This window comes from Mustela putorius, unplaced genomic scaffold (genome assembly GCF_011764305.1).
Source record: "Mustela putorius furo isolate JIRA1106 unplaced genomic scaffold, ASM1176430v1.1 tig00003846_pilon_pilon_pilon, whole genome shotgun sequence".
Classification (NCBI taxonomy): domain Eukaryota; kingdom Metazoa; phylum Chordata; class Mammalia; order Carnivora; family Mustelidae; genus Mustela; species Mustela putorius.
In genome coordinates, this window is record NW_025421999.1 from 18,598,514 (window position 1) to 19,751,946 (window position 1,153,433).

General features: G+C 39.8%; 5 protein-coding genes, 3 long non-coding RNA genes and 1 other non-coding gene across 15 annotated transcripts; 7 read left to right on the forward strand and 2 right to left on the reverse strand.

Annotated features, from left to right (window-relative positions):
* Nucleotides 1–5,964: 5,964 nt before the first annotated feature.
* SBSPON (somatomedin B and thrombospondin type 1 domain containing) lies at nt 5,965–31,044 on the forward strand. Of its 2 annotated transcripts, XM_004762362.3 has the most exons (5): nt 5,965–6,335; nt 15,962–16,156; nt 25,262–25,352; nt 26,971–27,147; nt 29,357–31,044. In XM_004762362.3, exons 1-5 carry the CDS (start codon nt 6,122–6,124, stop codon nt 29,472–29,474), a joined length of 795 nt encoding a protein of 264 aa, XP_004762419.1. In that variant the 5' UTR covers nt 5,965–6,121; the 3' UTR covers nt 29,475–31,044. The 2 variants fall into 2 exon arrangements, with proteins under 2 accessions (XP_004762419.1, XP_044919133.1); XM_045063198.1 differs by lacking the exons at nt 5,965–6,335; nt 15,962–16,156 and adding an exon at nt 24,850–25,111.
* A 9,940-nt stretch (nt 31,045–40,984) lies between these two features.
* TERF1 (telomeric repeat binding factor 1) lies at nt 40,985–81,376 on the reverse strand. Of its 5 annotated transcripts, none has more exons than XM_045063199.1 (10): nt 81,025–81,375; nt 74,720–74,815; nt 70,974–71,095; nt 69,390–69,476; nt 65,615–65,764; nt 64,616–64,722; nt 60,901–60,957; nt 59,268–59,359; nt 46,299–46,405; nt 40,985–42,109 (listed from the first exon to the last, which is right to left on the reverse strand). In XM_045063199.1, the coding sequence occupies exons 1-10, from the start codon at nt 81,329–81,331 to the stop codon at nt 41,933–41,935; spliced, it is 1,302 nt and encodes a 433-aa protein (XP_044919134.1). In that variant the 5' UTR covers nt 81,332–81,375; the 3' UTR covers nt 40,985–41,932. The 5 variants fall into 5 exon arrangements, 4 of the variants coding, with proteins under 4 accessions (XP_044919134.1, XP_044919136.1, XP_044919135.1 ...); XR_006601519.1 differs by lacking the exon at nt 40,985–42,109 and adding an exon at nt 51,286–51,462 and having other exon boundaries at nt 81,025–81,376; XM_045063201.1 differs by lacking the exon at nt 65,615–65,764.
* LOC101692848 lies at nt 81,345–93,162 on the forward strand. 2 transcript variants are annotated; one of them, XR_006601520.1, is made up of 4 exons: nt 81,345–81,692; nt 84,484–84,629; nt 84,737–84,859; nt 89,516–93,162. It is a non-coding gene; the product is annotated as an uncharacterized LOC101692848 (long non-coding RNA). The 2 variants fall into 2 exon arrangements; XR_001181067.2 differs by lacking the exon at nt 84,484–84,629 and having other exon boundaries at nt 81,400–81,692.
* A 36,037-nt stretch (nt 93,163–129,199) lies between these two features.
* On the reverse strand, nt 129,200–540,253 carry KCNB2 (potassium voltage-gated channel subfamily B member 2). Its single transcript, XM_004762363.3, has 3 exons — nt 539,631–540,253; nt 503,983–504,665; nt 129,200–143,132 (listed from the first exon to the last, which is right to left on the reverse strand). The coding sequence occupies exons 2-3, from the start codon at nt 504,559–504,561 to the stop codon at nt 140,973–140,975; spliced, it is 2,739 nt and encodes a 912-aa protein (XP_004762420.1). The 5' UTR covers nt 504,562–504,665; nt 539,631–540,253; the 3' UTR covers nt 129,200–140,972.
* Nucleotides 540,254–540,380: 127 nt separating this feature from the next.
* LOC106006800 lies at nt 540,381–623,020 on the forward strand. Its single transcript, XR_001181069.2, has 3 exons — nt 540,381–540,966; nt 545,233–545,342; nt 622,043–623,020. It is a non-coding gene; the product is annotated as an uncharacterized LOC106006800 (long non-coding RNA).
* Nucleotides 569,134–569,272, forward strand: LOC123387198. The gene has a single exon (XR_006601526.1). It is a non-coding gene; the product is annotated as a U4 spliceosomal RNA (small nuclear RNA).
* Nucleotides 623,021–766,954: 143,934 nt separating the features above from the next.
* TRPA1 (transient receptor potential cation channel subfamily A member 1) lies at nt 766,955–831,817 on the forward strand. The gene is made up of 27 exons (XM_013061409.2): nt 766,955–767,339; nt 775,720–775,879; nt 778,301–778,476; nt 785,179–785,286; nt 788,357–788,465; nt 788,650–788,795; nt 789,210–789,346; nt 791,577–791,625; nt 793,423–793,522; nt 794,166–794,266; nt 795,243–795,412; nt 795,498–795,662; nt 797,310–797,424; nt 798,681–798,847; nt 800,509–800,602; nt 804,012–804,071; nt 804,709–804,807; nt 807,722–807,792; nt 815,057–815,219; nt 815,992–816,081; nt 818,956–819,125; nt 820,688–820,817; nt 821,443–821,625; nt 824,479–824,547; nt 828,189–828,299; nt 830,845–830,942; nt 831,589–831,817. The coding sequence occupies exons 1-27, from the start codon at nt 767,229–767,231 to the stop codon at nt 831,797–831,799; spliced, it is 3,363 nt and encodes a 1,120-aa protein (XP_012916863.1). The 5' UTR covers nt 766,955–767,228; the 3' UTR covers nt 831,800–831,817.
* Nucleotides 831,818–918,428: 86,611 nt separating this feature from the next.
* On the forward strand, nt 918,429–932,659 carry LOC101694064. The gene is made up of 5 exons (XR_200184.2): nt 918,429–918,507; nt 918,838–918,918; nt 924,293–924,400; nt 927,242–927,306; nt 931,641–932,659. It is a non-coding gene; the product is annotated as an uncharacterized LOC101694064 (long non-coding RNA).
* Nucleotides 932,660–989,290: 56,631 nt separating this feature from the next.
* MSC (musculin) lies at nt 989,291–992,927 on the forward strand. The gene is made up of 2 exons (XM_004762365.3): nt 989,291–990,087; nt 990,967–992,927. The coding sequence occupies exons 1-2, from the start codon at nt 989,578–989,580 to the stop codon at nt 991,051–991,053; spliced, it is 597 nt and encodes a 198-aa protein (XP_004762422.1). The 5' UTR covers nt 989,291–989,577; the 3' UTR covers nt 991,054–992,927.
* The last annotated feature ends 160,506 nt before the right edge of the window (nt 992,928–1,153,433 follow it).

The window sequence follows — 1,153,433 nt, forward strand, 5'->3', positions numbered from 1 at the left end:
AATGACTCAACCGTTGCTTGCAGCCTGCTATTAGGGTCAAAGACAACAAGTGAGACCTCTCTCTCATGACTTAACTTTCCCCTTAAGTTAAATATTAGAGGGGTACCTGGGCAGCTCAGTTGTTAAGCGTCTGCCTTTGGCTCAGGTCATGATCCCAGGGCTCTGGGATTGAGCCCCGCATTGGGCCACTGCTCAGCAGGAAACCTTCTTCCTCTCCCACTCCCCCTGCTTGTGTTCCCTCTCTCACTGTGTCTTTCTCTGTCAAATAAATGAATAAAATCTTCTTTTAAAAAAAAAAAAAGTTACATATTAGTGGGGCACCTGGGTGGCTCAGTGGGTTAAGTCGCTGCCTTTGGCTCAGGTCATGATCTCAGGGTCCTGGGATTAAGTCCTGCATCGGGTTCTCTGCTCAGCAGGGAGCCAGCTTCCCTTCCTCTCTCTCTGCCTGCCTCTCTGCCTACTTGTGATCTCTGTCTGTCAAATGAGTAAATAAAGTCTAAAAAAAAAAAAAAAAAGCTAAATATTAGAATTTCTGAGCTAAAAAGTTCCCATGAAGATTTTCTTGGCTCACACCATAACATTGTATGGGGGAATTTAAGATCCAGAGAGCCTAAATGCACTACCCAAGACGAGTTACTTCTGGTTCCAGAAGCCAGGTCTTTGGACTCCTAGGACAGAGCTGTTTCACCTGCACCAGATTGCCTGACATAGATTACAATTTATGTAGAGCCATTACTCAGAATGAAAGCATGCTTTTTGTGTCGAAGTCCAGAGAACAAATACAATGATTACCATTGATTGCCAACCTGCTGTTATATATTAAGAACTATACCACTCATACCTGCATTTCAGGCTTTGCTTACTAATCTCCACTCGATAGTTCAGAAAGCTGAGGCTTGAAGAGTTTACAGTAATTTATTCACGTTACATGTTACATAGCTAGTATGTGACAGAACCTCAGCTCAAAGCTACTTTTCCCTTTAAAATCTGAGCTTTTCACCCTCCATGGCACCTCTGTTGGATGCTTTTGTTTTCAGCCACAGAAATCCCAACCAAAAAAGGCATAAATAAGAAGGACTTGGCGCAGGGAACTGCGAAGGGGAAGTGTGACTTCAGGCGCCATCCAGCCCAAGCCCTGGGCCTCCTGGCTCAGCCTACCTTGGCTTGTTGGCTGAGATCTGGGGCTGGCCTCATTTAGGCCACTCTGCATCCTCATTCGCATCCAGTAAGGGTCAAGATGAAACCTGATGACGTATGGAACAAACATCTAGATGCTAGAGCTCTGACTGGGCGAGTCCCTGGACAAGGCCATAGGCTAAGGATAGAATTAGCCTTCAGAGCCCATCCCTAGAGCTAGGAGTGTGGTTCATCCACCCAGAAAGATCTGTCACGCAGTGCAAGGAAGGGTTACTCTCTCCACAAGTGAAAATCTGGGGGCTTTAGAAAAAGAAGGGAAGAATAAATATTTGGGGAGCAACCGGTGAATTTCCTTACCACTTCCATATCCACTCCATGTTTGCTTGTTTGTTTAAGTCTTATTTATTTATTTGACACAGAGAGAAAGAGCACACAAGCAGGAGGAGTGCAGAGGGAAAGGGAGAAGCAGGCTCTCTGCTGAGCAGGGAGCCTGATGAGGGGCTCGATCCCAGAACCCTGGGATCATGACCTGAGTCGAAGGCAGACGCTTAATGACGGAGCCACCTAGGCATCCCACCCACTCCATGTTTATTTAACTGATACCATCAAAGATGCAAAGCTGGCAGCATAAAGCTTGGCAGTGGTGTTCTTGACCACTTATTGGAAGGCGGTAAGGGGAAAATTGCTCCAAGTACATCGTGTACACCAATCTTAAACAAGTTTCTTTGGATACTTGCCTGCTTTATGGCATTATTAAATGAATATGCATCAGCCCATGAAGGCAGGACCTTCCCCAAAGGTATTCAGTCTTTTCCTAGTGGCTAAATCTGCACTTTGCAGGAAGAAAAGGAAAGAACGAATAGGGACCCAATCCTCGTCTTGTATGACTAGGATTTTTATAACTCCTCCTAGTCTTTATAACTAAGAATTCATTATAATTCGGTGTCCCACTTGTCGGGCCAGCTCCAGTCACTCCAAAATCCCCCGGCATTCCCATTCAGGACGACTCTCACCACAACACACTGTGATAACTTTATACGCCTAGCATGTCCAATGGACCTCAGTCTCCTAAGGAAAGAACTATTACCCATTTTTTGGTCCTTGGCCTGGAGGAGCATCTGACCCAGTGAGTGACTATAACCAAATGAGCCGCGCTGGTACTGATGAGAGAGCTGGGCTTGTGCCCACAGACTACTGGGGAGCTCATTTAGCCTCTCAGAAGCTCCCCTTCCCCAAAATGAGAACATTAACCACAGCTGTCTTATAGGAGGAACTGAAAAACATGCTATAAAATGTAAATGATGGAAATGTCATCTCTTTCAGTTTCTCATGAATTCTAAGATGCACATTTTCTCATATTTTAACGTCTCTGAAACTGAGATCCATTCTTGCAATGGATCGAACAATTATGTCCTCCTCGAATCCATATGCTGGAACATAATGCCCAAGGTGGTGGTATGAAGATGTGGTGCCTTTGGAAGGGGCTTAGGTCATGAGGGTGAAGCCTTCATTAATGCGATCCGTGCTCTTATAAAAGACACCCCACAAAGTTCCCACTCCCTTCTGGATCCTCATATCCTGGATATGAGGTTACAGCTAGAAGTTACTGACTATGAACCAGAAAGCAGGTCTTCACCATACACCTTTGATCTTCAACCTCCCAGCCCCCAAAACTGAGAGAAATAAATTCGTGCTGTTGCTAAGCTGCCCAGTTTATGTTTTGGGTTTTTTTTTGTTTTTTATTTTTTTTGTTACACAGCAGCCCAAGCAGACTAAGAAAATCCTGCAATCCAGGCATATTTATATGCATCAAACTTATTATTCGATGGTTGTTTTTTTCCTTATGTCTTATGTACCAGATTTTAGTGTTGCATAAGAGAATGGTGACTCTTACCATCAAAGGTGTCTGGCATTCAACAAAATATGAAGCTCTTGAGATCCATGCAGTACTCTGCCTCTGACACATGTCCCCAAACCGGTCAGAATCAACTGCTCTGTTCGTCAGCCTCAAGAGGGTCCCTCCACCTCGCTCACAGCATTCTGGATGCCTTTCATAACCCCTGATCCATTTTACATTCTAAATGTATCCAAACACTTTGTGAAGTGATTTGTATTTTCATTTCCCCATATACTAGTTACAGTATTTAGTATAAGCACTTAATCTGACCTGTCTCTACTTTGCATTACCATCTCCCCACCAGCAGCACTTGAAGTAATGGGAAGAACTCTGAAATGCTTTGGAAAGAATTATTTTAGTTCTAGTCCACTTTTGTCACTAATTAGCTACATGTCTAATCTCTGTCATCTGCTAAATGGGAGTGCCAGTATTTTCCTCACAATTATGCAAGGTTGAATGAGATCATATATGTGAATGTCCTTTAAAATGACTGCATTCTGGAATCTGATGAACAGAAAGGCCTCTGTTCCCCCTCTGTAATTTTACCCATTTTGGATAGCTTCCAAAGACAACACTTCAGAAGAAAGGATGACTTTTTTTTAAGGTGCTTTTGATTACTTCCTATATTCATCCACATGATCACGGGGATGACTCCCATTCTCCGAACACCTACAAGACCGGAAAACAAAGTGACAGACTGTTACGTTGGACTGCACCCAGTTTCCAGCAAGTATGTGGACTCCTTTGCTTTAAATGTCAGCGTCCCCCGACCTTGCCCCATCCTGCAGGAACTGTTCCCTTTGCTTGGGCCTGCTAGGGGAGCCTTATCTTGATGTTTGCAAGACAGTGCAAGCTTTAACTGGAGACCATTATTTTTTTTCAATGTTACGTATCAGAGACAAGCTCCCTTTTACGTCCGGTGTTAAAGTAGTAATCTTTTATTTGTGGTTTTCTTCTTTGACTTTTTTTTTTCCACATTGTGCCTGCCTCTGTTTTGCACACGATTAAAACCAAGTTTATCTTTTGCTTGGTTTTAGGGTTAAATTATGGAGCGGGAGTGGGTGTGGGCATTAGGACACTAGTAGATATCAGTGCCCATTTTGTGCTCAAATTACACATATTTCCTTGTTTCGGTAGCCATCTCCCAGCGATCTCAAAAGTTATAGCGTTCTGTGTTGGAAGTGAGGACACTGAGGTGATTTGTCAGAAATCATAGAATCAGAAACAGACCCAAACCTCCTGAGCACAGACCCCCCAACTTTCTTTTTTGGTTTTTGGCTTTGGTTTTGTCTAGGCATAAAGAAAAGGGCAGTGGTGGGGGGAAAGGTATTTGACATTATATGTTTAATCCTTTTAAACTGGACATCATCTTTTTCCATTCCCATATCACTTCATTTCATGTTTTATTCCTGAAAATGAACTTAGTGGATCATTTCCTTTACATTTTTCTGGAACAACTCCAGATTCTTACGGCATTACAGAATCTGTCTCCAGCTACAGGCATTCCATAAAGGAGACAGCCTTAGGGAAGAAGCAGGGGATAACTTACATGAACGAGTACTACAAAGCTGCTAATAAAACCTACAACACAGGTAAAAACAGAGGGTGTAATTTGCTGACAAAATTATTTAGTACCAACTACCAAGAACTTAAAATACAAAACATTTTAAAACTATGTATTATTTATTTAAATTGCTAAACTAAGAGAGACTTAAGAACGAGTAAAGCAAAAATGAAATTCCAACCCTGAGATTTATTTGTATGAATAATCACCAAGAATGAATTTCTTTTGACTTTAGAGTGTGCTTTCCTTAAAGTTGATAAGATACTGTTCTTATGATGTATGAAATCTTTTTCACTTCACAACTTCTTGTTTTTTATTGTCTTACTACTTCTATAGTGAAGAAATGTTTTAAAGTTTTTGTTACTTGTCTCTCTAACGAGTAAAGGAAAATCCTTTATAAGAAGTCTTTGCATGAGAAAGGGAAAAAGTTCATCTCTGAAATTCATTAGAAATCTTAGATTCACAGATACAGGAAACGTCATGTTCCTGGCTTCTCACCCAAACCATAATAGTTTAAATGATTTAAGAACATAAAATAAAATGAAACTTCCAGGATAATTTTTGGTTAACAGAAAGAGTGAGGTGCAGAAAGTGTAATAAATCTGGAGAGAAAAGGGGAGCGAAATGTATGAGGAGTTAGATGCGCGCTTTTTCAAAGCGGGAATTATTGCTACAGTATCATTAAGCAGGGTTTCTTTGGGGAAATCTGCTGTAACAGAAAGCAGAACACAGTTTATTTTGTTATCCTTTCCTTAACATCCATCAACTGCCCCTTCAGGGAAGCAAAGTGGCATTTCCTTGGGCCAGGAAAAAAAATCTCATCATAAAATACGGCAAAGAAAGGATGCTGCTTTGGTCTTATTTCCTTGCTTCTAAGGAGCCTCTGTGAGCCGCGGGGACTGGGGTCCCGCAAGAAAATACAGCGTGAGTTGTCCCCGGCAAAGACGGGGGTGACCCGCTCACACTGTGCGGCGGAGACCGGTTTGTTGCGCATCAAGCGACAGTTTTTCGTCTCCAGGATTCAGAGTAAAATGCCCACTCATGATCCTGAGCCCCGGCGTTAGGAAACAGAGGCTGGAGGCAGGAAATGTGGCCCTACTGGCTGAGCCGCTGGCGGATCCGACGCTCCTGGGTCGCGGGGATCCCGGAGCACCTGCTGCTCGGCTCTCTCCTAGGGCGGTCCCCGCGGGCGAGGGGCGCAGGGCGGCGAGCCTGCTGGCAGCGGGCAAGGGGCTGGCACCCCGAGTGCTGATCCGGGCGCCCCGGAGAGAGGCGCCCTGCCCACCTAGGAGCCGGCAGCAGCAGCACCCGCCCGCGCCCCGACGGGCCCGCCGCCAGGGCTGGGGAGGGGCGGCGCGGAGGGCGGGGGCCGGGCGCGGGGCAGGGCCGGGCCGGGCGCTGAGCAGGGCCGGGTCGGGCTGAGCATTGCCGGCCGCTCGGGCTGCTCGGGCCCGCAGCTTTCCCAGGAGCTCGCCACTCTCCCGAAGGTCTGCGCCGTGGCAGGCGCCGCCGGAGCGCTGGCCATGAGGACCCTGTGGCTGGCGCTGTGCGCGCTGGCGCGGCTGTGGCCGGGGACCCTGGCCGGTTGCGCCGAGGCGGGGCGCTGCTGCCCGGGCCGGGACGCCGCCTGCTTCGTGCGCGGCTGGAGGTTGGACAGGGTTTACGGGACGTGCTTCTGCGACCAAGCCTGCCGCCTCACGGGGGACTGCTGCTTCGACTACGCCAGGGCATGCCCAGGTGGGTGGCGGGGCCGAGGGTGGGGCGCCGGCCCTTTGCCAGAAGCCAAGGGACACAGGATCTCACACCAGGGACCGCAGCTCAGGCGCCAGGATCCCCCAGCCCCTTGCATCCCGGCGTGTCCAGACGTCTATCCTGGCCTACCTCTCACCCCTCCAGCCAGGTACACCTCACTCCATTCTAGGGTCCGCCAGCCTCCTTCATCCAGGTGCATTCAGCTCCCCGCATCCTGGAGCCAGCCCCCTCCATCCAGGGATTCCCTCAGTCCTCTCTGTCTTGATATAGCACCCCAAAGCACCTCTCCCCACGAAAGCCTGGATGGAAAGGGCCGGAGTCATCCGTTCTCCTCGAAGTGTGTGCGGTTCAGGAATCTCCTACCTGGAAACATGGCATGTCCGCTTGTGGGGCATGCCCCTGGCCCAGGCTCCACCACGTTCCTTCTGTGAACCCTCAGGGATCTTCCGGGCCTTATGAGGGGTGAAAAGAGAAGGGATGTGTAATTAACCCACTTGGTGCCCAGGCCTTGCCCTCGTAGGGTACTTACTTCTGCAGAACAAGTTTTTGGAGGATCACAGCGGCCCTCATTTCTAGACTCCAGCATGTGGCACAGCCCCCTTGCTCCTAGGAGGTGTTTGATAAGCTCTTTGCACTCAGTTTTATCTCTATAGCATGATAAAGGTTTTTATCTGGGGATTCCCATTATGTTTTAATCCTGTTGGCTTTCCTGTAGGGTCAGTCATTTTCTTTCTTTCTTTCTTTCTTTCTTCCTTTCTTTCTTTCTTTCTTTCTTTCTAAAAGATTTTATTTATTTGACACTGAGAGAGAGTGAAAGAGGGAACACAAGCAGGGGGAGTGGGAAAGGGAGAAGCAGGCTTCCTGCTGAGCTGGGGGCCTGATGTGGGGCTTGATCCCAGGACCCTGGGATCATGACCCAAGCTGAAGGCAGTCACTTAAAGTCTGGGTGCCACCCAGGAGCCCCACGTCAGTCATTATCATCTCTCAATTTCCCACAGTGCCACAGCCCCTGGCAAGGGCTCAATAGATGTTGATTTAACTAAATGAAAAGTCCTAAAGAACAAGGTTTACCTGAGAGAAGCCAGCTCTGGAAATAAGAGTAACCTTGCTCATCTCTTCACCCCAAATGCCTCACATATGTCAGGGTTTGGCCTCAAGGATCCCCGGGTTGTGTTATTCTCCACATCTTCTTGGGAAAATAACCTGCAGATCTGTGTCATTAGTTGGTGAATCAGATTCCTGTGGAAAGGAGCAGGCCTTCTGCCTCTGTGAAGCCAGAAGAGGCTACCTCCCCAGGCAAGGTAGCACCCAGACCTGCTCCCGAAAGGACACAATTGAAAAACATGAAGAATTTTTTTTATCCTGTTTGAAAGCTAATGATTAACCTACAAATATCCATCCTCTTTTTGATAAGCCTGTCTCCCTTTCCTGCTTCAAGGCCAGGGTATTTTACTACTCAAGTAAGGTGAAGAGTCACTTATTTAGGAAACAAACGGCCCTCAGGCCCAGTCTCTGGGCCCATCAGAGGTAGACTCCTGTATTCCTGTACACCAGATAATGTGCCCGGGCCTGTGGGAAGCACAGGGCTTACACAGAGGAGGAAGACACAGGATCTGCTCCCTACAGGTTCACAGTCAAGCAGGGGAGTACACCAGCGAACCACCTACAATATGCTTAGTGCCCAAATGAGGGCTCCCAGAGGCAAGGAAACGAAAACTCGGAAGACCCAAGGGATTCAAGGAAGACTTCCTGGAGGAAGTAATGTGCAAGCCTGGTTTTGGAGAATGAGCAGAAAGTCTCCAGAAGGAGAAGAGAATTCTCGCGGGAAAGCACCATGTGGTTTCTCCACAGACCTGTCGGTGTCTGCCTTTGGTGCAAGGAACTGGACTCGGCCCCGAGGCGGGACAGGCGGCAAACCCAGTTGGATACGGAGAGATTCAGGCATGGAAGAGGCTCAGTAGGACAGCCTAGTGTCGTGAGAAGAACTGGCTTTCCAGGGACGCCTTGCAAGACTGTGAGGGGTGGCAGAATCCTCAAAGTCTTTATTTGGTCACAAAGAAATCCCGTCTTTTCAGTACAGGAGGTAGAACTATTCCAATGAAAAGCCTATCATTTGGAGCGGGGATGGGTTGGGTAAGGAGAAGCAGAGAAGCGATGACCTTCGCATCCTGAGAGGGGCTCCCCAAGAAATCACAGCATCTTGGCGCCTGAGGAAGGAAGAGCTGCGAGCAGTGGGCATGGAAACCGAAACCAGGAAAAGAAAGGAGCCCCCAAAGAATTTTAAAAAGAGCATATTCAGCCTTCATTGCCCTTCCCCAGGGAGTTAGCGAAGGCCCTCGCTGGCCTGAGCAGAAGCAGACACAGGACCAAAATGCTCCTCTGCGCCCGGAGTTTCTGGGGAGGGGAGGAGAAAATAGAGACAGCTGGAAGCTGGCCACTTGGAAGGCTGAACCCACTCGCTCTGCAGGGCTGAGGGTGAGAAGGGGCACGGCAGAGCCAAGATGCTCCATCTCCTTAGCCCTGGAGAGGCGTCCTGGCCTCGCAGGAGCCTCATACAGCCGCGGGAGCGGGCCGTCCCAGGGCCCGCCCATCAGTCAGTTAACGTGAATGGGCAGCACAGTGACGTCTGGGCCCACAGCGGCCCGGTTTTGGGCTGCCATCTGCCACATCTGTTGTGCATGGCTGTTACTGATGCCTAAAGATGTCAACATTCGGCACCTCAGGGACCACCAGCCACTCCAAAGACATAGAACCATTCGGTTCCTTAGGAGCTCTTCCCCTTACCCAATTCTATGTTACCTGTCAATGCCATCTGAAACCTTTTGGACTGAAATGACATTATATGGGAACCAAAAATGGAGCTGTGTCAGGAGAACTGAGAATGCCTTATTTCTCTTCCTTCTGATTTTTTCTTCTTTGTGAAGACTTTGTGTGTGTGTGTGTAGCTAAGAAATGAAATACTGGAATTTCTTTTTCTGAAGAAGACTTTTTATCTTTTACTTTGTAAAAATAAAAATAAGTTCTTGGACTTGTGGAATTACTGAATTGCCCAAAGTATCTGTTCTGAAACAAGTCTCAGAAAAATCTCATTATGATGTTGGTATCAGTTTCAACACCAATTATATACCTCTATTTCCAACCCCCGCCCGCCCCCCCAAAAAAGGAATAGGAAATTCCCCATTGACTGTGCCTGACCAGAGATGGGGAGTGGTACAGGAGGAGACAGATCCAAGTCACCTGTTCTGAAAGAACTTCTTAGAAGGCTTCCTTATCAGGCTTAAGATGCCCCAGTCTCTAGTTCATCACCTGGGTTCCTAAAGTCTGCATTCTAAGATCATAGAAACAGCAGGCGGCACTAGATTTGTTGATGAACAAATTCAGGAAAGAGTAATAATGAGCCCAAGGGGAGCAGGGCACACATTGAGTAGCCTGTGTGAGTAGCCCAGTCTTTTCTTCTGGATTTCCCAGGGAATCTAGGAAACAAACTTGCCCAAATCTGCTGACCGCATACCTGGCAAGAGAAAGGACGAATGTACTGGAAAATTCAGGCTCCGAAACTCCACCATGTACGTTGATTTAGAAAAGTTGAGGCTTTACTGGAACCACAGAGGTCGGGAGCAGCATGCGGCTTCCCCTGCCTTTGTCTCTGGAGGAGAAATGAGCAGGGCCTGGCGCCAGCATTCAGCATGACTTGACTTTGCAGGCTTGGGCTGCAGCCCTGGGCATTCAGCGGAGGAGGGTAAAGTTGTTAACCCTTCCACCACACTCATTCCGTGCCAGGCACTTCACAACTCTAGTCTTACTTAGGTCTCCCAACTCACTGCCATGGTCATCAGAGCACTGGGAGGTTGGGGAATCTGTCCCAAGTCATGGTTAGCCAACCTGTGATGAAGTGAGAGTTGAACCCAGGAACTCTAATTCCAGAGCCCACACACTGAAACATTATGTTTTGACCCTCAGAGGAATGAGGCTTTATGAGAAGCTGTGTACTTGGAAGGGCACATCCCTGATCAATTCTGGTAGAGTGAGTGAGCCTTCTCTCTCTTTTGGCTGATACTCCTCAAAGGCAAAAAAGTGTGTCCTGCCCCTCCTTACGATCCCCAACAGCCATGGTGGTGTCACTGAATTATGTTTGTTTCAACAACCCGAGCAGTCTTTCCACTGAGGGGATGTTATCTGTGGCTGCAGAGAGCTCCGCCAGCTGGGTTCTAACCATCTGTGCCTTCGAATATGACCCTTGCCGCCCTTGTCTGCAAAATATGTTTGTTGCAGAAAACTTGGAAAATACAGAAATGCAAGAAAGAAGAGAACAGCTCACCTGGACACTGACTACTGAGTAAAAGCCCAATTATCTTTTTGATACATGTGCCCTTTTTCCTCTGGGGTTGCCTGGTATATAAATTTCTGTTTTTTTCTAATGAAGGAGACCTTTTTATTTCTCTCTCAGATTTCATGAACTTATCTGGTTAATATCTCAAAGGGGGGGGGGGGACAACCACAGGGGCCTGTATTCTGCACGAGGAAAAAATACTTGGTCATTTTATTGGCGCTTTTGGAGGGGGCGGCAAATAGGCACTTGGGCAGTGTGGTCCCTCTTGACCTTCAGAGAAGATTTGACAAGATTTCTCAGAAAAGGGGATACATGAGGAAAGAGAAAAAGGCCCATGACATTTAAAATCATGTTGCCATGAGGGGTGTGTGTGTGTGTGTGTGTGTGTGTGTGTGTGTGTGTGAATTATTTTTCTTCCACAGAATCTCAAGAATCAAATCTACGTGTAAATGCTAAGACTGTGGGTAAAATGTAGGAATACTTTCATAGCAATGACTTAGGGCTATTTGAACTTAACGTGAGGGAGAAGGGTGCCTTGGTGGCTTAGTTGTTAAGTGTCTGCCTTGGGCTTGGGACATGATCCCAGAGTCCTGGGATCAAGTCCCACGTCAGGCTCCCTGCTCAGCTGGAAGCCTGCTTCTCCCTCTCCCACTCCCACTCCCCCTGCTTGTGCGCTCGCTCGCGCTCTTTCTCTCTCTATCTTACTGTGTCTCTCTCTGTCAAATAAATAAATAAAATCTTAAAAACAAAAACCATGAGAGGGAAAGCACTTGCTTGTGGGTGGCCTTAAACTTTTAGGTGGCAAAGAGCCAAGCAGGCAGGGCCAGATCTGTGATTAGCCAAGGAGACGGCACATGAACATGAGAGCAAGGTTTTATGTTAAGAAGAAAGAGCCCAAACTCTATGTATGAAAGGAAGCACTGACTGTCAGCTCAGTTTGTTTCTGTGTGTGTGTGTGTGTGTGTGTGTGTGTGTGTGTGTGATCATCAAGCAAAACAGTAGAAGATGGGTTTTTTAGTTACCTTTTGGCACCTAAGACTGAGAGTAGTGTGTCTAGCTCTGGTTGCCCCTGCTCACAGAGGCTGCAAATGGACCTGGACAGGGCCCGCTGGTAATTCTGAGGCGCGGGAGGAGGGGTCTAGAAAGATGGGTCCCTTCGCTGGAGTCGTCAGTCTTGAAGGTCCCTGCCAGAGAAGGAAGGGGACCTCCTGAGACATTAAGTCCCTGAGCTGCACGGCTAAGATAAACATAGTTTTTTTTTTTTTTTTTTTCCCCACCGTATTCTGAAATTCTTGAGTGAGGGAAATTTAGATCAAATAAGAGGAAATACTGCTCCATACCACTGATAATAAAATGAAAGGAGCTTGTTATTTTCGAGATGCGGTACTGCCAGGAGCTATAAATGGACTTAAAAGCATCTGAGGGATTTGTGGCTGCCAGGAGAAGCTGGGATCTATGTAACCTGAAGGCACTGAAAGCCATGGCCCTTCCCAGGACACTCCTTGGGGCCACCGTTGCCGGGAGAGCCCAGACAGCTCTCGCCCAGATTAAGAATTCCCATACTTTTGGCTCTGGGATTTTCTGATTTTGCTCCTGTCCTTCAGCGGGCTTCCCTTTCCCACTCTGGAGCCTTAGTGCTTTGGCTTCTAACTAATGATATGAGCAAACCAAAATCTGTTTCAATGTAGAAAATTTGTTTTGGAAGGAGGAGGAATTTGTCCAATGACATCTCATTCATTCACTCATTCGACAAATATTTATTGATTTATTGAGTTTGATTTTATTTCAAATTCAACAGCAATGCACTGAGAGAGTTTAAACGCCATTTATTATTATGATTATTATTATATTTTTAAAGCTTAGTTTTAAATCTTTTAAGGTAATTGTACTTGGATACGACTGGCTATTCCTGTGAGGACATGTGAAAATGGGCTCTATTCTTGCTTTGGGCAGATTCCCTACTGAAATATAAGACTTATTTCCCCTTGTTGGCCATTCTCCTTTTGGGTGTGGTAACCCCACAAACCCCATCTGATAACCAGAAAGTTGTTGAGGAAGGGGGACTAGCCAGAACTTCAGAAAGGACTTGATATTTCCTTGTCCTCTGCATCTATCCATTATCTCACGTCCTAGTGAGTGGAGAGCCAGACGTGCCCACTGGGCCTAAAGCAGGAACTTAGGGATCTATGTTTAAGTTCTCTTCTGTGTCTACATCTCTGTCTCTGCTCTTATTACACTTGTTGGGACCACCTCCCAAATAAATTACTTGCATTGAAATCCACATCTCAGGGGTGTCTGGGTGGCTCTGTCATAAAGCCTCTGCCTTTGGCTCAGGTCATGTTCCCAGGGTCTTGGGATGGAGTACCACATTGGGCTCCCTGCTCCGAGGGAAGCCTGCTTCTCCCTCTCCCACTCCCCCTGCTTGTGTTCCCTCTCTTGCTGTGTCTCTCTATGTCAATTAAATAAATAAAAATCTTTCAAAAAAAAAAAAAAGAAAGAAAGAAAGAAAGAAAGAAATCCACGTCCCAGAGTCTGCTTCTGGGAAACTCCACCTGAATATTACATTGACTTTAAACAGGAAAAAAGAAAACCGCTGTTCACGGAGCATCCTGGCATCCATTAAACCTAAGCTTCTTTTTTTTTCTAAAAGGGGTGGGATGATGTCATTAAATCCTACCATTAGGACGTTGGGAAACTGTGACAAGCTTGGAGTCAGGAATGACCGTGTCACTCACTAGGTCTACTGGCCTCCAGTGATAACTAGGGAAATGTGAAGATTGAGAAAGTCAGATTTTAAGAAAGAATATTTTGACACGCTGGCTATAGATGTGAATACTAATGGAATAATTCGAAGGAAATGTGTGTCATGCAGCTGTAATATATGACTTAAGCTGATAAATTTGTCAGAAGTTCCTGTACTTCCCCTGGCCTCTGCGGCCAAAGATCTCTTGTGATCTGTGATGAATTGCACTGCAAACAATTAGAAGTTCGCAAGTTAATCATGAATTTAATCTTTTGTGTGGAATAGGAATAAGCACCTCAGATTTGCCTTCTGACTCAAAATATTTTGTGGAATCCCCTTATATTTGTATAATTCTATGTGAACTTTTTTCATTTTGTTTTATAATGAAGCCGTCGAGATGACGCTCAGGACCCAGAACTTTATTGCTTTTCTTTATGAGGCTGTTAAAGTCATGGACTGAAAATATAAAACAGGGACGCCTGGGTGGCTCAGTCGGTTAAGCAGCTGCCTTTGGCTCAGGTCATGATCGTAGGGTCCAGGAATCGAGTCCCACATCGGGCTCCATGCTCAGCAGGGAGCCTGCTTCTCTCTCTGCCTCTGCCTGCACCTCTGCCTGCTTGTGCACTCTCTCTCACTCTCTGACAAATAAATAAATAAAATCTTAAAAAAAGGAAGAAAATATGAAACATAGCTTTTTCCAAAGTCAAACGTTAACTGATAGGAAAAACAACTGATTCAGTGATTCCGTGATTTGAGGATGTTAATTGGGGGGCAAACCAAATAAAATAAATAAACATTACACGTGAGAAACAAATGTTGAAGAAATACTGGGAAACTAAATTCTGTCAGAAAGCTGCCCCCAGTATGATCTTTTATTATATGGATAGCGTGTACTCAAACCGAGGCCATATTACTACATTCTGAGTTAATGCCATGGCAAAACTATATTTCAGAGTGGTGTCTAATGTTGATCTATGAAATAAGTGTCCCATTTTGTTTTTTTTTAAGCATATTAATAAGTGTTGTTCAAGGTCAACACATCAGGGCCAGACTAACTAGGCTCAGGGATGAAGAGATTCAGGTAACAGAAAGTTGTTGAAGACTTAAGGATAGAATACATACTTCTCAACCCGCTCCTAGCCCAGCAGGCAGTCTCCTTCAGTGCCTCTGGCTCTAGGGCCCAACTGAGATCATGAAAATGGGAGGGATCCACAAGAAATGACAAGAGCAGGAAGTGGCCTGTGACTGATTTTCCAATGGATGTGCGCGCGGCAGGTACAGGGGACAAGTCTCAGGATCCAAGTCTCTTGCTTCCTTCCCTGCCTGACGTGGGATGCCTGTGAGTTTTTAGATGATTAATAAAAGCATGTTTTAAGACAGTCTGAGGTTTTTGAATTACTGACAGATGTTTAGGTTGTGTGGGACCCTTTTCGTATCAGGGTGAGCTGCGCGCTGCCAGAGGATGGGTCTTCCAAAATCCATGAACCCCAGAGAGAGTGTGCTGAGAGGTCAAATGAGTTTTCAAGTACAAGCTGTCAGAAGTCCAAGTCGAGATTTCGGAGAGGTTAGAGTGCTTTCTTGGTGAAGACTACGTAAGCTGAAAAGTATGAGGATGGTAGAGAAAGTGGATCGCATTTTGTGGGAAGGGAATTATCTGGGCCTCTATTTCAGAGGCACATCTTTTGTTTCCTTACTCTTGTTCTTATAAACAATCTCAAGTCCTGAAATAATTCCACTGACAAACTCATTATAGTCCTTTTAAAAGGTTTGTTAGGACTTTGAATGGGAAAGTTAAAAATGCAACCACAGAGATTTTCCAGTCATGGCCAGAGAATTGCCAAATTCTTGCCCCGGACTCCGCCCCTTCATGCCTGACCGTTTGTGCTCTTTCCCTCTGTGGGCTCTGGTTGCCTTCCTGAGAACTTCAGCTCTCCTGGTCTAGGGGGCCTAAGAGCCGTGGAGGATGAGAATGGAGCACGGAAGGAAGTCCCAAGTCTAGAGGTCCCTCAGGGTGGCCCTAACCAGGTCTGATGGAGGGACAACTTTGAGGATAAAAAGTGACGGGCATTTTCTTTTACATTTTTTTTTTCCCCTTGACGTTTTTCCACAATGAATACCTATTATAAAAATGTTCCGAGCAGGGCAGGATAAACTTAAAATCAAGGAAATGAAAGAGCAAAGATCTTATCTAAGCCCACAGAGTATGAGGAAGTACCCAAAGGCGTCACTCTCTTAACTGGGCTGTGCCCCTGGCTGACACCCACCTTCATGACCCCAGAAGAGCAGCCTGTCTGGCTCGGAGGGACGGGTTATCAGCTACCCCATCCGGGCTGAGCGGGGTGGGGTGGGGGGGGGGGTGGGGGTGGGGGGGTCCCTGCCCACCGAGCCCCGCTGAGACTGTGCCCCGGCTCTCATGCAGGGCGCAGTCAAAGCGCAGCGTGCGTGGGCTAACCCCGACTGTTGATGTTGGCGGGAGCGGCCTGGCAGGCGTCGGGGTTTACCCAGGTGAGCGCCCCAACCCGCCGTGCTGTTTTTCAGCTCGCCCGTGCATCGTGGGGGAGTGGAGCCCCTGGAGCGGCTGCGCCGACCAGTGCAAGCCCGCGGCCCGCGTGCGGAGGCGCCCGGTGCAGCAGGAGCCCCGGAACGGCGGAGCGCCCTGCCCGCCCCTGGAGGAGAGAGCCGGCTGCCTGGACTACTCGACGCCCCAGGGCCTGGACTGCGGGCATTCCTTCGGTACGGAGGGTTTCACCGCGGCCGCCTTTGTTGTCTGTGTTGGTTTTCCATCTCTTCCTCCCCCTGAAAGGCCCTGTAGCGAGCCGGGAAAGTTCCGTGCGCGCGGCGGGGGAGTGGGATGGGCCGGTCTGCCCAGAGCAGACAGGAAGCTCAGGAAATGCTTGATAAAGGAGTGTCCGCGGCATCAGGGCCTCCCTGCTCCGGCCCTCCGGGTCTGGGCGTTCTTAACCCCGGGGTGGCCCCCCCTTCTGTGCTTGAGCTTGGTGGAAAGGGCGCGTGCTTCGGGGTGTTTAGCCAACTCAAGCTGGCGGCAAAGGACTGTAGGTACGATGATAGTATTTCACACCGGATAGTAAATGTCCATAAGGTAACTATTCATCTTGTTTCTTTAATGCCTGTGTAGTCAGGAAGGCTCATCACACACATGGGAAGGTAGTAGAAAAATGATTAATTCCCAAGCAGTGATACATGATTTCCATAAAACACCTGCTCCTCCTCTTACCGGACTGCAGTGGGGCTGATGAGATCAGATCTGTGATTTGAAAAGATCATTCTGGTTGTGGAGTGGCCGGTGGAGGGGCCAGAATTCCACCGATGGGTGAGTCAGGAGCTGTATAAAGCTCACAAAGAAATAAGCATCAAGGCCAACACCAAGGTGTTGATCTACGTTGAATCTGATAGAGCAAAAACATTGACTTCTCTGGATAATAAAGGCCATATGCCAGCATGACACCTGTCAAGCCATTTTGCCCCCCCCCCTTTTTTGTTCTATGCACAAATATTTATTGAGCATCTACTGGTTCCTAGGCATTGAGCTGGGTGCCAGAGTTGCCTTGGTGACATAAGCTGATGGGAGCCTGCTGTCATGCAGATGGGGGGTGGATGGGGGAGAATGGGGAGGTTGATAATCGATGATCTTAGGAAATCGGTCCCAGAAAATTACCACTGCAATTTGGTGCAACTGGTAGTAGAAAAATGATTAATTCCCAAGCAGTGATACATGATTTCCATAAAACACCTGCTCCTCCTCTTACCTGACTGCAGTGGGGCTGATGTGATCAGATCTGTGATTTGAAAAAATCATTCTGGTTGTGGAGTGGCTGGTGGAGGGGCCAGAATTCCACAGATGGGTGAGTCAGGAGCTGTATAACAACAAGTGAGTTGTTTGGAGCTATGAGTGTGTGTAATAAGTTGATATCCCCCGGTCTTGGGGGAGGAGGAGAGCCACACGGGTGGAGAAGGGAAGGGACTTCTCTAAGGAGGGACAGGTAAGGCTGAGAAGTGTAGAACTTTCCAGAGACTTGCATGGTGAACTAGGTAGTCATATAGAGAGGTTCGAGGAATTTGGGGTTGATGTGGAAAAAACAGGACCACAAGAGGCCGTAATGCCCAATAAGCCTTTTTGGGTGGTGCTTGGATGGAGTTGAGAAGGAGAAGTCCAGAGGCTATGGCCTCACCATTCAGAGACAGAGGAGAGGAATCTTCCAGGAGCCATGTGTCTAGGGGATGGCAACTAGGCAGCACAGTTGGGAGTCTCTGGGTCAGAGTTTCCAAGGCCAAGAGTGGTAGCAGCTTGGGGTCTTACAACTCCCAGACTTTTTAGCTCATCAATAGCCAGCAGGTGTCAGGTATAGTTTCACAGGGTAAGTAAAGCAGGCAGGGCCCAAATGGCTAAAAATATGCTTGTTTGGCAATTTTTAAGACAATTTGGGAGGTGTCTTGGTGGCTCAGTTGCTGGAGGGGCTGACTCTTGGTTTCCACTCAGGTCCTGATCTCAGGGTTGTGGGATCAAGTCCCCCATGGGGCTCTGTGCTCATGAGGGGGAAGGCGGGTGGTCTGCTTAGGAATCTCTCTCCTTCTGCCCCTCCCCCCATGCTCACTCAAGCACACACACTCTCTCTCTCTCTCAAAATAAACAAATGAATCTTTAAAAAAAGAAAACAATTTGGATGCATAAAAATTTGAGTTTGCTGCCAGTGGGCTTTGGAGCTAACAGTTGTCAGCCTGCTGTGGGGGAAGTCAATGACCTAGAGACTATCTTTGACTCATCTCTTTAATGGTGGGGAAGCAAAGGCCCCTTTGAGAGGTTGAAGGGCAGCTAGCATCTGGGGAGTGCAGAGAGTGGGGCTGGCATTGAGAGGGGAAGCAGCTCCCACTCTCTGTTTAGGATTTTGGTCTTTATCTTACAAACCCTGGAGAGCCACTGTAGCATTTTCTCGGGTGGTCTGATCTGGGATTTGAAACTGTGGCTGTCTTAGGGGCATGGCTAACGAAAGGGCTGAGGGATCAGGGAGGGGTCTTGTGGGCTCCCAGGGAAATAATTCGGTGCTCACAGAAACAGTTGTGGAACAAAACCATGGTCAACTCATGTCCTCAACAGAGCACAACAAAAAGGCTATTGGGGAGGAAGTCGCTGGAGGCCATTCCTGATTTTTTGGATGACCCTTAAAACCTGTAGTTGATCCATCAGGAAGCAGCTCCTTTGCTCACCTATGGGGTCTGGCTGCTGGAAGGTCCTTCTTAAGTACATTTGACTCTTCAGTGCTACTCCAGGCTGTCACAGACCCGCTTTGCAGTCCAGGTATCTCTTTATAATAGCCTAATGCAGGTCGCAGGAAAAGGGACAGGAAGGTCAATGAGAGAATGCTATGGAACGTGGGCCAAGGACACCAGAGAGCACTAGGCCCACCCCTACATCCCCCCTACCCACCCCCACACCCTCCCCCCCACACACACCCTCCCCCACCCCAGCTAGGGTTCTGGTCTCTGCCTGGAGCTGTCCTCCTCTCTCCTCTGGGCAAACCCCTGGGCCTGTCCTCCTCCACCTGTCCTCCCGTTCCTAAATGACCCCTCTCACCCACCCCTCCCACCAAACTCCACATAAGGCAGCAGTCTTCATAGGTGACTCCCCACAAGGTGTTAGTGACTTAGCAATAACACCAGCAGGAGAGATCTGTACTCAGCCTCCGCCTCTCCTAATAAGGTTGGGTAAAATCCAGTTTGGGAAGAGAGGAGAAATCTCTCCTTGGGGACTGGGCACCAGCATTTGCAGCCCTGATTTAGGTTCCTGAGATGCACTCTGCTGTGATAATGCCGTGGAAATGATGACTGCTGTCACAAGCTGGTCAGAGAAGATAGGACCCCTCGAATATTCCAGTCTGGTGGTTCCTAAACGGTGGTCCCCGGCCAGCAGCGTTGTCCTCAGCTGGGAAATTGTTAGAAAACAAGTTCCTCGGGCCCCACCGAGACCCACAAGATCGGATTCGCTGGTGCTTGTATCCAGGCGTCCGGGGGACTCTGCCGCTCACCAAAGCTCCAGAACTGCTCTAGCCTGGGTGTGGCTGCCCCATCCTTCTCAGCCTCGACTCATAGCTGGATCCCTCACAAGCCACTTTCCCGAGGGCAGAAGCTCCCAAATGCAAAACAGGGCTTTAGTCAGGAAAACATGGGGTAAATCAGACTATCTTCTCTAAGGAAGACCTTCTCAGAGGCTTTAATATGCTGATAAGCGTTTTCATTCTACAAGAGAGAGATAGGATATGGGATGCTTTCCCACCTTACTTGATTAAATAACCCCTTTTCCCAGGGGATCACACTGAGTCACTAGTGTTCTGTGGAAGACACCTAGGAAAACGATGGACAACAAAAGGGAAATGAGAGTAGGGACATGGTGGATTGCCCTGAGCCCTGTCTCACCCGTGTTACCACACATTCATTGACATGGGTCATTTATTTAAGGTTCACTGAGCATCTTCGATAGCCAGCGCTATGCTGGGTTCTGGAGATACAAACTCGAGTACCAAGCCTGTCAGCTAATTCCAGCTCAGGGTGAGGAGCGAGCGGATTGGTGTGGAAGCATGGAGCAGGGGCCCCCTCTTCCACTGGGGGCTCTCAGTCCGGCTGCATGGTCACCGGTGACCACATCCTGGCTCCACTAGACTTCTATTCCCCGAGCAGGAGACTTGGGTGCATGGCTGAGCAGTCCCTCGCAGCTGTGGAGTGGAGAGCTTTGACCAACATTATTGACTCAGTGCTCATAACCATCCTATAGGACAGCGTATTCGCTTCCTATGGCTACTGTCGCAAATGACCCCAAATGTTGTAGCTGAAGACAACTCAAATTTATTATCTTGGGGTTCCGTGGGATACAAGTGCAACCCAGGTATCCTTGGGCTAAAATCAGGGTGTTGGCAGGGCTGCATTGCTTTTGGGGAGGCTCGGGGAGGGGAGAATCCAGTTCCCTGCCCTTTCCATCATCCAGAGAGGGTCACAGTTTCTCTCCTCACGGCCCCTCCTCCCTTTTCACATCCAGCTACATTGCATCTCTGCCTTCTTCTGTAGTAACACCTTCCTCTTCCTCTTTGAAGGACGTGATTATACTCAGCCCACCGAGAAAAGCCAGGATCGTCTCCCCATTTTAAGGCCAACCGAGCAGCAACCTTCATTCCATCTGCAACTTTAATTCTTCCTTATGAAATAACATATTCACAGGTCCTGGGGATTAGGATGTGGAAATCTTTGAGGGGCCAGTATCCTGCTTACCTGGAAAAGGGGACTGCCTCATTATCCTTAAAACCAAGAGGACATTGGAGCTCAGGAAGGTGACAGCATTTGTTTTTGTTTTTAAGATTTTATTTATTTATTTGACAGACAGAACACAAGTAGGCAGAGAGGCAAGGAGAGGGAGAAACAAGCTCACCGCTGAGCAGAGAGCCTGACTTGGGGCTCGATCCCAGGACCGTGGGATCATGACCTGAGCTGAAGGCAGCCGCTTAACCAACTGAGCCACCCAGGCACCCCAGGTGACAGCATTTGTAAAGGACTTCCAGAATCCAAACCTGGATCTCAGCCTTTAAATCCTGTGGGATTTTCCGTCTTGATCTTGCTTTGTTGCTCTTGTTATCATTAGAGCTAAAATTGCAGTTCCAGGTTCCGGTAACTAAGTAGAAATAGAAAGGCTCTGTGAGACCCGTGAATGAAACAGGATCACTGACACTCTCTTATTAACGATAAAGTAGCTATTGAATTTTTTGCATTTCCTTTAATGCAGATCTTAACTCTATGCTTACTGCAAAAACAAGCCCCCAAAGCCCTGTTATTGTATTAGTTGTACATCCTGACTCCTCCTAAAAGGAGATCTATGTGTATCATAAGCTATATGCTTCTGGACTGCTGTTATTTGTCACATTTTCATTCTGTTCCCTTTTACACTGTATCTACAGAACAGTGGTTCTGAGCCTGCCTTGGTGACACCCCATTGTGCCAGAGAACTTTTTATGAAATTCCCTAAGCAAACTCAATTTACTTTCATGTTCAAAGTAAGTATGCACGGTGCCACGCTTTTAGAAGTGGACTTGTTGTAAAACCAAACAATGCCAGGCTGATAGGATGCCAGGAAAGTTGGCAAATGGCCTCTTAAAAAAGAATCTATTACATCTGGATATTGTTGCCAGGAAGAGGGAAGGGGGGGGGGAACTGGCTTTTATTGTGAGCCTTTGTCCCCAGGCACCCAACTATGTTCTTCCACACATAAGCAGCAGTGGGGCTGAAGGCAAAAATAATTCTAAATTACTTACCACTCTTAAGTAATGGAAATTAAATTTGGGGGAGATATTAAAAAGTCATGCTGGCTTAGAGACCCCCAGGCAATCTGGCTGCTAGTGTAGTTTCTGAAGACTAGTTCAAGGAGGAAGTGTCTCCTCTCAGTAGAAATGTGCCAACGAGCCAAGCCAGAGCAAAAGGGGGCAGGACACAGAAGACACAAGGCCCAGGGTTACTAGCTGGCTTTTAGGATTGGTCCTACCTGCAGAGGCTTGACGCTGAACGTGGAGAGTAGATCGAAAAACCAGAAGCAGTCTTTTGTGTTGGGGTCCTTGCTTCATCATTTACTGTGAATTTCCCCTTTCTTTAATCTTTTTTTTTTTTTTTAATTTCCCTTCCTTTAATGTCTTTGAGCCTCAGTTTTCCGAGAACATCTCATCAGGGCACTTCTTCACAAAGTCTTTGTGGAGACAGTCACAGACGATGAGAAGGTACTTTGTAAAGAAGCAGGCTGGAAACGTACAAGGCGCTGTCCTATCAGGCATTCCTCTGTGCCCACCGTGAGCAGCCGCCCTACCCTGGGGACCCCAGGCCCCATCCCAGCCCTCCCCCTCCCCCACCCACTCCTGGGTGGAGGCCTCATGATGTCCCTTTTATTATTTTTTAAAGATTTTTATTATTTATTTGACACAGAGAGAGAGATCACAAGTAAGCAGAGAGGCAAGCAGAGAGAGAGGAGGAAGCAGGCTCCCTGCCAAGCAGAGAGTCCAATGCAGGGCTCCATCTCAGGACCCTGAGATCATGACCTGAGCCGAAGGCAGAGGCTTTAACCCACTGAGCCACCCAGGCGCCCCTCCCTTTTATTCTTTTAAAGTTAAGTTATATTAGGGACACAGTAGGACCAGAAAATGAAAATAAAACAGCATTTAAGCAATCTATAGGAAATATGCTGCATAAAACAATGAAACATCATGGTTCACTTTGCAAGAGTCTCCAGGCAGTGAGGCGCATGGTTTTAGAGATAACGCCTAACACCGCTGTGTTTAGATGGAAGCCTTGAGCCTATTCCTTAACCTCTCTGTGCCACAATTTCCTCATCTGTGGAATGGGGAAATAATAGTTCCTATCCCAGAGGGTTGTTGTAAGAATTAAATGCATTCACCCGTGAAAGGTGCTCAGCATTATGCCTGGGAACTTAGAAGGGTATCATTGTTAGTTTTCATTATTAGTATTATATTATATGATATATTATAATATAATTATATTATTATACATAATATATATTTATATTATAATTGTATTATTATTACTATAGAGCTTATTATTACTATAGAACATTTTCCGAGGATTGTATATCAGATATTACAGTCATATACTGCCCTTTCCCCTCTCTCATTTCCCTTCCCTGCCCCAAGCTAAGTACTAAGTGCATTGCCTTTGAACTTCTGTGATAATATATGCGGTACAAATAAGGAGATCAGATACGTGTTTTGAGCTAAAGAAACACATCCTGAAAATTTCATAGTTTGGCTGGTCCGACGCCACGTGGACTGAGCGGCAACTGTATTCTTCAGGTACTGCATGAATTCCTAAATGTGTCAGAAGAACAGGAATGGAGACCTATACGTGGGAAAGCTAAAATCCTCTCGACGTTTGCGTTCCAGAGAATCAGAGCTAAGAGAAAACAACGAGTTCCTAACATATATGTGCTCCCTCATTCTTTCTGATTCTGTCTACGGGCTTTGGGAGGTCCCAAAGCTACCGGTCCCGTTTAGGAGGAATGGCATGTTCTCTGGAAAACGATTAAACGTGTGAGTGCAGCAGGGAAGAGTCACGCGGCCTCGACTCTTAGGCTGGATGTAATTCTGACACCGAAGAGACTAAGCACCAAACCACGTAGGACAAGAAAGATTACTGCAACTCGCAGGAGCAGGTGGCCACCTGTTTTTCAGCCACTCAGGTCTTCCATTCCCTGGGTCCTAGCAAAAGGCCTCCCTGAGAAAATCTAAAAAAGAATTCGGGCTGCCATCTTGTGGCCATAAGGAGCCAGTAAGCAGCGGGGTCAAATGAACGCGTAGGCTCGACCCATCTGCTTGGTGGTCCTCTGGCCACTTTGCTCACGTGGATGATGGCGTGAGCAGTGCACAAGCCAACATCCGCTGGTCCCTACCTTTCCTGGGATGGTCCAGTTTCTGGAACGAAAGGCAGGAAGGATGGCTGAGCCGTCTCAGCCACAGGGCTCAGTGTGGGAACAGAAGACCACAAAGAGGTAGGACCCGTGTGGCTTGGTGGCAATTCTGAGACTTCAGTGAACCGCCATATGTTGCCTACGAGCTTACTGCATGTGCCAATGTGTGAGGGCGACGGTGATGACCAGGGCAAAACCCTGCCTTCCTTGAGCTGACAGCAGACCGCACTGGGAGGTCATCTCCAGGCGCAGTACCGTACCTAGCATCAGATGCCTCCCCACACCCCCACACTTAGCGGCAAACAGGAAGGAGACACACAAACAAAGTCAGGGAAAGAAGAGAGCACAGATGGGGGATTCCTGGCTCCCTTTCTTCTGTCTGGTCCGGAGCTTTGGAGTTGGGACTGGGGCTGGGGACCAGGGAAGAGGACCAACCGGACTCCTTCCCTGTGGCTGAGGGTTGGCGTGGGGGGGGGGGGGTTTCTGTGCTGGCCGGCACCAGGCAGTCACCCTGAGGCCACATGGCAGTCAGGGAAGCTTCCTGGCTGGGGTGTTGAGGACCTGGGGGGGGGGGGGGACTCGCACCACCTTCCTTGGTACTTCAGCTTTCTCCTTTTTACATTTCCTCTCTCTCTGGTGTTTGGTTTTGTTTTTTCTCCTTACAGCCCCATATCCCTCTCTCTTGTCATCTTCCTCTGTCCTTCCTCCCTCCTATTCTTGTACTTTATTCTTCCTGTGTTTCCCTTTTTCCTTCTATTTCTCTTCCTTTCATCTTTAAAAACCTTCTCTCCCGAGGCATCTGGGTGGCTCAGTCATTAAGCTTCTGCCTGTGGCTGGGATCAAGGTCCCAGGGTCCTGGGATCGAGCCCTGCATTAGGTTCCCTGCTCAAAGGCAGGGCAGCTTCTCCCTCTCCCACTCCCCCTGCTTATGATCCCTCTCTCGCTGTCTCTCTCTCTGCCAAATAAATAAATACATTCTTTAAAAAAATGAAAAAGAAAAAAAGCCATCTCTCCCTTTCTCCATTCCCTTCCCCCCCTTCTCCTCCTGACTGCCCTGCATCTTTCACTACTTCCTCTTGGTTTTTATTCCAGGCCCCCCATTCTCCCCTTTCACACAGAGTCAACTTATTACCAAAGACAAGCCCACCTGTCAGAGGCCTGCAGTTAGTTCTCCGCGCCCATCGGCGTGCACACAAATCTTCTTCAAACTGGGTTCTGGGGACACGGTAACTTGGCCCCGTCCCATTCCTGGGGGTGTGCCGCGGCCCGTTGCACTCAGGGTTGGGGGGCTCGAGACAGGATCGACACCACGGTTGGGAAAGGTCACTGCGAGTACTTTAGGCTGCAGGTGTCCGACGCTCTTCTCTCTTTCCTAGTCCCTGCCTTTATAACTACCTCTGCGTTCAACAAGGAGAGAACAAGACAAGCCGCGTCTCCACGGTGGTCTACAGACACAGAGGACACTGGGTAATTTGGTGTTTTTGTTTTGTATGGTTTGGTTTTTCAATGTATGCTTTTCCAGGGGGTGTGACCAAGTCAGCCCGCAAAGCTCGTCTTGGTGTGGTGGCGTTTCTTCTGTTACTTGCTCGTTGACTTTGGGTAAAACGTGACTCTTTACCACAGAGCTGGGACCTACTTGTTTCTTCCCTGGTTTTGTGCGGCCACAAAGATTTGTCTCTGAGGGTCCCCTCAACAGGAAACCCACTATGTAAAGGGATGGTATCACTTTATCAGTCGTACTCAGGATGTTTCTCTTAGAATCATTAGGAGAACATGGACTCTAGCACCACCTGTGTTTGGCTAATTTGAAAGTGGCCCACACGCGAGCTCTGAGGATTTCTGTCAGGACAGAAGGCACAGACTTGGGGGGACCTCCATGCTTACCTGAAGTCGGCTCTTCAGCTGTCAGCAGAAGGATCCCAGGCAGCTGCAGGTTCAGACCCCCCCACTGCCACACACTAGCCGTAAGACCTTGGATATGTTGTCCCACCTCAGTTTTTCTTCTTGAAAAATGAGAATATGAATGCCTAGCACATGGCATTGTAAGGAGAATTTAATGAGAAAATGATGAAGAGATGTCTGGGTTAAGCTGTCTGGCTAAAGTTGATTGAAGCTTCGCCATAGAATTTCCTACCTCAAGACCTAAACTGGCCTACTGCTGTTAAAACTCATGGAAGCAGACCCTCCAATGGCTTTCCATCTAACCCGGGACAGCTCATAATTCTAGGGATAAGAAACTAGTCCGTTGGAGCTTAATTAGAACCAAAACACAACGTGCAGGAATTTTACTATGTTTTACTTCCCTGAAGAATTTTAAAATTATGTTGCTTTTTAGTACAAGACTCTAAAGTATTCACCCACGTCTGGATGCTCCCCCCGGGCCTTCAGAGTCTAGTCACTATGGTACTAGAGATTTCCACAGTTCAGTGTAAGGTGACACTAGCTTCTGTCACAGAAAAATGTCTCCAGCTTCCCATTTCCCTTTATCTCTGAGGCCCAGTAGAACTTTGATGCTTGGATTCAAGTTCCCAACTCATCATTAGTCCAGATTATGCGGGTGAGCGAGTTGGGGAGCTGGGGCAGGCCCCTGGGAACATCTGCAAGGCAGAACGTCTTGGGGGCTGGGCAGGGCACTGAGGACCAGCCCTCCAGGGGCTCACATGGTCTCAGACTCCAGACTCAAGCAAGTTCTTATTCTATTTCTATTTTTCTTTACCAGCAAAGTTATTAAGGGCTATTTTCCTACTGAAATGTGCTTTTTATACATAATTTGGTTGTCAGATGAGGTAGGAAACAGGCTATCCCGATTTCTGCCAACTCACGTCGACCAGGTAGTTCCATCATGGATGGGAGAAGAGCGCCAAGCCTCGCGGCAGTTGCCCGTCGGGCATCATCCATCATCGTGGTTCCACAAATGAGAAACTCAACAGGGTGTCCTGCGAGGGTGGCCAGGCTGCGAAGATGCGCACACCACCTCCTCCCGTCTGTCCAGTGTCCTCATGGGTTGCGGGCTTCCTGAGACCTTTTACGGCTTTAGGCTCTCTCTCATTACAGCCCGTGCAAGTGTCCTGTGTCTTTGCTCTAGATACTGTATGGAGTTCAAGACGGAGTCCTTGACTCCTCACTGCGCTCTGGAGAATCGCCCCCTGACTCGATGGATGCAGTATCTCCGAGAGGGGTACACGGTGTGCGTCGATTGTCAGCCCCCAGCCATGAACTCTGTGAGCCTTCGCTGTTCCGGAGATGGCCTGGACTCAGATGGGTGAGGGAGAGACATCGGCTAAAGGACTTTCCTTATTTTCCATTGACACACATCTGTCCTCTCTTGAACAGCAGACCATGATGTAGCATCCATGATGTAGCATATCAGGGCATGAGTCGGGAGTCAGAACACCATGTCAGGAGAATCCTCTGTCTAGTAAGTCCTGAATCCAGGATCCCGTTTACACGATGGGACCCAGAGGCTCTATAGTGGAGATGACTGGGTAAATTTGGATGTTGAGTTCATATCATGCTCCCGAATGACCATTGAAAACCTGATCACTCCAAAGCAGTGTTTTGAAAACCACTTGAATCAGAACCTCTTGGGATGATGACTTAAAATTTTCCGATTCATCGGGCCCCTGGGTGGCTCAGTTGGTTAAGTGACAGCCTTCAGCTCAGGTCAGGAGCTCAGGGTCCTGGGATCAAGCCCCACATCGGGGATCCCTGCTTAGTGGGGCAATCTGCTTCTCCTTCTTCCTTCCTTCTTCCTCTGCCCCTCCCCCCTGCTCGTACTCTCTCTCTCATAAATAAAAGATCATATATATACATATACATATACACACACACACAAACACACACAGATTCCTGAGCCCCACTTGAGATGAAGTGAATCAGAATCTTTGGGTTTTGTTTTTTGTTTTTTTTTTAAGATTTTATTTGAGAAACAGACAGAGATAGAGCATGGACAGGGAGGAGAGGGAGAAGCAGGCTCCCCATTCAGCAGGGAGCCTGATGTGGGACTCCATCCCAGGACCCTGGTATCACGACCACAGCCGAAGGCTGACGCTTAACCGACTGAGCCATGCAGGTACCCCTGGGGGTGGATTTTTAACCACCTTCTAGGTCAGGACTTGGCAGATAGTAGATTCTTCCGCTTTGTGGGCTATATAGTCTCACTACTCAACTCTGCCATCATAGCATGAAAGCAGCCACAGACACTGCGTGAAGAGGCAAACTTGGCTTTTTCCTAACAATACTGTATCTGTGGACAGTAATATTTGAATTTCATGTAATTTTCATGTGTCATGACATATTCTTCCTTCGATTTTCTTTAAGAAACAAAAAACCATTCTTAACTCACAGACCACACAAAAACAAAGGGTGGGCTGGATTTGGCCCATGGGTTGTGGTTTGCTGACCTCTGCCCAGATGGTTCACTCCCACAGCATTGTTTCAGAACCACTGCCCAATGGGGGGGGGCATCCTAGAACCATGACTGAGATGGTTGTGGGCTCAGCTTTGTAGGATCAGAAACCTACAGAAATCTATAGATTGTCCAAAAGAATTGACCCTCAAAACATTTTTTTTACCCTGAAAAATCTGTTCCAATCCTGTATTCATTTATCAGTTAAATCTGGTAATAGCACTCTTCCTAAGAGAGGGCTTCATGCTTGTCAGCTATTAGACAAACACCAATTTCAGTAACACATGGATTATGGTTTTAAGTATGTTAGGTAGAACTGGTAGAAATACAGATTAGGAAGTAAAATACTGACCTTTCTAGCTAGTTGTCATTCCCTTAGTGCATTTTAATATTTAATAACTTGAATTTGTTTATCAGTCACTAGTGCCTAATAAACTTTGTAAGAAGTACACCACATGAACAGTAAAGTATGTAAGACATTCCTATCAAATAGAAACCAATCTTTAGACTTAACATTTTTCTGAATTTCTCATCCATAGTTTGTCTTTAAACGACTTTATAATTGAATTTGTACTCAGAAAGCACCTTAAACCCTGGCTGAGGTTCCAATAACTTTAAAAATAATAAATTCAACAATCTGCCTTTGCTCTTCCTGCTTCTCCTGTTTTTTTCATTATGGAATCAAGGAGTTCAGGATTACAAGAGCTGATTTGGGCAGACCCCTCTAATTTGAATATACATGAAACAGGGAGCCACTTTCCTTTATGTAACACTTCGTATATTCGGATCAAGTGGGAGAAATGAATACAGTAACCTCAAACTGCTCTCTCCACAAGAAGGTATCCTCAAATAGAGACTAACTTGTAACTTGTTTTGATGGATCCCCTAAGAAGGGAAACTGTTTGTGATCATTTTTTTTTCAATTTCAATTTTTAATGCACTTCAGAACTCCAGGTGTGATCATTCTTTGAACAACAAAATACCTCAATTTATGATTCTATAAATTAGAATTCTTTTTGGTTTGCTTTCAGCATAACTAACATTTTCCAAAATACCGTTTCAGAAATCAGACTCTCCATTGGCAAGCCATCGGCAATCCTCGGTGTCAAGGAACCTGGAAAAAAGTTCGGCGAGTGGATCAGTGCTCTTGTCCAGCTGTTCACAGTTTTATTTTTATATAGATTGTGATGTAAATAGTTCAGAATGTGTTTGTAAACATGCTAAACCTTACCATGTCATGTTCAGTGCTTCATAAAACTTCAAAAACCATTTGGCCTAAGTTCCTGAACACATGTCATTGCCACACTCTGAAGCAGAGAAAGAAAATGCATGGCCAGTTCTCCAGATCCCCAGTACCTTTATTTTTACTACCTTGAGGACCCGCCCCAAAGGTTCCTGTGGTTTTGTGTCCTTGGCCTTCTACAGAATGAGACCCTCTCATTCGAAGGTCACCCATGTAACACAGAATGGACATCTGTTTGCAATGAAATTACAACAATATGATCCGTTTTCTGGTGAGTAGTTGTCATTCAAGGGCACCCGTGTTTTGAATCTTGCATTCCTTCTTTCTGTTCTGTAATCTCTTAAAAACTTCTCGCTTTAAAAAATGTATATGGATATCTGTATACTCTCACACACACATTTCCCATATATTATTCCATAAATTGTCAAATAATAATTTCAAAAGAAAGCAGTCACAAATAATTTTCCACAGGACAAGTTAAGTTTTAGTAAGCATTTTGTAATGAAAAACCAACAGCTATGTTAAAAATACTTTTTTGAAGAAGAAATTTTCTTTGGTTAATTGACAAGACCAATCCGATGTTCATTCTAGGTTAGTACAAATTCCTTCAATGCTATGATTTTCATGAAGAGAATTCTGGCAGCGATGAATGAAACAAAGCTTTCATTTTGCAAATTTTGCCATCATTAGCACCTAAGATTGTTTCCAAGGCTTCCAACTTGAAGCTAAAATGATCTTTCAGATTTAAGTTTAAGCTAAACTTTTTTCTTAGTTTTGTTTTTTTTTTTAACCTACTACTTTTTTTCTATAGCATATTTTCTTCTGTTTGGGTGGCAGGCAGTTATAAATTATGGAAGATGTGGATTTTATTACAAATGTGATGAACACACACACATAGAATACACAGAAGTATTCGTCCTTTATTTTATGATTGGAAAACCAGTGAGCCAGAGACAAAGTGGCTTAAGGATGGGTTACTCTGCAGGTCAGCCACAGAGCCCGCTCTCAGTTTCTCATCCGGGATTCAGCTTCGATGAAAGGCCTGGCTATGAAAAGCCAAGCCCTTTTCAATTCTGAAACAAATTTTAAATTTAGGACATTTTCTCTGGAGAACTGCTGTTTAAAATTTAAACTCCTTCGGGTTCATTTGTATAAGGTATTATTCACTAACAAATGATTTACTAAAATACATATTTCTTGGTACTTCCATGTAATGACAAGAATGACAATAGCAAACTTAATAGGCCTGAAAAAGTCCCTAATATTTAATGCTGAGAGCAGCAGTATTTCTCACTCATTTAACTGTCAGAGTTGTTTTCATGGTAAATTCTTCAGAGATGAGTAATAAAAAATTTGAGTCTCCTCGAGGTTAGGACCTTAAACTCTTAAGTTCAGTATTAACATTTTAAGACCATTTCTAACATTTGTAAAGCAAGATTTTTGAAGGTAATTTTAATGTTACATAAAACTTTTATACCAATTAATAAACTCTCTGTTCACATTTGTAAGAGGTCTTTACTTGTTTGACTAGAAAATACCTGTATTTTCTGGACTGGTCAAAATTTTACCAAAACCAAAATTTAAAAAGTCCCTCAGAATTGACAGGCATATAATATGGAGACTATCAGCCACAAAGCTATGCTGTAGTTATAGTTCCAGGCTGTGTTATATCATGATTAACATATTTGAGTTGTATAAAATCATTTTTCACCTTATGTATTTAGTTTTCAGTGCTGACCATTTATTACTTTCACAGTGAAGTACATTTTTGTTATTTCTATTCTTGAGAACAACTTCATAGGCTAGAAGGCTTAACTATTACTGTTTTTGAGAAGCTTGTTATTAGTTCTAGCAGAATCCAAGGAAACAGTTCAAAACTGAAAATTGTAGTCCAAGTGATTAAGGAAGAACCAAAAGTTTTATTTTCAAGGTTAAAGATCAAAGTATTTAAGACCCCTTCAGTATTCTTTCTCATTGAGTACCAAAGGGCTGGGGTCCCAGCCGCAGGCGCTCTACAGTGATATGTGGATCCTAGAATTACTTAATAGGTTGATTTTTCAAAAGTGTATGTGGTAAATAATTTGAGCAAAAATAAATATGCCCCCAAATTATAATATATATGTATTTAATAAAAATTATATACACACATATATATTTAATACACAATACATATATGTATACACATGTCTACATATACACACATATATGTGCGCACACACACACACACATGCACACACACACACACAAACCCAGGGAAAAATGAAGAAAGGAATTAGGGATGGTGATCACTTAGAAGGGGAGAATGATAAAGAGATGGGGGAAAAAAGGAAAAGGGTTAGGGTAAATAATAACCACACCATTCTCTTTTTAGGATCTTTCTTGGGATGTTTTTGAGAATGCTGTAATTAACCATAAATATCAACAGCAATTGGTAGGAATATAAATTGGTGTGGCCACTATAAAAAACAGTATGGCAGTTTCTCAGAAAAATAAAAAATAAAGCTATCATATGATTCAGAATCCCACTTCTGGATATGCCTCTGAAGGAAATGAAAATAGGATGTTGAAGAGATACCTGCACTCCCATGTACATTGCAGCATTATTCACAATAGCCAAGATAGCGTAAGAATCTCTGTGTCCATCAGTGGATGAATGGATAAAGAAGATGTTACACACACACACACACACACACACACAAGGATTACTGAACCATGAGAAAGAAAGAAATCCTGCCATTTGTGACAACAGAATGGACTTTGAGGGCATTAAGCTAAGTGAAGTGAGAGAGACAGAGAAAGACAAAAACTGCATGGTATCACTTAAATGTGGAGTTGGGGAAAAAAAAAAAAAAACTCAGACTTATACAAACGGAGTAGGAAAGTGGTTGCCGGAGCGGGGTGGGGAAACAGGGAGAGGTTGGTAAAGGGTACAGACTGCCAGCTACAGAGGATCTGAGGATCTGTGTAAAATGTGGTGACTATGGTTTATGACACTGTATTGTATAATTAAAATTTGCTAAGAGAGTGGAGCTTAAATCTTCTCACCAAATAAAGAAGGTGAGCAAGGGATAGATATGTTACATAGCTAGAAAGTGGGTGGGGATCCTTTCACAATGTGTATGTATGTCAAATCACTACCATAGATAATTGAAGTATCTTACAATTTTATGTCAATTATACCTCAATAAAGCTGAAATATTTTTTAAAAAAAATATCAACAGCAATAATGTAGCCATCTTTCCTGGTTATGCATAAACATGATACAAAATAAAACTGTTTCTATTCTCTAAGAATATTCTAGTGAATATTCATATAAATAAGTCAAGTTGACTTAGAAAATAAAAACCTGGACATTCTGAGGTATAAGTAATCGGGTGGTGAGAATATTGAAAGACAGGTGAGCCCTTCAAGTTAGTGACAAGTGGATAACATTTACTCTCTCTCCTCCTCTTAATCCCACTGAGATTGCAGGATTCACAGCAGAGAAGTCCGTAACACAGATGAGGAGGTCAGAATTGGTGGTGGCAGGAATCAGTCCCAAATCAGAGATGTTGAGGAATTTTTTTGATGATTGCAAGTAAATTGGCTACTCCTGATGGATAAACCAAAATGGAAAGAGTATACCCTTTAAAACATGCAGACAAGAAGGTAGAAACAGAGGTGAGAGCCATTCTTCCTGGGGTGGAGAGGTCCCACTGAGCAACAAACAAGATGAATTTTAAACATCCTACCACTAGGGACAAATTTGTGAAATTTTAAAATCAAGGATAAAGAAGACTATGAAACCTTCCGGAAAGAAAAAACACAGATTACCTACAAAGGAACAAGAATTTTCATGGGAAGACAGCAGTGTTCTCATCAGTGTCCTTTGATGCTTGAGGTCTAATGGAATAAGGCCTCCAAGCACTGAGGGAAAATAATTTTGAAGCTAGAATTTTCTGTCAGCCAAACTACTAATAAAGTGTGAATGCAAGATACAGACTTTCAGAGGCACAAGGACCCAGAAGCCTTATGAAGGTCCTAAATAGGGTTTTGGGTTTGTTGTTGTTGTTGTTGTTGTTTTTGTTTTCCTTTAGACATAGCAGGTTGAACATACTTTTGCCTCCCAATTCCTAATAAACTTAAAGAATATTTTTTTAAAGGCCAAAAAAAAAAAGTGACGATAAGAGAATTGAGAGAGACAAAGATAGCAGAAAGGGACGGTCACCAGACTTCGGGACCAGAAAAGCAGATGGCTAAGATGAGAGGAGAAGCCAAATGCCTACTGGAGTGAATCTAGATGAGCAAGGTAATTTACAGCACCTTGGAAAGGTTCCATAGAGTTCTTTTAATGGAAAGGTTGACAGTTGGTATAAGAAACGGTCTTAAATTCTCTGCAGCCAGGCAACAGCCTGACAGGTCTACTCTTGGGAGGGACTCCAGATTGGAAGTGCCAGAGACAGCAACTGAGAACGGAAACTGAGTAAGTCCCCATCCTGAATGGTGACCCCTGGGTCTGTTCTCCACGTGCTCTGAGAATACTGCAACCAGTGTACCCTCCCCCCTGCACTCCCACTCCCATCCGCTTACAGCAGTTACATTCCCCTCTGAGGAAATCCATCATCCAAGAGAAATGACTGCAGGTAGTGACAGCTCGAACAGCCAAGTTCCTGTCCCATCGCTAAACAGGACGCCTTAATTGTGACATGGGAGCACCCATCAGTGCTCACAGAGCTTCCTATCAACTTTTTCATTCTCCCTCATAAATGTAAATGAACAGCCCAGGACAAGAAGACGTTTGAGGAAAACCACTAACAAACACAGAAACCAAAATTAAATAGAAAAAAAAAAAGCAATATAATAAAATTTAGGGTCAGTAAACAATGCCAGGATCAAAAGAGATGAAATAATATCAATCATGAAGTAAGAACAGGATGCCCAGAGAAGGAAACATTAAAATTTTAAATAGGAGAATTAAAATCTCTTGGATATTATGAAGATTGATAATAGATATATAAATGCTGTAACATTTGGAAGTTAAGCAACATTTTCCCCAGAAAGTAAACAAATTAAACATAGCAATTAGGAGACAAAAGATAAAAAAATTAGATCAAAGAGATCCAGCATCTGGATAATGGGAGTTCTAGAGAGAGAGTACAAAGAAACTGGGAGGGAGATTACTCAAGAATAATAAAGTATTTTCTAGAACTTAGTATATCCATTGCCAAGACTACGGAGTGTCTGTCTCATTAGTTTAAATAAAAAGAAAAAGATTCTTATTAAAGCACATTGCCATGAAATTCTAGATCAATGGACTCATAAAGAATCTAAAAGCTTCCAGAGAGAAAAATTAGGTCACAAGCAAAGGATCAGTAACCACAATGGTTAGCAGACCATCTGAAGCAACATTCGACCCTAAAGACAAGAAAGCAATGCCTTTGAAATTCTGAGAGGAAATATCTCCCAAATTAAAATTCTATATCCAATAAAATTATTAGTCAAATACAAGGATAGAATAAGAATATTGTCAAACCTGCAAGATATAATAGTTTTTCATTCTTTGCTTTTCTTGAGAAGGTACAGGAAGAGAGGCTCTACTTAAATGAGAGCATAAACCAGGAGAGGGTACAGGAAGTATGAAATCCAATGCAGGAGAGATGACTGGGATCCCCAGGGCAAAGCTAAAGGGACATGTGAGCTCGACAGCTGTACAGCAGGCCTGGAGGGCAGCCAGACACACAAGAGTCACTAAGAAAACAAATCGACAGAGTATCTGACATATTTCAGTGTATTCAGAGATTTTTCACAGTTGGGTCAGAGAATGGTAAATGATAGTTACACATAGCTCGGGTGTAAATAACAGGGAAGTAGTATAATAATACAAACACTGATTACTGATTTAACCAAAAATGGATATAGGTACTCTGGAAGAACTGGGGAGGAGAAGCATATGCATGGTACAATGTGTGTGTTTGCTGGGGCTTGGGGGCAAAGCATGCAAGAGACCTAAAACCTCTCCCTGTATAGCAGGGGGGTGGGGGGGTGGGATCCAATAATCTAATACCTTGAACTAGAAAATAAACAGCAGTGCGGGCATATTTTTATTAAATATAAAAAATCAATACTTGAGAAAAGAGTTGAAAGAATTCAAAATGATCACCTTTAGGGAGAACTGAAAGGCAGTGGAAGGGAAGAAATGTTTTCCATTTTATTTTATTTTATTTTTAAAGATCCTATTTATTTATCTGACAGAGATCACAAGTAGGCAGAAAAGCAGACAGGGAGGAGGAAGTAGGCTCCCTGCTGAGCAGAGAGCCCCATGCGATGTGGGGCTCGATCCTGGGATCCTGGGATCATGACCTGAGCTGAAGGCAGAGGCTTTAACCCACTGAACCACCCAGGCGCCCCAGAAATGTTTTCCATTTTAGCCATGTAGAACAATTTTACTTTTAAAACTGTGAACATGGATTACTTTAGTAAAAATGGCAATAAAAATTCTAAGAAAAAACAAAACGAAAATATGGTTAAAATGTGGCATGGTTTGGAGCTACTAGGGTAGGGGGAATGGATAGGAGGACACAATGAGAGAAAGAGAAAGAGAACACAATTTAGCTTGACACTTCTTTAAGTTGCAAGAATTCAGGATACAAGATTAGTTAGTCACATTTTGAAGATCTAATGTGAATAATATAGGTATAGTCATAATACAGGCTTATTGGCTTCTGATTTTTTAGAATGACTCCATATCTAAAGCACAAAATATTTCACTATTAGATTGAGTGCTAAAAATGAACCAAACCAATCCAAACAAACAGAACCTCTTAGCAATGTAATGGTGATAGGAGGGCTGGGAAGAACTAAGTGCTGAGTTTAGGGAAGGGGCACCGGAGGGGAGTGAAATGTCTCCTGTGTCCTGTCCGGGGAGTAATGGTGATAGCAACAGCCACGCCGAAGGAATCAAGATACAGAAGCATAAGCAAAAGGGCTCATTGTAAGATTCATTTGAATAGCAACTCCTCAAAGTTGTTACTGTTGTTTTTAACCACTTAGTAGTGGTAGAAAGCCTTAGAATTAGACTTAGAAAAGCATCTCTGAAATCATTAAAAAAAAAAATACTTGACAGTGAAAAATACACTTCAATTACAGGTGCATTTTGAAGAATTCTTGTATATTTTACTTGCTGCTGCAGCTGCCAAGTTCCACTGGAATTGAGAATACTGAGCTGGGCTTTTTTATGAGAGACATCAACATTCCTGGACTAAAGAAGGAAGAGAATTCTGCCCTTTTTTCCTGATAAAGAAAAAATAAAAGTTGTGTCACCAATGCGATTCTGCCAATGCAAGTCAGAAAAAATGAAGCTTGATTCCTCATCTCTGACATGTAATTATTAACACTGTTCCGGCCCCTCATCAGGGTTTTGCAAGAGTTATAATTCATGCAAACCAAAGTGCTCACAGACTTATAAAGACAAAGACAGATGTGAGCTCTTCAAGGACTCAAGTGGAAAGGGAAAACATTCTTTTCTTTAAATAATTTTCTTATAAAAAACAAAGACACTGAAAAAGGATTCTTTTCCTTTGAGAAGTGTAGATTATATAAACCATCACATTCCTTATGTCAAATTGTCTTTTTATTTTTGCTCTCTCAACACAGGATAGGTTTAAATGAAGGCTTACTTTCATATTCAAGTATTTTGACATATGAAGGTGTTACGTGGTGGGGAACTATTAAGTAAAACAAAACAAAAAACAGAAGCAATTTTTTTGGCTCTTAGCAGCAAACCCCTTTCTGTGCCCTGAGGTTTGTGATCCTGGAGCTAGAACTGCACACACGTCTCTTGACCTAACAGCTAAGCTTTATCAAGAGAGGGCACTGGAGTGACTCCAGTGATGTTGACAGCAAGCCCACTCCCTTCCGTAGTTAAACAGTGTGGGAGCCGCGTGGATGAGCTCCAGCCGCACCCTCTGGCCCCCGCTCCATTGTCCCCACACCACCCAGGAATGTTGGGTGGGCTGCTTTTCCAGACCAGCACCACCCGTAGCCCCTGCCAGTCTCTTCACCTCCAGCAGGCTGTGCTCCACCACTCAGCAGAGGCAAGGGGTGCCCGTTCACAGTACTTCATCTTCTCTTCCTCAGCAACAGGGGCAGAATGCAAAGCCCAAAGCCAGACTAAAGTGGGGTATGATTAAACAAGGATGCCACAAGACTCTATTCTTACAGGAAGACTGAACTGGAAATAAATAAAAAATGGTCCCCTTTTCTCTAAGGAATTGTGGGAGCACATTACTTTGGCCTAATTAAGGCTGTCACTACAGTCTGCTGTCTTGTGATTCTGCACCCCATATTCTCATCACCAGGCTGGTCTTCAGAAACCCTACACTGTTGATTTACTTTAAAAGTGGTTCCAAACTTGGAAATTGTCAAATCTGGAAGAAAAAAATAGGAACTGAAAGACATTCCCAGTTTCAGAAGTAACTGCTTACCAGAACAAAGTCCTACGCACTTATTTATTTCTTTTTCAAAGATTTTATTTATTTATTTGACAGACAGAGATCACAAGTAGACAGAGAAGCAAGCAGAGAGGGAGGGGGAAGCAGGCTTCCCGCTGAGCAGAGAGCCCGATGCAGGGCTCAATCCCAGGACCCTGACATCACGATCAGAGCCCAAGGCAGAGGCTTAACCCACTGAGCCACCCAGGCGCCCCAAAGTCCTACATATTTTAAAGAAAACAAAATTTAAGAATTCAAAGGCCAGGGCCAGCAAACTATAGCCTGCAAGCTGAATCTTGCTGCTTGTTTTTGTAAATATAAGTTTATTGGAACACAGCCACAGCCACTCATTTATTACCTACGTGTATGGCTAATTCCAAGCAGACTTGACACACTGTTCTACCCACAAAGCCTAAAATTTTTCTGGCCCTTTATACGGAAAGCTTGCCAACTCCTGGCTCAGACCACTGACATTTAATGTAATTATTGATGTGGTTGGATTCCAGTGTACCAATTTTTATTTGTCCCTGTGGCTTGTTTTTGCTTCCTGTTTTCCCTTTCACTTTCTTTTGGATTATCCGAGTAATTTTTAATATTCTATTTTTAATTTATCTGTTGGTAGATATGTGTTCTTTAAAATGGTTGCTTTAGGGATTAAGTATCATACCTAGCCTTTCCATTTATTTAAGAGTCAATATTATTCCTAATATAAGACTTCATGTAATTTGGAAAAGCCTTGCAGCAATAAACTGAAACAACTCTGAGACGGAATATGAAAATGGACAATGGGGAGACCTTGTAGGACAACAAACTCTGTCCCACGACCTTTGTGGCAACAAGTTTAGGTCACCAAATGGGACCCTGCAGCAACCACTCAGAATGGTGGAGACTCGGTTGATGACTGCCAACATCCTGATTTTTTTGTCCAAACTCAGGACCAAGCAGAGAAAGCCAAATATTTTCCCCCCAACAATCACATAAGATGCCTGCTGCTCCAGCTTCCTCATGCCAATGACCTCCAACCAGAGCATGCCTGCGGCTTTGTCACCTGAAAGCCTTCCCCTTACAAACTTCTGTATCTCCGCACATCCCACGTAGTCATGGCTGACTCCCTTGCTACAGCAAGCTGAGTGAACAGCCTGTCTTGTTCTCACTTCTGAGTTTTTATTTCCACAACTCAAATGCTCAACAATGTAATAAACGTAGTACAAACAGATATTACTATATACACGAACAAACTATAGCTACACTCATTAATTCAAAGGAAAAAGGCCAAGTAGTTATTTCATTTGATTTCCTTAAGTGTCTCAAGTCAAAAAGAAAATCAAGATATTCTCCTGGCCTTAACAGATGAGCTGGGGCTCATTCAACAGGTATCTGGATCACTGACAATCCTGCCTTATCCTTCACCTCCTGTACATATGAAGCTCAAAGACCAGAGGTAGAGACCTAGGGTCCTCCCAAGTCTTTCCAGAGACTGGGCAGTCCTGGGCATCCGGCTGCCTTCCAGATTCCCTAATTTACTCCAGTGCTTCAAAGCCCCTTCACTGTCCCCTCCCTCACCACCCCATGTACCTTCTTCCGCAGACTTCAGGTTTGTGTGGCACCTCTGACACTAGGCAGCTGTAGGTCACAGGGGTTTTGTTTGTTGTTAAATTTTTTTCAAGATTTTATTTATTTATTTGACAGAGATCTCAAGTAGGCAGAGAGGCAGGCAGAGAGAAAGGGGAAAGCAGGCTCCCCGATGAGCAGAGAGCTCGAGTGGGGCTCGATCCCAGGAACCCGAGATCATGACTTGAGCCAAAGGTAGAGGCTTAACCCACTGAGCCACTCAGGTGCCCCTAGGTCATAGTTTTTAAAGCCTGAGAGCTCAGAGGGTGAAAAACAAGGGCCAATTTCTGAATTTGACCCTCAGGGAAATGTCAGACAGGTCAAAACAAGGCAAGAACAAAGTGTCCCCTTTGGCACCATCAAGCCATACCAAGAATTTCTTACAAAACTTAGTGTCTCTTTATTAGGCATTGCTCCAGTTGTTTTAGGTTTTGATTATAACCCAGAGTTTCAAAAATTAGATTTTAACAGTTTTTGTCAGTTTAATAGTTGTCTGAGTCAAGGGAAAAGCCTTGGGAGCTCCCCACCCCACCATTTTTGGTGATGTCACTGTCACTTTTAAAAATATGACATTTTAGAAATGGAGGACAGATGAGTGCCTGCCAGGGGTTGGAGGAACGATGCAAGAGGGAGAGGAGCAGCAACAGGAGGAATCCTTATGGTGCTGGGAGCTGCTCGGGTCTCGCCTATGCTGGTGAATACGTGAACCTACACAAGTGATAAATTATTTAGAACTAAATACACACCTACCATACAAGTAAAACTAGGAAAATGTGCATGGCGGTATGCTGTAGTTTTATGAACACTAAGGGGAAGAAAAACCAGAGAGAAAAAAGTATAAAGAATCTCTCTGCATCATTTCTTAGCAACTGCATATGAATCTATAATTATCTCAAAAATTTTGATTAAAAAATTCAGAAGATTTCAGACTTAATAGGAGGTAGTTTTAGAAACACATTATTGAACTTATTTTGCGTCTCCTTTTTATGCATCCATAAATTATGTGATAGAAATTTATTTTTAAATAAATTAAAATAGCTCTTCTAAGAACTAAAATAAAATTCTCAAGAAAGCACCACACTACAGTGTAATTACTCTAATCTTTTTTAGGAGCACATAAAATAATTGAGCATCTCACATTTTGTGGAAACTTAGGATTTGATGATTTATGGTATGTTTGGAATGAGGTTTACTTACGGGTCCATCTTGGCTCACGTCGCTAACTTTGGCACTACCATCAACATGTCTGTAATAAACACTGACAGTAACTAGTGGTAATGGGGTAGATGGAATCAGGAAGTATACAGTAATTATCCACATTTCTGTTTACTATATGCATAAAGACATAACTTCAGGAACAACAGGAAAGTAATGTATGCAACTTTAATAAGAAATGAAATTTAAATTATTAAATACTACCATTTAACTGTGTACACCAGTACTTCAGTATTTCCATTCATTAAATAAAACACATGTAACTCAAAATGCTAATTCTTCACTTGTGACTAAATTCTCTAAAGAGTAAAATGCTGTGAAAACTCAAAACTGTTCAGTATATTATGGATGACCTTGTTTATTTAGCAATTACCACAGACATTAAAATGATCATGGGTAATACTAATTTAAGCATTTATAGAATACCACTTAGGCCCAATACTGATGTATTAAATGAAAATACAGAAAAAAAAGTCAATGAAACTGGCATTTATGACACCAGGTTAAAAGCAGATTTAAAACCATGTTTATCAAAGTTTTAACACTGGAACAAAGTTAAATGTACCTAATGAGACATGAAGCTGTTCTTGATAATAGTACAAACCTTTTCCTCCTATGGGTATTACTATTTTTAAGTTACCTCCTCTATATGAAACAACTGAAAGGAAAATTTAAGTATGTTACAACTCATGGATTACTTTTGTACAGGCATCATTCTATATACAAATGTATTAGTAACTAGTATATTAAGGCCCTAAATCAAGTTGTAGAGAAACTTCACTTGAATGTGTGTTACAAAGATGAAGTGAGCCTACAAACACAGAATAGGTTAATGGGAATAAATATATTTTTTCAACTTTCTTTTAATAGGAATAGGATTTGAGGACAGGGTTACTGAAAGCACCAGGGTTCAACAAATTTATATTTCATTAAAGGAAAAAGATTCTTAAAGAATGCAATGATGGCATTTCACCTTACTCTTATAGCGTAAGTTAATGCTTTAGACAAAAATTTTAAGATACATCAATGACCACCAACTTTCAAACAAAAGGCAGTGACCAAAATATTTAACTGTCCTTTTACCAAGCTTTTACAAAAACATTTAGTCTTCACTGTCTGAGCAAATGAGTTTTAGCTTCTTCATAGTCCTCCATCTGTCTTTCAACATGACGCCTGTTCGGTTGTTGAACTTATAATGTAATAATATTTTAGACCAGTTTCCTTCTCCGTATTTCCTCACACCGGATCTCAGATTCTTGTCTTCTTCCCAAAGCCATGCCTTTTGATAAAATGCAGAACAGTTATTCACAGAAACAATTCTTTAAAAAACATACTTACTATAAATCCAACTTTTTTTTTTTTTTAACATTTTATTTATTTATTTGACTGAGAGAGTAAGCACAAGCAAGGCGAGTGGCAGGCAGAGGGAGAGGGAGAAGCAGATTCCTGCTGAGGAAGGAGCCCAATGCTCCTTAGCAGAGCTAATCCAACCCAATTCATCAGACTTTAAGCCTACATTGTCTCCTGCCATGCTTTCCTACAATTGTTATCAAACTGCTATTCTCCCTTCGCCCTTTTAAAAAAAGATTTATTAATTCTGGAAAGAAAGAGAAAGAGAGAGATGGATAGAGTACATGCTCACAAGAAGAGGCAGAGGGAGAGAAGCAGATTCTCCGCTGAGCAGGGAGCCCAACCCAGAGCTCATCTGGATCCCACAACCCTGAGTTCACGACCTGAGCCAAAACCAAGAGTCAGACGCTCAACTGATTGAGCCACCCAGGCATCCCCATACTAGTACTGCTTAGTACTAGTACTTCCCATGTAACTCTAAATAGAACTTATGAATATTTAATACTTAATATTTAATTTTAATTTTTAATATTTAAATATTTATTATTTTACTAATGAACCCAGTAAAAACCCAGGTCTATGTTAGGTAAAGTATACACAGCCATAAACCTCAAATTTTCCCGAAAACAAATTCTTAAAAATGCAACTAAAAAAGATTAATTCAAAACATACTGTTTTCTTTTGGAGAAAATGGCTAAAAATTTTTTAAAAATCAAATTAGTACCATACATGTAGCTTTTGCTACAAGTGACCAACTAACCTACCCCTTTTGCTGACATGCTTAAGGAGCAAATGACTATCTGAGTGATTATGTACTGTGTCAAGACTAGGATTAATTTCCCCAGCTGAATTTCCTATTTTCTTTAAAAATCCATTCATCAAGTCATGAAAATATAGTGTAAGGATTTCACTTACATGAGGTATCTAGAATAGTCAAACTCACAGAAACAAAGTAAAATAGTGGATTCCAGGGGATGGGAAGAAGGGAGAATGAGAATGTTTAATGGGTAGGGTTTTAGATTCACAATATGAAAAAGTCAGAAACTGGTTGCATAAACAATGTGAATGCATTTAATGCCACTGAACCATACACTTAAGAAGGATTAAGAAAAATTTTGTTATTATGTTACAAAGCTATAAAAAAGTTTAAAAAGGAGCAAAGAACTTTACAGACATTTCTCCAAAGATCCACAAATGGCCAATAAGTAAATGAAAAGATGCTTAACATCACTAACCATTAGGGAAATGCAAATCAAAACCGCAAAACACTACCTCACACCCATTTTCACATCTATCATCAAAAAACCCCCCCAAAAAACAACAAAAAAAATACCACAGAAAAATACTAAGTATTGGTAAGGCTGTGGGGAAATTGTAACTCTTACGCACTGTGGGAAGAAATGAAAAACTTGTGACCACTGTGGAAAGCAGAATGGTAGTTCCTCAAAAAAAATTAAATACAATTATTATGTGATCTGGTAATTCTACTTGTGGTATATTCTAGAAGAACTGAAAACAGGGACTTGAAGAGAAATCTGTACACACATGTTGGTAACAGCGTTAGGAGGCAAAAGTTGGAAGCAATCCAAGTTATCTGCTGATGGATGGATGGATAAACAAAATGTGGTATATAAATATAGTGATATCATTTATCCTTAAAAAGTAAGTTAATTGTGACACATACTGTAACATGGATGAAACCTGAGGACATTACGCTAAATGAAGGAAGTCAAATACTAAAGGACATTATTGCAGGATTCCACTTGCAGGAGAGGTACATAAAACAGTCAAACTTGGAGACAGAAAGTAGAATGGTGGTTGCCAGAGGCATGGGAGAGGGGCTAAGAGGGAGTCAGGGTTTAATGACTATAGCTTTGTTTTCTGTCTTTTGTTTTTAAAGATTTTATTTATTTATTTGACAGAGAGACACAGTGAGAGAAGGAACACAAGCAGTGGGAGCGGGAGAGGGACGCCAAGCAGGGAGCCCCATGGGAACTCAATCCCAGCACCCTGGGATCATGACCTGAGCCGAAGGCAGATGCTTAATGACTGAGCCACCCAGGTGCCCCTAATGGATATAGCTTTTGTTTTTCAAGTTGAAAAGTGTTCTGTGGATGGATGATGGTAATGGCAAAATAATATGAATGTGTTTAATGCCACTGAACTATATACACTTTAATACAGTTAAGTGTAAATTTTGTTACGTATATTTCACTACAATTAAAAAATTTGAACTCAGTTGTCTGATGCACTATTAAAAAGAACTCAAGGTAGCTTCAAGAAGACAAACCTGAGATGAAAACTCTCGTGTACAGCTCAATGCCATAAAACTGGCACTGACCATAATTAAACCCCTTGCAGAAGTTTGTCTGAGGTGCCATGTCTTGGCAACCGGGCTGTCTTGAGTGCATGGTGCGCATGGCTAACTGATCTCTAGACAAAGACCAAGAGGACATCCTCCAGTGGCAGTCTGCGGTGACCAGCCCAGCCACTTCTCTCACCAGTCACCACTCCTACAAATTTCAATTCACTGCTTGACACTGATGCAAAATCAAAGGAGATGTAAATTTTCCGTGTGTGGGTGAGGAGTTTAAAAAAGAGAGAGATGGATTTACCGATTAAAAGTACTTCAGCAGTGGATTATTAATCTTTGGGGTCACATAAATCTTTGAGAATAATAAAACCTATGGATCCATTTCACAGACCAGTGAAGACATACACAACCTCACATAACATTTCAGAGGCCACTTACACTAACCTTAAAATATCACTTTTATAGTCCCCAAGTTAAGAATTTCTGTTGTGTAAGAAGCTGCTACAGTTTTGTTCAATTTTAAAAAGTAGTCCTTGGTTCATGCAAATTTCATATATATGACAGTTTTTCTTGTTCAAATATGAATGAATTACCTTTAATAGAGTGCACAGATGATATCTGATACAATACAAAAGCTCATGAAGTAGGAATTGCTTGCTATGTTCACTTCAGACACAAAAGATAGTCCCAGTAACCTGGAATTTGACCCTAGCCTGTGTCTCAACATGAACTATTAACAAATAGCTTTTCAAAGGGGTAAAAGAAAATCTCATTTAAATAAAGGAGAATAAGAAAAAAGTACTAGATCACCTTCAACTTCTAGCTATGATAAAAAGGACTAGATTTATTCACTTGCTATAAAAAAAACTAGAAAATCAGATAAAATACAAGAAACAATGGTTTGAGGCACTGGACAGATGGCATAGGACTATAATCACTGAGTGCAGAAATGAAGTGAGTCCTAAAATGGACCCATCTTAACTTTCTGAATAGAAAAATTCCCTATCAAATGGGTTCTTCTTTTTTTAAAGCACAGAAGGACCATATTTAAATTGGATCCCCAGGGGCGCCCAGATAGCTCAGTGGGTTAAGCCCCTGCCTTCGGCTCGGGTCATGATCTCAAGGTTTTGGGATCAAGCCCTGCATGGGCTCTCTGCTTGGCAGGGAGCCTGCTTCCCCCTCTCTCTGCCTGCTTGTGATTTCTCTCTATGTCAAATAAATAAATAAAATCTTTTAAAAATAAATAAATAAATAAATAAATAGGATCCCGATTAGGAAGATATGACTATAAAAGCTTATAATGTGGATTTAAGTCCCACTTTACATTGATAAATAGACCTTATGATAGTATCACAATAATTCTAAATAAATGTATTATCCAAAATCCAACTTAGGGCTGTTTTAAAAATACAAGTGAAGTATTTTTTTTTTTTTTTTGGAACTTAGGATTGGCCAATTAATCCAACATGGCAAAATCAAAGATGGTGAAGTGGAAACATTTTACATTCAAGATCTTCCATGGTTGGGGCGCCTGGGTGGCTCAGTGGGTTAAGCCGCTGCCTTCGGCTCTGATCGTGATCTCAGGGTCCTGGGATCGAGTCCTGCATTGGGCTCTCTGCTCAGCAGGGAGCCTGCTTCCCTTCCTCTCTCTCTGCCTGCCTCTCTGCCTACTTGTGATCTCTCTCTGTCAAATAAATAAATAAAATCTTAAAAAAAAAAAAAAAAGATCTTCCATGGTTGAGCAGAAATAATTTGAAATAATTGAATTAATGTCCATTAAGTTTTATTTAAATATAATAAATACCTGTTTTTTCCTAGATTGTGGTTTTTTAGAAGTTCCTGGCTGACTATTCAAAACATGTCGTCTCTTATTTTCAGCAGCTTTTCTCCTAAGTCTTTTCATTCTTTCACCTAGAAGTAGAAAAAATCATCAAAAATTGCTTCACATTAAAATAAAAAGGGAGATATTTTTAAAGGTTACCATGAAATTCTATCTAGTACTTAGCTATTTTAAATAAAAAGAACTCTATCTGCTTAATTTTTTCCCCTTTGAATCTGGAAGCAGCAGAGTACAATGCAAAGATAAGTTTCTGAAAATAGTGGATATTGAATGCTGATTCTTTTATGTCTTTAAACAAGTTATCTCAACCTCCCAGAACTTGTCCTTTTTCATCATCTGTTAAAAAACGGAATAATATTTTATCTTAAAGAATTGTTGAAATTTTCTTAAGATAATATTTAAGGAATATTTAACCTAGTTTAAGAACTACAGCCCTTCCTTCATTTCTTCTTTCTTAGTTATAGTCAGTTTAGTAAGACAAGATGTATACGTAACTGAAAAGAGAACTGTTAACTGAAAAAAAACCTGTTTATATAAACAATCTTAAAGAATCTACAAACAGAATTAAAGAGTTTAGATGGCTGGATAGAAGATCAATAAACAAAGCTCAACGGTATTTGTTCATTAGCAATAGTTAAAATATTTGAAACAATCAAAAATAATATTTACAATACTAACAAAATATATAATATTCTTAGGGATAAATCTAACAGTGGTCAAGATCTCTATGTAGTAAAATAAAAACCTCCATCATATATGTGTGTGTGTATATATATATATACACTATACATTTTAAGAAAATATATGACAAACTAATGTGCTTCTGTTCGTGCATAGGAAGACAACATAATTAATATAAAGTCTATAATTAATACCAATATATAATAATTGTGTTTGTTCTTTCCAAAAGTATTTACTGTTAAAATGCACTTTCAAATGAAAATTTCAACAGGGCTTTTTGTAGAACTTAACATTATTCTAAAATTGTATGTGTTATGAGTAGTTCACCACCAGCCCTGAGCATCCCTGCAGTTTTTGCTGAATGTACAAGGTTTATTTGTTTCCTGATACTAAACAGTTTTGTAGTCAAATAGGCACCCAAGTAGGTCAAAGGAACCAAAGCCTGACCACCACGTAACTACCCTCTCGTGGGGAGGGGACTGGATGTTTGCTATCCCATTTTGCAATCCTGTTTTGCTGCTTACTCCAAAAGAGGCAGGCCCCTGGCACCAAGTTTCTCAGTTACAGTACAACCTATCTGCCTGCACAGCATCGATCTGGGGCCTACCGCACTGCCTGTGGGACTTCGAATAAAGAATCCAGCACAATTATGCTGATACCATGCTACTTGTGCTGTAATAAACTGTTTTGCTCTGACTCGTTAAGTCGTATTGGCTACTTCTGACACCTGTGGAGTGGTAGCAGGTTTTCCCTGACAATATGGATGATTAAAACACCAAGAACTGTCAAGATATTCCTGAAGAACAGTAAAATGAAGGGAATTTCCCAACCAAATACTGAGTTATTATGAAACTACAGTAATTTAGACAATCTGGCATTGTTGCAGGAACAGACCATATGTGCTGGTTAGGCTCTAGTCAGGAAAATGGAAACCACACTAGTTACAAACAGAGATTTTCATACTGCAAATTGTTTAAACAGGTGCTAGAAGACTAAAAAGGCAGAAAAGGAAATTAACAAATTAGCACAGATTAATAATTAATAACAAAATTCGTAATTACAGGTTTTAATATTGTCTCTCAGTAATTGGTGGAACGAACAGGCAAAAGTAGGCAAGCACACACAAAATCTGAACAGCACTATGAATCGACTTGACCTGATATTTTACAACAGAATTCACATTCAAGTGCACATCAACACTCACCAACACAGGCCCTACCATGTACTAGAAAACAAATCTTAAATTAAAAAAAGAATCCTACAAAGTATATTCTCAGTCCCAAACAGAATTAAATTGGAAAGCACTAAAAGAAAGATATCTGAAATACCCTTAATTATTTGGAAATTAAACAGACAGCTTCTAAATAGCCCAGAAGTCAGAGAGAAAGTCTTAAGGAAATGAAAAAAATATTTTGGACTAAATGAATAAACAACATCTCAAAATCTGTGGGATGAAACTAAAGCAGTAATTAAAGGGGAGTTTATAGCATTAAATGCACATATTAAAAAAGATCTGGGAATCTATGAATAATAGGCAACTCACATACAAAGAGGGAAGAAAAGCTGACATTAGACTTGTCCATAGCAGCACTTATAAAGTCAAAAAATGGATCGGTATCTGCAAAGTTTAAAGAAAAGTATCTCTGAAGAATATTACGTTTAGCTAAAATTTCCCTTTAAGCAAAAAACAGTACACATTCAAGGTACAGCATAGTCCCTATGTCAGTGTTTTTTTTTTTTATTGTAATAATGAAGTATGGAGACAGATGGTATCTACCGTTGGAGTAAGCACAGCATAATACATAGAGCTGTCCAATTATTACACTAAACACACACAACTAACGCAACATTGTGTGTTAACTATACTTCAATTTAAAAAAAAAAGAAAAGAGAAAGAAAAGAACATCTTCCACTTCAGTGATGACAGGAGAATCTGTCAGGGGTTGCCACTTGAAGAGAGTCTTCCCGGAAGGGAAGCCATCACAGAGAAAAGTGGAGCTGAGGGACACAGAGGAACCAGGTCTGACAAAAATGCTTGAGTAGCTGGATCCAGCCAGCCACACTTGTCGCTAGCTAACGTACCTCTGAAATTATGAGTACGAGGCAGTAAATTCCCTTTCTCACCCCAAAAAGAAAAAAGAAGAGCAGAGCTTCTCAGTGATGTAAATATTTAGAAATATAGTACTTATAATCCCATCTTTTTAAAAAAATGTAGCAGAACAAGAGGTATAGAATGAGGACATGATGGTCAAAGGATTGGTAATCAGCAATAAATCAGTTTAAATAGATTAAACTCCTTTGGAAATTATGGCTAGAGAAGAGAATTCTACAAACTTTTATCATACAAAATAATTTAAAAATTAATTCAATTATTAATTTCAAGTAATTGAAAAACTGGGAATTAGTGGGAGAAGTTTTTGTTGTTGCTGGCTAATACCACCCTTTTTATTTATTTATTTATTTATTTTGATTTTTTAAAAAGATTTTATTTATTTATTTGACAGAGATCACAAGTAGGCAGAGACACAGGCAGAGAGGAGACAGAGAGGAGGAAGCAGGCCCCCCCGCCGAGCAGGGAGCCCGATGCGGGGCCCGATCCCAGGACCCCGAGATCATGACCTGAGCCGAAGGCAGAGGATTAACCCACTGAGCCACCCAGGTGCCCCATAATACCACCCTTTTTAGATGAAGTCCTTCAACAGTCTAAAATTTAAATTTAAGATTACAGAGGCAACCTGATTCAACCTCTTGAAGCATTTCAAATTCTATATCCCTTCATTTTGGAGGAATCATACAGATTATTGAAATACTTCTTATGAAATAGCATTTACATGAAATTCAAAATGTTAATGTGTTTTAAAGTAACATGTAATCTAATCACATTTTTCTGAATTTTTGACTATTTTTCCACTGACATAGTCTAGTCCAGCAATTAAAAGCACAGGCACTGCAGTCAGTGTCCGATTTTGCCCGGCCAGTTCAGCTGGCAGAGCATGAACCTCTTGATCTTGGGGTTGTGACTTCAAGCCCCATGTTGGGCATAGAGCTTACTTAAAAAAGGTCAATTTTTTTTTCTTTTTTAGATTTATTTATTTGAGAGGGAAAGAGAGAGAGTGCACAGGTAGGGGGAGTAGCAGATGTGGAGAAGCAGGCTCCCACTCAGCAGGGAGCCCCAACATGGGGCTTGATTCCAGGATCTTGAAATCATGACTAAGCTGAAGGCAGTTGCTTAACTCACTGAGCCACCCAGGCACCCCAAGAAGGTTAACTGCAAATTCTAGTTTGGTTCACTATTTCTGTGACCAAGTATATTTTACTTAATTTCTTTTTGTAGTGGCTTCACCCGTAAAATGGGGATGAATTTTTTAAAAAAAGGTACTTGTAAGGTTGTGAAGATTAAATGAGTTTACACATCATTTCACTGAATGCTGGTAAGTTTTTTCTGCACAGAAAGAATTTAGTTGATTTTCTTTCTTTCAAGTTCTCTGAATCACCTGATTTTTTAAAAGTACATGGCAATTTTACAAATCTGAAAAAATTCAGCATAAACAAAACTAATATCCTCTATGAAGAGAGAGGATACTGCATACCTTTTAAGCAAACTAGAAGTAAAAAAAAAAAAGTGTACGCATATATTACTAACATCTAACAAAAAGTTGAAAAATGTACTAAAACTCAGGATCTTCTAGGCTCAATATCCACAGTCATTGTCAAACCAGTCTGTAATGAGGTTACAGTTCTTAGAGTTTAACTACTAATCAACTACTTAGAATCTAAAAAAATGTGCCTCTACTTCTTTGGATTTTGTATTATGAAATTAAAAGTTCAGAATCCCCAAATTATTTTAGCTTAGAATTATGATTCCTAGCCATTTTGCAGTAATAGATGCAGACACAATTTTGGAATAACAACATGAAGCAGTTATTTGAGTTTAACTTTACCATTTTTAAAATGAAGACAACAGTATTTATGGATGTAAATGTTTTAGAGCTTTAATTTACAAATACTAGTTAATACTGGCCCTGTCACCAGCCATCAATTATGAATGTATTCAATTAATACTTATTGCAGCCCTACTATGTCCCTGTCATCAAGCTGGTGCATCTATTATTTTCATATTGACCACAAGCTGCTAGGTGTGGATCAACGAAGTTTAAAAAAAATCCTTGCATGCATGTACTTGTTCATTCATTCATTCACACAGTATCTAGAATGTAGTGTAGGTTCTGTGAATATTTGCTGACTGAATACATACCAAGGAGAAACTTACAATCAAATCATAATTTAAAGGACGCCTGGGTGGCTCAGTCGATTAAGCCATTGCCTTCAGCTCAGTCACGATCCCAGGGTTCTGGGATCAAGTCCCACATCAGGCTCCTTGCTCAGCAGGGAGCCTGCTTCTCTCTCTGCCTCTGCCTGCCACTCTGCTTGTGCGCGTTCTCTCTCTCTGTGACAAATAAATAAATATTTTTTTAAAGATTTGTAATTTAAAACAATTATGGACTTTTTAAAAGATTTTTTAATCTATTCATTTGAGAGAGAGAGAGACAGAGCACAAGAAGGGGAGGCAGAGGCAGACGCAGACTCCCCACTAAGCTGGGAGCCCGACATGGGGCTAGATTCCAGGACCCTGGAATCATGATCTGAGCCGAATGCAGGTGCCCAACCGTCTGAGCCACCCAGGTGCCCCTATGGACTACTTTTAAGGATTTTTTGTTGGTTATTGTTGCGTGTTTTTTAAATCAAGCAATGTCTTTTATAAGAATAAATTCTAAATCCAATAAGGAGGGTAGCTAGATTCCACAGTCAATCGTCATTATTCATGGATTCTGTATTTGTGAATTTACTTCCCTGCTAATAATTTGTACTCTAAAATCAATACACTTTTGTATATTGTGCTTTTGTGGTCACTGATGGACATGAACAGAGCAAATAAAAAAGGGGACGCCTGGGTGGCTCAGTGGGTTAAAGCCTCTGCCTTCGGCTCAGGTCATGATCCCAGGGTCCTGGGATCGAGCCCCACATCCGGCTCTCTGCTCAGCAGGGAGCCTGCTTCCCCCTCTCTCTCTGCTTGCCTCTCTGCCTACTTGTGATCGCTGTAAAAAAAATTATCTCACCTGATATGTGTGCTCCCAGCTAAGCTTAAGCAAAGTGATGCTTTGCCTTCATGTTTTAGCAATGTTATAAATAACTGTCTTTTTTAGATTCTACTTAATGCAACAATTTGTGTTTTGGGGTACTATAGCTTTTTAAAATGGCCCCAAGATGTATTGTGGAGATGCTGTTCCTAAGTGAAAGAACACTAGAATGTTCCCAACAGGAAAAAAAAAAAAAAATGTGTGTTAGAAAGCTTCATCTAGGAGAGGAGTCAAGATGGCGGAGAAGTAGCAGGCCGAGACTACTTCAGCTAGCCGGAGATCAGCTAGATAGCTTATCTAAAGATTGCAAACACCTGAAAATCCATCAGCAGATCGAAGAGAAGAAGAACAGCAATTCTGGAAACAGAAAAACAACCACTTTCTGAAAGGTAGGACCAGCGGAGAAGTGAATCCAAAGCAACGGGAAGATAGACCCCGGGGGGAGGGGCCGGCTCCCGGCAAGCGGCGGAGCAACCACGCACAAAATCAGGACTTTTAAAAGTCTGTTCCGCTGAGGGACATTGCTCCAGAGGCTACCCGGGGCAAAGCCCACACGGGGTCAGCGTGGCCTCAGGTCCCGCAGGGTCAGAGAAGGATCGGGGGTGTCTGAGTGTCGCAGAGCTTGTGGGTATTGGAACGGGAAAGCCGGCTACAGAGACAGAGCCGACAGTAAGATCACAGCTCGGGGTGACCTTGAACCGGTCGCAGGCTCGGTGAGCTCGGAGCGCGGCCGGAGGTCAGGCAGACGGGAGTAACTGGGCGCGGTTCTCTGAGCGCGCACTGAGGAGTGCGGCCCTGGGGTCTCGGCTCCTCCGGGCTGGAGACCAGGAGGCCGCCATTTGTATTCCCGTCCTCTGGAACTCTACGGAAAGCGCTCAGGGAACAAAAGCTCCTGAAAGCAAACCCGAGCGGATTACTCACCCCGGCCCCAGGTAAGGGCGGTGCAATTCCGCCTGGGGCAAAGACACTTGAGAATCACTACAACAGGCCCCTCCCCCAGAAGATCAACAAGAAATCCAGCCAAGACCAAGTTCACCTACCAAAGAGTGCGGTTTCAATACCAAGGAGAGCAGCAGAATTCTAGAGGAGGAGAAAGCAAAGCACGGAACTCATGGTTTTTTCCCTGTGATTTTTTTTAGTCTTGCGGTTAATTTAATTTTTTTCTTTTTCATTTTTTGTTTTTTTTTCTCGCCTTCGGGTAAAATTCTTTTTTAATTGTTACCTTTTTCTTTTTTAACGATTTTTTACTAGTTTATCTAATACATATATTTTTTCTTTTTTATATTTTTCTTAGGTGTTTTCTTTTTTTTTTAAATTCTTTTCTGTTTTCTTTTTTTTTTTCTTCCTTTTTGAACCTCTTTTTATCCACTTTCTCCCCCCTCACGATTTGGGATCTCTACTAATTTGGATAAAGCATATTTTCCTGGGGTTGTTGCCACCCTTTTAGTATTTTACTTGCCCCTTCATATACTCTTCTCTGGACAAAATGACAAGACGGAAAAATTCAACACAAAAAAAAGAACAAGAGGCAGTACCGAAGGCTAGGGACCTAATCAATACAGACATCGGTAATATGTCAGATCTAGAGTTCAGAATGACAATTCTCAAGGTTCTAGCCGGGCTCGAAAAAGGCATGGAAGATATTAGAGAAACCCTCTCGAGAGATATAAAAGCACTTTCTGGAGAAATAAAAGAACTAAAATCTAACCAAGTTGAAATAAAAAAAGCTATTAATGAGGTGCAATCAAAAATGGAGGCTCTCACTGCTAGGATAAATGAGGCAGAAGAAAGAATTAGTGATATAGAAGACCAAATGACAGAGAATAAAGAAGCTGAGCAAAAGAGGGACAAACAGATACTGGACCACGAGGGGAGAATTCGAGAGATAAGTGACACCATAAGACGAAACAACATTAGAATAATTGGGATCCCAGAAGAAGAAGAAAGAGAGAGGGGAGCAGAAGGTATACTAGAGAGAATTATTGGGGAGAATTTCCCCAATATGGCAAAGGGAACGAGCATCAAAATTCAGGAGGTTCAGAGAACGCCCCTCAAAATCAATAAGAATAGGCCCACACCCCGTCACCTAATAGTAAAATTTACAAGTCTCAATGACAAAGAGAAAATCCTGAAAGCAGCCCGGGAAAAGAAGTCTGTAACATACAATGGTAAAAATATTAGATTGGCAGCTGACTTATCCACAGAGACCTGGCAGGCCAGAAAGAGCTGGCATGATATTTTCAGAGCACTAAATGAGAAAAACATGCAGCCCAGAATACTATATCCAGCTAGGCTATCATTGAAAATAGAAGGAGAGATTAAAAGCTTTCAGGACAAACAACAACTGAAAGAATTTGCAAACACCAAACCAGCTCTACAGGAAATCTTGAAAGGGGTCCTCTAAGCAAAGAGAGAGCCTACAAGTGGTAGATCAGAAAGGAACAGAGACCATATACAGTAACAGTCACCTTACAGGCAATACAATGGCACTAAATTCATATCTCTCAATAGTTACCCTGAATGTTAATGGGCTAAATGCCCCTGTCAAAAGACACAGGGTATCAGAATGGATAAAAAAAACAAAACCCATCTATATGTTGCCTCCAAGAAACTCATTTTAAGCCCGAAGACACCTCCAGATTTAAAGTGAGGGGGTGGAAAAGAATTTACCATGCTAATGGACATCAGAAGAAAGCAGGAGTGGCAATCCTTATATCAGATCAATTAGATTTTAAGCCAAAGACTATAATAAGAGATGAGGAAGGACACTATATCATACTCAAAGGGTCTGTCCAACAAGAAGATTTAACAATTTTAAATATCTATGCCCCCAACGTGGGAGCAGCCAACTATATAAACCAATTAATAACAAAATCAAAGAAACACATCAACAATAATACAATAATAGTAGGGGACTTTAACACTCCCCTCACTGAAATGGACAGGTCATCCAAGCAAAAGATCAGCAAGGAAATAAAGGCCTTAAACGACACACTGGACCAGATGGACATCACAGATATATTCAGAACATTTCATCCCAAAGCAACAGAATACACATTCTTCTCTAGTGCACATGGAACATTCTCCAGAATAGATCACATCCTCAGTCCTAAATCAGGACTCAACCGGTATCAAAAGATTGGGATCATTCCCTGCATATTTTCAGACCACAATGCTCTAAAGCTAGAACTCAACCACAAAAGGAAGTTTGAAAAGAACCAAAATACATGGAGACTAAACAGCATCCTTCTAAAGAATAAATGGGTCAACCGGGAAATTAAAGAATTGAAAAAAAATCATGGAAACAAATGATAATGAAAATACAGCAGTTCAAAATCTGTGGGACACAACAAAGGCAGTCCTGAGAGGAAAATATATAGCGGTACAAGCCTTTCTCAAGAAACAAGAAAGGTCTCAGGTACACAATCTAACCCTACACCTAAAGGAGCTGGAGAAAAAACAAGAAAGAAACCCTAAGCCTAGCAGGAGAAGAGAAATCATAAAGATCAGAGCAGAAATCAATGAAATAGAAACCAAAAAAACAATAGAACAAATCAACGAAAGTAGGAGCTGGTTCTTTGAAAGAATTAATAAAATTGATAAACCCCTGGCCAGACTTATCAAAAAGAAAAGAGAAAGAACCCAAATAAATAAAATCATGAATGAAAGAGGAGAGATCACAACTAACACCAAAGAAATACAAACTATTATAAGAACATACTATGAGCAACTCTACGGCAATAAATTTGACAATCTGGAAGAAATGGATGCATTCCTAGAAACAAATAAACTACCACAACTGAACCAGGAAGAAATAGAAAGCCTGAACAGACCCATAACCAGTAAGGAGACTGAAACAGTCATTAAAAATCTCCAAACAAACAAAAGCCCAGGGCCAGACGACTTCCCGGGGGAATTCTACCAAACATTTAAAGAAGAACTAATTCCTATTCTCCTAAAACTGTTCCAAAAAATAGAAATGGAAGGAAAACTTCCAAACTCATTTTATGAGGCCAGCATCACCTTGATCCCAAAACCAGACAAGGATCCCACCAAAAAAGAGAGCTATAGACCAATATCCTTGATGAACACAGATGCGAAAATACTCAACAAAATACTAGCCAATAGGATTCAACAGTACATTAAAAAGATTATTCACCACGACCAAGTGGGATTTATTCCAGGGATGCAAGGTTGGTTCAACATCCACAAATCAGTCAATGTGATACAACACATCAATAAAAGTAAGAACAAGAACCATATGATACTCTCAATAGATGCTGAAAAAGCATTTGACAAAGTACAGCATCCCTTCCTGATCAAAACTCTTCAAAGTGTAGGGATAGAGGGCACATACCTCAATATCATCAAAGCCATCTATGAAAAACCCACCGCAAATATCATTCTCAATGGAGAAAAACTGAAAGCTTTTCTGCTAAGGTCAGGAACACGGCAGGGATGTCCATTATCACCACTGCTATTCAACATAGTACTAGAGGTCCTGGCCTCAGCAATCAGACAACAAAAGGACATTAAAGGCATCCAAATCGGCAAAGAAGAAGTCAAATTATCACTCTTCGCAGATGATATGATACTATATGTGGAAAACCCAAAAGACTCCACTCCAAAACTGCTAGAACTTATACAGGAATTCAGTAAAGTGTCAGGATATAAAATCAATGCACAGAAATCAGTTGCATTTCTCTACACCAACAGCAAGACAGAAGAAAGGGAAATTAAGGAGTCAATCCCATTTACAATTGCACTCAAAACCATAAGATACCTAGGAATAAACCTAACCAAAGAGGCACAGAATCTATACTCAGAAAACTATAAAGTACTCATGAAAGAAACTGAGGAAGACACAAAGAAATGGAAAAATGTTCCATGCTCCTGGATTGGAAGAATAAATATTGTGAAAATGTCTATGCTACCTAAAGCAATCTACACATTTAATGCAATTCCTATCAAAGTACCATCCATCTTTTTCAAAGAAATGGAACAAATAATTCTAAAATTTATATGGAACCAGAAAAGACCTCGAATAGCTAAAGGGATATTGAAAATGAAAGCCAACGTTGGTGGCATCACAATTCCGGACTTCAAGCTCTATTACAAAGCTGTCATCATCAAGACAGCATGGTACTGGCACAAAAACAGACCCATAGATCAATGGAACAGAATAGAGAGCCCAGAAATAGACTCTCAACTCTATGGTCAACTAATCTTCGACAAAGCAGGAAAGAATGTCCAATGGAAAAAAGACAGCCTCTTCAATAAATTGTGCTGGGAAAATTGGACAGCCACATGCAGAAAAATGAAATTGGACCATTTCCTTACACCACACACAAAAATAGACTCAAAATGGATGAAGGACCTCAATGTGCGAAAGGAATCCAGTAATATCCTTGAGGAGAACACAAGCAGCAACCTCTTTGACCTCAGCCGCAGCAACATCTTCCTAGGAACAACGCAAAAGGCAAGGGAAGCAAGGGCAAAAATGAACTATTGGGATTTCATCAAGATCAAAAGCTTTTGCACAGCAAAGGAAACAGTTAACAAAATCAAAAGACAACTGACAGAATGGGAGAAGATACTTGCAAATGACCTATCAGATAAAGGACTAGTGTCCAGAATCTATAAAGAACTTAGCAAACTCAACACCCAAAGAACAAATAATCCAATCAAGAAATGGGCAGAGGACATGAACAGACATTTCTGCAAAGAAGACATCCAGATGGCCAACAGACACATGAAAAAGTGCTCCATATCACTCGGCATCAGGGAAATACAAATCAAAACCACAATGAGATATCACCTCACACCAGTCAGAATGGCTAAAATCAACAAGTCAGGAAATGACAGATGCTGGCGAGGACGCGGAGAAAGGGGAACCCTCCTACACTGTTGGTGGGAATGCAAGCTGGTGCAACCTCTCTGGAAAACAGCATGGAGATTCCTCAAAATGTTGAAAATAGAACTGCCCTATGACCCAGCAATTGCACTATTGGGTATTTACCCTAAAGATACAAACGTAGTGATCCAAAGGGGCACGTGTACTCGAATGTTTATAGCAGCAATGTCCACAATAGCCAAACTATGGAGAGAACCTAGATGTCCATCAACAGATGAATGGATCAAGAAGATGTGGTATATATACACAATGGAATACTATGCAGCCATCAAAAGAAATGAAATCTTGCCATCTGCGACAACATGGATGGAACTAGAGCGTATCATGCTTAGCGAAATAAGTCAAGCAGAGAAAGACAACTATCATATGATCTCCCTGATATGAGGAAGTGGTGATGTAACATGGGGGCTTAAGTGGGTACGAGAAGAATAAATGAAAGAAGATGGGATTGGGAGGGAGACAAACCATAAGTGACTCTTAATCTCACAAAACAAACTGAGGGTTGCTGGGGGGAGGGGGTTTGGGAGAAAGGGGTGGTATTATGGACATTGGGGAGGGTATGTGTTTTGGTGAGTGCTGTGAAGTGTGTAAACCTGGTGATTCACAGACCTGTACCCCTGGGGATAAAAATATATGTTTATAAAAAATAAAAAATTATATTAAAAAAAAAAAAAGAAAGCTTCATCTAGGCATGAGTTACACACTGCTACTTTACCACAAATTCAAGGTTAATGAATCAACATTATATATTAGTATCTTTAAACAGAAACACAGAAACACACTGAATAAGGGTATGTATTTATCAGCTGACAAAACTGGTGACAAGAGGCTGAAAGGAATCTAACCCTGTAATTCCCCAGTAATGCTTAGTATTCACCAACCACAGTAACTTTACAGAACATAACTATCATGATAACCATGGTATGTTTCAGATTAAGTAAATATTTCAAGTTGTTGAATAAAGTTAAGGTAGAGAAGCAGTGTACCATCATAGCATAAGTACTCTAAGTTAGGCAATCAGAATAGCTAACTTTCTAAACTAAGTAATAACTTTCTAACTCTATGAAGGTATGGCATTTAGTCCTTTGTGCTTTGGCTTTCGGAAGTGTCTCTGGCTATTGTAGTAGGGAGGGCAAGGGCTGGACCACTTTCAAGGACACATCAATTCTCTACTTCTAAAACTGTACTATGAGTACTCACTTTGAAGAATTTCCATTCTTTCTTCTTCCCTTCTAAAATCCTGTTGTTGGCTTCCGTGTTTTGACTTAGATAGAATGAGCTTCTTGTGACACCTAAATTGAACAAAAAAGCATGGGATTAGTTCCACAAAGAGTAGAAAAGCAATGAAAGAAGCTAGCTGACTTGTCTTAATCTCTATTTCAGGACCTTCTTCTACTTTGGCCTGTTTCCTCGGGTGCTCCGAGTGCTCCATCTTAACTTTTGGCCTCTTAAAACTTCTGTTGTCTGGCTTCCCTCTCCTCCCATCACTTATTTTCTCCATCTCAGCTACTTAGAAATCAAGATTCATTTGGCCTTCTAATTAGATAGGTGAAGAAAAAAAAAATCCTCAGACTATCAGCTATTAACTTTCATTCTCTCCTAAATTCTAAAATTTCTTTACACATAATGATAGGTATCACTTATCTTCACAGCTTCCAAAAGGAGTGTTTTTGAAATGAAGGTTGTTTGGAAACTGTGTGGCAAAATTTTGACAACCCTGCAAAGTTGGTATTATTCCAATTTTATAAAGGAGCCAGTTTAGATGAAAAAATTAGTTCACCTAAACGTAGGAAATGATTTTGTCACCACCTAAAATCTGTATCATTACCTAAGTACCCATGCATGAAACCTACTAATCCGTTCCCTTCCTCCCAAAACTTTCTACTGTGCTCTTTGGAATGCCATTATCAAACTCTTCACCAGTTCTACCTCTTCGCTTTGCCTAAAATTTCCTTTACAGAGAATATTTCTCTGTGGCTGGCTCAAGTAGACCGGCCTCTACCTTCTTTGAACACAGGGTCCCAGAGGTGGGTATCTATACTTTCCATTTCCTAACAAATGCCACTTTCAGGATCCTGCCTCCATAAGAAATCTTAGCCCTTGTGGATTCATTCTACTAATGTGTACCATCATCTACCATACTTCAGAGTTATTCAGACCCTTGCAAGCACTTTTCATCATTCATGGATCTTTTTCTACACTCAAGTGATGGTTTTATCATGTTATTTCCATGTTCTTGTGGATATCCCATATATAATCCTGACCTCTCAATTCCTCATATCGAATGACCCCCCCACACACACACACACTAAATCAAAACCTCCCACTATGGTTCCTATTCAGCATCCTAACTGCTCTATCTCTAAAATCATTGATGTAGACCTTTTGTTCTCTGAGCCATGTTATATTGTCTGTCACAAAATTTCTAGTAGATTAAACACAGTGTTTCAAGTAATTTCATAAAATTAGAATTTGAGATATACATCAGAAATGTAACTGCCCCCAAACCCCTGGCAACATAACCTTGTTTCTAGGACACAGTAGGAGTTTATTAAACATCTGCTTTAAGTTCAAGCACTCCCTATACATGTATGCCAATAATGGCCTTGTGGAAACAATGTGTAACAACTCAGGATCCCAGAGGCAGGTCTCCATAGTTTGGAATTTCAAGACACATGAAGGTCTTGAATATCTGTTGAGAAAAGCAGGCACCTACAGCATTCTCTAAATTACACCATCAACATGACAGTTATTATAAAACATCTAGGTCTGCAGGAAGTACTTCAATCAAAAATCTTAAAGACAAGAAAAGAAAAATGTCCATTTACTTCACCTCAACAAGGACACTGTACTCCCTGAGAAGTCAGTTGCAGACTGTTTGTCACTAACACTTTAAAAAAAGAAAAAATATGTAAGAATGTAAACAAAAGAAACTTTTCACAAGGTCAATACTTACTACATAATCCAGTCATATTTCAATTTATACAAAGTATCTTTGGAAAGAAACCCTGGTAACATCAGGACATACAGAGTCCATTACAACATGGATAATTTTGCCCAGATGTACTTACCAGATATTAAATCAAGCTTTCACAAACGTAAAGTTAAGCAGAGTTAATGTAACCAGGCATTCATGTCACTCTTTCAAAAACTCTCCCATGTCTCTTTATTTCCATGGATTTAAATTTAATTTCTTGCCCTCCCCACCAGCCTCCAACTGAACTTTTTAACAAGTCCCGCCCCAAGTTAAACTTAGCTTCCACAAACACAGCATAACCATTTACACCTTTGTGCCTTCACTGGAACTATTCTTCTATCCTAAAATGACATTTCCTCTTCGTCCAACTGTAAAAATCGTAACTATCCTTCAAGGGCCTGCACAATACTCACCCCTCCTTGAGGCTTTCATCTCAACTTCTTTAGCATTTAAGTCTATACATTTTAACAACAAATTATGTAATGTCTGCCTCAGTTCCTGTTTCCTGTCTATAATTCTTATTGCCTCAAAATAGTTTATAAGCTTTATCAAAGTTTTTATTTCATTTACCATTGATAATATGAAGGTTTCATCTTTCCTATTGTCTGATTTTACAATCACATTTCTGATTCTACCCTTGTTCGCCTGTGTCCTGCTGATTTTTGTCCTAATACTGGTGAATCTGATGCTTTACTTGTCCTGATTCTATTTGCTCCAGGGTGGTCTTGAGATTTGCTTGGTTCTTGATCTTCATTTTGTCTCTAATTTTATTCTCTGGGTCCAGTGCATTGCAAATTCTAATATACACTTGGTACTTGAACTAAGTACCAAGGATACACAGCTAATTAAGAAACTTTGAAAGATTCTCAGTCTAGTGAGAAATACATAAAGATAAATAGGTATGTTACCATCCAAGAGAAGTCCTTTTATAGAAACGTGACTCAATGCTGTAGGAGCACAGAAGTGACAACTGATCAGAGCTCAGTAAAACATAGGGGATCTTTGAGCAAGGCCCTGAAAGGCAAGTAAGGAGCTGCCTTGAGACAACAAAAAGAGGGGAATTCAAAATTGAAGCAAGAGACAGGCATGAAAAAGCTTTTAATATTTGAGGATCAGGATGAAATTCTGTGTTGCTAGAAAGTACCATGTATGTGGGCAGGAGAGGGTAAGCTTAGGGATAAGGTTGTATATGAAAAACAAAGAAACAAACAAACAAACAAAAACAAACAGAAAGGGGCCTTGTAAGGCTTGCCATGCCAATAAACTCTAACTCATCTAGCAGGAAAAAGAAAGCCAAAAGAGATTATTAAGTTGGAAAGTGACTTAAATAGGTTTATTTTTATGGGACACTAATTCTAGAAGTCATGTCAAAAATGGATTTATATGGTACAAAGCTAAGTAATAACCTAGGATACAAGTAATAAGAAGAACTATATTAAAGAAGCATGGAGATGGGATTTACAACACTTGGGGAGATAACTGGATGTGTGAGGAGAGTCAGGATACAGAGAGAGATGAGAACATCAACAGTTCTGTTTACACGTTAAATTGCGTCTTGTGTAAGAGGCATCTGAAATAAGCGAGCAGTACTACATGAGAGTACATAGGAAATGTGTTCATTATCTGCATGAATCATAGCAAGCTTTAATTTGATTTTAAAGCAGTATTACACTGCGCTGGAAGGCTAGGCTCCACAATGTACTTGGTCTTGGTATTACTACTTAACTTTGATTTCCTAAACAGAATGAAATAATTTAGCCAATAAAAATGACCTCTACTTCTTAAAAGGGATCTTAGAAAACAGTAAGACCTTAATAGAGTTTGGGTTTGGGGGAAGATCAGTGAGGGAGCAGATCACAGATAGGTAGGGACAAGGATAGACAATAATGACTAAGCTTAGTCCTGAGGTATAAGCAATGCATGTCCGTCCAACATGAAACCCAATCCCCACCTCTAAATAAGTAGTTGAGATGAGGAGCCTGCAGCACTCAAGTCACATGACCAAGAAAAATAAAAGAGTGATATTACATCCACTGCCAAATCCATCCATCCAGAGATGACATGGATTTGACATGTGGCCTTGGGTTAAGGGTAGAAGAATAGAGGGAATGGACCACAGGTTCAACAGAAAAGAACTTGATAGTGGTAGAGTTTATCTTCTTCAATAAGGTTAGCTTCTAAAGCCAAAACAAAAGGTAAAAATTTGAAAATCCCTAAAGAAATAATTTTAGAGACTGAATTTGTCTCTCAATACAGTAGTCCCCCTCATCTGTGGTTTTGCTTTCCAGTTTCTGTTACCCATGGCCAGCTGCACCTGGAAGATGATCCTCCTCTTGACGATCTCATCAGCCTAACACTATGTCATGATGACCAGGTTATGATGCCTGCATTGTTCTTCTTGCTTCATCTTATCACGTAGGCATTTTATCAGCTCACATCCTCACACTGTCTCAGAACTCAGATGTTCTGAGAGAGAAGAGACCATAATCACATAACTTTTACTACATTATACTGTTCTATTGTTGTTGTTAATCTCTTACTGTATCTAATTTATAAATAAACTTTATCACAGATATGTATATATAGCTAAAAATATAGTATATATAGAGTTTGGTACTTCCTGTGGTTTCAGGCCTCCACGGGGGGTCTTGGAATGCATCCCCCCACAGACAAGGGGAACTACTATGTATAGGACCGACATAGCCCATTTCCCTCCAGCAATGAAGCAAATCACAATTTCCCCGATTGAGCACCAGATGAAGTGGTTAGGCTACTACTGAAGATGTAGGAACAGTATCCTTTTTTCTTTTAAGATTTTATTTGTTCATTTGAGAGAAACAGAGAGACAGAGAGAGAGCACAAGCAGGGGAAGAGGCAGAGGGAGAAGCAGACTCCCCATTGAGCCAGGAGCCCTACATGGGGCTCTGTTCCCAGGACCTAGAGATCATGACCTGAGCTGAAGGCAGAGGCTTAACCACCTGAGCCACGCAGGTGCCCCACGAACAGTATCTTAAAATACTAAAGGGGCACCTGAGTGGCTCAGTGGGTTAAAGCCTCTGCCTTCGGCTCAGGTCATGATCCCAGAGTCCTGGGATCGAGTCCCGAGTCAGAATCTCTGCTTCAGCCTGTTTCCTTCTCTCTCTCTCTCTGCCTACTTGTTATCTCTCTCTGTGTCAAATAAATAAATAAAATCTTAAAAAAAAAAAAAAACAAACAAACACTAGAATAACCCTTAGTATAGTAAGGCACTGACAACGGCATGTGAGATCTGAGATCTAAGGGGCACAGAGGATTCAAGTTTCCAACCTCAACACTGTTCCAGAGCCTACGTTGCCTAGGAATGGTAAATGGTATTACTCACACTATTTAAACTGTACTATTTTGCTTAGTACATATAACAATTTGTATAAATTATGAAGTAACTGTACAGTACTCCAAATATCCAAATGTTACTAATCAGTAAAACATACCCTCTATAATAAAATTATTTTTGTTAAAAATGGCTCACTAGCAATACTTTCACATAAACATGAATCCATGAAAACAAAAATGTATTAATGAATTTACGAACCTTTTTCCTACATCCAAATTAGCTTCAGTTTCCACTTCAACACTGTTACCATTAGGTTTATCTTGAGTTGTTCTTGCCCTTCTACTTTCTACTACTTTTGCTGCTGCCTTAAAAAATGGAGTTGTTGAAGAGAAAGGAATCCATTACACCATTCTGAACAAATAACATTAAAATTAAGCCTTCTAATTCTTTGATAGTCATAACTAAAGTATCTGGTCACCGGTCAAGAAAGGGACTGTGTTGTGTTTTCTCCAGTAACTATCATCAACAGCAGCTGCTTTAGTCACCTGCTTGGTTTATAAATCGTACGGAGAAGATTTCTTTGTACATGTTTGATACATGGGGCACTCAGTAGGCAATTTTAAGATAAAAGGTTACTTAGGAAAAAAAAAATCAATAAAAAGTCCAGATAGGGGCAGCTGGGTGACTCAGTCTGTTAAGCATATACCTCCTGATTTAGGCTCAGGTCATCATCTCAGCATCGTGGGACTGAGCCCTCCATCAGGCTCCATGCTCTGCACAGAGTGCGCTTGGGATTCTCTCTCTCCCCTGCCTCTCTAAACAAACTCTTTTAAAAATTAAATAACAATTAAAAAATAAAAATTCCAGGTATTTATACTCAATCAGTGCTCCCCTATAACAGAAGTTAAAACTTTTTGAGGCCAAGACTGAGGATAAAATGTTACAAAAAAAACTTTCTAAAGGTCCTTCTTCAGTCTAAATCTTTTTTCTAAAAACATGCTAAAAATTCCTTTGATCTATTCTCCCCTCAACTTTTTATTTTGAAAAATTTCCCCAACTCTTATTTGAAAAAAGTTAAAAAATACTACAAAGTTCACCAATAAACCCTTTAGATTCACTAATTGTAACACTGTCATTCTACAAAAATCACTAAATAAAATTCTGATTAGTTTTTAAGGATTTCTATTTCAAGTATTCTCCTTTATTGTAATAATCTCTCCTTACTCTATTGTTAGAGTCTCTCTGAAATATGCATACCTTCATAAGAAAGGCTGATGATTTTTCATTTATCACAGAATTCACATAACTCTTAATTTTCTCCATCATGTTGTTGTAGCTGAAGTGCTGAAAAATTGAGTGGAATGTATCTCTCTGAGAGATTATCTTATGCAATTTCCTTTTTAAAGGCTAAAGACAATAGGAAAAATAAATTAACATGTAAATCACAAATAAGATGGTAGAAATCCTATCTTATTTAATTCAAAAAAATCACATTATAAACTCAAAGACACATGAGATTTTTAAAAATTCTGTTTTAAATGGCCCATCAATGCATTTTTTTCTTACTTAAACTACTTTGTATTTCACACATACAGAAGGATTAAAAAATAAATTATGAACTTGAAAGTCCATTGCCAAATTTGAGAAATAAAACATCATCTGTACTACTGAAGCCCTCTTTTTCTACCATAATGATTACACCTCTAGCTTCTCCTCTCAAGGCAGCCATTATCCTAAATTAGAATTTACCATATCCACACATTCCTTTACACTTGCACTAAGAATGAAGGTAACCATAAATATATGGTACTATTTAGCATATGCGTATTTTTCTGGAACTTGCTATATTTGCTCAACTCTGTGACATTTATCCATGTTGATTTGATTTTTATAGGACTAGCTTTCACTCTCATTACAACATTCCACTTATCAAAAATAGCATTTATTCATCCATTCTTCCAGCCTTTTGAAAGCATTTAAAAGCTATTTTCTATTACTGCTATACTGTTAAACATTTTTCTATAGGTCTTCTTGTGCACAGTACAAGCTTTTCTTGGACATTAGTTCTTTCAAGACTGGTTTTGCACAGTAAAAGCTACCGGACCTTCAAAAAATTCTACTTCTTAGTCTCTACTCCAGACCAACTGTCTTAGTGGGACCTGTTTGTTTGTTTTTATAAAACTTCATGGCTTTTAGGGGTGCCTGGGTGGCTCAGTTAGCTGAGTGACCAACTCTTGATTTCAGCTCAAGTCATGATCTCGGGGTCCTGGGAATAAGTCCCAAGTTGGGCTCCATGCTCAATGGGGAGTCTGCTTAAAAGTCTCCTTCTCCCTATGTCTTTCCCCCGCTATGTGCTTTCTCTCTAAAATAAATCTTTAAAAGAAAATTTTCATGGCTTTTAAAAATGTGCAGTAAAAAAAAAAATTACTCTAGGGACTTATCTAGAAGTAGAATTGCTGGAATGTATACTCAGATTTTGCTAAAATGCTCTCAAGTTTATGAGCTAATTTACAGAACTGAGAAGGTATGGCAGCCTTACCATTTCTCCACTCCTTGAGCCAACTGTTAGTATTCTAAGGTATTTTAATCATTGCCAGCCTGAGGTTTAGTTAATACTATTTCAACATATTACGTGGGATTGCCCTGATTACTCATGCTAGTGAGGTTAAGCATTTCCTTTTACGCTTATTGGCTGTAAGCTTTTTTTTTTTTTTTCTGTGCTGTACAGAGTGGGGTTTTTCAGTAACCTCACATGTTAAGGCAAAAAATGTAGGGGCATGGAACCCAATAAACACATCAAGCTTTCAGGTGGAATCTCTGTGGAGGTTTATACCTTAGAAACAAAAGCAAATTAGAAATAAATGGAGCCTTAATAAAACTTCAACCTACTCTTGACTCTGCTCAGTCCCTCAACAGATTAAGGTGATCACCCCCAACTCTATACAAGCACGCTCAAAGGTGCTCAACTTCACTGTTCAAAGGAAGAGAAACCAAAACCCAATGTGATGCTACTACATATTTGCCAGAATGACTACAAGGAAAACTACAGAGCAGGTCTGTAAAGCAAGTGGAACTCTTCCACACTACTGAGCGAACGGATATAACATAACCACTTTGGAAAACTGTTTGGCAGAATCTACTAAAACCGAGTATATGTATATCCCACAACCCATCAATTCTATAAGTATATATCCAACAGAAACACGTGTTATTTGTTCTACAAAAGATGTGTAAAAGAAGGTAACAGCCCCAAACAGGAAGTAAATCAAATGTTTCTCAACGTAGTATTCTTTTTTATTTTTTTTTAAAGATTTTATTTATTTATTTGACAGACAGAGATTACAAGTAGGCAGAGAGGCAGGCAGAGAGCGGGGGGAGGCAGGCTCCCTGCTAAGCAGACAGCCCGATGTGGGGCTCGATCCCAGGACCCTGGAATCATGACCTGAGCTGAAGGCTAAGGTTTTAACCCACTGAGCCACCCAGGCGTCCCTAAGTTGCATATTCTAATAATGGAACAATGAGACCAAGTCAACTATTGTTACAAGCAACACCATGGATCAATCTTACATAAACTTGCTATATGGAGGCACCTGGATGGCTCAGTAATTAAGTGTCTGCCTTCGGCTCAGGTCATGATCCCAGCGTCTTGGGATCGAGCCCTGCACTGGGCTCCCTGCTCAGAGGGAGTCTGCTTCTCCTTTTCCCCCTCCCCCTCCATGTGTTCCCTCTCTCACTGTCTCTGTCACATAAATAAATAAAATCTAAAACAACAACAACGAAAAAAAACCCTTGCTAAATGATTACATTACATAAAATATGGAAACAAGTAGAACTAATTTTGGATGTTGCAAGTCAGGATAATGGCTATCCTTGAAAAGATGGGAGGGACATTGACAGGAGGGTGTGGGCAATGTTCTTTTTCCTGATCTAGGGGGTCATTACAAAAGCATGTTTCTTTTGCAAAAACACATCTTTTTATACACTTATAGTACAGATATGCTATTAATAGTATGCTACTGTTCAATAAACTTCACTAAAAATGTATAAAACTATTTTTTATTTCTTTAAGTAAAAATAAGCTCAATTTATTCTAACATTTTATTTTTAATCTTTAAAGAACTAAGTTCAATTGATCTTAACATTACACATAAATACATAAACTACTAATGATCACGTAAGAACCCTCTAGAAAAACGAGCTATACTGTTGTTTTTTTCTTTTTTTTCTGTGGGTGCCTGGGTAGCCCAGTAGGTTAACTGGCTGCCTTTAGCCCAGGTCATGACCCCAGGGCCACTAGACTCCCAGACCAGCGGGGAGCCTGCTTCTGCCCCTCCCACCTGCCCATGTAGGTGCTCTCTTTCTGTCTCAAATAAATAAATAAAATCTTAAAAAAAAAAAAAAGCAGCTTTTTTTCTGTACCTGTGCTGCCCAATATGGTAGCCATTAGCCACAGGTAGTTACTGAGCCCCTGAAATGTGAGACCTGAATTTAGACATAGGTAAAAAATACACACCAGATTTCAAAGACCCACTACAAAAAAAGAGTATAAAATAACCCATCAATATTTTTTTATGTTGATTAAATGTTAAAAATGATGTTTCTGGATATATTGGGCTAAATGAAATATTAAAATCCGTTTCACTAGTTTAACTTTTTTTTTTTTTTTTAAAGATTTATTTATTTATTTGACAGAAAGAGATCACAAGTAGGCAGAGAGGCAGACAGAGAGAGAGAGGAGGAAGCAGGCTCCCCACTGAGCAGAGAGCCCGATGCGGGGCTCGATCCCAGGACCCTGAGACCATGACCTGAGCCGAAGGCAGAGGCTTAACCCACTGAGCCATCCAGGCACCCCTAGTTTAACTTTTTTAATGTGGCTACTAACACATGTGTGACTTGCAATTATATTTCTATTGGACAGCACTGTTCCATACTGTTTAAAAGATAAAGCATCACTTTCTTTCTCCATTGTTCTTTCATTTACCTCACTCCATATAAGCAATTCTAAAATTCTGATTCTATTATAAACAACTACCTCATAAGAATTCGGGTCATCAAATATTCTTTCAAAGACTTCTTCTGCTTCTTTAAAATTGCCATTTTCCATACAAACAGCTATAGCCTAAAAGACAAGATGACAAATACAAACCTTAGATTGCTTTATTTAAATGTATAACTATTGTTTAATATCGATATAAATCCTGTTAAGTCTAAACTACGTTACTTAAAGTAGTTACTTATCTACTACTTTACTTACTTTCTGATACATGACAGGAAATATCTTTACAAAGATGAAATAACTGTGGTTTGAAAAAGATGTAAAAAATGTTTCACTGGCCCCTTGCATATTTACTGATAAATGCACAGATTTCTAGCTCTTTCGAATTTAGGCCAATTAAAAGCAGACATTAATAAATAAATTAGGAGCTACATTATATACATTTAGGACCCACCTAAATATTAACTTGGGCAAAAGGGAAATGAAAGAGGAGGTAGCTGGCATTCATGATGATTAGGATACATAAAATTAGCTAGTTAGAATTCCTGGAAAATTTCTAACAGAAACAGAAGCCAGATGCTTCTGAATGAGCATTTGATAATCTGGCCTTTCTGATAATGTATATAATAAAACAGGGAATTTCCAATATCATCTAGGTAGCTCTGGCAAGCTATTTAACCTCGTGTGTCTCTGTTTCTTTGTATGTAAAATGGTGGAGATACTAGTACCTATTCTTAGGGTTGCCGTAAGGACTGGATTTCTACGTGAAAAGTGCCTAGAACAGTACCTGACAAATAGTATGCAATGTATTACATGTTTGCTATGGTAACCCACTCAATGTTAAACTAGTATAAAATGATGGCCTTCTTCTCTGGAACCCCCCAAAACTGAGATAATATAACACATTTCTTTGTCCCAGGCTGAAATTCTTAGAAGTAGTAGTCCTATTTCTGCCATTCTCTTCTGGTTTTAATTCTCATTGGCAGTCACCAAACTAACAATAATTAATTTGGGGGAAGGTGAGAGATCATTCAGATTTTTTTCTCCTACCCCACCATAAAATAATTTTCTAAAAATGAGGACAAATATATTTAATTAGAACAATCCTTAGTATTTGCTTTGCCTGCTAGCAAAACACATTTTCCCTGCTACTGTATCTTTGAATGACTGTTTTAGCTTCTTACTCTTTAATAGAGTAAGATGACTTACTCTATTAAAGAGTAAGTAGGTGACTTCTAAAATTCCCTCTACATACCTAAAGTTTTACATTTTCCTACTTACAAAAATCCATTGATTTCTTTTTAAATTTTTTTTTTTTTAATATTTGTAACCTTGAATAGAAACTGTGAGAGCACAAGCCATTTGTTTTTGAAAGTTGCTTTGTGATCTTTAAATCAATGTGATGTATTTTCTCATATGGGGGCAAATATATACTTAGGTAGCAAACATTAAGTCCCAGTTCTTAGAGCCTGCATGAAGATTATAAACCAAAGGTCAAATTTCTGAAGAGAATTATTATATTAAATTTTACTTTGGGTTTACTGCTCAACTTCTGTTGAGTGGCTCTTAATTTCTTTTGATGTTATATGCAAAATAGTAATAATAATATAACACACATACCTGAATTTTAACTAAATTCTCTATTTCTTCATGAAGTTTGTCATGTTCTTTTTCAATTGAAGCCCAAATCATCAGGGCTGATTCCAAGGGTGTAATTCGTTCATCAGTTTCAAACTGTGCATCTTTTAAAACCAGAACAAAAATAAATAATTTAGGAAGCTAAGCAGAACCTTATTTTGTCAATTTTTTATGATTTCAGTTCTTTAAATATTTACTGAGTATATACTATGTGCCAGGTACTATTCCTGTATACAATAGTTTAGGCAAGTGATATAACTTTTCAAGTTAATTTCCTTTTTTTTTCCTTTGAAAAACTGGAAGGAGCATGAAATTTAAATGTTAGCAGTTTCAACAACTCCTACTTTGTAGAAACAATTTCCTGTTATCTTCTAATTGTTTATCCAACATTTTAAACATAAACATATAATTCATATACAAAGAAAGTCTCTTTATATTCCAGGCCTTATACCAGATACTTAGGATCTGACCAGGAAGAAGAAACAGTTCCTGACCTTATGAAACTTACATGCTAGCTATGAAGAAAGACAAACCAATTTGACTGGTACTCTACTAGAATTATGTGTTATGCCAGTGCTTCTCAACCCTACCTATACCTCAAAATCACCTGAGGAGCTTTTATAAAAATGCAGATGCCTCGACCCACCCTTTAGAGACTGATTTTATTAGTGCAGGGTAGAGCCCATGCATCTATGTTTTCCAAGGAGACCAGCTCTATGAAAGGATACTAACAAAAGAATCCTTTGTGAAAGAGAAACCATCCAAACTGGGACACTGAGTATAAACAGGAGATAACTAAGTGAAGAGGAGAAGGGTGGGAAGAATATTTCAGAAAGGCAGTGGTAGAACATAAGGAAGAAGAGGACAAAAGATATTCACATTCTGGACACCTGGGTGGCTCAGTAGGTTAAAGCCTCTGCTTTTGGCTCAGGTCATGATCCCAGAGTCCTAGGATCAAGCCCCGCATCAGGCTCTCTGCTCAGCATGGAGCCTGCTTCCTCCTCTCTACCTGCCTCTCTGCCTACTTGTGATCTCTGTCTGTCAAATAAATAAAATCTTAAAAAAAAAAAAAAAAAGATATTCACACTCATAGTCAACACATACTAAGGTACTATTAACCTGTTAGGCTCTATGCTAAGTGCTTAACATGCAGTATCTCTTTTATTCAAACAATTTCTTTAGAAGGGTTTATAACATTACCAATCCTGTCTTATAAAGTAGAACCTGAGACTTCGGTCACTCAGCTAGTGAGTAGCAGAAAGCAGAAACCAGAACCCTTAAAAACCACTTACTCTATATCAGAAAAAAGGTATGTTTCAGGAATAACAAGATGCTTGGTAAGGTTAGACTATGTGCTGGAAAGCGTGAAATGGAAGGGCAGACTGACTAATCCATCTTCATTTCACATTTGTTTTCCTTTTAAAAACTCATTTCAGTATTTATATTTCCTATTAAGTCTTTCTTGACTGACATTATCTAACCCATCTCATTAATCTGCTGCCTTCTTATAAATGTGAGATACAGAAAAAAATGTACCTATGTTAGATCTTAACTTCAAAAATTTTAGAGTAGCCTTTCACCTTCTAGCAGAATATAGGATATTACAGTAGGCCAACACTCTTGTTACAACTAGAAAAAAGTGGAGTAAGTTGCAAAATCATATTGCTAAAAGACATGGGATAGTGATGGAAGCAAAGAGAACCAGATGAACTACATTTCCAGGAGTTAGTCAGTGATTTGCAGCTTTTCTTCCCTGGCCATATTTGCTTATAAGGATGAAGATTCAGTGTATTCCAGGCAGGGAGATTTCACTGGGTTAAGAAAATGAGGAAAAGCTTCTGGTGGTTTCCTTGGGGCTACTTCGGTGGACTGGAAACTAGAGGAACTGAAAACACATAGTTGGTTTTCCCCTCAAGACATCTGCTGAGTTCTGGGGTGCTGCAGAAAGCTGGAGTGGAAAGGAAGAAAAGTCTCCCAGAGTTGCATGTATCTTAAAAAATAAAGTTCCATGAGATGAGGGTGGCTGCCATAGACAAACATTTCACCTTCAAGACATTTACCATATTTTAAAGCTATCTGCAGCAGGAAACGAAAGTTAATATGGTAGCCACTGGCTGTATATAATTAATGAGCTGTCAAAATATAGCTAACTGCAAACTGAGATGCACTTTAAGTATCAAATATACCCCAGATTTCAAAGACTTACTGCAAAAAAAGGGGTAAAATATCCTATTAACATGTTTTATATGGATTACATGTTGATATATATTTTAGAAATATTGGGATAAGTAGGATACTGCTGAAATTAATTCCACCTATTTCTTTTCAATTACATATGTAGTTCACATTATTTTTCTATTAGGCAGTGCTGCTGTTGAGCAACCCCTTAAAAATAAGACAAAAGAGTTATGTATAGCTAAAAATCCAACATATAAATTAAAATTTTGTGGCTTCACTTGAGCTCATTATGGTGAAATACACTGACTCTTGATAGATGACGTGGGCCTATTCTAAGATATACTTAAAAGGGGGATCCTGGTGAATTTCAAGATTAGTGGGGTTACACATAAAATCTGCATTTCTTTTCAGAATGAAAAGACAGGTTGGGGGAAGGGTTGTCAGGGGAGAAAGTAAGAACTACTGAACAACTGCTAGTATGTGAAATGCAGCTGGGCACTTTAGAGTATATTGTCATATTTTAATTTACAAAACAACCGTTAACAACCATGCTAACTTACTGTCTACATGATCAGAAATTCTCTGTGTCCACATCAAGATGGTTTTCTTTTTTAGTTATAGGCCCAGACTACTTATAGATCTCCCCAACATTTACTCTGCTTCTAGTCCTGTTCACTTATGGTCATGGCACCAACTCCAGACCCAGCCTCACTCCCAGAGAGTATGCTATATGAGCCAGAGCTAGATAGTGAGGGCCATGAGAATGGAATAAGCACACTGGGATTTCATATAATACAACAGGACTGTAAGTAACTGGTTTCATTTTAAGTACCGCCTACCAACTGGCACTCTGGGAAAGCATTATGTAAATTATAAAAACCAACATAAATATGTAATTATTTGCATCAAGAGGTCCTTTAAATGACCATGTTGTAAATATCAGGCATTACTCAAAACTGAAGCAGTCTTACCCATTACAATCTAAAATAACCTGTAGAGATAAAGGAGAGAGCTATTATAGCTACAAATCATATTCGCCTATCTAAAGAAGTGCGGAAATCCAGTTCAAATAAGAGGTGTCAATTATCATAGTTGCTACGAAAAAAAGTGTGTATGATAGTAAGAGTTCACCACAAACTTACCATACAGTCCAGTATGAGGTGAACTCTCCATAAAGTATAGCTTAGCAATAGCAGTGTCAGAAGCATCTGGAAATTCTAATACAAACACAAACTCCACAGCCCCTCCCATCCATCCTACCTCATTAGGAATTCATGGTGGAGAATTCTGATTTTTGTTTTTGTTTTGTTTTGTTTTGTTTTTTTAAACAATTTCTCTAATACTTCTAAAGCAAGCTAAGTTTGACAACCAGTGCTCTAAGAAGACTGTAACTATTATTTCTTTTAGTTGCTTTAGATATGCTTGTATAGATGAACATCCCAAACACATTGTGCAAACTCTCAAAAATAACAGATCTCATCTGTTCTCATTGTTTTACCTTTAGGCATAGATTAAAACATTTCCAAAATAAGATAAAAACACATACTTACCAAGGGCTTTTCCTGAGGCAATTCTTGTCAAAAACTGACATATGTATATCGTTCTCAACTGATAAGCTGTTAGACTGGACAGTCCATGAATAATAGCTGAAAAAGAAAAACATTAAAACATTTTTTTAAAAAACCCAAACTTGACCCAGCAGCGCCTCTGTGTGGTTGGCTGAGTAATAATAGGTTACACACAAAAACTATCACAAACTGGGAACTGTATACTTTTGTTTACAGGCAATTTTTTAAAAATGAGAAAAATAGCAATGAACACTTACAAAATAAAATAGATTTTCACATGCAGAATAATAAATATTTAATAGTACTTCCACAGGTAGCACTCTATACTAACAAAAAGGGATAATTAGATTCAAAACTATAAAATGTGTCAAATCATTAGCTGGAAGCTTATTTTATACCTTAAAACTCCTATTATAGGAAATACTTCATATTATTTCAGTCAAGGTTTCAGTTAAGTGAGTCTCTTAAGTTCACAAAGACTTTAAAAAAAAAAACATTTACTGGGGCAAGCTGGCCGAAGACAGGGATGGCCCGGTGGCGACAGGGTACTAGACCCTAGGCCCCCAAGTCTTTTCCAGGGGCTGTGCGGGTCGAAGAAGTGAGCTCACAGCCGAATCCAACAAACAGTGTGTTGGTCTTTCTCACCGTGGGGATGGTGCAATAAAGCCTCTGCCCCAATAGGCAACTCCCGCATTCGGTAACCCTGATGCAGAAGCTCCAGGAGGGCTACAGCGTAGCACCAGTGGGAGGCAGGAGGCCAGTGAAGCTGGTCAAGCTGGTCCTGCAGTCCCCACAGGTGCGACACTGAGCCCCCCAGGCCTATGGGCCCAGAGATGCATGACCTCCCTCAGGGCAGCCACCTCTGGCGGTTGCTCTGCACTTTCACCTTAACACTCTACTATAATGCTCTGCTAAGCAGGGGCTCCTGGGCAAGCGGAGAGGCTGACAGTGAGCAGGTCAGACTTGCCATGCTGGCTGGTAGAAGAGTTTGTGGTGGCAGAATAAGATGCTCCATGTTCCAATTCCCAGGCTAAAACCACCTTGAGTGTGGTTCCTCAGGGCCAAAAAAAAAAAAATCATAACGCAGCTCATCTAAGAGGAATGTTTCAAAGCTGCCGCTTAGCTCTAACACTTACTCTGGAAATTTGAAGGGGCTGTCATGGGTGTGCCTTGGTTTTTGCTTTGTCCACTGGTGACTGCTAGATAGAAAAGCTCTGGAAAATGGAAGCAAACTGAGTCCATACAGCTACCTTTTACCCTTTGATAGGGGTCTTAGGGGTTGTACCTCAGATAGAGACAGTAGAAGAATGGACTTATGTCCCTCATTCTTGGGAACTTGTGGTCACCCCCTTCTCTGTCTCCAGTCTAGATCATCACCCAGCAAAATAAAGAGAATAGTTCCCTTCCCTATTGTAATTAGGTTTGAGACAGGTTTAAAACTTCCAGGATACAATCTCAGCAATTAAAAGTTTATTTTTCCTTCAAAACCTCTGTTTCTCCACAACCTTAACTCCAAAGAAATAAGATTGCAGATGTATAGAAACAAATTTATTAATATTAATCTCCCTGCGCCTGGATGGCTCAGTGAGTTAAAGCCTCTGCTTTTGGCTCGGGTCATGATCCCCGGGGTCCCTCTGCATCCTGCTCTCTGCTCAGCAGGAGGCCTGCTTCTCTTCCTCTGTCTCTCTGCCTGCCTCTCTGCCTACCTGTGATCTCTGTCTGTCAAATAAATAAATAAAATCTTTAAAAAATATATTAATCTCCTAACTACTTGAATGCCCACCCAGATATTGTGTTAGGCAGTGAGTATCATGGTGCATAAACCATAATCCTGGGCCTCAATGAGTTTATTACTATGTAGAAATGAAAGACAAATGATTGAGTAATTAAAGTAAAAACATGGGGAAAACTGAAAAAGACAAGTACATAATGCTGCGGGTGCAATATAACAAACCTAGTGTGTGTTTTAGTAGCTAGCTGGAGGGATAAGATAGGAAAGCTTCTCTGAGGAAATAATGTTTATAAAGTAAAACCTGAAGATGCCACTGTTATACTTCACTCAGGGCTTGGCTATTGTATATAAAGATTAAATCAGCTAGCAAAATCAAAAAGCAGTCCTGCAGTTACTAAGGAAGTAAGAGGCAAATACATTTATTTGTATTTATTTCAATTCTAAAATAGCATACTCTTGTGCTATCCTAGAGATTATCTGGACCAAATACAGCCACAATATAATTAAACAGGATTCAGAGAGAGCACAAAACTTATATAAAATTTAAACAATTCATTCAATATTTAGTAAACATCTATTGCTAGCCAATGTTAGGAACTGATAAGATAGCCCCTGCTCCTCAGGAAGGTTTTAGTTTGAGAAGACACAACCCCAAATTTATGCAAGTTATTAAAATTTTAATGTCACAAAGGTTAAAAGTATGGTATAAAAGCAAAACAAAAGAATATATTCTAGAGAAGAAAGACCTCTATCTTTACTTCCCTTCACTTCCCTTTAGTCCATTATGCAAAAACTACAAATTATCTTACGCACCACTGCCCTTCTGTTCTTTGTACCTGTTAGACAATAAATAAAGCAAAAACAATGAAAACCTGGTTGAACCTTGCTATCTGCTTTTTCCTCAGTTGTAACCAAACACTGCTGACAGAAAGACACATAGGGAGATCTAGTGACTAGCTACAACAGCAACCAGATTTAAGCACTTCTAATACCAGGTACTAGTCTAAGCACTTTACACCAGTGGTTTTTAACTAGGTCTTTTTGACCCCTAGAGGAGTTCTGGCAGTGTCTGAGACAATTCTGATTATTATGAATGTAAGGGGGATGCTCCTAGCATCTGGTAGTTGAGGTTAGGGAAATGCTAAACATCCTACTATGTACAGAAGCTCCACCTTCACCCCCCTCTACTCTCATACATACACAGAACAAAGGATTATGTGGTGCAACCTGTCAACAGTGCTGAGGCTGAGAAACCTTACTTTATACCGATCAACAGCTCTGTGAGGTAGATACTACTGTCACCATTCTAAAGATGAAGAAATTGAGGTACTGAAAGGTAAGTAACTTGATTCACGTTTTACAACTAGAAAGTAGAAGAGTCAGGAATCAAATTCAGACAATTTATTCTGGAGCCCATGCTCTTACCCACTATCTTACACTGCTTCCCATGGAAAGAGGTTAGGAATAACAGTCTGGGAAAGGTATTATCTGAATTAAGTGAGGTGTGAGAACAATTCTGAGTCAGAATGAAAGTGCTAAGAATTTTTGAGAAAGCATCAAGAGTTGTATATTTTTATAACACTGAAAATTGTAATACATGAAATCCTATAAAAGATAAAAGGGAGTCCTTTTGGTCTAAAATGGAGACAGATAACACTAGGTTCAAATTTATATGTCACTGATTAGCAGAACAACTTTGAAAATAGTTTACTTTCTCTGGGTTTCTGTGCCCTTAACTTCAAAATAATAGAGGTGGCCTAGATTATTCTTTGGGTGTTGTTCTAGAACCTCAAAAGGAGTCTATTTTTTAGAAAGGTTTTTAATTTAAAATATTGTGAAGATTAAGTCCTATACTCCCTCCACCCAGTTTCCCGTTAGTAACATCTTAATATTAACTAGAGTCCATGCTTTATTCAGCTTTTCTTAGTTTTTACTTCATGTCCTTCTTCTGCTGTAGATCCCACCCAGGACATTACATTCAGTTATCATGTCTCTTTAGGCATTGCTTGGCTATGAAAGTTTCTCAGACTCCTATGGTTTTGAGGACCGTGGCAGTTTTGAGGCATTTTGTATTGCAGTTTGATGTTTTCCTTACAATTTGAATGAGTGAAGGGGTTTTGGGAGAAAGATCAAAGAAGTTCTATCTTCAACACGTCAAATAAAGTGTACATACCACCAACTGGCACTGTTCCTGTTGACCTTGCTGCCTAGGAGTTAAGTATTGTTTGTTAGATTTCTCTACTGTGAAATTAACCTCCCTCCAATTCCATACTGTTGTCTTCAAAATAAAGTCCCTATGCACAGACCGCATTTAAGGAATGGGGTGTTATACTTCACTTCCTTGAGAACACAGTAGCTACTACATAAATTACCTGAATTCTTCTGTATGAGATTTGTTTCTTTTCCCACTTATTTATTTTTCCCACCATTTATTTCCATCATTATGGACTCATAGATAATTATTTGACCTTTGGGTTCGAATCCAGACTTTTCTTACTCGAGTTGCTCTGGCTATTGGCAGCTCTTGCAGTTGGTTCCTGTCCCTTTGTAATGTCACTGCTGTGGGGTTTTTTTGTTTGGACGATTTTTGCATTTCCTTATTTTCTGGTACAAGATGCTCCAGGTTCATCTTGCACACTTCCTGTCCCAGTCCCAGAATCAGGCCATTTCTCCAAAGAGCTCTGGTTGTCTTTCTTAAGGACTGATATTAGAAACCAAGACTTGAGTGATAGGTTGCTACTTAGGGTTACATTGCTTCAGTGCACTTTCACCTAACAGAACGAGGAAATACATGCATATATATTAACCTGTATCTAGAGATGTATAGAAATACCCATATATATATGGGTATTACATACATACTTCTGTATGTAATCATTGTTAAAAGAGAACCACTGGCCCAAACTGGGGCTTAACACCTAATCTAATTGCACTTTCAATGTCCCCCAGAAATACAGTCTTAACCTGTTGGGAAGGAATTTTGTGACTGGAGCCAGAGTCTGCCAAATGGGTCGTCTTCAGCCCCAAAGGAAGATGAGGTAATCTGCATACGACCCCCTGCTCTTCCTCCTAAGGGAAAGTACCTAGCCTAAACCAATCCTTTTCTTTTGCTAATAACATTCTTGCCCCACCTTCCATCTATAAAAATTTTCCATTTTGGGGGCGCCTGGGTGGCTCAGTGGGTTGAGCGGCTGCCTTTGGCTCAGGTCATGATCTCAGAGTCCTGGGATCGAGTTCCCCGCATCTGGCTCTCTGCTTGCCAGGCAGCCTGCTTCCCTCTCTCTCTCTCTCTGCCTGCCTCTCCATCTACTTGTGATTTCTCTCTGTCAAATAAATAAATAAAATCTTTTTAAAAAATAATAAATAAAAAAAATTTTTTTTAAAATCTTCCATTTTGTACAACACCAAGCTCTCTGCCTACTCGCAAGGTGGGATGTTGTCAGCCCAATTCATGAAATTGCTTATTAGCTCTGCAATTACATCCGCAAATTTACTTGGCTGAACTTTGTTTCTGAACACCATCTATACCTGTATTAAGGTATTAAGGTAATTAAGCCAAACCGGAAGTCATACTGACCTTTCCAACCCAAATTCATTGACAAGTAGGTAACTGTACCCTCTTCCCCAAAGTGGACTTTTTCAATAAATCACTGTAATACACTAATTTACGACTTAACTTTCTCATTCATGTTAACTAACCATGGGTTCAGGGTTACCCGACAGAGCTGGAGGAAGGGTTCTTGAACTGGAAGATAAGGCACAAGTGTGGAACATTCCCTTGAACCTACCAATACTGGAGGCTGCTTAATTAGTCCAATTTATAAACTAAAATTACTTGCCTAAGCAATGGGATTACCATGAAGATGAAATGTGTCCATATAGTTTTACAAAATATTTAATTTTATATTAAATAGCAGAGCACCTTTCTGTTACCACTAAAAAAGCCAGGCTAGTCTTCTCTAGGAGTCTGTGTCTTTGTCGGTCCAAGGCTGTGTTGTCTAAGGAGCACTTTTCACTGACAAGTTATTTTTTCCCTGCAGCCTATAATGTGCAAGCAGGCCAAATGGGATTGGAAAAGCTCACAAAATAACCGAAAACCCTGGTGCTTGGGTCACTTGGAGGCCATTGTGACCGCTTCATAAACGCCACCACAGGAATACCTGAGTCGAAAGAAACACCAAATACAAGCGCCAAATTAGAAAAAGAACTTGGGACACTGGGCAATTTTATGCATTTTCACTCACCGAATCCTCTATCAGTTCTACAAGCGGGGGGGGGGGGGGGTCTTATCCTTTTTACTGAAGAGAAAAAACAAGAATCTGAGAAGAACTGAGAAGCCGAAAACGGGCCAATGCGAGATTCGAACCGACGTTCTCCTCAGAGCCGCGGTCTCTCCGGTCCACCGCCGCAGCAGCCCCCGTCGCCGCCGAGCGGACTAGGTAGGTGTACGGCGCGCGGCAAACCAGGCCTCGACCGCCCGCCGCCGTTCCCGCCCCGCGGCGCATCGTCGCCCCGGCCCCAGCGCAGCCCCCCGCCGGACCAGCCCAGCACTCACCTTCGGCACTGTCGCGGGTCCGGCGGAAGTCCTCGGAGCGACCGTCGCGGAAGGCCCGGCAAAGAGAGAGGCAGAGGAAATCGAGCATCCAACCGGCAGCTATCGCCTCGGCCTCCGCCACCGGGCCAGAGGCCTCTTCTTCCCCGGGGGCCCCCACCTGCACTTGCCACTCGAGCAATTCCTGGCACTCAAATTGCTCCTGATCATCTCTCGGCGTTTCTGCCATCCCCTCTTCTGGGGGGTCTGCGTCCTCCCCATCCGCACAACCCCGCGGACTCGGCGCCTCTACGGTAGCACTTTCCGCCATGTTAAATCACTCGAACAGGTCCGCCCCTCCAGGCGCCGAGCGAGGATTGGCTGGTGCTGAAAGACCCTGGGCGTGCCCCCATGGGTCGCGTCCGCCGGTGGGAAACAACCAATCACACCGCCAGGATGGGCGAGCGCTGCTTTTGATTGGCCGATGCCTGCTCCCGCCTCTGGATGTTGAATTCGTCGCGGAGCTGGGGCCGGGCTTTGCGGGTCAACTGGGCTAGTACAGCCCGGGCTACCGGGGATATTAGGACGTGAGGAACCTGCTTTCTAGTCCTGATAAAATGCAGTATGGACGGGAACGGAAACGCGGTTAGTTAAAATAGAAAAGCATCTTACCCGCGGTGTGCTTCAAAAAGGTAGGTTATTAGAATTTATTTAAGGGTAACGCTTTATACGCTAGTATTCGCGTAAGACAGCATGCGATCCCCAATCAAAACCATCCCAGCGGACGTACATCCATGCCTCTCCAACCTTAGCGCGCGTCACAGTCCGCTCGGGGGTTGTTGAAACATCATTGCTGGGCTCCACTCCCAGAGTTTCTGTTCTGTAGGTCTGGCTTGAGTTCCTTGAATTTGCAAGTCTAACAAGTTCCCAGATGATGCTAGAGCGGCTGCTTGTCTGGGGACCACATTTTGAGGATCACTACTCTAGAAAGAGTATATTACTATGGAAATGAATTTAAATAGGGTTTTAAGTAGATTATGGAGTTCAGCTTTTAAACAATAAGGGGATACTTATTTTGGACTTTGAAACGTAAGAGCGTAGGAGGGAACAGCGGGCTCTGGTTATATTCTGTTTCTCTACGTGAGTGACAGTTACCTCTGAACATGATTTATGCACTTTTCAATATCCAATATTATTACAAAGTCTACTTTGAAAACACATCCAACATTATCAAGGCTTTATGTGTTTTAATTTTACACGTTTGTTATTGCTTTAAGGCCATAGTTTAAAATGTGGAGTCATTTAAATAAAGCACTATATTGTAGCCATTAAGAATGCCTAGTTTGTAATAACCTCTGCCAGTTATCCACTAGCTGGGTGACCTTGGACTAGTTGTATCTCAGTTTTCTCTTGTGTATGTTGGGCATTATAATAATAACCTCATCATAGATTTTTGGGGACGATTAAAAGACTTGACAAATGTAAAGGGTTTAAAGGGAAACCAGGTGCATAATAAGTGCTCAGTTAATATTAGCTGGACAAGCAGGACATTTGGACTATCTCGAAGAGAGTGTTAAGTTGGAAGGGACTGCACCTTAGGGCTCTAATGGTCCCATGGAAAGTAAGTCGCATTTGCAAACAATACAGGGGAATAGAGTCTAAGGAAATAAGGGTTAAGGCACATTATGAGCAAAGCAAACAAACCCCTGGTTTCCATACTGAAACTTTTTTTTGTCATTCAGGGCTCTCACACAAAGGGTCTGCTTTTTCTTTCTTTCCTCCAAGCCTCCGCTTCTTCCTAGCCTGGAGTTAAAGGTTATTCTTAGGTATAACACCAGTTTATTCAAAACCATAAAGTAAACATATTTTCCTGTGGCATCATTTTACTGAAAGATTCAGGAAAGTGAAACTTTTTTTAATATTTAAAGCAATGGTATGTAATGAAATGAGGTGAATAATTTTTTTTTAAGATTTTATTTTTTAAAGATTTTATTTATTTATTTGACAGACAGAGATCACAAGTAGGCAGAGAGGCAGGCAGAGAGAGAGGAGGAATCAGGCTCCCCACCAAGCAGAGAGCCCGATGTGGGGCTCAATCCCAGGACCCTGGGACCATGACCTGAGCCGAAGGCAGAGGCCTCATCCCACTGAGCCACCCAGGTGCCCCAGGTGAATAATTTCATTAAGATTTAATCATAATCATCAAACAAAATTTTAGTTTAGGGGCTACTTACAGCTACATATTGCACTCTCTGTCCTCTTCTCTTACTGGTATTTCACTGAAGAATATTTAAGAAGGACTGGCCTAAAACTGTGGATCAAAAATTATTTTAAAATTTTATCCCACCAGAAAATCGGGCACCTGGGTGGCTCAGTGGGTTAAAGCCTCTGCCTTCAGCTCAGGTCATGATCCCGGAGTCCTGGGATCGAGCCCTGCCTCAGGCTCTCTGCTCAACCGGGAGTCTGCTCCCTACTCGCCCCCCCCAACCTCCCTGCCTCTCTGCCTACTTGTGATCTCTGTCTGCCAAATAAATAAATAAAATCTTAAAAAAAAAAATTTATCCCACCAGAAAATCAATAATACAGAGTTTTATTGCGTGGGCCAGGAAAAGGGTCTAGATGAGGAGGTCTCAGAAAAAAGGATAATTTTTTAAATCTGCCCATCAACATGGATGCTAGGTTATTCTTCTGAAATAATAGTTGACTCTGCTATGATCAGAAAACTCAGCTGGATTAAGTGTAAAATTACAATAAAACTTGTAATATATAACATCCCAATAACACTTCAGCTGTACGTATTTTAATTTAATGCTATGATAGATATATCAAACACATGACATTTCAGGAAATCTTATGTAATTAGTAAACATTCTGAGATGGGGGAAATTTTTTTGATAGAAAAGTTTAGGGGCGCTTGGGTGGCTCAGTGGGTTAAGCCTCTCTCTTCGGCTCAGGTCATGATCTCAGGGTCCTGGGATCAAGCCCCACATCAGGCTCTCTGCTCAGCAGGGAGCCTGCTTCCCCCTCTTTCTCTGCCTACTTGTGATCTCTCTTTCTGTCAAATAAATAAATAAAATCTTTGAAAAAAAAGGAAAAAAGAAAAAGAAAAGTTTATAAGGTATCATTTCCTTCATGACTGCTTTTCAGGAGCGAGATCCTAGTAGTTTGAGGTAAAGGAATGTGTGAGTCAAGAGAAAATCTTGAATGTGATTTTGAAGTCCTCCCTTGGGTAAAATTAGGAGATTATATTTCTTGCAAACTTGAATTTGTGGATTGAGATCCGTAACTGCTGCACTTATTTTTAGTTAAAGCAGTTTTATGAGAGGAGAGATTTGAAGTGTTTTGGGATGTTCCTAAGAACACATCATGAACCAAAGACTGAAGTTTTGGGGATACAAATGTGACTTCATATGGCATGTGCTTTCTAACCATTAGAGCTTTTCCACAGTAACATATTGACAGGTACTGATTTCTCACCACTAGAATCATTGGTGTAATGGCTGGCTGATCACCAGACAAAGATACTGTGGAAAGATTCTGAATTGTGTGACCCACCCCATCCCTCAAATTCATCTATTGAAACCCTAATCCTCAATGTTACTATACTTGGATATTGGGCCTATAAGGAGGTAAGTAAGGTTAAATAAGGTCATAATGGTGAATATCTGATCCTGTAGGATTAGCATCCTTGTAAGAAGAGACACCAGAGAGCTCTCTACCCTCTTTGTCTCTCCAGCCATGGGAAGATGCAGTGAGAAGGTACCCATCTACAAGCCAGGAAGAGAGTTCTCAGCAGGAACCAAATCAGCCAGTACCTTGACCTTGACTTGCCAGCCTCCAGAACTGTGAGAAAATAAATGTATGTTGTTTAAGCCACCCAGTCTGTGATATTTCATAGGGAGCCCAAGCTAACCAATATAGATTCCCATAAAGGCTACATGACATTCCCTGTATTGTTGCAATTCCCAAGAGTGTTTTTGCCTTGAGTCCAAGGTAAAGGAACACTTTGAAACCTATAAATTTCTTAAATTATGTTTACCATGTTAAAAATGTTTCACTACTATAAGCTAATGATCTCATTATAAATAATATAAACTTTTATTTCTGTAGTTATGTCTTTTGATTATTCAAATTACATACAGATTTTCCTTGATTTACAATGGGGTTCTGTCCCAATAAACCCATCCTAAGTTGAAAATAATGTTAAATCAAAAATGCATTTAATACATGTAACCTACTGAACATAATAGCTTAGTCTGCTTTAAATGGGCTCAGAACTCTTACATTAGTCCACAGTTAGGCCAGATCATCTAATACAAAGCCTATTTTATAATAAGGTGTTGAATATATCATGTAATTTATCAAAAACTATACTCACAGTAAAAAATAGAATGGCTGTATAGGTAAAGAATAGTTTTAAGTATATTGGTTGTCTACTCTTGTGATCACATGGCTTACTGGGAACTTCAGCTTGCTGCTGCCTGGGGTCATGAGAGACTATCTTACCAAATACTGCTAGTGGGAAAAGATCAAAAGTCAAAGTATGGTTTCTACTGAATCACGCCATCATGCAGTTGAAAAATCATAAGTTGAACCATTGTCAATTGGGGATCATCTTGTGTACTTTTAGAACATCCTTTGTAAAAAATTACCTCTTGTGTGAAGTGTACTTGGCTGGAATGGTGCATGGTGAACATAAAGATGTTATCCCTCTCCTTCAAGAATCACAAACCGGGGGCACCTGGGTGGCTCAGTCATTAAGCATCTGCCTTCGGCTCAGGTCATGACCCCAGGGTCCTGGGATTGAGCTCCACCTAGGGCTCCCTGCCCCCCAGAAAGCCTTCTCCCTCTCCCACTTTCCCTGCTTGTGTTCCCTCTCTCACTGTGTCTCTATTAAACGAATAAATAAAATCTTTAAAAAAAAATAAAAAATTAAATTAAAAAAGAATTATAGACCAGTTGGGACACACTTATGCCCACATACACACACTGTATGTAGACATCAGACTAATGAATGATGCTTGCAGTAACCCTAATAGGAGTTTGGTGGAGGGAAAGGATCTAAGCCAATGAGATTTTGGTAAGAAGGTTTGAGGAGATGTCCTTGTATCCTTGCAGGTAGAGAGGACAGAAGAGAGAGCTGGGTGCACACTAATTCCTTTTTTAAAAGTAAGCTTTATGGAGCCTAAGGCACTACTTTGGCTGTCCTCACAAACAGTTCTCAACTTCAGTAATGTATCAAATTTCCTCAGTTGGCTGAGGTAAGACTTCAGAGTCACTAAATCAGAATTTCTAGGGACAAAGTTCGAGCATTTGTGTTTTTCAAAATTTCCCCAAAAGAGGATTGATAGCTACTGAACCACAGAAATAAAATGATAGTAGATAAATGCCAAATTGCCATGCTACTTTGAGGTAGTAGACACTAACAGGTAAACACACAGAGACACAACACTATAATAGGAGTAAAAAAGAACACTCTTATGAAGACTTCTTTCTTTTTCAGAATCAGTAAATTAATACCAAAGACTAAAGGAATGTTTAGAACTAAAACGAAGCAGGTTTCAGGAAGGAACATATTATTTTAGACAACTCTAATTCTTTAGAACTTTAAAAATATTTAGAAGATCTTTGAAGCCCCTTGAGATATTTTAGGAGGTATTGTGTGCATTTCAGGATCCTTGTGGGATGTGGCTGACACAATACAAGCATCAGAGAGATGCTGGCTCGCCGTGCAAGGAAATGCAGCAGGTTGAATGCTGGAGTCAGGATTGACTTCCCGTGATCATTGTATTTCACTGCTTTATTTTATTTTATTTTTTAAGATTTTATTTATTTATTTGACAGAGATCACAAGTAGGCAGAGAGACAGGTAGAGATAGAGGAGGAAGCAGGCTCCCTGCTGAGCTGAGAGCCCGATGTGGGGCTCAATCCCAGGACCTTGAGATCATGACCTGAGCTGAAGGCAGAGGCTTTAACCCACTGAGCCACCCAGGCGCCCCTCACTGCTTTATTTTTAAAAAGAAAAACCTTCTGGTATATGCCTTTAACAAATCATTGAGCAGCTAATATTTTGAATAAAATGCATCTGCTAAAAGTGAAAGCAGTAACATTGCGTGGGAGCACAAGAATATGACTGCAAATAGCTGGAGGCCAGAGGAAGAATGCCATTTCCATCTATTTGCTCTGGAAATAAACCAGTTCTGGATAAAACAACATATCCCGGTGATATGTTCTACCCCCGGATAGAAAAATAAAGGGAAAACTCTTGACCATAACACTAAGAAATAAATTCTATGGACAGCCTCTACTTATTAAAGCAGTGCATGAGCCGCATATGTAATTTTTAATTTTCTAGGAGACACTTTTATTTTTTTTAAAGATTTTATTTATTTGACAGAGAAACTTTTAGAGAGGGAATACAAACAGGGGGAGTGGAGGAGGGAGAAGGAGGCTTCTCGTTGAGCAGGGAGAGGGATGCAGGGCTCCATCCCAGGACCCTGGGATCATGAGCTAAGCTGAAGGCAGATGTTTAATGACGCCTGGGTGGCTCAGTTGGTTAATGACTGAGCTATCCAGGTGCCCCTAGGAGCCACATTTTAAAAAGTAAGAAAAAAGAGGGACGCCTGGGTGGCTCAGTTGGTTAAGCAGCTGCCTTCGGCTCGGGTCATGATCCCAGTGTCCTGGGATCGAGTCCCACCTCGGGCTTCTTGCTCAGTAGGGAGCCTGCTTCTCCCTCTGCCTCTGCCTGCCATTCTGTCTGCCTGTCTCCCCCCCCCTCTCTCTGATAAATAAATAAAATCTTAAAAAAAAAAAAAGTAAGAAAAAAGAGGTGAAATTCATTTTAATGTTATAGTTTATTTAATCCAATATATCCAAAATATTGTTTGGATATATAATCCTTATAATAAATTACTGGGATATTTTACATTTTTCAAAATGTCTTCAAAATCCTGCATATATTTTACATTTATGCACAGATCAATTTGGAGTAGCCACATTTCAAGTTCCCAGATAGCCAGATATGGCTGGTGGCTGCCATATTGGATAGCACAGTACCATGCAGCTTGAATTTCAGGCTCTGAACTCAGAAAGATGTAGATTTGAATTTTTTCTCCATTTTCTGTTTACTCTTGAGCAAACTGATTAACCCCTTAACACTTATTTAAAATCAGTTGGGATTGTGGCGGTAGTTACGTGATTGTATAAAAACCCATAAAGTTGTATACCTAAAATGGTTGGATTTTACTGCTTGTAAGTTACTCCCAATAAACTTGATTAAACACACACACACACACACACACACACAATTTGGGAAATCCTGGTTTTAAATAAGTGTCAGTTTTCCTTTCCATGGACTTCTCAGAGCCACATATTTACCCATACACTAATGTGGATTATGAATTTTTTTAAAAAGACTTTATTTATTTATTTGACTGAGAGAGACACAGCAAGAGAAGGAACATAAGCAGGGGGAGTGGGAGAGGGAGAAGCAGGCTCCCCGCAGAACAGGGAGCCTGATGTAGGACTTGATCTCAGGACACTGGGATCATGACCTGAGCCACCCAGGTGCCCCTTTATTAGCTAATTAATTGGGTCCCAAACACAGGTTTCATCCTTAATTCCTTTCCTTACCTCACACAACACGTCTAGTCCTTCAATAGCTTTGGTTGGCTCTACTTTGAGAATAGATCCAGAATCTAGTTACTAACCATCATCTTCATCTCCACCCTCACTCAGCCACGGATCTTCATCTGGTTTGGACCCCACGAGTCTCCCAATAGATCTCTTTGCTCTCTTTGCTTTTACCATGGTCTTTTTTTTTTTTTTTCCCACCTGCTCAAAACCTGTAATGATTTGTGATCACTCTTAGAATAAAATCCAGACTCCTTAGTAAGCCTAAAATGCATGACATAAACTTATTTCTATTTATGTTTCTAACAATAGCTGTTAGAAACCCTGCCCATTTCTTGCTCTGCTATAGCCATTCTAACCTTCTTGCTCTGCTATAGCCATTCTAACCTTCTTGCTACTTCTTAAATAAACCACATTCACTCTTGTCTCAGAGCCTTTGCACGTGCTGTTCCCTCTGACTTGATTGTTCTCTCAAATAATTGCTTGGATCTCTTGCCAACCCATTGCATTCAATGCTACCTTCTTCAGAGAGGCTTTTTTTTTTTTTTTAAGTTTTTCTTTAAATTCTAGTTAGTTAACATACAGTATAATATTACTTTCAGGTGTACAATTTAGTCATTCAGCACTTCCATACAACACCTGGTCCTCATTACAATAAGTGCACTCCTTCATCCCTATCCTCTATTTAACCAATCCCCCTACTTCTGCCCCCCCAGGTAAACCATCTGTTCTCTGTAGTTAAGAGTCTGTTTCTTGGTTTGCCTCTTGCTCTCTTTTCTCCCCTCTATGATCATTTTGTTTCTTAAATTGTACATGTGAGTGAGATCATATGGTATTTGTCTTTCTCTGACTGACTTATTGCGCTTTGTGTAATACCCTCTAGCTCCATCCACACCATAAGCAAGAAATAAATTCAAAATGGATGAAAGACCTAAATGTGAGACATGAAACCATTGAAGTCCTGGAGGAGACACAAGCAGTCACGTCTTTGACATTCGGCCGTTGCTACTTCTTACTAAATATGTCTCCTGAGGCAAGAGAAACAAAAGCAAAATTAAACTGTTGGGACTTCAGAGACGCTTTCTTGGATCACTCTGTCTAAATATCGCTCATCTGCAGTACTCTGCGCAGCATGTATCACCAACTGATCAAACTCACAGTTTAGTTTTTCCTTTAATTGTCAGTTTCTTTCATTAAAATGTATGATTTTTCTAGGGCAGGTGTTTTGTCTTGTCCACTGCTGTATTCCCAATGCTTAGAAAAATGCCTGCACATGATGGTAGGTGTTCAATTAATATTCATTGAATGAATGGATTCATTCAGTACAGTTTTCTTAGACATGACTAAAAGATAATTGATACTCAAAAGAAAGGAAAACATTCTTACCCATGAAATTCTTTTCAGAATTTGAAAACTTCAGCTAATAAGGACTAAGGGGTACGCTAAGTTTTGTTGCATCCATTCACCAAAAAATCCAGAGCCTTCTGTTTCTGTCTTTACCCCCTTTAACTTTAGGAGGTCAGACCAAGTTCCATCAGCTAGATACTACTGATGATGATGATGATGATGATGATGATGATAATGATTGTATCAACCACATCTAACATTTAGTGCATGTTTCATGGGCGCCAGGAATTTTCCTAGGTGCATTTTTAATGTATCATCTAATTTAATCTTCACATCAAGTTTTTTTTTTTAAGATTTTATTTATTTATTTGACAGACAGAGATCACAAGTAGGCAGAGAGGCAGGCAGAGAGAGGAGGAAGCAGGCTCCCTGCCAAGCAGAGAGCCCGATGTGGGGCTCGATTCTAGGACCCTGGGACCATGACCTGAGCTGAAGGCAGAGGCTTTAACCCACTGAGCCACCCAAGCACCCTTCACATCAAGTTTATTAGGTAGATGCATTATAATCCTACAGCTTTATAAAGGATGGATCTGCAACTCGGAGGAGTGCTAAATCATCCATGACCAGTAAGTGAGTTAGCTAGTTAGTAAGATAGAGACCCAGGACCTTGAAACCAGGTGGTGTAACTATGCTATTCCTGCTTTTCACTAGAAGTCTGCCCTGGGGGAGCAGACACTAACCAGTTGGTTTTCCTTGTTGCCCTACTTGGCCTAGAGGTCTACTTCCCCTTTCTCTCTGCTAAAGAATTAAAACCAAAAGCTCTCATGCACATTTGCTTCTGTCAGTAAGTGCCTACCACTTCTCCATCCACCTATTTAATGACTTATGATGTCACAACACATTAAATTATTCTTCGTCACAACAAGATCATTTCAAATGGAAAAGGATAATATTTGCCTTATGTAAAAGAATGGATCTGGAGAAATTATTATATTTGACTTAACTCAGGTCACAGTTGCTGGAGTCAAGAACAAACCTTAGTTTTTCTCGTGCCAGGGGACCAAGAGGTTTTGCATGGAGGAGGATGTTCAATTTCTGGTTGGTGAAATTTCAGAATAGAGAGAAGAGAGCCACTGTCAGCACCGTTTGGGGCCTGGCGGGGAGTCTCAGAAAGCCACAAGAGGGGAAACAGGTAGAATTCAAGAGCAGCCACGTTGGCCCTACATTACAACTCTACATATGAGCATGTTCAGAGCAGGGAGTCAGAGGGGGTTGGCCTCCTGGGCGGGCTGGCCGCTCAGCAGCGTGACCTACTTGTTACCTACAAACTAGGTAACCTCTTTTCACTTCGGTTTCCTTCTTTGTAAAGTGGAGGTCACTGTAGACGTTATCTTAAAGATTTGCTGTGTGTATTAAATTACTAAACCCAAAAAACCCTTAAAATGCTGTCTGGCATATTGTAAATGCTCTTAATACTAGCTCATACTGATTTTCTCCTTTGTCCTGATTCTCAAACATTTCTGTACAGAATCCCTTTGGAAACTATCGGAAGTACCTCTATTATGAAGAATCATGTTTTCCTTATCAGTGTAAGTCTCAGTGTTTTGTTTTGTTTTGTTTTCCCCTGAGGGAGGAGGGGACAGGATCACAATAACAGGACAATTCAATGAGCAGAAAAGTGTACACTTCAGAACAGTGTATCTGTTGTGCGTGTATTGTGTGTTGTGTGTATGTGTGTAATCCTATTTGTATAAAAATTTGAAACTTGGCCCACATCACTCTATATTAAATATGAATACATTCATGTGAAGGGGAAGTAGGAAAAAATTCATGAGAAAGATGAAGGCCACGTAGGGCCCTCTTTCGAGGGGAGGAAGGAACTGTTTTCTAGAAAGGGGATGTAAGAGACCTCACACAGAATTATTTTACTAAAAGAAGATCTGCGTTAAATATGGAAAAATGTAAACATTTCATAAAAGTGGGTGGCATGTATATATTTATTAATTATTCTCTATACAACATAAGTTTGAAATACTTCCCAGAATCTTTTTTAAAATAAAAATAATCAGAGTACAGTTGGGCCTTAACAATTCTTAATAGCAGACTTAACCAGCATTACCTTTCCAGATTAACCAATTCCTTGACTGAACTGACTAGTTCAGTTTGGCTGCTTACTTTGTCAGCCCTGGTGATCTATTTCTTCTTCCCAGTAGAGGTCACTATGGAATGAAATATTTGGTTACACAATAGAATACATAGTATATTCCTCCCTCATGCAAATATTTTAGATCTTAAAAACAACAAAAATGCTGTGAAATTCTTTCTTAGTAGTTTACTTGTAAGTCCAACAATCAAAAGAGTAAAATGTGAGGTAGGCTGCGGGCCAGAGATCAGCGAAGCTGGTTTGAAGACTTCTGCACAAATACAAGTAATATACATCAGTGTGGCCTTACGTTTCCTCTTTTGGCAACCAACATCTGGAAAAGCTGTGCCCTTACCCTATGCATGGGAGGTGACTGTTCTTGCCTAGAAATACTGTAATTCTCTCTTCTCACTGGAAGGATAGTTTGAATACAGAATGCACACTTGGAAATTGCTGGAAGATAGTTGCTCCATTGTCTTTTAGCATCCAGGAATACCCTAGAGAGATCTCTTGCAGTTTAAGTTTTTAATCTTTGGAAACTAACTTTTCTCCTGTTTGGAAGCTTTTATACAGTTTCTTCTTTATTTATAGTCATCTGCAATTTCATGATACTCTTCTTTGGTGTAGTTTTGTTTTTATTGTGCTAGACCCTTCATGATTAGTTTGAATTGAAAAGTCACGTACTATTTTGTATGTGTGATAAACTATCTTCTATAGTTGATAAACTTGAAATGATAAATTACAATGTATATTTTTAGACATTTAAAACACAGTACAGAGAGGTTTCCAGAAAAATTTCTTACAAATCACTTTTTGTCAGTTTAATGTTTCTACCATTGAGTGATTAACTGAGGATTTTTTTTGTCCTAATTGAGAATTATCTTTCCATTTCCTGTAATTTTTGTTTTAAATTTCTGTTTTCTTCTAGTTTTTCATCTTTGTTTGTAACTAACTGTCAATTAACTATGTAACATGTTAAAATGCCAAGTACATTGCCGCCAAGAAATAATAAACGTGAGATTTCAGAATGAGAAACCAAATCACCATAGGTATTCATTTTTAGAGGAAATAGTTTTAAACCTGTTCTAATTTCCTTGCCATTTTAAGGCAGTAGAAGGGTCTAGAAAATAGAAAGGGGGATTCATGAAAAGTTTTTGTGCAGAGTTGTCATTATATTTTGAGACTGCCCCCCTTCCCTGCGAAAGCTGTGAGAGTAGTTTCTCTCTCCTTTCATATAAAGCCTAATGAAGCTTCCACGGAGAGCTGGTGAAGTTTCTCACACAGGGATCTTCATTTGCAGCCCTGCAGTTGCGGGCATAGTAGACTGAGATCTATTCCCAAAGAAAACAGAGTTGACAGGAAGAGCCACCTCTTGCTTTGCTGGGAGTGCCAAAGAATATTGCTCCTTGGGGAGTTTGTTAGGGCAAGGGTGGTCTGAGTGTTTCTCCTGGGCCAGCAGTGGGCAGCTCCCAGCAGAGTCCGTGTGGGTGGTCTTCCTCCCACACCCTCGGCCACTAAAGCTGACTTGAATAGTAAAGGCACTCGAGCAGCAAGAAGCGGAAGGTGAATGCCTACAAGACAAAGCAATGCTAATGATCCATCTTTCATAGAGATAATCCTGCAATTTATCTAAGGAAGAAGGAAGTACTGCATCTATCCCAAGACACTAACCCACTAACCACCTTGAGTCAGCGTGAAACTACAGGTTTCCCTGTAGGGTATGGTCCGCAACAAGACTGCCTTTACGCTGCCTGTACTTCGGAGGTCCCCAGGTCATCCGCACTTCTGACCAACTTGCTATAAATTTGGGGGTTTCCACTATCCCCTCAATTATTTGCTCTAATGCTCACAGAACTCAGCAAAGTGCTGTACTTATGATTATGGTTTTATTATAAAGGATATAGTTAGGGCAAAGGAAACAATGCAGAGCTTCCATACCCTCTCCTTGAGCCAGGGTCTGTCACTCTTGCACATCGATATATACACCAAGCAGGAAACTCCGCTGAGTCTCTCTGTCCAGAGTTTCTACGGGGGGTCTTACTGCATACGTATGATTGATTAAGTCATTGGCCATGTGATTGAACTTATTCTCCAGCCTGCTTTCCCTTCCCAAAGGTCTGGCCGCCCAAAAAGTCCCAACCCTCTAATCTCTTGGTTGGTCTCTCTGGTAACCAGCCCACAACAAGATTAAAGGCATTGTAAACGTAATAAAGCTATTAAGGGCTTACTAATAGTCACCTCATTATCATAACAAAGATCCTTATCTTTCAGAAAATCCTAAAAGGGATTTTAGAAGTTCTGGGCCAGGAATTTGGGACAAAGACAAAATAAATTATGCAGTAAAAGGCTCTTGGTTGGAAACTAAGAACCCATGAAAACACCAGGAGACTTGAGGGTCATATTGAAATTTCTGCCTGACCCAGAATGTGAAAAACCAGCTAATGATGGGAATAGTTCAAGTAAGACCTTTCCTACTTCTCTTCTCTTCCAAGGTGCCATCTCTAGAGGGATAAGACTTAAGGGAACAGAGAAACAGACGCCAGCTAAGTTCCAATCCCCATTCCACACCAGGCTTCCCCCTGAACCAAACTCAACCTATAGGAAGAGAGAAGATTTGACATTAAATCACATTCAGAGCTTCGATTAGCCTTCCGAACTGAACATTCTAATTCCTGTATTTGGCCTGTGTTTGCCCATTACAGCAACCATAGGACCTAAGAGTGAAGAATAGAAAAATCAGGGATTTGGCAATGATTTTCATCAAGGGTTGGGATGAAATTATCCATGCTAAGTGAAACTGAAGAAAAAGATAAAATGAAAAAGTAGGTGAGTTTTGATTAAGTCATGCTTGGTGCTAGGTAACCTACCCATTTCAAACACTTAAATATGCCCAAAAAAGTGCATGTAAAGCAATGTTTGACAATCTCAGCACTATCGCCATTTGGCATGGTGCCATTCCTTATCGTGGGGTGCTGTCCTGTGCACTTGGGGTGTTTATAGCAGCCCTGACCTCCACCCATTAGATGCCAGTGGCTCTTCCCTGCCCTTCCCATCAGTTGTGACAACCAAAAATGTTGGGGGTGTGGGGTGTGTTGCAAATTGCCCTCAGTTGAGATGTGCTGAGTTAAAATAATGCTTTTCTATTTAAATGAAATAATTTTTGTGATTCAAGTAATCCTCTTCTCTCTTTTTTTTTTTTTTTAAGATTTTTATTTATTTATTTGAGAGAGAGAGAGAAAGCATGAGGGGGGAAGGGTCAGAGGGAGAAGCACACTCCCCACCAAGCAGGGAACCCCATGTGGGCCTCGATCCCAGGACTCTAGCATCATGACCTGAGCCGAAGGCAGTTGCTTAACCAACTGAGGCACCCAGGTGCCCTCAAATAATCATCTTCTAATTTACCTGTTTGGAAAACTTAGGTGGTTACACATTTTGTTTTTAAAAATTTAGCAGGAAGAGCTGCAGTCCTACTTTTGTAGTTGTTCTCATTCTGACAGAAGTTCATAAAAATTTGTCTCACATTGGTCAAAAACACTGAGTTCAGGGCCAGTCAAAATGAATAGTCTGTTGCTTTATAGCTGTATTATGTTTACAATGCCTTTAATCTTATATGAAATTTAAACAATATCGGTGCTGCCTTTTATTTTGTGAAATATCAAACGACGTTTACATTAACCCAATTTATTATTGTTATGGGACTCTCTTTTTTTTTTAAAGATTTATATATTTTGAAGAGAGAGAGAGTGAGTGGGAGGGGTAGATGGAGAGGGGGAGAGAGAATCTCAGACAGACTCGGTGCTGAGCGTGGAGCCCAATGCAGGGCTCAATCTCACAACCATGGGATCAGGACCTAAGTCAAAACCAAGAGTTCGACACATAACCAACTGTGCCACCCAGGTGCCCCTTATTGTGACTGGACTCATGACAAAATATTACCCAAGGAAAACCCTCTTGCTGGGAAGAAAACTTAGATGTATCTCTAAAGAACAACGCAACTTGTTTTTCAAGATAAAAAATAATGGGAACAACTATTTATTTCTCATTGCTACGTTGCAGACACTGTGCTAAATGCTTTACAAGAGCATCATGCTAATCCTCACACAATCCCTGTCATGTTATCCACACATTCTAAATGTGGAAAATGGAAGGTCACAAAGCTAAATGACCTGGCCGAAGCCATGCGTTTCATAAGTGATAGAGCTAGGCTTAGCGTCCATTTGCAGGGACATCAAATCCTTACTCTCTTCACTCTTAAAATGACTTCTTGGAATGTACGAATACACCAATAAAATGTTCTCCTGAAGAGACTAAATCTTCAGCCTTTAAAGTCTTCATTAAGCTATGCTCTCAGGAAGGAGGCAATCGTGCTAGGTACTACATCAGTGCTACTTAACTTAGAATGTGCTTTGCAGCTCATTCCAGCCTGTGCCCTGGCCCACAAAGCACAAAGCTAAAATTAAGTCTTTAGAAACTTCCATTGCAATTAAATATTACTGTGATATCCAAGTGCGTAACCAATGGACTTGTCTTATTGAACAAAGTGAAGAAACCTCAGAGGATTATGGGGATGGTAAACAACAATATTCAGAGAGACAACTCTAATGAGGCAATGGATTATGTTTATAAAATGTCCTATATAATCAGGAGCCAGTTGCCTGTCTTGGTTGATCTGGGGTTAGTGGGTGGAGATAAGTGAGGACATTTGACTGGATCAGGAAGTGTGAGGAAAGAGGAAAAGGCAGCTCTTTTCAGGCAGAGATTGGTGTCTTAAATTAGAATCAGATACTCCATGATAAATTTTACATAGAAAATTAGAATCATTTAAACTCTTGTTTGTATTAATTTTGTTTCCAGAGAGGGTTATCTATTAATCTGTTGGTCAATTGATCTATATCCCTCTGTCATCTACCTCCCTTCCTATCTCCTACCTGTCATCCATCCATCCATCCATCCATCCATTCATCCATCCTTTTACTCATCCAGTCTCATTCCACAAACACTTATAGCAAAAATAAGGCATGCTTTTATAAGAATGAGGTAAAGAAAAGATGGTGCTCTTTACCTGGATATGATGCTAAAATATTAACCATGTGAAACTCTATTAATGAAAAATGTAATAACCTCAGAAGATACATAACATTTCAAACATAGTACTCAAAGGGTGAGGATGTTGACTAGAAAGATCCTGATAAGTCCTAAGATACTAACTAATGTTAAAAATATTCCAGTTGCCTTCATTATTTTATTTAGCATGTCAATGGCCTGGCAAAATTTTCTTGTTATAAGTTTTGTTGTGTTGTAATATAGAAATTTCTGAGTAGAAATAAAAGCCATTATTTAAATTTCTTTTACTAATTTGCCCCAGGGCAAATTTCTCCTAAAAACCTTTTCCTATAAAGCATTATAGCTATGTAATATATACATATATTGATTCTTTAAAAGTAATATTCTTACCCTGTCAAATGCATTGAAAGCTTACATTTATTTCAGAAATGTTATGAAAGGATCAATAATTATGTTCTTTTATATTCTTGCTATAAAATCTTGGAATTCGAATTTATGTTTACCGGGATATTTTTACTGGCATAAGAACTGTGGAAATTCTTCATGTCAGATTTACTGGTAACTTTGTAGGTGGCCACAATGCACTGCCACTAAGGGAAGGGCCTCCTGGAAGGGCCTGTTGTCACCCAAAGATCCTCCACTCGGCTCCATAGACCAAGTAATGAGGCATTTGAGAATAAACTAACTACAGAAGTGTTTTATCAAGCCCATAATACTACTTATAAAGGTGCTAATCTCTGCATCTCATGATATTGGATACATGGATGATGGGTTAATTGAAGGCTGCCTAGATAGATACGGTAACAATTCTCTGTTGCTGTGTAGCAAGCCGTCTCCAAACTTAGTGAATTAAAAAATAAGTCATTTGTTTGTCTCGTGAATCTTCAACTTAAACAGGGCTCAGAGGGATGGCTTGTCTCTGCCCAGCACAGCATCAGCTGGGGTGGTTTGAAGCTAGAGGATCTGAATTCAAGGTGGCACGCTCACATGACTATCTGAGTTTGTTCTGGTTGTTGGCTGAGACTTCAGCAAGGACTAAGAGCTAGCTCTGATTCTTCCCCATGTGGGTTCCTTTTTGTGGCCTGGGCTTTTCATTGCATGGTGGCTGGATTCCAAAGGAGAGCAATCTCCCACAGAGAGAGTGCTAGGCAATAGTTGTATGGCTGTTCATGACCTAGCCTGAGAGTTATAAAGCATGACTTCCACCACACTCGATTACAGAGTTGCTCATTCTCCACACTTTTGACATTTTGGGCCTCATAATTCTTTGTTGGGGGGGCTGTTCTGTCCTCCTTAGGATATTCAGCGGTGGTTACACCCTTCCCACCAGTTTGTGATGACTAAAAATGTCCCCAGACACTGCCAAATGTTCCACCATTTGGAGAAAGCACCGCCAGGTAAAAACCACAGTTCTATTTTTTGAGGCAGTCACAAAGGCCTGCTCAGGTTCCATCTATTTATAGGGGAATAGCAAGGTTTTGGAAGAGCATGTAGGACAAAACAAAATATCTGTGGCCATTTTTGGAAAATATAATTTGCCACAGTAACCTTTTAACTAATGCTATGGTCCGAATGTATCCCCCATCACCCAATTTATATGTCAAAACCCTAATCCCCAATGTGGTGATATTTAGAGATGGGGCTTTTGGGAGGTAATTAGGTTATGAGGGTACAGCTCTTAGGTGGGATTAGTGCCCCTCATAAGAGGAAACTTACCAGGAGAGAGCTTGCTCCTTCCCACTCTCCATGCCAACAAAAACAGGAAGAGGACTCTCATCAGGAACTGAAGTGATGGCACCTTGATCTTGGACTTCCCAGCCTCCAAGATTGTGAGAAATAAATTTGTGCTGTTTAAGGGACCCCTTTGATGGCATCTTATTATAGCAGCCTGAACTTAGACAACTGGAGTATAAATTTTTTCCTACATATTTTCTGTGCTGATTATTAAAAATATCCCAGACATGAGGTGTCATCTCTCTATGCATAGAATCCTCATCTTGTTTCTTCTTATTACAGAAGATGCCTCTTTTTGAATGCACTGTCTTGATAATTTTGTTGACATCTCAATTATATGAAGCAATACTCAAGGCAAAAGCCCTTAATACCATTAAATGAAATTATTTGCATTACCATCCGAGAAATTGGGGCATTTACCTTTATCTCGCCTGGTATTCCCAGGCTACAATTCGTGATGCATAGATGTAATATCTTTTCATTAATTTTCAGTCTTCATCAGTTATTTTCTAATTTTTGGAACTACTTAATTCCCTTTCTGTGCTTCTATTGTCAGATCACCTCTGTGCAACCTCTCTCTCTAGTCAATGAAACTTACTAAAAGTCACATTTTTAAAAATGTTTTATAATTTTTTTTATTTTTTTATAAACATATAATGTATTATTAGCCCCAGGGGTACAGGTCTATGAATCGCCAGGTTTACACACTTCACAGCATTCACCACAGCACATACCCTCCCCAATGTCCATAACCCCACCACCCTCTCCCTACCCACTCCCCCACCCCCCTACCCCCCCACCCCCCCACCATCCCCGCAACCCTTGGTTTGTATTGTGAGATTAAGAGTCCTTTATGGTTTGTCTCCCTCCTGGTCCCATCTTGTTTCATTTATTCTTTTTCTACCCCCCCAAATCCCCCACGTTGCATCTCCACTTCCTCATACCAGGGAGATCATATGATAGTTGTCTTCGTCTGATTGAAAAGTCACCTTTTTTTAAAAGATTTTATTTATTTATTTAACAGAGAGAAAGAAGTCACATGCAGGCAGAGAGCTAGGCAGAGAGAAAGGGGGAAGCAGGTCCCCCGCCAAGCAGAGAGCCCGATGCGGGCCGATCCCACGATCCCGAGACCACAACCTGAGCCAAAGGCAGGCGTCCCAAGAGTCATATTTTCATGTCCTTTCTCTAGTTTATCAGTGATTATGTTGTGCAGCATCAGAAAAATTAAGTACTAATTTAAGTAATAATTAAGTAATTATAAATTAATCAGTCGGTTAAGCGCCTGCCTTTAGCGCAGGGCCTGATCCCGGGATCCTGGGATCCCGGGATCAAGCCCTGCATCAGGCTCCCTGCTCAGTGGGAAGCCTGCTTGTGTTCCCTCTCTTGCTGTGTGCGTCTCTCTCTCTGTCAAATAAATAAATAAATAAAATCTTAAAAAAAAAAAAAGAAGAAATGAAGTATATTAGATGCCTATTTTCATATTGACAGGAAGTCTGAAATTTTAAAATTCCTAGTTTAAGAAGTAATTAAGAAGTAGCTATTTTCTGTTTTAAAGCATAGCTTAGAGCTTTGCCCCAAAATATTTAAAATTATCATTTAGAAGGATCCCTCCTACAGATCTACCCCATGAAAGATGCCCTGTACCATTTCTTCTCCAATCCTTCCAGTACTACCATGACAACTCCCTGAAGGAGGTTTGGAGGGCTAGGGAATGTGGGCTTTTCATTCTCAGTTTCATTTTATAAAAAGATTTTGAAGGATATGACTTCATTTCAAAACTTGTAAAGACTTTCCATAAAAACATATCTCATCCTTTTGAAAAATGAGGCTAACATTTCTGAGTATCTTCTATGTAGATTATCTCATTAAATGTCCACAAGAACTCAGTGAGTGCTTACTATTATTATTCCTATAACAAACAGGATAACCTGCCTCGGGTTGCTCGTCTGATTAAGGGGCAGAGCCCTAATTCACTTGAGGGCTCTATACTTCCAGCAGTCAAAAATGGAGGCAGAAACTTCGCTATGTTATTGGGCTACACTGTGTGCTTAGGCGTAGCATTAGAGTGGGGAGGTTGGGGGAGCCAGGCTAGATGAACCAGCCAGGCGCCACGTGAGTGGCATTTTTCCTAATTATTATTATTTTCCTAATTATTTCCTAATTATTTCCTTTGCTATGTGAAATGCCATTCCAAAATTTAGTGGCTTAAAACAGTAGTTGTTTCTCATGATTCCATGGGTTGGCAACCTGGATAGTCTTGACTGGGATTACTCATATGTTCACAGTCATTTTGGATGGATTTTGGAGGCCTCCCTCACATTTCTGGCTGATGGTGCTGGCTGTTAGCTGGGGTACCTTGACTCCCCTCCACATGGCCTCTCCTCCACCACTAATTTAGACTAGGCTTTTTCCAGTGTGGCGATCTCCAGGTTCCAAAAGTGAGTGTTGAAGCTGCATCATCTCTTGTGGTCTCGGCTCTGGGACTTGCACATTCTTTTGGTCAAAGGAAGTCACAGGCCTCCACCTGTGGATGAGGGGTGAAACAGTATTGTGTTGCAAGGGGACACAGATGTCGGGTATCATAATTTGGGGAGGCATTATTATAACCCTCACCATAGTATTTCTGTATCAGGTATATATTGCTATATATAGCAAATCACTCCCAAATTTAGTGGCTTACGAGAATAATCCTTTTATTGCTCATAAATCCGTAGGTCAGGAACTCGGGCACATCTTGATGGGGTTTGCTTTTCTTGGGTCCACATGTTGCTGACTTGGGCAGCCAGCTGGGACTGGAGGGCCCAAGGTAGCCTCAGTCAATGTCTGGCACCTTATCAGGGATGTCTCAAAATATGGGCCTCTGTGTGAATTGACAGGGCCTCTCTCTTCTCGTGGTTTCAGCTGGGCTCATGCATATGTCTGGACTCTTGGTTTTCTCTATGTGGTCCTTCCTTTCACATGGTGTCTCCTTCAGATCTTTCATAGCCTCTCTTTTCAGTCGGATAGACTGGACTTCTTACCATAGCAGCTAGGCTCCAAGACTGAGAACAGATGTACTCAGGCCTCCGATGGCCCAGGCCCAGAGCTGCACAGTGTCACTTCTTCCATGCCCTTTTAGTCAAAGCAAGACATGAGGTCATCCCACGTTCAATGGTAGGTGAGTAGACTTCAGCTCTTGAAAGGAGGAGGAACATGATTTGTACAGGGATGAAAGGGATGGTTGAAACCCATCTTTGTGAACTATGTGCCAGAGTGTTTGTGAAAATATGGGAAGCTGGGGTCAAAGGGTTAGTCTGGGTGGATGGCTACCCAAACAGGTTGTAGCTACTAGCCAAAATGACTCAACAGTAAGAGAAGGCAACTATGCCTGAAGAAAATACCAAGATGTCTATCAAGTAGCCAATCAAGTAGAAGGAGCCAACATAGGACAATGATGGAGAAAGTAGGTGGGGTATGTTCTGGACGTGGTGTCACCCTGTTAGTTGTCTATGAGGTGGTCAAACAGGAAAGCCTTCCACCTCTGCAGCCAGAGGGAATGTTTAACTGTACCACAAGAAGCACCAAGGGGGTCCATGTGTCTTCCCCAAAGTATTTTGTCCAGACCAGGAAATGTGGAATTTATCCTCCCACCAAATGAATGAGATCATAAAATACCTCTTCTATCACCACAGCTTGGGCAAAACCCAGAAGCAGATGGCCAGACAATATGGAGGATCTAATTAGGGAGAGAAAGCTGCAGGGCCACCAAAATAGAAGGAGACATCTTCTGTTGGTAGTAACTAGGCAGTTGTAGGCATTTTGTAGAGTGTTTTGGAAGAAAATAAAGGCTTATTTTGTCTGAGTGTGGTATACAAGGTCCAGGTGAAATTTTATTGCTCCAAATGCCTTTTTTTCTTTAAACCATCCATTCCACATAAAAGTATTTGGGGTTTTGATTTTTAAAAATTTGAACAACGTCTGATATTCCTGACCTTGGCAGAAGTGAAGAGCATACTTGCTTTCAATTTTATGCATGTATTATTCTATGTCCGTACAGACTCTCTGTCCAATCCCAAGGGCAAGTATTTTCACGACAACAGCAACAACAAAACTGATAAGTCATATTTCAGAGAAAAGTTTACCTTTTTCAATGTACATTCCCATTTATTATTATTATTTTTTATCATATTTTGTCTTATTGTTCATCTGGGTTTCCCAATTCATGGAACTCTGGAGTACCAGAAGCTGTGAAACAAAATGGTGCCTCACACATCAATTTCCTTTTAATCATTTGAGCATTTTATTATTTCCTGCCCTAGTTTACAAGTTCCCTATTTTTAGTGAAAGGCAAAAAACATCATATTTGGAAGCCAAAATTTAATTAGAACCCGTAAATGCTAATTTCACTCTTCCTCTAATGAGAAACATTACTTGTTACTGTATGTGTCCCCATTAACACACAAGATGAAAATTAGTGGTATTATCTGTTTGATTAGATTATTAAGGTTTGTTCACAGCTAATGAGTCCAGTGCTCTTCAGTAGGTTGACTTAAAGCAGGAGAGAGCAAGGGCGGGATTCGTCCCTTGCTCTCTCTCTCTCCCTCTCCCTTAGCCTGGGAGCTGCCACAGAGTGTGGCTGCAAAGGCCCCCTTGCAGTGCCCAGATTCAGGAAAGTTCAAGTCACCGGAGATAGGCCGAGAGCAGATCCAGACTGGGTGTGGCCTGACACCGTTGCTCCTTCAGGGACTTGGAAGCGGCCCTTGTGGGTGAGTCACTCTGAAGCTTAGAGCTACAGCAGCTTCACGGAAAGTGGGGCGAGAAGAGCTGCCAGGGCTGGGTCCTGCGAAGCAGAGAGAAGTGAATAGGAGAGGGGCTCTGGAGAGGGAGAGGTAGAAAGACCTCTCACCGGAAGACTGCTATAACCCAAAGATTAACGAATACTTTGTTTTTAATGTTCTCCTGCTCAGTCACAGCACATGTGGGACATTTAGAAAACAGTTACAGCAGTAAGTGCATGCCACATTTCTGTTTTGGACACAAAACTTGGACAAAGTGAAAAATGGCCTTCTGAATCTTTCTTTTTCCTTTTTTAAAAATATTTTATTTATTTGACAGAGAAAGGGAGAGAGAGACAGACAGACAGACAGAGATCACAAGTGGGCAGAGAGGCAGGCAGAGAGAGAGCGGGAAGCAGCTCTCCGCTGATCAGGGAGCCCGATGTGGGGCTCAATCCAGGACCCTGAGATCATGAACTGAGCAGGAGGCAGAGGCTTGACTGAGCCGCCCAGGCACCCCCTTCTGAATCTTTCTGATGCCTGCACTTTGGGGGGGGGCCGGTAATTTTGTTCTTTTTGAAAAAGGAATGTAAATTGTAGTGAAACATTATAACCTGAAATTTAACTGTATCCTGGACATTTATTGTCTCAAACTGAAAGGGAAAGAATGGACAAACTCAAGAGGATACAAAGTAACAAACGACAAAGGGCATTCAGCCTGGTTGTCTTTTTCTCAACCAGAGAAATGGTTGAGAAACCAGAGAAATGGTTTCTCAACCAGAGAAATGTCCCAGCAGGGACATTTCAGAACTCTCTCCCCAGCGAAAGGCTTCTTGGGAGAGAGGGGGTTGGTTATTCAGGGAAGACACCTCAGGTTGCCATGCCGCAAGCATTAATATGATAAGAACGGGAGGCCACAATAAGACCAGGCAAAGGAAAACATTTGTAAGCTCCTGCTTATTCTCCAGACCTTCGCCCAAGTGTCACTTCCTTTAAAGACCTTCCTAACCTTGCCAGGGACTGCTAAGTGCTTATCCTTTGGCTTCCCTGGGTCCTTGTTCATATTTCTTTTAGGATACTTGACACACTGCACAAATTGTTCCTCCATACCCCATGCCGGCATCTTTTAGCCTTTAAGTCATGAAAGGTGAGAACTGCACTTTAACCATACCCCCCTCCTTGAAAAATTCCCAGGTCCTCACTTGATAATCGGCTTATGGTAAACCTTAATGGAGTTTATGGAGGCTTTCTGGTTTTCATAAAATGAAGTGCACTCACTTGAAGGTACGGTTCCATGGATTTTTGACAAATGTTTATTCTTGTGTAACCAATAACCCTAAATCACTTTTTCCGCACTCTAAGTATCTCGTTTCATTTTCTTCTTTCATGCGTGGTTGGTGATGAGAAGTCCACTGTAATTGCTATCCTTATTCTTCTCCAGGTAAAGTTTCCTTTTTCTCTGGCTTCCTTCCAGATTTTTCTCTTTGTGTTTGGACTTTGTAGGTTGAATATGATATGCCTACAGGTGCCTAGGTGGCACAGTTGGTTAAAAGCCTGATTTTGACTCAGGTCATGATCTCAGGGTTGTGGAATCAAGCTTTGCTTGGGATTCTCTCTCCTCTTTCCCTCTATTCCCCCCCCTCCACCAATTCTACTCATGCTTTATATCTTAAAAAAAAAAAAAAAAAAAAAAAGATATAGTATGCCTAGATGTAGATCTTTTGGTATTCATTGCTTGATGTTTGCTGTGATTTGGTATCTATCATTAATTTGGAAAATTCGTAGCCATCAGTGACTTCAATTATTTCATCTGCTTTGCTTCCTCCTCCCCTTCTGGTGTTCTAAGTACATGTATGCCACAATTTTTCACATTGTCCCACAATACTTGAATGCTCAGTTCATTTGTTTTGTTTTGTTTTCATTCTTTTATCTCTTTGCCTTTTAGATTGAAAAATTTCTATCGACATATCTTCAAGCTCACTTCTTTTTTCAATGTCCAGTCTACCAATGAGCCCATCAAAGATACTCTTCATTTCTGTTAGTGTTTTCTATTTCTCACATTTCTTAGACTTCTTGTCTTTCTGCTTACATTATCTATCTGTTCTCACATATTATTTACTCCTTCCAGTAGAGTCCTTAACAAATAAATTAGTTAATTTTATATTTCTTGCCAGATAGCTCCAAAATCTGTGTCCTATCTGGCTCTGGCTCTGATGATGCTTTGTCTCTTCAAACTATATTTTGGTTTGCCTTTTATCATATTTTATAAATTTCTTTTTTTATTTGGTTGAAAGTCAGGCATGTTGTATAGGATAGTAATAGGAACTGGGGTAAAGACATTTTGTCTGGGGCTTAATATTAATTTGGCTAAGAGTTGAGCTGTATATAATGTTAGCTATAGACGCAGACTTCAAATTAACCCATTGTCCTTGTTTTTGCCTCCCATGTTGTCGTCCAGCTTCCCTCAAGGCTTCTCCTTAAATAGAGTCTGAGCTCTGCAGCTCCTTTGCCTGTAATCACTGTAATTATACGGGAGTCTTGCTGAAGTGGCTCTGGGAGGAAAATATTCTAAAATCATGTGATTAAATCTCGGGGGAGTCTGCGTCCCTAGGTTGTCACCTTCACGAATGTTTCCAAGCTTTTTTTTTCCCCCCCATCCTTAGGTGATAAGGAAGGCTGGATGGAGTGGAGTTTCTAGATGCCCTTTCTGCTGGTGGAGTAGGTTCTGGTGAAATCTTTCTGCCTGGGGAGTGAATGAGCCTTTTTTAGATGGCAAGTTCTGGGGCTGTGAGTGTATTTCAAAAGAGCTACTGCCTTCCTGTCCCTCCCAGAGCCACAAAAGTGGCACATGGTAGAGTTCCTGAAGGTAAAGCCCATGAAAGTGTGAGGGTCCCCCATCACTGGTGTTGTGAGGAGCTTCTTGTTCTCACACTCATCTGCACTTGGCCCCCAGCTATTCATCGCTGTTACCATTAAAAGTGTCCTGACAAGTCCAGAACTCTAGTGGGGTTCTCCCCGACAACCCACCTGGAAGCAGACCTTGGCTGTGATTCTCTGTAGTCACCTCTGTCCCGTTTTCTGAATAGCAGTTTGCCCTGTGACTTTAGTTCTCTGAGGGGCCCAAGAAAAGTCCTTGATTTCCAGTTTGTTCAGCATTTTCTTGTTTTTTGAAGATGGAGCAACAATTTTCAGGCTCTTTACATGTTGGAAATATGTTGGAATTTCTAGTTGACTTTTGTATGTATTATTATCCTGAATTTACAGATGAGGAAACTGAAATTCTGATATCGAGTGACTTATCCCCCCAAAAAACTCAGCTTACAAATGGCAGTGATAACTTCAAACTTAGATCCTCCAACTTCAAAGTCAGAGCTCTTTGATGTATATCTTATTACCATATCAAGTACGCTTCTATTTTCTCTGGAGTTTATAGCACAGCTGGGAAATAGATGGGGCTGATTTAGAAAACAAGTCTAGGGGCGCCTGGGTGGCTCAGTGGGTTAAAGCCTCTGCCTTCGGCTCGGGTCATGATCTCAGGTCCTGGGATCGAGCCCCACATCGGGCTCTCTGCTCAGCAGGAAGCCTACTTCCTCCTCTCTCTCTGCCTGCCTCTCTGCCCGCTTATGATCTCTCTCTGTGTCAAATGGATAAATAAAAAATCTTAAAAAAAAAAAAGAAAAAGAAAACAAGTCTACATGTTTAATAGAAGGCTGCAATTCCTTCTGGCTGGAGGGAAACTAAGAAAGTCCTAATTAATAGACAATTTCAGATAACTAAAACTTAATTTTTTAGTTTAATTTTTAGTCATCCTGATACCTATCCTCTTATCAAGTACATTAACATACCACCTAAATTATCTAACCGACTATTATAAACTTCACAATTCTACTCATTAGCAGTTTCTAAAATAAACTTAGGGGGTCCCCAATTTTTTTAAGAAGACAAAATGGAATAAAACGATTTAAAAAAGCAGCCTCAGCTTGTAATTTTGAAATATTGTTTAATCAAACTTTTGCTTATGAATCTTGAGGTGTTTTTATGTATGTATGTGCTGGGTCCCAATGTACAATGTGTTTCTTGCTGTTAGTTATGGTAAAATAAATTTTATAGTACTTGATCTCAGGAAATAAAGGGAGTGAGGAATAAATCTCTATTTTTTTTTAAGATTTTATTTATTTATTTGACAGACAGAGATCACAAATAGGCAGAGAGAGAGAGAGAGGAGGGGGAAGCAGGCTCCCTGCTGAGCAGAGAACCTGATGCAGGGCTCGATCCCAGGACCTCGGGATCATGACATGAGCCGAAGGCAGAGGCTTTAACCCGCTGAGCCACCCAGGTACCCCTAACTCTCTATTTCTAAAAGAGTTACTTAGCCTTCCCCTTCTTACTGAATTCATATAAAAGTGAAGAAAATCAATTACATGCCAGATAAAACATGAAGATATTTGGAAATGCCCAGAGGGTTAACAAAATTTTCACTTTTCATGAGGTGTTTGATGATAAGATTTTGTTTGATGCCCCTTTGAGTATTTAATATTTGGGGGATAGAAGTCCCTGGGTTGAATCCAAATGTTTCAAGATGATACAAAGTTAGTTTGGAGAAACTGGAATATTTTGGCGAATTCTCATGATAAATCAGATTTTACTTAAAGCCAGAATGTTATATTAATGAATGCCATAGTGCTGTCATTGTGAATTTAGACCCAGATGAACTTAAAATGACAAAAAGTTTCATTGTTAGTAATTAGTCGATCTCTTTTCTTTACTAATGTTTAACTTATTAAGATATTGGTAAACCTCACAATGTAAGCATCTAATAGATTGTTCCTTTTTGAAATAGTCCTTAATGTACATTGACATATTGGAAATAGCATTTATATTTTCATTCAGATAATTCCTCTTTTTCAGATGCTCTAAAGACACCAGGATTTATAAGTTTAACTATTTGGCCTAACATGAGTCATATATACTTTTGTGATGTGGTAGGATTTTCACTGTGCACCTGGATCTAACAGGTCTGAAGCTATAGTGGTTTGGGGATGCCAGATCCATGCTTCAGTAGCTTGGAGAACTGCATGGATATAGCAGACTTTGATAGTTTTTATCTACTTTTAAATATAATTTGGACTAAGGAGCCTTTGCTTGAAACTTTTATTTAGCTAATTAAAATGCCAAATGCTTATTTGACCAACTCAAGCAAAGGAAAATAATGTCCTGAGTTTTTGGAAGGGTAGGGGAGGTCTTTGAAGGGTGAGATGGGATATTTAAATAAAAAATATCCAGCCTGTCTTCAGGATCTCACTCTCTTTCTTCATTCGTGTTGCTGTTGCTTGCTTAGTAACTGCCAGCTCCTTTACTAACATAATAGTGCCATAGGGGCGCCTGGGTGGTTCAGTCCTTAAGCAACTGCATTCAGTTCAGGTCATGACCCCAGGGTCCTGGGATGAGCCTGGCATCAGGCTCCCTGCTCCGCAGGAAGCCTGCTTCTCCTTCTTCCTCTCCCACTCCCCCTGCTTGTGTTCCCTCTCTTGCTGTCTCTCTGTCAAATAAATAAATAAAATCTTGAAAAAAAAATAGTGCCAGACACTTTTCATGTATTAAACTCTTTAAGGCTCACACAACCCCATAAGGCAGGTCTGTTATTACCTTCACTTATAGATAAGAAAACAGATTATGCAAGTTGCCTAAAGCCACATATCTATAATGGAACAGAGGTAGAACTTGGATGAGGCTCTGGTCCAGCTTCTTCCCTCTAAATGCATTCATAACACCATCTGTTACTTAGAGATGAGCTCTGAAGAGGTAGTCCAGATGAAAGAAAGACTTTTCTAGGGCACATAGAACTGATGGCAACAAGCAAATTTTCTGTTGAGTTGTTGCGATTGTTCTTAGAAACCACAGATGTTCAGTGAGGCTTTAGAGATCATCCAAGCCAACCTTTTCATTTTTATAGACAAAGTAGCCAAGACCAGAAAACCAAACACCAGGGAGTCAAAATGTGGTAAGAACAAGTTTTCTTTTTTGAAAATGACTCTAGAGTGTCAGAGACAATGAGTCTTTTTTGTTTGTTTTGCTTTTTAAAAGATTTTATTTAGTTATTTGACAGACAGAGATCACAAGTAGGCAGAGAGGTAGGCAGAGAGAGAGAGGAGAAGCAGGCTCCCTGCTGAGCAGAGAGCCTGATGCGGGACTCGATCCCAGAACCCTGAGATCATGACCTAAGCCGAAGGCAGAAGCTTAACCCACTGAGCTACCCAGGCGCCCTGAGACAATGAGTTTTAATATCTACTAGAGATTCCAATCTAGACAAAAGAAGAAATTTCTTCATATTCACACCCGTTAAGCACTGAATGGATAAAAGGGGAAATTATGGAATCTTTTCAGTTTCCCTAATAACTGAAGAAGTGTTTGTCTAAAACAAGGGCGATTGAACCTGGTATAAGTGGTTATCTGTTGTTTTCTCTGCTTCCACTGACTCTTTTCTTAGGAATGATATCCTGATTTTTCTCAGGGGAACATTCCCTCAGATACCCTCTGTCCAGGCCTGTGAGGATAATCCTCTCCATCCTGGCAGATTCGGGCTGGGCCAATCCGAGCTGTGCATTCCCTTGGCCACAGAGATTGGTTCGGGGTTGGGCACAGTGTGAGGCACCAAGACTCTAGTCTGGGACTAATAAGGAGGCATGAGTTTTCATTCAGGTTTCTGAGAGAACACACCCTGCTGGGAAGAGCCTGCTTGAGAATGGAGCCAAGACAGGGAAAGCAAGGGGGCATTATTTGAGCCCCTGGATCCAGCCTTCTCTAAAGCCAGAAATCCTTACATTTTTGGATACTTGAGTCCATATGATTCTAGTCATAGGGAACATATATTGTAATGCTGAAAGAACCATATGTGGGTTATTTCATTCATTTCTCAAGACAGCCTTATTAAGCAGTTATTATGGGCACCTGGGTGGCTCAGTAGGTTAAGCCTCTGCCTTTGGCTCAGGTCATGATCTCAGGTCCTGGGATCGAGCCCCGCATCAGGCTCTCTGCTCAACAGGGAGCCTGCTTTCCCCCCTCTCTATCTGCCTCTCTGCCTACTTGTGATCTCGCTCTGTCAAATAAATAAAATCTTAAAAAAAAAAAAAGACAAAAAAGCAGTTATTATTATTTCCATTTTATAGGTGAGAAAACTGTGGTTTGGAAGGGTCGAACTAGTAGCCTAAGGCCCAAAGGTGGACAGGAATTTGCACTCAGCTCATCTAACTCTTGGACTGGGATTTTTAACCATCTGCATTTTCATTCGATTCTAAAAGACAGTTTGAACTCAAAAAAGACTAGAAACCACTATCACCCCCCTTTTTAGAGACTAGATAATTGCTCCAGATCTTTTTTACAATTACTACTATTCTATATCATATTGCTTTTATGTTTTGCAAAAAGAGCAGCTGCTTTCATTTTAACTCTGTGTCTTGCTTCAGTCTAGATAAACAGAGTGCTTTAATCTTGTTGAAGTGATATTTTTCCCTCACAAATTCAAATCAGCCTGATTTTCTGTTGATGATTAAACTATTAATAATACTTTGGGCTTTGGAATTGCTTGGCCCATTTTTAAACACTGCAGCCTAAAAGGCAATGTAGACAATTTCTCAGAGCTGAAGGAATTGTTCCTTTATTACCAGACCCTTATTTCCTGGCTTGCTGCTTCCATCTTTGATGGTGGAGTGGTTCTTTTGATGGCGGCTCATTTATAAAACAGTTACATTTATGAAAACTCCTAAAATGGGCATCGGTGCTCACAAAGGGGAAATGGCTCTTTGGAGAATAATGGCTGATTACTTGTTCAGTGAGAGCAAAGATTTCCATTTCCGCGAAGAAGAATTTTGAGGCTGTTTATGAAATGTCTTTCCATGCCTCAATATCTAAGAAATTCCCAGGGCAATTTCAAACAAGTTTAAGGAAAAAATCCAAGTCCCCAAAAGAAGGTTTGCAGGAGGTGCTTTTGGGAAGCTTGTCTGGAAGCAGAGTGTTCTCAGCAGGCACTCAGTGGGGAGGAGGAAGCAGCTAGCATTGGGGGGCCAAGTCCGGGTCAGCACTGCGTAGCACAGATTACATCACCTTACCTCCTCCTGCTTGTCTCCCCTTTTTATTTGGCAAAGATTTTTCCAGCCCCGAAAGAACATAAGTCACAGAGTGGGCTATGATCAGGATTAACTAAAAGAAAGGGAGCCGGTGCACACCCACCCGCATTCCCTGCATTTCTCCATTTTGATTACCCAGTTGTTCCGGTGCTCTCCTGCTGCGGTCTCCCCCACTTTCCTGAAATGCTGCAACTTTTCAGTTACAACTTGTTTTGTTTTGTTTTGTTTTAATTTGGGGGAAAAAAAAGGTACAAGCCTATGAAAAAGTCCAAACAGTATAAAAAATGTATAACAACCAAAAAAAATGTATAGCAAAAGTATTACATATCCTCTCTAATCTACCCCTAACTGTCTCTCCAGGTGGCTCTGGTTACCATTCTCTTTTTTCAGTTAAGGACTTGTCTTGGAGATGGTTTTCATGGAATTCCATTCTGTATATTAGGGGTAGTAAAACTCCCTATTGATGGGCTAGCAGAGGAAAGACTTTCTCTGGTTAAAACATAAAACTCAACTGAGTAAGTTAAGAGATTGAACTAGCTTTTTTTTTTTTTTTAAAGATTTTATTTATTTATTTATTGGGCAGAGCGAAATCACAAGTAGGCAGAGAGGCAGGCAGAGAGAGAGGAAGAAGCAGGCTCCCTGCCAAGCAGAGAGCCTGACTCGGGACTCGATCCCAGGACCCGAGATCATGACCCGAGCCGAAGGCAGAGGCATAACCCACTGAGCCACCCAGGTGCCCGAGATTGAACTGTTTTTTGTTTTTTGTTTTTTAAATTCAGCATCTCATCTAGTGAAGCAGGAGAGCAAGGTCTTGTCTCACAGAATCAAAGAATGAATCTCACGGACAAAGGAGAGTGAGCAAAGCGGTAGAATTTTATTAAGCAAGGATACAGAAAAAGCTCTCAGGAGTGAGAGGGACCCAACAGGTTTTCCAACATGGGCCTCCACCAACAGTCTTTTATTTAAACTGACCAGGGAGCTTGGGGCCTTAACATTCTTGTGACATCTTGGTTTGGGTAAGGACTGGTGATAACGTCGTTAATGGCTTACTTCTTTGGGGTCTGGTCACAATGTGACTGCCATAAAAAGACCCTTCCTTTGACACCTGGGCAGGGCAGGGTGGTCTGGTTTGTTCCCTTATCTCTGATTTCCTTACACCTCAGCATTTCTGGGATTTTTGGTAAGCCTAGTCCCCTATCTATCTCTCCCTACCTAGCCCCGCCTGGCCTTCATCAATGAGACCCTTCAGATGTATATGGGTGGTAAGGAGGTGGACGAGGAACTCATAAACACAAGAAAGGATTGTTTCAGGTAGGGTCGCCTTCCTTTGTGGGAATGTGGGGGTCTATCATGCAGGTGCCTCATGAGTGCTGACTGGGTTATTACAGATTGGTGGTTAAAAGTTTCATTCCTGGGAGTGAGTGATGATGTAGGAAATGCTTGGAGTTCAGAGCTAATGGCCAAGAAAGAATTTTTCAGACATCTTTGGTGCGAAAAAGTAGTTTTATTAAAGCATAGGGACAGAACCCGTGGGCAGAAAGAGCTGTACTGGGGTTGTCACCAGTTACCTATTACATACTTCCAAGTTAGGAAGGGGTTAAGGATAGCATAAGTCTCTAAAGAATTTTGGAAATGAGGTTTCTAGGACCTTGAGGGGGCTAGGTAATTTTAGGAAAAAGGTTATTAATACTGTCTAATAAAACCCTAGTCATGAGACCCTTCAGATGTATATCAATGGGCCATATGCTTGGGGGATGAATGCCAACATATACCTGGGGGATAGAGATCAAGGAAGTTTCCAAAGGAATTTTTATATGTTAAATTAGACTTACAAGACCCTGGGTGGGGCAGTGGTCAGGCTAAGATTGCCTTTTCTCCTTAGCAAAGTGTTAGCATCAAGGCAGCTGAATTCCTAGAGGAATGTCACTGTGCCTGTTTCAAGGACTTGTCAGTGAGCTGTAAGTAGTAAGGAAATTTAATTTTTCTCTTTTACCTTTGTTTCCCACATCAGGGGACGCTACCATTAAGTTTTGACTTCCTGTGGTAGAGCAAGGAACTCCATTTTGGGCCTGTTCCTTTTAAACACTCTCTACTCTCTAGTTTGAAAATAGCCGAGTTTAGGGGGCCTGGGTGGCTCAGTGGGTTAAGCCTCTGCCTTCGGCTCAGGTCATGATCTCAGGGTGCTGGGATCGAATCCTGCATCGCGCTCTCTGCTCAGCAGGGAGCCTGCTTCCCCCTCTCTCTCTGCCTGCCTCTCTGCCTACTTGTGATCTCTGTCTGTCAAATAAATAAATAAAATTAAAAAAAAAAGAAAATAGCCGAGTTTATGAAATAAGCTGACACAAGGCAGATTGACAGGAGAAAAGCTATACAGATGTGCTTAGTATTACATGCATAGGGGCATCACAGGAAAAATGAGTGAATATGCTAAAAGAAAAATTCAGTGGGATTTGAGAGCTTATATACCATCTTATTAGAGGAAGGGGAGTGGGATGTAAACCTCCTATGGGAGAGTAAATGATTTTTAGGAAAGAAGAATGAGCCTTGTTGGGGAGGAAGAATTTACTCTGTCCTTTTAGTTTCTTCTAGCTAGACTAAGAATCAAATTTACAAGTAACAGGTTAACAGGAGAAATTAAAATTTAATACCACACATACAGGGAATTCACACACACATAGACATTCCAAAGACAACAATGCAACATGATGCTTATTTGAGCCAATGAGGGGTAGGAGTCTGAGAATACAAAGGGGAGAAAGAGCATTAAAGGAAAGGTGAGAAGAGATGTTTGGGAAACCAAGTTTGCCCTGTTGTGCAGATAAGGTAGTGACTCTCTTCCTATACACACTGGCAGTTGAGGGGGAGGTAAGGAACTTTTCCTGAATCTCTTGGGTTTTGATTGCTTTAATTCAAAATAATGTTTTGTTTTGTTTTTTTAAAGATTTTATTTATGGGGCGCCTGGGTGGCTCAGTGGGTTAAGCCGCTGCCTTCGGCTCAGGTCATGATCTCAGGGTCCTGGGATCGAGTCCCGCATCGGACTCTCTGCTCAGCAGGGAGCCTGCTTCCTTCTCTCTCTCTCTCTGCCTGCCTTTCAGTGTACTTGTAATTTCTCTCTGTCAAATAAATAAATAAAATCTTTTAAAAAAAATAAAGATTTTATTTATTTATTTGACAGAGAGAGATCACAAGTAGGCAGAGAGGCAGGCAGAGAGAGAGAGGGAGAAGCAGGCTCCCTGCTGAGCAGAGAGCCCGATGCGGGACTCGATCCCAGGACCCTGAGATCATGACCTGAGCCGAAGGCAGCGGCCCAACCCACTGAGCCACCCAGGCACCCCTCAAAATAATGTTTTGATTGCTTTAATTCAAAATAATGTTCAGGTCCAAGTGGCCCATCTTGGGACCTCTACAGTCCTTAGAAATATAGATGAGAGGTATGATCGTTTGTGACAAAATTTGTCTGCGTGTAGTGTCCACTTCTCGTCTTCCCTCCTGGGATAAGAGATTCTTGACAGCTGGAGGATGTGTCTTTAGAGCAAAGAAGTGGAGTTCAGGGAACCTTGTCGCTGCATTTGCTTTTCTTCCATGCCGGCAGCTCAAACAAATCTACACACTGAAGGCCCACGTTGCTGGCAGCACGTCTGAACTCCTACAGGGGATATTAGGCTTTTCAGTGTTGCTTTTTTAGAGTAAGCTGTGGTGAACATCTTTTTGCTCATGTGGGAACATTTCTTTAAGATAAATCCTTAAAAGATGAATTGCCACCTCAAATTAAATTTTCATCTTTTAATAGATACTAAGTTTTCCTCCAAAGAAGTTATAGTGACTAAAGACTCCCACAGTGTATGAGAATGCCAGTTTCCCACACATGGCCAAATTATATTATTATTTAGAACAAGTCTTTGTTATTCCAATTGGAGAAAAATGATATCTAACCATCTAATGGTGGTTTCATTTGCATTCCACTTGTATGAGGTTAAGTACTTTCTAGACATTTAAAAGTCCTTTGGAGGGGCATCTGGGTGGCTCAGTGGGTTAAGCCTCTGCCCTCGGCTCAGGTCATGATCTCAGGGTCCTGGGATCGAGCCCCAAGCATCGGGCTCTCTGCTCAGCAGGGAGCCTGCTTCCCCCTCTCTCTCTCTGCTTGCCTCCCTGCCTACTTGGGATTTCTTTCTCTGTCAAATAAATAAATAAAAATCTTTTTTAAAAAAATGAGACTACTCAGATGGGATTACAATGCTTATTATTTAGTTTATTGATTTATTTAAACCCCAGGAACGATTTTAGGCAAAGGGAAGATTACATACAAAGACTGGTTAGTAAAATTAATAAAATAATTAGAAATACAAAAGAATAATGGTATAGTTTGAAAGGTCCCCCAATAATGGGTCCGTGATTAAAGGAGCGAGACTGATACAAAGCAAAGTTCAAGCAAAGCTTTATTTCGAGCCAAGCATCAAGAATCAAACCGAACATTCAGGGCTGCACCTCTTACAGAGAGGGGGACCCACCCCTCCACCTTACTGACTAACTTTTAAAGGGCAAAGGCCATGTGGTTGGGCCTGGCCACACCCAGGGGGCCAATGAGATTGTAACACACAGAGAAAGCTGCACAGTCAAGCTAGGTCACACATAAGTGACCAATTGAATTACAATTTACCCTGGTAGACAATAGAACTAGCCTATCACCTTGGTCAGAATTGGCACCCAAAAGGCGCCCAAAGGGCAGGGCCTATACTCCTTGGTAACTGGGGAGACAGTATGCCCCCCACAACCCCCCACTGATCGGAAGTCTCCACCTGGCCTGACCCAGTCTTGTATTTGGGCTTTGTTACCTGGGGCTGGTTTCTGGGACTTGTTTTTAAGTAAGTCCCCTGGGGGGAGGGAGGCAGGGACAGTTTAAGGGTTAAACAACAAAGTCACTGTTTAACCGGATGGAAGCGCTCTGGCGAAATAGGTCCTTACCTAGTTAATTCTCGGCTAATCAGAAACATAATCCTTTTGACTAATGTAGTGTAGGAGAGGAAAGATAATTTTCCCTTTACCCATCTAGGTTCTAGATGGCCGTGATAAAAGGCAGACTAACAAGATACAAATAAACAAATTTAATAACGTGTACCTCCTGATCTCCATTTCTTTATAAAGAAGAACAATATTTAATCTTTTTCAAAGAAAGAGATTCAAGGTATAACTCAGTGTCATCATTCTGAATCTCACTTCCTTTTTTTTTTTTTTTTTTTGGACTCTCACTTCTTAATGGTCGTTAACAGATAAGTGGTTCTTAACCATGTGGCATTTTTATTGTTACCACTGGGAGTGCTACTGGCATCTAGTGGCTGAGGCCAGGGATGCTAGTAAACATTCTAATGATCCTGGGACCTCCCCAAAACAAAGAATAACTCCTCCAAAATGAGAAACCCTGGTTTGGATAAGAGACAAATGGGGCTGAATGGATCCTAAAGGTTGATATGAGGTGAGAGATGCTTGTTTCTGAGTTTAATACATTCTGATTTGATTATTTTTCCTCAAAATGATAGCAGAAATGCTCCATTCCTTTGAAAATTCTAATTAGTTGAAATTTTACTGTACTCATCTCCGTGACCATAGTGATTTAATCCAGGGCCCATGTGGGATTTGTGTCTGTTGTCATGCATACTCTTATCTCCCTTTTAAGGGATAGAAAAATATTTTTCCTTCCACCCTTCTAAGTTCTTAGATGAAACCCCTTTGTAATAAAATGATGAAGCAGGAAGAAAACCAAACAAAAGTTTAATGACATGTACTTCTCATATCTCCATATCATGTAAGATACTCATGAAAACTGAGTAATTCCCCCCAAATGGCCAACAACATCACCTTATGTACCATCTCCAGCTAAAGGAAAAAGAGGATGTTGGGGGGTTGAAGGTGCAGAGGGCAGCCAGTGGTGGAAAGTACAAAGCACAGTAAGGGAGGGTATGGTTATTTTACAGATTTAAGGCTGCTTTCACTATTAATAAGAATTTCTAAAGATTTAGTCATCCTTAAGGGTATAGGGAGACACTCTTACAGATGGAGATTTCCCTTATAAATGTAAATGTCTCTTACAAAAGGGGAACTTCTGCTCAGTTTTCTTATGTCTGCTGTTTATTATAAATATCAGCCTAAAATAATTCTTTAAGTCAAAGAGACATATTTCTCGGTGGCAAATTCTGTTCCCCTTCATGCTTTTTTTTAATAACTAACCAGATTATTATCTCTAAATCACTAAGTCTTGCTTTTCTGTTTTGATATCTAGAACATTTAGAAACTAAAGAATGTCTGCTTCTCCTCCATTTAATTTAGAGGGTAGAATAATTTTTCAGGGGGGAAGAAAGTGAAAGCAATAGCTAACTGCCGTTTTGACATCACATCACAAAACGTACTGCTTTTCCCCTCCTCCCAGTGTCTGTTAAAAATAAAACCTGGCCAGGGCGCCTGGGTGGCTCAGTGGGTTAAGCCTCTGCCTTTGGCTCAGTTCATGGTCTCAAGGTCCTGGGATGGAGCCCCACATTGGGCTCTCAGCTCAAAAGAGTTCATGAAACTAAAATCTCAGAGCCCTTCACAGGCCTGGGTCCCCTCCACGGCTCCTGTTCTCCAGGGGCTCTGGGAGAAAGCAGCAGCCCCAGCCATGTATAAAGGCATGGCATGCTGCTCTGGAGTATGGTTCATTCTCTGTGCTGGACTGGCTGTTCTCAACTTTGTATTGAAGGGGAACAGGACACCTGGCCCCAAAATACGCCACTGTGACATGTTAATTATTTTGAGTTAAAGGCACTGAAGACCTAGCAGATACAAGGGAGGAAAAAATAAAAAACACACAAACACCAAGAAAAACACTTTACCTTACCCTTAACTGCCCAAAAGAATTCAGACAGGAGCCTGACCCAGAAAGATAGCTCTCACCAGGGATAACTCCGCACCCCCCTCGTCTCAGGTCTCCTCTGCCAAGAACTACACTTCCCAGAATCTTCTTTCCTGCAGGATTCTGGGTTTGAATTTGCCAGTGAGAGGAATTTGCATGAAATTTGGAAGGTGGTGGTGAGGAGAGGCCATCATTCTTGGGAGGCCTTTGTGGATGGCCAATGCAGCTTCTCATACCTCTTCGGGGCATATTTCATTGCTGCAGACCAAGAGAGTTGGTAGAAGCTTCCTCAGAGAAACTCAAGAGTTGTAGCAGTTTGCTGGCGAGATTTCGGAGCTATTTGCTTTGGAGTCAGGTTACAGCCTTCCTGCCCTTTGCTTTCCTAGCTCTCCCAACACACTGGCCTAATTTCTATATTAAACAACTTATAGCAACTCAGTTTTCTTAGCCTTATGCAGAATAGGACAGTTGGTATCAGTAGTAGGGTGTTGCCTTAAGTGCATGTGGCATTAGCTTTGGGCCAGACAGTGAACAGCAAAGAAAAGGTTAGAAAAGTGGTCACCCATGTGATGGAGAAACATTCAATAAAATTGTTGTCTATGATGACATGGAAGGAAAATGTACCTAACGAACTTCTGGTATTGGACAAGGTTTCAAGGTGGAATGTTGAGGCCAAGAACTTGTCATAGTTCCATTTGATAAGGTGCTCCAAGAAAGAGATGTGCTCAGAACTGATGTTGTTAGTTTGCAAGCTGAATTGAGAGGTACTGTAGAGGAACCAGAAATTGTAAAATATGTATGTTCAAAAAATGGTACTTTTAAAAAATCCCCAAGCAGTAAAAGATAAAATTGAGAAATCCTATGAGTTAGAAAGGCTTACAAAACTCCATCTCTGGGCAATAACTAAACCAGAGATGTAGCCATCATGTCTTTTGTTAAGACTTCTGAAAGTTCCTTTCGTCAGGACAAATGGCCTTAGCAAGAAGACTAAGGGCACGGTCTTAGGAAAACCTGATATGACCGAAGTCTCTGAAATTAGGGAGAGATGCAGGTTTCCAAGAAAAAAAATTTTTTTTGTTTTTTAAGATTTTATTTATTTATTTGACAGACAGAGATCACAAGTAGGCAGAGAGGCAGGCAGCGAGAGAGAGAGAGAGAGAGAGAGAGAGAGAGAGAAGCAGGCCCCCTGCTGAGCAGAGAGCCCGAAAGCAGAGGCTTTAACCCACTGAGCTACCCAGGAGCCAAAATTCTTAAAGCCAATGGGAATCAACTACACTTTTTTCTTTCTTTTTTTTTTTTTTTTAAACAACAAAATTTTGAGAGAGCTCTGATGCCGTATGTATCATCAGGCTAAATGAGATTGTGATTGTTTGAGATGTGAAAGAACTCTTGGGAACCTGCCATTTCCAGGATGACAAGATAGCAGCTCCAAAGTCACTCAAGCAAAGCTGGTGGAAAATATTTTTAAATAACCATTTAAACTGTTACAGAACCCAGACTGGATCCTGTCTGAAAAACCAAGCAGCACTCAGAGAACATGGAGGATGAAGAAGGTTTATTTAACACCAGCGGGCTCAGAGGAAAGTGATCTCCAAAGGTCTGAGGCCTGAGCACAAGCAGGGAGGGTAATTTATACTCTTCTACTTCCGCACATTTGGTACTTTTGGTGCACGTACGAAATGGGATAGGGAAGAAGAACCCAGAAGGGCTTTGAGACAGGGACTGGAATTCCCTTGCTGGTTTGGTCAGCCATCTTAGAGTACAGTTTTTCCCTTATCAAAAGTTTCTGGAGATTGTCCATACAATCAGTGAAGAGACACTCATTCAAGAAAATTTACTGAAACTTGGTAAGAACAACAGTCTCTGGTACTTGAGCTGTTACCGGCCTTCCTTCCCTCCCTTCCCCTTCAGCTTGATAGAAGCACCACTCCAGCCAGGTGTAGCCAAGAACACAGGACTCCCCTTCCCCTCACCTCTCAGTCAAGGCTCACCATACCTCACTGGGAGGGGTAGACTGCCAGCACTTCTTATCCCCTTCAACTTCCGAGTTGATGAAGCTAAAAATTCTTGCTGAGTGTGGCTGCCATCTACCCTGAGAATAATAAGTCCTGCGTAGCCACTTGCCCCAGAATGAGGTAGATGTGGAACCACTCTAAATGTAGAACTGCTGCTTGAGTCAGAGCTGCCTGAGTTCTCCTGTGGACACATGAGTTAAAAGAAAAAAATTAGTATTTGTAATTTTAGTCACCTAGATTTTGAGGTGTATTTCATGACACTACTACAGTCCTGAAGCTGGTCCTGGGGCTAGCGGCAACCACATTCCCTCAGTTCCTGGACATCACTGCATGTCCAAACCCTATCTTTGACACCAAGGGGAAGTTGCCGAATAAGAAGCTGCTCCATTCCCTGCTCAGGTGTGTATGTGGGAACCAGAGGGGGCAGTGAACCAGGACTACCAGCTTCAGTGTTGGCCATTGGAGACCATGACTAGCAGAGTCAAAGAACTGCCCTTCCTGAGGATTGAGAAGTGGTACATGGGCAAAAAACCATGCAGGTTGTAGAAGTGGCATTTCCAAAAACAACTGTAGAGAAATCTTTTCCAAACTGGAAATAATAATAATAAAAAACTTTTATTATTATTATCCCTATGACCCAAGAAGAAAAACCGAGTTAATTTCTGTAGTCTCCACAGAAAATAATTACAGGGGCACCTGGGTGGCTCAGTTGGTTAAGTGTCTGCCTTCAGTTTAGGTCATGATCCTGGAGTCCCAAGATCAAACCCAGAACTGGACTCCCTGCTCAGTGGGCAGTCTCCTGCCCCTCACTCTGCTTGTACTCTCTCAGTTAGATAAATCTTAAAAAAAAGAGAGAGAGATAAAAGTTTAAAAAAAATTGCAAAATCATCATATGAAGAGGTGTTCAAAGAATATGTAGCCTAAAGTATAGAAAGGAGATATTCTGGAGATGTAGAAGGCAGTTAAGTAATAATACAGTGTGATGCGAATTTTAATGTTCTGATGTTTGTCAGCTTTTAACATTTGTACTTTGTTGTGATTTTTCTTTTGCATTCTAAGATATATTTTCCTTTGCATGTAATTTTGTTTTTCACATTTTCCTGAAGAGAGTCACAAAGTTGCACAGGGACATGAAGCTTGAAACTGAGACAGTCCAGTTATGAAAGGAGAGCTGAGAACTGCCACAGTCTCACGAAGTGGCTGTGGGTGAAGCTGACCCCAGCAGTGGCAGAGCAGGGAGATGGCGAGCATCCAGGTCCTTGCTCAACAGGCCACATCTGAAGTTATTACTGGCACTGGAGCTTTCACATTCTGAGTCAACAGGTTCCTTTTATCATTTAAGCTGATGTGAACTTACTTTCTTTCTTTGTCACTTTTAATACAAAGTCTCCAAATGAAAGTGTTAGTGGACAATGCATATAAAATGTGCTTCCCTGCTCCTACACTGTTGGTGAGAATCCAAGTTGGTGCAGCCACTCTGGAAAACAGCATGGAGTTTCCTCAAAAAGTTGAGGAAAACTTCAAAAAATTCAAAAATCTCAAAAAATTGAGGTTTCCTCAAAAAGTTCCTCAAAAGTTTCCTCAAAAATAAAGCTCCCTATGACCCAGCAATCTCACTACTGGGTATTTACCCTAAAGATACAAATGTAGTGATCCACTACATCCTGAAGGGGCACGTGTACCTGAATGTTTACAGCAGCAATATCCACAATAGCCAAACTATGGGAAAAGTCTAGATGTCCATCAACAGATGAATGGATAAAGAAGAGTGGTATACACACACACACACACACACACACACACACACACACACACAATGGAATAGTATGCAGCCATCAAAAGAAATGAAATCTTGCCATTTGCGACAACGTGGATGGAACGAGAGGTATTATGCTGAGTGAAATACGTCAATCAGAGAAAGACAATTACCATATGCTCTCTCTGATATGGGGAATTTGAGAGGCAGGGCGGGGGCTCGTGGGGGCTAAGGAGGGTAAAAATGAAACAAGATGGGATCGGGAGGGAGACAAACCATAAGAGACTCTTTTTTTTTTTTCTTAAAGATTTTATTTATTTATTTGACAGAAAGACAGTGAGAGAGAGCATGAGAGAGGAGAAGGTCAGAGGGAGAAGCAGACTCCCTGTGGAGCTGGGAACCCGTTGCAGGACTCAACCCCGGGACTCCGGGATTGTGACCTGAGCCGAAGGCAGTTGCTTAACCAACTAATCCACCCAGGCGCCCCATAAAAGACTCTTAATCCAATGAAACAAACTGCTAGGAGGTCAGAGGTTAGGGATAGGGTGTCTGGGTTATGGACATTGGGAAGGGTACGTGCTATGGTGAGTGCTGTGATTTGTGTAAGCCTGAAGATTCACAGGCCTGTACCCCTGGGGCGAATAATACATTCTGTTAATAAAATGCGCTTCCCTGAAATATCTTTGATTCTTTTTGTTTCTTTTGGGTCTTGTTGGGTCCTAGTTTAGACCCTCATTTCTCATCTAATTTTTTTTGGGGGGGGGGCTATAATATCTTTTATTTTTATTAAGGTAGAGTTGACATACAGTGTTACATTAGTTTTAGGTGTGCAGCATACTGATTCAACAGCTCTACACGTTTGTGGTTATGCTGTGCTCGCCACACGTGTAACCTCCACCTGTCACCCTACAGCACTATTACAACACCATTGACTATATCCCCTATGCTGTGCCTTTCGTCCTGGTGGCTAATTCATTCCGTAAATGGAAGCTTGTACCTCCCCCTCCCTTTCACCCACTTTGCCCAAACCCCTCTTTTCTCAATCATTATAAGAGTATTCCTTGGGGAGCCTGAGTGGCTCAGTGGGTTAAAGCCTCTGCCTTCAGCTCAGGTCATGATCCCAGGTCCTGGGATCGATCCGCATCAGGCTCTCCGCTTCCTCCTCTCTCTCTGCCTGCCTCTCTGCCTGCTTGTGATCTCTGTCTGTCAAATAAATAAATAAAATCTTTAAAAAAAAAAAAAGAAAGAGTATTCCTTCTGCCAAAACTCAGTTTCTCAGCCTCAATTCCCATCCTATAAAGTGGGGGTAGCAGGAGCCTTTTCCCCACTCATAGGGTTACTGTGATAACCTTATTCATGGTGTCCCTCAAACTGGGAACTTTCCTTTCCCTTCTTGTCTTTCAAAAAACCCGTTGGCACAGATGTCGCTGCAGAAGCTCTCGGAGAGCTCCATATGGAATTTCTATATTCCCAGTAGCACCACTGAACTCTGCTTGCACGTCGTCTGGGTATTTGTTTTATTTTGCCTTTTTTTTTTTTTTTATAGGTTATAATGTACAGGATGTCTCCCTACTAGGCTGTAGACTCCCTCCAGGCTTCTATTTCTTCTGTGTTTTTCCCACAAGACCTTGCATGGTGGGAGGAGCCCAGTTTGGTGTGACTCTTGGAAGATATCAGCCCTCTCAGGGCACCTGGGTGGCTCAACGGGTTGTGCGTCCATTCTTGGCTTTGGTTCAGGTCATGATCTCAGGGACATGGGATTCAGCACCCGCAGTCCTGCCGGACTTCCCAGGCTCCCTGCTGGGTGCGGAGCCTGCTTGATACTCTCCCCTGCTGGCCCTGCTCCCCCTCGCACACACGCTTGCGCAGAAGGGTCTGTGCCCTTGAAGCGTAAGCATTTTGATGTGGTTGGCGTGTGGCTGGAGGCTGTAAAGTGTCTAAAAGGCGGGGATACTCAGGAATCATGATATGCTAGACCTCTTCCTTTACGATTTTTACAAAACGCTGTGCAGAAGAGAAAAAGGTAGACGGAAAAATTCAATTCTATCAACGAAGGGGAAGATTTCATACGTTTTCTTGTCCTGTATTTCTTGATTTGAGAATGGTCTGGAAGTTGTAAATTGCTTTTCCAGCTTCTCCTTTCTCCTATGTCCCTTTTCTTCTCACCATGGAGCTGGCATGTGTTTTGTTCTTTCCCTAAATTATTCCGTGGAAATCGGAATTTTAGTTTATTTGGGAAGATCTATGCCAACCTTACTCTGACTGGGGATAGGGATGAGAACAAAGAGCCTAATACACAGGACTTCACACTGTAGACAAAGTTTTGAGAATTGATAAAGTCAGATGGCTGTATTTACGTAATAGCTCATAAATGTTGCAATGACATTATTTCAAGGTGAGAAATAGAATGGGATTTTCTTATTTAAAGGGCTTCTTAGGGAAATGACTTCTACCATAAAACATTATAAAATCAATTTCTTGCTAAAATCAGATGCAACAAATTATGGATTTCTGCATTACAGCTAGCAAAAAATTTGAATTCTTAATATCGAAAAATGTTGTCTAACGTTATTCTTTGATTTTCTTTTTTAAAATCACTCAGATTGCAGAATCGGTTTGTTTCTACAAAGAATACATAGTTATGAAATCGCATCCATCGTTAAGATATTTTAGTCCAGATCGGTTTATTCACACATTACCATGACTCGTTTCCTTGGGTTCCTAGGCCTTTACTTTTGCATCATGTCCAGTGTGTCCTTTGAGATATTTTTGAGAAGAGTAATTCTCTAAACAGGATTTGTGCTTCAGCATAAAATGAGATATGTGATTAATAGAAGTTTTAAAAATATGTTTTTGCAAATTGCTTGCCTTCCCTCTTTACGGATCTGTCCTTTGTGCTAAGTGGATGTGGAGACAATTTAATAATGAATACAATTTACCACAGACTTTAGTAAAAAATAAATTTGGTTCTGGAGCACCACAAATTGTAGAATCTCGGAAATAAAAAGAACACTGAAAGGTCATCTGGTTTGTCTTTCACTCAGACAGGTTTGCACTTCTCATTACAGCTGGGTAAGAATCTATCCTAATTCTCAAGACATCCTGGAGAGAAGACTTACCAGCTTTCTCGTTACCGCTAATGTGAAACATCCATCACTTGTGGAAAATTTGTCTGAAGGACATGTAATTTCCTCATGCTAGAGTTTATCCCATTTCCTTTAAATGAGTCTTCAGTGATGACCGCATACAATTTCTGTTAACCAACCATTTCAAAGACAAGATTGAAGAAGAGAAGTGCGTAGAACAGTGTCTGGAACATAATAGGCTCTATAAAAGTACCATCATAATAATTACCATGATTCTCGTTGTAGGGGGAGACATCAGGGTCTTTGCCTGGTGATAAAGGAACTTCAAGTCATTTGGAGCTAAGCAGCTCCAGCTGCCTGGTGATGGTTGATTTGGGTGTTGTATCCCGAGGCTGCATCCTGGCTTGGGGAAGGAATGGCGTGATTAATGGTTGGCACGGGGGAAGGAGGGGGCATGGAAGGAATGGCCACACTTGTGCCAGCTGTTTGCCGTCCTCATAATGATGACGGCAGGCTCTTTGGGGGCAGGGACTCCAACTTACAAGTTTTGGGTCTGTAGGGCTTAGCATAGTGCGCAGCATAGAAAGACACGATACGAATTGAATATGTAAGTGTTGACTGTTAGAAAAATCACTCAACAATCTGTTACCATATGAGTGGTATTCCTGTCTTTCAATATGGTTTTATAAGTTTTACAAATTTGTCCTCGAACATATTGCTGTTGCTCACGTCAGCCTTCCCTTTTCCATCTTCTCCGTTTTCTTTTATTTGGACAAGGAGCTCCTTGTGACTCTCGGAACGTGCTTCAAGTTCATCCAGGCTATTTGTGAGTTAGAAAGGCCAGAATTAAACCCTGGGTCTCATGACAACCTTGAGCATTGTGAGGAGTTCTGATATTTCACACTCTGTGCTGATGCCTCCTGACATCACACTGGCTTTGTACGCACGTAAGGACGGATCAAGTTCAAAGTCATGTGAGGTATCACAGTATTTCAGCTAATGGAATCAGAGGCTTCCATGCAACATTTTGCCCTGATCAGAGTTGCTGATCACTTTGCAAATCTAGCTGTGAAGTTTTTGCTGGGGGACTTGAACATCTTGAGCTTAGGTAGCTGCCACAGGCACCTGAGTCATTGTTAAACCTGTCTGCATACATGAGGCTGGAGATGAGAAAAGGAGGAAAGGGAGCAAGGGAATGCTTGTTAGTTCCTCCTACGGTAGATATCATGCACTCCCCTCCACCTCCATCGTTTTGTGGCCCCAACTGTGCACTATGAGTTTTGTGTTTCTAGGGCGGAGGGTGGAGGGTGAATAGGGTGGTCTGGAGCAGAAAGAAGGGACCGTATCAAAGACACAAGAATTTTTTAATCACCTAGGTCAACAGGGAGGAGCCGAGTGCTGCTTTTATTCCATTTCTCTCAGGTTGGATGGATTTGAGAGAAGGTGACTCTTCCCCTGACTGCTCCCTATTATCTTCTCTCTTAGTCTGTGCCTCATGAATTTCCAGAAAAGGAGGGTTCTCGAAGTGGACTGCGGTGGATAGACTGGAGAAGCTTTTGTATTTCCTTTTTGTGACTCCATTGCCTTTGTCCTGGGGTCTGCTGACCCTCTGGAATGACCAGAGAGTCCTATGGACATTTTGACTGAACCAGCTGCTCCTGGATGGTACCAGTTAAACCTGCTGGGTGTGGGAACACCAGGCTTTTGGGGATCCCTCTGTCTTCATCAATGGCCTTGGACCTTACGCATAGCCCAGAGCAGAAGGGCTCTTGCAGACTGATGAGCAGTGAGTACATTGCTCTTGTCTGATTCTTAGAATCCACACTGACTTTCTCTACATCCCAGCCCTAAACTCTTTTTTTTTTTTTTAAATGAGCAATTATCTATTTATTTGACAGAAAGAGATCACAAGTAGTCAGAGAGGCAGACGAGGCGGGGAGGGGGGACAGGCTCCCCACTGGGCAGAGAGCCTATGCAGGGCTCCATCCCAGGATCCTGAGATCATGACCTGAGCCCAACGAAGAGGTTTAACCCACTGAGCCACCCAGGTGCCCTGCCTAAACTCTTATATCCATAAAAATGCATCCTTCATGTGCGCTTCCTCTTCTTTTAAGTGAAATGACAGCCAGATGGGGGCCCTCTTGCTTTTAGGAAAATGTGTGGTGCTGAGCTAGGGAGGCAGAGGAAGTGAATAGAGGAAAGCATCAAGTCCAAGGTCAGCCTATTCCCCTTGTCACTTCTTTCCTCTCTGTCAGCAGTGCAGGAGTTGGGCATAGAGTCTGGGCACTATGTAGTTACTATGTATTTGTGTTGGGCCACAAATACAATGGTGATACTTAATTCAATATATTTTTTTAAGATTTTATTTATTTATTCGACAGACAGAGATTACAAATAGGCAGAGATGCAGGCAGAGAGAGGAAGGGAAGCAGGCTCCCTCCTGAGCAGAGAGCCTGACGTGGGGTCGATCCCAGGATGCTGGGATCATGACCTGAGCCGAAAGCAGAGGCTTTAACCCGCTGAGTCTCCCAGGCGCCCACTTAACTCAATATTTGCAGTCATCTCATTGATTTAACTCAGGCAAGTGTCCTCGGCGTTAAGAGCAGAAAAACATTGCTGTGGAGAATTGGAATTTCTCAGAAGGTATCATCCTTGAAACTTTTAGACTGTTCTGCAAAGGTCTTCAAGGTAAAGACCATAATGCATGTCCTCAGGACTCATATTAACAGACAAAATAAGGCAATTTTCTTTGGTGGCAAGACAGCATAGCAAAGCAAGAAGCCAGCATTGACCTATATGGTCAGCTGTCCAAACTCTAGCCAAATGCCTAAGTTCAATTTCTGGGTTTATTAGCTCTGTGACCTTGGGCGAGCTACTTAACCTCTTCTGTGCCTAAGTTTCCTTTTCTGTAAAGTGAGGGTGATATTATTATCAGGATTAAATGAGCAAACCTATGTTTAGGACTCAGCACAATGGTTAAGTGCTATAAAAGTCTGTTAGACACATAAGCCTCTCTCCTACCTGTTAATCTCTTGCCTTGGAGGGCATGACTCATTTGGTGGTCTTATCATTTGCCTCACTGGTCAGCCAAGACTGGGTATCTATTTTGTGGTGCCTAACACAACATGAAAAGACAGGGTCCTTTGTTCAAAAATTATTAAAAATAACAAAATGGCAGAAATGTGGCATTAAATGAAGTGTGGGCTCTTCAGGGTACCCCCACTTCTGAGCAACTGCCCAGGTCTCATGTCCAGGAACAGGCCGTGGGGTCAGGACTTAAGACTTTATGCACCTGACAACGACTGTCCGGAATTGATTTCGGGAATGGCAGTGGCACATGATCCCGAAATCCTCTGCAGATTTCACCCCAGAGTTCCAGCAAGGTGCTTTGCCTTGAGTAACAAATGTAAACCAAGCAACATCCGTCGGTAGGCTGTCGGAAAGGATTGGTTTGAAAGGGAGAGGACTTTTGATGGCAATGGATCCAGCTTTTATTTCTTTTCCCGACTCAGCAGTTTTATCCTACACTTCCTCCAAAAGCTGCGTGCCTCCACAGTCAGTAATGAGGGGTCAAGAAACCATGGATCATTGGGTGGGGGGAGGGGCATGTGTGCCATGCGCAATGTGAGTGACTTCATGCAGAGAACTGAAATGACACAGATGATTCATTTACACATTTATTTTCTATCTTGCTTATTCTACCAGACTGAAATGGAGAACAATGCCAGCAATTTTATAGACATTTTGACATAAAGGAAACAAGTATTTTGATGTTGAACAATTGTACAGACTACTACATGCATATAAGTATGCTGATTGGTGCAGAAATACTGAGTTGATCAGCAGAACTACCCACACAAAGATCACATTTTCTTGTTATGGAGTCAAAATGCAGCAGATATGGGGACATGGATACAAACACCATTAAATGGGAGAGGAGGGCATTGTAGTAATGGTGCAGGATGGACAGTGGAGCAGACACGAGTATGCTAAATTGTACCCTCTTCGCAAAACCGAAATCAGTACACCTCGTTTGAAATGAAAGAAAGCACGTGGAGGCAGATGAATGACGCTAGACGAGACTTACCACTTCCACGTAAGCTTTAGTTTTTATTGAGAGTTTGTAATGAAAAGTATTTCAACACAGTATGAGATGAAATGCTAACGCTGTCGCGTGTATGGACAGGACGGGATAACCCAACAGAGAAATCTTAAAACACAGAATACTGATTGTGCTTCTTTTCCTCGGCAGCATTCAGAGCATTCAGAGTAGTATGAAAACCCTCAGAAACATTGAAGTGAATGAAAGTGAAGTGAATGATGCTTCGTGCGACTGCCTATAAACCTAGTACCGTGTGTAACTTAGAAATACGCAATCATATTACTTAATGTGTACAGCGATTGTAGGAACTATTTATTTACCTTGTAATGTTTGATACTCTATATTCCTTAGGTTTTAAAAATAACTTTGAGTGTCTTAAATCTGGGAGATGTTAGGGATTTAATAGAAACTATTAAAATCGCTACAACTTGAGAAGAAAAAAAATAGGTTGCCCATCAACCTGTTTTATAGGGAAATCACCCATGATTATTCCCAGCAAGGCTGTTTATGTGCATTAATTACTGATAGCTTTGTAGTTTTGACATAAGGTTTCATACAATTACTTTGTACTCTTCACAGAGTTGTCCTGAGTTTAACAATAAGATTATAATTCTAACATTAAACATTGAGTTAATGAGTCTGGGAGTTAGACGTATTTGTTTTTAATAATATGTAACTCTATTTAACCAAAAAAAGCAGTAGATGATTCAGGCTCCCCCTCCTGATGCTAAGCACACTCACAATCACATGCTCACATAGACAGAACTCATACAGCCTTCCCAAAAGCAAATCAGCTTTTCAGAAAACACACACAATGAACTTTAGTACCCTCCCCCCCAACTCATTTGGAGATGTGCCTTTCTCTATTAGCTTTTCTTTTTTTCTTCCCTCTCCCTCCCCCCTCTCTTCTTCCTCCCTCCTCCTCATCCCCACCCCCCAAATACTGGTCTTTGAACATCTATACATGTTAATTTTGTAGATTCCCAACTTTAGTTTCAGGAGACCAAAAGAAAATAAGGTACCCTCTTGACTACTGGACATCACTAGACACGTCACTCCTGAGGAACATATATCCTTTGACTGGCTGAAAACAGCTAACGTCAGACAGGTAAGTTCACCACAACATCCTCTTTTTATTTCCACATATAATAGTGGTGAAAGAAACCATTTAAGGCAGGTCTACGTTGGCAATGGCAAATGATTTAAGCAACTCAATAGGAAAATCAGTAGCTACTTCTCTTTAGTTTGTTAGTAGGCAACACTTTTCAAACGGAATTATTCGACGTATTTTAGACTACGTAGATATGGTATAGAGATTTGTTTTACAAGCCTGAAAAGACAGTTAGAAAATCCTACCTCAGTATTTATGGTAAAGAACACACAGATGGAAATGACTCAGTGAGCCACTTTAACTAAAGGCTTGAGTGCACTGCCTCAGTCCTTTTTTGGGCTAGATGTTGAGGAAGCAGTTTATAGTCACTTTTGTACTGTGGCCTATGTACACGACACTGTCACATTAGTGTGTCGACAGAATAAGATGAGACAACCACTCAGCAGCTTTTAAATGCAGCAGACGTGGACAGTCAATACGGAGCTTTTATATAAGCTACGCAGACAGTTAATAACTACATTTAGTGAGCTGGTTGGGTGGTATAATGGTTTATCTGAATGTTATTTAATAAGCTTTATTTTTTCAGAAAGATAGGAACACAGTATTCGTTAGGCTATAACTAAATAGTAAGATCTAAACTGTCATGCAATTATGCTTGAGATCATGAATTACTTTTCTAAGCATCAGACAACTGATTGAAACCCCAAACTAAGTAATACATTGTACTAAAGCTTTCATAAAATCACTAGTCAAAACGGAATGAAAGAAAACCCCCCATTAACATCAAAATACTATTTTTAATATACCAGTGATGGATACTGGATACTCTGAAGATGAAATTTTAGTGTACCTTGGAAGCTCCTTTGCAGGTTCAATGGAAGATCTTCCTAAAGTCAGTCTCTAATACTGGAGTTAGCTGCCCATCCCCCCGCCCCGTTCCCCATAATTTGGTTGGAGTAGTTGCACTTCGTGTGAAGACTCTACGGTATGCTTTGTTATATGTACTCCTTGGGCATAACTCAGCTCTGAAGCTCTTTGTAGGAAATAAGGGTTCTTTCTAAAATTTTTGTGACATGGCATTTTAAATAAATTGAAATAGTAAATGGATTTCTTCCTGTTACTTTTCTTGGTCCACAAGATTTTCACATGGACAAAAAAGCAAAACAAAAAGTGTCTGGTGAAGCCTAATGGTAATCTACCGTTATATTATAAAAACGAAATTTAATAAAGAATTCTTTTTAAATCGAGAGCTTTTAATTCTCATTTTATAGTTTATTCTGGTAAATAGTCGATTGTAGCAAATCTGGAACCAAATTTGGTTAGGAATTACTTTGTATGTAAATATATATCTATCTCCTTAGGTTCACAAATATGGGAAGGATGAAGATGGAAGAGGAGGTGCAGTCACATACCTAAGTACGTTTAATTTTTTGGTAATAAGGAGAGTGTAAAAGAATCTTCAAATAGATAATAAAGCTAAAGTCATATAACTGTAGGAAACTGATTTTTCTTTAGAAGAAGTTGACATTTTTCTATTAAACATTAAAAATGTAAGGCTGTTAGGTTAAAAAAAAAAAAAACACATTACCTAAGTTGTCATAGCATGTTATTTGTCCACATGAGCTGGAGACACATATATATGTAAACAACTAGAATGCATACATATGTAATTTAGGAAATAAAATATTCTCTACTTTAAAGTAATAGTAAGTGAAAATCTACATTTATACTCACACACGTTTAAAATTTTGAGTGTTTAGGAAACCACAGAAAAGTTTTAGGAAACTAAGTAATTAGCACACAAATGTGAGTTGAATGATTTCTCTTGGAGTAAAAACAAAAAACAAAAAACACGAATACCTCCTGTCAAGTATTGTGCGTGATGCTTTCCTATATACCATCTGGTTTAACTTATCATAGTCTTTTTAAAAAAAACTCACAGCCAAATGAGAAATATTAATTACAAGATATTTTTATACAAAGAACTTAGAAAGAAATCCTAATCCATGATTTCTAATTGGATGTACATCAAAGTACATTATTTTGCGATGGCCTTTTCTTCAACCCTAATATCTTTTGCTGACGTTCTGTTTAAATTGCTCTAACGATTTTGGCCAAGAACCATATAAGAACTACAGAGTTATATCAATTTTCCCTGACTGAAATGTTTGCTACCATTGAAAGTGAAAAGATATTTTCCTTTTTGGATACTGCCCTGAAAACAGACACATGAATTGGTTGCCCATTTAGGATGGTGTCTGGTGACAAATCAGCGAGGTAGACACCACCTTTCTCCTCAACCTAGCTATTTCTCTTTGAAGTTCAAGAACTTAATAGAGGCTTTAAAAATTATTCTTTTGTTAACAGGGGGAGAAAAATAGAGTGTCATTGCTTTGATGGTTAAACCATGCTATGACAATGTGTTGGCAGTCCCTTTGTCCTTGGGCTTCCTGACCACATGGAGAGCTTCCTATTACTCTTAGCTTTGGGCTTCAAGTTGCCATTGCTAATGACTCAATTGGTTGTGCCCTTGACTTGAGACCAGAAGTACTATAGTCAGGCAGACCCTGGGGGAAGATTGCTGGTGGGCACTGCAGACAGGAGAGGAATCAGAAATCTGGATAAGCAGGATCTGAGTTTGATCAAAAGGATGTTTCCAAACCCGGATGGTGAAACTTGAGGAGAAGTTAGAAGGGAGTGAGGTCAAGTCCCTTCTACAAATGGTTCCCATTGTACCCCGGGCACAGTAAGTAATGTTCCCACGTTGTCCAATAACTTCCCCTTCAAACATGTTTTCCCACGTGCCCTCACTTCTTCAAACAAAATAAAGAAGCAAGCAAACACACAAGCAATAGTGTAAAATAGAAAAGCTTTCGGGTTGAAAAGAAGGTGCTAAGAGCAAGACACAGTCATTAGGCTGTCAACTGAAAGATTATTAAAAATGCTTCAGTGTGCTAATGGTACCTTATATTTGCTCAATAAACCTTTTTTATACATTCACTGTTGAATTTTTAATGGTTTAATATAATGCCTCTTTAAAATTGCATAAATTTGAAACTTGGCTATTGTATGACAAACCTAAGTGTTTTGTAAATTGCAGAGGTTTTTTCTTTTCTTTTTTTTTCTTTCTTTGGCTTTGAACTAAATAGGAAAATTTTGCCAATTCTTTAGTAAGAATTGCTGTATATATATATATATATATATTCACACTAATTTTGGTGATAGCATGCTTTTGGAGAAGTAATATTAGTAATGCTAGTACATATTACTTCCTATGTATCTGTTTCCTTTAGAAAAATTCTCCTAATTTCAATTAAACATTTTGATGTGAGTACTTGTAGGTTAAAATCAGCCTAATCCATATGTGGCAAATAAGAACATTAGAAGTGTCTTGGTTTAAATCTGACAGTAAAAGAATTTCTGGCCAGCAACCACAGATGTCTCCTGAGAGTTTAAAAACCATCTATTTTTTTCACTGAGGTCAATTCTGGGGCATTGTGGGTTCTATTTGTAAACTCTGGGAGGAACCGAGACTGTGGGTTTTGGGGTTAATCAACCGAATGACTTTATTTTCACAGGTTTATGATTCTTAAAAAAATAATTAATTAAATAATTAAATAATGAACCAAAAAACACTCTTTTGAGTTCTGTCTAGCTTCCCATTCATAGCGGGGAGGTCACAGTAGCATTTGCTGTGTAAATGCCCACAGTAGGGCACCGCTAAATATTTAGCAAAACCTGTGATTCTGTTTTGATTTGGAGGTGGCAGGTAGAAATACTGTGAAAGAGCTGTGCAGAAAGTAGCAACAGTTTTATCAGATACTTTGGAATAAGAAAACGAAAACTGAGAAATGATCGCTGAAAGCAACGTCTAGGACATCGTTGTGATTTTGGCTGCATGCACGCGTAATGGAAGGTGTAAAATGGCAGAAAACGTTCCAGTCCTCATTACGGCTTCCTTTCCAGGCAAGCAGAGAATTACATTTCCCCTCAGACCAACCACTAGAAGGTACTTAGCATGGAAAATAAACAGATGACAGCCCATGACATCCTTTTTGAACCTGCGTGTCGACCTCTGGTCTGTTTGCACAATTCCGTGCAAGATTCCCTGAATCTTGATGGTGAAAGTCTACTTTCATTGTTCAGTACGGTATGCCATTCCAAAGCCTTTTAAGGTTAAAATGAAACACCAATAACTGAAAGAAAAACCATTTGGCCATATTGTTTGCCATTACTGCCCATAGTGGATGGGAGAGAAGCTACTTGCTCAGTAGATTTTCATCAGACCACAGGTTGTGATGGTTTCTATCACAGCATGTAGGCTGAGATTTAGGGAAAAAAAAAAAAAAAAAGCAGCAGCAGCAAACAGAACAGTTATGGGAATATAAAAAATGATTTTCAACATCATTTTTGTTAGAATCGTATTTCCTTTGGTGGAAGAGAGTACTGTTTCCACTGAAATACACTGTCACTAGATCTCAGACAGCTACTGTGATTTTAAACATGTATGTGTAGAAAGCATATTTGATGGTCATTCAGATCCTATAGTAGGAAACGAAATAAATAATTTGTGTCTGAGGGAACATAAAAATGGATTATAGGAATTCTCAGACTATAAATTCAAACATATCGCCATACTATTTCCAGCTCACCCTGTGGAAGTGGATTTCACTTGGGAATATAATCTTTTTAAATATGAAATCTCTTCTAGATGATAAAATGGAGGGTATAAACTGTGCATAGATTAATTTCTGGCCCAGGGCAAACAATAAATGTTAGTTGAATGAAATATTGTATCACAGCAATCTGGTACTATCTGTTAAATCATAAGAAATAATTTTTTCAGGAGAGAGATTAAACTTGGAATGATGGTCTCACTTGTGAATTTCATGTCGATAGTAAGTCTAAATATTACAAAAGCTTATATATGTACCTAATATAATTTTCTCTGCTTAAAAAACATGTTTAATTTATTCACATATTTGTCTTTCTTCTTTTCTGTACTTGTAGTTTTTGCTGGACTTGGGTTGTCTTATTATGAAAGAGAATCTCCCCATCTCCCTTTATATGTATTTTTATAGATTAAAACCCTTTGAGATTTAAGAAGGAAGAGATTATGCATTAATGGTAATGAAGGAAGAGATTATGCATTAATGGTAATAGTAAATAAGGATTTATGCAATTAACTCAGCCTGTTTTAAAAAGGCAAGTAGAAGAAGTGGTTATTGAAACCAACAGCATTATATTGCAAGATAGCATTACATTACAGTAAGCATGAAGTTCAATAATACAGAACCAAGGTTTTGAAGTTGGGGTCTTTCTTCTTTCCTATTAGGGATGGGCCTTGGAGCGTTTCCAATTTTTTACTTACATTTTTGAAGAGTCCTTTTTTTCTTTCTTTTTTTTTTTTTTTGCCTCAGTTCTGTTTGGGAGAGGACAGTGGTGATGGAAAATAGCTAATATACTTTCAAAGTCACATAGATCTGGCTAATAAATCCCTTGAGTCAAGTTATATAATAGAATTTTAAATATCCTCCATTTAGAAATTCGGGGACTAAACCAAGAAGAGCGATACATGGCTAAAATGTTGCCTCTAGTCAGTGGGAAGTAAGACAAACACCATATAACCATCACCGAACTATTAAAATATAAAATGTGTTATAGACTTTTTACTGGTATTAATCTTGCTCTAGTCATTAGTGCTAGACCATAACTAGCTATTTAGACAAGCAATATATCTAATCAAAAATTATCCTACAATTTATCAGGTAAAGAGGAAAGACAACCAATCACCTCACTCAGGTGAATAATTTATCTCATGTAAATCTAAATTGCGACTCGAAAATAACTAGGTATCAGACTTCCTTTATGCCATCTGTCTATTTCTTAGGAAAACAGTTTGCTGGAAAAGCATTTCACTTGTTCTTGTCATCTGCTTCGCTGGTTTGATAACTGAGTGACTTTTTCCATACTGAGAAGAGACATTTTTCAGTCACCCAAAGGATCCTCAGCCTGGTTGTAAATGGGTCAGGCAGTAAGCAATATGAGGCCCAGAGTTGTATCCTAGCACCAAGCACAGTGCCTTCTCTGGAATATGAGGTGCCAACCTAGTATTTAAGGGTATAATACCTAGTATTTAGTAATAGAGGGGTGCTCACCTAGTGTTTGCTGAATGGATGAACAATGAAATGACAAGTTCAATTAGACAAAATTTGTGCAATTAGTCTAGAAGTAGCTCTACAATTCTGCTTGTTTTTTGTTTCAGAAAAACAGGTGTCTTCCTTCAGCCCTCTGCCTCATATGTATGTCATGTTACATCACGAGATATGAATTCTTTTCTTTCATCTGAGGGTGTGGATCTTATGACCAGAATTCTAAGTTGGCAAATGCATGTGCTAAAAAGACGGTCAATGTCAGTTATCTTCAATCATTACCATTTGGTATGGGTTACTGCTGCTATAAGCAAATTGCCTGACTATAAATGCATCTCCAGTGTTTTTGTTTGTTTGTTTTTACATAATTTTAGATACTAACAGGAAAAATACCTAACGAAACATACTCTGGTACATTGGAGTGATGGACTTGACGCCAGACATCATGGATGAAGCCAGGTCACTATTATTCGCCAGTGACCTGTGTCAACTTGAACAAAATGCATAACCTCTCTGGTCCTTTATTGATAAGTAATACCTAATACAGAAGGCTGCTGTGAAGAGTTAAGTTCAAGAAGAAACTATAAGTTACTCTACATACATAAGGCTTTTTTTTTTCCTCTTCAAATTTCAAGAGAAAGTAATTGAGTTGTTGGCTTTCCCCAGCCTGTGTCTACATGTGAGTGAGACTGTTTTGACAAGAAATTAGTGGGAACAGATACTTGGCATATACTCTTCTTGTTACCAGATCTAGTCACATCAGGATAATGCTTGATCTAAATGCTTGCTTCAAAGCAGTTGGTTTTGCCAGAGTGGAGAAATTTCTAGTGGAAATATTTAGAGACAAATTAGATCAACTCCAGGCACTCAATTATGTTACTCTTGTATTTGTGATCCAACCCACGTATCCATTTCCATACTTTTATGATTGATCTCAGTCTTTAAGCTAAGATGATCTTCTGGTCATTGCACTAGTTGTTAAGATAGCTAGAAGAATCAAATAAACCATTCTTGAGATCATGTTATTTTGAGTTCATTCAAATAGTCTCTACTCACTGAATTTTGTCTCTGGTCACTGGGCTAGCTCCCAATGAGTACCCTTTCCCAGTAGCAAAAACTGCCAGCGCGTCTGAAGGAACCAGTCTGCACGCCCGTCATTCATGCAGTGCTTCTTCAACTAGGGATATATTTTCCGAAGGGTACAAAAGAGGTATATGAAGTCATAAGAGTATCGATTTTACTAGTCAATAAGCAATATAAAACATCATTTCTTTTATATTGAAACATATGGAGTAAAATGCAGCATTTACATGAATTTTTAATGTAAAAATAAGACTTCAAAAGAATTCTGTGCTTGGTATAGTTGCAGACCATTTCAGGCGTACACACGTTCATTCCCTGCGCCAGCTGCAGTTCATTGAAAAGGTTTCAGAAGTGCTGCAGAAGTGCACTCTGGGAGCCCTCCGTTCCCAAACTGCCTCCCTGTGAAACAACAAAGTTTGTTTTGTTTTTGTTTTTTTTTTTAGAGGAGCATTTTATTGTTCTCCTACCTGAAGACTTTTGGCTCAGAGGGGCTAAGAAGAATGGAAGGTTAAGCTTCCATAAGATGGATTTCAAAGTTCTCTGGAACTTAAAAGATATTAAAGGGAAAAATGTTTTTAGGGAAAATGCCTCCAGGTTGGGATGTCTAAGATTCCTTATCTAGGTAAGGTTTCTAACATCAAGCATTCTGGAGAGGGGTTCTTAGTAGAAAGCCTAATGGACGCACGAAAGTAGGCATTAGTGAACTATCAGGGCAAAAAGACAAATCCACCTGTGCAGACAGATAAATGAAAAAAAAAAAACAACCAAATTGAAATATAACAATACAGAGACATTAGAAAATAATTGCTTTCTAAGACTACATAAAGAAAATGATTTTCATAACTTATTTGCTATTCATTTAACAGCAGACATATCCGTTTGACTTGCAAAACTACATGTAGAAAATTCCAACACTCTAGATTTACAAAAACAGATCAATATTTCATTTTAGACACTGAAGTGAGTATGAGTACTGTAAATAACCAATGGTTAATGACCATAAACCCATCAAGGTTATATCTTGAGACAAACATGAAAACCATTAAGAAATTCTAAGCGCAGTGAAAAATATTTAAAATTGCTTTTAGCAGTAGGGATGCTTGGATTTCAGCTAAGAACAAAACTGTTTTCTTATCTGAGATATAATGACCAGATTCTGTTAATAAATTCTGTTCCTAAAGCCTTAAATTCTAAACATTTAGGTTGTTTTTTGCCAGTGATTTTATGGTAATTTAAAAAACAGAATACAATTTAGAATTTGTTTTTTCTTTAAACAAAAGTTGTGCTTTAGATTTGGTCCGGAATTTTCCCAACACTTTCCATGAACTACACACACACACACACACACACACTCACACACGCATGTGCACACATACGTACAAAATGCATTCTGCTGAGGCAAAACTTGAACATTCCTGAGAGACCAAGGAATCGTCTTAACCATGAAGTCTTAAGGGAGCTGAGAAAGAATTCTGTCTTGGGTTTATTGGGGGTAAAACAGAGACTCAGAGGTTTTTTCAAGGCCTATCCAGAATCGCACATCTGGTAGTCACGTATCTGGAACCAGAACCTTCATTTCCTGTGAAGCAAAATGGATTCAAACAACCTAGGTTCTTAGCACAGACTTGACCAACAGGATAAGCACCAGAACGTGTCTCAACTCCTCTGGATTTCAGTGTTTTCAGTAGAAAATGCTGGATGTGGCTTTCCACAAGGGTAGTCCTGGTGATGCTTGGGACGTTGGAAACATGAAGGGGTGTTTCTAATTGCTGGTGCCAACTGGCTTCTGTAGGGCTCCTCGAGCAGCCATGTTCCCTCCCCACACTGGGAATTACTGGGCTACCGTTACCAGTCTACGACTCTTTTTATGGTAACTCATTTCTGAACCCAACTAACTGTGAGAGGGGTGGCAGTCTGACTTAAAGACAGCTTTCAGTTTGTCAGAAGTCACTTTTTGGAATTCCCATTTTGGCATATCTACATTCTATCTTTAGTTCTCAGACAGAAAAGTTTATGTTGGCTTCTAGTAGAAAATACTGTCATCTTTCAATGGTCAACATACAACTAAAAAACAAAAAAACAAAAACCACCTAAATTTCCAAATGTGGAGTGTGTTAAAAGAAAAAAAAAGTTTAGTTGTATGATATAATCTTTGACATATTTTCAGGGTTTTAGGCTGTGGCAAAATTAGATATATAATTGGCAAAATTTCAAGCTTAAATTCCAAATTTGTCTATATCTGGTCATTAAATCTTGCCTATTTTCATGATTTATAAATAAAACCACAAGTGCCACAACTAAGCAAAAGCACAAAAGAAAAATGCACCCTATGAATTATATCACAATAAAAATACTGTATTCCTTTAAACAAATGACTTTTAAGAGCTTTATAACCCAAAGCAAGATATGTGAGATGGTTTAAGAAGAGGTTGCAATTTTGCAACAGGAAGTCTGTACAGCTCCTCCAGGCAGTAGCTGTGAAGGAAGTATCTGTGTCTCAGAAACTTGTTTCCATATGTTCTTGACAATTTTGCATCCCGGGTCCCATTATTTACAAAGTTACGCATTTTGCAAGCTCAAAGCACCTTGGTCCTCCTAATTATGAATGCATGCGGTGACATTTCATCCTTTCATGTGCAAATTCTAAAATTCATTGTAACAGAAAAGTTAAAAGTTGAAATCCGTCTACAATTTGAAATGAAAGGATCAAAAATGTCAGACATTGCAGAATACTGGTTCCTATAATAGAGCTCTCTTTATTTGTTCACTGTTCCTCAGTCATTTCTGTTCATTACAAAATGCAGTCTTGACTCTTTATTTTAACAGTACTTAAACTAAACTGTTCATGCCATGCAAAAATAACATTTTATGCACTTTTTTTTTGTGGGAGGGGGCTTCCCATGTTTTTAGTTCACAGGCATTATTACCTCATTTTTAAGAAACAAGTTTTTATTATTATTATTATTATTATTATTGCTTTTGTAACTAGTCACATGCTGGTTTCACGTGTGGGACAATAACCTGTGTCTCCTGGGTTGGAATGAATTTCTGGGGCAAACAAGTGGTTTTCCATCTTGCACCCTTCTTGACTATTATTGTCCTTTTTTACTTCCGCCACAGCATGGTAAATGTCTTGCCTACAGTTGTGACTTGTGTCCTGGGGGGAGGAAGAGCCCACACAGGCCTCTTCTCTCAAAGGGTCTCTTCCATCACTAGGTTTATCTGCAAAGCAGTTGGGGCTGGAGTCTGCCTGCTCGTCCTGCCTGGGCCCCTGGAGCTCTAAGAAGTCATCGTCTTCGCCAGTGTCTATTTCGGTGAAGCTCCTCCTCTCTCTTGACGAGAAAGGAAAGAGTTTCTGCTTGGGAAACCGAGGGGTCAGCCCTTTGGAAGGTCCCTGACAGTGTGCGGACACCTCGGCGCCCAGCAAGGGTCTGTCTCCCTGGGAGGAGGTTTCTTCAAGGAGAATGGTGCTGATGACCTGCGGGGTGGTGAGGGGAAAGTCAGCCGTGGTGACCGGCAGTGGCCTGGCGGTGCTGGGCGGGGTCTGCGGGGCACCGCCTCTGTTTTCCTTAAAGTTCACTTTGAGCGATCTGGATTTTAGGGGGTTGCTGCCTTTCAGCGAACTCTTAGGGCTCTCGGAGGTACCGTCCGACGCCAAAGGGCCGTGGAGCCCACTTTGGGAAGCGCTGGCATCAAGGCTCACAGTGATGTCGACTGGAGCGTATTCCAGGATGGTATCCCTGGCCCCGGGCCCTTTCTCTCTGCTCAGTGTTAGAAATGGGGGCCCCCTGATTCTTTGGTGCTCTTCCGTCCCTGGAAGGTCGGGTGGGAACTTCATCTGCAAGTGGGAGGCGGACAGCGGCGGCAGCGGCGACCTCTCGGTCTCCGTGAAGTCGGTGGCGCAGCTGGTGAAGCTGTCAATGCTGGAGGTGCTCTTCATGTCCACGATGACCTCGGTCTGCGCCACGGCCAGCTGCTCCTGCGGGCACACCACTACTTCCATCTCGATCTCCTCCTCGTATGCAGAGGGCCTCTCGGGCTGCTCCTGGCAGTCCGGGTTCAGGTGGGCGTGAGGCTGCGTCTTGGTGATCTCGTTGTACAGCATCTCAAGTTTCTGGGCACTCAGATGCTGCGGGCTGGAGGAAGAAGTGTTGTTCAGCTGGTCGTGGGAGTCTTTCTGGCTAACCTCCTGGTACTTATTCTCGAAAGATTTGTTGGAGCTTGTTTCCGACAGAGCTTTCCTGGCCCACTTCCACCGGCTTGGGGACAGGTGATTATCATCAGCTGAGTCCTTAGTACTGGCCGACTCTCCTGTCTTCTCCACGGCCACATCTATCAGTTCCATGCTGCGAGCAAAGGCATCTTTTAGGTTCATGGAAACAATGCTTCCATTCCTCTTGGCCCGCTCAAGAGCTTCTCTCCTTTTAATTGCCTTCTCCTGGCGTTTCTGCTCCTTGTAAAATTCAGAAAAATTGTTCACAATGATTGGGATGGGAAGGGCAATAACCAGAACCCCGGCAATACAGCAGAGGCCTCCCACGATTTTCCCTAATAGTGTTTTCGGGTAAATGTCACCATAGCCCACGGTGGTCATGGTGATGGTGGCCCACCAAAACGATGCTGGTATACTGGTGAACTTGGTAGCGTCTTCGTCCTTCTCTGCAAAAAATACCAGGCTGGAAAATATCATTATCCCCATGGCCAAAAATAAGATCAGTAAGCCCAATTCGTTGTAGCTCCGTCTGAGGGTGAACCCCAGGGACTGCAGGCCTGTGGAATGCCTGGCGAGTTTCAGGATCCTGAGGATCCTCATGATCCGAAAGATCTGAACCACGCGCCTCACGTTCTGGAACTGCAGCACGCTCTTGTTGGACTCTGTGAGGAAGATGGTGACGTAATATGGCAAGATGGCCAGCAAGTCTATGACATTTAGGGGGCCTTTGAAGAACTTCCACTTGTTTGGTGAGGACAGGAAGCGTAAAAGGTACTCCATGGTAAACCAAGCAATACACACAGCCTCCACGTGGGCTAACTGGGGGTTGTCGTTGGGTTGGCCAAACTCGTCTGTTGCCTGCAGCTCTGGTAGAGTGTTGAGAGACAGAGCGATGGTGGAGAGTACGATGAACAGGATAGACACGATGGCCAAGATCTGGAAAAGAGAAGGAAGCCCAAGTTAGCAAATCCTCTTCGTTGCCTAGGCAGCTGGGAGACATATGGATTCACTGTTTTTTTTTTCAGTGATATGAACTACTCAAAGATATTCCAGGAAGGTAACTTTATAGCTGAAAATTCTCTAACTAATGCAAACACATTCACTTTTTCTGAGTTCATTTCACTTAGAAGCACAATGTAGTACCCATTTAAATTCCGGGGCCTAAACAATTTGGGGGAAAAAAAAAAAAAGAAAAAGAAAATCCATCCCCCGCCCCTGCCTTTGTTCTTGTGTTGAATAACCATCCTTTGGAATCGCTTTGGGAACCAGTCTCTCTTCTCTCAGTTTTGTTACTTTTTTTCTCTTAACCACCTGGTTTGTGTTTCTTTAAGTGAATCGCGTGACATGCCACATATGCTAGACAGAAGTCATGGTTTCTAGAAGTTTTATTCTACAACTGAAACCACGAATGCAGACCTGCACATGAGTGGTAATACAGCACTGGGTACACCAGTGTTTCTCGTACAACAAATACCATTTCTACGGTAAGCACTGATGGCAGAACCAAATCAGGAAAGCCTTCATCCTGGGATGTGGGGACTTCTGGCCAGCATCATGTGGGAAGGGAAGACTACAGCTAACTTCTTTTGGTCAAGAATGAAGTCTTCATAAATAAGAGCTTGTCGACCATCCACGATGATTTTGGTGCAGGGAAGACATTTTACATGGAGGAAAAAGCACAAGGTCAGATGTGGCAGGAAAGAAGAAGAGCTCAGAAAGAAGCGAGAAGATGAGATGGTAGGATTTTAGTCGGTCTGAGCTCTGAACCGGGTTTTATCCCTTCCTCTGTGATCTTGGGCAGGTTTTCAACCTCTCATTCTCTCAGTTTACAAATCTGTAGAACCAAGACAATGGTCAGAGCTGTTTCATTGTTGTTGTGAAGATTACATGACTCCCAAATATTGGCAAATGAGCACTTGTATTATGAGAGGTTGGAGTGAACCGAACTTCAGTCTGGAAAGACAAAGGCCAAGAACAGGTATGTGGGAAATCTGTGAAGCCAGGCACCACATAGACAGCCCAAGTAGCGACTTCCTTATAGGCCGAACACGAAGATGAAGGTTTGAGGGCACTGATCCACATTTTTCAAGGAAATTCTGAGGTCTACTCAAGTAAAAAGTACTTACCTTAGTTTTGTTCAAGAAAAATATATAAAGTACTAATAGTAAAATACTGTTCTTTAAGTTAAGGAACTTAACTTAAATAAATCTTTATTCAATATCTGTAACACGCTCTGACATATGTTATACTGAAATTTTACTTAATGGGGATTTGAGGGGAGAGATGGAAGCTGAAAGAACAGGAACAAAAAACAATGAAAGGTATAAAGGAGACAGGAGAGGAGAAAAGGAGAGTAACCCAGAAGAAGAGAAATTTACAAGACTAAAGAGAGGGAAACCGAGGGAGAAAGAACAGGAATCGACTTTTGTTTACAAGTCCTAATGTCAGTTAGAGGCAAACTAATTTTTTCATGATCTGGATTTATTGAGCTGTGGGGTTTCAAGCTGTTTAATCATTGTCCTTTGAAATGTTTACCAGACGCTAAATCTTTAAATTAAATAGTCACTGTCAGCATATTTTTCTCCGAGCTACCGATAATAACGGAGACCAATGACAGCTTCCAAGATCATACATAAAGGTCAAATGAAACCAAGCCAGACCTAATCTAGGCCAGAGAGGCTTCCTGCTTCACCAAGAAGAGTGTGTCCCAGATGCACAATCTTTACTAAGCAAAAAAGTGCTTCCTCCCATTGTTCTCAAACCTTAATCTTAAATATTTTTTTATTTGTTTGGTAGACAGAGATCACAAGTAGGCAGAGAGGCAGGCAGAGAGAGGGGGAAGCAGGCTCCCTGCTGAGCAGAGAGCTTGATATGGGACTTCATCCCAGGACCCTGGGATCGTGACCTGAGCCGAAGGCAGAGGCTTTAACCCACTAAGCCACCCAGGCACCTCAGGAGTTGATGGTTTTATTGTAGAGTTCTAAAACAAAATAAATATAACAAATGTGACATTTTGCTCTAAACTACAGGATATACTTCTAAACATTTTTTAGTACAGCAAACCCTATGGCATTTAGGCTCTGCTTCTTTTATCCTAACTATGCACAGGCTTATTTTTAATGACCATCACCTCCACCCACTGGCCTGCAGAGCTGGCTATCTCTCCGCTCTAGCAAGCAGACTTAGGTTTGCATATGGCAAGGGACGTGGACATGCAGAAATTGCAAACAATTATCTGTGTGAGACTGGCCAACTTCCCTGGAGACTTGGATTAGATCATCTCCACAGTCCCTCTCACCTCTCACGCGTAATGATTCTCTTTCTAAACCACCACTGTTCTGTTAATTCCTGCCATGTCTGCAAACCAAACCAAGGACAAGTCACAACTGATTCTGTCATTTGGCTGAATGGCCAAAATACACTTTTATTGCTGAAGAAATGAAACGTCAAAGGAGAAGACTTTGAAAGGTACTGCACTGCTATGTTCCAAGCATTTAGTTACTGAGAATAGACATTCTTTCAGGATAAAAATTTCCTTTTAAATCACCTGGATAATGATTTCAATTCTTCATATAAACACAGAAATTAACTGGGATCAATTGGAGTTAAGATTGGGACTCCTTGGGGCGCCTGGGTGGCTTAGTCGGTTAAGCATCTGCCTTCCGCTCAGGTCATGATCTCAAGGTCCTGGGATCGAGCCCCACATTCAGCTCCCTGCTCCGCGGGAAGCCTGTGTCTTCTCCCTTTCCTACTCGCCCTTCTTGTGTTCCCTCTCTCACTGTATCTCTCTCTGTCAAATAAATAAATAAAATCTTAAAAAAAAAATCAGGACTCCTAGCACTTGCATTAAGAGGTACCAAAAACTGGTAGCATTGATATCTGTTTGTGAGAGGAAGTAAGGCAGCTGGAGACTTGCCTCAATTGTACCAACTTGTCAATGTTATATTCTCTAAAGGGATCTAATGGTATTAATGGGTGGTTTGTGGTGGAAAGAATACAGGACAGGGCATGAAAACACATGCCTCTACCTTTGTTAGAGTTCAGTTCCCTTTGTTAGCTTCAGTTCCCTTATTTGCAAAATGGGGTGTCCCACATTTGCCTTGCCGGTCTCACAGGGTTGTTAAGGATCAAACTAGATCATGCACATGAAGCATCCCATAACATGTACCGTTGGATGGAAATGCTGGAGATGGACCTGGATAAAGCCTTTGACCAGCATCAAGAAGAAATAAAAAATACTTAGATGGTTAATCCCCCATTTAGATACAGTTTCATATCTGCTTTAAAGTCACTGACATTCAACACTCCACAAAAACACATGGAAACTTCTGTGCCTTGCACTGAAGGTCAGTGTAGGTACATTCTCTCTCTCCCTTCTCCCCTAATCTCTCCTTCCTTCCTTCACAAATACATGCTGAAAGTTAAAAGTGAGTTACAAGCTCTTAACTACATAGCATTCCTGCTTTCTCCTCCTAGTGGGATATAATACATGAAACAAAAAAACCTGATGAGCAATAGAAAATGACATACAGAACATGATTATTAAGAATGTTCAGGAGAGGGGCACCTGGGTGGCTCAGTGGCTTAAAGCCTCTGCCTTTGGCTCTGGTCATGATCCCAGGATCCTGGGATAGAGCCCCACAGTGGGCTCTCTGCTCAGCAGGGAGCCTGGTTTCCCCTCTCTCTGCCCGCCTCTCTGCCTACTTATGATATCTGTCTGCCAAATAAATAAATAAATATTTTTTTAAAAAAGAAGAATGTTCAGGAGAGAACCAGCTTATTTAAACTGAGAGGAAGGAAGAGCCCTGTGACAAACACTATTAGGAACATGGATAATTTTCTATTTCTATGAAAAGGACAAAGCATGAGCATATAAGCCAAATTTTAAACCATTTGTTGAGGGAAGAATCTAGAAGTTCATTAGAATATCATGATTTTCACCCACCAATCTTCTCTTTCTTGCTATTTCTCAGGACACTATTAACCACAGCAAACCAGAAAGGAAATCCTTTGTTCTCTGATCTAAGTTGGCAGTTCTAGTTTTCATATTCCTATAACACATGGTACTGTCCTGTACCCTGGTGGCTCTTAGTTGCCTACTAGCTCTTTTCCAGAATGTTCTGTTCTTAAGTACTGCAGCTGATTTGCACACACAAGTGTGAAGCCCTTACATGCTAACACCACATGACACATTGCAAAGAAGGAGCATCACTGAAAGGTTCAGTCGTTTGTCAATTATTTTGATCTCATAGATAACAGGAACCCAGGAATTCAACCCTCCCCTATCCGTATATGTATGCTGTTGAATGAGGAGTCATCCATTCCGAAGCTGAGGTCACTGTCCTCCTGAATAATGCCTTTCATTTGGGGTAAGGAGTTCTTTCGGTTTTCAATTCTCACATACAAAACTACTTTGAGAGAAGAGTTTCTGGTTATCTTACGATTAAAGTTACTGATTTGACAGTCTCTTGGTATCTCTTGGAAGAAGGTTTGTTTCACTACCCATGATATATTTCTGTATTTTAAAAGGTTAGGTTTTAGGAAGTAAGTTAGGTAGGAGGCTAGTGAAGGAAACTTTAATATTCTTCAGAGTAACTCTTCAAAAGAAAGGAGCAACAGTGAGATGGAGATCCCTTTCATGTAATACACTCCAATAACTGAGTAACCTCTTTTTAGGTTATTTTTCATAGAATTTATTACAAAGCCTAACGGCACCCAGATGAATCAGACAGGTTCCTAGCCATGTTCCCTCACTTCCATGTGGTCGAAAGTCAACCTAAAAGTTTTAACCAGCAAAAGAATTTTTTTAGCAAAAGAAATTCATCTTACACATAGATCATTTTATGATAACAGACCAGCTTTACAAGTTCAGCAACATAACTTTTTCCTAGGTTTAAGCTATCCGTTTTATTATTCATTACTACTTTCATTATGCTGAGTACATTGCTGTTTTCTTTTTAACCTTATTCTTTAAGAAGCCCACTTGATACTCTATACTAGCTTTGGACTTCACCTTCACAGAAGGATACATTTTCTTAAGGAAAAGTACTGTATATATTCTGTGTCACATTTTTTTTTCTCTGAGTCTGATGTGGAATCTGCAGTAATTCAGCCAGTTAATGAAGTGATAGGTCAATGTACAGATCAGGGTAGATTCTGGTATGTGCAATACAATGTTAACCCACTGAGAAGAATCGATCATGTAGGTTATCCATTAAAAACACATGCAAAAAAGACAAATATCATTTGACTTCACTTGTATGCAAAATCTCAAACAAAAGCAAAACCAAACAACCCTCATAGATACAGAGGACAGACTGGTGGTTGCAAGAGGAGAAGAAATGGGTGAAGGTGGTCGAAGGGTACAGGTTTCCAGTTAGAAAATCAGGCATGGCAATGTCGTGTGGAGCACGGGGACTGCAGTTAATGACTGTGTGCCACACTTGCTATATGGCATCGTTGAGAAGGAAGGAGATTTTTTTTTAAGAGTTTATTTATTTATTTGAGGGAGAGAGAGAGAAAGAGATAGACCGTGAGAAGGGGGAGGGTCAGAGGAAGAAGCAGACTCCCTGACAAGCAGGGAGCCTGATGTGGGACTCGATCCCAGGACTCTAGGATGATGACCTGAGCCGAAGGCAGGCACTTAACCAACGGAGCCACCCAGGCACCGTGGGAGGAGATCTTAAAAGTTCTCATTATAAGAACAATATTTTTTGGTAACCCCACATTATGTGCGGGGACAGATGTTAACTGTTACTGTGTTACTGTGTTGTACTGATGTTACTGTGGTGATCATTTCACAGTGTATACAAATATCCAATCGTTATGTTTTACATCTGAAACTAACAGAATGTTACACGTCAATTACACCTTAATTTAAAACAATCACACACATACACATACTCATGAACACGCATATCGACATATATACGTATAAATACCTGTGCACACCACATCACCATTTTATGTAAACAAAAGTCAAGCATCACAGAAAAGTAAAAAAGGTCACAGAAGTATAAACTTAAGAATGCTACCTATTCCACGGAAAATGTTTATTTACAAATAAACATGTTAAAATATCATATCCATATAAATACACATCTGAGAGACGTGCAGACTAGGATAAAATTGATGGAAATAAGTTTCCCTCTATTTTTTCCTTCTTCTCAACTTTCTATTTCTTTGAAAACCATAATTCATGAAAACCTGAGGTAGAAAAAACAGATTGAACACTTAGAGTGTTTTGGACACTAGAGTATTTACAGTTGTATCCAAATCTTAGAACATTCTTCCTTTTCCTGTTGGAAATTTTATTTATTTATTTTTTGCTCTAAGGACAACTCTTTTTAAAGATTCTATTTATTTATTTTAGAGAAAGAGCACACAAGTGGGCATGGGGAGGGTCAGGGGGGAGGGAGAAGGAAAGGGGAAAAAGAATCTGAAGTCGACTGCATGTTCAGGACAGAGCCAGACGTGGGGCTCATCTCACGACTTGGAGATGATGACCTGAGCCCAAACCAAGAGTCAGATGCTTAAACGACCGTGCCACCCAGGTGCTCCTCTTAGGACAATTCTAATCATAAATCTTCTCTTTGAGCGGGAGGCCTTAAAGGATGAGCAGAAGTTCCCGTGCAGAGAATAGGATAAAGGGCATTATAGGCCAAAAGGACTAGGTGAGCAAAGGCTTTAAACATATGGTTTCCTCAGAAAGTTTCAAGTAATTTTGTATGGCTGGGGACATCTATAAGAAGGCATGGTATGGAGGAGTCCGTGGTGATCTCAGGGCTGCTATGTGTAAGGGTGTAGGCTGTGCACTTCTCAACCTCAGAGGGTACCAATAAAGAGATTGTGAGAATGGCGCTTCCATCATTTGTGCAGTGTGCTACTTGTACAACCTTCCCACGATGCCGATTTCAGGGAACAGAGTAGTATAGTGGGACTGGATGCAGGTGGAGGCACAGAGATGAGTGGGGGTGGGTGTTTATGGGAAGTTAGGCAATGGACAAATTCTGTAGAGCACTCGATGCACTGATGAAGAGTTTGGTGGGATTCCCCCAAAGGTCAGTTTTTCTCCAAGCGTGGTCCCAGACTAGCAGCATCAGCATTTTGAGGTGACTTGTCAGAACAGCAAATTCTCAGGCCCCACTCCATACCTACTGAATCAGAAACTCTGGGGAAAGGCCCAGAGATCTATGCTTTAGCAAATCCTCTGGGTGATTCTGATGCTTGCTGAAGGTTGAGGATGCTACAGTTAAGGAGTCAAGACAAAACAAAAACAAACAAAAATTTAAGCAAGGAACAGCACGCTCAGATTTGCATTTTGGAGAGATCACTAATTACAGTGTGTGGGGCTGATTGGGGTAGGAGAGCAACTGAAGATAAGAGGAGAGGTTTCTATGGCGGTGGCACCGGGAAAGGGATTCACGAAGGAAGTACGTCACGAAATTATTTATAAGGTGGAATCTCAGCCTCACTATGACGATGGTGAATCTAGGAACCCCCCATGTTTAGGACTAAAGTTACCAGGAACACAGAAGCCCTGATGCATCTCTGTGAATATCTTGTGTGGGTAGAAAACTCCAAGCGATCCTTGCCTGAAATCATCCCTATCTTTGAAAACAATATTTCTTCATATCAAAAGAAATTCCAATAAGCTCTTCAGGGTTTGGAATAGAAAGAGAAAAATTTCTCTCAGAGGTAAACAATGGTTTATTTGTACGTGAAAACATTATGGGACACACACTATTATTTGCCACAGCTATTTTCTTTTATAAAATTTTACTTTAAGTGTGCATTCTGAAATCACACCGGGCAAAGACTAGTGGGAGCACCCATTTAGACTAGCTATTCCCTGAAAGGACCTTCATTTGTTAAACTATTTCTCACCCACTTCTGACGTCCCATTTCTGCAAGGAAGTTCTTCTACATTTCCAGATTTAAGATGCCATTGAGACCTGGCTTTGTTCCTTGGACACCTCATTGGCCTCATCAGCTCATCAATCACCAGAAACAGAGAAATGCAAGGATTTATTTCTACCATTATAACCATACCTAAAGACTGTGTCCCAGCAGTTTCAGAAAAACGAAAACCAAAAACACACCACGAAGAAAACAAAAGACAAAAAACCAAAACCAAAACCAAAACCAAAACCCCCAAAGCCGTAATACAATCATTATTTTTCCTTTTAATGCAGCTCTGCAGTAAGCCTTTTCTGAAAAATACTTTTGGGGTCAGCATCATTAAGACCACATTACAGAATGCCAGAAAACCAAAGAGATGTGAGGGCTACGCTGAAGCAGAACAGCTCTGCCAAAGGAACCGTTAGAGGAGAGCCCGGCCAGCCAGGCCTGCAGAGAACTTGCGTGGTTCGCTTTACACCTGCTTCTAGGGGGAGACTGTTGGGTGGTCCCAGGACCAGCGAGCAGCAGCAGCTCCCTGATGTTTTCCTCGCACAGTGACAGGCCTTCTTCATGGCATGCAGTGAGCCTCACCGCCAAGGGCCTTTGTTTGAATTCTGTTTGGCTGATTTTGACAGCAGCCATCGTGGAAGGCTGTACATGGGCTCAAGCAACACCTGAACTTATTAGGAACTGAAGAGCTGTTTACTTGGCAGAGGGTCCTGCTTTTTGTAGCTGTCCCATGTGGTTTATTTCTTACCGTCACATAGACATGTTCTGTTCTCTGTAGAGAGTTGTTCCAGGGTCCTATCAGGAGGGCCACATAAGGCCTCGTCACAATGGGATCCTTGGACCAGGAGGATCCCCTGGGAGCTAACTGGAAATGCAGCATCTCAGGCCCCATCCTGGGCCTGCTGAATCAGAAACTGTTTTGGCAAGGTTCCCAAGGGATTCACATGCACATTTAAATTTAAGGAGCTCTGACCAAAGGCACAAAAGCATGCCATTAAAAAAATTAGCTTTGGGGGCTCTTCTACAGATTTTTAAAATGCATCTCCGTTCTGGAAATGGGAGGGGGTTGTTAGGCCCCGTGGGGCTGTTCAACACTGTTGGGAGGTTCTGGGTTGGGTGGGCAGGTGTAGTTACTAGAAAAAAGCTTCACAGGTGATGCTAACATGGACCTCCAGTCCAGCCTGCAGGTGACAGCCGCTGCTTTAAACACTTGCCCATACTACACTTCAGCACGACCGCAGAAAGCATGCTGGGTTAGGAGTCAGAACCAGAGCCAGTGGTTCTCCTTGCGTAGCCTGGGGCTACTCACGACAATTTCATCTACACTGCTGGGTTGCAGTGACTGTGACATAATGTACTGCCCGTGAGAGTGTTCTGGAGGTTATACTATTCCACAGAAATGTCAATATTTTTACACTAACGAACACATTTTTTCCCCTCTGGACTTTGAGGTTTGAGGTAGAATTATTAACTGGTCTATATTGCCAGAGGTAGAAGAATTTTATTCTTTCAACCTCCTGTTTGAAGTTAGCACACTCTTCCCCCTGAAGTTGCCATGGAGCTCATTTTTGTGGATGTTGCCAACTGATTTCAGTAAGTCTGGCAGAGAGAAACGTCTGGTCCTTTTGGGAAGTCAGCATCCTGGACTGAACAGTGCCCTCCTAAATTCATGTCCACCCAGAACCTCAGAATGTGAACGTATTTGTCAATGTCATTGTCTAAGATGGAGTCATCTTCAGTTAGAGTGGGCCCTAACTCCAATGACTGCTGTCCTTCTAAAGAGGCCAGGAGAGATGGAGAAAGACACACAAAGGGAAGGTGGCTATGTGGCAGTGGAGGCAGGAATCAGAGTGGTCTGGCTATAAGCCAAGGAAGGAATCCCAGGGATTGAGAGCAACCACCGGAAGCTTAGGACAAGGCAGGGAAGGATTCCTGTTAAGTCGCAGCCGGGCTGGGCGGACACCTAGATCACAGCTTCTAGCCTCCAGAGCTGTGAGAGAATATTCTGGGGTTGTTTGGACCCACCCAGTTTGTGATACTTCATTGTAGAAGCTCTGGGAAAGCAATACAGGCAGGTCCTGTTCTTCAGTGGGAGGGTCCGTCTTTAGTGATAGAGCTGAGAACACGCAAAGCCATCCCATCTGTATCCTTCAAAAGTGTTGTTGTTGTTGTTTTTAAATATTTTATTTATTTATTTGACAGAGAGAGATCACAAGGAGGCAGAGGGGCAGGCAGAGAGAGAGAGAGGAGGAAGCAGGCTCGCTGCTGAGCAGAGAGCCCAATGTGGGGCTCGATTCCAGGACCCTGGGATCATGACCTGAGCTGAAGGCAGAGGCTTTAACCCGCTGAGCCACCCAGGTGCCCCCCAAAGTGGTTTTAATATTATTTGCAAAGGGGGAGGACAATCAAAGAGGCTTGGAACCTTCGTCAGCAAGAAAAACAGCTTAATTGGGAGAAACGAAGTTGTATTTACTGTTGGAAGTCAATAGCTAGGATTTGTTACGTAGGTAATTAACACCTGCACTGTAAACAGCAGCCTGGAACAAGTTAGAACATGCGGGTCCAGAGGCTGTAGAAGTCACTTTTACCAGCAGGATACAGGAAAAAGATAAGTAAGTATATACTACAAAATAAGAGATTCAAGTGGTAAAGTAGGCAAGATATTTCCCTGATCTTAGAAAATTTAAAAACCCAATTTCAAAACACTTTCTGTAGCGTTGGTCTAGAAGTTAAAAATGTTGGGAAATTCTCATGCTGTTGTCTGGCTAAACCAATATTTACATAAAAAGCACCTGTTAAGTGTAGTGTGTATCCCTGTCTCTCTGTAAGCAGGTCTTTCCAAAACAGCTACCTGAGTACAGCACCTTTTAAAAATTACTCTTATATGTATGTATGTGTTTATTTAAAGTAAACTTGGGTAATGTGGGGCTTGAACTCACAACCCCGAAATCAAGAGCTGCGTACTCTACTGACTGAACCGGTCATGCACCCATGAACAGGTTTTCTGAACAGATTTTTCAAACTGTGAGTAGCAGCCCCTTTGTGGATCATAAATGAGTTCTGAGGGTCATAATCGGCCTTTAAAAAAAAAATCTATTTATTTGAGAGAGAGAGCGAGAGAGCACTAGCAGGAAGAACAGAGGGAGAGGGACAGAGAGTTACAAGCAGACGCTGTGCTAGGTGATATGTGGGGCTCTATCCCAAGACCCTGAGATCATAACCTGAGCTGAAACCAAGAGTCTGCTGCTCAACCAGCTGTTGCCAGCCAGGCGCCTCATAACCAGCATTGGAGAATATCAGGGAGGGTGAGTAATGTTTGTTTGAGTGTTGGTTGAACCATAAGTCATAAACAGTAGTAACAATAACAGTTATTAAATTATACTTACTATTTTATTTTGATGATCTATATAGAGATAATGTGATCCTAATGCTTCCCAAGCTGAGTTTTAGATAAATTCTATCAATGGAAGAGAAGGAAGGCTACACCCCAAAACAACAAATTCTTAAGTCTTTCAATATTACTCTGACTTAAGACTTGGACAACATATCTATCTATCTATCTATCATCTATCTTCTGTGGCATATTCATATTGCCCCTTTCTTAGTTCTGACATTTAGAGTTCTGACCTTTTATTTACTACTTTTTGTGCTGCTTTTGTTATTTTGTTTTAAATGGATCTAAGGCGTTCACTTCATGATATTTTTTAGGATAAATCTGGAGTGATAAATTTTCGTTAGTAACTAGCAAATCTATTTTGCAAAACTTTGTTTAAAAATTCATAAGGTTATATGCCTTTGTTGTAAGGAAGCATCATATATTAACTCATGCCTGGTCATTACTGCCACTTTAGGACTTTTTTCTATTAACCTCTGAATTAAATAATTCAAAATTGAATAGATGTTGACATTATAGACCATTGATATTGACCATTGATTGATTGATATTGGTTTTTAAATATCATGTGGGTTTTTCAGTTATATGATTTCTCAAAATAAGACAAAAGACCCGATTTTTAATTAGGTAAATGTTTATCCTATAAGAGTTATATATGACTTAAACAGTTAACATTAAAGTAATTGATTTCATCATAAACTATAATCTTAGCTTTTGGTCACGTTTTGGATTCAAATTCCAGTTCTGTCACTCATAGAGTGATGAGGCATCTATTCTTCAGGTAAAAGAGCTGATAAGATCAAGATTAGAGCTTAAATATACACATAGTATCCAGTAGGCGCTTATTTAACAGTGGCTAATGTTATTGTACATATTCAACAAACAGTTTTCACAGACAAAGACTGATGTCCTCAATGATTCCTGGTTAGCAATGCAAAACTCAACCACCCAGCTATTTAGTCTACATGTAAAAATATACTGATTATATGATGACAGGTGTTCAGATCTGTTTCATATATAGCCTAAGCATCATCATGTCTGAATTTCTTAATTTTCAGGTAGAAGTTTGTCAGTTGTTGACTTATACAGTCACCCTGTCAAAGCCTCTGGCCATGCCTCCTTTCTTACAGCCTGTAAAATATTCACCAAATGTAAAGAGAGGTGGAGGGTCATCTGAAGGCTACCACACAGCCCTTTTCTTTTCCTAGCAGGAAGAAATGTCTGTTCAGAAGCCTATGTTCTGTGCCTCTACAACTATTTTGAATCAGGCTCCATTTAAATGCTAAGTTTTCTGGAAGAATCGTTCTTAATCTCCACATTGAGAATCACTTCCTTCTTTGGTTTTCCAAGTGTTTTTTTCTGGAGATCTGGGTTTCTATGACTATGGCTAGGAGGCCATTCTGGAAAGAAGAGTTAGTGGGCAGGGCAATGGGAACCCCATCCTGGCTGCAGATCTGGTGGTGCTGTCCTCCCGTGTGGTGCTGAAGACACATAAATATGGGAAGAGGTGGACATTCTTCATAGAAGAACTTTCATTTCGTGGTATAATATATGTGTACATACAAACACATGCCTGTATATACATCAACAGATGTTTTGGTCCTTTGGAGATGATAATACTGATACTCTTGAGTTTGAAAACATGCTGGAAAGACCTCTGTCTTTTCCACACTATTTACTCACAAATAAATGGCTACTTTATTTGTGGCCACAGCTGTTGGCAGAGTTGGCTATTGAGCACAGCTTTGTCTCTGAGACTTCTAGGTCTTCTAAGTGCCAGGCCAGTTTTATTTATGCCAAAAAGCTGAAATTTGACCTCCTCAAACAGGCAGAGGGCATGACTAAACACATTATATTAAGACAACACATAAAACTGCAATCCAATGAGGCCTGGCTGTCACTGGCCAGCTGTACCATGTTAAATGGCCTCTATGAGGCTGAGAGTTTTGGGCTCCAGGAGAGACAGAATCATTGGTTTTCTCATAGTATCAGAGTGCTGTTTTATGGTTTTTTGGATCATTTAGATAAACATAACAAAATATACAAAATTCATTTTTTCACATTATTTACAAATTGGGTTTAGAATTCCTTAAAAAGCATTTTCTAGGATTTTGTCCAGGCCTGAGTACTCAACCCAAAGAAAGCCCATTGAATATGTGTGTTGTCTCATCAAATTTTTATTTATGTGAACGCAATCCAACAAATACCATCTGTGGCCCTTAGAGTTTCTAGATCTTATTTCTTAAGACATTAAGTTGAGTAAAACAAATCCTAAGCTTTCTGTATAAATAAAAGAGTTAACATAATAATAATAATAATAATAATACCTCATCATGTCACTCCCACAGCCCTATCCTCTCCCTGCATAAGTAGTAGGTTTTTGCCTCTGAAAAATCTAAGCAGACAAGAGAACAAAGCACAGGCAAATGATGGCCTAGCACTGCTGTAAAAGACACAACTTTTATCTGCTTGATCTTTTTGCTTTAATGATTCTCATCCTAATCCTAATGATATGGTTGGGAGATTGTCAGGTACCACATATTTGGCAGAAAAACAAAGAACACCAACAGTCACAACAGAAATGGGCTGAAAAGAACTAATTTGCTCTCTGAAAAACCATGACTAGGTAGGTTGAAAATGAGAACATAATTGCCCCATTGCATATTGACATTCCAGGTTAGTCTGGGAGATGTTGTGGGGTGAGTTTTATTTATCCTGGGTTCCCTCCAGCCCCTCCCCCTTCTCCCCTCTGCGCCTTTCACACTCCTGCCTTCTCCCTTGCCTTGGAGGGCCAAGTCCTTAGCTTTTGGGAGGCTGCCCTGGGCTCTCCGTCACAGCACCTGCTGCTGCTGGCCCTTCCTTCTGCTGTCTTCATTCTGAACAGAAATCCTTGTCCAACAACCTTTATGTCTGGCTCATGTTCTACCAAACTGATGCCACTATGAGAGCTGGATTGTATCTTGACCCAAAGGCATATATCCTCTTCTGGAGAATTTCAGGCAATGGAGATATTTTTACTGTAAGACCTTTTAAATACCATGAAACATTTACCTGTTATGCCTAATTATAAGGCTGATATTACTGGAGAAATGTGTTTTGGCATCAGGAATCCTCATTCTTATAAAAAATTAACCACTTAAATATATGGCATGTAGTATTTTTTTCCTCTTCTAATCTTAACTCCATTGGCCGAATAAAATTCTGCTTGAACTGAACCTAAATACTTGGTTTTATTCATGTGGCATATGCTTGCCGATTAAGGACATTCTAGATAGAGTTGACCTATTGATCAGGTCTCAGGCTTTTAACTTTGGAATTGTATTCTTTGTTTTTAATAAAATGACCATATACTCACTTAAGGATAGTATAAATAATTTCCCTCTTATTTACATTGTCTGCTTTTTGGCATTTTTTATCTGAACATTATAATAAGGGTGATAGCTCACATATTAATGACTGATTTTAGCCAACTGATTATAGTGTTTACTCTCTTCCACTGAAAATATATTTGGTGCTAAATTCAACCTTTTGATTTTGGTTTCTCTTAGCCATAGATGGGTTTGTTTCATTTTATTCACTCTCCAAACAGTTAAATGATTTCTCGACTTAAGTAATCATCAGAAAATTCTCACAAGGAAATTTTTCCTTCTTAGTTTAATGATTTATTGTTTTTCATGTCTAGAAACTTCCTTTATAATAAACGATCTTTTATATTGAACTAACCTTCTACAAAAGCACATGGGAGTGAAAGTGATTTCAAATTAACCCCTAATATAAACAAATTAATAGATTTGCACAAGGATTCGGGGGAGGGGGTGGTTCACAAGATTTCATGGATACTCTTCACAGAGCTCTTGATTTAGAAATAGTTTTCTGAGACCAGTTCTGCATTTCCAACTTCGTAGGTGGTATTAAGACCTCCATATTCATTGGTCCCTCTAGTCTTACACACAGTTGAAAAAGGAAGCTCATGAGATCATCTTCCACCCCACCTTCCTGCAGCAAATCCCTTTTGATGCTTCTATCAGTATAGCCTTTATTTCATTTTTCTAACTTGGGAGTTAAAGTTTCTTTCCCCCAGCTATAATATTGTACGTCTGTATCTAGGTTTACATACAACTCTTCTTCCTCAAGCTTCACATCCAATTTCCTAAGGTCTATTCATTCATCCTCTAAGGCCCATTTCACAATCCATTTCTTCTTTCCCTTTCTCTGCCCCTTAACTTTTCATTCCTAAACAGCTCCATTAACCTTCCAGTTGTTTCAACTACCCCCTGTATTGCTCATTTTCTGCGTGGGGAGGAAGTGGATGAGAGGGAAGAGGGACTTCAAAGAGTAGAGGATGCTCTCCTTGCCCTCCCTTGTTTCACTCTGCCGGCGAATTTTTCCTATGGTCTTAGCAGTAGTCATTTGGCTCACCTTTTTCCCTGGATTAAAACCTGATTGAGATCTGCTTTCTTTAGAGCTCTAAACATAATGCTCATACTTAGGTGTTTAATAAATAAAATTTAATTGGTCATTTATTCTCGTCAATACTATTCATGAATTTATTTTTAATATTTAGTAGTACATCTCAATAATCAGTTATATTCTCCATGGCAGTGCACACATTTCTCATTAACTTGTTTTCAATTCTCTCATCTCCCCCTAGATGAAACTATCCTGTCTGGATCACTGGGTGCCTTAATCACTTTTGTATCATTCAATTGCACTTTCAGGTAGGCAAGTTCCTTTCCTTTAACTCCAAATCCCACATGGAAACTAAAACAAAACAAAGTAAACTGTTGCATCCCAACAACCCAACTGAGAACTATTTCTCCTAAAGAGACTTTTCAGTTATAGGTGGTTATTGCTAGGAAGTTTAGAAGGTTTAAACAGAATCCAGAACATTTTAACTAATGGAACCAAAGCAAAAGAGGAGCGATATTCCCATCTCCCTACGAAGTTTTCTCCTTTCCTAAACTTCATTTTCCTCTGTCCACTTATTCTTTCTGAACTCCTTCTCTTAGACAAAACTTAGAGAAGTTTACTTTTCAAAGTGCAACCCCAACTCCAACCAACTGACATGGTATAGGAGAGAATTCAAATGATGACTCGTTCATGAAATTTTTGAGGGAATTAAAAATTCTGGGGAAACAAAGTAACATCTGAGTGCCCCAGAAAGGACAAGAAGGTCTGATCTTATCAGATCAGGTTGGATTTATGGGAGCTCCAGACTGGATGAAAAGCTCCCATCTGGGGTCACTGTGGGATGTCAAGCATGATGAGCAGCTTGGTTCCTGGCTTCTGAGATGGGCATGCCTTGAGGGATGGGCTGCTCTCTTACCGACCCTTGGATTGCAAATGTTCAATCAGAGTCTGTTGAGTCGAAATGAGAGTAAAGAAAGGCCCCAGGAACACTGCACCCATCGTGATGTTTGCCTCCCCCAAATATAGCTGATTCAGTGTCCTAAAAAGTAGCTTGGTGGGGCATACGGGGGTCTCAATTGTTAGGTGTTGCCTTCTGCTTGGGTCATGGTCTCAGAGTCCTGGGATAGGCTTTTAACTTTGGAATTGTATTCTTTGTTTTTAATAAAATGACCATATACTCACTTAAGGATAGTATAAATAATTTCCCTCTTATTTACATTGTCTGCTTTTTGGCATTTTTTATCTGAACATTATAATAAGGGTGATAGCTCACATATTAATGACTGATTTTAGCCAACTGATTATAGTGTTTACTCTCTTCCACTGAAAATATATTTGGTGCTAAATTCAACCTTTTGATTTTGGTTTCTCTTAGCCATAGATGGGTTTGTTTCATTTTATTCACTCTCCAAACAGTTAAATGATTTCTCGACTTAAGTAATCATCAGAAAATTCTCACAAGGAAATTTTTCCTTCTTAGTTTAATGATTTATTGTTTTTCATGTCTAGAAACTTCCTTTATAATAAACGATCTTTTATATTGAACTAACCTTCTACAAAAGCACATGGGAGTGAAAGTGATTTCAAATTAACCCCTAATATAAACAAATTAATAGAGCCCCACTCCTCCTGCTTGTGTCCGCTCCCCTTGCTTGTGTTCCCTCTCTCACTGTGTCTCTCTCCATCAAATAAATAAATAAAATATAAAAAAAAGAAAGAAAGAAAAAAGTAGCTTGGTATTTCTATAAGGCACAGTAGAGATGCTGTGCTTGGAGTTGTTACATAAATAGTTGGATACATCTGATTTTTTTCCTTTTAGAATGTAATGTCCCAAAGGGAAGATTCTGTCCATATCCAAAACATTTCAAATAGTAACGAGAATTGCTGCCTTTCTTAAACTAAAGGATAGAACTCCATGGAGTGAGGCTCATTCTCACCAGTAGGTGTCTCTGTTCCATCATGCTCGCAGGCAAAGTCCCCTAGGTTTCCCTGGGAAATACAAATGTTACATAAAAGGTATTTTTTCCTTAGAAATGGTATACTTTAAAGAGAAGATAGAAAGTGACTTCTCTTTTTATTTATATTCACTGTAATTCTGAATTTGGCCTCGCTTTTCAGCACTGGTTTCTGATAATGCTGGAGAGCATTTTTGAGATTAAACCCCCCCCTTTTCACTCTTCCGTCCTTAGATCAGCTTTGTTGCTAGGATTCATCTCACTTCAATCAGTGGAGCATTTCTGAGCAAAATAGCAAGAACGAAGTTTCCAGGTATTCGAGGCTGCTCAAAAGGTCAGACTCTTTCTCTTAATCATTTATTCCCTTGCCCCTAAATCCGAGCCTTGGGTCGAGCGTCCCCTGGAGTTGCCTCAGGTGTTAATTATTAAGAGACAGGCCAGGCAGCACAACAGTTAAGGTTGGAGCCTCTGACTTCAGTGGACTACCTGGGTCCCAGTCCTGGCTCTGCTTCTTGTTACTGGATTGATTCTCTTCCAGCTCCTTATTCCTATTGTGCTCTCTGTATTCTGTATTCCCTATTGAAATAGGGGTAGTACTAATACAGCATGATAAAGAATAAAGACTAAATCCATCTAAAGTGGATAGAACACTGCATGGCATGTGATTAGTTATAGAAGTATCTTTTATGTACGGAATACATATCTTTTAGAATACATACCCTATATGTGAAAAATAAAGGCTAGTCCCCACTTTGGCATTACTGAACTGAATTGACAAGTCCCTGCAGGGCATACGTGCACCTTCTTTGTCACTGGACTCTCACGAACTGTGAATGTTAGATTAATGAAAGTAAATATTGTGGAGATGTTTCCTGAAGTTGGTTACTTTGACCGAGCCATGTGTTTCTTTTTTTTTTTTTTAAAGATTTTATTTATTTATTTGACAGAGAGAGATCACAAGTAGGCAGAGAGGCAGGCAGAGAGAGAGGAGGAAGCAGGCTCCGTGCTGAGCAGAGAGCCCAATGTGGGACTCGATCCCAGGACCCTGAGACCATGACCGGAGCCGAAGGCAGCGGCTTAACCCACTGAGCCACCCAGGCCCCCCCCCCACCCTTTTAAAAGATTTTATTTAAAGCCATGAATTTCATAAGGGAAGAGCCACTAGGAAGCCACTAGCCTTCCATCCGTCACAATCAGGAAGCTCCTTTCCACGGGGAATTGAGTTTCGTGCTTTTGTTGCAAACACAACTTGAAAAATGGAGACGTGAGTGATATACATAGGGACTAAATCAATGGGAAAATGACCCACCATGAAGGTGTGCAAAAGTCTTGAGGAAGCTATTCTGATTTTTTTTTAGACTTATTTATTTATTTAACAGAGATCACAAGGAGGCAGAGAGGCAGGCAGAGGGGGGGGGGAGCAGGCTCCCCACTGAGCAGAAAGCCTGATGCGGGGCTCTATCCCAGGACCCTGGGATCATGACCTGAGCAGAAGGCAAAGGCCTTAACCCACTGAGCCACCCAGGCACCCTAGAAGCTATCCTGATTTTCCAAGCTTTGACGAGGGTATCAACTACATGGAGGGAGATGGTGAATAGTGACAACTAAAGACCGACGCACATCAACTCATGCCAGTGTCTCAAACACACTTTAAGGAGGTGCTAGTCCCATCTTTAGTTTACAGAGGGGAAGAGGAAAAGGAACCATGGTTAAAGGCCAGGCACAGTGCTAAATATCTGATACACGTTAATTCATGTTGCCCTCACCACCCCACTGTCAGCTGATGCAATTATTGTCCTGATTAGAACAACTGTGAAACTGAGGCACAGAGAGATTCAGTAAGGTGCCCATAGCTGATAAGTGGCTGAGACAAGAGGTGAACCCAGCCACATGTGGCTCCAGAGATGGCTCTGCTAAGGAAGGACTTAGTGGGGTCGTTCTCACACCTGAGATGGTCCAATAAGAATCACCTGCAATAATTCATCTCACTGAGCTGACACGTGAAACTGAAGACTGCTGTGACTTTCCAGAACAACCTGGCTGAGTGGATGCTGATGGCTGAGGAGAAGGGGTCTGCTCTGGTGTGACCAGGGATGCCCAGTACACATGTCTAAAAACGAATCGCGTGGTGCTTCAGTGCCCTTGTCTGTTAAAGGCTATTTCCAGGTGAAAGGCTTTGTGCACTATGACCCTACGCATGTATGTGTGTGTTTGGAGGGACTTAACGCTGCTTTGGTTTGAAGGTAAAGGCCATAACACAGACCACGGACAATGTCCACACAAGGACAAGTAAATCCTGAGCGCAAATCCCCAATCTGTGTGTTCTTTTGATTAGTGTCACTGGGAAGGCAAGGCTGGTTTTGAGTCCACAAGAGTCACTGAGAAGACCCTGAAATGCAGCCTCGGGATGGAGGCTGTTGTCAGAGTTTCTGCTCAATAAAGACCTTATAATGCTCTACGTGGGAAAATGAATTCTCCAAGTGAATATGCACGCAATGCAGAAAACTGTTCCTGATTCTATGCAGAGTTTAATTCCTTTTCAAAGGAGCCTTGAGAACAGATCAAACACTTTATGCTTGGTTGGTGTAGGCAAGAAGTCTCCTCTATAGGAAATGACTTTAGGATGATTATTTTCTCTTTCCGACGCCAGCACCTGACAAAGCCAAGAAAAAGCTAGAATAGGGCATCCACGTCGGGTCCCTGAGGATCTTTTTGTTACACGCTGAACCAGAGTCTGAGGCAAAATCAAATCTCTATAGTCAGAAAACATTTTATTTTTAAGATTTTATTTATTTATTTGATAGATCATAAGTAGGTAGAGAGAGAAGGGGGGAAACAGGCTCCCTGTTGAGCAGAGAGCCTGATGCGGGGCTCGATCCCAGGACCCCGGGATCATGACCTGAGCCGAAGGCAGAGGCTTTAACCCACTGAGCCACCCAGGTGCCCCTCGTCAGAAAACATTTTTAACTTTCTCTTCTATCTCTGCCCTGAGCGTATTTTGTTTTGTTTTGTTTTTAAATAAAATGTTCCCATACTAAACTGTGATCCTTATTAGCAACGTCTCTCAGCTTGGTGTCCTCTTGCTTTTTGGTCCCCACCCTTCTACTGAAACTGCTGTCTCAGGGGTCACTGATCCTCCTTGTCCCAGAATCTGCTGCCACTTTACAGCCCTTTCCTTTCTTGCCCCATTGGTAGGATTTTACTCTACGGACCATTTCCTCTTCTTGAAACCTGGTCTTCCCCTGAATTCCCGGATGTTACGGCACTCTCTTCGTTTTCCTCTGACCTCCCTGGCTACTTCTCAGGTTCTGCTGTCTTTGTCCTTCAGGTAGCCTTCCAGGTGTTCTCTTTTCTCCTCTCCTACCCACGCCCCTCTTCTCAACATCTCTTCCAGTGGTTCCAAATACCGCCTGTAGGCTGCTTGTTCTCAAACCTACATTTGCGGGGGAGATGATGCTCCTCACTGCCACCACCACTGAAGGTTTATTGAGGCCAAGTGCTTTACGAGCATTCTTTCATTTGCTTCTCCCAATTTTCTATGAAGTAGGTTATGTTATTACCCCAGCTTCTGATGAAGAAATAGGTTTAAGAACATAATGTCGCGCAGCGAATAAGTGACTTGAACCTAGTTCTCCCCCGACCCGTGTTGCTATGGACTCTGCTGCCAACAGAGGTACGATGATGAATGAGATCTCTGTGCTTAGTTCCGGGTGTGTTGACCCAACTGACAACTATGTCCTCTGGGATTTCCAGTGGATCCTTTTTGCCCCAAACACACCTCCAGCTGAACTCATCTCTCCGCTGGCACCTAAAGCTATTCCTCTTCTGTAGGCCGTGATAGCGGAAGGCCCCCACCTTCTAGAAGTGATGTCAACATCCTTGATATTTCTTTCTCCCTTCTTGCCCATCAGTCCCAAAGCCTCACAATCAGCCTCTTACATGCCTTTCCTATCTATTCACCCCTTCTTCACCCTTCACCTACCTCTTCACCCCCTTTGCCACCCCCTGAGTGTGGGCCACGGTCATTTCTTGCCCAGATGAATGCCTCCACCTTGGAACGGTCTTTCCTCCTAGGCCCCCATCCTCCCAGGGGTGTTACCCACATTGTAGCCAACCAGCTCTCTGAAATGCAGTGCCCCTCCTCTCGGGGTGTTACCCACTCTGTAGCCAACCAGCTCTCTGAAATGCAGTGCCCTTCCTTCCATTCCCCTCACTGAAAAGCTCAGCTCCTGGATTACAAGGCACTATGTGATTCTGTCCCTGCCTCAGTCTCCAGGGTTTCCCTCATCTCCCACCCCTTTTGTCACCCACCCTGACCTTCCTTACCCCACACTCTACAATTCCTCTCCTTCTCTCTCTATGCCATGTTCTTTGTTGTCTGTGAGTCTGTGTGCAAGCTGGTCCCTTTGCCTAGAACGTTCTTCTACTTCCCCTCTGAGGTTCTTTGGGACTGCGTGCCCCCTGGGACCAGGCGAGGTGCTCACAGCACTCAGCGCCTCTCCTTTTGGAACACTTACCACCCTGAGCTGCACAAGCTCCTTTGCTGTTTTGCTCATTAGTTCCTAAGCTTTGCAAGCACAGTGGCCATAATCACATCCATCTTTCCATCCTTCTATCCCCACTTCATGGTATATGGTCAACAGCTTAATAAATATTGACTGACTCATTGTGTGTCTGGCTAAACCTGGAGTTTCAACCTTCCTGAAACTGTCCAAGAAATGGCCAGAAAGAAACCTAGCGAATTGTCATTCCGCTGACATTGCCACTTGTGTCAAGCCCAAGTCTGGCTCAGCCTCTGGTTCAAGGACATTGTTCTGCTGTGTCGATCCCCTGGGTCAGGAAGTTTTTTTACAAGCCAGGTCCTACTCCGTAGCAGGACCATCACGTTTGGAGGGTATCCTTTACAAAGCATACTCATCCTCTTTGGAAGTGTCAGGATGTCTGAGATACTGTGACTCACCCCCTCTGTTCCTGCTGTTCTGCAGCTGCTGCCTTTGTATAAACCTCAGCATCCATGACCTGAGCCACCCTGGCGCCTCCCTGCTTGTCCTGCCTACTAACTCCCCTTTTCCCTGGCTGCTCTCCTCCCTGCTACCTTGGGGAACTTCCTGAAATATTAACTTAATCACTGCTGTTTCAACATCTATGTTGGCTTCTCATTGCCTGTAAGATAATGGTGAAGCACCTTAGCAAGGCTGTTGGTAATTTTACCCCAAACCCATTTTTTCCATGCCCTGCTATACTGATTGCCCTGTAATATGTCATGAGCTCTTGGAGCCGGAAAACTACGTCTCATTTGTCAATCCATCCAGTCATCATCCCCCAATCAATTCACCAAGTAATGCAGCGCCGCTCTGTGCCAGGCACTAGAATAAACTGGTGAGAGAAATCAGAATGATTGCTGCTCTCGAGTCGTGAGACAGGCATTCGTAAAAATGATCAATAAATACGTTTATTTATAAACAATCATGTTCTATGAAGGAGAAAGGCTGAGGTTCTACACAACAAAGAAGACTGGGAGTCAGGGTTGCTTTTCTGAGGGAGCAATGATTCATAGGAAGGATAAAGGGAAATTAAGTAGATGTAGAAAGGGGAGAAAACTTAGATTCCTCCACCTTGCAAAGCTTTTCTCAGTGCATTGCACAGAAGGGGAGCTCAAGAAATACCCCCTGAATGATCAGGGGTGGTGGAGTCAGGAAAAGTCAAGTCAGACCTTGTCTTGGAGGAAGACTTGAAACCAAGCTACGCTGGGAGTTTCTAGGCTGTGCCAGAGGAGAGATGAACACAGTGTCTGTTCAAGTGGAGGATGGCGGTTTCCGTAGACGGGTGTCTAAGTGCCAGTGTCTTAGAAGGCCGAGAAAACATTGCTTCCCTACCTCATCTCGAGAAAAAAGGAAAAAAATGAACTGAAATTTGAATCTAAGAATTAATTCATTTGGGATGTAAACCTTATCACATGACATTCAAGGGACAGCAAAGTAAACTTGGAACTTTGTCCATTGGGTTCAGAGACAGTGGGGAGGCCACCCCGAGCTCCCTGAATGGAAATTACTAACGACAGTGAGTAGCAGGTAGACAGAGTTACCCACATGCTTTCAGGCGCCGCCTTTGGTCCAGGCTGACTTTGGAGTCTTCAAAACACAGCTTTCATTTTTCTATTTGCAAATGTTTTTGTGTTCTGAGAATCTAGATGGGTCCCTGCATTCCTCCAGGTCAAATTCTTCTAAGTTCTCATGAAGCAGGATCTGCTCTGCTTGGTGTAATTGTGTACCCTGGGGCCACTGTATCACTCTATCTCCTTCGCATAAAGGACAAGCTTTCTTTGGCAAAAATCAGAATTTTAAATACCTTATGAAGAAGGCAGCTTAGTTTTATTTGCTGAGGATACTTAATGGTTGGTTAATTCTTGGTAAATAGAAGTAGCAAGGAACACAGAGTATCAGCAAGTGCCTATTTTTACTTCTAAGCAAACAAACATTGATTTGCTTTTCTGCTATTAATGGAAGCATTCTGATGGTGGTACTGATTGTACCATGTCTGGGGTTAGGATACGAGGAGATGCATCTTGGTAATGATAGACACCACAGTCATAATTGCCTGGTGCATCCTTCAAGGACAGGTAATATGAGGTCATGACTGGTAGCTCTGGTGGCAAAAGTGTGATATTTATAATGGAAGACTTAACATTAATTAGAAAGCAATCAAATGACAAGGCAGTCTTTGCTGTCGGGAAGGATATATTTTAAAAAGTCAAAACATTGTGAGTCACTCTTTTACAATGCAATTCTCTATTTTGGCTCCACCTTGTTAATTTGCAAACCAGCTTCTACTCTAAGAGAGTAAAGGAAAAGATTTTCAAATAATATCACCGAAGCAGTTTTCTTTCTCTATATAGCTTGAAGTCTACTGAGTATCGTTTAAGCTTTTTTTAAATGACTATTTTAGTTGTAAAGAAACTGAAACAAATCATTTGATATAACTGAAGTCAGAAACCCATTGAAAGTAAGGTTGATAGTTGGCAGATATTTCTTGGCTCAAAGACAATCAGGAGTGGTTCTCCAGGTCTTATGGAAGAGTTCCATTACAGCTGCCTCCCATCCATCCATCCATCCGTCCGTTCGTCCATCCATCCGTTCGTCCGTCCATCCATCCATCCATCCATCCATCCATCCATCCGTCTGTCCATCCATCCATCCACACATCCACTCAGTGTTTACTTCTGCACAAGGTACGAGGAATATAGAAGTGAACAGGACAAGGTTCCTGTGCCCTCGATGCTATATTCTGGTGAGAGAGGAGGAAGGAGATAGGGGGAGAAGTAGGCAGGCATTTGAGCAAAGGATTACAATACAATGTGATAAATCTTCAAGTATAAGTTCACCTACAGTATTATGGGGATACCAGTGAAGAAGCCTTTATTGGTATTATATTTTAACACCGAAACTACTTAGAGACAACCAGCCAAGATAATTTAATTTGTATCTTTGGTTTTTCTTCTCTTGTCTACTTGTTCAAGAATTTTGAAGTGCCTTAGATCATTTCAAGGTACAGAAGGAAAATGGGGAGAAGTTAATATTATACAGAAAGTGAATAATCCATTTTGGATAACTAAATTGCAAGAGTATAAAACTATTTATACACACTTAAAAATAGCATTGTAGTGGTGCATCTTTGTAATGCTATACTTACCTGCAAGCACATCGATATTGAATAAAAATAATTGGCAATGTAGCCAACTTCTATATACAAAAGCAAATCATTTAGATAAAAATAGAAAGAGCTGAAAATAGAGTGAAGATGGTATACAAAATGAGAAATGGAAATACTTCAACTACTCTCTGCTTCTTAACACCTTTTAAAAATAACCTAGAAATCTATTTTTACTTATACTATTCTAATGGGATTTGGCCTGCTTTGGACTGGTTATTTGCTTATATTTCCATGTGGTTTTATCTTCCCTATTAGTGTGTGATCTCCTTAAGGGCAAAGAGCTGTGTCTTATCTATCCAAGTACTACATGAAATTACGTTTTGGCTGACTAGAGAAATACATTTTTTCATTCTTCAACCTAGATTAGATAGAAAGGTAAGTATGTTATTTACCTGATCAAGACAGAGGGATTTGGCTTCTTAGATGTCTAGCTTTCATGGGGAAGATCCTCTTTTCAGAGCTAACCTTTGATTTAGGGTCACAGAATATTTGAGAGGTATTTCCATCATCTTGAATCTCATTCTGTGGCAAGAAACTGGAATGATTTCCCTTACGTAGTTTGAAAAGGTCAACTCAGAAGTTTCAATATTTGCCTTCAAAATAATTTGAAACCAAAATAATTTCAGGCTAGATAGGTAAATATAACTAGAATTTTTACTTTCTGAGTTACCTCAAATTACATGGTCACAGAAATCTAAATTTTAGAGTTAGAAGTGAATCAAGAGATTATCCAGAACTATCCTTATTTCTGAAGATGAAGGCTCAAGGTAACAGGTAATGAGTGACAACTGTACCAAAACTTACCCAATTTATCCTTTATACTTCTTTCTAGTATATATTTCTTCACAGATAGAGGAAAATAAGATACAGGGAAATAAATATGCCAATTTCTCTTCCTAGTCAGCTCTCAGAGACAAAAATCATAGAACAAGTCAGTAATGCAATCCCAAATAGTACTGGCCAGTATCACTAGTATCCCTAAACGAGACTGTCTCCCAAAACTAGACTAGTGTCCCTAAACTAGACTGGCAAATCTTTCCTGCAGCAATTGGGTTTTTCATTCATTCGTTCATTTTACAATTATTTTATGAACTTTAGCTGTATGTTTGGGCAATAGGTTCTATCAGAGTGAAATGACAGTAGACGTTTCCTCCAGGGATCATATAATTTGGTCAATTCCAGCCATACTGCAGGGGACTTCAATGTTCCTTCCATTGCCTGAGCCCCTCAGCTTCTCAATTGTCTTAACTTCAATTCCCTTCCACTTCCTCTGTCCACTTCCATAGTCCCCCAGGACCTTGTTATCACCTCTCGCTATCCCCTGAAATCTTGAACTCTACAGCTGCACACTCTGATCATGGCTTTGTATCCTCTGGCTTTCCCATGACTCTACTCCCACAACACGTGTCTTTGACTCTTCATCACGATATGCTGTCGGGTAACGCCTTCCTGTTTGCACCCTCCTGCAGCTTCACTTCCTTCCCCATCCAGCGGGGACTCGATGCTCTTGACAATACTTCCAAGACAATACCTCCAATTCTATGGACCCCTTGACTATCCGCCATTCCAACCCTGCCACAGAGTAATCCAACCACTTATCTTTTTAAAGTCCTATACTGGATCTGTGCACCCCTGCTGAAGAAATTGGCCTGACTGATGGCAGGAGAAACTCAAGGCCAGAGTCCAGATTGAGCCCTGAGCCTTCGACACTGCTGAATAGCTCTCTCCTACCTTGTTGCTCAGCTCCTTTGTTAGTTATTCAAAAACTTCCCTTCTCCCCTCAACACACCAAGTTCTCACCCACCCTTCTCTATTCACTGATGACCTTGTTTTCTATTTCAACAGGAAATAGACGCCCCACGCTTGCCAGATCTGACTACTACCCAGCTTCGCCAACATCGCATCGCCTACACTTGAATTTCACTGGGGATGGGAATGCAAAATGGTGCAACCTGTATGGAAGGGAATTTGGCAGCATCTAGCAAAAGGGCATATACCTTGAATCAGCAAACCCACCTCTAGGAATCCATCTGAAAGATAAAATGACAAAAACACAAAGTGACCAATGCACAAGGCTATTAATTCTAGCCTTTGTAAGGAGAAAAGTAAGAAGAAAAGATTGTTTGTAAGAGGAAAAGATTGGACACAGCCCCAGTGTTCTTCAGTATTGTAAACTATGGCCTTTCCACAGTGGAGCACTGTGCAGCTGTCAACAAGAAATGGGGAAGCTTTCCGTAGACTGGAACGGAGTGATCTTCTGTATTTATTCAGTGAAAGAGGCAAGGCATAGGAGAAAGTTATAATATGTTACCTTTGGTGTAAAAATGGTGGTGAGGATAGGACTCTATATATACATTTGCTTGTGTTTAAAAAAAAAAAAAAAAGAGCAGTGTGTGGCTTTCTGACTCTTACATATTGCCTACTGCCTGGATGTCCCTGGGCAGGGTTCTGCCTCTTTTTTTTTTTTTTTTTTTTTTAAATTCTGCTACTGTTCCTTGTCTGTCACTTGCTAAAATGAGCCCAAGATTGTTTGCTTGGATATCCTGCCACATTCTGCTCACTGCATTGCCAGAGTCGTCTTTTAGCACAAGTTGTGCCTCAGCCATCAGATTCTAGTTCTGTGACCCTGTTGGCTGGCTCTCTGTATTGCCACACCCCTCTCTGACCCATTACTTCGAGACTAGAGCAATGTGGAGGGCCAAAACAATGAAATAAACCATGGTTTCAAAATCAGCCTATAAGGGGGCGCCTGGGTGGTGCAGTCAGTCGGCTAAGCCCCTGACTCTTGGTTTTGGCTCAGGTCCTAATCTTGGAGCAGTGGGATCGATCCCCATGTGGAGCCCTGCCTTGGGCTCAGAGGGAAGTCTGCTTGAAATCTTTTCTCCCTCTGCCCCTCCTATTCGTGCGCTTCTTCTCTCTCTCAAATAATTAAATAAGCAGCCTGCAGGCATTCAGGACTACTACACTTACTACTTAAAAATGGAACCTGTATTTTGTTGTTTCCTGTACTCAAGCACGAAAGTTCTCAGTTCGAGCCATTGCCCTTCAGCGGGGAGAATCACTTTCCTGGAGCAAAAAGGAAAAGTAGCTGATAGGCTTTCCCTTGGAGAGGTCTGTAAATTAAAGGAAGTCTAGACCAAATTCATCAGAAGCCAAGCTCACTGGTACCTGTGAAAGAAACCCTTGGAATTCTATTGGCTCGGCACAGTGCTGGGTCTATAGTTAATATTCAGGGAATGGTTACTGACTATTTGTTGAACTCAGACAGCTTTACAGAAGTAAAGGCATGTTCATGAGGCCATGAAGAAACCACTTCTTAAAATAAATTTCTAAGTAGCTCCGCAAAATCGGAAAGAAATGTGAAAGAACAAGGGAAGCTTCTGGCCAGGTTTGATAAGACCCCTGGCTTAGTTTTAATACACTCGGTGAGTAGCGTTGAGGATAATGTTGCTTTGGCCTCCATAATGCAGGCCAGGGAATAACTATGCCAGACAAAATAGGTGGTCAGCTTTTCAATGTCGCTGGTGTTTTTTGCCTTTAGTTGTAATCTGTCAGACACCTAGGTGGTTACAAAAGACTCTTCAGTTCCCTCCAAATACATTAGTCCTTGTTAGACACGCAAATCCTCTTGAATTCCATAGAGAAATAAATCCCCATTAAAAAAAAAAAACTTAAAGGATGAAATAAAAAGACAAGTAAGACAGTTTCCAGAGTCTACGGGCTACTTTCAGAAAGCCCAAAGAATCCTAAAAATTCTAGAGCTATCAGAGGGGACTGACCTTGAAGCACACAGGCTTTGTAACTACCCAGGGCATCCCTGCCTTTCTGCCAGGGTCTGTTATACTCTCCTTCAAGACACACGAAGTCGTTCCACAGCTGAGATTAGGGTGCATTCATCAAGTCAAAAATGAAGAATACAGTATCAGCATGAGGACTTCTTTTACTTGATGGGATTTTATATTGATTTCTCAAAGTTAGGATTTATTTAAAAGTCATCCTTCCTCCCCAAGCAATAATGCTTTCAAGGTTGAGATCAAGACAGTCCAAATGAGGGAGGGTGCTAAAAGCAGGAGTTCTGAATTAATGAATTTGGGAGAAGTAGACAATCAATCTGAATAATTAAGATCAAGCCCCAAGCTTTGGTTTTGCATGGCTGTGTAGTTCTGGTCAAGGAGCTAATTTTAAATGATTAGCTGCTACTGTCTTTTAAATAGGTTCTTAAATAAAACGCTTAATCTTGATCTATGAGTATGTATGCAAAACGAGAAGAGGGGATTGGACTATTCTGTGGATAATTCATAATGAAGATGACTTATGCTTTAAATATCTCAGTAGTGGCAAAAGTTGTTTTTCTACATGTGATGTTTAGATAATTTCTTAAGTTCTCTATTATCATGCTAAATGGCATAAGTTAGTGTCTGGAGGCTCTAACTATCCGGTTTTATTATCATCGCATCAAACAGTAAAATTAATCAGATAACTTTTTTATTTTCACTTAATTTTGTATTGTCTTATTAGTTTTCTGTTATCTACAGAGTGAAACCCAACAAAAATTTAGAGGGCCACTATATTCTAGGAATAAGAATTACATAAAATTAATGAGTATGGTATCTCACAATATAGGGGTATGTACATGAAAGACCAGGGTAATTCCCTATATTGTAACGATATAATGAAAAAGTTTGGTCTGGAATTATCTAGAATTTAGATGGTGCACTTACGTTATTTAAATCTACGCATTTGTAGGCACAACCATTCTCATATTTTCCCTGAGGTTATTTCAATTTCCTAGCAGTCCAGAACAACAAAAAATATATAATTTTAAAATGTCCATTAGAGGTAGATAGATATGGACAACAAAAGCAAAAAGGAATTTTCTGGTCTTGATGTCTGCAACAGGCTGGCAATATGAGTTTCTCTAAATGACTCATATCTTGACTTTTTCTTTCTAGCAACAGAGCCTGGATCCAGAAGAGCCCTCAATTAAGAAAACCAGTCATTTTGAAAAAGTCTGGCAAGAATGAGAATTTCTGACTGTTAAATACAAATGCTTCCTTTTGAAGCACTTTCTGGATCAGTGAAATTATTCGTGATACTATTACCTAATAATAATTTAGGTCTCAACACTCTGGCATTTTGCAGCAGACGAATTTAGATATAGTAGGATGAACTTAGTCTATTTACACGCACACATATCTGCACAAATGTATAAATATGGAAGTCTTCTACGTAAGTATGTGGATTTGTACATAATTAGGAATCTGAAAAGGCTACTTTATTCAACATTTAAGCTATCATTAAAGTATTTCCTTTATTTTATCTGTGAAATACCATGTTGACTCTAAGGAAGATACTGTGCTTGTAGGTGGGGTGGACACAAAGTTGAAAGATAAATGTTACATCTGTCCTAAGGGAGGAGAAAATTTAGACAGAGAAAGATACCAAACCCATGGCCATTCCTAGAGCAAGGCACGCAAGTGATGGTCACCTCCCCAAACTGGCTTAGGTAACAGACAGACATGGACAGGGTCAACTTTCTGGAAAAGGGACTGGCTGTCACTTGTCATCAGAGTCAGGCTTATTAAGTATCGGTAGGCATTTAAGAGAATTTTCTTTTTTTTTTTTAAAGATTTTATTTATTTACTTGACAGAGAGAAATCACAAGTAGGCAGATAGAAAGAGAGAGAGAGAGAGAGAGAGGAGGAAGCAGGCTCCCTGCCAAGCAGACCGCCCAATGTGGGACTCAATCCCAGGACTCTGGGACCATGACCCGAGCCGAAGGCAGAGGCTTACCCCACTGAGCCACCCATGCACCACTTAAGAAGATTTTCTGAGCTAACTTTCTCTTTGTCTGGAACATTCAGCAAAATAAAACTCTGCCAGAGTATAGAATATGTTCATCATACGTCCTCTCAAAGATCCAAGGAAGTTTACAGAAACTTATTTTAGAAACTTGGAAAAAAAAAATAAAAGCTCAAGGGTATTATGCCCTGCGAATTTTATGAGCACTAAATGACAACTCAAATAGTTATGAAATATAGATTTTTAAAATTAGGAACAGGATTTATCCCCTAATCAGCAGCCATATTAATTAGCCCCAACATTTTAAAATTTATACAGAAACCGTTCAGAAACACTCTGTGCCCTGCATTTATTAAGGCAGGCTGCTGGCCAAACTTTGTTTTGTCTTGTCCTCCAGAAGGTTTTTCTTTCCTTTTTTTCTTTTTTTAAAGATTTGATTTATTTATTTGACAGAGAGAGACAACACAGCAGAGGGAGTGGGAGAGGGAGAAGCAGGCTTCCCGCTGAGCAGGGAGCTGGAGGCGGGGCTCAATCCCAGGATCCAGGGATCAAGACCTGGGCCCAAGGCAGACGCCTAACGACTGAGCCACCCAGGCGCCTCCCGCCATAAGGTTTTCTATTGCTGGTGTTTTGGACCACGATTCGTGTCCCTCATGAGAAACTCTCAGCCTGAGATGCTGCTCTGTTCAGGACGCTCCGCTTCACGCCTTGCTCGTCTGAACTCACTCCATAGTATGGAGCTTTAGTCTCCTCACTGCTTTTCTGTTGCTGTGGTAACCATTTACCACCCACTTCAAAAATGCAGATTTATTATCTGTCAGTTCTGTAGTTCAGAAGTCTGAAACAGGTCTCGCTGGGGTAAAATTAGTGTCTTGACAGGGTTCTACCCCCTTGAGGGACGACTCACTTCCTTGCTCTTAGCAGCTTCTTGGGGCCATGTGTGTTCCTCAGGTCATGGCCCCCTCTTCTGTCTTCAAAGCTGATAACCCATGACTTTCTGCTTTTGTCACATTTTTCTATGACTCTGTTCTGATTCCTTCTTCAACTTTTAAAGACCCCTGTGATTACATGGGGCTCGCCTGGAGATTCTAGGATGATCTCCTTGTATTAAGATCAGCTGATTAGTAACCTTAATTCCATTTGCAGCCATAATTCCCTTTTGCCATACAACATAATGTATTGACACGTGCTGGGGACATAGACATTTCTGGAGTGCCATTATTCTGCTCATCACACTATTTGATTATTTTATCTTATTTTTTTTAAAGATTTTATTTATATATTTGACAGACAGAAACACAGTGAGAGGGAAGACAAGCAGAAGGAGGGAGAGGGAGAACTAGGCTTCCCGTGGAGCAGGGAGCCCGATGCAGGGCTCAATCCCAGGACCCCGGGATCATGACCTGAGCCGAAGGTAGATGCTTAATGACTGAGCCACCCAGGCACCCCTGCCCATCACATTGTTATAGAAGGGTAATAAGTATCATTCTGTTGTGTTCACTGATTTATTTCATGACTGCTGGCCCATTTTCCCGACCACTTTCTAAGGGTCTTAGGCGCAAGGCTGGTGGATCATAGCAGTGTTTGCTACTTCACGCCTTGCAGTTAAGAGATCTATGGGAACAAAGCATGAAAATGCTCGCCTGAATATTTACAGTACTTCTCAAAAGTCCCTCCCTTGACTCTAGCATCTCTCTGTGCCACCAGGACCAGATCCTCACGGGGTATCCAGATGCTCTAAACTATGCAGGGCAAACCTGCTGTAAAGTGAAATTAATACTCTTGGGACAAAGTTCTATACAGTGATGGAGACTTGCCTAAATCACGTGGAAGGCTACTGGCAAATGGGAGATCAGACCAGAGGACATGGAGATGAGCTGAGTTGGCAAGGAGACTGCTACCTCGCAGAGAAGTCCTTGGAAAGACTGATGAACCCGTCAAGTACGGCCCCTTGGTGTTCACACTGCAAGGAGAGCCGCGAAGCAAGGAGGTGATGCGATGTCACACAGTTGGACGTAATCATACAGGTAATTCCACTGGTCCTTTATTCTGAGAATTAGTGCACACTCACAGCTCGAACTTACATGCTGAGAACTTCAAAAAACGTAAATCAGATGGGGCCCTTCCTCTTAAAACCCTCCAATGGCCTCCTCTCACACCCGGAATGACATGCAAGCTCTTGGCCCAGGCCTGCACAGCCCCACATGACCTTGCACTTGCCCTCTCTGAGCTCCTCTCCTCCACTCCCCACCTTGGTCATGGGCTTCTCGCCAAGCTCCTTCCCACGTTCAGCATTTCTGCTCCTCTTGACTCCTGCAATGCTAGTCCTGCGCATGGCCACATTGCCGGCTACTTCTTTTGTCATTCAGACCTCAGGTTCAATGCCACGTCCATAGTGAGACTTTCACCATCTACTGACCCTAGCTCCTTATTTTACTTTCTGGCACAGCGCTATCACGCTCTGAGATTTTTCTTGTTAATTAGATAATTAGCTCCAAGAGAGCAAGGTAAGTGCCAATCTGGCTTACTGCTGTATCCTCTGTGCCCGGAACAGTGCCTGGCACACAGAAGTGCTCAATTACGGGTGGCATGAAGGAATGGCAATTGGGTCTATGCATGACTTTATCATTGTGTCATTTGTATGGGTACACCTCGGGGCTCGAAACGGATTTTACGATGTTGTGGAATTTACTCTGTTCTCTGTGAATGCTTCTGTTAAGTGTCCATTTAGCAAATCAATTCAATCAAACTATGTGGCTTTTAAGTTTGTATAATAAACCTCCAGATTAAAAAAGAAACTCCTTAGATATTTTGGTGTTGTGTAGGCATCACCCAAACCTCAATATTTTTTCCTGTGTTATCTGCTAGGTGACACCCCCCAAAACTGAGACAATCCTCTGACAAGCTGCAGTACTCTAAGTCGTTTCAATGAATTTTGATAAGTAATATACACAAAGACGAATAAGGTGATGCATATATAAAAACCACTTTGCACACCTTACTTAGTGCTACTGTGAAAGGTTTTATGATTAAACTTGAGGTCTCAATTGTGTTTGTTAATGCTGCGGGCTTTATATGTTAAAACAGATAGAAGTCCCAGAAGTGCAAGTGAAATATCTAAAAGTATAAAATGCATAAAATCACAGGGTAAAGCATTCAATAGAGTAGGAAAGAACAAATCAAAGATATATTTTCTGCCCAATGCTGGAATGGAAAATAAATTTAGCATCATAGGACTTGGGACTTTAAATGTATTTATCATGCCTGGATAGTGCACTGATGAGTGCGAATTTTTTTTTTTTTTTTAATAAGAAGAATAAATGTCAGGACAGAAAAGTCTACCCCAAAAGCAAACAGAAGCTCTTCATAAACAGCAAATCACACCGAGCCATGGCCAGCTTGTTTTTTGTCAACTTGCATAAACCTCCTTTGTTTTATTAGTCCTCAGATCTCAATCACACACATTCATCATCCTGAGGTCAAACCACATTTTCTGGCTGTGCAGTAGTCCAGGACAAAATCATTACATATCCCTGTGGGCTGATCAGCTGGTCCTGCAAAGCTCAGGGTCTCCGAAGTGAAACGCTACCGTGGCCATTTCCTTGAGCACATTTGCTGCTTTTAAAGATTTATTTTGCATACTTGTTTGAACAGTGATTTAATTTAATTTACAACCTAATGGCTTTGTGTCCAGAGCAATCAGACGGTAGGAAAATTTTCATAGGCAACCACTTTCTTCGGGGATTTAGTAAAAATTAAGCCAGAGCCGAGAGAGATGGAGAATTAGGATAGGAGGCAGGGTAGGAGCAGGAGAAGGGTCTCATCAGGGAGGTCTTGTACCCGGGTTTGATTTCTCGCTTGGTCACTTGACAGTGATGTAAGCCTCAGGCAAGCTGGGATCCCTTTTGGAGCCTGTTTCCTCATCTAGAAAATAGGGACAGTCTGCCAACTTTTCAGGCTGTTGAGTGTTCAGTGAGACGAAAGGTGCTGGGTCGCTAGTAAGAGAATCCGGATGAACTGGGAGGAGCCAGCTGTCCCAGGCAAAAATGAAAAAAAAGGGTGAGGTAGGCTTTGATGTTTGTGGCAGGGCCTCCTCATCCGCGGAAGAGGTCATTTTTGATTTTCAATGGGTCCTTTGCCAGCTGGAAGCATCCTGTTGTTGCTGCCACTCCCAGCGACAGGGGGCGCTGTCCCGTGGTCATGGCTCCTGGCGCCCCTTTCCACACCCACAGCCGGTGTCTGCTCTCCATTCCCTCGAGGGAACAAGCGCGAGCACCCTGCCCCTTGGGAATCACGTAATGAGAGCCCAAGAGTGGGAGAGTACTGACTGTGAATAATCCCCAGTGGGAAAGAAGTTTAAAATGCACAACTGAATCAAGCATAGGAAACGAGCTGCAGATTTCGTCCCCTACCACGGTTCCAGTGAGCACTGACAAGAGAAAGGAGGAAAACCGAGGGTGTAGACATAACCCACTTCCTGTTGCAAGTTTGCTCTGGCTTCTCAGTTCTGTGAGCACACCCCAGATCCACCGGCCAAGCTCCCCAATTCTCTCCTCTCCACTCAGCCTACCTAAAACTCCCATTTGATCAGTCATCCATGACAAAGATGACATCGGATTAAATTATTCACACAAGGAGTAAGGCCTGATAGTGAATGTGATGTGTTAAATCCCGAGAGCTTATTGTGTCTTAAAAGGAAAAAAATTGCTAGATACTTTGGCCACAGTATCCCTTCGAGTTAGGCCAAGGCCTCACCAGCTCTGTCTGGACTAGGGCCAGCTTTAGTTAAATCTCAGAAAATGTTCCATAATACAAAGATTTATGAACCACGAATGAATGGTTAATGAAATTATTCATTCATCAAAATTCTTGCCTGCATTTTAGAGGTTGTATGTAAGTGTTAGAGTGGATTACAAGACCCCAAGTTGCCCACCTTTTTAGCCTTGGCTTTCTTAATATGTACCTTGGAAAGGAGATGAGTCTTCTATTATCTATCTGAACAGCTACCATCTCAGAAAATTGCATCATACAAACTTTGTCCATCAAGAATTTTATTAGCTTATCCTTTTGCTATTAATCTTTCTCCTTTCTAGTTCTTGCTACATGAGCATGTATGATAATTTTTAACGTAGCAATGAAACTTTATGCTGGACCTCGACAACTCCCTCATATCCATCCTGCAAATGGAAACCGTAAACACGATCATCTTCAGCTCTACGTCTGTATTCCTTGAATCTGCTACTGTCACTGCTGCCTTACGAAGATACAGGGCCGTGGTCTTTACGGTTCCAAGAAAACAAAATTTATTTTATACTGAAAGTATGTAAGCAGCATGTGGTTTTGTAACTACTGGATTTTTGCAACAATGCAGAAAATTGGTGTTCCATTTGCATTTATTTTATATGATATTTAAGCCTGGTGTGATTAGAATTAAGAGAGGTGCCAATCCCGGGTCATGTTGAACTATGTGTTATATAGGTTTCACGTCCCCCTACATAACTGCATTGGCTCTGAGGACAACGTGGTTTGGGCCAGAGTCTCCTGGTGGGAGAGCTACGCTCAGTATTCTTGAGAGTTCTTCAATGTAATCCTGCAAGGCACATCATGAGCCAACATTGTCGAAAATCACATTTCTGCCACAGATTGCAATCTACACGAAAGAAAATAAACTTCAACAGACAGAAACAGAGCTACCGCCATCACTGTTTCCAATTATTTATGGGCCAAAGGAGGGAAAGCAGTGAAATGTAATGGAGGGAACATGGTCTGTGAGGTCAGAGGTGGCTCTTCTGACTCTTCCTCTTTGATACTAGTACCACATAACTTCTCTGGGCCTCAGTTTTCTCACCTGGGAAATGAAGTTACGGTGAGGATTAAATAAAACCATGCCCCCTGTCGACAGGAGGTGCTCAAAATTCAGGTGCATCCTCTTTTTCCTGCCCAAGTCTGGTGCTGTGATTACCGTAGTAACTGATGGAACCAAGTGTGGCAGGTGGTATTCAGGTGGTGGGACAGGGAGGGGATCTGAGCCTCACAGGTCTGAAGAACCCTGGACTGGTGGGCTGAGCCTTACTGGTGCTGCATCCTGTCACTGCCCTGCCACACTCTGTACCTTCTTCCATTAGGTACATTAGGTACATTAGGTACACTGTGATGGCCAGCGTGTATGCCCCCTGACTAGACTTGAAACACCTTCTGTACCTTGTCTTTTCATCTCGGCAGTCTCTGTGCCTGGCACTGTTGGCAGAATGAGTGAAATGACCTTTAGGTATTTGTATGTGGTAGACTGGCTGTCTGAGGTTACTTTGCTACAGAGAATGTTCTAGAACTACAGACTCTGAATCTGACCTTTGGAGAGATGATCCGAACACTTATTCTCCATCCCTCTCTTTCCTCCCACTTTCCAACCTATTGAAGAATGAAGATGAAAAAATAATGAAAAGTAAAGAGTTTGGCGTTTATCACTTCATATTTATTGTATTTTAATTTTTTTAGCTTTTTGATTAGGGAGATGTCTTTCTCATTGAGCTAGGCTACGTGAGAATGTACCTTTACATGCTTTTCTTATCCCTCGGTGTCCTGTGTTCCTAAGTTTTTAGCCTCGGGGAGCATGTCTTTTTAGGTGGATAATGAGGGGCTCTCTATTCAGTGATGCTGGGAGTAGTCACAGCAAATGTTGTGAAGGATTTTCCAACATGAAATGTGGTAGAGTACCCGGTACTATGCTGCTGTCGTCCTCCCTCTCCCCTGATGAGCACATGGTGCTGCCTGTCAGATGTTGGGGAAGCCCTACAGAGAGTCTGTTCCTTAGTGTGCTGCGGAGCTCTCAGAAGGAATCCAGAACATTTCCCTCAGGCTACAGATCCTGAGTAGGCTCTCCGAGTCCCAGAGTTAGTGTTATACAAACTGCAATTTGTGAATCCCAAATTTCATAAGAGCAGTAGCAGCAGCAGATGGTGAAAATACATTTCTAATTCATTTAAAACCCACTCCAAGAAATGAGTTCTCCCTGTACTCTTCACATTGTTATTTTTCTATATGTCTCTTCCATGCCTTTTAAATAAAATAATTATGAAGGAGAGAGGCTGGCTTATGTTTCCCTCTGCTGAGAGGCAGCAGCAGCTTACGTACCGTGGTCTTACTAGGGAATCATGATATCAGCCTCGATCCCTGAACAACAATGAGCTTAATTTTGTTGTTTTTCAAGTCTGAGGCTTCGGTGACGGCAAGGAGCTACGTGTAATTTACCTTTATGTCTGTGGGAGGGTTTCTTGTTTTAAAACATAGAGCTGTGTCAACGATGGTAGTCAGTTTGAGGCAAGGGCTTAAAGAATGACCTCATCCTTGGTTCCTCATGAATTTTATGTATCAAAAGCGGTGTTAGTAGCTTTAAAAAATAGCCTTTATAATCAAGACCACGATAGTAGATTAGAAAATTAACTGACAGGAAATGAATCCAGGAATCTTTATTAGCGGACTGCCATGTGCAAAACACTTGATTAAAGTGTAAAGGCTCTTCCCTGAAGGAGATTACAATCTGCTGGAGACAAGATACTCAGGTTGGCATGAGGTGGACTATATTTAGCGGGGCGTGTCTGACCAACAGACACCTCCAGGAACCAGGGAACAGGTTGAAGGATTGTGATGGGGTGTTCCTTCCCTGAAATCTGTTCACATCTAAACCCCCTGTCTGGGCAGAGAGGAAGTCCAGGGCCTGCCTGAGGAATAGGTTTCAAAGCTGGTCTAGATGGAGGAGGGGAGTTAGGGCAGGGCTGGGGTGGGTCTCGTCTGCGGGTGTAGGACAGAGGGGACCAAGATCCGAGAGGGATGACCAGTTAGGCCAGAGAGTCAAGCAGTTAGGAAAATACAGCTGGAAGGAGCTCTGTGAGCAACAGTTTGCCCTTGAAAGAAGTCTTTTACCAGGAGACTCTGCTCTGCCCTGGCAAAGGCACTGTCAGTTCAGACAGTGGCTCTTAACAGAAGTCCTCTTCCCATTCCCGCTGCGAGACTGGGCCAGGCTTCCGATACGCCCAACAAAGGTCACTGTTTGAAACTGGACCACCCAGGAAAATCAGGTACCACGTCAGCTCCCATCTGTGTAACCAACAGACTGAACTTATCATGTATTTTGCAAAGATCCCTCTCTTTATGCTGCTAAGTCATGTCTTCCATCTTGTTTTAGTTCTTGGAAGATTGTTCACTAAGTAGTCAAGATCCGTCGCCAGCATGGCCAAGTTTCAGACACAGAAAACTACCCAAGATGGGATACTGACTGTGTTTGTGTTTTACAAATAGGTCATTTTGGGAGGGCGGAGGGATGGCGCATTTGCTAAGGCTGTGGTTTTGTTTGAAGGGCCACAGTCAGGATCTGTCTCAGATCCCTCACCTGATGGGTCACAACACGGTTACGGAAAATTCTCATGAAGCTGGCTTAGAGTATCCCTAATCTCCTTTCGCTAATACAGATCAACCATAAACAGAACATGTCCTTTGTCCTGGAGAGCCGGCATGCGGACGCAAAGGGCTTTGGCAGTGGGCAGATTCCCCTGGCTCAAGCAGCTCTAGCTGGTGGAACACGTGCCATCCCTTGAAAATTAAGGCCCAGCGTCTGTTTAGTGTGACCTTGGTTAAGCCATCAGATTATGCTTTTGTCTCTCTTCAGTGCCACTGGATAGCTATTGATTAATATTTACTGAAGGTTCACAATGTACCAGCTGCCACTGTGATGAAAGTAACTGATTATGTGTTGAAATGGCTATTTTGTTTCCCTGAAAGAGCTGGGCTACTTGAAACTTGCTGGGAACCACACTGACAGGGGCTGTGCCAAGGGCAACGAGTTGGGGCCCCGCAAGGCTTCAGGGGGACAAACATAATGAGCTCAGAGGGGCAGGGCAGCTCCACTCCCTTCCTGAAGGAAACTGTTCTGGAAAAAAACAAAACAAAACAAAAAAACAAGCTTCTTTCTGCTCAAAGAAAAGTAACTGTGGGGACTGACACTTCCCAGACAGAAAGATGCTTTATGTCTAACTTGCTCGGGGTCGGCAGACAGTCTAGGAAAGAAAGAAGAGAGGTTTCTCAGTAAAACTTTTGGCCGGGAGCCAGAAGATTGTTACAGGAACGTTCTTCCAACATCACCACGCCAGCTTTCTGTTTGATGTGGTCTTCCTCATGATATTCGGGAAAAAGTAATACTTAGGCCAGAGCAGCCTTTAGGATACTAGAGAAATGTCAGGGACTGCATCAGACTGCAGGCTGATGATGCAAAGCTGAGGGGGAGGGAGGTGGGGAGAGGGCTGAGCCTGAAGATCACGGGGCAAGTGAAGAAGCTCACACTGGCCTTCTTTGTAATTAAGCACAGAACGTATTAGTGAATATCTAAAAAAGAATATATTTTTCTTTTCAAAAGTTTAATAGAAACCACTTTAAAATCGATAAAATTTGGCAATTAAACTTATTTCTGACCTAGGGAAAAACAATCTCTGGGATATGAAGGCAGGGAAGGATAAAAGCGTGTTTTGGTATTTTTCTTCCTTCTTTCAAAGCAGCTAGTTTGGAAGTCTCAGGGTTGGGGGATGGGCTTTGATTATCTATTCCAAGTCGCAACGTTGACATCTTTAGTCAGAATTAGAAAAATATCATGGATGACTGATTAAACTACCAGGAGACATTCTTTCTGGCGGTACATTCTACCTAAATTCATGAGTATTTATAAATAGACCTACTTACCATCACAGAAATCAATTATAATTTCAAAATTGTGGCAGAAGAAATTATTCTTCAGAGCTGAGCTTTGTCATATGTGTAAATGAAAAAGTGAAAAAGGCAGGAGAAAGGAAGGATGGAACAGAGCGAGGAGTAGAAATAACGATAGAGAAATTGTAAAGGGATTGTAACTTCTGATGCTATAGAAGTTTTTTCAAATCATGAAGTATTATGATGTATCTCTTTGTGCCAATCATGCTGAATACTAAGATGAAATGGGTAATTTCCTAGAAAACAATGAATTACCAAAATGATTCAAGAAGAAGTAGAGAGAAACCGAAATCAGTTCTCAAAAGACAGGAAGCCTGAATGGTTTTATACATGATGCTTAACAAATCTTCAAGGGACAAATAATCTCTTCATTGTATCGACAATTTTAGAGAGTAGGAAAAGAGAAAGCTACCCAACTCATTTGGCTAATAACTAAAAATGAACGGAAAGTACAAGAACATTATATACTAATCTCAATAATGAATGTGAATGAAAAGTCCCTAAATAAAATATAAGCAAATTAGGTCAGCGGTCTGTATGACCAAGGACAATATACTCGAGGAATGTAATCATAGCTTAGCATTGAAAAACTCTATTAATGAACTCTAATAAACAGATTAAGAGAGATGATGTCATAAACCATACCATCATATCAATAGACACAAAGTTTTTTTTTTTAATAGAATTCAACACTCATTTAGGATTAAGAATTCTTACCAAATTATAAAAAGAAGCTTCCTTAATCTGATAAAAGATAGTTCGAATTCCAAATTAATCTATAGGGCTGTGATTCCAAATGAAGTCTCACAAGAGACTCTCACGATACACAAGCTGATTTTAAGAGTCTTACAGAGGAGTCAAAGGTTAAAAAGAGTTAAGGTAAGTTTGAAATGAAAAAGCGAGTGGGACTTGCCATTACTCTGAGACCTTCCTACTTTGAAGCTTTCCCTGGTGATGAAGGCACGTGGTAAGGGTGCAGGATATATTAAAAAGGACCAAGGAAACAGAAACAGCTCCAAACCTCTGTGAAAATATATGTGTAACACAGGTGACACTGCAAATCAGCACGGGGGAAAAATCTTCATTGGAAGTGGGAAATCAATAAGGTTCCTATTTCCGAACATAGATAAATTGATCCAGAGGGATCAATGCTTTATGTGAAAAATAGTACTTTAAAACTTTTTTTTTTAAGATTTTATTTATTTGACACACACACACAGAGAGAGAGAGAGAGAGAAAGAGGAAACACAAGCAGGAGGAATAGAAGAGGGAGAAGCTGGCCTCCCACTGAGCAGAGAGCCCAATGTGGGGCTTGATCCCAGGACCCTGAGATCTGACCTGAGCTGAAGGCAGACACCTAATGACTGAGCCACCTAGGCACCCAGAACTTTAAAACTTTCAGAAAAAACTTTAAATCTTAAAAAATCTTTTAACACCGGAAAATGTATGATTGAAAGGTAGGGAAATGTTTTTTAAATAAGACATAAGAAACATAAGCCGTAAAGAAAAACATTAACAAACTGGACTACATGAAAGATCTTTGGGGTGCCTGGGTGGCTCAGTGGGTTGAGCCTCTGCCTTCCACTCAGGTCACGATCTCAGGGTCCTGGGATCGAGGCCCACATCTGGTTCTCTGCTCAGTGGGGAGCCTGCTTCCCCCTCTCTCTCTACCTGCCTCTCTGCCTACTTGTGACCTCTCTCTCTGTCAAATAAATAAATAAAATTTTTTTTAAAAAAGTCTCTCGTGATTTGTTAAAAAAAAAAAAATCTCTGTAAAACAAGACCCCCCACCCCGCCCACCATACACACATTGGAAAAAGAAATCTGTGATGCCCCTAACTTTCAGTTTCTTTCTTTCTTTTCTTTCTTTTTTTTTTTTTTTAAGATTTTATTTATTTATTTGACAGAGATCACAAGTAGGTAGAGGCAGGGAGAGAGAGAGGAGGAAGCAGGCTCCCTGCTGAGCAGAGAGCCCGATGTGGGGCTCCATCTCAGGACCCTGAGATCATGACCCGAGCTGAAGGCAGAGGCTTTAACCCACTGAGCCACCCAGGCGCCCCTAACTTTCAGTTTCTTACCAGAATTAGAAAACATGCCTACAAATCAATAAAATAAGACAACCCAATAGAAAAAAAAAATGCAAAATCAGTGAACAGACAATTCACAGTATGAGGAATCCCCATGGTCCCTAAACATTTGAAAAAATACTCAGCCTTTCCTGAAATCAGAGAAAAATCCAAATGTCCTTCCACCCTCAAACTGGCCCACATCAAGAGCCTTGGCATGCCGAGTAGAGGAGAAGATGGGGAGGAAAGGACGCGCTCATGGACAGCTGCTGAGAGAGCTGAGGCAAGGCACTGGTTCTGGAGAAGGATGCGGCAAGAAAATCAAGTAGTACTGCCTGGTGACTCACAATTCCATTTCCAGGCGTATGGAGAGACTTGTGCACGTGTGTGTAGGAAGACAGATAGGGGAGCCTTCACTGCAGCATTGTTGGTAACACAAAAAGTGGGAAACAATGTATATGTCTGTCAAGAAGAGACTAGAATCCATCACGGCGGGTCTTACGGCGGAACTCCACAGCACACTTAAAAAGGAACCTGTATCGAGTGGTCAAATCTAAAAAACATATATATATTTTTAAAGATTTTATTTATTCATTTGACAGACAGAGATCACAATAGGCAGAGAGGCAGGCAGAGAGAGAGGGAGAAGCAGGCTCCCTGGTGAGCAGAGAACCCGATGTAGGGCTCGATCCCAGGACCCTGAGGTCATGACCTGAGCCGAAGGCAGAGGCTTTAACCCACTGAGCCACCCAGGAGCCCCTAAAAAACATATTTTATATAATGTAAGAGAGGTCATTCGGGCTGCTGCTGACCTCTGGGAAGTTGAAGAGAAGGGGATTGGGGTGGGATACCTGTCTGTTTGATTCCTTAGGAACAAGACAGTCTGGAGCTGCGTGGCAATGTGTTGGGTTACAATAAAGCCAAAGGTGGATAAGTTATCCTGTCCTCAGTTCTTTTCTATAGGTAGGAAATAATAGATAACAAAAATTAAAACAAAGGAACAGTTAGAAATGAGTTGCTTTTATATGATTGAAGTGAAATGCAGCACCGAGGGGCATTGGGTAAACACAGACTGTCAGCATCCTTGCGGCCAGGTCAGTGAGGATGGGAAGGGGCTCTATTATCTGCACCCAGCTAATACATCGTATGGATGGCAGAACATTCCCGATGAGTGGCTGGAGCCAGGGAGGTGCCCAAAGGAGGGCAGACAGCACTAGGAACCTGCTAGCTATACTGCCAGGAGGAGGGTGCCTTCCTTAATCACTAAGGTTTTCACCGCACAGTTTTTTCACTTTCTTTTCAATGCATGCCTTAAAAAAAAAAAAAAAAAATCTGATGTTCTGAGACAAAGAAACATTTTAGTGCTACCAGGTGAAGTAGACCCTCCCAATATCCATGTTCTCAGCCGTCTGTCCTCTTAGACACTGGCCCTATCTGGGAACCCTGCGTCCCAGCAGGATGTAAAAGGGGTCAGAATCAGAAGCCCTAGGGGACCAGATGGGTCAGAATCCAGAGGGAGGTATGGGCAGGAGCGAAGGACATTGTGGGGTGAGGGAAAAGCACCTCTTAAGTAGGAAGGGGGGCACCTGGGTGGCTCAGGTCATGATCTCAGGGTCCTGGGATTAAGCCCAAATCGCATCTGGCTCTCTGCCCATCAGGGAGACTGCTCCCCACCTCTCAACCTGCCTCTCTGCCTACTTGTGATCTCTTTCTTTCTGTTAAATAAATAAATAAAATCTTAAAAAAAAAAAAAGTAGGAAGCAGCTACACATTGGGCTGACTATTGCCACACAGAGATCTGGGTGAGTGTCATCAGATTTTCCAAGTCAAAGGAAGCCAGAAATAGGAATTAAAAAGAAAGAAAGAAAGAAAGAAAGAAAGAAAGAAAACAAGATGTGAAATTTCCTGTTTTTAAATAATTCAGGGGTGCCTGGGTGGCTCAGTGGGTTAAAGCCTCTGCCTTCGGCTCAGGTCGTGATCCCAGGGTCCTGGGATCGAGCACCGCATCAGGCTCTCTGATCAGCAGGAAGCCTGCTTCCTCCTCTCTCTCTCTGCCTGCCTCTCTGCCTACTTGTCATCTCTGTCTGTCAAATAAAATAAATAAAATCTTAAAAAAAAAAATCAGAGCCAGCTTGCTCTCATTTAAAAAAATAAATAATTCAAACATTCTTTTTTTTTAAATTTTTATTTATTTATTTGACAGACAGAGATCACAAGTAGGCAGAGAGGCAGGCAGAGAGAGAGGGAGGAGGAAGCAGGCTCCCTGCTGAGCAGAGAGCCCGATGTGGGATTCGATCCCAGGACCCTGGGATCACGACCTGAGCCGAAGGCAGAGGCTTTAACCCACTGAGCCACCCAGGTGCCCCATAATTCAAACATTCTTAAAAAAAAAACAAACAAACTACACAAGACAAAACAACAACAATAACAGCCACAAAACATAAGCCAGCTGCTCCTTGGGGATCTCCACTAGCAGACTGTCTCCTTTGGAGTCTACAGAAAAAGCACCTGCTGCTGGAAGCCATGACTGGCCACATTACTGCTCCCTGATGCAGAGGGACTACAGGTGCAGGAAGTAATGACCTCTCTCACTCTGTCTCAGCCGTCGAGAGTTGGCACAGTCAAAAATAATGCAAAGATGTGCCTGGTCAGCTTGACCAAACTGGACCTCTGAATGAGTTGGAAGGAGACAAGGAAATACCCCAGCAGTGACGCACGACCTCTTGTTCCCCTCTCTTTGCGGGCATAGTCCTCTCCTCACCCCCCACTAGCTTTCATTCCAAGAGTGGCCCCAGAAGGCATCTGAGCTCTTTTTTTTTTTTTTAAAGATTTTATTTATTTATTTGACAGAGAAATCACAAGTAGATGGAGAGGCAGGCAGAGAGAGAGAGAGAGGGAAGCAGGCTCCCTGCTGAGCAGAGAGCCCAATGCGGGACTCGATCCCAGGACTCTGAGATCATGACCTGAGCCGAAGGCAGCGGCTTAACCCACTGAGCCACCCAGGCGCCCGGCATCTGAGCTCTTAAAACAGTTTCTTGGGAAAGGGGAACCGAGGACAAGAGGTGTGAGGGCAACACTGCAGTGTTACATCAAGAGAAACTGTCCCTGCTGTGGAGGGATTTGAGAGTGCTTTTGTGGGGCACAGGTGTGCCCTGAGAGTCAAAATGACACCTGAGTGCTCTACTATGGTATTTTCCTGCAAAGGAGAGAAGATTGTAGAATCAAAGGAAGAAATTTAGAATTGTTTCAGAACTGCTCTTATTTGCAGCTATAAAAAGGCACTGTACATTTCCCCAGCCTCTCGAAATGATAACTCTTGCGTTTTATTTTTAGAAAAAGTACTTTTCATCTTGTAAAAATTTAATGGCCTCTGAGTGACAGGGAAGTTCCAAGTGGCTTTCACTGGCTCTTCTCTAGCTGCCACAGAAGGGGGACATGAGGGCCTGGGTCTCCCCCTGCTCGGAGAGCAGACTGGCTGGCAGAGGAAATACTCCCTGCTCAGCGGGGACCTCTCTGAGCCAGTGTCGGAGCAAAGGTAGCCAGGCCTCCAATAACATCGCTAATACCAACCACCAACCTCTGGGTAGTGGTGCTTTCAATCTACAAATGGTTGAGTGTCTTTGTTATTTTTCTTCTTAGATTTGGAATAAGCAGAGATCTCCTTCTGCTTGCAATTAATATAAAGTAATCATACGCCTGATCATTAATGGAAGACTCCGAGTGGGGCTTCTGGAACCTGGTCATGCACAGGAGCATACCCGGGGGGGGGGTCTTGTTTTTTTCTTTTTTTTTAAAGATTTTATTTATTTATTTGATAGACAGAGATCACAAGTAGGCAGAGAGAGAGGAGGAAGCAGGCTCTCCGCGGAGCAGACAGCCCGATGCGGGGCTCGATCCTAGGACCCTGGGATCATGACCTGAGCTAAGGCAGAGGCTTTAACCCACTGAGCCACCCAGGCGCCCCCCCGGGGGTCTTGTTAAAATGTAAATGCTGATCCTGTGGATGTAGATGCTGATCCTGTGGGATTGAGTGAGTCTGAGATGCTGGAGAGCTTCCAAGCTCCCAGGTGCTGGTGATATTCCTGGCCCTGCTGGGGTGGGGGGCAGTGCTGGGAGGGAGAAAGTGAGCCTTCCCTTTTTTTTTTTTTTCTTTCTTTCTTTCTTTCTTTCACAGAGAGAGAGAGAGAGAGAGAGATTGAGATCACAAGCAGGCAGAGAGGCCGGCAGAGAGAAGGGGAAGCAGGCTCACTGCTGAGCAGAGAGCCCGATGCGGGGCTTGATCCCAGGACCCTGAGATCATGACCTGAGCCGAAGGCCTCAGAGGCTTAACCCACTGAGCCACCCAGGCGCCCTGAGGCTTCCCTTTCTTCACTCTGAGGATATGCCTTTTCTTCCTGCGCGGGGTGAGAATCTGTTATGTGCGCCTTGTTGGGGAAAGTCCCTACCTTTGGGGTGGCTGACAGAGCAAAGGCTAAGGGGGACCGGTGTGTTCCTTTGCGGAGGGAGGACACTCCGGCAGTCATGGCTCTCAGAACAGCAGCCCTGCAGGAGGGTGAGCTGATGATCGGAGGGTGCTTGCAGAACGACTTGGGCTCATGAAAGTGGCAAATGATCAGTTGTGTGTTGGCTGTAGCAGGTCAGGTAAGTGAGAGGAGGAGGGAAATGCTGTCGGTCTGTTCCAAGATTTTCCTTGTTGCAGACTGGAGGGAGTCAAATTAAGCCCAGAAGTGCCAGGCCTTTTTGGCCCAAGTCCCTGGCACACAGATGGTGTCACAGGCGGGCCCGCCCCCTCCCATCTCTGACATGGAGGTGATGAGGGCCTCTGGGCCCCACAGGACCGTGACAGATGTTGTTTGGTTCCAACAGCTAAGCGAGAGCCCCATTAGCAACGTAAATATCTCATGTGCTTAGCTGGTCCCGTCGCTGCTCTGAATAATTGTCTTCTAATCAGTCTTTGCATGCACCTTTCATGTGAAAGGTGCTAAGCTACTGATGGGCAGGTGTTGTGGTGTTCCCCTCTAGCTGGCCCTGCCTGCTTTTTATGCGCTGTGGGAGAAACCCTAGGTACAGGCTGGAAACACAACCCGTCTGCAGTCTGTCAGGACACCCCAGTGGGTGAATTTAGCTCCGTCCCACCTCAGACACACCATGAAAGCCTCTGGCACCTCCATGTCCATCTGTGACTGGAATAAAATGGAGCCTTCAGGCTTCATTTTAAGATACCTTTAATATTTGTGAAATGTCTCCAGCTGATTCCACTCACTTGCTAGGGCAAAGCCACATTACCTAAGATTCTTCCTAAATAATTTTGGGCAGTGGTAAGAATTTTTTTTTTAAACATATATATTTAAGAGATCTCTACTCCCAACATGGGGCTTGAACTCATGACCCCGAGATCAAGAGCTGTGTGCTCTACTGACTAAGCCAGCCAGGTATCCCTAAAAATATATATATTTTTAAAATGGGAATTATGTCCTCCACAAAATAAAGGAAAAAAAAATTAAAGGGAAACATGGTCTCCAACTGACAAAGGAGCAAATAACCTAATTCAATTTAAATGGAAGAAATGAATGAGCATGAGTCGGCAAGTCCACACTTGCCTATTGATGCCTCTTCTGGAAATAAGGAAAATACACCACACACATTTCATGGAATATCAAACTTGTCAAAACTGCAAGCAATGCTTTATCTGCTCTCAGAAAACAACAGTGTCAGGAGAAGCTGCGCTTGGAGAGACTCTGCGGGAGGAAAGGCTCTGGTTCACATCAAGGTAGGCTATGAGGTCTAAGCTGGATGGGTACGGCGGATGGGACACGCCTCCCAATCCCGGGCGGTACCGGCACCATCACTTACAGAGGAAGCTAGGAATCTCCCGTCGATCTAAATGGGAAGACTCCTATGGGGGGCATCCCCACTACTCTGTGTAAGGTCATGGATCTGCATCGCTGCCCCGGCCCCCTTCCCCCGCTGTCACACAAACACTGACCACCCGATGATGCCTTATTCTCTTCTTGCCATGCACTCATCACCTACAGTCAAAGTTTCTTGTTCCCTTGCTGGCCTTGTCTGGCAGAGGCTCTTGGGAAGAATAACCAGCATTTGCTGAGCAACTGTTTTGTAACTGCTGCTTTCAACTATCTCACCTAATCCCACTCCAATGGTGGGGGGGAATGGGGAGGGACACTGTTTTTATTATTTCAACGATGCAAACACAAGACTTGGGTTCTTTTGTGGGTTTTTTTTTTTTATTTGTTTGTTTGCTTTTAATCAAAGGCGTGCGGCATATGCCAGGGCAAGGTTTCGAAGTCCTATGGATTGGTGGGGTCCTTTCTACTGGTTCTGCAAAACAATGAAGGGGCAATGTTTCCTTGTATCCGGGGCTGCCTTGCAGTTCACAAATAAATGAAGTGGCCTTAACCTGCAGAATACGTGGTTCCCTCCATGTTGTAAGAGAAAATGACTACCCTGAGGTACTGGCCATGCTGGTTTCCTTTCAAGTTTAGATTTTAATCACGGGGGTTTTGAAGATGAAAGTCATCACTGAGATCCCCTACTCTGGCATGGTGGCATGCAGCAGTGCCCAAAGGATCTAGGAAGCGGGCAGCATTTGACCTTGTGCTAGGTCAAATGTGAGTGTTGCCGACTCAAGACACAAAGATGAGCCTACAAGATTCTCTCTGTTGAGGAACTTTGTTAAGCTGTGTGCATGGCTTCAAAAGGAATATGCAGACACAGCTCTAATTTGGAAGAGGTGCAACCCTTTAAACAGACTCAGGACAGAGCTGGCCCGTTGTGGTGGGCAGACAAGGTAACCCCCCAGAATATTTTAGATCATGTGCCAGAGCTTTCTTTCCTTCTTGATAGTCGAATTGCTTTTTGCTAAGGAGATATATCTGGGCACGGGTTGAAGACCACATTTCTAGCTTTATGCTCTTGTTTCAACAGAAAGGTAAAAGTTTCTGTTTTGAAAAGCTGTTCTCTGTTCCATGTAGAACATCTCGCTATCATTAACTATTATGTGCAGCTCTTCACAATTTCCTGGTGACAGTCATTTTCAGTACAGAGATAAGTCACAGGAAAACTCCACAAACCGTAAATGAAATCTGAAATCTTCCTTCCATTTTTTCTCCTCCAGAACTAATGATAATTATCATCCAACAACTCTCCAGGGATTCTCCCACTGCACACACAACAACCAGTACTTTACAACGAATGGGGAAAGGATAAAACCATGTCACAGATGCTCATCACAGAAGGCCAGCATGAGAGAGATCTTTAAAAGTCTGGCTGGGGGACATTTGGAAAGGGGCTTTTCTGACAAAGTTACCTGCCTGAGAAAGATGCTCTGTGTCCTTTCTTGGAGAACTTTAGTCAATTTTAATCAGAGCCACACCACTGAGATGCCAATTTATATGCAGATGCTACTAAAAGGAGCAATTTTCACCAAGGGCACCACACATTAATTCTCCAAAGACACTCTCTGCTGCAACAGGTAAGTGGTTACAGCTTCCAAGATTCAGCAGGCTATGTCATGCTGGGGCACGAGAGTTCTTTACCTTAGCCCACGTGTGGGAGCTTAGGGGATGGATGGGGGTGTGAGGGGGAGGGGGAGAGGGAGAGAGTGAATCTTAAGCAGGCTCCATGCCCAGTGCAAAGCCCAATGTGGGGCTCAATCTCACAACCCTGAGATGATGACCAGAGCCAAAACCAAGAGCCAGATGCTTCTCCAACGGAGCCACCCAGGCGCCCCAATGAGGGGCCACCTTCCAAAGCTGAGAAAAGCGTATGCAGGACTGATCTCATCAATGAGAAACTCCTAGACTTGGTCATGATTCTCTTCCAAGGTATAAGGAACTTGTATGATGATTTATACTAGCAAGAATCATGAATGGAATTTTGAGGTCTGATTTGATGAAAGCACAGTATGAATTTAAACTATTCTATTGTATCTCCTACAGGACAAAAGTGTATTTTCTCAAGCATCTGCTAGCTATACAGGTAGCAATACGAATTTAAAATAAATGTACAGTGGGAAACATTAATTTATTCATTCAAATAAAATTTATCAAAAGCCTTTTTTTGAGGGTCTCACTGAGACAAATAGCCAAAGAAGAGCCTGGGGTGAAGAATGGGATTAAGAATGTTTCAGTATGAGCGAGATTAAGCATGGCTACTCGAGCAAGTAAGTCCTATTGGATAAATTTTTTTTTCTTCTTCTTTTTTTTCTTCTTCTTTTTCCTATTGGATAAATTTAGTTCAATTCAATTTCTAAGCATTTGCCAAGTGCCTGTTGTGTTATCAACACTAGGATGGGAAATGTTGGGGACATAAAAATACAAGACATGTGTACCTTCTTGAAGCTGGCGATCTAAAACACTCACATGTTGGTAAAGGTTACAGTTATGAATTATTAGTTACAGTCTCCTTCTCAAATGAAATATTTTTCAATTTTGTCTTCAGCTGCCTTTGCAATGCTCTTCCCCATTAAGTATACCAGTGAAGATTTTAGTGTTCTAAACGTTGAAAGCTTAAGGAGGTGTTCATTCATTCAACACACATTCACCAAAAGGCTTTTGCATGCCAGGCACTGTACACTTCCCTCCTTAGACTTTTTAACTTTGCTGGTATTAATAATTCGTGTACGTGATGCTTTTAGCTAGTAAGAAACATGCTTCTACATCCATTATCTCATTTGTTTTTTAGCGATCTTGTAAGGTTGGCAGATATTATTATAGATGATGAAACCAAGACTCAGAAAGGTGAAGTGCATAGCTCAAGGTCACACAGCAAGAACAACGACAATGAAAACATAACAAAACAAAACAAAAACCAGAACTAGAAGCTACTTTTTTTGACTTCCACATTAAGTGTTTTTCTATATATCACACACTTGCTGCTACTATTAATGGCTACCATTAACTTAATGCTTTGAAACAAGTAGTAGGCAAATTATTTTGTAAATATCTCATTTAAGTGCTCACAATTACAACTGGCAAGGAAGCCAAGATTCAGATAAATTAGTTTGCTCGAGGTAATAGGTAGAAGAAGTGATGTGCGAGCCATTACTCTACACCGTTTTCTATTCTGGGGCACCCTGTTTCCTTTTGATGAGACTGTAGCAGGAAGAATGTTCAGGCCCTCCCTGATGTGGCTACTTCGCACTGGGAACCCGTTTGCACTGTGCCCAGGATGATGATACTTTTAGGGGCCCACTAAATGTTTTCATTTTAAGTTCATTTAAAATCAGAAAAGAAAAAATGAACATAACAACTAATACATAATAATGAATCCAGCCTTGATTATATTTATCTTTATTCCAATGCAGACATAAAATTCAAATTAAAAAATGTTTTTAAGGAAGGGAGGTGTCCACAAACCCCAAGTGCCTTGGGTCCATGAACCTCAAGATGCAGCCCCATTATTTAGCTCCCCACCTCCTGTACAAACCTCCAAAGACAGTCTGTGAGTTTTCCTTGTGTTTGTTTCTCCCCTCAACCCCCCTCGATGGCCTGGAGGCACACAGCCACTTCTCCCTGCTTCCTGAGGGTCACTGAGACCTGTAGCAAACCCCAGTTCTCACTCTGGCCTGCTTCCTGAGTGACCGGCTTTCCCTCCCTTTGGCAGTGAGAGAATCGGTGGGTCACCCTCCTGGGTGATCAACTTTTCTACCCTGTATTACAACCACCCCTGGCCCTGCCCTTAATTCTGGCCACCTGCCTACGTCTGATTTTCATAAATGAGGACTTTGGAGGAAGAAAGGGACACTGTCCCATTGAAAGGTGGTTTGTAGTGATGGATAGTGGCAATACTAGGACACAGGCAGGAGCCACATTTCAGTCTTCAAGTGCCCAGATGGAGCTTTCCATGGAGGCAAGTGTGCCCTGCTGGTCCAAACACACTCTTTCCCTGACACCCCACTAGCGTCCTCTAGATTGAGTGCTTTTACTTTTCTCGCCAAATCAATTCAGAATAATGCGTTTTACATCTTCCTGTCTAGGCTTAACTCCAGCAACTAAGGCAATACTTTTCAAAATGTTCACTTTATTTTTTTATTGTTCAAAGATTTTATTTATTTATTTGACAGAGAGAGACGCAGTGATAGAAGGAACACAAGTGGGGGGAGGAGTGGGAGAGGGAGAAGCAGGCTTCCCACTGAGCAGGGAGCCAGATGGGGGGCTTGATCCCAGGACCCTGGGACCATGACCTGAGCCCAAGGCAGATGCTTAACAACTGAGCCACTAAGGCACCCCCTAAAATGTTCACTTTATAAAACAGTAAGCTTCAGAGGCTCTTTTAATAAGAAGGTCCTTATTAGAATTGGGAGACATCAATGTGCAATAACTAAATTTTAAAAAATCTAGAATAATTAACCAAATATTTATTTATTTACTTATTTATTCATTATTCATTATTTTTATTTATTTATTATTTATTAAATAATTAAAATGTTAAAAACCTAGAATAAAATGGAAACCAACCTCCACTGGCTTGTAGACCATTATTTCATTGACCAATAATGTGGATATCTGCCATACTTATGTTATTCATTTCAAAGAACTAGGCAGAATTTTTCCTGTGAATCTTTATGCCATCCTTGTGAGGTAAAAGGGGCAGAAGAAGATAATAGTCAAGAAACATCAGAATGTACCTAGAGCAAGTGGCCATTGCGCTTCTGCTCTGATCTAGAAAACATTTGATGAAAAAGAAAAAGAGACTTTGCAATGGGAACGCTGTCACTGGATGAAATGTTTCAAGGCAGATCATGTCTCTTGCACACTAATAGCTCACTTTAAATGTGAGTGGATTTAATGGGTTTGACTTACTGAAATCCCAACAAGCGGGGACAAAAAATGTGTCCCAACTTACTCATGAGGCTCCCGAAATATGTAGCTTGTGCTATTGTGGACTACTTTTTATAAAGGTCTCTTTTCAGATTACAGACTCATCTGACTAATTGAAGTTTAAACAAGAGCCACTGTTTATTATCAAGAAGAAAATCTGGGGTGCCTGGGTGGCTCAATGGGTTAAGCATTTGCTTTTGGCTCAGGTCATGATCTCAGGGTTCTGGGATTGAGCCCCGCATCGGGCTCTCTGCTCAGCAGGGAGCCTGCTCCCCGCCCATTCTCTCTGCCTGCCTCTCTGCCTATTTGTGATCTCTGTCCGTCAAATAAATAAAATCTTAAAAAAAAAAAAAAAGAAGAAGAAGAAGAAAATCTGTGGCCTGAAGCTTTCAGACATGCTCAAGTACTTACTGCCCAGGACACATGTAAGAACAGTTTTCTAGAAGCTGAGTAAATATTCACATCTGGAGCTACATGACTTCTCACATAAGCCATACAATTCACCATAAGGTATTTAGTGATATGTTGACAAGGTGTTACTTGTATAGATAGAATGATGTCTGCATTCTATCTATACAACAGATACAATAGAGAACAATAAAGAGGCTTAAAATTAGAAGAGCAATTGACTAACATCTCTCCAAGCCATGACTAACTCATTCATTCATTCACTCATTTATTCATTATTTATTAAGCTCTTACTCTATGCCGGCAGAATGCTGGACACAGCTGGGAAGATAGAAATTCCATAGAATTCAGAGCTGAAAGACACAGTACCTGTCCTCAAGGAGCACGTCTCTGGGGATAGTGTACAATGCAGGGATATGGAGGAGACTGTGAGGGCAGAGAACTGGCGCCGAGGTTACAGCAGGGGCTCTGACAGGGTTTCTTGGCAAAGAGGACACGTGACCTGACTCCATGTCAAAGCCTGAAACTGATTGTACTACCCTTTCAAAAAAAAAAAAGTAATATTTTCCGACTGCTTCAAAGCATTAAAATAAATGAGACGAGAAGTTTGCCTTTTTTTTTTTTAAATTCATAAAGCAAAAGTGTCAGTAGAGCAGTCACAGTTGCTTGTAGGAAGCACACCCAGTTCTCTGAATATCCCTGCAAGTAAATTCTGACAGGTTCAAGAATGTTATCTTGACAAAAGTATATTCCAAAAAAGGATTGTTCTGTGTGAAATGTGTTCAAACAGAGTAACTGTAATGACAAGAATGTTCTGAGTCTTCCTTTTTAAGCTTTTTAACTCACCAAGTCAAGTACTTCTGGCACAGAAACCTGGATAATTTGGGGATCCTGTGTGTGTGGCTACATTGCACTTGCTATGCAGAAGTGTTCAGTAGACATTTAAATTAGGTAATTGAAACTGAGGTAAAAATAAATCTGAGACTATCTTAAAGGATAGTTTCCCATCTTCCAAGCTTTGTTCCATCTACTTTTCATACAGGAGACTGTGCTGAACGGGGAGCTCTTCAGTGTTTGCGTTGGATAATGTTTCTGTTTTTCAGTAGAATGCTGTGAGTATTAACTGGAACTGGCTGGGCAAGCCATTCATAGGAAGAGTGATGGAGTATGTTTCAGAAAGTACAAGTTTCACAGTGAGAATGTTGTTGTTATTGTTTTTTAAGTCACGCTCAGTAAACTCAGGCTTTTTTGTTGGCTTTTCTCATTCCTGATAGTTCTTTGTAGCCCTCATTTTCACCGTCCGAACGGAGATGTAAATTCTGCATATTTGGTTCGGACTGAAATTGATAATTGCTGAGCAAATTTATTTATTCATTTATTAAGTGCCCACAAAGGCACAGCTCCTGTGCCAGGAGCTGAAGATAAATGGTGGTGAATCAAATATCGTGTCCTCTACCTTCATGGACCTGGTAGTATAAGGGAGAGGCTGATGGTAACCCACAGACTCTGCAGAACAGATGGTTACAAGTAGCCTTGAGCACCATAAAGAAAAGAAACAAAGTGAAGTTAGGCTAGGAGGGAAGGGTTTCAGGGATCACATGACTGAGGAGGTAACATTTTGGAGAAAACCGAAAGGATAAGTCAGAGGCAGCAAGCTGAGGAGTGAGAAAACAAGTATTTCACACAAATGCATAGAAGAGTTTGGTGTGTCATTAACTCTCGAAGTTAAAAGCTTTAAAAAAAGATTTTGTTATTTATTTATATTTATTTATTTATTTTAAAGATTTATTTATTTATTTGAGAGAGAGACAATGAGTGAGCGAGAGAGAGAGAGAGAGAGAGAGGGCATGAGTGGGGGAAGGAGGGAGGGAAGCAGAGAAGCAGACTCTCCTGCTGAGCAGGGAGCCTGACTCAGGGCTCAGTCAATCCAGGCTCCCAGGATCATGACATGAGCGAAAGGTAGACACCCAACCGACTGAGCCACTCAGGTATCCCAAAGATTTTATTTTTAAGTAACTTCTATATACAACGTGGGACTTGAACTCACAACCCTGAGATCAGGAGTTGCATGTTCTACCAACTCTGAGCCAGCTAGGCGTCCTTAGAGGTTTTTAAGAAAGGAAAGTCTGCCATAATTTTGAGAGTCTGTGAATGCCTCTTACATGGACGCAATCTGAAGAGGGGGAAAGATTAACATTTATTAAGCAATTACTATGTGCCAAGAATTATTCTAAGTGATTTAATCATCATCATCATAATCATCAAAATTGTTATTCTTCACTGTTTAGTGCTTGCTAAACACTAGGCTACAGGCACCCAACATGTATTTTCCCACAAAATCTATACAATCAAATATGCCCTTGGAGTTGGGGAGAGCCCTCCAGTCTCCCTAAAACAAGCTCGAGAACAATAAGGCAGAGCAGAAAGGAAGGGACATGCCTAGGGATCGGAGGTCTTGGAGCAGAGCATTCTTAGAGTTAGTAGAGTGATCCCTGGTGCCTGGTTGAGGGAAGAGCATCCCAGCCTTAGGGTCCAAGCAATGGGTAAGTGTTGGCTGCAGAGGTGGGGGCTGAGGATGGGAATAATCAGGCTTTTCTGAGTGGAGGTGAGACAAGCTTAGAGAGTTTTATGGCTGTAACTGCCAGCAACGGGGTGAAGTGAAGGGAAAGAGAGGGCCAGGCTGATCCTTAGAAGCCAGCCCGAGGCCAGCGGCAATAATTCTAGGGAGAATGGCCATGGGTGGAGGGGAGGAGACAAGGGGGAGACACGTGGGATGTGAACTTGGCCGGGTGGGGTGTAGGGGGAGAAGATGAGTTCAGTATTGGAGGTTTTGATTTGAGGCGTCAGCAGGACAAACACATTTCATACAATGCTGATTCTGACTCCTTCTCACAACCATTTTGTTAAACCAAACAGAATCCTTTCTGAGAGACTTAATTAAGCAGGGCTCCAATAGAGGCCGGCCACCAGCAATTCCTATTCCTTTACAAGTGCTCTTCAAGAAACATCAGGTTAATCAAGCTGGGCAATGAAAGAAGAGTACTAGTGCTCAGAGCAGCTCCGCATAACATGCTATATATAGAACCCTGTTACATTTATCTTGTGTCTTCCCGTTGTTTTCCATATTTGTCTTGGTAAATTTTATGTCGGGACCCATCTGTACTCGCTGAAAGCAACAGAAACCCTCCCTTTCTTGATCCTCGATCATTAGCTCAGAGCTCACACTCCTCTGACACATCCACACTGGACACATTATACCCTCTGGTTGACCTTGAGAGAGACTCAATAAATTATTTATACCTCCTCTAGAGCAGGTAGAAGTGTCTACTAAAGGAACTCACGGAGGGGGTTTTGCTTTGGTTTTTGTGTCTATTCTTAGGAACCAGGAGAGATAAAGAGAAGATACATCTTTAGAATACATAAACCTACTTTAAGGATATAAAAGATGAACTTTCCAACAAAACAGTTTCATATTTCCATAGATCTACTTAGTATGTGGTTTTCTGTTTTTTGTTTGTTTGTTTATTTGTTTTGATAAGGAGCGTGAAGGCTGACATTGGTCCTAGGGGTGGACAGTGGGTATACCACTGAACTCTTCAACCTGATGAAAGTTATTACTCATTTAATAACTTCTGTATTATTTAAGCCTTGATTCCATAATCTTCTCCATCACCCAGCATTCTGCACAGAAGCTGCAACTGATGTGAACCAGGATTAGGGTCAACTGAGGCAATGAGGAGACAGGCTCCAGCTGGGTTTAGAAGTCAGTGATTTTCCCTCACTCCGCCACCTGGACTGAGTGTGCAGAAGGTTATCACGAGTATTGTCACACTTTCACAAATTGGCAGGCTGTCACGTGGGCTCCACATTGTGTCAAAGGCTGGAGGCCCATGTAGGGGACCATTTCTCCTCCAGTGAAAGGAATATTCTCTGCATACAGATGCCAACCCTTAGGATGGTGACCACGGATGCCAACACGGTGAGTGACCTCAGTGGCATGACAGCTAAAAAGAGGGGACACTGATAGGGAAGACGAAACAAAACCCTGGCTTTTTCTTTCTATTTTTTTTTAAAATGCATTAACTAATCTGAATTTTTGGATTTTAATATGGTATGACTTCTGAAATCCATTAAAATCTACAAACACCTAATAAAACTCCACTAATTCAGCATTTATTATCATTTTGACAGGACCAAGCCAGGTTGGCTTATTTTTGCTTGGTAAAACACATTCTTAATAGTGTAAAATTAATAGTGCAAACCAGATTGTAGAGGGAATGCTTGAAATACTTAAAGGACAAATTGTTTTCAGCACTGACAAGCCCTGTAGGAGTGCTGTTTACATTGAAACAAATGACATTCTGCTTACAAACCATTAGAATTTGTTAATTAAATCAGATCTTCCCTACTAGGCAACAATGAGTTGGCTTAATTTGAGTTATTGTATGGTTTTTTGGGAGACTCAAACTGTACTTCTTATACTCTTTTGTAATTAGAAAGAAAACTACTTGGAATCGTGCAAAAAGCATGGGATTTAGAATCAAACAAATCTGGATTTACAACACAGTCTTCTTCATTCAAGTATTTTTCTGGCTCTGGGTGGGAGCCCTAATCTCTCTGACACTTGCTTTTCTTTAAGGTAAAACAAGCTTCTGTACTTACCTTGGGTTAGTTACTGTGAAGACACCACAGTTGCGTATAAAACTATTTGAACCCAGGAGCACCTAATAAGGGCTCATTTGTGTTTCTCTCTAGATAGCTTTTGGGTTTGAAAGGTAAAAATGTGACTCTACAGAAATTTAATATAATCTCATCAACCAGAGAGAAAGTAAGTGGGGAAGGTGATTTAATTAATTATAAGAATAGTAAAAACAACAGCTCTCATTTGCTGGTAACAACTACTATTAAATCCTCTTTTCATAGATGAAAAAATCGTGGAAACTTTTGTGTTAAATCCAGTGACTGAGAATTAGAAAAGAAAGAATTTTCAATAAAAACACAGTCTTAAAAATTACAAAAATCTCCTTAGTGTAAATATTTGGGAAATTTTCATAGGTTTTAAATATTTATCAGCAATTACAATTTTTTATAGGTCTTAGTCTTCATATAAAAATATATATATTTTTAAAGATTTTATTTATTTATCAGAGGGGGGGAGAGAGCGAGCACAGGCAGACAGAGTGGCAGGCAGAAGCAGAGAGAGAAGCAGGCTCCCTGCTGAGCAAGGAGCCCGATGTGGGACTCTATCCCAGGACGCTGGGATCATGACCTGAGCCGAAGGCAGCTGCTTAACCAACTGAGCCACCCAGGCGTCCCTTCATATAAAAATATTAAGAAAGGGATTGACTATATAGGTTAAGGCCGATTTTAACTAATGTTCACAGCTGGCAAAAGCACCGGCAAGCTCATGATTTTTATTCCTCTTTACATCCGTATTTATGCCTGAAAGCTAATCATTTGTTTAGCCAGTTAAATTAAAAAGAAATTAACAGGGGCGCCTTGGGTGGCTCAGTCAGTTAAGCATCTGCCTTCAGCTCAGGTCATGATCTCCAAGTCCTGGGATCGAGTCCCGCATTGGGCTCCCTGCTCAGCGGGGAGCCTGCTTCTCCCTCTGCCTCTGCCCCCTTTCCTCGCCCCGCTTGGGCAGGCACATGTGCGTGCTCGCTCTCTCTCAAATAAATCAATACATATAATCTTCTAAAAAAATTAAATTTGGCTTGTCTCCAGACTTGAAGAAATTAAAAATGGTCATTTCACAAATTTCTTTGAGTTTCAAACTTGTCGTGTTTTTCAATGAAGTAAAAACCCAACCAAATGTTTTAACTTGCAATTCTGACTACTAAAGACAGTCTTGGCCACAAGAGACCTAAACCATCTTTATTTCACAGAGCACTCATGGAACATTAGGAAATGACCTTAATTAACAGTAAGATTTAAGGACAGCATTTATTTTAATAAGACTAAGGAACTTTGGTGAAATAGTCTTTGATTTGCTTTGTCTTCCAGGGCAGGCAAATTGAGATTTTCCTTTGGGCAGGGAGCACGTGGTCTGGTCCTCACGCAGGAAGGGTCAATACCCACCCACACAGCCCCCTCCCACATTCTGCTACACAAGGACACCTTCCGCTCTAATCTCATGCATTGGATTTTGAAATCTCAGTGTCCTCTCCTGAGCTTTTTTTTTTACTCTCTCAGGACCTGTTTCTGGGGAGAGGTGTTGTAAACTACCTCTGAAAAGGTTACAAGTAAGAAGAGTTAGTAAGCACTTCATGGCTTCAAATTGCATGGCTATGATCAAGTGCTCATTTTTACCCAAATTGCATGATGACAAGTGACATAATGGGTTTGAGGTTAGAAGTGTACAGAAAAATCACAATTTGTGAATTTGATCATTTTGATTTGTTTCCACTGGGGACATTAGCAAATGTGTAGGAGCTCAACATTTATAAATGGCGTCTACTCAGATAAGACAAGCACTTAAGCTGAAAAGGAAGAGAAGTCACCCTCCTCATTATGGACTGTACTATTTTGAGAACAACAACAAAAAAATGTACATTAAAAAGGAAACTCTTGTGTCCTTCTAGCTTTTTTAGGTGGGTTTAATGTGTAGATTTTTCTAAACTAGGCAATTTGCTTACTAACATACTTATATGTGAGTGGCTACTGTATGCTCAGCATTTTGTAAGGTACTCTGGTGTCATTAAAAAATAAGACACAGGGGTGCCTGGGTGGCTCAGTGGGTTAAGCCTCTGCCTTTGGCTCAGGTCATGGTCTCAGGGTCCTGGGGTCGAGTCCCACATCGGGCTCTCAGCTCAGAGGGGAGCCTGCTTTCCCCTCTCTCTGCCTGCCTGCCTCTCTGTCTACTTGTGATCTCTCTCTCTGTGTCAAATAAATAATAAAAATTTAAAAAGAAAGAAAGAAAGAGCGAGCTGTACTGGGGTCATGAGGAATGGTCCCTTATATACTCTAAGGTTGGGAGGGGCTTAGGGATAGCACAGGTCTCTAAGGAATTTTGGAAGCAAGGTTTCCAGGACTTTGAGGGGTTAGTTGTTGTTGGGAAAAGGTCATTTACTACTGTTTAGTAAAAACTCTGTGATGAGACCCTTCAGATGTATATCGGTGGGCCATATGCTTGGAGGGTGAGGGGTAGAGATACAGGAAGTTTCTAAAGGAATTTTTATATGTTAAAGTAGACTTACAGGATCCTGGAGACAGGGGTAAGATAGCCTTTTGTCCAAGTGAAGTATTAACACGGAGGCCTCAGTTTCTAGAGGAATGTCACTCCGCCTATTTCAAGGACTTGTCAGTGGATTACAGGTAGTAGAAATTTAATTTTTTCTTTTGCCTTTGTTTCCCATATCATAATCTCTTGGTTAGGTAGAGGCTAGTTTCATAAAAATTCTCTAGAATGTTCTTAAAGATTGCAAATTTAAAAAAAATTTTTTTTAAAAGATTTTATTTATTTACTTGACAGAGACAGAGAGATCACAAGTAGTCAGAGAGGCAGGCAGAGATAGAGGAGGAAGCAGGCTCCTTGCTGAGCAGAGAGCCCGATATGGGGCTCGATCCCAGGACCCCGAGATCATGACCTGAGCCGAAAGCAGAGGCTTTAACCCACTGAGCCACCCAGGTGCCCCAAGATTGCAAAATTTTAAGAACATTTGCAATGTTCTTAAAAATTGCAGAATTTCTAAGGCATTCAGTATGGTTTTCTGTTGAGTAAATGTGTCTTTATTCTTTTGGTAATTTTTTATTTTTTATTAACATATAATGTATTATTAGCTCCAGGGGTACAGGTCTGTAAATCACCAGGTTTACACACTTCACAGCATTCACCATATCACATACCCTCCCCAATGTCCATAACCCCACCACCCTCTCCCTACCTCCCAATAAATGTGTCTTTAAATAATGATAAAAATTTTATCCAAGTGCTGAACGAACTGAGAATATGATAATGCATGAAGGGCTTCATAATCACAGAAGACTTCTCAGAGAAGGAAGAAATTTCAAACCAAGTTTTAAAGGCAATAATAGACCCTGCTGGATTGAAGCAGTGAAGGCATTTCTGGAGAGAAGAATGGCATGAACCAGGGCTTAGAGATAACAGCTGGTATGAAGTCAGGAAAATAAAACCTGTCTGGAGTTCTCCTGAGCTTTTTGGCATGTTCCTTTCATGAGGAGGTAGCAGGGCAATGATATCCTGAGCAACCTCACCCTTCTCGCCCATCCAGCAAGGGAGTACTGGCACGGATGCCAGAGGACAGAGGAGCCTAGAAGGAATTCAATGTGCTTGACTGTATCTCTGAGTTCAACTCTGTACAATGTGAGCCTGTGGGTGTTGGCCCTGTGGCTCTGGGGACAACCCTCTCTGGCCCAGCAGAATTACACCTGTGCAAGAAAGCAGAATGTCCATTGGCTCGGTGTGCACAATATCCTCTCAGATATTTCGCACAGGCAGATTTTTGTTTTTGTCCTTAAATTTTCAGCATTGTAGTGGTTTCTTCTTAAAAGTCGAACACAGGTTCTAGGGGTGCCTGGCTGGCTGGGCTGGTAGAGCATGTGACTCTTGATCTTGGGTTTGTGAGTGCAAGCCCCACAGTGAGTGTAGAGATTACTTAAAAGAGGGCAAGTGAGCATGAGCAGGGGGCAAAGGTTGAGGGAGAGGGAGAAGCAGACTCTCCACTGACCAGGGAGCTGATGTGGAACTTGATCCCAGAACCCTGGGATCATGACCTGAGCCAAAGGCAGATGCTTAATTGACTGAGACATCATTCAGGTGCTCCAAAAAAAAAAAAAAAAAAAAAAGTCAAACATGGATCCTAGCCTCTGTCACCCTCTTTCCATGTGATAAATTATTTCCCACTCACCAGACTAGTCTACAGCAGGTTACAATTGTCTGGCTCTCCACTCCCATGGGATTTGCCTCTAGGTGTGGTTCTGAAGAGGACAACACTTCTTTCTGGCTCTCATTCTTCCTCTTGAGTCTCTTGCATGTGTGCAGGTTGCCCTGGGCCACCAGGGACCCTTCCCCGTCATGCCCTCCACTTCTGGCCCCTCACTCCTGAAACTGTTTGGCATGGTCACTCCCTATCCCAGACTCTGGATGCCAATAGTAGAGGGACCTTCATCTCCATCAGCCTACCCACAAAGCCACCCAAATAAACATAAAGCTAGGTTTAAAGCGGTTTTCTTTCTGTGCACATGTAGCTCTGGAATTCTCAAGGGTCCCATCCCTCAACCAAATTTCCACTCCCCAACCCAAATCCATAGAACTGCCAGTGTCCCATAAACTATGATCAGAAGGGAGACGCAGCATCCAAATCCTGGAATCAGGAATGGAGTCAGCTACCTCCCGTCAGCAGTCACACAGGGAGTGCTCCGCAGGCTATAGTCTGGGCAGCAGTGTGGTCCTGCAAGCCCAGTAGTTAAGAAGGCAGACTTTGGAACGAGTCTGCCTGGGGTCCAACCCCACCTCGGCCACTAACTAGTGATGGGGCTGTGAGCAACTCTGTAGATACCTTTGTAGCTGAATATAGGATTACGGGGTTAATATGTATGAAGCGCTCACACATACCAAATGCTTCATAAGTGTTTGTTGTTATTTCAATAATAGCTTAATCTAAATTGCAGACTGGGACGGGGCGGGGGAGGGATGAGATCAATTTCCCACAGTGGGGCAGAGAGATCTTGGTGGTACGTGGGCCTTCTGGCACCTTGAAAATAACCTCATATGTGTGTGACTACATCCTTCCCTGCCTCTGCTTAAGGAAACTTTCATGCCATATAACCCAGTACATCATACACACACACACACACACACACACACACACACTTTTTCCCCTCTCTCTCTCTCTGTGTCTCTGATTTTGTGACCTCCCCCACCCCAGCCGCCCCATCTGGGTTGAGGCCTGAAATCTGAAAACCACGGGTTTAGGGGCAGATCTGTATAAATGAATATATTCAGTCCACTCAATCTCCCCCATCAGAGTTACATAGGGAACGGCTTTTCCCTTTTAGGATACTCGATTCATACGTGGTTCATCTCCATGAAGCCAGAACCTTAATATTTTTTTCTTTCTTTCTTTCTTTCTTTGACAGACAGAGATCACAAGTAGGCAGAGAGGCAGGCAGAGAGAGGGGGGAAGCAGGCTCCCTGCTGAGCAGAGAGTCCGATGCGGGGCTTGATCCCAGGACCCTGGGACCATGACCTGAGCCGAAGGCAGAGGCTTTAAACCACTGAGCCACCCAGGTGCCCCAACATTTTTTTCTAACATAAATTTAAAGTCACTCCAGGCAGTGAATGAACTTAGAACCAGCAGAGACCTTAGTGAGGGTCTGCTGTTATGAAAAATATACTGAGCTGGGGAACCCAAAAGGTAGGTCCTGGTTCCACTCCTGCCACTATTGTGTAAGGATCTGAGATGAGTCCGTCAGTGTCTGTAGTTCCCCATATGGGAAATGAGAGTTTAGGTTTCTGATGCTTAAAAACTGTGTAGCCTTGCCAGTTCACTGATTATAGAGATCAACATTCAAATTTAATAAACCATGTAAGAGAAGTGTCCTGTTTTTGCAATAACCAAACTGTAATTTTAAATACTTTTCCATCAATTATTTAAGCTATTTGGCTTTGGATTTGGGCAAAAGTGAATTAATTATCTTGTTAGTGCGAACTTGACCATTTTCCAGGTACATGGGAAGCCTGTCCTTGAGGAGTCATATTGGTTCATCCTTCAAGAAGGTGCATGATGCATTAGAGAAATGTCTGGGAAGATTCTCTTTTGCTTTAGAAACTGTTTACAGATGAATTAAGAAAAGGGCAAAGAAATGGATTTTGCCTTTTAATTTCCTTACCATTTTAGGAGTAGGAATGATGTCTTCTTTTTAAAAATATGTTCTAAGGGGTGCTGGGTGGCTCAGTCAGTTAAGCATTCGACTCTCGATGTTGGCTCAGATCATGATCTCCCGGTCCTGAGCACAGAGTTTGCCTGTCCCTCTCCTTCTTCTCCTCCCCCTGTGCACACATGGTCTCTCTCTCATAAATAAATCAAAAAGAAAATCTAAAGAAAATAATATATGTCCTCAGATAGCAGTAAAGGGCCTGCTTGCTACAGGACACGTTTCTCCCGGAGAATGGAAATACAGTTTTATAGATGTGAGTAGAAAAAAGTACAGTCCAAAGAGCCAATCCTTTATTTGAAAGTCTCTGGCCATTACCTGGCATTCAAGTGGTGTTACTTTTTTTTTTTTTTTTAAAGATTTTATTTACTTATTTGACAGAGAGAGAGAGAGCGAGAGAGAGAACACAAGCAGGGGCAGTGGGAGAGGGAGAGGCAGGTTTCCACGAGGAGCAGGGATCCTGATGTGGGGCTTGATTCTAGGACCCTGGGATCATGACCAGAGGTGAAAGCAGAGGCTTGATGACTGAGCCACCCATGCACCCCTGGTTGCTATATTCTTTTTTTTTTTAACTAATATTTATTTATTTATTAAGATTTTATTTATTTATTTGACACAGAGAGAGACAGTGAGAGAGGAACACAAGCAGGGGCAGTGGGAGAGGGAGAAGCAGGAAGCAGGCTTCCTGCAGAGCAGGGAGCTGGATGCAGGACTCAGTCCCAGGACTCTGGGATCATAACCTGAGCTGAATGAAGGCAAACACTTAACAAATGAGCCACCCAGGTGTCCCTAAGAGGTGTTACTTTTAAAACACAAGAGGGAAATAGGTTTAAAAAGAGGCATCAATACAGATGGCTATTAAGCATCTAGGAAGCTGCTCAATGTCGCCAGCCATCGGGGGATGCAAATCAAAACCATAGGGAGATACTGCTTCATATCCCTGAGGACGGCTAGAACCATAAAGATAGATAGAGCAAAGACTGGTGAAGAGGAAGAGAAACTGGAGCCCTCATACATGGCCGACGGAAATGTAAAATGGTCTAGCCTCGAAAAACAATCTGACAGTTCCTCAAAAAGTTAAACACAGAGTTACTACATGACCCAGCAATTCCACTTCTAGGTATGTACCCAGGAGAAATGAAAACCTACGTCCACACAGAAACCTGTACATAAACCCTCATCACAGCATTCGTGTCAACAACCCTAAGGTGGAAACAACCCAAATATCCTTTAGCTAATGAATGCATAAATAAAGTGTAGTATATCCATGCCGTGGAATATTATTTGGCCATGAAAAGAATGCTACAACATTCTACATGCTACAGCGTGGATGAGTCTTAAAGTTACTATGCTGTTTGAAAGATGGGATTGGGAGGGAGACAAACCATAAATGACTCTTAATCTCCCAAAACAAACTGAGGGTTGCTGGAGGGAGGGGGGTTGGGAGAAGGAGGGTGGGGTTATGGACATTGGGGAGGGTATGTGCTATGGTGAGTGCTGTGAAGTGTGTAAACCTGGCGATTCACAGACCTGGGGATAAAAATATATTATATGTTTATTAAAAAATAAAAAATTTAAAAGTATCATTAAAAAAAAAGTTACTATGCTGTTTGAAAGAAGCCAGTCACAAAAGTCTACATGTTGTATGAATCCATTCATCTGAAATGCCCAGAATAGGCAAATGTATAGATATAGAATGTCAACTAGTGGTTCCTCGACCTGGCAGGAACTGTGTCTATCCTTGACAGCTGAAGGATAGACACAGTTTCTTTTAAGGGTAATGAAAATATTCTAGAATAGATTGTGATGATGGACACACAACTTTGTGAATATACTAAAAACCACCGAATTATGTATTTTACATGGGTGAATGGAATGGAATGTGAATTATATTTCAATAAAGCTGTTAACTAAAAAGTCATCAAAGCCTTTTGAAAACGTTGAAGAAAAGAGAAAACTGTCTGTTTCTATTCCACATTAGAATTCTCAGTTTTGCTTTGCGATGCCCGAGGAATCTCCGGATTGTGCCTTTTGGCACTTCCCCATCTATAAGATAGCAATCACCATGGCAAAGCACTCTGTCCTTTCTTCCACATAGGGACCTGGTGAGACTCAACACTTTTGTGTCCTGAATTCAGGCTGAGATTTTTTTTTTCCTTAAGGAGAGTCATGCTTTAAAAATTGGAGGCATTCCTGTGAAAACGAAAGGTTTTAGGGCCCACCTGTGAGGACATTTTGCGGGAGCAGTAATCTTAGCATTTGTATAATCTTGTATCTCTAATGGAGGAAAACAAGATGAAAAGCTGCATTCTTGAAGCCAAGGGTAATTTACGTGAGATAAAGGGCGCAGAAAACTGAGAACATGATTCCCACAGGAGAGCTGCATTTAGTTGGGGAAAGTTACCGGGGCGGAGGAGCAGCCCCTACCAGTGTAAGACAATATGTGCTCAGGAGAAGCAGCAGCCGCAGTGAAAGCCAGATTCCCAGGTGGTCCCATACCAGCCACTTGGCAAGGCCGCTGGTAATCACAGCAGGTTCCAGGAGGGGAACCGAGGAGATTTATAGACAATTATCTTGAAACTTCATACACTGTCCACCTTGTTTCCAAAGTTTTTCTGGATAAAACTGATTTTACTAGAGGCTGTGATCTCGGTACTAAGCTGTAGAGAGCAGCGAATTTGGGCTGCCACTTGAGCTCTGCATAATGGGAAAATTCCTGCATGGTTTCTGGGCCTCACCACCTCAAAAACGCAGTCAGAAAAAATCATTGAACAACTTCAGGAAAAAAAATGGCTAACTTGCACTTGATGGTAAAGAATTAAAGTAACTCCTTTATTTAAGCATATATATATATATATATATTTTTTTTTTTTTCCTTAAAAGCACTCTTCTTTGTATAAAAATTAGTGTGGTGCTGTTTTTAATGGATGTGGTTGTGGTCTCATTTTAAGACAGATCTGAAAATTATAATACACATCTCACAAAATGTCACTGGGACAGTGCAATTTAATTTGGCCAATCTTCCTTAACATATTTCAAAACACATTATAATTTTTAAAAACGGGAACTCTGATTTAGAAACGTAGTAGTACACATGCGGATTAATATGTGCCACCATTCTTTCTCGCTGGCTCATATATTATCTTATGGCTACGCATGTAGCAGGTAACAGAAGTAGCAAAATCCTCAGTTTTAACTTTCAGGCCAAACAGATGGAGTCAAACAACTTTTCTGATGTAACTTTTAATGTTAGAGAATGAAGATCATTTTAACATTAAATGTTATTCTTGAAACATCAGCTAAGATTGCCTATTTTGATGAGCCTCGTGGAAAGAGTAGAGGCACTGAGGTTTGATAGATCTGAGTTTTTATCCCATATACACCACTTACTAATCTATAACCTTGGGCAGGTTACAAAACCACTCTGGGGGCACCTGGGTGTCTCAGTCAGTTAAGTGTCTGACTCTTCATTTCAGCTTAGGTCATGATCTCAGTCAGAGTCGTGAGACTGAGCCCCGAGTTGGCTCCGCACCAGGTGTGGAGTCTGCTTAAGATTCTCTCTCTCCCTCACCCTCTGCCCTTCCCACACCAGCTTGGGCTCTCTCTTTCTCCCTAAAAAAAGCAAATATATATATATCCATCTAGATGTATACTTATAGATATATATACATATATACCTATTTCTGAAAACAAAAAACAAATTAAACAAAAACCCAAACCACTCTAAGCTTCAGTTTCTTCACTACAAAATATACTGCTGGAAGAATTAAAAAAAATAATTATACCAAATTTTTCAGTGAATGACTTTGCCTTCCCAGATTACTGCATCTTAGTAATTGATTCAAATCCAGTCTTGATATCTCACTGTGATTAATGATGTCTTCCAATTTTTTCCCGGGTCTTCGTTCTTTATTTACCCTTTGTCTATTTACTGTCCCCCATCTTGCCCTGTTGTTTCCATTTCATCTACCCACTTCCATCTCCAGGTACACGCTCTTCCACTCCTTCCCTGGTTCTAGTCATTTTTTTTTTAAAGATTTTATTTATTTGACAGACAGAGATCACAAGTAGGCAGAGAGGCAGGCAGAGAGCAAGGAGGAAGCAGGCTCCCCGTTGAGCAGGGAGCCCGATGTGGGGCTCGATCCCAGGACCCTGGGATCATGATCTGAGCTGAAGGCAGAGGCTTTAACCCACTAAGCCACCCAGGTGCCCCGGTTCTAGTCATTTTAACCAATTGAACCAACCACCTCACAGGCACCTGTAACTGTAACAATTTTAGCTCTTTGTGAGCTGACTCCTGGCCTACTTCTCTAGCATCATTCACGGCCATTTCAGACCTTAATTTCTATTCTTTGTTCCCAATGGATTCTTCCAGTCCCTTGAAAGTCAAGCTGCAGAGAGCCAAGACTGCCATTTTCTATTTGATCTTTCCTTTGCCTGGCTGATCTGCCTCTTTCTATTCAACCATCCAATTCCTAGTCCCCCTGCGGTTCCTAGCTTAATGGCCTTTCCATGGGAAGACCTTCCCGGAGCCCCTGGATCAGATTCCAAACATCCATTTAAAAGCTTTCCATCCATCCATCATTGATCTACAAGCTCTTGCACCTTCACCAGGCATATCACAGACTTGCTGATCTGACTAACCCAAGGGGCTGCATGTTCCTTGAACGTAATGACTGTATGGTTCCAGAGTCCAGCACAATGGATGCACATAGTAAGTGTTAAGTAAGTTATTCAGTGAACAAATGAATAAAAGAATGAATGAAATAAGATTACATTTCTCCAGCCCATGTCAGTCCTTGAACAGGGTCCCAAGGGTGAACAGGCACAGTAAAGAAAATTACGGTCTTTCTATCCATACAGTCTACTTCTGGGTTTCCATATGTTTCTGTGGTGAGGGAGGAGAGGCATGATACTTTGTGGGCTCTCACTCAGTGACAGGAATAAATTGATCAAGGGACAAAAGCACTAAAGCTGATTCTGGGGCAAAGAGAGAAATGTTACTTGGCAAAATATTGCACTTGTTGGCATTTCCCCCTGAAATATGAATTTTTAAAACCACTTTACAAAGCTCTTTGACTACATCCAACTATCTCATATGCATTTGTAGTTTTAGAACCAAGAAGAATGATCCATAAAGAATAGAGGAAATACTGGCAGTTTTTGCAAGTGATAGCTGAACACTTAAAACTATCTCAGATATGATGCAGAAACGTGTGGAAATGTTTTATTCTAAAAGCACAGAAAGCCAAACCAGATAATCCAAGCCTCTAAATTCAGTCAATTGGCTCCATCAAGGTCTTTTCAATGAGTCCCATATCAATTCTGTTCAACTTGTTCTCAGGCTGGTTGGTTTGTTTCCTTTTGGTTGTTGATGTTGCCAACTTTACAGGGATACTAACTATCCAGGTCTGCACCGCTAATGTGGCAGCCACTAGCCCCATGTGGCTGCTACTGAGACTTCAAAGGTAATGAGTCCAAACTGGGACTTGCTGTAAGTGTAAAATACACACCAGACTTCTGGCACTAAATATGAAAAAAGAGAATATAAAATGTTGATAATTTTTAGGTTGATTATACATTAAAATGATAATATTTTGGATATATTAGGCTGATTAGTATATATTACTAATTAGTAATGTGAATTTCACCTGTTGATTTTTACTTTTCTGATGTGGTTACTAGAAAATTTAAAATGTGGCTTGCATTCTCATATTTCCTTTTGACAATACTGGTCTAGGTTCCTGGATGGTTGAATTAATGGGTCTGGAAAGCAGGCTGACTCCACTGCCTGCTCAGATGTATCCTGTAATCATGATTATGTTTTGTCAGAACTTAGGCTGGTCTCTAGAGATACAGAGGCAAAACAGATGTGTTTGACTTTGTGAAACTGTCTAGTCTAGTGAGGAGTGGCTTTTGATATATAACTGAATCATTTTAACAGCATGGGAGATTCAAAAAGAATATGTAAAGATAATATTGGAACACAGGAGAGGGTCAGATAACTGGTTTGGGATAGGACAGTGAGAGGTTAGGGAAGCCTTCCTTGGGGAGGAGTCTGAGCTAAATGTTGAAGGAGAGGAGGGGCCAGAGGCTTGAGACATGGTAGGTGCCACTTTCCATGAAAATCTTAGTGAAACCAAGAGCAGTCAGCAGTTGAAGTGTCATGGTGCAGGGAGAAATGAGACACAGAGGTGGACAGAGTCCAGTCTTGAAGTGCTGTCTATGCAAAACCAAACTGTTCTGCAAGCAAGGTTTAAAGCATAGCAATGTCAGGCGTATTATCTAAGAAGATAAAGCGGAGAATAGATCTTGGTCTTCACAAATACAGCCATATGATTGTACCTGCTTTTAGTTGCCTTGGTTCAAGAATAATTCAAAACTGACCAAAGGTGACCTCTGAGAGGCGGGCAGAGAGCAGGCACTAGTGCAACGGAGCTGAGAGGTGTTGATCGGGTTCCCACTGGGAAGACCTTTTGGATCTAAAGGGAGGATAGCCCCATGCATGCAGTGTGCACAAAACAAATTTTCATTCAGTTGATATAACTCCTTAGTTGAATGACCTTCTTCTCTTTTTCAATTCTGCACTTAGCTTCTCGGGGTTATTGCTCTTAGACTTAATGCTTGTCCTGTCATCGTAGGCCCTCTAACCCTAGCTATGACATCTTGGTCATGTTTCCTCCTGCCACAGTGGCTTTGTACATGATGTTCCCACTACTTGGAATGCTCTTCCTTCTACTTCCTCTTACTTTTTCTCCAGCGTCAGTTTAATGATTATTTCTTTGGGAAGTCTTCTCCAGTACTTGCTCAACTTTCACCCCCCTTCCACTGACCTATCATGGTTACATTGATTCATTCTCTGATTAAAGTCAGCTTCCCTGTCTATGGTGCACTTGAAGAAAACAGGCATTCGTCATGTTTCTGCTCCCCTGGTTCTTAGCAAAGTGTTTTACGCCTAATAGAAAACTTGATAAACATCAAGTAGACAAATGAATTCAAACTTGTAAAGGCATTGTGAAAATCTGAAAAATCTAATCCTGGGGTTAGCCCTTAGAAGAATATCACAGTTTGTAGGATGAAAATTGACATCAAAAGCTAAATTTTAAATAGTTTTCTCCTAACATTTAAAAAAAAACAGAGAACTGACACTTGCATATTATCTGAGTTGTATTTGTCAGACATGTGTGGAAGAGCATGAGATTTTACTCCTTTTGATTTTATTTTTTCTGTTTAGGGAAAATGCATAATAACCAAAAGGTAGCTAGATTCAGTTTAGGGAATGCCATAATACTCCTAATTAAGACCGACCAGTCCAGGAAGCAATCAGATGCTCTAAATAAATAAGTAAATAAATATCCCATTAAACAACTAAGCAAATATCTCATCAAAATTAAGCAATATAGCATTAAATGTTTCTAATTTAATTGGGAAGAAACTTCTTAGACTTACAGATGAGTTGTCAATTCTTTTTTGTTTACACTAATAAGAGAATAATATCTCACAGATAGTGAGGTGGGTAAGAGAAGGAAGCTGAACACTGCAGAAGTATATATCCACTTTATGGAAAAACACCATTGAGAATTTAAAAATAAGTAGAACTTGGAAGCAACTGGGGAATTCTTCCTTTAAGTCAGGCTTATGTGAAGGTACAGAGAAAGATTTGTCACCCTTGATGCCCATAAAAAGGGCATTTATAGCACATTTCAGCAGAGGGGAATAGTAAGTCTCAGAGAATTTTTAAAAATCAGTTTATGATCATAGCTTTAGTAATGACACTGACGATGACAATAGCTAACATTTGTTTAATTATTGCCAGGTTACAAAGCACTCTCATATAATGACCTATCACCTAACTCTCACCATAAGCCCCTGGGCCAGCTATTACTCTCATTTTACAGTTAAAGAAACTGAGGCTCAGACATTAGGTGGTAAAACTTAGGTCAGGTTCCCTAAAGGCAGAGCTTGAGACAGGAATTCTTGTTCAGGGAGTGTCTTCAGGAGCAGGGAAGTGTCTTCAGGAGGGGAAAGCAGGATGAAGGAAGGGAAAAAGCTATGGGCGAACATGGTCTTAGTGGGGATCAGTTTCAGCCAGAGCCCACAGGAGCTCTGAAGCATGTTGTGGGGGATCCCACCTTCAGTCAATGGGGCTGCCTTTTCTACCGTGTGCCCACTCAGCCAATGGCTGCAGGTGGCACTGGGTGGAGGACATGGGGTAGGGAGTGTAAGTTCCTGGGCCTTCCATAAATAGGGAATGACTTTGGTCAGGTAGTTACCACCACTCAGAGCAGGCGATGATGGGCGCACTGATCCAGTAAAGGGGATCTGGTTGAATAACGTTTAAAATAAGCAGGTTTGGGGTGCCTAAGTGACTCAGTCCGTTGTCTGCCTTTAGCTCAGATCATAATCCTGGAGTTCCAGGATCAAGCCCCATGTCCGGCTCCCTGCCCAGTGGCGAGTCTGCTTCTCCCTCTGCTGCTCCCCCAACCTTGTGTTCTCTCTCCTTCCCTTACTCTTGCTCAAAAAAAAAAAAAAATCTTCTAAACATTTAAAATAAGTGGGTTTGCTCAACATTACTCAGAAACTTGGCTACTTTGGATCTAAACCTAATGATTCCAGATTTAGTGCTCTTTTTGACAGAATTAATAGAAACCAATGATTTCACTAAAAGGAAGGAAGAAAGAAAGAAAGAAAGAAAGAAAGAAAGAAAGAAAGAAAGAAAGAAAAAGGCATGTCTCGGTGGCTCAGTTGGTTAAGCATCTGACTCTTGATTGGCTCAGGGCCTGACCTCGGGGTCCTGGAATGGAGCCCTGTGTGGGGCTTCCCACTCAGTGGGGAGTCTGCTTGTCTCTCTCTCCCTTTGCCCCTCCCCTTGCTCACCTTTGTTTTCTCCTTTCTCTCTCTCTCTCAAATAAATGAATAAATCTCAAAAAAAAAAAAAAAAAGAGAAAAAGAAGAAAAAAGAAAAAGGGCCTATTGCTTTAGGGAGAGGTAGAATTCATTAGCATATGCCAGTGCAAAGGCTCTCCAGTAGTGAGTGTTTTGCTATTACTGATTACATTCTGAGCATTATGACCACAGACTTCTTTTCTGGATTCCATGTATGTGAACCAGAAGTGAATAATCCATAGTACCTGAAAAGCTACCTGATACAACAAAAGGCTTAACTTTATAAATTACAAATGACCAAACTTCTCAAACGATGGGTAATGAGATAACCTGTTAATATTTGCCATTTATTATTAGTATTAATATTACTAAATATTTGTTAATATTTACTGTTGCTGTGCCTTCATTCATAGAGCATTCTTATATAGAGAAATAAGGCTGAGAAATTGGAATATCTCCACCATCCCTTGCAGAGAATGATTACAGATGAACCTACTCAGTTGTAGATAACCCACTGTAGAATATGGCTATTGATTGCTTTCTCATCCCACATGAATATTTAATCCTACGTTCTGCTATAAAACTAAGATTAATGTAATACAATGATAGGGCCTGCAATATTTCAACTGTAGTTTGTATCACAGCAGCATGAGTGTAAACAAAGCAGTAAATATAATGGAACATGTAATATTGCTGATAAATAACATAAATCTTTTTTTGGATTAGTAGAAGAGCAGTAGGAATGGCTATGAAATGCATGGTGCCACGGTGAAACAAAGGTAATATTTGTTCTGAAAATATATATCTGGGAAGAAAAACTTCAAAAACATTTAAAAACTGTCTTCATTTAAGTTAAATCTGTAAGGGACTGGCAGCCTTTTTAATTAGCATAAATCAGTTAATACCGTTCTTGAGTGCCATACTAGGGAACCTCAAAAGAAACATAACATATGGTTCCTTTATTCAGTTTTTAAGGAGCAAAAGAAACTTATTTTGAGAATAAGATTTTAAGATATATGGTAAGCATTAAGCTTTGTTGACAGAATTAGCATCTTTTCTCATGGTTTTCCTCACTGGATTCCAACAATGAAGGGATTTATGAGAAAGAGAAAATCTTCTGGAATAAATTACAAATTAACCTATATTATCTAAAGCAGCATTGTCCGACTGAAATGTAATGTGAGCCTCTGGCATAATTTTAAAATTTCTAAAATAAATAAATAAAAATTCCTAGTAGTCACATTAAAGAGACTAATAAGACTAATTTCAATAATATATATTCAATGTACTGTTGAATCCTATTGGCTAGTATTTTGTTGAGTATTTTCGCATCTGTGTTCATCAAGGATATCGGTCTATAGCTCTCTTTTTTGGTGGGATCCTTGTCTGGTTTTGGGATCAAGGTGATGCTGGCCTCATAAAATGAGTTTGGAAGTTTTCCTTCCATTTCTATTTTTTGGAACAGTTTCAGGAGAATAGGAATTAGTTCTTCTTTAAATGTTTGGTAGAATTCCCCCGGGAAGCCGTCTGGCCCTGGGCTTTTGTTTGTTTGGAGATTTTTAATGACTGTTTCAATCTCCTTACTGGTTATGGGTCTGTTCAGGCTTTCTATTTCTTCCTGGTTCAGTTGTGGTAGTTTATATGTTTCTAGGAATGCATCCATTTCTTCCAGATTGTCAAATTTATTGCCGTAGAGTTGCTCATAGTATGTTCTTATAATAGTTTGTATTTCTTTGGTGTTAGTTGTGATCTCTCCTCTTTCATTCATGATTTTATTTATTTGGGTCCTTTCTCTTTTCTTTTTGATAAGTCGGGCCAGGGGTTTATCAATTTTATTAATTCTTTCAAAGAACCAGCTCCTAGTTTCGTTGATTTGTTCTATTGTTTTTTTGGTTTCTATTTCATTGATTTCTGCTCTGATCTTTATGATTTCTCTTCTCCTGCTGGGCTTAGGGTTTCTTTCTTGTTCTTTCTCCAGCTCCTTTAGGTGTAGGGTTAGGTTGTGTACCTGAGACCTTTCTTGTTTCTTGAGAAAGGCTTGTACCGCTATATATTTTCCTCTCAGGACTGCCTTTGTTGTGTCCCACAGATTTTGAACCGTTGTATTTTTCATTATCATTTGTTTCCATGATTTTTTTCAATTCTTCTTTAATTTCCCGGTTGACCCATTCATTCTTTAGAAGGATACTGTTTTAGTCTCCATGTATTTGGGTTCTTTCCAAACTTCCTTTTGTGGTTGAGTTCTAGCTTTAGAGCATTGTGGTCTGAAAATATGCAGGGAATGATCCCAATCTTTTGATAACGGTTGAGTCCTGATTTAGGACCGAGGATGTGATCTATTCTGGAGAATGTTCCATGTGCACTAGAGAAGAATGTGTATTCTGTTGCTTTGGGATGAAATATTCTGAATATATCTGTGATGTCCATCTGGTCCAGTGTGTCATTTAAGGCCTTTATATCCTTGCTGATCTTTTGCTTGGATGACCTGTCCATTTCAGTGAGGGGAGTGTTAAAGTCCCCTACTATCATTGTATTATTGTTGATGTGTTTCTTTGATTTTGTTATTAATTGGTTTATATAGTTGGCTGCTCCCACATTGGGGGCATAGATATTTAAAATTGTTAAATATTCTTGTTGGACAGACCCTTTGAGTATGATATAGTGTCCTTCCTCATCTCTTATTATAGTCTTTGGCTTAAAATCTAATTGATCTGATATAAGGATTGCCACTCCTGCTTTCTTCTGATGTCCATTAGCATGGTAAATTCTTTTCCACCCCCTCACTACATTAAAAAGATTATTCACCACGACCAAGTGGGATTTATTCCAGGGCTGCAAGGTTGGTTCAACATCCGCAAATCAGTCAATGTGATACAACACATCAATAAAAGTAAGAACAAGAACCATATGATACTCTCAATAGATGCTGAAAAAGCATTTGACAAAGTACAACATCCCTTCCTGATCAAAACTCTTCAAAGTGTAGGGATAGAGGGCACATACCTCAATATCATCAAAGCCATCTATGAAAAACCCACCGCAAATATCATTCTCAATGGAGAAAAACTGAAAGCTTTTCCGCTAAGGTCAGGAACACGGCAGGGATGTCCATTATCACCACTGCTATTCAACATCGTACTAGAGGTCCTAGCCTCAGCAATCAGACAACAAAAGGAAATTAAAGGCATCCAAATCGGCAAAGAAGAAGTCAAATTATCACTCTTCGCAGATGATATGATACTATATGTGGAAAACCCAAAAGAATGCACTCCAAAACTGCTAGAACTTATACAGGAATTCAGTAAAGTGTCAGGATATAAAATCAATGCACAGAAATCAGTTGCATTTCTCTACACCAACAGCAAGACAGAAGAAAGAGATATTAAGGAGTCAATCCCATTTACAATTGCATCCAAAACCATAAGATACCTAGGAATAAACCTAACCAAAGAGACACAGAATCTATACTCAGAAAACTATAAAGTACTCATGAAAGAAATTGAGGAAGACACAAAGAAATGGAAAAATGTTCCATGCTCCTGGATTGGAAGAATAAATATTGTGAAAATGTCTATGCTACCTAAAGCAATCTACACATTTAATGCAATTCCTATCAAAGTACCATCCATCTTTTTCAAAGAAATGGAACAAATAATTCTAAAATTTATATGGAACCAGAAAAGACCTCGAATAGCCAAAGGGATATTGAAAAAGAAAGCCAACGTTGGTGGCATCACAATTCCGGACTTCAAGCTCTATTACAAAGCTGTCATCATCAAGACAGCATGGTACTGGCACAAAAACAGACACATAGATCAATGGAACAGAATAGAGAGCCCAGAAATAGACCCTCAATAATATATATTCAGTGTGAGAATATTTATTTAACCCAATATACACAAAATATTATCATTTAAACATACTCATAAATACATTTTATATATTAAATAAATAATATGTAACATATAAATAAATATTATATATTAAATAAGTTTATTTAATAAATATAAAATTTATTAAAGAGGTATTTAAAATTGCCCCTTCTCTTTTCATAAAGTCTTCAAAATCTGTATTTTACACTTACTGCACATCTCAACATGAAGTAGCCATATTTTAAGTGTTCAATAGTCATGTAGGTAGGGGCCCCTACATGAGGTGGTAGACTAATGAAAACAATGACATGACCTGCGGGAATTAAACCAAAGAGAGCTCTCTTCTCTCAAATTTCAGAGTGCTAGTTATAGCTCCTTCAATTCTAGATAAAAGAAATGAGTTCTTTCCTTCCTATACCCCTTTTTGTTTTTTACACACATGCATCAGATTTTCTTAGATCTCATCAAGAGTCTGCCAAGACAGTGGGGAAAGTTCTGGAACTCCTCAGCATGCGACTTTCTATAAGCTCCTGTGTTTAAGGGGGGAAAAAAAGGAAAGGAAAGGAAAAGAAAAGAAAGAAGAACCCTTTGCTTGCTTCAGGTAGATATCAGCTCGCCCAGGAGAGCGGCCCAGCAGCACACCATTTTTGATGAACGAATCACACCAGCAGTAGTGTTGGAATCTTCTCTCACGTGTGGCCACTTGACATTTCAGAGCTGTGGAACCGTGCATGGATGTTCAGTGGGAGTCCTGGGGAGAAGTCACTTGCCTGCTCTGGAATGGTTCGTGCCACTTACTATGACGTGATGGAATTCAGTTGAGAGGTACATCAAATTCAGCTCTGGCTCTGGTATTGTGTCCAACTCTTTTTTTTTTTTTTTGAAGATTTTATTTATTTATTTGACAGAGAGATCACAAGTAGGCAGAGAGGCAGGCAGAGAGAGAGAGAGAGGAGGAAGAAGGCTCCCCACCGAGCAGAGAGCCCGATGCAGGGCTCAATCCCAGGACCCTGAGATCATGACCTGAGCTGAAGGCAGAGGCTTAACCCACTGAGCCACCCAGGTGCCCTTTGTGTCCAACTCTTTAGAGAGATTTCAGGTCATTTCAAATTCCCCACGTCAAAATCCATCTTGAACCTCAAATTATAAACATAATGCAAAATGAATGTACAAATGTAATAAAGGGCTAATTAATATGATGTGGCCCCTGTATCATTTATTGATGGTCATTAATTATTTAAGACGGCGTATTTCATTTCTCCCGACTGGACTTCATCGCAACCCCACTGGGCTCAGGTCTCAGGGCTAATGTCACAGGAGGAGTTCCCTAAAAACTCAAGGATATAAGGCAGTAATGCGGAGACTTTCCTATGCTTAGATGTCAGTAGAAATAAGGAGACGTGGAATTTTTCTGTAGTTCATTTTGAGAAATGTTCTGTTTCATTCCACAGAAAGGCTCAGTATGTTCATATCCCTTATAGGCTTTGCTGCATTAGCTTCCAGGAAGATAATCAAGTTTGGTGATCATCAACTCTCTTTTGGGGGTGGGGGATGTAGTTTAGTGTCTGTGTCAGAGTGTCATGGCTTAGCTATTGTCAATCACGGCAGAAAGTTCTTCATTGTACACATATACTGGAGGAAGACAATAGGAGCGATATGCGATGCAATATTAGACACAGACACAAATACTGGATTCCCTTCACATGACAATCAACATGACTGTGTCAAGATCATATGACTGTAAAAAAAGGAATTTTTCAAGATTAACACTTACGCAGAAGTCCTGTGTTATAATCACACATGCAAATGGAAAATGGTTTGAATCATTAGCCCCTCCTATTTTATGCCACTTGTTAACTTCCCTCATCTCATTCACCCAGGGTTATAAAACTATTCCATTAAAATTTCTCCTCTGGCATTCACACATTCACTGGACTTCGGGATTTATAAAATCATATAGCCACTACTGCCCCCCATAAAAGGGTCCACCAAATAATTTCTTTTTATAAAGTAGAATCTGAGTTTTGCACCATAATTCATCACCTGGCACTCATGGGCAGAGAGGATTTTTGCAATTTATTAAATGTAAGGGGTAAGGACACATGAAATATGCACAGCCTTCAGATTATGCAAAATGAAATATATGCACAACCATACCCAAAAACGTACTGTTCCTGCATTTAGCATTCACTCAGCAAACACTTGTTTGGTTTCTACTAGGTGTCCCAGCATGCTTAATACTGGGACACAAATGACAAACCAAGTATGATCCCTGTCCTCAAGATGTATATGATTTTGTTAGATAAACTTCTGGTTATTGTAGACAATGAGACCTTTCCTCGAACAGGGCACTGATTACAAGATCCACAGCCTTATTGGATGTTAGGTCACAGATTCTTTTTTTTTTAATTAACATATAATGTATTATTAGCCCCAGGGTACAGGTTTGTGAATTGTCAGTAGGTCACAGATTTGAAGTCTCTTTCTCTTTTCTTTCTTTGGAAGACCGCCCCTCCCCCCAAGCTTCATGGTTCATTGGCAGTGATTATAGAAAAAAACAGATCATGCACTATTGAAGAATGACTGAAAAATGAATACCAGCTGACCTTCTGCTTTTAAAGAGCATTCTTGGCCAGCTCTTCTCCAAAGCATTAAACAGATTTCACTTTCTCACTCTAAATGTCTATAAATTTTCAATGGAGAGAGGATTTTAAAAAGTAAGCAGAATGCTGGCTTATATGATCTATTTTAAATGATGACTGACAGACTCTGAGTAAGAGAACATGTATTTAGGAAAAATGGATTTTATAGTCATAGCACATGCCAGCTTAGAATTAGAAAGACTGCTAGAACTAATCCCAATGAAACGTAAAGAAATTTTAATTTACATATTGTAAGAAAGAATTGTAAGACTTGTGAGTGAAAACCCTCTTTTTGTGGTTAAGAAAATGAGAATAATGAATACCTACTCGGGCCTTAAAATAAATAATGTGTGTGTGGATGTGTGTGTGTGCGTGGGTGTGTATTAATCTCAAAGATAGTAAAAATACTGAAAAATTTAAAAATAATGTTAGAAATGAAAGTTTAAAATGTGTAATAATTTTATAATGTTAGATTTTTTAATCTCAAATATTTTGAATAATTCTAGTGAAAATATTTCCCGTAGTAAGTAAGTTTTTTGAGGCTAGAAACAGGGTTTTTTCTGTTAACATATCCCCAACATTTAGCACAGTGCCCAACTTTTAATACATGCTCAATAAATAATTGTTGAAGAATAGGGGGATGGACCAATTAACAAATTATTTGGATAATGAATTTTGGGAGAAAGGAAATGAAAGTAACATTATTTAGACCTATAACAGGTTGTGCCTTGCCTTGTTTTAGGTGCTTTACGTAGTGAGTCACAGATGGGTCCTCTAAGACAGTACTACTCCAAGCGTGGTCCGTGGATCTGTGCCCATCTGCAAGTTGTTTGTCACAGTCCATGACAAGATAAGTACAATAAATGATAGTAAGCATTGAGAATTTTTAATTTTTATAGCAATTGAGAATTTTTAATTTTTATAGCAATTTGACATTCTCCAATCAGCCAAGGGCATGTTTATCCCAATTTATGTTTTTTACTTCTTATGAAAGTATTAGTCCATAACAAATTGGAAACCACAAAAACAAAAGAAAGGAAGGAAGAAAGAAAGAAAGAGAAAGAAAGAAAGAACCAGAAACGTATCCTTTAGCAGAGAGTGTAAAAGCACTGCCCTAAAGTATGTACTATAATCCCTGCTTTACTGATAAGGAAAACAAGGTTTATAGGACAAGTAGTCAGTAAGCATTGGGATTTTCAGATCTCAAAGCTCCAAGCTTTCATATTTGGAAAAAGGATAAATCTTCTATCTAAGGTCCTGGTTTTATGACCTATTTTTACTGATAAAATGAAAATAGACCTGGTTATTCTTCTATATTCCAAATGCAAATTGAGCCTCATGGTATAAATAACAGCCTTCCTGGCAACACCAATATTTAGGATTCATGCCGAAATCAACGCAGTGCAAGAAGAAACACACATGGAAAGGGAAAGGTTTAAGTAACTGAGCAGGCCTGACTTGTGTAATATATATATGATGAGAAGAATGAATGCTAAGGGAGAGAGAATTTACTTCCCACGGAGTCCTGTGTTCTACCTTAACTGTCCCGCTGAAGCAAATACGGGGGTGGGTATGTCTACTTATAGTAAGATGGGGACCAGAGATGACTAGCGGAGCTACATGGGGAAAACATTCATCTGCTGATACCCTGAACTATTTACCAGGAATATCCAGGATATGGTGCCATGCCTTACTTGGACAATCTCTTTTAATTTTTTTTTTTTTTTTTTTTAGTTTGAGCATAAACAAATCCTGGTGACTTCACAGAAAAACCAGGACTCCTAGGTCAGTAGCAGCAGATGATTCTATCAAATTAAATTAAAATTTTGTATTTTACATATTCAAATTGATCTCCTATTCTTTACTGGTTGTACAGATGTAAAAGAAAATACATAATTTCCACGCAAGAATACTGAATTTATGCATATGTTTACAAATATCTTGGAAACTAAACAGTTAAAGTAGCAACCACAAGCTAGACGCTATAAAGCAACTTGTTTATAAAAGCAAGGCACAAATCCAGCAGTAAGACTAAAATCAGATACCTGTAAGACTGGCATCCTGGGAGGTCCCAAGTTCAAGCACAAGTTGAAAGGCCACTTGGGGGCGATGTTGTAAAGGACACTAGGGGAGTGCTTGACCATCACAAAACACTGAAAAGTTGCTTCTAAACCCAGTCTCTTCCCGAGAGAGCTGATGCTTAAGCTATTTCTAGAGTGGAATCCTAATCCAACTCATGGAATCATTTCAAATTTTAACATGGGAATCTCAAGACTCGGCCGAAGGATCACTTCTCTTTACTTTTCCTAGCCCTCTCCTTTCAAGCGAAACACATATTTTATTAAACAGCACCTGGAGGAATCAGTGAACATTTTTTTTATGTGTTTTTTCTTTTTCCTTATTAAATTATAATTTCCAGAAAGGCAAAGACAATCTCTTATTCATCTTTAGATTGTAACGACTAGCTAGATACATGATGAAACATACAATCGATGTTCAAAAGATGTTTGTTCAATGAAGGTGGACTGTGAGGTTTTCTAAGAGGAGACAGCTCTTATAAAATGTTTCTTGCCATTTAAATGACATTGATCATTAATATCATTTTCATGTTAAAATAACTATGAACAAATGTGGAAGATACAGAATTCAGAAAAAAACAAAACAAATATATTATGCAAATTATGATTTGCCTAGAAAATATACACATTTGGCAATGAGAAAACAAGGAGAAATCATGCAAAATCTAAAGTAATTGAAGTTGAATGAACATTATAAGTGCTAATTTTTTACTATAGACAATTTTTACATTTTAAATATACAGTATATATACCATCATATATACATAATATATTGCTACATACAAATTTATATATGTAAGTATATAAATTATATGTTGTTATGTATTGTTTTATATATTTATAATAAATAATATATAGATTGTTGTATATAAACAAATAAATATATATAAACAATATATTTCTTTAACTTTATTTTATATAGTATATTATATTAGATTACCTTTTTATTTTTTTAATTTTTTGTAAGATTTTATATATATATATATATATATATATATATATATTAGAGAGAAAGAGAGAGCATGAGTGGGAGAGCAGAGGGAGAGGGAGAGAGAATCTGAAGCAGACTCTGCTGAACAGAGAGCCAGATGTGGGACGGGATCCCGCCACCCAGAGATGAAAAACAAAGAGTAGGATGCTCAACCAACTGCATTACTCAGGCACCCTTAGGTTACCTTTTTTAATAAAAATAAAGAAAATGTTTAGGGCAATGCTGAGAATAAGTTCAAATACTTATAAAATCATTTTTTTTCTTTTACAAAAGGGGGGGGGATAAGAGAATTACCTTGCTTATGGATTTATCCTAAATTCATATTGGCTTCAAAAAATTTGGAAATTTCATATGAATCAAGATTGTTTTTCTTTAAAATTTCACAAAAATCACATGTGAAATTTTCTTCATTTTACATATGATTTTTACCTACTTTGCTGTATATGTAGACTTATAGTATATGTTACAATTTAGATCCAAAGATTTTAATGTGAAGTTACCATACCAGAAAATAGCTATAATATATACAACATTTACTCAAGTACTTAGTTAATGAATATTTTAAGAGAGTATGCTGGATGAGTACCTTTCCTGAAGATAATAATGCTAACCCCACAAAGCCTAATTAATAAAATTGAAAAGGGAATGCCAGTATGAATGTATATATAAAACCCCATAAATAATTCTAAAGAAATAAAGCTGCTGGGGTGCCTGGGTGGCTCAGTGGATTAAGCCTCTGCCTTCAGCTCAGGTCATGATCTCAGGGTCCTGGGATCGGGCCCCGCATCCCGCTCTCTACTCAGCAGGGAGCCTGCTTCCCCCCACTTTCTCTGCCTGCCTCTCTGCCTACTTGTGCTCTCTCTGTCAAATAAATGAATAAAATCTTAAAAAAAAGAAATAAAGCTGCTTTTTAAATATCAGTCTAGACCCCAACTTCGCTAATAAGGGATTTTGTAATCTTGATTGCTTTTTGGTAAATTACTTTTTAATAAATAAATTGAAAAAAAGTTTTGAAATTGGCATGGCAAATATTTTAAAGTGCCTGAGAAGATTTGTTTTTCAGTCTGTAACATTTCACCTTCCAATGGGAATAACTACTTACTATGGGATTAGTAGATCTTGCCACGCTACTAATTAGGATCAACATTTATTGACCAGGTAGTGTAAGATGACAAATGATCAACTTTAGAGCCTCTTATTACCTAAGAACTGTGGATTCCTTACTGATGGGATTAGAATGAAAGAGATTTCATTGTATATGTACTCAGTAACATCCCCTCAAATAGCCTAGATTCAGGGAAGATTGAGAAATCATCTGATCAATGGAAAAATCATGGTGCAACTTCTAAATGTAGTGCCCATCAATCTGATTTAAAAATTTTTCAGGGACCAGGGGATTCTAGTGAGAGACCACTGGTCATTGTCAAAATCCAGGCCTTGGGGTGACAGCTGGCTCAGTTGGTGAAACGTGCCACTCTTGACCTCAGGGCTGTGGGTTTGAGCCCCATATTGGATGGAGATTACTTGAAAATCTTAAAAAAAAAAAAAAAATCCACGTCCTTAAGAAGTATCTTTGGAAACCATAAAGGTCCACATTTCTCCAACATTGCAGGCATGCCAGTTTGTCAGTCAATGAGCAGAGACACAAGAGGCCCTACCTAGACGTGGTACCTCTGCAGTGCCAGGTGCCACAAAGCTCCAGGAATGCAAGAAAGACCCATCAACCTCAGGGGGCCCTTTTGCTTGTGAGTAAAGGGCAGTTACAGCGTGTTATTCTTGCGAGTTGCAGCCCACAGACCAGTTAGAAGCAAAGACTTCTCTCATTCAAAGAGTACTATGTATGTATGATTCTAAACACACTGACTTGATAAAATCGGGCTCAAACTCCTTTTCATAGAATTAGAAGATACCATCTGGAGATGTTCTAACCTTGTATGATAGTGCCCGCTCTGGAGAAGTGTTTTACAGACATCCACCATGACTTTGAAGTACTTAAACTAAAGGAGAGAGCCAACTGATAATGTTTTTGGTAGGGAAAGAAGAATCAGACGATAAACAGACAACAGAGTTCATATCTCTTGGCACAGGGTAGCCGTTTGTGAAAGGGATGCACAGACTTGTAAAATTTCTAGGAAAAATGAAAACCAAAAAGAAGGAGTGAACTTAAGTTGGCACTACCACTAGCAACTCGCATCTGTCTGCAGTGGGGCCGTGGTAACAGGAATGTCCCCCCTCTTGCAAGGTACTTCCATTTTTAGATTTTGTTCAAAGAAACAGATCTGGATTTTTCATTCTCACTGTTATTTGATTTACTATAAGTTGATGAGAAAATAGGATTGTTTTATTTATTTTATCTATTTTTACTTTTTAGAAAGAGAGCGAAAATGAGTGGGGGGGAGGGGCAAAGGGAGAGGGAAAGAGAATCTTAAGCAGGCTCCACGCCCAATGCAGAGCCCAGCTTGGGGCTCGATCGCACAATGCTGAGATCATGACCTGAGCTGAAATCAAGAGTTGGATGCTCAACGACTGAGCCACCCAGGTGCCCCCAAAATAGGTTTGTGTTAAGATAAATTTACTTTGCAAATTGTAGCCAGTTTTCTAAAAAAGCAAAATTATAGCTGCAATATGACAATTTCAAATCATATCTCATTGGTGAATTTTTTTTGAATAGTAGTTTCTGTTACTTCTTTCACAGGTACTTGGCAAATTCAAGAGAAGAGAAACAATGGCAGGTGAATAGAATTGGGATAGATCTGGTATTGACATTTTAACTTAAAATCTAGAGAATTCTTTGAGCAAAAGAGCCCAAATGAGCTCCTTTACTCTGTTACTTCCAAATAAGTAGAGGATAGAATATTAAATATCAGTTATTATGAAGGGACAAAGACAAAGGAGGCCAATACGAGGATGACATACACCCAAAATGCCAAATGTCGATCCTTGTATACTTGGAGTCCTGCTAATGTTCACAGTAAATGTAGCCCCTTCTGAATACAGTGACTATTCATAGGATTGCTGAAGGAGTGAGTGAGTACGTGAATGAACGGGTGTTTTTTGGAAGTGAATTTGCAGTGATTAGGGCAGGGGGTAGGTTTTTTATCTGATTTATCAGTTTGGTTGTCTACACTATTCCCATCAGTCAGATACTTAGGAACTTTCAACTTGTGCCATGAGTGATTCATACTTTTAAGTTGTGAGCTGCACGTCCTAGTTCACTTATGCCTCGAGCATCCTTGGAAGTCACACGTCTGGGAAATCTCTTCATGGGAAACCTCAGAATAAGTGCGGGTTTTTATTTATTTATTTGAGAGAAAGAGAGAGAGGGAGAGCGAGCACGAGCATGGGGTTGGGGGGGGTGGCACTGCGGAGGCAGAGGGAGAAGCAGACTCCCGCCATGGCACGTAGCCCAGGGCTGGGCTGGATCAGGACCCCGGGATCATGACCTGAGCCAAAGGCAGAGGCCCCACTAACTGAGCCACCCAGGTGCCCCAAAAGTGCAGGTTCTGATTCGGAGGTACTGTGAGTATTGTCAAGTCCAGTTTCATAACTCACAAGGCCAACTGTAAAAGACAGAGGCTATTCGTGTATAGGTTACTCTGCCAGAGATGTAATGAAGGAAACAGGCTTCTCAGAACTCTACCACGGGCACTACCCTTCTCCTATCTTTCTCTCAGCATCTTGGAGTTTTTGCTTAGCCTTTTACCACTGTTGTCAATGTTGTTGTTGTTTTCCCTGGTTGGTTGGTTTTCCACTGCTTCCTTCTTCCTGACAAGTGATTTTAAAGTTTAATTTTGAGGACGGTGGGATATACTAGGTCTTTCTATGATAAAATACCTTATTTGTAAATTAAGCTAAAATATTTGGCAACTCTATCATACTCAGCATTAATGTGAAGTCTTAGTAGTAAACTTATAATCTGAAGTATTATGAACAAAGAAAGTGGCTTTGGTTAGCATTTGCCTAGTTTGTCTTGCCTGCATGCTTCACTCACTTAATCCCGCCCCTCCCCCCACTCTAAGTCATATGTGAGTTGAGTTACTCTTCAAGTACAATTGTTCTGGGAACATGAGAAACGAGCCTCACTACTATATTCACTAGAGGACTAGCACGATCCCCTGTGTTCTGCCAGTTTTCCATTCATTAGCACTGGCATGGTTTGGAGGAAATCAGTTGTCCTATTTGCTGGGCTCAATGCAGAGTGACAGAAACAAGAAGGCAATGCTATATATATTTCTGGCATGACTCCTTAAATTATATTCAAAGACGGTGATTAATTTTTTTCTACAGTAGTCATAGTAATGATTTCCCTAAAATATCCCTGGGGGCACTCTGCCTTGTTTCTTACTTAGAAAGGCATGACTAGCTTGGGTGCATCTTTTTTACCCACCAGATTCTCGACGTGGAGCTCACTTCACTATTCCTGGGCCAAATGGCAGACTAAATATATCTTAGGAAGGTCACAGTTCCTTGAAAGACTGCTCCAGGACTAGCCTGAAATCCTGAGAACTTCCAGCAGGGAAAACTGGTTTGGTTCCACTGCATATCAAAGACTTTAAATTATTTTATGAGTTCCTATCAGGCTCAATAATGAGTCCCTTAGAATAGTGTCTGGAGGGGTTGTGTCAAGGCTGGTCCTCAGATCTCTTCAGGCCTAACCCAAATGCATGCCCTCAGATGTTGTTTTCTCCTGTGGGAATTCCTCTCTTCTTCTTATACCAATGTTTCTCCAAACACTTCTCTAATAAAAATTCTAGAGTCACCTCATAGTAATGTGACTGGGAAGTCAAGTATCTCTTCATGGCATCTTTCCTTATCGTTATCATGAAATATTTTTGCCACTTGGAGAGTCAACAGAGGGAGAAACTCAAGGATGCCAATGGATCCAAGCAATGTTTAAAATTTAGGATGCATGGTTCCTGGACAGGTTAAAAGATGTTTCACACAGGTGTATAAATAGATAATTAGAAATAACTGGTATATATGGTAAACTGAATGATTCACAATGTCACAAGTATGTCCTTGTCAGTTAAGTGTTACTCTCACAACTCTGTTTTTTAGGAAAAGACAAAAATTATGGTGTGCCTGGGTGGCTCATTGGGTCAAGCCTCTGCCTTCGGCTCAGGTCATGATCTCAGGGTCCTGGGATCGAGCCCTGCATTGGGCTCTCTGCTCAGCAGGGAGCCTGCTTCCCCCCCCACACCGCCCACCCCATCTGCCTTTCTGCCTACTTGTGATCTCTCTTCTGTCAAATAAATAAATAAAATCTTTAAACAAAAAAAGACAAAAATTAAGGGGGAAGGGATGGTGGATCTCTTTGTTGTCCACACAGTCTTCTGCCTTCGTTATGACTCAGCTGATAGGCCTTGTTCTCCCAACTGCACGGTTCCTCAACCTTTTCATTTCCAAATGGTTCTGTCTGAACTCCACTTCAACCAGCCACTCTTAAAGCCTGCCCCGCTTTTTTGGAATTGCTCTTCTGTCAAAGTTCCTACTCCTTCTCTGCAACCACAACATTCTTACCTTCCAGCTCCTGTCCTCCCATACTTTTGATAGATTGTCCAATTTTGATTTACTTATATAGACTTTTCTTCTTCTTGCCAGACTTTCTGCTACTCCCATCCTAAATAATTCCTACCATTAGCTTCTCCTGTTTCACTTTCATAGAGCAGAGATACAGATCAAAGACACCAACCATTCAGATCTGCCCTCCTAAGAAGTCACACAGTCTCTCTCTCCTCAGCTGGACCCTCACTAATTCCAACAGTCTTGCTATTCATTCCTTGTTGGCAGCATGTCATATGCCCCAGAGTAGCTCTCTGAAACTTATGAAACTTTTTTTTTTTTATCTTCTTCATCTCATTTTCCCATCTCAACTGCCCTGGTGGATCTTCACAGTTGGCCTCATCTCTTCCTTACCTCCCCCACACCCCCACCAAGATAAGGGCATTCTGATCAAAGTTCCTGTAATGTTCCACTTCTCTTCTTTGATATTTTAGCACAATATATGTGTCCTTTTCTGGATCTCTCCTATTCTATATAGAAACAACCTCTTTTCCTTTCCAAAACCATCAATTCCTTCAGTACTCTTAATTCTAGCTCTTCTAACTCCTTCTAGAAACTTGGTATTCATTATTATCTTTTATGTTGGTCAGTATTTCCCTTTCCACCAGCAACTTCCCTACTTACTGTTGAGAAACAATTCTTCAAGGGTCTTCTGAGTTTCTGCATGTCTACAAAGAGAGGCAAGACTGTCTTTGGATTTTGGACATTCTCCAAGGATGTTTAGATGGCAGCCTTGGAAGACAGACAGGATCTCCCTTCAAAGCAAGGGGTAAATTTGTTTGCTATCCATTATAAAAGATTTGGGATCCTTAAACCTAGGTTTCCTCTCCTGTAATGGAATCCAGGTGTCACCTGGTCTTCTCCTGGGTCACTCTGTGGGAATCGGGCCTAGGTGAACAAGGACAAGGAAATGCTGACATTGCGATTGTTGGGAGTGATCAAGTCCTTTGTCTGACTCCTGGTGAGCGCGAAGCTTATTCTGTGGGGATGTAAGTACAAGACCACACCAGAGTGGTTCTCAAATTGTCATTGTTTTGCTTTTGGCCCAGTGTCACAAAGCAGAGAGAAAATGTCTGGATGAGATTCAAATGGTGTCCAAAGTACGGAGAGACCAGGCACTAATTCTCAGCTATGGCATGACCCAGGGAACAGAAACATGCATGCCCACCTGGCAAGAAGTCAGATGTCTGCCCAAGGACAAAGACGGACTGCAAAACAGTCCACAAACCATGAAAAACAATCGGCAGAGATTAAAATGTAAAGTTACTACGCACCTAGATATAGGAGACTAAATGAACCATGGAAGAAGTTACTTCTGGAACAGGTGGGATGGGGGAGTAATGAGACCTGGACAAGCAGTTCTTCAAGGGATTGGTGGGCTTACTGATGTCCCAAGGGTCCTTTTTCGCATGTGAATTAGCTCTGGGTTTTGAATGGCTCTATAGAGTTCTCTTTGCATAGGGGCATCATGATGACCAGAATCTATGTGTGATGAGCGTATTTCCACATAGAAAAATAACCTATTTTCTGGTTACCTTCTGTACAGGAAAGCTGAGGTCTCCTTCCCTCCCTCCCTTTCTTTTTGGCAAATATCTATAAAGACATCTTTCAGCTCTAAGAATTTCTACGGTTATAGCAACACTTGTGGGAGTATGTCATTTGAAGGCAAAGAGACTATGATGAAGTGGGTTGTGTTACACTAAAAGCAGAAGAAATAGTGAAGAGCAGAAGAAATATGATTTTGAAAAACACTGGATATTCTCCGTTGACAAAGAGGGGCAATTTTTAGCAACCAATTATGGAATAACTAGGTTTTTTTGGTTTTGTTTCAGGCAACAGTTTTTTTTCTTCTTCCAACTCTCTTTCTCTTTCTATTACCCTTACCTTGTTATTACCGTAACAGAGAATGAGAATTCAGACACAATCTCTCGCTTGCTGTCTTACAATATTTATATAAAGATGTCCACCTGTATCCATGGTTAAAAGGCCAGTCAAATACAAAGACTTATTAAGACATTTTAAGTTCAAGCGGATAGGTTATCTTTGCTTTGTTTATTTAAAACATCAAGTGTTGGGGAAGGGTTTACAAAGCCAAATAGAACAGTATATTAAAAGCTAATATTTGGAAAGAATGTGTAATTTAGAAGTGCCAAACCTGGGTTGTCATTCTGACCCACATTTATTAGTAATGTGACCTGAGGCAAGTTATCTCACTTCTAGAATTCTCACTTTCCTCGTCCGGAAAGAGGGAAAAAGAAGATCCTCCTTATAGAGTTGTTGAGGGATTTATGAGAAAATACTTTTTAAAAAATGTCTTCAGACACTGGGAACAACTATGAAAATATTAATTCCTCCTCATTGTTATTCTACATACTCTTTACACAGAGTCTGTTCTGGCCCTGCATCAGAGGACACAATTCTGACAACACAAGCAGGCTTCCATTCATTCTGAAGATTTCAAAGTGGCCCATTTACTAGTGAGGTTGTTCCTGTAGTAGACCGCTTTTCCACAGTAAGGGCAGAGCTGGAGAATGACTGAATCTGATGACATCTAAGGTATTTTGTGACCATGTCCATATCCGTTAGGACCGCAAGACCGTCTTTAGTAAAAATAGTTCAGGCCTCCCACATCCTCAGATTTGGGGAATACTTTTGGGCAGTCTTATCTAAAATAAATGACTGACTTTTCTTTCAAAGATACAATTGGGTCTTTTAGAACGAATATTCAGAATCTTCTCTGGGTAGAACCATGAGGAGGCAAATGAAATTATAATGAATTACAGGAGGAAGCTTGCCTGTAGAGGCCTCCAAGTTAGAGTCGAACAGAGGAACACTAACATTATTACCCAGAGATCACAGATGCATGCAGCCAGGGCTCCCGTGCATTTATGTTTAATAATATTTTATTACGGTATTCTGAAAGAGACAGAAACAAGAGATAGAAGGGGCTCTTTAAAAAATAATTAATTTATTTTTAATATAATTTTTAATTTTTTAATTAATGTATTATGTATTATTAGCCCCAGGGGTTCAGGTCTGTGAATCGCCAGGTTTACACACTTCACAGCACTCACCATAGCACATACTTCCCCAATGTCCATAACCCCACCCCTTTCTCCATACCCCCCCTACTCCTGGCAACCCTCAGTTTGTTTTGTGAGATTAAGAGTCTCTTATAGTTTGTCTCCCTCCTGATCCCATCTTGTTTCATTTATTGCTTTCCTACCCTCCAACCCCCCCACATTGCCTCTCAACTTCCTCATATCAGGAAGATCATATGATAACTGTCTTTCTCTGATTGACTTATTTCGCTCAGCATAATACCATCTAGTTCCATCCATGTTGTTGCAAATGGCAAGATTTCATGTTTTTTGATGGCTGCATAGTATTCCACTGTATATATGTACCACATCTTCTTTATTGATTCATCTGTTGATGGACATCTAGGTTCTTTCCATAGTTCGGCTATTGTGGACATTGCTGCTATAAACATTCGGGCGCGTGTGCCCCTTTGTATCACCACATTTGTATCACCACATTTGTATCTTTAGCGTAAATACCCAGTAGTGTGATTGCTGGGTCGTAGGGTAGCTCTGTTTTCAACTTTTTGAGGAACCTCCATACTGTTTTCCAGAGTGGCTGCACCAGCTTGTGTTGAGATAGAAGGGGCTCTTTTCAAGCTATCTAAAATGTTAAGCTTTCTTTGAGTGCTAGAGGAGAAAAGGCACCAGCATTATTACTAGTTTACATTCTACTTTGAGACTTTTGCTTAAGTAATACAAAGGACTTTCTAGTCTTAAAGTATTAAGAATGGGTGAATATAGCATCCTCATTCTTAGAGGGTTTGGAAAATGAATGATCTTCTCTTGGCTTGAAAGCTATAGGATAGAATATATTTTTAGCATAATAAATCTTTTCAATCCTTCCAAAAACTAGATCCATAGAAAGAGTGAACAGATGGAAACCCATGTGCTGTTCTGTAACATGTCCAGGGTTTTAAAATTGGATAAATACTGAAACCCTGCAGGCGCAAATCTGTCCTTTCTCGAACCAAATCCTATGAGATCAGAAGAGCTGCTCTAATCAAATATGCACATTAAAAAAAAAAAAGGTCTAGGAACTCCTGCCAACTTCTCTGCTAGGGCCATATGATAAATGGTCTCAGAGCATGGGCATTAATCCATTTCTTATTGATGAAAATATGCATAAGTACTTCTAAGATGTTTATTACTGTAACAATCCAAGCACTCAGGATATTAGATCAAATAGAAAATCATATAGAAATACTGTAAAAACTAGGTTATTTTCCCATATGTTCATATCGCATTATTTAACAAGACACTATCATAATTTAAGGCCATGAATACAATTTGATTTTATATATATTTTTAATTGAACTATAGTTGACACAGAATATTATGTTAACTTCAGTATACTATGTACTGATTCAACAATGACATATATTATGAAACGCTCACCAGACTAAGCAGAGCTACCATCTGTCACCATGCAATGGGGAAGCAACCTAAGTGTCCATCAGTGGATGAATGAAAAAAAATGTAGCGGGTACACACAACAGAATATTACCCCATCATAAAGAAGAATGAGTTCTTGCCCTTTGCAACAACATGGATGGATCTAGAGGGTATTATCTTAAGTGAAATAAGCCAGACAGAGAAAGACAAATACCATATGATTTCATTTACATGTGGAATCAAAAAAACAAGAAAAGAGAATAAACAAACAAACAACAGCAAAAATAGAAATAGACCCCTAAATACAGAGAACAAACTGGTGATTGCTGGGAGAGGGGGATGGATGAAATTGGTGAAAGAGGATTCAGAGGTACAAACTTCTAGTTATAAAATATGTCAGTCACACGAATGAAAAATATAGCACAGAAAATATAATCAATATGGTGGTAATACCTTTGTTTATATTTTTTCAATAATCAATTCTTAAGCTGAATCCTCATGAGAGAATTGTTTAAAACTAAACTTCATTTTTTGACCTGGTTCTCCCATCACAGATTTCATATCAACTATTTCTTTTTCTATATGGTTGCAATTAAAAGGGTATCTCATTGAAGAAAGAACAATAATGGAATCTGAACACACAGAACAGAATGTGAGGAAGAAATATGGCCTTTCTTAGGCTTTATATCACCAGCATGTGGCATTATAACCAATTTGTAAAGATCAAATAGGAAGGTATTCAACAATGTTGGCAAGTGACTAAGTGAATAAAACAAAGAGTTGGAGGTTAGGATCTCTTCACAACTCTTAGGTGCTACTGTAGCAATTAAAGGTGTTTTTATCATTTGTCCTTAATTTACTCTTTTCTCCTAAGATCACGGCTAAGACACTGGTTGGAATTTTTTTTTTTTTTACCATGGCAAAGTATATAGGTTTAAAAGCTCTCTATGATGTATTTTACTTTTTTTTTTTTAAAGATTTTATTTATTTATTTGACAGAGAGAAATCACAAGTAGATGGAGAGGCAGGTAGAGAGAGAGGAAGGGAAGCAGGCTCCCTGCTGAGCAGAGAGCCCAAGGCGGGACTCGATCCCAGGACGCTGAGATCATGACCTGAGCCGAAGGCAGCGGCTTAACCCACTGAGCCACCCAGGCGCCCCTCTATGATGTATTTTAAAGGGCAGATTTTGTTTCCTGGCTTAAAGCAATCTAACAACTACAAATACCTGTTTAAATGTTTTAGAAATGCTAGCTACTGTTGGGATCCTAAGTCATTCATTTAATTACTACAACCATTTATATATGCCAGATGCAAGGATTTCAAGCTTGAACATGGCACATCCCTTCTGCCCAGAAGCTTAGCAAGAGTGGACAGAATGTTGAGTTCCATGATGGGGGATACCCTGGATATTCTGCCTAGGTTAAGTTCAAGAAGCAGGAAACTTTTAAAGAGCCTGAGGATGAAATCACAAGGTGAACCATGAGAGACTATGGACTCTGAAAAACAATCTGGGGGTTTTGAAGGGGCGGGAGGTGGGAGGTTGGGGGAACCAGGTGGTGGGTATTGGAGAGGGCACAGATTGCATGGAGCACTGGGTGTGGTGCAAAAATAATGAATACTGTTACGCTAAAAAAATTAAAAATTAAAAAAAATTACTGTGTGTTCAGGGCAAAGGAATGGCTACATAAGAGAGCGTGGATGTGTCTAGAGAAAAGATCTGTAGTGCAGTGTGGCTGGCATTGAGAACTTAGGGCTGGGGCTGAGACAGAGTGGGGAAGCAGTGGGTGATGTAGCTAGAAAGAAAAGGAGACATCAGAGCCAGGGATGAGCTACAGGGAAAAAGCCAACTATAACTTTGACCTCTGGCAGGTTCACTTTCTGGATTAGTAAGGAAGTAAGAATATCACAGGGATATGGTTGGTCCTGGACTGGGAAGGTAAACATCTCAAGTATAATCTAGGTTAAAGTAACTTGAATTTTTGAGGGGGAGTAAAAAAAAAGAGGCCCAGGATTGCTAACGTTATTAGGTTAGCTCACACATAATTATTTAATGGATTACCTGTGGAATCCCCCTCCCTCTCCTTTCTCCTGAGCCACTGCTATGTGTTCAGAGGATGGAAAATAAATTTATTATTGTTCAGCTTCCCTCCCTTCAGCTATTCTCTGCTGAATCAGGTGATTTAGTCTAAAAACCAATTGATTCTTTTTTTTTTTAAGATTTATTTGTTTATTTTAGAGAAAGAGAGAGAGAGAGATAGTGAGTGAGCTTGTGCATAGGCGCATGGGTGTGGTGGGGGGGGGGTTGGAGGGAAAGAGAATCTCAGGCACTCTCCCAAGGGGGACCTGTGCCAACATCAGGAGTCAGATGTTCAACCTACTGAACCACCCAGGCACTCCCTCCATACTGATTCTTGGATTATCTGATGTTACAGATATTTAAGCCAGGTTCCCTTCATTACGGTGATTAGTTAAAAGGTGACTGTAACAGCAGCATTCAAGTATGGAACAAGTTTGGCAGAGAATGAAAAAGCAAAAGTCGCACAAAGATGTTATTTTTGTTGCTAACATTTAGCTCTCATAAATGGCACGGGAATTGTATAAAGGGAATAGTCAGCAATATATGTGGAAGTTATATCTGAGAGCACTTTGGGTTTTAATTCTTAGTGTTCAAAATTAAGGACTAGTCAGATAAGGAAATTAACTCCTTTCAAATAATGTTTTTTTTTTTTTTCCTTGCAATATCATTTCCCAATGGGGAAGAGACTTTAAGGAGTCCTCCATTTCACCCCGCCCCCATTCACTATTTTCTTTAAAAAGAAAAATCTCTAAAGAAAGAAATTTGCCATCCTCGGTAACCTAGATACACATTCTCAGGAAATACCTAAATTAATCCTTCGTGCTGCAATTTAAACGTATTTCCTTTTATTCTTTCCTCGGTGAAGTAAGGGAACAGCTGTCTGCAGCCCTTGTCATATGCTTGCCAACTATTCTTACCACCTCTCAGGTCTTCTCCTCTTTAAGCTGAATACTTCTTTTGCCTTTCCTTATTGTTCAGATATCAAAAATGTTTTCACAGGATGGGAAACACCAAGGTGTGGACCTGCTTTCCTAGTAGGATTTGTGCTACATGGAATCCACTTGGGGAACACTTGTAATGTAGTTTCTAGTTCCCATATTCCTATCATAAAGATGTTAGAGTTACAGTCTTCTGACTCAGCTTTGATTGAAGTACCAATATGATATATACTGGATGAAGTGTAAGGAAAATTCACACATGAGCTTTCTAAACAAAATCCATGGTGCTGGGATCCACAGCAGATCAAAACTTAAGAAAGGGAGTCAGCTCCCTTATAGCATATACAAAATCCAACTCAAAATGGATCAAGACCTAAAATAAGAGCTAAAACTATAAAACTCAGAAGGAAACACAGATGAAAAGCTTGTGACATTGGATTTGGTAATAAATTCTTGGGTAAGACGCCAAAAACACTGACAACAAAAGAAAAAAATAGAAACATCGGGCTACATCAAAATTAAAAAAAAAACTTCTGGGCACCAAAGAACACCATCAACAGAGGGAAAAGACAACCTACGGAAGGGGAGAACATATGTGCAAATCATATATAAGCATACCTTTTTGTACTGAATGTCACAGATGCTGCATTTTTTTACAGATTGAAGGTCTGTGGCCACCCTGTGTGGAACAAGTCTCTTGGTGCCATTTTTCCAACAGCATTTGCTTGCTTCATGTCTCTGTCACATTTTGGTGATTCTCACAATATTTCAAACTTTTTCATTATTATTATTATTTTTTTAAAGATTTTATTTATTTGACAGAGAGATCACAAGCAGGCAGAGAGGTAGGCAGAGAGAGAGGAGGAAGCAGGCTCCCCGCTGAGCAGAGAGCACGATGCGGGGCTTGATTCCAGGACCCTGAGATCATGACCTGAGCCAAAGGCAGCGGCTTAACCCACTGAGCCACCCAGGGGCCCCTCATTATTATTCTATTTGTTATGTTGATCTGTGATCAGTGATTATGACTCCTTGAAAGCTCAGATGATAGCACTTTTAACAAAGTATTATTATTTTTTATTTTTTTAAAAAGATTTTTATTTATTTATTTGACAGACAGAGAGACAGGGAGAGAGGGAACACAAGCAGAGGAAGGGGGTGAGGGAGAAGCAGGCTTCCTGCTGAGCAGAGAGCCTGATGAAAGACTTGATCCCAGGACCGTGGGATCATGACCTGAGCTGAAGGCAGATACTTAATGACTGAGCCACCCGGGCACCCAACAATAAAGTACTTTTAAATTAAAGTATACATGTTGGTTTTTAGACATAATGCTGCTGCACACTTAGTAGACTATAGTATAGTATAAACATAACTTTTAATGTACTGGGAAGCCAAAAAACTTACTTGATTTGCTTTATTGCAATATTTACTTTATTGTGGTGGTCTGGAAATGAGCCTGCAATATTTCCAAGGTAAGCCTGTATCTGATAAGGGATTGTTATTCAGAATATATAAAGAACTCACACAACTCAACAACAACAAAAACAAAAATAACCTGATTCAAAAATGGGCAAAGGACTTGAACAGATATTTCTCCCAAGAAGATACACAATAAGCACCTGAAAACATCACTAGTCATTAGGGAAATGAAGTTAAAATTATGGTGAAATACCACTTTACACTTATTAGGATGGTTATTGTATTTTTAAAAAAGTGTTGGTTAGGATGTGGAGAAACTGGAATTCTGTGCACTGTTGGTGGCAATGTAAGATGGTGCAGCCACCGTGGGAAATGGTGAGTCCTCAAAAGTTAAAAATAAAATTACCAAATGATTTACCAGTTATACTTTTAGGTATACACTCTAAAGAAGAGAAAGCAGAAATTTAGATATTTGTACACCCATATTCACAGTAGCCTTATTCACAATAGCAAAGAGGTGAGAACAGCCGAAGTGTCATCAGTAGAAAAATGGATAAAGAAAATGTGGTCTGGGGCGCCTGGGTGGCACCGTGGGGTAAAGTCTCTGCCTTCGGCTCAAGTCATGATCCCAGGATACTGGGATGGAGCCCTGCATTGGGCTCTCTGCTCAGCAGGGAGCCTGCTTCCTCCTCTCTCTCTGCCTGCCTCTCTGCCTACTTTGTGATCTCTCTCTGTCAAATAAGTAAATAGAATCTTTTAAAAAATGTGATCTGTATGTACAATGGAATATTATCAGCCTTAAAAAAGATGAAATTTTGACATATGCTATGACATGGATGGACATTGAACGCAATATACTGAAATGAAATAAGCCAGTTGCAAAAGGATAACTATTGTAAGATTCTAGTTATAGGAAGTTCCCAGAGTAGTCAGTCAGAGACAGGAAGAAGAGACTTGGTTGCCAGGAGCTGTGGGGAGGCAGGAGTGGGGTACAGAGTTTCAGCTGGGGAAGACAAAAAGTTCTAAAGTTGGATGGTGATAATGGTTGCACAACAGTTTGAGTGTACTTCATGCCACAGGATCTGGACAAGTAAAAATTGTTAAAATGGTACATTTTTATGTTATGTATATCTTAACAGAATAGAAAAGAGAAGTCAGAGTGTAGAAGAGAGGGGAGATTGAGAAGGCTTTCTAGAAGAAGGCTTGCCTTGGGTTCCCATCTACTTTCCCTCAACCTGGGACTGCTGTTTCTTTCACTGTGGTCTATGGGGGATGGGCTGCTGGGGGACACTTGGAGAACTTGGACTCTGCAACTGGGACGCCATTAACCATCTATAAAAGGGCAGACTCCCTGCTTTGGTCTCACAGACCATAAGCTGCTGCGTTGAGATGGGCACTTGTAGAGTTTTGGAAGGACAGAGGATGTGAGTGTGCCTATGGACCAAGCAGAGAGAAAGTTGTTGGATTTTCTTAGATACCACCCACCAGGTCTCAGGGGCAAGAAGACCTCAGCAGCAATGGTCTGCAGCACATCACAGGAGGCCTGGCAGACAACCAAGCCCAGGAAGTGACTGGAGGGCCACCGTGGGAGCGACGGGGATGAGGTGGAACGATCCAGAAGGTGTCCTCCAAAGACTCATGGATGCGTGGTGCAAGAAATTCAGCTTTTACACATCTGACAGGCCAGGGAGCACAGAATCAGTATTTAGGGACCCTTGTTCAAGTACAAACTCTTATTTCCTTGCCTCCCTCCCCACCTGAAGGGGACAGACACAAGCCAAGGTGGCCCAAAGCCAGCCAAGCCCAGAGAATGGATTCAAGACACTTCTGAGTTTCGACTGATACCTTGGACTACAGACATTCAAATGTCTCAGTTATGACTGTCCCATGAAGTGGCTACCTCTGAGTGAGCAGAAAAGTTATGGGAGAAGAGGGATCGTACTTATATTTCATGGAGTTCAGAGGGACAAGAGGAGGCAAACCTACAGCCGCATTTTTAAAAAAATTAAATTAATTTCTTTATTTTCAGAAAAACAGTATTCATTATTTTTTCACCACACCCAGTGCTCCATGCAATCTGTGCCCTCTATAATACCCACCACCTGGTACCCCAACCTCCCACTACAGCCGCATTTTGATCATTAACCACCACCAGGTACAAGTTGGAGGCTCCCTTGGAGTCCTTTCAGAATTGGGGCAGGCTTCATGGAAAACTCCTCATGGTGAAAGTAAAGGCAACGGCCCCCATGACCAGAACATTTGTTCTGGTCTTACGTTTTGTCTTCTCTGTGTTCACTGTGGTAATTTACTTCCTTGAACCTCGATTTCTTCATTTGTAAAATGGATCTAATTATAGTATCTGCCACCTTGATGGTTTTTGGAATTAAATGAGACAATGAAGGTAAGCACTTAATAAATGTGAGCTATAATAATTATTATGGGTAGAAAAAAATTACAGGTGTTTGCCTTTTGAGAATTTAGTTTCCAGCAATGAATATCACATGACTGTTGTATCTGAAATCCTGGAAACCTGCATCTGGCAAGGAGCTGGGGAACAGGGTATCAGATAGCAAAGTCTCAATGCAACTGAACTCAGGTCAACATTAACAAGGGGCTTACCACAAGTGAGGTCCTTTGCTGCGCCCATTTGGGGGACAGCCTCTGTGCAGAGCCTTCAGGAACAGTGGAGAACCTGCTTCTCTTTGGCTGGATTTGCTTCATAAAGCCTTTACCATGGCAACAGGGAAGCACTTGCAAAACTGCAGCTGACACTGTGAAAAATATCACCTGCTCTCAAGGTACTCAAAATTGCACAGCATGACTCATGATGGCTTTCTCTTTCTTGCTATCTGCTGGATCATAAATGCTGAGCAAACACAGGATATTAAAGAGGCTCCTCAGTTACAGAGATGCCTCATGAGGGAGAAAGCATGTTCATGAAAGCAGAGAGGAAGGATTTGCAACACGGCTGGCTCAGGATACCAGGGAGTGCTCGGAAAGTGTCAGTAAATATTCGCCACCTGCTTTTCAAGAGCTAGGTACTGTCTAGGTCCCTGGGAATTGGTGAAGAACCACACGGACAAGTTGCCATTCTCTAGCGAATTTACAGGGCACTGGACACAGTGGGAGACAGGCCACACATGCAAAAATAAATAAACCGAAGTTATCCCACAGTGATAGATGCCACCCAAACACAGTCTTTGCGTGCTTGAGAAAATAAAGTAGTGGCATTGGAGCTGAGATGTGAGTGACAGGAGGGATCTAGGATGTGGGAAGATGCTGGCAGAGACCATTCCAGTCACACAGAAGAGCTAGGGGTCAGAGAACTAAGAAAGTGTCTGCATTTGGAGGACCCTGTACTGAGTTTGGACTTTATTCTAAGTTTGACAGAAAATCATGAAAGAGTTTTAAACAGGGCAGTGATGTCATCTGATTTATAGTTACTTAAAAAAGATCACTGTGGCTGCTATCGGAGATTGAACCCAGCAGAAGGCGGTGGGCAGAGTGGGAGGAGGGAAGCAGAGCGAGATTGAGTTACCTGAATGTCAAACCATGGTGGTTGGTCCAGAGCGGTAGAGGCGGAAGGAAGGTAAGCGAGAGAGGCTGAATGTGTTTGCTGCCCTTCCAGCAAGGTAAGAACAGCCCACACAACAAACACTTAGGTCAACTGCCTGTATGGACCACATAATCTGTAAATATTGCCTCGAAGTTGCTCTCCATTCTTTCATGTTCTGTCTGTGTCTTGTCTTTGCAGCTTGTCTTGGCACATTATTTCACACAAGGATACCAAGTGCTTGCCATGTGTGTGGCATTGGCCCTTCTCACCAAGGAACTCACTAGAACAGCGGCAACATAAGGCAAATGCACAATCAGCCAGCAAATAATACAAAATATGGCAAGTGCCACAGAAGGAAAGGTTGGTGCAGTAGCCTAGGATGAGACATTGTACAGGGGAGTGAGGATGAACATGGAGGAGGGGTATGAATGGGAGATCCATTTAGGAGGTGGAAACAAACCACTTTAGCCACTGGACCTGGTAAGTGACCAGATGGCGGGGGGTGGGGTGGGGTGTTGGTGAAGTGCTAAGGAAGAAGCAAGAGGGAAGGATGGGCTGCACGGCTGCTTTTCTCTTGCTTTTTCTTCCTCCCGTTTTTGTTGTAAAAGCAATAGATTTTACTTTTGATGTAAGGAAACATCAGTGGCTGCTTATAGAAGGTAAATTTCATGGGACTATATTTTATTCTATTTATTTATTTATTTATTTATTTATTATTTTTTTTTTTTAAAGATTTTATTTATTTATTTGGCAGAGAGAGATCACAAGTAGGCAGAGAGGCAGGCAGAGAGAGAGGAGGAAGCAGGCTCCTGGCCGAGCAGAGAGCCTGATGCGGGGCTCGATCCCAGGACTCTGGGATCATGACCCGAGCCGAAGGCAGAGGATTTAACCGACTGAGCCACCCAGGCGCCCCTATTTATTTATTTTTAAAAAGATTTTATTTATTTGTTTGACAGAGATCATAAGCAGGCAGAGAGGCAGGCAGAGAGAGAGGGGGAAGCAGGCTCCCTGCTGAGCAGAGCGCCAGATCCCAGGACCCTGAGATCATGACCTCAGCTGAAGGCAGAGGCTTTAACCCACTGAGCCACCCAGGTGCCCCGGGACTACATTTTATTAATCATCATCTAGTTTTTCCAATTCTATGCACAGAGGGGCTCAGGGTATATATATATATATATATATATGTGTGTGTGTGTGTGTGTTTTAGCTGAGTAATCAGTTTAGTAGAGTGTAGAAACTGACTTGGGACGAGTATACCAGAAAATACAGATCATTGGCTTTAAATTCTTTAACAAATTCTGATATTTCACATTAGTGTAAAATTTACTCTGCTCTATTATATACTTAACTATGGTTAACCTGTGAACAATATGGGTTTGAACTGCACGGGTTCACTTATACACAGGGTTGTTTTGATAAATACAACATAGTGCATAAGAGTATCTTCTTTATGATGTTCTTAATAACATTTTCTTTTCTTTAGCTTATGTTATTGTAAAAATACAATACATAATACATATAACATACAAAATATGTGTTAATTGACTAGTTATGTTATCAGTAAGGCTTCTGGTCAACCATAGGTGATTAGTATTAAGTTTTGGTGGAATCAAAAATTATACATGGACTTTTGACTGCATGGGGGTTGGCGCCCCTAACCCTGGGTTGTTCAAGGGTCAAATCCATTATCTCAACTTCAGGGTAGAACCTGAGGTTTAGAGCAGCAAAATGTCCTCTAAGGTCATCTGGCTGGAAGAGGACGAAGCCAACACTTTAACTTAAGGTTCTTTATATCTAAATTAGTTGTCCACCCAGCAAGTGTTTATAGGTCTTAAGTCAAGTGTTAGAATACTAACAGAATATACTACTAATGACGACTACATATTTATTCAGTATATCATATTTTACAAAAAACCCCAGCAAATCTTACCAGCACCCCTGTGAGTACACAGGAACCAGGATGATGGTTCTTGGTACTAGACGAGAATATGAAGAGGAGGGTTCAGTGAACGTTTGTGATTAAAAGCAAGTCATAAGACAAAGTGTTTAGCCTTGTCTTTGTTTTGTCCCTTAGCAAATACTGTCTTTAGAGAAATGAAAATTGAGGAAGAAAATATAATCTTAATTCAGTGGGTAGAAGCATTCAAATCTCTAAGAGAAGAATGCTAGAATATGCTGGAGAATATCATAAGGATACCTTAGTAGATTTTAGTTATTTTCAAAGAGATTAGAAAAGGATACATTTGGCTTATATAATATGAATGAATAAGAATGGAAACATGCCCTGGACTTGATAGCAGGAGAGTTTCAAAGGAAAGAGATAATGTTGCAAAGAAACTAACAAAACCAATAAACTTAAGGAAAAGAGGACATTTCTGTCTGAATAAATCAGAATGAGAGAAGTAAAAGGTTGTTATAAAATGATCTGAGCCCCTACCCCCCCAAAAAAATCCAACAGAGGGAATCAGAAGTGGGGTAATAAATTTAGAGAGAATAAGTTGAACAGTTTTGAAGCTTTAAGAAGAAAATAATATTAATCTAATTTGGGTGACAGAATTAGAGGTAGAAGAAGCACAGGATTCACTATGATACTATTTCGTGAAGGAAAAGAACTGAAAATTTAACAGAAAGCTAACACAGAGCAAAAAAAAGTCATAGATTAGATACAGGCAAGGATTTCTAGATAAATTTTGTAACAGAGAGGCAGATAAAGGTAACATAACTATGTTCAAAAAGATACATTTGTTTTGAAGTCTGGAATTGAAAAACCCTAAACATGTTTGAGGAGTTCACCTTGTGCAAATGAATTAGAAAGAAGTTCATGGAATAAATATACTATTCAGGGAAATGGAAAGGTTGATTTATGAAGCTATTCAAAAGATATCATTTATCTATGATAAAATTATTTGTAATACAAAGAGATTTATAATCCAGTTATTGCTAGGGGCTTACCATACGGATAAAAATATATTTGTGAGAAAAGTAACTGCAGAGGCCGACCGTAGGCCACAGGCTTGAGCAATGGAAACTCAAGCAAGGCCAAGGACCCCCAGTGATCACCAAGCTGACACAAACAGGCCCACTCTGTGACCTACCTCGAAACAGACATAGGCCCCAACTGACCAATGGGCCACTTACAACCAGGCACGGTTCCCAAGACTACCAATAAAGGGAAAATCCCATATGTTCCCATATTTCCTAACTCCACTGGACAATGAGACCCTCACCACCACCTCATAGCAGTCTCTCCTTTGCTGTCTTGCGTGCCTCCCCAGTGCAGTGTACTCAGTAAACTTCTGCCTCTTTGTTCTGCCTTAGGTGGGTAAATCCTTCACTGCCTGTGCTGCCAGCTCCCGTCCAACCAGCTCCATCCCATCACCGTAAGGATGCAAAGAAGAATTACACTAATTGTAGGGAATAAAGAGCAAGGCTTTATGTGGTTCAGAGGGAAGGGGAGCTCAAGGACGGTACGTGTTGGAGGAGGAGGGCTTTGCAGTGGGCAGAAGGGACTGTAGTATTTGGTGAGTTGGGAAGGAAATCAGGGGCTACAGCAAGATGGGAACTTGTCTTCAGTAGAAGTGTGCAAGCCACATGTAAGCCATTCTTTGGCAGCCAGGAAAAAACCAGCCAGCCGAATGGAGGTTCCTTGTAGGACAATATGCAGAAAAATGTCACCGACATCAATATAGCAGGCGTTGGAGATGAGACCAAGTTTAGATTTTATTTGACAGCAATGAAGAACTACTGAAAATTTCAAATAGGGGTACATATAGATGAGAACAATTGGAAGCCTCATACGGGGTAGCTTGGGAGGGAAGAGATTGGTGGCAGGCACCAATGAGGAGAGTGAGACAATAATTATGGTGATAACAAAAAAAAAAAAAAAAAGAAGAGGAGCTAACATTTATTTTGGGCTTACTCTGTGCCACCTAGCACTATAAGTGCTTTGCATACATTATCTCATTTATTTCTCTCAGCATCCTTAAGGGAATGATACTGTTCCTACTGATAAATTCCACAAGACGGAGACAGTTAGGAACACACAGGGGACAATCAGTCCCACAAAGGTAGGGTCACTCAACTTACCGGAACAAGGGAGAGTCTAGTCCATGGGAAGTCAAGGAGTGTCCTGGGAAGAGAGAGAGGCAGGGGTTTCCCCCAGAGTTTGGGCCTGGCTGAGTAGTTGTGAGGAGAAACTAAGATGAAGGGAAATCATCTCCACATGGGGATTCCCCGAAACAGAATCAGCTCTTGTCGCCCTGAAGAGAGGCTAGCTCATCAATTGGCTATCTCAGTAATCTTTTTTTTCAGGAACAAAGTGGGGCAGGAGAAGTCATTGATAAGACAGTGATCATTATTCAAAGAAAGGAGGTGTGATGTTTTGTGACTGTGGCTGATTTTGGAAGAATCATTGTTTTGTGTTGGCTTTATCTCTGACTTTGTAATTACAGTCTGTGGTTACTAGGGTGAGTCTTACTTTCTCCTCCTGGGTTTTACTCTCTTGTTATTGTACAGCTGGCGAACTTGAGGCCCAGAAGAATGGTTCCATGCTACTGGGAAGCAGTAGAGCCTGGATTTGAACCTGCAGGTGTGAGATTGGGAGAGTCTAAACTGAAAGATAAGATGGAAAGGAAATGAGCCCTGAATGAAAGGACTGGAAACTTTGGTGATTAAATATAAGGAATGAAAAAAAAATCACTAAGCACAGTGTCTCTTGGTATACAGTAGGTGTACCCCAGAGCACATCAGGACTAGTAGAAGAGGAAGAATTTTATTTTAGGCTAATGGAGGGAAATGTACAGCCTGAAGATTAGCATGAGTTAAGCAAGTAAAGCAGCTAGTTTCTAAAAAATCATCATAAAATATGTTCACTCAATATCAATTAATTTAAAAACTTACATCACTATTACCTAAAAGGTTTTCCCACCCACCTGGCATGGCATAATATTAGTTCATATTACTTTGTCCTTAAAATAGCAATGTGCGAAGGAGGTATGACTCTGAATTTTCCAGCTGAGCCCTGGGAAGTTAAGGTGACATTCTCAAGGTCACAGAACAAGTTGGGGGGAGAGGAGGAGAACTAGGGTTGCTGCCCCCTGTATAATTATTCCAAATCAAATTCTCTCCTAACATACAAAGAGTATTGGACCTGGTGTGAGTATTGATGCATCTTAGTAGGAGTAACAGATTTAAATTTAGCAAGTTGACTGTCAGAAAAAAAAAATCTTGGCATTATTAAATAAGTTATATTTTTGTTGCATGCCAAGGTGGTAAGCCATGGCATTTAATTGTTTTTTTCATTTTTGATAAAGAATAATAGATTTTCCTCGCCTATAAATGGAATAGTTGCAGGAATGTTTCCCACTTTGAGTTAGATTGGGCAGCATGTTTTGAGAATGAAATTCAAAGGCTACAAATCTGGCATTAAGTTATAGGCTATTAACTACTGGATAGAGCTGTACATATCCAAATTCTTCCTTCTACACACTTCTACATTTGTTATATAAATAATACTGTTAGTCAATCCTTCCTTCCAGACTCAAATTTCCCATTAGATGCTGGGAGAGACATCCATGATGTTTACGAAACATTTTATTGTACATAGTTTAATATAACTTATTTAAGTTTTTTAAAAACTAAATTGAAGTTAAAAACATAATAGAGAACATGCATAAAAAAACATGTCCACTAGTACTATTGTGAGAAAACGTAAATATTTCTATGAGGAAAGAATTACAAGACATTTGAATTGTCTTCACTTTTAAGAGTCATTGAAGAATCCCCAATAAAACTGGCTGCTTTTTTTTTTTTTTGCTAACAGTAAACCTAGCAGAAAGGCTGACCCGGGGAGAATGGGTTTGGTGGGTCACCAAATGAGGTAGGAGAGAAATAATTCTCTGGGTTTTGTTGAAAAATTTACTGAAAGAAATGTCAATGCTCTAGATCTAGACTGACTATTGCAGAATCCAATGAGGAAAGGTGAACACTGAAGGACTTAGAAATCTGATCCATTGTCCTAAAGGAATTTGAGAAATGATGCCACTTTGCTTTTCATAACACCAGAATCTGAGAAAGTACTGAGTCCAAGGTTTAATTACTCTACTTGTTCCAAAGACATTCTAGAAAATTCAGGGCCTCTTTGAGGTGTTCTAGACATCTTTTAAAGATGTCAGAGAGGAAGCATTGCCTGTTCTTCAGTTTCTACAGGATAGGCCTTGCACAAACCTGCCTGGTAAGGGGCAACACTGGGAGAGAAGAGGGCAAAGCTATTTTCAGCGCCACTTGCCACAGCCCTCACCAAGGTTTTGCTCTACGAATCACAGTTTGCTCCTTTAGAAATACAAAACCACTCAGAAGTTGTCATAAGCAGAAACTCTTTTAATCATTCAGAATAGTTTAAAGCCTTCTCCGGAGACCATGTTTTTCTCTCCTCTTGAACGATTATTTTTCTACAAGCTGTGTCTTCCTTCAGGATGTCACATACCAGGCATATAAGTGTTTAGGAGTTCTCTAACTTTGAGTTATTTGTGGAACTGACTGACCTCTTCATTAGAGCCATGGCTATGGGGTAGAAAAGCCCTCCACAGACATTCAAGGTCCTGGACCTTTTCCCTGTCACTGTACCAATAATGGAGGCCCATCACTGATCTGGTTTGTTTACCCTGGGGAACAGAGCAAGCAAGGTATTTCATTTCATTTCTTCCTTAGCACAAGTTTAAAAAATAAACATGCTCCTAGAATCCATAATGGAAGTACTCCATTATAAGGATCAAGAGTGGTGGTTTTAGGGTAAACTCGGTAGGGTATTCCTTAAGGAAAAGACATTATTCTTGAATTCAAATTGTGAAACTATCAGAATGTTCAGCACATCTATATAGTTTGATTAAACTGTTTCAGAGCACATTTCCATTTAATTCATCTGCTGCCAGGCTACTTGAGAAATTGCTGTATTTTGTGCATATTTTGGACTAACTGCTTCAAAACCTTGACAATATGTTTAGTTTGCATAAATCAGGCAAAACATATTTTGTTTTGTTCGGCATGCTCTGAACTTTCACAGTTATTTCATTATCTGTTCAGATGGTCCCTCTGAAGCCTTGCTTCAACTCAAAGGGAAATTGTAAATGTTGTTAAAATAAAACCCGGCTGATGCATTGGCAGCTGTGCAATTTGCAAAGGACCTGGGTTCAGGATCTAACTTCAGTCCAAGAAGCTTATCTTCACTAACTTCTCATGGTGATAAGCATCACTACTCGCATTTTGCCAAAATCTGTCCAATCTTCCCTCTTTAAGGAAATCTGTTTTCATTCTAAAAGGGATCCATCTTTCCTTCCTGGTCTCACTCATTGCTGACTGTAAGTTTTTTCCCCTTTGTAAAATATTCTAGACTTTGTCCTACTTATGGCGATATACTCTTGAGTCACTTAACTCTGACAATTTCATCTTCCTTATTTTCTCTCTTCGCCCATGTTTGTCTTTTCCAGTTAACTCAAAGTAACTGTATTCAAATACCTTTCTCCCTTATATTATGTCTGCTTCTCCGTACTCTTGTTTAGTTCCCATAAACTCTTCATATTAAGGTTTCCATTTGGAGATTTGTTCTTGGAGCTTTAGGAAATTCTCCACGCCCTCTCCTGACCATCCCAAAGGTCAGAGTTGAGCGTCTAAAGTGTCTCTCCCACACTTTGGAATCCTTCCCACGAATTTTCCTTATGGATAAGAAATTTACCCTAATGGGACTAAATCTCCACCTTCCCCTTTATTTTGAAACCCAAGATATGAAATATAAGATGTGAAGATTCGTCAGTTAAAGACAAAGTGTTAACTAAGATTCCATCCCCACTTGCTTTGTTCATTCATTCGTGTTTTTAAGAACTACTTATGGAGTGATTCAGGCGCTAAGGCAAGCACTGGAAATACACTGGAGAACAGGCAAAGTCCCTGCATTCTCTGAGAGTATAGCGAACGAGGGAAAAAGACAAACAGTTATAACACAAGCAAGTGCTCCTGAAGGAGAAAATACATGTTATTACATTATATTTAATACTTTATCTTTAAGAATTAATAGGAAGAGATAAAACAGGATTTTCCTATCTTTTCAGCCCTTACGTCTGAGTACATTCCGGGGAGAGTTTGCACTGAAAAATTAAAATATCCATCAGGAACCATTTCAGAACATTCCAGCTCCTCTGCCTTGATCTCATTCATTTCCATTTCTTTGTTCCTCAGGATTAAAGAAGGATGTATTCAGTATTTGTTTTAATGGGTAGGGTCGCCCATCACTTTTACCTGGGGAGATTTTATTAAAGAGCTTCTAAAACATGGGAGAGAAGACAGCCCACCAAAGGGCACATTTTTGCAACTCCTTCTTCGTGACTTTTAACTTACCAGTTTACAAGGAATTCTCCAATCTCAGTTAAAAAAAAAAAAAAGTGCCTTCTTTCTCTGCTCTGTTTAATTCTTCTTTACCTATTATTGACCTTCTGATAGATTTCTTTAATTTTTCCAGTAATTACTATAGTTCCACCCACTGTTTTCTCTGTAATTCATACACTATTCTTTGGCTCATCATCTTGCATTATTTATGCAGAACAATTATTATTATTCCACACACTTGGAGATGTCATATGGTGTGCAGAATAGAGAAGCAACAGGGCAACTGGAAAAAATAAAAATAAAAAAATCCAAAAGGGTGCATCCTCCTAATCTTAAGGCTTTGCCTGGTATTGATTTCAATGAAAATTGGCCTCAGTAGAGTGATTTTACCCTTTGAATGAATAAAAGCTTTGGCTACTGAAAAACTTTCAATTCCTTTTATTTTTATTTATTTATTTTAAAGACTTTATTTATTTATTTGGCAGAGAGAGACATAGTGAGAGAGGGAACACAAGCAGGGGGAGTGGGAGAGGGAGAAGGAGACTTCCCCTTGAGCAGGGAGCCTGATGCGGGGCTCGATCTCAGGACTCTGGGATCATGACTTGAGTCGAAGGCAGACGCTCTAAGAGTGAGCCACCCAGGTGCCCCTCCTTTTATTTTTATTTTTTTAAAATGAGTCCTTTAATCAAAATTAGCCAAAGGTTTAGTAAGTACTGAAACTAACTTCATGTATGACCTTTCACAGAATGGCTAAAATGATAATGATGAGAATTAACAAGGATCAGTGAAGATACAGAGCAACTAGAACTCCGTATGCCGCTGGGAGGACAAACACTTTGGAAAGCTGTTTGGAGGTACCTATAAAAGCTGAATATAGGGGGCGCCTGGGTGGCTCAGTGGGTTAAGCCTCTGCCTTCGGCTCAGGTCATGATCTCAGGGTCTTGGGATCGAGCCCTGCATCGGGCTCTCTGCTAGGCAGGGAGCCTGCTTCCTCCCCTCTCTCTCTGCTTGCCTTTCTGCCTACTTGTGATCTCTCTCCGTGAAATAAATAAATAAAATCTTAAAAAAATTTAAAAAAAGCTGAATATATGCCTGTCCTGTGACCTGGTAATTCTACTCTTCGGTATATATCCATTAGGAGGATCATGAAAAATCATGAAGAAGAATGCTTATAACTGTAAGAACATTCGTAACAGCTCCAAACCAGAAACTATCTAAATGCTCATCAGTCTTAAATGAATAAACAGCAGCATATTCATATGATGTAATACTATACCTATGTGAGAACTGAACTAACATGTATAAGATGGCTTAATTTCACAAACGAAAATATTGAACAAAAGAAACCAGATTACCCCCCCCCCAAAAAAAAAGATGCACTAGAAGATTTCATTTATATCAAGTTCAAAATCAGGAGAGTCCCCCTTGGGGCATGGTTGAAAGAGCTGATGATAACACAGGGGTGTTTAAGTTGTGAAAACCAATCAAGTTATCCAGTTTCTATTTGTGCACTTCTGTGTATGTATATAATTCTTCAATAAAAATTTACAAGAAGACAGAGCAGGAGAGACGGAAGTTGGTGAAGAGACAAGCTAATCTACTCACTGACTGCATCACATGCAGACCCAGACAAAGGAGCGAAGTTGACAACTTTTACCATTGCTGCTTCTTTCCTTCTCTTTCAGGACTTCCTCGGTAGTCCCACTATCATGGACCTGGGGCCTTACAATCTTTACCTTCTCTTTTTCTGTATTGAAATTACCATTAGGAACAGATGTCTATCAATCATTTCCTTCCAAGTGTAGACTTAATTGGGTATTTCACCTCTCAAGGGCAGCTGTGTTTTAAGCCTTATAATGTTTCTCATATGAAATACAAAGTCTCCTACTAAAGGCACTTCAGCAGCTGAAGTCAGGTTTGGGGGCGGGGGGGTGGGGCTTCTGAAATCACACTGATTTAAGCTTCTGCTTGCCTTTCTCATGAGTAATGTCAACACTGATTGCGCACAGTTCACCATCATCTTAACCATTCTTTATAGTCTCACAGCACCTCATCTACGTAATTTTATTATAGAAACATACAACTCCATTTCGTAATATATTATCGATATGCTTATCACCTCCATTAAACCATGAGTTCCTTGAAGGCTGGGACTATCTTTCATTCACCTTTTCGTCTCCAGTGACCAAGCACAGTGTTCAGCGCAGAGTAGGCAATCAATCAGCTCTGCTGGGAATTTTACCGTATCATTAAAGACCATCTAGTTCCCATGGAATTTATACTCTCCTAAGACATAGAGAAATAAAGAAACCTTCCAAATTCTTTATATGGTGTCTGTCCAACACTGATACCAAAATCTGACAAACACAGCACAAAAAAAGAAAACTTATGGCTCAGTGACACCTACGCCTATCCATGTAAAAATCCTCTATCAAACAGTAGCAACCAGAAGCTGGAAACACATTAAAATAATGAAACTTCATGACTAAATGGAGATTATTCTGGAAATACTAGGATGGATTGGTATTAGGAAGTCCAAGAATATAGTTTATTATATTTTTAGATTTAAAGAAAAACATATGATCATGTCCATAGGCCCAGAAAAGATAGTTGTCTAAGTTTAGCAACTATTTTTTTTAAAAAAACATTAATTAAAGAATTGCTGACACAATAAGTGTATCTTTATATTTTTTATCTGTTCATCCATCCATCATTCATGCCAGCCAAAAGCTGGCATTAAAATTAATGGAGAAACATAGGAAGCATTCCTACTCATGTTTAGATGGAACAAGGATATGCACAGTTACTACTGTGGTTATTTAACAAAATTAGACAAGAAGAAGGAATTAGAGGTATGAAAGTATAAAGTATTAAAAAAGCATAAAAAAGGAGCTAGATCTATTACTATATTTGGATAAGAGTTTTTACTTGAAAAACCCAAGAGAATCTACACTGAAATACACAATGAGATAATATTTCAGTAAGATCCAACACCAATTAATAGAAATCAATAGTCTTTGTACCTAAATACAAGTCAGAAGGTATAATGAAATAAAAGATCCCATTTAGAATGGTATTCCCAAAGATCAAACAATGAGAAATGTGGAAACTTAATAATATGAACTTAATAATATGAAAACTTTTAGACATTAAGACATTTCTGAAGGATACAATATCAGACTTTTGCAAATGAAAGGACATCTCAGACTTGGGATCAGAGTTATGCTTATCACCTCCATTAAACCATGAGTTCCTTGAAGGCTGGGACTATCTTTCATTCACCTTTTCGTCTCCAGTGACCAAGCACAGTGTTCAGCGCAGAAAAGGCTGCCATTCCCCCTGAAAGAATTTATGAAGTTAGCATAATCCTAATAAAAATATCAGTGAGTTTTAAAAGAAGCTAAACTAGCAGTTTTAAAAGAAGCTAAACTAGCAGATTCTAAAGTTCATATGGAAAAACAAGCCAAGAGCCAGGAAAACTCTGAGAAAGAAGAGAAAGAAAATAGCACCAGCCATACCATACGTTAAAACATATTATAAAGCTAAAAAAGCCTCAATAATTAAATTAGGGTAGTATAAGCACATGAAAAGATAAACCAATGGAAGAGGATTTAAAAATACAGACCCCGGGACGCCTGGGTGGCTCAGTTGGTTAAGTAGCCGCCTTCGGCTCGGGTCATGATCCCAGCGTCCTGGAATCGAGTCCCACATCGGGCTCCTTGCTCAGCAGAGAGCCTGCTTCTCCCTCTGCCTCTGCCTGCCATTCTGTCTGCCTGTGCTTGCTCTCCCCCCCCCTCTCTGATAAATAAATAAAATCTTTAAAAAAAAATACAGACTCCATCACTTACAGGTCTTCATACATGATAAATGGGCTCCTTGGGATGGGGGTTAACCAAATAGGAAAGGAGAGCTGGATCCATTATCACAGGATAAATTCCAAATGGACCAACAACATAAATGTTACAAATAAATGAAATCACAAAAGTTCTAGAAGAAAAGGACAAAATATCTTTATATATGACCTCAGAATAATGGAAGCCACTTTAAAATGACTCAAAATCAAGATTAAAAAACATAAACAACAATAAAAAGAAAAAAGACGGAAATCCCTTTCTTAACTGCCTTAACTGCACTTGTTCTAGATAATTCTTTAAGCAAGATGTCAGTTGAGAAAGAAATGGTTGAAAAGGTAGGATAATAGATAACATAAATATGGTTTAGACAGGTCTCTTTTCACGAGATGACGATGCTCATCATTTCTCTTTGCTTTTATGCTCTGGCTTGACAACTGTGACAGTTATACAACAAAGTGGCCCATAATCTCCATATCACAACTTACGTAGCTGATGCCATGCCCTCTGGCAGACCCTACCACATTTTAAATACATATGACTGTCCACCCAGAGACATGTAGGCTTTAGGTCGGGATATTCAGGGTAGAATCCCATGCTTTCCCTCTTTTAAGCCACCAAATTACTTGATGTCAAATTCCAAAACCAAGGAAAATAATACCCCCCCCCTTTTAAAAAAATTATTGTCCTTCTAATAAATGCAGAAAAATTTTGGAGTAACCGTATTGGAGAATATTCTTCAAAACTTAGGAATAAAGGACACAAATCTGTCCTCCTCTAATAGTTATATTATAAAACCAACACTTGCCTTAAAAACACTGGGGGGTACAAAGACAAGACAAGACCACACCTGACTGAAGGTACTTCTTGATCTAAGCAAGAGAAGGAAGCCACGTGCCCATCAGAGTGCAGCTGGCCAGTAAGGGATATCTGAACAAAGCTGGATAGAGAGACAGTCTCCATCAGCAGAACCTGCAAAGTTGCTTTGGATATTTTCCCTCTGGTGATGGTCACCATTTGGCTTGTATCAGGGACAATTGAGGTTTATGCCTCGCTCTGGTGTAATTATTTACAGTTACTTCTTTCATTCCCCCAAACAAAATGGATGATAAATCATATGGGCATTCTGTCCCTAAACCATTAGCCTTTGTGTCTCATTTGTTTTCTCATCCCTGTCCCCATTGTGCAGAGCCCTCTCTGCTAAGCTCCTTCAGATTGTTGGGATGACCTGTTCTGATTTTTTTTTTTTAATTATAAAGAATTTTTTTAAAGTAGGCTCCACACCCAGTGTGGGGTTTGAACTCCTGACCCTGAGATCAAGGGTCACATGCTCCATCGACTGAGTCAGCTAGGTACTCCTGGATGATCTGTTCTGATTTTTGACTGGCATTTTCTCAAGAGAGTCCTCCCCTCCCTGGCATTTCAAGTGCAAATGATGCATCTACCTCACACCCATGTAGATTCTAGGCTAGAGGGGAGGTTGACGCTACATCCAAGTAAGTCAAGGTAAGAGAGATTTAAGGCAATGGGGTTTTAGTGTTCTGGTCCTACTGGGACCAATTAAAAAAGTGTGTTAATTGTAGTCAGGGTAAAGGTACTAAAATAAGACTGACAATAAAAGATATAAAGAAAAATAATAAGAAATGAAGCCTAATCCCCTTGGAAAAGGTATTAGGTGATTATCTCCTTTTCGCTTGCTGTGTGTGTGTATAAACAAGAAAAAAATGCTTAGTGATGTAGGCCACTGATGTGTTGTGATTATTTGTTATGCAGCATTATTACTGCAACAGATACCTGAAAAACACATTCCTATATAGTAGTATTTTAAAAATTTCTTTCAAAAGAATTTAAAAAACAGGTTACAATTTAAGAACAGCATTTGTTTCTAAATTTCAAGATGGAAGGTCTGACTTCAGCCACAGTAAGCACCAAATATACGGGAGAATCTAGAGGATTTGGGATCTTAGGGACTTCCTGAGGAAGTATATTGATTGATTACTGCATACTGATTATTGTGTATCGATTACTCCTTGCCAGAGAAGTGATATAGGATATTTGGGGGCAGTAATAGCATTGTGAATTCATTTAAAAAATTTTTTTAATTTAATTTTTTAAAATTAAAATTCAATTAGCCAACATATAGTACATCTTCAGTTTTTGGTGTAGTGGTTAATGACGCATTAGTTGCGTGTAACACCCAGTGCTCATCACATCACATGCCCTCCTTTTTTTTTTTTTTTAAAGATTTTATTTATATATTTGACAGACAGAAATCACAAGTAGGCAGAGAAGCAGGCAGAGAGAGAGAGAGGGGGGGGGAGGCAGGCTCCCTGCTGAGCAGAGAGCTTGATGTGGGGCTCAATCCCAGGACCCTGGGACCACGACCTGAGCCAAGGGCAGAGGCTTTAACCCACTGAGCCACCCAGGCGCCCCCAAGTGCCCTCCTTAATACCCATCACCCAGTTACCCTACCCCCCCACCCACCTCCCCTCCAGCAACCCTCAGTTTATCTGAGTCAAGGGTCTCTCATGGTTTGTCTCCCTCTCTGATTTCTTCCCATTCAGTTCCCGCCACCATCCCCCTGCCATGATCCTTTGTGCTATTATGAATTCGTTTTTAAAAACTATTTCTCTAATAAATTTGAATGGAGAAGACTTACTTTATCTCAGAGGCCAATGTCCCAGAGCTAATCAACCCTCTTACTTCCTTTCAGTTCTCCAGGGTACTGGCCGTCACGCATGGAGTTGCCAGGGAGAAAAGCTGTAACTACTCCAAGTTCAGGTTTCTCTTTTTGTTTGCTTTAATTTAATTATAATCTGGAAATGCCATATAGACTTTGGGTACAAATAAGATTTATAAGGGAAAGGATAACTAATTCTCATATAATAGAGGGAAAAGTGATTAGGGATATTAGTGTAATGTTTGTCTTGGAAAAGATAAAGGATATTTGATGTCTGAACTTTATCACCACATGGAACAGAGTATTATCCCCAGACCATCACACAGAGCAGCACATTCAGAATAAAACCCTGGATGATAATTTACTAGATTTAAAGATGACTTTTCTGATTGCTTAAGATGACTAATGGGCCACACACGTCCTGGACACAAAACCACTTCATATATTTATCCAACAAATAATTACTGGACATTCAGTATGGCCAGACACTGTGCTAGAATAGCAAGTAACATCTGTCATGATCCTGTCCTCAAGGACTTTATAGTCTAATGTGCAAAACAGGCATTAATCAAGTAATGAACCGAAGAGATAAAAAATTATCATTACATGAACATTTAAAGAGGACTTGTCTTTGATGTTCTGAGTAGAAGCCTCAGCAAGAGGAGTATTTTAAGGTCATCATACTTGGAGTCATGAGTATGTAAGAGGTGATCCGGTACAAATTTAGGATAAAAAAGCTTGCCTTAGGCCATGTCTCTGGACCTGGAGGATAAGTAGGTATTACCTAGGTTACGAGCTGGCTTGGGTGATGTAGAGTGGGGTAATACGTTGAATACATGGGGTTCTTGTCAATTTTCCCATTAAATGATCTAATCGTCAGTGGTATTAGAAGATTTCTCCCAAAGACACAACAAGTGTGTTGTGACTCATATTTTCTTTTTTTAAATTAATTTTTTTTCAGTGTTCCAAAACTCATTGTTCATGCACCACACCCAGTGACTCATATTTTCTAACTGCAAATATCCTCTAAAACTTTTTTTTTCACTTCATAACTGAAGCATATGGGATTCTAGTTCACATTCAAGGTTAATACGGCGGCTAGAGTACAACAACATTTCTCAAAGACTCTGCTTAATAGTTTTCATTTAACAAAATTATTGAGTTACCCACTATAGGCCAGGCAGCTTCCTAGGTTTTTTTTTTTTTTTTTTAGACTATGATATGAAATGGATCATTTGATGGTTCAGTCATTTGTTATCATCAAAATATTTTTAAAAACATTTTATTTATTTATTTGACAGAGAGAGAAATCACAAGAAGTCAAAGAGGCAGGCAGAGGGAGAGGGGGAAGCAGGCTCCCGGCTGACCAGAGAGCCCGATGCGGGGCTTGATCCCAGGACTCTGAGACCATGACCTGAGCCAAAGGCAGAGGCTTAACCCACTGAGCCATCCAGGCACCCTAGTTATCATCAAAATATTCTTATTTAGGAATGTAATGAAACATCAAGAAATATTATGAAACTATTATATAGATTTAGATGTACTGATCAAGGCACATATCCTGAAACAGATGAGTAATGTGCAGGGAATCGCTGAGAGAACTCATCCAACTACACGGCACTGTAGCTCATAGGAGAACACTGTATTTCAGAGCAGAACAGATCCTTGGCCATGTGAAACTCAGTGAGGTTACGTGGAAGCCTGTAGTTGGCCAAATCTAACACTGTAACATGAAGATTCTTGGCTCTTGTCTAACTTGCACTGAAGTCACTGGGAAGGTGAGCCTCAGGAAAATTATCGAGGTAGGATATTTTAGCAATTTTTCAGTCCTTTTAATAGTGCCTCTGATTTACTAACTGGGTTTGCCCTTCTGTTTCCTTTTCTCTGGTTTTTTATTTCTCCCAAGGTCCCTTACAAACTCAATAAGGACTTAGAAAAACATTCACTGATTTTTGGTTCATTTTACCCAGGTTTCCTTCTTTCATTTATTGTTTCCTGGAGAAATGGGAGCTCAGACTGAGACATAATTTTATTTTTGTCTTACATGCATGTGATGCAGAAGTGGCCATCTCTCCCCTATCCAGGTGCCATCCAGACGGTGTTTTCTGATTTGTGCTGCTGAGCAGTTCCCTGGGATTCAAGTCAAACACAAATCTGTCTGTATGAGCCATTAAAAGTCAGACCTCACCTCTGTGACGCTAGGAGTAGGATCCCAAGCAAGATTAGTCTGATCTGCACAAAGGAAGACAGGGGCAAGAAAGAACAGGGCTGCACACAGAATCAAGCTGAGTGTCCAGAAGTGGACAGAACTTCAGAAGCCATCTGCAAGGTCTATATTAGCAGGAAGCACAATAATAACTCACAGTTGCGGGGGGCTCCAGTTTACAAGGGCTTATGCACTCAAGAGAACACCATACGATTCTCACAACACCCTTGGATCCCCGAGAACAGCTTGCTTGTGTTGGCTTGCACACAGTATATGGTTCGTATACTTCATATCAAGAGCTCTTTTGGGAGCAGGCATGTTTTGAGATATAGGACATAACTTGCACGGTCTGCAGGCTGTGAAACCAGATCTCTGCAGTTTCCAAGAACAGCTATAAATCTCCCACTGGCTGTTACTATGTGCATATTTAGGTCCGCTAGTTGTATTAAAAGACCCAAATATTTTCCCTCCTTGGGGGTTTTTGCAGTGGGCTGTACTCTCTCTTGGAAACCTCTTCTTCTCTTCCTTTGTGGCAGACTCTGCATTCTGGTCACAATTAAAATCTGCCTCAGAGAGAGAGAGAGAGAGAGAACGAGAAAGGGAGAGAGAGGAAGAGGGAGCAGAGAGGGAGCGGGAGAGGGAGCAGGAGCGGGAGGGGTGTGGTGGAGGAAGGCAGGGAGGGAGGAAGAGAGAGAAAGACACAGAGACAGAGAGAAGATTGAGGGTGGGGGGAGAGATCCAGGACCACTCTCTCTAGCTGTGTGAGTGGCTTTCTGCTATTCTTTCATTACTCAATTATCTCCCTCTGAGTACTTCTAACAACCTGAAATTATTTTGCTAATTTCATCATTGACTGCCTGTATCTCCCACTGCAAAACACATACCGTGTGGGTAGGGGCCTTTCCTTGCCTATCACCATGGCCTGAACACTGTACTTGGTCCAGACATTCAAGAAATCCTTGTTTCACAAATGAATGAAATGATCTAACATTTCTCTGTGAAAGCTTTCACTCAGTTATATCTTTGACTTAAACTTTGACCACTTTAAATTAGTTGGGAACTTAAAACCATAGAGTTCACATAACATACTTCCATTATTTTACAAATTACAAAATTAAAAGACCCAGAAATTGTGTTTTTTCCTCAGGTCAGACTCAGGATGAGAGCCAGGTCACTTTTGCTTATCTAGCCAAATGCCCTTCCTACCACAACTTAACCACTCCAAGAGAAGGACAATATATATAAACGTTTCCAATGGTTAGTACATTTAAAAAAAATAATTATTGACTTATTTTAGAGAAAGAGAGCATATGCTAGCAGGGGGGCAGGGAGAGAATGGGGGAGAGAATCCTCAAGCAGACTCACTGCAGAACCAGACAGGAGGCTTGATCCCAGGACTCAGAGATCATGATCTGAGCTGAAGAGTCAGTTTCACTGAATGAGCCACCCAGGTGCCCCTGGTTAGTCCTTTTTTTTGCACAAAGGTCACCCATGTAGGCTTCTTGCACACGGACTGAAGAGAAAAAGTGTTCTGTGAAGTAATTTGTAAACTCAGGACATAATAATGTTGGTATGGTTTCATACTTTGAAAGCAAAAACCAGCATTTGAGTTATTTAAAGAACCAGACTGAAAGTGGGTTTGAGGTTGAGAGGAGCATGAATCAATTTGGTAAATGAGGGGTAAGAAGGGGGTAATGGAAACCACTACTGGGTCAATAGATTGGGCTAACTCCATAGATCACCGTTGCCCCAAGATCTTTATTTGCGGCGGGAATAACTCTTGAAAGCATAGCTGTAAGGCAGATTTGTACTCTAAGATAATGTTCTTAAATTCCATTTTATAATTCCCTGAGACGCTCTACACCCTGCTCTGTCATCCTTGGAAAGCAAGAACAACCAGCAATAGCATCCTTCTTATGGCTGTCTGATTTCGGAGATGGTCACTCTCTGATTAGAATCATGGCCAAAAGAGAAAGTTTACCTCTGGAGAGCAAGGACAGGTATCTGGGGAAAACACCTCTCCCTTCATATAGTTGACTGTTAAACTTGATTTTACTTTGCTTTGTTTGGATTTTGATCCCAGTAATAACAATAATAGATAACAAGGACTGAGCAGCTACCATGTGTGAGGCGCTGCTCTGGGCCCTTCAATAACCCGTAGGATCCTCACGGTTATCCTTACAAGGTGAGGGTCCCCCTTAATCAATGAAGGAACTGAGATAGGAAGTGGGGAAGCTGGGATCTGAACCCAAGCAGCATGGCACTGGCGCCCACCAACATTAGTCACTCAACCTCTCCTTTTAACCTCCTGACCTGAAGTGGATATTCTCATGGTAATATTGACTCTGGACATCAAGAAGTGAAAAGATCCACTTCCCTGTGAAGCAGTCCTTTCTTATTAAGGCTGCTACTTGACCAGCTCTTTAGTTCTGTCCCGGGACCTCTGCTCCAGCTCTGAGAAGCAGGGACACCAGTCTTCACCTTGTTATTGCCAACTGGTAGCCTAGTCAGTAGCTGACAAATACAGATAACAGATATCCAGATAGTGTTGGTTCAATAAGCAAATGAACTTTTCAAATTGCCTGCCATTCCTTTCATTTTATTAATAGTACAGCAAAGCCTTACAAATCATTTTCTAATGTTATGGTTTAATAAGTGGTTAACTTGGCTTGACCTGTGGGGAGGGGTCGGTGTGGAGAACAAGGAAGTAGAAAAGAAAGGATGATATTGATTAAAGCCTTGAGAGGGATACAATTAAATATTATTACTAATCTTCATCAGAAGAAGCAATTTTATTTTATATCTGCTGTCCCAAGCCACTCAATCTTTCTCAGTGATACCATTTCTAAGTGACCATCAGCCGTTTCTAAAACCCAATGATACTTTATGACTCAAAACAGACAAGATTTTCTAGGTTCCAGAAGCCATCATGGTGGTGAGTGAAGAGAATCATACATAGTCATCTGCAGGCTTTACCAAAAAAACACAAGAAAGAGAGAAAGGCAGCTACACTCACTCTGGATAGTTTTTGCCCTGGATGACAGAGAAACTTCTTCAAACTTTTTATTGGCCTCCCTAAATCTCCCACTTCAGTATATACACTACCGCTCTGCTAACAGAAGTTTGATCTTCTCACCCCTCTTCTACTTCCCCATTGTCTCAGAGCAAGGGTGACTCCATATTTGGAGCGCTCGCAGCGAGGCTCAACTCCCTTCCTGGACATTCTCTTCTACTGTGTTCACTCATCTCCTATCTCTCTGGCCAAATGGAGCCTCTGTTATTTGTTTTATTTTGTTTTGTTTTTCTGGAACATGCCACTCTCATAGCCTCTGCACAGAGGGATAGCTCCATAAAATGCTTTGCTGCTTGCCTACACGTTCTTCTCCACCTAGGATGGAAAGGTAAAGCTCAAAGTCAGACCTGCTCAGCTTATCTTCCCGCTTTCCCTGCCCCTCCTACTCCATAATCACAGTGGCCCGGCAGAAGCATAGTTTGGATCTCCTCATTCGTGCCTCCTGCTTTTCTCTGCTTTTGCCAGACATCCCATTCAACCCCTGGTACCCTGGTTCTCATTCACATTTCGCTCACCTGTCTACCTGTCCATGCACAGAGACCATCTTTCTGAGACACTCAGTTCTGTTGTCACTGTCTCTAGGAACTCTATGTTTGCTCCTTCTCTTCCAGACTGTGAACTCTCAGCGTGACAAGAAGGAATCGGGAGCAGGAACTGATGTTTGTGAGATAGTCTTTGGTGCTAGGACTTTTCTGAAAGCTTGATATCCCTTTTAGTTTTCACAGGTGTTGGGGAAATCATATTATGCCTGATTTATAGAGCTGTGATGCCTGTGGTCCAGCTGGGTTAGTACCGTGGGTACGTAGCGCTTCATTACCTAGAGTGGTTGTCATGCTTTGGGGGTTTTTCAGCCACTAGGGAAGACAGGGCAAATGTTGGTGAGATGCTATCAGCACAAGTCAAAATCTGCACATCTGGTGTAGGTCAGGTGTGAGAGTGGCAGGTAATACCAGAACTGTAATGGGAGCAGACTGCCTATGAAAGACAGACTGAGACCACGGAGTTGGCTGGTCACTGCTCGCTCTGAACTCCTCGATGCAGATGCTGACTACTCCATGCTGCCTTTGCTTGACACATGTTCCCTAAAGCGAATGAAGAGGTTCCTGTCTTACTTATTTCTACAGGTTGAGGCCCCTAGCCCAGAGCACCAGCTGTCTGCACTGAGCATGTGCATGTCAGTGTTACGTAACCACATTTACTAGATCATGGGACGTTTCAAACATCTGGGGGATGAAGTTTAAGGACATTTGGGCAGAAATGAATCTCTTAGTGAACATCAGTTCTTAGAGGGAGCTATTTCAGAGGTTTAACTATATTCATCAAATGAGCAGAGAAAAACTTTTTCTGCTGTGAAAAGGGTGGAAAAGGAAGCTGTCTACATTTGTACTAATTAGGTCCTTATTACTTACCCGGGGCCTGAGCGCTAACTCAAAGTGAAAACTGTACTGGATGGCAGAGACTGCTCATTCCCATTGGGGGTGTCAAACATGATGCCTCACAATAGCGGCGGCAGGAACACGGTCCCTACGAGGAGCACTGAATTCATTAACACAGTAAAGTCAGGCTTCAGAGTAGCTGTTAGTTGCAGACATTTCAATCTTTGTCATCCCCATTCGGATATAAACAAACAAATGGTCGAAAGGAGAACGGTTACCCAGCACATTGCCAAACACAGAAATGACCTAACAAACTTCCTCTAAGTTGATTAAAAAACAAAAAGAACATCTGTTCTTCGTACACTGCAGTGTATTTAATTAAGCCAATATGATCTCAGCAAAGGAGAAGATCACCAACACTTTAAAGTATATGTCAGCCCAGAGACAGTATCTAAAGGAAGAAGGGTTTTTCTCTGCATATGCGATTTTACAGATCAAAGAGGATGACGCTCTGGGTTCTTCTAAGAGCTGAGACTCTACGTGGAGTAACCATTGCTGTCAATAATTAATGCCACACATCTATGCATTTAGGGATTATCTGTCATCTCACAGTCCTCGAAAATTGCCTTATTTGCCCCACAGGGGTGAAATCACTGCAACAATTGCTCCAGAATATTTAGTTCTGTGGAAGAACACAACAGCTGTGTGATACCAAACAGCAACTCCGCACAACAATTGAAGAGAAGTGCAGTCAAATTCTGAAACCAATTAAACCTACAGGGATAAATTGGGTAGGAGGAATGTAATTACCCAAATTGAGATCCGGGCAGGCTAATAGGACTAATAAGAAACTCATCTTTCACAGAGATTCAATAAGCAAATCAGTTATTTAATTTTTCTCTTAAATGGTAAGTTTTCCCCCTCAGAGGCTGGAGGAAGTGGCTTAAATGATTCTGCATTTGTTTTAGCAAATGTGTAAAATGGAAAATGAGGACAAGAGGTGGCTTTTTGGCTCTCTCTCACAGTCCTGACTCGGTTCATCTGGAAAGCTTCTCTCCAAGCCATGAATACAAGCTACCTCTTCTTAGATAACGTCTCTGATGTGCCCAGATAAAGAATGTCCTTCTCTGTGGTTTTAGAGCCTTGATCTTGCCTATATGATAGCTCTTATTATTTGATACTCTAGAGGAGGGTTTATGTAATCTGCCTTCCCCACTAGACTCGAAGGCAAGGGTCTGCATTACTCATTCTTATATATCCAGTGTCTCAATTCACACATAATATATTCTGAAATCAAGAACTTCTCCAGAAAAAAAAAATTTGGATCCTGGAAAATATTAAGCTAACAGAATGATCTAAGGTGTCTTATTATCTGACCTTCAAAGTTTAGGTTCTAAAGCCTAAACTATAGTTGGTACAATACCCATCTTCCCGAGGGGGCTCACAAAAATAGGGTTCAGGAGAGATCAATGAGAATGTTCTACTCTTTTTACTAACATAGAAACGACACTGCGGTCAATAAAGATATCTTAGGTTTTTCGGACAAGCATCTAAAAAAGGGGGTATATGATGACCCAATATGCTAAATAAAAATTCTATTTCAGTCAAGTAATAGCATCTTTTTGAATCAAAGGACTCTAGCAGGACTTAGTATCATTCCTACTCTTTCCAGTTCTAACAGGGATTTAGCTTGCATTGTCTTCCCTAGGAGGAAACATGAATCTCAAAATTCAAGTCAAGATTAGTCTCTTTCATGTTTTGAGCCACGGGTGAACCACCTTGCATAGGAAACAGAATGAATGTGACCGGGAGGGAAACTTTACAAAGAACTTCTTGCACCAGCAGCAGTTGGAATAAACGTTTCCACTCTTTTAGGAAGACTCTGAACCAATCTGCAAGGAGTTTTAACTTAGGTGGATTTTTTTTTTTTTTTTTTTAATGGAAAGAGAGCAAGAGCGTAAGCCAGGTGGGGGAGGGGCAGGAGAGGGAGAGAGAGAATCTTAAGCAGGCTCCAAACCCAGCACAGAGGGTTTGCAGAGCTCGAACTCATGACCCTGAGATCATGACCTGAGCCAAAATCAAGAGTCAGATGGTTAACAGACTGAGCCACCCAGGTACCCCTAAGATGGCATTTTTATTATTGGCAGTCAAACACTAGCACATGAGGAGCCACTTCGAACATCAATAACTGTAAAAGAGACATCACTCTACAGAATGTCACTTTTGAAAGAGAATCTGAAATTCTGTTAAAATAATAAACATAACTGCAGCCAACTGCAACCTTGCCCTTGGAGGGCGGGTGGCAGGACAAAAAGAAAAATCTATGAAATGGTAAGTGAGATTGTGTCACTGGCAAAACTTGTTTATTGACTCTCAACAGACAAATTAGGTATTGGACATTTCATGGAGTTCTAAGGTAATAACCGTATTTTCTCAAATATGGAGCCTTAGGGAACCAGGGGCACTGACTCAAGTGATCTATGAGCCTCATCGGGGATTCTTTACAAACATATATAGACTTTTGTTCAGAAATAAATAAGCTACCTCATGATCTTTTTATTATACAAAATTCAAACTTATTCCATAACCAAAAATTGTTGGCCAAGAGACACAGTGTCCCATACTTCGGGGCTGAACTCTGTAAACATTCATGAGTTAGAGTTGAATAAAATATAGAAATGCAGCAGGCTGTATTTTCCACTGAATAAGTAGCACTGCTTTCTTGAGGGAGGATGGTTATAGTCCAATGACAAGATGTTTCTGCCAAGCTAGGTTTCTCAATGTCTTTTCTACTGTTGCCTTCAACCTATGAAGACATTACAAAAAGCAAAACAAACTACATTCACACACAACTGTGAGCTTGTGCCCATGAACCCATACACATACATCCCTCAAGGTAGTCTAAGGGGACTTGAATAAAAACACCTAAATACAGATAGCTCTGATCATTTCCGTCCCATGTTCACAAATTTTCAAAGTTTGAGGCCAAAAGATGAGACTCAAATTCATTAACAGTTTCTATGTTGGGCTAGCCTCTACCAGCTAGCCTGATGCTCCTCATTCTCCCCTTGGCACTGACGCACCAGGCAAACGGACGACAGCATTCCCAGAAAGCACCCTGACATCCAAACTTTCCTGCTTTGAGCAGGTAGTATTTATAGCTCCACTTACTGAAATTCTATTATCCTTTGAGGCACACTTTGAATGCAGCTTCTTTCAAGAGTCCTTTCTGACTAAAATTAATCTTGTTACTTCCACCATATCAAATTTCTTCTCTAATTATATTTATGTATGTGCATGTCTTGAGACATGTCCCTCTTTCAGCACTCGGCACGGTGCCTGGCCCATGGAGGCAGAATACATATTTGCTGCTTTATGTCACTGTCTTCTTCCTGGGTTTTCCTGATGGCAAAATCAGGGTATAAGGTTACTATCTTTTTAGATACTTGATTGGCCTAATATTCTATGATATTATGATCATGAAGGCTATTCTCTCGTCTGATCCCTTACTCTTTTTCCTAAGTCACAATGAGGACTTTCATTTTCTAGAACAGATGAAATGCTAAGGAAATTTGTTTCATCAGTGCTCTGAAAGTAAATGACTTTTGTTTGAATATTACCCTGTTTTGTGAAGTTCTGAAAAACCAAACATGTATTGGACAAAATAACAAGAATGTGTTCTTGAGAGGCGTGTTTTAGTTGAAAAGAGTTGAGTCCTCTCCCTGTATTTATTTGTTGTTTATTGAGCTCTGTGACTGGGGGTCAGGAACAAAGTACTGCTATTTCAATTTTATAGTTTAGGAAGCTGAAGTTGATTTGCTCAGGGTAGCAGCACTAGACTGACAATTAGGAGAGATAGCTCTAGTACATTTCATCTGGCCTTCTGAATTGTGCAAAACAAGCATGATGATGCGACTAAAGTTCATCAGTAAGAGTTGAGAAGATGGTAATGAGCCCTTCTTTCGTGGTCTTCACACAGGGTAATGCAGCTTGAGCGTCTGCCTTTTGGAACTAAGGCCTAGAGCTCAGAGCTGTGCCTGAGGACTCCACCTGGAAATACCTCACAGTGATAGCGTCCCCCCAGAGATGGTGCTGTCTTGGCAGAGATGGGCCTGGAGAAGTGCCACTAGGCAAGAAGTTTCAAGAAGAGAGACAGTGAGAAACTCTCTTCACTTATTTGTCGCTTCCTTGAATGACCAGAGAGTTACCTGGGAAAATGCTCATTCTGTGCCTCTTCCTCTGAAAGACCATTCTTCACAGGAATCTGACCTGCAACTCAATCTTCCAGAAACCTGTCAACCTGAACCACATGGCAGACTGTCTCTACTATTAGGGTGAGTCATATTTTATGAAGGGGGCTGGATGAAGTACAGAAAGAGAAATGGAATACCAACAGGTTTGTTGGGGGGGGCGTGGTTTTGGGAGGTGAGAGTTAGTCACCTAGGAGGGAGAGCAGACCTTCTTGATCCCACCAAAGAGAAACACACTATTTATTACCATATATGACCACCAGGATTCCCAAGCTGGCAGAGCTAGCTTCCCCCTTTAGCTGTTTTGAGGTTTCCAGGAGTAGAAGGGCAGAAGAGATAAAGGCCAAGTCCACTTTGACAAGTACCTGTTAGAAGACTGTGAGGAAGGCATGGGATGCGGATGGCGGACACAATCCAGAGAACCTGCCTTCCAGCGGAGCCTGTGTGTCAGTGGGTGCATCACGGCGCTCATGTTTGGGCCACGGAAGAATCCCAGGCCTGTTTGGGATGACCCAATCACTGAGATGCACAGTTTGGGAGGAAAATTCTTTTAGGCTAGTCCTACGGCACAGCTAAGAAAGTTCCCCTGGGTATCACACATTCAGGCAGGGTGTTACAGTGCCAAGCCAGGGGTTGTTTTCTTCAAACTTACAAAAATGCCAAAGATATGGCTGTTCTTTCAGGATCAAGGATAGATGCAGGCTGCATCTATTTTCCAACCCTGACCCGTCATAAAATATCCTAATGAAAGTACTTTGGAGGACAGGATGCAGCATGTGCATATTAGGAAAGAAAGAGATTGCAGGGAGTGGTAGGGAAAGATAAGGAAACCATACTTCCGATGGCAAGTGGGGCAGAAAACGAGATCTAAGAAATGGTTAGGCACATAAAATTTTGAAAGTTTTGCATAAGAAACAGTTCCAAAAAACTGGAAGATAATGGGAGTTCTCTTTCTGCTGTTTGCCCGTATCTTCCCTTCCAACTCCCGCAAAGAAAGCATGGGATATGTCCCAGGAGCATTCCAAACAACCCCTCAGGAGGTGTCATGTCCTCTCCGCGGTCGGCATGAGCACAGTCTAGTTCAGGCCACATTACCGTAAGCGATGTGGATAATTGGTTTCGCAGAGCTCAGCTTTGTCAGCATGGGTTATCCCAGATGGACGAGAAAACGCTCTCAACCTGGCAGGTGCTGGATGCTGAATCCCGCAAACCTCATTTCACTTTATTAAGCGACTCCCATTTGTAGCACATTTTCTTGGCAATCAAGTTAAAAATAGATGTGGAAGAATAAACTGGTCAAATGGATAGAGGTCCACAGCTGATTTCTCATGGTCTCTAGTGAACGCAGGCTGGGCTGGAGGGGCCTCCTAGGAGACATGGCCTGGAGGAGTTCTGCTGCTGATTCCCCCATCACAACTGGGGTTACTACTTATTACACGTATAGTGCCGGGATAATTTATTGTCAGTCGTATATATGTAAGGCATGGAAGCCAGAACTTCAGGCTTCCGAGATGGTCAACTAGGAAGATTCATTCCACTCTGTAGCAACCTTTTCAGAACCTTCTGTGGGCACTGTGTTGAAAGAATCTTCAAAAATCTTTTAAGACACTTTTAACAGTAATCCTTGCAAATTCAGATAAACCAAGATTGCCCTTTAGAGATTACAAATGTCATCGCCTGGCATTACCCGAATCATGAAATGAGGAGCATGGAGGGCTCTGAAGTCCTCATTATTATCATATCACATATCATAGATCATATCATTATTATTAACCCAGGGAGGTCGTGATGCGTACTATAAATAGAATTATTTGTAGCTTACAAAAAGTACTTTCACACACTTGATGGCTACTGACCACCAGATTCACCTGAAAACATTTCCAAGAATATCTAGCAAACGCTATGCTCAGGAATTGCCAGAAAGTAACTTTCTGGACACAGCAAAGGGCAACTGGAATTCTCTGTGGGAGACACATGCATTCAGGACCATGCTTTTTGTTATATAGTTGATAAGAATTTGGTGACAAACCGAAGTTCTCATATGATTACCTTAGCCACAATAAGATCTAAAATATTTCTGTTTGGCTTATTTATTTTGCACAATAGATCAAAAGCTGTTTCCCTGGTATTCACTTCCAGGGGAGTTTAACGGAGGTATTTTGATTTTGTACTTTTTAGTTAGAGTAAATCCGATTAGACTGAATAGGTACATACATTCCAATGTTATTCTCTCAAAAAATGCCCTATACTTATAAATTCTCCCACAGCACTAGCGAGAAGCTGAAAACCATAACCGCTTTTAAATTTGACATGAAGAAAAAAAAAAAACAAATGTGATATGAATCAATTTTCTGAAAGTGTCCTAAAGTCACAGGAATAGTGATGAACTAACGAATTTATTCTCTCTCTCTTTGGAAAGTTATCAAATTGCTAATGCTACAATTAACATTAGCCAGCTGTTTACCTCCCTAAAAAAAAAAAAAAAAAGCAAATGTTTATCTCTCCAATCCTTTGATACATAAGATGTTTTATCTGGCTCTTCTGTATTTGTGAGGAAGACACAGGGACATACGAGAAATCTTAGCTCTCAGTTGTAAAGAGCGATCCTGAACCTGGAATAATTTGAGCACTGGTTATCCCAGTGGCTCCACGCAGGTGGTCACCCCAAGACAAACAAGCCTGAACAAATATTTCCTTCGGTAAATATTTCTGGTGATCTAAAAGACCATGGGTCATAAATGGGGCTGCTTAATGGAAGGCATGCCAGAGGGAGCCTTAAAGAGGTGGCTATTATGATCTACTTAGGACTGCAAGAAGAGAGATTTCCTTTTTCCTGGATGTTACACGCTATTATTACAAGGTGAATGACAGCTCTCTGGGCTGCATATTCGTATTTCCGTCATTTGGAACAAAAGACTTACCTTCTTTCATACACCTTAAAATTACAGAAGCTAATTTAGTTATTGCTGCATCATTACATATGCATCTCTGAGACAGACACTTGCCTGCTTGCTTGCTGTATGAAGAATAAATAAAATATGCTGTTCTTTAGCATGAGGATGGATAGCGGCTGCACACATGGTTTTGGCTTTATTTGGTATGTGTTTAGAGTTGTCTTCGGGGATTTTAGCATTATCTTCATTTTTCACAGTTCACCTTAATATGGGACATTTTAGGCTGTTTGAGGGGTGAAATTGTACTTTCAGTGTTTTTGTTTGTTTTTGGCAGTGAAGACCTCTGATAGAGAAATTACTAGGCTCACGGTAACTAATCTATTTGATTTCCTATAGCTGTCGGAACAGCAGACTCTTCCCCGTGGCATGTGGATTGCTTCCCGTGTGGCATTCTCCTTTAAACAAATCCAGGTAGCTTTAAAAAATATGGCCACAGTCGCCAAACTGTGGAAGGAACCAAGATGCCCTTCAACGGACGAATGGATAAGGAAGATGTGGTCTATATACACTATGGAGTATTATGCTTCCATCAGAAAGGATGAATACCCAACTTTTGTAGCAACATTGGCGGGACTGGAAGAGATTATGCTGAGTGAAATAAGTCAAGCAGAGAGAGTCAATTATCATATGGTTTCACTTATTTGTGGAGCATAACAAATAGCATGGAGGACATGGGGAGATGGAGAGGAGGAGGGAGTTGAGGGAAATTGGAAGGAGAGGTGAGCCATGAGAGACTATGGACTCTGAAAAACAATCTGAGGGTTTTGAAGGGGCAGGGGGTGGGAGGTCGGGGTACCAGGTGGTGGGTATTATAGAGGGCACGGATTGCATGGAGCACAGGGTGTGGTGGAAAAATAATGAATACTGTTATGCTGAAAATAAATAAAAAATAAATTAAAAAAAATCCTAGTCTTGGGTTCATGTCACACAATTTTCAAAGGAAATCTCGGGCTGGTAGAAGACATTCGGATTATTTATATGAGGGGTGTCTGTAAATTTGCTGCTCTAGTCCCATTTTGAGCCTTGCTCGTGACTGTTGTTTCTCACATACCAACTCTCCGAGGTCCTACTGAATTTGTAAGGAAAAAGGGAAGTAGCAAATATGTAAAATTTATTGAGTCACTGTTTGTCTACTTTGGAAGGCATCTGCTTACTCTGCTTCAGAAAAAAGTGTGATCCATTTGCTTTCTTCCCTGTGGTATGAAAATTCTAAATCTTATTTATCTCATAATGACCTTGCATTAATCTCACATTCATCTCTCATGAACAAGCACATCCATACCCCTACTCACCCACCTTTAACATCGTCACCTATATATTTTCAGTCTAGATCTGTTTTGTCAAATGTACCCATTAGCTTGTGGCAAGAATCTTAGTGTCCATACCACTGTTACCTGTGGTTGACTATATTTCCCACACCCCAAATTGGGGCAAAGATTTTTTCCAGTGGTTACTTTTCTATGTCTCAGGAGCATTGGAACCAGCTGGTCATTCCTTTCTTCTTCAAACCCTTTCTACTTTGGCTCTTTTTCTCCAGATTCTGAAGCAGTCCTTGTAACTTTGAGTAGTTTATAGGTAATGCACCTCTGGCCTTAATCTTGAGCTGAGTGAGCCCCAGAACAGTCTATTCAACTGCCTACTTGATATCATCACTCAGCTGACCAACAGACAAGTTGGACAGCACATTTTTTAGGGGCTCCATGTTCATACTTTCGTCACCCACCCTTAACCTGCTCCTCGCCCAGGCTTCTCTATCTTATTAAAGAATACCTCTATCCACACTGTTGTTCAACCTCAAAATTAGGAGTCATCCCACCTCCAGTCCAGTAAGTGGTTGACTCTATACCGTGTGCCCTTAACACTCCACGCAGGACCATCTCTTTCTACTTTCGAGACTAGGACAAAGCACCATCATCTCTTTTCTGGTATAATGCAATTGCCTCTTAAGTGATTTCCTTCTTTATCGTCTTGCTGTGTGTACCCCAATCCATTTCCAGTAAGTGGTGTCACTTTCTTGCTTAAAGCCACTCACCTAGTTACTTCTCATTATATGTAGTATAAAATGCCATATCTCTAAACCCCGGCTTTTAACAGGCTTGCTTAGTCGATTTCAATTCTTTGTGCACATTAGGAACTTATGTACTAAACCAATGTTGAAACCCTAGATGGATGCCTGGTAGGCCCAGGCTTTGGGTTTGTTTGGTTCCCCCCACTCCCCAATGCCCCAGAATGTATAGACAGGGTTGAAACATTGCCTACCTGGTCATCTACCTGTATGTCTGTGTCTTCTCTGGCTCTTGTTTTCCTTCTTGATGGTCTAGCTCTAGTGGCCTCCAGCCCACACTAAGCCCATTCCTGCCTTGAGGATGCTCTATTCCTTCATTTTCACAAGGCTGGCTCCTTCATGTCATTCAGTTATTTTAGAAAAAAATTTAATTGAAGAATAGTTGACATAGAATATTATAATAGTTTCAGGTGAACAAAATAGTGATTCAGCATTTATATATACTATAAAATGCTCATTGTAAGTATAGTTATCATCTGTCACCATACATAGTTATTACCATATTACTGACTATATTCCCTGTGCTATACTTTTCATCCATGATATATTTTATAAGTGGACATTTGTATCTCTTCATCTCCTTCATCTATGTCACCCACCCCCTTTCCTATCCTCCCCTCTGGCCATGACCAGTTTGTTCTCTGTATCTCTGAGAATGTTTCAGTTTGTTGGACTGTTTGTTTTGTTTTTTAGATTCCACGTATAAGTGAAATCATATGGTATTTATTTTTGTCGGATTTATTTCACTTAGCATTACACCCTCCAGATCCATCTGTGCTGTTGCAAACGGCAAGATTTCATTCTTCTTTATGGTTGAGTAATATTCCATTACATACCCACACCTACCCCACATCTTCTTTATCCATTCATTTAAAACATCAGGGATCATTAGGGAAATGCAAATCCGAACTCCAAGGAGATACCACCTTATGCCAGTCAGAATGGTGAGTATCAAAAAGACAAGAAATGACAAGTGTTGGTGAGGATGTGGAGAAAAGGAAACTCTTGTGGCTCTGTTGGTGGAAATGTAAATTGGTGCAGGTGGACAGAAAACAGTATGGAGGTTCCTCAAAAAATTAAAATAGAGCTACCATGCAAACCACTTAATTACCCTATTGGGGATTTACCCAAAGAAAACAGAAACACTAATTTGAAAAGGGAAATGTCTTCCGGTTCTTAGCTCAATTGTCTCCTTGACGGAAAAGTCTTCCATAATCAGTAACTCTCAGGTAGCCAGCCACCGGTCTTTGTCACACCACAAAATTGTTTCTTATGTCTTAGCCCTGGTTGTTTCTGGTCTGTTTATTTGCTCCTTTCTGCTCATATCTTTAGATTGTAGGTGTGATGTACGCAAGAACTAACCGCAGTGCTTAAAATATCATAAGTTCTCAACAACTACTTAATAAATGAACAAATGAATGCATTATCAGTATAATCATAAGAAAATATAAACAAATATTTGAAATTGGTACTTTCCTGGAGGATCTAGGGCTTTTTAGTTGCTTAACAACCAGAAGGTTTAAAATGGCATAGGCATTCTTAGGTTTAAAGCATAAATCTTTGGTTTCAGGAAGGGAGGAGGCGGTATTACCATTCTTTCTTCTCAAATGTTCTGTTTAAATTTTAAGATATCTAATCGGTAAGAATAAAAAAATATCCTATAGCCCATATATTTGCTGATGTTTTATTGATCCATCATTATTCTATCTTCCACCATCTGGCTGATGGCATACGGAAAGATTAAGGCAGGACACTGAAATGAGGATTCTTCGCTTTCCTGTAAACATACAATTTGGCTCTGAGGCTCTGGGTTGGGTTATCAGATGGTGGAACTCAGTGGTTTCCAACTGTGGCTGCATGTTAGAACCTTCTAGGGGTATTTAAAGTATAAATATGTCTGAGGATGCCTGGGTGGCTCTGTCGGTTGAGTGTCCGACTCTTGATTTCAGCTCAGATCGTGATCTCAGGGTTCTGGGATTGGGTCCCATGAGCTCTGCACTCAGCATGGAGTCTGCTTGTGATTCCCTCCTCTGGTCCCTCCCTCAATACAAGTGCATGCGTGGGTTCTCTCTCTCTCTCTTAATTATCCTGGATTCCACCATAGGATAATTAAAATAGAATTTCTAAGTATGGGGCCCTGCCATCAGTATTTTTTTTTTGTTTTAGATTTTTAGTTTATTTATTTGACAGAGATCACAAGTGGTCAGAGAGGCAAGCAGAGAGATGGGGGGAAGCAGGCTCCCTGCTGAGCAGAGAGCCCGATGTAGGGCTCGAACCCAGGACCCTGGGATCATGACATGAGCTGAAGGCAGAGGCTTTAAACCACTGAGCCACCCAGGCGCCCCATGCCATCAGTATTTTAAAAAATTTTTTTTTTTCTCCCCCTGTATAGCTTCCCAAGTGATTCTGCTGTGCAGTCATATTTAAGATCCACTGACAGTCACCAAAATGTGGCCTGGCAGAAAGGGAAAACCTATTAAATATGCTACTACAAGGAGAAAATATCCCCAATAAGAGAAATCCTTTGCCAACAATAGAAATATTTAGTTTTTATTTTGAAACACATTGATTTTTTACTCCATCATCTTGTTTTACAAAGTCACGAATGCTATTAGTGGTCATAAAAAGAAAATACGTAGATTTTTTTTTTTTTTGAGGAAAACATATTTTTAAAATGCTGAGGAAGCCAGAGAAATGTGGAATGTGCAGTTTCTTGAGAAAGGGACTAAGGGTTTTTGTTAGTTTAATGCTCTGGTGCAATGGAGACCAGGCCTCAGGCTGAGAACCTTTGGTTTGACACTTAGGTGGCTACTTAACCAGTTGTGACCCTGGACAAATTACTGCGCTTTTCTTCGCTTCATTTCTTTCTGCTGTGAAATGGGATGATAGTATCTTCCTTACTGGAAGGTTAGAGTAAACATGGGTAGCGTGTGTAAAGTGCTAGGCACTTTTGCTGATTTTTTTTCTTTCTCTTTCTTTTGTATCTGAATTATAAGTGTGTCCATCAATAGGATGATGCCTGGCACATAGTAAGTGGTAAAAGAGGTATCTAAAATGTCAGGGCACCTGAGTGACTCCGTCGGTTAAGCATCCAGCTCTTGATTCTGGCTCACGTCGTGACCTCAGGGTCCTGGGACTGAGCCCTGTGTTGGGCTCCAGGCTCAGCAGGGGAGTCTGCTTGAGATTCTCTCTCTGCCCCTCCTCCCACTCTCATGCTCTCTCTCTCTAAAATAAATAAATCAATCTTAAAAATCTTTTGATGTGGACAAATTTTGCTTCAAGCCCTAAAGGTATTATCTTTTCTTTTTTTATTAGTTTCCGAGGTAGAATTTAGTGATTCGTCAGTTGCAAATAACACCCAGTGCTCATTACATCAGATGCCCTCCTTAATGCCCATCCCCCAGTTTTCCCTTCCCTATCCACCTCTCCTCCAGCGACCCTGTTTGTTTCCTAGAGTTAGCGTCTCTTACGGTTTGCCGTCCCCACAATTTTCCTCTTATTTTATTTTCCCTTCCTTTCCCCTCTGTTCATCTGTTTTTTCTTAAATTCCCACATGAGTGAAATCATATGATATTTGTCTTTCTCTGACTGACTTATTTCACTTGGCATATTACCCTCTAGTTTGATCTGTATCATTGCAAATGGCAACATTTCATTCTTTTTGATGGCTGAGTAATATTCATGTGTGTGTGTGTGTGTGTGTGTGTGTGTGTGTGTGTACCACATTCTCTTTACCCATTCTTTCATCCATGAAAATCTGAGCTCTTTCCATATTTTGGCTTTTGTAGACATTGAAGCCCTAAAGGGATTATCTTTAATGTCTTATTCTAACTTTTCCCTTTCCCTCACTTTACAGGAAAGTATGGATCCCTTTTGTGTCTCTGAAGCAGGTAACCAAGCAGGAAAAACTGGAGGGTGAAAGATTGATGAATACGCCGGTTGCCCTCAAATGATTATCAGTCAACATTTTATGAAGAGAAGCAGCCTTTTCAGTTTTATCTGCTGAAGAGGACTCTGTTGTTGCTGAAAAGGGCTCTGTCATTCCACTGAGGATGGTTTTCACATCCCGACAATTTATACAGCCTGGACCCAAGAACTCTCTAGAGCTGGTCACCATCTCACTGCAGCCCACGTGCAGATGAACGTGCTACATAAAAAGGCTCATCCCTGTTTTCCATCTTAGAACTCTAGACCTCACTTGTCTGAAACTTAGTAAAAGGCCCTCTGTTGAGTCTCTAACATCTCGCCACACTTATTAGCCCCTTGGAATATGTCAGCCACGCTCTGGAGATCTCCCTCTCTTAGTGCCCCAAACATGCAAATCCTTGGGAGGAGTCATTTGGTTTCTCTTTCTTCCCCTACCTGGTCTTTGTTTAATCATGGAAATGTTCGTGTGGGATTATTTTCTTTACTCTAATCGTGTTTTAGGATAAATCAAATAACTAACAGATTTATAGGACATTTTTGTTGACACTGACAGAAAAAGAAAACATAAAAGCATCCTGAATTTGATAACTCCTCAGTGAAGATATTTTTGTTAAGCCTTTTTTAAAAAAATCAGCTAGACATGCAGTTAAGCTATAGGAAAATCTTATATACAAATTTCAAGCACAAACAAATTTTTATTTATCACTACCAAATGAAGTAAAACTTTAAAAAGGATGTCTATAAGGTGTTGTTCAAAGGCCTTAAAAGCTAGGATATTGTTTGATCTTTAAAGGTTAGGATATTATTGGAAACATTAGATGTAATGGGGAAAAACCCAACAGTGCTCCCTTGATCCTGCCTCCCTGCTGGCTCCTGTCACAGAACAATCCTTCCCCCAAGTGCCAAAGTTCTCGAAAACATATTCCTTCTTCGAAGCTTCCATTTCCTCACTTTCCCTTAACCACTACAATTTGGCTTTCATCCTTACATTTGCTGAAAATACTTCAGCAATGTCACCAGTGACCTCCTAATGATCAAATTCAATGGACTTTTAAGAAATACTCCTTACTTAATCTCTGTGGCATTGAATCCTGCCCTCTTGAATTCTCTTGGCTTCTGGACTTCTCCTGCCTTTATGACCTCTCCAGGATCTCCTCATCTACTCTGGGTTCCTCTGGGAGCTGACCTTGAAAGGGTTCTCTTTCCCTCTCCAGAGGGTGTCGTTTCCTGCCTTGACTTGAATTATCACCTACGACGTGATGGTAACTTCCCGATCATCACGTCTAGCCCTGACTTATTTTCTCAGAGCTTCAGAATTTCTGGTTGTGCAGAGGTGCCATTCATTTAGCTATCCAACAAAGAACTCAAGTAAGGCAACCTAAGTGAGCTCTATCATCCACTCTGAGCCCACTCCTCCTCCTGTTTTCCCTCTCTCACCTCAGAGCATGATATTTCACCCAATTCTTTGAGCCAGGAACCTGAAAGTCAGTCTTGCCTTCACACTCAATCTCATTTCTCACATCTGATTAACTACAAACCAATGGCAAGTCGATCTTTTAAATAGACCTTTTCAGCATTCTTCTCCATAGCTCTATTCCCACCTCATAAGTTCAGGTCCAAATCACTGTTTGCTTGGTTATCAGCTGGTTTTCCTCTCTACAATGTCACCTGCCCCATCCTAGCATACGTATCTTCGTCAGTGTGATTAACAAAATGGAAAGCGTATCTCATTTTGCATTACTTTCCTCCTCAAAAAAAAATCTCGGAGGTACCCTGCTATATTTAAGATAAAGCATGACTTACTAGGTCCTCAAGCATTTGCCCTCAAAGAAGTCTCATACAGGGCCATTCCCTGACCTTCCATTTCTTACTAAACTGTGTTCCTTCATATCTCTCAACCTGCCTACATTTTTGCTTCCTCTTCTACCACCTGGACAACTTCTACTCATGTTTCGAGATCCAGCCCAATAGTAACTTCTTCTATTAAGTCTTCCACGGCTCAGAGAGATTTAGATATTCTTTTGTAGTCCCACAGCAAAGAGGCAGGATAGACAATGGTTATGAAAATGTCCTCTGGAACACAACTGAGTTCTCATCTCTGCTCTCTAACTTCACAGCTATGAGCCATTGGACAAGACATCTAATATCTCTAAACCTGTCAGATGTTGACAATAACAGTAGTTAGCTGAATATTTTTGGAAATATTGGATGAGATAATGAATATAAAACACTTGGCATGGGTACTGGAATTTCAAAGTAAGCACCCAATAAATGTTATCTATTATTACATTTTCATGGCATTTAATCTTACTGTAAACAACTGCACTCTATATTCCTGACTTATTATAATAATTTTATTGTATGTCTGCCTTTCTCAAAGCCCTGTGAGCTACTTTAGGGTTATGTTCTAGAAACTGTTTCCTCTGATCCCTACTGTGTGGCATGTAGTAGGTAGTCAATGAATAGAACAACACATGAATGTAGCATCAAGGAATGTAGCATCAAGCCTGTTAATGTCCCTTGGTACGTACTTTATGTAGAAATCTCAGACTAGTTACTGAACAATGTCATGTTAGTCCTAATACATCCTCAGTGAAGCAAGGGGGGTAATGAGCTCATTTATAATTTGATTTTAGGTGAGAACATAGGGAAAAAGGAAATTAACAACTACAGTGTCATACAGTGGATCAGTAGCTGTAGGCATGGAACTAAGGTTCTCTAACTCTTGAATGTGTCACTATGGATCACTATGGACTGAAACATGTTCTATCATTGGGATTCATCCTACCTGTCAGGTCATTTCCATATCCCAAAACTCCTTCTAGGTTTCATTCATTATAAGGTAAAGTACAAATATTCCTGATGTTATGGACTGAACTGCGTGCACCCAAAATTCATATGTTGAAGCTCTAAACCCCCATGGGATGACCTTTGGAAAAAGGTCCCTTAAGCAAGTATCTAGGTGAAATGAGGTCATAAGGATGGGGGCCCTAATCCAATAACACTGGAATAGAGACCAGAGCTTTTCTCTCTGTCTCTCTCTCCACACAGAGGAAAGGCCATGTGAGGACACAGGGAGAAGAAGCCATTTGTAAGCTGAGGCGAGAGGTTCACCAACCCTTCTGTCACCCTGATTTTGGATGTCTAGCCTCCAAATAAAATTCTGTTGTTTAAGTCATTCAGTCTGGTATTTTGTTATGGTAGCTGAGCTGACTAACACACCTGTGTTATCATTTTTGTTATAATCATAAAAATATAAATTGATACTGTTGATTAAGGGTTGACTCTGTTGCCAGACACGAACTCAATGCAAATCATTAATAGGAGTTATTTCCATAAATCCTCTTGAAAAACTTACAAAGCAGATACTATTATTATCATCATTTTACAAAGGAGGAAACAGAAGATCAGAATAGTTAAGCAGCTTGCCCAAAGAAACAAATGCAAAAAGTGTCAGATCTGGAATTTGGGCAGTCTGTCTTCAGAGGCTATGTACTCAACCACTGTATAATGTAGTAAAACTGAATTATGGAACATGAGGGAGACTATCAGTGGTTAATTAAAAAATTAATTAAAGTGAGAAAAGCAATAAAAATATAATACATAATTTAAAATGCCATTTTAAAATGTAGAAATGGACATTTTTTTGCCAATATTTTACCTGGTGGAAGAAGGAGCAAGGCAATGCTCATTTCTCTGTTATGGGTTGTTGGAATCCTGCATTATCTTTCTTCCAAAAGCCATACTCTGAAATGCATCATTGACAATTGCCAGTTTTATTTCCTTCAGAGTGGAATGGATACTTAAAGACCCTTGATAAGCAAATTGTGTGAATTTGTGTCTCGTTCCGTCCTAGTCTGCTCAATCTTTTAAAGTTGCCATCTCTTTACCTAATTTGAAAGAGTTTTTTAAAAGCCACATGCCCTTACTGAATCTCTCTAAAACACTCAGTTTAGTTTTCTTTTTTAAAGTAACAGCCTATTTTTTTTTTATTGTGCTTGTATTTCATGAGTTTTATATACTATTAAGTTGCATAAGTACAATAACCTCAACTGGTTTAAACAGGTTGGGGAGCAAATCCAACAGATTCTTAGCAATTGATCACTGGGTTTGGAGGGAGGAGGAAGTGAGTGGGCATCCTCTTAGCCCTGAGTGGTCTACAGGTTCTGGAACCACTCAGTGTATGTTAGAAGCGAATGGAGAGCCTTGGCTAATCTGGCTACTTGATTAAATGAAGAAGATTAAGAGAGCTTCTGCTGTAGTGATAAGCACCCCACCCCATCCCCACGGGTACTTTCAGAAAATGGCATCACATTCATTTCAACTTTGTATTCTGGGTTTTGATCCTTGTGTTTTCTAGGGTGACTTGCTGTTCTTGGGCAAAGCACTTAGCATTTCATGATTTGCTCCATACATCAATAGAAAACTAGACTCATTTTCTAATTATGATTAGAAGCAAAAGTGACAGGTACTTCTCTGTCTCTCTCTCTTTTTTAAAGATTTTATTTATTTATTTGACAGAGAGAGGGAGGTCACAAGCAGGCAGGGAGGCAGGCAGAGAGGGGCGGGGGGAAGCAGGTTCCCTGCTGAGCAGAGAGCCCAATGCAGGGCTCAATCCCAGGACCCTTAGACCATGACCTGAGGCCGAAGGCAGAGGCTTAACCCACTGAGCCACCCAGGTGCCCCTATGATGGGTATTTCATAAATGGAATGGGATAGTTTAGAGTTAGCAAATGCTTGGTATGGAAAGTACTAGCTTGCAGCAATGAAATACAATCTTTAGGCATAGATTTATTATCACTTTCTCTTGTGAATTTATATAAAATACTATACCCCTGAGCCCTAGGAGAGGCACTTATGGTAAAAAGGAAAATGGGAAAAAAGATGTCTGCTTTTCTTTAAGAGTCTTTTTCAAATGATTGGGTATTATTCCCTGCTGTTTTTACTCCAGTTCCTTAAAGACTGTTTTTATTTTAGGAAGACATAACCAATTTAAGATATTCAGAGTTAAGCAAATCAAGGTGGTCAGAAGACATCCTCAAGTTATCCTGACCCTGAGGAAGCCCCACCGAACTGATTATGGAAAACAATCTGCCCAACGAACCCAATAGAGGACGACAAGTGGAGCTAGCAGGACGGGGTGATGCTCGACACCCTCACAGCTGAGCCACCCCTGAGTTTAGTTAGCTGCATGGCGGGTGGAGACACCACCGAGGGGGAAAATCCTCCTGTTCCAGAAGAACATCACAATGCACCCAGTCTCGCCTTAACAGAGAGCTACAGAACCGCTGAGCATGGGGAAAAGGATCTTCTCTATGTATATAAGGAACAAGGCGTTGGGTAGTTTTGTCAACGTGAGTACTCTTCCTGAGAGCGTCTCAAACTCACTGAGCAACCTCCTTTAAGCCATGTATTTATATATTACTCATTCTAAAATTGTGGCTAAAAATAGATTTGGTATAAAATGCCTTAAGGATTATAAGGATTTATGCGTAAAACGAAGATTTTTTTTTAAACTCCAAAGATCTAACTAAATAATTATTAGTAATGAAATGTGATGTGATATATATATATACAGATATATATATATATACATATATATATATTTCCTTATATTATATATATAACATTTCCATCTGTATAACACACAATGAATTCTGGTAAACGTCATGCTATGTGTACCGTCAAGGATGAATGTCTATATTTTAAATAACATGGCCATGCCATATATTTTAAATAATACAGTTATAATGTTATTTTTTTGCCTGTAATATTTGACCTGAAAATCAAAGATAATTTGTGATTTTATAAACATAAATAGAGAGCATGTGAAGATGCGAGGAAAGCTTTTTGCTCTTCTTTTTGGTTTTGTTTTCAGGTTTTTCTTCCCCCTTTGCATTTAATTACATACGACTTTATTTTTGCAGAAAACTAGTGACCTTTTTGAGTCTGTAAGCCACATTTCAATATGGGAATACTTATGAATTTAAAAATGGAATTGCCCTTTTCAATATGCTCATTATAAGGAAAGGTCTCATTAAATATAAACTCCATGATGCGTCTCATCTTGCACCTAAGCCACGACGGATACACAGTAGGCGCTCAATAGTTACTGAAAGAATGAATCACATCTTCTCCACTAAGTTCCAGGAACTGCTCAAATCACTGCCACAGGAAAACAGGTCAATGGAGACAGTGACTTTGCCCAAGAAGACAGGATACTAGAAATTCTGGAAATACACCAACAAAACAAATGACTTACTATTCATGGCAGTGAGCTATAATCCCATGAAACAGAATGTCAGAAAAATACCACATTAAATGGTATCATCTTCTCTTAGGGCAAAAAAGTCTTTTAATTAAGAACATGCTTAAACCTGAGTCACTTTCCTTTCTCATTTTATCTGACCTGTTGACTGGATTAACGTTATTTTCTTCCTTGAGAAAGAAGGAACAAGAGTACAATATATTTTATGATTTCCTCAGTGCTCTCCTCACCCTCTAAGACGGACTTTATAGTCCCACAGAAATGCAAGAAAGTACTAACACAAATTTAGCCAGCTCTCAGTTACTCCGGAGCTCATGATTCAGCACGTGGGCTGTTTATAATTCATTTTATGCCTCCCTTTTCCCCACAGATTTTTGTTAGCAAGATATATGTAAGGAAGTTTAACTCATATCAAATATGGCTCCTTATTGGTTAGCACCTTTAATCAAATGTTTGGTGGTAATTAATTTCTACAATGAGATTTGGGGATGATCTGTGGATTTCAGTTATCCCTAGCAACTACTCAGATTATTTTACAAATTATAGCAATAAACCACATTCCCCTTACGTTGAAAATAGTTTAAACTGAGTGACACTGGATTGTGAAGTGTTTTTGTTTTTGTTTTTATTTTTAACTGTGAAGGTCTAACTAATGTAAATAATGAAATGTGGGCTGAGATATTGATGGTTTCTGTCTGTAGAACACACAATGTATTTTAGCAATATAGTCAACTACAGTCAGAAGTTTAAGGTTCTGATCTCCTTTAGCAAACTTGAATTGTACCTGCGCTTAGTGGCATGTACTTGACTTGGAAAATTAAAATGAATTAAATAGTCCACTCCTTGCAGTGGATTCTGGTCTGGAAGAGCCCAGAAACCAAATCAGTAATGATAAAACAATGGTAGAGTAGAGTACAATGGTAGAGACTACAGAGAGCATGTTACATGCTTAGAATGGGATATTCACCCAGCCTAAGGAGGTGAGGGAAGGCTTCCTATGTGGTAGGAAGTTGGACTGGAATCAAAAGTTGGTCGAACTTACCCAAAAGACCTATGACTTTCCAGGGAATGGATAGCATATGAGCAAAGTCATGGAATCAGAAATATTATGGCATATTCATAGAAACAGAAATCTGTTCCTACTCTTAGTATGCCTGGAAGCAAGTTTTATAAAAAAATGTGGATGATAATTTCTCATTTGTCCAAACAGCTGTGTGTATGGTTTATAGCACTGAATGAGAGGCAGGCTCCTACTCTTAAGAGCTCACATCTAGTGGAAGCAAACAAGTAACTTCTCACAGTGATAGATCGTGTGAAGAAAATATAAAAAGGTTAATGGGATAGAGAGTCAGGGGTTGCAGGAAGGGCAGACAGCTTTCGACAGTGAGTCAGCAAGAGCTGCTCTGAGAAGGCAACACGGGACCATGAAGACCCAGGGATTTCACTGGATTATGTGGGAAGAGATTTCCCGAGCAGGGAGACTGCACTCACAAAGGCTCAGAGGTAGGGATAAACCTGGATATAGAAGGCTCAGAGAGATGAGTAGTTTGTCTACAGAACAGCGAGAGGAGGTGAGAATGGCAGGAGAGAAGCCTGCAAGAGGACAGCGCCTAGGTCAGTCCTGGAGGGCCCTGTGGCCCAGGGCAGGGGTTAGACTCCACAGGAAGACCCTGACAGAAGAAGAGAGACGTGAGCTGACGTGTGCTCTAAAAAGGTCACCACTGCTGCTCTGTGGGGAATAAATTACAGGGAAGAGGAGGAAAGTAGAAGCTCAGGGTCCCTGTAGGAGGCTAGAAATGATGGTGGCTTGAATATTTTGTAAAGTGGAAACAAACAGAGCCTCATAAGCTGTTTGTAAGTTTCTAGAACCTATTGTAGGAAAGAGTTTTGTAAGACACGATAGGCGAGTTCTATCTATATCATAGAGTAGATACAAGCAACTGATGATGTTGTGGAAGGTAAATCTTAAAGTTTCTTGCAACTTTATTTTTTTAAGAGATTTTATTTATTTATTTATCTATTTGACAGAGAGAGAGAGCAAGAGAGAGAGCGCACAATGTGGGGCTGGATCCTAGGATCCTGGGATCATGACCTGAGCTGAAGGCAGACGCTTAACCGACTGAGCCACCCAGGTGCCCCATTAAAGTTTCTTACAACTTTAACTAGCTCTGAATTCAATCAGCGTTCTTAAGCATAGCAAAAGCATTCCCTCTTATGTTATAATACCAGTACTTGAAGGATTCTTAAACTAAATCTTGCCATCATATGTACAGCAGAAAAATCAAAAAGACTCAGAGAGAGAAAAACTTAATAGCTAAGCACTCTCCTCAAACACTCTTCGAAGGTTTTCAATATGAAATTGAACTTCAACTTGAACTTCACTCCCAGCCAGCAGGACAAATATTGGGAAAATTACTTGTGTGAAGTGGGTCTTACTCAGGAGTCACCCAGAAAAAGGAGATGGAAAGAGCCACTTAGAATGGATCACTTGGACGGGTGGCCATCTCATAAAAACAATGCATTGTATCTAAGCACTCCAGGCTTGGGGGGGGGATCTTCTCAGAGATTTAGATAATCAAAATGAAACAAGGCACACTTATACACTGTCCCCATCTTTAATCAATCTTAAATATTTAAATGGGTTGACCTGGAATTCTTAATAATGTGAGGAGCAAACACTGGGAATACGTACAGTCAAAAACTTCTTGACATCTTATACCAAGATGCTATTTGGAAAGGGTGGACTTTTCTACTGTGATTTAAGTACCATCTACATCAATGTGGATGGGACCGGAGGATATTATGCTGAGCGAATTAAGTCACTCAGAGAAAGGCAATTATCATATGGTTTCACTCATATGTGGAATTTAGGAAACAGATGATCATAGGGGAAGGAAAGGAAAAATAAAATAAGACAAAATCAAAGGGGGAGACAAACCATAAGAGACTCTTAACTCTAGGAAACAAACAGGGTTGCTGGAGGGGACGTGTATGGGGGGGAGTGTGGTAACTGGGTGATTGGCATTAAGGAGGGGAGTTGATGTAATGAGCTCTGGGTGTTATTTGCAACTGATGAATTGCTGGACTTTACATCTGAAACTAATGATACACCATATGTTAACTAATGGAATTTAAATAAAATAAGAAAAAAACAAGCACAATACTAATCATTATGGAAATTTGGTCTGAATGAAAAAAAAAGACAATTTCTTAATGATTTGAGATTTACACAATTCAAGCACTGAAACAGGCTTAAAATTTGGTTCCATGTTTGGGAAGCTCTTAGTCTTGAACAGCTTAAATGTACAGATCTTCTCTTTGAGAATATTAACATTTTTGAGCAGCCAAATGACACTCACAGTCATTTTAGAGAAGAAACAGAAATGGAACAGGCAATTTGAAGTGGGATGCATATATGAACCCTGTAATTTAAAATGAAATTTATTTGTCAAGGTGGCCTCGGATTCTCAATCCCCCCTGAGCACAGATGGTCAGAAGTCATACAAGAGACTAAAAGTGTGCGGGCTGAGTGGGACAAAATAGTGTTTGGCTCCTAGCTCTGAGCCTGAACTACTACATTCCACATTTAGCTTTGAAAGTGATTAAATAACATTTCAAACATGGGGGCTTTGATTTACAGTGAAACGGAGGCTTTACAGTGCAGCTCTCTCCGTGGCAGCTGCTCAGAAGAAACGGGCAGGTCCATTGTCTGATCCAAGTGTTGTGCATAGTAATTGGAAGAAGGGTGCTAGATAAATGTCAGTAACAGGTTCAAACTCAACGCATGATCCTGAAAAGTAGTGCAGCATATATCGCAATATTGGGTCACTGGAGGGAGCAGCCCACTTTTCTACAGCTCTTCTGTATTCAATTTTGTGCTGAGCAGAAAAGAACATTCAGCCTGATTTTCCCTCTATATCATTCAGTCATTGCGGTTTTACGTGTTCTCATCTGGGACCTTTTCTTCATTTATCTGTATTTTCACATCCTGAAATTGTCAAGTTGTTTTTTAAAAAAAAGAAGAGCTCCACCGCCAGAGACGGTCAGATTTTCTAAGAGCCATAAAATTCACTAATTGAGGACTTTTGAATGAAAGCTATGGACTGAATTCTGGAAAAGGGTAAATGAAAATGAAGAGGTTGAAAGCTGGAGCACCATCCTAGAGGCATTCTGGAACTTTCCTGTTCGGGTCCTCCTTGGGGAACTCGGGCGCCGGGCAGCGTACAGCTGGATGGAGACGCTACGGGCAGGCAGGTGTCTGCCCGTAGACACCGTAGGCAGGTTTTCATTCAGCTTCAGGTAAGGATGTCAGCCAGCCTGTCCGTTCAGCCCAAAAAACAGGGACATTCTGTGTTGCCATTGTCCTGTGTGCAGTTACCTCCGCACGGCCGCATTTTATCCTTTGTTCCTAGGGTCAGCATTAGGGGGAGCTGAAAAGGGTCTCGTTCAAACAGAGACCACTGCCTTCATTTAATGAAGGCAAAATTTATACAACAAGGACTACAGCACAGAGAAGTGATGAAAATGCCGTTATCCTTTGCTTTGCAGGCTGAAGCCCACCTTTCTCCTCCTGAGCCTCTGATGATGCCCAAGTCTCGACTGGCTTCCATCCGGAAAGCAACAAGCTAGGCTGTGAGGGAGCCACAAGCCAGCCAGGGGCTGGATACCTTCCAGCAGTGTGTGTTCTTGCCGAGGGGGGCAGAGGGAATCACTGCAGAGCTCAGCGGTCCTGCTACTTAGAACTGGCTGCCAAGGTATTACCTGGCTTCTTCCCCTCGCCCGCCCGCTCGGCAGGTAGCACTGGAAGCCAGGCTTAAAAGGGAATGTGTTCGCCAAGCCCTCCACTTGGGGTCTTGGCTTTCCAAGTGACCCAGTAGGAAATGAGGCTACTAAATTGGGCTGAGATTTGAATAGATTACTCTGTGATTGTGAACTTCACTGAATCAGAATATTTCTAGAGAAAGGAGATGTTGAATCTAGCTACCGTTTAATAGCCCCCAGATAAAGGGATGTGCATTCTTAACCTCCTTCCCGGGAGGTGAGGTAACCCAGCCCAAACTAAAGGATTGGTAGGATGCCAGAGGCCAATGGAAATTAACTTCTTTTCATAAATCTTCATTCTCGGGGGCAGTAAAAACAATAATACCTCTGTGTGCAAACTCATTCTTTGTTTCCATAATTAGAAAACTAAGCTATATAACTATTGGCTACGAAGCAGAGAGTATTAATTATAAATATCACACAGCAAGTGATGGCAGAGTATAAGGCCCGCCCACGAGAGCTATTAACTCTCACACATGCTATTTTAGACAATTCCTTTTTAGTCTAACGTTAGTTTATAAGTACAAAGCATGGAGACAGTGGCATTTCTGATCTCCTGTGCTAAAGAAATGAGAGCGGGGACAAAAAGGCCAGTTTCATTTCAGATGTCTGGAATATTATTATTTTTAGGAGAGGAGAAGGCTTCAAATGGAAGTTCAATCCTGGAGTTTTCTTTGGTGGAAGTAACAGATTACATGTTCAGTAACAAATCAGTGGATATATAAAATCCCAAAGACTGTACCAGCCAGCCAACTGGTATAATTTTTTTGTCTTAAAAATTATATACGTATAACTTTTTTGTCTTAAAATCAGGCAGAATGTCATGTGTGACTCCTTCCTTTTTCTACTTTTCACCACTGAACCCAAGTACTAGAAGTAAATCAGATATTTTCAGCCTGCGTCCATGTCCTGTGCATATACACACACAAACTATTTTTGAGTATTTCTGATAATATGACCATAGCATATATTCATTTATCACTTTTTAAAAATTGGGGATTCTGGCAATTGTTGGGGGGGGGTGAAAATAATCATGGTGGCAACAATGAGCTGAGACAATGCTCTTTGTAAAACCAATTTTATAAACCAAGAACAGGAGATGCGGAATGAGGGTGACTTTTCTAAGAAGACACACTGAATGCGCGAGGCCCTGACTTCCTGCCCTGGGCTGAGTCACCACAGTGCAGTCCTCCATTATTTCCAATTCCAATGACAGTCAAGTAATTTTTACCCCCACCCCCGTACTTCCCAAATCTCAGAGTCTCATCCTCTGATTTGCCAAGTGCCACATTAAACTGGTTCATAAAGTGACTTAGTAACACTTTGTAACACGCGAGACTACAATAATAGAACATACAATGTTATTCAGCAGTCAGCGGAGCTTCGGAGCTTCGTGTTTATATAGCATTAACTATTTTGCCTCTAGGTCCTTGAGTCACGGGTTTCACACTGTAGTACCAACAAACAAGATGCTCCTTAAATTAACCAACCTGAGAATTCGTTAATGTCCTGGTGCCACGCAGATTTAGTTAAACAAGGGAATTCATCTTGTTTGCTTTACCATGATTTCTGTATTTCCCTGTGAATTTTCTGAGGACTGTTGTTCCTTTGAAATCATGCACAGCGTCAAATCAAAGAATCACAACAAATCACAGAGTCACAGAATGTTGAAACTGGACAGAATCTCATAAGTCATTCTAATCCCTTCTCATTTCCCAGCTGAGCAAGGAAGAGCTTGGGTCCGAGATCTCTCAGCTGGTTTGGTAGCCCCAGGGTGTCCTCTCTCCCTGGAACTCTGCCCTGCAGGTCTCTAACCCGATGCCAGGATACAGACCTCATGTCCGGAACTTGGATGAATGCTTGTTGATCTCTGAACTGTACATCGTGATCATCACCCTTGTACTCTTTCCACAGCCGCGTCAGATGTGTCTCCCTCACACCCGGGCCCCACGTTCCCATCCCACAGATGTTTGTAAGGGATACTGGTTAGCAGCAATCATAGAAACACAAATAAGATGCTGTGAACCATGCTTTTTCTACACTGAAAAAGCCAAACACCAGTGGCATTGATAATATCCTCCTGAGATCCTGTTGCCCACACAAAGCAAACATATGTAAATAAGGACAGGAGGATGAATAAAGATCAATGTGTTTTTGAAAACACAGGAAAGAACTGAATTGTTTTTAAAAAAAAGACACAGTCTGGGATTTTGTAGTGTAAAGTGAGGGCTACCTGGCTGTTCTCACCTGTAGATCATTTTTTAAAAACACTTTCATACAGCCACCTAATTTCTGTCCTCTCATTTATTAATACAAGGCTGAGGGGTGGGCTGGTAGGGAGAGAGGCAAAGTGTTTTCTTGCTTTTTGCTCCAAGGCCAAGGGGCGTTGCTGTTGGATTGTTTACTGTGAGTCACAAAGTCAAGTCACGCATCTGTGTTTTTTAAGTATCTATTTACTTAAGGGAGAATAAAGACCACGCTTTTAAAAATACATGCACACATCCTGTGACTGAAGGGAGAGCCACAGTTCCTCTTCGGGCAAACTGTTTCTACTCTGAAGGAATTCCTTAAGCTTTCTCATTACGGGAGGTTCTACCAGAGGTCAAAAATTAGCAGCATGAGGGCCTAATTTGGCCGCACCCGGTTTTGCTCTATAGGTGCAGTATTCTTAAGGACTGGAATTGGAGTGTTTTTCAACAGTCCCTATCCTCACTCCTTCTCTTTGTGGAACCCACCACGACCTCCAGATGTCAGTGGGGGCCATTCCCTTAGGACTGAGTTTTCAGATGTTGTCGGCTCCAGGAGGATAGAAGGGGTTATGGAAGGCTCTCATTGTGCAGGGGAAAGACAGCCTTCCCTGGCCCTCTTCTGCCTCCTTCTTGCTCTCCTCTGTCCAAGGGAACTTGTAATCTTGAGCTCAGGAAGTGAGGTTTGAACCGTGTCAAGAATTCTCTCCCTTGGTGTCAGCATTAGGGGTGCGCTGGGACTTCTCTGGTGCCTTCACACCTCTTTCCCGTGGAGACCTCAGCTGCTAACTGCTTCCACTCAGTCAATGCTTAATGTGCTACTCCCCCATCTTTTCACAATGCAAATCTGGTCTGAGTTGTTCTCTGCCTCTAGAACCTATAGGAAGTTGGATTCTCGGGGCCACAGTAGTAAACAACTTCAACAGGTCTCTGCATAGGAGGCTCTGGAGTGACTTAATACCAGATATTATTATTTATGCTTCATCATTTTAGTATAATTCTGGGACATCTATATGTATACATGAGAACTCTCTTATTTCTATGTTATGATTGATGTGATGTTTAAAATATACAATTAGAATGACAGAAAGTGAGGTAAAATGTGGAAAAAAAAGAGTAGAAAGTATAAATTCAAAAATGCCCTCCTTTGGTTCATATACAAGAGAAATGGACAGAATAGTATAGTCATGATAACTGCAAACTTTGGAGTCAAATTGCTTGGGTTAAAATGCTGGCTTCATGACAAGCCTGTGACTAACTGTAAGTGAGTTATTTACCATGCCTCAGTTTCTTTATCTATAAAATAGGGATAACAGTGGTATCAATAACATATGATTATAGAAGATTTTATGAGAAATGCATGTAAAAGTTCTCAGTACAGTGGCACACAATAAGCCCTTGATAATCTTTTAAAAAGATTTCATTTATTTATTTGTCAGAGATAGAGATAGAGCACAAGCAGAGGGGAACAGTAGGTGGAGGGAGAAGCAGGCTCCCCACTGAGCAAGGAGCCTGACATGGGGCTCGATCTCAGGACACTGGGATCATGACCTGAACTGAAGGCAAATGCTTAATCGACTGAGCCACCCAGGTGTACAAGCCCTTGATAATTTTTTATGATTATTGTTGTTGCTCTTTAGTACAACTTAATAACAATAGTTATATGGTATTCCGTTTAAGAATTTCAGAAGCTTTATGAGACTGCCACTCTAGATTCTCGAATTCCTCATTGACTATTATATCTCATATCAACCCCAACCAAGACCTTGGAATGAATGAGAGATTTGGCTAATACTTTAATCTAAATATTTTGGCATAAAAATATTTCAGCATAGAGTTCTACAGTTAAGTTCTTAAAATTCTTGGTACAGAATTCATTATGAAGGTGAACAGACGTCAGGAAAATAAAAGTGCAAACTGACCAACTTAAAATACTTGAAAAGCTGGAAGATCCTTACCTAACATCTGAGAAAATACCCTAACAATAAGATTTAATATTGGTAAGAATGGCTTGGGTAAATTTTAGGTCCTGCTTCCCAATTTTTATCAGCCATGTCACATCAAAAGTAAACAGTTATATAAAATCTCAACACCCTTTAACACCCTAAGGTATTATAGGCTAATAAGAAAATGGATGAATAATCAAATGGCAAATTTTGCATCATGTTCTCCCCAGCAGGCCCAAATAGCCTTGACAGGTCTTTCTGCAGGATTTCATGAAGATCTTTAACAACTTATTATTCACAGTTGGCAAGACTAGGGGAGATTGTATTTTCTTCCACCCTAACAAGAAGTCAGCCTATTTTTATCTCATAGTCACAGATAATCAGAGTGTTTGGCAGGTCTGGGCAATACAAAGCGGGCTGGGTAAATTTTCATGGTGCTCTCAGCTCAACATGGCAATAGCTGAGTGACTGGCTTCTATCTATCAAAGATTTCACTTGACAGATGCTAAGAAGTGTTACCTAGGACATGCTGGGCCAGAAAAGATGCTAAGATTGTTAGTATCTTTTGTTACGCTTCCAGATTAAAACTCAAGCATGGTCCTGCCATTCACTGATTATGGCCAACTGGGAGAACTGACTGGAGAGAAAGGTTAGGCAAAATTTCCCCAGTCGCACTTAACCCTTGGTCAAGCATCAGTGACCAGCTAATGAGACAGCAATTTTTGAACCTGCAGACCTTTCAGAATGCCTTAGCTGACATCTCAGAGGCAGGAACTGACTAGAAATCAGCATCACACACCCACCTAAGCAAGGGTAGAGTTCTTGATCAAACAGTGGACATTGAATGTGGACAGTGTAAGCAAGGATTCTCAACAGAACATCCCCCACCCAGGTATTTATGCTAAATGGATGGGCCGATGTATTTGTAATATAACCTCATAAATTATGCAAGTATGTACCTCTTTCTATGGCAAACAGTGAATACTGTATTTATTTCCTACTAGCATACTACAGAAGAATCCAGAACAATGTCCAACATGAGCAAAAAGGACTCGGTGCTTAGGAACAAAAAGGAGGTTCCTCTAGGAAGTCCAGATAGGGAGGGTGAAGAAAACAAACTTAATAAACAACAACAAAACAGAATCTGAATGGCTGAACATATACTTTACTTTTTATGTTGGTATACCTCAAACCTGGGTAGCCTTGCCCACTTAACCAAGTGGTTCTGAACCAGATGAGGTTCTTCTACTCAGGAGACATTTAGCAATGGCTGGAGACATCACTGGTTTCATAACTAGATGCTAATGGCTACAGGCCAGGGATACTGCTAAACATCTTACAATGCACAAGACAGCTCCCACAGCAAGGAATCACCTGGTCCAAAATGGCAACAGTGCTGAGTCTGAGAAGCTGTGATTTGACTCTTAACTACGGGCACCACCGACCCTAGATCTGGGCGAATCTGTTCTGGTCAGGTCTGCCAGCCAGTGCCTAAGTAGCTCATAAGCATCAGCCTTGCAACTTCATCTGGTCTGCCCTTGAACCTCGGTGCCTGGTTCTTGCTTCTCTCCCTATCCCACATCCCTGAGTTCCTCTTCTAATTTCCTGACTGATGTTCTGCCTGGTTTACTAGGCAGTGTGGTCTTAACTTTCATCTGAATCCTTTAGTCCTACACTTCAGTCCTCTGGGACTGCCATGGGATCTTCTTGATGCCAACTACTTATCTGCTCCATTTTCTGCTCCTGGACCTTTTTGAAGACTATAGGGATTGAATAAACATGTTTACCTCTTAGATTTGGGGACCTAGGCTTTTGGTTTACAATCCTATACCAAATGGTCTGCTCTGGCTGGTTCCTAGAATACCTGACTTATGACAATGGCTAGACTTCCCTCAGACCAAAATTTCTAACTACCCTCTCCTTGCACTTGTTCAGAATGCCAGTCCCCCTGCTCTCTGTCTCTGCTCTGTCCCTGCTTGGCCCATCTTCTCAACCATTCACTGAGATCTGATTATTTGAGAACCTCAAATCCCCATCTCAGGCTAATCCTTCAATAATACAGAAACTTTAGGCTGACCTCCTCATTATTAATACTTAGCAGATATTAGTTCATACTTAGAGAATCCAGAGAAAAATCATCTCCTTTAAAAATCATTTCATTTGATAAAACACAATTTTGAATGTTGAGGTGGTAAAAGTAGAGTTTTATAGCTCAAAGAAAAAAAGAGGAAGTGGAAATGACTTCATCTGCAGGCAGGTAAATTAATTATTTAAGAACATGCTACAGCAAAACTGCTTTTCACGAGAGCAGTTCTGTGAAAAGAGGCTTGGGTAACCACTGATGTTAGCTGTTGGAAAGGTTAATTACATATCATCTTCCCCCTTTTTATCATCATAACTTTTTGGTAATATATCCTTTCCTTAATTATACATTGTACGTCCATCTCCTGTGTGGTAACTGCTGCCTCAGACGACGTTTCTGGAGAAACCATGGATTCCAGCGAAATCTAGTTCTGGTCATATCTGTCAGCCAATGGTAGCTTTCTTCTTTGACAAGACACAAATCATTATAAATAAAGGTAGCTGAGTTCTATCACAATGAAAGGTTTTAAAAATATCACTTGGACTGACACAAGAACAGCATAATTTCCTCAGACGTTAATGCATGTTGTTTAACTCAATATGCATAGCTGTGTGGTTTGGCCAAGAACTCAGTTCAGAAACTTTTGTAGACCATGAATATACATGATTATTTTCAGTGTACTGAATCTATACAGATTCCTGAAGTGAAATAAGAAATCTCTCTGGCTCGAGTAATAAGAGCAGAGATCATTTATTGAGCCCTTAGTCTGTGCCAGCTAGCGAGGCTTTGTACACGATTATCCCCTTTAATCCCCACGATGGTTTTATGAAATAGATGTTATTATTATCCTTATTTTACAGAGTGAGGAGGGAAAGCTTCAAGAAGGAGCTGGCCCAGGATCACAGAGCTGGGAAGCGACAGACATAGGGTTTAAATTTAGTAGCATGACGGCTTCAATACTCCACTGCTCCACTACCTTCCTTCCCACGAATTTTGAAGATTGTAGTTCCCTCTTACAGTGCTGAGGGACATTTTCTTGCTCTGCTTTACAAATAACAACACTCAAGACTCCTTAGACTGTTCTCCTCAGAGTTCTCCTCTATTAGAGATTACTACTTTAAGAGGCCTTTTCAATTTACACACCCACACACCCACCCACCCACCCACACACACACACACACACACTCCCAGAGCTTATGTCTTAACAGGAATCATCAAATACCTTCAAGGTCTTTGGAGACCTAGATGGCACATGACACAGATGGTTACAGGTATGTGTCTGTGTCCTGGCTCTATGAGCCTAAGAAAGGTTTTTTTTTTTTTTTTTTTTTTTTTTTTTTTTTTTAGTTATTTTCTGGGCTATGCCAGGACTGTTAATAAAGGGATATTTTTGCATTATTGTAGCCATTAGGAGTAAGCTATAGAGTTTCTGGAGGTATGGTGTTCCCACAGCTTTAAGGGCTGTTCCCTTTCTCCTAACAGGAGGATTGACTCCCAAGTTGATGAAAGTTGGTCGGACTCCGATGAGATAATGCTAGTAGTATCTGGAGAATTTAGTATTTTCTCCTACTTAGGTTTTCATTTTTATTGGGGCCAGTGCTCTCACATAAATAAAGGACTTTGAGCTGTGATAGGAACCCTGATGGTGGACCTCTTACTAGCTAACAAGAAATGTAAGCACCTGAGGCATGGTTTGGGGAGAAGGAAAGGTCTGTGATTCTCAGCCAGTGATGCCAGAACTGGGATCAGCTTTCGCCAAAGCCAGGTTCCCACAGAAGGGCTGGAAACCTCCCAGGAGCTCACTAAACCACCTCTGCCTAAGGTCCTCCAGGGGCTCCCTCTTGCCCATAGAATGCAGCCTGAACTCCACAGGACATGCTGAGCTGTTCACAATCCAACCGACCGTCCCGCTCATCTCCAGCTACTCTCTACCCTCCAGACACACTCCCAGCCTGCAGGCCCGTGGAACTCCGCAGAGATCATTTCCTTCCACTCCATTGCCCTTTCTCTTCCAAGAGTGCCCTTCCCACTTTCATGGCTGAGTTCCAATTTCACACTGGATTGAGTAAGCAACGGGGCTACCATGTTGCCATTCTGTCTGTCTTGTACATATTCTTATCAGAGCATTTACTGTATTGCTGTGTTTGCTTGCTTACTTATCTTCTCAGGTAGACTGAGAGACTGGACAGAAATTATGGTGAATTCACCCTTCTATCACAGAACACAGCACACAGGAAGTTTAATCAATACCCAAGGAAGGCTGAATTAGGCTCTTAACTTGTTCCAGGATACTAACAGTATTCAGTGCCTATATCTATCTTATTTGGTTCTTAGTGAATCTTTCAATCTAGGAAAATATTACTATCTTATTTTTTAGGTCACTTAATTTTCAAAAGAATGATAAAGGGGCCAAGTCAATTTAATGGGGTAAAAGAACAGTCTTTTTAACAAATGGTGAGGGGACAACTGGATATCCACATGCAAATGAAAGAATGAAACTGTGTCCCTTCTTTATACCATCCACAAAAAATAACTAAAAATGGATCAGAGTCCTAAATATAAGAGCTAAACGTATAAAATTTTTAGACAAAAACAGGCATAAACTTCTGCGACCTTGGATAAGGCAATGGCTTTTTAGATCTGAGACTAAAAACCAGAAACAACAATAATAAAGTAGATACAACGAACTACATCAAAAGTAAAAGCTTTTGTGCTCCAAATAATAACAGCACAAAAAATAGGGAAAAAATATAAACAAGAAAGTAAGAAGGCAATACACAGTATGGGATAAAATATTTCCAAATCATGTATGGTAAGGGACTTACCACTGTATGTATCTTTATCTAGAACACTTTACAACTCTATAATAAAAAGTTAAATAGCCCAATTAAAAATTGGGCAAAGAGTTTGCATAGATATTTTCCCAAAGAAGATACAGAAATGTATCTTATTGACTAATAAGCATGAAATGATGCTCAATATCATTACCCGTCAGGGAAATGCAAATACAAACATAATGAGATACCATGTCACACCCACCAGAATGGCTGTAATAAAAAAGAAGGTAACAAGTATTAGTAAGGATGTAGAGGAATCAAAACTCTCATTCATTTGGTGAGAATGCAAACAGGTGCAGTTGCTTCGGAAAACAGTCTGGCAATTCCTCAAAATGTTAAACATAGAGTTACCAAAGGACCCAGAAATTCTACTCCTAGCATAATTAAAACACATGTCCATGTACAAATCTGTATATGGATGTCTATAGCAGCGCTATTCGTAACAGCTCAGAAGAGGAAGTAATTCAAATGTCATAGATGGATAAATGGATAAACAGAATGCGTTCTATCCATACAACAGTACATTACTTGAAAATAAAAAGGAATGAAGTACAGATAGATGCCACAACATGGATGAACCTGGAAAATAGAGTAAGTGAAAGAAATCAGTCACAGAAGGCTGTATATTGTAAGATTCCACTTATGTGGACTAGGTACAGAAAGTGAATGAATAAGGTTGCCTGGAGCTGGGGAGGGAGATGAGAAGGCATAACTCTCTGATGGGAGTGGTATGTCTTTTTGGGGTGATGAAAGGGGGCAAAATTAGATTGTGGCGATGAGTGTACAACTCTGTTGGATACACCAAAGTCCCTGAATCATATACTTTCAATGGGTGATTTTTATAGTATGTGAATTATATCATCATAAAGGTATTTTTAGAAATCCAAAAGGAGGGGACTAGCAAGTATCAGTGCAAAGACAGCCTGTGGATACCCCATGTCTCAGATCATGAAGGAATAATTCTCTGTTTCTTTCATTCGCTTCTCAGAGGTCTTCTTAGAACCCCAAAGGGGATCTGATATTCTAGGTGAGGGTTTTTTTTTTTTTAACCATCTATGGATTATGTTCAGAAATGGTTGAAAAGTTTGATGAATAGTATGGGTCTTCTCTCCAGAAAACACATAAGAGGATGTGTTAATACCTGAACACACACACACACACACACACAATTTTAAGGGGTTGTCTGAAACTCAAAACCCACTTAATAAAGTACTCTTCAAAGACATGTTCCTTGGTAAAACTTCACATGGAAGAGTTGTTTTGCAAGGACCCCCAGGCATCCTGGTGCAAAACAACCTAGTAACTTTGCTTCACTCAGTGTTTCCTGGTCATATTAGATTTTTTAAAAAAATGACAATACATAAATATCTGGTGGATCCCAAATTCTCTTGAGGAACACACTTTAAAAAGTGACCGACTGGGAAGAGTTTATCCATAGGTTATCTTTCCTGGGCAGTGGTTCTTGCTTTTGCACGTAAGATTCTCTGGGGGAGCTTTCAACATACCAATGTCCAGGCTGCATTCAGGTCAGTTAAATCGCGATCTCTGTAGTCGGAGCCCGGGAATCTGTTTGTTAAAGCTCCCGAGTGACTCTCGGATGGAGCCAAGGCTGGGAATCAAGGTTGCAGGGCAGTTTGTTTGTATCTCTAGGGAGCTTGTTCATCCCCCTAGCCCTTGATCCAGAAGTCGGGGTTGGGTCCCACTCACTGTTCACAACCATCCCTAGTGATTCCAAAGGACATAGTCCTTAGACCACACTTCGAGAAACAGCTTTAAGAATGAAAGAGGAGAACATCTGGTTCAATGAACTCACCACCATAAATAGAATCTTTAAAACTGTTCTTAAGTGTGGATTCCAGATTACCAGCCAGCAGCATCACCGTGGGACTTGCTAGAATTTAAAAACTGGGGGCTCAGCCTCGGACCTAGGGAATTAAGACCTCTGGGGGTGAGGCCCAGTGATCTGTGTTAACAGCTCTCCAAGGTGATTCTGATGTGTTCTGAAGTTTGAGAACCACCAGGATAAAGTGTAGCATTGATCACCCATGATTTTAAATAAACTAATCAGTATTATTGATTATATAATAATCAGCTTATCTGTGCTTATCTCAACTCTACATGTAAAGGTTCCCGATTGTTTTAAAAGGGACTCTGTTCCATAAAACTCATTCTGACCTTTAAAACTGTTAACTAGAGGCACAACTGGAACTGTAATTATTGTTATTGTTATTATTATTATTATTATTGCGACTGTAATTATTTTTGAGGGAGAAGAAGGTTAAAGCTGAAGAAGATGCCTCCCAGGGGCAGAGGTTCAGATATGACCATCCTGACATTGTTTCTGGGGAAAATATCCTCTTTAACTGTATATGAGCACAAAACTGATTGAAACCAGCAGAGAACTTGCCACTAGATCTGGCTTAATAAAATCTGCCAGGGAGGACAGGGGTGGTGAAGCTAATGGCGTATCTGACAGCACAACACACAAGTGGAAATCAGATAATACCATTTGAAGGCTTCACAAGTTAGGGTACTTTCCCCAGGAATTATTTTCCCTGTGGAACAAAACTGTTAACAAGCAACCCTGGGTGAGAGTCCATCCATGGCGTGGGGGTTGGGCTCTGCTGTCAGAGGCAATAATGAAGGTCTGGGATGTCATAAGTTTCTCACATTACGGCTTCAGCGACAGGAGGGCGGGGTCCAGAAACCATGCTTGCCAATGCCTGGCCAGACATTTTCCCTCTATTAGTCAGGGTTATGTGAGTCTCTTTCTAGTTTATAGATTTTTAGGATATTCCCTAAATGGGAGCCGTTACATTTATAAACTTAAAAATGCCAATTGAATTGCAGTAAGTTGTATTGTACTGTATTAAAAGGGTAAATGCCCCTCTTTAGGATTTCTGCATATAGTTAGTTAGTTCAGACTCTGCGCTGAAGGAAGTGCCCCTGTCATTTCTTTCCAATTTTAGCATATTTGCTGGTGAAGCGAGCACGCCCCTGTCATTTCTTGTCAGGGAATTTACTCTAGGGAGTTTTAGAAATATATCTCCTACAGAATAGATATTAGCCCTGGTCTACTCTTCTGTTGGGTAGTAAAGCACCAAAACCAAATTAGCCTGTTAATGCTCATTTTCTCCTTGATAAATCTGAGAATGTACCTTCTGAAGATGTAGTGCATAAGAAGTAAACTAAAGTTATATAGGCTTATTCTGTGATTATTATTGCATATTTTTCTAGACTAAGAGAGAACATAGGCAAATGGAATTTCTATACAATGGCCAAACCAAGTGGCCTCTCCTTTAATCGAGAGGTGAGCTACCTACCTCTCACCAACAATCTAACAGGCATTTCAGGGCCCAGGACAGAATCTCTAGAATCGGAAGTCAAGTGGACAGAAGCAGCTCTTTGCCATTGTTGTCCTGTGAGCCCTGGACATTTTTCCTCCCTCCTACAGCTCTTTCCACCCATCTGGTCCTCCCTCTTGGCCATTCCTATCCTGTCCTTCAGAATTCAATTTCCCACTAACTTCAGTCTGTTTCTGGAATGTTGCCTTCACTTTCCTCACCTTTAGTGAAAACTGACTTTTTCCCTTGCCGAATCTTGAGTAAAGGTGGTACACTCTCCCCCATCATTCCAGATCAGATGCTGGTTCTCCATCACCCAGCAGAGAAGTTCATTCTATCCATCCTTTCCACCAGTCTCCATCCCTGTGCTTTGACAGCTCTCAGGGCCCCATCTCTTTCATGGAGGACTAGCCATCTAGCCCCCAGTCTTCCTCTCCACTTCAACCCCTGAAATCATCTTGCAGGATCATGGTATCTTAGCCACTGGCCCTGCTCTCTGTGGCCCACCTCTGGGCCACTGTGACACGCTTACCACGCAGAACTACTTGGAATTCCTAAACAAGATGAGGTCTCTCTGAGGTCCATGCCTTTATACACTCTGAGATCTCACCACCTCCAGAAAGCCTTCTGTTTCTGTTTTCCAACAGTGTATATGTAAGCCTTTACAATAGTACTTACTTGTTTAAGCCGACACACATTTTTCTTGGCATTCAATCATTTAACATAAACTTATTGGTTATCTGAGCTGTGCTAGGCAATACGGAACTTTAGTGGCTCACCCAAACGCTTGGGTAAGTGTTTAAAGGATTCTGTTTCTATCATTGGCAACTATTAGCATTACCTGCAGACACCCAATTTCCCAAGTCCTAAGCTTTCTGAGAAATAGAGATTCGGTTTTGAAATAATTGCCACCGATGGTGCCTCTCCCCTTGGGTGGCATGTTAAGCACATGGCTCTCTTCATTTCATTTCTCCGCTCTGACCCTCCAAGGGCAGACCCTGCTGTATGAATCCAGTTACAGATTTAGTATATTCAGAATGCGTCCAATTCTCAGAGGCATTGGGTTTTTGAGAAGCATGTTTGCCAGCACGGCAAGCATATTGCCCGAGATGACAATAAATTCGGATTTCTTTTTTTTTTTTTTAAGATTGTATTCATTTATTTGATAGAGAGAGAAATCACAAGTAGGCAGAGAGGCAGGTGGGGGGGGGAGCAGACTCCCTGCTGAGCAGAGAGCCCGATGCAAGACTCGATCCCAGGACCCTGAGATCATGACCTGAGCCGAAGGCAGAGGCTTAACCCACTGAGCCATCCAGGCACCCAATAAATTTGTATTTCTGATACTTCAGTGTTGTATAAAAATCAGAACTGCCTTGGAGCAGGGGAGTGCATTCAAAATACACATCCACAGGGTGCCCTGGAAGTTCCACATTTCGTAGGTCTCCAGTGGGTCTAGGAATCTGAATGGTAATAAGTGGTGTTCTCAGATGCACTGCTCCAGATCCTACAGTTTCTCCTTCCACCCTAACACACAGCGCCAATGAGAAAATCTCTACAAAAAAATTTTTTCTGCATTACTACCTGATATCAGACTCTCAGCCTTAGGGTAGCATTTTGCCAAGAAAGCTTCTTTAAAAGCTTTTTTTTTTTGAGTTTGTGAAGTCCTGGTTGAAGACATCATTTACTGTTACCGAACAATCTTTGTCCAGGGGCCCCAGACACGACTTCCCACTGAACATAATTCAAAACAGGATTTTCTGCATATAAGTTCATAAACTTTCTTCTGCCATCAAAATGAAAAATGTACCCATTGTATGTTTGAACATAGATATTTAAACACAAAATACACATCTTTATTAACATTATTAGTTGCTTTCTGCTTTGTTTGTTTGTTTCCTCAGCTACCAGGAAACAAAGTCAACTTTTCAGTGCTCAAACTGAGAAGAATGAACATTAAACGGTTTATTCATTAGGCCTCCTGGAGCAAATAAGCATTATGAGAATAATAATAGTAATTAACATTTATTGGGCACTTTCCATAGGTCAACATATCTGCATTTCATTTAATCCTCTAAAGCTCTGTGAATAGGTACAAATATGAATAATGTGTATTATTTTACCTGTGAGGAAGCTGAGGAAAGCAGTCCTTTGGAGGTGGGGTAAGGCCCAGTGCAGGGTGAAGGCACTGGGTACCTGGGGGAGACTGGAAATGCTCAAGTGGAATTCCTCGAAAAACTACATTTAAGGGACGCCTGGGTGGCTCAGTGGGTTACGCCTCTACTTTCGGCTTGGGTCATGATCTCAGGGTCCCTAGATCGAGTCCCGCATCGGGCTCTCTGCTTAGCGGGGAGCCTGCTTCCCCTCTCTCTCTGCCTGCCTCTCTGCCTACTTGTGATCTCTTTCTCTCTCTCTGTCAAATAAATAAATAAAATCTTTAAAAAGAACTACATTTAAAAACAAGATTTTATTTATTTATTTGACAGAGAGAGAGCGAGCGAGAGAGAGAGCGAACGCACAAGTAGGCAGAGCAGCAAGCAGAGGGAGAGGGAGAAGCAGGGCTCTCCACTGGGCAGGGAGCCCCACTGAGGACTCCATCCCAGGACCCTGGGATCAGGACCTGAGCTAAAGGTGGACGCTTAACCGACTGAGCCACCCAGGTGCCCCCTAGAAACTATACTCTTATCAGTTCTGGCTTTGAGTGATACCACGCCGATTTGTCCCAACATGTCAGCAGATCTCTTTAAGATTGCTCATATGACTGGGATTCCTGGGTGGCTCAGTTGGTTAAGCAGCTGCCTTCGGCTCAGGTCATGATCCCAGCATCCTGGGATCGAGTCCCATATCGGGCTCCTTGCTCCGCAGGGAGCCTGCTTCTCCCTCTGACTCTGCCTTCCACTCTGTCTGCCTGTGCTCGCTCTCACTCTCTCTCTCTCACAAATAAATAAATAAAATCTTTTAAAAAAAAAAAGATTGCTCATATGACTGTATTGGAATGGGTAAAGACCTCGTATCATTTTTGCCTGGAAAACGTGAAAGCTACAGATACAGCATTTATGGCCTCAACACCAAAGGGCCTCTCTCCTGACCATTTTCTGTATCAGAAAGTCCCATCTGAGGGGTAGGCAGTAACTTGCAGCGAGTTTCTAACAGAACTTTGGTGACACGATTGCCTCTGTCTGCTTAGGACAGGGAATTGGAGGTAGCATTACTCACAACTCTTGAGTGGCAGCATGATGAATTCCATAAAGAGCCTATGGAGAGATATGGACGTCTATACAGGAAGTAATCCTGCTGTAAGTCAACTTTGGTTTCGATGTTTAACTGAAATCTAACTGTTGAGGATGTTACAGACTCCAGTCGTCTGCCGATTGAGATAGACCATGTCCCTTAACGAAAGGGATAGACTTTGGCTAGCCCCTCTCTCCTGAGGGTTGTGCAGGCTGTCAGAGGTGGAGATATTAGAATATGATTTCCTTCTTTCGCAACAACAGTTTATTCTAAAATCAATGCCACAACTTTCCTAGTTAATGGATTTTGTTGGTATGCATTTATCTGCTTCAGAGAAAATCATTGCTTAAATCAGGTTGCTCCGAATAGGATTGACTAAAGCAAGCGAGATGGCATTCTTGTCAAAGCCACGTCATATTCCAACTGACATATTATATTCTAGTGCTGACAGCTGAAGGCTAGAGTTTTGATTAATCCATTTTCCTCTCATTATAAACACAACCTCTCTTCCCTGAAGGTTCCAGCAATCACTCTCGTGTTAGACACAGACTGAACAACATTTATCCTTTGGTGGCTGCTGTATGTACAAGTGGATACTTGTATGTACAAGAGAGAAAGAGCTAGTTTTGTTCCCAAATCTCCTTGGGCATTGTTGAAAGGGGCTCATTTGCGAATGCATGTGTTTCAACAAGCTCAAGGCTGGGTTTTGTTTTTCTCTTCCATGATAAAGGGCATTGAGGGAAAAGAAGCAGGTGTACAGTTAATCCAAAGCATGACAGACACTGGGTGAAAAGTCATTTGAAAATGCACAAGAAGGCAGCACGCAGCCAGGGCCTGGTGGCTGGAAGTATGGCAGAGAGCAGGGCATGGCAGGGCAGCCTCCCCCCAGGTCTACCTCTACGCTAGATTGCTGGAGTCAGAAATTGCAGATTGACTCCCACTCGTCATAACCTCCATGCTGAACTACCGAGGCCACTTGAAAGCTTCTTCTCGGGACTTCTGTTTGTTGTCATGACTACTTTTGAGACTGTGAGGTTTTGTGATAGTTGAAAGCATACCAAGGTACTCAGTGGGCAGTTTTATACCCAGTCACCAAATACAGTTGGGAGGAGTGGAAGATGGGTTGATGGTGCCCACTAAGGATCAGCTTCCTGTGGTCCAGCACGATGATACTAGCTAACAATACTAGTTAACAATCATGTATCTGAAAGTTGCTAAAGGACAAGATTTTTTTTTTAGAAGATTTTATTTATTTATTTTAGAGAGAGACAGAGAGAGTGTGTGAGTGGGGGGAGGGGCTAACGGAGAGGGAAAGAATCTTCAGCAGACTCAGTGCTGAGAGTGGAGCCTGATGCAGGGCTCGATTTCCTGATCCTGAGGTCACGACCCTGCAATCACGACCTGAGCCAAAACTAAGAGTCAGACACTTACCCGACTAAGCCCCCCAGGTGCCCCTGTAAGAGAACAGATCTCAAAACTTCTTATCATAAGGACAAAATCTGTAACCACGGGATATGAACTAACTGTGCTAATCATTTCACAACATGACATGTATCAAATCATTATTTTGTACGCCTGAAATCAGGTAACATTATATATCAGATATAAGGTGGTTCTGGACAAAAAGAACCTTTTTTTAGGTTTAATAATCTTCCTGTTTATTAAAAAAAAAAAAAAAAAGAACTGGATTCGGGCAACAAGGAGGTAATGAGTTCTGTCCTTGTTTCTCAAACCTGATAAAGACACGTGATCGGGGCGCCTGGGTGGCTCAGTAGGTTAAGCATCCAACTCTTGGGTTTGGCTCAGGTCGGAATCCCCCTGCGAGGAGAAGGAGCCCATGTCAGGCTCCGTGCTCAGTAGGGAGCGTGTTTTCCCTCTCCCTCTGCCCCTTCTTCCCGCTTGTGCTCTTCCTCTCTCTGAAAGAAATGAATGAACGAATGAATGCATGAATGAATAAGGATATGTGATTGAACACATGGCCTGACAGGAGAAAGAAGTTTGGAAATTGCTGCTCTTGTCCTCAAGCCCAGGACTTAGGTGCCATCACTTAAGGTATCCGCTGGAGGCCAAGCCTGCAACACTCAAAGCAAAGTATTGCCAATGCCAGGCAAATCTGGAGACATAAGTATGAGGCTTTGTTCAGTGTAAGTTCTTTACCTGAGGCTTGTGAGCTCTATTTTCACAGCACACTGAGTTACTCACCTGATTAACCTAATATAATCATTTTCTAACATTAGCATGCATCACAATCAGCTGGGGAACTTGGTAAAACAGGTTGCTGGGCTTCTGGTTCGCAAGCACGGTTTTCTGATTCAGTAGGTCTGGTCTGGGATGTGGCCCGAGTTCCCAGATGATGCTGTTACCACTGGTCCAGGGACCAAACATGAGAACCACATCCTGAGATCTTGGGCAAGGGGAATGATTTTTTTATCATATTTGAAAAATGAGAATTTCAACACAGGCTTCCATCATTTAGGCCTATTTGAATGTTTACTCACAAAGGGAAAAAGAGAAATGTCTATTCAGAAACCCTTGCGTGTTAGATGCTTTCAAACCTTAGCTTATTTAATGTTCACAACCACCTGACAGGTGTTTTTTAAAATTTATTTTTTATTTTTAAAAAATTTTATTTATTTATTTGTCTAAGAGAGAGAGAGCGCACAAGCAGGCAGAGTGGCAGGCAGAGGCAGAGAGAAGCAGGCTCCCTGACGAGCAAGGAGCCCAATGAGGGACTCGATCCAGGGCCCTGGGATCATGACCTGAGCCGAAGGCAGTGGCTTAATCCACTGAGCCACCCAGGCACCCCCTGACAGTGTTTTTACCCTTACTTCTTAGTGAGGAGGATGGAGGCATAGGGAGGTCAGTTCACTTGCTGAAGTTCACGAAGATAGTAAGTGCTCAGGCTGACGTTCGACCTAGGTTGCTCTGACTGCAAACCTATAGACCTTGCATGACATCCAGGCCTCTCCTTAAACCACCTTCCCTCCATTTTTGTAAAGGGTGTCTGATAGCGCCTCCAGAGAAGGAAGAAGCAAGGCTAGGTTACGGCAAGCATCTGAGCTGGCCATGTGGACCACCACTGTCCAAATTCTAGATGTTGCACTCCAGCTATACTGAATCTCTTTGTTTCTACCCGAGATATTGGCAAACTTACCTGAATTCTTATGGCTTTGCCCCAGGTCTTGGTCCTCATCTGGCCTCACTCAGGTATCCAGCTACCACTACTGCCTTTGAACAACTGGCTTATCCCACAAAGGCTCCTGATGACTTCTCCCGGGAATACACTTGCCGGCCATGCCGCCCACCTATGGTGATGCCCCTCCAAACTGGGGCAAAACCCCATGCCCCATCACACCGTCCCTTGCTTGACCTCTTCTAAATATTAGGGATGGTAATTTTGTCACTTTGAATAAAGTGTGTGGATCCCAGCACCCCAGATCAGCTGTGTTATAGTTTTGTTCATTAATTTCACACAAAGACAGAAATGTACATTCTGTTGAAAACCTAGCATGCTGCAGTTGCATAATTTTAGGTAACCGTAGCAGCAGAAAGAAACCAGCAGAGTGGGAGCAGGGAACCAAATTTAAATTCTCACGACCACCTATTAATATGTGTTGCCTATGGGACGCATGCTCCTGTGAGGGATTCTTCCTAAGATTATCCAGATTTTTTTTCCCCATAAATTTTCATTAAGATATTTTATGTCTCAATTTTCAGTAAAAACATAGGGAGGTGGCATTCTTTATTCCTCAGGGTGAGTTTCATTTCCATACTTTATAAGGCAATATAATGTCACAGAACAGAAGAAAGGAGCCAAGAATGAAATTTTTTTTCTATTGAAACTGAAGAGATTTGTATGTTTCCATCTACACTACAAATTCTTTTACTTAGGAGAAACAAACAAACAAGGCTCTTTCTAAAACAAGAGGGAAAGTTACAGTCCCCTGTGCTCCCACTCTGTCCTCCCCGTCCTGGCCCCAACATAACAGCCATTGATTGGTTTGGACTAAGTTCATTAAACAAAAGTGCCAGAGCCTCTTGTAAAGTTTTATCCTCGTTCCCAGCTGCCCTTTAATTATCTGGCAGAGCTAGGGCATGCAATAAGTAATCTGGATAAACACTTGGCATATTTTAAGTAAATGTCAAACCAGGTTAGTTTGCAGAGTGTCTGCTTTTTCTCCATTAATGGGATGCCCATGGGAAATAACCAATGTTCTTTCTTCAAAAAATATGGAACCGTGGGTCCTGAGTTTTCAGTGACTGCCAATTCAACCACGATTTAAATATTAGGTACTCCCTGCAAAAATACCCTGGAAATTCAGCTGCCTGTCTGTCTGATAACCCGCAACAAAGAGGAGAGAGAGTAAAACATTCTCCTTTCAAGAGGGAAATGGAAACAGAATTCCAAGGAATGAACATGGAGCCAGATGATCTCCTTGAGTGAAAGAACCAGGAGATTTTACTCTTAGGAAGTAGAAAAATGCCATCTAGACACAGGCCTGGGCTAGTGAGGATAACCGTGAGCCATTCGTTAGCTCTAGAATCGTGTAGCTATATACATGTGTGCGTTTATACATCTTTGCACCCATCTGGCTCGTTCTTTGCCCTGCCCCCTCAACTGCCTGGCCCCGGACTTTTGCCACACCGGCCATGGGGTCCGTCTCACGAGGCTTTTTGTCTGCTGCTACACCTGAGGGGCCAAGGTGAAAACACGGGCCGATGCTGCTACCGATTTTTAGTCTCCATTTTTAACTGGACTATTCTTTTATTTTTATTATTTTATTTTTATTTCTTTTCGGTTCTCCTTAGGGGCCATCCCAAAGCTTAACTGTTCTCCTGCAGTCTCCCTCCCATACTCCTGCTCCTTTTTGTTTAACAGACACCACCCACCCTGCTTTGTCCAGAGCAGAGAGAAAGAACAGCTCTGCGGGGGTAGTCTCCCAACTTTATGACGGACCCAGGTGATGGCTAACAAAGCGCCAGCTCCCAGGATTCTCCTCTCTATCATTGACTCTTCCATACCATGTACATCCCACAGGACACCTGACGTTGGCTTAGCACAGTGGTCTGGGCCCCATTCCAAACCTTTGAACTTGAAGACCACTCTTGACTTCCTCGACTGAGACTCAGCACTTCTAGGGAGTCCGCTCCCACTCCCTCCTTGGCTCCCTCTGTTCCTGGAAATCTTGTTCTTTTGTTGTCAGTGCCCAAACTCCAGCACCAGCCTCCACTGCACCACCCGGGCCTTCTAAGGAAAGGCTCAAATGAAAATGTTTTTATACCAGACCATTCCTTATAGAATTCTTCCTTGTTTCTCTAGGCTCACTAAACAAACAAACAAACAGGTGTCCCTCCAGGTCAAAGGTCCACCATTTCTAGATCCTACCCACTGTCTCCCATTCAGGATTCTTGATGTGTCAATGATGCATCTCTCTCGGGAGTTTCAGTCTCTTCTTTGGTATCTATTCCTTCCTTGTAGCTTATGAACACACACACACACACACACACACACACACACACACTTCCTTCCCTGAATTCTGTATTTTCCTCCAGCCACCACTGAGTATCGCTCTTTCTACTCACAACAATTTTTTTTTCCGAAGAGTCATCTGTACTCCCTGTCTCTATCTCCTCATTGCTTTCTTCCATCTCATTGTGGTCAGGCTTCCGCTTCCGCTACCATCACTTTGCTAACCTGGCCTGGCTCAAGTCCCCATTGACCTCCATATTGCTAAATTCAATAAATGCAATAGATGGTCTAGCATCATCAATTGACCTGCTGACTGGTTCTTTTCCTGAAACTGTCCTCTCCTTTGTCTTTAGTGACACTCTCCTGGTTCTCCTTCTGTCTTAGCAATTCCTTAGTCAGCTTTGCTGGCCCTCTTTCCTTGCCCCGATCTCTAAGCACATGGGTACCCCCCACTCCACCTGCTTTCCCCAGACAATCTCATGGACTCCCCAAAATCCAGGTATCATTTTATGACAATGATTTCCAAATGATATTTTTGGCCCACCTCTATCCTGAGCATCTGACTCACCATACGACATTTAACATGTCTGAAACCAAAATAATTGTTCCCCTCCTTCTCCCTTATATTGATTTACTAGAACCTGAAACCTGTGCCTTATCTAGACCCCTCCCTCTCTAACTCCCTAGCTAATTTCTGAAGCTCTGTTAACTTCACCTTTCATGATTGCTTGAAAGCTGCCTCACTTCTCCATCTCTAACTGTCCTTGTTTTGTTCTCTCTTACGTGATCTATTGCAATAACTTTCTAACTTGGTTATAGGAAGGACCAGATAAGTAATGTAGCTCCTTTTTTCTCTCTGCTTCCTATTAATTCAGTCGTTTTTAACTTTGGCCAAATATTAGAATCACTTAGGAAACTTTAAAAATACTGATGCATAGATCCCAATCTCCAAACATTCTATTGTAAGTAGTCTGGGGAAGATCTAGGAACTGATATTTTAAAAACTCCCCAGGTGACTCAGATTCACAGCCAAGACTGAGAGCTGTGGCTCTGTGGGTGGGATTGTCTTCGCATCAGCTCTGTAATGTAAAAACCCGGTCTGTATGCATGCAGGATACTGGTAAAAGATATCCCTGGGTCAGATGCAGGGTGAGGATAAGGGGATGGGGCGGAGGAATGGAAGGGGAGCACAGATCTACAGGAAGGGGCAAACTAGCAATGGCAGCAAACAAGGGGGAGCCACTGACCCCAGCAATTCACAGGCCTGCACAGGGTCACAGGACACTTGCTTCCTAGAAGGTTGCTACCTGTTTCCCAGGTCCCTCAGGGCATGCCCCCGACTGCAGAGCCCACTTCGCGCCTCCAGCTCAGGATGGGTTGAGACTTGCCTGGCACATGAGCCTTAATATTGCCCACTTCTAGACTGAGTCCACTGTGAGAAGATCCAGAATTTTCTGGCAGTTCTAGACAGAAGGTGACGTCACAGGTACAGCTGCTGAAGGTTGCAGAAGGCAGCTCTCCCCAGCTGGCAGGGCTCCCGGACATGCTTTCTCAGCTGGCCTTTATAGGATGAAGAGGCTGCCCATTGCAGGCTCCTCCCCTGAGGCTTAGGCTGCAGGCGTGGAGTTACTGCGGTAAGTAAAGAGCTGGGCATCGTGGAGGAAGTTTTCCTCTCACTGAGCTCTGAAGAATGGAACTTTTCTCTGGGCTCAAGAAAGCCAGAACATTTGCTTTATAAAACAAGCAGCAATCTCTTACTTGTCAGTACATTGCGGATAAAGTGACAACTGAGACCTCTAACTCATGTTAACCAGGTATTACAAGTTGAATTATGTCCCCTAAAAAAAGGTATGTTGAAGTCCTAAGCCCCGCAACCTTCGAATGTTACCTAATTTGGAAATAAGGTCTTAACCAAACTGAAATAAGGTTTTTGAGGTGGGCCATAATCTATATGACTGGTGTCCTTAAAAAAATAGGGAATTTGAACATGGAGACAGACACACACCGAGAGAAAACACAAGGCAGAAAAGCCTAGGAAGACAGAATTGCAAGGAAAGCCGAAGACTGCTACCAAGCCATAAGAAGTTAGGAGAGGCAGGAAGGATTCTTCTACAGGTTTCAGAAGGAGCATGGCCCTTGCTTTTGGACTGCGAGCTTCCAGAACTGTGAAAAAATGAATTTCTATTGTTTTAGGTCACACAGTTTGTGGTACTTAATACAGCAGCCCTGGGAAGCCGATACACCAAGTATGCTATCCATGATCAGAGGTGTACGCTCTCTGAGGTGCATTCCTCCCCAGGAACCTTCCCGGGCTAGTAATGCAAACTTCTTCTGACTCCTTCCCTCTATGATCTGTTCTCTGCAGACATGGGTTACCCACTGCTTTGGCAGAAGTCTGCGAGAGTGGAGGTTCAAAGGTTACTCACTGCTTTCTGCAGTTAGGGAGGGCCATTGCCTTATGAGTTATCTAGCTACCATTTAGCCTTATGAATTCTCTAGTTACCATTTAATACATGCACTTGGTCTCACATACATTATCACATGGACCCGAGGCAATAGGCGATATGATCTTCATTTTAGGTTACAGACGCTGAGGTTCAGAAGCACTAACTTTGCCAAGGTGGAAGGCTACTAAGGGGCAGTCCTTGGAGTGTGAACCTAGCCAACCTGGTCCCTAAGACCTTGCCAAGTTCACTAGAGCACGCTGCCTCCTGGGGACAGAAACTTCTTCAGGCAGGCCCTTGATGGTGCAAATTTTGCTTCAGATATCAGCAAAAGGGGCTCCGTGGGCATCTTTCTGCTAACTGGTGACTACAGCTTTTTAAACCACAGGCTTTCTGGGTGCCTGGGTGGCTCAGTGAGTTAAAGCCTCTGTTCGGCCAGGTCGTGATCCCAGGGTCCTGGGATGGAGCCCTGAACTGGGCTTTCCGCTCAGCAGGGAGCCTGCTTCCCCCTTTCTCTCTCTGCCTGTCTCTCTGCCTGCTTGTGATCTAAGCCTGTCAAATAAATAAATAAACTCTTAAAAAAAATAATAAACCACAGGCTTTCTGTTCAAGCTAGGGCCTGTTTGTGGCTGTTCTCCTTGATGAATGAGCCGTGATCCCAACCTGAATTATAAAACAATTAAAAGAGGCTTTAACACATTGACCCAACCAACATTTCTTAGCTGAGTTATTACAGTAGGCCCAAGGGACCCCAAATCCCTCCAGTCCTTCTATTCTTTAATTAAGTTTGTTTACTCGCTATTGAGTTTTAAGAATTCTCTATGTACTCCAGATCCAAGCCCCTTGCTGGACTTGATGATCTGCAAATATTTCCTCCCAGGAGAAAGAGTCTCCTGTCCTCCATAGGCAGAGGAGGACACAGGAGACTGCAAGGCTAGCCTGACTCCAGTTTCATTCCTTGCATTCCTATGGCTGGGGCCAGGATAACCTTCACTAAGGAATACAGGCCTGGCCAACCTGGGGCTACCATTACTATTTTCACATTCTGGACAGCCTATGACTATTACGAATCTGAAGGCTACAAAAAAAAAATCCCAAGATAACCACAGTTTACTTAAAAAAAAAACCAAAACACAAAAAAAACCCAAATAGACATTTTAAATTTTAATGGCCATCCAGATCAGTGAGTCTGTAATTAATCTAGATATTGTGGCAGTTCAAGTAATGTAAATCCCAGGGATACTATAATGCCATTTTTCCAGCCAACAGCTGCAAGAGTCACATGTCCATTCCTCTCTTTATTTTTCTATTTTTTTCTAAAGATTTTATTTATTTATTTGATAGAGACACAGCAAGAAAGGGAACACAGCAGAGGGAGTAGGAGAGGGAGAAGCAGGTTCCCCACTGAGCAGGGAGTCTGATATGGGGCTCAATCCCAGGACCCTGGGATCATGACCTGAGCCGAAGGCAGAAGCTTAATGACTGAGCCACTCAGGCACCCCATCTTTACTTTATTTTGTAGAATACCTGAATCCACAGGCGGTCATACATTCAGCACCAATGCTGAACGGAGGTAAGCATTATATTCCCATATGCTGGTAAGGTTTCATTCAAAGTTCAGTGCAGACACGCCTAAAACATAGCAGAGTTTTTTGTTTTGTTTTGTTTTCCCACAGAAGCTCAATGGATATACAACTTGCATACAAGTTGTAAAAGGCCTGGATCAAATTCCTTTCCAAAATAAAATGCTACATTTTTACAGATTCTGATTTATTAGCTGAAAATGGCCTCATGATAACCATGTGAGCATATGTTGCACACTTTTTAATTGATATTTGAATGTTGAGAAAATTTCTTCTAGGAATTTCACTGATCCCAATATTCACAAAAGGAGATTCAGCCACGATGTGGCTTACAGTCACCGAGTCGTCTTAGTTTCTGTGGGAAGGACGGTATTCCTGCGTCTCCACGGTCTGCAGGAGGCAGACTTTCATGGAAGCTCAGATTTTCCAGCTTTTAGCCTGGCCATTCTCTAGAAAGGCCAATTTCTAATAGTGTTGGGCTGGTTTCCTAGGATCTCTCTCCCTTTATTTTAAATTGAGAACACCAAAATGAGTTTTGTTTTGTTGATCAGTTCTCTGAGTTTTAACAAATGTGTCTATGCATGGCCCACCAGCACAATCTGGATACAGAAGAGCTCTGTCATTCCCCAGGAACCACCACTCAGCAGTCACACCACGTGTCACCCTGGCCTCTGGCAAAACTGATCTGATCTCCCACACCACAGTTCGTCTTTCATGGGATGTCATATAAATAGAATCGTATAGTATGTAACCTTTTGATTCTGGCTTCTTTCACTCAGCGGCAGACCTTTGAGAGTCATCCAAGTTGTGTGTATCAATAGGTCATTATTTCATTTTATTCTATTTTTCTGGAAAGAACACTTAACCTAAGACCGAAAGCTTTTAAGTGTACAACACAGTATTGCTGACTAAAGGTACAATGTTGTAGAGCAGAGCTCTAGAGCTTGTTCTCCTGGCTCAGCTGAAATTTTATGCTTTTTGATTAGTAATTCCCCATTTTTCCCCTCCCCTGAGCCCGTGGCAACCACCATCCCACTCTTGGATTCTTTGAATTGGACTATTTTAAATACCTCATGGAAGTGGAATCATGAAGTTACTTGTCTTTCCATTAGCGGCTTTTTTTTTTTTTTACTATGTTATGTTAGTCACCATGCAGGACATCATTAGTTTTTGGTATAGTGTTCCATGGTTCAACATTCGCATATAACATTACAGTGCTCATTACAACACGTGCCCTTCTTCTTCTTTTTTTTGTTTTTTTAAAGATTATTTATTTATTTATTTGACAGACAGAGATCACAAGTAGGCAGAGAGGCAGGCAGAGAGAGAGAGAGAGAGAGAGAGAGAGAGAGGAGGAAGCAGGCTCCCCGCTGGGCAGAGAGCCCGATGAGGGACTTGATCCCAGGACCCTGAGATCATGGCCTGAGCTGAAGGCAGAGGCTTTAGCCCACTGAGCCACCCAGGCGCCCACGTGCCCTTCTTAATACCCGTGACTGGCTTATTTTATTTAGAATAATGTTCCCAAGGTTCATCCATGTTTTGTCCCATATTGTAGAATTTCCCCTTTCTTTTACTCTTAGGGCTGAACAGTATCCCAGTGTATGTGTAGACAACAGTTTCTTTATCCATTTATCCATGGATGGACACTCAGGTGTTTCCACCCCTTGGCTACTGTAAAATGGTGCTTCAGTGAACGTGGAGGTGCTAACATCTCAGGTGTTAATTTCAGTTCTTTGGGGCAAATACCTAGAAGTGGGATTGCTAAATCACATAATGATTCCATTTTTAATTTTTGGAGAACATCCACACTGCTTTCCTTAGTGACTGAAACATTTTGCATTTCCATTAACAGCATGCAAAGGTTCCAATTTCTCCATATCTTCACCAACAGTTGTTGTCTTTTAATAGTTCAATACTTTTATGGCTTTTTTTAAAAAAAAAAATACCATATGGATGTAACATAGTTTGCTTATTCATGCACCCATTGAAGGAAACTGCCAAATTGTTTTCTAGAGTGTACCATTTTGCTTTCCCACCAGCAATGTAGAAGTTCTAGTTGCTCTTTATCTACTGGTACTAAGACTGTCTGAATTTTTTATTTCAGCCATTCTAGTAGGTGTATAGTAGCATCTAATTGTGGTTTTAATGTGTATTTTCCTTAACGAACAACAGCATGGGTTATCTTTTTGTGTGATTTTTACCATTTGTATATCCTCTTTGGTGAAGTTGCCTGCTCAATTTTTTTCCTTGCCTTTTTTGTCCTTTTCATGTGATTTTTAAAAATAAACTTTTAAGAATAGTTTAGAGTAACAGAAAAATTGCCGTGATGGTAGAGATCCTATACATTCTAAACTCCATTTTATTATTACTATCTTATATTAGTATGGTAGGTTTGTTATAATAAATGAAGCAATATTGATATTATTAATTAAAGCCCCTAGTTTATTCAGATTTCCTAGTTTTTACCTAAAACTGTTCTGTAAAACTACCTTTTCTATGCCAGGATCCCAGCCAGGATTCCATATTACATTTAGATATCATGTCTCCTTGGTCTCTTCTTGGCTGTGACAATTTCTCAGACTTTTTATGCTTTTGATGATCTTGGTACTTTTGAAGAATTCTGGTTAGGTATTCTGTAGAACATCCCTCAGTTGAGGATTGTCTAAATGTTTTTCCCCTGGTTAGACAGGGTTATGGTTTTATGGGAGGAAGGCCACAGAGGAAAAATTGCTGTTTTCATCATATCATAGCATCCTAGCAACATGGCCTTTCTTCGCTGGTGTTAAGCTAGATCACCTAACTGACAGGTAGTGTTTGCTGGATTTCTCCACTCCCTCTCCCTTCTGTACTGTAGTCTGTGGGAGGAAGCCAGTATGTGCAGGCTGCACGTAGGCAGTGTAGAATTATACTCTTCCTCCTTGAGAGTGGATGGGCCACATGTATTATGTACAATTCTGCTTTTGCCCATTTTTAATTGAAATACAACAGAAATACAATATTGCATTGGTTTCAGGTGTACAATCTAGCGATGATTCATTTATAAACACTGCAAAAGGATCACTACAGTAAGTCTAGTTACCACCTATCACCATGCACAGTTAATACAACATTATTGACTATATTCTCCCTGTTGTGTAATACATCCCATGACTTATTTGTCTTGTAAGTGGGAGTTTGTACCTCTTAATTCCCTTTACCTAACCTTCCCTATCCTCAACCCCCTTCTTCTCTGGGAACCATCAGTTTGCTCTCTGCATCAATGAGTCTGCTTTTGTTTCGTTTGCTTTGTTTTTTATTTTTACTTTCTTCAACATGGGGTTGAACTCATGACCCTGAGATTAAGCCCTGAGCTGAGATCAAGAGTTGGTGGCTTAACTGACTGAGCCATCCAGGTGCCCTGTTTGTTTTGTTTTTTCGATTCCACATATAAGTGAAATGATATGGTCTTTGTTTTTCTCCGTCTGACTTCTTTCAGTTAGTGTTAACACCCTCAGGGTCCATCCTTGTTGTCACAAATGGCAAGATTTCAATCTTCTTTATTGCTTTGGCCCATTTCTAACTGAGTTACTCACTTACAGGGGAGTTTCAAGAGTTCTCCTGATGTCCTGCATACAAACTCTTTGTCATATATATGAATTCCAAATATTTACTCCCAGTTGATGGCTTCTCTTTTTATTCTCTCAATAGTAGCTTTTGTAGGCAGAAGTTTTAAATTTTACTGAGGTCCAAATTATCCATCTTTAGTCCTCAAGAAAGCCAGAAAGCTGGGGCTCTGCTCACTTCCTTTGCTGCCACTGCACATTCTAGGCTAAGGGCTGGAAGGCCAGAGAGAGGTGGGTTCTCTATACCTTTTGGGGGGCATAGCTCTTTAGATCAGAAAAAAATTGTTCTCTTTCAGGGTTTTAGGCATCAGGAGACCCTGAAAAGCTGCTTCTGTGGAAGAGTCTGAGGCTGGGTTGTGACAGAGCTGATATAGGAAAAACCTGTGAGCGGTCCCATTTGCTCACCTTGAGTCTGAACTAGAGGGCTTCTCTACACTTGAGGTCCATTCCTAGGTTTCGGGCTGCCTTGATTCCAGGCTGTGGAGCACTAAAGGGAAATGGGAAACTTGCTGAGGACTAGACATGGTGTTATTTCAGATTCTAACCTTCTTCCCCAGTTGGCCTACCACCATTTACTTTGCAGAGTCTTCTCATATTGGTTCCATGCATGTGGCCCGGGCTTTAGAGCTTTAGGTCTAGTTGGCTTGAATTAGTCTGCGGAGAATTCTGGCTCAGACTCTTTCCAGGTGCTGGTATGTCTGCACACATTCTCATCTGACGCCATTTTTAGGCTCCACGGGCTAAGCACTTGAACTGGGAATCCTCCTCACACCTAACAAGTGCAAGATAACAGGGCTCCCACTTCCAGTTTTCATAGATCCAAATAAAAGAAAAGCATCGAGAGTATCTTTCTTAATGGGTGTTCTATTGGGTGATTAGATAGCATAAATCCTAGGAAGACTTTTTAAGGTAGAATTTGGTAGGTTAAAGAACTAATTCTGCCTTTTACCTCAATCTAGGAGTAACTTGATCTAAACTTTTCTTGTTATTCTGCATTGATATAGTTGAGAGAGCTCAGGACTTGGCATAGAGGCTCAATTTTAGTCCTGGACTCTTATTAACTATGGGGCAAGTCAATTAAGCTACTAAGTCTCTTAGCCTTAGAATGAGATAAAGGGTGTCAAATAAAACTCTGCAACTGACAATCTCCTTAGTTGGTTATATCCTATTCTTATAAGTTCCCACAACATCTGTATTCCTAGTGTGTAACCCTCGTCCCAACTGTAAGCTACTTGTTAAATGACTCTTCTGGACTAGACAATAGGCCCCATGAAGTTGGGCACTAGATTTGCCTGATTCACTACTATATTCCCAAGGCACAGAAGTTGCTTATGAGTAAAGATTTGTTTAATTGCACTGTGATACAAGTGATGTTGCTAAAGTGGTCTATTATGTTATATATCTAATGGCAGACTGTGTTCATCAACACAAAGTCATGTTCAGTAAGCAAACCCAGAGTAGGCTTTAAGGCAAAGGAAATAATGAAAATTCACTGATTAATGGAAATTCATTGATTTCCACCATCACTGCTTACTAGTCAAAATCATTAGCCTACTCAAAGATTCAAATTTGATCTCAAAACACTCCTAAAAGAAGAAATTCCAGCCACCTGACAGCATCCTTCCTCATTGTCTTGACACATTCAGGACAGAATCTAACCTTCAGTCACAATCTCTTCTTCAACATTTGAATCATAGAATAAGATCTCAGAATCTTAGTCTTCCCAGGAAAGATCTCTTCTCTCCTGGCCTCTGTCAGATTTCAAGCTTCTTCCGAGCAGGCATTGTGCTTTCTCACTGTGTGTGTGTAGGAGCTCACAGGTCATCCAAAATAGTGCCACACACAAATTAAGCCTCATGTGGCTGTTTAATGATCAAAAAGTCTAACTGGAAACATTACTAAGTTAGCTTTTTAGTGTCAAAATCAGAATCCCAAAGTCAGGGCTGATTGAACAATATATATTTTAAGTGGAGCCAAGTAAAGCAAAGTCCCTAAGACCTGTCCTTTTACCAAGACTTTATAATTACTTTGTTGAATGGAAGCACTGGGTCTTCAAAGGGCTCCTGCTAAAAGGAGAGGCAGTATAGGAAAGAGACTAAGCTTCTGGGCTTTGAAGTCAGCAGCCTTGAGTTCATATTTTAGCTCTATCACTTATAGCTATGAAATTCTTTACAAAACCCTTAATCCTTTAGTTTCTTCATTTATAACCTGGTAGTGAAATGTTAATATCACTGCATAGGGAGGTTGGACAGATTAAGAGAGATAGTGTATTTAGAGTGCTTAACTCAGTGGTTCATCTCTTCCTCAGGAAGAGGTCAGCCTGGCTTCCAGTGGGCCATGTTTTCTAGTGGTGAAGTTGCTGCAGTTAAATGAGGAGACTTGAGTGTCCATCTCTTGTCTGTCTGTCTCTGTCCTCCTACTGCATGCCCTTGAGCTAGTTTCCTCTTCTCAAGTGAATACCCCTATGTCAGGGCCTGATACATGGAGGATATCCTTTCTTGAGTTTCTCCACCAATAGATATGAGCACAAGTTGGGCAAAATACACAGCCATTAATGTCCACTGATTTAGGAAACAAGAAACAGATATTGTTGGAACAAACTATTGCATGAAAGACTAAGGGCATGGTGCATTAGTTGAAAGGGGCGTCTATGAACAAACTGGCCAAAATTCAGCAGGGAAACCTAGAAGACAAAACTAATGTATTGTAACCACCTTACTGAGACCTGTAGTCCCTCTTAAAAACTGGAAAAGTTTTAACTCAGAAATTAGTATTTAAATTAGTATTTAAATTAACTCAGAAATAAGTATTTCAAGTCAGTAGAGTGGTACAAACATTGACTATTTCTTAGACCTCTAAATTTGTCATACAATGAATGACAATAAGATATACTGCTGATGGAGAAGGTATAACCAATCTGGAAAGCAACTGGATATTCTCTTGTGCAGATGAGCATAAGCATAGCCTGTGACCCAGGAATGTTACTCCTGAGTATATAAAAGAAATTCTCATACATTGGTACCATAATATAATAGCAAATGACCTGCAACAACACAAATGTTCACAGACAAATAAACTGTGGTATGTTTACCCAAGGGAATACTATACAACAGGGAAAATGAATAAAAATCAGCTACATGCACAAAAGAGTTAAATACTAGATTCATAATCTTGAAGAAAACAGAAGTTGCAGAAGGCTTTGTACAGTGTGACATCACTTTTATAAAGCTTAAAACAAGCACACTAAGCAGTGTGTGGTTCAGAGATGTGGATACAGACGATCAAACCTTCGATAAACACAAAATTCCTTATTCCTGTGAGTGTAGGGAGGCAGGAAAGGAGCACACAGGTATTACTTCAAATATAAAATTGCAAATATTCTATATCTTGACTTGGTTGGTGGGCTTGTGGATACTTCATTATTCTGTTTTTTACATATATATATATATATATATATAATATATATATATATTTATATATATATAAACACAAAATTCCTTATTCCTGTGAGTGTAGGGAGGCAGGAAAGGAGCACACAGGTATCACAGGTATTACTTCAAATATAAAATTGCAAATATTCTATATCTTGACTTGGTTGGTGGGCTTGTGGATACTTCATTATTCTGTTTTTTACATATATATATATATATATAATGTTACTTTTTTGTATGTGCCAAGTGTATGTATCATAAAAGTCTTCTTAAGCTATATCATGGTTTTGGGGTCTAAAATGTTACTTCCCTTATCTGAATTGTTCTAGGCAGTAAGAAATAGGTGGGATCCTATTTATATTTATACCTAAAAATGGTTTTTGGATCCTTTCCTGGGATGCAGGGGAATGTTATTACTTATAGAGTTCAGAATAATACAATGATCATTTATTACCATAAAACACACATATTAACCAGCTAAAAAATGATTTCTTTTCCCACAGAACTTCAGAGAAAATGACTGGTCAGACTCAATCTGTGAATGGGCCCAGATTAGCCCTGGCTGATTTTTAGGTTCAGGAGTACTATGCACAGATATATATCAGAATAAATCATTATAATAACACTTCATGTCATATTTCTTTAGCTTCCAATTTCTAAATAAATGGTGGGCTGGATACTTTGTAAATTCAGTAGGAATGGAAAAAATATTGGGTAATACTTATTTATTTATTTCAACCTACTCTTCCCCAAGACGCATCCCTTCAAAGGTCTATAAGGTTTGAAATAAAAATAGCATGAAATTTACCATGGCATAGTAAAATATGTAAACCTAATCATGACAGTTTGTTTTTCTAATGGATTTAGTGTGCAATCAGTTACCCAGCATAGAGAAAGTTTGTAAGCATCTGTTGAAGCTATTTCAGATACAATAATATTGAGTGACATAAAATCACCTTACTGGCTACATTTACTTCAGCAATTTTCTTAATAAAAAAAAACTTCACATTTTGCAAGTTCATGAGACTTAAAGTGATAATGAAATAAGCATCCAGGATGTTAAAATATTATGACAAAAATTCAGTTCATTTTAAATGAAAACAACCCACCTGCACTTTTAATCAGTATTGTTTATTTGTTCCCAATTCTTGTTTACTCCTTCCTTGCTTTTTTAAAAATCTACTATCTGTGGGTACCGCCCTGTTCTCTACTTTTCTTTGCAATTTCACACTTGACCAAAGAACCGGAGAGCTGAACAAAGCTGTTGATATGTAAATAACAGCTTTGAAGATGGAAGTACCAGATTGTTCCTAAACAGAGAAAAATTGCAGTTGCTTTAGTTCAATGTCTCAATATATAATTTCAATGACTTTCTAAAATAAAGAGAGTATCATCTATGTTTGAGCTTTCTACCAAGCATGAGCGTATTATAGTAGGCCGATAATCATCCTGATAATTTCCTTTGCTTTTGGAAATAACCTCTATATTCTTTCAAAAATATGTCTCAATTTTTGACTGTGGTTTCAGAGTCTTTGGATTTACAAATTCAAAGGATTTTCTTTATAAAATCAGAACCTAAGTAATCTTTTTCTTCATGACAATCATTTCCATGTCTGGGTGTCCTACCATTCCTGATTTAAATGAGTCCCAGGTACCCTTTAAAATACCTCAGTAACCCATTAAGATGATATCACATTTCCACTGGAATTGTGATCAAATAAACCTTTACTTGGAAGGAACTGGAATAGTGGAGAGGGGCATTAAACTGAGGCCCCAAGATAATAAAATTTAGCTAGAAGAAAATTCAGTTTTCTGGATGGTTGGTCTACAGAATGCTTAGAAGCATTTGGGTGATTCATTTTGTGGCTTTCTATCTACAAGTCCGCTGTCATGTGACTGTCATCTTCCGTAGAGTTCTTCAGGTCAGAGCAGACCCGGCAATCATAGAAAGATATAGTCCAGCTCCTTCAAACAGTGGTCTAATCATTTCGAAGCTATACCTCACAGCTGTCACACGTGTTGGGAAATGGAGTTTCTGTGCACTGCTCAAGGTCACCTTGAAAACCAGTACATAAGGGCACATACATATCTCCCAGCTCACTGCACAGTAAGACACAAAGTTTTTTACATCATCTTCCCACTGAGTCACCCAGTTGTGTGTGTGTGTGTGTGTGTGTGTCTGCTTTTTTGCTGGTAAACAAAGAAAATTTTGAAAAGTTGACAGCAGCCTCTGATTCTAAATGTTAAAGACATCGAAGTTCTATTAATGACCACTCTCAATCAGACGAGCCAGGGTCGTTGCCTTTTCCTCTGTGTTTTTCATAATATTTATGTCATTTGCGCAATGTAACATTTGCCAGTTATGGGCAAAAATCCAACGTGTGCTCAGTAGAGGATCGAGTAGAATTGTGACAACTGCCAGCTAGGAAGGAAGCACACAGAAATGCTGCTTGGAAAAGGAGGGTGAGGGGCCTAGAGGTGGCCACGTGAATCTGCAATGCTTCTGTAATGATGCCTTCAATCCCTCAGCTCTCGTCCGCTAAGAAATTCCAGCTACGAGCACTGCCTCTTCCTTACTCAAGTAAGCTAAACTGTCCTCAGGACTGGTATACAGAATAGGCAACTGATCACAAAGCTGATTTGAGACTTCAAGTGTCTAATAAAGACTTTGAGGGGCCTTTGTCCTTGGTGCTTGGGAGAAAGCCTCTAAACTCTTGGGATTTCCTGAGCAATTTGTCATTGTTGTCATTCACGGTGGGTCCCTCACACCACACCTGATAGCTTCTGCTAACGAGGAGAGGCAGGGTGGGCACAGCCAGAAAGACGACCTGCGTGTTTGGAAGGTGGAAGCTTTGAGCCAGACAATATCAGATCCAACCTCTGGAGAGGGTAAGGGGACTGGAGATTGAGTTCAGCCTCCTGACCAATGACTTGATCAGTCATGCCTACTCAGTAAAATCCCAATAGAAGCTTTGGACACTGAAGCTTGGGTGAGTGGTCCTGGTTGGCAATTCTCTGCGTGTGGAATGCATTGGGTAATGAATTCTCGATGATGACAGGAGTTTCACGTTTGGAATCTTGCCAGACTTTGCCCTGGGTGTCTCTTTGAATTTGTATCTTTTTGCTATAATGAAATCGTAATAATAATCACAGTGCTTCTAGTGAGTTCTGTGAGTCTTTCTGGAGAATTATCAAACCTGACAGGGTAGTGGGAATGCCTGCATCTGTAGCCAGCGGGCCAGAAGTGAGGGTGGCCCTGAGGATTCCCAAACTTGTGACTCCTCTCTGAAGCGAAACTAGTCTGTGAGGAACTGGGTCCTTAACCTCTGGGCATCTAGGAATACAGAAGCCCTAAAATACCCATACTCATTCTTTCTCTCCTTCCCGCCTTCCTAATTAACATGTGACATATTTTTAGGACAGGGTCTCCTCATCTTACATTTATTTTATTAGTGCAGTTTCTTTCTTTTCTTTCTTTCTTTCTTTTTTTTTTTTTTTTAAAGATTTTATTTATTTATTTGACAGACAGAGATCACAGAGAAGCAGGCAGAGAGAGAGGAGGAAGCAGGCTTTCTGCTGAGCAGAGCCCGATGCGGGCTCGATCCCAGGACTCTGGGATCATGACCTGAGCTGAAGGCAGAGGCTTTAACCCACTGAGCCACCCAGGCGCCCCTATTAGTGCAGTTTCTAAGCTTGCTCACTTCACTCCAGTTTTGCTAAGGATATACCTGGTTTCTTTCTCAAGGTGGGTGGTTGGCACCAGATCTCCTGGGAAGGGTGGGGCGGGGAAGCCCGATATGCATATTTAATTCAGAAGGTGAAAGAGAAAGCTGTGGTAGCAAAGGGTTCCCTGTCTCTCTGGTCAAACAGGACCTAATACCTGGATAGGCTGACAGGAGCAGCCTCGGTGTGAGAACAGGATCAAGTGGGTTCGCCTGCGAGATGAGTGCGAACAGAATAAAATTCAAACAACTTTCTTGGCCAAAGGGGCCTCACTGGCTGACCCCCTGTGACTCTTTTCTGTCCTTGTGCATCAGGCTTTCTTCCTATACCTCAGCCACTATGCGTTTGTTCCCGCTTCAGGTTCTTGGCGCTTGTCTTCTTTCTGGAATTGCTTCTTCCCAGCAGCTGCCATGGTGACTCTTTCTCAGCACACACATTTCCTCTCCAAGGTCAACTCCTCCCAGAGGTATCCCCTGCCCAAATTGGCAAAGCCCCACCCACCCTCAGCCCCACCGTGGAGCTCCTTCTGAGCTTATGACTTGGTGAATTTCCTTTCGTAGCGCTTGTGCGTACGATGCTGTCTTCCCTACGCTACGGATGGGCTTACCATCCATTTCCTGCTTCTATCTTTTCCCACACACAACTCTAGCAGAAGCACAGATGACAGGGACTTTGCAGAGCTTGTTTACACCGTGTTCTGGGCCCACAGCAGAGTAACCAGCAGCTCTTAGTGAATGAATGATGGGATGGAGAGTCCCCTGGGTGCGCTCACTGCTGCAGGGGGTGTGCGAACTATGGGAAATGTGTAAGACTGGCTTCTTTCTTAAGGAACCTGAGAAAGGGAGGCACACACACAGAAAAAGGAGAGAACTCCAGCTCTTTCTGTGGCAGCTTCTGCTTTCTTACTGTGTGGTTCAAGATCACGCCCTTGGCCTTTTCTTCCTGCTTCCCAGACGTCTCCCCACCCAGACTTGAAACAGGATCCTATGTGGTTGATTCCTAATTTGCAATTCCTAAATTGCTTCCTATAGTCTTAGCAGAATGTAAGGTCTGCTTTCTTTCTCTTGTTTTTAAAAATTAACATTGCCTCCCAGGAAACTTAAAGTAGGGGCAAAACAAACAACAACAAAAAAATAAAAAAAACAAAAACCCTGGAAAAAAGTGTATAGGAAAATAAGATTCACGGGACTTCAAAATTTACTAAAATAACACCAGGAAATATAAGGCCATATTAAGTAAGGAAGGAAGACTTACGGTATGATTATTTTCTTGTATCATTTTTAGGGCACATTTTTATTGAGATTTCATGAGATGTGATGGGTAACTTTTAAAGGATGTTAAAGGATAGCTGGATTTGTAATAGTAAGTAAAATTGATAGGGAATGTGATAGTGTGTATACAATATGTCATAATTTAGCTCTGGTGTTAAAGACAGAATAAAAACCAGGGATTGGTTGCTTGTCTCAGAAGAAAAAAAATACAGAAGGCAAAGAATTAAAATGAATTAAAATTTATCCAATTTGGAATCATTTAAAAATGGCATAGGCCCCGCGCCAAGGAATATTCTTGGATTGGAATTTGTTCAACACCCTAAATTTAACCAGCTGCAGTTCCTCTTTAACGGGCATCCAATACAACCCTTGGAAATGGAGGGTGTGTTTTTAAAGGGAAATTCACATTCCATCTGGAAGATGGAACAACACCTTCCTGGGATATTTATCCTCTAGATAAAAGGATGCAACTAAAAAAAATGTTCAACATATATTCGAAAAGGTATAGGTCATTATTAGGGATGACATGAGAAATAGCAGTCATGTGTTTTCACTGGGCCATAATGACTTAGGATCCTGCCACATTTGTAGACTGGCAACTCTAATGCCCGTTGTTCATAAGGGAGCATCTTCGTATTTCTTAGAATCACAATAAGCCAGAGCTACAAGAGACCTTCTAGAATGTCTAGGTGCAATTCAAGGACTTCATTTTAGAAATGAGCAGACTGAGGCCTTCCTTCTAGTATTTGTAAGTGACAAACCTCCCCATGGTCCCCCTCCCCCCTGCTGTCCCAGGTCTCACCTGGTACCAATGGCCTCATTTATTCATTTCAGATATTTATGGTCAGAGACTGCTCTTCATTAAAAATAAAGTATGGCTAAGATTTGTTATCTGTCTGAAAGGTGCTCATGGCAGAGTGACACAGAGCCCATACCATGTTTCCAGTCCCCCAGAACATATGGACTGAACTAGCAGAGCTTCTGCCCCGATTCCTTCGGCAAGCATTTGTAAATGCTACTAAAACGTAACCATCTTTTCTGGAAAACCTCAGAGCCAAGTTTGAAAGAAGAGGTTATCATCAGCTTGGGAAAGTCACAAGCTGACTAGAGGCTCCACTATGTACTGAACGGACCCTGACCTCCTCCACAAGTATAGTCGTGAACAGAAGCCAGGACAGAGAACCCTACAAAAGCCGAACCCTGGGGGGGAAAAAAGTGCCCCTTCCATGCAAAGGAGAAGAAGCAGCATCCTTCCTCCACAAGTACCAGAGAGGACACGCACGAGGATGTTCATTCCTAAATTATTTGTGGTGTGGGAAGTCAGAGGTCATCTGGATGCCTCTGGCTGCTGCGAGTTAGAGAGTCAGCAAGCCAGACAGGCAACAGACCAGCTCATTTCTGCCCCTAGCTCTGGAATGTGGAAGGGTAGGGTGGGAGGTGTCTCCTGGGATAAATAAAAATCCCCAGGCTGCACCCATCAGGGGTGTAAAGTCTTAATTTATACCACCCTTATGGTGTTAGGAATCCTAAGCAAAGACGTAGCTAAACTATTTTTCAAGCAGTGAGAGAAAAATACATTTTCAGAAAGAGACCGTGAAAGTTATCACTACAGATCTGCACTTGAAAAGAACTATTAGAGAATGTATATCAAGAAAAGGAAGCCTGAATACAGGAGGAGGAAATGAGAATCGAGGATCAATGGTAAACAAACACACTTTAAACTGTGGCAAAATTTAAGAAGCTTAAAGCAAAACAAGAATCACAAGGTGATGGGAAAACAGGGCAGCAAAAACACGAACAACTGGAAATATAAGCATAGACAAGAGAGCCACTAATTCTGGAGGGGACTTAAGAAAGGGATGAGTTTTTAACTGAGGAACAAAGGTTGGGTTGGGATCTAGCAGGCAGCAAGAGGAAGAAGGCAGTTGTCAACAGTAGAGTTCCCAAGTAGGATGGTAGGTACGGGGTATGTTCTAGAAACCACAGAGTAGTGCACAAACCAGGTGTTCATTAGGTAGCAGCAAAATAAAGCCTGGAAAGGTGGGTGCTAAATTTGGTCTTCTTCCTCACAAATCAATTTCATCAAAGTCAGCATTTATGAACTGCCAGATTTTAGCCAAAGCTCTGGGGGAGATACAGAAAACATATGAAATTTAAACATAACGTTAGATAATACCAAGGGGTGCCTGGGTGGCTCAGTCGGTAAAGCATGTGCCTTTGCTCAGGTCATGATCCCAGAATCCCGGGATAGAGCCTTACATCTGGCTCCCTGCTCAGCAGGGAATCTGCTTCTCCCTCTCCCTCTGCCTCTCATCCCCCTCATGCTCACCCTCTCACTCACTCTCTCTCTCAAATGAATAAATAATATCTTAAAAAATTAATAACAATATCAAATTGCATTACTGGGAACTTTACTGATAGGATTATTTTAAATAGTAATTTTTCTATTTTCAAAAGCCCTCCATTCATTACCCTCCCTCTGGATCCCCTTGGGGATTTATTCTCTGAGACTGTATTTGACCAGAAGGAAACTTCTCATTTATTAGGGTTTCGTTTTGTTTTGCTATTTTAGTAATCAAAAGTATTGTGGGGGCACCTGGGTGGCTCAGTGGGTTAAGCCACTGCCTTCGCCTCAGGTCATGATCTCAGGGTCCTGGGATCAAGCCCCACATTGGGCTCTCTGCTCAGCAGGGAGCCTGCTTCCCCTCTCTCTCTGCCTGCCTCTCTGCCTACTTGTGATCTCTCTCTCTGTGTCAAATAAATGAATAAAATCTTAAAAAAAAAAGTATTGTGAACATGTCTTGAGAAGAGAAAAATACATTGATTAAAACCAGTAAGAGAACGAAGACGTCAATTAAAATACCTAGAATAGGGGCGCCTGGGTGGCTCAGTGGGTTAGGGCCTCTGCTTTCGACTCGGGTCATGGTCCCGGATTCCTGGGATCGAGCCCCACATCGGGCTCTCTGCTCAGCGGGGAGCCTGCTTCCTCCTCTCTCTCTGTCTGCCTCTCTGCCTGTCAAATAAATAAAATCTTAAAAAAAAAAAAACCTAGAATAAAGCTGTAATATGCAAGATGCAATAGGCCATTGAACAATTTAGAACTCGCTTCCCTCCTGCTACAAATGCCACCTGTCTAGGCTCACAGATACTTAAGTCACATACATTCCAAGATGTTTTATTTGGTTGGAAGAACTGACAAGCAGAAGATCGTGAGAGAACTAAGACTGGTGTTTCGGATTTAAAGCTAGGCTGAGGGATTTTCTTCAGCTGTAATTCAGAGGCAAGCACTGAAAGGAGAAAGAGGGGCTGGCCAAGTCCACCATGAGGATCAAGTGTCGGCTTTTGATATGAGCCTTTTTTTCTCCTCTATCCCTTTCTTTTCCAGCCATTGGTTCATGGGCCTCATATTTTCCTCAGGAGACACTGCTCTTTAAGAGGGTTTTATGAGCATATAGGTATTAGGTCTGAAGGAGCGCTAAGGCTTAAATAGGGGATCTTTCCCTGCCATAGTCACTTGGTGGGAGAGGACAGTGGTCTAAATTTCTTACTGAAGAACATGAGGCATCATTAGCTAGGTTAGGGGGTGAATCTTGATCTGGGGCACTCTATGAGCCTGAGTATTCAACATGGAAGTCCCTACTTCTATCTCCTAGGTCTAAATCTGCTTCTAAATCTGTTTCAGAAAATGATCTCCTATTTGCACTTCTGGGTCAGTGTCAATGAAAATAGTACGTGTTTGTTGGACACAGCTCCAGATATCATACAAGTAGGCTGATTTCAACTCTGTCTAAATGAATCCATCATTTCAATATTATCCAGCCTCAGAGAATATCAATATCTAACAAATTTAGATAGAAGGTAAAAAACATGACTTCACAAAGGCAGGTTTTTGTTTGTTTTAAGGGCAGAGTTGAAAACCTTTAGAAGATGAGTATTTGCAACCAAAGGGTACTCATAACATCACTGAGCTGGGCCCCAAGTAACGTTATCTAGAAGTAGCAGTACTTCCCAATCAATCAATCAATCAATCAGATTATTTATTTTGTTGAATGTTTGTTTTATGCACACTATTGTACAAGGCACAATTCGATGAGGTTCTTCTCTTCGGGTTAGTTGGAGAGACAAAATTCCCATGAGACAATCAGGAAAAAAATAAAAGAATTAACTATGAGGTACTGATAGAACTGATGATTGATTACCCTCTCTATTTTTTCCTTTTTTTAAATCTTCAGGATGAGGTCCAAATTCCTTACAGTTTTAGGGAACCCTTTCTGTTTGGTTCTCTGCTTATCTTCCCAGTCTCATCTTCTGGCACTTTATCTCAAGAACTCAAAGCCTCAGCTCTACCAAATCATATGCAATTTTCCAGATTTATGTTTTTTTTTTTTTTTTTTTTGGCACCTCAAGCCATTCCTTCTGCTTGAAATGCACTTCCCACTCACTTTTGCTTAATTCCTACTCATCCATTTAAAAGTCTACTCCACTGGGAAGTCTTCCCTAATCTCTAAAAACTTTTGTGCCCCTCCTATTTGTTTCCATTGATGTCTGTATTTAACCATACAAGAGCAATTCCACATTGTACTGAAATCTCTTGTATATTTGTTCAATTGCCTTGTTACCCTAGCTTTTAAAGTGAGGATGAAGATCTGTGCTTCATTTACATTTGTGTCCCTAGTGCTTAATGGGAAACCAAGGCACAAATAGATCGGTTAATAAATATTTGTTAAATAAATTCCAATATGGTAATGGGTGGCAGATGGCAGGTAGATTTTCTTCCATAGGCTTGAAAGATGGGACTATCAGAAAAGAAATTACAGAGTACAATAGGGCGGAGCGATTATGGGATGATACCTATGAAACCATAGAAGAGATAGGTGAGATAAACTTACCTACTAAGTCCTACCATTATGTTCTAAAGCCAGGACCAATCACTTGATACTTGGAAAATAAATTTTTATACAAATGGTTCTTTTAATACCAACAAACGGTATAGTTGGAATATGTGAATAATTTTTTAAAATATTAAAGTTAGGGATGGTTATCCATAAACAATATTTTAAGGTTCCATGATTTGCTTTTATTTATAATGTGATGTCAGGATGAAAACTACCTCTTATGCCATAATGTTCTCAGATACCTCTATTGGGAAAAAAAGAAAATACTCCTTGTCTGTCTAGAATATAGATGTAACACAATACGATGAAACTATTTTTAGCTTAGTTTTTAAATTCTGTGTGTTATTCTTTTGCCAGGGATGCTCAGACTTGACTTTTTTTGCCCTGGTACTGAGTTACAAAATGATGCCAGAGCAACCAATTAATTTTAATCACATATGCCAGCTGAGTACAGTCGCCGCAGTACAGCAAAGGCTGGGCTGGGTGGTTTGCTTTTCTCCCAGAGACTGGTGGAGGGCATACAGGGCTGCTTGTGAATACCCACCATCATGTATTTGTGTAGGCAGTGGCCAGGGGCTGGCTCTGAAATGGAGAAGGAAATAGAGCTGAGAAAGGAGGAAACAGACTTGGAGCTGCTAGGTGCTACCTTAGAGGACAACTGAGACAACTTCCCTTTAAGCATCAGGAAACAATCACAGAAGTCACTTCTGATAGAATGAACAATCAAGCAACAACAATGTGACGATCAACTCCCATAGGGACTTCCAGCCCAGGGTCAGAATACTGGGTAAGCTTTAAAGTTGGTCCAAATTTCTAATGAGAAACAGAAAGATACAGGCTTGTGAGTATAGGTACTGTAGGGTTTTTTCTTCCTCTAAAACGAGGGCTCTTCTGCATTTTTACGTCAGAAGTCATGGAGCCTCTGAGAGGCTGATGGACACTGTGGACAGTTGTTTTCCATGAAAATATACAATTTCCATACATACATAAAGTGTCCCCATTCCTCAGAGATCCCCTCAAGTTGAGAACTCTTCAAAGAATCTCTGAAGACTGTAATTATTTAGAGTTTGTCTACTTGAGTAAGGGGATATAGTTTGGGTATTAATAGTTTAAAAATTCTTGATTCTATATATGTGGTGCAAGTCTGCAGTGGGCATAGGGCTGCCATTTTGAAAATTAGGAAAATCCCTCACCTCACTCAAATTTATTAGAAGCACCTCATACAGGCATTTCTAAATTTCAGTAAAAATGTCACCAAAAGTAGGACTCTGAAACACAAATGCTAATAGCTATATAACATTCAAGTACTGAGATTTATATACTCTTCTGAAAGGAAATCCAGATTATTTTCTGTTCTTTGACCTAGAGCAGAACAGTCCTCCTCACCTGCCATCAGTCCTCACCCTCATGTCCATATCTAATTACTAGTTAGTACCAGTTAATTTAGTAATCTTCCCATCCTGTTGTAGAGGACCTGATCTTTGACTCAACATTAAGGTCACCACACCTTCCATGCTGCCGTAAAGTTGGCAGTTGTAACAGCTGAAACTAAACACTGAATCTGGCTATCTACTGAAAACATCACAGAAAGGATCTACATTCTCTTTAAATACTATTACTGAAAACATTTGTCTTCAATTAATGCATAATTTGCATTAACGAACACTGGCTAAGTAAGCATGTTTACAAACTGTGAAGGTGTAACCTTGTCCCATAGTGACTCTGAACCAGAGCCAAGATTTTAGCAGAACAGGCAATTGATTTTGTCCATAAGGAGCACTCATTACTTAATATAGTTGGCAAAATCCAGATATTATGAATCACAATTAATAGTCCTTATTTGTAAAGCAAGCACATTGTTATTTATCCAGTTGAGAGATTATTTGCAAATGCAATTATAACCCAAACCTGTGCTAGGAATCAGCTGGAAGTGTCATTTGTTTCCTTCATAAAGCATAAATAATAGCTTAAATATCCTGAGGAAATATATTTTTTTACTGTTATAAAATATATTTTAAGTAACTGTGGTTTCCAGTATGCTGTATCATATAAATAAGCACAAACAACCACAACCAAAAAAACCCCAAAGAACAAAAGCAACTGTGTTTCAAATATTACACAACTGTAAGACTGTTTAAGTTATACGTAAGTTATATAAGTTTAAATAAAAGTATACAAATAAATATTAGATATGAACATATATATACACATAAAATACTTTCAAGGGCACATATCTTCCAAGCAGTTGCTAGTACATTTACTGCAGCAGGAAATGATAACTGGGTTTCCCAGAATCTGAAGTCTACTGCAGCAGCTTTCTCCCAAAGACATCTTTGACATTAACCAGAAATAACTAACTATGTATATCATTAATTTGGCATATTTTTCATCATCATATTTACCTCCAAATTTCAGTCTTAAACTCTAAGCTAGTGTAAACATATTCCTACATGCTGTCAGTTCAGTCTGAGAAAGAGAAGAAGACTGGAGGAGATGGTAGGATATGGATCTAAAAATCCAAAAAACTCTTTTTTTGTTTGTTTGTTTCAAGCAGTGCATTTTGTCAAAGAATTGTAAGGACAATGCACGGCTCACTAGAGAATGAGCATTAACATTTTTCATGGTTCTTAAAGAAGAAGAGTTGATCATTTTCAATAATTTCAAGTTTCAATAAGTGAATCTTATTTTGTTAAATTTTATCAGGAGCAACTCTTGAGACTGAGCTAAGGTAGCAGTCAAGTCCCCAGTTCTCTTTCATCAACATCAATATAAATCTGGTCCGCAACCTCATATTTGAACATTAGGGGTGAAATGTAGTTCAAAATTCAAAAAACAAAACCAAATGATGAAAGGCAAGAGGGGGTATTATATTATTTATATTATATTATATTATATTATATTTGGGGAATCCAAATGAATAATATTTCTGCACAGAAACATTTCAATAATTGCACTAAATTGTGTAATTATAAAATAAGCAAGGGCTATTAATAGCCTCAGGTCAATTTAAGCCAAATTTTGTTGTCAAGCAAATTCTTGTCCAAAATCTTTCAGTCTTCAACGGGATTTTGGAATTGTAAATTAAAGTTCGCAGTCCTGCATGGATGCATGGAAATTATTTTCTAGCATAGATATTCTCTAAGCAGGAGCAGTGAATAAACAACTTGTCTATCAACTTGCAGTGTGATTTACTGGCAAGCTGTAATTTCTGTGAAATCTGAACTTGAGTTAGCTCTGTCCAATTTCTATAATATATCCTAATAGCATCCATTAAGAACAATCTTGTTGGCATCTGAGCAAACCAGGAGCTTAAGGGATTGGCAATCTGTTTAGTAAATGACTACTACGCATACCATGGATACCCTATGTGTATTCTTAGACCAACAGTGCCATTACTGCTCCCAGAAGACAGCCTAGAGTTGTTCCTCTCCTTAATAAACTAAAGAAATGAAATGATCTAGTCTAATGTGTATCAGCACCTGCAGGGACCACAAGGAATACAAAGGCCAGGCTTGGTGAAGTCCTCAGTCTCTGAATTTTCATCGAGTTCTCCGGATGACTCTACATGCAGCAAAATTTGAGAATCCTTCACCTAGACAATAGCTCGTTACATTATAACCTAATTGTTTTTATGTGTGGGAGACCTTTACCCAGGCTGAGTATCAAAGCTGACGTACAGATTCTTGTGAGAAATTATTGCCTTTTTTTTTTTTTTTGGTAAGACACACATTGACTTTCATGAGTAAAATAATAAGTCTTGCTGGGAAATGATGTGATTCCAACCGCTTGTAATCAAAGTCCTTGTAAAAGCCTCACTACTTATCTATGGCGAAGTACAAGAAATAATCAAAAGTCACTTCCTGGTGACCAATTCTTACTTGTACAAATGCAAAATATTGTGTTAAAAATGGAACTGCACTCCTGGATGCTATTTAAAATTGTGGAGATCGTAGATTGGGGAGTCTGCGACTTAAATAGCTGGGGTGGTAGAAAGTGACTATAATTTGACTATGAATCATGATGATGCTCACAGGAAGATTGTGACAAGGAGACAAAAGGGCCCCGCTGTCCATTATAAACCACTGAATTGCCTTCAGATAAATGCATCTTGTCCTTTGAGTGGAAGCCACCTATCAGATTTCCCCCACAGCCAGCTTTGTTCACGGTAATGAAAATGCACTCTGCACAGTACAAGCTGCTTAATTCATTAGCACAAGCTCGCATGGACCACCTGCCTGGCTCTGGGAGGAAAGTACAAGGGAGAGAGAAGCCCACGTTTTTCTAAAATGGCTGACCTTTATCGGAAACCATTCAAAGTCTTCCTCGTGACCGTGAAATGCTGCATGGAGCCCACAGCCAGGTAACCCCTTAGAGCATGCTCCAACAAAATGACACTGATTTCCTCTTTGAAGAGGTCGCCCATCTGGTCTAGATACTTGGTACCCAAGACTCAGAGGCAATGGCACTGAGTCTCATTCAACTCTCTTCGCCCAGAGACACACACACCTCAATGCACTCACATTGCATTACGGATTCTGTGGTCCAAGTGTTGGGATGGTCACAGTTGCATCCAGGAGCTGAACAATGACTTTTCAGGATGGTGACACATGTGGGAAATGCTCAGACCATTCTTTAAAAAATATATATATTTCAAAAGCACCAAATGACACAGACATCCTATTTTTGTATCAGACAATTTGTGACTTCATAGACACATGCTCCCGGGAAGCACGGGGACTCGAGCTGGACCAGTCTGAGTCATAATAATGGGGAAATGTTTTGAAATGGTTGAAGCTCAAACGATAAAGCAGATAGGCTGCTGGGGTATGGATGTGGGCTCTTGTTTTCACCAAAGCTGCCCAGATAGGATGAGCCCACGTTGCCGGTCCGAAGCACTTGTTTGAATAGTAATGCTGTTTTTGCAGTCTCGATGGGTAAAACACTCTCACGCTGAATCTGTGCTAGAGTTGATAATGAGACTGTTTTTACATCTTAAAGGCGTATCTAATTACTAATCTAAATGTCTATTCCAGATTGCAGATGTGCAATCTTACTCCATGCGCAGTCTTCAGAATCAGTTCAGCATCCCGGGAAAGGACAGTCGCCTTTAAGAAAAATCAGCATCTATAAAAAGAGCTGGATCAAAAGTAGACGCCCCATCACACACCCACTGTGGTTGGGCTGACAAAAATAGCCACTTGCACAGATTTAGTTCACTTCAATGTCAGGCAGGCTTCCCCCTCCAACCACTCTGCCTCCCTCCCCCCTCCAGCTCCTTAAACAATGTCTATGGTGCGTTCAGCGCTCATAGCAGGTGCCTTCAAGTCATGGGTACCAAACACTGGGCTACATCAGAAGCCACGGCACGAGGTAGCCTGCTCAGCACGCTCCTCCGCCTTGTTGTTCTAACAACCACTTGTCTGGGAAGGGAGGGTGTTTTAGTGCTGATGCTTAAAATGTGTGTACAAAGTGCTAGGCACTGTACTGAATGCTTTAACACGTGACTTCACTGAGCCCTCCGACAGCCCTATGAGGAAACGGCGGTTTGGATATCTTGCCCATGAGCACCCATTTTAATTAGGGGGAGAGCAGATTCCCAAACCTGCTTTCAGTCATTATTTGGAGCTGCCCGTTTGGTCACGCATGCAGGTGTCGGGGGTATGCCAATTAGCCACCTCCCACTCCCTACCTCACACCAAAACTCAGATTCTTGAGTCCAGCCGACTTGTATTTTAAAAAGGTACTCTAAGTGAAAAGTAAAGAAATAAAGGGATACAGTTTTGTTAATATCTGGAATACTCCATGACGACACATGGTTTAAAGGGAATGAATGAAGTTTTAGCTCATGATAGAGCACCTGTCCATGCTAAATAACAATAGCCTTAACGTTTGCAGAGATCCCCACTTCTTTTCTTCCTTCTCCATCTCTTCATCTCTATTTTTCCCCTCCCTATTCTTCCTTTTATAGGTTTATTTATTCATGACTTTATTTCTTCGGTACCTTCAACACATCAGGCACAGTTCTGGTGCAAGAGATGCAAAGATACAATTACTGCTCTCAAAGTGCTTACTTTTTAGTTGGGGAGGCAGACATCCAGGCTGATACAGCTTATGACGGGGATATCACATTGAGTCTGGGGAATCAGCCCAGGATGGCACCTAGGATGGGTAATCAGCCTGGCTTCACTGAGAGAGGGATCAAATGCTCTTCTCTGTCTTATCTTTAACAGGATGCATTATGTTTACTATTAGTCTCACACATGGTCGAAGAACAGTCAATAGATGAAGTCACTCTTCTGTAGCCCATCTCTTCGCCCGAGTCCACAGAATGACCAACACCGGCTTCAACATCTTCGTGACTATACACAGGGGCCTGGTAGGAGGTTCTAAGTCCTACCTAAGCTCAACGGTCTTTGTGACCAAAACCTTTTGAAAATAATCTAGCTCTTTAGTAGGCACCTCAAATCCGTGAGTCATACTTTCTTATAACGTACAAATGTCTAAAGGGAGGAGTGACCAACATGAGGTTGCCAAATGTTTCCTGGAAGCAACGGGCTGCGTCCCAGCTGGGAATCAGGTCAGAGTGAAGACCGGCTAGAGGACCACAGCTTGGAACGCAAAGCAAACTCTGCCTCGCCTTCACTTGTGAGGTCTGGAGTTTGAGCAGTCAGATTCACAAACTCTTGCGTTCACAGGTTTTGGCTAAGGAGTAGCACTTTCCAACAGAAGACCTGTAGCCTGACATAGAGTAATCTCCCCCTGACTGGACAACTGTGGGAACAAGTAAAGAAGCAACTCCTAAGGCCAAAAAAAAAGGGGGGTGGCACCTGGGTGGCTCAGTGGGTTAAGCCTCTGCCTTCTGCTCAGGTCATGATCTCAGGGTCCTGGGATGGAGCCCCGCATCCGGCTCTCTGCTCAGTGGGAAGCCTGCTTTCCTTCCTCTCTCTGCCTGCCTCTCTGCCTACTTGTGGTCTCTGTCTGTCAAATAAATAAATAAAATCTTAAAAAAAACAAAAAACAAAAAACAACAACGCCCCCCCCCAAACAAAAACCACCACCACCATCAAAAAACAACCTCCTGTGAAAGCAAACAAAACAGGCTGTACCAGTCAGAACCAACTCCAAGACCGTGGAAGCAGTGACTTCCAACTGACACACTCTCTTGGCATCTGAAGGGGAAGAAGAATCAGCAGGGAACGCTGATCTGACTGTGAAAACATCTTCTTCTTGGGGAAGACGAATTAGCTCACCTCCCGGGTGCTACCAGATGCCTTGTGACTTCAGCTAAGACTATCTCTTCAGTTGGCTAGTTCCCAGGAAGGCCAAAGAGCCGGGACCTGGCAAGACAGCCACGGTGAACACCCAGTTTCCCAGGCAGGACATCAAAGAATCAGATGCTAAAATCAACGATCTGTTCAAACCCGGAACACTTCCTATTAGAAGTTCTGTGATGTCTGATTGGTAATGTATTTTTCTCTCTTCTTACCTCTTTTCTCACAGTTGTCCCGAAAGAGTTGACCTTTTCACCTTATGCTGCCGGAGAGCCAACGGGCTGAGAAAGGTTAAGTGATGTGCTCACCCTCAAATTGAGCACGGCCTCTCCCTTGTGAGTAGGGTCGCACTGCCTGGCCACGTTTATCCTTGAGCAAGGGGCCTTGCTCAAATCCGCTCTTAAACTGCTACATTTTTACAAAGTGTCTGTCTTCATCTTGTTTGTGGAGTATTTTTAAAAACGTAGTAACACGTGGTTAATGGGGGAACTCTCCTGGCAGATACTTAAGTGTTTAACATACAATGATGATTGATATTCAAAATGAGGATTGCAAGGTTCTGAAATGCCTTCTCAATCATTCAAAAGAAAATTAAATTCTGCCCCATATGGGTTTTTGTCTTTAGGGCACTTGACTGTATGCTAATTCTTTTAAAAATTTATTTATTTATTTATTTGTCAGAGAGAGAGAGTGTGTGCACAAATAGGGGGAGCAACAGGCAGAAGAAGCAGACACCCTCCTGATGTGGGACTCGATCCCAGAACCCTAGGATCACGGCCTGAGCCAAAGGCACACACTTAACCAACTGAACTCCCCCAGGTGTCCCTGTATGCTAATTCTTTTTTTTTTTTTAAGTTTTATTTATTTATTTGACAGAGAGAGATCACAAGTAGGCGGAGAGGCAGGCAGAGAGAGAGGGGGAAGCAGGCTCCCTGCTGAGCAGAGAGCATGATGCAGGGCTCGATCCCAGGACCCTAAGATCATGACCTGAGCCAAAGGCAGAGGCTTTAACCCACTGAGCCACCCAGGTGCCCCGTATGCTAATTCTTAAGTGAACAGTTCATCACTGATCTCTTTCTCTCTCTCTCTCCTGACTTTCTTGCGAGTGAAATGTTCCATTCTCTAAAAATGTAGGATAATATACATACAATTCAAGATGTTTTCGTCTTACCTTCTCCTTTCCCACTCATCCACCCTTCCATCCAATCCATCCTTATAACCCTATTCTTTATAGTATGAGGTTCTGATCATTGCATCAGAATCACCAAAAATCCACATCTCATTTCTGGCAGCAGTATTCTAGAAAACTGGGTTGGCACACAACAGTTGGGAGGGAAGAGGTAAAAGGGCTTCCTGGTCACGGGGATATGGTCCACATCAAGAGGGAGTCTGCTTCTTCTAGTCAGAAGAGTTACATCTGTTTGGTGAGTGCTGTGAAGTGTGTAAACCTGGTGATTCACAGACCTGTACCCCTGGGGATAAAAATATATGTTTATAAAAAATAAAAAAATAAAAAAAAAAGAAGAGCTACATCTGGCTCTTTTTTTTTTTTTTGGTATGAAATTTCCCAATCATTTAGAGCCCAAAGTGGTTTGTTGTTGGTGAGACTTATCTGAAAAGTTTCTTGATAATAAGATTTCTAAAAATGGGCTAAGTTGGCTGGTCTTTAGAAGTTCAACCTTGGGCTTAGATATAACTCTATGATTCTGATGTTTTAAAAAAAGATATGATACATGCTTTCTCTCTACACATTGTATTTTACATAAATGATTTAACTCTGCCATTTCACCTTTGGAGGTTCAGTATGGAAAATAAATATATCTAAAATAGAGCTAATTGCTTTTTTTCTTCAAATTTCAATGTCCATTGGGAAGGAAACACTGAAAAAGTGACACTGGGAAGGAACCAGGACAAATGAATTAGCTTGTGAGTTACTGCCTCAGTAAGACTTGGCTGGGTCAAAAAAGGCCGATCACAACAGGTAAAATCTAATCAATCATTAATATACTCCATTCTCTCTTACTATGGCTATAGCATTCAATTGGCATTTCACTTGAAATTAATACAAATCATTCTAGATCTCATCAAAAGCTATTGTAGACATCCAATTTAAAATGTATTGTAATGCATTTGGAATGGTGGTTGACTACTTCAAATTAAGGGCAGTCTGAACAAAAGATATGTCAAAAGCAAACCATGAGTATATTCTGCTGTCTAGCTAGCCTCAATTATGCTAAATGCTGCCCCACTGCCTAGCGAATCTCAAAGTTCTGCTACTAATGTATAGCACAGGGTCTTTCTCAGGAGCAGACAGAACTGGGGGCTTCTCTTCAGTGGGATGATGACAAGGGCACAGAAGCAGAGCTCCCGATTAAAAAACATAAAAAACATTAGAGGCAGTCCTAGAACTAGCAGCAAAATTCTCTCCTATTGGTTCCTGAAATGACCATATTAAATTTTATACTTTGCCCTTCATTAAGATCCATACATTCATAAGACATGGAGCTATTGAACATTTTTTTAATTCATGAAAATTTTTCTTCCCGAGAAATCTGATCAGGGAAGGGAGTGTTCCTAGAGTATCCTGATGTCACATGAGGCTCTGATGGGTGGTAATTCACCATACATTTATCTCTGTCAGTGGAAGGAAACAGGGCATCCATGGCTGGTCAGGATAATGGCCTCCCTATCTGTGTGCAGTTAAGAGTCATTTTTGTAACCATCAGGTTCCTCTGTGTCTGGAATTCTGGAGCTAAAGCCCAAAGAAATGTTTGCAAATTAAAAATAGAAAATGGGATGATGGAATGGTATTCACCTCAAATTGTCTGAAGAGTCACATCAGGTATAAATAGACAGTTTGCTCTTCTTCCTGCAATGCCTTTGTTGCATACTTTATCTGGCAAACTCATGAGACTTTCAAGTCCTACTTAAATGTTACTTATTTTCTGTAACTTCTTCTGCATTCCATTCCCCTCCCCCTGCCCGTTTACCTCACAGGTAAAAATATTATAATAATTATTAACTAAGGTATAATTAATTTTCCCGCAGTGTTCTTTTATACCTCCATTTCACCATGGATCTCATTATACATGATATCATGGGTATTTGTCTACCTCTGCTGGTCCCACCAGACTGTGCAGACTTCAAGGGCTGCTGCATGTGTTTTATTCCAGAAGAACACAGGGCTTGAAATGCAATATATGCAGGTGTTCATTAAGGGTTTGTTCAATCAAACATCTGTCTTTCTCTAAACTAATCTTGAATGACTGTCCATTCATCTAGCTCTTAAAACACAGTACATTAATAGAACAGCAGGGAATCAGACCACGGAAACAAGATCAGAAATCAGTTTTAACAGGAATAGGGAACAATGCCATTTATGACACTTTGTGATCAGCCTCTCTGTGAGGAATGACTGAGGGTCACACTACCAGGCTTAATGAAATTACTATAAATCACACAGATTTTTACCCACATATTTAGTCGACAATACCTGAAATTAGGGTTTACTTCCTCCCTCCTGATTTAAAAAGTGAGCAGAAATGTCAGGAGAACAGAGTCAACTTGAGAACGGGGTATGTTGGGGGACATTTCTGGAAGCCGTGGAACTGGAAGAGTTGACGTCTTTTTTTTTTTTTTTTTAAGATTTTATTTATTTGTCAGAGAGAGAGAGTACACACAAGCAGGCAGAGTGGCAGGCAGAGGCAGTGAGAGAAGCAGGCTCCCCACAGAGCAAGAGCTTGATTTGGGGCTCAATCCCTGACCCTGGGATCATGACCTGAGCCGAAGGCAGCGAGCGGCTCAACCAACTAAGTCACCCAGGAGTCCCAAGCTGACGTTTTTATCCTCGTTTCTCAACTACAGCACAGTTTGGTGGAGCGACAGTCACAACTTCCCTCAAGAAAGAGACCATGTTCAGTTTTCTGCGGTTTTCATGCTTCCCCAATTATTTAATTTTTTTAAGTATTTTGGGAAATAATCTTGGTATTGAAATAAAGTCTAAAAATGTTTAAAAAGTACTGCTAAGGTTATTATGCATGTGCACTCCATAAAGTTATGCTTTAAAATAGCTGCCTAAAGAATCATGTTTCCTCCCTCATTATATCATGGCTCTAACCAGTCTTCAATGTTCTATTGTAAGTTCTTCAGTCATAGTTTATGATCTCTCATCTGTTTTTCCCTGGGAGAGTCTGTTACGAATTCGTGTGCCACCAGCCATTTACACATAATCTGTGTCATTCTGGCACTCCTTCAGGCTTCTGCTCACCACACACAGCTGTGACGATGCAAGAGAACAAGGGTTACTAACCTACAGCAGGTTTCAGGAGTGACCTTCATAACTAGGTGCAGATTTTGCCAATATTTCAAACAAGATGCCAGGAAGTAAGGACCTCATAGCTATGCTAAGGGTTGGAGGTCACCCAGTAAATGAATAGATTGGCAGCTTGACCTGGCTTTTGAATCTAAGCTATAAAAATATTTCCATTTTGTAACAGTGAACACAGTTACATAGATGCTCTACAATAAGCTGTGCCATAAAAAGAAGCCACAGAAGGAGGCAAAAGTCTTGGTTAATGAGCTTACTGTAATAGCCAAAGAAAGATAAAGCACATACCCCATTACTGAGTTTGCAGTGTGATTGCTAAAATATCTGATAGCTAGAAAAATTTTCAAATTCTGCACAGATTAAGCAAATGGGTGAGTGCATTGGGGATTTAAAACAGGTCCCTAGGGATGTGCAGAGAAGCCAAGTCTTACCTTTGAAGCAACTAGTTCCTGTTTGAAACATTTCTCTTCATTTTGTTTCAATTTCTAAAGGTCTCTTTAACTCATTAAAACAACAACAAAAAATCTTTCTGTCCTTACTTGTTAAAGATTTCCTGTTCCTTTTTCGCTTAAAAGTCTTTTCATCCAATAACACAAATATCAGGAATTCTGGCAACGAATAGTGATGAGATAAAAAACAGAAAGAGAGGAAAATAGAGTGTTTCCATTAGGTGGTGTTCACGTTGCCTAGTACACTTAATAGGCTGCTGGCTTACACTGAGAGCCGCCAACCATCATGGGGAAAGACCCTCAACCAGGTCTGAGAAAGTATCTCCCAGACTCCCTCTTCGTTTTCATTGTCATTCCCCAGGGTGGGTATCAGTTAATTAACTAAAGAAAATCTCTTATTTTTCTGATTACAAAACTTCCCAAACTTGTAAAATATGGTAAAACACCAAGAAAAAAATGATAGAAAAATTAACCTGCAATTCAATCACTCAGAGACAATTATTTATTCATGTTCTAGCATCTCACCTCATATTTTTTTCAAGAGTTTTTATATGTTGTATATGCAAGTATGTGTATTAGTTTTTATAAAGATAGCACCATATGTAACACTGTTTATAGGCTGCTTTTTCACTTAAATGTAATGAAAAATTTCCTAGACCATGTCTTTAAAATTTTTTATTTTTTTCAGATTATTTATTTATTTGACAGAGAGAGACACAGAGAGAGAGGGAACACAAGCAGGGGAGTGGGGGAGGGAGAAGTAGGCTTCCCGCTGAGCAGGGAGCCTGACGCAGGGCTCCATCCCAGGACACTTGAGCCAAAGGCAGACGCTTAATGACTGAGCCACCCAGGCACCCTACCACAACTCTTTAAAGAATGATTATGACTACGCAAAATCTACATTTGGATTTACCATCATTAATTTAACCAATATCCTATTTTTGGATATTGCTTCAGTTTGCTTGGGCAGCCACAACAAAGTGCCACAGACTGTGTGACTTAAACAACAGAGATTTATTTTCTCACAATTCTGGAGGTTGAAGTTTGCGATTAGGGTGCCAGCGTGGTGGGGTACTGGTAAGGACTCTCCTGCTGTCTGTTAAACAGACACCTTCTCAATGCATCCTCATTTCAGGGAGAGGGAAACGGAGAACAAACTCTGGTGTTTCTTCTTCTTTTTTTAAATTTTATTTTTATTTATTCGACAGACAGAGAGATCACAAGTAGGCAGAGAGACAGGCAGAGAGAGAGAGAGACAGAAAGACAGAGGGAAGGAGGCTCCCTGCTGAGCAGAGAGCCTGATGCCGGACCGATCCCAGGACCCTGAGACCATGACCTGAGCCAAAGGCAGCGGCTTAACCCACTGAGCCATCCAGGCGCCCCTCTGGTGTTTCTTCTTAAAGAGCATTAATATCGCCATGAGGGCGGCCATGGGATCACCATGAGAGAGCTTCATGACCTCACCCGAAACTAATTATCTCCCAAGTGCTCTACTTTCAAATACCATCAAAGGGGGAGTTAGGGCTTCAATGTATGAATTTGGAGCAGGGGACACAATATGGTTCACAGCCCATTATAAAGTTGTTTTTAATTTGCATCATTATAATAATGTTGTGATAAACATCCTTGGACATATAGCTCTCTAACTATAAAAGCCTTTTTCCTTGGCATGAATTCAGACAATTGCTGGATAAGAGTATGCTCTTTTAGAGGCTTTCCCCCAAATTAATTTAGGATAACCAATTATATCCTTAGTTCATTCAAAATGAGCTCAGTTCACAAATAACTACTAACTGCTTATTATGTGTAAGTTACCATGAGTACAATAAACAAAAATGAGAAAATAATGTATGCTCCCAAGGAGTTGACAGTCTGAGCAGAAGGATGAGGGATGGATTTGGGGGTCAAGTAAACAAAGAATGAGAGCTGAAGCACGCTTATTATTCTCTCTGTCCTTTATAGAGCCAGCTCATTTTAGCAGGATGCATCACTATGAATTTTATACATATTGCCAATCTGCCTTCCAGAAAGCTTATAATATTCCTACCAGCTGTACAGAGAGCCCTCTTCTCTGTCAGTTCAGTTTTCAAAATTTACTGGACTGAACTTGACTTTAGTTGGTCCCATCACTGGAACCCCTGCTCTTGTTTGAAATTGCTAGTAATCAATTTGCTGGCTCAATAACTAGAACTATTTCAGAGACAACAGAAATACTCTTCATTAGAGAAAGAAGATAAAATACATGCTATTCGCCACAGACACCCTGTTCTGCAGTACAATGAAGAAGAGAAAATTTTTGAAATATTTAATACTTTTTGCCTAAATTTTAATTTTGGAATAATCTGGGGGGGCAATGATACAAATAAAAGTGTAATTTTCTTTTCTAAAATATGGTTTCCTTCAATGGAGAAGAGTGACTGATTTTCTAGAGGTGTTAAGAGAACTAAATCTTAAACAATTTGGAGGAAGCAACTGTGAAATCTCTAGGGTTAAAAAAAGAGAAGAGAAAAGCAACAGCCAAGTTCTCAAACCCAAACCACTTCTCTCAATTATAAAGAATTTTTGTCAGAATGATAACCTATGACTTCCTCATAATGGAAAGAGAAAGTTGTATACTTACTGTGTGTTGGGTACAATGCTAGATTTTTTCATTTATATTATCTTGAGAAATTACTTTTATTTCTCAATTTCTCACAACTGCCTTAAGTGGTAGGGATACCTGATTTAGCAGAAGCCCAGAGATATAGGACATCAGTTAAATTTGAATTTCAGATGCCCAACAAATATTTTTGTAGTATAAATATGTCCCCCCAAATATTTGGGACATACTTATGCTAAAAAATGTCATTTACCTGAAACTCAAATTTAACTTGGCAGCCTATATATTTTTTGGTAACCCATGGTTGGATATGGTGATTCACATTTTGCTTTCCATAGTATGGAAATGAAATGGCCAGAAAAGAAATCCAGTAAGGGTACCACCGTTTGTCCTAAAAAATCTGGACTCCACAAATTAAGGCATTAGCTCTCCTCTCACATTCAGTTTCAGAATCTTATGGCATATTTGGCGTCCTTTCTTTGTCTGCATTTTGATTTAAGTTTTTCCAAAATGATACATTCATTGTTTTCCACTTCTAAGCCAAGGCCCACATTAAATGGGGAAATAGCTCTACAACTGGCATTGAAATATTAATTTGTTTAAAGATTGATTTTCCTGGCCATAACCACGCACTCATATTTAATTTACAGAACTGTGGGCACACAGTAGAAATACAAAGCAGACAATGACACGAGATATTCTCAAGTAAGATTATGAAACAGGGCCATAACACTATGACAAGAAGGCAGAGCAAGGATAAGGTCAAGAGGCTAATTGGGAGCAGAAAAGGAAAAGCTCTAACTTGTAAGGGAAAGGTACTTAGGCCCTAAATAAAGGAAGCAGAGAGTACTCCTTCTCAGACACAACCTGCAAAAACTGTGATCAGACGAAGGATAAGGAGGAACTCCTAATTTGCCCAAGTGACTCTTTAGATAATTGCCAGAGAGAGAAATCTGGTTTACAATGTTCCACGAGCAAATGTCCTACCTAGGGTGGGCATGGGAAGTTCTGCCATTTCAAGAGCATTTGTTCAATTGATTTTAAATTGGAAAACATGACCACCACTCTGGGCCTCTTGCACTTGGGGCTCCTGGATAGTCAGGACAGGGGATCAATCCCATCTGTACCCAAGGCTTAGTGTGTGCCAGGGCCTCAGTATTAGGCAGAGGTGGGACTGCCACCCGGAAGCCGAGTTGGCTACCAAAGGGAAGGCATAGCCCATTGGGTTTCCCAGGTGCTGGACTGCAAGTCTTTCGGGCCCACGGAGGCCATGATGCTGACAATGGCATCCTGATGATCTCAGTACTTCCACGAGTCTGAGAGGAGGGCACATAGATGGAGATCAGTAAGGAGACTGTTATCATAATGGACACTGAAGAAATCAGAATAATCAATTCCTTTGGGACAGCAGGGCTTGGTTTTTGAATGGCTATTAAGGCTTTTAGTTTCTTTATCTCTAGTTTTACCCCATTCAAAAATACGTTCCAGTTCAAATAAACACATCATGCAAAGCATGGTCTCAGCAGGCATTAATGCAACCATCAGGTGCTCCCCTTAAAGCAAGGCAGAGAAAGCGCACAACTGAAGAGGAATTTCCCTTCTGCGCACTTCTCAGTCTAGCTGAAAATTTAATTAGCCAATTATTTTATAATTAAACAGAATAAAAATGAAAATTCCACATGACTGGAAATAGTCAAGTTAAATGCTTCTCAGCCCTCTCAGGCAAATATAAATTCTCCATGTATTGATACATGTTTTCTATAATGTCAGTAATGTCAAAAGAAGAAATGAAGTTGGCTCTTCGCAGAACTTGGGGCAGTCAATTTTGGATTGATTGGTGAGAAAATGATGGAGCTCCCTAACACATGAAGTTTTCTAGACACCTGGACGAGGAAGGTGTTAACCAACCTTGGCAGATGTAGACTATCTGGCATTTTCTACTGCAAGTACAGGATGAGTTGGTTAAATTTAATTAATAATATTGTATTTAATTTAGTTGACATTGTTGACATATCTAGATAGGCTTATTTATTTATTATTATTGAAGTACACTGGACACAATGTTATATTGCCATCAGGTCTACAACATTAATGATTTGAACAATCTATCCGTTTTGCTATGTTCCCCACAAGTGCAGTTACCATCTGTCACAGTACAACCTTGTTGCAAGACCACTGACTACATTCCCTATAGACAGATTTATTTTAATTTGACTTAACTGCTCTGAAACAACAGAGATCTTCTTAGAGTGTAAATATCTAGAACAAAATCACTTTAAACATTTTAGGACCATTTTGTCCACTTATTTGATCACCATCTACCGTGAATCAGGAACTGTGCCAAGAGCGTGTAGAGTGGAGTGAAAGAAGGCCCAAGTGGTTGCAGGCTGGCTCACGAGGAGGCAATGTTGCCATGGTGATAGGCTGCATGGGGAGCTTGGGCAGGTGATGATGGTAGAGAAGGTGTGGTCAGATTTGGGGAGCAATGAGGAGGTAAATCAACAGGATCTGATGGTGGATTCCATAGACTCAGTAAGGGGAGCTTTGAGAGGAGAGTCCTGGGGTTTCCTGTTTGCTCAGTTGTAAAGACCAGGATGCTTGTCACTAAGATAGCAAACCCTGGAAATAGACTAAGCATAAGGGGAAGAGAATATACTGGGGCAATCCAGAGGAATCTATCTAGGAGATGGTGGTATACACAGGTCTGGGGCTCAGAGAAGGGACATAAAAATCACTGGTTCAAATTTCTACTGCCCAAGGTGTGCCAGAGATAAAGATGCATGTTTGCTATAGGACAGGAGCCAGCAGAACAGAAGGCTTTAAATAAGAGATTGATTCAGTCCCAGCTCTTCTATATGCAGCTTCCATGCCTTCCTTTGTTCAGTAAGAATGATGACACAAGGTGAAGTCTGAGTTATCTCCTATGTAGGAAGGCAGAGTCCTGCACCAAGGCTGAATGGCTCTTACTGACCGATGAACCAGTGTTGCCCTCCCATTCCTCAGTCTCTGATACTTTTTTTTTTTTTTTTAGATTTTATTTATTTATTTGACACAGAGAGAATGAGATCACAAGTAGTCAAAGAGGCAGGCAGAGAGAGAGGGGGAAGCAGGCTCCCTGCTGAGCAGAGAGTCCGATGTGGGGCTCAATCCCAGGACCCTGAGAGCATGACCTGAGCTGAACGAAGGCAGAGGCTTAACCCACTGAGCCACCCTGGCGCCCCTCTGACACTTCTTTCTTTTCTGACATCTACCCCATCCATGACCTTATTCTCACCTTCTTTTAAGTAGCAGGGATATAACAATATTCGGGAACTATTAACTGCCAGACCTCATACTAGATAATGAGATTATGGCTGAAACAAAGGGAAAAGGTGGTTGCCCTCCTGACACGTCTATTTTAAAAGAGAAAGGACCATATCAAACTGATTCTCACACTGTAACTCATCAGGGGGTTTACCAGCAAAGACACTAAACTCCAGATTATGTAGTGTAGGTCTCTCTTGAGAGAAGACCCTATGAAGAAATACTAGAATGAGGGTCACAAGAATTACAGCATACACATCAGAAGCAGTACGAGACAAGAATGGGAGAAAAGGCTTAAAGCTGGATGATAAATGTCCTCTCTTTCAATTATTTCAGCGTATCTCTAATGTAGGCATAACCCTGCTTAGAGATAATAATGAAGTCCAAACTTGGGGTCCTTTGTGACTTTGAGGCTAAAGTCAAATAAACCTCACTTCTCCCTCTTCTACTCAAGGCCCTACTCAACTAGTTTTACTGTATCTAAATAATACAAAACACTATGTCAAGACTTATTAGAAACAGAAGAAAAAAATCTTCAGCAAATTTATAATGTAAGTATTTGGAAAGTCATTAGATATTTTTTTTTTTTAAAAAGGGTATTTAGATTACTTGAAGGTTGATAGTACCTAAGGTAGGCCATATAATATACTATTGAGATGCTCAATAAATGTGTGTTGAATGACCAAATCCAACCTATGATCATTCACTTGTTCAACAAGTTTTTATCAAGCACCTACTATGTGCCAGTCATTGTGCTGGGCCCTGGGGACGCCACGACAAATAGGACCCATGACTGAACAGGGGAGAGAGACATGAAAAGAACTAAGTACAACAGAGTGTAGGGAAGGCTACAGAAGGTAAGTATAAAGGATCACGAGAGCACAGCAAGAGAAACCATGAAATATGATGTGGAGAGGGTCTATAGAAGTAGAAAAGGTTTAGGGAAGAGATGAACTTGGCCATGAAGGGCTACTGGAAGGAAGATCTGAAGATTTGAAGATGAGTTTGAAGAAGCTATGAAAAACATGCTCTGATGGAAATTAAGAGAAATGATTTTTAGGTGAAGAATTACAGCACCATAGCAAGGTTAAGGATCCAGAGAGGGTTTCTCTGCAACAGATGAGAAAATATTAGGAAGGATAAAGGTCATTCATACATGATAGTTATCTTTTGCTCTCTGACACCTTCAACTCAGTCTCAGAAAACCTGGCAGCTAATGTATCTTCTTCAAAACACCAAGTATTGATAAGTTTGAGATCAGGACCCATGACTGGACAGGGAAGAGATATGTGAAGCCGACTAAGTACCACAGAGTATGTACTGGTGTCTAGAGGTTCAATAACTAAAAGCTCATTTCTGGAGAAAAAGGTAGCATAAAAATATACTCAAAAAGAGAATATGTGGCTTAGGGCACAGTTTCTCAAGGTCAGGCTGTGAAACGTGTGGGAAGATAAAATGGATGAGTAGCCCAGCCTTGGTCACTCATTCGTTTGGCCTCCATTTTTCTTCAACAACAAGGACCACCATCTTGAATGCTTTGGAGTCTCTGAATATTTCCTTCAGAATATAGAATGGAAAGACTGGTCATTATTTTTTTCTACTCTTCTTTTAACCATTTTTTTCCTGCTAAATTTTCTAATAAAACTTATTTTCCTTATTTTTGTTCTTTTTGGCTCATTCTTTTTCTTTTTCTTTCTTTCTTTTTTTTTTTTTTTTTAAGATTTTACTTATTTATTTGACAGACAGAGATCACAAGTAGAGAGAGAGGAGGAAGCAGGCTCCCTGCTGAGCAGAGAGCCCAATGCGGGGCTGGATTGGCTCATTGTTTTTCTATTAGAATTTAATTTTCTTTTTCCTTCTTTTCTTTGCTCTTTTGTTCTTCCCTCTCTCCCTTCTGCCTGTCTCCCTCCCTCCCTCCATCTGTCTATCCTTCCTTCCTTCCTTTGTCATTAGGTTACTACAAATGCCAGCTCTTACCACCTACTCATGACTTCTCCCTGATTATAAAATGCCTGAGCAGGAGCAAAGGAGAGAAGATTTAACCCTTAGGCCCCAAAGTCTCTTTATACTTTTCAACTAAAATGAAATTTGTGGGAGGACATTTATAATGACTTAGGCAGATAGAAAATTAAGGGATAATTTAGTTTGTTTTTTTTTTTTTAAGAAAATATATTTTAATAGGAAAACCACAACTATTCTCTAAAACAAACCAGTGTTTGTTAAATAAATGCATTTAGTAATAAATACACATAAACTCAGCAGAAGAGATCTGAGATGAAAGGAATGTCATTACCCTCCACATTTTAAAAGATTAACAAATTAGGGGCACCTGGGTGGCTCAGTGGGTTGAACCCCTGCTTTCGGCTCAGGCCATGATCTCAGGGTCCTGGAATTGAGTCCCGCACTGGGCTCTCTGCTCAGCGGAGAGCCTGCTTCCCCACCCCACCACCTGCCTCTCTCCCTACTTGTAATCTCTGTCTGTCAAATAAATAAATAAAATCTTAAAAAAAAAAGATTAACAAATTAGATGGCTTTATGCCTGAATTCCCTCCAAAAATTTAGTTCCAGGGAACTGGGGAATAAGAGCATGTGTTCCTAATGCATCCATTAGAGTGTCAGAAATTACTGGGAACTAAGTTCTTCCTTTTGGATGTGGATGATACCATGGGTTATGCTGAGCTTGAGGGTAAAATCAAAAGGAATCCAAAACAGTGATTCAAGAGACTATTCCATTTTCCCCCCAACATTGCGCATTATTCCAGGTAGAAAATGTATCATTCAAGAAAATGAACACTAATGCCTGCCCCATTTCATGTCTCATACTACTCTCATTGCTATAACGTTCATCTTAACATACAGTGTAATATTAGTTTTAGGTGTAGAATTTAGTGATTTATCACCTACATACAAAATCCAGTGCTCATCACGAGTGCCCTCCACAATACCCATCACCTATTTAACCCACCCACCCCACCTCCTCTCCAATTAAGAGAGGAGATATAATTAAGAGCCTTTTCTTGGTTTAATTTAATAAGACTGTATAATTAAGAGCCTGTTTCTTGCTTTTACTCTGTTCTTTCTTCTTCCTATGTTCATTTGTTTTGTTTCTTAAATTCCACATATGAGTGAAATCATATGGTACTGGTCTTTCTCTGAATGACTTATTTCACTCAGCATAATATTTTCTAGCTCTACCTATGTCATTGCACATGGCAAGATTTCATTTTTTAGGGCTGAATAATATTCCCGTGTGTGTGTGTGTGTGAAGAGAGAGAGAGAGAGAGAGATGTATCTATCTCCTTCAGTTGATGGACATTTGATTTGGTCTCATTCCATAATTTGGCTGGCTACTGCAGACACTGCTGCTATAAATACTGGGGTGCATATGCTCCTTTGAATCTGTATTTTTGTTTCCTTTGGGTAAATACCCAGAAGTACAATTGCTGGGTCATAGGATAGTTCTATTTTTAACTTTTTGAAGAACCTCCATCCTGTTTTCCAGAGTGGCTGCACCAGTTTGCATTCCCACCAACTCTGTAACAGAGTTCCTCTTTCCCCACAACCTTGCCAACATCTGCTGTTTTCTGCATTGTTAATTTAAGCCATTCTGGCTGATGTGAGGTGGTTTCTCATTGCAGTTTTGATTTGTATTTCCCTGATGATGAGTGATGTTGAGCATCTTTTCATGTGTCTCTTGGCCATCTGGATGTCTTCTTTGGAAAAATATCTTCATGTCTGCTGCCCATTTTTAAACTGGATTATTTGCTTTTTGAGTGTCGAGTTTTATAAGCTCTTTATATATTTTGAATACTAACCCTTAATCAGATATGTCATTTGCAAATATCTTCTCCCATTCCCTAGGTTCCCCTTTAGTTCTGTTGATTGTTTCCTTCACTGTACAGAAGGTTTTTATTTTGATGTAGTCTCTTTAGTTTATTTTTGCTTTTATTTCTCTTGCCTCAGGAGACATATCTAGAAAGAAGCTGTTATGGCAGAGGCAAAGGGGTTACTATTCTGTGTTCTCCTCTAGGATTTTGATGGGTTCCTGCCTCACATTTAGGTCTTTTACCCATTTTGAATTTATTTTTGTGTATGGTGTAAGAAAGTGGTCTAGTTTCATTCTTTTACATGTTCCTGTCCAGTTTTCCCAAGATCCTTTTGAAGGGACTGTCTTTTTTCCATTAGGTATTATTTTCTGCTTTGCTGAAGATCAGTTGATCATATAGTTGTGCATTCATTTCTAGGTTTTCTATTCTCTTCCATTGATCACTACAGCTTTTGCAATATAACTTGAAGTCCAGAATTTTAATACCTCCAGATTTGCTTTTTCTTTTTGAGGACTGCTTTGGCTATTTGGGATCTTTTATGGTTCCATACAAATTTTAGGATTGTTTGTTCCAGCTCTTTGAAAAACTAGTTGGTCGTATTTCGGCAGGGATTGCATTAAATGTGTAGACTGCTTTCAGTAGTATAGACATTTTAACAATATTTGTTCTTCCAATCCATGAGGATGGAATGTTTGTCCCTTTTTTTGTGTCATCTTCAATTTTCATCAGTGTTTTATAATTTTCAGAGTATAGATATTTTACCTCTTTAGTTAGGTTTATTCCTAGATAATTTAGGGTTTTGGGTGCAATTGTAAATGGGACTGATTCCTTGGTTTCCCTTTCTGCTGCTTCATTACTGGTGTATATAGAACTACAACAGATTTCTGTACATTGACTTTGTATCCTGTGCCTTGGCTGAATTTGCAAATCAGTTCTAGTAATTTTTTTGGTGGAGTCTTTGAATTTTCCATATAGAGTATATATCATATGCAAATAGTGGAAGTGTGACTTCTTTTTTGCTGATTTGGATGTCTTTTACTTCTTTTTCTTGTCTGATTGTTTTGGCTAGGACTTTCAGTATTATGTTAGATAAAGTGATGAGAGACACACCAAACTTCTTTGCCTAGTGAGAGTCTACTCACACTTCAGGTATGATAAATACGATTTCCTCCACAAGGTTTCCGGGGACTCTTAAAGAGTAAGTTAGAGTTCCCCTTGTGTGCATTCTTTTTCGAGACCTTATGAAATGCTAGTGAAGTTGCCAGTTTATGTATCCGAGTCTTCAGTCTGAATGTACAGACAGCCAGAAGAGAAACTAAGCCTGGACACCTCCTCGAGAGGTTGATATACATAAGCAGCAGTACAGTTATTAGGGCTGTTCACAAATAGTCCTGGCCTTTTGCCTCCTGGGCACATGGTAGGACTGTATCTCTTGGCCCACTTGCGGGTTGTGCTGGACTGTGCAATGTGCTTTGGCCAATTAGTTGTAAAGGATATCACCTCTGGGCCAGAACAATCATTGCCGGAACAAGACCTTACCTAGCTCTCTTTTCTTCTGCCATGGGACCAGCAACTTCCTAGAAAGTAGCTATTCTATCAGTCTGGACCCCGGAGGAAGATAATGCTGAGCTAATCCCCTAGCTGACCACGATGGACACACAGCACAAGCAAGAAACAAATCTTTGTCATTGTAGACCACTGAGATTTTGGCACCGTTTGTTACTACCATAAACTAGTAATTTTAGGTTACTAACATGACTTAGCCCATCCTAATACTATGAAGTCCGTAATGTTGATGAATACATAAAGAAGAAACAGCACTCTGGCCTCTTCATCTGCTTAAATTGTCTTGAGAGGTCTTCTAATCCATTGCCTCTCTTTCAGGGAAGACCATACTTTGAATTTAGTCTCTTAGAATCTAAAAATGACCAGGAATACATATGAATACATAATCATGTTTCTAATAGGAAATTCTTCTTTCTGTCTAACTAAGGGCATGAAATATGGAGTGTCCTTACAATACCAAAGGACTCTGTGGATTCAGTATGCTATTAGTTCTGATATTATTGTGAAGCCATTGATAACTCAGCTCAGTGAGAGGCCAACTCTCACCATAGCTGATATATGTAAGCCCCCACTGCTCTTTCTATCTATTTTTCCTTTAGTTTCTGCTCTTTCTCTAACCACACACACACACACACACACACACTCACTCACTCACTCACTTACTCACACTCTCTCTTTCCCCTTTTTCCTTACAGTTCAAAATACACAAAGCCTATACAATAATTAAGACCATATTCCCTGTATCAGTTCATTATTGGCTCAAATTATCTGTGTCTTTGGATAAATCATTTATCACTTCCAAGTACTGGTTTCCTATTTGGGAGTTATTATGAAACCCAAAAGGTAATATACAAGAAACAAAGTAGAACTGCACAGTATTAGCTACATCCTGTAGGGAGCTAAAAGGAATAACTGCCCTCAAATTGCCAACATTCTTTTGCATTAGTGTCTCTCAGAGTCCTTTATAAAATTTATGAAATTTTGGAAAGTTATCTGGGGGCAGATTAAAATTAATTAATTATTGTCCTCAAACACCTGCCAACTAATGGTCCTGAGACCACTGAGACTCAATTGATGGTATGGAGGGGATTTGATAGACTCCCTGGACAGGTTAGCACAGACAGAAGCCATGAACAGTTAGGACTTGGTTATCAACAGAGCAAGAGGCGGCAGATTCAAATATTCCATTTTACAGGTTCATCCAGGGTCAACGGCGTTTCTTCTCACGACTGAGCCCTCATAGGACTATAGGAGGCATTTTTGTAAGAAACATTAAAACATTCTGGGTACAATGCAACTTACTGAGTGGTTCTACTATCATCAGAAAGAGCCATGCTTGACAAGATAGCTGAAAGAATCCGGTTATTTAGGAAGGTTACCCTAATTAATTAATTAATTAAAAATTTGTTTGGGGGATCTTCTTTTGTCCTTATTGCATGCTTATGAAAATTTAAATTCTGGTTTTTTTTTTTTTTTTACAGTGGAAATGATACAGACTAGGGAAATTTTTCTTTTTCTGCTTTCTTCCTTCCTTCCTTCCTTTCTCTCTCTCTCCTTCCTCCCTTCCTTCCCTCCTCTCCCCTTCCCTTCCCTTTCCCTTCTTATCCTTCCTTTTCTTTCTTTCCCCCTCTCCCTCCTCTCCTTCCTTCCTTTCCTCTCTCCCTCTCCCTCCCATTCTCTCTCTTCCCTCTTTCTTTTTTTCAGTAGAAAAAGAATAGTATTCCTCTTTCTGTTCCGGACATATGAAGCTCAAACCACTGGCTACTAGACGGAAATACACAAAGGGATGGGAAATGATAGCAATACTTGGAGAAGGCAATACCATCAAAAGGTCAATGAAGTGTTACTTTGTTCAGTGCCTACCATTTTCCACTAGCTGCTCCTCAACCACCGGCAGGGTAGATGTCCAGCTTACACATTAGGCCACTAATGTCCACAAGGTAGAAAGGCGATCCTGGGAGGGTCTGATTTCTAAAATCTCTCATGTCACTAAATCTGTGGACAAGAATTTATAGAAATAAGCATAACCTATTGCCAGATTCTCATTCTTTAAACTATGTCAGACTGCCAGAAATGCTTTGATTCCACTTTTATGGAACATAAAGGAGGAAAGACATTATTAAGAAGTCCAAAGGTGGGAACTGGGAAAAACACATAAATGCATAAAATTCTTATAGGAAACAAGTCTGTATTTGCTTCCTGGCTAAGGGGCGAGCGGGAAGAATAAATATGTGAAGGTATTGAAGTCAAAGACTGAGAAATAATCACTCTTTCCACACTTAAAGGGCAAAGTGTCTGAATATTTAAAACTGATACGAAGAAGCCCGCAAAGAAATTTGGGGCTTATTCCAACCCTTGATAAGAGAAGCATTAACTCTAAGATAATGCACCAGAAGATGGCATTCCCCAAAATCAATGGCAACTTCCAGTCCGTACACATCTATTGATTCTTTGTTGTACAGGACAAGTCATTTTAGATGACCTCAGCAAATAAGAACAAAGTTGCAGGTGCATCTCCACTAGCACTTAGCTGTTTCTTCTATAGTCACACTGCTCCCCTAATGTACTTTCCAAAGAAAGAGGAAATTAAGTCGAAGAGATAACCCACATTCTTACTTTTCATAAAAGGCCAAATATCTCCTTCCCATCAATGCTTAAAGTCTTTCATTTGCCCACAGGTGCACTCTCCATCTTTCTCCATTTTTCCTTGGGCCCTGAAAGGCTGACTAAAATGGACTACGGCAATGGGTTCCCTCACCCCCATGCTTCCTGTTGTAATTGTCTGATGGGGCACCCAGGCAGGAGGCTGGCAGCAGTGGGCCATACAGTCACAGGGGTCTGTGACAACATCCCTCACCCAGGGACCCCACTCCTGTGAGGGGCTCTCTCTATACAAGCCCCTGTGTCTGGGTTCTGCTTTTCTCCACTCTTCAGGCCTCAAGATGGGAACAGAGTCCTACTATTCCCACATCCAGGGGCCCCCGTCACTCTGCGCTACCTCTATAAAGAGTCCCTTTGTTATGCTCTCCTCAGATTGCCCTAAACTGAGAGTGCTGCATGATCTGTTTTCCTGCTGGATGATGCCCTGATGGATAGTTTATTTGAATGTGAAAAGGTACATATTCTAGGCCACATCTTGATGATCTGGAAAATGGGAGAAAAATAATCGCAAACAGGAAAAAGCAAAACCTTATTCATTAAACGTTCTTAGAAGATGCGCCTTTTTTGGTTCTTGAGCTCTGGATAAAGATGGGATGGGGCATTGGGGGCAACTGGGTGGCTCAGTCAGTTAAGCATCTGCCTTGGCTCAGGTCATGATTCCAGGGTCTTAGGATCAAGCCCCACATCAGGCTCCCTGCTCAGCGGGGAATCTGCTGCTTCTTCCACTGCCCCTTCCCCTGTTTGTGCTTACTTGAGGGGGCGCTCTCTCTCCCTCTCTCTTTCTCTGTCAAATAAATAAATAAGATCTTAAAAAAAAAAAAAAAAGATGGGGCATTGGATGTTGGTGGCACTTAGGCATGTGTGACAACTAAGGCACCCATGCAGCATAGGCTCGCAGGAGTGGGGCAGTTTTTCTGATACTCTCAAGCTTGTATTGCAACACAGCATGCCTCCACTTGATCCATTGTGCAGTCTGTGGAGTGGAGATACAAAACAAAAACCCAAGCCACCAAACCAATCGAAAAAGCAGTGCTTGAAGATCAATGATCAGGTAGCTAAAGAAGAGAAATACAGAGACAATTAGGAGGCTCCTTCAGAATAGAAAGGGCATCCAACCAACCATTCTTTATTACTCCTGGGCTCCCAAGAATTTAAACTGCAGCATGAGGAACCTAAATTAGAGATTTTGAAAAAGAGTCACTTTCTGTCCATGAAGGTTATTGTCTATTAAAATATCGAAGTGGCTTGGTAAAGAAAGCTGTGAAATTAGTTTCTTTGGATGTCTTTGAAATTTAGGTTTTTACCTCTCCGGGATGGTTTCATTCTCTGAAGGCAAGGTTTGATATTAAATAACCTTTCAAGGTCCCTTCCTGGTCTGTAAATTACCAATCAGAAAGTACCAACATTTACCAGGTAATGACAGAAAGGGGTACAAAGTTGGTATTAAACCAAGAAGCCCTACAGCTGACCATGGGAAGCAGATGGCACCAGGGGGAGCATGACTCAGCAGAGAACCAGCTGGGCAATGAGCAGCATATGCCCTAAACAAACACAGATTCCTGATAGACACTGGAGCTGTGGGCAACACAATAGCAAAGCAGTCTTGTTTCTTGAAAAATTTTTGAGAAGTACATTATTATAAAGAGGTGTGACCAAACTGTTATTCTAACAAACTTGTAGCAACTTTCAAAGCGTCCTTCGGTTTATTATACAGAAACTAGAAGCATTTTTTATTATTATGCAGGAAACAATGAAAAGACAGATTCACCTTCAAAGGGTCCCTACATTTATTATACAAAAAGCTAGATGCACTTCTATTATTATTATTCAGGGAACAATGAAAAGACAGATCATGTTTATTCTCCTAACTCATGGAGTGTTTATCACAGCACTGTAAGAGACAGAAACGGTATGATTCATGGGGATAGTTTAAAAACCCAAATAACGATAAACCCCTATGTCTACATGCATGAGGAGAAACCTACAGCCATGACACTAATTGGTAATTCACTTCTCTGAGGTAATTAAATAGCAATTCTGATGACTGAAGAATTGAACAGTCACCTTACAGAAAGGTATGGGTCACTGGTGGACTTTGCTTATTTTTGTACATTAGTGGTTTGAGCCAAAACCCATGATGCACTTCCATCTATAGATACATAGCCAAGTATCAATATTTAGCTATTGGATCAGAGCTACATATTATTTCAAATTGTGGAAACTCACAACTTTATCTAGTGGGAAATCAGAGCCTTCAGAAGGCTCTTAAACTGATTTCAACAGATCCCTCATACCATACTGATCAGACACGCAGCCATGTCTCTAGCTTGGGCTGGATGCTTGTGAAAGCTTTTGTCAGTTCTCTTTCGGACACTATGGAACTGCAGACACCACTGTGTTCAACTTTTCCCTAAACAGAAGTTCTTAGCCTGATCCTTCTCTTCTCCATTTCCAGGAGGCTCAGCATCCAGCTGCCACTCCCAGGTTCTCTCAAGCCCCTGCTCCCCGTCCAGCCCAGCTCTCCGTCAGCTTTCGTCAAATGAAGGGGGCTGGTCTGTCTTTCAGTTTTGCCATGGTTGTGGAAGGCTCTCTTCCAGGAGGCTCCTTCTAGACCCCTTCCTGTCTAGCTGGGTCTGCTTTTGGCTCCCCCTGACCGGGAACCTACAGCTCTAGGAGTGAAGTGTCTGCCTCAATTCTTCATCCTAGCCCACAGAGTGTATCCCAGGTAGGAACTGGGTCCCCTGCTTTGTCCCTCTTAGTCTGAATCTGCCTGGCTCTTTAAAGACTGAACCTCTTCTCTGCACTCTCATTTCTCTCACTGAGAATACTTGGGTGCCATTATCTGCTGTCAGCTGTCCTGGTAACAAACATCTCACTCCCATGCTCCACACACCAGACATAATAACTCTAATGCCTCTTAAGATCCCTCCTCTACATCTGTCTGGATCTTACATTGTCTATTGACACCCATGGGTGCTCTGGCTTGCCTGACTTGATTGCTTTCTTTCAACCTCAAAAAACAAACAACAAACAAACAACCTCAGTTCTATTGGGTTCTTACAGTCTCCTAAGTCACCCTATCACAACACACCCAGTGTTACAGCAGGTAAGAGAAACATGCCCATCATATCATATCCATCTATGCTGAAACTTGAATGACCACTTACCAGAGATTAATTTCTTCACATCATCTCAGAGGGTTTTAGTCTTTTCTTCCCCTCTCTCCACTAGGAAGACCTAGCTTAAATTCCTTCTAACACTACATTTTATTCTACCTTCACATTCTATCAGAAAAACTGGATTAGGCTCTGTGTGGGAATTCCTTGGTGGAATTGGTGAATGGGAGCTATTTCCTGCCTATGAAATCCAGTGAAAGTATAACCAGTAGGACTTGGATAACCTTACAATGCTATATGCAACAGAAAGGGGCCATCTAGAGAAACACTTTCCAGGAATAACACATCCACAGCTAAATCACTTTGCTAGTAAACAGCTCAAGCTTCAGTACCCACAGATGATTAGGTAAAAGACAGAGTGAGGAATTGAGAAAATATGTCAAAGGGATTCGCTGATATAGATGGACAAAGTCCGTCTGAACCAACTAAGATTTACAAACCTTTGGCTTTGTTACCTCTCATGTCTGTAAATCTGGTCACGGCTAGATTGTGCATCTGCAGAGAGATCATTCAAAAGAGTAACTCCTGATTGATCTTGAAGCCCACTCCATATTTTGGGGGGCTGGTAGGAGAATCCTTTTGATGGCTAAGGTCATTTCAAGGTCACAGTGCTTCCTCATTCTATTGATACCCTAAGTCCAGGACTGCCTAACTGCTTTACACACACACACACACACACACACACAAACCCCAGCTTTCTCTGGTACCCTGTCTCTAAGAGAGATATAATAGCTGTGCTATCTCAGTAATTCTTTCTGCCTGCGGACTCCTAGCAAGGTAAGGTAATAATACCACCTGTCACTACCTGCTTGAAATTGGGCAATTTGCTTGCTTTTCTGAACTTCACTTCCCTCATCTATAAAATGGGGACACGAACACAACTCATTAAGTGAGATAATATTATGCTAAAATATTCTGCAGACGATGAAAAATGAGCCAAATGTTAGCAATTATTTCCATTCTACTTTGGTATAAAAGGTTATTTCCTCAATAAATGTCATTGACTAAATGACTGATAAAGTAATTTGGATCTGAACTCCCTCAATTAACTCTAGTAGCAAAGGTCTGTTTTTCATGGTCACTGACTTTATCCAAGAATGGATTTTGAGCTGTAAGGTTTACATGTGGGATGCTTACCCTCTAGTAGCCATACACTGAGAATTCAAATGCAGACATTAGTCTCTGGCCTAGTTCTGAAAATGTATCTACTATATTTAAGTTTTTAAGCATAGAATCAAAGGCAATATACTTCTTAGAATGGCATTAATAGGATGATGTTTGGAAACATTATCTGTTCTGCATGAACAACAAACTGTTAAATCCAATGCTTCCTTTCTGAGCCTCCACTGTTTTCATGGAGTTAACAGGGAGTAACAGATAACTGTACCTCTTGTCCCAGAACTAACTACATACTACATTCAGATTTGGGGGGCGGAATTCTTTGTATTAAACGCTGGAGAATGGCCCAGCTTTCCCATGACTTTGACCTCATGACCAAAGCCCTCATCCTCGCAGATGCTGGAAGGATTGGAAGCCAGCAGCTCTCAGCTGAGAACCTTTCTAGAGGCATTTTGCCCAAGGTCATGTCTCTTTCCCAAGAACCTGTACCCAAGGAGTGATCAACATAGAGGTATAAAGGCCCAGCCTCATCATCCCAACGGCTGACAACTCTGGAGGGCAATCCCAGCAACCTGTGGGATCAGTTGAGGCCATGATGGCAATCGTGGAGTTCTATTTTCTCTGCCCACTCTTGCTCTCCCCCCTCCCCCACAGGTGGTGAGCCCAGGGGCAGTTCCTATTGAGGTAGCACTTTTGAATCTCCACCTCAAGATGCTCCCCAGGAGCTGGGTCTCCATACCCTCACCTCCTAACAAGAGTGTTCTTGTGCATGCCAATAACCATATAACAAGCTCTCTCTTTTTGACAGCACCGTAACTGAGCTTGGAACCACATAGAAAATGGTGCAGCTAGAAGAGAAAAGCCTTGAACTCACTGGCCTTATGATTGAGTGTTTATTGATATTTACATAAGAGCTCTCAATTGCTGCCCCAGCAAGATGAGACACAAACCTAAAAGCTTCCTTGATAGAACCAGGCCAGGGAAGTGGTTCCTTAATTTTCCCCACTGGCCCGGAAATGGGGTCGGGTCACTGGGAAGAAGAGAAGTCCAAATGCAGGGCAGCATGGCTCGGGGGAATGAATGCCTGGAAACATACAGACCTACAGGACCCCTGAAGTTGTCCCCTAAACCTGTTCTCAAGCCCTCCTAGCGCCTTCCTAACCCTCTTCTAAAGTGTAACAACACATCTGCCTCATGACTCTTATCCAGAGCTGTATCCAACCAGGCTGAATAGAGAATAACACTTGAACAGCTCAAGTTCACTATTTTTCTAGCAGACTCTTGGCAGAAGCAGGCTTTTAAATTAAACAAATGGCACCTCATGGTTCAATTTCTCCACATCATTTCTTTCCCTGCAAGAGTGGGTGCCTGAGACATTGAGGGCCTGATAAGGTCAGCCCTCTCCTCCTCTCTGATGTGCTGGGAGTCCAAGGTTTTTCAACGACTACAAGCAAAGTAATTGACTATGTGTCCTATTTTCTAGGCTCTGGGGGAGAATATGCAAAACAAAAACAAAATCAGACTCCTCCACCTACAAGCAGGCCACAGACAGACTGTGTGCATAATTTTAGGACACTGACAACAGGAACTGGTATTGGCCCTGTCCTCTTGGCATAATTTGTTTGGTGTCATTCGAAGATGCATGTTTCTATGTTCCAAAAGTCTTGTTTGGGTCTCAGTGGGGGAATTTCCTGGACGATGACAAGTTGGAGGGCGGGGAAGAAACCAAGTTCATTGGCAATGATGGCAGCGGCTCAGTGAATACCTCCAATGTGATCCAGGGATGTTCACTTATATTTGAGTGATATATGCTCACTGTTTTGATATAGTGCTGGGTTGGCCTTGTGACTTCATAATGAATAAAAAAGGTCAAGATGAAAGTCTGCCTCATACTGTATAGTTTGGTGGATAACTGTTAGGCTAATCATTGTCAAAAAGTTAGAAAATACACATCCTCAGAAAGAAAAAGGTTCAATAACCTATAATGTCACTTCCAGAAATAACTGCTGTTAATATTTTGGATAACACATAGGATGCCTGCATGTATGATATTTTATATATACATATTCTATGTGAAAAGGTACTGCTTTGTAAGTTTTATTCACTTAATAAATTATAGGTCCATATCACTTTAAATAGTTGCATAGTTTTCCCTTTTCTCTGTATTCCATAAATTATTTAACCATTTCCCCAACTACTGGACATTTAGGTGTTTCCAGTTTTTTGTTTAGTTTTGTTTTTGCTGTGATAACCATCCTCTGTGAATGTCCTTGTAGCTGAATCTCTGTACATGTGAACATATCCATGAGCATTTCCTTACGAAAAATTCTTAGGAATAGCATTGGAAAAGGTCCTTTTAAGGTTCATTCTGCCTACTCCATCCTATCCTCTTATCTAGTCTGAGAAGCATTAAAAAAATGTAAGTAGGAGGATGTTACAGGAAACCTACATAAAGGGACAGGTGGAATGTTCACATGCCATAGCTCCTACTGCACCTGTACAGAATCAATACGCTGTGGGATGTAGGGCAGTGAGAACGCTAGAAGCTGGTGTTACCAACAGGTAACTTGATCCCTAAGTGACTTCTACTGCAATGAGATGTGCTTGCTTTCATGCAACCGTTCATCTCGTAAATCATGCATGTAAAGAAAATGATATAGTGCTTTTAAGAAAATTTTAATTTATTTTTTAATATAATGTTTCATCATCATTAGCCATCAGGGAGATTAAAATCAAAACCACATTGAGGTACCACCTTACACCAGTTAGAATGGCCAAAATCAACAAGATAGTAAACAACAAGTGTTGAAGAGGATGTGGAGAAAAGGGAACCCTCTTACACTGTTGGTGGGAGTGCAAGTTGGGCCAGCCACTTTGGAAAACCATGTGGAGATTCCTCAAAAAATTAAAAATAGAGCTATCCTATGACCCTGCAATTGCACTACTGGGTATTCACTCCAAAGATACAAATGTAGTGAAAAGAAGGGCCACCTGTACCCCAATGTTCATAGCAGCAATGGCCACGGTCGCCAAACTGTGGAAAGAGCCAAGATACCCTTCAACAGATGAACAGATAAAGAAGATGTGGTCCATATATACAATGGAGTGTTACGCCTCCATCAGAAAGGATGAATACCCAACTTTTGTAGCAACATGGAGGGACTGGAAGAGATTATGCTGAGTGAAGTAAGCCAAGTAGAGAGAGTCAATTATCATATGGTTTCACTTATTTGTGGAGCATAAGGAATAACATGGGGGACATGGGGAGATGGAGAGGAGAAGTAAGTTGGGGGAAATCAGAGGGGGAGACGAATCATGAGAGACTGTGGACTCTGAGAAACAAACTGAGGGTTTTGGATGGGAGTGGGGTGGGGAGGTGGGTGAGCCTTGGTGGTGGTTATTATGGTGGGCACGTATTGCATGGAGCACTGGGTGTGGTGCATAAACAATAAATTTTGGAACACTATAAAGATATAAAATAAAATAAAATAAAATAAAAACATATAAAGTATTATTTGTTTCAGGGGTATAGGTCTGTGATTCGTCAGTCTTACACAGTTCACAGCACTCACCATAGCACATACCCTCTCAGTGCCCATCACCCAGTCACCCCTTCCCTCCTGCCCCCTCCCCTCCAGCAACCCTTAGTTTGCTCCTGAGATTCAGAGTCTCTTATGGTTTGTTTCCCTCTCTGGTTTCATCTTGTTTCATTTTTTTCCTCTCTTCCCTTATGATCCTCTGCCTTGTTTCTCAAATTCCACATAATATAACATTTTTAACATGCAACTGACAGCGCCTGGTCTACAAAGAAGTTTAGCTTGAGTTGGAAATGCATCAGAGCGGCTGTTCTCAGACCTTCACGTGCATGGGAATCTCCTGGGGGGCTTGTTAAAGCCGGGAATGCCGAGCTCCAACTCGAGAGTTTCCAGGCTCGAGCAGTTACATCTTTCACAACTGCCAAGTTGAGGCTGATGTCACTGGTGCGGGGATCACACTTTGGAAACGACAGCTATTTAAAACCTGGTTAAAGAATCTGCAGTACCTTCTTGTTTTTATTCAAATGCTGCCTCATGTTAAAAAAAAAATCACTTTTTATGTTTCTGTACACTGAATGCTTGGTTCCCCCCTCCAAATCCACATATTGAAACCTAATACACCAAGTGATGCTATTTGGAGGTGGGGGTCTTTGGGAAGTGATGACATCAGGAGGGCAGAGTTCTCATGAATGGCATGGATGTCCCTATAAAAAAGACTCTAGGGTGCTTTTTGCCATGTAAGGATACAGCGAGAATACAGGAGTATATGAACCAGGATCTCGGCACCCACCAGTCACCATATTGATCTCGGAAATAAATTCTGCTGTTTATACACCACTCAGTTTATGCTATTCTGTTATAGCAGCCCAAACAGATAGGAGATATATCAATAACTGCTCCCCAAGTGGTCTGTTTTGTAAGTTTTAATTTTCTGGAATTGGACTGACTTTCAGTGGCCTCTATTTCTAATGCAAATTCGATTCCTAGAGAGTGATGACTCCCTGCATATAATCTGTGCTGAGTAGTATGTGCAAGGTACTTTGCTGGAGAACCAAGTACTGAAAAGACATAGATAATACATACGGAAAAAGTAAAATATCAGTGATGATGAAAATGAGGACTATAGCTGACACCGCTGAGTACTCACTCTGGGTCTGAGGCTCACATAAGCACCATGCAAGCATAACCTCAGTCCATTTGCACTGCCATTGTAGGATGTGGGTCGACCCCATTTTTTTCTAAGATGAGAAAGTTGAGGTATATTTCACATGCTATGGAAAGGGAATTGTTTATTTAGTTTAGTTATCTGCTGTACTAATCTATTTTGAATACAGACCTTGAAATACACCCCAGGAATAGCCAAGGACAGTGGAATAAGCGTTAACAACAAGGCAGCGGTGACGTTCACACTGTTTCAACAGTAATTTGCTAAGATAATACATTTTAGGCTGTCAGTTAAATGACTGAGAGGATAGAAAGTGTGACAGTTAAAGTTTTGGGGGAAGACAACCATTTTAGATCTATACAGGAAAGATTTTTAAATATACAAAGCTACTGTTTTTTTTACTTTCTTCACTCATTGAAAGGCCAATATGTAGAAAAAAAGTAAACCCTTCTCAGTAGAGAGAAAATATGATTGGTGAAAAGAAAGCATCTTATAAAAATTAGAAACTTTTAGCATGTCCATGGCCCATGAAGGCCCTTAGTGTAGCAGGATGATTTATGCAGAAAACTGGATCTCAAACAAGGAAGGAGAATCCAAGACCAGAATGGGTTGTTCCCTTATGATCACCATGCTTTCCTGGTTCCAGGATTCCTCCTGCTGCTGCCTCTGTCCAAAGATCCTTCCATTATGTCTTCCCAGCCAACCCTACCCTGACTGGAAGGCTCAAATTAAATGCTTTCTCTAAGTCAGTGATTCTTAACCTAGGGCTTGGAACCTCCCCCTCCCCCTCCCTGACACATGCACACACCACACCCCCTCCCATATACATATACCACACACTGTGCATACACTGCATACACACATCCCCACATATCACACCCACACACACCACACACATATACCACACACATGCACATACCACACACACACTTCACACACTGCATGCACACACACTGCGCACACCCATGTACACACCACAAATATACGCATATACCACACACACACACCGCACATATCTACACATTACACACGGCACATATACCACACACTGTACATACACACACCCACAAATACACTGTACACACTCTACACATACATACAGTGCACACTGTACATACACAGAGTGCACACATGCATACCCTACATATCATACACTGCACATACATGCACACCATACATAAACCACACATACACCCCCACATATATAAACACTGCACAATCATACACTGTCCACATACATACCCCACATATCACATACACATACATACACACATATATACATTCACTATAAACATTCACATCCAAACACGACACATATAACCCCACATATACATACCACACACTACACAAATACATACACACATACCACATACATACACACAACCACACACTGCCCCCCCACACATGTATATAACACACACACATACAACATGCATTCCGCACACATATAACACATATAGCACATACACACAGCATAGATCACACACATACCTCCAGTGGTTCCATAAACTCTTTGTAATTACATGCCTATGGGAGGAATATCATTCTGGAAGAAAGATCTATACCCTTTATCAGGTTTTCCAAGAGATTAATGTTTTCCTTAATTCCAAAAACTGAAATAATCTCTTTCTCACGAACCAGCCTATCATTTTAGACAACCTCTCATGCCGTTTCCATATGCCTCCTAGTTATTCCTCCTTAATCTAACTGGTAGATTATAAACTCCTTCAGGGCAGGATCCGTGTCCGGTTCACCCCTGGGTTCTTGCCAAAGCACTTAGCACTGAGAAAGCCCTTAATAAATATTTACTGAAGGAAGGAAAGAATAAAGGAAGGAAAGCAGGGAGGGAAACTTCAAAAACCGTCAGATTTATTCCTGGTCTCCTGACAAGGTTACCCCGAACCACCTCGGACAGATGACTCTGCAAGTGTCAGCTACTAAATCACTTTAGCAAAATCACTTTCTCGGCGTGGCTCACTGACTACAAACTAGGACGACGATTCAACCCAATCTATATCCTCTCTCTGTCACTAACTTAATGTGTCACCTCATACAGCTAATACTTAATTTGCAAGAGGTCTTGGAAAATACATAACAGACACAGAAAGTATTAAGCAATTAGGACAAAGAAATTGTTTTAATGATTTGGCTGTCCGTGTTAAACAACAACCAAAGTTCCGTCTGTGATTCATACAGGGGTTACCGATATGTCAAAATCGGTTCTAGGAAGTACATCAGAGGAGTTGAATTAGTTAAGAATAGAAAAATTGGGCCAGGAAAAAAAAAAAAAGGGTATTTAGTAATGCTCTCGTTTAATCTGCGGATGGCTCTGCTTAAAGGAACCTTTCCCTGGGAACAGAAGATCTTTCCATGGATTAAAGGAGGCAACCAATAGTAAGATACAAGATTAAGAAGGCTCCTATTTAAAAAAAAAAAAAAAAAAGCTCATTTGTTAGATCACTCAATTAACTTTTGAAAATCCATCATCTTTGGGCGCCTGGGTGGCTCAGTGGGTTAAAGCCTCTGCCTTCGGCTCGGGTCATGATCCCAGGGTTCTGGTGTCGAGTCCCGCATCGGGCTCCCGGCTCACCAGGGAGCCTGCTTCCTCCTCTCTCTGCCTGCCTCTCTGCCTACTTGTGATCTCTGTCTGTCAAATAAATAAAATCTTAAAAAAAAAAATCCATCATCTTTGAAAACATTTACCAGAGTCTCATAATCATGTGCACACAGGAAAATCTGTCATTCTCTATGTAAATGCTGTGCTTGAATACTTCGTCCCTACTTCTTGAAGTAGACATTTTATCGTCTTGAGGAAAATGATTTCCGGTGCTCCCAGGGTTGAAGTTTCTAGGTAGAAGAAACATCATTAAATATTCTACTTTTGTTAAAAGGTGAACATTTTATCTCCTCATTTCCCTCTCTCAAGTGGAGAGGAGAAATCACAGAGACACAGAACAGGCCGAAAGCTCTTTGTAACTAATAATGACGACTTGAATGTACTGGGCACTGACTTCAGGCCAAAACTGTGTTATTTACTTAACACTGATTATATCATCTATTCCTCAAAAGCTCCCTAGAAACTGGGCATATTATTAATCCATTTTACAGACCGGGAAAGACAGGCTCATAAAGGCGATGTTAACTCTTCAGCTTTATAGACTTCAGGTACTAGATTTAACTGGCACGAAGATCGAGGTGTCCTTGTTCTCAGGGGGAAAATATCAGTCGAGGAGCCTGAAATATACACACAAAGCTCAATGAAGAGGACAAGCAAAATATTAGTTTTGTTTCAAAAGCTTATACTTGAACTTTTTTCTTTTCTTTCCTTTTTTTTTTTTTTTTTTTAAAGATTTTACTTATTTACTTGAGTGAGAGAGAGAGCACGAGAGATAGAAGACGACACAGAGGGAGAAGCAGACTCCCTGTCGAGCAGGGAGCCCAATGCAGGATTCGATCCTGGGACTCCAGGATCATGACCTGAGCAGAAGGCATCACCCAACCAACTGAGCCACCCAGGCGTCCTACATGTCCTTTTTTAAAAAAAGAGTTTATTTATCTATCCATATATCTATGTGTCTACCTATTTATTTACTTGAGAGAGAGTGTGTGGCGGGGGTGCAAGTAGGGGGGAGGGGCAAAAGGGGGGAGAGAGCAAGGGAGAAAGAATCTCAAGCAGCTTCTCTGCTGAGCACAAAGCCAGTCATGGGACTTGATCTCAGGATCCTGAGATCGTGACCCAAGAGAAACCACGAGTTGTAAGCTTAACCGACTCAGCTACCAGGTGCCCTAAAAAATCTTTTTAATGAGAAAAGATGGATACACAGATGCTATAATGCTTTTTCTTAAAGAAAGGCTAATATTACTACTTAGTGCTTGATCCAGCCTGATAATGTAGGTAATACACTGTACTCACTACATAAAAGAATTCACTTATGAATGGCTCATACTTATGAATCAGTATAAAATACCCTCTATTTTGTTATATCGTACAAGATTTTAAAACACTATTTTTTAATGTCTGTCTATATAGGAGTTGTCATCTTCTAGAACATTTTGATCTAATTTTACCATACCCATTAAAAAAATGTTGTTATTTAAAAACTGCTGCTACGTGACAGATTTATTTCTGGTCTTTAGAATGATGGCTTCGGGCAGGTTTCTCTTTAAAATTCAGGAGTACATAAATGGAACAAATCCACACAATATATAAATCCTGGCATTTTCTGAATCTTGTGGAGGGCCTACTGTAGGAGACACACACAAAAAGGCACACATGTAGAGAGGGAACAGATGTGGCACACATGCAAACTTGGTGATTTGACTGCAAAAGCCAGTGTTCTTCCCAGCCACCTTATGCAAAGGAAAGGGCTTTGCATGCCTGCAAGAGGATATTTTAAGAAATGACCTTTGCAGAATAAACAAACAAAAATTAAATTAGGCCAAAAGGACCTCCATATCCTATAATAGTTCATAATTTAGTTGGGCTACAATTATCCCTCTTCCTCTCATAAGGACAACAGAGGACATAAAAATGCACATCCTAAATACCACGTTTCCATTTTCTCTCCCAATGTACATGTATTATTGCATCTTCAGGATAAATATCCTACATTATAGTTGGAATGATGGTCAATTTGAATGCAAGTTTTCCTGTTGTTCGAGAAAAGGAAAAACAGAATATTGAACTGGGAAGCACAGTGGCACGTCAGGGGACCAGTTTGCTGATTTTTAGGTAAACAGAGTTGATGCTTCAGGTGTGCCAGGAAGGACAGAGACAAGAAACATCCTAACTCTCTCCCTGCCCCGGTCCTCTGGTTTTTCTCTGCATCTCCATTCTCTTCTCCCTGGGGTCATCTAGCCTGAACTTGAGCCCAGGTACTACTGGGAGGAGCAGACTTCTGCAGATAAAGCTAAACTGGCTAAGTTTTAAGTCATTCTTAGTGTATTTCTGAAATATTATGAACAGCCTATATATTTCTGAGCCTGGGCCCAATCCCAGGCAGAATGAGTGACATTCTGTTCAGGCAGTTGTTGCTTTTTTTGGAACACAGAGCTTGCCCTCTCCCTGGTGGTGGGGTGGACATGCAGGTTGATAGACAGTAGGATTTATGCTCCTTGTATGACATAGTCTCTCAACTAGTCCCAGAGAACCTGGTGCAAGGGCACGGAAGGATGAAGCTTCTCACAAGAGCATGTACTTTCAGAGACTACACTCGGTGGTATATGATGTTTTCACAAAAATGGTCTCGAGACCTCCAACAAGTGGTCTCACTGTGCGCAGAGGACAGAAACAAATCAAGGTTGAGAAAGGTACTGTAGGAAGTCTATCTCCCGAGTCTCTGTCCACTTTTCCTGTGCAAATGGAACCATGCAGAAATCATCCCCGGTCTGGCTGTAACTGAAAGTCTACCAGCCACAAAGGGAAGGAGGGAGTGCAAAAGGTACTCAAGTGCTCATTTGTTCAAACTAGACAAGGCAACTAATTATGGTGACTGAGAGAGGGGTGTCAGTGATAATGATATCATAATATCATAACATATCTTCATTATCGAAAGCAAGTTGCATAATTTCACCATTAGCAAAAACCCTTAAAGCAAAACTCAGGAGACTCATATCACCAGCAGTACTACTACCTGACTTGAGATTTTTCAAAGGCCAAAGCTTATTCTTAGTTCACACTTTTGAATGGAAACTACCCAATTTAGGAACAACATCGCTATATTTTAAGATCTAGTGACTAACACAATATTAAGTACTAATAACGTCCAATTTAGAAAGACACCTCAGTAATATAGAATATAGTTTTAGCAATAAACAGAAAGTTGTTCTAGCTAGTTTGTGAGATTCTGTGTGCAGGATGGGATGACATTATGCACAGGGAGCATTTTGGTGGATACAAGTCTGAAATTCAAGACCCAAGTGTCTCTTTGTCCCATAGCACGGATGTTGGCATAATGTTAGATGGAAGACAACACAGACCACTGGAGATGAAGAACTTTCCTACTCACTTTTACTAATGTTAACAAACCATGTTGTTGGGTGTAACATGGGGACCTGTCAATTGTTCCCACCAATCAGGTGTTGCTAGAGCAGGGTAGTGTTTCTTAAACTGTCTGGGGGAAAGGATCTGCTTCCCCCCACCCCAATCCTTCACAGAGTGATACTCTTATAAAATACAATACAATACAATACAATACAATACAATACAATACAATACATATCAATTACTAGAAGAACAAATTTAAAAAACTAAACGGATAAACGCAACCCTTCAATTTTTATAATGAGATTCAGCAGACATGGTCAAACAGTAATATATGAATGCCCACTCTCCATTTCTGTGTTTATTTCATCTCCGATAAACAATTCACTTTATGTGGCACCAAAATAGGAAGTTAGGGATCTGTAGTCATCTCATGTGAAATATCAAAATGGGAGAAGAAAAAAAGGCAGGCATAAAAATGAGACAGAATTGAGCATGTAAATATTAATGGGAAGATGATGACATCATAACAGTATAAGCTGCCATTAAGGTTCCCTGGTGATCAGCCCCAGAGAATCAAGAAACTTGCAGGTTCCCCCGGAGAATCACTTGAGAATTTCAAGGATATCAGTGATTAGTGAGCTGCTGTACACGTGCTACAGCGTGTAATTAACCTGTGGCACCTGCAGAGGCTGAATATTATTGCGGCAAACAGATTAGCTCCTTATGCATGAATAAAAACTACCGGTTACGTTCATGAGAATAATTATAAGGCTTACTACTTCTGAGATTTCAGGATCTAAAACCGATTATCAACTGGAAGGAGTCTCCCATTGTGCAGTAAAATGGCATTAGTTCAAGTATGTAAGACTTTCCTTTTTACTGCAACTTCAGCATTGGCTGTTAAGAGGATTTAAGTCAACTGATTATTTGTCCAAAGTGACAGAAAATGTCCTCACAGTTATGACACTTCATTTTTATTCTGTGAGAAGGTTAGGTGCACAGGGAGGCACAGTGATGTCTGCCACTAGAGCTCAAATTAGAGTACTATAGGGAACAACAGGCATTGGGGAAGACAAAGTCTATTTTTTAAGACATCGAGTTATACAAACACTTAATTCAGAAGGGAAACAGACTGCATGCCCCCTTAGCCTAGGGGAGCTACACCAGCCCATCTTATGAAACAGGCACCAAGCTGACTTGACACGCAGCTCCATCAATGTAGCAAGTTCAAGGTTTGCCATGGATCTTTCAAATAGGACAGGCATCTGGCTGCCCTCAAGACTCCTTTTACAAATTCAGTTGTCCTCATTTTGAGAAGAATGGAACCAGAAGCTTTTGCAAATGTGAGAGTCAACTGCTCTTGTCTGATTCTAAAGTGTGAGGGTATTTGTGAAATTCCTCTTTTACCTGCTGTGTTAAGATACTTAACAGATGGCTGTGGAGGCTTCATGGCATCTGAATTAAAGAAATAGTCATTGTATCTTTTTACAGTTTTAATTTTAGGAAGTACAAGGTATCTACTTGGTGTCACCATGAAATAAAATGGTCGATTCTGTCTCATTTTTATGCCTGCCTTTTTTTCTTCTCCCATTATAATTGTGGTAAATTGTTAAAAGTATCATCAAAATCTGAAATTGGGCATTTCTAGAAATGATGGCCCTGGCCAAGGAGGACTTGGCTGCTGTCCTCAAGAAGGTTCAAGTCTAGGGAGGGTGACAAACTGAGAATTACAGAAAGTGCAAAGTGCTATGAGAGATGCAGGCATGTGTGGGGACCATGTAAAAGGCAGGAAGACTTTCTATGAAATGAGAAAACTTATTTTTGGCTTTATTTCCCTAAAGGAGGGATCTTCAGCTGGTCTACAGACACTGAGATGATAGTTGACTTAATTGATGACAGTTGGTAATGACAGCGATTTGCTTCTTGGGAGAGAGGAAACAGTAATTACCAAATCACATGGTTCCTCTTACGTAGACTAAGGAATCAAGACGTTGCACTCATATCATTTCTAAACAGCAGCCATTCATGGGAGTGAGTGATCTTAAATGAAGTCCTTTGCATCTTTCAAAGCTCAATGAATTCAGAAAATATCAGGCAGGCTTCGGAAAACTCTCTCTTACGGTATCCACTATGACTACATGGCTCTAAATTGTTCAGAAGTTGAACTTTTTTTTTTCATGGTTAGAGCAAGCTTTAACACAGATTTCTTAATGGAATAAATAATCTCTGGAAAAAGAATAGATTTGTTTCAGTGTCACAAATAAAAGAAGTTGGTCTGAGTCTGGTTACCAAATAGAAAAGACAGATTTTGTAGTAACAATGCAAAATAAAAGCAAGACTCACAACCAGAAGAATTTTTTCAATTCCAAAGTTCATATTATTCCCAAAAAGGGAAATAGCCCAAATGTCCATCAACCAAAGAACAGATAAACAGAATGTGGTATGTTCTTATAACGGAATGCTGTTTGGTAAGAAAGAAGAAATGAAGCACTCATATAATCTATACAGCATAGACAGACTTCAAAAAGTTGACACCAAGTGAAAGAACCCGAACACAAATCATATACTGTATGATTATCTTTATGGGAATGTCCAGAAAATGCAAATCTATGGAAACAGGAAGTAGATTAGTGGCTTCCTAGGGCTGGTTGTGGGAATGAAGAGTGACTGCAGATGGGCACAAGCACTCTTTCTGGGGTGATGGAAATGTCTAGAACTAGGACATGGTTAATTGTTGCTTAACTCTGTAAAACATTAAAAAGATCACGGATACGTGTACTTAAAGTAGGTGAATTTTATGGTATGTACACTTTGCTGCTGTGACACAGCAGATATTTGACACGTACGTATCAATGAACAATTACAGAAAGGACATAACTAAATTTTAAAGGACAATCTATCTCTCTATAAGTTTATTTCTATAGCCATTTATACATCTATCTTGACTCAAAATGTTAAGGTTACTTATAAATGTAATGCACCACAAATTAAGGAATAAGTGAATTAAATTGCCCTCTTTCTCTTTTTTCCTATGGTAATTATACTTTATAGTAGTTAATTAATTTACCTATTCAATATTTACTTAAGTATTTATTAAGCTTAACTTTCCCAGCCACTGAAATGCAATGTACAATGAGCCCTGGTCTCTGCCAGGTTTATGGCTTATGGTTTAGTATAATAAGAATAATAAACAATTAGACCAAAATGTGGTGAATACTATGACAAAGGCATATGTTAGAAATTGTGGGGTGGGGAGATGATTTTCAACAAACCAACTCAAGAACATTACATAGGAATTAGCTACATGATGGCTCCAAGAGGATGTATATTCCAGCAGAAAGAACACCATGGAGGTTAGAAAGAGCATGATGGGGGCACTTGGGTGGCTCAGTCGGTTAGGCATCTGACTCTTGGTTTTGGCTCAGGTCATGATCTCAGGGTTGTGAGATCAAGCTCTGCATTGGGCTCCATGCTCAGCGGGAAGTCTGCTTGAAGGTCCTCTCCCTCTGTTCCTCCCCCTGCTCAGGCATGCTCTCTCTCTCAAATAAATAAATACTTAATAAAAAAAAAAAAAAGATTGAGCATGTGTTACTTGGGGAATCTGTGTAGATTCTGCAGACTATGAGGATGAGTACACTCCAGGGATCTATAGGAAACAAGGTCAGAATGCAGGACCAACACAAGTTCAGAAAAGGCCAACTACGACAAGCTAAGGATCACAAAAAGAGTCTTAAGATTTTTGAACCTGAAATCCCATGAAGGATTTCAAGCTGATGAACAAAAATCAGATGCGTATATTAAAGAGATCACTTCAGTGTGAGTGTGGAGGACAGACAGGATCCCCTTTCCAGAAGAGTGGTGCTCTTAGCCATCTCTTGGGTTCTACATCCCGGGCTTCTAGACTGTGATTCCATCTTCAGTAACCAGGCCTTCAGCTGGTTCCTACTGCTTCTGTACTTCCTATAACAGACTCTGGCCTGCCTTGCTCTCTGTGATCAGCAGTTCCCCAGCTGTCCCACAATGGGAATTCCCATTCTTCCCCTGGCATAGACAAATCTAGCTCCCAGACACAGCTGCTTTTCAGGTACCCAGGGCAGGCTATCTCTGGGCTTATGTGACATGGGATGTGGGTCATCACCAATTATATTTTAAAAGATACTCAGATATTGCTGTGAAGTGTGTAAACCTGGCGATTCACAGACCTGTACCTCTGGGGCTAATAATACATTATATGTTTATAAAAAAAAATTAAAAATGAGTTGTTCCATACCTTCTCCATGTGGTAACTCTACCGGTCTTAAAACGAAACAAAAAACAAACAACAACAACAACAACAAAAAGATACTCAGATAAAAATAATATGAACCAATGTCTCCATTTCCAAGGCCATAGTAACTTTCTAGAATATGATGTTGTAGAACCATCACCATTGGAGGTCAAATGAAACTGATGAAGGTCAAAATCAAATACTGAAATAAAACTTGTTTGAAAGAACCAACCTTTAAATTATCTGGAATAATACAGTTTGTGTCTTTAGACTTAATTTGCACAATACTTAGACCATGCTGTATTTTCATATGGTCATCACTGTGGTCTTATTGTTAATGAGTTCTATTGTTGCAACCCCTCCACACAGAGAAAATCATATGCACGCCCCCAATCCACCCCGCAAGGCAGCACACTGGCTGGAAATGACAAAGAGTAAATCTCCTTAGATAGCGTTCTCATCACTCACTGAGGGAGAAAGATGACAGGTCAAGCTTGAAAACAGGCTAAATATGATACACACACAATATAAAATTACGTTTTAGTGAGGGAAATTTTCTATTATTGTCTCATAGATTGCTTAAAATTTTCTCTGGCTGATGACAATAGAGCTGAGAGGAAAAACACTAACACTCTTCCAAAAATACTATAAAAAGACTTATATTGATTAATTAGTTTTTAATAATTGTTTTGATTTCAGGAACAGGTATTCCAGTATGTTACTATCAAGACCTATCAATATCAAAGAGTGAGTTGAATCCTATTCATTCATTTCAAAGATTTACAAAGACACCATCAGCTTCCTGTCAGTGAGAGAGGACACTTTTCATCATTCTCAATACCATTCCCAAGTGACTTCACACCAAGCTTCCTGGGTAATTAATCTTAGGAGGTCTGCACTCATGTGGATCAGACCACTCAAGGGAATTCTACAGGAATCTCGTGGACATCTCATCTTCATTATTCTATGCCATCAAATCTGGAAGAAGACCACTGTACTGGAGAGCAAGGTAATTTGAAGACCGCTATTTAGGATACACATTTAATTCTAAGTATTGATCTGTGTAAACATGATATGGGTTTAATCTCTCAGTTCTGTGCCTCAGGGCTCTGTTTCTAAACAAAATCACCCAGGATATGTAATTCTACCATGGGGTGAACTATCATTTCCAGACATAGAAAATTACTTATCACCTGGTGACAAGAAACAATTTCTTAGAGGTCACCGCCGGACACTCAGTGATGTACTATGTTTGAGGTTAAGTTTGTTTTTAGGTCGATTACCGTGCTGGCAAAATAATTTATTGACTGCTTTTTTTTCGATATCACCTTACAGCTCTGTAGCTTTGCTTCTCATTCTCTTTCAAGTTTCTCACATAAGAAATACCCCCAAAAGAAGGATCACACACTGCTAACTTGGAGAAGCCCAAACAGAGCTTCGAAGATGAATATCAGGACCTTTGTGTCAGATATAATAGACTTACACTACAAACTCCATCTCGAGGATAGAGTATTTTGCTATGCGAAAGGTTAAGGTCTTGACAAAGCAATACACTGAGAAATTGTGTGTTTCAGGTGGGAAAAATATAATCTTAGAGACAAAGTTTTAAACAAAAAGAACCGTCATCAGGAGAACTCTCACCCCTTCTGGCATCTTGAACTCTTCTGTTTCTACAAACACACTCTCTTTGGCATCTGGACCTTCTCACACTGTTGTTCCCTTTGTCTTCCCTTTCTGACCACCTCCTCTGCCACTTACCTTCAGGTTACAGCTTGAACACACCTTCTCCTGGGTTCCTTTCTTTGACCCCCACAAGTAGCTTCTTGCTACCTGCTCTCATGACTCCCTGGACCGGCAGTGGCAGAGCACTCACCATTCCTTGTGTTTTAATACTGTGCCTATGTCTTACTATGTAGACTATAAGCTAAGATGACAGGAGCTATGTTGCTCCTATTCAGCATGGTACCTCCATCTCCCAGGACAAGGCATGGCATATAGCAGGAACTCCAATAAATCCTTGTTGCTGAATTAGCTGAAAACTTCCCCAGTCTTTATGAAGATGCATTTTGTACATATTGTTTTTAAAATTCGGAAGAAAAATGAGTTATCAAAAGCACCATAAGAATGAAAATTGTAACAATATGGGGTGTTGATACTAAGAGTGAGGTATTCCAACCCAGAGTCATCCACTTCTGAGATATGTACATGTCAGGATGGCCTTTCACAGTGGCTATGTGTTAGAAGCTTTTTCTAATTCGTCGAAAGGGTGTATTATATATTGACTCCAACACATAAGTTTCAGAATATCAACAGAGTCCTGTCGTACCTGAGAAAAATGTTTCCTGCTTCCCTTGACCTTAGTGAAACTGCAATTTTTTTCATTGGTTGGAAACCTCCTAAATTTGTTTTGACGTAAGTTATTTAAAGATGAAGGATGACGAGTATAAGGGAATAAGGATGGCTGTGTTTATTCAGAGGGTAAAAGCACCATCAAGGTGACATTTAAAATATGTGGGGTGGACCTCGTGAAATAAACCTGAATACATCTGCCTAAATATGTCAGTGTAGAAGCACACAGCTCATCAGTGGCTTTCTGATGCACTCTCAGTGCAATTCTGTTGGTCCAGTTCTCAACAAATTCTAAGCCTTCTTAGTGGTGGCTGCTTTCAGCTCTTGGTCACTGATCAAATATTCTCTTCAAATCTCACATATTCAAAGCTCCCCATGGTACCAGGATGTACTGTACTAGAGACATGCTTTTTTTAGAGAAACGGGTTTATTTGAATCTCTACAGATTTATCAAACCTACTTAGAGTTTGAGGGTAGGGAGGGGTCAGGCAGGGACAGATGAGACATTTCTTCTTCCCTCATGGCCTCTCTTCTTCCTCCTATCTCTTAAATATTGCGATTCCCAGAGACTTTAATTTGCTTTTCTTATCCCTTTTCACTCTCACCCTGGACAATCTTGCCGGCATCAAGGGCTCAATTACACTTACATATATGCCGACAGCCCAATCTCCAGGCCTGACCTCTGAGCTCGTCCCTAAATCTTTATACACTACTGCCCCCTGGATTAGCCGTAGCTGGAAGTCCCAGAGAAATCTCAAAACCTGTTTTCAGCGCAGCACCTTATTTTTGTATTTCTTTTCTTAGTGACCACACACTTGACTCAAGCCAGAAACCTGAGAGCTGCTCCGAATTCTACTTCTCCTTCCTGTCTCTCATTCAGTCTGTCACCAAATTCCCTACATTTTCAAGCATCTCTAGAATCTGGCCCCTTCCAACTCCACTGGTGCTGCTTTTAGAACAGGCCTTGCCATTTCACTTAATTGATGAGCTTGCTCCTGGTCTTACCTTTTAATCTGCCCATGGCCTCACCAGCAGGGTAACTTTTTAAACTCATTGTTTTACGCTAATATCCTTGGATCTTTACCCTTATTCACCGGATAAAGTACAAACTCATGGGAACACCACTTAAAGTCCTTTCTGATCTGGTCCCGGCCAGTCTGTCCCAACCCCTTCTTCTGCTGCTTTCTCTTATGTGAACTTCCTCCTTCTCTCCAAAGTCTCCACCTCCGTGGCCCCCTGCAGCTCCCTACCCATGCCTCACACTGCGTGAGGAACTGTACCCACGTGACTCCCTCTGTGCATAGTTTGTTCTCCTTCTTTTGGTAACAGACCTTTGGAGTTATTTGGGCTACAGTGGAGGGCCAATCAAGGTGCCCTGCTCTCTCTGCCTAAGGGGTGGGCTCCTGACCTAAGCCAGGCCAGTTGGAAACTCTTCTCAGAGCTGTTAAGTGAGTAGAATGACCACAAATGGACAAGAGGTGGCGCCGGTCCACACGAGAAGCAGTGCCTGACTGGGACCGGTCAGAAATTCCTCCATCTAAATTCTAGGAGTCTTCCTCATCTTAGGTGCTCCTAAAACCTAGTTTTCCTTTTGATCCTTAATTTTTTTTTTTTAAGTTGCTTGTATACACTGCCGTCCTCAAATGCCCATGCATGCGCGCGCGCACACACACACACATACACACACACACATACAATGCTAACTGAAAAAGCTTGTGGAAAAAATGGATTTATACTGCTTTCCTCATCTTGCTATACTGGCCTGGCACAATGCCTAGAAATCAATAAACATTTGTTGGATTAATTAATGCTTGCATACATGAATAATCAGAACCCTTGAGAAGAAACAGAAAAAAATGTGTCACAAGTAACAGAAAGTTTCTGACACTGGCCAACACTGACAGCAGAGGACTGGAGTTATTCGTCTCTTTATATCCCTAATGTTTACTTCATAAGGCCTGATGTTGCAAAAGAAAGGATAAGAGAATTTTTTCATTATGTCAGGATAAATGTTCACAAGCATGCACCTTATTATTTCATTAGTACTAGACCATGTGAATCTTTTGATTCTCTCTCCACTTAACATGTTATGGATATGCAATAAATATGAAACAACAGTAACTTTTAGGATTTGGAAGCAGTCTTCTTCTCTCATTGATAGTATTTTATCAAATCTGCCCAGGTGACAGAATTCAGCTCTCATGTTAAAGAGACCTTGGACAATTGTGTTGAGAAAGAATCCAAGGCTGACGCAGGTGATACAGGGAAAAGAGAGCCATAATGGGTATTTTCTAGTCTCTGGATTTACTAAAATTGACTTTAGAGCTTACAGAAATTCTTGTGTGAACAGGATGATATTCATATGGTAATTGGCAAATTCTTCATAATAGGATAATAGTGATCTTCCTCAATTCCAGAAAGCACAAAACAATCATTAACATACACATAATTTATTGAAGTATAAGACATTCTGTTGCCTTGGTCTATAACTACTGAGTAAGTCATGTTGAGTTTTCAGGAGAAAATCCCAGATAACCATACTCCAGAGGATATTTATCATGGCCTAAACTCAAAATATATATTTGAAAAGCTTTGCCTTAGTTATTTTCTAAAAGGAATTATGTGTCACACAGAAATCAGATAATCAGGTAACATTAACACATTTTCTCAAGAAAACTAAATGTACATGTCCAAAAAATAGGAAAATAGAAATCCTTTTTGGCACAGCCTTTGAAGTCAAATGTCTTGGTTAACAAAGACATTTCCTTAACCTCATCTTTATGATGAGACATAAAGACTTTAAAATGTGATTCTTCACCCCCAGAATCCGAGAGTTTTCAAAAAGCACCAACTGAAGGATCAGGGATCTTAAGTCACTCTTTCATCTCAGATTTTCCTTTTGTTAAAAGGTTAGTCTTTCTCGTGGCTCAAGGTACTGCTTTCCCCACGCCAAACCAGGCAGCCCTGCTGATGCTCTGGGAGAAGATGCAGCCCCGCACATACTCAATTTCTCCAGGCAGATATCTGCAATCTGGGAAAGCCTCCATTCTCAGTGAGCTGCAATCTGACCTTCCAAGGGGTGAGCAGGCAGGTCCCTTTTGACAGACTGAGAATGACTAACAGCAGGATCACTGAGGATGCAGTAGAATGTGCTGAAGGTGGACTTCACCTACAGGGCTGAAATCAGGCTTCCGAGACGCTCAGAAAAGGTGCAGGATCGCTGGAGACTTTTTGAAAGCAGAGACAAACAGGAGGATATTGCTAACATCGATGAGGAGAAGGTTACGTCCTAAGCAGAAGCAGATCTAAAACTTACAGGGGCACAAACACTGTACTTGGTGAGGGGGTGGTCCAAAAAGAGACCAAAGAACCACATTTCTATCCATAGTGCAAAAGAGACCATCGCATTTGACTTCTTCATCAAGGCTGTACCAGTGCAGAGCATAAGCAACCCATGTGGTAACCAGAAGGGCAAAGGCTCCTAGAAAACTCAACCTAACTGATCCATGTCTACATACATTCAGCCAGACCTTGGAGGGATTCATGAGCCCCAGGGGCCATCTCTCTAAAATACATTTCACTTGGGATTACAACACGGGAATGGTAAGTCTTTCTTCCTGTGGCCATTGGTACCTCCTGCGGCATTCCAGAGAAGAGTAAAGTATCACTCGAGGGCCATGTATGTGTTCCTGTCTTGAAAGCTCTGCTTGCTGCCAGATGAACTCCTGCTGAAAAGATAAATAGCTCTCCTCCAGATCAAAGATGGCATTCTTTTTTATGAGAAGAAATCTCACTTAGGAAAGCCCAGAGTCTCTACTGGGCCATTCTCCCAACATCGACTGCCACAGAGTACCATACCTGAGATGCAGGTTACTCTAGAATTAGCAGTCAGAATCTATATAGCTAGTCTAGGGGATTAAAAAAAACACACACATACACAAAAATACTTTGCTCTTTAATGCTGGCATCTACCAATAGTAGTAGAGTTAATATGTTAAGAGCCAGGTATGAAAGGCAGCAAGATGTCATCCCAAGAGCAGCAAGAGGAGCCTGGGGTCAGGGGTCCCATCTGGCTTATCCTCTTAGTGGCTGTATGTCCCTGAGTGAATCACCTTGGTAAATCCTCATTTACTCAACCAAAGAATGAGGGGGTTGAATCAGATGATCCCCTCCACCTACATTATTATTTTTTTTTAACATGGGAATTATTATTATTATTATTAATTTTTTTTTTAAACATGGGAATGTCTATGAAGCTCCACTGTCCCTCAAAGAGTATAACTGGCAACTTTGGGTTGAGAATCCCTTGGTGAAAATATTAACAACCAACTTCAACATACTGAAAATAAATTATGTTGACCCAATAGCAAGGTCATCATTTGAAGTTGTTATTGGCCTAACAATAAACCTCCACTATTCCCAGTGGGAAGTTACACTGTTACTTCAAGTTTAATATCTCCCACTACATCATCTCATCCTCCAAACCAAACGCACTCTACTTCCTGATCTCTTCTTCGCTGCCAACTTAACCTTTCTGAGGGCTGTCTTTGGCTTAATTTTTGCATCATTCTTTACAGAAGACAAGCTCTCAGTTCTTGTCCACCTCTGCCATATCTGCTCTTTGATTTCGTTTGGCGCCCAGTCTGGAGGCTGTGATAAGAGGGCAGGGGGATAAAACAGAGAGCAGCAATTGGGTGCTTAGCATATTTAATCTTCACAAGTGCTTTTTGAAATAGGCTCTGTAATTATCCCTGTCCTTTAAAAGGAGGTAATAAGGCTTAGAGAAGTCAAGGATTGTGTAGTAAGCTCCATCCAGCACAGAGTAGCTAAGCCAAAATCTAAACCCAGGCAGTAGGCTTCAGAGCCCACGCTATGCCATTCCGCCTCTAGTACTTCAAGGGACTGGCATGACACTCAGCTCACCACTGTTATCTCTTGTCTCATTAGCCATCAGTAAGACCTTGTGAGGTGGGTCATGTCCTAACTTTATACATGAGGCCTCATAGCCAGAAAGTAGCTCCAAAATCCACACTTTCTGCTACCCTGCAATGCCTCCTTGCCCCATGCCCAGACCTGCTTCACCTGTTCCACTCCACAGCATCCCTGATAGGATTACCATGTTACATTTCATAAAGCACTGCATTAATCATGTTACTTTCTGGATCAAAAGCTTCCAAAGGCTCCTTGCTTTTACTTAAGAAATTCCAAGCTCATCACGCTGGCATTAAAGGCCATGTGAGAAGGTGAGATGTAGCACTCCTCCATAATCTGACCCCTCTTACCTTTCTTCTTTGACCTCCTATGGCTCCTTACATGGGGATCTCCATTCCTTAGCCCATCCTGCTTATTCCTCCATGCTTTGACCCTTTACTTGTAAGCTCATTCAGGTGTCCTCTGAGGCCTCATTCCCTGGAGTACAGACCTGGGTAAACCCTTCAATGTATGAAAGCTGAAAGTATGTTATAGTGCTCTAGAAATTCAGGTAGTTAAAATCTTAGTAAGGTAATCAATATTATTAAACTAAGTTTTATGCTAAGGAGGTGACACAAGAGTGAAATTTGGGTATAATATGAGCCTTTGGAATGTTAGCTGCATTATTGATCTTGGCCTAACAGAACAGGATGGATAAAACAGGACCCATTACACCGTGATGCACCATCCATTAGAGATGAAGATTGGATCAGACAGGAAGTTATCAGCTGCCAAAAACAGCCCTACAATCAGAGAACAGCCTTCCTAGGCAGCTGGATTGATTCAATAGCTGTCAGGGCCATGTCTAACAAGGATGGTCAATTCTGCTGTTCTCTAGAGATCACATAGTCAGTCCCAGATCAGAGGTATAAAATGATGCCAGGTACCAGGGGCTACTCAAAGCCATAGGATAAACATGGTTCATCTTTAATTTACTTTTGAGGATTCAGGAAAAAATGTAAATAATTGAACTTAAAATATCTCATAATATTCTATGTCAAAACATAAAAACTCCATGGGCTTATTATAGAATAGAATGGAAAATTCCACATTGTTTTTATAATAAAACATGAACCACTTTTGAATTTGACTCCTTTGGTTTATGCAGCCAGACTTTTGGGAGTGTAAGTTGCTATCCTCTGATACCAGAAGCATTTCCCTGGAAAAGCTCAAGAAATGCTAATGTAATGTGCAAAGTGTTGTGGACCAAGACCCAGTGAAAATCTAGTTATCCTGTAATGAGAGGCTCCTGCCAGACATAAAGATGATGTCCCATTAATACACATGAAAAAAAAAAACAAGTTCATAATTATCTTCTGCAAACCTATATACAAAGAGGAACAATGTCCATGCTACTCCTTAAAAGTGGACTATTCTTTTTATTCTTCTAGCTTATTAACTGAGGTTTCACCGTGTCCCCTGGATCTTCTAAAACATGATTTAGCTACCATGTTGAGGAAGATGGGCAATGTAAATCTCTTCAAAACAAATCTTCAATGGAACAAGGTTATTGCAGGATCAATTTCGCTCATGATTAGAGCTCAAGATTAAAAATCTAAGGCCTAAAAACCAACTACACACCAAGTCATTCAAAATCATTTACCATGTGAGGGGCACTCACCTAGACACCACGAAAATAAAGAAACATTCCTCAGAGGGCATTATCATAAGAATCCACACAGGGATATGTGGCGGGATCCTTGGAGGATGTATCATAGCTACAGAAACACCAGGCTCTACTGGGAAGTGTAACCTTACCAGGCTAACCTTGGATCATTCAGTAATGCATTCCATATATATTTGTGTGGCAGGACCTGTTTTAATGGCCTATGACACAAAATGGAAGTCCCTTACTTTTTGAAGCTTTTTGTTTTCTTTAAAATAAAATTAGGTAAGAGGGATAGAGGGCTCTCCAGTTAGATGACATCTGAACACTTAAAGAGAGTAAAGAAGAGAGCAGCAACAACGTAGCAGGAAGACATCAAAGGCAGAGAAAGCTGCAGATGCAAAGGCCCAGAAGCAGGATCACATGTGGCATGCTTGGAAACCAAACCAAATCATACAAAACCAAGGCCAGAGTGAGTGAGGAACAAATTTTATGGAGCCCCTCAGTCATGATAATGACTTTGGATAGTGTTGAGATGGAAACCTCTGAAGACAGTGACATGGTCTATACTATTTTAAAAGGATCACCCAGGCAGCTAAATGGAGAGTAGACTACAGGGCAATTATTAACACAGTTCATCTTCAATTAGGAGGCTTTATGATAAACAAGATGAGATGATGGTGGCTTGCACAGGCAGTGGAGGTGGGGAAACGTGGTTGGATTCTGGATGTTCCAAAGGTAGAGCCAACAGGATCTTCCAGAATAATAGATGTAGACAAAAGAAAAACAGGAGTTAAAGGGTTTCCAAAATGTTTTGTTTACACACCAGAAAGAATGGAATTACCAATTACAAGACTGGGAAAGAAGATGTTGGGGGAAGACAGATTTACCTTGAGATTCTTATTAGAGATGCCCAGTAGTAGTTGGATCCACAATTACTGAGTTCAGGGGTGAGGTCCAAGCTGAAGACAAACTTGGCAGCCTCAGCATCCTGATATTTTATTTAAAGGCAGGGAGACTGGATAAGATCATCTAAAAATGAATGTAGATTCAGAGAATCTTAATAAGTCTGGGGACCGAGATGGGAAGCACTCTGCTGTTGCTGTATTTTTAAAACAGCTTTATTGAGAGATCATTGAAACACAAATGATTATGGGCAGAAAAGTGGGATGAAGTAGTAAGGGGACTTAGAGAGAGTGGCCAGTGAGTTAGGAGAAAAACAAGGCGAGAATGGTGTCCTAGAGTCTTAGCGAATGCTGCTGTTGGTTAAGCAGAGTATGCACTGAGATGCTTACACTGGATCTGACAATGCAGCAGTCAAGAGCAGTTCTGATAAAGCCTGAATGGAGCTAGTTTCGAAGAAAATGGAGAAGAGGTAGACCAAGGGAGTGAAAACATTTTTTTTTTTCAATGATTTTCAGTAAGAGGGAGTTAAGAAACAGCTGGAGGTCATGTGCCCTAGCTGGAGTACAGTGTGTGTGTGTGTGTGTGTGTGTGTGTGTGTGTTTGTCTACCAATGAAGATGGTCCAAGTGGAGGGGAGAACTTACTAATGCTGGCCATGACAACAGCTTGGTGGGGAAAGGGGCAAGATCTGTATCAGCCTCTGGGTGGCTGCCCCAAAGTACCACAAACTGAGTGGCTTAAACAAGAGAAATTTATCGTTTCACAGTTCTGGAGGCTGGAGGTCCAAGGCTCAGGTGTTGGCAAGGCCATGCTCCCACAGCATGCTAGGGAAGGATCTGTTCCCAGCCTCTCTTCCAGCTTCTGCTAGTTCCTTGGCTTATGGCTGCGTAAATCCAATCTTCACAGTATTTTTTGTGTCCAGATCTTCCCTTTTCATAAGGATACTAGTCACATTAGATTAGGGGCCCACCCTATCCAGCATGACCTCATCATAACTGATCTGCAACAACCCTGTTTCCAAATAAGGGCACCTTCTGAGCACTAGGGATAGCATTTCAACATGTGAATTTTGGAGGGACACAAGTCAGTTCATAACAGGATCCAACACAGAGGAGAAAAGGTAGTGCTTGTGAGAGGAGGAAGCCAAGGGGCATGCATATGGATTCAGATGCATGTAGAGGGTTAGCTGCCATATCAGTGGTGAGTTTGTGGGAGTGCTCCTTCAATTGTTTCTATTTTCTCAGTGAAATAAAAGGCAATGTTAACATCCTAAGGTCAAACCATCCTAAGGTCAACTCCTGTTTGCCCAACTAAACTTAACCTCTACTGAATACTGGCCACTCAAATTTTAAGTCTCACTACACTTAAATGTGAATTCTACTACATTAAAAAAAAAAAAAAAGTGTATGCCATTCAGCAAAACTCCCATTGGGATTACTATTTAAGGAATTAAGGAATTACGATCTTGTGTGAATACAAAGGAGTTTCTAATACTAGCTAGAATGGTGGGTTAATGGTTATGTAAACTTTAGATAATGGGAGGAGATAATGAGCACAAAATATTGGAAGCAGATCTTACAGATCAGAAACAGATACCTTCCTCAAGCTAGGAGAAATATGACGGAGTCTTCTGGGGATGCTCTGGGATTTTAATAACCCCAGAACAGAGGTACAACAATGTTACTACGCTTGGGAATTGAGGTGAATACATATTGCTCATTGGCCTCAATAACTTTATGATTTAAATGAATTATTTCAAGCCCCTCATGTTAGACGTTACTGACTTGATTTTGCAATGGAGACCTTGGCAAAAGAAATACTGTCATTTCCCCCACAATTTTCACCGGTAACTCTGAAGAATTTCTGTGCCTATGAGAAGACCAGGTTGGGGAGGTGGAGGTGATAGATGTGATCAAAAACAATGCCACTCTTTTGGGATGTTCATTGCTGTTTTAGTGAAAACATCCCTGCCTTAAGTAAATGTTTCCAATGTTACACTTTCCTGAGGCTTAATTCTTCTCTGAATCACTCATATAATTGTTATTAGCATTTTTTGTCCATCTTGAGTGTGTAATGAGGGGCAATGGAACTCTTATACCAGATAGAATGATCTCATTCTAAATATAAATACAGGACTACAGACTGCCTTATTTCTGCAATGAGCCTCCCATTAATGTCAGTGCAAATGGTGGGAGTGGACCAAGGGTAAAATATGGTCTGCAACCACCTAGAACTCTAGACACAGGGAAATGGAAAACATCTATTACACTGTCAGTATGCTCATATCCTGGGGACTGGCACAGAATTTTTTCTTATTGCATATTTTGTTCAATTTTCCTCAATATTGCTTTGAAACAAATTGAGCAAAGACTGTGCTCATTGCTTCCATCAGGAAACTCATAAACATAAAAGCTTTGATTAAAAAAATTCTTGGCAAAGATACTTAAACGCTTTTTATTAAGTTTGTCTCCCCCAACATACCTACATATACAACCTTGCTTTGTGATGAAAACAATCCTTTTTTTTTTTTCCTCTCACATTGTTATTTTCCAAAATGTAACACAGGGGGTATTAAAGCCCCCATTAGTCATTTCTACATTTAGCTGTACCTTAGCAAAGGGAATGACTAAAATTTAGAATAGTCAACCTATCCAACAAACTGGAATCATAGCAGTTACTTTTGGGTTGTTTCAGGAACATGTTTGATCTCTCATAACCATAGAATACCATTTTTTGCTTTTAAACAAGAAAAAAAATCCTCATTATTTTAATATGATAGGACTTCAGCAGTCTGCAGTAGCAACAGATAAGCTGCTCTAACAATTCTTTTAACTATTCAATCTTCTTACACTATTGTATATAGTTTTTAACCTACAAATATCCTTCTCTAGTCAGTCAGAAGTTAGGGTTTTTTTCCTTTCCATTCAAAACATTTATCAAACACTTACTTTGTGCCAAATGCTAGGGCTACAAACACAAATGGCATGTCTTCCATCACCGGTGATTTAAGCAAATAGCTTCACATTGTCCTTACTCATAAAGAGAACTACAATCTTTGTCATGGATGATATCTGTAAAGCTTCCTTTTATTTACACGGAACTTTTCTCTGATGAGCTAATGGTCCTGATGAATAGAAATTATTATGTCTGTAAAATCTAATTATTGTACATTACCTCCTCAAAAGCCTAAAGTTGCAAATAGGAAGTAACTAGATTCAAAATGCCATTATACTCTTTCAAAACTTAAGTGGACCTTGAGACATCCTTGATCTCTAAGGAAACCTACAACTTAAGATGTTGTTGACGTAAGCAGTGTACAGCAAACCAAATGAAGAAAAATTCAAAGTGTCAGTGAAGAATAACTTTTTTTTAAATTAAATTTATTTATTTTCAGCATAACAGTATTCATTATTTTTTCACCCCACCCAGTGCTCCATGCAATCCGTGCCCTCAATAATACCCACCACCTGGTACCCCAACCTCCCAACCCCCCGCCACTTCATACCCCTCAGATTGTTTTTCAGAGTCCATAGTCTCACATGATTCACCTCCCCTTCCAATTTCCCCCAACTCCCTTCTCCTCTCTAACTCCCCATGTCCTCCATGATATTTGTTATGCTCCACAAATAAGTGAAACCATATGATAATTGACTCTCTCTGCTTGACTTATCTCACTCAGCATCATCTCTTCCAGTCCCGTCCATGTTGCTACAAAAGTTGGGTATTCATCCTTTCTGATGGAGGCATAATACTCCATAGTGTATATGGACCACATTTTCCTTATCCATTTGTCCGTTGAAGGGCATCTTGGTTCTTTCCACAGTCTGGAAACTGTGGCCATTGCTGCTATAAACATTGGGGTACAGATGGCCCTTCTTTTCATGACATCTGTATCTTTGGCGTAAATACCCAGGAGTGCAATGGCAGGGTCATAGGGAAGTTCTATTTTTAATTTCTTGAGGAATCTCCACACTGTTCTCCAAAGAGGCTGCACCAACCTGCATTCCCACCAAAAGTGTAAGAGGGTTCCCCTTTCTCCACATCCCCTCCAACACAAGTTGTTTCCTGTCTTGTTAATTTTGGCCATTCTAACTGGTGTAAGGTGATATCTCAATGTGGTTTTAATTTGAATCTCCCTGAGGGCTAGTGATGATGAACATTTTTTCATGTGTCTGACAGCCATTTGTATGTCTTCATTGGAGAAGTCTCTGTTCATATCTTCTGCCCATTTTTTTTATATGATTGCCTGTTTTGTGTGTGTTGAGTTTGAGGAGTTCATTATAGATCCTAGATACCAATCTTTTGTCTGTGCTGTCATTTGCAAATATCTTCTCCCATTCCGTGGGTTGCCTCTTTGTTTTTTTGACTGTTTCCTTTGCTGTGCAGAAACTTTTGATCCTAGAGGAGAACATAGGCAGTAATCTCTTCGATATCAGCCACAGCAAATTCTTTCAAGACATGTCTCCAAAGGCAAAGGAAACAAAAGCGAAAATAAACTTTTGGGACTTCATCAAAACCAAAAGTTTCTGCACAACGAAGAATAACTTCTTAACTTTAAAATGTTTAATTCTCTGAGACAACCTTTCTAGGTAGATACCATCAGAGTCATTCACAGAAGAGAAAATTAAGGGTAAGAAAAATTTAATTAACTTGCCCCATAGCCATAAGAGATGTGCTTTAGGACTCATTCATCTGACTGAATAGCCTTTGACCTTATTGGTATGATACAACACCACGCTAGTTCTTTCTGAAGAGGTGGGCAGCCCAGACGTCTGACCAACCATGCAACATATCGGATGAACTTCCTAATTAATAGTTATTTCTACTTAATATTTTCATTATGGTAAAATATATCTGACATACAATCTACCATTTTGTATATGTTATGTTAAAATTATATGTTAAAATTATATCATAAAATGGTATATTCAGTGGCCTCAGGCACATTCACCATGTTGTGAAACCATCACAACCATTCATCTCCAGAACTTTATTGTCATCCCAAACTCTATACCCATTAAACAACAACTCGCAATTCAGCACTTCTCCCAGATGCTGGTAATCAATAGCCTATTTTTTGTTTCTATGAATTTGATTATTCTATGTACCTTATATAAGTGGAATTACAGAATATTTGTCTTTTTGTTTCTGGGTTATTTCACTTTTCAGATTCAAGGTTCACTCATTTTGTAGTCTGTCAGTATTTCATAACTTTTTAAGGCTGAATAATATTCCATCATATGCATATTCCACAGTTTGTTTATCCATTCATTTGCCAATGGAATTTGGGTTGTTTCCATCAAAAGAATGTACATAATACAGTTATGAATAATACTTCCACAAACACTGGTGTACAAATATCTGTTTGAGTCCTTCCTTTCAATTCTTTGGGGTATATACTCAGAGATGGAATTGCTAGATCATATAGTAGTTTGATGTTAACTTCCTGAGGATCCATCAGCCATACTGTTTTCCGTAATGGCTGCACTATTTTATATTCCCACCAACAGTCCACATTTCTGCACATCCTCGATAACATTTGTTATTTTCTGTTGTTCTAATAATGCTACTACTTTTTAAGTTGCAATGTACTGATCATAGTGTGTATAAGAATTATACGAACATAAAGAATTTTTTTTTTAAGATTTTATTTATTTATTTGATAGAGAGAGATCACAAGTAGGCAGAGAGGCAGGCAGAGAGAGAGAGAGGAGGAAGCAGGCTCTCTGCTGAGCAGAGAGCCCGATGCGGGACTCGATCCCAGGACCCTGAGATCATGACCTGAGCTGAAGGCAGCGGCTTAACCCACTGAGCCACCCAGGCGCCCAAACATAAAGAATTTTTAATGATCCTAAGATCCCCACTATAAGGAAGAGCAGGAGAGTTGTACTTGAGATTGAGATTTACACTCCTAAAGGCTCAGTGCATTTGAAACAAAAACCCTTCCAGTAAACAGAAGACTTCAGATACTTCAGAGACAGTTGTTACTAAATAAAAAATAAAGCAAGAGACAACATAAACTGATCTTTCATTAAAGATAGTATCAGTGAATAAGCAACAGGCGCAATTATGAGAAAAAATAAACTATCTTAACTAATCAAAACTGCCCAAATCTTTACGGTGCCCCTGCTAGATTTGCCTCTCCAAGAGCAGTGTGCCATTGCTTCAAATTTTATTAAACCACCCATAATTCAAGATATGTTAACATGTTGGTAGTTGCTGGAATAAAGAAATAGCCCATGTTAATTTGCTGCTACTGTATAGGAAATGTCTATGCTAATGAGTTTGAGGGAAATGAGGCAGTTCAATATTATCTTTTATGATTCTAAATAAAGATTCCATTATTTTTCTAATTCATTTAGCTCAATTAAAAACAATAATTTTGTAGCTAAATTAGCTTTCCAGAATACCTTTGATTATTCAATGAATACTGGATCCAGCTGCCCTTAGATGCATAAGCAAACAAATAAAGACATAAACAAAAACCCAAAAACTCCACTACAACTTACAGTGCTTGTCACTTTCTTGTTAAGGAATGTATGAGTCTGAGGACTGTCCTAACTCTCATTTTATCAGCCCTCTATTAGCACAACAATACTGTATAACAAACAACCACTGAACCTCAGTGGAGCTGATTAACTCTTCATTTAGCCCATGGGTGTGCAGGGACTGGTTGGTCTGGGGCTTAGCTGAGGAGAGCTGGGCTTGTTTACATGTTTAGGTGTTAACTGACTAAAGGACAGCCACATTCAAACCATATGGGGGACCTGGCCCTATCTTAACCTCCAAGAGGCTTTATTTGGATGTGTTCTTATGATCACGGCAATGAAGTAAGAGAAGAGGAAAAAAAGACAGGCATGTATATTTTCAAGTTTCTGACTGGGGCACAACCATTAACATTATCCTGACCAAGGCAAATCCTCATGGCTAAATTTATAATCAAGAGGTGGTGACATGTACTCCACCTTTTGAAGTGAGAAACTGCAAGGTTATATTGACAAAGAAACTGGATACACAGAGGAAAGAAAAGTGGAGTCATTAGCACTAACAGTCTACCACACTCAGTTTTGTATATTTCAGCTGTGATGGAATTTTTCTTATTATAGATTCTGGGGCTCTTTTTCTCTTTGGCCCAATCACAAGTCCCATAGCAAGTTTTCATGCTCGTCTGTAAATAGGCTAATAAGAATTCAACACAGTGTCTAACACAGAGTAGCTGTTCAATAAATGCTGGATGAATGAATTAATGAGAGCATGAAAGGATCTACAGGCTATAGTGTTCAACATGGTAGTGACTTATAACAGTACTAATTAAAATAAAACAAATGTGTGTTTGGTGATTTTCTACATCTATACTTAGTTTTCTATGTTGAGACGATTGCAACCAGTTTATCCAACAAATATGAATTGTGCATCTCTTTTGTGCAAAACACTATGGTAAGAGATCAGGAATGTGAGTGATACCTCTCTAGTGAAAAAAAATCAATGAAAGTGATGAAAAAATCAAAGTCCACCCTTATTTAGAATTCCGTAGGATGCATAAAATATCTTTCAGATGAAAATGATCTATAAGGTTTTATTCATCTCTGAAATTCCACAATCTTATTATCTTAGGTACAAACTAATAGAAGGTGGAAAGACATCCAGAATAATAGATGAATCTAAAGGAAAAAAAGTCGTATCCATTGTGACTTCATGGGAGCAGTCACAATTAAGGACTTGGAGGACTTTAAAAACTAGTGGAGAACATGAAGGTGCACAGGTAAATGAAGCTTGGCATAATTAGGGCCAGGCAGTGATCCAATTTTGCCTGAACAAAGGGTAAATGTGGACAACTAGTAGGACATATGCCTGGAAAGACAGGTTGGAGCTACAGTGTTTATGCATTTGAGGAGCAAACTGAAGACTTAGAACTTATTTCTGCAGACATACCTGTTTTAGGAAGATTAATCTGACAGCTCTGTACAGAACTGCCTTATGTAGGGAGAAGAGGTGCACAGATGAGTTCACAGGTTATTAATATTGTCTAGGTGAGGGATAATGAGGATCTGAACTAGAAAGATGGCAGTCAGAGTGGGGAATCTGAAAGAAAGAGGGCTGTAGGTAAGAGCAATAGCCCAGCATCTTGCCCATTAAATCTATCTTCACAGGAAGCCTGTCAAGTTACATGCCAAGTTTATATATCGTACAGTGAATGGCAGTTCTCAAAATCTCCCCAAACTTTCTGTTACAATGCATTTATTCCAAAATCATATTCCAGCAACAACAGAGATCCTTGTCCTAGTAATTAGCCTCGAAAGCAACATTAGAGTCAAGAGAAGCTTAAATTGATTTATCACCAAAAACAGTAACCACCCATACAAGCACTTCATTGGTCCTCACTTTTCTGCAGACAGAACTGCCCCCTGGCTGGTTGAGCACAGTCTAATCTCTTGATAACTAATGAAGTCTTCTAGGCCATCAACACAAGGGAGATAGAATCCAGGCTTCAGAGCCGTAAGCACTTTAGAGATTATCTCGTTCAATCTCCTTATCTTATGAATGAGGCTCAGTGAGTCAAGTGATTCAGCTTAAGAGTGGGAGGACTAAGACCAAAGTCCAACTCTCCTCCCCATGCTCCACGCTCCAGCTCTCCTCACCACGCTCATCTGGTGCTTTTTTTTATGATGCTAATTAGCATGCAGGCATATTCAAGTCAGTTCAGAAGTGTAAGTCAATATTCTCAACCAATGGGGTCTTCGCCTCAACTACAAAACATTCCAGGACAGGGAACAGCAGGTGTTATGGTAAGGCTGGTATGGAATAGATCTCTGTGATTAGAAAAGGAGGCTATGTGTATTGACTGCTTTCTAATTCTCCAAGACCCTGAGTGACAAGCTAGGAGATTTGAAATCCCTTAAAGTGGAAAATGTGAAATCATGGAATCAAGGAAGATTTTTACAACTGTGCTTTATTTAAAAGTGTCTCAGTCAGTTAGAGAGGAGAAGGGAGTTAGGGGAAATTGGGAGGGGAGGTGAACCATGAGAGACTATGGACTCCGAAAAACAATCTAAGGGTTTTGAAGGGGCGGGGGGTGGGAGGTAGGTGGTGGGTATTATAGAGGGCACGGATTGCATGGAGCACTGGCTGTGGTGCAAAAATAATGAATACTGTTATGCTGAAAATAAATAAAAATAAAATAAAATAAAATAAAGTGTCTCAGTCATTTAAGCACCTGCCTTTGGCTCAGGTCATGATCTCAGCATCCTGGGACTGAGTCCCCACATCAGGCTCTCTGCTCAGTGGGGAGTCTGCTTCTCCTTCTTCCTCTGTGCTCTCTCAAATACATAGACTCTGTTTTTAAAAAAGTACTGTATTACCTCAAATTCTTGTACAAAATCTGAATGAAATACATGTCACATAATTTCATTACTATGAAAGAATAAATTTTGTGAAAATTGCCACAGGCAATTAGATTTTTTTTTAAACTTCAAAATTGAGAGAAGTTACTATTTATTATAGTGACATTTCTAAAATTACAAGACTGTGAAACAGAATCTTTTGAACGTATTTATCTTTTTTCTCTCTGTGTCAGGTTTCTTTGAACTGAAAAAGGTATGTTTTTATTCAGTAATTTCCATAAGCATTATTAGTTCAGTATTTTAAATTAAGAACACAATCTTATATATGATTTAAAATCTAACTGAGCTATGATACTTATTTCAAAGTTTCTGACCAGCAATGATTCAGTTAAAATGTAAATGTTGTACACATGCAATTCACAAAAGCAAAGGGAGACATAATCAATGGCTGCAGTGGATCTTGAGCTGTGCTGTTGTTCTGGTAAAAAAAATTATGAAGAAACAGGTAGCTTTCCCTCAGGGCCTACCTCTCTCCCTCTTTCACAGAGTGGGCAGCTTCACAAAGACACACCTGAGAAAATAGAAATTGAAATAGAAATAGAATAGAAAATAGAAATTGCCTGACCAGCCAGATTAGTCTAATGAGTTCAAGAGGTTACACATAGGCTGGCTAGAATATTCTCACATCTGACTGTCAGATTAGAATGATTTATAAAATGTTCATTAAAATTACAAATAAAAATCAAGGAGACAAATACACATACAAAAAGAACAACTCCCATGATTCACAAAATGTCTGAGCGACAACCACAGCTCAGACCAGGTGCTTCACACAGGGCAAACATGGAAAGAGATTTCTTTGTGGGTCTTCAAATCTAGCTGGGGAGATGGACAATAAGCAAGTAAATAAACACATGCAAACAAAATCATCATTTAGAAATAAGTATTACTAAAGATCTCATGAGGGTTCTGAGGTAAAGAATAATAAAAAAGATGACTGACTTAGGTCTGGTGGTCAGAAAAAACCTCTTTGAAGAGTGATACCTAATGTAAAACCTTAAGGATAAAGATACACCAGGTACAAAAACCCAGAGAAGAAAAGGACATGGCCTGTTCTAGGAATTTCCAGATCATCCATGTAGAAAATAGAAAAGTCTGGTCTTCGGTCATTTCCTCTAAATCCTGATTTGCTTTCCTAAGTCTGTGATAGTTATGTTAATCTGATTTATAACTGGGGCTCTGGGTTATCTGTTATCAGTTGGGCCTCTGAACAAGCTAGATGTTAATTAACTAAGGTCCGTCACATGGGTGCTCCATGCCTAAGTGACTAGTCTCCAGCATCAAGGCTAAAATGAACATGCTCAGTTGGCAATACTCCATATGTTGTCACACACACACACACACACACACACACACACACACACACAATGGTAGGAGAATTAAGTGCTATTCACATGACTCCAATGGGGGAGAACAAATGGGAAGTTCAGGGCTGGCTTCTCCCAGACTCTGACTTGAGGCTTTTTTCCTTTGGTAATTTAATCTCTATCTTTTTGCTGCAGTAAACCATCACCATGAGTACAACAGGTCTTCAGAGTTCTGGGAGTCCCTCTAGTTCTGGGAGTTCCCTCTAGTGAACACTGAAATTGAGAGGGGTCTTGGAATCCCCCAACACAGTCAATGAGAGCAGAGGGTAGTGAGTGACAAGGACATAATCATGAGGAATCTCTCATGAGGAGATTATAAAGGTTACATAGTTTTTATGCTTCATTGGTAACAAGGCTCGACTTAAGGATGTTAAGTAAGAGCATGGTATCTGATTTACATCTTCTGAAGATCTCAATGGCTGCTGCATGGAGAAAGGATTTGAGTGATACAGAGTGGAGGAAGAGACAACAGGCAGCTGTCCAGGAGGGGACTAGTGGTGACTCAGACTTGGCTACAGTGAGGAGGGTGGTGGGGATGAAGAGAAAAAGCAGGTTTAAGATATATAATGGATAAGAAAGATGCAGACTTTGGTAGTGGGCTGTATTTCAAGAGGGATAGAGAAGGCAAATCATAGACTACTACTAGGTTTCTGTCTTAACTGAGTATATGACAGTTTTTGTTTTTTTTTTAAGATTTTATTTATTTATTTGACAGACAGAGATCACAAGTTGGCAGAGAGGCAGGCAGAGAGAGAGGAGGAAGCAGGCTCCCAGCCGAGCAGAGAGCCCGATGCGGGGCTTGATTCCAGGACCCTGGGATCATGACCTGAGCCGAAGGCAGAGGCTTTAACCCACTGAGTCACCCAGGCGCCCCAGTATATGACAGTGTTACTAAAATTGGACAAGACTGGAGGAAGGACAGGTTTATAGGATAAAGGAAAGGCCAAAACTTTATGTTTAGACAGGTTAAGTTTGAGATGACTGTGAGACATCTAAGTGGAGAGGACCAAAGATATAAATTTGAGAGGTGAAAGCAGATAGGTAGATGGATGGTATTTAAGGCCACAGAAATGGATGTGGTTACCTAGAGAGAACATATAGAGATAAAAGAGACAGGGTCCAGAACTAATCTGAGTGCCTCTAACATTCAAAGCTCAGAAAGAGGATAAAGAGGCTGACTTACTGTGTATCATGAGCTAACTTAGCTATTGATTGTTGTTTTTTAAACTTCACTTAGCCAATATATAGTACATCATTAGTTTCAGATGTAGAGTTCAATAATTCATCAGTTGCATCTAACACCCAGTGCTCATCACATCACATGCCCTCCTTAATGTCCATCATTCAATTACCCCATCTACCCACCCACCTCCCCTCCAGCAATTCTCACTTTGTTTCCTATAGTTAAGAGTCTCTCATGGTTTTTCTCCCTCCTGATGACTTCCCATTCAGTATTCCCTCCCTTCCCCATGATCCTCTATGCTGCTTCTTATATTTCATATATGAGAGAAACTATATGATAATTGTCTTTCTCTGATTGACTTATTTCACTCAACATAATACCCAGTTCCATCCACATCGATGTAAATGGTAAGATTTCATCCTTTCTGATGGCTGAGTAACAGTCCACTGTGTATATGTATGTATGTGTACACACACACACACACACATACACACCCTTTTTTTTCTAGAATTTAAAAAAAATTAAATTATTTTTATTAACATATAATGTATTATTTTCCCCAGGGGTATAGGTCTGTGAATTCTCAGGCTTACACATTTCACATCACTCACCATAGCACATACCCTCCCCAACGTCCATAACCCAACCACCTATCCCTACCAACTCCAGCCCCCAGCAACCCTCAGTCTGTTTTATGAGATTAAGAGTCTCTCATGGTTTGTCTCCCTCCCAATCCCATCTTGTTTCATTTTTTCCTTCCCTACGTCCCAAATCCCCCACCCTGCCTCTCAAATTCCTCATATCAGAGAGATTATAACATCACATCTTCTTTATCCATTCCTCTGTTGATGGACATCTCAGCTCATTCCACAGTTTGGCTATTGTGGATACTGCTTCTATAAACACTGGGGTGTAGGTGCCCCTTCAGATCAATATATTTATAACTTTAGGGTAAGTACCTAGTAGTGCAATTGCTGGGGTGTCAATTAGCTCTATTTTTAACTTCTTGTGGAAGCTACATACTGCTTTCCATGGTGGCTATACCAGCTTGCATTCTCACCAACAGCATAAGTGAGTTCCCCTTTCTCCACATCCTTGCCAAAATTAATTGTTTTCTGACTGACTTGTTAATTTTAGCCATTCTGACTGGTGTGAGGTGGTATCTCATTGTGGTTTCGATTTGTATTTCCCTGATGCCGAGTGATGTAGTGCATTTTTCTATGTGTCTGTTGGCCATTTGTATGTCTTCTTTGGAGAAATGTCTGTTCATGTCTTCCACCTATTTCGTGACTGGATTATTTGGTTTTTGGATGTTGAATTTGTTAAGTTCTTTATAGATCTTGAATACTAACCCTTTATCTGATATGCCATTTGCAAGTATCTTCTCCCTTTCCATAGGTTGCCTCTTAATTTTGTTGACTGTTTCCTTTGCTGTGCAGAAGCTTTTTATCTTGATGAAGTCCCAAAAGTTCATTTTTACTTTTGTTTTCCTTGTGTTTGGAAATATGTCCAGCAAGAAGTTGCCAAAGCCAAGGCCAAAGAGGATGCTGCCTCTGTTCTCCTCTAGGATTTTGATGGATTCCTGTCTCACATTTAGGTCTTTCATCCATTTTGAGTTTATCTTTGGGTATAGTATAAGAAAATGGTCTAGTTTAATTCTTTTACATGTGGCTGTCCAATTTTCCCAATACCATCTGTTGAAGTGACTATCTTTTTTCCATTGGATAATCTTCCCTGCTTTGTTGAAGATTAGTTGACCATAGAGTTGAGGGTCCATTTCTGGATTCTCTATTCTGTTCCATTCATCCATCTGTTTTTTAAAACAGCTTTGGAAGAACAGGTATTAGTTCTTCCTTTAGTGTTTGGTAGAATTCCCCTGGGAAGCCATCTGGCTACAGACTCAAGTTTATTGGGAGATTTTTGATTACAGCTTCAATTTCCTTGCTGGTTATGGGTCTGTGCAGGTTTTCTATTTATTCCTGTTTCAGTTTTGGTAGTTTATAAGTTTCTGGGAATGCATCCATTTCTTCCAGATTGCCTCATTTGTGGGCATATAGCTGCTCATAATATGTTCTTAAAGCTGTATTTCCTTGGTGTTGGTCATGATCTCTCCTGTTTCATTCATGATTTTATTAATTTGGGTCCTTTCTCTTTTCTTCTTGGTAAGTATAGCTAGGCATTTGTGGATCTTATTAATTCTTTCAAAGAACCAGCTTCAGGTTTCATTGGTCTGTTCTACTGTCCTTTTGGTTTCTCTTTCATTGATTTCTGCTCTAATCTTTATTATTTCTCTTCTCCTGCTGGGTTTAGGTTTTATTTGCTGTTCTTTCTCCAGCTCCTTTACATGTATTTGGCACTTTTCTAATTTTCTGAGAAAGGCTTGTATTGCTATGTACTTCCTTCTTAGGACTGCCTTTGCTGTATCAAAGGTTTTAAACAGTAGTGTTTTCATTTTCATTTGTTCCCCTGATATTTTTTTTAATTCTTCTTTAAGTTCCTGGTTGACCCATTTATTTTTGAGTACAATAGTCTTTAACCTCTAACTATTTGAGCTCTTTCCAAATTTCTTCTTGTGATTGAGTTCAAGTTTCAAAGCACTGTGCTCTGAAAATATGCAGGGAATAATCCCAGTCTTTTGGTACAAATTGAGACCTGATTTGTGACTCAGTATGTGATCTATTCTGGAGAATGTTCCATGTGCACTTGAGAAGAATGTGTATTTTTTTGCTTTAGGGTGGAACACTCTGTATATACTTGTGAAGTCCATCTGGTTCAGTGTGTCATTCAAAGCCCTGTTTTCTTGTTGATCTTCTGCTTAGATGATCTGCCCATCGAGTTGAGTGGGATGTTAAAGTCCCCTGCTATTATTGTATTATCAACGTGTTCCTTTAATTTGGTTATTAATTGGTTTATATAATTGGCTGTTCCCAAGTTAGGAGCATAAATACTTATCATTGTTAGATCTTCTTGATGGATAAACCCTTTAGTTATGATATGGTATCCCTCTTCATCCCTTACTATAGTATTTGGTTTAAAAACTAATTTGTCTGATATGAGGATTGCTACCTCAGCTTCTTTCTGATGTCCATTAGTATGATAAATGGTTCTCCACCCCCTCACTTTCAATCTGGAGGTGTCTTTGTGTCTAAAATGAGTCTCTTATAGACAGTATATGGATGGATCTTTCTTTTTTATCCAATCTGATAACCTGCGTCTTTTGATTAGAATATTTAGCCCATTTATATTCAGAGTAATAATTGAAAAATATGAATTTAGTGTGATTGCATTACCTGTAAAGTCCCTGTTTCTTTCTGGTCTATGTTACTTTTGGGCTCTGTCACCATTTACAGGATCCCCTTTATTTCTTGCAAGGCTGTTTAGTGGTCACAAATTCTTTTAGTTTCTGTTTATTCTGGAAGCTCTTTATCTCTCCTTCCATTCTGAGTAAGAGCCTTGCTGGATAAAGTATTCTTGGTTGCATGCTCTTCTCATTTAGTATCCTGAATATATCATGCCAGTTCCTTCTGGCTTGCCGGGTCTCTGTGCATAGGTTTGCTGCCAGTCTAGTATTCCTGCCTTTATATGTTAAAGACCTCTTGTCCCGAGGTGCTTTCAGGATTTTCTCTTTATCTCTGAAATTTACAAGCTTAATTATTGTATGTCGGGGTGTTGATCCATTTTTATTGATTTTGAGGGAGATTCTCTGTGCCTCCTGGACTGGAATGCCTGTTTCCTTCCCCAGATTAGGCAAGTTCTCAGCTATGATTTGCTAAATATACCTCCCATCCCTCTTTCTCTCTCTTTCTTCTTCCTCTGGAACCTCAATAATTCTAATATTGTTTCACTTTATGGTATCACTGATTTCTTAAAGTCTCCCATCATGGTCTATTAATTGTTTTTCTCTCTTTTCCTCAGCTTCCTTTCTTTCCATCATTTTGTTGTTCTATATCACTGACTCTCTCTTGTCATTTACCCTAACTGTTAGTGCATCCATTTAAGACTGCATCTAAGCTTACACATTTTTAATTCTGGCCTGATTAGATTTTATTTCTGCACTAAGAGATTCTCTAGTGTCTTTTATGCTTTTTTTCCAAGCCCAGCTAGTAACTTTATAATTATGATTCTAGGTCTGACATTTTACTTATACCCATATTGATTAGATCAATGGTAGAGAGTATTCCCTCTTATTCTTTCTTTTGTTGTGAATTTCTCCTTCTGGTCATTTTGTCCAAAGAGAATAGATGAACAAGAGAACAAAGTCAAAAATACCAACCACAATAGCAGTGAAATACACTAGACAACTCCAAAGAGGTCAGCCTCCCTCCCCAAAAAGGAAAAAAGTATAGAAAAGAGAATAATATTGCAGGTGGACAAACAGCATGATTCACTTGGTCCCAGGTGTATTTTTTTGTTTTTGTTTTTGTTTTTTTCTTATTTGGTCAGTTAGCCAGCATATAGTATATCATAATGGTCTGTTTGTTAGAAGACACTAAATCCCAAAATTGTAAAGAAAGAAAAACTTATATATATACAAAAGTAAAATTGAATAGAGTGATAGGAAGTTGAAAATGAATATATCTATAAAATATAAGTGCAAAAATAAAAATTAAAAAAAGACTTAAAAATGAATTGATAAAATAAGAAACCAATTGAAAGGGAAAAAAAGGAAAAAAGAAAAAGAAAATTTTAAACTGAGACTACAGACTCAGGACAAAATACCTTGAATTCTATATACTATTTTCCCCAAGCACAGGAATTTTTCAGTTTTGTATGCTCCACAAACTTGGTATTCATCTCATGTTCCTGCTGGTCTTCTGGGGAAGGGGTCTGTTGCACTGAATTTCAGGTGTCTTTGCCAGGGTGGAGTTGTACTATCTCTTGCCATAGGGCTGGGCTCAGTTAAGCTACTTCAGATTGCACTATGTGGCTTTTGTTCCCTGAAGACTTTTTGTGCCACTTACAAAAAGTGGTCACCCTTCTATTTGCAGAATTGTAGCAATTCTTTTCTTAGCTCTCAGGTTTAATTCACAGGTATTCAGAATGATTTGATAGATATCTAGCTGAATTCAAGGGACCAGATGAAACACGGGTGCCCTAATCTTCTGCCATCTTCCCTCTACTACCTCTATTTATTTATTTTTAAGTGGACTCCACATCAAGCACAGATTTCAAAAAATTGAAATCAAGACTTGACCTGAGACCAAGAGTCAGATGTTCAAATGACTGAGCCACCCAGAAGCCCACCCACCCCTGCAATTTTTAACAACTGCAAAACATGATGTACAGAATTCAGATAATTTAAGTATCTCAGTTACTCTCTCATTCTCTCTCTCTCTGTGTGTGTGTGTGTGTGTGTGTCTGTCTCTGTTTTCTACCACCTTTTCCCCACAAATACACAATTAGATGAAAGTATCAGAATCCAAACATCTGGTTTCAAAACCTATGCTCTTTTTTGTTCTATTCCAATGTCATAAATAGAAAGGAAAACAAGAAACAAAAACAACAAAATAAACAACAAAACAGTCAAGGATTAAAAGGATTTCTAGTAGTCATAATTTCTAGGGTCAGGAAAAATACACACAAAAAAGTTATCAGTAAAGCAAGAAGTCTTTTTTCTTCTTATTTAAAAGTCACCTATGAAAATATAAAATTATCTACATCTCAGACAAGTAACTGAATAAAGCATAACACCATAAGATATTTCTCTGTAACCTTACCTTTTTTTATAAAAATTTGTTTATTTGAGAGAGACAAAGAGAGTGTGAATGCATACAGACATGAGCAGGAGTGGGGGAAGGGCAGAGGGAGAAACAGACTTCCCACTGAGCAGATGGCCCAACTTGGAGCTCCATTCTAGGGTCGAGGGATCATGACCTGAGCCAAAGGCAGATATTTAACCAACTGAGCCATCCAGGCACCCTATTTCCCCAACCTTTCATTCAGAATTCAATCCAAGCTTTTTATTTCCTCATCTATAAAATCAAGATCATGGTAAGAAAATTACACTTGAAAATGTACTCAAAAGTGCTGTGGCAAAGTGTTATAGATATTGGCCATCATTATTCTTTTATGGTCTTTAGAGAATGGAAAAACCACATTTTCTTTACGTGGATGATATATGGATTAAATTGAGAGGTCCTGTTTTTAAGCAGCAGAAAGAGATATGAGAAAGGGATCCAAAATGTAATCTTTTAGTATAGGGGGACAGTATCAGGTATGTGCTACTAGAAAGAAAATAAGGTCTGCCAGAAGCATCTGCATAACAACTTTTCTTTGTATTAAACATATTATTATTGTCATTGTTTGTAAAAAAAAAAAAAAAAAGGAAGTGGAAGATGTTCATAGGCAGGTTTGTTTTTTTTTTCCTTTTAAGTCATATTGAGGGACACCTGGGCGGCTCAGTGAGTTGAGCTTTGACTCCTGGTTTCAGCTCAGGTTATGATCTCAGGGTTATGAGATCAAGCCCCACATCAGGCTCCACACTCAGTGGGGAGTCTGCTTGAGGATTCTCTCTCCGCTTCTTACTCTGCCCCTCCTCCTACTCTGTCTTTCTTTCTCTCCCCTTCTCAAGTAAATAAATAAATCCATTTTTTGTTTTTTTGTTTTTAAGTTATCTTGAAAAGGAACACATCTTTTTGGTTTTAGGTCACCAATAAACAAATAAATAAATAAATAAAGGAGAGACTATCAGGAAAGGATAAGGGATGCCCAACCACCTCCATGTGGACACAGGGAGCCAGTTCCCCTTCTCTCAGAGTGCACACAACTCCACCCTTCTTATTTGCTGCAATAACCAGTTTATTTTCACAGTACGCAGCTGGTTAGGAGGGGAGAGTTTTACTGTGTTTAATGATTAGCTTGATGGGAGGCAACTAGTCTCTTTTGGCTGGGTCTACAGTTGCTTTTTTAGTTGAATAAAACATAATCATCTGGATGGAACTAAGTATTTGGCTGGGACAAACTCAATATCACAGTTTATAAATACCCATAAAAGTAAGAATGATTTAAGAGCAAATCTACCTATGTTAGTTTCCACAATAGTAAATGTGACTGAATTCGAGAATATCCATTGAGTACTTGGTGCCAGGGCACTTAGGTTGTAGGATATAATATAATAGTAACTAAGAGATTCCCCCCAAATAATCTGATGACCTGCCTATATAATGTTTTTATAATGTTGATTAAAAATCTGTATTTAGAAATTCCACATCTATGTTTTCTTGCATAAATACGACTTACACCTTCAGCTTTTTAAAGATTTTATTTGCTTGGAAAGAGAGAGAGTGCATGTGATCTGAGGGGATGGGGAGCAGAGGGAAAGGGAGAGGGAGAAATAGAATCTCAAGCAGAGGGTAAAACCTGATGTGGGGCTTGATCTCACAAGCCTAAGATCATGACCAAAAGTCAGACACTCAATCAACAGAGCAACTCAGGTGTCCCAATACTTTCAGCTCTTTAAATGGTGATATGAAGGACAAGCAACAGGTATTTTACAGGGTTGCTCTGTTCTTTTCGTTAGCCTATTCCCCTAGTATTTCCCCTATTTCAATGAATGACAATTCCAATCATCCCAGTTGTTCCAGCTAAAAGCCTGTAGACATCCTTGTCTTCTCTCAGAGCTGCTTCTCTCACCGGTGTCTACTCACATCTCACCATCTCCCCTGAAACTACTGTGGTCCTTTTGTTTGGATGATCATAATCAACACAGGATAGGCCTCCTCTGTCTTACTTTTCCCCTTCCTCTTATTCTCAGCATAGCAGCTCCAGGCATCATATTCAAAAGTGAATCAGTTCGTGCCAACTCATTATTTTTGTCACTACCCTCCAAATGGCTTCCCAGCCATTGGAATGAATGGCAGTCCTAGGTTCTTCCAGATTTGTTTCCTTGTGTGTGCTCCTGGACTCCTCATTTGCCCTTTCCCTTGGTTCTCAGCACATCAGCCTCCCTGGCCTGTGTGATAACCCCTGAACACTGAAGTCAAGTTCCTCCTTCAGGTTTTTGTCCTTATTCCTCTGCCTATGCTAACTGGTTTGCTCCCACACCCTTCTCTGCCCACCCTGCTTCACTCTAATCCCCCCTAATTCTGAAACAATTTCCCTACACTATTTTTTTTCTTTTTACCATAGAAGTTATCATTTTCTAACATAGTATGATTTTACTTATTTATTTTATCTAATTTTCTCTACTGGAAATCAGTGGCCGGTGGGGAGGGATTTTTGTTTTCCTTAATGCTATATCTCCAGTACCCAGAGCAGTGTCTGGCACCTAGAAGGTATGCAGTAAAGATTTGTTGCATGAATGAATGTTAGAATGAGAAGGATGCTTTTTATATTGCAAATACAGAAGGGTAGTCTATCCTTTGGAATAACAGATTATATAGAAAACATCTCTGTGATACAAAAACTTTTTGTGTGATGCAGGTGGCATTTTGTGTTGACTCTCAGAAAATAAGACCATCAACCAAACCAGAGATGATGGAAAGTGCTAGAGCTTTAGTGGGAGGAGTGATAGGCATTTGGAGATACCACCTCCCTAGTGTGTTTACGGCCATCTTATGGTCAAGCACAGAAATAAAGAATGCTCATTTGACCTCAGATTAACCTCTAGCACAGAATGCAGGAGGATTCTTTCTTCCTCGTAAGGAAGGAAGGAAGAGATCCTTTACCTAATTTACCTAATCTCTGGGCCAGCCCTACACAGAATCCTTGGTGGAGACATCATCTGGGAGGAAGCTACAGAGTAAAATAGGAGGCAAAGCTGAGACAGGGTGGAAGAGACAGCCTCTGGAAAGAGAGAGGTCAGCAAGTTTCATTCTTATCTCCTGGGAACTTCTAGCTTTGAAAGCCCAGGTGAGTCATAGAATTCCTGTAATGAAAACAAACTCTCCTTTTTACCTTAACCTAAATCAGAAAACTGGAACATATAAAAGAAACTAAAATAACCCAACTTTTGCATTCAAAGAGAATTTCATTTCAGGCAGGGCCTCATCTAAAGCACCAAAAAGGAGGCTCATTTATTTATAGAAAGAAAATTATAAGAAGACACTGATGTTGTATTGACAAATGGACAAACTATAGTTGTTTTTTGGAAGCTATACCTTAACATGTTTAAGGTCTTTGTTTACCAAACCAAAAAAAAAAAAAAAGCAGAAATATAAAAGCTAATGTTTTATCAGTATAAAAATCACCCTTTCTGGGTGCTCTACCCTTCACCTCTCTTTACTCCATCCATCTTCTAGCAAAATCTTTTTTTAAAAAAAGATTTTATTTATTTATTTGACAGAGAGAGAGAGAGATCACAAGTAGGCAGAGAGGCAGGCAGAGAGAGGGGGAAGCAGGCTCCCCACTGATCAGAGAGCCTGATGTGGGGCTCGATTCCAGGACCCTGAGATCAGAACCTGAGCCAAAGGCAGAGGCTTAACCCACTGAGCCACCCAGGCAACCCTTCTAGCAATATCTTAATCTTACCACAGTCCACCTCATCTCATGTTTCCCTCTCAGATATCTCCGGGGACTTTTCATTGTTTAAAACAGTGGAGTGGTTGGTGAGACATTTATATTTAAGCAACAGAATCCTTTCTTAAAAATAAGTGTTATGTCAAAATGTAATACAGATAAAGTAGAAATGCTCTACTTTAAATAGGGTAGGGATAGAAAACCTAGAAACCAATTGACTGGTTCTTAAACTCACTTCCACCACCACCCACCATCACAAACACATATTCAGAAATATTCAGGCTCTTGGAGCCATTCCCAAGACTGTGGCCTGAAAAATGAAATAGACCCCCCCCCACTCTGTTATGCAAGATCTTCCACAAATGATGACCCTAAATTGCCTTTCCATTATTCTCCATTTCAATATCCAATAGCTATCCCATGTTAAACCAGAGCATCCTTCTTGGGCACTTGGAATATTTCCTCACTTTTGTTCTGCCATGTCTCATATTATAAAAAAACTGGGATTGGGATCAAGTGCCTCCTAGTTTGTGTGAACCTTATGCAGGTTGTAGAACCTCTACAAGCCTTTGTTAATCCATCTACCAGAGCTGGAAACTGAAGTCCCTACCTCATAACATCATTATAAGCAAACCCATGAAAAGCAATTAGCACCTGGACGGTAGAAGTGTCCCATCAATGTTGATTATCACCCCACGTCCAAAATGCCTACATGTTGGAGAGGAGCTCAGGTGGCTGAGCACTCCTGCCACTTCAGGGAGAACTGTAATATCCTCTAAGATGGTCATTCTGAACCATCTGAAGACTGAAGACTTCCATGTCGCCAAACAGAAAGAGTCTGAAAAGTGTGTGTTCTTCGCTCACAGTTGGTGGTCCATTCTTGGAATGTGTGAACTGTGAAAATCCCACTTATTTCTTCCTTAGTTTTTATTGATCAAATGAGTGAAAAGACCCCAAATCCTCTTGCAACCATCCTCATGCTAGATGCAGACTAAGGAAGGCCTGAGAGTAGTTTTCTAGAACTCCTGTGGGCAGAATGAGGGCTCAAGAGCCACAGAATAAAGCAAATGAGGAATGCTAGCTAGTTGGGAGTCTTTCAAATCCTCCCCAGCAAGGTGTGCAAGGGGTGACACTGAATGGGTTATGGGGTAACACTGTTGCCCTTAGTTCTAAGATAGTCAGGTCTGGCTCCAAGACATCATCTGTCTCATCTAGTAGCCTTAGTTCATAGTCCCCAGCATCACATAAGGTTATCATTATCTACATATTTCATGATGAGAGGAAGGTTGGGAGGAAGTGACCTCTCTATCTTACTTCTGCTGGGCATCCATGCTAGTTGTCCGTCAAGGGTTTGGTATTAGGACGAATGCTCACTACTATTCTCTGCAGTCTGCTGTGGTCCTGGAAAGCTGAGTCAAGTCAGCAGTGGCCTCGGAAGCCATGGTGGACCCATAGATAGTCCTGATGCTCTGCACTGGATCAGCCCTGGAGATGCTGTGCCAGGAAATACCAGTGCTGCTAGGACCCTTAGACCACAGAATAAAGCAAATGAGGATCACAAAGGTGATCAAGGAAACCTATGACTTTTGCTGAAAAATAGCTCCTGCTTCTACAGGGGAGAATTACTTACAAATACAAAGAGCAGCCTCCTTTTATTCCTTATTCCAAATTCTTGGGAAGCTTAGCCTCACTGAAAAAGAAAGGCAAGAGCTGGAGGCACCCAGCTCTTTACTTAGGTTTAAAAGGCCTTCAGGAAGAGAAATTTAAAAACATTTAGAAAAGCTGAGCTGATGCCTAACATTACAAGAAAGAGTCAATCCTTAGAAGATGCCATCAACAAACATCCAATTTCAGGTAGCTGCCACTAAAACAGCTTTCAAAACACATCAGAAAAATAAAGAACAACTTCATACAGCACTAAAAGATGTTTTCGATGAAAATTCTACTTCTCAAGAAGTATAAGCTGCTTTCATAAGAGGCTAAGGTATGAAAGCAAGAGTGAATGAACTTATCAGAATAAAGTAGCAGAAAACGCTGAAGTGTCTATGGGACAACTTTAAATGACAAAGAGAGTCAAATGAAGCCTCTGGATGACCTCTTGCTAAAAAAAGAGAAACTGGGTTGCTGTTCCTGAAGAAGCAATATGGTGGGTAGAAACCTGGAATTGGAAAAAAGAATGCACCAGAAAAAGGAGACCTCCTGAAAATGGAAAATCAAACCAGTTCTGAAGAAACTGATTGACAGGGCTGAGTCAAGTACATATTTAAGAAAGAAATGTAGATTAAATTAACTGAAGAAAATAAAATACCAATGAACTGAAAGGTATTAGATGTCTGCACACAGAGAAGGCCTCCCTGCAGTTAGAAAAACCACTGCAGGAAGTCCAGGGCACCTGGGTGGCTCAATCGGTTAAGTGTCTGCCTTCAGCTCAGGTCATGATCTCAGGATCCTGGGATGGAGTCCCGCATTGAGCTCTCCGCTCAGTGGCCAGTCTATTTCTCCCTCTGTGACCTCTCTCACTTTCATTCTCTCAAATAAATAAATAAAATCTAAGGGAAAATAAGAAGAAGAAGAAAATTTGCAGGAGGTCCAGGAACAACTTTAGGTCCTTTTTGAACTACGTTAAATAAAAAGTGAATTTTTGCCAAATAATCAATGGAAAACAGAGGTGAATCTTTTCAAAGCTGATATCAGATCATCCGTGCATGTCAAGGGTTGGGCATCTCTAAAATCCAAGCCAAATTCTTTCAGAAAGAAATCTCCATAACACAAGGAGAGACAAGGCATACATCAGAAAAAAAATTACTGTGAAAGAATTTAAACATTTTGAAAAGTATACTTATGTCCTCCTTTTTGTTGGAAACAGGGTATTGGACAGAAGGTTGCAAAGGGCACCAGGGAATCCTCTGGAACACCAGATCCCCATGAAAGAAAGTTGTGATGGTGGAGGATTGAGTTCCAGCATCCTATATGAACCAGATGCCATTCTACTGGGGGCCAGAACCTTTGGGGCAAAATCCCTCTATTAGGCCACCTCCATCCTGATATAGGAGATCTTCCATGAGAGCATGCCAGAACTTTTCCTCGGGCTTATTTTGATTTAACTCTCCCACCTGAATAAGAAGCCACAAATCACAGTGCTGGTTCTCCATCTCATGGTCCCCCAGGTCAGATGTTACCCTGGAGTTCCCAAGAAAAGAACCCCCTTTCCCTCTCTTATTCTTGAAAGTAAGGACAAAATCTCCCTAGGAATTCTCTTCTGCCACTGAGGGGCTTCCCTGGCTCAGAACATCCTCTTCTGGCAACAAAAAGTATCTCTACACTAAGCCCTAAATTTGGTCTTCCTCCACACAACCTGAAAGCAGAGGCGAATCACCTTCCAAGTGGATCCTACCTTGATAAGAAGCTTCCTTTTGAAGGTCCAAAACCAGAGCAAGAAGCTTTCTGCCCCACCCTCAGACAAAAATAATTTGATGTTTTCTCCATTAACTATTCTGCCACTAAGTGATTATGGCTCAAATGGAAGCCTGATAGAATTATAATTCTTTGGATAATATATAATTGTAGATTACTGAAATGTGGATCTTGTAAGTTAGTTATATCTTTGTAATTCTATGTATAAATACACTAATCACAATATTTTTATTGTTGTTAAGTCCATTAAGATCATCCAGGAACACAGCAAAAGAATTTTATGTCTCCTAATAGAATTTTTATTTTGGTTTTATTATTATTATGTAATAATTATACAATATTTCAAATGGAAACTTGATAGGACTGTCATTCTTAACTGAAAATGGGGATCTTATTAATAACTGGTTTATACCTTATGCCTCACATCTCTTCTATTGACACAGAACCTTTTTTGTTTTTCTTCTAAAGTAATTTTTAATTTCTTCTCATTTAGTTTCAGCTATAGTTAACTGATTATACAAATTTCTCAATGGAAGTTAAATACAATTCTTAGGGGAATATCTTATAAATGTAGTTTAAAAGTAATTTTCATGGATAAATGGTTCCTTTTCTTTTTTCTCCTAAGTAATTTCGGGATAAAATTTCCAGTTGTTGCTGCTTAATGGGTTCTCCATAACGTGAACAGTAGTTAGGAGCTTTACATGAATAATCTTGCAACCTAAGATACTTGAAACTCAAAGTTTATTTCTGTGTAACCAGGGCTGAATTAATCAAGATTAATATATTTTAAGTATATAAATCTTGATTTAAAAATACTCTCCATCTTTAAAATTTTATATTTAACGTTTCCTTTTCTAGAAATTTGCTTTTGATCCTTTTTTATGATTTCTCCCTATAAGCTCTCAAAGTATTTTGTACTACCCTAATTGTATACTACTTAGCAACATCCTTGTTTAATGGTCCACTATTCTTATAGACTACAATTTTCGTGTGTGTGAGAGCATGTAGTATGCTTCAATCGCTATGTGTTGTACTGTAACTAGTATATGTTTTAAACACAAGAACATTAGAGATGGTCAATAAATGTTCATAAAATTGAATTAAAATCACTTTACTTTAAATATAGTGAATTTCAAGACATACTGATCATTTTCTACCATAGTACAACAGAGCCTGGGGCCAGCAATCACTTAGAGGCCAGGGGTTGTATCCTACATGTATGCTTATACAAACAGACCATTAGCTTTTCTATCTCAGGCAACAACAACTCCTCCTTTCCCTTCAGACATCCCCACAATGAGAAAGAGAATTGCTAGTCTTAAGCTGGATTTGGTGAGAAAGTACAAAGGTGATCAAGGAAACCTATGACTTTTGCTGAAAAATAGCTTCCATAGTACATGAGCTCCTGCTTCTACAGGGGAGAATTACTTACAAATACAAAGAGCAGCCTCCTTTTATTCCTTAATATGAAACCTCTTGCTAATACAATGTGAAGGCTTTAAGCTATAATGCTTAGAAAAGGCCCAAACTGTGAAACTCTAAGGTTCTCATTATAGGTTTTTTTTTTTGTTGTTGTTTTTTTTTAAGTTTTTTTTAATTTGCCAGACAGAGATCACAAGTAGGCAGAGAGGCAGGCAGAGAGAGGATGGGGGGAGCAGGCTCCCTGCTGAACAGAGAGCCCAATGCAGGGCTTCATCCCAGGACCCTAAAATCATGACCTTAGCCAAAGGCAGAGGCTTTAACCCACTGAGCCACCCAGGCGCCCCAGGTTCTCATTATAGTTAACCTGACTATATTGAACATTTCTTATATAATAAAACAATCCTGGAAAGTTTATCTAGATATTGAAAGATAATATATGTGTACAATTTGGATGAGTTAACATTACAGTGAAAGCCTTCACTTTTGCATTTCCTGGCTTTTGTTTGCCATTATTATTATTCATGACTTGAGTGTTGACAGCCAATTCAGCATTACATAAGCCATAGAGTAAGCATGGTTTCCGCCTTGGGGCTTATTGAATGAATTAGACAGGAAAAATATTTCATATTAAGACTCTATACTCTAGATATAGCTCTCAAAGGTAAAAGTTTCTTTAAGACGCTTGTCCTTTCCTTTCTATACCCCTTTTAACCTTTTGTCTTCATTTGTACACTCTTTCATGTGGAGGAGATCAATGAAACAATGAAAGAAGATGTTAATTTTCCTAAAATATAGTTAGTCTGGTGTCTCAGTGGTACAACACTGACAGTACAGGAGTGAAGTGGAAAGGAGAACATGACTCTAACAATTACATTTCAACTCATTTGTACTTTGACACATGCTGGTTCTTCTGCCCATCATGCCCATCCTCTCTGATCTCCTGCTCAGAAGCCTCTTCCACTGAGAAGCATTCGTTGACCTCTCCCAGGCCATGCCTATTGAAATCATTGTCTCTCACTTGACTATGCGCTCTGTGAGGGTGAGAAGTATCACTTATTCATCTTTGTATCACCAGTATCTAGCACTGAGTGCTCTGCACCTCTGGGAAGTGCATGAATGAAATAAAAAACCAGAAAGGACTAAGTTTGAAGTAGCAATATCTATCCTGTCTTTCAGAATGATATGACTGGTGAAATTTCCACTCTTCTACTCAAAGTCTTAACCTTAATTATGAGTACTTTCTGACCCCATCAATAACCTTGAAAATAGCTTACCAACCAGCGAACGCCTAAATGTATCATCATCAAAATGTCTGTTGCTCGATTACCTTTCCTTTATGGGCAGCCTATTATTGGTTTATAGGTACTCTACTTACTTTGGAAATCAGCAGTTTTCCAGGACATGGCAATCTTTCTTCTTCATTCACTAATCCTAACATTTCCTGAATCTTGTCATCTAATTAATACTAAAGGTTTTGCTTGATAATAATTTGTTCTAAATATCGTTTTTTTCTCCTTCTGAAACTCCTATTATACAGACAGTGAATTTCTCACTCTGTCTTCCATATCTTTGGCCTTTTCTCTCAGAGTTTTCCCTGCTTATCTCTCAGCTCCATGGGAAGATTATTCAAGTTAGTATTCTTATTCACTAGTCATTGTTTTAACTATCCATTCTGATGTTTAGTGTCTTTTTATTTAATATTTCTTTTTAAAGCAAGTGGTTAAAGAACTTGGAAAAGCAATTAATGATACAGAGTCTAAATTATTAACAAACCCACATACCTATTACTTTATACTCGGATGGCCAATAGAAATTTTGAACAAATATTTCTAAGAAAAATATAAAGCCTTTAAATAGCACTCCTTTTTATTTTGTATTGGGTATCAGAATCCAATTCATTCACTAAGTACTGATTACTTATATCAGAGTTTGTATCTTGTACTCTTCTAGATGTTGTGGGGGTGCCAAAAATACATAGCTTTGCTTTGAGGTAGCTGATAATTTTTAATGTTTAAGTTTTATACTAACATGTAAGATATGTATGATTTGGGAAGCGTGAGATATGCCTCATGATGATACACGTTTGCAGAGACTGGAGCATAAAGTGGCCCTAGTGAAGCATCTAGATTTGCTGACTTTGGATTTGCAGTCAGCAGAAGACATTTGAACCCCAAATTAGAGCTCAGGTGGAGTTCTGGGCTTGCAAGAACCCTGGCTGAGTGATCTCATTTTATCTGTGAAATAGAGAGCATGATACTGAACTAATTAGGTAATTATGAAAATTAAACAAGGTGGCACACTCTTCAAAGTAATTTGTGATCTAAGAAGTGCATTCTGTAATCTTATCTTAATAGAATTCCCTCTTCCTTTTTTAACCACACAAATTATTCTAAATTAGAAACAGGAAAAAAAAAAAAAAAAAAGAACCCAGATATCTTCCTTTTTCAGAGTATTAACCCTAAGACAAAATTTAATTTCTCTGCTTAGAAATAACTCTTTATAATGTAAATCAATAAATATATTCTATAAGCCAAACACATACGGCATATACATGTAGTTCTCCTTAAGGGTCCAGATAGTACAGATTTTAGGCTTTACAGGCCATATGGTCTCTGTCATGACTACTCAACTCTGCTGTTATAGCACAAAAGCACCCACAGATAGCATGTAAACATATGGGCATGGCTATGCTCCAATGAAACTTAAAAAAATAAAAATAAAAAACAGGTGGTATACCAGATGTGGCCAGTGGGACATAATTTAGGACTCCTACTCTAGGTAATACTGAAATGAAGACAAACTCCCTGACCTCATAAAGCTTACATGTTAGTGGGGACAATAATCAATAAACAAACAATATATGATAAAATGGAAGATGGTATTAAAGTTTCATGAAGAAAAGTAGAAATAGAGTAAGAGAATTAGTAGCAATGAGTGAGGAATGGAAAAGCTATTGTAGATGAAATTATAGGGAATTACCGCTTGAGATGAAACTGGGATAAAACCAAGGAACAGTGTCATGTTTACAACTGAACAGAAATTCTAGGAAAAAACCTATAGAAAAAAGAATTATTATATTGTGCAATGAGCTGAATAGTGGCTCTCCAAAAGACACAATGATCAGGAGCCTTAGAAATATGACTTTACTTAGAATAAGAGTCTTTGCAAATGAAATTTAGTTAAAAATTGGGGCGACTGGGTGGCTCAGTGGGTTAAGCCGCTGCCTTCGGCTCAGGTCATGATTCCAGGGTCCTGGGATCGGGCCCCGCATCGGGTTCTCTGCTCAGCGGGGAGCCTGCCTCCTCCTCTCTCTGCCTACTTGTGACTCTTTCTCTGTCAAATAAATAAAATCTTTAAAAAAAAAATTAGTTAAAAATCTTGAGATGAGACTATCCTGATCACAGTGGGCCCTCAACTCAATGACAAGTCCTTATTAGAGAAGAAAAGTAGAAACAAAGAGAAAAGAGGGCAAAGGCATGAAGACAGAGGCAGAGACAAGAGTTACAAAGCTATAAGCCAAGGAATTCCAGATTGCCAACATCCCCCAGAAGCTAGGATTCTCCCTCACTGCCTCCAGAAAGGATCAACCTTGCTAACATCTTGATTTTGTGTTTCTTGTCTTCACAACTGTGAAAGAATACATTTTTATCTTAAGCCACCCAGTTTCTGGTAATTTAAGGAAGCTCTAGGAAACTAATGCAAATGGAAATATGCTTGGTATGTTCTGGGAACAACAAAACCAGTAGAACTAGAGCCATGAGAGCAGAACCAAAAAGGTAATCTGGGTAGATACCTAAAAAATTTAGTGGTGATCTGATAAAGGCACTGCCAATCAGAACATATGCCATTTGTTACAGCCTGGCAATACACACTGATACATCTTCAACCAGCGAGGTCAGAGAAAAGACTGTAGAGGTAGGCAGAGGCCCGATCTTACTGGGATGTACACACCATGGAATGGAGTTTGGATTTTACTTTGAGTGTACATGGAAGCCATTGCAAGGTTCTGAGTAGGGAAGGAACATGATTTGATGCCTGGTTTTATAAAGATCATTCTAAATGCTCTGTGGAAAAAAGGACTGTAGCAGTAGGGCAAGAGAGGAAGTTGGACAGTAGGTAGCTCTAACGGTAATCTAGGCATCAGATGATGGCTGCCTTATTCAGGGTTGCTATACGATCCAGCAGATTTCGCATAGCACAATCCCAGAGGTGCCATTCACAGTATGAACACTGTATATTTTTCAGATGGCTCATATATTTGTTAATACAGCTTTTCAGCAGATATACTGTGATGTGTCTTCTTTGCAGAAAAACAGTACAGAATAGCAATATTCCAAAAGATGGTATGTCTTGAGAAAGGCATACATTTTAGAAATCTGCAGAAGACCTAATGATGCTCAGGCTACTGGTGAGAAGGTACTGAGAAGAAGTCAAATTCAAAGTAGACTACAGAGGTAGAATTGATGGACTTGCTATTGCTGGGAGCGAGAATGAAAGAAAAATCAAGGACAACACATTACTTTCTCAATCTGAGCCACTGGGTGACATAATTTACCAAGATGGGGCAAACGGGGTGATGCTTATCTGGTGTGGGGGTGTTTGCGTGTGGTGGGAATGGACTCTAGTGCTCTAGAGTTGCTTCTTCCTGTTACTCTTGAGATGCCTGCTAAACATTCAAGTAGAGAAATCTAGTAGACAGCTGCATACACTAAATTGGGGGTTAATTTCTGCGAAGCTCTTTTCCAGTATTATTGTATCTTCAAATAATGTAATAAATTGATGTCACATTTCCTCCTAATAGTGTAAGGTTGACTGGATAAACTGGATGGATATCGAGTGCCCAAAGATGAAAAAAAAAAGGCATTTTTTAAAAGGTGCTTGGAATTGACTATGATTATCTGGTAAAATTTACAGTGGATGAACCACATCTGGGCCTCTAGCCAAGTCACTGCTGAGCTTTTTATCACTGGTTTGTGTGGCTCAGCACTGCCTTCATTGACTTGGGGGGGGGCGGTAGAAAGTCTCTGTGGATGTTAATGTTAAGTAATCTTTAACAGTAGGAGTTTAATGAGTTGTTTTAGTGTTGGATGGTAAGTACTTCAAATCCATAATTCTACTTCACACTGCCTTTGTTATCCAACACCATCTGAACTGAAATGCAACTTTTGAAAGAATTCCCAAGAGCAAATTGTTTATTATTCCTTTGCCCGAAGAGCCTCCCTCAGCCCATACCAAAAAATAATTTATGGGACACCTGGGTGGCTCAGTTGGTTAATTAAGCGTCTGTCTTCGGCTCAGGTCATGATCCCAGCATCCTAGGATGGAGTCCCACATCAGGCTCCCTGCTCAGCAGGGAGTCTGCTTCTCCCTCTGCCTGCTGCTCCCTCTGCTTGTGCTCTCTCTCTCTCTCTGACAAATAAATAAATAAAATCTTAAAAAAAATTTACTTATGGGAGAAAATGACTTCCATCAGTTATAGGTCATACTGGATATTAACAGAAAGATTTGTTAACAAATGATTCTTATAATACTTGTAGAAAATGAAATGACACATAACTATGTCTCTTAAGTAAATTCTAAACATGTTCAGATGTAAAGAAAAGCATTAAGCTTGTGCTTTGTTTTTCCTTCATTCCCTATATTCTCTTCACCAGAGTTTTCTCAATGAATGCTGCAGAGCACAGGAAAAGGCATTTTTTCCCAATGCTTCCCACAGGCTTGTGACACAGTAATTCTAGGGTTTGGAAAATTAATGTCAGTTTTGACACCCAGTACTATCTTGAAGTTCCCAAATGTATCAGTCTACTAAATAGGTTTTGGCTTTCATATAGTAAATATGAAAGTGTCTCTGGGGAGACTGAGTCACTTTTACTGGGGGGAGGTATCTCTCTATCTGTATCTTTGTATTTATTTCTGTGTCTTCATCAGAGCTTAGAGACATTGACAGGTAGATTCTTCACAAAGCAGATAAATGTTGACTTTCCCTTTAAAAATACGCAATAAAAAATATCCTATAAATCCCCAAATCCCTCTTTTCCAAGCAGACTATTGAAGATACCCTTACTCATCAGTGGGACCTTGGGTTGTAGGATGTCACGGTGGCATCAGAGGGACCTGGCTGGTAGTGATCTCTGGCTCTGACAAAGGTCATCAACATGATGTTGAGCAAGTTATTTAACCTTTCTGAATCTTAGTCTCCTCATCAGAAAACAGAGATTGTGTGAAGATTAAATGAGAAAATGTACTGAAAGCTAACTCAAGGCCAGAATTCTTCCAAAGTCACTTCCTGTCTCTTGTTATAAGTAAGCACAGGAGCTGAGCTATTAGAAAAAGGCAGCCACTAAGGGGGAGCTAGAAGATGATGTTGGGGCATCCAGGAGATTGAAATCCCAGGTTTGGATTGACTGACTGATTAATTCATTTTTTACTTTTTTAGACAGAGAGAGGGGAAGGGGAGAAGGAGAGAGAGAGAATCTTAAGTAGGCTCCACACCTAGCATAGAGCCCAATGTGAGGCTCAATCTTACAACCCTGAGATCAGGACCTGAGCCAAAATCAAGAGACGCTTAACCGACGATGACAACCAGATGCCCCCCCAAGGTTTGGACTGTAGGGAAGTGTCTAAGATGGTGAAAAAACCTGGAACCTTCCTTTGAATGGACTTGTAAAAATAAAAGCAGACTATCTATTAAAGTGCTTTATAGGCAGGGGCTATAAAATAGTTACAGGGTATTACCTATCTACTTTTCTCCCCATGAAAAATATATTTTTTTTATTTAAGGAAATAAGTACATATGTGACTACTTTAAAGATCTCTAGGTGTTGTTTTTCCTTTTAATGATACTGTGCTTATTTATGATCCATGTTGTAATATGAAATGGATTAGAATCCTGGACACACTTGGGTGTCTGGGTGGCATAGTCAGTTAAGCAATGACTCTTGGTTTTGGCTCAGGTCATGATCTCAGGGTTGTGAGATTAAGACCCACATCAGGTGGTGGGTATTATAGAGGGCACTGATTGCATGGAGCACTGGGTGTGGTGAAAAAATAATGAATACCGTTTTTCTGAAAATAAATAAATTAAAAAAAAAAAAAAGACCCACATCAGGCTCTGCACTAAGCGCAGTTTGCTTAAGATTCTCTCTTCCTCTCCCTTTTGTCCTGCCTCTTGCTCATACTCTTTCTCTCTCAAATAAATAATTAAAAATCTTTAAAAAAAAGAAGAAGAAGAACCTTGGACCACTCTTACCAAGTCCTGCCTTCAGTGGGTCGGCCTTCTGGGTTCAGTGCCTTCCCTTACCAACTAATTAAGAACAGACCTGTCACTATCAGAAGAATCATCTGTTTAGTGATATGTGCCATCAGTTACAATTTAATGATCTGCCCTGTAGGAGTTATTCCAGGTGGCCATGTCAATCACTTTATTTGATCAGATCGTATTTGGAACTGTTAAGAATCCCCCAAGGAGGAAAAGATCACTATGCTTAGAGGTTCCCTGAGATTCTAATGGGATCTAGTCTATGATGGAGGCCTGGGAAGATTTTCATAGTACTCTGCTTGACATTTGTGACCCCCACATCTCCATCATGGAAGCATCTATTCTCACTGATGATTAGTAGGAAATACAGCTTTGAAAGGACCCATGATTCATCCTTCAATCTCCCTGCTGCACACTGAATGATATCAAATCCAGTAAGTGAATGGGAGGTTGTGTTCTAGCATCTTTCTCAGAGAAGTTTAGAATAAGACAAACAACAGACTCTCAGTGATGAATAACTTGAAAACAGAAACCCATATCCGTAAATCCAACATGGTATAGTTCCTGAAGCTATGAGTGAGAAGATGTTGAAATATGCACAATTTATTCCATTCTGTGAAATAATAGAGAAATATATATTCTAAGGCTATCAGAAACAAGGAAATCTCTTCTTTTAAAAGTAGATAATAAAAATGTCTTTAATATAAAACCATAGTTTCATACTACGTACACATCTATAAAGAAAAGTACACAATGCAAGAAAAAGTACAAATTTTTAAAAGCCTGCACAATGTAAAATTTCACAGAAGAAAAAACGTAAAATTAATTTAGTAGCAACCATATTTCTTATAAAGCAAATGCATACTTTATAGATATTTTCTATTGATTCTTAGGTACCACTACTTGGTCTGGTAATAATAGAGTCTTCTACTTGCTATAAAAGCTATATAGACAGGGTATCATTTCTGAAACAGTATTTCTTTCTCCTTTTTGTGATATGCATTATTCTATATGGATTTCTGTAGACAGACTAATAAATCTTATATTCTGCTTAACCAGGAAAATTCTGGCCTGTGAACTGAAAATTGTTGGAAACTGAAACAACCATTCATTAATAATAATCTGTTAATATTTTACTCAATGAGTATTATTGTTAATATTGTTAATATTTCTATTATTTAAAAAAATGAAATATAAAATATGCACAATGGAGTAAGAATTTACTAAAAACTGTAATGCATTTGATGCAAAAATATTATCATGTAGTTTAAAAGTTAGTATCATTCCCTTCATCCTAAAGTAAACCCAAGGCAATCAACCAATGACTAGTGTTATCTAAGACAGGTTAAACTTTACTCATGATTCTCATATCTAATGTGACACAGAAGAACTAAAGCACAGCTTAAAACAAAGCTTTCTTTTGCACTGTCTGAATCAGATACTATATTCTTTTTGATAGAGACAGTACCATGACTACTGAGAACTGCAAAAACTTCTCTCCATGAGCACTCCGTTCAAACCCCAGGAATAACCACCTGACTAAACTTAAGCAGAACTTCTATCAGGCCAAGGTGGTGCCCCTGGGAAAACCTGGCCTCCTTCAGAGTTCCCCTCTGGAAAAGCTCAAGGCTGTCAAAAGAAGTTACTACTCTTTAATCCAACGCCTGAAGATAAAGGCCCCTGACCTCTCTTCCTTAGAATATTTACTAAACACGACTTAACAATTGTGAATCCTTCCTCTGTCCCTCTGAGAGGTAAGGTATAGCCTATCACTCAGGAGTGTCTTCCTCAAGGACCTGAAAGCCATTGCTCTGAACTGTAACCATTCAGAAGGATAGGACCTTGGTCCCTGCGGAAGAGGACGAATCCTAACCTTGACTCTACTTGAGCCCTGGCTTGTCCTCCTTATTTTCCTTGTGAGGAGCAGAGCCCATCTCCGTTTCCTACCATCAGCAATTACTGAAGAAAATCTGTTGTCATTGCTTTTTTTTTTGTTTTTAATTTTTTTAAATTTTTATTTATTTATTTGACAGAGAGAGATCACAAGTAGAGAGAGAGGCAGGCAGAGAGAGAGAGGGAAGCAGGCTCCCTGCTGAGCAGAGAGCCCCATGTGGGACTCCATCCCAGGACCCTGAGATCATGACCTGAGCCGAAGGCAGCGGCTCAACCCACTGAGCCACCCAGGCGCCCATGTTGTCATTGCTTTAATGTCCAGCTTTGTTTATCTTTGACAGCACCCAGCTCTTGCTTTTCCACTCAAATATAATTATTATACCTGTATCTTTGGGTAAGTGTCCAAAGAAATCCAACACATATATGTGCTTTCTAAAGTAAACTGAAGAGAAATATGCTGAAACTGAATTGATGTTTAAATTTCTGTTAGTTTCCTTGGCAGAAAAAAGTTCTAGCAAATTTGATGGATGTTATTTTAGAAAAAGAGGAAAAACAGTGTTAAAAATTAGCCAAACAATTAAGCATCCAGATAGAAGGAATTCATCAAGAAATGACAACATGGCTATTAAAAGACAGCTATTTCCTCAAGTTTCTTCTCCGTTAGTAGATAGTGGTGAGCTGGGATGCAGAGTCAGCATTTGTAAGAGTTTGCTTTGCCACGATAGGTTTTTAGAACTCGAAAACTATTTTAAGACATGTAAGATTCTCCTCCTGCTGCCAGCCCCTCACGCATCCTGCCAGCCTCGCTGCTGCAGAGAAGGATGTGAGTGTGTTTATCGAGACGCCAAGAGTCGGGGAATCCTCAGATCCATTTTTAGCTCTTCCATTTATTTACTGAGTGATCTTGAGGTGACTTAACCTTCTTTTATTTTGGAACTTTGGCCAAGAGTATAAATCATTATAGTTTTCCTTACTAGATTTCAGTAAAAAAACTTTTTTTTTAAATAAAAATGTCTTATTATTTTGCATCTCTATCATCTTTCTCAGAACTGCAACACCTCTGTCAGGAATTATTGAGAGTTGTGGTAAACAGAAAAATGTGCTGTTTTCCAACTCTCGCGCTAATTTTTAAAAAGTAAGAAGAGGTAAACTCCCCTAAACAGCACATTATTAAATGTGTGCTTGGTCCCCTCCCCAGTTTCTCTCCCTCTGACCGCAAACCCCTCAGGACTCACGGAATCACACTCGCAAGTAACAGGGAAACCATGTCAGAATCCCCTTTTCAAAATATTGTATAGGTAAAATATACATAACATAAGATCTACCACTTTAATCATTTCTAAGTGAATGGTTCAGTGGCATTAAGTACACCCATCACCACCGTCTCGCTCCAGAACATTTTCACTGTCCCAAACTGAAACTTCATACCCATTAATTACTACCTCCTATTTCCTGCTCCCCCAAGTCTTGGTAACCACCATTCTCCTTTCTCTCTTTATGAATTTGGCTACTCAATGTATCTCATTGGAGTAGAACGGAATCACCCAGAATTTATTCTTTTGTGTCTGGGTTATTGCACTTAGTATAATGTCTTCAACGTCCACCCATGTTGTAGAATGTGTAAGAATTTTTTTCCCTTTTAAGGCTGAATACAGATTACTTTTTGACCTAATTTGTTGGGAAGTAGAACCCCTGTCTAAAAATTATCTTTCTGACTTTTATCATGCAACCAAGTGGATGCTGGAAGATTTATAAATGAATTCTTCAGTTCCTTGAAACAGTTCAGTTCTGAGGGACTATCACTATATTCTCACATAAGAAAGAAGGAGTTTAGGGAAAACATACTTCTTAATTTGACTTCTCATAATATATACATTCTAATACATTCAACCTAAATAGCAACAAAAAATGCAAACACAAAATAAAAGGCAATTCAAATGGTAATACTAATGGATATGTAGTGTGTTACATATTTATTTAAATATATTATATTATTCAAATATATAAAGTATTTCTGATATATCTATGTCAGGTTCTATTAAATTTACATATACCTAGAAAAGCAGTGAAAATGCAATTGATTCACAACTCAAAAAACACTCCCTAACTCAACCTGGTAGATCCTTCATCCATGTTATAAAATGAAGGTGGAAACTTTTGCTGTTGACATTAATGAAAGAGCTGAAAAAGAAGAAGCGATAAAAATGATTTTGGGACAGGTGGCATTTTCAGTGATGTAACAATCTGTAATTTGTGAAACAGGACATTTATTGAATAACAGTGACAACAGCTGGAAAGATTCATCAGTGTCCTCTGTCACCTACTAATCAAGAAGGTGACATTGTTGATGGATCAGTATCTGAAACTGATAAAGGCAGTAAAATTGTTCATGTATCCATTTGGAGTTTTATCTCAAGCAGGTGTGACTCGGGGAATGCTTAAGGCTGGCAGCTGGAAGCATCAGGACATAATTTGGCATTTGGTTCCCTTCTGAGATCACTAGGCAGTTGAGCTGATAGAATTTAAAGCAGTCCCGTGTTCTCTCTGAAGCTTCAGTGGAACACAGCCACCCATTAGTAACTCTGAAATAAGAGCCCAGAAGCTCTGATATCACTAAGAGCTGAGCCAAGTGAATCAAAGTGAACTATATATAATACTTTCTCTGGGGCTGCCTTCAGCAGTAGAGGAGGATGGCAGCTTTGTTACTAGGCCTAGCTAAGATAGAATTGATGTTGTGATAAATATATATAGAAAAGATGCACTTGAGATCATAAAATGCACTACTGCCATCTTGTAGTTGCTCATATGAAGAGATCAGGAGTACTTGGATGTTCCTGAAAACAAGACATATTCCAGTAATGGGACACATGATCTGTAACAAGGAGCATGCAAAATGGCAAGGGGCAGAGATCTGGAGAATACACCCAGAGCATGAAACAGCAAACCCTGCCTCCGTGAGACATAGTTCTTCGGCAAGAGATGGGCTCAAGGATTTTTGCATCATTGCATATTAGACATGGTTAACACTGAGGTGATACTGATTAGGCTATTCCTAGCACTCACTGGCAATGGATTGCATTGTAGGGCTGAGACTCAATTATATTCCACAGAGATCACAAACACAATTTTTCTCATAGAAAATCCTGGCATCATTTGCTTTCTCTATTGCCTTCTGGGGGCACTCCTGCCTCTAAGTCTTCCACGTTGCCTCCTAAACTATTACAGAGCCAACAAGCCTATCAGTGCACATGAGGTCAGCTGACTCAGATTTGAGTCTGATTTTCATTTCTTTTGGTCAAGCCATTTAGTTTTTCTAGACATCTCTGTTGGTAAGGCAAGAAAAATAAGCTCACAAGACTTTTGGGAAGGACTAAAAGAGATAATGTATATGAATAGTTCAATGAGCACCCAGTACAGGGAAAATACCCAACAAATCTTAACTGAATTATGAGCTTATACAGTTAGAGATCCAAGCAAACACTTGACTTGTATTTAAAATGGTATTTAAAGTGATGGCTATCTATTTTACATCCAGAGTTCTTTTAGTAAGGTGCTATTCTAAGGCTACGCTTGTGTTCTATAGACAAACGTGCAGTTTCTGACATGGCAACTCCAATTTGGCAAAGTTTGTCCTAATACTACAAGAGCAATGGGTATTATTACTTTTGGCTCCGGTATGTGACATCACCATATTGCTTTGCAAGTTGAATAAATTTTGATCCTTTGCTTCTCTGGCTTTTATTGCAAAGACCCTCACTTGCACCATGAAGACTGGCCAAACTGTTACTCACTGGCATAGAACACAAATCTGGTAAGTACCCAGTTAGTATCATCAGGCAATATAAGTGGGGACAAAACAAAATAAAACAGAAACACTCTTTCATTTCCAGATAGCATTCAACTGAAGAGAAGGGGATGCGGGATTTCTAAAAGTCAGGGTTTAACGTAGTTGGAATAATCATGGCACACATGAGTAATTAAACTTCTGGTATGAATTATTGTTTACATAGCATGAATTATTGTTTACATAGCATGAAAACATGCACAAAATTAGTTCATGTACAGCACAAAATCTATTTTCAAAGAACATGGCTTTTTACATACGAATTTAGGCTGCCAATCACAATGTTATTACTTATTTACTCCACACATATTTTTTTTTTTTAATTTTTTATTTTTTATAAACATATATTTTTATCCCCAGGGGTACAGGTCTGTGAATCACCAGGTTTACACACTTTTACTCCACACATATTTTAACGAATGAAGGGCCATTCTTTGCCTAAATGTTCAAAATGCTATAACCCACAGACAAACCAAGGTTTTTTCCTTTGATTTGTCCCATTTAAGCTAATTTCATAATGCTGACAACATGAGAAAAAAGTTTACTCCAACTCCCCTTCTCCATGTTTTTGGAGGATTTCTTCAAGTTGGTTGATGTTTTCCGAACAAGTTTTCTCTACAGGCTCTTTTCAGAAAGCAGAGAATTTTTCTATCAGATGTATCTTCTCTTACTCAGCAAGTCCACTGGTCTTCAAAAATCAGTTCTGTATGGAAATTGTCTAGAGTCTCTATAATGTCCATTATGGATTCCTGGCATTAAAGAGTATTTCCCAAAAGAGAAAAGCTAACAGTGATCAAAAGTGAAATTCAGAAGGATGAGTAGTCCTCAAAAATGCACACCATGTTCCTATCAAAAGGCAGACTAGGGGCACCTGGCTGGCGTAGTCAGAAGAGCATGCAACTCTTGATCTTGGAATTATGAGTTTGAGCCCCATCTTGGGTGTAGAGATTAGTCAAAAATAAGATCTTAAAAAAAAAAAAAAAAAAAAAAAAAAGGGCAGACCAACACATCTCAGTAGAGTGAATGGTTCACACTACACACTGCAAAGGGATCTTCCTATCCATGGTGAACCTGAGATTTCAGGCAACTTTAATGAATCAGACATGCAAAATGGGTGAAAAGAATCATTAAATGGTCTCAGTCTAGATGAGGTTTGGGGGTGTGCTATACCATCACTGCTGTCCTGGAATGACTAACGAGCTTCTGATTCCACACTTTAAATGACCTCCCAGAGAGTTCTAGCCCATCTCACACCTCCTTGATTAAAAGTAAAGATGCCTAGTACAGTGCCTGACATAAGGAAGAAGCTCCACAAAGGGACTGTCTTTTCCATCCTTACTTTTATCCTTCCCTTCTTTATTTCTAAAATTGAAGGTACAAGATGTTTTGTGTTTATTGGCTGTGAGTGGAAAGGCTACCTGGAGTGCACCTATTGGGTGGGACTGAAAACAGAATAAAAGCATGCTTTTGAACACAGAACAGCTACTTCAAATTAGGCATATTATGCAAGGGAAAATAAGATTCTGGTAGGCTAGTAAAAATTTTGTTTCCTTTTCTTGGCAGGCTCAAGAGTCGTCTCTCTGAAAGTTAAAATAGCTATTTCTTGACAAGGCTAAAAGCTTTAAAATGTGCCTTTTTTCTTCTGGTTTCAAGTCCTCTATATTCCAGCTTATTTCACATCTTATATTATTTCAACAAAGTACTCCAGAATATGTCTCAACTCTACTGGCCAAAATACTACATAAACCAATGCAAAAAAAAAAAAAAAAAAAAAAAAAAGAAAGAAAGAAAGAAAGAAAGAAAAAAAGAAAAATGTTTGCTTAACATAGAGACCCTGAAGGCTGAAGAACCATCAGTGAGAAATTTCCCCTTTATTTTGCTATTTTGATATCTGATTTTGCAGAAGGCAAACAGGGTGCTGCTAGGTTCCCAAGATGGTTAGGAACATTCCTCTGTTGCTTAGGTGGGTTTTCAGAAGAGGACAGCCATTGCCAAAACCCCCTCTACCTATTCCGCCTGAGTATCAGAGATACTGGTGACCTCAGTATGTTCCCAGAACAGCTCCCAGGTGTTCTGAACCAGGTCATATAAGGGACTGTGGACTCTTTTCTCCTGTGTTTTAGTACCGTTTCTTTTTTCTCACTGTAAGTTCTTTGACTTACTCTCTTTTTAATGAGGTGCTGCCTCAGTGCTTCCTACTAGAACCATAATGTAAGCCACACACATAGTTTTACATTTTCCAATAGTCGCATTTTTTAAAAGTACACAGAAATAGGTGAAACTAACTGCAATAATATATTTCATTTAGCACACTATATCCAAAATATTATCAGTTCAACATATCATTGGTTGTTAATGAGATATTTTAAATTTTCTCTTTCTTGCACCAAGTTTTCAAAATCTCGTGCCCATCACAGCCCATCTCAGCTCAGACGAGTCGCATTTCAAGTGCTCAGTAGTGACATGGAGTGAGACGTTACCATATTACATAGTATAGTTTGTTCTTCCTCTCTGGGTACTTAACTAAATCCTACCTAATTAAACTTCAAGGTTCAATTTAAATCTTGAGCTTAACACAATCCTGTGTCCAGAGTATATGATTAATAAGTAGTTGAAAATTCACTGAATAAGTATTTCTGGCTCACAGAGGTATATGTGCAAAGCGGTCCTAACTGCATATGAAATAAGTGATGTTACACGTAGTACTTAACCCCCATCCAGCTCTTTCCTGGCCCCAGGTGCTATGCTTCATGCTTTACCTGATTTGTTTTATTAATTTTCAGGACTAGCTCACGAGGTTTGGTTGTGCCCATTTTACAAAGGAGGAAACTGAGTCTTAGTTAAGTAGTCGGTCCGAAGTCACACAGTGAGTAAGAAGCAGTATCCATCAAGATTCAGGTCTAGGCCTCCTGATCACAGAGTCTGGCGCATGCCAGCCACCGGCCACTCATGGTATTCAGATGACTCAAGGACAGACAAAGGTATTCCATTTCTTTGGTTTCTAATTCAATGTATTGTAAAAACAAAGGTGACAAGGACCGGAGGCATTAGTAATGAGGGCTAACCAAGCGAGGAAAGAAAGTATCTGCCAAGACCTCAGAATGTCCATTTCTTTGCCTGACATAGAAAAGAAAGTATCTGCCAAGATATCAGAATGCCCGTTTCCTTTGTCTGACATAGAAATGCATGATACACATCTCTCTCCTGAGTGGACCGAGAAGAATTCATGAAATAGACTTGACTTAAGCTACCCAGCCAGTTACAGAAAAATCAGTACATTGGGAAGTGCTTTGTAAAATGGGGATTGGGGGATGTGAATAAATGAACGCATCTACAAACAGGGAATAATTAAGTCTATTATCACCAGTAGAACCATTACCATCAAAATAACCATCCTCAAATTAAAGCACATGATGGCACTTTGGTTCATCAAAATTTTTATTAGAGAGGAAAATTCTGTTAGACTGTAGAGAGAGAATGTAGGAGTTTCATCCCTGGCAGGATTATACCCGGGAGCTGTTGCCTGATCTCCTGCACTTCTGCTTCCATTTTTAACATTTCAAAAATTCTCTCTGTCCTTTTACTGATCTCCTCCAATCCACCCCCCCCGCAACATGCACATCCTCCTCTAATACGGGAACACTGTAGAAACAACACTTATGTAAGTGCCCATGATTATGGTGGGGAGGGCATCAAACACCAACCTCTACTGCTTTTAGACCTTTGCTCAAGACTCGTCTTGCACCATTTGTAATATAAAACTGAATTAATTGATTAGCTGACAACAGCATCATTTAAAAAAACCTTATGTTCAGACTATAAAGTTTTTCACCAAAATCATGAAAACTGTCTCATAGTTCATCATAATGTAATATCAACAGTTTATATACTGTAATTAATTTTCTTCTCCTTAATATATTTTTATGAGTTTTATGGATGTTCTAATATCTTATTATCTAGTGTCTGATGTTATAGAGCTTAAAAATGAAATTTTTAACAAAGTTGTTGTTTTTTTTAAAAAATGGATATTTCCCAGTATCAGTGTTTCCAGCACACTGGATTAAGGGCTACTACAGAAATCATTTCAGAAAGCAGCACTTTCTGAAAGATCAGAGTATGATTTTCTAATAATGTATCTGAAGACTCTGATAAAGCAGGATTTGGGTTACTTCATTTCCATGGTATGCCCTGACATTGGATCATTGGCGACCATAATAAAACCTGGCAAAACAGAGGATTGGCCCCTAGGTACAATTTTGCGGCTCATTCTCCTGATTCACTTGTTCCTCAGGCGCATCTTCAGCTGCTGTTATGTACCCGGCATTGGAGACGGACATGTTCCCAGTACTGGAGGAGTCACTGTCTTAAAGGAGCCCAGTAGACAAAATTTAGTCAGTATCACACCAGCAAGCAAAACCTAGAATCAGAGTTAGCAGTTGCTGTTCACTGAACATAGTGCACATGACTCTTAACTTGCCCGAACTGGGTGAAAGAGCCCCTCGGTCATGGGTCGGGGGACTGCCATGCCACCCTGAGCTTATAGCTCTAGACATACTTAGTGATACATTTGGCCAACGGCTCTTGGAAAGATAGTGAACATATGTGGAATTTAAGAAACAAAACAAATGAACATAGGGGAAGGGGAGAAAAAATAAGATGAAAACAGAGAGGGAAACAAACCACAAGAGACTCTTAAATCATAGGGAATAAACAGGGCTGCTGGAGGGGAGGGGGTTGGGGGGATGGAGTAACTGGATGATAGATATGAATGATGTAATGATGTCATGAGAACTGGGTATTATATGCAACTGAAGAACCATTAAATTCTACCTCTAAAACTAATAATACATATGTTAATTAAATTGATTTTAGGGGCGCCTGGGTGGCTCAGTGGGTTAGGCCGCTGCCTTCGGCTCAGGTCATGATCTCAGGGTCCTGGGATCGAGTCCCGCATCGGGCTCTCTGCTCAGCAGGGAGCCTGCTTCCTCCTCTCTCTCTCTGCCTGCCTCTCTGCCTACTTGTGATTTCTGTCTGTCAAATAAATAAATAAAATCTTTAAAAAAAAAAAAATAAAAAAAAAAAAAAAAAAATAAATTGATTTTAAATTAAATAAAAGAGAAAGAGAAGAAAAGACAGTGGAAAAAAGTCCATGACATACTTAGGCACTCCCAGTCCTGCCTTCTTTGCCATCAGCTCTCTGTTATGGACACTGTGCCATTTTGGGGATTTCCATTCCTTATTCTATGTTTAGTTTTATTCTCTAAGGAAAATTCTAAACTAGTAGTTCTGAATCCTGGCCCACTAGGTTAACCTGGGAGTTTAAAAAAATAGACCCAAAGATGTCAGGACCTTCTCCCCTGACTGTGTTTCAACTGGTCTCCTGGGCAGCCCTAGCATCCATATGTTTCCTTTCCTTCAGTTTAATGGAGTGATAACTGACAGATGGCACCATACTAGTTTAAGGGAGACAGACCTACATATATTGCAAAAGGATTTCCACAGTAAGTTTAGTTTTCAATGCTCTGTCGGTGATTCTAAAAAACAGCTGGGATTCCAAAACACTGCTCTAGTTGGTGGTGATGAAGCCTGAAGAACCAGACTAGGGTGAAGTCACACATCCCTTGGCATCGCTGCATAATCCCATGTAGGAGGGAGCGCATTCCCCCCTCTCTGGCTGGAGGCAGAAGAGGGGCCAAATGAAACAGGCTCTGTTTGCCAAATAACAACACAAGGCAACCCTCATAGAGGGAGACAGAGAAATCAAAAACCAAAGAAAGAAAACGTGAAATATTAAAGAGTTTTAAAATAAACGACTAAATGAGAGCTGGAAATACGTTTCCCTGCCTGAAGGTTAAGGTGCTGGTAATTAGTAACATAACTGGTGGGTATCTAATCAATAGATTTGGGGCCTGCTAGTTTTATTTCTGTGCTTCTCCTGTGGGTGGTAAAGCAAGCTTTTGAACAGCCAGGCTAGTGGAGAACAAGGCCCAAGGTTCTTCTAGGATGTAACAAGACCATACTGGGGAAGGTTTTGTTTCTCAATCTCAAAGAGCAGGGACCTAATCCCCCAAGTCCTAGCTTCCTCTGTATCATGATGGGTCTTTTAGCCATAAAATAATTAAAAATTTTAAAACCAGTTTATATTGCTACTCTGTGCCATCAGTGGGGATAGAAAGAACTAACTTCCTAGGTGGCAACTGGTGCACCCTGGGCATGACTTGAGTTAATAATAAAAAATCAAAGACGTCACAATGAATCTACATAAATTGTGTGATGGAGGGGCGCCTGGGTGGCTCAGTCAGTTAAGTGTGCAACTCTTGTTTTTGGCTCAGGTCATGATCTCATAGGCTCTGAGATCAAGCCCTACATCAGGCATCATGCTCTGTGGGGAGTCTGCTTGAAGATTCTCTCTTTCCCTCTTGCTCTGCCCCTCCCCCAATCTCTCTCTCTCTCTCTCTCTCTCTCAAATAAATAAATAAATCTTTTTAAAAAATGGGTGAGGGGCACCTGGGTGGCTCAGTCAGTTGGGTGTCTGCCTTTGGCTCAGGTGATGAACCCAGAGTCCTGGGATCGAACCCTATACTGGGCTCCAGCCCCACATCGGGCTTCCTGTTCAGCGGGGAGTCTGCTTCTTCCTCCCAATCTCCCTCTGGGCTCTCTCTCAAATAAATAAAATTTTTTTAAAAAATTGGATGATGGATTTAATATTGTCTAAAGTTGGCCTTAGAAGTATGTCCTTTGGGCATTTATTCTCTAAAGACACCAAGGGTGTTTTTATTTGGAGTTTTTCTATTTTGGGGTAGGAAACAATGCAACATAGTGGGAGAAGTTAAAGGCTCTTTCACAACAACCACATGTCCTAGCAGGTCATCCAACCTCTCCAATATAATTTCTTCAACAATAAAATGGAGAAAATGGCATTAAATGACTTCTGAGTTTTTTCAGCTATAAAAGGCTATACATTTATTGAAACTGGATTTTGCAGAAGTTTGGGACAGCACTGCAAACACTGCTTGTGTTTGCTTTTTGTTTGCTTAAGAGGCAAAAATTAGAGAGTAGTTAAGATTTTAAGGCTGACTTGAAAATATGTGTGCTTGCTTTATACAAGAGAACTGCATAACTACAAATATTCATTAAAAGGAGGACTCAGCTGTGCACCTGGATGGTTCAGCCAGTTAAGCATAACTCTTGGTTTCGGCTCAGGTCATGATCTCAAGGTCATGGGATCAAGTTCTGTGTAGGACTCCACGCTCAGTGCAGAGTCTCCTTTAAGTACTTGTTCCCTCTCTCTCTGTTCCTTCCCCTACTCACTCATGCTCTCTCTCTAAAATAAATAAATAAAATCTTAAAAAAAAAAAAAGAACTTGGCTTTTATAAGAGGATTTTCTGGAGGTGTTCAGGAGCCTGGCCTGAGGTTATTTGGAAAGAAGTCAAAAAATTGGCCACACCCCTGAAGCTTGGTGGCCAAAGCCCTTCATGGAAAAAGTTTCTGGGGATTAGAGAACAAAAAGGCTTAATCTGATGGTAATTTACCAGTTTTGTGCAAGTATCCATGTATCTACAGGGGAAAGCTTCAGTGTATCCACTGTAGGTATAGTACATTGTGAGAGACAAAAAGAAAAAAAGAAGAGATGACAGAATAGGTTCTGTCTGCAGAGCTCTCCCAGGATCTTAAATGATTCCTTAACACTGTTCTGAACAGCTGAGGTAGGAAACGAACGACCACAGGTGTTACCATGTGCTAACTGCTTTCCATCCATTTTCTCACTCAATCTTTACAACTATACGAGATAGACATTGTTATTATCCCATTTTGCAGATGAGAACACAAAGAGTGAGCTGGCCAAAGTCTTAGAGTTGTTAAGAAGAAAAACAAGGAAACACCTACCCAACCACCTCTTGAGATTTTTTTAAACCCTCTCCTCATTCCATAGCTTTTTTAAACCCTATACCTCATTCCATAGCTTGTTAATTTCTTCTCTATCTCCTCCTCCTCCTCCTTCATCTCACTCAATTACCTTCTATTCTGGTCTTTAGTAGGTCTTCCAGCACCCACTCTGCTTTCTGTTCTCATATGAGGTTGACGGCTGGTCTTTCTTTTTTTTTTTTTAAAGATCTTTTCTTTATTTATCTGACAGAGATCACAAGTAGGCAGAGAGGCAGGCAGAGAGAGAGGGAAGCAGGCTACCTGCAGAGCAGAAAGCCCTATGTGGGACTCGATCCCAGGACCCTGGGATCATGACCTGAGCCGAAGGCAGAGGCTTAACCCACTGAGCCACCCAGGTGCCCCACGGCTGGTCTTTCTTGACTTGTAGGTTTAACAGTCTTTTTGTCAAGTTCATAACAAAGAGTGAAAGTCATCTCTTAAATGGAATTTACATGTAAAGGAGATGAGAGGATAGGGCTAAGGAGAGGTCTTCCAAGAATTAGCTATTTAAAAAGAAACATAAGAGAAAGGAGGGAATGAAGGGAGAGATAGAGAGAGAGAGAGATAGAGAGAGAATGAACCTCAGAGTGACAATGAGCACTGAAGCATACCTTTGCTTCATTAGCACCACTAGCAACCTGGCACACATTTCCTCATTCCTCCAGTCTCCCAGCCTACATACCTGCTCATGATTAGCTAATAGGGATCATCTGATGGAAAAAGAGTAAAGTGACTATATCACTCTGGATGGACTGATAGCCCTAATTTTCCTTAAAAAAAAAAAAAAAAAAAAAAGATTTATTCAGGAAGAGGAGGAAAAACACTGTTTATAAAAGCAATAAGTTAAACTGAAATCCCTTAGTACAATTTGCCAAGCAAAAACAGATTAATTCTCTCAATACGGGTTATTATAAAATACAGAGTTCTTTTAGAGTAGGACTGTTCTGATTTAATCTGGTAACACTGCTAATTACTGGGTTACCCCAGGACATACAGTGCAGCAGACCATTTCATGCTCACATCTTTTTGGCTGTTGTTAGCAGAGTCTGAGTCAAAGGTGTTGGACCCACATTATGTAGTGATGGCGGTAGAAAGGCTTTAGATCCAGAATCTCCATCAACCATGTCAAGCCATCCCAACAAACATTGTGTCTTTTTTGGGGCGCCTGGGTGGCTCAGTGGTTAAGCCGCTGCCTTCGGCTCAGGTCATGATCTCAGGGTCCTGGGATCGAGTCCCGCATCGGGCTCTCTGCTCGGCAGGGAGCCTGCTTCCTCCTCTCTCTCTCTGCCTGCCTCTCTACCTACTTGTGATTTCTCTCTGTCAAATAAATAAATAAAATCTTTAAAAAAAAATAAAAAAAAAAAAAAAAAAAAAAAAAAAAAAAAAAAAAAACATTGTGTCTTTTTTTAAGATTTTGTTTATTTATTTGACAGAGAGAGACATAGCAACAGAGGGAACACAAGCAGCGGGTGTAGGAGAGGGAGAAGGAAGCTTCCTGCTGAGCAGGGAGCCAGATATGAGGCTCGATTCCAGGACCTTGAGATCATGACCTGAGCCGAAGGCAGACACTTAACAACTGAGCCACCCAGGTGCCCCAACAAGCATTGTATCTTAATACAAACCATGTGCTTGCTTGGCAAATCCATCTTCTGGACAAGAGCACCGACCACTGCTCTTTTAACCCATTACTGCCTGTAATGCCCTCCTGGGGGAAATGATTCGGGAAGTAGATATTTCAAGACTGGAAGACAGTCATTCAGACTTATGGCATGTCAGAGTTCGTCAGTGGCAGAAATGGGTCAACACCTGATTTCTACGGCTCCTTGTTCTTTTTTCTCCTTTAACTACATTGCTTACTTTGAACTAAAATTAAGATCTGATCTTCTATAATTTGAACTGTCATGACAGAAATTGCTCTCAGAGATCAAGACATGATTTTTAAAAAAAATTATTTATTTTAGAGAGAGAGCACGAGCAGGGGGAGAGGCTGAGGGAGAAGGATAAGAGAGAAAGGCAGACTGACTCCCTGCTGAGTGGAGAGACCTATGAGGGGCTCAATTCCAGAACCCTGAGATCATGGCCTGAACTGAAATTAAGAGTTGGGTGCTTAACCGCCTTAGCCACCCAGGCATCCCCAGACTTGAGTTATTTAAGAGAGAATACTGTAGTTGTAAAGAGCATTGTCTTTGGGGTCAAAGAGAACTAGGTTACAGCCCTTCTTGTGCTTCTTTGTAGCATGTGCCTTTGCGCAAGTTACTTAACTTCTCTGAGCTGCAGATTTTAATGACTGGGATAATAAAGATCACAATATTCCTGACCATAATATTTCTTCTCATGGTGAGGACGGATGAGATGAAGTATATAAAGAATTTAATAAATGTTGCTGTCATGATTACAACCTTATCTAATCAAAACGAAAGAATTAGAGCTAACTAAAGAAAAACTGCATCCTTTTCATAATTCATAACAGATACTTATCTGCAAATAGATTTCTAATTTAGATAAAAAGCTAGTTTGCTTGTTCTCAGTTAATTTAATGCCTTTTAGTAGTACATATTTGCTCTAATGATTTGGACTTCAACCACCTCTTCCTAAGCAACAACTTAATGCCAGACTCACCATGCAAACTGTCCTTTTCGCTTAACTATAACCATAAGAGATAATACTATATTCCCTGTTTTATAGACAAGGAGTTTCAAGACACTGTGTGAAGGGCCCAAATTTGTGAAAGACATTTGAACCAATGTCTTCTGATTCCACTAAAATAGTAAGAGCTTTTGTAAACTTTGTTACCTTTACTGATCACTCAATAAGGTAAACTCAGAGTTCTTTAAAAACACTATGAAGTACTACTCTTCCCATTTTACAGACTAAGAAAACCGAGGCAACAAGAAAGTTAAATAAGGAACTTGCCTAAAGTGACACAAGTAGTAGGCAGAAACCAGACCACCGCTCTCTAAAGCCTGCACTGCTAACCACCATGCCACAGAGAAGTCATGAAATTCAAGGCCCCTTTGGTCAGAAGGAAGGGGGCTGGGAGTTATTTTAAAGGTTTCTTTGACATAGACTTTTATCTTTTCTCCTTTACCTTTCATGCCCAAATGAAGCTTAAGCACCTTTCTTCGTAGTTAACATGGCAGTGTGTTTACCAACCTTTGTAGTAAACTTCTCATCTACAAAAACAGCAAGAGGCAAACCCAATAATACTAGAGGTGAGGAAGTAAAAATGAAGGCAAGGACCAGTTTTCACTTGCACACAGTGAGATCTCAGGGGCAGTGGTGAGGGCACTCGTATTTAGTTCTGGGCTCCATGTTCCAAGGATCACACGGAGTTCCTCTGGGGGCCTTTTCTGTCAGTCAGGCAAAATCAGCTGAGTGACAGGATAAAAAGTCACTGGGATGATAATTCCTTCATTTCGATGGTAACTGAACCTAATCTTGATGATTCAGAATCAGTAAAAAGCACAGACAGGAATGCCCTGGCCTCATAGCCAGCTTCAGGCATCACAAAGCCTCATGAAGGGATTAGGTGACCCCCATAAGTTTGAAAGTGGAGCCTGTATAGACGGGGGGGGGGGCACGCAACATGGATCCCAAGATTTCTGATTCACGTTGCTTAGATTAGCTCCCAAGACAACAGAAGCTAGCTTGTTTCTGCACGTCCCGAAGAATTCTAGGTAGATTTAGAGGAGGGAGAGAATGAAGGTAATATTTTAGTCCAGCCTAAAATGTCTCCCCATCAACACAAATTATTAGACCATATTGTCTCCATTCTCCAATTATACTTAAAATTTTTAAAGATATTATCTTCCTGATGCTAACCCTGTCAAGACCCTATTTGGATCTAAAGTTTAACTTGACATATTCTCTTGTAAACTTATTATTCTCTTTAATTAGATTTGAGTTGATTAGAGCTAATAGCATTCTTCATAGTTGTTCCATCCCTGCTAAGAGAATGTAGCATCACTGAAATTATACTTAAATCCCAATGCCAGGCAGAAAAATGAAACTGACCCATTTAACCTTCCCAGTAATATGGATATATTTAATCTAGAAATCACAATTAGTATGGGAAAGAAAACAACCTGTTGGGAAAAAATTCATAGTCTAACCCTTACCATGCAAAGTGCAGCCCTAAGGACTTACAGAGGCCATGTCACCTGGGAGGTGGGCAGGAATGTGGAGGTTGAGGTCTCATTCCAGAGCCAGATAATCAGAATCTGCATCTTCACCAGATCCCCCAGGTGATTCATGAGCACATTAGAGTTCAGAAGCCCTGCTCTATATTCTCTCTGAGTTCTCTGCAGTGTGATCATATTCACCGCATAGAAAGGTAAGTACGCCATTACTCTTTCCCCTTCCATCTTGCTGGGAATCCCTTTCCGTTAGTTATCCAGCATTTCCTGAAAGAAACTGTAATTGAGCCCAAACTTTCAGAATGCTTCAAGTTTTCCCACATTTGGATTAAGTCTAAGAACTCTTCCAAACATGGACATCAATCAGATTCAGAGAGGTAAGAGAAGGCAGTCCCCAGGGCCAAGAGCTGATCTCCCAGTCTCCAAGGGGAACAAAGAGATGCAGAATATGCAAGTCAGAAAGACAGAACCCACAGAAGATGTGCTAGCAGAATGGCTCCCCAAAGATACCCAGGATCTAATTCCTGTAACCTACGTATGTGGAATTACATGGCGAACAGATTTTGCAGATGTAATTAAGGTTACAGACCTTAAAATAGGGAGATTATCCTGGATTGTCTGAAGGGACCAGTCTAATCACATGAGCCCTTACAGGCTTTGTCTGGGGAGTGGGTGAGATGAGGAAGAAGGAAACGTCAGAGAGATTTGGAGCTTGAGAAGGATTTGAGGTGCCATTGATAGTTAGACTATGGACACTCAGAGGAGGATCGAGGAACAGAGAAATCAGCCAAATCCACCAGACTTCTGACCCACAGGTCACTGAGATAATAAATTCACATTTTAAAAGACACTAGTAGTAACTCGTTTTGGCCTCAATAAAAAGCTAATACAAAAAGGATTAAATACAAACCCAATGAATGTAGCTGAACTGAATTATTTTAAGATAGGAGTTACACATAGGGGTTATGTTTAACAAAATTCTGCCATATTGGGGGGAAGGCCGGAGGTGATAATAAACACACTTTTTTGACCTCCAGGAGGTAATTTTGTCAATGGAATATGAAGTATGGCCATTAACAGTGTTGATTCAGTTTCCTAATTAAATGCTTACCAATTAACTGTCTAATTCTTCTCGTGGTAACAGATTAGGCCAAATTATGACGATGTTATCACTGATGAATGAAAACATCCCCTCACAGCAGGAAGGCTGGCACCATCATACTTATTTGCTATGGTGACCAGGCTGTGTAATTCAGGAGTGGCAGCAATTAGTTGTGAATGTGTTGTAGTTCACAGAACTAGCATCCTAAAGCATCAGCAAACTCTTCCTATAAATGGCCACATAGTACATGTACATTAACCTTCATGGACCTAATGGTTTCTTTTGCAATTCCTCAACTCTGCCAGTGTGATGTGAAAGAAGTTACAGACAATATGTAAATGAATGAGGCTGTGAGCCAATAAAACTTTACTGACACCAAAACTTGAATTTCATAGAATTTTCCTAGGTTACGAAATATTATTCTTCTTTCAATTTTTTTTCTTAGTGCTTCAAAAAATTGAAAACTATTCCAGGCTTGGAGGCCATACAGTAACAGGCAGTGGGAAGGAGTTAGCTGACCCCTGCCTAAAATTAAGGCTGTTCTTGGACAAAAGAGGTACCAGCACAAAGCTGAGACCAAGATGGACTGACAACTCCTTCAGGACATTCTGAATAATCTGGAAGTCAACTCAGTAGGAATATCTGTTTTTTGAAAGAATGAAATATTCATTTATTAGAATTCTGCCTTGACAAAGAACATTTGTTCATGTATTGATATCAATGTCTGAATATTTAACAATTCAATGACAATGCTGTTGTGGCTGAAACATGCACCCCCCACCCCTGCCCTCTCCCCTGCCAACAGCAAAAAAAAAGATATGTTGAAGTCCTAATCCCCAGCATCTCAGAATATGACCTTATTTGGAAATAGGGTGTTTACAGATGTAATCAAGTTAAGATGAGGTCATTAGTCATTGAGTTAGGTAGCCCCTAATTCAATATGACTAGTGTCCTTATGAAAAGGAGAAATTTGGACACAGACCTGCACATAGGGAGTAAGCCACGTGAAGATGAAGGCAGAAATCGAGGTGATGCAGAAGGCAAAGAACATGAGGATTGCCAGCAAACCACCAGAAGCTAGGAGAGACATGGAACAGATTTCTACCTTCACAACCTCAGAAGGAGCCAACACTGCTGACATCTTGATTTAGGGCTTCTAGCCTCCAGAACTGTGAGACAATCAGTTTCTGTTGTTTAAGCCAGTCTGTCTATAATACCTTGTTAATAACAGTCCTAGGATAAATGTCTTTCTTCCCTTCAGAGGGGTGGTCTCTACATATCTTCTTTCCCTTCATTTGCCAAAATAACTGCCTGTTGGTAGAAAGGGGCATTGCTAACAAATCTGGTAGTACAGGGGACTGGCTACCAGTCTGTGCTGTTAAAAAAGAACATATCCAAAGTCTGGCCCTTTTACTTGTTGTGTTAAAAGAAAATCAACATTAATGAGGTCAAGTCAGTAGCTGGAAATTCACACACACTACCTATTGGGGCCCTGCTAATAAAGAGTGGCAGTTTGATCAACATGTCTTAAATAGAGAAATGAAACACCAGTTACACCAGATGCGTAAAATTGAAGACCTCTGGATTTGGAGTAGAATGAAAGAAAAAAGAAACAAAAATGTGATGGTTTATTAACTTCCCACCCTGTTATATCTCTCCATCTATGTTAATAATCATGTGAATTTTATTAAATACTGTGCAGAATAGCTTACTTAAAGATTAAATTCTTATAACTATTATAACTAGTAGTATGGGGATACATGCTTAATCACCATCTCTTGAAGGAAAGAGGTCTCGTTTCTCATATTTGCCTGTGGCATAGCTCTCTCCTCCATAGGTGATTTCAAATTACTAGTGTTATTTCACCAAATGCTTAGTAGGATCACTTCTCATCAGTTCATGCCAGTCAGGCCCAGATATAACAATATTAACTTACAAAATTATACACTTGACAGATACTCATGCTTCAAATGGGTTAGCTTGCTATCAGGGTTAGGGTGAGTTAGCACCTTGGTATTGGAAGTGATTGCAGAGTTTCTAGACACTGTGCAACCTCTAACCTGCTGTGCCGACGTTAAGAAAGGGAATTATCTCTGTAGGCCTCAGTTTCCTCATCTGTGTATTTATTCAACTAATGTTCTCTAAACCACTATAGGCTGAGAGAGGCTGAATGCTCCGTCTCTTGCTCACAGTTAGCCCCAGTGTCTAGTATAGGGCCTGGTTTAGAAGGCTCTGACAGTGTCTATCTGATATTCTTGCATGTCCAAAGCCCTTCTCTTCCAGGGATAGCACTCTCATTTTCTTTGAGGACCTTCTTCTCTTCTACTTTCAATTCATGTGATTGAAATGAAATGTATTCCTTTCCTGCCTCAAAATTGAACATGTGAATCAGGCCTGGCCAATCAGAGCATCACAAGTCCTTTGCCTTACCAGCTACTTTGCTTAACCTAGGGACTGGCATGTGACTCAAACAGAACCAAGACAGCTCCGTATTGTATTATTATCATTATCATCACTATTATTTTGGGATTCTGGGAAAGAGGAATTTGTTTTCCACTGGGATTGCTGAGAGGGTATTTTGTAAGCCTGTAGTTTCTGGATGCCACAGAACTCCAATGAAGGGAGAGCCTGCCCAAGACTGATGAACACAGGATTTGAGATTAACTCTGGTAAGGTCAGTGTTCCTAAATAAGGAGTTACTAACCACCAGGAATCCACTCCTCCTATCAGTGGGATTCTTTCCATTGTTAACACCTGAACCTTCTCTATAGTGTTTCTTTGGGTACGAGTCACAATTTATTCTTCAGAATTCCTGAATTTACCCTACCTATATTTACCATATCTGACTCTTTTTTATGTCAGAACTGTTAGGTGGCATAATGCTTCAAATGTCTTCATGTTGTTATCCTTGGTAACCATGGCTTTGACTCTCCTCCATTACAATACCTTCTGGAGTTGCACAGGAAAGCCCATTCAGTAGTGCCTGTGTGCAGGGAGTAGGGCGAGGCCTATTTGCAAACGTTGACCCTAAGAGAAATCCATCCATGCCTGAGATCAGCTATATGTAAGGATAAAGGGGTAAATGCAAAGATGAGAACATCCCTACTTTGAAAGCTGCCTCTCCAGGCACCGCAGAGACACCCATTTATACAAGGAGTTCTCCTGAGATACCAATCTCAAGAATCAGTGCTCCAGAAACTCTCCTAAAACGTGTGATTTTGATGCCTGGTTAGCACTTCCTTCCTGGGAGAAACCTGCTCACCTGCTAAACCACCGTGAAAAGAAGCACTTCAAATACTATCAGCCGCTCCTTCAGGGCACAGCACACACACCCACCCCAAGAGGGACACAGTCCACATAATCGAGGACAAAACAGTTAGTTCTGCTCTAACATGACACACGGTTTCTTAAGATCACCACGCTATGCAAAATCATGCAATAAAAACTCCAGGGCTCGTGAGAAAGATGGATGCATGCAAACTGTCTCAGTGAAACATCAGGGAAAAAGTCACCCACTAAAAATGGGAGCAGAGTTTTATACATGTTAAATGGCTCAGAAATACATAAACAGTGCAATAAATATAACACTATCTTGAAAAGACCTGGAGTTTGCTTGTGAAGAGGGCTTTGGAAGGACTGCAGCTTGTGAGTGACTGGGAAGGGGTGGGAGGAAGGTGATCTGAACGCAGAAGGAAAGCTGGAACCCCAGATATAGGCGTATATGGCTCCCAACACATGGGGAACTGAAGTAGCTGTTAAAAAAAAAAAAAAAAAGACAAATGTGAGAGATGTGTGTAGTGCATGGTTTGGGCATTCCTGCTCAGTCCCTCTCAGCTGGGTACAGTGCTATGCATTCATTGGTGTTTATCGTGGACAAAATCACACAGAAGAAAACAGAACATTCTGTTATGCTCACACCATTCCCTAACATATCAACCATGTTTTCCAAATAAGTAGGCAGCAGGGGCACCTGTATGGCTCAGTTGGTTAAGCTTCTGCCTTTGGCTTGTGTCATGGTTCCACGGTCCATGGTTCCAGAGTTCTGCATTAGGCTCCTTGCTCAGCAGGAAGCTTGCTTCTTCCTCTCCCACTCCCCCCAGCTTGTGCTCTTTCTCTCTCTCTGTCAAGTAAATAAATAAAATCTTAAAAAAATAATAAAAAAAATAAATAAATAGAACTGACTGTCCCTGCTTTTTGACTCTATATTTTCTACTGAATCGAGATTAGAGATAAGGTTGTCTATGATACACAATATAATATAATTAGATGTACAGAAAAATCCAAATTTAATACCTCAAGAAGGTGTTTTTGGGATCTGTTAGTCATTAGGCTAAATCCCTCCTGCCCTTTCTCTTCACTCCTTAGCAACTTCTAGACTTAGCACTTGGGATCCTCATATTTTTGCATTCTCTCCTGCATGAAAATCTGCTTTCATGAAAAAGTGTGATAAACTTATTCTTACTAAAGTGTATGTGACTGATAAGGTTAAAGGGGAAGGGACAATTTTTATAGCAATCAAAACTTCAAGGTAAAGGAATTTAGCATGTATTTTCGGATGTCAGGCATTACCAAATGGGTGGGAGCATTACTACTAGAGGTATAACCAGAGGTCTCGTAAATACTTCATAAATAGCACACAGTGCTCATCTACTCAGAACGACAGCCCTCGGCGCCTTGTTTATCCTGGTGGTTTAAGAAGTGGCTGCAGCATCAGAAGATGCATGTCTCTATCCTGGTCCTTTTTACACTAGTTGTGTAAGGGCCCATCCCATCACCCACAAATATTTCTCACAGGGTTGTTATGAGGAACAAATGGAAGAACATAGTTTCTGGCATGGTGCTTGCCACACCCTCAGGAAGCAGCATGCGTGACGGCCGAGGGCACCAGCTCTGCAATCAACGTCTGGACATGTCTTGATCCCACGGCTCCCTCTTTGTTGGAACTTGGGTGTGTCTCTTATGCTCCCAACGTTCCATTTCTCCATCCATACAATGGGTACAGTGATCCTTTTAAGAAAACACAATTAAATACATATCAGAGTGCTCAGCATGAGCACTCTAGACAGAGCTAGTGCTCAATATGTGTTATTAACAACAATAACAGGACTTCAATGAGACCAAGCTCTCCGAGCACCCTCTGTACACGATACGAACGTCAGTCATTTCACTGTGTGCGACACACTACAGGTAAGCCGCCCAGCTGTGCTCAGGATGTGATGGATTACCCATCAATTTCAAAAGACGCTTAAGCTTATTCTATAAAATGTGGCCCTGGCTTTGTGATTTGCTGAATAAGCACAGGGTCCTGGGGACCCAAGAGACTAGGAGCACAAAAGTGCTGGATAGGTGACCTAGGGTGGGCTGTTGCCTGTGTACAGCACAGGCATTCTGGGGCTGCACACAAAGCCAGGGGTCTTGTGCAGATATTCTCGCCAAGCCCTCGCCCTCCCTAGCTCTCTGGCCCGGACACCAGAACTAATGTGTGTGCCATGTTAATAAACATGACTCCAAGCTCCCGAATGAAGTCTAGGTTTTCTTTTAGATGGTAGTCTTTCTATAGATATAGAATCGCTAGGCTGATTTTGAAATTGCTTTTTTATTCTGGCAACATTTGGCGGTTTTGCGTTTAAGCTTTTAAGTATCTTGTTTTTGAAATGATTACATGTACTGTGTGAGCACATTCTCGGGGCCCTGCAAAGTTCTGATTCCAAAGCTGAAGTCTGTACAGAACGTGTTCTCCATGGCTGACAATGTTCTTTCCTTGAATAGAATCACCTATACTAGCATTTGTTTGGAATAATTTTTTGTTTCCTCCTTTGGACCCAAACTCAAATCCTCAAATGTATAAGTATCTACCACACTGGAAACAAAGATTTTTGAGGAAATTCAGATGCTCTTTTCCATTTAGCTAAGGTGAGTGAGCTTTGTACTTAGAAATTATAACGTAGATGAATTGAAGCTTCTAGCATGTGCATGTTCTAGGTTTATTCGAGCACAAGCTCCTCTGCGAAAGCACTTTGTTTTGTCCACTGCTCCATTTCCAACATCTGAAACCATGTCTGGAACACTATAGGTGCTTCCCATTTCTATGCAACAAACTGCCACAGACTTAATAACTTGAAGCAACATTTAGCATCTCCCAGTTTCCATGGGTCAGAAGTTCAGACATGGGTTGCTGGGTACTCTGCTAGGATTGCACAAAGGCTATAATAACGGTGTCAGCTGAGGTCTTATCTAAGACTTGAGTAGAGAAGTATCGTATCTGGTTTTGTTGGCAGAATTCAGTTCCTTACACCTATGATACTGCCAGTTCTGATTTCTTACCAGCTGCTGGCTGGAGGCTCCCTTAGTTCTAAGAGGCCACCTTCAGCCCCTTGTCAGGTGGGTTCCCAACACAGAGAACCCATCCCTCAAAGCCAGCAAGGAGAGAGAAGTCTCCAGTAATAAGCAATGCTGTGGTATGATGTTACACAATCACTTAAACGTCATCATGAATATCCTTTGCACCACTCACTTGTTTGGAAGCAAGTCACAGGTCCTGCCCACACTCAAGGGGAACGCAGGACAAAAGGGCATGAACACTAGGAGATGTGATTCTAGGGCCCCCCAGAGACAGTCTATTTGTCTCAGTGCTCCATATGATGGGCTGACCCAATAAATGGATGCAGAGCTACAGGATCCAGTTAGCATTTAGCGTGGTCATGGAGGGTAAGTTTGAATTTTGAGTCCTTTATTCTACAAACAGGAGACTTTCAACTCCTTCCTCCTTTACCCCCAAGTGGGGAGGAAAATAATTTGTTAAAAGCCATCTCGGGCTTATAAAAATGTGTAAAAGATTGTAAATGTACCACAGAACCATAATGGTACCACTTTGTGTTACTGTTGAAGAGAGTGTTCCCACAAGCACAAAGGGACCAGGTGCCACGGAAGAAGAACATCTCAGTCAAGGAGAAGGCACTGAATGTGTGCTTCCTCCTTTAGGCTGCTCTCCCAGACATTCTGAGCATACAGATAACTAGAGAAGTTTTCCCTCAGAATCATCTAGTTGCATATGCTTTGACTGACAGATACTAGTAGAGAAATCCAAGCCTGTAATAGGCATAATAAAGATATTTAAGAAGTCAGCATGCATTTATAGAATAACTCATGTTTAAACACTTTACTAATATGAACATCACATAAACTTGATTATTTAAATATCAGAGTGGAGTCAACCAAAAAAAGGAAGAGGCATGGTTTTTAAGTTCTGGGTCTTCTAGTGATTTATAGGATTAGCTGTGGACCAGCTTAACCACACTGTCTAATGAACATAAGCTTATGTGCTGATGGAGACTTAGCCCTGCAACATTTGGCTGTCTGTGAGAAGGAAGGGGTGATCACAAGGACACTCAGGGAACAGCAGCTAGAGAGGACACTTTATGCAAATGGATGCATGTCTCAGGCGCCAGCCTGAGTGTGACCCTCCAGAGCTGAAAGTTTGGGGACCTGATTTCCCCATGATATCTCCTCATCTATCAAACAGGGAGAGGAATCAACCTACATCCAATGGGTGTTATAAGAATTAGTTAATATAGGTAATGCATTAGAATACTGCCAGGAAGATAAAAGTTAGCTGTAAGATTTACTACTGTTTGTTAGGGAAACACATTAAAAGGTATCCAACTGATCATACGCATCCAAATACCTTCTTTCACAGAAACACGCCAAACAGAAAAAAGACGTTCACAAATTCACTCTGATAACCTCAGAAGAAGCCATATTAATACACTATTACTGAGAACCACTTTCCTTTTCTTCCCAAATCAACAACGAGATGTAGGCTCTATGTTCTGAAATGTTACACATAGATAATCTTTGTGAAATCTGGTCTAAGCTTCCTATATGCTAGAAGCCTCCCTCCTTTAGCTTATTCCAAAAGTCGTGACTCATCTTTCCCCTAACAACCTATCAACCTTCCTTCCATTTGTAAAACATTTTGGGTTCTTCACTGTCCCCTGAAAAGTGTCCAAATGGCTGGGATTCCAAGGTCCTCTGCTAGAAAAGACCAGCAACTGCACACCAGAGCCTTTAATTTCCGGCCTTTTCTGTCTCCCCACCCTCCCTGGTTCAGTAAATGACGCCTGAGTCCTCTCCCCAATTCCCTCCTCCGTGTGGGCTTCCTGAGGCCCAGAGATGCCTCCCACTGCTCCTGACTGGTCCCTCCTCAAGGATGATGCCGAGTATTTGCACTCCTGGAGTCATGTCAACTTCCAAAGGGCAAAGGACAAAAAACGCCACTAAACCGTGATGGGCATCTCTATGACCTAAGTTGGTAGAAGGAATTTATTTCCTTCCTCCAGCTTTGGGGTAACTGTTTTGCCTGATCGATACCATCAGAGAAAGTTAACCTCAACATTGATTGACTCTGGCTGACTGCAACAGAACTCTTTACAACAGAAATGCTGCTATGAGATGGCATCCTGATTAACAAGCCAGTCAATGGAGACGCACCAAAAATAACCTTTACCAGCCTCCAGTTTCCTTCTTTTTACATTATTCTGATTTTGTAAAATCAGAATGCTGAGCCTATGTTTCATAGACGAAGAAATTCAGGCTCAGGGAGATTAAGTGTCTCACACGAGCCCACACAATGAGTTCGAGAGCAAGTTGGAATAGATCCCAGGTACAGAAGTGCTGAGATCCTGGGCTCCTGGAACTGCTCCATGGGCATCTCTTTCAGGTACCTCTGACTAGAAGTAAGTTAGTTGCACTGAGCACTTTAACAGATATGGGTCTGAAATGAACCCACTTCAAATCAAATTCTGCCGTGTAAAATTATGTTTGAGTGAACACTGCTATATAGAACAGAACAATCAAACGTTAGGATTCCCTTAACCCTCTTACACTGTTGGTGGGAATGCAAGTTGGTGCAGCCACTTTGGAGAACAGTATGGAGATTCCTTAAGAAATTAAAAATAGAGCTTCCCTATGACCCTGCAATTGCACTCCTGGGTATTTACCCCAAAGATACAGATGTAATGAAAAGAAGAGCCATCTGTACCCCAATGTTTATAGCAGCAATGGCCACGGTCGCCAAACTGTGGAAAGAACCAAGATTCCCTTCAACAGATGAATGGATAAGAAAGATGTGGTCCATATATACTATGGAGTATTATGCCTCCATCAGAAAGGATGAATACCCAACTTTTGTAGCAACATGGACGGGACTGGAAGAGATTATGCTGAGTGAAATAAGTCAAGCAGAGAGAGTCAATTATCATATGGTTTCATTTATTTGTGGAGCCTAACAAATATCATGGAGGACAAGGGGTGTTAGAGAGGAGAAGGGAGTTGGGGTAGATTGGAAGGGGAGGTGAACCATGAGAAACTATGGACTCTGAAAAACAACCTAAGGGTTTTGAAGCGGGGAGGGGGGGAGGTTGAGGGAGCCAGGTGGTGGGTATTATGGAGGGCACATATGGCATGGAGCACTGGGTGTGGTGCATAAACAATGAATTCTGTTACTACCCTGAAAAGAAATTAATAAAACAAACAAAGAAAACAAAAAACAAAAACAAAAAAACGTTAGGGTTCCCTAACCAGATTCTTATGGCATTAACCATAGGTTAACTTTTAAAGAACACTGCATAGTAAGATTTCATTACATAAATTATTCATGTCCCTTTTCATCAGATTCCTATTTTTTAAAAATTTGCCTGAAGAATTTGATTAATAAACTAACCATTTTGGGAGGCTTGATGCCAGAGGAAATGCCTTTCATCCACATTTCACTTTGCTTATGTAGGAAGATGCTTATTTAATCACTTGTCACCAATGTAATATATACTCTTAGACTTCCAGCAGATCATAACTACTATCACATTTTTTCAGCCGTTGTGTACAATGGCAGATCATGACATGTTTGAGTGTCCCCTGTTACTGGAGGGTCAAGAAATGCTCCAACTAGTCTTAATTCTCTTGAATAATAGCAACAGTCTGGGGAGACATTGATTCATAAGACCAGTTACAGAGATGTAGGGCTTTTCTCCTTCTGCAATCATTTATAAATCATTTTTTAAATGTTTATCATATGTTGGGGCGCCTGGGTGGCTCAGTGGGTTAAAGCCTCTGCCTTCAGCTCAGGTCATGATCTCAGGGTCCTGGTATCAAGCCCCGCATCAGGCTCTCTGCTCAGCGGGGAGCCTGCTTCCCCCTGCCTCTCTGCCTACTTGTGATCTCTATGGACTCTGAAAAACAATCTGAGGGGTTTTGAAGTAGCGGGGGGGGTGGGAGGTTGGGGTACCAGGTGGTGGGTATTATAGAGGGCACGGATTGCATGGAGCACTGGGTGTGGTGAAAAAATAATGAATAATGTTTTTCTGAAAATAAATAAATTAATTAAAAAAAAACCACTGCTGAAATTTAAAAATAATAAATAAAGAAATAAATAAATAAAATCTTAAAAAAATTAAAAATGTTTATCATATGTTAAAACCATGCAAATATTTCTTTTCGTGTCTCACAGAACAAAACAAAGCCCTGAGACACGTCTAACGTGTATTCGTTTTCTCTGCGCATTTCATGAGGATCAGAATGATGTCCTGTTTATCAGTGTCTCCCCAACACTTCACTCAGGGCTTGGCATGTGGCAGATACTCATTACCCATGCACTAATAGAATGAGTTATTAAAGTAGATTACAGATAAGGAATATAAATTTGTTTTAAAAGGCAAACTGTTAACTCTAAATAGTTTGTCTAAGGCTCACTGCCTCGGTATCTGCTTGGGTTCACAGGAACACTCACATCAGATGCGTAAATATCAGCCTTTAACTCGGAGATAATGTTTCAAAATGATTTCAAAATATGATTAAATTAAGCTATAGCTTTCAGTAGTTCTCTATTTGATTTTTGTAATTAATGAAAGATTTTAGTCTAAATTTTATGAAAACTGTGGTGTTGGAACACCTGGGTGGCTCAGTTGGTTAAGCTTCTGCCTTGGGTTCAGGTCATAATCCCTGGTCCTGGGATCGAGCCCCGCATCAGGCTCCCTGCTCAGCAGGGAGTTGTTCCTCTCTGTCTCCCTCTGCCTCTCCCCCTCCCAGTCATGCTCTCTCTTGCTCTCTCTTCCTCTCTCTCAAATAAATAAAGATTAAAAACAAATCGTTTGTGTTGATACTGGATTCTTTTTTTTTTTTTTTTTAACTGTGCTGCTAATTAAAATGAATGAAGGAAAATAGTTGAGCCAAGTAATGTTGCTATTGTATAAAAACAAACAAAAAACTTTCTGGGAAGCAAGAGAAAGAGCCATTCATTAACTGAAGCGATGATCCATTCCATCTTTCTAGTTGCCGGAGTAGAAAGATCTGGAAGCTGGGATGTGGCCTGGGAGATGGGATCACATTGAAGATCGTGACTGCCGTGTCTTCCAGGTACACCACCAGATGGCAGAAGCTACTTGGTATGTATGGGAGGTCGTTCCCGACATGCTTGGGTTTAAATCTTTGGAATCAGAGTAAGTCACAGGGATAAAAGGCACAGCACTGGGAATATAATCAGTGGTATTATAATAGTGGTAATATGGTGACAGATGGTAGCTATACTTGTGGTGAGCACAGCATAACAGAAATATTTGTCAAATCACCGTATTATAGATCTGAAACTAATGTAATGCTGTCTGTCAGCTATGCTTAAACAAACAAAAATTTTGAAAAATCATTCTGATCAAATAAAAAATTCAGATCAGAAAGGGTTAAGATGATGCAATTTCAACTGGGATTCTTTTGAAAAACACATTTGCATGAATTCACAGTCTTACTTCTTATGTCAAAAAGGAAGAATGTTATGTGCAGAATCACTTATTTTCATCACAATATAGTAATAGTTCCTTGTCCTAGGATGTTCACATACAAGATGGCTAGAAGTCTCAGAAAAACAAAAGTCTCAGGAAGACAGAAGTCCAGACTCCACAGGAGTAGGGAGGAATGGGAAGTTGCTGTTTAATAGGTATGGATGGAGTTTTAGTTTTGTAAGACAAAGCATTTTGGATATTCGTTGTACAGTGGGAATGTATTTGACTCTCTGAACTATACACTTAAAAGTGGTTAAGATGGTAAATTTTCTGTAATGTGCATTTCACCACAATTAAAATGAAAAAGTCCAGAGATCCACTTCTGCATTTAAGGGCCTAACACACAATGCACTGAATTAATATATCTAAAATATGGTGCTGGCTGACTTCTTCGGACAGAATCGCTTCTCAGAGAAATGATTTGGTTAGAAAGGGACATTGCAATTTATCACAGACAAATTTAAGAGGACACTAAAATGCCTGCCTCTCCGGTACAAGCTCATTTAAAACCCTTTCTTTCCAGAAAGTTTAAGATCCAATAACTCCTTCTAGTCAGTACTAATTTATACTGTTGATATTGCAAAAGAGGACTTAGACTGAATCAACACAGACAATAAACCTGTCTGTTTCTTTCCAGATACGCCTTTCTAGTTTCAACTAGAAAAGCGCTGGTCAGCTCTCTGAACAGAACATCTCAACTATTAGTTATATTTCCTCTTGCATGACAGCATAGTATTTAACTTTTCACTACTTCTCTGTCTCATTATCAACAGCGAAACAATAAAAAATTATTTTCATTGAAATCATATTTTTGTGGTATAGATATATAATGGAATATTACTTGGCCATCAGAAAGGATGAAATCTTGCATTTACATGGACGTGGATAGAACTGGAGGGTATAATGCTGAGCAAATTAAGTCAATCAAAGAAATACAATATTCATATGGTTTCACTCATATGAAGAATATAAGAAATATATTTAGCTATATAGGGGAAAGGAGGGGAAAATGGAATGGGAAGAAGTCAGAGAAGGAGAGAAATCATGAGAGACTCTTAATTATGGGAAAGAAACAGGGGTGCTGGAGGGGAGGTGGGTAGGGGACTGGGGTAATTGGGTGAGGGGCATTAAGGAGGGCACGTGATGTGATGGGCATTGGGTGTTATGTGCAACGGGTGAATTACTGAACCCTACGTCTGAAACTAATGCTGTAATATATGTTGGCTAATTGAATTTAAATTAAAAAAATAAAAAACAAAAAATAATATTTTATTAAAATCCAATTTTATCAGTGACAAGGATGCATGACAACACAGCAGGATACCTATTTTTCAATTAATACTTAGAGTGAATTAACTGGCAAGAAAAAATAAGAGAGTTTCTCTGATTCTAAGGGGGTGGACCCCAAAACTTCTTCGCGGCACTATTTGTTTTTGAACTTGAACCTCCTCTTCTGATTTGAGGTCCCATAGAAACTTGAATCATTTGAGATGTTAGTGCTTTGAGATCATCTTCCTACATACACCATGCAGTTGCAAAAAGCTTGTGGGATAATGTCAGTCTACACCGCCATGTTGGCAGGTATTTTTAGCTCCCTGTCACACAGATGCAGCAACACGAGGGGCTGTATGGGAAACAGCAGTGTGGGGAGCTACCACAGTGTGGGAGGCTGCAGAGTGGCTGAGGGGTGAAGGACTCTCAGTGTCATTGTTGATGTTCTACACTGTGAGCCCCGAAGTCGTTTTCCCACATATGGAGATCCTCGCCAAAGAGCCGAGAAGCTCAGATAATATATTATGGTGTGTATTTTCTAAAAAAAGGCTGCAGACAGCACTTGCCAAAAATTGCTCTATTTTTAATTGGTTGTTTATGTTGTTGAAGGGTGTGGGGAAATTTAGTGTCTGGGGAAGCCACTAGGTGGAGAGTTTAGAAATGAGAAGAAGGCGTGAAACCTAGCCACTGGACAAATATGGTCTGTTCTGGGCATGTCAGTGAGTTTGAGAAATTGGTCTGTGTCCTTTTCTTTCCTTCAGGTTTCACAACTAGGAGGAGGTGTTATATCTGCAACCCGTGCACCCGATTCTGTACTATTCTGTACACATCACTTTGTTTCCCCAGCTTTGCAAAACCTTTCCTCTCCCTGACTAATAACCTTTATCTTAAAGTTCCACCCACTGCCACACACTGACAACAGAGTAAATCTCATGATCTAAGTTGATCTAACCCTCTAGCCTTTCCAAAACCCTGGGTTCTAACCTGGTATCTGAGGTATTTCAGAACACGACATCCTTACTTCTGATTCCAAAAACAAAGGTGTGTGTTTGGTGATGTATGTTTCAGATGGAAAAGGAAACAGCAAAGGAAATATATGAAATAAAGGTGGGGGTCCTCATTATAGGAAGGCAGGACTCTGGGGTCCACATCAGGTTTTAATTTTTTTTTTTTTTAAATCGACAGAGTGTGAGGGTGCATGTGTGCACCTACACAAGGGGGTGGGGAGCAGAGGGAATGGGAGAGAGAATTTTTTTTAAATAAAGATTTATTCATTTATTTTTGACAGAGGCGTGGGATAAGGGGCAGAGGGAGAGGGAGAGAGAATCCCAAGGAGACTCTGAGCTAAGACTCCTATGTGAGGTTGACCTCATGACCCTGGAATCATGACCCTGAAGGGAAAACCAAGAGTCAGGTGTTTAACCAGCTGAGCCACCCAGGCGCCCACCACACCAGGTTTTATTGCTTCCTCCATCTAACTATAGACAGACTTGAAGGACTCATCTTTAAGGAATGGACACAGCTTTCATTCCCTGAGATTCCCATCTGGTCCTTACCTTGCTTCCAACAGGAAGCAGAAGCCAGTGCATCTGATGAATGTAGACTAGTAGGATGGAAACCCCCAAATGGACAATAAACTATGGCTCCTCTTGATTACTGTGCCCTGTTACCGTAGACCTTACTTCTCAGTAACTATTTCACTGGCTACTTGGAATTGCTCTAGATAAATCACATGAGAGCTGGAACCTGGCCCGTCACATGAAGTCTGAAAACTTTGGGAGAGGAAGGAATTCTAGAAATTAACGAAGATCGCCTGCAAGCTGCAATTCACTGAAACCCCTCCAAGCTTCCCCTATCATTTCAGTGTAAAGCAAAGGGCAGAGGGCAAAGCCTCTGTGGAATCTGTGCCCATTATACCAATATTCTCTCTGTACATTAAGCAAATATTCATTAAGTCTCTCTCTGTGTCCCAGGTAGAGTTTTAGGAGCTGGGAAGAGGTCTAATCTAGACTGACAAAATCCCTGCTCTCACAAACCTTACATTCCAGGTGGAAGTGGAAGATAACAAATAGATACAGAAATAGGGAAATTTCAGGCAGTGCTACACACTCTGAAAGTGGAAACCAGCAATGTGGTACACAAGAGGTGGCTTTCCTTATACGCGGTGGTTTGGGACGTAGTCTCAGAACAATACTGGGTATTTAAACGGGGTCTGTACGAGTGCTGACAGTAGGGACGCCATCTCTGGCCCTTCATTTTGTTCATGTCCATGCACTGATCTCCCTTCAGCAACGCGTTCCAGGCCCCTTGGAGGTGAATGTCCGCCTCTACTGGAACATGGGAAGGCTCGTTCGGATCCTCCCTCCGGTGTGCAGATGGCCCACTTAGATTAACTAGTAGAGACCCTCTGGCGCACAGATGGTGCCACTTGAGATAACTACCCTTTGGCCTCACCACCCTGACCTCTACCTGTCCCCTCAATGCTATCAAATCTGGGGATTAAGGCCCAGACGTTGCAGAGAATAGCAATGCAGGGCCTGGATCATCCCTGCCCCATAACCCTTGTCAGTAAGTTACCCCGAATAAAACTCTATAAACAGTACGCAATAGCTTGCTTCGTTATTCACTCTCAAAGAGCTTTCTCTGTCTGGAGGGTACTTTACTGTCCTCCTCCTAACAAGGCCCGATTGGAAAAAGCCTAACAACTAGAGAATTTCACATCAAGACATACTGGGTTATGTCTGACTTTGGGAATTTAAAAAATTCTAAAAACCCTAGAGGAAAAAAAAAAAGTCTCATGCAAGTGACGCTTAACACCCAGGAGGTTATATAGGAAATTGTTCTGTTGTTAGCTTCCACTCCTCATGAACGTGCTACTTGCACCACCAAAACCCATATTGCTTTAAAAATTACAGCTGTATTTCCACCCCGGTACTAAGTTTATAGCTGCCCCAAATCTCTATTGGAAACTCTGAATGGCCAGGAAGTAGAAGATGATAATTCAGAAAGATTCTATGCTTAAGTCCAACAAAATGTGTAAATTCAAAAGGGATCCTTTAACACAGAATTTAAAAGGAAAAGAGAAAGGGTAAGATGATGGCCCACTGTGCGCTAAGAATGCCCGAGTCTTCACATGGCTCAAAGAGGCTTTCTTCTCTTGTCAATATGTACAAAAATTAGGGTTTCAAAAATTAGGGATGGCTAAGAAACGGGACAGTCCTGCACAGGGTAGCTGACATTTCAACAGCAACACATTATTTTTGTCTATGTCTTAAACTTAAATTCTCTTTTGTCCACTGACTTTATAAACTTAGTAAAAAATTTTCTGATACTTAAAGCTATGAGGTTAAGGACTCCAGTGAGGGTGAATCTTCTTATCCTTCTTCCGTCATCCATTCATTTCATTTATTCTCTTACAAAATGTGTGTGCCCGATGTGAGCCAAGAAAAGCCAATTTATAGGTTTAGAGCATCTTTTTTTTTTTAATCTCATTCAATTTTTTTGTAAGTTTTCCAAATTTTAAAGTATAATACAGGTATCAGAGTTCCTGATCTATATTTCTTCTCTATTATTTCTTCTCTATTTAATTACTTCTCTACTTTTTTATTTCATCAAAGGTCTGGCCTTTTATGGGGCAGAAGAGCATTTTTCAAAACTTAGCCTAAGGTTCACCTCTATCCATATTCCAGCCTCTATTATGGACCAAACAAATTAGGAACTCATGGAGTGAGGCTCTGAAATCTGTATATATTAAACTACCCTTTGGCCTGACCACCCTGACCTGGGTAATTCTCATGCAACTGAGAACTCAAATTCCACAGCATTTATGTGAGTATTTTGCTCTAGCTTGAGCCTGCTCTGCCCCTCACTCTATAGCTCCAGAGCAGATAAAGGGACTAACAGGACTATAGATTCCTAAGTGATTTTACATACAATGTCTTATTTGATTCTCAAAAACCACCCCTCCAGGGGAGTCAGTAGAGATCGTTTGATTTTCATTTAACAGATAAGGGAACTGAGGTTTTAAAAACAACAACCACAACAGATGTGCTCACTGCAAGTACTTAGCAAGAGGCAGACCTGGGGCTAGATTTTAGGTCTTCTAAGGAGTTCCATGCTCCTGTTCCTGGACTGGCCATAATTTCCCCACCTGCTGCAAACGTGGAGTCCAAGCGGCGCCTGGGTGGCACCGTGGGGTAAAGCCTCTGCCTTCGGCTCAGGTCATGATCCCAGGGTCCTGGGATCGAGCCCCATGTGGGGGCTCTCTGTTTAGCAGGGAGCCTGCTTCCTTTCCCCCCCTCTCTGCCTGCCTCTCTGCCTACTTGTGATCTCTATCAAATAAATAAATAAAATCTTAAAAAAACCAATGGAGGCGAGGGATTGCTCAGGCAGCTAGTGCTAGGTGGACTGTTCTGGACTGATAATGTTGCCCTGGCATGTCTATGGGGCCAGGGCAACATTAAGGGGCTTTTTAGTAACAATACATAGTCTCCACTGTGGAATGAATTGTGCCTCCTACCCCTACACTATTCATAGGTTGAAGCCCCAAGGTCCAATGTGACGGTATTTGGAGATGGGACCTTTGGAAGATGATGAGGTCGTGAGGGTGAGGTCCTTGTGATAGGATTAGTGCCCTCAAAGGAAGAGACCCCAGAGAGCTTGCTCTCTCTGCTATGTGAGGACACAACGAGAAGGTGACCTTTGTAAGCCCAAGAAGAGAGCCTTACCAGAACCAAACCATGCTGGCAGCCTGACCTCAGACTTCCAGCCTCCAGAACTGTGAGGAAGTAAATTTCTGTTGTTTAAGCCACCCAATCTATAGTATTTTGCCGCAACAACCTAAGCAGACTAAGACAGTTACTGATTATTTGGTAATTTTGGTTCCTCAAAATTATTTCGGCGTTCAATCACCTAGTTAAGGCATATCTCCAGGTCTCCATGGAAACCATGTCTCTCATGAACTTTTCTACCAGGATGGAGTAGGAAAAGAAAATTACTCAAGAAATGAAATCAGTTGTTTTCAGAAAGGACAGAATCTACAGAAACAGACAAAGACTCTGGGCATCTAAGCACAAGGTGGGGGATTTAAAGTAGCCTGAAGCAATTCCCCATGGAAAAGCCATTCTAGAGCAACAACCCTTTACAAACACCCTTTCTCCAACACACAGAGCAAGGACAAACATAGCAGACAACTGCAACAGCCATGAACTGTTATCGACTCTGTGCTTGATCATACATTTTACTGTGTGACCCCATTCAGTCGTGAGAACAATACAGTCTGGTGGGGAACACTCATTTAACACAGGAAACCAAGTTTCCAAGTTAAGAACCTTGACTCCTTGCACAGAGCTATTAGGGCAGAGCTAGAATTTAAACCCATGGCTTGACTCTTCCCTGAATCATCAGTGATTCAATGAATCAATGAATGATTCTTCATTTCAACCATCATACATTCACCCTTCAGAACAACAACAAAATCCTTCCATGCTGGGAGCTAAAATAAAGGAGTCTGGAACACTGAAAAGAAATAAAAAAAGAAAAAAAAAAGAGTCAAAAATTAAATTAATAAAATAAAATAAAGGAGTCTATGAGAAATAAATTAGAAGGTCCTTCATTCCTACTTGGCATTGAATCAATAGCTAATAAAACTATTTTTACCAAATGTATGGTGCTAGGAAAAGGGACTACGATGTCAGAAGGAAGAGCTGCTTCATGCAGACGCTTAAAAGAGCAAAGCTAGTTGGCATCAATGGTGTGAGTCGGTATGTTTCCCCATTCCCCCCAACTCCCTGGGGATGACAGGCAGCATTTCTACAGGAGAATTCATGGCCACCCGACTAAAATTAGTCCACATTTTTGCTCTGAGTTACTGTCATTATCTCAGTGGCCGTGTGGGAGTTTAAAACCATAATCTCTGCGTATTGAGAACGGATAACACTCAATCCAAGTAACTCCACGGGCTTAAGAAACCACGCTTAGGCAGTGCTTCATTGTGGTGCTGAGTTTCCAATGTGGACCGTTCGGTATTCACCGGTAGAGGAAAGAACTCTGGCAATTAAATGTCCGATGTGCCAATTGGCAGCAACTGACAAGGCTGCTGTTTAACCACATCGGAGCGACAATGCAAGGGCGTCAGATGTAGGGAAATGGTTCTCAGACCTCCCACAATGGCTGGGATAGGCCAGAGTGGGTTGGAGTTTACTTCCGAGAGCACAGCTTAAACTGAGGCATGAAATATCACCAGCTGGGCTTCCTCCCCTGATGACAGATCTTAATACCCAGCAAAACACTGATCTGACAAAAGTGGGGTTTTATTTTTGTGTTGTTTTTATTCTAAATCAAACGAAGAAACATGTGACTGATCAGAAATATTTTTTAGACCTCCAAGACACACAACTCATAGTCAGCGACTATATGTGTATCAGATCACCGTGTGAAAGGAGTTTAAAAGCTTCTTTCCGAGGAATATAAATTTATAGTTATCACAGGCATAGTAGCAGATTCCCTAAGGACTTGCAGAGGCCAAATGTGATAATCTGGTTTTTGCCTATTATGATTGAATTCAGCTGGAAGATAATTGCCTGTTGGAAATCCACTGCTTTCATTTTTATTTTCAGCTTATTGTTCTAAATTCAGATTCACTCTATCTGTCCGTAAGTGTGGAAAACCCTATAATGAAGCAGCAGGACACAAACAAATAAGTCCATATGTAACTATGGTGCAGGGTTTTTTTTTGAAATTTTATTTATTCGAGAGAGAGCGGGCAAGCGAACACAAGCAGGGAGAGCAGCAAGCAGAAGGAGAGGAAGAAGCAGACTCCCCACTGAGCAGGGAGCCTGATGTGGGGCTCAGTTCCAGACCCTGAGATCATGACCTCAGTGGAAGGCAGATGCTTAACCCACTGAGCCACTTAGACACCCCATTGTGGAGCAGTTCTTGATAAACTGTTATCTAGTATGCATTTTTTTTTTAATTCTATAATGTGTGTGAGCATGTGTGCGAATGAATAAAATGACATTTGACATTAACTTTATAGAATGTTATTTCAACAGGGGATTGTATCCTCTAACGATACCGTCAAGTTTAATTTTCCAAAAAAAATGTTACAACACAGGGACTCTAACTAAGAAATTTACTGAAAAGAACATTCCAGATTATTTTCTCACACTGCACTTTACATTGAAAAAATAATTCCTAGGAAGTTAAAACTTGAAAGAGCATGGGAGTTCTGGCCTCAGGAAAAAGCAATTATTTCACCCAGGAGCACTCAGCTGTCCTTCTATCTCCACAAAGCCCAAGGCAACTGTTTCTATTTACCTTGTTCTAGACTTTGACCCTGATCTTTTGGCTGCCTGGCAATGTCTGCTTCAATGCAGACCCTGGAGACCCTTCCTTCTCAATAATTCACTGGCTACTTGGAATTGCTCTGGATCAATCACATGAGAGCTGGAACCTGGCCTGTCACGTGAAGTCTGAGAACTTTGGGAGAGGAAGGAATTCCAGAAGTTAACAAAAATCGCCTCAGAACTGCAATTCACTGAAACCCCTCCAAGCTTCCTCCATCATTTCAGTGTAAGGCAAAGGGCAGAGGGCAGAGCCTCTGTGGAATCTGTGCCCATTATATCAATTATACCATTATACCAGTCTTGGAGACTCGAATTAGAACCAGATTTTCGAGAGCACCTGCTTCTAATTCCTGTAGCATATTCCATGATCTAATTTGCTTAAAAGAGACAGAAAACTTAAGGGAGGAAGAAAGCAGGACAAACTTTTCATCAGTTTGAAATGACAAAGAAGAATTAGAAGGGATGTCTCATTCTACAAATTGTCCAGCAAGTCTTTAACAAAGTTTTATTTCCTTGCTTTGTCAAAGTTTATACTGCTTATGTTTACATTTGCCGAAAGTTCAGTATAACCCATCTTTAGTCACTTGGGATCAGGTTAAATACCAGAATTCACCCAGAACCCAGCATTGCTGAATCCTGCAATGTTAGAACAACAAATAAATTTATACTGGTTAGGGAATTAACTTGGGATGGGGCAATAATCCCATGTTAATCCTTAATGTTGTTGGAACAGCAATGAATTGATAAAAGTCACAGAATTTACTGATAAGAAATTTAAGTAAAATGAGGAGTTGATAATGACACTGCCTAGGACACATTACTGAAGAGTATCTGACACTTCTCTAGTATTTTTAAGGTTTATGTGTTTTATTTGAAGTCTACAACAGCATTATTTTTCCACTTTAAATAATGCTACAGTTAGCAGTCTGTTATGTTAACACCATGTTTCAGGCACAGATACTCAAGAATTAATAACAATTTCATCCGTATCATAATCCTATGGTCCCTTTTTGCAAATGAGGAAAGTAAGAATCTGAAAAAAATAAATGGATTCCTTAAAGTCAGGGAGCAAGTGGGCTACCTAGGATCTTAGGATATTAAGCTCTAACTGGAGTGCACTCAGGCCCGATATGTATTTTTCCCATACAAAACTAATAGAGAGCAAAAAATTGAAATGAAAGAACTGTATTTTATTTATATCTTCAGGTGTTGCAGGGTGGGAGATACACCTCAGGAGAAGGTGTTCCTTACACAGTCCACTGTGAAGAGCCAGCGTGCCTTGTGGCAAAGCAAACTGCTACACCCGACCTCTTTTTGCCTATCAATGTTGCCATACAGGTTATATGCAATTCACATGGCAAGGGAATCTTTCCTATCACAGGAAGTACGGGTCACTTAAAGATCATATGTGGCGGGGCGTCTGGGTGGCTCAGTGGGTTAAGCCTCAGCCTTCGGCTCAGGTCATGATCCCAGGGTCCTAGGATCAAGCCCTGCATCCCACTCTCTGCTCCACAGGGAGCCTGCTTCCCCTCTCTGCCTACTTGTGATCTCTGTCAAATAGATAAAATCTTAGAAAAAAATCATATGTTGCAAAATATACATGTAAGTTGCGACTAAAGTAATATGATAGATGTCAACAGTTTTTGATAGGGGACTTCAATATGCCATGCTCACAAAAACTCAAGAGTTTCAAGCTTAAAAGCAGTGAGACCAACTATAATCCCAGGTGGGATCTGGAAACAAGGAGACTCCCTCCATATTTAAGAGCCTTTCCTAGGTTGATGACCTTTGTAAAGGTATTGGCAAAATTAATACAGCTAACACTTTGAAATAACAATCAACTTGAAACATGGTATTTGAAGATCAACCATTTGCATAATTGTCAAGATTTTTTAAAAATACTGATAATATGCTGAGAATTAAAATATGGCCTCGGCTTTAAGATTTATAGCACATCTTTTCCCTTTACTCAGTGCTCCTTATTCCCTACAAAATGACAGCTACATGAGTCTATAGTAATCTCAACATACACACCCTGATCTTTTGCACATCCCTGTTTTTAATCAGTACCAGTGACAAAAGCAGTGTTCAAAAGGTGGTTTCTCCAACTCAAGGCCAGTCTGTGAAGTCACTACTCATTTGAGACAAAAACCTATTTCCTTACAAATCTGATCTCATTGTATTTGACCTAAGTCACCCCTGTTATCCCTTCTATGACCCAAGCTGCCTGTCTTATTCTTACATGTTTTAAAATACCAAAATCCTGTCTTATGTAAGCTGTCTTCTGAATTTACCCCATCTAATCATTAATTTGTCTTCCTTCTCCTTTGGAATGATTCCATTTTTAATTTAATGATGTCTTAATTCCTCACCTATATTTTAAAATCAGCTAATAATAGACATTACATCATATGGCTGGTTGATGAGTTAATATACTCACAAAGTATTTAGAACAGTACCTTACATATACAGAGTGCTATATAATTTTTTGTTATTATTAGTGGGATTATTACTGAATATGTAATAGGAGATCACATCCTTATCCTTTTGTTAGGCATGATCTGTTCAGAAAATTTCAGAAAGAGACAAATCAACTGCATGTCTAGGCTTTTAAAGATAATGCTTAGTAAACCCAAATAAGAAAAAAAAAATGAAATATCATCCTAAATCATAAATCAGTTACTTAAAGTCTAGATTCTGTTTGAAACGTTGCTCCTAGCTTAGAGCCTACTTTGCCTGTACATACATGAGTTAGAAGAAGTGATCCCACTGATTTACACAGGAAGACTGGGATGTTAAACCCTTGAAGCCGAGAGGATTATATTTCAGTACAACATCTACTTTTCAAGGGAAGTGATTTGAAGTGCTTTAAGAACCATCATCTCTTCCTTCTAACAACTTCTCACTCTGATCTTTTTTTGTTCATGGACGGGTAAATTTTTTTCTGTTTCCTTATCATAACACTCTGGGCAGAAAAGTAACCAAATTCTTTTTCAAATATTATCATTTTATTATACTTTAATAGGAGCAAGAGAAAGCTATTTTAGGCTTTCAGGATCTTCTACAATTAAAAAAAAAAAAAAAAAAAGATACCCAGGACCACACGTGGTGAAAGTCTCAGGGAGTAATGAACGCATTTCATGTGAACAGCAGCCCCTCGATCAGGTTCTAGGTGAAGGGCACTGGAGCGGGCTGTCAGTGTGGCTCCATTCCAGATGTCTAGAAGATCATGCTGTATGCAGCTGGGGACCACAAAGGAAAATGTCCAGGCAAATGCTCAGGAGCGTAGTGCTTGATGGTTTAAAATATTCTACACGTATTTCAAGAACTGCAAATCAAATTATAGTAAACTGAGCCTAATTGAACTGTAACATAAAATATTAAAAATTTCTTTCTTGCTCTTTTTGTCTAATATTAGATTTTGCAGAATATTCCAAATCTCATTTTAACTGTGTCTACACTACTTTATGCTTAAGCACAAATAAAAGACCAGCAGAAAATCCCAATAATATTTATTATGGGTAAATTCTCCTAACTAGTGGGGAAAAAAAGTAAAATTATAAACCCTGATGCAGAGATTTCTTATGCTAACATTTTTGACTCAGACGGAATAGTGTTTATTGGTTTTTTTCCCCCCTTAGAGGGCAAACACAACATAGTTTATAAGGAAACTTCATGAAAAAGAAGTATTATTAACTCAAATTTTATGAATCAAAGCTTTAAAAATGTTCCAGCATTACTTTTCAGCATTACCATTTTAAATCATTCTTAAAAGTAACTATCACCTAATACAATGTGCTCATATGTCTGCATGTACTTGTGAATATGTGTGGAAAATGTGTGCGTATGTGTGTGTATAGGGGAGCTATTTGGCCCAAGAAACATGGACCCAGGTTATAGCTTTTACTCTTCCCGCAACTAACTACATGATCTTGAACAAGTTCTCTTAAATGCTCTGGGACTCGGTTTCCTCATGTGTTAAATGAAAGGGGTGTTAGCCTGAACCTGAGACTTCTTCTCATTCACTCTATGAAACAATTCACCCACTCTCCACCACATCGCTCTGGCTTAAAGTTATGTCTCCATCATAGAAAATCACTTGTGATAGTTCATCGCCCCACATCACGAGCCATTGAGTACAATCGCTTGTTTTTTCCATCATGCTCCTCCTTACAGCCATCCTCTGACGCCATCTCTGGAAGGTTAACATCTATATCCGAACTGCAAGCTGGGCGAGGTCGTGAAGCTGAGTAGGCTCCCAGTTTCCACCTAATTCATCAGCCCAGTGGTACCCTACATCCAGGCCCCGGACTTAACGTCTCACCCGTTCCCTGCTCAAACGCTTTCCTTTCTCATCTTCTGAGAGCCCCCACTCGAACTGTCTTTCTTTATTGGCCTCCCTTGCTGTCCCCTCTTCCTCTGCCTAACCTCTCGACATCGGTAGTGCTCTAGGGCTAGCTCCTGGGCTCACTTCACTTCCATCTCTATATTCTAGCTGCCCGGCTGACAACAACGGGCATCTCTAACTTACATGAAAGTCTGCTTTCCACACAGCCGTCAGAGGGATTTGTTTTTTTTTTTTTTTTTCAGAGTCATTTTTTAAAAGTATAAATCAGATCTCACCACAGCTCTGGTTTAACACCGCCTAATGTCTGCCCACGGCACTCAAAACCGTGTCCAGCCACCTCTCTCTGGACAACAGGGCTCTGTGTCCCCTGGCCTCTCCTCCCATCTTTGGTCACTCCCCCATCCTGGCCACTCCTGTCTCTGCTGGGAATGCCTCCTGCATCCTGCTGCAAGTGCACACAAGGCAGGCTTCCTCTCCAAGGGGTTTTCTTCTACTACATGATCTATAGTAACCACCGGCAGTCTCTCTCACATCACTCTGCTTTAAAATCCCAGATCAGGAGCACCTGGGTGGCTCAGTTTGTTAAAAGTCTGACTCCTGATCTTAGCTCAGATCTTGATTATCAGGGTCGTGAGTTCAATCCCCGTGTTGAACTCCATGCTGGGCATGGACCCTACTTTAAAAAGTAAAAAAATAATAAAATCCCTGAGCAGCTCCTCACCATCCACAAAAATTTTCAGGTCATTGCTGCTCTGCCCCCATGAAAATATAAGCTCCATTAGAGCAGGAGCTTGTCTTCTCAGTTCACATTGAAACACTGGCTCTCTGAACAACACCTGACACCTAGAAGCAGCTCAATAAATGTTTGCTTCATAATGATGAATGAAAGCTTTCTGCCTTTGCATCCGCTGACACAATCTAATAAGTAAGCTACATTTCTTTCATAATTATAATTTTAGTTTTACAAATGAATATGTGATGTTCAAAACATGTTAGAAAGACAAGCTAATTTTTTTATAGTATTCCGTATTCCTATCCAACCTTGTTTTACTATACGAAGTCCATCTATGGATCTTCTCCATTTTGTAATTAACAGACTGCCTTCCTAAGACTGATTGTCCAGTGTGGAAGGGATAAAATCTTCAGAGCCTAGGGAAGGCAAATTTTCTATAACTATATCTGAAAGTTAAACAGAAAATAGCTTGATTATTTTCTAAACAGATCATAAAGTAGAAATCACAAAATCCTATCTTCTTGGGGCGCCTGGGTGGCTTGGTGGGTTGAGGCCTCTGCCTTCGGCTCAGGTCATGATCCCAGGGTCCTGGGTTCGAGCCCCGCATCGGGCTCTCTGCTCAGCAGGGAGCCTGCTTCCTCCTCTCTCTCTGCCTGCCTCTCTGCCTGCTTGTGGTCTCTCTGTCAAATGAATAAATTAAAAAAAAAAAATCCTATCTTCTTACTCATTGCATTACTGTCAATCACAGAGACCATGAAGTGTTTTATCTTCATTATTCTTCATATATTTCAATATTTTCACATTTGCCAGGACACGCCAGCTTTGGGAATACAGTGGTGAAGAATGACGCGCCGTTAAGAGTAACACCAGTAAATTCTCTAGCTCAGTCTCCAGTAAGTGCACTGTGAAAATCCCAGCCCTCCATCTCTCTCCCCCAAATTGTTGCATTTGGAAACAAGGGATCCTTGGTGTGCCTTGCAACACTCCTGAGAAGGACAGTCCTTTCTACTGTATGAAGCCTACCTTCCTCCCTCCTGTTCTGCTGCTCATCTGCCTCTTTTTTGGTCCCCACCCAAACCCTATCCTTCTCCCCACTCCAATAGCTGCTACTCCTTTAGCTGCTTTCAACACCAATCACCTCTTCAGCATTGCCACTGCCTGAGCTGCCCCAAACACTGCTGGAAGGAACCCCCATAAGGGACCTGGCAAACACCAGTCGGTGGTTGAGGGAGTTACCCAGTTATTTACCTTCTCTCCCTCCCTCAACACACAGTACCATCCATCACTCCAGAACTGGTTTTGTCCTGGGCTCTTCTCTAGCCCGACTGTACTCTCAGCCATCGGACCCCAACCTCAGGCCCCAGCACTGGTTCCTTAGGCCGGCTCTCCCAGATACCAATCTCCGTTTTCCTTCTAGCATCCATCCCAAGAGCAAGGATTCATTCCCAGCAATGAGGTCCTGGAACCGAGGTTCCAGGTACACTTTTCCACCTCAACTTCTGCTCTGCCTTCTAGATGTTACTTCATCATCTGGTGCTCATGGGTTGTAGCAGCTAAGGGGCAGATATCTGCTTCTACTTGTTTGGATCATTTCTCCATGGGGAGCACTGCTGATGGTCTAGTCACAATCTCTCCTCCATGGCTTATCAGTCCTCCATGAAAATCACATGCTGACCAAACAGACCAACCCACAGTCTCATAAAGAGCCAAACCTCCAGGGGGCTGTGGAACTGAGATGCCTGCAGGCTAAAAACTTAATGTCCCATTTGTTTCTGATTGTAAAATAATAATTAGTAATTAATGAGCTAGATGTTAATAATAATAAAATCACAAACCACCATTATTCTGTTAAGTCACGGACAATCATTAACATTTGATACATTGTCCTATCTTTTAAAATATGGTATAGTAGTCCATCTACAACTCTGTATTTTCTTTTACTTGAATCATGAGCATGTTCCGATATCCCTAAATATTCACCAGCAGTAAAAAGGATTCCATGGATTTGTCCTACTGTCTATAGTCATTCCCCTAAAATTGTTTCTAGTTTTTCCTCTTATATAGTTCTGTGAAAGAAGTATTGTTCCTAATATGGAACGAGTCTCTTATTATTCCTTAGGACCAATTCCTTGAAATAAAACTACTGGGTCAAAGGATATGAACATACCACTAACTTGTTTTCCAGAAAATGATACTAATTTAGCTTATACTGGGAGCCCATCTCAATTCATACTTACAAGCATGAAGTCTTCTTTTCTCTTCTTTTTTTTCTTAAATCTTTACAATCTTTGCCATTGTACAATTTGAAAAGTAAGTTGTTATTTCAATCTATATTTCTTTGGTAATATTTTGGTTAATTGGTAAATTTTTCCCCCAATTGTTGGGATAGCCCCTCCTTCTGTTTAGAAAATACTACGGATATGACATTTTTATAGTTTCTATTGAAAAACTAATCTAAAATTATTATTTTTATCTTCCTATAAAAATAAATTCTATTCAATTACCACTTGTCTATACCATTATGCTCACCTGTAGCATCTTTGTTGAGTCATACATCTTGACAGCAACAAAGTCAAAAACTGGAGAAGAGATTCATCTGGAAGATTTCTTTTCAGTGAAATTGGTCTGCAAGGAAATTACTTTGTCCGTAACATAAAAGGCTTACCACAATGTTTTTAAAGCAGTTTTCAAAGCATTAAAAAATACTCTATATACATCTCTCTTTGTGTATGGATATAACATCTACCTCTTGGAAGATGTTCCTTTCCTTAGCAATGACTCAGACCACATGGCTCTCTTTAAATGCTATTGTCTTCTTCTCCTAAGAAAATTCTTTAAGGCTACCCAATAGTTTTTCCCATGGTTAAAATTCTTCATGTCTCAGACTTGTAATAATGGCCCAAATGAGCCCAATGAACAAAATCAAAAGCTGCCAACAGCACACAAGCCCTAATGATGTCTTAGGCAAAGCCCTCAGTGTAGCTGAGACACCAGCCAGCTGCCGAGAAGCTAGATGAGTGTGTGGGCACTGCTGTTGCTACATCCCAGCTGTGCTGTGTCAGGCTTGCTAACGAGCATGGCGGCAATGCGACGGGGCACTGCATTTCTTCCTGACGTTCCCCCAAGCGACTTCGTACAGTCTCCTTCTATTAATTAACTTCATCTCCTAGCCTTGTGCTGCAAATACTTTCTTAGTGCACATTTGAGTGGCACATAATGGTGAACCACAGTTGGGTTGATTGGCTGTCTCAAAAGTGACAGCACAACAGCAACAAAATAAACCATTCTAAGCAAGACTGCTGGTAAAGGTATGGGAATAAGACAAAACCAACTTGGCATCAAGATGCTGTCACGCAAAGCTTGTCAAGAATGTTAAAATCATTTTCAGCTCCCTCACAAAACATAGGAGAAGGGGTGATTGATGGCCAAGTTCATAAAATAATGAAAAAAACGTTAAAAAAATCATATGCTTCTACTCAGCATTCTAATCCCTGATAGGGATGACCTTTGGAGATTAGGTCGAAGGACACAGAATTTAAAACCACAAAAATACTTTGGGGAAAAATACAGAATTCATTGCCAAAAATGTTCATTTGAACAGGTACTAAGGGATTAATTAACATATCCAATTGCAAAGCCCTTTTGAGCAATTAGTATGTTCATGGCTCCTTGCTAAGTGATTTTGGGGAAAAGTATGTAGCTTTCTCACTACCTGATGACCTACTCAGTATGAGACATGTATTACTTCTAATTTCCACAACAACTCTGCAAAATTTGGAGACAGGCTCAAAAATCAGGGTAGCTTTTTTTTTTTTTTTTTTAAGATTTTATTTATTTATTTGACAGGCAGAGATCACAAGTAGGCAGAGAGGCAGGCAGAGAGAGAGGAGGAAGCAGGCTCCCTGTTAGGCAGACAGCTGGATGTGGGGCTCGATCCCAGGACCCTGGAAGCACAACCTGAGCTGAAGGCAGAGGCTTTAACCCACTGAGCCACCCAAGAGCCCCCAGTGTAGCTTTTAAATACCACATCTGGAGCTTGAACTCAGGGTTTCCTTTACTGAGCACTGACTCTTTCTGCTATGGCACACTGTTTCTCAAAATAAGGCATAAAAAAAAAAAATAGAACATGAGCTCCATCACATTGGAAGATACAGACTTAGATATTAAAAATAGCTTATAAAGAAGATGTGGCATATATATGTGTGTGTGATACACACACACACACACACAAGGAATTACTAAGCCATAAAAAAGGACGAAACCTTACCATTTTGCAACAACATGGATAGAGCCAGAGGGTGTAATGCTAAGTGAAATAAGTCAATCAGAGGAAGACAAATGCCATATGATTTAACTCATATGTAGGATTTAAGAGACAAAACAAACAAAGAAAAAAGAGACAAAAGCATGATATGTGGATCTGGTGAGAATGGCAAATATTCCAGAAAGAACCGCTAAGTAAGACACACAGTCATGCAAGAACATGTTGCTGCTGGAGAACTAGCACGGGCAGAGCACACGAGAACTCGGGAGGGTGAGAGCAGGGGTGGGGGAGAGTGGGGAGGGAATGGTGGGTGCTGTGGTTAAAGAGAAGACTGGGGCCAAATAATGGAGGGCCCTGTGGGTCAGGCTAACACATTTGGATTTTGCCTTATAGACCACTTGGGGCCATGAATAAGAAGTGAGTGACACATCACACATGGGCTTTGGCAGTAATGGAGAGGATGCAGGAAAGGCAGGGTTATTGGTTGGGAGGTTATAAAAGAGATGCCAGGGAGACTAAATTCCAGAGGTAAAGCTCAAGATGATAATCTGACTGGCTGTAGGGAATAAGGCAAGGATAGAATATATATTAGGTTTGTGCGAAGTATGGCTTCATGGTCAGTGACTAACAGGGTAGCTTTGTTTGGCATGTTTCATCTTAATCTTTGATACTACTTCCATCTAGAGAAAGGCAATGTTTGTGTCTCCTTTCCTTGGTTCTGGGGGTAATCCATTGTGCTGTGGGACTTCGGGGGCTAGGTCAGCAGAAGCTTTGCAGCTCCCATCTAGGCCTCTAGGACACTGGAATTGCCATATAAAAAGTCTGACTATCCTACCGGAGAGATCATGCGGAAATACCCAGAGGCTACCTGGAAAAGGAAAGGAGCCTTTGTGAGCCCAGCCTTCCAGCTACGCCCACATAGGTGCCAGGCTTATGAACAAAAACCAGCAAGCTGTCCCCTGAATTCAATCAGCTGACCTCAGTTGATACTGCCCGATATTATAGAATGGCCAGACTATCCAGGCCATGGCTCTGCCTGAACTGGCAGTCTGCAAAACTATGAGTCAGAGTAAAACACCTGTTGCTGAAGCCACTACATTCTGGGGTCACTTGGGAAAGATAACTGGAACTTCCCTGGAAAATGAGGTGGCATGATTCATTTTATTTCTTGCACAGATGTGCTGTAAAGCTAAATGAACAAATATTGAGGAGGGTGACAGAAATTAAAGTAATTTAAAATGCACATTTATCCCATGATTAAAATCCAGGATGCCAGCGAAATATTCTAGAAGTGATTCCATAGTGGATATCCGTAGGAAAAATTCGACTTACTGTATTATGCTACCCAAAGGAAGGGGAGGAATTCAGACAACACTGAGGCTACCTCCCCAGGTTTACTCTGGTATAACCATGACGACTGCTGAGTTACTGATACAGATGTTCTGAAATTAAATGCCAAGTTTCATTCCCTCTTAATAGTTTGAAAAATGGCTGGAGCTGCCTAATATCAGCTATTAGGACCAAGAATAGAGCTTCTAAGCCAAATAGAACACTTTGCATTTCAGGAATGATAACAAAGCTTTCCCGGGCTTCTGCCCACACACACAGAGTGAACAGAAATAGAGTATGTCTGGAAAAGCGCAAGCCTTCAACTACTTGATTGTTGACCAGACTTGAGTTGCAATTCTGAGGACCCAGGCAAGTTGAAATACATTTGCAAACCTGTGCATGTCTCTGGAGCTTCAGTTCATGACTTTTTGTCCTTACTTGTGGCCTGCCAATATCATTTAGGTCTACTAAAGGAGTGCTCAGTGATAGTCTCCACAAACTGCTTTTGTGTTAGCGAGTCCTGTCCTAAACTGGCATCTCAAGCTACCCAGGTCAAGAAACCACATCAGGGGCGCCTGGGTGGCTCAGTGGGTTAAAGCCTCTGCCTTCGGCTCAGGTCATGTTCCCAGGGTCCTGGGATCAAGCCCCACATCAGGCTCTCTGCTCAGCAGGGAGCCTGCTTCCCTTCCTCTCTCTCTGCCTGCCTCTCTGCCTGCTTGTAATCTCTGTCTGTCAAATAAATAAATAAAAAAAAAAAAAAAAGAAAGAAACCACATCAAACCCTTGACAGTGGAAGAGATCAAGTTAGAATGAGTCATCGCTACCCAGCAGTCAATGCAAGATTTAATGTTCAGCTCCACACAAAAGTGGTTAGATTTTCAACCTATAGAAGTTTGTCATGTAGATACCACTACTAAAAAGAAGCCAATTAAGTTCAGAACCAGAACTTCCTATGTTACTGTTTGGTGAAAAGTCTGTGACTCCCCATTTATTTCTTTCCCCAAACTCATCCTCCCCTTTCTGCAACTTACAGGGAGCAAAATGCTAATTGATAGAAGTCTAATGACAGTATTCCCACTGGAATTTGTTTGGTTTTATGGACTGTGTATTAACAAATTAGTTATTAGAGTTTTATCTTTGGAATCATTTTGTGGAAAGAAAAATGCTGATTGTTAAGGATCATCCCTTGCTGGCAACTGAAAGGCCAATGTAATTGACACAATAGTGAAAGTCAAGTACATCAACTCCTACTGAGAGTTGAAATTATGGTTAATTAAGAGAACGTTAAATGAAATGCTCTTTAATAGACCAACTAAAATATTTAGAAGATAATTAACAAATTTGCTGATGCTCTTTCTTTATAGGTAGTAATACAATTTTAAGATCAAAATACAGGATTCATTGTGACTAAAACATATTATCCCTGTTTCTTTTTAAGTATTTATGAGCTGGGATGCACTGGCTGGCAAAGTTAGAGATGAATTCTAGAACCGTGGGTCCAGGACAACTTCATATTCTCACAGGAGGCCAGAACAAATAATTTTTTGTTTTGTATACCCCAAAACATATTTTGGGGGGGGTCTTTTGTTGGGTGCTTTATTTGTTTTTTTAATTTAAACTAATATAGTTAACATAGAATATATTATTAGTTTCAGGGGTAGAATTTAGTGATTCACCAGTTGCATATAACACCCAGTGCTCATGACCTGACATGCCTCCTTCATGCCCATCACCCAGTTATCCCATTCCCCCACCCTCTCCCCTCAGTTGCTCCTTAGAGTTAAGAGTCCCTTATGGTTTGAACCCCCTCTCTGTTTCTTATCTTATTTTATTTTTCCTTCCCTTCCCCTATGTTCATCTGTTTTGTTTCTTAAATTCCACATATGAGTGAAATCATATGGTATCTGTCTTTCTCTGACTTATTTTGCTTAGCCTAATACCCTCTGGTTCCACCCACGCAGAACAAATCGTCTTAACCAAATCATTAGGGCTGAAGTCTACCCTTCTGTCCAATAAACTTCATTCTTATTCTAACAATGATTTGATGAATAAAATAGTCTACTCTGTTAGGTTGGACTTCCAAGAGGCCGGGATGGATATGAATTGACGTCTGTAAAGCCAATTCCTATGTTGCCTGAGCAAACATATTTTCAGTGAGTAGCTATATTTTCATTTTTACAAAATGTTCCCCCAGATCATTTATGGTGTCCTGATAACCCATTGGTGTTTTAACTATAAGACAAAACAAACAAATGAAAAATCCTCCAAAACTGTATATAGATTCTAGATGTCTTCGGTATTGTATGCTGGGGCTTGATCCTTTCATTATATAAAGGAAAACATGCCAGCTTCAGGCAATGTGCAATGAAAAGAAGCTGGCCGCCATACTGTGCTCCAGCCATGCTGGGGCTGATAGCAGTCACTAAAAGCCTTAGGAGGGAAGCCATACACTGATTCAGGCATTACTTTTTGACATCATGTATACAATATTCAGAAAATTCAAAATGTAGGCCCAACTCATGCAAACAGCAACAGCACATGATTTATTTAGCTCAACAGAGAAAATAAGATATAAGACTTTGTGTTGCTTTTAGTAAGCTGTATCTTGAACCACTTCTTTACCTTTATAAACAGAGCCAGGGCACCAAACAAAATGCCTTTGAAAATCATCTTTGAAACGAGGTAAACAGAAGTCATAAACGGAATGGAATTTCTTAAAAATTCTGAGCTATTATCTGTGATTTTGAGGCAGTTTTATAAAATAATAAAGAAACTGTCTTGAATGCTTCCTGTGTGCCAAGCACCTCAAAACACCTTAGGCATAATATCTCATTTAAACTTCACAACATGCAAACGAAATGTTAAAATCACCTAATTTATCATCTGCAGAGACAAAGGCCAGAGAGGTTACATAACTTGTTATAGCTGTGGAGAATGAGACTCAGGGCAGTTTGGTGACTACTCGTACAAGGTCATGAAGGCTGTAAGTGGTAGAGCCAAGATTTAAATCTCATGTTCCAGTGCCAGATTCTGCTCTCACCACCTCTGTATACTAGACTGTCTCTCCACATTTAGAGAGAGCACCTTACTACAAAGAAAATCTGCGTTCAAACTCCAGGTAAGCCATTTTTACTTGCTTCATAGCATTTAAGGATATCATTTATTCACCCTTAACTTCACTCACTCAACTGCAAATTAGGAAGACCAAGTCCTAGTCCACAGGGTTAGTGTGAGGATTCCACAAGCATTCACATAAAGCACAGGGGACAGTGCCTAGCACATGGAAGATGCTGGATAATTATCTTGATTTTTCCTTGACCAGTTTCCTTGTATTTATTTTTAGTTCATTCCTTCAAAATTCATGGAATATTTCCTTTGTACAAACACTGCGCCAAATATTAGAGATTCAGTAGTGAATAAGGTAGATGTGTTCCCTGTTCTTGAAGCAAGGAATCAGAAAATTTTTTTCTATAGAAGTCCTGAACAGTAAATAGTTTTGGTTTGGTGGGACATAATAGTATCTGTCTCAACTACTCAAGTTTGCCAGTGTAAAAAGAGCCATAAAAATAAACATGGCTATGTTCCAATAAAGTTTTATTTGCACAGATAGGCAGGAACTGGATTTGGTCCATGGGCCACAGGCCACAGTTCGCCAATCCCTGATCAAGACTGTGAAACAAGCCATTACAATAAAATGTGGAATGAGCTAGGTACAGGATATACTGGATATTATGGGAACACAACATGGTAGGACCACTCGACTGATTCTAGGAGCATCAGTGACATCTCAGAGCTAGTGACCTAGGAGGTGGTCATCGAAGGGTGAGTAGAAATTAGCAAGAAGGAATTCGAGGGGAAAAAAACCCAGAGGGCCCAGAGACAAGAGATATACCTGATGCATTTGAGGACGACTGTGTGAAAATGTTCAATGGCTGGAGCCGACAGGGACAGGATGGTGGGAAGGGCAAGACAGGGCTAGCCCAGGATGGGCTCTTTTAATGAGTTTGGAGTTGATGCTAATGGAAAGAGGCTGCTGTTCTACCTGGGAGCCTGACAGGATCAGACTGTATTACTGTTTGTAAAATAGTAGCACCCATTGTCAAACTACGAACAATTCCCTTCCACTAACTGGTCCTAGGTCACTGAGCTCTTTGTTCTTGTATAGTTTTTCTGACCCTTTCTGTCTCCACTTATCTAGTTGTTTGTCAATCATCACTTCTAACTAATCTGAGTCCATTGAGAGAACTTTTCTAATCTTGTTGGCTGCTTCTAATCTGCTATAATATTTAAAACTATTTATTCAAATGTTTGACATTTTTTTATTTAAAAAAAGAGTAAGTATATCAGTTGAGTGAGCTTTCATAAATAACACATATTTATGAAAAATAACTTTCATAAATAACAATATAAATAACAGGGATGGAGGGCTCTGTTACTCCTTGTGTTTCCTTACTTGGAATTGCGGAGTCAATGATCCCCAGGTAAAGAAAAGTTCTGCCACATGAAGAGCAAGTAGCTTGCTGAGATTTGTGTGCTTTTCTACTGACACATTTGTCTAGAAATCTGGGTCATTACCAAAAGAAAAAAGTCTAGGTTTCAGCCACCAAACTCAACTCCTGTACTTCCTATAATTGCCAAAATATACCTGAAATGTTACCTTTCCCTCCACTCCCAGCCATACCTCCAAGACTGCTCATCGCAAGCCAAAGCATTTACATTTTTTTCTCCCTGGTTCTATTTAGTTTGAAAAATATATTCATCATCCTCTGGACCAGCGAATGTGGTAGACATTCGTTTAAATGACAGTGTGTAGCAAGGTTAAGAGGGGACCAACTTGTTTTGCTTCCTGTTGTAGAGTTAAATTATCAACATTTTTCAAACTGAAAACACCTTACATTTCAATAATAAGGGACTTGTTTATTATCTTCTTATTTCAAATTCTTTGAAGGCTATTATAAATATCAATGGAGCGGCTCATGAGAAATATCAAGATGAGGTATACAACAAGATTATCATTTCCTCAGTTAGACTATGAATTCCTTGAAATCGAGGCTAACTTTTCTCATCTTTCTATCCCCTACAGTGTTTAGCATAATGTCTCATTCAATTAACTACTGTTGAGTAGAGATAAACGAAACAACCTTCACTGAAGCTTACTGAAAGGTTTGTATTAATTAACATTGGACGCAGAGATTTTCTTTCCTCTTCAATCTGAAAATTAAAAAAAAAAAATGAACAAGTTTCCATTTGCTTCCTATGAGGACAAAAAACAGAGCAAAGCCATTTGCCAGACTGTAGCTCATTCAATATTTATGAAATTAACCAAAACCCAGAAGAGCCCATCATTTTAGATGCCATAACAATGGTCTTCACAATTGATCACTGCATAACCCCTTCAGCCATAGGAAAGATGATGGGTCCAGATCAGGAAGGGGGTTTTCAGAAATTCACTCATACCCTGAAGTGGTCCCTAACTCCTGTGGTCCCACATCCAACACCATTTCCTGAAGGATCACCAAAATGAGAAAGGTGTCAAAGCATAGCCCTGACCTCACATCAGTTCTCAACTACTTGTCAAGGAAAAAACAGAAATAAGAAAGGAAAACAGTTACCCTGCTTTTCTTAACACCCATCTCAGAAGAGTAACATTCTGGGAAAGCCTAGTTTTTTTCCCATTCAGCTGAACTTTTGACGTCTTTCTCTTTGGTCACTAAAGATCCCAGAATCTGTCTCTTTAGCCTTTTCCATAGCCAAAAAGGAAGATCTAACACATCTTCAAGTTACATGTTTGCACTTCCCAAAACAAAAACTAGTTTATTTCAAGGACAGAACTAAAGAATATAATGCAACTCTTCCCATAAGTCCTATTTCATTTATAGTGTTTTGTACTTTAAAGTGCTTCTTTTCACACGGATATTTAGGGCTCAGCATATCTTTCTAAATGTAAATATTATACAAACTTTAAAAGATGTCTATAAACAACCATGAACACTAATTATAGTAGTTATTTTTTTAATCTAAATTATAACCCACCACCAAGCATGCCAAATATTCAATGTAATCAAAGAAAACTTCCTTTTTACATGTTCTCTTCTCTTACAACAGCTTTACAAAAGAAGCCTAAAATAAAAGTCTATAAATTTCAAAGTAGCACAAATTCAAAAACTCTTTTATTTGTTGTGATTCCCTGAGATCCTTTTGTAAATGCTCATACTTACACAAACACAAACCTACATTTTCCTTCAGGGACATAGGCAAAAATGACCTGTATGGGTATTGCAGGTTTGGCCTCAGTATGTTAGGTTATGCTGCAATAACAAAACAAAACTAAACCAGAACATCAAAACCTCAGAAGCTCAATACACAAAAGTCTCTTTCTCATTCTCAAGGCAATGGGACTAACACCAAGCTTCATTCAGGGTGTTCTGCTCAACAGTCACTGAGGGACCCTGGCCCACAGAAGACCCATCTCAACACACATTTCCATATCTACTGAGACAGGAAAAAAGAAATGTGCAAACTACACACTGAATCTTAAAGTACCGACTCAGAAGTGACACCCACTTTAATAGTCACAGTTCATTGGCTAGTGCAAGTCATATAGCCATGAGACCTGAAAGCCAAAGTTGTGAATAGCACTAAGGACAACCACAATTTTAGGCAGAACTTGCATCCAGAAACGAACCCCATAACTTAATTTACATACCAAATTATATTACATATACTAAATATATATATATGCATTTATATATTTATATTTGAGTGTGATGTTAGTGTAAGAAAAAGATAAGTCATTCTCAAACTCAGCATCAATGCGAGCACTCTATTATACTTAACTCTGTTTTCTCTCTTTAAGAGTGAAGAAGAAATATCACAAAGCCATTCTTAACCCAAGTATGCATTTCATAATTTCTTTACCATGAAACTAAGAGAGAAGACAACTTTTGGGTAAAATTACAAATCAGAAGGTTTCTACGTATCAGACCATGAGGCAGATGAATAATCCATTGAATCTTTCATTTTGGCTCACTAGAGCCTAAATATATCCAGTACTTGAGCAGATGGACATAGCATAATTCAATAATAATGTGAATCTCTAAAGCCAAAATGTAAATTTCTTATGCTTTAAGTTTTAGATGTATACTTTGATGTAGCTAAATATTCATTTCAAGAGATTATCTAGCTCTTAGTTACATAAGCTTATATAAGATTATTCTCAGTGATACTATTCTTATAATTCAAAAGGCTAACATTATAATTGGAAAAGCTTTACATAAAATAATAACCAAAATAATTTTATCTCACTAAACATCTACTGAGGGTCTACTAAGCCCCACAGCACCCACAAGGCATCAGAAGTTGAATGAAATAGAACTATGATCTTCAATCCTTTGATAGTCTGGTTTAATTATCCTACTGTGAATTTTTTTCTAACGTGTGTAAGAATCTTATCATTCTTGCATCTTCTCCTTAAAATCTTGCAACTTCATGTCCGTGCAGACAGGAAAATTTGAGGAGGAAAAGGAATTGGAGTAAGAAAGAGAAATGTAACTCCTGACCTGTCTCTTCACTGATGACTATACATATGATAGGATTCGATAGTTTTGCCATTAGGATTACTAGAATAAATATTTTCTACTTTCACAATAGGTAACACATTTAATTTCTACTGCATTTCTGAGTAAGCTTCCAAAGAAGCTTAATCGATGTGCCCATCAACTTCCAACTCTCCTCCAACTATCAAGATATTTTCTGTTGATTTATATACTTGGAAAGAAACATTTTCGTTCCAAACTCACTAGTGACCCATTGGATGCCCTGAAAGGGACAGATCAGTATTGGGCTATAGAAATCTGTGCTTATGGGGGTCACTGGATCTGAAGCTACTCAGAGCTTTCAGAGACCTAGAAAACCTCTGAATGCCTATGAAACTAGCTCACCTGAATATAAAATATCCCAGCATTGGGAAAGTATGCTTAGAAAGTACTATGGTTAGAAGAGATTTTTCAAAGAAATTAACTGAACAAAAGGTGTTTCCAAGTGAAAAGGGCAAAAGGATACTTAAAAGTTGAGTGAAACATTTTCACTTTTCCCTCTCCCAAGATGTAACGTATACTTATAAAAGGTGTCGTCTTCATTTTTTTAAAAAAATGCACCATAAATCTGAATCAGAAACAAAGGTTTTAGCTACCATAAATAGATGAAAGAGCAGTAGCTATGGGCACACGACACTCAGCTGCGATTTTTAACTTTTGTTTTTGTTTTCTTTGAGTGTGCAGTGACAAATACACCCCCTGAGAAACTGAAGACAAAATCTCAGGGACTTTTCTTGGTCCTAACACTCACAGGAAATGGAAACGTGCCGTTTCTAGGACTCAATGGAATGTACTTATCTTGTGTTCATAGCATATGGTTCACTTTCATTACGCATTTAAAAAAAACAAACAAACAAACTAAATGCTAGCGTTACCTCTTGCAAACTGTGAGAAAAACACTACAAGATTAAAAAGGAATCATTTGACCCAAATCAACCTGAAGTGTCGCCTTATTCCAGTCCTTGCTATGCTAACATGAAAGCCCATTATACTCTGGTAGAAATTTATTTCTGAAAGGATTCATATTTCACGGGCCATGTGGTGTGTATGTCATATGATATGCTGGTTACTATGGTGAAAAATGAGCTTTTCTTTGAAAAGAAGTAACTTTGCCCTTTTGCTCAATGGTATTAGCTCTATTCTGATTCCAGTGTTCTTCCAGAGAAGAGGTTAAAAAAACAAAAAACAAAAATAAAGAAACAATGTAGCTGGAAAATGAAGAGAACCATCTCAGGAAGACATCTCCATTATTTTTTTTTATGATTAATGTATTTATTCACCCGAAAGAGAGACAAAAAGTGGAGAAGGGCAGAGGGAGAGGGAGAAGCAGACCCCCCCACTGATCAGGGTGCCCCACAATTTGGGGTGGGGGACAGAGAGCAGCTTGGTCCCAGCACCTGGGATCAGGACCTGAGCTGAAGACAGAGGCTCAATGGCTCAATGGAATGAGCCACCCAGGGGCCCCAGACACCTCCCTTCTCCTATTGCTTTTGGATTTTGTGAAATTCGAATTACAAAGAAGATAGATGGTGTACATATACGTTAATTGTACCACATGGTATTTAAAACAGAGATAATTCTGAGGTGATTCAATTACCTACAGTTAAAGTTGCTATAAAATTTTGAAGAGTAAAATGAATGACTCTTGGTGTTCATGGCTCCACATGGAATTGAACCCAGGGATTCTCAGTTCTATCACTCACAACACCTCCTTTGAGAAACATCATTTTGGTGGTCTCATTTGCTATATTAAAATGAAATTCATGGATAATTGAGCTTACCTACTCACTCACTTTTTTAAAAAAATCATTATAAGAATCTAGCTGTAATATAAAAGAGAGAAAAGGAAATGAATTTATAATAAAGTAATCTGTATTTTCATAATGTAAATTCTTGGGTTGGACAACTGGAACAGAACCTCCCCATGCCTGCTCTTCACTGTATAAACACCACGAAAGCACTGTGGAATCTACAAATGTGTGTTCCTAGTGCCTCAAATACCATGAGCATTGTTGCTACTGATGATGGGATTTCAGAAATGTCAAACAACTGTAAAAATCAGAATGAAGTAAGTGCACTTGTTTTTACATGTACACTTCTACTAGGTCCCTGAGAAAGACACTATGGATAAAAACTGTATTTATAAACACATCAACAGAGTTAGGTTCTAGGTTCAGATGATCAGACAGCCTTCCCAAACCTATCAGTTCTTCCTTGGTGGGGGGTGGGGGCATGCGGAGATGGCTTTGTGAATGGCAGAGGACCCCTGCCCCTATTTAACTAAGCACCAACAGCACCACAATCATTGAGACAACCTCCCCCTAGGCATATTGTCGCCTTAGGGAGAGGAGTCACCCCCATTAAGAACTAATGTCCTGACTCATATATTAAAACGGAAGTTTATGATAAAAAGCTAGATATCTCTTTTATAGGTTTCTCCATACCACAGACTTTGACTTAAAGCAGACAACAGACGCCAGCCAAAATTAATAAGCCTTCTAAGAGATTCAACTTAATTGATTTATTTGCCATCATCCATGTCCTATGTTCTGAGGGAGTAGCGATCTACACTCATACATTCAGGGATCCCCTAACACTGCCGTGGCCTGAGTAAGCAATGGCTGGTGCTGACCCTAGTTGACTGCTCAGTTTAGCTAGTCCTCCTTTGTAGTGTTGGGTGTCCTCTTCTTGTTGGTATGGACTCTGCATATTTTCACACTTCCTCCTGAGTAGAGCAGAATGCTGAGTGAGGCAGTACAGAGAATCTGGAAGCAGACTTTGGGCTCAGACCCAGCTTGGCCAACAGCCCTGTGACTCAGGGCATGATTCCATCTGTAAAATGGGATGAAAAAATACCAGTATCTTCAGTTTGTTGTGTAGACTAAGTGAATTATTCCATTAATAGTGCTTAGAACAGGGGCGCCTGGGTGGCTCAGCTGGTTAAGTGTCTGCCTTTGGCTCAGGTCATGATCTTGGGGTCCTGGGATCGAGCCCTGCATTGGGCTCCCTGCTCAGCAGGGAGTCTGCTTCTCCCTCTAGCGCTCTCACTCTGTCTCTCAAATAAGTAAATAAAATCTTTAAAGAAAAAAAAAGTGCTTAGAACAGTGTCTGGTGCAGAGCAGGTGCTCACTAAGCACTAGCTGTTACTGTTGGCCCCACAGTCCAAAGAAATGGAGATAAATGATATTCAAGAGTCTCTTTAAGGCGAATAATCTTCCGAGAGGGTCTCAGATACTGCAGACTGGAAGAAAACCTAGAAATGTAAAATCATAAACGCTAAAGCATGTAACTGCAAAAATGTATGAGAAAGAAGTTTCAGGTTTCAAAGATACAAGCATGTTTCAAGGAGCCAGTTCTGTTCTCATCCAGCAACCAGGAAAATAGCTTTTCAGTAAAAATGTTCCACAAAAATAGCGCCCACAGAGCATAACATTAACCTTTTTCTTGTATATGGGTAGATGTTTAAATCTATTCTCTTTCAGGTTTTAAATGATTCACTTTATTTTTTTAAAAAAGTTTTATTTGAATAGAGTTGACACATGATGTTATGTTAGTTTCAGGTGCACAACACAGTGATTCAACATTTCTCTACAGTACGCCGTGCTCCCCACAAGTGTAGCTGCCATCTGTCACCCTACAATGCTATTACAATATCATTGACTATATTCCCCATGTTGTGGCTTTTCTTCCCATGACTTATTCATTCCACAAAGCTGTAGTAATCCAAACAGTATGGTACTGGCACAAAAACAGACCCCTAGATCAATGGAACAGACTAGAGAACCCAGAAATAAATGCACGCTAATAGGGTCAATTAATCTATGACAAGGGAGGCAAGAATACACAAGGGGAAAAGACAGTCTCCTTAATTATATGAACCATTTTGGTAAAGTTAACTCTGGCTCTAGCTGATACACACATGCTCACTGAAAAGTCATATTCAATCCTATTTTCTTAATGTGATCAAAGCATACCACTCATAAGTTTCATCCTGTTTTGAAGTTTACATTTGCAACATTTATACTAAACGCAGCATCAGCATATTTCAACGTAACAAAATCATCCATTCATTTTTTTGACTGAGCCCCTGCACACAGAGCACTGACGATGTTCTTGTTATTTAGGAGGAGTGGGAAATAATGAACTAGGAGAGATAATCCCGGTCTTCAATGAGGTCTCTTGAGGCAGACAAGCTGACCCACATGGATTGCCAGTCAGTGTGCAAAACAATGTGACTCTAGCACACATGGGGTAAAGCTGCCCTATTACAGCTGTGCTGATAAGCCGTGTGCAAGGGTACAAAGTCAAGTTTTTTAATTTCTTCCCTATCTGGTCTGTACATACTGCATGTATTCCAGTCAAACACCACCAACAACAAAGAACTGTTTCTTTCTTGACAACAGTGTGCTGGTAGCAAGTACTCAAAGAGAAAATTCCAGATTTTGTCTTTACGTTCCATAGGTCATATTTTAATAAAGAACTCCAGGATGCTAACCGCAGATCGAGAGTCCCTAGCCACCTCTGAGAGAAGATCGTGTATGTTACCTATTCTGTAGACTGTGAGGTTGATACTTCCTGACGGCTTGAAAATTAAATAAGTAACCACCAGAAGTGTCCCCAGCTCTAGAAGTCAAAGTGGTTTCAAATAAATGTGATGTGGTCAGATTTTTGACTGCAGTCTGCCTTCTTTATCCAAGGATCGTGTATATGGTCTTTGCAGCCAAGGCGATCAGAGTCACTCAAACGAGGACCTGAAGTTTGGAAATGCCCCGAGATTTATTTCTTAACCTCTCAGAGCTTTAGATTTTCATCCTCCAAAGTAGGAATAAGAGCACCCAACATGTAGAATTACTGTGTGGCTGAAATAGGACAATGGGACAAGTATGATGGCAGATAATTAATGTTCGTCTCCTTCCTAGACTTCTCACATTTCTGCATTATCACTGTGCTCTTCAATTTGCTTGGTTCCTTTCTATGAAGACTTTTTTTTAAACTAAGCGCAAAAATTCCAAAACGCTCAACACATTTGTTTCAAAGATGATATCGCTTGATACATTTTATTATCTTTTTTGACGAACTAGTTAAATTACCTGGAGCTTATATATAAAAAGAGGAATCCTAATTTAAGTAGCACCTGGAACTCTTCCTCCACGATTAAAAAAAAAAAAAAAAGTGGCTACAAACTGAATCTTGCCATCCTCAGAGAGAGTCCCTCAAAGTAGAATGGAACTAGTGATGGGTTCTGCATTGATCCCATGTCCCAAACAGTCCCCCATATTTCTGAGCAGTTAATTTTGTAAAAGCTTTTCTGATCTGCAGTAAGGAGGTAGGAGGCAGAAATGCAGGGCTTTGTTCTGCTAAGCCTAGTGGCCATTTGTTCTCTGGCCCAGTGGCCATTTCTTCTGCTCCACATGGAGAAATATCAGTATGGCACTTTTCACGGACTGCTGGTGGGCTAATGAGAGGCCACTTAGAGTGACAGAGAACATATGAAATGACAATTAATTGTTGGAAGAGAGCTGAGTAGATAGAAATGCCATACCCTTTAAAACGTTTCAAATGACTGTCTTTAAACTGCAGTTTCCTGGGGTGCCTGGGTGGCTCAGTGGGTTAAGCCACTGCCTTCGGCTCAGGTCATGATCTCAGGGTGCTGGGATCGAGTCCCGCATCGGGCTCTCTGCTCAGCGGGGAGCCTGCTTCCCTCTGTCTCTCTCTGTCTGCCTCTCCATCTCCTTGTGATTTCTCTCTGTCAAATAAATAAATAAATAAAATCTTTAAAAAAAAAAAAAACAAAACTGCGGTTTCCTTTCTTTTTTGAAAATGTAGATTTTAAAAAAACATCAAATGACAAATTCAAACAAATGTCAGCTGGCATTATTTGGCTAAAATAAGGTATTTTCCAAACCTGCTTGGAAAAACCCAGTGGGTATCTGTTACAAGAAATCATGGTCTATCATAAGCATGTATATATCAAGTCTAAGTTTCTTTTTCTTTTTCTTTTTCTTTTTTTTTTTTTTTTGCCATCTATGTAACTTGTTTTTAAAGAAAACATTCCAAAACAAAGCATTTACTGATCACATACTTTTTCGCACCACACCGTAACACGACTTTGAATATTAGAGAGAGAGGGAAATGGGAAACAGGAGTTGAGCCTTCACACAATTTAAAATCTAACTGGGGTTATGAACACATATCCACAGAGAGCTCAAGAAGAAACAGATAATTAAATGCATGATGATCTCTTAAAACAAAATGTAATCTATTTAGGTGTTATGAACAATTCCTACAGAATTACTTGCAACTTTTATCCCTGTTACTTGAGAGCTGTTCACAAAGCTTGACGGTATCTTTTGCCTCCACATGGCCACTTGACCAAAGACAGAAACTATAACAACAACAACAACAACAATAAATCCCCTTGTTTAGTGCTTTCCATTTATCACGTATTCTGCAAAGCCAGAACAGGTATGAAGGCACTTAATCCTCAGAAAGACCCAGTGAGCCAGGACTCTGAGCATCCCCATGTTCCAGATGAGGGGCGGGAGGCACAGGTGCTTGCCTGCATGAATGCCTAGCGTGCCCCTGAGTCTCCAAGCCATGAGTGGCAAAGGGGAGGCTCCAGAGGCCCCTTTTCACCACCTCATGTTCCTTCTACTAGTCTGGGGTAGGGGAGCCAAGAGAGATGGGCGGAGAGAAAGGAGCAAAGGCTTTTGTGGCTCCAATAGCTCCAGATAAGGGCTCCTGATGGCTGTTTTTGTGAAAAGTGAGTAACCACAAAGGAACACTGAAGTGTGTTCCATGATTTTAAATACTCAAATGTATAAGATCATGCCTTTTTCATACAGTAGGAATAGCATTATTTTAGTTGCTCAAGATTACACAGATATGGGGCGCCTGGGTGGCTCAGTCGTTGGGCGTCTGTCTTTGGCTTGGGTCGTGATCCCAGGATCCTGGGATCGAGCTCCACATTGGGCTCCCTGCTTGGTCGGAGGCCTGCTTCTTCCTCTTTCACTGCCCCCTGCTTGCATTCCTGCTCTCTCTCTCTCTGTCAAATAAATAAATAAATAACATATTAAAAAAAAAAAAGATTACACAGATATGTGCTGTGGCTATCTAGAGAGATAGTTCATGATCCCCATGCAGGGGTGGTGGCGGAGGGGTTGGGGGAAAGAGGGTGGGGTTATGTGGCTTAGAACATTGTCATTAGGTGGAGCTTTGGAGAATAGTCTCAGTCTGGTCTAAATTCCAAAAAGAAATTTTTTCTCACTTCCTGTAAACTATTCTTGCCACTTATAATTGATGAAATATTATAAATATATGTATTTATATACATGAACATAAATATGCATTTATTTATCTACAGCAAAGGTAAAACAAGAAAAAGGGTATCGTCCATTGGTACTGAATTAGCTCTGGGGAGCTGAGGGGAGAGAGGGCATGCAGAAGTGTCAGCACTGAGCATGCTCTAAGCACCAGAGCCCAGCAAGGTTTATGGCATTTCCTTGACTCTGAATTTGCCTGCTCTCATAGTTCCTAATGTTTACCTGCACCTGGATTTGTCTTTTTTTCTTTTTTAAACTTGTCTTTATTGATCTTCTCTTATTGACTTTTTAAAAAAGCAACCCTCTTTTGATGCCCCTAAAAAGGTATCTGGATGTGTCTGTGCTTAGTTTTATTTTTTCCTAAAGGCTCCTTTTTTTAGATAGCACTAAACAAGTTAATTAATTATAAGGATTGCTTAAGACAAATCTACCACTACTAGCATCCTTAACTGGTTTATTCTTATGAAAGAGCTTTGTTTTTGTTTTTGAGATACTCTATTCTCTGGTGAAACCTAAGTTTTGACAGATAGCAACTTTTCTCTATAATTTAAAAAAAATGGGTAACGAGTTTAATACCCTAGTTTTAAGATAAAAGACACAAAATATAAGTATTCTGGATGATATTTTGTTGGATAAATAACATACTCATTCACCCTACACAATTTTAGTATTTAATGTGATTCAGTCTCTCTCCAGAATTCTTATGATAGGCCCCAAGTGGCTTCATTTCTTCCCCTCGCTGAGTTCTACTTTCAACACAGGATTTGGATTGAGCCTGTTACACTGTGAGTCAGGTCACTGCTGCTCAGAGGTCACCCCTGGCTCCCATTCTCTCTCAGGGAAAAGCTGAAAAAGCCCCGGGAAGAGGTAATGGGACCTTCAGGATCTGGTCTCCCTTTTTGTGTCTGACCACATGTCCTACAGTGCTCCTCCAGGTTCACTGCCTTGCAGCCTCCCTGCAGGACAGCAGCACCTCCACCCCCAAAATTTCTCCCAACATCGGTACAGGTTCCCTGAAGGACAAACAAAGCCCCCCAGGTGGAGAGCCACACCGCCAGCCATGCATCTCCCACTGCTGGACCCCTCTCCTCAGACGTCACAAGACTTCCTCACCTCTTCCGCACCTTCCTCAGAGAGTTTTCCAACAAAGCCTTCCCTGGAAACTCTTTTTCAAATGAAACTACCCACCCCAGACATACCCTAACCCTGTTTCTTGCTGTTTTCCTCCATATTGGTGACTACTTATGTGTCTGTTATATAATTATTCATTTACTTTTAATCCGTCTCCTCCCTAGAGAATATAAATTCCACGGCAGCAGTAGGTTGTGTCTACTCTGTTCGACACAGGATCCCCAGCACCTAAGACAGAGCCTGGTACTCTGTAAGTATTTGTTCACTAAGTGAATTGTCATCTGAACCCCTATCCACATAGTTCTTTCCTTTCCAATGGACCTACTCAGCAAAGGACCATAAATCCTGCTTGCAAAGTCCAGATTTCAAGTAATTTTATTCTTTGTATTTTATTTTTTCTTGTTTGCTTTAGCATTAAGAATGCTTAAAGCCTGTTGCCCTCCTCTACCAATTGTACCGGGCACTTGTGTCATGACTATTTTATATACTAATCTCCCCAGTTCAGTTTCCTCTTTATTTTTCTGCCCATATTTCCTTTCCATCTTTTATCCATCCATCCATCCATCCAACCATCCATCATCTCTTCAGGTTAGCTTCCTGTTTAGTCTATCTTTCCCTTTAGTCTATTTATCTATCTGTCTATCTACCTCTCTACCCATAATCCATTCAGTCATTTATCATCCTGTCATGTTATATATCCCTGCAAGATCCATTGAATAATTTAGGGGAAGTGAGATCTAGCAATACCCATCCTTAATCAAGAAAATGATTTTTCAAAATGCTAATCTCAATTTAAAAATCTGATATTTTGATTTTGAGAGAATGTTTATTATTTACTGTAGAGCTACACATCAGAAAACAAGTGTTGTGTTAAATACCTGCCTTGATCTTAAATTCAGAAAATGTGGTTCTTTGTGGAAAACTAGTAATTAAAAAACTATTTATCCTGTATTTGTAATAATATTCTAAAGACTCCTGGGGCACCTGGGTGGCTCAGTGAGTTAAATCTCTGCCTTCGGCTTGGGTCATGGTCTTAGGGTCCCAGGATTGGGCCCCACATGGGGCTCTCTGCTCAGCGGGGAGCCTGCTCCCCCCCGCCCCGCCTGCCTCTCTGCCTACTTGTGATCCCTCTCTCTGTCAAATAAATAAATAAAATCTTTTTAAAAAATAATAATCTTCTAAAGACTCCTGAGTTATTATAGCATTTCTAACAAACTTGAGTGTCTTTGAGGTTCAGCATGGAAAATTTTATGGCTGAAACTACATTTACTTTGAATCCAATTTTTCCTGAGCCAAATAATCATTTGCAATCAAACATATTACTGTTAATGCATCATAATGACAAGGGATTTAGAAGGTCAATGATCTGTGTTCAATTTCATACTAACAGATACTTAGATAAGAAAGATGAGCCAATGAGCCCAACCGGAAAGCACAAACTGATAGTCTGATCACTTCCCTCTCTCAGGGCAAAGACACTGTTTGTGAACAAGAATAGAGTTATTTATAGCTGCTCAACTTCCAGACAGTTATATTAGTATCAGTGATTAACACAAAGGAGACCATCAGGAGAAGAGCAATGAATGCAAATGTTACTCTGTAATCAAACTTTGGAATGGTCAGTTCCTTCTTTTTATTTTCATTGTTTTCACCAAGATCCATTTCCCCAAAATAAGGTTTATAAGATTTAAATTTTAATATGTATTCCAGGTTCCAGTTCTAAGGTATCATTATCATGAAAATCTGGACAAACCAACACACATCAATTTAATTAGCTACTTTTAAGGAGTTTGGTTCTAAAGATGAGATGAATAACTTGTTACCTATACAGACATTAGCTTCACGGTCTAATAAAATTCAAAGTGCAACAGAAGAATACCAAATACTTATGGGGAAAAAAATCCTCTTGGCAATAGTTCAAAATGAATTATTTTGAGGAGGTTCCTGGGTGGCTCAGTTGGTTAAGCGTTGGACTCTTGGTTTCAGCTCAGGTCACGATCTCAATGGACTCTCATCAGCAGTCTGCTTGTCCCTCTCCTTCTGTTCCTACCCCCTGCTCCTGTTCTCACACTCTCTCTCAAATAAATGAATAAATAAAATCTTTTAAAAAAATGATTTATTTGGGTGCCTGGGTGGCTCAGTCAGTTAAGTATCTGCCTTCAGCTCAGGTCATGCTCCTGGAGTCCTGGGATTGAGCCCCACACTGGGCTCCCTGCTTAGCAGGGAGTCTGCTTCTCCCTCTCCCCTCTACCTCTGCCCCGACTCATGCTCTCCCTCTTCCTCTCTCTTTCAAATATGTAAAATCTAAATAAATAAATAAACAAATTAATTGATTAATTAATTAATCATTTTGAGTAATAATGGTAATAATAATTGTAACACTAATACATAAAATATTCTGGGTGTGCTTTTATGCCAGCCATTTAGCTTACTAGCTCATTTACTCCTCATAATAACTGCATTAGGTACAAATGAGTATCCTCTCCACTCTCCACTGAGAAGCCAAGCCATCCCTCCATCACAAATTTGTCTTACCCCTGAGCCTATGCTCCTCACCACTGTGTTGCCCCACCTACCCAACAGCTTCCCGCCAGCAAGGAATAGTTATGGGCCCACATGTCACCCACCTATGACCTTCCTTGGGAATCCAGACTCTCAGGCGGGCACTGACTCTCAGCTGTGTCAGTACATGGTCCTCCCTGACATTCCCAACCCAATTCCTTATACTGACAATTTCCCTAGTGCCCTGGAAAGGCACTCTAATCCCTTTCTTCACTCTAAGTTTATGCTTTCCTCCTTCTTCTCGAAATATTTTTTTTTTCTATTTCTATTTGGTTTCCTCTGACTTACAAACCTTTCCCTACCTGTTAAAAATTCACATTATTAGATCCTGCCTCTGAAATTCTAAATGTCATAAAAAATGGAAGATGACTTAATTTTGTGGTATTAAGAACATTTTCTGATCATTTTATATCTATCAGTTTTGTTTCTCATAAAGTCTTATGATCTCTTTAAAGATTGCTTTCCCCAGGTCAGTGCAAAAATAATTAGAACAGCAGAACTCAAAACATACTTCAACTTGACAGTTTCCTTTTGCAGTGAAATAGAAATAATTAAATTATAAAACCTACTAAAAACTTAAAAACTGAGATATGATAAGGTCAAAATATTTAATAAATGAAAATGATTTTACTCTTAGCAGCTACCTCATTAAAATTCTTAGAAGACACATATGTAGCTTAGAGGCTTCTTATATACAAAGCAGTTCCTTAAACAATAATTGCATGGGAAATTTTAAAATGGGTTGATTAAGGTTCTTTCTGAAAAACCCACCCAAACGAGAAAAATCAAGCAGGAAAACCCCAGCAGTCTGAAATACCAGAATAATATTTGAAAATACCTGATGTCCAAGTTGCATGCTGATAACAAGCAATATTGAGCTTAAAAAAGAACACCTAATTTCTATTTAAAAATAAACAAACTCAAACTACAAAGTTTTCAGAAAATACAGTTTTGGATTACAATAGAAGTCAGTTCCCCTAAGCTGAAACCATTATGATTCTTTTAGCTTTTGTAGTAAAAATAGATTCCTGATCTCCCTTTTTCACATTATGCCATTAAGAATTTATTTTTTCAGACTCTCTTCATATTCCTACAAAAAAGACACCATATTGGAGCTCTGTCTTGATTCAGATCTTGGGTTTATCCATCTTTGTGACTTTTTCTGAGTAATGGGATAACTCCACTTGGGGCCAAAGGTCCTCCAAAGGTTGGGTACTTGAATGTAAAGAAATGATCTATCCATCTTCTAGAGGGTATAGAAGGACCGCATACGCCCTAGGGGCCAGACAAAGCCCTTACCCTGCTCCAATTCATACACAGCTTCCAGTCCATACACAGGCTACATTTTACCTCTAACAAGAGTTCCCAGAACCTGCAGTTCAAATAAAATGAGCAATCTTAGCAAAGCAAAGCATCCGAAAGCTTGCCTTTCAGCAGCACCTGACGCCTTTCTCTGCATAAACTCTGTGGCATACAGAGCAGCCTACACGCTATTCTAGATGGAGAATTTATACAATGTAAAAATGGAAAACCCACATCTATGGCTCTTCGCCTATTTCAAAAACATAAAACCGTTTCAAACGGGTAAGATATCCAGCCTTCTTAAACTGCCTAAAACAAACCCTGCATTATTCTGGTATTATCACTGGGATGTGATACTCAACCTCTAGCTGTGTTATTCAGTTTTTACAGAGAAATTGAAATACTGTGAAACATTTGGTCCTACTGGTATTTCTACCCTTTGGTGCCATTTGGTGGCAGGTAGTACTGTTTGGTATGTGCCAGGAACTGTTACAGGTGTCAGTAACTGAAAATGAAGAGACATGGTCTGATCCCTCAAGAATGACAACCTAGCTGGGGAAATGGGCCCAGCACAGACTCTCTCGATCATAAGTATGAGGGAAACCCTTGGGAAAAGTAGAGGAGGGAGATTCAGATGACATCATGGAAGAGGGACATAAGAGCTGAGACATAAGGAAGGGCAGAAAAGGGGTAAAGGGGACCCTAAGTCAGGGAACTGTGGTGGCTACAGAGCCATGGTGTCAGCTGTGTGCAGGTATGGCCAAAGCCTGTTTACAAGTCGTCCCTGGGCAAATGACAGAAAGGATGACCCCTCTGGATGAAGGTAGCCCTGTACGAGCACTGCTTGTTGAACACAGGGTGCCATCTGTCTAGAGAAGAGCCCCACCTTCACAGAAGGTAATAGTCTGGAATAACGGGGCCATTATGTACGGGGAGTGGCAAGGCATGTGGTTGGATAGGTAGGTCGGGAAGAGTCTTCAATGCAAGGCTCAGGAGTTCGAACTAGACTGCAGGCAAGGGGAAATCACTGGGGTTTAGAGTTCAGAAGTAACCCAATCGTGTTTTGAAAGGCAATTCTGCTGGCTACATGGAGAATCGATTAGAACTGGCAGGGAAATGAAGTGAGCAAGTTTGGTTCGCGATATTGCTTCCACCCAAGTATGAGGTGGTCAAGGCCTCGCCTATGGCAATGGATCCAATGCTCCCAAGTGAGGGGAAAAAGAATGGGATAAGTCAAGGCAAAAGCAGTCTCAACAGGGACAAAGTATAGATTTGATGGGAAATGGAGGGTTCAGCGGTTGACATCAGAGTTCCCGATTCCCAAGGGAAAGCAGTTTCATCCACATGCTGAGCTCAAGATGGGGGATATTTAGGCTGGAATTTATGATAGCTCGTTGTCCTGCAGGATAGCGAGGGGGTACAGTAGTAAGATGACTTTTAGTCGTAAACCAAAGTCTTCAATGAATATTGGATAGTGATGGGAATAATGAACAGTGATGAGAAAGGAGCAATAAATGCAACTAGACGGGAAGAAGAATTACAGGGAAATGCTGGTAGATGGGATACACGTTCCAATATGCCACTTAGCAGAGGACAAGAGACATGAATTTGATCTGCATAATGGGATAAATGACATTTTTACCATAGGATTGATATAAAGTGGTAATAGGCAAACTATGGCTCAAGGGCCAAATCCCGCCTGCTGCCAAACTTTACTGGAACCCAGCAATGTTTGTTGGTTTACCTGTTGGCTATGGCTGCTTTCACACTACACCAGCAGAGCTGAGTAACTGTGACAGGGACTGAAAATATTCACTATCTGGCCCTTTACAGAAAATGTTGGCTGACCTCTGTTGTAAAGGGTCAATGTCCAAAAACCCCTGAGTTCAGTGTATATGACACACAGCCGAGGCTCAATATAATTTTTTTCCCTTTCTGCTCTTTGAGGAATGTCACACTAATTATGGGAGGGACAAGAAAAATGTGGCCTTCACTTCATGACTCTGGGCTTCAGGGAGCAAGGTTCATTTTTTCCAAGTTGTGAAGGAAGCAGTATTGTTAGAAGAGAAATGGTCTCAAAAGAAGACAGGGTAAGTGTTGCAAGAACTCTCTGATGCTATCAGGAAGTTAAACTCTACCTCACAGAGGACTTTGAAAACAGAAGCTAATCTAGCCTTGTAAAAACCATCTGCTACTGTATCAGGTATCAATTAACCAGTCTCTTCCCCCAGAATTAAATTTGTGCTCAAAACAGAAGGCTCTGGGTATACTGACAACTATTATGAGGGAGTGAAAAGAAAAACCAGCTTAATTTTAACAGCCAGAGCTTGTGAATTAAGCAAAGGTATAGGATGGGTAAAGAATCAGATTCTTTCAAATAGGGAGGAAAAGCGCTATTTAGATACTGATTTTAAACAGTCTAGAAGAAAAAGTTTACCTACTCTTCGGCTCTACTGCTTTGAGATAAGGAAAAGCAAATGGTTGTTTGTAAGTTAAAGACAAAATGAAGTCTGGATTTTTTTTCAGGTTAATCAACCTTCTCTAATTTGGAAACTTCACTACATTCAATTTCACTGAAAGTTAAGTAGACATCACCTCATGAAATATTTAAAACAGGGCTTTAAAAAAGGTGAAATCCAACTGAAGCCTAAGAAATTAAATGGAAAATCAAAATTGTTCATGTACAGCATGGTGACTACAGTTAATAATACTGTATTGTATACTTCAAAGTTGCTAAGAGAATAGATCTTAGAACTTCTCATCACAAGAAGAAGAATTTTTTGTAACTATGTTCGATAATGGATATTAACTAGACTTACTGCTGCAGTCCTCTTGCAATATATGTAAATATCAAATCATTATGCTGTATGTCTGAAACTAATGTGATGTTCTATGTCAATTACACCTTAATAAAAAAATAATAACAATAAAAAGTTGTTCTAGGAAGTATAACTAAGACAATCCCTGAGGAGGGGGGTTTTTAAGGGGACCTGCAGAGCTGTGCGTGAAGTGGGGAGCAGGACAGGTTTTGCATTCCTTAAAAACAGCAGAGACCTGTCATCTAACCTCCAGACTCTACTTTAGATGTGTGCATCAAAGTGCAACAGAAAAGAAAAAGTTCAGTGCTTTGGCTTATCCTGGAAAACTTAACAAAGATAGGGAAACATAGAATCCAAAACAATTTTTTCCACTAAAATATAACATTTCTTCCCTCAAACACATATGTGTACCTCATAAATTGTTAAAATATGCCTATCAAAACAGTCTGCTACCCTTTCAGCTACCCTCATGTATAACCTATACACAAAACTTTGAAAAAAAAAAAAGAGTTCAGCGATTAGCACTTTGTAATCACTCTGTAATTTAAAATATTTATAATGGCTCATGAGCTAGAGTTTGAAAAATAAAGTCCGGTGCTTTAAAGAGATTTTTGCTTTGAATTTTAATATTGCTCATAATGCAATTACTTTACTTACATAATACAATAATTTTCACACCTGCAGAATTCACTTAGGAAATATAATAAAATGTGCTAGATTTTTTACACAGTAAATATGTAATAGCAAGTTCAGATTATACTGGATTCTAGCCTACTATTTCATATTTCCTTTCATTGCATTTGTAGGTCATTGCATCTGTAGTATAGCAAATTATCACCTTTGAAAAAACAGAATTGCCTAACAATGTTTTTATCCCTCTGAACTAAAAGCTACACTGAAATGGAACAGGTTGCTCACCTTAAGGATGTTATGCAAGGCCTCCTGTTAGTTTCCCAAAGTGAACATTTCCAATGTATTAATGAAACACACTTATTTTTCATCACACAAATATGTTGCTATACTTCATAGATGGTGACACTGAGTTACTTTTCCATCCAACCAAATTCTGGTTGAAACTGTATGCTTGGACACCACTGTAAAAGTTACACAGTTCTAAAAGATAGGTGTGACTCTAAGATGTAAACTAAAATTTGACTGTTTAAGAGAAAAAATCTAATTCAAAGAACAAATATAGTTAAGAATTTAATTTAGATGATACCAGCTAAGACAACTGCATTTCAATATCCAAAATTGTACTCTAGGTTTTATGTTAATTAGTGACAAAACAATGACTGGAAGCCTGGGAATTTTTTCACTCATGTGCAAATATCCTGAGGTTCCTTTCAGGGAAGGATGCCATAACGGAGCAGCCTCATTCTGAGCTGTGTAGGGAATACGTGGCTGTCCTTGGCAGTGTTGTGGCATAGGCTAGAGAAGCTATTTAAAGTGGCATTCAACACTTGTGGTTGTGTCAAGAGTGACTCAACGGGACATAAGTAAAAGCATGAAATCCAGGGTGGCAATGACCTCTAGCATCCTGAAACAAAATCCTAGGAGACTAATGAAATTTCTTCCTGCTATTCTTAGACCATTAGAGCACTTTCCATGGACTTCATGCCTGATCAGTTATCACAAGAGCTGTATTCTGAATAGGTGTCTTACTCGAATGACAAAGTTGCATCTACCTTAAATTACCAAATATGGGTGGAATTTTGTTGGATTTTTGTGCAGGTGGATTTTTATAATATAATATGCTATAGTGGAGAGGTGGCAATGTGTATAAATAACATGCACCTCTCTCTTTCACACACACACACACACACACACACCCCTAGTTCAGGTACACCTCAGTGAGGGCTGATACTACCTGGTTCACCCACCCAAGACGTGCAAACATCACTACAAACATTAGCTGGATTATATACTTCAGGTTTCTGTTCTTAGTAATATCCAGAGTTCTTTCACTTAGCGCTTTATCAAAATGTTATGATTTAAGGGGAAAAATACATTTGCTTCATGCATCAGCAAAATGTAGACACAGCCAAAACTAAATAATACATAGGTGAGAAATTGGAAATAGTTCGGATGTTAGCTTTTAGTGCCTCCTGGAAAGGTTTGGGAGGGATGAGAGCGAATGTCTTCCTCTTCCACTATTCCAACCAGAGGTCATTGCCACCCTGTCTCTGTGCCAGTCACTGTACTTCTTTGTTCCCAGTGGGATGCTCTGTGTCTAGGTTCTTGATTCTAGCTTGGTCACATCTGTGTATCAAGGCTGACATTGCAATTACAGAGAAGTCTCCGTCTCCTCAAGTTCTTCAAAGTTCTGATTGTAAATTATAGAGTCATCATCAACTCTGTTCCAAGAGATGTGGGGAAAGAGTGAGTTGGGTAGGGCTGAACGCTGCTGATAGATACAGGAAGTGCAGCTTGTAGAATGTGCCCACTGTCTTGGCCTGGAGACTCCTTTGTCCTTCTTTGGTCCACTGCTGAGGCAGGAAAAGGTTTAAAGACCAGGCTATTGGAGGGAAAGAAGAATTTCCAGGCTGACTGCTACCTTAAAAAGCTTTGTCATTCTTGGAATACCTAAATAAGATATTTTTAATGAGGAATGTGTCCTGAGAGTTTCGCAAAGCTCTACTATACCATATAATCTCCCCAATAAAATACAGGAACATTTAATATGAGTTGGTATATGTAACAATGAAGAGAAAAAAACCAAATGGGGTTAGGCTAGTGCTCAGTGGCCAGCTAAACTCACTCTCTAACAAAGTCAACCAGCTCCAACAAACCAACCTGATACAATACGGCATTCAGATTTAGGCCTTTTCACATTATAGATTATTGAATGTCATGGAACAATGGGGTTGTTGTCAAATAGAAGAAAACCACCAATGCTAAATCAATGCCAAAACCAAAAAATCTACTGTAATCTATGGTTACTTCATGAATTATACATCAGCAGCTGGAGGGTTTTTTTTCTATGTAATCATGCTTTGATCAATTTTTATTCCAGTGATTCTTTCAGAATCAACTTTGTTGATCATTTTGAAAGTATCTTTCTTCATTAGAAAGGTCAGTTCACAGTGATAGAGCTCAGATAAGGACATTTAAAGTATTAGTCAAATCCTTCTAGAGTCTTCCAAGTGGAAAGTGTTAAATATTGTGACCATTCCTTCATAATACTTATGCTCACCTAAAATAGTACAACATTCACTTTGTAAAGTCTCTCACTTGAAATAAAGAAAACAAATCTGTTAATAACCAAAGCAGTGTAGATGAATTTTCAAAACCAGAATATTTAAATACTCCCAATGTCTGTTTTGTGATAACATTAGATAATGTAGAAAGAATGCCTTGGTTTTGTTTTGGTTTTTTTTTTTAACATTGAAAATGATAATTACTTATTGAAATTTAAAAACCAAGCTTGAAAGGAATCCAAAAATCTTACTCTAATATTAATGAAAACCAATGATTTTTCAAAAGAGATGGAAAAAGTGCTTGAAAATTAAGACAAGCCTTCCTCAAATGGAACAAAAAAGCAAAGAGGAAAAGTGCATGATTCTTGGATAATTTCTTTTTTTCAAAAACATTCCCATGTAAGGTAATCATTTATCATCCAAACTGGGACACTTTTTAAGAGTGAAAGAAGATGCTGTTAATAATTAGCCTCAGACAAAAGGCTTTAACCAGGGCATTCTCAGTAAAAGCAGGACCCATGGCACCCTAGGTAAGAGAATGTGTGATGTGAGCTTTTTATCAATTTCCTCCTCTGTTCTCACCATTCTCTCCCTGATCAAATGAGGTCAAGTGGACAAAAAGTGGTGCAGTTTCAGGGCAGCTTTTCGGGGAAAACAGAGGAGCATGGATCTCAAAATAGGACCACTAGAACTAAGGAACGGAATATTTGAAACATTTTAATCAAAACTCAACATTTTCTATCTTATCTTTCCTTTTTTTTTTTTTAACGCCTAATTTATTCCAGGCTTTCAACCATTTAGTCTGCATGAATTATGTATTTTAGAAATAAAAAAAAAAAAACCACATATCTCCAATCTAAACCTCTCTCTACAGACCGGCCAAGTTCTTTTAAGGACCTCTGAACTCTTATGCCATATTATTGGAAGAGCACAAACCTCATCCGTACAGCTGGGCTGCAGAAAGGAAAGGGAAAGAAGAAGAAACAGTAAATGATACAGAAATGACATGACTGGTATGTTAATTAGGCCCCTGGCAATCCTAGATTAGAACTCAGGGATTGCATAGGTTCCACCAAGGCACCAAGAGGTGCACTGATGTAGGGCGATTTCCATGTGCACTCACAATGCATCAGTCCGTTTGGGGGCCCATTGATGGTTCTGATGGCTGCTGTTGTTGTTTATCACTGAGACAGTCCTCGGAAAGCTCAACTCAGAGCTACGTACAGGCACAGCTGTTTCCCCGACTGTGTGTGTGAGTGCCTATGTATACATACATAGTCGTCAGCTTCCCTCTCTATCTATAATTTCTCTTTATGCCACTGGCTTTTGTGAAAGACCCACACTAGAACCTGTTTTCACTAACTGAAAGAAACAGAAATAGGATTTTCACTTCTATGAAATGATAACTGCTCCTTTGCTTTATGTCATTTTAGCTTACAAAGGATTTCCTAGGAATGCTCTATTTTCAGATAATGGGGGAACCTGTACATGTGTATACACACACACACACACACACAAATACACAACATGCGGAAGTTCTGTTCTTAGACTAAAAGGAAATAATTGGTGGCTCTGTTACAATATATTTCTTTTTTTTTTTTTTCATCCAAAGCATTAGAATAAGTGAACTTATACACTGGAAATAGAATGAAAATGTTATGCACTCTTTCCCCCTTTTTGAGTACACAGGAGTTTTTCTTTTACTTGGATTTATTTTCTTTTCACTATTTCTGTGACTTGAGTTGCCCACACTCTAACTGAGTTGGAAGGCTGAGCGTGGTTCTCAGGGAGTTATCACTGATAGGGCAACTAAACAGGAACCATCCCCTGAGACACAGTTTGGACCTCTGGCTCTCTCCAGAGAGCTATAGTCCCAGTGGCAGACTCCATACATCTGTTCCTACGATACAGGCCTCTCTCTTGACCCAAAATTGTCTAAGGTCTGCCGACCTTCCCATGCTTGCTTTAGGTGTTGTGCTGCGCCGCGCCAATGGGCCAGTGGGGACGGTCATGTGGATGTTTGCAGGCAATGAGCTGCAGGCAGGTCTCCTTCCCACGACTGTATGCATTCTCCATGGGATCAATGTCACTGTCAGTGGGAGAAAATTGGGTCTTGAGGGGAAGGGTGAAAAAATCTTAGATGTTACAATGGTCTGTAGCTCTCCAAGCTCCACCCTCGTGACAAAATCTTATTCCTTAGTATTTAGTTTCTCTCTTTAGGGAGAATTTAAATTTAATTTTTCTCCTTAGGGGACCATTAATGAAAAAATGTTGAGAAGTAATTCTCTAGTCAATCATCTTCCCTTTCCTGAGGGAAGGCAGTAGAGGGAGGGAGAAAGGGAGAGAGGTAGAAGGAGAGGAGGAGGAGAGAATGGGGAAAAGCCTAAGAGGATGAGGGAGGAATCCGTAGGTAAGAAAGTGATGGCTGTGGATACCTAGGAGAAGCGGGAAGGGAAGCTGACAAGAAGCAGTGCCCCACCCTCCACCCTGGACCATGCCCAACAGGGTTGCTGTGTGGTTCTCACTGTATGGGTTCAGATGAACAGAGAAGTCTTTCTGCAGCCTTATATTGTTCTTATCAAATAAGGGCTAAAGTCTAGCCTCCTGACCTGACACTTGAGACAGGCCCATTGGCCAGCATTGTCCCCGAACACCATATCCCTGTCTGTGCCCAGGCTGAGGCTTGCCTCAGGAGGCTAAGCCCTCTCCTAAGTGGCTTTGCCTGAAGACACAGTTGATGTCCTTTGTCCTTGACCTTCTTTAGAGATCTAAAGTGAAGGCACCCTCTAGTACTGAACCTCTTTCCTTTCAGCTCTCAGGAAGACCCTGCTCCTTATTGGTTGCTGGTTGTCATTTCATCACAAAGAAAGACAATCCCATGTCCCATAGGATCTGCTTCCCTTAAAGGCTTTCAAACACCTCTTAGAGTGAAGTTATCTATAATGCAAAATTTAAAGGCAAACAGCTACTGCGGTCCCTTTGGGAAAAGGCCCAAGAAAAGGGAGAAAAAATATTTCTAAGCCAGAGGCTGACTAAATTGCCCAGGGCTGGAAGAGATACAGGATCAAGTGTAATTCCAATTCACTGCCCAGGAAACTGGCAGCCACTTAAGCCCATCTTCTCCCCTTGCACATTCCTATGAAAGGCATGCCAGAAGCAGCAATTCCATGTCATGGTAACCCAGAGCTCTGGGCCAGCCCTCCTGTAGGCGCACTTGGTGGGCCCCACACTCACAAATTGCCTCAGATGTCAACTTTGTATGTTATCTCTACGTGAGGGTATACAGACAGTCACCAACATAAACTAACAAGACTGAAAGAACCCAAAGTCCATCATACAGATATAAACTCGTGTCATGTTACCAGATCGTACTGCATCACAGAAAACTATGAAAGAACACTTTCTATTAGCCCTGTTATTTTTTTGTGAAAAGCACAATTATATTTCATGTTCTTCTGTGTATGTGTAAAAATGTTAATTTGTGAAATATTGGCAGTGAAAATATACCTGTTTAAATTCTGTTTTGGTATTTTTTTCAGTTGTTTATATACTACAAAGTTCAATTAATAGAAGTGACACCAAGAAGCATGTTCTGTAAGAGCCAAGTTGTTATTTTCAGGGTCATACCCAAGGACAAAACACAACAGGTCGAGGGGCCTTGTAATAATTTTGTGTATCATAGTCGATGCACATAGCTTAGGCTGAATGACTGTTACTGAATTGATTATTGGGTATTTATTCCATGTCACTGAATAGATATTTTAACCTCTTGTGGAATACTTGATAGAAAAGGTCAAGTTTTTCCTTCTATGCTAGGGATTTGGCGAGTAAACTCCTAACTTCAAACTTCATTTCAGAAATATTCAATAAATTTTCAAAGACAGAAAAACGAAAAGGGAAGAAAACAAATGGTTTTAAGGATATGAAATTCCTTAAAAGCTAAGAAAATATATTTTAAATTCTTGAGAGAAGGGAGTGTTTTTCTACATGTCCACTTTAATGTGTGTTGCCCACACAGAGCATTCTGTATATGTTCAACTCAACTACCCAACTGAGTAAGCTATCATTGCAGAGGCAAGGTAAACAGATATTCTCCTCCAAAGATATCTCACCTTCTAAGCAAGTTAGGGAAAAACACACAGATTCCAAGCATTCCAACACAAGAGCTTCATAGCATAAGTAGGATCCTGATGTACCCATAACCCAAATAGTGAGGGCTAGAGTATGATCCTACTACAGTTTTAGCAAAACAGATTGTTCCTAAGTTGTAAAAATACTATTCACACATAACACTCACTACATCAAGAATTATTCTAGAGAAGTGTATCAGAAAGCCACTGATTTCTGTACATTGACTTAACAAGTTCTATGATTCCAGAAGAATACAGGAAAAGGTAGTGATTTATATAAGACATCATACCGAGCTGTTTTCAAAAGGTTCCAAACCTCAGACAAATGAACAATACTTTCACTAAACTACCATATAATCAAATGTAAATAATCTTTATTATATCTCACCATTCAAACAGAGAAGAAAATGTAGATCTTGAAATAAACAGATACCAATCCCCTATGAAAATTTAGTAAAGAATCTACTTAGGTTGGCAAAGATTCACTTGGCTTGATTAATAATTTGGAAACATATTTATTATTTATAACTACATTAAAATTTCCAAAACCAATGTTCTGAGCTGCTGGGTATAATTTGTAGGTAGATCTTTTATCCGTACATACATAATTCGAAGCGAGTTCCAATAATCTATCTGACATGCAGGTGTATAGAACAGAGTACTGTAATAGGCCGTTATTAAATTCTAAAATTTCTATTAAATTTTACATTCTAAAACTCGATTAAATTCTAAAATTTAGAGATTCAGTGAACTCCCTCATCTGGGAAGCCAGGTTATTGACTGTATTCTATCCTCAAGGGAAATGCTTCAGAAAAACAAATGTATATACCTTCAAATCTTTTCTATAACAGTACTTAATTTTAGGTATGTGTTAATAACACTGTTATAAGCAAATAAGCCATATTAACCTTCACATTTCCTTTGGTTTAGCTGCTGATTTTTGCATTTGTGGCTGACACCCTTTGGAACATCTGATGGAACAATGACTTAGACCACAGTTGCCTAAAGGTCTGAAAGAGTTCATTTAGCATCCAAAACACTCCTTTATATCCAGAGTTTATCTCCTTCATCTTTAGAATGCACTCTATACTTTCAGCCGTGACTCAAATATGTAACTTAATGCTTGACACTGCAATGAGCAGTAACCTTTCTCAACCCAAACCCACAAGTGTAGCACATTTCTTTCTTTCCTATGGATAAAGAGAAGTAAACATTATTCATAACAATAAAAAGGCCTAGTGGAAATCTTTCCATTTGCTACAAGATGTGCATTTCCTCATTATGTACAACAGAGACATATTTTATTCCACCGACTTCCATGTTCTGGTCACAAAGTAAAATGCCTTTAGAAGTCACCAGGATGCAACACTAGGCATATCAAACGGCAGACGCAGTTTTACGACCGTCTGCCTTCAGTTGATTGTTTACACAATTTACATGTTGTAAATTATCAGATACGACCTTAATTTCCAATCAAAAGGCACATATGGTCTATTACATTTCCATCATCTTCACTGTTCTTTAAGAAAGAACCACTGGAAAACTTCAAAGCAATTTAAAGAATTCACATGGTGACATGTTTTTCTGCTATTTTTCTTTTCTCTATTCCATATTCCACTTTCATCTAATATGCACAAAATACCAACACGAAGCCTCTGCAGTTCAAGACGACTCTCGACATCGTGTTCACAATTCATATTGCAATACAAAAGTAAATATATGGGATGAAAAATCAGTTTGAGCTAACCCTCAAAGTTGTAAATAAAATTAGATAAACAGCATCGTGTTGTTGAATTAAATGCTGCAAATCGTGGCAAAACAAACTTACTCTGAGATTGAGATGTATGCAGGCACAATGGAAACATGAATTTACCTTGATGGTAAGCAACCACGATGAGCTCTGAGGCAGGGTAATACGTCAATTGTGGAAAAAAACTCCGATGCACCCACAGTCAGAAACACCACCATCAGAGCAGACCTCACAAGGGAGGTAAATGGATGCTCTGTGGACATTGACTCGCTCCTTACACAGCTAAAGGAGATGGCCCTTTTCTCAGGCGTGGGGCCTAGTAGCCCCCTGAGCTACACAAGGTCACACTTCACTCTCTCTTTCACTGATCCTCTGGAGAACCAGGCCAGGAGGCACCTCCTCTGTCCTCAAGGACAGACCTCACCTCTATCCAGGAAGGAGCCCAGGCCCCAGCCTTCCGCAGGACCCCAGCTAGCGCTCTCCGCAAATTCCAGCCACCGCTAGCACACAGCGCCACTGCCACCAGAACCCTTCCAGACTCTGTTGCCCAGGCCTGTTCTGACCCAGTATCGATAGTTAAGACAGAGTAAGCCATTGCGAGCCATTTCACAAAAAGAATAACTCAGACTACATCAGCTTCTGGAAAGTGTTTCTCACCCAGCAGGCACATTCTGTACTGTCTTACCAGAACATCTCAAAAGAGGACAATCATGCTCACTGGAAGGTAAGCAACCCCTTTTCTGACCGCACACAAAGGAAAGCAACACTCTGCTTTTCATACCTTTGCAGCCACTGACGAGTTAGGTTTCTCCAGCAAGTCCCAGAGCTTCTTCCGCTTCTCCGGGCAGCAGGTGTTATCAAACTCTTCTCCCTCCCGCTCTCGCATGGTCTCAGCCTCCCGCCTCAGTTCTTCGTTCATCTGCTCCTTCTTCTGATGATACCTGGCTTGGCAGCAGGACTCCAGGTAGATCTCGTCAATCCCCCAGTAATCAAGCTCTTGGCCAAATGAGAGCGCGCACATTTCTTCCATCATATGGAGTTTGCCCGTCCGGTAGAAGTTTAAAATGGAAGTGAAGGCCCCCGGGTGCCGGTCAAAGAAATACTCGTTCTCGCTGAGGTTGTAGTCATCGCACACCTCCAGGAGGCTCTCGTGCGTGTTGCAGTCCCGGAGCTTCCCCAAGCGCGTCCGGGGCAGCCGGTCCAACGTTCTCCACAGGACTTCGTGGTTGAGGCCCCCCACGTTGATTTTAACCCTCCGTGAGCATGTCTTGCTCCTAATGATGTCCACAGGTTCTGGTGGAAGGGACAGTGTCGATCTTGAAGTCTTCCTGTTTAAGCCAGGGGGGACCTTTTCTGCCATTTTGAACTGGACAAAGCCACAGAGCCAGGCTCCTCAAAAGAATGAGCTGTGGGAGTGTCAGCTGAAGTGATAGCCTTCTGAGGCAGGCATTTCCACCAACACAACTGGAGAAAAAAGGAACAACAATCACTTGGTTACTTCCACTTCCCTAAAGCATTTCCCATTCTTTGACATCGTTTTGTTGTTCATGCACAACCAGGAGGTCTAATAGTAATTACTGTGTATTAATGGAGATAGAAATCATTGCCCCAAGGTACAAGAAAAGAGAAAAAGACAATACAATGTGCTTCACACACAGAAGAGGTTGTGTATTATTTTATACATCTAGAAGGTGGTAACTCCCAAATTTATCACCGGAGACCACTTTCTCAAGCTCTGGACTAACATATCTACGCGTTGGTCATCTCGTTCTAGATGAACAACCAACTCCTTACACTAAACTACCCACACCTCCAACTTGCCCAACTAGTTCCTGTTCCTTCTCCATTTCAGATTTCTGGCCCTCCACATCCCCACAGCCAGCCACCTGAGCTAAAACTCTGCAAAGTCCTGATCGATCTGTCTACATACAATTAAGAACCAGGTCTTAACCAACTGCACCTTCTAAACATTGCTTAAGTGCTCCACCACCATGACCCAGTCCCTGTTACCCTTGAACCATGATTTTGGTTCAAGCCCTCATCACCTCTTGCTTACATTTCTACAATAGCCTCTTAAATTGGATCTCAAACTCTGGTATTGTCAACTTAAAAACCTTTCTCCACATAGTTACCAGAATGATCTGCTAAGATATAAAATTGGCCCAAGCCATGCTTTCAGTCCTACAAAGATTCATCATTACTGGCATTGTAAAGAACAGTTAGCCTTATTAGGTCTGGCCTACCCCTCCACCCTCACCTCTCATCCTTCCAACATCACTATATTCCAGCAACCCCAGACTACATACATCCTTCTGTCTCAAGTTTCTGGAGCTTTCTTCATGCTGTATCCTGGAAGGGCTTCTACCTTTCCCATTTCCTTTTTACTAACTGCTGCTTGCTCTTCAAGACTGATCTCAGACATCAATCACATCCTCCAGAAAGCCCTCCATGATATCCCTCCTCTAGGATCATGAAACCTCTGTGAATGTCACTTCTGTTTCATCATACCAATGCAGTAACACCTTTCCCACAAGATGATGGGAGTTCTTAAAGACAAAGTCTTTCGTATCCTTAACACTAAGCACTTATAGATTGTGAGAGCTTATTTTTGAAAGATTTTATTTATTTGACAGACAGAGATTGCAAGTGGGCAGAGAAGCAAGCAGGGGCGGGGAGGAGAGGAAGCAGGCTTCCTGCTGAGCACAGAGCCCCATGCGGGGCTCGATCCAAGGACCTTGAGATCATGACCTAAGCCAAAGGCAGAGGCTTAACCCATTGAGCCACCGAGGTGCCCCATGAGTTTAATAAATGTTAAATAATGCATCAATTCTTTGTTTTCCACAAAACAGATGACAAAAGATCTAATAGGGCTAATGCTTATGGCCAGAGAAATGCATAAATGGGGTTATTTGAATGACCTGCCTAAAATGAATCCATGTTTACGTGTTAAATATGTATATGTTTGTGTGTACATAGTATCTGTCAGAATATGTGTGTGTGTGTGTGTGTGTGTCCTATTGTAGAAATGTAAGCAAGAGGTGATGAGGGCTTGAACCAAAATCATGGTTCAAGGGTAACAGGGACTGGGTCATGGTGGTGGAGCACTTAAGCAATGTTTAGAAGGTGCAGTTGGTTAAGACCTGGTTCTTAATTGTATGTAGACAGATCGATCAGGACTTTGCACTAGCTACCCTAGTGTCTATTAAGTAAATGCTAGCACTTACCTGTTTCCCTATCCACGCGTATTCTTTTGCTCCACAGCTTTTTCTCCTGGGTACTAGTTCTTTAAGACATAACTGCTCTAGTTAGTCCCTCTTGTTGATCTATTATTTTGATCTTCGGCAGCAAAGATCTTCTTATTTGATCTTCTCCTATGTTTTTACAGAAAATCATGGTGCTTCAAGCCATACATCCAAAACACCACTTTTAATGTAAAACACCATGTTTCACAGCCAATGCCCTATACCAAGGGGAAAAACTCTTAGATTTAAGAGGTCCTTATAATTAGAACTCTCTCCTAAGATACACACCAATGTCTGCATGTCTCTTATTTCTCCATTCCTATAAGTTAAATTTATTTCTCCATCTGGAATTCAAGTATCCTCTGAAATTAAAATAAGTCACATTTATGAAAAAAAAAAAAAAAAGGTGGCTGGACTATGTCAGAAATGTTTCCTATACCACCCATAAATACACTTGAATTGAGAGGAGTTCTTTTTTTTTTTCCCAGCCACATGGTGACAAAAATAAGTTAGGTAAATACATACACACTGTCATCACAGATGACAAAAATACCTATTTTTACAGAAACAATGATAAGCCACAGTGATTGGGCAAATAACTTAAACTCTCTGAGACTTAATTTTTTACTCTGCAAAATGAGTATCTACAGTACCACAGCAGTATTTTGATGATTCAATGAGATAGTTTATGTGAGGTGCTCACTACAGGGAGGTATAACTGAACAGAATAAGAAAATTTATATTTCTCATTTTAAGTTTGCTTTCCAGTCACAGGAAGAAAACTGAGATTAAAAGCTACCCTAGTGTCAGGGCGCCTGGGTGGCTCAGTGGGTTAAGCCTTTGCCTTCTGCTCAGGTCGTGATCCCAGACTCCTGGGATCGAGCCCCACATCGGTTTCTCTGCTCCGCAGGGACTCTGCTTCCTCCTCTCTCTCTCTGCCTGTCTCTCTGCTTACCTGTGATCTCTGTCTGTCGAATAAATAAAACAAAATCTTTAAAAAAAGAAAAAAAGCTACCCTAGTGTCTATTAAGTAAATGCTAGCAATTACCTGTTTCCCTATCCATACGTTCTGTCTTCTCCAGTAAATTTTAAGTCCAGAAGGTGAATAACTGTTGGTCCCACCTTTTCTGAACCTCACAGCATGTATCTTGGATGCCACTGACGCCCATGTCCAAATTTTGTATTCGGGTGACAAGGGAATAGGTATATATACACATACCCAAAATTGAGCAACAGTATCAGGATCAGGGAAAACAACTGAAAATATTAGAAACGGGGCAGTTACAGTAGTGAATCTGATTGTTAGTTCTCCATTAAATAACTTGGTTGTAGACTCAATGACATCTCAGCAATTCACATAGATTATGTGAACAGTCCGCATGAATAATAAACAAAGGCTAATCCATTTTTAATTTGGCTACAAATACATATAAAATGAATTTACTCTTTCTGGAATATCATGTCATCCTAATGTGAAAAAGATAAGCAGTTTTTGAACTGACCAGAATATCAGATTAGAGGTTTTCTGAAAAGGATGAGAACACACCCCAACACTGACACAAACATCTCCTGTTCCAGTGCCAGGGCTTAGTGGGACTTGCTTTCTGATCAAAGTCATTATTAGGGGCCTGGGTGGCTCAGTGGGTTAAGCCTCTGCCTTTGGCTCGGGTCATGATCTCAGGGTCCTGGGATCGAGCCCCACATCGGGCTCTCTGCTCAGCGGGGAGTCTGTTTCCCCTCTCCCTCTGCCTGCCTCTCTGCCTACTTGTGATCTCTGTCTCTCTCTGTCAAATAAATAAATAAAATCTTTTTACAAAAATCATTATTAAAAGCATAAATGCTATATCATAGTCACCATTTGTCTCAGATAATTTCACAGATGATTTCCAGTGACTTTCCTTTTTGTACGTTGTGTGTCTCAAGTGAAGAGAGGTCATAAGACTTAAATTTCACAATATCTCTTTTACTGATCAAAAACTTTCTATTATAGGAAATCCAGTGTTGACTGCAAATCCCAGAATAAAAGGCAACTGAAATTCAATGCCCCGTCTTCAAAGCAGGGGTAGAGAAACTTAGGATGAGAGAATGTGACCCACTGATTTGATTTTCTTAAGACTTAAACATGGTCTGCTCTGATTACTGTTACCGTGGTTGGAAGTTTTTATTTTCCTTTGGCAGAAAGTTCTGCTTGTTATCTGATAAGAAGTGCAGGCTCAGAGGCCCAAGTTCTGGAGCTGTTGAAGAGCTCTGAACAGTGTTGACAGAGTTCCTCGGGTACTCAGAATAATCATGGAAAATAAATGGTTGCCTCTGGAGCCTGTAATTGAAGTCAAGTACAGAGGACAGTACCTCAGAAATGCACTCAGCCTTTCTGTCTGGCCCCCTGCCTGTCATTCTCCCTTCTCTTTCTTCCTCTGTGGATTTCCTCTCCCACCTTCCTGTCTGTCTTGCACATACATTGCTTAATTTTCTCCCATTGCTTTCCCTCTCTTCTGATCTTATTCCCTAGATTTTTCTGTCCTCAGAGCCTTTGACGAACCACCAAACTATATAATTTCAGACTTATACCCACTTCAAAAAAAAATTTTTTTTTAATTTTTATTTATTTATTTGACAGACAGAGATCACAAGTAGGCAGAGAGGCAGGCAGAGAGAGGAGGAAGCAGGCTCCCTGCTGAGCAGAGAGCCTGATGCAGGGCTCAATCCCAGGACCCTGAGATCATGACCTAAGCTGAAGGCAGAAGCTTAACCCACTGAGCCACCCAGGTGCCCCCACTTCAAAAATTTTTTGAAGGTCTTACTATGAAAACCTCTTAAGCAGAAAACACCACATCTCCCTCCAGAAAAAGAGAAAAACATCGATACTGAGCTGCTCTGTATGGTAAGTTGTATGAGCTTGCACAGGGGGCTCTGCTCTGAGCTTCAGGACCCCTGGGTCCAGTTGGGCTGAGTTCCTGCCTCCCCTCATCCTTCTGGTTGGACTTATTTCCTCGCCCATTAAATAATGGCATTTTATGCCTACAGATCATTAATATCCTATGACACTTGGCTAATATTTCCTCCCACTACGATCCTGTGATTTTTACCACCCTCCACTCCACGCATTATCCTCACTTTAGATAAAAGTGAAATATCCTACTACCTCGGAGTCAATGAAAATCTTTTTTCCTGATTTCTTTAAAATGAGGTGGTTTCCGTGTTTCCTTTCAAGAAACCCTTGAGTATTTACCAGAGCTTGAAACTACCTTCAGAACATCATAAAAGTTTCACTTCTATTATTTAGTGTTTAGTTAATTTTCCATATTTTGACTTTTCATTTTTCATCTATGTTCTTTTCCGCTATATTAATTTTACTTCTAACAATGAACCTGTCTGTTTCCTCTGGGTTAGGTACTGCATCTTGACACTCTTAAGAGCTCGCAAAATTTATGTTTTTAATTTTAGTAATTAAAATGGATATGATGCGCCATTTTCTCACATTTAGCTTTATAAGTGAAATTGTGTCTATCATCCTCATTTTACTCCATAAAAATTTATCATCTAGTTCAATTTAGTATAAAAGTACACTATAAAATGTACTAATTCAATGTTCAAATGATGTAGATGTTATGCAACTGTGTAAAATTTATATGCACTAATAGTTACAAACTGAATACTTTTATTTATCTTTTTATAGAATAGATCTGTTTTATTTAACAGACAGAGATCACAAGCAGAGAGAGAGGAAGGGAAGCAGGCTCCCCACCAAGCAGAGAGCCTGATGCGGGGTTTGATCCCCGGACCCTGGGATCATGACCCAAGCAGAAGGCAGAGGCTTTAACCCACTGAGCCACCCAGGCGCTCTGACTTTTTTATTTCAAGGGCAAAATCTCAGTGAACCTTTTCTTATGGCAGTTTGTTGATTTATTTCACCTCACTTGATTAATTGAAAAGTCAAGCTTGTAACGATCAGTCGACCCGTGCAAATGTACTAAAATTCCCTTCATTAGTCTGTTGGAGAAAAAAGCGACTCTTTAAACAATAAACAACAACAAACATTCTCGTTTTGCACAGCTGCACTGTGTTCCTACCAGCAGCGTGAAATTATGCTGCCAACCCGTTCAGGGCCAAACCTGACAAAACACAACTTTTGGATCATGGCATCGTAATTACAGCTTGAGACTCCAGGTTGCGGCGGCTGCGGGAAGGGGGGTGGGGGGTAGTTTACTGTACTCTGTACTCTCAAAAATACTACCATTATGTCATATACTTGACACTTCCTTAGGGTAGCAAGGCACAATAAGTCCCATGTGTGATCCTGTGAAGATGCAAAGCCAATCCTTTTAAAGATCTAAGCGATGTTTAACATTTCATTTCTGTGTTGCTAGTACACACTGAGCAGGCATTTGCACACAAGCAGCTCTGAGACCTTAAAGTTGAAAGCACTTTATGTAGAGCTAAGGCATTTTCTTAAATTTTCATGTATGGTATTAAGTAGTAAAGAAATCTTTTTTGATAATAGCTATGTCTGGTTCAGAGAACCACAAAGTTATATACATAATAGAAACCTGGAGAGAAAAGCACTGTAACTATAGGTTGAAAATATAATCAGTGGGGTGCCTGGGTGGCTCAGTGGGTTAAACCCTCTGCCTTTGGCTCAGGTCATGATCTCAGGGTCCTGGAATCGACCCCAGCGTCCGGCTCTCTGCTCAGCAGGAGGCCTGCTTCCCCCTCTCTCTCTGCCTGCCTCTGCCTACTTGTGATCTCAATCTCTCTGTCAAGTAAATAAGTAAATAAAATGTTAAAAGAAAAGAAAATATAATCAATGTTTCTTAAAAAAAAGTTTTAGTACTTCCTGAAATCTTTGAAATGACTTCCAGAATTTACTAATAAAAAAATAAACTTATAACAAGTTAAAAATGAATCAGATTCACTGGAGAAAGATAGTACTAAAATGAAAGTCCTGGAAACTCAGTTATCCTAAGAAAGTCAACAAACCCGCTGAATTACTTCAGAACCTCACCAGAAAGATCAATGAATTTCATAGTGTTTATTGTTTTTTAATATATCAAATTCTAGTAATAACTGATACATTGTCCTTGTCATCAGAAAGGTGAAAGGCAGCCTTTCTTTTCTGCAATCAAAAGCTGTTAATACCAATATGTTCCTTGATTTTAGCACAAATATTCAGTCCTTAGTTTAAAAAAAAATCCAGGACTTTTATCCTTGATATAACCGATGCTTTTTTTAGATACACTCAAACAAAATCCTAAAAGCTTTGCTTTCAGTGGTCAGAGGAAGCATTGTGTTGCAATAAGAAGGGGAAAAGACAAGTAATAAGTAGAATATGCAATACGAGTGTCTTTCAATATCACAGATGTCTCTGAATAACCAAATTTATAAATAAACCATTTTATTTAGACACATAATATGATTGTTCTTCATCGGAATAGAGAACTATTTAAATCATTAGATCCCATATATATATATATATATATATATATATATATATATATGTTTGCTATAATTAGAGAGTAAAACACTAGGTTTGCCTTTAGAAACAGGGTTTTTTTCATAAGACGTAGCTGACAAAAGTATCCTTCTCTACTTTGAAAAATATAATACTGATATTATAATGCAACTTGGGCCTTTTATAAACTACAAGGTATAGTAGTGGCTTGAAATTTTCAGTCTGTTTCCAAACACACAAAAAGGCTAAAACATTTAGAGGAGCATTCAGCCATTCAGGTGATGGAAGACTTTTCTATTATGTAGGTAAAAATGCCCTTTACATTGGGGCTCAAGATGTGTTCTTTTAAATGTTTCTTTTTGCAAACATCTTCCCAGAGTCACAATGCAGTGAAGGGGATAAATAAAGATGAAAGGCAATGAGAAAAATGAAAAAGGCAACCAATGGAAAAACTACTGGTGCCATTGAGAGGAACAAAAACAAGGCTGGGCCACCCTGTCATATCCTGATAAAAACTACAAACTTCAGTTCTATGTGGATGACACAATCTTCAATTTGGGTGATGAACTTAAATTTCATATGCCCTCTGGGTGTTCGGCCTAAGTTAAATTTAGCCTCTATAAAACCAAATTTAAAAAATGTTCATGATATTTGGAAAGGATTTGAATATTTGTTAGGTTTCTTCCAATAAAATTAGTTTTTAGATCAAGGAATGATTGATCTGGAATGTTCAGTAGTAATATTCTTTTTTTTTAAAGATTTTATTTATTTGACAGAGAGAGACACAGTGATAGAGGGAACAAAAGCAGGGGTAGTGGGAGAGGGAGAAGCAGGTGTCCCACAGAGCAGAGAGCCTGACTCGGGGCTTGAACCCAGGACTCTGGGATCATGATCTGAGCTAAAGGCAGATGCCTAACAACTGAGCCACCCAGGCGCCCCCAGTAGTAACATTCTAGACAAGGGATGTTTCTCTCAGTTGGGCTCCCCTTAATATCAAAAATACAATTTCCAATTACCTTCTGGTCCCTTACTTCTCATAATCGAACATGTTAAAAGGCAATGTGGTTTTCATTAAAAATATAAATAGTGAGTCTGACCTAGGATTAGTTTCTATGAACTAAACATTGTACCATACTTTATATACCCTCAGTTTGGAGAGTAGAGTTACAAAATGTGGCAAAGGGAACTTGTATATGTTCTAGTCCAAATTTCATTTCCAGGTTTCCAAACCGAGATCCAATGAGGTCATGTGACTTGGCTGACCTCCCTTTCTGGTAGCTGCTGAACTTGGACTAGAACCCAGATCTATAAATGCCTATGTAAGTCTCTTTCTATTACATCCCACCTCATTATTCTTTGCTTTTCACCTTATAGCCCATTTTTAAAAGCTTTTATTTTTTGTCTACCCCCATATCAAAATACTGATTCAAACTACACTAAGCTGAGATGTGCTATTTCCTTTATATTGTTGATTTCTTTAAAGGCTAATAGCTGTAGTCAGGCAACTTGATTGTGCTCTTACGAAGAGAGGTGAACTTCACAGAATCGTTCTTTCATTACCTCTCTCTTCTGAGTACTGGTTCTTATGATAACTAACCCTTTCTGCTGTGGATCCCTTCAGTCAATTCTGCACACTGCAGCCCCTACACCAGCAGCCTGGGGGCACTTCCTACAGACGATGTTCCCATGCTTCCCACTCTCCGGATAAAGGCACACTACATACAAAGACTGCAAGGTCTGTCATCGACTTCTCTCTGCAGTTTTCTATATCATCTACCTTACTCCCTCTCATTTTGTGTTCTGACTTTTTCATTCATTTCTTTTCATGTGCTACTCTTCTACCACAAGGACTTTGCACATCTTCTATTTCCTTCCCTCTTCACCTTCATTTTTTTTTATTTATTTATTTTTTTTAATTTTTTATTTTTGATAAACATATATTTTTATCCCCAGGGGTACAGGTCTGTGAATCAACAGGTTTACACACTTCACAGCACTCACCAAATCACATACCCTCCCCAATGTCCATAATCCCACCCCCTTCTCCCAAACCCCCTCCCCCCGGCAACCCTCAGTTTGTTTTGTGAGATTAAGAGTCACTTATGGTTTGTCTCCCTCCCAATCCCATCTTGTTTCATTTATTCTTCTTCTACCCACTTAAGCCTCCATGTTGTATCACCACTTCCTCATATCAGGGAGATCATATGATAGTTGTCTTTCTCTGCTTGACTTATTTCGCTAAGCATGATACGCTCTAGTTCCATCCACGTTGTTGCAAATGGCAAGATTTCATTTCTTTTGATGGCTGCATAGTATTCCATTGTGTATATATACCACATCTTCTTGATCCATTCATCTGTTGATGGACATCTAGGTTCTTTCCATAGTTTGGCTATTGTGGACATTGCTGCTATAAACATTCGGGTGCATGTGCCCCTTTGGATCACTACATTTGTATCTTTAGGGTAAATACCCAATAGTGCAATTGCTGGGTCATAGGGCAGTTCTATTTTCAACATTTTGAGGAACCTCCATGCTGTTTTCCAGAGTGGCTGCACCAGCTTGCATTCCCACCAACAGTGTAGGAGGGTTCCCCTTTCTCCGCATCCTCGCCAGCATCTGTCATTTCCTGACTTGTTGATTTTAGCCATTCTGACTGGTGTGAGGTGATATCTCATTGTGGTTTTGATTTGTATTTCCCTGATGCCGAGTGATATGGAGCACTTTTTCATGTGTCTGTTCGCCATCTGGATGTCTTCTTTGCAGAAATGTCTGTTCATGTCCTCTGCCCATTTCTTGATTGGATTATTTGTTCTTTGGGTGTTGAGTTTGCTAAGTTCTTTATAGATTCTGGACACTAGTCCTTTATCTGATATGTCGTTTGCAAATATCTTCTCCCATTCTGTCAGTTGTCTTTTGATTTTGTTAACTGTTTCCTTTGCTGTGCAAAAGCTTTTGATCTTGATGAAATCCCAGTAGTTCATTTTTTCCCTTGCTTCCCTTGCCTTTGGCGTTGTTCCTAGGAAGATGTTGCTGCGGCAGAGGTCGAAGAGGTTGCTGCCCGTGTTCTCCTCAAGGATTTTGATGGATTCCTTTCGTACATTGAGGTCCTTCATCCATTTTGAGTCTATTTTTGTGTGTGGTGTAAGGGAATGGTCCAATTTCATTTTTCTGCATGTGGCTGTCCAATTTTCCCAGCACCATTTATTGAAAAGGCTGTCTTTTTTCCATTGGACATTCTTTCCTGCTTTGTCGAAAATTAGTTGACCATAGATTTGAGGGTCTATTTCTGGGCTCTCTATTCTGTTCCATTGATCTATGTGTCTGTTTTTGTGCCAGTACCATGCTGTCTTGATGATGACAGCTTTGTAATAGAGCCTGAAGTCCGGAATTGTGATGCCACCAACGTTGGCTTTCTTTTTCAATATCCCTTTGGCTATTCGAGGTCTTTTCTGGTTCCATATAAATTTTAGCATTATTTGTTCCATTTCTTTGAAAAAGATGGATGGTACTTTGATAGGAATTGCATTAAATGTGTAGATTGCTTTAGGTAGCATAGACATTTTCACAATATTTATTCTTCCAATCCAGGAGCATGGAACATTTTTCCATTTCTTTGTGTCTTCCTCAATTTCTTTCATGAGTACTTTATAGTTTTCTGAGTATAGATTCTGTGTCTCTTTGGTTAGGTTTATTCCTAGGTATCTTATGGTTTTGGATGCAATTGTAAATGGGATTGACTCCTTAATATCTCTTTCTTCTGTCTTGCTGTTGGTGTAGAGAAATGCAACTGATTTCTGTGCATTGATTTTATATCCTGACACTTTACTAAATTCCTGTATAAGTTCTAGCAGTTTTGGAGTGGAGTCTTTTGGGTTTTCCACATATAGTATCATATCATCTGCGAAGAGTGATAATTTGACTTCTTCTTTGCCGATTTGGATGCCTTTAATTTCCTTTTGTTGCCTGATTGCTGAGGCTAGGACCTCTAGTACGATGTTGAATAGCAGTGGTGATAATGGACATCCCTGCCGTGTTCCTGACCTTAGCGGAAAAGCTTTCAGTTTTTCTCCATTGAGAATGATATTTGCGGTGGGTTTTTCATAGATGGCTTTGATGATATTGAGGTATGTGCCCTCTATCCCTACACTTTGAAGAGTTTTGATCAGGAAGGGATGTTGTACTTTGTCAAATGCTTTTTCAGCATCTATTGAGAGTATCATATGGTTCTTGTTCTTTCTTTTATTGATGTGTTGTATCACATTGACTGATTTGCGGATGTTGAGCCAACCTTGCAGCCCTGGAATAAATCCCACTTGGTCGTGGTGAATAATCCTTTTAATGTACTGTTGAATCCTATTGGCTAGTATTTTGTTGAGTATTTTCGCATCTGTGTTCATCAAGGATATCGGTCTATAGCTCTCTTTTTTGGTGGGATCCTTGTCTGGTTTTGGGATCAAGGTGATGCTGGCCTCATAAAATGAGTTTGGAAGTTTTCCTTCCATTTCTATTTTTTGGAACAGTTTCAGGAGAATAGGAATTAGTTCTTCTTTAAATGTTTGGTAGAATTCCCCCGGGAAGCCGTCTGGCCCTGGGCTTTTGTTTGTTTGGAGATTTTTAATGACTGTTTCAATCTCCTTACTGGTTATGGGTCTGTTCAGGCTTTCTATTTCTTCCTGGCTCAGTTGTGGTAGTTTATATGTTTCTAGGAATGCATCCATTTCTTCCAGATTGTCAAATTTATTGGCGTAGAGTTGCTCGTAGTATGTTCTTATAATAGTTTGTATTTCTTTGGTGTTAGTTGTGATCTCTCCTCTTTCATTCATGATTTTATTTATTTGGGTCCTTTCTCTTTTCTTTTTGATAAGTCGGGCCAGGGGTTTATCAATTTTATTAATTCTTTCAAAGAACCAGCTCCTAGTTTCGTTGATTTGTTCTATTGTTTTTTTGGTTTCTATTTCATTGATTTCTGCTCTGATCTTTATGATTTCTCTTCTCCTGCTGGGCTTAGGGTTTCTTTCTTGTTCTTTCTCCAGCTCCTTTAGGTGTAGGGTTAGGTTGTGTACCTGAGACCTTTCTTGTTTCTTGAGAAAGGCTTGTAGCGCTATATATTTTCCTCTCAGGACTGCCTTTGTTGTGTCCCACAGATTTTGAACCGTTGTATTTTCATTATCATTTGTTTCCATGAATTTTTTCAATTCTTCTTTAATTTCCTGATTGACCCATTCATTCTTTAGAAGGATACTGTTTAGTCTCCATGTATTTGGGTTCTTTCCAAACTTCCTTTTGTGGTTGAGTTCTAGCTTTAGAGCATTGTGGTCTGAAAATATGCAGGGAATGATCCCAATCTTTTGATACCGGTTGAGTCCTGATTTAGGACCGAGGATGTGATCTATTCTGGAGAATGTTCCATGTGCACTAGAGAAGAATGTGTATTCTGTTGCTTTGGGGTGAAATATTCTGAATATATCTGTGATGTCCATCTGGTCCAGTGTGTCGTTTAAGGCCTTTATTTCCTTGCTGATCTTTTGCTTGGATGACCTGTCCATTTCAGTGAGGGGAGTGTTAAAGTCCCCTACTATTATTGTATTATTGTTGATGTGTTTCTTTGATTTTGTTATTAATTGGTTTATATAGTTGGCTGCTCCCACATTGGGGGCATAGATATTTAAAATTGTTAAATCTTCTTGTTGGACAGACCCTTTGAGTATGATATAGTGTCCTTCCTCATCTCTTATTATAGTCTTTGGCTTAAAATCTAATTGATCTGATATAAGGATTGCCACTCCTGCTTTCTTCTGATGTCCATTAGCATGGTAAATTCTTTTCCACCCCCTCACTTTAAATCTGGAGGTGTCTTCGGGCTTAAAATGTGTTTCTTGGAGGCAACATATAGATGGGTTTTTTGTTTTTTTATCCATTCTGATACCCTGTGTCTTTTGACAGGGGCATTTAGCCCATTCACATTCAGGGTAACTATTGAGAGATATGAATTTAGTGCCATTGTATTGCCTGTAAGGTGACTGTTACTGTATATCGTCTCTGTTCCTTTCTGATCTACCACTTGTAGGCTCTCTCTTTGCTTAGAGGACCCCTTTCAAGATTTCCTGTAGAGCTGGTTTGGTATTTGCAAATTCTTTCAGTTTTTGTTTGTCCTGGAAGCTTTTAATCTCTCCTTCTATTTTCAATGATAGCCTAGCTGGATATAGTATTCTTGGCTGCATGTTTTTCTCGTTTAGTGCTCTGAAAATATCATGCCAGCTCTTTCTGGCCTGCCAGGTCTCTGTGGATAAGTCAGCTGCCAATCTAATATTTTTACCATTGTATGTTACAGACTTCTTTTCCCGGGCTGCTTTCAGGATTTTCTCTTTGTCATTGAGACTTGTAAATTTTACTATTAGGTGACGGGGTGTGGGCCTATTCGTATTGATTTTGAGGGGCATTCTCTGAACCTCCTGAATTTTGATGCTTGTTCCCTTTGCCATATTGGGGAAATTCTCCCCAATAATTCTCTCCAGTATACCTTCTGCTCCCCTCTCACTTTCTTCTTCTTCTGGAATCCCAATTATTCTAATGTTGTTTCGTCTTATGGTGTCACTTATCTCTCGAATTCTCCCCTCGTGGTCCAGTAGCTGTTTGTCCCTCTTTTGATCAGCTTCTTTATTCTCTGTCATTTGGTCTTCTATATCACTAATTCTTTCTTCTGCCTCATTTATCCTAGCAGTGAGAGCCTCCATTTTTGATTGCACCTCATTAATAGCTTTTTTGATTTCAACTTGGTTAGATTTTAGTTCTTTTATTTCTCCAGAAAGGGCTTTTATATCTCTCGAGAGGGTTTCTCTAATATCTTCCATGCCTTTTTCGAGCCCGGCTAGAACCTTGAGAATTGTCATTCTGAACTCTAGATCTGACATATTACCGATGTCTGTATTGATTAGGTCCCTAGCCTTCGGTACTGCCTCTTGTTCTTTTTTTTGTGTTGAATTTTTACGTCTTGTCATTTTGTCCAGATAAGAGTAAATGAAGGGGCAAGTAAAATACTAAAGGGTGGCAACAACCCCAGGAAAATATGCTTTAACCAAATTAGAAGAGATCCAAAATCGTGAGTGGGGAGAAAGGGGATAAAAAGAGGTTCAAAAAGGAAGAAAGAAAAAAAAAAAACAAAAAGAAAAGAAAGAAAAAAAGAAAAAAAGAAAAGAAAAGAAAAGAATTTTTAAAAAAAAGAATACACCTAAGAAAAATGTAAAAAAGAAAAAATATATATATTAGATAAACTAGTATAAAATCGTTAAAAAAGAAAAAGGTAACAGTTAAAAAAAATTTTACCCGAAGGCGAGAAAAAAAAAAAATGAAAAAGAAAAAATTAAATTAACTGCAAGACTAAAAAAAAATCACAGGAAAAAAGCCATGAGTTCTGTGCTTGGCTTTCTCCTCCTCTGGAATTCTGCTGCTCTCCTTGGTATTGAAACCGCACTCCTTGATAGGTGAACTTGGTCTTGGCTGGATTTCTTGTTGATCTTCTGGGGGAGGGGCCTGTTGTAGTGATTCTCAAGTGTCTTTGCCCCAGGCGGAATTACACCGCCCTTACCCGGGGCCGGGGTGAGTAATCCGCTCGGGTTTGCTTTCAGGAGCTTTTGTTCCCTGAGCGCTTTCCGTAGAGTTCCAGAGGACGGGAATACAAATGGCGGCCTCCTGGTCTCCGGCCCGGAGGAGCCGAGAGCCCAGGGCCGCACTCCTCAGTGCGCGCTCAGAGAACCGCGCCCAGTTACTCCCGTCTGCCTGACCTCCAGCCGCGCTCCGAGCTCACCGAGCCTACGACCGGTTCAAGGTAACACGGAGCTGTGAGCTTACTGTCGGCTCTGTCTCTGTCTCTGTCTCTTTCCCGTTCCAATACCCGCAAGCTCTGCGACACTCAGACACCCCAGATCCTTCTGTGACCCTGCGGGACCTGAGGCCACCCTGACCCCGCGTGGGCTTCGCCCCGGTTTAGCCTCTGGAGCGATGTCCCTCAGCGGAACAGACTTTTAAAAGTCCTGATTTTGTGCACGGTTGCTCCACCGCTTGCCGGGAGCCGGCCCCTCCCCCCGGGGTCTATCTTCCCATCGCTTTGGATTCACTTCTCTGCCGGTCCTACCTTTCAGAAAGTGGTTGTTTTTCTGTTTCCAGAATTGCTGTTTTTCTTCTCTTCGATCTGCCGATGGATTTTCAGGTGTTTGCAATCTTTAGATAAGGTATCTAGCTGATCTCCGGCTAGCTGAAGTAGTCTCGGCCTGCTACTTCTCCGCCATCTTGACTCCTCCCACCCCTCTTCACCTTCAGATATCAACTCAAGAATCACATCTGAGATAACATCCCCTGATTACCTCGGCTATAAAATAATCTTATTTTAAGAACTAACATAGAATTAGGTGCCTTGTACCTACAGCACTTGTCACAACAGCAGTTTTGCATTTATTTTTGAGTATATATGAGTATTTTTTTAAAGATTTTATTTGTTTATTAGAGACAGCGCAAGAGAGAGTGAGCATGAGCAGGGGGGAAGGGCTGAGGGAGAGGGAGAAGCAGGGTCCCCACTGAGCAGGGAGCCTGACTCGGGGCTCCATCCCAGGACCCTGGGGTCATGACCTGAGCTGACGGCAGATGCTTAACTGACTGAGCCACCCAGGCGCCCCTGGAATGAGTATTTTGACTATTTGATAAATATGCATCCTCTTCAATAGACTCTAAGTTCCTTGAAGGCAGGAATCATATCTCATCTTATTCACCACTGTATCCCAAGTGCTTGGCACGAAGTAGAACCATCATGATATTTTTGAATGAAAAAGTAAATGATCAGATTTATATATTACTTAACATTTATTTAAAAATCATACTCTCATTCCAGCTACTCCATATGACCTGCCACTCCCCAAATCCAATGTGACTATCGTGTCTGAAAGGCTCTTTTCTGCATTCTCCATCTGATAAATCCTTATTCATTATTTAAGATTAAGAAAAAATATTTTGTTCCAGGGTGAATTAATCTCTTCTGCCATAATGGATTAAAAGTTGTTCTATATGTTATAATGCTTTTATCTTGTATCATAACTATTCATTTATTCATTCTTTTTATTCATTCATTCAGCAAATATTTATGAGCCCTACTCTGCCGGAGATGCAGTCTCTGACATTAAGAGGCTTATATTCTCCCCCCCCCCCCCGTGTTTGAGTTTTATTTCTTCTGTAAAACAGATAAAAATATTAAGGTTAGTTTTTTGGGGGTGGTTTTTTTTTTTAATTAATTTATTTTTTTCAGCGTGACAGTATTCATTGTTTTTGCACCACACCCAGTGTCCCATGCAATCTGTGCCCTCTCTAATATCCACCACCTGGTTCTCCCAACCTCCCACCCCTACCCTTCAAAACCCTCAGATTGTTTTTCAGAGTTATATTCTAATGGAGGTAGATAGGCATTTTACACAAACACACAAGCAACTGACTACAACAGTGAAAAAAACTACAATGGAGAAGAAGGTTCCATGTGAGCTTTAACTGAAAATGCCTTCTTGGCTGTGAGTTCTTAAAAGTATTAAGCTTCTCTTACCCATATTTGCAACTTTGGCATGCAAATGCTTAACAAATTTTGTAGACTATCCAAGAGAATGAATGAATGAGTGAATAATGAATTTCAAGGCACTATTATCCTTATTTTTGGTCAAATGTTTTGGTTAACATCATCTAACATCAGTTTATTTTGATGACTTCCAATTTGTTTAGAAGTTCTACCTGCCCTTATTTATCTGTCTTGACAAGGCCTGGGTTCAGGATAAGAACTAGGTTTTCTGGACATTTGTAGGGAAGAAGTGATAAATAAGACTCTAACAATTATTGCTGTCCCAACTAGAATATGCTACCTAAAAACACTACTGGTCCTAGTAATGTTCCAGCAGGTGACCTGGGTGACCACCTGTCAGGTATGTGCAGAAGAAACTCCTACCCTGTTGTGAGATGGAGAAGATGGCCTTCAAAGTGGCTTCTATCACTCAAATTTTATGGTTCTATAAGATTTAAGTGAATACCACTCATCTAGATAGTTCACTGGATAAATAAAGGATAGGGAAAACCTTACCCTTTCAATTTCTTTTTTTTTTAAAGATTTATTTGTTTGAGAGAGAGAGAGAGAGAGAGAGAGAGAGCTTGAGTGCATGCAAGCGTGGGGAGGGGGCAGAGGGAGAGAATTTTCAAGCAGACTCCCCACTGAGCGTGGATCCTGACGTGGGGCTCCATCTCATGTCCCTGAGATCGTGACCTAAGCTGAAACCAAGAGGGGGATGTTTAACCGACTGAGCCACCCAGGTGACCCCACTCTTTCAATTTCGTAAGTTTAAAATTTTGCAAAACTGAATTTTCTATTTCTCAGTATAAGCTAAGAAACAGAAATATGCAAGCCAGAAGAGAAAATGAGATTGAATTTCCACTAAAAAGAAAATAATGAAAAGTAAAAGGAAAGAAGGTATCAGAGTTAGTGAGTCCTCTCACCCCCCACCCCTGCCAAGAGGTAAGTTTACATCCTTTAACAATGATCTTTTCTCTTTCTAAGTAATATAAAGTATTACCATGGAAAGACTATATGAAAAGGACAAAGGTCAAAGGAATGACCCAATGGTAATGGAAATACAAGCAGAGTAGTATTTGGGTTGGGAAAATAGCTTAAGTTGAAAGGTAGAAATCGGGGCGCCTGGGTGGCTCAGTGGGTTCCCCCCACCCCGCCTCTCTGCCTACGTGTGATCTCTATCAAATAGATAAAATAAAAATCTTAAAAAAAAAAAGAAAGGGAGAAATCTTTCCCAACATATTCAAATCACAATATGTGGGTAGCCACATCTTCAAACTCAAAGAAGACTATGGCCAAAATTTGCCTTAGGATGCTCAGTGTAGCCAAAGCCACAGTCCCAACCGTCCATGCTCACAATGCTGTCACGTGTTCTAGCTTCTAGCATGGAAAAGCAGTTTCTAACAGATCAATGGTATCCTTCATTAATGAAACTAATTTAAAAAATCAGAATGTGTCACAAGTAATCGTTTGCTTGATTTTTATTCTGTGCATTAAGTAGAAAAGGAAAGAGGCTCACTGAACTACAGACATCCATCTCCACATCCCTTATAATTAATGTTTTCCATCCACCCTTGTCATCAGTGAGGATCATTAAACACCATTTATTAAGCATCCATCTGTGTATGGCACTTTATAAATATTCCTCCCCTTGCCCCCGCTCCCTTTCTCAATCTACCATGTGTCTCTGTTGTATAAAATGCTAGGGAACTACAATGATAATAAATAATTAATGGTAAGAGCATAAGGCAGATGGACGAGATGACCTACTAACATCTAAGAATCTTAGGATGCTAAATTTACTGCTAATAATATAATTTAGCACAATTTGATAAGAAAATATCAAAGCATTTGATGAGGAAAATGAGCTAATCATATTCCATCAACATTTTCTAAAATAAAAATGTGAAAATTGGGACCACAGATGGACTGACTGAAAGCCTTGAGTTCATGTGACTTATACCAGATGATACAGTCTTGAAATAAATAATGTGGAAAACAGTGTGGAAAAATATTAAAAATTATGGTTTTGATAGTACAATAGGGAATGTCATTTTGAAGCAAAGGTAAAAATATTTATACATAAAGGACACCTATTATTTTCATTGAATGGACTACTACATTTAAGAATAATGAAACTATGGACTTCCCTCCCTTTTTTCAGTTCTTCTTTAATGTTGTCAATATTATTTTCCCAATGTTTTTTCTTCAAGGAAAGAGTCAATAATACTGTAGTCAGGATTATAGTCCAAGAGTGTGTCAAGGTAAAATAAGCTATTGCTGTAAGATTCAGATTTATAATTTGGATTTTATTTCAGCTTAAGATCAAAATGCCCATACGTAGAAACTCTATTTCCTAGAAAGTAAGGATATTCTTGGAGATGTATATGAAGGAAAGCCAAAGTTATGATCTCATTTGCTTTGTGAATTTTGTTAATAATTACCATTTTTATCACCTACCACATGTTGGGTAATTATTATATGCAGCCACTATGCTTATCCCTTAATTTTCAGAATGAACATGTTCATTAATTCTCAACCCACCTACGGATGGATATTATTATCTTTAATTTACCAATAAAGAAACTGAGGCTCAGGGGCGCCTGGGTGGATCAGTCAGTTAAGCATCTGCCTTCAGGTCAGGTCATGATCTCTGGGTCCTGGGATCAAGCCCCATGTCAGGCTCCCTGCTAATAGGGAGCCTGCTTCTCCCTCTCCCTCTGCCCCTCTGCCCCTCTGTCCTCAACCTCCCCCTGCCCCTGCTCTCCCAAATAAATAAATAAAATCTTTAAAAAAATAAGCCGAGGCTTAGAAAGGTAAGCTCTTTGTTCAAGATGACATCAATAGTAAGTGCTGGTACCAGGATTCCAGTCCAGCATTATCTTAATGCGAAGCCTCCCATGTCTGTAACTTCATAAGATGCTGGAGATTTTCCTTGAATGGCAGGATTCTGGATGCCTCAGAATGATAAATAAATGGAAATATGGAACCAATATTGAGGAATATTTTTAGCATTATACAGAAGACTAAAACTCAAATAATTCTTATACCATTATATCTATCTCTTGGTCTAAGCAGCATGAATAAAATAAATTACATGTCCTAATTTTCTTATGTATAGAGATGGTAGGGTTGGCAACTATTTTTCTAGTTCTAAATTTTTTAAATTAAACAAATTTTATTTTATTAAAAGATTTTATTTGTTTATTTGAGAGAAAGCAAGCATAGGGAGAAGCAGACTACTCCTCAGGTAGCCCCCATGCAGGGCTCCATCCCAGGACCTGGGATTATGACCAGAGCTGAAGGCAGATACACCTGACTGAGCCACCAAGGTGCCTCTAAACAAATTTTAGTAAATGACTTTGTAAAGTAATATTATTAGCCTTAGTATTTGAGATTTATAGTCAAGATAGATGTTTTAAAAATATAAAATTCAGGAGCACCTGAATGCCCCAGTCAGGTAAGTATCTGCCTTCAGCTCAGGTCATGATCCTGGGGGTCCTGGGATCTAGCCTTGCGATGGTTTCCCTGCTGAGCAGGGAACCTGCTTCTTCCTCTCTTTCCTGTTTGTGCTCTCTCTCTCGCTATCTCTCTCTCTCTCTCAAATAAAATCCTTCAAAACATGTATATAAAATTCATAGCATTTGGAAGGGCAACATTAGTGGATTGAAATGATTTTCCCAGGGTCCATTCAGCGTCAGCGCTAGAAGTCAACTCTCTTGTTCCTGAGTCTGTATTTTTCCACTAGACCTTGCTACCTTAGAGCACCAAAAATAAATATAAAAGTACAATAATGGAAGAGGAGAAAGTTAAGTAAGAGCAATCCAACTATCTCATATTTAGGTAAGCCTATAAATACTGATGAATTGAACCTAATTATTAATGAATCCTGACTAAAACATAAATCCATAATTTCTCCTATTTCAATAATGGTCAGAATGGGAAAAGATAAAAAATTACAAATAATACATACTGAGTTAGGTACACTATTCCTTTCTCATTCCCTCCCTTCCTTCCTTCCAAAACCATGTGTTAATTGGATATCACTATGTACTGAATGAGGGGATACAAAATTTGGTAAGGTAGCCCTTGATCTCAAAGAACCCATAGCATTACAAGAATTTTTGGATTTGTGCTTTTAGCATATGTCTTATAGGCTCAGATAATATTATGGACTTAAATATTTCTTTAACTGGCACCTAATTAAAGCTTTCCACCTGATTTAAACATATTAATGTGAAGAAAGGGAAAGGTATAAAATACCAGCAAATGACACAGATGTCTTAATTCATGGGGATTTAAGGAGCATAATGTTCATTTATGTGAGCTAGAGCTTTGGCCACCATTTGCAATTTTAAAAGCTTTTTGGGGTCTTAAATGAATTAATGAATTAAATGGTTATTTCACTAATTCATTTGACACAGACTTACTGAGCACCTACAACTATATCAAACACTGTGTTACAAAATGCCTGTCAGAAAATGGGTCCCTAAAAAAGAAAATAGACCAATCCTTACTATAGCATTCTACTTTAGCTGCACACATAGAACTACAAGCCATGTTTATTATTAAGTATTTTGCTGGGCCTGAATAAAGCCAGAAGACAATTTTAACAAGTAACTTTTTTTTTTCACTAAAAATTTCATTTATTTATTTTCAGCATAACAGTATCATTATTTTTTTACCACACCCAGTGCTCCATGAAATCCGTGCCCTCTATAATACCCACCACCTGGTACCCCGACCTCCCACCCCCCCACCACTTCAAACCCCTAAGATTGTTTTTCAGAGTCCATAGGCTCTCATGATTCACCTCCCCTTCCAATTTACCCCAACCCCCTTCTCTCTAACTCCCCTTGTCCTCCATGCTATTTGTTATGCTCCACAAATAAGTGAAACCATATGATAATTGACTCTCTCTGCTTGACTTATTTCACTCAGCATAATCTCTTCCAGTTCTGTCCATGTTGCTACAAAAGTTGGGTATTCATCCTTTCTGATGGAGGAATAATACTTCATAGTGTATACGGACCACATCTTCCTTATCCATTCATCCGTTGAAGGCATCTTGGTTCTTTCCACAGTTTGGTGACCGTGGCCATTGCTGCTATCTGTACCCCAATGTTTATAGCAACAAGTAACTTTTTAATGGCTTCTGAGCTTTCTATGTGCACTCTTTCTATGAAGCCTAATGAAAACGCTCTCCTTAGATTTAGGGAAAAAAAACTAGGATTCCAAATTTAAAATGACATTTATCTCAAAAGTAAATTAATATTTAATGGTAGCCTAATTAATAATTGTGATTTTATGAACTAAAGACATTTAGCATTGAAGCCCCTAGTCACATTTGTTCTAAACTATACAGACTAGAAAATAGAACTAAAGATGGACCATCTCTTCTCCAATGTTACTTTACTGCTATACTTCAGAATTGTACCTTCTAAATACCCCTTTCTCATTCTGGAAGATAGTGCTTTTCATTTGTGAAAAGCAGAACAAAGAATTCAAGAGATCCAGACACATGGGAACTTTCAAAGGATTCAAAGCAACTCTAATGTTATCTAGGTGATAACTATTAAAAAAAAAAGCACGATACTTTACCGTAACATGCTTTACATAATAAATATTGAAATTATTGTATCTGAGAAATCTCCAAAAATATATCAATTGGCACGTCAAGAGCTATTATCATTTCCGAGGGGATTTTTTGTTAATCACCTGAACTGATAAAATAGCTCTTATAAATAAACACAAAAGAAATCACGATGCAAAAGGAAGGGAACTTGTTAACGCAGAATTGTGTCTGTGTCATTTTAGAGGTTAGAGAGGAAACATGAATAGAGGAAGAAACATGAATAGAAGGAGACAGAGATAGGATGGACAAGAATGTAAGAATGAAAGAGGTTGAAAGAAAGGAAGAAAGAGAGAGAAAGGAAGGAAGGATATCCTGTCTGGGCAAAGTGGGCATGAGAAAGCATTTAAGGTCACATTAGACACTTAACAAAGATAATGTTCTATACTTGTATAATATTTTATATTTTGTAGTTCACAAAGAAAGAAATGCCTTCGGTAAAGAACAATTCCTATGCATAGAAACAAATCATAGTGCATCCAAATCCCTTCACGGGGATGTACCTGGGAGATACTCCACAGAGTCGAAATAGGCATTGGTCTCCACAGATGGCTTGCATGTTTATATATGGTTAGTTGGAGGCTGATGCTGGTTGTAAGCGGGTATTTCTAGACTTTAAACCATACTGCTTTTGAAACTTAGTGCTTCCTAAAGTAATTCATGCTAATAATAACCCAGGCCTTCACGTCTTGTATGGTAGCACTAGCCACATATGGATATTGAAATTAAAAATTTAATTTCTCAGTCTCACAAGTCACATTTCAAGGGTTCAATAGCTTATGTGGCCAGTGCCTGCAGAATCGAGAGCACAGACACAGAATATGCCCAACACCACGACAGTTCTATTAGACAGCACGGGTGTAGACAACTCTCCTGTGAAGTTATGAAGCTCAGGTCTGTTCTGAAAATAGGGATGAGAGAAAAATTCTATTGGAAATAACATATTCTTCCTCAACTCACTCCACCAGTGGCTTCTAATCTTGCCAGTGGTAGCCCTTCAAACTGCACTTTCAAACTGCTCCAGTCCAGACTCTAGAAACATTTTAGCCCTGGTCAAGAAGCAGGTGAAGAATGTTTGAGTATAAAATAGTGTAGGGCCATGGCCTGGCTGTTCATCAACATGCTGGCCCTACTCTAGTCCTCTCTGGTCTACCCTGGGCAGCAGTTCTTGGTAGCCGCACTCCTGGTAGCTGTTCTGGGACCCAGAACCTGACTTAGGTCCTGGTTCCATCCATTCCTTCACTCACTGACCCAACGCATTAACAATGAGCCCCAACTATGTGGCGGTGCTGTGGATAAATCAGTGAATAAGGACAGCCTCTGCCTTCAGTGAGCTGATGTTCTCACACAGCAAAACGACACAGGAGAATGACCCACAATCTAGAACTGGGGTAAGTGCTGCGAAGGAGAATAGACGATGCTAAGAAAGAGAATAATGGAGAGACCTGCTCTACTCTGGGGGCCTGAGAAGGCCTCTCTGAGCAAATGACTTTTGACCTGAGATCAGGGACATAAGTAAGAGTTAGCCAGGTAAAAGCAGGAACAGAGAGCACCCCAAACAACCACCTGTGCACACCTTGAGAGCCAAGGAATCTCGGGCACCTTGAATAAACTAAAAGAAAGTCAGAAATCATAGCAGACTACGAAGGGTAAGTGGCCTGAAAAGAGGCAGGTGGGCAGAGGCCAGACTGACCAGAGCCTCTATAAACAGCAGCCTTACACTAGTGATGCTTTGGAAAGCAAAGAAGGAATATGGTAACCCGTGAGTTAAGGACTGAGGTCTTTAGTCTAAGAAAAGTGGGAAATCATTTAAGGGGTAAAGGTAGAGGAGTGATATGATCAGATCTGCCATTTATAAAAAAAAAAAAAAAAAAAAGAAAAGAAAAAAGAAAAGCAAAGGGCAAAATGGATTGAGGGGACAAGAAAAGAAGCTAGGGGTCCAGTTAATAAGCTTTAGTGGAAGTCCAGAAAGAGGTGTTGCCATTTTGGTGATGGCATAGGGAATGGTCCTGTCCATTGTGCCTGAAACCCTGCATTTATAACGTGACCATCACATGGCTCTCCCGACAACAGACACCCATGTCCAAACTAGTCTGGACTCCTGCTAGCTACATACAATAGACTTCTTTCTAAATAAATTCTTAAATATTCACAAACCATAGCATTTGAGCCTGGATCTTCCTAAATCTGCCTGCCCCATCTACCCCTACCTGTCTGAATCTCAAATACTGCCTGTTCTCAGACTCCCCTCCCTCCTAATTTGACCAGGGTTAGTCCCCCAGGACTCCACAGATCTAACTTCCTGCCCACTTGGACTGCCGCCGGCCATCCATCTCTGGCCTTTCCAGATGCTACATGTGCCTACCTGGCTGGTTTCCTCTTAGAACTAGCTACCCCGGCCCTGACATGACTGAGTGCCCACTGTTAGAAAATAGGAGGAGGAAGTGGAAAAAGAAGCAAAGAACTCAAGTCCCAGAGTCCGCAAAGAACAAATCAGGTGACCAGAAGCAGAGCATAACGGTATCTCTGGGTAATAATGGCACCATAAAGTCTCAACTCCCCCATTTTAGCACACCACAGCCCACATGTGGCTCCTCGGTCCACAAGCATCACCCTCACCCTTTCATGTCCAGCAGCCTTGCCTTTGCCCGTCACTCTCCTTTCCAAGTAGTTCATAAAGAACCCCCAATCATCTGGATCCAGGGCAAACTCATTGCCCTTGCCGCTGAAGAGGTATCAGGGCAGAGGGGCGGTTCTTGTCTGTTTCCAGATAGACTATAAGCACTGTGAAGGTAATGACCAATTTTGTTTAATCTGATGACCGAGAAGAGTGCTTTACCCAGTAAAAGTACTTAATAAATATTTGCTAAGTGCATGTCCTTAAAAAGCTACCTACAATTTGGAGACAGCGGGGGTATGAGAAAGCAGTAAGTTCTTTCAGAGAAGGAACTACTGCTTTGTTTTGGGGCAGGGGGAACATAATGGAATGTTTGGCCATTACAGGCAAGTCCCTTTGCAGACCGGCTCACTGATGCACCTTGAGAAAGGACAGAAGGGAAATCCTAGATAAAGAGATGTGAGGAAGAGTCTAGGGGAAGAGAAAGGCCATGCAAATGGCTTGTATCTGGGCCCCAGAGAGATCCGAGCTGGTGAGCAAACCCCCATTGTAAGGAATGGTAAAGACATTTGTAGAAGCACTGATGTCTAACATTCAATTAGAACTAGTTTCTTGTCTATGGTAGAATTACCATCCTTTATCCCAAAGCACTCAGCCAGAGTCTGTTACGGATAAGAGCCTCACACCAGTGATGCTTTAGGGAATTAGGGAAGACTATGCTGGTCCCAGAAGTCTGGATCGAGAGCCAATAAGAAGATGGGAGTGAGGTGGGGCGATGTCATGCATAGAATGGATTAACTGGAGAATGAATGTAATTCAAACCCTTTCCTCCCTAATATATTCTGGAGGAAGACGACTATAGCTGGAATGGGCTAATTGTCTAAATTTATGCTTCACTTTTGTAAGAGAGAACAGTCACTGGGAAGCTCTTATTAACCCAGGGATTGCATTTCCCAGCCCCTGTGCATCTAGGGGGCCATCTGACTAGTTTTTCTCAGCAGATTACAACCAGAAATGTTGCTGTCATCATTTCTAAGTCAAGATGTTTAAGAAGTAGATGTTGCCTTTTCAACTCTCCCATCCTCCCCACATAAACACCTCTCCCCATTTGATAGTGGGTGAGAAACTTTTATATTATGTCAAGCCACCAACATTTCAGTTTGTTATAGCAGCTAGTATCATCCTAACTTATTCTGAAGCTGATACCTTGAAGGGAGTGCCACCTTTAAAAATCTAAATATGTAGCGTGGCCATAGGTCAGGAGACAGACAGAGGAGACTAGAGGCTTGGAACCCTCCTCAGCCCTAGTGAAACTGCACTAACTCCAGAGGAAATGGGTAGAAAGAGCCAGAATGCTTGTGTGTGATCGCTGCTTCTCAGTGCCTACAGCAAGGTGTTACTGTGATCGCTGCTTCTCAGTGCCTACAGCAAGGTGTTACAAGATAACGGATGAGCTCAGGAAAGAACCGGCTGGTTTGAGAACAGAGATAAGGGCAAATAGCCAAACTCTAGAAATCCAAGACTATGAAGCTGCAACAGTACACTGCTTCAGGGACTCTAACAGTAAGGAATAACGCTGAAAATGGCTTCGAATAACAGATACCTATTTTTGACAAAATGACTCAGCCTTGCAACAAAGATCTAATAAGTCACCCAACCACCCATGGCTATTCTTTCAAATGACCTCAAAGAAACCACTTGAGACATGGTGGTTGAGACGTGAGCAAAGGAATGAAGCAGGATCAAGAAGTACAAATAGGAAAGAATTTTCAGTGAAGTTAGTAGTGTAACCGACACAAAGCAAACACATTAAAAACCTATGAAGATTTTGAGGGAATTGTATTGTCAAAGAAATTAGGAGCCTGGCCTGAGGGGAATGAAAAAGAAAACAATGACTATAAAACAACTCCTAAGACCAGCAAGAAGCGTGCTGAGAAGGTAATATAATTCCCAAAAAGGACATACTTCTCAATACCCATTCTGGCTGAGTAATGGGTAGGGAAGAATCTCTCAGAGGGTGACCAGGGCTACAGATAACAATGGACAAAGGAGTCAGTCATTCTAAGATGGAAAAACCAAAGTCTAAAAAAAAAAAAAAGAAATTTCCCCTACTGCCAGAGCAGGAGGTTTCTGGCAAGGTCTAGCAGGATATCTTCCATGTTATGGGCCAATGAATGCATCTCCCATTCTTCCCTTTACCAAATGAGAATTTTTGAATGCAATGATTCTATACCTGATCTAACATTATGCCATGGGAGGCCAATAAACTGTCTTTCAGTATAAAGGTTCCTGGACAATGAGGAGCCAGACTTAATGGGGAGGACTTAGCATCGCCCGTACAGCCTGGATTTTGAGATGGGCACAATGACCAGGGGGAATTCAGGTAGTTTTCTGGGGCCGAAGTTTTGCTACACGTGGCCAGAGAGGCAGAATATGATAGAAATAGTTATTGAGCAGAATTTTGCTTCTCTTTCCATAACACAGAAATGTTGCTGGGGAGTGGCTAGCCAGCCAGAGGTTAAATACTCCAGCCCTCTTTGTATGTAGATGGAGTGATGTGATTCTCTCACCAACAGAATGTGAATAGAAACAAGGTATGTCACTCTTAGGTAAACCATCTCTATGTTCATTCACAGCCACAACTTCCAGCTAGATACAGAGAACTCCAAATCCCTAGAACATGGCAAGAACATGGGTCCCCAGATCACTGCACAAAACACACACACAGGACTCTCATATGAGCAAAAAAAACCCAAAAAAACAAAAAAAAAACTTCTACTCTATTAATCACTGAAGTTCATGTTACCACAACCAAGACATTGACCTCTGAAGAAGAAAGACTGGGTTTCCAAACCTGTTATTCCGATCCAGGCTGGGAGCTGACAGACTTAGGGACACTTGGTTATAAATGTTTGCCATGGGGAATTCAGACCCTCCTCTTCTTCACCATTTCTGTTAGGGTAAGTCCTGGCCCTTATCCTACCTGTATGCCTCAAGAGTCTCCTAATTAGTCTCCTGGGCTTCAATCTCTGCTCCTCTTACCATCCATCTTCCTCATGCTACCTCAGAGACTGCCGCCCACACAAAGAGGACCATGTCACGCTACATAAAATTACAGTTAACCCTCACTGCCTGTCCCATAGGATAAAATCAAAGTGATGTAACACAACACACAACACATTTCCCAATTAATCTCCTACATTCTTCAACATCATCTCCCCTCATTTCCCTGCAACTGACAATGTTGAGCCCCAACTACCAGCCAAGTCCTTTTTATGACACTGCTTTGCAAATGCTGTTCCCTCTGCCTAGAATGTTCTCCATCGGCCTCCTTTTTAGCCTGGAAAATGCTCACTCATCTCTTAAGAATTAGCTTAGTTGTCATTTCATCTGTGAAGTCTTGCCTGACTCTCCCACATAGAAGATGGAATCCTGACTTCTATGAGCCAGCCTCACTATTGTGCCTACTACTGGGGTGTTTTCTATTATTCAGTTATCCTCATGGTCTGATTTTGTTGCTGTTTATTTTCTTTGTTATTCAGTCAGCCTTTCAGTTTATCTTCTTACTAAAAACTTAGAGAGTCCTGCTTTTTCCAAACAGCCCAGGGGTGCATTAGAATGAGATTGTCTCCCTTCAGTGGGAGACTCTCTCCATGATCAGTGTTGCTGAATGACATTACTCCAGTCTTTTGGGTGAGTTTTCTACAACTGTGAAATATTTGGAAGGCAAGGCCCAGGAACACCAGAAACCCTACAATGTGTACAGAAATCCTGCACCCCCTAAGTTTTACACTACTGATCTGACACATATGTGCATGCACAACTAGCTCAACTAGCTTGTGAGTACCTGTGGTATCTTAACCCCATTGTACAGCAAATGTTTTCTACATGGGAATTTTCTAGGAAAGTACCATATTTGGAACTTCACCAAGATTTGCTCACCATTTTGGAGAGTCATGTCACCAACTACAACGCTGCTCATGGAAGCTCATTCACTGATAGAGTACACCCACATGTTTGCAATTGTAGCTGTCACATGCAATGGATACATTGACTTCATTCTTATTTCAAAAATGCCAAATATACAAAAGTGTCACCAATATTCAGTTGAATGCTTTCTCTTAAATCCAAATGTATACATTTTAAGTAGAAGCATCTGACTACTTTAGTACCTCTTGGTATAGTCATGCTGATCATATGCAAACTGACATACCTACAAGTTTATCATAATAAGCAGCTTTCCTTTGATTTCTAGCTTCTATTACAGATAAAGAACTTACTGATTGTTCAAATATTACCTATGATGATAGGTTATATTATCCACAAATACCATTTCAGGGAAGTAAAAGGAACATTACAAAACCCTGCTTACGAAAAGGGGACACTGGGTCTGATGGAGTAGTGAATCATGACTAAATACATCTAGGAACTCAGAGCAATCACATTTTTTTTTTTTTTTTTTTTTTTTACTCTCAGGATGCTTCTGTTGGGCAACTGCTCCATTGAATTGCCATTCTGCTCTGCCAACAGCATTTATGACATTTTGTTATGATTTACTTGTCTGCATGTGCAGGCTGTGAGGGCATGCCGTCTCATTCATATTTATGTCCCCAGCACCTATTGTAGGGCTGGGCACCAAGATAGGAGCTCAGGAGAAATCCTGAGGACAAAATACCCAATGAGAATCCTAAGGAGGTAGGCAGCCCCTGGCTCTTCTGATAGATCTCTGAATCAATTATTCACTATTTTGCCTATACCAATATTACTAAGCTTTCTTCATTCTACCTAACATGAAAGTGAGTTAGGTACAAACTCAATTTTCTCTCTTCCTTGTAGGCCCAAGCAGTACCACATTCACCTTTGTAGCCCCAAAGAGCCCTGTGCAGAGGAAGCAGTCAATCAATATTATTTAAATCAAATTATTCCCCAGGAATAATTTATACATAATGGTTACATTTTTAGTACTAATATTACTATACTTTGGGTATATCCCCGATTTTTAAAAAGGGCATTTGTGGACTGGGCTAGAGACCTAAACATCAAAAAAGTACTGTTTCTCTCAATGCAATACAAGTTCCAAAAAAACCAAACCTCTAAAATCGACTTATAAGCTGTAAGCCAATTGTAGGTTGAGAGTTGTCTATACAGTATGTGATGGAGCTTATGAGACCTAACATCTGTGGGAAATATTAAAATGTCAATCATGAGGCTATATCTAAATATTTAATTATATGGCATCCTACAGGGAATATCTGGCCATTTTATCTTCCAGATTTAATCCAGATGGTATTTTTCACACAATCAGAAGCAGTGGCTATTTAGAAAGAACTTTACCTCAATCATTATATAAGATTTTCTTGATGAAAATCTCAGTAATTTATAATCTGATTTATGCTTTCACAATTACAGTTGTCACTTAATTTTAAAAAATGCAGTCTAGGCAATATACTAGAAAGCAAACCTGTCATGTGACTATATTCCAATTCTATAATATATATATAATTCTATAATATATAATACAACATTTTACAGAGAAAAATATGGGGACACAGGTAAATTAAAATTATATATTAAAAACTAAAAATATTCTTTTTACATATGAATATATAATTCTAAAAATAACAAATTTAAAAATGTAATACTTTACTTTATTCAAAATAATTCACAAAAGTTTTTAAAAACTGGAAATGAAAACAAAATAAACTATCATTTGAAACTGGCCAGTCACTTCTCAGCCAGCTTTATTCCCTGTGGTCACTCTAAGAGCTGTACTTTCTAATGTTTCAGCATTCTGCTAACAGTCTACCCAACTTTTAAAGATCAGCCTCCAGTAATCTAGCTTCTGATTTTAAAATTATGTTGAAAATTTTGGGGTTTTTACCTACTGAAAGTCTCTTCTTTTGACCTATTCCAAGCATCCCTGTCATCATAACTATGGTCATATCCTTTAATGGGAAGACAGAGCTTCAAATAAATCTAGAAGCTGCAAACATCTTTTCTTATTCTGTTTGGGATCACACTTAATACTTCTTAATATCATAGTGGTTAAGTAGAGCCAGAATACCTGAGTTCAAGTTTGTACCATTTACTTCCTATGTGACTTTACATAAGAAACGTCTCTGTACTTGAATTTTCATTTCTGTATAATAAAGAGGATTAGTGATAGCTTCCTCAGAGGGTGGTTGTGAGAATATTTAATAAAAACACTGAAAACATTTCCTAGCTGAAGTGGTTGCTAAAATAATAATAGTAAAAAATATTATTTGGTTTATATAAATAAAGAAATCATAATATAATTATTAAAATATAATATAAATACTTATAATAATGTTTTAATTTAATTTAAATTTAAAGAGTAATCACTTTAATAAAAGCTGTTATTGTTTTTTAATAATTCCCCAAACTATAGACTGACAAATTTTCATGATCCTCTTCATGATTTGCCTTAATTAACTTATTAAGTATGAAACTGTTAAATACATGTCTAAATGCCAGAGAGCCCTGATTCTGAACTATATATGTGATTTTTCCATTAGTTATATATTCAAGTTTTTTTTCTCTACACTTTAAAAAATCCTTGAGAGGCAGGGACTATGTCTGCTATCTGTTTTACACTGATTATATTCTAATCAATTCTAATCTCCTTATACACACTTAATGAGTAATAAATGGATTAATGAATGAGTTAGTGAGTAGATATATGACATTAAATAACAATAGAGATAGGTAAAATTCAATGTACAAGAACAGGTACTTTTCCCTTAAAGATAATATGATAGGGGAAAAAAAGGATAATATGGTAGGGTTTGGCTTACACAGACCAAGGAGTCTCTGGTCACACATACTAGACCTTTAGCTCGACAGCCTGGGCTTGTAGTAAAGAACTGGTGGGAATTTATATTTAAAAAGCTCAAAGAGGAAACAACCACTGAACAAGAATGGGTTACAGAACTAGAATATGAAGATACTTACAGTATATAACTGAAAAATTTAAGACTGTGCTGCTCTATAAAGTTCATCTTATCACTTTGGGAGTAACAAGGTCATAAGCTCTTATCTTAAAAAATACTCTGAAAAATTACTGAACTTAAAAAATAATCACTTATAATGCATGCTTACTCTTCTCTGAAAGCTTTGTGAAAACAACAGGCATCGTGATTTTATGCAAAATCCACTTGAAGACTATTAGCAAATCTCAAATAATATTATATTCTGAAGTAAAAAGAGTATCTTAACCTTACGTTTTTACCCTAAAATGTATTATGTGATGTCCTATCAACTTTAAGGAATTTAGTCTCTAAGGCATAACACATTTCAAATAATGAATTACTTCTTTATAATTCCTCAAGGAAAAAAATGTATGAGGTTAGAATGAATAAATTTTGTAGCTCTCCAACATTTTACCAGTAATTTGGTCTACTTTCATAGAATGTACACATATCCCAATCTCCCCAGAATACCATTTCAAAATGCCAGATATAAATAAAAAAAATATTTTTTTCCATGCTTAATGATGATTTTCCACAGATATACAGCCAGATATGCAAAAAGGACCTCAGCAGGTTATTATTCTGAGTTACCAAGAAACGTTACCGAAACCATATCCTGCCATTGTGCTTTTTCTAGCTGTCTCACTTTTGTTACCATGCTGGAAATGAGAAGCCTGAGTTCATGCTCACAGTTGCTCCGCGGTGTCAACAAGGAAACTTTAAAAGCCAAACAGCCAGGATTAGATAAGGTAATAATTTTCACTACTCCTATCTGAATATTCAGTAAACATGTATGCCTGGAAAGTTAAACTGTGGGATTTGGAGAAAAGTGAAATTGGAAACAGTTTAAACTGACACATGGATTGATTCTACTTAGAAAAACCTCAGCGAGAAAGAAAAGACAGATGCTAGAATTCTCAAAGTGTAGGCAATGGAGCTATTTTTTTGGAGTCGGTGTGTGTGTTTGTATATGAGGGAGATTTGGAAGCACTACCCTGGAGAAGGAATGGTGAAGGTTAAAAGGAGGAAGAAAGCAAAGAGAACTGCCAACTGATTCACTCCTTTCTCCAAGAGTCTGTACTGTGCCAGAAAAGGAAAAAGAGTGCATTAGACCAAATTCTATTCATGGTAAACAACTGGTCTGAGCCTGACAGCAAGAGAGAGGGGATTATAGTATTTACTTCGTGGAGGCATATTCATTCTTCTAGGTGAAGAGAATACTTTTTATTCAGTGGAGGAGAAAAAAAGTTATTTATATACTGTACCCTCAATATTCTCAGAAAGTCTACACAACCACACAAGCAAGCTCATTATTTATGCCCTACATAAAAAACACCAGCCCTGGGGCACCTGGGTGGCTCAGTGGGTTAAGCAGCTGCCTTCAGCTCAGGTCATGATCTCAGGGTCCTGGGATCGAGCCCTGCGTCAGGCTCTCTGCTCAGCGGGGAGCCTGCTTCCCTTCCTCTCTCTCTGCCTGCCTCTCTGCCTACTTGTGATCTCTCTCTGTCAAATAAATAAATAAAATCTTAAAAAAAAAAACCACCCCTAGCAGCAATTAAAAGTACATATATATATATACATAATGGGCCACATTACTCAACTGTTTTAAGTTTTGGTTCATTTAAGAATCAAGAATTCTTTAGTTTAGATGTCTATCAATCTAATTCATGTCTTATAAGTAAGTTTTGGACAACTTTATATTTATTCACAGACATACACCCTCTAAAGAGTGAAAAAAAGCAAAACTATTTTATACATATGTATGTGTGTGTGTGTCATTTTTTAAATGTTGCTCTCTTTTTTGAAAATCTCTTCTGGAAGTTATGCAGTATTGACAAGCTGTCCTTTGGATTTTTAACCAGCACTTACCTTTCTCTAGTCTTATGAAATGTAGTATCTCAGTTGATGAGAACTGATAAACATACCAAGAGACCACTGTCCCACACAAAGCCACACATTTAGAAACAGTAACAAATTCCTACTTCTCTTTTGAGTTGAGCGTAAAAAATCAAATCCCAACAAAATCCAACAACCAGTGCAAAAACAGAAATGTGCAATGCTACTTAAAATATTGACATTATTGCATAACTTGATTAGAAGGAATGTTGAACCCGCATGAAATAAACCCAGTGTACAACTGAGCACTCTACGTTTTTAGTGTAATCTTGTCTCTATGATTCTATCACTTGTGCAGTCATAAATGATGCATAAATGGCATGTTTGTGCATATTGCACACTGACAATTTTTATGAATGAATACACAAAAATGCTCAGAATTCGAGAAAATGGATGGCAGCACACTATTTTGAAAACGGTCATTAAGCCTTGGAAGCAAATGATGAGGGAAATGGTCGGTGTCTTTTGGTGCCATTCAGGGCAATTGTATTTCCAAGTCCCCTAGCAGAGTGTGTTGGAAACAGCCATGAAGCTCTTTCCTTAGAGACTGGTTCTCCCTCTCAGGAACACTGCTACAGAACGGAGAACGCGCACCGCTTCAAGGATAAAATGCATGCATGTCCCTGTGCTCCGAGCACTGTTCATACATCGGAGACATCACACTCCCTAAATCCGGTCCCACAAGTGTGTGCATGTGAGTGTGGCATTTACCAACAAATGAACAGAAGGCAACAAGAGCTCGCCTGATGGAAATAACATTCCCCATCCCTGCCCAGGCAGGCTGCTCAGCACCTTCTCAGGGGCTAACACTGGAGTGCCTTCCCCACGGGGACGGAGCCGTGCACGAACAACCCTCTCAGGGCTAAGTCAGCTTCAGCTTTGTGTGTAAGTCCACTCGGCGCCATATGGCAGTTTGCAATTCCTTTCGCAACTCAAGTCTGGCTAGGCTGCCGCGATGATTCATTCTTACAAGGAAGACCCCTTCGGGGAGCAGCAAAGCCCCTTCACTTACCTAGCTCCCACAGACCCCGCTCAGCAGGCGGCACGGGCTCGGGCACCACAAAGGGTTGTGGGATTCCCCGCTCCCTCCGGGGCTCCTCTCCCTGCGACGGTCCCCTTCGCCAATGATCTGTCGCTGGAAATCCCCCTCCCCTCCACGGAGAGGAGGGTCTCCCCGGCTGGCTGGAGCTCCTGGCGTTTTTCCCCCTCTCCTCACATCCCTGACTCTGTTCACGGTCTCTAGCAGGAAAGCTCAAAGGAGAGGCGGCGGGAGGAAGCTAAGGTATCCTTAAAAAGAACAATAATCTTCATCGATCTTCGCCCCCTTCCCCACGCGGGCCCCCATCCCCCTGCCGCCGCCGCCGCCGCCGCCCAGACAGGAGAGGGCTGGGATAGAAAAGGAAAAAATCGAGCGGGGCTGAGCTCGCCGCGCGGAAGGAGCCGGGAAGGCGAGCCGCGCGGGCCGGAGAGTTGCCGCTCGCTCGGGCTGCCGGCGGAGAGGCGGCGGCGGTCGGCGGGGGCGGAGGGTGGTGGGTGCTTGGTGGGTGTGTGTCTGTGGCGGAGCCGGGGAGAGGCTGGGCGCGGGAGGCGAGGCAGGGCGCTCGGGGGCGCCGGGCCGGCGCGCACACCCGCCCGCGGCCACCCCGCCTCGCGCTCCGCCTCCTCCCGCGCTCCGCGCACCCGCGGGCTGAAGGGGCCGCCGCCGCCGCCGCCGCCGCCTCCTCCTCCTCCTTCTCCTCCTCCTCCTCCTCCTCCTCCCAGGCGCTCGCGGCTCTCGAGGTGGGCGGCGGGCCCGGGTGGCTGGGCTGAGCGGCCGGCCGGGCACCGTCGGGGACGCCCCGGTTCGGCCTCGCGGGGCGGGAGCTGTGCGCTCGCCCTGGGACAGCGCCCCCGAGCCCAGGGCGCGGCCGGGGCTCGGGCGAGCGGGCGGGCGGGCGCCGCCCACACCTCGGCGGGCGCCTCCCTCTCCTCCGGCGCGCCCGCTGCTCCCTCGGGCCCCGGGCCTGGCTCCACACCCACCTGCTTCCCTCGGTGGCTCCCGCTCGGCGGGGCAGGAGGGTCCGCATTCGGCGGGCGCCACGCACTGGGCGGCGGGGAAAGCCCGGGACGCCCCGCGTTCGAGCGCTGTGGTGGCTTCGCGGGATTCCCTGGGCCCTGGTGCTTCCAGCTGCTGGGCTCTCCCCACGCCCGCCCTGACGCGACCCTGACACGGGGCCCGCTACTTGACCCCGGGAACCTAGGGTGAAGGGAGATCGCTCCTGAGTGATGGGGCCCAGAGTATTTTCCCGGAGGAGTCAGGACTAACCCGGAGCGCCGATGGGATCTGACTTTCCTCCCAGCGCCTCCAGGTTCGTTCAGGGGCCCTAGCCCTCCCCCGTAATCCCTCTTTCCTGGGTTTGAGGGAAAAGCCGGGTGGGCTGGTGGCAGCCTTAACTCTTGCTTCCCACGGGGGCGCTATTCGTACTCTGGCTTGCTTTATTTTGCCCGCTCTCCCTGCGATCTGGACAATTTTGTGCCAAGTTCCTCCTTGGCGAGGCCGCCTGGTGGACACCCAGACCTTTCCCCACCTTCAGGGCGCGGTGAAGACAGGATGAACTTGAATATAAACATCACCTGGCTCCCCAGTTCCCTCAGCCGTCTGCTCCTTAACGGGCACAGTTAGAGGGGCTTTTAGGAAAACAAAGTAGCTTAAAACACCCTATAAAAAAGCACGTAGGCCATGATAGTATATGTAAAGCTGGGGCTCCCTTCTGAGTTTCTTTAGGCCAAGAAAGATGGGTATTGAAGAGAGTCAAAATGCACTCAGTTTTAAATAGATCTCATTTGGTCCTTGTCTGTTTCAGTGGCCCTGAGGCGTACTGGGAAGCACTATCATCTAGGGATCTCTACAACTTGATTTCTCTCCCTTCCATAGGCCTTACCTTGTGCTGGTGTTTGGGGAAGGATTTTTTTTTTTTTTAATAGAATTTGGCCTTTCACGCGCCATCACCCTCCCCCCAGGACCTGTCCTGGTCCGTTGCTCTTCTTGAGGCTTCTCTAGTATGAACACTAGAAAGAGAAAGAGGACTTCCAGATTGCTAGACCCTTATTACCACCCCTGACCTGTTTCCAAGCTTCAGCTCCAGATTTACAGGGACCTGCAGGATGTCCCCTCCTGCGCCTATGGTCTTTCCACCTTCCCATACATTTCACGTGCTTTCTGCAGATTGGTCTTCCCCAACCACAGCCCTGACCATCTCATTTTCCTGATCGCAAAGGTTCCCTAGTTCTCCATTCCCTACCAGTGTCTGCCCACTTGTGCCCTTGCGTGTGGACATCTTTTTTTCTAGGACACCCCTTTCCCCTTCTCACATCCAAAATCATCCCAGCACTTTAGGTCCCACTTCAAATTCTGCCTCCTCCAACTCTTCCCCTTTGATTTATAGCACACGGTTGGGGCTATCTTTTTAAAGACATATCACCTTCCTGAAGAGTATATGTACTCCCCCTGTTCAGGTCTTACTGTTTATTTTTTAATTTTTTTTTTAAGATTTTATGTATTTATTTGCCAGAGAGAGGGAGGGCACAAGCAGGGGGAGCAGCAGGCAGAGTGAGAAGGAGAAGCCCCGACATTGGACTTGATCCCAGGACCCTGAAATCATGAACTGAGCCGAAGACAGATGCTTAACCAACTGAGCCCACCCAGGTATCCCCGGTCTTTCTGTTTAAGTTAGTTTCTCCAGGGTAGTTTCTCCATATCCCTTTGTTTGCATTCCTTACATTTAACCCAAAGCCACATATGTAAGAGATACCTGTTCATCCACTGAACATTTGTTTTGCAACTCCTCTCAGGCACTCTTCGTGAATAAAATTTATAAAATACTTTAAATTCACAAAAATCACTTAAGATTCACTCCAGGTGTGCCTAAATTTAAGTGGTATACTCTTTCATAAATTTTAGAGATAGTGAAAATCCCCTTACTTTCTGGCCTTACATCAACATTATGGTCATTGCAGTAAGAATTTACTCATTTGTTAATTTTTTTTTTACTTTAAATTTTACTTTAAATTTCCATTAGGGTTTAGAAACCCAAATCCATTTTCCTATTAAATGATCATTTGTCGGGGCGCCTGGGTGGCTCAGTGGATTAAGCCGCTGCCTTCGGCTCAGGTCATGATCTCAGGGTCCTGGGATCGAGTCCCGCATCGGGCTCTCTGCTCAGCAGGGAGCTTGCTACTCTCTCTCTCTCTCTCTCTGGCTGCCTCTCTGTCTACTTGTGATTTCTCTCTGTCAAAATAAATAAATCTTTAAAAAAAAAAAAATAAAAAATAAATGATCATTTGTCAAGAGATCAAATTATCTATTGGCTAAAAGACATTGCTACTGTCTCCATTTTGTGGAAGTAGGGCGCTAGGAGTAGCGTATCCATCATGCCTGAATTGTGTCTACAAGCATGCAATGCTATGGAAAAACAGTCTTTGGAAATAAAATCTAATTCTGCTTAATAAATTACTCGTGGCCCAAATAGGCCATGATGGAGAATCACCCGTAGTATACAGATTGTTTGGAATAGCTGAGTTCATATGCACAGCTTGAGTTCTGGATGGCTGCAACAACTCGTGTGTTGATTATCATCATGTGGTTCTACTGCCTTAGAATATACAGTTTTGTATTTTTTTCAGTTGTTCTCCAAAGCAAAAATGAAAATGATCTTGCTGAAAAATCAGACATGTTTTCACATTACTCCTTAAGCCATTTTTTTACATTTATTGATATTTATGGAAACATTCCTTTTGTTTATATTTTAATTTCTCAGGTTTACCTTGAGCTTTGATGGAATTATATTAATAAGAAAGGGGATAAATATTTTGTATGTCAAAATGCTTCCCTTATAATGCTTGGCAAAATAAATAACTTTAATGTAAGTTTAACTTGCAATAGTTTTATGCACATCAGCTGATAAGATTTAGATGAAGTGTTTCCTCCTACATCACAAGCATAATAGATTTTTGGTATTTTGTTGTTGTTGTTGTTGAATAAAGCATTTGAAAATGTTTACTATAACCTGAATAACATCATTACTGACTACACTTTAATGTTTCAAGTTGGACTTTCATTGGTGAATTGACTTGCAGAGAGAGCCCGTATAGATTAGAATAAAGTAGTAAAGGCTCAAGGATGAACGTATTTTAAAATGTTAAAAGCATAAGGCTAAGAATTTATGGTTTGGGGGACTGAACAATTAAAAGTTGGATTTAAGTTTATGTAGAAGGCCAAATGGAAAAAAGTGTACAACGTATTGAGTAAAATCAAAATTAAAAAAAATTCCAAAGGAACAATATTTTAAAATGATGCCAAACCCCATTAAAGGGGAAAATTTACAAACATTTATATGTAAATATGGTGTGTCTGTGTGTATGTGTTTTCTAGGAGGATATACATTAACAAGCTGAAAAAATTATCTTGAGGAGTTTGAGAGGCAGGTTTTATTTTATTTGTTATAACCTAATTATACCCAAAGATAGATGAATAGTAATCTTATTTAAGCATCAGCACCATGAGGATACTACATTTTTAATCAGAAATCAAATAAATTGAAGCTATACTTTTTAAAAATAAGGCCTAATACTACTGTGGTACTTATCATACAAGAAAGCAACCACTGAGGAATAACTGGAATTTATCACATTCTTAGACCTGATATGCTTTTTTCTGCCCTTCTAAAGGAGAGTGTAGGAAAGCTGGGAAGGTTTAGAGCAACTCAGAATCTTAGCAGCCACTGAAATCCTACACTTGCACATTGCAGTGAAGGCTTGAAAAATAAATGAGCTGTCTGTGTGTTCTTCATTGAGGAGATAAGTACTATCTCATTGATTCTTTTGAATTTAGTTGAGACAGATTTGGCTGTCCTTTGAAGATTCAAAGTGAGAGATAAGCTCTAGACTGACTGAATTTGTATTTTTTAACAGTTCTTGTACTGAGCCTGAACTTTTTGAAAGATGCCAGATGCTTAAACACAACATTTCTCTGCCATACAGTAACATGAATGTAAGCACTGTGTTTGCATCCATCCTTAGTGATACTTCCAAACATTACGAGTCTAGAACTTAGTTTCTTTGTGGGAATCTAAGAGCCTTAGGAGGAGGGGTTTCTGAGACCAGTGAACTGCAAATTTCAAAAATATGCTACATAAGATCTGAAATGTAACTTATTCTGGGACATGATGAAACAAGAATTGGACTCCTAGTTAGATCTTTGTCCTATGTCTGTTATGTATTTGTGCTATGTAATAATAACAAGTAAGTTTTACCAAGACTTTTACTACACGGCAGGCACTGGGCTAAATTCTTTACAGGTGTATGCTCATTTACACTTTATAATAGTTCTTTGAGGTAGGTCCCATCCTTATTATTCTATTTAATAAAGGAAGTAAGTGAACTAGAGAGAATTTAAATTATTTGCCTAAGCTCACACTGTCAGAACTGGAATTTGACTGAGGCAGTGTAACCTTAAAATTTTAGACTATTTTCCCTTTACCTCACCCCAAATTGATACTACCTTTCTGCCTGTTTCATTAGGTTGTCTCGTGTTCATGTGGGAAAATATTGTATAAAATATTATTTTGAATTTACAGTATGGAAACCTGGTTAAGAGAAATGTGGGAGCTGCCAACCGCGATCTACCTAAAGAAAAGAAAAGGAAAGAAAAGAAAAAATGCATTCCTGGTCCTAAAGGGGGATGGAGGTAGGATATACACCTTCTGTTTTCCCAGTAGATAGATTGATGCTGCTCCATCCACACCACTCACTAGCTGTCTGAATGATGTTTGTCTGAGATTCGACCTGACAAGGCTGGGTATGTCTGGAATGAAGCATGTGGCCATGGACTAGGATAAAGGCTTTCGGGCTTACACAGGGAAGGTACCTGTGTAAATTGCAATCCACCCAAAAGGAGTAAACAGCTCCACATTGTAAACATAACACCAGCGTGGCAGATCAGAAAACTTCTGGGGCTCTTAGTATAATCTAGGTTTGGGATAAGTAAGAAATGGAATAATCTCCAGTAGTAGAGGAAGAATAACCAGTCACACTGGAAAAGAGCCCTCTTTGCATTTATGAGGGCATTATTCTCAGCCCCAGACTTCACATCATTATAAGCAAAAAGTGGATATAATGATGTAAGATGTCTCTCATGGTGAGGCAAGAATCTTGACTGTCAGAAGCCAAGATCACAACCACAACAAGCAAAATTAAATGCGTTACCCACAGTCTTTTCTAAGAAAATTTCTGTGTAGATCTAGGACTCGACAGAGCAATTGGATTTAAATTGTGGTAGATATTCTAACAGTGCCTTTGTTCCCTTCTGAGAAGAAAGTCTGAGCTGACAGTACATTCAAAGGAGACAAACTTTCAATAGGGCCATGATTTCTCAGAATGACAAAAAAGTGTGCTGCTGTATTTCTTGGTCTTCCCAGTAATTGGCACTCTTGAACCTTTAAAACCTTCTTTGCAGTATCAAGCAGAAATATTAATCATTCCTAGGATCTGTAGCCTTAAAAGTATCATTTCTCACTACTAATTAAGGCCAGGCTTTAATGTTTTGTTCTAAATAAAATATATCATGGTAATAAATGTAAAATCAGAGCTTTTTAAAAGAACCCTAACATTGTATATTCACTAGAATTATATCAAGAATTTAACATAGTAATTACTGAAAAACATTTAAGTATTAAAAATAAATAGATATAACTAGTGAAAATTAATAGACACTTATGAGAAGGAATACAGACTCAAATATAAGCATATTTTCATTAAAATATAGTATAGAAATGGAAGAAAGATCTTTTTTCAATAACTCTAACTTTTAGATTGCTTAAATACCAGCAAATTATCAGTTTATGGAATTGAATATACATGCTAATTATGACACATATTCATTATCCTAGTTCATATAATATATATTATTATGCCAAATATATAATTTGAAGTTAAATATTGCCAGTGTGTATTTTACATGTTTGGTTCTATTTATTAACCTAGTCCTTTTCAATGAAAAAAAACGAAGACTTGTTTCAACAAACACGGTATGTTTTGGAACATGAGAACAAGTGATTTTGACTGGAATCTAAAATTCAGAAACAAGAATTTTGAAGTGACAACTTCTTACCCCCCCAGCCACCACTTCTACTCTGTGCATAACTAAACCAGACCCAAGCAGGTTTGAGCATTTGTCATATTTCATATTTGATTTAGCTAATCACATTGCTCACAGTGATAGTCACGCATGGGAGAAAAGATGGAAATTCAAACATGGAAATTCAGCTTGTTAAATCAGTCTAACTGGCACAAAAGCAATTTAATTGGACTTTCTGCTCCTGCTATCAAATAAGCCCCCCACTGCCCTAGCTGTTGCTGAGTTCACCTGGCACTGCGTTGACGGGCATGTTGGCATCATTAAGGAAGAAAATCTTCATGAACTTTGAGTTAGTCGTGACTCCTTCCATCAAATCCCTTTCCCCCACACAAGAAAGTGAGGACAAAGAAAATTAACCTCTCCCAAGAACAGCAACAAAAACAAAAACTGTATGTCTTCTGTGGTTAATGCTGATTGGAGTAGGGGGATGAAATCTCACCTGCGTTAGAGAACCTCTCTTGATTCCTCTTTCAGTACTTGTATTTCCCTCCAAAATTAGTCCCTGATATTAGCAGTGGGTGTGCCTGACTGATACCAGGTGGGGTTAGCTAGTTAGAGGACACACAAAGAGGAGTGTGGCCTTCTCTTAGACTGTTTTGGAAATTACCAAATGCAATCATTATGACAACTGCCTTTGATAACAAGAGACACACAAAAAATCTAGCCTAAGGCCCATCATATTCTCTTTACAGATTTCATTACTTTAAACATTTCCAATTCCAATATTCCCAGGAGAAAGCTTGAAAGTTCATCATTTTGCACAAAATTTATTTGAAATTTTGAAGGGCACCTTATAGGATATCATGAAATAATTTAAAAGAGCATGTTTCTATCTACTACGTAAAATTAAATTTACCTATTGTGAATGACAAGCTCACGAGAGCTTGTTCCCAGACAAAAGACTTTCAATATGGTGTAAGGTTATAGGCTTATGTAATTCTCTATGTCGCCTATGGCAGTTGCCAATAATTGTAGAACTGGAGATTAACACACACACACACACACACACACTTAAAAAAGCCAAGTGGATAAATTGAATTAGCTGAACTGTGAATGCTGAGGAAGGAAGACATACTTTGCTATCTCTTTACAAACTCTTCAGTTTACTCCCTGAAGCATGAGATTTGAGTGCCCGTAGACAATATTATTGTTTGGCTTGCAGAACTGTGAAGTACTGCTGGCATCCCTATTTGATAAATGTGCCTGTTGACATTTAAATGACTCTGTTAAGATTTGACCTAGAAAATTACAGTCCACTCTGTACACTTTATTACCAGAAGAAGGTGGCCAGATGAGGGAATTTGGAAAAGAGTAACACAAATGATGAAAGAGGAAAATAGGAAGAGGAACATTTAAATGGTACTACTAGAGTGAACGATGAGGAAACAGAGATAGAGAAATCCTGTGTCTTAAGAATGATTGTATAAGTACGAATGGAGGGAATGTTGAGATAATGATCAGTGACTTAAGATAAATATAATTAAAGAGTGAGGTTAAAGATAACTACACTGTCTATTTTTAAAATAAAATAAAAAAAAGAAGTGGTCACCAATATAAAAAAAATAAAATCTCATTTTACAACATAGGGAAAGTTCTTCTCAAAGTATTTAGTAAGCCCCTCTTTAAAACAAAAATGTGAAACAAAACAAAAAAGATACTTAGACTTAAAGGATGTAACATGTTCATGATAAAGAGTTACTTTTCTCACACTCTTAAGAAAATAAAAGTACATTAGAGCTTTTTTTCCTAATAAAAGTCACTAAGGCAATGGGCACCTAAGAACCGTGACACTTTCTTTGATCATTTATTTATTTTTTATTTCTGTAAAGAAGAGTGAGCAGGGGCAGAGGGAAAGGAAGAGAGAGAATCTTAAGTAGGCTCCACGCCCAGCATCTAGCCAGCCTCAGCCGGGCTCCATCTCACTATCCTGAGATCATGACCTGAACTGAAATCAAGAGTTGGACACTTAATCAGCTGAGCCACCCAGGTGCCCCTCTTAGATCATTTAAATAATAAGGCACGTTATATGTTTTGGAGACCAATTTTATGTTGAAAATATGTGTTGTATCAAGTAATAAACATTGACTTTATTATTTGGACTGCCTGTTCCATTGCTATATTCCAAAATTATTTATGATTTAGAGAATTAAAATTCTGGTAAGTCTCCTGTGTAAATGAAATCTTACTTGACTGTCTCAGAGTAAATGATTTCTGTACAAAGTCATTCATTTTTTCCTTAAGAAATGTGTGGATTTCACAAAGTTTTCAGCGTTCCAATTGGATATCCCTTCTTTATTTCCTTCACACTGTTGCACTTTCTGAATAATTTTATATTCATCACAGCTAGAGGAACAGTTTTAGTAGCTAAAAATGTGTAATAATTTCCACCACAAGTGGGGTTACCTCTTAGAAAGTTGCATTGAAATGAGGAAAGCCAGAATCAAAGTTGACCACATCCTCCTTCTCTATGCTTCCACCTTTTCCTCCTGCCATGACCAGTGGTATCCCTAAGACTTTCATCCATATGCAGATGACTCCTAAAGCCACATTTTCTAATCTGTTATCATGCAATTAGTGTTGCATTTCCAACTGTGCATTGGATTTTCTCACTTAGATATTCTGCCATTATTTCAAATTAATTCATCTGAAATAGTTCTTCCCCTGATCACTGTGCCTGACCACTGTTCTTTCCATGGTCTGCATGAGAGCTTTGGCAGCCATCTTGAACTCACGGCTTGCTCGCTCCCACATTCAGCTACTTAACCAAGTACTATGAATTTTCTTTCATAATGGCTTCTCACCCAACCTTGAATGAACACACACACACACACACACAGCCTCACGCTCTGCCCCATTTCCACAGTTTCCTCTAGTATGAATATTTTCCCACTCTCACCTTCCCCAAACACTACTATCAACCTGGGTTCAAAAATCTCTCCCTGCTGCTTGTGAAATAAATGTCCAGTCCCTTAGGCTGAGGTTCAAACCTTTCCATGATTTGACTCTACTTCATGTGGCCCCCTCATTCCCCACACTCATTCCTTTAGTGACTTTCTCTGAGAAATTCGGCCTTGCCCAGTTCACTCTTCAACCACACCTTGTTCTTATCTTGAAATACCCTCTCTGTCCTTCTCCATCTTACTTAAATCCCGCTTACTCCCTGAAGTAACTTTCTTGACTACTGTAAGCAGGAGAGCTTTTGTTCTCTCCTAAACTATACCACATTATCTGCTACTCTTTTTTCCTAGAAAATGGTAGCATTTAGAACAGGCATACTTCACTCTATCATATATTACACTGGATTTCTAATGTAATATGTGTATTAAATGCTATTTCACAATTACTTTTCTTTTTCTTTTTTTTTTTTTTTAAGATTTTATTTATTTATTTGACAGAGAGAGATCACAGTACACAGAGAGGCAGGCAGAGAGAGAGAGAGGGAAGCAGGCTCCCCGCCGAGCAGAAAGCCGGATGTGGGACTCGATCCCAGGACCCTGAGATCATGACCTGAGCCGAAGGCAGCAGCTTAACCCACTGAGCCACCCAGGCACCCCTCACAATTACTTTTCAAAGAGAGTTTCAGAGGACATCTGTTTCTCTAATTAGATGATAAGCAACTTGAGAGAAAGTTGGTAAAGAAAAAATTGAGAATCACTAGCTTTGAAATTACAATAATCTATAAAGTTCAAAACAATCCCAGGACATCGTCATGAGAATGGGGAAGTTACCTAGCTTCCCTAAGCTTCAGGTTTCTTGTTTGCAAAAAGGAAGAGAATATAACTATCTTGAAAGTATATTAAAGGTTAATTAAGATAATATTACGTAAAGATGGCAACCACAGAAGTAATATAAGTTACTCTCAGTAAATGTAAGTTTTTCTTTTCCCTTTGTGTTCTGTAAGTAGCTTACTCACAGTGGAGACTTGGTCAAAATTTTTGTAACAATTTAAAATTTTTAACATTTCTTAGGAAAAAAGTTGCTAGACCAAAAGTGCATGCAAGATGATAGAGAGTAATAATGTTGACAATGTCGGCTGGTGCAACCCTGAGGAGGGTGTGGATTGCCAGGCTATGGGCTGTTTTTCTCACTTAATCTGAAATATGAGATGCTGAAACACTTGACCTGAGAGTCCTATGAACTATTGCTCTCTTTTTAACCTGCCTCCCTAGTAATATGTGGGTAAGAACCACAGGGAAGAAGAGGTGCTAGGTATTTGTAAAAGCATGCACTTGGTTTCAGAAGGCTGGGTTGAATTTCTGGCCTTGACAGTCAATAGTTATGTGACCTTAGGCAAATCTCTTTACCTTTCTGAGCTTCTGTTTCCTTACCTGTAAAATAAGATTAATAATTTTCATCTCTTGGAATTTTTTTGAAGATCAAATGTGATTAAATATATAAAATAGAATTCATAAGATACAGGGCGCCTGGGTGGCTCAGTGGGTTAAGCCTGTGCCTTTGGCTCAGGTCATGATCTCAGGATCCTGGGATGGAGCCCCACATCGGGCTCTCTGCTCAGCAGGGAGCCTGCTCCCCCCCCATCTCTCTGCCTGCCTCTCTGCCTACTTGTGATCTCTCTCTCTCTCTGTCAAAGAAATAAATAAAATATTTTTAAAAAAAGATATGAAGTGCCACATGAATATAAAATGTTAAAAGTGACATATGTGTCCTGTTTCTTAGATGATAGTATTCTTTAGATTTGGTGAGATGCACTGTATGGTTTACAAGTCTACACACACACACAAAATAAGATGCAGGTCTATGTTTATGGTGGGGTGAATTCCCATTTCCAAGGAGGGCTATAGGTACAAAGAAAATCACAGTACCAAATGCAGTGAACCCTGGAGGATGGATGCATTTAACTGATAGTTGTCCCTTTTTCTTTCTTTGGTCTCAGTGCTGCCAGATTTCAAAAGCAGGTGGAAATGCCATAAAACAAAATAATGTAATTTGACTGCTTACTAAATGTATAAGACAACATTGACCACTGGAAAAAAAGTAATAGCATTACATCAAATGAAACTAAATCCAGACAGCAGAAAATTCAATAGACTGTTGCAGAACAAAAGCATGCATTGTGCTTGGAGCCCAAAGGACCAACAGGGTCATGGTATTGTGGAAGCCCCCAGGTGGAGACAATGCTGTATTTCTGTATTCAGAAATGGGAATATACCCTGTGAGATGCAAAGGTAATTAGGTCCTAAACCTTATTTGGCTTTATGGAGCAAAGATAATTCAATTCAAATTCAGAAATCAACAATCTGAAAATACCCACAAATTGTAAACAGAATTAAGGAATAGGTCATAATCAGTAATATTATGTTTCTTGGTATCATTTAGCAGCATTCATCATTGACTTTCTGGTTGCAGAAAAAAAAGATCATGTTTCTTTGGTAACAATAAGTAATACAAAAGCAGTATTACATAAATAAATCAGCTTATAAATTTCTGGATTGGAATGTTGATTAAGTATACAAGATACTTAGAAGACAACTCAGCTAAGTTAATATCACTAGCCTTTTACTGAAAATGAGCTCAGAACATAAGGACATGAAAAAAGTTTACTCAAAAGTCTAGCTTTGAGTATATAGTTTAATTATTTCTGGCTTGTATTAAGCCTTCAGGCTTGACAGTCTTCCCATTTAAGGTAAAAAAGAAGAAGAAAAATCAAAATACATATTACTTTTAATTAAATTTCTGGTATCAAAAGATATTCCACAGTTTCCATTGATAAAATCAGCCCCAACAGGGCTTTTGCCTTTTCAGTCAATCATTAGTTTCATGGTGTTTCACGATATATATATATTTTTAATATTAGGATCTATAGTGCTTGATTAGGCAGTAGGATTTCACTGTTTCTAAGTTACAACAGCATAAAAAGAAACAAGTACCCATACAGGATTCAAACTCTTTGTTGGAATATGTATGGAAGATCTTTTCTTAATGATATGATATGCTTGGTTACTTAGTTGCAGAACTCTAAAGTTTGTGAGAATGAGTTGTTTTTATTTTTATTTTTTTTAAAGATTTTATTTATTTATTTGAAAGACAGAGATCACAAGTAGGCAGCAGAGAGGCAGGCAGAGAGAAAGGAAGGGAAGCAGGCTCCCTCACCCTGGGATCATTACCTGAGCCGAAGGCAGAGGCTTTAACCCACTGAGCCACCCAGGTGCCTCAAATGAGTTGTTTTTAAATACCATAACCAATCTTTGGATCTCTTAACAGATCAGATGCCTATAACTTACGTTTGAAGCTTTATCTGTAATTTAAAACATCAACAAGGCACCTGGGTGGCTCAGTCCTTAAGCATCCCAAGGTCCTAGGATCCAGGGTCTCCCTACTCAGCAGGAAGCCTGCTTCTCCCTCTCTCTCTCCCCCTGCTTGTCTTCCCTCTCTCACTGTCTTTCTGTCAAATAAATAAAATCTTAAAAAACAATAAAGCGAAACATCAGGAAAAAGGCCATCTTGAAATTCTTAGGTCTTCAATAGGTAGATCTTATTTTAAGAGCCCATGCTAAATTTCTATGAACTTTTGAGAGAAATGGAACAAGAATCAGGTTGTCATTAGACTTCATACTGGCAAAAAGTCTTCAGATTTCTGATTAAAAAATCTATCTTAAACCTAGAATTCTCTACTCGGCTAAATTACCAATAAAATCTGAGGGAAAGTTAAAAAGATTTTTAGATTTTTAAGAAGTCAAAATATTTTCTTTTCCTTTATTATTTTAAAATATTCTAAGTAGCTTACTTTATTTTTCCATATAATTGTAATTGTTTATTACGGTAAAATAAACATAATATACAATTTATGATTTTAACCATTTTTTAAAAGATTTTATTTATTTATTTGACAGAGAGAGAATACAAGCAGGCAGAACAGCAGGCAGAGGGAGAGAGAGAAACAGGGTCCCCATGGAGGAGGGAGCCCAATGTGGGGCCATGGACCATGACCTGAGCTGAAGACAACTGCTTAGCTGACTGAGCCACCTAAGTGCCCCTGATTTTAACGGTTTTTAAGTGTATAGTTAAGTGGCATTAAGTACATTCAATTGTTCGCAACCATCACTATTATTCATCTCCAGAACTTTCTCATCATCCCCAACTGAAACTCTATAACATTAAGCAGCAAATACACATTGCTCCCTTCCCTCAGACCCTGATAACTACTATTCAACTTTCTACCTTTATGAATTAGACTATTCCAGGTACCTTATAGAGGAATCATACAATATTTGACCTTTGTATTTGGTTTATGTTACTTGTTTTCAAGGCCCATCCCTGTTGTAGCATGTATCAAAATGCCATCTCTTAAAAAAAAAATGTCATCTCTTCAATGGCTGAATAATGTTCCATTGTATGTATGTATCACATTTTGTTTATCCATTCATCTGTCAATGGAAGTTTGGTTTATTTCTACCTTTTGGCTATTGTGAATAATACTGCTGTGAATATTGGTGTACAAATATCTGTTTGAGTCCCTGATTTAAATTCTTTTGAATAATACCCAGAAGTAGAATTTCTGATATATGTTTAATTTTATTAAGGAGCTGTAATACTGTTTTGCACAGCAGCTGCACTGTTTTACATTCACACCAGCAACGCACAAGCATTCCAGTTTCTCTACATCTTGACCAACACGTGTTACTTTTGTATTTGTTTGTTTATAATAACCATCTTAGGGTATGAAGTGGTATCACATTGTGGTTTTGATTTTCATTAATACTTAGTGATGTTAAGCATCTTTTCCTGTGTTTATTGAGCATTTATGTCTTTTCTTTAAAGAACTGCCTATTCAAACTCTTTGCCTATTTTTTCTCCAGTTTGGAATATAAGGTTTTATTGTAACTCTTTGGTTTTGTCTGTTTTTTTTTTTTCCTTTGCCTATTTTTTTTTAATTGGGTTGTTTTTGTTGTTGAGTTGTAGGAGTTCCTTATATATTATGAATATTAATACCTTATCAGATGGTTTGTAAATATTTTCTCCAATTGTGTGGGTTGCCTTTTTAATCTGTTGATCGGGCTCTTTGATATTTTAAAGCTTTTGATTTTGATGATGTCTATTAATTTTTTTGCCTATATTTTTGATGTCTTTCCAAGTTCAATGTGATAAAGATTTCCTTGTATGTTTACTTCTAAGAATTTAATAGTTTTAGCTCTTATGTTTAGGCCTTTGATTCATTTTGATCCAGTAATTTTTGCATGTAATATAAAGTAAGGGTCCAAGTTCATTTTTAGCATGGAATATCCAGTTTTCCTAGCACTATTGGTTAAAAAGACTATCCTTTTTCCATTGCATGATCTTGACACCCATGTTAAAAATAATTTGACCATGTGTGTGAGGGTTTGTTTGGGGCTCTCTCTTCTATCCCATTGGTCTGTGTCTGTTTTTATAATGCTCACCAATTTTTAAAGTGATTTATAGAAGTGTTCCAACTAAACCAAGAAAAAAGACAAGGTAGGCTTTAGGAGATAGACATGCCAGACCAGAAGATCAATGGTATGGAATCCCTAAATCACAATTTTACTGAGACATAAAGAGTAACTAGTCCACATATGAGCAAGGGACCAAGGTTTCCCAATCCAGAGAAGGAGATTTAATTGATTAAAGAGAATGAGAGTTTTGATAAGCTTGGCAATATGGTAAAGACATGTGGTAGAACAGAAAAAAGCGAGAATCCATTTGAACCTGACTATAGGAATGTTTCCTTTGAATGGCACAGTGCTCATGACATTGAATCTGTATAAAAAATATAATCCAGTCATACATGTTGGCTCTACAGGAGACAAAATTTACATATTCATAATACTGTAAATTTTAAATTGTTCATTGAACTTTCAGTTACAAAAATTAACTCATGGACAAATCAGAGATTTAATGGTTCTACAAGAAAGGATGTAAAGGTTATCCACCTTTATAACATAAAAGGTATGAAATAAGGAGATGGGTTGGAGTTGAAGAGATGGATAGAAAACTGGTGTATTGGTATCTTGATCATTTATAGTGGAGGTCAAGAGATTGATGGCTGTGGTTGTTGGGTTAGGAAGTAGAGATTTAATGAGTTGTTTACAATTGCAGAGGCATCCAGTAGAAGTGTTAATAGTGACAAATGATGGGGAGGTAAGGAAAAGGGGAGGGTGAAGTAGGGAGATATAGGTGAGATAAACCCTCATCTATCAGTAGGATGTCAGTAGACACTGTCTAAAACTATCATGAAAACAAACTCTAATGAGCAATGAGCAATAGTGAGCAAGTTAAGAGATTGTTGAGGCATCACAAAGGAGCTAGAAGCAAACATTTTTAAGGGTTGTATCTAAAGAGCAAACTGGTGGGTTGGAAAGATACAACAGCAGACTCCTCAGTCTATTTGACTTTGCAACCACAGGCATATTTTGTTTTGACATTGTAAAGTGAAATACAAAGTGCAATGACAAAAAGAAATTGTGAAATCAGATTAGAATTCATAAATCAGAATAATTTGGGATACTGATTTGATTACAAAATATTACTCAATTTACTAGAGATTCAGTGATGGACATTTTTTAAATAGTGAGGGTGCCATCTGCATTTCATCATTAGTCCTGGATCATAAACTGCTTGATAAAGAAGGTCTTCAAGCTAGAAAATGAAAGAAGTAGAGTTATTAAATATTCATCTTAAAGTGTGTCTGAAATGAAAATGTGAATCATTTGCTTAAATGTTTTTCTTGAAAAATTCAATTCATAAATAACTGATTTATAAAGTGAAGGCAATTAAAAATGCTGATATTATGTCTGTGTCTATAAACAGCAAAACTTCACTAATCCAGATCTCATATATCTGACCCCTTAATCTATCCTTGGAAAACACACAAGAATCAGGATGTAAATTACAAACTTCTTAAAAGATAAAAACTCCTTAGTATCCCAAATCTATGAAGAACTTATAATACTCAACACCCCAAAAATGAATAATCCAATTAAAAATGGGAAGAAGACCGCAGGAATAGACAATTTTCCAATGGAGACATGCAGATGGCCAACAGACACATGAAAAGTTCCTCAACATGACTCATCATCAGGGAAATACAAAACAAAACCATAATGAGATATCACCTCATACTTATCAGAATATCTAAAGTCAACAACACAAGAAACAACAGGTGTTGGTAAGGATGTGGAGAAAGGGGAACCCTCTTGTACTCTTTTGCACTGTTGGTGGGAACGCAAACTGGTGCAGCCACTCTGGAGGTTCCTCAAAAAGTTAAAAATAGTACTACCCTAAGATCCAGCAATCACACTACTGCATATTTACCCAAAGAATACAAAAATACTAACTCAAAGAGATACATGCACCCCAATGTTTATAGCAGCATTAACTACAATAGCCAAATTATGGAAATATATATATATATATATATATATATATATATATATATATTAGTCAGCCATAAAAAAGAATGGAATCTTACCATTTGCAACAACATGGATGGAGCTAGAGAGCATTATGCTAGATGAAATAAGTCAGTCAGAGAAAGACAAATACCGTATGATTTCACTCATATGAGGAATTTAAGAAACAAAACAAAAAAATGAGCAAAGGGGGCAATAAAGAGAAAGAGGCAAACAAAGAAACAGACTCTTAACTATAAAGAACAAAGTGATGGTTACCAGAAGGCAGGTTGGGAGGTGGGGATGTGTTAAACAGGTGGTGGGGATTAAGAAGTGAATGTATGTGGTGAATACTGGGTGATGTATGAAAGTGTTCAATCACTGTATTATGCATCTAAAACTAATATTACACTGTATATTAACTAACTGGAATTTAAGTAAAAACATTTGAACCTCCACATCTCAGTATTTACCAAGACAGCTCCTTCTGCTCCTCCTGTTGGATATATTAATAGATACTGACATCAGTATATACACACAATTCCAAATTTGGGGGAGGAGTAGCCAATCTCTATGTACAGAGTTTTTTAGTAAGTAGGCAGAAAAAGAAATATAATAGGAGGTACTTCACAGCATAAAGAATGAGTTTTAAAAGCAAGGGAAGAGACATTAAAAAAAAAAAAAACCTCAAACGATAAAGTAAGCACAAAAGCTTTAAAAAAAAATAGCAGTTGGAAGCCATTTAGTTTGCTAACAAACTGCCCCACATACCAGAAACCCCATAGAGCTGGTGGAGCTTCAAAATTGCTATAATGAATGATAGACTGCTACCTATATGTAGATGACTTTCAAGAATGGATTTCTAACAGACCATTCTTCTGCACTCTGGACATACTTATTCAGTTATGCTGGATGACTTCCAACTTCTCTTCCTCATTCTCTTCTGGAAGCTACAACTCGTCCTGATTTCCTGTCTCAGTGGCATGACTCCTGTGCACTAATCCACACTACTCATATCTGCTGGATTTTATACACAGTTTCTTCTACTTGTGTTGTCTTCCTTTTGCACAGAATGGGAAATGCCTGGCCAGTACCTACTCATTTTCAAGACCCAATAGTGGAAGCATCAGCTTGCTGGATTAAGGTTTCCTGTCCTTTCTGGGTCTCAAAAGGTGGCTCATTGCACTCTGTTTAGACAGACATTTCTTGCAGTGTTTATAGCATGTTATCACGGGGCAAAGAAAGGGAGAGAGAACCTTCAAGCAGATTCCCCACTGAGTATGGAGTCTGTTGTGGGGCTTGATATCGGTCTGTATCCCAGGACCCTGAGATCATGACCCAAACCCAAACGAAGAGTCTGAGGCTTAACCAACTGAGCCACCCAAGTACTCCCAGTCTGCATCTTAATTGCCATTGGTGCTTAGCCCCAGACTCTCACAATGTCCTCTATAATAGTGTTTACTGAGCAAATGAGTGAGTTATAGAGAAGTTATGAAGTTATTTTTAATAAGAGCAAAGAATAGTAACAGGCAGTTCTCAAAGTAGAAAACACAAATGTCTGATGAACATACAAAAGATGTTCAGATTTGTACCTTGTTAAGGAAATGCAACCCCCCCCCAAAAAACCAATAATTTAGAATGTCAAAGATGGAAAATATTGATAGTTTCTGGGCTGACCAGGATACGTGAATCCAGCATTCTCAAACATAATTGTTAGGACTATAAAAATATTATAGCTATTATTGCAAGCAATTTCATAATAATTATGAAAATATAAAGTGTATATATTCTTTAACCCCAAAGTCTACTTCTGGGAATATATCTGACAAAAATAAGAGGGTAGCAACTTATTAGAGAATTGTTTTAGTAGCAATTTCTGCCCAAACAAACAACAAATACACCAACAAATGAAAATGTTCCTGGAAATCTAATTAATATGGTAATCAGTGGGTAAAATTAAGATACATTCATGCTGTGAAAAAATACAAAGAATGAAGTAAATCTATGTGCATTGACTGGAAGAAATTATCCAGGGGTGCTTAGTCTGTTAAGCATCAGCCTTTGGCTCAGGTCTTGGTCTTGGGATTGGCCCTGTTGTGGGGCTCACTGCTCAGTGAGAGAGAGCCTGCTTCTCTCTCTCCCTCTGCAGCCTCCTGCCCCACTGGTGCACACTCTTTCTCCCTCTCAAATAAATAAGTAAAATATTAAAAAAAAAGAAATTGTGTGTAGTATTCTGAATCAAAAAAACTTCCAGAATATGTATTCTTGCACAAGCAAAAGAAAATATGGAAAGATAAAATTGCCAGGGGAGATGGACAGAAGATAGATTTGCTTTGTATACTTATACTTTATTTGAATAGTTTTTTTAATATTTTTAAATTAAGAACTTTAACATATGGAAAGGTACAGAAAATATAACTGATACCTCTTTTTCCATCACTTAGATATATCAAATGTCAATACTTTAACATATTTCCTGCACTTTTCTTTTTACCAAAGAATTTAAGTGTCATAGATAGAGTTAAAGCCATTTATTTACCCATGTTCCTGTTCCCACTCTTCCTCCCAATCTCCCCAGAGAAAACCACTATCTTAACATGGGGATAAATCCTGCCAGTGCATGATTTCATAGTTCACCTGGGCACACATGCTTTCATAGACATCCCAGATCTCTTTTGGTGTTTAAGTTTACATAAATGGTATCATTTTTACCTATGGTTCTATTTTTTCTACTCAGCATTCCTTTCCAGCTTGACCAATGTTGATGTCGTTAATTCATTTTAATTGCCTATAATATTCTGTTTTATAGGCCTACCACAATTTACTTACTCTGCTCTTGATGGAAATGAATGACTTAATGTATATGTTGTCTACCTCTCTTGCGCATGTGCCGGAGTCTCCCTGGGTTACGTAGCAAGTAGCAGAATTGTAGGATCACAGAACATTTCTATTGGATTGATCAAGTTTTCTTTATTCCTCACCATTTTACCCATCAACTGATTGAGAGTTACAGATTCTTTTCTTATTTATTTAATAATTATTCTTAAACTCTTGATGTGCATTCCTTTTTTAGAATAATATGTGAAGATGAAAATTTATTACTTTTTAAAAAATAATTGATAATGGCTACAGTACCATTTGTTAAATAATCTTCCCCTTCCCTGTTGCTTTATTATAATGCTTTATTTAAAATCTTCTAATTCATTTGATGTATTCTGGTTTTTTGGGTTTTTTTAAAAGCTAACTATTTTAGTTCATAGGCCTATTTCTTCATTCTATGTCATCATTTTACCATGTGTAAATGTATTGCAGCTTTATAGCATGTTTTAATGTTACTTATAGCTGCAACTGGGTCCTCAAGCTCCATCATATCAGCCTTGCTTTAAAAATATAATTTTAGCTGTTCAACTGGTTTAATCTTTTAATCTTCCACATATTGTCTTTGAGAAAATAGCCATCAGCCCAAATGTTCCTTTGCTGATAATCTATCTTTTACCTCTGGGTGAATTTTAACAATCTTCTCATTGTTTATGATGTTTCACACTTTTACTATGATTTTTTCCAGGTGCAAATTTATTTTTGTTCATTCCAATGAGACTAGGTGTTTTTTTGTTAATCTGTGGATTTCTATTTTATTTAAGTTCTCAGTATTTATCAGTTATCATATCTCTTAATATTCCTGTTCATTATACACTCTCCTTCTTGATTCTTTACTCCTTGTCTCTTAACAGCTGTTTCATATTCTTATCTATTTTTCTCAATTTGCTGCCTTACAATGAATTTTCTTAGAAACATATTACATTTCATTAATTCTCTCTTCTACTGTATCTTACCTAAAATCTGATTTATTCCAAAGTTTTTAATATCAAATAGTTGAAATTTTAATTTCTGGATATTCCTTTTTATTTAAGAAAATATGTTTTATTTTCTTAGAACATCCTGTTTTTGCCTATAATGTTTCCATTTAAAAAGCATTTTTAACATTGTAGATACAACTACTTTTGTGACTTTATATATAATGTTCTGAAAGTCTAATCTGTCTCTTTCTCCTGTCTGTTGACTTTTGCATAAGGTGGCTGATTTCCTTGTACATCTTGTAATTTGGGGAGGTGAGTTTATCTTCAAAGGGGATCATTTTTTCGTGAGAACCACATATCCTTTGGGTTGAAGCATGATCTAGAGAGGCTGTGAATTTGCTTCTGCCTGATGTCCCAGTTGTTAGCCCATATCTGGGCTAGTTTTTGGCATTAACTTCTTATTCTGATGACTCCCTTACTATGCATTTGGTAAGATTTACAGGTATATGGCTCAGACTTCTATTTCCTTTCTCACCCACAGCTTTTTATCACTTCCCTGGACAGACGTATTGGCAGAACAAGTGTTTCAAGTTCTTTTCTTTTCTTTTCTTTTTCTTTTTTAAAAATTATTTATTTATTTATTTATTTATTTATTTATTTGGCTTTCCAGTGCTCAATTACATGTAGGTGTCTCAGTTGTAGCTAAATACAGTGAATGGATGGAGCCCCAAAGTAGCACCTTCTGTCCTGGCATGTCAGTTAAAACCCGAGTTCCTAGACCCTCCCTCTATTTCTGATCCTACATCCCGTGGGTTGCTGCAACTCTAGCTGGTGAGTTTTAGCACCGGGAACTTTCTTCTCCTTTTTCCTAGCTCAGTTGTGTATTTTCTCAAGTTTAGTTGTATTTCATCCTTTATTTCTATGAATTTATAATAATGAATTTTCTTTGTTAGTCTGCAGTAGGGCCACAATGAGTTTCCCCTTAGAGTCTGAAATATTACAGGGAACAGGTATTAAAGTTGTAACTTGAAGGATAAATAAAAAAGTACTCTTGATAAAATAAGGATATTTCATATAGAATAATATTCCTTTAAAATTGATATAATTCTATAAGTTTTGAATCTTGAGGTACTGCTCCCTTAGCTCTCTGGAAGATGCAGTTAGAATAATGTACTCTTCAGGGTTGTGGACACTAGTGTTCACCATACATCAGCTTTAGAAATTCATATATAACACTTTATGATACAATGTTTTATTATCTAGATTGAAAACATGTAGAAACTTATTTTATGACAGAGATAGCATCTTAACTCAGAGACGATATGATTTTATGACAAAGATCATTCATTTTCAATGCTTGGGTAAAGCCTAAAATGTAGTCTCTATCCAGCCAAAGGCAGGTCCCACTGATGCTCTGATGACAGGTCCCAAAATGCAGACACACCATCCAAGAGAGTCCACGCCATCTCAGTAGGACTGACCTGTGTTATCAAAAACAGCACTAACATAAAAACAACTTTTCTTGAATCTCATGTACCCCATGCTACTCAAAGTGTTTGACGTATTTGGCAGCTCACTGATTCTCTCACCAGGTGAAGTAGGCACTGTAGGCATCCCATTTGACAGATGAGAAATTGGAGCATAGATAACTTTACTCAGTCATAAAAAGTAGAGCTGGGCTACAGATTCAGGTTCTCTTAAACCTGATCCTAAACACTCTTCACCTCACCTAGGAGCAGGAAGCACCAAAAATAACCCTCATCAATTTTGCCTCTTTGCCTCAGTTTTTCCTTAGCAGGGTAATTCTATTCCCAGGTTTCTCTCCCCCCACCCCCCCATCCTCATGTAGAGCCACAGAAGGAATCATTCTTCTAAGTGTTCCTTTTTTCTCAACTTTTAGTATAATTGTTCTTCCTGACTGAGCACCTACTTATCCTTCAAGTCCAGCTGAACCAGACCTCTTTGGTTCAGCCTTCCTTGATTTCAGGTGCAACTTCTTAGTGCCTTGGCTTGCTCGTTCACCTGTCTGTATCCCTCTTTACACAGAGAATGAGCTGCCTGTGATCAGGGATTGTGAAAAGTGTTGGGTCCAGAATCCCTGTGAAAGATGTGAATGAATGCTTGGCCATTTGCCACTGGGATGTTTAAAAGAAGCAATCCGCAGCTACACTTGGTGGTTGTTTTCTCAGTAGAGTGGCATAGTAGTTTCTCTACATCTTTATCTCTGAGCTCTACAGAAATGCAGAAGCAACAGGCCTACAAATATGTCACCACGTGGGCTGTAGAAATCCTTATATTCTATTAATGAGAGAGGAAGAATAAAAATAAAGGGCTTAGGATCTGAAAATAAGGTCAAACTAATACAACAGAAAGGTATACAATTGCTTATCTACTTTTACTTACTAGTATTTATGCTATATGGATATAAGTATATATATTTATATGATTATGGGCCTGATATATGTTTGGGCGAGGAACATACATTTAAGGGAGGGCCAATCATTCCCACACCCTTTATCTAATACACATTAAATGTCTACTGCATGCCAGTCCCTACCCTGCATTCTGGTATTTACAGGTTTACATTATGTACTTACAGCTTTTTTTTTTTAATTAATTTATTTTTTTTCAGCGTAACAGTATTGTTTGTTTTTTTTTTAAAGATTTTATTTATTTATTTGAGAGAGAGACAGTGAGAGAGAGCATGAGCAAGGAGAAGGTCAGAGGGAGAAGCAGACTCCGCATGGAGCTGGGAGCCCGATGCAGGACCAGATCCCAGGACTCTGGGATCACGACCTGAGCCGAAGACAGTCATCCAACCAACTGAGCCACCCAGGCGTCCCAGTATTCATTGTTTTCGCACCACACCCAGTGCTCCATGCAATCCATGCCCTCTCTAATACCTTACAAGTTCAAAAGAACAAAAACAAAAACAAAAACAAAACAAAACTGAAGTCAAAAGCTCATTCAGATTCTAATGTCCCTTTTCTGTTCCAGGATTCGATTCAGGAAGCCACATTCCCTTTAGATGTCACATCCTCTTAACGTTCCTCCAGGCTAGGACACTTTCTCAGACTTCCCTTATTTTTGATGATCTTGAAAGTTTTAACATACTGGTGGGGTATTTTGTAGAAGGTACCTGTTTGGGAGTTTTTCTGGCATTTTTCTTCATGATTAAATTGGGGTTTTGGAAGAGAAGATCCCCAAAGAGATCAAAGACAACCCACAGATGTTAGGTGTCATTCTCATCACGACATAATATCCCCCTGACTTAGAGCTGTTGATGTTGCTCCTCACCACCTGCCTGAGGTACTATTTGTCAGGTGTCTCCTCTATTTTCTCACCTTCTGTACTTCTGGGAAGGCAGTCATTGAACAGCCCACACTTAAAGATCAAGGAACGATGTTCTTCCCTCTTGAGAACGGAGTACCATAAATCATTGGAATTCTTCTACAGAGAACGTCTGTCTTTTTTGCTTATTTATTTATTTATCCATCATTTATTTATGTTGGTATGGACTTAGAGATTTTATTTTATACTTCAGGTTATAATCCAATACTAATTTACTTTGTTCCTCAAATTATTGCCACTTTGGCTAGCGGGAGCTGGTTTCATTGACTTCTGTGCCCCTTTGACATATTCCTGTCATTTTTGGTTTTTTGAGGACTTTCTTCCTTTCTGGCACTGTAGGATGCTCTGGGCTCATCTTGTATTTCCTGTTCCAGTTCTATAATTAGCCATTTCTCCAAGTATGCCTGGTTCCTGTTTTGGAGAATGGTATTAGACATCAAGATCTGGGCCGTAAATGTGCTCATTGCTACTAGGGTGTTTTAATCCTAGGACCTCCCTGTTGATAAAGCAAGAAAATACATATGTGTAAACAAATCCTTGTTTTTGTGTGTGTGTATTAATATGTATATATATGTGTGTATATGTATACATATATATACACACACGTGTATATATTTATATATATAAATATGTCCATCTCTATTTATAGTAAGTTATATATTGGTTCACACTGATGTCTCTAGTTCTAATCTATTATCACATGGATCATTCTGGCCTTCTCCCCTTGCTTTTCTATAATGTCCCACTCCAACAGTGAGAAACCTGGCTCCCACCTTCTACCATCCATTTATTTAATTGTCCAGTTCCAGTATACATGTGTAGCGGCTTCAGTTTATAGGCTTTTATTAAAAAAAAAGTTGAAGCCAGTTATTCATTCCTAAGTGCCATTATGGACCGCCTGTAGCAACAGAAATAAACATCGGCCTCTATTATTAGTGCCATTTGGAGAGTGTTAAGAAGATTAAAATAATCATCAAATATTTGTCTTACATGTAAATGGATTCTGCTCAATTCTACAAACATTTGCAAAGAGGTATCCATATTGACAGGTACTGACAAAGGCATGGGTGAATCGAAGGGACCCTTCAGAAAAATAACAACACATGGCACAGGCATTCATTGAGTGACTGCTGTGTGCCAAGCATTGTTCTGGGCTTCGAGGAAGCAAAGATGAGAAAGGTTCACTTTTAAGAGTTTGAAATGTAATAGAGCAGACAGATGAGAAGCAGGCACAGAACTAGAGAAAGGCACACAGTCAGAGCCTGTTAAGTATTAGAATATTTGCATAAGCAAAGAGGAGGAAGAGAGTGCTTTTTACCTGGGAATACCTAAAGAGAAGCCTTCAGAGAGTTGATATTTGATCTGGGCCTTGAATACATGCAGAAATGCAATAGCAAAGAGAGATAAAGAGGAACCTGGGCCAAGGGAATAGCACACACATGAAAGTATATGTTGTTCCTAAAAAATCCTCAGTATCCTATTGGACTTATCCTGATAATATCCTATTACCACTTAGCAACATTATTTCCTGATAAACCATAAATATAAAAGATTAATGGAGCTTTATGCTTTGGAAACACAGTGACATTTATAACACCTGCACTATTTCCAGTGTGGGACAAACAGTGCAGAAGTGAGTTACTAATAGCATCCTCGGAGAATTAGCTTCTTACAACAACAGACATAGAGATTATGCCTGAGGAAGCAATGGAATAATTAGGTTTTGTGATCTCTTGGGTCTAATAGAACAAATTGCTTCATTTTTCACTTGAGATTAGCCCAATGACTAAACTATACTTTTAAAATGTCGAAATATTTATCACAACTTTTCTGAGCATGTGACCCTAAACACTACATAATATTCTTCAAGGTTATATGAAACTAGAGAATTCTTGTAAAATAGCTATCACCAAAAGTATATTCATTTTTATCTGTTTGGGTCTATCATACTTAACAAGTTGCTTTGTCCTATTTTTACAAAAGTAACCTTCATCCCTCTATAATGACATTATGTTCACATGTTCTTTCTCCTTCAGGATTGTCATCATCACAAATAGTTTCCTACTATATCATCACTGGAATACCCATCAGCATTCCAAATCCAGAGCCATACAGTGTAACTACTGAGAATTCTTTGCAACATCAACCATAATCAAAAGTTATTTTGGCAAAAATACCATCAGTAATTTCAACTTCACTCCAAAATATTTGGGTTAATCCTAGGAAATGGAATATCATGAGGCCTAAAGGTTTTCAGTAATACTAATAGTAATACCAAATGTCATCTGTTAAATTAAAATAAAGAAGAGTAACTCCAAGGCATAAAGGGAACAAACTTTGCATATAAAAAACTCCTTTATGAACAAGAAGTCAAAAGAGAAAAAGTGTAAGAACTAGGAGATTAACAGATATTATATGCATCTATATATATCCTATACAAAAATACCAAACTTGGCTAGATAGGATTTTGGGGTTTAATACATTTTCTATTGGTATAAAGGATTGGTTTTGGTTGGAGGATTTGCTATAGCATCTGACATTTATCAGACCTTTGGGCCCCATCAACTCATGCTTTTGGTAATTCCATGAATGGGCTTGCTATAATGAGGGATGCTGGTACACTGATCAGATCCCCCCCATAACCTTTTTACCTTCCTTCTACTTCAGTGTGCTCACTGCTATTAGATTGTTCCTGCACCTTTCTTCAAGAACCACTATTAGGCTACTCCAGTTGCTTCACATAGACAACTAGAAGTGGAGGTGCTCAAGAATTTATCTATTCTTCCCCTAACCTGGAGCAACCCAATGGCTGATATAGAAATACGAAAGACCAGCTTACTTCCTGGAAACGCAATAGACCCTGTGTTGTTATTTACACTCCAGACCTTCCTACAGGATCAGGCTAAGCCTTGGGATTCACCTGAAATCACACCTGTACAGGCCCTATAGACATGGAAAATCCTCTCATGCAGATCTCAAGGATCTGCTGGAAGATAAAAATGCCACATGGAGGGGCGCCTGGGTGGCTCAGTGGTTTAAGCCTCTGCCTTTGGCTCAGGTCATGATCTCGGGGTCCTGGGATCGAGCCCCACATTGGGCTCTCTGCTCAGCGGGGAGCCTGCTTCCCCCTCTCTCTCTGCCTGCCTCTCTGCCTACTTGTGATCTCTCTCTGTCTATCAAATAAATAAATAAATAAAAATGCCACAGGGAGTCTCTGGCAAGTCACAATAGGAATGTCACAGCACAGATTCCTGGGTTCTAGAGCAAAGTCATGTCATCTGCAGCAGAGAACTGTAAACCACTTGAAAACTTGCTCTCAGTATTATTCTGGACCCTGGTAGAGACTGAGTGTCTGTACCATGGGGCATCAGGCTGGCCATCATGGGATGAGTGCTGCAGACCCACCAAGACTTAAAGCTCAGTTTTATTTCATTGTACAGTAAAGGTGATACATCTGAGTTCAGGCCCAGGGAGTTCTCAAACTCATCATTTTTGCACACAGCCTCTCCTTTAACTCATGTCTATGGCCTCATGGGGGATTGCCTATGACTAACTGCTGGAAGAGAAAAAAATGAGCTTGATTCATGGCTTAGAATGTTGGTGAACTAGAAATGGATTACCACTGCAATACAGTCCCATTTAAGGGTACTTCTGAAAGATAATGGCAAAGTAGAAATCTTCCTAATGACCATTTGGTGATCTACTTTGTGTTGAAATAAAAGTGCCGGAGATAAGAATTTACTTGAATCTATGGGTGGGGGTCAATGTCTTTAGTGGTTGGTTAGGGCCCAGAGGAGTAAGATTGGAAGATTAGCCATAAGGTCATGGAGAGTGCATGTTGATAGACCAATGGAAGTTGGCACAAGTGTAAGAGTCTTGGTATCATATGTTAACATCCACTGGGGAGCATCTGCTACAGAAGAGACATTAGCATGCAGGTGAATTGAATAATTAGTCCAGAAAATGATGGTCACTCTCTGTCCTTGGCTACCTCAATGCTATGTAGTGGGTTCGTGTGTGGGGTAGCTATGGTGGAACAGAAGCTATACATGGGCCTGCCACCATGGATCTCTCAACAAGGCTGATACATCTTTTACTGCTGCTGAATGTCCAATTCATGAGCCACAAAGACTGACTTTAAGCCTCCAGTATATTACTATCTTGGAGGAAACGAATCAATTACTTGGTGATAAGTTGATTACCCTAAAAAGATTCGTTCTGTCCTGAAAAGGTCAGCATTTTTTCCCTATTGCAATTGAATCCTATTCTAAATATATATTTTCCTTTCTCAATGCTGATCTCAGCCTCTATCATGTAAGACTTAGGGAGTATCTGAATACTGGCATACAATTCCACATAGCATTGCCTCTAACTTTGATAGCAAAAGAGGTATAGCAGTAGACGTGTAATTATGGGATTCACTGGTCATACCCACACTAAATCCAGAAGCTATTAGCCTGACAGATTTTTAAAAACAATTTATTGTTTCAAAAGTGTAAGAAATATCTGGTCTTCAATACCCTTAGCAACCTGAGTTCTACCCATGTTGACTCTAATCCTACTTCAAGAGTTCTTTTCTTTTAAGATTTTATTTATTCATTTGACAGAGACACAGCGGGAGAGGGAACACAAGCAGGGGGAGTGGGAGAGGGAGAAGCAGGCTCCCCGCAGAGCAGGGAGCCCGATTAATAGCTCTATCTTAAAGTAATAATACAAAATACAAATAAAAATTTATGTAAAATATTTGTCATAACATTACTGACAATATTAAAAAGCTGGGACAGGTCCCACATCAGGAAAATTGAGAGTTAAATTAAGATATGTAAAAATAGCTTTGTACAGTGGCACTATCATAGCCAATGAGGTTTATCCGAGGCGTAATTATTGCTAATTGAAAACTTTTCCCAATACCCCGCCATGACGACTTGAAATACAGTCAGCATGGGCAATTTTTTTTTTTAAGATTTTATTTATTTATTTGACACAGAGAGATCACAAGTAGGCAGAGAGGCAGGCAGAGAGAGAGGAAGGGAAGCAGGCTCCCTGCTGAGCAGAGAGCCCGATGCAGGACTTGATCCCAGGACCCTGAGATCATGACCCGAGCCGAAGGCAGCGGCTTAACCCACTGAGCCACCCAGGCGCCCAGCATTGGCAATTTTTGACAGTCTTTACAGAGACTGAATATATTGTTCTCAAAAGACAGTATAAAGCTTACCTGTTTATCCTGTAAAAATAAAAAAAAAGATATGTACATATGGTAGAATAATATTCAACTATTAAAAATTATTCTTATTAGCAAAAAATTATTCTAACGGTTTTTAATAATTGATATAATTTTAAGGGGAAAATGCTTAAAATATTTAAGAAAATTTTAACTTAAGAGAAAACAGGAAAAAATATTTGGGCTAGCAGATACCAACTTTAATTATAAAGCTGGAGTCATTAAAATAATTCAGGATTTATGCAAAGACCTACAAATATTAATGATGACACTAACAGCTGAATTTTTTTGGCTTTTACTGTGTGCCCTCTACTGACCAAAGTAACAGATAAGTATGAACTCACTTCATCCTCACAACAACAATATGAAATACACACTAGTACCATCTGCATGAAGAGGTTAAGGGTCTTGCCTCTCTGGAATTGAATAAATTACTTAAAAACAGACCCAAGTGTATGTCTACCATGGTGTATGATAGAGAAGCCACTGTAAGTCAGTGGCAAGGACTGGAAGTATTCAATAAGTGATGCTGGACACAAGGTTTTCCATATATACAGGGGAAAATGACATTAGTTCCTGACCTCATACCAAGTGCTGTGCATAAACAAACTCTAAAGAAACATTCAAATTATTAGAAGAACATATATAAGAAAAGACTGATGACTATATTGATCAGGGTCTGGGCAGGAAACAGGTAGTCACTCAAAAGTGGTAACTGAAGAGAGCTTAATGACTGGACCACTTACAAAGCTATGGGGACAGTTAAGAGAAACAAATAGGGAATCATGAATTCTTCTGGGACTGATGACAGCCAACAGTCCTGTTACAATCCCTAGGCTTGAAGGGGAATGGGAAGGGATCAATTAGGGGAAAGCCAGAGCTACAGAAAAGGGCTACTCAGCGGGACCTCAACCTGAGACAGAGGAATGCAATATTTCCAAAACTTCATATGGCAAAGAATAACTCAGGAATGCAAATACCTCAGTTTTTCTCTCTTCCTGCCTCTCAGTCTGCAGATGTTTCCCACTGGTGAGACTCAACTGGAAGATAGAGACCAAATGAGTCCAGCTGGTCCAGAGCACAGAGTAGAGAAGGGTGGATGGTGAATCTGGAAGGGCAAACAGTGACTATCCAACAACACAATGACGGAGTCAAGAAAGGGACTTTTTGGATAAGATAAGAAGAGTACAATTATTAGGGCATAAGACTGATAAATTTGACTATTATCAAATTTAAAACTTGTATGATAATCCAGTTTAAAAGGCAAGAGTCAGATTGAAAGAAGGTATCTGAAACATAATAACAAAAATTCATATCCAGAATATTCATGTATGTATAATATATGTTTATGTGTATGAATGTTTATGTGTGTGTGTGTGTGTGTGTGTGTGTACTAAATATGGGTAGGCATGTGAAGAAAAGACCTCTCATTCATACAGGTGAATTGGTACACCCACTACAGGGAGAGTAATTTGGCAATATCAAGTGAAACTAAAATTGTGTATACCTTATGATCCATGAATTTCTCCTCTAAAAATATTGTCCAGAGAAATTCTTGCAAATGTGCTCCAGGAAGTCATATTTTAAGAATATCCACTGTAGTGTTCTTTAAATATGAGAGAAGAAATTGAAAAGAACTAGTTGTTATTCAGAAGGAATAAATAAATTGTGGTCTAGTCATATAATGAAATATTACCTAGAAGTTCAAATTCATAAGCAATACATTTACCTTTGACAATAAAGATAGATTTAAAAAATAGGTTGAATGAAAAACAGCTGCATTGAAGAAAGCTTTAGAACAGTATGGTGGCATTTATGCAAACATTTAAAAACAAAAATAATATAATGCAAATGTGTATGTAACAAAAATATAAAATATTGACTTGAAGGATGTGTGTCACATTTTTGAAAGGAGAATGGATCTGGGGAGGGAGAAACTAAAGTACTTCAATTTTTTTTTATTATAATCAGTTAGGCAACACATAGTACATCATGAGTTTTTGTTGTAGTTTTCAATGATTCATTAGTTGCGTGTAACACCCAGTGCTCATCCCAACACGTGCCCTCCTTAAAGTACTTCAATTTCATTTATAACCTTCTATTTAAAATGTGCGAAACTTCACAAAATGAATTGGGCAGAGGTATACTAAAATGTTAATAGAGACTCTGGAGAGTGGCACTTTAGGCAATATTTTTCCTTACTCTTTATATTTTTCTCTATTTTTGAAATTTTCTAAAATGACCAATTGTTAATTTTATAACTTTCCCTTCCCCCTGTTTTTTTTTTTTTAACCAGCCATGTTATAGGAACAATCATAGCAGGCTCCATTTTATTTTATTTTATTTTATTTTATTTTATTTTAAAGATTTCTTTCTTTACTTTGAGAGAAAGAGCATAAGAGGGGGAGAGGGAAAAAGTAGAGAGAATCTCAACCAGACTCTCAAGCAAACATGGGGCTCAATCCCTGAGATCAGGATTGAGATCAGGACCTGAGCCAAAACCAAGAGTCAGATGTGTAACTAGCTGTGCCACCCAGACCCCCCACAGCAGCCTCCATTTTAGAAGAAAAACGAGTTGCGATCCGCGTGGGATATGAGGGAACCCTGGTGATACGTGTTCCTGATGCTCTTCTCTAGGCAGGTGTAAGCCACAGTGACCTTGAGGTGAGATGATAATTTAAGATGTTCTGACTTCGGCAATGCTTATGATTCTCTCCTCATGTTGTACTCAGCATGTAGAGTCATGGTTTTCATTAGGATTTTCCCAGTGTCATGTCCAGGTTAATGAAATATATGGGTGAGTCACCAGTGACTGTGTACATATTTAATGCATGCCGTCTGTTTTTAACGCATGTTCAAAAATAAAGCTTTTTGGTACTCTTCCTAAATTTATTATGCCCTAATTTTTTTCCTCTTCTAAAAATTTTCTTACTCTACTACAGTTAGCTCTCTTAAACTGATTTCTGTCCCCCCATGCCTTCTTTCTCATTCATCATTTTTAAACCAGTCAAGCCCAAAGCCAAAAGGCACACTGTCCCAAGGTGATCGACATGGAATTTGAAGTTGGACATTATGGGTTTGAGTGCAGGCTCTGCTTCTAATTATTTGCATAATATTGAGCAAATGACTGTCTTTCTGAGCCTCAGTTTATCTCTAAATTGTAGATTGTACCACTTGGACCTGAGGTGAGTGACCTCATTAAAATAACCAGATCACAGGTGTCAATGTGATTTGCAAACTATAAAATGCCAAAGGCAGGGTTTACCAGCTCTCTTGGACTAAGTAAGTAGCTCCAGGATACCCAAGGAGGGAGGAGAGGGGAAGGGGCTAGCCATCTCCTTGCTAAGGAGTGAGCCAAAAGATTTGTAGGAGGGGTCCCTCTCGGCAAAGTACTAGTTGGTCTGACAGCATGCACATAGAAGATGCTGTCACTCTGATGATCAGTGGCCATATAATTCCTAGGTAGGAAGACAGCAGATCGATGGCACTGATCCTCAGTTTTTATAGCTTTTATAGCTTTACATCTTCCTTTCTTTGTTTTAGAGGGACAGGGCAGAAGGGGAGAGAGAGAAAATCTCAAGAGCCCATGCTCATTGTAGAGCCCAATACAGGACTGGATCTCACAACTCTGAGATCAAGGCACAAGCCGAAATCAAGAGTTGGTTGCTTAACCGATTGAGATACCCAGGCACCCCTAGCTTTATATCCTTCTGTACTTGGACTTCTTGACCCACGTCCCATGCATTCAATGGAGTGCGTGCTGCCATAATCCAGACCAAATGCAAATGCTGGAGTATTGATAGTCATTCCTTCAGTTTTCAAGAGCATTTTCTTATGTTCTGGGCACTGTCAGAAGCCCGTCAGTGAGCACACAGATGAAAATTTTTGTCCTTCTGAAAGAAAACAGCAATAAGCCAAACCAATCAGGAAATGATAAGGAGTGTTAAAAAGTGATATATGCGTGCTACAGAGAGTAAGGCAGGGGAGAGCTCAGGAGTAAAGGGCTGGGCTGGGCCTCTCCATGGGATGGAATGGAGGCCTGCTGAATGTGCCTCAAAGCTGTAACCTCCAGCTACAGAGTGTGCTTGTTTCCTGTTGCCACCATAGCAAGTTACCCTAAACCTTGTTGCACAAAACAATACAAACTTACTATCGCACAGTTTCCGTAGGTAGATTGGATGGGCTTGGCTGGTTCCTCAGCTAAAATTGAGGAGTAGGCAGGCCTGGACTTCTATCTATAGGTTCCAGAGGAGAATTTGCTTCCCAGCTCACTGAGGTCTTTGGCAGAATTAGTTCCTTGCAGCTGTAGGACCCAAGTCCTCATTTCTTAGCTGACTGTCTGCTGGAGCTTCTTGGCTTCTAAAGAGTCTGCATTCCCACAACAGTTCACTAGGTTTTTCTCTTTTAAGGTTTATGTGGTTGGATTTGTCCCCAATTCAGGAGAGTCTCCCTACTTTAAGATCTCTAACTTTCATTACATTGGCAAAAAAAAAAAAAAAAAAAAAAATTAATACTTACAGGTTCCAGAGATGAGGATGTGAACATCTTTGGGGGTGTTTGCAGAATTCTGACTTCCACAAGATTCAGGGGTGCCAGCATCAAGGCAGGCCCATTCCTGGGGCACCTGAGACTCTCCAGACAGCTGACTTTGGCTTGAGAACTCCCTGAGGGCTTTCGGGAAACTTCCATAGTGTGTGTGGCATTCGAGGATGCTCCCACCCCACCTTCTTTCCCTCTCCCCCTCACCAGGGTCAGGCTTGCATTATAGGAAATCCTCTAATAAAATGCAGGCACATTTAATCCCATCTTGGTGTCTGCCTCTTAGAAGACTTAGACTAACGGAAGACCATTCTAGGTGAGGGAACAGCAGTAGCAAAAGCCTTGAGAGGAGCCTTTTCTGCTGTACTCAAAGAGAAGAAGGCTGGTAGCAAGGGAGGATGGTCTAGAATCCAGTAGTTGCAGGCAAATGTGTGGAAGTCTGTAAGGGGAACCTTTTACTCTCAGTAAGAAGGAAAGAAACTGCAGGATTTTGAGCAAAAGAATGGCATGACCTCACTTAATGTTTTACAAGGATCTTTCCTGCAGCTATTTGAGAATTAGATTGTAGGAGGGTGGGAGCAGAAATACCAGTTGGAAGCTATTGCAAGATTCAGGTCAGGATGATGGAATTGCCTGAGGGTGGCAGTGTTTGAAGTGATCAGAATTTAGATGTATTCTGACGCGAGAGATGGCTGAATTTCATGAAGGACTGATTGTGAGATGCCAGAGGAAAATGGTGACAAGAATGGAGATGCCACTAATGAATGCAGAGAAGTGAGGAGTGCCAGCAGGCTTGAGGGGGGACATCCGGGGGTTTGGACATGTTAAGTTTGAGGTGTTCATTCAATACATGTGTGGAGATGTCAAGAGGCAGTTGGATGTATGAGTCTGGTGTTAGGGAAAGAAGTCTGAGCTGGAGATACAAATTTGGGAGTTGTCAGCAGTAAGATGGTATTTTAAAGCCATGAAACTTAGACAGGCTTACCGGGGAGTGATTGTGGATAGCAAAAGTGTGTCTTTAATAAAATCACATATAAGCCAGTGTATCTGTATTACTTACACCCAAATATCGACATTCGAAAAGTACCAGAACATCTGTATGTTCGTCTCTATATTTGAATTTCTGAGAAGCACACTGAAACACTACATCTCTGCCTAAGAACCAGTAGAATAAATTTTTACCTCCAACTTTCCTGCTTAATTAACAAAGTTGAGAACCAAAAATGTTAGGTTTTTTTTTTCTTTTTACATAATTATTCTACCTGAAGAAATGAAACGTAATGTTAGGGCTGGAGGCCAATTTGCTTATTAAGTTCACTTCTCTGTATATTTTAGACCTGAATTACATTCATTAGTATTTCCCATTTTCTTCGATCTCTGCTGCATTAGGACTAAAATAAAATCTATTTTCTTTCTTCTATGCTTATAAAAATTGTGTTAACTACTTTGAATCAAATAGTTCTGACTGCATTCTTGCAGGGCAATTTCCTACATATACTTCTTCCACAGAACAATGCCAAGGAAACTGTCCTATTTCCATTGCTGGAGAAAAGATTTACTCAGTCTGTCTACACAACCTGTACTGCAGGGGAACCTCAAGGTACATGGCTGAGGGAGCACAGAATTCAATCTCCCTGGTCTTCCCTTAGTTCCTACAAAATACAATAGGTATTTATTGCAAGACCTTGATTAGACTCATGAATGTTTTGGGCTAGAAGGAATCATTGCAATCACTTACTATCTCTCAACTTATAAATTATATCAAAGTCGAAGCTCTTATCAAGTATTTGCAATTCTTGCGTATGTATCTTCTTTCTTCCTGTATCAGGTTCCTAGGGCTGCTGCAACAAATTAGCACAAATTTGGTGATTTCAAACGGCAAGAATTTATTTTCTCACAGTTCTGAAAGTCGGAAGTCTGAAATAAAGGTGTCTGTGGGGCCATACTCCTTCCGAAGGTTCTAGAGAAGGATCCTTCCTTACCTTCCAGCTTCTGGTGGTTCCAAGTATTCCTTTGTTAGTGGCAACATAGCTCCATCTCTTCTTCTGTCTTCCCATTGTCTCTTCCCTCAGCATCTCTGTGTCTCAAATCTCCCTCTCCATTATCTTATAAGGTCCACCCCAAATCTAGAAGGTTCTCATCCTGACTGAGATCCTTAACTTAATTACATCTGCAATGACCCTATTCCCAAATAAGGTCATAATCATAAATACCAAAGGTGTGAAGTTTGGACCTAGGACTTAGACACATCTTTTTGGGAGATAATATTCAATCCATTACACTTTCCTTCCTACCTTTCTGTCTCTCTTGCCCTCTCTTTCTCCCTCCCTCCCCCCCTTCTATCATTCCTTCCTCCTTGAGATGTTGATTCAGTAGATATGTGGAAATGTGAAGAGGAAGTTGGCTGTATAAGTCAGGTGTTCAGGGGAGAACACCTAATTTGGTCCCTGCTGCTGATAGGTCAGTCTCAGTCTTCAGCAGTAGCATTGGTGGAAAGGGTGCTCATGTTTTAGGTCCATGAATAGGGCTCATCTGTACCACTCGGGGTACTCTGTGTATAGTCCTCTTACATACCATCTTTGTGGTGACCACAGATGGAGCCTGACTGATGTCCCACCATTGGATTATGAAGTTTAATCTCTGGGGTGCAATGCCGTGAGCACAGGTGCCTTCCCAATCTGTGCCACTTCACAAGTCCATCCACGTTTCACCCTCAAACTCCTTGCTTCCATTCTCCTAACATTCCAGGTCTTGATCAACCATCCAAGCCACTGGAGTCTGTTTATATTATTTCCCAGGCTATTTCTTCCTTCATATAAATTTGATGACCTGAAATGTTTGCAGCTCCACCCACTGAGAGGATTTCCCTGCACCATTATCCTTCAGGGCCAACTCTGAGTGGGACTGTAATTTAGCTTGCACCAATGTACTGAGCCAACCCATCCATTAAGGGAGGCTTGAGAATTTTTCTCCCTTATTAGCTGGTCATGGAAAAATTCCCGAGTTCTTAGGTAGAAAGTGAGGGAGCAGTATCAGTTCAACAGTAATAAGTGAAATGAGAGTCTTAGACACATGTTCATATATTTTACTAGTGTTCTCTGGACCAGGCTGGGCTTGATCCCCATTGGATCATTTCCACTATACAAGAAATTTTTCTCACACATTGTGACTTTGAATATCTGACAGTCACTGATATTGCATAGTCACTGATATTTCACTATCAAGCTTTTAGAGCCCTAATGGGGCTCAGAAGCATGCCAGGATCTAGTTTTCAAGTGATGAGTAGCCCTTTGCTGAAGAGCACGAGATCTTGCTCTAGAACCCTAGGACCCTTCTACTAGGGCTTGTCCTCTCTACCAACATTAGATCTGCAAGATCCTATGACCTGAGAGGCAGGGAAGATTGAACTAGAGCTAAGACCTGCTGCAGAACCCTTTACTGATTTGGGTTCCCCTTAAAACTGATAGCCTTCTAAGTCACCTGATGGAGAATGGGTTGGGGAAATATTCTCAGGTATGGCTTATACTGCCTCAAGATCTAATAAGGATATATATATACCTCTTAATGTCAGGGGGTACATGGAGCAATAATTTATCCTTTACTTTAAAGAGGTTGTCTTGGCATGACTCAGATCAATGTACTTATACAAAACTTACCAATATGATGGACCTATAAATTTATTTCCTATTTCTGACATGCAAACAAACATCTTGGCAGAGTGTCCAGTGTACTTGCCACTTTCTGCTGAACGTGAAGTTATCAGAACATCAGAGCAATGTATCATTCTGCAGAATTTTAAGAGAGTCAGTGTCCTACTATGTTGTGACAGAGAGCATGAGAATGAACACAGTCCTGGAGAAAGACATCGAATGTGAACTGCTTTTTTCTCCATATAAAGCAAATTTCTTCTTCTTGTCTTTACTGATGGGGATTAAAAAGAATTATTATTAGAGCAATAGCAATAGTAAGGCACCCAGAGCTTTTGTTGATTTCTTCCAACAAATATTTGCTTGGTTCACGGAACCATTGCAGTGGCTCTAAGATGTAATCGTTTAGGATACATTCATCACCTGGCCTCAGTAAATGTCCATGACAACCCTTATGATGGAATTCGGGAACCTCAGGTGTTATTGCTTCCCCAAGCCTTGTTGGAACAGCTCTCAAAAAGTCTGAATTTCCCCCCCTATTCAGTGTGAAGTTACTCTGATAAAAGCATCTCATCTCTTTGGGGAATTATTGGAGGAATATTTATTGAGTATACTTGCAGTGATGATCAGGGTACTTCCTCAAGAAGAAAATGTCTCAAAAAAAAAAAAAAGAAAGAAAAAGAAAATGTCTCTGCTTCAACCAATGGCACTTGCATCTGAGATTTGACTCAGATATGGGAACTGAGCAAAGAATTGCAATGCCCTATTGAAGTAGTAGATGTTAACCTTCTTCTTGCCAGTTCTGAATTTTTTTTTCTTGTTTTACAAATCAAGCAATTCACTAGTCAGCTGACCATCTATCTCATCCCTAAGATAATGATCTATTAGTTATTGTGATAGATCAAGATAGGCCAAGGTACATTGTTGACCACTCTGGCTTAGCTACCCATTATGGTACTTCTGTTTGCCTTTGCAGTGTCTTCTGGCTTCTGCAACTCTGAAAGCATATCGCCCCCGCCGAAACTAAAGATTCTGTTCCATGACAGCATCTGCTTTCTACCTTGGTGCTCAGAGGACAGTCATCATTATCCAAATATGACAGTGTCCCCAACAACTGGCATTTCTTATTGCCTCAATAAAGGACATTTAGGACACAGCCCTAAATTTCTTAATTAATCTGTTCTCTAATAAAGGACTGCAGTAAAGTGTGTTTAACAGATTGAGGTGCTATCTTAGCATTACTTGTTAGATACAACATCACATCCTCTTGACACACCTGATTTTAACCAAGAAATACTGAACAGTTATGTGCTCTCTGTCACATCTCTCTGCTTGGCTACTCCTTAAGCTGTACAGGCCACTCACATATGGCAGGGACCACCCCAAAATGGGGAGGTGTTAATGTCTCCAAGCTCAGCCTTCAACCCCTGGGGAACAGGTGGTGGTAGAATGCTTCAGTCTCCCTATTCTTAAGAGGGACAATTCTGATATGCATTCTGTACAGCTCCTCAGAGGACCACCAGCAAAACTGCATCCCATAGGTTAATACACTCATTAAAGCCCCATTGATTGGTCTCTCTATCATTCACTCTGTGGTATGCAGAATGGTCCCCCAAAGATGTCCACATCATAACCCCCAGAATACATTAATATATTAACTTATATGGCAAAAGAGACCTTGCCAATATGATTGAGTTTAAGGACCATGAGAGGGGGAGATTGCCCTGGATATTCCAGGGGGGCCCAAACTAATCACAGGAGGCTGGTCAGAGAGATATGTGACTATGGAAGAATAGTCCTAGAGAGGCAAGGTTGTTGGATTTGAATATGGCAGAAGGATTCATGAACAAAGGAATATAGGCAGGCTTCTAGAACTAAAAAAGGCAAGGAAACACATTTTTCCCGAGAGCCTCCAGAATTGAATGCAGGGTACTGACACAATGATTTTAGCCCCTTGAAACCTCTGTTGGACTACTAATCTATAAAACCCTAAAATAATAAATTTGTTTTGTGTTAAGCCCCTAAATTTGTGGTAACTGGTTACAGAAGCAATAGGAAATAAATATGCCTGTCTCACTTTTCTATTTCTTCACTTCTGTTTTCTAGAAGGATTTGAAATAAATTACCTGTAGCCGACTCCTTGTCTCAGAGTTCAAGTAGCTGTGCATTAAGGGACTAATGGTATATAAACAAAGTAAATATCCAAAGGGAAGCTTCAGGAATAAGGTCAAAGAATAGGGAGATCACCTTTATTTCTACTTGGAAGAGACAATCATTCAGTTTTCCAAGTTTGGGGCCCTATTGGGCCATACTATTTTTAGATAATACCACAGTAAAGAACGAATACTTGGCTTGGACTCAGTTCCCTCGTTTGTCAGTCTGGGTCCTTCCCTCGTTTGTCAGCTAAGACACTTCTTCTTCTGGGATGCCTTTATGGGCATCCAGAGAAAGATAACTTCTCTTCGCTTAGAGCTTTCTATCTTAGCATTACCATAGTGTTTTATAATTGCTTGTCTATGTGTCTGTTTTTCCTTAAATCTATTAGTCATTTTTCTTTTCTTTCTTTCCCTTAAATCTATCAGTCATTTTTCGTCTTCCCTTTAATCTAGTCATTTTTCATTTCTAGGGCCCAGCATGGTTCGTTCTGTATGTGTGTATGTCATATCATATCATATCACACTATATTATACTATACTGTGCTATATATCATTTCATTTTAAGGTTTATTTTATTTTTGTAGATTTTTAATTCATGTATCCTTTTTCTACTAATTATCCCTAATGAGGTATTTGTACTTTTCTTGTGTCTGTGAGATCTCTTTATGGAGGAGAATATCCTTTTGCAACAACTCCTCCCTTTAGAAGTCACTAAAATGAGTAGTGGTGGTTGAGCATCTCTCCAAGGAGAGCAATGGGAATGAGCAGAAGGGTTTCCACTGCTGGCCTAAACAACCCACTGTCACCAAAGAGGCTTGACTGACCCTCACTCTACACATATCTAGTTTCACCGTTGTTGTTGTTTTTAAAGATTTTATTTATTTATTTGACAGAGAGAGAGATCACAAGTAGGCAGAGAGAGAGGGGGGAAGGAGGCTCCCCACTGAGCAGAAAGCTTGATGTGGGGCTTGATCCCAGGACCCCAAGATCATGACCTGGGCTGAAGGCAGAGGCTTAACCCCTCTGAGCCACCCAGGCACCCCTCACCTGTCTTTGAGATGGATGTGAGGCAGGGATATGAATAAAATTAAGAAATGGTTCGGATTTGAGTAACTCTGGTATATTCTCCCTCACTACATTGCTAAATCTTTATGGGGAGAGAGTATATCATTCTTCTCAGTATGTCCAGTGCTCCTGTGCTACCACATTGCTTGGTACATAGCAAGAACTAATTCGATGTAATCTAAATATTAATCAATCAGTAGTCAGAATTATGGAAGAGGAAGGGACTTCAGAAATTATCCCATGCAGAATTTCCTAAATTGTCTGTTTTCCTCATAGTAATATCATGACATTGTACTTACTGATATCCAGCACATACATTTTTCTAAGGATTCATCATATTCATTAGCATACCAAAGGCCCTGAGAAGTTCTGCAGTTTAGAAACATTTTATTCTGTTTAATCTGGTATGAAATGCCTCCCCCCCACCTTTTTTCTTAATTAACAGAATGGTAATGTGATCAAGGCTATTGGGAAGAGCAATTCTGTTCTAATCACTTAATGTAGCAGAATATTTAGTGAGCTAGTTAAGCTTCTCCCAGCTGGTTGATAGCAGAGCTGGGGCTAAAACCCAGTCTCTTGAGTTGCATTTCAGTGCTTTTTCCCCACTGTAAGATGCAGCAATTGTCACTCAGTGGTAATGATTGGTGGCACCAGTTGGAATGCCCCTGCTGGTAAAGGAAGGAGACTAAAGAGAAAGAAAACATCGGCAGCACTTTATGGAAAACTTTTCAAAGAGACACACATCATCCATATTGTACTTTAAAAAATTTAGGAAGGAGAGAAAATTATTTTCATTTGCAAGTTTAATATTAATGACAATGGCATATTATTTGAAGCAATGCCAATTGCAAAGTGCATTAGAAAAGGGGACCTGAATGTCTTATTTAAAGAAAAGAAAGATAATTTAAAGGAAAGCGAGGTGATGAAAGTCTAAATCAGACATGAAGTCTAGGATGAGAGCTTGGCTGGGAACAAATTTTCAATTTCCCATGATCCATAAGAAGCATAAACAAAGTAGAACAAAAGACCCAAATAAAGTCTTTTTATTAGTTTAAAAAATTGAATCTACATCTACCTGTTTGAAGAAAATCAGAGGAGGACACTATTCATTGAATGCTTCTTTTAATCAGATATCATAATGTTATTTTACCTAATTGTCATAAGACATGTGGAAGATGATCATTATTGTCACCCCTTTTTACAAATAGGTAATTGAGGCGTAAGAAGGTTAAATTTCTATAGAAGTCATAATTAGGAAAAAATACAAGATTTATTGAATCTTAAAGTCCAAGCTCTTTCATCATTCCATGGTACATAGACTAGTCTTAGCTCTCAAAGGAAAATACTTAAACAAAGACCTTGGATCTTTGAGAATATCCAGGACATGTGGTCCAATGCGTCCATTCTGAGTCTTCAGTGGAAGGGTCTGATGGTGCTAAGGAGGCTGTAAAGTCTGTATCTGGGGGTGAAGCTGCAGCTTCTTTAGGATCCAAAGGCTCTGCTTGGGTCACAACCTGCAAGGTAGTAAACAAAAACAAACACAAGGGAAAAATAAAAGCAAAAAGAAACTAGTCATCACAGGGAAGGATGCAATTAAACAGAGACAGATTAAAAAATTTTTTTTCTTCTCAACCTTTCTCAGTAAGCAGAGCAGAAAGTTGTCATAAAATATTAGGCATTTCAAAGGAAATTTAAAAAAGAATATTGCCAGTTAGGTGTAGGCTAATCAAATGGTCTTTACAACAAGTCCACAGTTTTCCCCTAGAAATGGCTCAGTAAGCAAGCCAGTTTGTTATGGTGACTGCATTTTGAAGCAGATTAAGGCAAACATCTTAATAAAATATGCACAGTATCTCTTTGTGCTTTCAAAGTAAAAAGAGATGATTAGGATTATGCTAAATACCTTCAATAATGCAATTTTTTATCTCTGCATGTGGAATCTTTTGCCAGTGATGAAAGATTATGCTATTTTCTGAAATGGCCTTTTTCTTTCCATCCATCCAGATGACAGGATAATAAGACAACAAGTGGTGAGCGTAGTATCTCGTCCCCTGTCCCTCGTTGTCCCCCATCCTCCCTGCCCACTCGGCCAGCTTAGTTACCTCTTAGCCCTTCCCCTCTATGTCTGTCTCTTCGATATCAGACTCTCAAAATCCTCTTTTGGCTCACCATGCCTGCCACTTCTTTGCTGCTATTACATCAACTCACCTTTCCTAATGGGTTCAGACTGTCACACTGTTCCACTCTTCCTTGCTGTCCTCCTCAACCAGGTTTCCCAATCAGATGGAGCTAAACAGCAATTGGTGCCACCCTAGGTCCTGTGCATTTTAACCTTCCTTCCCCCTCCTCCAACCCGCCATCCTTCTCTCTCTTAGGTTCTCACTCCCACGAGCCTGTGCGACTCCCACTGTCTGCTTTCTTTTCTGTTCTTTAGGCTTCTAACCTCTGAAGAACAGAGACCATGAAAGTACACTGAGTAGGGATCCCATTTGATGTCATGCAGCACGGATTAATTTTGTAGTTATCTAAAATTATTAGTTTATTGAATGTCTCTCCCTGAGGTAGCTTCCTAAGAAAACATTCATGGATATCCCTCCACATGCCAACCAGTCTCAGGCACCCTTGGACAATGACAACTAGCAGGGCAGACTGAACTCTACCCCCTCAAGCAGGGAGTCTCAGTTCCCTACTCTATAAGATCTCTCCACCAACGTAGGCTGTCTGCACAACCCTCAGCTGAGTGTTTTTATACAACATGTACTATGTACACCACCCTGGCCTCCCTCTCTGCCATTTATTTGACATTTTATTGAACCTTTCAACACAAAATAGCATACAATTGATAATGAAACTCTTGCAAATGAGCAGAGGAGGAGGATTGTGCTAGTTTTCAGAGGGCAAGTTTAAGTTATATAATTAGATAATTCAAATGCTTTTGATTTTAAGTAACAGAAAATCCTGACCCAACGTGGTTTAAATAATAAAGAAAAATATATTAAATATATATATTAAATATATATTGAGCCATTACAGTGGCTCAACATCATGAGGGACCTTGGTTCTTCATTTGTTTCTTTGCCTCCTCCTTGTGTTAGCTTTGCTCTCAGTTTGTCTTGCCTTAAGACTAAAAAATGGCTGGAGTGGTTGCAGAGATATCAAGAGACAGCAATGCTCAGAGACAGAAAGGGGCTGGATCTTCCAGGGCCTCCTTCTGTGGCGTGAACAAAGATTTTTCTAGACCCTCCCCCAGTAAAATCACCATGACTTGGTCTGGCTACCAGGACCAGCTACCAGTTACAATTTACCTTTGGAGCTGGAGATGAGGAAAAAGGTTGGACACCTAAACAACTCCAAGGATGAATCTTAACCGACTCAATGTTGTTTGCCCATGGGAGTCATGATACACTATTACTGGTTCCAGAACCCCAGTTCTGGCAGCTCTTCTTGCTACTTCTGCACCCTTCCTTGGTGCACCGAAACCAACTTTGCTGCCACAAGACCCTGAAATGCATCCTGAAAATCCACTCTGTGGCTGAGACCTGATCTATGTGTACCTCTCAGGCCGACAACGTCATCATCCTATTTCTGTTCCATCCTGAGTAGCCTTGTCTGCTGAGATACATGATGTTGCCATTTTTCTCTTATTGTTCCATCCCTCCCTGAGGGTCTGTTCAGTAGGAGAGGCTCTGATCCCTACTCTCAGATTCTACAATCAATCTGGACATTGTATTATCGCTTACTGTCCCCTACCCTTTCCTCTCTCCCAGAGCTCAGTCCAAATGGCACAGAGTTCAACGAGTATCTAAACTCCCTTTCCTCTGAAATTTCCTTCATACTCCCACTGTCTTACTTTGAGAATCTTTGTAAAATCTTATTGATGTAAGTCATGCTCTGGTTTATCATCATTTTATTTGTACCAAATTCTTTCAGTACCTAATCTTATGACAGTCAAAATACACATAGGTATATAGGAGAAGGAGCACTTAAGACTGAGTGGCAGAGTCTTAGAAAGCTTTATGGGGAAGGTTTTTGAGGAGAGATCTAAAGGATGATCTCCCTCCTAAGGTAGGGAGTGGTTTTGATTGACATTGCCCAGATGATTAATGCTGTTGAGCACCTTTTTTATGTACCTCTTGGTTAGTGAATGTCCTTTTTTGGAAAAAAAAATTCTATTTAGATCTGCCCATTTTAAATTGGATTCTTTTTGTTGTTGTTGTTTAAATATATCTTGGATATTAACCCCGTATCAGATATATGACTTGCAAATATTTTCTTCCATTCAGTAGGTTGCTTTTTCATTTTTTTGATGGTTAGGAAGTTCTTGCTCTTCTCTAAAAGAATACTGACAAGACCACACAATATGTTAGCAGTAGGAAAATGGCAGTGGTAAATGTGATAAAAGAGGAAGTTCTGCTAGAAATTGATAACTGATTAGATATAGAGTAAGGGAAAGGAGAAATTTAGGGTGACCCTCAAGTTTCTGGCTTCAGTAAGTGGACATTTGTGTGCCCTCTTATATGACAATAGATGTCAACCATAGGTATGCTTCTGAATATGTTGAGTTGGGGAGGTTTCCAGGTAGAGTAAAGTCAAAGGCATCAACATTGGACATAAGGCTCTGGAAAGGGCGAGTCCCTCTGGAAGGGGCAGCTGTAAATTCAGGAGTCCTAAGTACCAAGATTATAATTAGACTCATTAACATGTATGATTGCCCAGAGGGAATATTTCGTATGAGGAAGGGAGGGGATGATTGAGGAAACAGAAGAGAGGGAGCCTTGAAAACATCTACAGTAATGATTGGACACCACAAATCTGTACTGCAGGACCATCCGCAGGACCACGTGTTATCTGCAGTGGTACTAAGCAACCCAAGTATAGGAAGGGAGAAGGGTAGATAGGTTTCTTTAATTTCACCTTCAAATCAAAAACTTCTTAATCTTCATTCTTCCTTTTATCTGTGCCTGTCTTTTTGCCTTGACTAACTCATCATCCTTGCCTTTACTCCCAACGCTTCCAGCATTTGTAGGAGTCCTCATTCATTGACCGTATTCATGCTTACATTGTTGCATTGTTCTCTCCTTCTGCTGATTCCCTCTCCTTTTCCTACAAGATCCTGGCTCTCTAACTTAATAAAACACTTCCAACCTCCTCTTGCTGTCCTTTGTTCAAGTCTGTTCAACCTCTTATGTTATAACCTTACTTGTTTTATCTATTATGGAGAGGGGGGATGTTAAGATCTCTGACTATAATTGTGAGTTCATCTATTTCTTATTTCAGTTCTGCTTCATGTATTTTAAAGCTCTGATATTAAATATGTAGTGTGGGAGGAGGTCACTGAGGGGACACGGCTATTGGTTGACCTGTGAGCTGGCATGATTATCATTATTTTTTGTTTCAACAATTATCTTTTTTCTTTTTTTTTTTAAATTTTATTTATTTATTTGACAGACAGAGATCACAAGTAGGCAGAGAGGCAGGCAGAGAGAGAGAGAGAGAGAGAGGGAAGCAGGCTTCCTGCAGAGCAGAGAGCCCGATGCGGGGCTCGATCCCAGGACCCTGAGATCATGACCTGAGCCGAAGGCAGCAGCCCAAACCACTGAGCCACCCAGGCGCCCCAACAATTATCTTTTTTCTTTTAAAAGACTAAAAAGTAAGAAAAGTTTCATTCCTAGGAGTTTATTATGTTGTCTATATTCATCTTGAGTAAAACAATAAGATCTTCAGGGACCTTAAATTAATATGTCCACATTTGCTGCCTCAATTTTATTTTTCCTTTCTGTTAATTTGGTAGGAAAGATTTTCTCAACTTTCTTATCAAATGACTGTACACCTCAGTTTTGTAATTTTCAATGTGTTGCAGAAGTAGAAAAATTTCCTATGAATTGTGAAAAGTATTTTATAGAATAAAACATAAAGTAACTTCCCTTGTTCATTTACATGTTGAGTATTCCTTAATGAATTAATTGATGATTATAATAATATTTTAGAAATAAAGTATATCATGATGAGATAGAGAGTAATTTTACCTATATTTATAGAGATATTATATGAAATATAATAACCTGTCCTGTATTTCCTAATTTGCCTGAAAAAAAAATCATGTTGTCTTGTGCACAAGGTAGGAAAACTACCTGTTGTTTTATTTGTATTCTTCTTTTTTTCTACATTTTATAAATCTCAAAAATATAATTGAAGTTACCGTACACTTTGGGAAACTGAAATAAGAAAGAGATCCTTCAATGTAAGTATTTAATCTAAAAGAATGAGAATAAACTAGAATAGACAGCACATGGCTTCAGAGAGTTTATATAATGAAGAAAAGAAAAAAAAACTAGTGAGCCATGATTAAGAATAAGTATGACATTTAAAAATTTATGAAAATATGAATAATGAACAGAGAACCTTAAAGTAATTTAATTTTAAAAAAGAATTTTTTTTTTTTTTTAGTGATAACTGTATGATTTATACTGGTCTCTCTGATGCATACACAACCACTGTCAATATAGATGATGATGGGTTTTAAAAATTTCAAGGGGCACCTGGGTGGTTCAGTCAGTTAAGTGTCCAGCTCTTCATTTGGCTCAGGTCAGGTCATTGTGATCTCAGCATCATGATCTGAGGATTATGAGGTTAAGCCCCGCATTGGGTTCTATGCTCAGGAGGGAGACAGCTTGAGATTTTTTCTCTCTCCATCTCCCTCTGCCCCTTCTCCCCCTCCAACTCTGTCTCTAAAATAAATAAATCTTAAACAATATTTGTTTAAATAATTACTCTCAAACACCTACTTTTCATAAATATTCTTGCCTCATGCATTTTGTCATACCGTGTAGCACTGATAAAGAGAAGTGACATTTACTATAACAAAAGAAGCATATCTGGGGCACCTGGGTGGCTCAGTGGGTTGAGCCTCTGCCTTTGGCTCAGGTCATGATCCTGGGGACCTGGGATCGAGGCCCGTATTGGGCTCTCTGCTCCACGGGGAGCCTGCTTCTCCCCCTCTCTCTCTGCCTGCCTCTCTGCCTACTTGGGATCTCTGTCTGTCAAATGAATAAATAAAACCTTAAAAAAAAAAGAAGCATATCTGTGTGTGTGTTATTACATGTATGGTTATTATTAGGTTCTAAACAAAAATAGAATCTCTGTGACATGTACATAGTTATTTCAGAAAAAGCTGTTTGGTATTTTTTAATTAGTTTAAGAACTCACCTCAATTTGTCAAGATTGTGCTCACTTCGGCAGCACACATACTAAATTTGTCAAGATTATTACAGGCTGCATGGAAGATGATTATACTGCACATAATTTTCACTATAAATATTTGCATTCAATCTACCAACAACTTTTCCAACCCCTGACATAACTATAAAAGGATACTAGTCTACCATTGGGTATCATTTTTTTATACAGAAAGAATGGTGGTAGAATAAGTGCTTCTCATTATATATAGGATAATGTTCGAATGTTTTTAGAAAAAGGGATTTTAAAAACAAGAAAATGGGATTAAAAATTCACTGGAAAGAGAAATAAAGATAATATAAAAAAGATCAATATAATAAAACTTTTCTTTTAATTATTAAAAAAGATAAATCTGTGGTGATATGGAGCAGCAGAGAAAGACAAGTAGCATTAGAAATGACAAAGCGGGGGTGCCTGGGTGGCTCAGCGGGTTAAAGCCTCTGCCTTCGGCTCCAGGTCATGATCCCAGAGTCCTGGGATCGAGCCCTGCATCGGGCTCTCTGCTCCGCGGGGAGCCTGCTTTCCCTGCTTTCCCCTCTCTCTCTGCCTGCCTCTCTGCCTATGTGTCTGTCAAATAAATAAATAAAATCTTTAAAAAAAGAAAAAAGAAATGACAAAGCTTATATGGATGTGAATCCAGCAGAGGTTTAAAAATCAATTAAGTAACATTAAAAACAATCTTATTCCAATACGTTTGCAAAGCTAAATGAAATTTATTTACCTCTGGAGAAATGTAACTTACCTAAGAGAGTCAAGAAGAAATATAAAATCTGAAAATACACATAGCCATTAAATAAATTAAGAGTTAAAATTCCTTTACAAAGAAAACACTAGATTCAGATGCTTTAATGATGCGGCAAAACCATACATTGAAGAAACAGATGATTTCAATTGCTTACAAGGTTTTCTGAAACACAGTAAAAGGAAATACCTTCCTATGGTTGATTTTAGGTGACTTTCTCACTAGCTTTGGGCTTGGATGTGTGAGGATCAGTCTCAAAGAGTAGCTGCTCTTCAGGCTAGTCCTGGAGTGAGAAGACATCTAGAACTCAACGGAGCACAGCCTAGTGCAGCTTTGCTGAAGCTGATTTGCAGACCCTGGGCAAGAAGTAAATATTTCATATTTAAGTCATTTCAATTCTGCAGTCACTTGTTACCAAAACATAAACTGACTATATACTTCCCTACTCATTCTAAGAGATGGTGTAACCTAGAAACATTAACCTGAACAGGACAGTAGAATAACAAATACATATATAGTAAAATTTCATTCATGCTTAAAGATGCAAAAATCCTAAATTTGATAATAACAAACTTAGTGATGTTTATAAAAGACTGTACCTCAAGTGAGTTGGAATTCAAGGAAGGCTTAACATTGGAAAATCTATAGCTATCATTCATCACTCACATTACCAGATTCAAGGGGGAAAATCATATGAAATCTCAAAACATGCAGAACATTTAATAAAATATAACATTTATTCATATAAAAAAACCTTCTTAGTAAAATAGGAATAGAATGTAAACATTGTTGTCCATGGTGAAGTATTATAAAAAAGACAACCATACTCAATATCACTGCTTCTCTTCAACAGGGTACTCAAGGTCTTAGTACAGCAAAACAAGATAAAGAATTAAATAATTGTGAAAGAAAAACAAAACTGGTTATATTAACAGTATGATTACTTCCATAGAAAAACCTAATAAAGCCTATAGATAAATTTCTAGAACTAATACCAATAAAGGATGTCTGGACTCCAGGTTTTCAGTCTGGCATGTAAGGAACTTAGAAATCATCATTCCAGACTAAAAACAACTAAAACTGAGACATCAGTTCTTTTTAGGTCCACCACCGAAGTGAGTTTACCTGGAAAACTGCTGCCCCCGCCCCCCCAAACTGGAGAGACAGCCAGGTGAAGACAGAGAATCACAACTTATCAGAATAGAAGCCCGCAAGCAGACATTTTCATGACAACCAGCATCAGGCTAGGAAAACCTAAACTGTAACTGACAAATTGCTAGAGGCTCAGAGAGCACAAGTATGAGGGTATAAAAGTCAAGAGGAGCCCGGAAATAAAGAGGCCCTCACACTTTTGTGTTTTACCTCCAGTAACTCTAATAGTTCCTCACAGTGAATAAAGGAGAAAAATCCACCACCACCCCCCACCGTGCTTCAGGCAAGGGGAGGGTAAATGTAACCATTTTGAAATATTCCAGAGCATTCTGTTCTCCTTAACAAGGCCTTCCCTCAAGAGAAACTGTTTTTCCCAGAGTGTAATCTATTGGGGTTTTATCAGTGTCTAACCTACCCAGAGAAGGAAAATACTGATCTTGAGCTCCTCTAACCTTCCATGTGGGGGAAGGGAAATACCCAACCAGAGCCCACACTAGCCATCCTGTCCCACTTAAGGGGGATAAAAAACTGAGAAGCATTTATGGAGTTCACAGCTGACAGACAGAAGCAGACTAAAAGACCAAGACCTAACATAGGGCTATGTAACACTTCCCCTCTCCAGAAATGTTACCACTACATAACTAAAAGTATACTTACTAGAGTACACCATGTCTGCTTTTTAGCAATAAGTTGCAAGGCATACTAAAAGCCCAAAACACAGTTTGAAGAGACAGAGCAAACATACAGAACGAGACTCAGATATGGCAGTGATACTGGAATTGTCAGCATGTGAGTTTAAAACAACTATGATTAATATGATAAGGGCTCTAATAGAAAAAGTAGACAGCATGCAAGAACATATGTGTAATAATGTAAGCAGAAAGATGGAAATTCTAAAAAGAACACAAAAAAGAAAGGCTAGATATTAAAAACACTAAAATAGAAATGAATAAGTGCTTTGATGGGCTTACTGGTAGACTGGACACAGCTAAGGAAATAATATCTGGGGTTGAGATATATCAGTAGAAACTTCCAAAACTGAAAAGCAAGGAGACTAAAGATTGAAAAGAAAGGAACAGAATATCTAAGAACTGTGGGGGCAAATATAAAAGGTAGAATATATGCATTTTTTGAATACTATAAAGTAAAGGAAGAAAGAAATAATAATTCCTCCTTTTCTCAATGGCTGAGAACTTCCCCCAATTAACTGCTAGACACCAAACCACAGATCCAGGAAGGTCAGAGAACACCAGCAGGATAAATGTCTAAAAAAGACACCTAGATATATTATATTCAAACTTCCAAAAAACCAGAGATTAAAAAAAAAATCTTGAAAGAAGAGGAAGAAAATACCCACAGAGAAACAAAGGTAAGAGTTACATCTGGTTTATCCTTAGCAAATATGGAAATAAGAAGAGGGTGCAGTTAAATATTTAAAATGTTGAGAAAAATAACCCCCCAACCTAAAATTTTGTACATTGCAAAATCATCCTTTAAAAGTGAAGGGGAAATAAAGACTTTACCAGACAAACAAAAATTGAGGGAATCTGTTGCCAGCAGACCTGTTTTGTAAGAAATGTTAAAAGAAGTTCTTCAGAGAGAAGGAAAATAACATGGTTTGGTAAAAGATCTACACAAAGAAAGAAAGAGTATAAGAGAGGGAATAAGTGAAGGTAAAATTAAAAAAAAATTTTCTTGTTCCTAATTAATCTAACAACAATCTGCTCAAAATAATAATAGCAACAATATATTTTATTATACATGCATGTAGATGATACACAGGACAGGAGGGAGGAATTAAGAATATTTTGTTTTTATAAGGTACTTGCAAGGTGCCTAGGCGTCTCATTTGGTTGAGTGTCTGACCCTTGGTTTGGCCCAGGTCATGATCTCAGGGTTGTTAGATCAAGCCCAGCATAGGCCTCTATTCTCAGCAGGGAGCCTACTTGCTGATTCTCTCCTTCTGCCCCTCTTCCCTCTTTCACATGCTCGTGCACGCTCTCTCTGTCTCTCAAATAAATAAATAAATCTTTTTTAAAAAGGGCACTTGCTGGGGCACCTGGTTGGCTCAGTGGGTTAAAGCCTCTGCCTTCGGCTCAGGTCATGATCCCAGGGTCCTGGAATCAAGGCCCGCATCAGGCTCTCTCCTCAGCGGGAACCTGCTTCCCCCCTCTCTGTCTCTGCCTGCCTCTCTGCCTACTTGTGATCTCGGTCTGTCAAATAAATGAAATCTTAGAAGAAAAAAAAGATAGAAAGGGCCCTTGCACTCCTAATGAAGTGATGGAGTGTTATTTGAAGGTGGACTTGAATTAGCTGCAAGTTCAAGAGTAACCTTAAAAAGAGTAGAGGAAAAAAGTATGCTTTCTCTGGTAAGAAAAGAGGGAAAATAATATCATAAAAAGCTTAATTAAAACCAAAAAAGAAAAGGTGTGGAAGACAAAAATAGGAAAAAGAGTAAGGGCAGCAACTACAAAACAGTAACAAATATGGCCGATATTAATCCAACTGTGTGAGTAGTCACTTTGGAAGTCGGTGGGCTAAATGCACCAATTAAAGACAGAGATTGTGAAAATGGATAAAAAGCAAGCCAACTGTATACTGTATATAAGAAACTTACCTTAAATACAGAGACACATAGGTCAAAAGTAAACGGATGGAGAAAGATATGCCATGCTAACACTAATCAAAAGAAAATGGGAAGAGCTTTCTTAATTTCAGACAGGGCAGTCATCAAGAACAAAGAAAGTTATCAGGAATAAAGAAAGGGATTACATAATGATAAAGGGAAAATGTAGCAATCTTTACTGTGTATACACCTAAAAACAGAGCATCAAAATATGTGAGGCAAAAACTGATAGATCTGTGAGGAGAGATAGATAAATCCACTATTATAAGTGGAGATTTTAATACCCCTTATCAGAAAGGGACAGGTCTAGCAGGCAGAACATCAGTAGGGTCTTAGTTGAATTCAATAGTGCCATCAGTCAACAGGGTATAATGGACAGCTACAGAGTACTTCATCCAATGACAGAATACACACTCTTCCCAAACTCACCTGGAGCATTCATCAAGATAGACCACTTTCTGGGCCATAAAACACAACTTCATAAATTTAAAAGAATAGAAATCATACAATATCTGCTTTTAGATCACAATAATGTTAAACTAGAAATCAACAACATAAATATAGATGGAAAAATCCCCAAATACTTGGGGAGATCAGACAGCACACTTCTAGATAACATAAGGGTCCAAAAAGAAATCTCAAGGGAAATTGAAAAATATTTTGAACTAAATGAAAATTAAAGTACAACTTGTCATCTCTTCCTGGCTTGCAGACAGCCAACTTCTCACTGTGTCCTCACATGGCTTTTCTTTTGTATATATATAGAGAGAGCTCTGACATGTCTTCCTCTTCAAATAAGGACAGCAGTCATATTGGATTAAGGCCCCACCCTTACTATTTAATTTAACCTTAGTTACTTTCTTAAAGGAGCTTTCTGCAAATAGTTATGTCAGGAGTTAGGGATTCATTATATGAGTTTTGGGGATGTGATTATCTCCATAGCAATGAGGATATAAAGCAATGAGAACTCAAACCCTGATAGTGGCATGTGTGACAAATTGTTTCACCGACTTTAGGAAACATTTGACAGCACCCCAGTGGTTGAAGTTGTACATTCCCTCTAGGCTAGCAATTCCACTCCTAGGCATAAGAAACTCATACAGTTACTAGGTTTAGCAAACAAAAAAGCAGGGCATTTAGTTAAATTTAATTCCAGAGACACAACCAATACATTTTAGTATTAATATGTCCCAATTTTGCATGGAGACATACTTAAGCTAAAAAATTTACTTGTTTCTCTAAAATTCAAACTTCATTGGCTGTCCTCTATTTGATTTGGTAAACACTAGAAACTCATACATATGTGTACCAGGAAATGTGCGCAAGATTGGTCCTAGGAATATTGTTTGTAATATAAAAACAAAGTGGGAATAACTCACACATGTATGAGAATTCACACATAGAGAATGTGTAAATAAATTGTGGGGTATGAGACAGTAAATGCGGATGAGCTCTTGTTATACACATTGTCTGGGATGAGTATCACAACCTCACCAGAGAGAAGGAAACCAAGTCACAGAAGAGCTATACAGAGAGATTCACATATGTAGCCTCAAAATTATGCAAAGGGAAGCAATATATTTTTAAAGATTCATTTAAATGTGGGAATACAATGCAGGAAAGTAAGGGCAAAATAAACATAAAATTAAGGATGGTGATTACTTCTGAAGAGAAAGAGGGACAATGAGATGGGGAGGAACACAAAGGGCACTTCAAGGATATTGCTAAGATTTTCTTTCTTCAGCTGATTGCTGAGCACGTGAGTTTACGGTTTCTCATGTTCTTTCATTCATCCCCCCAGCTATGGTGAACAGAAAGGCACCTGGGAATTGCACCTGCAGACCACACAGCGGGTGGGTTTGCAGGCAGGCTGGGGCCAGCAGGTGATGCGGAGGAGGAGGAAAAGGAAGAGCTGAGCAGCTCCTGTGAGGAGGAGAGAGAAGAGCACTGGGCTGCAGATGAAGGGGAAGGGGATGAGGACATCCCGACTTCACCTCCAGGGTCTGGCGTGGCTGTCTAAAACCCTATGCTGGGCTGGGTGAGAACAAGTGCTAAGTCCCTGTGCCATTTGTTTTCCCCAGTATCTCTGCTTTTGGACTGACCTGGAGGTATCTCCTCTCTGCCACCCAAGTGGGGAATATAAATGGTCTGTTTTGTTAAAAAAAAAAAAAAATCATGTATCTGTGTGGGTGGGTGTATTCTTTTAATGTCTGAAACAATGTAATAACAGTTTCTGTTTAATAAGGGTTTTTAGAAAGATTTATTTATTTATTTGGGAGAGAGAGCTAGGTGGGAAGGGGCAGAGGAAGAGGGAGAGGGAGAATCTCAAGTAGACTCTTGGTTGAGTGAGGAGCCAACCAGAGGCTGGATTTCATGACCCTGAGATCACAATCAGAGCCGATATGTGATATTTGCCCTACTAGTAGGCAAACAAAGGTCTGGTTAAGAATGGTAACCTGCTGTTTTCTTTAAAGGAGAGCCAAAGACTTGTGCTTTACTCTGTTTTGGTTTTGGGGGAAATAGCCATTTTGATTGTGAAACCTTTTAATATTTGTCAGCTGATTGTGTGTAAGCAGACCCCCTGTTTTTTGAGATTATCTTGTCATGATGCATCTTTTGTGTTTTGGTTTTGTACTTGTGTCTGGAAGGACAATCTATATCACTGTGGTCAAGCTATGAGACTGGGTAAAAGAATTCATGAGCATGTGCCTGGTGAGAAATAAACTATAGTCACTGCATGTCTATGATTATATTTGGATTTGGAGAAAAACATTCTCTTCACTAAAAAGTATCTGAGTGCTTTTAAATACAAATGGTGATGGATGGAGGTCTTACCATCTTTTTTTGCACTTCATTTTTGCTCATTTTAAAGAATTGAGTAAAGGTTTCATAATTTCAAATTTACCTGTTAAAAGCACCTATAATGATACATATTTTGTAAAAGGAAAGATTCAGTTACTTTCTTGGAGAAATTAATGATCTGCCTGGAAATTAAAAATTAAAAAAGAGTCAAAAGAGTCCTACACTCAACTGACTGAGCCACCCAGGCACCTAATAAGAGTTTTAATAAGTGATTTACATTATATATATATATTAATATGCATATAATATATATTTTATTCACTCATTTATGAACTACTATATTCCAGATCCTACACTAGGGTTCAACAATCCTCTAAAGGACAACAATCCTCTAATTTGGTATTATAGCTTTTTTACCCTCGCTTTAGTGTTTTTTTGTTTTGGTTTGGTTTGGGCTTTTGGTGGTGGTGGTAGTGTGTGTGTGTGTAGATTTGTACGATGCCTGGTATGGAGAAAATACCTAGTAAATGACAGCTGGTAGCATCACCATATATCTCCGAGGGGTAGATACTGCCTTAGGCAGCATAGTTAGTAGATTGTGACTCTAGGTCAGGACTTGGTATGATTTCAAAGTCCAGGTCTTTCTCCAGTTTATTTTCCTGTGTAAGGTCTTGAGTTCAAAGGAAGAAAATGTACTCAGAGCATTCCTTGTTATTCAAGTTAACTTTTTTATTTAAGATTTTACTTATTATTTGAGAGAGAGAAGAGCATGTGTAAGCCTGATTGGGGGGAGGAGCAGAAGGAGAGAACCCCAAGGAGAGTCTCCATTGGGCATGTAGCCTGACACAGGGCTTGATCCCAGGACCCCAAGATCATGACCTGAGCCAAAACCAAGAGGTAGACGCTCAAATGCTCAATCTACTGAGCCGCCACATGCCCCTAAAGTTGAATTTCTGTGTCCATGACCATGAGGTGTACCCTGCTGGAAGAGACAGTAAAAATGGTAGCAGGCCAGAAAACATCAGAGCACTCGGAATGTGATGAGGGTAATTGCTGTTTGTAGATATTTGTTGCCATTTCTGTGTACATGTGTATAATGATGTAAAACATCATTTTTGCTTCTGGGTTGCTTGAAAATTTGAAAGCCTGTGAAAAAGAGAAATCATTATTTTCCCTCCTAATTGGACTTTTAACAAGATTAAGGAAGGTGAAGCTGACACACGGAGGGTAGGTGTCTCCTCAGTTGTCCTACCAATAATTCCAATTTTTGAGTCTCCCAAACTGTTTTAATGAGTTCTCCCAGTGTCTCAAGTCTTGTTGAATGGCACCACCAATCTACACATTCGGCTTGGGTTCTAATTTTCCTCCATTGTCCTGGCCACCACTTCACTTTTTAGGTCACCACCATCATTGAGCCTCTTCAAGTAAGCCCTGTCAAAATAGGTCCCTTGGCATCCTACTCTGTTTTGTTTGTTCTAGCCATTCCAAATTCCTCTACCTCTTTACAGAAGAGTGAACTTTCTAAAGGATACATTAGGAAGTGCTCCTCCTCTTACAACTTACAACAACTCTTCCAGGGTTTTCTGTATACTTAAGTAGAGTTCAGACTCCTTTTACAGTAAGTTATAGAATCCTATTTTTAAGTCCTATTCAGGCCCCGTAGCCACACATCTTTCATTCCCTCCCCAGCAACCACTCCCCAGAGTGATCTGTTTGCTGTTGCCTTATCACACCAGACTTATGTCACCTCCACTACCTGCCATCTACTAATCAACAGAGGCAAACAATCCAGGCTAGGTACTCAGTGCTTCCCTTTTCCCTCTTTCATACCATAGGAAAGCACTGAATTACATTCTGTTCACTCATCCCATCCTTGCCACTGGCCTCTAAGCTCCTTGAGGCCATGGAGGACCTAGCCCAGTTCTGATGCATAGTCTATTTGAGGGTTGACTGAAAATGTTAATAGGCAGATAAATTCAAAATAAATCATAAAAAATTAATTCTGGAAGATTCTGGATTAGATCTCTGTAAATAGTTAGTTACTCAAACTTACCTCTCATTAGGCAGCTTGTCTGAATATGCACCCTTCAGGGATAACAGCCGTTCTGAAACCATTCTCAGAGGTATATAAATAAACAGTGGAATTACACAGTGGTGGCCTATTTAATCTTTTCCAGAATCATACCGATCATATCAGTGGATGGAGGACTTTCTCCATGGTAACATTCCCTTGAATGCAAAAGCTCCATGCACTCTAAAAGCAATCACTCAGGGATGCTATACCTGCCAAATCAACTCTCAATTAGCTGGAAACTTGGACCCAAAAGAGTGCCCATAGGACAGGTGATACACTGTGTCCTGTATACTGAAAAGAAGATACAAACTGTGACCTGCATCTCTGTATTATAACTATTGCCATAAAAGACGGGTACATAATACCTTCCCTAAGAAACTCAATATAACAAATATGTTCTTTATTTTTAGATAATGAATCAATAGGAGCGCCAACTGACTCTTTGTCCCTTGACTCTGCTCAAAGATGCAGAGCCTCCAGTTTGCAACAGAGTTTACAGTTTGTATGGGTAGATATTGGGTACATCTTGAACATTCTTTGAAACACCCAGAATTACTGAGATATGCAAATATTCATTATTTGATGCAGAAAGAGATGAAGTGTCAATAGTAAGCTATTGCTACAGCATTGAAAAGATAGGGAACATGATTTGAGGCAGAGCAGAGTCTAACTAGTAATTAAAGTGACTACAAAAGCCAAAATACTGATAGACTTAAATATCTGATTTCAGACATAGTCTATTTAAATTCTCTGTTTGGGAGAAATTTGGATGCACACCAGGAACAAAAGGTATTGTGAAATAATAAATAGCAGGATTATTCTGTGTGTAATTTCTAAAACCTATAATAATATATTGAAAATGGTTGGAAGGAATTGTCATTTTGAAACTCTGTGATATGTGTTACTTCTTGGAGGAGGGAGTCATTTGAAGGTTTGGTTTTATTTTTGTCAACTTGGTAAACTTTGAAATGAAATAAATTGAAATCATTCATTCATTGAACAATGGTTTATTGAGCACTGATTATATATCAGGCAGTGTTCTAGACTCTTGAGATAAACAGTGATCTGAATAAAGTTCTCAACCCTTACGAAGATTCTATTCTGAGGGGGAAAGCAAGATAGATAATAAACAATAAGCATAAGAAAGGAGAGTAAACAATATAGTACAGTAGTCACCCCTTGTGTGTGGTTTTGGATTATTGTAGTCAGTGGTTTCAGTTACTTGTGGTCATGCGAAATCTGGAGGCAAATGATCCTCTTTTTGACATATACTCAAACATAGTAGCCCAACACTACATCACCATGTCCCAGTAATTCACCCCACTTCATCTGATCATGTAGTCATTTAATCATCTCACATCCTTGTAAGAAGGGTGAATTCAGTATAATAGATACTTTCACAGAGAGGGAGAGACTACCTTCCCCCAAATTTTATTATAGTATGCTGTTATAATTGTTTTAATTTATTATTAGTTATTGTTGCTCATCTCTTACTGTGCCCAATTCATAAATTATACTTTATCATAGGTATGTATGCATAGGAAAAAACAGTTTATATAGGAATCAGCACTATCCATGGTTTCAGGAACTGAAGGTCTTGGAACATATCCCCCCATAGACAAGGAGAGACTATTGTGTAAATTAGAGAGTGATGATACTGTGTTAAAAGGGGAAGAAGCAGAAGAGGACAAGAAAAAAGGGGAGGAGGGGGAAGAGAAGAAAGTAGATGGAAGGAGAAAGTGGGGGAGGAGGAAGAGATCAGGGTAATATATATTTTTTATTTTATTATGTCATGTTAGTCACCATACATTAGTTTTTTATATAGTGTTCCATGATTCATTGTTTGTGTATAACACCCAGTGCTCCATGCAACCCATGCCCTCCTCAATACCCATCATGGGGCTCACCCATTCCCCATCTCCCCGCCCTCTAAAACCCTCAGTTTGTTTTCCAGAGTCTGTGGTCTCTCATGGTTCATCTCCCGCTCTGATTCCCCTCTCCCTTCATTTTTCCCTTCCTTCTCCTAATGTCTTTCATGCTATTCCTTATCCTAAAATTTGTATGAAACCAGAAAAGACCCCCCATTGCCAAGGAAATGTTGAAAAAGAAAAACAGAGTTGCCTAATTTCAAGCTCTATTACAAAGCTGTGATCACCAAGACAGTACGGTACTGGCACAAAAACAGACACATAGATCAATGGAACAGAGGAGAGAACCCAGAAATGGACCTTTAGCTCTATGGTCAACTAATCTTTAACAAAGCAGGAAAAAGTTTCCAATGGAAAAAGACAGTCTCTTCAATAAATGGTGTTAAGAAAATTGGACAGCTATATATAGAAGAATGAAACTGGACCATTTTTTTACACGATACATAAAGATAAACTCTAAATGGATGAAAGACCTCAATGTGAGACAGGAATTCATCAAAATCCTAGAGGAGAGCACAGGCAGTAACCTCAGGGTAATTTTTTTGAATGAACTGGTCAAGTACGTACTGTATACAACAAGAGTTAAGCAAACGGTGGTTGGAGGTGAGGGACTTGGCTGTGCAGAGGTCTGGAAAGGAGCCTCCCGAGCAGAATGAACAGTCGATACATGCTTATTTTGTCCAGAGAACAGGAAGGAGGCCAGAATGACCAGCATGGTAATCAGTTTATTGGTTAAGCTAATGCAATGAAATTTTAATGGTTTCATTAGTCTTAATGGAATAGAATTTATTTTTGCTCACATGAAGTCCAGTGGGAAGCAGAGGCAGTAATTGCTTCACTCAGAAGCCCAGACTGATGGTGGCTCTGTCATCTTTAACATGTAACTTTCAAGGTCACTCTGGACATTGATATCCAGCAGATGGTAGAAGAGAGTATGAAGAGTTACAAGAGGGTTTTTGTTGTTTTTGTTTTTGCCTTTTTTTGTTCTGTTTTGATTTTATAGGCCAGGGTTAGGGTGACTAACTGTTTCCCATTTGCCAGGTTTCCCAGGATATGGGACTTCTGGAATGAAAACTGGGACAGCGCACCAGGATGGTTGGAGACTGTCAGCCAGGCCTCGAAGTGTATCATGGTAGGCCACATGCTGTGGCCACAAGTAGCTGTGTGGCCTCACATAATGCAAAAGGCTTAGAAATGCAAACTACTGGAGTCTAGAAGAGACTGAGTGAAGAGAGGCAGGAATAGGGGACAGATCTCATAGGACAGACCACTGGAAGGACTTGGGAGTTTTACTCTGACTGAGATGAGAAGAATCAGAAGGTTTTAAGGAGAGGAGTCATATTTCACTTACTATACTTTTTAATTTAACAAAACACATATGATTTTTTAAAATACCAGGCACTCTTGAAAGCATTTGCAAATGTGTAAGTAATTTAATCCTCATAACATCCTTACAGAATAAGCCCTTATATCATCTCCATTTTACAGGAAACAGACATGGAGAGGTTTGATAGCTTGCTTAAAATCCTGGAGCTGTAAGAGACGGAACTGGCATTCAAATCCAGGCATTCCAGCTAAAGCCTGCAGGCTTTTAACCATACTACTATTCATCACTGAGGTAACTCCCTGGGGTTTTGCAGCATCCTCAGGGCCAAAGCAATAGATGTGGCTTGTCTGTTACGGGCCCTTGTGTGTCGGGGAGCAGCCTCCCTCCCTCATGCAGGTGGACTTGTGGTCCTATCCTTCTCTCCCTGGGCCTGCCCTTCCCACTAATACCTCTCCTCCAGAAGAATGACAACAAAAGCAATAATCATAGTGCCATTCTTTGTGGTGGGTGGGAAAACAGTGATAAAAAATGAAAAAGATACTTTAATAATCACCTCGAAGACCTCCACCCCCTGTCCGCTCTTCAGGATCTTCTTCCTTCCTCCTTCTCCTGATTCAATTCTTTTGCATAACCACATGGAACATTTGCTTTTAATCAGTATAAATATTGCTTTATCATTGACTTAAATATAATTTCATAACTGAAGCTCATACTTTTGTGAATTCTCTCAATACTGGAATCTAAATGTTGGAAAATCCTGCCATCTGTTAACATAGACTCCTAGTTTGAAAACAAAGTGAAGTAAGCCCTGTGAATATGTTTAGGCCAATTTTAGAATAGATTGAGTAACCATTAATTATCTTTCATAATCAAGAGGAGCTGAAGATACCAAAAGATAAATATGAGCCCTTGCTTATTTCCTAAAGAATCTTTAAGAGAAAATGAGATGCCGTGGCATCATGCTGAGGCCAGTGCTACATACCAGCAGATTAAGAAAAAAAAAATTGTTTAAACAAAAGAGACAAGGACAAAGCAGTCCAAAAAACCCAGTATGAGCAAGAAAGAAAAACATACTGATTTTGAGATTAGGGATGGGGTAGGAAACAGGTCTCCCTAGAAGCTGGTTATAAAATGGTGAACAGGGTCCAAATTTGCTTCCTATCAACTCTCCATCAGGTAAGTCTGTGTTTCTGAGTTGACCTCCACAAAAATAGCTCAATTGCAATTTTTATGGCTGGGTAAAACAAGAGGTGTTTATGTAAAGCGGACAATTCATGTTTCATCGCTCACATGTTTGTTCTTCAAAAAACATGAAAATTCACCTCTTGTAAGCTTGAATATTAGAGACTATTTCTAGTATGTGTCTGGAATTGCTAAAACTTCCTTCTGAGACCTGAACCAATTATTTAATTACTTGCATACATTGGCAACATTGCAGGGATATAATTAGTATACTTTCGTTTCATTCATAAATTAAGAAGAGAATGTCTTTCCAAACATGATTAGAGAGTCATGCCGTTGGCTTCAGGGTAGACAGTAAATCTAATAAACAGAAGAATATACTTCCTTTCATAGCATATCATTACCAGGAAATAAAGGAATTAGGATATATTCATGGAGTTTTTAACATTAAGGAGTTTCATGTAAAATGAAATTTATTGGTGGCTTTCAGAAACCAGACACACATTTAATCAGGAGTTAAACAGTGCAACCTTAATTTCCTTATTTCAGACTGACTTGAGTTATGAAAAAAAAGATGTATATATATAAACATCAAAATCTCTAGTCTCCAAAACAAGATATGTCAGATGATATATTGAGGGTAAGAAAAAATTGTTCAAATTTCTATTTATATATTTTTAAGAGATTTATCTCTTCATTTTGGAGAGAGACAGAGAGCAAGAGTGAGTGAGAGAGAGTGAGTAGGGGTAAGAGCAGAGGGAGAGAATCTTCAAGCAGATTCCCCACTGAGCACAGAGCCTGATATGGGCCTTGATCGATCCTAGGACCCATGAGATCATGACCTGAGCTGAAACCAACAGTGGGTCACTTAACCCACCAAGCCACCCAGGTGTCCCTAAATTGCTATTTATTCAAATTTTATTAATATTAGTTTATGTACATTATTTATACACATATATGTATACTATTATACCCACCTATGTACTATTTATACAGTTTATTAGTGTGACAGTACATGTATGTGATGTATAAATAATAACATGCATATATTTGGATTAACTTCTCAACTTTTTTTTAATTGATACAGTATATAATTTTAAAAGCATGAAGACACTTAATATCACATGATACTCTCCTTATCTTTTGAGGTATCAGTCTCTAGCTTATTATTATGATGAGAGAATGAAACAATCCATCCTAAAAGAGGTAAGAGTAACAGCTAAAGTAGACCAATTCTGGCTCCACGTGATGGGACTAGATGCACCAGATGGTGCATCTGTAGCAGATGGTCTTGTGCCCCAACATATACCCTTAGTCTCCCTCTAATTTTGGCTGTTGGGGGAGGGCAATTCAGTGGGTCCACAGACTCAAAGGACAGCAGCCACGTCCAGCCTACTCTTGGTCTGTCACTTTGTGCCCCCACATCTTCCTAAAGCTGTGGGAGTTCTCTCATCTGGCAGTAGAAGTGCGTAAACATCTCTTGGAGCAACCCTCAGCCCATGGGGCAGGAGCTTGCGGTGAGTCAAGCCCCACTCCCCATTCTTTGGACTGGCAGTTCTTAGAGGTTCCAGGGGAGTCTGGTCTTAGCACATAGCTAGTCTTTTTCGTAGCGTTTCCTCTTTCCCCATCTCACTGTCTCCGCTTTCTCATTCCTGGATTCCACTCCCAAGCCACCTACAACTGAATTCTTATCTCAGGCTCAGCTTTGGGGAGAATCTGAGCTAAGACAATGTTTTAACATATTTCTATGAGTCACAACTGAAATATTTCAGTGGAGGAATTCAGAAATTATCGTCAAATGAGAATTTGCTCAAATTCACTAGGTTCTGCAAAATCCAAATTGGAGAATGAGATGTATATTAAGGCAATTACAATTTTTCACTTAAGACATCATATTGAGGAGAAAAGATACAAACTCCCAAGAATGGATAGAAGCCAGATGGATGCCATGTTTAAACTTTCAGTTTTCTCTCTAAACGAAAAATTAACCAGGATGATGGTGAGGTTTGAAACTACTCCTCAGCAATCAGTGGTGTTAAATACTAGGGAAAAGCTTATTGCTTCCTGGCAAAAATCTTCATCAGCCAGAATGAGACAGATGCAGTCAAGGTGCTCCAAGCTTGGTTACTGTGACTATCCCCAAAGCGTTCTTGGGACCACCTGGTTAGAGTTTTTCTACGTTCACATTACTTAAATAAGTTTCTTTCATTTGAAAGAAACCATTTATTTGATAATAAATAAATGGTTGGGAAGAATCACAATGCTGCATGACCAACTTGTCATACATACACTGGTAACAAGTTACAATTTATACAGCAGAAAGGTGATTCCCCACTCTCACCTAATTTATTTTGTTGTGGCCCAGTAACTTAGTGTAAAAGACTCCCTGCTTTCTCTATTTCTACCTTTGATGTAGGGGGGAAAAAAAAAAAGCTAGGTGGGAACAGTTAAGTATCGTGCTCCAGGCACATCTGTTTTGTTATGGCAGGAATATTGGCAACTACTGGGTATTTCTGTTAACAATATGGTGTGAATGATTTATAGTTACATATCAATATAGGATGAAACAAATAATCTCTGGCTAAACTTGTGTGAAGAAATGAAACTGGGAGTGTTTTATAATTCAAAAGCAAGAATAGCTGTAAATGCAAGCATGACCAATTTAAGCTGACCTCTAACCTTCTAGGTTCTCAGCTGAGACCCTCCTATAATAAGAAGACAGACCAACAGGAGAAAAACTCACTTAGTTCCATATGTGTGGGAGCCCCATAAAGATATGAGACTCAAAGGCAGCCAAAGCAATGGAGATTTATATACCATCCTGAGCTAAGAAAAGGAAGGGGGGCCTGGGGCTTCAAAGAGGTGGAAAGCAATTCACAGGAAAGTGAAAAGAGGAAATGTTTGGTGAATACATGTTTGCCAGGCCATGTAGACATGTGTCTCAGATGAAAATATTATCTCTGCTAATAGCTGTCTCCCCGGTGGAAGCCCCCTTTCCAAATTCTTTTAGGCAGTTATTGGGGAGGTAAAAAGCTTTCCCTGATTCTACTGGGTCTTGATTGTCTTCAGCTCTAAATGATCCGCATGCCAAGTGTTCCATTTTGGGGTGGCGTAGTCTGCTCCCCTTTACCCAACCTAGCTGGTGCACTCTGAATGAGTGGTCCTTTCAGAAAATGATTCATTGGCAAATCCACATGTCTGAGAGGGTGCAGGCATGCAGTGGGCATTTCTCAGTCTTCCCCAGCTTTGCATGGCAGCCAGATCAAACTTTCATAATGTGCCACTTTTAGTTTATACAATCTTTAATAACCCAATAAGCTCCTTGGAAGTGATTCAGTTGTGTGTAAAAATGAGTATCCATAGAAAGGCCTATAATATAACTGATTAAAAGCTAAAGAAAGGATTTTTATTTTGTATCAGTTCTCCACCTGTTGCAAGACCCTTATGGCAGTGGGTAGGGGAGCTAGGGTCACTGCCCTTTGGACACTGTAACATCATTAGACTCTGCTGGCTCTGCGGTCTTTGCAGCCTCACTCACAGAGAAGATGGTGTTGTGGCTTTCTGTCATATCTGCTCTTGTTTTTCATCTTCTGTGCTTGTATTTTAATCTTTATTATATCTTTGGCTCTTTGCATTTGCACACTGGTGAGTGGGAGACAGTACCCTCTATCTATTTTGGAAAAACAAGACTCCTCTTTTTATCTTTAGTAAGCTGTGCTTGGGCTGTCTTCCTCAGTGCTGGGCTTAATTTCCCAATGCTCCTTTTACTCCTGAGTTTTACTCACTGAACTTTTGTTACTTTTTTGGTTTCACTTAAGTCTCGGGCCTCTATTCTTTAGGTAACCAACCAAGGCAGTGTGGCAGCTAAACATGACTTCCCCACAGCATCGTTTTTTAGTACTTTGGGGCCAAATTGGGCCTCCCTACCACCTTGGTATCCAAACCCATTTCCAGTTTGTTCTAAACGAGGGTCTCAGGATTTTATGTAGAGGAGAAAATTATATTTTTATAAGATAAATTTATAAAGAATTCCATTTCAACAGTTTGAATTATTATTTGTAATAGTAACAGCCAGTAGTTATCCTAAACTTACTACTTACTAAAATCTTTAAATGTGTTGTCTCATTTAAATTCTCACAAGTAATTTTATGAAGTAGAAATTATTATTCTTTGCATTTTTACAAATACAGAGTTTAACTACTTTTTAAAAATAGTACTTAAGTTGAATTTATATGCATTATGTGTGGGGGGAGGGTTAAAAGTCTTATTTTTCATGAATCACACAGACCACTATATGAATTCTCTATCTTTGATATTATGAGTTATTCTGGTTTTCTCTGCTTTAAAAAGCAAAGTGTACTGGGGTTGAATGAATAAGTATGTGGATTGTGGAAGGTGGGAGCTACATTTCTCACTTTTGCATAGAGAAGTTGCAGATAAGCAAGGGGGAGAGATTAGTATAAATCTTATAATACAGGAGTAGAATCAGAGACATCAAAAAGAACTCATGTTTATCCTAATATTTACAGAGGTGGCTATAGAAATGATTGTAAAAGTGTAGGTATGCATGGCTCAGTATAATATATTTCTGTTCTAGCTCGGTCAGCTCAGAGGCCTTAGAGGCATGAAGCACAGTGGCAATGAGCACCCCCAGTGCCCAGAGCTTGGTTTCTAAATATCATTCTTCAATGGAGGAATCAGGCCGCTTGGAGAAATAACTGAGTCTAGGAGTGGGATAGGGAAAATATAGGCTGATCCTCAAGCTGTGCCCAAAAATAATGCAAGGCTCAAAACATAAGGAAAAAGAGGATATAAAACAGACACAGAGCCAACGTGAAAGAGCTGTCAGTGGCCAAATCTGAAATAACCTGGGCACAATAAAAATTAATGTATAATCCAAAGTAAAATATAGATGAGTTCATACTGATTTCAAAAAAATGATTGAATGACTAATATGTAGCAGGGAAGGGACAAACCCTCTTTAAAGAAGAATTCCAAATAATATATGTAGATACTCCCTCCTCCTCTGGAAGGGGGAGCTTAATCCCTCCCCTTCTTCTGTATGCACTGGACTTAGTAAGTTGCTTCAGAGGACTAGAGTACGGAAAGGGAGTGATAGTGATTCCATGTTATAAAACCTGGTGAATACTACTGAAGGGAAGTAGAGTCTGCCACCCCAAAATATGTCACTTTTATTTTGAATTTAAGTTAGTAAAAAAGAGCTGGTACAAGGAGAGCACACTGCCCTCCTTTGTCCCCCTAAAATTAGGAAATAAATCCCCCATGTGAAACACACCTATGGCACTGAAGACATCCCTATCACCAGAAACAGGGAATTTAGGGTCATGAAGGATGTGTAAACAAACCTTGCTACTTTTTCACCATTTTACTCTCTAAGCTCAAACCCCTTTGTCTTGTCAGTTCTTCATAAATTTATTTCTTTGTCTAAAATGTGTAAATGCTGCCTACTTTGGGCACTTCTTTAAGTCCCATATTTTTGGGTTACCCCATGTGGACAAAGTTAAAGTTTGTTTCCTGTTCATCCATCGTATGCTGATTTAATTATCAGGCCAGCCAAAGAACCTAGAAGGGAAAAAGGAAAAATGTTCCCTTCCCATTTCCTTCCACTATCTTAACCAAGTTATTAAGGTGAAGATCCCCTTGTTATATTGTGCTGTCAACTACCCCTTCAAATACCTCAGATACCTTTCTGACAGAATGAGAAGGGCATCTTAACCTCTGTGATATTCTTCCCATAAAACCCATGCCCTGGTCTAATCATAAGGAAATGCATCACACAAACCCTAATTGAGAGACACTTGACAAAATACAAAGCAGCACACCTCAGAGCTGGCAAAGTCCTGAACAACAAGGAAGCTGAGAATCTGTCATAGACCAGAGGAGGTGAAGGAGACGGGGAAATTCCATGCAGTGTGATACCCTGAATTGGATCCCGGCACAGAGGAGGATATCGGTGGGGAAATCTAGTGAAATAAATATAAAGTTCAGAGTTTAGTTAAAAATAGGCACTGACATTGATTTCTCAGTTTTGACAAACATACCATGTTAATGTAAAATGTTCACATTCATGGAAATAGAGTGAGGGGTATAGGAAAAGGTCTATTACCTTCGTAATTTTTCTGTAAAAATATTCTAAAGTAAATTTATTTTTTATAAAAGTAAAGTGGAGAACTGAAAGAATCATCCCTGCTTTATCAACAGTAACAAAGTCTTCAGTTACTGGTTACCTGGAGGTGGGCTGGGCTTACAAGCAGGAGAGGAGAGAGTCCATTTCAAAACAATGTTTTTACAATATCTGCTATATTCAGAAAATGCTAGGCCCTCTCTTTTCATTTTATTTTAAAAATTTATTTTATTTTATTTTTTAAAAGATTTTATTTGAGAGAGAGAATGCAGGAGCAGTGGGGGGGAGGCAGAGGGAAAGGGAGAAGCAGACGCCCCGCTGAACAGGGAGCCCTACTCGGGATCCAGAGCTATGAGCCCATGGCCTGAGTCAAAGGCAGACACTTAATTGACTAAGACACCCAGGCACCCCTCCCTCCTTCCATTTTAACTCACAGCTTCCCTCCCCCCCTTTTCTTGCTTTAATAGAGGCTCTGAGCAGAGGGAGAAAGAGTTGTAGCAAAAGGAACTCTATTTGTTACATTCAGAACCCTCCATGATGGTCACATACTGGTATCTAGTGGACATCAGTGCAGAAAAATACCTGCCAGCCTTCCCCACGAGATTCTCAAAGCACATATTTATAGGCATTCTGCTAGTAAGTGGGAATTGGGAGGTCCTCTTCCTTTCAGAAGAGCTTCTGCCTTCTGAAAACCAGGGCTAGGTCTGTGGCTTAGGCTCATGGCCCAGGGGAAAGCTTCTCCTCCTTTCCAAGGACAAACTTACATCTTACCCTAAGTACCAAAAACGCAGTAATGGGACCAATCGAGTGTGTATTTGTATTTGTACCTAAAGCATCCCAAGTTTAACAGTGATTTCAGGTCAAGCAAATCTCCAGTCACTTAGGGTGATGGGTGGGTGCCATGCAGAGGGTGACAAGAGTGACACAGCATCCTGCTTATGCAGAACCTTCTTACCTAAGTCTCTTGGGGAAGGGAAGGTGCAGGGGGTCTTGGGAAGGTTGACTCTCCAACACTTCAGGTACGTTTGAAGAAGGAATGTTGAAACCTGCTACATTCTTCTCACTTTTCCTATCCTAAATCTAAATGCTATGTTTCTACCTAATTCCTCAACATCGAGATATTGGCGCAAATGCCGACACATTGACATTTTCATGCTCTTATTAATTAGCAATTAATGCCAAAAGTGACGAGCAGACATTTGCGAAGAGGCCAATTAAAGACTACATATTGTCAAAATGCCTAAAAGCCAGAAGCCCAGCGGGCAGGAGAGCCTCGGCAAGCAATGCCCCACTGAGTGATTGTTCTTGTTCAAATCTTCTAAGTATGAAAACTTGTCAAGCTTCCTTGAAAATACTTGTTCCCAGGTTGGTACTGGTAGAGTTAATGTAATCTTAGTCAAGTTCACGAGGAACATATTTTCAGAAGCAAAAGCATTTAATATATATAACGGTATGTCAGTTTCAAACACTGTTGAGAGAGTTTCTTTCCTCTAATTAAAAAAAACCTAATTAGGCCTAATAATCCAAATAAATTAGATAATTGTAAATAAATATAGTCTATATTCTATGATATAGCCTATTTACAAAGAATGTTGCAAGTGAGATTGAACATACGGGGTCGATTAGCCCTAGAGTTAATTTTCAGCCTGGGATTTAATAGTAGGTCATGTGACCTAGGTAAGCACTCTGAATTTCAGTTTTCCTATTTATAAAATTTAAATGGTAACACATGTCTCATTGGGTTACTGTGCCTATTTGATATACAGCTGGATATTTTGAGGCTAACTTTTCCTCCTTGCAAGTTTCCTGACCTCATCTTCCTCATTCTTTCTGTCAGTTCCCACACGTGTCTGGCTTCAACTTCCTCTGGGCAGGTGTTGGGGAAGAAGGGAAATAGAAGCAGCCTGAGAGACTCCATCTGGCTTTATTTTTCCAAGAGCATAAGCTCATAGGAGGACTTACAGGTTTTGCCAAAGGGAAGAAAAGGAAAAAAGAGGTGTGTGCAAAAGGAAAGGATCTGGAAAAACTTGAAGAAGGATTTCTCTCTGTCTACTACACCAATATCCTGGGATGTGAGAGGAACAGAGATGACTGTGGATTCTAGAAGCCAGTGGTGTTCATGCTGCCTTCTGGCAGTGTCCACTGAGGCAGCAAAACCGCAAAGGGGAATGGCTACATGGTAGGTAGAGGCTGTTGAGGCCTCAGGAAGCTCCACAGGGGTCCCCTGTGACCCAAAAGTAACTTAGAAGCCACTGAGTACCACTGGAGCAGAGAAGCCATGTGGGTGGGAAGAAGGCGTGTTTCAGTGGGAATCTGTGAAAACGCATGGCTGAGGAGCAAGGGTCCCCCATCCCCCACCGGTTCTACGTATGCTTTCAGCATAGCATCACAATTCTAGATGGCAGGGGAGAAAACCCAAGAATGATTGTCATTAAGTTTCCTGCCAGCCAGAGGGATGGCTCAATTAATTGATTAATTTAAAATGAAGATAGGAACTATTTCTTGCATACTTGAATATATGGAATGAAATCCATATCACGTCGTATGTGAAACATATGTGTTCCACATGTGAAATGTCATATGTGAAACACATATCTGACATATATGTTACCCCAGGTATGTGGAAGATACTCGGTTAATATTAGCTACCATTATTTATCAGTTAGGATGGACAACTATAAAAAGGGTAATTAAAAAAAAACCCTCTAATATGAGACCATATTCTGTGAGAGACAAGTTTGGATATATTGGTACAATTTTCTCTGAACCTGAACTTGGAACTCATTCCCCATTGTAATACTTAACTGAGTGCAAGAGTAGGTTGAGATATACTTTGATGTTCTAGAAGAGGGGAGATTCTGATCAGTGATCAGATAAAACGGTGCAGTCTGAATTCAGTATTTTAGCCTTAATTTAACAGGGTAGGGATGAAGCCTTAGTCCCCAGAGCTACACATACATCCAAGAGCTTTTGAACTATTTTTGTTTTGCTTTTAGTGTTTAACCTGTCGTGATGGAAGTCTCAGATGGGGTAAATAATACATTTGGGGGTAAACAATGCCTTTGACTGACTGCTTTGGTGAAAAAGAGTACTGAATTGAGACCTAATGGGATTTGGCTCTTGGCTACGGACTTGGAGCTCTAGGACTCAGGCTGAGCTGAGAATAGGGGCGAGGGCAGCAGAGATGCCTTCAGTGTCAAGCAAGTGAACACTATTGCCTTCCACGAGAAGCAACAATCCCAGGAGGTCAACCCACTCGGTCAGAGTCACCAAGAAAGACATAACTCACACTCACACAGGCACTGATGGAGGAACACCATCCTCACACAGAGACAAAGCAGGACCAGCCTTAATAGTGAGTGTCAGTCCCCCATCAGCCAGTAGGGCTCACCTTGTAGCTGACAGGAAGATGGTTTCTGTTGCAGGCAAAGGACTTTTTTCGCTCCCTGTCAGGAACAGATAGAGCAGTGGGATGGGTCAGGTGCCTTACCATGCACACAGTGAAGCAGAACCAACCCAGAACATAGAAAAGAGATAGCCAAGCAAATATGCCTGACCTAGGCTGACAGAGCTCTTTATCTCTCCATGAAGAAATGTTCCAGGCCAACGTCATACTGTTTTGTAACCGTTCAAAGGTCAAAAGTCTTCACACCTGTGACTGCCTTTCTTAATATGTTGTTCCAGCAATGGCTAGTGTATCCTTAAGCTATCGTTGTTGATCTCTCTGCAAGTAGCTTCCTACCTGCCATTATTCTTCACCTTCTCAATCTTTAGAATTCTTAGAATTGGAGAATTGTTTGGGAGGGAATATATATCAGGCTACCAAAACAATTTTGGCTTTTCATCCAGGCAGAGAAGAAATTTTAGTTTTTCTATTTGAATTCCAACATTTGCCTAGTTATAGTAGCCTAGGATGGGAATTCTCTCCTGTGCTGAGAAAGGAAAATCTGCACAAAAAGGTTGAGGAGAAAGAGGTCATCTTTGGCCTTCTCCAGGGCTCACCTCCAGGGCTCCAGATTCCTCAGAAAGCCTTACACTGACCTTCTAAAACAGGGATTCCCTGTGCCCGAGGTGACCGTACATCTGGTTTGCCTTCGACAGCCTTTCTCTGCTTATCAACTTTTTCCTACTTCACCTTCCAAGTATCACTATCCCTTTGTTGTTCAAGATGGCAAGTAGCTATTCTGATCCATTACTTCATTATTATTGTTATTGCTGCTAATAATAAACACTTAAATTGCAGATTATAAACTTACTACTTCTATGATAACAGATGAATTTGCCCCACATTTTTGGCTGCCTCAGCCAGGAGACACATGTTACTAGTCTTTCATGCCCCAGAACCCAGGGTTTCTGTATGTCCTAATCTAAAAAGCAGATCTCATAAGAAAACCTTAATAATACAGAAGGGATGGGATTAATGGCCAAGTAAGGAGGTAAGATAAGGTGGAGATTTCTAGGAAAGCCAGGGAACTACTCTCGTCTTCCTTGAATGACCATAAAATTTCAGCCCAAACCTAGTAAAGTACAAGCCAAATGTTTAACATCTACATCATAGACATGAGGAAGAATGACTTTCTCTTGGTCTCTTTCAATCTAGCAAAACCTTAACTTTTTGAGGTCACCATATTAGATCGAGTTGCAGGAAACCAACAAGAACACTGGCAACTTTCAAAGGTTTCCTCGACACCAAATGGCAAATTTATTGGCGCAGAAGTGGAAAGATATAAAGTGAAGAAGTGTAGTGGTTAGGGGCACAGGTTTCTAGATGAGAAACTCTCCCTCAGTCCCATATGTGGACACAAGTCACTTCTATAGATCCATAGCATGACTAATAACCAGTGAATGGAAAGTGAGACAGCTACGTGTCTCCAGTAAAACCTGACATATAGGACAGATAATAATAAATGATGATAATAATAATATATTAATTATAGAAATTCATAATGAAAAATTTTTGATTCCTATATATTTAACAAAATTATAAATATTTTGCTTATCTTTAAAGCTTGATATATATTTTATTTTTAAAATATTTATAATAGGGGTGCCTGGGTGGCTCAGTCGTTAAGCATCTGCCTTTGGCTCAGGTCATGATCCCAGGGTCCTGGGATCAAGCCCACGTTGTGCTCCCTGCTCAGCCAGGAGTCTGCTTCTCCCTCTCCCTCTGCCCCTCCCTCTGCTTATGTGCTCTCTAATAAATAAATTCTTTAAAATAAATAAATTAATAGCTTTATAATATATAGTTTCCTAGAAAACTACTTTTGCAGTCACTATTTGTTAAAGATTCACTAAACAATGATTATTTTTTGTGATTTATTTATTAAATGATTTATTAAGTGTCCACTATGCACCAAGAGCTATGCCAGGCCCTCGAGATACAATGGTGAGGACGGAGAACCATGTGCCATCATGGAGTTTACAGCCCAAAGGGAGAGACAATAAACAAACAAGTGAATACAGAAATAAACAAAATTAAAAACTGTGATGTTTCTAAGGAAAAAAAGAAAAAAGGTAAATTACAGGGTCACACAGAAGAAACTACTTTAGATTGAAAGGTTAGGGAGAGCTTCTCTATGGAGATGATAAATTGAAAACAAAATAATAAGTGGTTTTTTTTTTTTAAAGATTTTATTTATTTGACAGACAGAGATCACAAGTAGGCAGAGAGGCAGGAAAAGAGAGATAGAGGAGGAAGCAGGCTCCCTGCTGAGCAGAGAGCCCGATGTGGGGCTCGATCCCAGGACCCTGGGATCATGACCTGAGCCGAAGGCAGAGGCTTTAACCCACTGAGCCACTCAGGTGCCCCAATAAGTGGTATTTTGTACAATAAAAACTGGGGAAAGAGGACAATAGTCTGCCCAGGGATGAAGTGGCAAAAAGTTGGGTATCCTAGACCGTCTCAGAGAGGGTCCTTTGCGGAAATGATGAGTGAGCCAGGCATCATGGATCATGGGCCTGGACTGGACTGGTTGGGGATCAGATCATGTGGGGTTTTGCAGGCTCTTCTAAGGGGGTCGAAAATCATTCCAGGTGGGATGGAAAACCATTGGTGGTTTTAAGGAAGAGAGTGGCAGAATCTGGTATTTAGCAGACAATCTGGGTAGAGCTGTGCCGGGGAGAGTTGACCTAGCTCAGAGAGGGTAGCGGGGGCAAGTATGGAGAGTAGTGGATGGAGCAAAGCTGTGCTCTGAAAACAGAGTGGACAACACATACAGATGGCCTGGGCTGGCATGTGAAGGACTGAATGGGGTAGGCTTGGAATTTCGGTTTCTATTTTACATAACTGGTGGATGAAGGCACCATTTATGGGATAGAAAATGCCAGAGGAGAAAGCTGGTTGCAGGGAAAGATCAAGAGTTCATTTCTGGACATGCTATTCTCACATTCATGATTCCAGGCCAGCCCAGCTCTTCATAGGCTCAGCATGGGTCCCTGCCCCCATGAGGGTGGGCGAAAAGCATGCTGCCAGGTAGCGGAACGCTGAATGAATTTGTGGTGCAGTATTTATGGCCGATGGTTAGCAAATGTGGGGAGATATCTACTGTATTAGGATTCTGTTTTGAGTGGCAGAAAACCAGCTTAAACCACTTACTCAATAAAGGAAATGTATTGCCTCATGTATCTGAAAAAGGCAGGACTGCCCCAGGCACAGCTGGATATTCAAGTGTCCAAATGATGTTGCTCTCTCTTCTTTGTCTCCCTCAGTCTCTCTCCATCTGTCTCTGTCTACTTTGGTCTTTCTATTTTTCTTTCTTCTATACTGCTTCATTCTTAGGCTCCCCCTTCCCTCTTCCTAGATGCCTTTAACTTCAAATGTTCATACAGTCCTCATAGCTCACAATCTCAAAGGCAGTGTAAGAGCCTCTGCCCCAGGGCCCACATAATCATGTACTCATGAATTCCAATCACGGTGGAATAGAGCTCCCTCGACAGTCTGGATCACATGTTTATTCCTGGGCAGGGTAGATTTGCCCCCACTAGAACCACAAGAAATAGGTTCTGCAAAGACAGTGGTTGAGTTCCCAGAGTGGGAGAAATACTGGGCAGGCTACAGACCAGTCAATGGCAAGAAATAATGACTTTATTTTCAGAATTGTTACCTACAGCAGGAATTGCATTGCCAGACCAGTTGTCTAACGAAGGCAGATCAGAACAAATCCTTGTCCTCTGTCTATATAACAATGCTTATATTTCTATTTCTAATAGTAGGAGGCATGCATCCAGCACACCAGAGGTGACATCAAGTGGTCAAGATATAAATTAAAAGGAATAGTGGAAAAAAAGGACTCTAAAGAAATAATAATCTGATGAAACAGTGGGGAATATAGAAATATATTCTAAATATTGAGGAATATAGATGAAGAAAGTTGATGATTGTTGGAGTTGGATATGTGGAAGTTTATTATACCATCCAATTTATGTGTATATATTTGAATTTTTCCTTAATAAGAGGTAAAAGTTTTAAAAATGAGGGAGGTTGGCAATGAATGATGACAGAACACATCACCTTTTAAATGACAACAGGAAGTTATTGTTTTGTGTTTCAAGATGTCATTCTTCCCAAACTCCTGAAATAGAATTACACTATGGGTGTGGTAAGGAAATCAGATACGAACCTGTAGTAAAACCATCCATCATAGCACACAATTAGCCAATTATCTAAGTCAAAGGCTAAGGTTAAAAAAGAAGAAGAAGAAGAAAACTGCAAATAACCTTGTAGCATTCTCAGTAGATTTATCCAAAAGAGAAAAATATATGATAGTTGTCATAATGGAAATGCCATGCACTAGGCCTATCTACTCCTTGGCTAGAATTTTGAAAGGATTCTAGGATTGTAATCTATTAAAAAGGAGACACAAATTTCAAATGGCATGTATTAATTTAGTGAGTTTACTCTCTTGAGAATGCCAAAGATTTCCTTTTTAAAATTATATAGACTGTATTTTGAGTTCCACCCATAGGGTTGAAAAGAAAAAGAAAAAGAAAAGAAAAGAAAACAACAACAACAAAAACTAGTATCCACTCTTTCACAGCATTATCTTGGTGGTTCTAGAGATGAATTGATCTTCCAAAGGGCACTTCATTTAGTTTAAGCCTTTTAATCCACTCCATATCAGGAGTGAGTAATACCCAGATCCAGTAAGGAATTCTGCAAAGTCCATACGTCTTAACCTTAGTTTATATAGTTGGGTAAAAAAATTTCCAAGGTGTCAACTAAGAATAATCTCAGATTCTCTATGACCTTAACTCATTGACTTTAGATGTTATGTACCTTTTGTTTTTTTTTTTTTTTAACTATACCCAATGGCCAAACTCAGGTCTTCTGAGATGAGTTTATTATTTTTGTTATACTAAAAAAGATTTGGAACATGAGGTTTAACATTATATTTCAGATTTAATAGGCTTACAGGTAGTTTCTTTCCATTTTTACGTTGTATGCCATTCCACTAACTTGGCTGTGGTATATAAAGCTGGCTATGGTATATAAATTGTGTATGTGTGTGTAGGCTAAAAGGGAAATACAGACATACTCCTATGGTAAAATAGTGCCTAGTACAAACATGTTACTTTTTTAATTTGAACAATTTCCCCTCAATGAATGTTTGTTAATTTGTATAAAAATATGAAAAACTAGTATCTAGTGTGATTTGCCTTATCAGACCGACTGTCTACATGAGCCCAAGGGAAAGAATAAAATCAGGAAATGTCGTCTGGGGGCACCATCTTGGCCAAATGACAGACCTTCATGCTCATTCTTAGTTCTACCATATTGATTGGAAACAGCGCCTTAAAGGAAGTGCATCTGGGTCTTTGGTCACTTGCAGTCTTGTTTCCTTTGTCCTTTGTTTTTGCTTGGTAATTGATATGGTTGGTATATCCAGAGAACTTTTGCACACTGGGCACAGATTTTCACACTGAAAAAGAAACAATGTAAAGAGAGCCCAGCCAAATCCACTGAGTGGGGATGCTCCGTATGGTCAGGTGTGATGTAGTCACACAACAGGCAGGTGTTAAGTTGGTAAATGTGTCCCTGAATTGATGCATTTGCTTCTGGACTACATTTGGGACCAAACCCTTCCCAACTTAGCAATTTCAATTCCTTCCATTAAACTCTCCATGTTCATCTCTTGTTTTTCTGACCATCTGTGCTCAGAGTCTTTTATCACAAAATTCATAAATACCTTTGCTCAACTAAACAAATTAGTTTTTCCATAGATCAAAGAAAGAGACCTGTTTCAAATTCCCCAAATTCTGTAGAAATAAGAGCAGAAGGCTTAGTGTCTCTCTCCTTTTGGACCTACATATGCTGGTGGATTGAGACCATACATTTTTGGAACATCATTGTTTCTCACCAATTTTATAACATACAGTTCCCTCCTCATATTCTTTAAAATAAGAAATTATGTATAAAGACATTATGGTTCATTTTTTTTTTTTGCTCAAAAGATTTGAGATTCATAATTGCACCAACTAGCCAGTAGTTCCAAATGCAAAATATTACACACTGTACATATATAAAAATAATCTATTGAATGAAATAATGAGTGAAAATTGCCTATTTCATTGAATTATGCCTATTTTTTAAAATACCGAACACAGGCCTAACACATAGTAGGTATCCAATGAATGCCAGGCAAAATTAATATATAAATTTAAACAACTGAATAAAATAGCTATAAATCAATGACTTTATTCATAAAGGTATTGATTTAACAACTATTTGGTCAGTATCTACTCTTTCCCAAGGACAGTGCTAACTAATATTGGCTAAAATAGAAATGCAATTCCTGAACTTGTGGAGTACAGGTGTGAGTGCAATCATTATTAATCATTATTTACACTTAGGACTGGGTGATGCAGAAAATAGTTTGTTGTATGAGAGAAAATCACAAAGAAAAATTCTGTATAGTGGAGATGAACAAAGCCTCAAATAAGACTTTCGTGCAAAAGATGTTCAATCTCCAATCTAACGGATAAGCAGGAAAGATAGTTGGGAATAGGGTGTAACTGACATACTGTTTTTGACAAAATGTTTAACCTGAATCTAATCTTGAGAAAGAAATAAACTAAATCAAGATTGTTTGAACTTTTTCAAAATAGAATGTTAGTGGGGGAAATGACTAAGGTAAAATGGAGTTCATATTGTAACTAGTTGTGTTAGCTATCTGTTGTGTGTACAAAATTACCCCCAAACCTAGCAGTTTAACACAGTTTATTATCTCATAAACATTTACTATCTCATACGGTTATGAGAGTCAGGAATTCAGGAGCAGCTTAGGTGTGCGGTTCTGGCTCTGGGTCTATCCTGAAGTTGCAATCAGGGTGATATTTAGAGCTGGAGTCCCCTGAAGTAGGGGTCAGCAGAGAGCAAGTATGTTAAGCTCCACCAGTCTCTGTCACATTGTCTTATGTTCTTCTCCTCCTCTTCCTCTTCCTCCTCCTTTTTCTTCTCTCCTTGTTTTCCTCCTGTCTTCCTTCTCATTTTCCTCCCCCTCCTTCTTTTTTTTTTTTTTAAACCTCCATTAAAATACGTAAAAACTGTTTTGGGGTGCCTGGGTAGCTCAGTGGGTTAAGCAACCAACTCTTGATTTTGGCTCAGGTCATGATCTCAGCGTCGTGAAATCAAGCCCTGCATCTGCACTGGGCATGGGGCCCACGTAGGATTCTCCTTCTCTCCCTTTCCCTCTGCCCCTGCCCCCACTCACACTCTTTCTTTCCCTCTAAATAAATAAATAAAACCTTAAAAAACAACAACAATAACAACAACAAAAAAAACCCAGCACTATTCTAGGTTAGAGTGCCATATAACAACAGGGCATGTGAGGGACTTGGCCCATGCGCTGTAGCTTGCTGACCCCTGATCTAAAGGCTACTACAAGACCCATTTCCAAAAGGAGCTCATCCATATGGGTGTTGGCAGGAGGTCTCAGTTCCTCACTCTGTGGTTCTCACCATACAGCTGCTTGGGTGTCCTGTCAAGGCAGCTGTCTTCCCCCAAAATGGTGTTTCTAAAAGCAAGAGCTAGGAAGGTGTCACAATTCCTCTTATGACCTAGTCTTGAAATTTATACATGGTCACTTCTGCCACATTAGAATCAAGCCATTATATTTAGCTTACACTGAAGGAGAGGCAACCCACTTTTAAAGAGAAGGATTATCAAAACTTTGTGGACAAATTATGAAATTAACACAACAGTCTTGTTGTGTTAACAGTCTTGTTTCAACAGTCTTTGAAATTCTCATCATATTCTTAATGTTGAGGAAAAGTTAGAAAACAGCACTGGGCACTTTAAAAATTTACCTTCTTTACTCCAAATAGCTTTTGTAGTTAAGAACTGAAGCGAATGATACTTGAAAGCAAAGATCTCTTTTTTTTTTCAATTTATTTATTTTCAGAAAAACAGTATTCATTATTTTTTCATGGCACCCAGTGCGCCATGCAATCCGTGCCCTCTATAATACCCACCACCTGGTACCCCAACCTCCCACCCCCCCGCCACTTCAAACCCCTCAGATTGTTTTTCAGAGTCCATAGTCTCTCGTGATTCACCTCTCCTTCCAATTTACCCCAACTCCCTTCTCCTCTCTAACACCCCTTGTCCTCCATGATATTTGTTATGCTCCACAAATAAGTGAAACCCTCAGGGATATTCAAATTAAAACCACATTGAGATATCACCTTACACCAGTTAGAATGGCCAAAATTAACAAAACAGGAAACAACATGTGTTGGAGAGGATGTGGAGAAAGGGGAACCCTCTTACACTGTTGGTGGGAATGCAAGTTGGTGCAGCCTCTTTGGAGAACAGTGTGGAGATTCCTCAAGAAATTAAAAATAGAGCTTCCCTATGACCCTGCAATTGCACTCCTGGGTATTTACCCCAAGGATACAGATGCCGTGAAAAGAAGGGCCATCTGTACCCCAATGTTTATAGCAGCAATGGCCACAGTTGCCAAACTATGGAAAGAACCACGATGCCCTTCAATGGATGAATGGATAAGGAAGATGTGGTTCATATACACTATGGAGTATTATGCCTCCATCAGAAAGGATGAATACCCAACTTTTGTAGCAACATGGATGGGACTGGAAGAGATTATGTTGAGTGAAATAAGTCAAGCAGAGAGAGTCAATTATCATATGGTTTCACTTATTTGTGGAGCAAAGATCTCTTTTAAAGAATCTGTAATATTGGGGAGCCTGGCTGGTTCAGTTGGAAGAGCATACGACTCTTGATCTCAGGGTTGTAAGTCTGAGCCTCACGTTAAGTATAGATATTAAATAAATAAACTTAAAAAATAAATAAGAAAATAAGGTGTCTGTGATAATGCTATCGTATAACCAAATTGGAGTTGACCTCCAAGTTTGAAGTAATGATAGCATGAAAACTGATAAGGGATAAAAAAGGTGAGTTAAAATGTCCCTTTTAAGGTTATTGTGCCTGTGGAAGCTGCAATTAAAATACTATTGTTCTGAGGCCCAGTGGCTATAATGTATATTGGGATGCCATCTAGAACACAGAGTATACATAATGGGTGCTGATTAAATGCAATATTATCTCAACAAAGAATTATGGCCAGTATTTAAGCCTTTATGACTCTGGATGATCACTGGAAACTAGCAGGGTTAGATGTTACCTTCACATCCAAATTAAAAGTATAAATCACCACAAAATAACTGATGGAAGGAGCAATGTTATTTTGTCCTTGTCACAGCAGGCTTATTGCATTGAGAAGTTGCCTGCATTTACAAATGGTCTAATATACTGGCTTTGTGTCCAGACTGTGTGGTCTCCCTATTCAATGACATGGGACTTTAAGAACTCCAGAGCAAGTAAGTTAATATTAACTCTATTAATATGGGTTCTTCACACCAGTAGTAGAGGGTGAACTTAAGGTTGACAGAATTCAAGTGTTTAGAAACCCATATATAATCGTTTGTTCTCATTAGTTACGAACACAAAATTACTTTTCTTCTACATCAGAGATTTTAATTATAATACTGAATTAACAGTGGTAAAGTAAATGACTTTTAAATATATTTTTGAAATTGCTGATTCTTGTGTAATTGAACAATGACCGTCACCAAAGGGCACTTTGACCTCAAGGCTTCTGGTGACCATTTTCACCATGTTTAAAAATGATCAACTCCAAAGTGTAGTAAAGTGAGTAACTTGTCACATTCTTATTAGGTACATTAATAAGTTCTAGGGGGAAAAAGATATTTTACAATTGTTATATTTGAGGTTTCCACAACGATTACAAGGGAAACCTTTCTCCTTGATGGTACCAGCAATTACTTTTTTAAAATACTTTTTAAAATAATTCAAAGATCTCCTCTTAAAGGATTCTTACATAGCTAAAGGCTCTAGTGGCAATATTTCTCAGATTTTTCTAAGGTTCTTTCGTGGATTGGAAATAAGGAACCATCCCTTTCATACAAGTTATTATATTTTAATCAGTCACAATATGCTATTATGACATTCAAAACTCAAAATATTTCTCCAAGGCAAAAATCACTGGAACAATGTGATAAGCCCAGTGAAAATATATATAATAAATCAGAACAAAGATCACTTTTTTCCTAAAATAATGAGCAACACTGCGCATTGATGACTTTAGCTTCTTGGAAACCATTAATCAAAATGTAGCACTGCCCCTTCGCTGCTCAAACATGATGGTGCTAGAAGAAACTGATAATTGAGTCCTTTTGGAATGGATGAGCATTTCAAATAAAGGAATTGAAATATAAAAATGAGAGATGTCTTTGGTTCCTACAATTTCTCCTTCAACTTCACAACTTTGCCTCTGTTATCAGCAAAGTTGTTAAAAAAAAAAAAAAGAAAGAAAACAACTAGAACCCAATTTCTTAGACTTTTTTTTTTTTTTTTCAGAAAATGAAGCTGAGACTGGATGAAATCTTACGAGATGGCTAACCAGTTGAATGTTTTCAGAGGAATTTGTGTGTCCTTGCTTTGCCTGCTTTGGCATTTCTGCTGCAACCTGAAATCCAAGGAGTGATCTGTGGAAAGCGTGGGGGGAGAATTCCTGCTTTCCTGATATTTCTGACACTGAAAGATGAGATGACTTTAGTTTTTTGTAACATTCCTTTTCCTTTTGAATTGTTTCTGCTTAACATTACATAATTTTGATTACAAACCCTTATTTCTAAGGGTGGTTTCACTATCAAAGTTTTGATAAGGTTCCAGAGAGGAAAAGGCCATCACTGAACTGTGTTACAGAGAAGAGAAAAACTGGACACACTAACCTTTGCTCACATCATCCCATGTGCTTTCCCGATAAAGTGTGATGATGTCATAAATGGTGCTCTATGACCCCACTGTACCATGAGGCCAGAAAGTGGTTGGACCAGAAGGGAGAGAGTTTTGATTTATATAAAAATACTCTGGTGGTTATCACCAGTAATGGCAAACTTTATATAGTAAAGAAAAAAAGAAGCATGTGGTGTTTTAATGGGCTTTCTGTAAAGCATTTTTTAAAGCTCATTTGAATTTACATTAGTGCTCCTTGAAAACTGCCAGAAGCTTGATAAATGAGCATCTTAATAAAGTTAAATTGTAGCCAGTTTGAAGCGACAATAGCATATATTTTGTAAAATTATTGCCTGTCACTTTGTAGACTGCAACTTTACACAGGGTCCAAGATTAAGGGAAAAAAGAGGAAAAAATGGGAGGAAGTACCTCACAGAGGACTGGAACACTGTAAATCATTTAGTTCTGGATTCTTTAAAATTGGAAATTAGAAACTGAGGAAAGATTTGTAGCTCTGTTTGGAAAATAATGAAATATATATATATGTATATATATATATATATATACATATATATATATGGTGGAAAAAAATATATATATATTTTTTCCACCATTAAATTACCCATAAAAAATATGGAAAGGGAACAAGCTGATACTACTACTTTTGTCATTTCAGCAGTTTCAAGTTCAAAACAATGAATAATACAATGAAATTTTAAAAATAGCCATGCCGCATTCCAAAGAGTGTATTTTAGACATCACAACTAATGTCCTGTTTTCAATGGCACTATTCCATCTGTTTATTCACTCGTATTGTCAGTCAATTATCATGGAATATTCTGAGCCTCTATTACATGCCAGGCTCCATGCCAGTCACAGATGATAATATAATACAGAAGTAGGCAAGTTGGACATGGTTCCTGTCTGCATGATGTTTATATTCTGGTGGGGGGGCAAACAACAAGCCTACCATAAACACACACTCATACACACATGCACACACACACAGAAAAAATGCGTAGTAGTAAGTGGAAAGAAAGAATTAAGCAGTGGTTTGAGAGAGAGAGACTAAGAGAAGAAGACATATTTTGGGCAGGGGGATGGGAACAGCCCCTCTGAGAGACACAGAAGCTGAAACTGGAAGTGAAGAAATGGGTGGAGATAGGAGAGACTAGATATGGGCAGCTCTTCACTACATTTGGCTATGAGAGGGAGCAATAAATGTGGTAATTGATAGAGAGGGATGTGGGATCAACAGACATTTGTTTGCTTGTAGAAGGAAACTAGAGCATCTAAGTATGATGATGAGAATGGTCCTTTCGACAGAAATTGATGGATGATGCAAGAGTGTGAGGGTTCGGCTGAAGGGGCAAAGCCCTTGAGATGGTGATGAGGGTGAATGGGATCCCGAGTAGTTTTGGAGAGAGAGGACTTGAGGAAACATCCACCGGGAAGACTGGCTGTGAGTTGTGCAGCTCTAGTGTATGAGAGAGGAGTAGGTTTGTGTCTGATAGCTTCTCTTTGCTTCATGAAGTACAAGAGGAGATCATAGGCCATGAAAGGGTTGTTAGATTGTGTGGGAGAAATAAGAGAAATACGAAGTCACAGAGGGCCTCTCAGACATACCATGACATTTTCATTTGATAATCCTTTGTTGTGGGGGCTGCCCCGGGTATTGTAGGGTAGTTAGCTAAATCCCTGACCTCTACCAACTAGATGCCAGCTATACTCCATCAAGTCATGATAGTCAAAAATGTCCCTAGACATTCCCCTTGAGAGAAAAAGTGCCCTTCTTTAAGAACCACTGCCCTAGAACAATCACTAGAAAAAGAAAGGATAGCTAATATGCCATAGTGAAGATGAATTGAGGAAAAATATTCTGTTAGTTCAAATGAAGGCAGGAAACAAAGGGGAAAGGGAACAAAAGTAGATGAGACAAATAGAAAACTGGGAAGATGACAGATTTAAATCCAATCAAATTCATCATTACACTCAATTTAGATGTACACATCTTGATTAAAGACAAAGGTTATCAAATAGAATCAAAATACAAGGGCGCCTGGGTGGCTCAGTGGTTTAAGCACTCTGCCTTCGGCTCAGGTCATGATCTCAGGGTCCTGGGATCGAGTGCCACATCGGGCTCTCTGCTCAGCAGGGAGCCTGCTTCCTCCTCTCTCTCTGCCTACCTCTCTGCCTACTTCTGATCTCTCTCTGTCAAATAAATAAATTTTAAAAATCTTTAAAAAAAAAGAATCAAAATACAAGACTTCAATTATATCATCTGCAGGGAAATTCAATTTAAACATATAGATATAGGTGTTAAAGGAGAAAAAAATGAAAAACATATGTGGCATGGAAAAGCTAATCAAGAGAAAGATGGAGTAAACATATTCATATGAGACAAAGTAGACCTCAGAATACAGGATATATACAGCCAGGGTAAAAAGGAGCCATTACATTTTATCAATGCATCAATTCACTAAGAAGATAAAACAGTCTTAATATGCTTATACTTAGTAACAGAGCTTCAAAATGCATAAAGTAAAAACTGATAGTGAAAAGAAAATAAGTCAACAGTTTGCTTAGTGATGTCACAACTGCTCTCTCAGCAAATGATAGAGAAAGAAGTTTAAAACAATCAGCATATATATGGAAAATCTGAACATTACTCTCAGTGAACTATATCTGTCATTCAATCTTCACTTCAACCTTCAACAGAAGAAGACGTATTCTTTGAAAATACCCCTAGGACATTTACCAAAATTTTGGATCAGGAACCAAACGTCAGTAAATTAAAATGATTGAGATCATAAAAAGTGTTTTCTGATCCCAATGAAATTAAACTAGAACAGAAAGATACCTGAAAAAATCCATAAATATTTGAATTAAATATACTTCCAATAATTCATGGATCAAAGAAGAAACTAAAAGGTAATCAGAAAGTAGTTTGAAATGAATTAAAATGAAACAGATCTTACAAAATTTGTGAGATGCTCACTTAAAGTAGTGCTGAGAGGAAAATTCATGGCATCAAATGTTTATATTAGAAAATTAAAGATAAAAGCTCTTAAGTGAATGATTAAGCATTAAACTTAAAAACTAAAATGGGAAGATAAACACAAAGAAGGAAGAAAATAATGTTAGAGCAAAAATCAATGAAATAAAAAGCAGCAAAGCAATTTTAAAAACAATGAAATAAAAAGCTGGTTGTTTTAAAAAGACCAACTAATTTGATGTGTCTACTCAGACTAAATAAGAAGGAAAGGAATCGTAACAAATTATTAGCATTAGGAATGAAAAAGGCCATCACTATAGACTCTAAATACATTAAAATGTAGCAAGTAGGGGTGCCTGGGTGATTCAGTGGGTTAAGCCTCTGCCTTGGCTCAGGTCATGATCTCAGGGTCCTGGGATCAAGCCCTGCATCAGGCTCTCTACTCAGCGGTGATCCTGCTTCCCCCCCCCCCACCTGCCTCTCTGCCTACTTGTGATCTCTCTGTCAAATAAATAAATAAAATCTTTTTAAAAATGTAGCAACTAAATATTATGAACAACTTTATGCCAATAAATTTGATTACCTACATGAAATGGGCAAATTCTTGGAAAGTCACAAACTACCAAAACTCACTCAAGAAATAAAGATATCTGTAATAGCACGATATCTATTAAAATAATTGAATTTGTAGTTAAAAACCTTCCCATAAAGAAAACTTCAGGCCCAGATGGCTTCACTGGTGAATCTTACCAAAATGCTTAAGGAAGAAATAGTGCATATTCTATGTAAACTCTTCCAGAAACTAGAACACAGATAGGATAAAAAGGCTTAACAGAATGCCAGCAGACTGAATCTTGCTACATATAAAAGAAGAGTGTTTCATGAACAATGGAGTTTATCCAAAGAATGTGAGGTGATTTCAACATCTGTAAATCAATATAATTCACCATTTTAACAGATTATAAAAGCAAAACCATGTGCTCAGCTCAATAAGTAGAGAAAAATAATCTGACAGATTCAACACCCATTCATCATAAACATTCTCACGACACTGGGAATAGTAGGAAATTTCTACTGTTAATAAAAGCCATCCATGAAAACTGACAGCAAACATCAGATTTGATGGTGGAGGTCTGAATGCTTTTTCTCTCAGATAAAGAACAAGACAAGGGTATCCACTCTCATTGGTTCTCTTCACATTGTATTGGAGGTCCTAGTCAGTGAAGTAAAGCAAGAAAAATTAAATAAAAGAGACAGATTGGAAATAGAGAAACCTATGTCTTTATTTGTACATGATATGATCCTCTATATAAATAATCTAAAGCATCTACAAAAGTACCTCTAGAATTAGTGAGTTTAACAAATTCACACGATAGAAAATAACTATAAAAATCAGCGTGGGTGGCTCAGTCGTTTAAGTGTCTGCCTTCGGCTCAGGTCACGATCTCAGGGTCCTGGGAAAGAGCTCCCCCATGGGTATCCTGCTCATCATGGAGTCAGCTTGTTCCTTCTGCTCTGCCCCTCCCCCCTGCTCATGTGCTCTTTCTCTGTCTCTCAAATGAATACATAAAATCTTTTTTTAAATGTACAACCTTTTTATTTTTATTTATTTTTTAAAGTAGGTTCCATGCCATCATGGGGCTTGAACACATGACTCCAAGATTACGAGTAATGTGGTCTATTGGCTGAGCTACTGGGTGTCCCACAACCTATTTATTTTTAAAAATCATCCTCAGGGCACCTGGGTGACTCAGTTGGTTAAGCAACTGCCCTTGGCTCAGGTCATGATCCTGGAGTCCCTGGATCGAGTCCCACATCGGGCTCCCAGCTCCATGGGGAGTCTGCTTCTTCCCCTGACCTTCTCCCCCTCTCATTCTCTCTCTCTCTCTCAAATAAATAAATAAAATCTTAAAAAAAAAAAAAGTCATCCTATACAATCATTTAAACTTACATTAAACACATTTAGATGTCAAGTTTAAAATGTGGAGAGAGTATCCATGGTGTTCCAAGATTATTTTAGGGAGTAGGAGGGCCAAAGCAGTTGGGGAGCACCTTCGTCATTGGGATTGAGTCTCTGTGTAAGCTGGGCCCCATCCTTGCAGGCATGGTGAGAGGTGGGGGAAAGGTCGGCTTGAACCTGGGGAAGCTGCTCTGGTCCAGTGGGGTGCTGTGATTTCTTTGTGATAGGTGGTGTGCCTCCCAGGCACTGGGGCAGTGTCTGGTCACCCAGCAACTCAATCAAGGCTGAGCACAGCAGACACTGTGAGGGAGGAACCCCAAGTTCTTACCGGGATCGTGGTCACCAGGGTTATAGAGGTTCTGTCAAAGTCTATCAAGGCCAGGCTAGCCTGAATCATACTTTAAAATAAAAGAAACAGGGCACCTGAATGGCTCATTTGGTTAACCATCCAACTCTTGATTTCAGCTCCAGTCATGATCTCAGGGTCGTGAGATCGAGTCCCACATGGAGCTCCATGCTCAGCTTGGAGTCTATTTGAGATGCTCTCTCCGTCTGCCCTTCCCTTCCCTGCTTGTGCATGTGCTCTTTCTAAATAAATACATGAAATCTTTAAAAATATATATATACAAGAAACATGTGAAGGGGCATCTGGGGGGCTCAGTGGGTTAAGCCTCTGCCTTCAGGTCATGGTCTCAGGGTCCTGGGATTGAGCCCCCACATTGGGCGTTCTGCTCTGCAGGGAGTCTGTCTGATTCCCCCTCTCTCTCTGCCTGCCTCTCTGCCTACTTGATCTCTCTGTCAAATAAAGAAAGAAAATCCTTTTTAAAAAATCACTTGTTGGGGCGCCTGGGTGGCTCAGCGGGTTAAAGCCTCTGCCTTCGGCCCGGGTCATGATCCCAGGGGCCTGTGATCAAGCCCCGCATCGGGCTCTCTGCTCAGTGCAGAGCCTGCTTCTCTCTCTCTCTCTCTCTGCCTGCCTCTCTGCCTGCTTGTGTTCTCTGTCAAATAAATAAATAAAATCTTTAAAAAAAAATCACTTGTTCTTCTATATAGTAGCAACAAGTAACTGGAAATTAAAATGTAAAGCTCTATGCCATGTATAATAGCATTATACTAGGAAATCTTTAGGAAGATATTTAACAAAATATGTGTAAGATCTAAAATATTAATAAGGCAAACATTGCTGAAAGAAATTAAGTAAATTCTAAATATTGGAGAAATATGTCATTTCACATGTCAGATAACTGAAAATTGTTGCCAATCCTCCCTTAACTGACCTATAGATTTTTATATGTCATTGCAATCTCAATCAAAATCCCAGAAGCTCCTTTTCAAGAAATTGAGAAGCTCCTTTTAAGGTTTTCGTGGAAAATCAAAAGACTAAAGTAGCCAAAGTTTTTGAAAAAGATAAAGTCAAGGACTCTCCCACTACCTAACTTCAAAACTTACTATAAGGTGGAGTAATTAAGACAGAATGGGAAAACATAGTTTTATGAAACTAAATAGCATTCAGAAATAAACTGAAACATGTACAGACATTGACTTTCAACAAGATACCAAGGTAATTCAGTAGCAGAAAGAGTAGTCTTATTGAACAAATGACATGATATCCATAGGCAAATTAATGACTTAACCCATGTCTATTACCACATACAAAATACAGCTCAAATATGATCACAATCCTGGATGTATATCATAAAGCCACAAATCTTCTGGAAGACAACATAGGAGAAAAATCTTTGTTACCTAGAGCTATAGACTAAGATACAAAAAACACAAACTACCAAATTAAAAACTATTGCTCTTCAAAAGATATTCTGGGAAAGTGTAAAAGAAGCCATGGGCTGGGGGAAAATATTTGAAGATTATTTATTTGATAAAGGACTTGTACCTTTATACATTAAACAATACTCAGCCATACTGAGGATGAACTCAGATACAACAGCAGCTCAAGAGTGTCCTGCCAAGAGAAAAAAAAAGTCAGAACACTAGTTCTGTCTATATGATTCCATGTATATCACATTTGGGAAGAAGACAAACTAAAAGAGGGCGAGAAATCAGATCCATGGTTTGTTAGGGGCTCTGGGATGGGGAGTGTTGATTTGCAAAAGACCCAGAGGAAGCTTTTTGGGTGATAGAAATAGGTGACGAAAGTATTCCGAACTGGTAATGGCAACATGTCGGCAAGCATTTATCAAAACTCATCAATCATTTAAAGGGTAAAATTTACTGCACATAATCAATATTGTAATAAGCCTGACCATTCCCTCTCAGAGAGGGACGGGGGTGGGAAGAAGAAATGGGATATTTCTGTACTGCTACTTACTATGTACACATGCAAACAGTAAGAAATAAAAAGAGAAAATCCACTGTAATAATTTCAACAGAAAGAAAAGGAGCAGCTGAAGAAAGTGCCTATTGAGGGTTTTCTATGTGTCAGACACGATAAGGGGACCAATACTACAAATAGAGATATTAGTAGTACTTATATGTTTGTTATGAGGATTAAATTTTGCAATATTTATAAAGCACTTAGAAACTTCCTGGCATGCGGTGAGTGGCATATAACTCCGTATTAAATAAATAAAAATAATTGTATTATGGAGCACACTTTACAGGTGAGAACACTGGCTTTGCGAGGTTGAGGGTCATGTGGAAGCCTACAAAGGTACCACGCAGAGGAGCTGTGATTCAGGCATCCTACTCCAGGGGCCATGCATCAACTCCTTCCATTAATTTCTCAGCTTCCGAGGGACCAAGACAATACAATATGGAAGCCTCCTGGTGCCAAAATAGGATCCTCTGGCCCGCCTCTTGGTGCTGTCCTTTCTTCTTCATCCCATATTGCTATTTCAATTTATCCTCTTTCTTAAACTGCTACTCCCATTGACTAACTGGTTTCCAGAGCACTGTACACAAGCTACTGGGTTCTTTTCCTATATAAGCAATATCAATCACATCATTTAACTGCCTAAAATGCTCTGTTGCTTGCTATTATCTATAATATACAAATCCAAATTCAAAGCTATAGCATTAGGGACTTCCATGTCTAGCCCTACATCTCTTCTCTCTTCCTTCTATTATCCTGCTTTCCTGAGCTTGTGATCTATCTGTAGGCAAAACAGACTCTTGCCCAGACTCTGCTCTGTTCAAATACATCCCCGCTTTGCCTCTTTGTATCAGCTGGGAATGCTTCCAGCTGTTCAGTAAGCAGAAACATGATCCCTATGGTTTAAAGAAATTGGGGTGTTTTTAATTCTCCCTTAACAAGGCTAAAGGTAAGAAGTTCAGGGCTGCTGTGATGACCGAACAACAGTGTCAGGGAAACTGGCTTCCTTCCATCTCCCTGTTCTCTCCTCTGAGGCATGGTGGCTCTTACCTCTGCTGATCTCCCCCAGGCAGAGCATCTGTGTACCAGCAGATGGGGGAAGGGAAAAGCAAACAGTGGCCTTCTAATCATAAGGCTTTGTCTGCTTAATTCAGGAAAGACAGCTTCTCCAGCCAGTCTTTCCTTACATCTAATTTGACAGACTGAACCAATTCCTGGTGAAGAGGACAGATGTTACCAGGACTGGCTTAAATTAATTTTTATATACCCTCATAGGACTAGGGTAGAGACCTACTTGCCTGACGATCAGGAAGTCTCTGTTGGGTTCTTAAAAAAAAAAAATAAGACTCTATTTTTAGAGAACTGAGGGTGTCATGAATGTGGACCTGCTGTATCTATCCAACTCCCGCTCATCCTTCATGGCCCAAGTGATGCGGCAACTCCTCTGCTAAGTATTCCTCATTTCACCTCAAGCAGGGTTGGGTATTTTGCCTTTTATACTCCAGGAGCACTTGTGATTTTAATTCAGCAGTATCATTTGTCATGATTTCACTGGGATATCTGTTCTTTGGCTTATTTGTCCTTCCCAGACTGCATGTTCTTCAAGAGCAAGGACTGGCTACATTGTTTTGCATCCTCAAAGCCTAGATTCATACCTCACACAAAAAATGCCAAGGAAATGTTTAAATAGATAGTTGGACTCATGATGTTAGGAATCAGTCTAGATTATTTTCAATTATTTAATAATTCACACTTACATAGCACTTACTATGTATCAGACACTCTTCTGTGGACTTGAAATCCTCAAACAACCCCATGAGGTAAGTACATTTATTATTCCCCAATTTACAAATGAGAAACCTGGGACACAGAGAGTTTAAGTGACTTGTCCATGGTCACTGGATTAGAAAGACTCAGTTTCCGACCCATGTGTCTCCTGTGCGTCTCCTCTACTACTCACACACACTTGGCTTCTGACACTTCTGGTCACCAAACATGGGGTTCTGTTTTCCCCACACCACCATCCACCTGGACATACCATCACATTCCAGGGGTTAAGGGTTTAGTGCCCCAAGACTGCTCCTCACCCTCACCATCCATTTCAGATGCCAGCCCCAAGCCCTGGTCATCACCTGTGCTTCTGACCAACCAGCTGTAGATCAGAGGTTCCAACGACCCCCTCCTTGGGTTCCCTGAATTTGCTACAATGGCTCAAAGAACAGAGGGCAACACTTACACGTACCTGTAAATTAAAGGATATAGTAAAGGATATGGATGAACATTCAGATGAAGAGATAAATAGGGCAAGGTCTGGGTGGGTCCTGAGTGCAGGAGCTTCTGTTTCTGTGGAGTTAGGGGGGTGTTCAATAACTTGCAAGCTCTCTGAACCCCATACTATTGATATTTTATAGCGGCTTCCTTACATAAGTATAATCAACTATGAACTCCACTTCCACTCTCTCTTCCCTCTCTGGAGGATGTGGGGGAGGGTAGCTAAAAATTCCAAGCTTCTGTTCATGGCTTGGTCTTTCCGGTGACCAGTCCCCATCCAGGAGCCATCCAGAAACCCATCCAGAATTTCCTCATAGAACCAAAGATGCGCCTAGTGCTCCTAAATAGTTAGGGATTTACCAGTGTTTTAGGATCTCTGTGCCAGGAACCAGGGGCAGAGATCAATACATATATTTTCAATTATCTCAAAAACATGTGTTAAGCAAGCAGTGTGGGGCTAGTCCAGGTCCAGACGCTCTTAAGAACCATGGTGTGATCTGCAGAAAAGTAACTTCTCTGAGCTTTGACTTTATTTACATATATTTCTCACTGTGGGAGAGCAGGGGGAAATCCATCAGATCTTCTAAATTGCAGAGAAATCCTTGTCTGCAGAAATATGGGAATCATAAAAGCACAACTTCTATAGTCATGTAATCTAACATTCTAACTCATGCAATCAATCACCCAATTGACTAACCAACAAAATATTTATTCAGTGCTTCCCAGATACTGGCCACTGAGAATATGGTGGTGAGTTTAGTAGATGAAATGAATATTAAATAATTTATTTTACAGATATACAACTAAAAATGATAACAATCATTTGAAAGGAATATTCTTAGTGTGTTGAGAGTAATGGGTGTTACTAATCTAGAAGGATTTATATAATGAGCCATGAGGGCAATCATGAAGAAGTATATAGAACAGCACATGATCAAAAGCAAATCTTGAACAATTATTAACTATCTCAAATGACATTGCTGCTTGCAAAATCAAAAAAATTTAATTCACTGAGGCATGATAAATTTTACTTATGAAGTTGTTCTCATTGAGGCTTTGGATAACATAAATCTGCCCTTTCAAGATAGCTTGTGCAACCTGCCTTAGCAATCCGATCACTCTCTAGACACAGCTTGTGGTCGACATTTCTCTCCCCTGTGTAGTGTTGAAATCCCTCATTAAAGGAAATCTCTTTATTTCTTCTATGATAAAATACCCTGTATGCCATTTCAGATATGGTATTGGCAGCAGTGAGTTTACACACTGGTTCTTATTCTCATTTCTGGAACAAGAAAAATACTGTCTCTAATGAATATTTTGAGTATTATTTGCTACTATTTATTAAAGGCTCATTCTGCACTTCAAATATTAGGGGTCCTTTGCTGTCACCCCTGCCAACAGGCAAAGCCACTGCACTCATTGCCAGCATAATGGTGGCAGAGCTGACTCCCATTATTCTGAGGTAATAAGGGGAACATTAATTGGAAAGAATAAGAATGAGCTAGGAAGGGAAAGGACACACTGTAGAAGGATATAATTTGTTCCTGTATCTGGATCTTCATTAGCTGTTCCTGGTTGTCAGTCCCCATCAGCTTTCCCCTCACTTTCAATAAGAAAATAAAAAATAAACTAAGTTTAAGAGTGAAAAAACATTACTGAGCTGAGGGTTTATTATTATTCTTTTTTTAATCCTCAGAACAAGTCGTAATAATTTCCCATGATACTCAGGCATGATCCTCCATCCTGTGTAGAAATAACTATTTTCATTTTACTCCAGGGCCATTGTTAGTTTTCAGGTGGAGATACCTGTGTTTATCTGAAACTTTGAAAGTCATTAAATGCTTACTGAGAAATTTCTGAAAACACAGTATTCTAAAAAGTGTAACAAAGTTTCTGTAATAATTAGCCTTTGCTGAAGAAATAAACAGTTCTAAAACTCTAGCAACTTAAAATAACATCTTCATTTCCCTGTCACATTACGGGGGTTTGTGGGGGTAATTTATGTTTTATTCCAAGATCTAGGCTGGAGGAGTCCTTATTTTGAGATGTGCTAGTCTCATGAAACTGCACTGAAAGCTTTCCCGGGGACAGAGTGCATGCACATTCCACTGGACAAAGCAAGTCACAGGACAAAACCCAGAATGAATGGGACAAGGTGGGTAACACTCTTACAGTTTTGAATAAAGTGACTCATTAGAAACAATAACATTACTACGACTGCTATTTTCAAACATAACTTCTGCTAATATTTTTATTCAGGGATTTTTTAGATATCATAAATTTATGTATTATTTATTAAATTTATTTATAATTTTATTTATTATTTATTTAAGTTTATTTATTACAGTTTTTAAATAAATTTAATTTTTTGTATGTATATAATTTCAGATTTCAAATATTTGCTTTAATTATACTTTTATTTTCTTTTTTTCTAAAGATTTTATTTATATATTTGAGGATGAGAGAGAAAAAGAGAGCATGAGCAAGGTGAGGGGCAGAGAGAAAAGCAGACACCCCGCTGAGCAGGGAGCCAGACAGGGGACTCAATCCTGGGTGGGACTATGTGATCAAGACCTGAGTTGAAGGCAGACACTTAACTGACTGAGCCACCCAGGCACCCTGTATCATACTTCTCGTGAAACTCATTTTTAATGGCTATATTTCATTAAGTGGAGGAACCATAATTTTCTATAATTTGGCCATTTAAATTTCTCTCAGTCTTTTGCTCTCATACTGATCGGTAATGGTGTTATGGAAATCTTTGTGATATATATATATATCTTTTTTTCTTTTTTTTTTTTTTTTTGAGAGAGAGAGAGAGAGAGATCATGAGCTTGGGGGGAGGGGCAGACACGAGAGGGAAAGAGAGAATCCCATGTCCAGCATGGAGGCCCATCCAGAGCTCCATCTTATGACCCTGAGATCATGAGTTCAGCCAAAATCAAGAGTTGGATGCTTAATGACTGAGCTACCCAGGCACCCCATGAGTTTTTTTTCAGAACATAAAACCCTTTCTTTTGACTAGATGCCCAGAAAAATAATGGTAGGATCAAAGGGTATGAATTTAGAGTTCATGAATTACAGTTCTTGAAATAATTTGACAAATTTCTGCCCAAAAAAATGTCATAGTGATTTTACTCTTATTTGCAGGATAAGGAGACCCATTTATACCAAATTTTCATCAGTAGTCATATTAGTAATGAGGTGAAACATTTCTGAAACTATTTCCTATACCAGGTATATTTACTACTCTTTTTATCTTAGTGTGTGTGTGCCTCTTCTCTGGGTCTTTCTCCAGGTGGCTGAAATTTCATTGACAGAAGCATTCTGGGTCTCTGATCACAAAATCCATAGCACCTTGCCTCTTCCTGTTTTAAAAAAAAAGGCTGGTTGAGTGAATCACCTATTTAATAAGTGAATAACTAAAGAAGTTAAAATGGTATCTTGGGTCTTAAAATTTTTCACTGAGGACCACAAGATAGAACACTTTTCTGTATTTTTATCAACCAGCTGTGTTTTTTCTTTTATTAAGAGAATCCTTGGGGCACCTGGGTGACTCAGTCCATTAAGCAGCTGCCTTTGGCTCAGGTCATGATCCCAGAGTCCTGGGATTGAGTCCCGCATCGGGCTGCTTGCTTGGTGGGGAGCCTGCTTCTCTCTCTCTGCCTGCCACTCTGCCTGCTTGCACTCGCTCTCTCTCTGTCAAATAAATAAAATCTTAAAAAAGAGAGAGAGAGAATCCTTGTTCTTTGCCTACTTTCCTATAATTGATTCCTATCATTTCCTATCATCCTCTCATTTCCTCTCATTGCTTTTATCACAAGATATTATATCTTTATTTAAAAATAATCCTTCCTGGTATATTAAATGCTTTGCTCCAATGTCCTATTTGACTTTTAATTTCTATTATTTTTTTTTCTTTTTTACGTCCCGTGAAAATTGTTTATTACAAAGGTGAACCCTGATCTTCATGATGGGCTTATTGGTGGGCTTTCTGGTAGCAAGCACCAGTACCAGGATTGCCAAACTCTTCATATTCACAGGGCAGGAGTTCAGCTATCAGCACGGGCAGGTTGTACTGGAGGAGAATGTTTTTCTTGTGCTTCTTGGAAGCCTCATCCACTATTTCTGATAATACAGCACCAGGGCTTTGGAGATGGACAGGTGGATTGCATAAGCCAGGGTCACATGACCACCCCCCTTTACTCAGTCACAGATGTCCACCCTGGAAAACTGCTCCTTGTGCCAAAGCAGAGCTGGTTCTAGTAGCTTATGTTGCAATTCATGGAGTTGGGGCTGCCCATTCACCTTGGTGAGGTGGGGGCTGTGGTCGTCTTCTTGCCATGGAAGACCAATGTGGACTGCAGAGGATCCTTGGACTGTGCGGTTGTGAACATAGACCAGAGATCCTCACTGCTTGGCAATGGGGGCAAAAAGCTATTATATATTTTTTTCTGAGATGTCATCTATCTTTTATATAAATATATTTCTCAATCTTTTGTAATTTCTTCTGTTGCTTGACATTTCTTCTCCTAAAAGTTTGATTAATATTTGCTTCTATTTTTTATATTTATGCTAATTATTTAATTTTATGTTTAGCTCTTCAATATACTTAAAATTTGCTGTTGTAGGGAGTGAGATGAAGTTTTAAACTTATTAAACTGAATTTGTTCCTTTTAGGACTTACAGACTCTCTTGTTTTGTTTTGTTTGTTTTTAATATTTTATTTATTTATTTGACAGAGAGAGAGAGAGCAAGAGAGGGAACACAACAGGGGGAGTGGGAGAGGGAGAAGCAGGCTTCCCACAGATCAGGGAGTCCGATGTGGGGCTCTATCCCAGGACCCTGGAATCATGACCTGAGCTGAAGGCAGATGCATAATGACTGAGCCACACAGGTGCCACTTACAGACTGTCTTGTCACAGGATTCTGAATGGAGTGGCCTTCTATTGAGCAAAATTAAATGAACTTTGTGTATTTAATATTTTAAACTACATAAATTCTTTTTTTATTTTATTTTAATTTTTATTGTGTTATGTTGGGCACCATAAAATACATCATTAATTTTTGATGCAGTGTTCCAAGATTCATTGCTTATGTACAACACCCAGTGCTCTGTGTAAATTCTTACAATTTTTATATGATCAAGGGTTAAATCACCAAGGATTCATTTACCTTTATTATTTTTGATCATCACAGATTACTCCTGGCCTCAGTTCATGGTCTATTTTTTTCCTGATAAGCACAAAAAGAACTAGGCAGATCAACACCAATCTATCATTCCAAACAGAAAAACAACCCTTAGAAATATCCCTGATCTCAGTGACTCAGAAGAACCAACTTCATGTCTGAAGGAAATATGTAGTTCAGAATTACGTAATCCAAGTCCATGACAATTTGAATTGTGAGGGCCATGGCCAGATTGCACGTGGCATTGTGGCTGGGATTTAATATGAGGTAATGGCTACTATTGATTAAACATTGCTCCCCAGAGCCACACTGGAGTCAGGGTTACCTCCGTCACACAAGGATGACTTCACCCAAAGAGGAAGGAAAGGAGGATCCGGGGACAACTGGCTGCTCCAGAAATACCACCATGGGCACCTCACAGATAGTGGGTCAATTTATAAATTCGGAAAAAAGAAAAGCATTACTCTTTGAGAAGCTACTATTAAATCTGTTGTACAACGTTGTGCCTGTAGTTCATAATACTGTGCATTCAGAAATGTTAAGTGGGTAGATCTCAAGTTAAGTGTCCTTACCACAACATGGCAAGTGAAAAAACCCAGAAAAAACCAAAAGGGCAGGAGGAAACTTTTGGAGGTGATGGCTATGTTTATTATCTAATCAAGGGTATATACATGTGTCAAAACTCATCACATTGTATACTTTAAAGATGTGTAGGGGTGTGTGTGTGTGTGTGTGTGTGTGTGTGTTTCACATATCAAGTACACCTGAGTAAGGCTGCTAAAAATATCTTGTCTAGGGGCACCTGGCTCAGTGGGTTAAGCCTCTGCCTTCAGCTCAGGTCATGATCTCAGCATCCTGGGATCAAATCCCGAGTCTGGCTCTCTGCTCAGCAGGGAGCCTGCTCCCCCTTTTCTCTCTGCCTGCCTCTCTGCCGACTTGTGATCTCTCTGTGTCTGTCAAATAAATAAATAAATAATCTTTAAAAAAAATCTTGTCTATATTGGGGGTAAGCTGTTGGATACTTTCAGAAGAAAAGAATATCTAATCCAGGACCTTGAAATCAGGGATTTGGACATGGTGAGAAAATCGAGCCATCAGACATCAAGATAAACCCCACCCTGGCATGTCTCTAGGTGCTTAGGAGAGCCCAGGACCATCCAGAGCACCACATGCTGACCAAATGAATGACTGGGGAATTTGGGCTTGGAAAGCCTTTGAACCATATGGCTTGGAAGTCCTGGCCCTTTGAGTTGGAGATGATTGTGGAAGATTTTTGGTGTCATTACCAGTAAAACCACTGAAATTTTCAAGTGTGGAAATATCAGATTGTCTAGTAAGGCTTTTATTTAACTCAGTCAATTCATATTTATTTAGTGCCTACTACAGATGCTAGGTACAGGAAATCCAGCTGTGAAAAAAAAAGAGACACAGCTGCCTCCCACCCTCTCCCATATTGTTTATAAACCAACAGTGAAACAGACATTAAACAAATAAGTGTAAATAAGGAACTAAACAATCATAAGTAAGCAAAGCAATCTTTAAACTGGGGTATCAGTTAATTCTGCTCTAACAGAGTCGATGGTTAATGCTGGCCAAAACTATTGCCAGTTGTGTGTTCTTTTGTTTCGCTTCTTGAAAACAAGTAGTTCCAGACTTATCTCTTTTTTCTCATTTTGAGGAAATGTTTGAAATGTCAATTCCATTAATTAAAACAAATCATTCTAACCAAGTTTCCTCCATTTCCTGTCTGTGGTAGGCAGAATAATGAACTCCCAAAGAGGTCCTTCCCCTAATCCTCAGAACCTATGACTATGCTACCTTGTTCTGATGGCATCTGTTCAAATGCCAATGGTCCTCTTTCTCTGAGAAATGACCCGCTACCTACACACATGGGGACTTAGCGGCCATGTTATCCTATGTGAGTGCTCCCCTGCCACAGCTGATTGGACTCAGGGTGAACTGTGCACAAGCCTGGGAAAACCGATGGACTCCCCCAGAGCATGTGCTTGTTCTTCATAAAGTGTGAGAAAGAATAAAGTGCACCATTGGGACCGAGGAGGTGGCCAGCTTTGAGGATCTGCATGCCAAAGCAAAGAAAGCCATGGTATAGAAAGAGGGAAAAATGGAGCCTTTACTCCCTAGGTTCCCACTTGTTTCCTGGTTTCTGGTACTAGTCTCATCTATGGTTCTGCTGTCCTTGTGGTTCCCCAGAGTATCACTGGTGTACTTTACATAAATTCTCATTTTTGTCTAAATCAGTTTTAAAGGGGTTTATGTCATTAACAACAAATAGAATACGTGTTAAACAAATATACACAGAAAACAGAGCAGCAAAAGCTTTCAGAATGCTAATGATGGTGAGAAATTGTACATAAGTTTTATTTACTTCTTTATACTTTTCCATATTTACAGTTTTCTAAAGGGAGTAATATAATTTCCATAATAAAAAATGACATGCATTATAAGAGAAGGAAATCTTTATTTCTAAGGAAACCCTTATTTTTTCTCCCTCTTACATTAGAAAACTTCACTACAAAATATGCTACTCAAATATTCTTAAATATAACTTTATATCCAGTCCGGGAAAAACAGCCCAGTGTTAGACAGCTGATAGAGTTCTCAGGCAGACCCAACAAGATCTCAAGTTAACCAAACCCCAGGTTTAGAAATGGGCCCTATTAGGCTAGTTAATTTCAAGGAAAATGGACTAAATACCATCTTATATTTTCCTTACCAGAAGAGCTGCTAGAAACTAAGGTAATTAATAAAATGCTACAGAAGAGATTATGAAGTAAGCTTTGCAATAGTTGATGTATATTGGAATGTTTTCCAGAAAGATAAAATATATTTCATGAAAAAAGAAAGAAAGAAATATGCCTTGTTAGTCTAAAGGGAAAGAATATCATCCACTTTTCCAATGATGGGTTCATGAGTGAGCATGTGACCCAATACAGTCCAATGAAATTGAAGAAGAGGCTTCTAGAACTGTTCTTTTATCCCATTTCCAAAGATTTTCAAGAAATGATCCTTTCTCCTTTTGTGGGGAAGTGGTTATATAAAAATAGAAGACCCAGAGCAGCTGTCATCATCTTATTCTCAGCCCAAGTATGAATCTGATACCCAGAAGAGCAGAAAAAGGTAGAAAACTCCAGACACGCAGAGCAGAAGTTGCTCATTTAATCCATCCTAAAGCCCAGTATGCCTTTGGACTTCTGTTAAAAGATACAGTAACCTCCACTGTAGTTGAGCCTGTCTGAATTGAGCCTTCTGTCTTTCAGAGTCAAAGATTCCTAGCTGACATATCTATCAATTTAGAGAGAATGCCATGTAACCTCATCCAGTTAAGACCTGGTCTAGAATTTTTATTTTTCTCTGTTTATCTCTACCCCATCTTTTCAGTCTCTAAGTGAGATTCCCTTACTTTCAGCATATTTTAATTTGGCTCAGGTTATAAACAATACATGTGTAGAACCTACTCAAAGATATTTCCAAAGTCCAAATCTGCTGTTTCTTCTAGATCTCTCTGACCACACATCTGTATTCCGCTCATCTTACCAGCTCGTCATCCCCCCTGCCACCACCAGGAAGCAGTGATGCTTTTCTCTTTAGTAGGCGCTGCCACTCAAGAAATCAGGTAGTCCATTGACTCTTTATCTAGTGTCCTCCAGCATGTCTCCTTGGGAAGCAAACCTTCCAGCATGCCTGTTTGGGAACCCAAAAATGTGTCGCTTGCTACCTTGAATTAACCTTTGGAAGTCAATTGGGAAGAAAAGTAGATACGTTCTGCTATTGTTTATTCTTAGTCTTTGTTGGTTTATTCCAAACAGCTTATAAAGAAACAGGAAGAATTTAAAGAAAATTAAACCACAGTTCTTATGTGCTATGGATTCTAGGGTGAAAAGGCATAATCAACATCCGTGATGATGCTTCTGAAAATTTTGCTATAAGAGTCCTTAGGAGATCTGATTTTACTAAGTCTAATAAATCAGTCCCGCTTATGTAAGAAATACTTATTCAAGGGCTTTATGCCAGTTTCACCTGCTAATCAGATGAAAAGAGAAATGTAAATGATAGGAAAACATTGAGGCCCAGAGGCCACAAAAACATACCATCGCAGGTTTTCCTAAGAGCTAATGAGGAAAAACTGTATCTTAGACCTCACATCTCTCATCTTCCAAGGCCACATGAAGAAGGGTTTACATGGGATTTCTAGATTTCCAATAGCCTTAATATATGTTTAATTTAGATAACCCCCTTTTTTCAGAGTTTTAATTAAACATTCAAATATTCTAAGTTCTTTATAAGAAGATTCTACTTTATCTGTCCCAGTTATTTCTGGCATTTAGATAACTGAGGTACAGGTGTTTAATATCATACCTGGTATATCATAGGCATCGAGAAAAGTTAGTCAGTGAATGTCAGATAGGTTGTGATAATAACTGAATTAAAGCAGCAGATTAAAGCAAGTTTCTGGTACATAAGAAATGCTACAAAAATACAGCTGATGTTTTAGAGCTGTTCTGACAGGACTCAGACTAAGTCCGATTAAATCACACATCAGTAGAACAATGGAACTGATGAAAGAAATACCAGACACAGAATCTGATACCCAAATGATACACAGAAAACTCCTAGCATTCACTGGCTACCACTGGACAGAGGAATCAGTGTTCTGAGTGGGGCCAAAGCAAAACATCTGCAGTTAACTTTCCTGACTTCAAAAGCACCTTCCAAAGAGCAGAAAATGTCATTTTTCATTCCTTTGTACATATGCCTTGAAAGGTAGAATGAAGATATAATTGACATCATTAGAACTTCTCATAAAATGCAATATTTAACCTTTGTCTTAATTGAAGGAAGGTTTCAGAATATAGCTCCCAAATACTACTGTATGTATTCAAAAGTTTACTCATATAAATGGATATGTATGGTAAATTTATCATTCACTATATCTCTATTTGCCAATATCCATGGATACTGATGAAACTTTTATTAAGATGAAAGAGAATAGATAATTTTTTTGTTTTTTTTAAAAGATTTTATTTATTTATTTGATAGAGAGAGATCACAAGTAGGCAGAGAGGCAGGCAGAGAGAGAGGGGGGAAGCAGGTCCCCGCTGAGCAGAGAGCCCGATGTGGGGCTCTATCCCAGGACCCTGGGACCACGACCTTAGCCAGAGGCAGAGGCTTTTAACCCACTGAGCCCCTCTGGTGCCCTGATAATTTTTTTGTTTTAAACATTTATCAGGAGTTTACTACATGCCACACCAGGACCCTATGTAAACAATCTTGATGAGTAGAACACAGAAGCATTAGCATTGGTAGTATTGGAGGATATAAATAGAATATAAAACAGCCACAAAGTAGAATATGTCCATATAATATAATCCGTGACATTTTATATCCTCCAGTTGAAGACAGCATGACAGACAACCATATATAATTGTAAACAAACAAAATGCCTTATATCTAAAGACTGTAGAAAAAGGAATAATCGTAGGGCTGAATTTCTGGTATGCCAACCATACAGTCAAATGGGACCTACACTTCAAAGGACTCTGAGATGGGTTTAATGCTCTACTATCACTGTCTTAAAATTCTGAATAATTTTTGAATTTGGGCTCTGCATTTTCATTTTGCTGGATCCCCATGTATTACAGGGCATGTCTTATTCTCTCTCTCTCTCTCTCTCTATATATATATATATATATATATATATATATATATATATATAACTTTACATAAAAATTTTATATAGGAAATAAATATATTTCCCACACAAATACATCTTCTAAATGGAAGTACTTTTTCCACCACAAAACTGATCTAACTTAACCTCTAGACTTTTGGTTTTACTTTCTTGTGATGACAGGTTGTCACTAATCCATCCACCATCTCTTTCTTATTCTCCTTTATGAGAGGTTTATAGAAGATGTATTTTATGATTGTGGACAAGACTGATCCTAAGAAGTTCCTTTTCAGTTTTACTTTAGTTCACAAATAAATATTTTCATCTCCACCCACTTTTTTTTAAAGCAAAATACACCAACCACAAGAAGCCTTGCCTTTTCTGGGGAAACTGCAGGTATTAGGGGGCAAGAGATTTACCTATCTTTTCATCCAACCATCTGTTCATCCACCTATTTATTTATTTTTATAACACACATTTATAAATAAACTTCTGTTATGGAAGGGCCTGGGGTTCAGGGATAAGATGAGAAGACGGGGTCGTTGGATGTGGAATGATTCACTGCATCATACACAGAGCCTGGCATGGGATACAAGCATAATAGTGCAATATAATCAAGTATTACAGAATGCGAATTAGTTGAATGTTAGAAGGATTTTTCCCTTTCAAAGTCCTCACTAGCTACTCTAGCATTATACATTTATTGTGGATGACTTTTCTTTACAGGGCTTCTGAGCAGTGACTCAAGTCCAAGTAGAGTACAAGGGATGGGGGTAGAGTGAGGGAAAAGATATTCTCTCCAGAGTGGGGAGCATGCCAAGATTTACGGAGAGTTAACTTCTCTGCTGAGTCTTACCAGCTGGGTGATAGTACACTTCGTCTGGGCTGGGGAGGCAAGGACTGAGTTCAGGCAGAAGGAGCAACATTTGCCACGGCTTGGAACATAGTGGGACTTTGCATTGCTCTGTGTCATTTACTTGGGAGGGGCCCAAACTTTGACACAGAATTCTCCTCTGCACAAGGGGAAACAACCTGGTGTGAAAGGTAAACTCATACATGGTTTCATTAGCAGAGACTCAAATCAGCTGAGCTGTCTGATTTATCAGTAAGTATCTCTCACTACAAGTGTGGTTTACAGGTAGAACCATGTGATCTGATACACCATTTGATCCATCCACATTGTTGCAAATGCAAGATTTCATTCTTTTATGGCTGAGTAATATTCCACTGTGTATGTGTATATATATCTATACCTATATAGATATAGATACATATATCTCGAATTTTTATCTGTTCATCAGTAGATGGACATTTGGGTTCTTTCTGTAATTTGGTTATTGTTGATAGTGCTGCTATAAACATCAGGGTGCATGTTTCCCTTGAATCAGTATTTTTGTATCCTTTGGGTAAATACCTAGTAATGCAATTGCTGGGTAGTTCTTTTTTTTTTTTTTTAAAGATTTTATTTATTTATTTGACAGAGAGAAATCACAAGTAGATGGATAGGCAGGCAGAGAGAGAGAGAGGGAAGCAGGCTCCCTGCTGAGCAGAGAGCCCCATGTGGGACTCGATCCCAGGACCCTGAGATCATGACCTGAGCCGAAGGCAGCGGCTTAACCCACTGAGCCACCCAGGCGCCCGGTAGCTCTATTTTTTAACTTTTTGAGGAGCCTCCATGCTATTTTCCAGAGTGGCTACACCATTTTGCATTCCCACCAACAGTATAAGACCGTTCCCCTTTCTCTGGATCCTCATCAACACTTGTTGTTTCCTTGTTGTTAATTTTAGCCATTCTGACAGGTATGAGGTGATATCTCACTATAGTTTTGATTTGTATTTCCCTGAAGATAAGTGACACTGAGCATCTTTTCATGAGTCCGTTGGTCATCTGAATGTCTTCTTTGGAAAAATGTCTATTCATATCTTCTGCCCATTTTTAACTAAATTATTTGTTTTTTGGGTGTTGAGTTTTATAAGTTATTTATATATTTTGGATACTAACCCTTTATCAGATATGTCATTTGCAAATATCTCCTCCATTCTGTAGGTTGCTTTTTAGTTTTATTGATTGTTTCCTTCACAGTGCAGAAGCTTTTTGTCTTGATGAAGTCCCAATAGTTCATTTTTGCTTTTGTTTTCCTTGCCTCAGAAAACATATCTAGTAGGAATTTGCTATGGCTGATGTCATAGGGGTTTCTGCTTGTGTTCTTTAGGATTTTGATGGTTTCCTCTCTCACAATTGTCTTTCATCCATTTTGAATTTATTTTTGTTTATGGTATAAGAAAGTGGTCCAGTTTCACTCTTTCACACATAGCTATCCTTTTTTTTCCAACACCATTTGTTGAAGAGCCTGTCTTTTTCCCACTGGATATACTTTCCTGCTTTGTTGAAGATTAGTTGGCCATATAGTTGTGGGTTCATATCTGAGTTTTCTATTCTGTTTCATTGATCTATGTGTCTATTTTTGTGCAAGTACCACACCATCTTGATCACTACAGCTTTGTAATATAACTTGAAGTCCAGAATTGTGATGTCTCCAGCTTTGCTTATCTTTTTCAGGATTGCTTGGCTATCTGGAGTCTTTTGTTGTTCTATACATATTTTAGCATGGTTTGTTCTAGCTCTGTGAAAAATGCTGGTGGTCTTTTGATAGGAATTGCACTGAGTAGTAGAAACATTTTAACAATATTTGTTCTTCCAAGACATGAATGACTAACAGACACATGAAAAAATGTTCAACATCTTTAGTCATCAGGAAAATTAAAATAAAAAATAAATAAATAAATAAAAATAAAAAAAATAAAATCAAAACCACATTGAGATACCACCTTACACCGTTAGAATGGCAAAAATTAACGCAGCAGGAAACAACAAATGTTGGAGAGGATGTGGAGAAAGGGGGAACCCTCTTACACTGTTGGTTGGAGTGCAAGTTGGTACAGCCACTTTGGAAAACACTATGGAGGTTCCTCAAAAAGCTAAAAATATATGGACATTGGGGAGGGTATGTGTTATGGTGAGTGCTGTGAAATGTGTAAGCCTGATGAGTCACAGACCCGTACCCCTGGGGCAAATAATACATTATATGTTAATAAAAATGATTACTAAAAAAAAGTTAAAAATAGAGTTACCCTATGACCCAGCAATTGTACTAGTGGGTATTTACCCTAAAGATACCGATATAGTGAAAAATAGGGACACATGAACTCCAATGTTCATAGCAGCAATGTCTGCACTAGCCAAACTGTGGAAGGAGCTGATATGTCCTTCAACAATCAAATGGATAAAGAAGATATGGTCCATATACACAATGGAATATTACTCAGCCATCAGAAAGGATGAATACCCACAATTTGCATCAACATGGATGGGCCTGGAGGGGATTATGCTAAGTGAAATAAATCAAGCAGAGAAAGAAAGGTAACATGTGGTTTCACTTATAAGTGGAACATAAGGAATAACACGACAGACATTAGGAGAAGGAGAAAATGAAGGGTGGGAAATCAGAGGGGAAGACAAACCATGAGAGATTATGGATGCTAGGAATCAAACTGAAGGTTTCACAGGGGAAGTAGTTTTAGAGGGGGTGAGGGCATGGATTAGCCTGGTGATGGGCATTAAGGAGGGCATGTATTGCAATGAGCACTGGGTGTTATAAGCAAACAATGAATTATGGAACACAGCATGAAAACTAATGAAGTACTGTTTGGTAATTAACATAATAAAAAAATTTTTTTCCAATCCATGGGCATGGAAGGGTTTTCCATTGCTTTGTGTCATCTTTAATTTCTTTCATCAGTATTTTATAGTTTTCAGAGTATGATCTTTTACCTCTTTGGATAGGCTTATTCATAGGTATCTTTTTGTTTTTGGTGCAATTTTAAATGGTACTAATTCCTTGATTTCTCTTTGTGCTGCTTCATTAGTGGTGTATAGAAATGCAACAGATTTCTGAACATTGATTTTGTATCCTGAATTCATATCAGTTCTAGCAATTTTTTGGTGAAGTCTTTTGGGTTTCCGATATAGAGTATCAAATAGTGAAAGTTTGACTTCTTCCTTGCTGATCTGGTTGCCTTTTATTTCTTTGTGTTGTCTCACTGCTGAGGCTAAGACTTCCAGTACTATGTTTAATAATGGTGGTGAGAATGGACATCCCTTTCTTGTTCCTGACAAGAGAGGAAAAGCTCTCAGTTTTTGCCCAATGATGATGATAGTAGTGATCTGTTTCTCCTCCCAACTATGCTCTTCCTACCTTCCTCGAAATGGACTTTTGTCTCCTTCTAATTGTGTAATTTGTTCAGTCCTTATGTCAATTTCTTGGGTACTCAGGATGATTTCATAGTTACCTAGCTGTGTTCAAGAGGCGAGGCAAGGCTAGGGTCCTCCCATGGCATGGCCATCTTGGCTCCGCCCTGATGTTCTTTTTCCACTGAAACCAGAGTCCTGTGCTTCTGGTGCTGTGGCTGTTCTCTTTTGAGACTCAAGATGACCTTAATGTGCATCGTAGATCCTTTTACTTGTGTGTTCCTAAACAACCTCAAATACAAGGTTGCTTTCTGTACGGCAGTACGGTTAAAAACTACAATGTGGGTGTTAAAGGTAACTTTCTTCTTTAAAACGCCTTACGGAACCCAGTTTTGATCGTTTCCTGTGGCTGTCTTTCTCTCCAGGGCCCCTGCCTGCCACTTCTCTGTCTTTCCTCTCCATTCTCCTTCCATATCTGTCTCACGTCCTCTCCTCCGAGGAGCACTGCAAATTTCAAGTCTCTACTTGAGTACGTCTAGAAAAGCACAGTCTATGCACATGTGAACACATATGAGTAGATCAAGAGAATTTCCCCCTCCTCCCAGTTCTACATAGGTTCCCATCCTTGCCAAGAACCTGCTAAGATCTGTTATTGCTCTCTCCTTCCCCCTGCTTCAGTAGTTTATGTATGCAAAATGGAGAAGTACAGGCAAAGTACAGGAACTTTCCTTGCCGGGAAAGCATACAACTCATACTTCCCCCACAGAGAGTGAAAGAGGCACTCATCAGTCTGGGTTTAAGCAGTGCCTTGACGTCCCACCCCTGGCTGAATAACACCAATGTGCTGTCCCTAGAAGGAAGGAGAACCAAGATTAGCCTGTTAACTCTGCAGTTTGACGAGTCTACATGTCTGCCAATCAGTAACAATGCAAAGATTTCGTGAAAACAATATTTGAGCACTTCAAAATCAGGCAGGCAGAAACAAATCTATATTCTGAACAAATAAATATAAATACAAACTTAAAAATAGATAGCCGGTCAGAAAGAGGAAGACAGAAAAATCCATTATGATTCAGAAGAACCAGAGGTGCAAAGCTGATTAAAACTTGGTAATTAAGAATTTAAAAATAACAAAGTATATTGTGTAAAGTGCTATTTTTAAAACTATGGCTAGGGTAATGAAGTAATTCCACACCTGATATCTAATGATCTGTTTTTTTTTTTAAATTGTAAGATTATGGGTTCTTTCTCTTTTCTGTTACTGAGATTAATATAGCATGGCTCTATACATTGTGTAGCTTGAAAAACAGTTTTGCACCCAGTAGTCTGACAGTTTCAATTTCTAATTTGCTTTCATATGCAGCAGAAATTGTCTGATTTAAAATAGTCCTGTAAGGCACAGGTTTGTATATAACTATCTCTATCCCTCTAGTTATCACATTATAGTATAATTATGTTAGGGTGGTTGTTTTTTCATGAGGCCATAAGTCCCTCAGGGTTGGAACCAGTTTGAATTCATCTCTGTGTCCCTGATGTGAAACACAATTTCTAGAATATAGGTGATGTTCAATAAAATGTTTGTTAAATGAATTAGTGGACAGATGACTTGCAGTTAAAAAAAATCAAGATGAGTCTATGAAAATTTAGTGGAGTAAACAACCTTCAGAAAGAAACTATTCTGGTAACCACTTAAGAGAATGGGTTTGTACTTGTTTTAGATTAATTATTAGGTTTGTCTCATCCAATCTACTTATAGTTTCATTAATTTAGGTGAAAGAAACTTCTCTGGTTCTTCTTTTATTGATAAATCCAGATAAATGAAGAATGCCTGTATCATAAATTGATAGAAGTCCCAGAGACATTGTTATATGTACTATTTTGATCTCTTAAAAATAAGAATATTGTTTTCCTCCATTCTCTATTTCCTCCAGTGGTAATTAACAGGCCAGCAAAGAAAAGGAGTAAAAAACATTGCCTACCTCTTCCAGGGCCAGAGAAGCTTAGATCTTGAACTATAAAATGCTGGTCAGGTTCTGAGTGCAAAGAGATTTCTGGAGTATAGTTAAAAGTGAGTTTATGAACACATGGATTACTTTCTAGATGCTCATCTCTTCACACGTCCATATCCGCAATCTGAATTTGATATTTTATCTCTTTGCACTCACCCATTCCAAACTGCTCAGATTAAAATGTCATTAGATATGAGGATGGCATAGATTAGAAAATGTTTGAACCAATGAAGACATTTTAACCATATTTAAAATAATGTATCTTTTAACATCGAAATGTTGGTATGCTGTGCTCAGCGTCTAGGAACTGGGTTGACAATGACCAGTCTAGGGAGTCACTGAGGTAGGTGTCTGAAAACTGAACACTTACATCAGAGGCAGGGCTCCAAAAGGAAAGAGGAGCTCTGGCAGGGTGGTGTTTCCGTCTTCACTGCAGGAGAGACTGTGCGTCAGCTCCACCCAGGACAATGGGACTGGTCAGCAACTAGCCCCAGAGCACAACACCAGTCAAAAGCACTTTAAAAAACATCCATCTTTTTTCAGGTATAAAGCAAAGCAGTTCAGAAATCATTTCTCTCTACATACTACCTGGTTAAAATTATCAAGCATACTATCATTAACTAAGGAAGGAAAATGTATGTTGTGATGGTTAGGAACACTGTGCGATTAGACTTCTAGGTTTACACTGTGGCTCATTCTGATGTCAGCCTGGGCAAGTTATTTAACCTCTCTGTGCTTCCATTTTCCTGTCTGTAAAGTGGAATATCTTGATTATAGTGTTTGGATGGGATACGAATGAGGTAATATTTGCGTAGCATTTAACATCATGCCTGGTGCAAATATTCAACAAATGTGTGTATGTATGAATGATAGAAAGATACATAGATGGATAAATGGATATATAGATACTTAGTTAAAATTTGATACAAAGGCTCTCAAACTACCAATTTGAACACAAGTTTCTTCAGTATGAAGTTAGCCAATTTGCTATTACATGAGCTATTTCTCCAAGTGATAGAGTGAAGTTATAGCCAGTGGATATAAAGGTACTTCCTTATATGAATGTAAGAAAGTCTGTTCTGGGTCCACCATTTACAATTTTGTAAGAATTTGAACAAGTTATTAGACTCTTCAGAATTTCATATTCTTTATCAATTAAATGCAGACCGTAATGCCTACCTCACAAGGTTGGGAAGTTTAACAAAATGCAATTATAAATCGTTAAGTGCTGAGCACGTGTGAAGGTTATTATAAATATTTATTTGATGAATGTGTTTTGCATTGAATGCAAAAGGGTAGATAAAAATATCACATACAGCCTTTAGCTTTCAAATTAATTTGTTGCAGCTTAGCAGACACACCTTGACAAGATTTACAGAGAACAATATATTTTACCTGGCTCAAAGAGGCAGTTTCTGATTCTCTTTCATAAATCTTCAGAGAGCTTACTAGAGTTTTTCTGATAGCTAAATATATTAATTCATCCAACAAATATTTATTGACTACCTACTATGCTCCAGGCATGGTTTTAAGGAGCTCGAGATACACTTATGGAGCGATCTCTCTTAGAGCTCACATTCTGTCTGGGAGAGAGATGCAACACAGTACAAACATAAGAAAATAGTTAATTACCTTGCCTTTAGAAGGTATAAATATATGTGGAAAAAAGAAAAAATGGAACACTGTGAGGGAGAAGAGAGTATGGGACCAAGGTTACAATTTTAGCTAAGTGGTCATGGCAGGCCTCATTGAGAATCTGAGATATGAACAAAAATTTGAAGCAAGAGAGGGAATCAAATGAGGAAATATCTGGGACAAGAGTGTCCTACTCAGAAGCAAAAGAGCAAAGGTCCTGTGGCAGGGTGATTCCAGGGAGTTCCAGGAAAAATCAAGAAGTTTAGAAAGAAAAGAGAGAGAAGAGAGACAGAGAGAGAGAGAGACAGAGAGAGAGAGAAGAAAGATTATAGACACATGAAGAACGAGATCATCAAGCACCTGGTGTATCATTGCAAGGACTTTGATTTTTCTCCTAGTAAAATGAGGTCCATTGGAGGGTTTGGAGCACTGGGATGACCTGATCTGACATACTTTTTATAAAGATCACTCCGAATGCTGTGCTGAGAACAGTTTATAGGTGGTTAAAGGGGAGAAGCAGTCAGACTAGTTAGGAGCTACTGCAGACATCCAGGGAAGAGACGATGACAGCTTGGGCCAGTTGGTGGCCGTGGAAGTAGTTAGCAGGGTGGAGATTCCATCCTTCTAAAGCTAGTGCCTCTACTGTGCTGGATTTTTTCTCTTCTTTTCTATCCAAACACATTGCTCCAGAAATTCTCCCATTACTTTTCTTTCTTATTCTGTTTTTCATATTCTGATACTGAAAGGTTTTATTTTTATTTATTTTTCCTATTATGTTCAGTTTACCAGCATATTGTACATCATCAGTTTTTGCTGTAGTGTTCAATGATTCATTAGTTGTGTACAACACCCAGTGCTCATGCCGAGAAAGACAATTACCATACGGTTTAACTCATACGTGGAACTCAAGGAATAGAGCAGAGGACCACAGGGGAATGGGTGGGTACTGAAGGGGAAGAAATCAGAGAGGGAGACAAAGCACGAGACACTCTGGATTCCCCTTACTTTCCAACTTTAACTGCACCTTCTCTACTGGATCATTCCCGTTAGCATCTGAACACATTTTTATTCTTCCAACTTAAAAAACAAAGCAAATAACAAAACTTCCCTTCTATAAAGAAAAAAGAACCCTCAAGCACTTTCGGTGGGAAAGCAAATTTGGTGAAGTCACTGTGGAAAACATAATGAAGGCTCCTCAAAATATTAAAAATGGATATACCACATGATCCACAAATTCCACTACTGGGTATTTACCCAAGGGAAACAAAAACGTTAATTCGAAAAGAGATGCAATCTCATATTTACTACAGCATTATTTACAATAGCCAAGCTATGGAAGCAACCTAAGAGTCTATCAGTAGATGAAGGGATAAAGGAGCAGTAAAAATAAATAAGTAAATAAATAAATAAATAAATAATGTTTGATTTATATGTCTATTTATAGTATATACTTATATTTATAAGTATAATGTGCATATCTATACTCCATATATTTACACACACACACACACACATATATATAATTTTACTCAGCCATAAAAAAGGAATTGGCTCTTGCCATTTGCAACAACACGGGTGGATCTAGAGAGCAGCATGTTAAGTGAAGTGAGCAGGCAGAGAAAGATAAATACCATATGATTTCACTTACCTGTGGAATATAAAACAAAACAAAACAAAACAAACAAAAACAGGAACAGACCCATAATTACAGAGAACAAACTAATGGTGGCCAGAGAGGAGGAAGGAAATGGGCAAAATGACTGAAGGAGAATGAGAGATATAGGTTCCCATTATGAAATGAATAAATCACGGGGATGAAAGATACAGCACAAGGAATATAGTTAATGGTATGATATAATGTTGTGCGGTAGCAGACGGTAGCTACACCTGTGGCGAGAACAGCATAAGGTATAGACTTGTCAAATCACTATGTTGTACACCTGTAACTGATGTAACATTGTGTCAACTATACCCAAATAAAAAACTAATATTTATTTTTAAAACTTCCCTTGGCCTCTCTTATCACCCAGCTAATAAGGCATTTCTCTGCTTCTCTCTGCAGTAAAACTTCTCAAAATATTTAACTCTTCCAACTGATATCTCATAAACTTACACCAAAAAATTTCTTGTCTATCAAATTTGCTCTTGCCATGATTATCATTGCAGGATCCAATGATTAATTTTCTGTCTTTATCTAACTTGATTATAATTTCTTTATCTAACTTGATTATAACTTGATTATAATTTCTTGATTATATCTAACTTTATCTAACTTGACTATAATTTCTTGCCGAACCATGCTATTGTTAACTCAGTTAAGATCACCTGACTTCCTCTCCTAGAATTATCTTCCCTGCTAGGTTCCATCCAGGTTAGAGTTCAACAAAACAGGTAGACAGTGGTTATTTTCTTCAGAAAGCTGTCCTTTTTGTTTTTTAAAGATTTATTTATTTATTTGACAGAGACAGCAAGAGAGCGAACACAAGCAGAGGGAGTAGGAGAAGGAGGAGCAGGCTTCCCACCGAGCAGGAGCCTGACGTGGGGCTCAATCCCAGGACCCTGAGATCTTGACCTGAGTTGAAGGCAGACGCTTAAGAACTGAGCCACCCAGGCACCCCAAAAGTTGTTGTTCTGAGATGTGGTGATTGATCAGCGTAGCTCGCTTTTGCTCCCCTCTACAACATGTCTAGCTTGTCTTCCTGGCTGTTGGCCCTGCTGTCCAACAGTGGCAGCAGGTGGCCCTGCTGTCCAACAGTAGCAGCTAGGCACAGACTAGCCACCAGATATTGGCTATGGACCCTACATAGGGCCAATAGCTTTTCATAGTCTTCTCCAGAACCTCTTCTTTCTTGATCACATTTTGGCTGCCAGGCCCATGTCAGATTAATGGTCATGAACTAAAGGGAGAATTTGTCCCCATAATAACAAAACTAGATTGTGAACATCTTTCATCAAATGCCCAGCCACCATCCACTTTTCTCTGAGACACCAATGTAGGGTGATTGGACTCTTGTGAAAGCCTTGCACAAATGATGATTATTTACTTCAGGAAAAGTACACAGTACCCCTGTTTCAGATTTCTAAATGTCCGAACTATTCCAGTTCTTGTGACTACTCACTCCTGTGCTGGGATCTGAACCTGACAAGTGTTTGGAGGTGGGAAGCTTACAGAAAATGACCCCTGCCCTGGGCTGGCTCCCAGCTTGGGAGATTATCATGTGTGACTGTGTGGGTCATTCTAGCCTCTAACTTCCTCCTGGGGCTGCACGCTGCTCTGGGAGGAATCACTGCATCATTATGTCCTCAGACCAAAGGCTTTTTAGGAACCTCTTTCAGACCTTGGGGTTGATTTAGAGGAGCCTATCAGCACTGGAGGGGGGCCTCCCAGGGAAAGCAAATACTGTACCAGCCCTAGAGCCTCTGGTGGGAGTCCCTGTAAACCACGTTTCTAAACACCAGCAATCCAGAGTGGGAAATTTGGCCTATGTTCCTGACTATCTCCTGAAACATCACACCTGCTATCTATCTCTCCTAATTTGCAGTAATAAGTTGTCCAAAAAAGCACTTTGGAAGTATCCAAGAGAACACGGCCTCATCCATAAATTGAGGGAGTCTGGAAACGAAAGGTTTAAAATCCCATTAAGAATCCCCTGAGTCACCCATCTTCCTCCCTTCTTTTCGTCTGCGCTATGCAACTTTAGCTCAGTGGGTTTTCTAAATTGTTCTGTTAATTTTAGCTGTTTCTAGATAGATAGCCATATTCTAGGTGAATCATCAGGAAAATTGAGGATAAGAGCAAATAGCACACTGCACCATTGTGAACCACTTAATCAGCTCTTTGCAGAAGTTCAGGCAGGGTATCTCCATTATATGGGTGTTTCTGGATAATACAGAATATATGTGCAGTGTATACACACATACACACACAGTGTATGTGCAGTAGTGACTGATGATGAAAAAACTAACTTTTCTTTGTTCATACCTAGCTTTTCTGTGTCTCTGTATTTTCTCAGCCAAATGCAGTCAAAGTACACCTATATTTGTTCAGATAGGGATTTATTGCACAATTCTGATGTTATTTTCTCTTCTTGATTCAACTCACTGCCATTTCGGGTGCAAAGGAGGAGTATCTTTGTATTTTCAGAGTGTCAATGTGACTAACAGCAGACAAGAAAGGGTTAGCTGTTGATGTATCCTACGATTACAATGCAATTAAATATTGCCTTATTTGTACATGATCTGAAGTATCAGCTTGCCCTTATTCAAGAGATTTTATCGTTTTAGATTAAGAAATCTATTTTGTAACCTATTATTAAGCCAAGCATTTCCCCCACATTATGATTACAAAGGGTCGTATTTTCCTGTCCTTCTCACCCCCACAAAGTTCTGCCTTTAATGCAATTTGAACAATAGGACTGCATTTTTATCTTCTGGAGAATTCAGAGCCAGACTTCTACCATGCAAAATGGCATTCAACGGGAGAAAGAGGAAACTGGAAAGATAAGCAGAATGCACAAAATGTCTCTAGGTCTCATCACCCAGAGGAATGTTTTGATGGGTCACTCGTCCTTTTCAGAAAGTCAAATAATCCTCCAGGCAGATGTAAGGTAGGTTCTTAAAATCAGATGTGAATTAGAGACCAGATAGCCTATTTTATGTCTTCGTATCCCCCCATCATGTCTTAACAGTGGATTTGGGGGAAATGGAAATAAATGAATGGTCAGAAAAACCAGTGGAGTTAAATTTATAAAAGTGACGTGTGGAGACAAAGGAAAAAGAAAATGTGAAGAAGGGAATAAACTCTTTCACTAGTTTTTTTTTTTTTTAAGATTTTATTTATTCATTTGACAGACAGAAATCACAAGTAGGGAGAGAGGCAGGCAGAGAGAAAGATGAGGAAGCAGGCTCCCGGCTGAGCAGAGCCCGATGCGGGGCTCGATCCCAGGACCCTGGGATCATGACCTGAGCCAAAGGCAGCGGCTTAACCCACTGAGCCAACCAGGAACCCCTCATTAGTTTGAGCTATTTTCTACCTCAGCGCTACTGACAATTTGAGCAGGAAAATTTTTAGGGTGTGGGGGTGGGATATGCTACCCTGTATATTGTAGGATGTTTAGTAGTGTCCCTGGCCTCTATCCACCAGATGCCACTAATAACAACCAAATACATTTCCAAACATTGCCAGATGTCTCTAAGTGGCAGATTTCAGGGGAACGTTGTGGGGCAGAGAGTAGGACAAAATCACCTCTGGTCTAGAACTACTGATCCAAAGATTCAATTTCCTTTAACCATAGGAACTGGGAATAATTAGAATTCTTTTAATATATTTGAGGCAGTATATACATATAGAGTCATATTACAGATAACATTAATATTAAGAAATTTTAGCTCTAAAAATTATTTTACATATGTCAAATTACAGATTCCAGATTGTATGAAAGTATATCATTATCAACTTCAATATGCTTCCTACAACTATTCTTCTAATTAAAGTCAGGTATATAAGAAACACCACAGCAGGTATGTGCTGTGAACTTTGTAGACTGATGATTCACACACCTGTATCCTTGAAGCAAATGATACATTATAAGTTAATAAAAAAATTGTAAGGAGAGAAAGAAAGAAGAAAAGAAACACCATAACAAATTTGGGATAGACATCCAGTAGATCACTATGCAAACATTTGTATTTAGCATTGTATTCAAGCCATTCTCACTCTCCCAACAGCAATATAGGTAGAATAGAATGTGAACTCAGTGAGAGAAGGGAACATGTCTCTTTTTTTATAACATGAGTGCAAACTCAGTTGATGGGAAATGGTACTGGGCACAAGAGAGGCACTCAACAAATGCTAAATGTATGAGTGGATGGAGGAAGGAAGGAAGGAATACAGCTTCTCTTTCCCAAATTTACTGCTGAGGATTCTCTTACGTGTTGACTGAGTGCAGATATTAAGACTGAATCTGATCTTTATTATTGAAAATTATTATAAGGTACAATATGAACCTTTTGTAGGACTTTAATTTTCCAACTATGTACAAAATTTATAATATTTCAAGTTCCTTCTGCAGTTGTTTGTACAATATTTACTTTAAGCAATCTTTTATAAGTGAAGAAGCAAAAGCAATTGGGTAATCTCTCCTCCTTCCAATGGTGGTCTGCCTGGTCAGTCACCAGGACATTAAAACACATGAGCAAGTTTATTTAATAAAAAAATAGGATCACAGTTTAAAAACTACTCTCCTGCAAAAATTGAAATCCCAAGAAATAAGCAAATATATATAAAGATATAGCTATATATCTATATGCCAAACTATGCAACATTCTTCCTGATAAATTATTTAGTTGTAATACATGAAATCATTTTTGTAGTTCAAAAATTGCCAAATATGGCAACTTCATATGATTCAACTTAACAGATACAAAAATCACATGTACAGGGAGAGAAAAAAAAAACATATCTACCTTTGGAGGAGATGAGATAACGGCAAATGTCAGCACTAAAGGAGAGGAGCTGGGACCAAATATTTTTAGGTAGTTTTCTCTGCATTACTTATGAACTCACTGACAGGGAAGAGCATGCCTGCATCTAAAGATAGCCCAGATGCCTCGGTATAAAATTCACATTGGAACTTCTGAGGAAGATGATGGAGTAGGAAGACCCTAAGCTCACCTCATCCCACAGGTACAACTAGATAACAGCGACATGGGTGTAAATAATCTAGAAAACGACCCGAAGACTGACCAAAAAGACTCTCCACAACTAAATGTAGAAATGAGGCTGGACCAGAGAGGGTAGAAAGGGTGGAGACGCAGTCAGATGCAGTCAGAAGCTAAAGGGACCCAGGGGACTGTCTGCAAGAGGGAGGGACGCCGCAGGTGCAGAGCGGGGTGAGAAACAGATTCTCACGCCAAGATAAATTTCCACAAGGATTGGCTTTAAAAACCAGAGGGACTGAATTTCATTAGTTGTTACAATCAACAGGGCTTAACACCTGGAACTTAAAAAATCCACATGCTCTTAGGAAAGCCAGGAGGGCAAGAGGGAGCTGAGTACCTGCCCTTAAAGAGACAGTCCCATGGTGATACGGAATAGAAGCAGCAGTTTGAAAAATGCCTGGGCTGTATGGAAGGGAGATTTGTTTACTAACATCAGAACACATACTGAAGGGGCTGGGATCTTAGGGAGACTTTCCAGGGAACGAAGGAGTTGGTGGGCACCATTTCCCTTTCCTAAATACATGAACATGGGTGGACACCTGCCCGTGCCAACATTTGCTACCCAGTTTGCTAACAGTGCAGCCTGTCCCTCATCCCTGTATTCTCCTGTGGGTATTTGCCCAAAGAATATGAGAACACGATTCAAAGATCTACGTCCCCCCATGTTTACTGAAGCATTAGTTGTAATAGCCAAATTAGAAACGGATACACTGGAATATTACTCAGCCATTAAAAAAAAAAGAATGAAATCTTGCCATTTGCAAGAACATGGATGGATCTCGAGAATATAATGCTAAGTGAAATAGGTCATATAGAGAAAGACAAATACCATATGATTTCACTCATACATGGAACCTAAGAAACAAACATAGAGGAAAGAGACAAACCAAAACCAAACTCTTCATTATGGAGAACATTTATGGGAGGGGAGGTGGATGGGATGATGGATAAAAAACAGGAAACAGGTGAAAGGGATTAAGATGAGCACTGAGTACTAGAGAGTTGCTGTACCACTGTTTTGTACACTTGACATTAACATAACATAACATGACATAACATAACATAACATAACATAACAATACTGGAAATAAAATAAATTCATAAATAAATTCATAAATAAGGCAAAAAGAAAAATAAATAAAATTCACAACAGGATACATGTATTCCTTCTTTTCCATGCTTCTCCCCTGATTTATACACAACTCATCAACTATTCACATTAACAAATAGAAATATTGGAGAGAAAATTCACTGTATAACTCAGCAGAAAATACTTCTTTTTCTTACACTACACGTAAAATGTATCTACGACACTTTTCTTTTTAGAGATTTTATTTATTTATTTGACAGAGAGAGAGATCACAAGTAGGCGAAGAGTCAGGCAGAGAGAGAGAGAGAGAGAGAGAAGCAGGCTCCCGCTGAGCAAAGAGCCCGATGCGGGGCTCGATACCAGGACCCTGAGATCATGACCCGAGCTGAAAGCAGCAGCTTAACCCTCTGAGCCACCCAGGCGCCCCACTACGACACATTTTGATTTGGTTTGTTTTTCATTTTTGGGTTTTGGCAGAACCATAGGCATTTGCCTGTCTCCACAGCATGCTGTTTCTGAAAAGAATTCTTTTAGAAGTATGAAGGACAAGTAAAGTTAATTCTTTGCAGACATATTTGATAGTAATTTGATAAATTACTTTATATTGAAGTTGATTATTGGTTATTTATTCCATATGGGATTTATTGATTTTCTACGTCTCAGGGATTTACTTTCTACTTATCATTTTATGAACAACCTTAATAGTAAACTTATTTATAAAACCACAAGCAAATCAAACAAAACAACAAAAAACGTCAACTACCAACTAAGAAAGGTGATTACATATAATTTTCTGCCAAAATTAGGAACAAGGCATTCTTAACTGGTAACAATGGATGAATCTGAGTACTGAAACCTGTAAATGTTACAAAAGACATCTTAGTGACTGCCCTTTAGCTAAAAATCTGTTACTGCTAGTGACTGATTAATAATTGATTAGAATGTCATGTTCAACTTTTCTCATGATCCTATATTGAGCCCAATAAAATTTAGTCCTACTCACCAATACCTCAATTCTTTTACACTTTCAGATACTCTCCAAAGATAGAAATACAAATTTCCCATTGCAAAATAAATAAGTCATGAGAAATGTAATGTAAAGCATGGAAAACATAGCCAATAATATTGCATTAACTTTGTATAGTGACAGATGGTGACTAGACTTATTGTGGTGATCATTCATCAATATATACAAATCACTATGTTGTGCACCTGAAACTAATATAATACTGTATGTCAATTACACCTCAATAATAATAATAATGATAAAAGACAGCCAGATCGTGTAGTTTTATAGCCCCTAGAAAATTAGGATAACACTGGAGAACTCAGTAGCACTGATACAGAATCTGTAATCACTTGGACTTATGTCTTCTACTCTAGGTGGTGTGGCTGTAGCTAATGCTGCACAGCTTTCAGAAATTGAGGACATATTCGCCAATTTCATCACACCTCATTTTGCTAGGTTGTGAGATATTTGGGGCAGTTGTATACAGCTGTGGTTCTCCAAGTACGGTCCCCAACCAGCAGCATCACCACCACTTGGCAATTTCTTAGAAATGCAACGTCTTGGGCCCTGCTGCAGTCTTACTGAATAAAAATCTGCAGGTTGGGGATGCCCAGGTGGTTCAGTCAGTTAAACACCTGCCTTCAGTTCAGGTTATAATCCCAGGTTCCTAGCTTTGGGCTCCCCGTTTAGCAGGGGAGTCTGCTTCTCCCATTCCCTCTCCCTGTCCCTGCTCCTGTGCACATGCACACATACTCTCTCTCTCAAATAAATAAAATCTTAAAAAAAAAAAAAAAACAACTGGAGGTGGCACCCAGCAATCTGTATTTTGATAACCCCTCTGGATGATTCTAATGTTTACTAGTATTTGAGGATCACTGTATTTTTTGGAGAAAAAGCTTTTCTTATCCTCTTGAACCAAAATTTTAAATTTATCAATGAGTCAGGATTTTCTTATTCTTTTGTCTTATTCGATAAAACACCCATTTCATTAGAGTAACTGGATGGGAAGACAGAAGTCTGTGTGGAAGCCCATCATGTTCAACAATGTAGGTTTGATTCAATGAGTAGATTCCTCATTCATATATTAGGGAAATTTTATAGTTTTAAAAAACTCTAAAAAAGCACGCAGTCTTACTCTAAATCACATTGGTGACTTGTGACTTGTTTCTAAACTGGCTGTCTTTATCATTATTATTACTACTGAGGTGTTATTGACAATAGGTGCTAAGACTGTAGCACCTGCCTTGCTGAGTCTTTCTCTTTCCCCTGCTGTCTTTGAAGAAGAAAGCTGCCCTGTTGGAAGCTGCCTGTGTTGGGAGACCCTTGTGGCAGAAAACCCAAAAAAACAAAAAAACAAAAAAACTAAAAAACTGAGAGGCTCTAGATCTTGAGGGTGGCCTCCAACGGAAAGCCCACAAGTAATTGAGTCCTAGCGCTGCAGCTGAAAGGAAACTGAATTCTGCTAACAACCTAAGCAAATCCTTCCCCAGGAAAGCCTCAGATGAAACCAGAGCCCTGGCCAACCATGACTGCAGTCAGTGAGACTCTTAAGCAGAGAACCCCACAAAGTCACGCTGGTACTCCTGTCCCACAGATATTGTGAGATAATAAATGGGTATTATTTTAAGCCACTAAATTTGTGGCAAATTGCCCCACAACAATAGATAGCTAATACTTGAACCATCAGTGAAGTTTGCTACACTTGACCTGAATACGGGGAATGTGAAAATGAAGACAAAACAATTGAATTTGAATCTGACCAAGTCTAAAGATTTAACTACCACATAGTTAAATAGGGAAACACATTTGAAACACATTTGAAAAAATACCACAGGGATGCAATCAGCAAAACTCAGACCACAGAAGACTGGAGCAAAACAAACACTCGAAATAAAAAATAATTCCTTGCACAAACAATATGAACACAAGAAATAAGATAGAAGGCTGAAGGTTTTAAAAAATATTTAAGAGCCTCACAACCAATTAAAATGCATCCACTTTATTTTCACTTTTGATGCCAACACAGTTAAAAATACATAAGACAATTTTAAACATTTGAGGACAGACTGGGTATTTTAGAATGTTAAGAAATTGCTATTAATTTTTGTGGATGTGATAGTGGCACTATGTGGGTTAAAACAGTCTTTAACTCTTAGATGTGTGAAATAAAATATTTTAAGTTAAATTACATGGTTTGGCTCAAAATGACATACTGAAATGGGGTAAGAAGGAATTGCACAGATGGACAACTTTGACCACTCTTTGACAATTCGTTAAGCTGGATGATGGGTCAATGGAAGTTCATTATAATATTCTCTTTACATTTGCATATCCTTGATATACTATATAATAAAACATGATTCTGACTTTCTTTTTAAATTGAAGAATCCATGGAAGCATGCAAAAGTCAGATTTACTTGAGAGTGGTGGAGTTGTACAAACACACCCAGGACTGAACATGATGAGGCCAGCCTCCTTCCCCGCACCAGCAGCTTCCAAGAGGGATGTACAAATTAACAAGTCAGGAAATGACAGATGTTGGCGAGAATGCGGAGAAAGGGGAACCCTCCTACACTGTTGGTGGGAATGCAAGCTGGTGCAACCACTCTGGAAAACAGCATGGAGGCTCCTCAAAAAGTTGAAAATAGAGCTACCTTACGACCCAGCAATTGCACTACTGGGTACTTACCCTAAAGATACAAATGTAGTGATCCGAAGGGGCACGTGCACCCAAATGTTTATAGCAGCAATGTCCATAATAGCCAAACTATGGAAAGAACCTAGATGTCCATCAACAGATGAATGGATAAAGAAGATGTGGCACATATATACAATGGAATACTATGCAGCTTTCAAAAACCAAAATCTTGCCATTTGCAATGACATGGATGGAACTAGAGGGTATTATGTTAAGTGAAATAAGTCAATCAGAGAAAGATAATTATCATATGATCTCCCTGATATGAGGAATTTGAGAGGCATGGCAGGGGTCATGGGGGATAGGAAGGGAGGGGATAGGAAGGAAGGAATCTTCTCCTTCTGGGGAGGGAGACAAACTATAAGAGACTCTTAATCTCAGGAAATAAACTGTGGGTTCCTGGGGGGGGGGTGGCGGGGAGGGATGGGCTGGCTGGGTTATGGACATTGGGGCTGGTGTGTGCTATGGTGAGTGCTGTGAATTGTGTAAGACTGGTGATTCACAGACCTGCACCCCTAAAACAAAGAATACATTATATGTTAATAAAAACTAAAAAGAGGAAAGTGCAAGATGAACTTCTGGGGTATGAAAAGAAATGATTAGAATTTCCGTTCGTACCAGAAGACCTCAGTTCTTTCCTGCTATGTATGTTCTCTACTATTCACACAGAACATGCCACTTCTGACATTTCTAGTCACCAAATGCGTGGGGATTTCCCCCTCACTAAGCAATTCTCTGTGACACCAGCTGGGTGTCCTGTAATTTAACTAAATTCTGGTACCATCTATGTGGAGATAGTGTTAGATCCCATATAGTGGGGCTCAGTACATAAGATGGCCTCTGCTTCAGATGGGAGTCACATGTCCAGGTTAAACCTGTGCTTCTGACCAAGTGGCTATAAATTTGAGGTACACCTTCCCAGGTTTGATTATATTCCTAGAGAGGCTCACAGAACTTAGAAAACTGTTGACTTACTGTTGACCAGTTTATGATATAAGATCTGAATAAGGATACAAATGAAGAGATGCAATAAATGCATAGGGTAAGGGCTGTGGGAAGGGGGCGGGGCTTATATGCCATCTCTGATCACACCACTCTCTCCCCACTTCACCTGTTTTCCAACCTGGAAGCTCTCCATCTCATATTTTGTGACTTTTATGGAGGCTTCCTCAGACAGGACCAATTATTATTTCTTTTTAAAGATTTTATTTATTTATTTGACAGAGAAATCACAAGTAGATGGAGAGGCAGGCAGAGAGAGAGAGAGGGAAGCAGGCTCTCCGCTGAGCAGAGAGCCCGATGCGGGACTCGATCCCAGGACTCTGAGATCATGACCTGAGCCGAAGGCAGCGGCTTAACCCACTGAGCCACCCAGGTGCCCAGGACCAATTATTAATACCACTTTCTAGCCCCTCTTCTCCCTCTGGAGGACAGCAGGTGGAGTGGAAATTTCTGAGCTTCTATCACATTTTGGCCCTTCTGGTGACCAGCTCCCATCCAGGAGCCATGCAGGAACCCACCCAGGGTCACCTTACTAGAAAAAAAGATGTTCCTAATGCTGTAATCACCTAGGAATTTATAAGGGCATTAAGAGCCCTATATTAGGGGACAGGGTCAAAAACAAATATGAGAAGAGGTGCTCCTAGTACTCTTATCAGTGAAAAAATTACAAGGGTTTTGGGAGCTCTGTGCCAGGAACTTGGAGCAGAGAGACAGACAGACATACTCTCACATATATTCTATCACCTCATACCATTTGTTTGTGATCTCAGCCACTTAAAAGTTACATTTGTGTTTATGTAATTTATAACTAAATTATTATGCATACCTTGTGGATGTGGGGGCTCCAGATTTCGTTTGTTCTTACTGGTGGGAAGCACACACACACCAGTGCAAGGTGATTCTTTTTTTTTTTTTTTTAAGATTTTATTTATTTATTTGACAGAGGGAGATCACAAGTAGGCAGAGAGGCAGGCAGAGAGAGAGAGAGAGGAGGAAGCAGGCTCCCTGCTGAGCAGAGAGCCTGATGCGGGACTCGATCCCAGGACCCTGAGATCATGACCTGAGCCGAAGGCAGCGGCTTAACCCACTGAGCCACCCAGGCGCCCGCAAGGTGATTCTTGACCAGAGCATGGGGAGTCCTCTATCTGGGTTATAGTTAGCTCATCCTGGAATGTTCTTAATTCTGAAGGAGGACCCATTCACATCTTTAAACGAGTCTAGGTTGACCCAGAAACATATCTTCACCATGGAGCTAAGATGCAATAGCTATGACCTGGCCAATTCTTAAAGCATGGTTGTCTCGGGTAGTTAGTCTTCTCGGTGGCAGCTAACTTCTTCCAAATGAGAATTCCAAGAAAACCAGGCACAACTTACCAGCTCAAAATGCCAGTGTAACAGTGTAACACCTCTGTCTTCTATTGGTCATATCTATAGGTCATAGCCATACGCCTGATTCAAAGGGGTAGAAGAACTGACTCCACCTCTTGCTGGCAGAATGGTATCCCCAGACAAGGAGGGAAGGGACCAGAGGCAGCCATCGTGGAGGCAAGCTATCACACACCTACAGCAGATTCGCCTGCTGTCAGTATTTCTTGGGTCATGTCAGGAGCTCTACATTTTGAGCAAACACCCCTAGAAATTCTTAATGGTACTCGATTTTGGAAACCGCTCTAGTAAATATTTGGTAGTGGCTGGATTTCTCACTTAAAATTTTTGACTATGCATTTAAAAAAAAAGAGGATACTCCACTTATAGGTTTGGATCCAAATGCCATTACAATAGGTAGTACAGATGGGTATTATTGAAGAGTAAGTATAACTACTCTCTATTAAATAACAGACTTCTGGGACTATTTACTGTAAGGTCACACTGATTAGAGACCTGACAGAGGCTTAAAATTTTCTGCCAGCCAAGCTTAAAAAACATACGAAAGAAGGGGGCATATTTTTCAGAGAGCTGCATGGCAAAGCAAAGTCTCGCAGGGAGACCCTTTTCAGGTAAGAGAGAGATGAGGCAAGATAGGATGTCAGTGGAGAGTCCACTCACAACTCCAAGCTTGGGGCAGGATGGTCTACCACCACCAGTGAGACTACTTCCAGAAAATATCCTAAGTCCTGAGAGGTAGCCACAGTTGCGTGCCTATCATTGAATGCAAGTTTACTGCTACTCTTCCTTAACACCAGAGAGTGAGTATTACAGCCGTCTCTCTCCTGCTCCCTGGGAAGATGCAAGTCAAGCTAGGTTTACCGTTTACTCCTCAGTATCTGGGGCCCAGGTCCTTAAAAGAGAGATCTGCCAGTGATACAATTATATAAATTAGCAAATAAAATGATGTAGCTAAAAATTAATCTCAAGGTTTAAATGCAGTAAAGCAACAGTGTTCAACCAGGGCACAGAATGAAGCAGCAGCAAATAAACTACTTGTAAAATGAAATAATAAAAGAACATGACTTATACCTTCCATTATCTGGGCTGATGTCAGTGGCCCCGTCTGCACACTCTTGAAGGTAAAACAATTTTTAGACATGTAAATTTGGATGCAAAGTGAATTATAATAACCCATTCTCTTCCTGATACATAACACCAGAATTCAAACACAGAAGACATCTCAGTTATTGTAAACATAGAGTCTTTCTGTGGCTTTGGGAGTTGTAATATATTATGACTTAGAATCTTGATAAATTCTGACAGTTCTTACTCTGAGAAATACTGCAGAAAAAAGGTAATGTGCATATGCAATGCATGGAAGCAGAAACATTGTTTCATCCTGCTATTGTTAATATAGTTACTGAAATGTGAATAATGGGACATCAGTAAAGAAAGATATATCAGTCCTACCTTACAAGGTGATTTTTTATTGCTCCAAATTTAACCATCAGCTTGTTTTTTCAAGAAGAATCCTTTGAGGGGCATCTGGGTGGCTTAGTCAGTTAAGCAACTGCTTTCGGCTCAGGTCAGATCCCAGAGTCCTGGGATCGAGCCCCATATCGGGCTCCCTGCTTGGCGGGAAGCCCGTTTCTCCTTCTCCTATTCCCATTTCTCTTGCTTGTGTTCCCTCTCACTGACTCTCTCTCTCTGTGTCAAGTAAATAGATAAAATCTTAAAAAGAGAAAAAAAAAGAATCCTTTGAGAATGCTATGTGGCTAGGTAGTAATGTGAATTAATCAAGACCTGAACTGCCCTCTCAGGTCAGGAAGGGTCATCTTTTTAATCTTTACATTTATCTTTATGGTCCTCAAGCATTTTTCCATTCAATATTACTTAATCTTCAGGACATCCCAATAAGGTAAGTCAATATTATTAGACTGAGGTACAAAAAGATTGAGTGATTTGCCCCAAGTTCCAAGGAAAACAAAGCCAAGGGGCAGGATTAAAATGCAGAAGTTTTTTTTTTTAATGATTTTTTTTCAAAGATTTTATTTATTTATTTGACAGAGAGAGATCACAAGTAGACGAAGAAGCAGGCAGAGAGAGAGAGAGAGGGAAGCAGGCTCCCCGCTGAGCAGAGAGCCCGATGTGGGACTTGATCCCAGGACCCTGAGACCATGACCCGAGCCGAAGGCAGTGGCTTAACCCACTGAGCCACCCAGGCGCCCTAAAATGCAGAAGTTTAATCTAATGGACCATGTTCTGTCTCTGGACACAGGTGACTCTATTTTTCATGATCGGTTCATAAAGAATTTTGGAAGTTGATAATCACAATTTGAAGGTATCCTTGCCTTTTAAAAGAATAAACTAATGAAAGATTGATAGAAGATTTTTGTGCAAGCTGTTGCTCCCTTAAAGAAGGGAAATGACCAGGAAGTTCATGTTAAGGCCTAGAATATCTTTAAGGCAGCCAGAAACAAGAAGATATGATGGTATCCTTTTCCTAAAGTGGTGACATGAAGTTAGCCAGGGATGGATTAGTGTAAATAGCAAGGGGACTGACTACAATGTGGTCAGAAAGGTGAGCTGATATTACTTGAGTCCCATGAGATTATAAAATGAGGGAGAAACAGATTATGAGATGAAGTGGTTTCCAAGGCTGTGCTGGTTTCCTAGGGCTGCTAACAAAGTACCATAAACTGACAGTTAAAACAGAATAAATGTGCTGCCTCACAGTTCTCGAGGCTGGATGTCCAAAATCAAGGTGTCTGTGGGGTTAACTCCTTTTGAGGTCTCTCAGAGAGAATTTGTTCTGTTCCTCTTCATAGCTTCTGGTGATTACCCACAATCCTTGCCATTCCTTGGGTTGTAGATGCATCATTCCAATCTCTGCCCATCTTCTCCCATGGCATCTTCCCTTCCTGACTTTCTTCACATGGCCTTCTTTTTATAAGGACACCAGTTATAATGGAGTAGGTCTCATCCTAATGACTCATCTTTACCTGATTAAATATGTAAAGACCCTACTTCCAAATAAGGTCACATTCACAGATACTGTGAGTTAAGGCCTCAGCATACCTTCTAGAGGGACGCAATTCAACCCATAACAAAGACCAAGAGAGTAGAACAGAATCTCTGAGTAAACCTTTCATTGAAAGCCTGCAATTTAGATTGTTCTCATCATAACAGTTGATTTTAGACAGGGCAAAATAAAACAGAGTCATGGGCTATAGTTTAGTTACTAAGCAAAGTACCCAGAATATGTTCCCCCCGTTCCTGCTGAGGACATTAATCATGGTCATTGCAGGTCATGAGTCTCTTAAGTGAACATTTCTGTCTACAAGAGTCACCAACCTATGTCCATTCCTGGGCCATTTAACTTGTTGCAGAAAATAACTCTTCTGGCCCCATAAAGATTGTAAAGTATGTGTAGTTAATATGAATTTCTCTCTCTGATTGAGAAGGGTCATTCTTGCTTACCAACTCCCTCATACACCAAGTACTCCCTACATCCTGACCTCAATATTCACACATAGTTCAGAATGCTGCTCCTTTTGGGAATCTGTCACAGATAAATTCTTAACATTCAAATGAGCAAACAATTTATTCTTAGTGAGAAAAAAAAAAAAATGTGAGAACAACTTCTTTCCAAAGGAGTGGAAATCCCTACTTGTCAGGAACAATTGTTCTTAAACAAATTACACTGAATCAAAATTATTTCTTATGCAAACTACATTGCTAGCTTAATAGTGTTCTTTCTGTTTTGGTAATGGTACCCTGTTTTGGTAATGGTACCTGGTACATTGTTTTTATGATCATTTATTTTCAAGGGTTTTTGGCTTTTCAGGACTAGGGGATCACTGACTTAACATATAAGTTTATGTAAAAAAGTCAACATTGACTTCTTTTTCCAGTACACTATAAAAATATAGTGTAAAAATACAGTGCCTCTTTGAGGCAGTTGAGTGTGTCTGTCAATAGAGAGGGAAATTTTAAGAAAAATAGGAAAGAAAAGCAGAAAGATCAGTATTTTAAGATAATATCTTGCAGTCTTTATTCATAAACAAATGGGAATACATTGGGATGTATTTCACAGTTTGTATTTCAAGAAAAGCAGCAACTTTTTAAAGATTTTCTTCTAGGAAGTTTGCCTTTCAAAATGAACACTAATGGGGCACCTGGGTGGCTCATTGGGTTAAGCCTCTGGTTTCAGCTTAGGTCATGATCTCAGGGTCCTGGGATCAAGCCCTGCATCGGGCTCTCTGCTCAGCGGGGAGCCTGCTTCTCCCTCTCTCTCTCTCTGCCTGCCTCTCTCTGCCTACTTGTGATCTCTGTATGTCAAATAAAAAAAAAAAATAAAACAAAATCTTAAAAAAAATAAAATGAACATGAATTGTTTTAGTCCTGTAAAATGGAAATATTAGAAAAATCTTTACTAGGTCTATTTTGGGTACAGATTAAGAAAAGAAAGGTGATTGGAATTATTGGGTATTAAAAAAAAAGATTTAGGACGAGGAATCAAAGAGCTGTAGGACTACAAAAGATAAGGACTTAGAAGTAAAAATGGTGTTATTCTTGAAGTAACTAAGAGGACTGCTTACTTCAGAAATATACTTTGCTCTGTGCCTAGAAGTGTCAGGATTATACTGGAAAGGACTCATACCACTAAAGCCTCCTGGGCAGGAGTGTGGGGGTGAGGGTAGAAACCCAACTAGCTACCCAGAGGAAGAAATAATAATGTTAATGTCAAGGAAAATCATTACTTGGACCTTCCTTGGCTGGTCTCCTGCTGGAAACTTTAATTGATTGCTGAAAAAAGATTAGGCATGTCCAATTTGCTGTAGGTCACAGTCTCATTAAAACGAGAACTTACTGTTTACTTTCCTTGAGAATTATGAACTTTCCCACTCAATAATAGTGATGGCCATGATCTTATTTAAAATACTTTGAGATCCATCCTAGAAAGTATAAATGATGTATTTTTTTAAAAAGAGTAAACAAGCAATTTGGAAAAGAACAAAATGTAATAGAACCAGGAACAGTACTAATGGTGCTATTCTCACATTTTTGTACAATCTTTTCTTCAAGCATTTAACAAATTAGATACAAGAAACAACTTGTTCTAGGGAATCAGCACTACATAGCAGGGATAGTACAGAGCTGCACTTAGTACCCAACAACTTCCTGCTTAACGCTTGGCCACTTCTTTTATAACCGTCTTCCTCATTGTGATTATGTGATTATCATCCTCTCCATCAGCATGACCATCATGATGTCAAATGTCCCTCTGTAGAAGGTCTTCCCTTACCTAACTCTCTGTCCTTGTCACTAGTATTTTATCGTCCCATATTTTTTACCCTGATATCATGTCTTAAGTTTCTTGATGATAAATTTAAAGATCAAAAATTGTATTTTCTATTTAGTTGTTCAGTGTAGCTGCATAAGGATAGGATTTCTTTTTTAAAGATTTTATTTATTTATCTGAGAGAGAATGAATAAGTGAGAAAGAGCACAAGCTTGGGGGAGAGACAGAGGGAAAAGGAAAAGCAGACTCCCCACTGAGCAAGGGAGCCTGAGGCAGTGCTCCATCCCAGCGACCTGAGCTGACACTTAACTTACTGAGTCACCCAGGCGCCCGAAGGACAGGATTTCTTTTGTATGGGTTTTCCATTGTGTGTTGAGTGCCTAAAAGTGTTTCTGACATGTATTTGGTCCTGAGTCAATATCAGTTAAATGAATAAAGTATTATTTATTAAACATTTCTACTGTTATCTTCATTCCTACATTTAACACTTATTTTTTTTTTTTTTGAGTGTTGACAATGTGCCAGGTACTTTTCTATAAAGAGGGAATAAGCGGAACAAAAGAGGCAAGAGCTGCCCTTGAAGGATTCACATTCTAGTGAAAGAGAATGATGATAAGCAAGGTATAAAAGTAAATTACGTAGTATATTAAATAGTGATCAGTGCTTAGGAGAAAAATAAAGTAGGGAGGTAAGTAGGGTAGTGTGAATGGAGTGACATTTGGATCAATATTGTTAGTAAGTGAGAGAAAGAATCATGTGAATTTGGTAGGGTGGAACATTCCAGGCAGACAGAATATAACATAATGAGTGAAGCGAGAGAATCCTGGAAGGAGGCCAGTATGGCTGAAACAGAGTTAGGGAGTGGTAGGGATAAGACAGAGAGAGACAATGGAAGCCTTTCATTCTGAGTGTGTTGGGAAGCCACTGGACCCCTTTGAGAAGAAGAGTGACAGATGCCACATACCTGTAAACGGCTATTGTGTTGAGAACACGTAATGGGGCAAGGGCCACAGAAAGGAAACCGGTTTGTTATCTTGTTGGCAAACAACTCAGAAAAGGAGTTGAGAAAGAAAGAAATGTTAAAATGATAGCACCTAGTGGCTCAAAGGAGAAGAGAGTAAGATAAAGACTTCACATAAAAAATAAAAGGGGGGCGCCTGAGTGGCTCAGTTATTAAGCATTTGCCTTCGGTTCAGATCATGATCTCCGGGTCCTGGGATCAAGCCCCACCTCAGCCTCCCTGTTGGAGTGTGGTGGTGGTGGGGAGACTGCTTTTCCCTTTCCCACTCTCCCTGTTTGTATTTCCTCTCTTGCTGTCTCTCTTTGTCAAATAAATAAATAAAATCTTCTAAAAAAAAAAAACGAGAAAAATAAATAAAAGAGATGAGGTATTCATTCTTCTGTTCTTTTTACTGTAGGTTGAGAGAAACTAGAAGGGAAAGCAGGCTTCACTAGTTGGTAAAAGAAATGGGAGATGAGGAGGGGCACCTGAGTGGCTCAGTGGGTTAAGCCTTTGCCTTTGGCTCAGGTCCTGATCTCAGGGTCCTGGGATCGAACCCCACGTCAGGCTCTCTGCTCAGCAGGGAGCTTGCTTCCCCCCTTCTCTCTGCCTGCCTTGCTGCCTACTTGTGATCTCTGTCAAATAAACAAATAAAATCTTAAAAAAAAAAAGAAAATGGGAGATGAGGAGCTAAAAAGGAATATGGAATTTAAAAATACATTTGACTATGAAATAAAACAGAAAGAGGATGACAACTTGGAAAGCTCTTGAGGTTTTTAGGAAATAGAGGGAATATATTTATCCTTATTGTTCTCTGATCATGAAAGTCATACTTGTATATTGAAAGATACAAAGATACAGGAATATATGATGAACAAAGTGATATTCCCCCAATCTTCAACACCAAGAAAGCAATTATTAAGAGTTAATATAAATTCCTTCAGTTGTGTTTTATGTACATAATTATTCAGATATGCCTAACTGTGATGCTCCTTGAAAAAAAACTGAAGTAGTAGGGTATAGGTAAAACTGGATGTTCCTATAGTAAACTAGATATCTGAAAAACATGTAATTCAAATATAGGGATAGCCAATAGGACACGTGGACTGACTTGATTTTCTAGGGGCCTCTATGCCTATGTACAAAGGCATCCATATTTTTTGTCTCCGTCTAGCCAATGTTTCCTACCTGGAAATGGTCTGGTGGGTGGGATAAGAGAATAGAAGCAGACCTTCTTATATGAGTCCATGATACTTTTTACTATTTGGAACACTTGCGACTGGATATTATGATTTTATATTCTCTGTGTGAGCTTTTTGAGGGTAATAACTATATCTTGCTTAATACTGTCTCTATGGAACATAGATCTATGACTGATGTGGACCTCGCTTGTTTTGCTCATTGAATTAATGAATGAGTAGTATATAGTCTTAAACATGTATGTACCATAGCAAGGATGTACATGTGAGTAAGCATGTATGCATGTGTGTATGATTTTGTGTTTGGTCTTGGCTTATAGTTCTATATTTTATCTAATGGTTCCAATTCCAGATAAATTCGGTTGGAAGTAAATTGTTGCTTCCTAAGTGAGTCAGATCTAACAGTCAAAAGTGACTCAAAATTTTAAATGATCACTTCAACCTTTAATTTTTGCATACGTACCATTAGCTTAATTGAAGCGGTATATAGGGCTTGTGATATACGAATGACACCAGTATCCATATGCCTACATTCCTTGATTATCAGTGATGAGTTAATTATTAAAGACAGCAGATACTATATGAAAATACACTTCATTCCTTTCCAAATTCCAATTCAAATGAATTGCAAAATTCAAGTTTTCTATGAACAAAAAAGGCCACTGGAAAGGCCAATATAATTAAAATGCAATTAATAGCCTACCTTTTCTTTTGAGTCTACAAAAAAACCATTCATTTTTCTTTGGCAATGAGTGCATTCCAATTTGTCATGAAATTTGCCACTTCCTTTGTTCTTCAGTTTCAAAATTGAATGGCAGTCTGATTATATCCATTTCTTTCTTGGTTGAACGCAATGTACATTTTTCATTCATAGTTTTCGTGAAATTCTCTAGTATTTATTTACTAAGGCTTTTGAAGTATGAACATTTATAGGTCAATTCCATCAGAAAAATAATTGGGTTCTTTGACAGCATCAGAACACAGTAAATGATTATAACTCAGCCTTTTGAAAAAGCAGACAATTAAGATAAAATGTCTATTATCAAAAAGGGGGTTTGCATTTATTTTTAGACTCCCCTCCCAACAAGAAAAGCAAAATCCAAGACTTTGCTTTCAGTTCATTTAGAGTCTTGGAATAGACCATGGGCATTGATTTGGTTTTCTAGTGATTTAGGTTAGAATGACAACATGTAAATTAATTATTCTTTTTAGGGTAAATCAAGCAATACAAATACATTTATAATAAATAAATGTCTATATTGCCTACTCTGTACTAATTACATATATTGTTTCATTTAATATTTGGAATTATTTTGTGAGAGAGACATACTTTTTTTAAAGATTATATTTATTTATTTGACAGAGTGAGATCATAAGTACCCAGAGAGGCAGGCAGAGAGAGAGAGGAGGAAGCAGGCTCCCTGCCAAGCAGAGAGCCCAATGCGGGACTTGATCCCAGGACCCTGAGATCATGACCTGAGCTGAAGGCAGAGGCTTAACCCACTGAGCCACCCAGGCGCCACTGTGAGAGATATATTATTGTTCTAATTTTTCAAGTAAAGAAACTAAGGCTTAGAGACATTAAGTAACTTGTCTAAAGTCAAAACAAGATTCTTTTCCCGAGCAATACACATAAGAGTTATAAAATTACGTACTTTTCACCTACTTATTGAATGCTATCTCCCTTCAATAGCTTTGTTCTATATGCAGTTGTTCAAATTACCTAAGGCTGGAGAATCCTAAAGAAAACTGAGATCAGGGACACCTGGGTGGCTCAGTGGTTTAAGCCTCTGCCTTCAGTTCAGGTCATGGTCTCAGGTTATTGGGCTCGAGCCCTGCATCAGGCTCTCTGCTCGCGGGGAGCCTGTTTCTCCCTCTCTCTGCCTGCCTCTCTGCCTACTTGTGACCTCTCTCTCTGTGTGTCAAATAAATAAATAATCTTTAAAAAAAAAAAAAAAGAAAACTGAGATCAGATAACATACATAGTTACCAACTCAGTGACAGAAAGATATTCCTAATAGCAATTTCACATTTTAATTGTACTATCATATTGACTAAATTTTAGTTATTTTCCTCTAAAATAAACATGTATCTGAGAGTGAATCTGTAGACTTTGGGTAGAAAACCTCCTTGGGGCCATGGCTTGCATATCAGATATTAAAAAGAATGGCATGTTTTCTAGAGCTGAATTAATCAAAGTCCCTCAGACCATTCATGAATCTAGAAATACCATCTAATGTCTATGGCACAGAGATTAAACTGAGATTTCTGAAAACTGGAACCATTTTGTCAGTCTTTTAAACAAGCTTAATTCCTACTGCCCAACCTCAAGGTGCCCAGGAAACCTGTGTTTTCCTAGTCTGTGTGCTTCCTTATTCTCCATTATGAATATCTGAAAATTTTGCCACTTTCCCTAAACTTCTGGCTGTAGCAATTACTACTCACTCTCAGCCTCTTACTTCATGGAGAAAACAGGACCATTAGGTGGTATGGCAGGCAGACCATGGTGAAATGGGTCCCCATAATCACCACCTCTTGCTGTTTCCACACTACCGTGTGGAAAGTATCTTAACAGGCTGTATTGCTTTCTTGGCTACCACACTGTGATGAATCAAAATGCCTGTAGTTGGCAGAATTTCTAAACTGGCCCACCCAAAGTCACTGTGCTCTAGTCTCCAGAACCTAGGAATCCAGGACGATATAATTCTCATGATTATGTTATGTAATATGGCACACTTGGCCTCCAAATACAGAAATGATCTGGGTGCATATAATCTAGTCGCAGAAGACCTTAAAAACAATAAACTTTTTCTGACTGGCTGCAAAAAGGGAAGTAAGAGAAATCTGAAGCATAAGAAGGATTCATCATCCCACTGTTGGCTTTGCAGACAGAAGGAAATACATGATGAGGAATCCAGGCAGCTTCTAAGAGCAAAGAGTAGCCTTCAAGTGATGGCCCACAAGAGAACATGTACTTTGGTCCTACAACCATGAGTAACTAGATTCTTTCAAAAATCTGAATTAGCTTAAAAGTGGATTTTTCCCAGATTTTCCAGATAAGAGCCCAGCATGGCTGACACCTTGACTTTAACCTGTGAGACCCTAAGCAAAGAACCCAGTTAAGCCCTTCTGAATTCTGATCTATGGAATTGGGAGAAAATATGTGGGTATTATGTTGGGTTTCTAAATTTGTAGTAATTTGTTATACAAAATGTATAACTAATGTATTACCGTATTTGAGAGACCTATATGGCAAGTAACTGATGGCAGGCTCTGGCCAATAGCCAGCTAGGACTGAGACCATTGGGCCAATAGTCTTGGAGGAACTGAATTCTGCCAATGACCACATGTACCTGGAAGAAATTCCCTTCCAGTCCAACATTCAGACGGGAGCACACCCAAGGCTGACACCTTAATTGCTGACTTCTGAGAAGCCCTAAATCTCAAGACACGGCTAAGCTGTGCCCAAACCCCTGACTACAGATACTGTCAAATAATCAATGTGTACTGTTTTAAGCTGCTACGTTTGGGGATCGTTTGTTATACATCAATAAATAATGAATACAGATGGAAATTCCCTCAATTCTCCTCCACCAAATGCATAGGTGATCACCAAGAAAATGCAACCTGCTATAGCCTGGCTTGTTCAACACCAAAGATACCAGTAAGCTTTATGCTAAATCCAGTGGCCACTTGGTATCTTAGAAATTTTTGCTGTTGCTGCTCATTCTCTTCCTCTGGCTTCCACTACATTCTGACTGCCCGGTTTTCTTCATAGATTGCTCAGATAACTTTTAAGAGAACTCAAGACCATCTTCTCCTGTGAGTTTTGGTCATCATGGGAAATATACACTTCATCCTTGCTCTTGGTGTGGAAGTCACTCCTTATTAGTATTTTAATTTCCCTTTGCTTTGCTTCCAGAGTAGTTGGCCAGGCCCTTCCCCTTAGACATTTTCAGATGTTCATCAGGTACCTCCAAATATTAATGGGCATATGCTTCTGGTGCTTTCACAGCTCCTTTCTCTTGGAGTAAGTACCCATTTCTACTCATTGGCAGCAAGGGAGGGGAACACAACTCAGTGACAACCCTTATCAAAGAAATCTACTGGTGCTTTCAATTTCCTTCCTTTGGGTATTACAGAGATGGATGATCTACCAACACTGACAAAAACAATATCACAGTCTCTAAGCATGACTGCAAAGCCATACTAAGTCTTGTGATTTTTCTTAGCCTCAGGACCTCTGCTCAAATCAGGCCATTGCAAAAAGCATCACTTAACATCCTGCATTTTTAAGGATGCATTTTTGTCCTATAAGGATGAAGTAGATAATATAATACATTCAGATTTTAACTTTGGATAAATTTCTTGGCATTAGAGACAGTCCAGCATGTGGTAGGATCTGTAAATATAGCAGGAACATTGCATTAAACATGTTTTATAGTTCTGTAACCAATAATAATAGAATATGTAAAATATTTCTCTATTCTCAATAGACTTTAATGTCAAGACACTATGCACACAATCAAATAGTACACTGCATTAGCATTAACTGTAATATGCTTACAATACATTGACTACATGTGGATACTGTATTTGGTTCCCTAATATTTATTCCACGCAGGTGACTGGCCTAAGCAAGTCATGGCATGTCCATTCTTCTTGCCAGTGAATGGCTCAAGAATGGGCATATGGCCAATGAGATATGAGAGGAGGTCTGCAGGGACTTCTAGAAAACATCTTCCTGGCTCCAAAGAGAGACCCCCGCCCCCCCAAAAAAGGATGGTCTTTTTTTCTGTAGATAATGAGTCAGAATGAGATGACTAGAATTGCCACAGCTATATTGCCATTAACCTAAAGATAGAACCAAAGCTGGCATGGCTGAGAAGAGATGGAAAGAAGCTGGATCCATGCTGACATCACCATCGGAATACAAATTTTTATTACTCACAGCAAAAACTATTCTAGTAATAACATGTTTTGAGCACCAATGACATATTGAGGTCAAAAAGGACTGTTTATAGTTAAATTTACACAGGCATGACTAGAAAGAAAATCAGGAGTTTAAGACGAGTATATGAGCAAATTTGGAATGAAGAACAGGAACTACTTTTAGATTTGGTTTTACGAAAAGACTAATCTGGTACTGAAATCAAGGGATTTGTTGAGCCATAAGAGAGAGTCCAAAAATACAAATGGAGCCAGAACTTGGAGAGGGGAGTTATTTTTTGCATCCCAAAGGATGACCTTAAGCCACACTAAAACCCTTACCAAGACAGATGTGAAAGCCTCAAGTCATTACAAAAAAAATTGTTAATGCAAGGCCTGGTATGTTCTGCCCTCTTATATGAAGAACAAAGGCTATTGTCCACCTTCTTGATCGTTAAGTAACTTAAAAGATAGGAGAAGTTAATAATCAGAGGGCTTCTTTACTTGGGGGGTGGAGGGCGGGTTGTTCTCCTCTGGTTTAGAATAAAATTGAAACACCAACAAGATCCAGCCATACACTGAGAACTATAGGACATTCTGTTAGTTCACCATTAAGCCATTTTATATAGTGGAGATTTCAATATACTTAATGAGGGTAAAAAGGTACAGGGTAAAAGCCAGATTTTATCATTTAAATACCAATTCATCCTCATTGTTGCTATTGAATTGTGAGTCTCACCTCCACCAAAACATAACTGCATATATAAGCAAACCAAATTTAATTATTAATGTGATGTCAGTTGTACATGATCTTGTACATTACAGAAAATTTTCTCATCACTCTGATCCTTTCCTCCAAAACCAGAGCTAGAGGAAGAGAGTCTACTGCCTATGTCAAGAATAGATTAAATCTCACAAATCTAGAAGTAGCAATTTAAAATCAGACCAACCATGGCTCAACACCCAGGACGGACAAATTTCTAGCTATGTGATCTTTGATATGTGAGTTAATCCCACTAATCTGTTTTCTCCGGAGGGAAATGGAGTTAATACTGTCTTCCTAAGAAGTTTGTCATAGGCCTAAAGGAGAGAATATATGGAAATTGCTTATCAGACAACACTAATGTAACACAGACCAAACGATGTCAATTTTCTTCCCACTTTGCCTAATAAGGACTTACATCGGAAAAGGGAAAATCATCGAGGGAGTGAGCAAATGTTTTTGGCCGATGAAGATATGTTATTTTGCTAGGGGGTACTCACATTTAAAAATACAGTACCAGTGAGTCTATGAACCAGTCTCCCTAAGAGACGTTTATCACAGCAAGGCACAGTAAGTCAGAAAATTTTTGCTTGGATGAGAATTCTGTTACAGATACTAAAACATAGCACTATATTTAGCTGAGAGTGTACTTAAGTATGTGAAAAATAATTGCCTGGATCGTGTTTTTGAATTCTTAGGATAAAGGAAGAGAAGTTTTGTTTAAATGTCAGTATTTGTTTAAATGCCTGTAAGTCCCTCTTATTTTTAGCTCCTACTAGCTGATGGTCCTAGCTCTGGGGGATGACTAGGAGAGTTGTGTTCCAGTATTTACCAACAAAGTGTCTGATAGGAAACTGCATTCACAGAAGTCAAGCCACAGAAATCTGGCTTATGAGAGAAGTGATAACAGCTCAGAGAAGAGGCAAGGGCCATGTTGCTCTCCCTTCCATTGGATTCTATACAAACACTGTTAAAGGGAGCTAGAAAGCCAGTCTCCTGGATACACAAGGAGCACAGGATGCTGACCTCCCTGAAGGGCTCTTCAGCAGAAGCCTTGATGCAGGAGGGGAGTGGAGGAGGGATTAGAAGCCAAAGGATGCTGGAGGAGAAGAGGAAGAGGAGGAGGAAGAGAAGGAGCAGGGTCCACAAGGGATCTGTGGCGCTCTTCATTTTTGCTTTTTTAAATTTTAAATATTTAATTTTTTATAAACATATAATGTATTTTTATCCCCAGGGGTACAGGTCTCTGAATTGCCAGGTTTACACACTTCACAGCACTCACCATAGCACATACACTCCCCAATGTCTATAACCCTACCCCCTCTCCTAACCCCCCTCCCCCCAGAAACCCTCAGTTTGTTTTGTGAGATTAAGAGTCACTTATGGTTTGTCTCCCTCCCAATCCCATCTTGTTTCATTTATTCTTCTCCTACCCCCTTAACCCCCAATGTTGGATCTCCACTTCCTCATATCAGGGAGATCATATGATAGTTGCCTTTCTCTGCTTGACTTATTTCGCTAAGCATGATATCTTCTAGTTCAATGCGTGTCGTCGCAAATGGCAAGATTTCATTTCTTTTGATGGCTGCATAGTATTCCATTGTGTATATATACCACATCTTCTTTATCCATTCATCTGTTGATGGACATCTAGGTTCTTTCCATAGTTTGGCTATTGTAGATATTGCTGCTATAAACATTCAGGTGCACGTGCCCCTTTGGATCACTACGTTTGTATCTTTAGGGTAAATACCCAATAGTACGATTGCTGGGTCATAGTGTAGTTCTATTTTCAACTTTTTAAGGAACCTCCATGCTGTGTTCGAGAGCGGTTGCACCAGCTTGCATTCCCACCAACTGTGTAGGAGGGTTCCTTTTCCTCTGCATCCTCGCCAGCATCTGTCATTTCTTGACTTGTTAATGTTAGCCATTCTGACTGGTGTGAGGTGATATCTCATTGTCGTTTTGATATGTATTTCCCTGATGCCGAGTGATGTGGAACACTTTTTCATGTGTCTGTTGGCCATCTGGATGTCTTCTTTGCAGAAATTTCTGTTCATATCTTCTGCCCATTTCTTGATTGGATTATTTGTTCTTTGGGTGTTGAGTTTGCTAAGTTCTTTATAGATTTTGGACACTAGTCCTTTATCTGATATGTCGTTTACAAATATCTTCTCCCATTCTGTCAGTTGTCTTTTGGTTTTGTTAACTGTTTCCTTTGCTGTGCAAAAGGTTTTGATGATGAAATCCCAATAGTTCATTTTTGCCCTTGCTTCCCTTGCCTTTGGCGATGTTCCTAGGAAGACATTGCTGCGGCTGAGGTCAAAGAGGTGTCTGCCTGTGTTCTCCTCAAGGATTTGGATGGATTTTTTTCTCACATTGAGGTCCTTTATCCATTTTGAGTCTATTTTCGTGTGTAGTATAAGGAAATGGTCCAATTTCATTTTTCTGCCTGTGGCTGTCCAATTTTCCCAACACCATTTATCGAAGAGGCTGTCTTTTTTCCATTGGACATTCTTTCCTGCTTTGTTGAAGATTAGATGACCATAGAGTGGAGGGTCTATTTCCGGGCTCTCAATTCTGTTCCATTGATCTATGTGTCTTCTTTTTTGCCAGTACCATGCTATCTTCATGATGGCAGCTTTGTAATAGAGCTTGAAGTCTGGAATTGTGATGCCACTAACTTTGGCTTTCTTTTTCAATATTCCTTTGTCTATGAGGTCTTTTCCGTTTCCATATAAACTTTAGGGTTATTTGTTCCATTTCTTTGGAAAAAAAATGGATGGTATTTTGATAGGAATTGCATTAAATGTGTAGATTGCTTTAGGTAGCATAGACATTTTCACAATATTTGTTCTTCCAATCCATGAGCATGCGACATTTTTCCGTTTCTTTGTGTCTTCCTCAATTTCTTTCATGAGTACTTTATAGTTTTCTGAGTATAGACTCTTAACCTCTTTGGGTAGGTTTATTCCTAGGTATCTTCTAGTTTTGGGTGCAACTGTAAATGGGACTGACTCCTTAATTTCTCTTTCTTCTGTCTGGTTGTTGGTGTAGAGAAATGCAACTGATTTCTGTGCATTTTATATCCTGACACTTTACTGAATTCCTGTATAAGTTCTAGCAGATTTGGAGTGGAGTCTTTTGGGTTTTCCACATATAGTATCATATCATCTTGGAAGAGTGATAGTTTGACTTCTTCTTTGCCAATTTGGATGCCTTTAATTTCCTTTTGTTGTCTGATTGCTGAGGCTAGGGCTTCTAGTACTATGTTGAATAGCAGTGGTGATAATGGACATCCCTGCCGTGTTCCTGACCTTAGTGGAAGAGCTTTCAGTTTTTCTCCATTGAAAATGATATTTGCGGTGGGTTTTTCATAGATGGCTTTGATAATATTGAGGTATGTGCCCTCTATCCCTGCACTTTGAAGAGTTTTGATCAGGAAGGGATGCTGTACATTGTCAAATGTTTTTTTCAGCATCTATTGAGAGTATCATGTGGTTCTTGTTCTTTCTTTTATTAATGTGTGGTATCACATTGATTGATTTGTGGATGTTGAACCAACCTTGCAGCCCTGGAATAAATCCCACTTGGTCATGGTGAATAATCCTTTTAATGTACTGTTGAATCCTACTGGCTAGTATTTTGGTGAGAATTTTCGCATCTGTGTTCATCAAGGTTATTGGTCTGTAGTTCTCTTTTTTGATGGGATCCTTGCCTGGTTTTGGGATCAAGGTGATGCTGGCCTCATAAATTGAGTTTGGAAGTGTTCCTTCCATTTCTATTTTTTGGAACAGTTTCAGGAGAATAGGAATTAGTTCTTCTTTAAGTGTTTGGTAGAATTCCCCTGGGAAGCCATCTGGCCTTGGGCTTTTGTTTGTTTGGAGATTTTTGATGACTGTTTCAATCTCCTTACTGGTTATGGGTCTGTTCAGTTTTTTTATTTCTTCCTGGTTGTGGTAGTCTATATGTCTCTAGGAATGCATCCATTTTTCCAGATTGTCAAATTTGTTGGCATAGATTTGCTTATAGTATGTTCTTATAATTGTCTGTATTTCTTTGGTGTTAGTTGTGATCTCTCCTCTTTCATTCATGATTTTATTTATTTGGGTCCTTTCTCTTTTCTTTTTGATAAGTCTGGCCAGGGGTTTATCAATCTTATTAATTCTTTCAAAGAACCAGCTCCTAGTTTCATTGTTTTGTTCTATTGTTTGTTTGTTTGTTTTTTTTTTTTTTTTTTTGGTTTCTATTTCATTGATTTCTGCTCTGATCTTTATGATTTCTATTCTCCTGCTGGGTTTAGGATTTCTTTCTTATTCTTTCTCCAGCTCCTTTAGGTGTAGGGTTAGGTTGTGTACCTGAGACCTTTCTTGTTTCTTGAGAAAGGCTTGTACCACTATATATTTTCCTCTCAAGGCTGCCTTGGCTGTGTCCCACAGATTTTGAACCGTTGTGTTTCATTATCATTTGTTTCCATGAATTTTTTCAATTATTCTTTAATTTCCTGATTGACCCATTCATTCTTTAGAAGGATGCTGTTTAGTCTCCATGTATTTGGTTTCTTTCCAAATTTCCTCTTGTGATTGGGTTCTAGCTTCAGAGCATTGTGGTCTGAAAATATGCAGGGAATGATCCCCATCTTTTGATACCGGTTGAGACCTGGTTTAGGACCCAGGATTTGATCTATTCTGGCGAATGTTCCATGTGCACTAGAGAAGAATGTGTATTCTGTTGCTTTGGGATGGAATGATCTGAATATATCTGTGATGTCCATCTGGTTCAGTGTGTCATTTAAGGCCTTCATTTCCTTGTGGATCTTTTACTTGGATGATCTGTCCATTCAGTGAGGGGAGTGTTAAAGTCCCCTACTATTATTATATTATTGTCGATGTGTTTCTTTGATTTTGTTATTAATTGGTTTATATAATTGGCTGCTCCCATGTTAGGGGCATAGATATTTAAAATGGTTAGATCTTCCTGTTGGACAGACCCTTTGAGTATGATATAGTGTCCTTCCTCATCTCTTATTATAGTCTTTAGCTTAAAATCTAATTGATCTGATGTAAGGATTGCCACCCCAGCTTTCTTCTGATGTCCATTAGCATGGTAATTTGTTTTCCACCCCCTCACTTTAAATCTGGAGGTGTCTTTGGGTATAAAATGAGTTTCTTGTAAGCAACATATAGATGGGTTTTGTTTTTTTATCCATTCTGATATCCTGTGTCTTTTGATTGGGGCATTTAGCCCATTAACATTCAGGGTAACTATTGAGAGATATGAATTTAGGCTGTGGCACTCTTCTTAATGATCCTTTCAGGATGACAGGCAGCCCACTCACACAACTCTAAAGAAAGATCACGATGGGGATGGCAAGGCAGAAACACATCTGCTCCCAGCTCAAACCTGTGCTGTTTTCTGAATGAGTATATAGATCATGTCTTCCATACACTTAGAATATTTTCTTTGAATCTCCCTTTATTTTTGCTTCAATTTTAACAGGAGCTAGAAGACTTCTAATTCAATATTTTCTCTGGTGAGTACCATGTTCTGCTATTTCACCTTGTGGGCCAATGAGAGATTCGTATGTTTTTGTGGTTTAGGTAAGCAAGTGGCAAAACACCTCAGTGGTGTCTTTTTGAAAACTCTGGAGACCTGTCCCTTGCTAGAATTTATTGCCCTTTTCCTCTTCTGCCACCGCAGTTTGTATATGTGTTTAGGTATTCCTAGAGTGTTCTAAAATTATTTGTTTTCAAATCTCTACTCTATTCGAGTATTAATTCTCTGAGAGCCACAACCTGCCAGTCATATTTAAACTCTCAGCTCCTAACAGGTGTTGGATAATGGTAAATCCTCAATACTTTCATTGACTGAGTCAATAAATGTTGACATTCTTTTATAACAATTGCAAAGATGGCAAGCCAGGGATAACTGCAAGGGAATTTTACCTAATCTACATATCTTTATAAAACTGACTATATCCTTAGTTTGTTTCTGTTCAATAAGTATTTATTGAATATGTACTGGTACCAGCCAAAGTTTTGGGTAGAGGGAGTACCAAAGTAATTATGACATAATTCCTACTCAAAAGCAGTTTGAAATGAATTATTATTTTATTTTTAAATATTTTATTTATTTATTTGAGAGAGAGAGAGAGCACGCGCGCACGTAGGGGGTGCCCGTGCAGAGGCAGGAGAGGGACAAGCAGACTCCTTGCTGAGCAGGGAGCCCCATGCAGAGCTCAATCCCAAGACCCCGAAATCACAACCTGAGCTGAAGTCAGGTGCTTAATTGACTGAGTCACTGAGGCACTCCCACAACAATTATTATTTTAAAATCTCTTCTAGAGGAAGGAAATACCTTGACATCTCTGTAGCTTATTGAATGTCAGATGGTAACTAATCCATTTGTGATACCACTTAACCTGGTTTTCTTATTCTAACTTAAGAAACCCGAATCAGGGGTGCCTCGGTGGCTCAGTGAGTTAAGCCTCTGCCTTCAGCTCAGGTCATGATCTCAGGGTCCTGGGAAAGAGCCCCACATTGTGCTCTCTGCTCAGTGGGGAGTCTGCTTCCCTCTCTCTCTCTCTCTGCCTGCCTCTCTGCCTACTTGTGATCTCTGTCAAATAAATAAATAAAAATAAGATCTTATAAAAGAAACCATAATCAATATTGTCAATAAAACATAAAACAAAATCTAATATTTGGCTTTAATTACTCATTTCTATATACTATATAATTCCACGAGAGTATGCACTTTTGCCATGGGCAATGTAACTAGATTATTGTGGTTCAGTAGTTACCTCTTCATCTGTTGTCCTGTAAGCGAGATTTCCAACAGTAAAGCTGTCGCTTTTTTCCCAAAACTCCTTTGGTTTTTTGAAACATTGCTGCCACCCAGTGAGAGAATATGGTATTTCACAGAATAAAAAGAAGACTGTTCTCCCAAATAACTAAATATTGCCATTATAATCAAATTTTTACAAGAACAAATCACCCCAAATTAAATCCTTTAGCATAATGAATTATAACAAAAACTAAGTCCTTTAAAACAGTAACTATTCCAACAATCTTTGTGGATACGTACAGATATTATAACTGATGGGCCATACTTGCGTTGCTCTGCTTGTAGCTACTTAGTGTATTTCTTTTATGTTCTCCCACACGTCTTCCAGTTTGGTGATTATTCTTACCTGGTAATTCTATGCGATCAGTTTTTCTCTGTTTCCAATTTTTCTTCTGTTTTTCAAGGTTCTGTAGGGAAGAACCTTGAGGTTCAGGCAGGTCCTGCTGCTCAGCCGATATCTCCTCTAATATCTCATTAGTCTTTCCATTATGATTTTCCAGAAATTTGAATCCAAGGTTCAACCATTGTTATAGTTCTTAAAACTCCACTTAGATAAATAAATTCTCGGGTGTCTATGCAATGTATGTAAATATTTTTTGGCACTGCTTAAGTTTGAACTAGCTGATGTGCTATAGAAACTTGAGCTTGATTTTAAGAAGATGAGACAAATAAATATTCCCAAACGCATATGGTTTCTATGGCCCATCCCCTAATACAGGGCACCTGACAGGGTCAACATTTACACATGAACCCAATCATATTTATCTGATCATTGCATACTCAGAGTGTGCTGACCAGTATGACTAGAAATCCACCTGCAGGTTTTACAGTCTTCGCAGTAATCTCGTCAGAGGGACAATCTCAATATCCCTTCTATGAATTCTTGACAGCACTTCTCAGTTTATGATGGTTCCTTCCAGCAGATCACAGGTCAAACTCTGCTTCCAAATCCCTGCCTCCTTTGTGGATGATGTGAGAGAGAACCTCTCCCTTGACTGCACCAGAGCAAGTAGTTTATTAAGTAAACAGCCTGTACTGTCATTCCTTTCAGGGTGAGTTTACTTGTCTCTTTTAGAAAGAACAACTTGAAAAAAAACTTGCCTTTTGGGGAATTTTGGAAACTCTGTTAAAATCCATCTCTTAAAAATCACTTTCCTGGTGATTTCAGAATTATTTTTCCCAAGGTACGTCTTATTATTTTTCTACTCATATTAAAATGGTTAGTGGTGAAACTTTCAGTGTTCCCTTAGGGAGAACATAGTCTGAAATTTAAAATGTGGAAGTAGACATTTTACCTAGATTATCGAACATGGGATGCATGTAAATTAACCAGATAAGTTCAAATATTCTGGCATTATTCTCAGCATGACTTCACTACAACTGCTAATTACTGTGTTATTTTCTTTATGCTTGCTCTCTACGTAATTTTTTCTGGTGATTTTCATTTCTTCCTTTAATCACTAGGTTCCTGCTCACAAATATTTTTGTTTCCTGATCTCTAATTTGTTACAGTACTAGCAAAAGACTCTCTTGACATTCATCAGACATTTCAGGTTGATAAAAGTTAACTTTCACATTCAATTCTTCAACCTAATAGATCTTTCAAATTTGTTTGCAGTGTGTTTTTCTCTCTAAACTGTAAAAACAGAAAATACCCACCTGCTTAAGTTGATGATTCCACTAAGTCAAATTTAGTGAGGGGCACAGGCTTCCATTGGTCCCCACATCCACGTAATGAAGCTTAGACACGTGACAGGTTTACTTTGGAGAACTTGGAAATTGCACATTACATAGAATGCCAAGTCAAGATTAATGGAAGTAGTCAAGGAAATTAAAAAAGAGGAAAGAGATAAGTTTGCCTCATAAACTGTTAGAAAACAGAACAATCTGCTTTATATTTTTCTCCAGGAGAGTCATGTGAATGAGCCCACACGCTGGCAAGTAAACTCTGTCCCTCCAAATGAGATCGGAACATTAGTGTAAACATCTAAGTGTCTGGGTAACTGGGGCAAACCAGGAGAGGGAGGGCAGGGTGCCTTCTCAGCAAACACACAAACAAAACTCACCAAAATCTCCAGGCACAGAACGAGGAGAATTACTCAAAACAGTATAAATCTTGGCAGGCAAATCAAATCCACACTGATGTTTGATTGATTACATTTTCTAAGGCACTGACAAGTGTAATTCTTATTATTACTTAAGTAAAGAGCAATTACTGCCATCAAAAAGCATTACTGAGCACTTACTGCATGCCAGCAGATGCTGAAGATACAAAGACGACTGAGATTAGTGTCTACTCCCCCAAGAAAACAGCCGTAAAGATAGTGATGCCAAAGCAGAGTGGCAAAGGCAGAACAAAAATAACTTTTAGTTGACACACAACTTCGCGGGGCTTCTTTCTCCCCCTTTTCAATTCTGACTTACAATTAATAAAAGTAAATGAAATACCACGCAATTGGAAGAGACATAGTTATGATTTATTCTCTTATATTTCAATAAACTTGAATTAGCATAAAGAAGAAAAGATGTATTTTTGATTCCTCTTAAGTATAAGAAATAAGAAGAAACACAGCACTGATTCTTGTATCTCAGGTGTTAATTTCTCAATATTCGACAACTGGAATGCCTTTACAGTAAACATCACCTAAAATGTTTTGGAATTCAAAATGTATGTGATGTCTAGAAATATCCAAGTGGGAAAAAAAGAACTTGATTTAAGTAATTCCAACGTTAGAAATATATATATATATTTTTTTCTTTTCTTTTCTTTTTTTTTTAAGAGAGAAAGTGAGAGTGTGGAGGGAGAGTGAGAATCCCAAGCAGACTCTGAGCTGAGCATGGAGCCCAACACGGGGCTCAACCTCAGGACTCTGAGATCATTACCTGAGCCAAAAGTAAGAATTGGACGCTCAACCCACTGAGCCACCTAGGCACCCCGATAAGCAAGACAGATGATACATTCTTAAATAAAACAACCTCATCAAGCAAAATTAATTCTTTGTTAGAAAACACAGCTCAGAGATGTGGCGACACACACTGTGATCTCAATGGAAAGGTGTATATGAGGGCACCTGTGGTGACAACAGGCTCTGAACTGAGCCATATTCTCTACCAAATGTGAATGCATGACAAAAGGTACTTTTTTGCAAATTGATATTGAAATGCTATTCAGCTTATCTTGGTTGTGTTGACCTCTGTTTATACATTTGAATGAAAGCCAAGATTGGTAAGATCCTTGAGGTAAGTGTCTAATAGTAGTGCCACCAGAATCAAACCATCCATAATCATTCTCTGGGGAAATATTTGACCAATGGCACCTGTGATATAGTCTGTTGACATGGGTAGTGTTTATCAATGTGTCATTTATAGAAAACATAGATAATCTGTGTGCAGTAGCCATGGTTTTCCAGAGAAACAGAATCAATAGGATGTGTTTGTTTGTTTGTTTGTGTATATATGTATGTGTTAAAATTGCCTCTCAGGATGATTATGGATCTGCGCTCAACAACCTAAGACCCAGGAGAGTCCACAGTGTAGTTCTAGTCTGAAGGCTGGCAAGTTTGAGACCCAGAAAGAGCCAATATTTAAGTTCAGGTCCAAGGCAGGAATACACAGATACCCTGGCTTGAAGGCAGTTAGGCAGGAAGAATTCCCTCTTATTTGGGGGAGGGTCAGCTTCCACTGATTGAATGAGGCCCACCCACATTAAGCCACCCTCACAGAAACAGCTAGAATAATGTTTGACCAACTATCTAGACTAACTCTGTGGCCCAGTCAAATTGAGAGGAAATTAATCATCATACTCTGTCTTGATTAAGACATATAATGCTGAAAATGTATGTTAAAACTAAAATTGCAGAAATAAAAATATGAATTACATACAATAACAAAAATATACAAACCATCGCATTGATTTACTGTGTCCAGAGACTCACTGTGTGCTGCGTCCTCGTTGTTCTTGACACAGGAAATAAGGCAGTGAACAAAGACCATTTTCCTGGCCTCTTGGAGTTTATAGTTAGTAAAAGTTAGACAGTAAAAAATAAGATTATATAGGGGCGCCTGGGCGGCTCAGTGGGTTAAAGCCTCTGCTTTCGGCTCAGGTCATGATCCCAGGGTCCTGGGATCGAGCCCCGCATCAGGCTCTCTGCTCAGCAGGGAGCCTGCCTCCCCCTCTCTCTCTGCCTGCCTCTCTGCCTACTTGTGATCTCTGTCTGTCGAATAAGTAAATAAAAAATATTTTAAAAAATCAGATTATATATACCAAGGATGATTTCAGGGAGAGATAAGGGCTGGGAAGAAAAGTAAAGCAGGCCCAGTGGCTGGAGAGGAAGCAGGTGAGTCATCGACCTGGGACAGGGTGAATAGGGAGTCTCGGAAAAGTGAACATCTGAGCAAAGATTGCAATGATGTGAAGGAGTGACGCAGGCGAAGATCTGAGGGAAGAACATTCAGCACATGGATAGGTCCCCAGATGGGAAAAGACTTAGCATGTTTGAAGACCAGTGAGAAGGCCAGTATGGCTGCAGCAAGGACACAAAAGATGAAGAAGTAGGCAGTGGCCAACTCAGGGAGCTACACGTTAGCATTTACCGATTAATACCCATCTCTGCATCAACATTTTACCTGCAATTTCCTTATTTATGTATTCAGTAATGGGAGGCATATTAAAAACCACAGCACAAAAAAGGGAACAAAGGAATGAACACAGATCTGAAAGGGTCCTTGAACGTTGTGATGATATGCAACATGCCTTAATGAGGATACCAGTTTCCAGTTAAATAAATAAATAATTACCTTGACAACTAATACTTCTCAGCACAGGCTGATTTTACTTTGTAGCTAATTATTTAAGTACAGAATTTGGTATGTTTCATATTACTAGAGTTTCTGGATTATAGATTGTTTTGCATTATTTCTCACTGGAAGTATCTGTTGGCACTGTGATCGTTTGCAGATGTTAAATTTTGGTTGTACGCATAGTCTTCAAAAGAACACATGCAGGTAAAATACAATATTTTTGTGTATTTCCAAAATATTGAGAGATACAGAAAGGACTTTCGGAGAAGTGTTTAAGTCTGCTGTGCCCCAAAGTGCATCCATCAAGTTTGAATGTATTTTAGTCTTGCTCAAGTCAGGAAGACACAAACCCTTTGAGTTCTCTAAAACAAACAATATAGGGAGTAATGTACAAAGTAGTCAGGAGGCTAGCAGAGCACAAAGGAGAAGGAGGGGATGCTGGTGGGGTTATGAAAGGGGGGAGGTGATAGTAAGATATCAGAAGGCCGCTGACACGCTAGGGCTGGACCTGTGTGTTGAGCTTGTTGCTGTGCTGTGGGCTACTCGGCAGCTGTCAATACTAGACATGCTGACAAGCTGTTCTTTCCGCCAGGGTTGGAATCTTATAAAGGGTCACCGAGGTAGTAGTTGGAACTGCCCAGGAAGGTGGTGCTTTCCTTGAGATTGGGGAGTCACAGCAGCCTGCCTCTTCCTGCCCTCTACCCAACACTAGTACCTGTCAGTACAGTCAGAGCCAGCACCATGAAGTTTTTATCTTCTGGTCTCCTCCCATGTCTCCCATGGGCAGAACCAAATAGGAAATCAGCTGGCAAAGGCATCTGGGATATGTAGTTTTCAGATCCCCTAACCCAGTAGTACAGAGCAAAGAAGAAACCTTGGGGGCTGAGACACATCAGAAAAACAACCAGCCCTTTGGCTATTCAGTATTCAGGCACACCCAACTATCCACATTTAAGCTTCCATACCACAGTAGCAACCACTTTTTTCTACTTTTTAAAAATTAGTTTCAGAGGTAGAATTTAGTGATTCGTCAATTGCTTTTAACACCCAGTACTCATTATATCACATGCCCTCCTTAATGCTCATCACCCTGTTATCTCTTCCCCCATCCACCTCCCCTCCAGCAATGCTCAGGTTGTTTTAGAGTTCAGCATCAGCGACAACCATTTTATACTTCCATCTACTACAGTGTAACTATTCTTTGAAGATGAGTACTTTTCCTCAATAGTACCTCAACAATATAAATGAAGATGGCCTTGAGATACAAAATCCATCAATCATTTTATCTATCTCTGGATGATGGTTATTTCCTTTTTTAGTTCAGTCGCCATCTCACTTTTTTATTCTGTACCTGAGAGTCTAAATTTCTCCATAACAAATTTCCTCAAGTGTAAGAGCTTAAAACAACCAACATTTATTACCTCAGTTAAATCAGTTTCTGAGAATCAAGAAAACAGAAGTGGCTTACCTGGGTGGTTCTGGCTCAGGAGCTTCTCATGATCTGCAGTCAAGATGTTGGCTAAGGCTGTAGGCATCTAAAGCTCGACTGTAAATGGACAGCTCAACGCTAAGCTTACATACATGGTTGTTGGCTGGAGCACTTAGTTCCTTGCCAGGTAGTTTTCTCCACAGGACTGTTCATGATGACGTGGTGGCTGGTTTCTGCCAGAGCAAGGGATTGGAAAAAGAAACCAAGACGTAAGTTTCAGTGCCTTTCTATTACTTAGTCTTAAAACTGGCATACCACATATTATGCTGAGCAAAGTAAGTCAATCAGAGAAAGGCAATTATCATATGATCTCTCTGATATGAGGAATTTGAGAGGTAAAGTGGGGTGTTTCAGGGGTAGGGAAGGAAAAAATGAAACAAGATGGGATCAGGAGGGAAACAAACCATCAGAGACTCTTAATCTCACAAAACAAACTGAGGGTTGCCAGAAGGAGGGGGTAGGGAGAGTGTGATTGGGTTATGGACATTGCGGAGGGTATGTGCTATGGTGAGTGCTGTGAAATGTGTAAGCCTGATGATTCATATACCTGTGCCCCCGGGGTTAAAAATACATTCTATGTTAATAAAAATAAAATTTTTTAAAAAGTTGGCATACCACAATTTCTGCTATATCCTACTGGACTCACAGATCAGCTCTGGTGTGATGTGGGAGGGGATTACACAAGGGTGGGAATACCAAGAGGCAGGAATCGTTCGGGGCCATCTTGGAAGCTGACCACTATGAAAAGCATGGGAAAAAAATACATGGCCACTCTAATCATCTCTGCAACAAGTCATTAGGCTTTAGTTCATGTTGTAACTTCCCTTTTCCACCATTCTTTGTGTTCTCTCTGCATCCTGGGAACACTTCAGCTGATTAGGATATTTTACCTAAAATACCCCAAACTTTTACCCCTAAAGGATCTAAGTTCTCAGCGATTCTACCTTATTTGTATGAGTTGTTATGTCTTTTAATTTGAAGACAAGTTGTTATTGTCTTTTAATTTGTTATTGTCTTCTTAAATTTTTTTTTTATTTTGTAAAGATTTTATTTATTTGACACAGAGAGAGAGATCACAACTAGGCAGAGAGAAGGGGGAGAAGCAGACTCCCTGCTGAGCAGAGAGCCTGATGTGGGGTTCCATCCCAGGACCCTGAGACCATGACCTGAGCTGAAGGCAGAGGCTCAACTCACTGAGTCACTCAGGCATCCCTTGTTATTGTCTTCTAATATAAGTTGTTATTGTCTTCTCTCTCTCTTATTTCAAAAGATTTTATTTATTTATTTAACAGAGAGAGATCACAAGTAGGCAGAGAGGCAGGCAGAGAGAGAGAGAGAGGGAAGCAGGCTTCCTGCTGAGCAGAGGGCCCAATGCGGGACTCAATCCCAGGACTCTGAGATCATGACCTGAGCCGAAGGCAATGGTTTAACCCACTGAGCCACCCAGGCACCCTTGTCTTCTCTTAATTTTACTAACTGACATAGAAATACCAGGGGGCTGTAGGCATACTCCTCCCTTTTCATGTCTATGTGTAGCAGTAAGTAACGAAATTCTGTCTTGCTAATGCTGTTGATCCCAATTAGCAAGTACATTCATCTCCTTCTTTTTCTTTTCATTCTACAGATGATGAGATTCAAACAAGTGGCAGGCCCAGTTTCCAACTGGCAAACAATTGTGTCTCCTGGGAACACACCATATTTCAAAGATACAAAGATGGAGGGAATCGGGTGGCTTAGTTAGTTAAGTGTCTGACTCTTGATTTGGGTGCAGGTCATGATCTCAGGGTTGTGAGATCCAGCCCTGCATTGGGTGCATGAAGCCTGCTTATGAATGTCTCTTTCTAGGGCGCCTGGGTGGCCCAATGGGTTAAAGCCTCTGCTTTCGGCTCAGGTCTTGATCTCAGGGTCCTGGGGTCAAGCCCCGCATTGGGCTCTCTGCTCAGTGGGGACCTGCTTCCTCCTCTCTCTCTGCCTGCCTCTCTGCCTACTTGTGATCTCTGTCTGTCAGAAAAATAAATAAAATCTTTAAAAAAAAAATAAAAGAATGTCTCCCTCTCCCTTTGTACCTCCCCACTTGCTCTCTCTTAAAAAAATTTAAAAAAGATATATATGGGAAGTAAAAACCTTGTGAATAAATATGAGGTGTGTGTGTATGTGTGCATGCACATGTGTGTGCATATATATATGAAACTTTGCAGAGATTTAGCTCCATAGTTCAGTTTTCAATAGGTCAGATCTATCAGGTAAATGACAAGAACAATGAAATTTGGCTGTGGTATCACTGTTTCTCTTTTCTTTCTATAAAATGAGTTTCTTTGTTATATGGGAAAATGTGAAAGCAAATATGGTACCATGTATGAAGGTGCTAGGTGAGGTAGAGTGGGCAAAAAGGCAAATCTATACTCAGAATATGGATTTATTTCAGTGAAAACATGTTAATTATTTCCTGTGAGGTAAAAGGGGTCCATTGTAATCAGCTTCCAGGTAGCAGGTGCCATGCAGGGGCTTGGTGCTGGTCTCTGCTCTTAGCAAGCTGGGAAGTCAACAATGGTGGCATCCAGATCAGCTTTAGTGAAGGGGATCCATGTTGATGAGCTTCTGCATAACCTCCTCTGCCCTGGTAAGTACCTGTAAATGGTACTACTAAGTTCCATTGGAATGACTAGAATAAGAGTTTAGCTGATATCTGAAGAATGAATGAGTTTGCCCACCTGTTTATTGATAGCCTCTTTTGAAAGCTAGGGCCACTGGTTGCCATTCACAAGGGACCCAAATATCCTCATACACTGGTCTCAGTTCAAGAACTTCTTCCACATTGCTTTTCCCAGAACCTCCAATCAATTCTCTAATCTTATTTTTTTGTGATATTTAACCTTAATTATTATGTTCAATTAGTCAACATATAGCATCATTAGTTTTTAATGTAGTTCCCAATGATTCATTAGTTGCATATAACACCAAATACTCATCACATCACATGCCCTCCTTTATACCCATCACCCGGTTACTTCATTCCCCCCACCCCTCTATAACTCTCAGTTTGTTTCCCAGATTTCAGAGTCTTTCATGGTTTGTCTCCTTCCCTAATTTCTTCCCATGCAGTTTCCCTCCCTTTCCCTGTGGTCTGCCATGCTATTCTTTATGTTCCACATATGAGTAAAACTATATGATAACTGTCTTTCTCTGCTTGGCTTATTTCACTTAGTACAATCCCCTCCAGCTCCATCTGTGTCAGTGCAAATGGTAGGTATCCATCCATTGCAATCTTATTTTTTTTCTGAATTCTGATCATATGGACATTCTTAATTAGCTCAAGCTGCTATATCAAAATGCCATAGGCCGAGTGGCTTCAATACCACAAATTTATTTCTCACAATTCTGGACATTGAGGAAGTCCCAGATCATGTTGCTGGCAGAATCAGTATCTGGTAAGGACCCCCCCCCCTTTTTTTTGGCTGCAGATAGCTGCTTTCTTGCTGTATCTTCACAGCAGAGAAAGAGCACTTTCTTTGGTCTCTTTCTTTTCTTATAAGGCCACTAATTTCAACCTGGGGGCTCCATCAAAAAATGTTGGGGATGGATAGTACAAATGTAGTTTTGGAATGTGTTCAAACTTAAGTACCTATCAAATTAAAATAGACTGATATATACATAGGATGATGTATGTGAACCTTACCTTTGTGTAACCACAAAGCAAAAACAACAGATACACAAAAGAAATGAGAAAGGAATCCAAACTAACATTAAAGAAAAATCATCAAAAAGGGAAGAAAAAGAAGGAAGGAAGAAAAAAGAACCAAATAACCAAAACACAATTTACAAAATACCAATAAGGACATACCTGCTAATAATCACTTTAAATATAAATGGACTACATTCTCTAATCAAAAAATCACATAGTGGCTGAATGGATTAAAAAAGACACATATATGCATTGCCTACAAGAGAGTAATTTCAGAAGTAATCACACACATAGATTCAACATGAAGCATCCTCATGACCTCATGTAATCCTAATTACCTCCCAAATGCCCACCTCCAAACACTATCACACTGAAAGGGCTTCAACATATGAGTTTGAAGGAGTACAAACATTCAGTCCATAGCACAGACAACCCATTAGCACCTGGCTGTGAATTAGTTCACACCTTCTCTCCTGGCCATTTTTTCATCTAGGCAAAGTGGACATTTGGATGAACTGCTAGACATGCTTGGTGGGAGACTTTCCCTTCCCCCTGTCCTGCTCTGAATGGCATTACTGTGCTGTGACATCCATTTCTGGCTGACACTGGATGCCCTGCATATCCATCTGTCAACAAGGGTCAAGCTGTTTTTTATTTTTTAATCAATTCTTGGTAGGCAGGGAGAGACTATGATATGGTAAGTCAGGTACCTAGGGCACAAAATTTAAGGAGGCATTCATGACTAGGATGCAAGCTCTAACTTCAGTGAAAGAAAATAAGAAATAATAAAATTTGTGTCCATCTACTTATTTTGGCAAAAAAAGAAACATAGAAAAGATGAAGACTAAATTAATGAACTTGGTTGCGTACAGAGATGTAGAAATGGGGGTGGAAGTGATGTAGACATAGTGACCTCTGTGTAGTTCTGACATTTGGAACCATATTAATGTTTTTCATACTGAAAAATATCAAAATAAAAGCACTGAAAATGAAGAAGAGAACTAAAATGTAATATAAACAGGAGAAAATGTATCTAATTGTATTTTGGGTGAATACTACAACTGCACTGAGGGGAGAAATAGAAAGTAATTTTGAACAGAATGTTTTGCCTATATATCTGCAGATTAAAGACAAAGGAGCTGTTAATGATTATTAAACAAATATTAACCTAGTAGGGTTGTTTTCCTTGTGGTGTGGGTTAGCAATTTTGAAACTGCTTTTACGTTTCTTACAATTGAGCAAATAAGCAAATGCATTGATGGAAGAGGAAAGCAGATTTCTCAATTTTGAAGAAGGGAGTTAAAATATAGAAAGGTAGATGGCTAGAAATGAACCTTCTAGTGTCAGAATTGGGATTGGTGGTATTAGTATAAACCCAGAGTTTTGGATATAGACATAGAAGTATATATTTATGTGCACACATTTATTTCCTAGCTGATTCTTTGAAAGGGTTTAGAAGCAATGATACTCTAATAGCAATATTCACACATAAAGTCTGCATCTTGGCTTCTTAAAACCATTCTTCATTAAAAAAGACTTCAGACTAGAGCAGGGAAGGGATAAGATGAACCTGTAATTTCTCCCTGAACCTGAAATTAAGAATGATCTCAAAAAAATGATGAGAACATGTTACAAAACAAAACAAAAAAACAGAGGAGCCAAGTTGAAAGAGGTCACACTGGCCAAATCTGGGAAAAGTGAGCTTCAAACTAAGTAATGAAAGTAAAGGGCAAATCCACTTGTGGTCAGCCTCCAAGATGGTCCACAATGATGTCCACCTCCTATTATCCAAGCCCTTATATACTCACTGCCCATAGTGAATCCGGGCTGGTCTGGGTTACCCACAGAATGCAGTGGAGGCAGCAGTGTATGACTTCCAAGGTCAAGCCAAAGGCATTGCAGTTTTCCCCTTAGTCTCTGGATCCCTCACTGTGCGAGAACCCAGAAGCCACACTGAGAAGACACTCACACAGCCCCGTGGAGAGGTTCCTATCACTAGCCAGTGTCACCTTGCCAGCTGTGAGTGAGCCACTCTGAGGTGGCCCCTCTAGTCCCACTTAACCTTGCCAAGGATTACGGACAGGAAGATAACTACCACAACTCCATCAGAGGTCTCAGCCAGAACTACCCATCCAATCACCCTAAATCTGCAACCCTCAGAATGCACGAGAGACAATAAATGGTTATTGTTTCAAATCACTAAGTTTTGGCATGATTTGCTATGTGGCATTGGATTCAAAATCCACCCTCCAATAAAATGAGAATGCATGAGTTGCTCTCATGGGATATAAGTAAGTAAATAAATAAATAAATAATGAGAGAAAGGGCTCCTCTTTGCAATAGATTGCCAAATAAAAAATGTAAAAAGATGATGGAGTTAGAAAATCGCCATTTTGTAGGCACTGTAGTAATAATCAATTTGCTACAAAAAATTGCAAAATAGTTGCTAAAATTATTATGTGAAAGTTTAATGAGGAAGAGGATATCATATTGTCTCAAAGCATCTCCCTACAAGGTGTTTATTAATTTGGAAGGCAAAACTAGTAATCTTATAGTAGAAAGACATGGCAGATGCCACCCTAACTGAGAAACCAAAGTTAATCTCACCTGTAACGGGAGACACACACACCATGAGCCCCTTGATACAGTGCCCTGAACACAACAACACAACTCTCTTCTTGGCATTCTTGTCAAAAATGCATAAGCTGAACCAACTGATAATAAACCAATATCAGATAAAGCTCAAGTTGAAAAGTATTTTACAAAACAATTAAGTCAAAGAAAGACTAGAACATTCCAGATTAAAGTAGTCAAAGAGACAGGATGACTGTATGCAACACATGGGCACTTAGGTGAGGCTTATTTGCAGGTAAAATAGCCTCAAAGAATGTAGTGACTTCTGTGTTGTTTTCAAATGAACAGAAAATATAATATGTGGTTGGTAACTCAGGGACTTGTGTGGGTGCCAGGCTTGTGTGTACAAAGTAGATCTGCCTTATGCACAAAGCTTTACATAAACCAAATTACATTTGTTTTAGTCAGATAATCTCCGGACTATTTGCCTGTCCTATTCTTTTTATTCATCTCTAGGTTCCAATACATGAAAGGCTGTAAGTTTGTTCTAATTTTATCTTACCTTCCTCTATACATCTATATCCTTCCTACTGTGAGGTATAAATGGAACTCAATTTTAGGCGCTGAAAATTTTATCATTGAAAATACATATGGAAATCTTAGCTGCTACACAGATAGGGTTAAAAATGTATACTGACCTTTTTGAAACAGATTTTAACAATGTGTTTAGATTGGTAAAAATTCTTGCTAAATGTTATGAAGAAATCCACGGCATATGTCAGTATATTTCAGTGGAACATAAAAAATATTTGCATACATGAATCTTTCCCCAAAGTGTGGATATTCTAAGCAGAATGCTAAATGTCTTTGTGGGTGATGGCACATAGGTTTGAAGTAGAAGTTGGGACAGAGGAATTGCTTTGCATTATAACTTCCTGAGAACTGAGAAGAGGGGAAGAGAGAATGCAAGGTAGGCTGGTGTCCATGGGGCAGGAGGTGAGCTGAGATGCAGAGCGCATGTGTGAGCTAGAAAGTCAGGGATTGGAAAGAGAGAGGTCTGAGAGGAGTTTTAGGGCAACGTGCTCTGCTGTGTGACTTACAAGTCTCATAATTCTTAGTTTGCTTGGCGGTGTGTATATGGGCTGACACTGGGTTGAAATCATCCACCTTTGGCCAAGGGCACTGCAGACAACGGAACTGTATAAGCAAATGTGGGCAACAGATGACTTGAAAAAGACCACCCTGGGAAAACGTTTCTACCTGGGCCTTAGTCTGGTGGGTGTATGTTTCCCTATACTTTAAAGACTGGTCAACAGTGATTTCCTGTTCTTTTTTGCACTAACCCCCCCTTTTTTTTTAAATGGAACAATTTAATATATTTGGTAAATTTCTTAGGCTAGTTCACAGGGAAACAAACTCACAAGAGGATGGGTAACAGTCTGTTCACTGGTTTTCTCTAAATAGATGCAATGAGTCATCTCTTTCCCTTAGTTTACCATCTGCTATGATTTAGAAATCAGCCCTAATTTAAACAAGAATTTACTTTATTCTGTTTTTTTTTTTTTTCCTTCCTTGATATTCTTGCCGAAGGACTGTCCTAGGACTCACACATTTATTTTTCGTTGTGCATGACGAGCCATATTTTCTGAAAGCCTCATTCTCTTGTCGTAAGCCAGGTAGCCCAGCAAGATGTAACAGCTCTTTCAGATGGAACAGGTGAAGTCTAGTGCTGAGTGTTTCTGGAAGCCTCAAGATTTTTTGCTGGTTAGGCAAAAGGTCTTAAGGGCTTTAGGTTATTGAGAGCCATCTTGATCTACCAGATCAGGAGAGTCAGGTGTTGTACTCAGGCCACAGGCATTGCCAACATAGAGACCTACTGGGTTGATAGCTAAGCGTGCACGCAAACCAAGCAGCAGAGCCCTCTCTCTAGTTCTGTGCTGTTCACTGCCCTCAAGCCATTTAGCGGGTATGTGAACATTGTAAATAAATACGGTCATGCTGAGACAATGAACTTGTTCATTGCCAGATCAAGGTTCCTCCTGATTAGAAATTGACCACGTCTCCACTGATGAAAAAAATCGGCCAGTGGTGACCAAGGAAATGTATTTACATCTTTTCATAGTAATCTCTGCTAATGTTCTTCAAAAAAGGCCAGCATCTCTGTGACTTGTGCCTAATTTAACTATTTGGAGAAGGTCCAGTGATGGTACATACATTTAAGGAGCATTGCTCAGTGGTTCAAAGAGCTATTCAGTGAAGAGGTCTCCACTCTTATTGGATGTTAACAGGGCTGGTCTGTTATGCTTCATCTTGCGGGAGAATGTTTGAATGGAAGAAGTTTGTAGCTTTAGTCAAACTCAAAGGCTCAGGGCTCAAAGAGAGATGGAGAGGTATAAACCCTGGTTCTTTGCTGATTTTTTTGAAAAAGTATATAACTAGTAATTCTAAAATGTGTATCTATAGTAGGGAGTGCGAAGAGATACAGAACTTGAAATGACATGGTCTTTCTTAAGAGTTGCATTAGGAGCTTTATTTATCTTATGCTCTGGTGCACTTTTACACAATATTTGGTTCTTTGGATATTTTAAGGGTAGGAACTTCAGCAGTTGTCCCTGGACAAGGGAATGGGGATAGAAAGGCCAGAACAGAAACTAAATAAGTGTTTAATTTTTCTAAGTGTCCTTCTTTATGGACTGTGGTTGAAATAACTAACTCCTAAAAACATGGTCTCACTGAAGTGTCACAATGATCCCAGGAGGTGGTATTATCAGACTTGGCTTGATTGCAAACACCAAAGATAGCGGCAGAGCCAGTCCTGGCAGACAGGGCTCTGTGACAACAGATGTCACCTTCCGTGCCTCTGTGCTGCAGGTGTAGGAAGGAAACGCAAGTCACAGCCTGGACAGAGCCCAACTGTACAATTACCAGAGACCAGCCTCTTGGGGTTTTTGCCTTGGTCCCTGCATGTATGTGAGAGCAGTGTGTGCTGTGCCTGGCACAGGAAAGAACTCATGTTTGTTCCTTTTCTCTTCAGCGCATCTGAAATACTGACGGTTGAGTGGTCTTCCTCAAACATTCCTTTTGTCACATTAATATGATAAATATGATATAATATGTTAATTTATGTTATATGTTACAATATGTTAATTTTAGTTAATATGATAGATAAATCATCATATTTTATTCCCCTGCTAAAAATCGGAGCCTTGGGATCAAGGTCAAAATCATAGGAAATAGAATGGATCAACAAACCACGGGCCATTTGTACAAGGATACATGAAACGGCAAAGGACATGCTGGAACCGCGGCTACATGCCAGTGCATGGGGAGTACTGTGGTAACGTCAGCAAAAGAGGCGAGACTTGAAGCATTTTTAAAGTACAGAAGTATTGCTTTCTAAAAATGGTAAAACAGGAGGAACAAACGATATTTCACAATAATGCAAATTGAGGTGGGAGATATAAATGAAAGCACGTAAACTGCTACCATAGAAGAGAGGTGAGCTGTTACATGATGGAGGGAGGGAAGAGCTTGTGACCCAGAAGGGATCCACTGGAGGTGGCTGAGATTCTAGAGACATTTCTGTGTACTGGCCTGGGTGGTAGTTACCTAGGAATGTGCTCTTTAGCCATTCATTACTTTGGGATGGCAACAGAGTCCAGCCCGTGTCTGCTGTCTTGAACAGAGGTTCCGTTCTTGCTCAGGTTTTGCTCTTGTGGGGTAAATTGCATGGGCATGCTAATGAAAATGTACATAGACATTTTAGGCATTTTTCTCGGTGCGTATTATATTTCACAGTAAAACATTTTTTAAAGATTTTATTCATTTGACAGGGAGTGAGTGCATAAGCAGGGGGATGGACTGGGAGAGGGAGAAGCAGGCTCTCCGCTGAGCAGGGAGCCCCATGTGGGACTTAATCCCAGGATCCTGGGACTATGACCTGAGCTGAAGGCAGATGCTTCACCGACTGAGCCACCGAGGAGCCCCATTAAAACATTTTTAAATTAAAAATGATTAAAATGGAGAGTATGTCAACACTTATTTTCTAATGTAGCATTTGAATCAATGAATAATATCAAAACTAATACAATGATAATTACATAATACTGAAAAATCACTATGTAACTGGATGGTCCAATGATCACAAAACAGATTTATATAAAGCTGCACTTTTCAGTGTATCATGGAACAGAATGGATGTCATCTGACTTCCTAGTGGTCTCTGGGGAGAGTGCAGCATTGCTTAAAAATTTATTTCCCCAAACACCTTAGTAAGTATGTAAATGTCTTCAATCTTAACTAACAACTTGTAACATATGGTAGATGGACAGTTAGAGCACTTTGAAAAATACATGTCCACAGGATCCTTGTTAGCATCTCAAATTCTTGGCCTCCAACTCTTTTGGAGTTGTACTCCAAACTTTTCCTTCTACTCTCCTGCACAAACCCTCTGATTATATTCTTCTTCGCGTGGAATAACCACTCCATTTTCCCTTCCTTACACTCAACTCCTTCGTGTCACACGGTCTAAGCCCCACATCTTATATGAAACCCCTGAACCAACCCCACAGTGATCTTCCCCCTTCAAAGGTCCTATGGCCATCATTACTGGGACTAGGGGTCGGTAGGAAACAGGGATTTACCCTGTAGATTCGGGACAACTGCTGAGACAAGGAGGGCAGATGGTGGTTGGGTATGCAAGGGTGCACACCAAGGCCAAGGTCGCATTAGGTGCTCTGTGTTTAGGATGAGCTGTGGCTACAACTAGAAGAGTAGCCTGGCCACTGGATGGATACAGGTGTTATGCCAGAAACCTGTGCCTGGTGGGTCAGGAAGACAGTGAAGGTCTCAGAAAGCATATATAGAACATCTGGAGGCAGCTAAGTCAGAGTTCAAATACAGCAGAGGGAACCTTGACAGCAAGAAACTGGTACTTCCCAAGAGCAGCATTTAGAGCCAAAGCACCTGCAAAACGCAGGTCTTTGCAGGTGGGTGTTAACGGAGGTCACTAGTTAAAGTGGAAACAGGAGTGGAAAGAACGTCTCTTGGCAGATTCCTGGTACCAGTTCTCCATGCTCCTTTGGAATATGTCATAAGTCGCCTTGCATTTGATATTTATCTGTGTGAATCTAGAACTCCAGTTCAATTATACGGTCTTAAAGGACAAGAATCAAGTGTTTTCCTGAGCTCCTGGAACAACCGAGCCCTGTCTAGACTTCTCTGGCCTCACTCCTGCCGCTCTTGCCCTCCAGTTCCTTCAATCTGGCAAATTCTTCTTATCTCCGAGTATTCACAACAGATTCACCTGTTACCTGGGCATTTTCCTCCCACCCTGAGCCTCCTTCACTTTTGCCAGCTAATAATTCTGCTTCCTTGAGGTCACTGTTTAAACATCACGGTCTAGTCTGTGACATTTCTTGACCATGTAATGCACTCCTCTGGTATTTTGCATTTGGATTCCAGAACACTCAGTAAAAGTAATAAAACTAACAACTCATGGGGCACCTGGGTGGCTCCGTGGGTTAAAGCCTCTGCCTTCAGCTCAGGTCATGATCCCAAGGTCCTGGGATCGAGCCCTGCATCGGGCTCTCTGCTCAGCGGGGAGCCAGCTTCCCTTCCTCTCTCTCTCTCTCTGCCTACCTTTCTGCCTACTTGTGATCTCTCTCTGTCAAATAAATAAATAAAATCTTTAACAATAACAGCAAACTAACAACTCACTTGCCATGAGGCAGGTACCTTGTTACATTGCATCATTAGACTCTTTTTAAATCCTGACAGCAGCCCTGAGGGGGTGAGTATTATTACTAGTATCACCATTTACAAATAGAGGAAAAGGGAAGCATGAGAATTTGAATAATTCTTCAGGATAAATGGTCATCTTCTATACCTAGACAATGATTACAGGGCCTAAAACACAGTAAACTCTGGGAAACTAATCTGTTGGTTGTGATCAGTGTATTCCATAAAAGTAGCAAGTGAGGGGTGCCTGGGTGGCTCAGTGGGTTAAAGCCTCTGCCTTCAGCTCAGGTCATGATCCCAGGGTCCTGGGATCGAGCCCCACATCGGGCTCTCTGCTCACCAGGGAGCCTGCTTCCTCCTCTCTCTCTCTCTGCCTGCCTCTCTGCCTACTTGTGATCTGTCAAATAAATAAATAAATCTTTAAAAAAAAGTAGCAAGTGAGTAAATGTGGACAAAAGGCTGTTCTCATCAGGGGCAATGTCTAAGATCTCAACTGTCCATTCACTGTACTTTCCATGAAAAGGAAGGAGTGAGGATCAATTGTCTAGTTTAATTGGAACAGAAATGATGAAGTCTTTCCAGGGATTCAATAATTATCACCCATTTTCTTTTCAGGTTTTCAACTGACTTATAACACTATTACTCAGCCTTAACAACCCCATTGCTGGAAAAGATTTCCCCCTTCAAACCCAGGTTGGTTTCAGTGGAAAATTCACATTTAACAGATTCTTAAACTGAAGCTACTCTTGATGCCCTTATGTTTTTTTGCCCTGGGGCGTTGGTTCTCAAACGGTGGTCCCTGGACCAGCACTAGCAGGTGCCCTGGGGACTTCTCTCCTTTCTAGGTCCCAGCCAGACTTATAGAATCAGAAACTCTGGGCTGGAGCCCAACCATCTGTGGATTCACAAGCTTTCCAGGGCATTCTGATGTACCCTACTGCTGGAGAACCACTGCCCGAGAGGATGAGTGAGGAACATACCTCTAGCCTGGGTACCTAAGGCCCATACCTCATACTTCAAGAAATGTTAAGTTTTTGAGTCAAAAATTATACAGTTTGGTCTACAAAACTGATACCTGGCTGGCTCAGATGGTAGAACACACAACCCTTGATCTCAGGGTTGTGAGTTCAAGCCCTACACCGGGGGTAGGGATTACTTTAATAAATAAATCTTGAAGGAGAAGAAGGAGATAGGAGGAAGGAGGGAGGAGGAGGAAGAGGAGGAGGAGAAGAAGAAGAAGAAGAAGAAGAAGGAGAAGAAGAAACTGCACAGAAACTTGCAGATTAAAAAAAATGAAGAAGAAGTTCTCAATGGATCCAGTTTCAATGAGTGGGAGAAGTAGGTCAAATGGTAAGATTTCTATTTTCTTATCTGGTAAAGGAACAATAATTAAGGGATTGTTTGTGCTTTCTGCCTTTCTCTTTTAAAACTTTGTTTTCTAGCTGTAGCAAAGGTATATGAAACCAAGCTAATTTTACTCTCCTAAAAAAGAGGAACTTTGGTGAATACTTATGCTAAGTAACTTGTTCTTCTTGGTCATCAAGTTTCCAAATGAGAAATTAAGAGTGTTGCAAATTCACTGACTGTAACCAGTTTGTCTTAAACATATACTACGTTGAAAAGGAATGATTTCATTAGAGTTCTGCTTTGTGGCACTCCAAATTTGTAGAACTATGATAAAAGCTTTGTAGTGTGAGTAATAAGAAAACAAAAAATGTTTCAAATACAATTTTTAAGCAGCCTACTTTTTTTTAATAGCAAGGAAAATAGTTTGGAAATTCATTTGATTGTAAATTTTTTGATAATTAACTGAATCAAAACAACCTGTAACTATTTTTTGCATGTGTGTGTGTGTGTGTGTGTGTGTGTCTTACTCTGCAGTAACATTTCAAAATGTCAACACTTTCCTCCAAACTTCTCCCAAACTGATGGGTGTAAAGATAGCCACATAGGGACATCAATAAGCAAAGTACTAGCTCACAGTTGTAGTGTAAGCCTAAAATCTGAAACTTTTAAATTTTTTTTTAAGGAATTGAAATAAGCACTTAGATCACTTAAATGTAATGCCCTAGGGTTAACAAAATTTTAACTGTTTTGACTTCTCATCTAGAAGAGACATTCACCATTCTTGATGGTGGGGCTGATCTGTGAATTATGAGAGTGTTTTATGGAACTCTGTGCACAGAACATGGGTCTGGGGTGTGCATAGGCTGTTTGGCACTGAGGGCACAGGGTGAAGAGTGGAGGGAGGACTGGAAGCTTCCAGACTCTGAGCTAGCACCATGACCCATGTGCTGAGCTCAGTCCCGAGTCATGAGGAATCTATCTACTATGAATTACAAACCTGGCAACGTGCAGGTAAGACCAAGGTTAAGTCTTCATAATCAGGCTTTGAACAACATTTATAAGGGCAAAGCTTGCAAATTCATTTCCTTTAGGTAGTGTCTTAGATCCTCCCTCACCAGCACTGTTTGGTAGAACTGACACTGAATGTTCATTTCCATATAGGGAATTGGGATGAGCTGCAGGTCACGTGAGGTGATTTTGTAAAAATAACAATCCCATTGATTGGATAAAGAAAATGTGGTTTATATATACAACGGAATACTACACAGCCATAAAAAACCCCAAATCTTGCCATTTGTAACGATGTGAATGGAACTAGAGGGTATTATACTAAGCAAAATAAGTCAATAGGACAAAGACAGCTATCATATGGTCTCTCTGATACAAGGAATTTGAGGCAGGGAGGGGGTTTGTTGGGGGAGGAAGGGAGGGAATAAAATGAAACAAGATGGGACCAGGGAGGAAGACATGAGAGACTCTAAATCTCAAGAAAAAAAACTGAGGGTTTCTGGGGGATGGCAGGGGAGGGATAGGGTAGCTGGGTGATGGACATTGGGGAGGGTACGTGCTATGGTGAATGTTGTGAATTGTGTAAGACTGATAATTCACAGACCTGTACCCCTGGGGCAAATAACACATTATATGTTAATAAGACATAAAGCAAAAATGAAAATGAACCATATTGCTTAATAAATAAAATTAATCAGGAATGTAAAAAAAGAAATCACTCATATGACTGAGAAGTTAGTGTAGACTAACTAACTAAGAAGTTAGTGTAGACTAACTTCTCAGTCATATGAGTGATTGAACAGTTTAGATATAGGAAAAGCTTATCTAGAGCAGCTGCATAACTTTCTTTGCTTAAACTCATCATCCATTTCTCTACACAATTACAACAATGGGAGACCCAGTTCTTAAAAATAGTTCATGAGTTTCATTTAAAACTTTGATAAAAAATTTTGAGCAATCACTCAAAAAAACCCCAGTGATTGCTGGGTGCAATCACTGAATAAGATAAAATCCTTATATTCAAGAAGCTGAGTGAGAATGTCTTGGCTCTTCCATCACCAGCACTGTTTGGTAGAACTGACGCTGAATGTTCATTTCCATATATGGAATGGGATGAGCTGCAAGTCACGTGGGGTGAGAAAACCATTACACTTGCAATAATAAAGATATGCAAACAAACTGAGCAGAGTGATTGGTCTAGCCTGGGAACTGAATGAAGTCTTCTTAGAGGAAATGTTACTTGAGTTTCACCGGAATAAGAAGAAATAAGCCAGGAAATGAGGGTAGCAGCAGGGTGGGTGTGATGATGTTTCCAGTGGAAGGAGCAGAATGCATAAAACGTCAGAGATCTGAAATAAGAGAAGGGAATCCCAGAGGTACATCGAAAATGTTGCAAGAAGATGACAGCAGGACAGGGCAGACATGAGAACAGAGGGTGGGAGTCATGCTTCAGTCGTTATGCGGAGTAGGCCTTGAAGAGCACTGCAAGACATACAAAGAGGTTTGGACTTGATCTTTAGGTAATGTGGGAGCCACTGGAGGGTGTGGAGAAGATGTGTTTAGGAAGACATGGCCACGTGGAAGAAGGATTTAAGCCCGACAAAACAAAATAAGGAAAGCATGGAGAAAGCTTTTGCAGTGGAAGAGAGATGATGAAAGCCTGAATAAGCAGTAGCTACAGGGATGGAGAGATTGGAGACCTCTCAGGGGCTCAAATTAATAGAATGTAGTTGTGCATTATACAGGAGGGGGTAAGGGAAGAGCAGTGAGGTAGTGGAGCTTGGTAAGGTTGGCTGCCTACACAAGGAGCAGACTTGGAGGAACCTAAGTTTAATTTTGTGTATTTTATGTTAGAGCTCCCTACTAGGGATTTCCACAAGGAAGCTGGATACATGCTGAAGGGCACAGCCAAGGTCAGAGTTGCCTTTACAGATTAGGAAGTCGGAAGTGGAGAGATAGGAACTAAAACCATGAAGTCAATAGGATGACTCAGGGAGAATGCAGAGGTCTATGGTCAGAAGCAGAAAATGAACGAGAGGCGCAGAAAAGACCAAAAAGAAAAAAAAAAATCATTCAGTAAAAAGGAGAAGTAGGAAGGCATGTGTTGGAGGCAGTAGCAGGGGAGTGAGCTTGAGAAAAAACCAAAGGGACTAGAGAGAATCTGATAGAGTTTGATCAGAACCGGACTATAAACTCCCATTAAAAGTTTAGTTCTAAGACAGCCTTCTCTAAGTGCCCTTAAATTAGTAGAGCAAGCTTTAACCTACAAAATAACATTAACAAGTTTGATATTAGGAGAAAGTTTTGATCTGTTGGCCAAGTCATCCATACCATCCATCTAGCACTGTGTTCTCTGTATGGTAACTACTACCACACACAGCTTACATATATTTAATTCAAAAGAAATAAAATTAAAAATTTGGTTCCTCCTTAGCACTAGGACATCTACTACTAGACTAGTAACACCAGCGTATTTCAAGTGCTCAATAGCCACATGTGGCTAGTAGCTACTGTATTGGACATCACAGATACAATATTGCCACCACAGCAGACTAATTCTACTGGACACAGTCCAATTCTGTTGGGCACTATTAATCTAGAAAATAACTAATATGTGTTACTGCACAAGGAAGGAGCCATGCGCTAAACAAAATACTGTTTTATTGGTAGGAAGATTACAGATGTGGTCACAGTAACTACAAAGTTCTATATTTGAAATATAATAATCATAGTATTAGAATTAGAATTCTTTGAAGATTGATATTATATGGTGCTAACTACAGCAAAGTAGTAATTAGCACTAGGGAATAAGCAGAAGTGAATTCTTTTCCCTGTGGGTTCAGATTCAATAAAATTTGGAGATGCTGCCACCATCTGGATGATTAGGCAAATAGAACTAAATCTAAACTTGGAAGTTTGTATTTATTTTCCCCAAATCTGCCAAGTGACATAAAACAGTAGATGCTTTTTGTGTGTAAGGGATTTTGTGCTGTTAGAAAACAACCTTTTACCATTTCTAATTCAAACTGATGATCTAAACTGTTAAAATTGTTCAGTGTTCAAAGTGAGAGATCAGAGGATCCCAAAATCCTGTTTCACTAGGATTTTAAGGAAAGTAAAAAATGTTTCACTAGGAAAGTAAAAATGTCCCTTCAAATTTGTGTTTCTGCATAAATTATTCTTCATATTAGAGAGTAGTAATGTTAGCCTTTACTGAGAAGAAAACATTAGTAATAACAATAAACCATGAAAATGTAAATAATGTCTATCACAGTAATGATTTAGAAGATGAAGGTAGGAATTCACTAAATAGCCCATTTAATATGGTATTGATACTGCTTTTAATAATTATACCATATTTACCCAGAAGATGCTGGCCAAGTGGAGGATGCTGGCCAGTCTGGCTGACCCCAGCTTGAGGCCACAAAGTGCACTGCCCACAGATGTGGCTGCCTGATTAACAGGGAAGTATAAATGACTAACTGTGTTTTTGTGAGTGTGTGTGTGTGTATGTGACCCCAAAGAGTCGGTCTTGTTGCTCAAGAAACTGAAGAAGGAGAGGGCTGATATACACTATTCTAAAGGCATCCAGCAGGTGGCAGCAGTGCGGCAGTTGATGAGCGTGTCCTCTCTGATCTAGCCAAGCGAAATAGACTTAAGTTATGACCAACCTTAACTAACAATGTCTCTTTACGACATCTGGCCAGAACCACAATCTAAATATCTATATACTAAGAGGAAATCCATTTAAATCTTGAAAATGGCCAACTGAAAACATAATTTACAGAAAGCTTACATATAACATAACTTCAAAGGCATGAATATGGCGTGGGGTGGAGATAGGATAAGAAGAGTCCAAATGTAAGATAAGAGGATAGACTTTCACTCTGGAAGAAGGACTCCTTGTTTTCTGTGGCCTCATAAAACCCTTACCTCCTCTAATGCATGGGAAACAGACATTTGGAAGCAGTATACCGGACAACTGGAATAAAGGGGTGAGTCCCTTGCTGTTGGTGTCGTCATTAATGTACACACAGGCAGCTTGCCTTAGGCCTGCTTCAAGGTAAGAATGAAGAGCTCCTCACAATTTTGCAGGAAGTTTATAGAGATGAAAAATAGATGGGAAGTCCTACAGACCTTAGAAGTCTGTAGGAAGATCCCAAATCCCCCTGCTGTGGACACACAAAATCTACAGCTACATATGGATCATATCTTCCAAAAAAGACAGAACTTTCAAAAACTAGATGAACTGCTCTCCATAACAAAAGATAAAAGGACCACTTCCATGGATAGGAGAGGTAGGCACATAGTCTCACAAAGAAATACACCCCAGTACGGTGATTCACACAATGGGGAGGGATATCACCAGACAGACCCTTCCCCCAGAGAAGTGAGGGGTTGTCCCACATTGAGCACCCCAACCCCTGTAATCTGCATCAGAGAGATGAGTCACAACATCTGGCTTGGAAAACCAATCAGGCTGATGTCCAGAGGTCCCAAAATGCTATGGGAAACTGAGACTTCTTTCACATGTTGTCTCCCAGCACAAAACAGCAGCTTGATAAGTGCCTAGACTGTATGTAAAGAGGATTTCATTTGCTGATCTGGGGGGACTGACTGGAGGGATGGGGACAGTTGAGATGCTCCCCAAAGACAGAGGTGCTGGTGGACACCATCAATGCACTCTCCACATAGCCTGCTGGCCCAGTCTGGCAAGCTCAGTTAACCCCCGCACCCTGCCAATGGCACATGCTTATACTGGAGAGCAGCATTCCCCTGCCACCTGACCGGGGTGGGAAGTGCAAGTGGTTGTGGCATTCTTCTGCACCCAGCTTAGAGCCAGTGCTTGCATGTAGACAAGGCATTCTTCTGTTGCACTGTTGAAGCCTGTAAGCATGCACAGTGGACACATTTTCCCCCTCTTTTCAGAAACTGACATGTACCCCATCCCCAACACTCTCCAGCTGCCATGTAGGCATGTGCAATGCACCCAGGGGACACTCCTTGATCACCCGGTGGCCAAGTTGGGTTGGCATTCTAGAGCTCCACAGTACTACAATAATTAGAAAGGCAGTCCTTGGCAGGCCAACATCCCCAGGACAATGTATAGACAGTAAACTGAAACACCCCAGTCTTCCCAGGGGAAAAAGACCTATTCACTTTTCCTGGAGCTTCAGCCTGGGGGAGAGGATTCTGGTTTCTTATACATTGAGAGGCTATAGAGGCATTCCTGGAGAATGTGAGGAGATACTATCCTGGTACACACCCTGGGCCTTGCTACAGTTGGATGAGACCTCATAGAAAAGAGATTATATACTCATCTAGAGCCCTGATTTTTACAAGTCTCACCCAGGGGACACCTCCAGATCCCCTAGCCTGGAGGTAAACAGGGTCTATGACTGTGGCTTCCCAGGACTTTATATATTTTCATACTGTAAAACTATTGTCTGAGGGTCTGGCTTCAGCCTGAACTAGATGCTAAGTGAGATTCCTTCCCTTGGATCACTGACAGGTCTTGGCACACCTTCAACAATGACGGTATAACAAGAATAAATCATGTGGTTTAGACAATCACAAAGGTTTAGGAGACAACCAAGTGCAAGGCTGAACATGAAAGATCACCCCCTAAACAAGGCCACTCCTATAAGACTGAGAGAGGTACCTGTTCTAACGCATAAAAAACAAACACAGAGAACCAGAAAAATAGGGAAACAGAGAAATATTTTCCAAATGAAACAACAAGAAAAGACCTAAAAGAAAATAGACCCTAAAAAGACCCAGGAAAAGACCTAAACAATAAAGAGATAAGTAATCTATGGGGGCCTGCATGGCTCAGACGGTTAAATGTCTTACTCTTGACTTTGGCTCAGATCGTGATCTCAGGGTTGTAAGATTGAGCCTCATCAGGCTCCATGCCCAGCATTGGATTCTCTTTCTCCCTCTTCCTTTTCCCCTTCCCCCATCTCCCTCTCTAAAAGAGAGAGAATCAGAAAGAGAGTGGGAAAGAGATAGATAAGTAATTTACCTGATAAAGAATTCAAAGTAATGATCATAAAAATGTTCACTGAGCTCAGGAAAAGAAAAGATGAATACAGTGAGAACTTCAATAGTGAGATAGAAAACATAAAATACTGAACAGAAGTTACAGTGGTTAAGAATATAATAACTGAACTGAAAAACACACTAAAGGGGTTCAACAGGAGACTGATGAAGCAGAATAAAGCATCAGCAAGCTAGAAGATAAAGTAATGGAACTGACCCAGACACAGCAGCAAAGATAGAAAAAAAAAAAGACTTCTAAAAAGAGAAGATAATTTAAGAGACCTCCAGGACAACAGCAAAGGGAATAAAAGTCACACTACAGGGTTCCCAGGAGAGAAAAGGGGCAGAAAATTTATCTGAAGAAATAATGGCTGAAAAATTCCCTAACTTAGGGAAGGAAACAGATACTCAGGTCTAGGAAGGCCAGTGTGTTTCCAATAAGATGAACCCAAAGAGAGCCATATCAAAACACATTATACTTAAAATGTCAAAAGTTAAAGATAAAGAGAGAATCTTAAAAGCAGCAAGAGAAAAAGAAGTTGTTCCATACAAAGGAAACCCTATTAGGCTATCAGCAGATTTCACAACAGTAAATTTGCAAGCCAGAAAGGGGTGGCATGACACATCAAAATGCTGAAAGGAAAAAACGTCCAATAAAGAGAACTCAACCCAGCAAAATTACCTTTCAGAATTGAAGGAGAGATAAAGAGTTTCCAGACGAGCAAAAGCTAAAGGATTTAATCACTACTGAACTGGCTATATAAGAAATAAAAAGGAACTTCTCTAAGCAGAAAGAAAATGGCAGTAATTAATAACAAGAAAACATATGAAAGTAAAAATCTCACTGGGAAAAGTACATTTATTGTTAAGGTAGTGGGTTAATCACTTATAAAGTTACAAAGAAAGTTAAAAGACAAAAATAGTAAATTAACTAAAACTGTAATAATTAGGTAAGGGATACATAAAATAAAAAGATGTAAAAAGTGACATAAAAAATGTTGGGGGTGGATAGTAAAAATGTAGTTTCAGAATGTGTTCAAACTTAAGTACCTATCAAATTAAAATAGACTGTTACATACAGAGGATGATATAAATGAACCTCATAGTAACCACAAAGCAAAAACAAAACAAATACACAAAAGAAATGAGAAAGGAATCTAAACTAACATTAAAGAAAATCATCAGAGGGGAGGAGTCAAGATGGCGGAGAAGTAGCAAGCTGAGACTGCTTCAGCTAGCCGGAGATCAGCTAGATACCTTATCTAAAGATTGCAAACACCTGAAAATCCATCGGCAGTTCGAAGAGAAGAAAAACAGCAATTCTGGAAACAGAAAAACAACCACTTTCTAAAAGGTAGGACCGGCGGAGAAGTGAATCCAAAGCGACGGGATGATAGACCCCGGGGGGAGGGGCCGGCTCCCGGCAAGCGGCGGAGCAACCGCGCACAAAATCAGGACTTTTAAAAGTCTGTTCCGCTGAGGGACATCGCTCCAGAGGCTAAACCGGGGCGAAGCCCACGCGGGGTCAGCGTGGCCTCAGGTCCCGCAGGGTCACAGAAGGATCGGGGGTGTCTGAGTGTCGCAGAGCTTGCGGGTATTGGAACGGGAAAGCCGGCTACAGAGGCAGAGCTGACAGTAAGCTCGCAGCTCCGTGTTACCTTGAACCGGTCGCAGGCTCGGTGAGCTCGGAGCGCGGCCGGAGGTCAGGCAGACGGGAGTAACTGGGCGCTGTTCTCTGAGGGCGCACTGAGGAGTGGGGCCCTGGGCTCTGAGACCAGGAGGCCGCCATTTGTATTCCCATCCTCTGGAACTCTACGGAAAGCGCTCAGGGAACAAAAGCTCCTGAAAGCAAACCCGAGCGGATTACTCACCCCGGCCCCGGGTAAGGGCGGTGTAATTCCGCCTGGGGCAAAGACACTTGAGAATCACTACAACAGGCCCCTCCCCCAGAAGATCAACAAGAAATCCAGCCGAGACCAAGTTCACCTACCAAGGAGTGCGGTTTCAATACCAAGGAGAGCAGCAGAATTCCAGAGGAGGAGAAAGCCAAGCACGGAACTCATGGCTTTTTTCCTGTGATTTTTTTTAGTCTTGCAGTTAATTTAATTTTTTCTTTTTCATTTTTTTTTTTTCTTTCTCGCCTTGGGTAAAATTTTTTTTTAACTGTTACCTTTTTCTTTTTTAACGATTTTATACTAGTTTATCTAATATATATATTTTTTCTTTTTTACATTTTTCTTAGGTGTATTCTTTTTTTAAAAAATTCTTTTCTTTTCTTTTTTTTTCTTTTTTTTTTTTTTTTTTTTTCTTTCTTCCTTTTTGAACCTCTTTTTATCCCCTTTCTCCCCACTCACGATTTTGGATCTCTTCTAATTTGGTTTTAAAGCATATTTTTCCTGGGGTTGTTGCCACCCTTTTAGTATTTTACTTGCCCCTTCATTTAGTCTTATCTGGACAAAATGACAAGACGTAAAAATTCAACGCAAAAAAAAGAACAAGAGGCAGTACCGAAGGCTAGGGACCTAATCAATACAGACATCGGTAATATGTCAGATCTAGAGTTCAGAATGACAATTCTCAAGGTTCTAGCCGGGCTCGAAAAAGGCATGGAAGATATTAGAGAAACCCTCTCGAGAGATATAAAAGCCCTTTCTGGAGAAATAAAAGAACTAAAATCTAACCAAGGTGAAATCAAAAAAGCTATTAATGAGGTGCAATCAAAAATGGAGGCTCTAACTGCTAGGATCAATGAGGCAGAAGAAAGAATTAGTGATATAGAAGACCAAATGACAGAGAATAAAGAAGCTGAGCAAAAGAGGGACAAACAGCTACTGGACCACGAGGGGAGAATTCGAGAGATAAGTGACACCATAAGACGAAACAACATTAGAATAATTGGGATTCCAGAAGAAGAAGAAAGTGAGAGGGGAGCAGAAGGTATCCTGGAGAGAATTATTGGGGAGAATTTCCCCAATATGGCAAAGGGAACGAGCATCAAAATTCAGGAGGTTCAGAGAATGCCCCTCAAAATCAATAAGAATAGGCCCACACCCCGTCACCTAATAGTAAAAATTTACAAGTCTCAATGACAAAGAGAAAATCCTGAAAGCAGCCCGGGAAAAGAAGTCTGTAACATACAATGGTAAAAATATTAGATTGGCAGCTGACTTATCCACAGAGACCTGGCAGGCCAGAAAGAGCTGGCATGATATTTTCAGAGCACTAAACGAGAAAAACATGCAGCCAAGAATACTATATCCAGCTAGGCTATCATTGAAAATAGAAGGAGAGATTAAAAGCTTCCAGGACAAACAACAACTGAAAGAATTTGCAAATACCAAACCAGCTCTACAGGAAATCTTGAAAGGGGTCCTCTAAGCAAAGAGAGAGCCTACAAGTGGTAGATCAGAAAGGAACAGAGACCATATACAGTAACAGTCACCTTACAGGCAATACAATGGCACTAAATTCATATCTCTCAATAGTTACCCTGAATGTGAATGGGCTAAATGCCCCTGTCAAAAGACACAGGGTATCAGAATGGATAAAAAAAAAAAAACAAAAACCCATCTATATGTTGCCTCCAAGAAACACATTTTAAGCCCGAAGACACCTCCAGATTTAAAGTGAGGGGGTGGAAAAGAATTTACCATGCTAATGGACATCAGAAGAAAGCAGGAGTGGCAATCCTTATATCAGATCAATTCGATTTTAAGCCAAAGACTATAATAAGAGATGAGGAAGGACACTATATCATACTCAAAGGGTCTGTCCAACAAGAAGATTTAACAATTTTAAATATCTATGCCCCCAATGTGGGAGCAGCCAACTATATAAACCAATTAATAACAAAATCAAAGAAACACATCAACAATAATACAATAATAGTAGGGGACTTTTAACACTCCCCTCACTGAAATGGGCAGGTCATCCAAGCAAAAGATCAGCAAGGAAATAAAGGCCTTAAACGACACACTGGACCAGATGGACATCACAGATACATTCAGAATATTTCACCCCAAAGCAACAGAATACACATTCTTCTCTAGTGCACATGGAACATTCTCCAGAATAGATCACATCCTCGGTCCTAAATCAGGACTCAACCGGTATCAAAAGATTGGGATCATTCCCTGCATATTTTCAGACCACAATGCTCTAAAGCTAGAACTCAACCACAAAAGGAAGTTTGGAAAGAACCCAAATACATGGAGACTAAACAGTATCCTTCTAAAGAATGAATGGGTCAACCGGGAAATTAAAGAAGAATTGAAAAAAATCATGGAAACAAATGATAATGAAAATACAAACGTTCAAAATCTGTGGGACACAACAAAGGCAGTCCTGAGAGGAAAATATATAGCGGTACAAGCCTTTCTCAAGAAACAAGAAAGGTCTCAGGTACACAACCTAACCCTACACCTAAAGGAGCTGGAGAAAGAACAAGAAAGAAACCCTAAGCCCAGCAGGAGAAGAGAAATCATAAAGATCAGAGCAGAAATCAATGAAATAGAAACCAAAAAAACAATAGAACAAATCAACGAAAGTAGGAGCTGGTTCTTTGAAAGAATTAATAAAATTGATAAACCCCTGGCCCGACTTATCAAAAAGAAAAGAGAAAGGACCCAAATAAATAAAATCATGAATGAAAGAGGAGAGATCACAACTAACACCAAAGAAATACAAACTATTATAAGAACATACTATGAGCAACTCTACGGCAATAAATTTGACAATCTGGAAGAAATGGATGCATTCCTAGAAACATATAAACTACCACAACTGAGCCAGGAAGAAATAGAAAGCCTGAACAGACCCATAACCGGTAAGGAGATTGAAACAGTCATTAAAAATCTCCAAACAAACAAAAGCCCAGGGCCAGACGGCTTCCCGGGGGAATTCTACCAAACATTTAAAGAAGAACTAATTCCTATTCTCCTGAAACTGTTCCAAAAAATAGAAATGGAAGGAAAACTACCAAACTCATTTTATGAGGCCAGCATCACCTTGATCCCAAAACCAGACAAGGATCCCACCAAAAAAGAGAGCTATAGACCGATATCCTTGATGAACACAGATGCGAAAATACTCAACAAAATACTAGCCAATAGGATTCAACAGTACATTAAAAAGATTATTCACCACGACCAAGTGGGATTTATTCCAGGGCTGCAAGGTTGGTTCAACATCCGCAAATCAGTCAATGTGATACAACACATCAATAAAAGAAAGAACAAGAACCATATGATACTCTCAGTAGATGCTGAAAAAGCATTTGACAAAGTACAACATCCCTTCCTGATCAAAACTCTTCAAAGTGTAGGGATAGAGGGCACATACCTCAATATCCTCAAAGCCATCTATGAAAAACCCACCGCAAATATCATTCTCAATGGAGAAAAACTGAAAGCTTTTCCGCTAAGGTCAGGAACACGGCAGGGATGTCCATTATCACCACTGCTATTCAACATCGTACTAGAGGTCCTAGCCTCAGCAATCAGACAACAAAAGGAAATTAAAGGCATCCAAATCGGCAAAGAAGAAGTCAAATTATCACTCTTCGCAGATGATATGATACTATATGTGGAAAATCCAAAAGACTCCACTCCAAAACTGCTAGAACTTATACAGGAATTTAGTAAAGTGTCAGGATATAAAATCAATGCACAGAAATCAGTTGCATTTCTCTACACCAACAGCAAGACAGAAGAAAGAGATATTAAGGAGTCAATCCCATTTACAATTGCATCCAAAACCATAAGATACCTAGGAATAAACCTAACCAAAGAGACACAGAATCTATACTCAGAAAACTATAAAGTACTCATGAAAGAAATTGAGGAAGACACAAAGAAATGGAAAAATGTTCCATGCTCCTGGATTGGAAGAATAAATATTGTGAAAATGTCTATTCTACCTAAAGCAATCTACACATTTAATGCAATTCCTATCAAAGTACCATCCATCTTTTTCAAAGAAATGGAACAAATAATTCTAAAATTTATATGGAACCAGAAAAGACCTCGAATAGCCAAAGGGATATTGAAAAAGAAAGCCAACGTTGGTGGCATCACAATTCCGGACTTCAGGCTCTATTACAAAGCTGTCATCATCAAGACAGCATGGTACTGGCACAAAAACAGACACATAGATCAATGGAACAGAATAGAGAGCCCAGAAATAGACCCTCAAATCTATGGTCAACTAATCTTCGACAAAGCAGGAAAGAATGTCCAATGGAAAAAAGACAGCCTTTTCAATAAATGGTGCTGGGAAAATTGGACAGCCACATGCAGAAAAATGAAATTGGACCATTCCCTTACACCACACACAAAAATAGACTCAAAATGGATGAAGGACCTCAATGTACGAAAGGAATCCATCAAAATCCTTGAGCAGAACACGGGCAGCAACCTCTTCGACCTCTGCCGCAGCAACATCTTCCTAGGAACAACGCAAAAGGCAAGGGAAGCAAGGGAAAAAATGAACTACTGGGATTTCATCAAGATCAAAAGCTTTTGCACAGCAAAGGAAACAGTTAACAAAATCAAAAGACAACTGACAGAATGGGAGAAGATATTTGCAAACGACATATCAGATAAAGGACTAGTGTCCAGAATCTATAAAGAACTTAGCAAACTCAACACCCAAAGAACAAATAATCCAATCAAGAAATGGGCAGAGGACATGAACAGACATTTCTGCAAAGAAGACATCCAGATGGCGAACAGACACATGAAAAAGTGCTCCATATCACTCGGCATCAGGGAAATACAAATCAAAACCACAATGAGATATCACCTCACACCAGTCAGAATGGCTAAAATCAACAAGTCAGGAAATGACAGATGCTGGCGAGGATGCGGAGAAAGGGGAACCCTCCTACACTGTTGGTGGGAATGCAAGCTGGTGCAGCCACTCTGGAAAACAGCATGGAGGTTCCTCAAAATGTTGAAAATAGAACTGCCCTATGACCCAGCAATTGCACTATTGGGTATTTACCCTAAAGATACAAATGTAGTGATCCAAAGGGGCACATGCACCCGAATGTTTATAGCAGCAATGTCCACAATAGCCAAACTATGGAAAGAACCTAGATGTCCATCAACAGATGAATGGATCAAGAAGATGTGGTATATATACACAATGGAATACTATGCAGCCATCAAAAGAAATGAAATCTTGCCATTTGCAACAACGTGGATGGAACTAGAGCGTATCATGCTTAGCGAAATAAGTCAAGCAGAGAAAGACAACTATCATATGATCTCCCTGATATGAGGAAGTGGTGATACAACATGGAGGCTTAAGTGGGTAGAAGAAGAATAAATGAAACAAGATGGGATTGGGAGGGAGACAAACCATAATTGACTCTTAATCTCACAAAACAAACTGAGGGTTGCTGGGGGGAGGGGGTTTGGGAGAAGGGGGTGGGATTATGGACATTGGGGAGGGTATGTGATTTGGTGAGTGCTGTGAAGTGTGTAAACCTGGTGATTCACAGACCTGTACCCCTGGGGATAAAAATATATGTTTATCAAAAATAAAAAATTAAAAAAAAAATAAAGAAAATCATCAAAGAGGGAAGAAAAAGAAGGAAGAGAAAAGAACCAAACAGCCAGAAAACAATTTACAAAATAGTAATAAGGACATATCTGTCAATAATCACTTTAAATATAAATGGACTACATTCTCTAATCAAAAATCATAAAGTGGCTGAATGGATTAAAAAAGACATATTCACAAAACAAACTGAGGGTTGCTGGGGGGAGGGAGGTTGGGAGAAGGGGATGGGATTATGAACATTGGGGAGGGTATGTGCTTTGGTGAGTGCTGTGAAGTGTGTAAACCTGGTGATTCACAGACCTGTACCCCTGGGGATAAAAATATATGTTTATAAAAAATTAAAAATTAAAAATTAAAAAAAAAGACATATGTACACTGCCTACAAGAGAGTAATTTCAGAAGTAATCACACACATAGACTCAACATGGATAAATGAAAAAAGATACTCCATGCAAATAGAAATGAAAGGAACATAGTATTGGAATTGTTGGCTACAGCAATTAGGCAAGAAAAAGAAATAAAAGACATCCAAATTGGGAAGGAAGAAGTAAAGCTGTCAGTAAAGACCCTAAAGACTCCACCAAAAAATTTGGAACTAATAAATGAATTCAGTAAATTTTCAGGATAGAAAGCTAATATGCAAAATCTGTTGCATCTCTATACACTAATAACTATCAGAAGAAGAAATCAGGAAAACAATCCAATTTTTTTTCACATCAAAAAGAATAAAATACCTACGAATATATTTAACCAAGGAGATAAAAGACCTGTATGCTGGAAACTATAAAACACTGATAAAAGACATTGAAAAAGACACAAATGAATGGAAAGATGTTTTGTGTTCCTGGAATAGAAGAATTAATATTGTTAAAATGTCTATACTACCCAAAGCAATCTACAGATTCAATGCAATCTTTATCAAAATTCCAATGATATTTTTCAAAAAACTAGAAAAAATAATTCCAAAATTTGTATGGAATCACCAAAGACTCTAAATAGCCAAAACAATCTTGAGAAAGAGAATGAAGCCAGAGGTATCATGCTCCCTGATTTCAAACTATACCAAAAAGCTATAGTAGTAAAATAGTATGGTAGTGACATAAAAAGAGACACAGAGATCACTGGAACAAAACAGAAATAAACCCATGCACCCATGACTAATTTGCAACAAAGAAGGCAAAAATATACAATGGTGAAAGGAGAGTCTCTTCAGTAAATGGTGTTGGGAAAACTGGACAGCTATATGCAAAAGAATGAAAGTAAACCATTACCTTACCATATATACAAAAATAAATTCAAAACATTAAAGAGTTGAATGTAAGATCTGAAACCATGAAACACCCAGAAGAAAACATAGATAGTACTCCTTGGCATTGGCTTCAGCAATGATTTTTTGTTTATTTGTTTGTTTGTTTTTTTATCTGAATCCAAAGGCAAGGGAAATAAGAGCAAAAATGAACAAATGGGACTAATTCAAACTAAAAAGCTTCTGCACAGAAAAGAAAATCAACAGCAAAACAAAAAGGCAACCTACTGAATGGGAGAGGGTATTTGCAAATGATATATATGACAAGGGGTTAATATCCCCAAAATACATAAAGAACTCATACAACTTGATGATGAAAAAACAGTCCCATTAAAAAATGGGCCAAGGACCTGAACAGACATTTTTCCAAAGAACACATACAGATGGCCAACAAGCTCATGAAAAGATGCTCAGTGTCACTAATCCTTAGGGAAATGCAAATGTAAACCATACCTGGTAGAATGGCTTCTATCAGAGACAAGAAATAACAAGTGTTGGCAGGGATGAGGAGAAAAAGGAATCCCTGTATAGCAGGTAAGAATATGAGCTGGTGCAGCACTATGGGAAACAGTGTGAAGGTTCCTCAAAAAAATTATAAGTAGAGCTACCAGGATCCAGCAATTCCACTACTGAGTATCTACCCAAAGAAAACAATAACATTAATACAAAAACATACATGCACCCCCATGTCTACCGCAGCATTATTTACAATAGCTGAGATATAAAAGCAACCTAAATGTCCAAGATTGATGAATGGTTAAGAAGATGGGTATATATATACCATGGAATACTACTTGGCCATAAAAAAGAATGAGCTCTTGCCATTTGCAACAACATGGATACACCTTGTAAGTATTATGCTAAATAAATATGACAGAGAAAAACAAATATTGCATAATTTTGCTTATATGTGAAACCTAAACAAACAAAACCTAGACTCATTGATGGTTGCCAGAGGGGAGATGGGCTTCTTAGGTGGGTGGGAGGTTGAAAATCTTGCAGGATTTTTTTTCCTTTGGTGCCCATGGTTCTTGTTCATGCCACTGTAAAGAATGAAGACACAGACCAGATGAACAGTGGTGGGAAGCAAGGCAGTTTATTGAGCCACAGCACAAAGCTCCCAAAGAGGGAGGGGACCCTAGTGGGTTGCCACTGGAGTTTCTAAGTCTAGAGGGTTTTATGGACTTGTTCGTGGAATGTTTTTAATCTGATTAACCCTCCCCGTGCCTGCCACCCAACCAGATTTTTGTCCATGTTTTCATCTACCTATTGGGTAGTTGTTATGTGAGAAAGGGCAGAGGGTTCCTTTTAGGGTGCTGTAAAATCCTTTTAAGGGTTGTTTCCTCTTAGGGTGGTGGCCCTTGTCACTGCCTGCCTTTCTTTTGACTGTCCTTCCTTAAAACGGGTGAAGGGATTAAGAAGTACAAACTTCTAGTTATACAATAAATAAGTAATGGGGATGCACTGTAATGTACTGCGTGTGGCATGTAGTCAATAATATTGTATTAACTTTGTATGATGACAGATGGTAACTAGAGTTATTGTGGGATCATTTCCCAATGTATGCAAGTGTTGAATCACTATGTTGTACACATGAAACCAATATAAGATTGTATGTCAATTAAACCTCAATTAAAAAAAAAAAAAAGAAAAACAGATGGAATTCAAGGATGCAGACGCTGAGGGAGACTTACGGGAAGTAGAGCCGGTGGCGCTCTGTCAATGTGAGAGCAGCATTAGTTCTCAACTCTGACTGCACAACAGGATCACTTGGGTTGTTTTAAAAGAGTCACATCCCAGATTAACAAAAAACAAACAAACAAAAAAAACATATATATATATATATATATGTGTATATATATATATGTATATATATATATACATTTAAAAACACTCATGCTTGGGTCTTCCCCTGGAGATAGATAGATAGATATATCTATAGATATAATTATAATTAATATAATTATATACATATGAATAAAAAACAAAAATAATGGCTTAGGCAACAAGGAAGCTAATTTCTCATGAAAAAGAAATTCAGATGTTCTAGCTGTCATATAAAATCCACACTCAGTGCAAAAGGAAAAACAAAAAAGAAATAAGTGAAGGAGACGATGCCCTTCATTATTAAAGAAATCTCCTTAAACCACACACAATCTATCTATCTATCTATCTATCTATCTATCTATCTCCAGGGGAAGACCCAAGCATGAGTGTTTTTAAATCACCAGGTAATACCAAAGAGTAGACAAGGTAAAAAAAAAAAAAAAACAAAACTGTTGAAATCAAGAAAAGGTAGGAGAGAGGGTCCTGGGGCCGCATTGAAAGAGAAATGGAAAGGAACATTTGGGCTGGTCTGGTAATATTTGGGGGAGGTACAATTTTCTAAAAATAAAATAGACCATTCAACGACTGGTTGATTCAATTATATTATGTCTAAGTATTAAGTATTGAGTACAGAGATGTAAATATAACTTGGGCATGACCCTTGAGGGGTCCACAATCCAGGCCTTGCAAATTTGGTAACACCTTGTTGCCCAGAGCCAGGGAACCATCGCTACATTGCTACATGGTGGGGAGGGTGAATGGCTCTTAAGGTTAGGTGCTGAGCATTAGAGAAATGCTAATGTTGACTTTACCTTGGAGTTAAAATTATATAGATGCCACTGAAATGGGCAAGAGGTTGTTTAGGATTTCATGAGTAGCCCTAACCAGGACATTCTCAGCTGGTCATAAGGGACTCAGCTTCCAAGACTGCCCTCTTGAGAAGGACAGACATTACTAGTGTCCAATAAAAACCTGGTTAACAGGGAAGACTGTGTGGAAAGGGTGCAGTGAAATTGTATCAGACTGGCCACCATGGAGTGGAGCCCCAGAGGAAAGAGATCATTATTGATCATCAAATGACTGCGTAGTTTAAGATTATAATTAATACATATGAATAAAAAACAAAAATAATGGCTTAGGCAACAAGGAAGCTAATTTCTCATGAAAAAGAATTTCAGATGTTCTAGCTGTCATATAAAATCCACACTCAGTGCAAAAGGAAAAACAAAAAAGAAATAAGTGAAGGAGACGATGCCCTTCATTATTAAAGAAATCTCCTCAAACCACACACAACACTTGTGTAATTAATTCCATTGTCAAAATTTTTGCAACATGGCCATCCCTTACTACCAGAGAGGCAGGAAATGTCTTTTTTAATTTTTTTAAAAGACTTTATTTATTTATTTACTTGAGAGAGAGAGTATGAGCAGGGGTGAGAGGTAGAGGGAGAGGGAGAAGCAGACTCCCTGAAGCAGAATCCCCACTGAGCAGGGAGCATGATTTGGGGCTCAATCCCAGGAATCTGGGATCATGACATGAGCTGAAAGCAGACACTTAACCGACTGTGCCACCCAGGTGCTCAGGAAATGTGTCTTTTATCTGTGCTCAGTTTATACTGGAGCTTTATTCTTATAAAGCAAGAAGGGGAGGATATATCTGGAAGGCAACTAGCCAAATCCATCATGCCAACCAAGCAACCTGTGAAGGAATAATGGCAGGGTAGCAACCCAGCTGATTGGAGCTGGGAAGGTTTTAAACTGTCAAGTTCTTTTATATTAAATTCTTACTCTTACCTATATTCAATAGCATATAGCTATGTAATGGTTTCAAGTTGTAAGTCAAATTCTTCATAGGACAAAAGGTACTTTAATTCACATGATATCTGTATCAATTTCTCCATTCATATTTTAATTCCACAGTGAAGAGAAACTGAAAGGAAGATTATATTTCAGTAATGAAAAAGCAACCAGATCTGCATAAGTATGGCAACTTTTTCCTTTATACTTAGAAATAAATCCCTCCCTCTCTTTCTTTTTTTCTCCTTCCTTCCTTCCTTCCTCTTTCTCTCTCTTTCTTTATTTCTCTTTCTCTCTCTCTTCCTTCCCTTCCTTCCCTTCTCTCTCTCTCTCTCTTTCTTTCCTTTACCACTATGGACTTCAACTGTGTATGTCAGATTAAGATCGAACCCTTGAACCTGAGCCAGTCCAGGTTTCCATAGGGCTAAATTTGGATTCTATCCAATCCTAGAAAAATCAGTTCTAACTAACCACTCAATGACTTTAAATTGAGTTAAAAGAGAAGGATCCTGAAGGTTGATATGAATGAAATCTCCGAGTTCTTTCTACTCTCGGGGGCGGGGGCTTAGAGCTTCATATTTTAGTTTGGATCAGATCAACTCTGAGCTCAGTAGATATCCTGGGAGTAAGCTAGCATGCACTCAAGATGTAGGCAACTCTAGGAAACTCTGAGCCTCCAAAGTGGCAAAAAAGGAATATTAAAAATTTTTCTTCCAGATGCTATCACATTATGTTAAGTCAAAGTACACATTACAGCCCTTAGCTTGGGTGACTGAACAGTATTCCTGACAAGAGGGTGCCATTTGCTTCCTTCTTCTGGAAACACCATATTCACGCTTCCACACCAATCACATCTGAGCCACCAAATTTCAGGGTCCAGTTTCATACTTAATACAGCCACATCTCCAACAAAACATTACAAGCCAACTTTGGTTACCTGACATTTCAGGACACTAATTAAATATCAGCTTCAGTTTGTAGCAAACAAACTAAGTTCCCAGCAAATGTCAAACCCCATGAAATCCTAAAAATGGACAAAGAGCAAAGGAGGGTGACATTTCTGTATGTGTGCTTGGGCCCGTGTCTAGTTCAGTGGCCCTGTGATCACCAAGCACTCTAAATGGTAATCATTCTGGCTTTTTCATGACTCAAGTCTCTCACTCAGTAGGCATGGCAGTAAATTTGACTGGGATTGAAGAAATCTGAATTACAATCCCAATTCTCCCAAACAGAAATACACGTGGACAAGTTCCTTAACTGTCTCATCTGTTTTATATTCTAAAAAATCTGAAGGTTAGATTAGATGGCTTTAAATCTCATTTTCAGTTCAAAATTCTACAATTTGGAGTGCTTTCTGAGAACTCTTTCCTTGGATGATACCTAAGAGTAACATATTTCTGCTTTTCCACATCTAAAAGAACCAATCTTGGCTTTAAAGGAAATGGATGTAGCACTGGATGCAACATGGGTTTTGTTAATCCCATTTATAAATCTCCATTAAGTAACAGGTCCTGCTTAATGCCTAAAGTAATAAAGAAGTTTTCAACACACGTTGAAATGCGTCCTCAAGGAAACATTTGCAGAGGATTTCTTAAGCACACAGCTGAAAAAATGTGATGGCGCCTCCAATGGCTCCCTTAATTTTACAAGCCTTAACACACTTCCTGCTACAACACTGGAAAATTGCTGAAGGCAGAGAGAAAACTACTTCCACCGAGAAAGAACAAGCAGGGCTTTTGTAAAAGTAAATAAAATCTGATGAACTTGGCATAAAGTTGGAAAAAATGCTGGATTGTGTACCAGCACCATCCCACAAACCCTTTCTTAGATGAGTGGGTCTAGGTAATCACATGCCACATGGCAAGGAGAGTGGGGCATGGTGGTTTCTTTCATGGGAAGTAGGGGTAAAAATATTAGGTTGAACTTTACAAAAAGGTTTTTTAGGTCAAAACTGATTGAATACTGGTAACGGGATATGCCCAGACCAAATATTTCTGCTTCTTCCATGTGGGTATCGAGTGCCAATTCTACTAGAATGTTGTACATGAGCATCCAGGATGCAGAAGTATTGTTATCCTTAGTAATGACACTGTGAAGAGTGTTAGGCTGGACCCCCACAGGGGGTCTGACCACAGCAGAACCTCCAAAGGAATGAGAGTCCACGGAAGTGGGGGTGGAGAGTAAGGAGTACAGATGAAGCCACAGCGAGTGCACAGGGAGCATTAGGGCACTGCTTAATTTGTATTTTTTGCACTAAAATTAACTGGAACCCCACTAACATGTTGAGGAGGAGACAAAAGTACAATTGCAACTCTGCTGAATTGTGTGTACCCAATGCACACATTATTAATTGAGAGGCAGTTAATAGTATCATTCTTCCTCACAAGTGGGTCCTTCCCTCACACTTTCCAGCCATTCCCAGAGTGCTTTTCTTGGCATACAGTCTCAGGCCCTCTGCTTTCATTCCTTCTCGCCCACTTCAAGAGCTCTTTTTATTTACATAATTTCATCTGATTCCCTACCCACTGGACAACCCTCTCAACTCGCCTTCTCATCAGTCTCATATGTACAGATGCTTCTTTCCAGGTACTACTCCATTTAATATCCCATAAATGTTTATTAAGGTCTTTAAATATTTACTCCTTTGTAAATGTTCTTTTTCATTTGGGTGCCTTGTGTAGTTCAATGGGATTATGAACTCTGAAAGTGAAGACTTAATATAAAAGCCTGATATAAAACAGGATTCAGAGGAGAGAGCATGTATGTGGAAGTATGCTTGTTATTACTGATTCCTAGAACAATGCCTCACCCATCCAGGAATTGGGTGTCTGGAAATCTCAAATTTCTGGGGACACCACTAATAGACACAAAATAAGATAAGAAAAAGTACTGAGAGAATTTAAGAAATCCAAGTTTCCTACCCAAGTAAGTTTCTTACCCAAATAAGTGTCATAGTATCCAAACACTAATGCTCATGAATATTTCTCACATGAGGCCAAATCTGAACCCATTTCTTACTTTGCTTAGAAATGTAACAAGTTTGAGGGGGAGACAAACCAATAGAGACTATGGACTCCGAGAAACAAACTGAGGGTTTTAGAGGGAAAGGGGGTGGAGGGATGGGTTAGCCTGGTGATGGGTATTAAGGAAGGCACATTTTGCATGGAACGTTGGGGTTTAGATGCAATGAATCATGGAACACTACACTAAAAACTAATAATGTACAGTATGGTGACTAACATAACATAATTAAAAATAAAGAAATCTAACAAGTTTGAGTACCTGGTTTCCATAGTGGATTAGAAACTTTGACAAAAAGGATTATTATAAGCAGGTACAATAAGAGGGTTAATATGTCTATTATATAAAGACCACACACATCTAAAGAAAAGAAAAAAATCAGAATGCAATATGAGATTTCAAAAGAGAAATATTTGGGTTATTTAGTGTAGTGACAAATAGTAGGACTTTTCAACTGATTCTATGGCAATAGCTATAATAAAATTCAGAATAATATTTTATTTCATACTGATGAACATATTCTCAACAAAAGTTAAAAGTAAATAGCTTTTAAGGTAATAACAAAACAGATTTTAGTCTGGAGAAAATCAATAATATCCAAAGGTTATTTATTTACTGATTTATTAAGGTTGATGGCTGAAAGTTGTAATGTTCAGTCATCCAGAAATTCTGTTCTTTACATTGATTTATCACCCAAAGATTCTAGATCACTGAATTTCTGTTTAATTATTAACTTGCCCAGTGTGAGCTTAATAAATGCCATTTATTATCAGCTAAATGACTAATGTAAAATAAACTTCCATTATATCTTGCTAGTCTAACCTCTGGGGAAGCATGTAAAATATAAGAAATTTTATTTTTAATTATGCCAGGATTATAGGTTGCATAGATAAAGGAGAACCCAGTGACATACTTTCGCCCGGTTTTTTAAAATCTCTCAATTTCTCTTTCTACTTGTAGTCATAATGACAAGCTGCAAGTATGATACCCTGAAGAGTGAATGAGAAACTTCAAGCCCGTAGTTCACCAAAGAACATCCACTCAGACCATATGGTTGTGGGGATGAAGTTGTTAAATGATAAAACCCACAGAGGTACGTCCATGATCATGTGCAGGATGCCTGTCCCACTGTGTTTCTGGGAAGTAAAGGAGCCCTTCTAGCTCCATCTGGCAGCTACTGTCCTTGTAGGGCCACTACCTGCCATGACCTTAGGCAGCAGAGTTGAAGCAGATGGGAAGCAGGGCTCTAGCATGGCCCAACCACCCAGAGAAGCCATCTCCACCAATACATAACTGGTGGTGGACCCTCCTTTTCTCGAAGGCAGAGAAGGTTGCTCTTAAAAATCTGGCCTTAGAATTACCATTTGCAACAGCCTGTGATACAAAGCAGCAACAGCCCCAGGGTGTTTCCACACAAGACAAGAAGAGTTTATGACAGAGAGGGGTGGATGGGATCCGGGAAACATAGCAAAGGTGAATAGACACATTGAAATATCCCTTGGTTATGGGCTGAACTGTGCCCATCATCCTTCCCCTAAAACTTGTATGCTGACATCCTGACCTCCAGGACCTCAGAATGTGGCCTTATTTGGAAATAGGCTCATTGCAGATATGATTGGTTAAGGTGAGGTCATACTGGAGTAGAGGGGCCCCTAATTCAGTGACTGGTGCCCTGATAAAAAGGGGAAGTTTGGAGCCAGAGGGAGCAAACAGAGAGAATGCCATATGATGAGGTAGGCAGAGATGGGGGTGAGACACCTATCAAACAAGGAACACCAAAGACTGCCAGCAAACCACCAGGACCCAGGAATGAGGCATGGGCCAGATTCTCCCTCACAGCCTTGGGAGGGAGCCAACCCTGCTCACAGCTTGATCATGGACATCTAGCCTCTACAACTGTGAGGCAATCAATGTTTGTCATTTAAGTCACCCTGTCTGTGGCAGCCCTAGCAAATGACTTCAATCATTTACCAGTTCCTTAGTAAGTGCTAAACACTAATTACCAGAATACCTCTGTATAGAATTAGTAATAATCACATTCATATAACAGATGGAAGAAGCAAAAAGAATTAGAGGAATAGGTTTGGATTAATTCTAGTTGTTTTATTTCTACATTTACATGTCTATCCATCTACCTATTCTCCCTCCATAATTCAGTTAACCACATGGAAAACTGTCCGCCAATCTTTTTTTTTTTTTTTTAAAGATTTTATTTATTTATTTATTTGATACAGAGAGAGAGAGAGGTCGCAAGTAGGCAGAGAGGCAGGCAGAGAGAGATGGGGGTCAGGAAAGCAGGCTCCCCGCTGAGCAGAGAGCCCAATATGGGGCTTGATCCCAGGACCCTGAGATCATGACCTGAGCTGAAGGCAGAGGCTTAACCCACCCAGGTTCCCCCTGTCCACTGATCTTGTCCCACATAGAGGCGTGAGTCCTTCTCAGCTTCCTCTCCCTGCTGCTGTGCATCTAAGCCTGTTAGAGATAACTGTGCTTCAGATTCTGCTGACCAAGGGGCCAGACCAATTAAATAGTGCCTCTCACCAAGTGGTGCTTCAACAACACTCCTGTTGGGTGTGCCACAGGTCACATCCAGGAAATTAAACTATCTTTTGTGCAACTACTATGTACAGGGCTCAAGGTGAGGCACTTGGGGGCAAGACATACATTAATAATTAACTATTAGGCTGAACATTAACAAGAATACAGAGGTCATTTTTGCAGCTTTTTATTAATAATACCCTGGACAGAAAAAAATGCTGTGGATTGTAGAGATAAATCACAGGACTTCTTTGGGGCACCTGGGTGGCTCAGTGGGTTAAAGCCTCTGCCTTCAGCTCAGGTCATGATCCCAGGGTCCTGGGATAGAGCCCCACATCGGGCTCTCTGCTCAGCAGGGAGCTTGCTTCCTCCTCTTTCTCTCTCTGCCTGCCTCTCTGCCTACTTGTGATCTCTGTCTGTCAAATAAATAAAATCTTAAAAAAAAAAATCACAGGACTTCTTTGAATTTATGACAGGTTCTATGCTTCCAAGGTCTAAAAAAGCCTAATTATAGCATTTCCCTCCTCTTTATGAAGAGGTACATTCTCTAAGGATCCCTACTTCCTGGACATTTGCCAAGTGAAGCCCTGTCACCTAGAAACATAATTACCAAAAAGTCATAGATAATTTATTATTGTATGATTATAGTAAATCATTTTACATATACCTCTTCCATTTTATTTATTTATTTTTTAAGATTTTATTTATTTATTTGACAGAGAGAAAGATCACAAGTAGGCAGAGAGACAGGCAGAGAGAAGGGGAAGCAGGCTCCCCGCTGAGCAGAGAGCCTGATGCAGAGCTCGATCCCAGGACCCTGAGATCACTACCCGAGCCAAAGGCAGAGGCTTAACCCACTGAGCCACCCAGGAGCCCCATACCTTTTCCATTTTAAAAGGCAACTTTCTTCTAACCTCTAAGGTGTGTACTACTTACCTTCATGTGAAAAAATATGTAGTTAAGGATAATTTTATCTTGAAATATTCAATACACTTTTTCTACTTATTTGCTTCTTTTTTTTTTTTTCAGTGACTTTATGGAAGATGTTTTATGAAATGCTTTGAATCCCCACATCCCCTCTCCTGCGTTCTAGAAGCACATAGGTAATAAAAGCTTCCCGCATAGGCTAATTGGAACTTACTGGATAAAAAGGGACTTAATCTCTGCTCCAGGATGACCCTCTGAAGAGAGGCTTTTTAAACAGCATCATTTAACCACAATCAGAAGTAGTTTCCTGACTTATACACCAGTGAAACTACTTCGGGAAACAATTTGCTTTATTGATGGAATGGGAAGAAATGCCAAATAGCAATCACAGAATCAGTGAGCAAACATTATTAAGCTTGTGATGGAAAGAACATTATTTAATCTGAATCCTTTCATTAGAATCCAGTATTTTGTTATAAACGGGTTACCATAGAATGTTTTCAAATTAACGTGAACCTCTTATTTAGATGTATCTAGAATTAGCTTCTATATATTAAAATCATGACTTGTGACTCCTGTACTTATAATTCTGCATTTCCTTAACAGGATCAGTCTAGTTTAGTATATATCTATGAAGCATATTTGAAATGGACATGGAGTAGCTCATATAAACACAGTGACCACTCTGACTTTAGAGAAAGGTAGAGAACCATTTGGAGACATCTGAAACCATGAAAATGAGTAACTCCAATTGGTACATAATAACTAGAATCTTAAAAATCTGCCCCAATCCACTCTCTTCCTATAAAAGGTGTATGTACAACTGAACACCAAAAGACCCCCAAACAATCCAATTAAAAATTGGGCAGAAAATGTGAATAGACACTTTCCAAAGATGACATCCAGATGGCCAATAGACATATGAAAAGATGCTCAACATCACCAACCATCAGAGAAATGCAAACAAAAACCAGAATGAGATATCATCTCAACTGGCCAGAATGGCTAACATAAGAAAGATAAGAAATAACAAATGTTGAAGAGGCTGTGGAGAAAAAGAAACCCTCATCCACTATTGGTGGAAGTGTACATTGGTGCAACCACTGTGGAAAACAGTACAGAAGTTCCTCCAAAAATTAAAAATAGAAATGCCACATGGTCCAGTAATTTCACTACTGGGTATTTACCCAAAGAAAACAAAAACACTAATTCCAAAATATATACACACCTCTATGTTTACTGCAGCATTATTTATAATAGCCAAGATATGGAAGCAACCTAAGTGTCCATCCATTGATAGATGAATGGATAAAGATATTTTATATATATACACATATATATAAGCCTGTTAGAGGTATAAACACACACACACACACACACACACACACACACACATATATATATATATATACACACACACACACAATGGAGTGTTACTCAGCCCTAAAATGAACGAACTCTTGCCATTTGTGACAACATGGATGGATCTAAAGGGTATGATGCTAAGTGAAATAAGTCAGAGAAAGACAAATACCATATGATTTCACTTACATGTGTAATCTAAAACAAATGAACAAACAAAAAAAATCCCAAACAGACTTAAGTACAGAAAACAAACAGGAGGTTGCCAGATGGGAGCTGGGGGGATGGGTGAAGCAGTTGAAGGGGATTATGAGGTACAAACTTCTAGTTACAAAATAAATGAGTTACAGGTATTAAAATACAGCATGAAGAATATAATCAATAATACTGTAACAAGGTTCTATGGTGACAGATGGTGAGTACATTTACCATGGTGAGCACTGAGTAATGCACAGAATTTTCAAATCAATAAGTCATATACCCAAAATGAATATTTTATTTTATTTTTTAAAAGATTCTATTATTTGACAGAGAGAGACACAGCAAGAGAGGAAACACAAGCAGGGGGAGTAGGGGAGGGAGAAGCAGGGTTCCTACAGAGTAGGGAGCCAGATGTAGAACTCAATCCCAGGACCCTGGGATCATGACCCAAGCGGAAGGCAAATGCTTAGCCACTGAGCCACCCAGGCACCCCCCAAAACTAATATTTTTTAAAAAGCATATGTTCTCTCCTCTTTTGAAAAGCCTTCTCTTGCTGTTCTTTAATCTATACATGTCTTAATTCTTTCCAGAAACATTGATTTCTCAATTAGCATGGATTCAAAGTCAAATGCTCATAGTAGCCAGGAAATCATACACTGGGGAGAGGTGGTGAGCAAGTTAAAGCAATGTGGCAAGTGACAGTAAGTGTTGGGAGCAACAGGGAGAAGAGGCAACTGTAGTGAATGGAGATTCTCTAAAGCTGCCTTTGGCTCTCTGGGTCATTCCAAGCAGGAATGTGGGCTCAGGTGAATGTCCTAATTTTAATGTCAGATTTTTAACACACTTGTGGAAGTTGAACAAAACACTTCTGTGTTTTCCACAGTGAGATTATTTCTTGCCCTCAAGGATGTTACAATCATTGAATAAAGTGTGATAACAGAGGTAGACATGATTCTGTGGAAAAAGATTCTTCATCTATTCTGAACAGGCTCAGAGGGTAGTGGGGGATGGGTGGAGGTAGCTTGGTAAAAGAATGCTTCTGGAGGATGATCAGCCTTATCTTGAATGATGACTGGGGGTGGCCGGATGTGAAAGCAGGCATAGAGACACTCTAGGTAGAGGACAGAATAGAAGCCACACAGTTGTGTGAACCAGAGCAAGGAAAAAGCTGCTGAGGTTCTTTATGCCTGGGGTATAGGTGAGGTGGTGAGAGAAGGAAGCTGTGGGTGAAATTTATGGAATTTGAGTTGAGCTGAAAGATTTAAAATATTTCCATTCTAGGTCATTTATTTTTTATTTAAGGTCAAAACAATGATTATTTAATTTTGGAATTTCATGGACCAGTAATTTGGGACATGTATTTTAAAAAATTAATATTGAAGATAAACTTGATTTATCATAATTATGGTATAACACATCTCTATAGTTTTATCAAGTTTTAAATTGACATAAACCTCACATTTGATTAAAATATGATTAAAAATCATAAACATTATTAACATCTGTGTAAAACTGTCACCACATTAAAGATAATTAATATCTTCCACAAAAGTGTCCTCATGTGCCTTTGTAATTACTTCTTACTCCACCCTGCCCCACCCTTGTTCACAGTCAACCATTGATCCGTCTCCTATTAATATAGATTAGTTTGTGCTTAATAGAGTATTATATCAATGGAACCATATATGTACCTTTTATCGTCTGGCTTCTAGCATTATTTTGAGATTTGTCAATGATGTCGAAGCATCAAATAGTTCCCAAATCAAGAATATATGAAAGTTTCAGCCTTTAAAAATTTTATCAGTTCTCATGGATGTAGTGGTGTATTACTGTGGATTTACTTAGCCTTTGACTAATGACTAATGATGTTGAAGAGCTTTTCACGTGCTTATATGCCGTCCATATATCTTCTTTGGTGGGATAGAACCATTTGCGGTCATAGGCCCTTTCAAGCCAAAACCACTTTGCAAGAAAAGAAAGATTCTTTGGCCACAAACTGATTCTGAGTCTAACAACTATAAGCTTAAGATACAGTTAATGGATGAAACTTCAAAGTGGAGCTATCATTCTTAGATGTTTAATTTTCTCAGGAAATTTCAGTTGGCACTGCCATATTACCACTGTTACATATAGAATATTACATTACTCATATTTTGAATTACTCACATTTACTATTTCCTGTCTTGTCATGTAAAGAAAATTTGCTGTGAGGAGGGACAGAGTACTTCGAAGTCAACTGGATGGCAATATTCATTAGAATTGGTGAACATGTTTTTCTTCTAAAATAAAAAGTAAGAATCACTGTAATTACTGGAAGAGAGCTATCATGTTGGCAGAGATCAACTGTACCATAAATATTCTAATATTTTAAAAACTATTATTTTTTTATCGAAGTTGTACATGTTTTAAACAATCAAATAGTTCTATAACACTTAACAAAAAACTGCACAGGCCACCACCACTTTCAACCCCACAAAGACAATAATTTTCCACTTTTTATCTAATTATTTTTTTAATCTAATTTTTAAAATCTAATTAATAATTTTGTTATTTATCTCCATATCACAACATAATATGCTTCTGGATTGTGCATGTCTTGATTTTTCACTTTTCATCCTTTATTGACCGTTGAAAATGGAAAATGAGGCACAAGCTCTTTTTCAGTTTTTCACAATACCCCACACACTTCCTAAAACTTTAGTTTGTCATAATTCTACCGTAATATCACTGTAAATGCTCTTGAAAGATGCATTTTAAAAGGATACAGTGATTCGTTCTCCTTTTCTGTATATTTTATTTTCACTAGAATTAATTGTGCACATTTATTTGCTAACTCTTCTATATATTTATTACTTATTTAACTTCCAACTCTCCTTCAGTTATATACATCTCTCAGCATGTCCAAATGTAGATATTCCAGCAATTTTGTCTTATTGAGCTTGTCTCTCTCAGAGCTTTCAGACTTGCTTCAGTCTGGAATGGTTTTTTCTTAGTCCCCTGGCTCAGGGTCATGGCAAGCTCTCCTCTCACCAGCCTCCTGGTGACTACTCTCCTCTCCCCTCCCCACCCCTCCCCTCCCATCCCGTCATCAATCTCCTTTCCTGGATTCCACATCTTCTTTTGCTCTCTACTCCCTTGGTATGATGTGGCGCATTCTCTTTTAGCTTCTTTTAATTTTTTTTTAAAAGATTTTATTTATTTATCAGAGGGAGAGAGGGAGAGAGAGCAAGCACAGGCAGACAGAATGGCAGGCAGAGGCAGAGGGAGAAGCAGGCTCCCTGCTGAGCAAGGAGCCCGATGTGGGACTTGATCCCAGGACGCTGGGATCATGACCGGAGCCGAAGGCAGCTGCTTAACCAACTGAGCCACCCAGGCGTCCCTAGCTTCTTTTAATTTTTAAAAAAATTTTAAAAAGATTTTACCTATTTACTTACTTGACAGAGCGCGCGCGAGAGAAATCATAAGTAGGTAGAGAGGCAGCGGGGAGTGGGGGGAGCAAGTTCCCTGCCGAGCAAAGATCCCGATGTAGGGCTCGATCCCAGGACCCTGAGATCATGACCTGAGCCGAAGGCAGAGGCTTAAAACCCACTGAGCCACCCAGGTGCCCCTCTTTCAGCTTCTTTTAGAAAGCATAGGAGATAACATGTTCAGCTTGCTATTTATTCCACCTGAACACTTAATCAGGGTTTAAAATTTCAGTTTGGAGGTTAACTTTTTAAAAAAATTTGAAAACATGAATTATCTCCAGTCTTCCAGTGTGGCTATTAAGTCTTTTCTCATTCTTTAAAATCTTTTTTCTTTTTTATAAAACCCTTTTTCTTTTCTCTTTGAAAGCTGTAATTTTTTCTGCAGTTTTGCCCCACTTTCATATACTGTGCAGAGCACTTTGTAGTTCCTTCTAATAACAAACTCCAAATTCTCTGTTCTTAGAAATTTTCTTCAACTATTTCTATAACTATTTTCCTCCCTGCCCCCCAATCCTAGTTCAATTTTCTCTTTTTCTTTTTTCTAGAAGTCCAAATATCTGAATGTGCTCTAGTTATCTTATTTTCTTGCTATTTTTCATCTGTTTCTCTGATGGCTGACTTCCTATAAGATTTTCTTCATCTTATTTTCTAAACTTTCTATTGAATTTTTAAAAATTTCTGAAATGATCTATTACATATTATCCCAGAAATTTTTCTCTCTGAATATTCATGCTTCATGGACATGGTATCTTCCCTTCTTTTATGATATTTATCTTAGTTTTCTTCTTTTTAAAATCCTTTCTCCCCTCTATCTTATCTCTATGCCACACTTACTTGTTTCTATTTGTTCACTTTAGCTTCTAACTTTTTGTGATTGGAATATTCCATTTTGCATAATGTCTTCAAGGTTCATCCCTGTTATAGCATGTGTCAGGATTCTTCTGCTTTTTAAAGTGGAATAACATTTCATTGCATGCACATGTCACACTTTGTTTATGCATTCATCTGTCGACGGAACCTAGATTGCTTCCACCTTTTGGCTATTATGAATACTGCTGCTGTGAACATGAACATGGGTATATAATACAATCCTTAATGTTGCCTTTGTTCAGACCCTTTCTCAAAGATTTCCAAATTTCTTCCCTTTGGTGTTTCATCAAAATTTTCTTTCTTCTTTGTTCTCTTCTCACAATTTCTCTGTAGCCCTTTACTGAACTTACAGGCTCAAGAAGGATAGTAAAGCCATGAAGGCTCAGTAGGCAGCACAGTATAGCTAAGCCTCAGAGGGACTTGTCTTCAGAGTAACCCAGGCCTCTGACATTAAGGGATCTGGTCCATTTAGATAAATTAATATGGTTAATTATTAATTAATTAATTAATTAATATGGTTAATTAATACGGTTTTGGCTATGGTGATATAGTTTTATATGGCCTATCTTAGAAACTTAACCACAATTTGTATTTAATTTTTTGTATGAATGTACTGACTAAACATTTGGGATATAATTTGTATTGATCTGTATATTATGGCTACAACTTGTAACTGATTTGTAACCTAGTGGTTACTTGTAGAAACAAAATATTTTAGAAATAGTTTTAGCTATATAGTAACAAAATAATATGGGTGGGCATAGAATTGAATGCTACCTAAAAGACTACATGCAATTCAAATCCATAAACATTTAAAAATAAGTACATTTTAGGCACTGAATGTAATGAGAGTAGCTACCTATTAATACATGTTTTAAATATTCTGCCATGCTCTATTCAATTAAACTATACGCTCACTAATTCACGTGAGCATGATCACGTGAAGCCCCGTGCTGGAGAGATCTAGATTTAAAGCAATTACATAGCCTACCAAATAACACAGATGGTCTGTATGGTCCATACAGATGTCATACATTGATGTCATACATTGATGTCATACATTGATGTCTGTATGATCCAACTCATACGTTGGTGCTCTTAATGCTATGGTATAGAAACAGAATGCACGAAAAAGGCAGGACAACTCTAGGTGAAAAAGGAAGGGAAGTCTTGGCATTATAAGATGGACAGGGAACCCTCTCATAAAGTTTTTTTTTTTTATTTTAACCTTTGATTACATTAACTAATATTTAAAAAATAACATCTTTCAAAAAGAATCTTAAAATTCTCTATGTGTGTTAGACTCACCACAGTAGAAGTTAGTGGGGTGCATTTTCCAAGGACAACAGAACACCTTCCTGGTCTGTTTCATATATAATACATCATCCCACAGCTAATAATCATGACAATATGGCCTCTACACAGGAGTAGCATAATATATGAATATGAAAGACCAATGAAATCACAAAATATTTATTTCAGGTTTTGTAAAGATCTTTAATCTTTAAAGCATACACCTATTTCTATCATCATGATATTCTTAAATTCCATGTCCTAAAAAGATAGTTTTAAGTTCTGCCAAAAAAAAAAAAAAAACCCTTTTATATTCAATACTCCCAAATAGAACCCATTGTGTGACTGCATGTCTAGATGAGGTGCCTCTCTAAAATTCAATAGAATTGTAACTGAGAAAAACTTAGATTGAGATTTCTGTAAAGTTCACCTGAGATCAAGAAGGTCTTAGAAAATAATCTTTCTAATGGGCTTAATTTCAGGAACTCATTTACCGATTCCCTTGTTACTGGTGCCACTCCCTGAAGAACACAGTGTGAAAGTGATCTGAATCCAAGGAAGAAGGGGGAATGCTCTTGGAAAGCTAATGGGTTTTAAAAGCCTCATCATCTTCATCTCTGAGTACCCTGACGGGCAGCATTAAGCATCTGAAGATGGAAAGTGTTCCATGAGAGCACATTTTTAACATTATTAAGCTTCTCACAGCAAATTGGGGTTTCTTATTCAGAAAAGTGCTGAAGAAAACCTCAACCTTGTTGAGTAGTAATAATGTAGGAATCTGGGACAGCAACCATAATTGCTGTCAGTAATAATTAGTTTCAAGTGTAAAATTTAGTGATCATCAGTTCCATACAACGCCTGGTGCTCATCACAAGTGCTCTCCTGAATGCCCATCACTATTTAACCCTTCCACCCCTCCCCCCTCCACCTCTCCTCCGGTAATCATCAATTTGTTCTCTATAGTTAAGAGTCTGTTTCTTAGATTCCTTCTTACTAAAACACTGATTGTCAGAATTCTCTTTGGGAAAGAAGTCATGATAATCAATCTCTATTATTAAAGCTTAAAAGCTTTATGGACTTAACCTTCTACAAAATAGTAAATTGTAAGTAAAATTATAAAGCCAGAAAGTACTTAACCTAGTTGAAATTCGTTATGATACAGGCTTTGGTATGAAATCGTTATTTCTAAGTTTAAATGGATGTGTAGCATAATGAGAAAGATATATTTGGGTTTCTGTCCCTGGTCTCTAATAGAGCTCCCAAAATTCTTACAAATTCCTGAGTGATAGGGACGATAAGAACATCTTTTATTCTAATATTTGGTCTTTCTTCTGATTCCTGACCTAGGCTCTTAATTCCTCTGGAATTTCCTGGGAGATCAAAATATCTTTTGTTTCAATGGAGCGACTTTTATAGCCTCCTAAGAAGCTACAGGATAGGAACTAATCACCAGGCAGGCCGAGACAGTGTTTCAGTAGTACAAAAGTAGACAAAGTGAACAGAAGGACTAAATAAACACACCAAAAATAAACCTACCTGTATCTAGATATGCACATCATGACAAAATGACCTAGAAGTACAACAGACAAAGACAGCTTTTTAATAATGGTGCTGAATTAATAAGATGTTCATATGAGAGACAAGTGTACTTTGACTCCCACCTCAAACCACATATAAAAATCAATTCTATATAAATTGGAGATCAATTCTGTATAAGTTGTAGACCTCTATGTGACAGATAAAATATCAAAGCTTTTGGAAAGATAAGATAAGATATCATTTCATGACTTGGAGTAGGCAGATTATTTAAAATAATACACAAAGAGGCAAAAGATTTGTATTAACTGATGAGAAACCAGAGTATTGCCATTTGCAACAATGTGGATGGAACTAGAGAGTATTACACTAAGCAAAATAATCAGAGAAAGACAATTATAATATGATCTCCCTCATTTGAGGAATTTGAGAAACAAGGCAGAGGATCATAGCGGAAGGGAGAGAAAAATGAAACAAGACAAAACCAAAGAGGAAGACAAACCTTAAGAGACTCCTGGTCTAAGGAAACAAACTGAGGATTGCTGGAGGGGAAGGAGGGATAAGGGATGGAGTGGTAGGGTAGTGGACATTGGGGTGGGCATGTGGTATGGTTAGTGCTATGAATTATGTAAGACTGATGAACCACAGACCTGTACCCTTGAAACAAACAATATATTATATGTTAATTAAAAAAATAATACACAAAAAGGACTGAAAGATAAAAGATAAAAAAGCACTAAAGATAAAAGGAAAAATTGGGAAAGTTGACTATGTTAAAATCAAGACTTCTGAATACCAGAAGATACCACTGAAAGAGTCTAAGACCAATTCACAGAGTGGGAGAAGATACCTTCTGACATACATCTTAAAGAGGACTTTTTTCTAGGATATATTAAGAACTCTTACCAATCAGTAAGAAAAACACATATGTCCCAAAGATACTGAAAAAATACTTCAACATATACATCACAAAAGTGGATATTCAAATAGCTAGCGAACCTATAATAAAATGTTCAGTTTCATTATTATCAGGGAATTGTACATTTAAACCACGTGATACCACAATACTGCCAGAAATAAAAAAAGAAAAAGACAGAAAATATTTGGTGTTGGCAAAGATGTGGATAAGCTGGGTCACTTACCCAACACAAGTATGAAAAGAAATTGGTATAACTGCTTTGGAAAATGGGCATCTGTGACAACCCAACAGACTCATACCCTAAGACTCAATAATTCTACATATACACTCAATAAAAACACCAGGAACATACATTTGCCAAAGGACATGAAAGAGAATTTTCACAGGGACACTATTTTTAAAAGCAAAGTTCTGAACATTTTAAATGCCAAATAGAATGGATCAGTAAATAGTGATATAGTGACACACTGGAATGTATGCAACAATGAAAATGAATGATTTACAGCCGCATGAAACAATTTCAAAATATCTCAACCTAATATTGAGTGAGAAACCAAGCCATGAAAGAGTGTTTAATTTACATAAATTACATAATCGGACAAAGATAATGATGGTTAAAGTAGAATTATGGTGGTTAAAGAAGAATTATTACTGTCTGAGGTCCTAGTAATATTTTGTTTCTCTTCCTAGGTGCCAGTTACAAAGGTTCAATCTGTGCAATATTCCCTGAACATTATGTATATACACACAAACACACACACATTTAAACTCTATGTTTAAAATGTTCCTCTTTCCTATGGATCTCTATGCTAGAGTTTCCTAGTTTTCTTAATGTTTCTTAATGTTTTTTATACATTCTATTTTTGGAATGATGCATATGAATATATTTGACACAACTGCTTTTTAAAAATTAACATTTGAATGTAAAATTGTAAGAAGGTTCATAAAAATTCAAGTGGCAGAAAATGGAAATTTAGTCTTCTGTAGCAAATTATAGCTTTGTGGATTCAAGTGACACAGTAATACACTGCCATGTTTATCACTGTGGTTTGGATATTTATACAAAGGAATTACAATGCTTCTTGAGTACAGGATGTTTAAAGCAATGATACCTTTTATGATAGTAGAAGGAATTTATATTATCTTGACCTAATTTTACTCAACATACCTTGATGTTAGGAGCCTGAGACACCACTGACTCAGCCCTTGAAATACAATGGTGCTTTCCTAGTAATTTTTCAATTAATTGAAAATTAATTAATTGAAAAATTAATTTTCAATTAATAAACTTTTATGGTAAAAAAGCAGAGGAGTACACTGGCAAAGCTATCAATACTGATTTTGCCCTCACTGTAATTGGCTTCAGCAACAGAACATAAAACTAGCAATAGAACATGGAGAAAACTCCTGCTAGTTTATTTTGTTCGCCTTTTTTTTTTTTTTAGATTTTATTTATTTGTTTGAGAGAGAGAACACAAGTGGGGAGGGAGCTCAGAGAGAGAAGCAGACTTCCCACTGAGCAGGGAGGCTGATGTGGGGGCTCCATCCCAGGATCCTGGAATCCCAGGATCATGACCTGAGCCAAAGGCAGACCCTTAACCAACTGAGCCACCCAGGTGCCCCTAGTTTATTTTGTTCTTGAAAATACGAATAATAGGGTGCCTGGGTGGCTATATTGGTTAAGCATCTGCTTTTGGCTTAAGTCATGATCCCAGAGTCCTGGAACTGAGCCCGGCATGGGGCTCTCTTCTCGGTGAGGAGCCTGCTTCTCTCCCTCTATCTGCCTCTCTGCCTACTTATGCCGTTAAATAAATAAATAAAATCTTTAAAATTAAAAAAAAAAAAGAAAATATGGGTAATAAGTCCTCCTTCCCACAATAAAATATAAAGCCAAAATTTGGGGGGCTAATCTCTGCTTGGTTTTGATTGGTTTCTTCTTTGAGCACCCAAGAGACATCTCCCAAATTTGTGCCACATTTAATAAAGGGAAAAAAGTAATGATAAAGACTTTTTGTTGTTGCTGTTTTGTTCTCAGAGTTAGTTACTAATAATTTTTCTGTGTCACCATTGGCATTTCAACAAGAAATTGGGAGAAGCTTTGTATGATTATATGCATTTGAAGGAATGTTTTTAAATACAAGTAAAAGAAAGTCTTTATTGTTTTATTAATAAAAAGTACAAAGAAATAGGTTTCCAGGATTGGTTCTGTAGCTCCATGATTGTGCTGCAGATGTAGAATCTGTTCGTTTTTCCTGTATCACCATTATGTGCCATCTTTCACTCAGGTAGTTTGCCTCATGCAAACATTAAATCCTCACATGACAATGTCCAAAGCTGAAGGGAGGTAAGTAGGAAGAAAAGGGCTTTTCATCCTATGGTTCTCTCCTTTAATCAAGGAGAAAAATTATTCTCAAATGGCCACTGCTCCCTAGCCAACCTTCTTACGTCTCAAGTTCAGGGGAGATTACCATAATCAGTTTAGAACAATTACGGCTTAGTCCCTGAAACTCATTGAGCAAAACTCTCAGTATTTTCAAAGAAAAAAGTACAATGGACATCAAGTAGGCAAGGAATATCATCCATTCTAGGCTGTTTGCCATACACTTCTGTGAACAAAAGTCTTCACCTGAGTTTTCCAACATCTCATTCTCTTATGAGATGCCAAATGCAGGCTTTATATGCTGAATATACGTCATTAGAAATCAATATCAAAAGCAAGAAATAAAATAATTTATTTCTTAATATTCTTACTGCACAAACCCAATAGCTATATATATTTTAATGATAGGCTCACAAGTCAGGTCACACTGGAAGGAAAACTGACTCTAGCTAAATGAGTACATTGGATTGAAGATAATATTTGAACAGATATTTTCAATCCTACAATAACACCACCAAGAGCCAGTAGAAAGAAATGCTAGTAGATGAATGCAATTCATCACCACCACGCAAAAATTATCACAAGCATAGGAACCTCTGATATTTCACCTTTTTACACCAGATAACCAAGTTATTTCCATGAAATCAAAATAAAAGAACACTGGGAAATGTATCCAAGAACCCCAACAGATATCACAAAGTCCACTGGAGGAAAAATCAACAAATGAAGATGGAGATTATATAGTGGTTACTATTCCAGAACAAACACATCTGAGTTTATCTTCTCCCAAAAGATTTATTTTACTTGTTAAGACAGTTTTCCTGATGTTTAAAATTTTATGTTTAAACACCCTTGTGGATAGGCAACCACTCTGTAAAGCTATGATGTGGCAACTTTACAGAAAGTCAGGCAACGTTTGGCAATATAAACACATGATGTAACAGAAGATGAACATCTGTGCAGAAGGAAAATTAGCTGTTCAAACGGCATCAAAGTCAGTGGTGTGCAGTGCACCCTTTGTATCTCTGGTTGGCCAACTGGGCCAGTATCTTGTGGGAACATGCTCTATGAGGAGAACAGATTTTCACTGTTTGAACAGATGGATGGAATTGCATCAGATTATGTCCCTGAATGGGATTAGAATCCTTATTAAAGGATGCTCACTCAAGAGAAAAAAAATATTACTCTGGAAGCACAGAGTGTAGGAGGAAAAAGCAGAAGGAAGACAGCACTGGGAAGCAACAGGAGGATGATAAGAAAAGACAGAGAATGATCTCCTTCTTGTGGAGATTCTTGGATGGTTTTAGGGGCTCCTCCTGAGACCAAGCTATGACTTTGTACCACATTCTGTCCTCTAACCCCGTGGAACCACTTACAGAGGCAATGCATCACACCCACATGGTGGGGTGCAGGTGGCATTCCCGAGGACATCAGTCTTGGCTCTCCTCTCTCTTTATTCTAGATATGGCCCCAGAAGTTTCTGGTTCCACTTGCATAGTCTTTCTTCTTTCCCCACCTGTTTTCGTCCTGCTCGGTTGCCCTGGGAGGTGATTCTTGTCAGCTCCTTTAAGGCTTGGGGATGGGTGTGGACAAAAGACCCCAGCAGAACACTGAAGGACAACAGGGGAGAGAAGTCAAGTTGTTCTTTTCTGCTTCCTCCCTCTTTCAATGCTATCTCTCTGGCAGTGGCCTTGTTCCTACCAGCAGGTCCTCCTCTAGCACTCTGGGTCCCAGTGGGCTCTGGAAGCCCTAGTTCTTCTTTTCCTTCTGCCTTAGTAGCCTATCATGCTTCCCAGAGCATTCTTTTTTTTTTTTTAATTTTTTATTTTTTATAAACATATATTTTTATCCCCAGGGGTACAGGTCTGTGAATCACCAGGTTTACACACTTCACAGCACTCACCAAATCACATACCCTCCCCAATGTCCATAATCCCACCCCCTTCTCCCAAACCCCCTCCCCCCGGCAACCCTCAGTTTGTTTTGTGAGATTAAGAGTCACTTATGGTTTGTCTCCCTCCCAATCCCATCTTGTTTCATTGATTCTTCTTCTACCCACGTAAGCCTCCATGTTGCATCACCACTTCCTCATATCAGGGAGATCATATGATAGTTGTCTTTCTCTGCTTGACTTATTTCGCTAAGCATGATACGCTCTAGTTCCATCCATGTTGTTGCAAATGGCAAGATTTCATTTCTTTTGATGGCTGCATAGTATTCCATTGTGTATATATACCACATCTTCTTGATCCATTCATCTGTTGATGGACATCTAGGTTCTTTCCATAGTTTGGCTATTGTGGACATTGCTGCTATAAACATTCGGGTGCATGTGCCCCTTTGGATCACTACATTTGTATCTTTAGGGTAAATACCCAATAGTGCAATTGCTGGGTCATAGGGCAGTTCTATTTTCAACATTTTGAGGAACCTCCATGCTGTTTTCCAGAGTGGCTGCACCAGCTTGCATTCCCACCAACAGTGTAGGAGGGTTCCCCTTTCTCCGCATCCTCGCCAGCATCTGTCATTTCCTGACTTGTTGATTTTAGCCATTCTGACTGGTGTGAGGTGATATCTCATTGTGGTTTTGATTTGTATTTCCCTGATGCCGAGTGATATGGAGCACTTTTTCATGTGTCTGTTCGCCATCTGGATGTCTTCTTTGCAGAAATGTCTGTTCATGTCTTCTGCCCATTTCTTGATTGGATTATTTGTTCTTTGGGTGTTGAGTTTGCTAAGTTCTTTTTATAGATTCTGGACACTAGTCCTTTATCTGATATGTCGTTTGCAAATATCTTCTCCCATTCTGTCAGTTGTCTTTTGATTTTGTTAACTGTTTCCTTTGCTGTGCAAAAGCTTTTGATCTTGATGAAATCCCAGTAGTTCATTTTTTTTCCCTTGCTTCCCTTGCCTTTTGCGTTGTTCCTAGGAAGATGTTGCTGCGGCAGAGGTCGAAGAGGTTGCTGCCCGTGTTCTCCTCAAGGATTTTGATGGATTCCTTTCGTACATTGAGGTCCTTCATCCATTTTGAGTCTATTTTTTGTGTGTGGTGTAAGGAAATGGTCCAATTTCATTTTTCTGCATGTGGCTGTCCAATTTTCCCAGCACCATTTATTGAAAAGGCTGTCTTTTTTTTCCATTGGACATTCTTTCCTGCTTTGTCGAAGATTAGTTGACCATAGATTTGAGGGTCTATTTCTGGGCTCTCTATTCTGTTCCATTGATCTATGTGTCTGTTTTTGTGCCAGTACCATGCTGTCTTGATGATGACAGCTTTGTAATAGAGCCTGAAGTCCGGAATTGTGATGCCACCAACGTTGGCTTTCTTTTTCAATATCCCTTTGGCTATTCGAGGTCTTTTCTGGTTCCATATAAATTTTAGAATTATTTGTTCCATTTCTTTGAAAAAGATGGATGGTACTTTGATAGGAATTGCATTAAATGTGTAGATTGCTTTAGGTAGAATAGACATTTTCACAATATTTATTCTTCCAATCCAGGAGCATGGAACATTTTTCCATTTCTTTGTGTCTTCCTCAATTTCTTTCATGAGTACTTTATAGTTTTCTGAGTATAGATTCTGTGTCTCTTTGGTTAGGTTTATTCCTAGGTATCTTATGGTTTTGGATGCAATTGTAAATGGGATTGACTCCTTAATATCTCTTTCTTCTGTCTTGCTGTTGGTGTAGAGAAATGCAACTGATTTTTCTGTGCATTGATTTTATATCCTGACACTTTACTGAATTCCTGTATAAGTTCTAGCAGTTTTGGAGTGGAGTCTTTTGGGTTTTCCACATATAGTATCATATCATCTGCAAAGAGTGATAATTTGACTTCTTCTTTGCCGATTTGGATGCCTTTAATTTCCTTTTGTTGTCTGATTGCTGAGGCTAGGACTTCTAGTACTATGTTGAATAGCAGTGGTGATAATGGACATCCCTGCCGTGTTCCTGACCTTAGCGGAAAAGCTTTCAGTTTTTCTCCATTGAGAATGATATTTGCGGTGGGTTTTTCATAGATGGCTTTGATGATATTGAGGTATGTGCCCTCTATCCCTGCACTTTGAAGAGTTTTGATCAGGAAGGGATGTTGTACTTTGTCAAATGCTTTTTCAGCATCTATTGAGAGTATCATATGGTTCTTGTTCTTTCTTTTATTGATGTGTTGTATCACATTGACTGATTTGCGGATGTTGAACCAACCTTGCAGCCCTGGAATAAATCCCACTTGGTCGTGGTGAATAATCTTTTTAATGTACTGTTGAATCCTATTGGCTAGTATTTTGTTGAGTATTTTCGCATCTGTGTTCATCAAGGATATTGGTCTATAGCTCTCTTTTTTGGTGGGATCCTTGTCTGGTTTGGGATCAAGGTGATGCTGGCCTCATAAAATGAGTTTGGAAGTTTTCCTTCCATTTCTATTTTTTGGAACAGTTTCAGGAGAATAGGAATTAGTTCTTCTTTAAATGTTTGGTAGAATTCCCCCGGGAAGCCGTCTGGCCCTGGGCTTTTGTTTGTTTGGAGATTTTTAATGACTGTTTCAATCTCCTTACCGGTTATGGGTCTGTTCAGGCTTTCTATTTCTTCCTGGTTCAGTTGTGGTAGTTTATATGTTTCTAGGAATGCATCCATTTCTTCCAGATTGTCAAATTTATTGCCGTAGAGTTGCTCATAGTATGTTCTTATAATAGTTTGTATTTCTTTGGTGTTAGTTGTGATCTCTCCTCTTTCATTCATGATTTTATTTATTTTGGGTCCTTTCTCTTTTCTTTTTGATAAGTCGGGCCCAGGGTTTATCAATTTTATTAATTCTTTCAAAGAACCAGCTCCTACTTTCGTTGATTTGTTCTATTGTTTTTTTTTTTCTATTTCATTGATTTCTGCTCTGATCTTTATGATTTCTCTTCTCCTGCTGGGCTTAGGGTTTCTTTCTTGTTCTTTCTCCAGCTCCTTTAGGTGTAGGGTTAGGTTGTGTACCTGAGACCTTTCTTGTTTCTTGAGAAAGGCTTGTACCGCTATATATTTTCCTCTCAGGACTGCCTTTGTTGTGTCCCACAGATTTTGAACCGTTGTATTTTCATTATCATTTGTTTCCATGATTTTTTTCAATTCTTCTTTAATTTCCCGGTTGACCCATTCATTCTTTAGAAGGATACTGTTTAGTCTCCATGTATTTGGGTTCTTTCCAAACTTCCTTTTGTGGTTGAGTTCTAGCTTTAGAGCATTGTGGTCTGAAAATATGCAGGGAATGATCCCAATCTTTTGATACCGGTTGAGTCCTGATTTAGGACCGAGGATGTGATCTATTCTGGAGAATGTTCCATGTGCACTAGAGAAGAATGTGTATTCTGTTGCTTTGGGGTGAAATATTCTGAATGTATCTGTGATGTCCATCTGGTCCAGTGTGTCGTTTAAGGCCTTTATTTCCTTGCTGATCTTTTGCTTGGATGACCTGCCCATTTCAGTGAGGGGAGTGTTAAAGTCCCCTACTATTATTGTATTATTGTTGATGTGTTTCTTTGATTTTGTTATTAATTGGTTTATATAGTTGGCTGCTCCCACATTGGGGGCATAGATATTTAAAATTGTTAAATCTTCTTGTTGGACAGACCCTTTGAGTATGATATAGTGTCCTTCCTCATCTCTTATTATAGTCTTTGGCTTAAAATCGAATTGATCTGATATAAGGATTGCCACTCCTGCTTTCTTCTGATGTCCATTAGCATGGTAAATTCTTTTCCACCCCCTCACTTTAAATCTGGAGGTGTCTTCGGGCTTAAAATGTGTTTCTTGGAGGCAACATATAGATGGGTTTTGTTTTTTTATCCATTCTGATACCCTGTGTCTTTTGACAGGGGCATTTAGCCCATTCACATTCAGGGTAACTATTGAGAGATATGAATTTAGTGCCATTGTATTGCCTGTAAGGTGACTGTTACTGTATATGGTCTCTGTTCCTTTCTGATCTACCACTTGTAGGCTCTCTCTTTGCTTAGAGGACCCCTTTCAAGATTTCCTGTAGAGCTGGTTTGGTATTTGCAAATTCTTTCAGTTGTTGTTTGTCCTGGAAGCTTTTTAATCTCTCCTTCTATTTTCAATGATAGCCTAGCTGGATATAGTATTCTTGGCTGCATGTTTTTCTCGTTTAGTGCTCTGAAAATATCATGCCAGCTCTTTCTGGCCTGCCAGGTCTCTGTGGATAAGTCAGCTGCCAATCTAATATTTTTACCATTGTATGTTACAGACTTCTTTTCCCGGGCTGCTTTCAGGATTTTCTCTTTGTCATTGAGACTTGTAAATTTTACTATTAGGTGACGGGGTGTGGGCCTATTCTTATTGATTTTGAGGGGCATTCTCTGAACCTCCTGAATTTTGATGCTCGTTCCCTTTGCCATATTGGGGAAATTCTCCCCAATAATTCTCTCCAGGATACCTTCTGCTCCCCTCTCACTTTCTTCTTCTTCTGGAATCCCAATTATTCTAATGTTGTTTCGTCTTATGGTGTCACTTATCTCTCGAATTCTCCCCTCGTGGTCCAGTAGCTGTTTGTCCCTCTTTTGCTCAGCTTCTTTATTCTCTGTCATTTGGTCTTCTATATCACTAATTCTTTCTTCTGCCTCATTGATCCTAGCAGTTAGAGCCTCCATTTTTGATTGCACCTCATTAATAGCTTTTTTGATTTCACCTTGGTTAGATTTTAGTTCTTTTATTTCTCCAGAAAGGGCTTTTATATCTCTCGAGAGGGTTTCTCTAATATCTTCCATGCCTTTTTCGAGCCCGGCTAGAACCTTGAGAATTGTCATTCTGAACTCTAGATCTGACATATTACCAATGTCTGTATTGATTAGGTCCCTAGCCTTCGGTACTGCCTCTTGTTCTTTTTTTTGTGTTGAATTTTTACGTCTTGTCATTTTGTCCAGATAAGAGTAAATGAAGGGGCAAGTAAAATACTAAAAGGGTGGCAACAACCCCAGGAAAATATGCTTTAACCAAATTAGAAGAGATCCAAAATCGTGAGTGGGGAGAAAGGGGATAAAAAGAGGTTCAAAAAGGAAGAAAGAAAAAAAAAACAAAAAGAAAAGAAAAAGAAAAAAAAAAGAAAAGAATTTTTAAAAAAAGAAAACACCTAAGAAAAATGTAAAAAAATATATATATATATTAGATAAACTAGTAAAAAATCGTTAAAAAAGAAAAAGGTAACAGTTAAAAAAAATTTTACCCAAAGGCGAGAAAAAAAAAAATGAAAAAGAAAAAATTAAATTAACTGCAAGACTAAAAAAAAATCACAGGAAAAAAGCCATGAGTTCCGTGCTTGGCTTTCTCCTCCTCTGGAATTCTGCTGCTCTCCTTGGTATTGAAACCGCACTCCTTGGTAGGTGAACTTGGTCTCGGCTGGATTTCTTGTTGATCTTCTGGGGGAGGGGCCTGTTGTAGTGATTCTCAAGTGTCTTTGCCCCAGGCGGAATTACACCGCCCTTACCCGGGGCGGGGGTGAGTAATCCGCTCGGGTTTGCTTTCAGGAGCTTTTGTTCCCTGAGCGCTTTCCGTAGAGTTCCAGAGGACGGGAATACAAATGGCGGCCTCCTGGTCTCCGGCCCGGAGGAGCCGAGAGCCCAGGGCCCCACTCCTCAGTGCGCCCTCAGAGAACAGTGCCCAGTTACTCCCGTCTGCCTGACCTCCGGCCGCGCTCCGAGCTCACCGAGCCTGCGACCGGTTCAAGGTAACACGGAGCTGCGAGCTTACTGTCAGCTCTGCCTCTGTAGCCGGCTTTCCCGTTCCAATACCCGCAAGCTCTGCGACACTCAGACACCCCCGATCCTTCTGTGACCCTGCGGGACCTGAGGCCACGCTGACCCTGCGTGGGCTTCGCCCCGGTTTAGCCTCTGGAGCGATGTCCCTCAGCGGAACAGACTTTTAAAAGTCCTGATTTTGTGCGCGGTTGCTCCGCCGCTTGCCGGGAGCCGGCCCCTCCCCCCGGGGTCTATCTTCCCGTGTCTTTGGATTCACTTCTCCGCCAGTCCTACCTTTCAGAAAGTGGTTGTTTTTCTATTTCCAGAATTGCTGTTCTTCTTCTCTTCGATCTGCCGATGGGTTTTCAGGTGTTTGCAATCTTTAGATAAGCTATCTAGCTGATCTCCGGCTAGTTGAAGCAGTCTCAGCTTGCTACTTCTCCGCCATCTTGACTCCTCCCCCCTTCCCAGAGCATTCTTGGTAACTAGTGGAAGCCTCACCAGCCATTGTTGGTTCTCTCCATCCTAACCCACCTCTGTAAGAAGGCCTTTTATTTCTCTACATTTGAATCATCTGGAGTAATTCTGCTTCCATTTAGGACCTTGACCACACAGCTGCTGTCTCCTAAAATTGGGAAATCACCTCTTGAAAAATCAGACTTGTCAATACCAGGCTCATATTTTCACATCAAACCAATTATTTAGACAGAAAACAAAACAAAACAAAACAAAACAAAACAATTTGACCTTTTAAATCAGTGCTTCCCAGGCTTTAGTGTGCCTGAGTATCATTTGAGACTCTTGTTAAAATGAGTATCTGGCTATAGTAGCTCTGGGGTTGGGCCTGGGATTCTGTATTTCTAACAAGATTTCAGGTAACGTCAATGTTGACAGTCAGTTCATGAACCACATTTTTGAGTTGCAGGACTTTAGACAGGATGTAGTTACCCACATTTGCCACTCTCATTTATGTTACTTTCATAGTACTTTAATTTCCTCCACCAATCCTCACTCATTTATGATACTGGTCTGGCTTATAATCTTTGCTCTCTATTCATTTTCGTTAATTTTCTTACTCTGATGATCTCAATTGTCTTCGAGTTCAGACGTCTCCCTTGATCTTCCGATGAGTGATACCACCCACCACCCAGAAATGGAGTAACCCCAGAAAAAAAAAATCCCCTTTCCTCTACCCACATTTAACTGCTTAGAATTTTTGCTGTTTCTTTCTCCCATAAATCTTATCCATCCACTAGCATGTCTATTTGAATTTTTACTGCCCCCAACCAGACTCTTATTATTATCTGCCTGGTAGGACCTCTTACCGTGCCCCCCCTGTCTTTAGGTTTTGTGCCTTCAACCTATTCTTCAGACAGCACCAGACTGATTTTTCTTATCTCTTTTTTTTTCTTTTAAGATTTTATTTATTTATTTATTTGACAGACAGAGATCACAAGTAGGCAGAGATGCAGGCAGGAGGGGTGGGGGGAGCTGGCTCCCCGCTGAGCAGAGAGCCCAATGTGGGGCTCGATCCCAGGACCCTGGGATCATGACCTGAGCCGAAGGCAGAGGCTTAACCCACTGGCCACCCAGGTGCCCCCAGACTGATTTTTCTAAAAAGCAAACTGAATGTTGTCTCACTTTTTTTTTCCCCCCTTTGGTGTTTCATACAATCTATAGCATAAGAAAGCCTTAGCAATCCTGTTTCCAGCTTCTGATGCAGCCCCCCACCTATTAATTTTATGTTCTGAGAACATTGAAAAACTTACAGGAGACTTCCAGTCCCTCAAGCTTTGTCCATGCTGTTTCTTCTCCCTGAAATGCCTTTGCCACCACTTCCTGCAAACACATCTATGGGTTTTTGCTCCCAGGAGAAGGCCTTCAGGCCAGAAACCATGTCTCGTCTTCTTTCCCTTTCCCTTTCCCTTTCCGTTCTTTCTTATGTCCAGCATGTAGTCCAGAGTGTCTTCAGTAAATGTTAATAAATGTATCATTTAAAATGGTAGATTAATGTTTGACAATGTATTATAATATTCTATTTCAATTTATACACTAAGATTTATTTTAAATGTGGTTAGATATAAAACAAAACTGTTACTTCTCTTGATGTTCTCAATAGTAGGGAAGCAATTTTTAAAGAATGAGGTTTATAATCTTCACCCTGGTTGTCCATTTGGCCTTTATTAGAGATTAGTTATCTTCCTTGGATCTGCGCTTGGAATCTCCTGATGAGGGTGACAGATGATAGATCCAATGTAGACCCTAATCTGTATTAATTTTGTATCTTACTGAGGAAGTAAGCAATGGTAATTTGTTTCTTTTTCTTTAACCACAACACAGGAAATTTTTATCTGGAAGGATTTCCTCTTGGGCAGGCAATCTGCCTGGAAATACTTATTGAGCATAGTCCAGATGAATCAGACTATTGGGTCTCAGTGTTTACAGATAAAAATAACTTACATTTATAGAGCAATAGAGGGGGTATTTGAGACTTGCTGCTGCATAGAGATCATTAAATGTTAGAACTGACAAGCAAAGATGCTACAGAATCCCTATCCGTGGCAGTTCTTAAAAGCCACATACACTGACTTAGGAAAGTCACTCCACCATTCCATTCCATGCCCTACTTGCCTTATTTGTAAAATGGACAAAATAAAAGACCTACTTCATAAGTTGTCATGAGAATTCACTGAGGTAATAAATGGGAAGCACTTAAACGAGATAATAAGTATAAACTTGCCTCACTGTGTTCATTAATAAATGTTACTATCAATTTAGTAAACAGTGTGTAGTAATGACTGTAAGTATCTTGGTGACTTTGGAATAAAGAATCAGAAAACATTATTTCCCTTTTATTACAATGGTTCAATTAAAAACTTAGTCTATAGTCATTGCCCCAAAGGCTCATCTTATTCCCAAGAACCTCAATAAAGCACCTTTGACTTTAGTAAAGTCCAAGATTAAATGTTTTTCCACCTGAAAGTTCCATAAATGCTGTGTCTTATATTGTATTCCTAATGTATTCTCCTGTCACTGATCATCAGCATAATAAATAAGCATTTTGTAATGGTGCTCATAAAACCCAGATGATTATGCTGCACTTTACAGTTTAATCAACATTTTCTCATGCACTAATTTGCTTGTAACAACCCCAGGGAGGCTTGTTGTACTATTTCCATTTTGTGCATAATAGATGAGAAAATCAGAGAAATTACAAGACCAACCTAAGGTCATGAAATTACCAGATTGCAAATTGGGACTCAAACATTGGTCCTTTTACTTCACATTTCATGTCATTGCACAAACTTGTGTCTCTTGGCCTGGAGAAGACTGGTTTAGCAGACCATTTGCAGAATCTTCTGTGAGTAGATGGTACTTTGTGTGTGGGTTTGCTAATTTCCTACTGGGATGACAGACCAACATTTGCAGTGGTCCTCTATATTAGTCCATAGCTGTTTTACATTCTACTATGGAATTATTGCATTTATTTATCCCTGAAGAGTGAGAAAAATAAAACTAAACATAACCAAATGTAAAAGGTAGTTTTTATTTATTTGTTTTTGTAAGAACTCATCATATTATAAGTTTAAAATAAATACAGGTCATTCACCACTTAAGTTTTTGAGCTTCTCATAGAATATATAGAGAAAAAGTTGCTCCATTTCAGTTTTTATAAGTATGCGATTATATAAACAAATGTATTTTACAGGCCAATTTCCATGTCACTTTTATTTCTTTGAGATTTTGTTATTCTAGATAATGCAGTATTGCATTCTGTTTTTTTTTTTTTTTTTTTAAGATTTTATTTATTTATTTGACACAGAGAGAGAGAGAGAGATCACAAGTGGGTAGAGAGGCAGGCAGAGAGAGAGAGAGGGGGAAGCAGGTTCTCTGCAGAGCAGAAAGCCCAATGTGGGGCTCAATCCCAGGACCCTAAGATCATGACCTGAGCCGAAGGCAGAGGTTTTACCTACTGAGCCATCCAGGTGCCCCTGCATTTTCAGTCTTGAGAGATTTTCCATTCTACCAATTACAGTTTTGCTAATTTTTACAAGCTATTTTTTATCCTTCAGAGATCTGGAATTACATTGAAATGTCTGTTATTAAAATGTTTATCTTTTATAATAATAACTAAAGCATATCATTGGGTATAAGGATTTGAAAAAAATAATTTTTGATTCTTCATACCTTGAAATTTTGTTGTCATAAATTCCAGAAGTCATCATTCTTGCTAATAGCATGATCTTATATCATTTTTATACTGAACTTTAAAAAAGATTATTGTAAATTACAATACTTAGCATGATGTTTTAGTAATAATAATATGCATTATCATCATCAAATTTCCCAACAATTTAGGCAGAGATGGAAGTCTTCCATATGGAGACATGCCAGCATTGGAACTCCAGTAATTCTGTATAGAAATAATCTTTTTTATATTCAAAACATAATCATTAATTTTAAAATTTGCCCAATATCATTGTGATAAACATCATAGCCCCTTCCTATCTATAACTGAATCACTTCAACACTAAACTAAGCTGTAACATTTTTTATCCTAACAAATGTGATATTATTTCCAATGCTATTTAAGTGCTTAGTATTAATAAATTTAAATGCTCATACTGCTGTTAGCAAGATCACCGGTGATACTCTGGTTTCCACATTGAAAAACTACTTTTTGGTTCTCATTTTTTTACCAACTGAAGGTTTTACCATATTAAATATTTCTAACATTTTTAAATCTCTCATCTCATGGCCTTCTGGATGGCAGGATTTTTTTCTCCCTCTTCTCTCAACACCTCTCACTTTTCCCTTCCTCCCCTCTCCATCTCAAGGAAACCAGAAACCCTGCAGCCATTCTACATTCTACTTTCACTCATCTCACCTTCAGATTGTCCTCTGATGTTTGTAATGTCTATGTCCTAGACATCTAATAAATCCTGCCCCCTCTTTGTTTCCATTGTCATGATTCAGGACTGGACTTCTTCCTTCTGAACTTTATGGCCACTATGCCTTCCTTATTGATTTTAGTGACTCTACTCTTATCCTGCTTACTTCATTCCCACAATATTGTTAGAGAGACATACGAAAAATGGAGTTTTATATCCTACAAAGTGGACAACCATATTACAAAACCCATCCATGTTCCTTCATGCTCTGTTTTCCTCCTATTCTTTCACAGGAACCCATGTTCTTGAAATGCCTTAATTTTACCATCTTCTCTCACTCCTATGATTTGCACATGGCTCCTTCTTCTACACAATGAGCTTGCTCACATACCTCTTAGTTCACCACTCCAGTTTAGCTCCTACTCATCAAATCAGATGGGCTTTTTCTCCTTCACAGAGCCATCTTGAACAACCTCCCACACAAGCTACAGTCCCAGAGCACGTGCAGAAGGGACTATCAAGAAACACACTCCTCCTCTTCCTCCTCAGCACCACCTTTCCCAGCCTTCTTTACTGTTATTACAGTCATGTCACCACAAAGGACCTAGCCCAAAATGATGCCCCTGGAGCTAATCCATGCTTTTTTGTCTTTCATGGCTGGATACAAATAAACAAGGCAACATGGGAAGCCCTGAGAGGAAGATGGCAGAGTCACTATATGGGCATATCCTTGGTTTCTGAACTATCACTTGAACAAAATTTCTGGCTGGTTAGGAATACTTATTTTGGACTCTGTATGATTAAAGTACCAAGTTTTATTACCACAATTAGTTTATGCTAATACACGCTGTACACTCTAGCAAAAATGTCTACTTTCTTGTCTAATCAAGCTGGCAGCTCTCTGGGAGATCCCAATACACTACCTATTATAGTGACTACTCAATCAGTGTTTCTAAATAATAATTAAATGAGTGAATTAAAAATGTTTTAGAGAAAGAAAACAGAGAATAAATCAGATGGGACATCTTTTTTAAATTTTTTATTTTTATTTATTTATTTATTTTTAAATATTTTATTTATTTATTTGACAGAGAGAGAGAGATCGCAAGTAGGCAGAGAGGCAGGCAGAGAGAGAGAGGAGGAAGCAGGCTCCCTGCTGAGCAGAGAGCCTGATGCGGGACTCGATCCCAGGACCCTGAGATCATGACCTGAGCCGAAGGCAGCAGCTTACCCCACTGAGCCACCCAGGTGCCCGGGACATCTTTTTTTTTTTTTTTTTTTTTTTAAGATTTTATTTATTTATTTATTTGTCTGAAAGAGAGAGAGAGCAAGCACAAGCAGAGGGAATGGCAGGCAGAGGGAGAAACAGGTTACCCACTGAGCAAGAAGCCTGATGAGGGACTCAAGTCCAGGACACTGGGATCATGACTGGGAACAAAGACAGATGCTCAACTGACAGCCACCCAGGCATCCCCAGATATTTAATCAAGTTGTCATAGTTGATGTGAAAAGTTAATTTTTAAATATTACAGCTTTCATAAGATAACTTGATAGTTAACCACTTTAGCAATACATTTTTCTCTAAATCATATCCATGATAGACACAGATATATGTTTTTGGCATGAGGCATCTATCATATTTTATTTTAGATAATTCTCCTTGGATAGGCCAGTTTTATCCCCAATATACTGATATATAGTAGATTTTAACAAATGATAATGCTATGGTCCTTTATTTACTTTTATTAGTAATCTTTTATTCAGTAGGAAGATGATAATTAGTTCACCAAAAAAGCCAGATAATTCTCCTAAGCCTACCATTCTTAATTATTTTGAGTTTTGGTACTGCATTACAAAGGGGTCATAGCAGGTGAGATAAACCTGCAAGCAATAATTACATTAGGTGATTTTTTTTTTCAGTTGCCAATAATCAAATTTTAAAGCTGGCATTATGCAATCTTAGTGTTTACCCATCTTTTATGTAAGATAGTCTAATAAAAAGGCATAATATTGACTCTTAGAATGAACCACTCCTTGTATAATCATATGGAACTATAAAAGTAGATGTAACATATTGACTCTGTCAGGAAAAGAACAGTTCTCTACTTGGACATTTATACTTGTGTAACATCAGAAACAGGATGTCAATTTTTATGAATGAAGGTAAGCATAATTTTTATTACCTTGTAACTTTCACTTTTTAAAAAAGATTTTATTTATTTATTCAACAGACAGAGATCACAAGTAGGCAGAGAGGCAGGCATAGAGAGAGGGAGGGAGAAGCAGGCTTCCCGTTGAGCTGAGAGCCTGATGCGGGGCTTGATCCCAGGACACTGAGATTGTGACCTGAGCTGAAGGCAGAGGCTTAACCCACTGAGCCACCCAGGCACCCCAGTAACTTTTCATATTTTTAAAGGATAATGCATAAATTTAGATGTTAGAAAAGTTTTCTCATATAAGAAATTAGTATAATTTTAATACTAATTATATATCTGAAATGCCATTTTGGGTTTCAACTGAAAGGAATGCAGGCTCTCATTTTACATTTGACATTATTTAGCTTTAACCTGACCTCCTTACCATAATGCATTGGATAAAATAAAAACTTTATTTTACAACTAATTCAGTTCAAATTGTTTAAGCTATTGTCCAGAATTCGCTATGGAACTTAAGAATTGGGATCCTAAAAAGTTTTTCTCTTCACAGACTGAGATAAGTTAATATATCCTTGAAACAGTAAACAGTATCTCTAAATACTAAAGACAGATTTTGAACTACAGACATTATTAGTATGAGCTACCTAGGACAAATTTGATAAAGTGTTTTCATATTTTAAATACTTTAAAATGTTTTAAAATTTAAATAATTTAAAATATCCTTGGACTAAAAGCATTCCATATGTAATAAATTTGTTAAGGTAAATAACAGAGTTGCTAAAGAGAAAAGAACTTTCTTTTGTATTCTCACTGCCCCGGTCTAAAATGATCTATGTATAAATTAGTTTAGTGTCTATCAAGTAAAGTTATATCCTACATGCCTTTTATAATCAGTAGGAAGTTTCAATTATACTTTCAAATCCTATAAAGGAATTCTACTATTATGAGGAATCTGCCATTATCTCTCATTCACTGGCAGATATCATGGCAACTTTTAAAATTTTGTCTGTTGCTTCTGGTTAAATAGTTGGAGATAAAAATTTACAATGTCAGGATTAATCCCATCATAAAATTTTGCCTCACTTTAGGTTAAACAGAACGAAAATTCACAACATAACGACTAATTCTATCATCTGATTAAGTTATATAATATAAGTTTATAAGAATACGAATCAATTTATTATACCTAGATTTATTCTAAATTTCAAAATATTATTTGGTATGACATAATTAACTTTTAGGGAGGTTTTCCTTGTATAGAAAGAAGGCCAACTTAATTAGCTTTCTAAATATCTCACATTTTAAATAATCCTATCAGATTTGCATTTTTATTAATTGTTCTAATAATTTCCCTAGACTATGGTTGCTAACGGCCCTGAGAATGGTGCTGGTTTGGATAATCTACGTACAGCAATTACGTAGTAAACAGAGCAGAATTTCCTTCAGGTTTCTCTGTAACGAAGTACACTGAGTTGCTCTGACTCTCTGGCAGAAAAGAGCATTTCATAAGTGCCCATAGTAGCATGTGTGTATGTGTATGTGTAATTTATCTCACTATTTATCAAGATGAAGCAGAATTTTCCATGTGAGACTCAACGGTCACAAGACTAATGACACACCCTGTGACTAGGAGAATCTCATGAACATTAGTTTCCTCCCTTCCTCCCTGACCCAATCCTTTTCTCATGTAATTTCAATGTTCAAGACATGCTATATGAAAAATTTCTCCTTTCCATGCAATTTGGCAGGAATGAGGTAGAATTTTTGAAAGTTACATAACAAATAAGAAAAAGCAATTAAATTAAGATAGTTAATGTGATAGTTATGTGTCCTGAGTATACATATTTATTTTCCTTTCCATCTGAAAACCTATGAAATGTCAAAAAAATTTTAATAAAGAGTAAATACAAACCAAGGTAGGAAAACAAAAAAGCAAGCAATGCCACCTACCATCTAGAAATGTTAAAAAGAATTCTGGGAAGATGGAAGGTGAGCGGGATCACATCTACAGAGATATAAATAAAGGAAAACACAAGCATAGGCAAAAGTATACTGTGATGGGAAAAATGACAGGGAGCCAGGAGCCAAAGGATAAAAGAGGTAGGCTTTAATCATTCCTCAGAACAGTTGTTAATGGATGAGAAATGGTCAGAGTAAGGCTAGTCAATACCTCTCTCCTCTCCAATTTGTAGTAAGCAGTAGACAGCAATGGTGTTTGCCCATAGCCTAAAGTGAAGTGTGGGCAGTGGGGGCCTGGAAAGCAGAGCTATGTTCCAGAGAGGACAGGAACTGCTCAACTCAGAAGGGAAGCTGATGCACACTGCATGATCTTCCAACAGCCTATCTGGCCTCTCCCACACAATCCCCAGAGACTGAGCTTGAACAGTAAAGTCAAGTGCATAGAGATACCAAACACAGAAATGAACTAACAGCAATTACTGAGCATGTGAAGGAAATGACCACTACTATAAAGAGGAAAGGAGATCAGGACTTTAAAACAACCATGTGAGCATATACTGCATTTAAGGATACTCAAGCAGAAATTTTGAAATAAAAATTTCTTCGTGAAATTAAAAAAAAATACTTGAATGATAAACCTAACTGGAGAGCAAAACAGTGAATTGGAAGATCAAGTTGAAGAATTTTCCCATGACACAGTATAAAAAGAAAAATAAGTTATACGTATATGCTTATACATACACACACACACAGACACCCATATATATGTATGGGTATGCATTCTTACATATAAATGAGTGACAAGAAGCTTAAGATGCAAGGAAAGATGGATCAGGAAATGTTAATATGTAACCAGAAAAATCAAACAGAGAGATGGTATATAAACATCCACACAACCAGCTGGAAACAGACACTTAGCGTCAATTCCTCCTTCTTCTGCCAGTGTACTCCAAGTGATCTCAGGGTGATAGAAATGATCGTTCCCCCATTCTCAGTCCATGCAATTCAGGCAAAGTTGATATCAAGTATGACATTGACAAAGAGCATGTAACTCAGATCTGAATAATCAGATCACTCTTTTTCTGGCTGTGGTGATTAAGATATTGAATTTATAACCCAATTAGAGCCAGTGGTACATCATGGAGTTTTGTAGAGCTGGTAGAAAATTCAGTGGTCACACCCACAGATGTAAACTTGAACAATTTCAGCCAGGTGCTGCTGTAGGTGAAACTTCAAAGAAGTGGAGACATTTCTTTCTTTCTTTCTTTCTTTCTTTCTTTCTTTCTTTTAGGATTTTATTTATTTTTTTGGACAGAGAGCACAAGCAGGGGGAGCAGCAAACGGAGGGAGAGGGAGAACAATGTGGGGCTCAATCCCAGGATTCTGGGATCATGACCTGAGCTGAAGGCAGCCACTTAATGGACTGAGCCAGCCAGGTTCCCCAAGTGGAGAAATTTCTTGCTCTTGATATAAAAAAGTAGAAACAGGTTTTTTATTTTTAAGATTTTATTGATTTATTCGAGAGGGAGAAGGACAGAGGGAAAAGGAGGAGCAGAATTCCCACTGAAGAGGAAGCCCGACTTAGAGCTTGATCCCAGGACCCCAGGATCATGACCTGAGCCAAAGGCAGACATGTAACTGAGTCACACAGGTTTCCCAAGAAACAGCTTCAATGACATGGAGTCCTGGATCCATCTGGGTCCTAAGCTAGTTCTGCCACAGGCCTTTTTCGTTTTGGAGCCAATTAATTCTAGTTTGGGTTAAGCCAGTTCTGGTTGTGTTTTTCTATTATTTGCCATGAAAAGATGCCTAACTTATGTAGAAATAAATAATGACACTAAACAAAATAGAAGAAAATTTCCCAGAACCCTAGAAAGATAATCACTAGATTAGAAGAGACCACAGAGTACAGAACAAGACAAACAACAGAAAATCCCCACTGAGTTACAGGATGGTGAAATTTCAGAACACCAAGAATATAATAAAAGTCCTAAAGTTTTCAGAGAAATAAACAAAATAAGTACCAAGAAATGAATGAGATATAGCTTGACATTAGACACTTTAACTGCAAATATTGGAAGGTAAAAGAAAACAAGAAAGTCTTAAAATTTCTGAGGGAAAATGACTTTGAAAGAGTTTTGTACCTATTTAAACCACTATCTACTATGAAGGCAAAATAAGGAGAGTTTTGTAAGGTAAGTCGCAAGGACGGAGGCATCTTACCACCAACATACTTTTCCTGGAAGAATTATTTATATATAGAATCTAAAAAATTAATATGAATTCAAGAAAAAGAATTATAAAGATTGTGAGAAACAATGCAATTTGCGATTGTCTAAATATTTTATAAAGTTTAATTTCTTAAAAATCGGAAATTAGAATACTGGATGTATTAATAGGGATGGAAGAGAAACTCAGGGAGGAGAGAAATGCAAGCATGGTAAGCTTATTATATTGTAAATGGGGAAGATACAGACAATCACTAACTTTTGAGGTCATACAGACAATCATTAACTTTTGAGGTCAGCAAAAATCTTAAGTCATTTAAGTAACAACAATATGATATGATATTTTGATGACTTCTCATCAGAAACAATAGAGGACAGAATAACATTTGAGTTGCTCAAAAAAAAAAAAAAAACAAAACAAAAAAAAAAAACAAAAAAAACCAGAACACAAAAACCAAACCAAAACAAAAAACCCCCCAAAAAAACCCTGCTAAGCAGAAGTTCTCCATCCAGCAAAAGTATGCCTTAACATATTTTTCAAACAGAACTGCCTTACAAAAAATTCCAAAGAAAGCCCTCCAGATTGAAAAGAGAGGACACCAGAAAGTAACTCAGATCTACAGGAAGAAATGAGTAGTGGATATGGTAAATACAGCACCGTATTTTAGAGTGCATAACATTAAGAAAATAAATTTTTAAAAACTTACAAATAAATGAGAATTGTTTTCCAAAAAAAAATGTTGGACACAAAAGAAGGCATTAAAGAAAGAACAGATGGCAGAAAATGATATAAGATATAGAAAACAAATATCAAAATAGAAGTATCATAGCAACAATTACATTAAATATCAATGACTAAACATTAATTAAAAAGCAGAGACTATCAAGCTGGATAAAATAGCAACATCTAACTCTATGCTATTTACAGGAAACAAACTTTAAAAATACAAATAGGTTAAAAGTAAAAGGATGGGAAAAGATTTACCAAAGAAACAATAAATATAGGATATGTGGAATAGCTATCTCAGACAAAATTGACTTTAACTGGAAATATTACTAAAGACAAAAAAACTCATAATGATAAAGAAAAATGCAATAGAAACCCCACAGTTACAAATATGCATACATTTAAGAACAGAGAATCCCCAAAATGAAGTAAATCTTGAACAGAATGAAGAGACTAGAAAATTTAATAGTTATAATGAAATGTTAACACTCCTTGCTCAGTAGTTGATAGAAGAATAGACAGAAAGTTACTAAGAATACAAAAGGCTTGAACAGCACTATTAACCAACTGGACCTAATAACATATTGAGAAACTTGACCAAACCACAGCATAATACACTTTCTTTTCAAGTAACAATCTCCAGGATAGACCACATGCCAGCCATAAAAACATGTTTCAACAAGTCTACATTTGAATGTAGACAGACTAAAATCATACAAAGTATGTTCCCTGACCACAACCAGATTGGATTAGAATTCAACAACTGAAAGAAATTTGAGGAAACCCCACATATATAGAAATTAAACAATACACTTTTAAAAAACAACTTGTGAATAAAAAAAGAAGCCATAAATGAAGACAACAGCAAATCAGAGTTTATGGGATGTCACTAATACAATGTTTAGAAAGTATCTTATAGCTTTAAACACTTACACTAGAATGATGAAAGATCTAAAATCAATAACCTAAGGTTACATATCAAGGAAGTAGAGAAAGAAGAACAAATCAAACCCAAAGTAATTAGAAAGAAAGAAAAATCAAAGAAGAAAAAAAACAATGAAACCTAAAATAGATTTTAGAGAAAAACCAGTAACATTAAAAACTGGATCTTTGCAAAGATCAAGAAATTTGATAAGCAATAGGTTATAATAACTAATAAGCTAAAAAAGAGAGATGACACAAATTATCAAAATCAGGAATGAAAGAGCTGGCATACTGCAGATCCTATAAGAATTAAAAGGATTATAAGGGAATTTTATGAATAAACCCATACCAAAAATAGGTGACTTAGATGAACAGATATATTTCTTGAAAGATACAAATTACCAAAATCTACTGAAGTAAATTATAAATTCAGAAAAGACCTATAAAAGAAAAGGAAATTGGCAATTAAAAATATTTCCAGAAAGAAAAGAGCCCAGACAACCCAATTCACCAGGCTGCACTGGTGACTCGTATCAGAAATTTTAGAAAGAAATAATACCAATATTATATGTTCTACTTCAGGAAATAGAAGGGGACATTTCTCAGCTCTATCAGTGAGGCCACTATTACACTGACACCAAAGCCATACAGAGACATACCACAAAAGAAAAGCCACAGACCAATATTCTTCATGAATATAAACACCAAAATCCTTGATATTAACAAATTGAATTCAGCAACATATAAAAGGCTAACTAAATATTATAAAATCAATTAATGTAAAATAATAGAATAAATGAGAAAAAGCACACAATCATCTCAACTGTAGAGAAAGCATCAGATAAAATTAATGCCTCCTCATGATTAAAAACTCTTAACAAAGTCATCATGGAAGTTATGTCCCTCATCATGATAATAGGCAATTATGAAAATTCTAATATTAACATCATACTCCAAAAGACTGAGAAAGAGGCAAGATGTCAGCTCTGTTCAACTGACTGTTCAACAATGTTCTGGAGCTTCTAACTAATGATTATGAAGGGGAAAAAAAATTAAAGATGTAGAGTTGGGAAAGAAAGAAGCAAACTGTCCTTATAGTGAAAGGCACAATCTTATTAGTTCATAAGAAATCCAGGAAAAAAAACTATTAAAGTTAATGAGCAAGATTAACAAGGTTGTAGAATATACAAGAAATATAAAAATTCAAATTTTATTTTTATACTTTAAAACAGATAGTCAGAAAGTGAAATTAAGAAAATAATTCTGTTCAAAATATCTTAAAACTAATAAAATTCTTAGGAATACATTTAACAACAACAACAAAGTGTATGGCCTGTCCATGGAAAATTGTAAAACGCTGCTTAGAAATCAAGAAGTATCTATATGATGGAGAAAATGCCACATTTCTGGATTAGGAGACTTGATATTGTTAAGATGGCACATCTGCCAAATTGCTCTATAGACTAAATGCCAATTCATCAAATCCCAGCAAGCTTTCCCATGGAAATTGACAAACTGATTCTAAAATTTATAGTGCAAAGAACTTAGAAGAGCCAAACCAATTTGGAAAAAGAAGAAGTTTGGAGGATTTATACTTACTGTTTTCAAAATTTGCCATCAAGTGCAAAATCAAGATTGTGATATTGACTTACTTAGGCACAGACTTATCAATCAATGGAATAGAGTATGAAGTCTAGGAACAAACCCAAATATTTATGGTCATTTGATATTTTTTTAAAATTTATTTTTTATTTTCAGCATAACAGTATTCATTATTTTTGCACCACACCCAGTGCTCCATGCAATCCATGCCCTCTATAATACTCACCACCTGGTACCCCGACCTCCCACCCCCCGCTCCTTCAAAACCCTCAGATTGGTCATTTGATTTTTGACTATGGTCCCAAGGCAATTCTATGAAGAAAACACAAGCTCTATTTAACAACTATGTAACAACTGAATATCCATATGCAATAAAAATGAACTTATACCTCTCCTCTACCTCATACCCTATATAAAAATTAACTCAAAATGAATCTAAAAGAATAGAATAATAAGCCTTTTTAACGTGATCATAAGCAAAAATTGCTATACATGACACTCAAAGCACAATCCATAAAAATAATAAATTAGACATTTTTCAAAGTTAAAAGTTTTACTTTTCACAAGACACCATTAAGGGGCATGTGGGTGGCTCAGTCATTAAGCATCTGCCTTCGGCTCAGGTCATGATCCCAGGGTCCTAGGATTGAGCCCTACATGGGGCTCCTTGCTCAGCAGGAAGCCTGCTTCTCCCTCTTCCACTCCTCCTGCTTGTGTTCTCTCTGTCAAATGAATAAATAAAATCTTAAAAAACAACAACAACAACAAAAGACACAATTAAGAAAATAAAAAGAGATTCCAGACTCTGCAAAAATATTTGTGAAACATTTATCTGATACAAGACCTGTATCCAGAATAAAGAACTCCTACAACCTAATATTAAGAAGACGACTCGACTTAAAAAAGACAAAATAATTTAGTAAGCATTTTGTTAAGATGTATGAATGGCTAATAAATGAAAAACGTGGACAATATCATTAGCCATTAGGGAAATGCCAATTAAAACCCAAATGAGATACAATTATATACACAACAGAATGATTATAATCAAAAAGATTGTTGACACCAAGTTTTGTGAGGATACAGAGAAACTTGGAAGCCTCATACAGTGTTGGTGGGCATGTAAAACGACCCAGACACGTTGGAAAATGTTCAGCAGTTTCAACAAAGCCAAGCACATACTTATTATATAATCAAACAGTTTGCGACTAGGTATGCACCCAAGAGAAATGAAGACAGGTGTCCATGGAAAGACTTGTATGAAAAATTTCATAGCAGCATTACTTTTGATAAACTAAAAATTAGAAATAATCCAAATGCCCATCACCTGGTAAACAGGAATAACCTTAATATATCCTTCTAGGGAATTCTAAGGAATTCTATTCTATGGGTGGAACAGATGGCAACCTGCAAAATCTATTGATAGCTTTGGCGGGGGGGGGGGGGGGCTTCCATAGTCCCCAAATAACATCATGCCACATTACCTGCCCTTACGTTCAGCCCAGCGTAGCCCCTAGGTCAAGAAGTCCACAAACCTCTATTTATTTAGCACAGGATCTACGCCAGGTCCTGGAGCCATGAGGGTCTTGTGACACATACTGGAGATTGCCGTGTGATTAGGACAACCCAGAGCCTTGAAGGAGCGCACAGATTGTCCAAACAAGAAGCTGATAAAGTTTTGGCCTGTGCAAAGTATAGTCACTTTTTGAAAGAAGTTTTTTCCTTTCTAATCTTGTAGCCTAAACATAACTGCTACAGTTTCAAAGGCTCCAGTGTATGAACAGAGAGAAAAGCAGCCTGGTCAGCGGAGAGGAAAACACCTTCCTCTCCACAACTTACACACAGGCTGTCGATTAATAGATGTAGGGCAGGCCCGTGAAGATAAGCTTTTCACAAACAAAGTTGAGGGTATACAAGCCGAGAGCAGTCAATGTGATTTACCTTTACCCTAACAGTGATTTTTTTTTTTAGCCATTCTGAAACACCAAATCGTGAGATTAGTATTGCCATCCACAGGAGATGGGACCTATTTCAAAGGGACCTGATCTAGTTACTCAAATCGGTGCCAGGGTTTAATCTCTCTCCCTATTCTTCTGGAAAGAGAAGTGTTCATAAAAATCTTATTTCCGACTCAAAGAGTCTAAAACGCAACGGGCACCCAAACTCAGAAGCGTTGGGGGAGGGGAGGGAGGGAATCCTAAAAGAGAAAAATCTTCCAAGGGACTCGGTTATCCTCTCATTCTCCACTTCCAACCTCAGCCATCCTCCACCCCCACCCCCGCGCCCCACTCCAGTGGGTGGGAGGTTCTTACTGCTTTTATTATAAAAGATTCCAGGTTCCTTGGATCCACCCAGACCTGACACCTTGAGTCTAAGTGTGCGCAGCCGGGACAGGCAAGTCGCGCGCGCTCTGGGCGCGAAGCGGCGAGCGGGGGACAGTCTCAGGGCGGCCACGAGGTCTGTGTCCCTGCCTCCTCCCCGTGCCCCTCCTGTTTCCTGCACTGCTAGCAGCCCGGGACGCGAAAGCCCTTCCAGAAGTTCTCTCCGCCTGGGGGAGAGCGAGGCGCCGGCAGCTCTCCGCGCTCCCTAGCCGCGGGTGCCCGCGCACGTGGGGAGCAGCTGGCGCAGGTGGCGCCGGGGTGCGGTCGATGAGGCGCAGCCTGAGGAAGATGCTGAGCCCTGGGAAGCAGGAGGAGCCCCAGGGCGCAGTCTACCAGGGTGTGGAGAACGACATGGACGACTCCAAGGACTCGCTTAAGGTACGCCGGGCGATGGGCAAGCGGGACGGGTCCGAAGCCGGGCGGGGGCGGCAGTGCTTAACTCTGCACTCCTGCGTTCGGGGTTTCCCAGCCCGCAACCCCGCGACGGGAGGACGCCGAGCACTGGGGACCTTCTGAGAATGGGGGCGGGGGGCGAAGGGCTGCGTTTGCGAGGCGCCCCAGGAGCGTCTGCTGGGTCCAGTTTGCCTGCCGCTTTGCTCAACCTGCCCTTACCCCGGCGCGGGCACCTGCAGTCTGGGGAGACTTACCCCCAAGTACGGGGAATGGCGGGACTGGCGGGCTCCTCCGGGGAGTGGGGGCGTCAGGAAGGACTGTGGAAGAAGAGGCCTCTTGACGTGGGATGGGTGGTCTTCTCGAGGCGCTCAGGGCTAGGATGGGCTGGGTCGCTTGCATGGTTCCCGGGACACCCTGGCGTCCGTCCCAAGAGGCAGCACTAGCTGCAGACGGCCGGGCCGGATCGGGGGACCGAGGCTGTTGAGGGCTCAGCAAACCCGCCCCTGGCTTTCCGCCCGTTGTCAGCAGGAGGAATGGTCTTTTTTGTTTGTTTGTTTGTTTGTTTTGTTTTAACGTTAATATTACAAGTCTTTTCGACCCCACCCCCTACCTCAAATCCATTTCCTGAATTGGAACCGTGTTATCAGTGCCTCCAGTATTTTCCAGAGCGCCGGGGAGGAGGAGTTTGAACAAATACATACACGTGACACGAAATTATATTTTAGAGTACTTTAAAATTCAGTTACAGATGTACCTCACTGTGTTTTTGGAGCTTTATAGTATTCCCTTACGTGAATGTATCATGATTTACTTCACTAGTTCAGCATGAGTGGACTCTCAGGTTGTGTTTGTTTTTGTTGTGTTTTGCTATCACACATGTGCTTGTGTAGTGAGTGTGGATATAGCTTATTCTGTTAGTATATTAGTGAATATGCATGCATATCAAAGTCTTAGCAGAACCAAGATGTGTGTGCAGCTTTAATTTTGATAGAAATCACCAGCTTGACCTCTAAATAGGTTGCACAGATTGTTACTGAGACAAGTGCGTGTAATGGATCACATAAACTGACAAACCAGCCTTCCCCTCTTTGCACATCCAGATCAAACACTTTTTTTCTTCCCTTCTCCTTAATATAAACATATTAACTAGGGTCTTTTGGCTTAATCCAAAGGACTGAGGTTCTGAGTTCCAGGGCTAGGATAGTGTTTTTGGAATTAATATTACAGACTGGAAGAAAATTGTACATTTCACAAATCTCAGAAATACTTCACTTACCAACGTGGTTTTGTTTTCAAGAGATATTTGCCAAAGGATTTCTACAGCACAGAGTCTCAAACTTCATATTTTTGTTTGTAGTTCATGTAGTTTTATTGCCTAAGTCAAGTAGAGCCATTTATGTGATTTAAGGCTTTTAGAGGCTACAATAGAGCTTGTAGTTTGAAGGGTTTATGTATTTTATTAACTAAAGTAATTCCAGATCATTCTGTAGGAATGTCAGCGGTGAGACTAATTACAAATCGGTACCTATAATACTGTAGAGAGTTCTGACTCTAAAGGTTTTCTGATTAAAAAGATGTGGTGTATAGTATTTTCTCCAGCATCTCCACACCATCTCAGGAATACTTAAAAAAAATCAAAGGATGGAAGAAACCTTACAAGATGAGAAATATGGACAGAGAACCATCTGATTGAGGCCTTTACCTTTTTCCATGACACTCTAAGCATTTGACCCTTCATTTGTCAAAATCTTTCACCTGCTTCCCTCTTTTTTACCCCATTACTGCTTGTATTTCATTAAAGCAACCTAGAACAAATGCATTTGATACCTCTGTGTGTTTTTTTTTAAAGATTTTTATCTATCCATTTGACAGATCACAAGTAGGCAGAGAGGCAGACACAGAGAGAGAGATGCCTCTGTTTTAAAGTGCTTAGAATTAGTTTCTTTAAAAGTGATTATGTTCTGTATCTAGTCATGTAGTTTGGAATCCAAAAGAATCTGAAGTAACCCTGTGACAAAAAAACAAAACAAAAAAATAAAACTATATTGAGTGAATATAAAATAATTCTGTCTAAATGACATTCCCGAATTACTTTCAGAACTTTAAAAAGTCTCTTCAAAACCCAACTTAACATATGCTGTACTAAATCCAGACTGTTTAGCACATCTGATGAGCTTATATAAAGTACTTAGATGCTCTTTTGTCATTTTGAATTCAGCAGTACCTTATGAGCGTCTGAGTCTAGTATTTGTCCTCTAGAGCATGTAATTGGGTTTGTGTTGACAGCACGTCACTGATCAGACCTGTAGACTGTTCTCTCCAGCCCTGCAGGGTGGGCAGTGTAATCCCTTTATTACTGGGAGAACATCAAATTCAAGTGCTAAAATACTTCCAAATGTAATTAGACACTTTCTTTGGTAGAGTGAGACATTGAGAAACAGTGTATTTCTGAAAGAACCTCATTTTTAATTTTATTATTGAATCTGTTTAAGTTTAGAAATGGTTGCATGCTCCCTGTTCTATCATTCATTCACCAAAATTATGGGTTGTTACATAGAGTTTTGTAGTTGAAAAGTGATTCATGTGTATTTAAAAGACTATCATAGAAAAATGATTTATTCGGTACTATTCTGTGATAACAGAGCAAAAACCAAAGTTCAAACTTTTAAGGGATTTCGTTTTATTTATTTCAACCTGGCATTTGTTGAATGAATCCTTTGAGTTGTTGAGTAAATCCTAATATGCTCCATGTTTATTAACTATATTAAAAAACATTAAGTAGTTTAACAATTTTAGGTCAATGCGTGTCAAACATGACCAGTCATAGCCAAAGGTAGAATTAAAGCAAGTATCTGGATTATTTGTTTGGAGAATGTTGCTGCATTTTCAGGAAGTAGTTATTTTATGGTGGTTTCTATGAAAAGCTACTGTCTTGTAAAATGTTTTGTTTTCATTTCATTTGATGAAATATTTGATAAGAAATACCTTCAGAAAAAAGTCAGATTATTACTTGGTCTCATATTTGCAAAGCTGGGAGGAACATTGAGAAATAATTTTAGCCAATATATTAGTATAGCATTGGAATGAGGCTCCATTAATTTTTCCCACTGATTTTTAAAAAGGTAGTCTGGGGAAATTCTGAGGTGTATACGGGTCCATATGACCCCACCTGCTGCTCTCCTTTCTCTCCTTCCTTCAGTTTCTTTTTCTGGAAAACCTATTTACATATATAAACTACCACGCAAAATAAGTATCCAAATGTGTAGAGCACATTTAGCATAGACAGTCTGAGGAATGAACTAGAGAATGTTTCTCAAACTTTTTTGTGTGTGTCTTAGAACACCTTTAAACTTAAAATTGATGATTCCAAAAAATGCTTGTTTATGAGGTTAAAGCTACCAATAGTTACCGTATTAGAAATTAAAGTGGAGAAAACACTTAAGACATGGGAATCCATGGCACGCATTCTAGTAACTGTCAGTGCTATAATGTCACCATACCTTCTGTGGCCTGTCTCTCACTGCGCAGTCATGAGAGACAGAAAGAAAGGCTAGGCTAGAGAATGGCATCCTGTAGCTCTCCCGAAAGCCTCAAGGAGGAGGGAGAATTTAGGAGGGCATTTAGAAGGTGGATTGGAAAGGAAAGAGAACAGGGCACACTTCATTCAGGTGGACAGACTGGTATAGTTTGAGCTAAGCACAACATGGACACGGTGCAGCATGGTGCTAGAAGAGGCTGGCTTCTGGAGTAGAGCACTTGTGTGCAGTTCAGGGACATGTCAGAGTTTGGCGGCAGCCTCAGTTTTGGCCCACACTCTGCAATTTGGCTTTGGCTTTGGCAATCAAATATGAAAATACCTTATTCAGTGCCATTTCTGCTGTCTTCTGGCTGGTGTGTTATCAGTGATACCATCATATCTAAACACTATAAAAATGTTAGCAATAGAATATGGCATGTTGTTCGTATTTGTTAATACCTAAACACTTTCAAATATAAGGAATTCTAGAAGCAACTTAGACTAACACTCTTGTCAGTCAGTTGAAGTGTAATTAATAAACATGATTATATTTAATTATTTTGAAAATTCCTTTTTTTTCTTTCTAAAGATTTTATTCATTTGAGAAGGTGCGAGAAAGCACAAGAGTTGGGCGAGCAGAGAGTGCAATGCGAGACTCGATCCCTGGACCCTGGAATCATGACCTGAGCCAAAGGCAGATGCTTAATTGACTGAGCCCCAAATTTGAAAATTCTTAATTTTTTGTATAAAACAGATAGTAAGAATTTTCAAGTAGGGAAGTAGAATATGGAACTAGACTGTCAGTTAATACAGATATTATAAAAGGATACATTACTTAATTTTTGAAAAAAACAACATACTTTTGATCTAAAGTATTCATGAAAATTTAAATAATGCAAGGCAAGGTAATAGAAGTAAGTTCATCACATTAAGGTTTTAATAAAATTTTGTTTGCTATAGTAACATTAATAACATCAAATGAAATTATTTTTAAAGATTTACTTATTTTTTAGTAAATTTATTCTGTTTAGGCCATGAGGTTTTCTAGAAAAAGTTCGGCTTGGGAATTTTTCATATCTTGTGAGAATGAGTCAAAAGCGGAATATCAACATTGTCACCACAAAATTTCATAAGGAAGAGATACAGTGTCATTTATGATAAATTATCCTCAGTCCAGTCATGATAAAGAATATAAAAAGCAAGAGGAAGAAAAAAGAGTATTAGAGAAAAATAAGGTATTCAAAAAAAGCTCTCACTTTTCCCCTGACATCAGTGGAAATGAGCATATGTTTGGAGTTACACTTTCACAGGCCAGTGACAACAGCCAACTATGCCAAAAACTTACTGAACTTGCTCTCCAAGATCTGTTCTTATGGTTCAAAATATTTCAGTCTATCACACACTTCGTTCTTTTTTCTTTCTTTCTTTTTTTTTTTAACTATTAGCCAAATCTCTTTTTTTTAAATTAACATATAAGGTATTATTTGACTCAGGGGTACAGGTATGTGAAACATCACTCTTACACAATTCACAGTGCTCACCATAGCACATACCCTCCCCAGTGTCCATATCCTAGCCACCCCATCCCCCCCATCCCCCTCCCCTCCAGCAACCCTCAGTTTGTTTCCTGAGATTAAGAGTCTCTTATGGTTTGTCTCCCTCTCTGGTTTCATCTTTTTTCATTTTCCCCTCCCTTCCCCTATGGTCCTCTGTCTTATTTCTCAAATTCCTCATATCAGTGAGATCATATGATAGTTGTCTTTCTCTGATTGACTTATTTTGCTCAGCATAACAACCTCAAGTTCCATCCACATGGCAAATGGGAAGATTTTGAGGGTTTTTTTTAATGGAGATAGATAGATATACAGATATATATAGATATATAGATATATATCACATCTTCTTTATCCATTCATCTGTTGATGGACATCTAGGCTCCTTCCATAGTTTGGCTGTTGTGGACATGCTTCTAAACATTGGCATGCACGTGTCCCTTCGGATCACTACATTTGTATCTTTAGTGTAAATACCCATTAGTAGGATTGCTGGGTCATAGGGTAGCTCTATTTTCAACTTTTTAAGGAACCTCCATGCTGTTTTACAGAGTGGCTGCACCAGCTTGCATTCTCACCAACAGTGTAGGAGGGTTCCCCTTTCTCCACATCCTCGCCAGCATCTGTCATTTCTTGACTTGTTAACTTTAGCCATTCTGACTGGTGTGAGGTGGTATCTCACTGTGGTTTTGATTTGTATTTCCCTGATGCCGAGTGATGTAGAGCACTTTTTCATGTGTCTTTGGCCATTTAGATGTCTTCTTTGCAGAAATATTTGTTTATTTCTTCTCCCCATTTCTTGACTGGATTATTTGTTCTTTGGGTGTTGAGTTTGATAAGTTCTTTATAGATTTGGATACTAGCCCTTTATCTGCTATGTTGTTTGCAAATATCTTCTCCCATTCTCTTGGTTGTCTTTTGGTTTTGGTGACTGTTTCCTTTGCTGTGCAAAAGCTTTTGATCTTGATGAAATCCCAATAATTCATTTTTGCCCTTCTTTCCCTTGCCTTTGGTGATGTTCCGGAAGAAGTTGCTGCGGCTGAGGTCGAAGAGGTTGCTGCCTGTGTTCTCCTCAAGGATTTTGATGGATTCCTTTCTCACATTGAGGTCTTTCATCCATTTTGAGTCTATTTCCATGTGTGGTGTAAGGAAATGGTCCAGTTTCATTCTTCTGCATGTGGCTGTCCAATTTTCCCAACACCATTTGTTGAAGAGACTGTCTTTTTTCCGTTGAACATTCCTTCCTGCTTTGTCAAAGATTAGACCATAGAATTGAGGGTCTCTTCTGGGCTCCCTATATTGTTCCATTGATCTGTGTGTCTGTTTTTGTGCCAGTACCATACTGTCTTGATGATGACAGCTTTGTAATAGAGCTTGAAGTCTGGAATTGAGATGCCGCCAAATTTGATTTTTTATTTTTAACATTCCTCTGGCTATTTGGGGTCTTTTCTGGTTCCATATAAATTTTAGGGTTATTTGTTCCATTTCTTTGAAAGAACTGGACAGTATTTTGATAGGGATTGCATTAAATGTATAGATTGTTTTAGGTAGCATAGACATTTTCACAATATTTGTTATTCCAATCCATGAGCATGGAACATTTTTCCATTTCTTTGTGTCTTCCTCAATTTCTTTCATGAGTACTTTATAGTTTTTTGAATACAGATTCTTTGTGTCTTTGGTTAGATTTATTCCTAGGTATCTTATGGTTTTGAGTGTAATTGTAAATGGGATCGACTCCTTAATTTCTCTTTCTTCTGTCTTGTTGTTGATATATAGAAATGCAACTGATTTCTGAGCATTGATTTTATATCCTGACACATTACTGAATTCCTGTATGAGTTCTAGCAGATTTGGAGTGGAGTCTTTTGGGTTTTCCACATGAAGTAACATATCATCTGCAAAGAGTGATAGTTTGGCTTCTTTGCCAATTTGGATGTCTTTTATTTCTTTTTGTTGTCTGATTGCTGAGGCTAGGACTTCTAGTACTATGTTGAATAGAGTGGTGAAAGTGGGCATCCCTGCCATGTTCCTGATCTTAACAGAAAAGCTCTCACTTTTTCCCCATTGAGAATGATATTGGCTATCATACAGCTCATTCTATGATGATGGTTTTTTACCTCAACTTCAGTTTCTCTTTTATGTTGGTTTTTCCATCATTGACCAATCAGCCAAAATACATATTCCATGCATCTCCTGTTCAAGTTGTGACTTTGCCATTTACTGAGTCCCTTTGGGCAAATTGTGCAACCTCTCCATGTCCTCGAGTGTAGCCCTACGTAAGTCCACAGTATAGCTAGGATTTCCAATGTGCAGAGAACAATGAGGTTGGGCTGACTTGGCCTGGTGCAGGATCCCACTAATCAAAAGAGGAGGAATAATGTAATCCCAGGGCGTGAGTGGATAGCCATCTAGACTACTAACCAAGTAAGTTATATAACACTGTTTTGTTATAAATCTAGCCTTGCTACTTAAGGAAACATTGGATGGGAATGAACTGTCAGCAGGAAGGTCAAAGATGAGACAATAATTTAGATTCCTGGACTTAATCCTTGTATCATGAAAATATTTTTATTTAACAAAAATCCCACATGCTCTGATATAAGTACATATTCATCTGAAAAAATTTCTCTATGTTTCTGGGCACCTGGGTGTCTCAGTTGGCTAAACTCCTGCCTTTGGCTCAGATCATGATCTCAGGGTCCTGGGTTCAAGTCCCCCGCTGAGCAGGGAGTCTGTTTCTCTCTCTCCCTCTGCCCCTCACCCCCTGCTCATTCTCTTTCTCAAAGAAATTCTTAAAAATTTTTCTCTATATTTTCACTATACTTGCTATTTTTTAGATCACATCCCTTATAATTACTTCAATAAAAGTTTTCTCAAGGCCTTTATTTCTACAGCATATACAAGTTTATGATCAGAAAACCTGATCATTTATTTAATGCATTTATTAATGTTCAAGCATCTACTTGTACCTTCTATATATCTGTACTCATTTTGTGTTCTTCAAAAAATATTTACTTTATCATAAGCATGATGAATAATTTTGGGTGATAGTAACCTTTTAACAAACAGATTGTAGTGAGGTGCCTGGGCAGATCAGTGGTTTAAGCATCTGACTCTTGATTTTAGCTCAGGTCCTGATCTCAGGATTGTGAGATTGAGCCCTGCATGGCCTCCACCTTCAGCAGATTCTCTCCCTCCTTCTCCCTCTGCCCCTCCTCCCTTAAAAAATTAACTTGTATTAATACGTTTTATGTATGCTTGTTGGAGGTAACAATTTTTTATATACTTCCAGGTGGTTTTTGAAGGAAGTACATGTAGACTTAAAAACCTTCTGAAGAAACGAAAGAAATTAAGCAAATATGATGATATGAATGCATCCCCTTTGCACCATGCTGCAGCAGAAGGTCATGTGGAGCTGATGGAGATGATCATCAATGACTCCTCTTTTGAAGGTCACGGGATGTTACAATGAGTGCTGTATAAGTCCATCATCCCATTAGATTCATTGGGAAGAGTGGTATGAAGTAATTTTGAAGGGCAGATGAGTTCCAGATTATAAAGGGCTTGAATATCTCACTCAGGAGTGTGGTTTTCCCTTCGAGCTAGTTTCCACTGAAATAATTCAAAGGGTGATGCAGGGATCTGGCACATTGCACAACATGCAGAGTTTTTCTTTATACACCTTTGTTGTGTTCTTTACTATTTTAATTGAGGTCATTCTGCACTTAAATTGCATATCATTGAATAAAATCAAGGCTCTAAGAAGACGGAACATCCTCTCCTATCCAGCCTCATGTGCACACAACCTTGTTTGATAAAATCAACTGTAATCCCATAAGGAAGGGAGATGCTACAGATTTAAGCCATGAGATACTGTGATAAGACCTTTGTTACTTGAGCTGATTCCATCAATATTGTGGAAGATGGATTGGAGGAGGAAGCACAAATGAAAAGCTATTTTAGTAGCAAAGAGAAGATGAGAGTCCATGAGGGTTTTGAGATTGCAATAGGGAGAAAGGGAGAGAATCAAGAGCTGTTTTGCATGTAGAATGGACAAGGCTTGATAAGAGATTGAGTGTGAGGAGTAGGTAGCAAGCAGTTGAACCAACTTTGAGTTTCCTAATTTAGGAGATTAGGCTAATAGTAAAGCTATCCAGAAAAGAAGGCATATAAAAAGAAGAGAAGAATAGTGAGAGTGAGATGTGAAGAATAATGAATTTGGTTTGGTCATACTAAGTCTGAAAGGTCCAGAGGACATCTACTATTGGAAATATCCAGTAGACTAGAACTCTAGAAGGAAGGGGGCTGCCCCCACAGGGCCTTTGTTCATAGAAAGTATCAGAGGCTATGGAAGTGCATGGAAATCCTTTAGGAGACCGTGAAATTGACGGCAAAGGTAGCTTAAGGTTAGAGCACTGTCATTAAGGATCAGATGGCAGAGGAAAAGCTAGCAAGAGGATCTTTGAAAAGGGTGGTGGATAAGGGATGGATGGTACAGAAGCCCAGGGAAGAGTTCTCAGATGTATAATAAGAGCAATTGCACCCAAGAACTAAAATAGGGAGAAGAACACAATAACCCATGTGCAAAAGGGTCTCAATGACCCTTATAAAAATGGTTTCTGAAAACTGATAGAGATAAAGGTCAAATTCATTAGTTAGTTAGTGAATGGGAATTTATCATTGTAGGCCCCTGTTTAAGTTTGGTGCTGAATGAAAATCTTGAAAGGAGTGATTTAATCAGACAGATTGGTCCAAAGATGTAGATGAGTATGAGAGAGTAGGAGTATATGCATGTGTGTGTGTGTGTATGTGTGTATGGGTGTGTTGCTGAGAATGAGGTATTGGATGAATGAAAGGAGAGAGGAAAGATAAATTTTTAAAAGGAGAAACATGGGCATTGTCGCTGCAGTGTGGTTGCACATGGTCCCAAATCATTTTTATGATTGAGTACTTTCCCATCTCCTCAGACATAATAATATCCTGCCACTAATTAAAAAGGCTGATAAAGCAGACAGACATGTCTATTTTAGAATAGATGATATAAGATACTGCTGTATAAAAGGTCTTACTCTTATGTTGAGCTCACAAGGTAAGTAGTATAATATGTTGCATTGTAGCGGAATTGTAAGCGGAAACCACATGTGCATTAGGGGCACAAACTCTAGTTCTAGCTTTATGGTTTATTAGTGGTGTGTCTTTTTTTTCATTAACATTTTTTTGAACCATTGCTGTGGGCCATTCTACTAGAATCATTGAGGACATGATTTGATATTATCCCCCCTCAAACATTGTGAAGTATATATATATTTTAAACTTCCTCTTTCCTCGCTCTCACCCACGCTTTCCTACCAAATTTGACTATAATAACACTGAGGTTCAAAGAGTAAGGCAGTTTACAGAACTCCATACTGGTTGTGTAACATTGGCAAGATTTTGAACCTCTGGTCTCATCTTTTTTATCTTTCTGAAAAAAATGGCCATGGTTCCTTGTGGGGTGTTGGAGGGTTGAATGTGGTAAAGGTTATATGGAACTTCATTGTGTTTCTGACATATAGTTACTACTTTTATATAAACTCAATATTTTATAACTCTTCTCAAATTCATACTTAAGATAAAAACATATAGCAACAGGAGAATCTGTTTCTTGAGGATGCTGTAGACGGACATCTGACTCATTTGACAGTGCTGGTGCTGTACTTCAGCATATCCCTGTTAGGTGTCAGTCAGATGTTTCCTGAGAACTGAAGCTATATTGTATTGTTTTTATAGAGAAGGTAAAGCCTGTGTCAGCAGTACTTGGCTTTGAAGTCATGCAATAGGTGTTGAATATAGTCCATGCAAAATCTAACTGTTATTTCGGTGTATTTTTCTAGTGCTGAACGTCATGGATGATTATGGAAATACCCCTCTGCATTGGGCTGCAGAAAAAAACCAGGTTGAAAGTGTGAAGTTTCTTCTTAGCAAAGGAGCTAACCCAAACCTCCGGAACAGCAGCATGATGGCGCCCCTTCACATAGCTGTGCAGAGCTTGCACAACGAGGTGATGAAGGTAAGGCTGCTACCCATACCCCATCATAGCATGAGCCAGGACCCCAGTCTGGTGGTCTCTGCCTGAGCCAGAGTGGTCAACATAGCCAACCAGGATGAAGGAAATATGGTGATGAGAACATTGGTTTTGCTTTTGACCAATTGGTGATGATCTTGTCTTTATCAAAGCATTCTTATGTATCAGCATTTTTATTTTTTAAAGATTTTATTTATTTACTTGACAGCGAGAGATCACAAGTAGGTAGAGAGGCAGGCAGAGAGGGGTGGAAGCAGGCTCCCTGCTGAGTGGAGAGCCTGATGCGGGGCTTGATCCCAGAATCCCGAGATCATGACCTGAGCCGAAGGCAGAGGATTAACCTGTTGGGTCCATGGTCAGAGGAGCGAGACTGATACAAAGCAAAGGTCAATCAAAGCTTTATTTAGCGCCAAGCATCGAGAATCAAACTGACCCGCCAGGGCCGTTTCTTGCAAAGAGGCGACCCCTCCCAGCTTCCCAGATTAACTTTTATAGAGTAAAGGCCATGTAGTTAAGCCTGGCCACACACAGGTGGCCAATTGAATTACAATTCACCCTATAGTAGTTATTTGAACTAGCCTATCACTCTGGTCAGAATTGACACCCAAAAGGCAGGGCCCACATTCTTGGGTGGTTAGGGAGGTTCTCTCCTGATTGGATGTCTCCACCTGGCATGGCTCATCCTTGTATTCTGGGCTCTGTTACCTCTCCCTGACCTGATACGTTCTGGTATATGGGCTCTGTTATCAGGGGCTGGTCAGTCAGATTTTACTGGTTTCCCAGACTTGTTTCTAAGTAAGTTCCTCTGTGGGGGCAGGATCAATCTAAGTTTACTGCATAAACAACAAAATGGCTCGCTCTGGCTAAGCAGGCCCTTACAAACCCACTGAGCCACAAAGGCGCCCCTGTATCGGCATTTTTTAAAAAAGTTTTATATGTTTCAACTTTTTAATCCTCATTCAAAGAAACAGAACTGTGTACCAAGACTATTATTATCCCTATATCAGAGCTGAGGGAACTGAGGCACAGAGAGAATGAAATAATTTGCCTAATGTCATATAACTGGTTGAAAGTAAAAATTAGGAATTTTCTCATTTTTGTGAGTTCATGCTTTGCTATTTTTTTTTTCCTGACTGATTAAATTATAAAAAGGAAGACAGTGATGAATGCCTCAGGAAGACAGAAAACATAATTGCGACTATTTTTGTTACAGCAGACAACATGCCTTGGTGGATGGCATGATTTGGCAGAAGACATAATGACACTTTTGGGGGGATTTCTTACTTTTTCCAAGACCTCAGAGTGAGTGAGTTTTGTCAAATAAAGGAAATGCTGGGAAATGCCAAAAGGGTAAGGTTTAGCCCAAGGCTTTTAAACTGCATCGCAGAGTCTCACAGACACACCAGAAGACACATGTGGTTTCTGACTTAAAGAGCCATGAAATTTACGAAGGGATCATGTTTTGCATATTCATTTCTAAGAGAGGCAATTTGGAACTTATAATAAGTTTTTCTGAGGTAATTATATTGCAAATAATGACTTGGCTATGAGGCTAAGCCACCTATCTTAATTAGTTCTAGTTACTGTAACAAAATACCATGGACAGTGGGCCTAAGCAGAAACATTTCTTTTTCACAGTTCTGGAGGCTGGGGAGTCCAAAATCAAGGCACTAGCCAGTTCGGTGTCTGCTGGGGGCCTTCTTAAGTCTTGTCTTTCACAGATGGCTGTCGTCTCCCTGTGTCCTTATAAAGCAGAAGGGCCGAGAGAGCGTACGGGGTTTCTTTTATAAGGGCACAACTGTCATTCTTAATCACCTTTTGAAGGCCCCACCGCCCAATACTATCACATTGGGGATTAAGTTTTTACATAAATATCAGGTCCATCCCACCATCCCCAAACCGACTTTGTGTATAAATCACCCCCCAAATCCCAGGGGTGTTCTTGCGCTCCATGCTCCCTGTAGCCCAGAACACCTTCCTCTCCGCCCCCTGGGTCCTTGGTTCCTTGAAGCTGAGCATAGAGGGTGTGAGAGGAGCCTGCTTTCTGCTTTCCCACTGTAAGGTGTGTATAGCTCTATCACAGTACTTGGCACATGGTATTGTAATCAAAGTTCATGTGCTCCGGGAAACAAATGGAGGGTTTTAGAGGGGAGGATGGGATGGGGTAGCCAGCTGATGGGTATTAAGGAGGGCATGTGTTGTGATGAGCACTGGGTGTTATCTGCAACTAATGAATCGTTGAACACTACATCAAAAACTGATGTTGCACTATATGCTGGATAACGGAACATAATAAAAAAATGAAAAAAATATTAAAATCAAAAGACTTTAAAAAAAATTCATGTGGTTTCTCTGGCTCTGGCTGGTTAACCTTGAAGAAGGGACTTGTGCAGCTAATCTAAATATCTCTAGTCCTCATCAGGATGGCTCTTGAATAAGTAAATGAATGAATGAGTGAATGGGCATTTTTGCCTGAAGGAGAAGGAATGAGTTTAAGTTTCAGCCCCTAGGAAGATGGTTCAGGACAGCCCTTTGATGAGGTTTCTGAAAAGGCCTTTGGCAAGGGTCTATTTGTTTTTAAATGTCTGCATTGTTTGTGAGCCAGATGCTTTATTCTATGCCTTCTGCACTGGACCCCCTAGTGACTGTGGGGACCTCTCTCTACCTAAAGAAGCCACATATTTCCTCAAGGAACTCTTGTGTTTCCTCTGAAGGCTCTCTTCAGATACAAACGCCCACTGACTTAATTAACCTTGACTCTGAAAGTGTGATTTGGGAATTCACAGGCAGGTAACAGTGGAAGGGCTATCTTTAATTAGGAATCAGAAACCTTAAGACTGGTAAATACAGAAAGATACCACATAGAAATAGAAAAGAAAGTTTAGAAATAAGTCCTTAGCTGGTTTATAAACTAGTAGGTGGGGGGGGGGGTTGGTGTATAACAAAGAATTTCCTAGTGACACCAGAACAAGAAAAAAAGAAAGAAAGAAAAAAGCAGGATTATAAAAGAAGTGAAAATAGTTGTCTCTCCTGTGCTTGATTTTTACCAGCCATAACTTCATCTAAAAATATTTCCAAACCCTCTACTTCACCAGAGATGATATAAGTGGAAGGAGGAGGAATTTGGGGTTATTTCTCTGTGTGCTTGTAAGCTCTTTTAGGGCTGCCTCTCCCACTTACACCCATGGGTCCAGCCTGTACCCCACCAGCCTTTGCTGAATGTGGAATGCTTCTCCATTGTCTGTTTGGCCAACCTCCCCCAAACCTTCTACCCCTGCCTATATGCTTGTAAAGTAAAAAACTTCAATGTCCCCTCAAGTTCTTGTGCAGCTATCAGCTGTGCAGGTTAGTGGGTGGGCTCATTTCTCAATAGCCTCTAAGCTTTACTACTCAGGGCTTACCCCTTCAGCATCCAGTGGTTGACCCTCCGGTGAGGCTTCCTGGATTTCTATCAAAGGGACCTCTGGAGGCCACACCTACAAATGGTCCAGGCTTGCCTGCTTATGTGTGTGTGAATCTGAAGTGGGCACAGTTCAGTTGCTCTCTCTGGGATCTCTGCCACATACAATTTTACACAGCTTTAGGAAAAATTGTGCTTATGGTAGTAAGCAAAAGCACCCTCCTAAGTGCTGTAACTCTGTGATCTCTGATTCTAAGAGGGCAAAGAGAGAAAAATCTCTTACAGACTCAGTAGGAATGCAGAGTTTGCTGAGAACAGAATGTGAAAGTGCCTGACGTTAGGAATGAACTTGTGCTCTCACTTTCTTTCACCCATCAATAATCTCCTATGTGTTCTTACATACTAAAATCTCCATTTAATTTTGTTTTATGACCAGAGCTAATTAGTAAGCCTAATTCATTTACTTACCTATCTGGGCTTTCTTTTTTTTTTCATTTTATTTTATTTCTTTGCAGTGTTCCAGCATTCATTGTTTATGCACCACACCCAGTGTTCCATACAATATGTTCCCTTTATAATACCCACCACCAGGCTCACCCAACCCCCCACTCCCTCCCCTCCAAAACCCTCAGTTTGTTTCTCAGAGTCCATAGTCTCTCATGGTTTGTTTCCCCTATCAGGGCATATTCTATTAACAAGGGGCTCTGTGCACTTTTTTTTTTTTTTTAAGTCAAGGTTTTTAGGAAATAGCTTGTTTAATAAATTCTTAAGAAATTTAATTGTAAGTAAATATCATAGTTTTATCATAGTTTTGCTCTAAGAGAAAAGGCCTCTAGTAGGCTAATTCAAAAATTCTTTCTTGGGGGACACATTTATAGGACCTAATTATTAGATTTGATATAAAATGAAGACTGGTTAGATTCTTTTTATTAATTTAAAGATTTTATTTATTTATTTGACAGAGAGATAGCAAGAGAGGGAACACAACAGAGGGTGAGTGGGAGAGGGAGAAGCAGGCTTCCCACTGAACAGGGAGCCCGATATGGGGCTTGGTCCCAGGACTCTGGGACCATGACCTGAGCTAAAGGCAGACACTTAATGACTGAGCCACCCAGGTACCCAAGATCTATAGATTCTTGGCCCATAATCAGCTGGAAGCCACCAGCTGAGGGGATGTCATGGGCATGCTATGAAGGCACATATAGGAGTTGTGTCTTTTCACAGTGTCAGCTTTATTCAGTCATAAAGCCAAGTTAATCACAATTATAAAGCAGGTTCAGGACCCCAAACTCCATGACAGTTTGCCATGTGATTAAACTTGGCTTCTTACGTGGCACACAGAGCGGGACAGAAGACAAGCCAAACAACAAGCAAGATAACAGAGGGGGCAGGACATGAAGGAACCAAATGCAAAGTCAGTCTATGGGTGCCCAGTTGAGAAAGGTCTGGTCAGGGTCTGCTCTCAGCCCTCGCCACTTCAGATCAATCATACAGAGCCTTCTGAGGCAGCTGCTTGTTTTAATGGATCAGACACAGAGGGGTCACATCTGAAGAGTCTGACAGTTTGCTGTCCAAATCTTCTCTTTTCTAAAAAGATTGAATTGGTCCTGGGTCCTTGCAGACCTCCGCTGGATGCTTGTTATCAGTTCTGGGGTGTCAGCTAGCCGATGCTGGTCCCGGCGAGATCTCCTAACTGCAGTACCTTAACTGCTTGCGTCACTGTTTGACAGGAGAGACTGCGTTGTGTTCTCTACAAGGGAACAGTTCTTAAGTTAAATTCCATCAGAGGGGCGCCTGGGTGGCTCAGTGGGTTAAGCCGCTGCCTTTGGCTCAGGTCATGATCTCATGGTCCTGGGATCGATTCCCGCATCCGGCTCTCTGCTCAGCAGGGAGCCTGCTTCCCTCTCTCTCTCTCTGTCTGCCTCTCCGACTACTTGTGATTTCTCTCTGTCAAATAAATAAATAAAATCTTTAAAAAAAAAATTCCATCAGAAAAACTGCTTAACCATTTTATCAGGAACGGTAAGTTATTACATCACAGAAAAAGTTTCTATTCTGAACTAAGTCTGAATTAATTGAGGTAAGCCATATCAGTGTTACATGAACTCTCTTTTTTCTGCTAAAGAGAATGGAGTTTTTTTTTTTTAAGATTTATTTATTTATTTGACAGAGGGAAATCACAAGTAGACAGAGAGGCAGGCAGAGAGAGAGAGAGAGAGGGAAGCAGGCTCCCCGCTGAGCAGAAAGCCCGATGCGGGACTCGATCCCAGGACCCCGAGATCGTGACCTGAGCTGAAGGCAGCAGCTTAACCCACTGAGCCACCCAGGCGCCCCAAGAGAATGGAGTTTTTAACTGACATTTCCCAGAATACTTAGAATAGAGGTACAAGAAAAATGACTGGAGGGGAGAAAGCAGCTCTCCCCCATCCACCCCTTCTCCCTCTCTCCTTTCCCACCTTCCTTCTTTGTCTCTCCCTTCTCCCCCTCCCTTCCTCCTCCACACTCACACATTCTGAATGGCTCCGCAAATTTATTTTCTTGAAGCTGTTAATTTGTTAATTAACATAGTTCATTTAATACAAGAGAGAAGTATTAAGTGAGCTGTTTATTAGTATCTGTATTTCTTCTTGTTTCATAACTCCATATTGCCTTAATTGATGTGATACAGAAACCTCCCGCTCTCCCTTCCCTTCTTCCTTGAGAGAGAACATGCATGGGCACATGAAGGGTGGGGAAGGGCAGAGGGAGAGAGAGAATCTTTTTTTTTTTTAAGATTTTATTTATTTATTTGACAGAAAACACAAGTAGGCAGGCAGGCAGAGAGAGAGGAGGAAGCAGACTCCTTGCTGAGCAGAGTGCCCAATGTGGGGCTCGATCCCAGGACCCTAAGACCATGACCTGAGCCGAAGGCAGAGGCTTAACCCACTGAGCCACCCAGGTGCCCTGGGAGAGAGAGAATCTTAAGTAGGCTCCATGCCCACTGTGAAGCTTGACACAGTGCTTGATCTCTTGACCCTGAGATCATGACCTGAACCAAAATCAAGAGTTGATTGCTTAACCAACTGAGCCACTGAGGTGCCCCCAAATCACCATTATTTAATCTTTTTGAGAAATGTATACAGTACCTACTAAGTAGATGTTTATGCCTGATTCCATGGGAGAGGGATGAAAAAAGATGAGTAAAGACATGGTCCCTAACATCCAGGAGCTTATAATCTAATGGAAGGCAAATATTCTCATTGGCAACTTGAAAGCTAACGTTTGACCGTTATCCCCCTCTTGTGTAGGTCTTGACTGAGCACAGCAGTACAGATATTAATTTGGAAGGAGAAAATGGAAACACAGCTGTGATAATTGCATGTTCCAAAGACAACAGTGAAGCACTGCGAATCTTGGTTTGTGTTTTAACCATTTCCCCCCATTTTCTTTCCTTTCATTAGGGTAACACGGATTGTTGTTATTTATAGCAGATTTGTTATTATTTATAGAAGATCTTCTCAGCAAAATATAAAATGCAGAAAATGCCAGGAAAAATCGTTCTCTGTGTTTCTGTATTTGTGCACACTCCTTAAATCAATCTGAGATTGTTTACAGAAGGTTCACAAGAAAACTTTGGAGAAAATGTGAGGAGAACCAAGTGACAAGAAAGTATAGACAGCAAAAAAGAAGATGAAGCTGCTGGTCAGGCTAGACTGCAAAATACAAAGTATAGTAGATTGGATGTTAGTAAAGGTGGACCATAGTTTTGACTCTGAGTTTCTGAATAGTCTGAGGAGAGATAAACATAGTTGACTGCAAACTTCCTTTGGGGCTCATGAAATAAAAGCCAAGAGACATGGACTTTCATGTTCCTAGGACTAGAAGTTTCTGCCATGGATTCTCAGAAAGGGAGCCCTATCTGACATAATGACTGAGGTCCTTAGCCACAGCCCTAAAAGTAGGGCCAGTCCTCTCTCTGGTGGGATTTCCTGGGGTGGTCCACTGAAACTCTGGAGATGCCCATCTGAAATGACTGACTCCTACCCTACATAATGTCCCTTCTGAGTGTGGTATTAGAATTCCCAAACAGCTTTCTTTCAACTATCGCTTAAAAACTTGTATGCTATTCAGACGAGGGTATATATTTTTGCCGCTTGATTTTTTTTTTTCTCTTCGCTATCCCAGAGAGTAAGAAAATAAAAATAATTTTAGAATATCTTCCTGAATATTTAAATTTACAAATAAGTTCCAAAAACTTAATTACATGTTTTGGAGAAAAAATACATATTCCTATAAACTACTGATTGGACCAAAAAGAGGACAAAAAGTAAATGAATTAACACTTAAACCAAGAATTTAGAAAGAGAGCCTCAAATAAAATAAAAGAAAATTGTAATAAAGGAACAGCACATTTGAAAACAAATATTAATGATTTTTAGAATTATTTGACAAGTTGATTTGTTTCTTTGAAAAAGATGATACAATAGAGTTGGTATGGGGCAAGTCTAAATAAAAGAGAAAAAGATGAATTGCAAATCATGGAGGACTTTATCTGGATATGATAGGAAATATTAAGATGACAAAAGATCAGTATGAATAATCCTATTCTAAAAAATTGGAAATTCATTTTTAAATGTGTAAATAGTTAAAAGTAGTTGAAATTTAATAATTAGCCAAAAGTTAACTCTAATTTATATAAAGAACTATAAAAATATTTAAAATGCATTATTAAGCTCTGTAGTCAGCTAATTTTACAAGCTTTTATAGATTCTATAAGTTCTTTCAAACTTGTAAGGAAAAGGTTTTCATTTCAGGTAACTATTTTATAACACAAGAAAAGAGTGAAAATATCCAGTTTAATATTAAGAAGCAAATGTAACAATTCTAAAATTTGCCAGTTTTCCTGGCAACTTAGACCAGTTTTACATATAAACATATAGATGCAAAAATCTTAAAAATACTAGCAAAATTGATTTTAATCATTAAAAGAGTACTTCATCGGCTTTATCCAGGGAATGTACAAATAGTTTAGTATCTGATTATAGCACACCAGTTGATGTGAACAGACTAAGCATATGATTATCCATTTCTTTATCTTTAAATGGATAAAAATGTATCTTTAAGGTATTCTTACAAATCTGTAAGGAAAAGGCTACAGAAAATTGGCCAGGATCACATGAAGTTTAATTAGTTTCTCTAATACAGAGAAACCTATTGAAATAATGAGGTTGTTTTTTTTTTATCTCTTAAATTGGAGGAAACAAAGTTATTGATTTGATATTCAGGGTTAGAGAAATTTTGATGAATCAAAGAATTTCATTCACTGTGGGTGTGAATACTTTTTGATTCACCAATTTCAATTCTTGGAATATATTCCAAGGAGATAATTAAACCTATTATGGATATTAATGCTAGTGGTACATATATCAGAGGGAGAAAATTTGAAAAAAAGCAGAAGTTCAGTAATAGGGATTTATTGTATAAAGTTTTGTGTATCCAAAAATGCAATATGTACTTAAAAAATCATATTTTTAAAGAATGTAGAACTTTTTGAACAAAATGATCACACAGTGTACACAAAATTACTTTTGAAAAGAAATAAGACAAAAACAGTTGTTTCCTAAAATGTAAATCAACACTGTTCCCCAGAAGTGAGAGTGTAGGTAATATTTGCTTCTTCACAGCTTCCTGCTTGTATAAAAAATGATAGTTGAAAATAATGGACTCAGAGATCAAGGTAATATTTCTTTAGTAGAGAATTTCTACTAATGACAATACCTGAATTTCATTCTTTTAGTAGAGAATTTCCATTAATGAAAATACCTGATTTTCATAGTTTTTTTTTTTTTAAAGAGTTTATTTATTTATTTGACAGAGAGAGATCACAGTAGGAGAGAGGAAGGGAAGAGATCACAGAGAGAGAGGAAGGGAAGCAGGCCCCCTGCTGAGCAGAAAGCCCGATGTGGGACTCCATCCCAGGACCCTGGGATCATGACCTGAGCCGAAGGCAGCGGCTTAACCCACTGAGCCACCCAGGCGCCCTGATTTTCATAGTTTAACAAGAGTGCTGGTCTTATCATTTATTAATTTTATATAAATGAGAGGAAAGGAATTTGGGAAATATCACTTTATTTATGTATTGAACGTAGATATAGGAGAGGTCATGGTAATGTTTTAAAACACGTCATTAATTTCATTGAAAAATATGTTGACTTTAGTTTGGAGTATCAAGATTGATATTTTTGTGTCTACATTGTTACTTCATCTTTGGAAAATACAAAGTATCTCTAGTTCATAATCCTAGCCTCCTTCCACAATTACCTTCTTCCCTAGATTTCCTATCCTATGAACCTTTTCTATATAGTGTTACTTAGGCACAGAATAATGTAATGACCTAAGAGTGGCAATTAATTCTTGTTTATCCTTGTGATTTGGGTTTTTGCTTGGATCAGTTGACTTTTTTTTTTCTCCTTTCTTTTCTTCCAGTTAAATAAAGGAGCTCAGCCATGTAAATCAAATAAATGGGGATGTTTCCCTATTCACCAGGCTGCATTCTCAGGTGCCAAAAAATGCATGGAAATAATATTAAAGTTTGGTGAGTAGAAGTTTTCATACATTATGTACTATAAAGAAGCCTGTTGTACTCGATGCTATTAATTTGAAAAAATATTTAATAGAGTTTACATAGAGGCTTTTATATAAGTCTAAATATCCTTTTTTAAAAAAAAAATCCTTGTATTTATAATGTTTGTTCTTTTGAATTCTATTTTCCTCTGAAGGTGAAGAACATGGATATAGTAGACAGTCTCACATTAACTTTGTGAATAATGGGAAAGCTAGCCCCCTGCACATGGCTGTTCAAAGTGGTGACTTGGAGATGATTAAAATGTGCTTGGACAACGGTGCACAGTTGGAACTGATGGAAGTAATTGCTCATGTTCTACATGCTGCTTTTATTTAGGGTTGTCGTAAATTTGTCTCCAAAATGCTTTATTGCTCTTTTACAGTTAACTTAGGTTGCAGCAGGCATCATTTTTTGCTGTTCAGGTAGAAGCAGAACAAGAGAATATCACATTTCAACCTAGCCAAAGAATTCTGAGAGCTACCCACAACACTTTCAAACACAAATATGGGTGGATAATGATACTGATAATGATAGTAGAGGTACTGTCAGAGCTGTCAAAAGCTCTCAGATTTCAAGGAAGCAGAATTGTTCACTGTGAATCTTATATTAATGCTTGATTTTGTTGATCTAGGAAGAAAAAACTCACAGATGAATTTAGGTTATATCCTTAAATTTGGACTTAAATATTGGTTCTGATATTAAAACTCTTTGCAGAATGGGAAGTGCACACCCCTTCATTTTGCTGCCACCCAGGGAGCCACTGAGATTGTTAAGCTGATGCTATCCTCTTATTCTGGTAGCAGCGATATCGTCAACGCAGTGGATGGAAATCATGAGACACTCCTTCACAGGCAAGTTTCCTGCCTATCATTGGGTGTACAAGTTTTTAGTCTGCATGTGTTAAAGTGTACCCTCCAAGAAAAAGTTAGCACTCATAGTAGCGGAAATTCTATCATTTAAAAGAAAAGAACAGAACAGAGATACAGATCCTATGTTTCAAATGGAATCTCTATGTTCCTCTGGAATTAGAGTGTTAAATAGATTTTCGAAGAATAAAGTCTCCAGTGGCATGTTCTGGATTGTTTCTTAGGCCAGTGAATATAAGCTCAAGATTAATCTTTTATATGCTCCGGATAGCAACATACATGCTTTTCTAAACCTTTTCTTATTTGTTTCAATTCCTTATGTGTGTCTTTTCCTTATTTTTAGTGGAGATAATGGAGCAGATGCATCTGGAGGTTTCACTGTTCCTTACCCTTTCCACTCACCCTCATAGTTATAAATATTTTCAAAACAGTTTTTAGGAGATGGTGGCCAAGCTCCAAATAAGATGAGAGTTTAACAGAAATACACATCAAAGAAAAAAAGCATCTGAAACTGTAGGCTTGCTAGATGCAAAGGCAGAAAGCAGGCAGTATGGACTGAGAAGGAAAAACAAGGAGTAAATACTTCCTGTGTGAGTGAAAGAAGTAGCTGAGACGAGCCTTCCCTCTCTCTGTCCCTGACTCTCTCTCTCTCACACACACAAACTGGCATTTGTGAATAAAAGGTTGGTGATATGAAAATGGCTTTTAAATCAGAACAAAAACAATTGATTAGCCTCCAGACTGGAGATTCTCAAACACCCGTGTATTAGTATCAGGGCAGTAATTTATAAACTCCCAGCTTCTTTGGGATGGTCTCGGGAACTTTTTAAAATGTTATAAACTATTTCCAGGTTTAAGCCAATTTAGAAACCCAGTGATCAGGATGTAAATAAAATGTGTCCATTTGGGTCACAGCTTTAATGTACAAGTATGCAAAAGAAGGAATTATTTTAGAAAAATAAATCATTCACCTGACCTGTAAGTGTCCTCAACCTGGTGACTACTCTAGCTGGACATACTCAACTTGGATTGGCTGTAGATTTCTTGCATCCATTCAGTCCAATTCCGATTAACCTAATACTGATCTATAATCCTGGGATGTCCTTTTAATAGCCAGTGACATTTGGAGTTTATGTTGAGCTTCAAAGTGAAGTTTGCTCTTTGGGCTAGAATTCTTTTAGTTATCATAGTGCAAAGACCCCAGTTCCTTGTTATGACTGAAACAGTGAACTTTGGAGGAAGGGGAATAGGGTGCCAGCCCTACCTGGCTGTGTAATATTTGGAAAGTCATTAACCTCTTCCAACCTCAATGTTAAGATCTCCTGAGAATCTGCATTTTTAATGGACCTCTCCCAGGTGGTGCCAGCGCTGGTCTGCGGTCCACAGTTTGAGTAGCAAAACTCTAGACTGGGGAGAGAGAAGAACAAGTCAAATGGGGCCTTAATGTTGTTATTCATTTTCTACAGTTGCTAAACATATTTAATGTAATTTAAATGTAATACAACCTCTTGTGAATTTGGGGTGAAAATTGACAAGCCAGTTCTAAAATTTATATACAAAGGCTAAATAGCTGAGATCATCTTAAGTAGGAACAAAGAAAGAAGATTTGCAATAGAAAACAAAATTTTCAGTCATTAGTATTAATATTTATTACAGAGTTGCTGTAATGTAGATTGAAAGTTTTTACTTGCTTTATTAATATTATCCTTATGACTGGTTGTGAGATAATACCAAAGTGACTTCAGTGTTACCCACAATTTGTTTTTGGCTTCATAAAATCTTAGGAAAGTAGTGCTGCCTTTTAACTTTTGGCAAAGAGGGCATTTTGAACACTGCCAGTGAATTTTAGGTGCACCTTGTATGCAGCTGTTTTTATTCCCCATGATCATGGTGATAACAACCAGTTCCTCTGTCTTTTGTTTTCAGCTCTTAGGACAGCTGTTACTATTCACTTCACATCTTCATGGTGATTTTACAAGGAGAAAATCATTTTACTAAAAGATGAGGAGGGAAATCTTGTGATGTATTTGAACTTTCTCTGTTCTTTGAAAATATTATCCTCCTCACAGTCAGTTACACATTTTGGAAGGTTATTGATTGCCTAGCATTTCATTATGTTGTTAAATGATCATTTTAATTGACCTTTTAAGTGCAGTATAGTAGCTTTATTTTCTCTATCAGTAGTCCCTTAATATGTGTGTCACTCTCTTTGCAGAGCCTCACTATTTGATCACCATGAACTGGCAGGCTACTTAATTTCAGTGGTAACTATTCCATGGACAGTTTTTTATTTTATTACTATTTTCAGTTGAACAATCATATAATTAAATAATACAAATGTTCAAATAAGCCGAACTTTAATTTGTTGCTTCTAAGCAAAAAAGTTTACAAAAAGATGACTGACACATTTACAAATAGGCTGTATTGTGTATGAATACATTCCTGGCCAGATGTCATTGCCGTGTAGTTGGTCAGAAGTACCAAAGTGTACTTTTGATACCTGGATCCATGTTTTTAGTGTTGGGGGTTGGTGAGTACATGGCAAGGACAGTTCTGTGAACCAGTCCTAGAAGAGGGTTAGGCTTTGCAACTCTGATGACTCTTCCATGCACAACAAGCTTTCCTGGTGGAAGCAGGATAGGCAGCACGAGTCGCCTCCACCATTCACTGTAAGCTTCTACCCCAGCTGCCTCAGTGCCATCTTTCAAACAAGGAAAAACTGAGAAATTAAAAATACTGTCTAAAGTCTGCCACAAGTGAAAGCACACAGTCTTTTTCATTCTGAGAAGGGTACTTACTCAGTTGGCTTTTGAGTTAAATTTTAACAAGTCGTTTACACAAACGAATATATGATGTATTTATTGAAGCCCCACTGTATCAGCAAAAGTGTAATTCTATTGTAGTGTTTGTTGTGAATAGCTACTATTGAAATTGTGATATTTACATAGAGGAATCCTGGAAAGATTCATTATATGCCGTAGTTTTGTCATGCATGGTTTCCTATAAATGCAGCCATGTCACCTGGCAACCTCACTAACCAACATGAGATTTTCAAAGGGGCTGCTGGTGCTATCATTCATCTGTACTTGCTGGGTCCCCGCCCCCCGCCCCAAACAGCTTCAAAGTGAAGCTGGAGCTTAAGTTATTTTTATTATCCTGTCCAAAAGATAGAATTCTTTCCATGAACTTTTTAAAGCCCTGTTTCTGGTCATGTAAAGTATTATAATTAACACATCATGGTAAATACTGACTTAGTCATTTAAAATATCTGTGACTTTTAAATATAAATTGTCTCAAATATTTGGCTAAAATTTCACTGTAGGATCTGAATTAGTTCAGTTTAGTTGTTTCAGTTCATCTATTTCAGATGAAATGGATTTTTTTTAAAAGTGAACAACTACTTATGAATGTTTTAAAAATCACATATGCAATAAATTTGGAAGATTTATCATGGATATATCAGGGATATTTATTTTTTTATTTATTTTTTAAAGATTTTATTTATTTATTTGACAGAGAGAGATCACAAGCAGGCAGAGAGGCAGTCAGAGAGAGAGGAGGAAGCAGGCTCCCTGCTGAGCAGAGGGCCCGATGCAGGGCTCGATCCTAGGACCCCGAGATCATGATCTGAGCCGAAGGCAGCGGCTTAACCACTGAGTCACCCAGGCGCCCCTATCATGGATATTTAGAAGTATTTTCTTACATTGAGAACTAAACTGTTGCTATAGGTCGGAGGGTTTTATTTTTATGATTTAGGAACATTTTTACTAACATAAACATTGATGTTACATACAGTAACATTGATCTGTTGCCAGATGTCAATCAAAAGGTTAACATGTGAGGATAATTTTTGTTGTTAAAAACTGTAAAAGAACGTCTTGATTTCTGATGTTACAACATAAGAATTAGAGGGAAATTCTAAGTAATTCTGTAGTTAGTCATGTACTTTAGTGCTAGCCCTATAATGGCTACTCTATTTTAATGAATTAACATCACTTACTGATTGCAGTGTAAGCTAATTTGTTCATAAACTCTTTGTTGAATAACTTGTTTTATTTTAGGGAGCAGATATTAATAGCACTGATTCGGAAGGACGTTCTCCACTTATATTAGCAACTGCCTCTGCATCTTGGAATATTGTAAATTTGCTACTCTCTAAAGGTACCATGAGGGGCCAAGCCAAGCTTTTAGAACTACTACTCAATTTAATATTAAACATTTATTTGTCATTTATTGTGCACCATGTTTTGGGCCAGGTGCTGTGAATACAAAGATAAATAGAATACTTTCCCTGGCTGGAATAATTTTCAGTCCAGTAAAGATGTGATATTTTTTAAAAGAAAATTTCGGAATAGCAATAGACAACATTTATAAAGTAAGAATTTTATTGCAGGCACACTGATGAACATTTTAACTACATTCTCTCAATTATTAATCCTTTGACTGTCCCCATTGTAGGTACTAACCCGATGTGAAGATTACAGAGTGGAGAGCTACTGTCCTTTTTTCTTGATATCTAATCTCTCCATCTTTATATTTTATGCTTTAAAAGCTAAGCTATCATATATTAATTGACATAACAAATCATCTAGTCTCTATTGCCCCTACACACACACACTCACACACACAAACACCTAGATAAACCAATTTTAAATACAGTTTTGTTATTTAAATAAAGTTTCCTGTAAGTTAATGTTTGACAAAGTTTTAAGTAAATAAAAAACTTTTATTTTATTAAATTGAAAATCTACCATAGGTCATGCTTTAAATAAATAAGTATTATATTTATATTGTGTTTTCTTAGGTGCCCGTGTAGACATAAAAGATCATCTTGGACGTAATTTTTTGCATTTGACAGTACAGCAGCCTCATGGATTAAAAAATCTGCAACCTGAGTTTATGCAGGTAATATATATAGTATGTGTGAATTTCCATAACTGAGTTGGGTTTGATGGAGAATACAATAATTTTGCTTATTATGATTTTTATTGTTATGAAGTCTGACTCTGGAATTTAAAAATTATTTTAAAATAAAGATGCCGTATTTGAACACATGATGATTATGATAATACATTTCATTGGTATTGAATTTTCCAAGTTACAAGTGGTTCCCATATATCCCCATCTATAATGAGTCAGCTTTCCTTCATTCTTTTAACCATTATGAATTGCTTATCAGTGGAAAAGCCAGGTGCATGAGTCAATTAGCAGTATTTCATCATCAGTTAAGAAAGATTTATATGTATTTGATTTGACAGATTGAAATGTTATCTCCATATTTATATTCACCAGCACATACTGAGTGACTATGAGGTATACCTGAAGTTCATCATATTTTTGTAATAAGTAGATTTTCATATTGTCAAAGTCTTTAACAAAGAATAAAAATACTTTTATTTGAACATTTTAAACAAAAATAATTTATTGATTGGATGAAGTGCTCATTTTGTATTCACTTTTTATTTCATAGTCATATAAAAATAAAGTAAATCTAGTTTCAGCATCTTATCCTTTTTGCCTAACAGAACACATTAGCATTAAGCTCTTAAGTGTTATTTGGGGGGGAAGAATGTAAAAGGAGGGCTGAAAGGGGTGGCCTTTAGCAAACACATTTAGAAAATACTCAGTTGAACAGTTAAGTACATTTCTTATCCTTAGGATTTTTCAGAGCCCTTAATACAGTAATATACATTTTAGGGAGGCAGAGCATATACCATTATCCATATTTATTTTACTCTAGTACCTTTAAGTTACTATATTTTTGTCCTCAAGGTACACATATTGATCCTTATTAGGAAATACTGTCCTATAGAATAATTTGAAAAATAGTATATTAACATGAAAACAAAACTATATTTAGAATATTTGTTTTTTTCCATAGATGCAGCACATTAAACAACTGGTAATGGATGAAGATGATGACGGGTGTACCCCTCTACATTATGCGTGTAGACATGGGATTCCTGTCTCTGTAAATAACCTACTTGACTTTAATGTGTCCATTCATTCCAAAAGTAAAGATAAGAAATCACCCTTACATTTTGCAGCCAGGTAAGGGTCAGTTTATACAATATATGAGCATGTTTTCTCTCTGTTTAATATTTGCTTTGAGAACATGAAACCTAATTTTTTCAAGTTATGGGCGAATCAACACTTGTCAGAGGCTTCTGCAAGACATGAGTGACACGAGGCTTTTGAATGAAGGTGACCTTCATGGAATGACACCTCTGCACCTAGCTGCAAAAAATGGGCATGATAAAGTAGTTCAACTTCTTCTGAAAAAAGGTGCATTATTTCTCAGGTAAGGATATGTCATCAAAATACTTATATATTCTTTTTAATTGGCCATATTCTGTCTGTTTTTCTATGTTATTTTTTAATTATGATAGTTGATTTTCTCACAAAGTACTTTTATCCATCTTACTTAATCCTCAAAACATATATGACTTCTCATATATGAAATATATTCATATATGAAATATTGAAAGGCACATCAGTATTATTTCTGATTGACAGACAAAGATGTCATAATTTATAAAGTTGAAGACTTCATTTGAGGTCACAGAATAAGTGGCTTTGTGGAAAGTAGTTCTCAGAACCTTTGAAATACAGCTCTTGATATTTGGCTTTATCATGCTACCATCCCTTTATACAGATACATGTGCACACACACCCCATACAGATTCAGACTTTTTCATTCAGTCTGATGGATGGTGAACATGAAAAGCTCCTTTTGTGTTGCAACACCAGATGTCAAGAATTCCCAAATTTCATTATACTTATAGGAAGTCTAACAAAAAGAGCAAAGACAAAATAATTAAGCATTAAAAAATGTAGTATAATTAAATGACATCTTTGTAAAAAGAAAAATTTTATAGAAGTTCGGTGAGCTATTTTCTAATTTTACCAGCAGGGAGGCAAAGAGCTTATTAGGCTAAGTTCAAAAGCACATTTATTATTTTTTTTTTAATCAGAGCACTGGTCATGTAAAGTAGGGTTGCAGCTCCAAAAAGAATGCTCTGCTCAGTTCCCTCCTACCTCCAAGGGGCCACCAGGCAGTGGACATGCAAAGGGGATACAAAATGGATCTAGACCAGAGATTTGTTGCTTAATGACATCATAATAACTGAAATGGCAATGTGGACTTTGTACCTTAAAATAATTGCTCACCAGCACTGAAATTAAATTCTGTCAGGATCTCATTTTTTTTTTCATTCTAATTTGGAAAAATGACAGGCCTTCATTGTATTTATATCTTGAACTTCTGTTAGAAACAACAAACATTTTCTAAAGGGATTAAAAAAGCATCTTTGAGAGCACAAGAGGAATGCTCTCTTCAGACCTGAACAGTTAGAAGAATAATAAGGAGCATTAAGCTAAGCATCTTAAGGTGATATTATTATTATGATTATTAGCAATACCTAGTGGCCATGAAGACTAATACTACCATCATGGAATTTTTTAAAAGAATTTATTTTTAAGTAATCTGTACAACCACCATGGGGCTTGAATTCACAACCCCGAAATCAGGAGACATGTGCTCTACTGACTGAGCCAGCCAGGGACCAACCACCCCCATCATGGAAAATTTTTGATGTGATATTTGATGACAGAATAAAACCAGATTCAAGATAGTGTGTTTAAGTACATTACAGCCTTGAAAAAATATGCACAGCACAGACATGCTAACTCTAGTTGTACCTACCTCCAGATGTTTATGTGCTTTTATATGTTAATCTGCTAAATTAAAAAAGTGTGTATGAATCACATTCTAGAAAGGTTATTTAAGACCATTAAGCTTGAAATTAGCTCATTTGTTAGAAATATGTAATATTTAGATGCTAGAACTCAGACAGGCTTTTTTGTTGTCACCTTTCCAGTGGGTAGCATCGTTTCCCACGATTCACCTGTGAAGTGAATGCACAGTCTTTTCTTAACTCTTTCACAGTGACCACAATGGCTGGACTGCTTTGCATCATGCTTCCTTAGGCGGGTACACTCAGACCATGAAGGTCATTCTTGACACTAACTTGAAGTGCACAGATCAGCTAGATGAAGAAGGGGTAGGTATTGTGCTCCTCATACCTGCCCAATGTCTTGGCGTAGGAGAAACTTCCAAAATTACAAGAAAGCCACCTTCTTAGCCTCTCTCTTTCTTTCCTTGCTGCATTCGTACTCTTTTTTGGGTTCTTACTCTGCAGGGGGAAAAGAATAAGAATGCCAATGGGGTGGATGCATGTTGAGAACACCTCTTAAGTCTCACAGAGACTCCACAGGCCCATGTAGATTGATGAAAGAATTTTCACTACTCCCCGGTGAACCAAGAAAAATGAAGCCAGGGATAGGTCTTCATAAAACTAAGTGTATTGGATTTGAAGGACTATCGTTTATACTGCTATGAAGTTCTCCCTCTTTTTATGGAGTGTATTAAATAAGTGCACATTCTTTCATGAAATGATAGAGAGTTTTCACTGCGTTTTAAAATGTCTCTATGGGGGGCGCCTGGGTGGCTCAGTGGGTTAAAGCCTCTGCCTTCGGCTCAGGTCATGATCCCAGGGTCCTGGGATCGAGCCCCGCATCGGGCTGTCTGCTCCGCGGAGAGCCTGCTTCCTCCTCTCTCTCTCTCTCTGCCTGCCTCTCTGCTGTCTGTCAAATAAATAAATAAAATCTTTAAAAAAAAAAATGTCTCTATGGGGCAAAATTAAAGACTGGCAACCTTCTAGCTATATCTCATTTTTTTTTTTTTTAATTTCACAAGCCTGTGAAAACCCCAAATCTGGAAATTATTGCTCTAAGATCATAAATCTCTTGGAAGTATACTGTGGTCACTCCAGTATCCTTACCCTGAAAATTTGTCATTTATCCTTCTGGAATCATCCCACTGCACAAAGAGAGTATGGAATTCCATATATACACACACACAGCACCTCTTCCCTACCACACACACACACACACACACAAAATGTTCAAACTATAAACTCATGATGCGAAGCCTGATTCTGAACACTGGCTTTAAATTTTGGTATTAAATAGTTAAGTTTTTTAATAATTTATTTTAAGCAGTTCAAGAATGAAAGCAGAAAAATAGCCAGAGGGTGACTATTGGATTTTCTTTGTTCTATTTTTCCTTTTTTTAAGATTTTATTTATTTGACAGAGAGAGCGAGAGAGGGATTATAAGCATGGGGAGTGGGAGAGGGAGAAGGAAGCCTGATGCAGGACTCGATCTCAGGACCCTGGGATCATGACCTGAACTGAAGGCAGATGCTTAACAACTGAACCACCCAGGCACCCCAACTGTGTTCTATTTTTTCTAAAAGAACACTGCACTTCACTTTGCTGCAAGGGAAGGCCATGCGAAAGCCGTTGCACTTCTTCTGAGCTACGATGCTGACGTCGTCCTGAACAAGCAGCAGGCCTCCTTTTTGCATGTTGCAATTCACAATAAGAGGAAGGAGGTGGTTCTTACGACCATCAAGAACAAAAGGTATGCTGTCTTCCTATCCTATTGTCATTTAGTGTCCTCTCGGCACATGGGATGATACACAACCTGAGAGGAAATAGGAAAAGAATAAGTTTCAGCTGTTAACATTCCTTACACAGCAATTGTTTACATAAAATTTTTAATTAACTCTTTGGGTAGCAACAGACATGTTACTTAACCTCTCTGGCTTTTGGTTTTCATCTGTAAATTCTGGGAGCATAGATCACCTTCATAACACCCATGTAAGACACATGGGGTTCAGGCATGTGTAGTTTTGTCTTTGTCTACCACACTCTGCCCTGATCTCCATGAATCTGCCCAACACTCTTTTACCAAAAGAAATGTCGAAACTGAATGTTGGTGAAAATAATCTCCAGGGCAATTATCATATGGTTTAACTTATTTGTGGAGCATAAGAAATAACATGGAGGACATGGGGAGATGGAGAGAAGAGAGTTGGGGGAAATTGGAGGGGGAGACGAACCATGAGAGACTATGGACTCTGAAAATCAATCTGAGAGTTTTGGAGCGGCTGAGGGTGAGAGGTTGGGTGAGGCTGGTGGTGGGTATTGTGGAGGGCACGTTTTGCATGGAGCACTGGATGTGGTACATAAACAATGAATTCTGGAACACTGAAAGGAAATTTAAAAAATAAATAAAAATTAAAATAATAATCTCCAGGGCATACCCATGCTGTTACAAGGCCATCTACTGGAATTTCCCTTAACACAGGATCTTTTGTGGTTGTGGATTTTTAAACCATACTCTATGAAGTTTTAATGATGAAGTTGGAGGGTCGTTTGTTCTACTTTTCATACATAAACTTTTTGTATAATCACAGGTATGCTCAAGGGCCCAGTATCACCTAGTCACAGACACAGAGATGAACCTTGTCCTATTCAAGACAGATCAAGCCTGTGTTTTGATCTCAAGTTCCTCCTGCTGATCACTTCTTTGAAACACTAGTCACTGCAAATGTAAAACTGGAAGTTTTCTACTGATTATGTAGATATTCTAGATGGATTTTACTGATAAGGTTAACAGAAAATTTGGGTACTTTTTAAAAGTAGTCTCTTAAGACCTAGATCAGATCTCAGAGGAAAATGTCTCTTCTTTACTTCCTGTTGGGGATTTATTTCCCTCTTGTGATCATAAGTATCTTCTTATTCTGTCCAACTGGATGGTGTTGAAGAAAGGAGCAGGCTATGCAATCTCCTGGCAGAATCCGTGCTTATTAATGTACTTGACACATGTTTTGTAGTTTAATGCAACACATGATTATGTACATGGATTGAAGGTTAACTATCACGTGCCCACTGTGTTGCTATTGTATTTACATGACTATGAATCTCTCTACCCAACAAGACGAGGATGACTTCAAGATGAGAAGAAGATAAAAGCTTACCTTCTGTAGAAGGCATTTAGAGAACGAGAACAGTGATTATAACTGCCATCCCGGAGTCTGTGCACATTTCTAATTTCCATTAATGGACAAAGATCCTATTAATGGATTGATCTTGATTCACATATTGGTCTCACTAGAACAAATTTAGATTTCTTCTAAAGTTATAATCTTGAATATCAGCTGGTAGCTTTGCTGTATCAAACAGAAAGATTAAGACTTGTGTTTGTGTTATTATTTTCACCACTGTTATTTTTTACAGATGGGAAGAATGCCTTAAGGTTTTTAGTCATTATTCTCCAAGCAATAAATGTCCAGTCATGGAAATGGTAGAATACCTCCCTGAATGCATGAAAGTAAGCTGTCTAGAAAGAACTGCTTCTGGGTAGATGCTTGACATAATATAATATAATATAATATAATATAATATAATGTAATATATAAGGATTTATTATTGTGATTATTGTTGTAATCACAATGTAAATAATAGCAATTTTCATTTTTAAAGTAGTTTGTTGTTTCCCATAGGCTATCAACCAGGGAAGTTAGCCAACAATTATTTAATAAGGACCTACTCAGATTAAAGGATGCTGTTAGTTGTTGTGTGGAATCTAGAAAAATATAGTCAGGAGATTTTTTTATTCAAATAATCCAAATCTAGGACAAAGACCACTAATTGTCGTTGCTGCATGAATAAAGTCTCTAGCTGGTTTTTCTGGGGGCATGCATGTTGTTGTCTCAAAGCTACAGTAGTTGGTAACATTTAAAACCAGGCTACTTAAGGATCCAGATATCTGGCTTCCTGTAAAAATCAGAAGGTCTGGTGACTGGGCCTCCTCCCCATGAGGAAGGAACTGCTGGGCTAGTAGCAGCTGCTTCCTTTAGATGGGGCAAACACGGCTCCCATTGCAAACACTTTTCCTTTTGTATACTCTGTCTAATGCCTCCTATTTGTTGCCATATGTTGTCATTCTGGTGAAACTGCTCTCCTAGCAGTAGAGAGAGATTTCTCTGTATTTGCCTCTACCTAAACTGTAAAGACAAAAGCCAGCTCAGGGAGAGCCAACATTTCAGAAACAGTGGGAAAGAAGCACTTAAGGCTGGTACAGTTTATTCATTTACACTACCTGCCTGGTCTCTAAGGACCTCCAAATGTGTGCTTCTCTGCTGGATTACAACAAGACAAACACTCATGAACTATGGAGAATGTGAGTGTTTAAGGAACTAGAAGGGAGACCTCCTTGGGAAGGTAGAGGTTTGAAGATTGGGATAGATATAGAATAATCAAAAAAAGAGGAAGGATGTCGAGTGTCATTCATAGGGAAAAATATATTCAAATCCTGGAGGAGGCAATGAGACATTGAGACACAGGAGACATAGGGCCCGGTTCAGAGCCTGATGGTCCTGGGATTTAGTCCTGGCTCTGCCTCTTGCTGTGCTGCTTTAGGCAAGTCATTTCATCTCTCTGAAATTCATTTTTGCTTGCTTGCTTGCTTTTTTTAATTTTTAAAATATTTTATTTATTTATCTGAGAGACAGAGTAGGAGCAGGTAGAGAGGCAAACAGACAGGAAGAAGCTGACTCCCTGTAGAGCGGAGAGCCTGAGCCCAATGATGCAATGACGCAGAAGCCAGGAGCCCTGGATCCTGACCTGAGCTGAAGGCAGTTGCTTAACTGACTGAGCCACCCAGGCACCCCATTTTCTGCTTTCTTTACCTCTAAAAAAGTGTTGCTGATACTGATGTTGCAAAGTGATTTTAAAAATTAGAGGTAAAATATACGAAGTATTCAGAATGGTGCTTGGTGTATATTCTACATTCTACTATTTTTATACTGCTTCTGTGGTTGTTAGTACTACAGCTACTCAAACTTATTGTTTTTATTTATTCAGTAAGCCTGTGGTATGTGCTAAGTGCTTCAGATGCATTTTTTTCTTACCTAATAAGAAACTGGAACCAGTCCAGTCTATAAATTATCATTTCAGGTGCTTAAATTTCATCAAAGGGAACATAAAAATTCAGAATTTAAAATGGTCTTGGAACTTAGTAATTCCAGTTGTTGTAATCTGTCCTAATGAATAATCATAGGTACAGACAGATTTATATACAGTAATGTTTTCTGCTATGTTACTAAAAATAGTTAAAAAAAAATAAGAAATAGTCACATGTGGAAAACATAGGATAGAACTGAAGAAATTATACTAAAATGTTAAGAATTATCACAATTGTAGATTATTAGTTTTTTCTTTTTTACACTACTGTATATTTTCTTTAAAGTTTTTAAAATTTTTTAAAAGATTTTTATTTATTTATTTGACAGAGAGAGATCACAAGTAGGCAGAGAGGCAGGCAGAGAGAGAGAGGAGGAAGCAGGCTCCCTGCTGAGCAGAGAGCCTGATGTGGGACTCAATCCCAGAACCCTGAGATCATGACCTGAGCCGAAGGCAGAGGCTTAACCCACTGAGCTACCCAGGTGCCCCACACTACTGTATATTTTCTAGTTAGTTTTCTATAATTTCCTTGTATTTTAGTATTGTGAATTTTTCCTTAAATAGGGAAACTTGAAGGTCTTTCAGTTTAGCCTCAGATGACACATTTGAATAATTTACATAATCCCTCCCCCATTTATCTGCAACCCCCGCCCCCCCACCTCAGTCAATCTTTATTTTGTCTCTGCTGGTGGTTATAAAATTCTCAGTCTCAGATCTGCTTCTTTGGTTTTGCTTTACACAGCACTACTGACTAGCTTTGTCTTCATTATTATTTTTTTTTATGATGCCTTTTATGACCCTTAGTATCACTGCTGGGTCACCAACAGAGATTGAACTTTTTAAAGTCCCTATGGTGCTTGAGACCAGCCAGGACAGCAGTGCCCTCCCAGTGGGTTCTGGGTCCCTATTTCTCCCCTGCAGTTGCAAGTGGGGTTGACCTGATGCCCCATGAGTTTTGGGGGACACAATGGTGAGGTCATCTGGGGCTTTGTGTCCAGACTCTATTTCAGGAGGGCAAACTGGGCAGTATTTTTTTTTCCCCTCAGGATGATGAATTTGGGGTGCCAGAAAAGTGCCAACACACAGATTGGGGGTGACTGAAATTGTTTATGTTAATAGACACCCCATAAAAATATTTGTTCCTACACACCCTAGAGGTATGGCTCTAATAATCTCTTAAACATTCTCTCCTTTTCTTAAGCATGTAGAGGGCCGTCAGTATTGCTGTGTATAACATTTATTCCCTGCTATGCTGTCACGCAGCTCTGGATGAATACTTTGTCAGTGTTGCTCAGCAAGTGAGGTACAGAAACCAATCCAGTACTCCATGCTTGAGCAATATGGAAGATGACACAGAGACCAAAGAAAGACCCTAGTGCTCAGCTGTGAGATCACAATTAGAGACAATAAACTGTCACTATAAGATGCTGAGCAAAGAAATCCTTTATATATTCTCTGGAAGCCCAGGACATCAAATCTTAGGCAAAACTAATGAAATATTTTTTACTCCAAATTTTAGTAAATGTAATTTCACTCTTAACCACGTGGTACATTTTCTGAATCATGTGATGTTTCTGAAGCATGCAATGGTAGTTGAAACACTTTACATTTTAAACTTTGTTCCTTGATGACATGGATTATAGTTTATCTTTGAGGCACCAGAAATGAAGGGAGGGGAAAGGACTATCTTCGGTATAATTTTAGAAGGGGAATCAAATCCTGTCTCTTATGTAAGTCTTCTGACTAATATCTTAGCCATTTTTTCTTTCTTAAAGGTCCTTTTAGATTGTTGCATAATCCCCTCCACAGGAGACAAGTCTTGCAAAGACTACCATGTAAGTTTATTTTATCATGATAATTTAAAGTTTATTCTAATTCTTTAATGAATATTTAAAATGTTACTAGAGTTCCACAATCTCAGAAGTTGGTAATTATTATCTTCATTTGTCATACTATTGTATCATCTACTTGTGAGAGAATTTTTCCTCCGTTTTCTTCCAATATTTTAATTGTTTCTAACAGCATTATTTAGGGTTGTTTCTAGTCTTTATATTTTCTTCAGTAGTACCACCTAAAGAATGAAGTTCCAAAAATCTAAGTGATCTTTTGAGAATTCATCTTTGAGAGAGAGAGAGAGAACTTCAGAACATGAGTGGGGCAGGGAGGGGCAGAGGGTGAAGAAGTAGTGGACTTCCTGCTGAGCAGGGAGCCTCGCCTCAGGGCTTGATCCCAGGACCCTGAGACCATGACCTGAGTCCAAGGCAGAGGCATAACCAACTGAGCCACCCAGGTGCCTCTAAGATACTTACTTTTTGAAATAACTTAATCTACATTCTTCAGACAAAGTGACTCAATTTTATTTGAACTACTTAATTTTCAGCAGAATGATAGTCTTGCATATTTGATTTGTCAAGACCTATTTTGGAGGTATAAACTAGATTGTTAATTTTTTCAAAATTTTATCTTATACAGATCGAGTATAATTTCACATATCTTCAGTGTCCATTAGAATTTACCAAGAAATTAATACCTGCACAGGATGTTACATATGAGCCTCTTACAACCCTCAATGTAAGTCCGGTGTCTTCATTAACCAGGTAGTCTCTGCATGGGTTCTATAATGTTTTGGTACAATAGTTTCAGGAAGGGGCTTGGAAAGAATTTAACGTTAATAGTTTTAGATCTCTGTCCTTCATGTGTCCTAACCCCTTATTTTTTAGGAAAGAAAGTAGTCATTTTCTATAGTAGCTATAATTTGATCTGCCTTAAAGTTCCACATTCTTGATCACTTTAATCCTAATGGTCATATTATTAACCTGCCCCAACTTACAATCCAATAAGCCACGGACAATATAGGCTGACAGATGGCACTTGCTCCCCACCTCTGTCCACCTAAATATAAACATATATATTTCAGAGCTTCCTCCATGCAAAACCATGGGAAAATTCAAGGTTGATAACTTACAGTCATAGCTTCCAAGTCAGCTAACCACTGGGGTCCACGGTAAACTCTGACCTTTCAGAACCACTTCGATCATTCTGGAAGAATGATCCCAATCTGAAAGCAGGCCCAGCATATACAGTATAGACCCAAATTGCCCAAGAGACCTAACATCAAACCAGCTCTTATTCCAAAGAGGACTTTTATATTTCCAGCAGATGGGACAATAAAAACCATGCCAATATGATCCACTGCATCTAAATCAGGGGTCTCAAACACAACTACAGAGGAAACAGGTTACTGGATGGTTTAAAAAGAGATCAGCTATTGGCATCAACAAATTAGTGCCATGTGGGAAGGGCAGCCTAGCTTATAAAAACTGGCAACAAATTAACACTGTGTGTTAGCAAAAGAAAACCTATTTGAGGGTTAGATTTCCAAATGGGGTCTAGGGTCTAGATCTGTGCTAATAGGTAACCACTGACCACATGTGACTACTTAAAACTAATTAAAATTAAGTAAAGTTGAAAGTTCATTTCTTCATTTGCAGTAGCCACATTTCAAGTGCTCAGTAGACTGTGTGTCTTGGGGCTCTCTATTGAACAGCACAAATATAGGACATTTCCATCATTACAGTAAGTTCTATGGGACAGCCCTGGTCTAGACCAATTGGGAATTTTCATTCACTTTAAATGAATTAATGTTTCTGCATGAAAGACTTTGGTATAGACCATGGTATCAACCATCACCTAAGTGGTTATCTAGAAGTCTTAGTGAGTATTTGGAAGAGGAAAGATTCAGAGTCACATGGACTTTATGCCCACAGGGCTGGCAGTGGAAACAGACTCGCATACTAGCTTTATGCAAAGAGTTTTAGCTCTGCTGGAGTATGTTATGTTTTGTAGTTGTTACTATAGTTCAGACTCAATAGCCAAATGACCTAAAAGTAACTATACTTAACAGCTATACTTAGGAGAATTTTTGTGTATGTATGTGGAGGTTTTTAAATTGTAATTTAAAGAATAGGCAATACCTCTATCAGAGTGTATTGTTTTCACCACAAGAGTGACAATAGGAGAAAATAAAATCTTTGTAGGCTCTAAAAAGTAATATGCTTAATAAGATACGGACTAGGAATAATCTATATGAACCCAGCTTGCTTGAATAAATACACTGCACTTAGTGGACTTTTGGCAAGATTGAATAGTGCCTTAAAACACGACAAACCTGAGCCAAGAGGGGTTCTTTGGGAAGGATAGCTGATCCATCATAGGAAAGTACTGTGCACAGAAGTCTGAAAGTCTAGATGGACCTGTCAGTGCTTAGATTCAGGCAAGACAGAAACCTGTCCCTTGGAAAGTTCCCCACAAAGTTACAACATTCCACACCTCTCTTTCCTCCTCAGGGAGAAGCTAGAAGTTAGGAATTTTCTCTTAATCTCACTACTCCGTGATGGGAGAGGGAGTGTGGCGATAAATGCCATGAATTTCCTGCTGTCTTTGATTGTGCTTCTTCTTGGCTACAGGCTCACTCAGGGTGCCCAAACCTCTTAACTGGTTTCTGTATTTCTCACAAAGATAGTTTTCCGGGTATTGCTATTAAGTTGATGTCTCTTCTCTCCATGGGTGTAGGAGGGTCTAGGATTTCTGTTCCATCTTGCTGACATCACTTCTTCTATGTATTTCTTGAATAATTGAAAATTAATTTGGAGACACCTGGGTGGTTCTATCAGTTAACTGTCTGCTCTTGATTTGGGCTCAGGTGATGATCTCAGGGATGTGAGATCAGACCCTGCATCAGGCTTCACACTGGACGTGGAGCCCGCTTAAGATTCTTTCTTTCCCTCTTCTTCCCCCCCACCCCAACTAAGAAAAAAAAATTTGAAATGGATACTAGTAGTTCCCAATAATTCATGAAAACTTAATAATCTACAAGCTAATTTAATGACTATGTGTACTATACTATTTAAAATTCTTCTAGAGGGACACTTGGGTGGCTCAGTTGGTTAAGCAGCTGCCTTCGGCTCAGGTCATGATCCCAGCATCCTGGGATCAAGTCCCACATCAGGCTCCTTGCTTGGCAGGGAGCCTGCTTCTCCCTCTGCCTCTGCCTGCCATTCTGTTTGCCTGTGCTTACTCTCTCTCCCTCTCTCTCTCTGACAAATAAATAAAATCTTAAAAAAAAATTCTTCTAGAAAGATAATCCTGAGTTTCTTCAAGGAAAGAAACAGGGTGTAGAGCTTCCTTCTTTATCTTTAATATCCTTTCCAGTTGTAATTTTGTATGAGATTAAAATGCTTAGTCTATCTCAACTAATGAGAAATTGAAAGAGACAAACTGAATCAAATAACCACATGTACAAAATGGTTCTCTCTAGCTTGTTTTTCAAAATATACATTCTTGCTATAATTTTGATATTTCAGACTTTCATATAAAAAGTGTTACTTTTATAATATTAAAATAAAATTATAAAACAAAGAAAAAGCTTAACTTGTGTTAATAGTTTAATAGGATTTATTTTGATTGATCTTTTCTTATTTCTCAGGTAATGGTACAACATAACCGCATAGAACTTCTCAACCATCCTGTATGTAAAGAATACTTACTTATGAAATGGTAGGTAGTAAGTAGTATTTCTTTCTAAAAATGCCCCATTGTTTGTTTAAAATCTTCTTATTAATTGTTTAGATTTTATTATCTTAATGCTTTATACTTTGAAAAAGAAATGTGTTGAAGGCAAATTTTGGTATTAAAAATGTTGTTTGGGAGAGGAATCAAGATGGCGGAGAAGTAGCAGGCTGAGACAACATCAAGTAGCAGGAGATTAGCTAGATAGTTTATCAAACCATTCCGAATACCTACAAATCCAACAGGAGATTGAAGAGAAGAAAACCAACAATTCTAGAAACAGAAAATCAACCACTTTCTGAAAGGTAGGACCAGCAGAGAAGTGAATCCAAAGTGACAGGAAGATCCGGGCAAGCAGCAGAGCAATGGAGCACAAAATCAGAACTTTAAAAAGTGTGCTCCACTGAGGGACATCGCTGCAGAGGTCATCCCGGGGTGAAGCCCCCATGGGGACAGACTGGTCTCAGGTCCTGTGGGGTCATAGAAGGATCGGGGGTGTCTGAGTATCGTCGCAGAGCTTGCAGGTATTAGAACAGGGAAGCCGGCTACAGAGACAGAGCGGAGGAGTGAGCTCTCAGGTTGGGGTTACCTTGAGCCACAATCCGTGGCACAGGCCACTGCTCTGTGAGTAGGGTCCCCACAAAATTTGGGGAGACCCCCCTTGGAAGAACTCAGGGATCTGCGGGGTTTGGAGACTCTAGGCAGAACTGTGTGCCAGAGACAGAAAATCTTGGTCACAGGCTATATGAGCTTGGAGCACAGCCAGAGGCCAGGGAGACAGGAGTGCTTGAGCACTTTTCTCTGAGGGCGCACTGAGGAGTGGGGCCCGAGCTCTTGGCTCCTCTGGGCCGGAGACTGGGAGGCCGCCATTGTCATTCGCGTCCTCCGGAACTCTACTGAAAGTACTTAGGGAACAAAAGCTCCCGAAGGCAAACCCGAGCGGATTACTTAGCCCGGCCCCTGGTAAGAGCAGTGCAATTGTGCCTGGGGCAAAGACACTTGAGAATCACTACAACAGGCCACTCCCACAGAAGATCAACAAGAAATCCAGCCAAGACCAAGTTCACTTACTAAGGAGAACAGTGGAATTCCAGAGGAGGAGGAAGCAAAGCATGGAATTCATGGCTTTCTCCCCATAAATCTTTAGTCTTGCAAAGTTAATTTTTAAATTTTTTTTTTGCTGCTGCTAAATTTTTTTTAACTTTTACCCTTTCTTCTTTTAACGTTTATCTTAATACCTTTCATAAAAAAATTTTTTTGAAGCTTCATTATTATAATCATATGTTATCCTTCGTTGTACTAACTTTATTTTTTGTATACAGATAGGGTTTTTTCTTCTAAAAAATTTGGGGTACAGCTTCTTCTAATAGATCAAAATACACACTAAATCTAACACCAGGCTTGTTCTAGTCTCCAGCCCGAGCAAATTCTGTCCACTTTTTTATTCTTTATTCTCCCAACCAACTTATCAACGCCTTTTTTAGAAGTTAAAAAAAAAAATTATCTTTATAGTCATATTCCATCCCTTCATTGTGTTTACCCTTATATATATTTTTCATTCTTTAAAATTTGGGGAGGTAGTTTCTTCTAAGAAACCAAAATACTCCCCAAATTAAGTGGGTAACTCTGCTCTATACACCAGTCCAACATATATATATATATATATATATATATATATATATATATATTTGTTTTCTTTATTTGGTTTCTTTTTGTAATTTTTTTCCTGAACTTCTTTTTTTACCCCCTTGCTCCCCACCCCCACAATTTGGGGTCTTTTCTGATTTGTTTAAAGCACGTTTTCTTAGAGTCTTTACCACCATTTTAGTATTTTATTCTCTCCTTCATATATTCTTATCTGGATAAAATGACACGCAGAAAAACTCACCACAAAAGAAAGAACAAGAGGCAGTACCAAAGGCTAGGGATCAAATCAATATGGACATTGATAATATGTCAGATCTAGAGTTCAGAATGACGATTCTCAAAGTGCTAGCCAGGCTCGAAAAAGGCATGGAAGATATTAGAGAAACTGTCCAGAGAAATAAAAGCCCTTTCTGGAGAAATAAAAGAACTAAAATCTAACCAAGTTGAAATTAAAAAAGCCATTAATGAGGTATAATAAAAAATGGAGGCTCTTACTGCTAGGATAAATGAGGCAGAAGAAGGAATTAGCGATATATAAGACCAAATGACAGAGAATAAAGAAGCTGAGCAAAAGAGAGACAAACAACTACTGGACCATGAGAGGAGAATTCAAGCGATAAGTGATACCATAAGATGAAACAACGTTAGAATAATTGGATTCCAGAAGAAGAAGAAAGAGAGAGCGGAGCAGAAGGTATATTGGAGAGAATTATTGTAGAGAATTTCCCTAATATGGCAGAGAGAGCAAGCATCAAAATTCAGGAGGTGCAGAGAATCCCCCTCAAAATCAATAAGAATAGGTCCATACCCTGTCATCTAATAGTAAAATTTACAAGTCTTTGCGACAAAGAGGAAATCCTGAAAGCAGCCTGGGACAAGAAGTCTGTAACATACAACAGTAAAAATATTAGATTGTCAGTGGACTTATCCACAGAGACCTGGCAGGCCAGAAAGAACTGGCATGATATATTCAGAGCACTAAATGAGAAAAACACTCAACCAAGAATACTATATCCAGCTAGGCTATCACTGAAAATAGAAGAAGAGATAAAAAGCTTCCAGGACAAAAAAAAAACCTGAAAGAATATGCCAACACCAAACCAGCTCTACAGGAAATATTGAAAGGGGTCCTCTAAGCTAATAGAGACTCTAAAAGTAGTAGATCAGTAAGGAATAGAGACATTATACAGTAAAAGTCACCTTGCAGGCAATACAATGGCACTAAATTCATATATCTCAATAGTTACCCTGAATGTAAATGGACTAAATGCCCCAATCAAAAGACACAGGGTATCAGAATGGATAAAAAAGCAAAACCCATCAATATGCTGTCTACAAGAAACTCATTTTAGACCCAAAGACACCTCCAGATTTAAAGTGAGGCGGTGGAAAACAATTTACCACGCTAATGGACATCAAAAGAAAGCTGGGGTGGCAATCCTTATATCAGATCAATTAGATTTTATGCCATATAGTATAATGAGAGCTGAGGAAGGACACTATATCATACTTAAAGGGTCTGTCCAACAAGAAGATCTAACCATTTTAAATATCTATGCCCCCAACATGGGAGCAGCCAACTATATAAACCAATTAATAACAAAATCAAAGAAATGCATTGACAATAATACAATAATAGTAGGGGACTTTAACACTCCCCTCACTGAAATGGACAGATCATCCAAGCAAAAGATCAACAAGAAAATAAAGGCCTTAAGTGACACACTGGACCAGATGGACATCACAGATATATTCAGAACATTCCATCCCAAAGCAACAGAATACACATTATTCTCTAGTGCACATGGAACATTCTCCAGAATAGATCACATCCTGGGACATAAATCAGGTATCAACCAGTATCAAAAGATTGGGATCATTCCCTGCATATTTTTATCCCACAATGCTCTAAAGCTAGAATTCAATCACAAGAGGAAATTGGAAAGAACCCAAATACATGGAGACTAAACAGCATCCTTCTAAAGAATGAATGGGTCAATCAGGAAATTAAGGAAGAATTGAAAAAATTCATGGAAAACAATGATAATGAAAACACAACAGTTCAAAATCTGTGGGACACAGCAAAGGCAGTCCTGAGAGGAAAATATATAGCGGTAGAAGCCTTTCTCAAGAAACAAGAAAGATCTCAAATACACAACCTAACCCTACACCTAAAGGAGCTGGAGAAAGAACAACAAAGAAAGCCTAAACCCAGCAGGAGAAGAGAAATAATAAAGATCAGAGCAGAGATCGATGACATAGAAACAAACAAAAAATAGAACAAATCAATGAACCTAGGATCTGATTCTTTGAAAGAATTAATAAGATTTATAAATTCCTGACCAGAGTTATCAAAAAGAAAAGAGAAAGGACCCAAATTAATAAAATCATGAATGAAAGAGGAGAGATCACAATCAACACCAAAGAAATACAAACAATTATAATAACATATTATGAGCAACTCTACACCAACAAATTTGATAATCTGGAAGAAATGGATGCATTCCTAGAAACATATAAACTATCACAACTGAGCCAGGAAGAAATAGAAAACCTGAACAGACCAATAACCAGTAAGGAGATTGAAGCAGTCATCAAAAATCTCCCAACTAAAAGAGCCCAGGGACAGACAGCTTCCCAGGGGAATTCTACCAAACATTTACAGAAGAATTATTTCCTATTCCCCTGAAACTGTTCCAAAAAATATAAATGAAAGGAAAACTTCCAAACTCATTTTATGAGGCCAACATTACCTTGATCCCAAAACCAGACAAGGATCCCATCAAAAAAGAATTACAGACCAATATCCTTGATGAACACAGATGCAAAAATTCTCACCAAAATACTAACCAGTAGGCTCCAACAGTACATTAAAAGGATTATTCAGCACGACCAAGTTGGATTTATTCCAGGGCTGCAAGGTTGGTTCAACATCCGCAGATCAATCAGTATGATACAATACATTAATAAAAGAAAGAACAAGAAACATATGATACTCTCCGTAGATGCTGAAAAAGCATTTGAGAAAGTACAGCATCCCTTCCTGATCAAAACTCTTCAAAGAGTAGGGATAGAGGGCACATACCACAATATTATCAAAAGGATCTATGAAAAACCCACCGTAAATATTATTCTTAATGGAGAAAAACAGAGAGCTTTTCCACTAAGGTCAGGAACATGGCATGGATGTCCATTATCACCACTGCTATTCAAAATAGTACTAGAAGTCCTAGCCTCAGCAATCAGACAACAAAAATAAATTAAAGGCATCCAAATTGGCAAAGAAGAAGTCAAACTATCGCTCTTTGCAGATGATGTGATACTATATGTGGAAAACCCAAAAGACTCCACTCCAAATCTGCTAGAATTCATACAGGAATTCAGTAAAGTGTCAGGATATAAAATCAATGCTCAGAAATAAGTTTCATTTCTATACACCAACAGCAAGACAGAAGAAAGAGAAATTAAGATGTCGATCTCATTTACAAGTGCACCCAAACCATAAGATACCTAGGAATAAACCTAACCAAAGAGGCAAAGAATCTATACTCAGAAAACTATAAAGTGCTCATGAAAGAAATTGAGGAAGACACAAATGGAAAAATGTTCCATGCTCATGGATTGGAAGAACAAATATTGTGAAAATGTCTATGCTACCTAAAGCAATCTACACACTTAATGCAATCCCTATCAAAATACCATCCATTTTTCAAAGAAATGGAACAAATAACCCTAAAATTTATATGGAACCAGAAGAGACCCCAAATAGCCAAAGGAATATTGAAAAGGAAAGCCAAAGTTGGTGGCATCACAATTCCAGACTTCAAGCTCTATTACAAAGCTGTCATTATCAAGACAGTATGGTACTGGCACAAAAACAGACACACAGATCAATGGAACAGAATAGAGAGCCCATAAATAGATCCTCAACTCTATGGTCAACTAATCTTCCACAAAGCAGGAAAGAATGTCCAGTGGAAAAAAGACAGCCTTTTCAATAAATGGTGTTGGGAAAGTTGGACAGCCACATGCAGAAAAATGATACTGGACCATTTCCTTATACCACATATGAAAATAGACTCAAAATGGATGAAGGACCTCAATGTGAGAAAGGAATCCATCAGAATTCTTGAGAACACAGGCAGCAACCTCTTCGACCTCAGCTGCAGCAACTTCTTCCTATGAACATCACCAAAGGCAAGGGAAGCAAAGGCCAAAATGAAATATTGGGATTTCATCAAGATCAAAAGCTTTTGCACAGCAAAGGAAATAGTTAACAAAACCAAAAGACAACTGACAGAATGGGAGAAGATATTTGCAAACGACATATCAGATAAAGGGCTAGTACCCAAAATCTATAAAGAGCTTATCAAATTCAACATCCAAAGAACAAAGAATCTAATCAAGGAATGGGCAGAGGACATGGACAGACATTTCTGCAAGGAAGACATCCAGATGACCATCAGACACATGAAAAAGTGCTTCACATCACTCAGCATCGGGGAAATACAAATCAAAACCACACTGAGATACCCCCTCATACCAGTCAGAATGGCTAAAATTCAGTCAGGAAATGACAGATCCTGGCAAGGATGCAGAGAAAGGGAACTCTCCTACTGTTGGTAGGAATGCAAGCTGGTGCAACCACTCTGTAAAACAGCATGGAGGTTCCTCAAAAAGTTTAAAATAGAGCTACATTATGACCCAGCAATTGCACTACTGGGTATTTACCCTAAAGATACAAACATAGTGATCTGAAGGGGCACATGCACCCAAATGTTTATAGCAGCAATGTTCACAATAGCCAAACTATGGAAAGAACCTAGATGTCCATAAACAGATAAAGAAGAGGTGGTGTGTGTATGTATGTATATATATATACATAAGTAAATAAGTCAGAAAGACAACTATCATATGGTCTCCCTGATATGAGGAAGTAGAGATGCAACGTGGGGGTTTAGGGGGTAGGAAAAGAATAAATGAAACAAGATGGGATTGGGAGGGAGACAAGCCATAAGAGACTCTTAATGTCACAAAACAAACTGAGGGCTGCTGGTGGAAAGGGGGTAGGGAGAGGGTGGTGAGGTTATATACATTGGGGAGGGTATGTGTTATGGTGAGTGCTGTGAAGTCTGTAAACCTGGTGATTCACAGACCTGTACCCCTGGGGCTAATAATACATTATATGTTTATTTAAAAAAAATAAAAGATTATTAAAAAATGTTTATCTTTGACATTAAATGAGACATTTCAGGGGTGGAAATCCTTATAGAAGACATAAAGAAGCACTCCTGAGCCTTGCATTTTAATGGACAGTGAAGTGAGAGGGGTACCTGAGAAGAGCAATCAGTGTGGAAGTCAGAAAATATGAGCTAAAGTCTCTGTTTTTCCATTAATTGGTGAGAGATTTTAAATAACTCAGGATTTTCTGGGAAGTTGAGATTGAGATTCCTTTTCTGAAAATGAAAAATGGTGAATTTGAAGACCTTGTTTGTGAAGTTCAATGAATTTACCAAATAGATTTCTGAGAGGGATTATAACTACTTCTTCCATGGGTTATCTTATATATTTTTGTTAAAATTGTGTTTTTTTTTAATTTTTGTAGGCTGGCTTATGGGTTTAGAGCCCATGTTATGAACTTAGGATCTTACTGTATTGGTCTCCTACCTATGACATTTCTTGTTACCAGTATAAAGCCAGGTATGGCTTTCAACTCAACTGGAATCATCAATGAAACTCATGATCATTCAGAAATATTAGACACTAAGGTATTTTTGATTGGTCTTCATATTTCAACTTTTTAAAATAAAATATTATCAAAAGTGTTGTTTTTTCTTAGAAATACTAACCTCATAATAAATCTGAACTATCAAGATTTTATTAAAAGTAGACTGTAGAATTAATATATGAACAGTTTCTACTAAAATCTTTTGTGGAATGAGAGGGACTATAAATAAATAGATCAATAAATGAATTTGTAAATTAAAAAGAATTGACATGTATGAGATGCTAACTTTAATGCTGAAGTATAAAACTTTAAAATAGGTCTACGAATGTAGATGTGTGGCTGTCAGGGATTTTGAGGGAGAGGAAGTGGTTCTTAGTGGATACAGTTTGTGTTTGAAGGTGGTGAAATGTTACGGAGCTAAATGCTGATGGATGGTGGTGGTTGCCTTAATGTCACAGAATTACACATTTTGAAATATAAATGTACCTGTAAAATATGAAATTTGAAAATGATAAATTTTATGTTTATGTGTATTTTACCATAGTAAAAAAAATTTTTTTTACATAGGTCTACAGATTAGTATTCTTTTAGAATTTGTTTGGTGATTTTTGAATCTCTCTTAAAAAAGACATTACGAAATGAGGATGAGTTATCTTTATATTTGTATCAGTAATTTTTTGTTTAGAGCAAATATGAACAATGTGTATGAATAAAGCAGAAGAAAAACAAATATTTAGTAGTAGAAATTATGAAGATGCTTAAGTGTTGTTTTACTTGATATCCTTCATAACTTTTGTACTTTTCTGTTTCAGAATTCATATTTTATAAAAGTTTGCATGATTTTAGTTTTTTTGTCAAGTATATTTGGATATTGCAAAGAAGTGGTCCAAATTTTCCAACAGGTACACAATACATTTTATATCTCTAAAGTTGCAAATATTTTATTTTATTTTTCATTTATTTATTTTCAGCATAAAAGTATCATTATTTTTTCACCACACCCAGTGCTCCATGCAATCCGTGCCCTCTATAATACCCACCACCTGGTACCCCAACCTCCCACTCCCCACCCCTTCAAAACCCTCAGATTGTTTTTAAGAGTCCATAGTCTCTCATGATTCACCTCCCTTCCAATTTATCCCAATCCCCTTCTCTGTAATTCCCCATGTCCTCCATGCTTTTTGTTATGCTCCACAAATAAGTGAAACCATATGATAATTGACTCTCTCTGCTTGATTTATTTCACTCAGCAGAATCTCTTCCAGTCCCGTCCATGTTGCTACAAAAGTTGGGTATTCGTCCTTTCTGATGGAGGCATAATACTCCATAGTGTATATGGACCACGTCTTCCTTATCCATTCATCCCTTGAAGAGCATCTTGGTTCTTTCCACAGTTTGGCGACCGTGGCCATTGCTGCTATAAACATTGGGGTACAGATGGCCCTTCTTTTCACTACATCTGTATCTTTGGGGTAAATACCCAGGAGTGCAATGGCAGGGTCATAGGGAAGTTCTATTTTTAATTTCTTGAGGAATCTCCACACTGTTCTCCAAAGAGGCTGCACCAACTTGCATTCTCACCAACGGTGTAAGAGGGTTCCCCTTTCTCCACATCCTCTCCAACAAATGTTGTTTCCTGTCTTGCTAATTTTGGCCATTCTAACTGGTGTAAGGTGATATCTCAATGTAGTTTTAATTTGAATCTCCCTGATGGCTAGTGATGATGAACATTTTTTCATGTGTCTGATAGCCATTTGTATGTCTTTATTGGAGAAGTGTCTGTCCATATCTTCTGCAAATATTTTAATACACAGAACATAAATTGCTAAACTATTATTTTTTAAACTATTGTTGGAGCAATGTATGTCAGAATAAAATTGCTTATCTTGACAAATGTGTAGATTAGAAATACCAAGCATAAACTTTTCAAACTGTAGAAATCACATGATTTTAGATAAGACTCCTGCATCAAATGGTGTCTATTTGACAGAATTGAAGTAAAGATGTTCTAGTTGTACTAGTTAGTCCATATGGGTCTGCTTGGCCACAAATGAACTTATGAATGCCTTCTCTGTATTTTCTCTCATATCAGTTAGATATTTTGCTGACATCACAGATTTTGAATTTGATATTTTTGAATGTAGCATTTATAAAGAACTTACTTGGTCCATGACTCTATTTCAACTGGGTTTTTCTTTGAATTCCTTTCTTTTTTTTTTTTTTTAAAGAATTCTTTTTTTTTTTTTTTTAAGATTTTATTTATTTATTTGACAGAGAGAGATCACAAGTAGGCAGAGAGGCAGGCAGAGAGAGAGGGGGAAGCAGGATCCCTGCTGAGCAGAGAGCCCGATGTGGAGCTCAATCCCAGGACCCTGGGGTCATGACCTGAGCCAAATTAGAGGCTTTAACCCACTGAGCCACCCAGGCGCCCCTTGAATTCCTTTCTTAATGAGAATGCTTTTCAGGGGCATCTGGGTGGCTCAGTTGATTAGGTGACTGCCTTTGGCTCAGGTCATGATCCCAGGGCCCTGGGATTGAGGCCAGGGTACTGCGATCCGGCCCCGTGTTGGGCTCCTTGCTCAGGAGGGAGCCTGCTTCTCCCTCTCCCTCTGCTTGCTGCTCTGCCTGCTTGTGCTGTGAAATAAATAAATAAAATTTTAAAAAAAGAATGCTTTTCTTTATTGGATAAACTTTCAAGTTATAATAAAATTTGGAGCTCTTTATAGCATAATTTTTGCTTCATACCTTTTTTTTAAATGGGTGAACCAAATTCAGATCAGACTCAAGAACTATGTAAATTATCTACAGGTCCTTACTTTGACTAATAAATGGCATCAATCTTTTATTTCTCAGTGTGGAGGTTTAAAGTCTTTCATTTATTTTGGGTTTTTTTGTGCATCTTTTTATAAGATGTGTCTCTTTTATACAATACCTCATTTTATGTGAAAATTTACCTTGTTATATGTTAATGATAGTTACAGTGCTTCACATTTGTTTGATACACTATACATTGCAAAAACATATATGTGTGTATATGTATGTGTATGTAGGTGTGTGTGTATATCTATCTATAGTTGTAGTAAATTGTCACAATTTGGAGAATTAGACTATATTGTTTCATTGTAACTTTAATTTTTGTGGGCACATTATTTAATCTTGTCATAATTTTCATTTTTTACAGATTATAGTTTAAAGTAAACTATCAAGTTACATGATTTCTGTAACAGAGTTGGTCTCCACCTTTTTTTATTGATAGTAAAATCATTACCTCTAGAGGAAATTCGATGTCCAAAACATGAAATCTTTAAGAGTAGGACACGACTTCAAATTGTTGTGGTCATTAAGTCTTAGCACAGGCCTCAAATCCCCTTAGAAGCAGCTTCAGTTTATTTGTATCCTGAGAAATCCACATATATGTCCTTACATAGGGAGAAAAGAATTATCTAAACCAACTTGCAGCTACCAAGGAATTTCCTTAAGAAGGAATGAACTCTACAGAGAAAGTCAGAAACTTGTTGAATTTCCTTAGGTATCAGATTTCCAAAGCGTGCCAGGTCAACAGAAGAGGCTGGGCCATCTCCAGTACTGGTCCATACCTGGGCTCTGAGTTCAGTCAAGGGTGGCAGGAGCAGGGTCCTTGGTCCTAAACCTCTCCCAACTGCAGTGTCACAAAAATGTTGCTGCTGGTCAACGTGTGTGTGTGTGAGTGTAAGATGCCAGGACTCTAAGATGCTTGGACTCTACATGTGGTAATTCTGAATTCTTTTCAACCTCAGAAAAGGAACTATATTTTGGATAACGCCAATGCAGTTGAATGGATTATCTACACAACAAGCATCATTTTTGTGTCCCCCTTATTCGTTGGTATACCAGCTTCTGTGCAGTGGCAGTGTGGGGCAATTGCTATATACTTCTACTGGATGAACTTCTTACTGTATCTTCAGAGGTAAAGCCAGCCTGAATGCTTTCTGTATCCCTTAGGTATTTTTAACATTAAAGGAACAACTATTTGAAGTACCATAGATTTATAATTGTCTTATTCCTTTTCCAATTGTTTTTAGACTATGAAGATACCTTTTATATACTAAAGGAAAAAGTGAGGAAGGTTTGGAGCTCAGAGTGTAGACCAAGATTGCTTAACCTTGGCACTACTGAAATTTGTGGCTAGATAATTTTTTGATGTGGGGGGTGGGGGAACTGCCGCCCTGTGCATTGAAGAATGTTTAGCAGCATCTCTGGCCTCTACCCATTAGATAAACAGTAGCAACACCCCTACTATGTGACAACAAAAGAGTATGCAGATATTATCCATTTCTTCTGAATTGCAAAATCACCTGGGGTCGAGAAACACTGGTCTAAACAAATCTAGGTTAAATGTGGGGAGTAAATGGAAATAAAAGTATTAGCTATTCTTGGCTTTACTTCATATTATTTGGTAAGAATTTGCTTTAGATTAAAACAATCAAAATGAAGTGATAAGTATAGGGAATAATAATGATATACAAGAAAAAATAAGTTAGAAAACTAATTACAGAGAGGGGAAAAGGACTAAGCTCCCTTACCTCCGGATAGTGTTATTTCATATAATCTTTACAATAACAGAGGGTAAATGTTATTACTCACAGTATATAAAAGAAGAAAATGAAGGTGTGAGTTAAGTAACTTTCCCAGGATCTCAGCCAGTAAGAGGACATTTTGCCTACACCTTTCTAACCCCAGGGACCACGCTTTTCCTACTCTATCATCTGCATCACTGTTCACAAGCACAAGGCAGTGGGGCTGAGCCCAGCCCCTTGGAAAGGACAAGGTATGGTGGGACGAACAGTGGTCTGAAAGTCAAGAGGCTTCAAGGCAAGTCTGGGTGCTGCCACTCCCTTGGCTTTGCTATTATCAGTGACCTTAGCGAGTTCTTGGACAGCTTTGGGAACTTAGTTTCTGAGGCCTCTAAAGTCCCTTTCATCTTTAAAGTTTCATGACTCCCCCTTTAACAAGTTGTCTTTGCCAAAGGAAATGTCCAGGTTGGTGGATAGAGGACACATCCATCCTCTCTCTAAACATTTCACAATTTTGGTTTGTAGGAGAGAAAGGAAACCTCAGGAGGTCAGGAGGTCCTGTAAATCATGTGAGTGCGCCCTTCAGGTGTGTGAGCTCATTTAGAGTCCCCACTGGATGCATCTCCTAACTCAGCTGTAGGATCCCTTTATCAGGTTTTGCTAGCACTTCCTATGATCCTGAGGAGATTTTTCTCTCCTGCTTTGTTTGAAGTGATTCCTAGTGGTCAAGTAGTAAAACAAAGATAAACATGAACAAGAAGGAAAAATAAAACCCTTTGACAGTTTGAAAATGAGACAACTATGCTTGATTTCTCATGTCTCCTTTTTGAAAGTAACTGGTCTCCATTACTCATCTGTGGAATGCAGTTACTAATGCATGATAAATATTGATGCTGAGTGAAATACAATTTGACCAGAAAAGTAAATACATACTTTAATTTTTACATTTTCTTAGATTTGAAAATTGTGGAATTTTCATTGTTATGTTGGAGGTAATTGTGAAAACTTTGTTAAGGTCTACGGTCGTGTTTGTCTTCCTTCTTCTGGCTTTTGGTCTCAGCTTTTACGTCCTCCTGAGCTTGCAGGTGAGGCAGCTACCTTAGTTGATTTTGTTGATGCGAATGTTATGAATATATATTTATACTTAAATCTGAACAGCCTAGAACATTAATAGTAATGTAATAGTTTTTTTTTAATCTGATAAAATTGCCTTCAAATGATTTTTACCACAGGAAAAAATGTCATCTAACTCAATGACTTTTTCCCACTGTCAAAATGTTTATATAGGGGTGCCTGGGTGGCTCAGTGGGTTAAAGCCTCTGTCTTTGGCTCCGGTCATGGTCTCAGGGTCCTGGAATCGAGCTATGTATCAGGCTCTCTGCTCGGAGGCGAGCCTGCTTCCCCCTCTCTCTCTGCCTAATTGTGATCCCCCTCTCTCTCTCTGCCTACTTGTGATCTAAATTTAAATAAATAAAAATTTATCTAAAACATTAAAAAAAAGTTTATATGTAATGCATGATGATTTGTTATAGATGCAGAAAAGATCTTTTTGATGACTTTATTGTCAGCTTATTAGTAGTTCTTATCACTTTCAGTAGTTATAGTCCTGAGACTTAAAAACATATTCTAAATATGATTTTTATTTTACTCTTCGGGAAGTGTTTTTTCCTTATATGCATTTTGCATTTCACTTTTACCATCTTTTCTCAGGATGCTTTCAGCACTCCATTGCTTTCTATAATCCAGACCTTCAGCATGATGCTAGGAGACATTAATTACCGTGATGCCTTCTTAGAACCGTTTTTGAGAAACGAATTGGCATATCCAGTTCTGTCCTTTATACAGATTATTGCCTTTACCATGTTTGTTCCAATTGTGCTCATGAATTTACTTGTAAGTAATCTTTCCTTATATTTCCTGTTGATCATGTGGGGGCATTTAGCAATGACCATTATTCTTTGCCTCCTTTAACTCCCTTCATGAAAGGAAAAAGGGACTATTATAAAATCGATTCATTCAACATTCATTTAGTGCCTGGGTGTGCCAGGCACAGCATGAGGCCCAGAGGATGCCAGCCAAGATGCATTCACTTGGCAGATACCTATGAAGAATCTAGACAGTGATCCAGGTGCTGGGAAACAGTGGTGAATAGACCAATACCCAGCCCTTACATTATAAGCTAGTCATGAAGTTAAATAGTAGATAAACATGTGATATAACGTCATGGGGATGAAAAAAATGCTATGAGGAACTACAAAGCAGAATAAGGAAATAAAGATGAATGGTGTTTGTGCTGGTCTGGGTTTGGGTGGGAGGTCAGAGCATCGCAGAGATCTTGGTGGAATGAAGGATTAAAACCTCATCTCTGCCTTTAAATTTCTCATTGATCAGAGATTCAAGTGGGGAAGAGAGTCTCAGGCATGAGGGCATCTGTGGCATTCAGGTGCCATTTCTAAACCAGTTACAGGCTGAACGTCCTCAACAGACACAGATGTGCCCTTCACAGAGAACCTGCTCCAGCCATGGGTGTCTTAGCCAGTGCAGGCAGAAGTACATCCCAGGTCCATGAAATGCCTGAGCTGACGTTGCAGTGCATTTTTTCCCTTATCCATTTATGCATACATTCGGTACACTTACTGAGTCTGACTATACACCAGAGATTGTGCTCTATGGTGTTTCTGGAAAGAAAAGAAAATATCAACTACTTAATATTTTGATTCACTTACTTGATGCAACTCCAGTGTTTTATGCTGTTGACCTAGAAAAATAAAGGATAGCACTAAGAATAATAAAGAATGACATAAAACCCACGTTCTTCCCTTAGAATCACTTATGTTTTAGAAGATAATCATCTCGAAGAGGATTTGGCCTAGCAGTAGTACACACATGGGTGCCATCTCTACCTGCACATCCCAGAAGAAAATTAAACCCAACAGAGCCAAGACTGTCAATGTTTTCTTTCCTTCGAGCCCTTCTGTTCCTCTCAGTAGAACCTTCCTGGTTATCTGACTCAGATCACTGGAAGATACTCTAGATTCAGCTCTGCCCTTCCCTCTCTTCTCCCAGTAAATACTTGCCTCAAATGCCTACTTCCAGTTGGCTTACATCCTTATGGTTCCTCCTCCATAAAGTTGCAGTAGCCCGAAGAGGCTCTCTTGTCTCACTTCTCTGTCTAATCCTTCCTGCCAATTGTCATCACATAGATGTTCTAAGGAAAAGCTGAAATTGCTTTTTTCATCATTTTTTATCTTTTTTAATCCCCAGGACTCTTCAATTCAGTTTAAATCCATCAGCATGCCACACAAGGGTTCTCATGATCTGATTCTTACCCAGATCTCACTCAGCTCCCCGCTGTTGGCAGGATTTACCCAGACATGTACCGTGAATGTTCACTGAGTGTGCCAGATTTTTCTGTGGGCTTTCTGGGCTCTGTTCAAGCTGCTCCTTTTCCTGGAAGGCCTCCCACTTTGGGTTAACTCTTTCTAAGCTCCCAACACTCAGCTCAAGCATCATCTCTCCTAGGTAGATTATCTTAACCAACACCTCTCTGCCATCACCCTGGTCTGAATCAGATGCCCCTTCCTTGTGTTTTCATATTTTGGGGACACAAATCAGAAAAATGTCATAAAACCTACTTTCTAGCTTATGCAGAGAAAATGAGCTAATACAAAGCACTCGAAATGATGCTTGGCACATGATAAGCATTAAACAAATGTTAGCTATAATTAAATAGTAAGTTATCTACTCTCTGACTCACAAGATCAGACGTCTTCAGATCCTAGGCAAGTATCTTCAGTATGAGACAGCTGGGTTTTGATGGAGGCTGATATAAACTAGAGAGAATGCCCACTGAAAGGCTTCCAAATTAAAAATAAAAAAACATTATCCTGCCAAGTAAAGCCCACTTGCTGACTACATGTGGTTCCAGTGCTAGTCTGCATGCTCTGGAGTATACTCTTGCTGCTCATTCACTCAGTAGCTGTCTTGTGTTCCTGCTCTGTCCCCGCTGTGGTTCTAAGCACTGGGCAAAAAGTGGTGACCTGGACAGACCGAGCCCTTCCCTTATGCAGTTTACTTGACTTTCTGAGAACATCAGCATCCAGGAGGCTGGTTCAGCATAGGCGGGTACTGATTGTCTAACAGATACGTGTCAGCTCATGTAAGTAAGTGGATTTCATTGGGATTAAGTAGAACTAAGCTGACAGGTTCCCTTCACCTAATTCTACGAAGCCACGGATTTCTAGACGCAGTTCCTGTTTGTTTTTGTTTGTTACCAAAGCCACACCCATCCTTGAAGTGTACCTCTTCCTGTCAAACCTATGTAAGACATATATTTCTGCATCACCTCGGTTTGCCATTTAACTTTTCCATTTGTCAAGTCACTCTTGTTTACCTTAGAGAGGCCCAGCTCCTGGAGTTTGCAACCGTGTTGCGTGGTTACCCCAGTGGCATTTGATACTCTAGCACCCCATCCTCTCCAAAAATAACAAATTTTTATTTTAAATTAAAATGAATTTCAAATGGGTGTCCTAGTGTTTTATGATAACACTTAAAATCAGTGAACCCATGTGGCTACCATTGTGACCAAGGTGTATAGGCTTTACGGTGTGCTGCAAGAGGTGTTAGCCCTGTTGGGGTCACTACTAGGCAGTTACATGCTCACTCCCCCACTGCAGCCAAAGAGATCTTAGTGCATTTTTAGGTGTCACTAAACTGGTGATGACTCAGTGCTGTGTTGTATTGTAGATTGGTTTGGCCGTTGGCGACATTGCAGAGGTCCAGAAGCATGCATTGTTGAAGAGGATTGCTATGCAGGTAGGTACTGCATTTATTTAAAACTTCTCGAAATTAACACCATCTTAATTATTCACGTATGAGCATAGCTGATTTCTGTGAACAGTATTTAAAACAGATATTTTGTTAGTGCTGAGAAGTTTCACACCGTATAGTGCTTGTTGGGCCCATTCTTTGTAGTACCTGCTGTAGTCAAAGACTCAGAAATGAGGAAAAAATTTCCAGAAAAAAATTCAGCAGAGAAACAGAAATTATCTGGGCCTCTTTTAATGTCAGCATGTGGCCAAACAGGTAGCTAGCTGCTAAATAAGGATGTGACAGGTGTGAGGTGTTCTGTCTTGTCACAGCCCCACTGTTCCAAGGATCCTGGTATTCTGGCCATAGTCTTGCAAGGTTCCCACATCACATGTTATATTGAAGTGACGTTCACTACATCCAGGAGATTTTGTTCCTTTGTCACATCCCTGACATCTTTCTAAATAATTCGATGTAAAATCCGCTCGAGTCAGAGGCTTCTGGGTGGGTCCTTGGCTGCTGAATCCTGTGAGGTGGTCTCCTGTTACACAATGCAAAACTATTTTGCATTTGTAATATTTGCCTTGTAATTATTTGCCTTGTCTTTAAATTTCAAATTTGAATGGGAATATTTGATGCTTCAAAAATATCTGATGACCAGTTGAACATATACATTCAGAAACTTAGGCCAGTTCAAGAGAAAGACAAATTCATGGTAAGATTTAACTTTATTCTCTTCACTTTTCTTTGTCACACTGCTTTCTTCTGTGTCACTCACTCAGCTATCCATGAGCACATGTTTATTTCTGAACAGTGTTCCAGTACATGACACGTGTGGAGCACAGTCCAGTTTAGCATGAGTGAACACAGAACCCCAGCCCAAAGTCATCCAGTTATTTGCTAACTTTAATACGTAAAAGAAGTCTAATTAGCACATCAACAGAACATTCAGAGTGTAAAACGTCGAAGAAGTCAACTTAGAACCGTGCTTCAAGTCTCTGTTCTGTGACTAAGTTGTACATTTTACAGAGGGCTTGGCACATTTAAAGAACAAAAATATATAAATTAACTGATTAAAGTGTTAGGTCCAGAAAATGAATGGAAACGCAGTTAAGGAAATGCTACATGGAAGAGTTGGCATGTGAGCCAGACCTTGAAAGATAGGATTCAGAAGAGCAGTGAGGCCGGTCCAGAGGGGCGGGATCCGGCAGGAGCAAAGGGCTGAAGGCAGAATGAGAAGTGGCTAAGGGGGGGTGAAGGGCTGCCTGGCCTAGAAGGATGGCTCTTAAAGGGCACTAAGGCTGCTCAGGATTATAGAGGGCTTTATTAAAAAATAGCAAAGGAAAACCTCAGCTTTGTTTTTTTTTTTTTTTTTAAGATTTTATTTTTGAGTAGTATCTCACTGCTAACCTGGGGTTTTAACTCACAATCCTGAGATCTATAGTCTGAGCCAGCCAGGCACCTCAGAAAACCTTAGCTTTGAAAGAAAGGGCAGTAAATGATGGAAGTGCTTCAAGATATTTCATTAGTGCGTGGGACGCTTTTAGCTCTTCCGAAGAATGAGAACAAAATGAAAGTGGCGTTTAAGATGATCAGTTATTATCTCTATTTGGTGGAGAAAGATTAAAGGAAGAGCTAACTGACCAGTTCCTACTGTAACAAAGATGGGGTGTGGGACTTGAGGGAGGTAGGGAAGAAAAGGAAAAGAGATGCAGAAACCTCCTCGCAGGCATGCCGCAGTACCTCATAACTGACGACTCTTGAAAAGGTCAAGGAAAGTAAATAAAAAGAACAATACAAGCAATAGCACTACATAAGATGTCTGCGGAAGTCCACTAAACAACATGGTTAATACAGCTAACCAGTTCATACGGTTAATAGGAAAAGCACAATTCTGTATTAGGTTTGACCTCTTCCCTGAAACACAGCAACAAAAGGGCTTATAAAGGAAACGGGCACAGCAAGTGCTCCTATGTTATCTGCCTTGTTTTGGATCATGAAGAGCATTGGCTAGAAAACCAGGAAGCCATTCTCTTACTTCCCCTAAGTTGTTTTTTTAAGCAAATTTCTATAATCCATGTACAACTCTGTGAGGTCCAACCTGAGTGTGAGGCCACATCAGAACCAGAGCATAAGGGGATGGCAGCAGCCCTCTCACAGAGGGACATTTGATCTTTTCACAGAGTCCTCTCAGACCTAAGTGGGGGACAGAGAGGTCCCTGGGGAAGTGCATGCTGGGAGATGGAACAGTTACTCAAAGACAGGAGTTGTATTGTGAGGAGCTTGGAGCTCTGTAGTTTTCCACATTAGTATCCCATTTCCAGTACAGGCTGGCAGCTGTCAACACTGCACACGGACAGGCACATCACGAGGGATAGCCATGGAACTCACTTACCTCCAGCGTGGGAAAGCCACCAGGTGGAGGAGGTGCAGATCAGTCCTAAGCCCACAGGAGCCATGCTCGGTGGGTGCCAGCAGACCCACCAAGGTTAGACTTGAAGCTCTGCTTGCCATCCTCCCCAGGACCATATTTAAGGAAGGAAATCTGGCAGGTCCTATGTAAAAAATGAACAGGGTTAAGATATATCATGTGCTTTGTCTGTTGGCAGGCACTAGACTTGAATAAATCTTTTTCAATCAAGTAAGTGAATGATAACATGTGACCTCTGAAAAAATGTATATTGTAAGTGGAAAGGAATATTGCTCTTAAGACCCAAGGGGAAGAGGAACCTTGGAAACTATTTATTATAGAAACCCAAAGAAAATTTTTAATTGGTGTTGTGAATAAAATACAAGAAAACATAGCTGTTCTTGAAACTAGAACCAATATAGAGCATGTTAAGTGGTGGTAAGTGCTATAAAAACGGGAAGCAAGATAGAGTGTGTTATGTGGGAGAGGGGCTAGTGTTTTAAACAGGTGGCCAGGGAAGTTCTTAGCATCTCACCATTTATGGATGTGAGCCACTGAAGTGCCCATATATAAAAAAGCCAGTGGTCTTAGCTTAGAGAGCAAACTCTCACCTACATGGTCATTACAATAAACATATCTAAACAGACACAAAGAACTACAAAAAATGAGTAGAAGATAAATTTGGCAAATAAAAAGTAAAATGTCAACTCAAGGTAAACCCATTAAATGACACAAATGATTGTATCTCTGAAAATAGAAATTATTAGACTCAAGATGGGTCACGGATAAATCATTTTGCACCCGATAGCACATCGTGAAAAGTCAGTGGAGTATTAGTCTTCGATGCACCAGCTGTATTCCTTCCTCTGGCTCCGGTCATGGTCCTCCATCTAAGCACGAGTTCCTCCCCTGTCACAGATGTGCATTTTGGACGACACCCCAGAGGACAGGCCAAGTTGTCTTCTGTGGGTGGTGTCAGTCACCGTCCCTGAAGAGTGACCATCTGCTCACTTCCATTGAATTCCTTCTTTAAGCAGTCTGCCTCAGCTGCAGACTGCTTGGCCCCCATCTTGTCAGAGTGGAGAGGTGGCGAACCTGGCCAGCCCGGCTGCTTGTGCGTTAAGCAGGGCACCAGAGTCAGTTTTCAGTTCGCTGTGCTAATGGTTGCTTTCCTGTGGTATAAAAATTCCAGATGCTTATTAATAATTCCTCTCAATCAATCCAAACTGCACTTTAGGTGGAACTTCATACCAGCTTAGAGAAGAAGCTGCCCCTCTGGTTCCTACGCAGAGTAGACCAGAAATCCATCATTGTGTATCCCAACAGACCCAGATGTTCAGGATTATTGGTAAGTACATGTGAAAAATATCGGCATCAGTAACATGATACTGTTTGACCTTCATTCATGGTGTTATCCTTAAGGGTACCCTTAGGAAAAGAAGTAATTGTGATTTAAAAAAAAAAAAATTAAGTGCCTGATTAACCCATAGTGAGAAAGTGAAGGGCCCTGGAAAGGAGGCATTTGTCCTACTGGCTCATTCACAACATCTGTGTTAAATGTGTACCACATCCCTGTGAGGGCAGGTGCTTGGGTGGGTGATTGGCTGTGCCCTGTATCTTTCCTACAGTGTACGCTTCATTTTTCCTAGTCACATGCCACTTACATAATTCGTGCAAAGAATAGGTCTATCTGCAAATATAGAGCACATATGTACCTATGCTCAGATATATACACACACACATACACGTGCATGGGGAGTGTACATTATAGACAATATACTAAGTGTCCAAGACTAAGCAAGCCACTGCATTATAATGGAAAAGGATTGTATTAAGGATCAGAAGTACTAGATGCTAATCCTGGCCATGCCTGGGCTTCCTCCTCTATGAATATTTTTTTCTCAATTCTTTGCTTATTACTTTTCCATTGTGTGGTCATGAAATGATAAAGTCAATTTGAGTATTGGCCTAGGCTTTATTCTATCTACACTATTTCCCTGTTTAATTGCATTCATATCCATGGTTGTGACTACTCCTAAAACACAGAAGGCTCTCAGCAATTGATTCCCTAGCCTAAAACTCTCTTTGAGTTCCAGGCTCCTATGTCCAGCTGTCTACCGTGACTCTTTACTGGTATGTCTCAAGGTACCTCAATTCTGCATATTCAGAACAAACTCATGCAAAAGAAACTCACATTTTTCACTTCTCCCATGTTTATTCCCCCTGCAGGGAAAGAATGAAAAAGCCTCTTTCCTCTTCAAAGTTTCTTTCAATTCATGTCCACACCATTCACTTGCTTGTGCGAGATGTTATCCTTGATGTTTCTTTTCCCCCCTGCTGACTGCTCACACCCAGGGACTCCCATGTTTGGTTTATTAGGCTTCCCGGATCACCTGTGTGCACTGTCCTCTTGTCTTGCCGGGATTCCTAGAATTGCCTCATTTCTGGTCATTTCATTTCTGTCCTTGACCCATTCCAGTCTATCAATGGTTTAAAAGACCCTAAATTTTAAAAATTTATATTAAAATAGCATTTCAGAAACATCCGTATGGGAAATTCAGTTGTGTTAGATAATGGTGTGGTTTTAGAGAACAATTAATCTTGTATGGAATACCACCACTTATGATGAGCTTTTTTCATAATAAAATATAAGATAATTTGGTTATACTTTTTCATAAGCAGTCTTCCACTCTTATTTTCTCCTTCTAATCTGTATAGCTTGTACTTTATTATAATATGCATGACTTGTTTTATAGCTTTTTATATGCCTGTTTCTTTTTTTTAATGTATTTTATTTTACTTATTTATTTATTTTTTTTAGATTTTTTATTTTTTATAAACATATATTTTTATCCCCAGGGGTACAGGTCTGTGAATCGCCAGGTTTACACACTTCACAGCACTCACCAAAGCACATACCCTCCCCAATGTCCATAATCCCACCCCCCTTCTCCCAAACCCCCTCCCCCCAGCAACCCTCAGTTTGTTTTGTGAGATTAAGAGTCACTTATGGTTTGTCTCCCTCCCAATCCCATCTTATTTCATTTATTCTTCTTCTACCCACTTAAGCCTCCATGTTGCATCACCACTTCCTCATATCAGGGAGATCATATGATAGTTGTCTTTCTCTGCTTGACTTATTTCGCTAAGCATGATACGCTCTAGTTCCATCCATGTTGTCGCAAATGGCAAGATTTCATTTCTTTTGATGGCTGCATAGTATTCCATTGTGTATATATACCACATCTTCTTGATCCATTCATCTGTTGATGGACATCTAGGTTCTTTCCATAGTTTGGCTATTGTGGACATTGCTGCTATAAACATTCGGGTGCACGTGCCCCTTTGGATCACTACGTTTGTATCTTTAGGGTAAATACCCAGTAGTGATCCAGCAATTGCCTGTTTCTTTTTTTATTTTCTTTTTTAAATTTCTTTTCAGTGTACCAGAATTGTTTATGCACCACACCCAGTGCTCCCTGCAATACATGCCCTCCATAATACCCACCACCAGGCTCACCCAGCCTCCCACCCCCACCCCTCCAAAACTCTCAGAATGTTTTTCAGAGTCCATAGTCTCTCATGGTTTGTCTCCCCTTCCAATTTCCCCCAACTCCCTTCTCCCCCCCATCTCCCCATGTCCTCTGTATTATTTCTTATGCTCCACAAATAAGTGAAACCATATGATAATTGACTCTCTCTGCTTGACTTATTTCACTCAGCATAATCTCTCCCAGTTTCTCTTAAACTGTGAGCTCCTTAAGGGCCATAGCCATGTCTTAGCTATTTGTCGTGCTAGCATACCTGATGCAGTGCTGAATCATGGCACACGTTCAAGAAATAGTTCCTGAATTGAGTTCAACCTGAGTAACTATTCATCGTTTATCCCACAGCGTATATTTCATTTTCTTTTTCACACCAAAGAAACAAGACAAGAAATTCCAAATGTTGACACATCTCTAGAAATAGAAATATTGAAGCAAAAGTATCGGTATGTGTTTTTCTTTATTTCTGTATTTGAGAAACTTAAAACATTTAAATAATGATGTCTAGTGTAAGGTTATATTGTATATTTGTGTTTATCTCATATATTAAGTCATACTTTAGGTGACTGATGTCGTAGTGTTTTGAGAATCATGAGAAATTTTTGAGACCCAACAATTTATTAGCTGCAGTTCAACAATCAGTTTTCTAGTCAGTATCTTAAACTGCATTCCCATGAGCCATCTGAATTCATACATCAAAGTTTTGAAAGATTTTGAAGATTCCTAGAGAAGCTATATAGTGTACAGTGGCTAAGCATTAGGGCATTAGAGTTTATTCACCTGAGTTTAAAGCCCTATTCAACTGCTTACTAACTGTGACCTTGGATAAGCTGCTTATTCTTTCTGTGCAACAGCATTTTAATCTTTAGAATGGGAACAAAAGTAAACTGGCCAAGAACTAACAGCCCGACCTTAAGAAGAACACCTAACCTTAAAAAATGTGTATTGCTTAGAAGGGTTAGGACTACCACAAAGCTATGACCTGACAGAGCCCATTGGATATAGAACACCTCTCGTAACCTAGGCTTCTCTACACTCAAGGACTGAAAGGATCATTGATAGTAAATTCATGAGACATGCATATCCTTTTAGGCTGAAGGATCTCACTTCTCTTCTGGAAAAACAGCATGAGCTTATCAAACTCATCATTCAGAAGATGGAAATCATCTCTGAGACAGAGGATGAAGATAACCATAGTTCTTTTCAAGATAGGTTTAAAAAAGAACAGTTAGAACAAAGGAATAGCAAGTGGAATTCTGTATTGAAAGCTGTAAAGACAAAGACCCACAGCCCTTTGCCTTAGGCTGCAGTGGGGCTTCCTGTCGGGGGTGGGGGGGCGGGGGGGGGAGTTTGCATGACCCTGTTGGGTCCAATTTCCAGGTTAGCAAAAGTGAGAAAAAAGCAGAACTAGGACTCTGATTTCACTACATATGAAAGGATGGTTCCTGTATTCTTTGTAAAATAAACCTTCTCTCTATTCATATTTTATGCCAGTTAGAACATAGAGAGAATATCCTTACTAATGAGTTCAAGTTGTACTTCACTTCTCATTATTTGAGTAGAAAACTGACTTGTTAGAACATACATTTTAATGAGGACTAGTAAATGTAACTCTTAAACTAGAATACAAATGTCAATACTGGATTCCTGCTTGATAATTATGTAATATGTAATGTATTAGACAATAAAGTATTATATTAGGTTATACCATTGGGTATGCTTTTTGTGTGTGTGTTGTAAGAACCTGTGGGTGGAACACTGTGTACTCCGTTCCAACTATAATAAACGACCACACCTTTCTTGCTGCTCCTAACACACCTGATGTCACTTTGAGTTGAGATCCAAATTAATAGACATTATATGCATGAATTTTACTATAGGTATAGATAGTATGTGCTGTTTCTATATTTTTGATTTTATAATAATCATAATAAATGTAAAATCATATAAATGTAAAATGTAAAGTTTATAAAATCTAATAAATGTAAAATCACCCCACTGATTATTGTGTGAACTTTTTACTACACTTAGTTTTTTGAGATTTGTAAAAATACTTCCATCACACATGGAACTAGAGAAAGATACTACAAAAAAAGAGAACTACAAGCCAGTATTTCTAATGACCTAGGTCCTCAGCAAAATATTAGCAAACTGAATCTAATAATACATTTAAAAAAAATTGGGCGCCTGGGTGGCTCAGTGGGTTAAGCCGCTGCCTTCGGCTCAGGTCATGATCTCAGGCTCCTGGGATCGAGTCCCGCATCGGGCTCTCTGCTCGGCAGGGAGCCTGCTTCCCTCTCTTTCTCTCTCTGCCTGCCTCTCCATCTACTTGTGATTTCTCTCTTTCAAATAAATAAATAAAATCTTTAAAAAAAAAAAAATCATACACCACAGTCAAGTGGAATCCATTGCCAGGATGCAATGGTGGTCCAATATTTGCCAAACAATCAGCATGATAAGTCACATCAGTAAGAGAAAGAATAAAAGCCGTATGATCATTTCAATAGGTGCCAAGAAAGCATTTCACCAAGTACAACATCCATTCATAATAAAAACCCTCTGCAATGTAGCTGTAGAGGGAACATACCTCAGCATAATAAAAGCCTTATACGAAAAATCCACAGTCAACATCAGAGTCCACGGTAAAAAACTGAGAGCTTTTCCCCCGAGGATCAGGAAGAAAACAAAGATATCCACTCTTACCACTTGTATTCAGTGTGGTACTGGAAGTCCTAGCCACAGCATTTAGACTATATAGAGAAATAAAAGGCATCCAAATTGGTACGGAAGAAATATAACTTTATTTGCAGATTATATGATGCTATATATAGAAAACCCTAAGGGCCCACAAAAAATTTACTAGAACTGATAATTGAATTCAGTGAAGTCGCATGGTACAAAATCAGTGTACAGAAATCTGTTCCATTCCTATACATTAATAATGAAGCAACAGAAAATGAAATTAAGAAAACAATCTCATTTACAATTGCACCTAAAACAAATTTTCTAGGAATAAATTTAATGAAAGAGGTGAAAGACCTATACTCTGAGGACTATAAAACATTGATGAAAGAAATTCAAAATGATGCAAACAAAACAAAACAACAAAAAAAGACATCTCAATGCTCATGGGTTATTATTATACAATGTCCATACTATCCAAAGCCATTTATAGATTTAATGCAATCCCTATCAAAATACCAAGAGCATTTTTCATAGAACTAGAACATACAATTCTAAAATTTGTAAGGAATCACAAAAGACCTCAGATAGTCAAAGCAATCTTGAAAAACAAAATGAAGTATCATATTTCCAGATTTCAAGTTATATTTCAAAGCAGTAGTAATTACAACAGTATGTTATGGTCACAAAAATAGACACATTGATCAGTGGGCTAGAATGGAAAACCCGGAAACAAACCCACAACTATATAGTCAATCTTCAACACAGGAGAAATGAACATACAGTGATATTGGGAAAACTGGACAGGAACATGCAAAAGAATAAAATCAGACCCCTTTCTCCCATCATACACAAAAATAAACTCAAAATGGATTAAAAATTTAAATGTGAGACCTGAAGCCATAAAAATCCTAGATGAGAGCAGAGGCAGTAATTTCTCTGACATTGGGCACAGCAACATTTTCTGAGCTCCATCTCCTGAGGCAAGCAAAATACAGCAAAAATAAACTGTTGGGACTTGACCAAAATAAAGAAGTTTCTGTACAATGAAGGAAACAAGAAAACTAAAAGGCAACCTACAGTATGGGAGAAGATATTTGCAAACGACATATCCAATAAATTGTTAGTGTCCAAAATATGTAAAGAACTGATACAACTCAACACCCAAAAAGGAAATAATCCAGTTTAAAAATAGTCTGAAGATATGAACAGATATTTCTTAGACATACAAATGGTCAACAGACACATGCAAAGATGCTCAACGTCACAAATCATCAGGGAAATGCAAATCAAAACCGCAATGAGATATTATACCTTACACCTGTCAGAATTACTAAAATCAAAAACAAAATAAACAGTAAGTGTTGGCAAGGGTTTGGAGAAAACAGAACCCTTATGAACTACTGGTGGGAATGTAGATCAGTGCAAACACTGTGAAAAGCAGTATGGAGATTCCTCCAAAGATTAAAAATAGAAATACCATATGATCTAGTAATTTCACAACTGGGTATTTACCCAAAGAATACAAAAACACTCATTCAAAAAGATATATGTACTGTATGTTTATTGCAGCATTATTTATAATAGCCAAACTGTAGAGGAAGACCAGGTGTCCATCAATAGAATGGATAAAGAAGTGCGTAGGGGACGCCTGGGTGGTTCAAGGGGTTAAAGCCTCTGCCTTCGGCTCAGGTCATGATCTCAGGGTCTTTGGATCAAGCCCCGCATTGGGCTCTCTGCTTAGCAGGGAGTCTGCTTCCTCCTCTCTCTGCCTGCCTCTCTGCCTACTTGTGATCTCTGTCTGTCAAATAAATAAATAAAATCTTAAAAAAAAAGATGTGTATACACACACACACACACACACTCACACACATGTACATACCTGCAATGGACTATTATTCAGCCATAAAAAAGAAAGAAATCTTGCCATTTGCAACAACATGGATAGGGTTAAGTATAATGCTAAGCAAAATAAGCCAGAGAAAGACAAATATATGATCTCACTCATGTGTGAAATTTAAGAAACAAATGAGTAAAGGAAAAAGACAAACCAAGAAGCCGACTCTTAACTATAGAGAACAAACCAGTGGGGAGCGGGGGAGGAGGATGGGTGAAATACGGGGTGGGGAATAAAGAGTACACTTACCTGATGGAAAAAGTGCTTCCATCACATACGCCCTTTTTTTTTTTCTTTTGATGTTCACCACAGTGTATGCATCGGTCACATACGTCATTGTTGATCTTTTTCAAGGTCCTTGTTTTTATTTTCCTCTTCATCCTAATTCTGATGTTTTTTCCCTCACTTGCCCAGGACATGCCGCTCTAATGAATGTCTTTGGCTAAATGTGTACCCTTGTATTACACTGACAGTGTTGGTTCATGTGTGTTTTTATTTACATAGGTGCTATGATGCCAAGGTTCTTGTTCTCCTTACTTCTTTCCATTTAATGTATTGATGAGATAGAACGATGGAACCCTCTGTCCATCTAGCACAAGGGTTCTGACAGATGTTACTGTAATTTTTGGGGCCCCATTGCATGGACTCCTCTCTTTTCCACAGATGGACATCTTGGTGGCCTCCATCTCCTGCTGTCACATGCATTCTCAGCCACACACTCACCCAATCAGGCAGAGTGCTAAGTGACAATATATAATATGAGGAAACCAGTCATTTATGGTCCAACAGAATACATGCCCTAGAGACAATATTGTATGTTACTTAGTCTTTGATTCAGACAAGATCTTTGTCCCCTTTATTTTCCTTAAAACATAAAGGCTAAAATTCACAGTATAGGATCACCAGGATGTCCTAATCATGAAAACAAATGGTCTTCTCACAGTCTTCCCACTCCTCAAACTTCACGGAGCATTGACACCATTCATTTAATATTAATTGAACATCAAGAATGTAAGAATATGTGCCATATTGTACTACACCTGTTCTAGGGGTGGGTATGGATATAGGCTATCCAACCTGCTCTCGAGGAGATGACAGTTGAAAAAAATCACTTAGCTTTCTGAAATTCTTCCTTCCTTTTACCCCCAACACTGAATTCTGTTTTTTCCACTATTTTTGTTACTGCTCCTCCTCTACATCCCATCAGCTTCTCTCTATGGCTACTACTACTACTAGCTGATATTTACACCCCTGAGGTCTGTCCTTGACCCTTTTCTCTTGCATACTCATCTCTTTGCCAGCTGTCTTGACATACCACAACTTTGCTTAGATTTGTAACCGACTACTTGATACAATCTCTCCTGCCCCTCCCCACAAATTCTAGCTCTGCATTTCCATAGTTCTTCCAATTGAATACCCATGAATACGAACAGGGGAGTGCATACCATTTCCTCCAGGGTTCCTATTTCCTATCAATGGTATCATTCTCTCAGAGTCCTAGACTTGAAACTGATGTATTGCATTGCTTAATCTTTCTGAAGTAGAGCTCTTGGCCTTCACACCCATGCTGTAAGGCTTTAAAGACTTTGCTTTTCTTTCATAAGCAACCTTATTTTCAGAACTTGACTCTTGAGTCCAATTTAGTCTTATCTGCAGTTCATCCAAACCAGAACACTATTTCATCCAAACACACCATGGCTTCCCACTTCCTGCCTCTTACTAGGCTCTCCCACCCCAGATGTCCTTCCTCCAGCTCTTCTCAAGCTCAGTATAAATGGAACCTGCATCTTGAAGTCTTCTTTAATGGCCCAACTGATGATGCTCCCCACATCCTCAGAACTGGTGACACTGCATTTCTCCTCTGCCACTTGTGCCTGTTTGGTTGACCATGACTCTTGTTCCACTAGGGTCCATCTAGTGGGAAAGAGAGTCAGTCCATCTCAAGTTCATCTTTGAGATTATCATCATCAGTCCCAAGTATCCAAAGACTTACACCTTATTTCTTTATGTTTCCTTTTTTCATCCTTTGTAGCTCCTGGCCCAGGCTCTTGCACATAACAGATGTCAATGAATACATACATATAAAGTAAATAATAAAAATCAGTGAAAACAACAAATATCACAGGTCTAAAAGATACTCCATGAAAACCAGTTCAATCTGCCTCAGAAAAGAAGTTTAGTGTCCCAAATTCTGTTGACCATTTGCCCTACAAAAGTTGAATAACACACCTCTAACTGGTGGAAGAGACATTCGAATGCCACTTTTCTGTCTTTTCTACTGCTTCTGTCTTCTGTGGTTGTTGAGTATGGTTTTTGACTATGGTTTGTGTGGATGACGTCTGTACTTTGCAATAACACAACTGAACATTGATATTGACCGAAATTCTTATTGACTGAATGACTCTGAGTATGTTTCCACATTTCTAAAATGGTAATCTGAATATAAATTGCTATGGTGTTGGTAGGATTGGAAAATATCATGCATGCAAAGTGCCTACCTCAATAAATGCTATTGCAGTGTATTTGGGAGAACTGACTTAGCCGAGGTAAAGGGGATTATATCCTAGTGATTACAGGGAATTTCCTCAGAATCAAGCTGGTGCTCCCAGGTACTTCTGAGTCTCATCAGCCAAACAAATCTTGGAGTGTGTACCACCAAAAAACCTCACATTTAGAGAAAATAATTAAAATATGCATTACAGCACTTTTTCTTATTTTTGTTTTTGCCCCAGATTCAAATCACCAAATATCAACAGAGCACCACCTTTCTGCTGTCAGGATAAGCCATTGCCACTGTGTATTTCTAAACCATTTTCAACATTTTGATATGAGCACATTAAAAGACAGTAATAAGACTATGGAGTATTATGCCTCCATCAGAAAGGATGAATACCCAACTTTTGTAGTAACATGGACGGGACTGGAAGAGATTATGCTGAGTGAGATAAGTCAAGCAGAGAGAGTCAATTATCATATGGTTTCATTTATTTGTGGAGCATAACAAATAGCATGGAGGACAAGGGGAGTTAGAGAGGAGAAGGGAATTGAGGGAAATTGGAAGGGGAGGTGAACCATGAGAGACTATGGACTCTGAAAAACAATCTGAGGGTTTTGAAGGGGCGAGGGGTGGGAGGTTGGGGTACCAGGTGGTGGGTATTATAGAGGGCACGGATTGCATGGAGCACTGGGTGTGGTGCAAAAACAATAAATACTGTTATGCTGAAAAGAAATTAAAAAAAAAAAAAGAAAGAAGTAACAAGGGTCACCTGGGTAGCTCAGTCGTTAAGCCTCTGCTGAGTCCTGGGATCAAGCCCCGCATTGGGTTCCCTGGTCAGCAGGAAGCCTACTTCTCCCTCTCCCACCCCACTGCTTGTGTTCCCTTTCTCTCTGTGTCTCTCTCTGTCAAATAAATAAAATCTTAAAAAAATAAATAAAAGACAGTAACAAGAAGGTGGCTTATGAAATATTTACTATGTTTCAGTTACTGCTCTAAGCACTGTTAACTCACTTGATTCTCAAAACAACCACATGAGGTTGGTCCTATTATTCATCATCCTTGCTTTATGAAAGAAATCATGACACTTTTAGGTAGAGTAGCTTGTCCAAATTACTATGGTGTTGGTAGGATTGGAAAATTGCAAAGTGCCTACCTCAATAAATGCTATTGCAGTGTATTGTCCAAAGTCACGGTGCTGAGATGTGACCTCAGAGGTCCACTTGTGCATGCTGTGACCTTACATTGAAGCCTGCCTAGCTCTTGAATAAAAATCAGGAAAAAGGTAATTTTTTTTTCCCCTGGGGACACTGTATCTGAAAGGTCACTGAGTGGATATTGGCAATGTCACATTCACAGGTACGGGGATTTGAAGGTTAGGAGACGTGGGGCATGGCAGACTGAGTGAAATTGGTTGTGCAACCTCTAAAGTCAGGCTGCCTGAGTCTCTCCAAGTCAAATAACTTTCTAGTTGTGTGACTTTGAACAACATACTTAACCTCTTAGTTGGGGGGTCTAATAAGAGTACATACCTCACAGAGTTGTGCTGAAGATTCAGTGAGTTCATGCAAGTAAAATGCTTGGAGTAGTAAACTGGCACTATTCTAAGTATTAGCACTCAAAAAATACTAGCCACTACAGAAGAGTGAATAATTTGTAAAGTTCTGGAAGAACAACTATTTATTTAAAGCATTTTTTTTTCATTTTCATCCAAGCTGATAAATATAAGAACTGTACAAGGACGATGTTACAAATTCAGCTGTCATACCCTTGTACAGACTTTTCCCCCCAGTTTGATCCCCAAATCTTTCAAATCTAATTTCACCCATGTGCTTGATATGTGAGACCTCACTATCTTCCCAGATTATGAGTGACATTTTGTAAGTTGTAAAAATTCAAATGGGCATATTGGGTTTTTGTTTTTGTTTTTTTACTATGACTAACATAGAGGGGCACAAGGCACCTAGACAGCCCTTCTATGGGCCTAATATCTGTTTCAAATAATGGTGATTTATAAGAAGATGGTGAAAATAAAACATATCATTTGAAGATTAGATATGAATGTGAGCACATATAGGAATTGTCCAGGTTCTCTGTCTGCCAAATGTGTTTAGTCCACAGAGTAATTTTAAAGACTGTTTTTTAAGGGCAATGAGATTTAAAAAGACAGCCTGGAAATGTCCTGAATCCTTCCAAAAGAAATAATCAGTAGAGAGTGATTTTTTACAAACCTATCAAGTACATCTAAGAAATGTTTAACTTTAGATATTCCTTAGTGTGTGCAGCATCTGTAGACCTGGGGTCTGACAGAGGGGCCAGTAACCCTGTAATCCAGGGATCCCAGGTGCCAAGACGGCCACAGAGAATTCCAGAGCAGCACCTGCTTGGCTGCACAATCCCAAGTACAGTTGCTGGGAAATTGCAGGAACCAGGAGCTAGAACATCTCCTGAAAGCATTATGGAAATGGTGTCAAGAAAGCAGTCAAAGCCCAGTGACAGAGAACCTGTCTCTGATTCTAGGATGGTAACAGTTCTGTTCACTGCGTAGCTTCATGCTGGGTTAAAGTTCACTGTTAACAACGGAGCCTTCTACTGTAGCATCTCCAGCACCAACGTCTTTGCCATTAACATGCTTTCAAGGAAGAGCAGTTTCAGTGGGAGACAAGACAGGAAGCTGCAGGCCACCCTTTGCAATTTCCAACTAGAAACCATCCCCAACCCCTCGAAAGGCATTCAGAAATTTCCACAGTTTCTCAGACTTAAGACAACGCAGCTGCCATTCCAGTAATGGCAACAGTAAAACTAGCGCCCCCTTGAGGTGCGATTCATACTGAGCCCAAATGGAAGGGCAGAGGTGGATGGTGGCGCTGATTCACAGAGGCTTCAGCTGTTGAAGCCTGCATCACTGAGGCCACCAAGAAGCAGTACACAGAATAAGCAGGTGTTGAATCAGAAGTATTTAGCTGCTTAAAGGAGATCTAGTTCCTGTCTAGAACCAAATCTGAAAAAAAGGGAGGACCAGTCTCAGACGAGATAGTTCTCAGGGGTAACCTCAACCGTTTGGTTGTTTTTAAAAATTGATGGAGAAAAAAGAAGGAAAGCGGGGAGAAGGAGGGTTATTATGGTGCATGGACAGAAAAGGTCTCGGTAGTACCAGCAAAACCTGAAAGACAGTTTCACTTGCACCTTCCAAACCAGCTTCCAAGCATCTAATTTTGAAGCAATACCGAAGCTCCGGAACTTGTTAGAGTAACAACCAACTCTTCCACAGCCGGCCACAGAGATAGTTGCTCTCAAAACGTGAATTTCTCAGGGGCGCCTGGGTGGCTCAGAGGGTTAAGCGTCTGCTTTCAGCTCAGGTCATGGTCCCAGGGTCCTGGGATCAAGCCCCACATCGGATTCCCTGCTCAGTAGGGAGCCTGCTTCTCCCTCTCTCTCTGCCTGGCTTTCTGCCTGCTTGTGATCTCTCTCTGCCAAATAAATAAATAAAATCTTTTTAAAAAACCAACATGAATTTCTCATCAACACCTGCTGCAGGTATGGCTTCAGGCAAAGCAGGACCCTCAATTTAAGCCCCCGCTTAAGGACTTCCACAAAGAGAGGGATGTGTGCGTGGTGGATGGTTGGGGGGAGCTGGATATCAAGTGACTTAACAAAGGTAATTGTTTTCCTGTTTCCAAAGTGACTCAATAAAGGCAAAAACACTACAGGTTGATTGAGAGCCACATACTGTAAAGAGCACTGATTCTGAAGAAGCCAAAGGATCTGGGGATGGAGAGGACAGACATCTCTACTTTCCAGATACCTCAGGCAGACACAAAATCTTTCACAACCAGATACACCTCCCAAGTTTACAGTGATGCTGGGAGGTGTCCCCAGCCCTGGAGACTTAGGATAGGTCCCGTGAAGGAATGGAACCAGTAAGCCACACTGTAGTCTTCTAAAGGGGACTGAAAGCCATCTCCCCAACACCATAGTGACTCAGTTTTGCCTTTCAAGTCCAGGGTGCTTTACAGGAACCAGAAAAGTACCAGAGAACTGCAATATTGGACTCCCTATAAAAATGTATGCAATTACTACCATTCAGTGTCACTTTGAAACCTTCCCCATTGCAAACTTGCTAAAAAATGCGTTCACCCAAATTTAAATGGCCTGGGCAATGTGAAGCCCAACTGTCCTTCTCAGTCAAGCAGAGCCCTACAGCTTTGGGGCCGTCTGAGCACTGCCATCTAGTGGTCGGCTCCGCCATTCCCTCTCCACTTGCAAGACAAACGGCTTTTCCTCATCTGAATCTCCGCAGACCTTACCACTCTCCGAGAGCTAGTGGCCACTGCCTGACTTGAAATGGATTCCACCCAAGCTGGTCACAGAGACACGGCCAGCCAACGACCAGCCTGAAGATCAGGGATTTTCCAAGTTTCTATAAATTGGTGAATGACACTCCACAGAATTGATATAACCCTTGAAATGTGGATTATATTAATTTCATAATGTGAAGTGTGCTACCTGTGTGGCAGATCAAATTTTTCAAAATGTTAAGTTTTTAAAGTAGGTGTGTGTGTGTGTGTGTGTTTTAGCTATGAAAAAAGCCAGTGAGAGAAAAAGCTAAATGCTATGGAATACCTCAAAATGAGGTGTTTGATACTGCCATTTTAAGTCCTAGAATTTATAATAAGAATCAACAAAATACAGCGATTTCCTTGTTATTAAGATAATACCATGTTCAAAAAAACAAAGAGGCAACCCACGGAATGGGAGAAGGTATTTGCAAATGACAGTACAGACAAAAGGTTGATATCCAGAATCTATAATGAACTCCTCAAACTCAACACACACGAAACAGGCAAACATATCAAAAAATGGGCAGAAGATATGAACAGACACTTCTCCAATCAAGACATACAAATGGCTATCAGACACATGAAAAAGTGTTCATCATCACTAGCCATCAGGGAGATTCAAATTAAAACCACATTGAGATATCACCTTACACCAGTTAGAATGGCCAAAATTAACAAAACAGGAAACAACATGTGTTGGAGAGGATGTGGAGAAAGGGGAACCCTCTTCCACTGTTGGTGGGAATGCAAGTTGGTGCAGCCTCTTTGGAGAATAGTGTGGAGATTCCTCAAGAAATTAAAAATAGAACTTCCCTATGACCCTGCCATTGCACTCCTGGATATTTACCCCAAAGATACAGATGTCGTGAAAAGAAGAGCCATCTGTACCCCAATGTTTACAGCAGCAATGGCCACGGTTGCCAAACTATGGAAAGAACCAAGATGCCCTTCAGCGGATGAATGGATAAGGAAGATGTGGTCCATATACACTATGGAGTATTATGCCTCCATCAGAAAGGACGAATACCCAACTTTTGTAGCAACATGGACCGGACTGGAAGAGATTCTGCTGAGTGAAATAAGTCAAGCAGAGAGAGTCAATTATCATATGGTTTCACTTATTTGTGGAGCATAACAAATATCATGGAGGACATGGGGTGTTAGAGAGGAGAAGGGAGTTGAGGTAAATTGGAAGGGGAGGTGAACCATGAGAGACTATGGACTCTGAAAAACAATCTGAGGGTTTGAAGGGGCGGGGGTGGGAGGTTGGGGTACCATGTGGTGGGTATTATAGAGGGCACGGATTGCATGGAGCACTGGGTGTGGTGAAAAAATAATGAATACTGTTTTTCTGAAAATAAACAAATTAATTTTATTTTAAAAAAAGATAATACCATGTTGAGAGCACCTGTCGGCTCAGTTGGTAGAACATGGGCCTCTTGATCTTGGGGTTGTGAGTTCAAGCCCCACCCTGGGTGTAGGGATTACTTAAGAAAAATAAAATCTTAAAAACAAAACACAATACCATGTTAGATTTACTGGATGTTCTTTGCACATGGAGATTCAGCAAACTGCTGCTTTTAGTTTTCCTCAAGATTGGTATGCAATTACCATAACCCACTTTGAAAACATAATAAAATAGAGCCAAAAAAGTGCTGAGCTGCTTAAAGTAGTCATTCTGTTCTATTTTTAGTTTTTAAGGTTGTTTACCATGAGAAGGTACTGGAGCAGAAACGTGGGGTACATCTTTCAATCTGGGCACAATTTTGCTGGTTGGGTAAAATGTTTCTTTTTTTTTTTTTTAATCTTTTTTTTTTAAAGATTTTATTTATTTATCTGACAGACATCACAAGTAGGCAGAGAGGCAGGCAGAGAGAGAGAGGAGGAAGCAGGCTCCCTGCTGAGCAGAGAGCCCCATGCGGGACTCGATCCCAGGACCCTGAGATCATGACCTGAGCTGAAGGCAGCAGCTTAACCCACTGAGCCACCCAGGCGCCCGGGTAAAATGTTTCTTAAGATTTAGGTCCTTACCTGCTTGGAAAGGATGAAAAAGAAAAAGTCAGGATGAGTGTTTTGATTTAACTATTTAGAATGGCAATTGCAGGGGTGCCTGGGTGGCTCAGTGGGTCATGCCTCTACCTTCGGCTTAGGTCATGGTCTCAGGGTCCTGGGGTCAAGCCCCGCATTGGGCTTTCTGCTCAAAGGGGAGTCTGCTTCTCCCTCTCTCTCTGTCTGCCTCTCTGCCTACTTGTAATCTCTCTCTGTCAAATAAATAAATAAAATCTTAAAAAAAAAAAAGAGTGGCAGTTGCAAAAGTAAGTATAATTTTAAATGTTTCCATTTATTGTTAATATTTACTTCTAAAGAAATGTTCTAAGAAATCATTATCATAGAAAACTATTACATATATATATATACAAAATCTCAGAAAACTGTAATTAGCTGAAGCTTTAGGTTCCCAAGGATATACACATCTATCTTCATGTTCTGAAAAATGACATCCTAAAAATGATTTATAAGTGAAAATATTGAGAGTTACCACTGAAGATAACTTTTAAAACGTAAACTTTGTTTTCCACAATATATTTCAAATGACACAAATCACAGGGGTAAATAGAAAATTGGGACAAATAAATCTGGGCTATTGTATTAATATACAGAGTATTGTGTGTAGGACTTAAGAATTTGTATTAAGGTAAGAAGGATCAGATGCTTTTGAATTACACAAAAGAATGCATCACTGGTAAAACATAACCACTCCATTGTTAAGTGGCTTCATAACCTTCAAAGGAGAAGATGTGAGGCAGCACAAAAACCTTGCCATGTGAATATTCTAGAGTCCGCTCTAGACAGGGGCTTCAACTCTGCGCTGCTAATGACACTTGTGACCCACAGCAATCTCAGATGGATTTAACCTGTCCACACTGCACTTGTAAAACAAGTTAGAAAAAGGCAAACTCTCTGTTCTTCTGGTGCCATGTGTATATATTTTGGCTATTTCAGGATATAAGGTAATGGGGGAAAAGCACCTTTTGTTTCATTTTTCACCATAATGAGGAACACCATTTGACATGTGCTCCAATTCACTAGATAAGAGAAGAGCAATAAAACACAGGGCTGAAACATGAAAAAAGGAATGTTTCCTAAAGTCCTCTTGGGCACTGGATCATTATAATATTTTGAAGCTTGGTTTAAACTGACCATGCCTGAGTCCAAACTTTGGAACAGAAATACCTAGGAATTCTCACTAATCAACAAATGTTCCAGGAGATCAGACACACCAGAGCATGGATGCCTATGGCACAGGGCACAGATGTTTGTGGGGAAGTGGCTAACCCATTTGTAAATTTCCACTGTATACATTTCAAAGACTGCCAGTGCTATGTAACTGAGGATTATGCCTTCAGTATTGATCAATGACATTTCTGACAACTATAAAAAAAATCATACAGCATTTCACAATTATGGGTGGTGAACGAAGGATGGTAAATGTGCTTAATCATTTTTCTTCGCAAGGAGTCATTTCTATTCAAATCAAGTAAAGGTATTGCTTCATACCTGATTCTTGCAACTTAAGAAAGAGAGGTTTGACAATTTCTTTTAAAAATTAAGGAACTATAAACATACTTTAAACAGAATAAATACCTACGAATGCACTAAAGGTAGAAGAAAATGAAAGAAGCAGTATCAGAAAAGCTTTCTTTAAAAGACAGAAAAATCAAAACACACAAAAATCCTAAAACATAAACAAGACTACCCAAATAAAATAACACCCATCAACTCTGACAAATAAATACAAACATCAGCAAAAAGCAAATATTCTCCATTTGAGCCCAGAAATGTAATTACTAGAGAATGATATAAACTGGTGTTACAGAAAGATAAAGAGAAATCTTAAAATGTAAACAACATTTTGTGATCAAATGAATCTAACACAAAGAGCTGAAGGGAGGAATTATGAAATTAAGCAAAAATAGTGCTTTACACTGATAAAGGTTTTGATCCATCAGGAAGTCATGAGTTATTAGCCTTTTTTGTTTCAAATAAGTTACCAAAATATGTCAAGCCGTAACTGGTAGAAATGAATCACTGGTAGAAATATTATGGGAGAACCTTATCACACCTCCATTAGACTAATCCCTAGCTCTACATTTATGAACTGTGTGACCCACAAAGGTTATTAAAACACAGTTGTCAAGGGACCAGGAGAGAAGAGGCTGCCGGCCAAGGCCGCCGGCAGAGACTAGCAGTTCCTAGAGTAACACAGGTGCCAAAACCAGGTTCCCAGACAAGACCAGGGCCTCAGTGGAAAGGTGGGTCTTTGAAGATAAGAGGGTCTCTGAACCCCTTAGCATCTGACTCATTTTGTAGTGTTACCTCCTCACTTTTCATCTCAGTCCATTTTTTTTTCCTCCAATTTCTGCCATTAATACTCCATTTTGAATAATGAATTCAATTAAAAAAAATTCACAACCCACAGAACTTGAGTTTATAGATAAAGAAAGTGATAATGAACCAATACCAGGTCTGACTTTCTTCCCTCCTTACCTGGGTTTTAATGACAAAATGAACCTGTATTAGTCCATATGCACTTTAAGGGGCTATTTAACCATCCTTATGCCCCTTCCCCCAATTAATTCACCTCCCAGACATTAGCTGAATGAAACCTGCCCACTTAAGCTACCTAAATTTAGTCTTGCTTGCTGCTTCCTCCAGAATTGCTCTGCATATGGGTTTATCCCCTCTTCCCTCATCCCGGCTCAACGACATTCTTGTTTAAACAGTTGGTCCCTGTGGTGAGTAGGGTATGCTTCAATGGTGTTATTAGCTCCTTCTCCACAATACCAAATATTTTTTCTTGACTCTTCATATGTTCTAGCATCGTCCTCCTCCAATGTGGCCTGTGGGCCAGCAGCAGGAGCATCTCCTGGGAGCTCATTAGAAACACAGACTCTCAGACCCTACCTTAAACCCACACAAGCAGAGCCTTCATTTTAACAAGATTACCTGGTGATTCAGGTGCATGCGACAGTCTGAAAAGCACTGCTTTAGTGATTCTTTCCCGCAAATACTGCCAGATACATCCAATAATGTGTTGAACCATCCTCACTCCAGGTTCTCAATGTCCACTGACTTAATAAAGTCTCTGCTAAAATTGTATTGAATAAACCAATTTTTTTTTAACTTTAGTATTTTTGCAGCAACTTACTCTTCCATAGATCCCCCTGTCCCATGATAACTATTATCATCCTCCAGAATTCACAATCTGTGGAACACATTTTGAAAAATGCTGGACTAATGGACATAATACGATGAATGAAAATAAATCACTAATTAGGCACATCTCTGGGTTTCAGTTTCCTCAAAAACTCAATAGGGATAAAACAGACCTACTAATGTCAAAGGGTAGTTTGGAGAAAAAGATGAAATGTATCTCAAAGCCCTCTGAAAATATGAATGGTAAGAAAAATTTCATTCATTTATTTGTCCACTGAGCAAATATTTATGAGTGTCTACTCTGTCTGTCCTGGGTATGGGGGTTACAGCAATGAGAAAAGCAGAAATGTTTCCTATTTTCATGGAGCCAAAAATCAGTTCAAGTGAATTAAGGATTAAGATCTATAGACAATCCCATCAGTGTTATTTCAACTCAGAATTTATTTAATTAGCAGAATGGCTTCTCAAAAACCACAAAGGAGTTGGAATACCTACTGAGTGATAATTGTAATGATTTAACATTTATAGAGAATTTACGGCATACAGCCAAGCCAAGCCAGAACTTGATGTGTAATGTTTGACAGTTTCCGTGGTATATATCCTCTCACAAGACCAATTCATTTCAAGCTACTGATAAGAGGTTACTGGATTGGGGGATGGGAGGCTTTGGAGAATCAGAAAAGTTATACACACTATCAGTCCTCGTGAGCCACCGCAAACCAGCTTCGGCCCATTGTGATAAAGATCATGCATAAAATAAAATATAACTACCTCATAATATAGTAACTATTATATTCCTCATTTTACAGATGAGGAAATGGAGGCATAGAAAAGATTACAGAATTTCCAAGATCATTCAACTAGTAAATGGTAAGTTGGGATTTGAATGTAGAGACACGTGGTTGTAGAGGCCCTACCTCTAGACACCCTAGCTCAGTACTTTGTGGAAAGCTCTGATGTAAATCCTTGGGTTAGTGTCAGCCAAATCTCCCTCATTCATTCATTTACTCAGTAACACTCCAGGAGTAGCCAGTGATGGGGATACACTATGGCTGAGATGCAGCTGCTTCACTGGAGTGAAAATCTTCTAGTGGGGACTAAAATAAGTCAACATTTAGATGTGGCTGGTATACTCCTGTGTGATAGAAACACACTATCACAGGATAGCCAGAAGATTTCCTTGCTTGGGCTTTCCAGATGAACCAAGATATGGCCCAAACAACTGATCAGGGATTGCGGTGCCAGGTAGGCACGTGGATATGTGGATATGTGTATAGTTCCTGTTAACTGAATGGTAAGAATACTGATCTGGATTAAGCTAAATTTAATCCATATTTTAATACAGCCGGACTTTAATTGGCTAGGACGTAACAAGAAGGATTTACCTCAGAATCGAGAAATTGCCTCAGCAATTGCCACAGCAGCCTTACAAATACATCCAAAGAATGAGGACTAGCTTCAGGCATTCAGGTGTGGAGGCAACCATAAAAGAGGGTTTGGATTAAAAATCTCCATCTTCAGGAAAGCATAAAACCTGCCTTATCAGGAAACTGCAATAGGAAGGAAAAGAGTGAATGAACTGAGTGAACAGAATGGAGATTTTCCTCTCTGACACACCTGTTGGCATAGTGAAAGGACTGCCATAAATACTGAACTTGTTCCCATATCCCTATATCCTGAAATCAGAGGCTAATTCAAGCTTCAGATAAGCCTACTTCTGAAGATCTAGGAAGAACAGCAATAATTTTTCTCTCTCATAAAATGTGATTTTTAATTTTCTGTATTTTGGCTTCACTGCTGTAAAGGATTGTGCAAATGGCTTAAAATGAATCTTGATAGAGTTCTAATTCTTCAAGATAGTGTTTCAAAAACATAGATGATTTAAATTTGAATATATGAATAAGTTATATTCTTTTTATTCCCATTCTAAATAGTTTAAGTTTAGTATTTTATTTTTTAACAAGTTCACAAAAATAGGACAGGAATTTTATATCAGCAATTGGAGACGTGTGAGACAAATTGAAGACACTTGCGCGAAGAAATTAGAGACATTTGAAACAAAGGCCATGTCTGTACATGCCCAGGGATGTAATTACTATGCAACTTAAAGTTTACCTGAATAACTTAGTTGGTTTTCAGAAACTATTTCAGAGCCTTTGGAACTCAAGTGTTTAATATAAAGTTCAGAGGCTTCTCTTGGAGTTTTATTCAAGTAAACGTTGAAGCTCACTTACAAAAGTAGAGAAATCCGTTTCTTGATTATCTCCCTGATTCACTGATGAGTTACAGACTTTCTCTTTCTGTTACAAACTTTCTCTCCCAGCAAGGAATTCATCTAGTCCTATGAGGTTATGAAACCTAAAGGAGAAGTCTGCGCAAGGAGGGCTGGTACCAGTGCGGGAGGTCTGGGGAGCAGAAACACAGTGAGAGGAGACCGAGCCGTAGGGTACGCCTGCGGAGACAGGAAACACAGTTTTTCAGGACACAGACAGCACGAGACTAGATGTTCAGAAGAGATGGTCTGCAAGCTCTGCTTTAATCTGAACACAGAGGGCTGCTGGCTGGGAAAAGAATTTAGGGAGACATGAAAAAATTTCATTTATCTGGTTAACACTAGATGGCAGTGAATGATAGTATTTATTAGGAAATAGGAATTGGTTGTCATTAATAATGACGTCATGGGCATATTTGGACTATCTTAGGGCTTGACACAGAACAACAACAACACCACAATAAAAATCACCTGATCACTCTTGCCTTGGTTCATTGTTTTGCTATAATCCAAGTGAAATATTCAATGCATGAGTTTTTCCCTTCCCTAAACGTAACTATAGTTTTGTCTCAATGTTCTGTGTTACATTCAGCTTCTCTATTCTTTGTTTCAGTGTGGTTATCTTTCACATTTATGTGCCTTAATGTAAATTTCTTTTTTTTTTTTTAAGTTTTATTTATTTGAGACAGACAGTGAGCAAGCACGAGTGGGGTTGGAAGGGGCAGAGAGAGGGAAAAACGGACTCCCCACTGAAGGTGAGGCGGAGCTCCATCCCAGGACCCTGAGATCATGACCTGAGCCCAAGGCAGATGCTTAACTGACTGAGCCACCAAGGCACCTCATAGTTTTGTTTTGTTTTGTTTTAACATATATAGACTCTTTAGAGACAGTAAGCATACTTCATTCTTAAAGGAAGAAGTTATGTAGAATTTTTGCATCTTGGACCATCAGAGCTAAAAGGGACCTTAATAATCATGTGGTCCACGTTTTCAAATGAAATAACTAAGGTTCACAGAAGTTTAGTAGCTTGCCTGAGGTCACACAGCCCATCAGTGATGCAGTTAAAAATAGAACCAAGGTATCTTGGCCTGCATAGTTTTTTCATTACTTTTGAAGCTCCCAGGCCAAAGGCTGTGAATGGAAGAAGTAGGTTCTCTCCAAGCTGAGGTACCGGGTTGGGGTGATGTCCCACCTGCAGTCATTTATTTTCAGCTAGCTTCTATGACCTTGAAGCCCAGCCAAGCAGGCCAGAAGTCCCATGCGTGCTCTGTAACATCAGTTAGGGGCAGGACAAACAGGTAGGATATGAAGGACAGGCTCCCTTTAAGACACTGAAGCAATCCCCCTGCTGTCAGGAGGAAAGGAGTGTCACCAATCCTACATTTAAAGGAGGATGGCAGCCAGGGCTCTGTCTGTGAAGCTGTGTCATCTGGGACAACCAGTGGCCACGCAGCTGACCCGGAACACCGTGCAGGGAACCTTGGCCGGTGCCCTGCTGGCCACAGCGCCTCCACCGTCACCACCTCCTGGTCCCCGCATGACGCCCACACAGCAGTCCTTTCCAAGCCAGATGCTGGCCTCACCTCCTCCGGCCCCTACCGCAGGGTAGGTGGGGCAGGCATGAGTGCTCCCCAGGGGTCGGTGGGGCAGGGCGGGCCAGTACTGGCTCTCCTGATTCTTCTGATTCCCAGAGGTTAACTTGTAAGGCTGCAGGGTCCACAGGCCACTGGCAGGAGGGGCGGCAGGCTTGGGGTTGCTCTCTGGGGCAGTGGGGCAGGTGGCGGGAGGCAGGAGCGCTTGAAGCAGCCCAGCTCTCCTTCCTTCCAGCTCCAGTTCCTCTCGGGCTTACATAAATATACACTTGCTCTTTGAAATGGTGGAGCCATGCTGGTCTGCTGCTCAAAGAAAAAGAATACAAACAAAATAAAACAGAACAAAAAGCCCTCCAACTTGACTGAGCTTAAGAAAACTGCACAATTGAAGAGACTGGACCCATGTGGAAACTCCTTATAACCTCAGATCATCTGCCAGTAAGTATTAGCCAATAAGTACTTGGGGGACATCTGCTAAGTGTCAAGACTGTGCTAGGCATGGGAGTTCCCATGGTGAATAAGACAGATGTCATTTCTTCTCTCCTGGAGCGTGAAGTGTAGAGGAAAAGACTGGCATGGAGGAAATAAGTAGTTAGATGCTCACATGCTTACACTGGGGATCACTGACACCTGTGTGTTGAACCCCACTGGTACTGGCTCCCCAGAGGCAACTGTTCAATATTCAGGGATGTTGTCAGCCAGCTGTTAAACACGGCCATGAATGGGATGAGCTGAGGTGGGAGAGCTGAGACCACTGAAATCAGTAAATGTCACAAACTGGTCCTTCCCCCAGAACCCCTGCTGTTAGCCGCTAACCTGCCTAGCATTGGAGGAAGTTCATGTCTCTTGGGAGGGCTCCTCCTTGCTACTAACCAGGATCCAGTGAGTATTTCCAACTACTGGCCCCTGTGGGGGGAACTGGGCAGGGGGTCAAGGCATCTGACTTGAGGGTAGTATTGTTTCCTTCTCTCCGTTAGTAGACTGAGGAGGAAGGATTACTTTCTAGGCCACCTGTGCCAATCAAGTGGCCAAGGAGTGTAGATGGGGCACCTAAAGATAGCCTCCTTCGTGGGCAGAAACATTTGGATTATGAAGGTTTGATGAAGTCAAGTAAATGCCCCCCAAACCCTCTCCCAGAGTTTAGACACAAGCCTTCCCCCATCAAGATTTTACCTGATCTGGGGATACCCAGGTGGCTCAGTGGGTGAAGCATCTGCCTTTGGCTCAGGTCATGATCTCAGGGTCCTGGATCGAGCCCCGCCCTGGAGGTCACAGCCCTGGGTCGGTCCCATGTCAGGTTTCCCGCTCAGCAGGGAGCCTGCTTCTTCCACTCCCTCTCCCTCCGTTTGCTCTCTCTCTCAAGTAAATAAAATCTTTAAAAAAGAAAAAAGGTTTTGCCTGAGCTGTATTCCTCCTCTCCTATCAGTAACTTCACATTTTCTTTAAATTGGCTTTCTTTATCCCCCAAAACACATATCTTAAAGGACACTGTGGTCACCACCATTAATAAATCGATATTGTTTGTAATAAAGTAATCATTAAATAAAGTGCAATGATAACAAAACAATGGTAGTTCCAGCTCTGAGCTTGAGGTCGGCTCAGAGATTAAATGGCAATCTGTACGAGACACACTGGTGCCACCTGGCCACCTTCTTCTGCGGGTCATCAGAAAAATAAAAAATGAAATAACTTCATCAATGCGTGATTTGACATTATCACGTCTTACCTGAACATTATTTAAAATTACCTTGTTATTACAAGGATGACGATGATGATGATGTCATCATATCCTACTGACATTTACTGAGTGCCTGATGTGCACCAGGCGCCCTTGGAAGTGACTCCACTCTTCTGTGGGGGTTGGATATTGATGGAACCCTCCTTTATTCAGTCTCTGCTAGTTCTGTCGTGATTCTGCTTTGGGCTTTTTCTACCTGTAATGTTTCAGTTGATTCTATTTCTCTAGTACCTAAAGGCAAACACAATTCACTACTGTGATAGTTATCGTCTAATGAGCACAACATTAATCCTTCTAATTAACTGGTGGACATTACTTTAAAACAGGCTTTCATGTTGTCATGGTTATAAGTGCAGAAAAAAATTAATTTCCTAGAATGAAAAATAAAATTAAGCTTTTTTTAAAAAAAGATTTTATTTATTTATTTGAAAGAGAGAGAGCATGAGAGGGGAGAAGGTCAGAGGGCGAAGCAGACTCCTCATGGAACTGGGAGCCCAATGTGGGACTCGATCCCGGGACTCCCGGATCATGACGGGAGCCAAAGGCAGTTGCTTAACCAACTGAGCCACCCAGGTGCCCCAAATTAAGCTTTCTTGATTGACTAAGTGATTCATTCAACAGATAGTTGTTGAGTTCCTCTTACAAGGAATGGCAGGGGGACAAAGAAGATTAGCTTCCCTGGCTGATGGTACAGTCAGAGTCCCAGAAGTCACCATCTCTCCCAGGATGTGGATACAAGAATGATCATGTTGATGTCATCAGTTATTGGAAAAAGTTTACTTAAGAGCAGAGGAGAGCCAGGGGCTGAAGTGCGTGATTGAGAGAGGAGACTTCCAAAAGGGAATGATAAATTAAAAAACAAAAGTGCAGCATGATGATTATAGTTAATACTAATGTATCATACACTTGGCTACTGCTAACAGAGTAGAACTTAAATGTTCTCACCACAAAAAAGAAATCATAACTATGTGAAGAGATAGGAGAAGGTAGCTAATATAGCTAAGAGTATAGCAGTAACTATTTTTGCAATTTATAATTGTATCAAATCAATGCCCTAAACTTAATACACTTAAGCCTTAGAAAGATAATCCATATATTTTTTTAAGATTTTATTTATTTGACAGAGAGAGAGATCACGAGTAGGCAGAGAGGCAGGGAGGCAGGCAGAGAGAGTGGGGAAGCAGGCTCCCCACCGAGCAGAGAGCCCTATGAAGGGCTCGATCCCAAGACCCTGAGACCATGACCCAGGCCGAAGGCAGAGGCCCAACTCACTGAGCCACCCAGGTGCCCTGATAGTCCATATTTTAACTTCAGACCTGCTAGCCCTAGCTCGCCTGGCTGATTAGCACCGACGTTTTCCTTTATAATTTAATAAATTGAAAGACTGTTAGTGTATATTCTATTATTTCATTCTTTCCCTCTCTCTCTATACAAGCTCATTTCTCCCAGTATTTTTAATGAAATATTCGATCTAGATCTCTCCACCCCTTTGCTGTCTTTCTATGATTACAGTCCCATTTACTAATGTGCCCTTTAAAAGGCTTGGGTGCAGCCAGATCTTTGAGGCAAGTCCCCCACCACATCTAGAGGAGAGTGGGAAGCAAAGTATTTCATCTCTATGAGATACAGGATACAGACATTAAAAGAAACTAAGAAGCAAGAACATAATACCCAGGAAAGTCAACCATTTACAAGAGGGGAAGCCAAAACAGGGTGGAGTTGTGATGACCTTCAGGCCACCTGTGAACAGAAGCCAGTATTTTTCTTCTTCAGTGCATTTTATCTTCCTCTTGAACATCTGGTCCATTTCCTAATGGAAGTGGAAATGCCAAATGGGTGTTGTTTTCATTCAGTTTGAAGAATGCAGCACAGGGTCGTTTTGGTTGTCACAATTGGGGTGCAGGAAATGCCATTTGTGTCTAATGAGTATGATGCTAAATGTTCTACAACGTATAGGCCAGTTCCCAGAGCAAACACTTATTCCCTTAATGTCCATAGCCCGAGGTTGCCAAACACAGGATTAGAGGAGCAATATTCGGATGCTGTAACATGAAGTCTGTAATACCCTACGAGAGTTCAAACAATCAGAACAGAAACTGAGAAGGGCCATCACTTAACCGGTTGTTCTCTAGAGTTTCCAGAAGACTTGCTCTATTTACCCCCTGTCACTGTGCCTGGATTCATTCGCAGATGGAGTTATAAAATTTTAAGATACTTTCAAAATTGGTTCTTGCTCCCCACATGGATGTCCCTTGATGCTAGCTCAATTTCTCATTAAGAGACTTCTGCTAATTCTTAAACCAGCTCCTTACTTTGCATTTCTGCAACTCCACTCTACATCATATCTGAAAATGCTCAGATTAGTCAGCACTGCATCTGAAAATAGGAAGATTAGTCAAAACCCCCCAAGAAGTACATTTTCTTGGTGTTTGCCTCAAAGGCAAAGGCCTCAACCACCAATCACAGCTGCATGCCAAAAGACATTGCAGCACAAAGTAGGGCAGGAATGCACTCGCAGGTAGTGGCCCTCACCACGCTGGTGATGGTGACCACGCCAAGGGCGTGCAAGGCTCGGCCTCACACTTCGGTTGCTCACACTTCGGCTGGTAAAACTGACACTTCTTTCAGTTTAACTAAACAGGTATGGTGGAATGAATAGCATTTCATAAAGTTGGGGCTTCAGAGAACTGTCCTCTTTCTTGAATCATTGTCAACTTCACATTTTCTTCCCCAAGTTACTCAGTGATGGACAAGCGAATGGCAGAAGAGAATGGGTTTGGCAGGGTTGTCGGATAGCAGCATGTAATACAGGAGGGAAATTTATATTAGAGTGATAAGTATATATTATATATAATTATATATTGTATATTTATAGCATATTTCAATATTATTCATGTAATTATTATTTATTTTTTAAAAGATTTTATTTATTTATGACAGACAGAGATCACAAGTAGGCAGAGAGGCAGGCAGAGAGAGGAGGAAGCCGACTCCCTGCTGAGCAGAGAGCCCGATGTGGGGCTCGATCCCAGGACCCTGGGATCATGACCTGAGCCAAAGGCAGAGGCCTTAACCCACTGAGCCACCCAGGTGCTCCCAGGTGTGTAACTATTATATACAATTCTTTACGATATATGTTTCCATTATAGGGGAAGGAAATCACAATTGTGCAACTGCCATGATAGGGTTTTGGAAGAAATATGTAAATAGAGCAATGGGACATAAACATGAGGAGGAAATGGGCAGGGCTAAGCCCTGTGGAGAGTAAACACGGCTTGTTTAAAAAACAGAAATGATCCTTGTAACTTCAGCTCTCGCGGGTGCAAACAGGGTCCATCTGATTCCACTCTGTGGTAGCAAGATGCTCTGTTACCTCGGGTAAACAGGAAATTACAACTAGAGACTGTCCTATAATCGGAGTAACCTGCTCTGAATCACCCTGCACACTAAGCTTTGCAGTGCTCCTGGATTGATATAGAAATATTTCAGAGCTTGAAATAGTAAAAGCCTAGATCTGTTTGTGTCTGCACTGTATACTTGGGGATTAAGAAAAATTTAAGGAAATAATTTACTGTTACTGTTAAAAGCTCTGAGTGCAATATTTAGGACACAAAATTCCCTCCCTTAAAAAATGCGGGAAACTCTGTTGCAGGAACTTTTTAAAAATAACATACAGAACAAAATGATCATTTTGCTGATGAAAAGCTAAGTGCACCCTGTCCTTCCCCAACACCAATATAAAGCGAATTGGTACGAACCGAAGACGAGACCCTTCTCTCAGTCAGGCTCTCCCTGCCTGGATTTTATCAGAGATTCATTTTTTTTTTATCTCTCACGAAGGATTTACCGCATCAAATGACTGCCTGCACCTCTGTTCTGAATCTTTGTTTAGGGAAGCAGTAGCCCTCCTCAGGACAGAATGCTTGGGTATGGTCCTTCACTGAAATGCCAGAGACAAGAGCGAGCTAGAAGAGCTCCCAAAGACATCAGAAGGTTTGCTCGGAGCTGAGCAGATAGGAAGTGACTGCGACAGCCTGGGCTTCGATTCTGGGTGCAGGGTTAGGTCTGCTCCCAAAATGCGGATGGCCCCAGACATCCTTACATCCCTGCATAGACCCACACCAGCCTGAAAGCTTCTCTCCAGGCAATCTAATAATCGAAATCCATTCGCATGTATAAACCAAACCTAAGGATATTTGATCTAAAGAATGAAAGTTCAGGGGTGCCTGGGTGGCTCAGTTCATTACACAACTGCCTTCAGCTCAGGTCATGATCCCGGAATCCTGGGATTGAGTCCCATGCCAGGCTCCCCACTCGGCTGGGAATCTGCTTCTCCCTCTGACCCTCTCATACTCCGCTCACTTTCTCTCAAATAGATAAATAAAATCTTAAAAACAAAAGAAAAAAGAAAGTCTGTATGTACTCATTTTTCTAGAAACTTCAGAGGTGGCCCAAGTGCCTCAAATGTACCCTTCAGGGCAGCCCAATATCACTTTAGCTTTAAGCAGTGGAGTACTTTGTAGAAAGAAAATACATAGTTTCTTATAGAAACACAAACAGTCCTAAAACCACCTGCATTTCAATTTCACTATTTACCTACTTGCTACCAGTGTAAATTTCTGGCTGTTAAGTGTTATGAGACTCTGTTAACTCTTTGGTGAAAGGAAGAAAGATATCACCTTCCCTACTGGAAATGCAGATTCCTGAGTTCCGCTCTTAAAGATTCGGCAGTTGGGGGGCCCAGGAACCATCATTTTGGGGAAGGTCCTCCTGTCATTCTGATGTACAGCCAGACAGAGGAACCCTTGACTGATTACAATAATTCCAAGACAATAAAACTATTATTTTGGGAAAAACAAGAGGCATGTTGACATTTCATGTTCACCCAAACCAGGCATGAATCTGGAGGACAGTATCCTACATCAAGAAAGGGTTAAATTTAGCATGTATAATCTTATAGGCTGAGATTAAGAGGGAAAAAAAGCAGGAAGCCATTGATTGCTGGCAGGATTTCCTCAGCTAATCTGTGTAAAGGGCTTAACTGGTATGGGTATATGGTAAATGTTCAATAAATGTTAACAATTATTTTTAGTATTGCATAGAAACTATTGGTTCACCTAGGAAAACTGTTAAGTGATCGTTAAAGCAAGGAATGATCAACTCTTTATGCGAGCAAAATGCCTTTTAGAAATTATATATAAATACCAAAACACATTAAAACCACAGATGTGTTAACTTCTTACATTTTCCCACCAAGCAATATTGGAGAGACCTCTTCTTCCTCTTGCCTTACTTCTTCCTCTTTACAGCTGATATCAATCCCTTTCTTTCTGAAAAACAAATACTAAAATTTACGTAGAAAAGAGATCTGTTCTCCTTCTAAGAAATTGGAGCTGGACACGCCCTTCAGGTTCTCTCATTGATCCTTGGGACCAACACTCAAAGGGTATATTGTAACACACACTAAACACACACTTATGAGAAAATTCCACAAACTTCTCCTACCTTGTACTTTATTATCATACAAAATGTATCTGAAACAGCCGTGATGGTTTGAAGGTATAAAATGTTTGGTTTTAGTTGCTGCATTTCCCCAGCTGAGTTTCGGGGGAGTTCTTGGTCTTCTTCATAAGCTTTCTGCCCGACGCCGGCAGCAGCCCACTTCTTGCCTGTTCTTCACTGGGGCTGGGTGATACTTCTTAGCAGGTACAAAATGACTAAGTAACTTTTGGTAATGTCAGTCCCTTGCTGGGTTCTTAATATGAGAACACTCCGTGACCCTGCTCAATTATTTTAACCCTTTCTTCTCCCCAAGGTGTCCCTTAACCAAAGCACTAGCCACTATTAAAACAGGATTATAAATCATGGTTATTCGCCCACTGACCTTACTTACGCCATCAAAAAAAAAAAAAAAAAAAAAAAAAAGAAGAAGCTGTGAGCTCTGAAGGCTCAGGCCTGACTTTGACAGTGTCTCTGCTGTTGATGAATCTTTATGGAAGTCTTATCTTATATTTTTAACAGCAAAGCTTGGGCTCTGTTTTACTGAAGCTGTTTATATATCTAATCAGAGTAGATCAGGAAATGTGGCTGACAGCGTCGGGCTGCATGAGAAACATAATATTTGCCGGCCAGCTTTAAGGCCACCTCTCAGCTAAGAGCCATGATCAATGAAGTGTGCCTGAGGCCCTGTTTAGATTAAGGGAAATAAGCACATCGGTGGCCACATTCATCCCAAGCAAATCGTCTTCCCACACACAAAGCTGCAGCGAAAAGCTTTCCAATAAACTGCTGACAGGATTCAAGACAAGCAGCTCCTCATGCACCCCTCATGTAGCTGTGGGCCGCAGGCAGGGAGGGGCACAGGCTCTCTAGGTGGACTAGAAGGAGGATGGCCTTGCAGGAAAGGGCAGCGCACCCTCTACCCTGCCACTAACCACCTGCATGGCCTACGGTCAATTAATTTCTAACTCTTGTTTCATCATTTGCAAAAGAGATGCATTAGGGTTCTCCGGAGTTAAAATACACAAGCACGCGCACACACGCACACACACACAATGAGAAAGACAGAGCTGTATTTTAAGGAATTGGGACATAGGACTGTGAGCGCAGACAAGGAAAATCTGCAGCTGGAGGCCCAGGCAAGAGCCCAGTGGCTTGGGTCCACAAGCATTCTTGAGGAAGTCTTCCCTCTTCCCCGGGGGAATTCAGCCTTTGTTCCTATGATCTTCAACGGACTAGATTATAGATGGTATATACACGTTATAGATGGCAATCTGCTTTACTCAAAGGCTCCCTATTTATTTTTAAAGATTTTATTTATTTATTTTTGAGGGCAAACAAGTGCATGAGCAGGGGAAGGGGCAGAGGGAGAAGGAGAAGCAGACTCCCTGCTGGGCAGGGAACTGACAGGGGACTCCATCCCAGGACCCCAGAATCATGACCTGAGCTGAATGCAGATGCTTAAGCAACTGCACCACCCAGGCATCCCAAAGGCTACTGATTTAAATGTTAATTTCATCTGAAACTTACCTTCACAGCTACATCTAAATTGGTGTTCGACCTACAACTGGGAACCTTGGGTACCATGACACATAGCCAAGTTGACACATAAAATCAACCATCATCACAGGGTACCACGATAATGCTTCACTCAGGTAGGTTTGAGGAAAATTGAGTGCCAATGCCGACAAACATTTGGTGTGGGCCTCAACTGACCATTTTTCTCCCAAGATTTAAGGCAGATTGACTAATAATTGAAGGTTAAATTTTAAAACAGTAGAAAACCTGAGTTAGCACTAGGTATAATTCAGCATTACCCTCTGATGGTACCTGCTTCAGCTGCACGGGGGAGTCCTTGGCGGTCAGCTTCAGTTGTTGTCCTTGGAGGCTGAAGGATGACACCTGAGCAAAGGCATGTTTATAGGCTCCTAGACTTTTTTTTTTTTTTTAAAGACTTACCTTCTAGACTTGAAAAACAGAGAAACTTTGTGGATACAGTCATCTTCTCATGGATGATTTCCTACCATGTGGCCCCAGCAATTTAGAACACAGAGGATTAAGTGAAGGGCTCATTAAAAGACTCAGAAAGCATGTACCCCATAGTTGGAAAGGGGTGCTTAGGAATGTGGTTCCAATGTACATCTCCGTAGTATGAAATTTGGCAGCAAAGAAAACTCATTGCTTCCATTTCAGTGTCCTCTCCTGAGGAGGAAACTGGGCAGTTACTGGTGGAATGCTACCTTTCTAAGATTTATTAGGAGCCGTAGAGGGCTCTGCAACCTCGGAAGGTAACTTTGTATCCTACAGCACTCAAGCCTGATTTAATTTCATGTCAGTCCTAGAACTGCAACCACAATATGAACTGCAACTTTATAAATTGCTCCTTGGAGCAGCTGCCCTTGCAGGTGGGGAAGTCGGACGAGTGGAAGCGTGGAGGGAGCTGGACGATTGAGAATCCGCACCCCGAGTGAGCAGATATATTTCACCAAACTCTGCTGTTCTCAGCTGTCCCCCATTTCACCCCCACAGCTCCTTCTTCTTTCACTCGTGTTTGTCTCCTGCTTCAAATACTCATTTATTCCCCCAGAAGGATTTCAGATGAGACGCGAGGGAGAAACTGAATTATGCTATCATACTGCATAAGGCTTTTGGATTTCCAATGATTATTCACCAAAATTTCTGCTTGTGAGAAACTCAGAGTGAACAGAGTAAAGCCTAATTTACGTCTCCTCTCACAATAGAGTCCCTGATGAGAATATTAAAACAAACTGATGTCACTAAGAAAACAAAGCTCATACTCAGAAGCACGGACTTCTCACAGGAGCTACAGAATGTGGTTTGGGTTCATAGCATCGATTAAGCCATGCCTTAAAACCAGCATGCAGCAGCCAACGTTACAGGAAGGAAACCACATACAATGGATCAGGGCGAATCTCCTAACAGTCTGTCCATTCTGTTACAGTGGGACGTTTGTCTTATGCACGCAGTGGCAGCCTGTTCTCAAAATTTCATCACTTGAAATTATTCTGGACCAAGCATTTGAGGATAATGTGAGGACAGGCTTACCTTGGTGATGGGATGTTATGACCATCCCATCATAGCTTGAGAGGTATTTCCATGAGTTAGAAAGAATACATGTGGTTAATTCTAAAAAATAATATAATTTAGAGGAAATGTAGGTAATGCTTTCACATGATTCACTGTAGACATTATATAGATTCATCATATAAATATACATACATATAAATTCATCAGCTAACAGACCCACAGTCACATGATCTCAATGCTTTATAGAGAAATATGTTCTTAGTGCCAATCACATTTCAGATATTTAGACATATTTCAAGAATGAAGTTTAAAGATTATTTATTTATTTATTTATTTATTTGACAGACAGAGATCACAAGTAGGCAGAGAGGCAGGCAGAGACACAGAGAGAAGAGAAACCAGGTCCCTGCTGAGCAGAAACCCCGATTCAGGCTCGATCTCAAGACCCTGAGATCATGACCTGAGCCGAAGGCAGAGGCTTTAACTCGCTGAGCCACCCAGGCGCCCTTCAAGAATGAAGTTAAATGTTTATATTCGCTCTGGCCAAAACTGGCCTCTACATGGCACTGCATGGGGCCTTTTAAAAGTGAGAAAATGAAAATAAGAAAGACTCACACTACACATTTACAAATCTCAAGATTTACCTACATCTACCACCCTTATGAAGAGAGTAAGTGATAAAGGTCTACACACATGTACACACACACACACACCCCATCCCTAGGAGCCCAGGAGAAGCTCCATCTTGTACCATCTTCTACTACTCTCATGTTGTATGCTCACTGCTCTGCTCTTTAATCAGGGAATTTCCTTGTTACCTCTGATCTGCAACTGGACATAGAAGAGCCACGAGAAGCGTATTTCTTGTCCCAAACTCTAAAGCAGAAATGTAGGCTTGAGTCTGGGTCCAGCGTCTTCCACCTGATCTGCATTTCCAGCTCCTCGCTCAGCATCACGCAGTTACACCAGAATTGTAAGTGGGATTCACATCTCCCAGGCATCAGACACATTTCTCGTACTTAAGCTGGACATTACCTTCAAGGCTGAGAGGGAGGAGAGCTGCAGAGTGTATCCACGTGCTGAAGGGATATTGTGTGCAACAGTGGTGGGAGGGAAGGATGGAAAATATATATTTATCTGATTCCAAACCATTTCCTTCACGGCTGGCGGCAGACTATCAGGAAGTTACTAAATGCCACAGTTTTTCACTTTAAAGTGGTTACTTTCATGTTATGTTAATTTCATCTCAATACATTATTGATCTCATTTCATCTCAATACATTATTGAAAGTTATTGATAACTTTTCAAAGTTATCCACGAAGCAATCACCTAAATGATCTGAGGGTTCAACATCAGACTCCACCTTCCATTCTCCCTTCCTGTTTCTTTAGGTTGTATTTTAAGCCTTCTAGTCTGGCCACATTGACCAGACCTGTCCCTGGCCCACTGTGAGGTAGGCGAAGTGTGGCTGGTGGCCTCCTGGGTCCCTGCTGATCTCTTATCTGCTCCATCACTGTCCCCAAAGCCCTGTGTCCTCTTACTACTCAGCACCTCCAAACCCAGAGAAATGCACCTAAAGAGCCCATCTGGAGGTGGTAGGTTGATGTTTTACTCTCCAGTGTTGGAGTTTCATTCAGCCAGTTACTCACCAAACATATTTTGAGGACTATGGACTGGTAAGTAGTTTTTTCCTTGGCCAAGCAGAAGAAAAGCACAGCGGGGAAGAGAAAGTCATGGAGTTGTTAAAAGGCCAGAAAAGTTCCAGGAAAGTCGAGACTTCAGTGTGCCTGAGCAAAGTCGTGTGATCAGGAGCTGAGGAGCTCTGGGAGAAAGCGAGCCTAGGAACAGGCTTCTAATCATCGGGGGTGAAGACAGGATGCTTAGAGGCTCTAGGAAATGGCTGTGAGGGCAGAGAAGGACAGAATCCAGGAGGCATTTATGATCAATTGAGTGCGGGAGCTGTTAGTGAGAAAGAGGGGTAAGGAGACCCAAGTTACTAGCTAGACAGGCCACACAGTGAGTCACCCTGTTGAACAAAGTCTGCTTAAAATAATGGGAAAGATCTGGAAAGGCAGATACCAAATGCAGTGGCAACTTGAATCAGAGGTAGATTGGGAGCAGAAAGTTTCCCCTGAGATCTTTTCAAAGTCTCCTTTCAAATTTATGACTGCGCCGATTCAGGAAGCCAGTCCATCAATATGGAAAAGGAGAATTTGTGTCAAATTCCACAAGCTGAGTTAATCTTAAGGAGAATTTTAAAAATATTTATACGCTATTCTCTACATTCAGTATATAATTGCATTTCAGTCCCAATATAAGCTTCAATCTTTGACACAACGTAAGTTCATCGTCAATTACACTTTAAAATACGCAATTTCATTTCAGTCTGATGGAGAATTATTTTATTTGATAAGGACCTAAGAAAAACAGCCTAGTTAAAGTCAAAATAGTACAAAACATTCATCTAAGAAATTCTTTATACAAGGTGCTACAATTTTTCCTCGAATACTTTCATGAGATTGAAAGGGTCAAATATGCAATAAATTACTTCTTTCAATATGAAATTCCATCCAGATCAAGTTACGCTCATTGTGTGCACAGGTCTACCTGTGAAAACCCCCAGTCACTTTCACAGCCAATACCTGATACATTGCCAGCATCATAAACCTACAAGTTGCTAAAATTATAAGGCAGGAGGCAAATTACATGTAATTTTTTTTATATCTTAATATCCTTTTTTGTTATATCTTAATAACCTTTCTATTATAAGCATCTGATTTTAAAAGTGGGGAGAAGTGGGGTTAGTAGTATTACATAAAGCCATAAGTGAACCAAAACTAAAGGAGTGTTGATGTAAACTAATTTAAATGCATTTACTTGTGTGAGCTATGCTACAAATAATCCCATTTGAGGGTAAAATAATATTGGGGAAAAATCCTAGTAGTGAAAATAACCAAATAAGAACATTTACATTCTTTGACATTAAAAAAAAAATCAGCCTGAATAATATAAAAGTTAGCAAATTCCTTAAAATAATGAGCTAAATCTTTCTTATTGTGAAAGAAATGGTAAATTTAAAACATTAAATCATACTGTTTGTAGTCATTAATAAAATAAATGTTAAGTTGATTCCTAAATAGCAACATTTAATTATAAACTAAGTTAAAGTCAGAATATGTGGACATTTGTAAATGGATTTGAAATTGTGTCCCCATTTTCCAGTTCTGTACTGTTTTTACCTACATAGAACATTGTGAAAGGAAAAGACTAACTAGCCAAATTCCAAACTAACACAACAAGGATAGCTGGAAACTAAGCTTCAATTTTTAGGACGTAAATACATCTAAATAAACATTCAATTTCATTACTACAAGCATTACTGAGTTCACCTTGCAAATGACCAGGAAGAATAGTTAAGTGTAGAATGCAAATAAAATGAAAGCTTTTCATAAACCCCTTAGAAATCTTGAAATTTCACTCATAAAATTTATGCAAAGAGTAGACAGAATAAAAGCAAATCATTGGAGAAAAATATATTTGGGAAGGATTTAAAGGCTTTTAGAGAAAGAGCTTTCATGTTTGTTTGCTTGTTTTTTCTTTTTGTAACAGTTTAGACTAATACTTTAACATGTTTCCAGGATTTACTGAACAATTTACACTAATATACTTTTATAAAAGTGATATTAAAGATTTTACGGTTAATCTTGAATATGTGTTAATGTATTAATAAAGGATAAAAACCTACTACCCTAATTTTGTAAATGTCTTAACAAATCATTCATCAAATATATTTAAAGTGTCACTTTTTACATAATAAGACTTACTTGTGTAGTTTATTGTATAAACAGAAGCTAATATGAGGTGCCACTCACTGTTAGGTATCAATGAGAAATAAGGTTTCATTCTTACAGTAGTATATAAATTACGTATGTGTGTGTGTGTGTGTAAATAAACTTTAAAAACTCTGTGAATGTTGAGGTTTTCTGCCCTGTCTACTGAGATAGAGGGGAGGAAAAATTACTTTTAACTACTTTTAATTGAGCTTCTTTTACATTCCAGACTCTGTGATAGGACTTTGTATCTATTTTGTCATCTAACTTTTAAATTATGAGATAGCTGTTACTCCCTCAACATCATAGCTGGTAAATGGAGGTACTATTTTTAAAAATAAGGCATGCTAAACATTTAAACAACAATTAGTACAAATCTTTTTCAAATTCTTCCAAAATATTGAAAAAAGGCATTTCCAAAGTCACTTTATAACCCAAAGTGTGTTTGCTAGGTCACAGGTTATAAACTCTTTTAGAAAAGTGATGACTTTAATCATTGCGATTGTGCTTAATTTATGGAAGCATAAATTAAAGTAGAGAACAGAGTGGTCAAACAAGCAAAGACACAGAGTAAATCAAGGGGCCAACTGTGCTTCCTTGGTATGCATATGAGAAAATTCAGTTGTTTTCCAGAAGAACAAGATGATAGTTTTTGGACACAGAGGTAGAACTCAAGAGAGGCCAGGAGGAGAAGGCTGTGAATTAGGCAATGGTTTCAAAGGCTAGCTTGTCCATAATGGCCTGGAGGCTGGAGAGACTGAGAGGAGAGTAAAACAATTGAGAATGAGGTTGTCCTTGGTAGGGCAGAGGTAGTGGACTGGTGCGAGATTATCAGCCACAGAGGGCAGAAGGCAGAGAGGTTGACTCAGCAGGTGGGAAGTTTCTGGAATATGTTTCTATCTTTTCTTTTCAATTCCTAGCACCAACTCCCAGTTCAGCTTCTTATCATCTATTCCCAGATTAATGCAAGGCTTCCTTTCCGGTCACTGACCCCCTTCAAAGTGACAGTTTTCATTCATTAGGGTTAAAAATAACAAAGGTCATTAATATTCAGAATTAGCTAATATGCGTGAAAGAGGTATACTTCCACTGTTGAGAGAATTACTTCCACGGTAAATCTTTGATAAAGAACATTTGCTTATTTTTAGCTGTTTAGTGTCCACTTTGCTCTTTTCACCATCTATACCAAGAGCTGTCTTAGAGGAGAATTCCCCATTGTATGGAGTCTTGGCAGCAACTCCTGCGAGTCTGTCGGTCTAGTGGTCAAGGGCATAGACTCTGATGTCAGACCATCCTGAGCTTGACACTGGACTCTGCCATTAATTCTGTCATCTTAGGAAAGTTGCCTAACTTTCCTGAAGCTCAGTTTCATTAGTTGCTGATATCTATGTGTAGATCTTTGTTATATTTCTTCCAATGGGATAACCACCGGAGTTCAGCTTTGAGTTGAACCAGGGAAAATCAAACAGAAGAAATGGGTCCAGATATGGGGAACACAGAGGAATGGGTGTTTACTGAATTCCTAGGTCATGCAAATATTTCCAGGTAATTCAAATACATTGTCTCATTTTAACCCCCAAATCATTTCATAAGATAGTATGATCATTATGATGCCCATTTTACAGATGAAGAAATAGAGTTGTTTCCTATGTCATATAATATTTAAATAGGATGAAAATTTAAACTGAGGTCTGAAACCAGAGGCCATGCTTTTAACCATTACCTAACACTGTTCCTGAAGGCTTAGGAAGCAATGAGGGGATGTCATGGGAACACTAGGCCACTGAGGGCATGGAGACCTGTGTAGGCGAAGGGAGGCAGAAATCCAGCTGATCCTGATGGTTGGATCATCGACCCAACTGCTAGTCCCACAAAGGACCAAAGTTCCAGATAGTGTATCTGCAGATCCCATCTTTAAGGGCTGAATAGTTTCCTAGTGCTCCTGAGGATAAATATAGTCAGTAATAAAAATCCTTTTAAGAAAACAATGGGATTATCTAAAGTGGCCTCCTTTCTTTCTAAGAAAGAATCAGAGGGATAGGTCACTAATCAATAAATAGATAAAAATGAAAACTACTCTCAGAAGGAAATGGCTGACCATTAGACAATATTACTAGTCCCAAAAGAACGTTATTGCTTATATGACAATTATTTGAAATCAGACTTGAAGCGCTTGGCTATACTTGAAAGAGATAAACAGAAATTATTCACAGTATGAATCTGTTTAATATTTAGAGTCTCTCTCCCAGGTCAGTTTTCTATTTGAAAACAAGAAAGAATAACCAAGGAGCAAAGACAGGACTTCAATCATCAAATCCGTATCATATCAAGATAACAAGAGCATTTTTTAATACCTTAAATTTTTATTCACTAAGGAAAAGACTAATTTATTAGGTAAACATAAAAGATCTACAAGTTCTAAAAATTCCACATTTTACAGAAATTCTTTTGATGTCTTCCTTGTCACCTGGACACTCCAGTTTTGAGGCTACCCATGGCTGGTAAGCTGTCAGCTATACAGTAGGAGGACCTGAAGCATATACCTGAGAAGATTCAACTACAGTGAAACAGTTGATAAGTCTATGATCAATAAATAAAACAAATCTTAATAACATAAGAGAAAATTCAGTAACTATTTTAAAAAGGACTCATTCACTGGACTAAAATAATAAAATTCAGAATGCTGTTGCTATCTTGGCTTGGGCTGCTATAACAAAACATAATAGACCTGCTGGTTTAAATGAAACATATTTATTTCTCATAGTTATGGAGGCTGGGAAGTCTAAGATGATGATGCCGGCTGATACAGTTCCTCGTGAGAAACTTCATGTGTGTTCATAAGGTAGAGAGAGAGAGAGAAGCTCTGATGTCCCTTCCTCTTCTTATAGGGTCACTAATCCCATTATGATGCTTTACCCCCATAACATTATCTAAGCCTAATTAACCTTCCAAAGGTGCTACCTCCCAATACCATCATATTAGTGGTCAGGGCTTCAACCTATGAATTCTGTGGGAACACAAACATCAATCCATAATATCTCCTAACTCTTGATTCTGGAGGTCTTACCCCTTAAAAAGCTAGCAAGATTAGTTTCCGATTTCAAACATCTCTCTGAATGTTGGCTGCTAAACATTTAAAATTTTCGCACTAAGTTTTCTCCCTCAGTTCTTGCTTCCCTAATTTATAAACTTACTGTTTCTTAATTAAAATTATGCAATTTTGCCTAACGAGAGCTGTCACTTATTTTTCATGCATTTACTACCGTTAGCATGCAAAATTGAGTCATTCTCTCTTAACAAATGAAAACCCATGAGCAGGCTATAGTCATGCTTTCTTTACAGAAATGTACATGAAGCATCTTTACATCTTTTTTTTTTTTCTTTTAAACAAATCACAACATATTTAACTAAACTTGGATTTCTCAACACAAGTCTATCAAAAGGTGAACCTGCCTTGCTAAGGTTGCACATGGTCTCCATGAGGACTGCTCAAACTTTCCTTGATGAAGAGGCACTTCCACCTGGTCTAACATCTGGTCAGAGCCCACAGAGTTGCAGGAGAGGCTAATAGGTAGGACAGGGCTTGGGGTGTTAGGGGCAGAGCCATGGCTGCCAACTTGAAGGCCTCTCAGGTAAAGCTTGGGGATTGCCGCCTATGCCTTGGGACTCCAACTATGATATAAATATCTGTGTTCCTCCCAAATTCATGTTGAAATCCTAATCTCCAATGTGATGATATTTGGAGGTGGGGCCTTTGGGAAGCGATTGGGTCATGGGAGTGGAGACTTTGTGAATGGGATTAGTACCGTTATGAAAGGGACTCCAGGGAGCTCCCTTTTACCCCTTCCACTTTGTGAGGTTACTGCAAGAAGCGGGCTTGGACCCTCACTTGACACAGAATCTGTGGGTGCCACGATTTTGGACTATCCAGCCTCCAGAACTGTTAGAAATAAATGTTTGCTGTTTATAAGTCACTGTCTATAGTAATTTTTTTGTAGCAACCTGAGCACACTAAGACAATCCTGCTCAATTTGCTAGGCTTTTACATATTTTCAAGATTCTAGGTGAAAGAGCCACAGCTTTTGTGCCCAGAATTAAGTATAGAAGGAGAATGAAAAGTGTGTATTTTCCGGAAATCTTACGGGAGACTCATTTCTGATCTCTTCAGTAAACTTAATTTGTTCACCTTTTTTTTTTTTTTTTTTTATGCATTAGCCATCTTATACTCTTCAAGGACACCTATGTTTCTCATGCAAAGCTTCAATTTGCATGTACAAAAGGTCATTTGTGTGTACAGAGGTAAGAACACCCGAACCTCCAATATCCATGTGTGCACTGAAGAGCACACTTAAAATGTCACATTTTGTAGAACTTTCTCCCATCCAAAGACATAGAAATTTGGCTGGATGTATTTGTGAAACTAAAATTGCTCTCCAAGAGGCTAACCTCACCTTCCCATGGCAACCAAAACAAATCTGGAAATGGGAAGGCTATGAAACCACAGCTATTCTTTTTTAAAATACCATTGTAATGCTGAAGGCGGCATTGGAAACCAGCACAGCCTCACAAACATTTCTTTTACCGCCTCTAAATTCAGTTGGGTGTCAAACCCTTCTGGTCTGGGCTCCTAGTAGACTGAATTGGTGGCGCAGATGTTAGCAACGTCTCTCCTCTTGGGGACCAAGTGGGCAAAGCAGTCAAACGTCCCATCACAGCACATGGGATCCACCATGCTCTGTGTTTGCCTTGGAGCAGAGGGAAAGGAGCCTTTGTCAGAGGATTTGGTTCTCCCAGCGCCTCAGTCCTGCTGCCATCACATCATCTGTGTCACATCTCATCTGGGAAGACTTTTGATGGAGACGGTGAGTTTGCAATGGCCTAGGCCACAAACTCAGTGTGCGGTCAACTCTTCCCCTGCCCTTCCCACATCAGTGCGGCTGCGCGCTTATGGTCCACACCATCGCGGTCCGTCCCTCCCACCCCAGGGTGCTGCTTGGGTTTCCCTGTGAATGCATTCCTGCAGTGCCTGCCGTTCATGTTCTGACTTCGATCAGAATAAAAATGGCTGGGCGTCCCCTGCTCTGCATGTTCTGAAACAAAAAAGAATCAATTAAAACCAGCCGTATTTCCATCAGGGGGGCTACTGCTGTTCCCCAAACAGCTTAGGCTGTCTTCTCATAGTTTATGATGTCAGCAGGATCTCCCGACTGAAATACAGCCTTGAAATCTCACCCCACCCCTCTCTGGCCTTCTGTCTGCGGTATATATTATTCTTGTAGTTTTCAGAGACAGCTGTGTGAATTAATGAACTGATGTGAGAATCAGAGTTGGCCTAGAGCCCCATTTAAAAGTCATGTCGATGACCTCATAAAAACAGCAAAGAATGCTTACAGCCCGCTTGTAAAAGAAAGCCATTTCTTCGTAACTTGGAATGCCCGCATAATTCAGCACATATTTTAACCCCAAATGATTATTTCATAAGAGAATGAAAATTTCCCATGAAAAAGACATTTAGCCAAGCCAGGCAACTCTAAACTTTAATTGACATTTCACAGTATGTAGCAGCGGGCTCTCCGGGGAGGGTAGAGTATCATTCCTGCACCTGCGCTTTACCTCCAGCCTTCTAGTCTTTCAACCATTAAACATTTTTCATTAAAGCACTTCATATAGAATTAGCCTAATCTGATTTTAACGAAAGTATTCTATATTTAGTTTTTCACACTGTATTAGTCCAAACCGTTAGAACTAGAAAGGCCGGGCTTTTGTTCACTGGCAAAAAACAGAAGGGCGGTCCGTGCCCACTCACTTCAAAGGTGGCCCTTCCTTTCGCGGGCTGTCCTTGGAAACAAACACAGCATTTCTAAACTAAGTCATTCGTGGGTAAATTGTAGGCCTTCAAGAAACCAAGACATGTAGTAAGCTCGACTGGTCGCAGGATCTTCTTCCTTTCCCTGTGGACAGACATAAAGAGCCCCCTCTACCCCGCCCCAGAGCAAGAGCTCTTCGGAAGCAGGGAAGGAGGCAGAATATTTTTGCTAGGGCAGAACTGAGAAAATGTGCAAAAATTTGCATCTTACGGTTTGAGGTTTATAGCTGTTATCTTGCTGGCAATCTTGTGGGAACAGCTGCAGGATTTTAGGATGTGTGACTTGAACAACCAGAAAGGAGGCCTTTCTAAATGCTCCCAGTTACAATCCAAGAGGGCTGAGCAGCTTAGGAGCGCGCTCGGAATCTGACGCTGCGGCATATTTAAAGCAAACCAGCCCGCTCCGGAGACCTCGTTTTTCCTGAAAGGCTACACTCTATTCTCTCTCACTTAGAACACTAATTTCTCTGAATTGAGAACAGCTGAGGTGACAAAAAGTTACTCTTTTAGGTAGTGGTGATAAGTCTGTTTCAAATAAACAAGTCCAGGAAATACTTTTTTGACTTAGCTTCTCTGGGTTTACCATTTACTTAAGACAGCTCAATAGTGTTCATTTTATTGATGTTTCAACTTGACAAGCAATCAAACTGGATTTGCTATAGGAACATTTACCTATAGGACACTTGAATGATATAGGACCATCAACTCTGCTAAACGGTCACTGCTGTGCTTGATTTAGCCAAAACAAGACAATAAACACCTGTGTGGCAGACCGAGCTGGCCCGTGGTACTTGTGTGATAAAAGGAAATGTGAGGTCATAAAAAGATTTTCACTGTGTAATTAAAATATTAAATCTTCCAATTTTTTATAAATATTTTATTTATTTATTTGACAGACAGAGATCACAAGCAGGTAGTGAGGCAGGCAGAGAGAGAGAGAGAGGGAAGCAGGCTCCCTGCTGAGCAGAGTGCCTGATTCGGAACTCGATCCCAGGACCCTGAGATCATGACCTGAGCCTAAGGCAGCGCCTTAACCCACTGAGCCACCTAGGCGCCTTAAATCTTCCAATTTTTAAAAAAGATTTTATGTATTTGTCTGAGATAGAGACAGAGGACATAAGCAGGGGTAGCAGCAGGCAGAGGGAGAACCAGGCTCCTCGCTGAGCAAGGAGCCTGATGCAGGACTCGATCCAAGGACCCTGGGATCAGGACCTAAGCCTAAGGCAGACACTTAACTGACTGAGCCACCCAGGCATCCCAAAATATTAAATCTTCTAACACAAGTTCTGATAAAACATACAAGAGTTGACTTCACGCAACAGAAAGTCTCTGCTACACCTTGATTGTGTTTGATTAAGCATGAGGGGTGAGGTTAAAGCATACACACATAGTGCAGGTATTTGACTCTAAGACTTAAAAATATGGAGAGTTCAGATGATGTAGTATCATCTGTGTCACCCGAAGTGGGGACCAACCAGGAAGGCAAGCCACTGGGGAGAAGTGAGGCAGTGCACAGTGAAAGGTGTGAAGAAGGGACCTCATCAGAGGGGTCCTAGATTTGTAGAGGCAGGGAGCAAAAAGCCACCAAAATGGGAGACCTGTTGTCCACGCAGTAGGGAATCAGTCTTACCTGACTTTGAAGAAATCATCTGCTTGCTGCTGTCATCAGAACAGCTTGCTGTTATGAACCACCATACCTGGTTCTGGAGAACTACCTTCCTGTCTGACCCCACCGCTGGGAAAGATGGCTCTGGCTTCCCGGGTGGGGTGTGGCCCCCTCGCTGGCCCCCAAGGATCCCAAGTTAGGAAAGGATATATTAGAGCTCGGACGCTGGATGGGAGAGAGGTGGTCAAAGCCATGGCCTCCAAGTCCATCAGTGGGGCTGAGGAGACTGCGCTGCAGGGAGCCGGCCATGACCTAGAGCAGGTGAAGCACGTGCCACGCAGAGTGGCCATCCTAGCGGTCATTTGTCAACAGCCATTCTCAGGAGTGGCTGCAGCGGTAGGAATACAAGGTGAGTCCAGCTGTGGGGGTCAAGCCAAGCGGCTGGCTGGGCCCATGAGGGGTGGGCGTGAGCTACACTCACATGAGTCCCATGTTTCCAACAGGCCAGTGTGAGAGGCAAGTGCTTCCTGTTTGCCTGGAATGAGCTGCTACAGCCTAGTGATGAGGACCTGAGACACTTAGGTCCTCCCATTGCAGGTGTGAAGATTTCCGAGGCACCTTTTAGGAGAATTGAAACAAGCAATTTTCCCTTTTTCCCCACCACACGCACCGGCTTGTGTGCGAGCGCGGGCACGTGTGCGTGCACACACGCGCGTGGAGGACTCAGTCTAGGGAAAGGAGCCTTATGAGGAACAGTGTGTGTAGCATTAATGATCTCTTCCTAAATGGACACAGACACCTGGCTTCTCTTCCTACAAGATTGAAGGATGCCTGGTGAGATCATCTCTTACCTGGAAGTCACTGGTCCACAAAAGGAGCAAAGTCCTTGGGAGATGGGATGGGGTGGGGTGGGTGGAGACGGGTGAGAAAGGGATAGGTGGCGGGGAGTGTAGGGGAAGACCATGCTCTCATGATCAGTCAATGAAAGAGTCATCTGTTTTTCTCTTCCTCCTCATCCCAAATCTCTTGTTTGGTTAAGTGGAGGAAGCTGGTTGAGGAAGCAGTTTCAGCTGGCTGGGAGCTCAGGCATTAAGTAGTTTTAGTTTTCCAGTATCTGCTCTCAACTGTGTTCTAACTGTGCATTCCAGCTGGCTTTCACGTTTCCTTAATGATACCGGACTGAGCGCCCATCTTTTTAAGTCACTTCAATTTATCAAATGTTTTATTTTAGGTCTTCAAATGTACTCCAGTTTTTTTTGTTTGTTTTTTGTTTTCCATCTTTTTTTAAACTTGAACCTCATATGTATTCAAGCTTTTCTTTTCCCCAAGCCAGCATAGGTGGGAGGGGCCTGGAGTGGAGGTGGGATGGGGCTCCTTCTTCCTTACATCTACTCCTTTGCTGCTGAACGGCGAGGAGGACATAGGAGACCAGATGGTGTCACCCTGCTTGAAGACCCATGATGAGTTGCCATCTTTTTTTTTTTTAAAGGATTTTCATTTATTTCACAGAGAGAGATCACAAGTAGGCAGAGAGGCAGGCAGAGAGAGAGAGAGAGAGCGAGAGAGAGGAGGAAGCAGGCTCCCCACTGAGCAGAGAGCCCGATCTGGGGCTCGATCCCAGAACCCTGGGATCATGACCTGAGCTGAAGGCAGAGGCTTTAACCCACTAAGGCCCCTAGGCGCCCCATGAGTTGCCATCTTATTCATGCCTTCTCCGTAGCCCTGAGTGGCTCATTGTTCCTTCTGGGTATCAGGTGTCCCCTGTTGATTAGCTCAGGCACACTGCTGGTTCCTCAGCCTTGCTGATGATCTAGGACCAGTCCCAACACCTCAGGTCTTAGAGAGAAGTGGCTCGGAGCCCACTCTGGAGGAACTTAGTCCTGAGTCCTCCACCTCTACTAAAACCCTACTTGCTTTGGCTTGAGACAGGGGAACAGTGACTGACTTTGCTGGCCTCAGTCTGGCTGGTCAATGCAGTCAAGTACTGTCTACAAAGGCACTGGAGTCTCTGAACACCAGAGGCTGGATGGCACACAAGAGGAACACCTGCAGGGGTAAACATGTAATGAGACTGTCCTATATCAAATCAAGCTGATCCAAGGCAGTGGTCCCTGAAAAAAACTAAAAACAAAAACCAAAAACCAGTAGAATTGCTGCTCCTTTGTGTTGTTTCACTGTTGCGATCAAGAAAACGATAGATGAGGAAAAGAAGCAAAGACAGAGAGAGAAAGAAGAGAGATAAACTGGAGCATGAAAACCTGAAAAATAACACGGTGGCTTCTCTGACAAGGATTATATTATTGACAAATTTCCTTACTCATGACTAAAAGGAAAAACAAAGGTAAAAATCCCAGGAAGAGCACATAAATGAGTAGAGCTGACCCAGATTCTTGGCAATCTCTTTACCTGGACTACAGATTCCATTTAAGATCTCATTATCTAAGAAGACAACATAAAGAAGGAAGATACGAGAATGAGCATTATTGCACCTGTTTTACAGTGAGGAGACGTCTGTCCCATCCTTGGGTCTCTCTTTTCTATTCTGCAGTTATCCTGGACACTACTTGTTTGAACTGCATGTGTAGATTTTTCCTTGGAATACTAGTGAATTACGGAGCTCTTGCTACAACAATGGTGTATTACCATCCACCGCAAACATCTCAGAGGAAGATGAGTGTGAAGGCTGGGCTCAGCTGGGCTCAGCTCTGCTGGATTCTGCTGGGTGACTGCTTTATCCTCCTCCTGGGACCAGCAGGATAGCTCAGGCCAGTCTTCTCATGGAGCTGGCAGAGGTGCCAGAGGGCAAGCCCAACCACAAAATCACTTTTCAGGCCTTTGCTCATGGCATGCTTGCTAACATTCTGTTGACCAAAGCAAGTCACAAGTGTGAACTCAAATACAAGAGGTGGTGAGAATATCCATTTTTATTGGGGGAGCTACAAAATTACATGAAGTGTGAGACTATAGGATGGACAAATATTTGAGGACATAAATACAATCTGGCAAAAACAGGAGTTGAAATTTTTAAAAAGACAAACAAGTAATTAAGAAGTGAAAACTTATCCCCTCATCCAAGCATCCACAGAGGACCATGACTAATAATGTCATTAGTGTTCCATTATTTTTTCTAGGGATGTAAAAAATTCTTTGACTTTTTTCAAACTTGAGAACAAACTTAAATACAGCTATGAAGGCTTAAAAAATCTGATCAAAGTATGTCCAAAGCCTCTTTTGATGTCATTAAATATTCTTAGACAATTTATTTTTGCTGTCTACATATTAGTTGAGCACAGAGATATGCTATATATTTTTAATCATTTTACTGTTGTTGGGCATTTAGTTTGTGGACACTATTTTCTTAACAAGTAGTAGGTATGCTTCCTGATGATAAAAATGACACTTTGTGCCATAGAAGCACATAGGGGGACATTCTGAAGAGGAAGGTTGCACGGTGGGTAGAGAGTGAAAATCCAGGCCTGAAAAAAAATTGTAAAACTTTTATGTGGTTGTACTTTCAGGAAATCTGTTTCTTCTTCGTAAAAGGCAGCAGCCATCTCTTTGCTTTTAGTAAGCTATATTTTGGCTATAAAGTGACAACGAAAAATCATGACATCTCATAAGAAAAAAAATAACACATGACATCTCTGTGTATCAGCTTAACTCTGTAGTGTTTTATTTACACATACTGCCCTCCTAAATAATAAGAAGGCATGAGTAGCCAGCAATTTTAAGGTCTTGGTGATGTTTCCAAGTAGTTTTCTAACGGCCATGCCATCCAATTGGGAAAAAATTTATCCTGTTAATAGTTGGTCAATTATTTTAAAAGGTTGAGGAGTTTTCCTTTATTAAAAATACCTAAAGACCTACTAACCCATAATATCTCTCTTTTTACTGAGATATAATTATATAAGTTAGTTGCAGGTGTACAACATAATGATTTTATATATGTCCATATTGTGATATGACCACTACTGTAAGTCTAATTAATACCCATTGTTCATGGAGAGTTTTCTTTCAAAATTTAAATACATCTTGGGATGAGAAGACTTGAGATCAGTTATTAGTCATTTGCAACTTAATATGATTATCAGGTCATGTTTGAAACAGCCAATACTGAAAGGCAGAAAAATGCATGAAAACATTAAACCATAAGAATTTACTTAAAGGAGATAAATATAAGGCTTGAAACTAATTACAGATTAGCTGCTAATTTATTTGCATTTGATAGTAACACTGACACTGGTAGAAGAGCGAACACAAGGGAGCCAATTACTGTGCCCAGCGCTGCAATGGGTTCTGCCTTTATTACTGTGTCCATGCAGTTACTCACTCTGGTCACTAGATGGTGCTTTTGTGCGCAAGAACTCCTGGCTTTGCAACCTTTGTTCCTTCCCTCCCCAAGAAGTGATTGGAAATTCAAGATACGCCTCCACCTTCTTAACTAATTAGCCTTTAACTTTAATAACCTTTAATGAAAAAATGATAAAATTATTTTTATCAAATATGTCAAATCAGATACATTATCAAATATGCAATCTACCCAAATTGTCCCTATAATAATATAACGTGAAAATTTTCCCAAGTAAAAGAGTAATTTGCCATCAACTTCTGCTTCTCTAAATCAATAGATCTGCTAAAAACAGTGCAATTTGTTGGGGGAGAACAACTTAGTAAGGGTCTTGGCTGAAGTTAACCAGTGTATCAAAAAATGCAGTTTTTAACCTTACACCATAACTTTTTAACAGAAAATTTGACTGATTTGCTCTTCCTTTTTGCACTGTTTTTTTGGTCCAACTATTTTAAGAAACTTTGGGCTAGGATTAAACATCCCTTACATGAAGATTTTGCTGCTCTCACAAGTTCTACCTTGCCTGACCCTCCTCTCGCCACCTTTGCAACATCACCAACACAGTGTTTTAATTGGAAACTGACACAGCTGTTAGGTTGTCAGGGAGAATGGAAGCACAGTCATTCCCTAATGGGGCTGATACTCAACTGTAACACATTATCATCACCATTCACGTGGCTTTCTTCACATGCAAGCTTTCTAAGAATATATAAATTAGATGATCTGAGGGACAAAAATGATGCTCCAAACACCCCGAGTCTCTGTAAAGTTTTCAGTCACTCACTAGCTAATTAATAAGACACCTCTTCAGTAGAAAGATAACTGAAATAGTCCCTCAAACAACAAAACTCCACAGGACATCCACAGAGACAAGGCTAATGTCCAAAAAATATCTTGACTCTTGTCCTTTACTTTTGTGCTAAAAGAAAAATTTTCTCTCTCTGTTAAGGGTATCCTCAAATTGTTAAAATTTCCAATGTGAATGTACTGTCATATCACATTGTCAATACATCTGTTTAATTCAAGGTGGTTCTTTCCTCTAAGACTTAAGAAACAGAAAACATGTGTAACAGCAACTGGAAGAAATTTTCTCTTTAAGAATGGAAGAGTTGGTGAATGAAAATACAGAGCAATAATCAATAATAGGATAGTCAGATTTAGCACAAATAAGCTGCTCAATGAATGAATTCTTAATTATTTAGAGTTTTATTGTGCAAGTATCGCTGTTGGGTCCGAGTGTGAAAAAGGTGGGTAAGGTATGAACACACTCTTATTTGCGGACATATGGTCACTAGGAGCAGTTTTATCATTTAACCTTGCTCCTAGACAACTGTGATTTACACCCTCTCCTCTCGCAACAGAAAGTGTAGTGAATTCAGTGCTCACTTCCTTAATGGTGATCTAACAAATAAGTGGGAGGTAAGAAAATTTGAGTAAGGGAATTCACCTCCCTTTTTGTTGAGAAGGAATCAAGCATATGAAACAGAAAGTATCCAGACAAAATAAAGGGTATAGGTATTGCTTCAGTTTCCTGAATAAAGCCTTCCCCCAGTCTGACCCCGACCCGTCTCCTGCATTTTCTCGATTCACCGAGAAGCAGCTAAAGCCCTCTCTGCTCCCAGACCTGCCCTGTGCCTGGATGGCCTGGTGACTTGGTTCCTCTCTTCAATCTCCCTGGGATGCCCATTTCCCACCAGTTCCATGTCCAAACATATCCGTCCTCCAAAATCCAACTCAAATTCCACTTGCTCATTAAAGATTCCCTGATTTCCCCAATGGGATGATCTCTGTCAAGCATACATCTCTAGAGCAATGGATGTGTCCGCGGACGGATAACTGTGGCTGGCTGTCTATAAAACTAGCCGCACTCTAACGTAAGGGACTGACTATTCGTTGAGTCTCACTGGATTTCTGGGGGTTTTCCTGTCTTATTCTACTGGAAGTTCTTGGTTGGCAAAGAAGGGGACCATTTCCTAATAACTTTATATTTATTCAACAAACATGCTCAGCCACTATCAGCTGAATGAAAAGAGATAAATGCTTCCTGCTGCTTTTAGTGTATTCATCAGCGGGCGAGAAGTCATCCATGTGGGGCTCAGCGAGAGAAAGAAGAAAATGTTGCTGGTTCCTCAGTGTGTACCACAGTACTGCCTCACTGTGGTCCCAATATCCCTCCAGCTTTTCTTTGGACAGTGAGGACTCATTCTACGGACTGGAAGCTGAAGTCGATCAGTAAAAGCAATTTAATTCTCCTTCTGATACGGGGGTTCTATGATCCCATGAGTTTTAAGGTATAATCAAGTTATAAGAGGTTCTGCTATTAGCAGCTCCATTAGTGTTCTTGAACGAATGAAGTTGGTTGAACGAATGAAGTTGGTAGACAGGATTTGCAAGTATGTTTGCCTCCTACATAATGTATCAGTATAGAGAAGACCTAACCTCTGCCCTCTAAGGGCAAGAGCTTCATTTAAAAGTGCATTTCTATCTATTTCCTGGTAGTTTATTTTTCTTTCTAATATTCACTATACTTACAGAAACCAAAATTGATCTCAGTGTCAGAAGAAGAATATTTTTACTACCTTTGATCATTTCTTACAATGCTAAGAAGATAAATGGTTGCACAGTTATCTATGTACATAAAGTATATATTTAAAAAATACTTTTTGTATGCAAGTGATGATAGAAAGGGCATTTTGACCGAAAAAAATCTGAAGCTGTTGATTTGAACTTCCTCAAAATCATTCCATTCCTCTCTTCCTCCCCACAATCTGAGTTTCTGCTTACTCCCCTCAGCTTCCACTCTTCAGAAAGGCTCTCACTGTCACACCAAAGATTTGTTCCCTCCTTCCTTCTCCTGACCCCAGGCCCCTCGGTGTCTTCTCTCACCCATGTCTCTTCAACCTCTCCTCTTTGATACATCTTTGCTCTTTCTGATAAGCAGTATCAAGTTCCCCTCTTCTTAAAAAAAAAAACACCTTCCTTAAACCTCTATCATCCTCTAGGTTCTAGCCATCTATTTCTTCCCTTTTATGGTCAAGCTTCTGGAAGCAGATGGAATTCGCTGTCACCTCTTCTTCATCTTCCACTCATTTTCTCAACCAACTCCCGTATGACTACTGCTCATAGCATTGTGCTGAAGTCATCCCTGTCGAGGCCCCCAGTGACCTGCTGAATCACGAGATGATTCAACTCTGTTAGTTCCCAACTTGACCCTATGAACAATTCTTCTGGAACCTTCGTATCTCTTGGTTTTGCAGCCTTCGCACTCCACTGGCACTCACACACCTCTGGCCACTGCTCTAACACACAAACACACTTTTTAACGTGTAAGGAGATAATTCATTTTTCAAGTACAGAACAATATAATGCAATTTAGCAAATACCCCAAATTCATACCCATGAAAGCTCAGAATTAATATCTATAACATGGTGTGATATTTGCTATTGGACTCTTTTTTTCCCTAATTGTACCCTTACAAAAATTAAATTAATATACCCTATATTCTCCTTTCAAAAAAAAAAAGGAAAGAAAATACTGCATTTCCCTTAAAAAGCTAAAGCTTTCTTTATTCACCACTTTTAACACTATCTCCCTTCCTGCCCCTTCTCCTCAGGCAACCATTATCATGACATCATAAAATGAACTCTCTAGTTCGTTTTCAAATTTTTACTCACACGTACATTAGTCATATGTTATTCAGTTCCGTATGTGTTTCTTAGAGTGTTTTTTTTTAAAGATTTTATTTATTTATTTGACAGAGAGAGAGATCGCAAGTAGGCAGAGAGGCAGGCAGAGAGAGGGGGGGGGGGGGATCATGACCCGAGCTGAAGGCAGAGGCTTTAACCCACTGAGCCACCCAGGTGCCCCTCTGAGAGTGTTTTCTAAGGCCAGTCTATGTTGCTATATAAAAACCAAATTCATACTATTTAATTGTGTTAATACATTTATTACTGTGACTCTGCAGCATTTGATATAGTCAGTCCTCCAATAATGAACATGTAGATTGTTTCTGATTCTTTGCTATTGCAAAGAAGGCTGTGCAGACGCTCTTTGTCACTGTCTCTTGACCACATGGGAGGGATCTTCTCAGGTTCTTGCTTCAATTATATATATGCCCCACTCCATTTCCAAAGTTATCTTTCTGTACTAAAAACCTAATTTGTGACTTTCCTGCTCAGAATCTTCAACTGGCTCCTCCTTCACTGCAAAATAAAGAGCATAGTCTTGCACCTTCTATAGAGCTCTGCCTTATCTCAGCCGGCTTTCTCCCTCCTCGCCAAGTTCATCTCCCACCCCTTTGCCATATATCCTAGTCCTATTGGACTACCTTCAGTGTTGCAGCATTTTCCCTGCTTTCCAGGGACATTCTGGTCTCTTTCTCTGCATTTGCATGGGCTGTGCCCTGTGTTTAGAATATCATCCCCCGACAGACACACACACACACACACACACACACACAATCACACAATCTCAGCCTGCTAATTCCTTCCCATGCTTCAAAATTCAACTTGGCTGTCATGCCTGTGGGAGGCCCACTGTTCCTCTCCTTCTGAGATGATTAAGGCATTCAAGACGAAACGTGCATCTTCTAATAACGAACTGCCAAGGTGACCGGTCGGCATCTCCTTCCCTTATGTCCATACATTAGGGTAAAGAACCTACACTGTCTGCCCATAACAGGCAGCAGATCAGGCATGAATGTTCTGGAATTTTTTTGAAAACTAATATTTAATATTGCTTCTCCTGCATGGCAAAACTGCCTATTCTGCTATTTAAAAACCCTCAATGACTTTATTTTCTACTGCCGCTTTTTTCATGTGCAGCCAAAATGAAAATGTTTAAATTAACTGTGTTGTACAAATGGTACCCAACACAAACTTTTTTTTTAAATTAGTAAGACTTTTGTTTAAAGTTTTAAGTTTGCATTTGACTTTTTTTGTAAGGATGTATGTTGTGTGTTTAACCTTTATTAACTAACGTTAAAAACTGTGATGTGTGCGTAGAATATTACGTATGCATGTTCATGTTTAAAGAATGGCTGTTGATGATAAAATAAAAATCAGCTTTCATTTTTCTAAAAAAAAAAAATGTTCCTTTTTCATCAAGAACACTGGGATTGGAAGCAAACCATGTGTTTTTGGCCAAATTAAAGAGGGGCAAATGCCCTCCACTTTTTCGAGAGAATGAAGCTTTACTTTTTTGTGTGTTTGTTTGTTTTTAAAGATTGTATTTATTTACTTGAGAGAAAGAGGGAGAGAAAGGGAAGAGGGGAGAGAGAGAGAGAGCATGAACTGGAGCGAGGGGCAGCAGGAGAAGCAGACTCTGCACTGAGCAGGGGGCCTGATTCGGGCCTTGATCTCAGGACCCTGGGATCATGACCTGAGCCGAAGGCAGACACTTAACTGACTGAGCCACTCAGGTGCTCCTTTCTTATCTCTTAAATGAATGCATTCTGTTCTACACTTTCTCTTGTCTCACATATGCAAGAATGATTTTTAAGGAGACAACTCAAAAACTCATTTTCTTGGTAGGGTTACAGTTACTATTGAAACATCTGTGCCCTGTTTCACACAGTCTCCATGAACAAAAGACACCAAAAGCTCACTTGGGCTGAAATGATTTCACAGCCTATGAACTTCACTGGGTCTTACTGAGGAAAGGGTTTCCTCCTGCAGATGTGAACCGGGAGAACATTCGTTGCGGCTCCAGGCTTCCAGAGATAAGCGCATTTCACACATAATCAAGAAAAATTATCATTGGAAATATGGGAACAGGATTAGAGCCTTGATCCTCTCTGAAGGTAATCGAGCATCCCGCCCAGTAAAGGATTGCATTTCCAAAGCTACAGGGAGGTGTTGTAACTCTGAGGGGGAAAAGGGAGAAAGAAGAACGTTTGGTTAATAATTTCTGGGGGAGAAAGTTACACGTTATGTAAGTAAATAAGCTTCCCTTTTTCGTATATACTACTACTCTCCGTAAGGAACTACCATGAGTATCTACTATGTGCTCGGCCCTGCTCTGGGCTCAGCTGATACAGAGATAAGGGGCTGGGAGCAGGAGCAGGACGAGGAGACCACACTCCAGGGGAGGAGACAAATCATCAAACAGATGATTACATTTGTGTGATACATGCTGGGGTGCTGACCCAGGGCACTTGCTATGAAAGCAAAAGGGAAATTTCCTACATGAGACTTGAGGGACTGAGACCAAGGGCAGGACTGGGCGGGGTGGAGTGGGGGGAACACGCCATTGAATGGACAAGGTGGCTTACAAGGGGCAGGCTGCTCTCTAAATGAGATCTGTCCTCAGTAGCAGACCCCATGGGTGCACAGCTCTGTGAGACACACAGTACCTGGGGTGGAAGAGTGCCCACCATGGTCCACCCATCCCCCACAGTGTGTCTTCTTGGCTGGGATCACTCTAGTGTGTAAAATGCTATCCTGATGACAGCAGCCACCAAAGGCTCACCGCATCCTGGAACTCACCCTGCTCTCCGGACACCACGCTCATGCGCTGTGTTCCCTACGCCTCCAGTGACTTTCTTTCCTTTTGCAACTGGGGAAAACCGACTTCAAAGCTTCAAAGCCCAGCCCATTCCTCCGAGTCAGCTCCAAGCAGGAAGGATCACTCCTCTGGGTGTTCATAACTTTGGGTCCATCACTTTGCCAAACTGTTTGCTACCACTAGCTTTACCCGCTGAATCCCACTCCTTGCTCAAACTTCCCACTCTGCCCCAAACCCAGGATCCTCTATTCCTGTCTGTGCGAGAGCATCTCCACCTGCCTGGAGCAGATATGCAACAGCACCCTCCCCCGATCTGTGCGTGCTCTGAGCTAATTGTATCTCCTAAATGTCTCTTGCATTTACCTCTGTATTTGTCTTATTGCTGGCGTAGATTATTATTTCTGTCCCAGGATTATTGCTTTTGCTTTTTCACTAAGCTCTTGACCTCTGCTTTCCCATCCCTCATGCTTCCAAGGAAGCACTAGGGCCACGTGGTTATTAAATACATGGACTTTGCTGCCTGCTGACCTTGGTTCCAACCTCACTTTGCTACTTATTCTTTATGTGACTTAGGAAAAGAGGAAGCCCTCGTACTCCCCTCCTGGGTTGATGTGAAAATGTGAAATGTGGTAACAAGTTTAAAGGGTCTAGAACAGATGCTGGCAGGAATAAAGACTCCCCGAGTACCCCTAGTTCTTATCACTCTTTCAGCATTTAAGCTGCTCCTAGAATTATTTTCAGGTCTTCTTTTTGCACATCTGATAACTTCCCTCTCCTGGAAAAAAAAATGCTTCTGAGACTTTCTGTGGTCTTTGAAATGTATGGGGTTTCTAAGACGCCTTATGGTCTGCTCCTGTTTCCCCTTCTAGTCTTCTCTCTTCTACTTCTACAAACATCCTGTGCTGCATACACAGGAGACCCCCCCCCTTCCCTGGACTCTCTTTAGCTTCCTTTCCTGGTGAGTTCTTTCTCTCCAGGGCACTTCCCCTTCACCCACCTGGCCATCTCTAACTCATTCTTCAGAATCAATCCAAGTCAATTAAATCCAATAGGCCAACTTTGCTATCTGAGGAACCCAAGACAACAAAGAAAAACAAACAGGATAGTTTCCAAACGTGGTAATAAATATTTTCGATTTGTATCTACAGTTACATGGCATTATATATAGGCTATATTATATGATAGTTACGTGGGACTTCGCTTTTCTCTGTTATTGTCAATAATTCTTCTCAACTGACCACCAAATACCTATGTGACCTTTGCATTCCCCAACTGAAAATGACTTCTAGACTTGAGTGTGTAGAATAATATCTTTGTTGAATGACAGGTATCCAGAGTCACCCACTAAGATGATCCATATTTCCAAACCATTTTATAATTTCAGTTGATTTGGATCAAACAAGGATTAAAGAAATTTGGTCCTGTGGGACTTTTCAATGACTAATCTTCATTAAACATATATTTAGCACGCTTTCTATCCTATCCCTGGGGATATACAAAAATAATAGATACAAAATCTCTGCCCTTAAGTTGCCAAAGCTAATGAGGAGACGGGCACACTGATTAACAGATTCAAAGGAATGGTAAATGCTTCAACAGAACACAGGGTGGTGTGAGATGGGAGACAGGAAAGAATTCAGCTCTGTCTAGAAGTGAAGGTGAGACCCAGTTAGATATAAGAAGGATACTTGGGACTCTTCATATGCAGTTAAGGAAGAACTGAAGACAGAGACTAGGTGTTGTGCATGGGAACCCTGGACGTCATAGCACAGGAGGGTAGACATGCTTGGAGATGTGCGTAGATGTCGGTGAATGACAGGAGGTAATTTTAGAGAAGCATGTGGAAGCCAGTAAGAAAGGGTGTTGCACGTCATGTTTAAAAATCTAAACTTCATGCTGTGGATAGTCATATTCCATTGAAAAGTTTTAAGATACACAAACGTGACCGTATTTATGTTTCTGCGTTATATTTTTACTTTTTATTTTTTGCAGATTTTATTTATTTATTTTAGAGAGAGAGAGAGAGAGAGGGAGTGGGCAGGAGGGATAGGGAGGGGCAGAGAGAATCTGAGGAAGACTCGGCTGAGCACAGAGCCCCGATGCAGGGCTCGATATCACAACTGTGAGATGATGACTAGAACCAAATCTGAAATGAAGAGTTGACTCTCAACTGGCTGAGACACCCAGGTGCCTCTGTAGTTATGTTTTTAAAAATTGAATTGATGCTGATGGTGTTAAGTGCTAGAAGTGTCATTGTGTGAAGGGAAAGTACTCAATTAGCAGGTTCCTGTTTTAATGTGGGCAAGAAGGGAGTTGATGCGACTACATATTAGAATGCACTTTATCAGGAGTAATTAAGTAACTTCACAATAGGAAACACTCCTTTTTTTGTAGAATGGTGGGTGACTGCATCCATAGTCTAACGGAAATGGTAATATGACTTCTAATGTGCATTTCTAGTATCTTCTGTGTATTTCTAAAATTAACTATTTCTGGGGCATGTCAATTCTGAAATTAGACTGTAATAGTTTTATTTTTTGCTCCAATGTTGTACTAAAAGTATAGGACTCAGGTTTCTAGATCAGACACAGATTGATCCTTGACATAAATGGACAGTCTCAACTTCTCAGATGCTGATAACAGAAGAGAAATGCTAAATAGGTGTCCTCTTTGGTATTTGTTTGCCTTAGCCATGGAGGCAAAGTATGGGATGAGAACGGAAGGACTCTGAGAGGCCTCCTTGGGTGGAATAGACCACGGAGGAATTACCATGAGTGCATTGGTGGTAGGCTTATTTAGCTGGTTTTTTGAACCTGTTTTGTTGAGTTGATCCTTAACTAACATGCAATGCCATGTAGAATGAAGACATATTTAGATGGAGACTTGACTGGGTTCAGACAGAGTGATCTGGTCTCTTCAACAGAAACCTCACAGTCAATTCCTTCCTTAGCCCGCTGGCACGTGCAGCGTCGACCCAAGAGTACTGAAGGACTGAAGTAGTGGAGTACCGAAGAACTAATCCTTACTCACCCACTAAGTCATCAATCAGTTCTCTTTTATTATCTCAAGCCCGGGACCTCTTCTCTTTCTACATGCTCTGCCACTAATCTTGGCATAATTTTTGTAAATATGTAAGTTTTCTTCCCTTGTCTAATCTCTTTGTTAGCTCTCTAGGCTATGTTCTTCAGACACATAGTTTAGTCCTTCTATCTATAGGAGTAAGATTCTAAAGCTGTTTCATCTGACTAGTCAGGTGACTCTTGAGGTGTGCAGAAAAAAAAGGGGGGGGGCAAAAACAAAAAAAACCCCACATCTTCCTCATTTTTTAATGTTGGGGCCTAAAATTCTACCCTAAAAATATGCATATACTTGGGTTGCCTTCTTTTACATGTCCTTATGGGAGGGGTGCCTACTCTGTGCAGAGAATTCGTGCATCAGCCTATGATCCTTTAAGAAAAATGCAAATGACTCTGGAGGCCACTGAGAGAGGGGAAGAGGATGAGCGCTACAGAGGGGCAAATGGAAGAAGAAGCCCAGAAGCAAAACCATGAAAAATCAACATTTGCAGATGCCCTGACTACGTGTTTTGTTCAATATTCTCTGTGAAGAGGAATACAAGTTCTCTCTCAAGGCCCTCTCTTACATCTGAAGACAAACAAACACAGTTCCCTTAGTCTAATGTTTATTTGATAGAGACTGAGTCATTCAAAAAAAAAAAAAAACAATTACAGTGGGAGAGAGTGAGTTTAAGATTTAATTGTAAATTCCTGATCATCCCACAATCCAGCAGGCCCACAGAGATTAGATCAGCTTAGAAAAATAAAGTTGTAGCATTTATTGCACAGTTGGGTGGTATGGGAGTCAATGAGCATGCCTACTGTTCCTGTAAGCACAGCCCCTGGGCTAATGAGATCCCAGCCAGGATGCACCTTAGCAGTCCTCGGGCTCGGCTGCTGGGACTCGTCTGCTGTTGTAAGCCTGTGGCCCAGCTTAATCTGGGCAAAATACTGGGCATCATCTTGCCCTTTGGGCTCAGCATTTCTCCTATCTCCCACATTTATGTGATTTTCCTCTCATGCTTGCTCCCCACCATCACTGAAGACCTGCTCTGAACCCCTCAACCTAGTTCCCTATCTGCTTCCTAAGTATGCCTTGTTCTCTGTATGCTTTCTCTTTTTAAAAAGATTTTATTTGTTTGTTTATTTATTTATTTATCAGAATGAGAGAGAGAGAGAGAGCACAAGCAGGGGAAATGGCAGGCAGAGGGGGAAGCAGGCTCCCCGCTGAGCTGGGACCCTGGGATCATGACCTGAGTGGAAAGCAGACACTTAACCAACTGAGCTGCCCAGGCATTCCGCTCTCTGTATTCTCAAATGATACTTAGGCTATTTGGTTTTCCCAGGCAAACTAGAGACAGCCTCAAGCCTAAGGAAATACTGTTGTTTCCTAGACAACCTCACCAACTCACCTTGTGGCAGCCCAGATAAAACAAACATTAGCAGTGGCCTCCTTTGAATGCTAGGAAAAGGCAGTGGCATCTGGGTAGCTTGGTGGGTTAAAGCCTCTGCCTTCAGCTCAGGTCATGATCCCAGGGTCCTGGGATCAAGCCCTACATTGGGCTCTCTGCTCAGTGGGGAGCCTGCTTCCCCCTCTCTCTGCCTGCTTGTAATCTCTGTCAAATAAATAAATAAGATCTTTTAAATAATATTCAGTAGAAAATGAATGGTAGGAAATGGCTTACTGAGTTCTTGGGGGCTGGGACGACCTTCACATTAGTTCAGATTAGCCACAGACCCATTTTGTCCCAATTTACCTTTGCTACTTGAGCACTGGGCCCACTACTGACGGTTATGACCACTAAATAGAAAGACAAATGTTAATCAAAAAACCTAGACCGAATGAAGATCATCTAAATTAGGACTTTCGGGAAAAGGCGCAAGTTGTAGGTGGGTGCTTACTTCTTTAGAAGCTCAAAATGTCAGTTTGCTTTATTATTCAATGCGTTCTGATGTACACAAGTCCATGACTGGGGAACTTGATCGGAACTGCATTTCATAACTATTGCTAAGTCACAATCATTTATGAATTTTGTGGCAAGTGATTTATTAGTAATCGTATGGTTCTGGAGTTCAAAAATTGTTTTTTTTTTTTTTTCTTGTAACGAATTTGAGGAGATTTCTATTTATTTCTGCAACAAAACTATTTTCCCTTGTACCCTGAGCTGCTTGCCTGGATGGACTAGGAAGAAGAGGAGTTAGAGCTAGTGTGTTAGAAGCGATGCGTGGGTGTCGATGGGCCAGTTGTGAGAGTCACAAGGAGCACAGCGAAGATGCTTAAGCCCAGCAGTCTGGAACACGCAAGCAAAGGACTTCCTCATGGTTGTGACGCTTCGGCAAATGCCACTAAAGTAATACCAAAGATCCACCTACTCTAAAATTGCTTTCAGATTGTCAAACTTCAAGAGATTTAGTTGTTAGGATGCAATGGCAGATACCACTGATGGGCTATTAGGGGAAATTATTATTTAAAAGTTTACTACCACGGGTAAGGAGAGCCCAGAAGGAACCACAGTATTCCTATCACAGTGCTCCCTGCAAAAGCTTTATGAGACCATCTTTCTTTAATAGCGAATTCCATCTGAGGTCTCTAGAGGGCCTCTGCTTGATTTTGTCCAAGTAAGTAGCTCTTTCCAACTCCAGGTCAGGGAGCTCACTGGTGTTAAATATTAGCCATGGTTTCTTTTGTTCTGTGTCCAATCTCATCGGCATCCTCTCTTTTAATCTTCACAAAGCTGTTGGATCTGAATATTCCATTGCCCCATTAGGAAGATGAGAAAACTGAGGCCTAGAGAGATTAAGGAATTTATAGATGGTTGTTCTGCTGGTATAGTACAGTAAAACCAAACACTGAGCAGGCCTGTTTGCCTCCAAAGCCTGCATCTGTAACCCCAGTGCTAAGCTGTCTTTCCATGGCCCAGTGAGTTCCCATGGTGCTCGGAGGTGCTCTGTCTGCAGAAGCCACTCTCACCCTAGGAATAAGGAACTGACTGTACGCGAGCACCAGCTCAACCTCGGAGCTCTGCGAGCCCTGCCGACATCTTCCTGGAAGATGATGGAGAACAGGAGCCAGCTGGGCTACCTTGCTTGCTTCAAAGGGCTCAATAATGATTGAAGGCATCTGGCCTCTACTTGCATGGAAGATTCAGTGTGGCCAAACATACCTGATGGAGGTTAGAAAGGTGCCTACATTGCAACCCCCATGAAAGTCTGGGTGTACCGGACACCTGACAGTCAATTAAGGATCTGTTTGCTGTCTGTTTCCCTCACTCGAATGTAAACCCCAAGAATACAGTGATCTTCTTGTGTTCTAGGGATGGAAAGCTCTGTCTTTCAGTGGATAGAGATTCAGTCCATATTCTTGAAAAGTGAATCCTTGGTTTCCGCCATGAGAAGGGGAACTTGATTCAAGTCCTTTAGGTTAAAATTGCAGAAAGAGCCTTTCAGTCACATGCAATGACACCACCCAGGGTAGAGTCGGTGAAGGGGACGAGCGGGCACATGAGTGGAGATGTGGGTCGGTGCCTAGGCTGAGAGCCAGGAGCAGTCCCGGGTGGGATGCAGCACTAAGTAGGGAGTCAAAGGGGGAGAGTCAGGGCCAGGTTGGGCCGGCAGAAGGAGGGGGAGACCCGAGGTCACAGACGGACCCCATGCCCTGCATAGTACCACATTCTGAATCACCAGAGAAAAGGGAAAGGTTCATAGGGTCCCTTTGGATTTTACCTCATTCCCTGGGTAGGAATGGAAGGAATGAGGTTCCCAGAGAACTCAGTAATAAAATGTGAAATTTGATATGTAAGGGGTATGTTGTATACATCATGCACTGCTCTAAGCATATGATATGGACTGACTCACTTAATCCTCGCACCAACATCTCATTTAGAGAGAGGCCAGATCATAGAGGTTAGCCGGGGAGCAGCAGAGCCTGGGCCTGAACCCAGGCTGCCGGGTGCAGGGACTACTTCTCTCCATGATGAGGCCTCAGGCTGCTCATGGCATCTGTCCACACAGTCCTGAGAGAGGGCCTGAATCAGATGAGATGGGGCCGGTGATTTCAACCAGGGCTGTCTCGATAATGCGTGGTGGATGAAAAAACAAGGACTTTATACATAAAGTTTTCCTAAAGTGCTCACACAAAGTCCCAAGGCCATGACTGCCCTGTAGGGGTTCTTCCTTTTTTGGAATAAGATACACAGAATCACTTACACAGGGTTCTTGGGCCACCTGCCTTGGTCAGGGGTGTGCCTTTGTTGAACCCATGAGCTCCCACAGTGTAACCGGTGTCATTCTAGGTAAAGGGGACACTCAGGATAAGATGCAGGGCCTTGGCGTCCTGTCAGGGCAGTGGGGCAGGGCTGCTCCTCTGACTCACTGACTCACTGGTGAGTTCACGAAGACGGCACCTCATTTCCAAGAGGCTCCTATCACAGCAGAAGTAGGAAAATAAAAAGTTAGCTCAGAAACAAGAGTCTTTGCCAACACTTGCCTGACAGGCTTTTTTCTTCTATCTCAAATATACACCAGACCACACACATGTACACACACCACACACATGTACACACACACTCATACCACCAGCCCCATCTACATGCACAAAAGTCACTTGGCCTACTATCTATTTAGCCTGAGAAAAGGACCCTACCTGGGCAGATGGTCTGGTAACAAAAACAAAATTCTTTTCTTTATATAGAAAACATGAAGTTAAACTTTAGAGCTCAGTAATACACAGTTAAAATCAAAACCTGTTAGAACCACTATTTTTCCTTACAAGGCGCCGCTCAGCATCCTCTGCCAGCTGGCTGGGGGATGTGTGTGAAAAACCATAATATTTCGGGAGTTGTCCCTGCACCAGACATTTTTCTCAGCATTGCGGCCCGCTCACGCCACGCCGCCCGGGCACCTGCAGGATCAGTTTGCACAAGCAGCTTCCCAAGCGAATGACGTAGCTACCCTTCTGTTGTTCCCAAAGACCAACATCTGTCAGAGATCAGCATATGCATCCGCGTATTAAAGCGCTCACTGTTCTAAGGCCCTGCACTTAATTTTCCCTTGGGTAAACAGAGCCAATAATGGATAAATACTCAAGGATCAAATATCCTTAAACTATTGGAGCGAGCTGTGAGCACAGACTTTAATCCACATCAGAAGTGAGAAAAAACAAAGAGTGAAAAAATATGACAGAGGCTCTCCAAATCATGAGTGAGGGGCCTGGGAGGGAGTTCATGCCATTGGCCATGTGAAGTCTTGGGAAGAATGTCCAAGGCTGATGGCAGCGGGGGCGGCGGCGGGGGGGTGGGGGGGCATCTGGGGGCTCAATGGTTAAGTGTATTTAAATGCATCTAAATGTTAAATAGGGCATGATCCAAACAAACAATCTTTACTCTCTTCAGAAAATAGTGTAGGGTCTTCCTGCGGACGTCCTCTGAGCTAGGCCCACCCTATACTCTCTGTAACCAGACACCAAAAAGAAGCCTAGCAATGTCCTACTAATTGCCTTTTGCAGCAAGTCCCAATAGGAAGGTGAACTTTGGACAGGCTGACAGTCTTGGCCTTTGAGTCCACGGCTGGCCTTCTAATGACTGAGCCAGCCCCGCAGGGAAAACATGCAGCTTGAGTTTATCTTTCAAGTATAAACTTCTGAGAATGAACACTGCAGACTCTCAGGAATTCCCACCTAATACCCGGGCGTGATGCAGTTCGTTATTTCCACACAACTCTTTTCCTTTCAAAGAAGTGCTCTAACCTTCGAGATAAATTTGCCTCCAAAGATGATCTTAGCCAAACTTTATCACTACGCACAGCACATTATGACTTGCTCATTTGCTTTAAAGAAAAAAAAAAAAAGACCATTCTGTATTCCAGATTAGAAATATCCTTTTTGTTACTTCGAAAAGTTGGAGATGTTTTCTTGTTACTTCAAAAAAAAAAAAGAAGTCTATAGGTTTCTCCTGCCATGCACTGATACTCATCATAATTTTGTATCTATCTTACCCGAATCATCTGAGTCTACTTTTGAATTATCCATATTCAGAAACCTTAAAAAGAGTTAAATATGTGGCTGATGGCTATGGAGGTAAATTGCCAGTAGAAAAGCAGAAAGAGGAACTCCAAGTAAGATGATCCCCAGAAACCACGCTGATCTTACCCACACAGGGGCCCTACAGATGTCTGCCCTGGATTGTTCTCTACCTCTAAATTTGCTGCTCTACATAGGCAGGCCCCATCAGCCCTTTCTAGAAGCTGAGGCCTCTGTTCTTATTCAGCCTGGCCAGAATGGCACCTGGATAACCTTCCAGGTGGACAAATCAAAATACTGTACTTGAGTCAGAGAAGCAGCAAAGAAAGCATTGAGGGCTTTAGCCCCACACACACCTGGGTTCCCAGCTACATCCTCTGTAAGAGTGAGCTATTGGCATGACACCAAAGAAAATGGGAAACACAGAAAGCAGAACCTAAGAACTCTATCCTATTTGTTAGACGGTGGGTTAAATAATGTCTAAGACTTAAGAAATCAATGAAAGAATATAACATAGAGGTCCTATAAATAATAAATGAGCTGGATAGATAATCAACTGGATTAGAACCACATTAATAAAATTACCAATAACCGAGAAGACAGCAACAGCTATAAATAAATAAAATTGCCATCACTCTAAAACACTCTTAAAAATTCCTTATTCTTACTGTTTGTGTTTTTGCGGTTGGGTCCTTCCTGTGTATGTAGTGAAGATAAGCAAACAAACATGTATGCATGTGTGAGAGGCAACAGCGAGAGGACTGGGTCATTTTTAAGGCCACTTGACGAGATTTCTCCTCCTTTAATTGCATGGCTCCATGGACTTGTTGATCTCTTTCCTGGAAAATTTATTTCTGGGCTTTTATCATCCTCAGAACCAGAGACTTTCTCATCCAGGTTTGCATGTATTTTCTCATGTAATATTCACAGTCTATAAGTTGATTATTATTATCTTAGGAGAAGCAAAGGAAAGGCTTAGCAAAGCTAGGAAAAATGCATGCACATGGTATGTAGAGACAGGCTTCTAATCCAGGGGTATCTGAACCCTTCGTGTAGTGTCTTAACCCTTCCTGGTTTCCCTTCGAAAGAAATGGACTCCTGCCTTCTCACCGGCAAGAAACTCCTGTTGATTTATTTGTCTCCTGTTGGACCCAAGTTTTGATAGAATTTTGATGGACAGGGGGAAATGATAAAAATAAAATGACTAATTCCTCATTTGTAGTCTTAGATAACGTGTATTAAAATACAAGTGTCTGACCAACAGGAGATACTGCCAAGCTGACAGAATGTCAGTCAAAGGGTTTTCCAAAAGACATTCTTATTCTTCTATTCAACTCCTGGTATTTAAATGTTTCATCTATATTGTTAGGCTTTCTGAAATGTTAAAAAGAACCATCCTGTGGGCCTCTGGGGCCCTGGAGACCACTTGTCTCCTACCTGCCATCGGAAGACACCAGACTAGGTGTTTTTAAATAACAGAAGCAGGAGATGTGATTGTTCTGTTCGTGAGAAAGCATTACCTCGAGTCAGAAATCCTCTCATATACCAACCTAAATCCCTGCCAGGCCATTGTAAACCCATTTCCTCCTCTGGTCTCAGGAGAAAAGGGAACAGCTGCTGGTCGTCTTTTAACTCCCCTCGTGACCCAGGCTGGGTCGTCTTTATTGTCTGCACCATACTGTGAACCATGTTGGGCAGAGTCCTGATGAACTGTAGGTCTGTCATCCCGACTCTCATTTCCCAAGATATCTTCCAGGTTCCCTTTTTGTGATGAAGGGAAGGGATTTGATTCTGGGGATCCGGATGCTCCAACTCCAGGCTCGGGAAGTAGCTCCCAGGATGGCTCGTGGTCGTCATGTAGCACCAGGCCGGAGACGAATGAACATTTGACATCATGATAACTGAGATTAATATCTGTTGCTGCTTATTCCAGTTGCCTTGAGTACTTCTGGAAATGCTTGCCTCGGATCACAGTCCTATTACCAGCTGCGGTCCAAATGCAGCAGATGAAGGATTCATATTTCCATCTAATTCATTTTAATGATGGCTTTTATGAAGCAACTGGAACTGGACAGACTAGGGGGATTCCTAGAAAAAAATCCGTTCCAAATAACGACAAAACTGTTTTCTGTTCATCAATCAAATCGTGCCCAATCAGGACGTTTTCAGTTTTCATCAATTTCATGTTTCATGTCCCACTAACAAATAAAAATATAGATATAAAAATAACATTTGACCCTACTCTTACAGAATACTAGGGGGAACTCCAGGAAGGCATTCGATCCATCTCCCTATATTCCAAAAAACCCCAAATCCATGTTTTCCAGACAAAATCTTTTTCTTTTCTTGTATTGCTTTGGATCTCCAGGTTTGAAACATCAAATAATGGTTGTAATAATACTGAGAATAAATTTTGATCTCTTATGAAGTTACTCTATAGAATCAACTCCCTAAATTTGCTATTAAGGAATGCAAAACAGGTACTCCCCCAAAGGCATGCTTTCTAATTTCTAGGAAAAAAGAAATAAATCACCAAGAGGCAACATCAGTGGCATTAACTTCAGTCAACCCAGGTTCTTTAAAATCAAGTTTCTGATAAGAGCTGTATATATCCAAGAGCAGTTGATAAAACAGTTCTTTTATTTTTTTATTTTTTTTATTTTTTTTTATGATTTTATTTATTTATTTGACAGAGAGAGATCACAAGTAGGCAGAGAGGCAGGCAGAGAGAGAGGAAGGGAAGCCGGCTCCCTGCTGAGCAGAGAGCCCGATGCGGGACTCGATCCCAGGACCCTGAGATCATGACCTGAGCCGAAGGCAGAGGCTTAACCCACTGAGCCACCCAGGCATCCCACAACAGTTCTTTTAAAAAGCTTTTTAGAACAAAGCTGCCCTTCCTGCCACAACCTTAAATCTTATGACAATTCTCAAAAAATTTTTGTCACTTTTTACTTCTCTTTGGCTTCTGAACCTCCACAAAAAGCTTTCTATAGTCATTCTCTTTTAATTATTAGAATAGATATCAACTGGAAGAGAGCTGCAGGAAATGGAAGCTAAAAGTTGGCTTTCCTTTTTTTTTTAAAGATTGTATTTATTTATTTGACAGACAGAGATCACAAGTAGGCAGAGAGAGACGGGGAGAAGCAGGCTCCATGCTGAGCAGAGAGCCCGATGTGGGGCTCGATCCCAGGACCCCGGGATCATGACCTGAGCTGAAGGCAGAGGCTTTAACCCACAGAGCCACCCAGGCGCCCCAAAAGTTGGCTTTCCTATTGAAAAGTGACTTCCTAAAAACCAGGATTCAGAATGGAAATCCAAGAATTCAACTTGACTGAATTTTTTAAAACTGCCTACACACCTCCCACAAACATTTTTTTTTAATTTCAATTTTTTATTTAAATTCTAGTTGACGTTGATGGTAAAATTGGTTTCAGGTATAGAATTTGGTTATTCAACCCTTACACGGAACACCCGGTGCTCATCACAAGTGCCATCCTTAATCCTCATCACCCATTGTCACCATCCAGCAACCCTCACTTTGTTCTCTAGAGTTAAGAGACTCTTATGGTTTGCTTCCCTTTCTTATTTTTTCCTTCCCTTACCCTACGTTCATCTGTTTTGTTTCCTTAATTCCATATATTAGTGCAATCATATGGTAACTGTTTTTCTCTATCCGACTTATTTCACTTGGTATAATAATATACTCTAGCTCTATCCACATTGTTGCAAATGGCAAGATTTCATTCTTTTTGATGGCTGAATATTCTGTGTATGTATACACCACATCTTCTTTATCCATTCATGAGTCAGTGGACATTTGGGCTCTCTCCATAGTTTGGCTATTGTTGATAATGCTGTTATAAACATCGGGGTGCATGTGCCCCTTTGGATCAGTATTTTTGTGGCCTTCTCACATTTTAAAGGGCGTAAATCGCAAGTTTATTTACATTGCTAACTCCGTCTAATCACAAAAAGAAAGCTTATGTTGGGAGCATTGTTACTGAAAATTAACAACTTCATTTCTGCTGTGAAGTAAAAGGAAACAAAGATAACTACCTTGGTGAATATATAATTTTCTGATGCCAGAGTGAGATAAACCCCAGGGATGAGGTACTTGAAATAGGAAACATTCAATATCCATGTCATATCCATGGAAACTGCAAGGGTTAACTTATTTGTAAAAAGAGTCTTTGCTGATGTAGTTAAGAGGAGGTCAACCTGGATTATCTGGGTGGGGCCCTAAATCCAATGACAAGTGTCTTTATAAGAGACAGAGGAGAGGCACATGGACAGAAGAGAAGGTGGCCATATGAGTACAGAAGCAGAAATCAGAGCTATGCAGCCCACAGCTAGACACCTGGAGGAGAAGGTGATGTGGCCATGGAGGCAGAGATAGGAGTTATGTAGTCACAAAGCCAAGAAACACTTGGAGCTACCAGAAGTGAGGAGAGGCAAGAACCTGAATCTCCCATAGGGCCTTCAGAAGAAATTCATCCCTGCTGATGCTTGATTTTGGACTTCTGGCTCCCAGAAATGTGAGAGGATAAATTTCTGTTATTTTAAGTCACCAAGTTTGTGGTCATCTGTTACAGCAGCCGCAAGAAATGAATAAAATGGTTTTTAAAAGCCGGCCATCCGGGGCACCTGGGTGGCTCAGTGGGTTAAAGCTTCTGCCTTCTGCTCAGGTCATGATCCCAGGGTCTTGGGATGGGGCCCCACATCAGGCTCTCTGCTCAGTGGGGAACCTGCTGAGGAAAATTAATTAATCTCTCTCTCTCTGCCTACTTGTGATCTCACTGTCAAATAAATAAATTAAATAATAAAATTTAAAAAAATCTTAAAAAACAAAAACTGGCCATCCAAATAACAAATTTGTTCATGAATCAGTAAAGCAAATTTCTAGGGGGTTGAAGGGGAGGGGAGATTCAATTGCTGTTTAATCATTCATAAAACAAATATTTACTCAACTCTTATATTCTAAGCTTCAGGGTTAAATTGTGAGTGAAAATTAACATAGTCCCTGCCATTCCGACTTTACGGGCCAGTGGGAAGACACAGACGCCCGGTGAATAATCACGTCATCAGACTGGATCCCGGAGACTATTTCAGAGGGACCCTGCATGGTTGGCTGTATCATTACTGTACTTATTCCTTGTTGGGCAACTACATCTTGCTTACTACCCTCAGGCTCAAGGGAGTCTTTCTCTGGGACTCCTCCACTCTTTCCTGTCTCTGCCTCCTGCCCCGTTTTTCTCAGTCACGTTGGGGGAATCTCTTCTCCCCACACTACTGATACTGGGTTCTCCAGGACTGCAGTCTTATTCTCACTTTTTCCTCTTTTTCCTCTTCTTTTTTTTAAGATTTGATTGATTTATTTGTGGGATAGAGAGGGAGAAATCATGAGTAGGGGGAGGGGCTGAGCAGGAAGCCCAACACAGGGCTCAAACCCAAGACTCTGAGATTATGACCTGAGCCGAAGGCAGATACTTAACTGATTGAGCCACCCAGGTGCCCCTCACTTTTTCCTCTTCTATACATCCTCCTAGACCATTTGATCAACTCTGTGGCTTCAAATATGCTATATACAGGATGTTTATATAAACACAGATACATACATGTGTATACATACAGACACACACATATACACAAATATATGGTCATATATACTACACATAAAAATATATAATATATATTAGCCATATATGTCTACATATTATATATGTAACATATATGAAATTATTATCTCTATCCTGAATGCAAATCCATACTTATCCGTTTATCTTCTAGATATTTCCACCGAGATCTCTCACTAGCAGTTCAAATTTAACATATCCTTTACTAAATTCAATGCTCTTCCCCCAAACCTTCTTCTCCTGTTTTTGGCCTATAGGAAGGAATGTGTCACCTTCAGCCTCTCATCCAGTCTTCCAAGCCAGAAGCGTGAGGACCATTCTATACTTCTCTTCTTTCACATCACATCCAGTTATGAAGTCTTAATCCTTCTACTTTTAAGCCTTCCTGACATGAATCTTATCTCCTTTTCCCTGCCCCTGTCTTCATTCAAACTCCTATTTTTTTTTCATTTTTTTCACATGGATCCCTGAAATGGCCCCTTAAGGCACCTCCTTGCTCCCAGCCTCAACTTACATTCCTCGTCTCAAATCTATCACACCTCCAGACCCTCTCCAACATGGCCACCAGAGTAATCGTTCATACATGCAAATATGATTTGCAATCAAACATGAGTCACCCTCACCCCCAGCTGAAACTCTCCTGGGGTTACTATTAACCTTCCTCACAAAAGCTAAACCTTTTATCAAAGCATGTAAGGCACTTCTAGTGTCCTACAGAAATGTTAGCTTTACCATATTTTTCCATTTCCCTATGTATTTATAGCTATCAGTCAAAGAGATTTTAATGTTTGCCAAAAAAATTTAAAGGTTATAGAACAATCATAATTTCTTTCCTTCGATTATTAACATAGCTTTGTATGATTTCAGTTCATACAGTAATTTGATAGACCTGGACAAAGCAAGGACTGCCTGTATATATCATGGACTTGACCGTGCTTGCTTTTTCTTGATAATTAAGTAATAGTCACTAATAATTTGAATAATCAGACAATACAAAATATGTGATGGCAAATATAGAAAATTAATACAATTAAAATGTTCAGCAGTATAATCACACTATTTATACAAATAGCAAATCACAGCATGTGAGAAATTTCCTAAGATTCTTAAATGTTAGGAAATAGACAATCATCATCTAGCTCCTGTAGAATTCTGAAGGTTTCTTAAGAAGTTTGAGGGTATTCCTGGTATCTTCCCTAGCTATTTTACTAATATAAAAAACACTCTTGTCGATGAGTAGATGAGATTAGGTGGCATATAGAAAGAGGCCTTTCTTAGAGGTACAAGCTAGAAAGTCTTTCAGGCCTTCTTATTACTGTCAAGATGGTAAATACACTGTTAGCTCTCTCCCCAAAAATCAGACCTGGAGCAATCATAGAAGCTAAAGAGAAGCACGGTTTCCGGACTAGAAACATCAAGGATGATGCAAGTAAAGATCATGGTAACCTCTTGCTGAAACTGCAGGTTGTCTTGAGCCCATGGGTGTGGGGCCTGGGCAACCGCAGGCTGGAGCAGGAGGGAGTTGGAGTGGTGTGTAAGTGACACACGGGAGGAAATCACTTAATTTTCTCTTTCCTCACGCCATATTGGTTTGGTGCAGTCATTGCCCATCCATTCCCTGGAAATGCAAAAACTACCCAAACCACCAGTACTTATGGCCTTTGATACTAGGACATTTCAAAAGCCTTATGTGTGGGAACAGTTAATGAAAGTGGTGGTGCCAACCAAGGAGGTGTCCTGGGGACCTCTCCTGAAGGTCCTCTCCTGGAGAACTCTCAATCCCCTTTACCCAAACCAGCATGACTGGTAGAACACCACCTAAGGAGACTACCTTTTCCTAGTACTGTGACTTTCTAAGTGTGGAAAGGTGAGATCCTGCCCAGGAGAGTTGCCCGGTGCAGTGGCAGCAATGGAAATCATCGGTAGCAGATACGATGTATCTGGGCCCCTCGTCCTTGAGGCTCATCCTTGCCCTTCTTTTCAAGTTCAACAGAATGATACAGTTCAGGGCATGAACTTCAGTTACTTCCCCCGATGCTGCAGAGAATATTATAAATGCAAATAATTTAGAAGAAAAAAAATGAAACATATGCCCCTGAAGCAAAAATCAATATGCTTGATTGATTTACTATATTGTAATATACAGCAAGGAGAAAGAGGGAAGATTCTAAAAGCTTACAGAGGGAAATCATATATCATCGACGACAGAACAAGATTTGTAATACATTTACCGACCAACAGCAATACTGGATGCATAATATAGTAATATTTTACCAGATTAAGGGAAAATAATGTTTCCCAGAATTTGATATTAAGTTAAAATGTCACTAAAATGTGAGGATATAATAGAAATATTCACTTACATACCAGGGCTCAGATGATTTTCTACACAAAGATCCACCTTGAAAATAGTCTTAGAGAATGAATTCAAATAATACGAAGAGAAATGTTTAGTATATATTTCATGTGTAAATGTAAAAGAGATGACTTATAGAATTTATTGTTTGTCGACAAGAAGCACAAAAACAATGACAAATAAGAACCAAGGTAACAAAAGAAAGTCTATCTATTAATAACCTGTAAATAAACTTCTAGACAATAGCATTATGATGTGACACTGGAGGAGACATTGTTCCAGGTTATCTTTTTGAACTTGATTGACTTAAGAATTCAATAAAAGTGACTAAAACTGAACGTGAATTTGGGTCAAGAATAACTACCACAGGACAAAACTGGGATAACTTCTAAAACTATAGAGGAACACCTGAACATGTGTTTTATGTTTTATAAAAAATAAAGAGATAGAAAAAGAAAAAAGAGAAAGAATGAGTAAAGACAAAATACATAACAAGATGAAAGAGATCAGTTCAAATATAAAGTAATTATAATAAATGCATATGGGTTCAGTTCACCAATTCAGAGAGAGTAGTTCTCAGACTGGTTTGAAAAATAAAAACCTAACAATATATTGTCTAAAAAGGATACATTTGAAACAAAAGACAGAGGTTGAAAGTAAAAGTAAGGAAAAGGCTTGGCCAGGCAAATGTGGATCAAAAGACACACAGCAGCAATCTTAACACAGAACACAAGGGTATGAGATGAAAGTGAATTTTAGTTACTGGGGAAAAAAGGAATATATATCATCATAAACATGGACAGACCTAACAAAACAGTCTTAAAACAGGAAGAAAAAAAAAAAGCAAAAAAAGCTGACAGAACTTTGGGTAGGCAGATCAGCAATTATAGCTAACCATTTAGCACATCCCTCTCACAAACTAATGAATCAAATGACCAGAAATTAAGCAGAGATGCCAAGGGTATGAGCAATATAATTAATAAGCTCAAGCTGTTAGGCATATAATAAACTCTATACCGCAAGGAGAATATACATGGAATATTTATAAAAGCAAACCAAGGGCACCTAGGTGGCTCAGTCAGTTAAGCATCTGACTCTTGATTTTGGCTCAGGTCGTGATCTCAGGGTTGTGAGATCAAGTCCGGTGTTGGGCTCTGCCCTGGGTGTGGATCCTACTTAAGATTCTCTCTCCTACTCCTTCCCCACTCTTAGGTGGGGTGGGGAAGCAAATCATTCATTAGCTGCCTAATGGACTCTTAATTTAGGCCTAAATAAATTCTAAATGATAAGTAATCATTTGTTTTCTTTCTTATAATAAAATTACATTAGAAATAAATTAATAGATTCATAAATTTTAAAATGTATTTTTTTTAAAAAAAGATTTCATTTATTTATTAGAGAGAGAGATAGAGTGCACACATCCATGAGCAGGGGTAGGGTCAGAGGTAGAGGGAGAAGCAGGCTCCCCACTGAGCAGGGAGCTCGATCCTAAGATCCTGAGATCATGACCTGACCTGAAGGCAGACCTTAACCAGATGAACCATCCAGGTGCCCCATTTAAAAAAAAAAAAAATTAGAAACTAAATGAAATATTTCTAAATGACTCCTGTAACAAAATAGAAATCACACAGGAAATTAATGACAGAGAGGTTTCCACTGCTAACTATCAGCTTTTTGGATGAAATTCCAAGCCTGACCCAAAATAAATTCCTACTTCTTTGGGTTTATCAGACCATAACTACTCTAGGAAACTAGTTGAACTTGCCAAAAGACATAGCCAACAGTCTCTTTTTATTGGGCATGATATCTGAGGGTTATATCCTCCTACCAACAAACTTGAAAAAGATCAGACCAGTGTTGTAAATAGATACATTATAATCTAGTTCCCACAAGAACATATAGGAACTCTCCGTTTCTTTAGGGTTTTTTATAGAAATTCCTAGCTCTTAATGGTTCACTACAATATTCCAGATAAGCTATAATCCTGCAGTTTTTATATTAAATTAATAATAGCAATTAAAAACTAGTTTTATAAAAACCAACAACAAAGGTGCATGCAATACTTGAGAATTTGGTCACATGTAAAACTCATAGAAGACACTTCATTCTTTGTGTGGAGAATGAAAATAAGGAGGTATAAAAAGAACATTAAGAAAGAAAGCCATGAAAAGAGAACAAGTAAAAAAATGGATGGAAGGATGGGAGGTGGGCGGGGTCCCAAAACAATTAATACCTTGGAGATGGAAGGAGCTATAGGACAGGAAACACTAAAATAATAGCACATTGAGATGCTAGGTAGGGAATAGTATGGAATTCCTAAATGTAATTTTTTAAACAAAAACTAAAAAAAAAAAAAAAAAAAAACCCAAACCAAAAACCTAAATAGCATAAAATCCCAAACAGACCTGTGTTTATTCATTTGTCCTTCTTACTTTCCTTCCTTCTGACCTACCTGCCCCCCCTCCCGCCCCTTTCTGGACATAGGAGGTTCGGACATTCATAATCTCTTATAGAGCAAAGGTTACTTTCCTTACACTAATGTTAGTTCTCTAAAGGGTAGCTTAAAATTTAAAATTTAAAATTTACTTGATTCTGTCTGCTATGTCCTTAGTTTCCATTTGAGAATTTGGCTTCCTGAACCTGAACCATTGGTACCACTTACAGGTTACCAAACCAGATAAATGGATAAATCTTGGTTTCACTGGTATCAAAAGCAAAGGAAGGACTGGAGACACATATGACTTCTGGAAAGACAGACAGTGGTTACTGTCCCAATAGCCACATACAAGTATAAACTAGGACCTGCTCTGATTTCCTTCTCAAATACCTGCTGAGAACCATAAATCACCCATATTTTAGTTTGACTAAGTATGTGTATTTTTTCCAAAGGCTGATAGAGGTAGCAGAAATGGCTCAACTAGTATCTGAAAGGAACAATTAAACCCAGGGTTAAGCTTCTTAATGTATTGTAGACTTATGTTGGACCCAGATATCACCAGAATTTATAAGATTTTTGGATTCATTTCTATTCCCAAATTTTAGAACTTCTGTTTCATTAACTATTGGTGCCATACTCTAACTATGACATCTTCCTGATGGCTTGAATTTTTTGTTTTTGTTTTTGTGTTTTTGTAATGTTTAAGCACCAAGAAATGATTTCAGTACAGAACTATGGGGAAGAAGTGATTTAATGTTATTTTAATATAAATATATATTAATATAGTATAATACATACATAAATATAAATATATGGGATTTCTTTCTCCCCCACCCAACCCATCCAAAAAGCCCTCCTAGCTGTCTACTCTTTGAGGGTTATTTAAACTTTTAAGAATGATGTGAGAGAAAAGTCTTTCCCAAATTTAACAAAATTATCTGTTGATGATGGTTTTTATGATTATCTGTATGGACCACAGCCTGGGCTATCCTAGGTCAAGGAAAGCAAATTATTTCAAACATTGACCCTAGAGTGACCTAAAATTCCAAATACAAAGAGCTACACTCTCTCTTTTTGAAAGAAAGAAGGTGGGCTTTTCCCTACCTGCTCCTCATTTCCCAAAGAAAGCAGACAGAAGGGCAGGTAAATCCGGGATGTGTCTTTAGGATGTTAGTAAGCAATGTCAAGGCAGGAAATAAGTTCTGAGTTACCTCACAAAAGGGCAAGCCACTTGGGTCTCTCTAGAACACATTCGGCCTAAACATGGGCGAGCTGTGGTATGGGACTTTTGCTTGTTCTGATGGTAAACAAGGAGCATAGCACAGGTAGAAACAGCCCTTCCTGCTCTGTCTCATCCATGAGGACAGCTGTTTAAATCAGCACACCAGAAAAAGGTCACACTGGGGGGAAAATGCTCTGGATACTACAGTGCAAGTGAAATGAACAAATTTAGGAGTTGGTTCTTCTAGCTGCCATAAATTAGACACTCTAAGTTCAGTGACAAAGGGCTATTTCCAGGATGTGTGGCATGCTACTTCCAAGTGAAAATTTTTATTGCTCTTTAAAGGAGACAAAGGAGGGGTGCCTGGGTGGGTCAGTTGGTTAATCATCTGACTCTTGATTTCAGCTCAGGTCATGATTTCAGGGTGGTGAGACTGAGCCCTGCCTTGGGCTTCACACTTGGAGTGGCGCCTGCTTAAGGTTCTCTCTCCTTCTCCCTCTGTCCATTTCCTGACACGTGCACGAGTGCACCACCTCTCTCTCTCTCTCTCGAAAGTCAATTAAGTAATTAATTTTTAAAAAATAATGGAGACTAAAGAAAACACACAAATATGCCCTAGCTAAGGAATATTTAAAGTTCAAGATTACACACCATGTACATTTATTTCCTCTTAACATAGAACAGGACGTGGTCAGTCTAATATTAACAGTTGTATGATCAGTGCTATTGAAAACAGTCTTTATACTTTCTCAGAGAAGATGGGAGCCCGTGTCCTCCTCTGAGTACACAAGACCCAATTCTCCGCCATGTTAATGGAACTCTGCTGGTCTAATGTAGAAGACACAGTGAAATCCATCTCCCCATTACACTGTAGCTCCTTTCAGAGTTGTATTCATTCTGCCATTCCTTGCCTTAAATTTCTTTCCTTCCACCTTTTTTTGAATCCCCCTTCACACTGAAGTTATAGGTTGTGTCCTCCTTGTGACAATTTATTACTTGTTTCCCTTTTTCCCCAAGCCATTAAAATTCTGTTATTTTCTATGACATATTCACATATATTTGGCCTATAATAAAACCTCTCTGAATCGCCACTGAAACAAGTTCTGTGCAGCCTGGTGCAGCTTTATATGCTCAGTTACCAGCACTGCCCGTGATTCAAAAAGGAAGTCTCTAACACAGATTTCAAGGCCAGATCTTACGTTAAATTAAAGGAAAGAGTACGACAAGGCATTTCTCACCAATACCACAGTACTGGAGGAATGAAAGCCTCCTCTAGCTTTGGAAAACCATGGGGAAAGTTTGATAGGAGAAGCTGATCCTGGGCAAGTTCTACTGTTCTCTCATTGAAACACAGAAAAGGAGCACCTGGGTGGCTCAGTCGGTTGAGCACCTGCCTTTGGCTCAAGTCATGATCCCAAAGTCCTAGAATCCAGCCTGCCTCTGGTTCCCTGCTGAGTGGGGAGCGAGTTTCTCTTCTCCCTCTGCTCCCCCGACTAGTGTGTATATGTGTGAGCACCTGTTCTCTCTCCCTCAAATTAATAAATAAAATCCTTAAAAAAAAAGAAACGTGAAAAAAAAACAAATGGATAGTCTTTGTAAATTTAATTTATTTGAAAATATTATACTGCTCAACAAATATGTTAAAGTAACTATGAAAACTATCTCTTCTTTAATTCTTTCAGTACAGCAAGACAACCTAAAAAAATACTTCTCTGAATTTGAACAGCTCTAATTCCCATTAATAAAAGATGAGCAGGCAAAAGAATTTAGAAGTCTTAGCTTTTTTATTTAAAACGAACCACTTGGCTTGGTCTGTACATAGCAGTAGAGACTGAGCTAGTTTAATTTAATGGAACCAGCAAAGGGGTTGCACTTGTGTGGTATGAAGAGGATGAGTTTTCAGAAAACGTTGTTCAGAGTGGAAATCAAGTATAAGGAACACCTGGCTTGACTCCCAGCCATGCATTAGTGAGAAACTGGAGAAAGACCCACTTTTAAAACACTAATGAGCCCCAGGTGAAAACCCTGTTAACTAGAAGCTCCTTTCCCCCACCCGCCCGAAACTTCAGTGTTTTGATTGATGAGCCAATTGTTTAGGATTCCGAATTTTCCATGACATTAAAACATAACCTTTGTTTTTCCTCCCAACTAAAACATTTTTGTCTCTGGCTACCATAAATGCCTATCATTAGTTACAGAGAAGGCCAGCTTCCGTTTGGGGAATCACAGGGTGAGACAGATATACTTAAGGAGTTTGAGTCTATGGAGTAGTTATGGACCACAAAAGTAAAATGAGGAACACTATGGGGTTTAAGGTCGTTAATTAGGCCCAGGCTGTTGCATTTTCTTACATTTGCAATATTGCTATATTTGACAAGATTCAGAATCTTGCAATAGTTTAAAAGAAACTACCTGTTTAAATTTGTAATTAAAATGTGAAAATGTTCAGTTACTGTCAAAGGTCAGGTGTTGAGAACTACTGGCTCTAAAGAAAAAGAACCAAAGGGTAATTTATTGCATGGCCTCCCTCAGTCAGCACATATTTATTATGCACACTGTGTTATGACTTACCAAGAAGAAATAAAAGCCTATCTAAGGAATTCAGTCATACTTCACATTTTTTAAAAAGATTCATTTATTTATTTATTTGGCAGAGAGAGACACAGAGAGAACACAAGCAGGAGAAGCGGGAGAGGGAGAAGCAGGCTTCCCGCTGAGCGGGTAGCCTGAGGTGGACCTCGATCCCAGGACCCTGGGATCATGACCTGAGCTTAAGGAACCCGATTAATGACTGAGCCACCCAGAAAACCCATACGCCACATTTTTAGAGTGAAGTTCTATAGACACATGGCAACATTTTAAAATTTGGGATTTTTTTTTTTTGGTTTGATGATTATTTATTCAAAAAATTTCTATTGACTACCCGTCATGTGCACTGGGCAACAAAACAATTAAACATCTGTGGTGAGTGCATTCATGGAGTTCATAGTCTAGTGGTGCTGATAAAAACCCCAAAGAGCAGCATCGAAGTTACTATCGTTATGACCAAATGAAGGAAATGTTTAGGGTACAATGAGAGTATATATATCTGATGGACCTAATAGTGACAGGAAAATCAGGGAGGACTTCTGGGAGGAAGTAACATAAATAAAAACCTGAAAGATAAACAGAAATTAGCCAGGTAAAGAGAGGGAAAAAGAACCTTACACATACAGATAAGGCCCTGAGGGAAAGCAAACTCTTCCTGGAATAGGAAAAAAGACAGCAATCTCTGTAATGCTTGGCATTTCCCTACCTTTGTTACTAAACGTGCTAAATGACTTATAAACTTCTGACTTATTCAAGCCATCATTTTTTTTTAAATTTTTTAAATTTATTTTCTGTGTAACAGTATTCATTGTTTTTGCACCACACCCAGTGCTCCATGCAATCTGTGGCCTCTCTAATACCCACTACCTGGTTCCCCCAACTTCCCACCCCCAGCCCCTTCAAAACCCTCAGATTGTTTTTCAGAGTCCATAGTCTCTCATGGTTCACCTCCCCTTCCAATTTTCCTCAACTCCCTTCTCCTCTCTAACTCCCCTTGTCCTCCATGCTATTTGTTACGCTCCACAAATAAATGAAACCATATGATAATTGACTCTCTCTGCAAGTCATCATTTTAACCACCAATGGTTATCCTGTGCTAAGAAACGGTGTCTTTAGGAATTATAGAGGTGGGGAGAGTTGTTGCCTCTGAAATAGTCCTTACATGTGAAGCATTTAGATTTCCTGTATCTTTTTTTTTTTTTTTTTTTTTTTTTTTTTTTTTTTGCCATCAACTATCACTTTTGACTTTGGATAGTGTTTCTGCTTTTAGTTTCCACTTCTGTTCTGTTTTTATCTTATAATCTGTTGTGGTCTGGAAATCTAGATAATATAATTTTGATTCTATCCAAAAGAAAAATAAATGTCAAAAGAAAAGAATAATCAGGCTCATAAATAAAGTACAGAATCCTTAAATCATGAACTGTAGAACATCTATCTTAATGTTTTGGAGATAGTTCTGCATCAGGTCTGTGTGGGTTTTCAAGAAGTCATGCCAGTACTTGTGAGTCCAAGCTTCCCATAGAAGAAATACTGTGGGATGTTCTCTGTATTTGTAAATTAATAGAAGTATGTAACCTCATCTAGTTGCACTGCTATTCCCTCTTTCTTTTCAATTCTTTGGCAACTAAACCTAATATCACTTACCATTAGAGCAGGGCTAACAACATGAGACCAGCTGAGCCAGGAAGGTAAAACAATGTGGAGAACAAGATGCCCTTCTAAAGGGTAATCGTCATTCTAGCCAATTGTTGCCATGTTAGAAAGTGGCCCAGAACAACCAAATTGTTTTTTTTTTTTTTCTGAGAAGGCCAGAAATCTGATTTTTTATGTGAAGTTCTCCCCTTTATAAATGCTTCCATGTAATTAAATTTATTTTTCAAGTATAGAAGGCAAGCACAATGCATCCATGAAACTGGAATGGCTTCGTTTTAGATCCTCAGCTTTTAGGACACCTGGGTGGCTCAGTCCATGAAGTATCTGCCTTTGGTTGAGGTCATGACCTCAGGGTTCTGGGCTCCAGCCTGGGTTGGTCAGGCTCGCTGCTCGGTGAGGAGTCTGCTTCTCCCTTTGCCTTTGCCCCTTCTCACTGCTTGCTTGTGCTCTCTCTCTCTCTCAAATAAATAAATAAAGTCTTTTTTTAAAATAAATAAAAGCTTAAGGACAAAACAAAACAAAACGAAAAACCCGGAAAACCTCTGCTTTCCATCCTCCGTTCCTCTCTGCAGCCTGATGTAGGAACAAGTATCTGTCAGACCCAGGCTTCCCTCCAAGCAGTGGTATGTTGGTAAATGTCTGACCATCAGCTCTCCAGTGGTGAAAATCCTTAGACCATTTCAAGCTACCAAAATGGCATCACTGAATCCCGAGTTGGGAAGAGACACACAGTAGCACATCATACAGATAAAATAGATGACAACGGCGTCAAGGTCAAAGAGAAGAGTTAAATAACTGGTAACTAATGAGTTTCAAATGTTTGCTGCCTTTGCATATAATGTGGTTTCTTGTATCAGAAGTTTATTTAGCTTAATTTTTATTAATGCCTGCCCTTAACAATTGGCTTGTGAAACTTGTGTAACTATCAGCTCTTGTCAGCTTCTACAAGCGGACTCCCACACACCAGTTCTACCAAAATGCATTCTAGTTTACCCTAACTGGCTATTTTTGGCCTCAGACCTCCCCCTCCAGTGAATTAAGTCTGAGCAGGCAGACCTTTCCTGAACTGATACTTGTAAAGCTGTTAGAACAGTGCATGGCATACATTCAGCATATCTGCCACTGTTAGTACTTTCATACACCTCATCTCCAGAGTCTCCTCTCTGCTAATTCAGTGGAAGAGAAAACCCAATCCCCAAAAGGGTTGGTCTGGTAAGAAGTACAAAAGTAGGAAGGAGAGGCAAGGAAACCAAGGGGTCAAGAGTCTTCTTTAGGAGGCAGGGGTCAAAGATCAGTGACATTTATAAGTCTTTCTAGGTCAGCCGGTGCCAGACTGCATATGACATTGGTGCTGGAGCAGTGACCCAGGGCAATAGCGCCTTTGCACGGAGGACACCAGAGAGCGCGCAGTATGAGCAGCGACACGAGTGCGCATGTGCTGAGTGGATGGGATGCTATGTGAATACCAGTCTGAGGGTCATTTGGCAGGTTTACTAAAAAGTAAAACTTTTTCTATTTCAGAAGCTTGGTTTTTGTATCTTTATGATTTTACACAAAAATTGGCTTTTTCTACATTAGTTCAGTTTATTGCTACAAATCTACCCAATGGACTATTAGTAAACACCTGGGTTTAGGATTTCAGGGTTACTCTTATTTGATCTGTTTAGGCAGAGGATTTTAAAAATTATATTTTCATTTGCTGATATCTATCTATATTTAAGAAGAATGAAATGTTAACCTTAAAAACTGAAAAAGCATAAGAAGCTAAGAAAAATTTAAAATAACATAAAAATCACCTTTATGACTTTTATGATGTTTCTAAGACTCAATATAATTATTTGACAAGGAGAAAAGTTATATTATTATCACAAACACAATTAATGAATCAGAACCAGGCATAAGTTGTCTTACAATGTATGTATATAGAATTTTAGAACATGAATTCTATTTTGTGTAACCCTCAGTATTTCTTTCTTGGAAAAAAAAACCCTGAGCAATAATTCCATAAAACTACAATACAAGTCCTACCACTTAAAATACTGTTACTGTCATAATAATTTGAACAGATAGTTGGAAGTATTATACTAAATACAGTAGCAAGAATTTTTATTTAAAAAGCAAGACAATGAAAAGTACAAATGAAATGAAAGCAAACTATAAGAAATGAAATGAGAATGTTATGATTGCATAAGTGGGACCATAATTCTCCAACTATGAACAGTTTTTTCAATTTTTTTAAGATTTTATTTATTTATTTGACAGAGAGAGAGAACCAGACTCTCCATTGAGCAGGGAGCCTGATGCAGGGCTGGATCCCAGGACCCTGAGATCATGACCTAAGTGGAAGGCAGACACTTAACCAACTGAGCCACCCAGGTGCTCCTAAGAACAACAATTTTTTAAAAAATGGGACAAAATATCTGGAAAAAATGATTGTGAAAATTGATAAGAGGGCATGAATATCATTTCGGAAAGGAAGGAAATAAATGAGGAAAACCTTACGGTTTTTCAGGCTTTCAGTCTATGGTGGTTTGGGGCCCACCATGCAGCAAGGGGGGTGTCCACATGGAACCACATGGAACAGGGGTATCTCACTGAGCCTGAGACAGAGATTAGAATTTATGAGGCTGACCATCTGGTAACTGAGTGCTAGAGTTTGAAAGAAGAGGCCACTTCATAGTAGAAGTCTCCAAATTCTCCTCATCATTCATCTGCCATTGTATGGCATACAATTGTATGGCAACTGCCATACCCACATATACATGAATAAGGTAAAATTCCATAAAACTGGACCAAAAAAATGAATAAGAGGTCATAGGCTGAACAAGTCCCTACAATCACATAGGACTGAGAGATGTTCAAATCCTGACATCAGAGTGAAGAATCCTTATTAAGCCCTTGGGACATTTAGTAAAGACTCCAGAAGGACATGTCCCACAGTAAAGTCCACTGTAAACTTTCTCTACTAAAGATTAATAATAAAGTCCAAAAAGATCAAGTGTATCCACATAACACTTAACTTCATGCCAAAAGAAAGTCCATCACTCTTTAAGGAAAGACAACAAAATTCATTGTGCATCCAGATAGTGTGCACAATGCTTATAACCTACTTAAAGACTATGAGACAAGGGAAGAATCAGAAAAGTATGACCCATAAGCAAAATTAAAATCAGTCAATAGAAACAGACAGGAATAAAAGAAATTATATATTTCACAGCAGGGACTTAAAAATAGGCTGCTATGTATATGCTCAAGGATTCCAAAAGAACAGATAAATGTAATATTTATAAAAATAAAAGCTATAAAGTGAAACAGATAGAATGTTTAGGGATAATATATATGAAAATAGAAAACTAGATCACTGGATATGAGGAAGAACTTATGAGCCTCTGCAGAAGAAAAAAAAATCAGTGAGCTTGAAAACAAATAATAAAAATTTTCCAATGTAAGTATACAGGAATAGAAAAGACTAAAAAGTTTAGCCAAGCCTCAAAATTATGTGGAATAATATTAAGTGATCTATGTTGGTATAGTTAGAGTCCTAGAGGAAAGAGGTGAGATGAAGGTACAGAAAAATAACATTCTGAGAAAATAAAAGGTAAAAAACTTCAAATCTTATGAGAAATATACACCTACAAATTCAAAGAAGTTAATGACCCCAAAGCAAGATAGTCCAAAGAAAACCACATGAAAACAGAGTGTAGTCAAATTCCTGAAAACTAAATGTGGAAGTTATAAGAACAAAGTTACAGAAAATTATAAAAGCGATATAAAAAAAAAGAAATACTACATAGAGAGAAACAAAGACCAGCAAAGACCAGAAGGATTGCTAAAACCTGATGCAAGGGGGGAAAAAAAAAGCAAAGCAGAAGACAATAAAATGACATCTTTTAATTATTAAAATATTCTACCTCAGATGTAGAAAGCTTGAAAAAGAACCATTCCTATGATAATAACGAGAAAATCTGGATAATCTCCAAAATCATAAGTTTCTCTAAACCCATTAGAAATGAAAATATGAGGCAACCAAACACTTTGACATCTAAGAAAAGGCAAACACCTCCAAAGACAGGCTTACACAGAGGGCAGAGTACAGGAAGAAGGCAGGGCTCTCAAAGAAGATGGCAAATTTCAGATAAAATATTTGACATATTATAAACGGCCAAGTGGGGACAAGAGTTAAAGTATACATCTTCAGAGCATCAAAACTACAATTGTGTAAGACTGATAGTTCACAGACCTGTACCCCTGAAGCAAATATACATTATATGTTAATAAAAAAATACAATAGGACTTTGAACCCACTCACAGACTTTTTCTCTGTTTTACTTACAAGAAATATTCACACGGGACAGGTAACCTAAAAAGGCTTCCCTTGTGTGTAGGCTCACAATACAGGAATAGCTACCAATTTGGAAATGCAGGAAGACACACCTATATTCTTCTTCCAATGGGACAAAAAGGGGAAGAACAGAAAATCTGTCATCCCTATGACTGAGGCCAGGACAAGTATGACGTAAGTGAGATGTCTATGGGCCAAAATAGAAAGAGACATTCACTGCCAGGTTTTTACAGTGCCAATCTTGTTCTTGCACAAACCTGAAAGTGGGGGTTCCTGGATGCCTCAGTTGCTTCAGCAGGTCTCAGCCTTTCATATGCACCAGTTAAAATCTATTGCATCTGGGGAAAAGAGAAGAAAAACTGGTACTCTTGGGGAAGGAGGAAAAAACTGGCATGGACCCAGAACATAAGAAAGCTCCCCCAACACATGACAAAGACAGGATCAGTGTGAAAGCCCTGACCCTGAGATTCAAGATACAGAGCCTGCCAAAGAAGGGGGCTGTACCAGGACAACAAATAATGTCTACCATTCTCTCATCACTGAGATAGCAAGACTTGAAAAACAAGTAACATTAGTGTACTACCTGGAGACAGACAAGAGCTTGGGGAGAGATCTCTGAAGTGCAGGCTCAGAGGAAAGCCTAAAGCTAGGAGTGAAATAGGAAATTAAGAAAACCCTGCCAATAACACAATCCACCCTGAGCACAAAGGAATGGTAGAAATATTTAAAGCCAGTGGTAAATTAAGAGTAGCCATGGAAACACTGAAACCAAGATCAGCTCCCAACCAGAAGGACTTTAACCTCCATAGTAAACACCTAACAGTGGAAGGTGTGTGCTCATGCTCAAGTACGAATACTATTTACCTCACTCTACTATCCCACACATGACGTCTGGATTTGAATACATGGAGGTTCCTCAAAATGTTGAAAATAGAACTGCCCTATGACCCAGCAATTGCACTATTGGGTATTTACCCTAAAGATACAAATGTAGTGATCCAAAGGGACACATGCACCCGAATGTTTATAGCAGCAATGTCCACAATAGCCAAACTATGGAAAGAACCTAGATGTCCATCAACAGATGAATGGATCAAGAAGATGTGGTATATATACACAATGGAATACTATGCAGCCATCAAAAGAAATGAAATCTTGCCATTTGCAACAACATGGATGGAACTAGAGCGTATCATGCTTAGCGAAATAAGTCAAGCAGAGAAAGACATTATGATGAGTTACCAAAAAAAGGGAAGGAAAAAATAAACAAACACACCAATATACAAAAACCCCGAACCTGACTATCAAGAGACAAAACAATCATCAGAAGCATACTCAGGACAGATGCTTAATCTACAAAAAAGTTAAATTACTATGATTCACAATGAGATATCAGAACACACCTATCAAAATGGCTAAGATTTAAAAAATAAAACCATAATACCAAATATATATACCAATTGAAACTTTTTACACACTGCTTATTGGTAAGAAAAATGATACAACCACCCAGAAAACAAGTTTGTCAGTCTCTTATAAAGTTAAACATATATCTACATGCCTCAATAATCCCAGTCCTATATTTTGTCCAAATGAATTTAAAAATTAGGTTCACACAAAAGCCTCTATACAAATGTTTACAGCAACTTTATTCACATGCTGAAAACTAGAAATGTAGGTGTTCTTTGGCTGATATACAGATAAACAAAATACGGCAAATCATATAGTGGCATATGACTCAACCATAAAAAGGAAGGAACTATTGGATTACACAAAAACATGGATGAAACTTAAATGTACTTGTCACAGAGGAATAAGCCAGATCCCAAATGCTTATATGACATTATTCCATTAATATGACAACTTGAAAAAGGAAAAATTACCACAATGGAAAACAGATTTGTGGTTGTCAAGGACCCATACTGATATAAACATGCAAATAAATAAATAAAGGAGAAAGGACATCTAATCCTTGTGGAATAAATGTAGACAGAATGAAGGTAATTAATGAAAATACCCAATAGAGCACTACAGTAATAATTGCTACAGGCAAGGTGTATCAATAAATGCTAAAATTAGTGGAACAAATTTAAGAGAAATGAGGTATTTACACAGTCTCCAAATATCTCACCCCAATATTCATTAATTATAAAGAGAGAAACAGTCATTTTACAGTGGGGTACCTGGCAGATATCACATAAACCAGGTCTCCAAAATTAACATCATCACTACTAAGAGATACTGATATTATAGACCTCCTGGTATAATGCACTGAGAAAAGCCCATCAGCTCTATGGTATTCATCCCCAAAAGTAAAAACCTCCATCTACTCATGAGAAATAAAAAAACATAAAAAATAAATTGAGGGACATCCTACAAAAACCTGAGCAGTGTTGTTGACACTCCTGAATGGCAAGGTCATTAAGCAAAGGAAAGACTATCACAGTTTGGAGAAGACTAAAAGAGACATGGAAACTAAAGCAATATGGGACCCTGCATGGGATCCTGGAACACAATAAGCTCCTTAGTAGAAAAACTGGTGAAATTCAAATTCAAATAGTGAACAGTGTTGTGGTAAGTAAATTTCTTAGTTTAGGAATTATACCATTGCCCTGTAAGATGTTAATACTGGGGGAGCTGAGTGAAGCACCTACAGGAACTTTCTCTCATCTCTGCAACTCTTAAGTTTAAAATTAGTCTCCCCCCACAAAAAAAAGGTTAAAAATGACTATAATTAATACATTATAAGTTCTAGTCAAAAAGGTAAACAGCCATAAATGGATGGAGAATTTCAACAGATAGATGAAAACTAAAAGGAAGAATCAAACTGAAATGATACGGTCTATAAAGATCGCCTTTGAGAAGTCCGCTACTAGACTTGCCATGATTGGAGAAAGAACCAGTCAACAGAAATTACCCAAACTGAAACAGAAAGAAAAAATAGAGAAAAATAAAGCACAATATAGTATCGAAGAGGTCTGGGACAAACACCAAATTGTCTAAAATACTACCATTGGAATCCCAGAAGGAGGAAAGAGAATAAGGCAGAAGAAATATTTTAAGGTAGAATGACTGAAATAGTTCTAAATCAATGAAGAGTGTCAAACTACAGACCCCCAAAGGTAAGGAGAGCAATGAGCAGGAGAAATGTTGAAATGTTGGGCCGGGAGGGCAAATTAAAACCTGACACCACAGCATTCTGTATCTAGGAGAAATGTTCTTGAAAATGAAAGTCAAGGAAAAAAGCTTTTGTTTAAACAAACAAGCTGACAGAGTTTGTTGACAGCCAAACTTCACCACAAAAAAAAAAAGTCTGAAGTTCTTCAAATGGAAGGAAAATGACATCAAGTGTTAACCTGGGTCTATACAAATTAATAAGAAGTATCAAAACCGGTAAATATGTGGATAAATGTGAAAAGCTTTTTATCTTCTCTTCTTTTTAATGAACATTTTTTAAAGATTTTATTTATTTATTTGAGAGAGAGAGTATGCAGAGAGAGAGAAAGAGAGAGCACAATCCAGGGAGAGGAGCAGAATGAAAGGGAGAAGGAGACCGCCAGTGAGTCGGGAGCCTGATGTGGGAACTCAATTCCAGGACCCTGAGATCATGATCTGAGCCCAAGGCAGACTCTTAGCCAACTAAGTGACCTAGGTGCCCCAAAAGCATTTTTTAAAAAATTTTTAAGATTAAGAGGTAGCAACATGATGCCTAACAACAAAAATAGTACCCTATGTAGAGGTAAAATGTATGAGATAAACTAAACTATTGTAAACTATTTTTTTACTATAAAGTGGTATAACACTATTTAAAGATAGACCAGCAACATTAACCAAATAATTAAATAGCACAGATATAGAAAATAACTGTGGGAAAAATGAAGAACCAAAAAATATTTAATTGATTTAAAGAGAAGGCAGAACAAGGAAAGAAGGGAACAAATAAGATGGAGAAAAATAGAAAACATTTAAATTCAATGATATAGATAATTATTTTAATGTAAATAGTGCTAACATAGCAATCCAAAGTCAGAGACTATCAAAGTAGGTTTTTTAAAAAAACCTTCAAATATATGTTATCCATCAAACAAGAATTAAATATAAAGACATACATAAAAGTAAGAGGATAAAAAATGATATACCATACAAATACTAATCATAAGAGAACCGGAGTGGTAATTTTTATATTAGGCAAATTCAACTTTGAGATAAAAAATATTACAAGAGATACAGAAATGCATCATAATGTTGTAAGAGACAACTCATTTAGAAGATGTAGCAATATAGGTTTAAACAATTACTATTAAACTCTCTGGAATTTTTACTGTCGATACAGACAAGATTACTATAAAACATACGAAAAGGCAAAGGAACTATAAGAGCTAAAAGTAACTGAAAAAGAAGTAGGAATCTACCCAAATCCAAGAGTTATTATATAGCTATAATAATCAAGTCAATGTGGTACTGATGGAGAGATTGACACATGGATAAAAGGAACAGAAAAAAGGACTCAGAAGTAGACCTCACAAATACGTTCACTTATTTTTTAGTTGTGGTAAAATACACATAATGTAACATTTGTTATCTTAACTATTTTTGATTGTGCTATCAGTGGCATTAATTATATTCACAATGCTGTGAAATCATTACTACTATTTCTTAAACTTGTCCATCATTCCAAAGAGCAACTCTGGAACCAGTAAGCAAAGCATCCCCTATTCTCCCCTCCGCCAGCCCCTGATAATCTCCAATGTAATTTTTGTTTATGAATTTGTCAAATGCTGCTATTTCATGTAAATGGAATAATAAAATATTTGTCCTTTTGTGTCTGGCTTACTTCACTTAGTAATGTGTTCATGGACTGTCTATGCTGTACTATGTCTCAGAACTTCACTCCCTTTATGGCTGAGTAATATTCCCCCATTGTATTATATATCATATTTTATCTGTTCATCTGTTGATGGATATTTGGATTGCTTCCACATTTTAGCTGTCATGAATGATGTTCATTTAAATGTCATGAATGCAGTGAACATGTGTATATGCATATCTGTCTGAGTCCTTGTTTTCAAATATGTATATATTTTTTAAGTTTTTTAAGTTTAGAAAGTTAGCAGGTTCAGAAAAAGAAAACACTGAAATACATAGGAAAACTGGCAAACAACCCAATAGAGAACTAGGCAAAAGAGAAAAAGTTACACACTTCTTTTCACAAAAGAATAAAAATGAATGACAAATAAACATGGCAAAAGGACTTGGCATTGTTTTTTTAAGATTTATTTATTTGAGAGAGAGAGTGCACAAGTGGGAGGGGCAGAGAGAGGAAGAGAGAGTCTCAAGCAGATTCCATGCTGAGCACAGAGCCAGACACAGCTTGATCTCACAACCCCGAGATCACAACCTGAGCAGAAATCAAGAGTTGGATGCTTAACTGACTGAGCCACCCAGGCACCTTAGGACTTAGCATTATTAATAATCAGTGATATGAAAAACAAAAAGACATGCACATACACATCTGCACATGCCATTCTTTCTGCTTGAAAGACTCATGTCACATCTAGATACACACTTCTGCTTTTCTTTATTTCCCCCAGTTCCTTGAAAGGACCTACAAACAGTGCCCCTAGCATAGTGGTGTCCACATTCAGCACAAAGGTCTTGGCTTCCGAATTCCATTCTCTACTGAAAGGAACCTTGGGAAAATGGCTGATTCTAGGGCTGGGGAAGGGAAGGTATAAGACAAATCCAGCAATCAAACAATGATGGCAACATGAGGTCAGTGGGTTATGGGAGACCGTTTAAAGGGGGCTCCCCAGAACCAAATCTATGACACTGTGATCAACAAAATGAATAGTAATGAATTTTTGAAAGGAATGGATTATTGCTGATGAGCAACAATAAAGAATCAATAAGCCTACATTGGTGGGGGGGGGTGTGTATGTGTGGGGAGAGAGAGAGAGAGAATTGGGGGAGAAGGAGAAGGAGAAAGAAGAAAAGCACATCCTTGGGTGACAAAAAATTCCCTGTATGAGTTTATTTGCTGATTAACAAGATTTCCTGTCCTTTCTACTCCTCTCTGGGTAACAGAACTTTTCCCTTTTCTAGGTAAGTAATTATGGAGCAATAGGCATGTTCCGTATCAGTATGATTCAGTGTTTCCAGTAACGAAAAGGAGAGATTAATGAGGTGAGTACACATAGCACTGGGCAGTTACAATAAAATCTTATGTTAATGTGGGACTTGACAATTTTCAAGGCTATCTTGATTTTTGTAATGAATTTAAGAGAAATGTAGGGTGAAGGATTATTCCCATTTTGCAAGCTGGGAACAACAGGGCTCATGGACTCAAGTAAGTTGCAGAGATGTAAGGAGAAATGAAGTTTTTTGACTCAGTGCTTTCCTTTGGGAAATCCTTTCTATGGAAGTTTGGTCCTTGGTGAAAGAGTACTTGTGATAGTCAAGTGTGTCTGAGCTGTCTTCACCACACAACAGCTAAGTAGCAGAGCCAAGCCCGAGGCAATCTGGACTCCTGAACCTGAGCAAGCTTAAAATTCAAAGACTACGCTCTGTTTCTGCCACTAATTTACTTTGTGGCAGTTAATAACAATGTGATAGGAGTTTTCTTGTCTATTTTGCAATTAAAAGCATACAACAGGGAACTCCTTGACATAGACAGCTAATAAGAAATATGGTTAAATCGGAATCTAAAGGCACAGAATTCTTTTGCTTTTGATCTCACTAACACTTCTAGACTTTTAAGTAGGATTTGCATGTGGCAGTTTGAATCTTGAGTCTGGGTTCTTTGCAGTATATGAAACACCGTGAGTGAGTAGTGAAGTTTACATTTGCAATGAGATCGTCCTCTGAAAGGACTGTGGCTGAACTACTATTTAACTTTCCATGTTTGGAAAAGGAACTGAAAGAAGCACTTAAATCCCTTTTCCCCCATTTTTTGTAATATGAGTCAAATTTCAGGAAAGCTCTCCTCTTTCCCCACACAAAGAAAATTTTTATGTTCCTATCTGGCGTAGAGCTATCTAATGACCAAAGAAAATCCCCAGATCTTTTATTTTTTATTTATTTTTTTACCCCCCGCCCCGCCCCGCCTGGGGAAAAGGCACTTGTTTTAATGGAACAGTCAGCCTGTCAGGGAGAACACAGCAAACTTAATTGGCAGCAGTAGAACAGATGCTTCCCTGAGTCTGTTCATGCACCTGATATGGCTAAAAGAGTTACTGAAAGGCCAACATGTGGTTTTTGAATTGCAGGGAACTGAGTATTATGAAAACTCCACTCTTAATTTGAGACATCATTTAGTATTTCACAAACGATCAATTCCCAGAGTATTCTGTGAATAAAGGCATTGCAGAAGAGGAATGGAAAGCCTTCTTTATGATATGTGTTCAGGCATTCAGTTTCTCGATCGATTCCCAGTTGACTCTGAACTTTAAAACGGCCCTCCAAGGTTGTGCTGTTCGATATCAATATTCTGAAGTATAATGCTATGTGTTCAGCTGAGCGCTTTCTTACTTATGATACATTCGTTCATTCAACAAATACAAGATACTGTGAGGAAGCAAAACCAATAGACTTAATCTCTTCCCTTGTGGAGCTTAAAATCCAGAATAGGGGTAATAGCAGCATTTAATTTATTTAAAACACACAGATTGCTATAGTAAATAACAGAAGAGAAGTACTCAGTGTCCTGGGGATGCTAAGGAGAAAGAGATCCCCTAGGTCTGGGGATCTTTTGAAGCTTTGCCAATGGGGGAGCACTTGCTGTGAGCTCTGAAGGATGGGGAGGATCTCACTGCACAGTTGTAGGGTAGTTGCATGGTGACACCAAAAGCAATGATGTCCAGACAGAAATGTGTGACAAGTACACTGACAGGCAATCTAATCAAAATGGTAATGTCGAAGACCACGGATGGTGATCTATTGCTGCTCAAATTACATTGAACTATTTGGTTCTCAATAACACACTTATGCCAGCATTCCAATAATTTTTAATGCTTAATGGTTTCATGCTCTTCCTATTAGAACTCCTCCAAGTGGATAAAATAATGACTAATACAGTAATGTACCTAACATTTAATACATTAATGCATTACTGCAAAGAATGTTAATGCATTCTTTAGAATGCAAAAACCCAAGACCATTTTTGTTAAATCCTCAATAGAGTAAAAGTTGAAACACATAAATGTTGCTTTCATAGAATGTTCCATGACATTAAGACCTCTGTAGTTTAAACTGACAGCCACTACATTTTCTAGGCTTTTGTTTCCTAACCTGCAAAGCAGAGACTTAGATCCCTTGACCCAGATAACTTCTCCTGGCTGTTTGAGTCTCTAAACACACTGAAGTCAACAGCACACAGCTATGTGTTATCAGTTCTCATCTACACCTACATATGGTCCCAATGCAACAGAGCCTCAAACACCACTACCTGACCGGACCAGGAAACCTAGTAATTTTACAAAACCATCATTTTCAAGTTCAAAGTCAAGAAGGTGCCCAGGCACAGAAGTGTCAAAAGTAACCATCTGGACATCGTGCTGAGAGAACTCACCAGAACACTTGAGCTCTGGCCTGATGGGAAAAGAAGCTCAAAGAAGTAGAGGAAGCAGATGTGGGGGACAGGGAAGTGCCCTGACTGGGAATAGGAAACGTGTTCTGTTCTCAGCTCTGCGCAGACTAGCTGTGTGACCCTGGATAAGTCCTTTCATCTCTCTGGCTTAGAAAAAATTGATCTGAGTGATGCCTCAGATCCACTTTCACTCTGCACAAACCTTTGACTCCATGTGGGATATATGATTCAACATCTTAATGTTAATTACAACAGTAATGCTCTGATTCACCAAAAAGAACACGGATCGTTATTTCTCACAGGCAATTGACAGCCTTTCCTACCAGCACTTCTGTTCTAGCCCCATGCTCTACTTTTATTGCCGAGTCTTCTGATTAAATCCAATTGTTCCCAGTGTAAATGTTCCTGCTTTTCTCCCAAGCCCTTCCAGGAGGGTTTCTGGAGCTCATTCTCCCATTCTGCTCAGTAATGTGGGAAACAAGACTCTCTTGATACTTCCCATTGCTAAAAATGGAACGTATTCAGCCCTGAGCCCCAAGTTATTAGCCTGGAAGATAAGCGGAAAAATAATTGAAACTCAGAACAGCTGCAGTCCCTGTTAGGTCCTTCTATTTCTAGTAATTAAGCTCTAAACGGAACTTAGCAGATGCGAGTCTTTCCCTTTGTTTGCAAAGGTCATGAAACAACTGCAAAAAATAAATGAAGGTTATGACAGTTTATAGAACACATGTATTTATGAAATAGTTACTAGCAGAAAGAGGATCTTCTTGTCATTAAGGTAACTGTTATCCTTACTTTATATGAATTCTGTCCCTGGTTTAAAAAAAAAAAAAAGGAACCTCAAACAATATTCCTGTTGGTCAAGATAGTTCAGCTTCATTTTACATATACATTCTTGCTTATCTTCATTCATTCATTCACTGACTCACTCATTCATTGAAAGAACACACTGGGCTTCAGGAGCACTGGAGTCACTCTGGTTCAGGCCACAGCTGAGAATGTATATTTACTACAGAAATGCAACAGTCCACACTGAGGGCAGACCACGGTCCCCTTCCGCCTGAGAACATGCTTATTCATGATCTAAGCTATTCCTGCGATCGTTCACACAAACACACACAACACAAAACATGCTTTGAAAAAGAATTTTTTGAGTTTTTATCATAATACTTTCTTGCGTAGAAAGTGGAACAATTTGCATATTCTTTCCCACCTCACTTATTATTTGGTTAAAATGACTCTGGGACACACTCTGGAATGAATTCTAAGGTAAAGAAAAATATGTAATGTGGTTAAAATTACATAATAGTTATAAAGCTAAAGAAGAATCAAAAAATAAAAAGCCTGTGAGATCAATAGGAGAAAAAAAAAAAAGTATTCCAGAAATGCTTTAGGGTGAGCAAAAACTGGTAGGTTTGAGGACCCGGGCTGATAGAGGCTTCATGACTGAGTGGTGGTGGAGGTTGTGGGTCTGGAGAGTGTTAGCTATTGTGTTTTAAAGCCTGGAGGACAGAGGAGGGTTGAGCCGACTGGGTTATCCTGCTGCAGGTTATCTTAGCAGCAGTTCCCAGAAGCAGCTGGTATTACTGTATATTTTATCCATAAAAATATTTTAGAACTAAAGCTTACACAATTAAGTAACTTTCCCGGAGTCTCAAAGCTTTGACTCAGTGTCCAGGTCAGGGCTCACACGCAGATCTACTCCAGTTCCAGAGCAGGTCTTGGCTCCATAGCCTCCCAGGGACAGGTGGTAGTGCGCTCCAAGTTATTTCAATCTTCCCAGGCCCCTGATACTCCTGAAAACCTATCACACCTATGGTAATGCTTGCTTTCCTGTTCTCCTCTCCCACTAAGTGCTGTAAAACTCCTCTAGGAACTTCAAGTCTGATCGAGTTGTTGCTAAATGCATGTAATAAAATACTCGTCTTTGGCATCCTGTAAATATTGGCAGCTTCCTATTTGGCTCACACCTCCCACTTCCCCGTGCTCTGCCGTGTTGCACATAGGTCCTTTCCCTACTGCCTGCATTGCAGTATCTAAAGAAAAGTGCTAGATTTTGAGTGTAGTTCAGATCCTCTCTCTCCCTCTTCCTGTCTCTTTTCTAAGTGGATCATCCCTGGCACTAGCAGCTGGAAATAAAATGACATCTGATCTAAAGAATGTAAATAGTGTGTGTGTGTGTGTGTGTGTGTGTGTGTGAGGGGGGGGGGAGGGAAGGGGTAATGACCAGGGGGATGCATGGATTAGTCTGTGGTATAAACTTTAAATTTTTTAATTTATTACAAATTATTCCAGACACATAAACATATATGAGAGTAATGTAACAGACACCCACATATTAAGTCTCCATCTTAAAAAAGAAAAATTTTCAAATATAGTTACATTCCTCTAATGTCCTACTTCCTAAGTACTTCTTGATGAATTTCATAGAAATTGTAGTACCTGCTTTCATTTCACTTTTAAGTTAACTTTCCATTTTCAAGTTAGCTTTTTAAATTTCAATTAATTTAAATTTAAATTAACTCTTGAAGATTTACTTTCATTAGTGACAAAAGGTTTTGCCGTCTCTCTGATTTAATTCTGTGTGTACTTGGATATCTCTCGGTCACTTCACATTCAAACCACCAAAACCAGAAATTACCAACTTCCCTACCACACTGCCTTCCCCTATGTGTTTCCCCATTCTGTAAGAAGCATTATGATTGTCCCAGATCACCCAGGTTTGCTGTATGGGATCTCGTAAGAGCTTTCCCTCTGCAGCCTGCACCCCCTCTTCCCCGCCCTGGGCTGCTTTGGTTCTCTCTGTTGGTGCTGCATCTCCAACACCTCGGCCTCCCTCTAGCCCAGTGCTTCTCAAACTGTTGTCCAGGAGCCTGTGGGAATCCCCGCGAATCTCTTAGAGTGTCCTGGGGTCAAGACACTGTTTGTGATTAAATGAAGGTGTTATTTGCCTTTTTCATTTTCTCTCACAAGTGGGACAGTGGAGTTTTCCAGAGCCCACATGTCATGTGACATTACGACAGACTGAAGATGTGACAACTGAATGTATGACAATCCAGCTGGATTCCATAAAGCCAGACAGTAAGGAGATTTGTAAAGGTGTAAAATAGTGCCACTTTTTATACTGTTTTTTTGTTGTTGTTGTTTTGTTTTGTTTTAAAAACAATTATTTCTTGGGGCACCTGGGTGGCTCAGTGGGTTAAGCCTCTGCCTTCAGCTCAGGTCGTGATCTCAGGGTCCTGGGATTGAGTCCCACATCGGGCTCTCTGCTTAGTGAGGAACCTGCTTCCCTCTCTCTCTGCCTGCCTCTCTGCCTATTTGTGATCTCTGTCTGTCAAATAAATAAATGAAATCTTTAAAAAAAAACGGTTATTTCTTCATGAAAATACTTCTTATGTTAATATATGTTATTATTTCAAAATTTAAAATATTTTTAAGTTTCTGTTTGAATTTCTAGTATGGTAAACACTGATAGATAAAACCTACCTCAACAAAAGCACTTTGGGACCCTCCATCTTTTTGACCTCCATCCACGGCCCCAAGACCAAAACTGTGAGAGCCACTATGCTCGTCCCTGTCTTCATGGCCTCTCTTCTATCAGCCTTTGCAACATCTTCTCAGTGATTTTCTTTTCCTATCTGTCCACATCTGCCAAGTTCACCTTCTGAAGAAAATTCTGTTTTCTATAATATCATTTCCTTCTCAGAATCCACTGCTGTAGTAATCTTCAATTCCTACATTTTTCACCCTTATCAATTCTCCAGTTTTATCAACCACAATTTCTTTTTTCTTTTAATTTTTTAAAATTTTTATTTATTTGAGAGAAAGAAAATGAGAGAGAGAGAGAGCGCGCACACATAAGTGGGGGAGGAGCAGATGGAGAAGCAGACTTCCTGCTGAGCTGGGAGCCCAATGCTGAGCCTGATTCCAGGACCCTGGGATCATTACCTGAGCCAAAGGCAGATGCTTAAATGACTGAACTACGCAGGCGCCCCTCAACTACAACTTCTGTTCCCAAACCACCTGCTTTAGACCATCCCCTGGCCAGGCCAGTTGCACTGACCCCAGAACATATTCTCCTTCACCTCCCAACTTTTGAATTTAGATTGTTCTGTCTCCCATCCCCTCCTTGGACTGGGCATCTCTCCTCTACCCAGTCTGAGGCAGCACAGAGAAGTACGGAGTTAAGAGCATGTGCTTTAGAGTCTAGCTGGAATTCTAGCTACCTCTTCTTAGCTATGGGATAGGGACAATTTACCTTATGGAACTGTAAAAGAGAAAATTCAGTACAGTAGTACTTCCTTCGAATGCCTATTATAAAGATTATACAAGATTAGGTATTCAATTAGTGTTGGGCAATGTTATTCAAATCTTGCTTCTAAGGATCCAGCAGGCTTCTCCAGCACTGTTCTCTCTCCTACTGCACTTACTGGAATGGAAGATTTTAGCCCACGCATCTTGGACTTCTTCTCCAAGTGAGATAAGACACTGTGACCATATGAACTAACTCTATCCTTCTCCCTCTTGCTCCACATATGTGCCTGTTTCCTTAAACCTACCCAGTGTTGTTACACCTGATTCAATAAATTCAATGTGTGTGTCACTGGTCCTCTGCTTTCCATAAAATGATACACACAAACCAATTCTCAGCTGGTCGGGCCACAGAAAATGCATCTGATCTATAACCTTTCATTCCTCTTTCCCATCTCTGAACAGCCAGGCCAAGTCTTCCTCTAGGATAATAAATCCATTCACTTGAAAAAGGAAACTTAAACAGGAAACATTTTATATAGAAAGACAGATTTGATGATAGGAACATCCAAACTACACAAAAATGAGGCCAAAGGTTGGTTGATTCTGGCTGCAAATCAGTCCTACTGTGACATGACTTTTAGGCATCCTCAACTTCTTAGAAGTTTGCTGAGAATTGACAGAGCCTGAAATCCTCAGTTAGTGCTTTGTCAGTGAAGAGTAAATGGTTACAGGATGTGGAAAAGCCTTCCACTTGGGGTCCAAACCTGTCCTGACTTGCTCTGAGGTCACGATGTCTGCTTCACGACTGTAAGTTGGTTTCTGACCTCTGGAGATCAGCTTTATGGTCGACTAAGTGAACCATGGTTGTTACAGAATGAAATGCGACAGTAAGAGTGTCAGTGTCTTTGATTAACTCCTTGAATGCAGAGAAAATCATCATTCGGTGATGTCATTCTCATGAGAAAGCAAACCTCTTCTGGAAGCTCCCAAGGCAGAGTTGAGAAGCGTAGTATTTTCAGATAAGTTCTGTTGTTACAGATGTGATAGAGTGTCGTGCTTCTCAAACCATCTGTAGTGAAGAACCAGTTTTATGTTTTATTTTCAACCTGTGGATCAGTACTTTTGTCGAAGACAACAAAATACCGTGGCAATGCCAAACTGTTATAAAAGTTTCTGAATGCGTATTCTCATTTTCTGAAAGTTTATCTCACTATGCCCCAACAATGGGAAATCACAGAGTGGCAGACTTTGAGGGGCTCTGGCAGAGTGGACACTTGGCATTCCTCTTGGCTTCCTAGTATCTCAACTGTCTTCCTAGGTTTAAGGAATTTCCTTAAGAGGTAGAGCTCACCTTCCATTTTAGAAGCTGAGGAGGTCAGCTACTTGCATTTCCAAAACTTCTATGCAAATAAAAGTGGGCACATAGTGTCAGTCAGTGCAAGGAGCTGAGACTTTGAATCAGAAGCCATGAAATGAAGAGGTGAGGACTGTGCAGAATCCATTTGGGTGAAGCTACTTGCAGATACACACAGTTCCCAAAGGCAGCATTGGCAACAATTCCAACAGCTGTAGCCCATGTCTATTTGTCATTAGCTATCTGTTGCTGTGTAACAAATTACCCCAAACCTAATGGTTTCAAACAATGATAAACATTTCTTTCTCCCATAGTGTGGATCAAAATTCAGAGCAGCACAGCTGAGTGGCCGTGGATGAGCCCCTTAAGAGTTTGGAAGGTAAGATATTAGCTGTGATTGCAGTCATGTTCATGTGCGACTGGAGATGGAGGGCCTGCCTCCAAGGGGACTCGCTCATCGGGTTGGTAAGCTGCTGCTGGATATTAGGAGGAGGCCCTGGTCCTCTCCCAAGGGCTCCTTGCATATTCTCAGAGCATGGCAGCTGGCTTCCCCTTGCCACCTCTGTGCAATCCCAGAGAACAGACAGAAGCTTCAATATCCTCTATAACCTAGCCTGGGGAGTTAAACTGTTACCTCCGCAAACTCTACTGGTCACACAAAGCATCCCTACTTCAATATGGAAGGATATTGCACAAGAATATTGGTAACAGGATGTGAGATTTTGGGGCACCATCTTGGAGACTGGCTAACCAGCAGGCTGTGGGATCTGTACCTGATGGCAGTGACAATTGCTCTGTAGAGAACTAGTTCCAAACTGAAATATCTTCAAGTCTGGTTCCCTGACCATCTGAGAGACTCACTGAAGTTACTAAATACCCTTTTATCAATTTTTTTCTCTTCTAAATTTCTCAGATTGCTTTTAGTTGCTTGCAATTAAAAACTGATATATGGGGCAGGGTGGGGACAGGGGAGTTAAGAATACTTTTTTTTTTTTAACCTATTTTCCTGGAAAGCAACCTAGTATCTTCCTGCCACATGGAAAGTTTGGTTACATAAGATTAGAACAGTACACTCTATTTCAAAGCTGACTACAGCCTTGCCTCATGATGATTCATCTTTCAAAATTTACAGCCTAGCCTTTATGTGGAGTTGTTAGTACCATTATGAAGATATGTTCTCACAAGTATGATTTAGCTCGCAAAAAACTTTCACTCAAAATAACTGTATTAGCAAAATCTTCTTTAACTATAATGCAGCAGAATGTTTTTCAAATGATTTTTTCAGTTTAAGAAAATCTCATGACAAATGAAATTGGGAAAAGCTCTGGAGTGTCACATAGGCACTCATAAAAGGAGAGCATGTAGAATCACTTTGCAAACAGTTGGACATTACCCACCATAACTGAACATGCATGGATTCCACCAACACTCCTGGTCAGTTTATACCCAAAAGAAATGCATGCATGTGTTCATCAAAGGACGGCTACATTACCACCAGCGCTAGTCATGGTCCAAGCACAAAAATAATGCATGCCGCATAATTCCATTTATACATTGAAAAAAAATTAAGTACAATTAAGTTTTAAAAAATAAACACAAAATTTAAAAATGGCAAAAGCAGTTTATGGTGTTAGAAATCAGGGTTCTGGTTACCATCGAGAGTAGGAAATGATATTGACTAGCAGAGAAAAGGGCTTCTGAGATAATGCTCTGTGCTGACCTAGTCCTTGATAGGCGTGCTGGTTACACAAGTGTATTTAGTATCAAACTACATGCTTATGAATTGTATATTTTATATGTATATTTTCCTTCAGAGAAAAGTATACTTTAAAAGCATAATAGGGACATTGATTTGCCACCTCTTATCATCTTTTTATCTCCCATAGCTTTTGAAAACAATAAAATAATTAAGGAGTGCGTTTGTTGTGATGAAAACTGGGTAATGTAAGGAAGTGTTGAATCACTATATTGTACACCTGAGACTAATATAGCACGGGATGTTCTTAACTGGAATTTAAATAAAAAGTTAAAAATAAGAATACAAAAAAATATTAAGTAAAGCAAATTTTCATAGGATTTCTTTGATTTATAAAAATTTCACCTACCAAGTTAAACGAATTTATTGCTTTCATTGTTCCATGAACTAAATTTACTTATTTACACATTTCTTTGCTTGTGAAGAGCTTCCTTTTTGAGGGAAAATTTTACCTTTTTCTAAAATGGAGACATTGATTTTTCTCTGTTATAGCTTAGAATCCATTATTTTTTAAACTTGGCAAAGAAATAGCCCAAGAGGAATTTGCTGGGACAACCTGAGTAAGTGATGACGGAGCTGCAGTGACTGTCTGGACTTTGAGTGCTATATATAACCATAACCAATGTGTTTAAACTAACTCTAGCAGCACTGAGCCACACCTGTGATGTGCGTCCCTCTGGATGAAAGTCATGGCTAGCTTGTTTACGTGACCGAATTTCCTGACCTTTATTTTAACACAAGCCTTGGAGGGGGGAAAAATGTTCCTTACAAAAACATTTTATCTGAAATCTTGGTAAAAATTCTAACAGGCAGTTCAACTATTTTGTGATACCAGGACTAGCTTTTAGCACTAAAACACAGCACTACAAATTACAAAGCTGTGATCACCAGGACAGCACGGTACTGGCACAAAAACAGACACATAGACCAATGAAACAGAACCCAGATATGGAGCCCAGATATGGACCCTCGATTCTATGGTCAAATAATCTTCACAAAGCAGGAAAAAATATCCAATGGTAAAAAGACAGTCTCTTCAACAAATGCTGCTGGGAAAATTGGAGTGCCAAATACAGTAGAATGAAACTTGGACACTCCCTTATACTATACTATACACAAAGATAAATTCTAAATGCATGAAAGACCTCAATGTGAGACAGGAAACACGGGATGTGCACATCAAAATTCTAGAGGAGAACATAAGCAGCAACCTCTTTGACATCAGTCACAGCAACTTCTCCCAAGACATGTCTCCAAAGGCAAGGGAAACCAAAGCAAAAATGAACTTATGGGATTCATCAAGATAAAAAGTTTCTTCACAGGAAAGAAACAGTTAACAAAACAAAGAGGCAACCCACAGAATGGGAGAAGATATTTGCAAATGACATTCCAGAAAAAGGGCTGATATCCAAGATCTATAAAGAACTTCTTAAACTCAAAATCCAAAAAACAAATACCAGGTAAAAATGAGCAAAAGACATGAACAGACTGTTCTCCAAAGAAGACATACAAATGGCTAACAGACACATGAAAAAATGTTCACCACCATTAGTCATCAGGGAGATTAAAATCAAAATCATAACCACACTGAGATTACCACCTTATACCAGTTAGAATGACAAAAATTGACAAGGCAAGAAACAACAAATATTGGAGAGGCTATGGAGAAAGGGGAACCCTTTTGCACTGTTGGTGGGAATGCAAGTTGGTATGTGCATTCCCTTTGGAAAACAGTGTGGAGGTTCCTCAAAAAATTAAAAATAGAGCTATCCTATGACCCTGCAATTGCGCTACTGGGTATTTATCTCAAAGATACAGATGTAGCAAAAAGAAAGGCTATATACACGCCAATGTTTGTAGCAGCAAGGTCCACAACAGCCAAACTCTGGAAGGAGTTGAGATGGCCTTCAACATATGAACTGTTAAAGAAGATATGGTTCATATATACAGTGGAATATTACTCAGCCATCAGAAAGGATGAATACCCAGCTTTTGCATCAACGTGGATTGGACTGGAGGAGATTGTGCTGAGTAAAATAAGTCAAGCAGAGAAAGTCAATTATCAGGTGGTTTCTCTTATTCGTGGAACATTAGGAATAGCATGGAGAACATTAGGAGAAGGAAGGGGAAAATGAAGTGGGGAGGAATCAGAGAAGGAATGAAGCATGAGAGACTATGGACTCAGAGAATCAAACTAAGAGTCTTAGAGGAGAGGGAAGTGGGCGAATGGGTTAGTCCAGTGATGGGTATCAAAGAGGGCACGTATTGCATGGAGCACTGGGTGTTATATGCAAACAATGAATCTCAGTACACTACATCAAAAACTAATGATATACTGTATGGTGGCTAACATAACATAATGAAAAAAATAATAACAAAAAATAAAAAAAATAAAAACTCCTTCCAGAAAGGTCTATAAACAGTCAGAGACACTTGACTATCACAAACAAAATATTCTGGAACAAAAGAGACCTTTGATTAGGGAAGCATTCAGATTTTAAGGATTGCCTCTGTATGATTCTGTAATTTTATTGGAGACCACGTTCTGGAGCATGCGCAGACATCTCAAGAACAAGAGCTACTCACGGTTAGCTTTCAGAACTGCATAATGGAGTCCCATTATAACCACACCCCGGGAATTATGCCTTTTAGGTTTTATGATGGGTATGTCACAGTATGTCTGATCCAGGTGATGAGGAAGAGCTCAGGAAGTCCTTCTGGGCTAGCCTTAGTGTAAGGGACCCAGCGTGTAAAAAAATGCCCCTGTCCCTGCTTGCTAACCCTTCTCAGTTATTCAGTAGTTCACCACTCCACGAAAATACTCTGCACAAATGCATTTTTCTCTGGAGTCCTGGGAAGGATTCAAGAGTTCTGTTCAGCCGCTTTTTTGGTTACTTGTGCATACCACTAACACAATATGGATCTTGCTTGATTGTTTTTCTTTCTTGTGTCTCTAGAACCCAGCCCGGCACGTAGCAGATTCTCAATAGTTGGCTGATGAGCGGCACAAACAAATGAATAATTGTGATCCTGAGCAGTAAGGGGAGTCAGCGTCCTTGACAGAGTTATAAGCTGATACTATTGAAAAGAGTAGACCTTAGGATGACAAGCCCAGCTCTCCAGAGGACATTACTCCAGGATGTCAACCAGACTGAACAGCTTTAACTGTGCAGATCACCCTCGAGGCCAGGCTGATTCTGATTTCCAAGCCTTCAGAACCACAACAGCCAACCTCCTCGGCACTCCCAGCCAGACTGGCCTGAAGGCTGCCAAGCCCTCCGGGCTGGCTCCGCTGTCCACCCTGAAGCTTTATGGCTTTGGCAAGTCTTTGCTCATTCTGAGTTCAAAAATATTTACTAAATGTCCTTTATGTGTCAGGCATTCAACCTTTTACATAAATTAGTTACTTAAATTCATTTAGGTCCATAAAATAAAGATAAAAATAGCTGTCATACAAGGTTTATTGTAAAATTAAATGAATTCCAGTATGTAAGTCCCCTAATGTTTAATCTAGTGTATAGGAGTTCAGAAGATGACAGCTATTAAGAGTGAATATAATGAAATGTGATTTTATCCTTCTCCAAAACAAAACATGACTTGGAAAACATTACAGTATTTAAAAGCCAAATACTGAATTTTTTGAAATTTGCAGTTTGAATATTTCCTACTTCTCTCTGAACAGGAGTTATTTATATTAGGTTGTAACTGCAGATGGACTTTATCTTTATATTTGACCCAACAGTACAAAAATACAAGGAGATATTTCCCAATTACAAAACTCAGGTAACAATTCTCATGACTCCCTAGATTCATAGTTGTTAAACACTCTGTCTCTCTGCTAAGAACTGCCATTGTTGCCCAGGGAAAATCAATCTCTTCTAATATAAGGCGCTTTCATGGCTACAAGAGCAGTATTTTCCAAAAGCAATCTATGTGTATGTATACTTAATCACAGGCCCTCTGAACCCAAAATGAACTTCCCCTCACCTGAAAATACAAAAGCTTCATCAGTGAAGCTACGGACTTTACTTACTATTACTGAACAAATACTTCAACATAAAATTAATTAGTCATTTATACCTTGGTATCAATAAAATTAAAAGACCTTTTCTTAAGCAAGTATGAAACGGTAGGAAGTAAAGTTAGCTCCTGGAAGAAAATGGCTTTCTAGTCTTGGAGCTCTGACAAGAAGTCGCACACGTGGGCGGGCTGTATACAAGCACTGAGAGAAACATGTGAGTAGCAGAAGTCAAGGATACTGCAGCCAGGCTGCCTCCATGCCACATATTCACCTGATTGAAATTTCCAGATAGCCAAATTAATGACAACCAAGTCATCTGTCCATCACAATTCATCAAATCATGGGACCCCTGTGCCAAATGTGGTTCTTCGACATGCATCGGTCATTTACACTTCGGGACAGGGCTTGCATTCCCTCATCTACAAAATAAGAACAGCATTAGACAATCCTTTGCTAATTGGTGATCCACTAATAGCCTGTATTAGTGGTTTTCAAACTTATCATGTATGCAGATGACTCTGGAACATAAAAAACAAAACAAAACAACAACACACAAAACCCCCGCAAAGGTTAGCCTGTGATGTTCCCTGAACTCCACGTGCAGACTCTTTGGGGCAACAACTCTACCCTCCATTGTGTCAGATACCATCAGTGAACCCCTTAGGTCCCTAAAACCCCACTATTCACTTATTCCAGATGCCCTCTGACAGCCAGGGTGGCCTGTAGTGAGAGAGGACTCTTGTCAGAGCTACAGAAGTACGAGTGCCAGAGAATGAACATGGGAATGATAATGATAACTGGTATGTGAGTATTCAAGCTTCCTTGCCTCCTTGGGGGAATTATTCCAAGAAGCATGCACCATTTCCCAACATTTCCCCCCTGGAACTGAACTCCCATTGTCTACACTGGAGCTGCCTTAATAACTCACTCTTTACCAGCTGTCTCCCTTCCATGTATGATTTTTCCCAACATTTCCAAAACATAGTTCAATATATATTTCAATTTGAAAAGAAACACTGGAAAATCTAATTCTTCAGAGTTCTCTCACAATACAAATTTACCTTTCCTATCAAGGACATAGCTTAAAGTTTAAGAACCTTTGCACTGGTGTAAATGTCTATTCTGATGTTCAGAAATAGAAGGCATGTGCCTTTAAAAACAGAGCAAAAAGAACAAAAACAGTTAAATTCCAGTTCCTCAAAATGAACCATTCACCCCTAGTGTAAAGAGAAATCCAGAGATGGAAAGTTCATGTACTCTCACATTTTTCTATCGAAACTGTCCCTTCCCCAAATTCCCCTAATAAATGCAGTATCTGACATCTAAAAATCCCCAATTTCATACTTGCATAATCTTATCAACAATTTGATTTCTTCAGTATTCTGTGTTTTATAGATTGATTATCATCTTTATTTTCTTACAAATACAGCATTCATAGCTGATAGGGACTGTAGATAGAAATAACTCTATCTCTAAACTGCACGTAGTTTATTAACTCAAAACTAGAAGATCAATACAAGTTAGCTACCAAATCTCCCTCATCGTAAAACACATGACTGTAGAATATGCATATGTTGTCTACGGCAACACAAGCATTTCTGCCCCTGACTCTTGTCATACATGGTTCAAGTCTGAAAAGTAGCTAAACTGAGCACCAAAAATCTAGCTCTTTACTATCTTCCTGGCCATTTTTTATTCTAAAGTCAACCCCCTCTGAGCCACCTGCCAAATAGTCCTGCAAGGAGCCAAAATAAGTCTACCTTTAGGGTGACCGAGGGGAGAGTCACCAACTTTTGGTGAGTGCCCTCTCCTATCTACCGTCCTCTCCATAAGAGCCTTCCCTTTTGTCTTGCTCCCAGTCAGCTTTGGAGAAATAAGTCAGTTATATTCAGCAAGTCTCTTACACAAAGTATCAGTGGTAGGCCAGAATCCCTAGTCAATAGAGTATTTTCGGTTTTCTGGATAAGGAAGCCCATGAGAATTCTTCCCTTCTAGACTTAGGTGGAACTGGGCATTGTTTCAGGAAAAGATATTGTATGTGAATATATTAGAGGGTTTCTTCCAGGCATGTTGCCTACTCCACATTCTATTAAAAAAAAAAGTCAGTATCAATTCTAAAATAGGGAGTAAAATTATTACTTTAAGATTTTATTTACTTGAGGGAGAGAGAGAGAGAGAGAGAGGGCACAAACAGGGGGAATAAAAGGTAGAAGGAGAGGGAGAAGCAGATTCCCTGCTGAGCAGGGAACCCCATGATGGTGAACTTGATCCCAGGACCCTGAGATCATGACCTGAGCTGAAGGCAGGTGCTTAACTGACAAAGCCACCAGGCACCCCAGGAAGCAAACTATAAAATATATATATATATATATATATATATATATATATACACACACACACACACACATGCTATATTTATATTTATATATATTTATATAGATATATGATACATATATATGTATTATAGTTTGCTATAAATATATATATTTATATGCTATATAAATTTATATATATTTATATGCTATAAGTATATAGCATAATATATATTTTATTTATATATATTTATAGCAAACTATAACACATATATATTTTTTCCCAGATATTACTGAAATATACAGCCTGAAGTGGCAATACAGCTAAGCAGCCATTTCCTTTTTCATTTTAAAATATGTTTAAAGTCCCCTTCAAAAACATACATATGGTACCAAATGATTCAGCCATTCATCACAATCGCCATTCCAAGAGCTCTCAGAGGGGGCCTCCAGCTAAGTCTTCACCAGTTTTCTTCAGTATCTAGCCAGGTTAACAATATGGATGGGGTTCAGTCCCAGAATTCTCAGGAGGCATAGCTAATAAAGTTCTTGGTAAGCACTGGACAGACATAAAAGGCATATGCATTGAGCAAGAACACTTGAGAGCTTCAGAAAAGCATTTCATGGACATGAAAAAATATTGTGTTTGAAATGTGATGAGTTCTGAAGATTTATTTGACTTTACAGGGGAAAACAAGACCAGAAATAATATAGTTTCAGAAGACACTTAGAGTGAGTTTTAACTCTCAGACCTTACTCACATTTGGCCTCTGTATCATTTCCCTTCACAATACCCCACATGAGGGAGAACTCAATTTCTAAACCCTTGACAATATTTGACACTAGGAACACACATTACCGTTAAGCTGAATGGAAAAATCTTTGCAGATTTCAGAGCTTCAGTTGAAGGGCACCTGTTTGGGGCAAGTGGGTGGTTCAGTCGGTTAAGAATCTGACTCTTGATTTCCGCTCAGGTCATGATCTCAGGGTCGTGGGACTCAGGCTGCCCAATGGGACCTGCATCACCACGGGTGCGGAGCCTGCTTCAGATTCTCTCTCCCTCTGCCCCTCCCTGCTCATGCTGGCACTCATGTTCGCTCTCTCTCCAGTAAATAAATCTCTAATCTCTTTATTTTGTTTTCGTCACACATAGCAAAATGTGAAATTCAATAGCTACTACCCCTTCCCTCACGGTATAGCTCATCCAACTTTATACCCAGCACTTCTGCTTGAAAACAGAACCACAAAGCTCCTAAGATGAGACATTTTTAGTAGGTTTTGAGTCCTTTCTGAGTATGAGAGGGTAGGATATGCAAATTTCAGAAGAAAAGTTTCCCTTGGGGTAAATTTGGGGCTTTGATCCTAAAATAAACCAAGAATAACAGAGACAAGAGTTGTTTTGAAATTAACAATGCTATCTCATTTAAATCATCCCAGAAATATTAACTGAGTGGAAACACCATAGAACATAATTTTTACGGCTCCCAACAACTCTCTTCCTTTCTCTCACTCTTTCTTACAGACTTTGTTCTCTATGTTCTTCTCCATACCCAGTGTCCCCCACTGACCCCTTCTTAAAGGTTCTGCTAGCTTTACTAGTACCAGGGTCACAAATTCCACCCAAACTACAGGCATGGGAATGCCATTATAGTGGATGAATCATAAATTTATCAAATCATTAGAATAATAATATAAAATAATTGACAGTGTAAGTAGGTTCATTTTTGGATAACCTATCATTAGATGTATAGCTCACCCATGCAAGCAGAAACTTATGAATTTGTCCAAGGGGTTCCCTGGAATATTGTCAGGAGATGTAGGCACTGCTTTAATCTGCCCAGAAAAATCTGAGACGTGGGACAACATTCACTGCAAAGTTATTTGAGAAGTTTTAATCAAGAGAGAACTCGCATGATGGCTGTGTCGTACAGTAAGGAACGTTTCAACAGAAAGTATCAAAAGAGTTTTACTGTGGCCTCAGTCAATAGGGTTTTTTTTTTTTTTCCTCATACAAGAATTCCGCACGTAGGCACAGCTTGTGTTAGTTTGGCAGCTCAACAATTTCAGGAACAGTGACTCTAAAGGAGGGAATCCCTCCTCTAAAGGGATTCCCTCATTCCTGAGGAGAGTTGCCCCCAGATTCTGGCAACACATCCCCACTTAACATAGATGACAAGAAGGGGTAAGGAGCAGAGAGGCGCATCTGTCCCTTTTACAAGAAAAGCAAATGTTTTTCTAGAATCCTACTCTACAACCCCACTGACACCCCACTGCGGTCTTCTGCTTGTTTTCTCCTGTCTGCCCAAGCTGCAGAGGAGAGGAGATTGGCGAAGAAGCACCTAGCTCTCCCACCTGCTCTAGGAGAAGTAGGCAAGTCAGAACGGATGTTGGGTTAACCAAGTCATGGTCTCCTCATGCGTGAATTTGAAGTGCGAGGACAACCAGAGCTTGGCTTACCCTCCCTCCTCGGCTGCCCTCCCCGGGCTTAGTAATTTTCCCCACCAGGCAGGAGATACTTTGAGGGCACTGGCTCCTGCGTTTAGCTTCCCAGTGGCTGAGACCCAATTCTAAGCACTGAATCTTGAGAGCAAACAAGAATTCTAAAGTCCTCGTGTCTTCAGAATTTGACACCAGGTAAGTCCTTGGTCAAACACTTTCCCACTTTCTAAAAGACAAAGACCCGTAAGCAGCTGAAACTTATTTGGTCTTTTCTTTTCTTTTCTTTTCTTTTTTAAAGATTTTGTTTATTTATCAGAGAGAGAGAGAGGGAGAGAGCGAGCACAGGCAGACAGAATGGCAGGCAGAGGCAGAGGGAGAAGCAGGTTCCCTGCTGAGCAAGGAGCCCGATGTGGGACTTGATCCCAGGACGCTGGGATCATGACCTGCGCCGAAGGCAGCTGCTTAACCAACTGAGCCACCCAGACGTCCCTTGGTCTTTTTTGAACCTGAGGCACATGTGTCCGTGCCAACTTCTTCAAGGGGACAAGAATTCCACTACTTGTTTTAATCATGGCCAACTCTTTCCTCCTTCCCTCCTTGTTTTGCCAGTGTCTGTGCCCATTAGTACCAACAGGAGCATAGATGGTGAAAGGCTTGGCAACCGTTTCCATGTAGTCTACTAATATATGCAAAATATTATCAAACATATGCTTGTGGACAAAAGCTAAAGCAGAAAGTTAGCTTGTTTTCATAATAGGCTGCAAAGTTTCTTAAGTGGAATTCCTCAGTGCACAGCATTAGCCGACTGGTTTGCCTGTAGATGACTTTATCAGCTTTTTAGGACTTACGCACAGCCTCCTGCTGTTCTGGATACCTTCCGAGTAGATATAAGAATCACTCCTTCCTATAATTATTTAGGAATATTTTTCAACTTGTTGTCACCCTTTCGGGATATTTTTTACTTTGTACCGCAGCTGAAATAGCCACAGAATAATCAGAAGTCTACAGTTATTGCAAAGAAAAGAATAACACTAATGAAGCAGCTTGGTCAATACAAAAATTATTACCTGGATTTTCCTGGACCAGAGAATTGGTAGTTAGCAAAAATGTCTTCTCCACCTTGGTTTCACCACATGGAACATTCCAACAGGATATATTTCTGTAAACAGCTTGTCCTGGCTGTAATAGAGCCTTCAGGGGGCACCAGGACTCCCTAGCATTTCACTGTTGTCTTTGTCTCAATCTTGTCATCCAAAGCATTAGGACTGGCCCGGGTAAAACAATGGAATGAAAGGGTAAATTGTGACCAAGGTCCCGATACCTTTGGATACCCTCTTTGCCTGCCTAGCGGCACCCTGAAGCACACCACCAGGTTCAGCCTGGTGGGCGAGGGGCGTGGGGATGTGTCTCCAGCAGCCCAGCAACGTTATCATCCCCAGTCTGAGTGGACTCACTGAGACGTTCTCAGAGTTCTGTTGGACTTCCATGAAGTGTCGCATGGGAGTACTCTGTGAAGTATAAAGCTCTTTGTAAATGTCAGCTACGCGTCTGTCATGGCGTTGAGTGAATGAATGAAAGATAAACGAACATTACCACCTGAATATTAATCTGTGTTAAACCTAAAAATGTCTATAAACTAAAGCTTACTGGTTTTCTTCAGCCTTTCAACTCACATTTAAATAAAGCTATTTCCTTAAAGCATATATGTGAATACTCAAATAAGTTTATTAAAACTGTAAGTTTGAGGGTGCCTGGATGGCTCAGTAAGCTAAGCGTCTGACTTGATTTGGGGTCAGGTCATGATTTTGGGGTCCTGATAGAGAGCCCCTAGTTGGGCTCCATGCAGGGTGTGGAGCCTGCTTAAAGTTCTCTGTCCTTCTGCCTTTCCTCCCCGTTTGTATAGGTTTGAGCGTGCCCTCGGGCTCTCTAAAAAAAATAGATAAGTAAAACATAAGTTTTAAGAGCTCATAGTCAATTAACAGAAAACACTCTGCATGGAGAGTTCTGCTATTAGTGACCAGCATTTTTTTTTTTAAGGTTTTATTTATTTATTTGAGAGAGAGAAAGAGCATGAGCAGGGGGAGGGTCAGAGAGAGAGGGAGAAGCAGATTCCCTACTGCACCACAGGGAGCCCAGTTTGGGGTTTGATCCCAGGATCCTGAGATCATGACCTGAGCCAAAGGCAGGTGCTTAACCACCTGAGCCACCCAGGTGCCCTAGTATTTTTTTTTTTTTCCCAACCCGGGAGTTAAACAGCAAACGGTGCTGTGGGTTGCATTTAATCTGTGAATATAGATGAAACTTTATGGTTCTAAAAAAATCTCCCGGCAACTTCTAAGTGGAAATTCTTTTGTTTTCAACTGCCAAATTGCCAACAGAGCCAGGACAAAAAGCTCCCTGTCTTATCTCCTACCAGGGTCACTCCCCTTTTGTGGATCTTATGTGCTGCTCTGCAAAATGGAACACAGTTCTTAAAATCCTATAAAATATCATTTTCCAGGCAGCAGAACAAGCTACCTAATATTAGGATACACTTTTTTTTTTTTTTTTAAGCCAGAGTAGGAAACCTCCCCCTCAAATAGCTCTCTTAAAACTCCTATAGAGGCTATAGCCTTCGGAAGAACCTCATGATACTCTGCCGTTTTCCTTTCTCTGTCTCCCCTCCCCAGCCTGTTTTGTGTGAACATGTTTCACATTGGCAAGCGGCCAAAGAATTTGCCATAAATAAATTTGCTCCCTGTCTACAAGAAGATAACTTAACTGACTTCCTTGGTCTTGCTGATTTGCCTCAGCACTGGGAATGGCTGAGGGCTTGGGGATGTTGCAAGCCTCTGAAGGATTGTGCGCATGGAAATTTAGAAATCCTACACTCCCAAACCTTCCACATGCCAGTTAGAAGCACAAGTCATAGAGTACAAGCTCCTGTGCCTCCCAGGCCCCTAGTTTACCACTAGCGAGTGACATGTTCACCAGGAATTTATCTCAGGGGTTTAGAAGTAAGAGTGAAAGAAGCAGATTATTCTGATCTCTTTCTATCATTCATTGAAGAGAGTGGGAAAGTCAAGGAATTACAGATTTGTTGAAGTTTAAACAGAAACTATAGAAAGACAACACCAGAATTCCTTCAATATGCCACAGACCGGAGCTCTGAAAGCCACATTGCATTTGTTTATTGGTATTGCTAAAATTTCTGTTGACTCAGATTAGAACCCAAAGTAGATTTTTTTTACAACTACAGCTTGCTGTTTTTCATAGCTGACTACTGATCTGGACAATTTGAGCCACCAAAGGAACCGGTTTGGGATCTGAATGACTGATGGCATTTCAGTTCGCTGTTCAGTGTATACACTTAGCATACATTGTCTTTTATTTTTCCTAAAAAAATCTCATCTACTCGAATGCTCACAAGTGAAAACTTCTGATTTCTTCTGAATGTATAATTTTTAATTGACAGAGTAGGTTTGTTCTAATCTGGATTATCAGTGGTAAACTTTAAAATTGGGTTCCTATTCAATTTTCTTTTATTAAAAAATAATGGAGGATAGTAAACCAGATGATGTAAAACTCTGACAGTATCACATGTTAACAGAGTTTTAGAATGAAGACACATGTGCTGCTGCTTTGGGGGAAGTGACTTAATTCAGATGATTGGCAATTAATTTGGGGTTGTCCAAAAAAGCAGGGACAGGTTCTGCAGGTTCTGCAATCCAGCAAGCCCTTCCCTGGGGCTGTGTAATATTTTTAAAAACTGAGGCTGACTGTGATCCACTAGTAGGTCTAGAGGTTGATATAGAGGGACAGAACCATAATTTTTAAAACAAAATGAAATTGTATAGGAGAGAACCGAATAGAAAATATCAAAAAGCATCCGCTGTAATCCAAGTGTTGTTTTGTAAAACTTTTGCAAGACCAGTTTATATCTTACCGAGGTCATGGAGAGAAAGACTTATACTATTCTAGAGAAAGTCTTGTATCTCAGCTCATATTTATAACAGATAAGACAGTACTTCTAAGTGATTTCACATTCTACATGCTTACATCCACTACAAGTAGGCCCTGAGATATGTGTTCATGACAATTAAGTGGGTAACACTGTCTGTGGGACACTATTACAAATAAACCCTACATAGCAATAAACCGGAATAAGGGCAGCTCAGGCATCAACGTGATTACAAGTTCAACATAACATTGATAGAAAGAAAGCAAATCACAGAGGAACTCATATAGTAGATTCCATTTATATATGCCTCGGTATTGTGCAAAATTTAAAAATATTATTGTGTGTAGATGCATACATATGTAATATAATCATAAAGAAATGCCGGAGAATGATGAACACAGAATTTAGTCTTCCAAATACGACCACAACCTTCAGGGGGCAGTTTGAGGAAAATGGGGATTGTAAAGACAGTGGGAGAATTCTATTGCTTAAACTGGGTGTTGGGAATATGGCTCTTTATTTTACTGTTCTCTAAAATGTGCATATATGTTATTTATACTCTTTTATGGGACTGACATATGTCATGAAAAACTGTGGGTGGTGATGTATTTTTCAGAATTTATCATTGTTTTGTTATTCATGTTGCTCATCTCAACTGTGTCATAAATTAATTCCTTAATATAAGTTCAAATCAGTTCTCTTTGATCTATTAACTATATTTCAGACATTGCTTTCACCTCTCTCACATAATTTATGACTTGATACAGATTTCATTGCTTCTAGAGCTAAGTGAAATACAATATTTAGTGAGGTCATAACATTCCATGTAGGAATCCATTCTCTGGCTTCAGGAGTTATAATAAACATGGTAAACTACGTCTCTAACACATGAAGTGCTTTACATGTTTACTTCATGTTCCTTTCATTAATATTGCACAGCCCAGGTGGGTAGCCCCTGGGCGTGATGAGATTCTTGCTAACAGGAATTCCTAAAATTGATATCTCCACCTTGTTTCAACTGGATGTTTTTAGAAAAAACTAAAAAAAATTGTTTTAAAAAATGAAACCATGAGGATCACATTTAAGATACCTAGAAGCACACTCCAGATTGCATTCTCTTCCCCTGACCATTGTTACAACTGCCACGAGTCTCTTTCTGGGCAGACACGGATACCCATAACTATATACCAATCTAAGGCAAGCAGATTGCATTAGAGTACAGGATCTGTTCTACCTAGAATGGGTGATAAGTAGGTAGCAAAAATACAGGAAAGATATTCAATGGATATTTTGCGGCCTATTTGGAGAAGCATGAAACCAAGATTTAGCAAATGGCTGTTCAGCTTGGGTTATAACTTGCCCAAATGTTATTTGCTTTCTAAGACCCAAGTCAAATTCTGTAGCCTCCACAAAGCTTTTCTTGATTGTGTTTCCCCATCTCCACCCAGGTAAATAGAACTGTTCTCTCTCTCTGTCCCTACATAAGTTTTCTTTTATACTTAGCCCTCATCCATATCACATAACAGTTCTGTGTGTTTATATGTCACTAAGAATAGATACTGCAATATATGTTGAACTAGTGATTAAATCCATTTAAATTTTAAAAAGCAGATGATATCAGCTAGAATTCTGGGTGTAAAGAACAAATATCTGGCTATAGAAGGTGAAGGTTAATTTGTGAAAACCATATATAAAGTCTCCTAGAAGAGCATTTGGAAACCACGCTTGGGAGAAAGAGCGAACCAAGGGTGCTGAAAAGGGAAGCCAGAGCGGGAAGAGCGGGCAGCACCCCATCCCACAATTAAAGACTCCTGCTTCCCCAGCATGCACACTACTTGACTATGCACAGGAAGCAGGAAAATAAGTATCTAGGAAGAGAAGTGGGTACTCCCTGAAAACACCCTCACAGAAGACTGCACATAACGAAGAAGGGGTAAGTCTCAGAAATGAAGGAAAGAAAGGACTGGAGGAGGAAAGAAGGGAAAGAGAGAGCGAGAGAAGAAGGGAGGAAGAGAGAGACAGAGATCAGAATGATCAAAATAAACAATAATGCTAGTATCAAATGCTGGGTGGGATACAAAGAAATTGGACTGCTCATATATACCCGTGAGAATATAGGTGGTGAGAAGAAGATACAAACCACTCAGGAACACAGTTTGGCAGGCTCTTATAAAACCAGACATGTAATTACCATATGACCCAGCATTTGCACTCTTGGATATTTATATCAGAGAAACTGAAATCTGTGGTAACCTAAAAATCTGAACATGAATATTCATAGCAGCTTTATTCATAATAACCCCAAACTGGAATCAGCTCACATGTCCTTACAAGTCGAAAGGTATATACATGCCATGGAATATTACTGAGCAATTCAAAGGAATAAAATATCAACATATGCAAGGACTTGGATGAATCTGCAGGCAGTTACACTGAGCTAAGAATAGTCATGCCAAAAAAAAGTAGTGATTTCATTTATGTGACGTTTTGAAATAACGAAATTTTATAAATGGAAGACAGATAGATGGTTGCTAGAGGTTAGGGATTCAGTGGGGAATGGGGGAGGGATGGAGGGATGTAGATGTGGTCACAAAAAGGCACAGGAGGGATTTCTGTGATAGTAGAGTGTTTTTGTTATGGTTGTGGATACACAAACCGACACACGTGATCATTTTTATGTAATCTTAATACACACACGCACACACACACGGACATGGGCACAAATGAGTGCAGATAAAACTGAGAAAATCTGAATAAAATTGGTGAATTGCATTAGTGCTAATATCCTGGTTTTGATATTATTCTACAGTTTTACAGAATGTTAATATAGGAGGAAAATGGGCAACCTGTAGAAGCGTCACTACATGAGAATCTAAAATTATCTTAATTATTTAATCTTAATAGAAACTTCAATTAAACACACACATCATTATTAAACACCAACGAGGTGGCAAAAATTCTTCTCTCCACTGGCAATTGAGGGATAATCGTAGTATAGCAAAAGAGACAGATGAATGCCTAATTTCCAAAGAGTGTGAAAACTCTTACAGGTACAGGTCTGTTCAACAGGCTATGAAAACCCAAGGTCCTGTAATAAGCAGAGAAGGACTCAGAGGATTTGACACCTTTTCCAGACCACGAAGCAGGAGCCGAAGCTTACCGGATGGAAAGGGAAAGAATAGGGCAGCCGGGACAGCATGTGGAAAGGGAGGATGCAGGAAGAATACAGACTGCTAAGGGGACAACCCTGAGTGTGGCTGAAGCTTAGAGCACAGTGACAATGAGATAAAGCTAGGACCCAGTTGTGGGTATTGAGTTCCGTCCTAAGAGGTGGTTATTGGGATCTGTGGGCAGCTTGGAGCCAAGCAAGAGAATGCACTGGTTGTGTCACATGAGCTAGGTATGTGTCCTGGTTATCATCTCTCTCAGGCTTAGTCGCCTCATCTGGAAAGTAGGGATAACACTGTTGTAAAGATTAAGTTGATGTGATTAATTATGTTACTATTTTTTAAAAGATTATTTATTTGAGAGAGACCAAGCTGAGTGGAGGGGAGGACAGAGAAAGAGGGAGAGAGAGAATCTGAAGCAGACGATGTTGAGCATGAAACCCATGACCTTGAGATCAGGGTACGAGCTGAAACCAAGAGTCCAGAGCTCACGGGCTTCTGACGGGTATTTCTAGATCCATCCAGTAGAGCAAGTACTGCATGTTCTTCCCACCACACTAGGTAAATCATTTCCAAGCCTTAGTAAATGGCCCATAAAAACAGTTCACCATCAGTCGTAAGTAATTCTATACAACAAATAATTCTCTGTGACTAATGGGGTTTTTATGCCTCCCAGTACCCCCCCAAAAAACCCCCAGTCACTCTATTAGAAAAAAAAATGGGGGGGGGGAGTCAACAGGAAAGGAACACATAATTGATTATGATTATGGCTGACATTCTACATGCAGAGAAGATAAATGATTATCCAAGTTGAAGCTGAATGTTTGATAGCACCTTATACTGTCATCTAGTAACAATTACCCCTCAGCTCTCACCTTTCTCCAGTTAAAATTCCCCTAATGGTTTAAACATAATCTTCCAACCTACACACCAAATTAAATGCAAAGATTCAGGAATGTGAAGGAAGAAATCCAAAGGGAGTGAGAGCATAATGGTGGTCACCTCCTTAGCTTTTACCCTAGCTTGGTGCTAACCTTTCATTTCATACACCCATTCACCATTTAGAGCCCAAGTAATAAATCTACTTAATCTCTAGGCACTGTATAGACCAGAAAAAAAAATTTGAGCAATGATTCTCTTTATCCACTTTCTACTACAACAAAGAGTGAAATCTGTAATTTGTGATTTATCTTTTGGCCTTTCTGAACTGCAGAGATCTATGTTCAAGGTATCTTATTCTCCTTGATTTTATACATATAATTTTATGTATATATTGCCTAAACCAGTGAGACATAATTTTTTCATAAGTCACAACAGCCTAAAGGATGATACGTCTCTTTTTCCTAAAGCACTACTTCGCATTTACTTGTTTAAATCATATGCATGAAATATAATTTACTTTGCATTTCTATTAGATAATGTGAGAAATCTTGAACATTGCAGAAGGTAAGGAATCTAAATCTATTTTACATTATTGTGTTATATATTCTTCCTTTATTGAAAACAGAATTTCTCCACCCTGGCTGTATTAGAACTGCCCGACATCTTTTAAGATAATACTTATATCTGGACATCTCCTTGCTACTCCTGACTGCCCCCTACCTCCCCAGCTGATTCTGACTTCATTGTCTGTGTGCGGATCACAAAATTAAACCCCTCCACAAAAGTCCTCTCCACATGACTCTCACGAGCATCCAGGCTGAAAACCACCGTGCACTAGATCGGAACCTCCCAAAACTGGCGACGTCAGTTTTAATTACCACATTATCTCCAATCCTGCTTGGACAATGAGAGATAAAAACTGAGTAAGACACACTGCTGTCTTGAGAGGCTTGTTATCTAGACCTGCGTCATTCAATAGGATGGTCACTAGCAGTATGTAGTTACTTAAAGTTAAATTAAATCAAAATTTCAGCTCCTCAGCCACACCAGCCACATTTCAAGTGTTCAAGAGCTGCATGTGGCTAGCAGCTAACACACTGGACGGCACAGATATAAAACATTTCCATCCCCGCAAAGTTTTACTGGACAGGGCAACCTGAGAGACTGCATTATTAGAAAGAATAAAAAGAATAGATATTAATTAAAAAATTGTGGGACAGATAAAACTACACGTCCATGTAACATACAGGATATCAAACCAGAATTATTTTATCACTCTACTGTTCTTAGAAAAATGCCTGTAGCTATATTAATTTGTAAGTGTCATTGTTTAGCTCAAAGAACTATCAAATAGCTTCACATGTTATATCAAAACATTTTACAGCAGGCCATTGCTGCTATAAACATTGGGGTACAGATGGCCCTTCTTTTCACTACATCTGTATCTTTGGGGTAAATACCCAGGAGTGCAATGGCAGGGTCATAGGGAAGTTCTATTTTTAATTTCTTGAGGGATCTCCACACTGTTCCCCAAAGAGGCTGCACCAACTTGCATTCCCACCAATAGTGTAAGAGGGTTCCCCTTTCTCCACATCCCCTCCAACACATTTCCTGTCTTGCTAATTTTGGCCATTCTAACTGGTGTTAGAATGTATGTCTACATTGGAGAAGTATGTCTTCATTGGAGAAGTGTCTGTCCATATCTTCTGCCCATTTTTTGATATGATTGTCTGTTTTGTGTGTGTTGAGTTTGAGGAGTTCATTATAGATCCTGGATATCAACCTTTTGTCTGTACTGTCATTTGCAAATATCTTCTCCCATTCCATGGGTTGCCAAACTGTGGAAAGAGCCAAATGCCCTTCAACAGATGAATGGATAAGGAAGATGTGGTCCATATACACTATGGAGTTTTATGCCTCTATCAGAAAGGATGAATACCCAACTTTCGTAGCAACATGGACAGGACTGGAAGAGATTATGCTGAGTGAAATAAGTCAAGCAGAGAGAGTCAATTATCATATGATTTCACTTATTTGTGGAGCATAACAAATAGCATGGAGGACAAGGGGAGTTAGAGAGAAGGGAGTTGGGGGAAATCGGAGGGGGAGGTGAACCATGAGAGACTATGGACTCTGAAAAACAATCTGAGGGTTTCGAAGGGGTGGGGGGGTGGGAGGTCGGGGTACCAGGTGGTGTGTATTATAGAGGGCACGGATTGCATGGAGCACTGGGTGTGGTGCAAAAATAATGAATACTGTTATGCTGAAAATAAAAAATAAATTAAAAAAAAGAATTTAGTGATTTATTAGATACTTTTACTGCATCTATAGAGATGATCATATGGTGTTTTTCTATATGATGCATTCTGTGAAAGCATCAAATTATACTAATTGACTATCACATGTTAAACAAGCCTTGCATTCTTGGGATGAACCTCATTTGATCATGATACATTACACTTTTTATATATTGCTGGATGCAATTTAAAAATATTCTATTGAGAAATTCTGATCTATATTAATGAGATACTGCTCTGTAATTTTTTTCTTTAGCTTTGGTATTAGAGTAATGCTGGCCTTGTAGAATTAATTAGTAAGTGTCCTTCTACTTCCTGGAAGAAATTCTGAGGACTTGGTATTATTTCCTCCTTGAATATTTGGTAGAATTTGCCAGGGAAACCATATGGGCCTAGAGTTTACTTTTTTGGGAGGTTTTTAGCTACAGATTCAATTTCTTTCATAGATACGAGATTATTCGGGTTATCTATGCTCCTTGAGTGAGTTTAATAGTTGGTGTCTTCAAGGAATTGCTCAATTACATCTAAATTGTCAAATTTATAAACTTAAAGTTGTTTATATATGACTTATTATATTTTAATGTCTGTGGGACCATTAGCAATCTCTCTCATTTTCATCGTGATATTGGTAATTTCTGTCTTCTTTTATTCTTGATCAGCTTGTCTAGAAGGATATAAATTTTAGGATCTTCTAAGTGGATCAGTATTAAGCTCTATTGATTTCTTTATCTTTTTCAACATAATTGATTTCTCCTCTAATTTCCTTAGTCCCTTAGGTTGCAGGCTTAATTTGTTTTTCTCTAATTTCTTAAGCCAGAATCTCAGGTTGTTGATTGGAGATATTTCTTCTATTCCAAACTAAGTATTTAATTTTATAAAATTCCCTCTAAGTGCTGCTTTAGGAGGCATCCCACAGCTTTTGATATGTTGTATTTTCATTATCATTCAGTTCCAAATAAATTTTTAAATAAATTATTTTGAATTGTTTTAAGTTTATAGAAAATGATAAAAATAATGCAAAGTTTCCATATATCCCACACCTAGTTACCCATGTGATGAATATCTTGTATTAGTGTGTTACATTTGTTATAATTAATGAACAAATAATGATACATAATTATTAACTAAACTCCGTACTTTATTCAGATTTTCTAGTTCCTAAGCAGTATTGTTTTTTTGTTCTAGAATCCCAATATGTATACCATATTACACTTAGGAGAAATAGCACCTAGGTTCTTTTTGGCCTTGAGAGTTCCCTAGACTCTGGGTTTTTGATGACCTTGACAGTTTAAAGGATTGCTAAGCAGATATTTTATAGAATGCCCTTTAGTTGGTATTTGTCCACTGTTTTTCTCTGGCATTCTATGTTTTGGGGAGGAAAAACATAGGCTGAAGTAAAATTTTCACTGTATCTTACCAAAGGTATATATTGTCAACATGACTTATCCCTGTTGATATTAATCTTGATCACCGGGTTGAGGTGGTGTTTGTCATGTGTCTCCATAGAAAAATTACTCTTTTTCTCCCCTCTCCTATATTGTACATTTTGGAAGAAATTCACTATGTTTATAAAGCCCACAGTTGGGAAGTGGAAAGTTATGTACTATCTCTTTAAGAATGGAATATTTACACAAATTATTTGGAATTCTTCTGTATGAGGCCCTGACTATTCTTCTCTATTTATTTATTCATTTATCTACTCATTAGTTTATCAGTGTGACTCATGAATATTTATTTTATGTTTTGAGTTATAATCCAGTGTAATTTATTCTGTTGGCTAAACTGCTTTGCCCACTTGGATCTCTTTCAGTTGACTTTTATGTCTCTTTCATATATCCCATCATTGTTGGTTTTATATTTTTTCATTTATGGCACTATAAGATGCTCAAGACTCATCTGTATTTCCTGCCCAATCGTAGAATCAGACATTTCTCCAAGGACCCCTGTTCCTTTCATTGGAGAATGATTTTACAAACCCAGACCTGGAGAGAAGCTATATTTGTTGCTACCTAGGTTGCTGTTACATCGGGCCCTCAGCTAAGAGAGAAAGAAAATATATGCGTGTATCCTAACCTGTGTGTGTATTTCTATATGTAACCATCCATATGTACACTAAGCTAACATAAGTTCATACCTAGATCTCCAACTCTAATCTATCTTCCACAGATCACTTCAATCTATTCCTCTAAACTTCCCTGTCAGCAGTGAAAAACCTATCTCCCATCACTGCTATCCATTTACTTAGTTGTTCAATTTCGGTATACATTATGGTGGTATCAGAATTATTAAATCATACCCCATGGTCAAAATTCTATCAATAAGTGCAGTCCTACAGATATCACTCATTTCCAAAATTATATAGTTCAGGATCTTTTCCCCCTACACACCTTTCCCCCTTCATACATCTGTCATACAGTTGGCTTGTCTTGTCACATTCTGCATTCCATCCTGGGTTCCCATAACCTCCTATAAGACTTTTTATAACTTTGCATACATTTAACTTCACTTTTTGTGCTGAAAGTATGGTGCATTTGACAGATGCATAATGTCTTGTATCTACTACAAGATCCACAGTGGAATGAAGAGTAATTTTGTTGCCCTAAAAACGCTTCGCCCATTCATTCCTCTCTCCTTACCCTGAATTCCTGGTAAACACTAATTATTCTATTGTTTTTGTAGTTTTGACTTTTCCAGAATGTCATATAGCTGTAATCATACATTATATACCCTTTCCAAACTGGCTTCTTTCACTTACCAGTATCTATTTAAGCTCTCTCTCTCTCTCTCTCTCTCTCTCTCTCTGTGTGTGTGTGTGTGTGTGTGTGTGTGTGGCTTGATAGTTCACTTATTTTTACTGCTGTCAATATTCAATTTTATGGATGTACCAAAATTTATCTACTTACCTAATAAAGGACATTTTGGCTGAATCCTGTTTGGGGCAATTATAAGTAAAGCTGCTACAAACATTCATTTGTAACCTTTTATGTGGACATGTTTTAAAATCAGCTGGATAAATACTTAGGAGTATGATTTGGGAACTCTGATAAGAGTTGTATAGTTTTGTAAGAAGTCTCCAAACTGTCTTTTAAAGTAGCATTATTTTTATTTTATTTTTATTATTTTTCATTTCCACAAGCAATGAGAGTTCCTGTTGTTATACATCCTTCCCAGAAATTAGCAATGCCAGGTTTTATATTATTATTTTTTATTTTAGTCACCCTAATAGGTGTGTAGTGGTATCTCCATGTTGCTTTAATGTGAAAATTTCCAATGACAAATGAGACTAAGCCTCTTTTCATATGTTTATTTGCATCAGGATATTTCTGTGGTGAGGTTTCTATTAAGATCATTTGCCCTGTTTTAATTGGGTTGCTCACTTTCTTATTGTTGAGCATTCAAAATATTTTAAAATTCCCCTGAGACTTCTTTCAGCTTCATGGCTTATTTAGAAATACATTGTTTAATTTCCAAATATCTGGAGATCTTCCTGATATCTTCTTTTTATTGATTTCTAATATAATTCTGTATTGATCTGAGAACGTATATTTGGGATTGTGTCTGTTCTTTTAAATTTGACCAAGTTTGTTTTGTGACCCAGAATATGGTCTACGTTGGTGAATGTTCTAGGTGCACATAGCAAGAACATGTATTCTTAACTTCTTTGGTGAAGTGATAAATGCCAATTAGGACAAGATTGATAGTGTTGTTCAGATCATTTATATCCTCACTGATTTTTTTAAATTATTTTTTCTATCTGTAAGTATGAAAGAATGTTGGAGTCACCAGTGATGATTGTGGATTTGTCTATTTGTCCTCTCAGACTCATCAGATTTTGCTTCAAGTACTGGGAAGGGCTGCTGTTAGGTAAGTATACCTTTAGGACTTTTAGGTGCACTTGGAGAACTTACTCCTTTATCATTATGTAATGTTCTACTTTAAATTTGATAATATTTCTTATTCTGAAGTACACTTTGACTGAATTTAACATAACAACTTCAGCTGTGGTTCTTTTGTGGGAAAGACAGGTGACTCCATGCATGGTACATGCTTTTACTTTTAATCTATCGACGCCTATATTTAAAGTGAGTCTCCTATAGGCAACATATAACTGAGTCTTGTCTCTGTATCCAACTTAACAATCCTTGCCTTTTAACTGATCTATTTAAAGTGCTTATAGTTATGATTGGATTAAAAGCTACTATCTTGCTAGCTGTTTTTTATTTGCTCTATTTTTTTTTCTTTTTTCCTTTGGTTCATTTTCTGTCTTCTCTAAGTTATTAGGCATTTGTATCGTTTCATTTTATCTCTTATTTATACCTCTCTTTTTAACAATGGATAATTAATTTATGAAAATAGTTGATTAAAGCATCTGCACTAGTAACTTCCATCTCTACTCCAGGCTCAATGCAGGCAGAAGTAATGCACTTTGCAGTTTCAGAAGGACTGTACAAGTCAAAGATTTTCATCTGGAAATGCTGCCATATCTTAGGTCCTTCGCCACAGGTTTTTTCACAGTGATTCCCAGTTTTGGTAGGCATCCAAGCAGTTCTTTCACTTTAAGTTCTTTCCTTTGCACCTCTGGTCAAGTCAGCACACATCTCCAGGGATTTTATATCACGGATGGTTACGGGTGATTCTAAGTCAGTGAACCACCACCTCTGGTTCCACATGTCTTTCCAGTATCCTTCAAACCATGAATGCCTGGGTGCCTGCGTGGCTCAGTCTGTTGAGTGGCTGCCTTCTGCTCCAGTCCTGATCCCAGGGTTTTGGGACAGAGTCCTGCATCAGGCTTCCTGCTGGGAGAAGCTGCTTCTCCCTCAGTCTTCCCCTCTCTGTTTCCTCCCCTCTGCTCCTGCTTTCTCTCTCTCTCACTCACTCTCTTCCTGTTACTCTACCTTAAATAAAAACAAAACAAAACAAAACTACAAAACCATGGCTGTCCTGTGGTTGCAGTACTATATCTTGACCAGCATTTTCCTCCCAAAAAAGGAGCAGTGATAAGCCAGGAGCTGGCCTCAGTGTCTTTCTCTTTCTTTCTTTCTTTTAAAAATTTATTTATTTTCAGCATAACAGTATCATTATTTTTTCACCACACTCAGTGCTCCATGCAATCCGTGCCCTCTATAATACACACCACCTGGTACCCCGACCTCCCACCCTCGCCCCTTCAAAACCCTCAGATTGTTTTTCAGAGTCCATAGTCTCTCATGATTCACCTCTCCTTCCAATTTACCCCAACCCCCTTCTCTCTAACTCCCCATGTCCTCCATGCTATTTGTTATGCTCCACAAATAAGTGAAACCATATGATAATTGACTCTCTCTGCTTGACTTATTTCACTCAGCATAATCTCTTCCAGTCCCGTCCATGTTGCTACAAAAGTTGGGTATTCATCCTTTCTGATGGAGGCATAATACTCTATAGTGTATATGGACCACATCTTCCTTATCCATTCGTCCGTTGAAAGGCATCTTGGTTCTTTCCACAGTTTGGCGACTGTGGCCATTGCTGTTATAAACATTGGGGTACAGATGGCCCTTCTTTTCACGACATCTGTATCTTTGGGGTAAATACCCAGGAGTGCAATGGCAGGGTCATAGGGAAGTTCTATTTTTAATTTCTTGAGGAATCTCCACACTGTTCCCCAAAGAGGCTGCACCAAACTGCAATCCCACCAACAGTGTAAGAGGGTTCCCCTTTCTCCGCATCCCCTCCAACATGTTGTTTCCTGTCTTGCTAATTTGGGCCATTCTAACTGGTGTAAGGTGATATCTCAATGTAGTTTTAATTTGAATCTCCCTGATGGCTAGTGATGATGAACATTTTTTCATGTGTCTGATAGCCATTTGTATGTCTTTATTAGAGAAGTGTCTGTCCATATCTTCTGCCCATTTTTTGATATGATTGTCTGTTTTGTGTGTGTTGAGTTTGAGGAGTTCATTATAGATCCTGGATATCAACCTTTCGTCTGTACTGTCATTTCCAAATATCTTCTCCCATTCCGTGGGTTGCCTCTTTGTTTTCTTGACTGTTTCCCTGGCTGTGCAGAAGCTTTTGATTTTGATGAAGTCCCAAAAGTTCATCTTCGCTTTTGTTTCCTTTGCCTTTGGAGGAGGCTAGATACCTCCTCTTTAACATTTTTTTTTTTTAGAGGAGGGGGAGGGTCAGAGAAAGGGGTGGAGAGAGGATCTAAAATAGGCTCCACGCCCCATGCAGAACCCTATGTGGGGCTCGATCTCATGAGCCTGAGATCATGACCTGAACCAAAATCAGGAGTCAGACACCTAATTGATTGAGCCACCCAGATGCCCCTTTAACATTTGGTTTAGTGGTTAATGAGTCTATCTTTGAATATTATACCACTTCATACACAATGTAACAGTATATTCCCAAATTTTCCCATTCCTTGTACCACGGTTATTTCGTATTTTACTTTTATTAATAGGATAAACACAGAATTAAATTTTTGCTTTAAATAGCTTTTAAAGCAATAAGAAATAAAAATATATTCCATTTTTCCTTCATTGTTCATTCTTTGTATAAATCCAAGTTTTTGATCATATCATGTTTCTTCTACCCAAGAAATTCCTTTACCATTTCTTATAGAGCAGATCTATGGTAAAAGTTACCTTAAGTTTTGTTTGTCTGAGACTTTTTTCACTTAAAAAGTTAATTTGAAATTTTGTCTGAGAAAGGTATCTGCACTTCAACTTTTAAATATATATTTTTTTAATTTTTTATTTTTTATAAACATATATTTTTATCCCCAGGGGTACAGGTCTGTGAATCACCAGGTTTACACACTTCACAGCACACACCAAATCACATACCCTCCCCAATGTCCATAATCCCACCCCCTTCTCCCAAACCCCCTCCCCCCGGCAACCCTCAGTTTGTTTTGTGAGATTAAGAGTCACTTATGGTTTGTCTCCCTCCCAATCCAATCTTGTTTCATTTATTCTTCTTCTACCCACTTAAGCCTCCATGTTGCATCACCACTTCCTCATATCAGGGAGATCATATGATAGTTGTCTTTCTCCGCTTGACTTATTTCGCTAAGCATGATACGCTCTAGTTCCATCCATGTTGTTGCAAATGGCAAGATTTCATTTCTTTTGATGGCTGCATAGTATTCCATTGTGTATATATACCACATCTTCTTGATCCATTCATCTGTTGATGGACATCTAGGTTCTTTCCATAGTTTGGCTATTGTGGACATTGCTGCTATAAACATTCGGGTGCATGTGTCCCTTTGGATCACTACATTTGTATCTTTAGGGTAAATACCCAATAGTGCAATTGCTGGGTCATAGGGCAGTTCTATTTTCAACATTTTGAGGAACCTCCATGCTGTTTTCCAGAGTGGCTGCACCAGCTTGCATTCCCACCAACAGTGTAGGAGGGTTCCCCTTTCTCCGCATCCTCGCCAGCATCTGTCATTTCCTGACTTGTTGATTTTAGCCATTCTGACTGGTGTGAGGTGATATCTCATTGTGGTTTTGATTTGTATTTCCCTGATGCCGAGTGATATGGAGCACTTTTTCATGTGTCTGTTCGCCATCTGGATGTCTTCTCTGCAGAAATGTCTGTTCATGTCCTCTGCCCATTTCTTGATTGGATTATTTGTTCTTTGGATGTTGAGTTTGCTAAGTTCTTTATAGATTCTGGACACTAGTCCTTTATCTGATATGTCGTTTGCAAATATCTTCTCCCATTCTGTCAGTTGTCTTTTGATTTTGTTAACTGTTTCCTTTGCTGTGCAAAAGCTTTTGATCTTGATGAAATCCCAGTAGTTCATTTTTTCCCTTGCTTCCCTTGCCTTTTGCGTTGTTCCTAGGAAGATGTTGCTGCGGCAGAGGTCGAAGAGGTTGCTGCCCGTGTTCTCCTCAAGGATTTTGATGGATTCCTTTCGTACATTGAGGTCCTTCATCCATTTTGAGTCTATTTTTGTGTGTGGTGTAAGGAAATGGTCCAATTTCATTTTTCTGCATGTGGCTGTCCAATTTTCCCAGCACCATTTATTGAAAAGGCTGTCTTTTTTCCATTGGACATTCTTTCCTGCTTTGTCGAAGATTAGATGACCATAGATTTGAGGGTCTATTTCTGGGCTCTCTATTCTGTTCCATTGATCTATGTGTCTGTTTTTGTGCCAGTACCATGCTGTCTTGATGATGACAGCTTTGTAATAGAGCTTGAAGTCCGGAATTGTGATGCCACCAACGTTGGCTTTCTTTTTCAATATCCCTTTAGCTATTCGAGGTCTTTTCTGGTTCCATATAAATTTTAGAATTATTTGTTCCATTTCTTTGAAAAAGATGGATGGTACTTTGATAGGAATTGCATTAAATGTGTAGATTGCTTTAGGTAGCATAGACATTTTCACAATATTTATTCTTCCAATCCAGGAGCATGGAACATTTTTCCATTTCTTTGTGTCTTCCTCAATTTCTTTCATGAGTACTTTATAGTTTTCTGAGTATAGATACTGTGTCTCTTTGGTTAGGTTTATTCCTAGGTATCTTATGGTTTTGGATGCAATTGTAAATGGGATTGACTCCTTAATATCTCTTTCTTCTGTCTTGCTGTTGGTGTAGAGAAATGCAACTGATTTCTGTGCATTGATTTTATATCCTGACACTTTACTGAATTCCTGTATAAGTTCTAGCAGTTTTGGAGTGGAGTCTTTTGGGTTTTCCACATATAGTATCATATCATCTGCGAAGAGTGATAATTTGACTTCTTCTTTGCCGATTTGGATGCCTTTAATTTCCTTTTGTTGTCTGATTGCTGAGGCTAGGACCTCTAGTACTATGTTGAATAGCAGTGGTGATAATGGACATCCCTGCCGTGTTCCTGACCTTAGCGGAAAAGCTTTCAGTTTTTCTCCATTGAGAATGATATTTGCGGTGGGTTTTTCATAGATGGCTTTGATGATATTGAGGTATGTGCCCTCTATCCCTACACTTTGAAGAGTTTTGATCAGGAAGGGATGTTGTACTTTGTCAAATGCTTTTTCAGCATCTATTGAGAGTATCATATGGTTCTTGTTCTTACTTTTATTGATGTGTTGTATCACATTGACTGATTTGCGGATGTTGAACCAACCTTGCAGCCCTGGAATAAATCCCACTTGGTCGTGGTGAATAATCTTTTTAATGTACTGTTGAATCCTATTGGCTAGTATTTTGTTGAGTATTTTCGCATCTGTGTTCATCAAGGATATTGGTCTATAGTATATATTTTTAAGTCAGCTTTTTTTCTCCTTTTCAGCACTTTACAGATACCATTCTGCTGTCTTCTTGTTTGCATGTTTTCTACTGAGAAGTCCATTGTAATTATCCTGATACACTTATATGATGCCATTTTTTCCTGCGGCTGCCTTTAAGGTTTCCTGTCTCTGGCTTTGAATATGTCATTTGAATATGTCATTCATAGGTGCTGGGTTTTGGGAAAAGTCTTAATTTCTTCAAATATTTTTTCCTGAATTCCATTTATGCATATGCTATATCATTTGATGTCCAATAGCTTTTGGATGCTCTATTTGTTTTTTGTGTTTGTTTTGTTTTGTTTTGTTGGCCTTCTTTTCTTTTTTTCCCCTTTGTGTTTCTGGGCAATCTCTATTGATCTACATTTTCAAGCTCACTGGCTCTTTCCTCAGCCATATCAAATCTACTTTGTTGATCTGTTGAAGGTATTCTTCATCTGTTACAGAATTGTTCTCCTTAGTTTCCATGTCTCTCTGACCACTCACGTTGTCTAGGTTTTCCACTAGAGCCTTTAACATACTAACCATAGCTATTTTAAATTCTCCATCTGATAGTTCTCGACATGTAGGTCATATCTGAGTCTGGTTCTGTTAATTCCTTTGTCATTTTAAACTGTGTTGTTCCCTCCTACTTTGTATGTCTTGTAAATCTTTTGGTGCAAGTTAGACATATTAGTCAAGACAACAGATATTGAGAGAAATAATTATTATGCTTAGAGATGAGCACACCTTTCCTTCTAGTGTAGGAGTTCATTTTAATCTAGTTGGGAGTTGGGCTGGGTTTGAAGCTTGCTTCCTAATTGGCTTTGGGTTTCCGCACTGGCTTAGGCATTTTCCTTTGTGGGACAGACAGAATTGGTCTCTTGCAGCTCTCCTAGCTGTATTCCACGCTTACTTGTATTTGACATCTGATAGGGTGATGGAGGTAGAGGATTTGGGGAAGGAGGTGTCTGACATGCTTAGTAAGCCTCATACTTGGGCAGGTATTGTGAAGCTGGGTCTTGTTGCTGCGACCTTCACAAGTTATGACATTCTTGCTCCTTCTCCAGAGGTTATGTTGGGCCTACACAGAGTCCCACCTCTCTCCCAAGGACCTCTGTCTACACTTTTGTTCCCTTTTCCCTGCATATTAAGGCTCTGGTTTCTCTGAGACAATACTGATGATGAGTCTGGCAATATGTCGGCAGTGGCTCCTATTCTTTCCCCTTCTTCAACCAATATCATGGGGGAAGTTTTTTTGGGCTCTTACTCAAATTTCCCTGTGAATTCCTAGAGGAAAATCCTTTGAGAAAGTGGGACTTCTTATACACACATGTCTTCAACCTCCAGGAACTTCAAATTCCCATTCAGCCTTTGGCAATTCATTAAAAATATCTGGCTTGGTCTTTTTTTTTTTTTTTTTTTTTTTTTTGGCCTAAAAAGAGTTTGACAATATCTTTCTTGGAAAACGCTTGTCTCTCCCTATATTTCAGGACAGTTGTGTTTGCCCGGCAATCTCAATTCTCTCATGGGTTCAGTGAAAGTCATTAATTTCCAGCTTCTCATTTTTTCCCCCTTCTTTCTCCTGTTGCTTGGGTAGGAGTGATAGTCTGTTCAACACTTTTCATCTTCCAGCTGAATTAAGAAGTCTTTTTCTAGACAGAGGCAACTTGACCCATCTCACATATTTTTCATAAAAGAGTAAATATATGGTAAAGAAACTACAAGTTTCTAAAAAGAAAAAAAAAAAACAACTTGTTTCCAGTTCCTGCCACGTAATTGATTAACCAGGAGTATGACTTCAAATAAGAAAAATGAACTGATAAGACTTATTAGGCCTGCCCACCACCCCAAAAGGATCAAAATGATATAACCATGTGAAAGTGATCTGAAAAGGAAAGAAAAAAAAAGATATGAGATAAATGCAGAGTATGAGCTTATGTCTTATTCTTTAGTTGAAGGTTATATATTTAAAAATAAAATAAGTGTTTTACATCTGGCCATATAAAGATTCATTCAGATCAGTTCAGCAACATTATTGACACCCTACTACCTGCTAAACACTGTCATAATCATTATGTTATCTGAGGAATGAACAGGACACAATCTGTTCCCTCAAGGAGTTTTTAATCCAGCAAAGAAGACAAATAATGTGCTTAATATGATTTGATTCAATCATTTAATTATAAATATCTGATACAAGGATCTGCCCATTTCATTTTTAGAAGAAAACTGAATAACACACTATATGAATATAAAAATAATTTTTTACAATTGGATTATTCCACATAGGAACACTGCTTTAAATTAAAGGAAAATGACAACTGATTTCTCAAAATGTCCCTTGATTACAACTTCATTAAGTAGACAAAAACCCTTTTTACAATGACAGGAATATTTTACTCTTTAAATAATTAATTTGTATCTCAGACATTGTAGTAAAATGCTTTATAGAGTTAAAACTTTCATCACGATCTTACTTTAATTAATACTTTAAACAGAAAGATTTTTATGTATTACTTAGGTAGCTCTTTAAATGACTTCTTCTCTTTTTCAGTAAGTCATTTATAATTGAGGGGTTTCCAAAGCTGAACAGTTAGATGCAAAAACATGTGTTCAGAGTTGAGACAGAAATGGCAAATGGCCACATTCTTAAGATCATGTAATTGAGTCAAATAGGGAATTCAATACCTCAGCAGATGACAAGTTCAAGGATGACCCTGTTTTAGCAAAAGCTAAGTTGGAACACATGAAACCATCTGATTTTGAGTTTTCATGTGAATCGTTTTGGAGCACAAGGATTAATGAATGTATGAGAATGTGTCCTTGGATTAGAACGCATTCCTACAGAATGAGAATAAGAAACATGAGAAATATTAAAAAGAAAACAAATACAGCATTGTTAATTTCTTATTATGTGACTAAGAGACTTGAAGCAAAGGATTTGTGTGACTTCAGTGGTAGGTTACTTTCCCAGAATGCACCTGCATGCAAAAGACAACTGTAAATAGTATATGATTCTGTTCAGAGTCAGAAATATTCACATGCTGCCACCAAACATAGCTCAGTCTTCTGCATACAACTGCTGGGTTTGTCCTCTGAAACTAACAAGATTAAAAATTCAAATCTGCTTATGCTTTGAACTAAAAGTAGAATTATCTAAAAACAGATATCTATATCTATGCATATAGATATATTAAAGACATAAACTGCACTATTTGGGAGGATTTTGGATTGTTAACAAATGTCTGAGATTAACTTAACTGTGTAATTTAAAACTCAATTGGTACATGGAAGACTCTGCCTTCAGTTCATGTGGATTATGTCACCAAATGTAATAATAGATTATGAGCTAAATAAATAATACAAGTAATTTAGATCCTACTCTGTTTATAACAAAGACAAGTAAAAAGTCTGTGAAAATTGCGAACTTTTCTATGGTTCTGGGTCAACCTGAACAAGAGTACCAGCTGTTCTATTAGATAATGTCTTGGATAAAGTCATTCTTGAATGAAATTTTTCACACTTTGTAGTAATAATGCATCACTACTGAAATGAAAAAAAAAAAGATGATGGCAAATATCTGAGATAGTTCAGAAATGAATTCTCTTCCATGACTGAATTTATCTTCTAAGCCAGCAAAGAATTAATAAGCATTTTGCCAAACTCCATGATTTTGCAACAGTTTACAAAATTAACAATACAGTATTGGTACAATGAGAACATGTATCCAAAGTGTGAGAGGAGTTTATCTACTGTGATCTTACCTCCCACTTTCAGAATAAATAAAAATAAATGAAGAGCTTCTTTTAAGTTTCAGAACTATTTGACAATATCTTAGAAAAATTAGGGAGGTCACCCAAAACAGGCTGATTCGGGAATTGTTTCTTGTCCCTTCTTCTGAAAGCCTCATTCTTTCATCTTCCAAACACGTATCAATTGGTGAGTGAGAAGAAAGGAAGAATACTCTTAGCCATGATGAAAATACAGGTGAGAATGTTAATGAATTTATTCTGCCAGCACCTGCTCTTACAGTAGTAATGACATTTTAAAATATGTATTTTGTGCACCAAAACATGCTTGTACAGCCAAAACATGCTTACCAGTTGAAATAGTTAGATATATAAATGAGAGGTTATTTTTAGATTTTCTTTTTACACTGCAGATTTTTTAGATGGTACCAAATCACAAAATAGTTTTTAAATGTCCTTCAGCCAAGTCATAATGATTGCTGGGATCGAAGTAGCATCATTGAAGTTTTGCTAACAGTAAATCATGTTCTTTATTCGAACTATGGCTTTACCATGATTTGAATTATGCCAGAATTCTGTTCTAGGCCATTTGAAATCAAACATGAAAATATTAATTTCTTGCAACCAAGACATCTCATACCACAATATGATATGCATGGCTACTATACAGTAATAGCCGAGCAACATTTTTTAAGCAGAGAGCAGTTAGTGTTCTTTTCCGAGGCAGATGTTTTCCAGATTTGCTATTGTCATTCATTAAGAAAGTAAGAAGTCTGTGAGTTATGATAATGTGAGGTACGATATTATATATGCCATCTCATCCATAAAACACCACAGATTTTCTCGGCTAATTCTTTCTTTTGCTTGCTTTAATTGTTTCAGTATGACTGTTTTTCCATCAGTGTAGAAATACTTATTTTGTCTGTGTGACAAAATATACTCAGAGAAAATAGGTAGGTAATGGGAATGCTGGTAAAATGGAAAGGAAGTAGATATTTTAGCTAACATGACTCACTATGTATTTAAAAATTATCCTGGTTTAAAGTAATTATAAAGGGAAATAATTCTGTGTATTTTATGAGATATTTAGCACATATAATTTAATTTGGTGAACAATGTGTATATTTTAAGGAATTCAAAGCACTGTACAAACACTAGCCAATGAACACTTCCATTTAAGGTAATAAAGGAGGTCTTGCTGTGTCCATAGTTTACTGGAGTAAACACAGTTCGCATGGCTTAATAGTGACAATGAATTACTTAATGAGATAGAACAAAACTTGATTTTTTTCCCTCCTAGAAATTGAGTTTAATGCCTGAATTATCAGAAAAATAATATGGTAATATACCATTGGCTGACTGTAATTTTCAACACAATATATGCCTTCTTAAAGCAATGTCTTTACCTAGATTGATCTTAAAATTTAAAGATAATAAGATTATAATACCTTGTTTAATAATCTATTGTGGATCTGATTGATAATACCACCAATTTAAAAAATTATAATAATTCACCATCTTTCTTTGTTTCATTTCTTCCAAATATTTGAGTTGAAATATCCTTACTAAAAATAGAGATTTTCAATAATTACTATTAAAAATATACCTTCTAAAAATTTATTGAATCTATAGAGGTCATTAAGTGGTGGGAGAGGTTTCTATTTTCCCACAGAAGTGGAGCATGATATCTGTGCAGGGCTCCCAGCTGGCCTGCTGCTCAGAACAGAAATTGCAAACCCACATTCCAGATTGCCTCAATATTGCAACATGAGATGACTGAACGAGGTAAAAACATAAATATCTTAAGAGACAATCAATGAAAATGAAACGACTATTTTACCAAACTTTCAATGGGAAGCCTTTAAAAGGACTATCTTTTTCAACCAACTGAACAATGATGGCAAGACCCATATACTACTCATAACACTTCAGTAATAGTATGCAAAACACTGAAAGAACATTAGGCTTTATCATACAGAAGACTCATAATTCATTAACAACACCCCCTACACATAACTTTCAGCAGCAGCACTTAGAAATTTATATACCAAATGCAAGCCCACAGACTCGGCTGAGGGTATAAATAACAATGGCTCCCAGAGTTGAGTAATTCCAAGTATGAGTATTATGCAGGTCTCTCCTTTTTTCCCATTATACTAGACCCATAAAATTTATTTCCATCTCAGACAGCCAGCATGTACGGCCAATTTGTTATGATTATAATGACATAAAGAGAGGAGGGGGTAATAGCTCAAGTCAAGGGACTTCGAAAATGTAGAACAACCCCCTTTGCCCTGACGTCAATACCAAGGGAATTCTGATGCTGACTGGGGATCCCAGATGTCACGGATGAGATTTCCATGCAGATGAATTGTTGCGCTCTCAAGTGGCTTTTCTAATGCCCTTCAATGACACCCGATGCTGAATTGTACTCAGCCCCGATCTGAGTGTAGTTTGTGGCAAGGGCTATGGTGAACTGAGAAAGGCCATGCTGAAAAAGAATGGTAGCCCTGAACACAGATGCTGAATTTGTTACCTTTTGGTGACACTGGTCCTCTACAAAATAAATGATTCTGTCCCTGGCAGATTGATATTATCTTTAACAATCTACAATAATGTTAGCTCTGGAACCAAGAAGAGGCAGCTAGAGTTCATGAATTAACTTGTGACCACCCAAAATTCCTCCACACAGTGAGAGTTAATGGATGCACACAAAATCTCAGCATACTTAATCATCTGTCACAATTGAGAGAGATTCCTTGTCAGAAAAACAACATATAATCAAAAGATAAATCCAACCACAACTTAATGAATAACTACTAAGTACCAAACATTGTCCTAGGACACTTCACACAAATTACTTCACTTGATTCGCAGTGTCTATGAGAAAAGTTTTATTATTCCCTATTTTACAAGTAACCTCAGTAATCACAGCTAGGGAACGATGAAGCTCTTCTTATACAGGTCTGTCCAACCCTAAAGCTGGAGCTCTTCCCACTGCTATCCCACCTTGTGGTAGATTAAAGACGGCCGCAAATACCTTCCTACTCTTTGTCATTGAAACATGGAGTCTAATTGTCTAATTCCTTTCCCCCAGAAGCTGAGTTGGCCTCAGTAACTTACTTGACCAATAAAATGAGGTGAAAAGGCCATTGTTTGACTCCTGAGTCTAGGTTATAAGAAGCCTTGCAGCTTACATCCAAGACCTCTTGGGGCTATCACTTGTGAAGTCTCCAGCCACTGTGAAAGAACACATAAAGAAACTGAGAGACTAAATGGAAAGGGGTCCCAATTGAAGCCAGCCTTCCAGTCACCCCACCAAGATGTCAGACATAAACCATCTTGGCCTGCCCCAACCAGGCCAGCCAACGGTTGGACATCTCCAACTGACCCTGGTTGATGCCCTGTGAAGAAGAGGAGTCATCCAGCAGATCCCCAAATTCCTGACAGATAACATTATCAAATATAAGATGATGTTGCTATATAAGCACAAAGTTTTGGGGTGGCTTGTTACATATCAATAAATAACTACAAGAAGATTTCTTCTCTGTTATTACCATGCTGTGAACGTAATGACAGTCTTGGGTAAGAAAAATAACATAATATTATTGAAAAAATAGAATATTCTCCTGATCTTCGATAGAATATGATTCTTTGTTTTCTTATTCAGGTTGGGATATACCTGGGTAATTAAAGAGAAAAAAGGAAGAAGAGGAGAAAAGAACCATGTTACCCACATGAGGTACCAAAGAGAAAGTATATTTGGATTCTTTTGACTTTAGGTGATGGAAATCTTAATTAAAATGCTTTAAACAAAAACAAAGGGAAGTACAGAATGTACTGGCCCATGTAAGTGAAAATTGTAGTGGAATGTTGATCTTGGCTATGTCTGATTAAGATGCTCAAAAATATAATAAAAAATAGGTTTCTCCCTCTTTCAGACTAATATTTTCCTCTGGAAAATATTTTTTCCTCTTGGCTACCTTTATTCTGAAGCCAACTCCTTCCTCATGGTGACAAGATGGTCAACAGTAGCTCTACATTTATATTATATCATCTCAGCTACGAACTCTCCAGCAAAGGGAATCCTCATTTGTAAGAGGTCCAGGAAAAGGTTGCCATTTGCCTAGATTGGACCACATGCCCTCCACTGAATCAGTTCCTGTGGTCAGGGAAATGAAATGTTCTATCTGGTCAGGTCTTAGTCAGCAGGCTATCCATTAGCATTGGGGGTAGGTCAATTGCATTTTTACCAGATGGACTGAGAGTATTGCTTCCCAAAGGATCCCTGTGTATTATTTCTATCATAAGGACTGGAGGGTAAATACTACAGAGAAGAAAATGTACCTTCAAAGGGCAGTGAGAAGGAAATACCTATTCCCTTTTCACATAATTAAAATCATGTTAATGACTTGACTTTATCTTGATTATCTAAAGCATAGCTATAATTTAATATTTGAACAAAATTGCTTTAAACAAAATTATGATCTTCATCTCCACCACATCCATTTTGGTTTTCCCTCTCCTCTTTAAGAACACGTTCTCCCTGTTCCCCAGAGTACTCAGTGGTCTTATGCTGCTCTCTGGTAGCCCATGGCCTCTCACCCTGCTGGCAAGTGGCCTGTTTTCTGAACCTAATCTTTCTAAGAACTAGACAACTGCCATCAACTAGTTGAGCCAGTCACCGACTTGTTCTTGGCTCCTTCATACTGTAAAATGAAGGGACTGGGCAAGTAGCTTTTAATGTAACTTATTTAAACAATTTCCTCAGACTTTTCAATAAGACAAACTCTATAATAGCAAACCCTAATCCATCTGCATATCTCATTGCCCTCCTTGGATGAGAGGAGGGGACTCTCTTTCTCTCTCATAAATTATAGAGTGGCAAACTTCCAGTCTCTTCCTCACTTTGGAGAGAGAGGATAACACTCCCAAACTCCTTCTCCCTTTTCTTGTCCCTCCTCTCAGGTGGGAGAGGTGCTAATCTGTTTGGTGGGAGCCTTTTTCCAAGTTTAATGAGATCACAGATCACTGCTCATCTGTGCCATGACATCTAGTTCTCCGTGAGATCCCTCTCCTACTCTGATGCAAGCCATAGCACTTCCTGCTGCTCAGTTAAAAACAAAACAAAACAAAACAAAACAAAAACAAACAAAAAACAAAAACACTTCCAGAGAGCCTGTTCCACTCAGGAGGGATGCCTGCCATTCTCTCTGCATCCCAGTCCCTCCGGCCCTCCAGAAGCAGTCTGTGAACTGATTTCAGTAAGTGGACTGGAAGACTCTGCAGCAGACTCAGCTCTCTTTGCCAATACAGAGTTGTTTTATTTGGGTTAGGTAGGAGGGGACCTGACCTTGGCCTCAGGTCTGAGCCGCATCCTCCAATCTAGGTTTCCCAGAGCCATGACTTTAATTCACTACTTCTCTGCCTGAAATGATGATACTTTGGACTCTCACTGTGCTAGCACTTCTTCTCTCCACAGGTGAGAACCTCACAGGGAGGAGAAGTAATTTTTAGCTCTCATCTCATGCATTCTTATCATTTCGTTCTCAGACTGCCTTGGGGTGCTACCAGGCAGGGGCTGTTCATTTCATTTTACAGCCAAGAAAATAGAGATTTAGAAAGTTAAGTGACTCATTCACGGCCTAGTGAGTTAGTGGCAGAATGCGACTAAGTCGAAAAGAATCTCAAGAGTCAGAGGCACGAACATTCTCCCAGAAGAATAACTCAATCAGCAGTTACCACCTACCCCTTGTACCACTCTGGCAAGAAACTTCTATGAAAACTTAAGAATTCTAATCTGTATGTACTATACTGGGTATAGGCAAAAAGAAAATCATGGAGATAACCAAGTATCATAATGTCAGGTGCATGATTTAATTGCTAAGCTACTGTAACACTGTGACCATGCAGATCACAAAAATAACACATTGCAGATGTTTTATCCATGTAGATCTGAGCAAACATTATGGAACTCCATGCCATGGTGAATATGTGTAAGTGTATTGGTTCTGTTGTTTTTAAGAACCTTATTGGATAGGATATTGGATATCACTAGAGATTATGCAGGCCTGAAAGCCTGTCAAATTGAGGCAGTATATGCACCTGCATCCAGTCGTCCACCACCACAGCCGTTCTGGCAGCTGTCTGTGTTCCCACCCTCCCCCACATAACTGGGAATATCAAGCCACATACAACTATGTCTGCTGATGCACAAAGAAGAAACAAGGTGACAGAGGGTAAATGGGAAAACCTTAGCGACCTCACTACTTCTAAAACTAAACCAAGATATTCTGAACTCTACAAAGCGAAGTAATGAAATATTTTTGGAAATGATACACTGAACATATTTGGTATAAGAGTGGACTCTTTCAAGAGGAAAATTTTCCCACAATCTCATTATCTCAAATTAGTATCTAAGTATATCTCTGAATGTTAAGCAAAAGAGGTGGAGAAAGGACTAACAGAAGACCATTCTCTAGTATTCCCTGTCCTATACTAGGAAGTGCTATGAGGTTAAAAAGAAAAAAAAAAAACCATTTCTACTATTTCTTGGTTTCATAGGTAGTTTTTAAATTTTACTTTATGTGGGGGGGGTGCAGAGAAAGAAAAATCTTGGATATTTTGTATGACATCTGGGTCACTTTGTTCTGGGTTTACAATAAAGCAAGGGGCAGTAAAAATAAAGTCAATTCCACAGTCCAGGGTTGCAACCAGGTTAGAGAAGGAATACGAGAATTCTGGAATTCTGGAAGAATGACGACCAAATGCAATCACAGGCCTGGTCTATGGTAGGTGCTCATCATGCTTTTGCTGAAAGAATGAACTTAAATTAACCGGGTTCATTACAGAATTTATTGATTCAATGTATGCTGGATGACTAATGTTACTTGGTGGTAGTCGTAGACTCGTGCTTGTATGTAAAAGTATTTGGGAGATAAAAATATAAGAAGCTAAATATTTTCTGTTTGCTTTTATACACCTATGGATCGTTTTATAAAAGTATTAGAGAACATCAAGTTGTCATCATCGTAGATGCAAAAAGCTAAGCCCCCCACTTCCTCTAAGTAGCTTTCCCTCTTGGATTAGGAGGTAAAATCTTTCAATCACAGTTGTTCCTACACCAGATCCTCTCAAGAGAATGATTCAGTTCTTGTCATGGAAAGTCTCACCATAGAGAAGCGAATGAGGAAGATGGAGAGGTAAAAACGCAGATACCCAGGAGGAGTGTATTTACATATGAGGCTGTGTTAAACAAGCAATGTAAAGAAAATATTTTGAATCCCAAAAGCTAGCTGTTCTTTGGGTTCCACTGCTCGCTCTGATTCTTGCACCAAGGGGAGCTGAAAACTTCAGAAAATACTGAATGTGAATTCCTCAACATATGTGGTACCTATTAACATTCTCCTCCTTACATATGAACAGGAGAACTGGTGCTTAATTTATTGAACTTGTAATTGGATCTAATGATATACATAATACATATTAAAATTCAGTGGGAAAGGGGATGATGTCAGCAAAAATGACAAATTAAGGACCTTCAAAAATTCTCCCCTCCATAAAAGCAATGAGAAAACTCACCAAAATTGTCAGAGTCAATATTTTCGGAATACTAGAAATTAACCAAAGGCTCGCAGCAAGCTTGGTAGTAGTTTTTTTTTTTAATTTTTTATTTTATAAACATATATTTTTATCCCCAGGGGTACAGGTCTGTGAATCACCAGGTTTACACACTTCACAGCACTCACCAAAGCACATACCCTCCCCAATGTCCATAATCCCACCCCCTTCTCCCAAACCCCCTCCCCCCAGCAACCCTCAGTTTGTTTTGTGAGATTAAGAGTCACTTATGGTTTGTCTCCCTCCCAATCCCATCTTGTTTCATTGATTCTTCTCGTACCCACTTAAGCCCCCATGTTGCATCACCACTTCCTCATATCAGGGAGATCATATGATAGTTGTCTTTCACTGCTTGACTTATTTAGCTAAGCATGATACGCTCTAGTTCCATCCATGGTATATATACACAATGGAATACTATGCAGCCATCAAAAGAAATGAAATCTTGCCATTTGCGACAACTTGGTAGTAGTTTTTAAAGAAAAACCGCTGAATCGTGGTAAGAATAGTGTGATTTGTGCCACGTTAATTTGTCCTATTCCCATACCTCCTCCCTAATTCTACAGTAGCCTTGAAAATGGACAGCTCAATACCACAGTGAAAACTGCTGTGGGAAGAAAAATGTGGTGGGGCTCCTTTAAAGCTTCATTGTGAGAGAACTGTCATTATTTGACCTGTTAGCTCCTGGAAGACCCTAACTGAAAAGATATCTTTTTTTTTTTTAATATAATTTTTTATTTTTTATAAACATATATTTTTATCCCCAGGGGTACAGGTCTGTGAATCACCAGGTTTACACACTTCACAGCACTCACCAAAGCACATACCCTCCCCAATGTCCATAATCCCACCCCCTTCTCCCAAACCCCCTCCCCCCAGCAACCCTCAGTTTGTTTTGTGAGATTAAGAGTCACTTATGGTTTGTCTCCCTCCCAATCCCATCTTGTTTCATTGATTCTTCTCGTACCCACTTAAGCCCCCATGTTGCATCACCACTTCCTCATATCAGGGAGATCATATGATAGTTGTCTTTCACTGCTTGACTTATTTCGCTAAGCATGATACGCTCTAGTTCCATCCATGTTGTTGCAAATGGCAAGATTTCATTTCTTTTGATGGCTGCATAGTATTCCATTGTGTATATATACCACATCTTCTTGATCCATTCATCTGTTGATGGACATCTAGGTTCTTTCCATAGTTTGGCTATTGTGGACATTGCTGCTATAAACATTCGAGTACACGTGCCCCTTTGGATCACTACATTTGTATCTTTAGGGTAAATGCCCAATAGTGCAATTGCTGGGTCATAGGGCAGTTCTATTTTCAACATTTTGAGGAACCTCCATGCTGTTTTCCAGAGAGGTTGCACCAGCCTGCATTACCACCAACAGTGTAGGAGGGTTCCCCTTTCTCCGCATCCTCGCCAGCATCTGTCATTTCCTGACTTGTTGATTTTAGCCATTCTGACTGGTGTGAGGTGATATCGCATTGTGGTTTTGATTTGTATTTCCCTGATGCCAAGTGATATGGAGCACTTTTTCATGTGTCTGTTGGCCATCTGGATGTCTTCTTTGCAGAAATGTCTGCTCATGTCCTCTGCCCATTTCTTGATTGGATTATTTGTTCTTTGGGTGTTGAGTTTGCTAAGTTCTTTATAGATTCTGGACACTAGTCCTTTATCTGATATGTCGTTTGCAAATATCTTCTCCCATTCTGTCAGTTGTCTTTTGATTTTGTGAACTGTTTCCTTTGCTGTGCAAAAGCTTTTGATCTTGATGAAATCCCAATAGTTCATTTTTGCCCTTGCTTCCCTTGCCTTTGGCGTTGTTCCTAGGAAGATGTTGCTGCGGCTGAGGTCAAAGAGGTTGCTGCCTGTGTTCTCCTCAAGGATTTTGATGGATTCCTTTCGTACATTGAGGTCCTTCTTCCATTTTGAGTCTATTTTTGTGTGTGGTGTAAGGAAATGGTCCAATTTCATTTTTATGCATGTGGCTGTCCAATTTTCCCAGCACCATTTTATGAGGCCAGCATCACCTTGATCCCAAAACCAGACAAGGATCCCACCAAAAAAGAGAGCTATAGACCAATATCCTTGATGAACACAGATGCGAAAATACTCAACAAAATACTAGCCAATAGGATTCAACAGTACATTAAAAAGATTATTCACCATGACCAAGTGGGATTTATTCCAGGGCTGCAAGGTTGGTTCAACATCCGCAAATCAGTCAATGTGATACAACACATCAATAAAAGTAAGAACAAGAACCATATGATACTCTCAATAGATGCTGAAAAAGCATTTGACAAAGTACAGCATCCCTTCCTGATCAAAACTCTTCAAAGTGTAGGGATAGAGGGCACATACCTCAATATCATCAAAGCCATCTATGAAAAACCCACCGCAAATATCATTCTCAACGGAGAAAAACTGAAAGCTTTTCCGCTAAGGTCAGGAACACGGCAGGGATGTCCATTATCACCACTGCTATTCAACATAGTACTAGAGGTCCTAGCCTCAGCAATCAGACAACAAAAGGAAATTAAAGGCATCCAAATCGGCAAAGAAGAAGTCAAATTATCACTCTTCGCAGATGATATGATACTATATGTGGAAAACCCAAAAGACTCCACTCCAAAACTGCTAGAACTTATACAGGAATTCAGTAAAGTGTCAGGATATAAAATCAATGCACAAAAATCAGTTGCATTTCTCTACACCAACAGCAAGACAGAAGAAAGGGAAATTAAGGAGTCAATCCCATTTACAATTGCATCCAAAACCATAAGATACCTAGGAATAAACCTAACCAAAGAGACACAGTATCTATACTCAGAAAACTATAAAGTACTCATGAAAGAAATTGAGGAAGACACAAAGAAATGGAAAAATGTTCCATGCTCCTGGATTGGAAGAATAAATATTGTGAAAATGTCTATGCTACCTAAAGCAATCTACACATTTAATGCAATTCCTATCAAAGTACCATCCATCTTTTTCAAAGAAATGGAACAAATAATTCTAAAATTTATATGGAACCAGAAAAGACCTCGAATAGCTAAAGGGATATTGAAAAAGAAAGCCAACGTTGGTGGCATCACAATCCCGGACTTCAAGCTCTATTACAAAGCTGTCATCACCAAGACAGCATGGTACTGGCACAAAAACAGACCCATAGATCAATGGAACAGAATAGAGAGCCCAGAAATAGACTCTCAACTCTATGGTCAACTAATCTTCGACAAAGCAGGAAAGAATGTCCAATGGAAAAAAGACAGCCTCTTCAATGAAAAGATATCTTTATTTAACCTGACTCAGAGGTCACTTGGTGCAAAAAGTCTCTTCCCCACGCACATTGTCAAAAACAATTATAGGCAATTGTTTAACTCTGAACCTAAAGTAGTAAATAGGAGTAGGGGGAAATAATAGGCTAATCAAAAATTTAAAAGGGAAAATCTGGGGAATGAGAATTTCACAGGGGCTTTGAAAAGCTCTGAGCTGTTTCTGGGAATTAAAATACTCACAAACACAGATAGGTCTGTGCACATTCCCAAACTGTGCACATGATTAGGAAAGATCTGAAAGGCCTAAACTCTCACCTCTAGCTGACCTGGAGGTTCTGTGCAAGCAGAAAGTGAAGGCCAAGGCAAAATTGTAAATTATCTGACTAAGCATTGAAATAGTTTCCCAACACACAGAGAAAGCCCCCCAGCAAAGACGGGGAGAGTTAATGGTTCAAGCATTTAAGTAAATCTCTGTTCAACTATTAGTGGGCCACTCTGCTAACCAAGTGTAAACTTAGGTGGTCACACATGAATGCACAGAACTGGTACAGAAAGGTCACTAAATAGACAAAAACGACATAACAACAGTGAAACCTGGCAAGGAGGAAGAATTTGATTTCCAGAATTGCCACGTTGTATTATTTTAAACTTTCACTTGCTTGCAAAAAATTATGAGGCAGCACCAGTTTGCAATCCCACCAACAGTGTAGAGGGTTCCCTTTTCTCCACATCCTTGTCAACATCTGTTGTTTCCTGAGTTGTTAATTTTAGCCATTCTAACTGGTGTGAGGTGGTATCTCATTGTGGTTTTAATTTGTATTTCCCTGATGATGAGTGATGAGCATTTTTTCATGCGTCTGTTAGCCAGTTCTATGTCCTCTTTGGAGAAATGTCTGTTCATGTCTTCTGCCCATTTCTTGACTGGACTTTCTGTTTTTGGGGTGTTGAGTTTGATAAGTTCTTTACAGACTTTGAGTACTAGCCCTTTAACTGATATGTCCTTTACAATTATTTTCTCCCATTCTGTAGATTGCCTTTTCGTTTTATTGATCATTTCCTTTGCTGCATAGAGGCTTTTTTATTTTGATGAAGTCCCAATAGTTCATTTTTGCTTTTGTTTCCCTTTCCTCTGGAGATGTGTCTAGTAAAAAGTTGCTCCAGCCGAGGCTGAAGAGGTTGATGCTTGTGTTCTCCTCTAGGGTTTTGATGAATTCCTTTCTCAAATTTAGGTCTTGCATCCATTTTGAATTTATTTTTGTGGGTTATGTAATAAAGTGGACCAATTTCATTCTTTGCATGTTGTTGTACAGTTTTCCCAACACCATTTGTTGAGGAGACTGTTTTTATGTTGGATATTCCTGATTTGTCAAAGACAAGTTGACCATAGAATTAAGAGTCCATTTCTGAGTTCTCTATTTTGTTCCATTGATCTATGTGTCTGTTTTTGTGCCAGTACCATACTGTCTTGGTGATTACAGCTTTGTAATACAGCTTGAAGTCTGGAATTGTGATGCCTCCAGCTTTGGTTTTCTTTTTCAAGATTGCTTTTCCTATTTGGGGTCTTTTCTGTTTTCATACAAATAAGGCTAAAACAGAACTACCCTATGACCAAGCAATGATACTAGTAGGCATTTATCCAAAAGATACAAAAACAGTGATTTGAAGGGTACATGAACACCAATGTTTACAGCAGCAATGTCCACAATAACCAAAACATAGGAAGAGCCCAAATGTCCATGAAGTGATGAACGGATAAAGAAGATGTGGCATATATATATACAATGAGATATTACTCAGCCACCAAAAATAATGAAATCTTGTCATTTGCAACAACATGGGACAGAAGTAGAGTGAATAAGTCAGTCAGAGAAAGAAAAATACTGTATGATTTCACTCATATGTGGAACTTAAGAAATGAAACTGATGAACATAGGGGAAAGGAAGAAAACATAAGATAAAAACATGGAGTGAGACAAACCATAACAGACTCTTAACTACAGGGAACAAACTGAGGGCTGCTTGAGGGGAATGGGGCAGGGATAGGGTAATGGGGTGATAGGCATTAAGGAGAGCACTTGATGTAATGAGCACTGAATGTTATATGCAATTGATGATCACTAAATACTACCCCTGAAACTAAAAATCATCATCACTGTCATCAAGATTATGAGGCATGCAGAGAAGCAATAAATTATGGCCCATACAAGGAGAGGAAAAATCTACCAGTAGGAAACTATTCCTAAGGAAGTCCAGATATTGGATTTACTAGACATATCCCTTACATTAACTATTTTTTAAAGATTTTATTTATTTGTTTGACACACAGAGGGAGAAATCACAAGTAGGCAAAGAGGCAGGCAGAGAGAGAGGGGAAAGCAGACTCTCCACTGAGCAGAGAGCCCGATGCAGGACTTGATCTCAGGACCCTGATATCATGACCTGAGCCAAAGGCAGAGGCTTAGCACAGTGAGCCATCCAGGAGCCCATATTAACTATTTTAAATATGTGCAAAAAACTTTAGCTAAAGGCCAAAGAAAATATGAGAATGATGTCTCACCAAATAAAGAATGTCAATAGGAACAGAAATTATAAAAAGAAAGCAAAGGATATTCTGGAATTGAAAAATACATAAATTAAAATGAAAAATTCACTACAGTAATTTCAACAGATTTGAGCAACCAAAAGAAATAATCTAAAACAGAGTCACAAAATACATGAAGCAGAAACTCTAAGAATTAAAGCAGTAGTTAGCATATTTAACAATAATAATTGGAACTTCAATATCTCATTTCTAATTATAGGACTAGAAAGAAAATCAACCAAAAAAATAGAATACTTGAACAATACTATAAATATCACAGACTTCACAGACATCTATAGAACTCTGCATACAACAATAACAGAATACACAGTCTTCTCAAGTGCACACGGAACATTCTCCAGTATAGAACATAGGTTACATCATAAAAGAAGTCTCAATAAACTTAAAAGGATTGAAATAATAGAAATTGTCTCTCCAGGAATAGAAGGACATTTGATAATTCAAAAATATTTAGAAACTAAGCAATACACACCTTTAAAAAGAGTAAAAGAAGGGGTGCCTGTATTGCTCAGTGGGTTAAGCCTCTGCCTTCAGCTTGGGTCATGATCTAAGGATCCTGGGATCGAGCCCCATATCGGGTTCTCTGCTCAGCAAGGAGCCCACTTCCTCTTCTCTCTCTTTGCCTGCCTCTCTGCCTACTTGTGATCTCTGTCTGTCAAATAAATAAATAAATAAAATCTTAAAAAAAGAAGAGTAAAAGAAGAATCACAAAGGAAATTAGAAAATGTTATACTTACATATGATGTCATACACATAACACATAATAAATAAATACCTATAAAAAAAAAACTGAAGACACAACAAACCAAAACTTAAGGTATACAACTAACAACAGTGCTTGAAGGAAATTTATATCTGTTGTATTAATCAGGGTCCTCCAGAGGAACAAAGCCAATAGGATATATATAGGAGGAGATTTATTACAGGAAATGGCTCACAGGATTACAGAGGCTAAAAAGTTCCCGGATCTGACATCTGCAAGATGGAGAATCAGAAAAGCTAATGTTATAATTCAGCCTGAGTCTGAAGACCTAAGATAGAGGCCAGCTCATGTACAAAAGCAAGAGAAGACAGATACCTCAACTCAAGCAGAGAAAGTGAATCTGCCCCTATACCTTTTTGTTCTCTATTCACTCAAAGGATTGGGTGATGCCTGCCCAGGTTGGTGAAGGAAATATTTTTTATGCAGACTACTGATTCAAATACTAACCTGGAGATACCTTCCCAGACATGACCAGAAAAAAATGTTTTCCCAGCTATCTGGGAATCCTTAAGTTCAAACTGATACATAAAATTATCTACCATGCCTATAAATGCCTATTTTAGGAAAAAGAAAAAAAAAAACTTCAAACCAATAATATAACCTTCCACCTTAAGAAACTAAAAAAAGAATAAACTATACTAAATACAAGCAGAAGGAAGAAAACAATGATTAATGTGGAAATAAATAAAATGAAATAAAAAATAGTCAACAAAATAAAAACTTGGTGCTTTGAAAAGATCAACAAAATTAAACATTTATCTAGAATGACTGAAAAAGAAGGGACAACACTCAAGTTACTCAAATCAGGAATTAAAGAGGGAACAATACTACTAACTTTATAACATGATAAAAAAGGAATTAAAAGGGAATGCTATGGACAACTGTATGCCAACAAATTAGGTAATCTAGATAAACAAATTCAGATAAAGACACAGACTATCAAACTGCCTCAAGAAGAAATAAAATTTTAGGGGCACCTGGGTGGCTCAGTCAGTTAAGCATCTGTCTTTGGCTTGGGCCAAGATCTCAAGGTCCTGGGATCAAGCCCCACGTCGGGCTCCCAGCTCAGCAGGGAGTCTGCTTCTGCCTCTCCCCCTGCTCTCTCTCTCTCTCTCGGTCTCTCTCAAATGAATAAATGAAAAAGGTCTTTAAAATAAAAGAAGAAATAAAATTTCTGAATAGATCTGTAACAAGAGACTGAATTAGTAGTCAAAATATTTTCGAGAGAGAAAAGCCAATGAATTCACTGATGAATTCTGTTAAACATTTAAAGAATAATTAACAATAATCCTTCACAAACTCTCAAAACATAGAAGAGGAGAGAATACTTCCTAACTCATTCTGTGATGCCAGTATTATCCTGATACCAAAACCAGAAAGTATAACAAAGAAAAATATCTCTTATGAATACACAAATATCCTTAGTAAAATACAGCAAACCAAATCCAGCAACATATAAAAAAGGATAATGCATCATGACCAACTTGGATTTATTCCAACAATGTAAGGTTGGCTTAATATCCCAAGGTCAGTTAATGTAATATATAAATTTTCAATAGAATAAAGGATAAAACCACCAATCATCTCGATGGCTGCAGAAAAAGCATTTTGCAAAATCCAACACTACTTCAGGATGAAACATTAGACAAACTAGGAATAGATATGCCCTTCCTTTTTCCCCAAGTTTTTATTTAAACCTCAGTTTACATACAGTGTAATATTAGTTTCAGGTATAGAATTCAGTGATTCATCACTTACACACACCACCCAGTGCTCGTCACAAGTGTTTCTCAATAACCATCACCCATTTAACCCATCCCTCTGCCTTCCTCCTCTCCAGCAACCCTCGGTTTGTTCTGTATAATTGAGAGTCTGTTTTCGGGTTTCCCTCTCTCTCTTTTTTTCCCCCTATGTCCATCTGTTTTGCTTCTTAAATTTCACATATGAATTCAATAGGGGAAAGAACTGTTTTTTTCAACAAATGATGCTGGGATAAGTGGATATCCACATGAAGAAGAAGAAGAAGAAAAAGAAGAGGAGGAGGAGGGGGAGGAAGAAGAAGAAAGAAGAAAGAAGAAGAAGAAGAAGGAGAAGAAGAGGAAGAAGGAGGAGGAGGAGAGGAGGAAGAAGAAGAAGAAAAGGAAGAGGAAGAAGAAGAAGTAGCAGTAGTAGTTAAATCCTTACCTCACACCACACACAAAAATAACTGAAAATCAACCATGTAAAATCTAAAACTATAAAACACTTCGGATAAAATCCAGAGGTAAATCTTTGTAACCACAGATTAGACAAACATTTCTTAGACATGATACTCAAAGCCTCACAAAGAAAAAAAAGATAACTAGACTTTGTCAAAGTTAGAAACTCTTGTGCTTTAAAGGATACTATCACATGAAAAAACAACCCACAGAATTGGAGAAAATATTTCCAAATCATATATTTATCCAAAATAAATAAAGTAAACTTATAATTCAGTAAGAAGACCAACAATCCGATTTAAAAATGGACAAAGAATTCAAACAGTTATTTCTCCAAAGAAGACACATGGATGGCCAACAAGTACATAAGAAGATGCTGAACATCACTAGTCATTAGGGAAATGCAAATCAAAACCACAATGAGACATCACTTCACAACCACTAGGATGAATATAATCAAAACAAAAACCAGTAAAATGTATTGGTGAGGATGAGAAATTGGAAACTTTCTATATTGCTTCTGTAAATATAAAATGGTATAGCTGCTTTGGAATACAATATGATAGATTCTGAAAAAGTTAAATATAGACTTACTGTATGACTCAGCATTTCCACTCTGCAATATATACCCAAGACACTTGAAACCATGTTCATACAAAACCTTCTACACAAACATTCATAGGATCATTATTCCTAATAGCCAAAAAATGGAAACAAACCAAATGTCCATCCATTGATGAATGGATGAACAAAGTTTGGTATGTAAAGACAATGGAATATTATCTAGCCATATAAAAATGAAATACTATTATATGTTAAACATGGATAAACCTTGAAAAACATCATACTTAGTGAAATAAACCAGGCCACAAATATGTGTGGTTTATAATTTGCATGGCTTATAAATGCAATTAGATGATTCCATTTATGTAATAATGTCAAGAATAGGCAAATAAACAGAGACAGAAAGATTAGTGACTTCCAGAATGTAGGGAGTGACTTCTAATTGTTCCAGGATTTCATTTAGGGATGATAAAAATGGCTGGTAAATACATAATGGTAATGTTTGCACAACTTTGTGAATGTACTAAAAATCATGGAATTGGACATTTGTAAAGACTGAATTTTGTGGTATGAGAATTATAATTCTATTAAAAGAAAATATTCAGTGGTTATAATCATCCAAGCAATGTGAGAAAAATTTCCAATTAAAATTTATATTTTTCAACCAAGTTGCCTAATATTAAAAGCAAATATCAAGTCAATGTGTTGATATTTTATAGTTACTTGGAACATTTTCCTCCCTGGCTAGACTAATTTTTCCATGACATCTAAAGTAAGGACTAAATTTCAGGAACTATGAGATTCATTATTTCTTCATAATTTAAATATTCCAAATTTAAGCACAGAGTGTCTAGCATATTATTCTGCTTACTAAATTTTCTAGGATTAGCATTCTTTATCCAAAAGCAGTTTATGCAATGTAGGCTAGCAGGCTAGAGATAGAGGGAAGAAGTGGAGTTCAAGTCTGAAGGCAATCTCCTGGCAGAACTCACTATTCCTCTGGTAAGGTCAGTCTTTTTCTATTAAGATAGTCATCGGATTGATAAGTCCTACTCACAATACAGAGAATAATCTGTTTTAAGGAAAATCTACTTATTTAAATGCTAAGCTCACCTAAAAAAAAAACCCAACAAAACAAAACAAAACAAAACAAAAACTTTCACAAAGACATCTAAAACAATGTTTGACTAAATATCTGCATATTGTGGCACAGCCAAGCTGACATATAAAATTTCATCGTCATGGGCATAATATGATAAGAGTGCTAGGCTCCTGTTCTGGAATTCTGAGTTCCCCTTCAACTATCTCTGTTATTCTCAGAAGGGACTTCACCTCTCTAAACCTCAACACCTTTATTGTAAAATGTGAAGAGATATTGAAATTATGTATGCAGAATAATAAGAGTTGTGGGGGGCCAATCTGACCTACCCCATCTTCCCCCCCCTTAAACTGTATATCACATGCCAGTGAGATTTTTTTCGCATTGTACTCTGTCATTGACACCCTCAAGACTTGTGCAACAGAGTGTTACTGCATTTTTGTAAATCCTTCCCTCTTCACTTAACCCCAAAGGAAAAAAATTATAAGTATACCTTCATTTTGTCTCTCTCTTGCATACCATGCGTCTCCAACTATAGAACCTTCATCTAAATGTCTATAAGTATCTACCCTAAACACCATGTTCCTAAATTGCCTCACTACCTCATCAAAACCTAATGAACCTATTAATGGTTGATTCTTGCAAGTTCTTGTTACAAAGGATGTAAACAGGCAATCTTGTTATCAAGATTCAATTATTTCTACTGAAAACCACTATGTATCAACTACTATGTAGATTACTTCACAGTTGTTAATGGGTATAAATGCTCATAAGCCAACCTCATTAAGGCTCCTTACACTCCCTTGAAATCATTTTCCTTACACTTAGAGCTTTCTTATGGTCTCTAAAATGGTTACTTCTCACATTACTCACTTTTGTTCATCTGGATACCTCATGCCTTCTCATCTATTTGAAGTTAATAACCTGAATTTATACTCTACTGAGAAGATGGAGACCATCAGGAAATAACCTCTTAAATTTCCCGTTACTAACATCTACTGATCTACTGTCGCACCCCACATTATTTTTTTACAAAATTTTTATTTATTTATTAATGAGAGACAAAGAAAGAGAGAGAAGCAGAGGCAGAGGAAGAAGCAGGCTCCTTGCTGAGGAGGGAGCCCAATGTAGGACTTGATCCCCAAACCCCGGGGAACATGACCTGAGCTGAAGGCAGATGGTTAACTATCTGAGCCACCCAGGCATGCCCCACCAAATGACTTTTTAAAAAGATTCATTTATTTGAGAGAGAGAGAGAGAGAGAGCATGTGCGTGGAGTAGTGGGGCAGAAGGAGAACGGGGGACAGTTCCAAGCAGACCCTGCACTGAGCATGGAGCCCCATGGAGTGTTTGATCGCATAACCCCAAGATCATGACCCAAGGTGAAGCCCAACTGACTGCACCACCCAGGTGCCCCACATCCCACATTATTTTCAACTCATTTTAGGCAGAGGGGCATATTTCTTGTTTTTCAAAGCCAACCTCTGCCCCCATTCTTTCCACCTCCTCTGGGAACTTGGCCCATCACCATTCCCTTCTGTTTCTCATATTGTTTTAGTATCTGTAATTTCTTCCTCAAAATACAACCATACTTAAGCAACTCTCATCCTTAAAAACAAAAGGAAAATAGTTTCCACCTAAGATGTAACTCCAAAAGCTTCCACTTGTAGCCAAAATAGTTAAGACTCACCCTTCCACTGGAAACAACCACAAAACAACAAAAGCACAAGACATAGAGGTTCTCGAAACATTGGTACAAGGTGGTGAAGGTCAGTGGACCCCAAGAGATGGGAAACAAATAAACCAAGCCCTAAAATTGTGATGGTTGCCCCAGCTATTGCCATGATGGAGGGCTAGAGGCTGAGGAGCAGAAAGGGAGAATCCAGGCAGAATCCCTGAATGAAGACAGAACTGGGATTGCAGAGAACAAGGCAGCTGAATTTACAGAACAGAGTACCAGGAAGAAGGGGTCCATGCACCTGGGTGGCTCAGTAGGTTAAACAACTGCCTTTGGCTCAGGTCATGATCCCCGGGTCCTGGGATCAGGTCCCACATTGGGCTCCCTGTTTAGCAGGGAGTCTGCTTCTTCCTCTACCCTTCCCCCCTGCTTGTGATCTCTCTCTCCCTTACTCTCTCTCAAGTAAATAAATAAAATTTTGAAAGAAAGAAAAGAAAAGAAGGAAGGAAGGAAGGAAGGAAGGAAGGAAGGGAGGAAGGGGTCACCCAGGGAGAGAATTTCGAGACCTGCAGAGGGTACCCCTGGAGGAGTCAGCTGATCGGCAAGAGCATATGAAGAAACAACCAGAGGCTGAAGGAAGAACCACCAAAAAAGATTAAAGGGAGAAGTGCCAGGTACACACATAGGGCCAGGAACAAGACCTGCTCCAGCTGGACTGGAAAATATCAAGATTCACAGGGCATTGGGTTGAGTGCTCATAAAATTCCTGCCCCAGTAGGGGGAGTGATTAGCCCTAGGATGAGCACTGCTCTGCTTCCTTTTACCGGTCTCAAAAGAAAGCCCAAAAAGGATTATACCATTTCCAAGTTAATTTAACTGAATCCCAGAACAAAGATGGACAGTCTTCATGGGAATACAAAGATATCCAGCACCCAACAGGGAAAATGGACAATGTCTGGCATCCAAACTAAAGTTACCAGGCATGTGAAGAAGCAGAAAAGTGTGACCCATAATTAAGACACAAAAACAACTGAAAATGACCTAGTCAGAGAGCCAACATGCTGGTTGGGCCTGCTTCCCTTTGCCTCCTTAGAGGCTGCACCCACCAAGATGGAACCGTGCTCCAGCAACCTAATTTAAGTAGAGACCCAGGATAGTCTCCTGCCTCACATGGCACAGTTATTTTCCTCTTATCTGCAGAGGTACTCAGCTCTGGGATGCTCCTGCCTGGAGGAGACTCCGAAAAACTGCTGGGAGCTTCAACGCCAATCAACATTCCAGTTTCTGTTCCAGTCCTGGCCCACACAGGTGTTGATTGGTCTTGCTTTTGAACATGGCTATGTCTTTCTAGTCTTCTACTTTTTGTATCTTTTAAAAAATATTTTATTTATTTTTTTGTCAGAGCACAAGCAGAGGGAGCAGCAGACTCCTCACTGGGCAGAAAGTCCGATGTGGGACTCAATCCCAGGACTCTGGGATCATGACCCGAGCCGAGGGCAGACACCTAACCGACTGAACTACCCACGCACTCTTACGACTAGGAGTTTGGAGCACAAGGGAAACTTCGAAATGTGATCTTACCATACCATCTCAACTAGGAATCCCCATCCATTCTGTCCTGAAACTCCTCCCCTGCTTTTTAGCGATGTTATTTTCTTTTGCTTTTCTTCTCACTTCTCGGATTACCATCCTTCTTTCTGTGAATCCTCCTTCTCTGTTCACCCATTCAACTTTAAAGGGCTCCATTCTCTCCTTAGTCTATGATAAAAAGTTTAATCTGAGGTTTCAAAGGTCTGTGATCCCCTGAAAGTTTATAAAAATTCCGAGTTTTTTTTTTCAATCGGGAATAAAAGTTACAAATGGTATTTAAAGCTAGATGGCATTTTTATAAGAAGAAATCTTGTGGCTGGGATGTTTATAATAAATCAAATTCTTCAGTTATTTAGAATTAACCCTGGGGTTGTGGCAAGTATAATATATGAAAAGTAGATAGATGCATAAGGAAAACAGGAAATATTACTTAGAAGTTCACTCAGTTAATGAGAAATGTAATTGGCTTTCTGCAAGTGTTGATAGTAGGGTAAAGTACATAGGAATAAACTGAGTTGGTTAGATGAAGTGTGCCCCTCCCATAAATTATGGGTGAAAGTTAAACTGTGTTCACGTGTTTGTGGAGGTTCTCAACCATCACATGTTTAGGTAGTGCCCTTCCAAAGCTGCTTGACATTGGGGATGTCCAGATGAACAAGATGGTCTCTGCCTCCACCGGGTTTACAGTTTAGCTTTTCATTCTCCTTTTAATTCTGTCTTCCCTAAAGGAAGTTGCCTGAATGTAGCAATCTAGGAAGGAATGGGGGCAGGGTGATGAAACAAGGCAGGAGGGTACCTGACATGGTTCTCTTTTCAACATCTTTAGGGAGTGCTGCTTGAGAATCAAACCTAAAGAAGAATGTAGCAGGGTGGGTTTTTCCCCTGCAAGCTAATTGGCTCATTATCCTTGCTAATTGGGCAGAGCAGCACAAATAAGCCAACGTTGGTGTGGGGGATGGTGGGGAGAGATTAAGAAAAAGAGGGCACATTTCCTAAAACACTTCCCTGTTCTCTGATCATCTATGAGAGCCTATTTTAGAATTGGAGGTCAGAGGGGCTTGGGGCTTAGGGAAACAGAGTTTGTATGTAAATAAGCGAGGCCCCTCTTTTACGGAAGAGTTGATTAAGTTAAGGGTCTGGTTGACAAAGTGTACAGAATCCCTGCTCTCTGACACCACAAGTATCTATTACATGAGAACTTCCTTCTGGCGCCAGGAGGCATTTCGTTTTCACTTGGGTGTTCTACAAGGGATGAGGCACTAGGAGCGGTGATGGGAGTGGAAGGTGGGAGGGTTACTAAAATGAAAGCAGCTCTGAGTAGGGCAATGACTCTATTGGGATAGGGTGTACAAAAAAAATGGGAGGCTAGGAGAGAACATGGAAACAACATATGTGCTGCCCGAGAGAACGAGGATGGGGAAAAGAACATAATAACTAACCTTGAATAATGTTATGCCATTTCCAGGGGCGCCTGAACACTGGGCAGTCTCTGCGAGGTGGGCTATACGGGGAGAAACAGCTCCGATAAGGTGAGCAAGCAGCCCAAGGCCACTCCGCTGATGGATGCAGAATCTTCTAATGTCCACAGCGAAGAGGGGCTCTTTCCAGTACAAGCCACATGGCAGGATGTTATTCTCTCCTAGGCGAACTCCACAATTAACAAGGCTTGGGACCACATACTGGAGACCGGAGCTGTGTGCTACACTTCAAGGGATGTTTTGGTAATGGAATATTTTCACAATTCCAATGAACCGCCAATAAACGCTAAAAGAAAAATCTGGCGCAGACGTTTCTTAGCTTCTGCTTAAAAGTGAACGGCTATCTCAAGGGATTTTTTTTTTTTTTTTAACTAGTTTGCCCTTCAGAATGTTCCAAACCAGTGAGGCCCAGGGAGTCTGCAAATAGGCCTCCTCCTTTGGAGGCCTTCATCACAGGGCTTTTTCTCCGGGAGCTGGTGTGCTTTAACTCTGCCAATGGAGTAGCCAAAGTCCTTTGCAGAAGATACACAGCGTTCCATTGGCAGAAGAGTATACTTCGGTATCGGCTACCTAGAAACCACAGATACTGCTTTAAAAACAAAACAAAACAAAACTTTTCCCAAACCCCCTTGCATTTTTACTTATCAAAACAATCCATGAGGATTTTTTTTTTCTTCCCTCCTGACTGGCAGAGAAAATCTGGCCTCTGAATCTTATCACTTCCCCCGCCCCCTTTTTTCATTCTTAACCCAGACTTTTCAACCCTGAGCGTCCACAAACCGGATGTGTCCAGGCCGTGGCTCACACGCTAAGGTCTCCTGGAGCTCCAACGAGGCAAAACGCTTGCCGCAACTTTTGGATAAATAAACCAGCAGTGGAGGACTGGTCGTGTGGAGGGTAACAGAGAACTACTGCCATCCATTCCGAGTGTTCCCACAGGCGCCGACCGCGGAGCCGGCCGCGTCCAACTGCCAGGGGCTCCTTTCCTTCCAGGGTTGGGAGTGTGGGGACATCCTGGACGACCCGGGACAAAGGCTGCGGAGGCCCTGGAGCTGGGCCCCTGGCTTCGTGCAAGAGAAGAAAGGCAGGCCAGGGCCTGGCGTAAGGGTGACCTCCCCTGCCTCCAAGTGACACCACCCCCCGCCACGTGACCCACATGCCACGTGATCTGCCCAGCACGGGACTCGCGCACGCTATTACCTGATCCTTCGCCTCCCGGGTCTAGGCGTCCTTCTCCTTAAGTTCTGCTGGTTCGAGGGACTGATGAACTAGGCCATGCAGCTCAGGGTGACGTCCCCAGGGTGAGGAATCAAATCAACGCTTCTCCAGGGCTAAGGCTTCCGTTACAAAGAGGGGCAGAAATCCCAACCGGAAGCGTTTCTTAGCGTGTTCTAGGGTTGGGTGGGTGAGCCGAGGTTGAGTACACGCGGCGAGGTGCCGGGAAGATGGGAGAAGGTACCTGCTGTCACCTGTGCTCCCCACTTTACCATGCTCTTTCCCTCAGAGTGTGTCTTCTGAGGGGAGTTGGTCTCACTGACACGGGCCACAGCAAACAGTAGACAGTATATAGTTGCAAAATGAATCCCTACAGTTTCCAAAAGAAAATAATGTGATCTACACAGGTAATTCCAAATTTTTTAGTAGCTGCATTATAAAAACAGAAAGAAATGGCTGAAATTAGTTTTAATAACATTTCTTTTAACCCAGTATAGCCGAAATGCTATCATTTTTTTGATACGATTTTAAAAACCTATCTCATTTTACTAATGAGATATTTGATATTCTCTTATTCACACTGTCTCCAATATCTGGTGCATATTTTATACTGCTGTACATCACTAGCCACATTTCAAGTTCTTGTAGCTTTATGTGGCTAGTGGGTCCCACCTTGGCCAGCTGGACACGCTTTATTTTTCTACATCAAAGGTATGGACAGTTTCTTCAGCCAACCAGATAGTTCAGGGTATCAGGAAGCTTTAGTTAGCTACCACCAGGAAAGTCACATGGGGAGGGCTCTATCTGTTCAAATGCATTCCCACAATAACCATATCTTAAGCATTTACTTAGTAATGTTTTGGCTTGGTATTCACAGAAGGTGGATGAAACCCCTGCTCTTCCTAAACCCTAAACCCACCTGACCTACCCAGCTTCAGACTTCCTCAATTAGTACTTACAGCAGAGTCTGAAGGGGCAGTAGCCAGAAATGGCTTACTTTCCATGGTCTGTAATTATTAGCCCACCTCATTCTTTTTTTTGTTTTCTTTTTTTAGAAATTCTGAATTGTGGGTATTTTTAATATTATAAAATATTTCAAATATTTAAATATTGCATTTTTAAATATTTTATCATATTAAGTGCCTTTTCTGTGTTACATCTGAGTGTGCTTTCACAGATGCTGCAATCTCATTTAATCTTTTCATTAGCCCTGATTTTGGAATTTTATCCCACTTTTCAAATAGGGAAAGTGAGGATTGGAGAAGTGCTCTGACTTTATAGTAAGAGAACTTGGAGAAAGAAAAGGTTTCTAATGCAGGCCTATCCATTTTCGCTCAGTGAGGTCTCTTATAAGACCTTTGGGAAATGTCAGGCAATGGGCTTATGTCCTTCAAACTGTAGACGTGTGCAGTTAAGGCAAATGAAGCATCCTGGTTGCCATCCAAAACCCAGAACAAGTCCTGCGGCACAAATCTGGGTCAGTTCCCAATCTGATACTTAGCTGTGTGATGTTGGGAGAAACAATTCACAGTAATAAAAATAATTGGCATTTATCAATCTTCTTCTACGTATGGGGCTCTGGCCCAAGCAATTGCTTATATACATACATCTTGTTCCTTAAGAGGCAGATAACTCATTTTATAGATTAGGAATCTGGGCCTCAGAAAAAGTAAATTGCCAAAGGTCATACAGCCAATAAGCAGGAAGACCAGGATTGCAAGACATTATTAAATGTATTAATGTTTATTTTGTAGTGTAACTTTAAGCCCACCCACTCCCTACTGCATACTTAAAAAGCACATCTTAAAGAACTTCAAGGCCATTAATGGATACCATAAACAACTGTATATTCATGCTACAAATCTAAAAGCTTGCAATGCGTGGACAGATAGGAATTGTTTTCAATATGCTTTAAAAAAATACAAAACTAAAACCTTTCTTATTCATTTGCAATGTATTAACTTGCCAAAACAATTCAAACAGCCAAGCTCTCAGAAGAGATAAGTATACTTGTACAGTTCAGCTCATGGGCTGTTGCATTGAGAGAGAAGGAAAAGTAAAAGCATGTTCAAAGTGTAAAGAGGTGACAAATGTCAGATATTGCAAACATGTTTAAAGCAAACTACAGTTATATACTAATATGAAATGTATTTGATGATATACTAATCTTTGTCGGGAGTCTGCACCTTGAAAAAAGAGTAAAAGAATGAAAATATAACTAAAAAGAAAGGAAAGAAAAGATAAAAGAAAATAATGAAGAGACCTGTCTTTCCTGAAGGAGAACAGAGGGAGGGAGGGGAAAAAGAAGAGAGATACAGAGGAAGGAAAAAGAATGGAAAGAAGGAAAAATAGAGCATCCAAAGAAAAGAACATAAAAGAAAAAGAGAAGGAAAAGGCTATGAAAAAGAAATAAGCATGAACTGTTGGGGTCAGTCAGTTCCTTAAGAAAAAGAAACTGGCCATGACCTGATTAGCGTTGAGGCTGGGTTTAGGTTTTTTGTGACTGTTTAGAGAAAATCTAGCACTTTCCCCACCATTAATCTTTTCTAAAGAAAGACTTTGTTCTGCACCTGTATAAACAATCCAGATTTTTAAAACCTATATGCCTGCCTCTAATGTGTGAGACTATGTATTTATACTGATAGATTCAAGTCATCAATAGGTGATGCAGAAAGCTAGCCTGAGATCTCCTTTTTACATCTTTCTGCTCCCCCTTCTCATTTTTGTCTTCCCTCCTTCTCCTGGTGCACCTAAAGTCAAGTTCAAGTTCAAGCACTCCTATAAAGAACTCCATACTCAGTCCTATACTCCCTGCCTTTTCCCATCCCAGAGAGAACCGAAAATGAGGGGTATTTTTACTCAAGTGATCCCAAAAGGAGCCCCTCCCCCATCTCTCAACAAAATGACAAAATACACAGGGAGAAAACCTCTGCAAATGAGGGTGACCGGAAAGGGGTATGTGAAACATCCCCCATGAGGGCGGGCTGGCCTGGGAGACTAAGGTGGAACGCTGCCTGAGTGATGAAGTCAGCCGGGGCCAGCCACCTGTTGTGGCACTTCAAGCAGGAAGCTGGGAGCATTTGTTCGGCTGAGGAGCTAGTGGAGGGAAGCTGGCCCCATGGCTTCTGCTCATTCTGTCCTGGGCTGACTGCACATTTGTTTCCTTGCACTTTGCTGGGTTTGGGAACTTACGAGCTTTAGGGGAAGGACAAGTAAACCCATTAGCCGGGTGTGAAGATTCAGTTTCCTCATTGTAAAACAGAGGGATTATACCCCAACCTCATAGCGGTTGATTATTTTGTTGTTTTCTTTTAATTCCTCACTGGGCAGTCATAAGGTGCCTGGCCCCATGCCTGGCACATAGCAGGCACTCAGTAGCCGGCCAGTGGTGTCTGCCTCCAACATGAAGTACCATCCCTCCATGAGGTACTGCAAAGATCCTCTGAGTTAGAATGAGACCGCAGTTTCCTTTTGTTTCCTTTGGGGCTGAGGGGAGAGGGCTTATTTTTGGCTGACATAGGACACCTTAGTTCTGGATGCTGTTTTGTCATTTTTATTTTAGAAGATTCTGCTGAGTTAGCATTCTGCATCCTGGAGTGTGCTCTTCAACACACAATCTAAAATAGTAATTAATTCCCTAGACTATAACTCAAAGAATTGGGGCAAGATCCTCTATCTAATGCATTGTGCTATTAAAAACAAAATCAAGCATGAAATTCCCAAGACATTGGTAAACAGCAAATATAACAGCTTGGATGTGTGTCGGGGGAGGCGTGTCGCATGGAGGAGCCAGGGATGCTAAACGTGGAGTTCAAGTCCATATTCTACTTACCAGCCTGAGTATTTGGGGTCCTTTACTTAAATACCTATCTCTGCGTTTTAGCTTGAAGTTCTGCAAAGTGGAGGTAACATTTAAATCACAGATGTTGTTTGAAAATGGAACGAGCCAATGTAGTAAAACTTGTTTTATAAATCATAAAGCCATATTATAGGGAAAAGAGGAAGAGGAAAATGGGAGGTTCGTTAATTGTGGCGGGTTGCTCGGTGTCATTTGCTTGTTTTGCTTTTACGCTTTTGTCGGGCAATCCTTGTGTAGGCCGTCATACATTACGTGTTTTGAACTTGGGAAATAGAGTTCCGCTGAAAAGATGGGGAGAGAAGCAGAGGTCGAGATCCGGGGGTTTCTAAGTGTCTGGCAATCTTCACTCTAGCTAAGACTAGTTGGGGGTGGAAGTAGAGTGGGAACGAACAAGGTCCCCTCCTTCACTCTCCCGACGCACGCTCATCATCTCTCACTGACAATCTGAGGGTCCGACAGACCTGGGGCCCCAAAGCTCAGTGGGGAGAGACTTCCCCTTCCCCGCCCCCACCAACAGATCCCGAGCGCAGAAAAGCGGTCCCCACCCCTTCCACGCCCCCGCCCCACCTCTTGCCCCCCTTTCCAACTCCCTCTGCTTGGCCCGGGTGGTTTGTTCCGAGGAGTACAAATAAATAGCCCTGTCAAAAGGCGCAGCTCGCGGCAGAGCGCGCAGAGCCTGAGCGGGGGCGCCCACTTCTCCGCTGCGCTCTCCTAGGTCAGCGGCAGGGCTCGCTCCCGCGGCCCCGGGCTTCCTACCCAGGGTCTCGAGTCTTCCTCGGAGTTCGGCCCGGCCCTCGCCTCCGCCAGAGGGAGCGGAAGGCCGAGACCATTAGGTCGGCCTGGGGGCGGAAGGCGGGCGCGCGTGGGCGCGGGGGACGCAGTGATGTCCACCGGCTCGGTGAGCGACCCCGAGGAGATGGAGCTGCGGGGGCTGCAGCGGGGGTACCCGGTCCCCGCCTCCAAGAGGCCGTCCCTTCGCGGCGCCGAGGGCAGCTACATCTCTCCCAGTGACAACTCGTCGGCCGAGGAGGAAGACCCCGATGGCGAGGAAGAGCGGTGTGTCCTGGGCGCGGCGGGCGGCGCGGAAGGCTGCAAGAGGAAGCGGCCGCGTGTGGCTGGGGGCGGCGGCGGCAAGAAGCCCCTCCCGCCCAAGGGCTCGGCCGCCGACTGCAAGCAGTCGCAGCGGAACGCAGCCAACGCCCGCGAGCGCGCCCGGATGCGCGTGCTGAGCAAAGCCTTCTCCAGGCTCAAGACCAGCCTGCCTTGGGTGCCCCCCGACACTAAGCTTTCGAAGCTGGATACGCTCCGGCTGGCTTCCAGTTACATCGCGCACCTGCGGCAGCTGCTGCAGGAGGACCGCTACGAGAACGGCTACGTGCACCCGGTGAACCTGGTAGGGGCACCCGCGCGAGGCCCGGGGCGAGAGGCCGGGATATGCTGGGGGAGCTCCCGGGCACCAGGCACAGTCAGCCGGCGGGGGAGGAACCTGTAAGGGGGGTCTGGAATGGGTGGTGAGGAGTCCAGTTAATTTTCTTAAAACCAGGGGAAGGGCCAAGCCACTTTCTCGAAGAACCTTCCACCCTTCGGTGTTTTCTTCATTCTGATCATTGTACCTGGTACTTTGCCCCGTGGAATCTCTTGGCTAATATCCCACGTCCGGGGTGAGTCTGGGTTCCATCTGCATCCACTACCCGGTTGCAGATCAAATGGCAGATCTCTCTCGCCCAGCTTTTTCAGCTAAGAGTCTGACCGGTTCGATTTAACAAGCCCTATTTTCTGAAGGGAAGGAGGAAAGGCCCGAGCTCTATTTAAAAGCCTTTGGATTTTTAAAAAGGTTCTTGCAGAATATGAAAAGTTTCCCCAAAAGGGATTTGTCTGGAAAGTCCCTCTCCGACCTGCCAACTTTCCCGGCTGGAGAAAGAACCTATTCCAGTTCCTACTCGGAATGGAAGGCTGAGTGTGTGTGTGTGTGTGTGTGTGTGTGTTGGGGGGAAGGGAGTTAAACAGACAAAATCCCAAACTCATGCAAGTTTCGCTGAATCCTGTGGGCAAAGACCAGAAGGAAGCATGGACAGACGTCTCATGTCTCACACAATCAAAATTCAGAAAAATTAAAATCCTAATTTAGAGGGAGGACACCGAAATTCTCAGAACACTGATAAAATCTGAGCTACTAAAAGCCAGGGATATTCCAGGGGTCACTTAGGAGAACGGTTTCGGTTTGAGACAGTACTTTCTCCTTCAGTATCTGACGCTCTTTTGGATTTTACAGACATGGCCATTCGTGGTGTCAGGACGACCCGACTCGGACACCAAAGAAGTTTCGGCAGCCAACAGATTATGTGGGACCACCGCTTAGATCGAACACAGTTGCTGGGATTATTGTTGAAGCGTCTGTGTTTGGGGGCGGAGAGAAAGGAGCGTGAGAACCACCACCCCCCGCTCCCGCCAGGGAATGCGGGGAAAGTTCCATCGGATTCTCCTAAATTCTCCTAGACAGCTCCCCACCCGAACTGTGAACAGGACACATGGCGGGTGTCGGGATCAGTGCCCGAAGGGTTGGCCGCGCGGCTGTCATCGCAGGACGCTGAGGGCTGCGGCTGCTGCGGATCCCCGGGAGGACAGTTTGCCTCTCCAAAAAGAGCTTCCTTCTGTCAGTACAGCGCGGAACCAGATCCAACCTCGGACTTTAGCAGTAGACTAACCCGGCGCCAAACCGCCTAGGAGTTAGTTTCCCGACGGAGCCAGATCTCTGTCTTTGACCGCAGGGCTCTGCACAGCACAGGCGCGTGCTAGGCTAGGCGATGCTTACTTAGAACCTGCTCAGGAGGATTGGCTTTAAAGACAGCAGTGTTCGCGGGAGACCAACATCGGGGCGTGTTTTTAAATTGCAAAGACGGGAGAGTGGCGTACTTGGGCCAGGTTTGTACCCCCACAGGGCAACAGCCTCCTAGATGAAGGGGCTGCCCTCTGCACAGGGAGAGATGGAGGCACGCTTTCAGGGACCACCTGGCCGGGGTTTGCCGGGAGCGCTCTGGGCGGTTCTGCCTCCTCGTGGCGGTCAAGGCCTTCTCTCCCCGCAGGCTCCCGCCCCTTCCTAGCCGGGCTTCTGTCTGTGCTCTTACCACCTCCCGGTCTAGACTTGAGCCTCCCACCCCCGCGTCCCCCCCTCAACCAAGCTCGGGTCTTCTTGGGGCCTCCGTCCACTTCTTCCTCCACACCTCTTTGCAGCACCCCTCCTCCGGCTCCCGACCACCCCCAGCCGGCCTCCCCTACCCAAGCTCTGGTGGCCTCCTCCTGCAGCACAGCCTCCCCGTGCCCACGTTCTTCCTTGCTGGAGGAGTGCGCTGGGTGGTCCCTGAGCCGGTTGGGTACCTAAGGACCCGGCTCAGGGGACACGCGCCCCTGTCCCGAGGCTTCTCTATCACAATACTAGCAAATGTAAATAAATTTATTTTTGTATGAATAAAAAAAGGCATTGTGAAATCTGAGTGGCCCTGGGCGCTGTCCGAATGTGGTCTTTGTTGCCCTTTACCTAGTTTGGTATGGAAGTTCATTTAGAGGCGCCTTCTTGGCCCCAGACTGGGATTGGTTCTTTCTCGCCGAACGGAGCTGATCCCATTGGGATCACTGTATTTCCAAATGTAACTCTCATTACTTTCTATTCTTCTGATTCTTCTGGAGGCCAGGGTTCCTGGAAGGCAAGAACCCAAGGCTTAGTGTGCCTGAAGAGTCTTTTGGGGCCGAGGCCACGTTGAGATGTATATGCTCACTCTACAAAGTAATATAGGTGCGTGTCTTACATTTACACACACACACACACACACACACACACACACACGATGCTTTCTCTCACATAAAGCACACTCCAGACCTTACAATTCCAAGTTTTTCAGGAACCCCTACAGCCCACATACCGTTTTGGGGGTGACTCTCAGGTCTAATAGGCAGAATAAAATTATAATACAAGCGGCAAGTTGTGTTTCAGTTGAGCTTTTTGTTGTTGTTGTTTTTCAAATAATGTTTATATAGCGTTTTTAACTTACACCACCTCATTTTCCTTGTTGTTTTCTTCCATTTTCACTGTAATTTTCTTGGGAAGTAATAACCTGGGAAATCATCATATGGTTTTTTAAAAATGCCTGTCTTTTTTTAAAAGCTGCATTCCATGTGTAGAACATTTAGAAAATTTGTGAAAGTGTGAAGGATAAAACTACCTAAACATCTGCCCAATTTGGGGTGTGTTCGTTATTTTATAAAATCAAAAGGCAGTTTTTCTTGACCAGAAAGAGAAAATACAGCTGGAGTTTGGGAGATGAGAGGGAGGTGGGGGGTGGGGGGAGCGTGATTTCCTGTTTTGAACTAAACTAAACCAAAACTCTGGAGAACTGCTTTCTGAGACCATTTTCTTAGACTTTCTTCATAGGAGGAAGGATCTGGCCCTTGGGATCTAATCTTCATGAGCAGAAGTGGGCTCAGTGCTAAGCTACTTGGTTTTTGTGGCATCAGAGTCTCCCTGGTAAAAACAAACTTGGGGGTAACTAGTGACAGGAAACCCTAGTGTGTTGGTTTAAAGGCACTTAGCTCCCCTAGTAAGTTCTGGGTGGCCGGCTTATTGGGGGTGAGTTGTCTCCTGGAGGTCAGCTCTCAGACGATGTCTTTGCCAAAGCTTCCATCAAATGTGATCTTTTTCAAGGGAAGGATGCAGCGTAGTATGTTATTAAGGTGAACCGAATGTCTACAGAACCCCACCTGAAAGTGAATCTCTGCTGCCCACAGGCTAGTGGCCATGTGCAACCCCTTTCAGCCTCAGTTTTGGTATCTACAAAATGGGAGTAGTAATAGTTCCTCCCTGGGAAAATTGCCATCAGGCTAAATGTGATAATATTTAAGCAACCCTTCTGGTAGGCAATAAGTAGCACCCTAAATGTTGACTCCTATAAAATGGGAGAGACATGCTTTGATGACAGGGGCACTTTATGCAAGTGAGGTGTTTCAGGAATCCAGTCTTTAAGATTGGGGTGGCCCAGGTTTAAAATGCCTGGGTTAGAATGTAAAATAGAAGTATCCCGCAAAAGCAGACCAGACAAAGGAGGGGGAGATGACTATATTTGTAGTAAGTACGGATAAGAAGAAACATTTGATGAAACAAGAAAATAATTGGGCAAATTTTCATAAGTAAAAAATATTTAAATACTTCTTTGTATAATTATATCCTCTTAGGGCACTGCAGGGGTCAATGTTCCTGCCCCTGCTTTGTCCCCACTCCCCAAACTGAAGTGGCTCTCTTCACTGAGTCCCACATGCAGAGGCTTGTACCCTGACAACTCATGTTTATTGCTACTCTATAATCCTATAATTTGTAAAGAAGAAAACAATTTCTTACAAGTTATTTTTGCTCCCCAGTTTTGGTAAAGAGTCCAATGTCAAGAATTATGAGATTTAAAAAGAAGAAGAAAAAACGAGGCCAATTTCTAGTAAGTTTCAGTGAATCCAGGTAAATTGCTCAAGCTTCCGGGCAAAGGTAGCTCTTGGGAAAGGCTGGAAGCACCCTGACCCAGCCTTTTCTTGATTAACCATGACCATCATGCATGCTGAGAGGTAGAAAGGCATCCCATTCCTTATTTTCTTTTTCCTCCATTTTCCTGTAAGAATTTGGATTGAAGAAATAGGAGTTGGGGTTGGGAACAGAGGAGGTTAAGAAAAAAAGGAAAGTCTCTCTTTTAGTTATTTCAATTTGATTACACTGCTGTATGAGAGAAGTGGAGAGGGAAAAAGTCCAAGAAATATAATGTAAAAGGTACTGAATAGCAAATAAAAATGAGTAAATTGAAAAAGACTCTTCAGGAGGCTTTTTGAGAGACCAAAGCATTATTATTAGTGATACTGACTCAATCAAAGAGAACAAAAAAATCCCCTTTCACAGGCTCTTCCTAAGATGAATATTTTAAAAGAAATGCTTTCAGCACTGTAATCTTGAAACACTTGGGCGTTTCTCTTGGTTGTGGAGTTGAATTGATTTTGAGCGTATTTTTTTGCACTGGGCTTCTAGTTACAACTTCCCTTGAGCCCAATAGCTCCTTCAACAGATAGTGACATTCACCATCACAATTTACAGAAGAGATTTTTTAAATAGGTACAGGTTTTTCCCCCCATGATAAATGCTTCATAAGAAAAAAAAAAAAAGACACTCCCTTCCATAAAAAGAACTGAATGTTACACATCCTATTTTATTTTATTTTTAAAGATTATTTATTTATTTATTTGACAGACAGAGATCACAAGTAGGCAGAGAGGCAGGCAGAGAGAGAGAGGAGGAAGCAGGCTCCCTGCTGAGCAGAGAGCCCGATGTGGGACTCCATCCCAGGACCCTGAGATCATGACCTGAGCCAAAGGCAGCGGCTTAACCCACTGAGCCACCCTACACATCCTATTTTAATAGGTGATAGGTAAATAGTAGCTTGGCTACTAATTTTGAAAAAAATTAAAGTAATAACTGAGAAAGTCAGTTTAGCAATGTTTGGAAGAGGAAAAACACAATTTTTTAAATATTTTAGTTATTTATTTGACACAAAGAGAGAGAGAGAGAGCATAAACAGGGGAAGCAGCAGGCAGAGGGAGAGGGAGAAACAGGCTCCCCACTGAGTAAGGAGCCTCATGTGGGCTTGATCCCAGGGTCCTGGGATCATGACCTGAGCTGAAGGCAGATGCTTAACCACCTGAGCCACCCAGGTGCCCCGGACAAACACATAAATTAATAACTGACTTCTTACTGCCAAGCATCTGACTTCTGGAAAAAGTCTCTAGAAGTTACAGGCTAGCTCTTTGTACCTGAGAACCTAGCCACTTTCCTTGACACTTCTGCCTACCCACTGAGGGCACCCCATGCTTACCTTGTTGCCCTCACCACCCACATTCATCTCCTCTTCTCTTTTGACCTTGGCATTATTTTTCCTTTCTCTCCCACTATAGTGATAGGTGACTCTATGATGCTAAAAAGGTCTACAAAGTCGCCAAAACCTGAAATCCACCCATAATCGTGTAAACACTGGTACTACGGTAGGAGTTATAGCCAGTGATCTCAGCCCTTGCTAGTTCCATTATCACTAAGACAGGTTATGGACCAATGTCGGGATCCTTCACTGCTCGTGGTAAAGAGCATTGTGGAGCAGTTACAAGCAGTGACTCTCTGTTTCGTGCAAATATAGTATCTGTATTTACTATGACTTTTAGCAGTAGAAATGGAGAGGTGTGGGGGCAAGGAGCAAGAGTTTTTTGTCTTTTACTTTTCCTCGTGTGTTAAGAGTTTATACATTATTTTTGGAATTAAAAAAAAAAACTTGTATTTTTAAAGGTTGCAAAACACTGAGTCAGATGTAGCTGGTTGTAGTCTAGTCCCACAATTTTGCAGCTCGGGCACTTTACCACTGTCTTGTGAGCCAAGAACAGTATATCTTACCCCACAGAAAACGGATTAAATGAGATAGTTCTATTGGGCACTTGAGAAATGCTCCATAAATGCTAATTTTTAAAAATTGCAGTCCCAATTTTCCTTCTTTTCTCTAACAGTAGTTCAGGGGTCCTTATTCCTCAGCTGCAAATTTGTCTCACCATTCTCTTTTGCCACTGTTGTCACCTTCCTTTTGTTTGCCACATGTAATTTTCCTAATTTTATTTTATTTTTTTGCCACTAAGGAGACATTTTCATTGAATTTCCTCTTGGAAAATAGATATCATAACACTCAGCATCAAAAATCATCTATGGGATAAAAAAATAAACTCAGGTAGTGCACGCTAGACCAATGGATTCTGATGTAATAGAATACACAAATTTCATTGATAATGATTTCAGATTCTACTCTGCAGCCTACCTTTCAGAAATTACACTTGTAGAGTCTTAGCGTAATATCAATGAATATCCACATGAACTGAAATGGTCATTAATAAGCTTCTTCTCCACAACTCCCTGTCAGTGTGAGGCTGGATTTTCTTCATATTCTTTAACCAAAACAACGTACCACAACAGATTCATGCAGAAGGCAGGAGTGAGAATACAGCTGTCTTCTATTTAAGTCAGACATTGAAGACATTTGCAAACATATAAAATATTGCCACTCCTCATTAAAATGTGTTGGAGGTCATAGCTATTTTTCATTAGAAATATGTTTGGTACATTCACATGTAATTAGTTTATTGTTTTTTAAGTGAATTAAAAATGTTTTCTCTTGGTTTTGATTTCAAATTCAGTAAATACCAGCAGATACACTGTTTAAACAAAAGCTTTTCGGGTCTTTAGTAACTTTTTTAAAGTGTAAAGAGACCAAAGACAAGAAAAAAATCCAGAACCACTGGCCTGGGTAATTCCTCAGTTCCTTTTCCTTGATAGGATTCCGTGTGTTCTTGATCATGTGGCAATCTGAGCAGGACAGCAGCAAGTAGGTCATGTCAAGGTTGGATACAGGCGCCAACATTTGATCAGAAAGATTTGTTAGACGGGTTAGGATGGCGATGACCGAGACGGGGCATGCCTTGCAACTGGAGCCTACTCAGGCAAATCAGCAGGGCCAGTGCTTGAACTGGTGTCATAGAGGCTGCCCCCAGGATTTCTGGACCCTTTTCTGAACCCGTTTCTACTCTTTCTGCCCCATTCTCAACTCCTTTAGGCCCCGGTGTTTTGTTTTGTTTTTAAAGATTTTATTTATTTATTTGACAGAGATCACAAGTAGGCAGAGAGGCAGGCAGAGAGAGAGGAAGGGATGCAGGCTCCCTGCTGAGTGGAGAGCCTGATGCGGGGCTGGATCCCAGGACCCTGAGATCATGACCTGAGCTGAAGGCAGAGGCTTTAACCCACTGAACCACCCACGCGCCCCAGACCCCTGTGTTTTAAGCCTTTGTAGCCTCAGGGCTACAAATGAAAGGGAAAAGATGCCCCAGATTTGTGACTGCAAAATCCCATTTCCTTCGTCCATATATTCATATTCTCTGAGGGCTAGGTTAGAATCTTAGCTGGATCCTTGGCTAGATTAGAATCATTGTTCTAGTGAAGAAATTTATTTGAGGAAACCCGGGAATCATTTCCACAGACCATCAATAAAGAGTCTTTTATCTCCAAGTTTGCCAAGTGGCAGACAAATATATTTATTCATGATAATATCGGTTAACTCACACAGGCGCAGCCCTGAAGTAGCTGAACGCCTTGATGCGCAAAATCTGAGGACAAAAGAAACAAAAACAAACCAACAATAACGAAAACTCTGGGAATCCTCAAATTCTTTGGAAGCAAACATCTTCAAATGCAAAGAAAGGATCCCATAAAATAAATAGTTCAGCCACATGAGGTCTAAGGGATTTGGATGGTCTTTAAGGAAACTGTTCCAAGAGCTAGGAAGTAGGGAGTGTCCCTGTGCAAAAATGACCCAAACTTCTCCAGCTAAATTCAGTTAAGGAACCTCTAAATCACAAAGGGCAGAACTCTAAGAGGTGGAAGCCAAGGCTTCCGGTGCCTGAGGGGGACGAGGTGGCTAAACCACAGATATGGAGAAAAGGAGAGAGCTGCACAGGGAAGAAAGACCATCCTTAAACATTTATGAAACCCGCACACTGCTAGATGCAGGCTGTATGTTTTATCCTCAACAGAACAATTTAGATATTTCTTACCTGACACTATCCCACTGGCTGTTTCTGTGCATAAAACTCTCTGGAAATCTCTACCTTTTACGTGCTTTCATTACAGGTTTTCCCTCCACTTGTGGTGAAGAAATAGGCTGAGCTATTCTTCTCTTTCCCTGGCTCAGTCAACCTCGAGTCATACCATTACTTTGGAGACTTGGGCAGGGATGGATTTGACTCTATTCGAATAGAGGGACCCAGGCACCAAAGATGGTTCCCAATGAACCAGGCCTCCATTATCCGTGTTTTTGTGTAGCGCTGGTCCTGTGATTTGCTCTAAACAGTGGTAGGCAGCAGAAGTGACTGGCAGATCCAGGTCTAAGCCTTAAGGACGAGAAGCTTCTGTTTTTCCATATTTGGGATTCTGAGCTTCCATGTAAGAAGTCCAACAATCCAGAAGAGACCACATGAAAGAAAAGCCCTGAGACTACACACAGGAGAACGCGGGAGCCCAGCTGACAGAGAGGACTGAGGCCTCAGATGGATGATCGCAGTGGAGCCATTATGGCCAGCTGTGGACGTGTCTTAGTGGAGAGTGAAGAAGCGATTGAGAACAGCTGGCAAGGGTAAGCCATCCCCTCTAGCCCTGTCTGAAATCCCGACCCTCAGACTCCTGAGGGATGATAATATTTTTTGTCATTTTAAAAAAAGATTTTATTTATTTATTTGACAGACAGAGATCACAAGTAGGCAGAGAGGCAGGCAGAGAGAGAGAGGGAAACAGGCTCCCCGCCGAGCAGAGAGCCCGATGTGGGGCTCGATCCCAGGACCCTGGGACCATGACCCGAGATGAAGGCAGAGGCTTTAACCCACTGAGCCACCCAGGCACCCTATTTTTTGTCATTTTTTAAGCCACTAAATTTGGGATAGTTTTTTCCTCAACAGTAGATAACCAAAACATCTTGTCAAGTAAATTTTCACCTCAGATATTTATCCAAGGAACTCGCTGATCATCTGTTATGAGCCAGGACAGCGTTGGATGAAACGAAGTTGCCCTGCCTCAAGGTGCTCTAAAGGAAGACATGGACAGATGCACCAAAAATTGAACTATAGTCTGCCAAACACTATGAGAGAAGGTGGCGCTCTGGGAGGATGGGCAGAAAACACACACCCTTGGAGAGCCACAGAAGGCTTCCCAGAGAGCTGACAGAGGAGGTGGTCCTGGAAGAGCACTGGGCAAACCAAGAGGAGGGCTTACCAGAAAGAACAATAAACAATATTAGCCTGGTGACTGGTGTTAACATCTAGTTTTGATGAAGTTCTAGAACCTAGGTGAGGTTCGGTGGGCTGAGGTCTGGAGCCGATGACCAAGAAAGAATTCTTGAGACATCTTTGGTGCAAAATGGTGGTTTATTAAAGCATGGGGACAGAATCCATGGGCAGGTAGAGCTGCTGCCCAGGGCTGTGAGGGATGGCAGGTTATGTACCCTGAGGTTGGGGGAAGATGAGGGGAAGGAAGGTTTCAATGGAGTTTTCCTATGCTAAAGAGGGCCTACAAGGTGCCTGGAGGAGGCCTTGCCCTTGTGGCTTGATCAACTGAGGGGGAGCGGATGGCTGTGCAAGGAGCCAGCAAAAAAAAGCAAAGCAAAAGCTTCGTCTTCAGCCAGCCTCGTGCTCCCTCATCAGTATGGCGGTGAGGAGCGTGGAATTCTACCACGAGTTTTGGACCAAAGTGGGGGAAAAAGAGCATGAACTTTCATGAGTGATTTAAAATCACTGAGCCTCCATTTGCTCATTTGTAGGATGAGGATATAACAGAATGTCCCTGATGGGGTTGTGGTGACGGAAGGTGATGGCGGATGTCCATTCTTTAGCCCAGTGCCTGGCATGGTATGTAGTCAACAAATGTTGGTTGATTAGTATCCATGTCCACATCAGCATCGCCTTGAGATGATCGCTTGTTCCCCTGGCATGATTTGAGAAAGTGCTAAGGAACACATCCCTGATGATTTAGAGTCCCTTACTTTTCCTTCCGTCTGAGCCTTGAACAGGGACTCTGTCTCCACTCTCCTCTCAAGTGTTTGGTATGTTCAGAATTTTTCATTCTTCAAGGTACTGATGTAAATGACAAGCCACACATCGAGCTGGTACTGGAGTGTGGGAAGAGATTGTTGCAGTCTATTTGCACGGTCAGGACAGCTGGATAGAAAATGCGTAGATTGATTCTGTGGCCACAGGAAGATGGTGGAGTTGAAAACAGCCCCGAGGAGATGCCCTGGTTCAGATGAGCCCACAGGACACCCTCATGCTCTTCATTTCCATGTGATCTGTCCCAGAACTGCTGCTCTGCAGGGAAATTTAAGACCCTGTGACCAGGACTGTCCAGGATTAGAATTCATAGACTCTGAGTTTCCCCTTGGCATCCAGCCCACCCAATCTGAAGGACACCAGCAGATAAGAATTTGGCACCATGACAGGGACTTCATGCAGCTGCTTTCCATGGGTACCAGCCAAGCGCTTGGGAGCCTATGGGGGGTGATAAGCAGACCCTTCTGAGGACCGGACTTGTTGGGTGGCCCTGGGTATTCACTTGCTCTTCCAACGTTGGTTTCTCACCTAAAACGAGCCACCCGAACTAGAAGAAACCTTAAGACCTTTCCATTTCTAAAATGCTCCTTTAAAAAAAAAATATTTATTTATTTGACAGACAGATCACAAATAGGCAGAGAGGCAGGAAGAGAGAGAGAGAGGAGGAAGCCGGCTCCCTGCCAAGCAGAGAGCCCGACGAGGGGCTCGATCCCAGAACCCCGGGACCATGACCCAAGCCGAAGGCAGAGGCCCCAACCCACTGAGCCACCCAGGCACCCCTAAAATACTCCTTTTCTTAAGGGTCTTCCAAGCAGCAGTGATGACTCCTGCTATTGTTGTAAGTTACAGATAGGGAGGCTTAAAGCCTGAGAAGAGGGACAAAGTCAACCTGTTAAATGTTTTAGATGAGCTCAAGCCCCTCAGGTGTTCCCGGACTTATTACACAGAATGGTGCTATTTCCATGTGATTTTAGTGTTGACCATACACTTTGCCACACACCCTTCACTTCTATTATAAGTCCTCTGTTCACCATGGTACAAAAAACCCCTTCTCTCTCTCTCTCTCTTTTTTTTTTTTTAAGATTTTATTTATTTATTTGACACAGAGAGAGAGGGAACACAAGCAGGGGGTAGTCAGAGAGGGAGAAGCTGGTTTCCCACTGAGCAGGGACCCCGATGCGGGGCTCCGTCCCAGGACCCTCCCTGAACTGAAGGCAGATGCTTAACGAGTGAGCCACCCAGGTATGCCTCAAAAAGGCTTCTTTAGGAACTAGAGAAATCAAATAAGCACAGCCATTTTGGTATTTAAGCTCTTTCCTTCTAAAGGCAGATACTCACTAGCATTAAAAAATGGTGAAACAAGATTTGTCAGAACTTTAAAAAAAAAAACGATTTTATTGATTTATTTGTCAGAAAAAGAGAGAGAGAGAGCACAAGCAGAGCACAAGGCAGACAAAAGGAGAAGCAGGCTCTCCGCTGAGCAGGGAGCCCAATGTGGGACTCGATCCCAGGACCCTGAGATCAGGACCTGAGCCAAAGGCAGAGGCTTAATGACTGAGCCGCCCAGGTACCCTCCTATCAGAATTTATAATAAATATTCTATGATTGTGTTTAATTTGACCCAGAATAAAAATTAAGTTTGGAAAACATCATATCCAAATAAAAGAATCCCTCAGCAAAATACTTAACAAACGAACAATCAAAGAAGATGGCTTTTTGAGGGGTGGTGGGTAAGTTTTAGAAGCCTCGGTGGGAAGTAACAAAATTTGGGGGAAAAAATTTGGTCTATTGTTTCAAGAGCCTGGAAGTTTTTTCCCCCTTTTTCCTTTTTCCATGATTTCTCAAAACGTACTGTTGGTGCTTTAGAATCATCTCCTTTAAGCCTTTTGCATATCTTGAGACTTGATTCATCTGAGACTAGGTTTTTAAAAGACTCCTGGCTGGTGGTAGGCAGGATGGGTTGAAGGCAGCAGGAGGACCTGGGCTGGCCAGACAAGACCGACGGAGAGCCCAGGTTGAGAGTAGTGGTGGGGTTACAGGGTTGCATTCAAGAGACACGTTACTGCTAGCATCAGATGGACTGTGTTATACACTGGAAGTGGGTGATGAAAGACGGAAAGAAATTCACATTGACTACAGGGTTTCTAACTTGGGCCAGACAGTGAACGCCAAAGTCATCATGAGTCATCATTTATCACTAAAGTTTAAAAGGGCAAGTTGGAAAGAGTACAGAATTTAGAAACTTTGCCATTCATTCAGGAACTCCACTGTCCTTTGGCTTAAGGGGATTCTTACCAAATTTTGTCTCATTGTAGGGGTTCAGATTCAGAGGGGATACACTAATAACTAAAAGCTCAGAGACCAGGACTATTTGACTCAGAGAACAAAGGGTGGAAACAATGTCCTCGCTGGGTCTTGCGTGAGCATGCCTTTTTTTTTTTTTTTCCTGTCGCTGGAGTACAGATGTCTTCAGAATGGGAATCGTGGATTTTCATTTTTTATCTTTATGAAATTATCACCTCCATATGTCTGGTACAAAGCAAGTACTCAGTAAATGTTTAACAAATTATTCTTAACAGAAAATAATCATCACTCTACTTTGGCTTCAATTCTGTTTCTGTTGTGAAATGATGATGATTTTGGAAAGTCCATTCTCCGGAGCAACCTGAGATAGTCATCACAGACAAGCAGGACGCTGGTATAATGAGTCACTGCTGCTTTACCAACTATGCTAATTCCTGCTACACACAGGCATGTCCGCTCTGCACAGAATCTGGTGGTTCTCAGGATCTCTCAGACTGAAAACGTGAATGAGTACAGTAAAGGACAAAAGCTTTCGAATTGCAAGAGACAAGTTAATACTGTTAGCATGCTGAGTCTCATGCTATATACTTTACAGGTCATGGTCGTTGAAATCACCCATTAGACCATTAGTAGTTCTGTTACTCTTTTAATTTACAGATAGAAACACAGGCTCATAAAGCTTTTGGGACTTGCTGAGCACCACAGAGGGCCCTAGCTCGTCGAGTCAGAGTTTAAACCTGGTTCTCTCAAAGACAAATACCGTATCATTTCACTCATGTGGAATTTAAGAAACAAAGCAGATGAACATAGGGGAAGGGAAGGAAAAATAAAGATGAAGACAGAGAGAGAGGCAAACCATAAGAGAAACTTACCTATAAGAAACTGAGGGTTGCTGGAGGAGTGGTGGGTAGGGGAATGGGGTAATGGGTGTTGGGCATTAAGGACACTTGAATGAACACCAGGTGTTACAGGCAACTGATGAGTCCCTAAACTCTACTTCTGAAACTAGTAGTACACTCTATGTTAATTCAGTTGAATTTAAGTAAAAAATTTAACACGCACACAAACCTGATTCTCTCTAATTGGTAGAGTTAGGGTTTAAACCGGTTCTCTCTAGCTCAGAATCCTAACCCTTAACCAATCCTAATCTAGCACCTCCCCAAAGACTTTTTCCAGGTAGAAAGGAGGCCGGTGGGAAAATGGTGCTCCCCAACAAGGATGCTCGAGCTTGGGATGTTAACTTGGGGTAATAGATGAGACACAGAGTTACATCTGGTTCTGAGTGCTCAAAATGGTATGGAAGTGAAGAAGGGAGCCATGGTCTGTCTGCTTGGGTGGCAGTACCAGCCAAAACAACTCAGAGAAAGTCACTTGTCCTCTATAAAGAGCTCTTTTCTTTTTGGTCTTGTTTTCCTCTTTAGCTCCTGATGATGATGACTGGAAAAATGCCAAATGTATATGTGCTGAGCTAAAAAAGCCTCACCTGGGATTTTTCTCTCACAGGATTACATATCCTGGAGAGCCCTGCAGTGGAGACAGGAAGTGGCCAAGAGAAAAAAGCTGGAGGGGAAAAATAGAAGGAAGGGAGAGGCACAAAAAGATGGGACTGTGGGCTGTTCTCACCACAAGTGCCATCCCGTGATTCCCATGATCGACCAGCCGATCAGTTTTAGATGTGTGTGATGGATACTTGCTTAACTGAGTTGAGAAAGAGACAACTTTCCACTAGAACAGGTAATTCGCTATTTTCCATCTTCACAAAGACAGGGCAAGAGACAGTATGTCTGAATTCAGACATGGGAGAATTAAGGTAGACTTAATGAAATTGCCTGATAGAGAGTTTTTCTGATGACCTGGGATTCAGGGGTAGGATTTTGTAGAATTAGGGAGGAACCTGTGGTATAGATTTCATAGACTCAGAAAGCCCTAACATTTTAGATCCAAAAGGTATCTCATGAATAATCGACTTTGTGTTCATCCTAGTACACTAGTAATAATTAAAAAGAAAGATGAATCTAAATGCCTATTGGGATTACCTGTCTATGGGTTGCTACGCAACAGTTACAAACTGTAGTTTACAAACTGCATAACTTCATTGGAAAGGTTTATGATATGAGCATGAGAACAAATTACAATTATAATAATGATAGTCAAAACCAAAATAATCTATTCATTTTATAGATAAGGAAAGTGAAGCTGGACCTTCAAAAACTGGATATGGGGATTAGAAAGAGACTCTGCTTGAAAATTTAGCTTTCATCCTTATCATTCAAGGTCATTTCCTATCTGTCTTTGACCAGCTGGTTTGTCTTCCCTTCCCTTTCATCCTTCTTCCTATGGCTTCTTCCCTGACCCACAGAATCAATTCTACTTCATTTATATTCCTACAACATTTTATGTATGTCTTCATTTTTAAAAACCTTTTAAAAATAGGTGCCCAAGAATGCAAAGGTGGTTTTAACAGAAACAAATAACAAATCAATCCATGTAATATGCTACATTATAACAATGAAGGAAAAAATCCACATGACCACCTCAGCTGACACACAAAAAGTCATTGACAAAATCCAACAACCTTTCATGATAAAAAGCTTCAGAAAACTAGAAAAAGAAGGGAACTCCCTCAACATCATACAGTGTGGTTATGAAGAACCCTGAGCTAACATTAAACACCATGGTGAAAAACCGAGCTTTCCCCTGAGATCAGGACAAGACAAAGATGACGCTTTTACCTCTGCTATTCATCATTGTACTGAAAGTTCTAGCCAGAGAAATTAGATAAGAAAAACAAATAAAGGCCATTTAAATTAGCGTGGAAGACTTAAAGCTATCTCCACTTGAAGATGACGTGATTCTATATATCCATGAAAGAATCTACAAGAATCCACAAAAAACTACAAGAGCTAAGAAGATAATTCAGCAAAGTTGCAAGGTACAAGAGGAACACATAAAAGTCACTTGTGTTTCTAGATACCAGAAATGAATGATCTGAAAAAACTATTTTTTCTATTTACAATATCATCCAAAAGTTTAAAGCACCCAGGAATAAGGTCAACCAAGAGGGAGAAAGACTTGTAAGCTGAAAACTATAAAACACTGCATAAGGTAATTAAAGAACAACTAAATAAACGGAAAGACATCCTGTGTTTGTGTGTTCATGAATTGGAAAACTTAATACTGTTAAGATGTTGATACAACATAAAGTAATTTACATATTCAATCCATCTCTATAAAAATTCCAATGGACTTCTGTGCAGAAATAGAGAAGCCAATCCTTAAATTCACACAAATTTGCAAGGGACCTGGACCAGCCAAACAATCTTCAAAAGAAGAACCAAGTGGGAGGACTTAAACATTTTCCAATATCAAAACTTACCACAAAGTTACAGCAATGAAAACAGTGTAGTGCTAGCATGAGGCTATACTTATAGACCAATGGATTAGAATTGAAAATCCAGAAATAAACCTATACATCTATGGCCAATTGATTTTGACAAGGATGCCAAGACCATTCAATGGAGAAGAGTGATATTGGGACAACTGGATAACCACAGGCAAAAGAATGAAGTTGGGTCCCTATCCCACACCATATACAAAATACATGAAGGATTTAAACATACTTGCAAAAAGCATTAAACTTTTAGAAGAAGAGTAAATCTTCATGGCATTGGATTTGACAGTGAATGTAACATCTAAAACAAGGGTAACAAAAAAATAGTTACATTAGGCTTCATCAGAATTATAAACATTTGTACATCAAATAATATTATTAAGAAAGTGAAAAGATAACCTAAAGAATAGGAGAAGACATTTTTAAGAATGAGCAAAGGACTTGAATAGATATTTCTACAAAGAAGGTATACAAATTGATCACCAAACATATGAACAAATGCTGAACATCATTAATTATTGGGGAAATCCAAATCCAAACCACAATGAGGTACCACTTCACACTCACCAGAATGTAATAATAATAATAATAAGGACAATGACAACAACAAGTGTTGGTGAGAATGTGAAGAAATTGTAACCCTCCTACACTGCTGGGGGAACTGTAAAATTATTCAGCTGGTGTGAAAAAGTTTTACAGTTTCTTAAAAAAAGACAAAATAAGACAGAATTATCACACAGCCCACCAATTCCATTTTACGATTGAAAATAGGTACTCAAACAAGTCCCTGCACACAAATGTTTATAGCAGCACTGGTCACCATAGCCCAAAGCTGGAAACAACCCAGACACCCTCAGTGGATCAACTAACGGTGGCATATTCATCCAGTAGAATATTCTTCAACCATAAAAAAGGAATGAATGCCACGGTGTGGATGAACCTTGAAAACATTCTGCTAAGTGCAAGAAACCGGACACAGAAGACTCACATATTGTATGATTCAATTTATATGAAATATCCAGGAGAAATCAGTCCATCGCACAAAATGTAGGTTGGTTGGTTGCCAGGGGCTGGGGAGAGGAGAAATGGGAGAAATGGCTTAAAACGGGGTTTCCTTTAGGATGAGGGAAATGTTTTGGAACTAGGTAGAGATGGTGCATTGTCAATGCACTAAACGCCACTAATTATTCACTTTAAAATGGCTCATTTTATGTCGCGTGAATTTCACCTCAAAACCATGATTTACAACAGAAAGTAATATGTGTTACCCAGTATAAAAAAGTAAGAGTGATTTTAAACCCAGCTTCAAGGGCAGTAAATACATTTGTCAATGGACGTTTCCGCACTATATTATTTGCTTACATAACCACTGTTTCTGTTATTTTGGGAACTCTCTGCTGCTCCAGTTCTTACCACAAGATTCAACCGTAAAAATAATTGATTGGAAGGAAGCCAAACGTCTGAACTCCGGGCGACAGGGCCCTGTCCTGAAAGGACGAGCTTGGCGCGCCATCTGGTGGTCAGTATCTGAGTAGCAGCCGGTATATATTAACCCCTGTGGTTAATTTCTTTGCCTTTAAGTTCGGGTGCTTTGGGTCACCGGCCTTGAATACAACGATCAGGGTTAAGGCCTTTTTTTAAAGTCCTCGAGTTCTAAAATAGCAAATACTCTGTCGTATCCTGAATGCCCTAGGAGAAGCAGAAAGCTTACGGACTGACGCCTTGCTGGGACAGCATTCCTGGAGGGAAAGGAGGAGTGCGTCTGAGAAGGAGGCAGAGCAAACCCGAGCAGGTGCGTTTCCACGCTGGCCACCGTTTTAAAAGACCAGCAGGACGTCCTCAGAAAGGCCGCAGGAGTTACAGTGTTCCCACGTGGTGGTGGTGCCCGTGGGGGTCCCGTGCAGGGCTGGAGGGAATTTCCTGCTTCCTGCCATCTTCTCCCTCTCCTCGTCGTCGGGGCCTCCCACAGAGGGTCTCCTCCACGCTTGCGCGGGTCGCCGAGTGCGCGCAACCCCGCCCTCTTCCGAAGTCCGTGTCCTCCACGATGACATCTTCCACTCCCAAACGCTGTGATGCCCTCCTGGCTTCATGGTCCCCTCCATAAAGGCAGCCACAGGGCGCGATAGGTTTCCTTCCTTGGAGATGGAGCCTATTCCTCTGCAGCCTTCAAGAAAGCAGCTGGTGGAAGGGGTCTTTCTAAAGACATAACCTTGCTGGAAGGAATCCCAAACTTCCCTGTGCACGTGTCTACATCATGCACCTTTCTCTCCTTGCCCAGCAGGGCCGCCGTTTCTTCTGTCTGGGAACCATCTGTGGATTCTCAGATCCTGGTAGCAATTCTGCAACACTGTCATCACTACAGCTCTTCTAGAAAGAAGCTCTAGGAAGTTACCTACAGCTGTTCTACTTACTAATGAGACACAGATGTGTAGCTAGCCCTGGTGCCTTGCCATTGTCTCATATTTGCAAGCGAAGTTATAATTCTTGGAGGACTTTTGGGGAGAAGTGATTAGTTCTAGGAAGGGCCAAAGATGATCCACTTACTTTGAACCTCCAAGTGTCCTGTGTGAGGTAAGTGGGAAAAATTATAATTATCTCCATTTTCCTGTGTTTAAAGAGAAAACACATTCTAGGGCAATTCGGTGTTCTGTTCGCTTTTTCCAACTTGGCTCTTCACTCCAGCCAAATAATAATATTGTGGATTAAAAAAAAGCACAGAAAGAAAAGCAATTTTAAACTGTTTTAATTAATACGAGGTTAGATGAAATTGTGGTCACCGGAGACCAACACTCATTCAAGTCTGAGTCTATGCTTCCTCCTTGTGGTCAATGGTAGTATCGCAGGAATGGGGCCAGTCAGTGAGAAGGAAATGTAGTTTTTTGGGAATCTCCTTGTAGGTCCTATGGTGGTTGTTGGCACGTATTTTAATTCTTTCATTATGGCTTCCCATCCCTAAACTTTCAGATTCCATTCCAGTAAAATGGAGTGAATGTGAGAGTCTCCTTGAGAGAGTTGCTGTGAGCAGATAAAGCAATGAAGAAAAAGCTCCGTGAGGGGCCGGAGGTAAGCACAAAGGGTTAATGCCCTCAGGGGCTTAAACTAGAAGAACCTCGGCGCAAAACCTAAAAAGTTGTAACTGAATTCGTCCAAATATTATTCTAATTTATTTGACTGTGTTAAAAATGCACACATCCTGTGGATTTAAAAATTTTTTCAAACTAGAAGGAACACATCTAAGCATTGTGATTTTTATTGCTAATTTCTTAGGAAAAAGAGCCCTTCAGTAATCATTTTGAAGTTTCTGTCTTTGAATTTAAACAATTTTTAATTTTTCCTTCTGTTGTAATCTGGAGTCCTGCCTCCCAGATTTTTTGGACTTCCCAGAAGAAGAAATTAACAAAAGAAAACAAAACAAAACCCGAATGGGGTTGTCCATTCTAATTTCACCAGATCAGACATTTTAAAAATTCAGTTTCTAACTATCCTCCTGATTTAAAAAGAGCAAGAGCATTTTAACACTCGGGAAAAAAAAAAAGTAGGAAGGATGTTATTTCAAAAGGAAAGGTAGTGCTTTCAGTTGGGGAACTTACTGCCCTGTCTTTTATTCCTCTCGCTCTGATGGCCATCAAGAAATTTCCCCACAGGTGGTCAGCAGCCGTCGGTGACCATTTAGAAACCACTGAGTGAAGGCAGAAGCCAGATGAATTGGGTTATTTTCCACGTTCACCAAAACTAAGGCCGTGTGGCTATGTGACAGTGTACAGAGTGTAAATGTGGGAGTAGTCAGTTTTCTCCCTCCTCGTACATCAGTTTGCATTGCCGTGGTGATGAGCAGTCCACAGGGCTCTGGGTATCTTTCTGTATAACTCTGCCGGGCCAGAGGTCTACTTAGACTTCAAAAGCACAAAACACTCTTGGTATTTCTCCCTCTTCCTTGACCACATTCTGTTAGCTTGTTTTGTAGACTCACTCTCTTCTACCTGTTTCTGCCCACTGGTACCCAGAGCCCAATTTAACTCCTAGGATGATCGTTGGAAGGCAGGAGGAGTTCATCACACTCATGCTAAAGATTTTTCTCTAAGCTAAGAATCATTTAGCCTGCATTTGCCCTCATGTGTCATCACACCCACACTCTGGTGTCATAATTGCCCTCCCTTGGATGGGCTGGAGTTGGCACATGTCAGTCTCTGCGAGCGGTGGGTTCCTAGGAATGACATCAGGCAGAGCAGACCCAAGGCTGCCGTCTTCTTTACTCTGTTCATGAAATCATCTTAGGTTTGTTTCTGTGGACAAGCACACTGTTTTCGATTCTTACTGCCTTAGCTTCATTGTTTTTCACATGTTCCACTGATAACCTGTTTAGTCTCTGCTTGTACAGTTGAATCTTTTTATCCCTGATTCGCAACTTTGCGTGTGTATCCATTTAGCATTAAACTGGCAAAATTAAAATTAACTTGTAAGTTTTTCAGTTGTGGGCCCTAACTCGATTAATGCTGGACTATCCAACTATCGGGTATGAGATTATATTGGTTTCTTGAATTTGTTTCCCTGTTTGGGAGACCGAAAGAGACTGTTCCCATGGAGGACTCATAGCTCAGCAGCTCCAAAGAGTAACAGAAAACAGAAGGGGCCAAATATATAACACTTTAAATATTTGAAATGGCCTGCTCAAAAAAAAAAAAAATCCTAGGCAATGAGAATATAGTTGGCTTTTTGATAGAATATATTTGTTTCCTAGGAATGTTACAGATTATTACAAATGTAGTGGCTTCAAAAACCAGAAATTCATTTATCTCTTACAGTTCTACAGGCTAGAATTCCAATTCAAGGTGTCAGGCCTTTGTGTTTTTCCTCCAAAAGCTTTTACTTTTTAAAAAAGATTTTATTTCTTTATTTGACAGAGAGAGAGCATGAGAACAAGTAGGCAGAGGCAGGCAGAGAGGGAGTGGGAAGCAGGTTCCCTGGAGCAGAGAGCCCATGTGGCCTTGATTCCAGGACCCTGAGATCATGACCCAAGCCAAAGGCAGAGGGTTAACCCACTGAGCCACCCAGATGCCCTTCCTCCAAAAGCTTTCTGAGAGGACACTTCCTTGCCTCTTTGAGTTTCTGGTGGCTCATAGTGTTCTAGGCTCTGCCTCCATGGACACACACATGCCTCTCCCCTTCTGTGCCTTCTCATTTGTCTCTTCTAGGGCACTAAGAATTGGATTTAGGGCCCACCTGGATAACTCAGGATGATCTCATTTTGAGATCTTTAACTACATCTACAAAGATCCTTCTCTCAAATAAGGTCACATTTGCAGATTTCAGGGAGCAGAATATGGATATATCTTTTGGGGGCACATCATTTAACCTATTGCACTGGGCCATTTTCTGGCCTCAAGTTCCAGGATACCAAGGAGTCTGGTTGTTGCTTCGGTGCCTTTTTAGTCTTCCTTTGAAGCTTCCTTTATAAGCCCTTCCATCATCAGAAATTACCCCACAGTTTCTTTTACTGTTGTACCCTCCAGCTTGCCTGATTTGGCTGGGGTTAGAGATGTCGGATTTCTTGGCATAGACAATACATTTTCTGGGTGGTCTCCAAACAAGCTGTCTGAACTTGATCTTAATGCCTGATCTGTTCCCATTACTGAGCAACTGTATGGTGACAGGCAGGCACTCAGGTCCCGTGCTCATGATATCATTGTTTGGAGCGTCAGAAGCTGCATTTATACAGAGACCTGAAAAGTGAATGCTGCGGGTTCATGTTTTAATCTAACATAAATCGTGAGCTTAGTTTCCAAAAGATCCTTTATTAGTTATGAGTTTTACAAATATCTCTGCCTCATCTGAGGATTGCTCCTTCCACTTTAAGGATTGATGTCTTCTGATGATCAGAAGTTAGAATTTTAACATAAGTGAACTTGTGCAGCATGCAGTGATTTCTAGAAGGCACAGAAGCAAAATTGGAGCTGATTTTTTCTTTTTTAAATGTTTTATTTATTTATTTGACAGAGAGAGACACAGCGAGAGAGGGGGCACACACAGAAGGAGTGGGAGAGGGAGAAGCAGGCTTGCCGCAGAGCAGGGAGCCTATTGCAGGGCTCGATCTCAGGACCCTGGGATCAGGACCTGAGCTGAGGGCAGACTCTCACTGACTGAACCACCCAGCCACCACCCCCATTCTTGTTTTTTAAATGCCTTTCCTCCTTGCCTAAGATTATAACTGAGTGGCCAGTACCAACTCTTCTAGTAGTATCGTTGCAGAATTGTCAAGGGCAGTCAGGTGTTTGCTCAATGGCGAGTGAGGGACCTGCAGTGTTTCCACTTCGAGGACAGTGGGAATCCAGAGTACAGCACAAGCTCTAGAAATTCTACACTATAGCCTTTTCTCTTCAGACGTGGCTTGAATTGCTCATTGAACAAATCATACTCAGCTTTAACTTGGTCAAGAGGCTTCAACCTGGGAATAATGAGGTGGATTTTCCCATTGGTTATAACCAAACTGGAAGATACCTTAAGACGAGAGGGATGCCACGACCTGACACATCAGTACAGCTTTTCTGATTCCTTTGGATGGCAAAATGACTTTGGGAATGGATGGACAATGAGTGTACTTTCTCCATTCTGGAAAATGTTCAAATAGACATTCTGCTGAAAAGTTTTTTTCTTTCTTTCTTTCTTTTTTTTTTTTTAAGTAAACTCCATGCCCAAATCATGACCCTGAAATTGAGACCTAAGCTGAGTTCAAGAGTCGAAAGCTTTACTGACTGAGTTACCCAAGCACCCCTGTGTGCATTTTATTTTATTTTTAAGATTTTATTTACTTATTTGACAGAAAGAGAGACAGAGCACAAGCAGGAAGAGCGGCAAGCAGAGGGAGAAGCAGACTGCCCACTGAGCAGGGAGCCCAATGCGGGGCTCGATCCCAGGACCCCGGGATCATGACCTGAGCTGAAAGCAGATGCTTAACCAACTGAGCCACCCAGGTGCCCCTGTAGGCATTTTAAATAGATATATTATTATAGGGCAATGACAATATATCACAAACATAATTTTGGTTAAATATAAATATAAATAAATAAATATATGTGTGTATATGTACATATATACACATATCTATATTTAAGATTTTATTTATTTATTTGAGAAAGACAGAGAGAAGAGAGCACAAGTTAGGGGGAGCGAGGGAGGAAGGAGAGAGATACACAGATTCTCTTCTGAGCAGGGAGTCCCACGCAGGGCTCGATCCCAGGATTATGACTTAAGCCCAAGGCAGATACTACTGACTGAGCCACCCAGGTGTCCGTTTCTGTTAAACATATGCATGCATATATAATGATTAAAATTATGATGGTTATCAAATATTGTGTGGTAGCACCATACCAAGGATGTGTCACAAGTATTTTCATTGAATCTTTGCAATAATTTTCTGAAGTAGAATTAGGTATCCATGGTATTAAATTAAAAAAACCCCAAGACTCAGAGAAGTTAAAGAAAGTGCCCAAGGTCGCTATCAGGTGACCCAGTTGAGATTTAAACAGAGAGCTCCCTGACTTTCAAGGTCGTGCTTTGACTACCACATTCTATTGATTTCTCCAAAGATTTTCTCCCCCCAAAAGCTTTGTTTTTGTGTGTAGCCTTTAGTTCAAAGGAACATTAGGGAAGAGAAAGTGCTACATTTACTTGTCAAAGAAGTGATTGGGATACCTGTGGACGAAGGGGTAAAGGAAGTCCATGACTTACTCGGAAAAGAAGCAAGTCTGCCAGGCAACGTTATCTTCCCACTTGTCTCTTCATGGGTTCCTGCTCCGTGCTGGAGCCCGCTGCCTCTCCCCCTCCACTTTGCTGCCTTTTGCGTTGCTGAAGAAACCATCACTAATTTTCTTGGAGACTCCACACGTGTTAAGTGTCCCTCCCTTGCAATTAATAATCTCTATGAACCTTGGTCACTGGAGTCCTGACATGCTTCAGTTCGAAGACTACATCCCAAGTGCTTACGAGCTATTTCCAAAAAATAGGAAATGGCTTGTTTTCTCTGAACAGCTGTGCTTGAACCCATCTCCTTGCCAAAAATCCAGTGTGTGTAGTTGATATGTAGTTTAATAGATAGAGGACTATAGTTTTTGCTTCTTGATCCCAAATTTCAATGTGTTCTCACAGGACAACTCACTGACAATGGCTACAGCCACGTATGTAGCTCAGGCATTCTGTTTTTTCTTAAGATCACTGAAAGTTGGATTTGAAATCTGGAGAGAGGTTAGAAGTCCTAGCTCCCTTCTCATTCTGCTTGATGGTTCATCTACAAAAGCTTACATTTTCTTTTAATCTCCTTTTGCACTAACCATATTAGCTAATATTCCTTGAGAGTTTGTACTGTACCAAATCCTGAGCTTTGGAGGTGTGGGTTCTCAGCAGATGGGCACACTTGAAAAGATGGCCATGTACAGATCATAGTCACTTCCCCTGAATGATACAGTAAGTGGCATCACCACGGAATGAACTCATGTGTTTGAGTCCAGAGCCCTCCCGTCTGACCACTCCACAGAGCCGCCCCTTGTGGGTTGGCACTCCACAGCATTTCTTTTCCTTATTTTTTTAATTTTAATTTTTTAAAATTTTATTTTATTTTTTCAGTGTTCCAAGATTCATTATTTATGCACCACACCAATGCTCCATGCAATTGTGCCCTCCTTAATAGCCACCACCAGGCTCACGCAACCCCACCCCCACCCCCTCCAAAACCCTCAGTTTGTTTCTCAGAGTCCAGTTTCTCGTGGTTGTCTCACCCTCTGGTTCCTCCCAATTCACTTTTCCTTTCTTTCTCCTAATGTCCTCTATGTTATTCCTTATACTCCACAAGTAAGTGAAACCATATGATAATTGACTTTCTCTGCTTGACTTATTTCATTCAGCATAATCTCCTCCAGTCCCATCCATGTTGATACAAATGTTGGGTATTCGTCCTTTCTGATGGAAGCATAATACTCCATTCTCTATATGGACCACATCTTCTTTATCCATTCGTCCATTGAAGGGCATCTTGGTTCTTTCCACAGTTTGGCGATTGTGGCGGTTGTCCACAGCATTTTTTATTTGTAGTTAGGTACCCTCTGTCTGATTAGTCCAACAAAGTAGTGTCAAAGAATTTGAATTTCTCAAGCTGCATGGATGAAAAAGAGAAAGGGCTTGGCAAGTAAGGGGCAAGAAGTGAAAATGTTTGCTGCCCTCGTGATTTTGAGGAAGTGGCCATTAAATGACTCTGTTAGACCGAAGTATAGGGGATAGGGAAATAAATCAGGCAAGTAAATGGGAGGGGAGGCTATGGGGCTAGGCCAAGAGTAGTCCTGCTGATTCTTTCTGAGGACCTCCTTTCTCAGACTTTGAAAACAGATTTCTTACCATTTGATTTTTATTTCCAAAAAGATTTGTAGTGAATCATTAGTTTCATTTATTCATTCATCATGCATTTTGACACAATAGTTAGATATAGGGTACCATGCTTGACATTAGGAATACCAAAGAAACTGACCATGTCCCCGGCGTAAAGGGACTCATCATCTAGAGGAGATATTGGTTGGAATGGCAGTGTGAGGCGGTGGCAGGCAGTATGACATGGACTGGAAGGAAATGGAATTGTACCGGAGGTCTCCACACACAAGCTGTGTCATCACAGGCAAACAGCTTATTTCCTCTAACCCTCACTTCCCACATCTCTATGATTTCATGACTAGTAGGAGGAGTAGAAATAGCATGTGTAAAATATTCAACAGAATTCCTACCATGTTATATGTACTTTAAAAATGTCAGCTACTATTATTCCGCAAAGAACCAGTCACCTTTCCTTATAAGAAGTGTTATAATACAGGTATGTTTCTGGAAAGTGAATACCGTTGTGATCATGAACGCGTTCTGTGTCCGACGATTTGATCTAAGACATAAACGATTCCAAGTTTGACAGGCAAACAAGATGGGGTTGGAGATGTATTCTGGAAAGAAGCAACAGCTTATCCAAAGGCACGGAAACTGAAAAGAATGATTAAAGTGTGTTTAGGGACCAGTGAGCAGCATGGTTGGAAGGAGCAGAAAGTGAGGAAAAAGTGTGTCTGGAAAGGGCGTCTGAGGTTGGATCCTTAAAAGTCTTTTGGGGCCTTGCTAAGAAGCCTTGTCCCTTGAGATCACAGAGTGAATGAAGTTACAAACACATGTGGTGAATGTCAAATGCTGATGGGAATAATTTGGGGTTGATAGAGATTTTTAAAACCACAAAGATTATGATTTTCCAAGAGGAAAGTACTCTCTGGCAACAAGTTTTGACTACTTGTCAAAGGATGGAATATTTTCCGTCATAAGGAAAGGAGGAGGTGGAAGTCCAGACTCTCGCTGTTCCAAATCTGCAGAGTCATTGTGTTATTCCCTTGACGAATTTGTTCTCTTTCCGTGTTTGACTTCTTACCCCCCAAATACAAGAAAAATTAAATGTTCAGCCAGCAAAGTAGGAATGATATTGATGTGGTGTCCTGTTTTCCTGAATTATTTCTTGAAAAGAGATGTGGTGGACAGCTTGCTGAAAGTTGATGTTCTGGCCAAAGCACTCATGATTTTTAATTTCTTTTTAATTATTATTATTATTATTATTATTTTTGGCTAAACCCATGAACATTTTAGCACTTGCCGTGCTTCTACTGTAGTTATTAGCTCATATCAAACAGTATCTTGGATCTTAAATGACTTGCAAATGAAATAGCAATTTGGGAGGTGAAAAAAAATAGTCCCGTGAGCACAACACAACTGATTTTCTGCACAAAGTGACCTCCCACGAAGGACTAGGAGTCACTGATTCTCCTGGAGTATTGGCATCAACAAGGACAGACCAACTTCCCTTCTTGTTGATCAGCACTAGAGTCTGTTCTGGCTTTAAGACGTGAGAGGCATTCATTGAAAAATAAAAGAATGAAGCTTCTTTTAATGAGATGGCTTTGAGAACAGGGTTTTTGTTGTTGTTGTTGTTGTTGTTAAATTTTCAGCTTAAATTAAGGTTTATAAAGCTCCTTTTTTTTTTTTTTTTTTTTTTTTTTTTTTTTTTTTTTTTTTTTTTTTTTTTTTTTTTTGGTAGAAAGCGAGAATGCCAGCAGGGATCTGGGTAGGGGCAGAGCATGAGGGAGAGAGAGAATCTCAAGCAGACTTCCTACTGAGCATAGAGCTCTCTGCGGGGCTCCGTCTCATGATCCTGAGATCATGACCTGATCTGAAATCAAAGAGTTGGCCGCTTAACCTACTATGCCACCCAGGGGCCCCAATGCAACTCCTTTTTTTTGCATTAAATATACATTGTTTTAGGCCTCATTGAAAAAAAACTTCCTGAAATGTGTGAGGCCAGCTTGTGAATTGTATGTTTAAAGGTACAGGCGAATTGTGCAGAGTGCTTGAGAGTCACTTTATTGTACCTGGAAGCTCATTTTATTGAGTTACAGACCCAAATGATGGAAGGGCAGGCAATCGTCTTGTCTGTGCATCTCAAGATGTGCCAAGAAATGTTTCTTCTCCTTGTTATTGACTGAACTTGTCCCCCACAAAATTCACATGCTGAAGCTCTAACCCTCAATGTGTCTATTCTTGGAGATCAGGCCTTTATGGAGGTAATTAAGTTTACATGAGGTTATATGGTGAGATCTCCTCCAGGAGGACTCATGTCTTTATGAGAAGAAGAGACACCAGCGTGCCCTCTCTTCAGGCACACATGGAGAAAAGGCCATGTGAGAACATAGCCAGGAACAGAGGCCTTTCCAGAAACCAGCCCTGCAGGCACCTTGTTCATGGACTTCTAGCTTCTAGAACTGTGAGAAAATAGATGCCTATTGGTGAAGCGGCCCAGTCTGTGGGATTTGTTGTAGCAGTGCCACCGGACTAATACCGTTCCTCTTAATATGGTTATGATGAAGATGGAAAACTATTTGCTGAGCAATTACTATGTGCCAGCCTTTGTGCTTTTGGTGTTTGGCAGATGTTATTTAATTGGGAACATGGTTCTGTGGTGGACACTTGTCTCATCTGTTGGCTCTTTCTTCTGACAGGAAAGTAAGAAAGTAAGTGTCTCTGACCTCCCATTACATAAGATTTTGTCATTCAAGGGATCATTATCATTATCAAATAAAAATGGTTTAATCATCTCACTGACTTAACCCACTAGTATGACTCTCCAGATTCTGCCCTTTAACGCAATAAGCTTATCATGCAGAGAGCATGAATCCTGCCCCTTACTGTCCTTTTTTATGAGGTACATCTGATGCAGGGGTTGTGTTGCTGAATCAGACCTGAAGCTGTAGCAGCTTAATTTTTACAGCAGAGGGCAGCCCAAGCCTATGAAAGGACTAGATTTCACCGGAAGCTTCCCACCCCCCCCCACACCCTTCTCAGTTCAAAAATATTCCGATCATTTTCTCGCTTCTTTCTCAGACAGTTTGAAAATTCATTGCCAAAATGCAAAATTGTGTTATTAGAGGAGTCTCAGTAGAAAATCATCTTGAAAACAAGTATTTTTGATAAAACGGAACCTGCCAGGGAGCTCTGGACATGGCCCTTCCCTGGAGAATCATTCTCTATTATTACAGAATGATAAATCCTATTTGGTTTTGTTTTATTTATTTTTTACCACAGGCTTTTTTTTTTTTTTATGAGAAAATTCAAACATGTAGGAAAGCCCAGGAGACCTGAGAGCAGATAAAGAACAGTACCCACTACTTGGTTATATGAAGTAAATTCTATTAGGTTTTAATTTGCATTTTCTAAGCACTTGCCAACTTGTCCTATTTACTAACGAGATCCGAACGAACATGGTGAATGAAGGAGACATGGAGCGGATGCCAGAAGTTTGGAATTGTCACCTCATACCTATCTTGAACTTACTAAAAGCTCACGAAAACATTTATTTACATAGATAATAAAGATCATTGCTGGGTCATAAACATGGGGACTGGTAACCCTGATTCTGCATCGAAGCCTCAGACTCCCCACCTATGACATGTGGACTAATAACAGTGCCCACCCCATAGGGTGATAGGGGTTCAAGTTGAATTGCATATGAAGCATTTAGCCTAGCATCTGGCACATAATAAATGTACAAGGTCATTATTCACTTCCTTGGATTTTGTTCAACTTTTTCATGTTTGAAATGAGGGATTTAGAGGAGATCACTAAGTCTACTATTAATCGAAAGGGCTAAATTGTATGTGTGCCTAACTTTTTATTGTTTATCTCCTGATTGGACTGGAGGTATTGGAGTGGAGAGAATCCTATATTGTTGTGTCAGGCACAAAAGAAAACAGTGATAGCACATGGTATAAATCTGCTTTATCTGCCTGGTAGTGAACTATCTCCAGGGCAAAAATAACTGGTGACTCTCTTCATCGTGTTTTCTCATGTATTTTCTCCTCCATGATTTTTTCAAGAGTAAAGAGTATATTGTATTTTTGTCTTCAACTCAGTTCAGTTAGAGTCATTTATTGGGTGCCTAAAATGTATAAGGCACTTGTTAGCCACTGTGGGGAAAGATAAATGAGACACAAACTCTCCCAGTAGCAGAAGATAAGATACAGTTACAAATATCCACAATGTAAGAAAGACTGTGATGGATGCTCCAAACAAAATGTACCCTGAAGGGATAGAGAAAAGTACTAATTGAGACTCTGTAAAAATGAGCCTTCAAAGTGCATAGAATCAGTAAGATGAGAAGTAGTGGGCATGGCATATAGTCAGGAACATTCTAGATGGAGAGAAGCGTTCAGAATTTGGCAAGGCCATATTTGTGGTCTGGACTGGTTAAAGCAGGGATTTCAGGATGGAATGCAGCATGAGATAGATGTGAAAAGAAGTTGGAGCAGGACTGTGGAGGGCTTTGAATGCCAAGTTAAAGACTTGAAGCTTTATGAGGAATTCTGAGATCAGAACTTGCTTGAAGAGGCAGTTCAGGAAATGGAGGTGGAGAGAAAATAGGAATGGGAGACTACATCAGCTAGTGACTTCAGTGGTTTATTCAGAGGGGTTACAGACCTGAATTATAACAAGGGTGGCAGAAACGGGATATGAGTGTCAGAGAATCTCAATCACTTATTCATCCACTCATGCCACTTTTATAAAACACCTGCTCTGATCAGGTACCTGCTTCATATGGGGAGCTCAAAGAGAAATCAGAGGATCCCTGATAGGGAAGGGGGAAGATAATTTTCTCACTGTTTCAGTTTTGAAAGTTGCTTGTATGGTGATGAGAACAGTGTGGCAAGTGAGGAAACCAGAGAAGAGAAGGATCATAATGCCATTAACAGAGATAGTCAACATTGGGGAAGAGGCCAATTTAAGGGAGGAAGATGAGATCATGTTGGAAAGGAATTCAGCATGTAAATCTCAGTAAGTGAATGAATACATGCCCAAGAATGGAAGAATGCTTTAACGCATGAAGGAATGGATGGAGGCGTGGGAACTTTGCCACCCTCCATGAGTTGGGTACCTACATATTCTCTCATCAGTCGTGCTTTATGATTAAATCTCTGAGCACAGCAGTCTCTCAGCATTCGAAAACATTTTTATAATAAAGGGCAAAGGAAGCAGGAAAGCAGAATTAGGAGCTCAGTGTTAATTAACTCTATAGACCTATATGTCAAAGTTCACAATGATAGGATTGGCTGCCAAAGTGTCACATTTGCAAACAGAGATACTTACTTTATGTTTTTATAATCTCTTCCAACATTTTTCCCATGTTCACATCACAGTTCAGTTGCTCTGGACTTACTTGTTCTTTTTTTCAGTATTTTGACTTTTCTCAAAACTCTGATGTTCTGATGTTATGACAATTCTTCTGTATATTTTTGTATGTGTGTATGTGTGTGTGTGTGAGAGACAGAATTCATGTGGACTGCTTCTTTTAACTGCCTGACTCATTCTTACAGAAAGTTTCTCTATAAAATATTTGCTAAATCACATTTGTCTTATTATGCTAACCTCTAATTTATATAATCGTCAATGTGGGCTTTCCATCAGGAGTCCTAGAGGTGAAGAATGAAGCTTCCAGCCATGTCGTACCACCCTGACCTTTACTGAGTCAAATCTAAGGATTTGAGGTTTAAAAGGATTGAGCTGAACAATGACCACAGACACAGAATGGCATTCACTTTTGGGAGCTCAAGTTCCCAGAACAGCACAGGTTGTCCGACTATAGTCTCAGAAGACTTCTTAGTCAAGGAGCAAGCCTGAGCCCTCCACCATCAGTCTTGGAGCGTCACATCCTGCCCTAACGGTGGATTTTGAGGTCCTTTCCCATGGAATAGTTCAGGCCTAGAAGCTGCTATATGGCATTGGTGAGACCCGGGTCAGTGTACTGACCAACCTGACGTGAAGTCAAGCTGAGAAGCTTTGGAGAGTGACAGAGAATCTGAGAGCATTAAACTCATGTCCAGATAGCCTCATCCAAAGACTATGGTGTTTCCCATAATTTTGTTTCAGATAGAGGAGCTGTAGAGTTATGTCATCTAAACATCTATCCCAGAGGGAAGCTAAAGATAAGGTCTCTGCACTGGATGATAGGTGGCTCTGAGGAGTGATCTTGTCATTGTTTGTTCCCCTGGGAACAGGATTCCCTGGCAACTTGCATGATTTAAAAAAAACATGCTTATCCCAGGAGAAAAGGACAACAGGGCAAGAGACCTCTGTGGACCCTTATTCTCATGGTTATATAATTGGAGAGTCATGACCCTGCTCATACGTGGTTCTGGCTTGACTCTGCGAGACTGAGTTCCAGACCATTAAGGATCTGGGCTTTCTCTTTAGGTGGCATTGATTGTGCAGGATTGAAGCTGGGGAATCTATAGCCCCACAGTCTGTATCTATGTGGCCAACTGGTGTCCAGTGTTCTTTGAATCTCAGTTCTGGCATATTTTGTTGGACACAAAGTTTTTACCTACTGTTAACATACAAGGGATTCTCAGAGAACATTCTAGTAGATGGAGACCATTACTTTTATAGAGGGGAAGCCTGGCATGAAAATAGAAATTAGAAAAATCTCTGACACACAGTAGGTTTAAGTAAGCAATACCTAGATTCCAGCTCCGTTTCCCACCAAATTATCAATGTGTTACAGACTAAGTCATGTGACCTCTCTGGGTTTTCATCTCTACATTCATAAAATGAAATCGTTAGAAGAGTTTTTCAAAGTATACTTCACAGACAACATGCATCAAAAGTTTCACAATGCTTGTTATAATGCAGAATTCTGGCCTTTCCTCTGATACATGGATCAGAGCCTCCAAAAGTAGGCTGGGAGACTGAATTTTTACTAGCTCCCCAGGCCTTTCATTTTTTAAAAATTTTGTTTATTTATTTGAGAGAGACAATGAGAGAGGGAGAGAGAGTATAAAAGCGAGGAGGGTTAGAGGGAGAAGCAGACTCCCCATTGAGCAGGGAGCCTGATGCAGAACTTGATCCCGGGACTCCAGGATCATGACCTGAGCCAAAGGCCATCACTTAACCAACTGAGCTACCCAGGTGCCCTCCCCAGGCCTTTCTTGATGCACACAATACATCAAGAACCATTGGATAGGATGATCTCTAAGGTTTCCTCTGCTAACATAATTACAGGGCAGAATTGACCTGAGACAAAAATAGGAAAGTCACTTTGGACAGATTCTGGTTCTCCCCACCTCCTTTGGGGTACTACCCTTAATGACAATTCTGACCTACTTTATCCTCTACTCCTCCGCTACAACTGTTCACTCCCACTTGCAATCCTAACCCATTGCCATCGAAATGCCAGTTTTCTAGCACCAGTATCTCATCCAGGCAAATGAATCCTCAGGGAAATTTCAAAACCATTTAGAAGTGGGGAGGGCAACCTTGTGGAAGATGTGTAGGGTAACAACTTTTTGGGAGCCATGACTCTCTGAGGTTTTTAGGATATCATCAGTAGGCAGATGCTCCTGCCCAAGGTAAATTCATATAAAAAGTGTGCATAATTTCTTCCACATGTCTTTATTGAAAGGAGATTCAGGTGAAATATCTTAAATCTGCAGACAAACTCAAAATGCTTGGGGACCAATCCACATTTTCAACCACCCCTCCCAAATGTCTCAACTTTGATGCATGTGAAAACGTAAGGATTCAGCATCATAACCAAACGTCATTTCCATGTCATCTAATTCTTTTCAAGGTCTTTGAGCCTACGAGTACCATGCACTAGAGACTTTTTCTCCTTGTCTTGTAAAGATGAGAGACTCGATCATAAGAGAGGTGTTCACTCTGGAATTCTCTCATGAGACTCTCAACTAAGTTGCCTGTGACATTCAGCACAACCCTAATGGTTTAAGAGAACTCAAAGGATCCTGGTGAAAAGCCATAGTCTAAATGTTATTTCCTTTTTATTTAATATAAAAACATGAGCATATGATTTTCTTAAAGTATGAACCAAGGCAGTTTGGTGAGTGGTGAGGATGGGTTTGGAATTCACCGGTTGCACCTTTCCTTGGAAAGGCCTACTGGGACAACTGCACCAGTAGGGTCTATGAGCGACAGGCATGTGAGCAGGTAATCACAGGTCTGGAAATGCTTCTGTTAGCTTCACCAAATAAATATATTTCGTCGGTAACAATAACAGCAGCAACGTAATAGTACTGTATGAGCAATAGGTAACATTTATCAAGTGCTTCCTGTGAGCCAAGATATGAACTAGGCTTTTTCATGTATCTAAACTCATTTAATTTTATTTAATAGTGGTTGCTATTATTATTTTCATTTGTAGAGATGGAGAAGCTGAAGGTTAGAAAAGTTAATAGCATATAACATCACCCAGCTATTGAGTGGTGGGGGCAGAACTCAAGCCTAGAATCTGCTCTCTTAAAATAGTAGGAATTACAGGCAATGAACACATGAAAGTCTACAAATCCCACTACTCAGAAGGAACTGTTTGTAACATCACTCTTCCTAGCTCTCCAAGTTTTCCCCTGTGAATGTTACATATAAAATTTATTATATATACAGATCTCTCCCTCTTCTGTAACCTGTTTTCTTTCTTTCTTTCTTTCTTTTTTTTTTTTTCATTTCCCAAACCATGGCCTAGAAATATTGCTCTGCAATCAGAGTTTTCATGACAAGCAGTGTAATAGTCTGCTCGCCCCAGGTCCTCCAAGTGTTGGCAGCAGAAAAGTGCTTATCCAGCACGATGCCCACAGAGTGCACAAGGCAATGGTTTTATAAAATGCAAAGCTGGGCACCCAAGAAGATATCAAGACCGCAAAGTCCGACAGCTTTGAAACCTAGTCCAGCACATTCTCACATTCCTATATTTTACAGACAAGGGTAATGAGCCCAAGAATTACCGCCCTCCAGCTTCAGGGGAGTGAAAAATGAAGGGTTGTTTTCCAAGTAATGTGATGCCAGACAGCTGGCTCAACAGTCAACAGTGCCAGGCCTTCTCTGAAGGCCAGTGTGGGCCCCCGCCTCCTTCTCACCACCGAATGTCACAGCGCACCCCAAGCCAGGGAAATATGTCCTTCTACAGGATGTATAACTGTGAGAGGAAAGCAGGTTTTACTGGCTTGTGGTTTCCGAGGCTCTTAGAATGTTGAATACAGCTTGTGCATTGGCCACTGAAGAACCCAGGAGAAACCACGAAGTTGGAATTGATTAGTTCCTGTTGGTCCCCATCATCCGCCAATATCAGTACCTGTGTCTTGATAAATAGACACATGAACACACTCCAAACACAAGGTCCTTGACAGCAAGCAATAAAAATGTACCTTGACCCACTGAAATAAATTGCACCAAACGGAGTTATTGTTTCCACTTATTATTTATTAGTCAGGTCCCATGGAGTGACGGGTGAAATAAATATTTTTTTCCATTGGAAAATGAATGTATGATCTGTGAAGAATAAGTTCACAATCAGATATAATAACAATCATGGAACAACTGTTCTCCCTGACTTGGACCAAATCTAATGCTCTCTATCCTGAGCAAAATTTCCTTTGCAGATTAATGTATCTCGTTGGCCACCTGATCCTTTCTCAACTCATACCTCAAGTCTCTCCTTCCTGTTCCTTCCCTTTTTGGCCACCATACCAAATTCTCCAACAGTCCCTTCCAGATGCCACAGCTAAAGAAATATTACTGAGACTTAGAGGTTTGAAAGGAGCCCAGTGGACCAGGAATGGATCTTGAATTAATTCAAAAGAATGGTTACTTCAATACAGTATTTTATTTGCAAGAGGAGGAAATGTCACTTACTGACATTAGCAGTTTATTCAATCATTGTCACATTTAGACGTCTGAAGATCATATTCAGAATTTGATAAATTTGTCTCACTCCCAAAGATGACCTAGAAGAAGTTGGAATCATTGACATTTATTGTCACCAGCATATACTTGATAATTTGGTAGATATAAGTAGCAGTATTAAAGATTAATCAAGTGGCCTGGAAAACAGCATAGAGGTTCCTCAAAAAGTTGAAAATAGAGCTGCCCTTTGACCTAGCAATTGCAATACTGGGTATTTACCCTAAAGATACAAATTTAGTGACCTGAAGGGGCATGTGCACCTGAATGTTTATAGCAGCAATGTCCACAATAGCCAAATTATGGAAGGAAACTAGATGTCCATCAACAGATGAATGGATAAAGAAGATGTGGTATACATTGAGGTACCACCTTACACCAGTTAGAATGGCCAAAATTAACAAGACAGGAAACAACATGTGTTGGAGGGTATGTGGAGAAAGGGGAACCCTCTTACACTGTTGGTGGGAATGCAAGTTGGTGCAGCCACTTTGGAGAACAGTGTGGAGATTCCTCAGAAATTAAAAATAGAGCTTCCCTATGACCCTGCAATTGTACTACTGGATATTTACCCTAAAGATACAGATGTAGTGAAAAGAAGGGCCATCTGTACCCCAATGTTTATATCAGCAATGGTCACGGTTGCCAAACTGTGGAAGGAACCAAGATGCCCTTCAGCAGACGAATGGATAAGGAAGATGTAGTCCATATACACTATAGAGTATTATGCCTCCATCAGAAAGGATTAATACCCAACTTTTGTAGCAACATGGATGGGACTGGAAGAGATTATGCTGAGTGAAATAAGTCAAGCAGAGAGACTCAATTATATGGTTTCACTTATTTGTGGAGCATAACAAATAGCATGGAGGTCAAGGGGAGATGGAGAGGAGAAGGGAGTTGAGGGAAATCGGAAGGGGAGGTGAACCTTAAGAGACTATGGACTCTGAAAAACAATCTGAGGGTTTTAAAGGGGTGGGGAGTTGGAGGTTGGAGGAACCAGGTGGTAGGTATTGGAGAGGGCACGGATTGCATGGAGCACTGGGTGTGGTGCAAAAACAATGAATACTGTTATGCTGAAAGTAAATTTTAAAAAAATTAAAAAAAAAAGAAGACGTGGTATATATATACAATGGAATACTATGCACCCATCAAAAGAAATAAAGTTTTGCCTTTTGCAATGATGTGGATGGAACTAGAGGGTATTAAGCTGAGTGAAATAAGTCAACCAGAGAAAGACAATTATCATATGATCTCCCTGATATGAAGAATTTGAGAGGCAATGTGGGGAGTCTGGGGGGTAGGGAAGGAAAATATGAAACAAGATGGGTTCAGGAGATGGGTTCAGACTCTTAATCTCACAACTGAGGGTTGCTGGGGGTGGGGGGTAGGGAGAGGGTGGTTGGGTTATGGACATTGGGGAAGGTATGCGCTATGGTGAGTGCTGTGAAGTGTGTAAACCTGGCGATTCACAGACCTGTACCCTTGGGGCTAATAACACATTATATGTTAATAAAAAATAAAAAATTAAGAAAAAGATTAATCAAATGGCAAACATTGTTACTGGACTATTCTTTTTGTCATAGAAGGAAGTATACTTGGGAAGTACTTGTAAGGTTTTCAAGCATTTTTGCCATTTGGATAACTCATGTGATACCATCTGCCTTATTGTGTTTTATAATTATCAGAATCAAGAGTACCTTAGAATTGTGTTGGTTAAATGGTGGCCTTCCTCATGAGTGTGGTAGAGTAATGCTGAGTTGCCTTCTAAGGTACACAGTGTTTCTGTTGACCTCAGACCTCAACAATACACTGTGTTTAGCTGGAGTGAACTTTCTAAATGATTGTCAACCCCCTGCTTAATCATGTCAGTGGTTTCCTTTCACCATGACAATAAAGTACAAATTCGAACATGGTTGAAGAATTCATCTCAATCTGGCCAGGGTCATCTTTCCTGCTACTTCCCCTCACTCTTTTCTCCCCAGCCATACTCTGAAGTACCATTGGTCCTCAGTGTTCATAATCATGTCTAGGTCTGAGTGCAGACTAGCCCCTTCACCGGAACCCTTCCCCAGTCTACCTTTCCTTATATCTTCACTTAGAAGTCACTTCTTATCAGATGCTTTTCCAGACTATACCAGTAAGCAGCCATCTTGCGGTACTGCCTTGGCACCCTGGGACTCTGTCAGTTGTAGGTTACTATATTACCTGTCAATGGGCCACCTCCTTTCCTTCTCAGACTACCTCCCTCTATAACTGTTTTTCTGTTCCATGCTTAGCTCCACCGCTGTCTGTCTCCTCCAACTTCCCTATGACAGGATGCTTTTCCCTTGCATTGGCACTAGAAGGAAGGAACCATTAGGTAAATCTAGTTCTTCATTCCCTACTAAACTACCATGTGAAGATGAGTGAGTATCTGGATTTACTGAGGATTTGCAGGAGTGTTAGAAATTTACATCATAACCACAGAAATCACCTGTGGAACCAAACATTAAACATCCCTGGCACCTATCCCCCTCCTGGGAACTCTTCACTTCTCTTGACAATTCCAGCCTCCTTCCATGGAGTTGTCTGGCTCCTTCCTTCCTTCCTTCCTTTTCTCTCTCTCTCTTTCTTTCTTTCTAGATTTATTTATTTATTTGTCAGAAGAGAGAGAGCGAGAGAGCACACTAGCATGGGCAGTGGCAGGCAGAGGGAAAGGGAGAAGCAGGCTCCCTCCTGAGCAGGGAACCTCTTGCTGGGACTTGATCCCAGGACCCTGGAATCATGACTTGAGTGGAAGGCAGATGCTTAACCATCTGAGTCACCCAAGCATCCTGGAGTTGCCTGCTTTCTCTCACCCTACCTTCTCCACATTGTCCTTCTTTCCCCTTTGAAATCCTTCCTCCCTTGTTTTCTTCCCTTCCTTCCCCCCGCCCTTTTCTCTTCTTCTCTTTTCCCTTTTCTCCTCCCCTCTTCTCTCCTCTTCTTTTTTCTTTTCTTTCTACCTTCCCTCCTCCTTCTATCTTTCCTTTCCTCTTCCTTCTCTTCTTCTCTTTTCTCTTTCTTTTCTTTCTTCTTTTCTCTTTTTTTTCTTTTCTTTCCTCATGACTTGCTAGCCAGTGTGATCCTTTCCATACACAAGTCATGGTTCCATCTACTCAAAACTCAACATCTCAGCAGTCAAGTCTTTATTGGTCCCTGAGAGGCCTGTAAAAACATGTAAGGTCATTTCTCAACCTCATCTTCCACCACTCTGAGACATTCCCTCCACTCTGCTCATCTGGGCCTCCTTGCTGCTCTCAGGAGATACAGGCATACTCCCATCTTGGGTCTTTGTACTGGCTGCTGTCTCCATCCCGAACACTGTTTCCCAAATGGTCACATAGCTAATTTCCTCACCCTCTTTCTGAATTTCATCATCTAAATAATTGTCTGTGGTCGTCTGTCTCCTCTCACCAGACTGTAAGCTTCACTGGAGTGAGTCTCTGGGGTTTTGTTTACTGATGGATACCAAGAGTCAAGAGAGTCTTGCATAGTAGGATCTCAGTAAATATTTGTTAAATGAAAATTCTCCTCCTAACTCATACCCCTTTCTTCTTCTCACCTTCAAGGGGTTTTTCCAAAACAAAGATAATTCCCACCCTAAATGACTTAGGTAATAACTTTTGTATTTTTTATATTCCATTCTATTGAATTTGCATCTTTTCTTTTTTATAATTCCCACTAGACTGCCCTTACATTGTTGGAGGGTGGGGACCTACACCTTTTACTATTGCTGAGACCATCTTAATAATGCTTGGTTGGTTTTATAACTGATTCTCCTTAAATAATTATAGAACAAATAGATGACAGTAATGCCTGGCTTTATTTATAAATGGAGGACTTTAGTTCTTCCACAGGGTGGTATTATCACTTCCATTTGAGAACAAAGGGAGCTCAGTGAATTTCAAAAACTAGTCCAAGGTCACGCAGTAAGGAGCAAACTGAAGTTGAGCTTTCTACCTCTGACTTCCTCCTCCCCTACCCCATTACACTGCATTGCTTCCCCATTCCCAGATCCCTTAAGTTCCTGGGCCTCTAACTCTATTTGTTACTATATTCAAATAATGTCAGGAGGAGTGATTTGTTAAGTCCATTAGAGTGAACATCAGAGACTTCTTTTTCCCCTAGGAACCATAAATGGGCATATCAGACAACTTATGTAACCATGTCTCCTACAGCAGGTGTGCGTGAGGCAGCTGCTCAGTTGGGGTGATATGAACTATCCTAGAGCACTCGCCGCCCCAAGGGTGAGGTTGTGATCCCTCAACTTCCTATCTCATGAACTTTTACTTTTGGTTCCTACCCAGCAACTCCTTGTCAGAAGTTCACTGTATGTGGGAGTGGTGTACATCAGCAGGAACTAGTTCTTCAGAAAAAAATTAATTTTATCTAAGCAAAAGTCACATTACTTTATCTTTTTTTGGTGCGTATGGGATTTTTCACTTTTCCTATTTTTAAACCATATCCTCTAGTTCTGCAAATGTCTCTTTCTGTAAACATATCCATTTTCTTAAATATCTTTTCGGCTTTCACTTTCCTAAAGATACATGTTAAGAGAAATTTTTAGATTTTTCTTGTTTATTTACATTGTGCAGATCAACATATTACTTTTTCTTGATATTTTGGTATCCAAATTGTAAAGTTTTTCCGGCGAGATAAACACAACAGCAGGCCTAGTGGGTGCAAGGCAAGATTTATTAAAAACACTCTCCAGCAAAGTTTCAGGGCTCAGGAGAAGGGGAGCCAGGAAAGTTGCACCCGGAGGAGGTGGGCACCCTCCGGCGAGGTTCCGCCACTCTGGAAAGCAGAGTGGCGGAAATAGCTCCCAAGGCAGGGAGAAGGGGGCTTTTAAGGGGCCTTGAGGGGAGTTCAGGGGTCTTTTGGCAAGTTTCCCTTATTTGGATATTTCGCCTGCTCGTTGGGGTCCCATTGGTCCACTGGAGCCCGGGGCGGGGGTCTCAGATTCCCGCTTGTCATGGTCCCATTGGTCTACGGGAGCCCAGGGCAGGAGGGTCTCAGATTCCTGCTTGGGTCTTTGTTCTCCTGTCGGAGCTCAGGTTTTGTGGCGGGGACTTTCACCATCTTAAGTAGCCCTTTCTTTCTGCCAGCCCAACACAAATGACATGACATAGACTGTCTACCAACTCACTGGCAGAGCCAGGATTCCAGGACATAAATCCTCTGAACATTTGACTGTGAGTCCTTAAGAAACAAGCTTTTGGAATGTCAGCTCTAAAGGAGTTGGCTTCTGCTTGGAGACTTTCCCCATACTGTCCAATACTGCCAAACGTATGTTCTGTTTCCCTGGCTTGAAGGAGGAATGAGAGCAGAAATGTTCATTTCTAAGATAAGAACAGAGATTTAAAATATGGATTTCATTATAGAATTGGCAATTACTGGTCCTACTCATATTAGCAGTTGTTTCTTTGGCATGTGCCAGTCACATTTAAGCACTGTGGCTACTAAAGGAGTTCACAGAATCTTTTGTGTGTGTCTCCTTGAAAGACCCTACCCAGAGAGGTAAATTACACCCTACAGATGAGCACTGAGCAGTTGAGTCTCCAAAGCATACTTAGGTATGCAAAGCATTGTGATCCTAGGATTTAATTGATCACTGAAAGTTTCCTATGTTCTCCAACTTAGATCAGTTGTGGAAAATGGTAGCAAAAACCTTCTCAGTTGCTGTGAGTGTTTCAAAAAATATTATCTCACTTACCTCTGTGTGAGCACAAGGTTATAGCCCAAGCTAATGTCTCTATAGATGTCGGTGGGAGCTAGGCAAGGGAATGGGATGTCTTAAATGGGATAGGGTGAAAAGTGGCACTGAAAGTAGCAAAAAAGAAGAATAGAAAGAAAAGTCCTGATGCTGCCTGTCAAGGGCGGGCCTGATGACATGACTCCTGGGGTGAGACCAGCAAATCTTTAAGCTGCAAAAAGGAGGCTCCCACCCCAGCCGTTCTATGCTCCTGCCATTCATTCTGCATTGACTTGAATTGCTGCAGACTCACATATTGTAAAACTACAGTGAGTTTATCATGTAGACAGAGTTTGAACTCTTTTACTGTACCTTCTAATAACCTCTGATATACCTCCTAATCAAAATAAACCTCATGGATATATTTGGATGCATATAAGTGCTTTTTAAATGAAAAGTGAATCTTAAAATCTCGAGTTAAATAACTTAGTGGAGCTTGGATATTGTTGCTACGTATTAATTATCCCTTATGCTGAATGGGCATTGGATGATAGCTTCCCAGATCACATACAGATGCTTGAAATATTTCATGGGGCCAATAGTTATTATTCTTCTGAAGACTCTTGGTTTCTATTTTATTTCTCAAGATGGATCTATAAATCTGATAGCAATTGTATTACATCAAGTGTATGAAGCTGTTAAATAAATGTAAGGAAAAGACAGGATGTTTAAAAAGTCACGTCAAAATAAATAACTGGGTGCTTCACAGCAAAGACAACGTTACATCAGTGTGGATACCGACACATGGAAGCAATTAATAGAAATATTTTCAGTGAGAAATAGAAACATATCTATGGCCATTACTGAAATGCATTAAACAAGATGAACTTTTTGGAGAAAGTGAAAAAATAATATTTGCTAAAAAAATAAAAGCTTTTGGCTGTCACACAGTAATGTGTAATACTAGTGTTTCTGAGGTTCCCAGTCCTTCCATCCTCTTTATTCACTAATGTTCTGGAAACAGCAAATCTTGATTCAAATCACCTTAAATTCAAGGACTGTGTTAGAATCTATCAGCTTCCTTGGAGGATTTTCCTAGAATGATTATGTCATCTGGAATTTTATTTATTTGTTTTCAAAATGAAGAAAAAATAATTCAGAGCTGGATATGGATCACACTGTGTACATGCGTGTTAAGAAATTATTTGCTGAAAAATTATTCATGCTCCAAAAAAAGCAAAATTGCCCCCCCCAGCTCCATTTTTCTTACTCCTTAAGCCCCAAATGACCTAAGCTTAAAGATACTTGAAAAATAAAAGTCTCCAGAGGATATTCAACGTGTGGAATGAATTAACAGGAACCACAATGGCACTAAAGTTAATAATTATATAGTAAAAGAATGAAAAATTGGCATGCTTCTGAAGTTAACATAACAAATAGGGAATATGTAAGGAGCACGCTTTGCCAAGTTTAAGATGAGCTCAAAAACAGGAACTTTGAACTAGAATTGTACCTATTTTTTATATTAGTTTACTCAAAGCTGATTTTTTATTTTTAAGGGGCAAAGGTCTAAAAATATATATTTTGCAAGTGACAAAAGCTGTTGGATATTAAATGGCTCTTAGAAAATATATTTATGATTCAAGTGTAAATGAGTCAGAAACATATGGATTAGATTTCCCTTAAATCTGTTCAAATATTAAAAGTGAGGGGTAAAGCACTTGGCAAATGTATTGGAAGTTTTTCAAACCTATGATGTCTAAATGTATACTTTGAAAGTGCTATTTCAAATTCTGGATTCTCCCTAGACTCAGTGATTAGCTTAAGCGGGTAGATCCTATAGTCACAGAAGGTTAATTTAAATAATTTCTTTGACAGTGGAAGCTTATGCCTTCATGTAAGAATCATTTATCAACACTCATCTGGAAACTCTGGAAAGAGATTCATCGGCAAAGCAAAATATTAAAAATCTCATATCGAAGTGGACTGAGCAAGGCCAGTTTTAGACATTAAATTCTGAATGTCTGATTTTGCACTGATCTTTTGTAAAATTGGATATCCTTTCTGACTTTCGATAGGCCTGTTCTACTAACAGGTCATGTTGAACTCTGCAATCACGCAGGGGTATACTCAAATATTTACTGACCTCTTACTCATGGACACCATGTTCAGAGGAGGTGATGATGTCCCAGTTCATACCTGCTGTTATCAGCCCCAATAAGAAATACATTTTTAGAAGTGCGAGTTCAATAAAGGTAAATGGAGTATCCTTTGAAATTCTGGAAATAAAGTTGTGAGGAAGCTGTCAGTTTCCTGTGGTTAGAGCCTAATATCAGCATGGCCAGGACGGGATTTGGACCAGCAAGCTGAACCCCTGATTCATGTTCTGGATTGCACTCAAACCCCACCCGTTGTCCATAAATTCCTGCCCCTCATCACAAGGTGGTCCAGACAAGACTGTGTGAAGGGGTCAGCGCACATTCATCCCCCTTGCCAGAAAAATGAATCAAGATTTATGGGCCACAACCACAATATGAAGGACAGATTATTATTTATATATTAAGTCCATGATTATCTGTTTTGGCCTTCATTTCCCTGTAAGATCTTTTAACCTGTTTCTTGATGACGTTGGCATTATTAGGAATTCTTTCCTAATCAACTCACTTTTATTTTATCTGGCATGAAACAATAAGGCTTATGAGAGTTTTCACTATATCATGGCTACATACGCATTTATTTTTTTTTTTTCCTCATCATTGCAGAAACTGTCAAGGGTTGGGCTCTTGTCCAACTTTCAAGAAAATATGTACATCTCTGTATGTATATAAATATGAGGATCCCAATATTTTCTTTTAAAGCACTTATGGATATTTGGATTTCTCTGATTTATTTTTAGGCTTTTTCTTTTCACTGGAAGAATTTTGCCCTAAAGAAATTTTGCTCTATACTTTTCCCATGATAGGTGAGAAAGCAAGTCTTTAAGAACCAGTGGTGACATGCCCTCAAAAACACAGAAAAAAAAAATGTGTAAAAATATGAAGTGATGTGACCAATTTTAGAGTAGCATAAAAGTAGCTTTTTAAAAAAGATTTTTTATTTATTTACTTGACAGAGATCACAAGTAAGCAGAGAGGGAGGCAGAGAGAGAGAGGAAGGGAAGCAGGCTCCTTGCCGAACAGAGAGCCCGATGCTGGGCTCCAACCCAGGACCCTGGGATCACGACCTGAGCCGAAAGCAGAGACTTTAACCCATTGAGCCACCCAGGTGCCCCTAAAGATAGCTTTTAAAAGTAAAAATGCCCCTTGACATTTTTGTCTTTGAAGATTTTATTTATTTACTTGAGAGAGAGAAAGAGAGAGAGAGAGAGAGGGAGAGCATAAGGTCGAGGGTCAGAGGGAGAAGCAGACTCCCTGCTGAGCAGGGAGCCCAATGCAGGACTTGATCCTGGGGCTCCAGGATCATGACCTGAGCTTAAGGCAGTCACTTAACCAACTAAGCCACCCAGGTGCCCCTGCCCCTTGACATTTAATGGTGACTCCAAGTAGAGAAAAAAGTAGCATAGGAAAACATTCCTTTGAGAATCTATTGCCTATTTTTTTTGTAAGGGAGGATGACTAGTTTCCAGGATTTAAAATTTGACTTTAGAAAATGGGTATAAAATTACAGTTATATAAGAGGAATAAGTTCCAGAGGTCTGCTGTGCAGCATAGTACCTATAGTTAATATATTATAATATAATAATTATAATAATGAGGTATTGTGTACTTAAGAATTTAAGAGAGGTAGACCTAACATTAAGTGTTCTTACTACCAAACACCAGTCCCATCGTAGGTACTGTCTACTAGTTTTAAGATATATCAGACACTAGTAACTGCTTACTTCACGGATTATTTCCATGAAAGAGGTGGGCAATTCACTTAAATTATGTCTATCTAAGTTTTTGATTTGTAACTGGACAGTAAGAGTACCTATAGTACCTATCTTTTAAAGCTGTTTCAAGGATTACATGATTAAGAGAAAGGATTAAATGATAAAACTGTGACACAGTGCCCATCACCCAGTAAACAGTCAACAAATAGGAAGTATTGCTATCACTATAATTTCTCACTTAAGGGAAGGTGGGCCATCAGGACTTGGGGATGTTACGGTCACAGACAGACTCAGATCTGCTAACTCCAGAGTCTAGGCTCCTCACTGCTAAGCTATGCTGTCTCCCTGTTGTGCATGCAAATGCATCAGTTCAGAAATTTCTCTCTCCCTTTTTTTTTTTTTTTGCCTCCTAATTAATATCTTCTGGGTCTCATTTGTACAGAATCAAGAGAATCGTTTTTGGTCACGTTTCTAAGAACATGGGTTTCTTCTGTTCCCTTGCTCCAAAGATAAATATTCTAAAACTGGTGAGTCCTTATACTTATTTTCCCAAATATGATTCTGTGTATGTTGAAAACATTTCCATGTAAATGCTCTGCTCAATGATTTAAGGTTGGACCGGGAGATCATGTTCTGCACCGTGCAGTTTTCAGTGAAGTGGAGCATGCAGTTTTATAATCACGCATAGATCTGATTTACCTGAAACCTCATTTAGTCTCTGTGGAAGCAGCAAATAACATCTGAATTTACTTTGAAAGTCCACAAAAGGGTCTTGTTTGTGAGTCCACCATACAAAGTCATCCTAGCCATAGCCACGTATCCAAGAGGAAGCTTAAGGGCATCCTTCCATGGAAAGTTTGAGGGGCTCTAATATTCACTTTGTGAAGATGCCTTCGGAGAAGGAGGTACAACTCTTCCAGTTTGTAAAAGAAATGGCAGCTTCAGAAAGGCACGGCATTTTGACTACATCCTTGATTTGCTCTAGTGATCATAGTTCTCCACTGGGTTTGAGAACAGTGTTGGTATTTTATTGTTTGCTTCCATGTGGTTCTGGCTGCTATGGGAACCACCACTTTGGTGTTCTAATGGTCAGCACGTCTGACTCACTTTGGGGAAAGGTACAGTAACGCGATGGCACACTTTCAGGAAAAAGCGTGGAAAGCAAAACAGAATCCACGACCCCCTTAAAATAAAGGGACACTGTCTGACATCCAAATCAAGTTAAACCTAAAGGCTTGACTTGGCAGTGTATAAAAGGAGCTCAAAGGCGGTGTGTCTGGGAGTCCACACTCTTTTCTGAGTGATGTTTTCTCTATTCACACCACCAACCTCTTAACTACATTTTTAAACACATAATAAAACAGGCCATGACCCTACACCAGAGTTCTCCGTGCTTCACTTATGTCACTTAGTACTGCATCTTGAAAATAACTGAGAAAAGAGTGGAGATTATTCCACAATTGGTTCAATTAAATTCCTTCCAGGGAGTTCAGTAGTGGTTCTTTTGTGACCTGGCATACCCCAGCTCATTGGCTCCTGCCCTAGCTCAACCTTGCATCTCTGTGGGAACAGCACACAAGCCATTACATTGGCTTTTTCCAAAACACTTGGGAGAAGGTCTGTTCCCTTTCATCTCCTTTTTCATAACATCACTACTTACTCGAGTCACTGGAAATACAGTTCTTTATTTTAAGATTTTATTTATTTATTTGAGAGAGAGTGGGAGTGAGAGAAAGCACATGAGTGGCAGGGAGGGGCAGAGGGAGAAGCAGGCTGCCTGCTGAGCAGGGAGTCTGAGCCCCAACACAGGGCTTGGTACAAGGACCCTGAGATCACAACCGGAGCTGAAGGCAGATGTCCAACAAACTGAGTGACCTAGGCTCCCTGGAAATAATTCTTCAATATGAGTTCTCCCATTTTTAGATAACAGGGAAAAGAAATGATAGCTGAGATGCCATTAAAATTCCCTGGTCTCATGAGTAAGAGTATTCCATAGCAAGAGAAAATGTAGAGGAAAGATCTTCAAAGACTTCGTAATAGAAGGGCAAAATGGAAAAGTAGACGACATAGAATAAGTCAGTAAAAACAAAGGTGGTCTATCAATAAAGAGGAAGAAAAAAAATGTCTTTTAAATATATCAGAAAAAAGGAAAAGATCCAGACAGATCTGCCTCTGCACTGTGTTCAAGTAAGCCTGGAGTCATAAATTAACTACTGGGAGTGTCAACCAAGACTTTTTTCATCAGCAGGGGGCGCAAGGCAGTAAGCCAGGCCCTTTATGAAGCCATCTGGTAGCAAGAGACTAACTCATTCAGTGACATTTCAAAAGCCAAGAAAGTAGTTCCAAGAGGAAGTTGTCTTCCCAATAAATGAGCAAAGATGGAGAAATCATTATGACTTGAAGACAGAGAGAATGAACTCCTTTTCAAATCCATGTTTAACGAGAAACTGTAACCCAATTGAACACTCAAGGAGCAGAGAATGTTTGTATCAACACTCGTATCTGCGAACAGAAAAGGGATGTTGGGAGACTACCAGAGTGGAAATTTTCTAACATAAGAAATTCTCAGGAATGGCTAAATGACTTCTATTTATTTATTTATTTATTTATTTTGGAGAACTTGGAAGCCCCTAGGAAAGACTGAGTAAAAACAAGCATGGTCTCAAAATTTAAACAATGGTTTGAATGATTCCCAAAATGTCAAAACCTCATCTTTCTATGTATCCATAATGAATTGGGTTGTGTGTAGGGCTCAGAGGTGTCTGTGGGGTTTTTTCTGAAAGAGCACAGGAGCTTTCTTTCTAACTTTCGATGAAAATTAAAAAATAAAAACTGATAAATTTTAAAAGAGGCAATTCCTGTCTTATAGGGAATTCCTTATTTCCTCTCAACAGGTTTTAATTTGCTTGTTCCACTTTCCTCAGAGAAGTTAAAAATGCTCCGTACCCTTCTTAAGAGATCTTCCCTTCATGCACCCGTGACACAGATCTGTTTCCACAGAGCACTTTCTCTACCTGAAGCTTCTTTCCTCTGCAGGCCACCTGCCAGATGTCTTCCATCTCTCTCAAGACTCAGGGGCCTCTCCCCGGATCTGTGAAGGAGTGGGATGAGAAGAAGAGGCAGTGTGATCAGGGAGAAGTAACAAGAACACAACGATCTTAGAAACTTCAAAGACGTCAGGGGTTTGGTTCTTTTGATATATGTGTGGAATTTGAGAAATAAAACACATGAACATAGGGGAAGGGAAGGAAAAATAAAATAAGATGAAGACTGAGGGGGAAGCAAGCCAAAAGCAGCGCTGAACTCTATGAAACAAACTGAGGGTTGCTGGAGAGGAGTGGGGTGGGGGGGGCCTGGGTCACTGGGGGATGGGCATTAAGGAGAACACTCGATGTAATGAGCACTGGGTGTTAAATGCAGCGGATGAATCACTAAATCCTACCTCTGAAACTATGGAAAAAATAATTAATAAAATACATAAAATAAAAATCTCCCTGCTGCTCTATACAAATGTGAAAAAAGGCAGGAGATTTTCCAACTTCAGACGCAGACCTTAAAAGCCCACATCATAGTAACTGTTAACTGTATTTAATATGTCCCAAATATGACATCTGTCCCCCTGTATGGAGACAGACTTGGAGCTTGGGGTGATTCTCAAAGCAGACTGAACAAATTCTCATATTATCAGCCCCCCAGAAAGATTTCCCAAATGGCATAATTAGCCACCGCAGTTTCCATTCCACACTAAAAAGATTCAAGAAGACCAGATCACCTAAAGATTTATCTATTTCACTTGAGTCCTGTTCAAAAAGGTGGTAAAATAGGAGAGAGAGGGATTACATACCCAAGTAAATGAGAGCATGCTGTGGAAAACAGTCGGCAGTTCCTCGAGAGGTTAAAATTAAATCATGGAACACTACATCAAAAACGAATGATGTGCTATATGGTGACTAACACAACATAATAAAAAAATTGAAAGAAAAAAAAAGAGCTTAAAATTAGAATGACAGTATGACCCAGCCCCTCTGTTCCAGGTATGTATCCATAAGCATTAAAAATTGTTATTCACAGGGTGCCTGGGTGGCTCAGTGGGTTAAGCCTCTGTCTTCGGCTCAGGTCATGATCTCAGGCCCCTGGGATTGAGCCTCACATCAGGCTCTCTGCTCATCAGGGAGTCTGCTTCCCCCTCTCTCTGCCTGCTGTTCTGCGTACTTGTGACCTCTTTTCCTCTGTCAAATAAATAAATAAAATCTTCAAAAAAAATAAGGATTCAAATGCTTACACACAAATATTCATAGCAGCACTATTTACAACAACTAAAAGGTGGAAACAACCCAAATGTTTATCAGTGGTTGAATAGATAAACACGGGTGGTACATCCATATAATGGAATATTATTCTGCCATAAAAAGGAATCAGTACCAATGCATGCTATAGTATGGATGAACCTTGAAAACGTTATGCAGAGTGAAGGAAGCCGAGCACAAAAGGTCACGTATTAGGTGACTCCATTTATAGGAAGTATCCCCAGCAGGCAAATCCATAGAGACATTTAGCAGGTTAATAGTTGCCTGGGGACTAGTAGGAGAAGGGGAGGGGAGGGACTGCTTCATGGATATGAGATTTCATTGGGGGGGTGATAACGTTTTGGAACTAGATAGAGGTGATGGTTTCACAGCACTGCGAATATACCAAAAAGCGAGTTGTGCACTTCAAGAGGGTTATTTTTGTGTTATGTGAATTTCATCTCAATGGAAACACACAAATGCTCACACACACATCCTTAAGCACGTAAGAGTTACACAGGCCCTAAAACATACAGGACAACCAAAGTGCATGGAGCTGCCACAGTCCCCAAAGACGTTCTTCTATTTCAATTCAATGCCAAGACACAGAACTGTAAAAAGCATTTCTGAATTCAACTCCCAGTAGCTCTGTTCTTGAATGAGATCTCTGATGGACCACTGAGCTTTTTCTCTTGTTGCTCAGAAGGAAAGTATCTTAGATGTCTCATATAACAAGTATTTTCAGTAATCTCTGGGGCAATTTCTCACGTAGCCTAAATGAGAAAGAGGATTTTTTTAAGTGGAAAACAAAGCAAGGAAAACTACTCTCAGAGCGTTCAACAACTTTATTTAAATCAAACTTGGTTCTCACTGCACTTGTATTGTTTCTCTCATCCTGATTTTCATTGCAGGAAACTATTTGAGGCCAACCCCCAAATCTAGTGTTGGGCTTTGTTTCCCTTGGTACAGTTAACAGAATAATTTAACATCTTTTTTTTTTCTTTTCACAATTTTGCAGCCCTTACATGGAGGCAAATAAAACCATCTCCACTGATATTTCACTCTTTTTCTAATAGGGCTTCAAATAGACTCGTATGTTCTGTAATTCCCATAAAAATCTCATTCACAAACAAATTTATCTGCAAATAAATTTCAACTGATTCAGCCCATCAGAGAGGATTACGGGCACTCATAGTTCCTTGACAGGTTTCTCTGGGCTAAACAATAGAAATTAATCTGTAGTTGCCAAAGTACCAAAGGGTGAGCAGTCCCTCAAGGTCACTGTGAAGAACATTGCTGGCTTTGAGCTTCGAAGAATTAAAAGACTTCCTTCCTGACAAGAGTGGATGTGGTAGAGGTGTCATTCAGGACGACGATAGGGTTACCAGCCTGGAGGTAAAAAAGTCATTTGGAGCACAGTGTCTTTTGTGTCTGGGCTTATGTTTAGAGAAGGTCAGGCGAAGGGCAGCAGAATGGCATGTCAGCTTCCGGCCCAAAGGGCTTCCTCTCATGCTATTTGAAATCCAACAACTTGTACTCTTGCAAATATTGGGTCCCTTTGCTGTGGAATTTCTTATCTTAGTAGGTTTTCCTGTTCTTTCACGCTGATGTAACTGTCACACCTAAGTAGAAACAAGGGCCTTTCATTGTACACAAACACATCAACATGACGGTGATTAAGCCTTTGCCATTGACATATTTTTAGTCTATGACATAAGAAATCACACCAGTTAGGCTTAAAAATCACTTTAAAAATAACTCAAATCTCAGTGCAATGCAAACCGTAGATCAATGTTAGTCTCACTTTGATTTTGTATTCGAAGAGCAGTAGTAACATTTGAGAAGAAATATTGCCCAATCACTTAGTATGTCATCTGCATAATTTCTAGTACTGATATGGAATCACTGTGTATATTATGCACAGTGAACTTTCCGTGATGCTCTGTTCTCCACTGGAGCTGGCTGGATTTCCAGAGTGCAGCACTGCTTATCATGGGGAAAAGTGCAGTAAAATGCTTCCATGTAAACGAGTAATCATTCTAGTGACATAGTAGTTATAAATCTGTTAAAGCTGAATTTCTTGCTGCTGCACCAAAATGTAAAACTTCTTACAGAACTTTAAGCCTGGGGTAACATTATGAACTAGGCATTTCTAACATATCTCACCACATTAACGTATGTTATGGAGGCTAACTAGCTTTGCCACTTTAATTTTAATATTAAGATATGCCAGATAGAATGTCCACTAGGAGAGGTTAAGTATTTGAACTGCCTCATGGAGGAAACGATTCAACTGACTTTACATTTCCTAAACACTGCCATATACTTTCTTGTACTTGATTCCTGTGACAGCCTTTAGGATAAATCAGACATATTTTTCTTGTCCCTATTTCATAGATGATGAAGAGAGATAAGAGAACCTGAGACAAGGGACCTCCCTGGAAGCATATCTCCACCTCCCCACCCCAAACCTGGCACCCTTATCCCTTCCCTGCTGCTGTTCTGAGCTTAATGGCAGGATTTTTGGAAGAACTGATGAGTGGGAATCAGAGTACCATGGTAGGGGACTGCTACTCTCTATGGTCCTGGTGAGGATCTTCTCAAGCTGATGATTTTCCCTGAAAGACGAGAGCCTTTCCTTTTCCCTCTTTTCTTTTCTAAATCAGTCTTGTGCATTTTGCTTTCATGTTAAACAATGATAATTGGAAACTCTTGAAAATAGTGGCGTGTTTCAGAAATGATCAGGTGGTTTCCACTAAGAGGATGAGAATAAGTGTGGTTGGAAGTTCTCTTTATGCTTTTGTTCATTCATTTCAGCAAACAGGGAAAGATAAGGGGAGTTCTATCCCAGACCCCTGGGTATCTGGGTATTCTGGAGAAATTGGAAAAAGAAGGTGAAGTGCATCAGATCAATACGTTTCAGACCTGAAACCTCAAAGTGCTGGTGTGACCATGGCCAGTGCTGAGTTAAGGGGTAGAAATATTGGGTGCCAGAAACTGAGGGTTGAGACCAGAAGGTGGAAATCTGGCACATGCTTGTTTCACCACAAAAGCACTGGACTGAGAATTAAACTTCGGTTATAGTTACAGGGCCACCAATTACTTACAACCCCACGACTCTGAGCAAGCCACTTCTTTTCCTGGCTCTGGGTGTCCTCATCGGTAACAACAGGGTTCTACAAAATTGTGTTTTCCCTGACTTCTGTCCCTTACAGACCATATATGCAGTTGTGTTCCCTTATTTGACATATGACCTGCAAACTCATTTATTTAATACTGCTTAGCATTTTTCTCTTAATTTAATTGACTATTTTACTTATTTATTTGAAATTTGAGATTTTATTGAAGTATAATATATGGATAAAATGTGTACTAATAACAATTATATGTGAGATGAACTTTTTACAAATGGAACACACCCTTGCCACCAGATCAGGAAACAGAATGTTACCAGCACCCCCAAAAGATTCCTTATACCCAGTACAGTCATCATTCTGTAAGGGTAACCACTATTCTGATTTCTAACAGAACAGAATGATTTTGCCTACTTTTGAGCCTTCACGTGCATGTAATCATATAATATGTACTTGTTTTGGTCGGGGGATCTGACTTCTTTCATTCACTATTTTGTTATAGCCTTGATTCATTCTTATTGCTGCATACATTCCATTGTATGAGCGTGTGTGTGTATTTGTTGGTGGATAGTTGGATAATATCCAAATTGGGACCACCATAAACAAGGCTGTGAAAACATTCTTCACATGTCTTTGGTGAATATAAATACATGTTTCTGTGGGATGAGTGCCTAGAAGTGGGACCGCTAAATCATCGGTACATGTTTTCCAATGTGGCTGCCAAATACATTCATTTTAAAAGAAACCTTCACATCAGTAGTGCAACTGGTGCCATTTATCAGAAACAGAAGACAACCATAAAAAAGAATGCCATAAAAAGAAACAATGTTACCAAATAATAGCTAGATAATGTCACCAAAAACTCTGGGCCTGAGACCACACTTGCTTTGGTTTCTATCATAGGCAAATATTGAAGAGGTGTTAAAAATGCTCTAATGCTAAACAGAGGCTCTCTCCTCAATTAAAGGAACACCTGAAAGATTGTTGAAAGGATAATTACTTTCTATTTTCTATTTTAGCCAACATTTTATTTTATTTTTATTTTGATGGAGGGGAGGTGGCAGGGGATGTGCTAATGGGTGATGGGCATTAAGGAAGGCACTTGCTAGAATGAGCACTGGGGTGTTGAACTTTGCAAGTGATGAGTCACTAAATTCTCTTCCTGAAAGTAATAGTAGTTGACTAACTAGAATTCAATTAAAAACTTGAAACAAAATAACTTTTTTAAAAGACAAGATAATTACCTCCTATTATGTCCTTTGATGCCATTTAATGCTGTTTTCTACCTAAAATCATTAAGTATGTCACAAGTAGTCAATAAATGGCAATTTTGGGGGGGAAAGGGTGACATGGTAACAGCAGTTTCTCCTAAATCTGACATTTTATACACTAGCAGTCTATAGACTAGCTAGCAGTTGTCAACGGAGAGTGATTTTGCCTTCCAGGAACACTTGGCAATGTCTGAGATATTTTTGATTGTTCCACTGTGGAGAGGGAAAGCTACTGGCATCCAGTGGGTAGACGCCAGCATTGCTCTTAAACATCCTACAATGCACAGGACACTTTCCCACTTCCAAACAAAGAATCATCCACTCCAACATGTCAATAGTGCTGAGATTGAGAAGCCCTGCTGTAGAGATGTCACCATTGTTCAGGTTCTTCCATGGGAGCATAATAGAACTCCGCAGTGATCAAAGGGATTCTGCACTGAAAACCATTAACTAGTACTTTCCCAGAGAGCAAATGAAAGGACAAGTGGACAGTGTAATAGAGCAGTGTGGGTATTCACATCTGAGACCTGCTCCCTGCTCTTTTCACCTACCTTTGAAACCAATACCAGAATGAAGTCGGTTTCACAGCAAGAAGAACAGGTTCTACTTCTTAGGCTATAGACAGGTCCCTCAGATGCCCTCCAAAAGAAATTAGGCTAATTACAACTTCCTACAAGTGAAGAAAGCATACTTCTTGTCGTCTAGTTTCTACTGCTGTTGACTTGATTGGCATTTTGGAAGAGAGTTATTTCTCAGACCTTGCACCCTCACTGAAGTGGAGTGCATTTGGAAAAACATTTATCTCTGCTTAGCTCTTTAGACTAGGGATGCCAAAAGAAATGTACTCAGTAATCTTTACATCTCCGTGAAGTATTATAACAATATACATTGTCCTGATTATGAAACTCCAGGGTTTGATAATGAAGGGGAGATGGTGCCAGAGCCTGAACTCAGATTTTCCTAAGGTTAGTTCTCTGGGCTCAATTACATCTTCTTTCATCATGAATTCAAGGTCCCTTGTCACTTCAGTCCAACAAGGAGGAAAAAAAGATGAGGTAATGGAGAAGAATAAAAAGAAGAACTTAAAATCTAGAGAAATACACCATGTATTGGAAATCCAGTTAAATAGGGAGTCTGAGAGTAAGAAAAGTATTCTTCAGTACTATCAAAATGATTTGGAAGCAATTAATTAGCTGATCTACCATTTAAAGGTATGGACCTTATCAAGATTAAATGAGAATGATAATTCTATTTTACCATATAGTAGGTTTGGGAAAGAAAATGTTCATTGATATCATCTTGCATTGCAATCTTCTTAACTGGGCAACAGAATTCCTATTCAAAATTAAAAACTGGACTTTCAACTTTGTAACTTATCCAGAAGGAATCTGTCAAAGTGAGATAATATTCCAAAGAGATCTGTTGATTGAGTTGGGAATTTTTCCCTTGAAGTTTGCCAGTAAACATTTTTGAGCACCCACTGGAAGAGTTTACATTGATCATTTCTTCTGTCTGACATCTTAAAATAATGTTTGAGAAACGAGCTCTTGGGTTAGGCCTCGGGATCTGACTTAAAATCAGCTGTGGGAAACCTAGAAGAACCTAGGTAATGACAATCTAGGGTAGAACTTACCCTAGAGAAGAGCTTACCCTATTAGAGAACTTATAAAAGGGACAAGATATGCATTCTTACCAATTAGATTTTCAAACAAGTACAAACTCTACAGAAAAGCTCTGAGAGCACAAGGACAGACAGTTTCATAGAACATCCTCTGAAACTTCTTTGGGTGATAACAATCTACATAGCAAGTGATGATTTTCTCTGAATTATAGAAGGTGACAAGAAGGGTTCATAGGGCTGCCTGTGTAAAAACTCAATGTATTTATTTTTTAACAGAGGAATGGACAAAGGGTCACAGATTTTTATCTTATCAAATGGGACATTTTAAAAGTACTTAAATACTTAACATCTATCATCAACATCATTAAAAAAAAAGCATATTTTAACTCTAGCAACTCTAGCACTAGTAGTTAGAAACCACCAAGGCAGAGATAATCTAGTCCAGCAGTTCTCAAATTATTGGATCTCAGGATATCTTTTCACAACTCAAAATTATTGAGAATTCAGTAGATTTTATGTGGATTATATATAATGGTATTTGTAGTATTAGATACTAATACTAAAACTAATTTTAAAACAACCAAAAAAAAAATAAGCATACATTCAGACTGATGATATCATCATATGACATGACATCTCTGGAAAATGTCAGTGTAGCCTGGTGAGAACATGGAAGTGAAAAAGGAAAATAGTACCTTTAAGCCATCATGAAAATAGTTTTGACCTTAAGGATAACCTGAAAAGGTCTTGGGAACCCTCAGATGTTCCCAGACATTCTTTGAGAACAACTGATCTAGTCCAATACCTTCATTTATTCACGAGGAGGCTCAGGTCTAAAAGGCAGGTGACCTTTTCCAAGATGACAGGCGGAATAATGTCAAAATGCACCCACACAAACATGCACACAGATGTATGCACACAAACACTTAGTCCTATATAGAGACAGCGTGCTCTGGAACTGCCCCATTCACCCCATACAGACGAGATGACAAGCTCCACTGCCAGGTTAAGATCCTTTTTTTATGAAAAGAACAGAACAGAAGGTGAAATGGGTAAGCTGACCTTTAAAATATGCCATGTGCTTCTCACGACCTCCCAGGGAAAAGAGATATTTCTTGATGGTAGATTGCAATAATTAAGCCGACTAGGAATGGAATTGCAAGCGTTCAGCAATCTGAGGAAGAATCTTTCCATGTTAAAGACTGTTCTGCTTAAAGCTGCAGCCCTGTGCCGGAATACCAATTTCTCTGACTTGGAGGATTAGCCCCAGCTCTGCAGAACAAAAGAATAATTTGAAAAGAGAGGTCTTAATTTGTAGTTCGTTGTGTTTTGTGTTGTAGCCAGACCCTGAAGGAAAGACTCAGTGTCATTTAAATTATATAAACAAAACAATTTCTCGGCAATGCCAATAACAGAGCTTTGTATGTGCTATTTGAATGCATGGTGAGGAAAACATCTCTCTTCAAGTTAATGTTGTTTGTATGGTTTTATTTGTTTGTTTTATGGGTTAAAGAAACATATGGTTTGAAAACATTATTGCTTGGATCAAGCTACCTTCATTCATGCGGACGAAAAAGGAGCTGTTTTTGAGGCTTACTATTTTCTTAAAAGTTTACGGCCCGAAATCAATCATGTTGCAAAAGTTCCTTAGCTGGTCTTAGCTCTGTCATTGAACATTTCTTCTTGTCTAGGGAGATGTCATCGACGTTCCTAGTTTTTAGTTTTAAATAAGTAAAAACTAATAAAACATTTGAATGGGATTATAGCAGATAGGTAGATGAACTGAGTTTGGAAGTCTAGTTTTAAATTCAGGCTCTCCGGGGCTCCTGGGTGGCTCAGTGGGTTAGGCCGCTGCCTTTGGCTTGGGTCATGATCTCAGGGTCCTGGGATCAAGCCCGGCATTGGCATCGGGCTCTCTGCTCGGCGGGGAGCCTGCTTCCTCCTCCCTCTCTGCCTGCCTCTCTGCCTGCTTGTGATCTCTGTCTGTCAAATAAATAAGTAAATAAATAAAAATAATAAATTCAGGCTCTCCATTTATTAGATAGTGAGTTTGGGAAATGACTAGTTCTTCTCTTTTATAGAATGGGAACACTGGCACCTGTCTCACATATCCCTAATATGAAAGAGTATAGCCTACTGCTTAGGCTGCCAGCTGAACCCAGGGATGATTGGTGTCCTTGTACTGGCTCTGCAATTACAGCGATGGGCCAACTGGCCCCTTATCCTTCTGGACTCAGAAAGATGCTTACCCACAGGGTTGTACATGTAAAACTCTCAGCTCCTGACATAGTAACAACTTAGTAAGTAATAGCCATTCTTGCTTCAGTGATTAATAAAATGGTATTTCCAGTAGGGAATGATTTACTGGGGCAGTCTGAAATCTGACTTAGTCCAAATCAACAGTATTTCTGGAGCTGGGATACCTTAACTCCACCAGAGCCCACCGATTATGGAAAGCCTTGCTCTGTTGTGCTAGATGCATTCTTGTGATATTTCTTTCATTATGTTAATTAAGGAATGATTTATACAGTGCATATTTGTATGATTGGAAAATTGCACTTTAAGGTTGTTGCCTTCCAAACCATGTGCCAGCTGAGAGCTGAGGCAGTAATATGGTACCCATAAGCCTATCGGGTGTAATCTTACTCGGGCTGCCACCTTGACATCTATTAGGCCACAGGGCAACACTGAGCTATCATTTCAGCTCCTTGCAAGATACCTACTTACATTATTTTCAAATATGTCAATGTGTAATTTTAAAAGTGAATAGCCATTTGAAAACATGATCTCAGAACAGTTCCACTATTTGTATGTGTCCTGTGTTCAAATTCCTGGATCAAGGATCTTCCATCATATGCTCATTAGTAGTTAATGTATGTAAGACTATCCCAGGGCTAAATACAAAGATGTTCAAAACACATTTGCTGAATTGAAAGGAAGATTCTTTATCACATGTACTTCCTTTTCATAGCAATTATCCTTATATATTTTGTTAAAATACTCTGTAGGGGAAATATCTGTAAAAAATCTGGGATCTAAATTTGGTAGCAAAGGCCACTACAGACCAGATTTTTTGATTATCTTCTTAATTCTGAACACGCACAGAATTAAAAATCACAAGGACGGAAATCGAGTAATCAGGAAGTGAAGCTTACAAACGCAAACTTATGAGAACTCATGAAATCCTGAATTGGCAAAAGTAATTCTGGGATATGAATAGGAAACGTGATGCTTGCTTTTCTCAAACAGATAAGACTGAAATTCAATGAAATGTTTGCAAAGTTCTACTAAAAATTTGGCCCTGGATAATGCATCAAGTTATATAAATATTAATTTGGAAAACTGATGAGTACAGCTGCATTCTGAGTTTGCCAAATCATCATAGAATTATGGAATAATAACAATAGAAGAAAAAGCTAAGCTAAAAAAAAAAAAAAAGCAAAAGCAAATCCTCTTTTTCCTTGTTGTAATATTTTACTATTTAATAGAGAGCTTCTCCAGAGAGGGTTTGAAGACAAACCTGAAGCCAACCTACCCTTGGGATTTTATATTATGGTAACTTTAAAGTCCCTTGATTGTTTATACCTATCTGGGGTAGGTTTTTTTAATTACTTGCACCTAAAGCATTCTAACTCATAGAAGGACACGTTATCTCTTAGTTCCATTTTTTACCCTGTAGTGGATACTGGAAGTTCCCTATGATGAATCTTTTTTCTTCCTTTCTTGAAATGGAGAAGGAGGAAGAGAAGGAGGAAAAGGAGGAGGAGGAGAATAAGGAGGAAGAGGGGAAGAAGTAGAAGAAAGATTTTGGTGGTGTGTCTCGAGCAAAGCTGATCCCCGTCCAGGGATGGGCGTTTCCCCACCTTTCTGTAGGTCAGCTTCCCTCAGGGTGGACAAACGATTACCAAGAATTTGGGGGAAGTCTTCGCTTCTCATCCAAGTCCAGCAGAGAACACGTATTTCTAATTCTATATTCCAAACAAGAGTCCCTAGATTCACTTTGACTCAGGTCACAAGTCCACCAAATAAATAACCAATACTTGGCCAGGGGGATGCAATGTGTTATGTGTTGATTGGCTTACCCCATGCACATCTGAGGTCAGGTGGAGTTAACTACGGTTGGGGACAGTTCATTAGTAGAATGAAAATCTACGTGCAGTTAGAAAGAGGTAAACAGGGAATAAATGCTGAGTGGATAGGCTTGCAAGACTTAGCAAATAAAAATGCCAAGTACTCAGCTGAATTTGAATTTCAGATAAGCGACGAAGAATATTTAACATAAATATGTCTCCCAAATTGCATTGTAAATACTTATGCTAGAAAGAAGACTACCTATCTGAAATTTAAGTTTCAGACCAAATTTAGCTGGGTGTCTGGCTACCATGCTTATAGAGATAAACATCACAATATGTATAACTCTGGGTGGGGAATGTGAGTGAACAGATGTAGTTATGATTACAATTTGAGTAATAATTATATGTCAGAGGTCTTATTTAAATCAATATTAATCCTATTAGTATCACATAGTAGATATCTTTATCCCTATTTTACATACCCCTATTTTACATTAAGAAAAATACTAGGCTCAGAAAGGGTAATTAACTCAGCAGCACAGAGCAACTTAAGTCACTAACTTGGGGTCCAAATCTGGTTGCCTCACTCCAACACTTCCATGCCTCTTTGCCCTTCTAGAAAAAGGCCAGTGTGAGAAGGACATACCTCTGTCCCTATTCAGTCATTTCCATGCCCCTTTCCTATGATCCTAAAAGTTTTCTTCAAATTTAATTATGACTCTATTTAAAATATGGCTCCTGAGCTCAAGAGAAAAAAATCTGGAGAATGGAGAAAATAAGATGATATTCAAAGCCAGCTGATGGGAAGACCCTGTACACTTGAACTTTCACTGAAGATTATATTTTCCCTTAAGTGTACAAATGCATTCCAGGAAGTCCTCTGTTGGTGATAGTTCAAAATTTGCATGCCTTTAGTGTAAATGATTTCAAACATTCCAAAAGGCTGTATGTATCACCATAGCAAAGTTCATTATCCTAGTAAATTTTTCGTTTAGGAAGGTCTTGATGTTTAACTTAAAGCCATCATGCTGCAGAGCAAGGCTTTTGAGCATTCTCGAGTGCACATAAAATGGCAGCTGACCTCCATCACAGACTCCCTTAATCAGGTCCTTAGTCAGGATTCTCTTTTGTTCATTAAATACATACAGTTCATTTCTTTTTTCCTCTCCAGATCAAGTTTCTAAACCCATAATCAGTTTTTAAAAACCCATTGTTTTTGAGCATTTTCCAGGTTGGTTCAGCACACTGAAGTTTCAATCAGGTCTCCAATGACCTATGGGTGTGTCCCAGGCACCTATGTCCCAGCTCAGTCCCTACATTCCTACTCAGCTCCTTTGTCTCACTAGTGATGACAGGAGGGAGGCAACAGGGACAAGGTGGGGGTTGTGGGGCATGTTGTTGGAGTGGTGAGATGGTTAAGTGTGCTTTGGTAAGTAACAAAACAATTGTTCCAGCTGCAAAGTTTGGCCACTAATTTCCAGGTGTTATTGGCAAAGCAACTGGCCCGGAGAGCTTGTTCCCCAGTTCTCCTCATGGAGCAGTTCCTTCTCACTAAATCTTCATGCACACAACCATGAGGTTGAACATTAGGAGAGAATGCCGAAGACCCATGACCGCCATTGCCCAGAAAAAGTGAGAACTGCGGGAAAATCTGTGATAGGAGGGCCTCATTTTGGGAGATCTCAGCAGCCTAATGTTTTGGGCATGAGTAGCAAAGGTAGCTTGCCATGGCTGATTGACTTCAATCTTAGTCTGAATTTAAAAAATCAAGAAAACAGGGGCACCTGGGTGGCTCAGTGGGTTAAAGCCTCTGCCTTTGGCTCGCGTCATGATCTTAGGTCCTGGGATTGAGCCCCACATCTGGCTCTCTGCTTGGCGGGGAGCCTGCTCCCCCCGCCCCGTGCCTGCTTGTGATCTTTCTCTCTCTCTCATTCTGTTAAATAAATAAATAAAATCTTTAAAAAAAAAAATCAAGAAAACAGCACATATATGCCCTCCCCCCCACTCCTATAGCCGTATTCACGCATTAATGCTAATAACCACTTTCACAAGAGCACATAAGACACTTTTTACATTACTGGTTAGTATTTATTTTGCTGTGAACCTCAGATATTTTTCTGCCCAGTCTACGCAGAATGGATCCTTCCTACCCCTTCCTCACTTCTCTTTCTTAATTCAGTTCTTGTCAGATTATGACTTTCAATCCTGTCTTGCTCACATATGCTTTCATTTTCTACTTGACAATTTAACAAGGTTGCTTTGCTATATTTAATCAGGTTCTTTATAGAACCGTGGTGACTAATTTGGGTCATCTGTATATTTAACAATAATATATTTTATTAGATTTTATAAGTCGTTGATTAAAAATGATCTCACACCCAGTCCAGACCTCCATAGAGTTTTAGTACACATATTTCCTCTGGCTGGCTGCCTTTGAACAGAAATTGTGACTCAGAAACACTTAGGTGGCTGGTGTCTGTAGAGGATTGGAGCACATTTATATCTTCAGTTGCTTTCTCTGTATCATATTAGTCTCTGGGGTCACTTTTTGTGCCCTCACCATGAATACTCATAGGCAAACAAAACTATGTTAATATTAACCTAATCAAAATAGGAAATTCATTGTGCTGTGGAAAGACTGTCCCATCGTGTACTCCAAATATGTCTCAATCCCGATCTCTAAGCAACCTCAATTTTGGAAGCTTTTCCAAATAATTGGTGAGACATTTTATCATGTATTACATCAGCACTTATGTGGTCATCTTAAAAAGATAAAGAGGGTAAATGACAATCTGAGATACAAATTCATGCAAATGGCTTCATTCAGATATTTTCTTGCTTTTTTTTTCTTTTTTTTAAAGTAGGCTCCACATTCCTGACACAGATCAAGAGACACAGATCAAGAGTTGGACCCTTAACCAACTGAACAACCCAGGTGTCCAGCCTCCTGCTTTTTCACTGCAAATTAACAAATGCTTTACCTTAACTCAAAGAAGACTCACAGGAGCTATGGAAGACTATGAGAACTTTTTTCAGTCTGGGGCTTGTCCCTCTACTCAGGACGTGGCTTCCTTGGCTAAACCTCTCTCCAGTGCATTATCCTAATATATAGTCCCCTTCCCAGATGTTTTGCTTCTGTTCTTTTCAGCTTTACCTGACAGCAATGAACTACCTACTTTTTGTTTTTCTCCCTGCAATTTTTCTGCTGGTTCTTATCTCTTTGTATTTATCTCTGCCTCATTCACCAGCTATGTGTATGTTTTCCTTGGAGTACATACTGCATCACAAGCAATGGTCTAGGCACTGGGACTTTAACAAAGTTTATGTAATGTGGTGGGGTGAAGAGGATAAACACTAAAGTTCATAGCACATCAGGTGGTGATAAAGAAAAGAGTGAGGGTAGTCGTGTGAGGGAGTGGACGATTAATCACTAACATCTACCAGTCATCTATCTTTGACCTTCTGCTTCTCCTTCCGTATATTCCAAAACTTAGGACACTCATTGGCTCACATAGGTCCCCCTTAAGGCCAGCTTATAAATTTACGTCTGTATCAATTCATTTCTACTTTGGATCTTACTGTTATTCTCATGGGTCATTTCATTCTTCTGGTTGGTTTTCTCTAAAACAGTCCTTATTATATAGCAGTTTTCCCCTAGGAAATTCTGATGGACCCTGAGAACAATACTGCAAGGAAGTTACTATGTTATATTTTTCTGTATTTGGATAGTGGACAGGTCAATTTATCCAGGGTAATATACTACATGTTTTAGTTTTCATTCAGGTGTTTGCTATTATTTAGACTTAGGGCAGTCGTGAAATACTATTGCAGCTATCAGCTGTGACTTTAATTCTTCTTCACTCTACAAACAGCCCAGGAAGGAATTCCTCATGTTCCTTTCAATAGATTTATTAATCCCCAACTAGACAAATTCAAGAAATAAATACCATGGTAACTTGGAAGCTGTTATAAATTTCAGCTTTCAGCTTATCAGCCTTTTATAGTCAACCCAAGTATAGACCTTTGGGTACATCCTGATGTTCACTTTAGCTGTGTTGAATCATTTCCGGATCTGGAAGTGCTCAGCCTCTAGGAACACCTTGGATGGCCTTAAAGGGGACCTATGTGAGCCACCAGGAGTCAAAGGTGAAGCCGTTTTGTTTCCATGTAAGGATGGCAACCATAAAATAATTATTCTCTATTTACGGGTTATGAGTGTAGAAATTCACACTTTTCTTTGCTTCTCCATAGCACTTTCCCATTGATAGGATGGCTTAGAAGGAAAAGCCACAATTCCCTGACTCTATTTTTATCTTGCCATATGGCCCTGCAGGAGTGTGGGAAAAGGGCTCAACCTGGCCTCTGAATGTAGTCCTACAAATCAGGGCTAGAACATTGAACTAAGCAGGGCTCTCAGACATTTTTCTTCCTATGTGATAATTTTAAAATATCAATTGGGAGAAAAAGCAAATGTCAGCTGTGAAATGAATACCACTGTGGCGGCTAGGGATTTTGGTGTTTGATCCCAATTAGAGGTAATGGGAATCATGAGGATTCTTGCTATGCCTCTCCTTACTGTAGGTGTTATTTTTACAATTAAAACACTATGTGTGTCTCTGTAGGGTTTTTATTTAATTGGTATGACATATGTCAATTTCATCAATTCTTAGAACTTTTCATGAAAAATTGCTTTCAATTTGCTGATGTTTAACATCTATGTCCCAAATTTCCCATTCCAGACAAAACTGCAAATTGGTTTCTATTGCTTCCCTGTCAGTGGTCCATAGGCTTACAAACAGATTTATGAAGGGCACCCATTAAATAACAGCTTAGGAATAGTTAGAACAATTTCAGAACTTATTTTACTTTCCTTCCCCCCCACCCCAATGCCAAAAGTTATATACACCCAAGTCTTGTCTACGTGAAAGCTATAAATGTAGTTGAACACATCTGGAAGTAAAATTCATTCAAATGTTATTTTTGCCCATTATTAACATTTCTCCTTTCACATTATCCCTGTATATTTATTCAAGATGACACTTGACCAAACCTGGTTACCTTAGGGAAAAGAAAAGTTGATGGATAGCATAGCACCTTCATACCCCTCTTAGAGAGCAAGCCTTGTGCATCTAGAGGTTTGTGTTTGAAAATGTACAATAGGCCCCATTTTCCCTTAAGCCCACCAGGGGGCGCTAGTTTAACACCTTCCTGGAAACACCACTGAGCGGGATAAGCTTGCCAAGAGGGCAGCCAAAGCTACAAAAAAGATCTCCCATGGACCCATTTTGAAATTACTACGGGAAGGAAGAAGCTGTATGAAAACGTTTATAATGTCTAAAGACTCATCACCATTAGAGACAAGGAATAGAGTTTACAAGCCATCTGGAGTAATGTCTGCCCTTTATAATCCTTTGCCTCCAAGCATCACTGTGATAATCTTATTGTCTCCTGTCTGGTCTTGGCCTCTGTCTCCGGAGGAGAGAAGGTCCCTCTCCTTTTTTAAAGATTAACCTGTGTATATTCCAGTGTCTACAGGGGCCATGTTCTCTCCCTCCTTCACCATCTTTAGTCACCTCTTTCTCTATGAATCCGTTGCCCTGGTATCCTAGATTTCCAGGTTTATCCCAATCTTGAAAAATCTGTCTCTTGAACCAGAGACCCCATCTAGCAACTACTTTAGTCCTTTCTTATCATTGCCAGACTTCTTACAAAAGTGGTGATTTAAATGTCAAATTCATGTATTACTGACCTAGGAGAAGATAAAGTAATTGCTAGATGGAGTAGTTCTTTTGCTAAAAGAGGTCTTTCAAAAGTCAACAATAACTTTTTTTTTCTTTGAAAGAGTTTTTTTTTTTATTATGTTCTGTTAGCTGACATGTAGTTCATCATTAGTTTTTGATGAAGCGTCCTATGATTCATCAGTTGCGTATAACTTTCTTTAACATTAAATATGTTTGCCATCATCTGCTTCTAAAAAGGCTCTTTTCTTTTTCCTTCCATGACCCTAAATATTTTTGCTTTTCTTTCTACTTCTCTGAGGTCTCTCCTAGTTTTTACCCTAATCCTTTTTCCTTTTAACCACTCCGGTTCAAAACCTCGATGATTTTTTGTTTGTTTGTTTTATCTTTATCCTAGTCACTTTTAAAAAATAAAACTGCAGGAAAATTAACTGTGTTTTTAGAGTATGGATCTATGAGTTTAGACAGTTTAGGCATACAGTTGCGTAGCAATCACCACAGTCAAGACACAGAAAGTTTCCCTCACCTCCCCAGATTTCTTCCTGCAGCCCTTTTGTAATTAACCCCTTCTTCACACCAATCCCTTAGCAACCACCCAGCTATTTTCTGCTCCTAAAGTATTACCTTTTTCAGAATGCTACATAAATAGAAATATATAGTATGTATTTTTTAATCTAACTTTTTAAAACATTCTTGTCATTCACATTGCTTTATTTATCAAAATTTATTTCCTCTCTGTTGCTGAGTAGTATTTCATCATTTGAACGAACCATAGTTTATATGTTTATTAGTTGAAGGGCATTTGGGGTCTTCCCAGGTTCTTATATGTGGTTATGAGTAAAAATGCTATAAACATTTGTGTACAAGGTTTTATGTGTATACATAAGTTTTCATTTGTCTTCTGTTTGTGTTGCTGAATCATATTGTAAGTTTATGTTTAATTTTACAAGAAACTGCTAAGCTCTTTTTTAAAATGGCTGTACCACTTTGCATTCTCACAAGCAATGTATGAGTTTCAGCTGTGCCACATTCTCTTTATCGCTTGGTATTGTCAGTCTTCCTAATTTTAGCCATTCTAATAGGTTTGTAATTATAATCTCATGAAGGTTTAAATTAGCATTTCTCTAATGACTAATGATGTTGAGATCTTTTCACATGATTATGTGTGAACCCATCATCTTCTTTTGTAAAATGTCCCTTAAGATCTTTTGTTTTATTGGGGAGCATGGGTGGCTCAGTGGGTTGAGTGTTGGACTCTTGATTTTGGCTCAAGTCATCATCTCAGGATTAAGCCCCAAGTTACACGTGGTACTCAGCACAGTCTGCTGGTCCGTCACCCTCCTCCTCCTTGTTCTCTTTCTTTCCCTCTCTCAAAGAAATAAATAAAATCTTTTAGAAAAATCTTTTGGTCTTTTGTAAAAGTTGGGTTATTTTCATGTTGTTGAGTTTTGAGAGTTCTTTATATATACTAAAGTTGTCTGCTGAAAATACGATTTGCAAATATTTTCTCCCAGTCTGTGGCTCTTTTTAAATTCTCTGAAGGACAGCTTTTATAGAGGTTTTAACTTTGGAGTTTCAAAATTTGGAGTTCAAAATCTGATTTATCAGTTTTTTTCTTCTGTAGATTGTACTTTTGGTGGCATATTTAAGAAAACTTTGCCAACCAATACAACAATCATTTCCTCTTATATTTTCATCTAGAAGTTTTAATTTTTTGGCTTTGGAGTTTATATATTTAAGTCCATAATCTATTTTAAATTAATTTTTTATGGGCAAGGTATGGATTGAGATTTATATTTTTTACATTTAGAGATCCAAATTGTCTTATCACCATTTGGAAAAGGCTATTTTTCCCCATTTCCCTTTTTAATCCATTTGCCAAAGTGGATCATTTATATGTATATCCATTTTTAGGGCCTTTTTTCCTTCCTTTCTTCCTTTGGCATAGTTTTTGTTTGTTTGTTTTGTGCTGTTTTGTTTTGTTTTAATAGACGGCGGTGGTGGGGGGGGGTGCCACCTGGGTGACTCAGTGGGTTAAAGCCTCTGTCTTTGGATCAGATCATGATCCCAGGGTCCTGGGATTGAGCCTCGCATTGGTCTCTTTGCTGAGCAAGGAGCCTGCTTCCCTTCCTCTCTCTCTGCCTATCTCTCTGCCTACTTGTGATCTCTGTCTGTCAAATAAATAAATAAAATCTTAAAAAGAGAGAGAGAGAGAGATGGAAGGGGGAGGGCAGAGGAGGAGGAAAAGAGAGAATATTAAACAGGTTCCATGCCCAGAGAGGAGCTGGAGGCAAAGCTTGATCTCACAACCCTGAGATCATGATCTGAGCTGAAATCAAGTCAGATGTTTGACTGACTGAGCCACTTAGGTGCCTCTTCGTGGTATATTTCTATGTGACTTTTTACCAATGCCATTTGTCTTGCTTTTTCTTGTCTTTTCTTCTTCTTTTTCTTTCTTTCTTTCTTTTTTTTTTTTTTTTTGATTTTTTGGATTTATGAGGGGCAGAGGGAGAGGGAGAGAAATTCCCAAGTGGACTCCAGACTTTTGGAGGCTCATTTCTTCAAACTGTGTATCCTCCAGTTAACACTGGATTATTCTAACAGTCTCTGTCACTGGCTTCTCTGTCTTCAGTTAGTGTACTTGCCATGTCATTTGCAGCTAACCAGCTAAACTGGTTAACTCAACTTTCCTCCCGTTACTCAGATAAAAAAATCTTTGTGCAAACCTCTGCAAAGTAGTGTTCAAGAGTCTTTACAAACATTTTTTCTTGCACCTTGACAGAAAACTCTGAATGATCTGGATTCATCTACTCATTACATATCTTTTTTGACTTCTGGAAGTGAGAGATATAATGGGAAAGGGGAGAAAGAGCAATAGTGCCTTAATAGTTAATAATAACAACAAAACAAACACTCAGGGCCTTGAAAAATACTATATGCTTTGCCAAGTAACTGTGAGGAAGACTTGCACATTTCCAAATAAAAATAGAAGTTATAAGACATTGAACATTCATTTTGTTCTAAGCCATGTGTTAATCCCCTTATATGTTTCATCTCATTGACCTTCATGATAGCCTCTGAGAAAGTGCAGACATATCATTATCATATTTTAATAATAAGGAAACTAAAACATGGAAAATTTAAGTATTCAATTTAAGGTCAGTCAAGTACTAAGTGGCGGAGTTGGACCTTAATTCATGGTCTGACCACTGAGCCTATGTTTAACTTTGCCATGGTGCTACATGGCAATCATTAGGTGCACAAATATAAATGTGAACGATGTTAGGTCTTTTGCTGAGCACGCAATGCAAATATTGAAGAGTTTGAATATTGAATTGAATGCAACAATTGAATAGGAAAGATAGTTACATAAATAAAAACATGAATTTACCTGCTCAACTGAAGGCAAGACCAAACTAGGAACTTGATAAATGCAGTTGGAATCAGGTTTGGTAAATAGAAATCTTAATAATCATCGTCGGAAAGTAAAGAACATTTGATGTCTAGAAAATTTTATTTTGTTCTGTAAAGGAAACATCAGTCCCTTTCTGAGAATGGAAGTTCTTTTCTCCATCTTTTTTACACATCATGGGAAAAAATATTTAGTTTCTCTCATTGTACGTATTATAAATGATTTTAAATGGCCTCATTCAAAATATTTGATGAAACAACTGGCTATTTACCAAAAAAAAAAAAAAAAAAAAAAAAAAAAAAGGAGGGGGGAGCTTTATCTGCCCATAAAATGCAAACTAATTTTTCTTCCTTTCATTGTTAGTAAAGGATTATTTTTTGGTAGATACTTATGCACTCTTGAAAGAAAACATATTAACACATATAGAAAGCAAGAGAACTGAAAATCAGTTTTTAATTCACATTTATCTCCACTTAGAGTTCCATTAAGTCTATGAATTGGCTCAGCAAACTGTATCAAGTTATTCCTGTTTGATAGATAATCAGTCTACCTGGAGACGGCCTTCTCCATGGGGCCATTTGTCTGATCAGATATCAAATAGCTTGTTAATTATTCTGACTTCAAAGGCTACTGGCACTGAGACCTTCAAGGTGGTCTGTAATGCCCCGAGTGTTGAGGCCACCTGTCAGTGTAGCTTCCAAATTAAAGAGAATCTGTTGGGGAACGAAGGGTAAACTTCCTTTTCTTCAGATTAGGCTGATTAACCTTGAGCAATTTTACTTTTTCAATACCAGTTAGTGTGGGGAGAATATCACCAAGACATTTCCAGTTCTCTTTATTGTTCAGACAGATGCATTTGCTGATCAAATATATATATAAATATCCATTTACAAGGTTGTAGAATTTTAGGAAAATTTTGAGTAAAGGATTACAATCTTCTATTTTTATTTAGTTTCTGGAAATATTTTGATACGATAGCTGTATTAACAGAAAGTAATCATTTGAGTTGTAGAGATATATTTTAAAGAGAAAAAAATTGCAAATACTTATCAGATACATTTTTTTCTGGCTTCACAAAACTCTGGTAAGTATTATTTATCTTTTTCACTCTTCCTTGTCAGATGATTCTTTCCAAATATAAAAATGAGGTTCCTATGGCAGCTGAGAACAGTTTATAAAACTTGTATTTAGGCTGACTCATGTTATAAAATACAAGACTTAGGATAGACTGTTGAATTCTGCACTTTTAAACCTTTTAATCAAATAAAAAATAGAACTAATTAAAAAACTGATAAAAAAAAGCTAACAAGTCCATATTGAATTAAAATAATTTATATTGTTTAGGCATTTCATATAAACTGCCATCTTGATGTTTTAAAAGGTTTTTACCAATTTTGCAAAGTTTATCTGTAGAATCTCCATTTTCTTAAGTATGTGGCTTCTAGATAAGTCTAATGATAAAACTGAGTTTTGTGTCCTATATTTTCAGGTATTTGGGAGAAAAGAAGAAAATGATTTATTTAGACTTTCTGAAACTAAGTGACATTGTCACAAGTTAAGCTTAACTAGAAATAAGTATTTTAAAGTAACTCTTCACTGTCCAATTTTATATACAGCCTTTGTAGTACAGAATTAACTTAGTTGTTTTTTTTTTTAAATTGTACCGTGATATGCAACTGAATAGAAATGGATATTTTAAATAACTGATACTGGTTTCCATCATGTACTTCTGACGTTTCAATGCTTACAATTCTTGCTTGTTTTAATAAGCCTCAGAATAAGTAATCATGAAACGTTGCTTGCATTCTAACGTTTTAGGAAACTAAATTTTGGCATTGGTCATTGCATTATGACTGTATGCTTATCATTAAATTAAAAAAAAAAACCTTCTTATTTCGAAATAATTTTAGACTTGGAGAAAAGTTGCAAAAACAACCCAGAGTTTCTATATACCCTTCGTTCAGCTTCCTGTAGCTTTCTCTAAAGTTAACAACTTATATACGATGGTATGGTTATCAAAACTAAAAAATTAACTTTGGATATAATACTATTAACTAACCTACAGTCTTTATTCAGATTTCACCAGATTTTCCAAGAGTATCCTTTTTCTGTTCCAGAGTCCAATCAAGAATCTAATGTTGTGTTTAGTTATCATGCCTTCTTAGTTTTTTGTTTGTCTTAGATAAATTTTAAAATGAAATTTAAAAGCACTTTTTATTTTATTTCTTTATTTTTTATTAACATATAATGTATTATTTGCTTCAGGGGTACAGGTCTGTGAATCATCAGTCTTACACACTTCACAGCACTCACCATAGCACATAGCCTCCCCAATGTCCATAACCCAGACACCCTATCCCTTTTTCCCTCCACATGCATTTTTTAGCTTTATTTATTTATTTGAGAGACAGTAGCGGGGAGAGAGAGAGAGGGAGAGCAAGAGCAGAGGAGCACCAGGATGTGAGTGGGAGGAAAGGTAGGAGAGAATCACCAAGAGACTCCCCGCTGAGCTTGGAGCCTGGATACTGGGCTCAACTGACTGAGCCACGCAGGTGCCCTTCACATGCATTTTCTTGGGTGATACTCAGAACAGTCAAGGATAGGTCCCGTTACTATTATGCCATTTTATTCATAAGGAAACTGAAACTTTGACAGACTTGTTAACTTCCCCCAAATTCATAGAGCTATATACCAGGAATTTGAACCTAGGTTTTTCCGAACTACACAATGCTAACTTGTTTCCCAAAGACGCTGGTATGGTTAGATTACACTTGCCTAGATAAACCTGCTTGAGTAATGAGAAATAATGTTTTGATAGATTGACCATAAGGCCAAAGGTCATTAAGCCACCATTACTTTTGTAACCCACACTTACAGAGGCCAACCATTCAGATTTGCTGGAGACTTCCCCAGTTTAGCACTGGAAGTTCTGCCTCCTAGGATACCCTTCAGTTCTGTAAAAACCATGATGATTCGTTTCTCAGCCACATGCCAATTTTAGAAGTGAATGTTTAGGGGTGCCTGGGTGGCTCAGTGGGATAAGCCTCTGCCTTCGGCTCAGGTCATGAATACAGGTCCTGGGATCAAGTCCTGCATCAGGCTTCCTGATCATCAGGGAGACTTCTCTGCCTGTCCCTCCTTCTGGTTTTGTACTCTGTCTCTCTCTCACCTTCTCTCATAAATTAATAAAATCCTAAATTTAAGCAAAGTGAATGTTTAAAATTTAAACACTGTGTCTGTAGTTCCAGTTAAGCTACACATCCATGTAAATATGTTATGGAACAAAAAATATTAAAGGAAACACAGGGAAAGAGGGGAGAAGAAAAAGAGGAATAATATTGTATTCAACATGTGCTACTGGAAAAAAAAATAACATTATACCTGTAAGTTTTGTTTTATACTTGTAGAGTGGAATAAGCCTTGTGTTTAACAGGCAGTGCTGCCTGGTCGGCCAATAGTGGGTCCGATGATCTTAACTGCTATTCTGCCTCAGACAGAAAATCATAGGATTTGGAAGAGTACATTTTCACAAAACAAAAAGATCACTGGAGTGTGACTGAGCCTGAACTGTGGAACTACATTTACACAGCGGGTTATGGCTTCCAGAGGAGGAGGAACAACCCCTCCCCAACAAGCCTGGTCCCCCACTTTGCCCCGGATTCCATCCCCTCTGCTGCTTCAAGATGCAGCTCTCTGGTTTTCCTCATCTCTTCCTCATCACCCTTCTCTCCTCTATTGGATAATTTCCCTCAGTATGTAAAGATTCTCTAGTATCTCCCATATTATATTTTAAAAATCAACAACAAACATAATCCCTTCCTCAGTCTTTTTTCCAGCAATGACCCTGTGACTCTGCTTGTGTCTGTGTCAGCCATCTTGTAAAACGGCTCTTGCACATGCTAGCAGCACTCCCCCATCTTCCGTTTTCTCTTCAGTTCCCCTCAGTCAGCTTCCACCTTAATAGTCTGCCAACATCGCTCTTTTCGGGGTCACTGGTGGCCTCTATTTGCCAAATCTGGTAAGCACATCTTTGTCCTCAACTTTCTTAACTTTTTAAAAGCATTGGAAAGTTGACCTCAACCTTCCTAAAATGCTCTCTGCTTGGCCCCCTTGACATACATTCCCAGTTTCCTGCTGAAACCACTGGCCTCTTCTCTATTGCCTTCCCTATCTTCCTTTCATAAACCTGAACCTTACATTTTGGTATTTTTCAGGGTTAGTACTCAGTTTCCGTTGCTCCTGTATACCTTCTCCCAGAGAAACCGCATTCCACCCAGAGGTTCAATTTCAAACTAGTTTATCACTTTCTCAAATTTGTACCTTCAGCCCATACCTTTTCTCTGAACCTGATTTTGTTTTCATCTTCCTTTTTTTTTTTTCTTTTCCCATTTACGTGCTTGCTTGGCAATGTCACTCAACCATCTCCCAGGTATTTGAGACTTCACATTCCCAGAGGGATTTCTGATTTTCCAATCTGTTGCTCCATGATTTGCCCCAGTTCCCTGTGGCCCCCATTTTAATTCCTGCCTTTCTCCCAATTGTCCATTCTAATTCAGCAAGGTCTAAAGATTCTACCTCCAAATATATCTTAAACCTGACAATGCCTGCCTAATATCAATTTTTCTCTCTTTCCTTTAAGCAAAGTTCTGATTCTGTTGGAGGTGGAAGTGTGCCCAGCTCAAAATCTACATTTCCCAGCCTCTCTGGCAGATTGGGTAGCCACAGTCTTGGTAAATAGAATGTAGGTAGAACTGGGTAGGATGTCCAGCAAAGATCTTTAAAAGGGGGAACATGCTGGGAGAGATTATTTGCTCTGCCAGAAATGGGGATACCCTGGCTAGGGCTTCATCAGCCATGATACATTCATAAAATTATTTTGAGGATGTAGGCACACTCTAGGGAAGTAGAGTAGAGAACCGAAGGAGCCACCATTTTAGTCCCGGGATTCTCATCATGTAAGAGAAAACTGAATCCCCATATTAAATAATTATTGTTCTGGGTCTCTGTTATTTACAATCACATGCGATTGCTAGCTAATAGGAGACATCCTTCCACATTTCTGTGGCATCTCCCTCATCCAAGCCAATCTTATATGCGGACTGATCTTCTCAAAAACTAAATGTAAGCATCTCCCATCCCTGCTTAAAAATCTCTGAAAGATTCTCATTAAACTTAAAATGAAATACAAGTTCTTTAATATGGCATGATGAGGCCCCTGCTTAATTTCTCCTTTTTTTTTTAAAAGATTTTTAAAATTTATTTGACAGAGATCACAAGTAGGCAGAGAGGCAGGCAGAGAGAGAGGAGGAAGCAGGCTCCCTGCTGTGCAGAGAGACTGATGCAGGGGGCTCCATCCCAGGACCCTGGGATCATGACCTGAGCCAAAGGCAGAGGCTTTAACCCACTGAGCCACCCAGGCACACTGCCCCTGCCTAATTTCTCCAGGTTTTCTTATATCAGTGTTCCTATCTTTGTTTCCTGCTAGGCAGAAGCTTGCCTTGAACATGTCTATTTCTGTCTCACCCCAGGATCTTTGCATGTGCTATCTGGATAAGCTAGGAATACGTATTCTTTATTCTTTCCCTTCCTTCCCTTCCTCCTATTCCGAATAGCTGTTTGTCTTCCTTTAATTGTCATGTTAAATGTCCCCTCTTGGATCATTCTGTCTAAATGTGATCATCCCCTCATACTCCACCTTTACTTCCAATTATCATCACCTTTTAGTTTACATCATTGCAGTTTACCATAATCTGTTTGTAACGTGACCTTTGCCTCTTTCTCATTAAATCTTGAGTTCTGTGAGGAGAGGGATAATATCAGATCTGATTACTAGTTCTGTTCTCTGTTTAGAAGTACCAAAGAGGAGTGCCTGGTATTGGTTAGTTCACAGACTTGGCTGAACATTAGAATCATCTGGGGACATCGTAAGTACTGATATCCAGGCCCAACCCTCAGCTTTAATTGGTTGGTATTGGGGACCTAGGGGTGGTACATTTTAGAAGCTCTCCAGGTGATTCTAATATACAACCAGGTTTGAAAACCACTGCACAAGAGCAATGTTTCTCAACTCTTCATCATACATTCAAGGCATGGGGTGAGCTCTTACCGACACCAAGATTCTGATTTATTTGGTCTGGGTCAGAGCCTCTGAGTATCACATATTTCCAAGTGATTCGAATGTTGGCCAGGGCTGGGAACCATTTGTATTAGTGTGCAATGTTTATCTGTTGCCAAGGGGAACACAGTTTATCATACAATTAATTCCAGCATAACCATATACAACACATTATATGTGACAGTGGTTTAAAGGCAATTTCTATTCCTCCTCATTAGGAATTGGTTGAATCTATTTGCCCCCAGCTATCTCTATTCTAGTTGATACTAGAATTTTCTTATCACCCCTCCCCTCTTTTTTCTCCTTTTATTTATATTATTAACTGGTTCTTGGTCCCCCTAGGACACATTGGGATACTTGCTTCCTTATATCAGGACCCTTGTAACTATTACATGATAACTCTCAGTTTATGTCTGTAACAATACCAAGTTCACACTTTAAATTCAAAGTTAATTATATCCCTACTGAAAATCCTTATTTACCCAACCACCCTGCCCATAGCACCTGGCACGAATCCTATCACAGCAAGGGGCTTAGAAAGGGCTTATGAAATGGGATGAATTCATTAGCTGTACTTTAAAAGGGTTGCTATACCCTCAAAATTCACTGTGTTCGCCTTATTTACTTGAGTCCATAGTCTTTTAAAAAATTTAATTTCAATTCACTTAACATAGAGTGTATTATTATTTCAGGGGTAGAACTGGATTCACTAGTTGCGTATAATACCCAGTGCTCATTACATCAGATGTTGTCCTTAATGCCCGTCATCCAATCATCCTATCCCTACACCCACCTCTTAGAGTTAAGTCTCTCATGGTTTGCCTCCCTGTTTTTATCTTCTTTTATTTTTCCTTCCTTTCCCCGATGTTTGTCTGTTTTGTTTCTTAAATTTCATATACGAGTGAAGTCATATGGTATGTGTCTTTCTCTGAATGACTTATTTCGCCTAGTGTGATACGCTCTAGTTCCTAGTCCATAGCCTTTTCTTCCAGAAACCTCTGTTCTAAGCCATGCTGGCTCAGGTGGGGAAAGGGAGTAAAAAGATCAACTTCCAGATTGAAGCTACGCTAAAAGGCAGATCCTACGATACAGGAGTCAGGGAGTCCACAATTCCTTTGTGCAAAGAGGTTTCATACCTGCTCTACACTTCATCAGTCAGAATGCCACCTTTCCCTGTTTTCTGCATTTAATGTTTCTTTTTTTTTTAAGATTTTATTTATTTATTTGACAGAGATCACAAGTAGACAGAGAGGGAGGCAGAGAGAGAGAGAGGGAAGCAGGCTCCCTGCTGAGCAGAGAGCCCGATGCGGGACTCGATCCCAGGATGCTGAGATCATGACCTGAGCCGAAGGCAGTGGTTTAACCCACTGAGCCACCCAGGCACCCTGAATTTAATGTTTCTATTCCATTGTATATATTTTAACATTTTATTCCAGCATTAGTTTCTTGTAAGAAATGTTAACCAAAAAAGGGGGGGAGGGGAATTGAAAGAAATCACACTATCTGTAGTGACGTGGAACATTCTGAGAATTTCTGAGGAATAGAAAATAGAATACCTCTTGTCACAAAATGGCAGCCCTCGCAGAGATAGTGCCTCCTACCGGGAAAAATCAAATGTCATGACCAGAATGCTTTCTAAGGCTTATTATGAAGTATGGTACAAGTGATCATCGGTATTGAAATTGACATTATCAGCAAAAAGAAAAATAAAAACCATCCTATCTACCATCATAAAACTTTTCATTTAGCTAGCAAAATAATAATGCAAAGTACCAATCACACAGTCAATGAGGACATCCGTAGAAGGTTAAGGACTTGGTCCACTCTGCATCCCGGCACCAAGAAAGGTAAATATTTAATAAACATATGCTAAATATTGAATTGATGAACTAAAATTAATTTACAGACAATGGAGAAAAATGTACAGGATTTTAAAGTACATTATGATGTGAGACAGACTGGGAGTCAGAGCCTAGTGTCAAGTGAGGGTTTCAAGAGTTGGGTGTCTAGACAGAAGTCAAAAAGACTCCCCCTTTCCACTCTTCTTTTGTGTGTGTGCCATTGTTCCAGAGATGCAGCTCTTACAAGGGACAAGGACATAATTCATCCCCCTGCATAAGGGATGAGGAGGAAATATGACCTGGGTACATTATTAATTGCTTTGTTTGTGACTCCTAACCATGTAATTGTTTTAACGATTAGCAGGTGGGTAAGAGTTCCAGCTTTTCAGGACCTCAAACTTTTATAAGTGGGGAGATTAGTGAAGAGGAATGAATCGGGGTAGGATTCAGGTTGGGACCTCAAATAAGTTACTTTAAAAATAAATGAGAAAAGGGGCTCACTGGTAAGTGAAAAGTGTGAAAAAGCAGCACTGGGTTCAGTTCAAGCCAGTGGAAAGTAAGAATTTCTTACTGGACTAGTTGATCTTCACATACTCCAAGGTCAGATAGAGCTTAGATCATCACAGGTGCTGTGGGTATATCCCTTTTTGCAGCATATCCAGCTGTGGAATGCACACCTTAGAAACAGAATTCAGCTGGTGTAACCAAGACCTAGAGAGCAACACAGGCTTCCCCTGTGTCTGTAGCTGCAGGCCTTCTCTGATTCCAATGAATAATTCACTTCATTTCCTAATATTTACGTCACTACTGGGGTTTCTCTTTCTTCTCTCATTGTATAATTACCCCCTCCTCTACAGCATCAGCAGTGGGGTTTCCAAACATGGCATTCACCAATTTCAGGGTGAACGGAGAAGCTACCCTTTTAACTAGTATAAAGGGTTGCCTATCACAAATCTGTCAAATGAGTGTGTAGATACTGCTGGATGACCATGTAAATGCTACCCAATGCTAAAAAGTGGTATTGTTGATTCCCATGCCCAGCTGTCACCTTTGATTAAAGTATCCACTTGTTTTCTTTATATTATCTTTGAAAGTCTCACCTCATCTCCAGAATTATTTTAAATTTTGTACACCTGTGGAACATCTGATATAGACAGACATTGTCTCCCAACCAATCCCTGTTTCTTCAACATCTGTAACCTTATGTATTTTTAGTCAGAGAGAATTCAGAGAGTCTTCTTCCTCAGCAGTTAGGTATTCCTGAATTGTACATGTTTTACTCAAAATACTCTGGTTTTAGCAGAGGAAGCAAATGGTGCTCTGGTTAGTATAGGAGTGATATTCCTCTTTCAGAACCCAGTGAATTTACTCTAGTAACAAATCAAGGAGACACTAGAAAACTTTTGAAAGCTCATGTAGTCCCCTCCCAATTCTGCATCTTTTCTTCTTAATAAAGTTTCCAGTAGGTTCTGAGAGTCATGAGACAAAGCTTTGAATAACTTTCTATGTAGCCTCCAGACACTGAGATGAGTACACCCATCAGTATGGGGGCCTCGGGAAAAAGGGAGCTGCCATCAACTGCCAGAAGGATCAATGCGTCAGAAACTTCCACCTTCCTTGTGGCCAAGAAAGGGGTTGCCTTTCACAATTTTTTGGAGAGTACAAATCATTTTGTGGAAAACACCGCCCAACACAGGACATCCAACGGGGGAAGGCAGGGGAGGAAAGCTGTGTCTTGTGTTGTGAAGACTTATCCCAAGCAAGTGTTGAAAACACCCAGAGTCCTTGTTGTAGTCAAACTATCTACCATCGCAAGTGCATACAGAAATATGCCCACACATCAGCAAAACATTTCTTCAAATGTCCACAGTGTAACAATCGAGAAGAGTTTCCTCAAGAAATGCTAAGAATGGGAATTCATATTCCAGACAGGAGGTGGCGTCTCATTCTGTGTGCTACGTGTGACACTCGGTCTCTCTCTGATGAACATCTGTTGAGCTTGGATGTTGTTCCAGGCAGTTCTGTAAGTGCTTCACATATATGAAGTCCTTTAACGGTCACACCACTATCAACTCTACCAGTTGGGGAAATGGATATGGGAGAAGTTAACTTGTTCAAGGTTCCACAGCTAAGAATTAGGAGGGCTGGTATTTGAACAAAGGCTCCCTGGCTCATAAATTCACGCTTGTCATCACCATACCACCTGCTACTCTACTGACAGAAAATTGAGCAAGATGCTATATTAGTGTGATTTTGTCCTTAACACACTTCCCCTGCCCCAGGAACCATCCCTGGAACAGTTTCTTTGCCTTCCTACTGCATCTATAAAGCTTCTCAGATTCACTGAATTCACATGTTTGTTTATGTGTTTTATGTTGGGTGCTACTATGCATAAAGTTCCTGTTCTTGTGTTCTTTTCAAGTCTCCATAAGCTAACCCATCTGTGATATTCTATAGTTCAACTTTACCCTACTTTACCTTTTGAGCTACAAAGTCTTTGGAGCTACAAAATCTAGTTATATTGCATGGCCGTTGTATCTCTAAGCCCTAAATTTCACTCAACAATGCTGTCCACTAAAGTGACACAATAGCCCACAAGTTCCTCTCTCTCCCCTCTTTCTCTCTTTATATCTATCTTCTCATTATATATATTTATCATTATATATCATTTTTATATATTATATATATATTATATACAAAATGTTGAATGTGGATATATGGAACATGTATACATATTATTAGAATATTATATTGGAATACATAAAACAATAGACTAAGGCATCACATGTGCCATCTTGGTTAATCCTCATATGACCATCCTGGGAGGTAGGTACTCTCCTTATACCCATATTAGATACAAGGATCCAGGCAGATTCCATAACTTCCCCTAGCACATGTTAACATTGGCTTTGGGGTTCCAGAACCCTCAGTGAGGCTGCCTCCATCAGCAGGGAAAGCACTGGGTCACCATGACAGGAGCATTACATTAATGAACTGATCTCTCCAGGCCTTCATTTTGGGGAGCGTAGTCCAATCTTCTAAAATTCTTTAAGTAGAACTCATCCATTCCAGTCAATTTCACCAGAACAGTTGTCAGATCCACAGGAGACAAACCTGGTTCACATCTTTTTCTTTGCAGCTCACTAATGAGCTGCATGTAGTTTAAAAAAGAGGAATAATAATACTTACCTCATAGGCTCATTGTGAGAAAGAACTGATATAAACATGACTCATCCCCCTACTTCGTGCCTGATACACCTGAGATGTCCTCAGTAAATGTGGCTATTCCACGCCGTCACAGTGAAGTGCGACATCATGAGATCATTAATGACCTTGGAAAACAGCTACAAAATAATTGAGTATATCTCATATAAAACTTTCTACATTTAAAATCTGTAGCACCTTTAGATGCAATTTTTACTTTAATTCATGAAAGAGCACATGTAAAATACTTTTCATGTATAAATTCTACTCCAAGTTTGAGTCTGACCTGCTCATGATCATCCTTTCCCCATTTGTGTGTGACTAGAATATTCTCTCAGTGAGCCATGTGAGTTCTAAAAAGCTGTTTCTACCCACAGTTTAAAACATTACATTTCCAAAAGCCCACTCCATGATGGTGCTTTCCGACTTACATACAAAATTTTCTTCCTGTCAGGAAGAGACAGTGAACTCGGTCTCTGAATGTTGCATTTCCGAAAGACAAAATGGCACATGGCATGTTCTGGAGGAGAGGATCCCTGAGAGGGCCGGTTGGTCTGAGGGCCACAAAACAAACAAATGGTGGTGGAGCGAGGGCAAGGTAGCAGCGAGGAATGAGGATTAGATGTGACCCAGAGAGAATAAAACCCAAACTGAAATAGGCCAAACACATAAATTGCTATTAAATCACGGCTTTTATTTTCCTGCCTTTGCCCTCCTAACGTTTGGTTTCTCAGTAAATGAAAGGAATCATTTGAAGTAAGGGCCTGGAGAAGGCAGACCTCTGACCTCTAGCTCGACCACAGAGATCAAAGGCAAACCCCATATGTGTGAGATATTATCTTTTCCAGGCAAGTGGGCATGATGTTTTGTGATGCAGCAGTGTGGAAACAGACAAACAGCCAGGTTAGTGACTGCGGAGAGGGACGTGATTGACGTGGGGACTGAGCACTAGGAATGGGAGAGTCAGAAAGCACATTGCCCTTCTGGTGCATTTCCTTTTGTGTTTCAGCTCTCAAATCCTCTAGTGCTGTTGTTGTTAATTATCCTACTTGTGACTTCGGTCCAAACCACATTTTTCAAGTTTGCAATGAATGTTGATCCTTACTTATTTTTTTAACCTCCCTTATTTTTAAATGGAATTGGTCATTTACTTTGTTTTTCAAGACAAGACTCTTGAATGCAGACTGTTTTCATAGATAAATTATATGGCTGAATCTTTACTAGTACATATTGAATCAAATACTTTTTTTTTTAATTAATTTTTTTATTTTTTTATAAACATATATTTTTATCCCCAGGGGTACAGGTCTGTGAATCACCAGGTTTACACACTTCACAGCACTCACCAAAGCACATACCCTCCCCAATGTCCATAATCCCAAATACTTTTAATTAAGTCTCAGTAGGAAAGCAGGTAGGACTAGTCAACAGTTACAAAGGCTTTCAATGTATGGGGAAATTATGCTTCTCTTTCCCACTATTGTTCTCTCTCCTCCACCTCTCCCCTTCCCACCTTCCTCCCCATCCCCACCCCCAACCCCAAGGAATTAATCCCAGGGCAACTCTCCTGTTCATTCTGGAGCCAATGCTGTGATGACATGAGGACGTGTTGTCAAGCCCCAGGAGTTACCAAAAGGCTTAGAGCTTTCAGGCCTCTCGGTCTACACACTGTCCTTCATCAGGCTTATCATTACTGTTACTCAAAGGAGAGCAAAACAGAGCCAAGGTGAGATGGATTTCAGCCCATGTGGTTGAACTTGACCTTTAAATCATTTTTCCTCACACGCTCTATGGTAATCGTTCCTTGGGGAAGCCGGAGACATCCATTGGCCCAGGTAGAGCTGCTGCCTTTCCTCTTATTTCTTTCTCTCTCTTTTCTTGTCTAGGGCTCTCTCTCTCCTCAGTCGTTCTCTCTTTCAATTTATCATTCTCTCACCAACTTCTTCTTTGCCCCAGTGCTTTATTGAATATGTCTAACTAATATCTTCATGGGGAAAAACCCAAACAAACAGAACACAGCTTTGTTTGATTACCACGCTCATTAAAATTTCCTATTTCTACTTGTCAGTTTATCCTTACCCCTATTTTTGCAACACACAACATACACTAATACATATGCAGTAACGTACTAACACACCAACACACACTAACACAAATCCATGCACCGAGACACATAGCGATACTAATACACATGCATCATATACATACTAATACATATAGACCCACCAACGTATACCAACACATACACAGCACCCCACACTAATATATATATATACACAGTAACACACACACACACACACACACACACACGCACATGCACATGTAGAAAACAGTCACTTCTGAACCCTGGAACATATTTCTTCATTATCCAGACGACAATCCTCAGGAGTAGATTCAGATTGCTGGAGAGTTTACGAGGTCATCTATTATGTCCATCGATAACTGAACTGAGAGGAATTCCTATTACTCTCTTTGTGTATAAAAATTACTATTAAAATCTTTCCAAGCCAAAAAACTGCCAGAAGTGTGAAAATAAAGCCTGCATTTCAACTAAAGTACAGAAATGTAATGATTAGGCTTTCTGCTTTCCCAATAGCAGAAATATGCCTGTGGTAATTTAGAGCTTTCTGAAAGGAGATTTAAACAGTAAGATATTCATCCAGAGCTAAGTGGGAGGTTTTTCCTTCTAACGTGATATTCATAATGTTTAGGTACCACCAGATAATGGACAACAAAGAGCTATAGTTTTAGCAAAATAAATGAAATTACATTAGCAATTTTTAAACTCTTTTTAATATGAACTGGTATGGAGTAAGTTAATACAGACTCAATTATCATGCTAGAAAAAGGGATCTGGCATTCTCCCTGGTCCCTGGTATCTGTCTAGACGTTGTAGACAAAAGAAACTCATTTGCTCTTGGAAGTGTTGAATGAAAAGTCACTTGGGATTAGTTGAGGGGTGGTGGAAAGGATGGAGGTCAAAGGACTTGCAGCAAAGCGTCTGTGCTTTGTGGGATCCAGAAAACGGGGATGTGCTGTGGGCAGAAAGCATCTTAGGAATAATAAGGGGGTGGTTCGATGCCTAAAATCAAAGAATTTATTTTCTAAGTTTTTCTCTCCATCGTTTTCTTTACTCAGTTTAGTACAAAATAAAACAACTTTATTTTCATACACGTATATTTTATCTTGCCTAAAAAACATGCAAATATACTTTTCATTTCTAAATCACTTGAATTCTTTTTTTAAATTACTATCCTAGAATCTTATTTAAAAAACATCTTTAGTAGACATGCTGTGGGCTCTAGGGCCAGATGTTTTATAAGACCAGCTTATAGTAAGGGCCACTTTTCTATTTTCGAAAAAATTCCCACTTGACCTGTGCTATACAAAACATTATGACAGAAATCAGCTGTGAGCTTCTAAGAGAGTTTTTCAAAGGTTACTTCCATTCCATCTAGGGCACAAATAGTCTGTTATTAAAGCAGTTAATTAGGGGCACCTGGGTGGCTCAGTGGGTTAAGCCGCTGCCTTCAGCTCAGGTCATGATCTCAGGGTCTTGGGATCGAGTCCCGCATCGGGCTCTCTGCTCAGCGGGGAGCCCGCTTCCCTCTCTCTCTCTCTGCCTGCCTCTCCATCTACTTGTGATTTCTCTCTGTCAAATAAATAAATAAAATCTTAAAAAAAAAAAAAAAAAAAAAAAAAAAAAAAAGCAGTTAATTAAAAGCTTTATTCCGAATAAAAGGCAATCTGAGAAGAAATTGATTATTAGTTAAAATGTAAAGGATGTTTAACCTGGCACAAACTAGTGAGTAAAAATGCAGACCCTATTATTTATTTATTTATTTATTTTTATTTTTTAATTAACATATAATGTATTATATGCCCCACAATGTACAGGTCTGTGAATCATCAGGCTTACACATTTCACAGTACTCACCATAGCACTGTGGCTCCCCAATGTCTATAATACAGTCACCCTATGTCTACCCCTCAAACCCCAACAACCCTCAGTTTATTTCCTGAGAGTAAGTCTTTTATGGTTTGTCTCCCTCCTGATCCCATCTTGTTTCATTTTTTCCTTCCCTACAACACCCCGCCCTGCCTCTCAAATTCCTCATATCATGGAGATCATATGATAATTGTCTTTCTCTGATTGACTTACTTCACTTAGCATAATACCCTCTAATTCCAACCATATTGTTGCAAATGGCAAGATTTATTTTCTTTTGATGGCAGCATAGTATTCCATTGTGTATATATACCATATCTTCTTTATCCATTCATCTGTTGATGGACATCTAGGTTCTTTCCAAAGTTTGGCTATTGTGGACATTGCTGCTATAAACATTCAGGAACACATGCCCCTTCAGATCACTACACTTATATCTTTAGGGTAACTCCCCAATAGTGCGATTGCTGGGTCGTAAGGTAGCTCTATTTTCAACTTTTTGAGGAACCTCCATGCTGTTTTCCAAAGTGGCTGCACCAGCTTGCATTCCCACGAACAGTGTTGGAGAGGTCCCCTTTCCCTGCGTCCTCACCAACACCTGTTGTTTATGACTGGTTAATTTTAGCCATTCTGACTTGCCTGAGGTGGTATCTTTCTGTGCTTTTGATTTGTATTTCCTTGGTGCCAAGTGATGTGGAGCACTTTTTCATGTGTCTATTGGCCATCTGGATGTCTTCTTTGCAGAAATGTCTGTTCATGTCCTCTGCCCATGTCTTAATTGGGTTATTTGTTCTTTGGGTGTTGAGTTTGCGAAGTTCTTTATAGATTTTGGATACTAGCCTTTTATCTAATATGTTATTTGCAAATATCTTCTCCCATTCTGTCAGTTGTCTTTTGGTTTTGTTGATTGTTTTCTTTGCTGTGCAAAAGCTTTTGATATTGATGAAGTCCCAATAGTTCATTTTTGCCCTTGTTTCCCTTGCCTTTGGCGATGTTTCTAGGAAGAAGTTACTGCAGATGAGGTCGAAGAGGTTGCTGCATGTGTTCTCCTCAAGGATTTTGATGGATTCCTTTCTCATATTGAGGACTTTCATCCATTTTGAGTCTATTTTTGTGTGTGGTATAAGGAAATGGTCCAGTGTCATTCTTCTGCATATAGCTTTCCAATTTTCCCAACACCATTTGTTGAAGAGACTGTCTTTTTTCATTGGACTTTCTTTCCTGCTTTGTTGAAGATCAGTTGACCACAGAGTTGAGGGTCTATTTCTGGGCTCTATATTCTGTTCCGTTGATCTGTATGTCTGTTTTTGTGCCAGTACCATATTGTCTTGATGAAGACAGCTTTGTAATAGAGCTTGAAGTCTGGAACTGTGATGCCACCAACTTTGGCTTTCTTTTTCAACATTCCTCTGGCTACCCAGTTTTTTTCTGATTCCATATAAATATTAGCATTATTTATTCCAATTCTTTTGAAAAAAATTGATTGTTTTTTGATAGGAATTGCTCTAAATGTATAGATTGCTTTAGGTAGCATAGACATTTTCACAATATTTGTTCTTCCAATCCATGAGCATGGAACATTTTTTTTCTTTTCTTTGTGTCTTCCTGAATTTCTATCATGAGTACTTTATAGTTTTCTGTATACAGATTCTTTGCCTCTTTGGTTAGGTTTATTCCTAGGTATCTTATGGTTTTGCGTGGAATTGTAAATGGGGTTGACTCCTTAATTTCTCTTTCTTCTGTCTTGCTGTTAATATATAGAAATGCAACTGATTTTTGTGCATTGATTTTACATCCTGACACTTTACTGAATTCCTGTATGAGTTCTATGAGTTTTGAAGTGAAGTCTCTTGGGTTTTCCACATTAAGTATCATGTTATCTGCAAAGAGTGAGAGTTTGACTTCTTTTTTGCTGATTTGGATGCTTTTTCGGCAAAACAAAATTTTTGTTGTCTGATTGCTGAGGTTAGGACTTCTAGTACTATGTTGAATAACAGTGGTGATAGTAGATATCCCTGCTATGTTCCTCTCAGTTTTTCCCCATTGAGAATTATACTTGCTCTGGTGTTTTCAGAGATGGCTTTGATGTTATTGAGGTATGTATCCCCTATCCCTGCATTTTGAAGAGTTTTGATTAAGAAAGGATGCTGTACTTTATCAAATGGTTTTTCAGCATCTACTGACAGCATCATATGGTTATTCTTCTTTCTTTTATTAATGTATTGTATCACATTGTTTGATTTGCAGATGTTGAACCAATCTTGCAGCCCAGGAATAAATTCCACTTGGTTGTGATGAATAATCCCTTTATTGTACAGTTGGGTCTATTGGCTAGTGTTTTGGTGAGAGTTTTTACATCCATGCTCATCAAGGATATTGGTCTGTAATTCTCCTTTTTGATGGGGTCTTTGTCTGGTTTGGGGATCAAGGTAATTCTGGCCTCATAAAATGAGTTTAGAAGTTTTCATTCCATTTCTACTTTTTGGAACAGTTTCAGGAGAATAGTATAAATTAATTAATTATTTAAATGTTTGGTAGAATTCCCTGGGAAGCCATCTGGCCCTGGGCTCTTGTTTGTTTGGAGATTTTTGATGACTGCTTCAATGTCCTTACTGGTTATGGGTCTGTTCAGGTTTTCTGTTTCTTTCTGGTTCAGTTTTGGTAGTTTATATGTCTCTAGGAATGCACCCATTTCTTCCAGATTGTCAAATTTGCTGGTGTATGGTTGCTCATCATATGTTCTTATAATTGTTTGTATTTCTTTGGTGTTGGTTGTGCTCTCTCCTCTTTCATTCATGATTTTATTAATTTGTGTCCTTGCTCTTTTCTTTTTGATAAATCTGGCCAGGGATTTATCAATCTTATTAATTCTTTCAAAGAACCAGCTCCTAGTTTCATTGATTTGTTCTCCTGTTGTTTGGGTTTCTATTTCATTGGTTTCTCCTCTGATCTTTATGGTTTCTCTTCTCCTGCTGGATTTAGGCTTTCTTTGCTGTTCTTTCTGCAGCTCCTTTAGGTGTAGTTTTAGGTTGTATACTTGGACCTTTCTTGTTTCTTGAGAAAGGCTTGTATTGGTATCTGCTTTCTTCTCAGGACCACCTTTGCTGTATTCCAAAGATTTTGAACAGTTGTATTTTCATTTTCATTTGTTTCCATGAATTTTTTTAAATTCTTCTTTAATTTCCTGATTGACCCATTCATTGTTTAGTAGGATGCTCTTTAGCCTCCATGTATTTGAGTTCTTTCCAACTTTCTTCTTGTGACTGAGTTCTAGCTTCAGAGCATTGTGGTCTAAAAATATGCAGGGAATGATCCAAATCTTTTGGTACTAGTTGAGACCTGATTTGTGACCCAGGATGTGATCTATTCTGGAGGATGTTTCATGTGCACTAGAGAAGAATGTGTATTCTGGTTGCTTTGGGATGAAATGTTCTGAATATATCTGTGATGTCCATCTGGTTCAGTGTGTCATTTAAAGCCCTTATTTGCTTGTTGATCTCTTTTGCTTAGATGATCTGTCCATTTCAGTGAGGGGAGTGTTAAAGTTCCCTACTATTACTGTATTATTGTCAGTGTGTTTCTTTCATTTTTATTATTAATTGGTTTATGTAGTTGGCTGCTCCCATGTTAGGGACATAGATATTCAAAATGGTTAGATTTTCTTGTTGGACAGACCCTTTATTATGATATAGTGTCCTTTCTCATCTCTTATTATAGTCTTTGGCTTAAAATCTAATTGATCTGATATAAGGATTGCCACCCCAGCTTTCTTTTGATGTCCTTTAGCATGGCAAATTGTTTTTCACTCCCTCGCCTTAAATCTGGAGGTGACTTTGGGTCTAAAATGAGTTTCTTGTAGACAGCATATTGATGGGTCTTTTTTTTTTTTAATCCATTCTGATACCCTGTGTCTTTTGATTGGGGCATTTAGCCCATTTACATTCAGGGTAACTATTGAAAGATATGAATTTAGTGCCATTATATTGCCTATAAGGTGACTGTTACTGTATATTGTCTCTGTTCCTTTCTGGTCTGTTACTTTTAGGCTCTCTATTTCCTTAGAGGACCCCTTTTAATATTTCCTGTAAGGCTGGTTTGGTGTTTGCAAATTCTTTTACTTTTTGTTTGTCCTGGAAAAGTTTTATTTCTCCTTCTATTTTCAATGACAGCCTAGCTGGATATAGTATTCTCTATAGTAAATATTTTTCTTATTTAGTGTTCTGAATATATCATGCCAGCCCTTTCTGGCCTACCAGGTCTCTGTAGATAGGTCTGCTGCCAATCTAATATTTTTACCATTGTATGTTACAGACCTCTTGTCCCAAGCTGCCTTCAGGATTTTCTCTTTGTCACTAACACTTGTAAGTTTTACCATTAGTTGATGGGGTGTGGACCTATTTTTGTTGATTTGGAGGGGGGTTCTCTGTGCCTCCTGGATTTTGATGCTCGCTCCCTTTGCCATACTAGGGAAATTCTCTACTATAATTTGCTCCAATATACCTTCTGCTCCTCTCTATCTTTCTTCTTTTTCTGGATCCCAATTATTCTAATATTGTTTTCTTATGATATCACTTATCTTTAATTCTCCCCTCATGGTCCAGTAGTTGTTTGTCTTCTTTTGCTCAGCTTTATTCTCCATCATTTGGTCTTCTATATCAATTATTCTCTCTTCTGCCTCATTGATCCTAGTAGTAAGAAGCTCCATTTTTTATTGCACCTCATTAATATATTTTTAAAATTTCAACTTGGTTAGATTTTATAAATATAGAATAAAATGAATATAGAATAATAAAATATAGATTAATAATTAATAAAATAAAAAATAATAAAATACAGATTTTATAAATGTAGAATAAAATCCAGAAAGGGATTTTATTTCTTTAGAAAGGGATTTTATTTTTCCAGAAAGGGATTCTCTGATATCTTACATGCCTTTTTCGAGCTCAGCTAGCATCTTGATAATCATCATTCCGAACTCTATTTCTGACATATAACAAATGTCCTTATTGATTAGGTCCTTAACCATTGGTACTGCCTCTTGGGTTTTGTTTGTTTGTTTGTTTTTGTTTTTGTTTTTTGTGGTGAGTTTTTCTGTCTTGTCATTTTATCCAGATAAGAATAGACGAATGAGCAAACAAAATACTAAAAGGGTGGCAAGGAACCCAGAAAAATATACACTAACCAAATCAGAAGAGACCCAAAACCAGGGAGAGAAGAAAGGGGAGAAAATTTTAAAAATGAAAAATAAAAAATAAAAAGCAAAAAAATATATAGTATAGTGGTGAATAGAACAGAGTCACCCACTTCATTTTGGGCATATTCTCGTCTCTTAGAAGAAACTACCTCCCAAAATTTTTAAAGAAAGAAAAACTTGTATATATACAAAAATAAGGGTAAACATGACGAAGGGATAGAACATAACTATAAAGATGAAAATTAAGAAAGATTCTAAAAAAGGAATTAATTAGATAAGAAGTTGGTTGGAAAAAGGAAAAAAAAAAGACAATGTTATCAGGCTGGAGACTAGAACAAAGCCATGTGCCAGATTTAGGATGCATTTTGATCTATTAGAAGAAACAGTATCCCAAAATTTTAAAGAAAAAAACCTATATGTATACAAATATAAGGTTAAATACAATGAAGGGATAAAATATGACTATATCAATGAAAATTTTAAAAGATTTTTTAAAAGATTTTATTTTTATTTATTTGACAGAGAGAGAGAGATAGATCATAAGTAGTCAGAGAAACAGGCAGAGAAAAGGGGGGGGGGGAAGCAGACCTCAATTCCAGGACCCTGAGATCATGACCTGAGCTGAAGGCAGAGACTTAACCCACTGAGCCACCCAGGTTCCCTAAAAAGATTTTTTTAAATAAGTTATTGATAAGATAAGAGAGTTTTAAAATGTTAAAAGAGGAATAGGAAAAGTTAAAAAATAGAATAAGAATAAAATAAATTAACTTTGAAAGACTAAATGATCATGGGGAAAAGGCCTTGAATTCTATGTGTTGCTTTCCCCTAGCTCTAGAGTTCTGCTGTCTCATTAATCAGTGAACTTGGTCTTGGCTGGATATTTGTGCTGATTTCTGGGGGAGGGACTTGTTGCAGTGATTCTCAAATGTCTTTGCCTGAGGTGAAATTGCACTGCCCTTGCCAGGGGCCAGGCTAAGTAATCTGCTCAGGTTCTTGGAGCTTTTATTCCCTGAACCCTTTCAGCTTAGGAGGACAGGAATGAAGATGACAGCCTCCCAATCTCTTGCCTGTAGGAGACAAAAACTCAGCACCCCACTCCTCAGCACACCCTCAGAGAAAAGCAGTCAATCCCTCCCATCTCCCTGGTCTCCAGCCACACTCCAAGCTCAACCAGCCTATGACCAAGTGTTTCTATTTCTGGCACACAGCATTTCTATCTCAGGAGTTGCCAAACCTAGCAAATTCCTGCAGCACACTCCTGCAGTGCTCCTCCGAGAGGAAGAAGGAGGGAGTCTCTCTGGATCTGCCATTTGTGGGGTCCCTGCTCAAAGAGCAGTGGTCTGAATGTTACTTGGATCACAGTTTAAGGTAAGCCTGAGCTGAGAGTCAACTCCTTCACTCTGTCTCTGTAGCTGGCCCCACTGATCTGATACCTAGGAGCTCTGCCACAATTAGACACCCTGATCTTTTTGTGTCCCCTCAGGTCCCAAGACCACACTATCTCCGCAAGAGCTCTTACCCCTCCCCACCTTGGCTTAGGATCTGGAGTGACATCTCTTAGTGGAGTTCTGATTTTGTGCTCCATTACTCTACCACTTGCCACTCCCCTCCGTGGTCCATCTTCCTGTCACTTCGGATTCACTTCTCCCCACATCCTAGCTTCTGGAAAGTGGTCGATTTTCCTTTTCCTAGAATTGCTGCTCTTATTCCCTTCTATCTCCTATTGAGTTTGTAGGTGTTCAGAATTGTTGATAACTATCTAGCTGAATTCCTGGGACCTGATGATATTTCAGTCTTCTACTCCTCTGCCATATTGCTTCCTCCTCTGAAGACCTCACTTAAAAGGACCTCCCTGTCCACTCATATCACAATCTAATAGGAAGATTTCACTGGAATCCCTTCTTCATGGATCCATTAATTAGATGAGGATAAGATTCTATCATTGAAAGATGGCATTTCATCTATTTACCTGCATCTTTTACCACTAGTGAGTTCCTGAAGACCTGGGATAGTTAATTTTTATAACCCTAGCATCTAGCAGGGTATCTAGAAAATAGTAGAGACTTAATAAATGCTTGCTTTGGTACATTTTATGTCTTTCAAAGTAAATGTGAGCTCAGTTGATCAGATTCTCAGTCATTTAGTAGTTTGTTTTTAGCCACTGTGCACCAATTCCTCCAGTCATAGACTTAGAAAAATTAGAAGAAAATGATGTACAATGATTTATATTGTGATTTAGGATATTGATATAATTTGTGAGATTGATCAGTTGCTTCTTGGCCTTAAAATAGTTCTGTAATACAATAAAGTAGTGTTCCCCAAATGGAGCTTTGAAAGAGGCATATCCCCAGATGAAATAGTAAGCTTGATCCGTTGTTGGAGGGTCACAATGTCTGTTACATGTATTTTTATCTCATTCTTTAAACTTCTCATTTCTGTTATATTTTGTGGCATATGTTAAAATGTTAATATAAGCATTTAAGCATAGGTACATATACATATTTGTGATGTACTAGTGGAATTGTGTGACAAAAAATGTATGGTCACACTAGTTTAGAGAACTGGACTAGATGACACATTTTTTGTTGTTGTTGTTTTCCTTGTTATGTGTAAGATTAATGAAAGAATGCAAATATTGATTTACTTAACTAGCATTTATGAGAACCTTCTATGTGCCAAACACTGTTCTAATTACTAGACATAGGCACACAAGGATAAATAAGACATATTTGTCTTTTTCAAAAAGCACAGTCTAATAGAAGAAGGAAGACTACAAATCATATAAATAAATGCCACTTTGCTGATTCCTCCTGTCCTCAAGCCACCATAATGCTTGATGTCTATTGAAGTGACTTAATACTCAGTCAGTTGGGAATGCATTTGGCTGCATATAACAATATTCAATTAAAACTAACCTAAACAAATAGGACTTTGTTTTTCTTACAAGTCTGGAGGTAGGCAGGCCCTTACTAGTGATGATTTAACTGCTTACTGATACTATGAGGTACTGAGGTTGTACCATCCTTATTTATTGGCTTTTTAGTTTTGTACTTGTTGCCTCTTGACACAACATGGCTGCCGAATCTCCATAAATTATATTTCATTCCAGATAAGAAGATAAGAGAAGGACAATAAAATACTGTGCCTATGGAAAACAAAAACTTTGACAGAATCTTCCTCAGTACACTTTGCCTTGCATCCTTTTGGAGAAAACCGTCACAAAACCACCTCTAACTGCAAGGGAGTCTGCAAAATCAAACATTTGGCTTTCTAGTTTCTAAATTTTCTAGTTTCTAAATAAATTAGGAAAACAAAAGAAAAGTGGTTTGTCAATGGTGGTATTTACACAGCCATCCTATAGTACCTGCCCCAGGCACTGAAAATAAATTGCCTAGTATTTTAGATATTGGTATGAACTGAATTTATTTCCTACCAACCCAAAAGCTCCTTGAGACTAGATGTGGCCTTGTCTCTCTTTCAATAAATATTTTTTGATTGAATGAATCAATAAATGAGGACACAATAAATGTAGATACTTCTAGTTGCTAAATCCAGTTGCTGAGAAACTGAGCCAAATGAAGTTTATTTTATAAACCTCAGGAGGGAAAGTTTCCTGTTTTAAACTCCTTGAGTTCCATAGAACCTAACAACTTCGCAAATACCCTAAGTGCTCAGTTAATACTCAATTCTAAATGAATAAACAAAGTGAACTAGCTGGTCCTGTGGCAATTCTACATTCCACCACAAACAAGGCCACCAATGATATCTGCACATCTTCAGAATGAAAGACTAGTTTTCTCAATACTCAGACACTTGATCCTGGGTATGTTAAGTCAACAGATACTTTTGAAATCTTCCCATTCATATACTTCATACCAATTTCAGTCTGTTTCTGGTTTAATAGTATGAATTTTTCCATCAAAGTCTCAATTTATAATCTCTCACCCTGAATTTTAAAATATCCTCACTGAATGTTGTAGGAGCCAAATAATCCCGTGTTATCACTCATATTCTGCATAAATATACCATGGTGGTCTCCTTTTAAGTATAAACTCCTAAAGGTATTTCACTGAAAAAGTAAGTCTGTCAGGTGAATGAGCTCAGAGCAAATTTACATGAGGAAATAAATGATTTCCACTGAGAAACACTCTTTCATTATCTAACCCACTCTCATCATTCAGTGTAAAGGTTGAGGGCACTGGGGAGGTCACAGAGGTCTTTGTCCTAGGCCACCCCTCACTGAATTCCTTAAATCATTTCATCCCAGTGAGAACAGATCTGTCCTTATGGACTTTGTGGAAGGACCTGGTGTCATTAGTAAGTTAGTCCAAGGTTTGAAAAGCTCAATTTCAAACAGTTAACCTTACCTTTAACATAGATTTCACGTGACTACACTTTGCTCAATTTTATCACTCTGGCAATAAAGAGTTGAACAATAGCCCTCTGAAGTCTCAGTGTCAAAGTTTTTATATGAAGGCGGCTGTTTCTTTCCTCATTCTTAAAGCTCAGTGACACTAGTCCATTTAACATTTTTCTTAAAGCATTCATTTTCAATCCCTGACTCATTCCTCTGATATTCTCTGCTCTGATTCAATGTGCTTTAAGTTTTAACTGTTTGCAATAGTATAGGCAGATATAGATGTGTTTCTTTCTCTCTGACTGGCCATTTGACAGTCCTGGTGCTAGTCCCCTAATGGAATTGTGGGATCTCAGTGTTGGGCTTGTTATGTGTAACCCGACTTGTTATGGCACCCGACTTCATGCATGTCTTGCAAAGATGTATCTAATGCAAATCATTCTCATCATCTCATTGTACATTTTGTTTTATCCTTACTGTGTATTAAGATTTTGTTTTTTGTTACCATACTAATTTTAAAGGCTTACTTCACATTTTTATTCTCTTTAACAAAACATGTATACACTATGCCAAGATTCAGTATATATTTAATAGCAAACATTATTAATATCTTTCTTTTTCATTCATTGATATATTCATTTACTTATTCTTTCATTCAACTATCTGAGCCAATTATATGTTGGTTAATTAAATTACTTGAGAGCCAATTATAACTGATTACTATGCCAGGTACTAGAAATAAAATGATCCAACTTCATAAAGCTTTCATCCTACTGAGGGAAGAGACATTAATCAAATCATCCCATAAATAAGGGTAATATTGCAACATTGACAAGAGCAGTGACAGAACAGATAGATATCACCTAGTCCAGAGAATCAAGGAAGACTTTGTTAGGAAGTCAAGATCTGAATGATGAGGAGGGATTGACTAAGTGGAGAATGGAGGTAAGAACATTCTTCCAACCCCCAGGTCATTCCTTCACTAAGGAAACACTTAAGTTCTAGGGACTGTGTTGGATACTGGAAATAGAGCAGCAATCCAGTCAGGAGTCCTGCCTTCACTGGGCGTTCCATCCAGTGAAGACAGATATTAAACACATCATTACACCAACAATGATTTAAATTATAATAAAAAAAACTGGCTAAAAAAGAGAGGCAGCAGGGCAGCTGTGAAATCAATTAAGCTCATTCTATGGCTTCGCTGAGAAAGCAGTATGAAAAAGTCATTTGAAAATAGCACTGGTTTTGCAAGACCAACCCCTGCCTGCTATCTCCTGTGATGTTTCTAAGATTGATGCTGATATGCTGCTACCCGTTTTCTCAGGAAGAAGTGCTTTGTGGGTGTGAAAATTCTTGAGTTACATGGTCTCAGGTACTTTTAATGAGTATGTCGTGTAGAGGTGTGTGGAATTTTCTTAGCCATAAGCTGGCTTTTTTTTTTTTTAATCGTAGGCAGAGATTCGCACAGTCTGAGAGAATTTGATCTGGGTGATTGTAGACCCTTGTCTGTGAGTGCAAATGGATTTTGTGTTGATTCCTTTTCTTACTTACCTAGTAGGAAAGGTAAAAGTTTTTCCTTTGCTTCAAAATTATGAACAGTGCTGGCCCTTTCCTATCTCTCTGCAATGTTTTTTCAAAGACATCGGTCATTTATTTTTAATCTAGATTTTATCAAATGATCTCTTACACAAAGTGATCTCCTGCCCATTTAAAAAGGGTTAAGATATTATTTATTATCTTTAAGGTAAGGATTTTATTTTTAAAAATACCTGTTCCTTTTTCTGTGTAACTAAGTAGAAATACTCCTATTTATCAATTAAATAACAAAGAAACATTTATCATACTTTTGTTTTATCTTCTCTCTCTCTCTCTCTTTTTTTTTTTTTTTGAGATAGAAAGAGAGTGGAAGTGGGGGGGAATGGTAGAGGGAGAGGGAGAGAGAGAATCCTAAGCAGTCTCCATACCAAGCATGGAGCTAGACATGGGACTCAATCTTATGACCCTGAGATCATGACCCGAGCCAAAATCCAAAGTCAGGTGCTTAACCGACTGAGCCACCCAGGGAACCCACATACTTTTGTTTTCTACACAAGCTCAGCTTTCCATTTCCTTTCCTTTTACTCTTACACATCTTAGCTTTCTCTTCAGATTTATCCTTGGTAAATCAATGCCAAATTTCTCCCTTTTTGTCATACATATTTGCACTGAGGTTTCTTAGACTGCATGTTTGTTGTTGTTGTTATGGAAGTTTTCAGGTTTAACATTTTTTTTCATATTCGCTCAGCGTCATGTTGTAGTTATTACCATTCTTAATGTTTATCACTTAAAAATACCTCTGTAATATTTTTGCCATGCATTATTTTTAATTATTTAATTATTTATATGCATAAATATTTAATTATTTATATGCATAAATAATCTGTGTAATTGAAATAAATTTTCCTTATTTCATTAAATTTCCTCCTTCTTGCAAGCTTTAGTGCTAGCATTTATGTCTAGAATTTAGTTTTTTGCCTCCTCCCACTTTTTTACAAAATAAGATTAAGAAATATTTGAATTAATTTCTTTATGATCTGTTCTTGAACACAGTCTATAGCAGGGATAAGGTAAAGTTTGTGTGTCTTCACCCTCTCCCACAATTTTTTTGTTCATCCATGCATGCATACAGGCAAGCGTTCAAAACTTTTTGACATACATGTGGTCAGATTTTGAACACTAAGAAAAACTGTGTGCCTAACTATCAGCTCCAACCTTGCTAGTGTGTGGGGAGGAGGAATGGAGACAGGTATAGACATTTTCTTTATATTAGTTCATTTCCAATACTTAAAGTCTATCATTAACATGTTGACTACCTTAAAAACAAAAGCAGCCAAATAACCCATGGAGAATTCTAGCAAGTTCCACAGAACAAGATTTTTCTTTTTTCTTTTCTTTTTGTTTGTTTGTTTCTTTTTACTGTAGGTCTTGCCCCACTTTGTGATCCCTAAAACAAGTAAATAAGTGTTGAGTGAAGACAGAGAGAGAATGAATGAATGAATGAAAGGGAATGACAGGGAAGGAGAGAGAGAATGAGATCTTTATACTCTGGTGAAAAAGGCTACCTGTCCACTAGGGTTTCCTGTTTGCCTTCATAATAGGAAGCTGCTGAGTAAGAGCTGCCCAATCAGAGATGACATTCAAGAGCATTCTTTGAGTCTAGGTCAGACTGTGACTGAGTGATAGTGGTGTGTGGGTGAGTGGGACAACACCCCAAACACCTCCATTCTCTTCCTCTCTTAATGGATATCATCCTCTAAGGCTACTTTAGGAGTCACATGTTGAAAATGGTGGAACCACAGGACTGAATCACCACTTCGGGTAGAACGATTTAAGCAGGAAGACCCACATTGGACTGTGATGTGAAACAAACCTTTATTAAGCCATTGAAGTATCAGTGAGTATCGCTGTAACAGTTAGTGTTAGCTTTATAAATACTGTCTTTATCACACTGTAAACAATGAAGAAATAAGAGGATGTATGGTTTGTCACAATGTTGGACATGAGCCATCTTACCACGCTTGCAATACATACACGAAATTTATCTTCCCACTTTGCTGCTTTTAACTATTTGGTAGTGAGATAAGATCCTTCCACCTTTATAGAAGATTAAAGTTAGAAATTTAGTATAGAGGGCACCTAGGTGGCTCAGTCGGTTAAGTGTCTGCCTTTGGCTCAGGTCACTGAGGAGTCCCAGGATCAAGCCCCACATTAAGCAGGAGTCTGCTTCTCCCTCTACCCTCCTCCCTTTCATATCCTCTCTCATTCACTCTCTCTCTAATACATACAATCTTAAAAAAAAAATAGTGTAGAGTGCTAGTACAATACTGTCTCACAATCAAAGTAAGGCAGTGAATTTGAACCTTTTAAAGTTCTAAGGCATAGATCATGACATTAGGTCATTACCCAGTGTGTTAAGAATGGTCCACAAGATTTCTGTGAAAGAAATATACAAACCTGCATCTCTAAAATTAGCAATGGAGGGCTTTCAACTTTAAAGCCATTTATCTTAGTTTTTTTTTAAACAATAGGTAAATTGTTTCAAAATGACACTTTCATAAGAAAAATCTCACAAGTGGATCTTTTTCTCTCCCCTCTATCTTTGATATAAACACATCAGCTTCACAAATACAAGCTTCACACAACATATTTTTATGGTACATTTCTCCTCAAGTTTTGTACACTGAATACATAATAACTGGAGCAAATATGCTTGCACGAGGCCACTCTTCACCACCCACTCAGTGTGGAGCTGGAAAAGTCATAAACAGTCCTTGGACACTGCAATGTGATCTTTCAATCTGCACTAGCTGACGACAATTTTCTGCCTGATTGGGAGCATAATGTCTTAAAAGAAATTTCAGAGCCCGCCTTGGACAAACTCCGCTGTTGGTGACATCTGCCTTATTACCAATAAAAATGATGTATCGTGTAACAGCAAATTACTCAGCAAACAATTCCCAGAGATCACCTTTGCTACAGAGTGTGAAACAGAACTACTCCCTTTCCTGAATGTCAGGAGTTTTACAGAGGAGAAATGACCTACCGACAGTTACTCAATGGGAAATGTCCCTCCTCAAACAGATATATGATGTTTAACTTTACACACTTGGTACCCATGGAAAAAGTAACATACATTGGTTCAGTTCTTGCAGAGCTTAGTAGAATATATATACACATAAAGCATATTCTTCAGTGAATTTATATATGCAGTAAATACATAAATGATACATAATGCATTTTATATATGTAATATACAAATACATGCTTTGGAAAGAGTCATGTGCCATCAACAAAGCCCGCTTCCAAAGGAATCCCGCTTCCAAAGGATACTATCTTAGCAATTGTATGCCCTGAATAAATATTATGACAGCAAGCTGGTTTGAAAAACTCCAAGGAAGAAAAATTTGAAGCGAAGAAGCCCCTAAATTTATTGCAATATCTGACCACCCAAGCACTGTCAGGATAAAATATGAGGAACACAAAAATGAATCAAAAACATTTTTTTAAATTTCTTGTTCTGATTCGAATAGGGTTGGGAAACATCCCTGAGTAAATTAGTCCTGGGCAAATGTATTAATTGTAATAAGACCCACACTGAAGCAATTAGGAGTTGCCAGTTCAACTCTGAAACAAAAGAGTACCATGAGTCCCAGTCACGTCACTAAATAGATGAATACTGTTCACCAAACGAAGGAATTGGAGTGCTTCCTTTTATTATAGACGGCCACTTATTTCTTGCTCGTTTACAAATGGGAGCTCTTTAAATTTGTTCGCCCACAGCTTTTGAGATTAATGAACCTAGAGAAGAGCATGTTCTTTCCCAAACCTTAGAGAGCACTGTTATGGGTGTGTTTAAGAAAGTATTCCCATAGCCTAAAAGGACACTGGCCCTTTAACTTTTAACACACTTCCCCAATTAAGCGTTTTAGGCTCCAGACTTTAACAGCTGTCTGCAGCTGTTGAAAAGTGATTTATCATTGTCAGAGTTCGTGACCAAAACATTAAAAGAATTTTTTTTTATGTGTGGCAGGGTAACTTTCATCTATAGTCATTCATCCTCTTTAATGCTTTCTTATTCACAGTAGCAATAAAAAATGAAAGAAAAATATTTTACTGAATAATTTTGAATTTTATTTTCCTCACACAGAACGCTCTAATGATTTGTAAAAATCTTTTGTGTAAGAGAATATTGCTCTGAAAAATATTTGTTTTGTTTTATGGAGTAAAGTGTGAAGTTTTGCTTAAAAGTCTTTTGATGAAAATCAGATTTTATTCATGCATGGGAAATTCTTTTAAATTCTAAAATGTTCAAGGAAATCCAAAACCATTTCCCTGTTTTTGAAATAATGAAAGCTTTTTTTCCCTTTTTCACTGATGTTAAAAAGGCTTCCACATCAAACATTCAGTGTTTTCATAGTGTTATACTTTGTTTTTAAAAAAGAAGCATTTCCACCTTAAAAATTGCGAGTAGAAGGAACTTGGAAGGACCTGTAACCTTAGACTTATCTTCTATGGATCATGTGTCCACTTACCTTGGAGAAAGTCAGTTGAATAAAGGACTTTTTTCACTTCTTTCTAGTTCTCTTTTCTGTAGCCATTTGCCTTAACTTATTTGGAGTTCACTACTATTCAGTTATCAACTCAACAAGCATTCTTAAGCCCACTGTGTGCCAAGCCTAATGTGACCCAAAGACAGAACCTACCATAAGACAGAAGCCTTAGCCCACCCGGCATTCATTGTGCAGGTCCTTTATACTCTAAGCAGACTACTAGAATCACATTTTCCCCATATCAGAGGGCCAATACCACATTTATTATGATTTCATTTTTTCATTTACTTCTTCAGATTTCTGTAAAATGAGAAGGTTCAATTCTACTCCAGAAGAGATTTTAACACTGAATCTGAAATCCACTTACATCCTTTCCAGCCTTAGTACAGGGACTTTTCATATGCCCTTCAAAGGATTCCCCAGCCATCCATGTCTGTCATGGGCCATAGACAACAAAATTAAAGAATTTTCGAGCCCTTAAAGCACTAAAAGAGTAGAACATACATCTGCAGGGGCCAATGGAGATGATCTGCCATAAATCCACTCCTTGTCTAGGGAAAATCACCATTTTGAGTACTATATTAAATCTCTGATTAGATTTATCTATGGCTAGATTTAACAAAATGTCTACCTCCTCAACTGGGAACTCTGCTGCCTGCCTCCCCTGCATCCCTGGTGATCATAAGCCAACTGCATGGACATATAGGAGTTGTAGCTCTCAGTGGCCGTTGAAGTGGAAAAAGAACTAATACTTAAACAGAAAATTCTTCGTGACACTTGCCACTGAACCATGGACAAGGTAGGGTTATAGAAGGAAAATGAGAGTGTATTTATAACCTTTACTAATAAATGTGAACTTATTCAAGTGAATGTGACAAGACTGCCTTAACAACTTGCCCTAAGTGAACAATTTTTAGTTCAGCCTGTGGCTTCACTGAGGAGTAAGAGAGAGATGAGAGGAAGCAACAGCCTTCTGTGGTTAGCTCTTCTGCTCCCAAAGTGTGCCTCTGTCTGCTTGCCTCCCTGAAAAAAGGCACTTGGCCTCTTTAATGTTTTGGCCATAGATCTGTCCTCCTAAAGATAATAATTTGCTTGAGCAACTTCCTGTTTTAAAGACACTCCCTGGGGCATGAGCGTCCCTAAATTATAGATGAGACGAAGTGCCATAAGAATGTTAGAGATGCACACTCCAGGTTAACCATGATCTGGAAAGTCCTTGAGAAACAGAAAGAACATTGAGAAAAGCTAAAAGAAAATCTAACTCTTATTTTTCTTTCTCTATTTTCCAGTTTAGGGTCTGTACGATAGTCATTGGCTTTATTACATGAGGGAAGCAAAGAGTCTGGGGGGAAAAAAGTAGAGGAGCCAGAGTCAGGACTCAAGATTAATAATGGCATCATAATGTATTTGATGACTTTATAGGCTAGCATGAAATCACTTTGTCATTCCCTCTTTCTCATAAAGAAATTGGGACACCTAGGAAACCCTTGTCATTGTTTATTACCATTGTCTTACATTCTGATGGCCAACTATGAATTAAGGTGAGGTTCAATAATTTAAGCTGGGAGGAAAAGGAACCTTATCATAAATTTACCTGGTGAGGTCTCATTATTTTAAAAAGTGCAGGAAAGCTTCTAGTTTAAAGAAAGACTCATCATGGTAGAAAGCTTTACAAGCTCAGCCTGAGCACCTGGAGAAATTATGTCTAAGAGGAAAGGCATTGGTGTAGCAGGCTTTAAAAAGGTAAAAAGATTTAAAAAAAAAAAAAAAAAAAAAAAAGCTCCCCCTATAAAAAAGTACCACAGGAAATGTAGTAAATTTCATCTGTGACTTTTTCTGAGGACCAGCTAAAATATGTCAAACAAACTATTTCCCTTTTTTTAAAGAAAGGAAGCAATTGAAACATTAATATCCTCAAAAAGAATACTTCTTAAGAAAAAGTATCTTAAAAGTGACTGTCTGTATGTTTCTGAAATCATGAGTTAATTGCTAAGAGATGCATATGTGAACATGGTTTATGTAAGCTCAGTTGTTGAATATCATCTTGGAGGAAGAGAGTGTTTGTAGTTCAATTCCTAAATTGGAGATTTGTTTTATACATTTATTTTTCTAAAGGCTTACTTCCTTTGACCAACTCTGTAGAGGCAAAATTACCTATGTAATTGAAGTAAAATATGTGAAGAAAAAAGAAGCTCTAAAATGTGTGGGTAGAAAGTTTTTTTTTTTTAAAGAAGGTGACTGAAAGCCATAGTAAAATAATTGGACTTTGTAGAGTAATTTAGTCCCAGAAACCAAAAATCTAAAATTCTTGTAATTATATCACAGAAGACTGCCTTTAATCAGGAACAAGATCATAAGTATATGTGTGAGTATTCTGTGCATTGTAAAATATTCTGTAAATATGAAGTATTGCTGTTAGTATGGACCCTAGTGTGGGAGAAGCATGTGTCAAGTGAGAGAATGAAAGCTCTAATCATAGTCTAGCCATGGAAGTGTAGTCAGAGATGGTGGGCAGTGGTAAACAAAGGATGAAATCCTGGACCTAAGCTAAACAAAGGAAAAGAAACTTAAAATAAAAGTGTAGTGAAATCTTGTTATTTAAAAAACCGAAGAAAGTTTCCCAATTAATGATACTACTGATGTTATTCCAGATGGCAAAAACAATGGCTGTAGCAAACATTTTCTGGGGCTAGTGGGGAGTAATGTGTTCAATAAAACATGGAAACATTTCATTCAAGGTTCCCTCTACCAGGGACAAAAAAATAAATGTACTTGTACTTGTACTCCAACTCTGATTGATTGATATGATTGTTAAAGCACTAGTTTAAGAAAGATTCTGAGCCTGCATTTTAGCTGATCAGGAAAGAGGACGAAGTTCAACTGATGCTTCTTGCCATGGGCAAAGGAAGAGGAAATGACATAGAAGTTCAGATTTGAATAAGGGGAATGAAATAAGGACATTGAAAGCAGGATTGCCTCAACCAAATGGTGCATGGTCTGTTTTCTTATCCAGAATATAGATGGCCACATGAGGGATCTCTGGGGATGTGCAGGATTGTAAAGAACTTAAATTTCTGCCTAGACGTATAAAATCATGAGAAGTTCACCCGAATGCTGATAGTGTCAAAGTCAGAGATTTAATATAGTATTAAAAATGGTAATTTTCTCCAGACAAGGGTGGGTTTATGGCAGATCATCTCCATTTGTCCCTGCAGATGTGTGTTCTACCCTTCTCTACCCTGCTAGTTTGCTGACATCACACCAGGAGACTGACCTTTAAGGACGGTCTCAGTGGGTTCTCTTGACCTGTGGCTTCCAGTTGACTTCAGGACTGGCTCATCCAATGGGAGGTGATGAAAGGAGGTCAGAAGGTCAGGAGAGAGAAGGAGAAAGACATCAGTTCTCTCCCTGTGAGATTATAGCTTGGCAGTGATGGAATTTCTCTACCAAAGTCCACATCTGTCTGGGAATTTTCTTCTACAGTTTCAGCTACATCTTTCTCTGGATCCCAATGAACTTTCTCTTCCCTTCCCTCTTCAGCTTTTGGGTAGTAAGGGCTTCCTTCAATTGCTAACTACCAGGTGACTATCATGCCTGTTAACTTTCCACATTTTGTGAATTGTTCCTTTGTTAAACTCTCCTCAATTGCCTTTTGGAATGTAGCATCTTTTTCTTCCCAAGATTGATATAGCAGCCCAAAGATACTTTTCTCCATTGTCTAGGGTTATAGTTGCATTATGTTAACTATAGGACATTAGAGAGCTTTAATACTCCCCTCCATAATTTCAACAGGGCCCTCTTCTATGATATTAATAATTGCTTTTATCTCAACAAAGTATAAAGAATTCTATAAATGAAATTTCATTATCTTCTCCTTTTTAACAATGACACTCAGGGGGTGCCTTGGTGGCTCAGTTAGTTAAGCATCTATCTTCAGCTCAGGTAATGATCTCGAGGTCCTTGGATTGAGCCCCACATCTGGCTTCCTGCTCACTGGTGAGTCTGCCTCTCCCTCTCCCTCTGCTCCTGCCCCCCTGCTTGTATTCTCTCTCTCCATCCCCCCCTAATATGTACATATAAATCTTATTTTAAAAAATCCAAAACAAACAAAAACCAATGACACTTCTGTCCTCCAAACACACGCATGTGCTCATACACACACACACACACCAGCTCATGCTATAGAAAAGTCTGAATCTGCACCTGCTCCACAGGATTAGCAATGTCTACACACAGGAAATATTATCTGATTTTCCTGCCAATGTTCTTGGACCAATGAAATCAGGTTAAAGTCTCATTAAATGTAATCTTGAAGGAGAAAAGAAATCATAACATATATGCATGAAAGAAGTTGTTAGCACAAAAGTATATTGAGTGGGACTTTTCTGTTGTCCCATAATTGGCATCTAAGACTGAAAAATTAGAGCAAGAAGATGTCAAAGTAACCCCATTCTTTTTTTTCCAATTTATTTATTTTCAGAAAAACAGTATTCATTATTTTTTCACCACACCCAGTGCTCCATGCAATCCATGCCCTCTAAAATACCCACCACTTGGTACCCCAACCTCCCACCCCCCTGCCACTTCAAACCCCTCAGATGGTTTTTCAGAGTCCATAGTCTCTCATGATCCACCTCCCCTTCCAATTTACCCCAACTCCCTCCTCCTCTCTAACACCCTTTGTCCTCCATGCTATTTGTTATGCTCTACAAATAAGTGAAACCATATGATAATTGACTCTCTCTGCTTGACTTATTTCACTCAGCATAATCTCTTCCAGTCCCGTCCATGTTGCTACAAAAGTTGGGTATTCATCCTTTCTGATGAAGGCATAATACTCCATAGTGTATATGGACCACATCTTCCTTATCCATTCATCCGTTGAAGGGCATCTTGGTTCTTTCCATAGTTTAAAGTAGCCCCATTCTAAAGAAGTTTACAAATGGAATCTTCTGGAACCAGAAATCTTTGCCAGGTTTATTATACAGCAGACTGATCTCAACCACAGCCCTTCCAAACCTCAGTTTATAAAAGCAGAAGACTAGAAATTGAAGAGAGAGAAAGGATGAAGGAGAAAACTATGGAAATTAGCATTTGTTGACTTGAATGAGGAGTGCTGGCCTTTTCTTACCCATCCTGGAATGGAACAAGGAGGAGAAGAGATGCTACCACTTCTCCCAAGCCAAAATTGGAGGGACTTCAAGGGACTTGAAGTGAGTTGCTTGCCAATGTTGAAAGAGCCTTAAGAAGAGAAGAATGTCACCTATTTGTCAGTTATATAGACATCAGATCTAATAATTAGATGAATTTGGCTGGCTGATATTCCCACTTCAGAAGGGTAAAAAGAGAAAGATAGACAACAAGAAAGCCAAAATATAGGCAGACAACAAACTGCATTCATATCCATGCTGGACCCATCCTAATGGTACCACACTGAGAAGACTGGCTGCTTGATGAATAAACCCCAACTCCAAGAGTCTGTTAGTGTCTCACTGAGATCAAGAACCAGAAGGTTGTGGATGTTAACACTCTGTAGAGTCAGCAGATCAATGTCAACCCAGAGTGTATCAGTTTGCTATCAAAATTATCTGAAAGAAGCAGCAGTGAACAACAAAGAGGATTCCATCTAAGGCCAGGTAAGTAAGAAACCCATGTGCCCAAATTTATCTCCCCTGCCCACTGCTGCAGCCCTAGTACCAGAAGAGAGAAGAAGAGATGAATAAAAGAGCAGAGCACTTTCCCTTTCTCTGCTGTTCCTCCCAGCAGATGGGAAGGAGAGCAGGAGAGGAAACAAACATCAAGTAGAATGTAAATTTAATGTGTTAAATTGAACTGAACTATAATTCATGAATACTGAAAATCATCAAAAAGCAATGGAACGTGCCCAAGACATCATTAAGGACAGAGAGGAAAGATTTTACAGAGCATGTTTGGAAGTGGTGATTGAAGAAATATAAAACTGAATCATGGCTGTTGAAATTTGTTACTTGCTCGTGCATATGTGAGATTGTTCTTTTTCAGAACTACCTGACCAAGAGACCCCTCCTTTCTTCCCATCTTTTCTCTTCCCAAGTGGAAAGCTGAAAGAATTGCTGGGTTACAGAAAACTGCCCTGTCCTCCACTCTCTGCTCATCCTCCCCCAGCCAAAAGCAGAGCTACTGCTAGCTACTGTGTGAACTAAAAAAAGGCACCCTCTCTGGACAGATGCATCCCCGTGGGCACATACTTGATTGTTGCTATCTCTATAGTTTCACATTCTTGTATGCCTTTCTTTTCAAGATAAATATCATAGACTCTAATGATGTAAATACATTTCAAAGCCTACGGGAAATTGAGCTTGTGTCAGCCTTTCTCTACCTAATGCGAAGTCACATATAAAACCAAGGAGCCTCATTTATTTACTCTTCCCTTAAAGACATGAGAGCCCTTTTCTCACCAGCTGGCTTTCTCTTCTTTCTGAGTTCCTCTCTTCTCAAGAACATGTTGGAATAAGTTCAGTGGTTAAGGGAAGTCCACTTCTTAGCCCAAAACTTGGTTAGAAGAACTCAACCCTGGATTTTTAATTAGCATTTTAGGAGAATGTTTTAAAGAAAGTGAGGACTAAGCACATTTTTAGTATTTTGCAGTGACATCTCATTGACCAGTAAACTCTAAGTCTTCTCAACTACTCTAGAGTCTCTACTAGTGTTTTAACAAACTTGGAAACGAGTGTGGGGGGGATCATATTGCAAAAACAACTTCTTCCTCTTCCTCCTTTTCTTCTTCCTCTTCCTACAACTCATCTTCCTCCTCTTCTTCTTTTGACTCCTCTTAATGGTAGTTTGCATATACTGGAGCATGTATTATAACACTGGGCACAAAATTATAAGTAAAGTGAAAAATACTTCATCCTATGAAGCTATAACAATATTCTACTTGTATTTTTAGCCTACTTCATACTAATTTAGGGATCTGGTTCTTTCATCATTAGTTAAAAATAGTGAGGTTCAGTTTGGAACAATTTAGAAAAACAGGAAAAAGTGCCTCATGTATTTTATCATGAATTGAAAATCTGGCACTACTTTAGACAAATAGGACAGGTAAGGGAAATGTAAGCTATTTTTAGTTTGAGTATATTTTAGAGCCCAGATAAATCTGATAAACCAATTATTTTATTTTAGTGTTGTGTCTCTTATAATAATATAATCTGTTGTTGAAGATAAAAATTATAAATCAAGAAACAAATATAGAGAATTAAATAATGAAGCAATTATAAGACAATTTCATCATAACATAAAACCATTTTCATTTTGAAGGATATTTCAGGAGACTTCATGCTCAGTAGAACTACAAGGAAATGCTCATTAACACGAGCATTCACAGTCTATTCTACTAAGCCCTCCTATACTTTGTCTTATAATCTTTGTGTTAAAGTCCAAGATAAGAAGATATTGAATGTATGTATATTGGCTATGTGTAGATGGAATAGTCCAAAAATTAACTAACCTTGGAAACTTTGGTTCCTCTCCTGTTTTGTTCTTTGCAGTTTACTAGCTGATTAAAATGGACATTTGTCCTAGAGAATTTCTCACAGTTAAATTTGGTGATTGTATCTCTGTAGTGTCATTGGACATGTTCCTTGGTTCCCTATAAAAAGATAGTTAGATTTAGGGGTTGATAAGATTAGATGGGGGAGCAGGTGGTGGCAAGAATAGTTCAAGTGATTCTACACAATTCTAACAAGAGGGGCATAATTTCCAATTGATTCTCATTTTATGATGTTACGGCCTTTGATGATTATTGTTAAAATCCATTAGTTAATTAGCATTTTGAGAAATGGTGATATTCTGTCATTCCATGTTCATTTGTTTGGCAGAAAATTTCTATTAAAAAAAAAAAGAAATGTCTCCCCATAAACTATTTGATTACCCTGAGGTACAGTTCATGCAGGAAAAACGGACTAAATATTCATATCCTCCCTTTACTTAACAGCTTAGGGAATAATATTTGTTCATTAGCATCGTCTAAAGATAACCAGTGAAGTTCCTTACCACCACCACCCCCGACCCTCCCGTATCTTTGTAAACTCATGGATTCAAACATATTAGTTATCTCTCAATCCACTGAAGTTGCTACTAATGGTCAAATTGTCCCATCTTTGGCCAGTGGGACTCTAGTCAAATAATCTTCTGAATCCTTTTCATACCACCCCAATAGTTGCTATTACTACCTTTCTGTCTGGTACAAAAAGACCTCCCGGGCAGATCTTAAACATTTCTTATTCCAGATATTCCAGATATCTCTGAATATTTCCCTCAGCCTGATTCCTTTTAGTGCAAAATAGAATTTAAAGACTACAAACTGGGTACTCCTTCCTTTAAAAAATATTTTGGTTCTTTAACTGCTAGTTACAACATTGTACAATCTGTTAGAGATTAACCAACAAAGATATTTAAATTATGGTCAAGAAAAGATGCTAGGATAAATAAAGCAGTGTATTTTAATGTTGTCTAATTACATATCAGTTCGCTAGTGAATGCTGGCCCATTTGTATGTTTTCTTTTCTACACAGTCTTAGAATTGCTAGAACTAAGATAAAGAATACTGTGAGAATAAGAACTGCCCTTCTCATCCCACACATGTTAAAGACTTTAGGACAGTACCTAGTGTATAAAAATGCTCAATAAGGAGATTGTTTTTATTATTATTGGCTGGATTCACAAACCCTTTTTCCCATCCAAAAAATAGAATCAAAAATAAAATAATTTTAAGGTAGAGGGAAGAAGGGACACCTGGCTGGCTCAGTCAGTAGAGCATGTGACTCTTCGTCTCAGGGTTATAAGTTTGAGCCCCACATTGGGTGTAAAGATCACTTTAAAATTTTTTAAATAAATAAAGTAGAGGGGGAAAATGTCCTCTCTGAAGGCCAAGTAAAGGCTAGTTAATACCTGCCTCCATTCTACTTCATAGTAAGTTTTCTTGTGTATCACAGAAAAGATCTGGTGATTACATTTTCTGGAATCCCCTTCTCCACATGGGGAACCAAGGTTTTTGTTGTGTAAGAAAGAAAACAGAGCTGTAACACTGATGAGGTTAAATAAAAATGCTGTATCTCTGAGTTTGAATTGGAAATATCCATATGACCCAAGAATTTATTATGACGCACATATGCATACATTCCCTAATTTGTCCACCAAAGAAACCTATGGATCATGACCACTGAAAAAAGAATGAATGGCTTTATTGCCCAAATTATGGCCTCTAAATTTAATTTTCTACTGGTAAGAGTGAATACTCCTTAGAGAAAGAGCTGATTCCATGTTGAGGGCAGAAAGTGGGCAAGATGAAGCTACTGCATCTTGTCACAACGACAAAGCATGGAAGGTATTTAGTATTTTGTCAAAAGAACCAAGAAGCCAGCTTGAAAAAGTTTCCTTTAGCCATGGGTTAGACAACTGGGCATTGATAAGAATAATTACAGCAATAATAATTCACAGTGATACCAGAAGCAAAAGTCTCATTGATTAACTTTTGAGGAAAACCGCAAATAAAGAGATATGCTTAGTCAATGAAGGCTTTGTCCTTCCTTTCTTACATGAAACCCCTTGACACTGTATTGGTGTTTTTTCTGAGGTTCGTTTTAGAAGCCAGAGTTCTACCAGTCTGATCTCATTACACATGTAGCTGTTACTGTCCTTATCTCTTAATATGTATACCATCGTTCATGACATAGAGTTCACAAGAAGCCACCAGTAGAGAGAGCTTCCAATACACTCAGAATGTGACAAACATTTGATTAAGACCTGTTAGGAACAAAACACCTTTCCTGAGATTATAGCAAAGACCAAACCACATCCCTGCCATCCAGTAGCTCATATTCTGAGAGGACACAATTTTACATGAAGGGAGGAAAAAGGGGATGGCACGGAGGTGGTCAAAGGTAATCAACAACAGGCCAACAGGCAAATTATTCTGAGTAAAAGTTTACAATAAAAAAACAAGTAGGTCATCAAGGTGAAGCAAGAGAAGCTTTGTGAGCATATTTTTCCAAAGTGATTTCTCTTTTTCCTTGTTAAGGAAAACCTTTAACAGGGTGTTAGCATTATGCATTCTAAAGATTTTGTCTCTCCTTCTTTCATTCAGGTCAATGCTGTATTGAACAAAATCTGGATTATTCATCTCATCACCCCCTGGCTTAAGCAAACGTGAATGTGATTACCCTGGTACGATAGGAAGCTCCATTTCATAACACACTACTTTAGTATAATGAATCTTTTCCTCTGAGAATTGGTTTTGAAACTCACCCAAACTTACTCAGAGGAAACTCATTTTGACTGTAATGGCTACATGTGTAATGAGATTAGACTGACAGAATCCTGCTCGTTCCCTCTCTCTTTTTTTCTTATTTTTACAGACAAAAATATATCAGATTTAAAAGCCTTCTTCTTCTTCTTCTTCTTCTTCTTCTTCTTCTTCTTCTTCTTCTTCTTCTTCTTCTTCTTCTTCTTCTCCTTCTTTTTTTTTTTTTCAATCTGAGAGTAAAACAGGAATAATAACTATTGAGCCAGTGGTGGTTTACAAATGTACGGAACTTGCAGTTTTATTTTCTGCACACAAAGACTGCTTTTATTACAAACAGTGCGCTCTCGCTGGGGAGTATCAATTCTAGTGTCTAAATCTCCAGGTAGAGGCATTTCCTTGCCCAGGAGTCTAATAAGCATGCCAGAAAACCACACCGAGCAGAATGCTATATGTTTCATGCTAACATGGGACCATCATCTTGTTAATTTCCTGGTGCTCATGTGTATTTTGTTAACTCATCAATTCAGTGGTTTCTACATATTTTATGTTTTACCATATATGTCAGGATAATGGTACATGGGTGGCATTTGTAGGCAGGAGGGGAAAGACTTGTCACAGACAGGTCTAAGGGCTTCCAAAAATGGGCTCAGAAAGAATTCTTCTTAAATAACAAACTCTGGTGGTACTCTGTCATTCTGGGCTGAAAGGTGAAAGTTTCTGCTTTCTAAAAGTCCTGCATGGTTCTTTTCAATGTATGTCACGCACACACACACATACACCCATGCACAAGCACACACATGTGCACACACACTAATTATTTGAACACATGGTTCTCTGAACTCCTTTGGATCACATAGTTGCATAATTCATTTTGACCTTAATCATATATTCTTTTTGTATTGCTACTTAATAGTTTTATGTCTGTAAATTCTATCACCCCAGAATAAAATACTTACATTAAGGAGGGCTGGGATTAGGTTTTACTATTTCTTTAAATCACTGTCTTCCCTGCCCTGCTCCCCCACAACCAGTTTTCAATATATTCCTCTGTCATAACTATTATTACAGAAATATAGTAGCCACCATTGGCAGGCGGCATCATCGTTATTAACAATAATAATTTTCAACTAGTAAGCCATGTGTTGATCTCAGTAGTTTGCATTAAAGTCTCCTTATGTTCTTACAAATATTACATATGTTTTAACCACATATTAAATTTTTAATAAAATATATAAGGAACCAATTTCAACTGAAATGTGGGACTCCAGAACAAAAACATAGACTACATAGAAGTGGCCAAATTTAGCTATGTGGATAATGGTAGTATGTTTCCTGAAAGGGTTAAAGCAATTTCCAGAATTATCAAATGTTTGCTTATGAATTGTGAAAGTCTGGCTCACTATTTAAAAGAACTTATTCCACAATTATCCCAGAGGGCCTCATTGATCACCCACTCCTTCCTCTTCCTTCTTATCTCATGGTTTGGTGATTTTTATAGCATGTTTTTCTTATTTTCCATGAAACATTTATGAGATCCTGCCACTTTAAAATGTTGCCTTAACTCCAGAAGGCAAATGTACTGTTGCTACAACTGAAAAGCTAGTTTGATTTTACCAATGTTTCAGATAAATAAAAGTCAAAAGAGCTAGAGTTCTTGCTTAGAAAAGTGTTGGACTTTTGGGGAAAATTATCTTAAGGATTGCAATATCTCCAGGCTATAAAACTCAATTGGAAAATACTATGAAAAGGGTCTTTCTAGTAAGAGTTTTCATAGTCTTACTTCTGACTGTGACTGGAAATACCACAGAATAATTAGAATGAAAATTACTTCAACATTTTTTAGGCTTCACTGGAAAATGCAATGCAAAAAAATCCCCCCAAAATCAAAAAACAACAACCTAAAAACCCAAACCCACAATAGTTAAAAAACATAGGACTTCACAAGCATTTTAGACAATAAGTGAAGTGTATCTTTTGGGGGAAAATATTTGCATTTTCAAGACAATTCTTTTAAACCTGTATCATCACCATTACTAAACTTAGAAGAACAAGACAGCAGTTACTATTACTCTAAATATAACTTTCTAAATATTTTACCAATATTTTCATTGAGTGGGAATATTCTCCACAAGTAATAGTCTATTGGTCATTCAGTTAAATGGCATGCTTTCCTAATAGACTCTCTGCTCTCTGTTTACTATTGTCTGGATTTCTTTTAATCCATTCTTCAAACACTTATTTATTAAACCGGTATCTATTGAACACACGGGCCTCGTGTGACCGTACTAGAACCTAAATGGAATACACAGAAGATTGTGTAAATTAAGCCTTGGTCCCTAAATTAAGAAGTTTACTGTGGAAAATAAAGCATGTACCTATAAGCTATAATATAAGAAATAAAGATAAGTACCATAAGAAAAGGACAGATAGTGTTTACAGAAGATCAAAAAAAGATAGAAATAACTTTTCCCTAAAAGAACATGGAAAGGTTTTTGGAAATGTTGGAATTTAAACCAGGCCTTAAAATATTGATAGCATTTGGATTTTGGGGTCTAGCAGGGCACTGCAACCAATAGGAAAATATGGATAGAAGTGCAGAGGAAGTCAATGTGGGGCATATATCAAGACTCAATGTAGAACATGTCAGGTCCAGGGGCATGGATGAAAAGAAAATTATATCTAATCTCACCAGTCCTAGACAAGGACAACATATCCTGATAAGTCTTGAATACCATGCTGAGGATTCCCACTTCATTCCTTTATACATAGGGCTGTACTTGCTTCAGAGAGATTGCTGGGGGATGTATAAGATAGGCAAGAACAGAGCAAGATTGGACACAAGGAAGGAAGGAAGGAGGCTACTATCTTTTTTCCAAATAAATGGTAATTAATTAACTCTTCAAACATGTCAGGAAAGGTAGAAAATGATGAGGCTAAGCTAGAAATATGACAGAGGAAGATGATATAACACTTTGGAAAATTGTGACTGCTATGGGGAGGGAGTTACGAAAGGTTGATTAAACATTAAAGATATCTTGGGTATTTTAAAACAGTGTGGCTGGAAGGATGATAGTGTTTTCTATGTAAGTATGAAATACTAACCAAGAACCAGATTTAGAAGGCCATATTATAAGAATTATTCCAAACAATGAATTTCAATGTTTTGCACAATGTGTAGTGCTAATAAGAATGACAGACACTAGTTGCTGTCTGCTCCCCCCTTAAAATATGTTCTCCCCTTCTTCCAATACAGTAGAGTTTATCAGAGTGCAAGGACATCCAGCTAAAAACTCAACTTCCTGGGCATCTGGGTGACTCAGTGGATTAAGCCTCTGTCTTCGGCTTGGGTCATGATCTCAGGGTCCGGGGATCAAGGCCCACGTTGGGCTCTTTGCTCAGTGGGGAGCCTGCTTCCCCCTCTCTCTCTGCGTGCCTCTCTACCTACTTGTGACCTCTCTCTCTCTGCCAAATAAATAAATAAAATCTTAAAACACACACACACAACCCAAAACAACTCAGCTTCCCTTAAAAGTTAGGTGTGCTGACGTTACCCTGAGTCAGGGTAATGACACATGAATTGAAGTCATGTAGACAACTTTTCCATTTTTTTTTTCTTCCTTTTTTTACACATACTGAAAGCAGTGATCCAGATCTTCCCATATATTTGTAGACAATACCTTGGAAGGACAGAGCTACAAGCTGGAAGGGCCCTTGGTCCCTGAATGATTTTGTTGAATATAGGTGCTCTGCCTTCTCGTTAAATAAGAGAAGAATGAACTTCTGCCTTTTAAAAATAATTGTATTTGGATAAGAGCATTACCCTCATCTTGGCTAACACTTACATATTTAATCAATGAAAGAATGAATGAGCTAAGACTGAATTAGAACATTAAAATAAAGATATCCAGGAGACTAATGGACTGATGGAAATGCATGTCCAGAGTGTACAAACATTTAAAATTAAGCAAAAGATTTGTTATTTACCTATATAGGTCAATAGTTGACACTTGATGAGATCACACACACACACACACACACACACGCACAATAAATAAAGGAAGGAGAAGCAGAAGAAAAAGAGGAAAAAGAAAAAGAAAGAAAAAAAATGATCCTCAGACACAGAAGTGGAGGAGCCAAGATGGATCCTTGTAGACTGAATTCATGTATCAAATGGCAGGTGGAAGAGGACACAGAAAAGTCATGGTCAAAGCAATAAGAGAACCAGGGGTGATGAGTGACAGTGCCAAAGGGAGTGAGTTTTGGAGAAAGATGTTTCAAGAAATTGAGAGGATCGGATCAGTGGTCTGAGTAGAGGCTTAACAACTGTGGTCAGTGAATGTAGACAATCATCTTCCCAGAAGTTTGGCAATGGCCTGAAGGAGAAAAATGGAAAACATGGGATAGTTCATGATCAAGAGAAAGTTGGGTTTGGACAGAACAACAATAGCACATTGGCAGGATGAATGGAAGGGACTTTTGAAGAGGGGAATAGTAACAAATGTTAGTGGGGAGTGGGTGGGGGCCAGTTAATTGATTCAGCAGTGTTTCAGGATGGGAATAAGGAATTAAAAAGAAGGATTAGAGTGGAATGGAAGGAAAGAGGTGACGTGGGGGAGAAGTTGGATGAAGATGCAGGGAAAGTTTGAACAGGAAAGCCAGGAAGTAAGGAGGGAAGCTGAGGGAGTCTGGTCTCCAACATTCTTCTTTTTATCCACAAGACACAAGAGCAACGTTTACAACAGTATTCCCTCCAGTGCTCTAAAATGCTCTTGGCAAACTGACATTAAGCTTATGTCTACAGCCACAAAGCAGTTTGATTGCTGTATCAGGACAGCAGAAAAATAATACTGATTTGTGTGTGCTGCTGCCCTATCAAAATAAAAAATATGTTTTACCAAACTCTTTCTTTCACTTTTCTCCAACATTAGAATAAAACGCTTACTTTTATATTTTTCCCTTCACTGTGTTGTCTTAGCATTAAGTAGTAATGAGACATGTAATTTTGGATTCAGTTTCTTTTGATTGATTGTACAATATAATTTTGTTGACAGTCTACAGCTCTTTTCCTTTAATTTGACAAGTTATTAGACATTTATCTTTACATCATCATTGCCTTCAGACAAGTTTTATCTTTCTTAGCAGCATTGTTAGTAGACAGCATTATTCATACCCTGAGGAATGTAGGCAAATATTTTTACTTAAGAACCTTAATAACATAAATAATAAAGAGCTACCAAGCAGGTGCTAAAGCAAAAAATAAAATGCACTTTTGTGTACCGTATTTTTGAATTTCTGAACGCATTGCATAAGCATGTAACTTAGCCATGATGTTTATAATTATAAAGGCCAGATAGAGAGATGGCCATTTATTTTTTAACAGTTTTACAAAATAAAATTAAAGTAAAAAAATAAATAAAAACAAAGGTAATTACTTTCAGTGTTCAGTGGTTTAAAGTGCGGAATCTATCTTATGGGTTCAGTAAATGTTACATCAATCGCACATAAACTTACCAGCAGGCCAATGGCATTTGAAACCATAAAGTGGACTACAGCAGAATAGCTCAGTTAGAATACTTAAAACGATAAAGTAAAAGTAAATGTATCAGTCTTTTCTTTTTCTCTTTTTAAGATTCTATTTATTTATTTGACAGCGAGAGAGCACAAATGGGGGGACAACAGAGGGAGAGGGAGAAGCAGGCTCCCTGCCGAGCAAAGAGGCCCATGAGATGTTCAATCCCAGGACCCAGGGATCATGACCTGAGCCGAAGGCAGATGCTTAACCGACTGAGCCACCCAGGCGCTCTGATGTATTATTCTTTTATGGAGTAGGATTTGAAGTCAGAGTACCTATAGCTCACATGTGTGACTTTTGGCAAGTTATTTACTTTCTTTGTGTTTTATTTTTTTCATTTGTCTAAAGGGGGCTTATTTGTGCGGTGAAAATAAGCCATAGGTTATTTTTAAGCATTTAAGTTGTAAAAATTCCATTTAGTCATTCATTTATTGGTTCATTCATGCAAGAAATATTTTCTGAAGAACTGCTCAGTGCTGGACTCTGAGCTAGGTTCCTAGGTGGCTGACAGGTTGGTAGGAGCAAGCCCTGAAAGGTCTTATTTGTCATATTTTTTAAAAAGGTTTTACCCAGAAAACTGAAAGGAGCAAATGATGAGATTTGCCTTTGAAGGAAATTATCCTGGTTTATCAGAACTGATCTGGTGATAAGAATAAGAATAAGAATAAGAATAAGAATAAGAATAAGAATAAGAGGGGCACCTGGGTGGCTCAGTGGGTTAAAACTTCTGCCTTAGGCTCGGGTCATGATTCCAGAGTTCTGGGATCAAGCCCCTCATCAGACTCTCTGTTCAGCGGGGAGCCTGCTTCCTCCTCTCTCTCTCTCTGCCTGCCTCTCTGCCTGCTTGTCTGCTCTGTCTATCAAATAAATAAAATCTAAAAAAAAAAAAAAAAGAATAAGACCGGAATATAGACTTCTGTCTATCACATTCCTTTATGATAGCATCTGCTTATTGCAGAATCTGTATTGCAGAAAATTTGGAAAATACAGATTAAAGAAAAAAGCCAAACCTGTTAATATATTGTTATATTTTCTTACGGCAGCCATATGTCAGTTTTTCTAGAATAGACCTGATTTCAAATATCCTGTGTCATTAGTCCTCAAAGTACACTTGTACTGGTCACATTTGTCTGACTACACTAAGTGAACTTGGGGGATAAGGTGAGGCCATGTTATCTGTAAGTGTTATCTTTAAGTTACTTGGAGGCAGAATCTATGTATTATTCCAGAAGCAGAAAAAAGAATTGGATGAGTAAAACTACAATGAGAAGCAGCACAGTTGCTCAGTTGCTACAGGACAAAGGGCAAGAATAGGGGCTGGCAATGTCCCATCATAGAGGAATTTGTATCCAGAACACCAGTGATTTTAAAGCACTGTTTGGCACAGTGGTCGGTTAAAAGCAATATGTAGCAACAGTAATAATGTAAATCACATACTTTTTTTTGTTGTTAATTAAGGCATTTTTGATTAATTGGGATGAGAAAAAGAAGTAGAGGGGTAGTCAGTCCACATATCACCTGGGCACTCCAATACACTGTTGGCTCACAGTGAACTCATCTATTGTGTGTGCTGGCAAAAAGATGGAGAACCACCGCTGAGATAACAAGAAGGAGAGAGATATGGTAAAAGTCACCTTTAAGAAGAATCACTCTGGACAGTGGAGAAACAAAATACCTGACAGGATATTGTTGGAATAGTCAGAGGGAAGTGGTGGTAAAGAACTGAATTAGGGCTGTGATAGCTAAGATGGAAAGTAGAAGATATTCAAAAATAGGAAGAGTGACCTCTAAATTCATGTCTCCCCAAAACCTGTGAATATGACACTATTAGAAATGAGTTCTTTGCAGGTTTAAGAAAGTTAAAATGAGGCCATCCTGGATTTGGTTCTAAATCAAATATGACTGGTGTCTTTATAAGAGGGAAATTTAGATTCAGAGACTCAAGGGAGAAAAACTTGTGACATGGAGGCAGAGATTGGAGTGATGCAGCTGCAAGCCAAGGAACCTTGAGGATTACTGGCAACCCACAGAAGTTAGGAGGCTGCAAGGAAAAAAGCAAGAAAACCTCCTCTCCTTGAGTCTTCAGAGAACATGGCCTTGACACCATCTTGATTTTGGATTTCTGGACCCCAGAACTGTAAGAGAAAATATTTATGTTGTTTTAAGTCATCAAGATTGTTATAATTTGTTACAACAGCCCTAGGAAGTATGAATGGAAATAGGGAACTTTGAATATGGTAGAATGAATGGGTGGTCATGGAACCCACTAAGCCAGAAGAGAGCTGAGCTTAGCATATAACAGCCCTCAGTCCATATCTGTTCTCTCCTGGACCTGTCCTATGTGTTTGCTAATCACGTTTTATTGAGACACATCCATGTCCATTTGTTTACATGCTGTCTCTGTTTTCTGGTTACACCAACAGCATTGAGTCCCTGTGGCAGAAATCTCATGGCTTGTGAAGCCTAAAACACTTAACTGTCTGAGCCTTTCCTGAAAAAGGCTAAGTTGCCTTAGCATAGAGAAAGAAGAGAAGATTTAGCTCTCTGATCAGTTCAAGGCCTCTCAGGACAGCTGGGTAAATATGTTATGGCATCAACTGGAAATAAACTCACAGAAATATTCTCGGAAGTTCTACATTCCTTTGACCTATCAGGAGACAAAATCTCTTGTAAAATCAGAACTGGGATAGTGATATTAAGTCACTGCCCCTTGACCTATCAGGAGATAAAATCTCCTGTAAAATCAGAACTGGGATAGTGACATTAAGTCACTGCCCCAGAATGACTGACACTTGCTTCATTCAAGATAGGGAGAGAGGGGGTAAACCACCATGCACCTCCTTCAGAGGCAAATAAGTATTTCAGTTCATTCTGGTACTGTCTAATTTCTACTACATTTTTCTTCCATAAAAGGCAACCATTGTAGAGCTTGACTACCGCTTGCAGGAAAAAGGCATTCCGTGATATTGGATTGCAGTCTAAGGATAATTTTCTAAACTGTGAATTATCATTCACTTCTAAGTTTGTGAACACATTGGAATTTCTTATCACTAGTAATTTAACATAGAGCAGTGCTTCTCAGCCTTTCCCACAAAGTATCTCTAAGAGCACAGAGGAGATTACATATATCCTAGGTCAGGGGCCCCTCCAGAAGGGATGCATAGCAAGGTCAAAACTTCTTTGAAATCTCATGTTTCAACTTCTAAATATATTTAAAATTGGGTTCTATTCTGTAATAATTCTGTTTCAACACAAAATAATATTTTTTAGGAAAACTGATATCCAAAGATGATCTCACATGTAGAATTTATGGCTGTATGCACATTTCAGCATTACCATGTAATCTTTTTTGTTTTTTAAATATTTTCTTTATTTATTAGACACAGAGAGAGAGAGATCACAAGTAGGCAGAGAGAGAGAGACAGGCAGAGAGAGAGGGAGAAGCAGGCCCCCAGCTGAGCAGACAGCCCAATGCGGGTCTCCATCCCAGGACCCTGAGATCATGACCTGAGCCAAAGGCAGAGGCTTAACCCACTGAGCCACCCAGGCACCCCATTACCATGTAATCTTAAGAGGGCCCTACTACTGGTGTGTTGGAGATATGTTTTGCTACACAATGCTAACAAAATGTGTATTAGTCATTATTCAAGAAAAAAAAGCAGACAGACTAGAATCATAGACCCTAACACAAGTCGACAAAACTATTTTTGTTAGCATCAGCAAGTTCTACAGTTGCTTCTATGTTCTTTCCTTAAAATTTACAGTGATCAAAAATTGTATCTGGACTTTTTCAGCCTCTCTATTTTATCTTTGGCTCGGGTCTTCTGACTACAAAACCACCCACAACTCTAAAGAACAATAGCAAATGCACTCAGTCCGCCACTGAACACCCAATTCATGTTGTGCCACTGTCATTGGACATTTTAATATTAAAATAAAGTCTGGCCCATCTTTTATAACAAATAAAATCACACCATTGTTCCAGGTTCAGAGATTTGGTGTCTTACATTTACTATGGAGACGTAGTAAAGAACTTGCCAGGGAAGTTAAACCTATCCCCAAGTGATAAACATGAATTACTCAGGCCATAAAACATTCCATTTGCAGGTGGACTGCATTGACTGGAAGTGACCATTACATTGTCTTGGTATCTGGGATTTCTTAGCTTAAAAGCAAAGATTGGAAGGAAGCATCATTACTTTGTAAAAGGCTTGTTCTTTTCCCTGAGAGTGAATTAAGAAACCTTAGCCAACTCCATTTGGGTTTTGCAGAATGAATTTGTGTTCCAATAAATCAGCTCAAGTGGTTCAAGTGCTTCTCCTTCCTGAAGGTGGAAGATACTAAAATGAAATCAGGGCCAGTTATTCACAACATTCAGACTTCCGGGGGCCATTGTTTCTGACAAATATCAGTTTGATTTTAGGAATTCATGGGTAAAGCTTTGCTCAGGGGTTCGCTATCATACCTTATCTTTCTGAAGCAAACTATTAGGGGGCTGAGGGAGTACTGCTGACCTAAGGATACTGTTAGAACAATTGTTCTAAGATTGATGCCGCATCTGTCTCCACAGGAATGAAAAAAAGAATGTGTTTTGCTGAGATACACATCAGGAAGAATCTTGGCTAACTCAATCCAGATTTATGGCTGCATAAGTATCTAAGACAAGAACATATTTTAGTGGCTGCTTTCTTCACTAATTTGCCTGTTCTTATTGCAAACAAGAGGTTTTGTTAAGAACTGTGGGACTGGACCAAGAGTTTCTGCTATTATAATTGAAATCATTTTTTCCCTATAATTTTCCTTTAGGAAAAAATAATGTTCTGGATGAAAGAGCTTAAGATAAGTGAGGTTCACTTTGAGTAGGGGAAAGACAAAATAGCACAATTCATGTGCCAATAAGAAGCTGTAGAAATTAAGAAGGGCCCTCACTGGAGAAATCCACGACCATCTTTCAGGTTGGACTCAGGAGAAGCAGCAGTCTGTCTTCAGGAGATTCTAGGCCCAGGAAAAATGAAAATTTCAGGATTGTAAGATTCCAGGAATCTTCACAAAATATCAGAACATCCCCCAAAATGCTGAATAAATTTGTTGGGTGAATTGGTGACTTAAATGAACAAACCATCCTATCCACCCATGACTCATAAAAGAATACCTGGTTTTTATGTTTGTGGTGATCTATATTAGAGAATATAAGATTGAGAGCTTTCCAGAAGCAAAGTTGTACTCCCTACCCTCAGTGTGAGAAAGGTACAAAAAAGTGTGTAAGGAAAGTGGCTTATCTAATCTCAACAAGTAAGATTTTGTAGAGACATAACTTGAGTCCCCCCAAAGTTCATTCTTTCACCATTCTCTGAATGCTTACATGACCACAGCAAAGGCCCTGCCCTCATGGAGCTTACACTTTAGCTGATGGAAAACTGTCAGTAAACAAATATATAAATAGCATATCAGTAGTGAGAAGTGCTCTGAAGGGTGAAGCTGGGGAAGGGAGTGTAGAGGGGAGGGGATGAGGGCTGAAGGGAAGCTTCAATATGGTGACATTTAAGCCCACATGAGGAAGGGAAGTATCTTCTCCAAAGCAGAGAAAAATGGCTGACCTAGATTTTTTGTATGTTTGTCTGATTTCGCAATTTGTCCAGTTCCAAAGTTGTAAGCCCTGCTGATGGTTGAATTCCTATTTCCTGAATATCTTTGAATGTCTTACAACAGTCCAAATGGGCCCTTGAGATCTGATCATCTCCAAAGAGGGTCAATTCCTGGGCTTCCTTGGTCCTAGGGACCAAGCTGCTTCTAGAGCACAAGTGAGTATTCAGGCACCATCATTGTGGTCTATGATTTTAAGCCAGAGTGTGGAATTCAGTCAATATCCGGTAAATGTTATTCTCCTTTAGAGTTGTTGCAATGCAAAAACAGAGAATTAGAATAGCAATGATGACATTTTGTCATTGTAAAATTTTATTTAAATGATTTAAAATAAGGTTTTGCATAGTCCCTCCTTTGTAGGTTTGTACAGCCCCCTGCTAAAACTTTTAGATGGACTGGAATCATTCTTTCCTCCTATACCAAACAGGAAAACACTGTTCCATTAATATGATGGTGACTGACTCTTCTACCCAATTCCAGGAGAGCCATTGTTTGTCAATGATCAACCAGGAAATAGGTGTTTGGATTTGTTATTTTTGAGACAAAGAATAATTATGCTCAGTTAAACTCATATTTTTTAATTTTTTATTTTTTATAAACATATATTTTTATCCCGAGGGGTACAGGTCTGTGAATCTCCAGGTTTACACACTTCACAGCACTCACCAAAGTGAGTGAGTTGCTCCCCAATGTCCATAACCCCATTCCCCTTCTCCCAACCCCCCTCCCCCCAGCAACCCTCAGTTTGTTTTGTGAGATTAAGAGTCACTTATGGTTTGTCTCCCTCCCAATCCCATCTTGTTTCATTGATTCTTCTCCTACCCACTTAAGCCCCCATGTTGCATCATCACTTCCTCATATCAGGGAGATCATATGATAGTTGTCTTTCTCCGCTTGACTTATTTCGCTAAGCATGATATGCTCTAGTTCCATCCACGTTGTCGCAAATGGCAAAATTACATTTCTTTTGATGGCTGCATAGTATTCCATTGTGTATATATACCTCATCTTCTTGATCCATTCATCTGTTGATGGACATCTAGGTTCTTTCCATAGTGTGGCTATTGTGGACATTGCTGCTATAAACATTTGGGTGCACGTGCCCCTTTGGATCACCACGTTTGTATCTTTAGGGTAAATACCCAGTAGTGCAATTGCTGGGTCATAGAGCAGTTCTATTTTCAACATTTTGAGGAACATCCATGCTGTTTTCCAGAGTGGCCGCACCAGCTTGCATTCCCACCAACAGTGTAGGAGGGTTCCCCTTTCTCCGCATCCTCGCCAGCATCTGTCATTTCCTGACTTGTTGATTTTAGCCATTCTGACTGGTGTGAGGTGATATCTCATTGTGGTTTTGATTTGTATTTCCCTGATGCCGAGTGATATGGAGCACTTTTTCATGTGTCTGTTGGCCATCTGGATGTCTTCTTTGCAGAAATGTCTGCCCATGTCCTCTGCCCATTTCTTGATTGGATTATTTGTTCTTTGGGTGTTGAGTTTGCTAAGTTCTTTATAGATTTTGGACACTAGCCCTTTATCTGATATGTCTTTGCAAATATCTTCTCCCATTCTGTCAGTTGTCTTTTGATTTTGTGAACTGTTTCCTTTGCTGTGCAAAAGCTTTTGATCTTGATGAAATCCCAATAGTTCATTTTTGCCCTTGTTTCCCTTGCCTTTGGCGATGTTCCTAGGAAGATGCTGCTGTGGCTGAGGTCAAAGAGGTTGCTGCCTGTGTTCTCCTCAAGGATTTTGATGGATTCCTTTCGCACATTGAGGTCCTTCATCCATTTTGAGTCTATTTTTGTGTGTGGTGTAAGAAAATGGTCCAATTTCATTTTTCTGCATGTGGCTGTCCAATTTTCCCAACACCATTTATTGAAGAGGCTGTCTTTTTTCCATTGGACATTCTTTCCTGCTTTGTCAAAGATTAGTTGACCATAGAGGTGAGGGTCTATTTCTGGGCTTTCTGTTCTGTTCCATTTATCTATGTGTCTGTTTTTGTGCCAGTCCCATGCTGTCTTTATGATGACAGCTTTGTAATAGAACTTGAAGTCCGGAATTGTGATGCCACCAACTTTGGCTTTCTTTTTCAACATCCCTTTGGCTATTCGAGGTCTTTCATTTTTTTTTTTTTTATATCCAGTTGGATGGTATAAAACAATTCCACCCCAGATGTTAACATATTAGTTATCTGAAGATGAATCTGGAGGTTATTTTCTCCCAATGGATGCATCAGGATGAAGCCCTGTACAAAATAAAATGCTCACTGTATGTCTCATTTGAGAAGCAGAGACTTGATAAAGTATACACTAAACATTTCTTTAAGGATGGTTGTTTCTTTCATGCTTTAAACTACAGAAACCTGGAGCTTCAATGAAGTTCTTATTCAGGCATTAGATGAAACCAAATCTCCTCTTTAAGTAAATCTTGACTGCCAGCTGTTAGAAGATAAAAGAATTAACCTTCATTAATGTTCATGTAAATTAACATGAATGGAATGGAATTCAGAAATTACAGATTTAAAATATCAGATTTTGTGGCACATAGTAATTTTGGTCGGTTTTCCCAGTAAATTATGTACATAATACCCAACTAACCAACAGGTTTTGTGTCAAAATTATATTTGTAATTTGATACAGAGTCAGAAAGCATTTCCAAAAATAATGATATAATAATGGTGTTAAATAATGGAAATTGGGTTATTTAATATTTATTTAAACCATATTAAAACTAAGTTAGTTTGTTTAGTCCATATCAAGACTTAAATAATTTTTATTTGTGAGTTTTTTAAAGTTTATAATATATATTTTAGGTTATTGTGTCAAATGATGAGCTACTAAAAGTCTGTGGGAGTCAAATTGCCAGAAGACTAATTCTACCTACTAGTTACCAGCAAGCTTGGGCAAATACTTACCTGCTATGCCTCAGTTTACACAACTAAAGTTTTATGATGATGATGATATGTGTTTAGAGATTCTAGGTACATAAGTACAGCGGCTCTCATAAGTAAACAGTCAATAACTGACTAAAATTGGTCGAAGAGTATTATCTCATTAAAAACCAAAGCAGTTTCATCTTCCTTCTATTGTGATAGATATCACTCTGAGAAATTAGAATCAGGATGGGTCTCCTGAATCTCTTTGTGGGTCAGTGTAAGGGCTTAATCAACAATGTGTTTGTTTTTGGCAAATCAGCTTACCTTATGAGAAGGGAACATGTAACTGAGAGGGTCTGGGGACATGGCTCCCTCCCTTTTCCTCTTTCCTCCTCAAGGCATCAGGACAACTCCCAGGAAAAAGAGGCAGGAAGGGCTGAGCCATTCCCCCCCTTCAAATCTCATGGCATTAAATGTAAGACCACTCTAAATCCTGCGTGTTTCATGTAAAGATTCCTTCTGAGGCTAATTTCCTGATGTCTGTCCCCCATTTGCCCAGTGTCTTCTTCTTCAACTCATGAACATCTTGGTGGTCCTGAGATCCTAGCTCCTTTAGATGAGGTCCTGTTATCCCCTCCTGCCTCAGGTCAACATCTGGACCTACCACTGCCACCCCTTTGCTTTATTTCAGTCAAATTGTACCTTTAGGACAGGGCTCAGGATGGAAAGGCCGAAAAGGTAAAGGAGAAGAAAATTCTGAAGAAAGTGGATGTTAGAACCAGTGTACCTATGACGACTGGGGGACAGATGCATGTGTCATTCATTTCCCATTCCAGATTCTGGTCAGCTCTTTCTGCATCCTTCTTAAGGACCTTTCTAGTCTTCTGGAGCATATGTGGTTATTCTATGTGGTTATTCTTTCTCAGCTGTCTGTCCTGTGATCCTACTTCCCCCAGAAACCACAATAATGGCAGCTGAGTGGGAAGAAAACAATGGCTTGGGGACTCTATCTCATGTTCATCCTTCTGTGCAGGATCTGCCCGTATGCCCAGCATGGCCTGTGTGGACCTTTAAGAAGTTAGCATAGGAGAGACTAGACAAATGACAAACTAAAGTAGATAATATAATATATTATATATGATTATGAAATCTATACAACCAATATCAAATTACATATAATATAGGTAATCTTTAATATAAATATGTAATATATAAAAATTTTAAAATATATAATATAGAGAAAACCACTATTTATAAGCTCATTAAATTTTTCTAGAGGAAAAATAGAAGGCCCATTAAATTGAAGACATATTGCTTTGCTTTCAAAAAATGGCACAAATCCTTGATATAAAATGTATTATGTGTGTTGCAAATATTAACAGAAAAAAAGAGAAACCTAGTTTAAACACACAATAACAGGACAGTTACTGAGTTTTATAAACTATGGGGCTAAGAGTGGTGTTGTCAATCACCCACTTTCTAGTGAGTTTAAGAGATGAAAATAATTGCCTGGTTGATCCACTCCTGTCTTTGTGGTTATGGTAAATGCTATTCTCCTTTAGAGTTACAGTGTGTGATGGAACAGGGGAGAGGATTAAGAAAGAGGAGGCTGAGTGGTCCTTGTTACTTCCTTGTTGTTCTCCACCATGTGCCTGTGGACTCCAGCTTTTTTTTTTGAAGATCTGATTTTCCTTATTCACAGATAGGATTATTTGCAATGTCTGGATGTCTGGAAGGAACACATCATCAGTGGCCAGGTTTTGTGGATGGAACAAAGATCTCTGAACAGATATATTGTTTTATTCCTACATTTAACTTAAGACTTCAAGCCTCACTACTCTTAGCATCCTTGGCCCAGCTTTCCTGGGATCAGTGGCTGTGTACCACAGACCTTTTCGAAAACCTGCCACTAAGTTAATCACTGGGTGGCACCCAAGAGCCAGAAAAAAAGATGGATTGAATTGCAGACACTCTCTAATACACATATTTTAACAATTTCCTCTGTCCTCAGCGAAATTATGCTAATATTTTAGTTGAGTTTCCTCAAGTCTGGAACTCAAATTAAGTCTGTCTGTTTCATTTTTATGATAGTGCTTGAAATCACTTGCAGACAAGGGGTTGTTGGGCCATGAGATTTATAGTGGCAATGCCACAAAGGTCAAACACATCCTGAGGAAGAGGAAAGCAATCTGTAGAACCAGTGTTTTCACTGCAATAAAGTTTATAGCAGCATTAAGGGAATAGTTACAAATCAGTTGGATGGTGTTGATTTCATTGAGAATAAGTATATTTACACTTGTAAGCTTTCTCGCAATAATATTCTGAATGTTTTACACAATGGGGTTAGTGAAGGTTGGATCTGGGCATATTTCACGAGTGACAAAATGTGTTTTTCTTTTTTCCACCCATCCTTCTACTTGTTACTTTCACAAAATGGGTTTATAATGGCTCTGTAGGGGCTAGGCAGTTTTCTAAGATTTCCAACAAAATCAAAGATGCTGCAGAAACTTTGGAAGTAAAATGATTGTTTGTGTGTATGTATGTGATTAAAGATACGATAAATCTAGAGAAATAAAATGTCCCTGATACTTGAAACTATTTCTTCCTAGATAATTAGTAATTAATACTTCTGATGCAGCTAATTTGGTATCATTAGAATATCTCATTGACTATTCAATCCCCACCTTTAAAGGGCAAAACACAACTACCCCAACCTATATAAGACCTACAAATAACGACGCTCAGCATAATCTTTATATGTTAAATGGGTTCCTCCTGTTGTTTTATATCACAGTTCCCAATTTCCTTCATAGAAATAAGTACTATTACTTTTTGTAGTTAATTATAAAACAATTATGTGATTATACTATCATTTGTACTAGTATAACAATTATAATTATCTTACCTATTGTTTATTTTTTTATTTGTCGTCTACCTGTCTGTTAGATGGTAAATCCTGCAAGGGTTAAGAACCCTGTCTTATTCCTTATCATAGTCCCAGGGCTTGTGACTGTGCCTGGCACTTAATCCTCAAAAATGTTTATTGAATAAATGAATGAATGTTACTATATTTTTTAGATTCTTCCATACAGTGAAAAAATTTTCTTACCTTCACATCAGCTCTACATAAAGTAAATATTTTCAAACTCTATTAGATATGTTCTAGAAACTTCTGTTTTTGTCTTGTCTTATTCTCTAAGAGCTGGTGTGGCTCTAACAGACAAAGGAGGAAACAGAAGAGATAGATCTTATTATCCATGTTTCAAAATGAAAAACTAGAGCGTTAGCCTATAAATTTAGTAAGTATAATTTGTTGACAAGGAATCATAAAACACGCCCTGAAGCAATTCTCTTTGAACCAGAGTACAGTTGTCTGTGTGCAAAGTATGAAAGTCTATAGGGGTCTTGTGGGTACATTTTATTTTTTCACAATTGCCTCATATATGTATGTTTGTGTTTAAATGTCATTTAATCTTGATTATAATAGAATTAAGTTTAACCATTTTAAGGTCATATAAAGTCTTGCCACTTTAAAAAACAAGTAGACCATAGAAGAATATGCTAAATAGTTAACTTGATATGACCATTAAAAGTTAGACTGACAATGTATGTATTTTTATTCTGTTCTAAAAACAAATTTTCCTATTTTTTCTAATTATAAAGTTAAAACATACCATTATATTGAAAATATAGGAAAGAATAGTAGAAGAAAATTAAAATTAATTTCAGTTTTTGCCATCCACACTTAAGCAGTCTTAAGGTTTGATGTGTTTTGATTTGTCTTCCAGGAATATGAGTCTGTATCTTTTATCTGGAGGAGATCATGCTACATTTGCATTTATCTTAGTAAAGGGATTTCATTGGTTTCTCATTAATTTAACACCTCATTGGTTATTAAATCATAAACAGTTTTGACTTAGAGATCAAGGGGAATGAACTGTATCAATTTTTTACCAAACCTTTGCAGAAAAGATAGATGATCACATTAATCAAATTGTTTTCTTTAGTCATAAAGATTATTGAGTATAGAAATTAACATTCTTAAAAATCATTATAAGGGAGCTTAAAGGGGAAATCCAAATGGGCTATTTAAGGTCTTATTATTAATAATACAAATATAATTAGGTAAACATTTTTGAAACTTAAAAACCTAAAGGAAAATAGTTTTATGCAATAGCAATACCAAATTATTTTTAGAAAAAAGAATTTTTAATGCAGAGTTCCACAGAGGGATTATTCTGTAGAGCTAAAACTAGTGCAGATTCTAGAACACAGATACCCACAGGACCATATCAAAAAGAAGATTTGTGGTAGCACAAACTTGTATTGATAAGTTATTTATTTATGGTTTTATTCTAGAGCAAATGTTTTAGCAAAGTTCCATGGTGTAAAACAAATATAAGCCATGTTTCATTGCCATGAGCTCTATAAGCTACCCAGTGGGGTTGGTCCCACCGAACATGGCTTGGATGGAACAGAACAATTTCTCAGGCATTTGCGTGTCTGTGCCTAGGACTACAAAATTAAATGAAAGAGATCTCACAAAATGACCCAACTCCCTTCTTAGTCACCAACCAAATTACTCTGATATGAAGTGGAATACAAGAGAAGTGGATGAATTTGAGAATTTGAAAATTTCTTATGGGATGAATTATATCTCCCCCAACCAAATTCACATACTGACACCCTAACCTCCAGCACCTCAGAACGTGACTGTATTTGAAGATAGGTCTTTTAAGGAGTAGTTAAGTTAAAATGAGATTATTAGGAGGGGCCCTAACCCATCATGACTAGTGTACTTATAAGAAGAGTTAATTAGGACAACTGTGTATGTACACAGGGAAGACCGTGTAAAGATACAAGAAGGTGGATCTTCATGCCAAAGAGAGAGAGAAGCCTCAGAAGAAACCAACCCTGCTGACACCTTAATCTTGGACTTCTAGCTTCTAAGATTGCGAGGAAATGAATTTCTGTTAAGACACCCTGTCTGTGGTATATTGTTATGGCAGCCCTGGCTACCATATCATCTGACTTTATTTCAGAATATGACATAGTGTGAGAAGTAGCTGGATACAGAGTGTGGCTGGCATCAGAGGCCTCAGATGACCATTGGCCTGTGGGACAAAAATTCTCAATATGTATGAGTTGCTCCTTTACACTTTGACATGACTTGCAGAAGGTCCTGCTGTAGTGCTTATATTTGTAAGGAGCAGGAACACCCTTTCCTTTCCATAGTCGATCACAACCATGGTCGTCTGGAGGAGACTGAAGGACTGAGTGACAAAGGTAAAGTATGGTGGTGTGGGCAGTGTGACAAGGTGCAGGTCAGAAGAGGTCAGCAAAGTGCTGGAATGTGGAAGGTTGAGAGGTAAAGTAAACCTGTATAGGGTTGTCATGAGAGATCTGAGAGCCAGAGGTGGATCTCAAGGAGGCACGGGCCAGTGGAGGGCTCCATACAAAGGCTTTTGGGCTCTGTGGCCCCTGACTGCAGTCTAAGAGCAAGCTCCACCCCAAAATTTTGGAGTGCAAATAAAACAATTAAAAGTTAAATTAAAATCTGGGAAGAGTGGCTGATCCCTAATTTTTAAAAACATTCATATGCGTGTGTGTTTGTATGTGCGTGCATATTGTGTGTGTAGAGTGTGTGCTGCTAAGTTGGCAGCCTCATTTAAGAGAAAAGAAACAAAGAAGTTGTCTTCGGAGTACATTTTACTACACCCAATGATTGGAAGTTACCTCTATAGCCACTTCTAACACTAACTTGCTGTGTGTCTATGTAGAAGAGGGGTTAACATCTTTATCACTTCTGTGCCTCAGATTCTCCACTGAAAAAACAGAATGATGGAAAACGGGAGTGTTAGTTCATGTGCTTTCAGCAAAGCAGGCACTTTCTAGTGGAGGGGAGTGAAACTGTATAGGCACAGCTAAGTATATGCAGTACTTCTCCTATTTTATGAATGATGTTAAATGACATGTTGCAAAAGGAATAGTTCAGCTGGGCTGTTGGAAATCAGATGGCAAGGGTGATTGGGAAAATGTTGTCCACAGTTGACTGTGAGCCCGTGTTAAAGAAGGGATGCACAAGGCTTTGTCAAGTGGCTAAGTAGAAGAAGGCATTGCAGGGAGAGACGACAACATGAACCAAAGCTCTGAGTGGTAACAACATGTGCTCTGAGCAAACTCCAAGTGCTCAGGGTTGCTAGAGACCAGCTCTGCCGGCCCTTGTACTGGAAATGGTTCACCAATGTGGCCAACAGGGTAAAAATACCCTGCCAAATTTTAGAAAGAGATTAGGATATTTCAAAATTAAAATAACCACCCTTTGCCTTCTTCTTTAAGAAAAGTAGAGGATCTAGCAACATTGGATTCTCCTCCCAACGAGGCAGTAATAGATGTAACTGAGCCAGTATCCACCTCTTAGAGGCATCTTTTCCAGCCATCACTTAAGCAATATGAATGTGTCCATTTTCTGGACCACTTCATCCCGGCGTGCTGCCTAACAAGTCCTCTGGCATGTGAAACGGTCACCTGTGGTAGAAGGGGAAGGCAGACAGAAGCAGATGCAGAGGCAGGAGACAAATTTGAATTTTGTTCAGTGGTCAGTGTAGTCTTATCAAAACTGTTCTAGTGTGAAGATGACATGGATAAAAATAAGTCCTAATAATAGAAAGGCAAGCTTTCTGTAAACTAGCCAGTTGGGTATTTCCTTTACAAGACTGAGCAAACAATTGCTCAATATACCTATGCGGGACCCATAGACTGGGAGATATACATGCTTTTGGGGTGTGTTTGAGGTATTTGCAGGAATAACAGGCAGGAAGGGTACCACCCATGAAAAGAAAACATACACTGCAATTTCCCCAATTTCTTGTTATAATTTTGGGATTGGAAGAAAAGTTGTGTCTTGAAAATATCTTTGAGAGATATTTTATGTTTTCAAAAATGAAGTAAAATATAAAAATATATACTTAAAAGAGCTTAAAATTGGCATATCCCAGGTCATTTTTTAAGCTAGAAAGAACACAATGATTTGTTTTGCACTCAGAACATTAGAGTTATCTTCTTAATTTAGTGGGTACTCTTGACCAAATTTGACCTCAAATTGACATCAGCTATGATGATGGTATGTTGAGAAAAATAAAACCCCTAGATGGAAAAAAATACAGAGTGTAGAAAAATAGGAATCGAGAGGCCAACACTCATTGTTGGTGACTTACAGTTTATCATTTCTGAGTTCTCAGCCCAGCTCTGCTGTGGGAAATTCACTTAAACTTGGCTTTTTTACCTCGAATGTGAAGATAATATACTTAAAAATATATCATCAAAATCTCTACCTCAGACTGCAGTTTTTGCCCTGGCCCCTCAGAAGTACTGAATGAAAGAATTGATTGATATACGTGTTTCAAGCAAAGGAAAAATAAGGTTTCCTTTGTTGTTAAGGCTAAGGGAAATGACTCCAGCTTTTTCTGAGAACCTGGCCTTAAGGGGAAAAAAAGATGCAAAAATCAAATGAAAGGTAGGGAAACTGAGAAGTAAAGCAGACGATGAATGTCTCAAGTTCATTTGGGTAGTTTCCTTGTTTGCCCAGCAAACACATCGTGCCCAAGTAGGGTAACCTCTATAGGCAGTTCGAAAACACAAGGCATTTAAGCGACTGTGGAATGTTTATTGTTAGGCTCATACTCTGTAAAATAAGTCTATTAGAATTATTCAATGGCTAGACATCCCAATTAGAAGTCTCAATACTCAAATACTGTAGTTTTAAAAGTTAATGAAATTGGATAATGCCAAGTATATTTTGGAAAAGTATCTACTGCCTGTTATATGTTGACTTCTAAAAAATGGGGGGGGTATAAGAAATATAGCTTCAGTTTTGTCCAAGAATGAAATACAGTGTGTTGAAAATTGCTTCAGCCAATTTCAAGAACGCCCATAAATTTTTCCATTGTGTCTCTTTTATTGGGCTGTCAACAGTAATAACACTTCATATTCAAGATATATTCCCCCCTTGTAAAATTTATCAATTCAGTAGTTCCCCTTTCCCAATTATAGATGAAGTGTAGATGAAATAAGGAAGGCAGTTTTCAGAAAAATCAATAAGGAAGAAGTCTTCATTATTTTAGTAATGCTGCTTTGTGAATAGTAATGTGATTTTAAATCCACACAAAAAAGTTGTGAAGAGACAGCAACTTGTATTTTTGTGGGAAATAGTCTCTTATGGCATGAGAGAAAAGAAACCATTTTATCAGTAACTTCAAATACTTTCCTAAAAATTATAATTTATTTTCATATATAAACTATATATATTTTCTTAATGTGTATGTATGGGTATTTATTTATTTAGGCTTGTCTTCCTGAAATAAAAGCTTTGATAAGCCAAATACCATGCCCATCTTGTCCACCATTGCGTCTTGCATGTACTTTATTCAAACATTTAGTTTTGGTTAAGTTGATATATGTATATAGATCATTTCAACAAGGGTTTTATTGATTTTTCTAAAATGCTTTTATATTTTGTTTTGTTTTTAAAGTACTAAATCATATGGATTTTTTTTTCCTTTTCCCCCATCCATTAGTCAGGTCTAACTGACCTGATCTTTGCTTATACCCAACCCAAAAGAGCAATCTCACTTTCCAATGATTAATGCATAATATATGAAGCCTAAATTTTCAGAGTTCACGTATATCTTATATGTAGATGCTGATCTTTTCTTTAACCTGCTTACCCTCCAACTCTCACACTTATCCTAAGCCCAAAACAATCTTGAATTCACTCCTGATTTCTCATTTTTTGTACTTTTTGCATAATCTGTCACCAAGACTATTCTTCCACTTGGCCTTCCCCCTTATCCTCCATTTTCACTGCTATCACCGTGGTCCCCCATAACCATCCTCAACAAACACTGCTTAGTGCTTCTTGAGTGCTCTGTGTTGGATGTTCCGTTGATGACAGTGCCGTCCAGGCTTTCACTCATCCTCTTTCCTACTGTCTCTCCTTTCCAATCCCTTCCAGTCCATTGTTCATACCACAGGTTTTTACTTTCCCCAAACCTTGCTTTTAAAGACGTTTCCTCTACTTTATGGAATTATTCCCAAATGCCAAGTCATCTTGTAGTTAGTAATTTATTCAACATATTTTAATGGGGTGTCAACTATGTTAATTACCACTCTCTTGGCAGATATTTCCATAACTGAATTCAACATGATGTCATTTGTTGGCTCTTCATTTACTTATTTATATCTTCCTCTAACTCCCAAAAGGATTTAAGATAGTTTGTATAAAAATGAAATAAGGACAAGTAACTAAGGAAAATGGAATTCATCCAGAAAATACATGTTGTTTCTAAGCATTTGATAAAGTTAAAGCACAGATTTCAGTCTGAAATTTTCAGGAACCAAATAGAAAGCTAAGAGGAAAGATGTTTATTTATTAGATTCATAATATGTGTAAGGTTAAATTTAGACACAATCAGAATCTGCTGCTCAGAAACACAACTATTTTCCCATTGAGATTGGAAAGAAATTTCTTCTGTAGGTCCTTATCAAGAGCACACACATAATATAATAAACAATGCCCACAACAACAACAATCACGAAGCAGCTAGTTTCACAGGCATTTCCAGGAAATGCCTCAGTGTTTGAGAATTGTATAATACCAAATGGAGAGTCAATTAAAGCACTTCAAAGATTGTGGTTAACTACATAAATTTTCAGATGTATTTTATGCACAGCATAACACTGATAATAATAGTGATGACAATTACAACTGTTTGAGCAGATAACAGATGTGCATCCTTTACATACATTGTTATTTAATCCTTACAGTAACCTCTTGAGGTAGACATAATTCCATTCCACAAGTGAAATTTAAAATGTCTAAGGAGCACAACCATGAATACTCAGTAAGTACTGAGAAATAAGAAATACAACCCTGCCATTATATTAGAACAATTTATGCCAGCTCAATCAGTCTTCTGTCCTTTAAAGTAACCATTATCCTTACTTTTAGCATTATGGATTAGTCTGCCTATTTTAAATTTAATATAAATGAAATCACACAAAATGTATTATTTGGTATCTGGTGTCTTTCATTCAGTATTGTTCGTGGAACTCATGTTGCATGTAGTTGTCATTTGTTCATTCCCAATGATGTGTAATTCGCCATTATATGAAAATGCCACATCTATTTAACCAGGTAGTGTCAGTGGATGTTTTTGTCATTTCCCATTTTTTTACTATTATGCATATTACTGATGTAAGTATCCTTGTACCTAGCCCTTTGAGCACATGTGCTCACAATGTCATGGTATATTCACCACTTCAGAGTAGAAAAATTAGATCATGGAAATGACTACCCTCCACTCTAGTAGATAAAGCTTCACTGTTTCCCTTCTCTTCCTTTCTGCTTGTAATTTCATATTTCATCTATATCAGAAATACAGCTCAAATCAATCAAAGGCATTTCCTAATGAAAATACAACAAAATAAGTACCATGAAACTTTTCATTTTTAAATAAAATTGTAGCATATGATGACTACATTTTGAACAAATTTTAGTGCCCAAAAGAAGTAAGGGTAACTGTTACTCTTTTTTAATTATAGGATATGGTGAATGAGCTACTGCATGCCTATTGCTGTAGGCAGGAAACCCCCTCAAGAGCTCTTTGACACCACCTATCAGACCAAAGCACTAAAATGTCTTTGAACTTGAATTTTAAGTGCTTTGAAATACTGTAATCTTAATTAGCTATGACACATAAATTACTTCATTTTATACCCACAATGATTAGCATTCAGAACCCTTAGTCAAAGTTTCTGAGTTCTCAGATTAATGTGTATGCCATGGAGAGCTATTATTGTCCCAGGAAGGAAATGTCTTTTGCTTTCAGTAAAAAGGTAGAGAACAGAAAGTGAAGGTTTCCACTTGGTAGATCTCATGGAATTTATCAGGAAAATTGCTTTACCATCATCTAACACTGTTCCCCCAGCATTTTATGAAATGATTATTCATTTCAACAAAGATCTATCAATTTAAATATTTTCAACTGAGGTCCATGTAACCCATTTGGGGGGGTTGCAAGTCGTCCAGGAGAATATCTTAATTTTATGTATTTATTTTTTTGGATGATTATTTTAAAAAGTTAATGAGACACTTTATGGCTCACCTAACTGACTGTCTTTCACTGAGCATTTGCATTTCTCAATTTCAATATTTGAGTTTGTTTTTACTTGCTGGATATTGTCAGCCACCATTGTATTCATTCCAAACTTCAGGCTAGTGAGAAAAGAAGAGAACATTGTACATTAATGAGTTCTTCAGACTTGTGGTTTTCAAGTAATTTGGATAGATTTTAAACAATAGAAAAATTGAAGAATCATTGTATTCTTTCCACGAATTTTGAGTGTTTTCCTCATAAAATGAGATGCCCATGTTCTAGTAATTCTGCCATGATAATTTTTCCCTGAATTTTCTCTAATTTGTAGCTTTTCCTCTTTTAAAATTTTTATGAGTTTTTTTAATTGTTATGTTAGTCACCGTACAGTACACCATTAGTTTCTGATGTAGTGTTCCATGTTCATTGTTTTTGTATAACATCCAGTGCCTCATGCAATCCATACTCTCCTTAATACCCATCAACAGACTCACCCATCCCCTACCCCCTTCCTTCTAAAACTCTGTTTGTTTACCGGAGTCCAGAGTCTTTCATGGTTCATCTCCCACTCCTATTTCTCTGTCTTCATTTTTCTCTTCTCCTAATGTCCTCCATGATATACCTTATGATCCACAAATAAGAGAAACCATATGATAATTGACTTTCTCTGTTTGACTTATTTCACTCAGCATAATCTCTGCCAGTCCCATCCAAGTAGATGCAAAAGTTGGGTATCCATCCTTTTTATGGCTGAGTAGTATTCCTTTGTATATATGGACTACATCTTCTTTATCCATTTGTCTGCTGAAAGGCATCTTGGCTCTTTCCACATTTTTGTGTTGTTCCCTCACTTTCCTTCATAGTTTTTTAACATGCATGTATAACTCAAAATAATATCTTGTGATTAGTGATGTATTTGGATTTGTTTCTGCTGATGTCTTTTTGTATCCCTTTATTCTACTTTTTTTCTTTTAAATAAATATTCTCTGATGTAAGTTGAGTCTTTAAATTTTTTATTCCATATTTTCTTTATAATAGCAAGGAAGTTCACAGTCTATTACACTTTCCCCCTCCCCAGTGGCTACTTTTCAAATTCTAACATGAATACTTACTGAAATATAAAATTAATTAAAACCTTTATCTTCCTACCAAATAGTACAAGGATTTTTAAACAGATTAGCTTGATCACCCACCTACATCCAGCATATATGTCATTGTATAAGTCTTTTGGTTCTCTTGAATTTTTATTCCCATTTCCCCAATTAAACATTTTTCATAAACATATAGTCAATGTGTGTTTAGAGGCACCTGGATGGCTCAGTCCTTTGAGCTTCTGACTCTCAGTTTCAGCTCAGGTCATAATCTCAGGGTTGTGGGATCGAGCCTCACCATGGTCTCTGTGCTCAGCTCAGAATCTGTTGTCTCTGTTCCCCCACTTGCTCTTTCTCGCTCTTTTATTTATTTATTTATTAAAGATTTTATTTATTTATTTGACAGAGAGAGAGAGAGAGAACACAAGTAGGCAGAGAGGCAGGCAGAGAGGGGAACAGGCTCCCTGCTGAGCAGAGAGCCTGATGTGGGGCTCAGTCCCATGACTCAAGATCATAACCTGAGGTGAAGGCAGAGGCTTACCCCACTGAGCCACCCAGGTGCCCCCCCTTTAAATAAATAAATAAAATCTTTTAAAAAATACAGTCAATGATTGTTTAGATTTACACATATCTTTGTCATTTTCTTTGCCCACCATTTTTTCTTGATTCTCTGACTTTGCCATTGAGATTATTTTCTTCAGCCTCAAATAAATATTTTAGAAGGTTTTTTAAGACAATCTTCAAGTATAGTTTTGTTTTTGTTTCTCTGGTAATGATTTAATTTTATACTTGTTATTCAAAGGTGATTTACTGACTATAAAATTTTATGTTGACAGTTGTCTTTCTTTCAGTGCTTAGAAAATATTATTAGGTTGTTCTTTTGCTTTTATTGTTGCTGTTGAGAACTCGGCTCTTAATATAGTTATCCTTTCTTTTTTATTGCTTTTTAAAAATCCTTTAAGTTGTGTCTTTAGTATGTGATTTCACTACAAAGTGTACAGTACAGAATTATTTTTATTTCTTTTGTTTGGATTATTGTATCTTCTCAATCTGAAAATCTGTATCTTTTATTAATTTTACAAATTATCAATGACTTTTTCAAATACTACCTTTTCTCCATTTTCTCTATTATCTCTTTCTGGAATTCTAATTAGATACATATTCTCCTCTCTCATTCTAGTCTTTATGTCTCTTATATTTTCTCTTATATTTTTCATCTCTTGGTGTTCTGTGCCTCATTACATGCATTGCTTCAGGCATAACTTCCTGGACACTAATTCTCTTTTCAGCCATGTCTAATCTGCCATTTAACCCATGAGATTAAAACTCTGAGATTTTAATTTAAAATGTTATCTTTTTCATTTTTAGAAATTATGCTGCTAATAAATATAATCTTAAATAGGGTCTTTGTTAATTTGAGTCCTCCAAGAAGCAGGAATCAAGATAGAATTAGATGTGCAGGGGGTTGTGATGGAAAAGCTTGTGAGGAAAAATGAGCAAGGGATGCAGGGAGAGCCATCAGACTGCAATGCTGATAAGGCCCGCATGGAGAAGAGAGGGGAGGAAGGAAGGTGAAGTGGAAGTCACATAAATTGAAGTGAATTTTGAAGAAAGTTTGACAAGGCACAATGGGAAGTCCTTGAGCCAAAGTCATCAATCAGAGGGATCTCACATCTTCCAGAAACAGGAAGTAACCTTAATAATTTACTCTACTCTTCCCATTTACTCTACTCTGCCCACCAAGATACATTCTTGGTGAGACAACGATGATAGACTTCAAAGTGCTGCTGCTGGGCCATTGGTCAATTACTTTGCCTATAGTAGGAGATCTGCAATGTGCATTTTCATTGTTCTGGAGTCACACTCTTGTAGCACACAGATCTACTCCATGCAGGGTTGGAGAGCAGTTCCTTCATGATTCCTGTGTGGCCTCTCTCCTTGAGGGAACACTCAGAAGAGGAAAGCTAGTGGAACCAATTTTATCTCTTTTTTGCTGTGGTTGATGCTGGGTTTGGAACTGGCTATCTTATTTTCCTTCATTCATCATGTATTATAAATCCCCCATTATAGGTGGTGTAACATATATCTCCATACATGGGGTGGGGGAAGTGAGTCTGAGTACTTGATAATCATATTCTTCTTAGGTAATTGTTGCTGTGTGCATCCATTTATAATTACAATGGGGCAAAGAAGTACTAGGAGGTGGTCAAGTGGACCACTTAAATTCCACACATGTTCTTCCAGCCCACATTATGTAAAAGCGGAGCAAACATTTTCCTTCTGACTAGGGTAACACTATGGTGATGCATCTCCTCCTTTATTCATCCCTGGGAACAAAAATTCCAGAGTACGTTGTCCTTAGTCACAACTTGTATTCAATGAGATCCTTGTACACTGGAATGAACATACCCCTTTTGGAGGCCAGTGTGTTCTCAAACACTTCAGAACTCAGACTTGTTGATGTTAGAAATTCGAAATTCCCTAGTGAGTCATTGAGAACAGCACTGTTTCCCTCCCTTAGTTCCCTGGCTCATATAGTCTTCCTAATGAGATATAGTATCATATAAGGGTCTCTTGTTTAATGCATGTACTGCATCTTAAGTGTATATCATCCTTTTAGAGTGTTGCCTCCAACGTGGTGCTTAGTTCTGCCTCTAGATCATTCTTTGATTCTGTGAGGATGACTGCTTATTGGCAGTGTCGTATGTGAAACAGCCAGTAGATACCATGGTTATAGACCCATCTCTACTTCCTTTTCTGCAAAATGAGTGTTGTAGTCAACTCCTAGGTTGTGTGGGATTTCATGCTTGTAGATCAAGCTCTCCATTGCCCTCATATAGTGGTGCTGCTGGCTGAGGCTTTGCAGGTCGGAAAGCAAGCCCATGCCCAGAAATAGCTATCTATTTCTGTCAAAACAAACCACTCTCCTTCCAGGCTGAAAAGGCCTGATATGGTCAACTTGTCACCAAAAGGCCAGCTGATTCATAGATCAATAGTGCCATACCAGAGACAAAGTGTTGTTCTCTATTGTTGGCAGGTTGGACAGTCAGAGGCAGCAGGAACTGGATTGGTCTTGGTAAGTAGGAGTTTTTGCTGTTTAACTCATATAGAACCTCTATCTCCGATCCTATGACCACTAGGATCATGTGTCCTTTATTCCAAATTTGAGATGGCTAATAAGGAAATTTGGCTAACATCAACTGGCTCAGTCACATTTTCAGTACCTCTTCTTTGTAAGGCATTAATGGGAAGTACAAAAATATTCCCACACATTACCCACTCCCACACATTCATTCATATAGCTCCATCCCAGACTTTCTTGTCTTCAATATCCGGGTCCTTTTCCTTCTAGATCCCCAAAGATCTAGGCCTTGGACACCTCCTAGGAATCTGGACATATTTCACTTCAGCCATTCTTCCTTCTACAAACACTTTATGAACCAGGTGCACTTCTCATAGCTCTGCCCATTGAAAATATTTTTTTCTTTCCATTGTCTTTAAGAACCAGCCCTGAATGTGGATGTAACATAGCTGCCATCTATTTTTCGTTTGCCCCACATACCTAGGAACCCCATCTATAAACCAAGCTTGAGCTTTTTCCTCTTCTTTCAGCTAGTTATATGGAACCTACCCAATTGGCCACAGGTTCACATGGAGGGAGAGGACTGGTGCAATTGTCATTTGTTACAGAGAGGTCTGGGCCACCTGCTCATGCAGTTTACTCATGCCTTCTAGTCTTGCCTTGGATCAATTGCAAAAATATCATTTCCATCTAGACTCATCTTACTTTGTGACTTGGTTTGCCTGACTGAGCCCAACTCTAATGGTAAATTTTAAAGATACATGACAACTTTGTGTCTTATGGTCAAGCATCCCATCTCTATAGGGCCCAATAACATGCCATGAACTATTTCATTTTTTGCTGCAGATTCATAACCTTGCTCTGAAACACATGGGCTTTTATTGTGATTCTCCCATTGGAGCTCGCCCAAAACTTCACACTATATCTTTTCCAACTAATGACACCTCCAACACCACAGGGTCACCAAAATTGAATGGCCCACATAGCAAAGCATATTATATCACAGCCTGGATCTGCTACAGTGACATTTTATGTTCTGGGCCCCAGTCATAGATCGGAGCCTTCCATGTTACCTGGTATATGGGCCAGAGCACATCGTAACCCTCTGTATCTGCTCTGGACTGAATGTTTGTGTCTCCCCAAAATTCATTTGTTGAATTCTAATTTCAAATGAGATAAGGTTTAGCAGTTGGGCCCTTGGGAGGTGATTAGGTCATGAAGGCAGAGCCCTTATGAATGGAATTAGTGCTGTATGAAAAAGACCCCACAGAGCTCCCTAACACCTCCTGTTAAAAGGCAAACATCTATGAAGCAGGAAGTGGGTTTGCACCAGACACTGAATCTGCCAGTGATTTGATCTTGAACTTTCCAGCCTCTAGAACTGTGAGAAGTAAATTTCTGTTATTTTTAAGACCCTCAATCTATGGTATTCTGTTATAGCAGGCTGAACAGACTGGAAGTGTCATTGCATTATAGCATATATTGTTAAATATTATTATACATCATATATTATTATTATTATTATTATTTCCCTTTCCCATGCCTTTGTATATGTTTGTCATATATAACATAACTCAAAAGAGTAACGGTGAGGATAAGGATATATTGAGCTTCTTCTCTCTATCACCATCCTCTGCTTGCAAACTTACTTAGTTTTTTTCATCGAATTATTTCACTCTATTCTCTTTTGCATTTGTACCCAATTTTTATAAGTTTATTAGACCATAACATAAATTCTTTTTTGCATAGTTGCTATTTATTAATTACATATTAAAATTATGCAGTCTCAGAGATTTATGCTCACATTTTCAATGTAACTGACTTTTTTACGTGGGTCTCTAAAAAGACTTGTAGTAGCAACAACACTATATTAACTGTTTCTTTGTGTAATTGGTATACAATATTTAAACTTTAGTGGAACAGCAGATTTCTCCCATCCTAGGTGTCACATATGTATTAAATTGTTGTCTTTTAAATTCAACTCAACTATACCTATATCAGAATAGGAGACAGATGAAACATTTACTGCATGCTTATGAATAACTTTACTTTAGGGATATACCAACTTAGTTATCTATATAATTAACCATCTATATAATAAAGAAACCATAAAAAGAAAATAGTTGTATAGTATACATTAACTCATCCTTGGCATGCAAGTACTTACCAACAGTGCTCAAAAAATTGTTTCCTCAATTTTCTGCCATATACTAAATTTAATGAAGCAGCATAGTGTATGTGATATTTTGGTGATAAATAGCAGTTAAAACTATACTGTATATAATTTTCTGCCTGAAACTAAAACACAGTCTGCAACTTACTACTTAAATAGCCAGAAGATTAAAAATACTATCTACTTTGGATCTCCTTAAGCTTAGCATATTTAGTACACACCAACAGAACAGAACAGCTTAGAAATGTAAACTCTTCTGTACTTAATTTATCTCATCCAAACAGATACTTTGGATGAGGCCTGTGCTATGCAATTTTGATTTAAAAGAGACACCCAGACTTACAACAGACATTATAAGCATCTTGGATCCTTCAAAAGAGGATAAAACACAGTCAACGGACATTTTAAATAAATACTGGTCTGTCAGCTGATATTCATAATAGCATGCAGAATATTTATTATAAACTGGGGGTCTTTCACATTTATATTATTTTAGTCTTATTTGATACTACTTTTAAAAAAACAGCAAAGTAACACTGAAACATGTACCTTATGTCTGAAAGAGCATCATTTTTTTTTTGGATGTAGAAATGCCTTGTTCTTTTTTAGTTCTTTTACAGCAAGGAGGTGATCAAGGAAGATAGCCAGATAAGATTAATTAAGCTGATATTAAAATATGCATGAAAATCAGAATTATAAACATACTGTGCTTTACGGAAGATCTTAACTGATAAGATTTCACTACACACTGTAACTTCTTTCTTCTTCCTAATCCTAGTCACTCAGCATGCCTGGAATGGTAATTGCTTAGCTATTAAAAACAATTTTGTTGAAATCAGACCCAAGAGTATGCTATTGGCTCATGTGTATCTTGAACAAGTTGAAATATTTGTCTATAGATTTATCTTTAGTTTCTTGTGATTCTTCCCACTCTTGTTACATGGTACCTTCATCTGTCCTTAACACAGCCACACTCTACTACCCTTAATGGCCAGTTCTGGAGTGAAAACCATCCCTCTTGTTGGAATACAGTGATGTGAGAAACTATCCAATCATTTATTGAAGATCTTTTTTACTGATCATTACCTAATAATATCATGCAAGGCATCAGGGAATCAAAATGTAAACAATACAACTCCTCTTAAAAGGTTCTGGTAGAGCAGAGAAAATTTCCAATCCTCTATATTAGTACAAAAATAGACATGTATGCAAGATTCAAGGGGGGCATGTGGGAGGGAACGATGCTAGTGGAGAAGTGAAATTTTCTCAAATGACTGAATACATAAACTCTGATGTAAGAGATGAATGGGTTGGGCTTACAGGCAAGGGAAGGAGAAAGAGGGGCTTCCAGAAAGTGGGTACTGTATGTAGAGAGGCACAAAGGGTAATATAGCTTGTATATATACAGTATATATCTTCAGTGGATTGATGTAGCTGGAATACTGGATTCAAGAAAGGGAAAAATGTGCTATAGAGGTAGACACTAGATATATAGACATAGATGGATAGATATGTATCCCATCAGTTCTAAGATGTAATGTGCTTTTACATCTTAACATCCCTAAGTTGGGCATTCATCTTTCACATGGTAGCATTTTGCCATCTCTGTCATTTAGGAAGTTGTTATTGCCAGTATAGGTACAAACTTGGTCATAGTTGGCTTGGTCCAGTCTTGCTCCAGTTGAATTATGTACAACATGTATAGTTAGTGCCATCAGGCATTAATGGGATCCAACTGAATTAGGTTCCAGTTGAATCATGTACGACATACTTAGTTAGTGCCATTAAATTATCTTTAAAAAGATCTCACATAATTCAGTGTTGAAATTTAAAAAAAGGATTATTGTTTATGCAGAAAGTCACAAGAACAGAGCAGCAAGGCTTACATTTGAGGTTAGAGAAGCAAATAAATCTAAAAGTATTTTTGCAATAAATAATATTAAGAGTTCTAACTAATGGCCTGTGGGTAGCTCAGTGGGTTGGTTTCAGCTCAGGTCATGATTGCATGGGTTCCAAGCCCCACATCAGGCTGCTTTAAAGAGTCTCTTCCTCTGCCCCTCCCCCTGCTCTCTCTCAAATGAATAAATAAATCCTAAAAAAAAAAAAAAAAAAAAAGAATTCTATGTGATAAAAAGCATTATGCCACACTTTAGTTGACATTTTTTTCTTTCAGAGTTTAATTAGCATTCTTTTTTCACATTTACTTTAGTACCTAAAGTAATTATGTATCCTATAACTAATAGTATGTTGGGTTTGATAAAGCATTGGTTATTAATAACTGAATGCAGAAATTCTCTGTACGTGTTTTATTCATTTTTGTTTTGTTAGAATAAACTATCTTAAAATGTGAAGAGGGAATTTACTCCTCTGTCTATAAAGAATAGGCCACTGAGTCTTGTATTGTTGATTTTGGGACTTCGTCCTATAAGAAGATATTAGTAGACTTGGCATTCAGATGAGGTAGGCAGTCCTGAGGACAGACAGACACAAACACTGAGACACACACACACACCATGCACAGGCCTTGACTCCATGACATTAGAATAAATGGGATAAATAGGCTTTCTGGAGAAAAGGCATACAGATGGATGAAGTTTCTGTGGAAGGTAGGGTCTTCTAGACCATTTGCAGTTTTGCCAACAGGCTGAATTTCCTCTTAGGGGTAAATGAACATGTCTATATGGAGGCTAGGTCCAAGCTCTAAAGTCTCATCAAATGCCCTGGAGCCAAACTTAATGTGGAGTGAATGGAGTTACTAGTCCTTAAGCAGACCATGGAGACCTAGACAATGAGTATATTTAGCATGACCAGGAAGAGAGATATTCAGAGGCTTCTTTTCCCATGTGTCCTAAGCTCTTCAATTCCTAGAATCTTATTACAGTGCAAGGTGGGTGGCATGAACCAAAAGCATGAAAACTTATGGACACTGAATTTTTCAACAGATTAGTAGAGGCTTGATTAGTAGAGGTTCAGAGATTGGTGTGTTGATTTAAAAATGAAATAAATGTGACATCTTATCAGCTACAAACATTGAGAAGAAATGTATTTCTGTGATCAGGCCAAAGAATTCTGAAAGCAGAGGGGAACCATTGACTAGGGCTTAAATTAGGAGAGTAGGTTAATTATATCTTCATTATTGTTCTGACAGCAATCAAGACAATGGAAGTAGGGAGGAAGAGGAATGGGGATGTCATTGTTCAGGTAGGATGTATTTGGTAAACAGACACAGAAGAGTCAAGCAAAGAAGAGATCTCTGTGGCTCACCTAGATGGCTCAGTATCTGACTCTTGATTCCAGCTCAGGTGATGATCTCAGAATCATGAACTCAGGGTTGTGAGGTTGAGGTCTTCTGCACTGAATGCAGAGTTTGCTTAAGTCTCTCCCTCTCCCTTTACCTCTCCACCAGGCACACACAGGCAAAGTTTCTCTCTCTCCCTAATAAAAAATACATTAAAAAAGAAGAAATTTGTGTAAGGAAAGAACATTTCAAGTTAGGAGATTCTGAAGGAATCCTGAAATTACAAAACAGAGGCATCTGATTACTCAAATTATCTGTAAACCTATACTTTATGCAAAACATTTCTATATTTAAGGAAGCTGGATATCAGTTCCTGGCTGAAACACACATTTTGTCCTGTCTTATTACACAATCAGGAATTCCATGTAATATGGAGGGTGTATGATGAAGCTTTTACCAAGCTTAGTCATCAAGTAAGACAGACATTAAGAAAAATGATTGCCTTTTCTCTCTCATGGAACCACTGAGCCACAGGGTGCAGCCATATATCATATAATTGGATATTAGAAGAAATCACATCTTACAACTTTGGACTCCTGATTGCGCAGGCCTGTATCTTGGTTTTGGTTTTCTTCTATAGGATTTAGTTTATTTTAATCCTTTGTTTTGTGAGTGGTAAGGGGCATCATTTACCCATAGTATAATCTCCCTCCTCTTAGGCTCAGCCCATTGGAACAAAATCCCTGTTCTAACCATATGCCCAGCAACTGGCTGATCTATCCCAACATATCTCAACCTGACCCTTAGTATAGAAAGATAGGAGAAAGACGGAATCAGTTATATGTTTACCAAAGAGGAGATTGGCAAGCAAAACTTGGCTTCCAAGGCAATGGCAGCTGTTACCCAGGAGAGCAAGAGTCCTCAGAATTTTTACACATAGCATTTGGATTTCCCAACAAGTAGACTGAATGCCCAAAAAGTGTGGGAGTGGGAGTCAACATCAGAAAACCAGATGAGTAGTAAGCCTCAGGAGAATCAGTCAGTTTATGAAGTTGATGAATTCAGGGAAGAGAACTGGAAGCAATTAGAGAGGGAGGGCTTTTGCCCTAGAAGAGAATTTAGGTACTCAGATAGGGGCTAGACCAGAGGCTTGGGAAGAGTACTCCAGTTAACAAATCAAGCGAAAAGACTAGGTACTGTATCTCAAGAACAAGGCAAAACACAACATCCTACCAGGGGAAAAGTTTAGAATTATACTAATTATCAAGGGCAACTTGACCTGGGATGAGAATAAAGAGTTTGAATGACTGAAGTATCTTTTATGTCAGTGTCATCAACATCATCACAGACAACAGTTATTAAGTCTTCACCAAGTCCTAGGCATCACGCTGTTACAAATACTTTATCTCATTTAAACAACAGAACAAATCTATGAGTTAATGTTGTTAGCATACTGGGTTTACAGTTGAGAAAACTGAGGCACAGAGAAATTAAAGAACTTCCAAGTGGAATAACTAGATAATATGTGGAAAAGTAAATTTGAATATATGTCTCACACTTTACACTAGGATAAATACCAAATGTTTCAGGTATTTAAATATAATTTTTCTTTAAAACAATTAGAAGAAAAATAAGGTGAATTAATTTATGACCTTGGGATGACACAAAATCCAGAAGCAATAAGGAAAAATATAGAAATGTTTAATTACATAAAATTAAAGTTCTTGGATAGCAAAGGATATAGTGAGCAAAGTGAAGAGATAAGAGCAAACTTAGGAAAATATTTATAACATAAACTACAGAATAGGGGATATCCTAATTTATAAAGAACTTTCAAAAATGAAGAAAAAGAAGAGAAAATCCTATAGAAAAATTGATTGCAAATACAAACATAGAACACACAGAAAGTGAAGTTAAAGTTTTTCCTTAATCATATGAAAAGAAGCATAAATCACTCATAAGAGAAATAGAAATTAAAAGTGTATTGAAACTAGCAAAAATCCACAAGTTTAACAATATAGCCAAATAATAAGTCAAGCAGAGAGAGTCAATTATCATATGGTTTCACTTATTTGTGGAGCATAACACATAGCATGGAGGACAAGGGGAGATCGAGAGGAGAAGGGAGTTGGGGTAAATTGGAAGGGGAGGTGAATCATGAGAGACTATGGACTCTGAAAAACAATCTGAGGGGTTTGAAGTGGCGAGGGGGTGGGAGGTTGGGGTACCAGGTGGTGGATATTATAGAGGGCACAGATTGCATGGAGCACTGGGTGTGGTGAAAAAATAATGAATACTGTTTTTCTGAAAATAAATAAATTGAAAAAATTTAAAAAATATATAGCCAAATGTCAAAGCACCCTCATACATTGATGGTATGAATACAAAATGATATAAATATTTGGAAGGAAACTTATAGTTTCTAGAAAAAGTATGTACTTATTTTACTCCAATTCAGAAACTCACTTTTAGGAATGTATTCCGCAGGCACAATGGAAAATACAAAAATATAAGTGTACAGGGCCATTGATATAGGATACTCATAATAGCAAAAACTAGAAACAAAATCGAATGTCCATTAGTAAGGGACTGGTTGGATATATTAGTGTATATCTTAAGGCTACACTGTTATACAGAGTGAGGAGGTGGGAAGTATATCTATAAACACCTATGGAGTGAATGTACCATTAAATGCAGAGAGCAGGATGGAGAAAATGTGTATAGTATGCACCTACTCATCTAAAAAAATAGGAAATCGTGGCAGGCTAAATAATGATCTCTCCACCAAATATGGCCTGGTCCCAATCCCTGGAACCTAAAATATGTTACTTTACATGAACAAAAGGGACTTTTCAGATGTGATTAAATTAAAAGCCTTGAGACGGGAGATTGCCTTGGATTATTCAGGTAGGCCCAATGTAATCTCAAGGTCAAAATGGATGCAGAAGATGGGGATATGACTAAGGAAGAATGGTCAGAGAGATACAACATTGCAACTTCGAAGATACAGGAAAAAAGCCACTCACTAGTCAAGGAACATTCGAATGGCCTCTGAAAGCCATTTGTGGCAAAAAAGCAAGGAAATGGATTTTCCCATGGAGCCTCCAGAAATGCACACAGCTTTGCTGACATACTGAGTTTTGCCGAGTGAGAGCCATGTGAGACTACAAACCTACATGATTGTAGATAAATAACTTGTGTTGTTTTAAAGCCAATAAGTTTATGGTAATTTGTTATGGCAGGAAAGAAAACATAAAATGAAAAGAATAGTTGTGATGATCCATGGGGAGAAATAGGGCAAAGTAGTCAGGGATGGAAACTAGACTTGTTTCATAAATTTGACATGGACCATAGAAGTATTTTTCATAAAAAACCTAAAGTTAAAAAAAAAATCAATCTTTAAAAACAAAAATAAAATGAAGCAAATCAGTTGGTAGCATAACAAAACACATTCAAAGTGACTTAAAATACAGTTATTTGGCTGAAATCTTATATCCTAAGAACAAAATATTTTAAAACCACCAGGATAAAAGTCTTATACTATTTTCACTAATCATATGGCAGGTAGAAGATTCTTTATTATTCCGAGAATATTGTGGATATATTGGGGATAAAACAGATGAGAAATACTTGTTATTCTAATTCTGTCATTCTGCGTAACTGGAACTCAGATTCTGAGGAAGAGGAAAGTAGATTAAGATTTAAAATCAAAGAGATTAAATAAAAATATGCAATCTTCAATCTGAATACAAGTTGTCAATCTAAACTTGTAATAAATTCTATTTAAAACAAAAATTTGGGCGCCTGGTGGCTCAGTGGGTTAAAGCCTCTCTGCCTTGGACTCAGGTCATGAACTCAGGGTCCTGGGATCGAGCCCCACATCGGGCTCTCTGCTCAGCAGGGAGCCTGCTTCCCCCCACCTCTCTCTCTGCCTGCCTCTCTGCCTACTTGTGATCTCTGTCTGTCAAATAAATAAATAAAATCTTCAAATAAAATTTTTCCTTGCATTGCTTAGTGAAAAGACCCAGAAATAATGACCAATCCCAGAGGCAATAAGCACTCTTAGTGCCCAGATTATAATCTCCAAATATAATTTCCCAATATAGAAACCAGAACTCCTCGGAGATTTCAGCTTTTTGGTCTTGTAAATAAATGTGTGTACTTGCTCTGGTCAATTTTTTATGCTACATTGCAATAAAGCTATAAAAGTAGAAGGAAATAATGTCAAAGTACACAGGAATCACTTCAAAGAGTTACCCATTGGTCAAAAATGGGTGAGAATAAATAAGGTTAATAATTCCAATTAGATTGAGGCATTTCAAGTACACATAAAGTATATGAATTCATAAGGATAAATTATTGGTCATTGTTAAATGCTTCTCAAGTATCAACTTCTTATTTTGAGTACTGGTTTTTATGCAAACTACACCTTTGCTTAACCCAATAGCAAATGAGGGAAAGTTTCTCTTTATACAGATATTTCAGCTAATAAATGAAGAAGGAGAATTAGATTTTGAATACCACCATTTTGCAACCCCTCATGGATTAGTGACTCTAACCATCAAATCATCAATGGCTGTCAATATCACAAAAACAAGAGAAACAGAAATTATGTGCTCGTTGATGACAAAGCACAGCACTACTTATGAAGTACTCTTGCCAAGAAAAAAGTACTCGAAATGATCAAGATTCTGCATCCAAATACCAACTTAACAGTAATTGGTTAAAGAAACCTGATAAATGGCAGCATAGTTCTGCACTAAGTAAAATTCAAATGATGGCAAAGTCTACAGATAACCCAGTTTCTTCAATAAATAAATTCAAGGGAAGAAGTGTAATGGAGGAAAAAGATAAATAATAAAAGACTTGAAACATTTTTAACCAATCTCAGTGTTTTAATCTTCTTTGGATCCTCATTCAAAAAAAAAAAAAAAGAGAGAGAGAGAGAGAGACAATTACAAATTTGAACATTTACTAGATATTAATCATATTACAGAATTTTAAACTTTGTTATTAAAGACATTATGGTTAGTCTTTGTCTTAGAGACAAAGAGGAAAGGAGATTAAGATTTAAGATCAAAGAGACAAAGAGACTTTGTCTTTCAGAGATATATATACTTAAATATTTATTGTTGAGCTCATGTGAGACTTAGGATTTGCTTCTAAATAATACAGAGAGGGGAATGGCTGAGGGTAGAGATGAAACAAGATTGTCCATGAGCTCTTAACTGTTGAAGCACAGTTATGAGTACACAAGTATTTCAGAGCTTGTTATGTTATTTAGCATACATGTAAAAATTTTTTCCACTGTAAGAATATCTTATTTTAAAAAGGAATTTATATACTGTTCAGCTTGTTTGCTTTCCATTACTCTCTCTTCCAACTCTCTGATCTGTTCTTCTGCCTTCTCTAATCTACTATTGATTTTTTCTAGTATTTTTAGATACTAGTAAATACTAGAAAATACTAGTATTTTCTAGTATTTTTAATTTCATTATGGTGCTCTTCATCTCTGATTGGTTCTTTTTAATATTTTCTGTCTTTTTGTTGAAGGTCTCACTGAGATCCTCCACTCAGTAAGTGTCGTTATGACCATTACTTTGGATTCTTGATCAGGAATATTGCTTATCTCTGTTTCATTTAGCTCTTTCTTGTGGTTTTGTCCTGTTCTTTCATCTGGGACATATTCCTGTTTCTTCATTTTGTCTAAATTTCTGTGTTTGTTTCTCTGTGTTAGAAAGTCAGCTACGTTTCCTCATCTTGAAACTAGTGACCTTATGAAGAAGGGGTCTTGTGGTGCCTTGCAGTGCAGTACTCCCGTTCCCCAGAACCAGACATTTCAGAGGTGTCTCTTATGTGAGTTGCATATACACTACTATTGTGGCTGAGCCTCATTTGCTCGAGGTCCAGTGGACTGCAATGGCCCACACTGCCTGTTGTGGGCAGGGTTTGGTCTCTGTGCCATTAAGGGGCCAGTCTGGGGCTTCCATGGGCTTGTAGTTGGGTGGAATCAGCAAGTTAGACCAGATGCCTACTTGCTGGGGCTGCTGTCACTCTGAACTACAGGGTGCTCTCCTTGTGCTCCTTCCTGGGGAGTTTTCGTTGGGGTCTAGGGATGGCAGTCCGATCAGATGCTTGCCCTCAGACTCTCTGTTAGGGCTGTGCAAATCCAATGAAGGGAAATGTACTCTCTCTGCACTGCTTGTTATAAGGATGGAACATGGGGCTGCCGGCAAACTAGTGTGTATAGTTATCATCCTTTCTTCCCAGAGCAGGAGTCACTTTGGAGTGGCACTGGTCCCTGCAGGGACCACTTGCAGGATGAGCAGAAAGCAAAAGGAAAAAAGAATAATAAAAAACAAGAATAGATTAAAGGAACTCAATGACATCATCAAGCATAATAACATTCACAATATAAGGATCCCAGAAGGAGAAGAAAGAGAAAAGGAAGCAGAAATCAAACAGGAAATTTCATATACATATAGAGAGAGAAAGAGAGAGAGAGACAACTAAAAATGAAAACACAGTGATTCAAAATCTTTGGAATACAGGAAAAGTTGTTCTAAGAGGGAAGTTTATAGCCTTATAGGCCTCCTCAAGAAGTAAATCTCAAATGAACAGCATAACTTTACACATAAAGAAGCTAGAAAAAGAAAAAAAAGGAATATATATGTGCATATAAATATATATCATACATATATATGTAATAGCTTACACAAGTTCTCATAACTAGTAAAAAATGAAGCTGAAATTCAAATCCTGATCTAATGCGATGCCAGGCTCCCTGCTCTTTGCATTGACTGCAGTGTCTCTAAACATGAATGAGAAAATATTCCCTCAGTGTCTATCAATTTATTCTACCTCACCAACCTATTAGCTACAACTCCAAATAGGGAAGTTGCCTTCCTCAGGAAATTACAATATCATATTGCCAAGGACACAGGGTAAGGTCTGTGGCTCTGTGCCTGACCACCCAACACTACTGAAAATCAGGTGATGTCTCCATAGAGAAAATACATTGTAGACTCCTATGGATCCTCAGCAGCTGATCTACTGTGGCCCAGATCTTTGAATAACTTTTGCTAGACAAGTGTGAGTATCAGAACATAACAGGATAGGTGTCGGCAGCTAGTATGGGGGCTCAAAGCATCACTGAACTAATTTCACTGAATATGTGAGAAGAAGGAGGTCAAGAAAGCTGGAGAAGGCTTAGGGCTGACACTGGTAAGTAGCAAACTGTAGGTTTCAGAGTCAGAGATGTAGTGGTCAAGGTGGGCAGAGCACCGAGGGGAAGCTGTAGACAGGACACCATCAGATAGGAGGGAGGAGGGACAGGAGGCTGATTAATGGGGAGGTGTTTACTTTCTGATTTCCTTTTTCTACTTGTTAGGGATACTTGGGTCTTGCAGACAGCAGGACACAAAGACCTCATATACCCCATGGGACAGTCAAAGGACAATAGGATTGAAACATTTCTGATTGAAACAGAGTCAAAGGAGCCAGACTTGGCTCAGAGCCATTTTGAAATCCTGATTCACTGGTGAAGGTTCAGAGGGGACAAACTGCTGAGTATGAACTCAGACCTGTAAGCGAATAAATTGTCAACAAGCTTCTACCCTGACTTCTACCTTGGTTGTTTGGTCTTTCGGAAGATACAAACTCACTAAATCCTATAGTCAGGAACTGAAAGGCAAATTAACATATGACTGACAGCGAATCAGAAAACAGACCAGATTGCCTACAGTTAGAAAGGCATGGGTCAGGAGCATGGACCTCACAGGAGAACCTGTTAGATAGACAGAATCAGACTCATCCCACTGAATCAGAATTCATTCTAATACCAACCCTGCAGGTGATTCGTATGCAAGTAAAATGTAAAAGCCCCTCCAGACCAGTTAGCATTATCACCACCATCATCATTTGGTTAGCACTTAACCACATGCTATCTCTTCACATAAATTACCTCATTGCAACTATGTGAGCAAATCACTGTTACTACTCCCACCACACAGATGAAAAAGCTGATATAAAAAATTTTTAAACATGAAAATTTACATGGCTTGGAAATGGTGGAGCTGGGTTTCAAGTTCAGGTCCTTAGAACTCTTTATTATGAGCCTTAAATAGTTTTCTTAATCTCAACACTGGTCACACCCATGGTAATAAAGCCATTGGTACCATTATGTTTGATTAAGAATGAATACATTACAGGCACCTGGGTGGCTCAGTGGATTAAGCCTCTGCCTTCGGCTCAGATCATGATCTCAGGGTCCTGTGATTGAGTCCCGCATCAGGCTTTCTGCTCAGCAAAATATTGTTTAAAAAAAGTATGAATACATTACAAAGAAGGGAAGGAGAGAGAAAGATTCATCATCACCACCAAAGAATTTCCAAAATGAGTGAAGTCCAGATTTAAAACAGTTAGGTAGAGCAGAAAGGGCAAGGCACAATGAGAACTGCTAGAAGCCTTTCTTCACTGATTGTTTCAACATCATAAGATTCTATGTCCCACAGAAATACTTATCTGAGAGGAAAACAAAATTAATATTTTATGTTTCATCTGTTTCAACAGATACATAATTACCCTTAGCCTGGCAAAGATTTTCCTTGCTGTCCCAAATGAAAATTGACTAAATGTGACATGATTTTAGAATTAATCCCTACTATAGTTAGGATTTGCTGCAAAGCAGCTGTTTCTTATTCTCGTTTCTTGGAGATCATGGGCTGATTATGACAGACTTATTAAATGTCTTTAGGAGGCTATCTGTGAAGCTGTTTTTGGCTGTTTGAGAATAGTTCCTGAGTTTTATCACAAAATTTTTGCCTGATTCTCTTGATCTAGGAGTGGTTTATATTAAGTAACTGAGAGATAATAATCAGAAAGAAACAGCATGCCTTAAAATCTGAAGCAGGGTTGTTTTAATCAGTGTATTTTAATTTAAATTACTTTTAGCTTATTTTTCAAAGAGAGATTCCAGATTTCTAGCATTTATAATTCTTTCCCTTTAAAATATAGCTTTGAAGTGTGCACAAAACACAGGCAGTGGCTATGTCTGCATGATACAAATCACAGGTTGGAAAAGATGATATTCTGTCAAAATGGCTCCTTGCCACTGTCCAAGGCAATCCAATGCATCTTGAAGAGGTTTGTTCTCAATCATAAGCTCCTGTACAGGGGGACTTTTAAAGCACACTCCACTGTGAGCCAGGCAATTTCTTCCACTGGTTCCCAAGCATCTTATCTAGATTTTTTCCCCCCATTCCCTGTTGCTAAACTTTCACTTTAAATCCTTTCTTATTTTGTACAATCTGCTGAGAACTTAATTCAGACTGTTTCTACTTAGGGAGTTCCCCATCTATTACTGGTGTTTATTCTTCGTTTTTTGCCCTTGATAGACTGGTAGAATTTTCCTGAACACAGGTAAAGCCCTTGTGTGGTTCCTAGATATCACCATGGCATTCCTAGTTGAGCTGACCACAACCCAAGTTGGTTTGACTGAAACCTTTGCCCCCAACTCAGTGCCTCTGCACACAGTTACCTATTAGTTCTTGTAAGGGTGCTCCTAACAGAGGTCAACTAGTTTACTGGGAAATAGGGAATATTTGCTCCAAAGCATACCTTATAGATTGAAGATTCCCATAATCCAGGGGTAGTATAATTCATTCAATCACTGCAGTCTGTTGAGCTAAAACAGACCTGGAAACTCAGATGGTTATAGGCAAGTGGAGATTTCTTATTTCTTTACTAATTTTCAAGTTATTTAAAAAATTTTGATGAGGTACATTTATACACAGCAAAATGTGCAGATCTTACATTTACATTTTTTATATACACCCATGCAACCATCATCCAAATGAAGATATAGAACATTTCCATCATACCATGAAGTTCCCCTTTGTCACTTTTCAGTCAATATCCCTGCCCAGAGACAACTGATATTCCTATTTCTATATATGTGGAGACATACAGATTTAAGTTTCTTTTTTTAAGTTTCTTTTTTTCAATATAATGTTTCTGATATTCATTTATGTTTGTGTGTACTTAGCTATTTTTCACTGTTGATTAGTATTCCATTGTGTAACATATAACACAATTTATTTATTCAACAACTGATGGATACCTGGGCTATTTCCATTTTTTTTTTTTTTTTACTATTATAAATGAAGCTGCTGTAGATGTAATGTATGTCTTTTCGTGGACATCTGTTTTCATTTCTCTTTGGTCTATGAGTGGAGTTGTTGAGTCATACTATAGTTATATGGTTATCTTTATTAGAAACTCCCAAACTATTTTCCAACGTGGTTTTGTTATTTTTTTACTTACACTAGCAAGATTTAAGAGTTCTGATTGTTCCTTTTTCTTGCCAATACTTGGTACTGTCAGTCTTTTTAAATTTCAGCCATTCATTCTAGTAGGAATGCAGTGTTATCTCATATGGTTTTAATTCCCCTCATAAATAATGATTTCTTGTGCTTATTGGCACTCATATTCTTATTTTATGGAGTGTCTGTTCAGATCATTATTTTAAAGTTTTCAGGTTTAGTGTCTTGTATCAGCAAACTGGTTGATACACATTCCCTCCCAGTAGCCAGAAAACTAGAAGGTGACATACGTTGTATGGAGAGATCCTCTGCTTGAACTTTCTTGAAGCTATTCAGCACTACCAACTGAGTTATTTTTTTGAGGGAAACAAACAAAAGCCTCTTTCAGAGTTCCAGGGATGTGCAGGGGCTATGCTATGATGGCCTTTGTCCATTTCCTTCTTTAGTCAACTATAATCATTATTGTAACCCTTGTTCTTAGTAGTAGATGAGCCGTGTCCTCGCCTTCCTGGAGTTTACAGTCTAGTAGGAAAGTCAGAAATGGAACAAATGATTAAAAGGAAAATAAATGTTTCAAAGAACATTTATTCAAAGAACAACAGAAGTGGGGGACACTTGAAGTTCATATAGCAAAGGAGACTCATACTCTGGGTTGGTAGAAGAAATCGGGAAAAAGTGTCAGAGACTGCTTCTTTGATGAAATTATCTTTCAAATGAGCCTTGAAAAGTGAGTCGAAGTCATCTTGGGCAATAGGAAAAGGAAATGTGTTCCATTCATATTGCTGAAAGGATTGGTGGTATATATTCCAGGTGGAAATACCTATAACCACATTTTGCACTCTGCAATGGCACCACCCCAGATTGCTACTCTGGACCATTGCACTTGATAAATTGAATGGGGGCTTCAGGGACCTCTAGTTGTACTGTAGCAGTAACAACACCCTGTTATGTAACCATGTAAGCCCATTTTCAGCTTCCTCAAAAATTACCACATTTCCTTTCTACTTCAAATAGCCTTGTGACATAATATCCTTGATTTTCTCTTACCTACCTCCTCGCATTGACAAAACACCAGCCTTGTGATGGTAAATAAATTCACTGAGAGGGCAGGCTTTGTTTTTACACTGGGTCTCTCTTTTTACCAGTAACTGCCAGCCTACTTATTAATATGATCTTCCCACTGAGAACTTAGCCACAGCTCTCAATTATTCTCCAGGATCTAGAAGTCTCAGTAAAAATATTTTAACTCTAAAGTAGCCTATATACTACTATCATTACCACAGGGTGTCGATGAAAATAGCAGGCTCTTAAATTCAATTTATATTGCTAACCATCCTACCAATAGATTAGTAAGACTAACCATGGAGTTTGGGTATATTGATGTGCTTCATTTGTCTGCATGGAACACCCTATACCTTCACTATTACTCCGACGACTCACTTGATTCCTTTATACCACTGATATCCTGGATAGACATCAGTACTGAAGCAGACTACAGAACCCTAATCAGATATCAAGGATGGTTTCTCGTATGTTAGTGGCCAGAAGAATGAGTAACTGGTAATGTGGAAAGGGGAAATTGGGCAAGAGATGCATATTGCTCTCCTTCCAAAATATACTTAGTAATTGATGGTACTAGAAACTCAAAGAGTAACACTTAGAGAATGCCAAGCTGGCAGCGATGAGCAAACTAATAACCTTCCTAACCTGTGTACCCTCTTTTCTATCTCTACCTGCTCTAGATGTTTCTGGGAACTTAACATACCCTCCTAACTATATCACAGTTGTCTGACCAGGAAATTCACCACATAGAGCAGGAGTATATTTTATAGCAAGAAAACACAGGAAACATCTAATGAAGACTTTAATCCCTTATTTCTCGTGCCTGAACTTGAGGTCCAATCTCATTGCCTCTCCTATCTATCCCCGGTTCCCAGTCCAAGGCTGTGTCACCTGGCCTGACAAGGTGGAAGAAAAATTCAGAGAGTAGATAGAATGAGACTAAACTTAATATTTAATGAGCTAAATGGCTAAGAATTTTCTAGAGTTAAAGAAAGATAGAAGATAGAAGTTCTTAGATTAAAAGAGTATAGTGAATGTGAAACGGAATAAAGTGTAAAAATTTACAACCAGAAACACTATATTCAAATGCAGAACATTAATGATAAAAATTTGAAGTCTATTAGAGAGAAAAGATAAATGATATATAAAAGTATAATAATCATACTGGTAGCACTCATTTGACCTAGAATAGAATTACATGCAACTAAAATATTTTTCCGATATAGGAATCTGTTATCCGCAGACCCTCAGTAAACTTAACTTCTAAATGGTGCACTGTAGCCAGAAAAAAAAGGAATTCAAACATAAGAACTAATAGTGAAAAAAGGTGTATACCTAAGTATTCATTACAGAAAAATAGTAAGTCATATCCATTAAGATAATAAAAAGAGGATGTACAACTTTGAAACCAGTAGAGAATTAAAAAGGAATCATGACTATTCCAATAATCTGTAGAAAGAAAAAAATAAATAAAAAGAAAAGAAAAAAATCCAACAAAGGCATAGTAAATAGAAAATACAAATACGTTAATAGAAATAAACAGATAAAAATAATGAATAAATAGAAATAAATCCAAGTATACTAACAATCCCAGTGAATGTAGATGGATTCTGCATGAAAAAACATAACAGAGTCATAGATGGAAATTTTAAAAAACACTACCGTATTCTGTTTTTTTTTCCATAAAGAGACAAACTAAAAGATAAGGATCAAAAAGAAAAGGATGGAATAAATTAGGATTATTATATCTGGGGATAAATTATTACTTTATGTATGTATGTATGTATGTATATATGTATGTATTTTTTTCTACATGATATGTACAGATCTCCAGGGCATCTTTTTATTTTTTTCTTTCTAGGTTTTTATTTCAATTTCAGCTAGTTAACATACAATGTTATATTAGCTTCCCAAACCAAGCAAAAATAGCAAAACCACAATGGGCTAGATTTGGCTACATTAGACAAATGCATAGGATGAAATACACATATACATATACATATGCATATATATACATATATGTATATAAACATGTATACATATGTATATTTGATTTCTCAATGTCACTAGCAATCAGGCAAATACAAATTCAAACAATGAGACATAATTTCAGACCAAAATTTTTAAATTTTGTAGTACCAAGTGTCAATAAGTATGTTGTGAAATGAGCACTTTTACACACTGCTGGTGAAGAAGAAAAAAAGTGCACCCACAACCTGACAAAAATCAAGGAAAGCTGAAAATGTGCTCACTCTATGATTCAGAAATGCTACTTCTTAAGATGCAGCACCAAGAGATTGAACATGTTTGCAAGATGTTCAAAGATGTTCTTTGCAGCAAGGTTACACTGACACTTAATAAAATAATGATATATCAGGTTGAAAATATCTACATATGGAGTACAATGATGAAAATATGGGTGGGTAGTAACCATGATAGTTACTACTTTGAGAGGAAGGGAGGAGATGGATTTAGGGAAGGATAAAGAGAGGTCTTCAATTATTTCTGCAAAGTATAATTTTCCTTCTTGAAAAAATAAGCATGCAAAACAAATACAGGAAAGTATTAATATAAACTTGAAACTTAGATAGTAAGCATATATTAGACTTTTATATTTCCTCTGTATTCTATATGATTTGAATTTCATGATAAAAAAGAAAAAAATTCCATTTAGAATGGCAACAAAATATTACTAAAAAATAAATCAAATAAAAGATCTGTGTTGTGGACACAACAGAGATTTCCCCTTGAAGCAAAACCTTGATTTTGTTCAGAAATTATTTGAAAATAATAAAATTGAAAATATGCATACTCTATATTCCAGCCATTAATTCTACTTCTTAAATCTCTCTATATTCTTACATACATATAAACTTGTTCGTGTGTGGATATTCATTGCAACACTGTATATACAAGGGTGAAAAGTATAATGGGAAGGATACATTCCAGACTCACATAAATATTTATCTTTGAATGAAAGGATTATAGGTTTGGAGATGGGAGACAAAAAAGGAATTCAACCTTGTAATTTTTTAAGGTAAAGGAGAATTTAAAATATTGATGAATAATCATTTTGAGTTGTGGATACAAGTATTTTGTATTGTTTTCTTATTTTTCTGTTTTAAAATTCCTCCTTGCTGGAAAAACCTTTTAAATAGGAAAGAAAGAAGAAAGGAAAGCTCATAGACGATAAAGACAAACCGCCTTTCACCCATTTTGCCCAGCCTCCACACCTCTCCCCTCTGACAACCTGTTTGTTTTCTACATGTATTGGTTATTTGTGCTTTTTATTGATTTATTTATTTGTTTTGTTTTGTTTTGTTTTATTCCAAATATAAGTGAAATCATATGGTATTTGTCTTTCTATGTCTGACTTATTTCACTTAGCACAGTATACTCTAGGTCTATCCATGCCATTACAAATGACAAGAGCTCATCCTTTTTTTACGACTAATATTTCATTATATATATATGTATACACACACACACACATTTCTTCCTTATTCATTTTAATGACTATATAGTAGTCTTATGTGTGAGCCAACATTACATAATTGAGTCTTTATTGGAGATTTTGACCTTTCCAGATTTCTACTATTAAAAGCAGTGCTCTGATAAACATTTGTGTAGATAACATTAGTTGGGTCATTTTTCTTTCCTGGACCATAGTTTTTAAATGTAAATGCTGCCTCCAAGTACACTCACCAATTTAGGAGTTTTGTTGCCTATTGCCAATTTGAAATGTAGAAAGATTCTGTCAAGTTTAATTCACATCAGCAAAATATAAGAGTCCTATTTCCCAAAACTTTTGCCAGTCTTGGGCATGACTGTATTTTTTCCTTTCCTTTTTCTATTTTCTTTCTTCTCTGTTTTTCAGGCTTTCATTATATAAACCTTTTCCTTCGTAAATGCATTTCTTTGTATTTACTCTTTGGAGGCAATTGTCTATGACAACAATTGCTCTTTTTTCAACGTCATTATTTCTTCTTTTATGTTTTTACAGTGAATACATGGTTACGATTAATACAGTATGCCAGAGAAGATGTCACTTATTAAGTATGAGAAACTACAGGGGTTACATGTCTAAACATACCTAGACAGAACTGATGTCAACATTTAAAACAGGAATTCTTGGTTTACTGAATTTTGACTTTTTCCTAGATAACCATGCAACACAGGGGCTATTGAGATCAGCTTTTTGGTGGAAAAGAAGAAAATCTTCTGTTTCTCTCAATTCTCTGTGTGTCTCTCTGGTTGCCTCATCTGCCTGGCAGAGGTAACCCCAAAGTATAAAACTCAGTATTGGGTCTTTAGGGTAAATACCCAATAGTGCAATTGCTGGGTCATAGGGCAGTTCTATTTTCAACATTTTGAGGAACCTCCATGCTGTTTTCCAGAGTGGCTGCACCAGCTTGCATTCCCACCAACAGTGTAGGAGGGTTCCCCTTTCTCCGCATCCTCGCCAGCATCTGTCATTTCCTGACTTGTTGATTTTAGCCATTCTGACTGGTGTGAGGTGATATCTCATTGTGGTTTTGATTTGTATTTCCCTGATGCCGAGTGATATGGAGCACTTTTTCATGTGTCTGTTGGCCATCTGGATGTCTTCTTTGCAGAAATGTCTGTTCATGTCCTCTGCCCATTTCTTGATTGGATTATTTGTTCTTTGGGTGTTGAGTTTGCTAAGTTCTTTATAGATTCTGGACACTAGTCCTTTATCTGATATGTCGTTTGCAAATATCTTCTCCCATTCTGTCAGTTGTCTTTTGATTTTGTTAACTGTTTGCTTTGCTGTGCAAAAGCTTTTGATCTTGATGAAATCCCAATAGTTCATTTTTGCCCTTGCTTCCCTTGCCTTTTGCATTGTTCCTAGGAAGATGTTGCTGCGGCAGAGGTCGAAGAGGTTGCTGCCTGTGTTCTCCTCAAGGATTTTGATGGATTCTTTTCGCACATTGAGGTCCTTCATCCATTTTGAGTCTATTTTTGTGTGTGGTGTAAGGAAATGGTCCAATTTCATTTTTCTGCATGTGGCTGTCCAACTTTCCCAGCACCATTTATTGAAGAGGCTGTCTTTTTTCCATTGGATATTCTTTCCTGCTTTGTCAAAGATTAGTTGACCATAGAGTTGAGGGTCTATTTCTGGGCTCTCTATTCTGTTCCATTGATCTATGTGTCTGTTTTTGTGCCAGTACCATGCTGTCTTGATGATGACAGCTTTGTAATAGAGCTTGAAGTCCGGAATTGTGATGCCACCAATGTTGGCTTTCTTTTTCAATATCCCTTTGGCTATTCGAGGTCTTTTCTGGTTCCATATAAGTTTTAGCATTATTTGTTCCATTTCTTTGAAAAAGATGGATGGTACTTTGATAGGAATTGCATTAAATGTGTAGATTGCTTTAGGTAGCATAGACATTTTCACAATATTTATTCTTCCAATCCAGGAGCATGGAACATTTTTCCGTTTCTTTGTGTCTTCCTCAATTTCTTTCATGAGTACTTTATAGTTTTCTGAGTATAGATTCTGTGTCTCTTTGGTTAGGTTTATTCCTAGGTATCTTATGGTTTTGGATGCAATTGTAAATGGGATTGACTCCTTAATTTCTCTTTCTTCTGTCTTGCTGTTGGTGTAGAGAAATGCAACTGATTTCTGTGCATTGATTTTATATCCTGACACTTTACTGAATTCCTGTATAAGTTCTAGCAGTTTTGGAGTGGAGTCTTTTGGGTTTTCCACATATAGTATTTTATCATCTGTGAAGAGTGATAATTTGACTTCTTCTTTGCTGATGTTGTCCAACCATAGATTTCTTAATCTGTTAAAAAAAAAAAGGATATAATTCTTACATCCAGGGGTAGATTCACATTTTCTAGGACCTGTGGTTTGTAAAATTTTGCAGGTCTTCCTTAAGAAAAAAGAATAGGAAATATCAATATAAAATTGGTATGAAAGTGAATATTTGGAATGAAAAAATACATTAAATTTTTTTTAAAATGACAGATACCACAAACATCAGAAACTTGGGACACATGAATGTATTACCACGATGCCTCTCTTGGCCTTGGAAGAAGCCAGTGGAAGGAGAAAACTTGAGACTGAAGCTACATTAGCTTTAGGTAGAAATGCCCACCCTCACTTCAAAGGGCCATTGAGAGGCTTGAATGAAATGCAGTTAGTCTCTGCTTAGCACTGAGTCTGACACACATGACAGCTCCCATAGATTTAAATCTCTATCCCTTTTCTTGTTTCCCTTTTCTTTTCTTTCTCTTTTTCTTTTTTTCTCAGAATTGCTCAGGCAAAGGAGGCTTTAAGGAGCTATAATCACGTAACTGTTTATCCCAAAGATTCCTCCTTTTTTTGTTTTCGATGCCAGATTGAGGACAGGATGGTAAAATTATTACCAGGAGTAGCAAGTGGACTAAATTAGATAAAGCGTGTGGAAGGGCCTCACATATAGTGCCTGGTCTCCATTAAATTGATACCTGACCACTGAAGTGGATTATGGCTCGCTGAAAACAGACACTTCTCAGTAAGGCGAGCTGTATCTAAGCTACTTATGAAATGAGGTACGTACATGATAATAGAGATGGAAACTTAGGTCTGAGAAAGTGTTTGTTATCCTCAAAAGATTGTTATGAACTGTTTTGGAGAAATCCTGCCACCCAATTTAAAAGAGTGCAAAACAAGCGTCTTGGTGAATCACTAGCAGGTGAATCGAGTTTTGTGACATTATCCTCCCCCATGCGTTCTGTCCTGTGCTCATTCTTTCCCCAAATGACATTTACAGTGAGTAAATAGAGCCAGACCAAATAAGCCCAGCATTCAAAGGATGAGTTTTGAAAGTGTTCTCGTACAGCTGTGTTTTGTATGTCCTTTACTCAAGGGACGTAGCTCACATTTTATATAGTTCTGAGAATCAATTTAGAATGATTTTTGCTGACGTATGTATTTGGTTTTTCTTTTGAGTCAAACTTTTTTCCCACTTTTTGATCCCCCCTAATCTTTCTTGGAAAAGTGATCATGTAATTACTTTCATAGTAGGTGAATTGCTTTATTTTTTGAAGAAACTCAAAACAGGATACATAAAATATCTGTGAGAATTAAAACAAAGGACTTCTGCTGGTGAATCCGTGCCAAAAGAGAGCCAGTCACTTCAGGAACACATGAGTTTATCCTGGAGAATTAGCAATCAAAGCAGTCAAATATAATTTTGACTCAATGACCAACCTCCCCAGCAGACCTATATCACAACCCTTCTATTTCAGAAAGTGGCACTTCCATGTGGGCAGAAAACACAAAGTCTGCTGGGTCTGTTTGGCAAACAATGAGATCTTAAGACAGTTTCCAACCCAGTGACTGAAATCAATGGCTATAGCCAAATAAAGATAGACAGAAGTATCTGTAAAAAAAAACAGATATTTTGATTCTACACGGAGAAAACATCACATGCTTAAATATAAAATTGAACAAAATTCAGTTAAATATCAAAGAATGGGAAGTGTCTATTCTTTCTCATAGTGTAGACAAACTGTGAAATAACACCTTAGCTCTTCTGCATTGTGTTAGTATCAGGCAAATGCAAGAAAAATGAATATTTTAGTCTACAAAATGCACTGATAAAGATCAAAGTAAAATCTAGTTTTCTGGATCAAGAAGAGCAGGTGTTGTACATAAGAAAACAAAGTCACC

Excerpts from the sequence above, each read along its gene's own strand:
- SBSPON (XM_004762362.3), top strand. The coding sequence starts at position 6,122 with ATGAGGACCCTGTGGCTGGCGCTGTGCGCGCTGGCGCGGCTGTGGCCG. Across the intron at positions 6,336-15,961 it reads CTACGCCAGGGCATGCCCAG|CTCGCCCGTGCATCGTGGGG; the intron begins GTGGGTGGCGGG and ends GCTGTTTTTCAG. Across the intron at positions 27,148-29,356 it reads GATGGCCTGGACTCAGATGG|AAATCAGACTCTCCATTGGC; the intron begins GTGAGGGAGAGA and ends ATACCGTTTCAG.
- TERF1 (XM_045063199.1), bottom strand. The coding sequence starts at position 81,331 with ATGGCGGAAAGTGCTACCGTAGAGGCGCCGAGTCCGCGGGGTTGTGCG. Across the intron at positions 69,477-70,973 it reads AGAATTTAGTTAAAATTCAG|GCTATAGCTGTTTGTATGGA; the intron begins GTATGTGTGTTA and ends CTTGTCTTTTAG. Across the intron at positions 42,110-46,298 it reads CACAATCTAGGAAAAAACAG|GCATGGCTTTGGGAAGAAGA; the intron begins GTATTTATTATA and ends TTTTATCAAAAG.
- KCNB2 (XM_004762363.3), bottom strand. The coding sequence starts at position 504,561 with ATGGCAGAAAAGGTCCCCCCTGGCTTAAACAGGAAGACTTCAAGATCG. Across the intron at positions 143,133-503,982 it reads ACTCGTCAGTGGCTGCAAAG|ATCTTGGCCATCGTGTCTAT; the intron begins GTATGAAAAGCA and ends TCTCTTTTCCAG.
- TRPA1 (XM_013061409.2), top strand. The coding sequence starts at position 767,229 with ATGAGGCGCAGCCTGAGGAAGATGCTGAGCCCTGGGAAGCAGGAGGAG. Across the intron at positions 778,477-785,178 it reads TGCACAACGAGGTGATGAAG|GTCTTGACTGAGCACAGCAG; the intron begins GTAAGGCTGCTA and ends CCTCTTGTGTAG. Across the intron at positions 828,300-830,844 it reads CCAGATGTTCAGGATTATTG|CGTATATTTCATTTTCTTTT; the intron begins GTAAGTACATGT and ends TTTATCCCACAG.
- MSC (XM_004762365.3), top strand. The coding sequence starts at position 989,578 with ATGTCCACCGGCTCGGTGAGCGACCCCGAGGAGATGGAGCTGCGGGGG. Across the intron at positions 990,088-990,966 it reads ACGTGCACCCGGTGAACCTG|ACATGGCCATTCGTGGTGTC; the intron begins GTAGGGGCACCC and ends TGGATTTTACAG.